The sequence below is a fragment of the Arthrobotrys flagrans genome (genome assembly GCF_004000055.1).
Source record: "Arthrobotrys flagrans strain CBS H-5679 chromosome Unknown unitig_9, whole genome shotgun sequence".
Taxonomy (NCBI): Eukaryota; Fungi; Ascomycota; class Orbiliomycetes; order Orbiliales; family Orbiliaceae; genus Arthrobotrys; species Arthrobotrys flagrans.
Genome location: NW_027137551.1, coordinates 1,533,765 through 2,628,902, shown reverse-complemented (window position 1 = coordinate 2,628,902; position 1,095,138 = coordinate 1,533,765). Strand labels below are relative to the sequence as shown.

Sequence of the window (1,095,138 nt, the reverse complement as noted above, 5' to 3'; positions counted from 1 at the left end):
CTATTATGTTCGAGTGCCTCATAGGATGGCCTCCATTCTGTGCTGAGGAAGCGCATGAAACATATCGCAAAATCGTCAACTGGCAAGAGAGTCTCTACTTCCCAGAGGAAATCCACCTTTCTCCAGAAGCGGAAGATCTCATCCGATCCTTGATCACTTCTGCGGATAAGCGTCTTGGACGCCACGGAGCCGAGGAGATAAAACGTCACCCGTTCTTCAACGGGGTCGATTGGAACACCCTCCGCAATATCGTCGCACCTTTCAAGCCCCAGCTGAAGAGCATGACCGATACTACGTACTTTCCAACTGATGATCTCGAAAACGTGCCTGACGCTCCCGCCGTGGCTGCCATGCGCGCCGCCCAAGCACAAGGAAGCCTCCAACCTCCTGGCCCCGGAGAGGAAACCGGATTGCCTTTCATCGGGTACACTTACAAGCGTTTGTACGTCACAACTTCCTCCCCCCGCATTTCAGGGCGATCAAGTTTAACTAACACGTTTCTTTGCGCACTCTGTTTAGCGATCAACTCAATCGTCATGGTGGATTCTAATCCTTTATTGTTTTGTTTCGAAACCGCTTTGCCGTGTGCCCTTTGCAATGGTGTTTGTTCCTCTCAGGTCCTTTTGGTTGGTATTTTTCGGTTCAGGCTTTCTTTTTCATAATAAGCGAGTTTCTTTATCCCCGCCCTCTACTAACCTCTTCATACCATAATGATTCACCGAAGAGAACGGAGGACTGCTGCCTTCTTCCTAGCAGGAGACAATCATTTCCATTTCATGGCTGCCACTAACTTCTCACCTTCTTACCCCCTCAAGATATGATGTTTTCATTCCAAGTGTATGTAGCATGCATATCTTTTCTTTACGTCTCATACAGAATCTGATATTGAATATCGGATATTACCAGTTTTCCCAAACCTAGCTAGTTGCCTACCATTCGCTGTACATTTGGTCTTTTGCATTCTTGTTTTATATTTCTCTCTTTGGGTCTCCCCCATTTCCCTTGTCCCTGGCAGGATGTTGTCTGGTAATAGTAAATTTGAGGCGGGATCGTGGGGCATGGGTCGGGACGAAGCGAGTCTTAAGTCATACTACAGCACAGAACCAATCTATAGGCCGAAGGTTATTAGGTGTAGCCATCACACGGAGTCACAGATTTGGAGAGTTGCAATATGAGCAGCTACTTAAGTAGCAAAGTAGTGTAGCTATGATTATACGAGTTACTAGACCAAGTGTCTCGTTCGAACGAGACCATTTCTTCCATGATGATATTTATGACTTTACCTGCGAGAGATTTATATATATATAAAGACCCAATACGGCATATGATATTTATGAAGTTGCCTATTAGTGAAGGGTACCGACAGCCTTGCAAACATAGTTTAAGCCGAGATCTGCACAGTTCTGCAGACCCTGGTAACAAGAGATATCTCTGTCCTCGCCTAACTACGGAGTGCGCGGGTCTCAAATAGAGCACTCCGTTCCGTTGTCGGGAAGGTTGAGTGCATCGAGGATGTTCATTCTTGGTTCCAGCTTCTTCTGAGGTAGCGTTCTAGACTGATACTGCACAGCAGTATACGTACTGCGAGTACAGAGTAATTACTAGGCTACTGCCCATACCCACATGCACTGTTTATGGATCTTTCCAGATGCTAGGTTACCGCCCATTCAGAATGATATACCCGGCTGTAGATTCAGTTCGCGGCTTGATTTGACGTTCGTCTCTATGCTTTTGAGAGGCTGTGTCATACCAGACTTCGCCTCAAGTTCCGTTGGAAGGGTTGCATACCCGTAGACAAATTTGATAGGAGTCTCACTCTGATCGACCGCTAGTATGAGCAGGACAAATAATCCGACCTATGATATCTTGCCTTCGAAAGGCGTTTGTAGGATGTCCCATTTGCTTTTGGTTAGACGGCCTGCGGTTCACGTTTGGGCTGATACCCAAACCCTTGAGCCTTTTTTCTTCTCCTGTTTTATCATGCATGCTTTTGGGAAGTAAGCTGAGGATTTTTCTGCATGTTGACATTTGGTCAATTGGGGGGTACCAGGCTCTGGATTTTGTTATTATGTTAAATACGCCTCGTCTTCGTGCGTCCATTTTGATTTCTCCCCGATTGTTCAAGCATTTCCTGGCATTGCATTATATCCTCTTGGTGTCTTGGGCTTCTTGGTATCCGTTATTCGAGATATTCTCAACCCGCGACCTGTATAATCGGTTACAATATGCCACAATTACCTAAGACCCTCAGGTTGTTTTCAAAATCTTAATCGAATACCCGGATACGACGAAACCTAGCTAGCAGACGATAGCTTACGCAAGCCGCACTTGTGGGCGTGGACCCGCCTCTGGTTACATCCAAACATCTTGGCCTCGTGAATTCGAAGGTGGGTAATGCAGTGTAACCTCGAATTCTAACTGGTTGGCTCGTTCGAATTCTCCAACAACACGCACGCTCCTAGGATATTATATCAAGATATTCTATCGTGATACATTTTTTTACGACCCACCCCAATGGAAAACTGGACTTGAGGTTTTCTGGTAAGTTTAGTCGGTCTTTTTTTTTATAACTTTGCAAGAAAAAAGGGTTCCTTAAACTTAAGCTTCCCCTGACATCCGGGCCTGGAGAGAGAATATACTTTGGTGCCAGCAAGGCTTCTGGAACTTTTTACACTCTAAAGTCATATATTCGCCTCCTGGCCGGTCAGGGACATACATACCCTCCTTACGTCGGTATTAGCTTAAAATTTCCCATAAACCCCGGGAACTGGAAATAACTTTCCGAGCTATTGGCCCCGATGCATCTGATGCCGATTCGCGAACCGAATGGTTGTGCAGAAAAGCATTAATCCAATGTTACGACGCTTTCTAGTGGTTTGATGGGGGTTATATTATAAGGGAAGCCGTTGGTCATGGGTCCCTTTCCCCTTGTTATCTTTTTTTTCTCTTTATTTGCTTGCCGCTGATCAAATTTGGGCATCGAATCGAATTGAATACTACGTAACCTACCTCTCCATTGAAGCTTCTGATATTTGCGGGACATTTCCAGCAGGTGGCCTGTTCTGCAGATCACATTTATCATCAATGCATTTCTAGTTTTGATATCAAGGGGTCCTTTGCGTGCTTCTTTCTGCTATACCTTCAAACATTCATTTTAATATTTGACGGGCATATCATTTGATACCGTTGTCGACCTCTCTAATACGATCGCTACTTTACAGTCATTTTAGAATTTTACTATTCATGATTACTCTTCTTTTTTAATATTTTCTTCGGATTATATCGGTCCTGCACATTATTCGACCGCCTTTAAGTATTTACAACTATCTATCTTCAATATGAATATCTTCGGCGGGTCCGAGAAGTACTCCTATACGCTACTTGCAGCGTCAACAAGAGGAGCAAGTAAGCTTATTACCCTTGAGTCTTCCCTCCTAATTATACTTTGCTTGTCTAATATGATCGATCTATAGGTCCGAAGACGCAATTTCTCCGCATAGTCCCCGTCGCATTCTTAATACTCCTTATAACATGCATGACCTTCACCTCCCTCTATAGTCCTCGGTTACACCATGCCTCGACAAAAAAAACCTGGCCATCATGGATAGACGACACCATCCCTGCCGAATTCTTCCAACGAAGCCACAAACCCTTACCGGTTCCAGGCGCCGAAGATTCCCTGTTAATGCTTAAAACTGGTGCTCAAGTCCTCTGGAACCGTCTTCCCATCCACATGACCCGACTCGGTCAAATAGATGCTCCAAATCAGGTAATCTATAGCGACCTCGAGGAAACCATCCAAGGTCACCATGTAATCGACGTTCTCGCCAACGTTTCACAAAAGCTCAAGAACCACGACCAATTCAAAACCTATCATGAACAGCAAAAGCTTCACAAGGAAGGAGTATCACTCGCTGCTGCAAACATCGAAGGTGGCTGGAACCTGGATAAATATAAATGGCTACCGATGTTCGAACATGCGTATAAGAATTACCCGGATATGAAGTGGTATATCTTTTACGAAGCCGATAGCTTTGCATTCTGGAACTCTCTCAATCGGTGGCTTTATACAAACTTCGATAGTGATGATGCGTGGTATATGGGGAGTCGGAATAAGTACGGTGCTACGCTGTTCGGCCACGGTGGGAGTGGTATTGTGGTTAGCCACGGGGCCATGAAGAAAACGTTCGGTGGACCCGAGGGGTTTAATCTGGACGATTACGATGACGAAGCTATCGCTACCTGCTGCGGAGACGCACTCTTGGGACAGGTGATGGAGCAGAAGGGTGTGAAGGTGTGGGATGAGCTGCATGCGAGGTTTCAAGGGGAACAGACGTGGGGGATTAAACATCGGACTCAGGAATGGTGTGAGCCGATCTTTACGCTGCATCATCTGTTGCCGATGGAGATTAGCATGTTGCACGAGTGGGAGATGAGGCTTAGTCCTAAGGCAAGCTTGGAGCTTGATGTTTAGTATATTTTGTTTTCGGGGTGCTAATATATTCTTTGATAGAAACCTATCCTTTATCGCGACTTGTACGAAGGGTTCGTTCACAAGGAAATCACAGACCTTAAGACGAACTGGGATAACTTGGCGGATGACCGGAAGATCGAGATTGCAAATCTATTAAAGGAAGTTGAGAACAACCCCAAGGTCGCCAAAGATGGCAAGGGAAAGCCGAGGCTTGATGACGCCTGTCGTGTGAAGTGCGAAGAGTGGAATGAATGCTTTATCTGGCAAGTTACAGACGAAGAGTGCAAGCTGGGGTATACGATTACTCTCGGACAAAAAAAAAAGGGAGTGACGAGCGGATGGATGAGAAGTAGGATTGAGCACTTGAGGACGACTAAGAAGTGCAAGGCATGAACACTTCCTTTATACCTCGATTATCTTTTTCGACCACCACACATTTGAAAGGGTAATTTCCCCTCTTCCTCTGGTTTTATAGGGTCACTTGTTTAAATTTATAGATCGGGCTACTGAATGGATTTCGGCGCATTGGGACCTGGGGTTTTGTATTATTATTATCATTTTATACACGCAGAGGTGTATTATTATTATTGTTAGCTCCTTGGGAACCATGATATTGATTGTATCTTCCCAAAAATTATATAATAGATGATTATCTTGTTGACCAATCTCCTCGATGCATAGATATCTGTCTGTGACATTTTGTGCATTGTCAATCAGCTCCAACGGACAATCTCCGGCCGACGTTCTGGGTGCCGTTACTTGTAACCGAGCTGCCTACCTCTTTTGTATACCCCTCCATTGGGCCCGTGTGGGATAGCTACGGTTAGTGGGGGTTCATCCACCTCTTCGTGCCGAAATGAAACCTAGCTTTAGCTCTAAAACGTCACCGAATGACAAAATGTCGACACGATAAAGCTAAAGAGATAAAGCTAGAATCGTAATTCATCCTGACATCGCATTGCATATCGCCGAACCGGACCCGGCTAAGCTTGATAATCGCGGATACCCGCCCAGGTTAACGTTCAATCGGCTTCTGGGCCCCCGGTTTATAATTTAACTTGACGGGATTCCATATACTTTTGCTTTCTAATACCAACCTGCATGCCACCCTTCGCAACCACCCTTCGGTTCGCGACAAGAACCTTAACCGCGGTCGCCCGTAACATTACCACAAAACAGCAACGGCTACTTCTACCGTTCCACAACCCTTGGTTTAAATACCCATCCCGCACCATGTCTTCCGCGGTCGCCAAACGTCTTTCAGGAAAGACAATCCTCATAACCGGAGCATCCAGCGGTATCGGTCGGGCTACGGCTTTGGAGTTTGTAAAGACTGCTCCGGATGTCCGGTTGATCCTTACCGCACGCCGGCAAGAGCAATTGGAAGAACTAAAGGCGGAGATTGGAGGTTTATCGAGTGCGGCGGAGATATTGGTGAAGAGGTTGGATGTTAGTGATCCGGCGGATATTAAGAAGTTTTGGGCAGAGCTGCCGAAGGAGGAGTGGAAGGATAAACTTGATGTTTTGGTCAACAATGCGTAAGTGTTTTTTCTCCCATATTTGGCTCAAGGGATGTATACAGATTTTGGTCATGAACTAAACTTATTTTTTAGCGGTTTGGTGAAGGGATTGGAGCATGTCGGCGACATTGCAGAGGAGGATGTCAATATAATGTACAATACTAATGTGACGGGTTTGATAAATGTGAGTGGCCACACCTCCCGATTAACGTTAGGGTGCAGGTACTAAAGCTTTAAATGTCGACAATAGATGACTCAAGCCGTTATCCCACTCTTCAAGGCCCGCGATGCAGGTACGGTGATCAATATCGGCTCGATTGCAGGTCGAGAGCCGTACCCCGGAGGGTCGATATACTGCTCTACCAAGGCTGCCGTAAGAGCATTTACGGAAGCCTTGAGAAAGGAGCTAGTTAGTACAGGGTATATCGCTCCTCGATATATGCATGTTTTGTGATCGGATAGCTAATAATTGTCTTCTATAGAATCCGTGTCGCGGTCATCGATCCCGGCCAGGTAGAAACAGAATTCTCGGTTGTGAGGTTTAGAGGAGACAAGGCAAAGGCGGACGCCGTTTATGCAGGCGTCGAACCTTTGACCGGAGAGGATATCGCGGAGATTGTGGTATTTGTAGCCGGAAGGAGGGAAAACGTTGTTATTGCAGATACATTGGTCTTCCCATCGCACCAAGGCGGAGCGTCTAGCATGCATAGAAAGTAATCAAGCCAAGGCTAGATTATTAGAATCGACATAAACAATCAAATCAATAGATCTGAAGTCAAAGACTAGAACAAATTGCTCCAAGATAGGTGACCATAAATCGAGATATACAAAACAGTCCAAGATACGAAATCAGAGTCGTTCCCTCTCTAACACCCGCTAAGTTTGAATAACTTGTTCAAATCATCTACGGCTCCAACAAAAATCTCAAAAACGTCGCCCCAATATGAATACCATCATTCCTTAGCGATGTCCTTGCAGCCGCATCGTTTGCCACATCCTTCGGCATTTGCCCCTGCAGTAGTCTCTCGTGTATCAATTGCGTCATCATGGCACTCTCGATCTCTGGAAGACCCTGTAGAGAGATAACTTTTCTAGGCGTATAAAGGCCTTGAACGGCGCAATGATCCGAATCGCCCAGTATTTCCAAAACAGCATTTGGAAGCTGCGGGAATGGGTTGACCGGGAGTGTGACTACATGGTCCCTATGGAGGTGCATGAGATTCTAAGAATCGAGGTGGCCGTATTAGTAACGCCATATATATACGCCAAATATTTGGTACACAAGCCTTTTTGAAAGGTAATTTGAAACATACCAAATGATCTCTTCCGAAGACCTTCTTCCCGACTTCGCTTAGATTGATTGTCGTCAAGGATGCTTCCCACCCGGGCATCCGATCGATGGCACACCCAAGTGCCCTTCCTACAATCAACTGTCCGTAATTCACACCAATCACACGGACCCGGTCCTGCTCCATGAGAACTTTACGGATGAAGTCTACGAGTTTTAGAATCCATGGGGTTGAATCCATAGCAATGGGTCCCAAGTGGTCCTCTCGAACGAAGATGTCAGCCGTTATGCCCATAGGCCGCATAGGCAACTGCGTAACCGGAGGGGAGCTTACGATGCCCGACAACTAGAAGTGCATCGACTTCCTCAATATCCGGATAATAATCCGGACTCCTTTCAACATCCCATTTTGAGAATTGTAGGTCTTCGGCGTGGAACGGTGGGTTCGTGCTCAAAGTTATGGCCGCATTGCTCAAGAAACGGACGAAGACATCGCCGTAGCTCCCGTATTTTGACTGGAAGTCTGGAGTCGGGGATTCCGTCTCAAGGATAGCTATGCGAAGGGGTGGCTGCATGGTTGCAACGTCGGCACCGAGTCTGACGTCCAAGATGGGGGTTGGATGTTACGCAGAGAGAGGTAATTATTTAATGCAATATAAGTTAAAATCGAACCCAGATGTCTAACTCCCTATCGAACCCGGCTAACTTTGCAAAGTTGGATATATTGGACCACCTACACGCGATATCACTGCGGGGTTGTATGCTGCGAGAACTTGACGAGGGGCTCGAGCTCGTCGATGTGTTGTAATGGAATCAACGAAATATATTGAAGCTTATATAATAATATATATGATTTTCGATGTAAAGGTGAGGCCAAGTTGCTCCTCAGTCGAGAATTAGAATCGTCGGTTAGAAAGGGGAGCTTTCAAAGGTGGCTAGGCTTCAGGATATATTACTTATGTACCCAGCCGGGTTCGATTCTGTCCGGGTATGCTTTATCAGACCATGCAGGTTGTCGTCATAGCCGATGCTAGAGGAGGAGGCTCAAATGTGCGCCACTCTCGCTCGAGAAGATTCTATCAGCACATATCGCCACCCTCTTTGACACTGAAATATTTAGAACGGCTTTAAAGTCCTTAATTCAGAAAACTTCTTTCGGATACTGAAGCTTCCTAAAATTATAAAATATCTCGTACTCTTGGTCTTTGGTGCATTACAAAATGCAACAGAGACAACGCGGGTGAGGAAAGAGTTACGAGTTAATGCAACCGCAGACCATGGAAGCACGTTCATCTTTAGATTATTCTGAACAGAGATGATTTTGGTATTTTCCCCATTGATACTACTAATATCTGAAGGGAATGGCTTTATTCCCCCCTCATTTCCATGAGGATGCGCCTACTCTCTACAACGGCAGGCGAATATGGAGAACACTAGGCGTCTTCAAAGACTGATTGTTCCATGAGTAAATTTCATCCCCTGTCCCAGCGCTTGGTCGCTGGATCGGTAGGATATACTACCGTATCTATATATGATAAGTAGAATCTAGTGTATCGATGGTTCTGTTGGTAGGGAGTTAACTGATTAACGAGAGCGATGCTCAAAATCCCAGCCCACGTGATCTTTAAAGTAAGGCCGCGCTCGTGAGAATGTGGATCAGGGAGAGCGATGCTTTAACAAAAAAGGCATTGGATGTCGCCCAATGGCAGCATGTGGCTTAATTTTTTATTTTTTTTTCTTTTCGTTCCTACTTACGTATGCTTGTCATATTTACTGCCTGTCTTGTATTAATATTCGTCTGCATCAGACCAACCAGACTATAATAACGACTAGTCGATTAATGGGAATGGTACTGTGAGGTAGACATATGCTAATATACTCGACAGGGCAGCAGGAGACAACAGTTTTCTTTTGAGACGCTAGATTTGCTGGCAGCCTGGCAACTGGCCATGTGGTTGGGCCAGTTATTATAAGCACATGTCACGTGATAAAACTTCCGAAATTGAGATGGCGATGTATTTTCCTTCAAGTTTCGGGCTTCAAACTCATTTTAATTTTGATAAGAAATAAAAAAAGTTTGCATTCGGAGGCCTCAAAGTACCCTAAGATATGTATAGCTATATTGTTTGTAAGTAACTGTCAGGAATATAGCGTAGAGTAGTCATTGATTTTGTCTGCGACCGAAAAATGGCTGGCGACAAGTTCGCGATAGCCGTTGGAACGCCACCATCAAACATTGACCATCGCTAAAACACCATCACCTCCAATGACCCGCCGTCACACAAAATCGAAGATGGCCTCCTCACCAGCCTCCTCCGAACTATCCAGCTTCTCCGCTTCTCCTTCCCCTCCCGCCGAATCCATCCTCCCCGTCAAAAGAACCGCCTCCATCGCTTTTAAAGGCGAGAGCACAGTCGACGACGACGCCACCGAAGAAGCACCACACTCCCCGGAATCCATCGCCGTTTCCGACGTCTCCTCCGACACCTCCGGCTCTGTTCCTGGAACTCCACGCGAAGATGACGAGCACGGCGAACAAGTGACCGTGTGTCGCTGGGAAGGATGCGAGAAGGACATGGGCAACATGGACGACCTCGTCCGACACATCCACGATGAACATATCGGAACTAGAAGAGCCAAATATGCTTGCGAATGGGATGATTGTACGAGGAAAGGAATGGCGCATGCGAGCGGCTACGCTCTTAAGGCCCATATGAGGAGCCATACGAGAGAGAAGCCATTCTACTGCACCCTACCTGGTACGCGACCTCCCCTTCCCTCCCTACTTGAGAATCTCACACGGTATTGAATCTGGCACTGATAAATATAAATATAATAGAATGCGACCGATCGTTCACCCGATCCGACGCCCTCGCAAAGCACATGAGGACGGTTCATGAAACCGAAGCCCTGCGACCATCAGATCCAATTCCCAAGTCACATCCAAACCATCCACTAAATATCTCGGCTCATTTACACGACCACATTGAACACGGCAGAGAAGATGAATACTCCTCACTATCGCCTTCTCCGGTACCACCATCCGATGAAGACGACGATGCCCCTGGTTCAACTGGAGGTCCGAATGGTATCCAAAACGGCAAAGAAAAGAAACCTAGGGAAGAAGTAAATTACTATGACCCCGAGGATGGATTCGACGTTGACGAATCAAAGCTCCCGCCATCAGAACTGTACAAGCTATTGCGTAGAAAGCTAGCATGGGCACAGGAAGAAGCGGTAGAGCTTGAGGCCGAGAAGAGGATGCTAGAAGAGAAGAGACGGCAGGCATGGGTTAAGAAGGAAATGTTACTGGAGAAAGTCATCGAAAACGAGCTAGGCGAAGATGCGAAGCATGTCACGGCGTATGAGGATGATGCAAGGTGAACAAAGGACGCATGATGTTGAACGATGGGATGACATATGTTACCGACAGTTTCTCTTTGGAGTTAAAAGTGAGCGAATATCTTGGGATAACTAATTGTTACTTCTTACTGGCGTCCTGGTGTTTTTGATAGAAAAAGGATACTAATTCACAACAGGAGACAGCCTCAAAAAAAAAAAAATTTGTAGGCTGCAGCTGTACATAAATCTCCGGGTCAAACCGGCTTGGAATCACTGATTATTTTCAATGCGGACAAGAATTAACATGAGAAGAAACACAAATTATGAGTGTGTCTATCAAAACGCTTGAATTCAGATATATATACAGTAAGAGGTCGAAGTAAAGGTAGATACAAGAAGCTGTCGCTGAATAAAAAGAGTCCAAATCCTCCAAGACGCCAAAACCCAAAAGCAATTGCAATCCTTCGCAAATCATTAGTATATACATTACCCCTTCCACAAATCCAGAGCCTAACTGCCTCCCAATTAACACCTCCCGGAATCCCCTCCCATCCGTCCCAACCCTCCAATTAGCTAAAATACATACTATACGTATTATGGTAAGAGTATGTAACCGGAATTGTCAGTGTGATGTAACCGGCCCACGGTATTGCTTCTTCCCATAGGTGAACCAATAGCCCGTAGCGATGATCATAGTGACTCCAAGAACCGCAATACTCCAGTTCGCCTCTTCAGCAGATACGAGTCCGACTTCTGGCAAGTAAACGGGGAACAGGAACAGCACACTCAAGAGAGCCGGCCAGATACCAGCCGCAATATTGATTGCCCATCCCCATTTGCCCAGATTCCATCGTCTATCCATGCCCAACCCGGGCTGGGAACCTCTGAGTTCCATAGTGTCAAGAATGCCTCTTCCTTTGACCCAAAGACAGTAAACTGGCAGGGCGTACGAAAGGTTAAGCGCAATGACCGCAACAGACAAGATAGCCTCGAAAGCCATTTCGTTTCCGAACGCAATAATCCCCAACGCAGCCTGGCAGATTGCGGAAAGCATGATGGTTCTAACCGGAACAGCCTTCTCCTTTGACAGCCTACGGAAATACTTCTTCCCAGGAAGCGCACCATCGCATGCCATCGCCCATGCCAAACGAGAGGAGCTTGCAGTAATTGATGCCGCCGCAAACATATTGATAGGAACACCGATTATGCAGACGAATAAACATCCAGCCATTGGGGACTTGAACAAGTCGATGAACATCTTGACATATGGTTGAGAAGAGGTGATAGCAGCTTCAACGTCTTGGATGCAGAAGAGCATGATGATACTAAAGATAAGACCGCTAATGCCTCCGATGGCGACAGATCCAACCATAGCCTTAGGAGCATTGACTTCAGGATCCTCGAGTTCCTCAGCCAAGTGAGCCGCATTGTCGAAGCCAGACTATTGAGGTCGTTAGACTTTACTAGAGTGCATTAATATCCGACCTTGGAAAACGTACCATGGAATAAACAATTGGCAACAACCCGAGCAAATATCCAAACCCATCGGGCCAATTGGTATTATTCACGAATTGTCCGAACACCCACTCTGCGGATTGTTTCTTCTCGCCCAAGGCCAAGAATAAGACCATAGTGACCACCATAGTGACAAGCAGCCAGATGAAACCGAGAATATTGAAAGAACTAAGGTAACGAGGATAGAAGTTGACGATGAGGGAGACACCAAGATAAGCCCAGTATAGCAGAACGGTCATCCAGCGGGTCCAGGTCGTTCCGAGAGTGAATTCGATGGCCGCGCCGGTAAGTTGAGCGGAGTTGAAGGCGCAGGATGCAGACATGGCGATTTCTCCAAGGAGATTAAGATATCCAGTATAGTATGAGATAACGGGACCGTATCTCCCACCTGCAACTAGAGTCCAGAGCTGTTGAGCGCCGGCCTTAGGCATGATTGAAGCGAATTCGCCCAGTGACATTGCCATGCACGTGTTCATGACAGTGACGAGAATTGTTCCATATATGAGACCAACCGGACCACCACAATCAATCGAAGTCTATGTGCCAAAATATTGTCGAATTAGACCCGTCCACAATATTTCTTGGGGGAAGTTTCAGGTTTTGTAGACATACACCGATAGTCACATAAAGACAAGCCCAAGTCGCCATAGAGGCGAATTCCATGGCGAGACAACTCCATAAGTTGAAGCGTTTCTTGAGTTCAACCTGTTATTTACCCCAAAGTTTATTTAGCATTATTATTCTTCACTAGACGCTGTATATACATGTTAAAAAGTCACAAAATTCATTGACTTACAACTGAGCCCGTGCCAGACGAGAAGTTGTCCGAGAAAGAAGAGGAACAAGCAATTCCTATATCCTGCGAGATATCCTTGAAGGCATCGTCTGAGGCGCTCTTTTCAGACATGCCCATGTCGGACTATCTAAATTAGAAAGGTATAAATGAAAGAGAAAGAAAAAATCGTAAAAAAAATTATAAAGAAATGAAGTTGTGATGTTCAATCAAGCTTTCTAGAACTGCGGATGTGGCGCACACGGATCAGTGGAGCGGTAGATATAGGAATAGCATGGCCTGGGCGGAATATAGGATCGATAAACAATTTCTAGAGAACGACGAGGGGGGATCCCTCTGTATTTATGAAGTTCTCATCGTTACACTGCAATTTCCAACTGATTTCTTTCGCATTAATTTCCTGGCGATACGGGAGGCCGCCGCAAAACAAGATGCCTGGAGGTGGGAGGTAGCGAAGGGGTCAAGTTTTTTCCAAGACATCCTCGCGAAGGGTCTTGGTAGTATGGTTTTGGAAGTTGCAAATAGGCGGCGAATGCCCTGGATCTGGTTTATTACGGCAAGATGTCTCCGCGCCCTGCTTCTTTTTTTTCATGCGCGAATTTGGCCTTGGCTTTTTGATAGCAACTTTCGAGATGGTTGGCATTTTCTGGCGCTGGTGATCGTCTTAAGTTTTGCGGGTATGGTTTCGACTTGCCCGTTTCCTAGCACGGTCTCACTCCGCCATAATGAGTGTGGGTCCTGATGCGGCAATCAGGACAGTGGTGAGAAGGTATGGATGCTTGCAAGTCTATGTAAATACCCATCCCTAAGTGCAGGCGATTTGACATGTGCGTGTAAGAGAGGACGCAGCCTGGAATTCGAATTCGACTTCGAGGTTCAATTCGAGAAATGTGTCGTGTGAACTTGCATAAGGACCTGAATCGTGTTGCCGCAAACCCGAGATTCGAAGGAAGCTAAATGGAATCCTGCATTTGAACATGCGGCAGGTCCACCTCCTTAGAGCGGCAACGTTCTGGAAACTAGCAGAGGCAGCCTCTCACGTCTGAGAGGCACCGATCTGACGCCTCAGCATGAGCCTCCGAAACATTAACATCTGCTCACCGAGTTTGACATTGAAGTGGTGAGGCCAATAGGCTGGTTTTGGGAAGGTCTGTGACGATAACGCATGATGCCCAGTCGGTGCAGGCAAAAGCCAGTATACACCGTATCGGTGATTTCGGGTGGGGATTCCAAGGTAGCTCATATGTATTTTCTATCTCCTATTGTATGATGCTGATAAGTACCAATGAATGAACTCACGATCGGAACTATGTGTTGTGGATTGTGTTGATGTGTTGTAGATGAGGTTGTGAATCACGTGATAATACAGGGCAAAATAGCCCTCCAGCGGCTGCATTTTTGCTTTGATCTTATCGCTTATCTTTTCTTTTCCACACCAAATTTCCAACTTCACCTCATCCCGAACCGACCGACCCAGACCGCTTCTTATATCTATACTCTTCGATCAGATATATACCCCACAATGGCCGACATATCGACAATCAAGAGCGTCCGCGTCGACGCGCTCGTCGCTCTCCGAATTGTTAAGCATGCCACTGGCGTTTATCCGACAACCGTCTACGGTTCCCTGCTTGGAATGGAAGTCGATGGTGTCCTTCAAATCACGAATGCCTTCCCGTTCCCAACCTCTGCCGAAGGCGACGACAGCGGTTCGTCGGCCCTTACACCTAAGAACAAGGGTGTGATGTGGTATCAGAATGAGATGATCAAGTGCCTTAGAGAAGTCAATGTTGATGCCAACAATGTCGGATGGTATCAGAGCACGACACTGGGGAACTTCATCAACTCTAACTTTATCGAGAACCAAGCTCACTACCAGAGCCAAATGAATGAAAGGACAGTAGCTTTGGTTTATGATAGCACAAGAAGCGCGCAGGGCGGGCTTGCTATCAAAGCCTACCGATTAACCCCACAGTTCATAGTAGCATACAAGGAGAACAAGTTCTCAAGTGAAAAGTAAGCATACAGAGCTTCCATAAGGGCCTTGCATCGTGAAAGGGGACTAACCGAGTACATGTGTACAGCTTGATCAAGCACAACCTTACCTATAAGGATATCCTCCAAGAAGTTCCATTGACGCTCTACAATTCTCATCTGGCCACATCTCTCCTTCACCAGCTTTCTATCCCTCCTCAGCCACCCAGCAATTTGCCCGTCTCTGTCTCCTCCTTGACTAATCCACCAACATATCCTCAACCAAACTTTCCTGTTAGCACCAACTTCAATGCCCTAGATCTCACTATCGACCCAGTTCTAGAGAAGTCGTGCGACCTCATTCTTGAAGCAATCGAAGCTCATAATACCGAAGCCAACAATGCAGCATACTACCAGCGATCTCTTGCCCGTGAACAAACAAAGATCTCCACCTGGCAGCAAAAGAGAAAGGCTGAAAACTCAGTCCGAGCTGCCCAGAAACTCCCACCGCTGCCCGAAGATGAATGGCAAAAGCTGTTCAAGCTTCCCCAGGAGCCAAGCAGACTCGATGCTCTTCTCATTTCCCGACAGGTTGAACAGTATGCTAGGCTAGTCGACGGTGTCACCGCGACCAGCAGCGCAAAGCTGTTCGCATTAAACGGTGGAATACCCAGATTTTAAAGGGTTCAAACGTTATGGATGCTTTTTTTGCATGATTAGCGATTTTCCTCAATCCTCTTCGACTTTTCCCTCCCTCCCACTCTATCCCTTTCTCATGTATACCATGACCTTGTAACGTTTCTTTCTTAATTATTCATTCGATGTCATGAAGATATTACATTGCATCTTCTTCTGGAGTCCTGGGCTTGATATTTGTTCGGCGTTGCGTTTCGTGTGCTATGGTAAAAAAACAAACCCCCCAAAAGCATCTGTCAATACGCATGATGGTAGATAGATACTACTTCTATACAATGAAAAGAACGACGTCCACAGCCTGCCGGGATGTTGCTTGTAGAAATCTGTGAAATATACATCAAAGGTGATACAATGACGTTGGACTGTAGCGTGGGACCCTTGTCCACGTTTTTCCTTCCGTATCGATAGCCTGTCGCTAAAAAGTATCTTGGGACATAAAAATTTCAAACCTCCCACGCCAAACAATACCATCCCACCAAACCACCTTCATTACCACACACACCATGGCGGATGCTCCCGTTCCTAAGAAGCCGAATCCGGCATTCGAACATGTTATGTTAGGTATATTCTTCAAAACATCACCGATTGAATCGTATGAGTACTAATACCCCCGTCAATAGGCATCCCAAAATTCAAGGCGAAGCTCCCGTCCAAACCCTGGCTCGTGTTCATCGGTATTGTCAGCGCTTGGACAGGCCTAATCGTTTACGACCGCCGCGAAAAGAAGAAGGCTCAGCAGTATTGGTGCGACAGGGTCTCCCATCTCGCCGAAAGGCCGTTGTCACCGCACCAATTACCCCGAAAAGTTACGATATACCTTGCATCCCCTCCCGGGGATGGGATTACGAGTGCGCGAGAGTATTTTAAGGAATATGTGAAACCGGTCTTGGTTTCGGCGGCAGTGGATTACGAAGTTGTAGAGGGAAGAAAGGCCGGCGAGATCAGGTGGAAGGTTGCGGAGAGAACACGGAGGCTTCGAAGAGGGGAAGATGATTCGGAGGGAACGGAGAAGGAAGCGGTTATTTTGGCGCATGGCAAGCAGGCAGGTCTCAGTAGAGAAGAGGGGCCCGGCGGGGTGGTTGTTGTGGGACGGCATACGTGGAAGGAGTACGTACGAGGGCTGCATGAGGGATGGTTAGGGCCGCCCGATATCATCGATGACGAACCCGTGAAGGAAAAGAAAGAGGTACCTGAACCACAGCCTGTGGTTTCGTCGATAGCAGATGCACTGCCCGGCGAGACCACACAGGAGAGCCAATTTACGGAAACTGGAAGCTCGACAGAGAAAGACGCTGAGAAGGAGAAGCCGAGGAAGCCTCAATTCCCTCCGCCTGCGATCCTTCAGTCCGAATATCCATCTGCATCGCTGCCGCCATCGGTACCGGCATCCTTTCAGCCTTCAAAAGTAGTACCATTTCCTCACCTTCTAGGCTTCCTAAACACGCCCTTCCGTATCCAAAGATATCTCACCCAACGTCGCCTTATGGAACATGTTTCCCGCGAAGTCGCATCGATAGCGTTGGGTACCTACGAACCATACCAAGCGCGGGAAGACGTCGCAGACGCTTACAAAATCGAGGAGGCCGATTGGCCTAAAAGTTGGGTAGAGAGATTGTCTAAAGGAGACATCGAGGATAACAAAGACGAACCATTGCGCGAGAAGACAATGATCGAGGAGCTATACATCGACGGCAGAATTGTGGAAAGGATGAAACGCTTCGTGCTCCCGGAAGATAGCCCCACCGAGGGGCCGATATCGACCGCGGGGCTCGATTGAGTTTTTGGCCCTCCCGCTTCGCTTTGCATCGACCCTGACCCTTGAGGTTTGTTCACAGGGGGAGCTCTTTGAACTTGAATATTTTTTTCCTTCATAAAGGCAACAGTCAAATTGCTGCAAAACCACAATGGCAAACGTACGAAAAGTCGGATTTCTTCTAGACGCCGAAATTACTTCTATCGATAAAACAAAAAAAAAAGGGTCACCGGCCCCTATCCACAAGCGAAATAAAGGTTTCTGGCAGTTTCGGAAGCGAGCATTATTTGTCATTCTTCATTATTAGGCTCAATACGAATATTGACGATCTCGTTATGGTGGTTTTCGGTTTGTGGAGCAACTTGAAAGGTAGAAAATCCGGCTGTGCTGGAACGTGGGTCGAATTCCAACTTGCATGCGTTTTCGGTCCGCTAAAGCCTACGTCGCGAAAGGTGATTGAGCAAGCGGAGGCGAACGTTGACAGCTCTGCGAAAAAATTAACTCTCATCTCATTTTTTTTTTTCTATTTCGGGCGAGCCATTGGTGGCCCTGAAAGGAAAAAAACCCTTTGATGTACAAATATTTTTGTATTGGCGTTCTTGAAGGCTAGAACAATTGTATATAAAAATCCTAGCCTGTATATAGCATCCAACCGACATGAAAATACCCCATGCAACGAAGCAACTTGCAACATTAAAAAGATCACTGTAACTGATATCATGCGAACTGACAGTCCCGTAGATATGTTCTCATGCCCCGGGGTGCTAGCTAAATACCCTTGGATATTGTTCAAACCCTCCCAGGCTCGGGATCACAAACCAACAGCCTTGGCTTCTGTACCAACCCCCAAACCGATATTATAGCTAGTGGGTCAGAGGGATCGCGAAGAATTCAAAGAAACCCCTCTTCGGCTCTGTTAGATTTCAATTGGATAAACGAGGCCAGTTTTCTTAGTCACGATGGCTCCACTATAGTTCCAACGCAGAGGCCGTCGGGAGGCTGCAAGCAAGGTTAATGGACACAAGGCCAATCGACAGGCCCATGCTCATGGTTCATGGTTATGGATCTTTCGCTCGCTCACTACTAAGCCAAAGGGGTGGATTAAAACTCGACATTAATTACTCACTACATTTATCAAAATGTAAGTACGTTTAAATTTTCTACAGCAAAAGAATTAAGAGGTGGGTAGTGATGTTTCTCGTGTATTCGCGCTTCGAACGGGAAGAGAGAACAAAAGATCTTGAAATTACACATCTCAAACCCGGGTCTGTAACTTAGCTGGATCGATATATCTTGAACTGGAAGAGCTGAAGAATATTTTAGATAGCGCCTGCTAGTAGCTGAGGGTCTTAGGCAGGCTTTGCCACAGCTTGGTGAGAACCCGCTGGATCATATGCATGGTCTTGATCTCCATGGCCATGCGGTTTCCTATCGAGTTCGCAATCCCGATTGCCAAAATCTCCTAAACTATGAAGTTTCTATGTATATCTAGACACTCAGACATGCTAAATGACCTTTTTAGCCTTGCGACGGATGAAATTTACGTCTGCGGTTTCAATTGCAACGTATTCGCGAAAGGACCAGGCTTCTTGGAGATCGCTTGGCTGTAACCTTCCTCGCGGTCTTTAAATCCTTCCTCATAAAAGCCCTTCTTTGTTCCCGAACACTTGAGAGTTTTCCCGCAAACTGTGGGCCTCTCTCCTATAAGTAAGAAGGGCTTTGGGCTGACCCGGGTTTCGGATGTACTAAAAAGCAAATGGCGTGATGTGAGTGAGGCTCAGCTGTGGGCCTCTCTTTCTCAACTCGATTTCTTTGTTGCTATTTTCGAATATCTTGCTAGTCTGAAAGCTTAATAGCGATTCTAGGGACTAGTTTAACTGCATAATGCTAGAAAAAACTTGGTTCACAGGATTTTCGACGTTGCGCTGCCGTTCGATCTGATCGAATAGAAAAAGAATGATTGGCAGAGCACGTGTGCTGGTGGATTTCGGAAGCCTATCGGTATCTTGATATCAAAAAATGTAAAAAAAAAATGATGATTTTTTGTTTCGTGTGTCCTCGCGTTAAATTTGTCCAAATCCCGTGGTTTTATCTAAATACAAAGAACGAATGGTTTTCTATGATGGTATCGATATCCGAGGGGACATGTAAGAATAAGAATAATAAAAATAATAAAATCATGAAACCCTCAAACAGTAAAACTCCAAGCATACCCGCTAAGAACGCCGTAATAATGATCCAAACAAAAGTATTATCGTAAAAATATATACATGCACATAGCGCACCAAAGTAACTATGTTACGAGCGAATGTAAAGGGGTAGGGCTTATTTACGGTGGCGAAACGATTGTACAGGATGTTGAAGAATTATATCCTTTGATTTCTCATTCAAGAGAGCCAAAGAATTAAGGGTTGTATGAACCAGAAGTTGAACGGTTGTTGAGTGAACTGCCAACCGGCCTTCTTGAGATTCGAGGCATCTGCATCTGAGCGGTTGGAGCGGAAACTGATCGGTGGGGAGTTAAACTCCCGGTTTGAGATTGTCCGGGCATCAAGCTAGATCTCTCCCCAGAGGATTCTTGTGCTTGGTTCCGGTATTGTTCATAGGTTAATGAAGCTGTGGGTAATGGCGGGCCGCCTGGGCCATACATTGGTACTGAAGATGATCTTTGACTGTCGCGGAAACTTGAAGGGGGGTGATAACCCTGGGGGCTGCCTCCGGAGAATGCGCTGGCAGAATCATCGACATGGTTGCCACTGAATCTATTGAAGTAGTTGCCGCTAGTGTTGCTGTTCGGGCTCTGGTCGTCGTCGTCGTCGTCGTCTGCCTCGTACCTTGTTGAATCGTATTCACCAAGGGCGTGGGAAAGTGGTCTCTGAGTGCTATAGAGACGGTCGCTAGCATGAGCCAAAGAAGCGGCACGCATCTGCCTGCCACCATCCATGAATATCTCAGCCTCGATCTTCCTCTCAGCATCCTCTTTCTTATCAATCTTCTTATACGTCCTGAACTTGAAGAAGATTGCAAGAAACACTACAATGAGAATGAACCCTGCGCTGCCGCCTGCAATACCACCAATCTGGGCGGTTGTTAATCCGGAATTGCTGTTGTTGGAACCAGATGCGGCTGCTGTATTTGTTGGCGACATAGTTGCTGTCGAAGGTACAGAGGACGTGGAAGTGGAAGAAGAGGAGGACGGAGCAGATGTTGAGCTTGTGGGCTCACTCGTAGTTGTAGGTCCAGAGGTGCTGGATGTTCCTGGTGGTTGACTTGTCGAGGAAGGGGTAGTTGAAATAGTACTCGATTCACTCGAGCACGCCCTATTGTAAGAATTCGTTGCCCGTCGTATGTCTCTTTCTGAACAGTTTTGCCCTCTTCGAAACCTCGCGCAGGAACTTAGAACTTCCAAGTAGTTTTCTGCGCCGCAAAGACAGCCCGTGTCATCTAATTCACAGCTGAAAGTTTCCGCTGCGATTTCCGGGCATTCACAGACGGCTGCGACCCCTTGTATTGCCGTTAGAGCAACAGCAAGCAATGTAAAAATCCGCATTGTTGGAAATGTATATTAATAGGAAAAGCGCAAAAGGAAAGATAAAATACTGATGCCCAATCTGTGATAAGTGGTAGCACAAATACCAATGCAACGGGAGGGCTGTTTGTGAAACTGTTATACAAAATGTATAAAATAAGGTTGTCTGTTGCAGATACCACAGGATATCTCAAAAGGATACTAGAGTAGCTTAGTAAGTAACAGATCTATATTCTTAAATATAGAATCCCTTGTAGGTCAAAAGAAGCTGGTGGGAAAGAGATAATCAAGGCGGGGGAAGCAGGTTTATGTATCGCGGCTAGCTACCTAACGGCAACGACAGGCTGAAACTGGCGACGGGGGCCTGACCTTGGCTTTATAATAAAGAGCCCACCACGTTTTCGTCTGTGAGGTTGTTATTGAGGTGTGCAAGCTCCAGCTTCCACGGCGTAACCAAGTCACAGAACACTTTGGAGCTTGGTATTTCTCTACAGGCTTCTGCGGCTCCTTGGCCATCGTGCATATAGGGCTCGTCCGAAGGCCGCTCCCTAATAGCAAGAGGGGTGACTATGACAAAATTTCTGACCGGGGCAGAGTATCACAGTGAGAGAGTTCGGGTTCCTTTATGTTTCTGTCTAGAAATGGAATAGTCGAGTTTCGTGATTGTTCGTTGAAATTAGCAGCTTCAAAAGAGGCTATGCGGCTGGGCTTTGCACACCAAACTTGTTTGGGCCCCACCATTCGCCATCAATCGGCTCCCACATTTCATTACTACGGGGCACCCACGGACCAGAGTACCTTGCACAGGTTGGAGCCGGGCTCAACAAATGAGCTCTACTCCTAGCATGGCAAGGATCTCCACCTTCTGAAGCCAGGTAATAGTTCGAATTCGTCTCATCGATTTGCGAGTATAAGACGAGCACTTTAGGTTGTGGGTAATGTTCTTTAGCCTAGTCATGTGTGTGTATACAATTCGACATACATACATAGCGTTAGTAATCTGTGGACAGCCCGAAAGCGCAGCTGAATCAAAGGCGCCTGCGGTCATTCCCTGCGGGAAGATGGCACTGAAAGAGGTAGAAAGACGGCGACAGGCAGAAATTGGCCGCCCCTGTCGAATTATGTGGTGAAGGTGTTTGGCAGGGGTACAACGAGTTCAAAAGTGGTCGAAATGTGCGATCGATTGAGCCTCTGAACTTGTCTGTGATGCCGCCTGTTCAGCCTTGTGTGACCACCACCAAAATCCAAGCGATTTTTTCCAGGCTAGTTAGCCGTCTCATGTTGGTGGCTCTTCGTCCAATTTTCCCCATACTCTGCTGCGATGTTTGCTCTTCGGCTCGGGTCAAAACTTGGCAATTTGGAATTTCCTTAGCAGCTTTATCTATCGACGAAGACAAAGTTCTGGAATGCCGTGGGTCCGGTTTCAATGTACCGGATGGTTCGGGAACAGTAGCCAGAGGATGGTTCCGGCTGTCAGAAATGCTCGTATTGTCAAGCCGGAATGTAAATATAGTTTTCAAATAGAGAAAAATTTGAGGCTCATGATATGACGGACATGGATTTGGCCCAAGATGTCAAGCTGGTTAGAACAGTTCGTAATGAGAATAAATTCCCCGGGATCGATAATACTATTCGTACTAGACGTAAGGCCCCACTTTTGCTTGGTGTATGCAAAGATAGCATCAGCGAAAATGCCGGATTGGCGACAGGCTTGTCGTCACAGGGGAGAGGTCTCTCGTGGATATCATGACACCAGAACGGGCTGCACGATCCTGTCACAAAAAATTACCGGGATCTAAATGTCAGTTATCATTATCGGTACGTTCGTACCTACTATGCACGTATGATGTACACTTCCACTAGCACCTGTCATCTCTTTCGCCCGAGTACAAGACGCAGGGCTATGCTGGTTAACACAAAGTTCGTTCGTAGATATTGATTGGCGTCCAAACTGTAAGAGGAAAGCATAAAGGCTCGCTATGTGAAAGAGAGACTCGCGCTACCCAGCCATGGAATCGTTGCGTTGTCGCAAGCGCTGGCCTGTGCCATACATTTTTTTTTCTACTTTGGGAAATTTCTAACCTCTCCTCGAAAATCTTGCATTGTTCACTTCGTATTTGTATTTATAGTTATCACCGCGCAGGATTCCAAGACACCTAAGCTTTCAAAAGGAATTGTCCAGCCACGTTTTCCCGCAAGATAACCACGAAATACATACATACACGCATACATACATCTACACCGTCATGGCTTCAGCCACCCAGACAAAACAAATAGCTTCGGCCGCTTTGGCATCTTTCCTACAGGCTCGAACCGCTGAGGTTCCGACCAGTGATGTCTCCCGTGCCCTTCGACGGAAGCAGCAGCGGGAGCGTAAGAAGCGCCCACGTAGTCATTCGTCAGTCGACCCCGGGGAGGAAGGCAGTTCGGAATCTAAGCTCTCTAAGACGACTTCCAAGAAGGATCCAAGAAGGTCCACCATAAGCAAGGAGGAGCGGGATATCAGACAACGGGTACGTGATGCGAATCCTAGCACCGCCAGGTTTAAATTTATGCGGAGATACCCGGTTAGCTGACAGGCAGATTCTTCCTATCAACAGATACTGCAAATGCGAGAGAATAAACGCAAGGGAAAGCCGATTATCCAACCAAAGAACTCTGCCGCTGACAGTGACGAGAGCGATGATGACTTTTAGGCCTTTTAGACCCTTTAAACTTATCCATTGTTCGTTGGGATATGGCTATTTCTCATGGCCCCACCGGGTCTTAAACAATATGGTTTCGGGTCTGTCTTGCGGCCCACGCAATCCGCCAGTCTCATAATATTTTCACTACATGATACCCCGGGATATCCTGTCTATTAATGGTTTGAGCCTTTTAGCTTCTCGTAAAAGTATTAAGTATTTTAGGCGCTAGTTCGGCACCTGCCATTGCCCAATATCTAAGCATCTCGTATCATACAACAACTGCCGGGATCTGTTAGTAATGAAATTGAAATCCTTGCCGAAAGATCTTGGGCTAAGTCTCAGGCCATCGCGGAGGCCGAACAATATTCTACTAGAGATACACTGCCACTAAGCCATACCGGCCTGCTGCTGTTTCCATTTATGGGCAGCTTGCAACAACTTAAGCATCCCTGCATTCTGCTCTTCGTCGGCCGGGAACAAGTAGTCCATATACTCCTCGAAGCTATCATCATCCAACTTTCTTCGCTTCTTAACCTTCCTTGGCATCTGTGCCTCAACTTTCTGGATACTGTCCGGCGTGCCATGAATCTGTTCGAAGGATTTCCATGCATTGAGCAGAACCACACGCTATCGGAAGCGGTCAGTAACTACTATCTCGATCATTGACGGAGGGTAGTAGCGATTACATACCTCTTCTTTTAGGCCACTATCCTTTAGTCTCTTGTAGCCCTTCTCAAAGATAGCTCGTGCTCTATCCTTCGCCTCTTCGCTAACTACCTCCTCATCCTCGGCGCCTTCCTCAGGCACATTGATCTCAAAATGTGCATAACTGATCCAAACTTTAACGTGCTCAGTCTTCGCCAGCAGACGTTCGTATAGGGCTCTCGTCCTATCCCACTCCTCTTCCTCTTCCTCGAAGTCGATATACGATTTCCACACAAGCTCAGGCATATCAAGTTCTGGTTGCGATATGGCTAGTTCAAAGATCGCTCTCGCCCGGTCCATGTCATCCAGCGCTCGCTCCAACTCCGCGAAATTAATCCATGCCTGTGTATTCGCCGGGTTGAACTGAATGTGTTTCTCATACAACTTTCTACAACGAACAAAGTCGTGCAACTTCTTTTCAAGTTCGATGTAGCCTTTGAACAGCTTGTCCTTGGGGCACATTCCGATGCTGGTTCCCAAGGTTTTCCGAGCCTTTGTTACATCCATCTGGCGAATATAGAAGTGCGCGGCCATCAGCCAGATCTTTGCAAATGTAAAAGACTTGTGCGGTATCAGCTTCAGCGCCTCGCTGTAGATTTGACCCGTTCTCTCCTTGTCCTATATTATTATTAGATACGCCGTCGTCGAAATTCCAGTAGGTAATGTTAACGTACCTTGGTTTCCAGTTCTTCATACAAAGCGTAATTTATCCATAGATAAACGTACCGCCTCCAGTGCCTCTTCTCATGCGTCGGGGGGATCTGGGCAATCGCCCTTTCATAGACATCTCTAACTTTATCAACGTCGCCCTGAGCCTCTTCCAGCCGAGCGTAGTCAAACCAAACGTCGTAGTTCTTGGGGTTCTCCTTGATCAATTCCTCATACTGGACTCTTCTCTTCGCAGCGATGACATCTTCAACCCCTTCCTTATCACCAAATTGCTTCTCAAAAGTAGTGTAGTTGTTATAAAGCTGCTGAGATTTCGACCGCGGTAACCTGTCCAAGGCAAACTTGTATAGAGCCCTGGCTCTCTCAAACTCCTTGAGTTTCGTTTCAAACCTCGCAAATGCAATAAAGAGCTTCTCATCGATGAACTCGTCGCCAAGATGTTCTATCGCCGCCGTAAAAACTTCACGCACGAGATCTGGATCCCCGTTCTCTTCCTCAAATCTCGCCCACTTGATCCAATTCCTCGGTTCCGGGTGTATCTGAGTAAATCGTTCAAAGATCGCACGCGCCCTTGTGAGTTCCCCATATCGTTTTTCCAACTTGATATAAGCGCCCCATGCAGCCTCGTCCGGCTGCCACGACATCCACCTCTCGAACACTTGTCGGGTACCGGGAATATTCCCAAGGGTTTCTTCCATATAAACGTATTTGTACCATAGTTTGTCGACTCTCGGGAGGATGCTGACTGCTCGGTCCAGGAGATTTCGCGCGTGATTGATGTTTCGAGTCTTCATCTCCGCCTCAATATACCGTAACCATAATGGTACAGACGTAGAGTCGACATCGAGTGCTCTCTCGAAGATCGAACGTGCTCTATAGTATAACTCTACCGTCAGTAATCAGCTTCTTGGATCAATACGTATATATTGAATTAGGACAGACTCACCGATTGTATTCTCTCTGCTCTAACTCCCAGGCGGCGTACCGCATCCAATTGTTCATGTTTATCCGATTTCGCCTGACATAATCTTCGAATTCCTTCCTTTTCCTACCCTGGTATTCATGAAGTTCTTCGAGATCTGCGAAACGTTGGGTTGGTGCTTGGACACCCGGTTCTTGCCGTTCAAAGGCCTCTCGTAGCAGCTGTTCGGCGGAGATTTGTTCTATAGAATCGTAGGATGTTAGTATGGATTTTCAGGTAACAGAACGACTGATACTGACGCTGCGACGGGGCCTTATTCTTGACCCTTGGTGGGCCGCGCGACTTTTCTGCGGCACTCATGATGTCGGAATGCAGGCGATTTGAACGATAGAACAGGTTAACTATGGTTCGAAGTGGAAGGGTTGGGGATCGCGTGGTTGGATGAAGAAAGTGTCGATTCGATGATGAGGATTCGCGAACGGCTACAAACCAGTTCCTTGAGTTTGTGTCACGTGATAACGAACCAAAGCAATGCAACGTGTTGGCCGTAGTCGACTGTTACACAGGGTCTACAGCGTAAATGTAAAGACAATGGCCACATGAACGGGTTCTATATTTGGGTATGGATTCGAGGCTACTCTAGGTATGAGTGGTTTACGAGACTAGGTATGAGTATTTGAAATATGATTTCTCATGCGTGCAGCCAACGCCTCTAAACCATAAAGTCACTATCTACCTAAGCACCTACTTCGTATCTTGGGAGCCATACTAGCTAGTAGATATATGCGCACATGGTCGTAGTTGGATAGAAAGCGCTGGCATTGAGCTTGGGGTCAGCTAAAACTAGGTATACAGAAACATTAAAATACCGTTCAAAAGCTCCAATGGTATACATTCATTAAACCGAATACGTAACGCCTCCTACTATGCTGAAAACCAGGGCGGCAATGTAACCTACGAAAGCCGAGACAGAAAAGCTATCTCGGTGCATTAAGGTACCTCATAAAACTCTCGTCCGAAGCATCTTCCTTGCCCTCCTTATGCAATGCTCGTTCGTATCGATCGATCAAGCTATCGTCGCCCATTCTTCCATCGTTTGTATTATCCTCAACGTCAGGTTCTCCTTCCATAAGTTCGTCGGAATCTGAGTCTGCCGCATCACTGAGAGTGTCGATCTCCGGTTCACTCGCTGGAACTTTAACATCTTTCTTGGGTTTCTTCCACGAAGATTCACCAGCAACATTCATATCTGCCATCAATCTGTCCAGTTGCTCGTTTTGATTCGCCATCTTCTTTGCCTCCCTTTCTTTGCGGGCCTTCTCGAGTTCCGGCAAGTAGTCCTTCTTGTACTCCTCCACTTTTGAATCGACGGCTTTAAAGAATTCATCAATACCAGCGCCAGTCATCGACGAAACGGAAACCACCTATTTACGTATTAGTCGTCGCAACCAAGGAACATCCGTAGAACATAGGAACTTACATCCAAATGATTATAGAATTCGTCCAACATCAAACTCATGCTGTTCATCAAGCTCCCCATGTATCCGCTGTTCGTCCCATCTTCCTTCTCTTCCTCCTTTCGTAACGCGGCCTGGAAGGCCTCGAAATCCGTCATCCACTCCTTGGCAAACAAGGCATCTTGGGCATCGGTTTTGTTGAAAACTATAATCATCGGTAGTTTTGTTTTATAGAGAATCGAACAGGCGTACAGCATGTTCGACATGAAAGTCGACGTAGATGTCGTTCGCGGGGTATCGATAATGTATGCAAGAACGGTAGGGAACGACGAAGCCAAAGCATCTGTAACTATGGCCCCAGAAGCAGACCTTGATATCGATGTCAGTAAAAATATAACTTGTCTGCACCATAGAATCCTACGTACCAAACGAAACATTCGATCTGTCCAGGTGTATCGACCAATACCCGAGATATTGTTGGCGCCCGCTTTTCCAAGATTCCCATAACTTGGTCGATTTTTGTCGCGAAAAGGTTTAAACAGGTCATAATACCGCCATTGGGGCCGAGGTTGTACCTATGGTAAAGATTTGGTATTGAGCATTTCTTGGTAAATCATTCCTGCCTCGTGAAAGGTTCGATAGAGGGAAAGGTTCCAATAATCCACGTACTGCTTCATAACCTGCTTGTAGTTGACCGAATCTCTGATGTCAATATGCCTGTCAAAGGGTACATTCTTGACGGCTGGATCAAGATTAACGATATATGGCGGTTCCTTCTTCTGGTGTAAATGTGCATTCAGTCGCTGCATGAACGTTGTCTTGCCAGACCCGGCCATGCCGACTACCATGATAACTGGTGGCTGCGACATGTTGGAAGGGTTCAAGCTCCGGGCTTTGAATAAGCTGTGTTCGCGTGTGTCTAGACTCTCAGGCTTTCGCAATCGAGGACCTAGCGATAGAAGATAGATTTTATAGGGTGCCGTGAGATACTGTAGTTTGTAGGAATGTTGGTGCCTGAAGCTTGAAGCAAAGTGGGATGGTTGAAGCTTGCAAGGTTTGTCATTGAAACTTCCCTAGAGAAATCACTAAAACCGCGGCTCGCGAAACTCAAACCTAAACTACAACCACTATCGTTCGTTCCGACGAACAGATCACAACGAAATCTCGACTGTACCAATTGTCGAGTCATACTACAAATTACCGCAATGGAAACCACTTCTAGCCGACACAGCGACTCCCGGCATCGCGATCACGACCGAAAACGACATCGCGAACGCGAAGATGAGGATAGCGAACGACGTCATAGACGGCGCGAGAACGAGAACCTTGATCGGCCGGGAGACAAGACCAGGTCACATCGTGAAGGTGATTCTGAGGACAGACATCATAGGCACCGGCATCACCATCGCTCATCATCTTCGAGGCATGATAGGGATCGCGATCATGACCGGCACAGACATCATAGTAGTAGTAAACGATCGCGGCACTCGCATCATGACGAAGATGGTTCCCGGAGGCGGGAGAAACGGAAGAGGGACGATATGCCCGGCGATATCCCTGAGGAGGAGGAACTAGAGGGTGAAGGCATGTGGGTGGAAAAGGAGGCTGGCGACGAGGACCCGGTCGAGAAAGATATACCGAAGCCAACAACGGACTCGCCACCCTTGAAACGAGATTCGTGGATGGAGGAATCAGGTATAAATGTCGAATACTTGCAAAGAGGAGTCAAGAAACCAAAGGATACCTCGACTACAACGAAGCAAACAGTCAAAGACTATCAGCTAAAAGTTTCCTCCAAGGAATTAAATGCTCCTCTTCGGGAGGGCATCTCATTGGACAATTATGAGCCCCCCAAATCAACCGGGCCTTCGTTTACATTCGGTGATAGCGGCTCCCAGTGGCGGATGAGAAAGCTCAAGAATGTCTACGCAAGAGCAGAGGAGGAGAAACGCAGCGTCGACAGTGTCGGCGTAGAAGTTTTCGGAGACCTCCAAAGCTTTGACGAAGTTCGAGAGGAAAGGATTGAGCTCGACCGACGGGAGACATATGGCAAGGACCGGAAAGATTATAAAGAGCATCCCACTGGTGACCTATATGCCCAGCGCAACTTAAAGGAGACCAGGCCACGCAATCCATCGCCAAGATCACCGCAGGTTATCAAGACTTCAAATCAGCCAGTTCCCAATGTTACTAAAATTATTGACCAATCAGCCCTAAACAAGCTACGAGCCAGCTTGCTCAAGGCACAATTACGGGGGGATTCAAAGGCCGCAGAACTTGAGGCAGAATACAATTTGGCCCTTGCCGCATTCGCCAACCAGAAAGAGCCGGATGTGGTGGTATTATCTGCAATGGACTCGCGGCTGCTTGCCGGTGGAGGAAAGAGCAGCGAGGCCAAGGAAATCACTAGTGGCAGGAGAAAAGGCAAGATGGAGGCAAATGAGGATATCACCCTAGACGATATGGTAAGGGAGGAGAAGAGGACGAAGGGGCATACAAACGAGGGTCGTCTCGCTGCCGAAAGGATAGCGAAAGATGCTAAATTTGACGTAAGTACTCTAAAAATTTTCTCGATTACAAGCCCGTTACTAAGTTTTCAAATATAGGATGATCTCGAGTACATGGATGAGAACGCGAGCAAGCTTGCAAGCCGGATCCAGAAAAGCGAGATTGATATTAAGAATATGGCCATCAATGACTTCAAACGCCAGCAGCGTATTCTAGACAGCTGCCCGTTATGCTCACAAGAAAACAGACAACCAATCGCGCCAGTTATATCGCTTGGTACACGAGTGTTCCTGACATTACCAACTGAGCCAGAGCTGTCACCGGGAGGTGCGACAATAGTCCCAATCCAGCATCGTACCAATACCCTAGAATGCGACGATGATGAGTGGGAGGAGATTCGGGTAAGTCTTGCATCACGGCTCCTCCTAACACAGGTTAGTTAACGCACAGAGCAGAACTTCATGAAATGTCTCATCAGGATGTACCATGACCGAGGTCAGGACGTCATATTCTACGAAAATGCAGCTGCTCCGCATCGGAAACGACATGCTGCTATTGAGGCTATACCACTTCCACTCGAACAGGGTGAACTAGCTCCAGCATTTTTTAGAGTAAGTATTTCACACTCCTCAACAATCACAATTCGTACCCCATTAGCTAATACTGCTGCAGGAAGCGTTTCTCTCTAGCGACGAGGAGTGGTCGCAACATAAAAAGATCATTGATACTGCATCTTTATCCCGAAAAAAATTAGGGAAGCAGGCTTTCCGAAGGTCCATGGTGAAAGAGGCGCCATATTTTCACGTATGGTTCGAAATTGACGGAGGGATGGGGCATATCGTGGAAAACGAGGACAGATGGCCAAAGGGCGACCTATTCGCCCGAGAAATCATCGGGGGGATGCTGGATTGCGAGCCCGATGTCATAAAGAGGCAGGGGAGATGGAGTAGAGGCAAAGACCGAAGGGAAGACGAATTCCGAAAACTTTGGAAGAATTTCGACTGGACAAGAGTTCTGTTGGACGGTTAGTCGACAGTTTAGCGCTTTGCGGTGACGGGTGAGGGATATGCTCCACCAGGCCGCGGACTTTCCATACACCCTCCGAAGCTGGCGTCCTCCACGCCGAACAAATTGAAATATCTTTCCAGATATCTCCCGAGTGGCAGTGCCCGTTTCCAGGTTCCTTTTTACGAACTATCCCAGAATTGTGTAAGTCATAAGCGTATCGTTTGGCCCTATTGGCCGACTCGAGGGAAATTTACGAATCCTCAACCAATACAACATCCTACGAAATGCGGTTTCAAGGTTTTTTTTTTTGTTTTGTTTTTCGTTATTTGCTTCTGGCTAGTTTGTCTTGCATGATCCAAGGTTGCAAATCCTGGTACGACCTTGCAAAGAATCCGATTCGTTACATCGGATAAATTCAGATTGACCACAATCACTTCTAGAAAGAACAAACGTCCTTCTAGCGTTGTGGATGGGGCTTTGCAAAGCAGGTGACCTTGTTCTTTAATTCATCAAGGGATCACCCGGTTTTTAAGAGACTTTCGTTTCATTCCAGACGAATGTCGGGCCGATTGAGCGCAAGTTGACGCCGTCTACCATTTTAGCAGTTGGTCAATGCTTTTTGGCGGCGGAGATTCCATGGATACTAATCATAGGCAGGCATATTTATTCAAGCTTTGCCTTGACCGAGATATATTGAGTATCACTCTAAGGGCTGCTCAAGAATTCTTATCCATACACTTATATAAAGGTCTAACTGGGACGTAATTCCGGTAAATATAACAGATGAAGACTAAGGGGAGAACGTGACGTGATTCGCCTATATTCTGGATTGAGGGTCTCCACGCGAGCGTCTGTATAGTAATTGCACGGTTACGAACTAATTCGGGTATATACACACCGAGGCATTAACTCGGTTGGAGAGTCTGAGAGATGATTCGTAAGGTGATAGTACATAGTGTCCGTGCACACCCTGCCTATAGTGAGCTTATCACTATTGATTATAAAACTGGTAACAGATGGCTAAATGCATTTGATTTCGTGTCCCCCAATTTTACTCAAGATAAATGCCTATATGCATAAACTGGTATAGCGCAAAGTTAATATCAGCAGTAATTCTTATTATTTGGTATCTGCTGATCCAAGCATGACAAACCGGAACAGTTCTAAAGCGGTTTCCGATAATGCCTTCTGGGCTGCATGACCGTCTGGAGAAAAAGCGACAGTTATCCGAATACTAAGACGAGAAATACCAATGGGCTTACACTCCATACGCCAAAGCCGATAAAAACAGAGTAAACCAATACAGTCTACACATGAAGATGATATGGCCCCACTAAAAAATCGAGTTTATGGTAACGTTTCCGTTAAGTATGATACACCTTTGACATCAGCCTGTGGGTGCGAAGTACGATGTTGCGTGCATTTAATTGTAATACCATAGCAGAGAGGGGCGATAAATGAAAGAGTCTGAATCCGGTAGCATCTAAATTTCTGGGCGCTCCATATCTTGTGTATCATGCTTGTGCAATTGTGGCACCCTGTCCGCCTTCTAGAAGGCCCACGGAAGATCATGTACAAGATACCAAGGTAACTCGCCTCAAAGCGGGACGAGATGCAGTCAGAAGGGTCTAAGATAACTGCTAACGTAAGAACCGAGAGAGCTAAATTCCCCGCTTCCAAGCTTTCCAGATCCTTTTCCATGGTCCAGAGTTGTCGCGGTGTGGGAATTCGAAGAATGCATATTTCCAGTAGTTTTTGGTGTCGACTGACGCTAGGTCAGGTACTGTGGCCTCCGGTTGGTGGAAGATTCAATCCTGTCTGAAATCCACTTTTGACGAAATATCCCACACCTCTTGGCTTACTCTGATTATGTGCATATGTGGCTGATTTCGACATTAATTACGACGGCTGATCTCTTTTAAATATAAATGGAGGTGCCCATTAACCCGGTTTACTCTGTCCCAAGCCCTGCGTATAAACGGGGCTCATATAGAGCTCTAGGATATATCGATAGAACGTAACTTCGCCGCGTCGGTCAAAAAAACAACCTTAGCTATGAGACAAAAGAAAATTCCACTGATACCTTTAATGCGCAGTAAAAAAAAAAATTTTCTTCTTAAAGCAACGGTGCCAACGATCTTCAAATAATATAGGGTTAGACCGAAATTAATCCATTTAACAGTTGTGGGATGGTCGTGCCAGAACGTAACTGTTCCCTTGCGCCTGGAGGATTGACAACGAAAAGTCAAGCTACCATGTCCTTGAAGAAGAAGTATAAGAACAACATACACACTAATTAAATCGGGCTGATTCGGTTCTAGAAAACACCCAAGCCTGCAGATGCATAGCCGACGAGAGGAGTGTAGCCTTATCTCCGGAAATAACCCTAGGTCTCACGGATCGATTGTATTTGACATGGTGCAGGAAAGCTTCAGAAGTTCCTTAACAAAAGCCATTATTACATATACATGTGCATTAAGCTCGGATTAGAAAGATCAATCATAGAGAAAAGTCTCTGCGCCTGTAGAATATATTTGCAATATCCCTCGTCCCTTCATGATCTCAAGAGAGAAGGGAGAGAGAAAAACGCCGCAATTGCGCAATGCAATGGCACTTTCTAATTTTGATACTCTAGACAAATTTCCTCTTTAGCACAAACCCCGGAGTCGGCACGGCTGATAGGTATGGTATCGGTACCTGAGCTTATTTATAGGTAGTTAAGACATCTCTAGTAATTCGAGTAAGTAATATCGGGTCGAAAGCCTTTCGATTCGAGGTTCGTGTGGCAATAAACGAGCTTCTTCATTTCGACTAGCCCCGTCGCAAGAACCGCATCAGATAAATCTTAGCCTTTCGATTATGCGCATGTGACCGGCCGGTGAGATAAATAAGTTTGCACTCCAACAGAAATACACCTTCGCGAAGCATAGCTCTTTTACGAGTGTATGAGTCGTAAGAGATATTTATGTCATGCGGGCGGTAATATGGCAGTCTTGGGCTTGTTTACAAAAATTGACTATGGTAAATCAAGAAGTTGGATGTCAGCCTAGCAAACGCCAATGGTCGGCGAACTCCTGATGATAGTGTGCTATCGATGGTCGCCCATGGCCAGGTTGCTGTTGGAGTGACCAGCTTATGATACAAGTGTGACACCCTGATAAATAGTACATAATTTCAAACGATAAAAGCAGCCGAATCTAGTGCAGCTTATCCTGTTCACTTCATGATGGCTAAAGCATAACTTCAAGACTGAAGATCGACAACATGTACCGAAGTCCCAGCGTCCTCTCCGCAGGACTAGCCCAGAATATATCTCGTAATGACTTCATTAGTTTCCTGCCAATTGGCAAACAGGTCCCAACCTCGTCTGGTATTTACGACATGACAGGATCTAGGGTTCTATCGATCGCCCTCATGCCTTGCATCAGAATATTTTCCAGAACACTTGCCAAGTGCTTCCACACATCCGAACATATGGTTCCTGGTGGGGACGGAGAACAGACCTAATTCTGCTGCACATAGGCAAAATGCTGGGAGCCTAATTGAAAATGGTGCCCGCTCCCTCCCCTCGGCTCCTGGATAAAACTTTCTTTTTCTCATTTCCAATCGTTCATGGAAACCTTCTAGAAGGCACGGGATAACCCTTGTTCAAGAGAGTTTCGCGCCACCCACCCCTTGATTTCTATTGCAGTTTTCCAGAATATTTCCTAGTTTGGCGCGTTCAGCCTCATGTATCCGCCCAAATACGGTAAATAAATGCGAATTTCGTTGCAACTTCAATGGCGACGACGCGGCATTAGGAGGCCTGTTGTCAAAAAAAAAAAACATAGTTAGGTAGACGAGTAGGAGTTAAGGTCTTAAATCGCAGCTAGTTGCTCGACTATGTTCGCTAAAGTCCCTGAATTCGCGGTGTATTATTCATGAATTCATGATAATGTTGGATGATATCATATCGTCGAAGCGACTCAGGAACAAGCCTTCACTATCGAGAAAAAGCGGCACGTGGCACAACCGATGATGCGATAGCCTGATCAAGGTACGCAAAAAGCCAGGACGTTTTTTTCTCCAACTGCTTTTTCGGAAGCCACGGCAATCTATTCGACATGAAACATCGCATGACTTTGGGAAAGCTCCTTACTATTACGAAACCTGTCGGCTGCGTGTGTCCCTGCTCTCTGTGCAAATTGGCTCGGAAACCGCCATTACCTGTTCCGGGGGAACCTTGAGGGTGAAGTCTGATAGCCAAAAGCTGGATGTAAGGACATTTTGGAGCGCATACGCAGGTGGCTAGATTCTGTTCTCGAGCTTCAATGGATTAGCTCGATTAACATTATCCATTAATTCGAGTCTGCATAACAATATCCACCCCTCGTGTTCGATACTTTCGATGAGGTAATGTGCGACATTTTATTCGGGGAAGTCGTTTATGCCTCGGCTGTGGACCGATTGCTGACAGGAGATCAAAATTTCTTGTTCGCATGAAGGTAAGGCTAGAATCTCGTGAAGCCCGAACCGAGATTTTTCATGAGAATTGACCCTCGCCTAAGCGGGGCAGCCAGGCTTGAATTGATCTGAGCTCCCAACTACCAGAAAGTTCGTTCCTTGCATGATTTTTAACACAGCCCGCTAACGAAGGGACGACCCACCTCTGGCGTTTCAGTAATTTTGTCTGTAGATGAGGGAATAATTGGATCCGCCCCGCCTTGGATTCCCGTATAAGTTGTCTACCCTCAGTAACACAATTTAATTTGTTGAGGGCATTTTGGGGGGGGTCCTTTTCAGAGAGTGTGACAGGGGAGGTTTATCCGGTCTCTTCTCGAAACATGAAGTGCTGACCTCCACATCTGCCACCCTTGTCCAGCGTAAGTGCAAAGTCTGCAGATCTGTTGTTCTGACAGGTCGTTTAGTGCCCTCCGGGTGCCAGACATGTTCTTTGAAATGTACACAATACTTGGAACTGTACATGTGCAGTGGGTGATGGAACCAACAAACAATGAATAAAGGGGAAATGGGAGACCGATCCTTAATTTGGAGCCAACTGTTGGATAACGTTTCGTATCGTGATGCTTTTGGCTTCCTGACTTGTTAACCAGAGCCGAATCTAGACCTTGGTGACTGCTTGCGCTGGTGTCTCACAAGCAAAGGAGGCTTCCATTTGCCTTCTGGAAGCATTCCTTTTTCTGCATGGTGAGCAAGGATATCTGCTCACACCTGCAGGTTTGGGCACGTCTCCCGTGCCGTTTAACGTTTGATTCGTTCGAGAAGAACAAGGATTGGGAGATAGAGGACGAGCGATATCGAGAGCTAACTGTGAACCCCTGCATGGATTTTCTGAGGGCTGGAAGATGAGAGGTCTCAGATTGGATATTGATTGATTGTTCTTTCGGGTTGGAAGATGGGAATATCCTTTGCTCGTAGGCTTCTTAGCTTCAATTGTAATCTAGATGCATGAAGCTTTGATGTTTATCGTGGGTGACCCCCAAATACGCCTTTTCGATCCCCCCTCCATCGACCGGATGATTAGCCGTCAGATTGCGAATTGCATTTCTAGAAAAGCGAATGGAAGAGAAGTATTCTCTGGTAAAAAGTATAGGCTAGGCCAGTCTGCTGGTATACTCTTGCAGGGTCCTAAAATTTTGTAAGACTAGAGAGCTTTGTCAATTAGAATACCTATTCTTTTTCGCATTCAAGTTCAGATCTAACAATGGTAGGAAGTTTTCCTGTAACATTAGTGAAGGAAACGAGTCTATGAAACGAACCCGTTCCGTAATTCCGTCTACTTCTAAAAAAGGTATACGATAGGTAATAGCAAAACCTTTGGTGATGCGGAATGGAATCATGGCTGCTGCCAATCAGCCACTGAAAATAGTCTCCGACCACCCAAGACTTATATTATTTACGAAAACTGTTAACCCAAGCCGATGGTGGTGCGCCCGCCCTCGGGTACATTAGGCCGATATTAACTATCGTTATTTATATTTATTTGCTTCGAGGCATTTGGCAGGTACTTACATGTTCATCATATACATGTAATGTATATGTACATGTTCATTTCCAGCTAGTATAAAAAGTAGTTATCGTCGATATGAGATACCAGTGCCGCAATACGAGGTTCCAGCACATCGCTCTCGTTCCTGAAAAACCGTACTTGGTGGATCCACCACATTTCCTATCCCAAGGTTAATTGAGCTTGGTATCGATGCATGCATGGATCTTGTCCCTAGTGAACTAGTGACTGTGTATTGGCTGAATCCATCTGAACTAATTAAAACTCCGATTTGCAACACCTCAACTTCCCAAAAACTTCACGACTTTCCGCTTTTGCTCAACATATATAAAAAAAGTTCCTCGAATTCTCGAAGCCTTCAATCTTCCGCGAAAGCCACTGTCTTGGTTAGGCGAGTAAGTAGGTCACTGGCTGGGCTTGGGGCATTTCGGCCAGTCCTCGCTCTGGTTTAGCTTCCTGCAAAGCCCTTCCTGTTCCTGCATCAACCTGTGAAGCAAGCGACTTTCAGTAGGCATCCTCTAGTTTCAGATTAGCTTTGATGGGTGATGCGCCTGGTGGTCTATCGTTCCAGCCATTCGATCCAGAAATCCAATCGCCCTTTTGGCCTATTCTCTCGGAGGCCCTGAGCTAGAAACAAATATTAATTCTAGGTTGCCTTTTCCTGTTTCTTCTGCTTCTAACCTCACTCGCTCACGGGGAAAACCTTCGGTCAAGTTGCTGGTCCAAGATCAAGAAACGAGGGAGAATCCCGAACATACCCCCCCAACTACCCCAGTTTAACGAAAAACCAATAAGACGCAGCCGCATATATCGTTCGGCTTCGCAACCTGCCCTCTCATCAATTCCCCGGCATCTGACGCTAATACCCTAGCTTGCGGGATTCGAACGCTTAACAAGGGCCTGGCAGACCCGCCACTTTGTCGACAGTGTCAAGAAATATTTTATAAGGAATTTAAACAGCAAGCTATTTTTCCGGTGTCCCACATTTGCCTTGAACCCTTCAATTGCATGTTACAAGGTTGTTCTCCTCATCTCGATCGACTCCTCTCCTTCGCTTTCAATTCGATTCTTTCCCTCAACATCATCTACATAGGCCATTGGTCTTCGAGTTTCTGTTCTCTAAACACAGATCAATCGTTTTTCAGACACAAACCGTCGTCGTATGAAGAACTTTGGTCTGGATTTCCTCTCTAGTTTTATTCTGCAAAAAAAATTATATCGCGAGGCTCGACCCGCAATTGATCCAACTATCTATCTTCGCCCAGGAGAGTCGGCACAAGTGATCTTTTCTTTCATTTACTCCCAATAAACACCAGGGAAAACTTCAACATCTGTCACGATCAGAACTGTTTCTATGGTTGAACGACATATTCTATTCCAGCAACGTCAAAAGCACTGTCACTTTATAATACTTGAGGTTGCGGGCATTCCAGGTCTCACGATTTAGCATCTTCATCTCTTACTCGGAAAACCTAGGAATTCAGAATTTGCTGAATCGCCGACCATAAAGATTCTACCGCAAATATATCGGCCAACGAGAAGGATCCTGTACGAAGATCAACAGCTGGCAGACACTAAGCAAACAGATACCGTGTCTCTGGTGTTACACAGGCCATTGAAGAGATTAGGGGCAGGAATCAGTCAACCTTGTAAGTAAGAATCAATCGTCATGCGAAATACAACATCCCCAGCCACTAAGAGCTGTTCATGCATTTGAAGCATCATATATTTCTGTAACTACCCGTCAAGTCCTGCTGGCGAGGGCCTGTTAGGAAACAGTCTTGCCATACCAATCCCATCCCCCCCTTATTAGTTAATCTTTCTATTAGACCCTTCCACTTCATTCACATTTGTACCAGGGTCTGCCTTTGGCAAGCATGTTGTACTCTTGTACTCTTGTTTGCTTCCTTTTCTTCGAAGGATATCAGTGAGTGTATTGATTCCAGAAGGCTTGTACCCGTCTTCCATTGCACAAAAACGACTCCTGTCCATGGTTATACCTAAACATATGCGTGGTTGCCTTTCCTACGTCGGAAAATTAAGGCAACGACTGCAGATTCGGGTCATGTTGGCTTATCACATCGATCGATTAACCTGCTATCTGGAAACATAAAGCTCGTTGGTATTCTGGTGCCGCGGCCTCGTTTCGAACCAACCTGTGTTTCTGTGACCTGGTCCTGATCAAAACCGTCTCCGTCGTTTTCTTATTTGTTGATATCTCTTCTTCCTCCTCTTCTTCTTCTTTTCGTTGTCTCCGATATATCACACGCTCCCACCATCTATTCCCTAGATTTTCCATAACGAGAGGCCAAAAAGCTTTGCGGAAGTGCTAATTGTTGGACAGAAAAACCACGACATTGTCGGATAAACCACTTCACCACATTCAATAGTCCACACTTCGTATTGCCGTTTATCCATTACTTTCGAGAGAATAGCCACCTTGAGCTAGCCGCTGGTCCTTAATCTAAGCGCTTACGCTTCTTGTTACCAAAAGGAAATTTGGTCCGAACCTCGGTAGGTTCTGCTATTCTGTCATTATTTCTCACAATGCTTTTAGTTTCTTTCTTTGGTTCGAATGAAACCCTACTGCAGGGGTGACAAGCCCGAAGTCCCTTTCGTTCAGAGATCTCCTCAGCTCAGTCGCCTATTTGTTCCGTTTCCTGCATGCGCCCAAGCTGCCAACTATGAGAAAAAGGAAACAACGGGGAGTGGGGCCATGGCTCAATTCCAGGACAGGAACAGCAGGAGCGAGCGACCACACGCATAATGTGCAACTGCCCGTCCGCTGCCACGCTTCAACAGGGGCAATAGACGAGATTTGGTTGTTTTTTCCGGGATCAGACACGATGACGTTTCTTCTCGCGTAGAAGTTCGGCTCCAAACGCACTGAATCCGACTTTCCAGAAGTATAGCTGTACGATTTGAGCTATATCGACTTTTTTTGGGTCGAGTGAAAAGAAAGCGGCCGGTTATGCGAATTCATCATTCATCGATACCTCTGGGTATTTCCTATCAAATGCCCTAAAGTACTTCTTCGTATCCAGCATTGGAAGCATTCGGATGTCACCAAGGTGTCCACAAAAAACCTCCCAGGAAATTTAACTCTCCGCTAGAAGGTTTGATGAAGGTGGACACCTGGGCGCCGGCCACCGCAAGTCGGAGGGTTTCAAATTCCTCTTCTGATAGTCACGGATTTGGAGATTGGTTGGTGCGCTCTGCGGGAAATCTTGTTGTACCATTGGATCTTGTGCTTCACATTTCTTTCTCTTTTCAGCCAAAACCAAGGCCATGCAGTTGGGAGTCTCTCGCTTTATTTTCCCGCTATCGACCCTACGTTTCAGCAGTTCTCGAGACCGACAGGGCAAAACAGTTCTGTGGACTTCGTTACTTTGGTAGTCCGGAGTGAACTTGGATATCTACGGGGCACTATTTTCCTTTTCTCCATGCACAAAAAGAAAAATAAGGATCATGGACTCGAAATTTTCGTAGGCGTGCAGGGTTAGCGTCGGATTGTTGCCACCATCGCCTAGCTAACCACACTGCATGTATCCCTCGCACACATCCTCAGCTGGGATCCAACTATCATTAGCGGACATGCGGGTGGACTTGGTCCAGGGTACTTATGGGTACCAACGAGTACTCGAGTGGCCTTGTTACCGTGATCCTGTCGTCCTCTGGGCTTTCTAGAATTTAAATGGCAGCCTTTTGCACCATGCCATGTTTTATTCAATTTTTATTTTTATTTTTTTCCTTGACGAGATAAGTTTCATTGTTTAAGTTGGGAGGATTCTCGCTCGCTAACTTGGCTAGCTCACTGTGCCTAGCCTTTCCCCTCGACACAACCCTGTCGAAGGAGGCCTTTGACTTTCAAAAGCAGAGTTTTTCCTCTCCCTTTCAAACCCAACGACGCTGGTATCCGAATACGCTCTACTGTCTCACTTGGGGAAAGTATATTTCACACAAACTCGATAGGGAAAATACTGCCATTTGTCACAAGCCAGCATAGTGAAAAGGGGCCAACAAGAAATTGGAAATCCGATATATACTATAGAAGAGAAAAACGAATATAATAAATCCAGAGAAGCGCCAGCACAGAGACCAGCCCAAACAAAGCAAGCAAGCAAGCAAGCAAGCAAGCAGAATACGAAGCGTGAGTGCCTCCATCCAGTCCAGTTGTAATGTTTTAGCGACCCACCACCATCATCATCATACATACACCCTCGTTTGCCTTTTGTTCTGCATGGCCTTCTGGAAAACTTCTGTTCCGGCTAGGGCCAAAGAAGCCAAGTCCGTCTGTCCAACCGAAAAGTCAGGCTCAGGTCACCACGCAGTCAAGCGAAACAGAACAGGACGAACGAGCCAGTGAGCAGGGAGCTCGGTTACGTGCCACCCTCTCGCCTGTCTGATGCCCTGTCGTTTCGTGCCTGCCTGTCGTGCCCGTCCCTCGACAAAACTCGTTCGGGATTACTTACGGCTGACGACACAGACCCAAGTCATAAATAGATCTGGGTCGCCCGGTTATCTGGCCGCAGCCGACACTCTCCAAATTTTTTCGCTTTTTTTTTTCCCTTCCTTATTTTTGGGTCAAGACCAGGCCAAACGGGAAAATTATCGAAACACTGGACAAACTGACGCCCAGCCAGCGCTCTCTCTCTTTCGCTCTCGCTCTGTCTGCTGCATTATATGTATGTATGTGCATGTGCGTATATACATAGGTACCTCTCTATATTCTTTTTTGGAAGCCCTCCCTTCCTTGCATTTCCATTTTTTTCTTTTTCCGGTCATCTAAACGGTGGGTTTTTTTGTTTATTTTTCATATATTCGGTTTTTTCCCTCCCGCCTAAGCATTACCCATCATTAGTTATACTCAGCATTCCTTCTCATGTCCGCTCAAAGGGAAAGGGAGAGAAAAACTTAATATCGAAAAAGTTCTCCTCCGGATCCCTTTTTTTTTTTTTGACATACACTTCTCACCCCCCATTCGCCTGCACTCTCAAAGTCTCCGTCCAAGGCAATAGCAAAAGCAAAAGCAAAGGGGAGACGAGACGTCGAGACTTCTCGTCAATCTGAATGTTAGTTTGACTTTTTATTATATTTATTTTTATTCTCGAACGCCCACGTTCCCTCTCGCTGGTTGACGCTTTAGCCGACCCGTACTTTCACTCTGGACTCGGGCACTTTTCCTTTTAAAATTGTTCGGAACCAAACCAAACCAAACCAAACCAAAGCAACAGTTCGGCAAGGCCAACCTTGAACCAGGAAGCGAGACGGCTTCTGATTATACCCATTCATATTGATACCATAGATCCATACCTATCCATATCACCTGTTGTCATACCGCTTAACTTGAAGCAGAGTGAGGCAGAAAGAGTAGAATCATCATCATTATCATTCTATACTTTCCCATTCCTGCCTCCTTTACTCTGCTTTCCTAATCATCACCATCGCTCTCAATCCTCTCTCCTGCTTCCCCCTTTTCACATCACACACCCTCCTTCCCTTGTGCTGGCTACCAATTTGCCTCTTTTTCTTTTTCTCTCTTTTTTTTTTTTTTTTTTTGGGCCTACGGTCTCTCTCCTTTGCAACCTTTTTACATCATTCTCATCGCGCACCCACACCTGCATTGCACTACAAACTCTCACCACCACTAAACTGCCCTGCCCTTTCCCAATTCTCTCACCGCTGTTTTCTCTCTTTTTTCCTCAATCAATTCCTTTAAGATCAGACCGAAACCTAGCCGAGAGGGACATCATGACCTTGAAATATATATATATACATATATAAATAAAATAAAGGGATAAACTTGCGACTGACATCTATCTATCGATTCTCGATAAAACAGAAATAGAAGCCACTCAATAACCCTTCCAGAAATACTAATCCATCTGGAGAAGACGACGACAAGTTAACGACCACGACAGACGAAGAGGGCGAAGGCGAAGAGAGAAGACGACGACGACGATTCGAAAATCTCTCTTTTATTTCTTTTTTTTCTATTTTTTATTTAGTCTCTCCAGGTATGATCATGGTTGAATACAACAGCAACCATCCCGACAGCAGGCCAACCAGCGTGCATGGTTCCTCTCGGTACCAGCCGCATATTTCCTCCCCCCATCTCGGGCATCTTGAGCATAGGCCTTCACCACACTCGACTCCCTCTCCCACATTCTCTTACGCTCAACCCCCCCTTCAAAATAGACAGAACATCACCTCCTACCCTTCTCCTGGCTCCTACCCATCACCTTCTATGTCCTCTTATTCCTATCCACAACAGCCAGGATCTGCCCGAGACTCTCCAACATATTCCTCTGCCTCGCTCCCTGGAGTCGGATCGTCAAACTTCTCCCTCCCTCCAATCCGATTAGCACCACCTCCGACCTCATCGCCGGTTCCTCAAACCCTCCAAGTAGGATCACCATTACCTGCGCCCTCGCCTTCGCTACCAGGAATGCAAGGCTACTATCCGATGCCGGGTGGTCCACCACACCTTGCAGGCTCACCACATCAGCCTAACTTACGATATCCATTGCCTTCGGTCATGCAGCCTTCAGAGCGAATAATGTCCGGCGGAAGACACAAGAAAGAGATCAAGCGACGAACAAAGACCGGCTGTCTTACTTGTCGAAAGCGAAGAATCAAGGTAACGCGAAAAAAAAAAAAAAAAAAAAAAAAAATCCCCCCCCTAAAAAATCGAGTTGTCGCTCTTGCGATTTTTTCCGTCTCTTCTCTGTTGTCGCGTAACGATGGCTAACGGAACACCCCCACCACTGCCACCAGTGTGACGAGGCTCACCCGACATGCAAGAACTGCGCAAAGTCAAAGCGTGAATGCTTAGGTTACGACCCAATCTTCAAGCAAGCTCCTCAAGGCCCTCCTCCAATCCAACCAGCGCCTGTAAATACCCCTCCCAGCCTAGCCCCAGCCAACTATGGGGTCTCCCCAGGTCCTGCTCTGCCCATGCCCCATCATGGCCAGATGTCAATGTCCATGGCTATGCAGATGCCGCCGATGCCGCCGATGCCACATCATCACATGCCAACCTCGGCTCCGATGCCTTACATGCCCAGCAGCCATGCTCTCTCTACAAACGGAAGCTCTCCACGCTCCCAGTATGAATTCGACCCTTACTCTGCAATCGACCCGGCTCTGGAGAGTGCGACGCTCCCTCCACCGAATCTTAGCCCGATGCTCGGAGAGAGGATGACCTTGCACTCCGACTCGAACGGATTCCGGGACTTGAAACGAACATACGACCGTGGTAGTCCATTCCCTGGGTCGGTTTCTGACACTCCGCGAACTTCTGGTACCCCAATTCCGAGGTCGTCTACCCCTGGTGCATCTGGCTACCCGAACTTCCGAGACGACCTTTCCACTGGAAACCCTGCTAAGCGAATCAAGATTGACGACCTGATCGCTGGATCCGCTCCACCTCCACCGACTCCACCTCCAAGCGAGAATGCGTACCTTCCTGGGAATGAAGGTGTCAAAGCACTCTACAGCAACAAATACGCCCCTGCTCTCGACCAGCTATTCGAGACCGGTTGGTTTTCGGATGAATGCATCTCCATCATGTCGCTCAATATCGATCTCGTTAATTTCCTTGGAACCGTCTTTGACAGGTTGAACTCCGGAGAGGCTCCTGCCACCGCTGAAACCAGCCTCGACCACCTTCCACCAGGAAAGGCCGCTCTAATCCTGTACACCGTCATGGATCTCCTCTACGGACTTGGAAGAAAGAGCGACGGACCTCTTATCGGACCACAGTCTTCCAGGGCCGAAAATATTTCGGAGACCCTCGACAGAGTTAGGATCATCGAGACCCTGGTGATGAACAAGCGTCTGGAGGACGAAGACGATTCGGCCAATATCTCTTTGGCCGACTTCAACCCAGAGGAGGAGTCCCCTGATGTTCGTTCGACCAAGTTCTGGGGAGCCATTAAAATGTTCCTGAAACTCTCAGACCCCGGTTCCCCGGCTGCTCGGGATATCCTAGAAGCTTGCAGACCATACTTGGAGAGGACCCTTGACAACAGGGACATCATCTATTCGATTGCGACAATTCGTCATCTTCAGGCTGCCCTCAAAGATTCCCGGGACGACACCTACCCTGATCCAGAGGAGAAACGCAAGAAGATCGTTAATCTGGATGACTCGAAGAGCTTCATCGAAAGCATGGCTCGTACGCCATCCGGAGAAACAACCTGCGTCTTCCGACGAATCTGTTCTCGAGCACTTGCACTATTCCAGAGCAAGGAGGCCAGCCAGCCTAAACTCCTTTAAAGCTTTCCACATGTTTCCTTGGACATTATTTTTCGTATCATGACCGGAGGAACTAACCCTCTCCCCTCCCCTCCTTCACTAAATTGCTCATGGCATATTTGCATGGAATGGCGAATAAGGATGCTTGATTTGGCAATATACCAGATTGCTCTCCAATTAGACTCCCTTTTTTTTTCTCTTTATCCTCGATTTCATTCTCTTTCTCTACGTGGTTACAGTGGTTCAGCCATTCATAAAATCGGGGTTCAGGTTTGATTTTTCAAGTCCTTCAAAATTTCCTTATTATTGTTACCCTCCGACTATAAACTCTTATATATATATACATGTTCCTACTTCATCCTTTCCTATGCTTTTCGAGGAACGAATTTACGAGTTTCCCGTAGCTCCTTTGCTTTCTTTTGATGCGATTGCTTTCTCTTACTTCGTGCGACTTATAGAGGAGGCGGGTTGTTTTCTGACGTTTCTGCTCTTTTTATCCGTTTACTGCGCTTGGTTTCAACCACCTATTCTGTTCCACAGCATAACTTCTTTTTTCTTACGACACCTCTCGGGAAATGGATTCCGGGGAGGGTTCCTGCAAATATCGATATCCTTGTTTTCTCTGCTCTGCTTTCTACGCACGTACGCGAAAATTGCTTCGTTCGATTATTTCTACTAGCCTTTTACCTGCTTCCTTTATCCCGGGATAGCAAGGGCTTGCGGGCCAAAAAAAGGTGGAAGAGGAGGGAACATATGACCCTTCCCTCGCCGTTCTTTTGATCCTTTATTTTCACTGTACAAACTTTTGACAAACGTCCCTTTTACTTTTCACCCCTTTAGGAAATACATATATACGTTAAGTTCTAGTTTTTATTGTTTAGTTTCCCCTCCTCGTCCCCTCTCCTTTTTAACATGTTCTTACGGTGTTTTTTCTTATAACTTTAGTGTGTTAACTTTAGTGTGTTAAATGCCCTCTTGCTTTTTTTATTTTATTATTATTAGAAGATCAGCGAATTCGAAATGAATGTGGTTATTACCATTTTATATTCTTTCCAGTGATAAAAACAAAAACAATTGAAGGTGACCTTTTTATACCGTATCCTCCTATGCATATCTTAAGTACTTTGCGTATCCAGGTGTACAAGTTAAGTACATAAGAGTAACTCCCATCACCGCTAACCTCAAACCCCGGATACGGATTACACCTCAACAACGCCGCACAAACAACATCATCATAATCATACGGCTTTCTAGCCGTTTTACAAAACTGGAATTTCGTCTTGATACCGATATTTATCCTAAATGATTCGTGCGCATCGTCTTCTACTCCACCGTTAAAGGAGATTGCGGTGGGTGTAAAGACCGGCGATTCCGATGGTTGTTATGGAGAGGAGGGTTTCGATGTCTTTTATTAGGGGTTGGGACGTTCTTTTTTCTTTCCTTTAGGATTATTCTTTCGGTTTAGATTTCTTGCGGAGGTCGGGGAGGTAGAGAATTAGGTCTTCGGAGGGTCTTGGGGGAGCGGATGGCATGATATTAAAAGCAAGTTACGACGGGTTAGGTTTTGTGGTATGTATGCACGGCTGGGTATTATATTTTGGCCACCTGCGCTGTGCTCATGCTGACGATATAATTGGATCAAAAAATCCAGGCTCACGGAGTCACCCTATTTGCAAAGAAAAAGAAAGGGAAAAGAACCCTTGCGGCCATGTGCGTCTAGAACGTCGAAGCGAATAAAATGATCCCCAATCCGGTAGACATACTTTCCGGGCAAGCGAAATCTAAATTGATAACCAAAGCTTCATAGCGAAGGTTTGGTCTTATATATCCTGCCGAACATACAAAGTATTACTTGTGATGAAGAAAAAGAAAGACGATGAGAGAAGAAATGAAGATATTAGCTTAGTTAACTTCAGTATCAGTACGTACCGTAATCCGTGAGAAAGGGTCGGAGGCGAATCGAAATGCAAATGAAATAAATGGAAGAAAAAAACGCCGTGAAAGGAAGAAGAACGCCATATAATGCCCATCTCTTTCTCACCCTGCATACATCCCTCAAAACGCCTACCCTCTAATCCTCAAAATACAACAACCATGCTACCACTTTAGGCATTCCTCACAACCCTCAAAGCCCTCTTCAACCCTTCCAACCGCTCCTTCTCCACAAGCACCTGATTCCTCGCCAATCTCCTCACCGCATTCCTCGCAAACTTCCCGTGCATTTCATGGAAACTCGCCAGTTCCACCGCCGCCACACTCTGGCTATACCGTAACTCTCGACTTAAAGCCTCTTGTCTCGATTTAGTCTGCCGAATATTATCCGCTGCCCCTTGATGGATCTTCGCCCGCGTCTCATCCATCAATCCTAAAGGCCACCGATCCGACCTCCTGAGTGAGATCATGTGCTTTTCGACCTCTCTCTGCAGCATATTAATCTCCCCTACAATCTTCCTCGGCCGTTCGAGCGCCGTCATCATACCCTGCAGGCTCGAGTTGATACTTCTAAAGTCTTCTAGAAAATGTGCGATAGGGTTTGAATCATTTGGCGAGATCGCAATGGTATACTTCCATAGCCCGCGGACGTGCTGACTGCCTTCCATGAATTCGCAGGCGTTTAATTGTTTCCTAGCTTCCGTTAATGATTCCGCCAAGTCCTTTGCATTCTGAAGGAATTGGTTTGTCCGTCGGAGTACAATCTTGGTATGCACGTTGATCGACCGGACGGTATCTCTTGCGTGTGCCATGAATATCTCCACGTCCTTTGTATTCTGCAAGGGCTCGAAATCTTCCTGTACCTTCTCGCCACGAATCTCAGACTTGCGCTTCGACCGCTCCATCATGCCGTCGGGTTGCATGTCCGGCATGAGGAAGAACTCCCATAGCAACTCGTGAGTCGAAAAAGTGCTATGGGATAGTAGCGTTCGAAGGAAACTGTCCAGCTGTGTTTGTATATCTCGAAGAACTGCGCGGGACGGCTTCGAGGGGATCTGGAAGGGACTGCGGTTCACATGTAGAGCTGGTAACCACGAAGCCGGATGTTCGTAGGAAAGCCAGTATGCGAGAAATTCGAAGTCTGAGAGTAACCGCCGGCAGGTTGTGATGGTATACTTCATATCCGAGGACGGCATGCCGCTTTTGAGAACAAGCCGTACCGTTGCGTCTTCTACGAAAATACCACGGACCACGGCGGTGATCCTGCCGTCATCTTGTGGAGGATATGAAAACATCACCATATCTATAAAAAAACCATTAGCAACCTGAAGAGCTCGAGCAACAGGTGGGTGAAATATTTACCATCGAACTTGTTCCTGACATCATCATCCTTCGCTAGCTCCACGGCAGTCAAACCTCTGGACTCTCTCGCATATATATCAACCCGCCTGTCGCTGAACAATGTCCGGACGTTATCTACCCTGCCGTACTTGCTAGCGAGCATCAACGGGCTCAAATTTTTCTCGTTGACCGAATTGACATCTGCATCCCTTCTGAGGAGCATCTTGAGGATGTGCTGGTCATGAATAATGTGCAAAAGGGTGTTTCCCTTTTTGTCGACATGGTCGTCAAGGTGCAATCGCTCGCCATCCGATTGCGCTGCTTCGGCAGATCGGATACCTAGGATTACCATATCCTTGTAGCTCGGGTGGTCGTACGAACGACATAACGCGAATAGCGGCGTCTGGCCATTTTTGTCCTTCATGGTCCACTGGATTAGTCTACCAAAATGGCGGAGGAATGTCGGCTGGCTACGTCGAGTTAGTTTCCCTCGTCATCGTTCTTGGGGAACGTATGGATATACGCACTTGAAAGCATAGTGGCCGGCTGTTCGGCCATTTATATCGACAGCCTTCATATACGCCAGTATTTCCTCATCCTGCGCTTTCATGACCTCTTCCATGATCACTCTCACGATATCATAATTCTCGCCCTGAATAGCAGCGGACAGTAGCGTTGTCCCATCATGAGTTCTATCTTGTAAAAGCCATACAAGCGGGAAGTACGTCGACTCATCGATCAAATACTCAAGAACGTCCTGTTGCTGGTTATTAACCGCCATCATGACAATGGATTCTCCCTTTAGGCTCTGAGTTCTCGAGAGAACTTCAACAGACATGAGGTCCTCTGTAAGTGAGATTGCGGAGTGAGAGAGATGTTCGAGAGACTGGAAAGACGAAGAGGCCCAGCTATGATGAGACATGTCGCTTCGAACGGATGTCGAGCGGGTTAGTTTGCGGTGAGGGCGGGTGGGGATTCCTTCGAAGATGACCTCCGGATTGGACTTGGTTTTGGCAGCCGCCTTTGAGTTCTGAGCGCCGTCGCCGTTGACATCATCGTTGATAGAGGGCGTTATCGTCGACTCCGTGGCTTCGGCAGAATTGAGTAAAAGTTCATCGGTCATTGTCTGTATCTCTGCGTCTAGCTCGGTCTCGATCTCGGTCTCGGCTTCAGCATCATCTCCGTTTACCGGTTTACCCTCGTCCTCTACAGGCTCTAGAGGATCAAGTTCTGCCGATCCTGACACTGATTCTTCGTCTTCAGGGTTTTTGCGTAGGTGAACCTCGCTTTCATGTAGTGTCTCCTCCACGGTGGCCACGACTTCAGCGGGGATAGGGTGTCCGTTAGTGCACTCAGAACCACACCCGCTGCCCTCCATTTCTTTTTCATCGACCTTCAAGTCCCCCTGCTCCCCATCATCCCCTTCGCTCTCCGGCATCTCCAACTCTGGTATCAACTCCGGCAACTTATCTCTCGGACTCTCAATCTTCGCAAATATCTCCGGCAGAAGGTTGGCATCAGGAGCATCCATATTCGGACTCAAAGACACCCCATTAATCTCCGGCTCCACAACTTTCAACCCCCCATTCATACCCTTCTTCTCATCTGATTTCTTCTTCCGCCCTACTCTCTTCCCACCATTCACCCTCCGCTCGTCATCGAATCCCACAAACCTGACATCCGGTAGATCCTCTACCGGGCTCAAAGCCGCATTATCGAATTCTGCCAGATCTTCCTTCTTCTCCAATAGATCCCTAACCCCACCTACGTTTCCCTTCCTAATCCGATCCCACAGTCTCCAATTCCTCTTACTCGCCTTTCCCATGTGCTCACTGTCCATCGTAATATGGAACAATACACCTTCAAGCGTACTCAGCACGTACCCCCTCTCCCCAGCTTCAATATCATCCACAAATACAAATCCCCTCATATAACACAAACAACTTTGTAACCCCTTAACCCGCGCTCTGATAACCACGATTAAGAGTAACGAAACCAACATGTCCGCGTTCATAGTAAGCACCGGATTTGTGGAATCGTCATCGGACGGCTTTTCGGAAATCCCTCCATCGCCGGACTTAGGCGACTTGAGCTGTTCCTTCATCCTCCTAGCCTCCTCTTCAGATTGAGTCAGCGCCTGCGCTGTTTCCAATAGTATATCCAGCATTTCCATCGGCGATCTAGCTTCTGTCATTCTCTCAAATTTCTCAACTCCGCGTACAACTCTGCTCGCCAGGTTCTGTCGAGTCTCGTGGTCGGGAACTTGGATCCCCACTTGCGCAATGTCGATGTACTCCATCTCCTTGACCTTTTGATCTAGAATCTCGTTCTCGTCCCGTTTTAGGGCTAACAGACGCGGGAAGATATACGAATCGTGAAGTTGCTCGCAGATGTAGCGTTCGATGAGGTGTTCGATGCTTGTGCCCGTTAAGTCTGTCGTCCCTGCGAGGAGTTGGAGCTGGGATTGGTCGACCCGTTGGAAGAGTTCGACGGCAGCCATGATGGCGGTTTCGACGGTTGTGCGCATGGTGGCTTCGTCGATCGAAGCTTGGATATCCCAGTAGGTATGTTTGGGAGGGATCGGTGAAGCGGGCGACTTGGGGTTTGTAGAATTAGAGGTCGTGGCGGTGGTTGCGGTCGATAAACGAGGGGTGGAGACCGATGATGATGCACCGGTACTACTCGATCCGGCATTTGCCAGCTCTGGTATCGACATTTCAAGTTCCTGGAAGAGTGATTTGAGACCCGGTTGGAGTTGCCTTGCGATCATTGGGAAGGTTGTCAGTAGCTCCTCGAAGTTTTTGACAACTTTTTTCTTTTGAATCAGTGCAGCCGAAGGTTCTGGAGCCGGAGAGCCGACTTTGGGCTTTATCGTCAAGGGAACATGCTCCGGAGTGCCTATCAGGGGTCGGGTGATGTAGTATATGAGCCATGGTTGGGATTCCATCGAGTTTGGCCAGAAGAGGATGTCATTTTGGAGCTGTGCTTGGTTGAGGGTTCTGAAGCCTGGTGTTCACGATTAGCTCCTGTGACGACATATCTACGATTTCTAAGAAAGGATACCTTTGTTGGTATAGATCCAAGTATCCTTGATGATCACCGTCCGTCCGTTGCTGGTACTGTACTGTCGTGCCTTGCCACGGTTCTCTCTGGCAGCAGCAATGACGGCGCCGTTGATTTCATCTCTAGGCGCACGGATGACATGGCTGCCGAGGAACTCGTCGGAGAGGACGAGGTCGGTGTAGAGTTGGTTTGATTCCCGATCGCGCGAGTGGAGGAGGACTTCAGTCGTGGGGACCAAGAGGATGTAGTCGGTGATCGGGGAGCAGTGGGAGGGGATTGTGCTCCGGAAGAAGGCACGGAGGAATGGATTCAACGGCATTCATAAGGATTTCTGGCGAACAAGCGATTGAGAGTGTCTGTGAAGTTGGTAATGTTGGTAGGTGGATAGATACTCGATGCCCCTGAACTATCAACCAAGTAAGTACTGATATATCCTTCGGTGCAATTACTAAGTAGGTGGGCGGGTATACTTGAGAGAGAGAGAAAGATAGAGAGGGTCTGAATCGAATCGAGCGGACCGGGGCAGAATGCAGTCAGTTAGAGCAGGCAGGCAAAAAGCTAAGGACGGCGGCGTTTCGCTAATGTAATTTGGTGAGGCAGCAGCATTCGGGAATTAAAGGATTAATATCCGGGACCAGATGACCACTCGAAGCAGTGAAGTGAGGGTAAAATGGCGATATCGACATGCGCCAGATATGATGATAGTTCAGAGGAGGAATGACGATAGCTTCCAGTGTCTGCTCAACTGGGGCGCATGATGGTGTTTCTGGTTGTAGTTAGTATACTATCCGGGGGCCTCGGCAAAGACCAGACCACGGGCAGATCCAGTCCAGTTCTGGGATATCCTCCCAGCAAGTTCCTTGTCATGTTCGTACGTCATTGCCCCGGATTCTATAAATATCAATATCGACACTCCTCGAACAAAATTCCAATCCTCCAGAGGAACATCCATCTCATATATTATACCTATAGCTTTAAGTCTGATCGATATCACCGATCGGCTACGAACTACCGACCGGCCATGGACCCACCTTCGGAGCACGTTCAGCAGCAGTGGAAAGACAAGCTCATCGGCAAGAAGATCGTTGACTCCCCATCGGACCACCCTGAGGTACGTACTTATTACCCCTAGTATAGTTTATATGACATGGGCAACGAGTGATATTGAACTCGAAAAAGCACTTCTGCAAGCAGGACCTCCCGCAAGGCCCACAGGGCCATCGTGTCATCGCGCCTGGAACCATGGTCACCAAGGATTTCCGACCCAGCAGGTACTCAAAACACTTCCCTACCCATTAACAAGTAATACCTAGCTCATATATATAAGATACGCTGACCAGGTCTACATGTATAATATAGAATGAACGTTCATGTCGACGACGAGGGAAACTGCACTCATATCCACTTTGGTTAAAAGATGAATTTGCATTGATCGTATCATGCATGGAGGATAGCTAGTTAGAATCGAATAAATGCCGTTCGCGAACAATGCAATTGTCTGCACCGAATGGCCTCTATTAAAAACAAAGTTAGAAAAAAAAAGTTATATCCATAAAAAGTTCGCCTGTATCATGACCCCTAGCACCCGCTGCTCACAGAATAAAAAAATAAATAAAAAAAGGGTATCAAGAAAAGAGGTCAGGCGTTAGGCACTTCAGTAATCTCCATCACCTGCCGGTTCACTTATTCAAGCCACTGCGTCCTTTGTTTCCATTCTCTCAAAGGGAGGGAGGGCTGGACATCCCTCATGTACCCGTCGAGGTCTCCCCCGCAGCAGCAGCACCACATAGCCCACCCGAGACAGCTGTGTTCCTAATCAACCGTCTGATCGAGTACGGCTCGTTCACTCTTGGGCAGCAGTCTTCCATTCTCGTCAGCTTTCGCCGCAGCTCTCATATCCTCTATTCTCCCGGTTTCCTTGGTTATCGCGATTTCACCGTTACTGCTCGATGGTGGGAGTCCATGGGAGGCCTTTGGGCGGGTACTCTTCGTATCGCCTTCCGCGTCGCTATCGCTCAGCCCGAACCTATCGTCCAAGTTTTCTTCCCACTCGCTTTCGTCGTCGAAGTCCTCTGCATTCAACTGATCCTCCTCCTCGCACTCCGGTGGCCGAACCCACGCCTGTGGGACAACGCAGGGCAAAGCGACACCGATACTCGCAGCACGGTTAATCCACTTTGGTGCAGGTTTTCCGGTGAGTTTCTCGCAGAGAAAAGATGTAAAGTGGTTGCAGTTCCGAGTAAGGACGTTGTAAGATGTCCCAAGGAACTCCTGGGATACTTCGACCAGGATGCCATGTATCTGATCCGGGGTGTACGATACGTGTGCGTGAACGATGCTTGTTCGGAAGGTGGCACCCGGTGGCTCTTGTTTCGGGTTGAGATAGTAGACGCCGGTGACGCCTCGTCTGTCGTGGCCGCCGAAAGCGTATTCGCGATCACCAATCGCGACTCCGGTGTGTAGCAGGCCGACCCCAAAGTGCCAGAATACCGTCGAGAGCTTCCCAGGCTGTAGGGAGATATAATTGTTAGATAAATTTAGTATGTTGTGATGAGAGAAGGTGAACATACCGGTAACAGGTCGTAGACGTTGATTGTGACCGCAGTTGAGGGGACGTCCGAGTTGCGACGGGGATCTATCAGCATGGCGCCAGCCTCAGAATTTCGACGGGCATCCTGAGTGGACGCCATGCTGGGTCAGGTAAACAGGGAGTGGATATGCCGAGGAATTGATGCGACACAAGGTGAAGCGACAATGGCCTCCAAGGTGTTACGTGGTGTCGTCGCAGGACGATGCGGTTGTGATGGCGAAGGGCAGGTTGTTGGGAGACGTTATAGCGACCCCAATTCGGACGGTGGATGTAGAGGTTGGGATGAAGCTGTTAGGCAGACAAGCAGGAGCGGATGCCGTGACGATGAAGTGTTATGGGATGGCGACGGCGTGAGGTTGTGTGAGGTGATATGAGGGGAGGTGGGAAGGTGGAAAGGATCAGGAGGGAGAGTTATTCTGGGGTGAGAAGGTCCCTGCCAAGAACACACCCGGTGACATCCCCGGTGACACCCCCGAGCACAGAGATGCTCGGGGCGGGGCTGCCAAGTACCGCCGGAATCAACCTCAAAATTTTCCACGTTCTATTACTCTCCCCTCCAGTCGATACTTTGAATTCTAAAAGTACAACCCCACCCCTCCGGTCTCCTACCACCACCACCATACCGCCCCTTCAGATCTCCCTCGTCAGCTGCGGCAGCAGGCTGCTAGTGCGCTTTGGCGGTCGATTCCTCTCCAAGAACGCTACCACAAACACCCCACATCCTCTCCATTTCAGATTAAATTTCCAACAACTTTCCTCATCACCCCTCCGCACGTTCACTTCATCCCCTCAATCCCGCGCAAAGGCGAAGAAGAACAAAAATATGCCACCAAAGAAGGCTGCTAAGGAAGAAAAGATTTTGCTGGGGAGGCCTGGTAACAATCTGAAGAGTGGTATTGTCAGTATACCTTTATTGATATGCATGTATGATCGTGGGGGGTCTAACCGAGCCCGTGTCTACGGCATTAGGTCGGACTTGCGAACGTTGGCAAATCGACTCTGTTCCAGGTATTTATTCTTTTCCATAAGTATCAGATCTCGAGTAAAAACTAAAATACGGTGTACAGGCGATCACAAAATGCCCATTGGGAAATCCGGCGGTATATCCACACTAACCCCACAATATCACCAAAGCACAATGTAGATTGACAAACTCGACCAGAACTACCCATACGCCACTATCGATCCTGAAGAGGTATGCCCCATATCCCCCTTAACCGTTCCGAGTAAAATTTACTAAAGTGTGTATTCAGTCCCGCGTCATCGTCCCAGATGAACGTTACGACTGGCTCTGCGAACACTACAAACCCAAATCCCGCGTCCCAGCCCACCTAACAATCTACGACATCGCCGGTCTAACGAAGGGTGCCTCCACGGGTGCCGGTCTCGGCAATGCCTTCTTATCCCACATCCGAGCCGTCGACGCCATCTTCCAAGTCGTCCGTTGCTTCGACGACGCGGACATCATCCACGTCGAGGGTGACGTCGATCCGATCCGTGACTTGGAAATCATCGCCGATGAATTAAGAATCAAGGATACCGAATTCGTCGAAAAGGCACTTGAGAATCTTGTCAAGCAGACTAAACGTGGTGGGCAGTCGCTTGAGATGAAGAAGATGAAGGAGGAGCAGGCGATTGTTGAGAAAGTACTCGCTTGTTTACAGGCTGGAAAGGATGTGAGGAAGGGAGAATGGGGTAACAAGGACGTTGAGGTTATCAACGGTTTGCTCCTTTTGACCGCCAAGCCAGTTATTTACGTCGTCAACCTGAGCGAGAAGGATTACGTCAGGCAGAAGAATAAGCATCTCCCCAAGGTCTTCAAGTGGGTGCAAGAAAATTCTCCTGGTGATATGATCATCCCGCTCTCCGTTTCGTACGAAGAGAGACTATCCAAGTTGGAAGAGGCTGAAGCAAAAGCTGAGGAAGAGAAGACGGGAGCCAAGAGTGCGCTCGGCAAGTTGGTTATCAACATGAGGAAGGAATTGAACTTGGGAAGCTTCTTCACATGCGGTGAGGACGAAGTCAGACAGTGGACCATCAGGAATGGCACCAAAGCCCCCCAGGCGGCCGGTGTTATCCACACCGGTGAGTCTTTTCCTTTCTTCCAAAGCTGCTCATCGGTCGAACCGTCTAACGATATATACAGATTTCGAGAAGACTTTCATCCAAGCCGTCATGTTCAAATACGCCGATTTGGTCGAGTTGGGCAACGAAGCCGACGTCAAGGCCAAAGGAAAGGTCCAAACCAAGGGCAAGGACTACGTCGTCGAGGATGGCGATATGTAAGTTTCCCTTTGTATTTCAAACTTTTAGCTTGAGCGATTCGGTACTAACGATTCGTCATAGCCTTCATTTCAAGGCGGGTGCCGCAAAGAACTAGGGAACCAACTGCTGTAGGTTGTCGTAAAAGTTTTCACTTTTTTACTTTGTGTACTAGCCTCGTATCAAGCACCTAATAGAAGAACTATCGGTACCCATCGCAGGGCCTACTTTACAACTAAAATCTAAAAATCAGAGGCATGCTAGTCTCAAGACCGAGAAATATGATGGACCTGTATTGCTGTAGCTATATCTAAACAAACACTCATCGACGACTTTTTATCATAACCGAAAGCTTTTGGCAACCTCCTCACTCCATTGTATGGACATAATTATCTCGAACGCCCCCGTGAGAAAAAAAAAAAAAAAAAAAGACACAAGTCGTTTAAGTATTCACATAAAGCCGAAGGAAGAATGAGCGTAACAACACCGCCTCCCAAAAGCCGATCGAAAACTAACCGGGCGAATCCCTTTTCGGTCTTAAATAGATAGCCATCGCACAAAAACCAAGGAGACGAGACGTTACTACCGTCCATTCTCATAAATATTGTGCAAACTAACATCATTGGGACTCGGCTGCTGGATCTTGACGGCCGTGCCATTAACCACCGGGTGTCCGTTTGCCGTTGGTCCGGTCTCAAGCACAAGTCCAACATCGTCTTTCGTAGCAACGCCCGCGTTGACAGCTTGCATCGCCGCCTCCTTTCTCTTGGCTTTACTCTTCTCTCCCCTGAGATCTTCAAGATGCTTGAAGTACGCTGGATCGCAACCCGTGACATACTCTCCGTTGAAGACACCAACCTCAAAGTTCTCGATCGAAGGGTTGACCGATGCGCAAGCTTTGATCAAGTTGGGGAGGGTTTGATATATAACCTCGTCCGCGCCGATTTCCCGGGCAACTTCGGACTTGGATCTGTTGAACGCCACCAACTCCTTTCTATCGGCAAGATCGATACCGTAGATGTGAGCGTTGCGGATCGGTGGGGCACAACTGGCAAGGTAGACCTTCTTCGCGCCAGCCTCGCGAGCCATGCGAATAATTTCGCGGCTGGTGGTGCCACGGACGATGCTGTCATCGACGAGGAGGACGTTGCGGCCTTGGAACTCCGTTGTCATGGCGTGGAGTTTTCGGCGGACGGCCGATGTTCGAGAAGATTGGCCGGGCATGATGAACGTCCGGAATACATATCGATTCTTCACGAATCCTTGGGCGTACGGAAGGTTTAATTGATCCGCCAGAGCCGAGGCCGAAGTATTCGATGTCTCAGGGATTGGGATAACGGCGTCGATTTCCTTGACCGCCTGTTCACCCAAAATACTGGTAACGGTCTCTGCCAGCATCTCTCCCATCTTTATTCTGGCCGTTTGAACCGAGATTTTATCGATAACGGAGTCCGGTCTAGCGAAGTAGACAAACTCAAAGATATCCGGTGTGAAACCGGCCTGAGGGCAAACCTGTCGGAAGACTGGTTTCGCTCCCTTCTTGATGAATACGGCTTCACCCGGCTGGACGTCTCGGACGTTTCCGTAACCAAGAATATCGAGCGCGACGCTCTCGCTAGCGAGCATATAGTCACAACCACCGTTGGGGTTTTGCTTCTCGCCTAGAACTAGAGGGCGAATGCCATACTGGTCCCGGAAACCGACGATGCCGAAGCCTGCTAGCATGGCAGTGCAAGCGTAGGCACCCTTGCAGCGGGAGTAGATTGCCTTTAGGGAATTGAAGATATCTTCTTCATTTACACGGAATTTACCAGTCTCTTGCAGGGCACTAGCAAAGATATTGAGCATGACCTCGCTATCGGAGTCCGTATTGATGTGCCTGTGGACTTCCTCATCCAAGTACTTTCGTAGCTCGGCGGCATTAATGAGATTCCCGTTCTAAATATTACTTATCAGTGGCTGCTTCTTCAGAGAGTGAAATTTTCTTTTTATCAACTTACGTGGGCAAAGCAAATTCCGTACGGACTGTTAACATAGAACGGCTGAGCCTCCGAGTTGGCGCTGCTGCCAGCGGTAGGATACCTCAGATGCCCCAGTCCCATGAAACCCGGGAGCTCGGGAATTCGGCTTCCGTCCTGGAAGACGCGGGATGCCATCCCATTTCCCTTGCATTGGAAGATACGGCCACCATGGGCACACGTAGCGATACCACATGCATCCTGAACTCAAGTTAGCCTATGGCGCACAAATTGATATCGAAATAGTACATCAAACATACCTGACCACGATGCTGAAGCAGGTATAAAGCCTCGTGCAACTCATAGGCTGCAGAGCCGTTCATATCAGCCAGCAAAACTCCGAGAATTCCACACATTGTGACGGATTGTTCCCGTGGGGGTTACTAGAGAAATGATCCTTGATAGCATCGCAGTTAGCCTCGCTATCACCAAAACAGATCGATGATGAATATAAAAAGTAAGTAATTTTTGAAAGGGCTAAAGATCAGCAAGCCATGCATAATATTTTTGTCCGCAGATGTTTTCTCGGAAGTCTAACATCTAAAGATATGGGTATCATCATAAAAGCCGGTCGTAACCTGAGCTGTTACGGAAATGACAAGGAGAAATTCAATAAGGAGACACAATAGGAAGTGTACTAACCGGGTGGTATGAATTGTTCGATTGACACGGAAGCTATTTCGGTCAAGTTGACGGATCCAGTTTCGGCAGGTGTTTGTTGGAGTTAGTTAGATGGTGCCTGGCGATCTAGGCAAACTGTGCTAACTGGCCGGCCTGTGGGGGTCAAAAGTTCATCTACAGCGAAGAGATGAACGATGATGATAACGGATCTGGAGACGAAGAGAAGAGAAAGAGAGAAAAAAAAGGAAGTTTGTCTTCCAATCGATAGGTTTGAAATGTTTTAGTCCGGCTGGCTCGGAATCTCAACCAACAGCGGCTAAGCTGCCAGTTGGTGGCAATTCAAGTATGCACGACGATAAACAATTAACAGAACGACAGTAACATCCACATTGTCGACGCCGTGAAGCCAATTGAGACGGTGGAGGGGAAGTGAAGTGTGGGGAGTGAACCGTGTTCATGATGTTTCTTGAAAGAAGTATCTTTTTTCTTCCGGTGGTGGAGGAGGGAAGAGAATTAAAGGTGGTGGAAAAGAATTTTTATTTTACTTTTGTAAGCGGAAAAAAATTAAAAATTTCTTGGGCTGGTACCTCAGGCTACTTACCTAACCTCCTACACTAGCCTCCCCTCCATAACCCCCATGCCTTGCGGGTGACAGTCTAGGACAGAGCCAGCTAACAGAACAGGTACATAGCCATTGAGACAAGGCCGGGTCTTGAAGCAACGAGCTCTCTTCTCTTCCAAAAGTGACCACGTGCCGAGTTTTCTAGCGTCCTTCGATGCTGTTTCTCGCCGATGAAGGAAAACAGGCGGTCCCTTTTGCGGGTAAGATTTTTTTATTTTTTTTATCGAATGGAGCAGGGATGGTTCCTCAATGACCTACAGGTCGGCTAGATTGCCGCATCCAGGCGTCATCTTGCAGCAGATTCCAACATCCCACAAGCACTGGACCAGGCCTGAAGGGTGCACATGTACTCTGTACAGTACACCCGTTTCGAGGAGATGAAGAAATGTGACGAGATTGCGAGACCACATCCGGTGTATCGGATCATGCAAGGTGATTCAGGAACTGGGTCCCACCAAGTCCAGTGATATCAGATGCAATGCCGTTCCGCCCCTCTGATATATATATCCAAAAATTCGATATTATACTGAAGCATCGACTGCAATCGAAATAAAGAGCTGGCATCGAAAGACACACCGTTGGAGTATGCCATATCCGACAATTCACCCTGCAGATTCTGATGCATCTGCAGTGCCGTTGCTCTTCCCTCGGCCGGGACAGGACCACCCACCGGATGAATTCAAATGCTCAATTCGAATCGTCCCAACGACCATTGGCCACCCTCGTCCTCGCTATACGCAAAAAAGCAAAGGATGGCATTACTCCGTGTCCAGCCCGCCCTGCGCTGCAACTGTAGCTGTATCCGCCACTGGCTCGGTTCCTGGCCATGTTGATTTTAGCTCAGAAGCGAGCTCATACATGACTTGTTCTCCAGCAATAACTCCAGATTTCTCCAGCTTTTAGTTTAAGCTTGCAGACTGGCGGAGATACAGCGGCAGCGTTCGGCCAAGTAACCGCTACTAATTCGAGTGCTTACTTACTAAGTAAGTAAACGAGTACCTAGCCTCCGTAAATCGGAACCCAGGTGGATAAATATGTTCCGGATTGACATGACCTGACCTTTCTTTGGAGTTCTGAAGCTCGTTAAGCCAAAGTTCGATCGAATCGTGGAGCTATATCAGCGTATCGAAACCTCCAGGGTCTGTAAAATGCCGACCCGGCCGGTCTCGAATCCGATTCAGCTTAATGACTGTGCTTAACCTCGAATGGTCGATATCTGGTTAAGTAACAACTTTAAGTAACAACTGACTTGAATATTGCCCCTCGGAAACAGCTCTTCTTTTGAACAAAAAAGCGGCTCCACATTTACTAGTCCCCTCCAGACTTGCACTTGTTCGCCAGCGGGTTAAGCTTCCAGGATCTCTGGGTCTGGAGATGTAAATACCCGGCTGCCAGGAACCGAACGATTTCATCAGTCTCTTGACCTTGAATCTCTTTTCTTTTCTTTTCTTTCCTGCGTTATCTGAGTCCATGATTCAGACTTCTCTATTAGCTAAATACAATTGTTCTGAACGGGAAACGTGAATCAACTACTTGCTTCTTTGGATCAATAAATTCAATCTTTCACGTATTAGTTCTTCCCTTTCTTCCGCTCCGTCTTCTTCTTCCAACTTTGCAAGCTTCGTCATCTTTCCAGCTGCCCGCCACTGCTGCTCTGTTGTACCACCATCCACGAATTAAATCTAAACCTTCTTTCCTTCTTCCCTTCCATCTTTCCTATCAAACTTTCAAACGATCTCGACGAGCCATTCTACCTCATTATTCGGTCGCCATCCGATCAATAAATCTCCAAAGTCATCTGCTTGGAATTCTCTATTCGTAGCCTCGTCACGAACACCATCATGGCAACACAGAAACCAAAGTGCCTGTTACTGGGCGAAATCGAACAGTAAGCAGTGCAACCTTTCCCTTCACGACCAGCAAGACCAATTGCCATTCCGAGAAGAAGGGACTAGGGATCCATACCCACGGGTCCTTTTCCCTTCAATCGAACCTTTTACCCAGGTCCTTTTTATTTTATTTTATTTTTTCTTCTTTTCTTCTGCTTGTCGCTATTCGCAGTTCCGCCCCTCCTTGTATCGCAATCGATACCGTAGCCGAAACCGCTCGCTAGGAGCTCTCCCTTCCCATTCTTATCAGCTAACCGATATTGTGTTCTCTCGCGTAAAAACAGTGCCTTCGAGCAATACGCCGCCTTGTCCGAGTACGCCGAGCTTGTCACCCCAAAATCAACGAACCGGGAGGAATTCATTGAGGAATGCAAGTCCGGGGCACTCGATGGTGTCGTCGTTGCGTTCAGAACGTTCACCAGTGTTTCCATAACTGGGAGGATAGATGCTGAACTTGCCGAGGCGCTGCCGAAGACTCTCAAGTTCATCTGCCATAATGGTTAGCTCTTATCGTCTATCCTCTTGAAAAAGACTTGATTTTTACATTTTTGATCTGTGAAAATAGGTGCCGGTTACGACCAGCTAGACATCCAACCCCTCACAGACCGCAAAATTCGCGTCTCCAATGTCCCCACCGCCGTCGACGATAGTACCGCCGACGTCAACATGTTTCTCATCCTCGGCGCGCTCCGAAACTTCAACGTAGGAATGACAGCTTTGCGAGCGCGAGAGTGGCGAGGGGCTGCGACTTTGGGCAATGATCCACAAGACAAGGTTCTCGGGATCATTGGGATGGGAGGTATCGGACAGACATTGAAGAGGCGTGCTGAGGCGTTTGATATGAAAATCCAGTACTACAATCGTAGACAATTGGACCCCGACCAAGAGCAAGGAGCCAAGTATGTTTCGTTTGATGAGTTGCTGGCTACTTCGGATGTCATCAGTTTGAACCTTCCATTGAATGTTAGTAAAGCTTAGATTGGTGAAATGGAAAGAGTGTGAAGGAAGTCTCGGAGCTGATTTATATTTGTTTTTAGGCGCACACCCGTCACATAATATCAACGGCTGAGTTTGCGAAGATGAAGGATGGAGTCGTCATTGTCAATACTGCCCGTGGAGCTGTCATAGATGAAGCCGCCTTGGTTGAAGCACTCGATAGCAGGAAGGTTCGCAGTGTCGGATTGGATGTCTTCGAGGAGGAGCCCACTATCCACCCGGGGCTTTTGGATAACCCCAACGTCATGCTCATCCCACATATGGGAACTTTCACTGTTGAGGTACGTTCGATTCTTAAATAAATTCGAAAAGTAGGCACCCGAGTTTACTAATCTTTATTTATACATAGACCCAAACCAAAATGGAGGTCTGGAACATCGAGAACGCCAAGATGGCCCTTACTGTGGGCCAATTGAAGTCACCGGTTCCAGAGCAAGCTGGCATCACTGATTGGGACTGAAATCTCGACACGAATTTCGTCCGGTTTCCCGAAGCAGGTCCTTTTGACATATTCATATACTCTATTCTACATCGTGCAAAGGTTATGCTCTCTTTGTCATGATGTGCTACTCTTTTCTAGCTTTGCATAGACATTTTTTGAGCTTGCTCTTGATCTATAGATAGCGGAGGCCTGGGTTTTACGGGTTCGCAATGCAATTTGGATAGAATATGGATTTCCGTCTACCAAACTGCTAACGTGTACGTTTGTAATCCATAAACTTCGATGTGTAGCTCCTTCAGCGATGCCTAGCCCATAGCCACGCCTGGGCTTATTTGCAGAAATAGCTACCTGGGTACTCATCTACTTACCACTACATAAATTTCCCAACACCGAAGGGAAAACAAAATTGGAATAAATTTGAATCTGCACTTGGATTTCGAAATTTAAAACCCGCCGAACTGTGAGTGTAAAAATGCAACATTCCCTAACGCACTCGGAAACTCTCTTGTGATGAGCCAAGTGGTCAGCCGCCACAAGCTATGATGATCTGGTCGATATATGGCTTTCCTGCCTTTGGTGGAGCGTATCTTTCGGAACCTGCCAGCTGGGATGGCAATTAACAACTCGGAAAACGAAGGCGCCTTGGGATTGTAGCCCAATTTTAGTCTGGCTGACCTTAAAGTTCAACCGTTGTAACTCGAAAGCGTCTTAAAACCTCAGGGTGTTTTATGTCGAGGTTGGTTTTTACCCTACCCTGCCTTTACGTGCTAAGCGATTTAATATTCGATTTTAATCGGTCTCAACGTCAATTCACTGCCGATGCGGCCCGTAGTCACCGTTATGTCTAGCTGCCATTCGTTATACGCATGGCAACAGAACCACGAGATCATGGATCGTCGGTGTGATATTTTCTCACAACTAATTACCAAGCTCAACTGAGAGCCGATATAATTCTTCAGGTATATTAAAATCAAAGCCACAGTAGAAAAAAAGGTACCAGACTAGCTAAGAAGTGTCCCGGCGAATGCTGCAATAACCATCGAAGAATGGAAGTAAAAAAAAAAAAAAAATGAGGGAGAGAGAGAGATCGAGCAAAGAGACAAAAAAAAAAGGGAGAAGGGCCGAATATCTAGAACTGCTAATAGAATAACGAACGACGCAAATATTACGTTTGCTCTCCCTCGGCCGAATGCCTGCCTGTTTTATCATACGAGACCGCCGTATCCCAGGGCTTTACCGAAAGGATGCCCTGGGTGGCCGCTGACATGTTGATACATACTCCTCTTCCTCCCAATCAATGTAGACGTGTATACCAACTGCTGTCGGGAAAATCTACATCACCACGCAGCAACTGTTCTGCTTCTTCGCATTGGTATAAAACATCTTACTGGCATTGCTCAAATTATCACTCCTCTGCACCAAAGTATCCAACTTCTCCCCTCTATCGAGAACACTCTCGATAGTTTTATGCAGCACAATCTTAGTCTCATCCAACTCCCGTTGGATCTTTGAAATATTGTCGGCTTGGGATGGTTCCTGGTATTTTACTAGGTATTCTTTGAGTTGTGGGAGATCGTAGGTTTTGTTGGGAGCCCAGGTGTTGCGGGGGTATTTGGTGGTGAATTCGTCGAGGAGACGGTTTAGGAGTTCGTGGGGGATTCGACGGGGGTATTCGGCATTGGTGATTACGATGCCCGTGCAGTTTTCCGGACGGGTGTAGGCGTGGACCATGTATGCTGTTTTTCTCTCTTTTCGTTAGTGACCATCCATGAACATGTTATAATCAGAATAAGGAAAGACGGAAGGCCATACACTGCTCCTGGACACTTTGTCTGACGTTGACGGCTGTTCGTTCAGCTACGGTTCCAGCGGTGAAATTCATAAATTGGTCGACACTTCATTTGTTTAAGAAAAGCTTATTAGAGTGGATCCTTGTGAGGTTATTTGGGAAGAATGAGGACCTACTTGCTGCGAGTGAAGTAGCCGAAGCTCTCAAGGTTGCTTTCGGAGATTAGCTTCTTAGCTGGCTTCTCGCTAGTATCATATATCTAGAGCATACCATACTGTTAGGGGTCCGTGTGGATTAGACGGAAGCTATGGAAGGGGGTATGGAAGGTGGAAGAGGGTAAGGGGGACATACGGCGATATGATAGACAGCAGTGGTCGCAGCGGCGCTGGTGGACATCGCGATGGGTCTAGTCTGGGCTGAGAGAGATCGGAGCTTCGTAGATCCGGAAGGAGCGGTGCTGTCGACCGGTAGTAGTCTGAAAAGAGAGATGGGGTTTTAAGTGGCGCCGACGTTAGGAGGAGGTTGGTATGATCTACGTAAGCTAGGATGCTATTATTATTATTGAAGGTTCGGCCGTGGAGGTTTGAGGTTATTTTTTGTTTTTTTCTTGTAATGTTGAAGAATGTTGAAGATGGGAAGTAAGAGTCAGTCAGGAGGATATGATGCAGGAAGCGATGATGATGATGATGATGTTCTGGTTGTTAGTAACTGGCTCAAGTCTTGGTACCAAACTGCAGCTGAAACAATCCCCAGCCTCGGCCCTCTCGAGACTACACCATGTACCTGTCTGATACGCCACACTGCACTGCACTATACCAAACTAACCTCAATTATCAGATGCAAAATATCAACACTCTACTATGTACAAGTTAGGTAATTAGCCAATACGGGTGAAAATCTACGGATGCATGAGATTAATAATAATATTGATAATATAGTCTACGCGATTCAAACGAACAGAGAGTCACGCCAGTCCGGATCTGACTAGATGCAGGTCGCAGAAGTTGGAGGCCTCCCACGGATATACGTACGCTTCTCCTCTCGAGGCTGTCTCATAAGGCTGATTTATACAACCACTTCCACAATACAATGAAATTGACATGGAAGGTCAAAGCTAACCAGTTAGTAGTTCCCTTCCGGGTTGTATCAAGGCCATGCATAACTGTACCTGTGGACGAACCAGGGGTACAGTGGAGTGTCCTGTGTAGGGCTGACCATGCCATGCCCTGGGACATGAGAGGAGAAACAAGACACTAAGCGCTCCCGTCCATGCGCATGCATCATTATCATCGGTTTTCCTTTCATTAAGCCCTAATTATCATGTACGACCACGACGACCGCGACCCGCAGTAACATCTTTCGAAACATGGACGTATTACCAAGTTAATTTCGAGTTCTGGTCAGAGAGCGAACACGTACCGTGAATCATGCGCCATGCCGACACGCATTGGGCACATAAACCAATTGTATCGAATATCCAAACTTCCAAACACTTGATCCAGCTGGGACTTCTCAATTTCACGCAAATATCAATCATACTGCGCGGGCGTCCGTGGGACCCGATTAGCATTTGACTAAGCGGCAGTGCAGACTTGGCTCTTTGTTTGCAACTGCCGCCCGCCCAGCCAGGCCCACCATGTAATGTAAGGTATGCATCAGTGCAAAGGATGGTTAGTGGGTTAATGGACTTGTGCGATCTCTCGGGCAAAAGCTTGTAAGCATCAATTGAAACTAAACCAAGCTAAGCTAAGGCGCATTTGACATCAGCATGCATTCCTCTCTCGCTTTCACACACTCTCTAACAAACTACAACCTCCTCCTCATCTACCTATCTATCTACTTAGTATCATGTATCAATCTATCCACCTACTTATGATCCACATGAATTTATATATAATTGCCCTTGAAGACCTCCCCGCTAATTGAATAGTCTGATTTCTGGTTTCTCTCCAACATGGGCTCGATGTCAATGGAACACCGTCCATATCGATCCCACAAGGTCCCCGCCTGCGCGCGTTGTCGCCAGAGAAAGATTAGATGCAAGGTGGATTTGCCCAATCAACCCTGTCTGTTCTGCCGAGAGAAGGGCGTCGCCTGCCAAATCCCTTCTCTAGCAAACTCTCCCGACGACTCCTCGCCTTCTCAAACTTCCACTAATACAAATACTGCTACTATAACTTCAACTTCAACTACAAATGCCCAGAAGCGTCGTCGCTATGATCCCGAATCATTATCATCTTCAACTTCAAATCTCATATCGATTGGCCGATCCTCTGCAGGTATTGATGGCAAATCTTCAATCATCGTGGGCCCTTCCGTCGCCGAAGATGTCGAAATCGTTCAGCGCCATATGAGCATAACCCCACAATCCCAATCCCAATCCCACCGTACGCACAACTCCACAACCTATGCCACCGAAGACTCATCAGGCTCGGTAGTCTACGTCACGGTCCCCAAATACCGTCGAGGTGTGACCCCAAAACTCGACACGGGGGACAAACAGCGCGAGATAATCGAACAAATCTTCGGTCCTTTCAAAAAGGAAGCCATAAGACTGTACTTTGAACTCATACACCCTTGTTTCCCGATTATCGGGGAGGAACTTAGGTTGCAACTTTTGGGACAACAGTGGAATGATATCAATTCCGCCCTGCTGTGTAATATCTATGCCAGTATTGTGCCGTTATGGGATAGATCCGAGATTTTGAGATTACATCCCAGACCGGACTCGGATTATATCTGGAACCTGGCCGTCAGAGCATTACAGGAAGATTCAACATCACCCAGTTTCTCCACGATATTCATCTGCGCTATCAATGTAATCGGTAGGCCGTCATTATACTACATCGGTAACATTGCAAACTCGAGTAGAGCGGTCGCACTCTCCCACAGCTTCGGTCTCCATCGAGATCCTAGGAAATGGAATAAACCCCCAGCGGAGAAGGAAATGAGGATAAAAGTATGGTGGTGCATCTTTATCATCGACTGCTGGTCGAGTCTGAGTTATGGCACACTGCCAACCATCGCAAAGGGATGTCACGATGTCAGATTACCAGAAACTCGGTTATCAACAAGCAATAGTGGTGGGAGCCCCAGAACCACTCCTGCTACCGCCGCATACCTACCTCCCTCGAGTTGTTCCCTATCATTCTACTCCCTGTGTTCGTTAACACAAATCCTGGCCGAAATATTACCGATGGTATACCATCTAGACCCGGACCCTCAAGTCCTGATGGAAACCCTCCGAACGACCGCCACCATGGTTCGGAGATGGGAAGAATCCCAATCCTCAGAATCATCATCCTCACGCCGACAACCCCCAATAAGGGATAACGCCAGCAGCAACCTCCACTTCTGTTACCTCTCCGTCAAACTATTATTCAGCAGGCTAAGCCTCAGAGCCGCATGGCTACAACAACCCCATCAGCATCAACATCATAACCCAGCACTCATAATACACGACTGCCTAGTAGATTTACAACTCGCGGCTACGAAGGTTCTGGAATACGTATCAAACCTTACGACTCAACAGCTACAGGAGTTTTGGTTGCCGTATACGAGTCATTTACTCGTCGTCGCAACGATGATCCTATTACGCTGTGCGGTTGAAACGGAGAATCAAGCTATAAAAGTAGCTTGCGCGGCTACTTTAATCTCGTTAAGGGATAATCTGGAATCCCATCGCGATAAACATGGCTGGGAGCTCGGAGAGTTATGCCTGGAGAGATGCGCAGAGTTGATATCTCGGGTTCAATCTACCGCGCCACCTACCGTAGTCCCGGTCATCACCCCCGTGGTTCCAACACCGACTACGGTAGCCGACGAAGATGCTTTCCAGTTCTTAAATGATACTTCTTTGATGCCGTTTGATCCGCTGGGGGGTTTGATGCCATCGATGATATCTGGCAGAGTTTATTTGGAAACGTTCCGCCGGCTGTTGTGGAGGGTACTCCTGTTACTGCTCCCGCCTCGTTATGACCTTGATATCTTTCTTTCCTCATTCTTCTCCACCCCAAATAAATTAAATATCCTTTTTTAAAGCGAGTCTGCTCTTGTTCTCTCGGTGTCCGGCGTTCAAAGCGTTCATCGAGTCGTACGTACAAATAGTACCATCATATATCATCATTACCAAAGCCCTAATTAAACCCCACCAAAAACGTACGAGGCGGAAAGAAAACAAAGGAGAAAGGCTCAATAAAGCGGCATAGAACCCTCCGTGCTCGCAAATGCCTCCTCCATAATCTCCAGCCCTTCCTCCAACTCTTCCTCGGTAATGGTAATAGGTGGAGCAATTCTAAACACCCCCGCAAAACTTTGATGCGTGCCCAACTGCGCCCAAACCCCCAAATCCGCCATCTTCTCTCCGATCCTATTCCCTAAATCAAACCCTGGCGTCTTCGTAACCCTATCCGTCACAATCTCCACCCCAGCCATCAACCCCCTCCCTCTAACGTCTCCGATACACCCATACCGTTCCTGCAATCTCAACAACCCCTTCTGCAATACCTTCCCGAGCTCTCTGGACCGTTCAACCAATCCATCCCTCTCCACTATTTCCAACACTTTATCCCCAACAGCCGCGGGTAACGGATCATTCAGGTGGGTAGTATAATACATAAACCCATCCTCCGCCGTCTTCTCCGCAACAGCATCGCTGACAACCACAGCGCTCAAAGCGATCCCGTTACCCAACGTCTTACTCAGTGTAAGAATATCAGGAACAACACCTTCATCTTCCGCATGATGCTGGAATGCGAACATGTCGCCCGCACGACCGATGGCTGTTTGAGCTTCATCGATTATAAGGAGCATCCCTCTGGCTTCGCAGTATTTTTTCAGGGCTTTTAGGTATCCTGCGGGGAGGGGGTGCATGCCGCCGGAACTCAAGATCGGTTCTACGATCACAGCCGCTAAGGAGCCGCATGATTGACGGTCGATGAGGGAGAAGCCGTAGGAGAGTTCGGTCTGCCAGTCGTAGGTGCCGTCCGGGTGGCGGAAGATGGAACGGTAGGCGTTCGGTGCGGGGAGGGCAAAGTTGCCTGGCATCTACGGTACATCACGTGGCTGGTTAATGAAATCTAACGGTGTGAAAAAGAGGCGGTTTGTTGGATTTTATGAGTTGCGGATGGCTTTAGCGTGCAGATTTATGCATAAACGGGAAGCTTAATTAGGAGCTTGGCCCTTTTGCCGCTGTTCATCCTGCTACCCCGGGGTCAAAAGAAAGGGATGAGAAAAGTAGGGTACTTACGACGGGCCCGTACCCCGCTCTCCCAGAATGATATTGCGCACCGATCGCCGCAGCGGTAACCCCATGCCAACTAGCGCTCAACCCCACAACCTCAAACTTCCCGGTATAAAACTTAGCAATCCTGATCGCAAACTCATTACTCTCCCCTCCCGTGCTCAAAAATATAGCCTTATCCAACCCCTTCGGGGTTAAACCCGTAAGCCTCCTCCCCAGGTTGACGACAGGCGGACTCAACATGCCGCTGAACAAATGGTCGAGTTTTGCGGCATGGTGGGAGATGACTTTTACTATTTCGGGATTACCGTGGCCGAGGAGACAGGACATTTGTCCGGAGGTCCAGTCTAGCATTTTGTGGTTTTGCGGGGTGTAGATGTAGAGACCTTCGGCGCGGACTATGATGTTTTTGTGGAAGGGGGTGCCGTAGTTTATCAGGCAGGAGCGGGCGGCTTCGCGAAGTTCCTTTTCGTCGATCGGGATGGCTTCTACGTCTTCGCCCGTTTGCCCTCGGGCTTGAGCGATGGGGTCGGTGCAGGGAGCCATTATGAATGGGTACCCGTACGTCAATCGACCGGATTACTATGGTAAAGGAAGTAATGAAAGGTAGGTAGGAAGGTAGGCGGAAAGCTACGGCGGGGTATACGTATATCCAAAGCTGCAGCTTGCGAATGCCACCGAGGAAGCCATGGTTTATGTCTGGATATCCGTCACCTTTTATACAAAACCTCTGGCACCCCAGGGGGGGCGAATGAGTTTATCGAAAGGATCAAGCCGTCGACGGTCGAATTGATTACGAGTTACCAAGGAGAAGTTCGGTACAGCAGGCCGGATGATAAAATGGCAATGGAGCGTATGCGCGTAGAGCTCGAGGTTTGCGACAGCAGGAAGGGACCCTTCGGGAGGATCAGGTGCCTTGGTGCGGTTAACGTTTCCCGTTGCGCGCCGACGGAAAACTTTAGCGTCCGCCGTTTTTTAGACGGGGAAATGCATCTGTGGGCCTGAACCAAAGATGCATGGACCATGTCAGTTAGGTGCACCCTCGGGTCTCGACTGATGGACCGTGGCGGGGCGAGGGATGAAGGGAAAACGAAAAGAGGCAAAGGTTCACGAGCGAGCGCTTCGTTCACCGAAGATGGTTTAGAAAAAGTACCCGGTTTGGATTATATTGATAGCTGCCGTCTGGTCACGTACGCATGCGGGCCTTTTTTCTTGTCGTCCGAGAGAAACTTAATTATAGTACGGGTGCATGTGGTTACGAGAGAAAAGTGCAGATATCGTCTACAAAGGTTGGGTAAGGGACCGTATGCATGCCCAGACTAGGTTGCCCAAGTAAGTACCTTTCTGCGAAGGCTGCAATCGATTGCAATTGAAAGAGCTCGGGCTGTTTGGATCCATGTATGTTATGGCCCGGTAAGCGGTGTATCACCGACGATAACGATATCAGTACTATCATGGCGATGGGTATACTGAATACTTGAGTAGATAGTAATATTATGCCTTAATCTCCAGCTTCCCGACATCCGGCGTTTCCTCCGGTGCATCGTCGTCCTCGTCTTCATCCATCCCACCCACGAGACCTCTCTCGAACAGCTCCCTCCCCGTCAATTTCTTCCCACCAGTACCAACCCCGCTAACATTCCCACTCCTCCGTCCCTTGGCTTCGGCCTCTTCCCTTTCCTTTTCCTCCCGTTCCTTCTTCTCCTTCATCTCCTTGATAAACGCCAATCTCCAATTCTCAAAGACTTCCTTCGTAACCAACTCTCCTCTAAACTTCTCCATTTCTTTTTCTTCCTCGATCCTTGCTGCTTCGTCGCGTATCCGTCTCGCTTCGTCGGCTCGGTCGCGAAGGATGGATTCTGCGGCTTCTTTCAGTGTTGTCGCGAGGGTGAAGACCATTGCCATTCCCATATTTTCTTCCACGGCCGTGTCGAGGGCGGAGACCAGAGGGGTTTCGTCGGCGGGGAAGGTGAGCGGGTGGGTGGAGGGGGAGTCGAGGGAGATGGAGAGCTCCGGGGCGGCATTCGGGTAGTCCGGAGTGTACGTTACCCGGAGGAAGATGATAGCTGCGATACTCCCGTTAGTAATGCGTTTGGAGTGTATAAAAGAGAGGGGGGAGGGGCGTACGGGCTTCATATCCCTCGGCGTCGACGTCGACGTCGGGCTCTTCGAGCGAGAGACGGATAGTGAATTCCTTGTCCGAGATTTCTGGCGACAACAATGTCAGTATCGGTAAAACACGTTCGAACGGCGGGACGACCGAGGGAATATACACACTGGTTAACTCATCGGGGTAGATGGACTCGAGGACCTCGAGTTCTTGTTCCTGTTCTTCTGTCGCCGACATGGTGGATGGATATGGCGGAGAAGAAGGGCTGCATGGTTGCAATTGGATGCGAAGGGCGAGTGTTTGGTGGGGCGACAAGCTTTTTGCCCCGCCAAAGCCAAGCCTTGTAAACATCCCGACCGCTTCACGGGTTCGGATTCACGATGAATGATATGGAAAAGACACACTTTTGTCTATCGATATAAATACAAACGAAGAAAAGTAGATGTAAATGCCGCCCGTAACTCCAATATTTCCCCCCAATTCAACAGCTATCGATCGAATCAAGTATTAATATCTGCTACGAATCCTTCATCTCCTCGTCCTCATCGTCGTCCTCCCACTCCCCGTCTCCCTCCTCCCCGTCATCGCCTTCTTCTTCCGCTTCTCGGTCCTCTGGTTTTGCATCTCCAATCTCCTTTGCAATACTTGCCAGTAACTCCGAAGCATGTTCTTTGATTCCCTCGTCCTCCCACTCGAACGCTTTGTACAGCTTTTCGCAATTCCACAACCAATCTCTTGCCGCAGCCCAGGTATCCGTCCAGTCTTCAACATCCTCTCCGTTTGAAACCTGCAATTTCCCTTCTTTCTCCTTGAGCTTCGAACCGATTAAAAATAGACACCATCCGCCGATATACCACAAATCGACCATCTGGTCGTCTTCCTGCTGTAATCCTTCGAGGACATCCATTGCTTCTTCGTACATTTCGCATTCGATCAGGAGTCTGGTGAAGCTAAGTCGGAAGGGGTAGGCGGGGATTCTATCGTCGCCCGGTTCCAGACCTTTCCAGACTTCTAGCGATCGGGCGAGGGCTGCCCGTGCATCGTCGGGTTTCGATTGTGATATTCTGATCGAGGCGAGGGTGGATAGTGCTTCCGGGGACGATGGGCTGACCAGTAGAGCTTCGGTGATATATGTTTCGCAGCGTGATTCGGCGTCCGGTTTCATGCTGTGATTTGTCAGTCAAGCTTCCAATGTAGAAAAAAAAAGGGAACAAGGGACGCATACCATAGATCCGTCATATATATCTCTGCCATACCGCATAATGCCGAACACAGTTTCTCCTTCTCCTCTCCAGCCACTGCGGCTACTTTTCTCAAATACCCCACGGCCTTTTCGTACCACCCGATTGCAACCTCCCCACCTTCCACACAAATCTGCGCCAACCACAGAAACTTCTCGGCCCCGCTCCCTTCGCCCTCAGGATCTAATTCTGCAGCGGTTCCAAAACATCGTATAGCAGTATCTACATCTTCCAGTTCGACATTGATCTCCCCCGCAAGCTCCAGTGCTTTCAAGGATGTAGGATTCTTGGATAGAGCGGACGTAATAGTTTTAAGGGCTTTTCGAGGGTCCGCTTCTTCGGTGAGCTCCGATGAAGCTTTGGAGATTAGAGCGTCAATGTTGCTTGTGGAAGCCTCTTGATGCTTTGCGATGTTCTGGAGAACAGAGGCGAGGGATGCCGGAGCGTCTTTCCGACGGGTCTTTTTGGAGGTTTTTGTTTTTGTCTTTGCCATTTTGTTCTCTCCCTTTTCTTCCCCTTCGGAAGACAGGTCGTGGCGTAGATGGCAGTTGATCGATTGACTGCAGTCGAGTACAGGTAAATGGTGTTTTTGGAGGAAAGAAAAAAAAAGAAGCCGCGACAGAAAAGTAGCGACCGCCAAGACCCGCTATCGATATAACAGGCCTCGTTTAGATAATCCACAATTCATGCTGTCATACGACTTCTCATCTCATCGAGCGAGTAATCAATCAAGTCCAATCGGCTTCGTCGGATCTCAAATCAAAATCCCTCCGACAAGGATAGAAATATCGTAAACCTGGGGAATACCTATACACGTCTCATGTGGAAGACCCCACCGCGAGATCATTCGTCCGCTGAACCGCAGCATCCGTCGTCGCCAATGACGTCCTCGAACGACCCGCTTCTTACGCCACAGTTCTGCTTTTCGACATCTACGCTTAAGGGTATATCTTCTTGTACTTCACCGTCATACGATACGATATAATATAGATGATGGGGTACTAATGGACGTTATGTGTAGAATTCCTGCGCCTCTCCCGCTCCACAACCGACGACACAATCTCCCAGCACCTCTCCTCCCTCTCCCCGCCACCGACCTTCAAACCCTCGACGACATCCCAACGAACCCCTTCCCACCGTCTGATCCCGCCCTCGACCCTCTCCGCATTCCTATCGTCGACAATCTACCCAACCTGGTCCAAACGTTCCGAAATCCTAACCTACTGCGCCATCGTCGCCACCTCACCGGATCCGAACGATCCGAACCTCGAGGTTATATCTAAAGAAACCGAAGCGGAAAGGATGAGGATCGTGGATGAACGGCTGGATCCTTATTCGGGCAGGTTCTTTCCGACGGAGACTAGGACGCAGGTTTTGGCTGGGGTTGTTAGGAATGAGAGGGGGGTTGAAGATATCGTGAGGGAAAGGTATTATTTCTTTATTCTTTATTATAAATTTGGGATCGGACGGGAAACGGCTAACGGGGTATACAGAACGTGGGAGGTGATCAAAGATCGGAGTACGGACGGGATGGGCGGGAAGACGTGGAAAGAAGCTTACGAGGAATGGAAGACGTCATCCTAACCTTCTTTTCTTCCATTACTCCCTTCACTCGTTCCGACCCGGACCTTAATTAATAAACACCATCATCATCATCATCACCATCGACCAATCTCTTCTCTTCCTCTGGCATTAGCGGGCACGCACACAATTGGAGTTTTTTTGCGTTTTGATCATTTTTTTTTAAAGCAATAGGATTATATATAGCTGTTGCATAATCCACAGCGACTGTATCCATATGAAGGAGAAGAAGATTTAAAAAAACCAAGCAATTTGGAGATATTACGGTGTATATAAAAAATTAAGCTTAATAATTCTCGACCGTTCCCCAAAGTCGAATCACATTCAAGAGATCCAGAATGTGATATAAAAAAAGCCCTCATACGATGGTTGCAAAAAGAGAAAGAAGGGGATGATGCAAAAATTATCGCCAAAGGCGTGCCTCCTTTATATCCGCTCTTCGATTGGGTGTAGATATGAAGACTTCCTGGAGTTCTCTGGTTGTTCGATCGGATGGAGTAATGGTAACCAGTTATCGTCGAATTACCCGGATACGCATGCATTCCCCGAGCTTGGCTTCGCCAGTCTAAAAGAATTCGCTCCAAGGACCCAATGTTTCGGAACTGAATCGTGATCGGGAAAGGTATGGAATCACCAGGGGGTGCGTAGAGAGATTTATATACGCTGGCAACAACGAAGCTATCTCATGGCGTGCAAGTCACGCAAGATGTTGTGATTGCGTTGTTGGTGTTGCAGCTACCCGAAATAGCTCAAGCTCTTCGAGCTTGGTTTTCAACCTGCGTGTGCCTTACAGCTGCATCGGATAATACAGATCGAATGGATGACGATGTTAATGTAATGTCATGGAACCCCGGATTGTGACATTGGTCCATAGCTCTAACGTGATGAGCTCTATTTCGTGATGATACTCCAAGAAGTTTAGTTTTCGTGATGTGTATAAAATCCAGCGCTCTATCCAACAGTTGGATGTTTCGATTTGATCCTCGAGCTCCTCTTTGTGTCCTAGCTAGGTAGTATACACTCGTATGTTCCTGGCTGACTTCTTCGTTATTTTACTAGCTTGATTGTATCCCGATTGCTGGCAGCCTGGGGGGAACTCGTGTATCAGAACTGTTGGTTGTTCGCCATCGATCCCAATCACGCCATCATATTGAAAAGCTTCTTTGTCTTCTTCGTATAATATATTTTCTCTTTCATCCTTCACATTTCATCCTTCAACCTCTTCACCTTCTTCTTCTCTCATCCGTCTCCTCGTAGCAAATATACCTCCAAAATGGGCACATTTGACTTTTTGTCCAACATGATCCCCCAATGGCCCTTCTCACCCCCAGGAAAGGAAGCCCCAACCTGCCCTGTCTCCCACTCCTCGGATATCTCACAATGTCCGGTCGGTCATCTGGAGTTCAAAAGCTCCAAAATCCCACCCCCTGATGTCATCACATCCGATGACCTCAAATCCAAGGCCGCCGCATCCCTCCAGAATGTCGACCCAAAAATAATAGACACCGTTGATCTTTCCGGTCGTCTCTCCGATAATCTATTGGTTGCTTCGCCATACACTGACAAGGAGCACCTTCTCGATCTTACCACCCTCGCTCGTCCGCATCAACTTTTTGCGAAAGCTTTGACCATCATGAACGCCAAAACCGGCGAGTACGCCATCGAACCGTACTACGAAGCGTTCAATTGGGATGAAATCCTCATCGCTCTGCAAAAGTTGTCAAAGCGGGAGGATTATGTATTCCCCAGATCGGAATTTTACATAATTGTTTTCCGTTCAAAGCTTCCTTTTGATGCGGATCGGCAGCATCTGGGAAAGCTGGATCAGGATGCCCATGTCGAGGCTGTGGAGAGCGGGCAGTTGTTGAAGTATTGGTTTGGAACGCCACATCCGGTTACGGGTAGGAACCTGGCAACCTGTATTTGGAGGCATCGGAATGATGCCAAATTGGGCGGTGCCGGACCGGTAAGTACCATTGATCAAAACTCGAATTGAGTTTGAATGCTTTGCTGATAAGTTTCACAGGGTCACGTCCGGGCCATGGAGGCCGTGAGGAACATCTACCTCGAGTGGACGGTGGAGAGGTTGAAGTTCGTCGTTGAGGATAATGCCAGCGAATGGAGTATCGGCAAGTGGGTCGATTGAAGATGCCCTTGCAATTCTTGGCGGTCCCTTTTTTCACCTCTCATCCCTCGGCGACTTTTTTTTTTTTCGCTTCATAAACGGCGTTTTCTCTTTCTTGCTCTTTAGTATTGGTAGGTAAAAAGGCGTTCGGGATACAATTTTTGTAGACTTTTTTGGGGGGTTTTGCTCCTTAAAAGCATTGAGGATTCCTCGAGGGAATGTATGATAGAGAGGTGGATCTCGAACTCATAGCTTGTACGTTAATAGAGATTATGCATTAGATTCGATAGAGAGTCTATGGTTAGCCCTCGCGTGGCTCTTAAAAAATGTTCCAAAAATGCCTGTTCCGCGCGTCTCAATAGCAAGTCGTCCGATCCGGTCCAGTCCAGCCCAGTTGTTCGAGATGGAGAGGGATGGAGATAGATATATTTCACTGAGCACCTTCTCCACCAGATCCAGATGTAGGATCGTTCGGTTGGATTGGCTGCGACATGACAGTGTCGAATTTGCTCCAGAGGGCCTCGATTTCGGTGAATTCTTGGCCGACCTATTTTTTATTATCAACATGACATTTTATATACAATTGGAGATGATGATTTGAACGTACACCGGCGAGGCCTTCGAGAGATCTGTTTAGATGATTAAGGTTGAGAAGGACCTGGTCGAATGCCTACATGAGGGGTTAGTCAAGTCAAGTCATCGTCATGTCGGATTTAGAAACAAACGAACCTTGCAGATTTCCTCGATGAGAGCCTCACGTTGGGTCTCAAAGTAGGTCTTCTCCGGACGAGTGGTAGTGCTCATGATGATAATAGTCGATGGTGGATAATGGTGGCTGGTGGTACGGTACCACGCGATAAGGATTGGGCGATAGGGATGTGACAAGAAGAGCTCGCAGCCAACCAATAACAAGCATGGCCGGGTTCGATTCGATTCGATTCGGTTCACAAACGCCGGCAAAAACCGAACAGAAAAAAGTCTATCAGCGGTCGAGGAGGGACAGCTTGGTTTACTCTGGCTTGACTAAAAAAAAACGAGAGGGGCTTTTGTAAGGGACTTTATAAGTAAAACCTTTCCGGACCGATTCCCTCTCCCCTCCTCCTCTTTTCCCTCACCAACCCCCTCCCATTGCCTTCATCGATCCTTCTCAATCACACCTGTAAGTTACTCTTTTCCTCCGTACTATCATGCATGCCGTTGTTTAAATTTTAATTGGCATTGATCCTAATCGTGTTCTGATAAAATATAGAATATCATCCATCATGAGTGCCCCAGCCCAGAAGTTCAAGGTCGCCGATATCTCCCTCGCCGCCTTCGGCCGCAGGGAAATCGAGCTTGCCGAAAATGAAATGCCCGGTCTCATGGCCACCAGGGCCAAGTACGCTGCTGAGCAGCCCCTTGCCGGTGCCCGTATCGCTGGTTGTCTCCACATGACCATCCAGACTGCCGTCCTCATCGAGACGCTCACCGCTCTCGGTGCCGAAGTCACCTGGACCTCTTGCAACATCTTCTCCACGCAGGACCACGCTGCGGCTGCCATTGCTGCTTCCGGCGTCCCGGTCTTCGCCTGGAAGGGTGAGACCGAGGAGGAGTACAACTGGTGCTTGGAGCAACAGCTCCTCGCCTTCAAGGATGGCAAGACCCTCAACCTCATCTTGGATGACGGTGGTGACCTTACCTCCCTCGTTCACTCCAGGTACCCCGAGATGCTCAAGGGATGCTACGGTCTCTCCGAGGAGACCACCACCGGTGTCCACCACCTCTACCGCATGCTCAAGGACAAGAAGCTCCTCGTCCCGGCTGTCAATGTCAACGACTCCGTCACCAAGTCCAAGTTTGACAACTTGTACGGATGCCGTGAGTCGCTCGTCGACGGTATCAAGCGTGCTACCGATGTCATGATTGCCGGCAAGGTCGCCGTCGTTGCCGGATACGGTGATGTCGGTAAGGGTTGCGCCATGGCTCTTCACGGAATGGGTGCCCGTGTCATCGTTACCGAGATCGATCCCATCAACGCCCTCCAGGCTGCCGTCTCCGGTTTCCAGGTCACCACCATGGAGGAGGCTGCTTCCATCGGTCAGATCTTCGTCACCACCACCGGTTGCCGTGACATCTTGACCGGAGAGCACTTCCAGCAGATGGTGAGCCGTCCCCTTCTGTCAAATTTTTTTTTAAAAAAAGAAATATACTGATCGAGTTAGAAAAACGATGCCATCGTCTGCAACATTGGTCACTTTGACATCGAAATTGACGTCGCCTGGCTCAAGGCTAACGCCAAGAACGTCGTCAACATCAAGCCTCAGGTCGACCGCTTCGAGCTTGCCAACGGCAACCACATCATCCTCCTCGCTGAGGGTCGTCTCGTCAACTTGGGCTGTGCCACCGGCCACTCCTCTTTCGTCATGAGCTGCTCCTTCACCAACCAGGTCCTCGCCCAGATCTTGCTCTTCAAGCAGGAGGACGAGGCCTTCAGGAGCAAGTACGTCGAGTTCGGCAAGGGTGTAAGTCCTCCATATCTTTAAAACTACAGCCGTATGATACTCGATGCTGATTAACAACAGGGCAAACTCGATGTCGGCGTCTACGTCCTCCCCAAGATCCTCGACGAGGAGGTCGCCCGTCTCCACCTCGACCACCTTGGCGTCAAGCTCTCCAAGCTCTCTACCACCCAGGCCGACTACCTCGGCTTGGACGTTGAGGGTCCATTCAAGTCTGAGCTCTACAGATACTAAATGCATTTTCCCTCCATCTTTACTTATGCTCTTTCCTCTGTCACCGTCATCACATTCAAGACCATGAGTCTTTCTCTTCCTCTCTCTATTTCCTTTTTCCTTTTTTATTTATGATTTGACGCAAACCAAAAAGTTATTTTGTCCTCAACGGCAATTCATGGGAGGGGTTTCATGAAAAACCTTTTAACGACAAAGCGGTAATTCAACTACTGGAGAAAAAGATAATCTTTTTTCACAAAGGCATTTAACATTAATCTGGGGGGTTTTCTATATAACAAAAAAAAGAATCGGGAACCGGATGGAATGAGGAGAGGGTACTGCGTACCTCTTTCTCGTTTTTATTGTCCCGCTTTCTCCACGGTGGCTTTTCTTGTACAAATTCGGCGCTCTTCTGGATCACTCGCACACAACAAAAGAATCTTGTAACAGCATGGAATCAGGGTAAAAAAAAAATTGGCGTTACAACGGGGTCTGTTTCAACACAGAAAGAAAAGGAAGGGAAAAGGGCCAATAAAGGCTGCCTTTCTTATATAGAGAATCTAACGAAAGAAAAGAAAGAATAGAAATGAAATCTCTCTAGAATAACTTTCTGCCATCGCCATCGTGATGAAAATTTTAATCGTAAGAATCTAGCAAGCGAGGATGTGCGCCGTTGGATGGATAAAAGAAAGTATAAGAAATCGAATTGTGATTTGGAACATGGTAAAGAAATTCGACAGCAACCGTACAAAAAGCTCCGAAAGATTGACGCTTCAGAAACTCCCAAGATGCCCTGAATTTTAAAAAAAAGGAAATGAGGAGATTTTTTTCCCCTGATGTATCATGTAAAATGACAAGAAGAAAAGAAAAAAAGAGTGACATATCCACCCGAAGCACAATAGTTTCATGAAATCACCGCCCCTCCCTTTCGTACAACCCTGTTCGTTCGAAAACGTTCAAATCCTCCGATGGTATTTAATTCCCACTCCTCGAATCCGGATTGTACCCCAACGGCCTCCTCTCATCATCGTCGTCATCGAATAGACCGCCGCTGGGCCTCGTTTGATAGTTCTCATTGTAGTCGGTACTCAACCGCTTGGCGTCCCGGCTCGTATTCCCACCGCTGGTTTGTAAAAAGCTATCGCTTTCCCGCTGGCCCAATGGTGGTCTGGCGTCGCCCTTATAGGCTGTATTTTGCTCTCCCGCACCGCCGTAGTACGGCGGCGCCGGCGGACCTTGATCGATACTGCCTCTTTGCTGAGGCCCCGGGCCTACGTTTGAAGACCATCCGAATGCCGGGGCCGGAGTCGGAGGGGGGGAAGCTTCCAGCATTTTTTCATCGAGAGCTGGGGTTTCGGGGTACGAATTCAGCGAACTGTAAGATTCGTTCCTCTCCTCATCGAGCGGCGGAAGTCGCTTCCCATCCTTCTTTCTGAAGAACCTAGAAAACAACCCGGCGTTGGTACCCTTCGGTGTTCTCGGAGAAGTGGTGTCGGGACTGTTCGCTGCACTCTTCATATGGAACGACCTAAGTCTCTTCACGGGTTTGATGTTATCCGGGTCCTCATCGACGATACCGCTCATACGACGTTGATGGGCGATAGCGCGTTTGATATCTGCGGTTGAAGTGTTTGATTTACGACGACGGAAGACGGTGACGAGGATGCAGAGGCAGATCGAGAGCACGAAGATACCGGCGAGGACGGCGCTGAGGATCATGGCCCAGCGTGGGGCGCGCCAGCGGTCGCGGCCGAAGTGGCCTTGTGGGATCGGAGCGGGGTTTTGGCGTTTGGTCAAGCCGGCCATCGTGGCGAGGGAGGCGAATGTTGCCATTTTTTTTCTTTCTTTTACTCTTTCTTTACCTATATTTTGGGGAGAATTTTGTGCGGTGTTCGAGCTGGCTGGTGGGGTTGCTGGTGTTGGATTTCTCGATCTGGGCAGCTTCGAAGCTTCAAGCCATCCTTTCTTTCTTTCTTTCTTTCACCGTCGAGACTATCTCTATTTCTTTAAAATCTTATCAACGTATCTTCGGGAGGAAGAAAAGAGAGAGAGAAAACAAGAGAACGGGGAAAGATAATTCTTTTTGATATTCTGTTCTACTGAGGCTGAGGTGGATGCAGAAAAGCTAAGCTTGGTGGGTTATCCTGCGTGCGAGAGTACAGTCAGGCAAGGCGAGGCAAGTACATTTTCTTAGCTAGCGCCTGTCAGCATTCGAAAAGCCTAAGCTTGGGCGACCATGAGCATTTGGAATAGCTCCCAAGGACACCCTTGTCCGGTCGTAAGCTGAAAGAAGAACAGGAATCCATGGTCTACGAGTATCATGTTCAAATATCTTGGTGCCGGTGAGGCTGTGAGACCTGTCCCTTGTTAAACCCACGCCGTTTTTTTTCGTTTGACGGTTCAGGTTCAGCCGCACCGATTGGCGCCAAGGGTTTTGTGGCCTGGAATAGAATAGAAAGTGCTGTGATGATCCTGCAGTTTGTATGTGTGTAAGCTTGTATCTGTATTAGGGTTTGGTAACGTTTTGAAGAGCTGCAGATGTAGATGGTGGTTGTAGATGTCTTCGATACTTGTACTTGACAGCGGTTGATTTGATAGAGAGTTGTCTATCGCGCAGGTCGGAATTGGAACAATACTCGACAACGTGTTCATGTTCATCATCCCTTCCGACGCCTCGTCCGTGACATACCACTTTCTGAGAGATCTCTTGGATTTTTTGTCATATTCCTGGTTTCTCTATTCCTTCGCGGTTGAGTACCGAGGAGTACCGGCAGGAAGCTAGTGTCCGTGGATAACGTTAGCAGCAGCTCCGGTTGCTGACTAATCACCATTTGAATTTGGAAGACTCGGAAGGGAATGTCACACTACAGCGTGCCACCTACGCGTTTTTTAAATTCTCCTTCGGACGCGATAAGAAACCTCCTTTTCGAAAATACTTACTAGAGCAGAGGAAGGGGCAGTCTTACAGGAGTCAAAATGCCAGAAATCGCAGAAATCACGCGGATTGTGCAGTAAGTTCATCGTCTACGCCAAGTGATGATTCTCGGCAGGGTCTATAGCTCTAACATCTGGGTATGATAGCTATATCAATAAATACCTTGCCGGGAAGGGTATCAAAAATGTATGCCATTTTCATCCAACCGTATGAACCTCTAGCTGATATCTTACGTATAGGTCGTCGCCAAGGAAGATCCTATTGTGTTCAAGGATACTACTTCCTCCGCCTTCGTGAAGGCCATGTTGGGGAAGAGGGTGGTGGAGGCGAAGTATGTATTTTTCATCTTGTATAAAGATTCAAGACGACCCTTGCTGATAGATCATTAGGCAGCAGGGCAAATACTTTTGGTTAGGAGCTAATTCTCTTGGAAGGAAATCGCGAAACGAGATTTCATCTAATATGGCTGCATCGATAGGATTGAAATGGACTCTCCGCCGCATCCCGTGATGCAGTAAGTACCAACATACCTCGGCATGCAAAACAGTGGCTAAGTATCATGACAGCTTCGGAATGACCGGTTGGATCACGTTTAGTAAAGCCCCGGAAGCGCACTACCGCGCCGACATGGCCGAAGAAGACGACAATAAAGAAGAAATCGAATGGCCACCGAGGTTTATGAAATTCGTGTTCGAGATGGAAGATGAAGGAAACAATGTTGCGTTTACGGATGCAAGAAGATTAGGGAGGGTTAGACTTATCGATGTGCCGGCGGAGCAGATTAGAAAGGTCAGCCCGTTAAAGGAAAACGGACCCGATCCGGTGGTGGATGGGTTGGATGAGGGTTGGTTTAGAAGGGTGTTGGATACGAGGAAGAAGCCGATCAAGGTGAATATCACCATATATCAAGGTGAGCGTGAGGCTAATCCTGATATAGGCACTGCTCTTGGACCAAGGTTTCATAAGCGGGGTTGGAAACTGGGTCGGCGACGAGATTCTGTATCATGCACGGATACATCCCGAACAATACTCGAATACCTTGTCGGACGCACAGCAAAAACAGTTGTACGAATCGACGATGTATGTTTGCAAAACAGCGTGCGAGCTACTGGGGGATTCGTCAAAGTTCCCGGAGGACTGGCTGTTCAAGCATAGATGGGGAAAAGGGAAGAAAGGAAATGTGCTCCCCAATGGAGAGAAGATAGATTTCGTGAAGGTCGGCGGAAGGACCAGTGCTTACGTGAAGACCAGACAGAAGGCGACGGGTGGGACAGCGGTTAAGGGGAAAGCTGGGGGCAATGATGATGATAGCGGAGAGGAGAAGAAGACTGGGAAGAAGAGGAAAGCTATCAAAGAAGAAGATGATGAGGATGAACGGGATGAGACACCGGTTAAGAAAGGGAAGAGGGGCCGGAAACCTAAGATTGAGGATGGGGAAGCCAAGACACCTGCGAAAAGGGGTAGGAAGAAGGCTGTCAAGGTCGAGGGATCCGAAAGTGAACAAGAGGAAGAGGAGGAATCCGAAGTTGAAGTAAAGAAGAGTTCGAGGAAAGGCAAGGGTAAGGTTAAGGAAGAGATGGTGGTGAATGGCAAGGGTGGGGCGGATACCAGTACTGGTACTGGTACACCGTCCGGACGCCGTTCGTCGCGACCGAAGAAGTAGATCTTTCAGACCGAGCTGTACGGTTATCCCGTGTAATACCAGATCAATACTCACTACTACCGTAACGCTACTACCGCTACCATTGTCGATGGTTGAAAATATCACCACCGCCCATATTAATCACTATCGTGGGATATAGAATGGAAGGTTGCATTTTGAGAAGTGGCGTGTTGCGGTGTTTGGTGGGGCTCCGGTGGCAGACCGACGCACAAAACACCTGGAAATAATTCTGCAGGCCCGTCGTCTCCACGACCTCGACCTCGACTTCTCCACAATCCCGCTCTCCTCACCTGGGCCACTCCACTTCCTCGACACGCCACAGCTGTCCCTCATCGCAGTTGTTCCATTGCCGTCACCGCCCCTCCATCAAGATATCTCTCGCGACACCCTTCGAGCTATCTCCTCTACCTGTCTCGTCTTGCACTAGTGTCAGTAAGCTGCTGCTCGTCTGCATCTACATCCACGCGAAATACCCTTGACACAGCAATTTAATTTTGTTACTTAGAATGAGACAAACTGACTAACCAATGCATTCTGGCCTTTTGAGTAGTAGCTTAAACCGAAACCGCTTATATGTGCACGATATAATCCGTTCTCTCCCCACCGAACCGTCTTTTTTTTATTTTAACTCCACCGTTTCATCCTCCACTCGCACTCTCTTCGTGTCGTCGACGACCTTTTTTCGACCATGCCCAGTCAACAGCCGCTTGCCTCGAAAGAGGCCTCCCTTTTTCGTAACGTGCTTAAATTCTACGAGACGAAGCAGTACAAAAAGGGTCTTAAGGCTGCAGAGCAGGCACGGTCCTCCTACCCCCTACCGTCCGCACGGATTTGCCCAATTAACTATTTTTGATCAATATAGATCCTCAAGAAGAACCCCAAACATGGCGAAACCCTCGCCATGAAAGGCCTCCTCATAAACTGCCAAGGCAAAACCGAAGAAGCCTTCTCGATCGCCAAAGAAGCGTTAAAGCAGGATATGAAATCTCATGTCTGCTGGCACGTCTACGGTCTCCTCTACCGCAGCCAAAAGAACTTTGACGAAGCCATAAAGGCCTACAAGATGGCCCTTCGCTTCGAACCGGACTCCCAACAGATCCTGCGCGACCTTGCGCTCTTACAGATCCAGATGAGGGACTACAACGGCTATATCGAAAGTAGACGGTTGATGGTTATGAGCAAACCCCAGATACGACAGAATTGGACCGGTTTGGCGATCGCGTACCACCTTGCGGGAAATCTATCGGAAGCTGAGAATGTCCTCACTAAGTACGAGGAAACGCTGAAGCAGCCGCCGCCACGAACGGATCTGGAGAACTCGGAAGCGATATTGTATAAAAATTACATTATTGCGGAAACCGGAGATTACCAAAAGGCGTTGGATCATTTGGAGGCTATCGCAAGGACCGCCGTCGACAAAGTTGCGATTTTGGAGGCGAGGGCGGAGTATAACTTGAAGCTGGGAAACAATGAGGCGGCGGAGAAAGGATACCGGGTTTTGCTGGAGAGGAATCCCGAAAAGAGGCTTTACTACACGGGATTGGAGAAGAGTTTGGGAGTCGAAGGAGAGGAGAGGCTGAGGATATATGAGGAGTTGGCGGAACAATACCCGAGAGCGGATGCGCCGAAGCGGATACCGTTGGATTTCCAAGAAGGTGCGGAATGTTGGGAGGAGTTGGGTGGCGCGGAAGGTGTGCTAACTGTTTTATCGCAGGTGATGCTTTCAAGTCCGTGGCGCAGAAATATTTGGATTGGAGACTGAAGAGAGCGGCTCCGTCGACATTTACCAGCCTAAAGGCTTTGTATGGCGATGTTGCGAAACGAGAATGTTTGGAATCTCTCGTCGAGGAGTTCCTGGCAAAGACACGAGAGGAGAAGCCTGTCGAGAATGGCGAGAAGCTTACGAACGGTAGCTCGACCCCGAATAACAGCGTTTTGATCTACACCCTATATTACCTCTCACAACATCACGATCACTGGCGGATACGGAATACCGAAAAGGCGCTTTCGTATATCAACGAAGCATTGGAATTGGCACCGGACAACGCCGACCAAGGTGAATTAAGACTAGGCTTGGCACGTATCCTGAAGCACGCCGGCGATGTTAGAAAGGCAATGGAGGAGATGGATAACGCACGACAGAAGGATAAGAGCGATAGGTACTACAATACCAAGTGCTCGAAGTACATGCTTAGGAATGATTGTAACGAGGAGGCTATCAAGACGATGGGATTGTTCACAAGGGTAAGTGCCCATCGTGGATGGCAGAGGATGACCAAAAGGCTAACTCGGATTAGAACGACGTCAACGGACCACTTGGCGACCTTCTAGAAATGCAATGCGTCTGGTATATCACAGAAGATGGAGAATCTTATGTCCGTCAGGGCAAACTAGGGCTTGCGCTAAAACGGTTCCATGCGGTGTACAAGATATTCGAAGATTGGACCGACGACCAATTCGACTTCCACTCGTTCTCACTTAGGAAAGGCATGATCAGGGCTTATATCGAGATGGTCAGATGGGAGGACAGCCTATGGTCGCATCCGTTCTTCAGAAGGGCTGCAGTAAACGCTATTAGGCTTTACTTGCTGCTGAATGACAAGCCACATTTGGCACATGGTTCCTTGGCGAATGGAACCGGTGATGATGCGGTAGATTTCGAGAGCTTGAGCACTGCTGAGAGGAAGAAGGCGATGAAGAAGGCGAAGAGGGAGGCACAGAAACAGGAGAAGGCTGCTGCGGAGGCTGCCGCGAAGGCAAAGGATGAGAGGAAGGGCGGGGAGGAGAAGAAGCAGGACGATGACCCGCTAGGTGCCAAGTTGGCGCAGACGACAGAGCCGTTGGAGAAGGCGCTGGTGTGGCTGAAGCCGTTGTTGGAATTCTCGCCGACATTTTTGGAGGGCCAAACGGCCGGGTTCGATGTTTATATGAAGAGGAGTGAGTATAAATTCGTCGATTCGGATAGGGGTACTGGTGGCTAACGATTCGCTATAGGAAAGTATTTGCTTGCATTGAAGTGCTTGCTTGCGGCGCATAGCATCGCTCCTGAAGATCCAGTTGTGCATGAGCAGATCGTTAGATTCCAAAATTTCTGTAAGTTCGAACTCCCCAAGCTGCCACCTACGCCGGGGCTAACACGTGGACTGCACAGTGAACTCGAAACCAGAACTCTCTCCTACGGTTCAATCAATAATAGACGAAACCTTCACACTCGTTCCAAAGGAGAACACGCTAGCACAATTCAACGAAGCTTATCTATCATCGCATGCTGATAGCGCCCGAGCCTCTTTCTCAGTCGTGAAGGCTCGACAGGTCCTAGCGGCCTCCGAAGGATCGAAATCAGATAGCGAGGGGACAGACTCCGAGACTTTAATATTCGAGACTTTGAAGAAGGAGGGTGCGGCGCTAAAGGATGCAGTTGATGGTTTGGCCTTGGTCAAGGAGATGAAGGGTGATGTCGGACGATACACCGAGGAGGCGAGGCAGAGATGGCCGATGGCGAATGCGTTCGAGGTGAAGGCTTGAATGGGTAGCTGGAGGGATTTGCCGTAGGATTGGACTCTTACCGTTACGGTCCGTATGCGGTGGGATTTTTTGTGTCGATATTTCTAAGTATATACTTTTGATTTAGTATTTTCCTCTCCCTCTTTTCCCTTCCTAACCCCTGCGATATGTGCATTTGCGGGCGGCGATTGGCTTGCGAACTCGCATTTCCTTGACATGATTCTTTTACCATCTACTTTTACTTTCCTCGCCAAAAGTAACCGAACGTGGGCGAAAACAAAATTAGTCGCTACGGTTTGTTCTCTCTACGGTTTCCACAGCATCCAATGATAATAATCGTTCAATCCCATGGCCAGCTCCCCACGGAGGGTCGCAGCGATGGGAGTAGGTATTGATAAATTACAAACAGGAGAAGAAAAGGCGGAGACCGTTCGGGTCACTACGATCACTCAAAACAAAAGTAATCAATGTCGAAATGCAGCAGTGGCGATGTTCATTCTGTGCGCAAAAGGAAAACCTCGAAAGAAAAAGGCTTCACGTTGTAATCACACCACCCCTTCGGGGTGATATAAAATACCGCAATGGCCCGAAAAAGTCGGAAGCCTTTTGTTTTAAAAAGCACCTACATGATTAGCAGTCGGCATAACCCACGGATTCACGAACCCTCCACTCTCGATCATATACTCCTCTTTACTAAACAACCCCCCATCGCTACTGGCCCCCCCTGGATCGATTTCGTCGTAAAATTCCTCTCCGTCATCTTCCCAGCGAGGACCACGATTGCCCTGTCGGCCGGAAAGCGACATGGCATCATAGATCGGATTGTTGATCTCATGCGACGGGATGGCGCTGTACCGTTCCCAATCGGTTTCGTCGTCCGATGACGAGAGCATCTCACGCCAGTTCACGGAGTCTACACGATGGCCCGTGGGGATCAAGCGATCGTATGCGAACCGTTCGTCCTCATGGATCACACCCGTTTCGACGCCCACTTCGTCGCACAAAGCGGTCACCAACTGTGCGTCGCAACCTCTGAAGTGAACGCGAAGGGTAGCAGGTGGTACCAAAGTAACGGGGAGTTCTCCGAGGGTCGAGAGTTTTCGAAGGTCACGGTAGACTCTGGAAATATCGCTGATGGCGTTGTTGAACTCGACGTCCAGTTCGTCCATGAACCCGCCGCGAGAGTTGTCGAGACAGGTGTACCCGACGGGATCGGATTCCGACATGCAGGTGAATTTGGGGACGATGTGGAAATCGATGTAGGCTCCCGGGGCGAGACGGTCGGTGTTCAAAGCTGCCAAGTGCATTTTGATCTGTCCCCGGGCGTAGGTCGATGTGTTATTTCGACGTTTGGAGGAGTTGTAGGAGACATCGCTGCCGGAGAGGATGAAGGCTCGCATTGCGGCGGAGACCTGTTGGACCACTTGAGCCGGAGCGGTGGAATGGGAGAAGTATCTGGCGTTACCACCGAGGGAGTAGCCGTTCATGGAGCGGGGCAAGGCGCCGCATAGTTTCGGACGCAAGGTAGAAGCGAACGGGGTAGACTTGTTGATTTTGGAGACGGCGGTACGAACCGGCGTCTTCGGAGCAGGTCCACCGGTCGAATATCGATAAGTCGAGAAGTTCCTTGAGAAAGTTTGGAAACCGTTCGAGGAACGGGATTGCTGTTGTTGCTGTCGGATGCGAGCGGCGGGTTGCTGGAGCCGTTGGGTGTTCCGGGCGAGGGCCGGTTCGATGGAGGCTAGATCGTGCCCGGCCTGCGGGAGCCTATCTCGAACGACGGCGATACCCTTCTTCACCACGGCTCGCAGCGCCCTTATGGCCGTCGGGATGACCAAATTGGCTGCCATGCCGGAGTGATGGTGCGGAGAACGTCTCCAGACAGATTTGGGGGAACCTGTCGAGGAGTCAGATCGGGATTTATACCAGGTGTATGTAGAAGAAAGAAAGAAAAAGAAGGAGAGGAGAGGAGAGAAGAGAAAAAGAGGAGAGGAGAGGAGAGAAGAGAAAAAGAGGAGAAGAGAAGGGGGGTCGGAACTTACAGGGAGATAAGCTTAAGACATTACTAACGAGGCACTAGATCCAACCAACCAGAAGCAGCGTGGAGAACGAGATGACGAGGCTTCGAGCCTGCCAAAACCGCATCTGAGGCTGAGCACAACACACGGGAACAACAAAAACAACGCACTGACGTTGGAACTTCCGGATCAGGTATGTTTGTTCTGTTTGGCCGATTAGGAAGTGTTTGTCCTGTCGCGATTTTGATGGGCCTTCGCACTATAAAATTTCTGTACTCTTCTTTTTTTCCTTCCTTCTCTCATCTTCACTATCATCAGCACTCTCTCGTCATGTCGTAAGGTATGTCCCAACAACCATTCGAATTCAATTGCTCCCTACGAGTTTATTGTATGATGATAAATCTTTTCAATTGAACAATCCAACTCCTATTCTTCTTTGAGGACTTGAAAAGAAATGCTCTAGAATTACCCTGACATTACAATCTTCGTATCTCACTCTCATCGGCTGCACATCACGATTGATTGCGATCATAAGCTAATATTTGACTCAAGATCTAGATAGTACTTTATAATTTTTCATATCTGTTACAATATTTAGACTTTCGTAAGGCAAGTCGCGCTACAGTCCCTTCCCGTGCCATTGTATTACCCGAAATCAAATGATGACAAAGGACACGACAATGTACTTGTACATTTTAAATCCTTCGGAAACACTCATGTCGATTCCATGTTTATACTCAAGTTTCAGCCTTGTCTGATATCATATTATACCCTCCTATCGATGACCGTTCGGGGTTTTATAACAAGAATTTTCCTTTTGGCTAACCGTCAGCGGTGCAGGTAAATAAATACCGTTCCGGTCCTTCTTTATACTATCCAATATATATTCGGTCACATGAGGAAAATTTGAACGAACGGGCGGACAGTATGCCACCACCCCCTCTTTAATCAGAGGAGACGCCCGTCCACCCTAGTACAAACCGGATGGGCTGGGTAGGGAGGCAGTTGGTGAGATCTCGTCAGCTGATCGGATACCGAATTACTGCTTCTGAATATCTTAAGGCATCAGTTGTGAGATGTGATGCTGACGGTCGGAGTGGTAGTATTTTAATGTAGCGTTTTATATCGCGATCTTTCTGGTATGTATATTCTGTCTCACTTTGTCCTTTTTCTCCCTTTTACATTTGCACACGCACACGCTGGAAGCCATGGGCTTCATGTTGAAATGATGATATTTTTGCTATTCACACTGTTTGATGGCCTCCACGGGTCGATGAAACGGTAAACAAAAATCTGATTTAATGAGGTAAGCTCTTCCGTTCGTTCTTTGTAGTCAATTGGGCTCTTCGCTAACGTGTTTTTCCAGCCTGATCAACATACACCTCGTATTATTTCTTCATCACACCGAATTCTCAGTTGATCCGTAAAGGAAAACTGCTAACCGGTGTGGGACTCAAAGATAGCTGTGATACCAATTACACTTTTTAGAAATTTACAAGGTATGCTAATAAAATCATCCATCTTTCCTCTGTTTATATCTGCTTTGGAATACTATGATGAGTTTGTACTGCGTTCTTACTGCAAAGGGTTAACACCCATTGAAGAGAACCGATTCACTTTAATTCACCTTGGAGAACTGATATGTATTCCCTTTGTATCCTTCGATTTCACAACCTATGCTGTTGATTCTTCCGCAATTCGTTCGACTGTTTGAAGAACCCAGCTAACTTGAAGGTTCAGATATAGATACAACCTTCACCGCCAATGATATAAGCAAGAGTTCGGTTGCTAGGAAGGGAGGACTTGGATCGGCAGAAGCAGGCGTATCCTTATGAAACGACCTTTCCATAGAACAAAAGAAAGAAAAAAATGTATAGAATTTGTCAAAGCAAAAGCCGTTTTCAACGCCGTTTCCGCTCAATAAGAGGAACATGTAACCCAAAAATAACGTGGCTGCGCATACCTGCCTCCCCCCCAAAAAGTTTATATGATCCACGCGACCCGTAATAAACCGTCCTTTACCTCAAGCTCATGTCCTTCTCGTTGAAAATCGAGGCGTACATATCTATCCGATCCCCAGTGTTAGTAAAAATAACGCAATGCGGAAAAGAATGGAATATGGAATATGAAAAACATACGCGTGCTGAACCCCCTATCCAGCAACCTCTCTTCGACGTTATGAACCTCCTCCGTCCCCCTCTTGGTCAACCACATTGGCACCCCAGCCTCGGTAGACTGCATGATACTAACACCATTCCCGCCTTGCGAACCCGACAGAGTCATCTGACTCTGTCGTCGTCTCCCACCAGTCGCAACACTACTCCCGCTAGCACTACCGCCGGCGTTACCGACAGCAACGGTAGCAGGACCGGCAGCAGCGGAAGAAGAACCACCCGTCATCTCTCTATTCTCCAGATCGTGGAATGTGGCTGATGCAGTGGATGCGGATGTTTGTAAAGTGGCTGTCGAGGCGGATGTAGGCGCCGGAAAGGAGGTGGGAGCGATACGGGACGCGTACGGAGTGTTATCTTGGGATTGGGGAGGGGTTTTGAGGTCCAAGTGGGCTGGAAGGTGGGGGGCTGCGGTGGCGTTGACGGGGGTCGCCGGGGAGGAGGGGGAGGAGATCATGTCCTCGTCGTCTGGAAAGGAATGTTATTTAAACTACGCACCGCCAACTTTTTTTTGATATGGATGAGAACTACCTGAGAGATTCCGTGACATTATAGCGATGATATAAATACTAGTTTTAGTGACAACGATGGTGGCGAAGCTGAAGTTGAAGGATCGTGTTTTTCGTGAAAAAGAGTCAGCCGGCGAGCGAAGCTTGGGAGAGCTCGAAATGCAGTTGCTCTTTTGGCACGCCTTTCGACCAAGCTTGGCTGACTTCCAAAACACCATCCGACCCCCACCGAAGGACATCACCGTCTGTCAATGATGGCGACTTCACCGCCGTACCAAAATACCCCGCCGGTGCCTCCGTACTACGATTCATCATCAAGCATTCCACCTCCACCGCCTCCGAAACCGAACTCGAACAATGCATCCCGTTCGGGAACTCCCTATAACCCTTCGCAATTCGCCCCGCCGGTATCACCGCAACAGCAGTTGCAACAACAGCAGCAACAGCAGATAGGACAGGGGCCTGCGGGTGCTCCGGCAGAGTTGTTCATTCCTGCTGTTTTACAAGATAAATCGTACGTTTCTTTCAACTTTTCCAATACATCATCTGCTGCTAATGTTGGTATTATATTATAGCCGTGACGACCTCCTCCACCTCCTCCACTCCCAACACCTCCTCGACGCCCTCTACCTCGCCCATCACCCTTCTTCCTCGCAAAACCTAACCTCCTTGACAACATCCCTCTCCTCCAACGCCGCCTACGCAAAGCGTCTACAGTCTCTAAACGCAGCAGTAGACCACCAAAGAGCCACGACATCCTCATCATTACTAAAAACGAGACAACTGGAGCGTTCCTGGAGAGAAAAGGAAAACGAAATGGATGTAGCTTTGAACAGGTTTTCGGCGAGGGCATTACATGCTAGGCTTGGTCAGGCGGTTGGAGAGGCCGATGCGGTCAGTAGAGCTCTCGAGGAGAGTTTTTTGGAGGATGACGGGTTGGGGGATGCGGATGGGGAGTATAATGGTGGTGCTGCGGGCGGTGGGGGTGGGGTTAAGGCTAGCAAGGATGTGGATAACTTTGTGAAGAGTTATAGGGGGGTTAGGGCGTTGTACCATTTGAGGAAGGAGAGGAAGGAAAGGTGGGATGAGAATAGGGTCGGTGGGTGGAGGTGACATTCGGCATTGGAATATTCTTCACGTTTCCCCCGGTTTTTCTGCAAGGCGCTAGGGTGTAGTCTTTTTGTTTGTAAATGTTGCAGCTTGGCCCGCCTTTTGGTTGATTTTTATAATGATAGATGGATCATAGCAATGCTTTTCGAGCAAGGGATATATTAATATGCTGGATGATCTACACCTGGCGGTTGAAGCAGTTTATACGAATCTATCTAAGCTATCGGTCAAGGCAGACAGCCTGCCGGATAGTTATGCAGTTATGCATGGGTCCAGCAAGCCTAAAATCAAACGCTAAACTAGGACTGTCTTGAAGTAATGTAATCAAGTCGGATAGGAAAGACCAAAATACCACCTTCCCGGATAAACCCCATATGAACCCTCTATCATCAGTTATCTCCCGTATCAAGCTTTGCGGCATTCTTCGCAAGTTTATCTGCAATCTTGTTACACTCTCGAGGGACCCACCAGAAACAAATGATTATATCCCATTTCTGTTCAACTTCGCAAATATCCCGCTCCAGCGCTAAGAACAAGCCGAGGTTGGCGGGCTCGTGGCCCTTTGCGTTCCTAAATCCATTCGTTTTCCACAATGGGAGCCAGTCCGTCATCCCCTTGACGACATATTCTGAATCCATCGCAATGATAAAATAGGTTGGATCTTTGGAATCTAGGTTGGTCCTATGGTGCTTTCGTTTTCGGTAGTTTGGTTCGCGATCGCGATCGCTGCCGTCTCCGTATTTTTCCCGAAGCCGATCGATCATAACAACAGCTTCGATCGCTGCTCTCAATTCCGCGATTTGGCTCGTTCGCTTCGAACCCCTTCCATCCAGGACTAAATCTGAGAAAGGCTTTGAAACATGAAGGTCATCGATTTCTTTTGTCCCAGCTACTCCAACGCCTGCACGGGGTTCCCCAAGACTATTGTTCGAACAGGCGCCATCTGCAAAGAAAACCCTGTACCGATGGCAGGGCCCGTCCCGATGAGGGCAGCACATTGCAGTAAACTAGTCGCACCAATGGCATACCATGATCTGATCCTCGAAGTCGAGGCAGGTAATTGAAGGACAGTTGACAAAACGTCGATTTTCGGTAGATGCTCCCGGCATTTTTATTTTTAATTTTTAATTTTTTTTAATTTTTTTTAATTTTTTTTTAATTTTTTTTTTTTAACCGTGAAGTCACCGACCAAAGCAATTGCTATCATAGGGTATTAGATACTTAGAAACCTTACAAGTTTTGCTGGCGGGGTTTATGTGCAACTTACTGGTAAATAGGTACGTTGTCTTTATATATATTTATCAACTGTGGATGATGAGGTGGAGGAAAGAAATATTAATTCTCCGTCGATGTTATTGGCAAAACATCGCCCTGACACAGCTTAATTACCTAAGTAGGTAAGTGCCCCATAGTAGAAGGAGTTACGAGCGAATGGTATCCGTCTCGCGTGCGAACCTTATTACCACCACTATTGTGGTGGATATAGATGGTTCAGCGAATGGAAGGTGGAAGCATAGGTGGAAGAATAGGCTGGAGTATGGTTACACGTGATTTGTTGCACTTTTGTTCTCAACACTTCTTGGCGTTCTGGTTTCTATAAATCGTTCTCACCGCAGTCATTCTTTTAGAGGTCTCTTTTGTCAAGAAGCAAGGAGTCTGACACTTAAGATGGGGTCTCAATGGTATGTTAATTACGTATCACACGGAACTTCGAAAGAGCCCAGAAGTGCCCACCTATTTCCTATACGGGATCATATCCGAAGAATTCCTAGAGTTAGCAATTCCTTTTGCAACGCTCTAGGACCGGTCTCCGACATTGTGTTTAGTACGAAGTGCGGTCCATAATATAAGGCTGTGAGCAAACATTGAGAACGGAGCTAGTATATTAAATTGTCTTTGTAAACCATCGCATCAGTAGGTGCCATGTAGAATTTCTTCTGTATCCTCGACCTTTTGCGAATATATGTGACAAATTAACGATAATGCTCAATAGTTTGTATTCTACGATCTTTGGTTAATTGATTCTTTCGCTGCAAAATGCTTCCTTGAACGCCGCACCATTCCGTATCATGAGTCGCTATTACTTTTTCAAAATTTTCATCAATACTTGATCTTTTTTAAACAACCTGTCCACCCAAAACTTGCCCGAAGATATAAGGATTGGATGCCGGACTGGTATCTCTATCAAAGCACGCAAATGCAATCTCCTTCCACCAACCACCCTGGAACTCAGATTCCTGAAGCACGGACAAAAATATCTCCGCCACCTTTTGCTTAGGATTCAAGAAAGCTCCACACCCGAGAGCACCGAGTACCAACCTGCGATGTCCATTCAACGCGGCAATTCGTAACAGTTGGCGGATTTTCAGATACATCAGATCTCTGGCGTAAGGGTCGGCATAATCCTCTTTACCATCGGCGCCAGTTGTGATTTTTGGGCCTCGAATTGCAGCGATGCTGATAACCGCGAGTTCTGAGAGCGGAGGGCCCGGTAGGGGTAGGTTATTTGCATCTTTTAGAGGTGTTGCCGAGTCGAGGATTGCTTGAGCTCTCTCTAGTGCTGTGTACGACCCCCCATCCTTCGGTTTGGCTGGATCGCCGGGGCTGTATTTCTTATATATTGCGACATATGGGGAGTACACTCCTTCCGTGTCCGTCCAAGGGTAGAATGCTGGGTCGAGGGTGGCCCAGAGGGTCGATCTATCAAGTAACTAGGTTAGTCGCGGCTGCATTGAGAAACAAATACCGACCGGATTCCGTTCTCACCGGTGCATAAGAGTCTCCTCTTGTGCGACAGATCCGTGGGTAAATCCGCCGCCTTTGTTATACGCGTTGGCCATATTGAGACATACCACCCCGTTGTCAACGGGGTGTATATCCGGCTCGTTATTGCCCTGATTTCTGGCAATTGCCATTTGACTCTGTTCGAAGTTGTGGCGTTTGATCATTTCCTCCGCGCAGGCGAATGTGTCTTGATTTACTACCTTGATCCTACATCCGATCTGGCCGGCTTGTGGGTCTTCCGGGGGGAGTCTGTAACCTGGACAGTAGTTTCGTCCGAGAGGCTTTATGCCAAGTGCATCGTACAGATATCCCATGGTCTTTTTGCCAAATAGGGCTTGTGAAACTATTGGGCATTCAGTCGGGATCAATTTCGCATGGACGATATTCAGTGCATTGAGCGCACCTACCGAATGTTAGTCTTTGAAGCTTTATTCGGTTATCTGGGGTATGGGGATTTTGACATACTGATTTTCCCTCGACCGGAACGTAACATGGTTGAAGTGCCTTGAGGAAGGGGAATGTCTTCTCCCATCTCCACGTCCATCGCATCAGACATTTCTTCTTCTTCTTCCTCCTCTTCATTGCCGTCTAAACGATGACCTTTGCCACGATTATCCCTTTCCCTTTCTCGACCTCCATTGTCACCTCTGGGTCTGTAACCTCCGCCTCTACCCCTTGGTGTCCTTCCGTGTCTAGATCCGGATCCGGGGCTATTTGAGTAACGTGAGGACGAGCCGTCTCTGTTGTCTCTGTTTCGAATAACTCCTCTACCGCGAGATTCTGATCCCTGTTGTCGCCCATCGCCACTGCTTCCTCTGCCTCTGCCTCCTGGACTGCCACCACCTCGTCCTCGTCGGAACATATCAATCAAACTGAGTTGGGTGTACCCACTTTGTTGGGGCCTCCTGTCTGCCATCCTCTGATACCCGAGAGATGTAACTTTTTTTTTTTGGTATTGTCCGTGTTTGGGAAAGTGATATGCTGTTTCTTGAGCGAATGAGAGGAAACGAAATAATTACAGAGGTAGGTTGTGGAGTAGGTTAAGTGGTAGTCGCTGGGCGGGAAGGAGAGGATGAATAATAAAAGAAGCGCAAGTGCAAGGCAGACTCATGGCTGCGTGCACACAAAGAAGGAATATGCGCTACCGAATACAAGTTATCATGACGATAATGTAGGGCGAGCGACGCGGGTTGTTGAAAGGGAAAGGTCGATGCCTCCTTCGCTTTGTTCCGCGATGAGACTCTGTTCGAGCGCGAGGTCGTTTGATTGTGGTCAAAGAAGCTCGAAGCTTGGGTTCTCGCCGATAGTTTGCGGCGCGAGCTGGGTAAGTTTCGGGGACAGGGGGATCCCGGTAGACGCTATTGCCTAATTCGTAAATACCACGTTGCGCAACACTAATTTATTTACACTGCTTGTTGGTTGACCCTGATCGATGATGTACAGAACTATAGTTAAGAATCAAAAATTAATCTGCGAATATATTACAAAGTCTTCCTGTAGTATTTATCCTAACCCGAAACTTCGTCCTCCGAAGTAGACTCGCTCCCCTACAAACTAATAGGCCACTCTTTTAAAACATTGCTGGAGTCGAGGTTAATGTTTTCGTAATCCTCCCAGACGACTTCTCCCCCCAACTCTTTTATCGCATCTTCCCTCGCCTTCTGTAGGTTTCCCTTTTTCCAAAAGACCAAGAGCCGTTTCATAATTGGTAAAAGCCTGGAATGTCCCCTACAGGCTAGCTTGGATTTCTGGGGCGAGAGTATATCTACAAACTCTCCTAATGAGCTGTTTTTCGGGTCACACAGGTGGCAATAACTGATATCCGCTACACGTGCCCCGTGATCTAGGAGACATGAAACCCTATCTCCATATAATAAAGGAAGCTGAAATCCAATGACGTATTGTGGAATGGAATGGACATCCACGCAATGCCTTGCGGAAAGTGCATAGGTTAACGGGGTCACACAATTTTCCAAAGCGGCGTTGACATCGGCTCCGTAGTTTAGCAGAAGGTCCATGATCTGAATATCTGCGAGAGGGTCGGCTGCGGCTTGATGAAGTAGTGTTGGTGACCCTTCAAGGTGGTAGCCGGCATTGGGCTTATACTTTTCAAGCAGCAGTTGGATCATTTCAATATTTTTGTGTCATATTACGGCTTCAAGAGGACATGCCACCCCTGGCGTTAAAAAGTTCGCCAGTGGTCGCCGAAGTGCAGGAAAGAACATCGATTTCAGCAACCCCTGAACTCTCCTGTACTTTTCCAATAAACGCTCGAAGTGAAGCGCTACCGCGGTGAGAAGGCCCAAAGGAGCCATCGCTCAAGAACTGTCGCGTCACTTGCTCGCCGAAACGTGCGATCAAAGGCGCCTAACAAGGTCAGGATTCGAACTCGGCGCTTAAACTAGAGAGGAACAAAACTGCACTTATTAGGTCGGTCGCGAAATTGTCTGCGAAGTCATCCCATTCTACCGCGAGGGTATTTGAGATGCATAGGGAAAACAGTAATAATGTGCTAACTTTTCGAGTTTTCTAGATTAACCTCTCGATATTGATAAGCTTTAAAAAATTCAAAAACAATGCTGCGTGTCGAAATTATACTGGATTCACTCGGTTTTGAAAAGTTAGCGAGCACGAGGCTGAATGCTGTTATATACTTATACCAACCTCAATTGATCGAGCCTATATCATACAATCCTTTCGTAAATATTTTGAATCATGTAATCGGAAATTCCAAGCAAGGTAGCAGGCGGGGCTTTATATGATAACCCCGGAAATTAAGTATGATCCATTGCGCAGGATTGAATCCTCTATGCATGCAGGACTCAGCTGCTTCGCAGACACACTGAGTACTGCTTGTGGACTTCGAGGCCACACATTGGCTAGGAGGGAGTTTTGGTGACACAAGATTGCCCGCCAACAAGCACTGTTTGTTGCCCTAGTTGTTGGTCGTTATGAATTACCTGAAACGGACAGCTGGGGCCAATCGGCCAATCGGAGCCCTCATCGGCTGCCAAGACCATACGTACGCCAAGATCACGTTAGCCAAGACCAAAGTTAACCTGAACTTTCTACAACAGCCAACGCAAAGATTTAGCTGCCCCGCCAGCCAGCACATCCCACCGGCTGCAGGGTTCTCCAAAATTACCCCTCCATCATATCCCTTCCCATCTGCAGGGACCACATCTTCTGGGAACATAAGATGATCCAAATAACCGCATCAAGTACCTTGCGTCCCCTATAACTCGATACCATTCTTCTCAATAACCCACACTCATAATGCCAGGCTTCATCCTATTCCGTGAGCCGTATGGCCCACACCCGCTGCAGACGATGGACATCCATCTCCCATCGTACACACTGCGCTCCCTAGACGACAAGAAGTGGATTATGTTAGACCCTTTCCCTTCTCATTCGTCGCCATTCTGGCCATAACATATCGCTTCTCATTGCCAACTGACTAAACCCGAAACAAAAGCTTCATCCACGGCGGCGCTTGGCGTGACCCTTCGAACTCAAAGGCGGATGCGACTCGTCTTTTACATGCTCTGATTCATACACCACATAATACTACACTCTGTGGGGCTACACTGAACTATCGACTTTCCCCGTCTGACCGAGAGCCTGGGAATAATGCTCACCACCCAGATCATATTGCCGACGTCCTCACGGGAATTACATTCCTTCAGCAGAAATACCAGTTTGGAAGGAATTATATCTTGGTTGGGCATTCTGCCGGTGCAACATTGGCTTTACAATCTCTGCGGTCGATATACAACGGCAGGAATCTCGATTCTATCATCCCATCCGCTGTACCGTTTCTTCCAGGCGGACTTCCCAGAGCCGTTGTTTGTACGGAGGGCATGTATAACTTGCCCGATTTGATTGACGAGTATCCGCACTATACTTCCTTCGTCCAGAATGCATTCGGGCCGCCGTCTCAAGTATGGTTTGATGCCAGCCCTGCTTGTTTGCCGGGGTGGAAGAGCGAGTACGATGGCAGGATCGTAATTCTGCAAAGCACCGAAGATGAACTGCTGTCCCTGAGGCAGGCGACGGGGTTTGTTAAGGCTTTAGAAGCGGAGGGAGTTAATGTCGATGTTGAGATCGTTGGAGGGAAACATGACGACGTTTTCAAAGGAGAGGAGCTGGTCGTGGTTGTTCGGAAAGTGCTCGGAGAAATGAATGTTAGTTTTCCCGGTCCATACTCTTCTTTCAACTGGCCGTATTGGTTTCGGTACCAGAGTTGCCCCTTACCCATTTGATCTGGCTCGAGATTCCCTTTGACGCCGTGCTAATTTGAATTGAATCGTACAGATGGATATGAAGGAACTAGCCGCTGCATTGGGTTTCTGAGAGCTGGTATCTCTACATTGGCATCATTAGTATCAGCACTTTAGCATGTTTTGTTTCTTGTAGATTCTGAAGCTTTAGCCCTTGGTGGATTTAATGTGAATAGCAGTCTCGGAGCATATGAATAGTATCTTTATCATTGCTTGGATTGTGTAGTGCTGTATTGCCTGCCTTTATACTCCCCCTTCTTCTGTCTGTCAACTACGCGGCTACCTCTCCGTGCAACCTCCATCACCCGCGTTTCAACCTCCCCGTCACGTCTACCGTTACATTTACCATCACGTCTACCTCTGCGACACGCCAAGGTGGCTTCGAATGACAATACTACTTCTCCAGCTGGAGACAGCACTATCACTTCTCTAAGGCGCGAAAGGCTTCCTCAATCCCCAGATCTCGAGCCTATCCGACCATCCGGTCTTCAAAACCTCCCATCTATCCCAACAACCGCTGAAACCGAAAACCTTCGACGTATCTTTCAAGATAATTCACTTTCTCACAGCTTTGTCGAAAGCATTTCCGCGATTGTCCGCACGCAACCCGGCGATCTAAATATTTACTAACCCGAGGCCTTTGACGAGGAATTCGAAGAGATTCTTCTTAAGTGGGTTGATAGAGTTATGACGGAATACAACGTTGGTATTTCGTCGGTTCGCGATGATTGGTCTAGCCAACAGGAGATCAAGATGAATATCACCATTGCCAATGAAGCTAATGGAAACGAAGGCACAGATGGCGCCGAAGCCACTAAAAAGGAAGAAGATGAAGAGAACACGATCTCCGAAGACAACGATTCCGAAGATGAATCCGACTCGTCCTCTATCGAGGACCACTTCGTGATTTAGGAGCACCCTTCGGTCGAAGCAGAACTCGCTTAGTACCAATAAGGCCCAGCAAGGTGGCCCCGAGGTATACATGAGCGCCGAGGGTGGTCCCACCAAGCCCCACGATATCGGGGCCGATCCCGATATCACATCGGCAAGGGAGGGCCTCATCAAGGGCATTCTAGAAGAAGCCCTGATGAGTACCACTCGCAAGCCGGGTCTTTGGTCCGACTCCGTTGAGAAGAAGTGGCAAAGGTCCTGCCGGCGCCACCTAGTCCCAAAGGGCTATTAGAGACAGCAGCCGAGGCTGCTTTTAGATCTTCGTTTCCTTCTTTTTTTCAACCATAATGACGACCGATAGGTCATATCACTTCACCCTCTCCAATACTGCGCGTTACTTGTTTCTATGTGCAAATCTAGTCTCACTATTAGAGACTATGTAGGTCTATAAATTTGTTTTATTAACAACGGATTTGATATTCTTCACATTCTAATCAAGTCCAGAGCGAGCACTTTTAACGAAGGTTAAAGTCAGCCAATGTGGTTTAAATTGGATGATGGCATAGGCATCATTCATTACCTTCGCAAAGGATATAACACTAAACCAAGCAGATTTCCATTCTGTAAGATCCCATAACCCCTGAACACCGAAACCAAGAACAGTACCTTCGTCGTTATCCCTACTTCCGGCCAGTCGATGGAGCAAGACCAGGCACACCGGCATCTGGGAAAGAAAGAAAAAGGTTAGTAAATCTGATGCAGCAATGTCCAACGAATGTATAGAAAAACTCACATCTCTGTTCTCTCTCCGTCTTGAAGAACAACTGCAAGAAAAACTCTTTGGTATCCTTATCATAATGCGTCCAAAACTTCCCGGGCGTCCTGTCCACCTCCCTCGCCTGCAACTTAAACCCCACGGTCTCGTACGGCTCGGCTGCTACCAACAAGTATTGAAAATCCTTATCCGGCGGCTGCTCAACCTTCTGTTCAAACGCGCTCATAAATCTGTACCGCGGATGAATCTCCGTCCCGATCTCCGGATACTGCAACTGGAACAACAACCCCTGCTGTCGCGTCACCGGATCTCTACATTTGGTGATTTTATACCCCGGTCGCCCAACCTTTAACAAATTCTTCTTCACAGCGATTTGCTGCCCAATCATACCAGCCGGCAAGTTCGTGATACGGTCGATATTCTTCCCCTCACGCTGTTCCTTGGCCGCACGACGAGAGAGGTTGGTTTGATGTTTCCGACCTTGGGTGTGAGCAAGGTAGGAGCCATCGTTTTGGTGGACGGTCAGACACAGACGACATTCGAAGGATCCGACGTGGTTTTTGAAGAAGTAAGGGTCCTTTTCGAGGTCGATTGTTTCTAGGGCGAGGCGACGAAGACGTTCGCGACGGTCAGCATTTGTGGCGGAGTGAGAGGCGACACCACCGCCACCGAATTTGGAGCCCTGAGGAAGAGATGAATCAGTATATAGAATATATCAAAGGATGGGTATAGAACTTACGACTCTGTTTTGTTGATCGAAACCACCCATTGTGCTTGATGATAAAGTATGACTGGAGAAGATGAAGATGTTTAAAAGGCAAAAGCCGAACAGTCGCGCGAGTTTAAACACCCCCAAGCACATGCCTTGGCGTTCAATTCCAACACCAGCTCCAACAACCTGTCTGCCTCTCTTCAATTCAACCACCATCACCATGAGTTGATTAACATCTTCCGATATTAACATCTTCCAAGTCAAGGGCGAGAAATTAGGTGTACGATATTACAAAAGAATGTCGAATATGTCATCTAACAATCCAGTATGAACACCAAAAGACGCGGTGGGACCGGTCTAACTATAATCCACATTTAAATTCCACATAAAATCCCGAAAAGAAGAAGTGACGCCGAACCCAACAATGACAACAGAACGCTCTCTAATCCCAAACCCATCTCTCGTCGCCATACTCCTCGTGATCCGGGATCCTGCAGGCGGTAATCTCGTCTTCCATTACCCGCCACAACCCCGCGCCGAAGCAGCGCATAACACTTCCTCCTGGAGAATCGGTGAAACGAACACCGATTGTACTTCCTCCAATTCCAGTTTTTCATCATCGTCAGACGACGATGACGAAGCTGATGATCGGAAGTCTAGGTCTACGGTTAGGCTTTATGGAGGTGGGATAGCGACTGAACGGTCGGTGGTTACTTCGCAGAGAAGTAGGAGTTATGACCAGCGATCTTCGAGGAGGAGAAGGGATTCGGATCATGAGTATGATGAAGAGGAAGATGATGATGATGAGGCTGGGGAAGCGGTCGGTGCGGAGTGGGAGCATGTGCTAGGGTTTAGACATGATGTGCTAGCGGGACTATTAAGTGTTCCCAGGACGCTGGCGAAGAGTAGATTCGAACTTTCCGTCGACCACTCTGTTTTCCTAGGGTATCCATGTTACAGTAGGGTCGATGGGACATGGCAGAGAAAAAAGAAGGATAGGAAACCAAAGAGCGAGGGCCCTAAAGGCGAGGAAGAGAAAGAAGTGCATACAAGCGATGCTGACAATGACGACGAAGACGCAAAGGGTAACGACGCCGACGACGAAGACCCGGATGACGTCGCACTCTCCCGTTCAAAGAGTCCAAATCCGCCGCCATCTGAACGGAAGAAGATAAAGCGAGAATCTCGCAAAGTTGATCCGACGCCGAGTAAACTTGCAATGTTCCACATTGTCTTCGTCATGAACCCGCCGCAGCTAGAGTACCACTCACGAATGCGTGATATGTACGATGTTGCAAAGCAATTCACCATGGCGCTGAAAACCCAACAGTCAGAGGACGATTACGTCGCCCGAGAAGCCGAACGGATCCTTGAAATCAGAGAACGTGGTGAGAAGCGCGGTGATTCAATGCATGAACTGTGGTCGAGAATCATCCGTGAGAGTACTCTTGCCGCCGCAATCGCTACTCTATACCAATCACTTTCTGCTTCCAAAATCGCCCACCTCAAAGTTAACGGCTTTGACTTTGCCCTCCAGATCCCGATCATGATGGAAACATCTATGCTTCCGTCCATATCAGAACCTCAACTACCCGGTATGCATCTCACGACCCTCCGAACTATAAGCGCCACCCCAACCGAAGACGAAGACGCCCTCATGACACCCCACTTCACCCTCCTCTTCCTCGAAGATGTAGACGACATCATCAAGGAAATCGTTCTAGACCAAGACCAATCTTCACTTAGCGCCTCCTTCGTCCAATTCATCCAAAACTGCCGTCCTATGGTTTCCTTCGCACAAATGCTCTCTCCGACATCGGATGCCAGCGCCCCTCATCCGGAAAACCCAGAATATCAGTACATAGAGTACTTTGCCCGCCATCTAATCTACTGGCGGAAAGCTCGTGCCATCATGCCACTCCACTATAGAAGATATTACATCGTCTCCCCGAATGCGGATATGAAACGATTGGTAACCCAATCCATTGTTTTTGCAAAATTATTCCCAGCACTACCTCCGCTGCCAAAGATGTTATCACTGTTGTCGGGGAAACCAAGGCCGTACTCTGCCTATATCCCATCAAAGGATCACAGACAGGCATACATGGACATGCTAGCATGGCTGATGCGTTACGGGTGGGTTACCAATCTACTTACTTTCGCATATCTCAAGATTCCCAAGGATATCAAAGTCGCAGTCCGAGAACGACAGAAAAGAGAACAAGCCGAAGCGGCAGTGGAGATGATACAAGCCGCTACCGTTGGTGCAGCCGCCGCAGTTTCCACAGTGAGTAATAACGGTAATAGTCCACGGATGATGAGCGCCAGCGTTGAAAAATCAATCGCAAACGGCACGGCAATACCTAACGCCGGTATCGAAGAAGAACCAAAAACCAGTGCCTCGGCGGGCGGAGACTCCAATATCCCAAACAGTCGGCCAAGAACCGGGTGGTCCGATGTTACAGACTCGTCCGCAACCGCTCCTTCAAGGTCTACCAACCCTACAACCAATACCCCCGGTACACCGTTCGAAAAGATGGAATCTTCAAGCGGACAGCTAGAAGACTCGATTCTGTGTGATCCGTCACGAGCAACTCCGCTGGAATCAGCATGGATTGAAAGGTTGACGGAAGGTCAACCACCGGATATTGTTGCATTGTTTGACCGTTTGGTGAAGTACCTTGACGGTCAACATGCTATCGAGTGTATTGCGCTCAGAGAAGCAATCTCAAAGAAGGAGTTGAAGAGGGTTCTGAACGCTATGGACCGGTATATCGTGTACGCTAGGCATTGGTAAAAGTTTTTCAGTTAAGTCTTTAGCCAGATCCAATAGCCGTGAACACCGTGATGAGAGTCTTGATGTTTATAATAACCAATGAAACTACTTATGTAATATAGTTGAATTGGGTCCAAGTTAGCGACAACAAGTGAATCTTTAGGTGTAATCATAACTCGAGATCAAGTAGCATGATATATATTCCCGATTAAGATCCGAAGCTTCGGAGTACGCATACGAGGAAGAAGATTGGATTGTAAAGGCTTTTTTTCCCTCTTCGATCTTCTCGCACAACCATGATGGTTGCGAGCTCATCTCATTGCATCGCATTGGTATTATGGCATCTTGTAAAGTAAACGTTCATACTCTTCGAGGTAGACGCATCATATCGAACGTCTTGAATCAAACCCTACTTCTTAACGACTTACGATACCAAGATTCATAAATCTTTAGTTTGAGATATACAACCAGATCTAAATCTTCGATCGTATGACATCACGATTATAACCGCATGCGACATCCTTGCCGGTCTATACCCAGCTTGGTAGGTGTCGTAAAACATAGACTACAACTTCACCGGTAGAAAAACCGGGTACATACGAAGTACCCGTGACTGAAACCTCCGGATATCGGACTAATGACGAAAAGTGAATGCCTGTTAGCGGTCAAAGATCCGACGGTTAGATCCGTGATATCGGCTTGCTGCATAATCGTTTGTTGGATTTTTTGCGACATGAGGTTGTAACTTTGGTGGTACTTGACACATAGGTATCAAAGTGTAAAACCGCCTTGTGATCAATCGATTATACCAGAGGCTTATCTATGTACTTTTTCTATTTCTACCATGATAGTAATTATGAAAACACAAAAAAGGAGGCTACTATGGTAGCCAAACGGCTCAAGCAGAGCCTGAAGCTTAACGGTCTGTAAGCTCGACCGGCTTCTAACAAAAGGTAAAAAAGGGATGGGGCTAACGCCTTCTGAAGCGAAAAAGAGAAAAAAAAGATATACGAGTAGGACAAATCACAGTCCCACTGTGGTAATCGGAGTGAAGAATAAGAAGTGGTTTTAACGATAAAAAACGAACTAAAAATTACTTTTCAGAGGGCGCGAGAATCCGCGAAGCAAGTCAGGAAAAAATGAAGACGTTTTTGCAAGTGCTATGTGCTAATGTGACAAGGACAAAGGGAATGCATAATAACGGGTGCTTGATGTATGCGGTGAGGTTCGTTGATAAAAACTTTCCAAGTAAGCAAAAGGTCGTGAAGAATCGGGGTCATGACACCAGAAAGCAATGATAATGGGTATCGAACGACAAGGAACCGAAATTGAAGGACAGAAAGAAATATCTGAAAAACAAAAAATAACAGAATGGAGACGAAAGAAGAAAAAAAATTTTAAAAAAATTAAAAATAGAAGAAAGTGTTTAGAAGCTCGTCGTTCCTTGAAGAACCATCAAGGCAACCTCCATTCGTCGACGAATTTCAGCTTTGTCAGCTGGCGTTCGTGCAATCTCCAGTTTGCAGCAAACCTTGCCCAACTGATCGCAAAGATTCTCCACCAATTCACGGTCCTGGATCGGTAGCTTCAAGGCAAGTTCGTCGTCCTCAGCTCCGATGATAGAATTGGTGGCTGACTTGGCCCTCGACGTGGCTGCTGGGATGCAAAGCAGTGGGTCCATTTGAGTCAGAGACTCCTGGGTCAATGGCAAGGCTACACCTCCTCCGACTTTGCCTCGACTCGGCACGTAGACTCCTTCGTCGGATCCCTGTGGCGTGGAAGGTCCGGAGTGATATCCATCGTCGTGAGGGCTTGTATCTCCGGGCTCTACACACTCGCGAGCCGACTCATCCATAACGGCCCTCAACGGCGAAGCCTTAGTCGCGCTCAAATTTCGTCGATGGTGTGGCCGTTGGCTCAGCGGAGTAACAAGAGTTGGTTCATCGTAGTCCTCCACCGCAGTCTCGAAACTAGCAACAGACGAAGCGCTGTTATTCCTTTGGAACTCTCTCGGCGGTCGTTGTAACGGCAACACGGGCGTGTTGGTCCCGCTGGATCCGCTGGATCCGGAACTGCTGGTAGTTCTGTACTCCCGAACCCTATTTCGTCGTGGGCTATTGATCAAGGATAGGGTTTCTTCGCCAGGGGCTGAGAAGGCACTGTCGTAGCCTAATTCTTCGTACGACATAACTTTACGAATTGGTGGATACGGCTTTGGTGTTCCCGCTCTGCTCCCTTCTTCGGACCCGAAATCTGAGGTTTCATCGTACGCCGTATGGAAGCTGATGGGGCTCAACATGTCGCTTGGGGTCGGGGTAGCCGGTTCCGGTTCCGGTTCGGGCTGTTGGTCAGGCTCGGGCTGGTGGAAAACGTTATTCAATGGCGTCCTAAGGTTGTTCATACTACGTCGGCGAAGGGATTCCCTGCGGGTTTTCTCCGTGAGCTTTGTCAACCGCCCTTTCAGTGAGTTCATCTGATCCTCCAACTCCTTCACTTGCGTAGCACTAGCGCGCGATGAAGATCGGGAACGATCGGACATGGCAGAGTTGGCACGGAAGGTGGCGTAAGCGTCAGCGTACTGGTCGGAGACACTGGATGTCATCGTCGAGTTACTATCTTTGCGACGATGAGCTCCCTGGTATCGCCAACTAGCACTGTCGCTAACGGTGCGGTTGTGAAAGTTAAGGGAGAGCGGTATCCGACCAAGGGTTTTAATACCAGAAGGCTGGATGTCGTTACTCGAGACGGGAGGACTGGGTTTGAACGTCGGGCTGGTTTTGAAAGTCGGGCTGGATCTTAGGGTGGGACTCGCGGTTGGCGGTGGGCTGAGCAGGGTATCTCTGGCTTTGGCGATGTTGCTCTCGAAGGCCTATTTTCGAACGTTAGGATGGATTCACAGTCATCACACCTGTTTGGAATTGGTAGCCCTACAAAAAGTTTCTGCTTGACACCAGCGAATGCACGCTCTGCGCGCTTCATATCCTTTGATCCTTCTCCCTCGCTGTCCGTTTCGTCAAAAATGCTTCCTTCGACAACAGACTCGGCATCGTCGTCCAAAAATCGAAACTTATATCCATCAATGGTCGCTTGCGAGGTGTCGGACCCGTCGGAAGCAACCGAAACTTCGGACAGGATCGACAACGGTCGGTTGGACCGTATACTCGAAGAAAGATCCATCGTCGGTGTCATCGGCGAAGCCTCCAAAATATCCGGTAGAACAGGTTGTACCCGTAATGTAGAATTGCTCGGTTTCTTAGAAAGTTTTCTCTGTGCGAACATGGCAGCGCTGGCGCTTGTGGGCTGGGCTGTTGTCGAGGACTGTGTGGGTGTTAAACTGCCTGATCCGGAGCCATTAGAATTGGATGAGCGATCCGAAAGGGCAGGAGACGGGAGAGATGGAGAAACAGTTGTGCGAGGATAGGAGAGAGAGGTTGTTGTTGTTGAGGTCGGTTCGGCAGAGTATGTGGTGTAGAGGGAGTAGTGAGATGATGAAGCAAGGAGAGCCGGAGCCATTGTGATAGTGAGAAGGACCCTGCGGATCAATCAATTGAGTGGACCTGCCTGCCTTGATCACGTTGGGAGGTTCCACTGAAAGGATCGATGGTTGATCCTCCAATCAAAAGGGTCGTTATATAACGATAACAACTAACGTCGCCGGTCTCAGGGGGTGCTGGTCCCAATGTCAAGCCAAAGACCTCTTTTAAAGGCTTCCGCCGCCAGATACAGGAATAGCCGCAGCTGTCCGTTGGATCGCAAATCTGCTGCCTTCGGGATGATGCATGTTAGCTTTTGAGATTTCTTTTCCCTTCCTTCCTTTCCCCCTTTGGTTTATGAATTTTCTTATTTCAGTTTTGTCATGCGAATCTCGATGCTTGATCCTGGACAGGACTTCTCGCCAAGAGACAAAAGCCGCAGAGAGAAGAGTGAGAGCAGCAGGGGATAGGCAAGTTTAGCCCCTTTAGAAGAGAGAAAAGGCACTTACTCAAAGCAAGGTTTTGGTTTAGAATGGACGAAAAATAAAATTCGTAAAATAGAAAAACGTTCGATGCCCTCGTTCCCCAGTCGAAAGGTTTGAAAAGAGAGAGAGGACCTGTCTTGGATTCCAACGCTGGGTCGAATACGGTGCGACTCGAAGGGAGGGGATGGGATGGGATGAGAGGGGGCGAGCTAGTTTAAACCAACTAACAAGCAACCTAGCGGGCGACCAAAGCTTTGAATCAAAACCTTAAACCTTAAGAATTGAAATGTGAAGGAGGTCGTGAACGGGAACTCGAATTGGTTGAATTCCGGGCGAGAGAGGGACTATTTCGAAGTCGTCTTCTATCTAACAAGTAGTTGCTAAACAGCTGATGGTGAAGATGATGGATGATAGATGGGAGGCTGGATATCGTTGGATGTCGGTCGCGTTGTCGAGTTGGTGTTGGTTTGTCCGCCAGAAACAATTGCAAGAACAAGAAACACACGCACGAGATCAGCCCGGAGAATACTCTGGATATGTATCTCAAGTAACCTTCCGTTCCTCTGCTATTGATATTTTATTCCCGTCCAGTCGATATTATAGCTCTTTGACGCCCGTTACAGTACCAACCAACAGTAGCTCCGAGTTATTTTTGTTCCCTTCGAGAAAAGTAGAGGGTTGGCGAGAAAAAGGCGAAAAAAGGACCGCTGGGCGGTTCAGCTAAGCATTCGATTCGTCCCAGGCCCTCGCTCTTCTTGCCAAACCAGGTCGTCCCTTTTTTTTTTTTTTTTTTTTTTTTAGTCGTTATCGTCGCTAAAAATTGATGGTGCCCTTCCCAAACCCCGTTTAGACTCGGGTTGAAGAAAAAATGAGCTATTTGCCGTCCAATCTATTCGTCGAAACCAGCCTTGGAGAGGAAAAGAGCAGAGTATGTTATTGACGATATATTTACAGCTAGTCGGAGAAACATACAAAGACAAAAGGAAAGACGAAGAGAAAGAAAGAGATGACGAAGGAAAGCCTCTTTCTTCCAGGGATACCTGGGGTGGGGGAGGTCAAATGCTTAAATGAGCCGGGCTGGGAGTGAGATCGCAAGAGAGGAAGAAGAAAGAGGACGAGGGGGTATGTATAAGAGGAGAAGAGATGCGATGTGCCACAGCTCAATCAAGACTGGGAAGTTCGAAGCCCGTTCACTTATCACAATCCTCGAACCACGCATGCAGCTACGCGCAGGCTGCTAAACTGTTCCTGACATGCACATCATCCGCACCGCACACGCACGTACTCCATGCCCAGCCAGCCGTGTGTGCAGTGTCTTTCGTTCGTTGGCTCGTTCGTTTCATTCTCCTCTTCACGGAGCCTGCATCTCGCCCCGGAGGGTTAGCTGAGGCTGCATGAGACATCGGCCTGGGGCAGGGTAGATGCCCATGGCTTGTCCATGTCCATCTCTGTCCCTCTCAGGAAGTAATCATGAGAGTCCTTTCTTCTCTTGTTTTGCTTGAGCCTGCTCGGCCCCGTCGCCTCCCTCAGAGATAAAACGGTCTTGGAGGTCAATCCTACGATATAAAATTAAACATATCGGATTCCCATCAAAGACATTTTATCGATGTTGGATGTCACGGAACACACTTACACATCGTAACATATCCACTTCGGGAGCTTTGTACTCGAAACCATACTAAAAGGGAAAGGGAAAGGGAAAGGGAAAGGGAGGGTTTCCCTTTACCCGTAATGAATATCTCGAACGAACAAGTCGAAGAAAACAAAGAAGCATGGAGGGAATCCAACTCGCATAACCGACGTGGATCGATCGTACTTTCCCCTCCCGGCTATTTTTTTATAATTCTTGCATTGGGATAATTCCAACCTCATTCGTACCCAGCCCTGGATTATCTAACCTTCACCACCACCATGCATTTTGCATTTTGCATATATTCACAATTTCGAATCCGCCAAATTACTTCACAAAATGAGTAGTAGATAATAGGTAGAACAAAAAAGTCAGAGGAAAGAAAAGAAAGAAGAAAAAAAAGTTGCGTAATATCCAGGCCCCATCCGACTAGACCTTCTCGAAAAGTTCACCACCGGGATCCCCCTCCGGACCTTCTTCCTCTGATATATCCAACCCGGCCCATTGGAATAGCCCGCCTGTCATGCCCTGAAACACGCGAGCTGCCTTAAGCCTTGGTAACAGAACAGACCGCTCGAATTGATGAAAAAACCCAACCCAACCTCATAGGTGGTTTCCCTCGTGGCAAGCATATCCCTTGGACCAGAATTTAATCCCTCGTCAAATCTTAGCTTCCGTTTAACTGACATTGAAAGAGAGAAAGAGAAAACGAAGCATTCCCGGCGATATTCATACCAGGAAAACTTGCGAAACGGATTAGTAAACCTGTTGAAGTATGATAGAGAAAAAAGTTTTTATGCAGCTTCCTTCCTATCACAGGTCTTTCACCCATCAACACCATCATATGCATACATTTCGATAATTCACATTCACGCCGACGACGCTTTTACAACCAACGTTAAGTGTCCGCATGGCATATAGCAAGTTCCCGTCCTAATTATCCCCCCCCGGCAGTTGGATGGTGAGTGAAGGACACAAAAGCCCGACGGGGTTTCTACTACCAACAAACCAAATTTCCCTTCCAGCCGTTCCCGCCCCGAAAAGCAGTTAGGTCCCACCATATTGTTGATGGAAACTTTCTTAGACTTCTTTGTAATCTTTCCTATTAACATCCAACAGGTAACTAAATCAGAAAAAAAATAAATAAAAATTTAAACTTCAATCCCGTGCGCACATGATAATAGGTAATTCAGCTACAATAATGTGATAGTTAGCAGAAAGAAAAAAAAAAAAAAAAAAAAAAAAAAAAAAAAATTTCTGCAGGAACAAAGGCCAGCAGGCGATCAAAATCCCAGCCGCCAATAGTGCCGTTTCAAGATTCCTGCATCTCCATGGGATATAAACTTATAAGACCCACATCAACTTGTCATCCTCCGTCCCCAGAGCAGGAGGCGCACCTCCCCGGAGCCACCTGGGGAGGGAGGAGCCAAAAACGCATAAACACAATACAATTGTATGTTAACATCAATGAAAAAGAATCCCAGGATGGATGTATACGCCATGATATCCGATAGCTTTAGGCGGTTACAGAGTCCTCCTTCCCTTCTGAATACTTACGAGAAACATCAGTAATTACGAGAAAATAATAAGTTTTCAAATCACATTTTCTAAAACCGCAGTTCACACACAGCCTGAATATATTATTATCTAAATTTCACAAAAACACCAGGTTTCTCGGATTCACTGCCATGTCAAGTTTAGATAGCAACGGACAGCGCATTTATCACATCGCAGGTTTCGGATTCTCAGGTGAGCCGCTTGTCCTTTTACATAAATTCAGCCACCTAAGACTTATTTCTGATTCCCCAGACTTGGCTTTCACCCTCCTCACGAATCCCAATCCAAAAAAAGTTTAGGAAGAAAACCGGGACGGTCTTCAATTATCGCCAACCGCGATTCGGCAACAAAACGCCACAAGAACCAGTCATGCATATATGTGGTGGAGAGATCCAAACAAAAAAAAGCTTCAAACCGAATAAGGATGATGAGGCCGAAAGTACACGTATAAAAAACAATAAGAAGTTCATAAGCAGTTAGGACAACTAAGCTATCTAGGATAGTTGAGAAGTCTAGAAAGCCACCTAAGATCCACGCAATTGGGCGTTTTTAATGCTACCGACGGCACCGGGTCTTTCTACCCTTCATGATTCGGTGTATTCGCGAGCTGGAGTGAAGGTGAAGGCAAAGCGATACGCAGTAAGGGAATATCGGAATAAATAGACTGGAAACTCTTTTCCCGAGAGCCCCGTCTTTGCGCTGACTGTTTCTTCATCATCTGAACATGTAATGAACACGAGAAAGAAAAAAAAAGAAATGATTAGGAATTCGAGGGTCTCCAAAAAGTCCTAAACCCTTTAAAACGGTATACCCAAGCTTCCAAAGCATCGATTCCATCTGCACGCTGCCTCTTCTGAGCTTCCCTCTCGTCTACTGAAATCCTTAGATGCAATGCGCTCTTCCGGCGCCGGAGAGATAACCGATCCGGTTCCCTCTTCTTTTGCTCGAAAACACTAGTGACGATCCAGGTATACCAAACCGATACCGATAAATCTGTTCTTAAAATATCATGGATTCTTTTTTTTTTTTTCGAAGCTCGCTTGTTTCCGAACGTCTTTGGGTCGAACTTAAGCGGACCCCGTTCAGGATATTAGATAGCTCGAGTATCAACATTAGCTGGTCTCTGATAAATCCTATCGGCGTTGTCGATCCTTTTTTTAAAAAAAATCTACAGGGTTTCGTAAAGCAAATAAAAAAGCGATACACCGGGGAACGAGATGCTATACGTAGCACACCCCATGGGGCATCACCGGTGATGCCTCCATAGGAGTATTGCATAAGATCTCGCGAATCGAATCGATGGATTCGAATTCTAGCAATCAATCAGCCCCTGCAAACACGGAATCTATTCCCAAACTGCATAGTCCCTCTGATATAATTTACAACATTATATATGCAAGAGAACAAGAGGGCAAACCGAACCCCTCCCCTTCAAACGTCAACCGCAAACAATATCATCGCCGATATAAACAGCCCTCTAGCTTACTTGCGTATATACTCGATTAACACATCAACGGGTACAGCGAGTTTCAACAAGTCCACAAGTCCCATTGCGGTGCAGATATGACAATCAATAACCCAAACCTCAGCCTCCCATCATAATTAGAACATGATCCTGTTTCATAGTACAGGGATCGCTTCCACGTCCGTTGGGTATTCAATATCCAAACGACCGTGTACTTGAAAAAATACAGGAATCCCAATACCTTAATTCCTATTCCTCTTCATGCAAATCCAAACATAACCTATATACTCCAATTCCGTAACACACGCACATACCTCGGCCATCCTCGGAGATGGCGATTCGAAAATTTTCCGCGGGGTCAAAAGAACTCCGGGTTTACATTTTATATCAAAAGATAGTTACTCCGTACATCCCAAGGTATTGGTTCCTGGAAACACCCCGTTCTAGAGCCCTATGCATATCGAACGAAATGCAACCGTCAAAAAGAAAGGAAATCCTTTGATTCCCGGGAACAATGGAATTTCGACAAGGACTTGGGTACCCTGGCGAGAACGTACCAAAAGTCCACAGTGCTTCGATATGTACGATGCGGATGCAAACATTTTTGAAATTAAATGATAAAAATCCCTTTGAAATTTTTATAACGAACAATTTCCTTGGTAATGATGATGCTGATAAAAACCCGGCTACGCTAGACGTTTACCACCCCTCATGTAATGAATGCTAAAACAACAGTACCTAAGAAAAGATGCTGATGCGAAAGAGAAAGAAGGATACTGAAGTGAGGGTAACGGAATGAATCTCTGCAACCAAGGACCCGAACAATCTGACCCCACAGTCGCGATGCAGTAATAAAAAAAGCTAATCACACCCATCTACGCTAGGTAGCCCCCCCATATATGCTTAAACAGTTTGTTGGGTATTTCTTTGTGTGTAAAATAATAAAAAAAGTCCCCCCTCACTCATCCTCCTGACAAAACCGACAGTAAAAATTACTACACCGCTCATCACTCGCCGCCTCAGCATTAGTTCTAAACGGACACTGATGTCCATAATAACACTTCTCGTCTTCACAAAACCCCCTCTTCTTAAACTGCTGACAAGGCTTGCTTCGTTCGATGATATACTTCAACGTCTTTACATCTTCCGGGTTCAACTTGTATTTATGAGAATAAGAACACGGTTGACCGTAACATGCCCCGCGGAGGTAAAAGTTGTTGCAGGCCCTTGGATTTAGGTTTTTGATGTAGTTGACCCTTTCGGCGTCGGCGGAGGGGACCATGCTGTGTTGGATTCCTCGCGGGTGGTTGGTGTTAGAGGTTGAGGTTCCGGATCCTGAGATGGTGATTGTCTTCGATGCCTCGAGAACGGGACTGGAGTTGTACTGAATGCTCGTCGGACGGATCAATCCCGGCGGTGCAGAAATCGCAGCAGAAGCATACGAGAACTTCTGAGGGGTGTCATAGGTAACCGACCCCCCGGCGCTACCGTTCGCATATCCATTCGAGCTGCTGGCGGTCGGTGTCAGGGCCGCAGGGGCCGAGATGGGTGAACCGTTGGTAATCTCGCTTTGTGAGTCTTTGGAGAAGAGGTCGTGGAGTTTTTGACTGGGGAGGTTCATAGATGCGATTTCACGGGCCATGGGTGGGCCTTCGAGGAGCCAGATTGGATGATTCGGGTTGGTGGCGGTACATGTCTTCAAGAATGGGGCATATCCGTTATCGTGACCGCCTCCGAAGAGGATTAGACGGCAACGTGGGTCTTTCAAATGGAACGAAAATTCTCCTGAACAAAATCCCCGATAATATATTAGTCAACCATCACGGGTGGGATGATGCCGGGTAAGGATGGTAAATACCTCGGATCTTCGAATCGGCCATCTCCTTCCCATAACCAACGTCAATAAAATTAACATGTTCGAGTCGTTGAGTAAATCCCATGAAAAACTGCTGTAAATCGCCTTGTTTGAGTACGTTGGATTTGACTAAAATCTTGGATAAGCCATCCAGGTTGGCGAATACGAGAGCTCTGATTTCAAAATCTCCTTTGATACACAAGTCATCACGATTGGAGCGGACGAGGTCGCGAATTTCCGAGAGTAGTTGCTCTGCGGCTTCACTTCCGCCTTCTTTTTTCTTCTTCAATAAATCTAGATGGAACTTTAACAAGCCGTCAGCTCGGTGGCTCTCTTGCAAGAACGAGAGCATACGGGAAGGAGCTTACCCACATCCCATCTCCATCGATTAACACTTGAATATAAGGATAAGAATTCTAACAACATCCGGTCAGCTCCAAATTCCTTCCTCTTTCGAAGAAGATGTAAATCACGAACTAGCTTATCTTCGGCATCCCCAAATTGGGCTTTAAGATCCCTGATCTCTTTCTGCGAAAGACGGGCATAACTCTTTTCCCTCTCAAGGTCATCTTCAAATCGTTCGAGTAATCCCGATAACCGTTCGTTTTGTTGTAAAAGTTCCTAACATCCGAAGAAGGTAGGTATCTGTTAGCCTTGTAAGGTTCCACTAGCTAATTTCTTTCTTTCTTTTTTTTTTAGAAGAGTTTCTACCACGACATCCCCACGTGCGAGGACAAATCAACAACGGGAAGTCACGCGAGCAGTTGTGTGAAACAACGAGGGAGAAAATATAATATATCCAACATACCATTATCAAGTCATCTTTTTTCCTTTCCGTTTCAGTTAACTCCCCAAAGCGACTTTTGTAAGCCTCCAGCAAAGCAGCGTTGGAAATCCCATGGACTCCATCACCATTCGACATTGTCGCCATCATGCTAAATTTCTTGAGCGGGTCGTTTTTAACCCCAAAGCTTCCTCGGCGAGAAAAGAAAAAAAGTCGAAAAAAAGGGTTTCCTATCCTCCCTAGTCGGTAATTAAAAACGATCCGGGTGTTTTGTATCGATGGAAGGGAAGGCTGTCGATGGGGCGAGAATCGAAAGAAGAGAATCAGGTATGTGCTAACTAGTCCTTCTCGCGGCTGCAGGGTTTGTCGTTCGTATCGAAAGTCGCTTTGTTTGTTTCGGAACGTCGAGCTTGAGCTCGATCAGGGTACCACGTACTTCGAGTCGCTTGGAGTACTGCGTACTAGTATGGTACTGTCGGGACGGAGAGGTTTCTAACAATACCGGCAATGAAATATTGAAGAATAAAAGGACCACGTGTGTGGGTAAATGTGGGGTCGGAGTCCGGTTAGCTTGATGATATCCTATCGATTCGTCAGTTCGTTTAGCTCTCGATTCCATTCGATCGTGCTGTCAAAGGCTAACTATAGTCTGGAATATAGCACAGCATACGGTACCACAAATCAGAGCAAAGGTGCACATACCACCTAACAGAGCCCTGCTAGGATCAGAAGCCTCACCATGCAGCCGGCACGCCAGCCACCCTTAATAGAAGTGAAGCTATTAGGTTTACTTGATCAAGTTAACCCCGGATTTTTGTTTCGACCGCCCAAACCCCAGAGCAAAAAAGGATAGGTAGCAGCAAGGATGAACGATGGAAGTAAAGAATGGGAAGAAAAGCCACTGGAGAGAGAGAAGGGGCAGAGAGAGGAAAGGGAGAGAGGGCTGGTGCAGATTATATAATACCATGGCTGGTTAGAATATATCGAAGGGGCGATATCCTGCCTGCTCTGGATCGATTCAGGCCCAACACCAATCTTGTTATTTTAAAGTGCTTCAGCCTCGCATTGGCCTTTCCGTACCGACATAAATATAGCTTGTGAGATCCCACGGCCCGAGATCTCTTTTTCTTTTCTTCTTTTCTTTTATATTTTATTTTCCTTGTGTAACTGCTATGACATGGTATGATACGACAATACACAGAAGGCTCGACAAGTATCGTACTTACCCATCAGGCTATCGATATTGGAAACTTATATATAGTGTGCTTCGCGGTCTGGATGGCGGGGGACGGCACAAGCCATACGTGTCGTTGCATCTCCGCGAGCCCAACTTTTTTGGTAAAAAAGTAGAAATTTCGGGGATATCCATCCAATCCTGCTTCCATCATCTTCCCCTCACCTGGCCTCGTTCTTACTTATTCACCGCCAAGCTCTCCGGTCGACGATCGCATGATTCCAATCTTTGCTTTGTTTTTCCGTATAAACGGTCGAGACCGCCAACTGGCGAAGGGAATAGTCGAGTCCACCAACATCTTCGACATACTGTAACATCGCATCACATGCACACGGCGCCAAAAAGTAAATGTTATAAAAGGTGACCCTGTCGGATTCCGGCGTTTATACAAAGAGGACTATTTACGGCACGGCTGTTTCTCGTCTTGTCCTTCTTTCCAAGACCTTCTCGAAAAGAAAAAAAAGGTAACGACCTAGCCAATCAGCCCCGAAGCATGAGTGGTATCCGACTTGCAAATATTAAAAAAGCACGTCCGTGGTACGGATGGAAGCACAAATGCCATGCATTCCGCGTTACCGGGTACGTATCCCACCTATCACCACCTGGCACAGCTTGCCGGGACCAGCGTCAGCATATTTCCGGCGCATCGGACTTGATTGATCCCTGTGACGCAGTGCGCGTAGACTCTACTCGACTCGTACCTCGATCATAGATGTAATAAACTACTAGTGGTTGTGAGTGGGTGTGTATAATTGTTTCAAACAATATATAGTGGCAGAGGCACAGTAACAGCATCATATCGGTTATCAGTTATCGGTATCAATATCAGTAGCAGTCGCAGCGGCAACATGTTCTATCCCACGGTGCAGTTAAAAACAAAGCAGAAGCAGAAGTTAAAAAAAAAAAGACATGATTCCTCTCCGATGACTCCCTTAATGATGAAAAAAAAAAAAAGCTGTACGCACGAGTTGTTAGCTTACAAGCGCGGTGCCGCCGACAAAAAAAAAAAAAAAGAGGCGGTGAATGCAAAATAGCTAGGGAGGGGAGGTTGCGGAGGCGATGCGCCAGGGCGCTCCGAGAATAATCAAAGGGAGGAAAAGAAAAACTTATTTTTTTGAAAACAGAGCTTAAGGGTACAATGCGAAAGGTATTTTAGTAAGCGTGGAACGTGCAGGTACAGAAAGACAATATTTCATCCGTGTAATAAACCCATGAGTATCATAATGGAAAGAAAGAGTACAAACCAGACGTTAGGGGCATTATCACAAGTCAATTGTGTGTGTGTGGGGGGGGGCAGTGTATTCAACAAGGAAAATAGAACTGAAGGTTTCGTAGAATCGCTGTGGTTAAACCACCCGAGGTCTCTCGTGGGGATAGAAACTAGCTGTAAGGAATCCGTCCCGCAAGGCGTATATACTAAACGCCGAAAGATTTCACACAAGATGCCCCCCCAAGAACTGTGTCTGAAAAGCAACCGGGGAGATGCAAACGTAAAAGAGATCATACGCAGCACTGCTTTGATGCAGCACGTCATCTAATTTCCTGAAAAAAATAGGCGGCAAGGTCATCTCACATGACCATGGTAAATGAAAATTCAGAGTTGCTCGGTAACGCCGAAGCTTGCGGTTTCGTTACCTTGCTGAAGTGGTGCTGCGAAGCCTTTTCGGGACTCGGTGAATGCTCCACTTCAAAGTTGGCGGGTATCATTTCATGCTTGAACTCATCGCCCCAACCGACACGATGTGCGAGTTCCGTAACGATATCATCGCATTGGTCACCGATAAGTTCCACATCAAATTCTATATGGTGGACGGGCTACGACAAGGGTTAGCACGAGTTCGTGCATGCGCACCAAGGGACCGGATTATACCTCTCGGGAGATGTATATCTGTGGCACGTTCGCAGGCAAGAACGCAGGGACTTCGGACACGGGTGCAACTTTCAAACTCGTTCCAATGCAAATTAGAAGGTCAACCTTGGCTCTGTCGTGGTCAACGATCCGGTGGAAGCGGTCTGGAAGTTGTTCTCCGAAGAAGATGATATCGGGTTTCATGACTCCGATATCAGCTTCCAAGGCCCAGTCCTCCTCGTCGCTGCTGTCGTCATTGTACTTGTTCTTCCTGCTCTTCGGTGCCACAGTACCCCTCTTTCTCTTCTTTCCAACCTGCTGCTTCGCCACCTCCGCCTCGACGCACTTTGGACATTTCGCAATCTTCCCGGCTCGCAAATCGTTGAATATCTCCTCTCCGGAAACCTGGAACTTGCATTTGACGCAAGATGCCGTCGCAAACGATCCGTGGCATTGAACCAGCTTGTCGGGTGAAACGCCAGCCAATTGTTCAATGTTGTCGATGTTCTGGGTGTAATTGCGTAGAAGTTTGCCTTTTCGTTGGAGGAGCTCGATGAAAGCGTGGGTGGGTGAGAATTTGCTGGTGGTCGGAAGGATATCCTTGGCGATGGAATAAAAGATACTGAACACCCATATATCAGCAAGACAGGCTGGAAGATGCACGGAACGCTTGAACATACGAAGGATCCTCCTTGAAGATCTGGATATCGAAGACCTCTTGAGGGTCGCTCAATCCGAGACCTTCGAGACGAGAGTAGAGACCGCTGCCTTTGCTTCTGAAATCCGGAATACCCAAACTTGTAGAGATCTGTCAACCGGTTAGCTCGTACGTCACTACGTTCCAATCGTGAATGATTCAACGTACTCCGGCTCCGGTCAAAACCATAATGTTGCTCGAGCTTTGGATCAACTCGACGACATCATCGACGGAATTGACATGCGACAGCTTCAGCCTCTTCGCCATCTCCCGTTGCATCATGAGCCCCAGCAGAGTGAAATAAGCAGAATCTAGGCTTCCTTCCAGAAATGCCGGCTGCGACGTGTCCGATCAAAATTAGCCCTCAACCCTCATACACGATGCGACGCTCCCTTCTCCCGAATCGTCTATCATACCGGTCGTAGCCCAAAGGCCGTTATGAGCTTCTTGGCGGTAATGGATCCATTCGATACCGTCTGGTCGACGAAAGCCCTGCTTCCGACTCTTCGCAATAGGTCTTTGTAGTACTGACATTCCTCTGGTGTGCAAAATTCAGGGCCTGATCCTGATTCCCAAAACAATTGCGACAAAAAAAATATCAGATATCTCGGACCCGCTCGACGAAATATTATAAAGCATAGAGATTTGCTTACCGTCGTCCGAACCATCCTTCATCTCCGCACCGATCATATCCTCGTACAAGCTCTGGTCCTCCCAATCGCTCGACTCAGCTTCGCTACCCTCGGCCTCTGGAACTCCTTCCGGTTCATCTTCGTCGGTTGAAGACCCCGGATCTTCGTCGGATAGAGCCGATGGCAAACCTCGCAGTTCGGGAGGTAAGAAATCGTCGTCGGCGAATTGGGCGTGCGACATCGCGACGAGGTCCAGTGCCGAAGGGGTGGGTTTGGCCGGCGACTGGCGAATCGACGATTTCGGTGTCAAGGCCGTGCTGTCCATCTCGATTGACAAGCGTAACAAAAGGTAGCGATTTAGAGAAAGGATAAGCCGACCAAAGCGGGATGGTTTCGAGATGGAAAAAGAGAAGAGAAAAAAAGGGAGTCGAGGGAGCGAAGGCCTTTAAAAAAACAGCCGCTGAGAGAAGGGAAAGATGGTAGACGGACGTCGAGAAAGAAGGACCGAAAGCAGGCTGCAGAGGAAGAAGAAGAGAGTGAAATGTTAGACACGGGCCGGGAGTTTGTTCAGTTCAGCAGTATGTGAGTTATAAAATGAGATGTTACCAGGAAACGAGCGAATAAGATTGGGTAGAACGACAAGCAGGAAGAACTGGAGCCGGGATGATTGATGTTGTACCTTTGTCTCGATATGTATGTACACGAGATAGCGGATGCTCTAGAATTGTGGCCCGGCGTCTAATCTCTGATGATGTCAGGAAAGGCAAGAGGAGGAAGGAGGGAAGCGAAAAATAGGATGATGGGATTATGAGGGGCGAGAGAGTCAAGGAAACTAGAAGAGAAGAGACAGAGGCTCGAGGATGGAGAGGGGGGAGAAGAGGCGTAAGAGGTGAGGTTAGGAAGAAATTGGACATAAAATTGCAAAATCCCCAAAGCACAGTTATAATTACCAAGCTAAGAAGTACTCGAGCAATCCCTTTGTTTAGGCCCAACGTTGCATGTACATTTAAATGCACAGGTACGAGCTAGGTAACTACCTAAAGTACTGAACTAGTACACCCTGGATATATACAATCCGGATGGTCCTGCGGTACAGCTCAGGCAAATATCAATCAATCAATCCCAAGCTTACCGGGCCTTGTGAAATGTGAGACAGCGAACCCGCAAGGAAACATGGGCATGGACAGGCCGGCACGAGAAGAGGGAACAGTGCAGAAGCGGCCGGCAAAAAGAATAAGGGTAAAGATAAAAATACGGGAACTCAGACAGGAAGGCGCAAAAGGAGGAGGGTTAAACTGCGTAGGTAACATACCGTGGTCCGGAGGAAAGGCTTGACTTGAGGCTTGAGGCTTATGGGCGTCGGTGAGAGAGAAAGCAACGTATGCGTGTATCCGTTATATCGATCCCGTCCAGGTCGAACGTGGTTCGGAATACGTAACCCGTGCTCTGAATTTAATCTCCAACCGGTTCAGCTGCTAGCGCGCGAGTTGAATGTTCGAGTCCGACGGACAGCTCCCGGAAATTAAGAAAGCCAGAACTCGAGCCGCGGAGATCCAGATCTGATAGCACTCGTGTGTATCATGTTGATATAAATTGTAAAGATTCGATTCAGCGCCCACCAGCGACCGTTAAAAGCTTGTCGCCGAATAGGAACAAACCGCGACCGAGTGCAAGCTTGCTTGGGCCATGCATGTTGCGCTGTCCGCCACAGCCTCCAAACCCATCGCGATGCTTGCTTGGCATCCATCACGCGACTGCCTCGTACTTATTCGAACCGATTACTGCCCGATACAGATTTCCGGGCGTGTGTTACTATCCAGAATAGTGTTAATTGTCCGTTTATCCCACGGACCGTAAATTATTACAAAAACGCTGTTGAAAAGGCCCCGGTTAGATCTATAGATCCCGAGATCCTCAATTTGTACCGATCCGTCAGTACCAAGACCGATTGGCTTGGCTTAGTCATGATATGCTCATCTGTAACATCGTGGATAGCCACGTGAGGTTTTATAAAATAGAACAGATTACACAAGCTTGGTTTATTATCATTCGATCGATTCTAAAATCATACAATCCTATAAAGAGCGTGTAGTGGCCTCCAGATATCGTGGATCCGAGACAACGGTGGGGCCGGGGCCAAGATGAGGTCGTTGTGTTGCCACCGAACCTGCCAAAGCCACCCATCCGAACTTTTTACCCGCGATAAGCGCCAACCGCCGTCCGCCTCAACCTCCACCGGTCATCCCCACCGGCCCAGCTTCCTCAAACCGTTCCATCGGTTCATGCTTCAATGTCGTTCGGCCGTCCTCCAGGACAGCTGACCTTCAATCCCACTCCGTACGATACTTCCATTCCATCCTACAACACTTACATCCTTAACTAACGGAGATTCGATTCCAGTCCGGAGCGAGGATCCTTCCCCCTCGACCACGATGGCGAATGCCAGCCGGTCATGAAAGACTACCTCGCCTGCCTCAAGAAGGTCCGCGGGAACAACGACCCGGAGTGCCGCATGATTGCTAAGGCCTATCTCAAATGCCGAATGGATCAGTACTACACCACACACCCTAACTCTCAAATCACAAACCCACGACTCGTGCAGGCTAACATGTACTTTCTTCCACAGTAATCTCATGGCCAGAGATTCGTTCCAGAATCTTGGATTCCAAGACGAGAAAGATAAAGCCGATACATCATCTGAAAAGTAATGACATATTCATCTTCACTGTACATTTTTACCAAAATTTTGTCTACCGTGTAAAAAGACCACCAAACTCCATTCCGTTATAAATAATATCCAAAAGCAAACCAAAAACAAAAGTGGAGCTGCTTTTTAGGCGCCGTATCTATCTACAATAGTGGTGATAGCGTAGTGACAAACCTCGAAATGCATCGAGGTCAAAAAACAATGCAGAGGGTGACCCTCCTCCTCAAACCGATTACTTCCCCATGACGGGTTTTAACAAACCCGGCGTCTTAACACCCTCTCCATTCTTCCCCAAGGGATCCTCCTTGATCCCCACAGCCTCCAAATTATCCCTATTCTCACTCCAAACCTTCAACAGCTCATTCGACTCCTTCGGCTTAATACTCACATCTGCCGTCCCAACAGTAACATGCATAAACTGGTTCCCGCACTCATGTCCCTTATCGTCCACCAAACTTGCCACGATAGCCATGACCCTGTTATCCCAAACAACCCTCTCGAGCTTGACCTCCAACTCATCCATATCCTTGCCGTCTGGGGTTTCCTGTCGAAGCTTCTCGTAATGGTCCCACAGCTCGGCCTGTTTCTTGAAGTTGACGCGGTGGGCCATGGTGATATGGAAAATTGCCTGAATCCTTCGCGATTTCTTCAATTGTAGGTAGAATTGACTGAACTCTGCCGGCTTCGAGGCAAACGCTTGATCCAGGGCCGTGGTGATGATGGGAGCTCGGAGGCGGACTCCATAGTATTCGACAACCGGCTGCTTTTGCTTCCCTCCGGATGTGGGCCGAACGACCGCCTTCTCCTTTTGAGGTTGCTTCTGGTGAGAAGGTCCAGCGTTGCTAGGGCCACCCGATTTCCCAATGACGTGCTTGAAATCAACCGTGTAGTCGGAAAGGGCCCATTGGTTAGCCTCATCGAGATCGTCAGCAGACGGCATATCTTCACCCAACAGGTAGGGATAGTGCTCGTGCAACTTGGCGACGACCGTCTCCAAATTCTCCCTCGAGTCGGCTAACGGGTCAAGGTCGATGACAAGATCGAATTGGCTATCGGGATCCGATTCGATATCCAACGCCTGGAATCGCTTGATGAACCCTTCCATGATACCGATGATTCCCTGCTTGTCACCGGTTCCGGAATGAATGGTCTGATGATTGTCTCCTCGATCAAAGATACGCTGTTGATTCTTCTCTCTGATCTTCGATACGACGTCTTCTCCAGGCTTGTAGTGGACGTAGTGCAAGGCAACATATTGGACATCTGGATTGTATTTGCCGATATCCTCGAAAAGCTGCTTGCGCTCGCGCTTTTGGTGGTTGTTCCTGTCGGCGATACAGATAGGATGTTCGTTCAGAGCCGTAACGATCGCACCGGCAAAGGCTTGCGGCTTTCCTTTCTTAGCGCTAATGTTGTCGTTCTGAATATGTCCGACACCGAAGAGCTTGACCAAACCGAGGGCAACTGTCGTCTTTCCACATCCGATGGTAGCGATAGGAACCAAGACGAGTGATTTAGCTTTGCCGTCTTCTCCAGACGCCTCTTCGGCCTTGACAATCTCGTGACCGGATGTCCCGATCGAAGCCAAGAACCCGTCCCTCATCGCGATGATGCCGTGGTTGTTTTGGAATGCTTTCCCGATCGCTGGGTCCTTCCGTAGTTGTTCTCTGGCGTATGCAATGTACTTTTCTGTGATTTGCTTGTGTTTCTTGACTCTAGGTTGCCGTCCGGAAATGATGGCCTTGGTAACCTCTCTCCACTGTCGGTACATGAGGTAAGGCTCCTCGAACTTGTATTTGAAGAACCAGTCGTGCCATTCCGGGTCATTGGGTCCATGCCGAGCTTTGCATCGAATGACGAACCCTTCCACGGCCCTTCCATTCCATTCTCCGGACTCTGCCACACCTTCCAGAAACCCCTTCAGCTCCGATACCGTCTCCTTCTCAAAGATTTCAATCTTCTTGAACCCCCAATCGTCCGCAAAAGCGTGCACCTGCGGTCCAGACCAAGTTGCAAAGACGGGGAGGTTCAGGTTGACACCATGAAGGTACAACCCAGCATCATCCCCTTCGTATGCTAAAATATGCTCTTCGAACGAGTCATCACAAAGTTCCGCCACAGCCGTAACATTCGCATTATACAAGAACTTGGCAAATTGGTCCCTCGTCTTGCCTACCTTCTTTAATTGTCGTTCAACCCACGAGTCTCCGACTACAGAGTGGGATGCCGACGCATCGCCTCTAGCACCCGTCGAGTGCTTGCTGCAGACCAACAGAGTGCCATCCGGCAATCCGGAAATAAAAATGATACACCCATTCTCCTTCATCGTAACTTCATACGGCGCCTTCGTATTCTCCTCGATCCACGACCATCTCGTCTGCTCTACCTCGTCGATATTGAAAAACTTATCATAACCTCTGGTTACAATCATACTATTCCCCCCATCGGTCTTAAGCGTAAACAATCCTCTCGCTTTGGTCGGAAGATCCCGCTTTTTATAATCCCAATCCTGGAATTTCCAACTGTGAACGGATAACTTGGAGTTATCAACCTCGTATTCGGATTTTCTGCAGGAGAACGCAGCCTTTTTGCCACGTTTGGAACCATCGGTTAGGGCTTTGACGAGTTCATTGACTTCGTTTTGGTCTTGCTCCTGGTATAAAGCGCCATAACGTTCGGTGACGGACATCTCGGCGTTTTCGAGGTCAAGTGGTACTGGAGATTCTGGTACTTCGCGATCGATCCAACGTAACGATGGAGAGGTGTGTATGAATGATGTATGAGGTAATGGTATACGTCTCGGGTAACGTCCTGCGTGTATGCAATTGGTCAAGGCGGGGTGGTAGTAGTGGCGGTGGCGGTGATAAGTTCTTCGTTTAAATTTCAGACTCGAGATATTATATCGTCCGATTGATAGCTTCGCGAGCTGATGATGCCGATGTGGTAACAATGAACGAAGTCCGAGCAATGGGGGCAGGCGTGATGTAGAATGAAGCAGCATCGTAGACGGTTGTGCTTATCTGATATTTAAATACAACCGGTGAAACAGAGCTGACGCCTCAGGCTTCGACCGTATGACTCCCACCGTACCGCAAGTACTGTTTGAGGTCCGTACCTTTGCCTATCTCAATGCTAGCTTAGAAACGGCTCACCATCAGCGAATACAATGGCAATTGGACTAAAAAAAAATTACAATGCAAAAAGCTCGTACCCTGTGCCTGAACTTTCGAGCCTTCTCTCAGGCTTTGTTCCTGAAATTTGCAGGCCAAATGCGTCATGCTTGTTCGGCGTGGAAGACCTCGAGGTCAACCATGTGTTGTGTTCCCTAAAAAGGTAAGTTTGTTACCTTTCTTGGCATCCCCAAGAATGAGAGGTTCAACGGTGAGTCAACACCATATTCGCTCTGCAGTTCCCCATCAGATTGAGGCACAATGATTCATTCAAGGCGAACTTTTTAGGCGGACAGGAACCGTTTGCATTTCTCTTTCACGAGCTTGGTGCCTTGGTATCTTGCCGGGTGGGAATCTCGCGTCCCCGACCACAGCACCGGGTTTTCATTCTCGCATCTCGGCTTGGATATCAAAGATCCAGGTATCAAAGATCCAGGTATTTTGAGCCTCATCCCGCACCATCACATGCCAGATCCCAAGTCAGTCCACCTGCTCCTCCTTCATCGCTCCCTCCAACTACGAACACCAAATTTTTTTTAAAAAAAAAAAAAAAAAAAAACAGAATTACCAAAACCGGTTTCCCTCTAAATTTCCTCTTTTCTCTGAAAAGGTCGCAAAAAGGTCGAAAAAGTGATGTCGGGCGATCCCATGCAGCGATCCCATGCACGACACGAGCTGCCATTGTGTCAGCGTCATGTATATGCGTGAACATGCAGCTGACCCCGCCTTTTTACCTGCTTTATCGATAGTGAACGACACCGAGCCTATCGAACGCAGCCTTTCGTCTGAACTTTTGGGTTGGACGAAAACGATTGAACATGCTAACATGCACACATTTGGCCCTTTTGCGACACGAATGGTAGGATAATATAACAACGTAAGGCCCTCTTTTTACGAAACTATGATATGTTGGAGATGGTAGATACATTTTGGACGGTATGAATCTACCGAGACACAAAGATAAACCACAGTACCTCTTTATCTCGATCAAGATGGAACTTTTCAACCCTTTCACGACTCCCCAAGGAATATAGCTCGACAATTTGCAAGCTGGGTATTGGATCCGGGCTAACTGGCGGGGTTCCCACCTGCAACCTACCCACACCTGTATGTTTGACAAGCCATTCCAGCTTACCTCATCCCGACCCAAAGCTGCGGCGGAAGGAAATAAGAAGAGACAGGAGCACAGGGGGCCCATCTCCTCGGCATATGAGACGGGTCTGGAATGCCGCTTTTCTAGGTCTCAAACATTTTCTTGGTAAGAGACGTCCTCAGCCCCAACCGGCTACTATTACCCGGCAGATTCGGGATGTTTAGGAAGATAAAAAAAAAAAAAAAAGATATTGTAGAAGACCGAGTAAATTACAGATGAGGAGTATTTCTAAGCTAGACCGGCTGCTAGGCATGTAGTAAGAAGCGAGTGAGCAGATATATCGATGTTACCACCCGCGGAAATAGTATCGACAGAAACCCCGCTCGTCGCAATAGAAAAGAAAGAAGAATTTAGAAGCTAACATTGCGACTTAAGTAAGATCCCAACCCATGATAATATTATACCCCGGGCATGCCATTGCATAGCTCGAGCTCCGTCGCTCTCGCCTCGCTACCAACACAAAGGGTTTAGAAAAAGTGTACTTGCGGCCGTGAGGTCGTCCTTTGGCGCTACGACGTGCATATGCATCTTGATGATCTTGGAAGTAAAAAGTACCACTTTTTCGCCTAGAAAAAAGTTCGGAACGGTTAGCGGCTGGGATCGACGTCCCTTCATGCGCAGCGCTGCGGAGTAAACGTACATACATCTAATTGTTATCTGCATCCTTGGTGCTGTTGCATTTTTTTGGACGTCATTTTGCTTGGAGTTTTGTTTGAATCTTGAACAAAAGACATGACAGGATGGAGGGATTAGAATAGTCTCGGGCCCAGATATTAGAATAGTGAGACCGAGTCGTTACTTTCGTTATATCACCGGTCATCCGCCACACTTTAGTTCGAAGCCAACCTATCATATCCTCACGTTCAAATACTCCCCTGGGGAAGTACTCCTTCGACTCCTAAGAAGTACCTCAGAAGTACCCCTCTTCTTCCTTCTACTCCCCCTTCACATAACTCCTCCCAGCCTTGGGGAAGCCCCATGTCTAATGGTACCCACTCACACCTATCTCCCTTGACACTTCCCCTCCCTTCCGAAAGGAATTCCGCCATAAGCTCGCAAAACAAAAAAAAGGAAGAAAAAAAAGACCAAAAATCTCCTAAAAAAGATCGGACGATCCACATTTCCTTATTCCTCTTCGACATGCCTGCGAACTGCATGCGAAGGAAAAACAGGGAATAGGTCTAGGAGAGAGAGCGTAGTCGTCGATATCGCTCACCCCGGCCCTTTCCTATTCCTGATCCCTAAGCTGGCCTAGCCAGTAGCCGGTATAGCCCTGAATTTCAGCTACCAATAACGAAGCCACCCATGGCCCCAGCTCTCTTCTCAGCTCCCCACCTAGTAATCACTTTACACGCTCCTTCCTCGCTTCCCTCCGCGGGGATATTAAAAAAAAAATTTCCCATAGGAAGGTAAAAAAGAAGCAAACTAGCCACAGCTTATGTTTTGATAATATGACAAAAGCAAGACAAGGGAGGGTGGGCCTTACCACGTCTCGCGGCCTCGTCACGCAGACCCGTTTTTGGATCCTCTTTGGGGCCATATGGTTTACTCCAAGCCTACAATAATGATGTAGACGGTTGACGAGCCTTTCTCCACTTTTCTTCTTGTAAGCTATACCCACCACCCGGAGACGGGCGGATACCTTTTGCGACAGCTATGGCGCTATTTGGGAGCTGTCATATTTGAGAAGCTTGGACTGCGAACACCGCTCACAAATTGTGATGGATATTATAGTTCGGTCTCGAAGTTATAGAATGACGCTAGTAGTGTACTAGCAGCGTATTAATTTCACAAAAATAGATCGGTGCGTTCCATCATCCTTCAGCGCCACTGAAACCCACAGATATCAGACATTTCTCCTTCCTCCTTTCTTTAAGTCTTGGATTCAGAGATCCACACCCGCATGACCCGTGGAAATTTCCTGACTCATAACTTAATGTTGCAGATTTCTTAGCTTGCACATTGAGGAGAAGTTCGGGTTGGTGGCTTGACATTTTGGGTATCGGCATCGTTCGATTCGAATGGTAGCGCACTTTACTTTGTGAAATTCGGTGTTTCTTGTTATATGATATATCGCGATCGAATCGATCTGTCATCACAAGATAAGTTTTACAGAGTTCTGTGCGTGTCGATTATATCCCGAGTAGTCTGAAATGATGCAGCGGTACACATCCAATATAGCTAGAAACCTGTCTATCAGAAGAGAAAAGTAACATCCTAAAATTAACAAAAGACCCGAGCGAAAAGGAGGATCTTCGAAACCCATCATGACGACAGTCCCCTCTTCCGGCTTCCAAAGATCCGTCTAACGTTTACTTTGAATAGCTGAAGTTCGAGTCTGCACGAATGATTGGTTTTCCCCAGAAAGCTGCAGAACCAAGGAGCGTAGGAAAGGACGGAAGCTAAGCCTGAAGAGGTTCATGCAAGACGCAGTTTCCCGTTTGCCTTCGTAATCCGTATGTATGTATCTTAGGCGAGCAAATCAAACGACAAAGCAGAGAGGGGAAGTTCGAGAAGGATGATACCAACCTAGCTTATCCTTTCGCTGCCTGGGGAGTTTGACATGCAGCAAGGCGCATGGGAATCGAAGTCGCCTGTAAGAAAAATACAACGGTCAACGCAAAAAAATATACCCATGCTTCGACCGCCGTCGTCGGTATATTTTTCCAAGTTTTAATTCACAAAAAAATCTCCCGAATATTAATAACTACCTGGAAGCGAATACGATGTCATCCCTTCCACCTGGGTAGCGCTTCACAGAAAAACCTTTAGAAATAGTGATCCGTCATCCGAGCGAAAAGTAACTTTCCATAATCTACATTTAAGAAAGAAGAAAAGATGGTTGGTTGCATGCATGGGAACATGGATGCAGCGACATAAGACATGGTCCACATGTTCTGTTCGAACCGTCTACAGCCCACCCAAGGTCTCCACTTCCACCACCACCATTACCACCGCTACCACAACAACAAAAAAGCCACGAAATGCATATGGTTTGTATAATGTTGGTAGCGGTAGACGTTTGCTAGGACATAGACGAGCATCCCCCCGGTTATTTACGGAGGATTTTCTAGTCTGTGCGTACTGCGGGTCTCCACAGCACAGCTTCAAGGATCTAGGGGATCTATCCCATGTACTTGTAGATGAGATGCCCTTTGCTTTTATTTAATATATTCTTTCTTTGTTGTTTGTACTTTTTTTTTAGTGTGTCATGAAGTACCTCCGTATGAGGATATCATGTGAAGTTCTTTTTTTTGTTTGATTGTATAGTCGATATTGCGACGATGAGGTTGACTGTGCCCGCGACATGATATCGCAAGCGCGAAGTTGCGATTTTATCGATCGGACTTTAGCAAACTCCCATTTCTTGCTTTCGCGATCGATCTATCAAAGCTATTCTTGTCCATATCCGGTAAAACAATTTATAAGCCGTATTCTCCCAAATAGCAAAAAAAACTCCCCATGATCACTACCACCCTATTTCTTACTCATCAAATCTCGTGCCTGACATCCTTAGCTTCCTAAAGACTCCAGTCTTTCAGGAACGAATCAAAGATCCCGTATATTCAAAGGAATAATAACCTGTTTCTTTGTTCATCCTATCAAAAGATCAGTCGAAAAGGTCAAGTGTATATGTGTATGTACGTACGCTCGGGTACCTTACTTCTCTATCTCACATCTCCCATCTTTTCCAAAAGGCCTTTCCAGCCAGCCTTGCATCTTGCAGGAAGCATGCATATGCATCGTGACCACTTCGGTACCTTGTTTTGTGATCTTTTCGTTGCTATGGTTTTAGAGATCGGTTCGATCCGTACCACAAAAAACAGGACTTTTGGATATGATATATATCGTTCTTTCGATGACAGCTAATTCTATGCATATGCGGGTCGCGGGATAGGACGTTGCGCGTACAACGTAAGGCCCAGCTGGACATTACCACTGTGCTTTTCGGATTATCCTGTGATGGCACAGATCTCTGATACACAAGTTTTTCCTTGTCCCTTTCGTAAAAAAGCAGGATCTGAGATGAACACACCCTTGCCATGCCTATCCATGGCACAGCACCCGCAAAATACAAAAGAGTAGATGTTGAAAAACAAAAAGTGGAGCGTGACGCGTTGACGAGGGAGGCGCGGATGGGAGGAAACACTTCTCTGTTCGGATGACTCTTTAGGACCTCCTTGTCCAGGCCGTGGGCGTGGTTATTCATCAAGGAATCTGTGCAACGGTGTTGATATGACGTATCGCTGTGCAGCGGGAAATACAAGCAACCCCGGTGCACGGCGGGAAATGAAACTTCTTGAGTCGTAAAATTGAAGGATTTCATTTCAAAAGCAACTTCAAAGATCTGGTTGACCAAGTAGATTTTACAAAAAAAGATACGGTTAGATTAATAGGAATAATAGTATAAAAAAAAATTGTCAACCTGAATTCCGCAAGCCAGAATAACTAAGCAGAGTGTGCCTACAAGCAAAAAGGAGCTATTACATGAAACCAAAATCGTAAAAAGAGAACCAAACGTAATGGGATATTCCTGTAAAGGCGTATACGTATTGTGCAGCTTATCGTAGACTCCCATCCCCTTGAAAAGTAAAAACAACCACATTGATACAAAGGGAAAATGTAAAAGTTCATAATACGTAGTACATCATAAAGAGCGTGGTAAAAAGTTGGATAAAAAAAAAAAAGTAAAAATACCATATTAGAAGAAACTAAGAGGAGATTAACAAAAAGGTTAGTTCCAGACAAAATCTGCCTGGAGCTTGTTGAAGTGTATCAACAATAAAAGACAAAGAAAGAAGACTGGATAAATAGGGCTGGTAAATTCTCAGAATATTCGCCGATACATTATGCATTCCCTCCCCAAGTACATGTATATAGATCCTTCAACTTCGAAAGAAAAAAAACAAAGAAATGATGTACACCAGATATCGTGGCATCTTGAAAGAAAAAAAAAATCAACCTGTATCCCAAAAATATCAATAACTAGCAGATAGGATAAAAAGAAAACCGCGTAGAAAGAAAGATGAACCGTGTATATTATGCGCCGTACCGTATGAAGAAACAGTTAGGGAGAGTAAAGAAACCAGTTGCTTAAGGAACTTAATTTCTGTCGTTTCTTAGGAGACGTCCATACCGAATTCATCTTCCTCCTTGAAGGCAAGGCTACCGCTCATGTCGGCAGAGCCGGTATTGTGCCAGAATTGCTGGTTGTTGATGGGGAGACCACCGTGGTCGGCCTGTCCGTTGAGAGGGGCACCTGCAAGGTCAGTGAATCCAGGAACGCGGAGTCCAGAACCGTGTCCTCGGGAGTATCTGAATGGCTCGGTGCCAGCAACGCCGCTTTCGACGGCACTGACGAGTTCAGCTTCCATGCGCTTCATTTCGTCGTTTTTGGTGATAGGGAAGGGCTGCCCGAGAGCTTCGAGTTTCTGCTGCATCTCTTTCTCTTGCTTGATCTTTTGGTACAGAGCCCACATCAAATCTTTAGTCCACCCGACGGCCCCGTTGAGAATGTCACCTTTGTTAGGGACCCTGTCCTTCTCTTCAAGAGGGATAGAAAGGGCGGTTGCCCCAACCCCGCTGGCACGTCTTCCGAGACCGCCCGCGAGCATAGACGTAGCTCTCGGGGGACTAGCTCCGTGAAGCCCTGGAGAAAGTGGTGTGTTATTCTGGAGGTGCTTTCGGACCTTCTCGTCCTCGAGACGATGTTGAGGGACGAGGAATGAGAGTTCTTGAATACGTTCGTTAATGTTGTCACGTCGTCGACGTTCGACGAGGTTGTGGGATTCACGTCGTCGTCGTCTCTTGGCTTCTTGGCTTTGCTGGCTCGGGCTCATTCCGTCAACCTTGGTGGGCAGCGAAGCATGCTTGCCGCCGAGGATATCAGAGATTTGACGGTGACCAGCGGATCCTGGCCCCGGAGATGACATTGGGGATTCGATATAGGACAAGGAGGTCGGTGTACCATCCCAGGTGCCAGACAGGGACTTCTGGTGCCCATGTCGGCCCATGTGGGAGTTTTGGATTGGCTGCGCTTGCATGCCTGATTCTGTAGTATTGAGTGAGAGACTGCCCTGCCTGGGGTTGCTAGAACCAGCTCGCTCAATATCGGGTCTTGCCTTACGTTTATTTTTGGCCATCATTATATCATTGAAAGAAGTGCCATGAACATCTGCAGAAGACGACATGATGGTAGGAGATGGATTATAAGAGGATGGAGTGTCTATCTGTTGCGTCTGAATATGATGACGGAACTGGGGAAATCCTCGAACGAATGGCGATTGGATGGGCGCATCCTCTGGGGTATGCGAGTACATGGGATTCATATTGGATGCCAACTGAAGGTTCTGACCTCCCAGACTTGCCGGTAGGTTATCCATATCGTTAGGGTTGAATGCACCTCCCATATGCCCGCCTTGGAACCCGTAGGAGGTTCCAAGGGAATCCAAAAGCTCATCGTCAGTGATGGCGGAGCCGGAAAACTGTTGGATGTTGTTATTGTTGTTGCTGAACATGAGTCCGCTTTGTTGGTTCACGGAGAGCTCGGATGGGTCGATGCCAAAGCCTGCTGAGCCGCCGAAGCCCGAGAAGTCGTTATGGACGAATCGACCGTTCTGCTGGTCGCTATGTTCGTCTTTTATGAAATGCTGAGAGTTTTCCATGTTTGCTGCTGTCTTTTGCGGTTCTGGACCGAGGTCTGCTTCAAAATCAAAAAGAAAAGGATCCGTACGGGTACTTGCGTTTACGCCTGCAAATTATATCGTCAGTATATGCAAGATGCCGTCGAGTCTCGCCTTGCAAGTATCGGGAACGCCTTACTCAATGGCATAGCGAGCCTTTAGGGCGGTAATCTTAGATATATAGGGTTTGAAGTGAGAAGCTTTCAGCCTTGCTGAATGTCGAAGGAAAGCAGGCTTTATATCAAGATATGAAGCCTGTTGAGATGGGGTGGGGTTGTTGCGTGTGTGTTGCGTAGATACTAGGAACCTCCTCGCGGGGTAGTTTAGTCGAAGGAATTGACGATGAAGTCGAAGCGCCCAAGGATTGATTGCTTTAGAAGATGCTGTGTATATATATACCAGGGATAATATGTTGTACGAGCTTGACTAAATGGTCGTGCGGGAAGCGGACAGGCGGTTGGGAAGAGGTTGGATTGGTGTACCGGCGATTGATTGCGAGAGACGGCGATATAGTGAATATTCGAAACGAGTAGGATAGATGAGAAAGTATCCAGAGTGAGAGATAGCTAGGTAGAGAGAGAGGCTCAACAGGACCCGGCGATGGGGGAGGTCGAGGGTACTTTATATATGTCCTCGTCCACGGTAGTGTGCCTACAGAAACACAGCTGACCCGGACATCCTTTCTGTTCAGTGAGACTGGCTCATCCTAACGGGAAGAGCGGTAAGTGTAGTGTAGTTGGTATCCAGGAAAGCAAAGATTAGGATGGGGGGGGGAATGGGGCTGCAGGTGACGGGAGGTCAAGAGGAGGGAGGGACGGAGGTAGGGAAGTAGTAACAGGTCTCTTCCTTTCTCTCGCAGCCCTGCTGTCTCTTTGTAAAAAAAAAAAAGCCCTTAGCTAGTTTATGTGACTGGACTAGTACTAGCACTGGGGGGGGAGTACATGCGACTTCTCGAGACTGGTGGTGTGGGAAGATATTGGCTATTGCCGAAAGATGGGACGAACTCGATTTGAAAAGACAAGGCGGAAACAACCACTACATACTCCATGCACCACCACCACAAGCACTTCACTTTAGAGTTCTCGAGAGGAGTTTTCAGCCAGTCGGAGCGCTCTCACATTCAAGATTTAGGGGGAAAAGAGGGGTGGCTTGCATGTCCGGACAAGGACGAAGACGGGGGACGAGGACGAAGTCTGGAGGAGCACAGCAACTATTAGACATCTATTCATGCAGACATAATACTAACTGCTACTCCGTACAGTAAAACCCATGTCATGTCGTGGCTACTTCCTTAGCATTACCCATGCAAGCAACCGAGGGCGACCTTCTAGCGTTATTCCCCCCAAGGCAAGGCCTCGCAACATTCCACCGTGGGCTGGTTGGGAGGGTGTGCGACCATCCAGGTTCGACGTCAGGGGAGAGGATCGCAAGTATTCACTCCATTTACAGGCAAAAGTACCTCGGAAGTACATTTGTAAGTACCTACCTCTAAGAAAGTTGAAAGAGGAGGGGGAGTCGATGCCTCACTCGGATCTTTTTTCTTCTTTTTCTTTTCTCACTTTCCCCATTGACTTTGCTTCTTTTCTTGCTATTTGTGCGAAGACCGAAGGGTGGTTGATAATAAGGAATTATTATCATCCAAGACTGCTTCCATTATCGGACCCGAATCAAGTCAACTTGTTTTAACATGATCGAAAGCTACCTACTTCTTGCGCACAGTTATCTTGCAACCGTGGCCGCTGATGCTATGAATACGAGTTCGGTCTCCTCAAAACTCAAACAGCTCGGAACCACCCAGCCAGTGGGGGCCTTTCGAAGCTTAAGCGCAGCTTCTCCGTTCTCTGCAGGCCTGCCAACAATCCTAACCAAACACCCAATAGCGAACGGTTCTGGCCGTGGTCAAACGTCATAGGAACCTTGCTTTTGGCTCCGGTCAAAAGATATCTCCCCAGTGCATGTCCCCCCCAGCTCTGCAGCTCTGGCTAGTATTTTGCAGAAGCGCTGTTAGCTATATCATAAATCAGCCACTAACTTGATCCGGCCAATCTTTCGCGAATGTTGAATTCATGAAGTACGTAAAGTCTGGGGGAGCTCGAAGGCACGAGCCGTGTCTGAACTATAATTTATATTTCTTGGACATTTTCTAAACCGGTTTCATCTCGAGACGGAAAGATGTTATTCAATATTGCCGGCTGTCTTCCCAGCTAGCCTTCGGACCAGTCGAGTCGTCGTCGCGCCTGCCTCCTAGATTCTAGCCTTCGCCTCATCGACACTTGAGCTCAGCTCACGGACCAGCTTGATCCGCGCCAAGGTATTAACTAACATGCAGATATGACGAATCTACACATTCTTCGTAAGTACTTAAGTATAAGTAATTAATTATCGCGATGCCGAGTTGCTTTTTCTTCTTTTCTCATTTGCATCGGCCTTCCCAGTCCGTTTTGGCTCTGGAGAATCGAAGCTATCTATGCGAGTTATACTACCTCGCCTTCATTTTGGGGTAGTGCGGCACCCGGACCTGAGCGATGCAAGGGTGGCCAGTGTAAGCATGCAAGCACTTCTATCACAAAAATACCAATTCTTATCATCTCCAAAAATATGATACGGATGAGATGACTTCCATCATCTCTCTTCTTCTTTTTTTCCCCGCAAATTTTTTGCAAATACTTGAAACATTTACGTTTTTTAACCAGACGAAGAAACGTGAACTTTGAGGAGGTGGGAATCCTAAATTACAGTTGACAAGGCTGGAACCCTCAAGGAATCGATATGCTAGCTTCGCCAGGAGATGCAGTAAGAGTGCCGATTCTATATGAGATACAAGGCGCATGGCCAATGCATGGTGTGCACGGAAGCAAAATTATCGAGTTAACACTTTGGCAATTAAATATCTCGTTTCCCGCTATGTTCCGCTTACTGAACTATGGTTTTGAAGCTTCTCAGGCTGCATGCAAGGTATTTGGGATTAAATTTCGCATGTCCGTTCAAAGCTTCGCCTCTTATTCTTTATAATTTACCTGTCATCAGCATTGGTAAAATTACATGGTTCTGTGGATCGAATTTGTAGCCGTAGAGTCACTGGAATCTACCCGGCCCTGGTAGCGGATGTATCATGATATGCATACCCCGCATAGCACTGAATGCAATGGCATTAAATGGCGGGAAGGGATTCTCGAGATGCCTAAAGTCGGTTGTGTGTTGTGGCTGTCGTCTGACCGTTTGACCCTCTAAAATTACCATATCAAGGAAGATTGAGGCTCAAACAACGCCAAGTCGGATCCCCTTTCATCAGCCTTTCGTAGGCGCTTTCGCATCCAGTTACGCAAGCCTACACAAGCTACGACTCGCCTTTGTCTTCTTCCCTTCTACGAATACGCGAATACCATCGCCCACTGTTGCTGCTGCTGGTCTGCAGCATTTATTTCTGCCTAAGATTGTCACCTCGACTTTAGACGTAATAACCGCCTCAAGTCTCCGCATGAGATATAAACCGACCTCCGAAACAATCCACATTATTACTTCCATTTTCCCAACCGAAACTTAAGAGGCTTAACGGCTAAGCTGAAGGAAACATGGCTGCAGAATCACAATTCCGGTCGCAGTGGACGAGCTGGTCGAGGAGAGATGAACCGGTGCGGACTTCGAGGGATACTGGGTTCATGTCGCGTTTGAGTGGTCTGAATCCATTCGGAAACGATGGCTATGTCAGGCTGCCAACGACGAATGCTGATACTCAGCTACCGGCCCGGACAAGAGAAGAGGAGGAGGGTGGGATGTTTGCTAGTATGTGGAACCGAAGTTCTAGGTTGATACTGGGTTTACTGACGGGGCGGTGTCTGTAGTGTCGTATTGGGACCGAATGCTGGGCTTTGCTATCTGCAATCTTGGTGCTGCAGTGTGCTTTGTTATTTGTTTCTTCTTGTTCCCGGCTTTCATCTTCAAGATTCCCAAGTTTGCAGCCTTGTGGGTGTTCCTGTCGCAGCTCGCGTGGGCGTCATACAATCTATTATCTGGTATACTAACTGTTTCTATAGATGGACTGTTGGGTCGCTGCTCTTCTTGAGTTCGTGGGCGATCTTGTATGGCCCGGTGAACTATGCCCGTCATCTGTTGTCATCTGAGCGGTTGCCATTCACTGGAATCTATTTTGGATCCATCGCATTGACATTGTACTTCGCACTCGGGGTATGTGTACCTGGCAATCGACTCTCTTGTGTGCGGAATAGGACACTAACGGATGCAATTTCTTAGTTACACTCGGCTCTTTTCACCATTTTCTCCATGGTGATTCAACTTTGCTCACTACTTTGGTATCTTGTGAGCTATTTCCCAGGCGGGTCCAGTGGACTTCGATTTGCTTCTCAAATAGGGGTCAGGCAGGCAGGCACGTGGTTGAGCGGGTAATGAGAAATTTTAGTGATAACGTGGTAATTATCTGGGAACGATATATCGATATTTAGTTGGGATGACGGGGGCTGTTAGGTTTGCTATATAAAATGGCATTGTACATGTACTTTCATTTTAAACTCTGAACATCGGGTGAATTGGCGAATGGCAAAATTAAAATCATGTTTGTATTTCTGAAGCGAGGTTTGAATTCATACGTAAGGAAGGAAGTATGTGTCGTGTTTGAAGTTTCCTCCGTCTCGTGGTAGTTAAAACCGTATCGATTTATCGCAACCATCATCTACGCGAAACATGCCATGTTATTTGTCCGTTCTACAATGCATATACATAGAAAGTGAAAGTAGCCCATCCCAGCCAGGAATTTCCGGAACCTGCATGAAAACACGTCATCCCGTCGATGTCAAACTCGCCACAGGTTGGGGTATTTTGCAGGAGTTCCAGCCACAAAAAGTTTGGTATCAATGAGGGAACCCTTGCTTGGGCTTAAGACGATTTCAGTAACCCCACTCAACGCGGGATGATCGGGCGAGGGGTAGCCCCGAAAGAGGTCCAGCAGATGAGGGGTAAAAAAGTAAACGCTCAAAATCTAAAAAAAATAAAAAATTCCAATTGTTCTAGCGCGAGCGAGGGAGACTAGTGAAGGCGCTCTTCTCTTTTGTAGGTCCAAGAGTCGAAGCTTGTCACAATCACGTTTCTTTGACAAATGAAAACAGACGGAATGGACAAAAGTAGGGGATAAACCAGGCCAGGTCGGAAAGATAAGGAAGCATCCAACGTGCATTAGGCCTGTTCTCGTTCAGAGAACAGTCATGTTAGAGTTTTCTTCATGCTGGGAAAATAAAAAAAATAAAAAAATGGCGCCAATGTCAATATATCCCACGGCAAGTGCACAATGCACGGCAGACCGTGAAATTTCTCCCGATCATCCGAATTGATAGTTGAGCAGGAGGACGACTTTGCCGGCCTGTGCAAATTTCCGTACCGCGGACGGAATGGCTTTATTTCTATGGCAGCGTAATTACCATTTGGCCGACCACGGCGGGTAACTTAATCAGACAACCTATTCGAGCGTAGTCTGGTTCTGCAGGTGCACGACATGATTCCCGGCAGGCTCGATTGACATGAGATACCTATGTTAAGGTCTTGCGGACAGCACCGGATTGCCCTTTGATCTTTGAAAGGAAGGAATATTGCAATTGATTGCAATTGACTGCAGGTGTTTGCGAGCTGTCGAGGACTAGAGGTAATTACTAGGCCATAGACAGTCCCAGCCACCAGGGCACGCTACAAGCGACAGGTAATCCCGAGGCATCGCATTGGCATCTCTCATTCATATTTCCTAAGAAGTATGTATGTAGTGCATACCACACATCCTGCTCGATCCTCGTTAGCTCTCTTTTAGGACGACGGCCGAACCAGCCAAAATTTTTTCGCCAAAAAACCCGCACACACAGAAAACAAAATTGTATAAAAAAATATAGGTATATTGGAGATTCACTAGAGCCAAAAAGAAGAGAAAAAGGGGGGCGAGTGCATACAGACCGTGATATTTTCTTCTGTGACTTCTAAGCTGTGACTTCTCCATCGTTCCGAATCCAAAGAGACCATTCTCGATCGTAGCCTTGCGGTGGTTGTTTGTGGGTCACAGCTGTTTGCGTTGCAGCTCTGCCCTGCCGGTTTGTGGGCGTCCATTTTTCAAATAATTTCTTTCTTCCTAACTTTGACCTCCATCCATCCTCCCACCAAACTCCACCATCATCTCTTTGTCGTCTACCACCCATCTCCACAATCGTCACCCTCCAAGTCCGCCTTACTCTTTGCTTCATCGGCCGACTCGCTTCTGACCCGTCCTGTCATCTGTACGTCTGCATTTCTGCTTTCGGCTGCTTTCAATCAACCGCCGATTGCTGACTGTCCCGAATTGATTGATAACTGGAGCAGCTGTTGAGACTTCCTCTTACAAGTTGCACAGTATCCAACTCTCCTCTGTTTGACGAACCGCAGGAACCGGTATACGCGTCATCGACCTTTCGAAGCGTTTTTTTCCTTTCCAGAAAAGTCCATCCTGTTGGTTCTTTCGACCTTGCCCGAAGTCTCGTACCTGTCAAAAAATTCTGCTTCTTTTTTTCTTCTTCTTCTTTGCCTAGAGATCGACGTCTGCTCTCACAGAGGAAACTCAGTAGGGCCAACCGAACATAGAATCCTAATTTCGCTTTCATAATCAGCTACAAGTGCGACTCCACGGTACTGCGAGTTAGGCAAACCTGCGTCTTTTTGACACTTTTCGGCAATCTTCCAGAGTTCGATTCTTTGTGACGTTTTCACCACAGATTGTGTATCACAAGCTGCCCGGGCTCGTCTCAACCGACCACTCGCTTCCTCGGTTCTCATCCCCGCTTACGACCTGCTCTCTTTCCTAGTTCTACAAGTGTGGTCTTACCAACTTGGTCATCCCAATTAAACTTTTTGGAACGTCAACTATTCTTCGAGACAATTGCACGACATCCAAGCGACGGAGTCTTCCTGTCGTCCAATCCGAAGGCCTTCACAGTTCATATTTGAACACTCTGGGATACCAGACCGCACCGTTCCTTGGAATCAACAGGAGTCCCTTTGTTTACATTGGGCCTTTGAGCGAACCATAGCACCTTTTGCACAGTTCCCACACCACCAACAGGAAATCACCATCATTCCGAGAGCACCTTAGCTCCGAAGCCCATACGACTTTCTTCACGTCTCCCTTACGGCCATCGCTGATCGAGTCGTTCACAAAGACAACAGCCGAATAGGCTTATCCCAAGGACCGTCTCCAAGGACGCGATACTGAGTACGCCACTATCGGAACAGCCAGAGGAAGTCCTCTTGCCTACCTCTGCATAAATCGAAGATAGTCTTGCGTGCAAGCTGTGATTAGTCAAAATGACATCGGCAGCGCCAGAGACCAAGAAGCCCGCATTTTCATATGCTGCAGCTGCTTCTGGTAAATCAATCCCAACCAAATCCGGAGTGTCTACACCCGAGGAATCAAAGAAGCCGGTAGAAGCCGGCAATGCTGTGGATGTCAAGAAGGACGTCGACACACTCGACTTGTCAAAATTAAATATCAATGGCGAGTCTACGGCTGCCTCGAAAGATCAGACTTCAGCTCCACCGTCTCAGATAAATGGTGTCACATCTGACGCCAAGAGCTCGAGCAGTGTCAAGGCTGCTGATGCCCAATCCACACAAGGAGAACTAAGCAACAAAGAAGATGACGGTCGAAGTATCACATCAGCTCAAGAAGCTGCTGGAAGCACGACTGGAAACGAAGATGGCGACAGTAAGAGTGGGAAAGAGACAGGTTCTGATGGTAAAACGAAATCCAAAACCCATAACTTGGTTGATGCACCCATACCAAAACAGAACCCTTGGATGGTACGAAAGGAGGCCTTTGACCGAACCAAGGCCATGCAAGCCGAGACAAAGAAGACACAGCCAGTCATGAACGGAACCTCGTCGCAGGATAAAGGGAGCCAGACATTCGGGAACGACAGGAGACATAATAGACAGAAATCAACTGCTTCAGAGAATAGACCCCCATACCAGTCCTCCGGACGTCGAGATGGATCTAATGTCCCTGAGAAGCGTGGCGCCCCAGAGGCCGCAAGGGACGGCAAGACATTGTCACAGATCGATGATAGTAAGTCTTGATATACCCCTCAAGCATACGGTGATATTATGCTAATGCCTTGCATAGTTTCGCGACGGCCAGCCAACCGCGGCAAGGGCCAGCAGCAGGATGATTCTACAAGTGGGGATGTTGCCTCACCACCTGCGCCGCCCTCTATGACTGACAAATCCTTGTGGCCAACTCCTGAGGTCGCCCAAGATGAAGAGAAGCGCGAGAAGCGCGAGAAGGGGGAGAAAGAAAAAGAAAGGGAGAAGGAGAAGCCTGCAGCACCCGGCGGCCGCCCAGCAAAGGATAAGTGGATCACCATGGCTGTCACGCCCAATATCATCTACGATACTCCCTTGCCTACACGTGGTTCTAGAGGGCCTAGAGGGGGACGTACCGATCGCGGCGGGAGGACTGGTGCACAGGGTCCATCCAGGACTGCTGATAATGAGACTAGCGCATCTCCCACTGATGCGGTCGCTGCCACTGGATTTGACAAGTCTCGAAGCCCACAGATTACATCTGAGCCAACAGGTCAGAATATGAATTCGCATGCTAATACCCGTCGCCCTACTAATGTTGTCACCCGTACAGCTGAGGATGCTGCTAGTGAGACCGCTGCGAAGAAGGATACGACGGATGCCAAAAAGGACGTTGCTTCTCAGGTTGCAAATGGTGTAAAACCAAGCCCTACACCGGAAGAGTCGTCAGATAAGGAACGCAAGCCATCTCAGGCCAACGATGACGGATCATTCGTTGGCCAAGGCGTTCTTCCACTATCTGCCATGCGCCCGAAGGCAGACAAGCCGACAACATACACCGCCCGCGACCAAACTGCCCATAACCGTGGAGGCTACACTGGATCTTTCGGCCATAAGCAGGAGACTAGCGACGCCAATGGTACTTCTCACAACGCTCCCCGAGACCGTCCCGCTGGCCGCGGGAACTTCCGTGGAGGAAGGGGTGACAGCAATTCGTTCGTGAACCACTCTAGCGCTCGATTCAACGGTGGCAACTCGATTCGCCATCACAGCCCTCCATCTCAAATCAACACCAATGCTCAACGCCAGTCTCCACAATACCCATCATCTCCCTCCACCCCACAGACAGCCCGTAGTTATCGAGGGAACAATGGCCGTTCCCATAGTGTCACCCAACAACCACAACAATTTGGGAAATACGGCATGCAAAATGGTTACCCTCCACAGTCACCTTTCGTTCCGTCTCCTTCGTACTACAACAACCCTTATTACAACAATAGGGGCAGTGTCAGCCAGGGTGTTCCTATGCACCCAGATTATGAGTTTACGGCAGCCGTCCAGAACGTCATGAACCAACTGTAAGTCGCGCACCAGTACTTGGTCTATTCAAGCCTAAATCTAACGAAACGTGCAATAGGAGCTACTACTTCTCTCTTGACAACATGGTAAAGGACACTTATTTGCGTAGCCATATGGACAGCCAGGGTTGGATCTTCCTTGATGTCATTGCCGGATTTCGCAAAGTCAAGGAGATGACCAAAGATAACAAGAATATTGTCCGAGAGGCTTGCATCCAATCACCAGATGTTGAATTCCGTGGGTACCACCCCGACGGCCGTGAACGCTTAAGGTCCGCGCGCAATCCTATGGAGTGGACCCTCAAGTATGAAGACCGGGATGAGAGCTGCCGACACGAAGGCCCCTATTGGGCAGAGAACCGATATGCATCAGCCCCCCAGTACAGCCCTTACCCAATGTACTTCCAAGGTCCAAACATGGCTCCAATGCCGGTAGCCGGCCCTACCGACCAACAATTCGCGCCATATAATGGCTATCCTCCTCAACCACATATGATGCCCGCCTTCATCCCAGGCCAAGAGTTTGTCCCCGAGAATGGGACAGCCTATGGAAACGGGTTCATGCCACCCTACCAACCCTTCGCTCCGGCACACGAAGCCCAACCCACAAATGGGCATCCCGTTGACGAGAGCGTCCCACAGGCCGACAAGGGCGTCCGTTCGCACAAGAAGTACCCTACAGTCAACGAGTTCCCGGATGACAAGATTGACCATATTGTTTTGGTGATTCGCAAAAGCGCCGCTGGGACTGAAGCATCCGCGCAGCCAACTGAGGGAGAACAGACCCCAACTGTCATGGTTACCGACCAGCTTAATGAAGCCTTGGTTAAACTTGAAAGCGGTGAGGCTGAAAGCCAGAAGTCCAAAGAGTAAGTTGATGTCTCGCTATCGATATTCAGTAGTCGCACTAACCAATCTCTCCAGAAATGATGACGGCCTGGTCAAGTTCTATCCTACTAGTCCTAGGCAAGGGCCACAAGCCCACGGCTCTGTCTCTAAATTGAATGACGAAGTTGGATGGTTTGTTGATCTCGGTGTCTCCAAAGAGGAAGGTCGTGTTCCTGGAGTAACAACATTTACGCTTCACACCTACTCCAGCTTCAAGAACAATGTTCTCAGCCGTCGCGACAACAAATCCGGCAATGCTCGCGAATTGGACATTCTCTACCGTTTTTACAGCCATTTCCTCCGCAAGCATTTCAACTTGAACGTCTACAATGAGTTCAAGAGTTTGGCCCTTGAGGACTTCCATGCAGGTCGCGCGACAGGAATTGAGTACCTTTACAAATTCCATGTCTTCAAGATCCAGAATTTCCCGACTCCAGATCTCTTCTTCCAGGATTTCGCAACCTTCTCCAGCGATCAAACCCTTGACAGGCCACCTTATGACAAGAAGATGGTTGATGCTGTTGGATACAGCAAGACTATCACCGGCTCTACCAAAACCAGACTCGGGAGATTCATGCAGGAGAAGAACAAGAACTTCCAGATGTGGCCTATCCACACCCACCACCACCGTGACAACCACTATCACTCCCACCACGGCGGGCGTCATGATAATCACAGCAACCACGGACATCACCCCAACAATCATGGCAACAATCATAGCAACAATCACGCCAACAATCACACTAATAACCATGGTGCTAATGGGGCTCCCATCCGTGCTTAGGCACCTGGCCGATGTGGTTTCTATTTTGCTCCTCCCTTCCTTGACGCATTGACGATTAAACCGACTCCCGAGAAATCCATTGGTTGTTTTTTCAGGTATTGAGATTCGTTGCTTGCTATACTCCTCTCTCTTGCCGATCATGCATGGCAAAGCAAGCCCCGATTAAAGCAAGCTTCCTTATGTTTCTGTATCCGTTCTTTCTTATTCTTCGTCTTCGCTTCTTTTGAAATTAGATAATGAAGATTTCACGATTTTAAATGTTCTGCTTTCTTTACGAGAGTCTCCCCTTAACCTTTTATTCTGTTTCCTCCGCTTAGGAATACCCACTGCTACTTCTCTTTATTAGCATATCGTTTATTCAGTGGTGTTCTTGTCTTTTTTTCTTCTGTTCCTCTCCACAAACTTCACCAAAAAGTCCTTTCTAGACTATTCTGCTTTTTGATATTTATATGCATTCAGAGATACAGGCGTTATAAGGTTCCTTCGATTTCTTGTTTGCGGTTTCTTATATTCTTTTTTTATTTCACACCAACCAATGCCCTAGTATTATTATACTCTACAAAGACACACAAGCACAAAACGGGCTTTTTATTCGATTGAGCAAAAGCGGGTGGGTTCCTTTCTACTATTATTTCTATCATCTTTAACCTCTACTGGAATCCACCGAAACTATACATCCGCCAAAAAAAACGATCGTCTTTTTGTTCATTGTTTCGTTTACTATTCTTCTTCTTCCTCTTTTTCCCGTGTTTCTACTCCTTTTTTTATTTATTTAAATCTGTCACAGATTCTTCCTGCTGCTCAATAAGAAAATATAAAAAGAAGAAAACTTGATTTGTTTTTTAAAGAAGACACAACGGTATACGTGCCGTGGATGCCGATATCGCGATGGGACGACTATTTCTTCTCCCTCTACGCCTAGGCGCCTTACAGGGCAGAACGATGCTGGTCTCCGATTGATGACCGATGACCACACGACGATTCTTGCACGTTTTCTAACCGATATGAGCTTATGGACCTATGATCTTCTGAGGTAACGACATCCCGCGCTATAATATAACGAACGGTAACGCGCATTAGCCCTTGTATTCACGACCACCAACCGATTGGTATCGACGGGTTTCGGGAACAGGGCCTAGGGGATTACCGTGGATTCGCGAATCCGGCTGCCCAAAGATATCACTTACAAGTCATGACACTTCTTCTTCTGCCCTTCTACTACCGTGGCTCCTCAATTGGACACAGAGGTCGCCAAAGGGCATTGTTCAGGCAATGTCTGCGGGAATTTGCAATGTTTAAATCTCAAAATTCCCATTAATTCCTTTTCCCTTCCTCCCCCTTCTCTAATTCTGTAAAGATCTCTGTACTTTAGCGCCGAAGCTCTCAAGAAAACTCGTCCCTTCCACCGACTACCTCCCACATAATATACTTCGATCCAACGATCCTTTCCTCTACATCTTCCGTATCACCCATAAAATCATCACCATCGTCCCCCCCTCCAACAACGCCAGTATCATTGCCTCCTGCAAACCGCAAGATGGTATACAAATTCTCACCCCCCATCCCGCCACCAACAACACTATGCTGTCTACCCTTCCAACTGATCGGTGCATTCTGGAAGCCATGTACCGTTATCGAGAACCACTGATCCCTCGAAACAACTTCTTGTACAATATTAAATATCCTTGAAACATATTCCGTGGGGATGAATCCTCTCCACGAGATTTTTGACATTTTACCTTGAGCGTGAACTTGGTGGTGTTCGGAAGTAGATGTGATGTTATCATCCGTAGGAGGCCCGTATCGGCTTAATAGCGGATCTATGGAGTCTGTGATGTTTAGGCGATCGGCGGCTATACTCGCCAAGGCGAGCCATTCGTGGAGAGAGGTGGCCCAGTCGTAGAAAACTGCACGGGTGTATTCTGTCGAATTTTTGGTGGGGGTTGTGTGGGTGAACGAGGCGAGTTTCATGGGGTTTGGGGGGGTGGCTATTGTGGGCGTGATTGTCCTGATGACCGTGGGGAGTGTGAGGCCCTTTACCGTGGGTTCTAGCGATGTGGTAGATGGGTCTATTGCTTCTATACTCATCCATTAGATTATAGTCGCTGAGAATGCCTGGGAGGCGGACGAGGAGGAGGGTTTCGAACCTTGGTGTAGGTCACAGAATAACCATGCATTCTGTTGTTTGAAAACATTTGTGAAACTCCAGACCAGTCTGTCGAAAGCCTTCCTTCCATGGACCATATGCGTTTCCCGCAGGTTGAGTTCGATTACTGTATACGCTGGGGTTAATATATGAGACTTTATGAGGAAATACTTTGGGAGGATGCCTACCCCACCGTTCCTTCTTCCTTCCGCCGAATGTGGCTTGCTTGCCAACTAATCCTGCTTTCTCGTATGTGTCTTTTCTGAGGAAAAGGTATAGTTTGCCTATAGATCATGGATTAGAATATGCCCTAGCGAGTCGATATAATCCGTAAGACCTTACCGTTGTATAAGCAGTAGACATCGTCAACGTCAATTCTGCCATCACTAAGTAGTAGGATATTCCCTGAAAATCCAATTAGTTATATATTCCAATACACCTCTTACTCGGGCCTCAAAAAAGAATTTTTATGCGCTACCCCGTCGGATATAGTGATTATAAAACTCTTTTTCGAGGATATCTTTCAATCCCATGAATATTCTATGATATTGGAGAGGTTTGAGCTGCTCGTCCAGCTGATTTTGGACAAGCTCGCGGATTTCATCCGGAAGGAGAAGGTCGACCTATTCGTATTGTTAGGATGGATCTATCTTGACATGTGTTTTCAACATTTCGCGGGTCACTGAAGTATACCTGTTGATTGTAGACATGGCCCCGGATTGTAGTGTACGGACGCTGGTTCAATGTCTCCGAACCTACGGCGGCCGGGAGGGTACCACGGGTGATGTAACATTTGGCGTCTGTGACCGCATGGGGCAGTTTATTGAGCAATTGTGCCATCTTGACTGCCCGCGTACGAGAGATAGAAGTTTTGAAGTTGAACTTGTTGCAATTTTGAAGTCGCCAGTCGCGCCAAGACCGGTTCTCGAGCACCTCGCTTTAACTAACTCTCAGTCCCAACCTCATCTCGAACTTGATCTTCTCCAAGCTTCATCGCAAGCAATGCTCTTGCACTTACTACACTTTCAACAACCATAGCGTCTACAGTTACCTCCCTCCCTAGGCGCCCGTCGATATGTCCAACCAAAATACCCGCTACCTCTCCCGTTCCGCCGCGCCAAAATACTTCTCCGACATACAAATCCGCGCCTTTCACGATCCAAATGCGCGTCACCACCCCGGTAGCCATTCCGGTACCATCTTACGCACGGTAGCCTGGAACAACCTCGGTTCTCGAATCGCCACCGGTGGCGCCGGCGGAAACGTCAAGATCTGGAATCCGGAGAAGGCGGACGTTAGAAGTAGTACCGATCTTAAGGGTACAGGGTTACAAGTTACTGAGAAGGTCCAATGGGACCCCACACACGCCGAAAGACTTGCGAGCTGCGGGGTTGGAGATTCCGGGGTTGTTAAGTTTTGGGATTATAGAAGTCGGTTTTTTCCACTATAATTGACACTTTTACCGATTCACGAATGGATTTTTATTCTTTTGAATTGCCTTTTTCCCTTTCGACTTCGGACGGTTGATAATTCTGGAACGACGGTGGCTGATTGGATTCTTCTACGACTGGGTCTTTTTGTTCGAGGGTATATAGCTGCGAAAGCTACGCAAGATATTAAGACTGGAGGCGATAATTACTCGCTGTCGTATCATCCTGATGCGTATGTTGTGGCTGTTGGGCGAAAGGTACCCCGTCTTATCTATCCGTTCATCACATATATCGAACTATAGTTAACCCGAATTCTTACAGGATAACAAAATCAAAATCCTTGATCTCCGACAGAACGCCGTAGTAAACACGATCGACGAAGGAAACGACACGGTACGTATATTCTTCCCAGTGCACACCATCACCTCCTTCGAGAGTAACCCTCTGATTTCTAACATTTCCCCTCCCAGACCTTCCAAACAACATTCTCCCACAACGGCACCATCCTCCTCCAAACCCACGCCTCCGGCAAAATCGTCCTACGATCTTACCCTTCCCTCGAAACAATCTACGCCTTTAACGCTCATACCGCGGGTTGTTATTGCCTAGATCTTTCGCCGTCGGGTAAATATATTGCGACGGGCGGTAATGACGCCTTGATATCGCTATGGGACACTACGGATTGGGTATGTCTCAGGACATTTGATAAATCGGATCATCCGATGAGGAGTGTGAGTTTTAGTTTTGACGGGGCATTTTTGGTGGCTGGGAGCGATGAGGGTATGCCTATTAGTGTGGTATGTATTGCACCTTCCTTTTCCTTTTAAATGTACGGGTATTGTTCTGGGGGACTAACGTAAATATTATAGATGCACGTCGAGTCCGGGGAATACGTCCACGAAATTAAAGCGAATTACCCAGCCCACGCGGTAGCCTGGCATCCATCGAAGTATGTGGTTGCATACACAGGCGAGGTTCTTCGAGTAACCGGGGCGGGAAGTTTCTCCTCATAGGGTGGGAAGCAACTTCCTGGGTATCGCAATCCCAACTTACCACTTGATTTGAGAGCTAGCTTCTAGATCATCGGAGTTTTTTTTTGTTTCTTTCTCTCTTCCATCGCGTTTGTTAGACTGGTTGTTGCCTAGTACTGTTGAAGCTTTGGCGTCATTAATTGGCGATGTTCTAGCCTACGTTCCATAGGTTGTCTTTCGGAGGTATCGGGGACCTTTGTTATCTAGAAATGGATCATGGCGTTATGCCGCTTCGAATGTCGTATTAAAGATTATAAAATACATGACCATGATTTGCATAAAACTATTTTGCAAAAAAAAAGCCTGCAGATGATGCCTCGTATAAAGTAAAGAAATACACCAAACCGTCCAAAACCCGTCTATGATATCGCTCCAGGTGATCTTGATAAAATGCTAAAAAAAGACTCGAAGGGATCGATTATACCCTTTACCCAACCTTACCCTACCTTCAATCGAACTTCCCAATGCTCAATTCACCAGTGATCGCTTTCGTGTATATCTGTAATTGCTCCAGCTCCCGTACGATCTCATTAAGAATCGAGGAGTAGGCATACTCTAAAACCGACACACGGGCATTAGCAATTTTATGGTAAAAAAATAAATAAAATAAAAGTAGAAATAGAAAAACTTACGATAGAAATGCGCCCACTTGTCAATCCCTATATGCCTCTCCTTCCCATCTTTAATCTCCCTTCTTCCATCCGGCCCATCTACAAAAATATGCTCAGGCTCCAACTGCTCCAACTCCGTAAACTTTAACCGTTTCCCCTTCCCATCATGCATACTCTTCTCATAATACCCTTCCGAATCCATATCCTCAATCCTCTGCAACAACCTCTTTCTCGCAATAGCCGCAGAAGGTAAATACTTGGGAATAGGTGTCCTACTCCTCAACCCCCCGCCCAAAACCCACAAATTCATCAAAATGGTCGCAACAGCATCCCTTCTACACGATAACATCATCTGTGCCACATCTCTATCCCCACTTATCCTGAAATACAACGAAGCCTGTCGAACGTCGATGATATGATCGAAGAACTTTTCGGAACTATCGATTAAGTGTTCGTAGGGGGTTGGGTCGAAACGTTCGCGGAGACGAGGTTCGTGTTCGGTCATTTGGAGGAGTTCGCGGATACGGACGAAGCCTTCGCGGAGTTTAGCTTCGCGGATTTGGGAGTCGATTATGTCTTGCGGGGAGGGCACGTAGTCGAGATCGTGGTAAATGTATCTATTTTGGAAAAGAAAGAAGGAGTGTTAGTTTGAAGGACATGGCATGATGAGGTAACCCGATATTAAATTTGCGTGCGACGTACCTTGCTACAACAGTACGATAGACAATACTGAGGTTTATCAGCATGTTTGCTAGGGATTTTCGAAGTTCATGACGAGCCACGAATGGCCATAAGAACCAGTTTATAAAGACACTAGCCAAGACACCAACTATGATCGCAGTTCCTCGAGTATATGCGATCCTATGAGGAGGGATTACTCCCTCATAGTTCTTGCAAGTCATGGAAACAACGGTGAATGTCAGGCAGCCGATGAGTCCGGAGCGCGGATGGGATGATAGCATGTAGCGATATAAAAATGGGATTGCGAACATTAGGGCGAAGACGGCCATGACGTATGGGTTTCCGTTACCTGCGAAGAATGATAGAGCGCCCCAGGTGGCTCCGAGGACGACCGTTACCAGTCTTGCTGCGAGATCGTTTAGATTACCACCGACCTATGCGATATTAGTATGAGATATTATAAACCCCTTAAAATTTGTATGAGAGAACATACTCTAGGTTGCATTAGATGCCATGCTGCCACGATGCACCACCATCCCTCCCACTCATCCCACCAAATTGACGAATCGTCAAGCCAAGCTGGTATCGCAAGAAGACAGACAGTCATCGTATTCTTTAGCGCAAACCTTGCCTCGAATCCTTGTAGTTCGTGGAGTACCTCCCAGATCCTAAATCTCAGCGTCTTCTCGCCTTGCTTCTGAGGTGCTGGTTTTGCAGTGAGGTCGGAGTGGGGAACCCACGCCTTTCCGGCAATCTTACTCATGAGAAGAGCAATGTCTTTCATAGTTCGGAAGTAGAATGCCGTTGTGGTTCCGCCTCGATCATGGCGGACCTGGGGATTACTCCGGTAGACTAGCTTCTCGAGTGGATAGTTCGGGAGGTAAAAACTCCAATTGGCGCCACGCCGTTTCTTAACAATGGAGCCGGTAGATTTTACGAGCTTGGTGACTTGATCGGATGCTTGGAGCAGCGTTGACGTGAAAAGGAAGATTTGGATGATAGTATAACTGGCATCGGCTGGGTGGACGTTTACCCAAACCATATGGGCCTCCTCAAGCTTATCTCTTACTCCGAGTATTCGGTCCGCAAGGACTTCGCAATCGCATGTGTTCTTTCTCCTCTCTGGCGGAAGGAACGACGTTTGGTGTAGAATTTGCATCAGAAGCGTATCGCAGGCTTCCAAAGCATCCTTCATGATATTGATCATCTCGCGGCTCGGTTCGGCGAGAGCAGCCCGTATACGATCTATTTCCACCTTTTCGTCGTCCTCGCTCTCATCACCGCTCTCTGCTTCAATATGGATTTTGGTTTCTTCGAGGGGTTTGCCAGTTGGTGGTTGCTGTTCTTCCTTCGGAGGCTCGAAAACGGGGGCTATACACTCTAGGCGTAGGAAGTCTCGGATGACTGCCTGTAGGTTGTTTCTCAAATCCGTCATATCCTCGGGTGAGATCTTGGAGATTGTTATTTCTGATCTGAAGTCTCTGACTGCGATCGACATCTCGACGATTTCCTTGCTCATCTTCACACGCTGGCGAGCAGTTGATGGGCGCGGGAGCTCGAGTCCACCTATGGCTGCGTCGAGCGCCTTGTGTAGGGCACGACTATATTCTCGTAAGTATAAAATAACTAAATCGCAGGTTGCGATTGGTACGTACGCTATTTGAACGTTTCCTGGGTTCGGGAACAGCAATATATTGGTAATCTGAGCAATGGTCATGCCCAAAACCCAAGGTATCCCGAATTCCCATGCCTTCCGGTATGATGGGGTCGGTCCGACTCTCTCGCAGATCATAAAGAACAGGGCAAATCCTGCACAGATACACAACTGGAAGACTCTGGCAAATCTTGCTCTAGCCCAAGCTAACATTGGAAGGGTAATAAGCAAGCAGACAGATAAGAAGGCCCCATAGCTGTCCCTTGCTGGGCCGGATACCGTTGATATCCACAAAGCTAGTAGACCGGCTCCGATCCCGATACCGGCCCCTATGATGGTTGTTACGGTACCCTCGATCTGTGAACCTATACTTCGTCCGGCATGGTTGATAATGGTAGCTATGATCATGATAAAATGATAATGTCCTAGCCATGTTCTTATAGCTGGAACAAGACACAAGATATATGCCACCATGTACCCGGTAACAGCTCTCATTAAAGCACTCCGCCGTTTCGGATGCTTTATACTCCAAATGAACCGTTGGATCCCATCCTTCTGCAATTGAACAAACTTGCGCACCGAGAAAGGTGATCTTATCTTCCTTTTCTGTTTCGCAGTTGCCAATTCTTTCCGAGGCATTTTGTAAAATGATGCATCGAAGAATCCATCCCGCAGTTCTTCGACTCCGTAGTCTTCTAGGTCATCGGCTTCAAGTTGGAGCCTGCTCATAAACTGGTCTAGAGGTATACTTGCGACAAGTGAACCTGCCCGAGGCGTAACCTGTCCGCTGGCTCGCCGGGAACGGGATATAGGTGTCGCAGCGAAGGAACCTCGGTATACCTTCGTATATGGCGGCGTCCATGCTGATCCGGGCGAGGATTGGCCGGACTTTAATCGATCAATGGAGGGTCTTGGGACATGAGACTCAAGACCTGACCATCGCACTTGTCGGTCATCAGTTGGGATGGTATTTGGAATGACATCGACAGCGCACTTTGACTGGGATTCAAGATCTGTTGGTGTCGATGTACCGGCACGCACATGGGTATGCATATGCTTTGGAGATCCGGAATCGCACGACCTACGTCTTGTGGTATTCCGACGTCGAGCAGCGTCGGCCGAAGTCTCTGCCTTTGCAGAGTCCATACTGCATCATCACCCCCAATTGTTGAAAACAGCAATTGAACAGGTATTATTTCTTTAATATAACGAAAGGAAGATCAGGGGGAAAGAATTCAAGATTGATGATGCGTTTTGAGAGCGAACGGTACATGCATTTTTTTTGGTTTAGTCATTTTCATCTCAGTGAGGCAATTCGCAAACAAGATTTTTGCGTTGGCGGGCCCGTCGGTTGTGGAAATGCGGTATCCATGCGATTGCATATGCACTCGACGGGCGGGCCCCGGAGGCCTGCCGCTGTCTCCATCCGTCGATGAAGTTCGGGATATCGATAGTCTAGACCGGATATTGTAAAATAACTATGATGCAGACACAGGTTCAAGGATACCCAGACGAGAGGCGCATGCACGCTAATATAAATTCATAGAACCGGTGGCAGGACTCTCGTATGGCCTCACTCGCCGAGCCTGGTTGCTGCCAGAACGAATCGAATCCTGACCGTTCAGCCACAGAATGCGTGAGCGTGTTCGTTCGTGTATCCTTGTTCTTGTTCGAGCCAATCAGCCCGACTGTTGGTGAGGAATTTCCACTGCGGTTACCCGAGATTGCCAACGGATGGCCGTTCAGGTCCAACATTTCGTCCGTCTCGTTGTTTTGGCTGGATTCGGGTCGTGGACTTCTGGTCAGAAAGCATGAGAAACCAAAGTGAAGCCAGCACACATCCACCATTTGTGTGCTATGTACTCTGGACCACTGCCAGCATGAAGCAGCAGCGGGTATTATCGTTGAGCGAGGCCGGGCTGGGTTGGGGCTTGATCGTTTGCACCTGCGACTTTGAGAAGTTGTCGGGGCAACCACACGACCACAAACCAGGTCCGCCAGTCTAACCGGAAACTGGCAGAGGCATTAAACCGCATCTGGTCACTGCAGGGGAGTCTCTGCGCACAGGTTTAGAACCCGTACTGAGAGAGAGGTTTTTTACCAATCGACACCAGAAAAAAATGGAGCGGATGAACGGTAATAAGTATCAATCCAGAGTGGATTGGAAATTTGCAGGAATGGACGTAATGCATATGAGGTAAACGCCCGCTCAATTAGAAGTACCCTTTGGGCGTCAAATTAGCGTCAAAAACCAACCTTTGTATTCCCAACTGGGCCGCATTGCCCTTTCTTCGCGATATCTGCATTTGACTGTTCGTGTTCGTGTGGTGTGTCTTAGTCAGCCGAGACCGTTGCCTACTTGGGAAGAATGTTTACAAGTACTCTGGATGGTGATTGGCTGGTGGCCCTGATTGGCTGGGCTTTGTCAACACGGAACAACAACAACAAAACAGTTTAGGCACCTTTAAACACCGAGAGCGTGCCCTTCAACGTTGTTTCCAATATTCTGTTCCAGACATCATCAATCAATTCAATTCAAGACCCATCTCTCCCTCTCTCCGCCTCATCGCCACCTCATCACATATCACATCTCCCGTATTGAAGATTTCCTTCGATCTTGAATGCATTGATTGTAGGCCTCACTGGAGAAAGTGATAACGGTAGCAATTATCACCGGTTGCGGTGCACTGTCCTAGCGTAACCGCCCGCCGTGTTTCTGTTCCTTTTTTTTTTTTTTCCCGGTCAGGAAGGAATCTCATAACAACGCCAAAAGGAGCCTCAACACCGTGGAAAACGCATCACAACCAACCTCCCCCATTGCTCGGCATCGTCAAAATCTCCTCCAGTCCCCGTCTCCCTAGCAATAGCAAATACAACAGCGTCGATATCCTGGCCTCAAACACCTCGACGACCGACTGCAGACTCAGCTATATAGCATATAGCCATATCTCCATTCTTAGCCGGGCATAAAAAGTCTTTCTCAGACATCACCAACCTCCTTGACCTTCACCTCCTTGCGTCTAACCTGCTTGGCCACACATCTTCAATTCCTTTTTCTCTTTCTTCTTCCCTTCCTTGACCTACCTCTCTAGATCATTGTAGGCTCTCTCATCATCTCCGTTTCTTCCGATACTCGACGTGAATTTCAATATCCCACTCCCACGACTACCACCTGCAAATACCCTTCTCACGACCACCGTTTGCAGTCCACGAAAACCGCGTCTACCTTTACGAATTCGATCTAACAAGCCGTTCTCCAACGGTGTGAAACTCTTAGCGTACGTGTCTCCACTCTCTGACATCGATTCTTCATCTATTTATGTCTTATTTTCTTTGTTGCTGGGGTGCTGCTACCGCTGCACCGTGTCTCCACCGGAACCTCATTCCTATCATATTCCTCACATATCTCCCTTGCACCTTCCTCATACACAAATCTTAATCTACATTCACCTTCATGGCATGTCAGACTAACAAGGTCGTTCCTTTCACTTACATTTAGTCTCTATTCCTTGATCGTTTGATCTCGGATACTTCCAAACATACACATATAACCCTTCACAGACATCAGTCTACACATTCGACACGATGCAAGCCGTAAGTTTTTCTCACATTCTTCCTCTTCCTTCTATCTATTATGCATCCATTCGCATCTGAAGAATAAAAACATTTCTCTAATCGTGTTTGTATAGAAACGTGTCACCCGCCAAAGGGCACAGAACCAAGATGAGAATGCAGGCATTGCCAGCCGAGCCACGCGTGCTTCAACCAAGACTGTTGGCAAGACTCTGGTCTCGACTACCGCTGCTACCACCAAGGCTTCTCAGCCCTTGAATCGCAAGCGTGTTGCCCTCGAGGACGTCAGCAACTTTAAAAAAGCTGGTCAGGACGGTTCCCTTGAGAAAGAGACCAAGAAGGCAGTCAAGAGCGCCCTCGCTACGAAGACTGGGGTTACCAAGACTAAGTCTCGCACCGCTCTTAAGGAGAAGGTTGTCGAGGAGGTCAAGGCTGCTGAGGTCAAGCAGACCGCTAAGACCGCTGCTGCACGCCCTCGCAAGCGCTCCAACTCTTCCGCCCGTGTCGCCGAAGCCGAAAACAATAACGAGAATGAAGCCCCGGTCGAAGAGAAGAAGCCAGAGGTCGCTGCTGCCGAGGTCAAGGCCAAGACAAAGGAAGTCACCGCCCAAAAACCTACCGCCCTCGAGAAGGAGGGAGAAGTTTTTGCCAACGAGCCGAATAGCAAGAGGACCCGTGTTGTCGAGCCTCAACCAGCTATCATTTTCGAAAATGAAGAAGATGACGACCCATTGATGGTCGCTGAATACGCCGAAGAAATCGATGCCTACCTCCGTGATTTGGAACCAAAGAGCATGGCAAACCCCGAATATATGGATCACCAGGATGAGTTGCAATGGAAGATGCGTGGAATCCTCGTCGACTGGCTCATCGAAGTTCATACCCGCTTCCGCCTTCTCCCAGAGACCCTCTATCTCACAGTCAACATTATCGACCGTTTCCTTGGACTTAAGCAGGTCGGATTGGATAAGCTCCAGCTTGTTGGCGTTGCTGCGATGTGGGTCGCTGCTAAGTACGAAGAGGTTTACTCTCCTTCCATCAAGAACTTCATCTATGTCAGCGATGGTGGCTACGTCGAAGATGAACTTCTCAGAGCCGAACGCTACATCCTCAGCACCCTCGACTACGACCTGTCGTACCCTAACCCCATGAACTTCCTCCGCCGTATCTCCAAGGCCGATGACTACGATATTCGCACCCGTACCTTCGCCAAGTACCTCATGGAAGTCAGTCTCCTCGACTACCGTTTCCTCGAGTATCCAGGTTCGCTCGTTGCTGCCGCTTCCATGTACATGGCTAGGAAAATGTACAACCGTGGCTCATGGGTATTTCTCCCCCGCCTCGGTATATCGTCGCGTCTCCATACTAACAATTCTGTAGAATGCAAGCCTTGTCCACTACTCTGGGTACACTGAAGATGAGATCATGCCTGTCTTCAAGCTCATGGTCGACTACCTCGCTCGCCCAGTTAAGCACGAGGCATTCTTCATGAAATATGCTGACAAGAAATTCAAGAAGGGTATGTGCTGTCACAACCTGTATTCCGATAACCTACCACTAACTTGTATATTTATATAGCTTCGATCAAGGTTCGCTCTTGGGCCAAGAGTGCTGCTGTTCACTACAAGGTTGATCTCAACGAGCCTGTCGATTTGTGAGCAGAGATCTCTCTGTCTTGACTCTTTTGCTTCCTTCCTTTTGACTTTCCGTGATCACCAATCTTGCATGGCAGGTGATATGCGGACATTGTTTCTTTTCACCATGATTTAACGGCGTCCAGGGTGTTTTGTTTTTGTTTTTTTTCTTGTTAACATTTTGATTTTTCCCACCTTGCATCATTCACGCATCCAATCCCCTCTCCGACCGAGATCATTCACATTCACATGTTTTCACTAGAACGGCAGGCTCGTGGGAAGAGGAGCGATAGGCTTGTCACACCTGTACTCACTTCTTACCACCTGTCTACTGGCTAGAATAGCAATGTCTTGAATCTCGCGAACCTCTACCTCTCCCGCCACAGGCTTCAAGCACGAACCAACCAACGCCTTCAGAGGCTTCAAGAAATACGATATTGTTCCTTTACTAATAAAGAAACTAACGATCCAAGGCGTCCCAAAATTGCTTTCTACTGCTTTTTGTGTACATACTATCCCTTCCCATTGACATGCTTGCATTATGGAGATTCGCTTCTTTCTTCTGCTTCTCATGTTTCTTCCTCTTGAGGTCCCTCCGATCAACCATGTCATTGGGAACGGTACGATGACTCTGATTTTTCTCTTTCCAGGATGCTATTTTTATTGTTTCATACCTCTTTTTCCGTTTCCTTTCAGATCCCGGTACAAAGGCGTTCTTCGAGCATCCTTTCAGGTCCTTTCTGCGTGCTTTGTTACTGCCGTTTCCCGTTATTTTTCCCTCTCCACCCAATGTGCATATTTGTACTATGGCATCGGCATTCTTAATAGAAGTCGGCAGGTGAGGCTAGCCCCGTTGTTTTTTTCTCTCCACCCAATGTACTATGGCATCGGCATTCTTAACAGAAGTCGGCAGGTGAGGCTAGCTCCCGTTATTTTTTCCCTCTCCACCCAATGTGCATATTTGTACTATAGCATCGGCATTCTTAACAGAAGTCGGCAGGTGAGGCTAGTCCCCGTTGTTTTTTTCTCTCCACCCAATGTACTATGGCATCGGCATTCTTAACAGAAGTCGGCAGGTGAGGCTAGCTCCCGTTATTTTTTTCTCTCCACCCAATGTACCATAGCATCGGCATTCTTAATAGAAGTCGGCAGGCTAGCTCCCGTTATTTTTTTTTCTCTCCGCATATTTGTACTATGGCATCGGCATTCTTGTTAATAGAAGTCGGCAGGTGAGGCTGGCGTAACTTAATCGAGGCAACTCTTCACATATTAAATATTGTTTTGCATCGTAAGGTAACAGGTGATGGATGCGGTGCGGCTAGTTCGGCCATACCAACCGTAAACTTTATATGTAGGTATTAATCAGCTAGTTGAAGCTCTTCGAACGGACGGTACGGAGGCTACATGGTAAGACGCTTTATTACCCAAATCCAAAGCTGACGCTAACATACATGAATCAAAGAAACCAGAAGCCAGTCCAGATATGTATCCTTTTACCTTATAAAAAGACTCCAAGCAGAAACATAACAACGACATTATTATACTTTACGTTTTCTTCTTCTTCTATCATATCCTCCCAAGCATGAATAGACCTTATAGATCTAGACCCCCAAATCCCTCCCTTTACTCTTACAAAGCACCCATCAATTCCCGATTCGTCTACAACTTTGGCGCCAAAACCGTCGTCCTGAAGACAGGCGCATCAGTGCTATTCCCCATCCTCTCCATCTCCCAGGCAATCTCCTGCCTAATCCTGGCGGCAATTAATGCCGCCTCATCGTCGTCCAAATCGGATCGTTGTCCCTTTCCGAACATTGTCCATGCTCTGGATGCCGTGTGCGATTCCGGTCGTGGGATGATGTGGTAATGGACGTGCTTGACGACTTGGCTTGCTCTTGCGCCTATTTGTTTCGGGAATCGTTCCGGACGGAGGGGTTTTCGTTAGCGGGTCGCGATCTTTGTGTTATTTCGTTCAAGTACCTATTTCTTCTTCTTCTTCTTCTTCTTCTTCTTCTTCTTCTCGCTCTTCTTCTTTCCATTGGGGGGGGGTATTCTGATGAGATGGTCATCAGCTTTTGGTTTTTTAATCTTTCTTTCCAAAAGATATATAGATATATAGCATCATAATCCCTCCTCTTTCTCGCAAACGATATGTAAAGAAAGAAAGAAAAGAAAAGAAAAGAAAAAAAGAATTATTACTAACCATCACCCATAAACACCCCCTCCACCTTCTCCTTAACCTCATCGAAAACCTTCCTCCCCCACCCGACATTCACTCTACAATCTTCAGGGGTTTCACTATCCATACCATTATTCTGCACCACATTCAAATCATCAACCTGCATAGCCCTACTGACCGCCCTCGTGATAATCGGTAGCCAAGCCCCCAAACTCGCCCCTTCCTCTGGCGTCAAATCCATAATCTTCTCCGCATGGTGTCGAGGCGTCAACAATACGTGTCCCGGCGATAAAGGCATTATATCTAGGAATCCGATTACTTGCGGTGTGGAGAGGATCATGTGGGTTGTTTCGCGGTTGTGGGTTGGAGAGGCGGTTGAGGGGGCGGTGTAGGGGGTTATTTGGGCGCGGGAGGGGTTGGAACGGGAGATCAGACAGAAGGGGCAGTCGTCTTCTTCGGAGTGGGTGGACGGGCGGATTGAGTGTCTGCTGTGCGCGGAGGCGCGGGAACGGCGGGAACGCCTGGCGGTGGAGGTTGTGTAGGCCGGCATTTTGTATTACCACTATTTGCTTCCTTTCCTTTAGGTCGTCCGAGGGGAGGGGGAAGGCCTCCTTATTCCGGAGATGGCGATGCGGAAGAGTGGTGATGGTGATGGTGGTTGCGTTGCAATTGTGTAAGATGGTCGTTGGCGATGGATGGTGGTCGAGGTATTGTCAGGTAACCAGGGGAGGCTGGGATGGGCTGTTGTTTTGGAACAGCCGGCTGGCTGGCGCGTCAAGATTGGGCCGAGGTAAACAGCTGTCACACACACTCTCACACCCGTATCACCTTTCAGCTTCAGCTTGTGCATCAGCATTCTATAAAAGTGCAGGGAATATTCTAGGAGATAGATATTCATCCTTGGTATAACGAAAAGGGGGGTGCACGAGATATTGAGCGCTACTAATACATACAATTCATATCTAAAAGTAAAATAAAAGCGTCCCGCGGGCCCGCCAGAATTATGCCGCGTTCAATGACGTAGACATTGAAATATCGAAAGCGGAGATGAGTTAGTGCTAATATAAATCCCTTATGTAATATGCAATCCAAACGGAACTCGAAAAACCTCATTCGATTGATCAAATTGAGAACCCCAGGTAAACTCCCAAAAGGATATCCCCGATAAAATAATTAAAGACGTATGTGAAGAAGAAATCCCACCCTTTATCAACCGCGAGCTCGAGTGGGGATAAAACGACCAGAGAAGAAAAGCCCATCAACTGAATGAAACAAAAAAAAAAAAAGCCCAAACTTTTTTAGTTGGTTGTTATCCAAATATCCCCCAATCGGAAAAGAATATGATAAGAAGAGCAAGAAAGAAAGAAATCACTAGTATATATTCGACCCATTCATCCACTGGGATGGCGAATTCATCGCCAACATTTCCGTAAATATCGCATCCTGCTGTTCCGTCGTCATAGAATTGATATCAAATACATCAGGCTGTAAAGTCGGATTCGAGAACTCTTTCGGTGTCAACCCGGATCCGTCCCCCAATACGACGCCGGGTACGAAGCCAAAAGCGAACCCTGATAGGCTGGTCGTTTGGGGCGGTTGCTGTTGTAAGTAATCGTGTGAAGAAATTGTGACCATCTCCTCGATTGGTGAGAATCCGCTGTTATTTGACGGTGAAGTATGACTGGAGTGTTCGTTGGAACCGCTAAGGTCCATGGATGGTGATGTGTGATTTGATCCGGAAGTCGAAGTTGAAGACACGGTGGTAGGTCCTTTCCTTTGGGCCTCCTTCTCTCGAGCGGCCTTTTCGATGGTTATGTTCATTATTGTTCTATTACAGGCCAAGAATGGCGAAGATGTCGGCGGGTCTTCAAACTCAGAAGGGCTCTTGCCGTTGGCGTTCGAAGATCCACTTGGTGTACATGTGTTTCCGTCGAATGACTTCCCATCGCGAGAGGCGTGTGTTTCAGCCTGGATGTCAAAACGCGTAAGTGACTGCGAATTTTTGTTTATCAAAGACGCCCCAGAAAGAGGACTTACTCTGTCTGAGGATTTTTCTAGTGTTTTAAAAAAGCATTCACTTACTGCTCCCGTCCTGTATCCGTATGGATTCCCGGCCTCCTTCGAGATTGGGTCTATGGATCCGATCATATCAACATCCAATTGTACGAGGAAGGACTCGGTCAATGGGTTCAGTTTCTTCAAATGACCCATGGCACTGACGAGGAAGTCCAACGACGATCGGATATTTTCGTCGTTTGGATTAGTCTTCAGGTACTGAACGAAGACTCTGGCCGCGACATAAAGACAGAAGGAAACAAACGGGTTCATCTGTACAATCCCTCAAGTCAGCAAAAGTCAAAATGTAACCCATATGGAGGGTCAGGCGTACCGCCGTCATATCCTGACTACCAATCATTTTCATAATCGCCGTTATCTGAGCCGCCGCAGAGACGCACCGATACTTCGATTCTTTCGAAACACTCGGAGGTAATTTGAACTTGTCGGCTTTAAAAATCGCAGCTTGATGCAGACATATCGTGCAAGTGTGGATATTCATATTTGTGAACACAATATTCGGGTCCATGATTCCATTTGGAAGTTTGAAATTCGGTGGAAGTGACATGACAGTGTTGAGTAGGATATTGTCCATATGCCTATGCCGTCTCCAGAATCCGCCTTTTTCGTAATCGGAATCGTCTTCTCCCTCCTCGGGACGGTGAAGATGTTGAAGGTTTCGACCGATCAGTGCCGCCATAATAATGACACCAGCATATGAAGAAAGACTGGGAGCACCACGGGGCGTAAGGGCTTCTTTCAAGGTATAAGATTTCGTCGGCCGTCCAGCTGCAAAGGCTTCATCCGACGAAGGAAGATGTGTCATAACATCTCTTTCATCGATCTGCATGGGCCACCCCGTTCCGATCGATGCATATCGGTCCGTACAGAATGCAAGCCAAAACGTCCTTCGTCGTTCCTCGAGTTCCGTCCAATCCTTCGGTGGGGCGATACACTGTTTAACATCAAGACCAACCCCGTCCAATCGATTCAATCCAAGCATCTGGCATAATCTGACCGACTTCCCCGCTGACATCCACGCCCGAGGGAAGTACATGAGTCTGTACTCGTACGTTGCCAGAATCCCCCAGGTTTGAGCGAACTGTACGTTGACGATATGTTCACCATGCCCCTTCATCTCGACCTCCTCGATGTATTTTCGCGCTCGTCGGTAGAAAACCGTCTGTAGGTCTGAATATTTATCGGAAACGGAAGCTGCCATCATCCATATAGCGTATCGCAAACATATCGGCGCGCGTAGTTGAGGTGCCAGATCCAGACTGGCGAGATATCGACCTTTGTGGATTATAGGACCGTAAGGCGCAACTTTGGTGAAGTATATATCGTGCAATTCATCGATGACATGTTGTTCCGGCAACGCCTCGTCGATACCCAACTGTACCATCTCCCACGAAAGCCCAGGATCTTGCATTCCAACTCCGAGCCCTCCAGTACCAACATTGTCCAAACCAGCATCGGGAAATCCACGATAATCCGGAACATTTGTAAAAGGTTGAATCTCGTCAACGTTGAAAGCAGCCCTTTGGGGGACAGGATTCGCTGCCTTCGGCTGGCTCTCTTGTTTCTGCTTCGCTAGGGCACGTTTAAAATCGGAGACGTTTGATATGGAGAAATTAATACTATCCTGGGAAATGGAGGTCATGGATTCGATCTGGTGGATATGAGGAGTGCCATCTTGAGTCTTTAAAAGGGTTTCCACCTGGGCTGCACGTGTATATCAAATATATTTGTTAGCACGAGGAGGGAACCCACGTTTTTTCAAACCATGGTAATTGAGTCTTTCGAAATCAAGTACCTACCCAGCCGGGCTTCCAATGCCTTGACATATCCTCGTTTAGGACCACTCTTCCGCCGTACTTCATCGTACGAACTCAACAAGACGTCAGCACATTCAACATCAGACCAACATGTTACTTCAATAATACAATGGGTATATAGGTAAAATAATACCAGTTATGACCGAGTCTGGAACAAGTACCGCAAGCCGGCCTCGCACCGTCGCATTTGAGCTTTCGTTTGCGGCAGACAACACAAGCGATTCTCTTCTGACGAGGGGCATCTCCTCCATTGGTACTTTCTCGTCTGACCTCGCTGCTGGTGCTGTTGGTATTCTGCGCCGGAGCGTCGGGTAGGGTTTCTCCTGACATCATTAATGTATGCCCGGTGTATGTCCAGAAGTGTATATATTATATAAGAAAACTGTGGAATGTCGGTATTTTTTCGGGATGATATATCCCTTTTACTTTTTGGTTCCCAGGGACCCTTTTTTGGGCTTGCTTGGGTTTCTTTTGCAAAAAGGAAGTTGCGAGTTAGGTTGGAGGGAGAGGAAGAAATTTGTCAGCTTGCAAGCTCGTACAAAGAAGGAAGACGGCCTGCAGGCTGCAGGCCGGTACGCTGGTTAACGGTTGGTTGGATGTGTGTGAATGTTTGAAGATGTCCAGGGGAGGCCTGTGCGAAGTGTGAGATCTTGGAAGAATTATAGTGATTCTACATCTGCCGTCCACCGGTATATCGTATCATATCCTATATCATATCATATCATATCCCATCATATACAATCCTTTCCCTTGTCGTTCGTTATCGTGTTGCTGTACAATCGACGTCGAAGAATAATAAGAACGGGAAGAAGAAGAAGGAATGATAGATTAAAAGAAAGAACCAAAAAAGGATGTTTCGATCGATTGATTCAAAAATGGAAATTCTAATCTGCAACGGAAGCCGGAAAAGAAGAATTCAAAATTCAAAATCCAAATTCATGTGCTGGAGGGGGGCAGTTTGGGATTATTAATAAGCAACAGTGAGAAGGGCTTAACTTATATGCACGCATGGCCTGGTTATACTTACGGTACAAGGTACAAAGGCAAGGAGGTAAACTGGAAAACCTTTCTGGGGATCATTTGACTCGATCAAGCATGCCCTGAACAGGCCCTCTTTCCCTTGCCCCCGGGGCGATTCGTCTCAAGGAACTGACCCCCGTAACCGTATTAGACGAGTAGGTAGCAAGTCGCAAATGCGATTTTGATCTTGTTTGGCTGGTCCGGGCGCAGCTTGATTCAATTTTACATAACATCTGCTCAGCCTCGAGTCTAGATGCAACGCTGCAGTTCCTGTATTCTACTCAATCTAGGTATCGTAGGATACTTCTCGTTATACAATACTTGTGTCTTGTGTACAAGTTATTTTGCGAGAAGAACCTTCACGAATACTCATCCCCATCAGCTTATCTCAAGCATCTAACCGCAAAGTACTGGAATCCATCCCGGGCACGCGCACGGGGATATATGCGGAGCTTTAACCTTTCCACACTAAACCCCTTTCGCTCGCTCCTTCACAAAAGCTTTTTCGGAGAACAAGGATCGACAAAGTGAATCGAAACGATGACGAACCCAGCGCAGTTCTTCGGCGGAAACCTTTCTGGAATTAATCGAATTGCGCATGGGAAGCCACCTGTAAGCGTCCTGCATACTGCATATGCGTGGAAATCTTTTCCTGCAGCACATATCAAAGACCTTGTCGGCGTCTAACAACCTCCGACATGCTTCGTCTTTGCTGACTCATACAGCTTGGCCCTGCAAGAAACGAAATTTAAATTACTGTGTGTATGGGAACGGGCATCCGCGGGGTACGATTTCAACTGCAGCTGAAGGGAGCTCGTAAAACTTGTCCCTCTTTGGTACCCCGATTACGATATCATCCGGTGGACCTCTGAGAAAAATTAATAAAATACCTTCAAAAGTGTCGTAAGTCGTATACGTTTTCCCTACGTATACTCTGTCCTTTTTGTTAGAGAAATTCTGTGAGGCTCAATTATAGGCTCATTCGATTCTTTTTTCTCACCAATTATCGAGAATTAGCCAAATATAAAAGAGGTATAGTTTATATACAAAATAAGTTATCGCTGGTATACGTAATATACACAAAGAACCCATATGCACACTCGCCACGGTCACGGTACGGTACCCCATTTCTTCATCCTTACATCTTCTCCCTCTTCTCCTTCCCACGCGGCCTTTCCGTCACAACCCACGGGTTCTTCTTCCCCACCTTCCTTGTTTTGTATCCTGATTTCGTCTGGATAATAAAAAAAAAGTCAGTTTCAGAATAACGTGAATACGCGGGAATGTGCGTGTGAACATTTTAACACTGTAACGCTAATAACGTTATCGAGGGAGGGGCTAAGTAATCCTTACCGGTATACCCCAAGGGCTCACCGGGTGACGGTTACCCTTGGACTTTCCTCTACCACCACCGTGGGGATGATCACCTACAGTAGTAGATTTGATGAGTCAGCTATCTCTCGTTCCTTTCAACGGCTCCAGCCGTTCCCCTTTCGGGTCCGATTCGTAGACGCGGCCCCGGAAGTCAAAATGAAACAAATCCGGCTTGGGCATGTTTTTTATGTAATACAATGCGATATGGAAACTAAAAAACGACAACGACGACGAATGACTACTCACATGCGTTCATAGCGACACCTCTGACGGTTGGCCTGATTCCTAGCCATCTCGACCGTCCAGCCTTTCCAAGCTGCCGATGTCTCCACGTCGGATTGCTTACGACACCCACCGTAGCGGCAGCATCAATCATAAACCGTCTAACCTCACCACTCTGCAATCTAACAATTGCAAATCCGCGTACTTCATCCTTAGCAACCACAGTTGCGTATGTCCCAGCCGCTCTACAAAACTTCGCAGGTCCGTTGGGAATAGTTGCAACAGCGTGAATGACAGCACCGATGGGGATATATCTCAACGGTAGACAGTTTCCTCTCCATGCGGTTTTCGCGGCAAGCATACCGGGATCGATGACGCCTCCCATACTTGCTAGAAGGTCTGCTGGAACACCTCCTCTGTAACTTTGTACCTTATCACCAGCACGTAATCCATCTGCTGCTAGAATGTAACTCTTCTTTCCTGAATCCTTGCTTGTGATTAACGCTATATGCGCGCTTCGACCGGGATCGTACTCGATTCTGTCGACGGTATGAGGTCCTCCGGCGAATCTACTGAAATCGACGGTTCTGATCCTTCTTTTATGACCACCACCTCGATGACGAACTGTAACCCGTCCGGAATTGTTACGTCCTCCTAAGCCGTGACCTTTTCGGGGGATGGTAAGCGGTAGGTATGGTTTTCCTTTCCAGAGATGGTCGTTTATGGGTCTTCGGAGATGTCGCACACCGGGTGTTCGCGGTTTATATGTTCGCATGCGAATGGTTTCTTCACTCCGGTCTGGTGGTTTTGCGAAGGGACTTTCGAAGCTAGAGATTGGGATCGATGAGGTCGGGGAGGATTCGACGGCTGTGGCATAGTTTCTGCTGTTCCTGCTGCTGTTGGATAGAGTAGGGTATACTGCTGCCGTCGAACCGAGGATTCGAGAAGTAGAGGCGCTTGAGATGGGGCCACGGCTTCGGCTTAGAAGACGTGTAATTGAAGTTGATCCGACGAGCATCGTGGGCGTATGTGGGTTTTCGTAGTGGGGGGTGGTTGTCTTCTAGAAGTCTGTCCGGCCCCGCCCCGCCGGCTTAGTTTGGCGTAGTGATTGAAGTAACTCGGGATATTCTGCTACCGTATCGCCATAACCCCCAATGCAGCGCTAAATAGGGGGGTTTAAAGTAGTCGTCGAGGTTCCCAGGGAGGACCGTCTGCGGGGATGTCGTGAATGAAGACGATTTATATCGAAAAGGATGTGGTGTGAAGTTATCGCTAAAAACCTTGACCCAACAAAGAAACTTAAACCACCACACACACAACAACATCTCGATATCTCTAAACTCTAGACTTCAGAGTTCTTACATGTCGACGAACCCCTTCTAGACAGAAAATAAGAACTCTAGAGCGAATGTGATAACCATCCCGGTTTCATGTTCTATTCCTCACGGGCTTTGTCCAGGATATATCAAAGCCCAGGTTTCCGTAAGTGACTATCACAAGAGCACCTATATAAATCTTCAAATGACTAATAAACCGAGTCTGAGATAGTAAAATCAATATATGAAGTGCTACTCCCGAGACGGGACTATATCAATACTACTGCAATCCGAGATTTCTCAAGCTCAAGCTCCGTATCAGTCAAAATGGCAGCAACAGGAGACTCCCCGGCTCCGGTCTCGAATCTGCCCCCGTCGATGCGAGAGTACCTCATCCACTTCGCCCAAGTGCACGAGACATTTCGCAAGCCAGAACTCGAATCTCTCGCAAAGTTGTTCAATATAGATTATGAAATTTTGCAATATTCAGAAAAGGTATATTATAATCTGTACAAATATACATTTATCAAATAATCATGTAATATTACAAGTAAAGAAGCTAACTTTGGAATTTGAATGAATGAGTATTGAAAAGGCCCCCTTTGCCCGCATAGCCCTTCCATCAAACGAAGCCGCCAAAACCTTAATCTCCCGCTCCATCCTCTCCAAAGCCATCTACGAACTCTGGGGCACAGGCACAACCTACGACGACCTGCACACCTCCATCAAATCCCGTACCTCCCACCTCTGGCATCTCTACAAAACCTGTTCCTTCAAATTCGGCTTCGAATCCTTCAACGGCATGAGAACCGAATCCCACAAGAAACAACTAATAGAATCGTTCTCATACGTTGGATTCGACGGCCCAATACGTATGAAGAACCCCGATGAGTTGTTTGTGATAATGGAGGATTATGAAGCCACTTCTATGGTTGATTTGGAACGGCTTGCGGCGTTGAATATCGATGAGAAGGTTGAGGCTCCGGCGAGGAATCCTACGCATCTGGATGAACCTCATCAGATCTATTTCACGCGGCTTATCGGGAAGTCCAGTAGAGCCATAATCGAGACTTACGACCTCAAGAAACGGAATTATATCGGAACAACATCAATGGATGCGGAATTATCACTAGTAACCGCGAATATGGCACTAGTCAGTCCTGGAAAATTAGCGTACGATCCATTCGTCGGAACCGGTAGCTTTGCGGTTGCATGCGCACATTTTGGGGCTGTAACGTTCGGATCAGATATCGATGGAAGGATGATTAGAGGCACAAAACAGGGGAAAAGTCTTAGGAGTAACTTTGAACAATATAAGATTATGGATAGGTATGGTGATATGTTTGTTAGCGATTTAACGAACAGTCCGCTAGGGAGGTTTGGATCCACAGAAGAGGGCGGAAAGAGGAGGAGCGAACAGATCTTTGATGCGATTGTTTGCGATCCGCCGTATGGGGTTAGAGAAGGGTTGAAGGTTTTGGGGAGTAGAGATCCGTCGAGGCCGAAGGTACCGACTATCATTGATGGGGTTGCACAGCATACGTATGTCCGAAGGCCTTTTGATCGGAATTTGAATTAAAGTTCCAACGATACTGAATGATAATAGATTGAAGGACTTCGTCCCCCCGAAACGACCCTACAGCTTTGATAAAATGCTGAACGACATCATGAACTTCGCATCCACGCATTTGGTACCAAACGGCCGTCTCTGTATCTGGTTGCCCACCGCCGACGAAGATTTTAACGAATTCTCGATCCCGGCGCATAGAAATCTCAAATTAGAGTCTGCTTGTGTTCAGAATTTTAACAAATGTGGGTTCTCTCATTTTCGCAGAAAATATTTGCAACACACCCGCTAACGATATTTATATAGGGTCTCGAAGGTTACTGACGTACACCCGGTACGAGGTCGATCAAGACGAGCCGGTAACAGATGGTGGCGTTCTACCCGATGCTACCGAAGAAAATCTTGATTCTGCGAAGGCGAAACTTGCGAGGACTGCGGATGCCCTGAATCCATTCCGTCGAAAGGTATACATTACTATTTCCCTACTAAGAGACAACTCGTATACTAACCGTATTCTTAACTTCCAATAGTACTTCGAAGGCTTCAAGACACCTCCATCAGAAGATTAACTGCCATCTATATCAGAACCACATTTAAAAGTTAATAGATACCAAAAAAAGCAATTTTCTTATTCTTTTGTAAGCTTTATTAAACCATGATACCCAAGCAAATCCCTTTTAACAAAGAAAACAAAACTTCCATAAAATTTTTTAAAAAGAATCATCTATAACCACCTTAATGCATCCTCCCAATCTCATCCAGCGCATTCGTCAAAAGCACCAACAGCTGACTATCCCCGTAAGCAACCCTGACGGCCTGCGAAATAAACAGGAACATAACCAACAAATGTCGTTTCGTCCTTTCCACAGCCGCCGCCCCACTAGTAACCACCTGAGCCTCCCCGCCGCCTTCAAACCTCGCGCACCGTAACTTCGTAAACTTATCCATGATGTATATAATCTCCTTCCTCTGACATCTTGGTTGCGGCGTTCTCCCTCGAAGCGGTTGGTCCTAAAAATACCCCAAATATAATCAGCTTTGCTCAAAAACAGGTACTTGCAAGAATGAAAACTCACCGCCGCAAACCTCCTCAGCACAACAGACACCCTAACCAACATCCACGGAATCGCCACCCCCGCCAAACTAACCCACTCCCCCCCTCCCTCTCTCCACAAAGCTCAAACAACTCATCCAAGCACTTGTAACTCACCCTCGCTCGCCTCTCCAGCACCAAGTCACTAGTACACCCGAACAACATTTCCTTCCTCCCATCACAACTCTCACCATCCTTAAAATTAATATCCAACTCCCCATCTACAACTTTATACAACAATGACGCATTAAACACACTCTTCACGTACCGTTCCTTCACATGAAACGGCACAAACCCCCTCCCCAGTCTAGGGATAACCAAAGCCCTCGCCTGTTCAAAAGCCGAAATATCAAACTCCTCATCCTTAAGCACAACATCCACATCCTCGTCATCACAGTCCGCAGTAACAATGGCACACGTAATGTCAACGATATCTTCCCATATCCTGATCCTAACATCATCGTTAAGCTCCATTGTATCGAGAATAGGTATCAGGTCCTTTAGAATCATGAGTGAAACCTTGGTAGCTTGGATCCATAGCGCCTCTTTCTTTGTCGTCGCTCCTGGGTAGAATTTGTATTTCAATTGGATGGGTTCGCAGAGACCTTGGAGAACTGCGGAGACGGCGCCGGTGTCGTAGATAGCCGGACCCGCGCTGGCGTGTTTGAGGGATAGATTTGCTAAAGTTGAGAGAATCGTACAAGAAACGGCAACATACGATGGCTTTCGAGATTTCGTATTGCTGTTCGAAGCAGCTCTGTACGGTAACCTGCTTAGGAATGCCAATTCCTTCAAAACCAGTGACGTCCAGTCCGTAGAGTCCGTATTTATCGCCTTGATCGAGTCGAGTATCGAAGTTTGCAGCGCACTTAACGTTTCAACATCGAAGAAGTAAGCCGGTAGCTCGGGATATAACATACAATCCCTAAAGACGCCGAGTGCCTGTCCGATATCCGCAGTCGAAGTAATCGATCCCATAAGTTTATATAACGGCCTAAACGCATTTATAAATGCCGTTAGGGTCTCCTGTGAGTTATTCTGACTCCCTTCTTCGATCCCTTCCACCAAACCCCGACCCTGGGTTGCCCACAAATCCCATGCTTCTCGTTTCGAGCCCACGGCGATTTCTTCCGATGTCGTGGCTTTCTCGAGTAGCCTGGCAAGCTCCTTATATACTGTCTTGGTGACTTCGAAACTCCGCCAGTCTAACAGATGGCGTAGGTACTTGATATATGTGCTCCAGATCGTCTCAAAGGTTGATAGCAATTGGAATACGTTCAAAAAGTTGGAGTAGAGATTACTCGTGCCCTTAAGGATAAGAACAACAGTCTCATCCCACTGCTTTCGCTCCGGCGCGGGCAAGCTTCCTTCTTGGAGCAGAGTTTCCGTGGTCGACATCATCTTGAATACAACGATATTCAAACATGAGCTCCATGCTTTAGGACCTAATATATGGCCGTAGGAGTCGAAGATGCGAAATAGCGTCTGGATCGATCCGTTTCGAACTTCGGAGCGGGGGTCTTTGGTTATCTCAGCGAGTCTGAGGAGTAAAATGAGCCATAGGACCATGCTGGTACTCGAGCCTTGGGAACGAACAGCGGCAAGGAGTTCCTTGTCAGTATTCGGGAAATCGTGTTCGCTTTCGTTGTCGGATTTTTGGCGCTGGAGGAAGTCGGAGATATTCCAGAAATATGTAATTGTCTGGTGTTGTTAGTAACTTAGTGGATTGACGGGTCATTGGGGGGGATTCATACCGTTAATGATATATTCAAATCATCCACCTGCGCACAGAATGCGTAAAGCGTATCGATAAGAACCAGGACACAATCAATTGGCAAAAGTCCCAGAAAATCCGTACATATAAGCTGCAAAGACGCAAAAGATGTCTTGAGCAAGCGTATGGACTTTCCAGCTGGCCTATATGCCTTCCCTTCAACGGGTGCCTTGAACGCGGTGTTCATGATGCTGAAGAGTATATCCCAACCAGACTTTAGGGTTTCGCCGGATTGTTCGAGCATTGTCGTTAGAGCCTCTAGCGCCGACTTGTGAATATCCGCATCGACTGATTTGACAGTATTGCTATGTGTATCGGCGCCAGCTTGGTTTCCATCTTCAAGACTTCGAAGTTCTTTCAAAAGCGATTTCAAAATCCGCTCTTGGATGTTTATAACACCAGGGGAGTCCGGATGCAGCGTCCTTGCGGATAATATCACAAATTCATGTAGGATCTCCGAAGCCTTCAACCTGATTGCACCTTCAACCCCTCTTGATGTTGATGCAATCAAAAGATAACGCTGGATTGTATCCCACCCATTATCTTCAGGGTCATTTGTTATCAACCGCTCGATGTTAACTTGCACCAACTCCCCAAGTTTGGATATCGCAAAAGTGTTATCGATGGCCGTAGCGGATGAAGACTTGCGCCGACTTCCAATACTACTGATCCGGCGGTGCCCAAATCCTGGTGGCTTGTGGCCCGGTAACACGGGCATGGCTCCGCGTGTGCGTTTAGCCTGGGTGGTTTCTTCGGTGGGCGTAGGTGCTTCCAATTCATCAAGATCTAGTAAGGCGCACAGAGCACGCAGAAACGAGCGGAATGCTTCGTTATTGAACTCCCTCGTACTTTCGAATAACTTTTGAGAAGTTCCCTCAACTGCTGCGATCTCAGGCCCAACGTTGGCTAATGTGGCCTGGCCGTCGTTCGCAGATCTCTGGGAGTCCATGGACTTCACGGATTGTGATGACGACTTGGCGTTCGCACGGTATGTAGACTGTAAAATATAATCAGTCTGCTGCAGGGCTTCGAGCACTATTGTCCAGGAGTCTTTGAGAGTGGTCCCTAAAGCTGTCCCAATGTTTAACAAAGCCCGCAAGCAAACGAGATTTCGAACGTTCAATGCGAGGGGTTTCGATTCAGCTCCTGGTACTGTTAAATTGGAGGGAGCAGAGGTCGGTGTCTCTCTCCCTGAAGAGGCTTCATGAAAACCCGGGTAAGCAATGTGAGAAGATAGCACCTGCGGGGGTACCGCTGCCTTCCCAAGCGTCGTAAGGAAAGTATCCCTGGGCGTTGAAAGGTCCAGTACACCTGCAACCTGCGTAAACTTCTGCAAAGACCTGACCAAACTATGGTAGTAATCGTTATCGAGCGTGGCGTACAGATATGTCGAGTAGAGCGCCAAAACTGCGGGCCAACAGGTGTCTACGATCGATGCGCATGTCTGGATATCAGCTTGGAGTGGGTGCTCCTCAAGCGTCAGCGGGTTGAGTATCCCCTTAAATCGCCTCTTCACTGTCGAACTCTTCCTCGATAGACTATTTGGTGGTGTCTTCTTTTCTTGGTTCTCGCCGCCACTCGTAGCATCGCTATCGTTGGCAGCTTGGGCCTGTACTGACGCTTTAAACCTGCGCTTCTTCGAACCTTTGATATCCGAAGACGTCGTCGCTAGCGGGAGGATGAATTTCGCCAGTCCTTCTGAGAAGCTATTTATGCAACTTAGAACCAAGGCGTAAAGATACGATTCTGGCGTGGCAGGTGGCTCCGTTTTGTCAAGTTGTTCGATGCACGGGACCCGCACCGAACTCCATTGAAGGCTTAGACCCGGTACTGCAGCATCGCTGATCCCGGAGACACCGCCAATGATTCCGGCGACACCCCCGGCTTCAAGTGCTAATTGATCATTAGACATATTCCTCAGAGCATTTTGATCCAGCGGAATCGACGATTGCGTCCCCAATCCAATAATACTTGGTTTCTCCGTCGCCAAGCGAGCAAGCATCGCCGTGAGCTCCTTCAAAACGGGCTTCTTGTCTTTTCGAGCGTCGTACACTGAGTATAACCTCCTCACCAACGATGCCTCTGCAAAAAGCCCTCTGACGATTTCCATACAAAGAGCCCGTTTCCATCCTGGCCCTGCATCCGGATCTAGCATATACATTAGAAGCCCCAGTGCCACTTCACATTCCGACTCTAATATCGAAAGATGGCGTCGCAGGAGGACATAGAATATTCGGATGACCCTTACGGCGATTGGGAAGTTTGTGCGGTTGGAAAGAGATCTGATGACGAACGGGGCGACTCGAGCGCGGACAATGTGCGCTTGCTCTTTGTGAGAGAGGAATATCTCGAAGTGATTGGCCAAGACGGACTCGATGAGTTCTAGACCGAACGGTTGGGGGATCTGTGTGAACTGGACATGCTGAGGTTTCTGGCCTTCAGTCTGTAGACATAGATCTTGGAAAACCTAGTGGTTTTGTTAGACTCGAGTTACGGATCGTAAGGGATCAACATACTCTATATGCATCCGCAGCAGCTGGGCGCAGGGATACTGTCTCGCCGTCTACCGAGACGTCCTCAGAAGTTGGAATTTCAGATGCCTTATCTTTTGAAATTAGTATCTTTAATCCACCGGGTGTTTGGGGCTTCTTAATACCATCTTCAGCCGCCACTTTATCAAATACTGATATTATAAGTTGCTGTAAAGCTGCCACCACATCAATATGACTCTTTCAATGTGTATGTGGGTGTGTTCCGAATCCTACTCACTAGCAGCAGCCGTGCTATTCACAACGGCGACCTTGGTTCCTTGTAAACTGGAACATACCGTCAACGTATCCTCGAGATATTTCCCTTTAATGTTGAAAGCATAATTCTGCAATAACGACGGAAGGGCTTGTAAAATCTTAAGCTGGATATCAGGGCCTATCCATGAGTATCAGTATGCCGAGGCGAGGGACGCAAAGTCGCAGGCTGCAGAGGACGGACCAAGGGATACGGCGTCTCTGAATGCATCTAGGACTTCTCTTAATCTTGACTATAGCGGCACTTAGTAAAACCGTATTTGGTATGTAATACGGAAAGTCAATTGGTTCTTGGGAGTACCTGAGCGAGGGCTTTTGCTACGATTAGGCGCTGTAGACAGCTTATTCCCATAGCAGTCAGCCGGGGGTGTTTGGAAGCACATGCTAGTATGAACGGCGACGGGAACGATGGCTTTCGCGAGAGTTCTATATAGATTCTGAGTGAGGGGAGTCCTATATATGTAGTTGAGGTTTGACTCGATTTGTACCTCGTGCGACTTCGGTCTCTGGACTTGACGATAGGATCTTGAGCTCCGCCAGTGACTTCTCGGTCGCCTGTATTGTCGTATAATATTAGAATTGATTTGGATATGAAGAAGAAGATGAAGAGGGGGAAGAAGCAGCCCGTGGGAAACATACGGATCTTAGATCGCCGCCGCGCTTCCTTGCCTCTGCCAGCAGTGAGGTGAGCTCATGGGCGAGGATCTGGGCTGTCATGATGATGGGCGCAGATGGGATTCGGATGCCACCACTACCGCTATTTTAAATGTGTAACTTTGACGATACTAGGAATCGCTATTCCGACTGGATCCGATGGTCCGGCATGAGGTTTTATGCGATATCTCGATACCCGATGAGAAGCGTACGTAGTGCAGTGCGGTGTAATGTCAAATGGGAAATTAAATTACAGAGCTGCGCGTCATCAGATAGTATGGCCAACCAGTACAGAGCAGTGGAAGCAGTGAAATGGTGGCCCCAATTTAGGCTTTTAAGCCGCCTTATCTTCCCCACTGGCCACCACTGGTTAAGAGGCTGGCTGACCTCCACGCGAGCATTCCTGTCCCAGGCCTGTGTTCTGCTGTTGCTTAGCCATCTTCACGAATACACACCACCGCCACCACCACCACCACTACATACTACCACAATCATCATCGCAGTTACTGCTAGATACTCCTAATACTTCAACAATAGATTCAACATGTCGGCAAAAGTCCCAAGAAACTTCCGACTCTTAGAGGAGCTCGAGAAGGGCGAGAAGGGCCAAGGATCCGGTACCACTTCCAATTCCCTAGTACCTGGTACTACGACATAGTAGACTCGAATAGACCTCGAGGTTAGGCTAATATGATACATGATCAATCTGCGGATCTCATAGACGCCTGTTCTCTCGGACTTGACGATGGAAACGATATCATGATGACCAACTGGAACGGCACGATCCTCGGCCCTCCCCACGTTAGCCTCACTCGCTCTCCCCGCTTTACCCCTCCATAACTAGTAAAGTACCTTTACTCATTAACTATCATATATACACAGAGCGTCCATGAGAACCGAATCTATAGTGTCAAACTCCACTGTGACGAACAATACCCGGATGTACCGCCGACGGTCCAGTTCTTGTCTAGAATCAATCTACCATGTGTGAACCCGGATGATGGAAAGGTTGGCTCTTTCCCCTCCTCTTTCTCCCGTTCTTCGGCTAGAGTCCGTATGGGGTGTTAATATCGGTGTGTGTAGGTTGATCCTACAAAGTTGCAGTGTTTGGGAAATTGGAAGCGGGATTATACTATGGAAACTGTTCTTCTGGAGCTTCGAAGGTAATATGATATAACTCTCTATCTGCAAATTCTTACCGAATAGCATCGCTGACGAATGGTGAAATATCAGGTTCATGGCCAGTGGAAACAATAAGAAACTCCCACAACCACCAGAGGGAAGCACCTTCTAAACGTCTTTCCCCTCCTTTCAGAAACCACTCCCATCCTCCGAAGTCGACTCCATATTCTAGAAGGCGAGGAACTCGGGGCCCGGGTTGGATATAGTTGGAAAATACCCCCCTCTCCCGAGTATGAAGGTGTTTTTGGCGTTTTACTTCTTTTAGTTTTTGTCGGAGAGCGTAAAGGATCTCAGTCGAAGAATCTACAACGATCAATGTATGGACCTGCTTTTGCACATTGCTCATTGACGATGTAATGAACCTCAGCATACAAACAGCGAATGGAATCCCCTCATTTTATACGTTTTTCGTCTTCTTAAAATTCTACGAACCACCTCTATCTCTAATATCGATTGTATGTGCAGATCGGCCGTCAGGCGATATACGACATTAGGTTAGAGAGTCACAACAAACACCAAAAATCTCTGACCTCCAAAGAACATCCCACCATTCAACATCCACAGCAAAGGATGGTCACGACAAAACCGCCATAGCCCGCACACCCCTCTTAGGCATCCTTAGATGCGATTACCGGCCTCCAAAACAGCCGCTCTACATCGAAATGTAGCCCACCGCGCTGCCTGTAAGTGGCCATCTATTCTTTACCATCTTGACTTCTGAAGAAATTTAAACTAACCGGTCCCGTGCTGCCATAAAACAGGTCTCGCCTTATACCGCAGACTCCTCAAGCACGCCCAAAAAACCAGCACCCTCACCCTCCCCTCCACATCCACCGAATCCTCCCCAACCCCTCTCCCACCCTCCCAACTCCGCCAATCCATAAAATCCATCATCACCCGTGAATTCAAAAAACGGGGTAACCGCGATACCGCCATCGTCGAGCTCCGTGCCGCCTTAACTTTAGGTTACAGAGCTGAAAAATGTCTCCGTCTTGCTACCGCTGTCCCTCCGGACCCCCTCGAGCTCGCAAGGTTATCTGCATTTTTAAATCTCTACCGTCAACGCCGTGAGAACCCTCCGTTGGTTCGAATGCAAGCAGCGAATATAACCGTCCAACCGACTCCCAAACCGAAAGCACCCAAACATATCAATCCGAATCTATTGCTTCTCCCCTTCGATCTCCGTTTCAAACCCACCATAATCGGCGGCAACACCATCCCCTTCGTTCGATACACCGGTACAAAACAACCCCCCAAATTATCCGGTATATTGAACAAAAAGCTAAAGCAGAAATTAAAACGTGACGATCTATGGGAACAATTGAAATGGGAGAAGGAGTATGCAAACGCGGAGGATGTGTTTGATAATGAAATATGGAACGAAGCGGGGAGGGAATGGAGGAAGGAGAATCCGGATGAGAATCCTATGATGGATGGGTATTGGAAGACGGAGGTGACGAAAGCGCAGATGGAGTTGCAGGTTAAATTGTGGGCCCATCAGGTTTCGGTGTGGGAGAGGTCGGGGAGGTGCATGGATAGGATCGAGGAGCATAAAAGGAGGGTTAAGGAGTTTATGACGAATTTGAAAGCGGAGAGGGCGAAGGAAAAAGGGAGGGGCGAGGATGGTGCGGGGAAGGTTGTGGCGGCGGAAGAAAAAAGTGATATCAGCGATTTGAATGTCCGAACCGTCGAATCAGCGAGGGAGCCGAAGGTCGAGGAGAGTGAGAAAGAATATCCCGACAGCGTTGATTCGCAAATGGACGCCCTGAATGCGCAACTGGAGGCTGCAGGACTCAAACCCGACCCAAGGGTCGGGACGGAGCCTGACTCCGACGACGTGGATGCCCAAATGGAAGCCCTGAATGCGCAACTTGAAGCAGCGGGCTTTAACCCCACATCACGGATTTCGAAACCCAGGAAGTCCAGCCGTGGCAATGACTTCGAACGCAGGGACTACAATAACTTTGAATCTAGAGACTACGATCGCCGTAGCAACAACTTCGAGCCCAGAGACCCCAACAATCGCAAGAGGAGAACGGATACCCGTCAAAGCTCCCATTCGAGATTACGATACGATAATTACGACAACAAACCTCCTCGGGAACCAAGATCCCGACATAACGATTACGACAATAAGAGGTCTCCTCGAGAATCAAAACCACGATCGAAAAGACAACCCAGCCCAAAACGGCATGAATCCGAACCTCACAACCGGCAAAAAGACCGAGGGGAAAAGGAAAACAAGCGCTCCCAACGACCTGACAATGGAGCCATGTTGGCAGGAAAAGGAAAAAGATCCCGAAGAGGACTTGACATTGGTAAAGTCTTCGGCTCGGAGGAACCTGTGTCTCCAGCGGATGCTGCTACCAAGTCAAGGCCTTATCGAAAGGCGCTGGATGATCTAATAAATGAGCCATGGAGGAGCAAAGGGCCTCCCTTCCGATAAGTCTGAGAACAAGTAGTGGTGTGGGGATAGATGGCGGAGGATGCTGGGTCGATAGATTCTCAATCTTTGTATAATAGTGTATAATATACCCGATGATCCCAGTAGAATTTCCTGCCTGATGTATGTCCCAGAATTTCGCGACACCAAAATTTCATCCTCCAAAAAGATTCCTTGGCATCCAAACCATCCCACCTTCGAACCCCACCGCTCACCCCGCCATATCAACCAACCTCGAAACCACCCCCTCAAAAGGTATCAAAATGTCGAACATCTGGATCGCTGCCTCCGACGGCAACACCTCTCAAGTCCTCTCCTACCTCTCCGCCCGTCCGACCCTCGTAAACGCCAAAGACGAGAACGGGTACACCCCCATCCACGCCGCGGCTTCCTACGGCCACCTCGATTTACTCCGTACGTTAATCAAAGACCACGGTGGCGATGTAAACCTCCGTGATGACGACGGTGATACACCGTTGTTTACTGCCGAAACCGTGGAGGTTGCGAAGTGTTTGGTCGAGGAGTTGGGGGCGGATTGGAGTTTGAAGAACGATGATGGGTTGACGGTATGCCGTTTTCCAAATTTTGAAGATGATACGAAGGCTGATTTTTTATTTTTCTACGGTACAGGCGGCCGAAGCGATAGAAGAGGATGCATACCCCCTCGTAGCAGAGTACCTCCAGACGTTGGCATCCAAGGAGTCGATCTTAAGTTCGGACCCCGGAGCTCCACCGGCTGGTATCGCGGTTAGCCTCACAACCATGGACGAAGTCGCCGAAGAACTCGAACCGGTCGATGAGGAGTTCAAGAGAAAGATCGAAGAATTGGCATCGAGACCCGGAGAATACACTCAAGAAGAACTGCGACAGTTGGTTACCGAGGCCGTTCATAAGCATATTTTGGAACCCGAGGAGAGGAACGTTAGGGCGAAAGAGAGCAAGGAGGAGTGATCCGGCCGGGATTGTGGGGTCGGTGATGATTTGCATGATAATTTAGACTTTTTTTTGTATTGTTTATTTAATAGCGGGTAGTTCTTTTGATAGATCGGGATAATGGTTGAAAAAGTTCTACATGTACGATAGTGATACGGATGAAAAATTGGGTCGCAGATTCTAAATGCTTCTGGATGAACACAATGCTGGTATATATACAGGTACATGAAGTCCGACGAGTGGCAAGCATCTATATACACCGTGTATAAATGGGAAACGCACCCCTGTCTACATAAAACAGAAATGAAATATAAGAAGATGGGTATATGTGTACCGAATGCCGGCCGCTATATATACGATCTAGTAAAAATCTATCGATCTAGTAGATTTAACCGCGCGTTCTCTGGAGGAACTCGATGACGCTGGTGTAAACGACGAGAAGGATACCGCCTCCGGGTCCCAGACGGAGGACCTTTGGCAGGAAACCCTTGTACAGGGCTGCGAAACCTTCTTCCCTGGCGACGACGAAGAGGGACGGGACGGCCCAGTTGTACTTTTGGACCTGGCCGGGGACTCTGACGGTGTTTTGGATACGGGATTTGACGACATCGAAGCTGTTTTTAAAATGTTGATAAGTATTCCGATCGGTGTTAAAATTGGAGTGAATTTGAGAAACTTACGGGGTGTTCAAGACGGTACCGGCGGTTCCACCGAGGGCACCGGCAATGATATCGTTACCCATCTGTCCCTGCTTCGTCTCGGCCTTTGGTAGCAGAGTCTTGGCCTGGAAGATGACACCAAAGTACCCAGCGTTCCAGACCAAATGTCTCCACATCGTACTCTCCAACCCGTTGTACAGAGCCAGCACACCTTCCGCCCTGACCAACTTGACAAAACAATCCACCATTCCCTTGTACTTCCCCGCCGAAGCACGATCCTGCAACCGAATTTTGATCAATTCGAACGGCACGACCACAAACGACTCGCTAACACCGGCGGAAGCACCCGTCAAAACGGCGAGAGGCTGGTTCATCTTCTCGATCCCGAAGCTCTTTCGGTAAAAGTTTCCCCAGTAGTCATTTGCAGCGAATTTGGTAGCACGTTTGGGAGCTTCCATGAGGATCGGAGCGCTGATGCCACGGTATAATCGGCTGAATCCTTCGTTCTTAATGATCTTGCGGAAACAGTCGAGGGTGCCGGTGTATGCGTCTGCACCGGTGGCGCCGCCGACTTGCAGTTGTATTCTGGTCTTGACGACGTCCAGTGGGTACATGACCAGAATTTCGGAGACACCGGCGACGGCACCAGCTGCGAAGCTGTAGGCGAAAGGAAGGGGCTTCTTGTTTTCCGACATTTTTATTATTTTAATATCTTTTCCTGGGGTGAGGGAGAGATATCAGGATATGAAAAAGTGTCGTGTGGGCTGGATTAGTGTTGTTAGTGTGGTAGGCGACGAAAATGACAGGTTGTTCCGAGGCCGAATCAAATGCGACTTGAACGGTTCGAAGCCCACGAGATCAGCTTGCAATGAATGAGGGTGGAAATCCGACTCTGATCTTCGAACAAAAAAGGAGCGGGGAGTCTGTCGGCTTGATATTAAATCGCTCGCTCGCCTAAACCCGGGTTCCTCTTCCTTTTTTTTTTTTTGCTTCTGACTATTAGGTACTATAAACCGGGGATATATTCGGCGGGCTAGAAAGAGGAAAAAAAAAGGTTGTAGCTGCGTTTAGGGTATTTTGACCTGCCGTTATCGCCGATGTTCGATGTCGCCGCTCTCGCTAGTCACTTAGCTAGCGCCCTGATCTGTTCCGGCCTGGACCCCCCCACTAACTAACAGGCTAGCATCACTGGCATCGGCCAAGGGGAACTAAAGATGTGCAATTACCCCTCGTTGGAGCTGCATGGCTGGGGACCCCGATCGCGATTTCCGACTGACCGAGAATGCTTATATTATTTGCTGATTCAAATACGTCAGCTCCGATCGAGCTACCAAGCAACAGATATCAGCGTCTGATGTCTGACGGGTTGGATGGAAGCTATAGCTCTGGTTAGCCACAGGTGCTCCACCTCGGCTTGCGATCGAATGGCCCGGGGCATTGGATGAGGTTCCTGCCCAGGATGCTGTGGGTGCGGTTGCTTGGCAAGGCTTTTGTTTACTCCTGTGCGCTTCTGCCGCCACGCGTCGCCAGAAAACACCAATTTGGCTGCCCTTCCCGGTAACCCTGCTCTTGATATCATCACCAACCTCCGCTCCACATTGATTGATTGGTCTGAGGCTCATTTCTTCATCCTGAGTATCAATCATCTTCTTTATTCTAATTCTTTGTCCTTCCTTGCTTGCTTGCGGCTTCAACGGGTTAGCGTTTGTTCTTGTATCGATGTCGCCTTTTTGATTCAATCCCTTCGTTACATCCGGCGACGTCCCTCAACCGGACGGCCAATTAAATTGCTGGCGATATGTCTTCACGTCGGACCATGAGTTTTTTTGAACAAGACCATGCTGCTACTGTAATTATACCTCGCTCTGCATCAAATGGACTCTTTCGTGCCTTGTTTACTAATATACTGCGGTTGCAGAACCGTCCTGGTGGAGATCGACCCCCATTTCGGAGAAACAATACCAATGCTGCAAATTCCGGTGTCCCGAAACCCCTCGCCGGCCAACCTCTCAAGAAAACCGTCTCTGATCCGGTTGCTCTGAAGACCAAAGAAAAACTCGGCGCCTTTGTCCACAAGAATACTACTTCTGGTGCTCCTACAAGCCGAAGCAAAACTGGACCAGCAGGTCCGACTTCAAAATACCCCGTAACATCAATTGCCCGGAATAATGTTCCTGTAATCGATGCTCCAGAGGTTGGAGTCACTGCGCCAATAGATTCCTCGCCACTGCTACTACAACCTCCCCCACCTGTTCACAAGGAGAATAAACCCCGCGACGGCCGTTTACCTGTCAAAAATGCAATACCATCTGATAAAATCGACAAAACGCCTGCTCCCAAGAAATTTGCACCCGGACCGTTGCCTGCTGGGGCCCCTAAGGATGTCCCTTGCACACCACAGCATCGGTTCGCCCTAAACGATTTACTCATACAGGCCAACATGACGCCCCCGGTCTCCAAGTCTATCGAGGAAGCATCTCCGGAAGTTAGAGTCTCCTGGAAGAATTCTCCGAAGAGGCTTCAGGGAAGGAAGGCTACGGACCGAATTTCCATGCATAAGAAGAGGGCTAGAAGCTCCTCTCCATCTACTACACCGCAACCTAGTAAGCGGGCACAGGAACAGCTCGCTTTCGACATATCCTCGCCGGCCCTCAAAACGCCAATGGCAAACCCGTTCGAGGACGCTTGGAGCAAACGGCTCAAAGATGCTGGCGTTTCTGCCGTCAAAAGTGAAAGTTTCTTCGATGGAAGCTCGCCTGGTGCACCACCAACTATTTACGATTCACCATCTGCATTTCGAAGATCATTCAGCGCTCCGACCAAACGTCTCAAACTCGCAGCCGACAAGGCCAAGGAATCCGACACCCCACAAGCAAAGAATCTTCGAAAACTAGGAAGACGTGGCGGCGCTACTGCTCGTAATCCCGCTAACGAACGTGTGTCTAGTTTGTTGGCCAAGTTGCAGGAGAATACCAAAGCAGCAGCTCTCCAGAAATCGGAGACTTCCCCGGCTTCTATCGACCCCCCGCTCTATCGATATGACGATGCATCTGCTTCAATCGAGAACCCGATTACCCCACCTGCCGACGATAAAGGGCCTTGGGAAAGAGAAAGCTCTATATTAAAATCTAGGAGATCGATGTCCATGATCTCTGGTGGTAACTCGAGGCGAACAACGAAAGAGCCTTCCCCGGTACCCGTTCGCGCTCGGGAACCGAAATCGGATGAGTACGGGCTCGATGATGACGATGACGAGGAGATGATTGAGTTGATGGAAAGCACATGTCGTCCTGCTGAGGATAGCGATGAAGTTGTCGAAGAAAGAAAGGCCGATGGTAGTAAAGAAGATGATGATTACGGACTTAATGACCATGATGATGATGATGACTGGGAGGCGGATATTGCCAAGGCGGTAGCAGGCGATGAAACCCCCAAAGCGTCTAAGAAAAAACCTAAATCGCCTCTTAAAAAGTCACCAGCGTCTTCAAGAAAACGGGCCAAGTCACCTCTTGCATTTCTGTCAGACGATGATTATGGGAGCGATTTTGACCCCGATGAGATAGTTGTAAGTTCACATACTAGCATAGCTTCCAACGAACCATACTAAGTTTTGAAAGAAAGACACAAAATCTCGGGCCATCCAAAGATTCGTGGTATTAGACGTATTTGAAGATGATTACATTTCAAGCACCGGGGCAACCCGACCGGAGAAAGCACTCCGCGTCGAGGACGAAAAGACGCGGACGGAGCGACGGGTCCTCTTGCGACAAGCTTGGATGGATTGCGATGTGCGAGAGGGGGATATCGTCAACGTCATAGGAGGCTTTGACGCAACTCTCACTTGCGTTATCGACAATTCGCAGAATATGCTTATCCTTCATCCCGATATCCTTTTATCTGCTACGGCGGTTGCGGATTCGTTTGATTGTATCAGATTGGCGACTTTGAGGGAACGGGTGAAGGCTATTTCGGATGCTTCGCAATGGAGCGTTTATGGAAATATCTTGCATGAGGTATTCCAGGTGGCGCTCAGTGCGAATGATTTTTCGACACCGTTCTTGGAGAAGGAGATCAATCGTATCCTTTCAATGCAGATGGGGAATTTGTATGCTGTCAGGGTTACGCCGAGTATGGCGATTGACCATCTACGGATGCAATTACCATTCTTGCAGGATTGGGCGAAACTTTTCGTATCTGCGAAACCGAAGCCCGATGCTATGGTCAAGGGGCATCGGTCTGCGGATGCTAATATAGCCATTCGAAAAATTTTGGACGTCGAGGAACATATTTGGTCGCCCAAGTTTGGGCTTAAAGGCAATATCGATGTAACCGTTGAGGCGGATGTGCGAGATATCAACGGGCGGAGTACTTTGACCGTTCCGCTTGAGTTGAAGACGGGGAAGAATGCAAAGATTGCGCACCGGGCTCAGACTATGCTTTATACCCTTTTGATGTCTGATCGTTATGGTGAGTTCGTACCCTCTTTGGTTTTCGATTGTTTTTCTTTTTCGCTAACACGAGTCTTTTAGATATCGAATCGCTATGTGGTGTTCTGTATTATATGGAGAAGGCGGAAACCATCAGGGTGCCGAACCTCTCGGACGAACTACGAGGCTTGATGATTGGAAGAAATCACCTAGCGCGGTACATCTACAGCAAACTCGACCTTCCGCCTATGCTCCAGGATAAACGCATGTGTGGGAGATGCTACGCTAAAACTACGTGTTTTGTGTACCATAAGGTAATACCCAGCTACCGATTTTACTTCACCGATGCGGCTAACGAATTTCTCAGACCATGGAAAACGGGACCGAGGAGACTAGCGGTGTGGGGGATGTTTTCACGAAGGAAGCCGGTCATCTTAACGAAACGCATTCCGAATTCTTTTCCAAGTGGGAGACTCTGCTTTCGAAGGAAGAGAAAGATATGGAGAGATTCCGGAAAGAGCTGTGGGTGATGACTAGCGAGGAACGAGAGGCGGCCGGAAGATGTTTTGGCGGGCTGAAGATGATACCTGAATCGGCTCCTACATCTAACGACAACGTTTCAAAAATCAATCGGTATCACTATCGATTTGTGAAGCGAACACCGCCTCCTTCGTTTTCGTTCTTGGAGTCGCAGATTGGGGTTGGTGAGGCGATTGTCATCTCCGATGAGGATGGACACTTCGCTCTTGCGAAGGGGTTTGTGATCAGGGTTTCTGCTCAGTGGATCATGGTGGCGGTTGATCGAAGGCTGCATAATTCCAGAGTCAGAGAACCTGGGTTTCACGAAACGAAAAATCAGACCTTTTCGGCCATCATGGAGATCCTAGAGGATGGGTCGACTAAGCCGCCGCCGCCGCCGAGTTCCCAAGAAGGACTTGTGTCGTACCGTCTCGATCGGGATGAGTTTAGCAATGGGATGGCGCTTATTCGGAACAATCTAGTGGAACTGGTAAAGGCCGACGGGAATCCGAGGCTGCGAGAGGTGATTGTGGAATTGGCGCCGCCGGTTTACAATTTAACATCGACGGCGTATCCGCTCCCGTCTGCAAGTCAGGATAATATTAACATTGATCAGAAGAATGCTATCGAGAAAGTTATGAGTGCGCAGGATTATGCACTAGTACTTGGGATGCCGGGCACCGGGAAAACCACGACCATTGCGCATATAATCCGCGCACTTGTTCATCAGGGGAAGAGCGTTCTGCTTACTTCCTACACGCATACCGCCGTCGACAATATCCTTCTCAAAATCAAGGACGACTCTATTAAAGTCCTTCGACTCGGAGCTACATCTAAAGTCCACCCGGAAGTTCAAAAATTTGCCGTTTTGGCAAATGCACCGAAGGCGAGTTTTGAAGAGATTCAAGACGCTTATCATAGCCCTCAGGTTGTCGCGACGACATGTTTGTCTATCAATCATGTCGTATTCACCGAGAGGGTTTTTGATTATTGTATTGTCGATGAGGCTTCACAGATCACTCTCCCAGTTTGCGTGGGCCCCATACGTATGGCGAAGAAGTTCGTCCTGGTGGGGGATCACTTCCAGTTACCGCCGCTTGTTCGAAGTCCCGAGGCGAAAGCTGGAGGGTTGGATGTTAGTTTGTTCAAGCTGCTATCAGACACTCATCCGGATTCTGTTGTCAATTTGGAACATCAATATCGTATGTGCGAGGATATTATGGCGTTATCGAATCATCTTATCTACGAAGGGAGGTTGAAGTGTGGAACGGAGAAGGTCGCGAAGAGTAGTCTTCATATTCCGAATATTGAGGCTTTGGAGGCCTTCCATAGGCCTTCTTCTTCCGGCGGGGTGACGGAGAGGGGGAAGATGTGTGGGGGTGATGGGACGGCTTGTTGGATTAGGGATTTGTTGAAGGAGGAAGTTAAGGCGATGTTTTTGAATACGGATTCGGTGGCTGCGCCGGAGGAGAAGAAGGGGGATCGGACGTACAATCCGATCGAAGCGGAGTTGACGAGACAGGTAAGAAATATTTTCTATCGATGCTTATGTTTAAAGGGTGTATTGACAATTGGGGAATTTTACAGCTTGTGGAAGGATTCCTTCGCTGCGGCGTCGACGCCAACGAAATCGGTGTAGTATCGGTCTACAGATCTCAAATCAAAGCAATCCAACACCTCCTCCACGCCCACCCATCCGTCGAAATGCATACGGCCGACAAATTCCAAGGACGAGACAAAGACTGCATCATCATCTCGCTCGTCCGGTCGAACGATAAAGAGATCGTGGGGGAGTTGCTCAAAGACTGGCGCAGGATTAATGTAGCGTTTACACGGGCCAAAACCAAATTATTGATCATCGGATCCAAGTCGACGCTTAAGAGCAATGAATTGCTAAGGAAGTTCGTGGAGATGATGGAAGAGAGGGATTGGGTGTATGATTTGCCAGTTGAAGCGCATTTGGAGCATAATATCCCTATGATGCAGCCGAGGCAGAGTCCCGCGAAGAGCTTGAGTATGGAACAGCGGAGGAGGATGGCGGAGGAAAGGGAGAATAAACGGCCTGTGAATGTGCAGAAGCAGCAGAGGAGTTTGTTGGACATGTTGGGGAAGAAGGGGAGTGGGGTTGTCAAACTCGGTGGTGGGGGAGGGCCGAGTAGGGGGACTAGTGGGAGGGGGTTGGTGGCTTCGAGGGGGGTGTTGAGGGATATTGTGAATAATATGCGTTGAAGAAGGGGAGGTTGAAGGCGTTTCTGTTTATTTAATGATAACGATTGTGTTTTAGCGGGTCCGCGAATTGTATTATTACTACCTACTTCTCATGTTTCCTACTGGTTTCTTGCATGGAGTTTTAATGTTGTTCGCAGATGTATGTACCCGCTTCATTTTGGGGCTCCCAAGATAGCCTCTAGATTAAGATGCGTAATCACGGGCTCGAGACTGGCCATCGCTGAAATAAATCCTTGCGCTTGCTAAAATTCTACTTTCATCGGTTGCTGCTCAAGGCTATTACGACACCCCAAGCTTTCTCTTTCATTTCAGATCCTTACGAATCTATAATTGCAATTATACTAGTTTCGGTACAATGACGGATTTGGTACTTCTATTTGTTCTCATATCAGTCGCCAAACCCTTTGGTAAAGTTTCAGAGACATGTATAGCTTTGTTCCAAAAAACTCATACCGGAGGGTGGACACTACAGTGGGACTTACTATCTTTGCAGACCTACTACGTAGATATCCTTGGTGCAATGCAATAACAGTCACCGATAACTTATATCTGCCCCAAGAGGGCATGGATCCCGTGCGGATTATAAACCACTTCCTTGAGAACTTTGGGACGTCAGAGGGGTCATCGAGCTCCTGGCCTGCAGCCGTTGTTCTCTGATACGCGAGGATGTGGGGCCACCGTTGTCTCAGGACCCTTACTCGCCTCGAGTGGGACTTGTATGGGACCTATATTACAACAAAAGCCAACGCAGGCCCCTCTTGATGCATGATGCTATCCGGCGGAGGACAAGCGACAGAAATCCTGAATAGAAACTATTTACAGATTAGGCAACCAGCTTCGTGATCCTTACATATAATTGAGCTTTCTCTCCGTGATTTCACGCCTGTTTTCCCTGAGTTTTCGTTCGACTGTGGATTTAGGTCCGGAGCCGCAGAAAAAAACGTCGAGAAGGCCGGGAGACAATGCGATTGGTTGGGTGTGTAAACTCCGGGGTAAATAGGATACCTGATCTTTTCGCAGGTATAAATGTGACCGCAAGTATACCTTCGGCGGGGGTATATCACAAAAAATCTCCCTAAAATGCCCAGTCTCGGTACCAATCAAATCAGATCAGGACGGGCTACTTTAAGCAGAAGCAAAAACAACCCCATATCCTCAGATGTGTGAGAATGACATGGGGCACTAAATGCATACCGCAGGCGCTACAGCGCTACATACCCACGGTGAGATATGATATTGTTGCAACGTAGTCTGCCACTTAAGAGTGATTTATTTTGTTTATTTTTTTTTATTTTTTTTATTTTTATTTTTATATTTTTTTCGGTTATGCACGATTATAGCCTTGCAATCGAGTGAAATCACACCGTCTGGGTGCGTACGAGACCAGTCTTGAGTTATCCCGTGCGATGAACGAAATCCTCCTGCGAAGGTAGTCTTATGTTCTGCGAAGGCCTTGAGAGTAATATGGTTTGGAGACCCTTAATAGACGACTTGATATGGACCCATTGCAAAATTTATAAATATATGTCTCGACTGATACCCTCTCGTGGTGAATACTCAATCGTAATTATACGTTCGATACGATTAAGAGCCTCTTTACTTTTCCTCTGAACTTCGAGTTCAGGGCATCATAATTTTTAAATTAATTTACACATAAAGGGATACCACGAGGAGCAACCGCCCTTCCAGAATGGACGAAAAGCGCCCGACGACAGACGTAAGCGCACCGACCAAAGTCGCGGTCGAACCTGGCACGCCACAAACCTCTGAGGGGTCGACCGAAACGGTCTGGAGGCGAGTTGGTTATATCTCTCTGGCTATACTCGGTCTTAGCTTTTTGATTATCATAGCCTCTGTCGGCTTCTTCTGCTTTTTGTGGTACAGCAGTGTCGAAAATTCCATATGGCAGAAGATTATGGTAAATGAATGGGCCACACGAGCGATATCTTTGACTTCCACGGCACTTCGATGGGCTGTTGCGACGCAGGCTGCGCTCGGTCTTGCCATGTTGGCTGCCGTGGCTTTGGAGAGGTACGATGTTCCTCTTGCGAATACCGCTGACGTCTCCCTCATGAGAGTCAACGGTGGCCCACTTATCCCAACCTTACTCGATGTCTGCTGGCCTTTATCTCGATTTGGTCCTCCTGGCGTTATCCTCCGAACGGTCCTTCCTATACTCGTGCTTCTGGGTACCTCTACTTTAGTCCAATTCACATCGACCGCCTTGCTCTCGGACCTTCGTACGGACGTGATTCCGGGTTATCCTGTCCACTCCAATTTATCAATAGACTGGTGGTTTGATGGGAACTTCTTTGGCTGGACCCCAACGACATCCGAAGTCATGTGGGGGGGAAATAAACCAAATTTCTGGCCCGCATTCGCGGAAGCCAGTGGCCCACCGCTCGAGCAAGAGGGTGTTTCCGATACAGGGAGGAATATTCGGGCATTCCTTCCTTATCCAACGGCGGATACTCGCCAGAGCATACGTAACTACGACGGTAAAGCGGTTTTAGTCGATACCCGCGTTACTTGTCAGCGCCCCGTTTTGGAAGACCTCGTCATGTACACACTTAGCAGCGAAGGGGAATGGGACCCTATCTTTCAGCCCGTTCTCAAGGGCACCGTGTCGCCATCTTTTAATACCCCTAGATTTAATGCATCTGACCGTCCGACTCCCTTCGATTGCCCGTTTTCAAGGATAAACAGCCAATCATTTGCGATTTGCGAACTTCACAATGTCAAAGCGACAACACCAGCTTCGAGGCAAGATCTTTATCCCGGCAGCCTTGTGAGCGAGTTTCGACCGTTCCCTCCCCTCTCGCCTCTGCAGAATGTCTCCGGAGCCGCGTATCTTATTATATCTGTCAACAATACCAAACTACCAGTCGGTAACGGGGAATGGGCTACTTTTGAGGTTGTCAGCCCCGGAGAGAAGAAAAACCCGAACTACGAAAGAACATCTATTGTCGACGCCACCGTTTGTTATTCAGCCCTCGATACGGTGATAAGGGACGTCAGAATCTCTAGCACAACGAACAGAACGGAGCCTTCGCTCTCATGGAACGAAACAGCCAAGAATTTTGACTGGGCCGGCGTGTATCAACAATTACTCCCAGGGTCCAAGAGCAACCTTACAGTCGAACAACGTGGAATCCTGAACCTGGAGAGCAAAGCAGACACTTGGGTTACACCAGAAAGCCTTGAACCCGGAACCGATGGCCCGGTTTCGAACACGATTACCGGTGGAATCTACCAAACCCAGTGGCCATACGTCCTCGAAGCGGTGCACTTGTCATATCCGGGTCAAGGCTGGAAATACGGAAACTACAGCGTCATTTTGGATGAAAGGTACTGGGCATGGGGCCTCCAATACGGCGCTTGGCCACAGGTCGGCGCAGCCACGTGGGTCAGGACCCTCTTCGAGTACTTGGTATACGGTAACGACACTGTCGCGGATGCCTTGCAAATGATCCTGTTCACCCTCGCGGGGACCGCATACTACGATCAATTACCCCAGTACAATAACTGGAAGGAGGTGGATACGATAGTTTTCGTGCCGGCCTTACACCCCGGCGGGCCGTTTGGAACACCTCGTACGGAGATACCGGTCGGGTTTACTGTCGTCATGGCGGTCATCGCGCTCCATGTTGTCGTATTTTTGTACGTTTTCTGGCTCTTTGCGTCTAAAACTGGATTTTCAAGGTTGGGAGATACGTGGATGGCGATCGCCAATGTGGTCGATGCCACGCTCACCGATGGAATGTTGGAGGTAGCAAGGCAAGTCAAGTCGGGCAGAAGTGACGCAGCAGCGGCGTCGGTGCCTGGGGAGAGCGAGTGGAAGAGTATCAATGTGGGTTTGATGACGGTTAATGGGCAGGTTCGTCTGGGGACTCGGGAATGAAAAGTAGCAGGATGTTGGACAGTTCTGTGACTTGATAAATTGCGCGAAGTTGATATCATGATATCGATAATTAATATATACTCCCAATGCGTTGCTTTTGTTGTTTTTTTACCGCTTCATACCACATGAACAACACATCTCGGAAAACTTACACAAGATGTAGTTATCAATCTAAATACCTAATATAACACTGGTGTCTGCTGATAAACCGAGAGGATTTACTGCAGATCTCCGATTTCGTGAACTGATCTTACAAACCCCAGAAGGTTATCGAGTCACCTATACGAGCTTCTTACGTACATACTCGAAGAAATGAGATCTCGTATTAGAACTTTCGAACATGCTATTTCCCGAGTTAGGGAAAGCGGGAGAGATGACCCCGATACCCAACTCCAGTTGACGATCTATTCTGAGGATATTTCCGCACTCAAACTCCTACATGAGGAAATCAGCTCACAATGGGGGACTCTGGAAAGTCGGGTGCTTGGGGAGCTCGTTTGGGCTCCACGTATAACAATTTCAACCGCGCCAACTAATACCACGTTGGATTAAGATTGAAAAGCGATGAATCCTCTACGTTATCAAAGGGAGGAGATTCAGGCGCATGTGTGGCGGACGCCTACAGTCGTGTCAGCGGAATCGTTCCTGGTGGAACTGGTTTCCGAGAAGGTTTCAATGATATAACATATGTCACACCAGTTTATCATATCATGGAAACGCTCCAGAAGTCCAAACCTTTTGAGCATGCACATCTCGACCCGACACTTACTTAGGTGACCGTCCCATCGCACATTCTCCCTGGCCCCCTCTGCTCTAGTAGGCTCGGATTTATATTTTTCTCGCCCTCTCTGTAGCAGTTATTGAGACAAAGGGAGGAATGTTCTGCTTTCTTTGCGAAAGACTTCGGTATTGTTATTGAAGGAGTTGTATATATAAATTAGAAGCGTCTACATTATTTCTAGTTAGTATTGACCCTAAACGTTATTTTGTGAGAATGAGAAAAGATAAACATTTTACATTTCAGTCATCTAGCTGTGGGTGAAAGGAATATCGACGTATTATCAACATACAACCCGAATCTCGAAGCTGGATGACAAGGTTTATGCGGGAAAAGAAATTGCCTATTCAGGTAAGACTCAGTTGATGTCGGAGATCTTATTGGTTGCTGTGACAATCATTTCCCAACGCAACAACGCATCAACACCCTGTGCTGAGACCATGAATGCAATAACACCGCTCAAATTGGAACGAAAGTCAGCACATTCTATCTTCGGAGACGAGGATTTATGCAACCTAGTACGTTTCTTACATTTCATATCCTCTGCTTGTTTACTCACCTGCTGAACTCCTTTTAGTGGAGAAATACTGGATTCCTCACCTCAAACACTCCATCATCCTGGGCAGAGCTTCTCTCGATGAAGCCACCGTTCCCGTTGTACCCAGTGCCTTTCGATATATTACTACCATAGCTTTCTTCCATATGATTCACCACTCATCGGTATATCCAGACCCGGGCCTTTCTTTTTCAAAACAGATCCTTCCGACATTCCAATACCAAAATGAGAACATATGGTCGCCATGCCCATCCCATTTATCAGGTATGGGGTGACATCGAAGGAAAACTACGGAAAAGGTTGAATGAAACGAATGTCAGGTGGGTGAGTCTAGAAATGACGGGTGCATGAAATTACATCTAGCATATTTTGAACAAACCACCGTTTTGGATGGAAGACCCATTTGGCTAGTACAAATACACGGTCATCGTGTCTGGCGACGAAATCAAAACTAGTACTACTTGTTTCGTATACCAAGTACTGGCCCCGTTGGTGGTGTTTCTTCCTTTCTTTATTTGTTTTGAAAACCAAAGGGGGATATATTGGCCTCTAGTTTCGAGGCCAGACGCCGCATTAGTCTCGTATCCTGAGTATACATGTAAAAAAGAGTGCAAAAATGTGCAAAAAAGGGGGGTGGTAGACCGAGGGGTCGATCTCAGGTCACGTTTCTGTGATCCCCCTTCGCGTCAGAAGCAGTAATTAACTGATTGTGGTAAGGGTTTAATCAACGTTTCGGCTACCACAGCTTACTTTCCCTTCACAAAGCCAATATACAACCCCTGGGAACTCTCAAGCTTATTACTGGTATACGATACAACTCACTGCGTGCTTTTTATAAGCATTGCTATTTTTAGTCTCACAAGAAACTAGACCAGTCTTACAATATAAATAGCTCTTCTTTCTATATTCTAAATTCTCCTACGCAGACTGCTCATCTCTTGGCTAAGAATAGAGTCCACTAGTGTTTGTACCAGTTTAGAAGCTCGTTGGTTTTAATTCGGGGGCTATCTGTTCGGAGGGAGTAGCTAAATAAAGTGGGATCGATCGGCTTGGTAACGTCATTCTTGGCTCCTCCTCTCTATCGGCTTTTGCTGTAAAACATTCCATCACGCTTGAAATACTACACAGGAATCCGAAGAAACTGTACGCCGTCTTGTATCACTGATTACACTGACGACAAGGTCTGGGTGCGAGACAATTACGTTCATATGATTAATGGTTACAGCGGATCTAACTGGGCTCCCACAAGCCTTTCAGATTACTCCAGCTGACAAGCCACTCGAGGTGGACGGCCCATTCCACAGTCATGAATCTCCATACCAGGTGACAGAATTTGCATCCGGATGGTACCACGCCACTACTAAACCGGGGCCCTTCGATATTGTCTATGGACATTGGGAACATTCTATACTCAAGGAAATCAGAATGCTACGACCCGACCACCCAATCACCAGAATCAGGGATTCTAGGATTGCGCCACAAATTGTTTTGATTTGACGTCCATTGAGATTAACTAGACTAGCATCGATGTGGTGCATATCGTTGATCTTGAAGATCGGATCACATGGGGCAGTATAACCCTAATACTTTTGGCAACTGGGTACTTGTGGATGGCCCGGCGATTGTTTGGATTGGAGTTGAAAATGGCAGTTTGAGCTTCGAAGAAGGGAGAGCAGCGGTAGCTGCTTGTTTAGGATTTCTGACCACCCTTGAGGTGTCTGGTTGTCATGTTGAGATACGGTAATCGACGGCTAGGAGGTTGGCTACGGGTGGCTTTGAAAGATTTTTGGATCCCAGTCGTGGTTACGACTAGACGTATACCGCTTGGCTGCCGTTCACTGCAACCCTTGAGATCCCGATTTCTGCAAAGAATAGGCCGGACGTTGGGGTATGTGGGGCTTATTATTAGAGCTGGAGGAGACGACAAAAACATTTACCTGGTCACGGCTAGACATGCTCTCCTCGAGCTCGACGACAGTGAGTTAGGCGGTAGTAACACCGAATACACGCGTGACAATGAGATCGAAACCCGGGGGGACGTGGTCGTTCTCGGGAACAAGTCTTTTAGCACCGCGCAAGAGAAAATCAAAAGAATGTTGTGGGGCCGGTCCGATCCCGTAACCAGAAGGTTGTCCGGACTAGACAGCGAGGATGGGGGGCAAGGCGTGGTTCAAGCGCTTGAATCACTGCAAAAAGAGGTCAGCTCCTATTGGGCGCCACTCGAAGACCGTGTTATTGGTGAAGTTGTCTGGGCTCCCCCCTATCAGGTATTCGCTCAAGCCTGAGGATATACTCTTGATCTTGCCGTTATCGAGATGGATCGGAGCAAATTTGACTCTAAAAACTACTATGGCAATATAGAGATAGACAGATCAGGGCTTGAAATGCACCGATTCTTGTATCCCAGTACTATGGATGAACGTTTATGGATGAGTCCTCTATATGCTATCGACATTACAAATCTCGAAGGTGAGGTCCCCGAGAACGACCGGATTAACCTTCCTATGCTAGACAATGATGGTAAATCCTGTTTAATGGTTTAGATCGGGGCTGGGAATGACCCCACTTTCGGCCGGTTAAATCCCGTGTGCTCGTATACTCGAAACTGTCTTTTGGGGTGATATCACGAGTCTAGGGAGTGAATGATTATGAGCTCTCCGGTTGACTTGAAGTACATGCTTCCAATGTCCATTTCCGGCTGAGAGAAGCTCGGGGACTTGTGTAGCTGACGGCTTAAATCATCTCTGCGGTGTTGCTACTAGCGGAGTATATTATGAAGAAATTAAGGGAAATAGAGAAGTTTAAAGATGCGCATCCTAATCCGACCCTTAGCAAAGAGCCCAGTGCAACCAATATTAATGCAACTGAGGATATTAATATTGAGGTTCTCGATCGATATCAAGTTCATAAAGTTGTAATGCTTTGCCTGGGAGTTTTGTTGGCGGGAATTTTGGGTACTTGGGAGTGGGTATAGATCAAAAACAATACTTATATATTATAAAGTTTCAATTGAACCTGGAGATATATCTCGAGTCGTGGAGTTTGAAGTAATTTTGTTGTGTCTGTTGTATTCTGGAAATGAAGATTAGTCATGTGAGAGCGTGCGACTCGTTATTGCCGCTTGGCTGCGACGCGCCGCGCTTTAGCCGTGTTTACCTTCTTTCTGCAGCAGCTTCGAAGTCGCTAGCTCCATCCTCTAACTCCGACATTGCATTGCATTGCATTGCCACCAGCTGAACTCCATTTGTCAGCGGTCTTTCACTCCTCCCTTCCTTACGATCACTATTACTCTCTCCATAGCTAAACCTTCGTTTCCAATGTCGGTCTGGTAGCCTTTCTTCTCTGGTCTCTGTACTATGCCCGATGACTTTTATATTGACGTCCCTCCCGTAAATCCACAGCACCGCAACCCCACTCACCCGCAACCTACCACTCCATCTAATAACCGCATCACAGTCCGGAATCCTTCTTCCGCGACTACTCAAAGAGTCTCTTCCTCAACCACGGATCCTCCACCGGGAACTATACCATCGTCCACTATGGGCGACGTTGAAGAACCTACACAGTACGACGACCAGGGTGGAAGTGCCTACGGTGCTCCCACCCCGCTTTCGCAACTCGAAGGCAATGGAATCCATGCAAGGGATATCAAGGCGATTGTCGAAGCTGGGTATAATACCGTTGAGGCGGTTGCTTATACGTACGGAACCTTGAGTGGCCTGGTTGATACTTTGAAGATACTGACTTCGAGTGTATAGCTCAAAACGACAGTTGTTAACCATCAAGGGCATATCGGAGGCAAAGGCGGACAAGATTATCGCGGAAGGTAGAATTAACTCTACGTTTTAATGGTGTCTCGTGGGGATTTTTGCTAACGTGGACAACTTTTTCTTTTACTCTAGCCGCCAAACTTGTTCCTATGGGATTCACAACCGCCACCGACATCCACGAACAACGAAGCAAACTCATTTCTATTACCACAGGCTCCAAGCAACTCGACACTCTCCTTGCTGGTGGCATTGAAACGGGGTCTATTACCGAAATCTTCGGCGAGTTCAGAACAGGAAAGAGTCAGCTATGTCATACCCTAGCTGTAACCTGTCAGCTACCCCTCGACATGGGTGGTGGTGAAGGCAAATGCCTCTATATCGACACAGAGGGGACTTTTCGTCCTGTTCGTCTCCTCGCTGTAGCCCAACGTTACGGCCTCAATGGTGAAGAGGTCCTGGACAACGTCGCCTACGCTCGCGCATACAATTCAGATCATCAGCTACAGCTGTTGAACATGGCGGCGCAAATGATGACCGAGACAAGATTCTCGCTGCTTATAGTGGATAGCGCGACTAGTCTTTATCGTACCGATTTCTCGGGTCGTGGGGATTTGAGTGCTCGACAGATGCATTTGGCGAGGTTCATGAGACAGTTGCAGAGGTTAGCTGACGAATTTGGGATTGCTGTTGTCATTACGAATCAGGTTGTGGCACAGGTCGATGGAGCTGTGTTCAATCCCGATCCGAAGAAACCTATTGGAGGAAATATCATTGCACATGCCTCTACTACCCGGTAAGTAAATGCTGTGGCAAGAAGGTGAAACTGGGAGTAGCTAACGTGAGTGTAGACTTTCATTAAAGAAAGGCCGTGGAGAAACCCGTATTTGTAAGATTTATGACTCACCGTGTTTGCCGGAGTCTGAATGTCTTTTCGCAATTAATGGTAGGTTGCTTGTCCCTCCTTTTTATCATACGTCTTCGAAGTTTTACTAACATTGAAGGACAGAGGACGGTATTGGCGACCCAAGTCCAAAGGATATGGAAGCACATGAGAGATAGATCTTTGGCTGAATAGCCATGCTACACCCCTCTTCTTTTTTTTTTTTTGCATATATCTAGCATCCTGCATGAAATCCCAGTTTTTGAGGGACTCCGTTCTGAACGTTTCTGCTTCGATTGTACTTATTGAACGACATCGCTTGTTTTCCTAGTTGTCTCCTCGCATAAGTGTTACTCCCTTTTCATGATTTATGGATGCCATGGAGTTGAAGGATATACTGTTAGTGGAGGAGCATGTAATTCCTCTTTATTATTCTTATTCACAAAACTAGCTTCGAAGTCACAGGGTGTTTTGAAACCTTTTAGTCCTTCTCCAGCTTGAGATCCTCTCGTCGGCCCATAAATGGGCATCATGCCGTGTGTTGCTATCATGGTTCCAGCCAGCCAATCAGACTCCGTCGCTCAAACTGCCAGGCCAAGAAAAAAGTTTGGCTAGCCTCTGTCGCTGTACCTTTAAAATTTCAAACTTCGAAACCCATCTCGACGTCTAACGACCAAAACTAAGACCATCACCACCACAAAAAATGGCCGCCTCGAAACGAAAACAAGAAGTTAAGCCCCTTGGTAACGATACCAAGAAGGTGAAACTGTCCAAGGAATCCGATAAGGGCTTCTCTAATCAAAAGAAGACGAGAAAGAACCTTGTCGAGGACAGTGATGACGATGAAGAGGAATACCAGGGTGGTAGTGATGTTGAAATGGAAGATGTAGAGGAGACAGGATCTAAGGGTGCTACTCAGAACAAGGATAATGCCCAGAAGAACAATACCAATGGCGGGTCCGGTGAGAATGTCAATTGTATTCAAAAATCCCTACCGCCGAATCTCAAACCGACTTCGTTTGCTAATCACAATGGACGAACTGTAGCGAACAAATCCCGAGAATCACACGCCGTTCAAAAGAAACTCGCCAATGAACGTAAACAAGCCAAACCAAACGCCGACGTCATCCACCGTTCTAAAAAGATCTGGGAACGCCTCCGCCGAAAGTCTCACGTCCCGCTCGATGAACGTAAACAGCTTACGGACGAACTATTCACTATTGTCACCGGGCGTGTCAAAGAATTAGTGTTCAAACACGATGCCAGCCGTGTGATCCAGACGGCTGTGAAATACGGTAGCTCGGAGCGACGACAGGAGATTGCGAAGGAGTTGAAGGGCGAGTATATACAATTGGCCGAAAGCGCGTATGGAAAGTACCTGGTTGTCAAGTTGATGCATTATGGGAATACAAAGACAAGGGAGATGATTATCGGGGAGTTTTATGGACATGTCAGGCGGATGGCGAAGCATAAGGAGGCTTGTTATGTGATTGACGACGCCTTCCGGGAATACGCTACGCCTAAACAGAAGGCGTCACTTATCAGAGAATTTTACGGAGTAGAGTATGCGATTTTCAAGGTGGGTTTCTACATATTACCCGACGGGGTCGGAATCGAGGAGGCTAATTCTTGATAGGATGATTCGAAAAATGCTTCGCTAAAGTCGCTATTGGAGGAGAATCCCGAAAAGAGGTCCATTATTATGAAGAGCTTGTTCGAATTGATCAATCAGATGGTTGAGAAGAACATGACCTTCTTGCAGATTCTACACAAAGCAATGCTGGAATACATTCTCAATGTCAAATCAGAGACTAGCGAGGCAGTAGATCTCATCGAACTTGTCAAGGAACACCTTGGAAACATTGGGTTCTCAAAAGACGGCGCACAGGTCATCATGAGATGTTTCGCTTGGGGTTCGGCGAAGGATCGAAAAGTGATGTTGAAGAACTTGAAGCCGAGTATTCAGGAGCTTTATGCGGATGAGCATGGTCACATGGTGCTACTGGCAGTGTTTGATGTTGTCGATGATACGGTGTTGGTGAGCAAGACGGTGTTCCCAGAGATCCAAGCCAAGCTGGATGACGGGAGTGCGGCTAAGCATCCAGTTGCAAGAATACCGCTCCTCTACCCACTATTGGGGAGAGAGACGAAGTTGATGCATCCGCAGAAGATCGAGCTGCTAGCGGACATTGATAAGATCAGAGCTCAGACAAGGTTCGTCAAAGCCCCTTGCCGTGGATTCGTTTGTAAAGTATTTCCTAACCCGAATTGTTCGATACTACAGTAAGAAAGATCCCAAAGTTCGACAACAAGAGCTTAGGAAGGCTTTGAGCCCTGCCATTCTGAAATCGGTAGCTACCCATGCTGCAGATTTGGCGACTGCTCCTCTCGGATGTCAATTCGCATCTGAAGTTATCATCTTCGCGGAGGGTGATAAATCTGCGGCAGCAGAAGCTATTGCCGCACTCGCAGAGGGAAAGGAGGCCAAGGAGAATAAGGACCTTGGTAGAATGCTGAAGAATCTAGTTCAGGAAGGGTTCTTCAACAATAAAACACAGAAGATCCAGCGTATGTACTTTTTATTCGAATTTCTACTGGATTGCGTAAACGACTAACAGCTCTTCTAGTATCGGATCCGCCAGTCGAGTTCTACAAATATTTGATCCCAAAGATCGAGTCGGACTTGGCTTCTTGGGCTACCGGAGGCAACTCTTACCTCGTCGCTACCCTATTAGAAAGCGAGAGAGTCCCCGAGAGCGAAAAGGCCAAGATTAAGAAGATACTCTCGGGGAAGAGTGAACAAGCTGCAATCGAGAGTGCTAAGCAGGCTGGTAACAAGGGAACAGATTTGATATCGAACCTGTTGAAGGGAAAGAAATAAAGGGAGTCAACATCAACATTTTTGACGTATCCGAAGTTAACTCCCAGATTTTCTGGAAATCTTCCTCATGTAAAATTAGCAGATATTTACTCTAGACCTTTAATACCATTTTACTCTCAATTGCAATGCTTGGATTTGAAGGTTGGCTTGAAGCCTAAAAGACTGTTGCATTTGTACGTGACAACGCAATACTGGCTCCAGGCCTCCTAAGCTATATTAAAATGCATCAACCTCCTTCTCATCCTCACAGGCATTCTTCCAAGTCAGATTATGAGGATATTCTTGTTCCCCGCTCCTCATACCCCCCTATATACCCCTATACTGCTACAAGTTCCTCTTCTCCTGCTCGTGAAATCTCTCGGAGAGAACCCATCCAAACATCGTACTGCGCAATGCGATGCCGAGAACCCAGATATAGCTTCCCTCTACGGCGACCTATTAGCTGAATAGAACCGCCCAAGATACCGTTATCCAATTCTTGAGACACGGGAGTATCCTCCTCACCTGGACCGGTCATTGATCCATCTTCATCTTCATCGATCATCTTGAATCTACATCTAACTCCATTTCGCCTGCCATCGCTTGCTCTTTCGAATCGAAAAATAAACGGTTTCATTCCTTCCAGAGTGGTACTTGCCGTCCCTCGAGCTCTGGAGGCTACCTACCGCTACAACCTCTTCCTTACGGTCGCGACGTCGCTTTCGTGCATTGATACTCGTGTACTCTTGCAGTTAAGATTTAGTATTTCTTTACCTCATCGTTGCATTGGCTCTGTACCACATCGCTAACGGTATGCAGGTACCCACGAGCAATCAAGTGCATGGCGCCGTGGTATCCGTAATTTCATGATTAAAACTGGTCGTCCAAAGTCAGCTTCATCGTCGGTACAATTCTTTGACAACTGCTACGCAGCAGTTGCCCAGATCTCATAATTGATACTACGGGCCAGGGACCGGAACTTGGCCCGAAATTCTGCTGGATATTGTGATATTTATATTGAAAGAATCAATCGTAAGTACTACATATCTTCCAGAGGCTCTACTACATCAAGGATATTTACCTGAAACCGAGGTGCCGATGGCTATTCAATCTGGGATTGTACTAACGAGATGGTGTATCAATTCAATAGGGGTTCAAAATAGTGTTTTGGAAATCGTGGTCGAATCTGTATCGATTCTTATTCGTAAGTTACATATCATTTGTGAGACGACTGCTAGCTAAGGTTCCTAACAAACCATGTTCTCACAGGTATAGGATGTCTCTTCGTAAGTTTTAACCGATATTATTAGAACATCTACCTACATTGTACCCTTATACGGGGCCTTCAAAGTTAACATGATACGCAGGTTTTCTGAGTCTTCATCGGCTTCTTGTGCCGGGTTGTTGCAGCAAAGATCCGAGAAAAATTAAAAGCCGGGTACCAGTTAGAGCTCATCGAACGCCCACCAGAGCCGACGCAAGTACAACGATCACGCGGCGTCAATTTTGACGTCCGAGACTCCGGCTGAGACTGGGATCGCTGATAGCGAATCTCTAAGAGCGTTCTCACCAACACCCCGATTCTCAAGTATTCCCTCTCCCGCTAGCACCGGGGGGCGCAAAGGTTCAGGGTCAACCATTGGAAGCGTATCAGAGGCGGCTGCCGCGGGACTGAATGTATACGGGCAACCATCGCCTATCCCGCGACTCAAGTACACACCTCAGATGATACCAAGAGGGCTTCCTCCGTTCATCTCACTGGGCCTACAAGCAATGTATGAACTCGGGGCGTCAAGGTCACCGAATCCCACCACTGGCCAGAATACTGGTAGACCTTCATCGGCTGGCTCGAACTTTCGCACGGCACCCACTACACCTCTTCAAGGAGATATTGGGTCGTATTTTTTAATTTAATCTGAATTGCAAAATTACAACAAGGAATCCTTATACATATCCGCTCTTCAATATCGATACTTCTTACTATATGACTTGATACGCCTGTGCTTCAATGCCCCTCCATCTTTAATTTGTATTTTTGCCCCCTCTTTTCTGAAAGCTCTAGACCTCGTTGCAATATCATTACTTGCTTATGGATGTAACTCACGACGTCCATGCAGCTAGTAAAAGCAAATCAATGAAGCACCTTTCCCTCTTTTTCATATCCTCATAAAACAAGGCCTTTAAACTGTTATCGAATCAAAATCAATTCGAATTTCGATTCACTTCATAAAAACGATAGCAAGGATTTACGAGCAAATGAATCATTCGACACACCCTCATGAATATCGATATCATCGAAGGTAGTAAACATCTCGCTATTTCAGACGCCCTTCTATGCAAACAAACTCGAATCCAAAAAAAAAAAAAACAAGGTTAAAAGGGTTGAATGAAAAACGAAAAAGAACGGAATAGAAAAGCGAGGAGTAGAGGGAAAAATATTATCTCATAAAAACATGAATATTAATATAGATGCATACCGCTTATGCCTTTGCTTCCCAAAAAAATTAGTCCGCATATCCGCCGACGTCGACTTTCGAGCTTTTCGCAAGCCATGTACTGTTTTTTTTTTCCTCTTTAACTTAGAAGAAAATACCTCCACTAAGATATTCAATCGTTCTCCTCATCTCCTCCTGGAATTCCTCGCGAACGTTGTCAATGCTCACGACACGGCGTTTGAGTTTTGTACCTATAAATCCTGATTAGTATAGTTCCCTTTTTTCCTGCATCGCTTTAGACATACCATCAACGAAATGAACCCCGCTGCTCTCCTGTTCGGCATGCAGTCTAGTAAATATGTATGCCTCTTCCTTCGGCACTAGCGCCAAAACGTTCAATAGTGCCAAATACGCCTCTCTAACTTCCATTCCAGTGTACCTTTGCGAATTCGTCAAACAGCCTTGGAGTTTCTTCAGATGATCGTATTGAACGGATGCAGCTGTTTCTTTTGTTAGTTCGTCCGAAATGCTAGATATTGAGTAGAGGATGGAGATAATAACATACCACCACGGCGGTTACCCCTCGATATCCTCCATGCATAAGCGATCTTGTGGTAGGGGACATGAACGGCTGCTACCTCGTTCAGATGCTCATATTGGTGTTCTAGGACTGCGTCGACTTCTTCGTGGAGACCAGGGAATTCGAATTGACATAGTATGTCAGCTTGATAGTGCTCACACATGGATATGATCAGACTCTTCAGAGCTTGTCGTTGCCTATGATATTTGTGTTAGTGAATGCGAGTTATTAATAAGGAGCGACAGGGGAGGACGTACAATGCATTATCGCTATAGCTTATAAGCGCTGAGTATGCAGATTGATAGTTGGGAACCTGAAGTGCTGCGCTGAATTGTCTGGCAAGAATGTCGGATCGCAATGCCGTTTCCTCCTAAATTTGTTATTTTGTTAGACTCTATAACACAACGGACATCTGTCTGAATAGCTGGGAAAGAGCCTTACCTCATCGAGACGGTGAGGCAGAGCCTTGAATGCCAATTCTGAGAAAAGAACGACCTCCCCGTACTGCTTCCTATGTTCAAAAATCTCGGCTACATGGAAGTAGTATCTTGGAGTTCCAGAGCATAGGTACTCGATTTCCACGGGTGTGAAGAGCGCATTTAGCGAGTTTACAGGTGCGATATGATGGTGGGCGGCTAAAACAAGGTATGGATTAGAACGAAGATCTATAAATTCAACCGGGTGATTTTGAAAGACATACCAATTCCAGGAGCAGCAGACTGGAAGAGTTCCTCCGCTGTCTTCCATTCTTTACGACAAACCGCCATCCGCGCTTTTAGGTAGTCACCCCATGGGGTTGGGGTAGATATGGCATGAACTCTCCCATCAGTCGGATCGCATTCATACGCAGTAACCTCGAGGCAATCAGCGTCACAGCTTCCGAAAATTGTCCAAGTTCTGTCGCAGCCAAGAACTTCTGGATGCTTGAAGTCAAGGTAATGGGCCCGGACCCGACAGCGGAAGGCGGCGGCCCGCCATCCGTCTTGAGTAGAATCTGGAGTGTCGGGAAGTTGTGAATCTGGGGTAATGTTTGACCCCTATATCCTCGGATGAGCCCTAATGTAGTCCTCAAATTCTGCTCTGTCTCCACATCTTCTGGCGTTGGCGTCCATGAGTTCTTGCTAAGCCAGCTGAGTATATTGTACTCTCGGAGTAAAGCGATGAGGTCGAGATACAGTTTGTTGTATGGCTCGATGTCGTCAATTTCCACGATTGTCGAGCAGTGGACAAGGATGAGCAATAGTGTCAACTCGAATAGCAAGGTGTAATTCACATGGATGACTTCCTGACTGCCTCTTAGAAGCAACTTCTCTCCAAAAACGGTCAAGTTCGACGATCCCGAGGGCTCGAACTGTGTGATGCTCGACAGGATGACTCTGAAAGCCCGTTCCGGATCATGCTGGAGTGCAGCGACAAGACTGGCAACGTGGTCTAGATGAGATTGTGGTACCCGTCCCTCGAAGCACCGATCATACATTCCATCAATACGGTCATAAATCGCCACATCAGGAGGTCGAGTAACCTCATCTTGGAATGCAGCGACGCAATCATCAAAGGCAGTTGGCGATAGGGAGTCGTTAAGCTCGCGGGCCGCTAGAATTAGCGATTTCACAGAATCAACCAGTCCATCGCCAAATAGAGCTTTCCCTTTCTCGGAAGCATTCTGGTATAAACGTTGGATATCGGCAGTAGTCGCTGCCGCAAGGTTTTGGGATATCGTTTCACTTTCCGAGGACTTTCTGACGACTGTTATTGTATCCGCGTTGGCAACAAAGGCAAGGCCAGAAGCCGGGTCGATATTCAGCGACAAAGCCTCAACTCGCGTCCTGTCTAATTCAGTACAGATCCTGAAAAATGTATTCCATTGGACTTCGTAATCCCTCCAAAGCGCATCCTCGGTGTCCATACCGACATCAAGGGGGTGGATGTTCCGAAGGCTAACAACGGCATTAACAGCACTTAGGACAAGCCCATGACGGGAATCATTTGAACTCGGTTTGTCGAGATCCGACGATCTGCCACCCTTGGATACAAAGTTTTTCTTGAAAATCTCCACGGCTCTGTCAATTACAGAGTCGGAAAATCTTCCGGGTTGGAATATCCAGTCTAACCAGTAGCTCGAAAGGTCAACTATCTCTCCGCCTGGAGGGCTTCGGGGCTTCTCCAAAAGTAGCTGTTCTTGGCTAGCATCCACCCAGTTCCCAAAGGTCCTCGGCATGTCATCGATCTTGAAAGTGACCGTCTGTAACCTAGAGCTAGTATTGCTCTTCCAAAGCAGCCACATTGACACTAGGCTCGGATCATCTTTTGAAAACGACGCGGTGCCAAAATCCGCAACCACCCAGAGGGTATTAAAAGTCGGTGGCTCGAGTTTTAATGCCTCGTCAGGGTATAGGTCGATAAGTCGGGTGAAGCCAGCCGTACCATCGTCTGTCGCCGCCCACAGCTTGAACGTTCCAGAGCCAGCAGGCGAAAGTGTGAGGAGTAGAAACATATAGCGAGGGTCGGACGTCTCTTCAATGAGGGTGATAAGGTGAGCCGGAGCTGGGTCTAAGTAGTTTTTGATCGACGGTGCATTAGACGCCGGTTCGTTAAGAAGGTCGTATGTCCCAAGCATCGTGCCCCGCTCCATCGACCATACTTTCAGTTGGTGATTTATCGATACAGTGAAAAGAAGGCTATATCGGAAGGTCATATCTACAGATACAACTGTGGATGCCGCAATGCTTCTGTCGCCATATCTAACCTGGGCACCCGCCCATCGAACGATGCTCTTGATTGAATTAAAATAGCCTCCATCGCTGAAACTGATTTCCTTGTACCCGGAGCCTAACCAAACAAATACCGTTAGTCCGCTACATATTTGTACTCTAACTGAGTTAATACTTTGGGTCCACTCACTGCTCTTATGGTGTATCAGTCGGTCTAGTCTTATCAAGCTTCCATCCTGCAATGCCACCAACAAAGAATCCTCGGATATAGCCCTCAAGAAGTGCGCAGACCGTACTGCAAGCGATGGAGGTTGGAAAACATGGCACCATCCTGGGTGCAGCCTGTCTCCTTCATCGTGAGATGTAAAAAATCCTTGTTGTAAATTAAACGTATAGAGATGGTTTCCCGACGTCAGAACAAATATCATAAGCGAATGTGTATCCGGAAGATCGTAAAAGGTCACGCATCCCGGCACAATCGCTCGTGAAAACTGAATCTTGTACGCAGACGCGACTGCCAAATGTTGGTCGTTCGATCGTGCGACATCCAAGGGTAGCATCACCAATGTCTTTCCCTTATTCACCACCCTCCATAGTACCGTTCTAGGCGTTTGGTGTATTGCGCGGAATACGATCGATGAAGATGACGCCAACGATCCCAGGGGAAAGTCATCCGCTTCGCCCGTGATTAAAACGCCATTTGTGTCGTTTCCATGCTCCTCCACCGCTGCTGCCTCTGCAGGGTCGTAGTCCGGAACTGCGACCTCTACTATTCGATCATCGGATGCCCAATCCAAGGAAACCCGTGTCTCTTTGTAAACGTAAACCATTTCGGAATGTAAAGCTTTGGCGCACGTTCGGGACGGCGGCCAAATGGTTGTGATAAACGATCGTGGTGAAGCTCAGCTTTGAAGGTTTTTGATGCAGGCCTGGAGCCTCAAAATATCGTCCCGCCAGGAGCCAATTGTGTGTAATTGGATGTGATATCGTGATAAGCGGTTTGTAGGGATTGCGGGGGGTCCGATGTTGATGTAGGGTAGCGCTGGGGTTAAAGATGAGGTTGTGAAGGGAAGACGCGACAGGCTTTTCGGATTTCCACCAACCTCACCAACGCAGCCTCAGCTCCAGCAACATCAAATACACTGGCGGTGCCAGATCCTGTCAACAAACCAGACCACGCCACCTCATCATCAACATCAACATTAAATCACCTTTGGAAAGGCTCTAAGAAAGAAGTTCTCGAAGCCAGGCTAGTTCTCGAATAGATTTATCAATCAATCTTCTCATTGAATTCTCACAACTAGAGCACGGTTGTCATAACGTGCAACCTTTATCTATATATACAAGAAAACTACATCTAGCACCTCCAACCGCATTAAAAAAAGACAACCAGCAATAGCAATCACCAAAAGGAAGGAAGGAAGAAAAAAGGAAAAGAAAAATTCAAATGAACGCCGCCAAACGAGTGTCGACTTTTTGGTTAGAAAAACGCCCCCATCATGATTATCATTAGTTGCCGCCAGTGCTTGCTTCACGGCGAACCGTCGACCTCGTGCATGGTATCCCTTGTATCATGTACACTTCTTTGTAAATTCTCTGTTTCCCGCCTTTCTTGCTTCTCAAATTCAATCAAAACGCCGGTAACAAATACTCATATGTTGCGAAAACACAACATGCGCTTCAAATATTAGGGTATTAATCGAGGTCCATCTCTTAATTATAGACCAAAAAAATCTCGACCATCGTTTCGAATGTTTAAACACTGATTAGGTGGTTGCTGCCTTTAACCATGGCACTCAGTTCTTCGGCATCCTTGTTGTGCTCACGTCTCCAGACAGCGGTGGCGGATCGGCCACGTCCTTTGATATCCTCTTCTCCAGCTTGGACAGCTCGAGGAGTACTAGTGTGGAAGGGTCGGACTGTTTGAGCTGGTTGGGTGGTTGGGACAGGGACAAATCGTCCCAAGAAACCTCTTTTCTTTGGTTGGTCGTTCAAATCAACGTCACGAAATTCGCCTTCATCTTCTTCGGAGGCTGATTCAGAGACATCGATAGATGGGAGCCGATTTGGTGCCTCAAAACTGGGTCTTCCCCATCCTAAGGCATCAAAACTAGACCGGCTTGACTGCATACTGGGTCGCTGAGAGTCCGAGATTTGTGTTTTCGCGGAGATATCCTATCCAAGGAGAATACATTTTCAGCATTGCCGCCTAAATTTTTTTTCAACAAGAGATCGGAAAAACATACGAATGATCTTCGATAACTATCAAACGATTCTCGGGTGATAGCAAATCCGATATCTTGAGTATCGGGGGACTCGACTGGACTTCCGTTGGAGACCTCCTTTTTTCCCCAGAAGCCTTTCTTTTCGACTGGCGAAGGCTATTATCGACGAAATATATATTAGCACAAGTCTGTTAATATAATCCGTAAGGGAAATGGTTCTTACAGGAAGATAAATACCACTATCGTTCACAGCTATGAAGAAGAACGAGTCAGCACCCGAACCCAGGAGTACTCATTGGAATATCAGACGACAACATACTGCTCAACTTGTACGTGTTGTTATCCTCCTCACGACTATGACGGGTCATTATGGAAAGGGAGCTAGTGCTCTTCTCTCGTCGATGAGAGCGAGGAGTCGAATCATCGACTGAAGGGGTAGTAGGAGCCGCAGTGTCGACAGTGATGGCCACAGCAGGCGCAGGAGTCGGTTCCTCGATAATCGAGGCAGCTGGAACAGTGGCAGCTTGGGCCTTCTTGGAGAAGGGAAATCGGAATTGAGGCATCGAGACTGGCATTTTGGATATTATGGGATTATATAATTATTCGACTTTAAAGGTTATATAGACGATTGCGGTCAATTGGACCGATGAAAGCCAACAGTTGTCGGATATTTCGTTTTGTGTTAAATAAATGGAGGGTTCGAATTCAGAAGCTAATTAGAAAGCTTATATGTCGATATGTCTCAGGCGGTAGATCTTGAGGATAAGTATGGTATTAGATAATATAGATAATGTAATGCAAAGAATCCCTAAAAGGGGTATTTAAATCTATCTTTTCTCCTGGGGAGTGGAGGGAAGGGGAAAGGGAAAAAGATGGTCGCTGACGGATCAGATCGGGTTGTCTACGGGCCTTTATGGCACTCGCTCGCTACTCTATCGTGCTAAGTTGAGTTAGGCCTGCGGATTTTAAACTGAACCACCACCACCATCACCCCAGCCAAAACGGCGAGACAGTTCACACCCTGCCTCGTCAAATCCTCCCAGACTTTTCCTTAGCATGGCCGTGGCATGCCTGCTGCATGTTGGCGTAGATCCCAGCATGCTTAGTGGCTGACTCGCTCCCTCGGTCCAGCATCAAACCTTGGCTCGTAGTCATCATTCGAGGGTTCTTCGTTGTGAGGGATAGCAGAACCCCGCTGTATTGGTATATTCTCAAATCAATCTTCACTTTAACTTCATTTACAGATGCAGACAGTCATCGAATCAAATCATCCGCGAATAGCGTGACAGGGCTAATGCAAAAAGCCCTCCACTTCAGGTACTGTACTTGCGTCCATACTTCCGGTGCGTACCTGCCCTGCAAGTACAAGTATTTTGTTCGGTATGAACCTATCCCGCTCTAGACCTGTGAGAGGGAAGATCTCGCCTCGGAACCTCCGCGGTCCGACGAAAACCTATTGCACGAGGACAACCTCGCGGGAAGAAAAAAAATCTTTAAGGCCGTTAACTGGACGACGACATGCATGGTTCTACCTAAAGGCGAATCAAACCACTGTAACGAATGAGACAGCCGTAGCTGTCAAGGCGGCTGCAATCTGCATTATGTGAGGGGCTCCCTCTCTCTCTGATAACTAGTATCTTTTCAGCGACGCCGTCTATGGGTACGAATCTGTCTCCGTCAATATCAGGGACGATCTTTAGTACGACGTATTGCAAATATCGACGGTTCGTCTGTACCCTAATCTTGCAAAGTTTCGCTCTTACTAGGCTAAAGTTGTAGTAAAACAAAAAAGTAATAACCCTCTGCACGAGCGAACGATGACAAAAAATTCTAAAAATGTCGACTTGGCTTTCGGGTTCTGCCTTCAATTCTTGGTTTGGTCTTTGGTGCCAGGGACTCTTGGAGGTCTCTTTGAAGGAAGTCGGCATTTGATCCTGGCGACCTTGTGTAAAGACCCCGGGATTAGTGACCTAAAATCAGCAAACAATAGCAAGGGTTCCTTATCCGATATGACGAAATATAAATGCCAATGACAAGGTATGGGTAGCGGATTTGAGTATACATCACAGCCTCGACCGCAGTGGTGGTTTGTCGGTGGAGTGCTCTGGCCGTCGGGAAAGTTCCTTTGGATGAGCCCAGCTGGCCAGGAGCTCAGACATCCGTATCTCACAACACCACAGCTTGGTTATCACCGTCATAAAATTGCAAAACGGAACATCGCTATTGGCATCGACGGTTGATTCCGAGTTCGGGCTGGAGCCTTTGTCATACTCTTCCTGAGATACGAGTTTCGAACTTCCCCGTCCGGTATACGCAAGAAAACCGTCGGTGCCTTGCCTCGTCGCACAAGTACCACATTGCACTTGAGACGAAGACACTCAAATTCCTATGGAGCAAATGTGCCGACCATACTAAATTTCGAATAGAGAGAAAGGCTCATAGATGATCGGGGTACGATTGTAGTTAGCATCGTATACATGTGGCTGCAAGAAATTCAGAAAAGTGCGCTGTCCCTGGCGACAAGAAATCACAACAGGTAAACTGCGCCCCCTCAATGGTTCGTGGACTGATAAACTTTTTGATCACGACAATCATGATCGCCATCGACCCCTCTTCACTCACATTTACTCCTGGGATCACGAGAAGAGAAAGGTTAAGAAGTGTTCACGTGATCGTTTACATCATCAATATGTTCAGGTCGACCCCACAATTCTACAAGGGCAAGGACTTAACTCGAGTGACGAAGTCTCCTCCAGCTACAGAATATATTGACCTGATGACGAATATTTAATAAAATTAATGCAAAAGCACATGTCAATTACAAGCTTTCACTTCAAAGATAAGATAGCCGTCGATAGCATGAACGGTAGCAAAATTCGGTCCACCTGAGCACTTGCACAAGGATACTTGAAACTTGCATACTGCTGGTACCGATTTAGTCAAACACATCCTCGATACCTGCAATATCTGCCTTGAATCTCCAGACTAATCTTGACCCGACGGCCGGAATACGGAATCGTATCAGAATTTAGTTGCACAAAGTATCTACCTAAGGCCAGGTTGTTGTTACATAAAACATTTAAGATAATTTTAGATCCGGGGTAAATGGTAGCCTTGTTGTGGGAGAGCTGTAATTCGTGTAAAGGATTATTTTAAGAACTCCATAAGGCCAAGGCTACACAAGCTAAATATTTTCCGAATATGTATTGGTGAGATTACTCAACAACTACCCGCTCGTTCACTAGCTAGTTCTTACATCATAGCTATCGCTACCAAGGTAGCATATGCCCATATTATTCTTAGTAAGTACTCAAGTAGCTACCTAGCTAGCATATAATTAACCTATTTTTCTCTTTTGAATCCTTAGTTTTTCAAGTTAGTGCAGCCTTGTTCCGCAAGAAGACTAGCTAGGCTATAGTACTAGCTCACGGTTCAGCTCTTTGAAAGCCCCCTACATGACCACCAAACTAGGACGACCTACGTATACATTGCTAAGGTTTGGGAATAATCCGAAGCTAATCAATGTATCCATCTGGAATACTAGTATGCCCACAATTGTAAATTGTACAATTTGGAAGACGATTCTCGTCGAAAGCGCTTCAGCGATACCATAGAGCCTTAGATACGAGACTATTGATGGATTTCAGGTTCTACGCCTGGGCGCCTTCGGCATATTTATCTTAGATCTTTCACCAAACCCGATTTTCTGTGAACAACTAGGCAGAATAAGGAGAGGCTTGTTTCCCGGACAACGTTGTTGTGAGTTCAATGCTTACGCCCCAGATTTTAAGTCTAAGTCGTGAAGTACATGTATTCTTACAAACCTAGATTTAGAAATTCAATTCACCGCACTAGGGGGATAATTATCATATGAGGTCATGGCTTGGTCAATTGAGAGGTTTTGCTCGATTCTAAAAAGTCCCGTATTTGCCTCTAGATCTCAAAAGACGAGTATTCATAAAATATTTCCCAGATCCAGAACATTGAATCGATTCCTTTGAATCCCATAATGATGCTTGAAGCTCAAGCTTCTTGGGAAAATTAGGTATAAAACCTTATATTAATGTACCAACGTTACGTTAAGGAACCAAGGTCTCTCTAACCGTGGTTTACAAATAGACCTAGTGCCATATCACCGAGTCATATGGTCATATCGACTAACAAACAATGCATATCTACAAGACCTTATGAATACAGCTACATTATAGCGGCAGCAATGCCCCTCGAGTACCTGAAGGCATTATGTTACGAATGTGCACATGCCTCAACTGGGTCACCCCAAAAAGGGGTATATACAGCACCTTAACATTCTATGTAATTCTGTTATCTTGGGCATTTCCATTTAACGTACCAGCGCCAATGTCACATATTTTTAGGGCTATCGGTTAATGGAAGCTTCGAAATAGCCGGGGGAGATTCGGCGAGGGATTCGTGCTAGGAGTTCAACTCGTACCCAGGGCAAACCCTTCATACTCCGAGGCGCATGGCCTGGGTACGAGACTGGGCAGGCTCCAAGCGTTAGGTTACGTAGGAGACAAATTCCTTCCTGGCTACTCACGGGTTATTTTAATATTGCTTCTATGCTAACTCTTGGAGTAATCTTGTAGCCTCCCAAAGCGCGAAGTAGCTACAGATGTACCTCAAAACATCTGGTCCCCAAAAGTATCTTGCAAACCCCAAGACTGCTCTGAAAAGTACGTGCAATATATATCGGACATTCTATGCTTCTTATTTGCCGAGGTTTGTACGTGTGTCTACCCCAACCTTTACAAGACAACCCCCAACCCCAATCTCAACGCATTGCTAAGCTCAAAATGCAACACATATTCATCACGTGACGTGCTGACAAAGAAAGTTTCCGACAGTGCCGGTTTTAGTGCTTTTTGTCTTTCAAGTCGAGCTTTCCCCGAGACCTAGCTTCCAATTGCAGGCCGGTAGATCCAGACGTCTGAAGGCTAGTGGAGGATTGGATTGTTCTGTCGGCATGGCCCTCCAATTGAGGGGATGCGATGCGGTACATACTGATGCGGCCGCTAGCTGATAGCTATCGATATCGACGAGTGCTCCTGTCCAATGGCTGCAGCATGCTGTTTTGTGATACCATGATATGAGAGAAAATTTAATAGAAGCCCGAGCTCGGACGAGAGACTTCTAGGGTCCGGACAACTCGGGCACCGGACAATCCCCGCCTAGACCCGGATCGGTAATTTAAGCTGTTGGAAATTTGCCTGAAGAGGCAATTTCCAAGGCTGGAGAGCTAGTAGCTTAGGTGCCATCGAGGTACTTATCCGATCCCATGTGATGTCTGGAGATGCGAGCATGAAAAAATTGAAATAAAAGAAATGAAAAAAGAACAGAAAGAAACAACAATAAAATATCTCAAAGAAGAGTTACATAAGTGAGCACTCAATCGAACGAAGCACATATTTCCTGTGCAAATACTACTGAGTATTACCTTCGAAGACATCTATCGGTCGAGGTGAAACTTTGGGCAAATTTTGTGCTCATCGCCGGAACCTTTTTACATTTTACTACCCTTTCCTAACAGGGGGGATCGCATCATTCTCGAAACTTATCTAGCCTTAAAGCTTCGATTGAGAGGCTTTATTCTGGAGTTAGTAAACCCTCGTTCCTCTTGTCTGCCCTCTCCTGTTAGCCCTTCCGGATTGCGGCAGCACTTTTTTTTTCTTGCGCGAGAACCGGCCGGTGTTACCACTACACCCTTGGATAAGGTAATTTCCCTCTGCTTCTCCCTCCTTCTTTCTTGCTCTCTACTTGAACTTCCTCTCTTCCACTTCTTCCTCCCTTCCTCCCTTCCTCCTCTTCTCTTTCCACTCCTATCTTCTGCTATTCACAAGCTCTGATCCGACTTCGGGTAAAGTCAATCGGCTCCAGCAAACATCACCAAACCATCTATTCCTCGCAAAAAACACCATCTCAACAAAAATGACGCAGGCACAGGTCAACGGGACTTCTACGAAGCCCTTCTTGTTCACCTCCGAGTCCGTCGGAGAAGGTCACCCAGACAAGATCTGGTAGGTCTTCTTAGCCACTCCCTTTTTTTCTTTGCTCTCTGGAGCTGCAGTACTGAACTTTTGGTGTAGCGATCAGATCTCGGATGCCATTCTCGATGCCTGCTTGGCTGAGGACCCAACCTCCAAGGTAGGATAGGACCTCTCAGTACGACGAAAATATGCTTTCCACTAACTCAATTGCTTCTTCCCAGGTTGCTTGCGAGACTGCTACCAAAACTGGTATGTGCGGAAGATGCCCTAAGCTTCTGGTGTTCCTGGCACAGATTTTTTTTTTTTTTTTTTTTTTTTTTTTGCTACCCATGCTTTTACGTAAGCGGCTACTGACGGCAGTGCTTTTTTTCTTTACAGGTATGGTCATGGTCTTTGGTGAAATCACTACTGGAGCCAGGCTCGACTACCAGAAGGTCATCCGTGATGCCATCAAGGACATCGGTTATGACAGCTCTGACAAGGGTTTTGACTACAAGACCTGCAACGTCCTAGTTGCCATTGAGCAACAGTCCAAGGATATTGCTCAGGGTCTTCACTACGAGAAGGCCTTGGAAGACCTCGGTGCCGGTGACCAAGGTATCATGTTCGGCTACGCTACCGATGAGACCGAGGAGTTGCTCCCACTCTCTCTCCTCCTCTCCCACAAGCTCAATGCTGCTATGTCGGCTGCCCGCCGTGACGGTTCTCTCCCATGGTTGAGGCCTGATACCAAGACCCAGGTCACCGTTGAGTACGAGAACGACCACGGCGCTTTCGTCCCACGCAGAGTCGACACCGTCGTCGTCTCTGCTCAGCACAGCGAGGACATTGACACTCCAGAGCTCCGAAAGGAGATCTTGGAGAAGATTGTCAAGAAGACCATCCCTGCCAAGTTCCTTGATGACCGAACCATCTACCACATCCAACCATCCGGCCGTTTCGTCATCGGTGGACCACAAGGTGATGCTGGTCTTACCGGCCGTAAGATCATCGTCGACACCTATGGTGGTCACGGTGCCCACGGTGGTGGTGCTTTCTCCGGAAAGGACTACTCCAAGGTCGACCGATCTGCTGCCTACCTCGCCCGATGGATCGCCAAGTCTCTCGTCAAGGCCGGCCTCGCTCGCCGTGCTCTCGTCCAGCTCTCCTACGCCATCGGTGTCTCTGAGCCCCTCTCCATCTTCGTCGACACCTACGGTACTGGCGACAAGACCTCTGAGGAGCTCGTCGAGATCATCAAGAAGAACTTTGACATGAGACCTGGTGTCATCGTCAAGGAGCTTGACCTCGATAAGCCAAAGTACTACCAGACCGCCAAGAACGGTCACTTCACCAACCAGGAATTTACCTGGGAGAAGCCAAAGGTTCTTGAGTTGTAAGCTCATCAACCTTATCCTAACATAAAAAAAAAAAAAACATCTCACTAAAAAAATCACACCTCGAATTGCATTGGAAAGAAGACTTCAACTCCTTCTTCCACTGCCGGACACTTGTTCCTCCCTTGTACTATCTTTTTGCGCGACATGAAAAAGCGAAACTCACGGTTACCGACACAACATTTCCTACCTCTTTTCCTTTCATTTTTCTCCTACCTCTCTCTCTCTGTAACACGAATAGACATGACGGATACACTAAAACCTCCCACTGTTCCTCTCTGTCTCTCTTTCATTCTTTCACCCATTACCGAGCATCTGTTTTTTTTTTACGAATCTCACGGGTAAAGACAAAAGCTATTCATTTTGCTTCCAGGTTTTTTTTGTTCCCGGGTCTTTTGTTCCTTTTTACAAAAATAGCTCTCTATCAGGTATAAAGACCCAAAATACTAAAAAAGACCAAAACCACGGGAACCGGCGTTGTTTCGAATAAGGGAGGGCCATGTTTCAACACCATGCAGCTTTAGATGATATCATAATGCAATTTGGGCGTTTTTTTGTTTTGGATCCTGGGTCTTTTTGTTTTCCTTTATTGGTTTTTCTTACATTGCAATGGCGGATTATGAACGGTGCTTGTTTCTTCCTTTTTACTTCCTTTCTAAGTTCCTTCGATTCTTTTAATAGACCTTTTTTGCAACATAGGCTTTGTGGTCGTCTGGTTTAGACGGCGATGGAGTTGGCATTTGTTGGGGGGGGGGGGAGGTGATGCTATCTATACTATATTACTTTAGATAGCGCACGGAATGGAAATTTGGAGATGTTGCTGAAATCTACTCGTGCAATTGTAATCACATCCTTGATTGATAAATCACATAGGATATCTAGGGCGCCTCGTCAATTCCTCCGAGTCCCGTACGTGCTACTACAAATCATACGACTGTTATGGTCGACTCGAGAGCTTTGGATCTGGGGGATTCGAAGCGAATGGGGAACCTTGCAGCTGATAGTTCATGCGCCCCGCGACAGATTAGAGCGCCGCTGGCGAGTCAAGGTCCAGGTGTCGGTCCATTATCGCGGAGGATTATAAGCTCGGGCAGCAGTGATTCTAGATTTGTTTCCCTAGATGTTTCATAATCAAAGAAATCCAACGAAAGACCACAGGTACTGGATTTTGATAAAAGGTTTCCGAAAGCTGAAATAATCTCGATAACTATATAAATTGAAGAACGGGCACCGATACCGTAAATCTAAGTCAATAGAAGTGGAGAAAACATGCTGGAACAAATTGATTTTAGAAAAGCAAAATATTTTTCATGCCGAAAAAAAAAAAAATTTCCCTGAGATTTGACGAAAAGGAAAAGAAAAAACGCCGTTAACAGGATGAATGTCCCCCCGTTTTATCGAAAGAAGGAAAAAAGACATCTAGCTTGAGCCCCCCGCTTCCATGAAGTACTACGTTACTTCTTGAGACTGCTCAAGAAACAAATGAAATAGTACTTGGGTGTAGTATCCCCAGTCTCTTGATGATGCCGTTTTTATAAATAATAGGCAATCGATGCAAGCTGCTCCTCTAATCCGCCCCTTCGTTGCCACCCATTCGTGTATAAAACCCCAAGCTTGGATATATGGCCAAAAGGAAAATGAATTTATGGTAGGTAATCGTCTTCATCCGCAACATCCGCCGCGCTATTTGTCAGCGAGAGATATGTGGTCCACAGGATACCGACCGATGAAGCAAAAGGCAGCTGGAACTGAAGCGGCATGAGCCTGAAGTTGATTATTTGAACGGCTGGCCAGAGCATGTAGTTGGATCGGAGTGCCGACATGTAGACGTTTGAGAATTTGTGTTGAACGGCTTGTCTGTCACCGCCTTCTGCGATTGTCTGTTTGATATAGAATGAGAAACGGATGTAGATTTAAATGTGATAAATGTGATAGCGAAGCTTACCATAAATGTGAAAAACCCGGCCAACCCCACCGGGGCGAAGATAAATTGGTCACACGCCACTCTCTTTAAAGCCGGTACCATAGCCGTTGAATTCGGTGGGATAGGAAACGTCTTCCCCAGAAATTTAAACCATGTAAACTGCGCCGGCGCCATTATAAACCCCCAAAATGCAAATCTCGCTAGCCGCTCGAATTCAAACGGTGGAGGAAGAAAGTCGGACCGTGGTATCAATTCGCCTTTGTGTAGTAAGTCTGGGATCTTATTGTCCAATTCACCGATTTCAATGGCGACCCGGTCTTGTGGTAGTTCCGGGCCTGTTGGTTTTCGGAGGGCTCGTTCGCGAACTATGGTTATGGTTTGAGCGACGGTATCTGCTATACTGTTTAGGACCTGGTATATCCATGATAATTACGTGTTAGTGAAGTGTTGGAATTTGGGGATAGGTCCGAATTTCGGGGTAGGCGTGGGGTGCTTACGGCATTGGAAATCATCATCGTTAGGATTGGTCGCTTTTCAAAGGACTCATTGAAGACGGCAATGAATCTTGCCATGATGAGGATTTCTATTATGAAGACGATGAATGAGACGAGTGGCTAGTAATGATAAAGTAAATTGATTGTTAGCTAGGTCGTGTTGTGGTGGTAGCGACGGATGAGGCTTTGAGTAAAACAGTGCCAGAAGATAGAAAAACGGGTCTATGATATCTATAAACGCGAACTGAAGTTGGGGTGGAAATTTTGACAGGCGCTAAAAAATGAAATGGAAGGGGATACGGGTTTGTTTTTGCATGGGAGACGGGACAAGAGTCGACGTGGTGAGGGTAAGGCAAGGGCATTTGACGATACCATGACCTCATCCCGCTTCCGCCGCCTCTCTTGATTCGGTCCTTGGAACGGGAACAAACCACAAATACATTAAGGAAAGAAAAAAAAGAGATTATCATGTAGGACAGACATCCGATATCCACAGGATAATAAACAGCTAGGGCGGGGTCTGCTAAGCAGGTGCACTTGGAGGTTTACGATAGGGCTGTTGATAATAAAATCATATAGGTGCTTATTAGCTGACTGGGGAGTTGACGAGTTAACTCACTATCCTGTCCCACAGGTAAACTGACTGAAGGTGCCGCATCGTCCTCTTTGCTCTAACCCGTAGAGATGGCATCTTGAAGAAGAAGAGGAATCCCTTCAACGGGATAGCCACTGGGAAGTATATATATCTATAAGATAGCTATCCCGGTTCGAATGACTATCCTTTGTGATCTCGAGGTCCAAGCGACGGGATCTTTTCTAGACAGACAGTACCCTTTGCTTTTTGTTTTCTTGTCTTTAGTTTATTATCGATAGAGGTTTTGTGTATCGTATCTGGTGGCGTTTGATATGGATGATGGAAAACGGGGGTTTCGGTCGGTCCTATTGGGTGACCTGGATGGAGCTTCCAGAGCTAAACTAGCGGGTCAAGGAAGGCCCAAGTCAGGAGATAGACGACGTGGGGTTTCTAGCTTTGGGGTCGTCGGGACGATAATTAGGTTTCTTCCGCTCTTTTGTTATCTCCTGTTTGTATAATATAAAAGCGATGGCTAGTTTAGTTGTACTCGTAAGAATAGTCTTGTGGGAGGGCGAATGAGTGGGAATCGGTCACAGTAATAACATTAACGGATCCGGAACTCGGCGGGCGGTGTTTAGTTTGGGGCGAGGCTATGGAGATGAACATCAGCATTTCCTGGACTGGCTGATACAGGTTATTCTTGGAACGGCCGCGCGGTGCCATTCATTCTTTCATGCAATAATGTCAGCCCCCCACTACAGCTTAGACTGGCCTGAGATTTGATTTCTCGATGCGATTTGCAAATTATTCAATACCTCATCGCATTATCACCGATCTGCCTGTGCGGTTGTGGTACAGCTTGAGGTCTTTTTTTTTTTTTTTCCTTTCAGGTTGTATTTTTTTAAATCGGGATTCAACCAACTTTCAAGTGTATTTGTGAAACTGCGAAGTCGCAATCATTGTCGCATATTTGACGTTAATATGTTAGTTTGTGGCGATGTTCTAACTACTCTGCGCAGCTCATTCGCTCATGGTATAGCCCCGGAAGCTAGTTCGGAACCATCCAAGGGTCCCCGGCAGCCGCTGATAAACCTCTAACGATATTTCGTACACCGATGGCATCCCATAACTTGCACTTAAATTGGAGCTCTTGCAAACGACATAATTTCTGATAACGAATTTTCTAGCGCTGTAGATGCATCGACGCTTATCGATATATCGAATGTGAGGTTTCGCTAAGATGTCATCCCATCGACGAGGCCCGTGCGATTGGCAAATCGATTTACGTATTTCCCTAACGGTTTCTCACGATGGTGTTTACTCTTTCTAGACTTTCTTGAAGCACCGTTCGCTAAAGGCCCCACGAGGCCTGTCGGCATGTTCAGGACATAAGATACCTGTCACATGGTAAAGCGCTCGCTTTGTACCCTTTTCATGAATTCATTTTTTGTCGTGGCTTGTAACATACAGGAAATTCGGGGTATCATCTATCCTCAAAAAAGATCATCGAACCGCAGAGACGGGAGGCTCTCGTCTTTCATGTACAGACGACAGTCGGTAGCTCCCTGCATTCGGTTATATCGTTGGTCATAAGGTCCACTACCCTGACCCCTTCAATCGTCAGAACCCCAGTCGCTAGCGCAATAAATCTTAATTCTGCCGTATGGCAAGCATTCGGGGCCAACGGTCTATATATCAAAATATCGAAGATTAGCGATATGGCTCTCTCAAAGCATGTGGCCAGTGCTTTCAACTTACCCGATCCTCACGTCGTTAACGAGAGGTATCAACTCAACAGCCTCCAGATGCTGACTCTTGTACGATGAGAACAGCGCTGCGTCTTCGACTACCGGTTCTGTCATGTTATGCGGTATGCTGGGGAGGATCTTACCCTCACCCTTTCGCCGCTTTGGCGGAACTAGCAAGGCGAGACGACGTGCGCGGCTACTCCTGTTCATAACAAAGACTCGCCAAGAGAAGATATCACCTGGGTGGACGTTGAGCGACATGGCCGTGAAGGTTATCGTTAGACCTGAGGGTTCTACCACGCTTGTAGTAGCGTTCGATTGTGAGGACAACGGGCGCCCTCCCAGACGCAGGGATGGTGGGTTGCCGTGAGTCGTCGCGGAAAGAGAGTCATGGCGGGAGGAAAAGTCGATAGATGTCTCCCAGTGCGTACTGATCAATGGTTTGCAGATATCTGATACCATTGCCTGTCCTTTAAGCTTCACGACAATTTGCTTGAGGAGGTTCGGCGGTTGGGAGGGATTGCTCTTATTCGGGATCCGGAAGAGGAAAGTTATTTCGTCCATTACTTGTAGCACAGTTGGAAACATTTTCTCCGACGACTCCATCGAGGAAATCGACAGTCCGCCGCATTCTAAGATTACATCTCGGATTTCGAAGTTGCATCCAAGCTGTGGCGTAACTTCGAGGGTCAGATGTGCGAAGAGGTTTTCCGTATTCGCCTTTCGAGGCGTCTTATTCCCTCTTAGTTTGAAGTTAAGTCCCGGGACTATCGGGAATGTCTTCTTCGACGAGTATCCCAGAGGACTGAATGATTCCTTTGGTGCAGGTTGGGTGGGAATCACTCTGGATACTCGAAGCGCGGATAAATAAGGTAGTTTTTCTGGCGATTCACCCCCGAATGACTCAAGGATGTTGACATTCAAGGCCTGCCGACCTGAAAGATATTCGTTCGCTGGTAGTCTTGTATTCTGGTTTAATAGCTTAAGAGTTGCAGAGGCCGAGAATACGACCCTCGGGTTATTCGGCCGTGCTTTCGGATGTCCTAAGGGAACTGTGATTTTCCAGATAGCCAAACGTGTATCTCCATCCCGCCACACTATCTTCTCCCCGTCCTTGTCCTGTATAGTCTTTTGGTAGAGTAATATAGGGCCGTCCGGCGGTCTGCTGCCATCTGGTCGTCTCTGACTTTGGTTCTCAACGGCGGTGACCTCTAGCGACACTGCCAATCGCGAGCTGTATGATTTATAAACAGAGTCATCATGGATACCGAATATCTGTAAGGCTACGAAGACGGGTACATCTTCATCTATAGTTCAGACTGGTCAGATACAGTGCACAATTGGAGAGGGCACGAGTTATATGGTGGACGAACCGAAGTATAGATGCTGCCTCTGCGCCAGGCTGGACAGCGCTGGGACCGGATGGAGCAGATCATTGGGGTTTATAACGCTGAGATGTGTCGGCCTTGGTCTATTGTTCAAGAATTCTTCGATATCCAAACCACTATCCTCGGCGACAAAAACTTCGAGACGGGCTTTCTCAACAATGTCGGTACTTATTGTCCGTCGATGGCCACGGCCACGTGAAGGCCCGATACTACCAGGACTGGCCATTCGAGCCCAGGATGATCATCGACACGGCCCCGGCTCGCTCTAACACTCGATGGGTTCCACGGACTCGTTCCTTATTATCGTCGGGACTGATACTCGAGATTGGTTTTTGTTCTGGACAGCTATCGCAGAGCTGGGAGCTTGCCTTGATGTGGTGTTGTAGGAACCTTGGTTGGTTCGTGCTGTCTTGGAATCATCGAAACAAGCCAAACCCACTTTCTTGTCCTTAACCTTCTTTTTTTTCACTTGGCCCACCATCGACCCCACGACATCAACCATCGAGGAGGACAACCTGACGACACCAGTCGCGATACCGAAATACGATACCTCGATACCTTGCCTGATCTGCACTCCCGCATTCCTTTACGCGACTCCTTCGCTTTAAGACGCGCCCCATAGACATGTCATCTCTGTGGCAGGAAGCCCGTGCTCCGGACGGGAGAACCTATTACTACAACACCCAGACAAAGGCGACGCAATGGCAGAAGCCGTTGGATATGATGGCTCCTTTGGAGGTATGTCCTTCGGGCGGCATGTAGACCGGGAAAGGGCTTCGTGGATGCTAATCATCGAGAAACCATAGCGAGCGATTGCTGGGCAACCTTGGCGAGAGTATACCACGCCGGAGGGAAAGAAGTACTGGTCCCATATCGAAACCAAACAGAGTGTCTGGGATATGCCAGAGTCATTCAAAGCCGCTGTCGATTCTGCCCAGAAACTCCCTTCTCTTCCACAAGCACCACAGTTTGTAGCAGGAGGTACTGCGAACTTTAACAATTCAAACTACCCATCAGGCCCGCATAGGGATCGCGATCGAGGAGACCGGGACCGAGGAGACAGAGACAGAGATGACCATACGCCGATTGAGCGATTGTCCGCTGCGAATGACAGTATCAATGCTGCTCGTGCATTGCAAGTCCCCGACAAGAACGAATCTCAATATCAAAACTATGCCGATGCTGAAGCCGCCTTCTTTAAATTGCTGAAGAAGAATAATATTGGTCCTGACTCTACATGGGAACAGGCCCTAAAGTTTGTGATAAAAGAGGCACCGTATCGGGCCATAAGAGACCCTAGGGACCGCAAAGCTGCCTTCGAGAAGTATACCGCTGAGCTTCGTATGCAAGACCTTGAGAAACAAAAGGATCGAATGACCAAACTGCGTCAAGATTTCACGACCATGTTGAAAAGTCACCCTGAGATCAAATATTTCACTCGATGGAGGTACGGTCTATATTATCCCCTGGCTGGTAGTTTCCACCTATTAACCATGTTTTCTTTCTAGAACTGCTCGCAAGTACATTGAGGGTGAGACTATCTTCCGCTCGGCCGCTGACGACAGTGAACGCCGCTCTTTGTTCGAGGAATACATTCTTGAACTACGAAAAGAAGAGCAAGAACGAGAAGCAACTGAGAGAAGACAAGCTCTTGAAGATTTGACGACTCTTTTAAAGACTCTGAATCTTGAGCCATATACCCGCTGGTCAGAAGCCCAAACTCTCATAAGGGAAAGTGATAGCTTCAAATCTGAATCGAAATACCAGGCGCTTTCCAAGTTGGATGTTTTGAACATGTTTGAGAGCCACATCAAATTCCTGGAGCGTAGCTTGAACGATAATCGACAAAAGCAAAAGCAGAACAAACAAAGGAAGGAGCGTAAGAACCGTGAGGCCTTTGTTGTAAGTGCTGGGTTCTGGCCTGATCGGATAGTGCTTCGCTTTGCTAATGTATTCGCAGACTCTACTCGACGAGCTTCAATCGAAAGGCAAAATCCGATCCGGTTGCAAATGGAAGGATATCCACCCATTGATCAAGGATGACGAACGTTACGACAACATGCTCGGCCAACCCGGTTCTACTCCTCTCGATCTATTCTGGGATAAGGTCGAGGAAATCGAAAGAGAGGTCCGGAGCAAGAAAAATATCGTCGTGGATATCCTAGAGGTACGGTAACCAACCCCATAAACATATACGCTGGTTCTAATATAGATGGTATACACAGGAAAGAAGGTTTCAGGTATCGCCCAAGACTCACATCGACGAGTTTATCCATATCTTGCGTTCAGACTCCCGTACTGCTCAATGGTCACATGATGATTTTGTTACAGTTTTCGATAAGGTACGTCGCAATAGTCCATCTATCCGGAAGGCCTAGGCTAATTATCTCAAAAGATTCACGAGAAGTCAGTCAAACGAAGCGAGGAGGACCGACACCAAGCTGATCGTCAGCAACGCCGCCGCGTAGATGCATTGCGTTCGGCTATCAAGCATCTGGAACCCCCAGTCTCCGTGAGCGATACCTGGGAGAAAGTTCGTCCCCGTTTGCTTAAATTGGAAGAATTCAAGGCATTGGACTCCGAAGATATGCGCCAGTCCGCATTTGACAAGTTTATCCGTCGTTTGAAAGAAAAGTTGGATGACGATCGTGAACCAGATCGCAAAGAACGTAAGGGTAGCCGCGGAGCCGAGCGCACTGACAAAGGAGATCGTGATCGTGATCGTGAAAGGGCTCGCACTCCTCGTGAACACGACAGCAGGGATCGCCATCGCGGCGATCGGGACCGTGAACGTGAACGTGAAAAGGACCGAGATCGGGAGCGGAACGGGCACCGCGGCGGTCACCGAACCCCGCACCGTACTCCAGAACCGGATGCGTATGAAGCCGAGCGCCGACGTGCCGCTGGCGAGCGTGAGAGGCAGCACTTGAAATCCGGTACCACCTTCCCAGTCGGTCGAAGCGACCGTGAGAGGGACCGTGAACGTGACAGGGACCGAGATCGATTCGAAAGAGACCGCGAGCGTGATGCGTACTGGGATAGAGAACGCGAGGAGAGGGAGCGTGAAAGGGAGGCTCGTCATTCTGTGAGTATTTATGAAAGAGAAAGACGTGAGCGAGAAGAAGAACGTGAGAGATCCTTCAGGACTCGAGAGCGTGATGACGGGAATGGCATATCGAGACGTCGTCGCTTGAGTCCTGGGGAGGAAAGTGATATCGGTAGGAGAGAATCAAAGGTTAGCACGTTTCCTCCTTAACCCCCAAACGGTGACGTCGTACTAACGCCATGTAAAATAGCGATCGAGACACGAACGTGGATCATTCGAGCGCCTTCCATTGGACAGACCGCCGACCCGGGAAGACCATTTCGATAAGCCGACACCCAAGGAACTCGGAAAGGCTGTCAACCTTAATTACGGTGATGACCCAGCTCCGACTCCGGCCCCGGCCCCTACCCGCACCCGCACACCCGCTGTGGCTGGCGGTGACAACGCCAGCGAGGAGGGAGAGATTACCGAATAAGATACTGAAGGGCCCAAAACTCGTACGTGATACATCTTACGCCTTGGAAAGAGCTGAAAGATGCAGCTCGAGAGGTATCTTAACGCCTGTTATTTTCATTGTATCCTAATTGTTGTCTTCTCTTCTTTTATATCGCAGTGGAATGTCTTAGTTCTTCTTTTATCTTTTGCTGTCGGATCGAGGGATGGATGATCAGGGGGGTATACGTTTGGACCAACGTGGTGCGTAGTCTACGATTTTTTCCCTTGCAATGGTGGTATATATACTGTTGATGTAGGTGGAACAGCAAGCTCTACGACGTCGCCCGTTTCCGCCTCGGAGGACTATAATGTTGATGGACACACACATTATCATGGAGAAGGCGTGTACGTTATGCTCCCCTTTTGTTACTAACCGTCGAATACAGCCAAATGCAGTTTTTAATAGTACTTTTTATTGAATGTAATCAAGTGCCTCTTGCTAGTAAGTATCTTTTGTCTCTAGTTTCGACTTCCAAGTCCGCACCTTGATTTGAATGCGAATGCCCGCCGCAATTTTAACTTGTCGGTCGATTGATTCTTATCCGTGCGACGTTTCGAGAGAAGATTATAGTACTTTACCGGCGTAAAGCCATATCAGGATGGATACCATTTGAACCAAAGTTACCGCCGCGACTCAACGACCGGCAGTTCCGCATGGCTTCAGCCTTCGATCATTCGTCGGGGGTACGTACGCGTACCAGCATACTGCCCCAATGCAATGTATAATCGATTACTTCAATTCCAACGATGCGGGATCGCAATATATATATATATAGTTTCGATGCAATGTAATATCAAATTTCATCCACCGATGTGACCTATGCCCAAGCTGCGACGCAACTATATTGAAACGTCAAAGGAGAGTTCTTCGACCAATCAACAATGAATGTGAGTGTGACGTCCTCTGCAGAAAACCCGTGTAAACGACCCCGATAGAGTTAGCTGGCCTCTGGGAAGCCCCTTGCGAGCAGCTGGTCGTTAGAATTACATTCACTCCCATTCGCCAGTGACAGATTTTGCCGTCATAACGGACAAACCTTCCCGATTGGGCCGCAAGAGCCACAAAAAATTCCACAAAGAAAAAAAAGACAACAGCTCAGCAACAACAAAAACTGGAGCTGGCGAATGTTAGACGAGCTCGTTTCTTGTCCCAGCACCTGCTTCCTTTTTAGCATCGTTCTTACATCCAACCCCAGGATATTCGACGTCTACCTCACTCCCCCTTCCAGTAGTAGTTTCAGTTCACCGTTTGGTGGTGCGACGGTTTCTTCACCATGGCTGATAAGCTCACTCGGTATGACTATGATGCTTCAAACCGCTGTGCTTATGACGGTGCTAATGCCGAGTGTCCTACAGTATCGCTATTGTTAGCAGCGATAAGGTAAGCCCATCACCGGATTCACCACCTATCGAAATTTTCCAAGGCATCTGCTGACCATTTTCTTCGGTGTAGTGTAAACCAAAGGTATTCCCTTGTCGCTTGATATCATCGAATACCCCGCGATTTTTCTTCAAAGACGCTAAAAAATTGCCCCCTCATTGTCGCCCCATAGAAATGCCGACAAGAATGCAGAAAGTCCTGCCCGGTCGTCAGGACAGGAAAACTCTGTATCGAAGTTACCCCTGAGTCGAAAATTGCCTTCATCTCCGAACGACTATGTATCGGTTGCGGTATCTGTCCTAAGAAATGCCCCTTCGGCGCCATCCACATTATCAACTTGCCCACAAATCTCGAAACCCAGGTGACCCATCGATACTCCGCAAACTCGTTCAAACTTCATAGATTACCGACCCCTCGTCCGGGACAAGTTTTGGGATTGGTTGGAACGAACGGTATCGGAAAGAGTACCGCTTTGAAGATTTTGGCAGGAAAGTTGGATCCAAACTTGGGACGATATGATAACCCGCCAACATGGGAAGAGATTCTGAAATACTTCCGTGGAAGTGAATTGCAGAACTACTTCTTGAGGTTGTTGGAAGAGCATTTGAAGGCTATCATCAAGCCTCAGTATGTTGACCAACTTCCAAAGGCTATGGTCAGGGAGAAGGCAAGGAACCCAAAGTTGGATACCACTGTCGGTGGCCTTTTGAGAAGCAAGAACGACCGAGATGTTCTCGATCATGCTTTGGATATCTTGGGTGCGTATGAGTCGATATCGAACGAAGGAAGTTCATATCACTAACGAATATGCGAGGGTAGAACTTAAGCAAGTTGTTGGTCGTGAAGTCAACCTTCTGTCTGGTGGAGAATTGCAGCGCTTCGCCATCGGAATGGCTGTCGTTCAAAAAGCCGACGTTTACATGTTTGACGAACCGTCTTCATTCTTGGATATCAAGCAGCGTCTCAAGGCTGCCAACACCATCCGTGAAATTGTCAAGGAAAACGACCAGGGGTACGTTATTGTCGTAGAGCACGATTTGTCAGTCCTCGATTATCTTTCCGATTTTATCTGCGTTCTCTACGGTAAACCCGCTGTCTATGGTGTCGTCACACTCCCAGCCTCAGTCAGAGAGGGTATCAACATTTTCTTGGACGGTAACATTCCAACCGAGAACTTGCGTTTCAGAGAAGAATCGCTTCAGTTCAGGATAGCGGAGGCTACGGATGAGTTCGCTGTCGACAGGAGCAGAGGATTCAAATACCCGGCTATGAAAAAGACACAAGGTGATTTCTCGCTATCTATCGATGCTGGTGAATTCACCGACTCCGAAATTATCGTCATGATGGGTGAAAACGGAACCGGAAAGACTACCTTCTGTAAACTTCTTGCCGGCCTCGATCAACCGGATGCCGAATCCAGCAAGGTCCCGCAAATGTCGATATCCCTCAAGCCACAGACCATCACCGGTAAATTCCCAGGAACCGTCCGACAACTCTTCTTCAAGAAGATCAAGGCCGCCTTCTTGAACCCTCAATTCCAGACCGACGTCTACAAGCCGCTCAAGATCGACGACTTTATCGACCAAGAAGTCCAGAACCTCTCCGGTGGTGAACTTCAAAGAGTCGCCATTGTTCTCAGCTTGGGTAAACCGGCCGATATCTACGTCATCGATGAACCTTCCGCCTACCTCGATTCCGAACAGCGTATCATCGCAGCCAAGGTTATCAAGAGGTTCATCATGCACGCCAAGAAGACCGCCTTTATTGTCGAGCACGATTTCATCATGGCTACCTATCTGGCTGATCGCGTTATCGTCTTTGAGGGTCAACCTTCCGTCAAAGCTAAGGCTACCAAGCCACAGTCGCTCCTTACCGGTTGCAATCAGTTCTTGAAGTCATTGGATGTCACGTATGTGTTCCCTCGGCCCCGTGGCTTTTTGGAAGGTAGCTAACAAAATACCTAGTTTCCGTCGTGACCCTGTATCCTACCGTCCACGTATCAACAAGTTGAACAGTCAGCTTGATCAAGAGCAGAAGCTTTCCGGAAATTATGTGAGTTCCACATGTAAAATGGCTCAACTTTTGCAAATTACTAATTTTTCTGTCTTCCCTCGATAGTTCTTCCTCGAGGAGTCTTCCTAAAGACCTCCTTCTCTAATCCTACCGACTACAAGCGAAGATGCCTAATTGCAAAAGTATGCCCTCTGACCTCTATATTCAGAATAAAAATTGGTTTTTTAGACGGCGTTGCGGATTTTTCTAACGTATGTTTCTTGTTTTCAATAGTATTTTATCCGACCACTCTCGACGGGAATCCAGGCTCTGTAAACGAACCCTTGGGATTCATCATGATATGAGAAGTCTTGTTGACGAATAGCTGTCGAGAGGTCGGAAGGGGTTGGCATTCTGAGATATTCGCTTCGATGCTTTCCTCCTCTTATGTAATTTAATTCTTCATTTCTTTCGTGTTAAAAGTGATAGATACCTACTTGCAATCGAATTGTCATATGCATACCTTCGACAGGCCGCCTCGTTCTTGAGTAAGCAGAGAGAGATGTGAAATGCAGCAAATACAACGAAACTTATATCACTTGGTGACGATGCACATGGTCCATGGGCCTATCTTTTTGCGCCACCAATGTCAGGCGGGATTCATTCACTTTCAAGTACAAGGCTGATACCGTCCCAGGGGTTTATTAGTGAGGCAGAAGGAGGTGGTTGTTAATACACCGACGGCTAATTGAGAGGATTAGTATCCTCACCGCATAGTTCATATCCTCACGGGGCTATCTAACATCAAATTCTAAATGTAGATTCGGATTCGACATACATGCCCAAATATCATGGCGCTAAGGTCAGCCTCACTTGTTTAATTCTCCTCACCCCTCCAACTATTCTCCCCAACATACGGATACCGGGACAGTTTTGCCTTCGGAAACAGAAAATGGTTTACACGTATCGGAAACGTCCAACGAGACGGGAGTACCGATGTCTACGGCTGCCATAACTCAAATGCTCGTGGTATAAACGACCCGCACCGGACGGTGCGATAGTTTGGAACCGCCCCGATGAACTTACCACACTCGGGCTGGCATTTTATGCGGATACCATGTGTGAGAACTCTGCGTATGCGGTGAACGAAGGAAGGCCATTGGCCGTTATGATCCTTGATAAGGAAAGTCTCCGAGGGTTCCGCATCGCCAGTTTTAAAAGGTTGGATGGCGCGGGGCCACCTGTGCTGATAACTCAAAAGAGAACGTTACGGTACAAGCCTTCAGTGTCTCCGAAGGGGTCGGTCGGAGCAATGCACACCGATATTAACCCCCGGAACCGGTAGTAGTCAGCATACAAAACAACCCTAGCACCGGTACCAGAGATTCATTCTTCGATGGCAACCGAAAAGATATCCCAGAAGGCCTACAGCAAGCGTTACGACAAGCCGGGCGAGAAGTGGAAGCTCATGATCCAACGACTATAATCGCAAGATTAGACACCCCAGCAGATAAACTAACCGCAGCATTCAACGCAGCACCGGACGAAAAAGACAGGGTCTTCCACCGGGAACTCTTACTAGACCCTACGCTTGGACGGGTTTGAACATAAATACGGCATAGATATGGAGTCCCGTCAATAGTTGAATATGCGTGCATTGAGAGTGGCAAGGGAGCTTTATCAGGATTGGCTTGAATCCGAAAACGAGTCGATCAGGGCTCGTCAAGGGAGTGTAGCATCCGATGGAAACATTATGATTTTCGAGGAAGATGAAAACGATAACGTCCCAGGACAAATGAAGCTGTATACCTTCCGGCAAACCTTCCGGAGGAAAACGAAAATGATGTCCTTCTACAGCAGGGTCGACAGGATGCGGGACTGAATTATTATGTACTTCGAATTGAAGATGTTGAGGGCGCATTGATGATCTGGGCGACCATCTTGATGTTCCCTATACTGACAGCTTTTTTGCTAACCGCAATTCTCCAACTTTCGTTATATCAAACGAAATCAAACAACCGCAAGAGATTATCCAACCGAATCCTCAGAGGGTTCTTCGTCTCCAAACAGCAGGAATAATCCCTTCATTATAAACGATTTCTACAAATACTTCGACCCTGAATCTCAATCCGCGTTTAATCCAGGAAATCCAGAAGGACCCTTCAAAAGTCCTTGGAATCCCAAATTTCGGGGTAAGAGGCTACGTACCGCCGGTGCCAGGTTTTGATCTTGACGATTCGGCCCTGTTCGAAACACCTTCGGGATCGATGAGTGATTGAAGATGTTCCAGCTGTTCAACCAACGACTTATGAAAACGAAGAACCGGCTCCACGAATGGTTGAATACTGGAACAGACCTTTGGAAAACCGACGGGATCGGAATACATTGATCAAGAGTCTTCACTGGATTTGTGATTCTTTCCCTCCTGCTGATAAAGCGGGTAGATAATCAATCGGCCATCGGGTCTTGGAAATATGTTTTTCCGAGAGAAAGTACGAGGTGGATCGGTCAAGGCATCCCAGGTTCATACAAAGCCGTTTAGTAAACACGAACTCGAAAAAAAGGGGGACCTCTAAAACGGAGAGCCTCAAGTCGTATCTTCTTCCACGTGCGGGGGAGCAGGTCATGATCATTAATTGCAATTGTCCCAAAATAAACATCGAGCTACGTATAAAAGTTTAGGCCAGGCCGGGGCTGAATGTAACGGGAAGGAAGAACATGAAACTTCGAAAATCTGCAGAATTGCGAGACCATGTTCGGGATCCTCCCGTACCCTCCCATCCGTCTAGCTCCCCGGAAAACCTTGTGAATTTGCACTGCATGGACCTGGATGTTTAGTGATCAGGCCCACTGTTGGAAGTCATTCTTTTGGTACATCACGTGTTTACTTGATTATATAATCAGTATACTCTTGGCAGTCATCCAGCCTATTTCACCGTCTACAGGCTTCGGTGATTCTTAACCCAATAACTCTTATATTTCAACAGATTATTAGCCCGGTCCAGCAACTAAAAAGACAATATGTGTTCTATTATAAAATCAAGTCCTTTACTTCAAAATCGAAATCATCTCTCGATTAAAAGAATAAAATCACTCAAAATATCTACTCAAAATATTCAAACTAGCGAAACCTCCGAGACCGTATTTCGCCACTCTAAATGGGGAGAATGTGTGCGTCTCACGGTCAGTGAGAACCCCAAGCGGTTCGCATTCTAAAAAAGGTACTATTATATAAATACGTTGTCGGTGAGGATCCAGAACCATAGAGAATGGGAAAAAAGAGCGAGTGAGGCTTACGGCTTGTTGGTGCAGATATTAAGCACTACAACGCAACACACCCTTGCCGAGTGTCAGAACACTGTCGAACTCTGGAAGAAAATTAACACTACTTTCGGTCCAGGTGCAAATCTTGGGATCGCCAGTCGACTTCATTTTAAATTCATGGAAATGAAAATGAAAGAGACCGAAAATATTCAACAGTAAATAGCGCGCTTAAGACCAATACAACAACAATTAGAAAACCCAAAGTTCTCCATCGTTCAGTAAGCCTTGTCAAAAGCTTATCTCTAAAAATTTTGTCATTGATGGAGTATTCAGTGTTTTCTAGCTGTTGTTGTATTGGTCTTAATTATCCACTGTTGTATACTCTCGGTCTCTTTCATCTTCATTTCCATGAATTTGAAATGAAGTCGACTGGCGATCCCAAGAGGCCAGATGCGCTTTGCAGGCAAAAATTTGCAACGTTAACAACGCACGGCCATCGTGCTGGCCTCGAGACTATCCCCATTTTGCCGGCTCCAAATGGTGCTCGGTACCCCGATCTTCAATATGTTGAGGGTAACCCCGACAGGAATGATATGATCAGCAGCTTCAGGTGTGCTGCCAGCGCTTAGAGGGGGAGCTGGGTTGTGGATATCATGGGCATACATGGGTTGAGTTGAGGCCCATTTGTGGGATTTGATATCTATATTATTCGATTCGGAGTAACCGAATTTCCATTCATTTAGTTGGCTAGCATTTACTTGTTCCGTTAAATGAATCACACCCACTCGAATCAGCTAGCTGGTCCGTTGTAAATTCTCGTCAAGACTTTTGTGAAACACGAGTTTTGGGTATCCTTTTGACTATATACAGGGTCCTACGCAGGACAGTATGTACACTTGATTATAGATATCTTGCCTACATCCGTACACCTCCTTCTTCAATTCAATCCTCATACTCGTCCTTCGCCCCAAAATCCTTCAAAAGACGCAAAGCCGGCTTCTTGAGATCGAACCCTTCGTACTCCCTGATACTCTCATAAACCGTCTTACCCGTCACCGGATTCCTAAAATTCGGATCCGCTCCCGCCTTCAACAACCAATACCCGCAGGTAACAGACTCCGTAGTCGCCCCCTCCGCCATGGATAGCCCGGGCCCCCGTCTGTTTATAAAAAACAACGGCGTCCTCCCCTTTGCATCGACAGCGTTCACATCCGCCCCGGCTTCGATCAGCGATCTAACGAGTTTCACGGACCCAATTTTAACGCTGAGATGCAACGAAGTGGTTTCCTTCCCATCCATACTCCTCCCGTGCAGAATCTTCTCCCGCTGCTCCGGCGTAGCGTAAACGAGCATCAAAGATGCCTTCCGTCGACAATTCTTGATAGCATAATGGAACGGCAACTCGACCGGCGTCCCTTCATCCCCTTCCCGTCGAGGTAACGGGGCCATCGGATCAAACCTAGGATCGTCCGCAACGTATCTGACGTAATAGATATCGCCGAAATACCCAAGATACTCTTGGATGAAAGATCCTCCGTCTTCATTCAGCGCGTAGATATCGGCACCCATGGATAGCAATTCTTCCGCAAGCGGGGATTGGCGGCTGTATGAAGGCCATCGGGCCGATAACTTGGATAACAGTTCTACTCCGTTACGGTCCTTGATTCTCAATTCTACACCGGCATCCATGAGTTCTTTGACGGTCGGATACATGTTTCGCTGAACCGCATAGTCTATCGGTCGTAGCCCCGAGGAATCGGGAGAATCCAGGACATCCTTGGCTCCGGGGTGCTGCATGAGTAACTCTAGAGCCGCCCGTTCGACGTTCGCGGTGGTCCAGTTGTCGGCCATGGTCATATGAGTGATCGCGGTCCGACCCTCTTTGTCCCGAATCGTGGGGTCGGCACCGTGTTCCAGTAGCATTTGGATAATTCCTGATTTCCAATTAAGGAAGGGTAGCCGTTCGAAACATCGCATTAACGGTGTAGCTCCGGAGTTGTCTTGAACATTGACGTTGGCTTTGTGGACGTTTAAAAGACGATCGATCACCCTATAGTGTGCTGATTCGCACGCTTGGTGTAGTACCGTCGCCCCGGTCTCCCCGTCGGTATAATCTAGTAAAGGTGTTCCGGGTAGTTTTTCCGCTAGATCCATATAAAAGAGAGGGACGGTCTCCCTGCCATCGTCCCATGAAAAAGCGTTACAAAGCGCAGGCATAAGGTACTCCGGAATGTTGAATTCGGGTCGAAAACTTAGAAATTCTTTGATACCGCAAAGGTACCAAATTGGGAAAATCTGGGGGCTAGAAATGGTTTCCCAGATTTCCTTCCAGGGGATGTTTTCAACCTTGGTATTATGCGATTTGGTGCCGCTCCGTACCCAGACCCGGTCGGATTTGGCGTAGGATATGACATCTTTGATCACCCCGGCTCGAACCATCCCTTCCATGCCGGATCCGGCGTAAGGCTCACAGTTCCCCATTATGGTATCCTGCCAATTTGGTGTCAACGGTTGCAAGTAGTTGACCAGCTTCCGAGTCGGTGGGGGGAAGGCGGAAAGCATCATCTCGAGCATTGATTTTCCCGTAGCGGCTTCATAAGCAACAACCTCCTCCGGGAAGCTATCGCGAATCAAGCCCACAATTTTGACAGTTGAAATGTTGCAATGATCGACTAGATGGCCTATGAGACGGCCAGGAGGACCTTGGGCCTTCCTGTCTATCAACATCCCAACGATCTCTTCGCTAGAACCGTATATCAAAGCCGAGCTAAGGGCGGTTGAATCTTCTTGGATACCGCCACGTTTTCCAACGATATTGATGTCCTCTTCCGAATAACTCGGAAGCAAGGCTTTCACAACTTCCAAATTATTCTTGACCACAGCGGTATTCAGCGGTGTGAAACCATCGGCGTCCTGGGCCGTAGGATCGGCCCCATGCTTCAACAGCAGCCGTACTACATTCCCAGAGAGCAGCCGATCGGTCTTCTGGGTATCCCTACTGCCATGGACGACATGCATCGGAGTCTTTATATAACTAAGGCCGTTAGGGTTCGCACCTGCCTTCAGCAAACACTCCACGACATCTGGGAAACACTCCTCGGCAGCATAGTGAAGAGCGGTGCGTCCCATACTGCAAGGAACATCTACCGTAGCCCCGTGTGCCAACAAAATCTCGACTGCCTCCAACCTGCCTCTCCACGCGGCAAAATGAAGCGGCGTGCGGCCTTCGTCGTCGATTCCATCGATCAAATCCTTGAAGCCCGGTTGATCCAGAAGAAACAGGAGCATGGAAGACGGGTTTTTGCGAAAAACAGCGTCATGCAGGTGATTCCCACCTCCGGTCGTTCCGGCCCTTTTAACATCGGCGCCATGGGATAGAAGCAAGGAGACGATATCCTTATGCCCGGCTTTGATAGCCGTGCTAAGCGCATCGGATTTTGAGCGCGCCGTCTGCGGGCATTTAAGCGCGGCTTTGACGAATTCTAGAATCCCCCAAGACGCAAGGCGAGAAAGAGGGTTTTCCACCCAGGAAAGGTACCTGAAAGGCAAAGAATATTCGAAGCCACCACCTTGGGGGCGGTAATAATGGTGAGCCTGCAACCAAGCCCCGTAGTAAGAATTTTTCCCGGTAGTCCAAAACTTCGAACCGAGATCGATGAGTGTGCGTCTGAAATGCCAAGATTCGATGCAATGATCCGGCCAGTATAATGCGGCGTACCTGAGAAGCGGATAGGCGGCTTCCCGTTCCTTCTGCTCTCTCACGCTGGTGAACGGACCCGATTCCCCGTATGTGCCCATGTACGAAAGCAAAGCACGGGCGACTTCGGCATGAGCAGCTTGCTCTCCGATTGCGAAATAGGAATTTTCGGGTTCCGTGGCCTGCATCCTGCGAGCGACCAACATCTGCTGGAAGTATTTGCTTTTGAACATTATGTACCCACAGTCATCGATTTCTAGAATCCCACGCCGTATATTCGGCCCGAAGAGATCCGCAGTTACTTCGGAAGGTAAATCATCGCTTGACAGTCTTACGATCTGCTCGAGTTCCGTCGCCTGAAGTCTCCTGAACGCGACCGCCAGAGTCTGAAAAATACTCCGAGATACCTTCCTGTCGACGGGATCGGTGATTGTTGATAGAACCCGGAGCCATTCTTGTCGTTGCTCCTCAGACCTTTCCACCCTTAACTCTTCGATATCGAAACGAGGGATCCGTGAAATTTCAATACCCTTCTGTAGTAATTCATCCTGGCGAGCCCTTACAACTTTCCTAGCTGCCTTGTTGCGTTTTGATACCAAAATGTGTTGGATCGGCGCAGTTTGTGTGCTAGCTTTGGCATAACACCGAGTCTGCCCATTCGTATTCGAGCGGTTGTCATTATGCTTATAAATGACGGGCCATTGCGGCTTGGGGTTCGCAAGCCGTACCGTCGACCGCACCGTTGTCGCAGCCGCTCTTCGCATCGTCGGTCGTGCCGGAGCATAGAACGGAAGGTCTGTCTTCGTTTGAAAAAGTGGCGGTCTGCATGGTTTTTTTCAGCCTCGGCTTACCACAAACAGGTAAAAATGCATGGCATGGATCGATGCGAAACAAATCAAGTGACGCGGGGAAGCTGCGAAATGGATTAACCTAGGCACATGCTAAAGGGCAGGCAAGCTCGGTTGCTCCGGACTTTCATTGTTAAAGCGTGTCCCCGTTCTTCGAGTCCCTTTCGATCTCCTTTCTTTCTCGCGATGCATTTCAGCTCGGGTTTCTTTTCTTTGTATCGATCTCTGCTAGACTTGTTCTTGTTCTTACTACCATTTCAGCCTGTCAAGTTGAATTAATACCCAGTTGATTAGAACGAATACAACATGCCTTTCCAGACCGCTCTCACCAAGGCCCTCGGGATCGCAGTCCCCGTCGTTCAGGGAGGAATGCAATGGGTCGGATATGCCGAACTCGCATCCGCCGTCTCGAACGCCGGTGGTCTCGGTATCGTGAGTATGCTGCTACCTAAAGTGAAGCGACATGTGCTAACGGTATCGCCAGTTGACCGCCCTCACCCAACCAACACCTGAAGACCTACGCAAGGAAATCCGACGGTGCAAGACCATGACTTCCAAGCCCGTGAGCTGACATGCAATCCTTATTATACAAAAATTATACGTGTCCCTAACGGATATAATTAGTTCGCCGTCAACTTGACCCTCCTCCCCGCCCTCGTCCCCCCAGACTACGGCGCCTACGCCGACGTCATAATCCAAGAAGGCATCAAAATCGTCGAAACCGCCGGCAACAACCCGGCGCCCATCATCAAAAAACTCAAAGCCGCCAACGTCATCGTCCTTCACAAATGCACAACCGTCCGCCACGCCCTGTCGGCCCAAAAACTCGGCGTCGACTTCCTCTCGATCGATGGCTTCGAATGCGCGGGTCACGTTGGTGAAACTGATATTCCTAATTTCGTACTCTTGAGAAGGGCAGCTCAGGAGTTGAAGATTCCTTTCATCGCTTCCGGTGGATTCGCGGACGGACAGGGTCTTGCGGGAGCTTTGGCTTTGGGCGCTTGTGGTATCAACATGGGAACTAGGTTCATGGCTACGAAGGAGGCTCCCATCCACCAGAATGTCAAGGAAGCGATCGTTAAAGCCTCGGAAGAAGATACCGAATTGTTGTTGAGAAGGTGGAGGAATACCAGCCGGTTGTTCAAGAACAAGGTCGCCGTCGAGGCCAAGCAGATCGAATCCACCAGCGCAACCGGCAAGTTCGAGGAAATCGCACATTTGGTCAGCGGTAAGAGGGGAAGAACCGTTTTCATCAACGGTGATGTCGACGCCGGTGTTTGGACCGCCGGTACTTGCATGGGTTTGATTCACGATATCCCATCTTGTGAGGAATTGCTCAAGAGGATCGAGAGGGAGGGTGAGGAGGCCGTCAGGAAACAGAACGAATTCATCGTTCCATCTTCCAAGCTATAAAGCGCCGTGTTACATAGATAGATATACGGGTTCTTTTCGGTAGCTAGTTCGCATATTTCTAGGTAGCGTTTCGGTTTGCAATTGTATTATATACAATCCGTGTCCGTTATAGACACATTTTTGATCATACTCATGCCTTCCCCTTGATCGATCAAGACCGTTGCATTCTAGTGAGGTTCACTGCCTGGAAATGAAAAGGTATCTGGGAGTCCACTTCCGCCGTCTATAAACTACCCCCCGTGCCGAAATGAAGCGTAAAAAGGAATAAAAGGGTGACCGCAGAGCATCCCCGCGAAACGCCGTGTCTATGATACATAAAGAAAGAATGGAAGGAGAAATTAACGTGTAGTATACATGAAAAGAAAGACGGACCGAATAAGTGGTGAAAAAGATCGAAACCGAAAGGAAAGGTCAAACTCCGATCCGGTGGGTATCAAAAGTTTCCTGGTTCGGGAATAACGCCCATGATAAATGAAATTGCTGAATACCAAAGTACCAAGTATGACAGCCCTTTTTCATACCCTGCCATTCGCAAGATATTGTCGGTGAAAAGGAAGACCCATCCGATCCACCATCATAATAAAAGATCTTGAATTCGCATCCCTCTCTTCGGATCAGGAACTGAAGGTGACTGGGAACCGACATCCGCCGAACTGATATCCGTCAAGCTGCTAAAGCTTGTATCCGAACCGTGCAAAACTATTTTAGAGTTTTCTGCTGGTGGAGACCGCCAGGTCTCATCCGCTGATCGCTTCAGAGTCATCACATTCACCCTTGAAACCTTCATTTTGACCCTTGGGGCGGCGGGTGGGGTTGACGTGGCCAACGGTGGCGGTAAAGCTTCCGTTGCTGGCTGCGGTTTACCTTCCTTTTTGGCTTTCGCTTGTTGGGCCTTAACCGCCTTGAATGTCTTGGTGAGTGTGCCGTTTTGTGCGCCCTCGGCCTCCTTTTGAGATTTGAGATTCTTCCAGCCTGGTTTCGGACCTGGTTTCTTTCTCAGCTTCGCGGGATCCTTGCTATCCTCGCCATCCTTGTTATCCTTTGCATCTTTCAACTTTGCGCGTTTGGCAGCAGGTTTGGACTTTGTCGGTGTTACCGGTGTCCTAGCAGGCTTTGTTTCGGTCTTCGACATGGTGGCTTTCTTCGGATGTGGTGATGCGGACGGGCTCAGCGGACGGGCCGGTATGACAACCTTCGGTGGCGGCCACGGGATGTCAACCGGCCGATTGTTCTTCATCTTCTCCCAAATCTCTTCGGAACTAGCGTACGAGGCCGGTGAACTCAAAGGACTATCGGTCTCGCTATCCATGGAAACGGGCGTCGAAACGCCGAACTCCATTCCGGTACCGGTAATCTTCTTCAAGTCCGTGTCGGGAGTAAACTGGTCGTAATGTTTGACATTCGAAAATTTGGCCAGTGTCTCGCAATCTCCCTTGATGATTAGATCGAAAAGTCCCTTCAGTTGACCGGTCGCAGGTGGGTCGTCGCGGTTGATCCAGACTGTTTTCCCTCCACGGAAATCGCGAATACTAGCGCACAGTTCTCTAACCAATCTCTGCACACCAGGAATCTTCAAACTTGTTCCCACAACGATCAAGCAATCCGGTCGGGCTTTTAGATCTGCGGTCGAAACGGCACCGATGGCATCCTCGTCCGGGTTGTGTTCATTGTACAAAACCATTCTAGGTCGAAGTTTACCAATTCCCTGGGATCGCTTTCCGGACGCATCCCTCGCAGCTTCCCAATCGACGCAATCCGGGCAATCCGGCGGCTTCGGTCCCACAAAAATATCCGGTTTGAAGTCCTTGATCGCCCGGCACTTTGTACAATTCATCTTATCCAATCCACCGTGCAGCTGAATGGTCTTCGGCCACGGGCCCTTTCCGTTCAAGGGGGTTGTCGTAGCAAGCGGGGGCAGGCTCGTCTCGATGCAGTCGACATTCTGGGTATACAATCGTAATAGCTTCCCGGAAGCGGCTAGGGAGGCCAGGAGATGGTGGAAAGCCGTAGCCTCGGCAACGTTTGCCATGGCGTGGAGATTTCGGACCATATCGTGAAAGTCCGATGTCGACCGGTCATCTCTGTATACTGAAGCGTCGAATAATTGCTTTCCGGACGCTTTTAACTTGTAATCGCTTTTTACAGATGCAAATAGGCCGTTGGAGCTTCGAAAGTCGGGGACTGGGAAAATCAAGTGTCGTTAGCTTGGCTCCGATAGAAGGGATATGAAAGCTGTGTTGCCATGCGTGGTATTTTGATAAAGTTGCGTTGCGGTGGCGTTGCAACAAAAACAAAAACAACAAAAAAAAAGGACATCAAGAGCATCAACGGCGGGCGGAAGCAGAAGGGGAAGAGGGAGAAAAAAAAGGGGAACATACTTCCGGCACAAACGGAGATTCCAGCTCCTGCAATTACAATTATCTTCTTCTTTTTGTTCAGAATGTCATTCCATGTTGACAATTGTCTCTCGACCGGTTGAGAAACTCCACGGTTGATGTCGATTCGTTCGGTCAGCCTCTCCTTTGGCGTGGTGTTGCCGCTGGGTTGTTTATGTTTTGCCGGTTGGCCGGTTGAGCCACCTTCACTACCGACCACTATCTCGACAGCAAAAGTTGTCAACGGCTTTGATGTAGATGGATCCGGCCGGACGGACGCGGGTTCCGGCTCGGGTGACTGCGACAGTTTCCGTCGCTTGGACGGAGGTTCGTGAGAGTCCATGATGGAGGGGTCAGGCGGATGATGATGATGGTGATGATGACGGGGTTCGGGTGAGAAGATGTGGAGAGGAAGAAAGATGGAGGAATAAAAGAAATGAGGGAGAGTGAGAAAGCAGGTGATCAAGATCGACTGGGCCGTGACATGACAGACAGGACAACTTGAGACCGAACGGGGACGTAGCAAATACAATTGTTCCAGTTCCAGGCTATTCTCCGAGGATAGTTGGACCGGTGTTGCGCCCAGACAGGCTTCTTGACCAGATTGATCGATTGATTAGATTCAGATTCACCTTGAGATTGCCCGTTGGCAGAGTCGAGGGGTTAATTCCTAGTTCTGTTCCGGAAATAAATAAGAACGATCGCAAGCGAGGCCGTCCAATTGAGGCACATTTCGTGCCATTTAACAGATGCCAGGCTGAATTTAATCGAAATGGCTGGGAGTTTCTATTTGATATCAATCTCGACCCCGCAAGATTGTAACCATTTTCACCTGTATATATCTACACCCACTACCTTGCACCGCAGCCTTTCCATCTAATCCCATACATATCTACAAAGAACGGTAGAGTGGGTATATTGATGTGGAATGTTGTTATCATGGAATCGGATCCGTAACAGCTCGATTAGTTACTTAGCTAGCTTCTCGAATGTGTTGTGGAACGCCAAGCCCGTCGCCAATCGGTTGCATGCCGCACTCGCCCAAAGCGGTTAGGCCGTCCACCAAGACGTCACAGAACTGCGGCTTCGAAGCTTCACCAATGCAATGCAATGCCATGTCGCAGCCCGTTTCACAGTGCAGCATCTAGCAGGAATTGATGCTTCTACCGATGCTTCGAAGTTGATTGCATAAACAAGGCCTTCTCGGGATTGTTTTCGAATTCAGCAGGGTGTTCAATTGTTCATTTGTTTGCCCGAGTAAAAAAAAATCAAACGGATAAACGCCTGATATAACGCCACTGTCATGATCGATCAACAAGTACGCCAGGGGTTCGTGCTCTCTCTTCTCCGGCGGAATATTCCAATATCTTGATATTCCGAGCAAGGTCCGACCGAGCCGCCAGGAGCAACCGAGGCCCATATCCTTGCGAATTCTAAATCTAACCCTCCAATTCCTCATCCCTCACACCCTCATCATCATCCCTCATCCTCGGTTCCTGATGTTCGCTCCACTGCAAACAATCATCGATATAACTCAAAATCGCCGCTACGCTATCCTCATCCCCAGCCTCCAACTTCAAATAACTAACCATGCTAAAATCCTCAATCAAATCCACCACCTTCTCATTCAACTTCCAAAACTTCTCGTTCGTATCCTTCCTCGCATCTTCCAACAACAGATTCGGATCCGGATCTACGAATCTCTTCATCTCTCGTTTTGTAATTTGTTTTTTGACCAGATCCATTTTGGAAAGAATGTTGATGTGTGGGATTTCCAGCATGATCATGGCTGACATTGCCGATAGCGTTCCCGCGAAGTATTTGGCTCGGTCGACGACGAAGGTCGATTCGATGAGGTATGAGGCGCAAAGTGAGAAGGAGTGGTGCTGTTGTAAGTGTTTCGTTAACGTCGGGAGTACCGGTATATGCGAGTATAATTCGATCTGGCCGGGACAGTCGAAAACCACCAATGATTCCTCATCTCCTTCCCCAAGCTCCTCATCCAGCCAGTCCAGATTGTCTAATAAGAACCTAAAAAAAAAACTTTGATTTAGCATCCTTCAAAGGAGGCTCCCATGAGTAACGGCAGCTCTAGCTTACTCAAAGCATGCTACGAGCCCACCGTTAGGGCCGAGGCTCATCTCCTCCATCACATCGTCCAAACTGATCAAATCCTTGATATCCACATCAGGCTCATACTCAAAGTCCTCGGCCGCCGGATCAAGATTGACGTATTTGCAAGCTCGTTTCGAATCCCTTAGATAAGATATTAAGGCTGAACAGAACGTCGTCTAACCCATATCTAGGCCGTCAGAAACCGTATCCCGCTAGAAAAAGGATAAGAGAGGCAAGTAGAACACGTGTGATCCTTCCATCCACCCAAGGCTCCGGAGTTCGGGAAGGAGAAAGAGGGAGACAACCTCGACAGTAAGTAGCAGGGAACTAGGGTAATCCGTACTTTACCACAGCCTGCAGGTCCGAGGACCAGGAGCCCGAAGCGATTCGCCATCCTCAACGATTTTCTCTCCTTCCCTGCTTCCTCTTCCGCTCGTCTCTCGCGATCGATCGAAAGTTTAGGATTGTATCGGTATGGAAAGTAGTGGAATGAAAAGGTTTGGCAAACGAGGCGTAGAAGGCTTTACGGCGTGAGAAGGTCCGAACGGCTACGATCTCCGAAAAAGTGGGGACGCGTTCTTCGTTGATTTGGATTCAGCCGTTCGTTGAGTCGGAACGGTTCTGATCAATAGAAAGGCTGAAAGAAAGATGCGAGCGAGCTGGGAAAGTTTCTCCTTTGGGATAGACAACAGAAAACAACGACAGCGACAACACATTCCTCGTAGATAATTCCACATCATCTATCATATTAAGCAGTAATCTCCACGAAATTAGAAAACACTTAAGAAAGTCATATTGATATATTGCCAAGTTTTTGGTAATAAGCCTCTATCCGGTTTGTTTCCCAAAACTTCACAATGTTGTACAAGTAAAATGCAATGCAATGCATATCCCATCGGATGATATCCCATTACCTCCTAATATATACAAGCCATGCGGGTTTCATACGAGTCGTACCGCGTATACGCAAGTACATTCCTAGAATAGGTAGTAGGTAATCTACATTACCCTCGTATATCTCAAGACTAGGATGCAGGACACCGATATCATCCGATCTATGGTATAGCACATTCCGCAGACAATCGAACCATGGAACACCATCCGGAAAGAGAAAAAATCACAAGGACACGCCATGAAAAAGAAGCCGCCGTAAAATGCACCGTCGTCTCATCAATGCATACAATCCGAAAGAAAACTTGGGGAACAAATGCAAACTGGTCCGGACCTTGCACCCCATGCGGCAATCCAGCAACAGGAACTCAGGGCCGTGGTGCCAAACATCCCTGTCGACACGATGTCGCTTCCACTCCTCTGATACACAACCCGACAGGGATTATATCCAACGCTCGCTCCTTCCAGGCGCAACGCAAAGAAAGAATCCACCGTTGAAACCAACATCCAGCCGACCTTTCGTCTCAAGAGTCGCCCTTTTACCATGGGATCCCGTAGACCCACACCAGAGATTAACGGATGACAGGAACTGCTGTTTTTTTCCTCCGTAGAGTAATAGTTAAGATCATTCTATTGATCGGATACCTGGTACGTGCGTTCCCCCCCGGGTCCATTTTTTGCCTTTTCGGATCCATCAGTTCACGAATCGACGAAACTTCGCCTTTTTCAACAGCAAGGTTAGCCTGACGGAAACTTCTGCGGAGACCGCCTTTTCCATGGCACGTTTCAACCACGCTTTCTCTGGACAATCGACAGGCACGATATCCAAAACCATGTCAACTATGCGTCCGGTTTGGCAAGTATACCATGCGTCCAGTTCAGACCGGGACGGGAATCCAGGCGAGCGAAGAGGACTCGGTTCCCAATATAAATAGACCCAAAACCCCCCATGATGAAATCAATCTACCTTTCTTCTCTATCCAAAAAAAACCCACCTTTTTGCATTCTCTGTATTTTCTAATATCTAATATAAAAATCTCGATTGATTTGAGATTTTGTTTTTTTTTGTGGATTTGATATTCACCCTAATAACGAAAAAGAAGTCGATCCAAAGATCCTTTGAAGCCGAGTCGTCAAGATGTACTCCAAATTCATCCTCCCATCTTTGATGCTCCTCGCGCAGGCTCTCGCCCATCAGAATCTACATCAATTCTGGGTTAATGGCGTCACACCGGGTTATCAAGTCGGTATTCGTATGGTATGATGCAAATCTCCAAAAACTCCATAAATTTATATCAACTAACATTTTCGAATAGCCTCCTTCGAACAACCCGGTCACCGACGTAACCAGCACCGATATCACCTGCAACGTCAATGGCTCCAACGGCGCAAACGTCGCCGTCATCAACGCCAATGCCGGAGAGTACGTCCATGATCATCCCCATACCCCTAACGAAAAATCCACCAGAGTGCTAACGATAGTTTAAAACAAACAGCACAATCGAAGTTCAATGGGACACATCCACCCACCCCGGCCCGATCGTCCACTCCCTCCAAGGACCCCTCGCCTCCGCCAAATCCGCGTCCGGCGTCGGCGACTGGTTCAAAATCCAAGAACTCAACTACGTAAACGGCAAATGGGCCAACGAAGTAGTGGCGGCCAACGCCGGAAAATTCTCCTTCAACCTCCCCTCCAACCTCGCCAGCGGAGAATACCTCCTCCGCTCCGAAATGTTAGCCCTTCACGCTTCTCAAACCCTCGAAGGCGCACAGTTTTATATCGGATGCATCCAGTTGAAGATCACGGGACCCGGGGGAAATTGTTCGCCTACTTACAAGTTGCCCGGTGCCTATAAGGCTACCGATAATAACATCTACGTTTCCGACTTTTATTACGGATTCGTACCGGAGACTTATAGCGCTCCTGGTCCTGCTGTTGCCACTTGCGTCGGTAGCGGTGGTCAGCCGTCGACTACTCTGGCTACTACCACAAGGGCTGCTACCACCACCACCAGAGCCTCGAGCACTACCACTCCAGCTACCACTCCAGCTACCACCGCAAGGACAACCACACCATCCACCACCACCACAAGAGCTGCCACAACCGGCGCTTCCTCCGGTGGAGCCCCGCTCTACGGACAGGTATATAAACACCCTTCCCTCCCATATGCACATAGTACCGTTATAAGGAACAAAAGCTAACATACCCCGATAGTGCGGAGGCCAAGGATGGACCGGTCCTACGACATGCGCATCGGGAACTTGCACATACTCCAACGACTGGTACTCTCAGTGCTTGTAAGTCGGGGTGGTGTGGTCAACATTGATATCAAGGAGTTTGGATTTTATGGTTAATTTCTTGTACATACGCATCTTATACCCTACATGCTTTGTTCGAAACAGGAAAAAAAAAAGGACTTGTATATACTAGCAAATTTAAAGCGAGTACTTTTGGATCTAAAAAAACGCCTTTCCGATCAGTCTGGTGGATTTTCTCTCGGGGTATCCCTCTTGCGTTTAACATTTACTCAACCACACCTACCGACTTGGGCATATACTGATATCATATGGTTCCGTAAAGGACTCCTACTTTAGCGCAGCCCTACGGGGTAAATCAACCACGAGGGATATCTCCAATTCCAACGGATTGGGCAGAATACTCGAATACTGCTCGTATTCTTCAAAACAACCTCCTCTCTCTCATCAACACCCCCCGAGGCCACGATACCGACATGACCCAACAGCCACGCCAACTAACCCTAACAATGGCCAACGTTAACCCCCTCCCAGCACACGCTTGGGTAGTAATCTCTGGAGACGCTACGTATTTCCATCGACCGTGGTGATTTTGATCGTGGTTTTGTACGTTGCATTATTCTTATTTATAAGATACAAGATCGATCGCAAGCCATATTGAATCATACATGACACGATTATTACCTACTTTGGATTATGTATTAAGCAGTTTTTGTAGTTAGACAACCTTCATCTTAAAGCTCGGACCGGATATCGATTGTCAACACATCTACAATAGACCACTCCTACGATGAGAAAGAACGTAGTCAATCAGTCCATATAGACTGCTCCTTATGATAGGTTCTTTTGTTACAAAAAAAAAAGATTAACCCACCATCCCCCATTTCTCTTCTATAATATTATATAACAGGGTATAGTTGAAACAGAAAAGGAAAAAAAAAGTTACCAAAAGTAGCCAAAGGGGACGAGTGACGAAAAGCCAGAGTTACTTCAGTTAAAGAACAAAGGTAGGTAATATAAAGCAAACCGAAGCGGAACGTAAAAGAAGAAACACCCAGCCCATTCGATAATAAAAAACATGAACTAATGTACAAGCGAAGAAAAAGTTAATAGTTCGTATTAGTAAGAAAAGTAAGGTGTGTATCGGGCAATAGTACTGGCGATCAACTTTTATGTCCCCTTCCCCCTGCCTGCCTCCCTGGTGTTATCGAGGTTGTGAGGTGAGTTTGTGAGGTGTCGAATGATGTGTATACATGGAGATGTCAGAATGACAAGAGAACGGAGAGGAGGGAAAGCTTTGCAGAACAAGGGGCGAGAAGTATCTATATGCAATTGCGAAAACGAAGTGCTTATTAAATTGCAAAAAAAGAAAAAAACAGGTACCCCATGATTCGACTGGCAGTAACGAGGAAAGAGGCGTTGTATAGGAAGGAAGACGACAAAGGTGCGAAAACAGCAGTTTTTTGGTTCTTCGTGGACGCGTTAGAGTAACGTTATTAATAATAAAGTAGGCTTATGTAATGAAATACCTCATCTCAATGCCGTGAATAGACGTTCGACGAACGAAACTGAAAAAAGCGGAGAGGAGTGATAGACGCCAGGAATGGGGGTTGTTCCTGGGGCTAAAGATGATGAGAGGTGGAAAACCCGACCTAAAATGAAGGTCAAAGATGAAAACAAATCATAGACTCCCGTGTATAATAACAGACCATGAGTGCAACAAAAAGAGCATTCGGCAATAAGCAGAGATAAAGAGTAATAAAAAAGTGATTTCTGGCAGAATACCTCATAGCCAGAAGTAAAACGTAAAAATTTTTTAACGCCAGTTCCCGTATGCACCTGTTGTGAAATAACAGAACGCTCAAATGTTACTTTGCAGTGATGATTTGTGATATGAAGAAAAAGAAACCGGCCTGGGAGGAAGAGGATGTGATGGAGGGTGATAGGGGTGATTGTGAGGAGGCATGTCGCGTCGTGATTATTTCGAGACAGGAGCGGATGGGGTTGTCCCGTCTGACCCTTGGCCGTCCTTTGCCTTCATCTGAATAATACGCTCCTGGTATTTTTTGTACATTCGGCGGTAGGTATCTCCTGGCATTCGTTTCTCACGATGTGGCCAGTGATGAGCAACTACTTCCCAAAGTTCCAGTTCCAACTGGTCCCGGGCAGGACCTGGAGTTCGAGCACGCATCGATAGCACATCCTTGATGTACGACCCGGCGTCCATGAGCCCCTTCCTTATAGAGACTGCATAGGCCCTGTGCTCTTCCTCGTCCCTGTCAAGCTTTTTCAACTTCTCCAGGGTCTCTCTTATGCCCCACATGTAATCCTACAGATGCGAATTAGCAATTTGGAAATACGTGGTGGAGGAGGACCTTTTGGGTAATAAACTTACTTCAGCACGCGCTGTGGTTGTTCCGGCCTTTGGTAGAGGCGAGCCGCTTGCTCCATGCGTTCCCTTCGATGCCGACCCGTTAGGCTCATCGCGTTCGTGCGACTTGCGTTTGACACCATTCTTCGCGGCTCCGTTGGCCTTATGATGATGCTCCTTAGGATGTTTGTCAGGATGGGAGGAAGTTCGCTTGTCGTCGTCACGTCGCTTTTTGTTGGGACCAGCGTCGTCTCTGGACACGTCTGATTCTCGTCGATGTTTCTTGAGCGATGAGCCGGTGCCCTCTTTCTTCCCGTAGTAGTTAAGGATGCCGTTCTTCTGCACCTCCTTCTTATCCGTCTTGCCATTCTTTGGCCGCTTCGAAGGGGACTCGTCACCACCATCGCGATCTGTGATTGGACGTTTCTTCGAGATAGCGCCAACGGGCTTACTAACTCCCTTGCGACCCTTACCAGGGATTGGCGACGCCGAATTACTATTTCGGTTCCCTCTATGGTACCGGGCGGTAGCAGCAGCTTGCTGTTGGGCGGCCTTTTCTTGTTGATCCTTCAAAAGCCCGAGCAGGTAGTTAGCTCTTCGACTCAAATGTTCAGCTCCGGGAGACAATTTGGCCGCGCCACCCTTGACGCGTTCCGCCTTCTTGTCGACTCTGTGCTCTTCTAAAAACATCTTGCCCTGTAGACCAAGTTCGGGATCGTCTCTGATCGGTACCCAATTTTTGTAACCGTGACGATCGATACCAAGACAAAGCATACCGTCCTCCTTAGCGCCCCATTCGCAGCTCCACTTCTCGGTCTTCACCTTCGCGGTTGCAATTCTAAACTCGAGAGGGTCTGGACAACCGGAGATCGCAGTCCTCAAGACGCGTAAGAAATCAGGGATCTGAGTAACCTTCTCAGCGTTGATGTCCTTGACTCCTTTGTATTCAAACAAGATGGCCTTCTTGTCCTTTCGCGTGGCACCTCCTTCCTTCTGCGCAGCTTCGTGAGCTTTGATGGCTTCCTCGCTCAGACGAACAATTTCTTTAATCGTCGAAACGACAACCTCGCGGTCTCGGTCTTGGAGTTTTGCATCCTTAACAATCTCGGCATATCTGTCATCAACAAGACCGTATCTGATAAACGCGTTGTAAAGGTTTCGAACTTCGCGCTCAAGGAGAGGGCGGGAAGGGTCTGGAATCTCGCCTTCTTCGTCGGAAGTATCATCGTGACGTCTGGGCTCAGAACGGCGCTTCTTGGGGGGGCCACGTCTACCGCGAGCGGGAGCTTTTTCAGATCCACTGCTATCAGATTCGTTGACCCCATTCAGCGGTCGACGGATTCTCTTCGCGTTCGCTTGGATTTGTTCCTGTAAGAACTCCTCATCCTGCTTCAACTTGTCGGCTGCTCGGAGGGCTTCAAGCTGCTCCGGTGGGAGAACACTGTCCCAGTCAACATCAATATCCGTAACCTCGAATTGTTTGAGAAGTTCTTGGAAAGCCTCCCCGCCCTCATTCCTGATCAACGATGCGCCTTGCGCATCAGTATCGTGATCTTCGGCATGCTGCAAATAGTCTTCGATATCAAGCGTCTCCAGCTTCTTCTGATTCTGCTTCTCCTTGTCACCCTCAAAGATCTTGTGTGCGCGAGCTGCGAGGACATTCGCCAGTTCTGCCTGGGAAAGATTCTTGGAATTTTTCTTCACCTTATCTGTAAGAGTAGAATCGGTGATGCCCATGTAGACGGCGTATTCCATCAGCAGCTTGACACGAGCACGTTCGAGAACCTCCTCTTCGATTGTATCTTTCGACACGAACCGATAGATCATGACATGGTTCTTCTGTCCGATACGATGGGCACGTGCCATGGCTTGGAGATCGGCCTGCGGGTTCCAGTCGGAATCGAAGATAATGACGGTATCAGCGGTAGTAAGGTTGATGCCCAAACCTCCGGCGCGAGTACTAAGCAAGAAGCAGAAATCTTCGCTACCGGGTGCGTTATATCTATCAATGGCAATCTTACGGTTGCTAGCCGTGACGGTTCCATCAATACGCTGATACGAAAAGCCGCGAAGCCTGAGGTATTCCTGAAGAAGGTCCAGCATGTTGACCATCTGACTGAAAATAAGAACACGGTGCCCGTCGGCCTTCATCTTCGTAAGGAACCGGTCCATCAACACCTAGAAAAATGATTAGAAACGATGCCTTCCCTCCGAAACGTTGAAGAAAAAGGGGAACTTACCATTTTGCCGCTACACATGATCATCGCGTTCAATCGGTCCGCTTTGGTCTCCAATCCCATCATTATCTCTTCCTCGGCAGACGGGAACAGGAATGGATGGTTACTGATCTTCTTCAGCTCCATGACAATATTCAACAGCGAAACCCTCTGCTTGCCCTTCGCGTTGAGGGCGCTGTAGTTACGCGTGTAGATGTTTTTGTACCACTCGGTTTGGATATCCGACAGCTCGACACGAATGATCTTTTCGGTCTTCTGTGGCAAGGACGCTTCGACATCCTTCTTGACACGGCGAAGGATGTATGGCTGCAAGGTCTCCTGAAGTTTTTTGATCTCCTGTTCGGCTTGCTCGCTCTGAAGATCAATGTTACGATCAATGTTAATATTGCCGGGGTCCAGAAACTCAAGCAGTGCGACAAGTTCACTGAGATTGTTTTGCAGCGGGGTTCCGGTGATCAGGAGCCTGTCTTCGACCTTGAACTGTTTGAGCGACTCGTACAATCGCGACTCGACGTTCTTCAGACGATGGGCCTCGTCAACAGCGAGGTAGTTCCATCGAATGGACTGTAGGAGCTGGGCGTCGTGGTTGACATATTCGTACGTCGTAATCATAACGTGGAACTTGGTCTTCTTACGCTTCTCATCCTGAAACATCTCGTAGTCCTGGATGATGCCACGAGCCTTGCTGGGGCCGTTATAGACGATGAAATTAAGGTCGGGTGCCCACTTTACAAAAGTTTCGCACCAAGCGGGGACGGTGGAGAGGGGGACGACGACCAGGAACGGGCCATCGAGCTGCATCTCGTTCTTCAAGAAGCTGAGAAACGCAACAGTTTGGACGGTTTTACCCAGGCCCATTTCATCCGCCAGGATGCTGTTCCGATGGACGGACCAATTGTAACGAAGCCAGTTGACACCCTTCATCTGGAAATCGCGGAGCTCGCCGAACTGGATGTAGTCCGGTTGCTTGGACCAGAACTTGTACTCCGGCCGCTTCTTGATAGGTGCAACTTCATAGTTGCGGGCAGCTCTAGCTCGCTTGCGGAACCGGGAGATCTCCGTGGGAGCTACGGGCTGTAAGAATTCTTCGGTTTCCCACGTGCAGTTATCGTAGGTTAAGCTTCGCCCTGCATGGACCGTTAGCCAAAGGAACCCATCGTGTGAATGGAGATGAGGCGTGACACGTACACTTTACGAGGTACTCGAGAGGCTCGTCACCCTTACCGCCTCTGGAGGCGACTACACGTTCGACCTCTTTGGCTTCAAGGGCAGCTTCGACCTGTCGTTCTCGTTCGAGGGTGTAACGCTCGAGGTCTTCTCGTGTGGTCTCCGGGTCGTGACGCTTCGCGATATCCTGCTTGACCCTACCCATGTAATTGTTGAGCTTTCTGAAGCCCTTTCTCTGGCTGAGGTCCGACGATTGCTCCCACGTAGCGTGGATGTGGGCTTGTTCCGTCCATTTGATCTAGAAGGGAGACGTTAGGGGGATATCAATGGCAAGGAAGGAAGGGAGGAACGGTGAGGTGTGCGGGCGAACGTACGAGGAACTCGAGGTGCTCCCTGCTGTCGGCATATTCCTCGGGGTCGAAACCTTCCTTCACACGATGGTCCAGGATGACATCTATGCCTGGGGAGTTATCCTCCTCGACCCATTCGGCATATTGGGCTTGTTCGTCGTCGGTGACCTTGAACTCGTCCGAGTCGTCAGCGTCCTCGTTGTAATTGAGGACCTTGGTCGCGGCCCTCGTCGGCACGCGGACCTCGTGTTCGACCATTGGGTTTAACCGACGCTTCTTGCGTCGGGCCGACTTCTTATTGCTGTAGAAGTCGGAGTCCCCTCCGTCGTCGCTGGACTCGGTGGAGACACGGGGAGTCGTGACCTTGGAGGTTGCGGCTGATAACAAGGGTGTTAGCAAGGTACACGAGGAGGAGGAGGGAGGAGGGTGTGGGTTAGTAGGCAGGTGTATATAGAGGAGGGTGCTAACCTTTCGTCGGCCGCGACGACTTTGGCTTTGACCTCTTTCGAGGTCTGACGTCGGAGTCGTCACTCGCGACGTCATCGTCATCGTCGTCCTCCTCGTCGTCGTCCTCCTCCTCAGAGGATATGATCTAACAGCTACCGTTAGCCTTTCGAATGCCAGCATAAAAGGTATGAAAGGGTATACGGGGGAGGGGGGTATCGGAGGGGAGGAACGTACTATCCTCTTATTGCGGGCGACGGGCCGGGACTGCTCGAAGGGTCAGCGAGAGGAGATATATCCAATGGTGAGACAGAGGGAATGAGTGATGAAGAGAGAACACGTACGCTCCGCCGCAGACCCCAGAGCTCTGGGTTCTGGGAGTAGTCCTCGGCCGCGGAGTCCTTGGACTTCTTGAGTTTTGCGAGCCGCCTCCCGGCCGGCTCGGGACTGCTGATTATCTCCAGCACGTCCTCCTCCTCCTCTCCTTCTGCATCCTCGGATGCATTGCCGTCGAAGTCACCGTCGTTGTCGGTTTGCTCCTGTTCGGAGCTGGACTCGGTCATCACGGGCTCCTCGTGGTCCATTGGCGAGTCCTCCTCCTCCTCTTCCTCACTCGCCGAAGCGGGCGAGGACGCCGCCGCCGCCGCCGCCGTGACCCCGAGGTCCGTGAGATCGCTGGCCGAGGGCGATTCTACTTTTTCGGGCGAGTTGCCCTCGACGGAGACATCGGGTGTGTATGTACTGTGTATGGGGGGTAGACGCGAGACGTCCGACACAGTGGCGGACGTCATCTTTGGACTGGAGAAGGTGAGAAAGACACGAGGTTAGCAAAAGTGAAGGTACGACGGCATTGAGGTACAAAATAGCAGCGAGAAGCCAATCCCCCGAGAGCCCCGGAGGAGGCGACCCAGATGGACAGTAAGCGACCGGTAGAACGACGGGTTCAAGACCGGTTACAGGCATCAGAAGGGGTCTCGAGGTCTCGAAGTCTCAAAAAATTGACGGGCAGGGTTAGGTGGGACGGACGACGACGACGGATGCGATTCTAGGGCCAATTTTTGCAGCAGCGAGTCGGACGCTGGAGGGAGGGATTTAGGGAGAATATGAGGGTGAGAAGGGGTGAAACAGACAGCTGAAGACCCAGAAATCAACTTTGGAGATGAAATTCGATGGGGATGGATGGTTGTGGCGGATGACCCAGCCCGGAGAGAGACTCGATATATTTCTGTGGGTTATACATATTTTATACATATAGGGAATCCTCCGAGCGTGTCTCGCAACTAAGGCCCAAACCAACGTCCAAAGAACCAGCAATACCGGAGCTGAATGGAAGAATAGAAGCAACGAAAAGGGTGAAAGAACATACAGTGATGATGTGGAGAGTCCAGGTCGTCGGATTCTGATTTGGGGAAGATGGATGGGGGGGAGATGGCAGGCAGGTGAGTGAGTGGTGTGTTGGAAAGAGAAGAAAATCACCTTGAATGGGGCGGAAGGAAAGAAAAGAGGAACAGAACAGAAACAAGAACGGGAACAGGGACAAGAATAGGTTCCGGGTCAGAATTAACGATTTCGTTGCCCACCAGCCAGCCAGCCAGCGCTGTAACCAGCACCGGTACTATAAAGCACCAGCAACCAGCTAGCACCAGCAACCAGCAACCAGCAGCTAACAGCAATTGCAGGAGAAAGAACCATAAGATGAAGATGAAGACGGGTTTATAACTTACTTGTGACTGGTGATGATGATGGTGATGATGTGAAGCAGAAGAGGTGAAGTGAAGTGAGGTGAAGAGATGTGAAGTGAAGAGGGAAGGCTGTCTGTGTCAACAAGAACGGAATAGGACATGGAAACAGAGGAAGAGAGGAAGTCGTGTGCGCAATGGGATCCGCACCACAACACAACTTATTAGCTATTCGTCAGTCCATCCGGAACCATTCCAGTCGATGAGGCCGTAGACACTATTCTCTTCCCATCTACGCGGCCTCGCCCAATATAACAGACACATCTACGTATTCTACACCAGTAGACAATTCCAGTGTATTACTACCCCTTTTGTTTGCGTTTTTTATTTCGAAAAGGAAAAGACAACAATTTCAAATAAAATAAATTATTCTGCCTGAGTAGATATATGATACAGATGCCAGCCCTACGAGGTATTTGTGAGGTATTTGCAGATCTAACATCGATATCTCTCCCGATGGTAGCAATGTAGACGAATACACATCACGAATAGAAACGGAGAAGAGAAGGGAAAAAAAAAAAAAAAAAAGGTTGGAGTCCCGTCGGCGCCTCACATGGCCGCCTCATGCAGTTCCGTCCCAATCTAGACTCACCCTTCCCTGCTCAGTGAATCATGCCTACCGATGACTATCCCAGACACCCTCGTGATCTCGTGTCTCCTCCGTCGTATAATTCCTGTATGCACGTATTCTTGCCTGTATGTATGACAGAAACACCACCTTCGATCCGACGAACCAATTGACGAAAAATGCACCTTCCCGCATCGACCTGTCAATTTCCTCCAAGAGCAATGTACTGATGATGTTTCGGGTCCGTAACGTTGCGCCAAAATTGCGTACAAAGTGCGCATTTTTCTTTTACCCAACCGACCCCAAATATAATTCTATCAACGTGCAAGGATCATTCTTATATAACCCCCTCCTTCTCCCCCTCGTACCCTTGCTACTCCTTTTTATTCACAATTGCTAATAATATGGAAGACAGAGCAGCCTTCTTCGATACTTTAAACAAATACTCTAGCGATTCGTTCTATAATACCGACGACGAACCATCGTCCGAAGACCTGAGACTCGCCGAGCTCTTCTCGGCCAATCGAAGAGCCAGGGACCATCCGCTACCACATTCCAACCTTCCACAACGCAATATCAACAACCTAAATCCCAACATCGCGACTTCAAACATCAACATCAAAAATACAAATGCCAATAGCAGAAATACCAATATACCTACCAGTCAACCTCATCCTCCTCTGAAAATATCAAAAATGCCCAAAAGAAAACAAGACCCCCCAAAATCCACCGTACCCGCTCGAAAACGCTCTAAAACAAAACCCCTCCAACCCCTCCATTTGCAAATCTTCACCCCCCTCACCTTCTTTTTCATAAAACCCTGCTTGAAACGAGCGGAACGAAAAATGCGTATCGAAAAGGCCCAAGAATACGGTGCCACGGTCGTCATGGCTTTTTCCTCAACAGTAACCCATATAATTGCAGACAAAGATATAAAATACCACGAAATCCTCGAATTTTTGGAATTGGAGGAAATACCAGAAGGTGTTGCCGTTACGAATCCCAGATGGCCGGGGGATTGTATCAAATATGGAAAATTAGTCGATCCGAAGGACTTTTGGTACCAGGTGCCCGGTTGTCCTACCGAAAGCCAACAGCAGAAATCTCACGATGCTCCATCTCCATCCCTTCAAGTCCAACCCCGTCCGATACCCAAACGACAGCCGGAAACCCCTGCAAACTCCCAAAAAGACGCCCTGGATGAAGCAATAGAAGAATGCCTAACCACAACCCCCATAAACATCGAAGACTTCCTCCACTCCTCGTCCCCAGAATCCTCGGACACCGAATCTTCTCCGGAATCCTCCCCAAAACGGCGTAAAAAGACTGCTTTGACATCAGCAGCGAAAGACTGGCAATCCCATTTCCGATGCATGCATAAGCACACCGGTACTCTCAACCCCGAAAACCCGAATTCTCGAACCATCCAAATCCTCGAGGAGATGATGCAAATCTATGATTCTTTAAAAGATCAATGGCGTGCCCGCTCCTACAGAATCGCAATTTCAACCCTACAATCCTCAAATGACACTTACATCTCCACATACGAACAAGCAATCTCCCTACCAGGTGTTGGTGACCGACTGGCCAAGAAAATAGTAGAAATAGTATCGACAGACAGACTGCAACGCCTCGAATACGCAAAACTAAACCCCAAAGACCGAATACTCAAACTGTTCCACGGAATTTACGGCGTGGGTCTCGTTCAAGCCAGAAAATTCGTGGCAGCAGGGTATACAACTCTAGAAGACGTGAAAAAACACGCCACCATCACCGAATCCCAAAGAATCGGAATCGAAAGATATTCAGACTTCAAACAACGAATACCACGAGAAGAAGTCGCCAAACATGGAGAAATCGTATCGACCGCTTTGAAAACCGTTGACGAAAAAGCCCAAAGCCACGTGATGGGTAGTTATCGTCGTGGAGCAAAGGACTGCGGCGATATAGATATCATCCTAACAAAAGAAGGAGCGGGCGTAGAAGAACTCCATGAAATACTAGAGAAATTGGTTGAAAAACTATTCGGCCAGAAGTTCTTAATGTGTGGGTTGGCGATCGCGCGACACGATGATGGGACGAAATGGCATGGTGCTTCTAGACTCGAAGGGGAGGATAGACCGTGGAGGAGGATTGATTTTTTGGTGGTTCCCGGGGAGGAGATCGGCGCTGCTTTTTTGTATTTTACGGGGAATGATGTGTTCAATCGGAGTATGAGGCTGTTGGCATCGAAGAAGGGGATGAGGTTGAATCAGAAGGGGTTGTATAAGGATGTGATGAGGGGGAAGGATAGAGAGAAGATGAGCGAGGGGACATTGTTGGAGAGTAAGGATGAGAAGGTAAGTTTCTCCCTTTTTCCCACATCAATTGGAAGAGTTCAAAGTTCTAATGGCCGTCTCAGAGGATATTTGAGATACTGGGCGTTCCGTATCGTCCGCCGGAGCACCGCATTTGCTGAACAATCGTCCAATCTGTATATATCCGGATGGCGGTGTCCATATACCAACCAGTATATAACTTTTACTTTAATACCGATACAAGCTCGTGATTATCTGACCGATGGAATTTTACGGCAGCACCGGCACCGTCATAAGAATGTGGAAGGAGACGTAAACGATTGCATGTTTCTGGGGAATATCGAGAGTTGATCAGATGGCTTGGTGTAGCTATCGCTCCTAGTATCGAAAAGCACCACCGACTACCATCAACGCTACCGCTGCTTACCGCTAGCTAGTCCTCCAACTCACCACACGCAAAGACCCTGTAAACCACAGCTATGGCGAACACCGCCACAATCATCACGACAAGTCGCAGAATAACCGATGACCCCTCAGCATCAAACTCTGGGATTACCACCATAGAAATACCAATGGCAAGGTTAATACCGCCGAAATGGCTACCTATATTGTTACCATTAGGTGCGAATGCCAAACTTTCCACACAGAAAAAAAGAAACCATTTTCCGTGAAGAAGGCAGATGTTGAAGATGGTAGATTATGTATGGCATCTCATGAGGTGTTTTATATGTAACAGATAATATCGAAAGTAGAGGAACGGGCGAGGGGAACGGTGGATGAGATTCGACAATTTATCGATCGATCGAAGGCATTTATGGATGGGAAGCCGGATTGAAGATCGCTTTCTCCCAGCGACGTCTCGTCGATTACATGTTCCAGCTTTAAGGTCCTATAATCCCAAGGACTATAATCACGGCCTTTAGCCTTGGTGAGTAGTTTGTGAATTGCCTGCGTTGAAATTCCAAAGATTTTCGCAACTTTCATCTGTTTGATTAGGCCCGTTGTTAGAGTTTGAATTTGTTTGTAGTCAGTAGTACGGGAATTCGTTTTCGGAGGCATTTTAATTATAATAAATTAATAAAGTTATATATAGAATAAAGCTGTCGAGAACGTGAATTCACGATCATGATGTTGTAAATTTTTCGCTCAAGCTTCCCCGCTTGGGGGGCTGCTTGGTAGCAATCCGATTGAATGCCAAGAAGATCATCTTTATTCCAAAGCAATCGAATTATAGCTATTAACCAAATTATTACCTTAACAACTGCTGCTGACCGAGCTTCTGCAGAAACATACCATCCTTGATCCGATGAACCGATTGGCAAAAAGTGTACCTTCCCGCATCGACCTGTCATGGTATCAAAAGTCTTCGCAGGAAAACAGCACTGCAGCAAAGACTCCTTGAACGGTCAGATATACGGAATCGAATGATTTCACATTATAAATGCTTGAACTAAAATAAACCGCTCCCAAAACTCCCACGCTCTATGACGCAAATGCCTGATATAAAGAAAATTCGTACAGCCCTGTCGTGATATGACCTTGTCTCGTCGCCGGGCTGCTCGACCGTGGATATAACCCCCTTGCATCAACCCATTCAAACCGTAAAAGCAGAGGTAGAAGGAGAAGAATCATGAACCTCTTCCTGACTCTTCCTTTCCTGACTCTTCCTTTCCTGACTCTTCCTTTCCTGACTCTTCCTTTCCTGACTCTTCCTCCCCTTCCTCCCCTTCTCCTTCTTCCCTCCCCTCCCAACAGCCCCCAACCCATCCTCGAAAACCGGAATATCCGGCGCATTCCTGCTAACGTAAACCCACCTAACCGTCCCATCGACATCAACCGCAAAACTCCCCGCCGTCTGCCAACGATACCCACTCTTCGTCGGCCGGTTATAAATCAATTCATCACTCCCCAGCTTCAAAGCCTTCCACATCGTCATAGGCCCGATGTTTGCCCAATATGAAGAAAACCCGAGTCCCCATTTTGCATACAAGGTACGTTCGGGATCAACGACGATTTCTACGTCGCCGGTGCCCCCGACCGAGACTACCCATTCATCCGTGTCTTCTCGGTTGGAGTGGGAGATTGCTATGAAAGTTGTGTCGGGGTGGGCGTCGGAGAGGGAGCGGAAGGATTGGAAGGCTTTTTCTGCGACTAATTTTTATCATTACTTGGTAAAAAATATAAATAATACGGAAAGAGAAGGAATACTAACAAGGACACCCGCAATGGCGTAAAAAGGTGATAAGTACGGGTTTACCGTTGAGGGATTGCAGCTGTGGCAATTGATCTGATTCCGGGAAGTGGTCGCCGACTTTGGGGACAGCGGAGAGCTCGGGGTTTGCGGCCGGTGAAGAGAAGGAAGCTATTTCGGACTTGAGGGTTGTGGCGTTGAGGTAGTCGCGGGTGAGCGTTGACGACATTTTTCTCTTCTATTTTCTTGGAGACTGGGTACCTGGAATATTGTATATAAGCGTAAAGAGGGATGGGGAGAAGACGCGTTGATTCAAGAGTGAAGATTTTAATTGATATTTAATTCGCTGGGAGCTTGCATTCAGAGCTTAGCTGTCGGCCTCGGTAGGGAGTGCCACAATTGGACAGCTCAAAGGAATGTGGCGTGAGGTATGTAGCCCAGAAGGAGGGATGGTGGGGGCAAACCTGCATTGGCCCGTGCTGTTTGTTACCCAGGACATAGGATTCCGTACTCTCTAATTACGCAACAGAACCCGAACCCGGTCGTTTTTTTTCTTGAGAAAACTGCCCCGCCTCGGAATCAAACTATTATATCACGCATATTCGAATCAAGAATACCCTGTCTTGATACACTCGGATTATCTTCGTCAGAGAAGTATATATAGCTTCGGTATGTCCCCCTCTCTTTTTACTCTCTTTCTCCCCTCCCCCGCTGCAGCCGCCCCTCCTCTCCATACTCCAACGACCGGTCCGATTGATTACCACACTGCATTGCATCTCCAACCGAAGAGCCTCATCCCATCCAATTGACTCTGATTCGATTTGATTCCCGGTATCCCTCTAACAAGTGCAGGAAAAGAAAAGAAATAATACACAATGTCGCTCAGCAACAAACTCTCCATCACCGACGTCGATCTCAAGGACAAGCGTGTCCTCATTCGTGTAAGCAATTCACCCCTCCTCGATCGTCATTATCATTAATGGTATTGATATGGTGTAAAATAAAAACACAGGTGGACTTCAACGTCCCCCTCGACGCCGACAAACACATCACAAACAACCAACGTATCGTCGGTGCCCTCCCAACCATCAAATATGCCCTCGAACAGGGCGCCAAGGCCGTCATCTTGATGTCCCACCTCGGACGCCCGGACGGTCTCGTAAATTCAAAGTACTCTCTTGCTCCGGTTGCTGAGGAACTCAGCAAGTTGTTGGACAGGAAGGTTGCTTTTTTGCCTGATTCCGTGGGTAAGGAGGTCGAAGAGGCTGTCAATGCTGGTACTGATGGTATGTTTTCTCCGATCACATATTTGAGGAAATTCGGTTTATTGATCACGGGTGTGAGATCAGGTGCCGTCTTCCTCCTCGAGAACTTGCGATTCCACATCGAGGAAGAAGGAAAGGGTGTCAACGAGGCCGGCGAAAAGGTCAAGGCCGACAAGGAAAAGGTCGCCGAATTCCGAAAGGGTCTCACCGCCCTCGGAGACGTCTACATCAGTACGCCCCAATCTACCGATCTAACAGTTCGAATATATATACTGATGATGAACAGATGACGCGTTCGGTACCGCCCACCGTGCCCACAGCTCCATGGTCGGTGTCGACCTCCCCCAGAAGGCCTCGGGTTACCTCGTCAAGAAGGAACTCGAGTACTTCGCCAAAGCCCTCGAAAACCCCGAACGCCCCTTCCTCGCCATCCTCGGTGGCGCCAAGGTCTCCGACAAGATCCAATTGATCGACAACCTACTCCCCAAGGTCGACAAGCTCATCATCTGCGGTGGTATGGCTTTCACCTTCAAGAAGGTCCTTAACGGCGTCAAGATTGGAAAATCCTTGTTCGATCAGGCTGGTTCCGAGAAGGTTCACGAGTTGATCGATAAGGCGGAGGCGAACAAGGTTGAAGTTGTGCTGCCGGTTGACTTTGTCACCGCTGATAAGTTTGATAAGGATGCTGAGACCGGGTATGCCACCGATGCTGATGGCATTCCGGACGAATGGATGGGTTTGGATTGCGGTCCCGAGTCTGTCAAGCTGTTCAAGGAGGCCATCGATGACTCCAAGACCATTCTGTGGAACGGGTACGAATCACACAACCCTAAACCGTCAAGTTATGGTATTGCTAACGGGGTACAGTCCCGCCGGTGTCTTCGAATTCGACAAGTTCGCAACCGGAACCAAGGCTACGTGAGTCGACCTGACCTCTTCGGTGAGAGAATGCCGGATTTAGCGAAGCTAACATGTGTGATTAGTTTGGACGCCGTCGTCGAAGGCGCCCAGAACGGCAAGATTGTCATCATCGGTGGTGGTGATACCGCTACCGTTGCTGCCAAGTACGGTGTCGAAGACAAGCTCAGCCACGTTTCGACCGGTGGTGGCGCGTAAGTAGCCCTTTTTGTATTATTTTTTAGCAGATGCTGACAGTCTGTTCAGTTCCCTGGAACTGCTCGAAGGAAAGGCCCTTCCCGGCGTCGTTGCTCTCTCGGTAAGCCCTTCCCTTTGTATCCTCCGAATCATTGCCTACGAAATACTAACGAACTGGTTTCCAAACTACAGGAGAAGGCGTAAGTTTCTCTCATTAATTTAATATTTGCGGAAGCTGGTGTCCGAAATTACCAAAGGGAAAAAATATCCTCGTTCTTTGATTATTGACGGACCTCTTTTTTTTTCTTTTCGGACACGCTTTCCGATTGGGTTTTGTAGATACAAAAGCTCACTCTAGTACCCTCCTTTATTGCTGACCATGCATTTTACTATCGGAAAGCTATAATTCGGTCCTTTCTTTGGGAGGAGGGGATTAAATAATGGATTAATTGGATTGGAATGATATTTTGGGTCCAGATGAATGTTTTGTGTTCGCGTGATAATTTGCTCCTATGTTATCTTGTGATACCCTCTTCCGGTCGTAGACGTATAACGTAAAAAAGACGCCTTGCAACGACTGATTACATGCTTTCCTGTTGTATTGTTGGTTCAATCCATCCCCGGTTTCCCCCCATTCGAATCCTTTCCACGAATAATATAGCGAGGAATCCCAGCTTTGTTTGGAGTGGTTGGTTGTTCAACGGCGGGAAGTACAGCGGTTCGCACGGAGGAAGACACCATCCCCATTAACACGAACGTAGCTACCGTTGCGTCTCGGAGCCGGCTTTTTGCGCTTCGACCTTTTTCAGTTCTTCCCTGTGGCGAATCGTCAGTACGAGTATATGCATATATAAACCGGCAACCGTGGTAATCAGGGTAGCAAGCGAAGGGAGGTGGGACGAACTTCAACTGCTTCGAAAAGTCTTCGCTCAAATCATCGTCATCCCAGCTTTCTTCCCATAGATTTGGTTTTCCGCCGCCGGGGACTTCGGTTTCGTCTTCTTCCCATTCTGTGGTATCATAAAGACTACGTCAGCTCCCTTGTCTCTCTTTCGTTCATTCCGACGGAATCGTAGGTAGGTAGGTAATGGTATTCAGACAGGGAGGAGAAGGAAGACCGACCTTCAGCAGGAAAATCTTCGAATTCATCATCCTCGTCCAGAACCTTTTTGATAGCCTTCGGTTCCTTCGTCTCCTCGGGTTTTGCGACGGGTTTGGATGACATCTTTTTTAGTGACTACGGAAGATGAAGGGTAGGAGGTGGCTGGGGTGGTATATACGTTTTCCCGGATGATGTGGAGTTATCGGGGTTATTGGTGGAGGGGGAGGGACGCGTGAGGGTTGATGGCGGTGTAAAGGTCTTGTGTGATGAGGCAAGAAGGGGAAGCTATGAGCTATGTATTTTCTTGGCGTTTTTTGTGTTCGCTTAATGTGAACGAATGTCGGGGAGTGTTTGGTGCCGGGCGTTTCCGGCGTTAAAACACTGGCTCTTCTGACATTAGATTGCTTACTTGGTACGCATAAGCTAAACTGCGGCTTCAACGGCCGGCCGACCGTGAGTTCCGATATTCGATTTCTTAGGAAGGAGTTATGTAGCGCCGGCTTTGTTTCCAATTGTACTCTAACAAAATTACATTTTTATTTGCGAAGCTTGGATTTTACACGTTTTCCCCACTCCCTGGCCGTGTCCATGTCGCATGGCCCTGGGTTCACTGGCTAGCACCGGTCTAAGCACCCAGGCGGACCGGTAGACTGACTTGCACAGCACGGCCGTTCGTGTGCATGTTATGAATCAAAAGTATGAGGCACTTCTTGAGAATTTGATATCTCTTTTAAGCTTAAAGCTCTTAAGGGAATAAGATCCCCCTGCCGCCGCCGCCTCGTTCCGCTAGACGTTTAAATACCGGACGTACCTGATCTTGCTGGTCCACGAATTATCATTTTCTTCCTTTCGACTCTAACTATTATCTCCCATAGGAGGAGATGGGAATTATTGCTTAACTGTAGATATATCACCTGCTGTTAAAGGTTTAAGGGTTCGAAAGCGAAAGTCGTAAAGGAATGCCCATGGCATCAGAGCGAAGGAACGTTAACGATTAAACTCGAATTTCCGCGGGACGACCATCTCACAAAAAATCCAACACTTTAACCTAAGAAAAAAAAGGAACGAGGCCGCGGACATTGACGCGAAACGGGAGAGTGCCTTGCAGACAGTCTGGCCTGGGGCGGTGGCAGATATTTAACGAGCATAGAAGATCGCAGGCGAGATAGCATCCAATGCAAAGGAATTAAGTCCGGATCCTTGAAGCTTTTTTTTTATTCCCCTCTCGACAGAATAGAAAAGAAGGGAATATAAAGAACCGAGAGTGGGGGATTCGAAGAGGGTCCTTTTTTAAAGCTCCATTCTCAGCTGCAGCTTGACGGGATCGGATTTCATCCGATATTCAAGAGCTGATTACCCACGGTTTCGGAGCTTCGATCCTACTTGTCGTTTTTTACCTATTCGAAAAAGGTATTATCGACTCGGCTACGGAAATTTCTTAAAAAGGGAAAAGGGAAACGGTCAAGATGTTCAAAGGCGGCTGGTTCTCAGGCAGCAGGGCCGCATCGCCCGCACCCGCACCCGCATTAACCAGGGACACCGGATCTTCGATATCCCTGAACGGATTGGACGAACAAGCCGAAAGTACGTCTTTTTCTTCATCTTTTCCGATGATTTTACGATTAACAATATAAAATAGTGATAATATTCAGCTAATCTGATTTCGGGCCTATTTTAGTCATCCTGGTTATGAGAGGTACACACCATATCCAAAATCCCACACGTTTATGCTGCATGTGTGGATAAGATGGGTTAATATGATTTGCTTTAGCGATGGACCATGTCATGAATGATAATCTGGAGGCTGCGGAAGCAGAGTTGGAGGCCGGGGGGTCTCTTTGGCATAAGGTTTGCGATCCCCTTCTCCTTCTTCTTTTCGTGAATATGTATTATATTTTAGTTCGGTCTACGATCGAGGGGAGGGATGGGCTAACCGATACGGTGGGGAATGACTACAGCTGGGCCAAGGTGCTGTAGGTTTCATACGATCGGCCGCAGGCTTCGAACAGGCAGTTATGAAAGAAGGTCCGTCCCAAAGCACGCATGCACCTCCTAGCATAGAGTATAGAAGTCCATATTAACGTGGGAACGGGGGAAAAGCATCCGACTCCCTCGCCGCCGCCGAAACGGCAGCCTACACCGCACAACGGCACGCAACCCGTTCCCCGCGGAGCACATCCTCCTACCCTGCCGGTACCGAATTTGCACTCGCAACCGCCGAATCCCAGTTAATGTCTGCCGTAATTGGTGTACTATCGGAATCAATCGTGGAAGCCATGAAGTCGTTTTATAAAATGAGAAATGCGTTCAAGACGCTAGAAGGGGTTAGTAGGAGTATCGAGGATGTTAAAGCTAAAAGACTTCTCGCTGCTGCCTCTGTTGGGGGAGTACGGTTACTGTTGAGACCACCAAGACTACTGGGAGTTTGGGGGATGAGGAGAGGAGGCTTTTGGCAGTTCCTGGTGGTGGTAGTCATGCTGAGGGGAAAGGCGAGCCGGAGTTTAAGAATGCGGTGGATGAGTACATCGAAAGCGGTGGGAACTTATGTTATGGAACGCTATTGTTGTTCATTGGGATGATCCCGCCGGCGATGTCGAGGTTGCTGTCCATTTTGGGATTCCATGGGGGTAACGTACTCCGTTTATTTCCCAACCACTCCCCATTCTAAGCTCCGACTGACGGATACTTTCCGAAATATAATAGACCGAAGAAAGGGCCTCGAACACCTTTGGGAATCCGCAGAGATGATGAACTCCCACGGTGCCCTCGCGGCGATGATTCTATTGGTATACTACCAAATGCTTCAGTTCTGCGATATAGTAGAAACGGACCCAGCAAAAGGTGGCATGCCGCGGGAGAAGTGTGAGAAATTATTGTTCGCATATAGGGACAAGTATGGAGATAGTCCGATGTGGGTGTTGGAGGAGGCGAGGTTGTGCACGCAGAAGAAGGAGGTGGAGAAGGCGATTGAATTGTTGGAGTTTGAGAGGAAGCCGCAGATGAAGTATGGCTTTCTCTTCTCGGTTTTATTCTTTTGGGAGGGGCTAATTGGGGTGTATCCGTCCAGGCAAATCGAAGCGATATGTGTGTTCGAGAAGGCATTGTGAGTATACTATTTCTTTCTTTCGAAGAATTCGAACGAACGAGCTATCTAACTGGATATAATAGGAACCTCATGTGCCTCCACCACTACGAAAAGGCCGCCCAAACGTTCCTTCACCTCGTAGACCTGAACAGCTGGTCGGACGCCATGTACTGCTACATAGCAGGTAGCTGCTACGTTGAGCTCTACCGTTCCTCCGTCATCGAGGGAAACACCAAAAAATCCGAAGAATGGGCAAAGAAGGCCGAAGAATTATTCTTAAAAGTTGCTACCCATCTGGGTAAGAAGAAGTTTATGGCGAGAGCATTGCCACTGGAGACGTTTACGGATAGGAAAGTAAAGAAGTGGCAGAGGTTTGCGAAGGAGAGGAAGTGTACTTTGGCGGAGGCGGTGGGGGTTAGTCCTTTGGAAGAGATGATTTATATGTGGAGTACGTGGGGTTCTCTCTCGTTTTCAATCGATTTGGGGCTAATGATTCCGATAGACGGGTTTACTCGAATGAACGACGAATTGATTGCACTATCTCTCAAGAATTTGGAATGGCAGCCGCCTGCGGAGGAGGGAGAGAAGCCCAAGTCATGCATTACAGAACTTGACGAAAAGGTGGTACAGTCATTCTTGAAGGGCGTGATAGCACGGCATCAAGGTGAATACGCAAAAGCCAAAGAAATATTTGAGAAAGAGGTAGTTTCGGTTGATAAACCGAAGCTCAAGGAGGAGAACTGGGTCCGTAAGTACAGCATTCTCACAATTTTATATGGCAGTTTAGAATCGATGCTGATATATCGCACACAGTCCCCTCAACACACTACGAAATAGCAGTGGTCGTATGGAATGAATCCGGTGTCAAAGAATCGAAAGCAATAAACGAATACCTGACAAAATGTGCTTCATGGGAAGCATACGAACTTGATAACCGGTAAGAAAACCCAAACCACCTATTACCCCAAAGAGAATACTTCGGACCGACGGCGTGGGGAGGCGGGGTATTACGTAAGTTGTTAAAAAAAAAAAAGGACGGCAGCTAATTTCGGGCTTTTGTGATATGGTTTACTAGACTCGGTCTACGGGCATCTATGGGATTGGACGTTCTCAAGCATGCCGGTGAGCCGTGATAGACGAACGGCTGTGCCGGTTGGGAAACCGACGGTTAGACGGGGCATTGACTGAGACTCGTGCGCGCATGTGCATTTCAGCTAGAGCTGTTAGGGATGTGATTTTACCTTTTGCATTTGTCTTTTGGCCGTGAGCATTCTAGGTGTATAGAGATGTGTATTATTCTGAACAATTGATAATCTACAATCAGATGCCCACTTGCCTACCTGGATGGGTAGTAATTCTGGTGACTGTATCCGTTAAAATGTTAATTCCCCTGCATTGGTGTTGGAGGGACGTGTAAAATTGAAACATATTAGTATAAAATGCCAGTTGTTGAAGTCGAGCATCGCAACTTCACCCTCTTCTCCAAACCCTCCTCACCTCACCGATTCTCCTCGTCTTGTACAGAAGCTCGCAATTGATATACAGACACCACCCATTGCATCTCTGGCCCGCAGTAAGTCCTTCCGCTTCCTCTTAAGCTCAGTTGCCGGGGCGTGTTGGCTTTCTAGTTCGGGAAAATGCCTCGGCTTAACTGGTCGGCAACAGACATGGGCGTAAACATACGTACGGTCCCTGGGACTAACTGAGCGCTTCTTTTTATTTTACCCCAGATGTTATGTTCATCAGCCAGGCGATTGATTCCTCTTCTTCACCCGTCCCGTCGTCTGGGGTCCTACTCACCTGTCAACAACTCCATCAACATCCGTCATCAACAGCATACCGAAAACATCGTTCGAGGTCTGCACCGGTCAACAACTACCACCAAGGTTTCTAACTTCTCTTTTGGAAAATACAACAGTACGCAACGCCTTCATCTGCGTTGTAGCGGTATCGTTAGGTATAAATACACTGTTACCACTACCTCTGGGGCCAAAGGACCGTTCGCAAAGATGTCGGATCTATTGATGAGTCGTCGTTCGTATACGACGGCCAAGGGGTTGTTCAAGGCCGAGAAGCACGTAATCCCTGCTTTTCCTATCCGAGAGCATCCCAGGGGTACCTGGACGGATGATGATAGGTTGGAGTTGATGGTTAATCAGTATAAGCCTGTTAATAATCCAGAGCCGAAGGCTGGGGATTTGACTTTGATTGTGGCGCATGCGAATGGATTTCATAAGGTTGTCCTACATACATGTCTATCCTTTCTATACATGGATTGATTGCTAATGTTGGGATATAGGAACTCTATGAACCATTCTTCGAGTACCTGCTTGAAGACTATGAGAAGCGTGGGGCCAAGTTGAGGAACATTTGGATTGCAGACATGCATAATCAAGGAGAATCTGGGGTTTTGAATGAGAAGAAGCTCGGTGGCGATGGTTAGTAGTTTATACTACTTTGGTAGCACCTTATATGCTAATTATACGAACAGTCGGCTGGTTCGACCACTCGCGCGATGTCTTATCGCTGATTATGCAGTTCCCTAAGGACATTGTCCAGCCGATCGCGGGTATCGGTCACTCGATGGGAGGAGCCCAGCTCTTCCGTGCTTCGCACATGCATCCAACTCTGTTCACCTGTGTCATTGGTGTCGATCCGGTCATTGCCCCGGAGGCGGCATTCCCAGCATCCGCAAATCCGGCCGCAATGTCTGCCAAACGCCGTGATATCTGGCCTTCCATTGAAGACGCCACGAAGTTCTTCCGGTCTCGCCCATTCTATCAATGTTGGGATCCCGTCGTCTTAGACCTCCACATGAAATACGGTCTTCGAAAGGTCCCAACTGCGATCTACCCGGACCCGTCTAAAGTCGAGGGCGGTGCCAATGCGGTCACTTTGACGACTACGAAGCACCAAGAGGTCTTCACGTTCTGGAGGACTAGTCAACAGGATCGAAAGGATCCCAAGGAAATGTTTGCATTGTTGGACCAGATGAAAGTCCCAGTTTGTTACATCCAGGGGGAGACGAGTGTCATTAACTGGGGAAATAACAATGAACTCAAGATGGAGGTTACCCCGAAGCCTTGCGAGATGCACATCATCAAGGATTGTGGGCATTTAGTCCCACAGGAGAAACCGAAGGAGGCTGGTATGTTACATTCGCCGACTTATCTCAGTTACCGCACGGTTGAATGTACTAACATTCGATTCTTTTCTATATAGCTGAGATTGCCTCGGAATATCTTTACCGTCAGGTAAAGATCTGGGGCAAGAAGGTCGAGGAGTACAAAGACGCCTGGCCCTCGACGATGACCATCAGCCCAAGATACTTCGAGCCACGAGCTCGAGAATCGAAGATTTGAAGTAATAATATAATATATCATACACCACTATAGAACTAAAAGGTGTACTGTGCTCTTTATTTTTCTTAGGTGTTTTTCCTTTACTATTCTGTTCTTGTTTTTTAAACTATGGTTTTTTTTACTGGGATGGGCTGATTCTTTTTCATTATTAATGCGAGAGCCTTTGTATACTATCGCACCATTACTATGCTCCCTTAAAGAGGTAATAGAGGAAGCGGATATTATTATTCGCGATATTACATGCATTTTGTCCTTCGTATTAAATCATGGGGATGGGGAGAACGGCACTTGCGCAATTGATTTCGATGCGACATTTTCGTCCGAATTCTTTCCCGTTGAATACTAATTAATATATTGTGAAAGCGACCTTCGGGAGGGTGGAATAAATTGATAAATGGAATTTCAGGATGGGGATCTCCCTCCTATCAATACGAACAACGGAAACGGGCAGAACCGACTTTTGATATTTGGCATTTCGACAATTACATATGTATATGCACGACGACGGGATATGCCCACGGGTAAATAAACCCCCCAGTACCCGGTCAACCCCACGGTTCGCGCCGATCAATCGCAATTCGATTTTATTTTGACATGGTTTCTTATCAATCGACCTCCCCCGTACATTGCGGATCAGACGAACGCTTTGACATATATTCTCAAACGAAATTAAGGAATTTTCATATTGCAGAAGGACTGAAACTTGGATACCCGAATTTTTTGGCGAGTTTGCTCGAGTATCTCGTGTCCGTTTTACGGCAGAGGCCGATGGAGACGCTTGGTCCCCTTTTTGACTCGATTTGCTGATATCTTGCAAACTTAGGTTTACGGAGTTCGATCTTGAGCATCCCGTATTTTTTGATAGGTACTCCACACAGGACATGCGAAAAGGTATCGTTCATGATCGATTTTCGAAAACATTACTAAATTTCTTTTCTTTTCTTTTTCTTTTTGTTAAATTCTTTATAATTGAAAATTTCCCATTTTCAAAGGGGGGAGCCAATAATTTTAGCTTCGGGGTCGCATGCTCAAAAAGGACGGGAGAATGGTGTGGGGTGTTTTTTTATTGTTTAAATTTAAATAACACCCTGGACGGATATAACAAATTCCGATGAAGGAATGGTCGTGTACGAGGCACCAACGGAATAATTCGTCCAAGATTCTTGATAAAGCCATCGATGCTACTACCGACTAGCTTTGAACAAGACTAAGAGGAAAGTTTATCAAAATTATTATTTTGTGTAGTATTATTGAAGCCATCCCGTGGGACCGGAAGTATCCTTCTGCACAGTAAGCATTCCAAAACCACGCGGAGGAGGCTTTGGGCTTCCCGCACTCCGTATACCGTAGGCTATAGGGTTCCTCCTTCGCATAGCAACCTCAGAACGTTACATGGCCATCAAATTACCAGAGGAGCTACATAGGACTTTGGCTTGCTTTGGAAAATATTTGTTTGATTTGGATGATATCTTTGTTGCTATGCGCCCTTGCATCGAAAAGCCTTGTGGTTGTTGTGTAGATGTTTTACCCCCCTTCTCTCATAGGAGGGTTTTTTGGTCCGACTACCAACGATTAGAACTAATATTACAGATTGTGAGAGGAAGAAAAAGCTTAAAGAAAAATGCAAAAGGAGGGATTGGAGGCGCGACCAAGAAATGTACAGAATCGAGCACCTAATAGAATTAGAAAGCTATGCCATGCATCGTGACCCATTGGATCGATGAGAATGCTGTGCAGGGTAAGAAGAACAACGACCACCGTATCATACAATCTGTGGACAGGCAAAAAGAAAATGTGGACTAACGATCAAATGCACCAAGCCGGAATGTAAAAAAGGAAGTGTAAAAAAAGGTTAAGGAAGTGTTCTATCAGGTATCGGAACAAAGAAATGAAAAAAAAGGTTAAAAAAAAAAAAAGGTAAAACTCCCCATAATGCTGAATATAAAAACAAGAGAATTAAAAAAAATTTGAAGTGTATGTTGAAAATACTTAAGGCAAAAGGAATGGCGGAGAAGCGGAGGCAGCTATCGAAGTGCTGATAAGAAATGGGGAGGTACCATGGAGAGTTTGCCAGAAGCCGCCGTTAAAGAAGCTGTGAATAAGTATATAAAAAAAGAAATGCTTGCAAGAAAGCGGGACCGGTGAAAAGTTGTGCGATCGAAGCAAGAAGATTCGTATTCTCATGGTTCAGAGCGCTGCAAGTGTAAAATGTAAAAATGAAGTTGAAATGAAGCAAAACTCGCTAATCGACAACGGTGAAGAAGCGACAGTTGGATGGATTATCGGGATTGGAGACTGGATAATTTGGATCGTAGGCTGATGAGATGCTCTGAAGACTGTTCGGTTTCGGTTCGAAGTTCGGACGCTTCCAGTAACGTCATGTTAAGACGAGACTCAAGGTCCTCCATTTCGATGTCCGTGTTCGTGATAGTCTTCTCGAGTTGTTCGATGCGGTGTTGGAGGATGTAGAGCCGGGTATCCTTGCCCCTGCTGTCACGGTTGATTCTAGGTTCCTTAGCGGCGATGATTGCAGAATTCGGTTGGGCATCCATGGCGGCTTGTTCGTCAACTCGACGGAGCCGGGGTACTCCTTTAGCCTCCTTTAGATCCTTGGCCTCTTGTTCGCGTTCGGAGGAAACACCTTCAAGATCCTGTTGGGCCTCGCCGATCTTCTCCTCCATCGACTTGAGCAATTCGCAGAGGGTATTAATCTTAGTGTTTGCCATCAAGCGATCTTGATCTCCTCGTTCGATAGCATCAACCAGGCGCTTTCGGAGCATGGCGTTGCTGACAGATCGGAACCTCAATTCGGCAGCAAACTGCTCAAGCTCGGCATCTTCTTCGCACTCGGCAACGAGCTGCTTGCATGATTCTTGGAGTTCCTCAACTTGACGTGCCAATGTATCTTGAGTTTTGAGAAGTTCCCTCAGCTCTTCCATCCCCTGATCTAAACGGTCCAAATCCAGTCTAAGAGACGTGAGGTTTCTTTCGCAAACATATTTGGAATCGATAGCGTTTTCGGCACGGTGCCTTAGCCGCTCGACTTGGTTCTTGAAAGCTGCGATTTCCTTGTTCCTGCGCATCCTGCGGAAACTGGGTCGCAGAGCACGGTCCCTTTCCCATTCTAATGTGCGAATGCGATGAAGTGCCTTCTTGTTCTCTAGTTCGTTTCTTAGTCGAAGATTTCGCAAACCATCTTGGAGGGCATCTCGCTGCAGCTTAATTTCCTTGATCTGTTCCACCAAAGAATCCTTTTCCTTAAATGTTGTGTTCACGGGCGTGGCTGGCTGAGGTGGTGTGTTGACGACAAATGGCTCGACCGGGAGTGGTTTCTCTTGTTGCATTTGGCGATTGGACTCCACGAGAGCAGTGTACTTTCCACGAAGGTCATCGATTTCCTGTTGCATTTTGGTCGCATCGTAGGGGTTCTTTTGGGATTCAGCAAGTTCGGCTTCCAATCCTTCAACTCGTGCTCTGAGGTGAGGGACAATCTCATCGCGGAGGTTGTCGCGTTCATTGCGGTAGCCGGTTAGTTCATCCTTGATAGCCGTAACCAAATCTTCGAAATTGGCCTTAAGATTTCGTTCCTCTGACAATTTTCGCCGGGCATCATCGAGGGCGACCTCAAGGTCACGGACTCGGCCGGGCGAAGGTGGGCGTAGGCCACCTAATTCGACATTTCCAACCCTCTCTTCCAACTCTCTGACCTGTAGCTCGACACCTTTCCGTCGTTGGCGTTCTTCCTGGATCTTCTGTGTTAGTTCGAGGCGGATCTGTGCCTGCACCTGCTCGCTCTTTCGAACGACACGGTCGTAGTCGAGTTGTTCCTTCGAAGGTAAGTCGTAATCGTAACCTGAGCCTGTTCCGGCGTCTGAGAAATAATCGCTTGTTCGTTTTGAAAATCCGGGGCTCAACTTTCCCTGAGACTCAGCTGTTGATTGCAGAGTCTCCACCAAATCCTCCAGTTCAACCTCTCTTCGTATCGAAGAGGCTAATTCTGCTGTAAGTGCCCGTAACTCCTCCTCGAGAATTTCTTCCACTGACATCGGTGTTCTTGGCGGTAGCGAGATACCAGAGTCGGTTCTCTTAGGATGCGACGGTTGGGAATTAGCTAACGTCACGTCGATGTTGCTGGGTACTTTGGACATCCTCTGTTCGGCCAGCGAAACTGGCCTTTCTGTCGGTGAATTTGATGCTACCCATCCGAACAGGCTACCAAATCCTGTTTTTGTTCTTGCAGGTGTTCGTGGATTGAATGATGATTCAGTATTCGTTGAATTGCTCCTGTTGAGCATGCTTTGGTTTGGCAGGCCAGGCGCCTGCTGCGTGACGACATGAGGCATGCTGAACGCTCTTGACAATCGTCCTAGAGGTTCTTCTATGAGGCTTGATATGGAAGGATAGGCTCTTGTATGCTTTTGTTCTGCAGGACGGGTATTTATCGCATCAGTGGCCACAACCGAACCCCTTTGCGTTTCAGACTTATTGTTTCGGGGGGAGTCGACGTCAATGTCGGAACTGGATAAATTCTGTTGGAGAGGGTGCCGGCGTGGGGAACCAGGCCTGGATGCATGCAAGGGAGCGCTGAACAGGTCGAGGCTCCACCGATTGTTGGTTGTGGATGCTGATCTGATAATGTTGCAAACAAATTAAATGCTGGTTAGTTTCGACAGGAAACGTCAAATGAAGTGAAGATGTGTTTGAGGCTGGGAGACAATTTTTGTCGCAAACATGCTGCCCAACGTCACACTGGAAACACGCAGTGTCTTGAATACCATGAATTCCCCCCCGACTTATAAAATATAGCGGGATTCTATGTGTATATATATATAGGCCGGGGACGGACTTCGGTAACGCTATCATCGATTACTTTGCAGATTCGCATTGCGCTTGTTAATTAAACGACGCAGATGATCACTGCAAATGTATTTTTAAAACGACAATATATCATAGACGAAACGAAAGCGAGAGAAAGAAAGAAAGAAAGTAACAAACTCACTTATCGGCTAACTGGCTACGGAAGAGCTCGAGAACAGGCGATTTGGGAGGTGCTGAATGATGGTGGATCTTGAAATAAGGGTCAACTGGACCTTCGGCAGAACTCGTAATACTCGTCGCAATGGTCAATGGCGATTTGATCTTAGAATCAATTGAATCAAAATCGTTATCTTCAGAATAAAGGGAAGAACGAGAAGAAAGGGACGTCAAATGTGAACGAGAGTCTGACGATGAAGTCTTAGAATGGCCTGTGGCCGTAGAGAATGAACGCTCTTTGGAATGACGGGGAGGGCTGTATGGGGCAGAGGAAGAGGTGGAGGAGGTGGATTGACGAAAGAAAGATTGAGTCGGTGTGCGATAGCCAGAAGCAGCACCGGGAGCAGGAGAACCGAAAGAAGCAATCGCAGGACGGTTCCTCGATGGGGGTTGAGGGAACAGCGAAGTATCAATAATCGATCTTCGCAAAGGGCTTTCCATGATTGCCGAGGTGGAATGTCTCTTTTGATACTGATAACAATGAGATGGATGTGTTCCGGCTGCTCCTGAACTTGTTACTGAAATTGGAAGACTCAATCGATTATTTGCCCTCTTCCTCGAAACGGCCGACAGGGCGCAAAGCGCTAGAGGCTGCAATTCGAATGATGTTTAGGCGCCCACCACGCCTTTACACCAACACTGGCATCTGAGAGTGTGGGATGACTGGAGGTGAAAGTGTGCCAAAGCCAGGCAATCGAAAGTAGAGAGGCGATGGCTCGTTCGGATTGGGTTGAAAAGGAGTTCGTCTCAATTTGCCGTATCGCTCGCACACTCTCACTCACAATCCTCTGGGAAATTAAACAACCCCCAAACAAAGATACAGGTAGTGATGAAGATGGGTTGGATGTGGACCCTCCCAGTCTCAAATGTGACAGCGGCGCGAGCGTGATCCAGGGGTGGTTGTCCAAGCCAACCAATAAACTGATAAGAGGCAATTATCAAAGGATAGACCGAACTTAAAACGACGACAATGATGCTAGATGATAGAAACTCAACTGTTTTTTGAGGTCTGTTAAAGAGGAGAGGGTTCAACAGAGGAAGCCCTTGTTTAGAAGCCCGGATATTGGCGTGGATGCCTGCCACCCAATCAAAGTTTCTATTGGTTCGTATACAGAACAGGCAGTAAAAGAGCCTAAACCAAGCAAACTAATATCCAGAAAGTTTAGCAAGACCTGCTCGGTTGAGTTGAAGCGAAAATAGAAATGGACAAATGAAAAGCGCATTAAAATTAAACGAGTAGTCGATGGTCAGGAGTCAAGTTATCTAATGTCTGCAATTGCGAAGAGAAGGAAGAGAAACAAAATAATAGGGAAACAGAGCCCTTTTGGGAAATTTTAGCAACCGGATGGGAGAGAAAAAAAAAAAGCATGAAACGGAACAGTTAGAATAGATAGCTCCCGATATCCATATGGAACTACCTGCTCAATCCGAACAGGTCAAGAAGTGAGCACACATGGCTTGGGTATCGTGGTGGCTAGCGCTGTGGAGCAGGCAATTCTGTGGGGGAATGTCAAAGCATACTGAAGAAAAAGGGGGATATTTGATTGGCGGTTAAGGACGCTAATGAGAAAGCTCCAAAGATTGGCAGGGTGCCACACCCTGGACCTCAAGGCCTTACCTCAATCTGACGAATCACCAAGCATCTGTGACCAGCATCATGGACAAGGTCAGCTCGAAAGACTTTCTCGTTGGGTCTGGAGAATTACCGATCAAGCTGGGATTTTCGGTGGCGAACTCTTCCGAGCTCAGACATGACGAACTCTTGCCTTGTCTCATCAAGAAGAAGAAGGGACATGCTGATGGCGCATTAGCATGAGTAAAATGGCATCGACAAGATTATTAGTGGATCGGTATCGATGGGCAATTGTTCCTCTGCAAAGCTAGCGCTCTGGATGTGCACGCAATTTGGTCGGCAGAAATGGAACTGCGCGGTTCAGTCAGCGACAAAACTGGTCTGTGCCCCGAATGAGCGCCTGCCGTCTTGTTCTTCGTATTCCTCGTGCATGTGTAATGTGCATGCACAGGCCTGGTACCTGGGTCGCTATCACATTTTCTGAAACTCAACCTGCTGTGATAGTGTTCCCGTTGAACAAGGGGAACCGAGTTGACATCTTTCGCGAAATCCGAACGTGGCTTCGATGCTGCAGGCTGTGCAATGGTCAAAACGCTGCCTGCATGTGACCCGCAGGCGTCAAACTCTTTCTCATCTTCTGGAAGCGAGTTTGTGCACCATGTGTACTGGCCAATGATCTTGGGCCAGCCACGCCAGGGTCAGAATTCGAACCGCCTGGGTCTGTCGATGGCGTGAGGCCGTCTCGCTGCGGTGAAGACGTTCCACCTTGGTTAAAAGCTTGTGAATTTGTGATTGCTTGGGATATTTGATCGAAGCATGAGCAAGAATGTACCGCGGAAGTTTACAATTCAAGTGAAATTTATTCCTGTGGGATAGATTTGTCGGGGATGTGTTGTAGGAGGTTCCAAAGATGTTTGCCAGCGAATATATTTCCTTTTATGGGTAACATCAACATGCATGATTTCCCGATTGGAATGTAGATGCAGGGGTATCACAACGCGTTGTGTCGCACAGAAAGCTTGAACGCTTAACGCGTTGTTGTGCAAGCAATTGTGCCCCTCCACTGCCCCTGCAGCTCCCTCACATCACCTCAACACCACCTCATCACCAAACGATTTGAGCAGCTACATTACAAGCCAATTCATCTCACATTTTCACAAATACTGGTCTCACAAGTCACTGCAGGCGCTATCGATGGATGACCCTCCCAAAAACACCATACCCCCCTTGATGCCTTTACCTTCTCGACTCAAAGGCAACTTAAGAAAGGCCCTGCTGGCCCTGCTTCATCTCTTCGAAAACGACGAAGAGCAGACGACGGTCTACCAGTACACCTACCACCACCATTTACAATCGAGGTATAACCCTTCCTTCCTGAAACCTGGACTACCAGCATGCTAATACAATCCCGTAGCCGGAATCTGATTTCGGGGAGAAGGTTAATGTCAAACCTGTTGAAATACTCCCACGCGACAGCATTAGCATTGATTGGGCCAATTCTAAAACCAATTCGAGATTATTCAATGCCGACATCCCCGCCCTCAACGCCGAAGATGTTATTCTCATCGTCAAATACGAGAACTCTCGTCAGCTAGCAGCAATACAGAGAGTAGGCCACCCTAGAAGCGGAGTCTATACTCTGTTTCGTTTGTCTAATCATGTCAACGTGGGACCGGTCAAAACTATGGCGGCCCACCTCAAGAAAGAAATTGGGAAATGGTGGAAACCTACTGAATTAGATGATGAGGGTGCTGAGTCGGAACCAGAGGAATGGTGGGAGGAGTCCAATGTGGACCAGAGCATTCTTGTAAATGCTCTACAGGGAGTTCATGTAACTCCGGGATCTAGACAGCTGAACCTAGATAAGGTCTTAACGGCCACCAAGTCGCTGACGTACGTCATAGTGTGCGTATGTGGGGTTTTAAGGTGGTATATTTAACGCTGACATATCTGTTTAGTATTGCTAAGGCCAAGCCAGCCTTGACACCGAAGATTGCTCCTCTTCCACCAGCCGCCCCTCCTACTGATAAGGATTCGACACCCGAGTTCGGACTAGCTCGGCTTAGACAGCAGTACTACTCCCTACTCTATACTTCAAAGGTGAGCCATCTATGTATAGTCCTAGCCATGATACCAGCTAATTCTTCGAAATAGAGTTCCCTCCAATATTTCCCGAAAACCTCTTTATCGCGAGCCCGTGTCCTCTTTCCGACAAATGATGAATCACCAGCCTCACGCCTTGACCTCCTTCTTTGCTTGGAGAACATGGTGATGTCGGTCGAAGAATGCGACGAGAAATACCGTGCTGGTATTCGTGAGGTTTCGAATGCGAGACGTGTTCAGAGCGGCGCAACCGATCAGATGACTAATGATCAACTTGAATCCGCAATCGTCCCACCCAAGTGCCTAAGAGACAACGAAATTAAATACGTTCTTAAGTGGTTGAAATCTTTGTCGGACGATGATGGCCCGATCCGCTCCCTTGAGCAAGAGGACATCCATCTACAAAAGTGCACTACGGAGCTCCGAACCCGAGAGTAAGTGTCATACACCATTACCCTAGGTATCCGCGCTAACATTATTACTATTAGAACCGAATTGCAAGTCATTGTCATTCTCGAAATTTTAGCCATCAAGGCTAATCTCTCTGAAGAAAAGATGAAAGAATACGAAAAGTTGAAGAAAGCAGCAGACCGAAGGAGAAGACGAAGGGAGAAGACCGAACAAGGAGACAGCAGAGAAAAGAAGAAGAGGAAGAAGAAAATGGACCTCTTAGTTCTTCTAGACCTTCTCGTCGATAGGCTTTGCATTTGGCACTCGATCGGCACTGGCGAGGAACCAAAGAGTTCTCAGCCGAAACCAAAGGATGCGAAAGACCGTCTCAAGCACTTTTGCATTGAAATTGTTTTGGCATTGTCAGTACCATCAATCTTGACCTACTGTGTGTTCTAAGCTAACTTGATATCTTAGCTACTCCTCTCGGCTCCCGAGTCTCTGTGAGGACATCCGATGCAAGTGTACCGGAAAGATCAAGCAACCCAGAAAGGAACATGATCTGGCAATAGAAGACGAGAAAACTCAGCTAGATGTAAGCCAGATTGAATCGCAATATGCAACGCCGGATACCATGGAAGACCCTTCTCTGTTCTCAAAGTCCGTTTATGGTAGCCGACCTGCGTTATCGCGATCTTTGACCGCACCTGCCGGGCGACCTCAACTTGAACGAGCGGAGTCATCTTTCTCAGCCTCTCTGCACGGAGAAAGTCAAGATACCACCTTCGACTTTGCTGCACAGGTATCACAGGATAAGGAGGCTATGAAAACTTCTTTTAGAGGCGGGATTACCAACACGAAGAAAACGGCAGAAAGAAGAGTTGTGGAAATGGCTCCGCGAGCAAAGAGACGCAAGACCGAAGGTGACGATGAATCTCAGCTCAAGGACGCCATAAAGAATATCGCGAAGCCAAACAGATTAGCGGTCGCCGAAGAGATGGTTTCCGCGAGTGCCCAGCGAATGAAAATCACAGGAAGAAAACCAAAGAAAACGATTCGAATCCCGGTTGCAACTAATACCGTCCAAGTTGCCGCTACCCCAAGGAAGAACACTAGGACTCTTAAACTTTTGGAACGAAAACATAATGTCCCAGGGGCAATCACGGAAGAGGAAGATCCTATCCCACCTTCGAGCCAGATCGTCCCACAGTCTACGGTCCGGGGTGCCAAACGAAATAGTGAAGAGCGTGACGAGGTCCAAGCTACACCGTCTAAGGCCCCTCGCATGGACGGCCATTCTCGAACCGTTCTTCATCAACATGACGCCCAACGACTCAATGTTCTTCAATCTTCACCACTTTGCATCTCCGCTACACCAATGCGCCCCAAGAGGACGTTTATGGAGAGCCTCAATCCAGGACCTAACAGCAAACCAAACGCATTTATCTCTAATACCCCAAGTAACCCTTTTAGAACTTCTACGGATAACCTCCTAGCTAAAGGTTTTATGAACTCTATCACGAGCTCCGTCGCAGAAACGCCTACAAAGCCTAGTATTTCGAGCAAGCTTCGATCCTCCTTGCTCCAAATCGACGAAGGGGATGCCATTACTTCATCCCCATTACAAAAACCAAAGCCAGGAACTCCAGTCAACCGCCGCCTCGTTGTCCGAAATATCGAAGATGACTTCGGAAACGACGACACGGATATCTATAAGTCTCTTGGCTGGAATGATTACTGAACCCCCTTCCAGCCCTTGTTAACCATCGCTCCGTTCACCGCTCCGTTTACTCCATTTCGTACAGAAAAATGCATAGCATCTAAAGTTTGTATTTTCTTTCTCTCCTTTCTTACCTACATGGCATTCTTTTAGTTGATTTCGTACTACATCAGCCCGCAACATCGTCGTGCGCCTTACAAACGATTCACACCCTTGCATAGCATTTTCTGCATTTCAAACTCTGCATATTGTACCGGCGTTACGAGAGATGACTTTTACGCAAGACGATACCCGTACCCAAGCTGTTTCCTACATCTTAGCCCACAATGCCTAATGTGATTTAGAGACGAAGAACAAACATGTAGTATATGGTTTTTTAGCTGAATTAAACATGGAGATAAAACTGAATGTATTAGACAAATGTTATTAATAAAATCACGAACAGAGATGGAGTACGATATCTTCAATTAACAATCCCTGTCCCAACGCCGGCATTTTGCGATATATGAAAGCGACTAAAACCAAGCTTCAACAAAACCAGGCAGAAGGGGAAAACAACGAAACTTCAAATATAAGACGAAACAAAAAAGAGCTATCGTTTCCAAAACATGCCGTAGCCTATGAGGAAAAATTCACACCCACGATTTATTATCCCGCCTTTTTCTTTTGTTACAGCCGAATACGCCCTCGCTATCTCAATTACCGAATCCAGAGCAGCATTAAAAAGCAAAACGAGATCAGACAAGCCAGAATGACACTGTCTCTCTTCTTCCGTGTATTTATCTTCCCGATCAAGGTATTAATTCCAGGAATCTGCATAGCAGCTCCCTTAATTCTCCGATTTATACTCGCTAACTGCAAATGCTGCTGTCCGAATTCCTGGTTAACAGCATAAGCGGTAGCGAGTACTGTATCCGCCATCCCATGCGAACGTTCAATTGCATCACGCTCTTCGAGACGGTACTCCGCCTCATTTGTTACATTTGTAGATGTTCGGTACTGGTTGATGTCGTCTCGAACAGAGCTGAGGAGGTTTGTATGATTGCGAGCCTGTGTGATTGCGGTTTTTAGACGTTGGTATTCTTTGCGATGATCTGAAAGGATTTCTTTGTGTCGAAGGACGTTCTGGAGTTTGGTAGCGGATGAGCCGGCGGCTGAGTCTGAGTCGAGCGTTCGGGAGAGGGAAGCGACGACGGCATCTCGCTGGAGATTGGATTAGTATTTGATATTCAGAGACGATGGTATAAGCAAGGTGAAGTACCCTCGTAAGGAGATCTTGTAGCTGAGCTTCTATCCGTATTTCATCCTCAGACGGCTTCTTTGACGGATTGGATGTGAAGGATGAATATGTTTGAAAGAGGTTGTCTGTCTGGAGAGGAGGGGTTAGCACAACCGGCCGGGTTCCGAAGCAAACACATAGAAAAGGATTAAAATACCTGAGTTTCTAGCGACCTAGCTTGCTGCCGCAGCTGTGCCCATCCGGTGGTTGTCGCCATAGCTCGGAAGATGTCGCAAAGGGCGTACTACCGAGCTCAAAGGATAAATGATGGTGATGATGATTTGGATCTTGCGACTCCAGGTCAGGATCCGGGGATTTGTATGCCGACGAACGGAGTCGGGGAGTACGTAATAAATCCGGGGCCGCAAGCAAGAGAGGGTCGGACTATCCTTGGGACGACACTGAACCACGTGCGTAGACGAGAGGCAACTCGATGGGATGTAAGGCGGCGGATCCCGGGCTCTTGAAACAGGGGATGACCACCGCCGCGTCTCTGTGTTGATGTGTTGACCTGACGTCTCGATCTCCTCACGTGATCTTGTATCTGTTGGCTCTGTTAGGTCAAGCCCTAAGGCTAATTCCGTAAAAGGCAGTTTTCACGACGGCAAACAAGGCTCGTGCCGCCAATCGAAAAAAAGTTTACAGAATCTTCAAAACCAAACCTCAATATTCCCACTTTTTGCTCGATTATCGAATTCGTCGACGACACACGACACCAGCCCTTTCGACCATCTCCGACCTCCCATACCCTCTACGACCTCCCTTCAAATCCGACAAAATGGTACGATACTATCTCTTCGACAGTGCTGTCGGTTTTACGTTTAGAAGGATGGAACAGAGACGGCTGACGGATCTTTTTTTTGTGGTGATAATATAGCCTGGTGTCAAGACCGCCCAACTCTGGAGCAAGTCCAAGGCCGACTTGGCCAAGCAGCTCGAGGAGCTGAAGACTGAGCTTGCCGCTCTCAAAGTCCAAAAGATCGCCGGTGGTGCCAGCTCGAAGCTTACCAAGATGTATGTGTACAAATCCGATTCAATGATTGGCGGTTTTTGTCGGAGGAAACCTGGAGGCGTGTCAGGATGGGATTTGGAATAAGGCGAATACGAGCTTGAAGCAGCTTCAATACTGTTCAATTTGATGCAAATTGAGCTACTATCAAAGCTCTTCAAGGATGGGATGATATATGGGGATATGTTGGATGATATGGAATGGGGTTGCAACTACTGCATTGAGCTAGGATGCTGACTCTCTACTTTCGGATAATAGTCACGATGTTCGCAAGTCGATCGCTCGTGTTATGACCGTCGTCAATGCCACCCAGAGACATCAACTCCGCCTTTTCTACGAAAAGAAGAAGTATGTCCCATTGGACCTTCGACCAAAGCAGACCAGGGCCATCCGAAGACGCCTTACCCAGCACGAGTCTTCGTTAAAGACTGAGAAGCAGAAGAAGAAGGAAAAGCATTTCCCTCAGAGAATATATGCCATTAGGGTACGACTCAACTATCCCGATATGCTGTCCCATCTTGCGGGCCTAGCGATGTCCATTTGATATTCAATCATATACTAACCCGATTTTCCTTCTCCAGGCCTAAATTCCTTTTTGCATTTTTCTCGGAGTCCGTTAATTTCTGTATTAAACTTTGAAAAGTTTTGATACGGGGGTGTTTTTCCTATATACGCTTTTTCCGTCGTCAACTGCTTCTCTTTTATAATCCATCCTCTTTATTCACCGGGCCTTTTTCTTCTCTTTTTTTGTGTATAATTTCACATCCATGGGATCCAACTGTTCTTTCCCCCGCTGCATCCTCCTTTTGCTGTCACGAATTCATACGACCTTCTTCCAATCACAGATGTCCCCGGCCTTCCCGACGACGGTGGTTTCTGTCTCTCTCCATAAGCCTTACTCTTCATATACCACTCCGTCTCAAAATCCGAAATAAATCCGTCGTCGAAAAGAATCATCCTATCCATCACACTCCTACGAATACCATAACCTCAATTCATACGCTTGCTCATTAAAACCAAAATTAGCAGCCTGTATTTAGATTCTTTAGAAAGTGATGAAATCCAATACAGTGTGATGAAAAGTTGCGAATTCCCAAAGGGCTCTTTTTTTACAATACATGCCCGTGTTCTAGGAATGACGGGGGGATAGGATTTGAAACTGTGGGGAAAGCGCGCCGGAGGACCCTGTCAGGGTGCTTGTTAACATGTTCCGGTCAACTGCGAGACCAGTTAACTGTATACTAGCTAGCCGAACTTAGGATTGGCTTTATGGCATCCTCTGCGGACCCATGAGCTCCAAGGCATTGTGAAATTGTTCAAGAAACAAAGGGAACGAAATATTTCCGAGAATGAAAGAATAAAACAGTACAACCCATCGACTAATTCGAGTATCAAGTTCCCGAGTTCTAAAGTGCCAAGGTAAAAAAACAGATGCTAAAATACAGTCTATCCTTTAAGCTTCAATCTACCCCAAAATAATAAGTCATTGGGGAAGACCTGACAGCCGGGTAACAGATTTAATCACTATCACTTCCATCATCCAAAGCCTCGTCATCTTCATCTTGCTCCATGTCGTCCCGATCTATATCTTCAACCGTATCCTCCATCCCATCTTCTTGTTCTTCATCCCCGCTTTCTCCCCCTTCACTAGATTCCTCACCAGATTCCTCACCATCCTCTTCCTCACCTCCCTCTTCCTCTTCTTCTTCTTGACTACCATCTTCAAGGATATTACCTTCTGTTACGCCACCGTCGTCTTCGTCGTCCTTTTGGTTTGCTAGGGATTTCCGTTGTCTTTTCACCGGTCTCGCAGATTCATCCTCGGACATTGGATCTGCTGTGGTATCCTCTAGCTTTTTGTCCTTCGCTTTCTTCCTTTTATTTGCTTGAGCCTCATTAAATACTATTTCAATCCCTCAATTGTCAGTCATGCATTATCAAAAAGTAATACAACGTTCAACATCCAAGAAAAAATCAAATGCAAAATTATTTATACATACTTTTCAGTTCACCTTCCAACCGCTCCCTCAGCCCGGGGAACTCAATATGATCAAGCGCTTCAATTACATGATCCGGCATGATTGTTTTCCTATTATTCATCTTCGTAATATCGTTTGCCCTGTTTATCAAAAAGAACGTTAATATAAATCATACCCCCCAACCTTACCTTGGGAAAAATGATATCAAAAATTTAGAGGTAGATAGGTATATGGATATCGCGTACATGCTCGCAAGGTAATTGATAAAAACCGTGGCACTCCTCGATAACGCGGTAACAGCATCTTTCTGGATCTGAGTGTTCGACGGCACATTACCCTTCGCCAGCCTCGTGACGATAGTTTTGGGGAGTGTGTTGTCCTAATAGCCTCGAGGGACCTCGTGAAAAGGTGGTCAGCAAAATCGTGTACACACGCACACACACACGTACCGGGGTTATTCGAAATTTCGAAACCGCGCGCATTTGATTTTTTTATCTGGAAAACTGACGCCGGAACTCTCTTTCTTTCTCTCTTCCTATGGGAAATGATAGGAAAAGGGAAGGAGTGAAATGGATATATGGGAATATATAACTCACATCAACGCTGGTTCTACCTCTACCCTTTGGTTTGTCGTCATCGGTACTTGCTGGGTCTGGTGCTCCCGCCTGGGCAGCTTTGGCAGCATCCGACTTTCGAGGCGGCATTGCAGTTGATATTGCCTATATGATATCCCTTCCCGCGCCGAAAAAACTTTCAGGATCTAGACCTCTCACGCCTGACTTTCCCGGCGTGTGATGGAGGGAGTATCTACAGCCCCGAGGTCTCAGTAGCTCCGTCGAGTGAAAAAGCCTCACGACGATCAGGATTTCGGGGTACCAGCCCTTCGAATCTCTCGTGGGTAAAAAGCCCCTAAAAAAAGTTATCTCGATGGATAATACTCCGTGGAAAAGGATCCAAATCCCGTAAGATTCGCCGGATTAATGGTCGGGAACTCGGTAAAACGTGTGCTGATGGTATGTTGTTTATTGCAATTGGTCACCGACAGTTAGCCTGACAGAGAAAGAAGGTTGGAAATAGAGTGCTTAGGATGTGGTACCAGATTTCCGTTAAGGTATAAATTTTGACAGCTGTTGTCGAGGGCCGTTGGGGGTGAGTACCTTGGGGGTAGCAGAAAGACAGCGTATTAAGGTGTTTTAACTCCATTTTTGAGATAGGGACAGAAGAAGAATAAGAGAACAATATTTTATTATTTTTAGTTAAATTGTTAAGATTTAGGCTTGAATTTGGCAGCGTGGAGATACTGGTGGATTAGAGGTATGTCTCTTTATTTCTTTCGTGGTGTGCTGCGACGCAGAGCTTTTGCGCTTTTAAGCGAACCACAGGTCTGGGACCACGAAGGATACAGCCAATGGGCGTAGTGCCGCATCCCGCAGCCGCATTATTCTTGGGTGGACCCCTGCTCACTTGGTTTTGTGGAGCGGAGCTGCAGATATTAAAAGTGTCGTGTGTGTCATGGAATTACATTAATTCGTAGGCTATAGGGTGAAAACTCGAGACTACTATGAAATAACCCAGATTTTCTCGAAGGAGAGTTATCTGATAAAAAACATACTGACTTTTTACCCACAAAAGAGATTGGTTTTAACTAACGCGCTCATGGTCCCGATACTTGTATGCCACAATTGGTAAAATGAACGCCAACAATCGTATGCAACATGAAGCTTCCGAAATGAAAAAATAACCACCTTTTGTGTTGATAATTACCTCGTACTACTGGAGGAGTTAGAAGTTTCGCTAGAGGGTGTGCTTGGAATGACTTGGTTTCGGATAACAGCAATCTAATCGGATTTACGAGTTAGAATTAGGGCTTTCTAGGTACTTATATATATATCTAGGGACACTCACCCAAGGGATTTGTAACAGCTCCGCGGCTGTTGGCCTCTTCCTCGGGTCCCTCTCGAAGCAAAGTCGAAGGAAATCCATTCCTTGCTCGCTCAGTTGATCGCTCGCAGGGAATTGTGGAGGGTTACCGGCCGCGATATTCCACATGACCGCCCATTCGTTGTCGAGATTGGCCCATGGTCGTCTTCCAGTCGCCATCTCGAGTACGACGCAGCCTAAGGACCAGATATCGACACTGCCGTGCTTGCCTTTATTCTCGCCTTTGATGACTGTATTTGAAACTTTCGTTAGAAGATTATTCCTTGAGGGTTTCTTATTAAGGATTTAGGCCAAAGTACCTTCGGGTGACATGTACATGGGGGTTCCGGTCATGCTGTTGATTCCAGGTTTAGTGGCTGCCACCTTCGTTTTGCCTTGCTTAGCAATAACCTTGGCTGCACCAAAGTCAACGAACTTAATGACGCCATTTTGATCTAAGAGGATATCTATGGCGATTTGTTAGCGACCGTTCCGAGAAACGTTGTATCTCATCGACATTTACATACTCTCCGGCTTAATATCTCGATGCACGATGTTGTTGGCATGTAAGTAAGCAAGACCTTCCAACATCTGCAGAGCATAAATCATGATGACCGTCTCATCCTCGATCCGGCCATGCTCAAGTAAAGCTGCGAGTGATCCTCCTTGACAGTATTCCATGAAAAAGTATACCTTGTCGCGATGGACTTGGATACCATAGTACTGGACAACGTTGGGGTGATCCAACATTTCGAGAACCGACATCTCATCCTTGATGGCACTGACTATCGAAGGTATGAGCTGTGGGTCCTGAAGTCGGATTTCCTTCACGGCCATGAGATATCCACCATCCAAGTTAATTGCAGCGTATACCGAGCCAAAGCTACCACCTCCAATGTAATTTCCTTGTTGCCACCGTAGAGTGACATTTGAGAGTGAACTCGATAGATAGGTAAGAGAGCGGTCGGTTTGGCTGCTATCATCAAGAACACGGCCAGAAGGCTGGCGATCACCATCTTTCGCAGCGCGGGCCTGCTCCATGGCTTCTAGTTGCTTTAACCATTCAACCTTGACTTGACGAGCATACTCTTCGTCGTCGCCCTCGGTTCGTTTGTCATTCATCTTCCGAATCTTCTGGTTAGCGATTTCGTTTTGACGTTCTGCAACAGCCGACCTGGCCCCCATGATATCGAAATGCGATATCAAAAGCGACATACACCCGGCGACCTTGACCCTAAGCCTTGTATAGTCTGTGTCGTTAAGAGCGAGGATATTCTGTCCCCTTGTCATCGTCATTGCAAACTCGAGAGCTGCGACGGCCCATCTAAAGGTCCTCCGATCATAGGATATACAATCGTCACAGATAAAGTCAACCCAGTCGATAGCAATCTGGACTGTCTTTTGATTTGTCATCGCCTTCCTGGTGTGGTCCATGAAGGCCAAGGATCTCTTCGATGCATCGGTAGCAAATGGAAAGAAGGCCTGAACAATATCCTGGCACCCTAGATTTGCTAGTTGCCTCTTAACCGTAGCAACGCTGTCGAGAATAGTATTCGAAAGTCTGAATATTGTCTTCTTGATTTTCATTAATTCGTAGTGGACCCTTGGTAGGTTGGCTCGTTGATCGAGGATAATGTCCAGGCGGTGTTTTGTAAGGTTTGCAAAAACATCACGGGCCTTCCGGAGCCTCAATTCGGAGCCGTCAGCGACAAGCCTGAGCCTTCCGGGTTTGATATCTGCGAAGGGTTCTTTGATTTCGACGCTCAGGCATTCTCCGCGCCATAAGAATGACTGCTGGGGACAAATTACTAAGACGTATGGACAAGAATGTTCGTCTCGTAGGAGCTCGACCTCGTGAAAGCAAGCACGGACGATAGACTGGATATCTTTGGGTTTGTCACGGAGCGAGGGGTCGGCAATCAGATAGACACCGTCATGTTCCATAGTCGTTTCGATCAGGAAATGCCCACTATCTGTCAAGGCGGTAAGCAAATCAGGGAATGATTCATCAGTAACTTGATATTCGGTCGCATTCTCGAATCTTTGGCTTAGAACACGCGTAAAACGTAACAGTTGCCTGTGTCGAAGCTGAATCGATTCGAGCAATGCTTTGTATCGTTTGCTGATCTCGCCAGAGTTTTCCTCAGACTTTTGCGTTATCTCTTTCTCATAGGAGCCTGTCAATCTCGCGAGCAATTTGCTTGTTAATGAACTGAACTGTTCCGCAGCTTCGACATCTCCCCCCTCCACACATTGGCCGACCGAGTTACAGAAACTCCACTCCGACTCCAGAATCTCGGCTTCCTTGAAGATATTCTTGTTGCTGCGAAGCTTGAAATCTAGGAATCGGAAGTAGGTCCGAAGGCCGTCCAAAACCGCAGAGTTGAAACTTTCATCCATACAATTCGGCAAGTCCCAGCCAGGTTCTTGGTGAGAAATCTCCTCGTACTCCCGCTTTGTTTCGACAGCCAGCTTAAGAACGATATGAACTTGCTTGAGGAACTGATCCACCATGACCACTGTAGGTTCTTTGATTTTCCGTGCGTATTTGACTCGAGCTCGGATGATTTCTTGTATCAGGCGACTAGGAAAGTTGATGATCAAGAGAAGCTCCTCGATATAAAGCGTCAGATGCCGTTTCTGGAATGCCTCGGCGTTCTCAATAAGAGTCTTTTTGACTTTGTTGATGACATCGCCAATGCCAGCCAGCATGTTTTGCTTCTGTGTCAAAGATTTCAGACCGTCTTCTCGTAGTAGTCGATCGAGAAACGTGGTTTCATCAGCCAGACCGCTGCTGTTCGGTGTCTCATTCGGACGATTGAAATCCAAATCGTCGTTACCAACCCATTTCTGGAGAATCGTAAGCTCTGTGTTAATTAGTTCCGTCATATTGTTCCATGCGCACAATGCATCGTAGCTGGCGACAAACGTGGGCGATGCCGCATTCGGTTTCGCAGCCACCATTGCAGCCCGGGTCGGATACAGCATTTCACACTTTTCCACCTTCTTGATGATATCCTGAACCTGTTCCCGAGGTGACTTCTCGGTGACATCCCGACCCTGCACTTGGAATTCGGTGACTTGATCGATGACTGCGCTAACTTGTTCTCGACCTTGGTTGATTACTTGTCGCTGTGAGACCAGATCTCTACCAGTTGTCTTCGCTCTCAGCCCCATCCATAGTTCCTGCTTCAAAGTTTCTTCTTCTTTCTCTACCGAACCACCAATCAATCGCTTCTTTTCCTGCCGAACCACGTCTCCCGTGAGGACGGATGCGAGCATAGTATGCCACTCCAGCCGTTCTCGATTAGCCGGGTTCTTTAAATCTTCCTCGGAGAATTCAAGCTCCTCCTCCCTTTGAAAAATGGATCCATCATCGTACATATCGCTGTCGTATGGGACCTCTGACGGCGAAGGCTCCTCGTCCGCCTCGGATTGGATTTCGTAGAATAAAGCATTTGGATCAAAGTATTCCGGTTGCTGGTCTTGGCGTAATCGCTGGACGTAGGCCCTTTCCTGGGCCCTATATTGTGATACGGGATCTCTCCGCGATCGGGTAGCAGAGCCAGATCTGCCGTGATGACCTGATGAACGCGAGTCCAGCAGATTTACAGGGTGTCGGACCGGTGCATACGTATTCGACGGTGTTCTAGTCGGTGCTAAGGGCCTTGATCGATTAAGGCTACTAGCAAGAGAAGATATGCCAGTACCTGACTGTGTGGTGTCTGGAGACATCCTCCCGTTCTCGTATGGAGCATAGGCTGCATCACTACCGGTCCGAGGTCTTGCAACCCCAGACCAAGTTGAATAAGCACTATGGCTCGACGGCGTCATATCACTACCGGCCGGGGTTCTGATGATCTCGCCTATGGCGTCTTCGTCTTCGTCCTCCATGATCAGAGGACTGCCGTGCTCTGACGGATGAGAGCCGTTATTCGAACTGGACTTGGAGGTGTTGTAGGAGCTGGACCGACTTTGTGAATCTAATGTAGGAGCCCCGGGAGTGGGAGTGGTTGAAGAATCACTGGAAGGCTCGTCGCCATTTGCCTTGGATGTAAAGTGGACCTTCTGCGTCATAGAAGCAGCATCCATAGCGGCGGCGGATGGTCTGCCCTGCTGCTGCTGCTGCCTTGATAATAACTTAATTGCTGGTAATAAGGTTTAGATGACCTGATGTGCGAGCCACTCTGAGAGTGGCGCTTGGGAGCATCGACAAGCATTCACTGGAGGAGGCTAGTGCAGTGCAGTGGATTTGAGATTGATTGAGGTACCGAGCTTGCTTCCTCGTTTGTTAAGCCAAGATACCTCGTTCTCGCCTCGCCTCGTATGCAGCAATATTGTCTCGTGTCGCGTCACACGCCTTGACTTTTTTTATTTTTATATAGAGTAGGCCAGAATACTAAGCTAATAACCCCCACGCGATGCTTCCTTTGCCCACACCTCTAACTAGTTCTAGACCGGCCCACCATTATTACTAACAAGCCGGTCCCGTTCCCAGTAGTTAGCCACGAAGCGAGGCTGCCAAAAGGAAATTGGTGTTACGATATGTCGCTAACGCCTCTTCCTACTTTAGACTACCACCGGACGGGCTAGCCATCTTGAATTCCATTCTCTATCGATCTATCGCGCAGATACGCAAGTTCACCGCAAAAAGTCGGAGCCGAGGCTCTGCATAATACAACTCAACACAAGGGGGATCGCTGGGGGTACATATTCATTAGTCTCCTGTTGTTAGAGATTGAGATTTACCGCTCTCAATTAGCCAATTGCAATGGCATCAAATGCATGCCACTAATGCAATTGAACTGGACAAGCTCTTAAACTGGATTAAGGTTGGAACTTTACCAACAACTTTCCCTTCCGTCGAAAGCACGACGTTCCTCTAACTGACGATCAAACCACGGGCACGTTTTCAGTCCCTTTCTGAACGCAATTCCATATGTAGATCATACCTAATATGTAGGGACATATGAGGGACATATGTACAGTGATGCTTGTTATACGTGCTCAGTGAGTACGCGCCTAACACTAGCTAACTCCAGCAGGTTTAGGATAGGTCAGGTTTAGGATAGGTTTCAGACTTTAGCCAACCGTTTAATTAGCCCTGAACAAAGGAAATACCATTGATTGTCCCGTTACACAAACCGTGGAATTACCCCCTTGGCCGGCCATGAGTCGACCAGCTCCCCATCGATCGCGAAGGCTTAGCCTCGAAGGGGAAAAAAAGAAGACAAATACAAAAGATCGAAAAGATCTCCCGCCATTGATGCATCGATCAACCATGTGATACTCCAAATTGTTCGTTGGCCGTGGTTGTGTCAGGGGCGCGGTTATTCTGTCGAGGTAAAAAGAACTATTTTATATCAGGGTGTACGTATGCTTTTCGTTGAAAAAACATGTTTCGGTGGGAGGCTTTCCGCTCTCGAAAATCTCGACCCAATCGCTACAAGTTCATAAAAATTACTCCACCAGCTTTGTTTTTCGAGATCCACAGGACACCGACAAGATTAGGGATTTGTTTCCGAGGTCTGTCGTATGTTCGTGCATTCGTATCCATCCCTAGGGACGGCCCTTACCCCTCCCCGTCCCTTCCATAGAATTTCATTTATATTGTCCGATTCACCTTGTCAAACCACCGTCCGATGCTCGATTATTGGCATAAACTACTTTCTGTTTTCCCTCCATAGCTATAATTCTGGCTTAATAAAAATACCTATAATACCTTCGAGATGCTGGTATCACGAAGTTGTGGCCCTATATTATCATTACTTTTCTTTGGGGTTCTTACCCTCTTCCTATTTGTTAGCCCGTCTCGAGTGCTCCCTGGAACAATATCAGTCGAGATCCAACGACCTTTTCAAGAAATAAATACTCCAAGTCCTTATAATGAAACAAAGCTTGCCCTCTTAATAGAGACCGACCACAACCCCAGTTAACACCATTACTCCTACATTTTATGTCTGTTGTGCCCCCAGAATGGCCCTTCCCATTCATGGGATCGAACGAATCTATCGCACATATCTAGAGATCGGCTCCCATCAGAGAATATATAAGCAATGGCAAACTATCGGTGCAACTAATACCAGAAGATATGGCAGTAGACAGTCAGGAAAGCTTGAGCAGAACTATGACGAGAGTCGACTTCTACGAAATGTTGTTGCCTGCCGAATGGCTGTTTATTTTCCAAACCGATAGTATCATCTGTGCGAATTCGGGTGTCTCTTTGAATGATTGGGTCGAGAGAGGCTTCAGCTGGGTTGGGGCCTCTTGGGGAAAGAATACTAAATATGGAGGCGAGTGATCGATCCAACTCTGATATTATTCCAATCGTCCTCGGTAGTTTTTAGAAGAGACATTAACATTATTATCACTAGGAATAGGAAATGGCGGGTTCAATCTACGACGGATATCTCATCTCCTTGAAGTCTTAACCCACCAAAACCGACACAACGACGAATATCTCGAGGACTAGTGGCTGACTGATCGCCTTGGACACATGCCGGGTGCAAAGATGGCAAATGAAACAGAAGAGATGGAGTTCTCAGTTGAAAAAGTACCTTACGACACCCCACTAGGTTATCATACAGGTTGGGGTGGAAAACTTCTTATGTCTCAAGTTTGGAGAGAGAAGGAGTAGAGGGATTAGATCTTTGAGTATTGTCCCGAGATCAAGATCGTTATGCCGCTGGTCCAGAATCGAGAAGCTGAGGGGTGCGATAAGGATATCTCGGATAGCTTTCCTTCGTAGGAAATGATTGCATGAAGAGTAGAATCGGAGTTCGTGGGACGGCACCCCCGGGATGGTACCAATGTATACATTGTAGTCATTTGTCATGAGTACTTTATGGTTTTCATTTTAGAGCCTGTATACCATCGTCTATGTTGGTGTTTGGTCTTATCGGTGTTTACGATTTAGTCAGATTTGCAAGGCATTTGATGTTCAATTCAATCAATTGATCACGATTAGTCAAGGGATGTATGGCCAAGGTATCTAAATCTAGTCGACATCTACAATTCGAGGTTCTACCCATGGGAGATCATTTCAGCCATACTACAACAGATTATCAACCAGAGACTTTCGTACTACGACAGTGCATTGACCAAGGCCTTCGTACGATAGCATATCCCCCTAACCCGCTGCTGCAGCACACGAGCTCCTTTGAGATCGACGCTAACTACAAGATAGAATCCTAGCGCTGAATCGAGAGCGCAAATATCGACACTAGGAACTTGCGGGAGGTACTTGCTCAATTGGCTTTGTCCGGGTTATCAAGGAAATATCCCAAGCGAACCATGCTAAACCCACGCGAGACCCAGACAATCCAAAGTTCAATGAAAATCGAATTAAGGACACCGTCCATCCCATCTATCCAAATACCACCCCAACCAAAGCGCCCCAATTCCATCCCAAAGCGCAAACCCAACATGCGTTCTCCAACTCTTATCATCCATACCCTTCCGATTAACCACAGCCGATGTGGCGAGTAGAGTCGCAACCACTAACCGTACTGGTACGCTAGCATGGAGGAATTGGTTTTGTTCGATTGGAACATATGACGTGCTTAGATATGCAAGGCCAATAGTTGCCGTTGTGATACCGATTAGGGAATTTGCACCACGAAGGTCTGGTGATACTCCGGGCTTTCGACTAAATGTCATAGCCACGCCGAGAAATGTGAGGGCGACTGCGTGGATGGTAATTGGCCACGGGAGGTTGAAGTAACTGACTTCTGTCATTCTGTGGTTGATATGGATATCGATTTGGGAGGATGTGGTCTTGTATATCAACCCCTACGAAGTGACGACGGAGGACAGGTGTTTTTCAACTTTTCGAAACTTACACCGTAGAAAACTGTGGTATAGTTTCGATGATCCTTCAAAAACTGGGGTCTCGAATGCAACGACTGAGAATACAACAAAAATCAACACGTTAGCATCTTGAGGTTCTACGAGTTAAGGTATCGCTCCTATTGAACTCGCGATTCAAGAATTTTCCAATTCATCTAGATACTCTTTACTTTAGATTCGGGCCCGAATTTCATAGTATTACGGAATGGTATACTTATGATTAATCCGAAGTTTCGGAAACGAATTCGGGAAGCCAATGCTTACGCAACCACAGTCGCATCTTGAGACAGTAATCTATACACAGTAGGGAAGCTCTTGATTCAGGAACCCAACAGAAATTTCGCTTCATTGCGAAGCCCAATTGCAAAATCTCAGAAGGACCCGCCTATTAGATCCTAGATGCCGGTCTGGCTTTTCTTCAGGGGCGTTTCTTAGCGTGGCGGTGGCAATTCATCGTGTTCTTAACATATCTGATTGGCTTCCATCATTGAACATAAAGTCTGTGTGCTAGTGGCTTCCCTTGGAAATATAGTGAGGGGTAAAAAAAGAAGGATATAGACTGTGCATCTAGAGTAGTCTCGTACTTCTAGTGGAGAAAAATATTTCAAGAATATTTCGTGATAAGGCATTGCGTAACGCACTAAAGGTAACTGGTTATTTCCCTAAAGTTAATCAGTTCATCCCAAACGATAAGATGACGAGAGTCGTCGCCGCCAAACTCATTCGAACCCTAGTCCGCAGCCTCCCAGATCCACCTGACGAAGCGAGCCCAGTCCGTATTTTCTTTGTCTCACCGTGCTTCTCCGAATGACAGCAGAAAACCATCAGAGATTTTGTACGGTCAGGGACACTGGGACGGTGTTGTCGAGTGGACGAGGATACCTAATGATCGATCGGTCGCCCATATTATTTGCTATGTTGAGCTGGTACAGTGTCGAGCCTACGTATGATTCATGAATCCGTAGCGCGATTAAATCTTCTGAAGGTGGAAGGGTTAGCCCTAGTCTGGTTAGCCCATACATACGTTCATAGAATACCTTAACCCTTAGATACTTCCAATCCGGCCCTTCTCGGCAACGTTATAACTACGAGCTAGAACAGCTAGGTTAGTTTGGCGGTCTGCAGCCGGTCCGTCAACGTGGCCGCGGGCCGCTACGTATAAATAGTCACAGGTCATACCCACGAGAAAAATATCGCGACATGCCTGTAGACCAGGGCACGGGCCAACTGCATGCGCAAACCGTGGCTCCAATGCAATTACGGTATCAAGCTGAATTAATGGCCAGGCATGGCCATGTAGTGTGTTGGCTTTGTGGTATATATCTACCTAGTTTCCCGAATATCAATACTAAAATTTATATAATATTAGTGTGCCATGTAGTATTTCGACCGTGCAGCGCTCTGTGGCGGCGAAAGGGAACAAATGCGTCAGTCTTGCTTTGGCCAAAGTTGAGCAAGGAGGGGAAATTATGCCTGTATTTCCTTTAAAACTATCAATTAAGTCTTTCCTAGATACAATAAAGATGTTGTAGAAGGCTATAGACTATCCATTGTATATGTGCAGATATTTTGAAATCCCAAATGTTATAATTGGTGAAAACAGAGGGCCTATGAGCATACCCTCGTCAAATACTACTTCAGAGGACGGGACTAGCCGTAACCCTGCAATAACCAACATTACTCGAGCCTGCAGCCGGAGTTCTAGTTCGCTGTTCAGATATTAATTCATGCTTACAACTTCCCCAACTGTAAGTCGTGTATGAACCGATACCACCATGTCGACTAGCCTTTAAAAGAAATGTTTGAAGAAATTTGCGTCTCTTTGCTACTTGATGGGATTGAAGCTAGCGAGTCATGGGATGCATGGAGATGAGCTTAGCTACATATATATGCACATTACATGTATGTTCTTAGACGCAAGTTACCTGAGCTAGTGTTCGAAATAGGTAGGTGCTTAAGGGTACAAGGAATGCCGATGCTGCAAGGAACCAGTTGATTTCACGTATTGGAAATTATCTTGTTAAAAAAGCACTTTGCTTGTTTGCTATTTGGTTGAAAGAAATGTTGTCGATGTTCAGTGTTGAGCCTGCTACCAAGTCGTTGTATCCAGAGATATGGAATTTAGAGATAAGAAACTCATGCATTCTTAGGAAATCTCCATTTCGCGTCCCGTTTCGGCTGAAAGTCTTACAAGGTGATACTTCATACTTGTACCTAGGAGAATCTAGGGTGTGTGAACTGGGGAAATTTTTCAAGCCGTGCCGAACCAGCAAAACCGTTATCTCTTGCTCAGAACGCCTTTTTGGAACAATTATAATAGACCTGTGTCAAGAAATCAATGACAGGATCCCCGGTTCATTTCGTTTTTTAAAGCGAGGCAATTCGCGACAGGCGATCCTTGGTGCTGACCTTAACAAAAGCTTGCTATTGCAAGATTTTGATACCCGAGGAGGGGAAAACAGGAGACGCCCTTCCTGGCGGTAACCCACGCGAGTGGTTCCTCACCCCATTTTTCATATATTCCGCACGAAAGAAAAAATTTAGACGGCATCATGCATGATCATGCGAAGTCGAGGGCCGACAGAGTGGAGAAGGTTTCTTTGCTGTTGCATGCAAGGAAAGAATGGCGTCTAGAGAGTAACTATGGTTGTGAATTTAGCCTACAACATCCGCGCACTAAATAATTACGCCAATTAAACTGCAACTCCCTTATCTATCCATTTTAAACAGGAACGGCGAACGGGTTCAGAGATAAGGAACTTGGTTTTGACATCAGAAGACTCCGTCAAACAACGTTTTATTTTCGGCGATGTTTCTGATGGTACCCAATAATATTTGGTGCATATATATTCGCCGTCAGGAATATTACGCTATGATCTGATCATACTGTACCTTGAGAAATTTGCAGCTGCGCAGGGAAAAATTCATCATCGAAAGGAAGGAGCCTCGAATACTTCCTGAGGAGGTATTAAGGCAAAAACCGTTCAGGTCCGCCATTTATGGATACTGATCTCATGATCACATTTCTCGTAGAATTTCCGGGTTCTACAAGCCGGAGAAGATTTGCGTTTCCAAGAACTCGAAATTTCACGAAGGAAGGAGTGGGGGAACCACCCTCGGGATAACGAATCGAGACTAGCGCACGGCCTCCAGCCCTTGCCATACAGTGGGGCCTAACCCAGACCCGCGGTCAAATGAGGATGCGATCCAACGAGCAGGTGCAGTCTGTGAGTTCCGAAGCATGTTCGTGGATGCATTGACCTGTGCTTTGGGTTTTCCGTCCGCCATGCGAACGCCTGATGGTATCGATACGTGCCGAAATGCCTATCAATCGATCAGTCCACCTTTTTGAATTTTCTCGACTGCTTTAGAGTGGGATGTCGAGATGGGATGAGCGAGGCATCAAAGATCTTCAGCCGATAGTCTGATAGATACCTGACATGACCAGAGGCAAAAAAAAACATAACTTGCGGAGAACCAGGACTCGGCCAGATCTAGTCATTGCCCTGAGAAACACCCATGGCTACAAGGAACAAACAGCAGCCTTCTCCTGCTCCCAAGAATGATCCACGGTGAGTTTTTGGTCGCATGCACTTGTACTTGGTGTTGCGGTACATGGTACTTGTTCCTGTACCTGGCCAGATGGAACATGGAGTTGCGACAAGGCTTCACTCAGTCGTGTTTGGTATGAAGAGATGGTCGCACAGTCATGCATATTCGCACAAGATTGTAGCATCCCCAGATAGCTCTGGGGAACTGCCGCTCGATGGGACTTTTGGGCTGGGAAACTTGATGGGTCTCTGTATGAATTACCGCCCCTGTAGGTAGTGATAACGCTACGCAAATAACATGTTAGTTTCGCACATAAGTAACATCGAACCTGAAAATCGGCGTGTGAGCAATCCTGGTCTTAACCCCCCAAACATTAAACAAGCAGCAGAGACATGCAGGCGTCATGCATATGAAAGTGGGTTGCTCTCGCCTTTCTTTTCTCACCATCCACACCCAAGCAATTGCCCTGCCTACCTGGCCCCTCTCGCCTATTTTGGGGGGTTCGTTCCACGCGGGAGTATAAACTAAATATATGTATCAGAGCCACAGTCCTGTCTTTCGATGAGAATTTTTGATTATTTCTCCTTCCTTTGTTTTGTTGGTAGAGAGAGATATATATCGATAGTGTTAGTCGACAATCGAGATTGCGCCCCGAGGGATAAGCGAGGGCATTCAACCAGCCAGTCGATAATCGATAGGAATCGAACGACCTTTTGAAGGATATCATTTTACTTGAATTGCAGTGCATCCGTTTTTGCCTTAACCTACAAAATAAAACCGTCGAAAAGCACAGCGCAGTTTTCGATTTATTAGTAGTTCGGTTCGACACTAACGGGCGAGGGGAGACGGTTCTGTCAGATTGCACGGAAATAAGATATTTGCTTTCATACGACAGCCGGGCTGGTTTATTGGAAGCGGCTGCATTTGACTCGGATAATCGGTCCCTGCCTTGGGAGATAGATATATCGATACTGCAATCAACAACCTAGCAACCGAAGAAGACCTTCGATCGAGTTTATCTATTAGATAGATTTGCCTGAGGGTTAACTTTGGATATCAGCGGCCCTTGCATCGATATCTGAGGATTGTTTGGAAGCAATTTTGTATAGGGCCTGGACTGGATTGCATTGGCGGGTAGGGTGAGGCACCAAACAACACGGCCGCTAGTTGGCTAGTTCGCAGTTGGAAATTCTTGTGGTAAGTCACCCAGCCCTTCCACCTGCAGTCTGCAGCGCTCTTCTCTTTTTCTCATCTCCTCTCTCCGTCCAACTAGGCAGAATTCACCTCTCTATCTTTTTTATTTCCTCCTTCTCTCATCAATCACGACCCCGACACAAGCGCCCCTGGACTATCATTTTTCCGTTAAATTGCATCGTTATATACGAACGAAGGTAGGAGACCCTTCTGACCGGCCGGCTATCATTTAAATCCGGCTCATCCTCCCAAGTTGGGCGCCGAGGCTTTAGGTAACACGAGGTTTGAGCTGCCCATCGCCTCATGTTGTTTAGCTTCAACGACATTGGCTTTCTCTCCCTTCCTTCTCTCTCTCGCCTCACTGTTTTCCCTCTCTTGTCCTCTCTCCTCCTCGTCATCGCCATCCTCAACTGACCATTCTTTTGCATAATAGCATTGCTGCATTTAGTAGGCTTGGCCTCTCGACCATCTTCTCGATTCATCCTACTCCGCGGCTCCTGGTCAAACAATCTCACCTTCCTTCACAGACACTATGTCTACAGAATTTACCCCGGTCCCTCTTGGGATCCCATGGAGAACGGACATACCACTTCCTAATGGTGGAGATTCCAACACCGAGAATCTCTCGGCCAGCTATAACGTAAGTTGTCGATACCCGGGTCCGAATATTCGAGCGATCAAGAGATCAAGGTGAATTCGGTCCATATATTGATGCTGAAGCTAACTTACGATAGCCCGGTAATGTCGGTTGGGTTATCGTCGCGACGGCCTTCGTCCTGTTGATGATTCCCGGTGTCGGCTTCTTCTATTCTGGGCTCGCTCGCCGAAAATCTGCTCTCTCATTGATCTGGCTCTCCATGATGTCGGTGGCTGTAGTTTCGTTCCAGTGGTTCTTCTGGGGCTATTCTTTGGCTTTCTCTCCGACGTCTGGAAGCTACATTGGTGATCTCAATCACATCGGATTACGGAACGTGATTGCTGCACCACGCACTTTTATTCCAGATTTACTCTATGCAGTTTACCAGGGCATGTTTTCGGCTATTACGTAAGTGAAATTCAACCATTGGGCGATACAAAACAACCTTGGGATGAGGCTAAAACAACGACATCTTTACATAATAGTGTCGCGCTTGCCATCGGCGCCGCTGCCGAGCGCGGACGCATGCTCCCTTGCATAGTCTTTATGGTCGTGTGGTCAACAATCATTTATGACCCAATTGCTTGTTGGACTTGGAACCCTACTGGTTGGTCCTACAAGATGGGAGGCCTCGACTTCGCTGGTGGTACTCCCGTCCACATTTCCTCCGGCTCCGCCGCTCTCGCGTATTCATTGATGTTGGGAAAACGTCGAGGACACGGCACCCACGAACTCAATTACCGCCCACACAATGTTACTCACATTGTCCTTGGCACGGTTTTCCTATGGGTTGGTTGGGTAAGTTGATGTTTGTTTGTATACCTTCTCATACCTAAACTGACAATGGATTAGTTTGGTTTCAACGGTGGTTCCGCTTTGGGTGCCAATCTTCGCGCTGTTATGGCCTGCGTCGTTACCAACCTCTCTGCTTCCGTTGGTGGTATCACGTGGTGCTTGCTCGACTATCGTCTCGAACGAAAATGGTCCACCGTTGGTTTCTGTTCCGGTGTTATCGCAGGACTCGTTGCTATTACACCTGGTTCCGGCTACTGTCCAGCTTGGTCGGCTGTCATATTTGGCATCGTGGGTAGTGCCGCATGCAACTATGCAACCAAACTCAAGTTCGTCATTGGTGTCGATGATGCTTTGGATATCTTCGCTGTCCATGGTGTCGGCGGCCTTGTCGGGAACATCTTAACCGCTTTTTTTGCTACTCATTATGTTGCAAATCTTGACGGGACCGACAACCCCCCACTTGGATGGCTCGACCGTCACTGGGTTCAAATAGGGTTTCAACTCGCTGACTCGGTCGCCGGTTTCGCCTACTCGTTCTGCGGAACTTGCATCATCCTATTCGTCATGAACCTTGTCCCAGGACTGTCGTTACGTGCCAGCGAGGAGGCTGAAGTCCTCGGTATCGATGATGCCGAATTAGGAGAGTTCGCCGTAAGTTAAATCCTGACTTCCTCGTATTTGAACAGCAACTGATTATTTCGATCACAGTACGACTACGTTGAGCTGGTACGAGAGGTCGTGCCAGACACCGAAGGTATTCACAAGCTGTCCTCAGAACTCCCTCCGCACCATGATGGTCATCACATAGAAAAATGACTATCTGGGTCTTCGGACCACCACGAACTTGCACTGATACGAAATGCGCAAACTGTTTCGCGGCTATCTTAATAGTCGAAGGCTAGGATATTTCTCTCACACACGCCAATACCCTATCATCTCTCCAACGACCCCTTACGAGCGAACCCGACCACTACCCTCTTTTGACGGGCGCCCTCTTAAAAGCCTGAAGTGGGCATGAATTTCTTTTGTTTTCTTTTGTTTTCTTTTGTTTTCTTTTTTTCGCAAGGGAACATTATAACGGCGTTCTTTCGTTTTTTCTTTTTCATATCAGAATTTACCCCTCACGATAATACACCACCCACGACACCAATAACTCCTACAGTACAAGGAAGCTACCTCTACCTACTCTTCATCAACCGTCCTTTACCCCCTCCCTATTCTTTTTAATTCTGCCGGAGATCAGATAAAATCATGTTTCCTTCGCTTAATACTAAAACTCTTTTCTTCCCTGTCCATATTAGCCCTCTACGTTTCCTTGAATTTACACTCCATGCTGTCCAGTTTACTGTGGTCCTCATAAATATTTCTTATAAGTTCATGTGTACAACCAATATGCTCCTCTGTCGGTGTTTTCGAGCAATCACGAGTACCCTGTCTCGCTCTTCGGCGTCAAAACAGCCTGATAGACGTTCTCTGTTACCGTTTCCCTTTAGTGACAACGGTCTTTCTTCTACTGTACTTAACAAACGTTGATACCACTATAGCGAAATCAGACGATAATATGATTCCAAACCCCTCTAGCCGGAGTAGGTCAGCCGATTAGGAAGCGACAGCGGTCTCTTAACAATGCCCGTTTAACAAAAAAAGGTACTCGCATAGATAGATGTTGTTGGTAATATTGTACTCGGCTACGGCACGAGGCTGGGCACGTCCATGGAGATAGCTTGCCATGGTCAGGTTTGTACGACCACGATTTACGAGACTGGGCGTCACCATTACCCCTTCAGCTTCCCAATAGAATAGCCTCCAACAAAAGGCCATCCGGATAAATACATCAAGGAATCATATAGCCGCAAGACTCACCTGAATTACCATATTTGCATAATTCTCATCAGGGTTACACCTATAGTTTCGCAAGTACGGGTACATGTGTAAAACATAGCCATTCCGAGCTTTAAGGTGGGAGAGGGTTAATAGGGACATTCTAGCCTGAGATATTTCTACGAATCAACTGCCAATTTCGTTATGCACATGTGTATAACTGGCTATTTGGATGTGTATAAAAATACAGGGTTTGAGGTCGATCTTGTCAGCAGAAGTTTGTGTTACTCGGCTCGCTATCGGGGATTTCGAGTATTTCTCCACAGAAAACTCGCGGCGGCCGGGAAGGAATCCTAACAGTTGAGAGGCACATGTTTCAAGGGCAGGGCTGAGAACATTGGCTAATTAACAGTTCAAGGCCTGGCTATAAATTTATTTGCGAATACCAAGGTTTTACCCCTACTCTACAATAGTGATCATGTCGAATACCGAGGCTCCTAGTCCCTCGATATCGATCAGGCATGGGAGCCCTCGCGTATCTTTAGTTTCATGTTTTTTTAAAACATTTAATGTTCCTTTCAATTGGTTTCCAGGTCTTGTTGCAAGGTCTTCGTTTCAATAATACATTTTCTCGTATTATGGTTGCGCAGCTTACAATATTCAATGTTGTAACCCATTAGATTCGCGAAGTCATTGCAATGACATACTATAGCTATCGATGTTTAATATGAGGCGTCATTGGGTCGGGCTCCCGGCTTCGATACTACCAATAGCTCCTCTGACTTAATGAAACAAATCTTCCTTAGGAATTCATGCAATGCAAGGGGGCGAAAAGATCTAGATCCCCTCTACCATCCCTTGCATTTTCCAATCACTTCTCCATCTCTATGCGTGGGGGGATCGGGAAAGAGGGGGATGGCCGTTTCGTTCTAAGATTATTATCGGCCAAATTTATATTAAAATTCTCAAATCTGCAACTTCGGCGAACGCCCAAAACGGGGCAGAGTCAAAAAGGATTGACAGCCCTTCGCTACGTAACGTTTGTTCGTTAGCCTCATTTTTGCTGGGGCTTCGGGATGGCGCTACTTGTTTGCAACCCTGGGGTTTCCCCTATCAGTGAGATTCATAATAAACCTAACTGAGTGGAAACCCGAGGACGCCGAATCCTATATTCGAGATACATAGATATCTCGGATCAATCATGCTGTTAGCTAGCCCCACTAAGAAGTTAAGCTTTTAGGGGCCTCGAAGCGGGCTTTAGCAAAGAGAAGCCATTTTCGGATGTGCCAGGGCAGTTGCTGACGGTTGCACAAGAGTGTGGTTGTGAGCTCGCGCGATCGTCGTGTTGGATGTTGAAGCCTTGCAACACATGTCGAAAACGTGCATCTCGACTTCTGAAAACGCGGTAGACACCGCTGAAATGATACGACGAGAATTCGAATAGGCTACACGTGTGTGTATTCTCCTATGGCCTCTTACTGGAAGCTTTATTGCAGCTAAGATGTGCCTAAAAGCCCCAGGCCTCCTTCCTGTTCGGCAAACAGAAAGTTTTTGGGGCCGCATGCTCACAAACCTGTTTGAACCCTGTCAACGGAAAGCTTTTTCGAGAAGGTGATCAAACGCCGACGCTCGACGATTCGACGGCAAAAAAGAGGTTACCTAGGCGAGGAAGACACTAGATATGATTGGGAATTTTCAACCGGCAAAAAGATTGAATCGCTGATTTCATTGAGGATCGAACTCAAGACCTCGACCGTGTTAAGGTCGCGTGATAACCAACTACACCATGAAACCATTGCGGATTCGCTTTTTGATAAAGGCTCCAGTTGGGAAATATCCATATGGTCGTTTCTGAGTGGATACTTGAAGAGCGAACGGGACTTGCGTTTTCTGTTGGAAAAAGTATGCGGGGAAGGTTGTTCGGTTGCGGAGAATATATCAATACTAGCCGAAGACGGTTCGAAAATTATACAATTCAGGCCAGGTTCTGGTCTAATGTGTGGTATCGATCAAGTTTGTTTCCTTGGCCTGGTTTGACCGGAAAGTACAGAATATATTTTGATTTACATTTATTGTGCCTGAAGAACGATTCCTTGGCTCGGGGTTCCATACTATCGACAACGTAACTAACTGGTTAGTCTGGTTCCAGATTGTAAATGATTTCTTGTTCCAACGTTGGAATTGCTGACTGCAGCGGTTGAGATAGTTACATTGTTGATAGCGTTAATTACTTAATCCTCGGGTGCATAGGCGGCTACTAGAATCCCTAATTATCGTACCGGTGGTGCCTGTATTGGCCAAGTCGTACTCGATTCCATGTCCCTAGTGTATCTATGTCGATTTATCTTATGCTCATTTGTAATTAATCGTGATGCACGATTAATTATCAGATCTGGTTCAGAGATCATAGTAAGTATTTGCATTGAAGTATCAGTGTTTCCTATCGCACTCGGGGAGATCCCAGTGTTATTATCTATCCGTTAATTTGGTTAATATAAAATGTTGGATCGAGGCCTGTGCTCACCGGAATCAGATCTCCGAGTACATCTTGGTTCCAACGATCATGATGTTAACTTAAACGATTATGGGGCAGAATTATGGCCGACGTCTACGGGCACAATTTCCCTAACCCGTGGCTCAAACTGAATGCAATAATGTTGCACACTCATTACTAGTCTGTCACGCCGAGGGGGTCTATACTCGGGTAGTGCAGGTGGGGATCTGATATTCATGGCGTCTCTGTTGACAGAGAAATACTTATATATATGTTAATCTCTATGAGGGCCAGGGAATGACAAAATTGAACAATATCTTCCCTTCCTCTCCTGCACTTCATTTTTCGTTCATCTTCTTCCCTCCTTCTCTTTCCCAGCTTCTTGGATTCATCTCACCATCAACATCATTCTCACTTTCATCACGAAGCAACGGGTTTCTTATCGTTTAGCTCCTCCATCCGAAGACACCTATCTTTGATCACATATTATATTCCTCCATTTCTTTTCTTCATCTATCCTCCTCTCCATCTATTCGCTTTAGCTCCTCTACATCTATTCTCCTCTTCGTCTCATCTTCATCACGAGCTTGAATCTGTTACACGCGATATCCCATCATTTCACTCTCGTATCGAGAAGTTTCGACGTTGCAAGGTTGCACTAGCTCGAACTTCTAAAAACTACCTAGTATACTTCCTCATCGCGTCTTCTTCTCCTAACCGTTCATCCAACAGTTTAGATATCACTATATCATCCTTCCCTACTATAGGGACCAGGAGGCATAAAGTCTCAAGGTATGCCTACTCTATTCGTCCATTTCTACCTATCGATGCCATTCATATATCTTACTCGCATCGAAAAGTACAAAAATCCTATCTCAGACCCAGCTCGTTGTAGATGCTATTGGCCTCGAGGCTATCTCCTTAAGTATTAACTGAATATCGTATACGTCGTCAGCGGGTGATATATTCCCCAAGACGCGAGCGATCGGCAATAATCATATGATCATTAGAAGGTAATGTATCACCCCTTGTTTGCTGTTACTCGAGTCTCTGCTAAATTTGATACAAGTAGACGATCGACGAGAAAGTCTTCGAGATGCGGCTGCTTACTTATATAGAAGCTCTGCGACCATTCTACCCAGGTTTGGGCCAAGATAGAAAATGGAATGGTACGACCAGAGCAGCGGATGTCCAACATTGCCCTGGGCTAGAGGAGTGGCCAGGGTTCTGGGCTGGAGTGCATAAAGTGATAAGGGAATGCAATGGTAAAGAGGTGAGATGGGCTCCAGTTCCTCTAACCAACCCTCAGTTTTAGGATTTTGGCATCATGCTAAAACTGCGTCCCTAGTTTCGTACTCTAAAACCCCCAAGCACTACCAAGGAGGCGGTGAGGCTAGGCCACAGCAAACAGACTCAACAACATCAACCACTACTATCAGCCGTTGACGTCTCCAACCTTTTGGATATAACTGTTGGACGACCTGTCACAGATATCCTTCGCAGTGCTTACGGTACGGATGCAGGGTTTGAGGGCCCTCGGTCTGCAGTCCCTATTGGCGATCCAAATAGGGTGCTATGTGTAGGACAGATGCCCGTGCGGCAGAAAAAGACTAACATGCACCCGATAACAAGGAATAAGCCTCTACTAATAATTGATGTGAAGCCTTCATGGGTTTTATACCTACCCCCGCACATCACAATCACCTTCAACCAACAGCGACACAAAATATTGACCCAGCCGAGAGGAAGAAGATACCAAAACGAACTGATACGGGCAGTTTCACAAATGTTTGCACATATGCATATCAACAACGTACTATACGGCGTGCTCACAACGTATCATTCAACATACTTCTTCAAAAGAATCGATGCTGAGGGCAAATATCCCCGACTGCTCGTCTCCCCGCTTATCAGGAGAATTGATATAGGCGAGAGCAGCCTCGTCGCCGCGTTTGTTGGGCTCGCTGTCCTAGCGTCCCGTCAGGGACATGGTAGAGTAGCCCATGGGACCCCCGGTCCATTCTGTCGGGTTCTGGATGCGAACCCGGGTACGAACCGCCAACATCTGGTGGTTGACGGCCCTATCGGGACCCAACCCCTAGACGGGGACACTCGGAGGGTGCGCCGGAGCCGCGGTGACCCTCGTATCAGAGTACGGATACGGCTCGTCGAATTCCTCTCTCGGAACCTGGCCTCCACATTTCGAGGCGTACTCGAAGTGGGCCAAGTTCCGAGAGAGGTGGTCTTCAAGATTTACGACCTCTCTATTCCCGAGGTCGCAGACGTCTGCGCCGACGAACTGAAGGCGTAAGTTATCCATCTAACCCTAGCTTGTACTATCCTGGATACTAACATGCTGTCTATTAGGTACGACGCCTTGGGCCCCATCCAAGGAACTATTGTTCCGAGGATATGGGCGGTCGGAACCCTATACGGGATATATCGCGTTATCGCGATGGATCCCTGCGGGTATCCAGTTCCGGAGCCTCCCCCGCCGGAGTTTTACGAGGCGGCGCCGGCACTATTCCGGGCCATTCACGGTCACAATGTTGTTCACAACGATATTGACCTGCGGAACTTTTTGGTTTCGCAGGGTCAATATCGTGTGATTGACTTCAACTCGGCGAAAATCGGAACGCCAGCGCAGATCGAACATGAGGAGAGGTATCTCCTTTCCCTCCTCCAAAAAATGAAGAAGGGATACATTTATCGTTCCCAAAACGACACCTCGGGGTAAACCCCGGCACGAGGAGCCGAAAGGGGGAAGATGGAGGGAGGAGGGAAAGGAGAAGCGGAAGACGGGGAGCCGGAATGCGGAGAACTGAAGGGCGGAGACCTGAAACATGAAGAAACAGAAAGCGAAGGGCTAAAAGCGAGAGAGCAAGAAAGTGAAGGTTGGGAAAATGAACAGCCCGCTCGAGATGAGAAGAAGCCAAGCCTCTAAGCAGGTTTACGGCTCAGAACCCTGAACGGTAGAATGACTTCTCGAAGCGGCTTACGAGATAACCTTCCTGTTCTTTCTTCTTTCTTCTATTTTCTCCTTTCGGTTTCTCACATCAGTCGAGAACCAAATTCATACCCCTCATTGCAAACTATTGACATCGCGAAATCATGATCCATGTGTTGCTAATGTTGCAGTTCCTGATTCGGCCCGTCAACCATACTTGGAATATGACTGGTCAGCTTGACAGGGATCTCAACACAAACGACCTGAGGTTACACCATGATTTGGAGAATTGTTCGGAGCAGAGGGGTTGTTTACAGAAGCAACTCGTTTTATTTTGGGGCTTCCCAACCTTCAAACTGGGATGCATCGGCTCCCCTAAAACGTCGCGACTTCAAGTTAATCGCTATGATATATCTCTGGCGAATTTCAGCACCTTAGTTATAAAAACGGAGAGGGAGACTATATATTTTATAACAGTCTCAATAAAAATGTTTCTTTATCATAGCCATTATATAATCCTATAGTGCAAAAGGCGCGAATTCCATGATCAAACTCTTTCACATTAGGAGGAAGTTGAAGCCTGGAGAATTCGGGTATCAGTCGAATTTGATCCTCAACTTCAGTGAGCTCCCGCTCCTTATGAAAGCCCTCCTTGATTTGATTTTGCCGGTTGGTTTTTAGAACCACGTACATACCCAGAAACAACATTAAGTCCGACGTCTCAGCTTACAGCTTCATTTGAGCTTAATGCTCCAAGGCAACTATGTATCGCTCTCAGCTTATGTTTCGCTTTTCTTTTACTTCGTGTAGTGCTAATATTTTTTAGGAAATCTCTGTATCTAACAGCTAAATGCTGGGGTGCATGTGGGCTACAACTAATGAAGGGGTTCGTTTGCGACGGGGAAGTACCCAGAGAAAAACCCTAAAGCGCATCACAGTAGGTTTGGGGAGTTGGTAGCTCAGGAGAAAGGTCTGAATGTTAGTATCTTATACTACCTTGGCCTTTTCGTTGTCTAATTTCAAGAGCAAGTTTTCCAGCTTTGCTTTCTTTATCAAGAGAATTTTTTAAGAATCATAGATTACCAATGAATGAATAAATATCATTTACGCAGATGCTTGACTGGCAATAGCAGCCTAAAAATCCACTTGGAAACCAAAAGATTGACTGACAAGCAAGAACGCTCAAATAATATATATGTACATGTGCATTAAAGCTCTCTTAGACCACTCCTCACTAACAATATTTCCACCCCATTTGGTAATAACGCTTAAAACATTCCACAATCCACTTTTCGAAACTTGTATCTCCACGAAGTATATAAGTTCCGAAAGAATGGGGGTACCTAGGAAAAATGAGGAATAAACAAAACGATTGCGATGAGTAGGTTTAATCATCTCACCGTCCCCTCTTTCAGTAGTATTTCCAGCAATTAGAATATCCATAATATTAAATTTAACAAATCGGGTCAACTCTTCACAAATTGATCCTTCCCTTGTCACCCATTGAAATCCAGAAAGAATACCATCTTTAGCCTTCTAGAGACTATAAACATTAATACTTTTTGTAACATCAACAAGAATACCAGCTTTGTCTTCTAAACCGAACACCCGAATGTTTCGAATTTCCATAGGACCCAGTCATAATTGTCAACTAATACGTGGGCAGCAATTTTCGAATTCTCGGTCTTGAGATGAATTCGTCTGGTGTCGATAACAGCCGCGATTTTCTCATCCATCGGGCTTGCGCGCATATAAATCCGATGCAGTCTATTTGGTGATTTCGACAAACCGACCATAGATGATCCGTCCAAAACACCTTCCCGATATTGGACAACCGGCGGCGACAGCTTGAGAGGAATCCCTGCATGTCCCTTTTCAAGGGACCCTAGCGCGATTTGTAGGTGCGATTCACTGCTATGTGTAGCCCGATCTCATCGGTGTATGCCCGAGTGTCAGGATCCGACTTGGCTAGAAGTTTCAGACCTTCAACGAGCTTTGATATGTCTGTTGTTTTTCTTAGATTTGACTACGACATGTACTACGAAATAGGCTGAACATTTGATGGGCTGAAGATTATGAGCTGTCTCAAAAGTAGTCAGCGTGGCAGAGGCTTATATAAATTGGCCAATTCCAATCAACTCGATAAGATTCCCTGCTGATATATAATCGATATTTATTGGGGGGGTTAGCTGCTATCATAAAAATTATATTCTCTACTTTTTTAATAAATAAATCACCTTTCTCTCTATAAACATAACTAGGACCTTGCATCTTAACCCTTGGATTATTTTTGACAGTTCCTGCAGATACGCAGCCGGAGGCGTGAAAGCGACCTTTCTGCGAAGTTGGAATTAATTTAGGGACATAAAACATGAGCTCCGAGTTTGGATCACATCTTCGAATAATATTGCTGACTTTGTCATCAGCTAGTCCTTCATACAAGACCTCCGGGCGATATCTTTGAACGCTCCGAGGAGATGGCAACGAATTACCATCACCCCGGAGATATTTCCGTTTGCTAGCAAGAATTTCTTCATGATTGTATCGATAAGGTTCTCGTGACGTAGCCTGTCTTCACTAGTAAGCTCGATCCTGAGTCCTTCGCAATGTGAAAAAAGATCATCATGCTTGTTTGTCCTCGCCAAGTTAAAAAATTTTCGAAAATCGGATCGAGGATGAGGTGGTTGAAAGCATGTTCGCAACTGTCATCGGAGTTGGACCTGGCCCACTTATTTGACTTTGGATCAAGATAATGGCCCCCCAAAGTCGGTCCATAATTGTAGCGTTTTCGATACCAAGTTTCTTTGCATATGAAGAGGCAAATGATCGAAGGGTGAAAGTCCAGCCTTTGCTGGTAGAGCAAAAAGCAACATTCCCTTTTGCTGCGGATATTCAGAGTTCGTTCATGGGACTGGATTCGTATATTGACGAGATATAGATCAAATCACCGCATGCATGCAGGAGCACATTGAAAACGAGGTTGTCTAATGATTGATTGAGCGAGATGTATAATTCCAGTTGGAAGTAAAGCCTCCAATAAAGAGAACGTGCGCACGTACTAGTGATTTGACGATTATCGCGTGGACATCCTGAAAAGGCGGTCTGAAAGCATGGTATTACTCTTCTCAATGGTTCTAGCAAAAGAATATACACTTCTTTGCTTAATTGTTGTCCAAGCATTGTCGATGATCAGTATCCTGTCATGACATAATTAGCGCACGAGAGTTGAATCTTGTCGGCGGTTGAGTTACACTCGACGGCAATGGTAAGTTTAACGAAGATGATAGCTATATTCAAGCGCTTAGCGATGACATACTTGGCCATAGAGACGTGGTTAGATATGTAAATCAGCAAATAAATAAAAATATTATACTGCACAAAAATAAAATAAAAATACCGATACTTATAAATAACCACCTCAACCTCCCAAAGCAATCTCATCTACATCAACCTCCCAAAACAATTCCATCTACATCAACCTCCCAAAACAATCTCATCTACATCACACTCTCAATCAGCCACCAATCATGCCTCGAGTAAGTTCCGAGCACTGAATTCCAAGCTTCACTTCGCATAATTGAAACCAACTAACATACACTCTCAAGCTTCCTCTTTCACGATTCACGCTAGCCGGCTTTTCCACCATCTCGCGCCGTTCTCTCGCCCCGCGCAGTCTCCCGTGTTCTCCCACACTGTTCTCCCGCTCCCCCCGCCTCCCTTCGGTTTACTTCCTTCCCGATCCCTCCCCTCTCGATCCCTCCCCTCTCGACCCCTCCCCTCTCGACTCCAAAGGCTCGTCCTCCATAGACTCTTCCTCCAAAGACTCGTCCTCTAAAGACTCGTCCTCTAAAGACTCGTCCTCCAAAGACTCGTCCTCCAAAGACTCGTCCTCTAAAGACTCGTCCTCCAAAGACTCGTTCGGTAATTGGGTTCCGAAGGTAATAATCCTAGATTGTTCGAATTTAATTTTCGCACACCAAGCTAACTATTATCATTGTTTTATTATTAAAAGATAAAGGTTTCTTTCGGAAGTGTACTATTTGTAAGTCTATATCAATTTAATACTTAATAATAATCAAATGCTAATTTTTCTTTATCATATTTCTAGGTTACGTTTCAAGCGGGCTGCTACCTCTACCAGGAGCTAAACGGGAGGGTAAATCAGATAAGCGAGAGGTTAAATCAGACAAACGAAAGGTTAAATCAGACAAACGAAAGGTTAAATCAGACAAACGATAAAATGGACAAGATGAAGGATGAAATGAATGGTAGAATGGATAAGATGGATAATAAATTGGATAAGGTCAAGGACGATATTGAAGAGATCAAGAAATCGTTGCTAGCGTTGGGAGCTGGGCAGAAAATGAACGCCCATATTTAATGGCAATGATGGACTACATAAACGAGGAGAGCCTCGTTTTTTCTTTTTTTCTTTTTTTTGTTTCGCAGGGCGTTCCCCTCTACACTTGCTTCTGTATATAAGAAAGGGGAGGCAGGGCGTTCTTCTCTACACTTGCTTTGGCTGTATATAAGAAAGGGGAGGCAGGGCGTTCTTCTCTACATTTGCTTTGGCTATATATAAGAAAGGGGAGGCGGGCGTTCTTCTCTACATGGTTTTTGACTGCATACAAGAGGAGGGGCTCTCTTTTTTTTTAAAGCAAAAAAAGTAAAGGAAATAATTCGATCGATGGGAACTGAAGTCGCAAAAGTAAGATTTTCACTGATGGCCAAAAAGGCTTTTTTAGTCTCACGAATAAAATATACACTATGATCTAGGTTTCCATCTCAAAGAGCCCTGTCATTCTATTCCAGTTAGTTTTGCTGAAGGAACCCGGATACCAATTTAATTCCGAACGAAAGCACTCGGTTCGAGGTATCTCTAGATTAGGTTCGAGATTAAGTTACAGTGATAATGTTGCGGAGGCAGCCTCAAGGACTTCCAACATCTGGAAACAAAAAAGTGAAGCCATTGCTCTGAAAGTATTTCCTAGTAAGAATACCCAAGTATCTACCCAGTTACATGTCCTGCTTTAGGAAGCATTAAATTGATCTTACATCTTGAGAAGACAAAAACTCGAGAATTTATGCAAATTTCTGGATGTACATACGTATACTCTAGCACCGTCCCTCCTCCCTTTTCAAAGCATATAGATATATTGCTCCATTGATACCATCTCACAAAAAGACCTTGCCGAGAGCTGAGGCTAGTTTCGGATGTTTCCTTTATTTTGTTTTACTAGCCTGTATTCATTTAGTCTTCTTATATACATGCTGCTTCAACTGTTGACAGGATGGTTCAACATTAGTCTCGGTGACCCTTCTTGCGACGGGTTACTCGAGACATCTCCGTTTCAAGCCCGAAGCTTCTAGATCTGGATCTCTTACGAGAGAGCCGAGCTTGAGATATATCGATGCCGAATCCCCTAGTAATATATGCGGGGTTAGAAATTATAATCGGGAACCGAGTACTTGGGCCCCTTGACTGTTGAAATCCAAACGGATATGAGTGTAAGGCGTTTTAGATCGATCGAGAGGGCACTGTAGAGATCGCGATATCCGGTCCAGGCGGTGCTATGTGTACGTGGCATGCCCAGCCTCGTCTTCTTCCCCTTTCGCGAACCCATCCTACACATAAAGGCCCGGAGTCCTACTCCCTCCAACATCATATAGTTCCTAAGCTACCTCTCAAGGTTAGTTGTAATTTGACCGAGCCGAAACTTTGGCGACGGCTTGCCCTTCTTTTATACATCATCAGAGCTGCAGAGAACACCGATCAGTTTCTAGTCCAGTCCCACCAAGGACATATCATGAGTACCTCAACGAATGACGCACAACTCTCCTCTGCAAGCGCCTGATGGGACCTCATAGCCCTTGCATTAAACATAATGGTTCAGCTTACCGGCAGAGTTTGTGGCTTCCATCCCTCAACCCGGACCTAGAGACAAGGAGACTGAAGCTTGGAGTTAACAGGCTAGGGATGATAGATTGCACTAAAGGCAAAAATTCTCAATCTTATGGAGCTACATCCGTTTTGAATAGTAGCTAATCCTTCGAACTTGATATATTATTTAGGGATAGCAGTAGTTAATATGTTTTAGGAGTGACGTTGCTTTCTTTGTTTGCATCATCGAGAAGGCATCGAGTGTTTCGACCTCAATATACATTTATGTGTTTGGGCTGTTGGATTATTTTGTGGTCTGTGGTCTGTGGCTGGGATTGAGATTGGCGTGGCTGGGTCGTCTCCGGAATAAATGACATTGATGACGAGCGGCTGCATCAAAACATCATCCCAGCACAGACCATCTTCGAAAACCCCAAACCGCCGCCATCTCCAGATCCCCCGAGTCGCCCGACTACTACCTCCCTAACATCGATACACCGAAGCCATGGCAGACGAATCCGCGCCTGTCGAATCGCCTTTCGATGCTCGAGGGTTTCCCATCACCATCGCCGGCATAAACCAAGACGAGCGCGTTTCCTTCTCCAAACTCTCGGGAAAGTACAACCTCGAACAAGAAGACGGCACCGAATACGAGTTCGACGAAAAGTTAAAGCGATGGTACGAAGTGGTATGTCTATATCCCTTCCCTCTATCCCTCTAATACACCACCATGCTCCACGAAAAATTTCGTTGATAATTCTCTCTTTTCTTACCACAAAGACCTTTCTTCCTCCATACACCCACCTGCCCTCTCTAGAGGGTTGAATGAAAAAAAAAAATTAAAATAAAATAAAAACCCGCACGGGGGAATGCAATATTTTGACCTTTGAACAACCGTCATTGGTGTTTTATTTCTCTCTAGCTTGACAATTCCCTGGCCGAAGAACAATCCAAAGCTTACGGCCCCGTTGATGAAACCGACTCAGTGACTCCACGAAACAAGAAGCGGAAGAACGAACATGACAATGAGGCAAATGTGAGTCTATATTTGTACCACCGTGTGTTTGCATTACTAATCTCCCAAATCTAGCAACCGGAAATCAATACTGCCAAACGTTCGAAAAAGAATGGCAAATCCGACCAGCCTGCTCCTCGCGTCAACAAGGCCGTATACGTGACGAACCTCCCACTCGACGCTACCGCTCAAGAAGTCGAAGAATTGTTTTCTAAATATGGTGTTCTGGCGGAGGAGATCGACAGCGGCAAGAAACGAGTCAAGCTCTATACGGACGAAAATGGGAATCCGAAAGGCGATGCCTTGATCGTATACTTCCGGCCGGAAAGCGTCAACCTCGCGATTCAAATGCTTGACGATACGGATTTCAGATTGGGGGTTGGTGATGCTGGCGGGAGGATTAAGGTCCAAGCAGCAGATTACAGTTACAAAGCACAGCAAGATGCACCACAGGACAAGAAGATGACAAGAGACAAGAAAAAGATCATCGCGAAGAGTCAGAAGTTGAATAACAAACTGGCAGACTGGGACGACGACGATCCGGCGACAGTCAACACGTCATCGAGGTTCGACAAAGTGGTTATTCTGAAGCATATGTTCACGCTGAAGGAGTTAGAGGAGGATCCAGCGGCTATGTTAGATATCAAAGAGGATATTCGGGAGGAATGCTCGAAATTAGGGGAAGTTACAAATGTAACTTTGTATGATGACGAGGAAGCTGGGGTTGTGAGTGTCAAGTTTGGGGATGGGGCGAGTGCGCTCGCTTGCGTTAGGGTACGTATTTGAATGTTCTTGGCTTAAGGGAGTTTTGATGATTGACAAGCCGATGTTGAATAGATGATGGATGGGCGGCATTTCTCGGGTGCAAAGGTGGAAGCATATATCTACGACGGCCAGGAACGTTTTAAGAGAAAGAAGGCCCGTGATGCTGATGCTGAGGAGAGTTCAAGACTGGATAAGTTTGGAGCTTGGCTGGAGGAAGAAGGCGAAAAATAGTGTGGTTTTGGATTACAGCCTGGGATATTGCGGAGGGGCTTGAATTCAATGTTGTTTCGCCTCGAATTTGTGCATCCCAAATTACTTTTTCAGATGCGACTGACTACGTGATTTGTTTACTCTGATGTCTCCAGGGCCTACTGTATACTCCTTGCAGGACGAATCCTTTACGGATAGTCTCCATACGTGTATGAGACTGAACGATGGTGTACGATATTGAAGGAGCTTATTAATGGAATCCGAACTTTTGATAAGTTCGTGGGTTTATACGGGTATCGTTATTTACATCGCACAGTGAAATATAAGTGGCGTACGTATACATGAATCTGGATCACACATCCCGACAGAAATCTACTCTGGTTTCTTTTTCTTCAGATCTTCTCTTCTCACCTTCTCTTCAAGCACCAACTTTTCGAGACTGTTCTTCAACGCTGTTCTCTCCTCGTCACTTGCCTCTGCGCACCCGGCCCATCGTATCCTGCACATGGCATCAACGAGGTATACAAATCCAATCCTCTCATTCAGCATGGCCACTGACTCCTTGACTTGATTTGAAACACCCTTTCTCACAAAGAGATACCGCGCATGTCGTTCTTCGCCTAGTTGTTTTCTAATATTTCCCACAGACATGAGGACAATCCACGCCTTTAAGAAGTTTTCCTGCAAGTTAATGTTTACTCTTTGCCATACCCCATCTTGCGGTGGCATCGGTTCGCTCATTAATCGTTTGATGTGGTCGTCTGGTGTTGATATATATTCCCCTTTGAGTAATTCTGATCCAGCGAAATTTTCATCTAAATCTTTCATCCAGGTTCGAAGTTGTTCGTCTGCCCAGACGTTTGTGGATAGCTGGACGAGGGAGACTCGTCCTGTGAATAGAGTTGTTGAGTCGACTTTGTCCGGAGTGAGTAAAGTGCGACCTCGGAAGTTGGGGAAGTAAAGTGACTTTTCGGCTTTAAAGGTGCGGGGTGGGGATATGAACAGTTTGCCCTTTTGGTGGCGCATGTCGGAGAAGTCTTGGAAATATGATTTCGTCCATTCTTGTGCTCTAAATTTTGACGTAGGAGTATTAACATGTGAAAAGTATGACCGGAATTCCAAAGAACATTGGTTTGATGTAGTGAAACATACAATTCCTTCCGCCTTTTCAGATGTCTATCGTAGTTCTGGAAGTCCTCCCTCTTTTGCTTGAGGGATCGAAGGTCCTTTCCATGGTTTTCACCAACGATCGGAGGGCTGTATTGTCCGATTGGCCTTGTCAATGGAGCAATTTCAACCGTGTTCTTTTCCTTAACAACTTTGGGACGGGCTACAGTCTCATATGAAGGCTGACTGAACACTTTGTCAGACGATGGCGGGGCTGTTGGAGGGGTATCCGATGAGGATGGAGGTTGTGGAGCCGCATTGGATGCATATTGGCGATTAGGGAGGACGGTAAATTGGTTAGTGCATCTCCAACATACTCTGCTAGCCGTCCTAGCCTGCGGGAGCAGCGTCCTTAAAGTCGGCCGTAATATCATGTTGATTGGCTGTAAGCTGTGAAAATGCGAATGTTGAGATATCGAGATATCGAAATTTAGGCCGAAAAGGAAAAGAATGGGAGGTCATGTGACTTTCGCGAATTTGTTTAATTGAGGGCTCACCAACAACGCGGTCTTGCGCGCGACGGAGCAGCCATGCGGTTTTGTACCTTTTCCCATAACAACATTAACTTTCTTTTTCCTCGACATCTTTCCCCCTCCACCATTCCCTTCCTTCCAGCAAATAAGTCGCCGAATAGGGTCGCGTGCTACCTGCCTTCGGATGCATGTTATCTACGACGATAGCATAGCTTCTTGCCTTTATCATTTGGACGGACCATAAGCCTTTTTAACGACTTTCCAAGATGGCAGCTTCAAAGCAGAAGCCGCTGTTCCACGATATCAACTTTACCTTGATCAGAGGTCCACAGTTTTCCGGAGATGAGTATGATAAAGTACGTCTGAAGCTTCTAGATGATTATATCACGCCTTGTTATCTATTATCTAACATATTATTCTTTCTTCTTAGGTGAGGCAACATCTTCTCGACCACGGCGGCGTCGAAGTCGAGCTTGAACCTAGCTCCCAAGGCGTCCCAACCATCAATCTCGAGGACACCACGCATATAATTTCCCCAGACATCGAATTTACCGAATTTTCCGAACTCGAACGCCGAAGACTCGCTGGCGAGATTGATCAGCGGATGTTGACGGTAACTAAACCTTCCTGGGTTTATGATTCTATTGCGAAGAACAGGACTCAGAATGTACGAGCGTATAACGCCGATCCGAGGATGATATTTTCTGGGATCGATGCGGTTATTGCGGATTTACCGGAGGGGGATAGTGAAGCTATTTGTGGTGGGATATTGGCTATGGGAGGGTTGTACAAGACGCATTTATCGAAGTTGACGACGCATATTGTTGCTTTGACGCTGGATAATGTAAGGACTGAAAACCGGTGGATTGGGACGTTTTTTCTTAGGAGGCCTGATGCTGAAGTTGTATAGGATGTTTGCAAGACGGCGTTGGAGAAGGGGTTGGGGGCTAAGATCGTGATGCCGCATTGGTACGTGGTTGTCATTCTATTGTATAAGGCCAAATCGACTAATCTTTGAATATTTAGGTTCGACGACTGTCTGAAGTTGAACCGCAGAATAGACGAAACCCCATACCTGCTACCCAATGCCGACATCATGACAATGAAAGCTAGCGATCCTCTTCCTTACCCCAGCGTCAACCTCACCCACACCCACGACCACCGCGAAAAGCTAGAAGTAGACCCCAAGTACATGCGACGCGAGACGGTAATATTTACCGGCAAAACCTTCTTCTTCAGCGGAGAGCTTGGATTGAACGAGAAGCTATTGAAGATAATAACGGATATAGTCATCCAAGGAAGCGGGAAAATAGCTACAGAAATTAAGGATGCTAATGTGCTGGTTTGCCCGTGGAGACATGGGGACGACTATCTTTATGCTAGTCAGAAGGGTATTGATGTTGGAAATTTGACTTGGTTGTATTGGATGACGACGAGGTTGGAGTGGGTTTCGCCCAGGAAGTTCTTGCTACATTACCCTAGGGCTAAGATTCCTATCCCTGGGATGGAGGAGATGGTGAGCACTTGACCAAACTTAGTACCTCAACCGTTTCACCCATTAACTTTATTATATAGATAATATCGGTTTCAAATTACAACGGCGACGCCCGAATGTACCTCGAAAACCTGATCGAAGCCGCCGGCGCAACCTTCACCCGAGCGTTGAAACCTGAAAACACACATCTCATCACAGCTCGAGACCATTCCGACAAAGTCGATGCCGCGAGGGAATGGAATACGAATATCGTCAATCATCTATGGCTGGAGGAGAGTTACGCAAAATGGGAAATGCAGACGCTTACGAATCCGAAATATACGACATTTCCAAAGCGTACAAATCTTATGGAAATAGTTGGACAGACGAGGATAGATTTAGAAGCGATTTCTCATGTTTTTTTCCCGCCCGATGAAGAGGAGGATGAGGATGAGGATGTGGAAATGGCTGATGCAAATGCGGATGCTAAGCCGAAGAAGTCAATGGGGAAAGGAAAGGCAAAGACGGAGGAGGAAGAAGATGAGGAGGAGGAGGAAGAGGAGGAGGAAGTCGAGAAGAAGCCTGCAAAGAAGGTTGGTAGACCTAAAGGATCGAAATCAACCCTCATCGAGGATCCAACTGAGACTCCACGAAGCGACAAGCGGGTATCTGCGCTGCTAGAGACACCAAAGGCAACCATCCTTGGCAGCTCTCCGCCCTTGTCAACGGGAAGTAGGAGGGCAAAGGAAAGTGCGACGAAGAAACTTCATGAAATCATGCCGGATGTATTGAAGTTCGAGAAGGAGAAAAAGAGGAAGGGTGGTGTCACGCATGGTGGGAGACGAAGTCATACTCCAGAGGTGGAAACCAGTAAAGGGCCTAAGAAGAGAAGCTTGCCAGAAGAAACAGACCCGGACCCCATGGATGAGGATGAAAAACCTGAGAAACCGAAGAAGCAGAAGAAGAAATCGATGGAGAAAGTCGTTATTTCGGTATATTTGCTCCTAACATCCCACCAGGCGTGGATTGACCGTCCAAGCAGGGAAGAGAGCGATAAGGTCTGTTTCTATATACCCACGAGGTCTACGTTAGAGGAGGGGTGATACTGACGTGAAATATTAATAACAGAGGGCACTCCGAGAAATCGGCATTCAGTGTATAGAAAACCCGGACGCCCACGTCACGCACGTATGCGCTCCTCGTGTCGTCCGAACCGAGAAATTCGTCTGCGCGCTGGCCAGGGCACCGATTATTGTTAACTCCAGCTGGGTTGATGAGTGCTTGAAGCAGAAGACTATCGTTGATACAAAGCCATACCTTCTCAAGGATGCAGAAGGGGAAAAGAAGCTGAAGATGAACCTCAAAGAGTCGCTAGAGAGGGCGAAGGAGAACGAAGGGAAACTGCTGGAAGGGTTAACTGTCTACGTCACACCGAACGTCTCCCCTGGATTCGAGACCTTCAAGAAGATCGTAGAAGCGAATTCTGGGTCGGCGGCATTATTCAAGCAAGTGAAGAGAGGTGGAATCGCAGCAAACAAAGAGGCATCGACATCGAAGAGACTGGTTTTAGTCACCGCATCGAAAGATGAAAAGTTGTGGGCTGGATTCAAGAGAATGGCGAAGGAGTCAGGGTGGGATCCCTTGGTCTACAGTACAGATTGGCTTTTGGACGCCGCCATGACCCAGAAGTTGGTGTGGGGCGATAGGTTTAGCCTATCGAAGTAAGACTTCCACCTTTGGCTCTGTTACCTTATCTCGATCTTCCTTTCCTCTTCATCGACCATCGCCTTCAGGCAGCGATGGCTTTGTACTATCTTTTGCGTTATCATCAAAGTGGCGATTATCGGTGACAAGTCTTTTATTCGGCGTTGCTATTAATATTGTGCACTCACAACTTGTACTATAACGAAGACTTTGAACTGGATTATAACTAGCATGCAATGCATAGTCGGGTATATTAAAAAAAATAAAAATAAAAAAAAACCCCGACCCCAAGAATGCAGATGGACAGATATCGATACCGTAAACCTCCACGAGGTGACGTAGTTTTAGCCAACCGCGGGTTTATGGCGGCCTATGTCGAGGAATACAAAACCCACTACTACCACACCTTTACGCCCTTATCATCCCCGACACTGAACACCTGTGCCTGACCCCTTTTGACGAGCACATTCAAACACTTAACCAGCATGGCTTGATCCATGCCGTACCATTCTTGCTGGGTCGTATTGTCGCCCTCCGTCAATTCTAACAGGGTCAAGACGGTTCCCTTCTGGCCGGTCTCATCGATCCACAAGTATATCTGGGATGCAAAGTCTTCGGGGGTACGCCAGTAGATGTAAGCGATCGATTTCTCGGAGGAGAGCCATTCGGCGTTCGAGGATTTCACGAGGTCGTCGACGATTTCGCGGATTGTGGGGAGGGGTAGTTTGCCTGCATCGTCATTGATTATTCGTTAGCTATTATCTATTGACAAGAGGATCGGGATGTATGTTTATTTTCATACGATTTATAGATTTATTGTAGAACAGGTCTGTTTCCATTGCATCGACGAGGTTGAGTCGCCATAGTTTGTGCGCACGACAGTACGCCAGGATGAATGACCGCCATTGGGAGAGTTGGGAGGACCACGAAGCGGCGTTCGGCTGGCGGGTGTAGAATGGTGGGAAGGTGTAGAATTCCGGGTAGTATGCCGGTAGACCGGCTTTATCTTTTGGGTCGGTCATTGTGAAGTCTGGTATTTCGGAGCGGGAAGAGCTTAAGAGCATGGTGGCGGGGCTACAAGCTAGGGGCCAAGCTGCAGCGCAGCCCGTTCCAGCGTTGGCTGGGCAGCGGACGTTGCCGAAAACGCGTCTTCCCAGGCCGGACATCTTGTTCCGCCGCAAACCTGCGCCTGCCTGACGTTGGCTTGACTACAATTATCCCGATCGCTCTCTGCACCCCACTGCTCTGTTCCCACGCGACGGTTCATCGCCCTGACAACAGTTCCCCCGTGAGATACACAACAACTCAACGGTGATCGGGAGGATCCCTGGTCGGCCAGTAACTTAGGTAGTAGCGTCGCTGTTGAAGCTAAGCGCGATCCTGCGAAGTTGTCCGTGGGAACTCCGCCTGGTATGCTGATGGATACCGGCCTGGGTGACCTCTTTGAGGATAATGCGAGTACCATCCGAGGTATTCAAGAATACATAGACAGACTGCGACAGGGTGGCTGTCGGCAGTACGTCAACTCTACTACCCTTACAATCACACGTATATATTTCTAACAGAAGAAACTCTGTTGTATAGAAGTATAGCCTGGGGAAAACTAGGTTGTATAGCCTCCGTAGCAGCGAACGGTACAGACGTCGAAATCCGTCACCTACAAGCCTCGACGAAAGATGGTTCATGGTCCTTGAGTTCGAAACATACCCTCAAGAACGTCCACGGAGGGTCTCAACTTGCCAGCGTACATTGGAATAACATTGGATCGGAAATCGCGATTACAGATATCTATGGGAGGTTGGCGATATGGACGGTATATGTGTCGTTGGATCGGTTGAACTTGTTGAGACAGTCGCAGGTTACGGCTAGAGACGACTTATCCATGTTGGCGGGGTTATGGTGGTTGAATATGAATAAGCCGGTGAGTGGCATGGCATGATAACTACTTGTGAGATTTGGGGCTGACGAATGGTGATGATGTATAGTACGCCCTTAGTAAGGCCGCCATAAAGACGGATGGAGTCTTCAAGTATCCGACAAATTCATTACCCCCCATGGGCCCTCTGAACCCGATACAAGGCCGGGCCGCATGTCTGGGTGTCACCAGGAACGGTGTGGTCAAGATGTGGTATTCCTCTGATGCCCAGCACATTCAGAAAGCTACGGCGGATTTGGAATCGTATACATCCATGGACGATCTTATCACACATGCTGCATATGCTCCCGATAGAGGTACGCACTTGGACTCCTTTAAATCTCCTTTTATCGTAACTGGTTATCTTGATACGGGTATTTGGGACTGATCACTAGATATTTCATGAAGAATCACAGACCGAACAGCTGTTCTAGCCGTATATACACAATCCAAGCAATTGAGACTCTACCGCATCTCTATCGACTGGAAACATCCCGCTCTACCCCCGAACGCCAATGTCTCGCAGCTCCCGCTACCGGTTACTATCATCGTCAAACGGTTAAAGATCGAACACCATCCAGGCGATGGACAAGATAGCGCCACATCATTTCTTACACACTTGGAAGTATTATCTCCCTTTCCCGGGAATAATATGCAATATCATGTTGTTTTGGGATTCTTTGCGAACACATCGCAGCAGCATCCTGTGACTACGATTAAAAGGTGGGAACTTAGGAATATTGGGACGTCGTTACATCCGGGGTTTGATCAACTGGCGCAGAGGAGGAATAGTACGGTTACTGAGAAAGAGGTATGGTTTATCCCAATATGGAGGGATGTTCGATAGGTAGATGCAGCTACCGATACGTTCGAAATATAGAGACACGAACTCATTTCATACCCGGATGTGCCTCTGCACAAATGCGCCCTATCGGTCACACAGATCAATGCCAGTACGATGATCGGTGTGACCTATACAGACGGGACCTTCGAAATAAGGGATAGGTTGGTGTCCGATTCTCCCCGAAAAAAAAAACTCGATGCGGTGCTAATATAAACCTTTTAGAATGCAATTCAACACTGTCCATCCGACCGCTAATAATGACAAGCTGTTGAATATGGTACATGCAGGATGGCATTTCCCGTTGCTGGGACCGCATGTCGACATCGTACTGTCCCCAAATTATGCTGCTGTTGCGCTACTTACCAAAGAACATGATGTGAATTTGGTATTGATGACACATAATGATGCGCTGGAGGGGACGCCGGAGGATAATCGTAAGTTTGGAATCAAACCAAGAAAGATCAGAGCACAAGTTAATTCATCCTTTGTTTCTAGCCAATATCTTAATAGCAGCAGCCACACTCGCACAACAGCACGCCTGCTCATCGAACAACCATTCGAATAACGACGACCTCGCAGCTGTTGCAAGGCAATATAACAACGACCGTATGCCCCCGTGACTCCCCAAACCTCCCTTGAAAATTGTTCTAATCGCCAACCTCCAGACTTCAAAACCTGCGTTCTCCTCGAAGCACATCGCTCGCTTAATCAAGCCATCGATTTCCTCCAAGAGCAGAGCAATGAGAAACTACAACGTAACCCATTCTTCCAACGTTGCTTGAGTTTACAATCCGTATTATATTACAAGGGATGGGCGAATCCGAAACCCATACCCGCAAAGATTGCGCAGGCAACGCTGCATTTAAAGGCGACGTCTGTGGGATTTGGGTATTTTATGAATAACGTGGCGAGGAATAGGCAGGATGTGGAGGATTCCAAGTCTAGTATGTGTTATGCCCCCGTTTTTGTGGAGAGGATAGGATAGGCTAACTTTGGATGAATAGATGCGCTGCAGAATCTACTCGGTGTGGTGAAATGGGAGATCGATTTCCATGTGTACCTTGTTGATGAACTGCTCGAGCTCGCACGTCGAGTACGTTCGAATCCAGGTGATATGGAACTGGTGAAGAAGATCAGTAAGCTACCCCTTCCCCACCATAACGGTTGCCGTGATCACCTTCTAACGTAAATCGTATAATATAGTGCACGAAACCAACTCCTGCGCCCTCCCCCTAATCCTCACCGGCGCCTCCCGGTTCCTCCTAAAATATAACTCCCGCGCTCTCCGGGGGTTCGACCAAGCCGCCCGCGACCACCTAGCCCAAAACACCGTCGACGAAGCCCTAAAACAAGGATTCCAATCCCTCCGCACAATAATGGACGCCAACCCCGTAAAATTCAACATGTTTGAAAAACTCCTAGTCGACATAATCGCACACATCAAACGCATAACCGAAACCTGGGATGCCCAGCGTCGAATCGACGTCGATCGGATGATTTTTCTCACGGGCGAGATTCCAGAGGTGTTTTATCCCATCGTGGAGAAATTTTTCCAACAGAGTTTGGGGATATTGAAGAATGATATCGATCCTTCTCAGATATTTTTCTTCGATACGACTTGGTTGGGGTTTCACGATGATAGGAAGAGCGTGGTGTTTAAGAAGACGGAGAAGGTGGATACGTTGAGGAAGTGTCTGTTGAAGAAGGGGACGCCCGTGAGGAGGTGTTTGAGGTGCGGAGAGGTGGTGGAGGATTTGATACCCAGCGCGAGGATGGGGCTTTGGTTGCATAATATCAGTAGGGTTTGTGTCTGTGGGTGTTTGTGGATGCATGGGGATTGAGGGTGAAGATGCTATCGGAGCGAGGGATATGTATTCTTTTGAAGGCCGCGGTGGGAATATGCGGAGGGGAGGTTGCGATGTAGATTAATCACCGGCGTGGTTTGGTTTAAAATTCCATGGCTACCCGTTGTGCTGCCGTTAATTTAATCGTGCTTGGAGCGAAAATCTTAAGGGTTCCCGAATATAATACCTCCAATCGTTACACCCGTGGCAATTACTTTTACTATTTCCTATTTTTCCAGCCCCAAGGGAAGATGAAGCAAGTCCAAGAACCAAAACGACGATACAGGGAGGCTCGGAAGAGGGAGGGGTATGGACAGGTAGAGGAGTGTTGGAGAAGGGTTATGAATGATATTGGAGATGGCGATAGTAATGTAAGTTAAAAAACCTCCACTCTCCCTTCCTAAAGAAAATATAAAAAAAATGCATTCCGATAAAAAATATATATAAAAAAAATAAAAATAAAAAAAGGGAAAAAACCCCAAGTTATCGCCTTCCTTGGCTTACAGAAAAGTACCGGGGGAGATGTTTCTTATATACAAACGAGAACATCGGCAAAGGAAAGGGAAAGTGACAGAGGGAGGTCGGAGGAGGATAAGGATTCGATGATGGAACAAAAACGCCAATCTTGTTAGCATACATGGGTAGTATGTATCCCCAAACAAGGTAAACGCTAAAGCCCACCGAATGTAGGAGACAACGTAGTTGTTGTCACGGTCGTGGATTATGATAATGACGAGGGAATAAGTAAAAGCCAAGATAGTAGGAAGGGAAACAAGAGAAATACCAACAGCCTGATTCGAGAGTTCCGGAAACCTAAAAAAAGACGAGACAAAAGAAAATCCGGTATCGAACCGTACCTATGCGTTCATGGAGGGATGGCAAGAAGGCACAAGGCTTAGGTAACACAGACCTATATCGGCGGAATCAAAGTTAGAAGAAACGCGCGCCACGCTTGGTTAACGTCTCTTTCAAACTTACCTCTCAATGCTTGTATTTCTTCAAGAAGTCAGCCCTCTCGGCCTTATAACGCGCCATATCCTTGGTGAAAAGATCTTCGTATTTCTAGTTGCAAGGCAAACAATACTGTTAGATGGACCGAAATCATAAATATCATCTCCCGAGCCGGGTTCCGTACCTTCTTTTCAGCTTCGGGAGTTGCTTTCCACAATTCAGCCAGCTTGGACATCTTGTCTTTGTGTTCAACGTGATCGACCAATCCCGAGCTGTATTTATCTTTCATGAAGAAGACCCAGGCGGTGCGGGGACGCTTGACCAATCTGTCATCCTTGATCTTGGTAACGGGGCTGACGCCCTTGATGCCCTTCTTCTCTCGATACCCACGAATACGGATGCGGGCATTGTTGGCGGCCTCGATGTCCAATGGATTCTGTCCCGCAAGCCATTGCGCATATGCAGCCTTCCTCTTGACGGTTTCCTCGGCTGCGCGGTCACTCCAGGTCTATTTTACATCATTAGTCCGAAGCAAATGACAAAAACACAATCGAAAGCTAGCATTTACTCACCTTCTTTTCGGCATCGGAAAGAGCTCGCCATTGCTCAGCAACCTTCTTGGCCTTTTCGGAAGCTTTGAGCGAAGGGTCCACGTTCTTAAGAGTATCGACGAAGAAGAGATTGTACGGGTTGGCCTTCTTCGTTGGCGCATCTCCCAACGCCTTGTCGTACTGAGTTTGGATGCCCGGCTTCTTAGGGGCGGCCTTCTTCTTAACGGCCTTCTTCTTCGGAGCTGCCTTCTTCTTCTTTGCGGCCGGCTTCTTCTTGGTCGCAGTGCGGCGAGTACCAGACCTCTTCGCAACGGCGCGATTTTTAGCAGTTGGCTTCTTGGTGGTGGCGGTGGTCGACCTCTTCGCAGGTGCCTTCTTCTTGGTGGCAGTGGTCTTCTTGGTAGCAGTCCTCTTGGCTGCAGTTGCGTACTCGCGAAGGACAAGGTTGGTCAGGAGAGGTAGATTGGCCTTCACGAATGGAGCAAAGGTGGCCTGGCTGTTGATAGCATTGGCGGCACCGGACGAAAGAGGGCCGGAACGAGCAATGGCTCTGGCAACGAGGGCGCTGAGCTTTGGCAGCGACAGCCCGCTACTGGCGGCAAGACGGCTTCTCCCGACTGCCAACATGATCGAGATCGAAAGTCGGAGGAAAACGGGTCGATAGGTTGTTTATTTGATATCCAGGTAATAAATACGGAGGATGAAGTCGTTTCCCTGTGCGTATAACAAATTTTCGGATAATGAAAATTTGCGTTAGTGTTGGCCTCTTTAGCAAGTTGATATCGCTTTAATTGGGAAATCCCAACATGACGGCATGTGCAACGGTAACGTAACGAATGATATCATACACAATCGAAACTCAATTGAAAGCATAGACATCGCCAAAGCATGGGATTTTTAAAATAAAAAAATATTAAAATTAAAATAGAAAATAGAAAAACGTGAAACACCAATACGAAACAAAGCAAGCGGGGCCCTGCTCGGTGTTGTGGAGGGACAGGTAACGTGCGGTGATGCAAGAGAGGTCACGTCGTCCACAGTGCGCTTGCCAGGGCCTGCACAGCACCCGCCACCAAGCATCATTGCATGCAGCTGTTAGCGACTCGGACGTTCCACACGGGTAGCCTCGAAGTCTGCATTGTCATTGACGGAGGGATTGCAGCACGGAGAGTGGACATACGGTACCTTTTGAAGCGATAGAGGCTGGAGACGATGCCGGCGACAGCAGCGACAAAGGTAGAGGGGAGATGAGGATGATGGGATGATGAGAAGATGTGGGGAGGAGTACTGCGGAGGGAGGAAAAGAGGAAGAATCCCGAAGAGGGAGATGGTAGGTGGTAGCCGGTGGGAGGAACAGTGGCTGGCAGTCAGGGCTAACCTGGATAGTCTTGTAGGTGGAATGGAAGACAAATGGTGGTTTAGCCTGGTTTGCTAGAACTGCCCTATTTACTCCAGGTGACTAACGTTACAAACTAGCTCTTAGTTTCCAAAATTTCACTCAAGGGCTCAGGCAAGACCTTCTTGAGAGTTCAGCTTGATTTAACCCAACATGGTTTGAACTGTAGTTAATTGTGGAACTTTCAATTCTTCAGTAAAGAAAATCCATATTGGATATATCTCAAGGTAAGTAAGTAGTACTACGTGGTGGTGCATGAGCATGAGCATGTACATACGTAGCACATGGTACAAATCAATCAAGCCGCCACTACTGGTAGACGAACGCTATAATACAGATGGCTGATCACGGAAGAGGAAAGTATCCTTCTATCATACTCTTTCTCTTTTCATCCCAGCCAGAAATCAAGTAAAGAAAAGGAACGGAAAGGAAAAAAGGTACGTTTAGAAGCTCGGAAAGAAAAAATCGGGACATAACAGAAGGGGTATAATATTACTCGAAGAAGAAGAAGAAAGAAGAAGAAGAAGAGAAGATAAAATGAAATCAAACGGATGGCTCAAGTAACGTGAGAAAGGAAAGATATCGGAAGGGTGTGAATATATATAAAAGAACAAGTATTAATAAAAATACAGACCCCCTCGTGTCGTAGAGGATGGATGGCATTAAAATTCGATCTAAATTCGCATGAGGAGAGAAGGATGGAGAAAAGTTAGACATCTTCGGTAAACCTCGATGTCTTGCTGCCGTCCTGGCTCGCGAGACTGCGGCCAACCCCGTCGGGCCCGATCAGCGAATGCATCCGACGGACCGCTCCCGGTGGAGGCGTCGGATATCTCGAACTTCCCTCGCCTGGGTCGTTGGCATGAGGTGGCGGTGGGGGCGGTCGCCTGGCCTGGACAAGGGCAGGCTCGTCTTCGGAAATGCGACTCACATGTGCCGGGGAGCCAGATCTCATAGCCGTTCGTGCCGCACCTGGATGGAAGGGACTGGGTGTCGGAGCGTGCAGAATGTCATCGTCCTGATAGAACGATCCTTTTGCACTACTCGATGCCCCCCCTGCGTGATGTGTTCCGCCGCTGACATTCCGGCTACCCGTCTCGGATACCGATGCCCTGGCATTAGCTACGGCGATACTGGCGGGGACCATATCGTCGCCGCCATACATCGATGGCAATTTCCTTCCGGATATCTTGACGAAACCCCTCTCGGCCGGCTCAGCAGCTGTATCGGCCGATGATCTACCGAACAAACCACCGGCTCCTAAGAAAGCAGGCATTAATGAGGTTCGTGCCTGCGACATCTCTCCCACGGACCCGGCTCCAGTTTCCGCCGAAATAGCACGGTGGTGGCCACCTCTTGCCCCGGAACCTAGGATTCCAACGGCTCTCTCGGTAGTCCTCCGTCTTTTTCGCAACAAGAAAAGTAGCGCCCATAACACCAAACCAATACCCGCCAAACCGCCAAAAACGCCACCAAGGATCGGTGGGAGGTTTTCATTGGAAGTTTGGTTTCCGCCACTAGAACCCGATCCGGCATCTGGGCTAGCTTCGACCGAAGTTGTCGGCGAGTCAAGTGGTGTGGTCGGTTCGCTTTCGGCAGGGTATATTGTCGATGCAGCTAGTTCGATCGAAGTAGATATTCGTGTTGATGTGTATGATGATGACGATGATGATGATGATGATGATGAATGGCGAGAGGATGAAGAACGAGAGGATGAAGAACGAGAGGACGAAGAACGAGAGGTAGTTGAGGTTTCGAGTGATGTGGATGTTTTACGCACGGTCGTCTGAGTCCGTAGGATCCCATGGGCTGTCATATTCCTAGAGCCAACCAATAACAGAGACAACGTTGTAGGATAGGAAGCAGGAACATCGCCGAGCGATGCTGTCGCCTCGCCAAATGCAGCAGAGGCAGCCGATGCCGATGTAGGAAATGTTGTCATAGGGCTACTAGACGTCGAATATTCCGAAGTCGTCTCCAACGATGAAGTCGTAAGAGCGGTAGACGTTTCGATTGGCGATGAAGAATCCGACGTCGATGTACTCTCGGTCCATGCTGTCGTCGTAATATCCGACGTCGGTGTACTTTCGGTCCATGCTGCCGTCGTCGTAAGCATATCCGACGTCGATGTTGGTTCTGTCGCACTGCTGATCCCTCCGGTCGCATCGAATGTAAACCATGACGAGCTAACACTAACAAACGTCGAACCCTCTAACGAAACCGTGGTGATCTGTAACGATAACCCAAGCGAGACCGTAACGGTCGCACCAGCGACACCAACAGGTCTATTCCCATCCACTATTTCGCTGACAATGACAGGTAAAGGGGTCGGATCGCTCTCATTTTCCTGTCGCCGAGCCACTGCCACATTGCGCCGCCGATGCCTCTGGGCCGCCGCCGCCGCCGGACCCTTATCTCTCCAACTCTCCAGTTGTCGCACCCTCGCAAGCGCGGTTTCCATATCGCGCTCGTCGGCCGTCGGCGTCCCATCCCTCTCGTCTCCCGCCGCATCCAAAAAAGTCGCTCGCGATCCACGCCCTTGGCCATCCGGATTCCTTTGCTTAAAGCTCGGGATGTATCGCCTAATCCGCTCCCTCATCACCGCCTCGGACCACAGCAGGGGGCGGGGATTATTGCGATACAATCTATAGGGTAGATAAATACTGCCGTATGCAAGTCGGTCTTGTTTTTGTTGTTGTTGGAGCCGGTCCCTTGCAGCGATTCATTCGGACTAGTGATTAAAATGGAATTTTGTTTTTCCTTTGGTTGGAAGGCGCAACGATTGGTGTTTCTTTCTTTCTTAATATCTCAGATATCGGGATTTGCGATTGATAACGAACGAACGAACGAACGAGCGGGTTCAAAGCGATTGATTAAGGGTCGCCAGGAATCTTGGGTTTATTGGAACGGAAGTCGACCGAGGCGAGCTATCCGTGGATGTACGTTTGATGGTATTTTTGGATGTGGAATCCGAGTGGCTGTTTTTTGTTCTTTTCGTAAGTCGGGTTGCGCTGTTTCTTTCGCTTTCTTATGGAGGGAAGAGTTAATCGGGAAGCAATACAAAAAAGGAAAAAAAAAAAAAAAAAAAAAAAAGGAAACAGAACAAAAGAACCAAGGAAACAATAAAATAAAGAAATAAAATAAAGAGTGACTAGAGAGTGAGCGAGTGAGTAAAAGCCTAAGAGTGGCAGTGGCGGTAGTAATAACGATAGTAGTAGTAGGAGGAGTAAGGCAGTAATAAAAAAGGCAGCGGTTCGACAGTGTTATTTTGGGGTATCGGGAACAGGATTTCAGGAATATGATGCCGAAAAAATCCTCATCCGGGAGCGGAAATTGCGGGTGGCACTTTCACTTTCCCTTCTGGTCGTTTGGTTTTGATTATTCTCCAATTCGTTAAAAATAAAAAGGGAGCAAAAGCAGGTTTAGCTTCGGTATCGTCAGTCGCTCCAGCGAATAATTTTTATACAGTGCAAATTATTTAGTCGTCGTCATGAACTACGATGGCGGCGTCTAATAGGCGTGATATGATGTCCTGAGCGGTCATAGTTGGATGCGATCTGTCTTAGTAATAAGATGTGGAGGCGAAATGTGGATGTTGGGTGTTATCGCGACCGATGCCGATAGAGAGAGAATAAGGGGATCCGGATACGTAATAAGATGTCGTCGCTGTCGCCACTAACCAAGTATACCGAGGTACTTGTGTACTAGTCGTGTTTCCTGTCGACGCTTTCAAACTGAGATCGGGTCTCGAAGAAGGACAATAATGTCGACATGGACCGGCGATACCATCGATCTTAACTTAAACTGTTGGAGGATGGGTCGGCAGGTCGGGTGGGTATTTTGCCCCCCAGCGGTCGCTCTTCCTCCTCCTATATTTCTTCCTTTCAGCTAAACCTAGCCTGACCTGACCGACTTGCTATAGATGTAACTATAGTTTAGTAAAGTACAGGACGGAAATGAGAAACGAGTGAAAGAAAAGGAAAACCAAAAAAAAAAAAAAAAAAAAAAAAAAAAAAGACAACCGGGAAACAAGAGATATAAAATAATATATAAAAAAACAAATAAAGGAGAGAAAGGTTGGAAAGGAAGGAAGGCGGGGGGGGAGAAAACGAGAGTTAGGAAGAAGAATTAAAAAAAGATTGGAAGTTACGAGCCAAGGCCGCCTGCGATGTCGAAAGGGACGACCGACCGACTGACTGTAAGTGCGGTATGCATGCAATACGTAAAAGATACCTGGTCTGGTCGAAGGAATACAGCCGACTAGACTAAACTGCCCAGCAAGCACAAGCACGCACAATGCAATCACAATCCTGACAGATGGGACCCGGTCAAAAAAAAAAAAAACCCCGCGAAAAAAGGGACGGGAATGACAAAGGTGGAGAGAGGCAAAGAAGAAAAGGGTAAAATGCAGACTGCAGCCAATTAATCTCCAGATTATGATTCGACCCAGGCGAAAGATTAGTCGATGGGATGTGGACCTGCCACCTATCGAACAGTGTGCCAATTGCATTTGCAGGGAACAGACAGAAAGAAGGGAAATAAAGAAGGACGTTCAGAAGCCTTCCTGCACTTTCGAGCGGCTGAAATGCAACTGGCCATTGCGTCTTTTCTCGAGTCCGTACACCACATGCAGGCGAGATGGATATCTTTTCCGCCAAAATCCTTTCCGGGATTCTACGCAAGTCAATCGATGCCTGTGAATTATCACAGATCCGGTTCTATGTTTACCATGTACGCCACGGGTTAAAATTGCATGTAACCACCGCCGCCTGCTTTTTTGTTTATAGAGAACAGTAATCACCTTCTGCAACTTCATATCGGTCTAATTACGAGAATCGATGAACCCTGGGCTCGAAAAGAACACAAGAAGGGAAAATATCCACGCTAGCTAGCCTTCCCAACCGCTCCCGGTTCGACTAACGTTAACCTTCAATCCATTCTATCCGGGGGGCTGAACATGCAAAACAAAATGCAACGGAAAAAACGTGATCACAAGGCCCAAAAATCGAGACTGCTCAAACAGAATTATATCAAATCAAGGTTTGGATGTCCCCACGAAATGGGTTCAAAAATAGGTCCATCGGCTGGGTCCCCGGGAGGCCTTAGTACCCAGTTCATGCAGAGGAACCGTATCTATGCATAAGGTCCCCATATGCAACCTGTTAGCGTCGTTCGATTCACCCCTCGATAAGAATCGACCGTCGGCCCTGGCAGCAATGACATGTCAGTCTGCAGCACCAAGACCCGACCCACCTTGAAATTTCCCACGCTTTGTTCCGTGACCTTTTTTTGAATAAATGTCATTCTTCATCTCGAACTTGATGACAAGAGTTCTTAGGTTCCAATCCATTCGGTCAAAGTCTCCACACTTGCATCTGTAGCTGGATCAATTGGCGAATGCACGAGCTGAAAATATCTTTCCCCTCTTCTTCTTTTTCTTCGAGAGCTGCAGCTGTTTTATCCCAGCTCCTCCCTGCCCCATCTTCCCACCAATTCGCACGTCATTGGAGGAATCAAAAAAATTATTCCGTTATAATTGAACGAAAATCTCCCGCCTCGCCAGTCCCACTTCCACGTTCTCGGCCATACTCGGTCACCCCAATAATCCACCTTGCATATTTGTGCTGGGTAGATACGAATGGAGCCCGCCTCAATTGCCGAAATCGCATGTCTTGTAGCGACATGCCAAAGCCGTTTTTAATATAAATTTCTACCCAAAAAGGTAGCCACGCCGTTCACTAGCCTAGGTATCTAATATTCCACCCCAGAACCTAACCTCCATGAAACATGTGCTGTACCACCGATCAAAGTGCCGGTACACAAAATCTTCACAGGTAGGGAAAATTTTCAACATCCGGACCTTCCCCCCTCTTCATGCAGGTACGCGTCCATTCGGGCAACCCTCCAAAATGATGAAGGTGGTGAGTGTGATTCTGCTCGCCAATAACGTTCCCGGGAGCTTGATAAAAAAAATTTGTCTGCCATAAGCTATTGATTCGAATTGATTGATTTCGAGCTTAGGCCGCTTGTTTCAAAAAATTGCCAGGACATGTCATTACCAGGAAAACAAGTCCAACTGACGGTTGTATCCGTGGATCCTGGCTTCATTATTAGATAGATTATTGGTCGGACAAGAAATATAAAAAAAAGGGTAGCACAGGAGGACTATCGATGGCAAATCTCAATATAAAAAATCCCCATGATGCACGCTTTTCTTGTCCAAGATTTGATGGTTTACAAGCAGATGGCCGACGGTTATTGGTGCGACTGTAGCCCTGGATTCTCTGCAGATTCCAAACTCGTTAGAAAGAAAACCCCTCCAAGGCCGTCCGTGAACAAGGTATCTAGAGAGCTTTAAGAAAGAGAGCTGCGGAGGCTTTTTGTCGCTCCGCTGATCATCGGTTCTCATGCGGCTGCCGTATTTGGATCAAATGGTACGCTTCCCGCGATCCCAGCTACCAAGGTGGATCCGTACCACTCCTGTAGATATTGATCCTAGACAGCGTAACATTCCGGAAAGCCATGTCTAATCGATAAAGTCCGGGTTTAAGACATCTTCCTAGCTGCTTCTCGAAAAGAACAAAAAAAGACATTTTAGCTTAGATGGGTACTTTTTATAATTATATCTCCGCACGGTCGTGCTTGAGCCGCCGGCTGCTGACTTTTGATACCTGAACGATGTCTGAAATCTTTTGTTCCCCAGACGCCACGGTATAGATCCCCACTAGCATGCGACGGCCGCTTCCGAGGTCGGACTTGGTTTGGGAAGAAGGTCGAACCGAGTAGCGCTGGAATATTATACCTGATCCAGACCTAGACAACCGGCCTATAATATCATGATATCAATGCCTGGCGCGGCGATCGATAGCTGTAAACAAAAATCCCAGAGCTCGATAACGTTTCAACAGCATCTATATTTTATGATATTAAACCATCGTACCTAAAATCTCCAAGGGAACGTAAAAATGCAAAGGAAAAATAAACAGTGACCCGATGCCGTTATACCCATTAAGAAGGCAAAATAGACACACCCCTTCGGCATGAAATACAGCAATTGAAGATATACGAAGATGAAACAACCCATTCGTTCCAAATACATCAAACGGGCTTATCGACCTTATCCAACCTCTCCAAAATGGCATGCAACTCCTTAACCATCACCTTCCTCTTCTTCCTAACCTCCGCCCCATCATCACCATCAACATCCACGGAATCCAACTTCAACATCTCCCCCAAAACCGTCTCGCTAAGTCTATGATGCTCATCTTTCCTCTTCGCCGCATCTTCCGGCGGGTTTGTTTCAAATGCCACCACGAGCGGAAGAACGGTTCCGGTGATATGCTTCTTGACAAGTTCAATCTTCTCCATCGGCGGGATGACCTTCTTCTTCGGTGGCTCCGGTGTAGTCCTTGAGGATGACGGCCCGGCAATCCCGGATGCAGGAGGAGGTGCAAGTTTTGACTTCGACGCCATACACAGGATCTTAGCTCCGTGCTTAACTTTAAAGTCCTTCAACGGCGCCGTATCATCCTTCAAATGACTTCCCGAAAACAACAGTTTGATGGAATGATCATGAGCCAGCCCCAGCGCGTCCAGAACCGCAATTCTTAGATCTTTAACCGTCGTCTTGGTATCCACATCTCCCTTTGGGAAATTGATGCTATACGTCTCTGCGCCCTGTTGGACGTATACGATATCCTCCGTTCTGGTTTCATCATTGTCGAAGAGCGACGAGCCGGTAACGGATTTCAGGAATCGTTTCATCGGGAGGAGGAAGGTGATCGGGATGACGAAGATGAGGATTATGGTTAATAGGAGGTTCGTGTCCGTGGTGCGAAGGGACGGTGGGAGGTGGGATTGGATGTATGAGAGTTCGTAACTGAAGCGGTGGGAGAGGGATGTGAGGTTTTCGGTGAGGGAGGAGGATAGGCGGGCTGGGAGAATCTCCCAGAGATCTTTGGGCGCCAGTTTGAAAGGATTTTTTTTTTTTGATAGGTGGTTAGGCGAGATGCGTGGTGAGTAGGAGGGCAGCCAATTGGTGGCTACGATGAGGGGTGATTGGTGATTTTTGGTTTGTAGATGATATGCGGTTCGGTCGCCGGTCGCTGTGGAATGGTTAATGAAACCGTATGCAGGAAGCTCTGGGTGTAAGGTTTATGTCGCCACGGATGTCTTCTTTCTCTCTCTGAACTTTTTTTGCAAGGGGAAATTTGCCGTATCGGGATACTAACTCGAAGGGGAAGTGATTAGGCCTAAAGTGGTATTTTCGGACGACAACAACTTCGCCTGCCAGAATGCAACATGTTGTTGATCCAACCGTGACGAGATGCCCCGTAGAATTGTCAACAGTATAAGCGCTTTCGAGATCATAACCGTTTCCAAAGCCGGATATTGAAGCTCAACTTATCGATGAAGCCTTAACATAACCCCGTTGGATGAGAACATACATGGTGGCGCACATTATATACATCGAACATAGCAATCCCAAGTTTTAAAGCTAGATTGGAGCAACGGTTTGTATTGTATTGTTAACAATGCGATATTCTTGTTAAGCTTCAAGCCTACCGGCTACTCCGCTTAACGCCTCCAAATAATACATCGATACAGCAACAATCGAACCAGCTCATGATATTCCCGGGTCCATATGCATGCGAGAGAAACCAGAAGTATTAGCCGATATGCTGACACCCATGGAATGAATTTTGTATCAATTTGAAAGTGCGGACTGATGGTGTAACGTCCGTTCATTCATTTGGACATCAAGATGCAAACCTGCCGTGAATCATAACCAGATCCGAATCCGAGACCGGGAGGTGAACTATTCGGTCTGGAGAGAAGACGGGCGCCGGCACCTGCCTGCGAAACTATTTACCAATGAGAACGTATATATAACGTCCGATTTTCCAATCTACGGTAACATCAACCCGGTACGCCGCAACTCCCAAGGTTCCGATGACACGCTTCGCCGCGTCGAACCCGTCCAAGATGAAGGCTTCATCGGGAAGCCGACCGGCAAAGGCATCCTAATCACCGGTCGCACCGGTATTATCGGCGCCGAAACCGCCAAAGCACTCCATGCCACCACCGGTACGAGAATATCCATCGCTTCTGGAAGGAATTTCCAAGAAATGGTCGAAGCACGTTGAAGGCGCCTGTACTAATATCAAGAACACACATCCTGACGAAATTCTGTATACCTAGGTTGATTCTACAGAGTACAAGGCCCGGGCTTGCTGGGTAATCCTTGAAGAATGGCGATAGGTTATAACGTTAGGTTTACTTATTTGGACTCCTCCCTTTGTGACGTCTAGGTGAAATTCCCCTGCCTCGTCGCCGGACTCCGACATGAAAGAAATCAAAATAGCACCGGTCACTACCACCCTAGACGGGTTTGAATCTTAATTCGTAGTTAGTCATTTAGGTCGCTGCCTCCTATTCCGAACCCCCATGGTCGCGTCAACCCGATCCTCCCCGCCTCGAATAATAGTCCTAACCTCGAATGCTCACGCCACAACCCCACCATTTCTCAACTACTGTAATCTTACACGATGATCCATGGCTCATACGGTCAATCCAAGTGCGCAAATACCGAACAGGATAGACTGTCGCTATGGGAGTCGGGCCATCCGTGTCACTTTGGCGAATCCGGGTTGGCAATTATGTTGCACAAGAATGAGAAGGATTATTGGTGCAAGGGTATCGCGAAGACGGTATGGGCTGATGTGGCTAGTGCCTGGAAGGGCTATAGCCAGTGGGTGAGAAGAAAGGGCTACTTTGGAGGGATGAGGTTTGGGTACCCCTGGTTATAATTACGGGTCGACTCTGGATACCCCACTGGACGAAATTAGCAATGCCGATTTGATACTAACGGTTATTCTCAGAAATAACTCTAATTTATTGTTGCAATATCACTAGATTATTTTTTAATAATTGCCTAGGTAATTGTGAATATGCCCCTATATATCGCCCTGCGATCCGAAACTTCTGAGATCTAGGCAGGAGTTTCATGCAATGCATGTTGGATATAATATAGTGTTGCATGCTCTGCTGCCAGGTCTATGAACCGGTGACAAACTGCAGGTAACGGCTACGATTTCCTATTCCCCTCGAAAATCGTTCCGGGTGCTATTCGAGGAGTAGATGTTCGGGCGTATTCGAGAATTTATATTATACCGAGAAGATATTTTTGTTCAGCATGCAGACGCATCTAGACTCACCTTCCTAACATCGCGATGAGTTGTGTGGCGTTCATGAGATCGGGATCTGGTCTCAGGCTGCGGCCTCGGGTGTTTTATATGTTTCTATCTTTTGAGTCGAAACAGTGCACTGTTCATCTCGCGGGTCGAGTTGGTCGTATGCAATTGTTCACATGGCAAGTGCGACATCGATTCGACTCGACTGAGTCTAACTTGTTCAGCTGAGCATCGTGTTATCATCCCGCAGTAGCGTCGACGGCATCAACGAATAGCAGTGCAAAGATATCTGGCCCGATGACCGCCCCTTTTCACTCTCGCTTGCCAAAAGGTGCAATAGATGTACAGATGTATGCATCGCATCCAACCGGTTGGGTTTTCATCCGCCTGTTGGTAATTTTTGATTGGCTCCATGGGGCAAGATTTTCCCCCACCAGTGTTCTGGATACCCCCGACGAAATCTCACAAGGTTTAATTTTGTAAAAGCCGTTGGGGGACAAAAACATCAATGCCGCTGTTGATCTTTGACGAAAAATAATGGGTGAATGTGGAATTATAATCAAAGGTCGCTAGTAACCATGTCGCAACCGTTGTCTTGGGTATTTATTTTCTGCAAAAGAATGAAGCGCGACTTCGCTGGGAGGGGCGCATCAATACGTATTCGGATGAAGCATTTCGAGGTTAAGGTCGTGACCCTGGAAAAAAAAGAGTTCCTGCGTGGAAGACCCTGGCTACCGTACGTTCGAGGCAGCTTCTTGACCCACGCCGAGCTAGCCTGGTCCGCGTCCGCCCATCGCCTGCAGTGTCTCGACATCTTGCTCCACCGGCATCGCTAGGGGAGGGTCTGCGGCATACCATCCGTTCCTGAAAAGGAATAGCCCCTTCCCTAGGCTTCGGTGCTCCCTTCTTTGAAAAGATGGCCCCATCGTCCCTTGATGACCTCTTCCTTCCCTTCTTTTCCTCATCATAATCACAGGCTACGAGCTCACACCCTCCGGAGGAGTCTTTGGGATTCAAACTTGTGGTCGGGGCTTGGGCTTCTCTCTCATATCGCAATAAAACATCAAATTTCGTCCCGACCCTCCCCTTCGGCCTCTTGAAATTTTTTGGAAACCGAGACGGTTGCTTGGTTGGCCGCCCAGGTTGCTTTCTCGAAATTTGTTCGGGTCAACGTATCGGAATCCACGAGCTTAATTTCCATATTACCTATCGCGTGTTAGTGCCGGGTTTCGAGATTCAATAGCACTCTGAACTAAGGGCCTTCATTTGCTGCTGACCTGACAAGACAGCAGCCGGGCTGTCTGCTGTGATTCTGTGCGTCTGGCGAAGGTCTTAAGATTTGGCTCCCCCTTTGGATCTGGGTTTATTCCCCCCAAAGCCAGGCTTTTCTTTTTGCCTCTGAGTCTTGTTGAGCCTTGAGCCTTTGGATCTCGATTCTTTGCAGAGTTGTCTCTCATCGGTCAGCTGTTCTGGTGTCTCTTCTTACGTCCGTTCCGTGAAGAGGTTGATTGAGTCGAGATAGATCCCGTCCATTGCATCGATCTGGCTCGCGTGTGAACGGCTCGCCGTCTCCTTTCTCGCTCTCCGCATCCACCTTGACCTTAACCTGCTCTCTGGCCCTCTCTCTCTCGAGATCTCACCCTCGTTCGCTTCAAAATCAGTCAACTGCACTCCTCTTGTCTTATCCGGCTAGTCCTTTGCATTTAGTTTTTTTTTTTTTCCTTTCCTTTTCTCCCTTCTCCTTGACTTCGTCTCCATCTCATCTGCTGCATTGACTGCAACAAGACTACTATCACATCGTTTATACATAGTATTATTTTTTGCTCGTAATTATTTTTATTCCTCTCACCGTATCTCTCTCTCGTTATCTTTTTTCATTTTTTTATTTTCTATTTTCTAATTTTCTATTTACTGGGTTCCTTTTTGCTGCTGCAACTTCCTGTTCTCCTTCTGAGAAGATATCTCCTTCCAACAAACCCGCCTCCTCATAAATCGTTCTTCACCACTTCAATTCACTGCATCTCCAAGGTATCCAACCTAATCTCAGGTCCTCTGCTACGCTGCTGCCGCTGCCACATTGCTATTCTTGCTATTCATCAGCATCTGGACTGCCGGCCCGCATCGTGGTTCGTTTCCTTCGACCGATCTTCCATCGTTCTAGCCGCCTTCCTCATTGCTCTTGGTGTATGTTGTGCATCAACTTCGGCATCATCGATCACCCTGGAATCTTATGACATCCGCCGGTAACATTTAACAGCCTCTAATTTCGCATTCGTCAGACACCTTGCATCAAAAAAAGGAAGACCCATCACCCCTCGGTTCGAAACATCACGGAGCCTTTTCTCGAGTTATACCTTATTTCTTTCTTCTATTCTGACAGGGGATTTCAACACTTGGTTGTTTGCCTAACTTCTTCGACAAGTCATATCACAGTAGCGCCCGCTGTATCCTATCGTGGCATACATCTCTAGTGAATTGGTTGTCGACCGAAAACTGGCGAACGGCCAACCAGAAGGAATACTCCTGATCAGAAAACCCACTTTCGCTTCTTCACCCCACTTCCATCGTCGACGCAGGACAGCTGTAAACAGGGAGAAACGTCATCACGGGGAGGCGAATACTTTCGTTCTACCCTCCCTTGACGGAGTAACCCTGAATTGTCAAAACCAATAAATCAACACCGCCCCGGATTCCGGCTTCCTTTCGATTTGCAGGCCACGAGCGAATCCGGAAACCCTTCACCATGGCAAGCATCACTGCATCTCGAGGTGTCGCTAGCATCACCCCGCCGGCTTCATCGCACGGCCATCGCGATTGGGACTACTCGGTACCCATCGATGCCCCTGTGAGTGTTTCCGTCCACAGATGATATGGTGCATTGTGCTAATTTTTAATGTCGTTACAGGAAGACGATGGTAACACCTACTACAGTTACACCGGCAACAACAGGAACGGAAGCGCCAGTCGGTCTAGGACAAGCTCTGTTACGAAGCCAAAGGTGGTGGAAAATAGGAAACCGTCTTACAATCGATCCAATAGCGATTATGCGAGAGATATCCCGAGGAATGCTTATCCCTCTAACCCTGCCGAAATTTCTCGAGACGATTTCCTAGCCGCACCTCGTGCTCCAGCTTTGTCCAGTCGTTCACCGAGCAGTGCCGATGGCCGAGACTCCGTTGTCGATCTCTATTCGGACAACCGATTGTCGACAATCAGCGGCGTCACCGAAATCCTGCCGAATATCAACAGTTCCGCAACTGCCATGTACGATCTTTCGGGGGACATCGACAACCGGGAGGCTTCTAGCTGGATTCACCGTGATAAGTTGATGAGAATAGAGTCCGTCGAGTTCAAGAAAACCTCCACCTCAAGCGAGGCGTGGGTCAAGACTGCATCACGAAAGCTCTCTCTGGGTCGTATGTCGGAGGCTCGAGGAAATTCAACCGCACAGACTCGGGAAAACTCCTTCGAAAAGGGTGGTGAAGAGGATTCCGAACTTTTCGAGGATAACAACTTTGATCTAAGGCTTCCCGAAGAACGTGAGGCTGAACGTGTCGCACAGAAACTGGCCGCAGCTCGAAACAAGTCGAATACTCCATCGAAGATCCCCGTCAATATGGCTTCGCCAGCCCCGATCCCGCTGCAATTCTTGGAACGGAACTCTCCACTGAAAAGAGCAAGGTCCGGCTCTATCGATGAAGACGAAGTGCAGAGCATTTCATACCCCGCGACGAGAGCCAGATCTCAAACACTCGAGTCCGAGGATCCACCGGTTACACCACCGGAGAAATCAGCTCCAGGAACCGCAAACTCGTCTACCCCTCCCAATCGGACAACTCGCAGCTTGTCTAAGAGCTCTCCTCGCCGTCCATCTAGCTCTCATAGGACATCTGCAGCCGGTGGAAAGAACCTACCGAAACTGAGAACTGCATCGGCATCTGGCAACAGAGGCTCCGGCGGTAGCGGGTCCGCTAGCGTCAACGCTGCACCGCAACATAAGTCTCCCGAAGGCCAGCCACCATGGGCGGTTGGGTCGTATGCGCCGGATCCGAAGCTGCCTCAGGACCAACAAATCATTCCGACTGTTGCGAAGAGATTACAACAGGAGGAATGGGAACGTGAAGGTGCACCTGCTTCCGTTTTTGATAGGGACTTGAGGCCTCTGAAACTTTATGAGAAGGATGTCGAGCCAAAGGAAGCTATCAACTTTGGGGAGCAGGGTGCCCAATGGCCAATGTCAAATGAAAAGCAGAGGGACCCCCCGCCGATGGTTGTACGTACAAGCTCCAACCCCTCTCCGACAATGACACTAACATCTTTACAGGAACCTAAGAAAATGGAAACCCCAAGAATGGAATCTCCAAAGATTCTCCCCAAGGCACCACGATCGGAATCACCTCCTCCGAGACCTCCTTCCAGGGAACCTATCCGTGTCAAAGATCCCGATGAGGTCCCCGCTAAGGGCAAGAAGGACAAGGGATGTTGCGGTTGTACAATCATGTAGTCTTTTATTCTGCAAAGCAACAACCTATCTGTCATTCCCTCACGGCTTGTCGATTCGATATTTCAGCAATTTCTCGATCCTTTTCCAGCAACCAAAAGCACAGCGTTAGGCGAATCTTGGCGTTTGATTTGTTATCCACCCTGTTCCCAATATTCGACTCGGACTTTTTTTTTTTTGATGATAACCTATATCCCGGGCGGGTGTTTCTCTTTTGTCTTTCAAGATCTACACTTGTAATCCCCTACGTCTTCTCTAACGGCCTCTTTTTAGATACTGTCATTCCCACACTTGCAACATTTTTCTAAATGTTTTTTTTATTATTGTCTTTATCCAGTCCCTCTTCTTCCTCCCAGTTGTATATTTTCTCACCCAAAGTTCCACAGTCTCCTTTGTGTATTATTTTCTTTTCATTTTCACATCTTGTTCGCGTTCGTATTTCGAACGCCGCAGATATTTTTCCTAGTCATAGCGACGCATGGCATTCCACCCCCAGAACACACACATCCGACCTTCGACACTCCTACGACATTTTGTTTCCTTTTTTTGTCTTTGCTATTACAATACTTCCAGTAGCCTTGGTCTCCGAATCTTCTTTTCATTTTCTTTGCTACCAAACAAGTTGTTCGAGAACAGCTTCCCAAGCATCATTTTCCATTTCCATTTTTTCTTTCTTTTTTTTTTTTTCCCGGTCTCGCATTCCTCCCTTTGCCCGTTTGAAGCTGGTATCGTATAACGGTCTCCCTTTGTACTTTTGCCTCTTGTTTCTGAAAACTTACTTAGATACTACTACGTCTACTTGTATCCACATACATCCATCTTATCTTTGTCTCTTTTATCCACTATTTTGTTTTTGCAAATATTGTTTATTAGAGAGTCCCCCCGTTCTACCCCATACCTACATCCGAATGAGTTAAAGAGAGCCCTCTCCTCATCTAGAATACAAACAAATACTATACCGAATCACTCCAAAACTGACCCTCCATTATTCTTACGTCGAACGAGAGCCGTAGAGCGCAGCGCATACTTTAGTTCGCCACCGAAAAGCTAACCGTATCTCTGAAAACCCAAGATCCCGAAGGCTACAGCCCTCTCTCTTACGACCTGACCTGCCTCAACGGCGTTCTCATCGCCGCTGGAGTCCTCGGCGCCTTCACCGGCGTTCCTACCGGCGTCCTCACCGGTGTATTGGGCTCGCTCGCCACCACCCCTTCCACCGGATCTCCGACCCTTCCGACGCCGACCACGCACCAATAACTATACTCCACCCTCTCCCTCTGCACCGCCCCACCCGACGCTCCCGAATGGCTCGGCTTCCCACCACCCCCTTCCTCATCATCCCGATCAACCTCGGCTTCAAACTCAACCCTCACATAAATCGGAATCTCCAACAATCTCTCATCACGTATCCTCGTCTCCCTCGTATCCGGAATCTCCGGTGGAACGACTTCGATCACCACGCTCGTGTAATTCATCTTTTGCTCGTACACGGTCGACATTTTCGGATCCTTCGAGAACGAAGCAAACGATCCGGCGACAGGTGGAGTCGACACACCGGATGGGGTAGCAGCGGCGGGTTTGGTACTCATCAGAGCATCGTCCCAAACGTCGGTATTGGCACCGACTTCAAATTCGGGACATAAGATCGTTACTCGACTTGCGAATGCCGTTCCGGGGGTTCTTCTCGGTGTTAACAAACTAACGCTGATGGGGTCGAACAGAGGATTTGTGACAGTTAGTAGGAATCTGTGGGTTTTGTGGGGGGTAAGGTTGTTCCAGGTTATCGTGGAGTCGAGACGTTTGATGGTCAGGGAGGGGATGTAGTTCAGGGCTACCAAACGGATTCTAAACCGTGTGGTTTGGACTTTGGATTCGGGTTTTACGAGGATGTGGCGGCAGGCGCGGCAGCGTTTTGAGCGTTTGGTGCGGAGGAGGACGGCGGTGGGGGTCAAATCCCTGGTCGGAGTCAGTCAGCGGTCCGGAATCGGTATAGTCGGTGAACATGGCGGTGACTTACGATAAGAACCGTGGTTCGTGAGGTTGGGTTAATCGCTGCTTTGCGGTCGTTGCTTTTTCCATATCCGTCAGTATATTGTTTTTACCATGGGCGGGCGGTCGGAGCAGCTGCGCACTTACTAGCTTCTAATCCTTCCACCGCCATACGTTCTACAATCTCCAACTCCTGTTCTTCATTGACCTCCCTCGGCCGATCGACCTCCTTCATCTCCAGTTTCTTCACACCCCTTCCTTTCCTGCTCCCACCGTGACCTCCACTACCACTTCCGAGACCCGTGTACAAGCCCATCAACCTCGTCAATGCCGCCGGGGAATTGGTAAAATCCTCTTGCGCATTACCGAGTTGTTGAGCATAATGTTGTTTTAACCGGATAAACTCGGTATCCTGCGGTGAATGTGTGAGTTTCGAAAGTTGTGCGGAGATCGAAGTAGGTTTTTCGAGTTGGATGGGTGGTATGAGGTCCGATGTTGTCCAGTGGCAGTGAGAACAGAAGAGGTTGAAGGGACCGGTGGGGTGGTCTGAGTGTCCGGAGGAATGGTTTACCGGGATGACGGCGAGTAAGGCGGTGCATACCGGGCATAAGTAGCAGTTCCTTGTACATCTGCAGTCAGAAGGTATCAGAGCTATTAGCACGGCCCGATTTCAAAAAGGCTATGAAGCACACGAAAGTAACCTAGCGGAGTGATTACCTTACCGATTTCCATCACTTTTGACGGTCGAACTGGGTACTTCGAAGAGACAGCTGGGACAGTACCAACATACTATCTCCTCTTGTACGCATCTAGGACATCTTATCTGGTGACAATCTTCGCAGTATAATAGATTCTCGATGGGGAATAACGAGAATGCAGACCGTGGATCGCGTGGATCGAAGTTATTTTCGTCGTCTTCGTCGGTGAGTTCTTCGTCGTCGTCCAAGTCAAGACCAAGGTTTCCACCATCGAACGAGACGGATGGAGTGAAGCCTCCTAGGAGGGTGCGCCGTTTGGTGGGTGTATGTGGGTCCGTGGGTAAGAAGTTGAAGTCGTGTTTGGAGGGGGATTTGGAGGGGGATATCGGCCGGGCGCTATCAATGGTGAAGGTTTGGGGACGGTCTTCATGGCACGGGCATGAAATGTGGATGTAAGGGAACGAAGACATCGTCGGTCGGTCAGGTTGATGGTTGAGGTTCGTGGAGACCTTCGATTGACCCGCAAAAGGATGGAAGTTTGGTGGGAGAGGTGAATTCCATTCGGCGAGCTTGGCTTGAAGCTTGACAGCCTATCGAGAGCTATGCAAAATGCAACATTTTCAACACGAATACAACAATTTCTCTTTACGGCCCAGAGCGAGCATGCGATACTAACAGTCGTATTCCTTTATCGTAGTCGCCGAAAAATTGGAATCCTTTTCTCCCGGTAGAAGCAACCGCGGCTGGCCGCTTGAATTGATCGGATATCAGAGAACTCAATTCAGACTCGAGATTACGTAAAACCGTGCGTTCATGAGGTAGAAAGATGTAAGGGCAAAAACAGACGGCAACTAGGCTGCCACCACATACGTTAAGCTCTGAACCCGAAGATATCGGGATTTGAGTGGCTCTGAAAAGGGCCCGAGGAGAGAATATGCATCCGCTTCGATATAACACCAAACCTCGCTCCCAGGGAGTATGTGCTATGATCGGGCCCGGATCCGGCTTTAAACACGCCCTCTGCTTACCCACTATAATTTTGGGACAGAGAACGTCAATCGGGACTTTGGTAGCAGGTCTTAATAAAATAGTTAGTCCTGTAGAGGTTTGGATACGATTCTGAAGTAGAGGGGTTGTGAAGGTGCATTTCTAACAGCAGGAACCCGGGTGTACATGTGTCCGATATCCACACCGTTTTCACGCGTTCATGGATAATCAGAGTACCGTCAATTCCTGGGCCCCGGGGCGGCATACAAATCATGATCCTTTATCAGTTCTTCCCTGGCGGGTCTCGGGATTTCGTGAGAAAAGAGTTACTACCCGAGGCGTATATGTCTCTCCCGCTTACGTCTATAGATGCGAGATTTCCCACTAATATAAAGGATAGAAACGTCCAAGACACCGAACTGCGAGACAATATCAATTCCCTCTATGTATAATATCTTATTACGAGAGAATAGACTTGGGATATATAGCATTTTATCCGTTAAAAAGGCTTATTCCGGAGAGAATTAAGTGTTGCGGCTGTTGGATCCTATAGTCGAAGAGGGGCTGATATAATGGTATATACCCTTCCTGGCTGCTTCCCATGAGCACTACGCGTTATACGACGGGTGTTTAAGAGTGTGCCCAAGTCACAGTCGGAATAAACTCGATCGTTCCGGACATGAACGCTGTCGTTGAGAGCCTTCGCAAGTCGACTCTCCTATCTCGCTTCCTCGAACAGATCTCGACTCGTCTACGCGACAATACAACCTTGGTATCGCAATTAACGACACGTTACCCGACCGGCCTGTATACCATTTCCTTCGCGATGTCCACGTCTCTTCCAAAACAAAAGGACCCAACCGGGCGTTACTTCATCAATGAAGCTGTCGAGAAACCGGAGCTCATTCAACCGATGCCCAATCCCTACGATCACCTCGTCACGTCCCTCGAAAATATACTCGATATCTGCCCTCCGAACATCCCATGGACCGGTAGCTTCGCCAGAGGCCTTTACTTTGGTCTCTTTGTCGGTCCAACCAGCATTGCCTTCCTCTTCCTCTGGCTTTCCAAAATCCATCCGGACTTGGCCATCCGTGGGCTCTTCCCGGCCGATTACTGCAAAGCGTACCTCTCCCTCCGACAAGAAGAATATCCACCGGAGGAAACCCCGCGTTCCGGATGCAGTCTGAACCACGAATACATGTGCTATAACGCCGTCAAGGCTTGCTTCGCAAAGGACATCACTTGCGTCCAAAACTTTGCACAAAACATCGACAAGCTAAACTTTCGCCCAACTTTCATCGAGCTTCTCTTCGGCAGGGCCGGATTGCTCAGCCTCATGCGTACGATGAAATACTGGTTCCCAGAAAGTAGCGAGATTCTCGACCCGGAGATCGAAAAAATAATCCAGCACTGCCTCTCGTACGATCCCTGGACCTTCGGGGTCAACCCCGACCATCAGAAACACTTCATCGGAGCAGGTCATGGCGATATCGCAATTATATCAAATATCGTGATGACGAACCCTGCTTACGCACCAAAAGTACAAGGTAGGTTGGAAAAGATCCTTGCCCTGCAAACGGATGGTGGCAACTGGCTCTCTTGCGAAGACGGGGGTGAGGATCTTGTTCAATTCTGTCACGGAGCGCCAGGTATGATCTGGTGTTTGATCCCGTTGAGGAAATACTACCCAGACCTACGGGAGAAAATCGACGGAGCGATTGAAAAGGCGCGAAAGGTGGTTTGGGAGCGAGGCCTCCTGACGAAAGAACCATGCTTATGTCACGGCATCACAGGAAACGCATTTGCGTTAGCGGAACCCCAGAGAAGCCACTTCCTGCGGTATGCCACGCCATCTTTGGTCCGAGCGGGGCTTGCCGACGAAACCCTGGAACGGAGCAGCGATAACAGCGGGGTTTGGTGGTCAGAAGCCGGTCGGGCGTGGGGTTGGATGATGCATGACTATGACAGAGCCGGGTTGGGCGATCCGATGGAAGATATTGGGTATCCGGGAGCGACGAACCCATGAATCACTTGATAACTTCCCACATGGCTTCCGAGCCGAGTGATGTTTTCAAAGAAAGATACCGATATCGTGCATATTTGATTACTTGAAACGATCACGAAATCGTTTTTTTTTATACTTTTCCGCCTGCCAATTGCAATGCAATCGATTGTTATGATAACTTACCTCCTCGACTCGACCGGACCGTGCTTACACGGGATGGTTGTACCGAATTGCAATTTGAATAATTACAAATCGCCGTTATATTAATAGCACCCGTTCAGCGGTCAGTACTCCAGACCTCCGTCAGAAAAGTTATGTGGGAAAGTAAAGCTTAGCGCGGCAAAGCCGGGGCCATGGCGTTGGGTTCTGTCGTCATCGATACTTTGTTCTGTCTCATCCCATTGCTCGTAAGAATAAGAACCACCTAACCAACCCAACCAACTTAAAAACCTCCAACCTCCTCCCCTCCAACATATTGCACCCCACGTCAGCTCTCTCGCCTTGTATCTACGAAGGTACTTACGGGAAGGAGCCAAAAGACCAGATCCTGCTTCTGCGGTTATCCCGGACCATCAGCTACCTACGAACGGTCACTTGGGCAGGTGCATAGCATTGTACTGTATTGCAACCAGTTACATCACATCAACCACAAACTCAGCGGCATTTTCGTTCCCATCAAACCAAACTCTCCCACCACCACACCCACCCAAGAGGTACCAACAAAGGAACTCCAGAAAGAAAGAAAAAAGGAAAAAAAAAAAGTAGTGACTACAAAAGGACACCCTTCTCACCGTCACAAGTCTGGTCCTTTCCCTTTCATCCCATATCATCTCCCTTCTAGCTTTATCATCCGAGGATCGCTTTGCCGGATCCTCACTTTTCGCCCACCATTTCGTTCATACTTCGACTTCTCTACGGATCCCGTTCCGCCCCATCTCCACAAACAGCCATGGCAGCCAAGGTTGGTGTCGCATGCCCCTCCCCCACCCCTTTTCCATAATCACGCCTTACATACATACACATAAAAAGGCCCTCAAGCGAAAGCCTTGACAATTCAATGCAGGCGGCGGCCGGCAAGCAATGTGGCTCTCTCGCTAACTCGGAAGATTTTATTATTATGACGAAATAGGAAAAAGCACAAAAACTCATCGACGACAATGCCGTCATGGTGTTCTCCAAATCTTATTGTCCTTACTGCAAGGCCACCAAGACCTTGCTTAGGGATATGAATGCTACGTTCGAGGTCTACGAACTGGATAAGGAGTGTAAGTTTACTACCTTGCGTCAATCTTTAATTACTAAATACATACTAACAGGAAATCAAATCCCCAGCCGACGGCTCTGCCATCCAGGACGCTCTCGAGGAGATCTCCAGCCAGCGAACCGTCCCCAATATCTTCATCGGCCAGAAGCACATCGGTGGAAACAGCGACCTACAGGCCCTGAAGAAGACCGCTCTTCCGGGACTGCTTCAAAAGGCCGGTGCTTTGTAAAAAAAATACCCTTGTACCACAACTTTTCGTTTGAAAAAAAAAAGACCTGATATCCCCTACTGTTTCCTTTTCCTTTTTGTTTTCATAACGATGGTAAACGTTTAAACTTGCATTGGAGGTCGTTTTTCCTTTTATGGTTTTATTTTCTTGTTTCTTTTTTCTAGAGACCACGCGGGGGTGAACCTTTTGGCTTACCGCCTCCGAACTCGATAATGCTATGACAAACTATCTATCCATCGATGGCCGTTCCGCCAGCATCGATGAACTCATCAACCAATGAGATCCTCCGGCATTGCGTATTCCCTTTTCCTGCCTTCTGTTTTTGCGCGCGCGCAGCATAAATACCCAGACCGTTAACAATTCCCTCTTATCGATTTAAAATCTTATGTAAGAAAAGAAAAAAGAAAAAGAAACGTTCCTAGGTAAATGCATGTAGGTATCCTTAACGATATACGTGACCGATGACGGCTGTTCGTTTCATGTAAATGCGGTTTGCATAACTGAGCAACTGACCACGAGACCTCGTCCCAAATCGAGTCACTAGCACCAGATAACTCGGTACTCGAGTACTCGACTGTTCCTACTGCGGGAGCTCCATGGGTAACTAGCTGCATTCAACGACGAATTCACCGATATATTCCGTAAGGATCATCGAAAAGGTGTTTGTTTGCCAGGGAGGATGCGGATCTGGTTACAACCGCTGGGTGCTAGCTAGTACGGAGTAGGCTATACTACAAAGGAATCAAGAAGGGAAGGGGAAAAGAAAAATGAAATTGGATATCACCGGTTTGAACGCCATGACAGAACCCGTGAAAGACTGATGAAAGGTCCCTAATATTACAGTGAAGTGAGAAAAAAGCAGATGATGGCTGAAGAAAAAACAAAGAAGCGCTATGAAAACAGTCAGGTCAAAAAGATGTACAAGTTATAAATTTGGTTTGTATCCTATAAAACAAGACAAAAAAAAAGACGTAGCGACAATTGGTCCCCCTTTCCACTGCTAGAGAACGGAGAAAAGAAAAAAACATTAAAGTCGCTCGCCGAATCCACACTAGCTCACTCGTGAGGAGAAACTAGTAAGATAAAGAAGGAAGAACGGGCATGCGTCTATATGGTAGCTTAGTGGTACATGGTATCCGCTCGTTGAAGAAAGTCAATATATGCTAAAGGGGGAGGGTGAGGATGCAAGAAGCTCTGGTATAGAAATTACCACGAGAAAGCTTCTTCGATGAAGTCAATGTTGACATAGTCGACCAAGCGGCGGACTGCGTATCGAACATCGTCGCTCATACCACCAGGGCCGCAGACTAAAAGCAACCATGTTAGCAATTTGGCCAGACAAAGAAGATTGGGTTTTGAAATTACATACCGGAGACGGCCATGGTACCAACTCGCTCTTCGGCTTCACCCTGAAGAACTTGCTCAATGTTTGGCTTGCCCGGGAACATCTGAACGGTCGAAGAGGGGCTCATCTGTTTACAGTATGTTAGTCATGGATCCCCTTTGTGTATCGTAGAGAACGATTTGAATAACTTACAATCTCTCTTGACTGTTGCGGCTTAGTAACAAACAAGACGACCTTGAGAATCTCCCTTCGCCTTTCTATAGCGAGGATGGAAGTCATCTGCCTCTTAACCCATTGCAAGTGTTCCGGGTTCTGAAGCACCCAGATAAGTGTAACCTTTCGGGTAGCGACGGTACCATCAACGTATCCTTGGACCAACTCAAGAACGTTGGGGAGCTGGTGTGTGATACCAACACCTCCGGCGAACAAAACAACCGTGCCGTATGAGCATAGGGAGTGATGTGTACCATAAGGACCCTCGACAAGTGCCCGAACAGTAACGGTTCCATCGGGCGCGGCGGCTGCCTTTTGAAAAATTGAGTTGGTGGCACCGGTTCGTCGTCTCACGATAAGTTCCACGGTTGTCTTTTGTGGCCCGTAAACGTCCTGGCGGTTTTTGGGGAGTTCTTCCTTCTTCTCGTCCCATACAAGAGGTGCACTTTCGTCGGCCCATGCGACGGAGAAAGGGTGACTCTGCCAACCAGTAACGGTCGGAAGGTAGATGAAGACGTATTGACCCGGTCGGAACTTGAATGGGCGGGGCATATCCAAAGTGATCCTGGAAGCCTCCGTGGAGAGGGCGGTGATGGTAGCGCGAGTCATAGTTCTACCACAATTGCGATAGATGATGCTAACCAAACGAGCGAAACGTTCCGCAGCCCAGAGAGCAATGGTAACCTGAAGGTAAACCAACCACTTGTTGTTGATGAGCATGAGGTGATAGTAGAGCGTCACGGTTGCGGCGACGGCTGCGAGAATGTGGAGAGTCAAGAAGGTCTCGTAAAAGGCATGGCGGATGATGGATGGGGATTGAAGGAAGAGGAAGATCATAGCCAGCGTCGAGATGGTACCGGTCATGATGAATTGTGATTTTCCGACAGAAGCCAGGTACTTGTCCCAGCCCTTGTTGCTGATATGCGCTACCGTGTGAACAATTGCTTCGAGGACGACGATCCTTCCCAACCATCGGTGGATTAGGTTGTAAGTGTCGAATGAAATCCTGAGCAGAGGGATCAAAGGATTGTTTCTTCCAGCGAGAACGAAGAGGGGAACCATATTTGTGACGGCGAGGACACCGGAACGGTTACGGAGTTCGGAAAGGATCACGGCGCTTGGCATGGACCAGTGAATACTCGCAACGGTGAGAGCGATATTTCCTCCGAAGAGGATGAGAAGGAAGAGAGCTTGGAACCTAGTTGGAACAATGCCAGCGCTACCGGCAGAGCCGATCTTGAAATGCTCATTGTGACGAAGCCCAAAGAGAGGGGCGAGAATGAAGTCCTTCTTGAATTTTGAGAGCCAGGGAGCAGCTGGAATAGACCAGTAGGCCTGAGTCGAGTCATTGATACAAACCAAGTGTCGAATGTGAGCTGACACCAGGAGGATCCCTCGGTAGATGATGATGATGATGGCGATGGCGCTCAGACATAGAAAGAGCCAGTGACTACGGCGATATTAGCATCTACTTTTGAATGTTGCAGGAAATATCCACTCAATATCCTTACCTGAACTTCCTGTTCTCGGCCTTCATAGCACTTTCCTCATCTGGGGCCAATGCGCTCTGTTTTCCACCTCCACCTCCACCAGCGGCACCACTGGTGACTGCAGCGGCAGCGGCAGACGTCACTATCGACGAGACAAGGCCAAGAGGTGTAGCAATGACGGTACTAGCAGGTGGTGGTGCAGTGAAAAGGCCACTGCCCTCTACGGCAGCGCTGGCGGCAAGGGTGCCCGAGAAGCTGATGGACATATTGAAGAATAAGATAAGTCCTGCTGAAAAAATTGATGGTCGGAAAAGCAAGAGGCGAGGATGGATATCCTGTCGATGGTGTATAGTCGGTTACCCAAATATCTAACAGAACCCTGTTCCTGTTGCTCTTTGAAAAAAGAATGGTCGGAAGAATCGAAATTTAATCGAGTTCTCGATGGCTCCTAAATATTTCGCCCTTATCGAAAAGCCCTGAAGAATCAATCGAGCGACTGGCGCAAGAGTCTTTAATGAAAGTTGACAATATAATGGTATGGTCGTAGTTAAACTCCAGTTGACAGTTGAAACGAAACGCTAACGGCTCCGGAAAGATCGAGGTAGCGAATGAAACCGGTCAGCTAGAGTTTCGACGACTTTTTTTTATTTTTAGTATTTTAAGATCGTGACGTTTTTGTTTCGTAACGTCGAAGGAGAGCAAAGGAGTGAATCTCCCTTCGGTATGCAAGAAGCGGGAAGTGGTTTTTTTTCCAGAGGGGCGGTGATGAGGAAATGGAGGTCGGTCCAGAAGTCCTGTTCTAGAAAGTAAGGAATCTGTGGGAAATATACTAGTGTTAGAAGGGGAAGACAGAAACAAAAAAAAGACCAGACAACCAGCTTTCCGCAAGGGAAAGGAGAATAAGGCAATGAGCGACGAAAAACAAAAATAAAGGCCAAGGTACAGGCGAGCTGTCGATGCGGTGAGGGAGAGTAAGAGAAAGGAAGACGGTGAGAGAGGAGAGAGGATGATCATATAAAAAGGAGGATATTGGGTGTGGCTGCTAAGACCGAGCAGGGGAATAAGGCAGGACCACCATGGACCAACAGGGGACGCCCGTACCAGCAACAGCGAGTATCCAAACAAGCAAATCGGAACTCCACAGTGATGCCTGTGCGACTTGCATGAGCCCAGGGGAATAGAACGTGGGTGGCTTGTCCAGCACAGGACAGCTCCGGTGTGGAGTGATGAAACAGCACTAGCCTGGTAGACCAAATAGACGCTCTGGATGGCCGAAGCGATACCACACAACCGCACAGTAAGGTAGTATACTATAGGTGCTACTCGATGCCTACAGAATGGAGTTCCAAAGATGGAGATGGTGATGAGATCGTTTGCCTGCCGGCAGGGCTTGGTAGAGCGAGATGTGATGTTGATGGGGAGGTTGTTGGAGGTAGGAATAGGTAACGTAATGTAAGAGACGTCGAGATGGGTTGGAGATAGACGTTGACGAAGAGTAAATTAAATTAGCAGAAAAGTGCAATATAAACGCAATAGAACGTCACTGAAGTCGTGAGGATAAGTTGACTAGAACAGAGAGATAGTAAAGAAATTAAATTAAATTAAAAAGAGGGGACCATTTGTATAAGAAATGCAGACTTCCAGCTTCCAGCACTGATTGACTGCGTAAGGTAGTAACGAAGAAGAAGAATAGAAGAACCTTCAAAACCCCTCCTCCAAAAGTTAACTCGACTCGACGGCTCCTCGGATAGATATATATATCTGATATCATACTCAAAGACAAGCTTTTCACTATAGCTTAACTTCACCGATAGCGGGACGTTTTGGATTATCGAACTAGTTCATCTCAGGACAGTTTCGAATTCGCGCCCTGGTCTGGCCAACGGTTCCTGGTTAGTATTCTGATTCTGAATACATCTACCCGCCCGAAGGAAACATTTTAACAATTATAAACTCAAATAGCTCATTTGTATACATCTAACTTCCTTTGATCACAGGCTATTTCACCTCGCGATACCACGGCCATACTGGATTCGTGAATCGATCTTTTCATTGAATCTAGAATAGATCCTATCCCTGGGTCTAGGATTCACCCGAAAAGCTTAGCCAGTTGCAACATTAATGCTGCTGCCCGAAGGCTGGAGTCTCACCTCGACACACCGATTGGCCCTGAGACCCCGAGGCCAGACAGAGCCAAACAAGCCCATTCTATAGATAGCCTCTAGCCTATTTACATTCGACCGCATCACTTCCCAGCCACGGACCGGCCATGGCCTTGGAATTTATCTTCTTGATCATGATCAATCGATCGCCCATACTTACCAACAGCGGCAAGTCTGAGCGTGGACTACTGTGTACGGAATATACCTCCCGACCAAGAATACACAGGATGCGAGATGATTGATTGATAGCCACAATGCAATGCACTCCATCACCTCTAAAATCCATGTATCGTCTCCAGCCGTTCATGGAGCATTATAACTTTCCTTAATGGACCAAATATTCACTCATCCCTCGCCTGCGATGTCCACTGAGCAACACGCAGAAACGAACCTGCAGATTTTATTCCGTGTTCACCGGTTCCCAGCTCCAGGTACGACGTGTTATCGCTTGGCTGGATCTTCGCAGAAATTTTGATTCCACCAATCCGAAAGAAATTTTGAGCGCAGGACGGGAAAACCAGATGGGAAACCCCATCACATCAACTAGACTAGACTACCGTTGGGTGAGCACAACATGGTTTGTCCAAGAAAATTTCGAAAATACCCATCCCCGTGGTACAGAATGTTGCAATTGCCACTCTCAACAATCTTGTTTATAATGGAATTAATATGGGGTCCTAGCTTCATCAATCTATGCGTAACCTTCCCCGGGGCATTTTCCCGCCCGTTCAGTGCAGCATGCTGTCAAACCAGGGCTTCGGACCCAGAAGGAAATGTCGCTTCGGTTCAACACAGGCTAATGAGAACCACTAGTCAGTTCGGTCCTTTCATGAATTCATGGTACGATTTGCGCAGGGACAGGGATTGATTGGTCCACTGGAATCTCCCGAACTAGGAACCTTGCTGATTATGAAACTCGGAGTGTGTTGAACTTCGTGATTGTGGAGCGGCGTACAAGCTCTCTTTGAACGATTGCGATCGAATCCAAAGATCTAAAATCTGGAGACTTGGGGTTTGAGTGATGGCAGCCTCGATCTCACGGGAAAGGATATTTTTTTTTTTTTTTGAAGTCGCGTGCACCTGCACTTTGGTGATGGCATTTCCTGGGAAGTGACATCATGGGGAGAACATGAACATGGACCAGGGATTAAGTTTTAAAGGGAATCAAAGCCGAAGCTGCGCGGATTCATGCTCCAAATATCAACCAGTTCTAACGGCATTAGAAAATAAGGCAGAGCCATTGGTCCCATAACCATCGACCCGAACCATATCGAAAACCGCCCTTTCAAAAATCATTCCTTGTCCTCCAAGACGGCACCAAGATGATTCCTAAGGAATATGTAATGCTTTGAATCAGAAAATTCGAAATGCCCATCCACAGCCGGGATGCACATGTATCTTACGGTTACATACCCTCAGCCATCGAATTCGCTACGCAAATTCCTTTAACCACCTGTCAACACCAAGCGCCCTAACCTCCAAACTTGTCTCTATTAATATATGAGAAATCATCTAGGCACTTGGTTGATGACGAATCCACCGATCCCGATCGTCTCGACTTCGGGTCAGCGCTCCCTGACTCGTAAATCCTCGCTAGGGAAATCTTAGCTTACCCATGGTCCACGATAGCGGGTATGCTAAACCACCCAAATTCAAGGATTTCCGCAGCCCTTTTCTCTTTCGATGTCAGAAAAAAAAAAATTTAAAACCTCCGGCATTTCAGATTTGAACGGGTAAATTTTCTTTGACTGCTAACGGTGTGCCGTTAGGTGGAGCGTGTCCGACAATTCCTGCCATGAAGTTCAGAGTCGAGGACATGTTAACCGTCCCTAGTGCAACATCTGCAACACCAAAAAGGTGGGTCTTGTAGCAGATTGACAGGCTATGGACATGGCGTGGCTTGAGAGTTCCACGTTGAGAGGTGCCATGGCACGCATGCGCTCTCATTTTACCAATTTTTCTTCCTTTTATCAATCGGATCTATATTTGAAGATAAGGGGAAATTCATTATAGTTTCATAACCGGTGGCGCCACCGCGATTAGCACGCATGTCATAAACCTTCAACCAGAAGTTTTTAACGACGCACTGAACGGCTGGGAGGTTTCTCCGGGCCTGCATGCCGATTTTATAAAGTATCTCTGTTGGATATACATTAGCGATCACTAGCGAGACAATTAGTCCCCGTCAGTAACAGTGATGTTTGAAGAGCCATACAAACCTGCTCGATATCACAGCAGACCTTTCTCTAGATTCAGAACTTCTGAAACTGGCGCGAAGCATGAAGGAGAGGCAATCGAAATCGATTTACGAAGCCTCATGACGAATCATCCGGGTAGTGCGAGCTCGGTCTTCTTCGTCTCAATTTTCTTTTTTTGATATCAACTGTCTTGGAAGTTTTTCGAAATCGAGGGATTGGATTTCGACATAGGTGTCCTTTGTATAGCAGAGCAAGATCTCCGAACGCATATGCCGATAAGACGATCAATGATATCAAATGGAGATATGAGTACACGGAGTTGATGGGACTCGCATGTGTTCGACTGATATCGGATCTGTTACAAAGCTGACGCATCTAGTATCCGTAATGAGGGGATAGGAGATTGAAATCCACGATATGCGAGCCCAACGGCCATGTCGATACCCCCATTGGTTCCCAAGGTTCGGTTCAGAGCCTCGTGCCTCGTGCCCTGTACCGACGACCTAGAGCCTTAGGCATCACCCCGAGAATTCAATTAGACACTCGAATGTAAAATTGAATAACAGTGTCTTTATTTGCACTCCGAGGGACTTTCATGCAGGATTCGGTCATTAACGAGGGATAAGGCATTTGCTCTTGCAGTGTCAGGCGATAGGATTCTGTGATCCACATAGGCTCTTGCCCTGTTTGACGACAAGCGAGGCACAGCACATCGTACTTCCACCTACGTTAAGTCCACGAGAGATTTCTAGATGTTGAAAATTGGTATAATTTCCAACCTGGTAGGGGTCTATCCATAGTACTGTTGAGGCAGTCTGGTTTCTCACGCTGAAGATTCACTTTTCATTAGCTATCGCATTAGCTTTCGAAATCCTAAATATCGATGCTTGTGTTTGTCTATACATCAATTTATAGAAGTGTCACCCATGCCTTAATTACAATTGTTCCTCGACCATTAATATAGCTGCATGGTTAACTAGTTTCCGAATGCTGAATCTATATATCTAAATCCTCCCAATTGGATGATATCAAGAGAGGCAATTAATACCGTAGGGAAAGCTAAGCGTTCTCCAAGACAGAAAATCTACCTTAAAACACGTACGGCTAGCCAGTCTTCGAAGAAAAAGTCACCTTAACCTCTTTGTAAACAGTCTGGTAGTTCAAAAAATAACCCCGAGCCCCCGAAACCATAGATATTAGTATACCTTCTACCACAGGGTGTTTCGAAGAGCTTTGGGAACCCTTTTTGAATTATAAAGCATTATATATAAAGTGTTAAAGTTCCTTAGTTGCTTCGAAGTAGCCTCGTACCCAGCTTCGAAGGCTGTTTAAAGCCGGATTTTCTGTCTCAACAGATCCTCGGTTTCTCCTACGATAGGTACCTAGATTAAGAAACATCGAGGATAAAGCCGGGTACGAGACCAGGATAAAGCGTATTGTGCCGTCGATGACGCTGGAATTCGTAGCCGTGGTTTGGTCAAGTTGACGGTCTCGTAAATACGCACACGTACATAAGTATACACATCGAAACAGAATGCCGTTCCCAAGGTTACTCGGGAAATTTTGTAAAACTCGCATGCTGGGTACGAAACTAGTCCGGACACGAGAGTACGTACTAATGATCTTAGCACCTCCAAATTTCAAGCTCAAGCTTTGAAGCAGTTTACATTTCTCTTCGAATTGCCGTATTGAGCTTAAGACGCGAGACAAACAACGTGACGTCTACGGCCGTCCTCATAAGACAACCTCGCTTGAGAAATTTTAAATTAAGGTTAAGATCGCCTACAGAGTTACACCAAAAAAAAAGATAACTTTAAAGTTTGAATTTCTGATTTTCGAAACTTCGTAAATCCACGATGAAAACGTTATTGAAGAGTCTCATTACCACTAATGAATACTATCCTAAAGTAAAAAAAGGTATTTGGTATCGTACATTTCAACATTTCGCGGGACCGTGATTAAAAAAGGGTCTCGCAAGTAATATAATTCATCCACCGCATTAACAATTAAACATTAAAAATGCAAACTGGTTTACAGCAATCCGGAAGCAACAACCATGGCCATCAACACAGCAACTGTTGAGGTCAAGACGTGGATCGAGGATCCGTGAACGGCAGCGGAAGGCTTGTCACCAGAGGTGGTATTCTTGTCGTCGGCCTTGTCGTCGGCCGTGTCGTCGCCCTGGGCAGCAGCAATGGCGTTCTGGTCTTGGACGTAGATAAGTGGGCCGCTGGTGGTGTTCTGGCAAGCATCACCAGAGAGGATCTCAGCGTCCTCTGAGAAGCGAATATCGGCGCACTATTTGTCATGTTAGGATACCATTCCTATAGTAGAACCTAGTGGTTATACTTACATTATACAAAGCACTACCGGTCGCGCCAACGGTAACAACTTGGATAGAAGCGTTTTGTCCGTCACGGATCTCGATACCAGCTGGGATGGGGACCTTTGGAAGGCAAAGAGTACCGTTTCCGGTGTTGTTGAGGAAGTTAGGAGTAAGGGAGATGTTGAAGGTGGTGACTTCAGTGCCGAGACCAAGGTTGACGAAGATATAATCGAAGGAGTGGTGAAGTCCCAAGACGAGGGAACCACCATCGAGAGGCCAGACAGTGCGATTTTGGGTGGTGTTAGCACCGGCGCCTGCGGAATACTGTCAGTGTCTATACACGATAAAGACGATTTACAAAGAAGACTTTTACATACAAGGCCTCAGCCATTGGTTGTATGGCTCTTCGAAGGAATCAGCTCTCCATGTGGGGTATTCAATCGAGTAATGGGCCTGGACGGCGGTGGCGATAGTGGCAGCTGCGACGAGAGTCTTAACAAGCATGATGGGTGATTGTCAGTTGAAAGATTTCAAAGTCAATCGACGTTATATATGGAGAGGTAGAGGATAAGATGAGGAAAGTGTCCAGGCGCTCAATTGAGATGGAGAGAGGAATGAAGTTCAGACAAAGGTACCGCCTGAAAACAGCAGCGATCGCAGCATCTTATAATCGCCTCTCTTCCCTCCCCGCCTGCGATTTTGCAGCAGAAACATCCAGTACCAATTCAATTGATCGAAAGAAAAAGGAAGAAGATGAAATGGGGCCCAAGCCAACGTCCTGAACTACGGGAATGCAAATGCTAGTTATTAAAAAGCAATATCGCAGAAACCCGGTCAGTTGGCTCCGAGCTAAGTGGCTCACAAAAACATTTTGTCTCGTTCGGTTCGATTGAAGCTTGGAATACTGAACGCTATCGATTATGCACATGCATGAACGCGAGACAGTTTTCATCACGAAATGGACTTAGTTGATATTAAACCGTGCAGGAACGAGCACGGTCAACCAGCCAAAAAACCACAGATGTTCGAGATGTGGATCTCTGGCGGGCAGGTGAGCTCCAAACGTTGGAAACTGGGTGTTGCTGCGTTGGGCCGCCCTGCACGGTCTACTTCCCAAAATGGTAAAGCGTGAGCAAGTTTGCGATGGTTTCCAGGCAGGCCAAGGCTTGGCTCTCCACAACACACAACCTCCCCTGTCTCTTGACTGGCTACGGGGAACGTTAAGCTTGTCTGTATACTACACACCACATGGCCAGAGCTATAGTTCAGGATGCATCACGATATTCCTCCAACAGGACGGGCGCTGATTTCTTAGTCATGGAATTACACACACCCGGATCTCGGCTTGGACACTAAACCTGAATGCTGCAGGATATTTCTTTCTTTTTTTTGGGGGGGGAAAATATCTTGGTCGCGCGTTAAGTTCGGGGTTGGATTTTAATTTCTGTTCTCTTCTTCATCATAGCTCAACAGCTTCGAAGTTCACGTTCACCGCGCGCCACAATTGCAATTGGGCATCTCCGGAGTACCTAATTGCTTCATATCTGTATTCCATTATAGTACCATCAATTGCTTCCTGATAACACCTAATCCATAATACTCATAATGTTTGCCAAATCTATCATCCTTTCCCTCTTGACCGTGTCGGTCGCCAATGCCCACTTCACCCTCCGTTATCCTGAACCCTTTGGCAAATCTGCCGCCAAACAAGACCAAGGTCCCTGTGGTGGCTATACTCTCGATTCCAATACACCCGTCACCCAATTCCACGTCGATGGTGATGCAGTCGCCTACGCTTCTTCCCATCCTGAAGTTAAGGTTCTGTTCCGTATAATCGAAGGCAACTCTCCCGATGGCCCTAATTCATACAAGGGATTCCCCATCGTAGAGCAATATGGCTCTGGAGACTTCTGCGAACCGAGAGTAACAGCACCCAAGAGTTTGGTTGGGAAGCAAGGGATCGTACAGGTTGTGCAGAATGCGGTTGATGGAATGCTGTATGCTGTATGTTTTACCCCTCCCGTCAACTTTTGTCGCAAACAAATAAAGGATGCTAATTTTGATGTGAAATAGTGCGCCTATGTTAGATTCGTCAATGGAGTTAACTCGAACCTCCCGGATACTTGCAAGAACGGCACTGGTGTCGACGCTGGTTTCGCCGAGGATGCTTCTTTGGAAGCGATTTTTGGCAGCTCGACTGATACACCTTCCACCTCTGAGACTACATCCGCCCCAACTGCGACAAATACACCTTCGTCCGGTAGCTTGAAGAGCTTTTCCATGGTCGGTGGCGTTGTTGGTATTGCTATCGCTCTTCTCGGTGGGTTGTAAATAAGGAATCACGGAATTATATGCTACCATATCGCCAGTTACGAAAGGCATCAAAAGGGGGCGGAAGGGACTTGTATATCACGACTTTTTTTTCTCACCCTGTTGTATTACGGCCGTCAGTTTTTAGAATGTTAATAAATTAATGTCTACATCGGATGGGAATGCGTCATATGGAGTAACTGCTTGCGATCCGAGTCCCAGCGCCCTGGCTCCCTCATCGATAACTCGATGCCATGCGGGCTGCCGCTCGCAAGGAAACATATATGCGGGTGGCGGCTGCATAATTTCCAAAGATCTCACAGGATTAGTGCATTTGTACAAAAAAAGATCTAACCGGGGGCGTTCAGCTGGATGGCTCTCCGACTCTAGCTCTACGAAGCACTTATGCAAGCTACTATATTTTTTACTTTGCTACTAGTATACTCTGGGACACGATCATACTCCGAGCATAACCATAAGAAAACATAGACGTATACATATATCATTGTCAAAGTTTCAATTCATCGCTACCCTTTCGTTACTAACTTTTCGACACCTTGAACTATTTTACTCCGATACAAGCTATTTGAGACCAACCCTCATACCCATACGTTACAATCTGTCTCATAAATTCAAACTCGCCATCTCAAACTCCAAGACTCTGCTAAAAACCTTCACGCCAGATATCTCTTCAATCAAACATTTATTTTGGGTGCTAGAGAGGTGGGCAAGCAGTTAGTTTCTAGTAACATTTTAACTCTTGTGCTTGCACGAAACATGGGTGGTATGGCGTCCTTTAGGGTCATCGAGCAGACTAATCGAATGTGGGATAAATAAACGTACCTTTGGGCAGTCCTTGCAACTGCAACTGTCTCCGCACTGGCAGTCATCACCGCACCGATCAACAATTATAATTTCGGCAACTGGTTATTTCACAAATACGAGACACATGAGCAAATTCCCGAGAGTGTGGATCGATCAGACAAAATGCGCGCAGGCGCAGGTGCCGGAGCGAATCCGACAGGGGCGGGGAGGGTTGTGAAGGGTTGTGCATACTCATTTTGGGATAGATGGGATGGTATTGAGGTAGTTTTTCAAGGGTCTGCTCGGAACAGGAGTTCAGATAAGGTTGGTTGTTTTGTTTTTCGTTTCTTCGGGAGAGGGAAATTGACGATAGTTGGGATGAGGGGTAAGAAAGAAGAAAGAGGAAAGGAAGGGGGAAAACTCTATCGTTCTAAAATCATCTGTCCTACTTATACCCCTTCAGCGGTGGCAGTGGCGAACCCTTTCGTCACGAGATAAACCCAAAAATTTTGCAAGCAGAGCTTTGCTTTCTTCTTCTTCGGTAAATTTGTGACAGACAAACCGCCGGACTATCGGGGAGACTCGCTATTGGGGAGATCTACGATTCTTCGAAGAAAGAGGCCGTCGCTACATGACATCGATATTGATAGGGGGGCTGTAGGCTATTGTTACCGGAGGCTGCGGAAATATTGTCTGTTCGACGCAGCTACGAGGCAAAACAGCTTTACCCCGCATGATTGAAGTACCGCTACCATATTACCTGTCGGATGAAGTACTTCACTACTAGTACAGTTGGCTGATGTCAGATGTCTTATTCGCTTGTGTATACATTTGTGGATGTAGCGTGGGTGTATCCGGACTAGCTGGAACATGTTTAGAATTTGGACCCAATCTAGCTAGAAGTATGTAATCCTCAGAATTATACTTCCTTCCCTTCTAGAATACCTTTACACCATGTGCCCTAGTTGATGATAATTACGGTGGGATGGTGAGGCCATGTTGAAGCCCTGAAGACTATCCTGGTCTGTACCTCAGAAAGGAAAGACCATGCCCAACACACCTTCACAGGCAACAGAGCGTGGGGTGTGTGGTATTTTTTACCCCCAAGCATCCAACAGGCAAATAGCGACGTGACCCGCCTTTCGCCGAGCATTTTTGAGCATTTTTGAGGATGGAACCTAAGCAGCCAAGCAGCCTTTAAAGCCGTTTCCCCGCGTTCAGCTGACCGAACAGATGCACCTACTTATCTGTCGATGTTAATGGCTGTTCATGGTAGTGAACAACGGCGAACTGAATAGCCTATGTCTGCCCACCCAAAGCTACGCTGCAAAGATTAAACCATAGGTTCTTTCCATGTTCTTACCAACATGCAAAGGGTACCATGTCCTCCGACCCGAATTACATGGGACACGGCGAAACTCTCTTCCTCCACTTTAAAATGCTTGGTACTCAAGGATCGAGGAAGTGGAGCAGCGAGCGCATGGCGCATATGTCAAACCATTAGAAACGTGCTCATTCTTTCTCACGGCACATGCATTAAGACATGATTATTGCATGCCGGAAAACGCCTTCTGATGTATGAAGACGAGAGCTCGATAATATTTTATTTAATATTTTATTTTTATTTCATTTAATCAAAATTTAATGTTTTTTTTTTTTGGCGATCAAAGTTTCGCAGAGTTTTCCAAAGTGTTTGGGAGGAATTGTACTGTGCTCACAAACTTTCTCACGTGTGCGTTTTCATGTTCGAGCCGACTGTCTCGGCTCATATTAGGATATTTTGTGTAACCAATTGCTCCAACGAATAAGGAATTTCGTATTATGTTATTTCGATTAAAGCTAATTAATGTAGAAGAGGAGAAATCCAATTCCAAAATGTTGCGATGCTGTAGGCAAATAGTCCATAAAGTATCTGCCACGATATCGATAAAGATTCACTGGTTGCCTGCTTTTCGCGCTAGCAAAATGCAAGGAATTCGATTGATAAAGTAGGTGGCATAGCGTGGACCTTGAAATAAAAATCGGGACTAAAAGGTATCAAAAGAGTGCGATTCTGAGTTGACTTTTGAGACTAGAAAACATGATAACTGTAACATCGTGTTATCAAATTGGCTGGGTACGTACTAGGACCCGCCCGTGATTCGAGGAGGTGGTAAACGAACTCAGTTGCATATTGAATAAGAAAATATAGTATTCATTGTGGATAGGCATGCTGGCCATGACATATTGAGAGCCGTGCCCACGGTTTGGGAGAGTAGTGGGAGCGTTATACTAGATGGCCTTTTGCAGATATATAAATGCTCCCGACTCGACTCATTTTGACATCTTCTTGCATATACTGGATAACATAAAGATCTTATATCCTGCAGATCGAGTTGTCAATTCCGGCTGCCTATTACTATTGTAATATTATTACAACGTCTCCGGTGATTGTATTTTAATATTTAATTACCTTTTAAACAAAAATGGATCATAGCAGCCATGATATGGGGGCCACACCGACAACCAGCATGGACCCAACCATGACTGGGATGAGTGCTTCCGCTACGACTTCGATGTCTATGAGCATGATGGGTGGCTGCAAGATTTCGGTAATACATCTCTGCTACATCATGGCAACCCGGCCCGAGAACCTTCTTGGGGGAACTTGGAAATACATTTCTGTTAACGATAACTCGGATGATGCAATGTAGATGTTGTGGAACTGGTACACTGTCGACTCGTGCTTTATCTCTCGAACGTGGCGAGTGTCAAGTGAAGGCATATTCGCCTTGAGCTGCATCGGTGTAAGCCCCTACATATGCTACTGGCTGACCGAAAGCCCTATGCGTGTTATAATTCCAAGTAATTAATTAGTGGGAAACTTTTAGGTCATCCTCCTTGTTATATCCCTCGAATTCGTCCGTCGCATGCAACGTGAATACGACCGACACATTATCCGCCACGCCACCGCCGCCGTAACCACCATTAACGAAACCGCCGGAGCCGGGAAACTCGCAGACGAGGGATCACATGTTTCTGGAAGCCCCGTGCCAAACCAAATTCGAGGTTTTAACACCGCATCGTCGAGAATTGCGAGGTTTTTGAGACCATTCAATTTCAGACCATCTTTTCTTCAGCAGGTTGTTCGAGGGTTGTTGTATATGGTACAATTTGGTGCAGCTTATTTTGTCATGTTGTTGGCTATGTACTACAATGGTAAGTGGCATTTTTTCACAAATAAGAGAGAGGGAGGTCGGGTGTTAATCATATGATGCTTTGGAATTTAGGTTACATCATTATTTGCATCCTTATCGGCGCCTTCTTAGGATTTACGCTCTTCGGATACGATAACCTGGCACCGAGGTATGTTCGAACCGATTACTATGAATACTTTCCGAGTAGAGTTCAAGGCTAATACAGAGGCATAATCTAGTGGATCCCATCAGGAAACAGGAACGTCGTGCTGTTAATTTCAGCGACAAGAATACATGATATCACGATCTTAATTGCAACAAGACGTTGAAGACGATATATAGTACATCCTATTAATGAATTTTACAATTTCCTCAATATTGTATTCGGCGATCCGATATTCTCGCATCCTATACCAGTGAATTTATAATACAAATCATGACATATGACTATGCAAGATATGTGTAAATTTATACCGCTATCATGACGGTCCCTACTAGGCAAATGAAGAGAAGTTGTATATAATAATAATAATTTGTTAGAAAATAGATACCAAACTGGAAAGGTTCAACTTAGGTCGGAGTCTTGAATGTGCTCTAGCCGGGGCAAAGGCTGAACGACACAGTAGGCGTAATATTTTAAAATTTCTAGTGGCAGTGTAGCTTCGGGGCACTGAGTTGAATAAATTTAAATTCGGAGTTCGTTAAAATTAAGATCTTATGTTGGCGGCGGAGCAACACAGTGGCAAGGCCCATTGCCCTGTGTTGCGCTGCCAATTCGAGTAAATTCCAGGAATGGCCGAATAAATCCCCTGTCAGGCCCCACACCCTGCCGCCGACCATTTGACATCTTAGCTTGCTTAGCTTAGCAGCTTCCCTGATCCTGACTGCATAATCAACCTCAAACTGTCCCGAGGGAGTAATAGCAAACTAGGTGAGCTGGGTGACAGGTTAGACATGTTACGAGATGCTTCACGGGACCTTGGAGTCAGGGTGGAGAGTTTGGAGAAGAGGGGGTGAAGCTTGGTATCCGCAGTTCGGGAGCGGCGGTAGAAAAGCAGCTTTGGGGCCTGCACATATAATCTCTGTCTAAGGATCACAAACCGAGGAGGTCAGTACTGCAAGGCTCTATTAAGTCGCAGTCATTGTTTCTGGCCACCTCGAATTATGAAGTCATATGCCTTTCAAATTAATACTAGACCTATGCACTCTCGGTTATTGACCGTTAAGTCGCCAAAGTTTGAAAACGTTAACCCGCATCTTAAGTTGATATTCCCAAACTTTTCGCAATGATATCGACCTCCTCCGAAAGCATCTCCAATATACCCTTCCCCTTCAGTGTCCAACCTAACTCTCTTCTCGCCCGACTAGCCTTGCTTAAGCTATTCGTGCCCCAAATATATGGCCCCATGGCATTTAACTCTTTCACCCTCTCCACTCCTAACTCCTCCACCTCCTTATTTCCCAAGTAGCCTTTTTCGTAGGCGATCCTTATAACCTCTCTCGCCACATCACTCCATTTCCCCTCCCATTCTCCGCAAAATACCATCCACCATCCCGCCCCCAGGTAGCTTTCCCACCGCCTTCTTTTAGTGCTTCCTCGATGAGCAGAATATATATACTCGCTAAGTCATCAACATGCACATTACTCCAACTATTCTCCCCCTTTCCCACTATAAACCCCTTCCCGTTTTTTACACTCGCTTCAAACAACCGGGGACATAGAGTATTCAGTTTATTCACCGACCCGCTTCCTTTCCTATAGATGAAAGGTGGAGACACAATTGCATACCTAATATTCGGATTCCTCTCCAACGGCGGAGCCTGCACTAACGAATCCACATTTTTATGCATTTGCTCCATGGGGAGGTTATAGATCCCCTCAATATCTTCCATATCATCCCAAACTTTGTCCGAAATTGCAGTCTGCTGCTGTAATGATAATGTCTGCAATGGATGATTCTGAGATTATAATATCTGAGGAGTCGAGGTCGGCAATAACGGTGCGGACAGAAGGGTAGGCGGCAGTTATTAGGTTGGCTTTATCTTGGATGCGGGCCATGGCGGTGATGGAGAGAGTAGGGCGGGTGGCTACGAGGCGGTTGAGAATCGTGCCTATAATAGGCAATTTGGGTTAACCTTTGGTCCCTCGGAAAGCTTTAAAGCTGCGGGATAAAGTGTGGGAAGTGACGTATCTACCTCCGAGGTACCCAGTTGCTCCGAGGATGAAGACTTTGGTCATTGTGTTTTGAGTGTAAATGTTGTAATTTAGGGCACTGCTAATCGATAAAAGATGCTGAGGGAAACGCCACCTTCGCGGAGAGATTCATTGGAGAATGTAAATTGTGAAAGGAGTCCGTAGATTCTGGGCTCTGGGGCGTAGATATCGTCAGTGTCGAGACTAGATTTCTACAGACCACTCTCGAGGAGTTTCTCTTTTAAATTTAACATTTAAGGAGCTAGAAACTGACGTAATTAAACCACTATCATTGTGTATTCGCATGTTGATCGATCGATCGATTATCTATTTGGTCCAATTGAGGTGAGCTGGCGCCTTTAGCTAGGGTCATATATTTCCTAAATTTACATAAGTTACGTACACGATAGAATGAATCTATATCCCAAAGTCGCCGGACCATAAGTTTGGGAAATTTGTTTCTGCTAAATAATATTCAATGTGCTGACAAATCGACGGGTTACGCCGTCATACCGATTCGTCGGCGCGGTTAATGTTTCGAGATTGGAGCACCTTGCAACGAGGTACCCATACACAGGTATGCCGCAGGTATCTGGAAAGTATTATTGATTCTTAATTAAGCTTTTTCCATAGTTTAATATTATGAAGTCGTTTTTTCTCAAATAGATGGCCCTAAATCCCGAGTGTGGATAAAATTCTTTAATAGATAGTGCATATATGTGTACTTGAGCAATATGCACAATGAGATTATCTTGATGTCACGGCCTCGAGGAGTTTAAACCCTGGATTTTGAGCCTTCCACAAGTCGATGCCTAAGAAATTTACCACAAAAGCAACACATATCTTGTTCTGTCACACATTTCGGGCGGCGGGAGTTCTGATCTGACGAGCTTAGTTGACGCCAATATTGAAGAAAATATTCTAGCTTATTCATTTTTAAGAGGCTAATTAGCTAGGATTCCGAACAATAACATACCCGAGAAAAGGTGGTCTCCACAAGAAATGACATTCAAACCCTCGGGATACCCAAATTGGCACTAATTATAATTTCGCGGAACTCGCTACCGTGCCGACCCCAGCAAAACGTGCCTGAAATCAGGAAGCCCCTTTGATGAAAGAGGAAAAGAGAAGTCACATGGATGCGTGGGCTCGACCTGTGGACGCGGATTTGCCCAGGGAGTTAATGGTGAATACCTATTTCTCCTTATCAGAGTTTTTTTGGGGATGCCGTGCGGGATGGGGAAAAATAATGTCATTTCGTGTGTTCCCTGGCGACGCGAGACCAAGTGTTCCCTCAGCCTTACCAAGTTTACTGCCTTCGACCTACCACGATATATTCCTCTGAAATTCCTCGATTATCCCTCTTCATCGATTAATTGATTTGTATTACATTTATGTACTTTTTCAGGCCAAGGCGCAATTGCTCCTAAACCAAATAATGTCAGGTTATAATTATTTTGAGCAATAGTAAGTTCGGCGTATACGACCCCTTTACGGACACCGATACTTCTATGCGCACGTGTTTAACAAATAATTAATTACTAGCGATGGCGACGAATCGCCTCCTCCATATTCCGGAGTCTCAGATGAAGAGATGATGGATGCCCCCGAGTACTACTATCGATACTCTGATGACGATGAGAACGATTACTACCGATGCCATGATGATGATGAGAACGATTCCCAGCCATCTAAACCAAAACCTAAGAAGACACCAGCTGCCGGTAAACTCGTTATAAAGAAATGCAGGACATGTGGGAACGCCGGTCATGATTCCAGGAACTGTGCTATAAATAAAGGTTTCACAGGGAAGAATAAAAAGCCCAAGGCGACAGCTCTACCGCCTCCTCCGCCACCACCAATACAGCAAAAGGCACCGAAGCCCTCGAAGCCCGCAGAAGAAAAGGCATGCGGCGCTTGTCGAGAGATCGGTCATGATAGGCGGTCCTGCCCCAAACTTCTAGGTGCACCTGAGCAGCGTAAACAGGAAGAGGTGGTGGCTGTCGTTAAGAAATTCATGGAAACTATGGCTGGCGCTGTCGCTCCTCCCGTCCCGAGCCCAGTCAAAGCAAAATCAAAGACGAAAAAGGAAGCACCTCCTGTGGAAACCAAAGTTCCCAAGAAACAAACAACGAAAGGCAGCAGAGGCAAAGCAGTGGAAGCTGAACAAGAAAAAGCGACAAAACCGCACCAGTCCCAAACAGCCAAGCGGTCCAAAAAAGTCAAACCCTTAGGCGCCAGCGGGTCTCGAGGTGGCGCCGGAATAGCCAAAAAATACGGTGAACCAGCAGCTAAGAAGAAGAAAGCCCCAGCCGCTACCAGCGCCAATGTTGCCAATGGAGGGATCAACTTTACTATCAACTGGGGCTGAATTTTCTCCTGGCACACCATCATGATTCCGTTATTTTATCGATATATCGCATTGCTTGTCGTTTTTGGTACCGGATTTTCCCTAATCGGGGTGTATATTAGAGAGACAATATTTGATGGGCTTCGTCTTCAACCGTTTTGGGGGGTTTTTTTTTTTTAAATGTAATTTAATTTTCTCTGGGGCCAACCACGTATCTAGAATGTATGTAAGGCTCAAAATCCAGGAGAACCAACGTAATTGTGATTTGTACGAAGTGGAAGCCTAATATCATAAATTGATACATTGAGTACCACGATGGGGAGCGTAATTGGCGTCTAACGTAACCCACAGCCTCCATACGAAACCAATTGGGTTTTATGGGCAGGGATTGTTCGCCCCGCCAGCCGGCTACCCCGGTGACAAAATAAAGTAGCAACACACAATATGGTGGCATTATGTGTTGCTTCTTTTATTTTGTCTCTGGCTTACCCAAGTGCCTGGCGCTGGTATACTTACGCTGGATAACTACTATTTCTCAAGACTAGACCAATTTCGTATTTCTCTCTTCAGATCTCTCTCAAGGTGACGATAGACTAAAAGAAAAGGCGGAATACCTTCGAAAATTCGAAAAGCCCTTTCAATTGCCTATACGATAGTTCCCTACCGACTACTAGCTACTGACCGACAGTATAACATGGTTTTCGACGAAGAAAAGTAATTTCTATCCTGCCTCTATCAAATTATCTTGGAGCATTGGACTAACAAATCAATTATGTTTCTTCCGCCAAATTTGCAAATAGATTAATAAAGGATTCCAGTTGGGGAATGTACCCGGGTTACGACTCAGATTGTTACGAAGTATCTGAAAGCGACCACCGCGATTCGTGCAATAAATCCCGATCTGCAATCCCTCAGAGTGATTCCGAGGACGAATATTATAACGAACTATTCAGGCTACGCAAATATCCCAACAGATCTCGGCCTCCAAGCTCTCCGAATAAAGGGCCCCCCTCGAAACCTAGAAAAGCCGCTGATGCAATGAAGTCCGTCTCGAAGAAATGCAAAAAATGCGGGAATAATGATCACAGTTCTCGGCCCTGTGCTCCAACCAAAACTTCACCGGAAAATGATAAGGGATCCAAACAAAATTCGACGATATCTCCGCATTCTCCACCAAATGTATCAAAATCCTCCAAGTCTACAGACGAGAGAGCATGTGGTGCTTGCCGAGAAACCGGCCACGATCGGCGAACCTGTCCAAGACTTATTAAAGTATCGGATCATGAGAATCAGAAAGCAGCAACAGAGGCTTTACAAACGTTGCAAACGTTTATTGAGAATATGACAAGAGCTGCTGCCACTGCGCGATCCCCCAAAAAATCAACTAACAAAAAGTCGGCTTCTTCCGTGGCAGAGAAACAGACCGCACTCAACGACAAAAGCAAAGCAACCGCCTCCCATATGGAGAAAGGGGGTGATACTAAAGCACGAACTGTACAAATTGTTCGAAAGTCAAACCGTACATTTGGGGTTGCCGGAGTTGTGAAGAAGAAAACAAAACCTAAGGCAGCCTCCCGGAGTGTCAATCTCACGATCAACGTGGATTGAACGTAGTTTAGTATCTAATCGCGTCCATGTTCATATATATGTATGTTCTAGACGCTTGTTCTTTTGGACTTTGGTGTTTGTTTTCTTTCTGAGATTGGACGCTTTTGTGCTATATAAATCCCTTCGGATTACTAGAGGCTCTTCTATTTTTGCTGCGCTCGTTTCATTTTGTTTTTTTATAACCCCGTATATATGGAAAGTGTATAGCCAATATTATCTAGGTGCTTATGGCGTTCAAGAGCGAAGAAAATACCTCAATTGCAACTGAGCCACGTTATTCAAAGACGTTAAACGCTTATCCGAGTGGCGGAACTACGAACCCTCATGGCCCCCCCGTCCTTCGAAACTAGTTGCCAGGCAATGTCCAGCTTTAAGTCCAAGTGGCAGTGTCCGTATGTCTGCCAGATTAATCGCCTTGAAAAGATTTGTCAGATATTTGTTCGCCATGATTGAAAATAGCCCGTACGTCCCTCTGGAATATCTATGTCAACCTCAAACCGGACCACCCGATAGCAAAATTTTAATCACGTCTCTTCCAAAGCACAAGTAAACGCCTTGAATACACTTGGTTTCACTTTGATTACTAAATAACCATTGCTTTCTCAAGATCGTTTATCGGAGCCGGGAAGCCTCGCGACAAATAGTTTAACCGATGATAACAAGTTTAAGATGTTACGTCATTATGGGATATTTAATATTTTGATCGATTAAAGTGAAAGTAAAACCCGACGTTCGAAAAGTGAGCATAGCGGAGCATTTACTCATCACCACTACTACCACTATCATAACATCGATTCAATTATGCGATCCTCGCAGTCAGACACCCAGATGTAGACCTAATGAGCGGTTCATATCCAAATCAAAACTCTCCAGAGAGCAACCCCTTCCAGGCAAAAACAAACCCCGGCTCCTCAAACATGACCTCAACATTACAACGTCGGATAATGATACCATACCCGTACTTCAAAGACCCGACCTCGACCCTCACTTTCAAAGAGATCTCGGTCATCTAGGCGATGACGATGACGAACCTTCAGGTAACGACAACAGGGCACCCCTAAACCATGTATAAAACCACGTCGAAACGAGAAAGTACCGCCGCCCTTGATATATTGCGAAAATCGTCGGAGTCGAGAACATGGGACTCTTTATTGTTTCTAGGGTTATAGATTCGGACCGGGTATTAAAGTACATAGACGGAGAATAAAGTCTAGGGGATTTCCGTTGCAAGTGGTATAAAGACTTACGGATTGTGCAAAAAAACCGGGACGCCGTTGGGCACAATGCCCAGAATTGTCGTCACACGGACTTAGGAAGCGCAAAGCCGTTACTCGGACTAAATACCAAGCTCGTAAACGGACGAAAGGTCTAGGGGATTAGAGTTTCTGGGTATTCTCAAAGTTCGTGGAGGTCCAGGAATAATATTGAAGTTTAGAAAGCGTCGAATTAAGCTAAAAGATACGGTAAACTATCTATAGCGGCACTTTTGTGATAAGTGCACAAGCGTACCTTTTGATTAGGTTAAGTCTGAGGTCAGTCTATTCGAATACATTTTAGATAAAGGCATACGCTTAAGCAAATCACATTAGCCTTGTTATTCCGTCAATTCGCTAGCGGGTTGACTAACGCATCCAGGATCGAGTCCAGAATGCATTAGGGTCTATAGATCTAGCCTCGAAACCTATAGGTCTACGGGATTATAAGTACATATGCGTGCTTTGGCAAGATGAATAATCTCAATTTAACTACTTGGACAAAAGGGAAACGAAAAGAAGAGAGGAAAAGGGAAGGAAAGGCAAAATCCAAAGCGGCAATTTGATGAGTTCTAAATCAGGTTGCAACAATTCCTATCTAAACCAAACAACCAAGATATGTTTTCTAATTCGACAACATACTCGTCTACTGCGAAAAATATTTTATTTTATTTTTTATTGAACCATTCCTGTTGTATGGATTAATTGGGCGGAAACCAGTATGAGCCCGCGGACAATATGTCTCGTATGCCATCGCTAGACATATAAAGACCATATTCATGAACAATGGGATCACGAGGAGATTATGCGGTTATTGGTGCTGGTGTAGCTATGTCCGTAGATGGGCCACTACTCGCTGCGGAAGGAGTGGGAAGATCTGAAGGGGTAGCCGGAGTTTCGTCAGGTTGGAGGCGCTTTATTTGCTCATTGATGATATTAGAGACGGCGAAATGACCGGATTGTTCCACTTTAACCTTTGCTTCTGGTAGCCGGTGTGATGCTCCAGCATTCAGTAGGACTTGGGCTATATCTAATCTTCCAAGTGCCGCTGCTGTTTCTAGGAAAGTTGTTCCGCTTTCTAGAACATGGTTGGCGTCAACGTTTCCTTGGCTAAGCAGTCTAACCACCTTATAGATATGACCGATGTGAATGGCTATCAAAGTTAAGAGCTCTGGCGGTACCCCTAAGTCATTCTTGTGCTGCCCATGGTTGAAAACAAGGTCAAATGTTGCATTGTCTCCGTTCCATGTTGCTTCAAGGGCTGATGCTTTATCTGCTCCGAGGGAATGCAGAATGATCTTTCGAGTTGTTTCGTGGGAATTGGAGTGGACGGCCAAGGCTAAGAAGGCAGAGAGTTCAAACGAGGTCATTTTTGAATTGCACTGGAGTACAAGTCGATAATTCGTTTACAGAGCTCAAGGTCACCCATTTGGCGTGCCTGGTGCAAAGCTGCGATACTGATTTGTCCGTGGCCTTCAGTATATAACGCTAGTTCTTCTTCCAGAATCTCCAGTACTTCGTCCTCGTCGCTGGAATCGAGAATTTCTTCTGGGTAAGCGTTTACTCCGGGTTGTACTGTGCTGGATGGATATACTCCATTATAGTTCTCCAAATGGAGTCTGTCTAAGGAGATTTCCTCTGTACTATAGAACTGGAATTCAATGCGTATGTTGCCCGCTTGATCGTTGGATATACCGGATAGGAGATCGCCACTAATGTTTTCGATTGACCTTAGGATTTTGGTAGTCTCGTACCCAGTTGCAGCATCAATTAGGTTATTGGAAAATAGGTCCACCTCGCATTCGAATAACCTAAACGGGTTTAGCGGTATACGAACGATGTATAAGCCGAACATAATTTTCAGATCCAAGTGGCTGAAGGATTCTAGAGATTGACGATATGATGTCCATGGAAAGGAAGAGGTCTAAGATCGCAAATTGTCTAGTATTTTGCAGAGTTGAGTTGGAGATACTTTGGTGAGTATATCAGGACGTCTCTCAGTTGGCTGGGACCGGGGCCGGATTTGAGATTTAATATTTGCCCCATAGCTAACGAGAAGCTTAAAGATGATGTTATCCTCAAGGTTCTCGTTAGCTCCGATTGCACTCTCTCTAACCAACCCTAGAGCTGTTACATCATATAGATCACTCCCGTTTATATCTATATGCAAAGCATCGCATTCAAGTACAGATCTTAAACGCGTAACCTTGGCGCTGTTTCCGGAATTCCCCGGAGAATCATACCCGCCTGGCCAACGATGGAAACACATTCTAGTAGCTAATATATGCAACAAAGAGTCAAACGGTATTGGCTTTTGCCCGTTCTCCTTGCGTGTGGTTCTGTTACGGAGTACCGCTTCGAAAATATTGTCGTCTTCTAGGATGATGGCTGAATGCAAAGCGGTAAATACCATACCCTCGAATATTGTATCGATTTGTAAGATATTGTTTACCCAAGCCAAACCAATGTTCTGCAATTCTTCCAAGTAATTCTTTCGGACTGGGTCGGGTACATAGATTTCGCTGAATACAATATCCTGAGCACCCATATCGAGCGGCTGATGGACAAGCTCAAGATCCCGAACTTCTACTGCAGTCTTCAGAACAGTTTGCGAAAGATCTGGCACCGGTTGGACATTGACGTCAATGTCGTTGCGTAGAAGGAGGGAAGTGGAAGGTCCTTGGCGGTATTCAATTGAGAATTGAAGGGCTGTTACACCGATGATTTTGGCGTGAGAGCCCCATCTGCCTTTCCGTGAACTCCTCAGAATACCGAGCTCGATAAATAGTTTTAGCAGATTTATATTCCCCGTCCTGGCTGCGCTGTAGAAGGTCTGGACAGCAAAATCGTCAATTATCGGGGTTGTATTGCTAAAGAATGACTTCAGCATTGTATGAAAGCGCGGAGGGATATTGGATCCCGTAAATTTGTCAAGAGCTACTCTTATTGAACGAGGGTCATTAGCCCGGTTGCTGATCTTTACGACGAGGGGCTGTAAAACTTCCAAGAGTTCTTCGTCTGAGGAAAAAAAAGTCTGGGTTGATTATTCGGCTCAGGCTCAGATCTTGGCCGTGGACCCCCGGAGTAGATAGAAGGGTAGAGATCTTTGACACAGGTAATAGATTTGCTGGAGAGAATGGAACGGGTGTAGGAGCTGAAATTATAATGTTAAATCTAGTTCGTTTCAATATAAACCTTTATTTAGCTTCTTACCCCCTTTGTAATTTGGTCGTGATACTTTGAAAAACAATTTCCAATTTAAGTGAAGGAAGCCCTTCGTAAAGATTGCTCATGATGCAGTAAAATGGGGTGGAGGAACGCTGAGGGGATCTCGCGGGCGTCATCGGTGGACTCCCAGAGGTTGGGCGGGAAGTAGGTGTCCCCACCTCGAGACCTAGAGGTTGTAGTGGTGATTTCGCTACAGAAAATACATTAGCTATTAGGGCCATAAATATCGTTGACTCGGAAAGAAACGCACCACTGGGCATCGTATGGTTTTGGTATGCCGTGGTAAGTCTTTGGAGGGTAGACTCATGGACTCGTGCTTTCTTCTGAGCAAGGGTTTTCTCGTCCTGAACGACCCCCCAGAGCTTAACGCGGGTGTCGAGTTTCCCCCCGTCTTCTCGTTTCCTTTTTACATGACTTATGAATTCGTGATCCGAGGGTTTGAGTCGCTTGCGGAAATCCCAGACTTCGTTTACCAAGTGGACAAGCTACTTCTCCCTATTTCCGAGATATACTGGTATTAATACAGGAACCTGAACACGAGCTTTTTAACGATCGATACCTAAGAGCTCTACTCATGTGATTGGGAACCCCGATTCCCGTCCCAGAATCCGGGCCACATCTTTGATGGACTTATTATCCACAAGATAGAGACGGTGGACTAGATCTCTCAGCGGGAGGAATGCTTCGGGATTCAGCCTTGTCTGCTTAGATTGCGATGCCGAACTACTTGGAGGATTCATTGCCAAAAGTTAGGAGAAAAGAAGAGAAAATTCTTTTGCAAATTCCAAAAAATTGTATGATATTGATAGAGTAGAATTTTATATTGAACGGTTTGGTTTTGCAGTGGATATGGATTCATCGACGGGGGAAGTGACTGACCTTTATAGACAGAATATGACGACCTCAAAGTGTTGCATCTCCAGACCAAGTTGCTTTTTTCCCTAATCCTGCTGTGGATAAGTGTTTTGAGCCAATGAGCATGTCGAGAAACGGTTTGAGCCAATGGTAAGTCTGTGTGACGATTTCCGTTGAAGACCGTACTTTGCGCCATGCGTCCAAAACTTCTAGTCCACACGTAAACCTTATAAGAAAATACCACAATTTCAACACCTGGGTTTGAAAACCTCGTGTTTAACGGGCGGAATATCCCGCAGACCCTATGCATCCGAAAAAGCAATACACCGCGAGACAAGGGCAATAATACCACCACTTCCCGACGATGATGTAGAAGGGCAGTGTCTTTTTTTAATACCGTTTTAACCCGAATTACGCGTATACAAGTTAAACCTAATGTGTACTCGTGCTAAAATACTCCACAACAAAAAGTCTAGAACAGTCATCATGAGTGTTTACTTTACATTTTGAACACCAGCGGCCGTCATTCTTGTTCTTATTCTTCCGAAACTTTATTTTCTTGGCACTAGCTTTGTCTTCCTCCTCCTTCTTCTTATCCTCTTTCCTCCAGAGTTTGCAAGTTTCGCAGATGTCTGCCCTGGCTTGTCTTGAGACGAATTAAATAGCTTTCTAGTATCTTTTACATTCTTGAGAGCCAGAAGGACCCTCATGATCCATCCTCTGAAGTGAGAGAAGGTCATGGCTCCCTCAACGTCCATTTGACTGGAGATGTAGATCCTAACCGTGTGATGGATTTCACTATTCTTGCAATTCAGAAGGGCTGACAGGGCCCTCTGGAAGAGGTGTTCCTCCTCAAAGCTTGTAGCTGTACTAGTGATCCTCTCCTGTTGAAGGTTGCTGACACGTTCGAAGTAGTCTTGTGCCATAGCATAGGCCTCCTTCTTTCTCCTACCCACAGCCAGATTAATCAATCGGTTCTCTAAGGCCAAGATAGTGCTCTTGTCGCCGGGTGGGAACCTGATTCGTAAGGACTCGAGGATCTCCCATGGAGACATTCCCTGAAGATCGAGCCTGAGGTTTGTGTGGATGGATTGGATGATGAGCCATGCGCAGAGGTTCGAGGCCACTCTCCACTTATTCTGGGCCGACAGAAGCACAGATTGGGTTTCCTCAGTGGGGACCATTATCTGAGGAGTCTTCTTGGCTTTGCGACGTCTAGAAGTAATGGAAGGCGGTGCAGGAGAACTATGTGTTGTAGTAGGATCTTGTGTTGTTTGAGCTACGGTCGTCGGAGGATTGGATCTCTCTGGCAGGATAGTGCCATCTAGATTCCCAGTTCCGGTCAGGGCTCTTGTAGATGATCCTTCCCCTGGTGCAACCGTATTAGACGATGAAGTCCGCCTGGGTTTACGTTCGTCTTCGGACGAATCGGGAGTAGCTCCATCTTCTTCCGCAGTAGGCATAGGAACCAAATCCTTTTCCGTAAATTCTTGTAGAATATAATTCTCCTTCATGCAGGTCCTTAGGAACAGAATAATATCGGCTCTCCAGGAGTAGTAATTCTGGCCATTTTCTTTTAGCTTTTGGAAGTTGTTTGGAAGAGAAATCGACATCTTATATGAGCGAATTGATGTCCCTGGGATCTTATATAATAGGATACAAGGATTTATTGAGCCGAAGATGTATGAGACCACTAATCCGGTAATAAAATGAGACTCGTAGGGAATAGAACGTCTCAAAATAGAGGTAATAATGTAAAATAGACGCCTCTATTACGAGCGAATGGTGCTGATAACGTGTTGTAATATGGTAAGGCGCCTACGCATTTAGAAGGTCGGTAGATTCTTAAGAGATGATTAGATAGGTGAGCCTGTCTATTCTATTCTTACCGCAGGCGACACCAGGGAATCCTTGGCTGCTCACGTGATATAAGACACGTGTTCATCCCTTCTGCGAGACACGACGGTGCGTCTATAGACGTACCTTCAACACTTTCAATGGAGTCTCGCACCTTCCGGAGGGCCATCAGTTCTTGATAAGCGGGAGGTCCGCTTCAGCGACAGGCTTTAATTTCGATGGAGCGATAGGCTTTGGTTCAGGTTCATCGATAGTTGTTAGTACAGGTCCAGACTTAATTCTTGGTGCGGGTTGATTGACAGGTTCTGGTGCGGATTCACCGATAGTCTTCGGCTCAAGTCCATCGATAGCTTTCGGTTCAGGTTCATCGATAGCCATTGGTACCGGCTACCGATGGGTTTTGGTTCAGGTTCATCGATGGTTTTTGGTTCCGGTTCCGATTCATCGATAGTTTTTGCTTTTGGTTCATCGATAGTCATCTGCTCGAGCTCGTCGATATTTCTTGGTTCCGGTTCATCGATAGATCTCAGTTCCGGTTACTCGATAGATCTTAGTTTCGGTGTCATTGCGTTCCATAGTTGACCTGGGCATCCATGCTGCCAATACAAGTAGCGCAATAAATGAACCCGGTTGTAAGCATGTGCACTCGCCGAATAATACTCTACCAACGTCATCCGGACTAAACAAGCATGTTATAGGTCCGCCCTCGCCGCCCTCTCCCACAGATGGATTTATTATTCGGCCACTGAAACATCAATATGCACCCTCTACATTTAAAATTTCTCGGGGCGGCCGTAAAGTCACGAGACGCCGTCTACTGGATGAACTCATACCAGAGAATCCATGGGACGCTTCGGGTCGGATGCCTCCAAAATCCTTCAAAATGCTGCACATCCCCTCGGAAGGGGGGACGCTACATATATGAAGTTTGTACACGGTCAAGATATGGGACTAGACTCCCGCGAGCTTTTGGAACCATTGTACAGTGAAAACCCGCCCTCGATAATAGAACCACCGGTAGCCGAACCAACGTTTAGATCGCCTATGAGGATCTGCAGTGGACACCAAATACTACCCAGTCAAGATATGTGGAGACATATAATGCTGACCCCAAACCCGGGCCGCCTCCGCGTAGGCGAAGGTGACGTAAAGTACCGCCCGTCGAGACCACCCAACCTCCCCGGCCAGCTGCAGCGGAACCCCAGAATCCAGAACAGCACCATGGCCATCATTCCGAAGACACACCAGGTCAGCTTCAAATGCAGGATGTGCGGATGCAGATGCAGACCTAGATCCGGACCCGGACCGAGATGGGGCGGATCGAGGATGAAATGGAGGTTCGCAGGCGGTCTCGACTTCCGAGGCTGAAGGCATCAGCATAGAGAAAATTGTAGGAATGGGCGAGAACATGTCCATGAAGAGCGACGCCAAGAGAGGCTTGCGCAAGAACGCGAACTGGCAGCAGCCCTTAACCAGATTCAACCGGTGCAAGGGAACCCGCCACGGGCACGGTTGGTTCAAGCTCCGACGCAAGATGTAGGAACTACTGTTGAACACCGGCGGTCTAGACGTCTAAAGAGGAAGCATGAGCCACAAGATGAAGAGGATCAACCCAACATTAGAAGAGGGTAACGGTCGATCTAAGTCCAGTAGACCTTGGGATAGCCACCTGACCTTGTTTGATGCTCATGTATTAGTCTAAAGGTTGCGTGCGCTCGAATAGAGTATAGAGCTATAGAGTATATAGCTTGTTAGCCACAGTAGTGGTGTTATCGTCTGGAGTTAAAAATATTGAACATGCAAAGCTTTTTATATATTAAACGCTGAACTCTGCGGTGGCTCTCTGTAAATATGTACAAATTGTATGATTCTCGTTAGCCCGGTATCCTACATCGACGCCTTCATATAACACGATTCAAACTGGGATTGTGTGAATGTAACCTAGCCTCGAAACTAGCCCATCTGAGACTCTAAAACCCTTATCACGGGATTTAAACCACCTTCCCCTCGGTACTTCCCACCGGCCTACTAACGACTTCCACCAATCCATTTACTACACTGATCCTTGCATCCTCGCTCGATACCTTCTTCCCGCCGAAATAACATAACCAAAGCGCCCTTGCAATTCTTGGATCATCCATAACTCCCAGCATCTTTAGCCCGTGCATGCTGTCCTTCTTCTTTGCTCCCTTGCTAAGCAACTTCAATTCCTTATCCTTAACTGCCTCGTCGGGTCCATAAGCGGACAGTGTTCCATTTTCGTCTCGTAAGAGGATCAATGCTCGACCCTTGGGTACTGCCTTCCTACCACCAAACATGGCCTTAAACCGTCCAATTGAGTCTATGAAGGCATCGTCGTCGTAAAGTTCCGGGTGGAGGGTAGTTTTCCCTTGGATACTACGGACCCAACCGTCACGAAGATGGGGGTAATCCGTGCTTCTTGTCGGTACAATTCTGATAGCGGTCTTTACACCATTGCTCTCCCGGGTATCCAGAAGGCCGGAAAAGAATTCGACGCTGCCTTCATCGGAGAGGAGTTTGGCTTTTAAAGCCTCTCGTTCTGGTAGCGTGGCAGTTGTGGCAGTTGATGGAATATCAAGGGTGTGTAGGAGATGTTGTTGAAGAGTTGGAAGGGAGGAAGTAGCGACATAGAAGGCCATGACGTAGACTTGCATACCGAGGAAGGAGACGGTACGGATGCCGTGGCCGATGAGTGTGTATTCCTCCAACACTTGATTACCTCCTAATGGTCCTGCCGGGAGGTAAATCTGTTTTGGCAGCGGGCTTACAGACTTCGTACCGCTCGGCACGGTCTCCACTGTCTCCCCTACATTCGTAGCCTCTTTTATAACCACATTCCCACCTTTCACCGCGTCTTCAAACTTCTTCCTATCCTTGTCCGAAATCCCAGAATCGTTATCGAGTTTATATCCACCCGGGAACTTTGGATTCCTGGGTAACCATATCTGCGTGACCACAATGATGCCCACGAAAAGGAATAAAGCAGTGGCGACTTGTTTATCCACTCGTCTTTGCTTTTGATAAAGTGTTTCACCGGTCAATTTGAATTTGTATTTTCCCTTAGGATCGAACGTCGGTCGAGGGTTCGCAAGGTGTGCTTGCTCACGTAGCCAGATCTTGTGAGGATCGGGTTTTATAGGTGGGTATTTGGACGGCGTCGATTTTGACTTTTGGTTTGGATTATTTTTGGTGGAGATTTGGGATTTGTGGGAGGCATGGCGGGGGTATTGAAGGCGGGAGAGGGTGATTGGAGGTCTATGCGCGGGGCACCGAGGCCGGGAGCTGTGGAGGAGGAGACGTCGTTCGCAGGACAGAATCTGGCGCTGCAGTTGGTGGCAGCGGAGAGCGGACGACATTGTGGTGGTGACCGTGTGGTTTGGTAGTTTGCTCAACAGTTGAAGTCGGTTTCAGATAAAATCCGGGATTTGGGCCCATCTATAAGCGAAATTCTACTCTGTAGTGCTGGTACAGAATCCTGGGCGCATTACCTCGTATGGCTCGTAAGACGATGGCCTGACGGAAAACCACCCAAAACCTCAAACTCCGCGGAATTTACACAATCGATATCACTGGTTTATAGGAATCACACTATAGCCTGATTTTACGAGGGAAGGGAGAGGGTTTTTTTTTATAAAAAATAACAATTTTATATAATCTGTAACTGAAATTCTCCCATCCAGCTACATTGGCTACCATACATTACTCGGAAGATCCCAGGATCGTCTCATCACCGATACCGATGGTGGCGTGCCTGCTTCTATCCAAGTAGACTAGGCCGTTCTTTCCATAATCGGCCTTTGTCCAACAACGTCCGTGGAGCGGTGATCTAACCCAGACCTCCGCCGCATTACCCCACTAGTGCACACTGAACTAAAATATCCGATGGCAAAAACTAATCCCTGAACGAAAACCGGGTACATTTGGAAAGACCACATGAAGTAATGTCGTCCAGGATGAAATGGGAACCACAGGTTGGAGATGCGCGAATGTCGCCCCCGAGGTTACCCGTCCGACTCTCCCACCTGTTTGTGGCAGAAGGAGGTACAGATAACGGGCCGGAAGCGAACCGGCAACCGTGGGAGGGTCTATGTAATAATCGGGAAAATGGCTGACCTGTCAGATCTTGGAGAGGATGTGCGAAGACGCCGAGGACAGGATTCTGGCCACCATTCATCGCGCTAGGAACACGATTCGTAGCGTGGCTGGGGCCGGTCCTATTTTCGTCGAGCGACTATATTGGGTGGTTAAACGAAGGTTGGCACAATGTGCTCATACCTTTCTCTCATCGATCCAGGTCAGGCCATACCTGACTACTCCGTGCAGAGGACTTCCCAAGGGCAGGACGATACCGTCGCTGCTGCATCCATGGGATATCCCCCCTCTCGACCCTCAACAGGCAATCCACACCTCGACGGTCCCCAAGTTCTTCTGTCCAAAGTATTGTCCATGTGGACGTGATGAACTTGAAAACAGGCCGAGGCGAGGTTGTTGACCCGTGTTGAGAAGTGCGGATATGTTCGTAGCGTCCCACTCCCGAACGTCCACCTCAAATCTAAGATCCGAGCAGAGAGGCTACACCGTTATACGATGCAGTGTAACTTGGCGACCGGATATACCGGTCAGAACTTAAGCCCTACCCTAACGTCCCTTTTCCCAAAAAGGACAGTCAGAGGAGAGAATCCCTAGAAGCGGACTCCATCCGTCCAGGTGGTTTCCCCCCCAAGTACAATAAAGTACGGGCTTGAAGGAGTTTATCAAGACAGGAGACGAGTTAATGGCTACGGCCACCTCATCTCCCAATTTTTCCTATGATTTGGGCCTGGCACCCACCGAGACCACAACTCAGCATTGTATATACCTCCCTAGCCCTAGAAACTTTTGCAGTAGTCTCGTGATAATTGCTGTATCCTATACAACAAAGACATTGCAGTTCCGTTTGTAAGGTGCTAGGGTAATAAATATTGACAGGCCTGCGATCGAGACCAGGCGAACCCCTACGGAGGTCCACCGATCGGCCAAGATCGCGAGGCCAGATGTGAGAAACCTACAACACCAGAGAATAGATCTCCAGAGTTGCAAGGCCAAAGAGAATTCGACAACCCGCAAGAAATTGGTGTTAATAAATTGTGCCACCGAGTCCGCTCGTGAGAATTATATATATTTAAAGCATCTCGTTTGGACGAAGGCGCCTGTCGAAGTTGCGGCGACGCGGTACCTGGTGTCGCCAGTGTCGGTTGGCAATACCTTTGGCAAAATCTTTCTAAGATCTAGCGAGGACACTTGGCGGGTTGAAGCCGTTATTGTCAAGTTACTCCCGAGAAAGATACCCCCAAGATCAGGGTGCATCTGCAAACTGGGGAGTGTTAGTTTTTCAACATGGTACGAGATATCGATGTGGCTGACTATCTTACCCATTTCCCGGGCTGTTGACAAAGACATGAGGAGAGATGCTTCCATGAGCAGTCTCACGGATGGAAGCAGCCTCTTCCCGGTTGCATGCTGGTTGGGAAGAGGGGTCAACCGTTGTAATCATGGTAGAAACTCCAAACGGTGACGGAGGGGAAAAGAGGAAAAGAGGAAAATAGGCGAAGTGGGGGATCCGGCCCTTTATAAGGGGAGCCAGCACTGCCAAGCCGGCGATCACTGAGGCTGATTTCATTCCGACGAGGCTGGTGATCTGACTTCTAATTTTGTGGCGGGGTTGGCTGATCGCGGCAATAGCAACAAGCGAGCCAGTCTCGGGTTTGGTCAAACAAGATGATCTTGTAAACAAAAACAACACCAAAAATCAACCTTCAACAAAGGCACGTCGCAACCACCTCTTATCCCCATCACCTCTTCCTATCGCCAACCGCCAATCATCATTGTCTCCTCCATCACCATCGTCACCCCAATGCTACCAAGCCAACCACCGCTACCATGACGAAGGTTAACATCCCAACCTCCGCTCCTCCTCCCGCCGCCGTCTCCATGGAAGATTACCACGATTGGACCGTGCGAAGGGCTGCCTCGTACGGCCGAGTCCTCGAAAACGCCCTTGCAAAAATCAAGAAGGAAGCCGAGGTCGCATCTTACTCCAATCTCCCCCTCGCCGCCATCACCTTCAAAGACCTCTTCCAACACTCCACCCCGTCCTCGGAATGGGAATGGGATCCCAAGGTCGAGGTGCAGACGAGGACCCTCGTCACGCAGAAGTTCATGGAGAGGAAGAAGAAGCAGGGCTATGGCTCGGCTTTTCGCAGGAAAGGCATTGATTTGCAGCCGCAACGGCCGTCGCCTTCCGAAGCGGAGGGTGCGCAGTCCTCTGTCTTCAACAACTATAGACAGAACCCGACTCTCCGAAAACATACCCTTCTCTATATCTCCGTCCCTTCCGTCCGACCTCACTACACGGTCGTCCTCCAGCACGGCGAGTCTATCCTGAAGCCGAAATCCGCCTCTCCTGCCGAAATCCCGTCATTGATGGACCTTTCCGCTCGGACCTTTGGCCGAGCCATCGTCATGGGTCGAGATCCTACCGACCTCGAGGGAGACTCAAAGTGGTACGCCTATTGTGACGAGAACAGTTTACTACGGCGCTTCCTCGGAGAGACGATACGGGGACACATAACACAGCTCCTGGTGGAGGCTTTGAAGCAGGATTGGTTCCCGGAAGATCTAGCTTGCACGATTATATCACAATGTGTACACGCTGGAGATGCCCACCTAGCGGAAACATTCTTCCGTGCGGCCTACGAAAAGACACACGAAGACACCAACCGATCCGTTGCTCGCCGTCGTGGTGAACTCGCTCCAGACCCGTGGACCCAAATTCTATATATGCCCGACATACTCTACCGACAGCTACGCGTCGCCACCGATATTAGATGCGAAATTATGACCGAAAACTGGTTTCGCGACGTATTATTAGCTGGAGCTTCGGAACTCGGATCCCACATGGAGATACCAGGATATACGCTTCATTGTTTAGAACTCTTTTTTGGTATAGAAACTTGGGAATCCGGCCTTCAGCGTAGGCGTTCAAATCGTAGCGGGAAGCAGATGAGAAAGAAGAGATACGAAAGCTTCAAGCAAGGGTGGCTATTTCAGGCAAAAGACCTGACTGTTTATAAGGCAGCAAGAACGGCCGAAGATCTGGTAGCACGGCTTTTCGAAGTCGGTTGGAAAGTTGGGGGAGACAATGAGCACAAGCTGGCGGCCAGGGATGTCATGGGGAACTTGGTACAACGAATGATTCACTGGTCGGAAGCCTACAATCATCCAATCGAAGAACTTGCAGGGGTGACCAGTCGATCAGCAAGAACGGTGGCATTGTGTGCAGTTTTAGTGAGTGCAGAGGACCTGGGTCTGCCAGTACAGGATGTTGTTAGAGAATTGGTGGAGCTCTTGTTGGTGATTGCAGTTGAAAACCCCGAGGCGCCGAAAACGACACGCTGGGAGAAAGGGTCAGATACGGAGAATTTCGATATCAAAGATTTGGCGGACGATGTTTGTGGCGTGATGAAACAGGTCTGGGACTCCTTCGACAAGCAAAAGGAGTTTATGGAACTTCTGTTGAGCCTAGCTGTTGAAGACCCGGAACCCGATGTTACAAAAACACCAATCCCAGGCGATAAGTCCAAATTACTGCAAAAGCGGCAATCATACCTACTGGCGACATTTGCTTATCATCTCGCAACATCGATCGCTGAATCAAGCAAATCAGACCCCGCACAACTATTCGCAACCAAGGTCGAGCAAACCCTGGTCGGAATGAAGATATGGAGGGGCGGTTTGCTGAAGGCATCGGAGTTGAAAACACCAAAATTCTCGAACCTGGTCAGGGACCTCGCCCTGACCGATGCAAGGAACAACGGTTGGCGGTGGGAACCAATGCTCAATGACTGGGTCGAGGGTACATCGGACTCAGATTGCAACAAGGCCGGCGAGGGAGCCAAGGTCGTCCGAAGAGTCTCGAGAAAACTATTCGAACTTCCAACATCACGATCAAAAGTAATCGTTAAGAATACGAAATCACGGCCAAAAGAGCGAGTCAAGGCATACTTTTCAGATGACTTTAATAATGAGAGATCGGCAACTTCTAACAACAATCCATTCTCTTCAGAGACTGATTCCGAAAATAGCGATGACCAAGGAGATTCCAGCGTCTATCCTAATAGTGCGGATACGACAATGACGGAACCCGATCTAGAATCGCAGGGATCCCTAGAGAAATCGACTTTATCAAGCTTTTTGCTCGAGGTGTGCATTCTATCGAAAGAATCGGACCTAACTGAAGCTCCCTCCGCTTCGAAAGGTGTCGATGATAATAGAATTTCCGACATTCTTAGACAGGCAAAAAGGACTAGGAACGGAGTGCTTAAGGAAGCAGATTCCGAACATCATGAAGACACGATTGTTGTTCAACAGCCAAGTTCTTCGCGTATAGGGAGGAAAAGAAAACCCCAAGAGGTTGACGCGGCCTCGTATGATTCGCAAGAAGACAGCGCCGGCGATGTTATCGTTGTCGCACCTAGAAAGAGAGGCAGGCCGAGGAAGAATCCCAACCCGGTCGTTCATGTGCAGCCTGGCCGAGAACCATCCCCTGATTCGGCATACGAACCCGATGATGACGGTGAATACGAGGAACTGCAACATCAGAGCAAGAAAAAGAGACAACCGTTGGGACAGTTTGCAACCAGGGATAAATCTTACCAGACGCGTTCAGCGCAGAAGAGAAAGCATAATTTGGATATTTACCAAGACGAACTCGATGTAACTGCCTCCACACCCCTGGATGCGAACAAGCGAAAGCGATGGTCTACAGACACCATCATTCTGAAGGACACACAGAAATCAAAACTGAATGAGAAGTTGGTAAGAGGCAGACGAAAAGCCGGAGGAATGGATACCATCATGCCAGTTGGGAGGGGTAGGCCAAGGACAAAGGTCCCGTGAAGAGCGAAACAGATTTTATAGATTTTTTTGAGGCGTTTAATGACCGAAAGGAGCCCTCTTTTATTATTCATAGAGCTCTCTCAACTGTATAGTATACTAGCGGGGATTGGCGTTTTTTGGAGTTCCAGGCAGTCTGACAGAGCGATTGTCATGTGTATATTATAATATCAAGCGAAGAGTGAAGCTGACGGAGTTCAGCGCTGCAGCTGCAACTTCAAAATTTCAAAATAATTCCGCTTCATATTGCTCAGGTCGCTGGTCGCACGAGATGCATTATCAAAATGGCAAGGAATCATATTAGTCTTAGCCGGTAAAAATCTTTTTTCCAGTCGGTTGCACCCCGCATGTCTTCTATAAGATTAGCCATTGGCTGCATGAGGCAAGGGCCAACCGGCCGCGATGATCTAATAGCATCGAGTAATTTGCACAGCCAAGCTCGGGCACCAAGCAATCTTAAGAACTCTTAGCTTCCCTAGCAGCTTGTTAAAATCCAAATTTTTTGCCTTTTAGTCGCCGAATGAAAAAAAAAATGGGAAGAGTGCAGTTCCAGAAACCTCCCAAGGCCGCAGCTGACTGTAAAATTTTCGAAATAACTGAATTTTCATGATTTATGATGTCATGAGGCGGTATAATTCGAGCGTGATGGTTGCGATGGTCGTTGAAGGTTGATTTGGAGGACGAAGGTATAAATGGTCGCTGGACAGTCGGTCTTTTTGGACAGCCATCATCCAGCTATACAATTTAAACTGCATCGATCGATTCCTCCCGACATCTAAATTAAACCAACCAGCTCCTTGCCTGCATTCTGTGGAGTCGCGGTCCCTTGCATTTCAATATCTGCACTAACGAGGATCTCGTTATCTATCTATCTGCCGTGCTCGCTTGACCAGAGCTTGAGTGTCCGTGCACTGTTCGCTATCTTTCGGTGTCTCATTCCATCTCATTTAAATTTGCGCCTGCACCTCCACATAGATCGCGGATTTATATCTCTCGCAGTCCGTCGCATTTGTATTCTCTAATTTTCAATCTCCAATCTTTTCCAATCCTCTTCGTCCTCCATCCCTACTTTTTCCATCCATCAGTCAATTCAGGAAATATATCACAATGTCTGCACCGACTTACGTTCGATCTGGCCGTGGCGGAGCTGGAAACTTCGCTCCAAAAGTAGCAAAGCCATTGGTATGTCCTATTTGGGACCCCTTCCGAATTGATCCCATATTAGTGGTCGGAAGATATCCGTTGGCTAATATTTATGCCGTTTTTTTTTAGGAGGTCGAAATGCAATCCAAGCCAGTTGACCTCGAAGCACAGCAACCTTCTGACCCCGCAGATGCCACTTCAATCATCGATGCACCAGCCACTACGCCGGCCCCACAGTACAAGACCTACGCCAGAGGCGGTGCCGGTAACTGGTATGAACCTGCAGCGCTAAAGGAAACCGGTACCTTCACCAGCAATCCGGCTCCTACCGAGGACAGCTCTGGTGAGAAACGTAGCTCGCGAGTTTGGCAAGGTCGTGGCGGCGCTGGCAACTGGGAAGCGGATCAGCAGATCAAAGAGGAACTGAAGCGGAAGAGCTTGCTCGCTCAAACGGACGAGGAAGCCCTGGCAGCTACTCTCCACGAGATCAAGAAGGAAGCCAAGATCGAGGCCGAGAAGGAGATTAAACCCCCCGGGTCCGCGCATGTCCACGTCCCACACTTGGACAAGCACCAAAATATTGGTGATGAGGTCCACGATATTTAAAACAATTCAAAAGTTTGGAAGAAAAAGGGACAAAAAGCGGAAGCATATGCTGCTTCAAAGGTGTCAAGGTTATTGGCAATTGCATGGCAATCAATTTTCGGTCACTCAAAGTTTCGGCTGTTCGGAGCTCTCATTTATATCTGATCCGTTGTTTACGCTTCTCTTTTTCTTTTCATTCTTTTCAAACCAATTCCTACAGCATCTCCCGGTTACTATGAACCAAGGAACAGCGTATCCGAGTCCAGATAAGACTAAAATCCTCCCATTATCTCTTAGTTTTACTGGGCTACAGTCCTTAGAAGACTGGGCCGGCCAAGAGAGGGATTCATATGCCAATGTCTTTTGCGTTCTACCTAGGGTGAAGACATGTCCACAGCAGAGGATGACGCGGTCATTCTAGCCAACTTCCCTTCTGCAGTACTGGGCATTCCTTTTTGAACCATTTAGCCTTTCCTTTTGCTTTCGTTTGCTTTGGTGCTTTCTAGGTCTATGGCGTTCATTTCACGGTTGGATAGGGTAGTAAACAGCCAACGGGGCTTCGGAAAACTGACAGGTCGGGATATATGAAACAATCGGAATTGAATTTATTTATTTTTTAAGATTCTGTTAGATTTGAAGGGCTGCCCTTTATATGATTATTTCATACCCACTAGCCAATTTCTTGCATGCACTAGAACCTAATCTAGATTTTGATCCCTTGATCATTTATATATGTATGTTTTCTTTGTTTCTGAAAAAAAAGAAACGATCTGCGGATAGATGCCTCTTAAAAAAGTTGGAAGTATACATCACGATCGGATTGAGCCTCGCCACAAAGCCATGAGGTTTAACGATAACTTTAAACTTTATAAATAAATAAAAATAAAATAAAAATGCTTGGACACCTTTGGCTTAACAGGGCCGAAGGGTCCGAAAATGAAGTATACTATGCGGGAGGGAGGGATTCTTAAACGTCGAGGTGCACACAAGCTATTTCAAGCCAGTTTTTCGGGTCGGATTGAAGTTTCGGCTACTCTTGTAGACCGCTCCAACCAACCAGAAGTTGGGATCATTGACTTCCAGGCTAAAACGGGAATAGACACCGCCATAACATGCCCTTTTTTCAACACGAAATAACCGTTCTCGTCTCCGGTATTTAGGTTGATCTTCCTCGTTTTCCACTTATAATTCTTGATGGTCTTTTTAACTTACGCTTGGACTCGGAAAGGTCATTTTTCGAGAAGGATTGTCTCTGTTCATCTTCGATTCAGCATGTCAAATCGATATCATAGCATAACTAGCTTGTCCGCCCAAGTTGGACGCTTTTTTGATATTAAATTATGCTTATATTACATTGCTTTTTGAAGCTGGGATGTTGCACAAACAAAGCGTCGACGGCTACAGGAAAAAGGAATTGATGGTGTATCTATGGGATCCCAGCTGCCCCCAATGATTAACAGAACCTATTATTGCCTCTAAGCTGACGAGGTATCGTGGAAACGGACCCGATCCAGCATGGACCAAATGATGGCAGAATCGGGGAACGATGGGCTAGAACAAAGGTGTTTGCATGCGGTGGTGGGGATATATAACCACCTGAAGCCCTTCTGACTGAGCAACAATCCGCTCTTTCTCACGATAGTATCAGGCCATCCGGGTTCTTCACCTCTTTCGTCCCCCCTTACCCCCTTTACGCTCATTACATTTGACCTATTGTCATTCTTTCTTACGATACCCAAGGCCCTACTACACTCGTTTTGTGGTTTCTGCGGGTACTCGGGGAATATTCACCCATTACGTACGACATTGTTTTTTGACGTCGTTCCTTTTGTGTGCCTAAAAAGTATTATTTAAGACAACGTACGGGTAACGGCACGGTTTCAGATCTATTTCCGATCTAAAACCAAAGTCCCAAGGGACTGAGCCTCACTGAAAAAGTTTGGCTTATATACATATATATATACTCGCATTAGTATATCATATAGACGATACACTCTCTTGAAAAGCAAAGATGCACAGCAAGCTCTTGAACGCAGGAGTTTTCCTCCTCCCATTGCTCGTCTGTACTGCTGAGGCTGCAAAGTTCACATTGCCGTTTAATACCAACTCTACAGCCATCAAGAAAATTGCTGCGGCAGCGGCTGAGAAAGCGCCAATCCAGATCGGAGTTGCGCTATACTTCCAGACAAATCCTATAGGGAGAGATAATGAGGTTGTGGCCTGCCAGATTAACGAGGATGGAAGTGTCGGTGGTCATAAGAGATATAAGACTGGAGGGAAAGGTGGAGCGGCGCCAGTTCCTCCCAGTGACGACGATGGCAAGATTACAAAGTTACAGTTGGCTTCGACGAATGATGCTTTGTTCAGTCAGCATTCGGTTATTGTTAACGGAGACGTAAGTTACTTCCTCCGCAATTTCCTTGCCGGAATAGATGTCTAGATGAGCCAACTGCTAATTTATAAAATTGTAATTTATAGCTTCTGTTCACCGTAAATGCTGGATCCAACACCATTACAATGTTCACAGTCGACCCTAAGGATCCTCTCAAACTCACAACAGTAGGGAAGCCAGTCACCAGCCACGGAGACCTCCCAGTCTCCCTTGCATACTCTCCAAAACTTAACACCCTCTGCGTCGCCAACTCCGGCAAGCGCGATGGTGTCGCCTGCTACAATGTGGATGTGAAGAAGGGTCTTACATGTACCGACAAAGAGCCACTTAAGCGTAAGATCGGAACAGTCAAGGATGGTCCGGCTGGTACCGTCTCCGACATGTTCTTCACAGACGACCAAAAGAACCTTATCGTCATCACCAAGGGAAACAACGTTAAGAAGGAAGCCAGCATCGTTGATGTTTACAAAACATACCCGGATGAGAAGCGAAAAGTCTGCGTAGAGGGTGTTCGATCCAAGATCTCCGAGGCGCCGCTCCTCTTCGGAGCCGTCCAGGTTTCTCCAACCAAGATCTTTGCTACCGACGGTTCTATCGGTGTCGCTAAGCTCACATTCGACCCCAAGACCCTAAAGGTCACCCTCCCCCCCGAAGACAAGCAAGTCATCGACTTTCAATCCGCAACCGGCTGGATCGCAAAGAACGCAAAGTACGGTACCGCCTACGTCACCGACGGTAAAATGAACCGTGTCATCGAATTCAACGTCCCCAGCGGCGACAAGACCCAAGAGCAATCTTTCCTTTCCGGACAACCCGGTAACTTGGACATCGGTATCGGTGGTGATTACTTGTACACTCTATCTCCATCTAACAGTGCCCTTGCATCGGACATTTCCATGATCCAAGTCATGCATATCACTGGCAAAAATAAGTTCCAGGACATCGGCGCTTACGTCTTTGATAAGGATGATGATATCACTGCTGGTGCTCACGGAATGGCTATCTCGTGTAAGACTAGGACCATCAAGAAGAAGGAGACACGGTCGCTTCTTGGCTACTACCTCTTCTAAACAGGGTGTAGTGAACTTCGGCGATCGATACGTTTAGTATACATATGATATCATATCATATGACATATGTATATATATATTTTTTTCCTTCCTTCTCTCTGTCTTTTTTGTTTTAGCTAGGATACTTGGTTAGAGATTCCCTTTTCTTTTAGTGAAATTAATTTCCTATCTGTATGTCTATCTCTTAAGCCATTTCTTTCTTTATTTTTTGTTCATATTGTGGACTTATACACGAACATGCATGAAGGCGTTTCTGATGCCTCTTGTAGCATAGCCTAGAAGTTCAGGTACAGATAAGCAGTGGAAGCGGACCGTTGCAACCTAAGAAAGATCAAATACTGGTAAAAATGAACCAAAATCTCAATGCTCCAAAAAATGTCCCTTTGAATAAACTACACGAAATGCTATAAGCCCTGTGCGTCTAAATACGACCGACGATCGACAAAATATCCCCCTTGCCGATTTTTAGAACCTTCGAAACAGGATTGGGCTTCTTTTTCTTCATCAATACGGCAGTTCGAGGCTCTAACTACCAACAAGGAAAAAAATTACCAAGACCTAAATTCGATATCCTTTTGCATACCCATGCTAGGTCGTATAGTCTTAATCTAGCTCTAGTAGGTATCAACTGATCTATAGAAACAAGGGGTTAAAACATTGAGGTAACACTAAGAAAGAAGAAAAAGTGTCAATCTGATATCAACTCCCCTCAAAAACGGAAATCGAAACGGAAAAAACAAAGAATACCCCCTTGTTATCTTTGCTGTACATTAACAGGTATTAGACCTTGTCGATATTCATTGGTGTTAGCTCTTTTTCATTTTTTTTCCCATCAAGTTATTTTCTCTCTATTGACGCAGCTAAGTCGCTATTCCTTTCTCGACATGGCGGCTGGACCTCAAGTCCACCAGACTAGCCCCGGGCCAACGAGCAAGGGAAATAATCTGGGGAAGCCGAGAGATACAGGCTAGTTCCAGTTAGCTATTCCAAACTATAACTCTTTTCGAAGTTTTGAAAAAAAAGGTGTTTTAATCTTATATTTCTTTCCTTTTTTTTTTTTCAGCTACCCCGCAAATACCTTAGGAAAGAGTTTGAACGAACGGAAAGCAGAATTTTTTTTAATTGCGGGGAAACGAAGAGAAAAAAAGGGAAGAAAAGACAGGGCATCCCATGCCCTTGTGAGAAAAAAAAAAAAGAATGAGAGAACCTAGGTAACTCTGTAGTCAAATTTCCTTTCAATCAAATCCGTCGCTATCGAAGCGCCAAACCAAAGCAAACGTTCTCAGATTTCTTATGCCAACAACGTTGACGAATGATCGGACGCCCTAGAGTCCTCGGGTTGCCAGCCCTTCGGCCAGCCTCCCTGGTCATCTGATCATCCAGCTCGATTAATTGTCTACGGAGTACGGATTCCGAGAGAACGCACAGCCAACAACTACGAAGCGTGTATAAGAAAAAGATTGTCTTGAAAAATCCACTTCGGTTGAATTTTTTTTTCCTTTCAGGTTCCTGATATCAGGGATGGGCGCACCAGTGGCTTGGCGCTAGAAAAATGAGGGACGGGCTAGGAGGCGAATGTATATACATTGAAAAAAAAAAAAAAAGTAGGAACGAAAACCATAGACAGGGGGGGGAGTATGAACTAAGTAACAAGTGGTAATGAAAAAGTAACTGATTCTGGCTTTGATGACAGAATCCGAGGGAAGCACCAGGAAAAAAACCGAGGAAAAAAAAAAAGAAAAAAAGGATTATACAACTAATGCCGCCATGAAATATTCCCTCGTTGCATTTTCATTTCATATATAAAAATAGGTTCCAAGCCAGCAGAGTTTCCTTGAACGCCCGAACTATAGAAAGACAAAAAAAAAATAGTCGATAAATTCCTAGGAAAAACAGGAAAGCGCAATTGAAATTTAGTATATGTTGTTTTATTTCGCAGAAAGATATGGGTAAATGAGGCAGGAAAATGTTTTCGTTATATATAGTGGTAAGGATATATTGGTTGATCGTGGTGTTGGGAATTTCGTTGGATAAAATGGACTTTGATGCAGGCTTTCGTTAATTGTTGACGGAATTGCAGAACGAAGAAATCGAAAAATGAACAATAAATAAGTAAAAATGCGCAGGCGGCGATGCAATATGACCGTGATACTTAGAGTCGGCGACTGGGGGTGTCATTCCTCCATTTTGCCGAACACGCCATCCTCATCGTCGTCGTGCTTGGCTCTCGCGGCAGCTCCGTTTTCCTCATCATCGTCCTCAACGACGACCTCGGGCCCGCTGAACCGAGCACGATAGGACGGAGACTGAACAGACTTTCCAGCTTGATCATGGTCACTACCGTCCATCTCTACGTCCTCACTCTCAAAGTAGTCCGCGGTTCCACGGATTCCACTTTGTTGGGCAACGGGGTTAGAGGTAATGTAGTCAGCTGTCAACGTACGAGGAGACCCGAGCCCTCGTAGATCATTTGGCGGAGATGAAAGTGGCAGTGATGGCACGTTGCCATTTTTAAGAGTGGCTTTGGTAGGCCCTAGAACTGGAGTGCCCCCAAAGCTGCAGCTCAACATCTGAACAGCTGCGGCCAATGACTCGTCGTCCTGGCCAGATGTAGCAATGCTGCGAGGACTAAGAAGTCCAGAAGGAAGTACTGAAACAGGACGCATAGAACCCGGAGACGCAACTAGCGTAACCGACTTCCCACCAAAGGAGCTACCCATTGGTGGATGTTGGTATGATCTCGAGTATGGAGCAGCGGCTCGAGAATGGCTTCCATGACGTCTTGTCGGCTGGCCGGCACTAGAGAGAGCCCTAGATCTGCCACCCGGCTGAGGAGACGACATCCTTTCAGGCATTGGAGGTGGCGAGTCTTCCGAGGTTGAATCATTGGAAGAATCGTTCATCATGCTATAGGAAGCCGTGGAGCTTGCAGACGTAGGCGGAGTGTTTGGCTTCATCGAGACGAGGATGGAGGCCGCCTCCAACAGCTGTACCTGCTGATGCTTCGAGATGAGCAACTTGGACGTGTACGACCATTCGGGAGTGTGTTCCCAACTAGAAATACAAGCAAATCAAGTGTAAGCATATTGCCTTGCAAAAAGATAATTATGGTATGAAGCAATGGTGGCCGGTTCATTCGAGAGTGAGTCGTACAGATGCTTCGTTAGGCAGCTGCTATGCTTGTAGCCCTTGCCGCAGTGTTCACACTTAAGTTCACCTTTGACATGCTGCCCATCATCGGGTCCATCGCTCGGCCTTCGGTTCTTCCGTAGCGAACCAGTTGCCGATTCTACTTCCTCCCCGATGGCATGTTCAGATACAGTTTCCTTCAAAGTCGTCCCAAAGCTAGTCTTTCGGAATCCAGATGACAATGCAGATACACCGTGAGATGGGAAACTCGACGGAGGCGAAGGGTAATCGGCAATAACGTCGGACTGACCATCCAGTGGTTTCAGATTTGGTGAATTAAGAACTTCCTGCTTCAAGTCAAGGTTGATTGGAGACGAGTCAAGCGATCCATTCGCAGCTGCTTCCTTTATAGCAGCCACAGCTGCAGAATGAGCCACTGCAGACGATGACATTGACTTCCGCCGGGTGACCCGGTGTGTCGTATTTGTCGTACCCAGCGAATGAGCATGGTGAGATCGATGGCTAGACTTTATAGGAACGGCGGCACTGGCTGGAGGAATGGGACTCGTTATCGAGTGAGGTATGCGAGGAGGGTGAGCAACCTGATAATCATCATCACCGTTCAAGTCAGCTTGTCTGCTTGTTGGGAGCAATTTTCGCACGACGATGAGGGCGAGGACATCATGTTGCGGCGCACCCGAGAAAAAGCGCGCACACTTTTTTTTTTTTTTTTTTTTTTTGAGAGAGAGAGGGGAGAACAACGACGAGTGAGTGAAAGGCCAACACACTGGCCGGACTCCAGCCTAAGACATCCGCCCCCAATATTCTTGTATGTATTTTTCAACGTCACCGAAGGCCCAGCCAGCACAGCAATTGGATCTCGCCAGAGACACAAATTGAAACTGCAGAAAGGAAAGTATCATACTCATCAATGTTGAAGAGCTGGAATATGATATGGTACGATCGGGGTCTGAGGAGGGCTCGAGCCAAACGAGCGTTTGCCAAGGCCAAATCGGCACATTGTGGACAGGGTAAGCAGGGAAACGATCTGCTGCTGCCATTTACCTTTGAAGATGCCATGGTAGATTTAGTGTGTACTGATTACTATTAATCCAAATGATGTCGGGCTATCGGTGTTTGCGTCTGTATTTGGATGTGCGTATGTATATATGTATTTATGATGGGGAAAGAGTGACTGAAATAGTGTATTGGCAAAAGGTCGGGTCGTATGGTAGTAGCGAGAGGCTGTGGCTTTTTTTGGGCAGAAGAGACAGAGCGAGTGTTCGAAATTGAAACCCTGGAATTAAACTTCGAGTAGCTGGCTGTCCCTGCAGAAGTCTAGATGACGAGTACGGTTTTCTGCACTTTTGATGGTAAGTATCGACGGCGTGGAAGCTTCGACGGGGAATTCGGAGAGTTTTGTTTCAAGGGTTTGATGTTGCCAATATATAAATTTGCTGGTAGATAGACAGAGCTAGTTTCAAGTCGCAGAAAGTCTGGCGAGGATTTAGAATATTCTTGAGGATTATTGATTGTCGAGCGTGGAAAAATAATGTCGACAACCCCCCTCGTCAGGATATCAGGAGATAGTGGGTGGATGGGGAACGAAAACGATGGTACAAGATATCAGAATATCAAGGGAGAAGGAGAAAAATTAGAAGAAGAGAGGTGGTTTTTTATTTTATTTTTCTGATTTTGTAACCAAAAATTAGTTAGCAGTTAGTACATACGAAGTAGAACGAAATGGAAAAAAGGAAAAGGGAAAGAATAAAATAAAATAAAATATTATTAAGTAGGTGAGTAGATAATGTGCCTGGGATGTGAAAGTTTAGGTTGCACAAAAATATTGGAAGGGGCCAAAGAAAGAAAAAAAAAAAAAAAAAAAAAAAAATATTAAATTAAATTACTTTTGGGCCAATAGCCCTCGATGACTGCGGAGTAGCTTAGTACTCTGTAATAGTATATGTAGGCTTGTCCTGCGGGAAGGGGGGAAACTTCTTTCGCTCGCTCACAAGCCAGTATAGTAGAGCCAAATCCGATTGTTAGCTGGGGTAGGGTATTGTATGGGGTTTTTCTCCTTTTCGTTTAGGGATCTCGATGGATTATTAATTTCCAGGAGACTCTCTGATCATGAAGCTAACTTACTGGGAAGGCAGCAACTGTGGAGTTTGGGGGGCACAGGGTGGATGCGAACAAGACAAGATGAAGGAGAAACGAAGGCAGTGCTGGGCTCAAATCACCTACAGCTTTGGATAAATCTGCGCAGAGTCGGGTGGTGAGATTTTAGAGGAAGTCTGTAAGTATATCGTTGAAGCGGATTAAGTCGAAGATCCAAAAGGATGTTCGAAACAGAGATGTTCCAGGAAATAACTTGGGGCCCTTGGAAAACAACGATGACAATATGAAGGATTGCAGCGGAAAAGGCTTTACAAATTTAGAATACGGGGAAATAAATTTTTTTTTTTTTTTTTTTTTTTTTTTTTTTTTTAATAAGAGGATAAAATTTCGAGGATTTGTGCGCCTGGAAAGTTTCGACTTCCTGTGCCATTTCAAGATCGCATGGGCGGGCCCCAAATAAAAAATTTTTAATTTTCTTTATTTTTATTATTATAATTTTTTTTTCTTCCCTTGCAACCTCAAGCGGAACCAAAATTTTTTTATCGAACGAAGACTTGCTTGGAAGAAAACGGTAACTAAAAAAAGCCAACAGGGGTGAAGGTACAGAGAGATACAAAGTTAGTCCTACACGCACCAAGGTAGCCTAAGTATACGACATGTCCTAGTGTGTGGCCGACGTGGAGGGTGTCGAAGGGCGACACGCAATTCTGGTTGGGCAGGAGTCCTATTCACTCCCCGAACCTGTGGAGCCATCTAGGTTCGAGTACACCTGTGTCGGGTAAGACCTAGCAAACATCACTAGCCCTCTATAGACTACCAAGCAGAATATTTTCCCTCTCAGGTGCACTTGGTGTGGTTCAAAAGAATTTCTGTGCCTGACTTTAGTTACGATATGGACTGGAAAACAAATTAAAATGTGCATCCGACCTCGATCCTGCATGTGGCGCCAGTTTCTCATGGGGGAAAGAAAGAAAAAAGTTTATAACGGCGTTCAGCTGGTCTAGGTTGTTCACTAGGTTCCAAGCGGTCACAGACCGATGGTTGGGGGTTCAGAAGTTTGTGCGTGTTCTCAGGTGATCAGTGACAATGAATGATGGCTTCACGAGACCGTTCCTGGAAGTTAAACACGACCATCGGGTTGGGCAACCTTTTCCTGTCGCCAAAAAAATATGTCCGAATGACAAAAAAAAAGCTAAAATATATTTTTAATTTTGGAGGGGAAACATATCGATAGAATAAATTTATCGATACTCTGCACTAGCTGCAGCGCTGGGGTGATAAAGGCGGAGTCGTCATCTACCAAAAATTCTAGGTCTTTGACACCTTCTATATCCGTGTTTTTGGCCCTATTAACTAGGACGGTTGAATGGATTCCATGGATAGAAGTTGCGAAGTCTATTCCAAGGCGATTTTAGCGTCCTTGAAACCCCAGACTAGGAAGCTTGAAAAGTCTCGCCAAATACACAGAACTAGTTCGGATACTTCGATGAACCCCCAACTTCTGAGAGTGGGGTGGCCCGTGTAATGTGTGCCAGTTGTTCGTCGTGAATGCAAATGCTGCAGCTAGTGAGTTTTAGTGTAACCAAAGTAAGAGCAGCTAAAAGAAATGAAAAGAAAGAAGGAAAATGTGAAGACCGTCATTTCTCCCTTGGTTCTAGTGCGCGTCTACGAGTCTAGTTGATAAGAAAAAACGGTCCACGCATCAAATTCCACAATATGCACAATCTTGCCCATATTACCTCGAACTACTTCTGATGTATCGATTGACGAGGTGTTCATAGCTTCCTTAAGTTCCACTATAGTTACCAGATAGGTCTCCTGGATCAAGGACCTTTAATTCGTCGCACTATGCATACTCTGTAGGTGGGCGTACAGACTGGCTTGCATTTCCATCGTCGTTTGCTGGGGAGTGTGGAATGATTTTTTTTATGCGCTCAACATGCAAAATCCAATTCGGGGCGGGATAAAAGGACAGAAGCTAGGGCTATGGCGAGCCGACAGGCAGACATGCACAGTAGCTATCGGTGCAGCGATGCTAGTCATGTTGAGGTTAGGACGTTTATAAAAAAAAGAGTTTTAGACCCGATACTATACTACCATGTATGCTAATCCTCCCTTATACGAGTGTGAAAAATGCCGAAGATAACCTTGACGGTTTAGTTGCATATGGTTCCATTTCTTAGGGTGGGCCCCGGAAGTCGGGTTCTAGCCGGGACAGTGCATACATCCGGTCCATTGTTGCATTGGTCGAGCGAGCGAGAAACTGGCGCAACAATCCAACTCAAGACCACCAACGTCACCAAACAGAGCAATACTGTAGTCGATCGGACAGGGTTACACCATCTTTGCCTCCAACAGGGCTTTCATAACTTCCAAGACCCACCGGTTCCATGTCGAACAGGATTTTGGAATTCGCATGCTGGCTGGGACCGCTTTTTCTCAATTTGCCCACGAGTTTCGTCGTATTTTTTTAATTTAGGTTTGGTCGGAAATAAATGCGACAAGGGCTAATGCTGAAACGGGTGTTCTAATGACCTCATTTGAGGCCCCAATGATCGATATACAGGCCCAGGTGCGTCTTTAGTTCTAGATCGATTCAGATCGGAATCCCATGCTGCGATCGCATATCAATAAAACTCCAAATCTTCGAATGAGTAGACCATTTAATCAAATTTGCATTTTGTATGCGTACTGTAATATCATTGATCGATCGATCTTGCATCTTGTAGTACTATAGCTTAGTTAAATTCGATCCCTGGAAACTACCACAAGTTGCAGCATTTCATGAACCTATGGCTCAGAAACACCCAGACATCTGCCGTTAACTTTATTCTCCATTCTCTCACAGCCCCAGCCCTGTAGACTTGAAGGAATTCACAAAAAGTATCAAGATGGCGGCCAGGGTTCTCTACTAGTTCCGCATGATCTAAGGTTACACGACTCTCCGGCCCTCAAAGCCACACTAGACTTAAACCCAGAAGCCCTGTAAGTCAAACATCGATTGGAATTCCATTTGAAGTGAGCTCCTACTAGAGCAATGCTTGATATGTTCTACACTAATATATGATTAAAACTGCATCCAGATACCCAGCCTGGACCTGCGATCCCCACTACCTGTACCACGCTAAAGTCGGGCCGAACCGCCAGCAGTTCCTGTATGTATCTCCCGAAATCTCCATCCCCACTTTTAAGATTACCTACTATGAGTGGAGGGCCATCTGAGACACTTTGTGTTCCCCTCTAACACCCACGGCATGCAGTCTAGACTGCCAGAATGCGGTATCGGATGGTTTGTCGCAATTGAACTCAAAATACCGTCTCCTTGTCCTCCGTGAGAGCCCCCTTACTATCTTACCGAAATTGTTTAAGGCGTGGAAGATATCCATCTCGTTTTTGAGAACGATACGGATTCGTATGCTAGAAAACCCGACGATGAGGTTTTGGCGGAGGCGAAGGAAGCGGGGGTGGAGAGTATTGTTGGGAATGGAAGGACGCTGTGGGATTGTGATGTATTATTTCCCTTTGGATTCAATCTTATGATAACAGGACGAGCTTTAATGAATTATATAGGACATCGTGGGTATCAATGGTGGCCCTCTATGACCACGACACAGCTTCAGAAAGCAGGGCAAAAAATAGGACCACCCCCACGGCCAATACCGGCTCCGACCTCCATCCTGCCGCCTGGAGACCTGTCTCTGAAGCACGTATCCCAGGATAAACCAGGATCACAATGCTTCGATGCCGACTAAAATCAGTCAAATCGCTCATCCGAAGATTCAGCATATCACGCGGGGCTCCGAAGACCGAAAGGCGATTTTTCTGTTCTAGCAATGGAAGGGTTCAAGATGGCTGCTACAACTCCTCACCGAGGTGGTGAAAAGATTGCCTTAGAGGTTCTAGACAAAATCATAAAGGGTAAAGAGTACACTGCTACCTTTTCGAAACCAGAAACTGTTCCTCCAACTTTTCAACTAGCATCAACATGTCTACTATCTCCGCATATGCACTTTGGATCCATCAGTTGTAGAACAAGGAGCTGAAGTGTTCGAAGAGTGGCTGCTGGATCACGAAATTTCCTGCAACGCAGGAAATTGGCAATGTCTGTGGTATTTTGGGGACGGTCACTGCCTCGAGTCTACAGATGTCGACATTTATAACTGACGGAAGCTATCTAGGGCTATTATGCACCGCATTCTTCTCACAACATATGCGTATCTACAGTCCCATAGCGTTCCCGCAAAAGACTGACAAAGAGGGTAACTACGTCCGACATTACATCCCCCAACTCAAGAACTTTCCTGAAAAGTACATTTACGAACCGTGGAAGTGTCCTCTACCGGATCAAAGAACTGTAGGATGTATGATTGGGAAGGATTACCCGAAGCCAATGCTTGGCTGGAAAAATAGGAATCAGATATGTATTCGTGCTATGAAGGCAGCGTTTGAGGCAGGATTTCATGGGAGTGATGTGGAAGTTACCAATGGTGAAGCGGGGACAATTTCGAAGGAAAAGTTTGGGAATAATATTGAAGGCAACACCAAAATAACCGACAATCCTGAGGCCAGTATCCGCCAAGGAAAGGGTAAAGCCGAAAGCCAATTTACGACTTCCAAATCTGTCAAATTGCTAGCGAAACGGGGACAGACTACTCTAGATGTAATGTTCGTTCGCAAGAAGGTCAAACCTGAAGACGAAAGTAACAACTGGTGGACGAGCAGGTTTTAAAGTTATTCTGGTAAGGCTACGGCCCTACTACATATATCGTCTAATAATTCACTCATTGCATGGAAGAAACCCGGAAGCCGGATTCATGACGAGATATACCAAACCTTGTTGCATTCGGGGCTGCCAACACAATTTTGAACATAACGCTCTATGACGACATCCTAAGACTCGAGACTTTGAAGATTAGAGTGTAAAGAATTTATGGACTTCATAGACTATTTATGGGGGAAAGAGCGGATCTACTCCACTTGAAGAATTGTTAATAAAGTTATCTTGAGGTAATTGCCTCAGACTGTCAATGTCTATTCGATATTCCACCACGGACACGACCGGCCTGACCATCCGATCTATGCGAAATGTCTAGATGGAGCGTACATGTGTAAACTCTTCCGCCCATACAATGTAGAATCCTTAAATAGTAGTATTCTGTCAAGTTCTTTTCATATAGCTTATGTCTCCTCCTACCGAAATTTAAAACCCTTCATACTCCGGCTGTCGTTAGTCTAGCGTAGTAACCTACCGAGATACCATCTATCCTTGAAGCCTCCTCCCCAGTATATCTACATAGACCTACATCTTCTTCTTATAACTTCCAAACATGGTCTGCCCGAACAATCCACCCGACTGTAAACGTCGAAAAATACTCCTAACCCGAGATGACGCTCCAATCCCAATTCTCACATCAAACCCCCTCCACCCCGTGATCCTCAAAAGAGGCAACCCCTCGACGAAATAATAATCAACACTACCAAATCCGCTAAATCTCGTCTCGAAAATAGCCGTCACGACATCCGCAAACGCCAAGAAAGTACGAGTTCCACCAGCACCGTCACATCAACCCATACCCGCTCCGCTTTATCCACATATTCCGAAACTACTACGGTATCTACCGAAGCTCAGGAAACGGAAACTTAGACTACTACGGGTACTAGCATTGTTTCTACTTCTACGGCTTATGCGACGGTTACGAAGACTGGAACGCCGAATGTTGCTAGGATGGTTAGTCCTGTTGATGGGTATACTGTTGTGGTTATGAGTTGGGTTTCTTTGGTCTATTGGGTGGTGCTGGTTTTGAGGATGATTAAGGTTGTGAATTAATATATGAAGATTAGAATATGTGTATACCCGCTTGATCAATGATATTATTGGTTTGGGCTAGGGGGGAAGTCATAAGTTTACCCGAGGTTAAGAATCCGTATAATTAGTAGTAACAATGATATATAATCAGGCTTAGTCATGAGTCAGTAAAGTTCCGTCAAATGCATGCACATAGGTGGTACTCATCAATTTCCTATTACCTGAACATAGAGTTATGCAGGATATCACAAATCACAATCGAAATATTTTTACGCGAGGCACAAAAGCTTTCATGGATAAAAAACTCCCTGAGGTTATATTCTGTTACACTTGCTCAGACTAAGTTGAGTTATGAGAGAGAACTAAAAAGGCTAATCAACTGTAAGGTACAAGAACCAATAAAGGCGACCCCCCAAAAGATTTTTCCAGTAACCCTTCGATATCCTTTTAAAACTCTTATCCAAATCTTATTTTGGTGACTTTTTTTTTTCAATCATTCTTTTCAAGTTTTTCCCTTTGTTTTCTGTTTGTATTTCAGCTGGTTTTTATATATATAACACCCCAAAAACCAAAAACACCGACTCGTATGCTAACTCTTGATCTCTTTCTTTCTTTCTCCCCTCTCCAGTACCGGAAATCTATATCTTTAAAAATCCCAAACCCAAAGAAGTATTAAAGGAAATCTTGTAGTTTCCCAAATCTGTATTTCGAAAACCAGTTCCAGAAAATGCGAGTTGACGTGAACTTCTTGAAATGTCGGAGAGAATGGAATAAAGAAAAAAGATCCAAATGCCGAAAAAAAAAAAGAAGAAAAGGAAAAAGAGGTCGGCTGAGGCGTTGAAAATTGATTAAAGAGGAAATTTGATGCTGAAATAAGTTTGTGATGATTTTTTTTTTGGCGTCGCTCAGCGGTTCTTTGTATATGAATTGTCTGGTTGGTGTTGGTTGGCAATTTGGTGAATGTCGTAGAGGATCTTCATCATAGTCATCCACGAGACCTCAGGGACTCATACTGGACATGAAAGAAGAAATGAGAAGAACAAAGGCCATGCCCGTGTGGCCGATGCTGGTATATCTTCTGATGGGTACAACGAAGTGCGCCAGGCACTTTGAAGCGGACATGCGGAGAGCGGAGGGTGAGGAGATGGGTGAGGAGGAAGATGCAGGACAAAGGAAACAAGGAAAAATGGGAAAAATGTCACAATATCGCTCGCTAAAACTGAAATGACAAGATCTCGACAATGATAAAAGAAACGATCAATATAAAAAACAGTAGATGCACGCTAAACTCGCTAAACTCGCTTGGAAAACAGACAAAGTGAAAGGGCATTTCAAATGACATGATACGATCAAGATAAGCGCCAGAACGAGATGACCGCCGTGGATGCAAGACGTTAAGAAAATGCTGGGACAAAAAAAAACAAATGGTTTATTGAGGACAAACCCAAGTGCGCCGAGTAAGAGAGGCGTGGAGTTTAGATGCCCAGATGGACAACCTTCGCCACCAGCCGACTCTCTCCATCTTATTAGATGAATGGTAAAAATAAGTTCATCCAACTCGCCTTCGCTTTCCAGAAGCACCGACGTTGGCACTCGAGGTACTCTTACCGGAGGTTCGTTTGTGAACCCGACCGTGGTAAACAGGTACCTGGAGAGGACGTCGAGGGACCTCAACATGAGCAGATTGCTGTTGCTTCTCGGCCAGTCATATGGCGGCGAAGTCCATGTATCGATTGGAGTTATCCCAACCGAAGCCGCCGTAGTTCAAAGCCGTGCTGCAGGGCTGGGCGGAAAACATAGCTGGCATAGACGAGGGCATTTCATAGCCAGTGGTGGTTGGCATGAATGGCAGTTGCTCAGCTTGCTCGTGCGGGGAACCCGGGGAATCCTGAGGCGACCACCAGTCCGATGATGCTGTCAAGGAAGCGGTGTAGGTACCAGTGGTGGCCATTACCGAGTTATCATCCATGAAAGCAGTTCCGAATGCAAGAGCGTTACCGTCATCGAGACCATCAAAGCTCCATGTAGGAAGATTCTCAGGTGCCATGGAGGTCATGCCCTGAGCGAATTGGGCAGCAGTGGCGGGGTTGTTCGACGGAAGAATCTTCCATGGTTCAACTGGAGCCATCTGATGGTCAGAGGGAGCAGTAGGTGCCCACCAACCCACCGGAGCAGGAGTGCTGGCGAGTGTTGGTGTTGGCGCTCTAGCCTCAACCTTTGGCGGAGGTGGCATCAGGGTCTCGAAGCATTCACTGATGGCATTCCTGACTTCCTCGCTCTGCCCGCAGAGGAGTTCGCCAGCGCCATCATCCTCAATACCTTCCAAAGCAATCTTGTCCGTCTGGAAGACATACCTGTTAACCTTCTGGACAAATTCTTCATGCATCTTCTTCACTGCTGCATCCTTCTCAGCCCAGTGCCATGTATTAGCAACCTGGTCAACTATATACACATCCTTGTGGTAGTCGACCAAGCTCTTGATTGACTCTTTTGTTAGCTTGAAGGCAATCTGGTGGTTCTGGACCATGTCGATAGAAACAACATAGGCTTGCAGGTGAATGAATTGATATCGAAGAAGAGCATCGGTAATGGGATTTGATTGATGTTCGATCTGTGCTTCAGGAAGCCTGGGAACGCAAAGGCTGCAAAGGTTCCATATCGCATTTGGGCCAGAAAGAATCTCTGTCAGACATTTCAGATGTTGTGGTACGCTGTTCAACGGTCTCTTGTGCTTGTTGACTCTCTTCAATGTCTGTGTTAACCACGGGTTGACAACTGTGTCGAGAACGATTGTCGGTGCTGAACGTTCAGCAAAAGATGCTGCCGTTCTTGGTAACAAGACGGCGGGCATGTTGGATTTTTGTTGATTAGGATTGAACAATTAAAAGCTGATGAGGGCTTTCCAACTGTCGGATAGAGATGGATGGACTTCAACAGATAAAGACAATAGTCGGAGCGAAGGTCGTTACGGTCTCTCGAAGTGACGATATGGTGATCGTATATATCAAATGAAACAAAAAAAAAAAAAAAAAAAAAGAGGTATATGTTATAAAAAAAAAAAGAAATGAAAAATACTATAGGAGATGAAGTTGAAAGAACGTAAACGTGAGATAGGAAATTGGGTGGTCGTGAGATGAAACCGAGGGGGTGGGGTCGGCTTTTTGTGTGAGGTTGGAGGAGGAGAGGAGAGGGGGGTGAGGGATATGGCAGGAAGAGGAAGGGCAAGAAACTGTATTAAAGAGATTTTTGTCGAGGTGGGCTGCCCAGTACTCTTATAAACGTCAGTCTACTAAACAAGGGTCGCTTCGAGCTCTGACTGGTTCTACCTGATTTTGAGGAACCCACGCTAACACAGGCAGTAAATTCGCTGAGGGGTATGAGGGCTTGCTAAAGAGAAACAAGAAAGACCTTTGGAGAGGAATAAGTAATATGGATCATATACCGTCGTTAAACGTTTCTTAGTTTTTCCGTTGACCTGAGCTTGTCTTGTCTGGGGCTGTTATGTCGTATCCGAGTGATGGGTGAGATGTTGAATCCATCTGTCCGGGTCTACACCAGTCCTTTTAACAATCCAGATGTGAGGAGCCACACCCGTTCGTGAATCATAAAACACACGTCAATGATTCGACAATACCGATAAACTTGACAGGCATGGGAATGTGCGTGCATGTGTGTGCACCATCTCTATCATTCGGAATCCGCCTTAACCTGGTCTCATGAGGGTTAGCGAGCAGCAATGAGGCGAAGAAAGATCCAAAGATTTAGAGTATGCATGCATGTCTTTTTGCTGGAAGTAGCTGTTAGCACATTAGCGTGTCGCCCGAAGGTCAGTTCGTTTGGTTTAGTCCAGTTCCCCTTCTACTAAGCCTTCTCGGGGTGAACGATGCGTTGGAGCTGGTACGAACTGCGCAGTACAGACACAGCTTGCCCTCCGGAGTTCCAAGCATCTAGCATGGTTAACAAGCAAGGTCCTCCACGTCAACACCTGCAGACTGGCTCTCTTGTTTTGTTCGCCCTCCCCAGGCCATACCCACAATGCTTGACCCGACTAACTGAAGATACGTAATTCAGGCGTGCCCGTTCTTCGGGCGAGTCTTCGTTTTTCCTGTTGGGAAAGTTATTGTTAACTGCAACACAGAAGCCCGCAAGGATACATGACCCCGGGATTTTGCCTGAACAGGTTATCGACAGTACATGCAATTGTGGCTGTGAGATCAAAAAGCGACACCCAACTCTCTTTTTCCGGTCATTCCCATTCTCCGACCGGAGAGTTCACCTTTTCGAGATATGGCTCCCCGTAACTGTAATATCGTCATGATCACCTGCATATCCAGCAGCAGATTCGAAATTGGTATCGCAGACTTTGGATCTTGATAGAGCTCTCAGGTAATGATGCTTCATTTCAATTTCGAAGGTTCGCCTTCAGATGCCCCTTTCAAATTTCTCGCACCAAAAAATCTAGAAGGCAACCGTTGTCACCATCTCTGTGGTTCGCATTCGCTCCGTCTTTCTGTCAAAAAGACAACTGCAACCCGAACAGAAATCAACCGTTCGCTGGAGGAAAGACACCAGCATTCAGTGCACCCTTGCTTCCTGACTGGGATTCCGAGCTTGAGCTTGTTTGGTGTGGCAAGTGGAAAATAGATTGATAGGCTGTGGTGAGCTTTCAGCTGGTCAATCCCTGTCATCATAGCTTGAATTGTGGGACGAACCAGATCGCGAGATTCACGTCCCCACTCCTTGATCCATAACGATAACTTTTTCATGAACGATTGAAGAAGAAAAAGGAACCCACAAGAAAAAACTCGAAGAAAAGACCCGAATAAACCGAAATGGGTGTTAATTCTACGGTACCATTCATGGATTTGACAACCTGTACGCGATCTTTACGATACCCTTCTGGCTAGATCCAGATCCCGACAGGGTATCTATCGCATCGATTTATTAAAAATTATTATTCTTCGTCTCGACGTCGAAAAGGACAAGCGCGTGCTGGAGAGAAACAGCCCGAGGAAAGTTCCTGCTGCCTTATTCTGTTAATGTTTTGTGCTATGTTCAAACTCGTTAGTCGCTGGCTATTTCGAGCAGGTAACCGAGTCGGACAAGCCGCCCCGAGGATCACAGAGCTGTTCGAAGGAGAGGATTATTGGGAACTGCCCTAAATTGACACTTCATACGTAGCAGCAAGGCCAGGCAGATACCAAGTGATGTGGAACATTTTTGGTGCGGATAGACGTACCTCACCTGGTGCGCCCTGTGGAAGTTTCCAGTTTCGCCGGGATCCCTTTCTTGTTCGCCCCGGGCTATGGGGACACGACACGGTGTGCGTCTCGCCTCTTTTCAACCTGCATGTCCAAGTACAGCTGAAAATGCGTGGAAGGATATCGATCCGTCATGCATGGTGAAAGCACAAGCTATCCACAATTTTCTTCCTCGAAGTTTCGACAAATACAAGAACGCGATTATGAAAGCCGATTCGGTAATTTCCCTAATTGGTGATTTTGTTTCTGCAAATTCTGTATCATTATCAAAGATTTTTGTGATCAAACTTTTTTCAGCATCATGCAGGGTCGTCTGGTTATTATGACTGTTAATGAAAATTACCCTTTATGACAGGTTCAGAGAAATGCATAAACCAAAGCCAGCTGAAACTTAGGTGGATTTGCATATTTTCTTGGACACGTGATGGATGTTCCTCCATTACAAGAGCTCAAGCCTGAGCTCGAAGAGACAATTTGATATTGAAATTCCACAGTTTAACCTAGCTAGGAGAGCTCCGGTGGTCTTAGCCGCGCGGGCGGTGATTTCCAACTGTCCTCGTGCTCCTCTTTGAAAATTAAAAATTGGAGTCACACAGCTTCAGTTGGGAGCCATTGATGTCATGATCGCACTGCAACTGCTTGTTACAGTACATTAGGGTTAGCTAAGTGGCCGTCAATGGGTTCCTGGAATAGCTAATAGAAGTAGAGATAAACTAACCAAGAGCACATCGTCGTCGGTTGCACAGAACATTCGCAGTGGGGTCGGCAAGCCTACGATATCGTACTGCATGAGTGCATGACGATATCCGTCGCTTGGAGGCTTCATGCAATTCTCAATAGCCAAGGTATTCAAAGACAAGGATAGGCTGGCGATTGTCAAGCCACATCTGGTAGAAAGCCACAGGGATCGGCCACTTGTCTTCCGCGGGCAGGTCACTCGGAGCCACGCAATCCTGCTAAATATAGGTACGGAGCACAAGACTAGCGTGCATACACGCCACAGCTATCCGCGTGGCTGTGCTGGGTGGTTTTTTTCTCCGAACAACACATAGGTGCCAACGCTTGGGAAACTAAGGTATTGCCATTAAGCTCTCTCTCCGTTGATTCATCGGCCTCTCCGAATGTTGGGATGATCCTTCTCTCCTAATTTTCCTAGGCACTGTCAATCTACTCAATTCACAGTAAATGACTATCGATAGCTAATCACCGGCTAAACGGCGTACCTGCGCCTGTGGCAAGTTCGACGAAGTTATCGGTCAGGTAGATCCCGAGAGGTTCGAACATTCCAGGTTTCCTCCGGGCGAATGGCCCCTCACAAGTACTTATTTCTCATTTCAAGCAAGTGGCCCCTGACTTATTGCACTAGGTATATGATAACGGTGGATCCTAAGCTTACCAAACCCAAAAAAGAATTTTGCATACTCTGGAGGATCGGTAGGCCCTTGCCGTGGCCTATCGATGGCAGAAACATCGTCTGCAAGTAGCCAACAACGATAAAATAGGCTTAACTTGCAAAATTCCCTCCCGACTATCCCTCATTTTGCTTGCTAGGCAGAGACAAACCTGAAGTTTAAAAAATGTATATGGTACATGTAGGAAACGCCATAACGGCCCGCGAGAAATAGTATCTATTCACATGGAGCTGCCTATTGGATCCCTTCAGCTCATTTCTGACAGGTTCGACTCAGGCATAGCCCCAATATTTTTTTTGCCCACGGCTACCATGTGACCCCTTGGCTTTACTAGTGACTAGTTCATTTGTAGATGCAAGTATTTTGCTCAACAGCCGTGTGGAGTCTTGCCATTCAACTCCGACTGAGACTTTATCTCTGTCGATAACAAATGAACACTGTCTTCGTCCTCGCTAATCTTACGTCCTGTATGTCAAGGAAACTGTATGGCGTACATACGCCCAACGGATCATTTCTCTTGAATTTCCTGGGGGAAATTAAATATTTCACTTTTGTGATGCATCAACTTTTGATGGATGGCCCGTAGCCATGTCCTTGGAACTGATGCTGATTCGATTACTAGGATATCACGCCATGCATGCCATAATTATAACAACAGAGCCCTATAACTATTACTTTCCTTTTAATGAAAAGAAAAAGGTTTTTTTCACATCGTTATCAAGATGGGAGGTGCTCATCGATATCCGAGCTTGAGCACCTTCTCGTGTCGAGCTCATCGACATCATTTTTTTTAAGCGCCCACGACCTTGTTCAAGCAACGCAATCCTGAAACCCCGCCTGTAGATATTTTAACCCTCCGTGTAAGGAAAAAATAAATATTGATCATGGGCTTCGCTGCTTATTGTTAAAAAAAAAAAAAAAGGGAATAAATCCTGTTACGCGTATTCATGGTTCAAACATTTGTCAGTTTCTGGGTACTTATTCCTAAGTATCCTCACTGAGCCTGGTAAGCCCTGCATAAAATACCACATACCAAAGAAAAATACTACACTAACACCCACACCCCCTCTTCCTTGAGGAGTAAAACTTATTTTAATGCATACCCTATCGAAAACACCGCTCGCTTCTGTCGGGGAACTCGGCTCAAGAAACTTCGGTTGTCGACGCAGCAAGCAATGCAACGGTCAACTTTTTTTTTTTTTGGTTCTAGACTAGTTTCGATTCATATCCCCCTTCTGCAAACAAAACCCAACTCGCATGGATAGCCTGAATCGTTTATGCATCACTTCCCTCGATCCCGTGTGCATGCAGCTTGCCCAGATTCGTGTCTTAAAGGGACAAAGAAATCTCTGAATAAATCTCCTAGCGTGCGGGTTCCCTCGCATAGACGAGGTCCGTTTCGGAGACCAGAAGGGGTCCTGGTTCGAGAATCCTAAATTTATAAATATAACCCTTAAAAAGGCCTTGGTAGTGTAAAAACCCAAGGTGGGTGGGTATCGTATCGCATCAGATATCGCCTCGACGATAGGCGCTGTACATGTCTTAGAAAGAGGCATTAAAATGATATTGATTTAACGGATCTTTCACAAAAGTTTGTGATATTAATATATCTGCGTACGAATGTTCTACGTTACTCTATGCATATTGATTATAAAAGATTACACGTTGACAGGGCTGATCTGTGTAAATTGGTGTTACAGGTGCTGATGAGGATTTTAGGAAACGGGGACGTTTTGATATTTGGGTGTAATACTGCAGCGCTGATGGATGGATCCGACTCGCAATGCAGGATGCGTATTTGGGTTTCATACAAGTCGAATATTGCATATCATCTGGGGAATCATGGGTGATTGGTTTCTGGTTGAGAGATCTCGAGAGTTTGGAAATGTCTGCCTTTGTGACAATCACCAAGTAACTTGACATGGTACTGGTACTCTTTGTTCCTCGGATTATATGGGTTTCAATAGCCTAGTAGGGGGTACTTGAAAGTACCTGGGCTCCTTACATTCAATTCGAGCTTCTGGATATATTCCAAAGAAGATAAAGAAAAAAAAAGAAAGAAAAAATAACGAATACACAAGGTTAATGAACCGTTATCCGGAAATCAAAACTATCAAAGTATGTCAAGTAAAATTGTCAAAACACCTAAAACTCCGCCCCCAATGCATAAAAGGATATTGAGAAACATGTCAGTATACTCGGTACTTAATAAATGTGACAAGAAACGAGCGAGATATAAAAAGCAAAATGATAGGTCGATAAAGCCGGGCTCGCAAAATGCCTAGGCTCGACATAAGCAAAGGAAGAAAAAAAGGGAATAACACCGAAACAGAAGAGTGGTGGATTGGTCCGCCCTGTCAACTGTTTGCCCCCAACCGTAACTAGCGAATGGGATAAGTTCTAGGTGTGGGGCGGCGCCGAAATCATCTCGAAAAAGGCAGCCTGCATATAAAAAATTAGTGGAAATAAAGCAATGCCCGTGGCAGGGCCGATCAACCATGGTACCCCATGCCAGGTGACCCATCATTTCCTTGGGTTGGATGCGCGATATCGCCAATAGTCGTTCCGCCTTCTGTGTCTCCGCTTCCCACGACCCCTTCAAACATTTGATGCAAGCCTCCGCCTCCCACATTGAATTCGAAACCCTCGGTTCCGGGCGGACTAGAAGAAATAAATCCATGTTAGATTTTCGACAAATTCCATTTCGTGAAACGAATCGTTATAACGAATGATTTTCGAATCGAGGTAGGCACAGAATGCTGTAAGAAAAGCATAATGTCTTGCTTACCTAAAGTTGAATGGTAGAAACCACCCATTATCTTGTGTCGCGAGCATCTCTTCATGCGGTGCAGTAAATCCATTCATGGGGGTTCCAAACTCGCCAATGTTACCATTGAACCAAGATGAAGTTGTCAGGAACCCTTCAGGAAGATCACTCTGGTAGCCCCATGGACTCCCATGTGATGCCTGGTTTTGGTGATGCATATCAGCTGATCCCGCGAACGTGATTTGGTGCATTGGAAAAGCGGCTGCGGTGGGTGCTCCTGCTGCTCCAAGGGCCGCTGCTGCTTGTGCGGGGTCGGTGGGAAATTCATGTCTTGGAAGGGATATGTCTGATGCTCCGGATGAAGGTGAGGTATGAGCCGCTGAGAATGGACCGCGAGTTTCAATTGCGGATCGAGGGAAATGATTGTCAAATGGTCCTGTTTCGGTGACAAGAGGACTCGGAAATGAAGGTCGGGGTTCAACTGTACTGCTACTATGTCTTCTCGTCCGCTGGGACCCGTTCACTAGACGATGATTAGATTGCCTTGGATATGTAATATTTGGTGTAGGTTTTTCGGGTTTTGTAGTGGTGCTTGTTCGGATATGTGATACTGGATGTTGAACACCTTGAACTGATGGCCCTGCCGCCTTTGCTGTTGATGCTGCTGCTTTCCTCTTCATCGTTTTCTTCATCGTCGCTGATATCGCGGCGGCTTCCTGAAGATTCTTCAAAAACTCATCAGGCGTCTCCATATCTGAAGCTTTCCTCAATACTGGATCACTGTCCTTCCGGACCAGCTCGTCCAAGGTTTCGGTTTTTATAAGAGCGGATTCTACTACTTCAGCTCCACTAGGTAATGTACTCCTTCTACCGTCCCCTGCCCGGACGCCCTGCTGATCGACGCCCCGTGGGAATCTAGTAAACCAGTCACCGTACTGCAGGATGTTCGATGGTTCTTCTCCGGCCTCGACCTCCACAGAACCAGGACTTTGCGCTGCTTTGGACTGAAGATCATACTGATCTCTGAGGTTATCCAATAACGGATAAAAAACGCCCCAGAATCTCGCCATCTTCGTAAGATACCTCACGCAGACCGTCAGATTCCTTTTTGCAGTTGCCACGATGGTCTGGTTCTTAGAGAAAGCTCCTACAACGTGGATGGTAGCGGCCGCAAACGACGTATAGCCTAAAAACGGTGCATATACTCCATAGTCCCGATCCAATGCATCTGCAAATATCGTCGCAATGGTGTTCACAGCTTTGAAACTTATTTGCACGGCTGACCGCAGGAAGTCCATTGGATATCCAGTAGTAGGTTTTACACCTGGCCGTAGCGGTATTGAGAATCGGTGTAGCATAAGGAAGATCTGATGGATGGCGATATGCAAGAAGACAAATTGGCCCTCTAGCTTCTCTGCAGCATGTGAATTGAGGTTCCTTTCGCTATACACTAAGGTCTCTGGAAGGGTATCCCGCAACCTATGGGCTTGTTCGTTAAGTTTTGCAAAATTCGATTCTGGCATCCATATTTGTGCGACATCCTTCTCCTTGCCGCCCTAGGACGATGTCAGTAAGCTTCGAGGACCTTGTATCGGTAGCATAGGAATAATTCTCACATGATTTAGGTATTTCATAACACGGCCCCACAATGTTACAACCCGAACGTTGAAGGCTGCAATTCCCATATTCGCCTGAACGGTCCTCAACTCGTCTCTTCCACCCGTCTCGATTTGGCCCACAGACCCGTTGACATCCTCCGTCAAACCGGGTCGCTCCGTGATAAACATCCTTTCCTTAATTGGTAGTTGGATATGAATATCTGCTTCGTCAAGAAACTGTGGTCTGGAAGTGCCAGACGAGTTGAACCGATCCATAAAGAAACACGCCCACATTAACCGCCTCCTGATCTCTCGGTCTGTGAAGGATATAGGGTTTCTATGTGGCATCGAACCATTCGTCGGAATGCCTAACGGGTCGTTGTCAATTTCTTTATGCAGCTGGAGGGCGTATGCCATTCTCATAGCCATTCCGCCATAAGCCCAACTCTTACCACCATTGCAAGTTCCCAGCTCATGTAGACCTAGAAGAAGCAAGACGGTTAAGTTTGTAAGATTTGCCCGATCAAAATTTTCGCGAACGATTCGGCCGGCTTCGATGCCCCATTCTTCGCCCGCGAGGAAAGGCATATCCTTCCGGATGGTCGGATGATTTGAGAACCGGGCGGACACGGCGCATAGGGCTAGTATAAGGACCGGTGGGACTGTTCCATTTCTATAATATCATGGCTAATTAACCAATGGTACCGCACTGCGATCCGGTAAATGATTGGGGAACGTACTTGAACCGCCGCATGAAGGATGGTTTGTGTAACAACAGATAGGTCTGTCCATAAACGCACTCAAAGTAAACTTCAATCAGATGCTCTTGAAGCTCTCTCCCCGGGAGCTTATCTTTCCCTTCCTCGAGCATCTCATCGCTTACATCTCCCTGGCTCCGCTTCACAGACAAGGGCTGGGTCGATTCCGAAACTTTTGGAACTAATGCCGGCTTCTTCCTAGCTTCCTCAGAGAATGCCTTTTCTGCACTACGTTTCCGACTATTTCCCTGGGAATCACTGGTGCTTTGCAAGACCGCTGGATTCGGCTTAACCACGGACCGGGCAATCGGCCCTAATGCTGAAGCCTGATCCTTAGACACATATTTCAACAGACGTTCTTCCATCCGTTTCATACGCTTGTCGAGGGTAGCCATATAGTCTGTCCGCGGGACGAACTTTCGAGCGGTCTGTTTGTAAACGCATGGGGTGCGAGCACGGACACAATGCTTGCATGCGGGCTTTTCACCCGAGCAGCGAATCTTCTTACGACGACAAGCTATACATGCCAGGGGTAGACGTTTGCGATCCTTGCCGGCCTGTAGGTGGCGCATTAGCACGAATTGCCTCATATTTCAGACATAAATCCTTACCTTCGTTTTTGTTTCGCTCCAAATAGACCCCTCCTGCGTTCCAGTCTTATCATCCTTCTTAGCATTCCCAGATTCTTGAGTCCTTGATGAGTCTAATGATGACGGTGCCGATGGTTTGGTTTTCTCGATATCTTTAGCTGGCCCTTTATCTGCATCTTTCGATGTCTTCCTTTTCTTTGCGACGCTCGCGCCGGATAGGCTAGCTTCTGATTCCTCCATTCTGGACATCCGCTATGTAATAAAAAAGACAGTTCCCGCTCTTAGCGCCACCGAAGCAGGGGAATCGACTCTTAGGATCTTAAGGTATTCTGGACAATGGTTGTATCGGCATAATGGAACGTCCGGAAGCACTTGGATGCGTCAAACAAAGCTGACGGAGGCAGTTTATTGAATCTCGGTGCAATAAAGAGACGCCAAACATAGAGTATTTTTATGTCGCACACGGGAACCAAGTATAAATCCAGGATTGTCGTGAACAAAGGGGTTATTAAATGGTGGTAAGGTATCTGATTGAATTCGAAATTTAGTATTCCAGGAGTATAGAAATTATATAAAAATTGATCGTGTGAAATTGTCGTTGAATCCTAAAAAGAGCCCTCAAGAGTCAGCTGCAGACGTAGCAGCTGCAGGCATCCGGAATCCGAAAGGGGCGTGGCACAGTCGAAGCAAGAAAGGGCCCTGAAGATCAATATATCCCAGTTTGTATGAACCGGAACCAGGAGAAAGCATGCAACACGGCAATAGCCGAAGAGTCGGACGTTCGGGGAAGTTGTTGAAATCCACAATTCGCGATCTAATCTTGAAGTTTTGATGGTGTGTTCTGCATTAGGGCGCTCCTATTCTGAAATTTTTTCAAAGGGGCACAGAAGAAGAAAAAGGCTTGATTACGAAATGGAAGAAAAAAAAAATACAGTTTGGGTGTGATTGCGACAGCAGTTTTATAGGATTCGGTTATGGTTCCCCAGATTTCAAAGTGGGAGATTAAGACTCTGATTTGCTTTTTTCCATTCGCCTTTTTGGCTGTTCGTTTAAAGTGCGTTCGATTGATAACTAGTGGCCGGGTACAAGTTCCAAGCGAAAGGATGGCTTTTGGATGAACCGGCGGCGGCGGGATCGGGATCCAACTTTGACAACCGGGACGGAAGGTGAGAGAAGCATCGACGGGTGAGTGATTTCGAGGGTCAAACGATGGAGAAGAGGGAGACAAGAAAGTGGCGGACTGGGGCAGGTCCTGCTTCTTCTCCTTTTCGTGTGCTAAATCTGACGTTGGCATGGCTCCATTTTTGCCCGCAAGCCTCTTGAGATATCACATCCCTGCACAATGCAAGGTGGTTAAGAACGGCTTGGGGAATGAGATGCAGCAGCGGAATCGACAGCGGCGTGACAGCCTATTGGAATCGAATTCAGCAAACCTGGAAGGAAGGAGGTGGTGAATGACTCGCACTTACCGTACTATAATGATCTCCTTTGCATATCCTATCGATTACATACCTAAAACCTGTCCGTTATATGTCAAGCCAGCGAAAGAAGAGCCTGCCCATGGCGCAGTTCCATGGTAACACCACAGAATCCTGTATTCGTCGATGAGAGCTAACGTACTGACGAAAGGGTTACGAAGCTAGCGATCAACGGCATTCCCCATATGTCAAGGATGCCCCATGTCCCGTCTCCATCGAGTTTTGTTCAAACGCAATCGACCTGGTAGCTCCTCTTAGTGCATTTCAAACTGCGCTGCTGACTCGCTGCTCCATTTTTTAAAAAACAAGACTCAGCCATTTCCTTTGTCTGTGCGCTCCCTAAATATCGTTAGCTTCGTTTTCCCTGAAGATGATCTTGCTCACGCTCTTCTCGTATTGCTATAACTCTTTGACAACAACATAATCACCCCTCTCATCTCTTCGTGCAGTGTTGCAATGTGGGCAGCTCGAGCCTTGCTCTGCCCGCAGGACCGATTACCAGGATGCCAGGTCAAAAAAACGTGTGCTGCCGGGCGGCATATACCGATCCCTGCGGTGCAATACCAGCATTCCAAGGGTCCCTCTGGCTGTTTCTGGAGTATACTCCCATGGATGCTATTAATTACCTGTAATATATCTGCAAAGACGGTAGCCAGCTATCACGAGGACCCTGCTGCCTGAAAAGAATTATGGCTTCGTTATGCATAAACAGTGGTATTAGTATCCTGCATTGGCCATTGGCCCTCCAAGTGGTACTTTTGGAATTTTCGACTTCAGTCTGATCTGTGCGTTCGAACTGGGGTTTCAGAGTTGGTTATTCAGGTCTTTGTCAAGCGAGCAAAGGAGGTTTCGAGGCTGAGAGGCTCACGGCAACTGTTGGATGTGCCTAAATAAAGCGTCAATTGCCAAAATGCAACAAGATGATCACCAGACGAAACCGTTTGAATTAATTCTGCACACTGCAATCGATACAGCCTTTAGTCGGAGAAATGCCAAATAACGTCCGAATAGCCAACAGTTTCTTCGACAGCTGCTAACCCTTGTCCTGCAACTAAGATGAGCCAAGATTGCAGCTCATTCACAACCATGCATATACGATATGGCGAACACGGACCAGGGGAGAGCCGACTTCTTTCGAGACAGGTCTTAAACAAAGCAGAGGCTAGCCTGGGCCCGGGTTGCACTAGAATATTCCGCTGCTTCTACAGCAATGATAGCATAATTAGCGATAGTTGGCAGCAGTGCCCGGTACGCCATTCCGTATGGCTTTCATAACAACGATTTCCTCGTCGAGCTAGGGTAATAAACCCTGAGAAATCCGAGACTTGTGGATAAACCAATACAAAGAATACCATCTCGAGGGGGGCGAAGATACATACAGTTCCATCATTTTCAACTCCTCCCCGCACCACTTTGGGCAGTCGTCTTTGTCCGAACCTCAAGATCATGGGATCGATAGCAGCCCATCGTGGAGCTGTGGTGTTTTGTAGAAAGAGATCCCAACAGCTTGATACCACGGATATTGGGGGAATCATCTGTAGCTATGAGACTGAGATCCCAGTGGAACAGTAGCAACGATACCCCTAAAGCTACGTCGTATTCCCACATGACAACATCAGTGTCTACGGAGACGCCCTCACTACTAGACATACTTACATATTGGATAGTAAAGTCACGCTCCTGGACGGCTATATAATGCCCAGCTGTAGTCGAAACATTGACTCCAACCTCCTTTCGTTGAATTCATATTCCCATCACCACCACCTCGCAACTTCTCTCCATCCCCACAAGGCCTTGTTACAAGGCTAGTATTTCACTTCCATAATCACAGCAATGGATTCGAATCCCCCTAATATCACCGTTCCATCCGAACCGCTCCAGTGGTGGGCGTATTCGAAGATCGCTAAGTGGCGGCATTTCGTTGGTGTTGCTGGAATCATAGACGCAGACCCAAAAGAACTTTCGATATTCGACTGGAAGATAATTTTCGAGATAGCTCTCAGGTCCAGCACATGGCGTCTATGTCCGTCCATGATCCTCGGAAAGTCTTGTGAAATCCCGATATTTGGGACCATCCAGGAGCTCGACTTTGTGACTGGGAAAGCTATTTTCCGGTTGCACCCAAGGACAACTGCACCCCTCGTTCGGCAGCATGCCAAATACATATTTAGTAGACGCGGTAATCTCCCTCCGAAGCAAGCCATCGAGATCCTTCGGACTTTTGAACGCCGGATCGATGTTCTGCAAATCCGCCTTTATGCCAGGGTTGTGGAAGCTACAGACGGTACTCCTGGGGCGGACTTTCCTCAATACGCATCTGACCCGTCAGCGAAGAAATCGGTGGTAGATATGCTTAGTATTGTTCTCAAGGAAAACGGTCTGAGGAAGACAATACTTGATGCATTCGTGGAGATCCAACCTTCGGTTCCTTCATTTGTCTTCAATCCAAGTCGTTCACTGGGTGGAGAATCTGCTGGGAGTGTGCAGTCAATCCAGTCAACCCACACTTCTCCTCCTCCTATTGCACCACCACCACAGTTCCCTCTCAGCGAACTGCATTCACTTATTTCCAAACCCCAAGCGCCCCAGAACACACGGGCCGAGAATCTTCCACCGCCAGCAAATTCCTCCCTCAAACGAAAGCAGACTTCAACCCCAATTCTTTTTGCCCAGTCGGATAAGCGTGTCCGTACATCTCCCACAAAACCCAAGGCCATTAAATCATTGCGGCCTGCCACCACAGAGTCTTCGCCACTAACAACAGAAGTCAAATGGAGCGATCCTCCCTCACCATCATCCACACCTCGAGAACCACCTATTCGTCAAAGATCTCGAAAATCTCCCTCTGCTTGTTCATCCATAAACTCTGGGAATGACATCAATACACCTACTCCTGTAGCAGCTAACACCCCTGAACCAAACCCTGCTAAACCGGTTCAAGAAGCCAAAGAGCCAACTTTAACAATCATTCCCGACGAACGGTCCTCGGTACTTCCATCGTCTTCCAATAAAACAACTCTCAAAGTCAGAAGAGTTAGTCTTAATAACGACGAACTCGCAATCTACAAAATGGATTCATCGCTCGCCCCTGCCACACGCCAGCAAGCAGCGATAGAGCTTAAGGAGACAACTAACTCAGCTACCGGTGTTGGTAGTGTCAGAACATTGAAAAAATTGGCTTCACAAAGGTTGCCTAGTGTGCAAAGAAGCCCATCACGGAATTCGAAGGACACAGATGGAGAGGAAGACAGTTGGTATGATACGCACGAACAGATGGGGCCAAACCATCTACAAGAAGAAGATAGAGCCCAAGAAGCTGAAGCTAAAGACGAAGAAATGGGGAAGAAGAAGAAAGAGAAATTCGGGATGGAGGTTCTTATACCATCAGGTTGCCAAAAGTCCGTACAAACCCAGTTTTCGGCATCAACAGATTCGGGCTCTCAGTTCATAATCCAAGGCCTGACCCCAGGGAGAAGAAGAAGAAGAAAGGGAAAAAACGAAAAACGAGAATTTCAGATCTTAATGATTATACCGACGCAGAAGACCTCGTTCTTGATTCAGATACTCCAACAGTTGAACTATTGTGCGATTCCGGGGACTCAGAGGACCACCGAGATAGGAAACGTCGACGACGAGAGAGGAAGAAACTTAAAGCAGCGAAACTTAAGAGGATGGAGGATGCGAAACTTTTGGATGAGGAAATCGCGGTGCTTGAGGCAGAGTTGGAAAGGAGGAATGCACTTGAGGCAGTTGAAGGAGCCGATGAGAATCAGTCTTATACCCAGGATGGGAATGAGGCTATGGTGATTGTTTGAAAAGATGCGGTTCGAGAATTTATCATGGGCCTTTTTATTCTAACTGTTACATCAAGTTTCTATATATATTAGCGCAAGGCCTTTTATCGATATCGTTGGTGAGCTTGTTTAGAACTCGCTGGTTATATCAATATTTATTGTCTCTTTGGACCAGTTATGGAAGGCTTCGTTGCCATATAGAGGGATGTAGGCTAAGGCACGTATACTTTCCCATGGCACTCATTCCCACTCGTAGGTATTTATAGGATTAGTGAAGCAGTATTAATCGTCAGTCTCGAGACCAGATATTTTCTAAAGCGGTAACTGGAAATTCATGGAAGCAATACAACACATATTTAAGCATCAGTAAATGAAAATGCAACAGAACCGAGCAGATGAACCCTTCCTTATGCATGGTTCCATAGGCTCTAGATTATGAGACGACGGCTATAACAGGTTGCCGCAGCAATATGTTAAATCTAGATTATTCTTAGACCACCTTCCGCAAACGTTAGATAACATTTAGGGTATGACATGTGGCTGGATCCATGAGTGACACCTCTCTAATATAATCGCGAGTTAAATCAACAGTTTCGATTTGTCGACTATATATATTTTTTAAAAAAATCACGTCATGCATGATGTGAGCATATTCGGTTTAAACCAAGCGATTATAGTTTTCGAGGGTAAAATCCACCCTCTGAACTCCAAAATACCTCGCTAAGCTAGGGTGCGTTTACCCCTTGTTGCATTTTGAAGCCATTGAGGGGTTGGAATCTTCGAATGAATGCAAGAGTATGTGTATTATGGTATCTTGGTGATGATGTTAAAGTATAGATGCACAGGAGTTTAGTTTATCAGGTAGACTTCAATTCAATATTCTGAGCTCTAGTCAGAGCCACCTAAGCATACAGGGTGTTGCCTTTGTTACACTTTGTTAGAGCCTTCAATATATACAACGGCAGTTTCGAGTTATCTTGTACACTAAATCCCTACCGTCTCGAGTACTAGGTACTTGTAGAATAGAATTAACTTTAGTATAGTCATGATGCTAAGCCTAAGAATTAGATTCTCTCGTACGTATAAAGGTTTTTTTAAACTCATCGTTGTATGCCATAACACGATATTTAACATATGTACCCGTCGATATCTATCGATAGTGATCGAGGGTGTATTATATATGAATTCAATTTCAATACCGCTCAAAGGTTGTCTATTAGCTGAATTGTCCGAATAGATGAACAGGTATAAGATACAGGAATTGAAAATCCATTTGGCCAGCCTATGGATCGAAAAGGCCACCTGTATACCCTCGTGGATGCTGGAGAAGGAAAGATCTTAAGAAAGAAACTCGAATAGTGGCCCAACTTGGCCCAACTTTAATGCTATGACGTGCCCACACTCCAACTATCGATATCTCGACTACGGTGCCTGGCACCGAGGTTAATAGAGCACCAAGGCACTTCTAATCCTCGCCAGCAGTATTTCGTTAAAGAGACTGCCGATAACCACTGCGAACCCTTTTGGATCTAGTCCGGAGCGGTATTACTGGCTGGCCGGCGCCGGCGCAGCTGCACCACCAACTACACCACCACTACCACCGGCTACTAGAAACGACTCGTACAAGGGTTGCCGATATGCGAGATCAGTGGAAAGACTCTTCCCAGCTTTGCTCCATTTGATCCTGGTTTGCGTGCTGGCGGTTACGTTACGGGTCGTTTCTTGACGGGAATTCGCCCCCAAGAATACTATTTCCACGCCATGGCAGGAAGAGAAGGTTCCGAATACCTCCTCTCACGGACTTTCTTCAACCTGCAGCTCGGGCTCGGACCCTGATCAATCGAACCGATACCGATAATAAGTCGATAAACCCACATTTGTTTTGCTTACCGGAAGAATTCGACGCAATGGATAGATAGATAACTATGCGAACACGAGAATCGACTTCAAGAAGAGACCCAGACGACCCATGTTTTTTCCAGAAAAGCTTTCCCTAAATCAACGGCACGGAATCTACCAATCGATGCTCAGGAAGGCGGAGGCTTCTTTATATAAGCAAGTGTCGGACCGGAGTCTGTGTACGAGACGACACCTCTGGATTGAAATGTATTTTTTCCCTTTCGAGAACACTTCAATAAAAGAACCTACCTATAGTCCCAGTGCTAAATATCATACGAATCTGATTGATTGGCCGTTTTGGCCATTTGTGCCCCATCACCTTTACAGGCATATCCACAAGTGGGCGGCACGGTATCAGGGTAAGGCAAAGTCAAGATGGGAAACCCCATCTGCATCAAATTGACATCTGCCCGTGATAGGGATCTTATCTGAATAGAAACTGGATGTTGTTATGATTATCGAAATTTGCAACTTTGAGGCATGGTTGTGGGATTGGTTTCAGAGTCAAAGTTACGGAATATCGCAGAGGAGATAAACTTAATCGATGTTGACGACATTGGATTCCATGTTGGTTTTTTGTCCGTCTTGACTGCACCACACATCGGTCCACCAGCCGCTTTATATGCAGGGCACTCCCTTCCCTTCTTTTAGTAGTATTCTATAGTATCAAGATCCTGAGATCGATGTCCATAATCAAGGGCATCCTACGAGTACTTTGAATCGTATGGGTGTAGTTTTAGTAATTGCAGCATGGAAGGCGTAAGTATAGGCGGTACATTGGATCGTATATTATAGGAGCTACTATCGATAATCATAAGACTCGAAAAAAATACTAATTACTCCATAGTCAAGCAATCGGATTCTTCGATTGAGAATATGAGAAATGCCAAAGATAAAAAAGAAAGAAGACGTTATAATAAAAAAGGAAACCAGTGGGGGAATCGCGATGGGAGACAACACCTGAACCCGAAGTAGCCGCAATGTAGTAGTATATCAAGAATCTTGTAAAGAAAAAAAAAGGACGGTAAAATGAAGTAGAGAAAGAAAGAAGGGCATGGATTCGGAGAAGTAGTTAAAGAGGAGAAAAGAGGAGTAATAGAACCGTCTTCTCAAAAAGTAAAATATACCCCTTCATCCCGTACTCGTTGTACCGAACACCGAGGTATTATGAGGCTCGTATTCCTCTGGTTTTTGCGGCCACCTAACAAGCACAACCGTCCTTGTTTGTTTCTCCAACGGCTGATAGATTCACACCTCCAGATCCTCCAAATGTGTCCCCGGCTGCACCACCACCGGTTCGGCCAGAACCCGGTCCACCCCTTGTCTTTAACGTGCTCTCTGGTATCGCATTTGCAATCGCGGTAAACACCTCCTGCACGTTATGCCCCGTCTTCGCACTAGTTTCAAAGAACAACAGCCCTTCCTCGTCGGCATAACTCTTGGCCTCGGCGGTTGTGATTTGCCTGGCATCACCCTCCTCTTCCTCTTCTTCATCACCGTCGCTGGCGGCAGCGGATAACGATAGTCCACCCATGGAACTTTCTAATCCTGTCGACTGGTTTGTTAGATCGAGCTTGTTGCCAACGAGAGCGATAACTATTCCCGGAGATGCTTGTCGCTGTAGCTCAGCGACCCAATGTTTTGCTTTTGCGAGGGAGGACGCTTTGGTGAGGTCGTAGACGACGAGGGCGGATTGGGCATTACGGTAGTACATGGGAGCTAGCGAGGCGAATCGTTCTTGGCCAGCGGTATCCCTAGTGATTCATGTCAACGGGAGGCTACCGGTTAATGGCATCCGAGAGGTTACACACCATATCTCGAACTTGATTGTCCGGCTTGGAAGGTTGCATTTTTGTGTCAAGAAGGCGGCTGCGAAGCTTTCGTGTTAGTTTGTTTTGAAAAGCGGTTCGAGAAGTAAATATGGAGAAGATGAAGATGAAACATACCTCCGATAGTAGGTTCTCTGTTCTCCTGGAAATCATCGTTCACGAATCTTAAAACTAGGGAAGACTAGAGAGCGTCGTTGGCGGGGTTAGATATTGTGGCTCGTAGACATCCTTGTAATAGCCGATAGTGACGACGCGCAGAGGAATATGGATGTACCTTTCCGACAGCAGCTTCCCCCAACAGAACCAGCTTAACGCTGGAGCTTGGCTTTGGACCGCCTTCAGCCATTATGAATATTAAAGAGAAGAAGGATGAGAGCCTCTATTTGGGTGAGGGTAGCTCTGGAGTTGAGAGCGATAGGCGAGAGTAGGTTGTAGTTAGGGTGGATGTGGATGTGGATGTGGATGTGAATGTGAATACCACCTATAATAAAGAGATGGGCACAGCAACAGCAGCAACAGCACAGAAAGAAGAAGAAGAGATGTGATAAAAAACACAGGCAGGACAGACAGCACCGAACAAGGCTGGACAAGGCAGAGGTCGGCTTGCTTGGTAGCTTTCGTCACAGGCGAAAAAGCAATACGAGTTCCGAGCTAGCTGCTACTCAACTGCACGGGGGTGACGGTGACGGCAAAAAGATAGTGCTGGAATGTGCGCTGTGGCCAAGTAGGCCTGGGAACAAACACCCTCGAAAGGCAGCAACACCTCGTCAGCTTGCAGCCGTATCACTCCACTATATCACGAAACTGTCTCGAGGATACATCAACCTTCTCCCTCAACCCCTCCTACCTTCTCCTACCTCGAAACCGCGGCGTTTCCCTTCCGTCATGGCTGCCAACCAGAATTGGCGTCTCATTGATGTAGACGCCCTCGATCCCGAGCTCCAGTACCCCGCCGAATTACTCTCCCCACCGTTCGAACCCGTCTCGTTATCTACCGTACAACAGCTCAACCAGCAATGCAGAGGTTTATTACAGCAAGGTGAAAACTCGGAGGCTTTACGGATAGCATTGCAGAATGTGCCCTATGGTGCCGATGATGCTGGAAAGGTTGTGCACATCTAAACTTCCAAGGTGTTACAGAAGCAAAGGGAGACATAATTATAGCTACTGTAGAGCTATTGAAAGAGTTTGAAATTTGGAAAATACACTGCTACATGGAAACCGGATGCTGACGGAAGTTCGGTCTACTTCTTTAGGACTTGCATTGCACCACAATAGTCGAGATTCTGGGCTCGATTAAACAATCCGAAATGTCAGCTACCTTGAACACGATATACTCGTCTTCGGAAGCTGGAAGCGAGCTCCTAGACACCCTTATGAAGTATTTGTACGTCGGCTAGAGATTTTCGCGGTTGCTTTATACTATTAGGGAGGGAGACACGGCTGAATGGCTGACTGACTGGGTGCCTTCGTTCGAAATAGGTACAAGGGAATGGCGAAGAAAGATGTTCCTCAGGTTGGCTCCGGAGGTGCTAGTGGTGGAATGAGTGTGCTGCTTTCGTGGCACGAGAAGGTAGGACACTTAAAGTTACTGAAGAGGGGAGAAATCGGATTCTATACTGATCTATAAAACTGTAGGTTGTCGAGATAGCTGGACTAGGCTCGATAGTTCGGGTGATGACCGACAGAAGAACTGTATGATGGATATATGTTTGGAGACACAGAGGACAAATCGAATGAACATCCGTGGCATTATAGCGATACGGCAATCGAATATAATTACCTTTTCATCCCACGTTCGGCGTAATTTCTCGTGCTCTGTATGTTCGACGGTATATGTCTATCTGTGATCCGAATATGAAGGTTCCGGAGGGGTAGGGAGCGCAAATGATGCCGATTCTCCCCTGTAACGGGAGATATGGCTCTCCAAAGCTCAAGTCATTGAAATGGTTAGGTGACCATCCGGGCTAGGTTCCTGCCAGGCGAGATGGTGCCGCGAAAGATATGCATACAACCAACGTCGTCCGAACGTAGGGGCGAGCTCGCTCCAAAAGTCGATATCGCAACGAGTGCTTTGCATCGAAGGTGCCATTCCAAGCTAAACGAGCAAGCCGACCGAGACAAGGCGAAACAAGTGTGTGGACTTCGGGAAAGACCGGGTACGTTTTCGGCGGCATGGTCAGAGAAATGGGTTAGTTGGCTGCAACCAAACCGTTCCAGCTGCCGAAAGTGAAGGAGGGCAAAAAAAAAAAAAGACCGCTTTAACAACAGCTAACATAACATTGAGCGCTTAACATAATGAGATCGTGAGATTTTACAAGGGACTTCGTAGATTTATCAGTACCGTATACGTGCAGACAGACAGATCCATGCATATAAAGCAAGTCTACGGAAACTTCTACTACACTACCAACTGATAGGATAGGTACTTCACAAGTATCAAATATCTAGGCTGTGGTATTTTGTGAGGCCGGCTATCTGCCTCATCCGCTGGGTATCGGACTAAGATCTTGCGGATGTATGGCAAAGTAGCTTTCGCATTCACGGAAAATTGGACCCTCCTCTCATTTAGCCCGGCCGTGGGGTTGAGTTAAGAACATGTCTGCTAAGCATCTTCAGGATGAGAAAATTTATTTTTATGTATGGAATGGCCTCTTATCGGCTGGTCTCGAGGACAGTCTCGGGCAGGGGACAACCATTCGATCCCGAATCCTGGCGTCCATTACCATCTTCAGCTAGCACGGACCGGCCTGCACATGTACCTTTGTGCCTAGCTCACAGCGATTGCCGTAGTTTATTGAACAAACAGAATTTTTTCTCAGGAGCGACTTTTTTGCCCGTGAAGCCTGGCTGCTAATAGAATTTGTGTGGTGGTGTTTGCCGTCCCCTTTTTAGAAGCAGTTTCTTTTCGGACATACAAATTTTTTCACTCACAAACACACATTTCCTTTTAAACTCTTCCCTCTTTTCCCTTCCACCCACCGGCTCTTTCATAGACTCTCTTCATCACTCTCCACTCATAGACACACGTGCATAACGCCGTTCGTGTCTAATCCTTTCTTTCTTTCTCGTCTTCAATTCACATAGTCTCGGTTCGCTGAGCATTTGTTCACGATGGTTCAACAGGTATGCTTACTATCATCTCTCTATCTGCCCCTCTATCGGTCCCGGATAGATTGCCTTTCATCCGATAATTGCATCGTAACACCAATGCTTTCGATGATGGCTCAATCAAACTTTCCAATGTTCCAATGCTAATGGACTTCGTTGCAGGGTTTCCTGGTTGACTTCCTCAGTACGTAAAATTCAAACCAGCTTCTGATCGCAGGGTGGTGATATCAAGGCCTTCAGCTGTTATCGGCTACCTCAAGGTCCATCTCAATGGCAGTGCACCGTCCTTGGAGAGATCCATCCCGATGCTACTGCCGCTAAAACTGGACTGTTGAACCCAAGACACTGATATCCTGATCTTACTCCCTTCAATCTTTGCTGTAAGTAGAGTTCTAACATGTCTTCAACACTACAGTGGGAGGTGTCTCGGCCGCTGTCTCGAAGACCGCCGCTGCTCCCATCGAGCGTATCAAGCTTCTCGTCCAGAATCAGGTTAGTCCTCTCATCGGTCCTAAAAGTGACCTGTCCATCTATGAAACCAAACATGGCGACCAGAGAAAAATATTTTCCCAAACACCATGGCTATACCCTCCAGTAGAAGTCTGATGACGAAATGCTGCGAGATAAGCCGCTTGGGAAATTTTTTTTTTTTTTTCTCGGTTGTGGTTGTCAGGCCCCGTGGATGGCTTTTCATTGGTCAAACACACTACATACATCGGGTAACTAACCGTATTTGCAACATCTCTAGGATGAAATGATCAAGTCTGGTCGTCTTGACCGACGATACACTGGTATCATTGACTGCTTCCGAAGGACAACCGCCGATGAAGGTAAGCCTTGATTTCCGTCCAAGTGCAAAAGCCTTGGGCGGCCATGTTCATTAACATGTTGTCCTATGCCATTATCACCTGAATCGATAATGGTAAAATTACTGTATTGCGTGAACATGGCCTCCCGGGGAACCTGCTAAAACTTACGACACTTTGAACTAATTCATCCTCCTCTTATGCAGGTGTTGTTGCCCTCTGGCGTGGTAACACTGCCAACGTCATCCGTTATTTCCCAACCCAGGCCTTGAACTTTGCTTTCCGTGACCGATTCAAGAAGATGTTCGGTTACAAGAAGGAACGCGATGGTTACGCCTGGTGGATGTTCGGTAACTTGGCATCTGGTGGTGCCGCTGGTGCCACTTCCCTACTCTTCGTCTACTCCCTCGACTACGCCCGTACCCGTCTCGCCAACGACGCCAAGTCCGCGAAGACCGGCGGTGCCCGTCAATTCAACGGTCTCGTCGATGTCTACAAGAAGACTCTTGCTTCTGACGGTATCGGTGGTCTCTACCGTGGTTTCGGTCCTTCCGTCCTTGGTATCGTCGTCTACCGTGGTCTCTACTTCGGTATGTACGACTCCTTCAAGCCAGTCGTCTTGGTTGGTCCTCTTGAGGGATCCTTCCTCGCCTCCTTCCTTCTCGGTTGGTGTGTCACGTAAGTTACTCCCCTATGATCCCACTCTCCACAACGTGGGCGAAGTCTAATGATTTCTATAGAACTGGTGCTGGTATTGCTTCTTACCCATTGGATACCGTTCGTCGTCGTATGATGATGACATCTGGTGAGGCCGTCAAGTACAAGTCTTCCTTCGACGCTTTCAACCAAATCGTCGCCAAGGAAGGTGTCAAGTCTCTCTTCAAGGGTGCCGGTGCCAACATTCTCCGTGGTGTCGCCGGTGCTGGTGTCTTGTCCATCTACGACCAAGTTCAGCTCCTCCTCTTCGGAAAGGCCTACAAGGGTGGCTCCGGTTAAACAACCCAATCCCCCAGACGCTTTCGAGATATATATACCATCGCCCTCGACAATTACAGATGATGGTATAGGGGTGGCAATGTAGGAGAGGTTCTCAGAGAATGACGATAGAGATTTTTGGAGATCGTTTTAATGTTAACCATATGATGGAAAGAAAATGAGAGGAGAATTCGGAGGACCCCCTGAGAGAAAAGATATAATTAAAGAACCCTCTTCCGAAAAAAAAGTACATTTTTCAAATCATGTTTGCTTTTTTTTTTAGATGGGATGTACTTTTTTTTGCCTACTAGAAAAAGTTCCTTTCTTACCGTTTTTTCCCACTACCCTTTACTCCTCCTCCTCCTCTGCCTTCTTTTCTTACCACTTTTTGTTTCCTTTATTATGTTTAACTTGAAACCTACTCCTCTTCACCTTGTGTATATTTTTCCCTAAAAGAAGACTTTTTCCTACTACTACTATTCAACTTCGCTGGTATCCTTTTTATATGCTTGCGGGGTTTTCTTTTCGTGATATCGATGCTTGCTTGGGCGCTGTGGGATGCTCATGTGTATAAATGAAACTTCTCCACATTGACATCGAGCGGCCCTTTTAATAGACCATCTAATGGAGACTTCATTTTCGTCGACATCCATCGCCAACCGATGGTGATGACCAAAACTTGAGGTTTCTCCCGAGTATCGAATTAATTTTGCCATGGTGCAAAATACAACGTTCGACAACGCAATATCAACCTAAGCTATAAACATAAATCCCTTCGATATTCATGTGCTCGTGTATAAACTATCAGGTTTCAGTAGGTCTAACATTGATTACATGTACGTCAACTGACAACATTCTCTTGGTCTCTCAGAACATCATCACTCTTAGTAGCCATCGACTTCATGTAAGATCTCCTCTGGCCGGCTGTTATCAACCTGTTCGGACGGCTTTGGAGAAACGTCATCGTCATAGTACCGATTGTAGCCATATTCGTCATCAGATCTGGATTCGTCTTCAATCCCAAATAACCCTTGAGCCGTACCACCGTGAGAACAGAAATTGGATTGTATAAACCCATCCGTATCTTGAACAAATCCACCCAAAATCATTTCCATCAGATATCCATCAGATATCCATCTACAACCGCACGGGCGAGAGAAGGATGAAAGAAGAAGAAAAACTTAGCCTTCTCACTCCCCGCCATCCAAGTAGTCCACAGCCCCACCCACGGCATCCAAGCAAACCTATGTCCGTTCGAAAACAACAAAACCCTCGACGGATCATCTTTATCCTTCGGATCTCGAAATTTACTAACCGTACAATAATCCAATTGCGTCGATCTTTTCCGTCGAGTACTTTGGACCTGTGCTTTTTCATTTGAACGCATTCCTTCGGCTTCTCGATCTTCGACGGCGTATTGGAGTATTGTTTCCGTGACCTGTGGTTTTGAGGGTGTCCACCTGATATCGATCATGCCGATTTCATCGCCCGGGAGGACGTTTTCTTCGACTGTTTTATAAAATAAAATTAGCATGGATGCTATACGCAAGAAATAACCTCATCCTTCCCATTCCAAAACTCATTCAACAATCCCACCGGCTGTGGTTTGAGCTCGGGAAGCCTAACCGGAATAATCGTTAGATGAAAAGGCTGCTCGACCTCCTGTCCAACGACTGGATTAACAGATTGCGACAACAGCCCTGCCGCGAGGGGTAGCAGCATCCGCCTTCTGGAGTTGAGTACGAGGCACGTATTTCTTTCTTTTTTGCCAGCGATACAAGAAAACGGTGGTGTATGTCGAAAGGAAGACTGTAGATACAATCGAGATACTTGGGGGGCCACCACGTTCACACCTATAGTGGATTTGAGGTAGATATTATTCACATACTATACTAGCTAGGCGCATTACAGCCAAAAAGTGCTACCAGCGCAGGCTCATACATAGAGAGTCATTTTTCGTCGTGGTTTTGCGGCAATTTTGTACGCAGGAAAATTACGCCATGGAAATGAAGTCGATTCGAATGCAACCGGAAATGAAACGCTAAGAAATTTCAGAAAGTGAACCCAAGCAGAATGCATTAATGCTCCGAACCACAAGCTTGACGTAGGTATAGATGGAAAGACAAGTAATGAAATAGAAAAAAGCCGAGTCGAGAATAGACATTGCGTGAGACGTTAAAGGAAGCCAGAAGAATTAGCTAAGAAGTGTCGTATCTATCAAAAAATGATCGTAAATCGCCAATAAAAAAGGCCAAAACGAAACGGGAGCTACGGCGGAATAGCTTATTAAGCCGCCGCTGTCCCCATCATCGTAAGAACGCTCTTCGCCTCACCACCTTGCATCCCGTTGACGATCAGTTGTTTCACCTGGGGACTATTCTTAAGCTTCATGAGCCCGTTAGGAACCTTCCACCCTTCATCCTCCGCAAAGACATAAACGACCTTCTTGTCATCCGTATCACCCAAGTTCGCTCGTATAAAGTGATTACCGTTACCAGCGACGGTGCTATCCTCACGGTCACGGCTGGCTTGGAGCTTGTTTGCACAGTGAGACCTGCAGACGTCGCCAAGGCTGTCAAGATATTTTTCTTGCTCCGCAGCCGAAGGCGCCGTCGAACCGGACCAAATATGCTTGACGGTCTGTTTTGCAGCTGCTCGAGCCCCGGAAGGGCCGGCTGGTGGTATGCAACGAGGGCAATAAACTTCGATCTGTTTGATAGCCCACGCCTTCTGGTCCCATTCCCTTTGGGCAAAGTTGTTCAGTTCATCGTCAATGAAGAGGCCGGCAGTTGATATATTGAGCACCAGTCCCTCGCTATTCCCACCAACGCCAGCAATCAACGAAGCCTGTGGCTTCTTTGGATGCTCATTGGTAAAGATGTAGACCGCCTTGAGGACAATCTTATTCGGATCAGAAGTTGAGTACTTTTGTCGAGAAGCATTGCCGTTACTGCTAGCCGTGGACTTTGCAGACATTTTCGATTTCGCGGTCACTCCGGACGTACCGGAAACTTGACTACCTATTTCGGATCGGCCGTCGATCGAATAGAAATGCTGATAGTCCGACTCATTGTCCGTAACGTCTTGAACGTGTGCTCGCTTTGACTCAAGTTTTGGATCCCGCTCCGTGGGTTTGGGAGCCCTCTTTGTCTTTGTCCGATGGGCGGTAGGGGTGCCTGATACGGACTCCGGTGCTTGATTCTTAGGCCTCTTAGGAACACTGGATCCAGATTCCTCAGGGTCATTGCTAAGCTCCGAGTTATGACGGTGGTGGTGTTTCTTATGGCGATGTTTAATGCCAGCCTTGCGGGGTTTGACGTCTTCCGTGGTGATATGGGGTTCTTGAGGTGTCGAGGAGGAATCCTTAGAACCAAGGTCTGGGATATCAGCTGGCTGAGCAGGGCCTTCCAATGTCTCAGCTTTAACAGGAACGACATCCTTTTCAGGTTCCTTCTGAGACCGGTCTCTTTCGCGTTCCCGGCGAAGGCTCTCGATCCGTTGTCGCTCTCTCTCTTCTTCCTCTTCTCGCTCCCTCTTCTCCCGCTCTTCCTTCTCTTTCGCAGCCGCCTCTGCAATCTCGCGCTCGAGAGCCTCTCGTGCTCTCCTCTCTCGTTCGCGATCACGCTCGAGCGAGGCGAGCATGGCCTGGCGGTCCCGTTCTTCCCGCTCCTTGATCTGTTGCAGCCGTGCCTTTTCCTTCTCGACGAGCTCTCGCTCCAGTCTGGCAGTCTCCTCGGCCTCAAGTCGCTGCCTCTCTTTCTCTCTTTCAGCTTCTAGACGGCGTCGTTCACGTTCCCTCTCAGCTTCGAGTTGCTGCTTGAGTCTCTCATTCTCAAGACGAAGTTTCTCTTTGGCCTCCTCTTCTTTCCGGATGGCTTCAAGACGTTGCTTTTCAGCTAATGCTTCAGCTGCAACCTTCTCACGAGCCCGCTCGGCTTCGGCAAGTCGTTCAAGCATTGCCACGCGTAACCGCTCTCGGTCCGCAGCGTCCGCTTTCTCAATCCGCTCGAGTTCTTCCTTATCCCTCTGTTTCCGCTCCATTTCTTCTTGTTCCAAGCGTTCGCGTGCTTTTCGTTCGATCTCTGCTTGTTGTCGTTCCCGAACCAGCCTTTCCCTTTCAGCGGCTTCACGGGCCTTGTTTTCCCTAGCACGTCGAGCTTCAAACTCTGCCTGTTCTCTTTTTTGGATCTCTTCCTTCTTGCGAGCGTGCTCGGCGTCACGGGCGACCTTTTCTTGGATCAGCCGTTCACGTTCTCTCCGGATGGATTCCTCGAGTATTCGACGTGCAGCTTCAGCTTCAGCGGCGGCCTTCTTCTCAGCGTCCCTGCGAGCCTTTTCGTCTCTGGCTTCGTACTGCTGGATCCGCTTATCGAGAGCTTCTGCCTTCCGCTGTAAGTCTTCTTGAAGCTTACGAAGACTCTCCTCGGCCTGTTTGCGTTTCTCCTGTTCTTGGAGACGAGCTGCCTCGCGGACCGCATCTTCGGCTTTGCGCCTAGCAAGGTCTTCTGCGTCTTTCTGGGCCTTCTCCGCAGCTAGACGGCGACGATGCGATTCCTCTTCTTGTCTCTGGCGTTCTTCTTCTTTGGCTGCTGCGGCGGCTAACCGGAGGCGTTGGGATTCTTCTTCCGCTTGGAGTTGCTTGCGACGCTGTTCTTCCTTAGCGGCGTCGGCTGCTAACCGGCGACGGTGGAGTTCTTCTTCCTCTTGAAGCTGCTTGCGACGTTGCTCCTCTTCTTCGTGGAGTTGTTTCCGACGTTCTTCTTCTTCCTCTTGGAGACGCTTCCGCCGCTCTTCTTCTTTAGCGGCATCTTCGGCTTGACGACGCTGTCGTAAGGCTTCATCTTTTTCGAGACGCCTCTTCCGTTCTTCTTCCGTTTTAGCACTCTCCTCCGCCAGACGGCGTTTATGTGATTCTTCTTCTTTGTCGAGTTTTCGTAATCGTTCTTCCTCGGTCTTTGCCATCTCATCTGCGAGACGAAGTTTATGCGATAGTTCTTCCTCACGTAATCTTCTCCGACGAGCTTCCTCTTCATCTTTGAGTCGTTGACGGGCAGCCTCTTCCTCCTCACGAAGCTTCCGTCTTCTTTCCTTTTCCTCCCTCTTGAGTCTCTGCCTTCGGGCTTCCTCTTCGGCAGCCTTCCGTCTTCCTTCCTTCTCGCGTTCCTCTGCGACTTCTCTACGCTTCTTCTCCGCCAGTTCCTCCACCTCTTTTCGTTTCTTCTCCGCCAGCTCTTCCAACTCCTTTCGTTTCCTTTCGGCCAATTGATCGGCCTCTCGCTTTTTAAGCTCGGCGGCTTCTTCGGCTTCCTTGCGTTTCAAGGCAGCGGCTTCTTCGGCTTGTTTCTTAATCCGTTCTGCTTCTTCCCTCTCCTTCTTGAGCTCATCCCTCTTCAGCGTCGCCTCCTCTTCAGCTGCTTTTCTAAGCCGTTCTGCTTCCAGTCTTTCCTTCCTGAGCTCATCACGTCGTCTAGCCGTAGCTTCTTCGGTCTGCCGTCGTAACCTCTCGGCTTCCAACTTTTCCTTCCTAAATTCCTCTCTTTCCTTTCTAATCTGCTCTCTTGCAAGTCTTATCTCCTCCTCCTCTTTAGCACGTCTGTACTCCGCCTCTGCAGCTTCGAATGGGTTTTCTTCCTGTTGCTGTTGTGGTTCTTCATATCCCATATCCGGCGTGGAAGTGTTCCCGGGAGGACTTCTATGTCTAGCGGTACCACCGGGGGCTTCGGGCCTCATCCTAGGAACGAACCCACTCGCCCAACTCTGTGACCTGCTAGGCGTAGGCCCGGAAGAAGGACCTCCGGACGGTGACTTCGGATGCCCGTTATGCCTCGGAGCCCCTTCGTGTCCTCCTCCTCCTCCACTACCCCTCGATCCAGGCGTTCTAGGTCCACCCGGTCCACCAGGAGGAGGCCCCCCATTCCCCTTCTCATCGTCCTCTCCCTTCTCTTTATTATCCTTACTCTTCCCCCTCCCCCCTCTTCCTCCCAAAATATCTCCCACCTCCCAATCCAAAACACCAACCCCGCAACCAACAAACTAATCACCAAACTCGCCCACCACCCCGCCATCTTCTTCGGCACCAACAACCTCAATCCGTACCACACAACCTCCAATGCCACCGTCGTAACCCCCCCGAACAAAAAGGAATTCCTATGCGGTGATAACGATGGGAGGTATAATACCCCGCCACCGGCGGGGATCACGAATACATCTAACGTATCCGGTAGATTTGGATTTCGGGGTTGAGGAGGTGGAGGTTTCGGAGGGGTTCCCGAGGTTGTTTTTGCGTTCGAATCGTGACGGGGTGGTGGGGGTGGAGGACCGTCATCGTCGTTGTTGCTGCCGCCTTTGCCGTGGGGGGGTGGCGGTGGTGGTGGTGCCGGCATTGTTGTTTCTTCGTTTCGGTCCGTTTTTTTGGTAGATGACGGGAGCGGCGTTTAGGGCTATGATGTAGATGGGAAGAGTGATTAGTTATTTCCCCATAGGAATATGAAAAGAAGAAGGGTAAAAGAAAAGGAAAGCATACTATGACCGCAGCTATAAAGCTGCCTATACCCCCCTAACCAGACCAGAAGCTCGAAAGGACCCTCAGCTTTCGTAGGGAGAGACAGGTTCTGTAGAAACCACCAAACACCCCCAAAAGTCCTTAAAATGGCGTATGATTGGACGAAACCCGTTGATCTGCCCGTATGATGTCAAAAACGAGGGAACCGTGGTCTTCTTGTTTCTCTTTTTCTTTTCTTATTTTGGTCACCGCGAATTCGTTTTTTCGACGAGCAAGATGGTAAAGAAATGATTGTCGGTAACCGGGAGGCTGTGCTGATGGTCGATTTGATTGGAAACGAGGGAGAAGAAGATGGTGGGAAAGAGAGTAAGCTGCATGGGAGAGAGGAAGTTATAGGTCAGTATTGCTATATAACGGACGGGTGGGCGGCGTGTTTGAGTACCTTGTACAAGTTACTCTGCAGCTCGAGCTGCAGCTAGTCCTTTATACCAGCAAGCAGCATACAAAAAAAAGAGAAAGAGTAGAAAGGCTTTACTTTTCAGCCGTCTACAAAGGCCAGCAAGCCAGCTTTGTTTTTTTTTTTTTTTTAGTTTAGAACCAGCTAACGAATCGAATCGAATTAGCGGCGGGCGGGACCCTATGAGCTGACGAGAGAGCCTTGGGTTTCCGTCCGACGTCCGGCTTGGCAGGGAAAGGCGTACTTATACAAGCCCCTCTGCTTCTCGAAAAATGATTTTGAAGCCGTAGGTAATAAAAAAGAGCAATGCAAGACGTCCCCGAAGAGAATGACAAGTGACGGATTCCAAAATGGGATATGTAATCGAGTGGGGAACAAGTCCATCTAAAAGGGAAAACCATAAAGCCTCAACTATGCCGGTGTGTTGTGGTGAGGTTGGTTGCTAGGGAGAACCGTCGTACGACGTAAACAATGAACACATGACGTAGATCGATAAACATGCATGGTATGGACCTCAGCCATCGCTAGGATACCGACATAGCACCCCCCTCTTTTATCCGAGATATCATATTCTTTCATGTGCTGATATGAAGAAGTAGACAGTCCGGGAAGTTTTTTTTGTCAGGACGAAATGAAGATGCAGACAAGTTAGGTGGATTTGAGGCTCTGTATGTTGGGCGCATTCATGGGTATGTTATTTGAGGATGCATCTTGGATTGGTTACGAGATTATAGAAAAAGGTTGTGCTGTACGCTGCATATGCAGGAACCGGCACGCTTCGTGCTTCGAACCTTCACAAAGAAGTATTCATAGAAAGAAAGAAAGAGGTATAATGGTAATCCCGCTAAAAGCTAACGAACGACACAAATTGAATACAACGGAGAGCTTCAAAATACAACAACCGAAAGTACCATAACCGAGCTAAACTATCGAAGAAATGAAAGAAAAAGATATAATACACACCCCTAGTAAAAGATAACAATGTAGCCCCGCTAGAGAAGAAGGAGATGCTAAACATGTTCTTTCTTCGTATTCTTACCTTTACTCGACGTCGATGACGACGCCGGAGACGCCGGCCTCTGAACATGGTGGCTGTGCAATGCCATCGAACTCGAGCTCCTGGACTTAAGTCCCGGATGCCCGCCGCCCTCTAATTCATACCTAGCTCTCAACCCCGCCGCCTCTTTCCTCAAAGCTTCATTCTCTCTGCTCAAAACCTCCTTCTCCTTCCTCAACAATTCAACTTCTCTTTTCAAATCCTCCTTCTCCCTTTCGCTTCTCGCCTTCTCATCCCTTTCCTCCAATCTCCGCTTTCTATCTTTGATCTTCTCTTCTTCCTTTCTTCTCCTTTCTTCCGCTCTAGCTTGTTCCCTTTTATACTTTTCTTCCCGTTTTGCGGCTTCCCTGGCGTGTTTGGCTTCTAATTTTCTTTGTTTTTCTTCTTCCTTTGCTAATCTTGCTGCCATCTTTTTGTCGTTTTTGTCTCGAGTGGTTTGCATCTTTGCGGTAGTTTTTTGGGCGTCGGTTTGGATTCTTTGCAAGGCGGCCGAGGAGGATGAGAAGGATGCTTCTGTTCCCGCTCGGGCTCTGCCGTTTGCGATTTCGTCGATCGATGAGGGATTCGGCTGTCCCCCCGTTAGCTGCGATGATCCCAATGAGCTATCCTCCTCTTCCTCTTCCTCATCCTCACATTCCCCGGAATCGGCTGTCCTAAACGATAAATTCGACACGGAATCATCAAGACTCGTAGCCCTCCTCAACTCCTCGGTCTCGTGATTTCCATCCACCACAACCCCTCCATCGACCGTACTCCCCCTGGATATGGTATTGAAACTCTCCTCCTCATCGGGGTGTGCATCCTCTTCCTCTTCGGGCTCATGCTCATCATCCGATGCATCCTCTTCGTGAACCTTCTCGCAAGCCCACTCCAAAAACTTCTCCGCATCTTTGATAATACTCCCCGGTGTTCCCCTCTCCACCATAAACCGGGGTACGCTCCCGCCTGGATCCGATCTAGTAAGCATAATCCACTCGACCGGATTCGTTTCTCCATCTCCTTCGAGGGAATCTATATCCTCCTCCTCTTCTTCTACTATACTCCCACTCTTAACCTTCTGCTCCGTAACATCAGCGGAAGGTACTTTGTTCTCTTCGTCTTCAAGTAACTCATCCGCCGAAATGGCTTCTCTAAGTCTTGAAGCTCTATGCCCTTTTGACGGATCGCTACCGAACGATCCGGCTCCAGGTAAAACGTTGCCAGCGGCTGCGGTTTCATCGAATGACACCGCTTTTCTAGGCGTCTCACCAACGGTCCTACTCCTCCTCCTCCCAACCGGTCGACTCGCATCTTCAATACTTAATAACACGGATGCTCGCTGGGTTAGATCGCTAACACTCATACTCCTCCTCGGCGCCGATTCCTCTCCTTCATCTTCCGGTATGATCTCGCGGATGAACTCTATGGATTCGTATTTCCCACGGACGAAACCGTATTGTTCCGGCGCTGAGGGGTGGTTTAGAGGACGGGAGACCATGGTGAATTCTCGACCTTGCTTTCGGGATTTTGTGGGAGGGGTGGTTCGCGGTGGGGAGGAGGAGGAGGAGGTTACGCAGGCGGTTACGAAGTCGCGGGGGGCGCTGGGGCCCGGGAATTGGGCTGAGAGGTGGTATACTACGAAAACATCAGTTACGAACTTCGCATGATCTCAACATTAATATAGGAGGAAAAAGAAGAAGCATACCGTCAACCCTCCCCACCCCCTTCGCAACCCTCCTCTCCAACCTCTTCTCCGCTCCGATCCCCCTAACCCCAGCCGGAATCACCATCTCCTCCTCTCCACTCCTCCCAACCCCCATCCTCCTCTCGAGACTCTCCTCAAACTCCCTTCTAAGTCCCTTCCTAAACCTGGCAAACCCGATCCCCTCATGCACGCTCCTCCTGGCGAACCAAGCTCCCCCACCATCCTTCGCAGCTAACTTGTAAACCCTAATATCATGAACATTACTCCCGCCAGGTTTCACCTCCTTCCAATCCTTTGTGAAAACACTGGGAACATCCGGTCCCTGCGGTCGAATGGATGACGGCGTTATCATCAACTTTGTCGACGAGGAACTGGACGATATTGTAGCGGAACCGTTGGAAACCGCAGAACCAACGGTGGCGCTTCTTGACCTCCCACCGACCGGTGAGTTCGAAGTAGAGGATAGGGAAGGAACGGGCGATGCCTTGAAATTCACGGGCGCGGGGGGAATGGGTAAGGTATCGATGACGTAAGCGGCGTTTGCGAAGGTCGATTCGAGGAACGGTCGGAGGGTCGGAGGGTCGGATGGGATTGAGGATTCGTCGATGGGGGAGAGGGATTGGAGGGCTTGGTGGAGGTCAATCGGGGCCGTCATTGTGACTTTCTATCTTTGCCTTCCCTCGATGTTCTCGCGTGGGTTTGTATATATTTGAATAAGCGAGTGACGTCGGCTGAGGTTACGAACGCATCGATGGTATTGCGACAAAGTATTTTGAATGATAAGTAAATAAGAATGATAACAAAACGACAAAGGTGTCAAACAAACGAAGAATACAGAAAGAAAGAAGTCGAAGTTGGTAAGAATAATAGACTCCCCGGGAAGAAGTTCAGCTTGAAGCAGTCGCAGTTGCAACGAAACCAAAAGCGCAGCAGGGCCAGGCCGACAGCACAGCCAGCCAACTTTAACCCAACGGGGCGGAAGGGACCGGGTTGCCGAATATCAATCCTACTTTCTTTGCACCTTTGGCAAAAAGCTGGGGGTTTGATATATTCAGTGGGACGATGATGGAGAGAAAGATCGAAGGCAGGAGGTGGTGACGTACCCCGTATAAGATAACGTCCTGGCGATGGCACGGCCGACGGATCCTCGGGGTTTTCCAGGTCCGGCTGATTACTCGAACACACCTAGATACTTACAATCATATCATCCCGCACGAGGTCCGGGCTGCCTTTTAATCACCACCATCGAGTATTGTGTATTATATGGAGGTGGCTAGATACGAGGGCATACGCAACTGCCACCGACATGAAACCCCCAAGGTCCTTCTCCTTTGCGACGACAGCTCGTCAACTCCCGTCGCTTATCCATCTAAAGTCACCGGTGTACATATATCTAACGTGAAAGAAACAAAGCCTCCGCTGGGAAAGAGGGGGACTTGGAAATCATCGGATGAATGCACGCTCAGGGTCTCCGACCCTCCTCTGTACTTCCACATATAATGGAATGAAGAAAAATGTAAGGATCCGTAAACATCCGTGTCAGCCTGATAACAAAAAGTCACCGACAGCCTCCGAGCGGGATATTATATTTAATATGCTGCTCTTCTGGCCTTTTTAACTTTGATATAAACTCCGTTCCCATCCGGGCTTGTCCTTCTTCCGCATGATTTAGTCGATTCGTTGATTACTTGGATGATCCGTTCTGGAATATTAACTAATCCGATGGTGGGTTAAGCACTGCTGACTAAGGGGTGTCTTGTTTTGAAAGCTTGGTGAAAAGCCTTGGTCTGCAGGTCTACGTGATATACTCCACATTGACATGTAGCTCCATAGAAATGATCACTCGATTAAACTTGGATCATAAAGAGTAACATAAACCGGCTTTGCAATAGACGGCTTGACATCATCGATATTCTAGAAATTCAAAATCCAAGTAGGTTCAAGAGAGTGGAATAGTGAAGTGTAAAGATATATTTTAAACTCTTAAAAAAACACATGTTTGTAATCAATAAAAGATATAAGAAACCCGCATCCTTCCAACTCCAATGTACTACTGAATTATATTAATGCTTGAAAAAAGAAGAAGGAAAGAAACGCCCGTTCAACCCTCACTGACACTGCATAAATATAAGCATCTTCGTCAAAAGGAAAAGAAACAAAAGTCGAGAGTTGTAATGATCTTTTGTCTTTGAACAATCAAAACAGGCAGAGAGAATATGATAAAAAAGGCTCAACGATGCATAGCGGGAAGCTACACCAACTCGAGCTCCTCAAGCCCCTTCGTAACGGTAGTACCCTTCCTCGCCGCCCGACTCTTCGAAAACCTCGACCCGATCCCCCTTCCCTGATTCCTAACGCTCGGCAATAACGCAACATCAACAGCCTCATGCCCGCCCAGCGGGTCCGAATTCCCATCCAACGAAATATCCACCGGCTCATCTTCCTCCCCATCCTCCAAAACGTTAAACCTCTCATCCTTCTCCTGCTTCTCAGGCGTATGATCCAACGAGATTATCGGCGGCGATGACATCCGAGAATCGCTCTCGTTGACTTGAACTGATTCCGACATATCTAACGTCGTGTTGGACGCCAGAGTCGCGCAGATGCTCGCTTCGTCCACCCGGTCCTGCCCTTCCCCTGGACTCTCCACAACCACGGAATCAACATCCTCCCCTTCCTCTGCCAATTCCGTAGCCCTCTCTGTTCCCAAAACAGCCGCGGACTTCGCAATATCACCGTCCGTAACCGCCTTCACCGCCCCATCAGGCGACACATCCTGCGACGTCAACTTCCCTTTCCCATCCTCTTCAACAACTACAGGACTCTGCCTTGCCGTTGTAGCATCAGCTGCTTTCATCGGCGACGGTTCCCCGGCCTTCCCGAATATCGACGTACGCCCGTTCATCTCCTCGTTCGTCCTTCCGAACACTTCGGGCCACCACCTCACCGCTCCGGTCCCAATCGTCGCCGGGAAGATCACCCGTCCACCGACCCCCCTCTCGTCCGTATCAACTGCAACATCGTACTCGGGGTTCATCCACTCCTGCCTCCTCGCCAAAAAGTAATCCCACACCGACCGCGTCCTCTTCTCCAACCTCGCGTCAACCCTCTCTTTCTCGCTGTTGTAAAGGAAAGTGCCGTATTGACACGAATACATATGGTACAGCAACCTCCTCAAAAACCTCTCGTTGAACTCAAATCTCTTCGGATGTTGCTGCATAAGTTGATACGTCGCATCCAGAAATTGTAAGAATACCGGTGACGTCTCTTTAATATTCACACCCTTATCCTTCTTCCCCTTCCCTCCGCGCCCAGGCGTCGGGCTATCCAACCCCTCAGGATCGCTATCGTCATCCCCTCCCATGAGGTTGCTCGCTTGCTGGTTGAAAAACATCCTTGCGGCCCCAATCGCCTGCTCGAACCCACTCCCCCCTCCCTGCCCTCCATCCCCGCCCCCGGGCTGCGTAAACCACTTCTCGCTGCTCAAAAACCCACACCGATCCCTAAATTTATGCCCAAAAGACACCCAATCCTTCTCCACGAGCACCATAAACCCCTCCAACGTCCTAAAATACGGATCCAGACATATCTGCGCCAACGCCGCCAACTGTGCCGTCCGATCCCACCCATCCGAACAATGAATCAGCACATGCGAGTGCTCCAGCGCCATCTGGCGTACGATCAAATCCGTGCCCTGCATCAAAGCCGTAATATGCCTTAACCAATTGCTCTTCGTCAAAAGATCCCTATTCGCGGGGAAAGGCGTAATATCCGAGTCCTTTATCGCCTCCAAAACTTTACTTAGCGATTTCCGCATAACGTGTATATTGTCGATACCGAGGTACTCCTTCTTCGCAAACTTATAGTTATCCATCACCTCGGACCCCGCGCCCGCTGCCTGCTGCGCGTAGGCGTTAACACTGGGTCGCGCATCCACGATGAGGTTCGATTGCTGGGCACCATATATAAGTTTCGTGCCCTGTTCGACGTTGACGATGGATTGCGAAGACGATGAGGCCTCTGGGTTTGATATCCCGAGGTTGGCGTAGCCGGATGCATTCGAAGATTTAAATATCGCGTGAACCAGTTTTTCGTCCTGTATACTCCGGTTCTTCTGGAGTCCGGTGAGCGGTTGCGCGCACCGGGTTAAGGTGCAGTTGTTGACGTTGTGGATGTAAGTTAAGACGGGGACCCGCTGGCGGGAGCGGAATTTGGCGACGTAGTTAAGTGTGTTATCGGAGATCGTGGATGGGATATAAAGCTTCGCAGGGTATGTATCGCAGAACTAAATGATGGTCGTCAGTATTCATCCACCCTCGAAGAAGAAACAGGGAAGAAAGAGCGGACGCTATAGTTGCTGTTTATGTTAGAAAGCCTCCAGTCCTGCGTTATCCCCTGCCTATCAAACTCTCTCTGCGGGTCATATATTTTCCAACCATTAAATGGTATCTCAAACTTCGTCGGCTTGTATATAAACGCATACAGCCGTTCCACCGTCCCTGCTTCCCAATACGTCAGTTCCAACCCCCCCAAAAAAGTCGTCCTCAAAACACATACCACCACAAGTCAACCTCTTTATGCTATCAAAAACATCCCTAGCCTCCTGCTCCGTACCGAAACAAAATGTAATAAATGTAAAATCCCTACACCGTAGCCTAATAGCTAGGGCTTGTAACCTCTTCTGAGCCTCCGTAGCCGACAACGTTAATTCATCGCTAATACCACTGGTTTCTCTGCTTAACCCTCTTCGTTCTTGTGTACCGTTATTACCGTTTGTTCCGTTCGACAGTGATGAATCTTGTCCAACATAGCTACCGATGCACTGTCTATCAACGGTGTAAATGATAGGATATGTGATCCATATCTCCGGCGCAGCTTTGGGAACCGGGGGGGAAGAAGAAGAAGGTGGTTCAGGTGTTAACTGGCGTTTGAAGATTAAATGGTGGGGGTTATATGTAATGTTCCCGGAATGGGGTTTCCGGAGTGCAGTAGAACGACGTTATCGACCTGTTTGTTGTAAGATTGAAGGTCAGCGGATGTGGGTTTGTAGAAGGATTGTGGTGGTGGTGGGTGGGGGTTGAAGAGGGGGTGACAACTTTTGCGACTTTGATGAACTCCATGGCTGCTTTTGTGAGACAGGAATGGAAAGGAATATAGAGTAGTAGCTATGTAATTGAAGAGGGTGAGGAGCGGTTATGCACCCATAGGGGGTGCCGTAGGTGAGGCCTCTAGCTAGGCGGGAAGTATCGGATAAGATCCAGGGGTTGTGACCGTGCTGACGGGAGATGGTGATGGTATCGATATTATTTTATGCTATCGAGACAGCATTCGAGTGGGACCTTTTCGGAAGCGGGGAGGGAAATATAGAAGTTTCAGGGAAAAGCCGGATAGATGGAATGGTTATGCACGCGAGCAGATGGAGAGATTGGAGGATAAAGAAGTACCTTTGGTGATTATCTTGTGGGAGGGATGATGCTGGAAGAGTCGGCTGGTGACGATGGTGGAGATGATAATGCTGTCCGTGATACTGTATGTCTGTCTCTCTAACCTGGGCTGTCACGCTCCAGGCCAGCCAGCCAGCCAGCCGAGACATGCATGACGACGCTCCAACACGCCAACACACTTTATAGCCATTACAGTCGACGGGGTCTCGAGACTACGCGACACTTTGGTCTATAGTCTTATGTATACGTATGAGTATTAAAAGCCCTTATAGTATACAATATACAAGTTATTCTCCCCAACAGACTCTTCCTTCTATTACTTATGTCCTTCCCCAACTATCTACTATGCATGGGGGTACACTTATTACATCTACAACTTCACACTCGTCTCCCCAACAAACGACACCGCCTTCGAAGGCTTCCCAGCATTCTTCTTGTCCGTTGCAATATTATTCGCCAACTTTGTCAACGAATCTTGAAGTGCCGCTCTTTCCGACGCAGATACCCTCTGCCCCTTAGCTTCCTTCTTTGCGATCGCAATCTGACGGACTTGTGATAATCCGGTGAGCTTTAGGACCTATACGTACATCAGAATCAGTTATCAGTAAACCCATATCTATACTCTATTAAATATAATTTTAAATACCTTATTAGCAATCTTCCCAACCTGCAGTGCGTCCTTCTCAGCACCCGTCGCCGCATCAATAGCCGGATTAAACGCCTCAGTCTCCGCCGCCTCAGCATTACTCCTCTCTACCTTCAAAATCGCAAGATCGGCGTCACTGATCGCTGCCAGGTTTCTTAGGTCTAATCCTTCGGACCAGATTGCTTTTGCACGGGCTTCGGCGTCGCCGCCCACGCCTGAGGAGATGGACATTTCGTTGTAGGAGCGGAGGGAGAGTGCGCGTCTGTTGATTGGAGCGGCGGTAGTGAAGGTTGCGGAGAGGAGGGTGAGGGCTGTGATGAAGATTGAGGGGTGCATTTTGGAGGATGGTTAGGAATATATATGTATTAAGATATGGATTATATCCGAGGGAAATTATTCGAAAGAAGGGCCGCGGTGTCAAAAGAATGAAGGAGTGTTAAAGTAGTAGTTATATTCAAAAGATACAATAGGAGCCGGTCCTGTAAAGAAACGAATGTGTCCAAGCACAGTAAATGAGAAGGAAGGATAAAAAAAGAAGAGCTGTTAGGAATATCGGAGTTTCAACCTGGAATGCCTAAGGAAGAAACAGAAAAAAAAGGACATCGTCACACGCGGTTCCATACAGCTTTTATAACAGCTCATTCCCTTCTTGAATTCGGTAAAAGTCCAGCGGAAGCTACTTTTCCCGAATACAACCTCGAATTGAAACTTCGAACCACGGGCGCCGTGTATCAATATCAACATCGGATATATTATGGTAAAAAGCACCACACAGACCAATTAACCCATCCGGTCTTCAAAAATAGCGACATGATGCCTTGGTTGTGGAATATCAGTGGTGGGAAACTTTCCTCAAGCTCACAATCGTGCAATTGTTATTATTTCCGTAGCGCCGATATAGAAAAACCTTAGGCCCTTCAAACGAAAACTTCAAGGACAAGCCCGCCATGAGTCGCTGATGTTTGTATCCATCATGAGAGGAAGTGTTTCGTCATAACCGTCAAAGGTGCTTTGTCACTAAGAACGTTTCATCCCATCACAAACCTCAGAAACGTCAAAAGTGGGTCAGACACATCCACAAAACATGACATGTTCCACAACTTCAAAGTTTCCCCCGCCAGAAAGAAGGTTAAGAAATTCAACATAACCATTTTTATGCCATTTACAAAATCTCGACGTGATTTTTAATACTTTTTTTTATTTTACTTTACTTTATTCTTCTTTCGGTAGTGTACTCCGATCTATCTAACACCCCATGATAGATAATTAGGTAAGTAATTAGCATGACCTCTCATCCAACTGACCTTCAAGGCCACAAAAAAGCTGAAAAGCCGCCCTTCCTCGTGATCCTGCTCTCGACACAAAATAGTATCTGTCAAAAGCGAATTTTCTCAACAAAAAAAAAACTCGTACAGAATTAAAAAAATACAAAGAAAGGACTTGTAGGGAATAACGAGAGAGTAGAGATCTGATTTTCCGCTAGTTTCCGCTTGCTCAACATTCGAAATAGTAAAAAAAAAAAAAGGACACTGGTATAAGGTACAAGTTAAAGGGAAAAATGGCACCGCAAAAACGCCGTAGATAGTATATCAAAATCGGATATTATAACCCTCCGGAAAAATCAGACCCAAAAACTAGAGAGTAGTCCACCTCTCCGCATACTTTTCCCCCTTTCCTTCACAAATGAAACGATTGACAACAGGCTTGTTGATTATTTTTCGTTCTTCGCCATAAAACAAACTCCTCAGAGTTCCCAAATATTAGTGTACCAAGGAAATGATCATAACAGAACGAAAAAAAAGAGAAGAGATGTACAAAAGAAAAGAAAAATAGAAACATCGCTCTATAGCCGCTCAAGAAGGGGCAGTGCAATAGTAATATCGCTACCAATAATTACCATCTAGTATCTCCGATGCAAACCTTGATATCCCCACTAATAGTCTTGCTCTCCACAAACCCATCTTCGCTATTTCCGTGCACCGCCTCCACAATCCTACCAACAGGACCGTTTCTCGAGTTCCTGGTAATTTTAACATTTTCGCCACCAACTTCGATATCTCCAGTCAAACTTGAAGCTTTGACCTTTCCTTCAAAAGCAGCGGAATAATGCACGAAAACTTCTCCAGAAACAGTAGTATGCGTAGCCTTGAAAAAAGACAAATTCGCAAGACCCGTATCTTCCGGATCGACATAAAGTTTGGCATCGGGATCGGCTGGGTGGGAAACACTGCCAGGGCCGGCATGACCGGGACGACCGGCCTTGGCTTCACCGTGGGAATGAGGAACATCATCGTGATCCGCGCAATGCTTTTGGATCAACTGCCAGATTTTGCGCTGCTTATCTTCGATCCAGCTAAGAACTGTTTGTACGGCTCGGTTTTTGAGAAGGGCTCGTGGCTCGGTGAGAATCTTTGCATCCGTAGCTTCCAAGAAGCTCATATGGGTCCTGCCGCTTTTTGTGTCTGTATCGATTGTGATGATGTCATCAAGAGAGCTGCCGGCGCCGGTGGGAGAGATGGGGAGGATGTCGGCTCTGATGTCGCCGCTGATAGATTGGACGGAGAGAGATGAGCCGAGGAGGTATTGTCCGATGATATCGCCGCTGATCGTTTTGATGACGGTATTGTATTTTTTGAGATATTCGTGGAAGGGGTGGAGTGCGCCGTCGGTCGATACGGAGTGGATTGCGATGTCACCGGAGACAGAAGTAACGGTGAAGTCGGTTTGAGGAGACATATCGGAGAAAGATGTTACGGAGTGGACGCCAATATCGATAATTCCACTAATTGTCTGTTAGCCATGTTTCAATATCTCGATCTAAAACTGAAAAACTTACGACTTGGTCTCGAACGAGGCGGAATCCGCCAATCCCCAAACACCGAGAACCTTGCCAGTCGTCGTACCGACCAGCAAGTGCCTAGCTTGCAAGCCAAATTTTGCACTCCTCAATTTCTCATCATCCTGGATTTTGGTTGGTTGTCTAGCTCTCGACCGGATGAGTCCGGTAATAGAGTTCAACACTGCCTTGTCGTGGACTTTGAGGGAAAGCGAAGGCCGTATTACGACAGAAAGATGTTCGGTATCGACGAGAAGTTGTTCGAGCTCGATGGTAGATGCATGTTTAGGGAAAGTGACGGTGACCGTGAAGTATACGCAGACTTCCCTCTGATCGTCGACGAGTTGAGTCGTATATGCGTTCGTCTTGAGCTCCCGTGTCAGCATTGTAATTTAACAAAGAAAAACGAGATCCAGCCCTCTTTTGACTTACGTGAATAGCGATTCCATTCCCCGTCATTTTAATATCGATATCTCGGAGGACAGTCTCATCAGAAACCGTGTACTCGACCGTAACTTTAGCATCGTCGCCCTCAAATAGGTCATCTCTTGAAGCATGTTCAAGATAGACAGTCCCGTCGACATTTATGCGAGTCGCAAAGTGATCTTTTGGCTTATCGTATACAACCGACTGCCGTAGTGAGAAGGATGATAGCGAGTTATTGATTGGTACCATAAACGATTCGTCATAAACTCCCGGCAGCATCTCGGCGCATTGTGAACTCGACATGTATTCCTAAATTTGAACTGGTTAGAAGAATGAACACTCTCGAACGCAGTGGCTGTATCTTACCACACTCTCCCTCAACCGGCTCGTAGCATTCTTCCAAAACAGTCCGCCAAACAACGTCCAAGTGAATATCAAGAAGAAAATCGAAGCGCAGCAGAATCTGAACTTTCTCGACCTCTTCTTTGCTCCTCCTCTCGTGCAACCCCTTGCGCATCTTAACCTCTTCCTCCAAGAACATCTCTCTTCCCGATCTCTATATGCCGTTCCATTTGCTACACAGCTAATACACTGCGGGTGTCTGCATAAGCACTCTCCCATAATCAAGGGTCTAATCTCAGTTACTGGTCCACGCTCAACATCTCCGTCTCTTTCTTCCTCTTCATAAGAAACCCTCCTCGACATCGGCCGCGAAGTATAAGACGGCGGTAGCGTACTCCTTTCCGACCCGAAACTAACCCGAGAATAAACGGTTTGTCTATCATCCTCCTGCGACGGTCTCGGAGAAGCCACTTGCACTTCGCCGTTTTCAGCCGTCTGTTCCCGTGACATCGGCTCCGGCATCGCTGTCTTTACTGGATCCTCGTCGGGAAGATGCACGACGGGGAGTTGCTGATGTTGGCGTCCGTTGAAGTATCCGTCCGTTACGGACATGTCTGCGGTTGTCTCGGTTGTAGCTGTGATGTAAGGATTTAAAACGACCATGGGAAGGCGCGGGCCGCTACCGGGACGGAAGCCATCGGCGACGAAGCCTTCGAGGGGCATTGTGGGTACACCATTGTCGGTGATGTAAGGGTTTGAGGAAGCATATTCTTCCATCGATGGATGTTCCCGGCGTTCCATGATGGGAAAGGTATTACGAAGATATGCCTGATCAGGATTAAGGGTACCAAGCAAATCAAAGGATATAGGAAAGGGTCAAAAAGACGGTAGTTCGAAGATAGGATGAATTTCACTAAATCTCCAAAGACGAAAAGAGAAGGGAGAGTGATTGAGGGGGGGGCACCAGGAATTAAAACAATTCGGAATAGCGTGCAGCCATAAACAGCTGCCGCACGGAAATAGATTCAATTGAGGGACCAGAAGGAAAACGACCTTCTGATATCGGACGGTACGTAATCAGCGGGTGGGCTCCTCAGTCTGTTACCCGCTTTTTTTCTCTATTCCAGCCCTGTATTCTGCGGGAAAGCCACCAGAAATGAGGGACAGGATAACGGATATCCGGTATGGGATTTGGGAAAAGAGGTTAGGATGAAACGGTGAAAGAAATATGGATTCGTGGCTTCTTCCCCTTCCCTCTTGTCGAACTTCCCTTGTCTTCAATATCGGCCGGGAATAAATGTCAATATCGGAAAACAAGAGTTCATGGCATAGGTGAGAATGAGAGGAGCTGGGGGGCAAGCCAAAGTTGAATCCTCCCTCCAAGCCCTGCCCAGGACCCAACCAAAGATCCCATATGACTCCTCCGCCTGCAGAACAAACAGAAACATTTTTTTCACTCGCATCATTTTCATTTTGGCTTTCGGTTTCGTTGGCCGAAAATGTGGGTGTGTTACGACGCGTAAGCCGCTTCATTTCTTTCCCGAAAGAGGAGGCTTAGCTCCCATCGACAAGCACCCATCCCTGCGCCGAGAGCCAGGCCAGACAGCCATCTATGTAACTCCACCGAGGTTGAAGGGGACCGTTAGGGAACAATCTTAGATCGTTCGGGCTTCTACGAATGAGGACGAGATGTCCACTCGTCATGTGGCATGTTAACATGTTGGATATTGCAATATTGGCATCTGGTGCATTCGGAGCCCTATCGCCAACCTTGAAATCTGTGACATCGATATCATCTATGCATCTTGTCGACGTTAGCCCCAACCTTGTTTCTGATATATCCTATCGATAGTAAGAGTATGTTAAGAATGGAACATAAAAGCTTACCTTCGTAGCTAAATTGATTCTATGATGTCGACACGCACGCCCTCGAGCTTGCGACTGGAACAATTCTACCGAGCGAGATTAGGCGATCCCGACGCAATGGGAGGGGAAGGGCTTACGAAACCACTGTTGGGTCTGTAACAGTCCCATCCCGACGATACTACTCTCTGATATTCTCGTATCGATGGATAAATAACTCTCTCAAGCTGATAAATACTTTTTGCATGCTATGTAAGGTATTAAGTTCACATATCATATCTGGGTGATGCCAATCTGCATGTCTACACAATTGTATTAGTGGGACACGCGGCTTCTTGGATGAAAGGATGTTTTGGTTTACTCGACATCAATGCGTTCGAAGAGCGCCCGAACTAGCTGCTGCTAGCCATGCCGACAGGCGATTAATTGTGGAATTCGGCAGGTGCATCTTACTTGCATTTGCGCTTTTGTTTGCCTTTTCCACTATGCCTACCTCGAGACGTTTACGAGCTGTGTATAGTTGTAGTGCTGCAGCCCTAGCGCTGTCGAAGCCATGTTCGACTGCCGGATCGTCAATTATCCAACCCGGCCATAAAACATAAAGCCGAGATCGCACAATAACCAGGTTATATATCTCAACATAAAGTTATAAAACGTGGACCTACAGTGTCTACAATTGACCACTCCGGCCAAACTATGGCGCACTTCATTGTGAATGTGCAGATATTCATGCTTGATATCCATTCATTACAAAAAAAAAGATAAGGCATTCAAACAGAGCCTCGTGTGAAAAGTGACAGCAGACGACCGGGAATATGTATAAAGAAAAAGGAAAAATGAGTAGTACACAGGAGGTTTGTGAAAATAAGTTTCCCCATTTTTGAACACCGTTTAATATAAAGTGACAAGAAAACGAAGAGGGCGTTATCCAGAGGAGTTTCGGGTCGAGTGTGTGTGAGAGTGTGTGAGAGTTTCATGAGGGCGTATAAACAGGAGAGATGGGTCAGTTCGAAAAGGTAGGCGGGTCATGGTCGTGAGGAAGGACGGCGCCCCCAAATCTAATATATTAGGTTGATAAAAAAGAGGAAAAAGAGGAAGTGAGCCGGAAAAAGAGAAAGAGACGAATATTATTATATTTTTTAAAATATAGTAATATCTTAAAATTCGCTCTGGACTGGGAATTCAAAGACGACGGACTTTCCGGTCAACTTCTTGTAGACCTCAGCGAAACTATCAATCTTCCAGTCCAAACCACCAACATCCTTGGGGTCGAGGAGGACCTTCATGATTTTCGAGCCATCTTCCTTAGTACGGATACGTCGGCCAACAATCTCGGTGGGGTAGACAATGTCCTCGAGGATCTTAGCGTGGACGGAAGAGAGTGTTCTCGATCTTGGGCGCTTCTGGGTGACACGGCTGCGACGACCTGGTTTGGGGAGAATACGGCGCTGAGCAATAAAGATGACGTTGCGGTCAGAGAACTTCTTCTCAAGCTCACGGGTGAGTCTGAGAACAGTACGTTTGTTAGTATGTTGTAATTTGAGCGACAAGAATATTTGGATGATTTGCATACCTCTGCTGGACCTTGTGGAAGTTGGACAGTAATGGGACAGGAACGAAGATGACGATAGCCTTCTTTCCTTGTCCAATTTCGAGCTGTATAAACCAAGATACTCATATCAGCCCCCAATCCAAAATGATATTTCCCCGCCCCTCCATGCATTGTACTCCCATGCCCTTCGTCAAATCCATCCAGAATCTTCCTCAACGATAATTCTCCCCAATTTTCCTCTCCCTCCCTGATGTTGGATATGATGTTGGAAACTAACCTCCTTGGCGGACTGGATCTGGAGCGGCCTCAGAGCGGCCTTGAGCTCAACATTGGTCTCGAGATCGAGCAAGGCCTGGGAGACCTGGAGTTCGATTTCATTTGGGTTTGCGTAGCTTTCGGAAGAGGGCTATATCAAGTCGAAAGAATCCAGTTAGCCAATTTGTCCTGTCGCAGTAACCCTCCCTTCAAATATATATCCCATCGCCACGCCATCTTGAAAAAAATCTTCGAAGTTTTAAATTTTGAAGATTGTCGTCATCGGAAGGGAAGACTAACGTAAATCTTGGAGTTTGGGACGGCCATGTTGAACGATCTGTAGCTGGTGATAGCTAGGATGTCGACGTGTAGGGGGGTATAGGAGGTGGGATGAGGTGGTTGGAGATGGTCGAAAAAGTCGTCGATTGTCGTCGAGGTCGGGCTGCTTGGGCTTGAGGTTGCTTAGCCTCCAAAATTCGTCTTCGTTGGTTCGCTTGCCCAAAACACACAACACGGTCAGGTGATTAGGGCAAGACCTAGGTCATGTGATATGGTATTATCACGTGAAGATGCCGGCCGTTTTCGTGTTGGTGTGTTGCCAAGCCTGCGGGGATCTCAGAAGGACGAAATAAGGTGACAGGGATCCCGGTCAGAGGCCTACGTCACACAACATTCCAACACATTCTCGTAACGCCGTTGCAGTTGCCACTGGACGGCACTTATAATCCTGCTCTTCAACCCCTTCTTCGACCTTTAACATCATCTCCTTACTCTTCTCAACATATCAAAGAATCACCGCTATCATCTTTATTGTCATCATGACTGACTCTTCTACCACGGCCGCCAAACCGTCCGGCGTAACTCCAACGACTGCTGTTCCAGAGGGCCCGTCTAGTACTGAGACTTCTTCATCTCCAAAACCTAATCTTCCAGCTTCAAATCCCAACCCTCTCCCAGAGTCTCCAGCATACACAGCTTCGGATTCTATTTACCCTCCACCTGCTGAGCCAGCATCTAGGCCTACCGCTCCTACTTCTACAACCAATAACCTAACAGAAATGCTAGGTTCTGTGGCTGCTACGGACACACTTGAATCTCTAGACGACGACGACACTACTCCCACAGCAACTACCACTACAACTGTAAATCTTACCGATCCACCAGCTCCACAGCCAGGCGCTGTTCCAACTCCAATTTCTACAGCCACCACTCGATCTCCTCGATCTCCAGCCGCTCCACAACCAAGCGGTGTACCCAGACTCCCAACCCAAACTTCCACCGCGTATCAAACTGCTACTCCAGTATCTGGATCATCTTTTGAGATGCCTTCTACTGCGCCTCCAGTCCAGACCACATATGGCCCACCAGAAGTGACTATGCGTGGACAACCAATTCCATCATACACGGCCACTGCAACATCGACATCTTACAACAATTATCCAAGTGCCATTCGACGAAGTAGTGAAATCGCTCCAATGCCAGTTGGGTACCGACAACGTCCAATCTCGGATCATTACGTTCCTCCGAGCCAGGAACCACCGAGAGAAGAAGGTATCCTTGGGAAGGTGTCGAAGGCGGTGGATAGATTTAATGAATGGATGGTTGGAGAAGGAAAATAGGAAGTAGATGGGTCTTGTCGAATAGCGGTGGCCTTGGTTATAAGTTCTTGGTTTTATCATTCAGGGAGTTGGGTTGACTTGGGTTTTACTGGAATGACTCTTTATATTAGTTATCGGATAGCTTGAGCTTGGGTACTTAATGGGTGTTGCCAAATTCCATGGGATATTCTCTTTTTTGGATTTCGGATAGTACTAGGTAGTAGCTTTTCCTCTGTAAACTAGCAATTAAATTGATACCGAATGAATCAAAAATTGATAATCCTCGTGAGGCAAACCTTCGCTTTTGTAATTCACATAACGCACAGTACTTAAGTATATATATTACAGAATATCCAAGTCAATGCGTACTTCATACTCGGACCTCTCCTTAAGTGCTTAAGCCTCGACTTCAGCAGCTTCTTTTGTACCCTTGTTCTTCCGTCTTCGTTTCTTCTTCTTCTCGACGGAGGCCCCTTCGTCACCACCATCGGTCTTCGGCTTATCGTTCTTTTCTTTCTTATGCTTCTTCGCCGACTTATCACCCTTTCCGCCACCGTTGAGCTCCTCCCAGTTAACCTCAGCCTTTCCGAATACTTCTTTCCTCCACTCCCTCAGCTTGAATCCCTTGTTCTTAGCATACCTCTTCCTATCTTTTAATTTCTTCGCATCATCTCTGTATGACGCCAATTTCTTCAGTCCAGCATAGGCATTCAGTTGCTTATCACCGGCGAATAGGATATCCGTCGGTGTAAGTTGGAAAGCTTCGGGAGTAACTTCACGGTAACGGAAGGTAGCACCGGTGTCTTTCGAAGGTCCAGGTAGAGAAAGTGGCATCTTGTCGTCGACATATGACTCGATTTGAGCGCGGAGCAGCCTATCCGCCCTTTTATCCTTCTTCGCACCCTTCTTTAGCTTCACTGCCGCAGATGAAGCTTCCGTGACAACAGGCTCTTCGAGTGCGACGCCTCCTTCCTCGGCATCTTCAGCATCAGACATGGACTCGTCCGCCTTGAAGTCGGGAACAAGATCGTTGATATCAATATCGTCGTCCCATATCGGCTTCTTCGGCTTCTTCGATTTTTTGCCCTTGCTTTCTTCCTCCTCTTCTCCATCATCATCGTTTCCAAGGTCCTCCTCTTCGTTGTAATATTTGTCGCCGTAGAGATCACCCATCTGTTTCTCCCAACCCTCGTCTTCCCAAGCATCATCAAGGATCTTCTTCCACTTGTCATCAACAGCCTCGGCTCCAGCTTCAATTTCAAGGCCTCCAGCTTCCCTTACCATTTTGATTTTCTTTTCCATCTCTTCAACCCTCAACTTCCTCAACCGGTTCTTTCCCGCGTTTTTCTCTTCCTCTTCTCTCTCCTTTCGTGCCTTCTTTTCGTCTCTTGCCTTCTTCCTTTTACTCTTCTCCTCTCTTCTCAGCGACTTTTGTTTCGCGATGTCTCTGGCATGCGTAATGATCTTCGACCTATCGGCAACAGTCGGGTCCTCGAATCTCATATTATACATCTGCTCAAACTCTTCTGCCGCGTCTTCTTCCTCTTCGTCATCTGACTCAAATGGGATGTTTCCGGTGGCGCCCTTTGGTATCCATGCCTTTGTTGTAAAAAAGGTGTCCAAAAACTTCTCAGGATCCGCCTCAGGGTTTTCTGGTAGCGCGACACCGGGTGTCTCGTTGTCCTCGGCTTCCGGCTCCTTTGGTTTGCGAATCAAAAAGTCCGCTTCGTCATCCGATCCTTCGGCAGCAGCGTGCATCTCCCAGACAACCGTTCGCTTAAGGTGCTCTTGTTCCTGAACGTAGGTCCTCGGTGGTGCGTCTTCGTCTTCACCACCTGTATAGCCCTCCATGATATTCTTTTGGTGATATTGTTTCAGTGTCATACCCTTCTCCTTTGGCGATTTGTCATCTCCGCCGTCCTCAGCGTCTTCGTCAAAGAACTTGGCTTCGGCATCGTATACCCGCGGGTCCTTCGATCGGATAGCGTTGATTGTTGCCTTAATCTGGGCATCGATATCGTTTGTGACAAGTTCACCGAACTCATCTTCATCCTCCGACGAAGAGGAAGATTCGTCAGATGATGCGAGGGAGTCGTCGCCCGAGCCGTCGGTTTTTCGGCGCTTTGAAGCGGATTTGCCGTATTTTTCTTCAAGTCGGTGTAGTTCCTCTCGCTTTTTGTTATATTCGAATCGCCTGGCGTACTCGGAATTAATCTTGAATCCAGACTCTAACTCCTCAGAATCGTCGGTAGCTTTTCGTTTCTTCGAGCCATTAGCTTGTGGAGTGCCTTCAGCTTCGCTGTCCGAGTCTAAGTCAAGGACAGCCTTCGAGTGGATTGTATCTTTAGGATGAGCGTTGCCGTTGACCTCGCGGACCTTGGCTGCTGCAGACTTCTTTCGTGCCATGATGAATAAAAGTTGGTGATAGATTAAGATGTTCAAGAAGGAAAGGCTTGCCAATGTGACAGACGGCAAATTTTCAGTCGCTTGTCACCCAAAAAAACACGCCAAGATCTTTAAGCCGCATCATCAACACGTGATCGTTATTATGTTTGTCTATTCTCGCTTAATTGCCTCATTGAGGATGGCGCGAGATTAGGGCTTCCACACAGCAAAGCCCTCACCCAACCAAACCCAGCTTGGAATTTTTCTCGGACAGGCATTGCAGCTTCAACAACAGACGACGACGACCCATTCGATCTCGACATCACCCCTCCAAACAAACAAATACACCCGTCGACACTTACGAGCAATATACCAAGCTCCATCAATCATCCAACATGGCCACCACTACCGCGTTAGTGCTCCCCGATATTACCCCCTCGAAATTTGGATTCTGGTCGAGAAATAGTGGTGGAAATTGGATATAGAAATTGTTATCTGTGGGATTTGGGGATTGAAGTGCTGACGAGAGGATTTATGGATATACAGTATCTCCAAGAGAAGAAAGGCCGTCGCCGACGGTGTTTTCTACGCCGAATTGAACGAATTCTTCACCAGAGAATTGGCTGAAGAAGGTTACTCTGGCGTCGAAGTCAGAGTTACTCCAACTGTCACCGATATCAGTATGTCCACCAACTATTCCGATTTGATGTTCCAACGATAAGCTGCTGGTTCTACTTGGGGGAGGGGGGGATTATGCAGCTTGGGTTTTTCTATAAAAAAAATAATGCGGGACTACGGATTGCTAATTCGAATGCTATCACAGTCATCCGTGCCACCCACACCCAGGAGGTTCTCGGAGAGCAGGGTCGCAGAATCCGCGAGCTTACCTCGTTGATTCAGAAGCGATTCAAGTTCCCAGAAAATTCCGTCTCCCTATATGCCGCCAAGGTCCAGAACAGGGGTCTCTGCGCTGTCGCTCAGTGCGAGTCCCTCCGATACAAGCTCTTGAACGGTTTGGCCGTCCGAAGAGCTTGCTATGGTGTCCTCAGATTCATCATGGAATCTGGCGCCAAGGGTTGCGAAGTCGTCGTCTCCGGAAAGTTGAGAGCCGCTCGTGCCAAGTCGATGAAGTTCACTGTATGCATTGAGTCTCTCCATTTGCAGATATATATGATATTTTGGATAGTGGCTAACATTGAGATATTTTGATAGGATGGTTTCATGATCCACTCCGGTCAGCCAGTCCGTGACTTCATTGATTCCGCTACCCGCCACGTTCTCCTCCGTCAGGGTGTCCTCGGTATCAAGGTCAAGATCATGCGCGGCTCCGACCCAGATGGCAAGGCCGGCCCCAACAAGTCTCTCCCAGATACTGTCAACATCATCGACCCAAAGGAAGAACAGCCAGTCCTTGCACCAAACTCGCAAGACTACACCGCCAAGCCAGCTGCTGCCATCCCACCACCAACCGAAGAGGCCGCACCAGCGGAGACCTACGAGCAGCCGCCACAGCCGCCTGCTGCTGCTCCTGCTGCTGCTCCCGAAGCCGGCTGGTAGTAACTGTCGGTTTTCCTGTTTTGCTTTTCACTAGGTTTCTGCTGTGTATAATTTTTCCCTTTATTACGAAGCCTCCTAGGATGAAGGAAGTATTCGTTTTCTACGTATAATCGATTTTGGTCTGCTCATTATGGCACTTGCGGGGGGGTGTTCATCCATCATTTCCTTTTTACCGAGCTTGCTTCTACCATCATTTTTTTAACAACTTTTTTTTCTTTTCTTTTCTGTGCCTGGCCTAAATAAGCCATATCTCATACCCTCCCACCTCGCCTTTCCCTCCGCCTTATATACCTCTCTAACGACTCCATCGTCATGTGTAATGATACAAAAAACGATAAAGAAGCTTGCTTGGCTAGATGTGTGTACTCCGAACAGTGCATAGCCTGTCTGTGTGGGGTGATTTAGATTATAATTCTGATCGATAGATCCCTACCAGCTAAGGAGAAACGGTATGAAAAAAAGAATATGTCGTAAGGCCATGCAGCAGAAGGCAATTCGCATCCACTGTACGTAACAATGATATGGGTCTGATAAGCCAACATTAAGGGGGACCCTTGCTTCGTTGGCTAGCTTGGGCAAACTGCGATTGGCCCTAGCTTAGACAGTAGACGAAAATAAAAATAAAATAAAAAAACTTAAGCTTGGACGTTCCTCTGTAAAGTTCGGCCTTGGGGCTCCCCTAGCTTAAAGGACAAATATTATGAGGTTGTATTTTGCTACAAAGCTGCACATGTTGAGGGTCTTTTTTTTTTTTTTTTTTTGGCTCGCAGCTGACCCCTCTTCTGCATCTGATAGAGGTGGGGCAGCTGGCTGGAGCGACACACCGGGACGAGTAGACTAACAGCTCAGAGGTGATATCACCACTTTGAAAAGAACAAGTTACTTCCATGATATATGCAAACACCTTTGGAATAACCGCATTGCATTGATCGTTCGATGACAAAGCAAACTCCAGTCATCCGGATATGTTTAATACAAGTCATTGCTAACAATCAATACCGACAATCTACCGACAAAGAGTGCCCCGATAAATTGGGATCTAGATCTGTTCTGCCAGTTCGGCTGTGCCCGCAAACCGGCTACCCCTCCTTTCAAGAAAACTTGCATTGAACCCCTGACTCGATATATCATGACATCTCAGCCAGCTATTCTCGATCCGACGGTCTGCATGCAAAGATATACCCCAGAACCTACAGAACTAGTCGAACTGCAGTTGACCGGCAGACGACCGGCCTCGAGACTATCTGATCAGGATACTCTGCCAAATGCATCACAATCGAGCAACTTTTTGAACTTTACTTGGTCACATGGCATATGGTGGCTCCAACGCCCAACGTTACCGACAGCGGTGCAGTTCGTATTGATATCTATCATGGCCATGTATACAGACATAGTGTCCTGTAATACCGCATTCGCTGTCCGTTTCGGACTAGCCAACAGCCATGGCTAGGGGGCGATAAGTGCTAGTTGGTACCAAAAGGAATCGAGGATGTCATTACAAGCGGTTGAAAATGGGAATGGGAACCCGGGTTTAGCAATGTTGTCGGAATCAGGGTATACTAACGTATGAACTAGACCTTGGGATTACGTGATGGTCTAACATCTATTATAAGTATAACTCTCGTGCATATGATGATAGTTCTAACACCTCCCAACCTCCCATTTCTTTTCTCTCATATTATTATATTACTCATATACCATCAGTTGAAGTTGTTCGACATTCTGTAACGCAGAAGATCTATACTTTTAATATCGCTTAGCTAGTTTGACTGAACTGCCTAGCTAAACTGACTGCGGGCTGACCTGACCTGACCGACGCCGCCTCGCCTCACTTTGCTCGCCTCTCTCTCTCTCTCTCGCTGTCAACTTCCACTCCTCCTGGCTCCGGCACCCGGCCTGCTTCCGATATAAATATATATAGTTCCACTCTCCCTCAGAACACCCTGCAAGGAGACACCATCACAACATCACCATCATCATCAATCTGCTCAGCTAAAAGTACATCTCGAAACCTTACTGTACTACTTCGCCTTGTATTGCCCTCCCCTACCGAACAAGCCCCCTAACAAACACGGTTCGGCAAGCGAAGATCCACTAAAGCACTGCTGCGACGACCTGCTAAAGGAATAATTTGATAACTTACAGCCAACGTTGACCGTGAGGGAATCCTGTACGTCGTTACAAACCACGTTTGAATTATTGCCCCGATACTACGGCTATATATAAATCCTCCGGTCTGCAATTACTTCCAATCAATCAAATCAAATTCCCCCCCTGGTCCTTACCTGTTTACCAAGTTTTCTTTAAATACCAAAAATAAACCGGAAGAAAAAGGAAAACGATAAAAAAAAATTAAAAAACTGGGGAAATCGGACCTCATCGAAAACCTCCATATTATTGCTGATTGACTTGCATCTTCCAAGCAAACAACAGCCAAACATAACAAAGACAAGGACAAGGACCACATATCCCGGCTGCCAACACATCTCCAAGGAGCTACTACCAGCCATTCCCAAAGACTCTCCTTCTCATCATCAATTTCCAAAGAGCCTTTATTGGAATACTCCGAATAATCCAACTTCAAAAGCCTACAGGAACTTCCGGAGTCACCTGCCGAGACCTTCCGTGTGCCGGGAACCACCGACGCTACCGGGGTTGCACAATCCCGTTTGCCAAATATAAACCACCATCCCCCGGAACATCATCAGGGCGAGCGAGAGCGATAGCGGAGAGAAAAAGGTCGTGTGAGAGAACGAAGCAGAAGACATATCTGAAAAGATGGGTCTCATCTACAACGAATATCTCAACTCCACAAGGATATACGGCTGCCGGACCTGCAAGGCCCATTTGGCAAACCATGAAGATATCATAAGTAGAGTGCGTTCCCTATCTCCGTTGTTAGCTTTGTAAACCGGGAGTTTGTTTTATATATGTATCAAATTTACTTGCTATATGTATACGACTTCTAGGATTCGAAGACAGATATACTTACCAACGGCAATGCTAACTATTATTTTTATTTTTTTTTATTTTTATATAGAACTTCCGTGGCCAACATGGCAAAGCATTCCTTTTCTCCAGTGTAGTCAACAACGTCGAAGGTCAACCCGTCGAACGCAACATGACGACAGGTCGTCATATCGTCAGAGATATCATGTGCCGGAGCTGTGACGAAATAGTAGGCTGGAAGTACGACAAAGCGTTCGAGAGCAGCGAGAAATATAAAGAAGGAAAATACATCTTGGAGGCGGAATTACTGGTTAACGTCCGCTAGGATATTCTCGAAAAAGCTGTGGTCTGTAGCTTTGAGCCTCTGGCGAGGGTTGCTTCTGAGGGTTTATGGGCCAGGACGTTGTTTTAACTGATGGGGGCCTCGTTTCTTTTTATCTATTGCGTCTGGCTTGCGTTTGGAATCCTGATTTTATAGGGCTGTTATCCTTTTGCTTTCCTTTGGTTGGAATACAGCGCGCACATGGTTTACTGGTTGGTGGGCAGCTGAGTGATGTTTGTGAAAGAAGAGGACTGCAGCGAATTCGACCGGTATGGTTTGGGACCATACGGGATATGACAGTTGATGTCACCCTAGCGATTCATATGCCTGCCCATTCATCTCTTCACGCAATGTTTTTCTCAGCTTTACCTCCCTTCCTTTCCCTTGAATTTATGTTCAGCATCCTCATTCTATTCTCAGCCTTTCCACTTTTCAATTCCCGGTGTTCCAACTTCTCTTCCTCCAGTCCTTTGCGTACTTTTTTTTAATGATATCCCCTCCCCTCAGCTCTTGACTGCTTGTGTTTTGGTTTAGTATTCTTTTACCCCTTGGTGTTCTTTGGTGTTCTTTCAACATGATACACTTGCTTGGTTGTTTCCTGGGTCTTCTGCCTTTTCTCTCTCTCTCTCTTTTTGATATGTTTTTCCTTTGGTTAGTTCGACGGTAAGTATAAGTTGGAAATAATGAAGGACACTGAGAACTTGTTCTTTAGGTGATATCGGGGTATTCAAGATGGAACCCGGAAGGCCTACAGTCGCACGCCTATCCGCACTTTCCCCGCATTATTTTTTTTTTTTCAGACTAATAGCGTACAGAGGAGGCATCTTAGGCCAAATGGAGATAAGAATGAATAAATTGAATCAAAATATTGCAAAATGCTTTTTCTTTCTGTTCCCATTATTCGCTACCGTATGTGATAGGAATATAGCGATGTGATAGCAGGTACTTAAGTAGGAATAACTTTCCGAAATCTTGGCTTCTATGGACGGATTAAGTTTGCAGCCAGGCCGGGCCAATTGAGGTGCCGTTAGTTTACGATATCAATTAGGTATCATTCACTGCCGTCATGCATCTCCGTCGTCTACTTCGGATCTCCACTTCGGATCTCGAAGTTATGTCCTTCCTGGGAGCATCAAGAAATTCTGACCGCATGCCAAACCTCACATGCACAAGAGCTGCACGTTTTGACACATTCTCATCCCGGTATTTCTCTTCCCGTCCGTTCGTCGAATCGAACTTCAAAAACTTCGAAACTTCCTTCTACCCGGTTTTTCCTAACCTCGGCCGGGATTACACTTTTCTTCCGGCCATTGCAAACATTTCAAATCAAATATGGAATATGGTAGGCAATTCTAGTGTGGGAAATACAAGAACATGGTAGATTAATCCCGCTGAAAGGTCGCAGACGTGCAGACGGGTTTGTTTGAATGTAGATATCGATATGTAATAAAAACGGTTTTATCCCTGTAATGCAGCTGCCGGTACCTACCTTTGAGATCAAATACAATGGGGTATATATGCATCTCCTCGCACGAACTTTTATATACTCCTAGGAAATTCAAGTACCATGTAACATCGCGCAGCCAGGTTGCAAAAAGGTATTCCCATATTATCCATGCAACAGTGCAGATCTCCCCTCGCAGAAACAGTTATGTACAGTATGTACAGTACATGCATGGAAATACCCGGATCACAAAAACGGTTTTGAAGATCGATGCCGTCGGTAAAGAGGTACTTGCATACATGAACAAGTAACTCTAAAACGTAATGCCGGGTCTAACCATGTCCCTAACTGCGGACCGGTTCGTGTCTCGCGGGAAGGAAAATTCAGGAGATAGGAACGGCTTTCAGGTTTATGTACTTAAGTACTTCCATCCTTAAGTATGTACGTTATTTACCGGGCATCGTGGTAGATGGAAGGTCAGGGAAACCTTGTCATGGTATCTCCAAGCACTTCAGAAGAGGATGGTTGCAGTAGATTCGAAGCTTATGAACATACATCCTTGGACCATGCCTTTATATCTATATGAGCTTAAGATCTTATTAGCAATATACTGATATCTTAAGACCTACGTACATAGTATAACCGACCCCACGACCCCACGAACGAAAAAGAGCTTCTTTCGATTCGAGAAGGGTTTTGAATGACCTTTCTCCACTCTTTCGTTTTGCTTTGCCACGATGTTCCTTGCTCGGAGAGGGGAAGAAAAATGTTGGGGTTTGTGTGGTTTCGAGCTCGAGCTCTTGATGATATTTGACCAGAGGTTTCAGGAATTGGCACACCTTGCGGAGTTGATGTTGAATTCACCCGCCCCGAACACACGGAAAATCTGTGACCTTGACATGTGGAAGGTGGGAAATCATCCGGGTTCGGTATTCCTGACATGCAGAGTTTGTTTAGTTTTTTTTTTTTTCGTTGCATTGTGGTTAAGGGGTTGCTCATGGCGGAGGAGTTCGAGTTCTAGATTGTCAAAATGAAGCTTCATGAGCGCTCATGAGTTAAAGTGTATTGGTGTATCAGTGACAACAAAATATTTGCTTAACGGCTGGCGAGCTCGAGCGCTCCGTTTCTTTTCTTTTCTTTTCTCAGCTTTGTTTCATTTCATCCCATCTCTCAGATCCAAAATACATAATTTCCACTCCAAGTAATAATCTCGAAACAAATTCCAAAGTGACGAAGAAAAAAAAAGGAAATCAAGGCGATCCGAGAACCCTAAAGAAAAGATAAAAAGTGGGTCCCTCAAAAAAATCGACGCCTTTTTCTGCTTCAAAAAAAAACAAAATGCCCAGCCGGGATTTCTCTGGTTCTTCGAAACGAGATGCGAATACGGAGTTTCATAAACTTTTTTTGTGAACATTAATAGCCCCCACATTTGCACATGTTGCAGTACTGGGTAGAGCTCAAGGGAATTGTTTAGATTAGCCTATCGAGTATCGAGACCAAAGTTTGAGAATTCTGAAAGGCAAAAAAAAAAAAAAAAAAAGGAATTGTGGAGTCCATTGATGATAAAGTGGGAGCACATTCGACGACGTCCCCCCAAATATGCAACTGTCAGAGTGTCGAAGATGAACCGCGGCGCCCACGTGGGAAGGTGTAACGCCTGCAGCTGTCCAGTTGGTGCCAATGCTCATCTTCCGTCTGATGATATCTTTGGGTTTGTTTTGCATCAATTATAGACTGTTAATTTGTAGACGTTTCGAATCCGTCTATATATCTTTTCGAAAAAGTTGGAATCACAGTCGATATACAGAGAGAGAAAGACTATATATTTGATACTAGTTTCGAGCTCGAGCTCTACACACTGACTTCTGCAAATACCTAGTGTGTATACATAGAGAGAGACGAGTCGCGGGACCCGGGCGAGGTCACAAGATCTTGGAATATCATGCAAAGAGTGGGGGAAGAATAGATAAGCACTGCGCAGACACAAGTATCTCAGTCACATCGTGAAGCGCGGGTAAGTTTCAATATTATATTATAGATTTTTTGGTCGACATTTCGTCCGGCCGGCGAGCTGAAAGCGCCCCCTCTCAGTACTGGATGCAGGTGCGTTTTATGTATTGCATCATGATAAAATATATCTCGACCCGCCCCCATATTCCAATCATGCAACTTTAAGGTCAAGAAAAGGCTTGAATGGAGTTAAAGGTAGCGAACGGGAGGCCAATTTGATTGTACACCCGCGCACGGCTGAGAATTTCGAAATGCGAGTCAGTGAAAGAGCGAAAATTTAAAACTTGAAAGCTAAACTCCGGCAATAGCTCATGATATTATACCATGCTAATCGTGACCCAGTCACGGGACTTGGCTTTTTGGGACATCGTGATGTTGACGAGAAACTTCGAAACCTTCAGGAAGTTTTGAAACCTGCGTGTAATGGTTGCACCCTTACATATATGCATGCATGAAGCAAATATCGAAAGCTATTTTAGGCAAAAAAAAAAAAAAAAAAGACACACACAAAACTCCTCGGAGTAGGTAGGTTGTCTTCTCTTCAAGTCCCAAAGTATTCTGAAGTTCAGTTGGAAAAAAACATGGAATAAACGAGCAAGCAAAATCGAATCGCTTATTTCCTGTCCCTTGCTTCTTTCCTAGGGGGAAGGGTTTGTGTAACTCCGCGCTTGCATGCAGCTAGGGGAGTGTGCGCCCAAAGGCCCCAGGCTGATCAATGGCCGAAAAGCTGTTGCAGCGAATGAGCCGTCCCATCCCGCGAATTCCGGATCATATCGTATCATATCATATCACATTGCTATGTACATCGTCCGTACGAACTGCCTCTAATTAGTTACCTATTCCACTAGGTATCCTTCTCGGCCGGCTAAGATGGGATGCGCAATTTACCAGATATTCACACCATTTATAATCCAATCAAATTTAATTCGCATGTATGGGTGGTATGTCGAGGTTCCTTCTGAAGATCAGCCAACAGGCATTCACGCCCGGAGAACATGGGCGAAGCTAGTGGGTCCTGTCTTTTTCTTTCTTCTTTCCTTTTTTCGATTCTTGACTGATGTCGAATAGACGGTTTATATGCAGGCGAAATTTGACCTTGTTAGTAATCGATTAATCATAACTGGAGTGAAGCAAGATTCGAATAGAAACCTATCCTTTCCCTTCATATGAATTCATAATCCTGTAGGTTTATGATGGAATAAAGGAACGTTTAGAAGTGTGTACGATTCCCTTTAAGATACGAGCATGACATGCTCGGACAATTCGAAAGGATGCGCCGTATGGATTACCACAGCTAGGCATCACCATGTTCGATTCCCCATTGGTTTTTTTAATAATATATCCCCCAGCTTTTTTCGTAACCCGAGTTTCGACCAGGTTTCCATTTTACCCAAGATTTAACTCTAGGAGTATACTATGTACAGTAATAAGATATAACATGCGCAATGCAGGGAAGGAACTTGCCCAAAAACCGCAAATATTAGGGTGAATTGCGTGTTTATGAGTCGTGGAGGACATGATTCGCACCGCACTTTGGTTACTTTTTTTTTTTTTTGGTATATCATTTTATCATAGTTGCAGTAGGCTGGGCTGGTATTTTGCGGCTGTTAACTTTGTAAAGCGTGGGGTGACTGGCGACGAGACAAGGGCGAACCGATGTTCTCGTTTCCCATATCACGAGCACCAAGCACCAAGCACTGATAACGGGATCTTCATACCCGGCAACTTATACCTCTAGGCATCCCGTTCCAACATGTAGAAAACCCGAATCGGAATCAACCTTGGTGAAATTTATAGATAGAAACACGCAAGCAATTCCCCAAGGCTAGAAAGACTAAAAATTTCCGCTTAACGTTAGTATCATTCCTTTTCATGCAGATATACCAGCCTGGGACGTTTGTTGGGCTCTGCGAAAAAGGAACAAAATATCTAGCAGGGGGATACCCATGCGATTATCAGTGGCTTTCGGTAGCCGGCTGGTGTGCCACCCGATGTTTGGTGGTTCTTTTGCTCACGATGTCTTAATGGAAGCGGGCCTATCACAGCTTCGTGATTGGGTTGCAGCATCTGGCTGATAAGCTGGCTGACAGCTCATGTAAGGATTGGAAAAGGGAAAGAGGGCAAAACAAAAAGGACAGTGCGGAGTGAAGTGGGTTGCTGATAACTATGGATCTTTTCTAAGTAGCATGGAAGCTTCAAAGGAAATACGGAGTGGGTATTTTTGTGGTTACTAAGGAAACTCTGGAAGATAAGGCCTTTTTATGGAGATAGCGATTTTTTTTATTTTCGCCATAGGCTTGTCAAATGATATTTTCTTTAATTCTCTATCGATATCTAAAGCTGTCGTAAGCTTGAGAATATGCCAAGGATACCCCATATCGAGAGCACTTGAATCTACTTATCTAACTCATATTATGTATGTAACGTAATCCACCCACCTGCGAGATGTACCCCAACGCGAGATGCTATTTTTTACCGAAAATTCAAAATTTAATGCCTCCGGGACCTCGAAAACGTGAAAATGGTGGTGAAAACTATTTTAATTAACTAATTTTACATTATTATTAAAAAAAATTAATAAATTATTTATGAAATCGACGGTTTTCGTCGAAAAAAGTAAAAACATGCAACAACACAACGCAATTCGTCCCGGCACCCCCATAACCCCCCCCCCCGGGTACTACTGATCCTTCAGGGTCCAGGTCCAAAACTACTGGGCATAATTAAGCTGCCTGTTATCGGCGCTACGGATTCGTAAAGATATCCCCAGAGATCGAGCAGCTACCCGCTTTTCAACTGCCTCAACAGCTACCTCAATTTCAGCATCCGCTAACACCCTCGCTTTTAATAAATAAATTTTACCTCCCTCCTTTTTATTCCGTTTCGTTCTCAATACCTCAGTTAACTTTTTATTAGTTACTTCGAGAACCTTACGCCTAAGGAAGGATTCGGCTGCAACTTTAATAATTTTGTTATATTACTGTTATAGCAGAGAACTAAGATGCAGCGCAGTTAATGCATCCACTGCATCGATATATATCTGCAGCGTGCGTGAGCATTGGGGCGTTGGAAACGGCTGGACACCAGATTCTTGCAGCAGCTGTAATTCATGCTCTGAGATGATTTCACGCAGCGATTCGATATGGTCCCCCTTTTGAAATTCAGGCAGTTTCTTTAAAACTCGTAAAGCGTCGAAGGGAACGAGTCCAGCTCCCTTCCAACCGCCAATAATATGGCATTTCGTGAACGCTTTAATACGCGCAATGCCAATAAGCTTCTTAAATTCAGGTTTCCCAATCGCCACATCCTCAAAACGTGAATATTCATTCACCTCTCTCTTATAAGCGGTGGCGTAATGGCTGAAGAGTCCGACATCAAGAGGTTAAAGATAGTACGTAGAATGCGGCGGAAGACAGAGGAGTATAATTTTATTTTTGAGACAGAAGTCGATAAAGTCTGCAGTAACGTGGGATCCGTGACCGTCGAAGATTAGCAGTCGTTTTGAGCCTCCGGCGATTCGAGCGGTAGTAGATTGAAAGCAATTTTCCAACCAAGCCAAAGAAAGATGTTCGTTTATTACGCCTTTATCACTAGTGCCCCAGAGCCACCCTTCTCTCTTCTCATAATTACGGTGCCAATCGAGAATGTGAACCTTGCCTGAATAAATAACGAGCGAAGAACAATATTCTCCCGTCGCTGATACACACTCGACCATGGTCACACTCTCTCGAGTAGCGTCATGAGCACAGAATCGCTGCTTTCTGCAGAATGTGGGCACTATAATAGTTTCAGGCTTTCCAAACCCAATTATGAACCCTTTTTCGTCCATATTCCATATGTTTTCGTTCAAAATCTTATGAGTTTTCACGATTTTGTTATAAAAACAGAACCAATGCAGCATCGATTCGACATCATTCGCCTTCCCACGTTTCGACTCCAATAAGCGACTGCGGACTGTCGTCAATTGAGGATAACGTGCCAGAAATTTATAACACCAATTTATGCCCACTGACCTGCCTGCCATTTTCCCTGCCATAGCTCGAAGGATGTTGTAGTTAGAGGGAAACCCGGACTTCCATAAGTTCTCCATATGTTTCGCTAAAACTGTTTCTTCGGCCTGGGTAAGTAGTTGTTTATACTGAAACTAGCAGTTCCCCCAGACGGTTCGGCCGGCAAATCGGTATCCCAATATCGATACCGGCACGCTATAACTCTCTGCTACATACTTCAGAGATGACACCTTTCCCGCTTTCAACGCTTTTAATACTAGACGAATTCTCTCTTCTTTCTCCGGATCGATGTTACGACGTCGAATCGGTGGCATTTTCGATAAATTTAAAGAACCCACTCTTAGGCTTTGAGCAAAAATTAATGAATTTCGATGGTAAATACAGAGAAGAACGAATCTACAGAAAGAAGATAGAAATTTCGGAGGGGATAAGGGGTTGACGAAGAGAACCACTCAATCCCAACACGGTTAGCATCTCGCGTTGGGGTACATCTCGCAGGTGGGTGGATTACGTTACCACCTATATGCAAGCTATTTTGTGGGGATAGAATCAAAGAAAAAAACGATACCTTAAGGCCGAGATAGTATACTTTGAACGCCAGGCCGCTAGCATACTCTGATCCGGATACTTGGCTAAATAACAGAAATTGAAAAGAGAAAAAAGACAGCTTAACCAAGTAATAGACACAAACCCATTCCCATAAACAAATGTAACTCCACCGCCTCTTTTAAAACAATGTCATCTAAAACCCATACAAAATACTTCCTTAGTGCTTCAGAATAAAAAGAAAGAAAAGAACAAAGAAGAAAAATCACGTCAGAAATCTAGACAAGGCAAGAAGTTGTCGAAATAAAATAAAAAAGGGAAACGAAACGATAAAACTCCGGGTACACATCTATAGTGTCTATGCTTGAGTCTGCTGCTTTCAAGTTTGCTGGTGATGAGATGAGATAGAAGGATGAAGTCCACAAGATATTAAAGGGATATCATATCCAAAAAAAAAAAAAAAAGAGATGAGAAAGAAAAAATAAAGAGCATCAATATGTCGCAGGGGAAGAGGAAGAAACTCATTTCGATTCATTGAAGTGGGGGTATCAACGGTCGTCATAAAAAGTAAGCTTTATCGTCGAGGTCGTTAGAGCGCGCACAAAGAGTGGAGGAAGGGCTGAAAGTAAATCGAAATCGAAGGAGGATATTATGTGACTAGTCCGTTGGGAATGCGCGAGTCAGAAGTAGTTATGGATGTCGTGTGAGACTTATGGTTGAAAGTGTTGATGGCTCGAAGCGCAGGCAACCGTTGGAGGTGGGACGGGGGGAAAGAATTTTAAATTGTTCGATTGTGGGGTATAATTGCGTTATTTGTGTAGGGGAAGCGACATATTAAATTACGAGAAAGAAATAGGTTGCGCCTTTTTCGACTTGGATTTGACACGAGGACGCTTCATGATGACTGGGGCTTCGGTTTTGGTGTTATTGGTGATGCTTCTTTTTCTGCTGGAGCGGCGGAGGTTGGAGGTGCTGGAAATCGTCGAGGCTTCGGTGAGACCAGGACTTTCTCGCGGGCTTTCTAGTTCTTCGAGAGCGAGGGAGCCGTTGTAAGGAGCGATGTAGAGTTTTTCCTGGCCGTCGACCTTGACGGCACAGCTATTGCGTAGAAAATCGACAGACCATAGGGACGGAAACTTCTCGAGATCCGCGGGTCGTTCAAGCAATATTTGGCCATCTTCGGTCAGTGAAGCCATCAAAGGCATCCATTGTTTGGTGAGCAGAGACGATGGGAAGGATGAAGAGACAGCTTGCTGAAAGCTTTTGCATCCAGATCCCTCGACTTTGATATATTGATAACAGCCAACTGTTTCACAGCGAGTATGTTCATGGCAATCCGTAGGCGGTGGGCTTTTCTGGTCGGGGTCCAAAACAAGGTTGACATGTACCCGCCACGGATTCTCCTTGGATATTGGTTTTAGAGCTGTGAGAGCTTCGTGAAGGCGTCTCTCGGAATCCTCCCGCAGTCTTTCGATATCAGGTATGGAAGATCTTTCCACCGAGGAAGAGGCGGAGTCACGCCGTAAGTCCTCATTCTCGTTGATAAGATCATCCATCTCTCCTTGGAGGGCATTTGCTTTCCGCTCCGACTCTTCGAGCCGAAGTTCTGTGTCCTCTAGTCGATCTTCCAACTCCAGGATCCGTTCCTCCAGACTTCCAACGATATCTCCTACCGACCTAACATCTTCAGGGTTCGGCTTCTGTGAGATCTCCTGCTCCAACTTTGCTGTCTTCTGATAAAGATGCCATATATGTCTATTGTTCTCTGCCTCTTGAGGCGGAACCGGCGTTAACGACCTAGGAATCTGCAAAGGTATTTGCTCTACATCTTCTTTGGTAGCTGCCGCCTCCCTCTCTTGCGCTTCCATATCGCACTCTACCATAGGAGTGTCGTGGTGTCCCCCGCCGTGGATGATATTCGCACACTGAGATCTTGGCGGGTGGTACTGCGCATGATGTCCGCAGGAGCAAAAGTATCTATCCAGCGAAGACCAGGAGTCTTCTAGCCGGGCTTGTTGAATGAATGATCGACAGTTGCACTTATCTCTAACGTGCTGAGAGTTGATGATTTTTACGCTGATAAAGCAGCAGGAACCGGCTACTGATGCAAATTTTGGGAATATAGGTTTTAATAGTGGCGCTGCTGGTATTGGCTTCTTAGCCATGATACTGGGCTCTTCGAGCATGGGAGAGGGGTGTCTTTCTCCAGAAAGCTTAAATTGATGCTCTCTAAAGATCGAGGACGAATGTTGAGATGCTCCTGGAAGCTGTGGGGGATCTTTGTTAAAAAGTTATATAGTAGGTCTTAGCAAACAAGGTAAGATTTAAACGGCGGCTTGAGAAGTTCGAGTAGTGCCATAAGGAACCAAGTGATTCTTTCCAGCTTGGAGTTTCAAAGAGACAAGGACCGAATCCGAGTATCAACTATCGGCCTCCAACATCCAAATTTGGATAGGCTTGTTGGAACTAGTGTGTTGCGGTGATAATCCAAGGTGGACTGGACTGGACTGGACAAGCTTTGATAAGGGTTTTGTGAATAGCTGCAAAAAGTAGAATCCTCAATTCGATACTCTTGAAAGCTGCTGGTTACTAGTTGGCAAAGGAAGTAGGTTGAAAGAAATCGGGTTCCTTTTCGTAGCTTTAATATCGTCGGCCGCACCCACTAACCAGTAGCTAAGTAACTAGCGCCAGGTCGAGATATCCAACTCTAACAGAGCCAAGGGAAGCCGTTGTTCGGGGCGGCTGATTCCTCCCTTGCTCGAAACTTTGCCTTCAACCGATAATACAAACGTCGCGAGAATTGCGTATAAACTCGAAAAGTTGCTTAGGCCGAATACCGAATCTTTTGCGTAAGAGGGAGTCAACCTCGTCCTTCTCCTGCAGAAGGTATTGTGAAGGTGTAGTAAAAATAAAGATATGGGCGAGGGTCTGGATAATATATGGAGCCATCCAAGGGCTAGATTAGACCAGATGAGATTATCAGTGTTCGATAGGGTATTCCCAACTGTCGGGAAGCTTGAGGCATTATGAAAGGAAACTCAAAGCTGATAATCGAAACCCTCCTCTCTCTCTCAGGTCTTAAAAGGCATGGGCGCGACCCAGTAGAAGAAGGGCTAGGTGCTTTTTACAGTAGTGGTCCCCCCATCTGCGAGATATACTCGAGATACCCGCATGGCAGGCTAGTTGGCTTATCCGCCTTTTTTCCTTGATATGAATGGGATTAATGCAACCTATGTTTTCTTCTTCGTCTTTATTTCGACCTTTCTTTTTTGAAATCAGAAGCCTGGTCCTGGTCTTCTTGTTCCCGTCGACACATTTAACAAATGTTTCTTCTTTTGGATAATATCTAATTTTTCCTTTGCCTTACCCTATGCTATGCTCGATCTTTGCTCTCGTTGCGAAGGTAAAGCAGGGTCAAATGGGAAGGGGAAAAAAAGAAAAGGGTGGAAGGGAAAATATGTCAAGGCCAATCTGCTAAGGGGTACGTGCTTGAGCCAAATGCAAGTGTGCCGTGGGGGGTCCCCACAACCGAGGGCAGAGAGGCTCTCTTAATTTTTTATTTTTTTTTGGCCATGGGGCCTGGGAAGAGGGTGTGGTCTCGTAGATTGACTGGCCTGTCAGAAAAGAAACTTCCGTCCCACACCCGCAGGCATAACTCAGACAGAATGTTCGGTTCTTGAGATTCATGGTTTCCTTCCTGACTTTGAGCGGTCCGCTGGCGGAGTCTAAATCACGGGTATAGCATGGGGGGATCTGGCGAGCCCCGAACCCTTCCTGTTGGTGATAGATGATGGTGGTGTTGATGCTTGCAAAAGATAGCTGGTTCATTTAGCGGCTTTGCTTTGTTCGTAAGAGAACGCTAGCCTCAGTAACAGGCCAGACAGACAATGATGGGGGCGGCTTTTTTGGGCATCCAACGTTCAGTTATCTATGGCGCACGTTTTGTCGGAAATGGTCAAATTGATATTCGACCACACATATTTTTGGAAATTTCTGCTGTGATTTTGCCGGAAGAAAATCGTAAAAAATTTTTCTTTCCTTCTTTTTTCAACTAGACTTGTTCTTTCCCTATTAAGGATCAATAAAGAACCTTCGAAATGCATCGGAGTGGGACTCGACTCAGTGGACCCGCTTTTTTCCCTCTCGATTTGATTCTCTTACGGTTCAGAAGAGAAGAAAAGGGCTCGTCGACCAGGCCGTCCTCGAGAGAGATTCACTGTAGATTGGAAGGGTGGGATAGAAATGGTGGGATCGTCCAGGGTGTGGGTCGAACCAATTGTGGTGGTGGTGCGTTTGATTGTTTCCCATTTGGTGCTTGTTCGGTATGTAAAGGTATCGGGGGGAAGGAACATGGACCAGACACCAGATAACGAAAGCGGGCCAGCACGCTTCGTACATAACTAGCTAGCTAGTTGCAGTTGTCGCTGTCGTTACTAGTAGGTATACCTAGTATACTTCGACGATATTGATACTAGCTTGAGACAGGCCTGCTTGCTGCTGTATTCATTATCTTGTGTGAAGCTTCATGCATGAGAATAACCTTGTCGGTGACCTGCCTTCCCGCCCATACTTTACGATCATTCGCTATAGCGTTTAGCAGAATCGGTCACTCGGTCGTGGACCTTCTCGATTGACAAGCTAGCAAGAAAGCCTACATGTCGCATGATTCTGCAAGATGATGGGCATGAATAAACCCGAATGGACCTGGCTTTGGCTGAGTCTCTATAACTGTAATAATAATAACCCGAACCCCTCAGTAACTAAATTCTTAATATCACCTCTAGCAGCCAATTAATTGTCAGTCTTGTATTTCGCGATAGTTTCTAATCGGGCGAGGTTTCTGTGAAGCTTTTAGGGCCTTTCATTTTCAAAATGTTGAAAAGAAAACCCCCCACTACTGCATTATTGATCACCAGCAATGGACGGAACTCTCACGCCTGGAATTCCTCAATCTTTGCATTCGCGGGGCACCGGAGAGGTCTCCTTTCTGTCTCGAATAAGACAAAGGGGAAACTCCATCACAAAGACATGCAAAAGTTTGGGGGTTTCTCATCAATTGCTGGGGGTTCGAAGGACTCTCGATATCGCGATGTCATGCCAAATAATATGTTTCTCCTCAACATAACACACTGCCCTGGCCTGGTCCCAATGCAATGATTTATGTATATTGGGGATGCGCAGCAATACCCCTACATATGTCTTTGCAATACACTGCAAGGTTCACAGAAGCAGAGATAATCCAGTGACATTGCGACATACTTTCTGGTTGAATCCGATCAGCGGCAACGGGACCAAGGTGCCCGTGGGGTGGGGTAACGGTTATCCATGTAGCGGGTAGTGCCTGTATCTTCCTTCCGTCCTCGCCAGGTTAGCCCCTTCGTCCCAAACATGTTCGAACTCTCTGGCTCTGAAAGCGCTTTCCAATCAGCGTTGGGTTTTGTTTGTTCGAACCTCGTGCTGAAATCGTGGCCATCTTATGGCCGTAATCAGGCCCTGTCCAAAACGTCAAGGAATTATTTGGGACTAATGTTTGCCAGGTAGCACCGGTTTGTCGACAAGACGTAAAAACGTGGACAGGTTTACAAGTGGCATTTTAGGGAATGGTTTTTTTTTTTTGCCCTCGAGCATGCTATTACTCCGAAATCTCGTGCGTAATTTCGAATATATTCTTGATACAATTACGGGTCCATGGGACTTTCTTTGTAACTTGGCATATACGGCCCCTCCTGGTCCGTGTTTTCGAGTCAGTGTCCTCCTTGCTAGACCGCAGTCTCGACATTGACCGCATTTCTCATTACCCACTTTTATTCAACTGGGGGCTGCTGTTTCGCCTGGCAAATTCATGTGAAATATGCTCATCGATTTCCTCATTCCCTGGCCTTATCGCGAAATGGTAGCTGCGCGGTTTCCCCTCCCACCCACCACACATGCATACCTCTTCGCCATTCCCTTTGGGACTCTGGACTGCCTTTGGCTTTTTTTTTTTTTTTCGCCCTCCCATACAGACATTTTATGAGGAAGCAAAAAAACGTCCATGTCCCTGAAAGTCATCCGCAATCCGTAGCACCACGTTATCGGAAGCTAGAAAACGTGTTCCGATTCGTAGAACCAGATTCCTGCTGGCCTACTTTGTAAGGATCTTGCCTGTAAGTACACAGTAGAAGGGATGGTCCTTCCCTATGCGACTTACACACATGCAGTGGATTTCTCCAAAATAAGGTCAGAAAACCATCATTGCGAGCGAAAATGCTTTTTGAAGGGGCGAGATATCACGTAGACGGTAGGCCGCATTTTTCGCCTCCAAGAAAAACTTCAGACGATTATGCAAATCCAGGCCCTGATCATTTAGCAAGCTCAAGGAATATATTTTCCCGGCCGAATAGAATGGATTTCGGGTATTTCGAAGATGTGAAAAAAAAAAAAAAAAAAAAGTTTGAATTCAATAAGCTTGTTGCTTGTTTAACATCGCCTACAGCCTTTTCGTTGTGCAATTTTCCCGCTGATTTCCGTCGGGGGCTAAGCCTGGAAAGTGGGGGCTTGTATTTCTACAATTGCTGCTGGTAACGGCTTCCTCGAAATACTGTGACAAGTATATGATACAAATATGCAAAAACTTGTCATCGAAATATAAAAATTGGAGGTACAAAACCGATAACTTTTAAGATTTGCTACCTAGTCGAAAGGTCATTCATCATCGCATAACCTGGCCTAGCTTGGTAATCCTGAAGATGCAAGAGATAATAATTTCTCGGAAAACCCCCCATATTTGCCTGAAGATTTGGAAGGAAATCCGAGGTTTTTTTGGAGGATCAAAACGATCGAAAAGGAATTCAGACCCTTCGTCACTCCCTATGGTGCATGTCTTTGATTCTTGAAGGGCTGCGGCCCGTCTTTTTTGACATTATTACTAGTACTAGGCTTGCCAGCCACCGTGCCGTCATATGATTATTAACGAGGTCGTGGAGGTCGCCTTAGGTATTATTAACAAACTGAGGGGAGAAATCGAAATATTCGATAGTTTAGCGTATGCAACTTCTCAAACGGCAGGCTCCTTCGGGCACTACCGTATTACGTGCTCTCCCTTTCGACACGTTCTTATTTTAAATATGCTTCTTTCTTATCATATCCTCTTTGCCTGCCCTACTTGCCCAGACAGTTTCGAAACCTGCAATACCTTAATTGTTTTTCCGTTCCGAAAGACTCGAATGACAGCCTGGGACAAGGAAAGTGGGGGCGACTTGGGATCCCAACCCAACTTATCAAACCACGGATGTGATATACACCAAAGGATGGCAGAATAGGCAAAGTTGAAGCGAACCGCCAGTTTTGTGCGACAGTGGGACGAGATAAGGGGTCCCGTATTCCGTTTGCGGACCTAACGGCTTGAGCGCATTTGCGCGTGGGAGCTTGGAATGGACGAGCTACGGCCGCCTGATAGACGATGTTGAATCTCGTGACTTGTAACAGGTTATCTATCTGACAAAACCCCCTCCGATGTTCGAAAATACGACGGGACCAATGCAAAGTGGTAACGACAAAACATATTCGATATTCAACTGGCAGCTGCTGGAACCTAGCCCACGCTGCCCACGCTTGCCCACGCTTTCTAGACACGAACACTTTGAATCATTCATTGATATTAGGCAAACGGCCTGCCAGCTGAGAAATAGGAGACGAGGCATTTGCTTTGGGGATCAATTGCGAAATCTTGCGTGGATATAATTTAATTTTTTTTAGTCATCGACTCGGTGTCTGGTTTGTCGTTACATTCCTTTTTCATTCGACCGCATATGGTCATCAGTAACTAGCAGCTCGGGCGCATCCAACGCAGAATATGCAGATATCAGAATTTAACATGTCTAAGAGATGATAATTAGATGTCTGGCGTGAGTTATTATTATTGCTTCGGTTTGCAAATGCGAAAAGGAGAAGCAAGGCAGAAAACTTGAAGGGTTGCCTTACCTTAATCGAGCTTATCAGGACAATGTTGGCGAAGGATGATATTACAAAATGCAGGGTATCCGTATGCTGAGCGGGAAGACCCGCTCGGGGAACGCCCTCACGATATACGAAGATGTGGGATGTGCAGAATCCCGTAACCTCGCCGCCATGGTTTCTTCTCCTGATCAAAGAATAGAGTCGAATCAAAAAAGACAAGTTTCAGTTTTGGCGAGGCTTGACAATCCCATCATGCATGATATAGTAGACGACCGTGCTGTCTCCAGACACAACCGCAACAACTATCCGTTTCTTGTTGGCATCTCCTTCTCCTCCTCCTGAGGGCGTGGGGAGGTTATCAAAAACGGAAGCCCACGTCCTCAACGACAATTTCTCGGTGAGATGAACTGGCAAAACATATTCCCTATCCGTGGGAGGCCTTTCTGACGAAGAGCTCTCGTTTGTTGAAGAAGCTGGTTCTGGGTTGTACAGCTGCTCTGGAGGCCGTCCACAGATCATAGGTCGAGGAAGGGGACCATTCTGGGTATCCTCATCGATGTCTACCCGGGTATCGAGCAGTTTGATATCAGTCCAGTAATGTTGATGCTGTAGATTGGACAATACGACGGAGCGTAGGTTGAGAAGGTCGGCCGTTTCAGCGGTCGTCATTGTGACTAAGAAATATAAGCCGGTTAAGACTGCGGTTCGGAGCTGTCTGGGGATGTCATAGACCGAAGACCACTTGATGATGTTGTCTAATATGCTGTCTCGTCGCCAGACACTCCACTGTGCCTGATATTGTCTGATGGATGGATTAAGCTTAAAACTCTGCGGTTCGCTAAGCTGGCTCGAGTTAGAAACCACAGCCTCATCCACCAACCACTCTGCACCGCCCAATTACATACGTTGACCCCTGCAGTAATTAGGCATACGCTTGTATGCATGTACGAAGAATCAAGATGTTTGGCTTGGGAAAATTCTTTGGATACGATGTACGGAACACGCACTCTCTCATCGCAGCCAAGGCTGGTCGGTTGACATCTGCCGAACGTAGCTAGCCAGCGTCAAAAAGGCCGCCTGTTTGAGGGTGTATTTTTAACTTCATCTCGATTGTCCACTCAGATTTTAGTTCTGCCGGTGGTGGTTCTTTGCGCATAACATTAACGTTGGCCACCGACAAACACCATACTATATTATTCCCAACTGATCAATTCGAGGAGGGTATTATATACACCTCTGGCCCTCGGTCATGCAGACGGATCCGAATCCGCTCTCTTTCGCCTGTTAGACAAAAAAATTCGACAATTAGTATGAGTGTTTGACTGCGAAACCGCGAAACTACGAGTACAATTCCTTGGTGGTTAAAGGGGATCTCGAGAACAGGTCCACGAGACCACGCCCGGACGGTCAATCACTCGCTGCCCGGAAAATCAGCCGACTTTGCTTCTATATCATTAATAAACGCTCGCAAGACCAGAATTCGGTTTTTATCCCACGCGAGCATCGCATTATAATCGATAATTCACCGCAGCCATGACAGATCAGGTTCCGTCATCGCCCTCAACCCCTCATCAACCTCCGTCGCCGGCTACGGCATCTGGAAATCGACCGCGAAGTAGCTCTCTAGCACAATCAATAAGGCGCGCATCGATATCAATGATGGATGCCCAGATTCCATCGGGTTTCTTCCAGGTCGCAGGGGAGATCTCGGCCCAGTCAAGGACTATGACAGATATGGAGAAGGACGACAAAGCTCACGCTAAAAGAATCGAGATGATACGGCGCACTACAATTACAGAAGAAGATCCGAATGCTCCGGAACGACCGGAAGGGACCGCCCAGGAGACTAGCCGCTTTCTCGACAAAGAAGCAGGGTCTAGCTCCTCGGAACCAGATGAAAGAAGGATTTTGACCCCTGAGGAGATCGCGGCTGGCGTCCTATACCCCGGCGAGGAGGAGGTTAAACTAACAAAATGGCAAGCGACAAGAAAGTTTCTTGCCGCCTTTTGGAAATGGTTCCTGACACCAATGGTGGGTTCCCCGGACTACGTCATACGCAGGATAATGTGCTAATATCTCTACAGGGTTTCCTTATCACCCTATATTTCCTCCTGGTTGTCGCATGGGGTGGTATGATTTTCCTGCTCCTTTGCAATGCCGCCCCCGCTATGAGAGGTCCCTATGGCCCAAACGACAAACGGTCCGCTCGCAGTATCTGGATAGAAATCGATGCCCAGATTCTTAACGCCCTCTTCTGCGTCACAGGTTTTGGTCTGATCCCATGGCGTTTCCGCGACTTCTACTATCTAATGCGGTACCGCATGAAACACGACCTAGTAGCCCTGAACCATCTCGCCAACATTCACCGTGGATGGTTCCGTATGGACGATAAGGGACCTCGAACATACCCGATCCGTTATCAAGGCAGTGATGAGGAAGATCTCTCACAATCACAGACTACACAACTCACCCAAGCCACCCATCGGACTATGTCTCGAACAAGGACAGGACAGTATGCGAGTCCGACTGCATATTGGAAGCTCGATCTCGTTATTTGGTTTTACGTTTGGAATACAATCTTCCAAGCTATCCTTGCGGGTGGTATGTGGGGTATGAACCGTTATGTGAGACCTGATTGGTTCACAGCATTGTTCATTGTTTTGGGATTCGGTGTCGCTATCGCCGCTGGCGTCGTTATCGGCATTGAGGGGAAGAGAATCAAGAAAATCGAGGGATCTCCGTTGAAGCGGCTGCCCTTGTCTAGAATCAGTGACGAGGACAAGGCAGAAATCATTCCCAAGAAAGAGGGAAGGAAATGGTGGAAGTTTATTGATCGGGATAACTAATATCGGAATCAGTACAAATCTCAAAAGCATATGTCGAGCTAGAACATAAACCGTCGACTAAAAGTTTAGGTTTCGAACTGCATGCCTGCGCAACATTCACCTGAACGCACCCACATAGCGTGTTACGATTATTTTTTTGGTAATCATAAGTACTTACCTCTTCTTGCTCCTTCACCTTTTCACTAATGTATTTTTGTAATGCTGTTCTCTTCCTCTTTTTCTTTCGGTGGCCTGTATCAACCACTGAAACTGTACCCATGAATGTCACGCCTGTATCCACATAGCACAAAACGCCGAACTCGGGAAATCCGAGTTACTTTGTTTGTATCATTACCAGTCCTAATTTTATAGGATTTTAGTTAGTATTATAGTATTACCATTAGATCAATGCTTTGGATTCGAGGGCTATGGTCTACGATTCTACAGTTATTATGCTCCCCTAAACTGCCTCACGCTGTGTTATAAGTTCACTAACTCTAAGCCTCTTCGCAGTAAGCATGCCGATCTCGATTGGTTCGCGGATTCAGTTGTGCCACAGGATTTGAAGTCAGATCGAAATTGGGGATGTGCATGTGGTTAACGGTGCCGTGCTGCCAGGCACCCACGGCGCCTGAATGTACTAGCTTTGTATGTAAAACATTATGCGGTTTTGATTAGGCAGATTTTACCTCTTTAGCGGGATAAAAAAAGCCATGGATAAGTTTCAATATAAGCTATATACAGTGTACGGAAGGCTCGGGGTACTGACATGTCATGTTTTGTCAGAAACGGGGTCTCAAGCCATGTAATTGACATAAGATATTTAGCCTTGTAAGTACGCAGCGATAGGAGTATCCCCCTAGAACTTGATCAATCAAAAGAAGTCGACTCTATAGATCCACGCAGGAAGGGTCACTGGGACGAAATCCAACCCGACTGTAATACTAGGTAAAGCTTCAAAAGTTAGTTTCGATTAAACGACCTTTTGCTGTAGTAGTTATTCAAGTGTTGAATGCTTCCTGCCGATCTCGAAAGTTTATTTTACTTTTTTATTTTGTTTTAATACGGTTAATGATATCATGGTTATACACTCGCAATGAACTCAATTACGATCGACCACATGGTTTTCGTGCGAATCCCACCTGGCCACCTATCCAAGTGCAAACATCTATATGCCTGCCTTAAACCAGCTCAGATCTACTAACCTAGAGTCTAATAGTTAGCCACTTGGATCTAGATCTTGATCCTTCAATTATAAAGCGCGCTGCCAGCAACCCAGTAGCGCCTGTGTAACAATCCCAATCAGTCAAAAATCCAACAGTCGATGTCGACAAAAATGCGTTGGATGACATCCCCGTGTGATAAATTATAATTAAAGATTCAAAGTCCAAGTTAAACTAGTGGCATCTTGACATGCCGGGCTAAAAACTCCAGACTCAATTAGAAGACATGCCGCCTCGATAGTCAATGCTACCCAAGGATAGCACATATAAGTTCCGGTCTGCCAGAAAACCCGATATCCTCTCGCTCTTCTTTTAGATTTTACTTTATATTACGACCATACCTGTTGCTTTATATTTTAGGGAGTGTCAATCTGTACCTAGTATATAGATCGAAGCAACCTTCCGACGACACCGTCGCGATATCAATTTTTGACAACTAGTCAATCATACATAACTACGGATCTAGAACACGCACACACATTTTCTCTCCAAATATGGCCGTAATAAAACACACTACCATCTTTATTGTCGCAAGCCTTTTGGTCTTCGGCGGATTGGTCGCCTTGTTTGCTGTAATGGCTGGTGCAGCAGGGGGTGGAGAGTATCCACCCGGTGGAGGTGATTCGAAGAGTTTAATGCTCCCGGGTGGCGGTTTCGTAGGATTTGATCCAAAGAACAAAGGTTAAAAGGGAGGTGCATCCTAACCAAAACTGGAAGAGTCTATAGTTGTTAAGAATGTTACACCCACAGCACTGACGAAAGCTGCTGCTACGGGAGAGCAACATCATCTGATTATACGTATGACTATACACCAGCGACTTTGAAAAAGGTTATTAGATCATCTACGACGGAGGATGCTGCAGGGACGGAGGCTTTTACGCCCGTTGATGCTTCGGAAGATCAAAGATGTCTAACCTCAACACACAACCAACTTCTGAGCCCGTAGCCGCCACTGAAACACCTGAGGATGCACCTCAGGGGACATCACAGGCCGAAGCACCCAAGAAGGCATCTCAAGAAGTACCTGAGGAACTACCTCAAGAAGCGCCTCAGGAGATACCTCAAAGCGAACAATTGATTGATTCCTCACCGGGTTCCGAAAGACTGACAATCCCCAAAGTTGATCCTGAAACCAAACAGGCAGAGAATGTCCAACCTGAGGTAAAACCCGAAGATACTCAATCCCAAACGGAAGCCGAAGACAACAAAAAGCCAGCACAAGAATCGGCTCCAGAAGAAGACCCAACCCCAGCCGAAGCTCTGCAAAAACTCCTAAGAGAGCTGAGACGTATGCTTCTGAAAACTCGGAACCAAATACCAATCATGACGATAATTCCCCTAGGCGCCATGCCACAAAAAAAAAAAGGGAATGAAATCAAACGAAAAGATGCAAGAGATTTCAAACGATATAATATTTTTAATCATTTTGTCTTCTAGAATGCATTATTGCATATAGATGTCTAATGGTTTTTGGAGTTTTAGAAATGTAGATAGTGCATAGCTTTGGCTTTTTCATAGGTATACCCGAATCATAATTCCCTGTGGGATTTCTATAAATCTACCCCGAGATTTCGTGAGAAACGAGGTGCATGGTGTCATGATCCTGATATCACCAGTAGTAAAATTTTATTTTTTGGCGATCGAGAGGAGAGTAACCACCAGATTTAATGATCTACGCTGCACTTCATAACTATTGCGCCCGATTCAATGAGCTAACACCTCGAAACACCTCCCGCTCAGAGGCGGATGACCCGTCTAGACGTTTCACAGCTGGACTGGATTCTGGGACCTAGCTCATTGGTACCACGGGAGAAAAGGGTGTGATTTATGGGCCAGCTATCCGACTAAGGTCGGTCTTGAATTGAGCTTCACAGCAATAATATTGGTGTAAAGCACCTTAAAGACGTCTTCGAGACACAAGGAGGTCCTCAAAACACCACCAAATCTGCAAACTCCCTATGGTAGTTACCGTAGCCGTGTCTAGAATCCAACCCACTCCACTACTGCTTTTCCACCGCAAACCTCCTAGCCATGGGGGAAATGGCTCTATCTCCTTTGTTACTTTATACTACGGCGTCCCAACAATGGGTCTCCCAAATTTAGAAAATTCCGTCCAATGCCTTCGAAAAAGGTATCTAAGTATGCTACGACACCGGAACCTCGTGAACGGAAAAAGTCCAAATCATGAAGGAGAAGGGGTCGTACGATCCCACCCTCCGCCTCGAGCGTCAATCCTCACCGGAGGAAAAACGGCATGAGGCCCTTCGTATTGGTTTCACGTATACGCTACTGAATGTCGTCTCTGTTATCTTAATCCACATCTTACTTGCCCCTATCCTCGCCCCGCACGATTTTAGCCAAGCCGTAATTTCGAAGACTGGTATGATTGTGTTTAAAATATTCTGCAGTATCTGAACTATGATTACGGCGCTCTATAATTACATGCTGGGGACTTTTGGTGTCAGATGGCTTCGTAAAAAGTGGGAGAAGGAGGAAGCGGAAAGTCATTGGAATAGATATCGAGATCCTAAAGGTGAAAATGAAGAGGAAGAAGGGGAGGAAGAAGACGGGGACGATAAATGTGAAGAGTGGGACCCGAATGGACCTGGGTCTAAAGTATGGTTCGCGAGTAATAATTCGTATATGGCGGCAAGGAGGAATAAGGTTATTGTCTCACCCTATGGAGCAATATCATTTGCATACAGGACACGAACCGATTATGGAGGAAACTGGGGACGGAGATATAATTGAGACGGGGGAAGAGGGCGTCGTTCACTGGAAGGAATGGAACGAGGAACGCAATGTCGATTTTCCAAATTTAAAGAGTAATGGCAAAGGGAGTGTTTCCAGGCATGCCGAAGCCTATCCGTTCCCACAAAACGAGATGGATATTGCGCCAAGTTCTACGACCACATGGCCAAATTCTGCAACATCGGCTGGAGAATTCGCTAGGAAACGGGAGAAGGGCAAGGGAAGGAAAAAAGGGAAGGAAAAAGATGAGGGACCGAAAGACGGGTTTACGTATAGCTCTCCAACATGCAAGAAGGCAAAGTTTGCGGATGGAAGCTCCGGGTCATCGAACTGGAATACTTGTGCTCACTGCAGCTCTTCGTCCACACCATCATGGGAAAAAGACAAATGCCCCAAGACTCGAAGAGTGATGAATCCAGACCCTCAATCTCTAAGCGGGTCTGGAGAAGGTTCGTCGGAACAGCAGAGCGACGATTCAAAAGACCAAGATGCAGCGGGTGACAGTTCTGACGGGGAAGGCAAGCCGGAGAGGAAACCCGGTCAGCAACCAAAATCTGGTGCGTCTTCTGATAGAGAGGAGTCCGAATATGAGCCCGTTCTTGAACAAACCAGGATCATGAGAGATAATTATAACACACGGGTCTTACTATGATCAACAAGCAGCTTTGTAGCATATGAATAGCGTTATATGGTCCGGAGTAGGGGGCCATATGGAGAGGCAAATCAGAATACAAGAACCCATCCCTCCTCCCATCAAGGGCTCACACGAGGAAAAGATAAAGCCATCACGATGGTGGTATTTTAGGAGGATGAGAAACCAGTCTCCTCAAAACGTCGATGTTGAGATGGCTGAATTGAAGGAGCCTCAACCACCCAATGCATCAACTCCAAATGTTCATAAAACCAAAGAAACCCGCGACGATACTTAGTCGCTCTAATCTTAATTATTTGCGGTATGACACTATTTCCACCGTTCATTGCAATAGGCTGTGATGTAATCGCCCATGATTACTAATTCCACCATGCCTGCGATCAAATGCGCCGGGATATTAAACTTGATGCTTCCGGTCTCCACCCCGGACATGACAACAAATTCGACAGAGCTATCTTCAAAGGCCGTCGAGGAAAAAGCTACGAAAAGGAATTTATGATGGATCTCGAGGGTATGAGTACCTACGGAAACGGTCTCGATCTATCGCTCATAAACCAGAGGAGAGGCTATGTTTTCTATCTCCGTAAAAAGGACCTTGCAAACCAGCCTGATGAAGGTGAATCTGTTAGATTTCCATATCCAGTTGTGGTTGCATATGATATGCTTAAACATGCATATTATGCCCATCACGATATCTGGAGAGATCTCAACGAAGAAAGCTTCTTTGATAGCGGGGTTTTCATGAATGGAACGTTAGGAATTTTTTTCAGTGAAAGTATCTGGTTCGAAAAGAAAAGAAAAGAAAAGATGGATACTGTGGCCAGCCAAGGCGAGTTTTAAAGAACGGGACAGACCAAAGGATTATTTGGACGGTGGTTGACGACCGCAAGGATTGCACTGCTAAGGGTCTGTGCTTCAAATAAGGCCACGAGGCGCCAAGTTGTGATTGCAACAGGTATGATTCTGCTTCGGCTAGCCCTGTCGGCAACATGCTGCTCAGGCAAGGCAGCTAGAGATTCGGGACCGGCAGGGACCTAAGTTTGCAATATAGCTCGAGTTCGTGCTATCTTAGCCATGTTGTCAGTTAATATATCATGCGGAGTATTAAAGGTTGAAGTTATGGTTCTGAGCCCAAAACAATTAGCAAAGTTAATTTAGTTTTAAATCTTCAACCGATCGACAGCAACTGCCGAATATAAAACACCCATCTTCCTTTCTCTCAAAGTTAACACAGGGCGGGCACACTACCTTTTAGCTAATGTGAACTGGTAATGGAGAATGCAGATGCATGCATGGACCAAGCTCGAACTTAGAAATCCCACCTGCCAAGAATTCTGGGTTGCCAGTGAACTGGGAAGGTTCGGAAACATAAGCCATCCGCCACCGAACGAATTGCTGTGCTTGTTTGTGCACATGCGAAATCGCGCTGTTGTCGACCCGTTCCGCTGGCTCCCCGCGAGTATCACCATCCGGATCGAGCCAAAGAATGCATCCAGGACAGTAATTTCGTCAGCCGTTTCTGCTTCACACTGCCACTCGCTTTTGTTCCTTCTCTCCTAAAGAAACCAGGTATCATCGCTGCAGAACGATATAAATTATCCATGCTGGCGAAGATATCGAGCTTCGGTTTCTCTCCGCAAGGTCGAGCACGCAATCGAGATAGATCCGCCCCGCCTAGTTACGTCGCTTACTTGGTTTTCATGATGCTGTATGTGTGGATCGTTTACCCCCCTTCTTATGAGGTTTGCGCGGAGGAGATGCAGGTGAACACTTTTGTTCTTCTCTGGAAATGCATAATTAATGTCGATATCGATACAGTATCCTTGCTTTGGTTGTCCAATATCTGTTCACCCTCGCCGATGGGCATGGGCCTCATGGAGATGACGAAGTAGAAGCTGGTCCCGTGAATGCGGCACTTGTGGAGTTCACAGCATCGGGTCACATCAGCGAATTGGTACAGGAATGGCCCGAGAAGATTGGATTGTCAGAATACCCGTCTAGTTTCACTCGGGGCATCGAGCCGGTAAGTATTGGATCTAAACGTGGCCCCCCATATTTAGATGGGCCCAGGACTTGGGTGCGCATTATTTATGGAAAATCGGATGCTGATATGTGATACTTTGTGCAGAAGAATATCCACTCACACAATGACTATTGGCAGAAAGTACCTTTCTACCAGGGTGGGTACAATTCAAATTGGAAATCGTCGACGGAAAGGGGATTTGCTAACTCTAGGCTGATTTGTAGGACTCGCTGTTGGAGCGGTCTCGACTGAAGCTGATGTATGGGCACACAATGGGGATCTCCTGGTAGGTACAATGCAAGACATTCTGTTGGATCACCTGTGTCAATTCTAATTGAAGTAGGTCGGCCATGAAAAAACTGCTCTAGATGCGAAACGTACATTTAGATCTCTTTATATCGACCCAATCGTAGACGTCCTCGAGAAACAGAACCCGGCTACTGAATTTGTCAACAATACTCGATGGTAAGTTTAATCAGCATATCTGCCTGGGAGCTTCATTTCCTAAACTTAAATTTACTTATTAGTGGGCCCTTCGACCAAAATTGCTACCAAACTCTTTATCTCTGGGTCGATCTTAAGACTGGTGCGAAGGAAACGTGGCCATTGGTCGACGCTCAACTTGCCCCCCTCCGCGAAAGGAATTGGCTCACAAAATGGACTGGAAAGACTATAGTCCCTGGGCCTGTGACAGTGATTGGGACCGGCAGTTCGAACTGGGAGGTCCTTATTGTAAATAAAACTCGCCCGAGAGACTACTTTGTCGATGCTCCTCTTCTGAAGATCGGGACCGAGTCTGAGCAAATGCACACGGACGGGAAGACTCCACTGTACGACAGCACATCCAGCCCTTTTGCCACATCCAGCCTCGTCACAGCTATCGGCTCCATCAAAGGAGAGCTGAGCGAGAAGCAGTTGAATCAGGTCAAAAAATTGGTGAAAGTTGCTAAGGAACGAGGGGTTCAGACGAGATTTTGGGAGACACCGAACTGGCCGACACGACGAAGACACAATATATGGAGACAGCTGGTGGATGTACCGGTCGGGCTGTTGAATGTCGACGATCTTGAGGATGCAGCGTACGGCGACTGGTAGATATTCAATTTCACATCGTTTGGTTTACAGGATAAATGAATAGACCTGCATGGTTAGTGGGTACGAGGTTTCCTTTAGAAAAGTTTAAACTTTAGACTGGAAAACTAGCGTTATAGTAGAAAACCAAGTGCTTGTCACACTTTTAGTGTACTAATTGATAATGAATTGATCACAAAGCTACGAAGGACTCCCTAGAGCCAAAGCTAACGCAAAGTCTCAACGCGATACGTAGTAGATTGCAGTGGATCCACACGCCGGGGTTGACGAACCTCTTCTGGAATTCAGTCCCGAATGAAAAGAAAGCCTGGTTCTTTTGGGTCTGATAACGAAGCAATTTCACATTGCGACAAGGGAACCAGCAGGCTAACAAATGCACGAAACCATGTTTGCTGGTGCTTGAAGCAGACCCCAGGAGCTCATTTCACATGCACACTCGGCCCAATGCAATCCAAAGAAGCCGGGAAATCTCCCAAAATGTTGGTGGTTGCGTGCTGGCCACGTTAGCACAAGCTTGGCCCACTAACACATAGCAGGGCCCTCTGCCACTAATCGCCCACCCCCCAAGTTTTTGGGTCCAGCTGGCTGGTTTCCCCCAGCACCATCCAACATGTCCGATAGTCGGCATCATGTATTGGCTTTTACCTGTCCGGCGTATACGTAGACGCATTCGTCTTGGTTCCAACATCTTGGTACCGACTATGTAACAACCGTTACACAAGGCTTCTCAGTAGGCGCCAGACGAGGAGGCCAGTCGAAGACGACACTCCAAGAAAATGCAACACCATCACAAGAATATATCCCTCGGATATCGAAATTCTAAAGAAAATTTTTGTATCCGACATTCGCTCCAGCCTTACCAATTATCTGGCCAGTTCATTATCGGGCTTACCCCTCCTTGGTCTAAGCTGTTGATTTGGTCCCCACATTTCTCTAGCTGTCCTGCCAAAAAAATCACGCTAGCGTAATAGAAATGTCCGTCATATTTTCTGGGGACCAGGATCAATCGCTCGATTTCTTGCTGTCAACCTGATTCTTCGGGTCCTCGTAATGTCTTGAATCAAACGGGTTTGCCGTCCGCTAGCGTCATTTGGACCATGCTGATAGGACCCAAACTATTGCCGATCGCCTTCGTTATCACCAAAAAATGAAAGGTCTAGAAAATAAGAACAAGCCATATGCGCTGGCAGGAAATCCTTTCCAGCGACAAGTGGAGAAAGTTTGAAAGAGTCCATCCCAAGTATTGAACGCTGTAACTTCAAAGAGTTCTTCGTGTGGACTTGCGCATGTTTATTCGTTTAGCGCGCAAGCCAACGACAAAAAAGACACGAGCTGCATGATCAGGGTTACTTCTCGCCCTCCGTTTATGCAGGTATTACATTCTGCCCAAACATTTTTCGTCATCAGACAGTTTGCTCGAAAGTCACGAGAAATCTCCTGTAGGTAGAGATAGTAAGAAAGAGGGGTGGCGTATCCACAATTGGGCAAAATGCCTAGTTAAGTTGGCCAGTCGACTTAGTGTTGCAGGAATATAACTCCAAATGAGCATCTGAGACGCTGCTGCAATGAGGTCCACAATGAAATTGTCGTACTCGTCTACAGACACCTGCAGATGCATATGGCCCGACGATGGGGATCCATACACCTGCCGCGGATGATACGAGCTGCTTCCGGACCGATTTGGGAGAATGCGCAAAAGAGGCACAGAACAAACCCATAGCTGCCATTTTCCGCTTCCCTCGCTGTGGAGGTGTATTGCGACCATTATAGCCCTGTAAAGCAAGCATCCAAGTCGACATGCAGCTGCCAAACAATATCAATGTCATGTAGCCAAGGTATTATTCTGGATGAATATTTAGCCGAAGGTAATGAAATCCCTCTGTCATTCGCGACGGCTAACCTTCGAATAGATGCTAGAAGAAAAAACCACACTCCACACTCGCAGCCTCGCATATGCGCGTAGTTGTCACAAGTGGGTATAGCATGTCTACCTAGGATCTATCGGAGCCCTCCTGGCAAAGAAGAGAGAAAGAAGAAAAAAACGTCTGGAAAAGTAAAAAATAGAATTCACGATACAGACACATCCTTCTGGCAACTCGGATAACCTTTATCCCAACAAGCGGGACGAAACCCCACCAGTCCACGGACTGGCGTTCGTCCTGAGTATCTTCTGTCTTTCTTTTTTTCCTTTTTTTTCCCCAAAAGCTGCTGCGATGACATGGCCCACCGCGGGATGAGGTCTCCAGTTGAAGCTTATAAAAGCGAACCGATTGCCGTTAGTTAGTCGCAGATGAAGCTGGAAAACCTGGGATTTGGGACTATAATATATCCATTCAGCCGGTCAGCTAGGCCTGCGCTTGTCATTTAGCGTTTTCTCCCCATATTCTTATATTCCTCTATCCTCTATCCATCCTCCATCCCTATCCGAGTTCTGGCGGCACAGGCCTTCCCTGATCATCCAATCTTTATATTCTCTTAACAATCTTTACCGATCTTTTTTGACATATCATATACCCCCAAGATGGTCTCCAAGGGGCAGAAGAAGATGTCTTTCCTTAAAAAGGCCAAGACAAAGGCTGCCATCCAATATAATGCCCTAATGATTGTGGGAGTTAAAGTCTTTCTAGCCAAACATCTCTCCCGCCAAAAGCTCAAGACCGCAGACCTCAGTGGTAAACTAGCCATAGTAACTGGGAGCAATGTAGGTCTAGGCAAGGCAACGGTACAATACCTCGCAGAGATGGGGGCTACTGTATACATGGTCTGTCGCAATCTAGAAAAGGCTGAGGCAGCGAAGCAAGACATCCTCAAAACCGTACCCACGGCCTCCCTCCATATCATTCAACTTGACACCTCGACATTGGAAAACTGCCGCAAGTTTTGTGAAGACTGGGCTGCCAATGGTGGGAAGACTATTGATATACTCTTCCACAATGCCGGTATTGGATGTCCTCCTACCCCGGATAACCTCTTCGGCCCCGACGGCTTCGAGCACATGTACATGACGAACTTCCTCTCCAATTTCGTTCTCACGCATGGCTTGGAACGATTCTTCGCCCCAGATGCTAGTGTGGTTATGACATCCTCGCCTGGTGTTTATGTTGCGGGCTTCTCCCCAGACTTCGAGAAGCAATCGACAAGGAATTTTATGGAACCAGGCTACAACTACATCAAATCCGCCCACCCAAAGCCAGCCTATAGCGTCATATATAGCAGTTCAAAACACATGCAATTGATCTTTGCAAAAAATTTAATGACGAAGTGGAAGGTTGAAGGGAAGGGATATGTCGCCCATGCTTATAACCCGGGATATGCTGATTCCGACTTCTTTGAGAAGGAAGGAGTTAAGTCGGCGAAACGGAAGGACGACATGATCTGGTGGCTCTTGACTACACTTAAAGCACCAATGCCGGCCGCGGAAGGCTGCAAGACCGGAGTCATGTTGGCAATTGATAAGAGTAAGAAGGTTACCGATAAGGCAGGGTCTTTGTGGGATAGAATGAAGTGGAGGACGAGTCCTGTAAGTGTTGTTTTCTCCTTTCGAAGACACCCGGAGTGTTGGATTGTTGGTATTAATTGTATCATGATAGGTCGACCTATACGATGACGATTTTCTTGAAAGGATGTGGGATAGATGGTGCCTCGATACAGGTATCGAGTGGTCCATGCATCCCCAAGAATCAACGGCTGCCTCTAAAGCCAGCATCGATGAACCCATTACTGAAAAGATCTAAAGGATGGCATCTGGTTTTTTGGGTTCTCTAATGCATTCCTCCAACCGCGGAGCCGCATTGCGAGCCCTCAAGAATCCTTCGTCTGGGTTATCGAGACATACTTGAGGCTCATTACGAGTTAACGATTTCATGACCTTTTTCTTCATCAATATATCTTCTTTTTTTCTTTCTTCCCTATTGGTCTCTTCCCCTTTTAGCGTTCAGTCTTTTCAGCCTTCTAGCATTGCTTTGCGTTTTGACTATCCTACCATCCAGCCCTTTTTTTCGCGTTTCATCCCGGCGGCAGGCTCCAGAAACTGTGCCATTTCTTCCCATAATTTCCTATATATATATTTATTTCCTTTGTATCTCCTTTTGCATGGTTTAGTGGTTTCTCATTTTTAGGAGGTACAACTGGTTGGGTTTGGATATGGAAGGATACAGGGTTGGGATTTCCTTACTAAATATTTTCCTACGGAGGCCTTGCTTTTGGTACTCTGCATTTCTGGTTCAACATTGGTCTGTTTTTCTTTTTTGAAATCTTCCAGCCCTACAGGAGAGGCGTAAGCGGGCTCTCGTGCAACTACGTTGACATTTTGGTCATGATACATGTGTTTCCCTGCTATCCTCCGCGGAATTATAAATCTTCGAATAGCGAGATAATATAATCATGGATTCGCGGCCTCAACCGTAAGCTTACGAAAGGAATATATGATCGTGATCGAACAAAGTTAATCTATTACGAGTATGATGCATTAAAGACCAAAACAGGACCTAAACTATCGGTATTAATATAGTTATAAAATATAAAAGTCTTTGAATAAAGGTTCAAATAACTCCTCATGAACGCCCGCTCCCTTCGCTAAATGAAGTACAAAACCGTGATAAAGGTAGATGCGAGTACTTTTTTTGGAGATGTGTATATTCGTGGATAGCGTATAATCCTCCTCCCGAAGATATAGAACGAATGCGAAGAATAGAAACGAAATAAAATATTAATGCAGAAACGCCTTTGAGAACGCCGTGGAGATATTGTTTGTTAGATTTTGTTGTGTTGGCGAGATGTGGAGGAATTTGTTGACTCCTAGGCGCGCAAATGTTTGCGTCGGTGGCCTTCATTACACAGCCTGCCAAGTTTGTTGTGTGATGCATTGCCTCAAATTGGAATTTTCAAGGTTTCAGCTAAGCTTTCGGAGGAATTCCTTTCTCGATGTCTGTTGGCTTGGAGAATGGGCTGATGGGAGTAATGTTATTTGAGTCGTCGCCAACAACGATAGCAGGCATGGGAGCTGCTGGGGTGGAAAGGGTAGGGGTATCCTTCTCATCAGAAGCAGGGTACCTTTCTTCATCCTCGCTTTCATCGGACTGGTTTTTCTTGCTGCGGCCAAAAGGCTTCTTTGCGGCTCTCCAAGTGTTTCTAAAGACCCATCCGATGGGGTCAAGAACCCAGCGAGCGAAGATGGCCCAGAGACGACCAATAAAGCGGACGAATGGGAGGCAGAAAACCCAACCGGCACGAACAGCTTCGTCCGGAATAAGTCTGATCACGATGGCCCATGGGAGGGAAACGGCTGCGCAAACGATACAGATTGCCCATTGAGGGCCGTTGATGTGAGTGATCGAGAAGGCAGCGCCACCAACGTATATTATGAGAACCTGGCCACCAATCATGATGCAGTTAATACCGATGAAGAAGTAATTTCTGTGGATTCCAGCGAAGATGTTGAACTTGTTATCAAGACGACGGTTGTTGAACTCGTTGAAAATTTGCATCCAGACGAAGGTATTGAATACAATGGTATTGAGCTCGTTCATTTGCTCTTTGGTAGTGTAGCCTAGGATTCTGGCGCCAGCGAAGTAGAGAGTGAAAGTAACGACAAGCTGGAAGATAGCTTGACCGATGATCATCTTCCACATGCGAAGGGTGATGAGCGGCGCCTTCTTACCGGCTGGCTTTCGATCAAGGATTTCTGGTGTTGGAGGGTCGGTGGCCAATGCGAGAGCAGCGAAAGTGTCCATGATGAGATTAACCCAGAGCAATTGAACAGCGGTGAGAACTGGCTTCATTTGATCATTGGAGACTGCAGAAACGAATGCAAGGAGAACAGCAGTGATGTTGACAGTAAGCTGGAACTGGAGAAACTTCTGAACGGCATCATTGACTGCGCGACCCCACATTGTAGCCTTGACGATAGATGAGAAGTTATCATCCATAAGAATGATAGCGGCAGCCTCTTTAGCGGTCTCAGTTCCTGCGATACCCATAGCAAAACCAACGTCAGCGGCGTGAAGAGCTGGGGCGTCGTTTGTTCCGTCTCCGGTACACGCAACAGTTTCTCCAAGGTCCCTCAGTCTGCGAACCAAGATACGTTTGTCCTCAGGAGAAGAACGTGCTAGGACTTGAAGGCGAGGAAGGATAGCATCCATTTCTGGTTGGGACAGTTGACGAAAATCGGGGCCTTCCATAACGATGCCACCCTCGCTATAAATACCGCACTCGGTCGCAATGGCTTTGGCGGTGACAACGTTATCACCAGTGACCATTCTGACAGTGATACCAGCCTTTTGACATTGAGCAACAGCAACCTCAACACCTGGGCGAAGAGGATCCTGAATACCAACCAAACCAATGAAAACACAGTTGTTAAGGATGGAACCGAATTCAACGGCGGAAGCATCATCCTCGGAGAACTTTGCTTCTGCTGGTGGCCATTGAGGAAAATCCTTGTAGAGCATACCGATTGTACGGAGCGACTTCTCGGCGTATGAGTTGATAATTTGTTCAACTGTGGACCTGTCTTGAGCGCTGAAGGCGATAGTCGACACATCGTTTGAGGAGGAGACATCGGCGAGGTAGTGGGAAGCGGATCGCAACATAATCTCAGAAGCACCCTTGACGAAGAGACGGTACCCGGAGGCGGTCTTGAGAGCGACACCCATGCACTTGCGGCCAGAATCGAATGGGAAGATCTGAACAATATTGACGTTCGATCGTTCTTCGGAAACCGGTTGCATTCCAAGGAAATCGCGAGCAAAGATTAAAAGGGCAGTCTCAGTCTTGCTACCAATGAATGTCTTGGCTCCGTTCTCTTCACCCTCGAAGGCTGTGGAATTGATTGCAATGCTCTTAACTAAGAGTTCTTTTACTGCCGGTGTAAAGGTAGAGACGATATCAGTGATTGACCGGTGGGAAAGTCCCTCTTGAAGATTTTCGGTTGCGGCGAAGCCCTTGCCAACCCCAATAGTACCAGCTACGACTGTCATTTGATTGGTGGTCAGGGTTCCGGTCTTATCAGAGCAGATAGCAGTGGCATTTCCCATGATTTCGCAGGACTTCAGAAGTCTAACCAAGTTGTTGTCCTTAAGCATCCTAGTTGTGGCAAAGGCAAGAGCCAAAGTCACAGCGAGTGGAAGACCTTCAGGAATGGCAACAACAACGATTGTGACGGCAGTGATGAGGATGTCCGTGAAAACCGAAGCCTTTTGAGCAGGGGATTCATCGTTTCCAGGCAACTGCGCAAGGAACTTAATCAAGAGAACGAAGAACAAGAGACCAGCCGCCCTAAACGCTCAAATTAGCATGTTTTAAAATCGTTGTGATGATGTGATATAAAAACTTACGAGCCACCGAGCTTTGCGATCATACCAGCCAAACGATTAAGCTTCTCTTGGAGAGGCGTGGCTTCGGCTTCAGTGCGGAGTGCCATCATGATCTTGCCAAAGCTAGAGTTAACACCGACCGAGGTAGTCATGTAGGTACCGACACCCTCGAGGACTTTAGCGCCGGAGATGACGAAGGGGTCCATTTTAGCAGTGGCAGTTCCGTTGCGAAGGTGTCTCCAAACCTCTTCACCGGGCGTCTTCTTCATCATGTCAGATTCGCCGGTCGCGCTGGATTCGTCGCACTTGACATTATGGCCCTCGACGAAGACACCATCGGTTGGAATGAGGTCACCAGGTTCGATGTGAACAATGTCGCCGACCATAAGATCGTAGACAGAGACCAGGATCGACTTTCCAGACCGGACAACTTTGATTTCCCTGGAGTCCTTCTTCTTGTTGAGCTTGACGAATTGCTTTTCTTTTTGATAATCGTTGATGGCTCCACTAAACGATTTGTTAGCCGTCTATAATCGATACAAAGATATATGTTAGAATACCACTTACACCAAGACGACAATGACAATGGCCACGATAATAGCGACACCTTCTATCCAATCCGCGCCCTTAACACCACCTTCTTCCTCTTCTGATTCGGGGTGTTTGCGAAACGTTTCATAAAGACCAAGGGCCAAAGAAATAACTGCAGCTGCCGTAAGAAGTAAAAGAATTTCATCTTTGTAGGCATTCCACATAAGCTTCCACAACGGAGTCGCTTTTTTCTCCGGGAGGGTATTGTCCTTAAAAACTCTAAGTCTGTCGGCATAAGGCGTATTATCGCCAGAGTGCGGAATATGAACCGCTTGACTTTGAGTTCCCTTCTTCGGTTCATCTTCACTGCTAATGACAGCTTCGTTAAAACTTATAGGAGTATCGATGGTCGTCTCATCAATACTTAAACCGGTTCGTAAATCCGTTTTTAGTCCCTTAGCGATACCAAAAATACCTCCCATGGCCTGGTATGCGGATAACGACTTTGGGTTTAACATTTTATTCAGATGGCCGGGGGTAAATGCAAACGGATTATTTTCAGCTTTAAAATCATTTTCTGATCCTAAATCAGGTTTTAGAGCTTCCTCCGGGCTGACCCCGTCGAACATGCCCATGGAACTTGATCTAGGTCGTAATGTGGATCCACCAATGGACGACGCGGTACTATAATGTCGGACATGGTGGGGCCCCGCTGTTAAATAAGAATTTGTCGGAGTAGTCGGAGAGCCAAAACTCTCACTTCTCGACCGTCCACTCGGAGAATCATCGACGGGTGTTATTGTAAGATGTTGGTCGGTGCTAACCGTCAAAGACGGCACCTGTTGCGCCATGATGATAGTTTTGCGAGACTGTGTTGTCTGTTGTAGTTAGATTGATAGATGTCGACTCAATTGACCCTTGTTCGTTCGTAACGGTTTTGTGCAACGACTGGTCGACTAAATAAAGTAAACGCTTCGAATCGAATATTTTCTTCGAAAGCTTCTATTATAGATTCAACGCCGCTTCGTTCCTGATATCAAGGCTGTTGAGGTTCTATTTATGGTATTGCAGGAAAGAGACTTGATGAAAGGGGTATATATCCAAAGTCCAGAAGAGGAGAAAATAAAAGTTATGCAGGAAACGATATACGGGGACAGATACAAGAGAAGGCTCAGATGATAACCCCGTCCTTTAGCTGACCCTTTTAATGAAAAAGACGCAGGAGCTGCGAGTGAGGCGTTCTTGAGGAGTCGGATCTTTCAATAGCCGCGATTCGATCCTTTAGAAATGAAAAAGGGTTTGGGGATATATAATTGATCCCCTCAATACGTATTAAATACGATGACGAAAAGGAAAGAACGGACTAAGCATTTTAATGGGCGAAGTAAATTTGACTGACTGCCTTGACAGCTCTTGCTTTCGGACAGAAGAATCCAAAAGTGCTTTTGGGATTGGCAATGTTGTGCGCATGGTCGAACATTTCCACGTACTGTGTATCTGACAAGAAGGCTGTGCAAAAGTCTTGGTACAGGGGGGAAGGCTGTTGGGTTTCCATGATATGCTTTGGGTTCAGAGTAATCCCGCTTAACGACCCTTTGCAGGCAGGATATTTGGCCACCCAAGCTTCTCTCCTGCTTCCCTTGCCATATAGTATTGAGCTTTTAAAGACCTTAAAAGCAACGATCGTCTATCTATCCTTCTTCTTATTAATTATTAGTGTCTATCTGGATCTCCATTACTTCGATTTTGTGCAAATCGCCTGTCCGTGGGGCTAGGATTCCAAGAAAATGACTTTGTTTAAACGACAGGTGCTAGACTCGAGGCCAGCCGGGACCACCACACAGGGCGCCTAAAAAGTTACACTCGACGCCCTCTCCTCCAAGAAATCAAACCGCCCAGCTAAGAGCTGGTATCGCAGACAAGAGCATGATAGCCACCCTTACTCTTAATTGATTAGGATCCTTTGGCGCCTACTTTGACAGTTAGGGCCGCGGGTAGGTCTGGTCTCAAATCATTCATCCGCTTTCGTTGAGTGGGAGCAGGGTCAGCTGTTTGTTCGTATGTAACGAGTATATACTACTCTCATCAATGTATCAAAAAGTCTCGTCGGCAGCTTCCTGAGCCGTTTATCTTCTAGACAGACGGGATTGTACCGCCAAGGCCCTCCTTCCTAAAATATACCTCTCACGATCCGCTCCGAACAGCAGTACCGAACATCATATGCATGTATCATCCAACGAATGGGTTGCCAAGTGAAGCCAGCAACGATGTAGATTTTTCTTGGACAGGGCCCAGACACATGTTATGTCAACAAACAGTTTGCAAATGGCAGCTGGTAACAGAACAGAAAGCTTACACTATCAACCTCTTGGGACTAACGTTGAACTTCGGCCACACGCGGGTTCTTGGAGAACTGTTTTCAGTTAGAAGTTCGAGATATCTGCTGTTTCAACGATGCCAATGCAGGACTAGTGACGCACTAGCATCGATCAATGAGGTCGGAACTCTCTATATCGTTGGAATCCACTTGGCATCACATCAATCATCAAAGTCAAGAACTGAATCTTGATTTCTGATATGTCCCATCCAAGACGTGGGGAAAGAAACTAAAGTCTACACAGCCTCAATCTACCCTGGAACTCACTCCATGTTTGTACGATTCGATATGTACACAAGACCTTGGGAATGTTCCAAGACGCGTTCGATCACGAGGATATATTGCTTATATGCTCGCCTCCATGTTAACAGTCAGAGGATTTTCTGCCAATACTTTTCTTCCGTTACACTGTTCGACCCGCTAACTGCTTAAATCCTCGCCCCAACCGTTGCGAAAATGTGTTGAGGTTTGGTTGGTGTCAGCCACAGTATTGTGGCTAATATATGGCTGTGCCCATAACGGAGGTTTTCACCAAGTGGCAAAGTACGTATGCAACGGTCGGGCCTCATTATGTGTTTCCAAGGCCCGTTACCCCGAAAAGCTGTGGCGGCGCCTTGTGATGAAATTTACTTTATGCGATGACTCGACGATTTGGACCATTATGAGCTGAGGTGGCTAGTAACTGTGGCTTGAACACACACAAATAACCTCACACACAACACAGCAGCGATTAGGCAGCTCTCCAAAGAGGAAAGAGAGTTCGTGGATATTGCAGGAAGAAAAAAAATCCTTGGCCTTTTCAATTATCTTGCAATTCTGTAGCTACCTAATCGTCTGATGTTCCCCTAACCATAACGACGATTTCAGCCTTTTTTTTTTTGCGATTTTTCTCGTTATCAAATTTTTTCCCAGTTATTCGGGAAATTTTTCAAGGGGTTCCGGGTTGTAAACTTTTGCACTGCCTCAGACAGAGAGTCTTGATACCAGCTTAGCCTAGTAGGTAGCGACAACCAAGAAATCGTCATTCTAAGCATTACAATAAGCTTGTTTGAAAAAATACAGTTGTTTCGCTCTTCTGGAATGCGATATACGGACCTTTCGGAGGTGGCCAAAGTGGTCGAACATCTAAGCCCATACGGGCCCGACGTTCAAACCTAGATCGATCATGAAGGGTCAGGTTTTCGACATCCCCACGTGTCCGTAATATACAGGGAGATACAGGGCTGAAATTATCTCTCTCTGATATTCAACAGGGTGAGAATCAGTTCCTCTCCAAGCCTTACAAGATTACGAATCGAAATTGTCTAGCGGAAGAAGTTATGCTTATTTCAAAGCGAGGAGCAGGCTAGGTATCACGATGGTAAGCATCAGAATACGAATCTAACACGGCACAACGATCGGCCTTCTCCTTCAGCTATCCTCCGACACATGCATGTTGCACCGAAGACCACTCCAAAGAACGGAAGCTGTGTCAATATATTTCCCTCATTATCCGCTGAAGTTGGGAACCTGTGAAAAGTGGGCGCAGCAAGTCGGCATTACAGGGGACAAAACCTTCCATTTTGCTTTGGGCGGAAACTCTAACAGCTCACGATTAGCGATATCCTTTCTTTTTTTTTTTGAAAAAAGTTGGAAGTTATATCACATTCATACGAAAGCCTTGCATTTGCTATAGCCCATTCGGCATGATATACTTGTCATTCAACATTCCCTACGGAAAACCTAGCACAAAGGAAAAATATACATTTTCAACCCGCTTCGTCCTAGAAACTTCATAGATCCACAAAAACAAACATAAATATCAGAAAATGACTCGTCATGAGCAGAAGCACTGCCCGCCATTATATTGCTTCATGTTAACGACGTAGTTCAGTATCAGGCAGCTTTCAAGGCTTTGGTGATTTTTGTGAAGGAGATGGCGGTAAAAGAAAAAAGGAGATAGAAGGAAATGTAATCCTCTCAGTTATCCTGTTGCAAGTGCTTCTCGTTGACTAGCACAATCCTATATCGCGCCTCAGAGCGATTGAACGCTTTGATAGCCTCATTAACCTGCGACATGGGGAAAGGATTGGCCCAAGTCTTGAGTCCTTTATCGTTGGCAAGCTGTAGCGCTTCCCTAATCTCCTTGCGAGAACCGATGGCTGTTGCTGTGAGACTTCTATTGGTGAAGAATAATGCAAATGCATTAAAGCTTGGGAGGTTGCCTTCCGGGGCTCCGATTTGGACCATAGTTCCCATGGGTGCGAGGAGGCCGAGATACTCTTGGAGAGGCATATCGACCGAGTCGACCGTGTTGACAATAAGGTCGATCGTTTTCTCGTACTTGGTGGCCCAGTCAGGCTCGTCTTTGGTAGCAATGAATTTGGTAGCACCGATTTTGAAAGCATCTTCCTCCTTTGATCGACTGCGAGAAATGACCACGACTTCATCGGCTCTCAGTGCTATGAATTGTCAGGTGAAATTAGCCCAGGTGCCTTCTCAGAATTAAGAGGAAGAGGAAATTACCTTTTGCCCACATAACACCGAAGTGACCCAAGCCGCCGAGGCCAATGATGCCGACCTTCTTTCCAGGTCCCGCACCGTATCTCTTCAGTGGAGAAAACATTGTGACACCGCCACACAACCTGTAGACAAACCAGTTAGTAAGGCATTTTCATTAAAAGGCTTTAAGGCCTTGAGAATTGAGACGCAGAGATATACATTGGAGCTAGGATTTCCGAAGGAATATTAGGATAAGGAGTCAGGTTGATCGCAAAGTGTCCGGGAACACGAGCGTAGTCTGCATATCCACCCATTGTCCTGTCTCCATTCTTATGTCGCATATCATACGTTTGAACGAAGTTAGGACACTATAAAACCCAATATCCGTTAGATTTATACTATAAAACATATTGATATCGATATATCGTGAATTTCCAGATAATGAATACGTACGTAAGGCTCATTATCGGTCTTGCAAAGATTGCATTCCAAGCAGGAATCACTTTGAGCACCAACACCGACTCGGTCTCCAACCTTGATACCAGTGACTTTGCTACCAACCCGAATGGCACGTCCAACGATTTCGTGACCAACGACATAGGGAAATTCCGGTTTGTGCCAGCCGCCTCTCAAAGTGTGGACATCGGATCCTAGTGTTACGAAAAAGAGGATATTAGTATTATTTACTGATCCACATAGGTTCAAACGGCCATGCAATTGCAAATGTTTGAAATCAAGTCTTCTTGTAGCCTCGAGGTTGTGGGACATAAATCTAGTCAACGTGTTATAATTAACATACCACACATGCCGCAATGGGTAACTTCGATATCAATATCAGTCTCCTCCCATGTTTTAGGAGTGAAGGCCTCCCAAACGAGATTGCCATCGGCTGCAGAGAGGTCTTTGCCAACCCAACCGTTGAAAGTGTCTTTAGCCATTGTAAATGTTCTTGAAAGAAGAGATGCCCGGAGGGTGATGTGTTGATAACGTGTGATTATGGTAATATAACGGCAATTGATCAAATTCAATTAATTGATTCAATCGTAGAAAGAAGATAATATTGCTACGCGATGGTGAGTGATTGGGAGTTAGGACTGTGGTCAAAGAGAGGTCAAATCCGCTCTTTATATAGTATTCGTCTATCGCTCGAAGCCAGTTACAATTGTACAAACTGGTCTGTGCACCATTAATTCGTATATTGAACTATAATTTTGATATTGCATGATTCTAAACTTAATCGGGTATACTAGTGTCTACGAACCCGGATAAGTTTCAAATAGGATACTGTGATAACGGCATCCGGCAAAAATTGAAGAAAAAAACAAAGACATATGCCTCGAGGCTGACGAGTGAGACCACACTATTGAGCTCACTTAAGCCAAGCATTTTCGATGATCGTATACTATTCGTTCGATACTCCGACCTGGGAATGTACACTATCTACCTAGGTAGAAGTATACTTACATACGCACAAGCTATACCACAAACAGGGGATACAAACGGCGGTTAACGGGCCCGCCTAGGGACGCTTATCCAAGCAAGCAAGCTTTAAACCGTCTAAACACTATCTCCATTGCGAAAAGAACCCCATATCTCAGCATCTTGACTGGCAAGCCAGATGACTAAAGGCCACGATTTAGCTGATATTGGGAGGTTCTCAACAGTACGGAACCGAATACCTTGGGTGGAACATGCGCAAGTACTATCGGTACATCGTTGATATCATGATTCAAATTAGCATCGACTCCACGCGCTGAGGAGACAGACTAAGGTCGGACGGCATGGAAGCAAATGCTTCACATGCATATTTCTGCATATATAATGTAGCATGGATGCTATGGACTTCGAGATTAGCTGATGATCATGCATTGGCGTCGCCCGCGTCGAGTTAAACTCCCTGGCCCTTCGTTAGTTCCTAACCCCTGCCCCACCGGCCGCTTGGAAAACTTAAAAATCAGCTGGAGTTAGATGGCTTAGTAATGGCCCTATCTCCATTTTCCGCACCACCAAAAAGCATTGGCCATACAACCCTGTAGTTTGGGACTATGGAAAAAATTTTTGACCTCTAGCTTCTCAATTCAGGGCAACATGCTAACAGATCGTAGACTTTGAAGCGGCTCTGCCGATTATGTTGAATAATAATCATGATAAGGTGTTTATTGCCGTCCTCCGAGCGCTTGGGAAAGGTGCCTTGTGTGTTACAGACCCTGCATTACACATATTACGTAGACAAAGCCTGATCAGCTGAAACTAGAAGATGTTTAAAATTTTGTCGCGAGGCCAAGTCTAGATATTGCATTTGAGCTTGCAATTAATGCTCGAGCAATTGCATGACTCTACTCCACCACATGCAACGCATTTTCACACTGCATACTTTAGTTGCCTCATAACTGTAGCTGTCAAACAACTGACCAAGTTTGTGGAAGATTTCGGATATTATCACTTGATTATTCTATTATCTTATAATCATGCTATTGTTGCGTCAATCGACGTGTTTCTTGTTTTGAATATCGCTACATAATCATGATTAGACGATAAAACGCCATTTATGCGTATGGATTCTTCCAAAGTAGTAAGACGGCGGGGTGTAAAAGTACCTGGTATATATGCAGCATGTAAGCTGGAAATCTGCAAAGCCGGTCTTAAAGCGTGATAGGGAACTCGGCACTCGGAACTCAGCAACCTTCACCACCATAGAGCACCTCGACTTTAATGGAATTAATATATTCATGTTACTATTAACATGATTTTTCTAACCCTTGACTGGTGACATGATGGATAAGGATGGATGTAGAAGTGCGAGGAAGGAACAGATCGAAGCTTAAGTGTATCAAAGAAAAAGAAAAAAAGATCGCTGCCCATTAATAAAAGGAAAATGCTCTGGTTCCCACCTGTATAAAATCCCAGCACAGAAAAAAAGAAAAAAAGAAAGAAAAAGAACGAACGAGAGAAAAGAGAGAACGATGAGGTTGGCAACTGGCGAAACAGCAACATCGAACATCTCTTCTCTAGAACGGCTAATTCAAATGGTAAGTTTTAGAACAAGCATTCGCATACCGTATAAACCGAGCTCTAGGTGCAAGGAGGTCCGGGTTGAACCGCAGCTTGAGCAGCCTTTCTAATATCATCGGCACGATTAAGTGCAACCATATAGTCGATGAGCTCCAATTGGCGATCGATAGGGTAGGAAGGAGACTTATCGAGGCGATCGGGAGGGTGGACCCCTTTGTGCGAGTTGAATGGCTTGTTGTATTTGTTCCCGCCATTGGGCCCGGGTTGTTTATCGAGCCTTCCGCCCTTGAAATCCGCAAGTTTCTGTGGACACTGTTTATAGAAGTGTGTAGGACCTCCACAATAGGTGCACGACTTCATGCGCGGCTTAAAGAAAGGGTGCATCCCAGGAGCACGAGAGTTGTGCCTTTGAGCTGATAGGCCAAACGCAGGAGGGAAAGTAGTAGGCCCAAAGGCTCCTGGAGATCTCCTACTTTGCCATTGTCCGATAGTAGGAACCTGCAAATTTGAGGAGCCAACAGCGAAGGGTTGCTGTGGCTGTGGACCACCTTGCCAACTACGGAAGTTTTGTGGGACTGAGGGTCCGAAAGCACGATTGTGCATCATGTACGGTGGAGCAAGACCCCCAGGTTGGATTGGTATAGAAGGCTTATTGAAAGGAGCCGAGCCTTTGGTGGTACTGGGAATGGCTCGGGGGACACCGTTGATCGAAATCTTCGTCGTAGGCTGTTGTCCGACCGGGTCTGGGTGCGAGAAAAGCTGCTGTTGTTGTCGTTGATGATGAGCAGGAGGCTTAAACTCGTTGTCGCTGCCAGCCTCGGTCTGAGGCTGCATTTGCCAATGGCTACTGGTGATGGAGAGTTCGCCAGTAGAACGGGGACGGGTTATTTCATCATCGCCACCGGATACGGGGGTATACAATCCGTGGAGAAGATGATTATTATCAATCGAAAGTGACATGCTTCCAACTTTCTCGATGCTGTTCTCAGTGTCACTGAGTTTTTTTGATTTGGAACTCCCCTCAGAAGAACGAAGGTTCTTCTCTGAGGCATCTACTGATGTAGCAATCCTTTATTAGCAATATCACAATGTGATGGGCCTGGGGGGGCTGTTAGAAGCTTATAAACCTTTAGCTCTAGTGTCATGCTCAGTCGGTTTGTTCGCCCCCGCCTGGTTGGTAGCGGCTCCCAGAATGAAGCTAGAAAAGGCGCCTAGTGTCAATATCTTCTGCTGCTGTCTTGTGTGCTAATCTATATTCCCTTGACTTACCTCTTCAAAAGAGCAAGGTTATCCTTTATTTCGGCAATATCCGCCGTTTTGGAATCAAGCTCGACCTTCATTCCTCGAATCAGAGACACAATATGCTCCTGATTCGTAGGCGAATCCATCTAGGCCCACACAAATTCATGGTCAGCCAACGGCCTCTACAGCACAACAGTCTCGTTATCGAGACTGCAGCATGACGCGACGAATGCACATCTGGCCGAGAGGACATCAGGATTAAGGTCAACAATGCTTGCCTTCGTTTATTAACCACTTGGGGAATAATCCTATTGATTCAATTGATACGAGAACGAATGTGAAGATGTATACGAGGACCGGCTATAACAAGCGGGTTCTCGAGACCAAATCACAGAGAAACGAATGCAAGAGAGCCGACACTAATCTGTACTCTCCCTGATGAAGAGAATGAGAGCTTCGAGGAGGTAGAGGGCTCGTCGGAGAATGAGGTTTAGATTTGATGAAAAAAGTGTGGATGATTGACGACGACAGCGATGGTAAAGTGTGAAGCTGAGACGTGACGGTAGGCTGTATGTTAATAAAAAAAATGGGAGAAGCGTTTGTGTGCTTATATACTGCGTCAACGCCTACCCCCCTCTCAACAACACCACAGCTATTCTTCCTGCCACTACTAATCCACCAAAGCCATGACGGCCAGTCTCTGTAGTGAATCCTCTGAAACCCATAGAACATCTATTCTAAGCCCTAGAATCAATGATGTTCTGCTAAGAATACTGATGGAACCCTCTACCCTATATCTGATATCTATATATGAAGAAATATCCACTGGAATTTCGATCAGGCAGCAGGAACCTCGATACAATATCAAAAAATACGCAACCCTATCCGCAGCACACATCCGCAGTAGAACTTGAACGAAGAGCTCTAAATGACTCTATTCAGTCCCACATATCTACATCTAGAATCCCCAGATATCCCATCATCCTTCGGCTCGGAATAAACTAAAGGGGACCGTCCAACCGAGAATAGGCCGAACCCTCAAGTCGGATTGTATTATCGAAACGATGGCAGCCGTACTATTTGGACTTATAGATACCCACCGCACGTTTTAATGCTAGGCCTCATGACCTTTCGACTGCCTGGCAGCGATAAGTCCGGCTTCCACTCAAAGAAATTACGCATCTAGACTCCAACTTAGAAACCTACCGATATTTTCCTTTTGTAACTTGATTAAGCTTCAATCTCTAAACCGGAGAAGAATTTAATTTAATGCCAATATGGAAAGCCATAAGACTTTCTTTTGTCTCGAGCTATCGCTTGTTATCTCTACTTAGGTACAAGTTAGCGAAATCTAAGATATATAAGCCATTGAACCAGTAGAACTATCAACGTTATCCAAGCAATGAAGACTTGATAGCGTTATTCTGTGTTCGGGATAATCAACATGTATAATATCCGCTAATACATATTCATATTGATTAAATTCTGTATGTTGTACACAGGCTATTATTATGCTTGATAGGCCCGTCTCGAACAAGGTAATAGGCTATCTCGTAAGCCAAATTCTACTACGAAGGTGACAGGTTTTTTAGTGTACGAGACCAAGAAAATAAATCTTCGTAAATCGATTTGAAATAACCAAATCATCATGATAGTCTTATGAAACTAACATTATCCTTTCGAGAGCCATATTCGTTCAATGCCGTAATGTTTGGTACGCTGCGTAGAGAAATAAATTATTTGAAGGATACGAGACTAGTCTAGAGCATGGTGTTATGGGAGAGCGCAGCTTTCGAATAACTCTCTCTCCTCAAAAATTTCCATTATATTTTCTCCACTTCCACCTTCCTCATCCTCTCCAAAGCTCTCCTACCATTAACTTTTATGTATCACACTAAAAACAATATGATTTCCGATGAATTTCGAAATCACCTTCAGCCGAGGTGCTGGCGACGAATGCCAGAAGGAAGAGGGTAAGTTTGCTATCTCCATAGGCCTAGCTCCCGTTACCGCATCGATCAAGCTTCCCATTATTAGAACTACCTATCCTCGTTCCCGGGTGGTAGCATGTATTCCCTTGATTTATGTCACCTCTCCTATGCGCTTCTCTTTCGTCTACCCCCGACGATAACAATTTCCTCTATTTCCTATATCTGCCCAAGATGTGTTGGTTCCGTTGCTGTTCTCATCAGCCAATCAGGATGCGCCGCTAGTCCACTCTCTGCCCAATCAGGAAATCGACCACCAAAAAATATTCCAACAAAGACAACACAACGTGTTGTGCATATCAAATTGTTGTGAGTGTTTGCTAATGTAGGTGTTGTGAACGAATAGGGCGGGGGATTCTAAATCCCCAGCAGCCACCTCCCCTAAGAGCTGGCGTGCTAGGGTGCGAAAGGTGTGGGCCCGCTTGAAGGGGCCCAATAGAAAGCCAAGGAAGGATGAGACGAAGGAGGTTGTAGAGGCCCTCACCCGGCGAATCGCCGATTTGGAGGAGAAGTTGGAGGAGTAGGCGGCGGAAAGCCTAGACCAGCTGGTGTCTCTTGAGAGCTAGCCCGGGTCCATCCTGAGATATGTTTTCGACCTCAGAGTATTGGACTTTGGGGGTTTCAGTCTTCTTTTAGTGACTAGGGCGAGGAATATCGAGACTAGCACCTGTGGTGACATGACAACAGATGAAGGCGAGAGTTCGGATGATACTACGATCTCGGACTCCCAAGATGACCAACCCTCCAATACCCCCGTTTTCGGTGGGCAGGACGAGGCAGCTGGCCATCGGAACGGGGACAAAGGAGGGCCAGCGCTTAGCGCTGCCTTCGCAGAGCATCTTCAGGTGCTTAACCTGAGCAGCCTTCCTGCCAGGTTCCAATGCTGCCCTCCGGAGTTCTGCACGCATGACGCGATGGTTTCTGCAATAGAGGGCGTGCTCAGACTAGAGGTCTCGTAGTCTAGCCTGAGGATCTACTGTACGGGGCTCTCTGGCGGTCCCAGCCTGACGGGAGTGCCGAATGACGCGGGCGGCGCACGGGGGTGAGTAGACTGGGAATAAGATACGGATAGTAGGGATGGGGGCGTGAGGGGCGACTAGCAAGTTTAGTACTGGGGGGGGGTTTTTTTTACCAAGTTTTCCCCTTTGTGAGCTTCGTGAGCTCACAGGGACGATGATAATGAACATTAATTTTCAATGCCTCCCATCCAGTGTGACGATCCAGTGTGATTCCGTAAAGATCCGCTGGTGCAGTTGAATAACTATGCTTCTATAAAGTGTTTAGGTACAACTGTTTTAAATATGCGGAAGCCTACACAGTTACCGAGACTACTGGTAGATGGAACTTCTTTATTCACTCATCTGAATTCTCAACCTAGAAGACACTCTCTCCTATCTAGCCGCCAAATCAAAAGACGGCCAAATTTCTTAATAGCTGATGTGATAAACGCTATACCACATGCTTTTGCGTCGATCTTAGAGCTTGGCTTCCCTAAAACACCACCTCCAGATCCTTGCATCCGTACATACCATTTACCTGTTGATATTCTGTAAACTTTTTTAAAATATAATACCTAAGCGCATAATGTGCCACCCATATATTCATAGATCTTTTCTTTGAATTGCTAGATACAATAAATTTCGAGCTAACTACATCGCATCTGTACCACAGCCGAAGTTTGTGTTAATTATGGCACCGTCACTCTCACCACCCTCCTTTGAACTGCACACAAATAACCCTAGAAGCTAATGTTATATTATAATAGGTAAAATTTGCTCCTTAGTAAAATATAATGAGTAGTCCCGAGTTGTATCCTTCGTAGCTCACCGTGGGTATGAAACAACGCTTCGAGCCTCAACGATACTACAACAATTTCAACGGGGGCATTAGCTAGAACGAAAAGTGTTCGGATGCTAAAAATTTAGGCCTTGTATATGTGGATGCCATTCGAATTGGACCCGTCTTTTATGTACTTTTTCTAAAGGTTCGTGCAAGTTCGTTGCATTCCGGAAGGGCAGGACAACGGCCCGGGAAAACCTGGATAATATGGGAACGTCAGTTTCGAGCCATACACCCCTACAGAAATATTTAGTGCCATTGTGGTTACCCTTCGTTTTATCTTAGATCTATCGCAACAACCCGCCCTCTGTCGGTTGATCCTGTTCTCTAAATATTAAGTATGTAATATATGATCTAGGTGCAAAACCAACACTCTTTCGTATTACTTTCGATATAAAATTCATTGACTATCTTACCATCATATGGGTAAGTTATGGAATTCTACGAATTACTGATATGTGGTATGCCGCTATGGTCTTCTGATGCAGTTTGCCATATTCTGATAGTATGCGGCTTTGTCTAATGTGGGGTAAATCTATATCTCCTCGGACTTCGTCATTTAGCAAATTCCTGCCAAAGAAATTCTAATTTAGGAGTATTTTAATCAGCAAGGGGTCGGAGAATATTCGATAGTTAATTACGCCAAAAGGAATGCTCATGATCATGTGCATTTATACCCCACACCATCTCTTCTCAAACTAAAATATTTTGGTGGCTTGCCCTTTAGTATCCACACTGAAAAAAAAAAAGGTCCCATCAGGATGGTCTAAACCCCTTACATGATTACATCGCCAAATCCGGGGACAAAATTTTTTGAAACCGTTCAAAGAGTGGGGGTTATAAATATTCCCATTACACTAGCCTCGGGTTTTCCGCTTCCAGGTACAGGACTTCGCTAAAAGCTCTGTGATTATGGCAGATGCAGCGTGTGCTCTTGCTTGCCTGATGGAACTAGACTGGATTTAAGGAAATAATAGCAGATATAATGAGTTCAGTAGGAGATGCGGTGTCTAAATTTTTTTCTGTTTAAAAAAAAAAAAGATTTGCCATAGAAGAGACTTCAGGATGTTGTATCTTTGGGCGAAGAAGGCAAATATCTGGCGGCTTAGGGAAACTCTACTCATCGAATTTTCTGAATCAAGGCTAAAAACCAAACTAACAGCATTTTGTGGGGTAATTGGACTATCCCGTTGAATGTGGACCGAATACAGTCGGAGTACTAGCGTAGACCGAATCATTCCAGCTTTTCAGGAGTAACTCAGGAGTAGGGAGTACTTAATGTCGAGGTTTACCCGACTGTTGGAAACTTTTGGTTTTGGAGTGCTCGGGAGCCTTCAAACTCTTCGACGGATCTTCTTGCACTATAACCTGGCCTGGCCTTTCATTCACTTATTTAACCCTCGTTCATTCATCCTTTCGTTTCTATCGCTGCCCTGTCAATTGTATCGGTTACTTCCCTCCCGTCTACCGAGTATTGTATTATCACCACGGTTGCAACACAAACGGACGAGAAAAACCACTCGAGCTATTCGTCGTCACATAGAAACGGGAACGAGAAACGACATTGCAGACGACATCCTTGCGCTTGCAGCTTTAGCTCTCCGCACGCTCTCCCTCGAGCTCCAAGAAACCCACCGGCAACATTGATTTTATCCAGTCGAACAAGATCCAGCATTGGCCGGGAATGGCATCCGCTCCACAACTAGATCTATTCCCTCTGGTGGCTCCGTTCCACGACCAGGTAAGGATCCTATATCGCGCTTTTTGATAATGCCCCTTTCCCTCTTTCGTTCAGCGGATGCGTAATCGATATCCTTGGGAACCCGATCACGCTTGATATGCATGTTGGACAAAAACTTGGTTGGATCTGGGGTTCGCTGCTAGATTCCATAAACCGCGGTATTTTTTGGAGTTGCTTGAGTGCATATATGTTAAATGTACATACATGTAATGCATATGCAGTATTTAAAGCTAGCTTTATCTTCCCCGCATCTCACTTCCGGCAACCAGTCCAGCTGACTATATTACTCCGTCGTGGCTATAGGTCTTTAATAAGCGTTCGCCCTTATCGATTGCCCACCTCCAGAGGAAAGTAGTCCTCGATAGGCTTCTCGAGATCTTATTTATGTTCCAACAGCAATATTCTGCGGGCAGAGGTATTGCTCTTACTGTCAGTCACGAGTCAAAGACTGATACCGGTCAGTTGGATTCGAAGAAGCCTGTTGCCGCCATCCTAGGTACCACAAGCTCATTGATTGCGAGAAGGGTTGCTGTTAAGAAACTGGCAACCCGTTTACCGTTTTCCTCGACAAAAGCCCTACACCATGCAAGAAGGATGCAGTTCCTAGGCAGGAACAGTTGGGTTCGCGGACGAAACCAACAAAGGAGTTTGAATCTTTTGAGGTTCACGGTAGTGGGGTTTGGGGGTACGGATCCGTGGGGGGAATTTATATTCCCGTGTGGGGCAGCACTGTGGTTTTGGATTGGAGAGAATGGAACTGGGGACCTCATGGCGGAGTCTTCTCTTGGTGGCTTGATCGAGGAAGGCCCTCACTCGGTTGGCGAACCGACAGTCGCCGAGTCTTTGCCTTCATCGAACCCGATTGGAGGTCAGTATCTCGAGGATATCGCCCGGTACAAACGGGCACCAACTTCGGATACCGGATGTTTGGACCTGGATAATCTTTTGGATGACCTGGACGACTTCGCATTGCCTGCAGCAGAGGAATCTGAAGCCGATTCCTGGCATCTCAGTTTCTGATGGGCGTATTTGGCTAGTGGGTACGTGGGTCGTTGGTCTGAACCTGGCTTGCTCCAGCAGTTCTACTACAGACGACGGTGTCTTACGTTGGGACATTGATCATGACGGAGTCCTTTCTTTTCATTTAGTTTTGGTGGACGGAATTCTCTTGCTCGCTTATGTTTGCTCGCTTTTTTTTTTCTGGAAAAAGTCTTGTTGGTCATTCACATTGAAGGTCGATCGGTGAATGTGTAGTTTGCACATGTGGGGGGACCCTTCGAACTTCTCGTCACATTCTCAGTGGGAACGAACGGCACTGGGACATTTCATATCATTGGCGTTCTATCACATCAGCGGCATTTTTCTTTAATTCCATTATAGGTTGTTGGGGTTTCAATTTCTGCTCTGGGTTGACTGTATAATATTTCATATCTGATACATATCCTTTTCTTCGTCTTTTCTCTTTGAGCGTTCTATTTATCGACATGATAAGGGCATCGATATGGATCTACAGCGTCCATATCTTCTGCAAGGAATCGCCACAGACGTGATGCCGTGGCTCCCCGGTCAATGTGGCTCGTTTGCATGGAAGCACATGCAATGGTCACCTGGACCAACCACCGTAATTTGAAGCCATCAGTGTTCGGAAAGTGTGCACAGCAGCATGAAACCTCGAGAGTTCCCCGAACCAGGAAAGAAATATATCTTCGAAGGGGGGAAGAGGAGGTAACCTTTAAACCCCGACCAGCTAAGGCAACCTACGAAGTAACTCATACTGCAGGGAGACCGAATTAAATCGTAGGCGGATTATACAGACATCGACGGCATCGATTACAGCATAATACTGCAGACGCAGCCCCGACGCAAGAGACTCGATTCGATACTGCTGGCAAGTGGCCAGCCAACTACAGCCAGCTAGTGCCGTGCTGCCACACCTTTGGCCAGCCAAAGACGACAAGCCGTTGGGGGACTGTCCGGGCCAACCCCCCAGATTTCAGATTTCTCACTTTCCCCATGTCGCGGGATCTCGAGCCATCGTAATTTCCCTCCCTTTTCCCTGCATGATCGCCTACCAGCCCAAATTTGCCATTTGCATTTTCTGTTACTCCCGTGTGTGCCTACGACCGACGTTTCGTTAATTCTCTTTGATCCCTTTCTCTCTCTTTTTCCGCCCAATTGAATTCATGAAATTGGATTGAATTGAGTCGGGTAAAAGTGCAGTGAATTGGATTCAAATTTGGTCTCGGTCTTGTTGGCTTGTCATTCGAGTTCGTTCCCCCAAAACTTCGTAGTCGAACTACCGCCAATACCAGACACCGCCGTTTTAATAGGTCTTCTGTTGCCTTAACAGCGCCCTCGAATCCAGCAACTGCAAGGGCGCCCGGTCGCGATCGTTCAATTTCGGTCTCCCATCGCAGCCCCCAACCAACCAAGCCCGACCCTCCGTCGCCAGCCTCCTCGCGGTCACGTACTCGAACACGCTCAACATCATCGCCAACCCGTCGCAATCCACGTGTTGTTCGGATTAGGATCCGGCGCAACTCATCTGTCTCATCATCCACTGCGAACTCGCGATCGGTTTCGATATCAAGAACCGCTAGCACAACTGCTACGCCTAGAATGGCTACTGCTACCGAATCTGTTCCCGACGTTGCTACGTCCGAGACACCAGACCCACGCCGTGCATCTACCGCTCCTACCGAAGAGTCAGCCTCGGGAGTTGGTCTTCCTGACCACCGACAGTCTTACGGCCCACAGGACGAAGACGGGGAAATGCAGGACCAATACCAGGATGATGTGCCTCCGCAAGAACACCAAGCACCTCCGTCATACGATGGACAGTCGAAGCACGCCCAGGCTACAGAGCTAAACCTTTCTCCGGCAGCGGAATACTTGATGGGTATCATGGCCGAGTTCCGTAAGTTGGAAGGAAAACTGGCCAACCTTCTGACGGAACAGGCAAGATTGAAGGACGAAAACGAGGAGGTATGTTGGTTACACAAGCTTCGATGATCTCAGGTAGATCTATTCGTTGGGGGGTGTGTGTGTAACACTGGCTGACAAATTTTTGATATTGACATTACAGCTCCGAAACCGTCCTCCAGTGCCTGATCCAACCACTCTGCAGGATTTGGAAAACCTAACGACAAAGTACAACAAGGTCAAGAAACTCTATTTCCAGAAGGAATCACAAGTCGACCAATTAGCAAAGGAGAATGAAGCCTTGCGAGGGGACGGCGAAGAACTTGAAAATCTCCGAAATGAGAACCAAGAGCTAAACCGTGATTTAGATATACTGGTAAAAGAGCGGGATCAAGTTGCACAGGACCTGGCCGCTACGACCAAGGAAAAAGAAGCACTTGCCCAGCAGCTTGGATCCTTCGAACAAGAACGTGATACGTTGGAACGAGAGCGTGAATCGTTGGAACAAGAACGAGATTCGATTCTACAAGATCGGGATTCAGCCCTCCAGGAGCGAGAATCAGCCCTACAGGAGAGGGACGCTGTTCTGCAGGAGAGAGACGCTGTTCTACAGCAGCGAGATGCCATTCTGCAGGAGCGAGACGATATTCTCCGCGATAGAGATGTCGCCGAGAAGGAAAAGGAAGAAGCCCTGCAGGACAAGCACGATGCGTTTGTTGAAAGAGACGAGGCGAGGCAAGACCAAGAGAATCTCCAGAATAGGGTCAAGGATTTGGAAGACGAAGTCGCCAAGCTGCAAGCACAGACAGCTGCTCACGCAAATGGCGTCCGTGATAAGAGGGTATCTGGGCCACCTGCCGGACACGCTTCGACCGGATCCGACTATCCACAGGACATCCTAAAACTCAAGTACGATAAGGTCAAGAGATTGTACTACGAGCAACAGAAGACAATCTCCCATCTGGAGGAGAGATTAAGAAGTGCAGAGACGATGAGAGCAGGTAAGCCCATCGATTCTTAACCTCTTCCCAATACTGCCGCCTTGGTCTTTCTTCTGCAATATATACCAGGGTGCCATCGTCGGGATGGAAAGTTCGGTCTTGTTGATTATTTAATCTTTGTGTCTTCTGCTCGTTTTTTTTGGATGGCAGAACCTATAGCATCTCATCGTGCCACCAACGGGGTTAAGAACAAGAAAGCTACCCACGCTCATCAAGAGCATGCAGAGGAGGACTACGGATCGGAGTTCTTCTAGTGTTATAATTGTGGCTTGAAGTCTTTCTCCTTAGAACGAACCATATTTTGAGAGGGAAAGAGTCGGCCTACAAACTGCTAGATCATGTCTATTCAAAATTCCTTTACGAAGTATACGCAAATACTAAAACAACCACCAAAAGAAGACGAATTCATCGCCTCCCGCGGCCCTGAACCTCTTATTTCAAGGTCGAACTCGAAGGGAAAGCAAAGGGCGTCATATGTATCGCCTGAAAGAGATAGCTATAGGGGTGAGGGTGGAAGCACAAAGTCCCCGTCATCAACAGATATACCTCCACAGCGAAGAAGAAGTGTAAGAAGCAACGGGAGACGAGGCGCTAGTTTGGAAATCGACAGAAGGAGTACCGGAACAGATGACGATGTAATATAAACGATCAATTTGTTTGGCGACCGGAATATAGGCTCTTTGGTAAAAGTATCCTTGATTGAAAGTTTTCTTCCGCTTTCCTTCGTTTGCTGCTTGGGCTGTAACCTTCATTTTTACTTCCCTTTCCTGTTCTATATGTCTTGATGATATGAGTCCCATGTTTCTTGATGTTGTATGCCTTGTTGAATAACTGCGGTGTGTAAATTATTTTACGGCGGTGCTGATGATATAAAGCTTTGAATGATTACCCAAATTCTTTGTCCCCTCTTCCTTACTCGTTGTCTCCTCTTGCTGTTAACAAGACCTGCCACAAGTCGGATCTCCATCGACCAACCACTTAACCACTCTCAACCCACCCTTTACCACCAATATCCTCATCCATCTCAGTCTCTCATCTAACAACTACAGACATCCACCTCCCCTCATAACCACAATTGACTCAAGAAAGTTAGCATTAAAGTGCTAAGCTCACTAGCTAGAAGGGAACATCAAAATGGCTGACTGGGTGGGTCTACTTCACATCAATTGAACCACAAAATCCTCACAAACCTAACATCGTCTATCCCACCAGCTCGGTTCCGTCACTTTCGATGTTTTTTTCAACGTACTCGCTCGTCCTCATCGTGCCCGTCGACCCCAATGATGCTAATCCAAAGGGATTCAATCTGGACGCTATGGCTCAAATCGAACACTACAAACGAAGGTACCTCGTTGGCCTGGTTGTCAAATTGAATGAGAGAGATAATGGCAAATGCATCTGGAATGCCTACAGATCGACTATCTGTGATGGCAAAGGCTTACTCGTCACAGTCAAGGCAACTGCGTCATCAACCGTCAGGCCAATTACGGCAGGCCACCAATCAAACCACGGCGTCGCTAATGCTCCAAAGTTCATTGTCAGTGCCTTTGGTAAACCTCAGGGAAACTTGCAGCCAGCTTTTGCCAATAGAGGTGGAAATCAACAAGTCACTTCCGGCACAAATCAAGACTTTGGGAGTACAAACCGAAGTGTCGGAGGCCCAAATCAACCTGCTTTTGGAGGTGCAAATCAAGGCTTTGGAAATGGAAACTAAGGCTTCGGAGACCAAAATCAACGTGGCTTTAGTGGTACTGGTTTCGGTAATGGAGGCGGTGGATCTGAACATCCATACGCAGGTTCATGAATTCGAGTGGTCTTGAGGCTAGTGTGTTTGCCCAACATCCCGGCGATGACGATAGCCTCTAACGCCAATATATGACCGGCAGGGGCTATATACCAATCAGTGAGATTTCATTCTTTCAGCAAAGCACATCTATCCTCAGCTTCTATCTCGATTGCTTTTCAGTCCTCTCTTTTTGCAGACTACGTATAGGCTCAACTGAAGTCTATTTGGTCCATCATTTCTACGAATTGACAACTGTTTTGCCTTCTAGGATTTCATGGCTAGAACCTTCTCATCGGTCTTTTGAATTTCTTCCGAAATTTGAACCTTTCCCCGGACGCCAGTTGCAAATGGTTTTTCAGTATACCTACATCGGTAGGCTGTTTTTAAAAGCCAAGCCCAGAAGCAAATTCAGTAGATTGACTGTTCATGCACGCTCCCGTCCAGAATTTCTTTGTATTCTTTATAGTATCCGTGCCTGATTTTTATATAATTTCTCCACTCCAAATTCTCATATACGGGACAGTAGTCTTGTGGTGATGGAAGATGAATCGCAGTAAGAGAAACATCCTCCTAATCAGCATTCTCGTAACCACCTAACCATCTCTTGAACTTTTTATACAAGCTAAGACCTAAAGCTCCAAGATCGATCACCTCAACCAACCAGAAGTCCATTTCCTCTAAATAGTCCTCTCTAGCATGCCTCAGTATCCAATAGGCTAGTTTGCTCCACGTCATGATGCACCTTCGACATACAAACATTCTCACTCTTCGTTATTGCAATTGGTGATAATATATTCCCAGGCTATCCAAACCACTCGCGTTCACGATCTTTCAAAATGGATCCAACTTTCGTCAAAGTCAGAGGCACCGATTCAACGCTATTAATTGTCGACTGTGTAACACATGAGATCAATTCTCTACAAATCGCCGATGGCTCTAAGAGGGTGGCAAGAGATGATAATATTGACCTCAAGGAAACGGCCAAAATCCTTCAGGACATCATGAAAGCTATTGTCGAATACATGGAAAAAGAAAATGGCTGATTTGAAAGAACTGGTTCCGATGTCGCGTACGCGGTAGCTCGTTTGCAGCTGTGTGATAATGGAGATGTATTGGCAATTGTTCGTCTGGTTGAGGCCGATCCTGACCTTAGACGTGCACGTCAACGAGCTGGGAACTAGCTGTACCAATTTTCCATTCAGATGTTAGTATATGCTCAAGGATATGACCATGCCTTCGTACCATCCTCGACGCTAATCTCTTCTCATTAGGCTTCCCACGGAAATTTCATCTATCTGTATCTACAAAGCTTTTAGGGTATCTCAACCTTCTACCTAGTTGGCGTCAAAAAAAACTCTTATTTACATGCCCAGCTTACTACGTCTCTTAGACACCCTCACTGTTCCAAAAAGTAATTATCATGTCCACCACAAACAGCCAGGTGCTCATCACCCTCTACCGTCGTCCAAGGGAATGAATCCACCATGTCCATCCTCATCCTTCCGTCCATGCTGGGCTCCACCAATGCCTTTGGAATAATCTTATCTCCCTCATTACTTAAAACACTAAGCACATGTGCCGTTGCTTTAGCAATTACCTCCAAGTGCGTCCCATTAGCGTTGGAATAGTTATCGCATCTCCTGTGGTAGCATGGGTCCTGGGCGACTCCTGTACCAGAGTGCATTCCACCAACAGGTTTCTTGAGTGTGGACATGAAACTGGCGTAATCACTTCCGCCTGTGAAGACTGCAGCGGTGACTGGGATTCCCTTAGCGACTAGATGGTCGATGAACAGCTTCTCAATCACATCGGACCCGGGTGGACCAGCGAGGCCGTGCGTTTTGCCATCACCATCGAAGACACCATAGTAGCCTCGGGAAACCATGTCGAAGTTGAGGTATAGCAAGATAGAATTTGCTTCTGCCTTGGACAGATTGGAGGTATAGTATCTAGAACCCACAAGCCCAAGTTCTTCGGCACCCCACCAAGCGAGACGGATCTTATTCTTTGGGAGATAATTCTGGAGAGCATGGAAAATTGTAATGAGAAGGGAAGTTCCAGAACCATCGTCATTGATTCCAGGTCCATCTTGGACAGAATCAAGATGAGCACCCAGCATGATGACATTATTTGGGTCACCGGCGATGGATTCGGCAAAGAGGTTCTGGGTCGTCCGGGTGTCTTCGACAAATGTTTGGACGAATCTTGCGGAAACAGGTTCACCAGCCTCCAGCAGGGAGAGAAGGGAGAGACCATCTTTGTAGTCCATGAAAGCGGTAGGGCGGAAGGTTTGGGGGTCAGAAACTTGGAGGATACTGTTACGGAGAGTATCGCTACCCTCTTGTGTATCCATGTGGATTATTATGGCGGCAGCACCGGCGGATAATGCAGGGCGTATACGAGAAACAACAGATTGGCCATCGGGACAGTCACCGCGGCCAACAATGACAATTTTGTCTTTTACATCAAGAGTAGAATACGCATCCGGAGAGCAAGCAGCGGCCCCGACTGGGCCCTTGACAACCGGAGCTGTGACGTCGAAGGTTGTATCCGGTCCATTGGTAGAGTAGTTAATGCTAGCGACGAAGTAGGTCTTGCCAGCGACTGTGAAGCTAACCGCTTGTTGGCGGAATCGAGTCGTGAAGTCTTGTGTCCATGATTTGTATTTATTGGAGGTGGCTAGGTGGGACTTGACGTAGTTTAATGACGCAGTGAAGCCTGGGAGACCAAATGCACGGTTTCCACCATTGTCATAAGCAATGCGCTCGAGATCCTTGAGATTGCTTAGAAGCCTGAAAAGCGAAGGTTAGATATGAAGCAAAATAGATATTTGGCGGATAAGTATATTACTTCTCTCTGGTGACGAGAGCTTGCATTCCCTCCGAATCGAGGGGGGGCGTCACCACTGCTGCATTTGCGCAGGCAATGCAACCTGCAAAGATGTTGATATATCTGACCTTCATCTTGAAGTGCTAAATACGTATATACCCTTAACTTGATCCCCGGAGCTTAAGTAGCTACTGGCCTTTTAAAAGCCTTGATAGTTTTTGAGAGAAACCTGGGTTTTTATAGATATTTAAACGCCTCATCTTCTTGCATGACGAATGACAATTCTGCAGCGGAGTAGCTGACAAGGGTAGCCAAGGACATCTCGCAGTTGACAGTATTCCTAGTCAGGATGGCGACTGACAACCACTCATCGATCTTGAGCAGCACCTGATATAGCTAGGATCTCGCGGGGTATAGGGCATGCGGCAGGATTCAAAGCCTAGTGTGTAATACCTTCCCGCGTAGGATGGTAGAGCATCTCTTCGACGGTTACACCAAGACCTTGAGCAATTCTTGGGGGTTGTCGATATTCGATTTACCCTTGGCCCTAGGTCTCCGCCTTTCCTTGCATTACTGATAGGCCTAGCTAGGGTACCTGAGTTGTTCCTTATCAGGAAGCTAGAAGTTAGGATTCGGAATATTACTAAGGATCTAGGAAGCTCTCGAAACATGCATTACTCCAAAAGGGGGTCAAATTCGCTACTACCTCTATATTAAAGTTTCAATCCGCCTATGCTTGGCCAACCAGTATCTCAAATGCAAAATCCAAACACCGTCTATCAAGTCGGAGAATCATTGCCGTGAGACACCGGGGGCTCGAGGCGTAGTTGCAAAAGTTGTGTTGTGGCGGAATCGGGTAACCGCCTTGATTCGGCTCACGCGCCGCACGACCATCCTGAGGACACGCCCGCAGCATCTATGCGCATATCCCCCGATGGTTCCATAGAAATGTCTCCTCTACCTCGAGACGGTCACGACCCGGATCATACCGACGCCGGCGATGATGACGCTCTTCTTGGATCCGGTAATGATATTGAAGAAGCATCCAAGCTAGTGCGCGGAGAACCAGGGATTTGGGTCTGGTTACTGGTTGTGAGCGCTGGGATATCAGGGCTGTTATTTGGCTGTAAGAGCAATTCGTACTTTATACCTACATTAACCTTATAGAATGTCGACTGAATTATTAGCGTAGATGATACTGCAATTATAAGCTCTGCCCTTTTGCAACTCGCGAATCCTCCAGAGTCATCCCCGATACCCCCCTGACAGTGGCACAGCAGTCGCTGGTCACTTCCATTACATCCGTATCTGCACTTATATCGTCCTTATGTTCGGGACTAGTATCTGAGTATGGACGAAAGAAAGCTATCTTTGCAGCTGCGGTAGTGTTTATCTTAGGGGCTGTTTGGCAGAGCTGGGCTCAGTCGGTTCAGGGGCTTGTCGTTGGCAGATTCATAGTCGGTTAGTAGTGCAGATAGCTGTTAGAATGCCGAGAGGGAAATTATATCTAATATATCTGTGCATAGGTCTGGGAGTGGGCGCCGGGAGTGCTGTGGTTCCCATGTACATTACGGAACTGTCTCCCGCCCATCTACGATCACGACTGAATACCCTCAACACCGTATTCATCACGCTTGGTCAAATTGTGGCGTATTTGATTGGTTATTGGTATTCTCGAACACCGTTTGGATGGCGCCCCATGTTTCTTCTCGGTGGTGTTCCGGCTGCCATTCAAATAGGGCTACTGTTTTTTTTGCCTGGTAAGTATCTATCGGCTGACAGTATAGATACAATGAACGGAGCTCACACCATGTTACACAGAATCGCCCCGATGGCTAATTCGGCACGGATATGTCGAACAAGCTACATCAGTCCTTGCCCGCGTATATGGGATTAACCAAGAGGAATCCAATGCGGCTGACCGGCGAATGCTCTCCCACATTGTGCGTAGCATCGAGCGGGGTGTGAGGAACGAAAGCGAGCTCGCCAGTACATCTGCCAAATGGAAAAATCTATTTGGGAAAAGAAGTAATCGCCGAGCTCTTCTCATCTCCGGTGGTCTTCAGGGCTTTCAACAGCTATGCGGTTTCAATGCTTTGATGTATTTCTCGAGCTTGATATACGCCATGCTTGATTTTAAGAATCCGACATTAACATCATTATCAGTCGCTGCTACGAATTTCACATTTACACTGGTATCATTGGTACTGATACCCAGAGTTGGGAAACGAAGACTGCTGTTGTATTCAGTTCCGATGATGGCAGTCGGCCTTTTAATCGCAGCATACGGATTCCACAACCTACCGACGCAAGAAATATCTACAGCGCAGAAAGAGAATTCGGTCAATGATGCCGACCCCACAGGGGCGTCCTCAATTTATGCATACGTTATCTTGTTCTCAACAACATTTTATGTTGCATCCTATGCATCTGGTATTGGGAATGTACCATGGCAGCAAGCTGAGTTCTTTCCGATGTCGGTTCGATCTTTGGGCACCGCCATCGCCACAGCGTGTAATTGGAGCAGCAATTTCATTATCGGGGAAACATTCCTAGGTTTAATGGATAAGATGGGGGCAGTTGCTACCTTTGTGCTTTTTGCGGCCATTTGCGCGGCGGGGTGGCTTGGGATATATGTGATATATCCAGATACGGAAGGCATGAACCTGGAGGAGATTGAAGCACTCTTGAGTCGTTAGAGTTACATGTTAGTAGATTCGGAAATTTCAAGCTTACTCCTAATACTTTTCCACGAGGGCCCCTTCGAAGAGGATCGCGATCCTGTTCACATAAATTCACAGGAGGCTCACCACATACTTACATATGCACACAATCGCATCAATCGAAACACCACAGGAATGAAGCTCCTGCATGGATTCTAAATATACCTAGGCCCGCTACAGCCAATTGGAGCCGACAGCGCCGAAAGGAGCGGGCCATGACGTCGCAGCCGAAAGATGCCGGCACGGCTTAAACCAGAACAGGCGATTGATGTGCCGTCCCAACCCCGCCAACGACACGGCAACACATTTTCCTGCATAACGCGCACATAAGAGCTGCAAGAAGGCTAAGAAAGCTCAAGATTCTTGGTTTTCCGCCGTTTCCGATGATCTGACAGAACTCTACCATTTCCTCATACCCTGCCCCCATGTCGCGTCTACTCCTCACGGAATACGGTCCCGTCTGCTCGCGTGACATTCTGCCTTTAGCGTAGTTTGGTGTGTCTTTTTTTTCACCTGCTTACCATATCCTGTGTGCCTGGTACCTTCTTTAGCTGGTCTGCCGGCGGAATTCCTGTGTATTGGTCACTATCCATTAGTATTTCAGTACCCAGCGAAAATAGCCCGGTGTGTAGAGCCTACGAAGTCCAGAAAGGGAGAGGAAGCAGTGGGGGACTACCCAGTTTAAAGGTTAGAATAGTTTCACTAGCAGGCAACCGTCGAGATGACAGGCTATGCACGAGAGGATGAAGTCGCATCAGCAGCTGATCTCGAATCCGGTTCGCCGCATTCAAGGTCAGATTCCCCTTCGCCTGATCAACCTCTGATTCCCCGTCAACCTCGGACTCGGAATGAGAGCAATCGTTACAGAGATGACGACGATATTACCCCTCGTCAATCAATTGATTCATACCGATATAGCGACGACATTGAACGTCTAGAAGATTCACAACACTCACGCGCATGGTATTATAGTACTACGACCTCCACGAGTTTAAGATATAAGTCGAAGAAGTATACATCCGCAATAGCGAGATGGATAAAAGGGCCGGTTCCATCAGAAACGTTGAAGATAACACCAATCTTCCCGGATATACAAGCAATCCCTATCAGGATCCTCGATAGTCTTTGTCCTAAAAACCGGACAAAGGTTATCTCCTGGTTGCTTGCTTGCGCAATATGGATAACTGCGTTCGTTCTGGTAATCCACTACTCGTATTTTACTAGAGAAGAGACGATGTTGGGTTGTAGTACTAGTCTCTGGTGGGTACGATGTTCTACTATTAATGCTAAAAAGGGTATTTAACACAGTGCATGTAAAGGTCAAAGAATAGCAGGTGCGGCATCGACGGCATTGATTGTCGCTCTTTTGCCAATGAAACCTTTAAATTCCGTTGTCCAACCGATTGCGGCTCCGCCAGATTGTTGGAACCCTACGCTGTTGGTACTCAGCAACTCAACTACCAATCACTAGTCGTGGGGGGCGGCCTACCTTCACAGGGAGTTGATCCAGAAACCCGATATTACCGTGCGGACTCTTTCATTTGTCTTGCTGCCACCCATGCCGACATCTTGCGACCCAACAAGGGAGGATGTGCGCGTCTTCGCAAAACAGGGATGCAGGCCGGATTCCCAGGATCGATCTCTAGTGGAGTAGAATCCGTTCCTTTCGACGCACCATTCCCATACTCATTCACGGTTGAAGGACTTGACGACTCGGAGCCATGCACCGACCTTCGTTGGACTGCATTTAGTGTAACACTGGTTTTCAACATCGTCATCTCCTTGTTTACTACGAACCCCACGGTGTTCTTCTGGTCCCTTTTCTGCAGTATATTCTGGGAGGTAGCCATGGCAGGCGACCCACCAAGCCATGCCGGTCCATACGATCTCGTTGCCATCGGTGCCACCAGGTTTCTACCAACGGCATTTGCTGCATACGTTTTAGAACGAATGGTGGTTCGCCGTACACTTCGAGATCTCAATGCTCAATTCGAAAAGACGATACTTTGGGTCGGCGCCTGTTGGTTCGGAGCGTTAAATAACTATACCTTCGACAAATGGATCCCGATATCGAGATTAACACCACATGACTTGAGCCAACAACCTGGAGCTAAAGCCGCACTCGCAATTATCGTTGTGGTGTTGATTGGTATAGCTGTATTCCAGGCTTTGCACATCAGAAGGGAAGGGAATATGAAAAAGTATTTATGGTTCTATGCTGGTGCCGCTGCCTGTTTAGGATTACTAATTGCGGTTCCTGGCGTTAATTTAAGAATTCATCATTACATTCTGTCATTGCTCTTGTTACCTGGAACGAGGATACAGACACGACCATCTCTGATTTATCAGGGACTGTTGATGGGTTTGTTTATCAACGGACTGGCAAAATGGGGATGGGATGGAGTCCTACAGACAAGTGTTGAACTGAGAGGAGACGCACTCCTCGGGAGCATCTTACCTCAAGTTGAGGAAGTTGTGGCTATGGCCGGAAATGTGACGATAGGATGGGCCACTATAGAAAAGCCCTGGGATGCAGTCAGCGTAATTGTAAATGACGTTGAAAGGTACAGGGGCAGTGAGAGTTCCGTTGTGTTACAACGACGGACGATAGGGGAGATCATGAAGCAAAGTCTCTGGGATAATCCTGGAACTGAAAATTTGGCTGGAGATCAGAGCCCCTTTGGGAACGAAGAGGCAGAGAAGATGTATATCCGTGTTGGATATGTGAGAGGTAGTTTTGTGGGAGACTACACGAAGGCTGGAACAGTGTTTCCGAATGGTACCTGGGCGGAAATGGAAGCGGGTGCTAGTTGAAGATCTTTTTCGGAGGGTCCTTTTGGAGGAAATAGTGGCTACAACTAGTCCGGTACCAACGAGACCATTTATAACCCTATGTTTTGTGATCTATTAGCGGTTTGCGACTATCTCGATCTTTTCTTCTAATTCTCCCTTTCTGATACCTTATATATGCAGCCTTTCCTTCAGATAATCCAATCTATACATGTTGATGTTTTGCAGCGAATTTTAATATAATACTCCCGAGAGCAGGTTTCATATTCACGAAATCCATCTAAATGCTTATTCCATTAACCCAGTCTATAACGTACCCAATATTCATATATAAGAATTTCAATTACAACAATATCAATCCAACATTATCCGTGAACCCAGCTCCATTACCATCCAACGCTGCAAGCGCAATCTGTTCGCCTTCTTCCGAATCCCTCGTCCAGCTCGCCATGTTTTGGGTTCCAATCGTTACCAATCCCATTAGCCAAATATTGCTCCTAGAAGAAACAATATCGCTCTTTCTATCCCTATCAATTGACACCATCGTTTGCTGGCATTCTCGCTTCGCGATACAATCTATAAAGACAGACCCACGTACGTCAGCATATAGACTCAGGACATTGTAACGTAGCCACGGATTCAACTCACCGGTACTGTAGTTTTCAAAGAAAGAATATAAACCCGCACCAAACGCAAACACATCCGTCGAATTTAGTATACGTAATCCCCAGCTCTTCTCACACATCGAAATCTTATCTTGAGGGACTTCCGCCGCTCCACAGGCTGCTTCAAAGTCTGGGTCAAAGTATTCGGCAACAGGGGGGAAAGGTTGCCTGGCCCGAGGATTGGATTGATAGTACGGCGTTTCGGTTTGTATCACACCCATAAATATGTTCTTCGTATTGGCGAGTTGATAGTTATATAAGACGTTGTGCTCGACGGCGTGGCCATACATCCAGACAGGGCCTAACTCGGCCTCACAAAGAAGACCTCGTCCGGTATATATGGTTATTTGTTCATGTTTTGGGGCATCCAGGTCGTGGTCACTGATATCCTCTAAGAATAAGCTCCGAGTCCCACTTGTATTATAACTCTAGACCTTAGGGAAGTTTACCTAGTCCAAATCCACATATTTTCCATCATCAAGCTCGCAGTTTTACCAATATGTAGCAGCATAAAAGCGGATACACAATCATCATCAATCTTGGGATCGACTTGGTCATCTGGCTTTTTTATGCACTTTGGAGATTGTAGGTTTGTTCCCTCGGAACCACCTACCCGAAAGTGGACATCCCACATGCCGGATACATTTTGTCCTTGAGGAGATCTCTTTCTAAATTAGCCGTGGTTCCCGCATTCCAGTGTAATTTATCTTACCTAATATTCCACTCCATAAGAATGGCGCCAGCAGCCGGGCCCTGAGTTTGAAAAAGCATATCTGAAATTTCAACGATACCTTCTTCTCCAGACTTCCCCACCAAAAACAATGGCTTCGGGTTTTTCGCATCATTGAAGAAGCTACCCGAAGACATTATAACACTCCACATTTCTCCAACGATGTAGGTATTAGGAGGGACATAAATAGTTTGCGTGACCCGATAAACCCCGTAATCGAAAAATATAATTTTCTTCTTTCGGCCCGTCGGGGTGTTGCCATTGGCACTAATTATCTCTTGTATTGCTGCAGTATCATCAGTGACACCGTCTCCAACTGCACCAGCGGCCCTGACACTGACGAATCGGTTCGGTGTAATATGCCTATAAAGTGGCCTCGGTCGTTCCAGGATCTTTCCCGCCGTGTCCTTCAAGGCCGCAGGGATCGCATCAACAGTTTCGTCTGCGACGACGTTGATATCATCCCCATGAGGAAGATGGTCCGAATAGCCTTTCCCATGACCCCAGAACGGTATCGTTGTATTCCGACCCTTGTCATTACCGCCAAATATCTCCTCTTCGTTCAAGCCAGAAACTGTGGTTTTAACGCCCGAGATTATAAGATTCTGGATGACGAGGGTACCCGCCGCTGGGGGCTTCGATTCCTTGGTGCGAAAGGTTTTGATCGCAATTTCCGTATTTTCGATATAGCTATCAAGCAGAAGGACGGAGCCGGTGTGGATATCGTCTGGTCCACCATTGCTGATGTCGATACCGATACCACAATCGTGTATCTTAATAGATTTAAGAAGCCATACCCAATCCCAGTTCTTTAAACCTGTCAGGCCCATATTCATATAAAGCATACTGGCAACAGAAGCTTACCATGTAAATCGCGGTCTTGCAATTATAAAATTCTAGGTTAAGTGTAGTGAACTGCTGGTTCCCAAGGAAAGCACCACAATCCCCACCGTAGAACTTTAACGACGACAGAAATCCACCAGATCCATTATCCATAAATATACCTCTCTGTTTCGTATTTTCGCCATCGTGCATTTTAAAAATGACATTATATATCGATGTCGCCTGGGCTACCTGGTGATGTATTCTCCTCACACGTCAGTACTTAAACCTCTAGGCATTCCAAAGGCTAGAATCCAGACTCATAGGTGTGTCTATACCTAGAACATCTCTATGACGGAATAAATACAATCTCCCTAAATAACTTACCCAACACCACTACTCGGATCCATCAATGTCAAATCAATCACAAAATTCCTTATCGCTCGGAAGAAATTGTTCTGATTGATATACCAATTCCTCCCTGGTGGGTCGTATGGATCCGTATCGACAACCGCCCATCCATTGAAATTCTTTGATGCCAGAAGAATAGGTAGATCCAATGGATCTCCCACTAGTTGCGTATAATATAGTGCCACAATTGGCGCCGAAACTAGATATTTCCCAGGCGGAAAGAACACCAGTGCCGGTGATATGGTAGAGGAGTCGCATCCCTCACCGCAGCGTTCGCCCGCTGTTATGGCCGCATTTATAGCTGCTGTATCATCGGTTATACCGTCGCCTTTTGCTCCAAAATCGAAGACGTTCCGAAAGACTAAGCTAGGTTTAAACAGTCAGTTAGAAATACTACGAAAAAACTCGAAACTTTCAATTTCAACAATGAATTTATATACCTTGATACTTCTTATCAGAATGATAAGGCGCAACCCCCTTGTGCTCCATATTCGCTAACCAAAAGTTCGTTTTTCCAGGCATCGATGTCGGTGCAGCCTCAAACACCGTTGATATCGTTTTGGTAACATCAACTTCGACAACGGTAGTATGAGGCGCCGGCCCCGCTACCGGAAATTCCGCATTTGGTGCCTTAATCGTCCCAAATATTTTGTACTGATAGCCCCTAAACCCACTACTTTGGTAGCCATAGTACATGTAACAAAGTATCGTGCCAATTGTTAAGATCGTGTATATACGGACTCGCGTGTTTATAATCTTGGATTGGGAACTAGATACATCGGATTCTTCGGCATCACTATAACTGCGACGTCTGCGAAAGGTGTCCATGGTTTTGGACGGTGAGATGGCCGGCTAACAGGCCTGCGGAATCATCAATTTTGACGATACGGTACGGGGGACATGTACAAGTGAGCGGATGAAGAGCAAGCACACATCCCTCTGAGCTCTGGCCCAGGGATGTGCTTCGCCAAGCCGGGAGGTTATACGGCCGGGGTTAGCCAATTCGGGAATGCGTCAAAACGCAACAGCTACAACGCCAAAGCTCTCCACGATAGATTCTTGGAAGATACCAAAACCAAAAACTTCGTTTCCCATGAGACTACCGATCTTCAGAACCCTTAACGACTATCTACACACCAATCACACTGGTTTGTAACATGGATATAATACCCCATGCACGCCTAGAGCTTCTGACCATTTCCAAAGTTCTCAGCAGTTCCTAGAGTCAAACCAAAGGAGAGACTGAGAAAAGAACACCCGAAGAAAACACCCATTCCAGAAGAAAAGGTAGAAGATTTTGCTACTTGAATCTCTCAATACCCCAAAACCTTCGCCGTTAAGGAAGTAGCGCCAGAGGTATACCCTGACATATCCTCCATATTTGCCCTATCCTCGGTTACCTCAGTCGTTCCAACCTACTCCTGATCCTCCAGAACTGTTTCCTCCTCCTCTCCAGAACTCGCATGCATTTCTTCTTGCGGAGTTGGCTGTTGGTTTCTTTCCCTTTATTGTTCCCCACAAGTTCCTAAGCATTTTCCGCAGAGAAATTTTTGAATTTTTCTATAATTCAAATGTATGTGTCTGGGGGAAGCCAAGAAAGATTCTAGTGTGGCCTCTCTTAAAATTTCCAGTTGTCGACTCAACCGTAATCTCTCGTATCGATACCTCCACTGGGTTATGCTCTGCTAGGTATCCAAAAGTTCCCTCAGCCTTCAGATTCAAGGCATTCGTGTCAGGGTCCATTTCCGCGGAGAAGATGATCATCGACTTCGCAGATGAAAAGGTTTTCCCATCGTCCAAATAGACATCGCCCCTGGCTTTACCCTCAGAATTAAGGTATATCGCAAGAGATAGCCCCCCACTTCTGAAATCGACGGTTGTCCGTCCCGATTTATTATAATGCATCGGGATAATTGATCCCCCACGAAAGAAAAGCTGTAGGTAATAACTATTAGGCTCTGAATCATCCAAGTCACATGAAATACTTAAAAGCACTACGCACCGGAATTTTATCGAGCGGCGCATCTATCGTCCGCCAGGTATCCCCCTTCGAAGAGTAGACTTTCCCAGTTATCGCATCATACCAAACACCTCTTGGAAACCAGGCAGTAACCTCCCTTTGGCCAGGAGAAACAACCGGAAGAACAAGGAGCTTCTTGTTAATCAAAAAAGCATCATTGCTCTCTTGTAAAATTTTCCTCGTCTCTTCAGGTGACTTTCGAATAGGATGGTATGCTGCCCAGACCGGTTGGACAACACTGCCTCCGCAATCTTTAACTCTCGCGAACGCAGTATACCAAAACGGCAAGATCCTGTAGCGGAAAGTGAGGTATTTCCTTGCAACAGCAGCGACAGCTTCCGAAACGTAGGCTTCTTGTGGAGGTGTGTTAGGCATATTGTGGTTCCTGCATGGAATGCGGATGTCAGTAGGAGAAATGATTGGTCTCGCGTCAGAAATGACCAAGAGTGAGCATGGGTTAACAAACCGGCAGAACGGATACATAGCGCCTAGCTGGAACCAGCGGATTAACAGCTCCTCGCTCGGGCCACCATTAAACCCTCCAATATCAGCACCGATATGCGGAATACCGAACATTTGCATGTTCAACATCCCAGAGATTGACCATCTCATAGAATCCCAGTGACTAAAGTTATCTCCGAGCCTGTTCAATGGGTTTTATTAGTATTACCAACGCGGCGATTAATGAGTTATCGGGGTCTTAAGAGGGCAATGTACCATTTTGAAGCATATTTGCCAGTCCCCGCAAATGCGCTACGAGTCAAGATGAAAGGTCTCTCGTCCGGTTTAATCTCTAACATTGAATTGTATGATGTCCTGCAATTCAGATGCCCAAACAGGTTGTGAACGTTATACTCAAGCACCCCGCCATAATGTGTCGCATCCACCGAAATACTTCGAGCGTGTAGTGGCCAGTTCACGCCACCATGGTTGACACTGTACGGCGGATTTGTAAGGCCTGGTGGTAGTGTTGGGTCAAAGGCAGGTGGTGGTTCAGGTTTGGCCTCCCCTCGCTGCATTGCATTTGGATCGATTTCGACACCCTCGGCCGCAGTCTTGGCCATATCTTCAACTGTTTCGGTGTCTGTAGGGATTAGGATTTCGTCGATTAACGCACTTCCACCGGCTTCGTGGACGTCTCCGTTCACGAAGTTGCTGCATTCATTCATATCTTTATCGCATTAGCATATAAAGGTTTAACATACTCAAGCCCAAAACCCTTACCATGCCAGATACCGTCCACAGGCGTAATTTTGAACCATTCTGTAAGCATCTCTGTCCAGTACTGGTGAATCTTTGGGTGGATCCAATCCGGGAAAACAACATGTCCTGGCCAGACCTAATTAACATATTTATGTGTAAGCAGTTTGCAACCCCTTAAGTATTAAAATATACACACCTTCCCGACGAAGTCTTCCCCGGTGTTCCCGTTCTTAATAAAGATATCCAGTTCCTTTCCTCGGATCCAGGGTTGGTAGTCGTCAACTTTATTCTTGACACCAGGGTCCAGAATAGCTATGAGCTTCTGGTTTTCTTTGTGGATTTCCCTCTCGACATAATCAGCAAAGCAGGGGTACCTATCCTCTTCCATGGTAAAGAGTTTATATGCGGTCATGTAGTCTAATCATTGCATGGGCTAGTCAGCGAGCGGTTTATTTTACTATTATGTTATAGAATTTTGTTCTTAAGCTTACCGATGTCAAGCCAGAACGCATCGACTGGGATTTCCGCCTGCATGTTCATTTGCCTGGCTTCATCAAGTAGTTCGGTGGTTTTATAGAACCAACGGCATTGATGATAGCCAAGGGACCCTAAAAACTATACATTAGCATTCACTCAATTAATTGATTGTTCAGTGGGAACGTTATTTTATAAACGTCTGCGAATTCTAGAACTCACAGTAGGGCGGCAGTTGAGGAAATCCAGTAACGTATTGGTACTGCTTGACAACGTCTTCGTATGTTTCACCGAGAAATACAAAGAAGTCTACGATGCCCCCAACAATTTTATAGGTCATGAATCCTTCGGTGTAGATCATATCTAAGGCGTTGGAGTTGTGCAAATACTGATGCCGCAATTAGATATCCCAATTCTTTTAGGATACTTGACTCTGGATAAAGATTTATAGAAACTTACGACACCAAATGCCTTGCCCCTGTGGATACCCGCAAACATTGGCATACTGGAGTATGCGTTTTCATGTACTGGTGTTTGAGCATCTGGAAAATAACAAGGCTGGTTAGAACTCAAGTTACCATAAAATAATAGATTGACCTAATGTTAACACATACCACGAGCCCAGAACGCATATCTATGCCCAGTTTCGCGGCAAAATGGTCCGGTAACTTCCCCCATTCCATACACAAACGTTCCTTTAGGCAGTTTCGTTGAAATCTCGATATATTGTTCGGCGTAGGCAAGTGATGTACCACGAGTATCAAAAACCGGGACATTGTCGGAATTGCGAATAATTGCGAATCCCGGGTTTCCACTATCAGGGTCCAACCAAAGGTCGTAACCGGCGAGTGCAGGGCGTTTCATATCCGAACTAATATCAGCCCCAATAGGGACATACTCATCGGGGATCTCCCATCGTCTTTTCTCTACGTCTGTGATCCTGATCCGAGCAATTTGTGTCGTGAAAGGCTTAACCTCGAGCTTTAGTCGATGAGCAGAAGGGCCGTATTTGGTAGCGTGGGATTCCGGGCCTTGTAGGTAGGCAACACAAGCACTGGGTGACCTGTGATCTATATCCTTCTGGAGTTTATAATCTCCAGAGATACGCTCTTTGATAAGGGAGACGACTGGAGCAGTATTCGCACTAGATATACCCTGGGGAGCATTTGTCCTAAGATTGGCTTGGGCCGCACTCTCCAGAACACATTGTACAGCATCGGCAGCCATTGGACTTAAAGTATCCATTTTTTGAGAGGTTCTCGAAAAATTTAGCGGTCTGATTGAGGCAGAAATATTGACCACTCCAATGGAGAGCCAAAATCACTATGGGTTTGAAAGAACAAGGATCTAACTAGCCTCTATAAAAGTTTCAGAATGTCCGCCGCAATAAATTAGTCGTAGTCACAGTCGGAAGGGGCCAAACCTCAAATTTACACGCACTTGTGAAGATCTTTCGTATAGAAAAGCACTGGGACGTTTCAGATACAATATATAGCAAAAGAGTCGACCAGTATTGATGGCGGAGTGAACAACCGAGAACTAATCGATTAGATGCCCCTTTCCCGGAAAATATGGGAAATATTGGTGAAATTCAGACCACAATCGGTCTTCTCGGGGGAAAGCTCAAGGTTTATAAGTTTTTTAAACCTTCGGGGTCGTTGGCCTTGATTAATAACTCGATATTTCGCTGGAAACGTGGCAGACGTCCCAACAAAGCATTCGATTGACCAAGCGCTAATTGATGGAAGATACTGAGAGAACCATTTTTATGTGAGCTTCATGACACTATTTCAATGTCATCTGAGCTCGTCAAATACGAGGAAGGCATACTATGTATTATATGCAGAAGTTCTCAAAGTTGTGCCCCGGTGCTTGGGGTGGGGCAATTCCGATACCATCATGGTTGCAGCCTAGCTTTTCAAGATCCCCGCAAAACAACCATTTTAGCCCCGAAAGTTTACTTTTTTAGGTGCAGATTTCACGGGAAAACATGTTTGCGGGCGGTTTTTAGAAGCATGTGTTTTTTTTTCTTTGGAGAGCAGGCGAATCGTGGGCTTTTCCCCTCAAGAATGTTGTTTCTCAAATCTGAGGCGAGATTCGTCGACGACAAGGATCGTTATCCAACCCCTGTTGGAAGTGCGTTATCGTTGACGGAGTCTGGACGGCATCTCGCTTGTTTGTTCGCTTGGATGCATGAGGTCATCCCGCAGCCTAGGTTTAAGCCGAGATACTTCGAATCGACAAGTTAGATTCGTCCAAAGCTACGGGTTAGCTTTTAAGCTTTCCCGACAAGATTGAGATTGCGGAGTAATTGTTGCATTTGTTAACTTGAAGCCACCCATTGGCTAGAGCGTACCCGCACATGACCGTTCCAGTTAGACTTTGTAGCTTAGATGTCGACCGTGCGGATACTTAATTACTTAAGTAGCTAAGCTATCCGGGGGTGTTCTCCGCTTTGAGCCCATCAAAGACACACGAAAGGAGCATTGACCCGATCTCCTTCCAATAGTAGCAACTCTTAGCTGTGTGACACAGACAGTGGAGTCCTTTTCGGGGCCCAAGGTCCGAAGTTGGAGCCTAGCTTTAGAAGCCCGTGTCTAATCCCGAGCTGCCTGGTCATCTGAATGGCGAATAATTTGTGCGAGACTAAGTAAATTTATTAACTAGCTATAGAGAGGTCAATTGTAAAAGTTCTTATGACATCTATACAATTATTTACGAACTTGACTAGAAACAGAGATATCCAAACCTATTTACTATCACCCACTTCTTACCTATTACCTATTAATTCCTTTAACCTTCACCAGAGTCTGTTTCTTCCGAATCTTCCTCGAAATCTCTACACAGTTCCAACACCACTCCCCATCCCTGATCCTCGCCAACCAACGACAGGATCTTGACCCACCTTTCGTCCTTTATCATGCACCTGGTCCGCCAATTCGGAATCAGGGAATTCTGTTCATTGAATACAATACTGTCTCCGCGCACATGACCGTGCGTCAACCTGAGGATAGCCAGCACCACGATCTCTGAGAAACGCTGCAGGTATCTCCACCTATCAAATAAAACAGGGTGGGTCATGTGCAGGCTCAAAGTCCTCGATAGTATTCTGAGAATCTCTTCATTTGGGTAGCCAAAATACGAAGAGCCTGCAGAAGTCGGATATGGTTGGCTGTATGGATGTTGTAGCTGCCCCACGCTATACTCAGTCGCAGAAGGCCGTCCAATCGCATCATCCATCACAGTGCCCTGTTGACGGAGTGCAAAATACTTAACTGAGAAGCCGAGGTGATCAGTGAGAACAAAAAGTGACAGGACGACGGAATGCAGGAGCCTTAGGAAGGCCGGTGGGTCGAACGGATGACTATAGGAGTTCGGGGACGCTGACGGATAAACTTCGGCGAAATAGAGTCTTTCCCAAGCAGCCAGGGCTTCTAGTGCTGTCCCATCCATGTAGACGCCGATAGAGTCCCGACGAATGAACATCCGCACGACCTCAGATATCCCGACAAATGCTGAAAAGAAGCTCGGGGCGCCCTGGGGCTTCGGTACGTTAAACCCCATGTAGTTAATGATAGGTGGCACGCCGGAGGCCAGGTATAGCCTACATATTACCCTTGTCAGCACAACTCACAGAACCGTGGTTATAATAAAACCATGCTTACCAGATATCCTTAGATACAAGGGCCCACCACAGATAGTTGACCGTGGTTCGGTCTTCGTCCGCCTGCTCCGGGGGGCGGTTCCAATGCATCGAGCATGCCATTCTTATAGCCTAATCAAACTCGATTATCGCGGATTAGCAAAATAACTTTTGGTTAATACATACTTAGGTATATATATAAATGAGGGAAGAGCATATCGTAATGTTAACTCACTGTCATCAATTTATTTCCTGCTCCAGAACCTGGTTCGTCAATGAAGAGGCTCAAAAACAGAAGGCTCTGGACATTATGGATGGAGGGGATAGTAATCGCATTTTTGTCCTTAAAATACTTTCGAATAGACTCTTGGATATTGTTATCGGCCGCAACATTACTTGGTTCCGTGAACGACAAAACCATGCGACGAACACTTTGGCTCAATAAAACACTAGTAGTATTCGAAATTTCCTTTGAATTGACAATTGGCAAGCAAGTGTCTAAGAATTCTCCGAATTTCGCCTTCGATCTTGCAGACAAAAAGGTTAGACTATAAAAAAGAACATGGTTGGCTAGGTTACTTACTGCTCGACAGGGTCCAGCTGACTAACTGGCAAAGGTGCCGCAGAATGTTTTCTACTCATTGCGAGCCACTTTTAGCCAGGCTCGAAGCATAAATACTTTAATCTTAGGCTCGTATTTACCTTACTATACTAGGCCGAGAAGAAGAAGAAGTAGGAGAAGTACTTCCCTCAGCTACAGATTCTCTTAAAGTATTGAGCATGTCAGTTTTCAAGTTCACTCCACTTGCAGCTTCGAACGGCAGATAATAGAATCACTTACAGTGCTGGTGGAACACTAGTACTAGCATGTCTGCGATCTCTTGTCTCGGTGATTGGTAAGATAAAAGTGCAGTCGATGTTTAATCTTGCGCAGCGCGTGCATCTTCGGTCTCGAGACCCTGCGGCATCAAACGCAGATGCGCTCGGGCCATCTTCAGGCAGCTGGCACCTACAGAGAGCAGAATTAATTTTCGAGGCTTTTACTTTTGTCGATGACGTGAGCGATACAGGATCCTGTCGGCATGATGCCGAATGGCTATATTGATCCATATTTCGACATGCCGAGGATATATTAACGGGTATATATAGTAAAGGATCTTTGACATACTTTGTTCGTAGCCTTCTGCATTCTTAATCACAACCACCAATATTGTCAGCCGTTCGCCGTATATCTCTGACTCTTGGGCCTTCGACCATATCAAACCATTACGAGAAGACGTGATCCCCTCATCATTGTGTTGCGGAATGTTGCACTTACGATCACAAGCCTTCTTCGCTTTCAATCTCTTGATCTTTAGTGGGCCTTCGAGTTCCGGCATTTGAACAGTCCTCAATAATAGAACTACGAGGTAGCGTTCGAGATGTCGACTGTTGATAAGATATATTGGTAACAAAGCATGATATCGGAAAATTCTAGAAGGGCCGTTTTCTTCGAGGAAGAAGGTTCTTGTTTAAATTTCAACGTACAGCTGCCGTCATGATCATGAATCATGAATACTTCTAGTTGAGGAAACGTCGTCACGATTGTAATCCCCGCCCAGCAGCTCGCAGCTCCGTAAGCATCGAAACGTTGATTGTCGAGGCTCAAAGATAGAACAAGAAAGGGGAAGAAACGTAAACCATGCAGGACACCTAGTATATTTCCGAAGATAGGATTCCAAAGCGCTTTGATCCTTCTCGAAATTTATTCGACTTTGATGCCAAATATTTTCGCGGTGGATTTTGTTGACGTCAAAGTTAGTCCGCAGATCTGGTGCCTGAACGCTCGAGCCCAGCTTTGAAACCACGGTTCTTGGGGGCTTCGCGGAGGTGCCTGGATGCAGCCGCAAACGCAATTGATGTCCCGTCTGAGCACAAACAGACCGTCTATAGAATCAGAAGTAGAGGTACTTCGTTCAGACGGTCGCCAGGAACAATATTACCCGCGGAAACTGGAGAAGATATTGTGGAGAAGGCACGGCAGATCGGAGACCAACTGGACCTAAAGTTTGGTGTGGAAGTTGGGCAGGGTTAACGAGTTTAGCTAGCCCCGCAAGTCCAAGGGTCTAAATTCACATGTCGACATGTCCACGTCCGTGGGGTATATTTCTGAATGCTCAATCCTCGGATGGCATGGGAAGCGAATATATTGCGCAGGTACAGACCCAGTCTCGACTGGCTATTCTATGCTGGTCACTTCCTGCAAGTACAAGTAGCTGCTAATGCACCATTTCGCTCAAATTTCTAGCCCGAACCCTAGTTTATACCGGGTTTCTCAGGCCACCTGGACCGCCTGACCCTACAAGTGCAACCAGAGCTGTTCCTGATCGAGGTACTGGCTTGGTAAAACTGCGACCAGGATCTGGTACCAAGGGCTTAACTCTAAGATAGCAAATCGGAATCGTGGAACATCAGTCACCGTTAGCTGGAATTAATTATACCAAGGCTTCTAACATCGATTGATCCATGACAAATTAACTGCAGCTCAAAAATTGAGGAGGTCATATGAACGATTTATGAAATAATACAAGTTCACTTATCTAATCTAGCTTTTAATGTGATAGAGTTTACAAGGCGCATATGCATGTTCGGTCGACTGATCTAGCCTAGAATCCTATAAATTCTAAGCTAAGAAGTATCCTACGTGAGCTAAAAGGGCGAACGTTCAAACCCTTCGTATCGACAAACCGTTAAAGGAACTCAAACGTCTACACGGGAACAAATTACCAGGTGCTGCCCCATTTTGCCTAAGTTCCAAAATCCTATTTAGATCGACTAAGCGTGTTCTCCAGACAGGTCTTGCACAGACGTAATTTAAAGCCCCAACTAAAGCGAACTCTTGAGGCTTGGATCCTCATCACAGGCCCCGTGAATACTCTCGATATATCCAGCCGTCTTGTGAGCCCTTGGCTTGGGTTAATATTAATCTTTTCATGAATATTCGAAGATATTATTAGTCTAGTACTATTTTGGCATGCGAAATGAGGAGACGATTGTAGCGTGTGATAATATTCCTCGCCTCGCTCGAATTCGCTCCCATGCGACAGATCGATCATCATTAATTCAACCGTTTAAAATGATCCAATTTTTATGACCCGATGCAATGCTACCCAATCCCATATTATCCAGCCTGGTTCAGCCCGGCTCATGATCAGCCATCGATACAATCAATACGCAATACGCTGCAGGAACCAGTTCCAGAAGCACCCACTTCCTATGTTACACACGTCCCCAACAGTTCTGTTTTAATTAAAGCAAACAAACTCTCGAGCTTGGCTGCAGGCGAGTCTGTATATCCGTGGATAGCTGTCTATAATACAGGCATATAATGACATTTTCGTCTTAGATATCTCGCCAGGTACGTATGCGGTTTCAAATCAGCTGTACGTTTGGAGCCACATCCACGTCAAACAACGAAAAAGTATCATAAGCCGAGAGCTACCGAGTGGGGTTTTGAAGCGAGATTCAGGAACAGCAATACATCCGTTATGCTGAGACTTTTTTTAATATGTGCAAACGCGAGGAAAGGATGCTTTCCATATCCACAAGGTCTGGAGCTGCGATGTTACTTAAATCGAAGCTGTCTCGAGATGTTCGGATGATTTCCCCAAGCCTCCCTGCATCTTTGACGTTTTCTCTCCAGAATTCCTCGTCGAAATCCTTTTTGCCCTTCTCCTCGCCAAGTAACACAACTAAAACGACCCCGGGTGGAGATTTATAACCGCCCATGCAGCAGAGCACAGTGCACAGTCAGCGGTCTTGAGAGCCGACTCCACTTTCGCCGCTCCCATTCTGCCGTACATTTACAAGTTACTTGTGGAACACAGTCCAGCAATCATTGCTGCCTTCCTTTTAGAGTCCCCGAAAAATCCCCCGTTATACACTGAACCCCCATAGTACAAGCTCGGTGTCAAATGGCCCCAGGCCCAGCTTAACAATCCTACAATATGGCCAACGACGGCGTACATACTGCCTTTGCCAGGGCATCCAGACGACGCTCCTGCAACGAATGCCGCACCCGTCGGACACGATGCGAACTCAAGAGTCAGCCCGATGGGTCCATGAAATGTCTCTGGTGTATTAAGTACGGTAAGGAGTGCGATCTGCCGGACGACGAGTCTCTCCAGCAGAATACTCCTAGACCACCAAATGACGGGTTAGTATATATACCAAGATTCATAATTTCCTTAGTTTGTCCCCATAAAATGCATGTAAGGCAGGCGTGGCTAAATCATTCGTCTTAAAAAATCACTATGAGTAGTTCGATGATTATGAACGGACAAACGTCCGCTCATGCGGGCTTCCAGCTTTCCGATCAATCTTTTCTCCCCACCGAAGAGTCAAGAGAAAAAATCCTACGAATCCGTCAAAATATTACGGAAAATAACTATCAACCCTGGACAGATATTGAGGGCACGGACAAGTTGTACATCGACCCGCCGCTCGCAAAATACATTGAAAACGATCTCTTCTTTGCGAAAGTACAACCTTACATCCCAATAATTACCAGGCAGTATGTAAAGACAAACAAGATATCCCCACTCCTGCGCGCAGCCATGTATGGCGTTGCTGCAAGATTGAACGGGGTTCTTGTTTCAAGTCGAGACTTTGTCCACATTAAGCAAGTCTTACATGCACAGCTTATGAGGTTGATGAACAATTATAAGCCGTCTCTACAGGCATTGATGGCTTTAACATTGATTCATCTTACTGTCGAGTTGCAAACCGAAGGAATCCATGATACAGAAGCATGGCCGATCAGGCTGGGGATGGTGAGTAAATATCACTCATAAAATTTTCAATTAATGTCTTTCAGAAGTTAATCTCAAGATGTACGGGTACAGGCTGTTCGGATGGCCTTGGAGCTGAAACTTCACAAACGGTCGGCCCAGAGCAAGTATTCGGAAGATATGCAAGAGATGCGAAGACGGTTATTCTGGGCTGTCTTCATCAAAGACCGATGGTAGGTTCTCCGTATCGGAGATTGCATTTTCTGACTGAGATCTGATATTGAAATTTTTGTCAGGACGAGCACAGGGAAAGGATATCCTCTAATGATATCTTACGACGACATTGATCTCGACTTCCCAGACGTCAGAAATCTCGATCCAGGTTTCGAAGACACAAAACATCACTTTTTCGTCGAACTGATACAGCAAGCCATCGTACTTGGTAAATGTCACTCCGTCGCATACCGCGCGGATAGATTTACGCATGTTACAAATGCAGACTTCCGCGATGCCCAAGATTCCATAGCAGAGCTCGAGAATCGACTTCGTAGATTCCAGACAGTTTGCAAGGACTATGACAGCCAAGCGACTCTCGCATTAAGCTATGCTGCGTTAAAACTAATATTTTACTATCCCTTCTTTCAACCGGCTAACGCTGAGGAGAAGGTCAAGGCAGCAGGGTTCTTACAGGATATCGTAAAGCTTCGACGAGAGTTGGCTGAAGCTGCAGTCTATACCCTGGGGTACGCAAGTAAAGAATTAGTCCACAGCTGCCCTGCAATATGGGGTATTGGATACTATGCTCAAGTTCGCTGCTTCCTAGCAGCATTGAGTATCAAGCTAGAAACAGCTATCGACTACTCCCAAGAGCTGCGAGAGGAAGCTGACAGGGCTTGTGACAAGGTTGTGGATATCGCCAGACACATGTGTGAGGAGAAGAGGTGGAGCTTTAGACTGATGTCCGGAACATTGGTATTATTCTGCGAAAACGTTGCCGACGAAAGAAAGAAAGCTCTATCACCTTCAATGCAGGACACCGGCTCGGATGTTACACTCAGCCCACAGCAAACTGACGCTAGCTCTACATCGTCGCAAAGACCGATCCGGAAACCAAAAAGAAATCGGGAAGAATATCATCATCCCTCGCATGAGATACATTCCCTTTCGCTCGACATTCAAAGCGCACAAAATTATGATATGCGCATGCACATGGCGTTCCAAGATCAGAGTGAATACATCTCTCCTGTGGACCCATACTCTAGCACTTATACACCTACATATTCTAGTGCTCCGATGGTAGACGAATCTTTCAACATGATCGCAGAAGGAGCGCCAAATTATCCCATGATGACCAACGATGGGTTTGGAACTTTGAACAGTTGGGACATGGGAACTATGTTCCAACAGGATTTCAATATCTTCAAGTAGGTGTTTACTGTATTGAATCGTCAGGTGGGGTATCTAACATGTGAACAAAATGCTTGCAGCTGGGGAACAATGGAACAATTCCACGATTCGAATGGAGTTCCGAAAACTCAATATCCCTCCTGAAAGTGGACGTGCAAGAGCGTCGATATCTTTCTAGGCACATGCCGGGGCGGGAAAATCCTCACGACCCTATTGCTCAACGCTGAAATTTTGCCGTTTTACGTTCGTTGGTTCGTTCGAGCTCATTCCTTTTTAGCTAATATCATGGTATCGGATCTGGCGCCAAGGTTCAACAGCATCAATTGGTTTTTTTCCTCACATAATGTTTATATTTAGGACCCAAGATTCATGAGATCGGGTTCTCTCTCTTGTTTTCCTTTGGTTTTCTCTCTTACACGGGTAATGTTGGAAGTACGAAAGTTTGTACGGCAGCGACGTTTTCAGTTATATTGTAGCACATCAGATTCAATATTCCTTAGGATTCTTTGAAAAAAGCCTGGGTTCTAGTCTTTGTACGGGTATCATGCAAAGTATTAGTAATTGACCCTCTCTCATGCACGTAATCGGTAACTTGGCCTAGCGAAGTGCATTGCGTCTAAGGTGGAGTTCCGGTTGGGATCCGAGTTGACTGCGGTTCCGAATTCCCGTCAAACACCGATTAAAATAGCCCAATGGTTGATAACGAACTGCTATTATTGCTAACGCTTTTAAGTAAGGACTTGGAACTATGCGGATATAAATCGGCATGTGGACATTTGAGATCAGAAAATGAAGCGCTCCTTGCAAGTTAAGTTTATATATCCTTCCCCAGCTTTTTACTCACATGCTTACGTAGATCCTAGAACACCCGTACGTATGTAGGAAAGCCAGGGCTCGTTATCGTCTACTACGTATGGCCAGCCAAGTTTCTTAACTGCGAACTCACAATTGCAAAATTTTGTATTTGTTCGGCTGAAACTCACAAGTCTCTTGGCTCCAGAACAAGCCTACGAGCTGAGAAACAGCCCAGCCAAATACTACCAACTTGGCAGGAATACCGAGAGTATTGGCAGGATACAAGCAAAATGAAGCATCGATAAGCATACCTAAGAAAAATAGTGATTGGGTTTGTTCGATGGGTTTGACCAACTGTGTGGTCTTGGATCTGCGAGTGTGATCCACTGTGCATGGGACTAGCATGGGTTTTATTTCTGGGCATCATCTGTATCACCGCCAGAATAACCTCGTTTTGCCGCCTTTTCTTGCTCAGAGTATTTGGCATTGCAATCGCCCTTATATCCCATTGTTTCGATCATTTCATGTATATACGGTAGGGAAGCATGCAGCATCGCCAGTTCATTTTCGTTGTCTACAAAAACAACCGAAAAAACTTGACACCAACGCCATGATGCTTGATGATGTCCAGGCTCTGCAAGGTCATCCCACACCCTAGCTCATCTTCCGAAATTTCTTCTCGGTCCACAGCCGGAAAGTGAAGGGGATAGAGCACACGGCGCAGTGATATGCAAGGGTTTGTGTTCTCGGCACCGCCAACAAAGCTAATCCATTGGCCATGATGGGCTTGTTGGATGAGAAAAACAGGCACATCTGGGTCGAAAAGGAAAAAAAAAAAACCGTGTGAAGTCGCAGCTTGGTCTGTGAAATCGGTCGAAGTCCACCAGACGTGTATCAAGTATTTATCTGTATTGCTTTTCCCCTGTATGAAATTTTCTTCTCCCTTTTTCACCGGTCGACCCTTTAGTCTCCAAATCTCCTTCAATCGACCGGCCTGCAGTCGACCGACGACGAAAAGCTCTTCTTTCTCTTGTAACTGCAAATTCCCGGGGTACTTTGACCGGCCTGCGAGTGCACCTGGAGCAGCCGTTTGCTCGCATACTTGTTCATCGTCGCTATCATTTATCGATTGGTTGTGCATTACACATAACTTAATCCTCGACCTGGCGCAACGACATCAACCATTCATTTCCCTCTAGCAAACCAAACCCCCAATTAACCTCTCTTAGAGGACCATCGCGAATTCCCATCCTCATCCATCCACCACGCTCCCTGATCCTACCTCCATCCCATCCATCCTACCTCCAATCGTTCAATCAGCCTAGTAGGGTGAGAAACTCCCTTCAATTCTCGCTGGTTTGTCGAATAGGCGCTTCTCGGTTCCTACCGGACTTGAACTGGCAGGTCAGAACTCTAACTCTCGTTGATAGTGACACCAGCCGTTACATCGACAAGGAGAACCGAGATAGGGAAAGAGAGAAAACAAGTTTAGTATCTACAACCAAAAAAAATACTATCTGTCTATTTTTTCTTTCTTTCTGTTTCTTTCTTTCCTTGTTTCCTTGTGTCTTTCGTTCATTTCATTGCGAACCCCCAGAAGGACGGCAAACCCGGCATCAGCGGCCAAAAGCAACCTCATACCTGTTCTATCCTAAACGCATCCATTCCTTGCAAGGCCTTGCGCAACAGCATCGGACGCAGCTGTCAATGCCACCCCGTAGCCTTGTCTAAAACCCTTCAGATTAGTCATACCTCTGTTTGCCCCTCGCTGTCTGCCGGTGATACGGCATTCCTTAAGCTCCGAGTTCCTCCTAGCGCATGCACAAACGTCCACAGCCTTCGCCGCAGCTAGAGTACGTTACTTTTATATTGAAAAAGCCCCCATAAGGACCTTGATCATTTGTTACCCACCATTCGTCACATCAATAAGAAGAAAACCATAGAGAAGGGAGAGGCAATTAGGAAGCGGGGGATTGGTAGAGAGGAAACGTTCTGTTTAATAGGTCCCAATTAACAGAACCCCAAAATGACCTGGGAACACTTAAGTGTAAGTGAACATACCATGTCTGTTGCGATTTTCGTGTTGGCCCCTTCAACGACGTCGACGTCTTCAGCTTTTTGGCCTGGATGTTGCTAGGAAGGGAAAATTCCTGATTGGGCTTTTTTGTTGTGCTACACGATCGCCGAGCGGAACAATGGATGGATAGGTAGCTAACACCTCTGTATCTTCTAGATCAACCGGCCACATCTGGCATACATCATTCTGGGAGGCTTCACCTCCCTTTTCATGTTGGTCTCCTTGTTCGTCAAGGAAAAGCTTTACATCGGTGAAGCTACTGTTGCAACCATCTGTGGTGTCATATTCGGTCCCTATGCCGCAAATTTGTTTGATCCGAATAGCTGGGGGAATGTGGATCAGATTACCTTGGAGTGTAGCCGAATTGTTCTAGTAGTACAGTGTTTCGCTGTTGGTGTCGAATTACCCAAGGTTTGTAGAGCTCCTTTCGGGAAGTTGAGACAGGATTGCTAATCGTATCTCAAACTTAGGCGTATATGACTCGTCACTGGAAATCCGTCGTCTATCTCCTTATCCCCGTTATGACCTTCGGATGGCTGGTTGTGTCTGTGTTCATTTGGTGGCTCATCAAGCCTCTGTCATGGCTCGACTCACTTTGCATAGCAGCTTGCGTCACCGCTACAGATCCGGTTCTTGCATCTTCGGTTGTTGGTAAGGGTAAGTTCGCGAAGCGAATCCCGAAGCATCTTAGAGATCTGCTTTCCGCGGAGTCCGGCTGCAATGATGGTATGGCCTTTCCATTCATCTATCTTGCGATATATCTCATCCACTACCGACCCGACGCCACCCAAGTCTTTTACCATTGGTTCGTTTTCACCGTTCTTTACGAATGTGTCTTCGGAGCGGTTTTCGGATGTTGCGTGGGATACGCGGGACGTCGACTCATCAAATGGGCCGAAGCCAAGAATATTATCGACCGAGAGAGTTTCTTGGTGTTTTACTTCACCTTGGCTCTGTTCTGCGCTGGTGCTGGAAGCATTCTTGGTAAACCATAGACCCCCCCAAGAAAACATTATGAGAAGGTTACTAACCGGTAAATAGGCGTTGATGACCTCCTTGTGGGCTTCTGCGCTGGTGTCGCGTTTAGTAACGACGGCTGGTTTGCGCATAAGACTGAGGAATCTCATGTGTCCAACGTAATTGACCTCTTACTAAACTTGGCATACTTCGTCTACTTCGGCTCCATCATTCCATGGGATATGTACAATCGACCAGAATGGGGTTTAGAACCCTGGAGACTGGTCTGCATCTCGATATTGGTCATCTTCTTCCGCCGGATACCTGTCATGGTCGTACTCCGGCCTTTCATACCCGACATTAAAACTTTCAGGGAATCTCTTTTCGCCGGTCATTTTGGACCTATTGGTGTCGGCGCGATCTTCGTCGCCATTCTTGCTCGATCGGAACTTTCAACTGGAAACGCCGCAACACCACTTGCGGTACTTCCAGAGCCCGATAGTGACTTTGAAAATCTCCTGTTGATTGAGGTTATCTGGCCGATTGTCACGTTTATGGTTATATCTTCGATTATTGTTCATGGATCCTCCATTGCTGTGTTCACGCTGGGTAAACGCATCAACAGGATGACACTCACGATGTCATACACCACGCAAGGTCCCGAAGAATCCTGGGTTAGCCGCCTTCCGTTCTTGCACCGTGGCCAATCGATGTCTATAAGGAAACCAGAAGAATCGGATAACGAGAAACTCCCTGGTGAAGGACAATTCCCTCCTGGTAGTTTACCACCTACAGGCGGTATCCCTGGAGGATTCGGCGGCGCAAGGAAATCTAGTGGGCGCGTGAGTGGATCCGAAACACCTCGACGCCGTAATGGGCTGGGTAGACCGAAGAACCACACTGGAACGTCGGTGTCTAGCGAACGCCTGCCACCTCCAGAAGCTGTCAAGGTCCATATTCCACCCGAGGGCAACGCTTACCAAGAAGGCGACGAAATCCTCGTCGAAAACGCAGACGGCGACGTTGTCAGCCAATTCCGAAGACTCTCTAACGGCAGAATCGAGGACACATTCGATGAATCCAAGGACACCCGTGCAGGAAAACCCGGCGCATCACCACCCAACCCGGCAGAAGTTGCTGAGGAGTTTTTGCACCGAAACGAACCTCCTCGCAGCAAGGAACGTCGCGGATCCGATGCTCACCGAAAACGTGGAACTGCTACCGCCTACCAAAGTGGCAATGACGTCATTGTTGAAGATGAAGATGGTGAGGTTATAAAGGTCATTCGCACGAATACGAACACCGAACGAAGGGACACTATCTTGGGTATTCCGACTGGTCGTCGGCCGAGTTTGCAGAAATTCGGATCTTGGTTGACTGGAAAATCGACTGCTGGAGAATCAAGCGATGGTCCGCATCGAGAGCAGAATGATGAAACTATGTCCATCAGATCCAATGACGAACACGGAATTCACCTTCACAACCCGTTCCACGGTGGACGTATGAGCCGAAAGGAGATTTTTGATCACTTCCAGACTATTGATCCAAGATACCGCTCCAAGATCGCACAGGCCCATAATCTTCCCCAGAAGTTAGTCGCCGAAGCTGACCGACTTGACGACGGTGGGAGCGGCACGTACTCTCCTGGGAACGTTAGCCGAAGCCGAAGTGGAACTGTCACGGATCCAACTGAACAGGTTATCGAGAAGGCTGTCGTATCCGCTCGTTCGCCTGACCCAGGACCAGCATTGTCAAAGATCCAGAGCACCACCAGCGCTGATGACCCGGAAAACTTCGAAGAGGAGACCCCTGCCGAACGCCGTAGAAGAGAGGCTGCACTCGGATTGGGAGGTGAAGAGAGTGCTGGCGGCAGCCCCTCACAACACCAACCAGAAACTGAAGCAGAACGCCGACGTCGTGAAGCTGCACTCGGTTCCACCGCTGATGACAATGACAGCGAAGATGACGGTACCGAGCGCCAGCAGCCCACCAGACGCGGTATCCGCTTTGCTGAGTCCGATAGAAGGGGTGGCTAAGAAGTGATGAAGGTGAGATCGGAGCACATGATTCTTGCACAAAATGATTGTTTGATTTATCTTTTGACTGCCTTGAACTCGGAATGAACACCGAGCAAGCGAGGCCTGCGCACTCTATTATTACTAACCACTAGATATCCCTCTGCTTTTACCTTCTATTCTTTGTTTTATAAAAACTGTTTGCATTCATACTGGGGTCGTCGTTATCATGATAATGAGGGGTTTCTGTTTTTGCTTATACCTTTACCGTGCACTATGATATCCTACCTGTTTTTATTTTTTAATTTTTTTCGTTGTCTATTATTACTACTACTGCTACTCTTAGCGGGGCACGTTTATACGGGGATACCTCCTGACGCCTGTTTTTCTTACAATGATTCTCTCGTTATTAATAGCATAACATGATGTGGATAAGAAGAAGCATGGATGGTGGCGAGAGCATTACCTTTAGCTTGTGTGGCTAAAACAAATAGAAATTTGAAACCCCACCACCAATATGCAGTTAATTCGCGATCAAAGCTTCAAAGACGACGAGTGTTTCCTGTTGCATACAGAGGCTTGAAGCAATGCAAGGTCCAACCACCAACCAACCAACCAACCAACATCTTGGGATCTTGATACTAGCATGCACATTTCGAATTCTCTGCCCGCCAAACGTGGCAGACGGGCGAATCGCTGCATGCAAGTGCAAGGTTCTCAGACCTTCAGAGGCTAGGCACAAACTAACCGCGCAGATGACTTAGAGGACAATCCAATTCGCAACTTTCGAGAAAGAATGCTAGGAATCTTCGAAATATTCGACGAGCGGATACTTTCCAAAGGAGACCAGAGGCAAAATGATTACAGTGACTCGTAATGTCAGACTTCTAGAAAAAAATTTCCTCGCGATACAGGAGATGTCCCTCCTGATTCATGGTCCAACCTAAATGCGGCAAACCTCCACCGCCATGGATGGTATAATTAATCTCTATGGGGTGGTACATACAATACACGAACAGTTGCTGAATCTGGACTTTCAAAGATCCTCACCATCCTCAATGGACCCTTTCCCATTCGCTGATGTAAACTTCCGGACGTCGGGACGTCCCCTGTTCGAACATTCCCCCCGTTTTATCTTCATGACTTCATAATCTCCTTCTGAACGCCGGAATAAGACAAGAAATGGGCCACATTCCTTGGCTCTTTGGCCGTGAGTGGGAAGACTCGATGAGATCCTGCGGTGCCTGAATGGTCCGGGTTTCTGGAATGACCCGGCTGCTTGGATCATGGGCCGGTGCTGTGCATAATCTCCCACCATCCCCTTTCCGCCGCACCAAACCTTGTTACAGCAGCTATTCAGCTAAACAGTAGGAATTTTAGAATTTCTTGACGATTTCATTTTCACCACCGGCAGCGGCTCAATTGTCAGCTGGCAAACCGCAAACAGCATGAACGAAAGCTAGCAAACCTGCCATGCTGCGCTGACACATATGACACAGTATTGTCGGCCCGCTTTTTTTTTGGTGTTTACCTGTTTCAGGTATTCATTTGAAGCTTCAGGGACACAAAAGAAGAAGAAGAAGAAAAGCACTGAAGAATTCTTTAAGATTACACCACTGAAGAAAGCCGCTTACGAGAGGAGGACACGGTGGGATGTTTTCTTTTCTTCGCCTTTTGCTTTCTTCAATTGTCCAACCAAGGAAAACAGGCAACTGCAGGTTCAAAACCATGAGGTCGATAGGGAAAGGATCCCTTCCTCTCGCTCCGGCCCTGCGTGCATGGGATCAAGACACGCTCACGCGTTTTGATTCACCTTGCTTTTTCAACTGCTTTCACTTTCAGGGGTCAAGCTCATCGCGAAGCAAGAAAGAAGAGAGAAGACTGGCTGTCTTTTTTTACCCTCGCCTGCTCCAACAGTTATTACACACTGGAAACATGGGTTGCCCATGGATAGTGGTGTCCATCGAAATTATCATCGAAATTATATCGAAGCGGTCTTAAGTCGGAGCGCGTTTGAGACGAACCAAAAAAGGGAATCCGCCCTTGCTTCTGGAAGCTTTCCAAATTAATCTCCTGGTGTAGAAGCCAAGGCTGAACCAGAAACCCCTTGGCCCCACTCTTTGATGCTGAGGACTTTGTTTCCTTGGTCAGCAGCATGCTGGCAATGTTGGAAGGATTGAGGGGGGCAATTGAATTGGAGGGCATCGCGGGTTCCTGGTTCCTGAGCCCGCCGTTATGATGATGATTTAAAGAAGCAATTTATCTGTATCGAGCAAGGCATTTTGCTTATTCCTTGCTCATCTCCCCCTCCAGATGTCCTTGATCCCCCTCCTCTCATCTCTCCGGTATATATACAATACGGGGTGACCAAAGGGAACGAAGAGGGACTTTTTTTTACTTCCTTTCCCAACTTTTTTTCCCTTATCTTCCCCTCTCTCATCTCGAAAAACGAAGAAGAAGAATACTTCCTTTGTAAGGAACTTTTCGGCTTTCTCATTGCATTCAACCCTAACCTTTCTCTCAGTAAAAATCAAAAACGATCTTGCATACATTTCACCCAGCATATCGACCGACACAGTCAGTAAGGCGTAGGATCTGATACTGCACTGCCTTCTTGCATTGAAGAATCTCAGAAAATATCGTGGTTCAAGATCTTTCCAGACAACCGTGCCCAACCAAAAGAAAACTAATTATACTACCGAATTGAAATCCCCAGTCCGCCTCGGAAATAACCCGCCTTGAACCGGGGCGCGGAATCTTTTCACTTGTTCATTTTTTTCGGCGGGCACACCTTTCGAGGGAGAAGAACAAAAAATATAAAATAACGAATTATCACCGTATCAGTGCCTGATCACACTTTGTTAACCAATTTAAGGAATAAACCGGTAGCGCAGTACCTAGTTCGCATCGAGGGTCTGTTTAGGAGGGCCGCCAAATTGGTTCTTATTTTTGAATCTCATTAATCTTTTTCGACGAGGGAATTCTCCGATAAAGTAAGTAAAAGGTCTCTTTGATTCCTGATTTCCCTTGGGCCAAATAGATTCTTCGGGACTATTTGATAAGAAGAGAGAGGTCCCCACTGTATCCTTAGCCCGCTACCGAAATCCTTGAGTCCTCAACGACGTATGTACGGATTATATAAGAGGAAAGCGGCAGGGTACACTTTCTGTATATCACTACTTCGTAGATATTCGGAATAGGCTAGCTCTAGCTATCCCACTTTTCTTGACCGGCGTAGCCATCACAGGGCAGTACATATACTTACTAACAAACAGCCTGGAGTCCAAGGTATCGACACGCCACTCACCAATCCATTAGTGCATGTGCCTAGCTCGGGCGGGGTGATTAAAAAGCGGGACCCGCCAACGGAGTGCCGAGCGCAGCAAAAGAGGAGAGAGCCAGACAAGAAGATCGAAGGGAGGATTATTTCAAGGGAAGTTCTTAGATGAGCTTTTCTTCCAGGAATATTCTTTTCTGATACTTATATCGATACCCTGACGTTATATTGACATTAACGCCGGGAAGTGGAGGCTGTCATTGTCATTCTTATTTCTTATTGTGGTGCAGTGGCATATAAAGTCCATTCCATCACACAGGCTAAGAGCCAGACTGAAAACTCCAACCAATCGAAACTCCAACTCGTCCGCCGAACCCGATACGCCCTTCTTACTTTGGAGAACCAGCACATCGACACTTCATCCGCTGTGCTTGTAGCCGCTTCCATCTTGCATTCAGCTGCTGCCACGGATTATTGTTGACGACCACGGACATCCACGAGTCACCACGACCACATTCCCCGGATTTTACTTCCTCCTCTTCTCCCCTCTCCTCGCTCGATCCATCGATCTCTCTATCATACGTCAAGGCTGATTTATCACCCCGGCTTTCTCTCATCTCCCATACCTCCCTCTTTTTCTCTGCTGTCCATCGCCAGCTTACCCCTTCATTCCTCTTCACCATTATAAAATGACGGCAACGCCTCCGACAAAGCGAGAGAGCTCGCCCGTCTCCCCCCTTCGGGCCTCCTTTGCCAACCTCAACGCAGACGACCATTCTTCGGCTACTGCCGCCATCAGAGCTGCTGCCGGCCATACAAGACACGAATCACTCGAGAAATATACTAGACGAGATTCTACTGCCAGCGAGAATAGAAACGATGAGAGCTATAGAGATCGTAGCAGTGTCAGCAGCCAAGGTGGATCCGGAGGCAAGAAGAATTCGTACGTATTTTTTTTTATCTCGGGATTGACGGATTGTATGGCATCAGGGGGGTTATTTTACTAACTAGAAAATTTTTCATGTGAAACAGGGTGGTTATCAAAGTCGGAATGGTTGGAGATGCACAGATCGGAAAGACTTCGTTAATGGTCAAGTACGTCGAAGGAAGCTTCGACGAGGATTATATCCAGACATTAGGTTCGTTCTTCTATGCCACCGGTTAAGGGGGAATTGACGTCAGACCAGTTCCTTTCCACGTTTTAAAAACCACGCGAATCAAAACAATTCTAACTTTAAATTACAACAGGCGTCAACTTTATGGAGAAGACGATATCGATACGGAATACCGAAATTACATTCTCGATTTGGGATTTGGGTGGCCAGCGTGAGTTCGTGAACATGCTGCCGTTGGTGTGTAATGACGCCGTGGCTATCCTGTTCATGTTCGACCTCACCCGGAAGAGCACACTGAACAGCATTAAGGAATGGTATAGACAGGGACGAGGTCTTAATAAGGTACATTCCGCTCCCTCTATCGACACGAACTAAGACGGAATAAGCTAACCGCAACATAGACCGCTATTCCTTTCCTTATCGGCACCAAATACGATCACTTCGTCAATCTCTCCAAAGAAGACCAGGAAGAAATATCCAAGCAAGCGAAACGCTTCGCCCGCGCCATGAAAGCCTCCTTAATCTTCAGCTCGACATCACACAGCATCAATGTCCAAAAGATTTTCAAGATCGTATTATCAAAGGCCTTCGACCTGAAATGCACGATACCCGAGATCGAAAATGTCGGCGACCCGTTACTAATCTACCAAGACGTCGAAGCCGGCAACCGGTGATTGATAGAAACGGCTTCAAGAACCAAACATCATCCCCCCCACTTGCATCCATGCACAGCCATTCCGTTACTTTTTCCCATCCCGATACTCTTCACAACCGTCCCTGAAACCCACCCGATCCTGGCATGTTAATTCTCTTTTAATATTGCCGCATATATACTTTCCTATATAGCATTTCCATTTTCCCAGTCTCTTTTCCTTTCTCCTTTTCCTTTCTTATATATTATACCTCCTACAGGCATTGGGTCAACCGGGGCGACATCTGCGTTTTTTCTTCCTCTCTTGTCCTTGCAAAGCACGTCTTTTTGGTTTTTTTTCTTCAGTGTAACGGTGTTATTACGGCTGTCGTTGGCATTCTCCTTTCATACCATTTGGTTTTCCTTTTTTCATTATTCTCTTTTTCTTTCCTTTTTGATACCACCACTCTCGCTTTTCCTTAAGCCTCTTTCTGTGTGATATGTTTCTTTGTTTTTTTTTTTCCTTGGACATGATGACGATACATACAGTCATATAACCCGGTACAAGTAAGTATTAATAGCCTTTCGTTTCTGATGACCGAATTCCATCACTTAAAAAAAACCAGCATGGCGACTCTCGCTTTTTCTGTATTGCATCTCATATCTTTAAAGCTTTTCCTCTTTCTTTTTTCTTTCTGATGGTTATTATCCCCCATTGGTCTTGATGGCGTCTTCTGCTTTTCTTGTTTCTTAAATATAAAATCTCAAATCTACGTTGGATTAAAAGGATACATCATTGTGCATTATCATCTAAAAAAAACAGTGTGAAATGACGAATCAGTTGAATTGTATATGTATTGTAAGCCTAGATCATACCGCATCTACATACATCTACAACTCAGCTCCATGGCGCAAATTTAAAGACCGATCCAGACCTGGACCCAACTATAAATCCCAAAACCCCCCAAATCACAACGGCACGAGGCGTTTTAGCGGCGTTCGCCACATGCGGGCAAGGATCTCGGACCGCAGGGCTTATCGAAAAAAAATAAATCGCAAGCTAACAATGCGAGGGGTAAAGTGGAAGTTCATGCATATCCTCCCACGCGTCTCGCCTTGTTCGCACGGGGTCCGATATATATATCTAGCTAGCCCGTTTCCGGTGACTATATATATCCCTTACATCTGGGCGCGACGAGATAACGCACGGATGGTGATAGGTCACGGATATAAAGCCGATCTGAATGGTTGAGGAAAGGAGATTGAAGGGTTGAATGCAGTCCATGCATCTGATGAGGAAAGAGCAACGGAGAACCAGGAACTCCCCATCCTCCATGCCGTCGCCCAGGGATGACCTCAACACGCATCTTCGGCATATTCCATCCTACATACAATATCGTTCACCACTTATTTGGTCTCGTGGCGATCAAACCGGGATGGTGATAAAGATTGTAATACCATGAGTTAGCCCACCTTAGTATGCAAGGGCGGGACGGATAGAAAAAAAAAGTTTATCTTCTTCGATACATAGAAACAAAGTCTATGTCATCAAGGGAAAAAAAGGTATAACAAAAAAAAAAAAAAAACACGAAGTGGCATAGGACCCCTAAAGGGGTCCCCCTCGGATAGAACGCCATCACCGTCGTAGGGAGCCTCACTCACGTGTATACACGGAAAGAACAGAAAAAAACAAACATGACTTTTGTACAATAGGCTAGTAAGCAAAGGTGTCTACCTCAGGGCCAGCGCCATCACCGGAAGCCACCTCTCACTTCACGGATTGCGAGATATGTATATCAGCCAGGCGTTTCCCTCAGGAAACCAACGTCCGTCCTCAGGAACAGCCTATGCCTTAGATATCCTTGATAAATGGCAGAACAAAAGAACAAAAAAACACAAAGATGAGCAATCACTTCTTCAGCACTTGCTCAAGCACCGCGTGGATTCGCTGGTACATCTCCCGTTGAACCTCGACGGGGATCTTCCGCCACATCTCGTCCTCCACTCGGTGCAAAACCTGGTGGTAGTCCGAGACAGGCTCCCCGGAGGAAGAGGCTACCTGTCCAGCGGCGTGGGAGTTTTGCTGGGCAAAGACTGCTGCTGAGGCTGCGCGGCGGGCTTCCTCGTACCAACCGCAAATGTGCAGTTGCTCGATGAGGTGGTTTAGGAGGCTTTATAAATTTGTCAGCATTGTTTTGAGTTGATAGGATATATACAAGAGAGTGCATTTACGAACTTACCGCTCACGCTGCCCTCGCTCGCCGAGTTTGAGATTGACTTGGGCTTGAAGGGGAACTTGTGGCGCCATGGTCAATGTTGGGAATGTCGTGATGTTAGAGTTGTCGATGCGGATAGTGGAGGTGTTGTCGCTGGGGGTATCCGGTAAGCTGGCTTGTAGATGAAAAGGAGGAAGGATGAAGAAGAGAGGAAGGAGCAGGAGGTCCTTTCGTAATCAAGCCTCAGCAACTGAGCGGACCTTTAGACAACACAAAGAACTCGGAACGTTATGGAGCGCTATCTCGACGCGTTACTATGGAAGATGTAGATGGAGGCGCATCTCAGACTCTATGGTGATCGGTTCAGGGATCGCATCTGTGTTGTTGCGAGGTGATGAGCGCCAAGACATTCGCCAAGACATATTGCAGATTTGACGTTGAACCAACACTTTTTGGGAAATAGAACCAGCGAAAAAAAAAAAAAAAAAAAAAATTTATTTGATCGTCCGTCGCAAAGAAATGTAAAGGCAGACCCCGCCAGACCATAAACTTCTAAACCCCATCCTACCCCTCTCACATCACCACATCCGCTTCGACTTCCTACCGACACACTACGAAGCAATGGCGAAAAGACCAAACGAATTCACAGAGGGCGACCTCGATAACCTCAAAAATGGCGAACGAGCGGGCAGCACTGCTAGGCTAGGCGAAGCTACCGCACCAGTAAAGGACGGCATGGGCGAGTTCGAAGATCCATATGAAGACGAAATGGAGAGTGACGAGGACATCGTAGAGGCTGGTACAGCTTCTGAAATGGAAGGAGATGAAGACGAAGACGAGGGTAATGTCATAGTCTACCTCTCATCCAGGCTAGAATCTTGCTAATGCAATCGGTCGATAGCAATGGATGTCGATACAGAAGCATACAGAATATCGCGGCCTCAGGAACCCCTAAAAGAAGACGAAGTGCTAGAACCGGACCCGAGTGCTTTCCACCTGCTGCACAATATGGGAACAAAGTGGCCTTGTTTATCGTTCGATGTCCTACAGGATAGCTTGGGCGATAACAGACAGACATACCCGGCAACAGTATTCCTTGTTACAGGCACACAAGCTTCAAAACCTAAAGAAAACGAAATAACAGTCATGAAGTTGAGCGGATTGACCAGAATGAAGCAAGGTACGCTCTTACCCGTATCTCAAAATCAATCCCACAGGCTTCTCTAACAAGGACATACAGACCCCGAAGACTCAGACGACGAAGACTCGGATTCCGATGCAGACGAAGACTCCGACCCCATCCTCGAATCTCGTCATATCCCACTAAACACAACCACAAACCGCATCCGTACATCCCCTTTCTCCCTTCAAAACTCCGAATACCTAACAGCCACAATGCTCGAAACCGGTTCCGTAAACATCTACAACATAACCCCCCACCTCACCTCTCTAGAGTCCCCAGGAAACCCCATCCCTCCAGCTTCCAACCAACCAATTGCAAGTCTATCCATGCACCGAGGTGTAGAAGGCTACGCGATAGACTGGTCACCACTAATCCCGCAAGGCCGCCTCTTAACCGGTGACAACGCCGGTAAAATCTTCCACACAACTCGTAACGAATCCGGAAAATTCATCGCCGAAAACTCGCCATTCACGGGCCATACCTCCAGTATCGAAGAAATCCAATGGTCTCCATCAGAACGTACAGTCTTTGCTTCAGCATCCGCAGACGGAACGGTAAAAATCTGGGATGTCAGACAAAAGAACAGGAAGTTCGTATTAAGCGTTGACGTCAGCTCTTCGGATGTAAATGTATCCAGCTGGAATCCTGGAACACAACATTTACTAGCTACAGGCGCAGATGATGGTGTATGGGCGGTCTGGGATTTAAGAACTTTCTCGAGCAGTGGTGGGAATGCCAGTGCTGTTGCGAGCTTTTCTTGGCATCAACAGCCTATTACAAGTGTGGAGTGGAATTCGAATGATGACACAGTTGTAGCAGTGGGGAGTGCTGATTCGACGGTTACGCTGTGGAATTTGGCTGTGGAGGAGGATACAGAGGAAGGTGGGAAGGCCGGTGGAGCGGGTGACGCACCCGATCAGCTGATGTTTGAGCATTTCTGTGAAGGTGTGAGGGAGGTCCATTGGGTTAAGCAAGTGCCCGGCATGGTAGTAGCAACCGGCGAGAAAGGGTTCAGTGTCTTCAAGTCCATTAGTGTATAGACGATTACATGAGTGTAACAAAGAGAAGTCATAGTTTAAGAATATTTAGGGCATATAGTACAATGTGCATGCAGGAGTTTCTGGGAGGTATCAAAAGTTAAGTTATATAGCTATATAGATTCAAATCTTCTGTTCCGAGCATAATTTACATTAGAGAGTATACCATCCAGATAAACAAATCAGGGTCATGAGCTGGTGAGCTTGTTTCCAAGCTGTACGAGCGTGGTGCTTTTTATGAGCGTCCAAAAATGCAAGAGAGATCTGGTAGGTAGGTAGTAGAGGTAAGAGAGAAATGAACCAGACGCCGTGTGCTTCCCGAAACCCTCACAGCATCCTCCCTGCAAAAAAAAAAAAAATCACCTCGGAAAGAGAGAAAGGTATATATATCGACAAAGGAAATGGCTAATCTTACACTTCCAACATGCTAACATCGAATTGCAGCCATATTCCAAGTTAAAATGGCGACAGAACACAACTCCAGCGAACGCCAAGGAATCCCCAAATATTATTAGTATTTTTGATTTCTTTTTATATAGAATCTTTATTCCGTTCCCAATTGCAAAAGTCTATTAGTCTTCTCTTGATTTACCTTTATTCTTTGTTATACTTGGATATTGTATCTCGCCTTCATCAGCGCTATGGTCTACGCCTTCAATACTCGCCATGGACGAACCTTCCGCTTCTTCTGGTATCACCGTTGGATCTAATGGGCGTCCCAATAGTTTTGTGGGAGCCGCGCTCTTCGACGATATCGGTAGATTTGGGCCTATACCCTCCGGTTGGTGTGGTACACTTTGATGTTGGTGCGAATGTGAATGCGAGTGCGAATGCGAATGCGAGTGCGAATGGGAGTGTGTAGGGCCTTGTACGTGATGACCACCTTCATTCGGATTATATGGTCGTGGGTTCACGGGAGCCATTCTTACGCCACCATTATTAGGGCTAGCCCGGTACTGCCAGGAGCCCGTCGATGATGTCCGAGCGCTACCGCTGGGAGAGGCCGTAGAAGATCTGGTTACCGGTGGCGGAGGTGTGATGCTTTGTGTCCCGCTAGCGCTGTGAGTGTGCATATGGCGCCTAGGCGAAACCGGTGGCCCCGCAGAACTCCCTTCTGGCAGGTCAAAGTCGACTGAATGCCTGAGTCGAGATGTGGGTGATACTGATGAGCGGTTGAGGGATTCTGTGCCTGGTGTAGCTCGCACACTTCTTTGGCTTGGATGCTGTTCAAATCTGGTGACCATCGCATCGCTGGTGTTTGAAGGGCTACTGGATGTACCTTCCGAGCTGCTTTGGTTGCTGCTACCACCAGCGCGGATCCGCTCGAGCTCCCGGTTGCGCGCATCTTCAACATCCTGTGGGTTTACTGGATTGTTGCCTCGGGCTTGCGCTGGGATGTATGTGATTGGGAATGGCTCGTGAGGTTTGACCTTGTCAGTTGAAGGTTTCCGCTTCCATATACTCTTGAAAAGGGATGATGCCGGTTTCTGTTCTTGGTCTTCTACATCCTCCTCATGCAACGGTTGAGGTTGCTGCTCATCGCCTTGGTCCGGCGGGGTGTTTCTTATACGAACCGGTGAAGAACGTAGAGAGCGGCTCTGTGCCTCCGGGTCTATCGAATGATGGTCTCCGAACGTGTCGTCTTCCGTCGAACTGTGTGCAGATATATGATTTGATGGAGGATCGAACGAAATTACTTGTTGGCCAAGCGCAGATTCATGCCTCGTATTACCATCGTCAACATCCTCTGGTATCCTCTGCGCCGGCCGATTCGGCTTGCTGTCTTCTCCCCGCCGGAACCATTTTAAAAACGCTAAACCCTTCCCAAGGCCCAAGGGCCCATGGGAACCCGAACCCTCAGCCGAAAAGTCCTCAGGGTTGAACGGAGCTTGTCCCGCCCGATAAGTATGAGAAAGGGTCTTCGACTGTCCAACCCCCGGAGATTCTGTTAACGGACGACTGCTATCCGAAAACGTGATGGCACGTCTCGGACCACTCGTCCCCGTTTCATTAGAAGGGGTATTCGCAGGGCTGATCGCGAGATCACTAATAGTGCTCGCCCCACGGTTCGTCTCACGCGCTGACGATGTCGATCCGCTAACCGTACTACTCGGTCTGGCTACTTGACTCGGCGGCGTTTGTGTCGGATGTACTCTTATAACATACGTCGTAGACCCAGAGGCAGCCATTGACAACGGCGGCGTCGGGCGTCCGGGTGAATTGTCTGCGTGTTTTCCTTTCTTGTGCGCTTCCGAGTTCAAGACGTATCCCATCTTTTCATCGGAGTCCGAAGGGTGACCGAGGGCTCCAGCAGCGCCTCCGCCCCCACCGCCACCTGGTCCGTCGCCTTTATCGCTGCGACTGCTACCTCCCCAATCAACTACTCGGCCTCCGATCCCGTGAAGCATCTCGTCTCCTTCAAAGACCTGACGGCCGAGAATACCAGCGTGCATGGTCTGTTTTTCGAAGTATTCGATTCTATCTGCCATTTCCCAAACGATGACACTTGCAGCGCAGGCTCCGATCTATTACAGTAATTAGCATTTGGGATAAATATAGATTCAAAGAATCAGGACTATAAACTTACCCATCTTACGAAATCACCCCAACCAGCAAGATCTTGATTCGAAATATCTACCACAAAAAACACAAGCGGAACAAATATCGTAGCCGTCGTAACTATCGCAATGAGCGGCATGGCAACTTTAGAGGTATCCCCCGCATATTTATGCTGATTATGTATCGACCAAGGCATCATAACCGAAAACTGTCTGTGGCTGAACATATAATACAGTACACAGCAGGCATACAATAGTGATAGAGCTATCTGTAAAAGATACGATAGGGCTGGTATTGCATCCAAGAAACTTTTCGGAGATCCTTGTTTTGAGAAAAAGTTGTTAATGACATTGAAGACCGTATCCAGGACAATCAGAACGAGACCGGCCCATTTGATGACCAGCTTTTCGCGGTGTCGGGGAAAGAGTCGTATAAGGGTCTGAACTTGTGCCAGGTATAAGAATGTGTCGGATATTACTCTGACGATTTGTATTTTCAGTCCTTTGAGAATATGGTCCCGAATTTGAGCGCCGTTTGAGTATCCATGCGCGTGTTGGTATTCCACAACATCATTTAACTCAGCCCAGGCTATCGTGAGCGATATAACAACAGTAAGAGTAGCTGCTTTTTGTAGAATAGGTCGTGATCCAGGAGGCGATATTAAAAGAATTATAAGTAGGATATAGGCTAGTACAGTAGTGCCACCGATTGCGTAGGCCATAGGTATCGAACCTAGTTGTTTTAAAACGTTAGCCCATCATTCTTCCGAATAGGCAGCTCCAGCCAAAGTCCCTACATACTTGAATAGAACGGATCCCGCAAATCAGACTGCGGCACTCGAGGTCCCAGACTACTATTACTATCAAGATAAGATAATGTGTCGTTTATTAAGCATACCGGAGTAAATGTGGCATCAGCTTCTAAGGTAATTGTAGTATTCGGTGCGATTTTAATGAGTCCAAGAGACGGAAGAATCTGTATATATCGTCCCGCATCAGTATACACATTCTTCCTTTCAAAATCATTCTTACTGGAGAACTCGGTCGAACGTACGTAGGGTGTGCAAGAGGGGTCGTAGACACCGGGGGTCGGAGATTCTCGCCATATCGCCGCCGCCACGAACGGCGTAGCACCCGGGAGAGGGAGCGGACTAGTTGGTGACGGCGCGACGGATACCGAGCTGGTCCACAGAGTAGTCGGAGTAGGTGCTTGCAGCGCCATATCCTCTCGGTGGTGGAATCACGAATTAGGGGAGGGGTCCAGGGGTCGGTTCAGCATTTCTCTGGTTGCATCGATTCGTAGACAAAGACTCAATCCAGAGTATTGAGTGCCGGAGAATTATGATAAGGATAGTAATAGGTAGGTAAATTGTGGGGGGTTCTGCAGCAAGGTGATCGGAAGGAAGCGCGATGTCTTTCTGCAGGTGATGATTTGATGGGCAATTTTAGGGTCTGTGTGCCTGGCCAGAAATTCGAGTTCTTGGGGGTTTCTTGTCCTGATTCTTGTTTTTCGCCAAGCGGCATGCCTCAGCTCTGAGGCAGGGAAAAGGCCGCTATCTCTCCCAAATCCGGTCAATTCTATCGAGAACCGAAGGAGCCCGGTCCAACTTCTCACGTATTTGGGAGGTCGGTTGGGAAATCATAAGTGTGATCATAACAGCTGGTCAACTGTGAAGTTGTGCCGTGTGTCTAGACTTCACGATATTCAATATCTCCTGCTTCGCTCCTGACGGTGCAAGTATCAGATCACGTAGCAGGTTGGGAATGCCTGCCTGCACAAGCGCAGCGCCTCAATGGCTCGTATCTAAATACAAATCTGTCTCAAAATCTCACCACAAGTGTCCTATTCAATATGGCGAGAAAGTCAGCTCTCTGCATCGCCATAAACGCCACCATGTATGTAGTATGGTAGTATCGAAAAAACTAACGCATGCATTTACTCACCATGCTTATGTAAAAGGCCCCCACTTCACAAGAGCAACAGGCATGTGAAGGAAGACCACCAAATTCGCCTTTATCAGATTTATCGGTTCATGCATCGGTACCAGGAATCCCATCCTGGCCCTAAAAAAAAATCTGATACCGCCAAGGGAAACTCGGGAACAGTCCGTGTTCCCTATCGATAACGCATGAATCTGTAAGCGGTTCGGTTCCCATTCCTCTGAGCTGCGAGGGTCCGGCTGGTGTGCATAAGTATAGTACGGGTCCCTTCGCGGATTGGACTGGATCGGGTTGCATGCTGTCATTGTTGCATGTTGGAATGTGGTCTGACTCCACGTCAACACGAAAATTAAGCAGCTCCGTCGACGTAACCATCTTACCTCACAAATAAAAAAAATTTTCGCCGAAATTCTCTCATAGTGTATTAATCGATTGAATTGCCAGCTCACTCTTTATCTAGGTCAATTCGAAATATCTAGGGTCGATAAACCTCTCATTTACGTATCTACAACCTGATACGCTGCAAGTTATCTGCATACTAATCCTCGAGTCTCTCTACTTCGAAAGCAGCGAAGCATCTAGAACCACAATATTCGAACAATGAGGCGAGAACATCTGCTTTATAATTATTTTGATAACTCTCAAACCGAGTAGTCTAGATATGCATCCATCCTTGGTCCGTTCAAATGCATTGGTTCTTCCGAAAACGATTGTCTCACAGAGCTCTCGTCCAGTCTAAAGACCAATCGTCCGATATCTGCATCACGGAGCGGGGTAATCAAAGTTCCATGCATGGCATGCATATAAAAAAATTTCCAATTACCCCTCCTCCCTTATCTGATCCGAGATCATAGGAGGTTTCCTCGAAAGTACCCCTCTTATCTAATAGCCCGATTATTCCAAACGCCACAAGCCTCAACGGCCGGCCCTATGTCTCTCAACCCCGCATTTCGATATCGCCTTAAAGATTGACGTCAAGACACCCACAAATAATAAAGGACCTTTTGATCGCGAACGACAAAACATCGGATGAAAAGCAAGGATTAAAAATTCTCCGCGGGAACTGCTAGGAAAAAGGAATATCGGATCGATCCTGCATGATGCTAAGATTAGATAAGGATCTGGCCGGCTTTTGATCTAAAGGGTTCGATACCCAGCGATCGAGGGAAAGCCGCAAAAGATCTTGGGTCAGGTTCTCGTTTATCGTGATACGAATGTGCATACGTTAAGTATATGTATGCTTGGAGGCTTTAGCACTTGCATTACTTTTGCACGACGGCCTTTTCCTTTTGTCGATGTGAAGATTTATATATGATACCACAAATCCATATTGCGGTATTGCGCCCCAAGTATCAACCTCTCGGATTCAAGTCCAGAAAGGTCCATGTGATTGTCCAAATCCCCCCTCTCTACCCAGAGTCCAGATTTTCAGCAGCGGTGAAGATCCAAGGCAGATTTTGGCTATATCCCAAGGCTTGGGAGGACCATTTACCCGTCACTATGGCTCAAAATTTGCGAGTCCCCGTTACCCCGGATTTTGTAGACAAGCCATCCATGGCTGATAGACTATATCCGCTGATAGGCTATAGTGCATCCTAGCATTATAGAGCACTGCGGAATTTTTTCATCAGAAGAGGTACCTAGGGGTTGTTAATCAATGATCTCGATCTCTTCGCGATGCGGGAAAACTTCTAAGCTCAAGATGCTCGGGGAAACTTATCATGCAATTTTGTGTTGATGTGGGACAACCTCAAAGCCCGAAAACCAAGCTCCATCCCCTCACAGGCTTGCTCAATGGTCGGCCTACAGGCCATAACGTCGTCTGCTGCTTCCTTATCGATATTCCAACGTCACCCCCAACAGGCATTGACAAGCTTCAACAAGCCTGTGCATCCGAATTCATGCAATAACTTACCAGGATGGAGGAGAACTGTATCGTCCCGTTTCCCTCTAACATGCATGTCAAAAAAAAAAAAACCGAAGTCGTATCACAATTTCACAACCTTCCACAAACCGCTTGCTCGTCTCGGACAGAATATATGCTCGCGAATTAGATGTTCCCATACCATCTTTGTGGAGTCCTTTTTTACCCCGGACTTCCCTTTCATGCTCTTTGGGGGGGATTTTCGGGAACTATCTCCTACGAACGAGTATCCGTGCTCAATCATTTCTTTTCCCTCTAAAACCCCATCAGCTGACCGGTTTTGAAGACGATTTAATCTGTTCCCCTGTCATGAACGAGTATGTAGTGGAGCCGTCTTTCATAAAGAAGTACTTACAAGCCGCATCATGCAGCTCCCACCGATCTTTATGTATGGCTAGAAAAAGCGAGAGCGTGCAGTTTCCTTTTCTTTTCCAGAAAAATGCTACAAAAAGCCCACTGCATGCATGCATTGGCCTTTTTATCTTAGTGGGAAAAGAATTATAATAAAAGAAAAGGATTATTTGGCGCGAAATCCGCCCGTATTCTAAGGCTTCCAGTGCGTGCCGTTCTATGCAAGCAGCGAAAGAAAGCACAAAAACAGAATGCAATAAAATGTGACACGGAGGCCGGCAAGCTAATTAGTCTAGTAGCTAGAAGGTTTAGAAAATACGATTGCATACCTCTGTACTGACATACGGGCTTGCAGTAGTTTAGCTCGGTACAAGGAGATCTGATAGGTCGGACGATATTTCACGCACCTTTTTCTTGCACAAGGCTGCAAACAAGCTGCGGGTCGAGAGAAGGAGGAAAAAAAAAACCACAGCAAGATGGGCAGCACTCCGGCTCAAGCCGTCAAGGATTCGTCTGATATTTCTGTTAGTCTTGGATTCGGAGATACTTTTGTGAGGCTTCATCGGTGATGCATTGCATATAAAGTTTTCGTCGAGGCAGGTTGCTTTGACAACTCATTTGTCCCTCACTTATATGCAATGCAATGGTGTCAATAGCATCGTATCATATCAGTATCAGAGCATCAGAGGTCCCTGCTGGCGGATATAGGCAAGTCGATAAGCTAATGGGTGCTCGACTCCCAGGTTTCTCCGAAAAAGCGATTGACAGACCAGCCGTTGAACTCTATGGGCTAACAAACACGGTAGTTCGGACAGAAAAAGTTGGGACTTTCAGAGACTATAGAGAAGTTGTTTTCGATAATAATAGTATAGCGTTTGATATTGAACCCGGGAGGGCACGTTTGCTGAACGAGCTGCAATGGCTGGGTTGAAAAATATTCCGGAACGCGTGATCAACTGCAGGTAGGCATGGCTAGGATTCAAAGGACATCGATGCGAGCCTTACACCTCGACACTAGGCAAGCCCACCTCCCAGATGTGGATCTGGTAATGTGGGTGCAGTCTGGACGCTCGATTGTTTGGTCCTGCAGGGCACAACACCACCCCCAAAATCCTTCATCAACCCAAGCGGCTGTCTCGGTAGTACGATGATGAGAAATAGAAAAGAAAAGAAAAAACGGTGCCATTCAAGCGGGAAGGTTTTTTGGAGGCAAATCGGACCTCCTTATGCAGGGAATCGAGGAGTTCGTTGGGAAGGAAAAAAAAAAAACCGTTCTATGGCATTTTTCAAAACCTGAATCTAAAAAAATTCAGAACCCGAACTATCAAAAGCCCCACGAGACAGCGTTAGAAAGAGATTTTGAAAATTCCACGAAACGATCTTCCGAAGGTCGAAGACCCACTCGTATGCAAGTTGCGAGGTCGCCAATGATCGATTGCTGCTTCGAGTTGTCTGATCAGTTGTCTGATCAAAGTTCCATGGCGACTTCATCTACAAGGATGCGACAGTCGTTCTGAAAATTCGAGTCCAAGCTAGTAGGCCGCGAATGTGGATCCCCACTTGTTTTTGCTATATGTCAAAAGCAAGATTGGGAAACTAGAAAAGTTCCTCTTTTCTTTTCGAAGTCTGTCCACCGGCATGGATGATCAATTGCCTTGAGCTCCGGCTCCGCTAGTTTGTCCTTCCCAAGGCCGAGTTAAACCGAACTGTATATGGAATTCAATATTTCTTGTTCTTTTCAATATAGTGGATCCGATGGTAGCTTGGGAAGCCTTTTGCATATCGTCGACACATCATTAGAAAGAAAATAATTTTAGATCTGCTTATCATGATATTGATCTTCGACAAATCCTTTTGATTTATTTCAATGTCAATCTGTCAATGCCATCATTGTAACAGCACTGTAACAGGCAGCATGACCAACAAGCATGGGGGGAGAAGCACGTTCGGTTTGCCGCATAAAATGGCGAGCTTAGCTTACCGGCTGCTCCATGTCGCTCGCCTGGTTAAGTTGGACGTTCCCTGGTCGCTTTTTCGGCAGCCACTTTGGAATAGCGAGACATCTGGTGAAAGAGAGGCGGTTGCTGTTGCACGGGGGTTGCCGGCGACGGAGTTTGTTATCCGTCTAGCCCTGGTTAATAACACAAAAGGCGGTTTCTTGAGCACTATAATTCTTAACATTTTTGTTGCTTAAGCTCTTGCCTTGATGGTGGTATATCGCGGGGAGTTGGGCTAAAGGTTGTCAACTGGGTTATTGCTACTTGGGTGGGCAGTTCCGGAGTTACATGCGTGGCGTATATCGGGTTCACGTTCTGTGTCGTCGAGGTGAGTTGACTCGGATACGGAAAGACTCGAGATATTCAGTGTGGGAGCGCTGCAAGAAAGAAACGTTCACATGTACAGAATTAAACAGGGACGGAGCTAGCAAAGAAAGCCGCCTGCATCTCTGCACTGCATTACACAACAATAGCCAAATTTTTTGTTTTCTTTTTTGCTTTTCAATAATCGGAAAGGCAAAGTAGTTGAATGGGGAAAGAGGAAGACGTGGTGTGAGGAAAGGAATAAGGTGCAGGGGTGTAAATACGCAATATGTAGAACATCTAAAGAGACAAAATGTGATGACGGGCTGACAGTTCATTAAGTGGGTAACTTGTGTCTGGGAATCGTCTCAGATTCAACTGAAAACGAAGCGATGGCATCGTCACAGGTACGGTTTAAGGTCGTCGCATTTCAATGAATATAAAGTAATCTCATGCAGTGGGGTGGAGTTATGAGGGGGATTGTACATGTGGTGGAAATATGGATGATGTACAATCTGTAGAGCCCCTCCTCAGGAAGCTCGAGCAAAGAGATATATCCAAATATGGTACTGTTGCCCGTGCTTGCCCACCTTAGCGAGCAGGAAAAGAAAAGCGTCAAGGAAAGAGTGTCTTTCCCGGCCTTTTATCGCATGCAGGTTTCCAACCTACCATGTTGGTGGGAGACCTGTGCGAACGGGCTAGCAGGATGTGCGTGTTTTTTTCTCGTCATACCAAGTTTAAATCCTGAAGTGGGAAAGGTTCATCGGAGACCCTTGTTGATCTCTGTCTGCTGCAGCCAATCCACGTTCTTGAGGTCTTAGAAGTGGTGTATTAAAGACGCAGTTGGGGGTATGCCGGTAGACAGTATCGATGATGGGATGGTTTGTCTTGGAGGTGATAAAAATATGAGGGAGGAGCCAACTTTACGTGCCTGTGGCTATATGGAGTGACTTGTTTGGAATGATTGAAGCCTTGATGGCGCTAAGAACAAGCTGCCAAAGATGGATGAAGTTAAGAGAGGTTCGGGAGGCTTAACCGGTAGTAGTGGATTGTAGTCGACAGGTATCATTTCTTTTGGAGCCGAGTTGTAATTGATGATGATTTTGGGGGTGGCCGTTCGATCATATTGGTTTTTTTCTTTTCTTTCCTGCTTCTTCTCTCGAGCTACTGGCCTCCTTTGCCTAACGTTGAACAATCCGATACGAATTCGAATAAGATCATACGATGAGGTTAACCGGTTATTGCTATCGTAATCCCGTATCTCCATTCTCTAAACGGTCGAGTCTCTGCATTCTGAAAAGAAACAGCGCTTGACCTTAGTACCTTAGGAATGAGCCCAAAGGACAAGACTTGATGCGCTGTATCTTGAAATAGGAGCAGGCTAGTAGCTTGTCGATAGGAGAGAAATAAGATCCAGGGTGGCCATTGTTAAGTTCCCATTGCGCTTTTTAGACGGGCAGGCTTCGTGAATCTGGGTCCAGGGCTGGTACGACCTTTAGCGTCAATCGTTCCGGGCCCCACCCGCCACAGTGTGTAAGTCAGGGTACATGCAGGAATAAGTACAGTACTTAGGAAGTAGTCTGCTAAAGTCTGACTTTGACTATGTAGGTCTGAAAAGAAACAAGACCCTTTCACGTTCACGGCATCTTGCTTGCATTGCCATACATACAGCCATTCATAATTATTATCGACTCGACTGGACCGGTGAATTCGAAGGCAGCAGACCAACCAACTTGCATCTGCAACCGCACTGCAGTACGGGAGTTCGATACTCTATCTACTATACTATACTACTGCCAGGCCTAAATAGTAGCTATAGTTTCATTTCCAAATACCTGTTCGTCAACTTTTTTTTTTTTTTTTTTTTCGATTTTCGATTTCCAATAAGGTTTCCTTTTGGGGTTCTTGACTTTAAGCGCAGAGGCCGGTCTCAGCGCTGTCAGTTCCGTGAGAACGAACCTGGCCGCTGCAGCAGAGTTTTTTTTTTCTCTAATTGACGACGACGACAGCGACTAGGAAGGAAAGTTGGAAAGATATTCAGTAGTAGTAGTAGTACCTTACCTTAGATCAGTTAACTTCCGAGTTATACGACTTGCCTGCATAACACCAAGGGAAATATATACGGACCAGCATCGCGATATTGTTCATTGAGCATCAGTGCAGACAGAGGTAAGTGCAGTGTCTGTTTTGTAATAAGATCCACTTTCCTTCCCTTCCTCCTTTGAATCCCTGGACTTTAATTAAGCCTTTTCCCCTTCCTTCCTTCCCTTCCCTTTCCCTTTTCTCGGGCGCGTCGGAGCTGTCTTGACTGTCAGCCATTCTTCAATGGCATGAAATCCACCATTCTTGAAGGGGGCAACACTTTAAACACACCAAACTAACCAACTTGATCTTGGACTCTCCAATTAAAGGCTGTCAGTCCGACGAAGCTTCACACGAACACTTATCCCGGAAGAAAAATAAAATACTCATTTTCCGTTTCTGTTTCTTCATCGTCGGTCAGATATTACTCAATATCATATCAGCATCATCATCATCATCATCATCATAATCACAATCTTCGTCTGCCTGTCGTTACTTCCATTTTACCTTTTTTTGTTTGACTCCGACTCGACTTCCATCCCAACTTTAACTGCCCCTCGGCATCTCCCACAGTACTTCCATCCAGTACGGTACAGCACAGCACAGTAAGTCCCTTTTCCATTAACTGTCTTCGTTCGCCGTGTTGCATTTTTCGGGTGGAGCTTTTCGCAGCCCATCCGGCCGGCCAAGCAATCAATCAGTCAGTCAAGTCATTTCAGTCCAAGTCGGCCGGTGGGTCAGCTAGCGCTGCCTGCCAGCCCTTTCCATTTGTTGGGCACATTACCTAGTATCTCCGTCCCATACCTGAGCTACCTCACCTCGACTCGGCTCGACATCACATCACATCTCATCCTCTCCATAGCTTCCCTGCCCCCAAACCACCTGTATTTTTGCACCTCTGGCTTCACCTTCTTCTTCATCTCCATCTTCGTCTTCTTCTTTCTCGTTTTTCAGAGCCATGGATACGCTTTTGCTGTCCGTACCCTATGGATCCTGAAACCCGTCCTCCTCCGTCCATGATTATAATTTCTTCTTCCACACACACACACACACCTGCGTTGCTCAACTCCCTTCTTCCCTGCAGCCGCCTCCTGCCATATCCATCTTATCCACCCTTATCCACAACCACCACTCACAACGTTAACTGCATCATCGACGTCGTTCCCTTAAGCCTAACTGGTGTAGCTAATCATAGCATGTGGTTTTCTATATAGAAGCAATCTCAGCTTTCGATTTCCTCCCGAATCAATTTGTGGCTTTTAGCGAACGATCACTACTCCCTTAAACGTCAACGACAACTCTTCTCTACCAGCTTAGCAATCGATTCGCCTGAAGATTTAAACCTATATCTATCTCCAGATACAACCCGTATCATTTATTCTGGGCCTCGCAGGACCTCTATATGGAACCGACGGTGAACTGAGATCAAGCATCCCAAAGTTATCCTTCGCTACTCGTGTCCAACGTTGCACGAAAGCTAATACTTACGGAACTACCTATACCGCCTCCCTGTTGCCTTTGGCTTCAGCGTCCAGGCCTTGTACCTTGCGTACAGAACGAATTTCTTTGCATCCTGTCCCCAGCAAGAAGTGCCATTCTCAATTCAGCTGTCTGCCTGGGTTGAGGATACTATTGGGCTGGTTACCCGTGATTTCATATAAACTCGAATTTCACTGCTCCTTACCGATTTAACAACCCGAACGGTGGATTAATATCTCACCCGTGGACACTACACCTACACAATCTTGAATTCCAGTTATAGTCGGACGTTTTCTGCTAATCACATTGCAGTCAAAGTGGTAAGCTTGCAGTTTACATCCGATAGTTTGGAATTTTGGACAACTGTCCTCTGCAGAAAAAAAAAAAGTCTTTAATTTCATGGACCAAATGCTCACTGGTTCTATTCACCGTTCTTAGATATTCTCCTTAATCTATTCTTCTTTCTGTTTTGAAGAAATCATCCGGAGAAGGCTGGGCTGCGAGGGGAGTTGCTGTAGCCTACGATATGCCCCCAATGAATATGATACCGATTCCCAAAGAATCCAACGGTATGGATTTCGAACCAACTTGACCAATATCTTCTTGTGACTAAGTTTTTCGGTTGGATAGAACAAATCCCTCTGGAGCCGGCCAGTGTGCCGGTGAAAGCCAAGGAGAACCCACCACCTAAAGTCGACCGTCCGCGTCCTCATGTCTGCTCCATATGCACCCGGTCATTTGCGAGATTGGAGCATTTAAAACGCCACGAGAGGTCACACACGAAGGAAAAGCCATTCGAGTGCCCAGAATGCCTGAGGTGCTTTGCACGCCGCGATTTGCTGCTACGACATCAGCAGAAACTACATCTCACTACAACCCCTTCGAGCCGACCTCGCAATGGCGTGCGCCGCGAGAGCACATCCTCCGTGGCGCAGCCAGCCGGCAGCAGAGTTCGCAAGAACTCGGTTAGTAATGCTGGAGGACGGCCTCGTGCAAATACTATCGCACATGTCGATAGTAACACCCTTAGCCTATTGGCTAAAACGACCACTGGAGCCAATCAGAATCTCCCGAAGCTTGAGACTGGTTCGCTCCGTGGCCTCAACGTTGTAGGTACATCGTTAGGAGCATCTACGGTGGTGCCACAGGAACTCGACATTGAGGGGATATTGTTCGGAAACCCAACCACAGTAAACCCGGCGGTTCTTCAATTTAGTGCATCTCCACACGCTAATACATTTGGATCTCCTACTTCCCCTTTCGAGCCGGTCTTCGGGAATTCAAACGCGGTTATTGATGACGATGATGATCCTACCGAATGGATGATGCTCGGAACAGGTGTATATGCCTCCGAGCAGGCCGTCGAGAGCTCATCTCCGAGTGCAATCAGCACGACGTCGATTAGTGCTGTTAGTGAAGCTTTGCAGGACACTAATACATGGTGGAATAATAATAATACATCCACCATCAGCTCCGCCACAACATTGAGCACCTCTCCATTTATGTCGGCTTCCGATTACAATACCACATCCTTCAATCCATCTCCGCCGCCACCTGCTGGGACAATATCTCCCAAGGCCCTCCAGGCACAGGGTGGGAACCATCACGATTTGCCATTCTTCGCCAACTATAGCATGAGCAATATTTCGCCGAACCACTTTCTTTCCCCGGAGTCTCACTTCCAACCCGAGATGCAACATGATTTTTCTCACGATTTCTCAGGTTTCCAGCAAACGACCCCAGCAGCACATGCGACGCAGACAATAACGGACTCCGCACGAGCCGCCATTCTTTTAACCCTAGCACAATCATCCAATGCGTATCGTAATCACCAGCAGGCCCAGCATCAACGTCGCTATTCCTCTGCTCAGTCGCCTCCTCTTCATGTTCATCGAAACTCTTTCACCGCCCAGCTTCCGGGAACTCAAGATCTTCAAAAATACGTGCAGAGTTACATCAAGCACTTCCATCCTCACATGCCTTTCTTCCATATCGCAACATTGGATTTTTCCTCACCTTCGTATGCTGTAAGCCAAAAGAAGGACAACTTACTTGGATTGAGTGGTTTCGCCGGTGGTGGGGGCTGCCTTATTCTTTCGATGTCTGCTATCGGTGCACTCTACGCGGGAGATGTTTCCGTGGCTAAGGAAATCTATGAAGCAGCGAAGAAGATGATCCATGTCTTCATCGATAACAGGAGAAAGGCATCTGTTTCTGCTGCAGTCTCTGGGAACGGAGGTGCACAGTCAACTCCGCTCTGGTTGGTGCAGTCGATGCTCTTGAATGTAGTATTCGGCTTGAACAGCGGAGAGCATATGTCCAGCGAACTTGCCCTGTCCCACTGCACTGCGGTGGTTTCCCTGGCGCGAAATGCCGGGCTATGCAAACCGTATACAAACGTGCATAGCACTAGCCACCTTGGGCCTGATGCAAGTATGCTAGATATGTGGAACGGAGCGATGAAGCTAGAAAGCCTAGACGACCATGCAGATTGGATTAAGTGGATTGCCGAAGAGGAGAGGAAGCGGACGCTATATGCAGTTCACAAGCTCTCCTCAATGCTTTGCATCACCTACAACCACTCGCCAGCTTTAACAAACTCCGAAATCCGGTTGGATCTCCCGTGCGACGAAGAACTCTGGGCAGCAGAAACAGCAACAATGTGGAAGATGAGAGGTGGTATTCAGGCGGCAAAGCAGGCGGCAGTTCCTTTCTCGATGGCGTTGAACACACTCCTCTCCGCCAATGCTATACAAGCTCAACATGATCGTGCGCAGAACAGAGAGGATCAGAAATACATGAACCCTCACGGAAAACCGAAGCCCTCTGAACTTCGCCCTAGCCACTTCGGTGCACTTTCTCTTATTCTCGCACTTCACGTTTACATTTGGGAAACTCGACAGCTTAGCCAATCCAGGCAGTTTTCTGCGACCGAAGTCGAGGCTGTCCATGCACATATCGAGCCAGCACTCCGAGCCTGGGAAGAAGCTTGGGCGTCGCATCCACAATCCAGCATTGAGAGACCCAGTCCATTCGGAATCGGTCCAATGGCTGCGGACAGTATTCCTCTCCTAAATCTTGCTTATGTTCGCCTGTTTGTTGATCTAGGCATGTCGAGAGGGCCACTATTTGCCCGTGATTTCTCCGGGATGATTGACGAACTGAACAAGAACTGGGCTGAGCAACCAACTACTGCTTCCTCTGCAAACTCTTCTGCTTCCGAGTCTGCTGATACGCCGCCGGGATCCAACAGCTCTCCAGCCTCGTCCCCCAACTCGGCGCTAACATCGCCAGATCTTAATCCTTCAAAGGGTGCCGCACACTACCAAACCCCGTACCCACAATCTAGTGGGATCTCGTCTCGGCGTGAAAAACACATTCGCCGAGCCGCCTTCTATGCCGCCGATGCTCTCGCCATGTCTGAGAAATCTGGGCTCTCATCCCCTGACTTTCTATCAAGGGAACTCCCAATGCAATCTTTAATGTGCGCTTTTGATTGTGCGCAGGTTTTAGCAGAGTGGGTTAACGCCGTCCAGGAGCGAGTGCGACCATTCATGGGCAAATTCGGGGATGCAGAGTGCGATCTAATGAGCATTGAGGCTTTGATGATGTTGGAGAACGAAGATCGTGTGTTGCTAGGTCGTGTGATCGAGATTCTTAAGAAATCACACGAGAAAATGGTGTTTGAGTGGGATAGCATTGTTGGAGGAAATGACGAGGTCAGTGTGAGCATTTTGAGAGTTAGTGCTCACTTGTTGGAGAAAGCCTCCGTCTGGCCAGGTAAGTCTTACAATGCACGCTTCGTTTCGAGATAGCATCCTGACATACGTATCATATCAAATAGTTGTGAGGGTCTACTCTTCTGCCCTTCGCTATCACGCCGACAACATCGAATCCAGACCCAAGAACACTGGAATCCTTGGTCTTGCCCACTAAGTCCCACCAACACGAGCATCGGCACTCTCTCAAGTCATCATTGCGGGCAATTCAACATTACTGCGAACCGTTTCAGCGAAGCTTTCTATTTGAAATTTAGCGTCAACGGATATGGAGGATACAGCATCTAACACCAGCGAAACAATGCCTCATGTAACAACAACGAGCGGATTCTTGGGCAAAAAGGGTAGTTTTTTTTTTTTTTTTTTTTAAAGTATTGCAACATCGATACCACTTTATACCATACCAAATCTCGGAAAAAAAACACAAAACCAAAAACACCTCAATTAATGACATTTTTTTTCATTCTTGATGGAAACTTTTCGTCACAGTTTCTTAGGCATTGGAGGAACTTTTGTTTTACAAGCGCAACATGCACAGCGTCGCATTTTTTAGGAAATGATACCACTCATGTTTCATTGAAACTACCCTGTAACAAGAGAAACCAAACCAAAAGTACCTATTTCCCATCACCTTTCCTATTTTCCCTTTCTTATTTACCTATTACTTTCTATCCACGGGGTGGGTTTCTTTACTTCGGTTTCATAAGCTGTCTTTTTTCTTCTTTTCTTTCCAACCTTCGGGAAAAATCACAAATACCAAATATACTGGGTGGGTTTCAATTTCCCCGGGATTCTATTCGGCGGCGTTTCGAGGCTTTTGGTATGGGAGGCGTTTCTCTTCTACTTTTTTATATCTCCCATAATCCCTGTGGTTTTTCTTATGTCTCTTTTTATACCCCGACGTCGAATGTTTCGACCGGAGCAAGAAACAAAAAAGGTATGGTAATTCGATGGATGCAATATTGGCAGGAAGTGCTTGGAGGAGCCCATTGAGAGATCTTTCCCTTGCGAAGAACATTACCAAAGGAATAACATTGTATCACAGGTATACCTTTTTTTTTTTTTTTTTTTTTCTTTTTCTTTTACGAGTTTCAGTATGCTTTTCCTTCTTGCTGCTTCTGTGGCCCTTATGCATCGCCTCTCAAGTTACACGAGCGAGTCCTGGGCCTTTAACAACATTGACATGTAAAATTAACTATTCCCGTTTTTATTTTTCTTTTCAAATTCTCGCCGTTTCTCAAAAATTTTGCCACTATTCAAGAAACCAAACCCGTCTACGGAAGAATGGAACACCTATACAAAAAAAAAAAAAAAAAAAAAAAAAACCAACAAGGGTGGTTCTGATGTTGTTAATTAACTGAATCATTTTTGCTAACGAAGAGGGAAGGGAGAAAAGAAAAACTTCGTTTCGGTACTTCTCGAGTTCTGAAACCTTTTTGATGTCATCGATACACCCGATCCAATTGATTTGTATTTGACGGTCGATGACATTTTCAAGGCGGCTTGCTGTGCTGCAAATTGGCTAGCTAGTTCAGCCTTTAAGTTTTAGCTTTTCATGTAATGTATGTAAATGCATCCAAGTAAAATCCATAATTATCATCTTCATAGTCAATGTCATCGTCATCATCGTGGGAAAACTATAGACGTATATGCGTGATGCGTAATATTTAGCCTCGTGTATACGCATTCCGTTTATAACCCCAGGGATGTAGATGCATTCGATTTGATTGTTCGGATTACAAGAATAGCAATGCATATATGCACATCTGGTATGGCTTCCGAAAGGCTGCACGCTGTCAATTGCCACTATCGATATCATCCGGTTTAGGCATGGCCAGGAAGTATACCAGTAGATCTTATGCCTTTAAACTCCTACCCCATGCAGGTTTAAATCTGGCACTGCACCGGGGCATCCTTTCGTTCGTTGGACTTTTTTTCAAATCGGTAGGGGAGGGGCTTTTCGGTTGAAACAATATTGTTCTTACGGGGAGCCGCCAACAATGCAAATACCAGTTTGCCTACTCGGTTCGAACAGAGACCTGCATTGCAGCCAGGCAGCGAGCACGGGGTCTAGCACGACTTCACACGTGTCTGCAGCAATACATCCCACAAAGGCAAGCAAGCGCCACGCAGAAGCCACCTTTGTTTGGAGTGTCCTCAATCGCTAACATCGCTGGGGTCGAAGTCGACTAAGTCTAGGTAACTGAACATCAATGGTTTCAGTGGCATCCTTTCCGTAGGGTTGAAAATGCAAAATGTCCAACCAGGAAGTTTTTATTTCGGATACCTGCTTCCAGCGTCCCCGCACCGACCCGAATGCCAGTGCTTATTTTCCCGATACGAGACCCGCAGCGGAAAGGGCAATTTCGAGGGTCTTGGTAGCATTTTTTTTTTTTTTTTTTTTTTGGTTTTTGTTTGGTGGCTGGAGAGGGAAAAGACGTATCGCGGGGCCGGCTGATAACACGCCACCAGTGGAGATATCTCCATCACAGTTCATACCTTTGTCCCATCGAAAAGAGTCGACATCAATCGATGTTGCCACGTCCAAAATGCTTCGAAGGAAGAACACGATCAAAGCCCTCCTCGCTGACGACGACAAATGCAGACTTTTTAGTCACGTTTAGTCACGTTCCGGTGTGTCTCGAGCCGGACGGTGCCTGCATGTCGAAAAGCCATGCTCTGGCTCGCAACGACGCTAGGTGGGCGGGAACAGGCAAGAAAAAGGAACCTGCAGCAAGAACCCTCCATCGCTGCAAGGTTATTCGCTATCAATCGACAAGCTAAGGTTGCGGGATATCTGCCAAGAAGCGGTTTGGTTGGTCAGGGCTCAATCTAGGCGCCATCCCCTGCACATTGGACTTCAACCAACCAATGGCCAGCAGTCGCAGCCCGACTTCACAGCACCCTGGCTGCGGGCTCCATCATTGCTTGCTGCAGATTTGCGGTGAGGAATTAGCAGAGACATCTGCGTAATGCTGCTTCTTCGCTCTATCGGTCTCGTTCCTGATACCATAAAGTCGCAAATGAACACTCTGCACTCTCAGACCATACTCGACTGTTTGCTCCGGTCCCTTCATTTTAGGCGCCCAATCCTTTTTCTGAAGTAGCGAAGAGGTGCTGCGACGCAAATTTAACACTTACTCTCCCAGAAACCCGGGACCGACATACTACGTGATCATTCCCCTCAACAGTATAACTCGGTTTCTTCGTTAGTGGCTGAAGTAACAGGACTCTTTTGGGCCGCTAAACTTCCAATCAGGCTGCCTTTTGTTGATTGTTAATTGGGGTATCACTGCTTTTTGAACCTGCATCAGTCCCATTCTTAGATAGGTCAGTTCCCTCTCGCATCTCACTTCCAGTTTTCCCTCCGTCGCTCTCTTACAAAACATATACAATTACCTGCATCTTGCATTACCAACTTCAAATCTGAAATCCCTCCTTTTGATTGCTTGAGAATCGTATTACCCACGCCCTTTCATTCAAATCACTTGACACAAAACCGTCATAAGGCCCGTTTGCATCCGCGCATCTTGCATACATATTTCACACGTCCGCCCACATCTTGCCATTTGACTCTTTTGACTTTGACTTGTACCATCATTTCCATTCGTTCGTTTGCATCTGCACATACCATCTGCAAGAAACAAAAAATACAGTTTTCTTTTTGGGGATATCTATATTTATCACAAGGTGGAGTGTACCACGGCGCGGCTACGTCTAGAAGGTCCGGAGAAGCCTTTGGCGGAGGAGGACTCTGCGATATTGGTTCCCTGTCCCGAACATACTTAACATCCCGATAGTCTTGCAAGCGCTCTCATCTCGCATATATTCTCCACGAGTATGCGTGACTGAAGAACCCCAAGACTCTCGAACTCCACTGGGCGACACTGTTGCAGTCTATCCCGTCCTACCAATCCCCTATCCCGGTCTCTTTTTGCCTCTCGAGTTCCTTTACCCGTCGCTGGCCCTTGTAGTGCACACAGTCACACTGTTGATATATAAACCATTCCCTGCGCTCATCATTCCCAACCCTCCTTTTAATCCTTTTCCCTTGATACAACTTCTCCTATGGCATATCAACGGAACGATCCCACCCGTAGTTATACAAATATTCCTGAGCTCACATCATCTCAGATATTCACACTTCCGCCACAGGCACATCAATACGGTGGTTATCCAACCCCCCAGTCCCCCACAACTACAATACGCACGAAGACCCCACCGGCGCCCATACGGACAAATATACCTTACGGATCGGGGTTCCCGTTACAATTCGCAGCTCCTCCCCGGACACCGACACACGCACCGCAGGCCACATCAACATTTATTCCTGACGCGAATATCGACTACGCGCAGGCTGGATTTGCCGCTCCTCCTTTAACACCACTCCGTTCTGCACCTTCAGCACACTCCTTAGCTTCGAAGAGTAACGATAATTTATATTATCATTACTACCAACCCGAGCCCATCCCGCCGGTTCCCCAAATCCAAGATATCCACGTTTTCAACCCATCCGCAAAGGATAATTCACTGTACGCCTATAACACAGAAGTAAACGCCGAAATCGCTCGTAGAAAACGAAAAGAAGCAATGTCTGGATACGCACAAGACCCATCTCAACCGCAGCAGCAGGGGATCCCGCTGCAGAACGTGACACCCGGTGGCCCTGAATACGGACACACGATGACCTTCGAACCCCCACCGACTCAGGCGTTAGATCGTGCGCCGGAACAACCGCAGCCGATGGAATACCAACCACCAGCGCAGTTCGACAACGGTGCGAGCCAACCACATGCGCCGGGACAAATTGCGCATCCAAACCAGATTTTCGGTGCTCAGGAGTACAAGTATGGGTTCTGCAGTTGTTTTGGCGACATTGGATCCTGTAAGTTTGTTTTCCCATCCACGTTTTTCCGTGGCCTCGCGAAAGCGAGGCGCCAAGGAATTTTGGAAATACAACAAATTCAACGCATAAAATGCTAACTTTGAAATGATCACAGGCTGTCTCGGATGCTGGTGCCCATGCATGCTCTACTCCAAGACTCATCACAGATTAAAGACCGTCCCAGACTCTAACTTGGACGCTTACGGCTCTTGCAACGGTCACTGCGTCCTATTTTGCGCTTTGACCCCTGTCAGCTGGGTATTCACTATGCTCCAGAGAACCCGAATCAGGGAACTTTACCAAATCAAGGGATCTCCAATCGGAGACTGCGCAAAGTCATACTATTGCCCCGTCTGCACGCTCGTCCAGGATGAAAGAGAAATTAAGGAACGAGAGGATGAGAAGAGACGGTGTGCCGGTCCCGGAAGCGGGATTGTTGGCGAGCAAGGTTACAAGAAGCCGGAGAAGATGGCATACCAGAGGAGCTCGGTTATCGGTTGAACGACGCCTTGATATGTTACAGAAGAGGCAATATAGCCCCTTCGCTTCAAACCCCCATGCTCAACTTCCCACCAGCTAAACTTTTTTCTCTTTAACGAAGTAATGTTCCGCGGTTGACTGTTCTTTTTGCAAACATTCGACCTACAAATCGCCACCTTGCAGAGGCAAAAAATACCTGCCCTTTCCCTCAAAATTTCCTTTGTCATACTCTCATATACACGCCGTTCTTTTCCTATGTTTTAATCGACTTTTTCTTGCACATATCTTTTTTCTCCCCTTTATTTGCATTTTAGCGGGGCTATACCTTCGACATTTTTGGTTTCACCGGATCGGCTTTCTCCAATTTAACTTCATCTTTACATTTTGAAAGACTTCATGCTTTTTTGGTTTTTTGTTTTCCAAGCGAAGGATACTTTTTTAAAAAAGATTGCATTACTACTACCATTATTACTTTTTTGTCAGGCATTCGTCACATTCATTTAGACTTTATCGTCAATAATTCATATTTTTTTGCAAAGAAAGGACCGTGGCGCAAGCGCGCGGTGGAATTTTGAAAAACGTATCTATATATGCTTTTGTATTTAACAGTGGCAAAGAAAAGGAAAAACCCTTGACTTGAATGTTTTATCTTTGGCGTACTCGCAGACTATATCGTTGATACTGCGGTGATAGCGGTCGATGGTATCGGTGTTCCAACCTTTAGTTAAGCGCATATCTAGGCAGTCGTGCCCGGACCTGGTCGATCGACTCGGCGAGAAAAGCCGGTAAGGATGGTGTTTTTAAGAAATATTTACATCGAACTGAACTGGCGGTATGGTACAAAGTTTCAAGTGGTTATGCAGACTTGTAAATAACGATAAGGTGGTATTATATCAAGCCCACGGCGGGTATAAAACGGGACGCTAAGTTGCAGGAAATGTACTAAAAACAGAATATCGACTTGATGGGCATCTTAAGTATGACTTGAACTGTGGCTCCAGCACAACCGCAAAAACTCTTATCATACCGGTTGTTTTCTTTCTTTGGTTGATCGAACACCACGACCGGGATTACTCGAATTGGCACTGTGCGAATCCGTAGGACCTAAACGTTATAACTATTAGCCTTAGATGCCCAAACGGTAAAAACCGGAGGCTAGCCCGCGAGGATCTTACCGATCTTTATACACCAGCTCAAATTTAATCTCCGCACTTTCAATCGTCATATCCAACCTATACCTCGCGCTGTAAAAGCTTCTGAGCCCCTTCCACTTCTTATCGAACAAATTCTTTGGCACGGATGATAAATCCGATGTCATTCTGCAAACGACCTGAACGTCGCCTTCCACGCGATTCGGAGGGTTGTCGCTGCTGGAGGCGACCATGGCGTCTAGGAAGGGGGTGATGTGTTTGAAATTTCGGTGGAAGTGGTTGGAGAAACGGCGTTCGTCGGTGAGGGGTTGGCCTTTGAAGATGAACCAGCTGACTTCTGCAAATAATTTAAAAGCTGGAGGTTAGGATGTTGGGGTTTTGCACGCAATCGATTGAAGAGGGTGTTCCTGCTGGGGACGTACGATTCCTTGCCATCTTTTTACCGGTCTGCGGGTCTATCCAGGCATCTTCGGCTCGATGCTTCCCTTCGATAAAAAGCTGCGAACTAACGGTTCCGTAGTTTTTTCTGCACAGTCGTTCAACTTGTGTTCTTCCGGGATTCGAAGCGTCTAAATGGATTTCAAGCCCTCGGATGACGGCCCCTTTCACAATAGCCGTTGCTCTAACTCCTGTGTCAGCAGTCACCTTTAAGATTTATAGAGGATTTTGGATCGACTCACGCGCTCCTCGGTTGGATAACATTAATTCCGTACGGACCGGCCCAATCGACGACTCTTTGGTATAGATAAAGAGATTCTCCGAAGCCGCCGACGAGTAGGATCGTGTTAACTCTTCCAGCGTTGTCGGATGTTTCTTTGATTTGGTTGTAGATTAGAGTGATGACTTCTGTGATAACGGGGTCGAAGAGAGCCCTCATTTCTTCTCGCGATATTAACATTTCACCGTTTTCGATGCCGGCTTCTGGGAGGTTGTTTATTGTTGGGACGGTGACCTAGCAGTACAGGTTTCACGTTAGCTTCGGGGGCTCTCGGGCACATTGGGATGTTTCGTACCGTGTATATAGCCTGATCAGAACGGTCTCTGAAACCACACTTGATAGCCTCAAAATTCTTGACCACTTTCTGTTGTGTTTCCAGCCTTAGACTTTCGAAGTGAGGTCCCATCCGGGCTTTGAAGAATTCTGCAAAGTTTCGATCGATCTTGGAGGATCCTGCGAAGGCACCCTCGCCGACTGCGCATTCTCGTACTCTTAACCTAGGGGTTATCTGTGATGTATTGATATCAGGGATGATCGAGCAGTAGGATTATGAGGAGTATGACCGACCTCCAAGCAGTTGTAAGTGATCAAATCGACTGTTCCACCGCCGGCGTCGCAAACGACTATTCTGTCGTTAGCCTGATATTATTCGTTAGCATTGGTATATCTGATTAGATTCCATAGTACCGACCTTGATATTATGCGAATCTTGGTTTTTGATACAAAATACAGCAGCGGCCTCGGGCTCACTGATCATTGTCAATCTGTGGCCATTCGCAAAGCCTGCGTTCTCAGCACACTTCTGGGTCCTCTGTTTTGCGCGGTCGGTCCAAACGGCTGGTACGGTTAGGACGAAGTCGACTTGAGTGATTTCCATAACTTGGTTTCCTTTTTTGCGGTATAGGGTTTCCATTGTCTGTCAACATGAGGGAGTTCGTTAGCGGGCGACGTCGTAGTATACGTCCAATTGGAGCAAACGTACGTGAATATATAGTGCATGGAGAAAATCCGTGCAAACATCCATAACGTCCAAGCCATCCGGTATATTGACTTTGCGCCTGATATCAGGATCGTCGGACTCGAGTAGTAGCTTGAACCTGAACGCTCGCGCGGTGGATGTCAGTATTTGCTTCCGTTGTGTTGATATTGTGGAGATATGCAAGACACACCACGCCAGCCTTCTAGCCGTAGACGGGATATCGTAGCCCCAGCTGAACTCTGTTGTCGACCCTTCATGATATGATATCTCGGTGGGACACTATTAAGTCGTTAACCCCTCTGGATTCTGATCCTACGGCGGTTTAATATTGGAATAAGGTCATACCGAGTCCATCACACGAGCCCCGGAAGTCGGCCAACTATTGATAATCTCGATCGAATCTATTCCATCCCACGAGGGTTAGCATTCCTCCATCTTATACGTATGAAACTTCGGGAACCCCCACCAGGATCCGACGAGCTACCCCACGCGATCGCACTGTATGTCGTTCCAAAATCCACACCAATGATTATACGATGTAGGAACTGTCCATGTGGGTTCCGTGCGAAAGCGGTGGCCTGGTATACCCGTGCCTTTTTCATATTCTGGCCTGGATGGGTCGCGGGAACCGGCGCCGGAAGTTCTGCCGGTGCGATTCGAGTCGCATATGCCATTTCGATCGGTTCGTATCGAATAAACCTGGAGGTCGATGGTTCGGATCTGGTATCGTCCGATCTACACGGTGGGTGAAACCTAGCGGGGTCCAGGAACTACGCGCTTTTCGACACCGAGTCCAAGGATTTTGGAAGATTTGCTTTCACTTCAAAAGGAAGTAGAACTATACATATACAGAATAGGGATTCGCGACAGCTTGTCGATAAAGGAGCGTGGAGTCCCAGTTCGAGTTTCGTACGGACCTTTTTTCTGCGCACACTTATCGAAAAACGCCGCCAGGATCGCAAGTGCGGTGGTACCCATGCATATTATTTGGCCCAATAGTCGAGTCCATTCAGCCTCGCGCTCCCCTGTGTTTTCTGGGGGCTAACTAACGTTAGAGGCTCAAAGGCTAGCTAATTTCGCTTGAAGGGTCTGCACCCAAGAGCGGCTCAGATCCTTCGACTTCAGAAGGGTCGACTCATCGTGAGGTGGACGCCTCGGTTACTTATTTATCTTTGCTATCGACGATGGGATGCATCTGTGGTCTGCCATGAATAACACCTGCTTATCCTCGTGGCTCATTAAGGTGGAGTGGTGACTTGGTATTTTGTACCGGTCTGGTCCAGTGTATGACCGAGCTACGGTTGTTTGATGATGCCTGGTCGCCCAGCCTTCAGGGTATCCTAAGCTTTTCCGCTGCAATGAGCCGCATCTCGATCCCGCGGGATCAGATTGAGACGGTTTCGGCTGCCCGTCAATCAGTGGAAGATTGCCTGCCTGCATCACAAAGGAATGGTGTGCACCAGAGAACAGTCCATCCTCCCGATCTTGGAATCAGAATTTCTCGAAGCTTTCTCTACACGTATGAATTCTTCGAGGAAAAAAAAAAAAAAAAAGCTATTCATAGCCACAAGCTCACCGATCTGATGATGCCTATCGAAGTATAAACTCCCTAGTTAGTGGGGAAAGCTAAGCTCACAACGCTGTTTGTATTTGAAATCGCCAACCTGGGGCCAGCCGCGCCAACCATGTCCACAATCCATGGGGGGTGGTCGATGGCCTAGGTTTTCTGCTAGGGTCCAGCTACGAGGATACATGAGTCTCGCAATGTAGAGCAAGAGCCGGGTTGGTGCGATACGAAGTAGGCTGCAAGAATTTAAATGCACAAAGCAAAATGTGGGAAGAAAAGAACAGAGAAGTGCATCTGTTCATTCAAAGGGCAGTCCAGAATTTCGGAAGAACCCAACGCTGACGGTGGTGCAATTTACACCCTCGTAACGATGGGATTTCAGCCAAGCGGCTCAAAATGCCAATCCAATCCAGCAAGAAAGCTGAATGGGATGTAGCAATACATGCATACCATGCAAGTATGGTGGAGGTACAAAGGCGGCGAAACAGCCGTTCTGTCAGCTCAGACTCGTATCCCCACATCGAACGTCTGGGTCACACACATACCTGCTGTTGAGTATCAGGGGTGGATGTTTAATGTTGCAAGGCTATCTAAAATTGGGATGCCTTTTTAAATAAAAGCGTACCCCCGGGATCAACTGTCAGATTCTGTTTTTTGCATTTTGCATTTTGCATCGTTAGATATTTTCCTCGACTTTCTCGGGGTTGTTTTTTTTCTCCGACTGGGTTATCGTGGGGTTTTGTGGAAGATCGATTCGACATTGTGATAATGAAGCCTTTACGGTTTGGGATACCGCTTCTTGCGGTCGTTAGTGTTGCTTTGGCTCAGGGTTTTCAAAATCAGCCGCCGGTGACTGCAGCTGACGGTACTGATGTTGCTGTACCATCTGTGCCATCCGACCTAATTCCTACTGTTGTAGACGCTACAAACACAGGTGAGTTTGAAGGCTAATCGTTTTACCAATTGGTAGACGGTGACAGGGCTCGGAATCCGCGAATGCTGACGTTAGATATTCAGTCCCAACAAATGAACCAGAACCCACAGGCTCTGACGCACCTAAGGAGATCAACGAAGGTGGTGGCTCTATTCAGGGTACAGAAGTGAGTAGCAGTGTCGGCCCAGCCGATACAGGCTCACCGGCTCCTACGGCCACGGCCACCAGCACCCAAACGTCAGAAGATTCGAGCACCCAAACGTCAGAAGGTTCGAGCGTGGCAGTAGAAGGAAGATCGAGTAACAATAATAAGGCTCTCATTGGCTTGACGGTTCTTTTCGCCTTACTCTTCGCAGCTGCGCTCGCATTTGCTATCTTCCTTTTTGTTAAGAGAAGACAAGGTAATACATGCATCCGATATATATACGAACTTATGAATCTTCGAGTTCTTATATTAATGTTGGTGTAAATTATAGATCGAAGGAACGGATACAGCACAGCATACTCGACTCCAGAAGCCGGTGTTTATTCCGACAAAGGCGCCAATGCTCCAATCGAATCTTTACGGTCCCAACTTGCCGATGCCAATAGGCGTCTTACATCTGTTCAAGGAAGCCTCCTCGCTGCTGGCCAGAAACCCCAAACCAAAGACGACAACAGCATCTCTCGCGAATACACTCAACTTGGCACTGATATCGTTGGATGGGCTGGAAACTATTTCAAGGCTTCGAGCGATCCAATCAACTTGACCACCGAAATTTATGAATTCCTCACCGAGCATGTTCCAAATTTTGAATCTCTGTTGACCAGCGGAAAGAGCAAGCAATTGGTTGTTCGGGCGATTGTTTCACAAGTTCTTCAGGAAAGTTTTGAGAGTGGTGCTTTCTTCGGAAATTCCATGTCTGCGATCGGTCCACTTGTTCGAACCAGCTGTAAGTTTTATATATGCTTTCCTAGGTATAAAATCTTGGGATGTAATATTAACCTGTAACGTAGCTGCCCCCGCCCCCGCTATCAACAACTGGCGCTCCGAAACATTTTTCCTCTTGGACAAGAGCGACGGCTTTTTTGCTCAACGAAAGGCTGCTGTCTCGACTATTGCCGACAAGGTTGAACAATTAACGTATCCTCTCGCCGCCACCAAGCAATCGTTCCACGGTGACCCAGCTAGATACAAATTCCTCGAAGAAATCATTCAGGAGGCGGCGGACTTTGCACTCGCACTTGGCAAACAGCGCGCGAACTTCCAGGTCTTGAGCGAACCGGCGGGCTGTGAATTCGGATACGCGACGATGGATGATGTCTCCCAACAGACCGATATCATTACCGGGGCTGACGGCACTACCACCCATCCATTGGAAGGACGCCCGATCCAAGCTACTATTTTCCCATTACTCCTCAAGTACGGTAACGAGTCCGGCGAGGGTTACGATCAAATCACGATTTTGAGCAAGGCGAAAGTATTGGTTTAGAAAAAAGGGAATTTAACACAGGGTACTTTTGCGTGGGCAGCGGAGCGTGTAGGATTTTCTTCTTCTATAACTGTACGGCCCTTCGAATCCGAAATTTTATTATTTTTTTTTTTTTTTTGTTTCAATGCTCTGATAATTTTCAGACGACCATCATGTCCTTGATATCTATACCTCATGACGAGCTTTTTATATTGTGAACTTTTGATACTAGACTTTTAGCTAGCCAACCAACCTTTTCTTTCTTCGAGTTGCCATTGTGAGCCGCGAAACTAAAGCCTGAGACAGAAACTTTACATTTGCGGCTGAAAAGAAGCAACCATGTAACGGGAAAATGCAACCCGGCTTAGATTTATGGAGGGCAAAGTTGCCGATACAGAAAGATGTCAGCCTTCTAGGAATTAGACCCCTCGATGGATGTTAGGGAAACTTATACTCGGGGATAACTCGAGGTTTCTTTCCTTCATGGAATTGAAACCAAAGCGATATTCAAGGAACCAATAACGTTATGATCGTGAGCACTTGAATCCCAGGCTCCCGGCCGGATTGTCGTTTCGAATACGAAATCTGGACAACGACCGGACATGCGGTCCCTGTTCGAAACCGCTTTGCCATTTGGTCTGCTGTGGGAGCACCGCGCATGAGGCTCTCGCTCTCCGGATCCATCAATCAAGCTTCTGGGTTCATCTGTGCACATGTCCAAACATCACAGAACACTTGTAATTTAACACGGATTCACACCCTCGAGATTAGCTAAGAGTGCGCGCGCTCGTTCAAAAAGCTTAAAGGATTTCTGGAACCCGAATATCTGCCTCGAGAACGCCTTTCTCTCCCCTCTTGGTAGATTTATCAGTCCCTGATCACCAGAGAGAACTAGGTTTCTCGCCTGTCCACCATGCTCGAAAAGAAATAGCTCGTTCTTCTTGTTCCGCGCCTAAAAATCCCACGAGTTACCCTTGCCGGGCAGCACCCGAAAGATTAACAAAAACCAAGAAGAGGAAAAAAATCCCACCATCCTTCGATTTCAATATACTCGATCGAGAAAGTTGAGCCAAGAGGACGTCCGGACCACGACCTACATAGATATACGAGCCTAAATATTATTTGTCATCAGTCGCGACTGTCGGAATTCGAACAAGCACATACTTCGCTCGCACTTGCTATAGTATAACTTGTTAAACAGGTACAAGTCAAGGCACAACCAAGCCTGAAAAAAGCTGGCCAAAGCTGGCAAAAAAAAAAAAAAAAAAAAGAAAAAAAAAAAGAAAAAGGAACAGGGCCTGTTCTCGGATTTCGGTACTGCACGATTGTTCTCTCTTATCATCCAATCCGGCTGTGGCATAGCATCATCGCCATCCGCAGGCTTAGTTTTGTACAACAAGAAGCACATCGACGCCGGCACATTACCCATATCGCTCGCTCTTCCGAGCCACCAACCTAGAAGTGTCTCGTGTACACTTCTGTTGATATTATAGAGGCTTGGTAGGCGCTGAAAGTTGCGCCAAAGTTGCGCCAAAGTCGCCAAATTCCTCCCTCGCGCTCCTGTGGGCGCCGGAGGCATATTTGATATTGAGAAGACAAGGGGATCTGATAATAATCCCGCGAGAAAGAGTGTGTGTGCACGCTGTGTGTTATATACCACTTCGCTTGAGAAGGGTGTCTGATAGGGAGATAGAATATCCTGGTTGATATATAAACGGCCAAGATGTCGGGCTACCCCCATGGAGGTATGGGGCCACCAGGACCGCCGCCGCCCATACCTCCCCGCCCAAGGACATACCGCCAGGGAACCCAGCAAACCCAGGAGACGGCCGAGTCGTCTTCCTGGAGAATTCCATATCATGAAACCGAAGTGTTAATAACTACTGTGGAATCCACATCATCTACCTCTTCGCCCGCCGCTACTGGGTATCGTGAAACCAACCTTTCAAGAAATAATTCTTCAAGAAGATATCAAGAAACATACGCCATACAGCCGGTACTGCCGGAGACGCAAGCTGTCGATCCAAGCTTTAAGACTTATTCAACTTATTCGGAGACAACAGAGCCCGATCCAAGACAGTCTTCACACAATATGGCTGTAGAGTCAAGAGATCATAGGGAAACAGAACAGGTATCCGATGGAATGTATGAAGGTTTAACTCAGCTTGGATGGGGAGGAATGGCATTCTATGATACCTCAAGACCGTCGAACTGGACTCCAGCACCGCCAGAGAATGTTCACCAGGATCGCGATAACACCGGTCTGAGAACAATCAAGAAGGAAGTAGAACCGGAATACGAGAAGATATCTATGGACTACTACGACCACTTCACACCGACCTTCACACCTGCCTCAGCACCACCCCTTCCGCTGGCCTCACCTCGGTCTGAAAACAGTCAAGGTCCCTCTCGATCTTCTTCAAATGCAACCCGTGAAACACATGACCCTTCCCGACCCGGAGTCCCACATCTCTCGGTCTCCGACCCATTCCCCATCTCCGTTGACCATGAACGTTACCACTCAGACCAATCCAACCTCCGTGAATCCCAATTCCCAGAACCCGTCAATCCCGCAGATCCATTATGGCAACCTCCTTCGAGAAGCTATACCTCCTACCGCCGTACCCCTCGTAGAGAAGACGAAAAGAAATCCATCCAATTCGACTCCAACGGTCTCCCATCACTCAGCGGGGTATTAGGACCTGCTGCCGGTCCGCAAGAACCAGTCGGCAGGAATTCGTTCTGCTTTGATGATGAAAAGAGGCATTATCCAAATAATTACAACCAAAGTTCTCTCTCCATCAACTCTACTCACTCGGAAAACGATCCTCCTTCGCCGAGATATAGCAATAGTGTTCACCGTACACCATCGTACGCAAGTATCAGGCCGGACAATGATCCTAGACCGCAGGATATCAAGTACGATTACCATTCACAACAAACAGGGCCTTGCAGAGACGGCATCCCGCCCCCTCCTGTAAGATACCTTTCTCAGAAGCAAGGTGGTAATAAGTTGGGTCAGATTTTACAAGAGAAGAAGATGGAATATGTCATTTGCGAAATAAACAGGAAGGATGAACTCCAACGGAGAATGCAGGAAGAATCGAGAAGATATGCAGGCTATTGAAGCCGAAGCAATGATAATAAACTCCGGAAAGGGGAAACAAAGTTATTCGACATTATGCTTTTATGCTAAAGGGGGAGAAAGAGATATTACAAAAAAAGATTCACGGTTGATTTTCAGGTCAAAGGATATGTCTCGCTCGGATCAAGCTTGCTACTAATGATAACGAATTGTCTCGGATCTCGATTTCTTTGCTTTGATACCATTTCCATTTACTTTCCGTATTGTTTTAAACCCGGCTTTGATTCCATCTCGCACGATTCCGTTTGAGCGTTCCGCTTCGTTTTACCGTCCCATCTTTCATCGTGCATATCCAACCAGCTTGAGCTTTCGAATTCGTTTCTCTGTATACACCATTATCCATCCACTTACGATAATATTATAATCCTTCGATTCTAGTCACTTTTGGCAGCGCACTTTATCAATTTATTTCAAAGAGATTTTGTGAACAATCAAATAGCGTGTTCATTACGATCATAGCTATAGAAACTCCAATGTCATATATGCACATCTCGTCTACAGGATACTTGATTTTCAACGTAGGGTTTAAAGGAATCAGGGTTCGGTTCGTTGTTTTTGTTAGCGTGAGCCTCCATCACATGGCTTCGTGGATCCAATAACGCGTCCGTTGGGGGTACACAGCATAGCATTTCTCCCAAGTGCTCAAGTTCGCAGTCTCTCCGAGCCGCTAGTCGAAACGCTCGTCTTCAAAACACCCTAGAAATATATGGTGGGTGAGCCCAAAAGTTCGTGTCTATAGGGCTTCTCTGCAGATTTGAATGGGGGGTGGTATTCTTTCCTTCTAGGTTTTTTTTTTCAATCTTCCACACTCCCACGAATTATCTGGACCGCGATTGATTTTGGGTTATAAATACCGGGTTGTAGGTCTTTAGGAGCTTCTTTTCGTGAAAGTTTATACTTTATGGGCTTCAATCGGAATCCAAATATTGATCGATAGCAGCTTGAAAACATCTCCTAACGTTAATCTACAAATCCAGATATCACCAAACACCTCCAATCGAAACTGCTGAATCAAAACACTCAAATTATTTCACTCCACCAGCAAACTATCCCCAGGTCCTGCGTAGATCATTCCTGGGGTATATGGCCTTGTTGATACCACCATGCAGGTATTTGGTGCACCTGGGGGGAGGGTTAGTTTTGTTCGAGCTTCGTTGGATCGTTTGTTGGATATGTTGAGGCTTTGTAGGGGGGGGGGGGGGGGTAATATGGGGGTTAGGGATGTTGTTCCGGCGTTGTATATTCGTCCGGGGAGGGATCAAGAGGCTTTTGATTTTTTTTTTTGAAGTGGCGGGCTACGAACTGGACGGCAGTCCGATTATGATTGGGGCGACGCTGACCTACCGTGCTTGGACATTAAGGACGCCGATGCCCTCGAAGCTCCACTAGGGGGGGTGAAAAAGGAAATGGATCGATTCGAGTCATGCTGTGGCAGCGACTTCGATCAAAGTCCGGATTTCAATGGACTTACAAGCCGCCCGGAATACCACAAGAGCACTTCGAGATGCTATCCCACAGGAGATCATTGACCTTGTTCGAAGCCAGATAGGTAGTAACGGTATCGTCGGATCTCGCCCTGATATTCTAAGAGGTGATGCGGAAAAACTTGCGAATACGGTCGAGACTATCAAGGTCCGGATCAAGGAGCTTTCGATACGATGGAGGCGTTGAGCCAGGCTATTCGAATTTACTACCAAACCTTCCGGACGATGATGCCACTGGTGGGTTTCACTAAATTATCATTCTAGTTTTCAATCCGAGTGTTCAACCTCTTCGTACGATAGGTGGAAACGGCTTTAGTATTTCACAGAGAAGGAAGGCCGTGTTGGTATTGTTGTATTCTAGGGCTTGATATCATTCGGTAAACTTCTTTGGATTCTCATCAGGCAATTTCGTAGGTACAGTACGAAGCCACTCTACCGCCATCTCCACCCTTCCATTATACAAATACATCTCATCCACATGCAATCGCAAAGGTGACGTTGACATGAATCCGATGCCGCTCATACATAGAGTTACACGATCGTATAACCAATCCGGGCAATTCAATAAAACAACAATCTCTTCTCCTCCTCCTCCTCCCACTCAACATTAATTATTAAAAACTTTCGTTGACATTAATATTCCCATTCCGGAAATCTTCTTCGTTCTCCCCCCACTTCCCGCTCATTAAAACATCAATGACATCAAAAAAGAGGGGTATTAAAATATCTCTTCGAGGAGAAACATCCTTTATCCAAAAACAAAAACAGTACAGAAGGGAAACGTTTCCCGGAAACGAGGGTATTAGGAAAACGTTATTGTGGGTGTGTCAATTGTACAGCGAAGGAATAGAAGGAGGAAAATAATATTATGCGGGTGCGGGGGCGTGTGAATGCTTTAATGCTACTGTATCAAACGATCGTGTGATTTTTCAAAGATCATATAATGAAATGATATTTCTTGTTGGTTTACCGTTAGATCCGAGAGTTTTATTCCGTCGGCTTGGGTCGAGAAAGTTGGAGTTGGGTTGGGCTCCTGGTTGGCAGTTTGTACGGGTATCATGCACGTTTGTGGACACCGTTAGGCCTGTGGCTCTCAAAACCAGTGGCCTGGCCGTCGATGGGGCTAGCGAGGGCCTCTCCGTTCAACTGGATTTTAGGAGTTCTAAAAGAAAGGAAGGGAAAAAAACAATCAGCGAGCTCGTCCAACTAATTATTAACACAAGCGAAAATGTAGGTAACTTACTCTTCTGCAGTTGGTGTCTTAGTACCATCATCATCGAAACCAACATCATCCTCCTCTCCACCCTCGTCCTCGCTTCTGACATCGGCAAGCTCGGCCTTGAATACATATCTGTATGCAACGCGAAGTACGCAGTAAAGCCAGAAAATGTTGACTAACTGGAGGGCCGACAATAGGGTGGAAATAACGAGCTTGGCAAGCCCGCACTTGTAGTGTGGCTCATCCCAGTCGAGATAGTATTCGCCAACGTATGGGAGTTCGTAGAAAACGGACCACAAGATCCAAAGATTGTGATAATGGCGAAGGTAGATCCAGCTGAAGATAAAGACGACGAAATACGGGCCGGTAATTGGCGAATCGATGTAGTTGAAGACTTTGGAGGTCTGTTCGGGTAGGTTTGTTAGCATCATATGATTCGTTTACAAGGGTGGACAGACGAGGGGGGCTCGTACGGCAAGGAAAAAGTCGGAAATGTCGTGGGTGATGAAGACGGACAATCCAATGTATGTGAAATGGAATCTCCAGCTGAGGGTGATCAAGGCTACGGTGACAATATGATGGATGACGAGCTCCTTGAAGTCCTTTCGTGGTTTTTCGAGCATGAGGACCAGAACAATCGCTTGCTGTAGCCAGTAGCTCCACTGAAGGAGATAATAAGCCTTGAAAGTGGCGGTATGAATGATGTTAGGGTGACTCGACCAGTAGGGGGTCGTATTAAAGAACCATAGACCGGGAGTTTGCGACATAACATAGAGTCCAAGGGGCCCAAATACGGCAAAATAGATGGCAGTATACGCTTGTTCCAAAAATCGAGCAATCGTGGCCTTATTACGTCTGGTTGACTTCGGGAGGAGCTTCTGGGAGAGCGGGTATAGTATCCTTTGCATGATGAATTCTCTGGTGAAAGTAAAGAAGAGCGTGTAAAAGAAGAGGAATTTGCCGTCGCCGAGGCCTTTGCTGTACATCTGTTCGCCATTGGGTCCCTTTTCCTCGATTGGATATGCGACAAAGATGAAATCGTGAGCCCAGTTTGAGCGGGTAGGGTTCGGGAGGTAGCATCCAATGATGACGAGCATCGCAATGAGCGGGTTCACTGCGAAAATACATTGTAAGTTTCCGATGTTCATGTCCGAAAAGTGGTAGTACCAATGAATCTTCCCATACCCCATGTGTGTCTATAGGACATCTCCTTATACCAAAGGAAGAAGTTCTCTGGGCCAGGTATCATCTGGCCATCTTGCCTCTGCTTAGACAGCTTTCGCCGTCTGGTTTTAGAAGCTTGCCTCTGTGGCTTGGATGCATTGTTAGCAACAGGTTCTATCTGTATACGGTTCATATCGAATGCTGTGTAATATATATCGTTCTTGCTACTGTATTTTTATTTCTCTTATTTTGAAAGAACTTGGAGCGAAAGAAGCTTAAGCGAAGATAAAGGAGGTTGAAGGACATACGGCTGCAGGAGATCTCGAGGTCGAGATGGCAGGAGCAGAGGTGTCGCCGGGTATTTCACCCCCTAGCAGAGAGGAGGACCTCTTCCGCGACTTCCGAGGCTCAAGGGTCTGCGTTTGGGAGCCAGTTGTGGCGAACCCGCGTGGGTCGGTCGATACGGATGCCATCGTTTTCCCCCCGAGGTTATCTCGAGGTACCATCAGCAACGAGAAAGTTAAAAAAGTGGCCGAGTGAATCGAAGGTGTCGTTTACTTGAGGAGGTCGAGGTGGTAAGAAAAAGATAAAAACGAGGTGAGGGAGTTTATTTTTGTATATCGTCGAGTCTTTCGTTCTTAATATTGTCGACTCCTCGATTGATTTTTTGTTTTGAATTTTTTGAATTATTTCTTCTTCTTCGTTAGGCAAGGAGACCGAGGGGGGGAAAAGTTCTCCTGTCAACAAACCAATTAATATTTGTCGCCCAGCCTGTAAGATCAAGCAGCGGCGCAGGTAATACAGAGTACGTATAGGAAAGAACTGCTAGTTATGGTCCCTGCAAGCGTCGGAATTAGCCTACTAACTGGCAATTTTAACTGCAGAAAGCACATGCTCCACAGCCAAATCTGGCTGAGGCCTGCACTACCCTTAGATCTGACGTATCAAAAGTTGAAAGGGACCGGTCGCGTGTGCCAATGGGCTAAGCGAGTTCCGGTGCATGCCGGTCACGGTTTCTGGGGATCAAACTGGCCTCCGTTCCGCGTAAAATATTTCTAACAACAACCTTAAAAAGGAGCTCGTAATCCTGGCCAAGTTCGGGTCCAGTATACGACGGTAGCACAAGCAATTGTCTAGCGTTAGGAGGTACGATACGGCTCGCGCGAAACGCTATATGAAAACTCGAGGGCTGTTTCAAGTTTGAGTTTTCGTTCTCACGTTGTCGAGCATGGGACTGCAGCCGAGTCGTCAGGAAACAGATCTGGAATATCAATAATGGCACTCTTTATTACTGGGAATTATGTAGGTTGGTGAGTGTATAGTCCTTTGGCGAAATATTAAAGTTTAATATTGTTTACACACTATTGCCAGACCGGATTGCTGATATCGTATTGGGAGCATGGAGCAGATCCTAAGAACTTGCAAAATCATCCCTTTCGGCCTCCTTTGCAACTTCTTCTTCTTCCTGCGTAAATTGGTACAATAATATAATCAGTAACACCCCCTCTTCGGTGCGAGCGACACCATGCAGGTCTAATCGGCGGTGCGGCGCTCTTTTGGATAATAAACCAACTATTGGATACTGGTGAAACCATTACCAACCGACTCCTGATGACATGCATGTTGGAATGCTGCTCCTTTGGCGATCTGAGACCTAGCCTCGAAATTAGGTGCAGGGAGGGGCAGGTCTGAGATTCAGTTAAAGGTGTGAAGGATTAACATCGCGTACGCGTGCAATGTGGTATTCTGTTTCTCGAATCGGAAGCATTATTCTATTCGACCCAGTGATATCGATGGTTAACATACCGATATTTCGGGGCTTTGGCCTTGTGGAACGGTGTCTATTTAGCTAGGCTCGTACCTACTTATGCAGACACAACTACAATCGATTATACTGTTCTAGGCAAATTATATATATAGGTATATATAATTATAATTTATAAATTCAAGTCCGATAAATTGTATTGCTTCCTCGAATGCCGCATGGACACATATATAGCTGCCGGGCCAACGCACAAAATCCAACATTGCGACTTGTTTTTACCCACCGATTTCTCGAGCAGCTTTAATATAGTACGTGCGACCACATGGCGGCACGCTTCTTGCCTGCACGTTGGAACTCATCATTCTGGCGGACCAATATCGCACTGATATTCCCTCCGCCATACGAATATATGAATAGAGCTCCCCCCCCCCACGAACGAAAGTTTGTCTATCACACCCCCAAATATCATACATGGTCACATCGCTCTTACGGGGTATACCACCGACTTATATGCCTAGTTACTACTTTCCTCATATACACATCCCCTACTTCTTCGTCTTTCGGTAGCTATAGCGACCATGGATATCTCACAAAGGAAAATTTCCCGAATCCTCATCTTTGGGGCTATGTGGATTATCCTCGCTACCATATGCATATGGGTAATATAGATGCAACGAAACCATTTGTACCGCCCCCGGGTTTCGCAGCATCGGACCCGCCAACCACTAGACAGTTCGGGTGTCTAATGACACGTGCGAACAACAAGATTGGTGGTGTTATCCAAAGGCCCCATGGATTTCCTGTGCACTATGGCAGAAGGAAACCCGTCAAGGCCGGTACCGGTAGTAATATTCTTCTAGTATCATTTCACGGCTTAGAAGGTTCTAGTCTCGGGAAATGCTCAAAAGGATACGTAACCGAAGCTGACGTCGGACCTTGTAACTATAACTAGGAATACTGATCTGTACGCTGTTCGAGAGTCAATGAGATGGCTTGAAGATCGGTTCGACCACAGATTTCGCTACCCTTGGATGTTCATGAACGACGAACCCTTTACCGAGGAAGCACTGGGGTTTCCGCCTTGGGTGAATCGGACTCTAGCAAAACTAAAGATGAAGAAATGGCAGACGACAAGATTATTTACGGCGGTCATACAGGTACGATAAAAGGATTGAGAACTTGCTACTAGAATGGGTTGCAATAATAATTTACTTGATATAGGCGCGTCGAACCTGGAGTCAACTTCTATTGCGGCCAACACTATGATCCTTTCAGGTGGCTTCGTGAAAACGGAAAGTCATACGGCTTCACGATTACCCTCCACGATTTCCGCGAAACGATTGTCAGCCTCTAGAAACCACCGAAAAATTCTTTTACGAGAACCCTGAATACGTAGACCCTAACAACATGCGTGGCTTTGTCATCGAAAACACCACACGAGACGGAAAATATCGACTACAACACCTGTCACTTTTGGGCAAATTTCGAAATCGGAAGAACTAGTCTATGGACGAGCGAGAAGTATCTAAAGTACTTCGAGTATCTTGACAAGACTGGGAGTTTCTTTTACGAGAGATGGGGGGATGCGCCAGTGCATTCGGTTGCGCTGACACATATGTGGGATAAGAAGGAGATTCATTTCTTCAACGATATTGGTTATGAACATAGCCCTTTTAGGAGATGTCCGCAAGCGCAGGGGCACGGAAATGCAGGACGGCGCTTGTGTCCGCTTGAAATATCCGTTGTGGATGATAACGGTGAGCCCCAGCTTAATGTTCCCCCTTCTTCTTTTTCTTTGTGATTTCATAACTGACGGCGTCGCCAGGGTTCTCGTGTTTCGAGCAATGGAGGGAGACATTTGGGGACAATTATGAGACCAATTTGACTTGGTGATGGGCATTTTCGTTTTCAATAGTTTAATATGCATATGCGATGTGTAGACATCATATTCTTTCACTTCAATGCTACTCTCTTTGAAGGTACCAGCCCATAGGATTTTGCATCATTAGTAATATGAAATGGAGCCGATGAGTACCAATGAAATTTCATGCATGATACCATTAGAATCACTGTTTTAACAGACCAAGTCTCTGAGAATTTACTTAATTTCGACCTCAGAGGATAGTTATGGATATATCTATTTTTTTTTTGAATCGAGGATCAAATATCGCAATGTTGTATTTTGGTGCGTTGCCAGACGTCGGCGACCAATCAGGGCAGCTATGCGAGGAGCTTCGCGCTCCAACATTCGAAGCTGTAATTTTTCTGCCAGCGCGTTCCTCTTCCCCTCCAACAGCTGGCTCAACTCCCCATCTTTTCATCATCTCCTCTCTCCACACATACAACCAACCTTACAAGTTAAAGTTATAGAACGGAAACACCAAAAGACCTGTAACTAATACCAATCTGCTGCTGGGAGCTCTATTCACGGTTCGAACCCACTGCATCCCCTCAACAAGTATACGCCTGGTATCGATATCTAACCACATTGTCCCACCAGGAACTTACCACCCATCATGTCTTCCCTCTTAGACAGGGTTCTCGAGTCGGACTCGTTACCCGATCCTAGATCCGATGCCGTTCTTGGTTCGCAAATGTCCGATGCTCCTACCCCTCGACCTCGCAACGAGCGTAGTTCGTCCGTTAGGCCTAGGCGAGGGGGTCCTGAGCCGTCTACGCCTGCAGCTCATACCGATGATGATATGATGGTGGATCCTGAAGATGAGGTTGTTGGATTACGAGGAACTGTCCAGAGCAGTGGCCGTGTTAGGCGGGCGTTTGATCCTACCGTTCCTAAGGTGGAGGACGAAGCTGGAGAGAGAGCAAAGTCGTTATTCGTAGCCTTCCTCGAAGAGTGAGTGGCCACCTACTTGGCGAAAACTAAAGGGACGGAGGCTGATCGATATTCAGATATGTTGACGACGAAGAGTTCGACGGCACCCAACCTCCTCCATCCACAACCACTACAGATAAATACTACATTGGCCAAATCAATGGCCTCAAAGCATACAAACTCTCAACCCTCTACGTGAATTTCAAACATCTCATGAGGCACAGCTCCGTATTAGCAGATGCTCTCACCAGCCAATACTATCGTTTACTCCCTTACCTCACCAATGGTCTTCATCGAGTCATCCGAAAATACGTACCGGATTACTACGCAAAACACCAACAGGTCGATGCCAGCCAAAACATTGCCCGTGCTAATACCACCGCCTTGAAGACCGACAAGGTTTTTGCCCTGGCCTTCTACAATCTTCCACTCGTCAGCCGAATCCGTGCCCTTCGAACCTATCATGTTGGTAAAATGATGTCGATATCTGGCACGGTAACTCGAACCTCAGAAGTCCGTCCAGAACTCTCAGTTGCTACGTTTACCTGCGAGAACTGCAGATCTATAGTGCCCAATGTCGAGCAGGTGTTTAAATATACGGAACCCACACAGTGTCCCAATTTGACTTGTGGTAACCGAATAGGATGGAGGTTAGATATCCGACAATCAGTATTTGTGGATTGGCAGAAGGTCAGGATTCAGGAGAACAGCGCGGAAATACCTACCGGCTCGATGCCCCGAACTTTGGACGTCATTCTACGCGGTGAAATTGTGGAGCGTGCGAAAGCTGGAGAGAAGTGTGTGTTTACCGGCACATTGATCGTTGTTCCCGATGTCTCGCAGCTGGGACTCCCTGGCGGAAAAGCGGAAATGATGAGAGATAATAGAAATACGGCTAGAGGCGCCGAACAGGCTGGTGTTACAGGCCTGAAGTCGTTGGGTGTAAGAGATTTGACTTACAAACTCGCGTTTTTGGCATGCATGGCTACAACGGATGATAGCACAGTTGCTGGAGCCACTGCCGTTACAACAGACCAGTCGAGTGATGATCCCAACGAAGACCAAAAGGCATTCCTTGAGTCATTGTCGCCGAGTGAAGTCGATGATCTTAGGAGAATGGTACACAGTGACCATATTTATTCGAGGCTGGTAAACAGCATCGCGCCAACAGTTTACGGGCATGAAATCGTGAAGAAAGGATTGTTGCTACAGTTGATGGGAGGTGTTCATAAGAATACTGCTGACGGGACACAGTTGAGAGGCGATATCAATATTTGTATCGTCGGTGACCCGAGTACAAGCAAAAGTCAATTTTTGAAGTATGTCTACGCATCTCTCCCCGAGGCTTGACCACCCTTCTAACTATTGATTTCTTCCTCAGGTACATTTGCTCCTTCCTCCCCCGTGCGGTTTACACTTCCGGCAAAGCTTCCTCCGCCGCAGGTCTCACAGCCGCTGTTGTCAAAGACGAAGAAACTGGTGAATTCACAATCGAAGCCGGCGCCCTCATGCTTGCTGATAACGGCATCTGCGCCATCGACGAATTCGACAAAATGGACATATCGGATCAAGTTGCCATTCACGAAGCCATGGAACAGCAGACGATTTCTATCGCCAAAGCAGGTATCCAAGCCACACTTAACGCTCGCACATCAATTCTTGCAGCCGCAAATCCCAACGGAGGACGATATAACCGTAAAGGAACTTTGAGATCCAACATCAACATGAGCGCTCCCATAATGTCCCGTTTCGACCTTTTCTTCGTTGTTCTGGACGAATGTAATGAACAGGTGGATACGAACCTCGCACGTCATATCGTTAGGTTACACAGATTGCGAGACGAACATATCACACCTGAATTTACGACAGAGCAGTTGCAGCGATATATTCGGTACGCTAGAACCTTTAAGCCAGTCTTTACTAAAGAGGCCGAGGAAGAACTAGTGAAGCGATATAAGGAGTTGAGAGCAGATGATGCACAAGGTGGAATTGGAAGGAATTCGTACAGGATTACGGTCAGACAGTTGGAAAGTATGATTCGATTGAGCGAGGCTATTGCGAAGGCGAATTGCGTGGAGGAGGTTAGCGAGGCATTCGTGAAGGAGGCGTTTAACCTTCTGAGGCAGAGTATTATTCATGTGGAGCATGATGATATCGATGTTGATGATGACGATGAGGTGCCGCAACCTGATCCCTCTGCGGCGGAACAAGCTGAAAGAGAAGCAACAGCTGCCGCTCCCGAGGCTTCACGAACGCCAGCAGCTATGCAAGACGAGCAGATGGAAGATGCAACACCCAGAAGGCCAAGGACAAAGATCACCTACGAGAGATTTTCCAAGATTTCCTCAGGAATTGTACAGAAACTTAGGGAACGAGAGGAGGAGACTGGAGGCGATGGTATCGAGCATGAAGAGCTCGTTACTTGGTATTTGGAGAATCATGAGGAAGAGATTCCAGACGAGCAGGCATTGATCGAAGAACGAGACTTGGTTAAGAAGGTTCTGAAGAGATTAGTGAAGGAGAGTGTTTTGATGAAGGTTGGGCAGAAGGAGGGTCTGTTGCCTGCGGAGGGATCTACTGCGGAAGGAGGAGAGCAGGCAGAGCAGCAAGAAGATGGAGGAGTGGGCTCTTCGTCCTCTGTTGCACGGCAGACGGATAGGGTTGTCTATGTTTTACATCCGAATACGGCTACTGATTTGGATTAGACGGCATAGTGACTAGACTAGACGTGCGGGTTTCGACATTCTGGGCGCGGGTTGTCGTTCATATTTCCATTTATTACATTCACACCATGGGATGGATGCATATTGATATCCTTACATCACTAGTGCCTAGCATTAGATAGTCAATGTTATTATCGGCGAACTCATGCATAGCGAGTTTAAAGCTACACATTTGCAGCTCAACAGCATCTCAATAATCTGGTATTTCATTATATCCTAGATAGAAAACTCCTAATCCCAACAGGTAGGTAGAATAGCCTTTACTTAAAAGGTGCAATCCAACACAAAGATAGGCTGCTCGCAAGAAAAAACGCCATACAATGTATCCGTTCTGGACGTCCGTATCGTGTACCACCTGACCTGACCAACTGTCGAATATCATAAACACCCCGAGTTGAACCCACAAAGAAAGTAAGAAAAGGCAATTCGGATATCACAACTGAACTGTAATCTGCTAACTTCAAGCTGAAAATGCAAAGGGAAATCTTCGAAAAGGGATTCGCAATATAGGTCGCTTCCGTCGACGTTGTTTTAGAACCCACCGCCTAATCGATCCGTTAATATTGGTCTGGCCCGGACGAGAAATTAGGTGATCCATATGAACTAAAGATAACATACCACTTCGAGCAGTCTCCCACAATGCTAGCCTATCATGCCTTCGTGCCATATTTGCGGCCTGTGTCTTGTGCATTCTGCTGATTGCGAGGTATGCTCCGGAGGCACCGAGGACTGTGAGGAAGGGGAGGGCTCTGCGGCTAAAATGTTTTTTAAAAAAAAAAAAAATTAAAAATTTGTTAGAAGAATGCCTTTAAATACAAAGCTTCGAAAGAATAGATCATACCTAAAGAGTGTAAGAGCCATTTTTGTGGATTGTTGGAATTAATTGAATTGGGTGATGTGGTGGTGGTATACGCTTAAGGTTTTGAGCAATCGAGGTTCAAAAGAGCTCTAGCGAGAGGGATTCAGGTCGACTCGAAAAACTTTTGAAACCGGAGGAATGGAAGATGGGATGATATATATCACGAAAGACGCAAATATACGTAATTCCAGACGATGTGTCACTAGCTATAGACGAACGGAGTGACAACAATCTTCAAAGACTTAAAAGGATCTAGCTAGCTCGTAAGCTTAAGCTTTTTTGTGTCTTCAAAAGAAACTTCAAGGCGCACACGAGAGAAAATAATATTTTTAATAGAAGGGGGAAAACTTGAAGTTTAAAAAACCTTCTCAACAGAAAACCAAAACAAAATCGGGGTGGAGGATTTCATGCAAAATGCAAGGCCATGTCAGTCGCATTAAGTATAGATACAAAAATCGTCAGTCGGTCAGTCTACTATGGTTCGTTTTCCCTTTTTCCCGAGGTCGTCATGTAACTGGGGAACGGAGTAGGCCGCTTGCAGGGACGGCTTGTTCGGGCATGCGCAAGCCTAAAGAAAAGGGTCGCTGGTCTCATCCCAAAAAGTTGTGCTATCGTATCATGGAAGCTAGGAAAGACGAGGACGATCCTGGCAAGTTATTATTGTAGCTCCATAAGTTGAGCTACATCGTAGGCGTCGTTTATGTTTTAAAATCATGTCTTACGATAGCGTAATAGATACCGACTTTGGGGATCGAATCAGAAGTTCTGGAATGCAGAAAAATGTTGGGAAAATCTGTCTATCGGTTTGCATCACCTGTCGCTTTTGGTCTTCTACCTACTAGATCGAAAGGCACACGACCTAACTGGCCAATGCCAGTGCGAATGTAGCCGAGGATGGCAGCTACGCTGGTGGGCTTGGGTTTGTTGGAAGGGCCTAGGGAAGGTTGCACTGCTTAACCTTGGGGCGACGCTGGGAATGCTGGGGTAGAGCTAGCTCGAGGTCTTAGACACTAAAGAGGTGCCTTGCGGGGGAACGGGTCAGGTCGGGTGGAGAAGCCTGTTCTGGGGTTGCATGATCTAAGGGTGACTTTTTGGGCACCTTCAAACGTGCAAACGAAAGATAGGGAACCACGAAACGGACGTGTATGAAACAGTCTTTGATATTTCACTCGATCGATAAGGATAACAAACTGTAGGATCGACCCGCATCTTCCATGTACTATACATGTATTGACAGGCATCGGAACCAAAATTGGTGTTATCGGAACGAGAATTCGAGGCCAAAGGATCAGCAAACGGCATGGGGCATCGGCAAGGGGATTGGAAGCGAGGAAAGAAGATAGGCATCCTTGATATGTATATAGGTTCTGGTTTGACATCTGCAATCTTTCGAGGATTGTGACCGACACAAGTTCGAGTTGGGTTGTAATTGGCCATGGGGATGAAGGCAATGCCTAGGCTTGGTATGGTGCTATCGATAACGGCGCCTTTTGAGACATAAATTATTATCAAATGTCAGAAAGGCGACGACTGAGCAGGCCTGGAAAACCACCGGACGGATTTCTGATGGCGTAGTACCTATGGAGAACACCACTTTTGGTATTCCGTCGTGTGCCGTATATGCCTCATTTCTTCAAATGTCAAAAGGTTTTGAATTTTGGGCATTTTCAAAAAATCCGATGCCCGGGCGTTCATCTCCAATCGTTTCAAGTAGGAGTCTTGTTTCTCACTATAACCTCGATGACACTGATATTCCTGGTCCTTGACGGGAATACGTCGTCGATTTCTTCAAACTCGTCGGATTCCTCGGCAGCATCGTCGTCGCCATCATCAACATCCATTGCATCCTCACCTCCTGGACCCTTGGAACCTCGAGCTTTCCGTTCAGTTCTTTCTTTAGCCTTCATCAAGTCTTCAAATGTCAGATGTGACTGGTCGGCTTTAATGTCATCTGTAGCTTCTACTGTCCCTGTCCGTATTTCTACAGATGTATCCTTCTGCCCCTGGAAATAGAGTCCAAGTCCTAGCGCCTTTTCGATTGCCTTCCCACTGGCCTTGATTGTGACATATTTCGTCCGGTCATCGGTTGTAGCGGTCGATGTCGAGGGTCCAGCCTCATTCTGACCTGGCTGTTCAAGCCTTCGCTGAAAAGCCCGTTTCTGGCGTCCACCGGACGCAACCGAGACCTTTGATTGATCCTTGAACACTGCAAGTGCCTTCCGGACTCTCTTGACGGTGGCTATGAATGGGGATTTTGTGGAAACATAGACGGTTTTCGGATCCGCTGAAAGTCGAGCTGGAGGAAGAGGGCGAGGCAGTTGACGCTTGACCAATTTAGAATCTATAAAAAAAAAATTGAAAAAATTATTAGATACGGCCCTTGCTTCGATGAGGTCTTTATAATATAATCTTCGAGTCCTTACTCTTTGGAAGCTCCTTCGACCGTTTGTGCGCTCTTTGCCGTGGGTTTGTGGTCGTCATGATGTCAATGTCGATGTTCTTGTCATTGGGGTGGTATGTTCTGTCGCAGAATTTACATGATGCGACCAAAACTTTCAAAGGTTTTAGACAACGCGTTTCCTACGTGCTTTCTTACATAACATTCCCCTCGACAGCATCTCATCCCTCCATCTATACACCATCGTCGGCTATACCAAATGCTACTCGCGATTTGATATAGTACTATATAACTATCTCCATGATCTGTGCAATTAGTTCGACTCCTTAATCGCCGTCAATACCTCGCTCTCGGCATCCTCTCTCCTCGTAACCTCCCTATACCATGGATGCAGACTTCCCAGACCCGACAGACTGGATCCAAACTCCAGTACCAGGTCTCCAAGCTCTCGAAACTTCTCTCAGATGTCAGGTCTGTAAGGAGCTTTTTACAGCACCCAAAGTCACTAGCTGTGGCCATACTTTCTGTTCACTATGCATCCGACGATGTTTATCGGCTTCCTCGAAATGCCCTACCTGCATGAAGCCGGACGAGGAGCCCCGGTTACGTGATAACATCGTAGTCTCAGAATTGGTTAATTCCTTCGATACTATCCGAAAATCTCTACTGGAGACACTGGTTGCCAAGGAAGAAGCTCGGAAGCAAGCTGAAGAAGAAGCTCAACGAGATGCCAGCACTAGACCAAAACGGAGTTCTTACGACCTCGACGACGACGGGATAATGGAGGACGCCGAACCAGTGCATCGGCCCAGAGGAAAGAGGAGGCGACAGGACACAACTGCATCACGACAAACACAGGAAATAGGGCCACCTCGAAGGAGTACTCGAACGTCATCACAGCGAATAAATTCGAGGATAGGGTCCTCCCAGACTCCTGTTGTTGTGGAAAGTGATGATGATGATGACTTCCAGCCAATCGAGGAATTCTCAGAAGATGATGATTTCCGGTCGAGCAGCCGAGCGAAACGGAAACCTACATCTCGAGTCCCGGAGACACCGACAAAGAAACCTGACTTGGTCCCCTGTCCGATTTGTTCCCGGCTTAAGGAACAATCGAACATCGAAGTGCATGTCGACCGCTGTATTGATGGGAAGAGGTCACCATCTCCGACACTCGGGCGAGCCAATGACGCATCATCAGCCGGGACGCCGCTGAAGCGTCAACCCATATCCTTTCCCAACGTATCGAAATTGCAACACCGGGCACCGTATACCGCCGAAGAGAGAGAAAAACTCCGCTTGCCCAAGGGGAATGCTAGTCTCGCAAAGGAAGCCGATATTAGAAAGAAACTTCGCGAAATCGGAATTAAATGTGACGTCAAAGGGAAGGATACCAAGCAGGTTTTGTGGACTCGCCTCCAAGAGTGGACGAACCTGTGGAATGCCAATCTTGACTCCGAGAGTCCCAAGACAAAACCGGTTCTCATTAAAGAACTGGAGGCTTATGAACGGAGCCAATTGGCTCAGAAGCCTAGTGTAGTGCAGAATAAGGACTTCGAGCGGGAGGCATGGAGCAACGCCCACAAACCCGGATTCGACGCCCTTATAGCGAATGCTAGAAAAACTGCTACGCAAAAAAAAGAGGACGGGACAGAGGCCGAAGCAACGGATCAGCCACTAGATTCGATGGCGGGAGTACAGGCGGAATTGAATGGTATAGGCTCTCCCGAGGCTATCGAAGCTTAGATAGTCTCCATACTGCTTTTGTTGTTTTTTGGAACATCGCTTTGGAGTATTTTCATTGAGAGTATATTTAGCGTTTGTATTGATGTCACTGGCTGCATGGAAGGTATTTGGATGCCGGAATCTCTTGTACCGTCCGGTATGTATTTCTATCTAGAGGGTGAAACCTGCGAGGTCTTCATGGTGTATCTTTGAATTCAAAGATGATAATAAGCCTGCATTTATCAGGTAGCAATATTACTACAAATATTTGTATATCAAGGGCAAAATATTCACAAGCTCCGAAGATACCAATCTGCTCCAACGCCCGCTGATTAGCCCCAATAACCCAAACTCCTAAGCATTATCGCTAGCCGAACACACCATTACTCTACGCTGGTAAAGCCTCACGCTCCTCGTCCTGTTCCTTATTCGCGGCCTGGGGTTCCTGGTCTGCCACATTCAACCCAGCCAGTCGCTCCAACAATTTCGCATCCTCCTCCTCTGTCTTCTTCCTCCTCTCTTCTTCCAACTTCCTCTCCCTTTCCTTCTCTTCCTTGATAAGCATATCGAATTCCTCTTGAACATCGCCTTCGATCTCGTCCAACTTGGCTGTCCCAGGCTCGGTAACGATCCTGGAAATTTCGTCCGTCTCATCCATCTGTTCCTGCAACTCGTCCATAACCTTCTCCACCCTCTCTACACCTCCCGTGACCTTATTCAACCCGGCCAGAACCTTCGAACCTTGTTCTAAAGTATCGATCAACGCCGCATTATCGACAGTCTGTTCGATCTTCATCAGGACGCTCTCCAGCGAAGACAGGCTATTCGTCACCATCTGCAAGTGCTCCTCCGTCATCTTTTTGCTTTTGAGAGCCGATAGTGCTGTGATTTTGTTGTTGGCTAGAACGGCTTGCTTGGCTTTGTTCTGTAGAGCTGTGATTCTGGATGATAGGGCATCGACTTTAAGGTTCTGTGTTAGGATTAAATGTTTTAATTGTGCCGTCGTGATATCCGATTGCGAGATCGGTTGGAGAGTCGAGTCCGCAGGCTTGAATTTGATAGTCTGTCCCGTTCCCAGTCAGCATAATCGATCCACCGGATGGATTTGAACGGAAACCATACCTTCCCCTGAACACTCGCCTCCCCTAGATCCCTGGACAAATATTTCACTAGCACCTTCATATCCTTCTCACTCAATTGTACCTTATCGATAATATCCCCAATTTCATGCTCCAACATCTCTAACGTCATAATCCTATCAACATCCCGTTGGGCCTTCGATATAGCCTTAACAACCTTCCGCGATATCTCTTCCACATTCTTCACAACCACAACTTCTCCGTTCACCAGTTTCGCGCTAACAGCACCCCCTCCCACACCAACCTGCTTCAACCCCCATGATAAAACCTTCCAGGGATCCACCCATGGTTTGGAGTATATACTCCCTTCCCTTGCCAAAAACGTCTTGAGAGGGATAAACTCCTCGGAGGCAATACCCTCGTTTATAACACATCCTAACGCGGGGGTTCCATACTCCCGAGTGGCAAGTGACGGTAATAGTAACGACGTTATTGGGAGGATTAGATGGTCGGTTGAGGAAGTAGATGAGGGGATTAAACCGGCGAACGTCGCTTTTGAAAGTGCTGACTTCCAGGCCGTGATGTTGGCTGTATATCCATCCGGGTTTACGGTTTGGAGGGGGGCGAAGTCGGCGTAGAGGGATGGGAGACGGGCTCTGGAATTTTGTTAGTCATGTGTTTTTGTTGGCTTGTACGTTTGATATCATCGGGTGGATTTGATGATGATAAGGGGAATATTGTTACGCACTTGCGGAAATCCTCTTGGGCGAGGATGAAGGATAGGAGTTCGCCCATGGTGGATATACTTGCATAGAGCAAGATACAGGAGATGGTTGGAGGGGAAGACTACGAGCGTAATATCGATGGGATGGCTATGTTTGAATCTTCTGGCGCGCGGTGGAAAGTTCGAGTGGTTTGATGTCAAAACAACACGAGATCAGAACATCAATGTGTGGGAGTTTCAAGCTTCCAGATCCCGACATAAGATGCTGATAGCTAAGCATATTATGCATGACTTCACCGAATATTAATTGAATCATGAACGGGATGCATCGATATTCCCCATCAGCCAAAATAGTATAGTATTGAGAAAGGGAATCTCCCAGAGATATCATAAAAAGAAGCAAGATAAAGTATGTACGAGTAATGGTAAGTTAAACCGGCTGCCCACAAGCGCTCGAGATATCACAGCGGTCCATCTGCATCATCCATAGTCATAACCCCGGGAGCATCGCCATTCGGTGTCTGGGGAATCAAAATGCTTCGTCTCTTTCCATCGAGCGTTGGTTTTTCGACCTCGCCATCGTCATCCTCTTGCACCTCTTCCCCATCTCCATTTTCAACTTCAACAATCTCTCCACCAGCCTCACCGACCCCTGTATCAATCTTCAGATCCAGCAAGTTCACATAGCCTGAATCTAGCCTCATCTGATCTACGAACCGTCGTATCAAGACGAACTCGGTGTTAACGTACTTGGGCATAGCAACATCGATACAATGTCTGGCCTGCGCAAATTTGCCGAGCCGTATCCATGTTTCCGCAGCTAGGACGTGCCACATCGCAGCTTTCCGTCGTCTACCGCCCCATCCACCACTCCCTGCACCCTGTCTAACAGCATAGCAGTCACCGACCCGTTGTGATATCAGAGCTCGGCCTACTGTTGGTCTAATGTTTAGATCTAGTGCCTTTATTGCCCATTTGGCAGCAAGCTCAGCAGAACTGCCACCAGCGAGACGTAATAATTCAACTGTGACAAGAAGACAGCGAAGTGCAGCATATATAGCACGAAACCGAGTGACGTAAGAGTAACAAGCAGCGTCCAAGTAGACATCTATTGTATCCGCTCTTATTTTCGGTGTAATCGGTTGTCCGGTTAGCAGCAGCGAAATTAAAGTCATTTCCTATACCCATCACTCAGTCAGCAGGTTCTCCTTAAAACTTTAGTCGAAAGCCCCGTACCTGTGCTCCAGCAACATGCAACCAAGCCTTGTCGTTATTAAAATCCGTCCGTATGGTATTATAAACATCATAAGCCAGCTTCCAATCTCTCAACATAAACGACCAATCCGCCAGCTTTCTCATCTGCGCCTCTGGGGTCATCGGGTCATACGAGTTCGTCGCAGCGTCAAAGTTACTAGCAGTTGCAGAATTTGATGAAGTTCGGGTGCCTGTGGAGCCGAGAAATCTTCGAGAGAACGATAGCACACGTCCACCTATGCCTTTCCTTCGGGATAATATCTGGTCGTTCCAGCTGGCAATGTTCCTTTCCATAAACGGTATTACGCTTTGGGCAACCATTTCTCGGACCATCGTTTTTATGGCAGCTTCATCGGAGCCGTGGATGAATCGACTGGATGTGTCGTTTTCTATGTCCTCTTCTGGAGGATGTCTTAGCGGATGTTTTTAAAAGCGGAAGGGTTCGTAATACCTTGATGGGCGTGAAGTTCGGCCAGCTCTTCCGAAGCAGGTAACCATTGACTCTTGGCCACCGGGACAGAATCTTCATCCGACACAATACACATCGCCGACCTTAACCTTATTAAGTGACAATGTAATCCAAAATGTCGCTTCATCTGCTCAAACAGAGCTGCCGACCTAAGAATGTCAGTCTCAGCATCTCTACTGGAAATTTTCAAGCCACCACATCTTCGAGACCCAATAAAAACTTCAGGTATGGGAGTACCAACTTCACAATATCGTCCTTGTCTTCATCGTGAACAAGTACATAGTACCGTAAGTATTCCTTGTTGATATATCCTGGAACGTTGACCTCCGATCCGGACTTATACAGTTGCCGTAAAGTATCGATAGGCGTTGTATTCCTTGACGAGATAGCGATCAAACAAGCGACAGGGTGGGCCCAAGTTTCATGCGGTGTAACCGGAAACCCAGATAATATCTTCCGTAAATATAATAAGTAATACGCCTGTCCCGTATGACTCTCCGTTTCTGTAGCCAGATTCGTATCGATAAGCTCTTCAGCATGGCTTAAATGTAAATCCAGTAATTCGTCGGCTAGCGGCAGTTCCTCCGAGTTTATTGCTTCCGGTATTCCAGCATTGGTTCCACCATACTCTCCATTCCTGAATGAGTTTCCACTTGTATTCCCTTTCCTCTCCGGTTTCTGGGCAACGTCTGATAACCGGACGAACCTAACAGCGAAGTCTTCGAAAGGCACACTACTTCCTTGCGAATCTCGAGCTGTGATCCGTCCTTGTACCTTCTCGCCATATGGTCGGATCAATTGGTAGAAATCTGGGAGTCCCTTTTCGCGAACAACCTCGTCGACGTCATCGGAGACGTGGACAGCGATATGGGGGACGAAAGCATGATGGATGACGGACTTTATGTCATCGACGATGTCTCGGGGTAGGCTGGCGCCTGTGCCGGCGAACAAGGAGGTGAGAGAGGTTGTCGATCCAGTGGAAGCAATAGAAGAACGGAGATTGTACATTGGTGAGGCCTTGGAGGTGCTCATGACAGAGCGAGCCCGCGGAGGTATCTCGAGTGGGAGGGCCATGGTTGTGGATATCGATCGATATTCGAGGATTCGAAGTAGTCCTGGCTGGGGGTTGATCTTCGTTGCGCGGCAAGTATGATATTGGCTGGGCAAGTTATGGGAGGTCGTTCATCCGGCTTCACCAGTCCAAGAAAGTAGGGGTCGGAGCGACATTAGTTAAGCTACCGAGTGGAGCGCCATGGCGGGGATGGGAGGATGGTGGAGAGGTGGAAAGATGGAGAGATGTCGGCGTGGAGAGGTCGGCTGTCGGCTGGTCAGAAGCTCGAATGAGGTAGCTGGCCTGAACAAGCTAAATGTGGCCGGCTGACGTCGCACAAAGATCCCAGCTCGAAATTGCAACGTCGACAACGCAACTTTCAACACATTGCCATCTTCAATCCACCACGCGCACGATAGGATGGATAGAATCACACGTACCTTGCGATAATTATTTGGGAACAAATGACAAGAGAAAAAGAAGAGAAAGGGGAAGGAGAGGAAGGAGAGGAAAGGAGGATTTGCGATTTATGATAGGTAGAGAATAATGGGTCTCGGCTTGATGGCAGTCATGGACACCATCGCCGTTGTAGGTAGCCGGAGATGGCCCGAAATGGCCATCTCCCATTTCAACATCTGAATCTCAAGTTCTCCAAAGCCTCCAAATCCCCCAAGTCCTCCTGTTTCAAAAACCCATCAATCGGTTATCTTGGTAGGCCATATATTTCTCATAATAATATAGAGCTGACATACCTCCATGGCCTTAGCCTCACCATATGGTTTCCCACAGCGGGATCCAGATCTTCTGAAGACCGCGAAGAACAGAATCCGTCCATCCAATGCCTTGAAGAAGATCTCTCCGACGGGCCCCAACCACACCTTGGCAGCTTCGTCGAGGAGTTGGAGTGGCGTGGCCAGCCAATGGAGCAGTTATGTCGCATGGCATCCCGTGAACGCGTCTGTAGTTTCGATATTTTGGTTAGACGCAGAACGTGAACGACCAATAGAATATTGCAGCATTATTCTCACCTATTTCGTCCAGGTGATCAAAATATAGATCTGGGGCACGAGACTAGGAGTCGATACAGGAGGGAAGGATGAGTGCAGGGTTGGTTGGCTTACGATAGGGAGGTGAAAAGCTGCAGGATTGGAGAAGTTAGTTTGGTCAAGGGCATGGAATAGTAAAAAAAAAACATTGAGAGGAAAAAGAAATATTTTAATCCGAAAGTAGGATCCCTTATACCTGAAGGGCCAAGATCTAGATTTCTATCTCTCGATATCTCACAGGAACCGATATAGACCACGAAATAACTACAAATGGCAACGATTTGACGCTATATCAATGCACTCCTAAGAATTAAAATCACGAAGCGTGAAACCCATAGCCTATCTCTCTACCTTATTAACTATAAAATTACAATTATTTTCCATTTAGTGCTACGCAGCTTGTTCGTGTCCTTGAAAATTCACGACGTCCGGTTGCTTCAGAACCCAACACCTACCAACGCATAAACAAAACCCCTCCCATGCAAAAAAAAGTATTGTATGTTAAAAAGGCATGCATCGTATGGAAAAAAGTGCATCATTTAAAACATGATCACGAACATAAACACCCTCTAAAAAAACAACAGAAGTGCATTCCAGCAATAGCAAGCAAAGTTAGCTTTCTTCCATCCATAAAAATGCAAATGCAGAAAAAGGCCATACGATAATAAAGCACGCCTTGCTCCGAAACGCCCTTGGAAAAACATCGATATCGTGTAATGCAAAATCAAAAAAATCATCCCCTCTTTTCAAAGAAGCATGACCTCGAATTTTCAAAAAAAAAAAACAATCGCGTTGTATGTAGGAAATGTTCAAAACCAGCTCCTTGCCTCCTCGGGAGAAAGCTTGACGCCACCATCGTCGTCTTCGCTATCGATTAATCCCAAGTTGAGAGCACCAGGACCTTTCATAGCAATCTCAATATTTGCTTCAAGGTCCAAATTTTTGCATTTCTCATCCGACTTCAGGTTATCTTCTCTCTTAAACAAGTTCGCCATATGCCCCTCAACTTCATCGACAACAACCATGGCTGATCCAAGGATAATATCCGAGTTGCTAGAGCACTTGACAAACATGACGGTTCTTTGTCCGGTCATCTCATCGAGAATTTTCTTGGTTTCTCGTCTGAACTTGGCCTGGTGTTCTCGAAGCTCCTCAAGATGCCGGTGAAGACCCTAGACACCACAGACTTTGTCATCTCATTTCTTGTAGCGGTCGGTGCCTTCGAGGGTAGATAGTCCCGCTTCCATGATTTCGACCTCAATGTCGGCGCATTTCTCAACTTGGCTAAACTTTATGTCTCGCTGTTGAATTGCTTTCCAGTCGGGTTGTTCGCGAAGGCTGAGGGTGACCTGGTTAGCCCGACGGGGGAGGAACTTCTAAATAGAGAGAATTTAGTTGGCCATATTCTCTTATCTTTAGTCTTTCGGGGTGGTGGACGTACCTTTGCTTCAGCAACGAATTCATTCATGAGTCTCTTCATCCTCTCGTTAAGCTTTCCGTTCTTGAGAATACCAGACCCATTAATTCCTCCGGCGACCGAATCACGCTGCTCAAACTTCTCGGTGAGCAAGTTTTGGACATCCTTCGGAATGGAGTTGACAACTTCCTCATCCGCATTTTCTTCTCCGCCATATCCGCGAGCATAAAGTTGGTGAACATCCTCGTACTCCGCTCCCACATCGTAAGCGTGATGGAGTATGTAGAGAGTGCGGCTCTTGAAAACTTCCTTCTTGGTGACTGCGGCGCTCTCCTGGACCTTCTCCCCGGCTTTCTGCTCGAACTTGACAAGCTCCTTCCCGGCTTGTTCGGGCTCACTCTTCACGACCGGCAAATCTTGAGACGGAACAAAGTTTTCGGCGCGTGGGGAAACTTGTACTCGCTCTTGTCAACGGCCTGCTTCTGTCGGTGAGAGGGGTCTCCCGAGACACCCCCCTCACGCTGCCTGTCGTACCTAGGCTTTCCCCTGATCTCAGGAGACAGAGGGACCGCCACCGTACTGCCCCGGAACGAACGGCTTGGCGAACGGATCAAGTCCTTTGGCCGATCGTTGAGCCTCTTCTTCCGCCTGGTTGTACGCGACGGCAGCTTGGATGGGCTCTGCGGGCGGGACAGGAAGGTTCCCTCGGAACCTTGGGTGAATCCGAGTCTCATCCCGAGGTTTGGTTCGGGTGTCCTCGAAGAACTCGCGGAGTCCGCACGGGCGTTTTCCTTCTTCACCTCAATGGCCGGAACCGATCGGCAGAAGATTGCGTGCGTATATTATATACGAGCGGTGACGAAGCGTGAAGAGAGGGAGGGGTGTTGCAAAATGCGTTGGAGGTTGTTGTATTCACGCAAGGTAACACAAGCGCTAACCTAAAATCGATAGACAGCGCTGATTAATAGCTAGAAAGTATCGATTATTATACCTAGTCTCGAGGCCAGGGCTTCATCTTGAATTTGAAAGATGGATGGTGCTTAGATTTTCCAAATTTACAATTTTTTCTTTACAATAGTTCGATACGGAACGAGGCCTTCCAAAACATTTAAAACGCCAGAGCCACCAGGCAAAAAAACCTGTTCGGAAGACGTATAATACCGATTGGCCTTCCTTCGCAACGTCTGCAGATCCAACGTCTCGCATAATCTTAACCTTAATCTAGCAATTGTCCGTTTGGAGCGAGCCGTGATAATACGTAGCACGCTTCATATTGGTCTCTAGTCAAGCTAGGCCTACTCTGTAGTTCGCGAAACGGCCGGCCTGGTAAATAGCCAGCCTCACATCTACCGTGGAAGACCCGAGTCCTCTCGGTTGATTTCCTCGCCCTACAGAACCTCAACGGTGCGCAATTGCATTATATAATGTTCAGAAAATCTCCAGTTTCCATTATCCTACATAGTAGAGTATATACCTAAACCGAACCAACCATCCACAGGAAATAATAATAATAAAACAAAAGAAAGAAAGAAAAAATATTTATCTAAGAGCTGAGATTTCCTAGTTACAAGGAGAAGGTTCCCTTCCATCTATACACCCCCACCCCAAATCCCCGAAGCCCTTCAACAGTATTTACAATTCCCTGGCTTCGGGGTTTTTCCCTACCTCTTATCTTCATCTTTAGACCTCATAAGGTCGCGCGAGTAAAATCCTGCATACGGCTCAGATCCCCGAGCCATGTATATATCCCCCACCGAAGATCCGGTCCCCTTCGTCATATAGTAGCCGCGAGAGAGAACAAACGTAGGAAACAAAAAGATGACAAAAAAAAGGGTAAATAGCCGTGGCCTCAAGGGCTTCACGGACCACCCTTTGTCGACGTCCCGGAGTGCAATGTCTGGGCACCCTCGTAGGGATGTAATAGTAGTACCTGTAGGTACGCGGAAATAATAAAGGAAAAAAAAAGACACATACGCACCCGGATGGAACTGGAGAACACACCAAGAAAAAAAACGCCGTTTCTTTTTTAGCATTCTTGAAGCCTAACACAAAACTCCAGACAAAGGAGAAGAAAAACTCCTATAAAAATGCAGCAAGTAGCACAGAACGCCGTAAGATCCCGTTACCTGGAGGTCATAAAACAGTCATAACACGGTACGATAAAGGAAAAACAAGAAAAACCCAGCCAAACCCATGCATGTTAATTCGAATCGAAAGAAAATAGCTTTTAGCGATAGGAAAACAATTTGACAAAAGGAAATAAGATGAAAAGGGAACAAAAAAATAATCATCTGGGCGGAAGAAGAGTAAAGAGAAGTATGTGCAGGTTTGGCTGAGGTCCGTCAGAATCTAGGAACAGAAAAAAATGAAAAGAAACACCCGTGTTATGAAAATAAAAAACAACCTCCGCTTTCCACCTCACCTAAGCCTCATGGCCGCCACGAATGAGATCGAGTACCCTCGTCATAACCGGTGGGGGATAGCTCCTGGAAGCCATCTCGTTCACGACTCCCATCGCGGAATCGTGGTCGTTGACCGCCAAGAATGCTCGTGTCATAGCCTCGTACGTACTCGGCTCCCTCTTGTTGGCGGAATGCCCGCGGGATGGGTCTGGGTAGAGCGAATCGTACAGCACCCTGGATTTTTCGATCTCACCTTCCAAAGCCCATCCGTGGATGAGTGGGTTGGCAATGTAAGGTGTCATCTGGATGTTCTTGGCTTGCATGAGGGCAACGATCTCGGGGGTTTCGCGGACGCGGTGGTTGGCAACGAGGGACTCGATGAAGGCCTGGAAGATGGTGGTATCGGCCTTGACAGAGGGGTCGCGGAGAGCCTTATCGAAGCTCTCTCGAGCTCCGGCAACGTCTCCGAGAACACATCCCTTGGCGTGGATAATGGCGGCGTGATGTTGAGCCTCGACGAGGACACGTTCGGCGCGCATCTGGCGGATAATGTCCTCGCCGGACTTGAGGTCCGGTGGGTCGCAGGTAACGTGAGCTTCGATGAGGAGCTTATAAGTGAACGAGGTCGGTGCGATGTTCAAGCTCCTCATTCGCTCGTAGTAGTACAGAGCCTTGGTGCGGTTGTGCTTGGTATGGACGAAGAACTGGATCATGCTGTTATACGGAGCCGGCCGTGGCTTGTAGTTCGGCATGGCCTCCATCTCAGCAAAGAGTTCTTCAGCAAAACGTTCGTCGCTAACGCGGCACAGAGCATTGACGATGGTACCGTAGGTAACACTAGTCGGCTTGATGTTGTTGGCACGCATTTCCGAGAAGTAAGAGAGACAGTCATCGATACGACGAGCCTTGGAAAGCTTGCCGATCAACGCATTGTAGAGGAAGGAAGTCGGTGCGATACCCTCAGCCTTGGCCTGCTCGAAGATCTTGATGGCCTCGGATGCTTCATCAAAGTTGCCATGAGATCCCTTGAGCTGGACGATGTAAAGACCGTAGGTGTTGGCGGAGGGCGAGGCTCCAAAATCAAGCATTTCCTGGTGGTACTTGCGGGCGAGGTCGAGACGTTCGAGGTGAAGGCAGGCGGCGATCACAGCATCGTACATCAAATACCAACCGTACCTGGCCTTTCGGTATTCCTTGAAAAGGGGCATATCCTTGAGGGCCTGGTTGAAGATGTTGATGCAAGCTCCGAGACGCTTCTCGCCATATCCCTCCTGACGAGCGATACTTCCGATGGCACGAGCGACGACCTGCGGTTGGTAGTGACGGTGACCCTTGAGAAGGTTGAACCTATTGACGATTTCCGTAGCACGAAGGGGTGGGCTGGTTCGGCCTTCCAGTCTGGCCATAAATGCGTTGGAACCTTCGAGGTCGAGAGTAGCCTGGTGGGGGTCGATTTCATCGAGAGGATCGTTCTGCGCAACCGGGGAAGGAGCGTGCTCGTTGGGTCGAGGGGACCATGGGAAAACAGCATGTTCGGCTCCGGCGCTAACCGGAGTCGAGTATGGCATCTCCTGGGGAGCAGCGGGGGGCATGGCATATTCCTGGACAGATTCGACAACGTGAGCTGGGAAGTTCCATAGTGGCAATTGGAATTGGTGAGCGAGCTGAGCCATGGAGTAGATCTTCTGGGCGTCCTTCTTGCTGGCCTCCGGGTGGAGCGAGACGACGGCTTGCGGGATGACCAAGAGGTGGAAATCGGCCGGGGAGAGACTGTCCATGGGAACACCTTCGAAGGACTTGAGGAGCCCGCGAGCGATCGAAACGTCCGGGATCGGCATGCCGAGGTGGTTGATCAGGTGCAAAAGATTCAAGCTCTGTCGTTGCGTGATGAGTTCCAAGGAGTTCAAGTTATCAAAGACGACGCGGATGGAGATCATGGCCTGGGCTTTCAACGGTTGATCCGTAGAGTGGAATCTCTCGACGATTCGGCGGTAAACGTCCATCCCGTAGTCCAATTTGTTAACCTCGGCGCCAACGATGGCAAACATGGTAGCCAAATGTAAACCGGTTTCGCTGACCAAGAAATTGGGCAGCGACTCGGCTTCCCTGAAGAAATTTTCAGCAGCAGCAAGGTCCTTGCTTCGGAGAGACATGGCGACGAGGCTGGAGTAGGCGGCGGTGCTCAAAGCACTCTGGGACCTGGTCAGTTTTTCGTAGACGGCCTTGGCAGCTTCGGCGTTTCCGGCATCGGCAGCTTCGGTGCAGACCCGGTTCAGGACGGCAGCTTCCTTCGGCTCGGAGGCATTCAGACCGGTAGTCCATTCGACGGCGGCGTCGTAGTTGCGGATGGAGAGGTAAGACTTGACGACGGAGACGCAAAGAGCGGTGGTTTCGATTCCATGTTCGAGAAGACGTTGCACGTAGACCAGACCCTCGCCAACCTCTCCGGAAGAGAAGTAGGCGTAAACCAGCGAGTCAACCATCTTTTGCTTCGAAGCGTCGGTCAATCCTCCAAAGGAAGATTTGGCGTCCGTTGCAACGTTGTAGGTGTCGATAGCGGAGTAGATGTCCTTAGCTCGGCCGAAGCTTCGGATCATCTCACGGTAGGAAGGAATGGTGGGTTGTAAGCTCAGCTCTTCCATCTTCGCGAGGATCGGAGCAAACATGTCACTCCGGTCCTTCTGTGCGGAAGCTTGAAGGAGCATGTTGATGGACTCGGAGGTCAGATGGTGCTTAAACGTCAGGGCGGTGCCGTAGATGTCCGTTGCCAATGCGAAGTGTTTATCGGACATGGTGCTGTAGACCTGAGCAGGACCGGAGAGGGAGAAACCGAAACGCTTGACCTTGACATCGGCTTCCTTGGCATGCTCTCGAACACGGGTTGCCTGATCGGCGAGCGTTCCGATGACAATGCTGTAAGTGTAGTGAGACGGAACCATCTTGCGCTCTACCATCTCGGCATAGATGTTCATGACACGGCTGATACGCTCATGGCCCATCAAAGGGATCTGAGTGAAAGCATGAAGCAAGTAATTGTATGCATCGGTAGTCGGGACGACGCCGTTCTCGACCATTTCTCCGAAAGCAAGCGGGATCTGGTCGTATTGCTCGGCAAGCTTCATGTTATCAAAAAGCTGAATGTAGTCCTTGACAACATACGTGGAGGTCGTACTCGAGCTATTGACCATGGTAAGGTCGCTGGTCTCGGATGCGGTCTCCGCAACCTCGCCGGGTGCCGGAGCAGCAGCGACATCTTTAGTAGCAGATTCGGGGGCGGTTTCCGAAGAAGCAGCTTCAGCTTTCACTTCAGCTGTCTCGGGAACCTTTTCGAGACTATTTTCGACTACTGCGGCTTTCGCTGGGGCAGTGGCAACAATCTCATCCTCCTCGATTGCGACTTCCAGGCTATCGAGGGAAAGCTTATCAGGTTCTTCCAGAGTTGGGTAGTCCCGGACCGTCGACATGGACGAAGCACGAGGCTTCAATTCCGGAGATGGAGGGCCGACATCCTTCTTCTCGAGTTCCTGCTGGAGCTGCAGGGATATGGAAGCATGAGTAGGCTGCAGTCGCTCCGGATACTTCAAGGAACGATCACCATCTTTGTTAAAGATGGAGTGGTAATGCCCTCCCAGGTGCTCATTTCCTCTGGCGAATTTAGACCGATTGCCACCGTTAGGACCATTGAAGACCGCCTGGATCTTAGACGGGGTGTTCTGGCCTAGACGAGAGAGGGGGAAGGATGTAGTGGTAGCGTAGGAGGACTGGGCAGCGGCGACGGCAGATTGAGCGTATCCATTGACGAAGTTTCGTGCAAAGCTCTGACGAGCTGCAGCGATGGTAAAGGGCTTGAAAACCATAAGTGGTTAAGGCCAAGGGCCCGGAAGGGAAATATATCGGAGTGGTGTGATAACCGGGGCTACATTGCTCGGAGATTAGCAACAGTTGACTCCATTCGATGCCGGCAGAGTCGGCAGCGACGAGTAAAAACAGAAGATGAAAAATAAATAAAATAAAACAAAAAGGTAAAAGGCTTACTATATTCCTCAGGATGTTTGGTATACCCGATTATAATAGAGATTGCCGCGTCATCTGAACCGAGGACAATGCAAGATGACTCGGGACGGGCGTTCGCGTGAGAATTTCGGCGAGATGGAGAATGCTAAGATATTGCCGGAGTCCGCTCGGATCCGACGGTAATGTACCAGGTAGGGTATGGTATGGTGATGACCGAAGGGCAGGAAAGGATGAGTATGGTGATGACAATGTTTTTGGTGGAGAGAGGAGAGGAAAGAGGAAGTGTGTGTGGTGTGAATGTCAGGATATAAAAGTGGGCTGTGAAGAATTCGGAGGGAGGAAGGTGGGATGTCGTCTTTTTTTTTTTTTTTTTTTTTTCCCTGTTTGGTGCGGCACCAAAACGTCAAAAGATATGTTGGTTGTTGGTTCCGGGTTGGCGGAACTTGGGTAGAGAATCTGCACTTTGGCCGACCGAGGAAATTATTATACCGTACACTCCACCGTCTAACTATTATTATATTCTTTGGAAAGATGGGATATTGAAGCACCTACGCTTCAAAATAAAATAGAATACGGAGAGAACAGTGGAGTACAGAGGGAGAACTGCAATTGCAGTATTTTATGATGGATGACTCGATTACGAAGATTTTGCGGGAAGACCTTGTCGATGGCCAATGCAATGTCCTGCATACACTAACGTCCGCACTAACACTAGCTGATAGACACCAAGGTACGGTGTCAATGCGATCCAGGGCTTCTCAATCTGCCCTGTCCTGTCCTGTCCTTGCATTGGAGGAGGATACCTCATCTCCGCGAGGAAGCCTGCAGGGGAACTAAAAAACCAACAATAACGTATAACCAAAGGAAAAACGTCCACGAGACCATACAAAATTTTCCAATCCGCAACGTCTCTAACCTCAGAACGGCTGCGAGATCCTGTATAATTTTCGTGACCTGCCAAAGTTGGAGCCATTTATCGGGTGCGAACGGAAGCCCCAATGCCACAAAAGGCTTAAACTTCTCGGCTTCCCGAGGACTCCGGCCTGGTGTTAATTTCCAGGCGGGGCAGCTGACAGGATTCTGAATCAAGGGTCAAATCGGCAGTCGGGTCGCCTGTCAGCACCGAAGCCGACTTCTGCCGGTTCTTACCATACGGTTCGGAGTTACGCTGACCTCCCCACTCCACCGAACTCCCTTAGCTTCTTAGCTTCAATTATCGAGATATCGTAGATAGGGCAATCTGGGGTAAATATCCGACACGATGTCATCAGAACCCACCGCTGTCTCAGCACCAGGCAAAGTCCTGCTCGCAGGCGGCTACACGGTCCTCGATCCCTCCTGTCGCGGCCTGGTCTTCGCCCTCAGCGCACGGATCCATTGCGTCGCCACTCCTTCACGGGACCCCTCGACACCAGGCAAGATCACGGTCAGATCCCCTCAATTCCAAGATGCGATCTGGGAATACCAAGTCTCCGCTTCGGATTCGGACGGAGCCGGCGTCTCTGTAGTCCAAACCAACGACGGGTATGCCTTTATACGCCTTCGTAAGAATGTTGTGAACGATTCTAACGGAGCAGCGACAGAGACCCCAACCCCTTCGTCCTCACAACCCTCAAATACACCCTCTCCTACCTCTCCCTCCCCGCTCCCCCAGCAACAACCCTCACCATCCTCGCCGACAATCCGTACTACTCCCAACCCCCTCCCCCGATCCCCCGCTTCAACTCCCTCCCCTTCCCCATCAAATCCGCCTACAAAACCGGCTTGGGCTCCTCGGCAGCCCTGGTAACCTCCCTGACCTCCTCGATCCTCCTCCACTTCCTCCCAAATTCCTCTCCAAAATTGTCACCGCACATCTTCCACAACCTGGCACAGGCATCCCACTGCGCCGCTCAAGGAAAAGTCGGCAGCGGGTTCGACGTAGCCGCCGCGACGTACGGTTCCTGCGTCTACCGTCGTTTCCCCCCCGAGATCCTAACTTCGATCCCCGACCCCACAGACCCAACGTTCACAGAAATCCTAAAAGAAACGGTAAACAAAAAATGGACATCGATGGAATCGACTCCCATGACCCTCCCACCGCAAATCGGTCTGATAATGGGTGACGTCCAATGCGGCTCCTCGACACCGGGAATGGTAAAAACCGTCCTATCGTGGCGAAGATCCGGCGGTGAAGATGCGGAAGCCATTTGGAAAAACTTGAACTCCAGGAACGAGGATCTGATCTCCGCTATCAAAGACATCAACACCGGTGGGGAACACACCACCGACACCGTAAAACAACGTATCGCAGCGATCAGACGGATGGTTCGAGAACTGGGCACCCAAGCAACCGTCGAGATCGAACCGGAGTCTCAAACAAAACTGCTAGATGCAGCTGCGAACGAAGTCGAAGGAGTGATCGGCGGCGTGGTACCCGGTGCGGGTGGTTACGACGCCGTATGTTTCCTATACGAGCGTAAAGAAGGGGTGGAACAGAACCTTCGTGAGTTCCTCGGTAACTGGAAGGTAGAAAACGGAGTCGTCAAAGCGTTGGAACTCGGGCAGGAAGGGGAGGGCGTTAGGGTTGAAAAAGTGGAAGGGTATCAGGATGTTAAATCATATTTCGAGGGTGTTGCGGAATTGTGATATGGCACGATATGAGTAATGTAAAACGATCAAATTGAATGGCATTAGACATTATATCATACTACCGTCGTTTGGTTTCGATAACTTTCGAATGCGAGCCGACTCGGGTTCTCGCAGGAAGCAGGGATCCGAAGGCCATGACGTGCCCCATGCTGTGTAACGTTGGTGCATTCGCACGACATGCCAAAGTCGACAAGGGCCCTTCCAGCCGAGCAGCCATACAAAGCCCCATCAACAGAATCTAGAACCCTCGAGACTATGATAAAACACCAGACGCCTATAGCTAAAACGAAAGAACCCCATCCCGGAAAAAAGGCACAATCCTTAGAACCCGATACCCATCTACCGAGGTTGATAATTCCGAAAACTCGATTGATACCTCAACTGTCCAAACACCCACAAATCAGCCATACTCCACGATTGAGATAGAAAAGAGAAAAGAGAGTACATACCCACAAATCCAACTCCGTCTCCAAAACATCCATACCCTCCATAATCCTCCCCATCCCCCCCGTCTTCTCCTTGACCTCCATCTCCATCCTCTTCAATTCCCAAAACGCCTTGCTCATCTCCCCCGAACACCCCCCTTCGCCGTACTCAAGCTTCATATCATCGATAAACTTCAACAACCCATCGATCTGCCGTTCGATAAATAATAGTTCCGTACAGATCGCTTCACCCTCGAGTTTTGCGAGGCGGAAACGGGTGCGGAGGGAGTCCTGGTAACGTATATTAATATACGATGCGCATGCGAGATAAGGTTTGGAGAAGAAAGGTGAGGGTTTGTCAGCGGGGGTATACTAACATCGAGGATGTAAAGCGGGGCGACGGGTGGGGCCGGTACGGCCTGTGGCGTCGGAAGCGAGGACGGCATGGTGATATCGATATTCGACACTCGTTTCCGTTTTCGTTTTCGAGAAGAGATATATAGAGACGTTGGAGTGTTCGGACACTCGCAAGTACGACTTTGATCGTGCGTGGTCGATCCGGCGTTCAAAAATTATAACGATATTGTAAAAAATAAACAATTGATTTTCAGGAATATTGTAATTACGAGATTGGAGATCTGTTTATCTTGATACGATCCGCAGCTCCGATCTCCGTGGAATTTGACCGATATCATTGCCATGCATGTCAGTAGACCCGACTGTTATCGAGACGTCTGGACATGATTTCACAACCGTCCATCATCAATTCGCCGAAGCCGTTTCGACATCTAGACGTCAAAGGAAACCAAGGGATCCTCTGGGACGAAAATTCAAAGGGATCAAAACGGTAAACGCCTGGCCAGCCAAGTTATTTAAATACTTTAAAATTCTTATAAATAACCACCCAAAAGCTCTTCAAACCCGCGGCACAGGACGCTCACGATGTTGATATTACCAGCGAGCCGATGCCATACCGTATTACAAACACAAGATACCTTTATCGATCCGGAACGATCATATTACCTAAAAATATACCCAAAATGTACGAATATCCCATACCTACAGCACATGAAGCCTCATCCGATCCTTTTCTTTGCCAACAACGCTCCAGGCGTCTTTCTTTCGTAAGCTAAAGTTAAGAACTTCGCGCCAAGTCGAACATCTTCCCATACGGCCGTCCACATGGCACATCATGGCAGATCATGAGGACCGTGCATGGCTGGCCCGGGCGAAATCGGCGCAAACATATTCGAAAGAAGGTCGCCTCGAAGTCCCCAGAACGATCTACCAAAGAAGAAAAAAAGTATCATGTAAATGCAAATACATTCCATCTCGACTGGATGATTCCGTCTGCAGAAGATCTCGTAAATTGGTCGCTGCACTGCGGTTTTTGTGCTTCGTCTTACCATCTCCAAACCAATACACCGCCTACATCAGCCTTGAATCCTGCGCCCTTTGTGCTGTCTCATACCTTGAAAATATCTCGATCTGGAAACCTGATCTTTGCCTCTGATTTCCCTAACTTCCAAGCGGCGGTCACAAGGTTCTGCGATATTTGTGCGTAGTAAAAAGAAACCGACCAAAAAAAGCTCTCGGTAGCTTAGCTTACCGAGTTTGGCTTGGTCTCGCAGCTCTGCTGCTGGCTGGAAACTTATCGGCCACAACCCACGTCGATCATGTCCGCAGCTCGAACGGATTTTATCCACCCACCCGAGACAACCGTAAGCAATAAAAAAAACCCAAAGGATCCCACAGCGCGGCAAGCAAGGCATGGGGAAGATGATCCGTATGCAGGTTAATCCCTTCGAGAAAAAAAAAAAAAATGTGGGGTTTTCGATATGGTAATCGCATCGGGCAGGCGCCACCTTGCGCAGTTGCTGGGCTGGGCTGGGAGCAAAGGCCTTTGACAATCCTGGGGAGCTCGATAAAAAAGGACAACGAAAAAAAAAAGACTGCATATGCGGGCTTGCAGTCTAGGTACTCGATAGCGGTTTGCTTGGCTATATCAACGACTCTGCTAAGTACTAAGTTATAATGTGGAGATATTATCGGTCTTTCAAGAAGGATGTTATGGAAGAGAACCTATCTATCAGTCATGCTTATCGGTCATCGATTTGTTAATCCAAACTCTTCCCCATCCCAAGATTCCAGTATTTCTCCTCGGGTTTGTCCGTAGAGCTATAGCTATAACGAACCGTTATGATATTGATTAAGAACTTCCTCTCAAGCTTACGTTTTACAAAATGCACAGGGGGGAGAGCTCTTGCGAAACGAGTCGACCTTCGATCTTGGAACGAAAGGAAAATAGAACACGGTGAAAAGAGCCATTTGTGCGTAGTTTAGCGCCGAAGACCAAGCCTGGGATCCCGTTTGACGTCGTCTACGGCCTGGTCCGATCCAATCGAGTAAAAGATAATTCGCAGGAAATAACAAAAATGCAACACTTTCTGGTAGAAAGAAGGAAAATTCTGTAGATTGGGATGGATCCACGTCCACTCGGACTTCCCAGTTCAGCAAAAAAAAAAAAGAAGACGGGGAGCAGATTTCGCTTGCTCTGTCAAGACATGCATCCCAAAAGTGGGGTGTAACGTGTGCACGCTCACATTACATGGTGCAGTCGGTGCCCCTCCCTTCTAGCTGCTTCTCGTTGGATGGTGGGAACCGAATCAGGGCAACCTTTATGACGGCCCCGCCGAATAGTCTTCTTAGGTAACTGTTTTTAGTCCTTCGCTGGTAGTGACGTTGGGGAGAATCCACCCAGCTGGAAGTTTATAAATACCCCTCCTGCTCCCCAGTTCCCGTTGACCTTTTTTTTTTTTAATCATCCTACAGAATAAACATCCAAGATACCCCAAATATTACACGATACGATTTTTTATCAAGTCTTTTTTCAAGATAAAACCTATCAAAATGAGTACGACGGGCTTCCACCCGATGTTGCATTCTCGTTCGTTTGCTGATGTTCATATTCTAGTCGCTCAAATCACCATGGTTGACCGATGCGGTGACGACTGCTCCTGCACCGACTGCAAGTGCGCCGGATGCCCAAAGGTACTTTCCCATCTCCGTGATACCTTTTTTACCTTTCAACATAACACCCGTTCTGACACTTGTCCTCAATAGCACTCCAAGTAAATGCTCACCATCCGCCGCAATGATCCCTCCTCCCAACCCCACCGACTGTCTTTCGCACCAACATCTTGCGAACCGTTCCGAATGTTGCCCAAATTTTAATCACGGAAACAGCGATGGTTTTGATGGAGTCTTGCCATGCCCTTTCTTTTTTTACATACGAAGCATGAGTCGGGGATTCGAACACTTTTTTTTTTTGAAGGAAAACAAAAAGACCATTTCATCCTTTTTGTCATCGTTGGTTATAATTCGATAAACATCATGTGATGGATATTTAATCAATTCTTTCATTTCCCTCAAAGGACCTTCTTTTGAATACAAAATTTATGTGTAGTGTGTGTAACGCCCGTGCTATGCTCGTAGTTATATTATGTTGGTAAACAATTAATCTATGTTTCGCCGGTCAGTACTGTTACTGTTACTGTTACGGTAGGATTACTATCTCTGTAATCTTCGCTAGTGCGTCTTCTTTCGTAGCAGTCGGGTTATCCAATTGCCATTCCATAACTTGTTCCAACGCCGGCTTCATCCATTTCCCCGCTTTCTGGTTCAGCGCATCTTTCAGCTCGTTGCCCTGATACGAAAAGGAACCTCCATCAGCATCACGATCTTGAGATCTCGAGATGAAAAGAGTACTTGCCGTCAATAAATACTTCAAATCCCACACCTCACCCAAATCCTCACCGTAGATCTTCTTCAGAAACGATTCGTACCCCGCGATAATCTCCAAATCCCTCCGACCGCCTGGTTCGGACCCTTCAACTCTCGCCTCGATCAACTCTACCAGCAAACTGGCCAGTACCTGAATCCTCCATTCGGATCCCAATTTTCTCAGGTACCCTCCCAAAGCACTCCTGGGAAGTCCCGAAACGTTCGGTATCGTGTATTTAACCCCATTGATCGCACTCGCCATTCTTTCCAAACTCTCAAAGTCCTTGTTGCTCATCTTCAATCCATCTCTCGCGGCCACGACACCCACGCTGATCTTCCCTTTCCTCTTATCGGGAATCGAAACCTTGATCCACGGCATTGCGGCTGCGAAGACCCACATTATATACTCATCCCTCTTGGTAGCTGCCAGGCCTCGAACCGCCTTGTACCCCTCCGAATCCTCAAACCCTCCGAACAACCATTTAACCGTCTCTATCCCCTTCCTGAAGTATACATCCCTAACCTCTTCCCGTTTATCCTCCCCCAACTCCGGCACCTCAAAAATAGCATCCCCCAACCCCAACCTTTCGATGAGATCCAACGCCTCGAAAGGTCGCTCTCCGTATAACATCTTCTCGACTTCGACCCCAACTCTTTCTCTACTGATCTTTTGCTTCAATGCAGTTTTGATATCGGGATTTTGCATCGCTCGTTCGGCTTCGGGGTCTATGGTGAACGAGAGGCGGCTGGCGAAACGGATGAGACGTAGGACGCGGAGGGGGTCGTCTTTGAAGGTTTGGACGGGCTGGAGGGGTGTTCGTAGGATGCGATCTTGGAGGTCCGAAAGACCGCGTTCGGTGAAGTCTTCGACCTGTTGGGTCATCAGGTTGTAGAATAAGGCGTTTACGCAGGCATCGCGACGGAGGGCGTCTTCTTTGGGAGTACCGAATTCCTGCAAATTATCAGCCATACAACTACCGACGATAGCCCCCCCTTGAAAACCAAAGGGAAAGGGCCCCGATCACCCTACCATTTTCGGAATCCTACTCTCCTCGGAATAACTCTCACTCCTCAAATTCACAAAATCAATATCCAACCCCAAAATCTTCGTCGTCGCTGTTTCCAAATGTTTGCTCTTCTCGGGGTTACTCTCGATCTTATGGATCGAATTCGCAGGAATATTATATTTCTCAACATTTTTGGTTAAAAACTCGTTCAAATGCGAGGCGAATTCGAAGCCTGTCATATTGTTGATTCCGATGTCTATGTCGTGCGATTTTCCATCGAGAAGTTTATCGCGGACCCACCCGCCGGTTATACGGAGGACCGTGGGCGTATCGGAAGACGAGGGGTTTGCGGAATCGATGGAAGTTGCGACGTCGACGAGGAGGGTTCGGACTTTTTCTTCGTCCGGTGTTAATGTTATTGTTGGTAATGTCTGCGTCGCCATCGTGGAGGTTGAGAACCGCGATCGGTGGGTGATTGTTCGAGATGATGACAGCGAAAGCAATAGGACACGACACCGTGAGTGCGAGATGCTGCGTGAATGTGGAGAGGAATACGGGCGAGGGAAGGCTGATATACGTCTGTTTACGGCAAAGGCGCAGAATTGGCGGCGGTAGGAGTGGTGGGGTGACTCAGAGGAGGAGGGGCGCTGGAGCAATGACAGTCGCACCCGGCGGTTAAAGATGCAAGGGCGGATCATATGTAGGAGAATCGATTGAAATTTGAGAGTGAGAAGAGAAGAAATATGTGATGGAGAGGAAATGCGAAATTCTGGGGTGAAAGGTATCGTTGGTTTTCGGCGCAACTTTGACGTCTCTCGAGCTTGTGCGGCTCCTTGCTCAACACATAAAATACAACGTGTTCATGGCGGATGTCCTCCGGTTCCGACTTTGATAGAATGTCCACCTTCAAATATCAGCAGGCACCAGAGAAAGATAGCTAATGGCTGACTACCGTCAGTTCCACATTAACGAAGCATGTCTTGTTCGGGCCAAAAATCCCGTCTCGGAAAAAAAAAGGAAAGATGAAAAATGAAAAATGAACAGAAAAGAAAAAGAAATATAGTCCAACCGGTGTTATAGTCCCTCATTCGATCGCTATTCAGTAATACTTTTAAGATGACCACCGCCTCCGCCGTCGTCAACCAAGGTTCTTCCACCGAGCTTAAGCCCAGCTAGTTGTTCAGTGGCGTCGTCGGTTTCTTGCTCAGAAATCTTGTTTTCTTTCCCTTACCGAGAACCAAAAGTTCCCCGATAGTCGCTTTGTTACTGAAAGGTCCGACAGAACCGCTGCTTACGGACCCGGCAACTCCTCGAGTATCCAAACCCGTATCCTTATCTTTCGGTCTCCAAACATTTTCAATAGACTCGTAAGGTCTATCGAGACTGAAAGTAAATGCTTCTTTTTTGAGTTTCGGGGTTTGAGTCTTAGGGTCACTGGTATCGAGATCGGTGTTCACTGGATTTTCCTGTTCGAGATCCAGAATTGGGTCGTTTTGAAGTAGACCGATGGCATTGCGAGCTTCTCGGCGAGCTGTTGACCTTTCTTTTTTGAGCATTCGAAAGTGGACCTATAATCTTGTGAGCCCTGCTATCCCCTCATCCTGCACTACAACATGACAAAAAATGTTATTGTATACGAATGAGGTTAACCTACACGTTGTTCTATCTGCAGGTTGTACCGGTATTTACCCAAAGTATCGGAATGGTTTGAACGGCCGTCCCACTGTTCCTGCATCTTCTCAAGGATTTCGTGATGGTCTGTGACTCCGTGGCGTACAAAGGCTTTGTACACGTCTTTAAAATGACGCTTCCGTCGGAAGAACCAGATTCGGACACTCGACAACTTGGTTATCGGATGGTCATCTTCGGAGTTGATACTAGCGTTGCTTTTCGTCCTACGGGTTGGAGTATTGGTGCCGGAGGTGGGTATGGCTCTGGCTCTTTGGAGCTTTGGGTCTCGCTTGGCCTCGGTGGCTTTGACAGTCCTGGCCATTGCGGAGCTTGCGGGTGGGTCGAAGTCGGGTTTTGAGGGAATGAAAAGTGTCCCAACTGGGCACCAAGGGTTTGGATATGGATAATTTCGGGATTTGATTCGGAGCGCAAGTCTTCTTGTCGTGGATATGGGTTTGAAAGAGAAGGTGTCGAGAGTGGAGAAGAAGATGGCAAGAGCTCGGGAAATTTTGTCCGGACTTTCCAGTCTCGTTCATCCTTTTCTTTGCCTTTGAGGCTAACCGTCAGTATACCGTGGGTTTATACGATGATCGATATCTCAAATACGTCGACATGGGAATGGGACTACATTGAGAATCTAAATGACGGTCTTCCATTCGTGGCGCAGCTTGAGACTAAAAAGTACACCCGAAGCTCTTTGCTACGACGCTGGGACCTTGCTGCAATACCAAAATAGGAGGCAGGACATCTACGATACTCGGAGCTGTAATCGCCAATGCCGTCGCGTAGCATTCCTTATTCGTTTCACGGCATCGATGGAAAAGTTCGATCGATCGTGCCATTTCTACGGATTCGACGTAGTCTCGTTCGACCTCGCATTTCGATCCACCATTTCGGCAGCATTTTTGCGTTGACAGGTCAAAATGCAACAAAGCGCTTCTTTTGAGCAGCAAGACCCACCCGCACGGTTAGCCTCACATGCATGTCATATGTATAGAATCAGAGCTTCGAGAACGCGTGCATCGTTCGTCTCCGTCGACTTTCTACCATGGATTCAGCTGCAAAGGAGGCAGCTGGAAGCGATAACCCTCCCGAAAGTCTCCAGGTTTCCGGCGTCATCGATATAGAGTACGTGCCCAAGAATATCCTGATGGGCAAAAACCCGAGCTAATCGATGGTATCCAGAGCTGTACCGGACCTCAAGTCTATAGCTTATGATATTATCGAGTGTCAGAAGGCAGCAGATGGCACGCTCAAGAATAGTAGAAAGGTGACATGATTACGGTGCACGGGAACACGCATGAGGTTTCACTGACACCGGCATCTTTAGTTATTGGCAAAACTTTACGTATATGGTTACATAAAATCGCTGCGAGCAGGCGAAGAAGCTACCGGTGAGACGGTGGTGCCATATAGTCCTGAGGAGTTTGTGCTTTCTCTGTGTGAAATTCTACGACCGAACCAGGCGGTGGCGGATGAAGTCGATCTCGAGCAAGATACTTTCACAGGTATAATTCTACGGATTCGCTTTTTCAGAAACAGGTTCGGGCGCACTGACTTGAACTTAGGACTGCAGCCTACGCCAAACCTTGTCGTTTTCAAAATAATCGCAAGGATATCTCTATCAATTCTTCGCGAACTTCTCACAGAAGAACTCCTAAGCTCGAGTTCGGATCTCAAGAATACCGTGGCCTCAGCTGTAGCGACACATGCTTGTCGAACGGCCGGGTGGGCGACAGAAGAAACCGCTCGAGTTTGTGATAGCTTGGTTGATACGTATGGTTCTATCTTGACATCTGATGATGTTATAATAGAGTTCATGCTGAAGAGCACCATCAAGCCGTTATTCGGCAGGGGCCCGGGCGGGATCACCGAGCAAGGCAGAAAAGCAATGAGAGTACCCCAGGCCAAGGCAGCAGTATTCTCATTCTCGGACGAGAAGCCATGGAGGAAGGATCGACCGAAGGCATTGTGTATCTTGAACTATGCCGTCTCGAACCTCAAGGTATGGAAGCTTTTCTTCTCCGCCGTTCTGCATAGGCTACGTACTAAACCGGCGGCTAGCGCGAATCCTTGGAACGAAACTGGCATCTTGTCATCCCACCGATTCTCACGACGTTGGACGAAGGCGACGTCCTTAGCAAAGCACATGCCTGCGAGATCCTTGACCGGGTAATCCGTTCCGTCGGCCATGATTTCCTATCTCGCACGGGTCTTGGATCGGTTTTCGAAGAGGCAATGTCTCCGTGTCTCCACTTCCTACCGCCTCTGACACCTATCAACCATGCTATCAGAAGCTTTCAAGCTGGGGTTGCAGCGCTTGTGGGATTGGCGACGCATCGATATGCAGGTGCGGATGACGGCATGTGGTACAAAGCCATCGATAAGATCTTGAGGGATGGGGTATTCCACGGGATGACTTATGCTGGGGAGAACGTTAAAATGGTAGAGGTTTTCTTGCAAGAGACCGGTATCATCATAGGTGTTTTAGGAGTGAACGGTGTGAAGCATCTTTCGGTAAACATCACATGTTTTCTCCGTTTGCATGGGATTCCTGGGAATGGCTGGCTGACATGAATCGGTTTCGCGTCGGCGTTTGATTAGAAATTGATACCTTTCTGCACGGAACCCATGACTTCTCCGTTTGTTTCGACGTATCCGGAAGTTGCTCTCGCCGCGGCTGGGACTTTGGTGGAGGTCACTAGGAATTGTTGGCCAAGGATATCCGGGTATAATAACGAAATCTTGAAGGCAGCAGTGTTTTGTTGGATACGAGTTTATGAAGAGGAGGCAGATGGAACAATCCGACTTTTACGAGAACAGCTGAAGTTGATCATGGCATTGCTGGAGAAGGTAAATGCCGGAACCGTATGGTTCGAAGAGGCCAGGAATGCCGTGGTATCGAAAGATAGGGCAAGACTGGAGGGGCTATTTGAACCCTGCGCCTCAGCGTAAAGTATACAATAAAACCTCAAAAACACCACTTGTATATAGTCTCATCGGGTATAAGCTCGAGCCCATCGCCATCGATTCTCGTTTCGGCGGGGTTTTCCAAGATCCTTGATTGCAATGCGAAACGGTCTTGGTGGCCGCTTGCAGGGGAATTAGGCTAGGATTCCGCTTTTCGGCTTAAACCGCCCCGCAAATCGAGCCAAGTTCGCCTGCAAAAAAACACGTTCAGGCACGACGACAGGCAGCCCTCTTCGGAATCAGATTGTTGGGCTGGTCAGTCCGGACGTATTTCTACCGCAGGGATACACCATCGTCAGATTAGTTATGCGCTCGTCTTCTCCATCATCTCGCGTGGCATTGCATAGCGATAGGCAAGGCGACTGCTGATGTTAGCTGTGTAAAAACGTCGTCGATATAATCCGATGTACCACCGAACCCCCCGCCCGGTGCCAGATACCCCGTCCAGCGACCTCCCACCGGAGGACAAACCCTCCCAACAGCCGGACTACAGTCCCGCCGGCGGCTCTGCGGCTTCGGGACACCACCTCCAGGTCCCCGAGCAGGGTGCTGCTCCGTTTCCATTCCAGCCGCCACCTCGCCGTGGGCCTTCTACTTACCGTCCTCCGTCGCCTTCAAAACATCCACATAGTAAACCCACATACAATCCCACAGACTCCGACGGCCGTAGTTGGCTGTCGCCTTCTAATATCCTAATGTTCCTCCTTACCGCTATAATCCTCGTCCTCCTGTTCTTTCAAACCGGACGTTCGCAGGTCCTGTATCTAAACGACTTCGACGGCGACCCGTGGGGTGATTCGTGCCCGGACTACAGACACTATTCCGCACGTCGCCATCTACCACTCAGCGACGGGCCTTTGCTTTTACCGTTCCAGCGACCTGTTCCGGAATGCAGGAGTTTTCGGTCGAATGCTGTGGAAAGGGTTATCAAGGATGTCACAACACGGCTCATCGATAGAGATCTTGCGCGATTGTTCGAAAACTGTTATCCTAGCACTTTGGATACAACCGTCAGATGGCACGTAACCGGTGAAGAAACAGAAGGCAGCCAAGTTGATGTCAGAGGTATACTGGGGGAAGAGAAGGTCAAGGGTGCTCAGAGTTTTATCGTCACCGGCGACATCAATGCGGAGTGGCTACGGGATTCTACGAATCAATTGGCCGGATACATGCCATTATTGCGCAAGGATGAGAAGTTGAAAAGGTTGGTTTGGGGAGCTATCAATACGCAGGCAGGATATGTGATCGAAAGCCCGTATTGCAATGCCTTTCAGCCACCGAGGGCCAGTCATATCAAGCCGTACGTTTCACCGAAGGAGACCACGTCGATACGCTCCGCTAACGTGAATCAAATAGAGCCAACAACGGCCAGGACGACTCCGTTCACCCCTCGTATGACTATAGATCGGTCTTCGAGTGCAAGTACGAGATCGACAGCTTGGCCAACTTTTTCTCTCTCGCAAATCAGTATTATGCGCACACGGGCGACCTCTCTTTCGTCACCGAGAGATTCGTATCGGCCGTAGAATCCGTATTCAACGTTCTGGAAGAACAGGCGCTGGGAACTTTCTCCGATCCCGGCAAACTACAATCCCCGGGCTATACATTCCAGAGGAATACGAATATCGGGGTGAGCGGTACCTTTTGATTTCGTACCAAATGTGGATTCTAACTCACAGCTTTTTCAGACGGAAACGCTCTCGCTTTCGGGCAGAGGAAATCCCCTAAATGCCAACAGCTCCCTGATTCGCTCGGCGTTCCGGCCTTCGGATGACGCTTGCATCTTGCAATACTTTATCCCCGGAAATGCCTTCATGTCCGTCGAACTCGGCCGGCTCTCGAAACTGCTTGCCGATGCCAAGAAAACCGAGCATTCCAATACCGCGAGCGGCTGGTCGAGGAGGATCTCCGATGGTATCAAGGCCCACGGTATTGTCGAAGACCCAATATTTGGTAAAGTTTATGCCTTTGAGGTCGATGGTTACGGTTCGAGAATCATGATGGATGATGCGAACCTGCCGTCTCTTCTTTCGCTACCCAAGCTGGGATGGACAACGGTGGATGATCCGGTCTATCAGAATACCAGGAAAATGATATTGTCGAGGAAGGGGAACCCGTACTTCTTGGAAGGACCGGTGTTCAAGGGAATCGGGGGCCCTCACATCGGATTGAAACACGCATGGCCTATGAGCTTGTTGATGCAAGCCATGACAAGCGACGATGACAGGGAAATTATGGCGGCATTGGATGCAGTAAAGACTGTCAGCCGGCTCGGGCTGATGAACGAGAGCGTGAATGTTAACAGGCAGGGTGATTATACGAGTAAGTTTTGTTCCGTATCCTCGGTCGAAGGGTTTTGTACCTGACCAACCCGTCTTTTAGGAAGCTGGTTCGCATGGGCGAACTCGGTTTTCGCGCAGACCATTTTGGATTTGGCGAAGAGGAAGCCACACTTGATATTCGGCGCAGGGGCAAAACCTTATGAGATTTGATTTCCCCCCCCAAGTCGCTTTCTTTACAGGTTACCATAATAAGAGACAAGGTAGTCTCTCGAGTTTACCGTCTTCTTTCTTCTTTCGTTTCTTTCGGAGAGCATACATGATACCACCGGGACATTTTGGTTTTTGTCTTTTCTTCATTGCGAATTTTATCGATTGCCAGCAGAATGAGATTATGAAATTGATGTAGATACCACTCGTTTACTTTGCATACCATACTGGAATTGGACATTATTGGTGAATTCGTAGGGATCCAGTCTCGAAGCTTTGAATCCAAGCTTCTAAAAACCTAACTCTATAACGTTAGTTTATGCGGCAAACCTGCCGCATCCCCACATGCCGAATCAGCCGAAGTAAATCCGTTCGATTGGCTGTCTCCTTCGGCGTTATCTCGATTCTTGTACAGGGATCCACACCGATAATCACAAGCTTCACATGCTCAAAAAAAACCCTACGCCCCCAGATTTCGAACTTTTTTTCTTAGGAAATTTCCCGCACATGCTCCTTCAGTGCCACTTTTGTCGTTGAAGTTTGCCAAAAGAGGCCGTTTTCACATGCTCAAAGTCCACCCTCGTTGAGACATGGGGGTCTCATTGCATCGAAGATTTCAGCGAATTGGCGAAAACCGTTCGCCCACACGCACCGCCGCTCAACCATGATAAATAATAAAGTTACATAATTTTTGACTTTAAAGATCTGTTTCGTCTTTTTGAAATGCTGTAAGAAAGTTCAATACCGGGTTGAAAAAATTCTTAGCCTTTCTTTCCTCTTCGCAATTCTGCATTTTATCCCCCTGGGCCTCGACGCGACGCCTCTTCCCGAGTCTGTCAGATACCCCAGAAATAACACTACTTCATGAATTCGTGACCCCTTCGCTCGAAAGGAAAAAAAAAAAATTAGCTATCAATAGACCTGACCCTACCGCGAACTGCCAAAAGACCCTTGTATACCACCTACAGAACTTCTAGCCCGAGCGCTATCGATTATTCGTATCGCGCATCCGTTAATTACCCGTTTTTACGCAAACCACCTTCCAACTGTACGTTGATAGACATCTAACGACTTTTAAACTGGGGGTTAACTTGGGTACCTGCTTACATAGTTCTCAGTAACCGCATTTTGGAGAACCCCGTGCACGGTGCCTACCAGAACGAGAAAATCAGATTTGATCGATTTTACCAAAAAAGATACTTAATCACCCAACGTTCGTTCCAACGAAAAACAGGCACCGTTTTAACATTTCCGAAGCTAAGATTGAGAAGCCTGAACGTTTATATCTTTAAAAGGGAAAGAAGCCTACCAACTTAGCGTGGATATCAATACGAAATACCTAGGGAACATTTTTAGACCGTTTTCACGAGCCAGTTTTCCTACACACACACTCCCGTCGCCCGGCCTGATATTTGCTATACTATCACACCATCGATACATATCACATCTACCGAACTCTCTTTTTTTTCTTTCTCGGACGGGACAGTCTTCCCGAAAACCTCTAAATACGACGAATCCTTGCCGTGCACGCACTCACGCACGCACCGTTACCCCTACCCGGCCCGCGCCCTCTTTGGGAAGGATACCGATATACGGAACGAGAAGAAGAGGATTACAAAAACTAGGCCCGGGTCTCCGAGAATTCGCCGTCTGGTTTTTATTTTTTTATACTACGGATATAATTTAGTTTGGTGTTTTTTCAATGTTGGATTAAATCCTGTGACCGTTTGGATGTTTGGAGGTCGAATTTAATATACGATCTTGGTTCTTTTGATATTACACGCCCGGGACCCGAATATTATTAATCACGTCGATCTATCAATTATTTCTCGAAGTCGCAAATATTGCGACTGGGTCCGTCAACAATCCTCAAGGCCTTCGAAGGCATTCACGCAACACAGATTTCCGGTCAACTGACGTTTCCCGCCCGAATGAGTGCCGAAAAGGCAGCGCAGGAGGAGCCGCTTTCACCCCGAGCGATTGCTAAGGCTTCGCTGATCGAAGGTATGTTCCTCTTCCTTCTTTTTTTATTTTTTTTTAACTTTTTTTATTAGACTTGGGGGTGTTTTGGATAAATGCAACGTGTGATTTTTGAATATCGAATGCTAACCGTAGTATTTGTGTAACCATCATAGAGATCCTGAATGAAGACGATGTAAGTAAATTACTCTCTTCGTTTCCATCTTTTACATTTTATAAAATTCCCAATTGCTTTGAAAAGCCTCTGTAATAATGCCTTCGACTTTACCACATATCGATGGTGGATCGTATACTTTTTTTTTTCTCGAATCGAAACGACGTAAACCCATTGCCATTCATATAAAACTAACGAACCTGCTGCGTGACAGCTATACAAAGTCCTGGGCGCCCCCAGAAATGCATCTCCGGCCGAGATCCGAAGGTGCTATCTCGAACGCGGCAAGATCTGTCATCCGGATAAAATTCCCTACCATCCTGATTCGACCAGGTAAGCACGTCCGCACGTACTCTGTACATCCCAATTTATGCAGCGTACCAATCGTACCCATCCAGCGCCTTCCAACGTCTCGGCTTCGCCTTCGACGTTCTAAAGTCCCCCTCCTCCCGTCGGACCTACGACCGCGCCTCCCGCGATCCCATCCTCTCCTCCAAATTCACAACCACGGGCAACTCCGCCGCCCCGTTCCTCGACGGTGAGATCTCCTTCCGCAGCGCCGTAGAATCCATTTTCGCCGAATTCCTCGACGGGGACTTCACCCACGTCCGCCAGCTCCTCGAAACCCTCAACCGTAGTTATCCCAACCTGGTCAGCGCCGAAGTAATCGATGGTATCGAATCTGCGTTTTTCAAAATCAGACAATTGGTCATAACGACGAGGGTTTATGCGTTTTTGATATCGATCGAGTTGGGACGGATACACCGTGTTCAGAAACGGTTCATGGCGTTGGGGTATTTGGATGTCAGGGGACGGGTCAGGGTGACCATGCAGCTCGTCAGGACCACACTCGCGATTCCGGTCAGGATCGAATTGGCGTTAAGGAGGAGGAAGGAGAGGGAGTGGAGGGCTAGGACCGCGGGGTGGAATGCCATCGGCAGACCGCCGGAGGAAGAAGGCGGGAATAACGTGGGTGGGATACTGAACGATAGGGTGTTCAAGGTGTTGGAGTTGTTGGTGGGGAGCAGTGCGGAGGATGAGGCGGAGGATATTGAGTATAAGAAGAAGAGCGATCCGAGGAATGGGTTGAGCGATCACGATATGGGTATGGGTCCCGGGGGGAGCGGTCAGGCGAGGTCGAGGAGTGCGGGGGCGTCGACCAACGGCAGGAGAAGGCATTGGCAGTAGTTGGCCTCCTTTCCCTCTCGCTTTCATCATACGCTTTTGTTATTTTCGTTACGACGATACGGATTTCCTTGGAATGGGTTTCTCGTTTTTGTGGTGGGCACGATTTGGGTATTTTATATCTTGCTTTCTTTCCGTACGGAACAGCTTTGGTCAAAACGGGGGCGTTCTTGTATTTCATTTGCTTCAATTTCAAAGTCGCTACGAATTCACTGTTAGTTGGCATCCAACCAATCGATCGAAAGATGGTATGAGTGGTAGTATATTATAGTCGTATCCGTATTATATTACATTATCCCGCACCCAGCGATCGTGCTTATCATCAAAAAGACTTTTATGACACCGAACCAAAACGATATATAGCGCAAAGTAAATCATCCCGGGGTATCATCAAACATAAGGAAATTCAAGAACGTAAAAAGAAACAAAACGAACGGGGGACCGTGGACCTTCGAAGACAAAAGCAACCATGCTAAAAATCATCTTCTCACCAACCGCGCCCCCAATTCAAAAAACCGGATAATTCTCCACCGTCACCCCAAGCCCCTCCGTACAAACCTACACCGCCCCCGGGAACATGTACGGTATTCTTATCGAAGCCGTGAAGCTCTCTGAGATCAAACCCCCAAACGAACTTCCCGTCCGCGGCGAGGATAACCACGCCCCGGGCCACAAAGTTCAGTGCCTTCAAGCCTGGTAAATATGCGAGCTTCCATGCTTTTTCATTCGAGTCGCCCGCATCTACCTTCCGGCCTTCGGGCGCAACGATATTCAACACCGGTAACGATGGTTCTTGGCCTTTGATAACAGGAACTTCCAGCGGCGGCGGTATGACCGTGCTGACGCATGGCGTCTGCTGCGGTCTATCAAGGTATTTCACTTGTTCTCCATCCTCCGACCCTTCGGCCTTATTTTGTCCGCTTCCGGGCACCAAATGGCGCCACTCGCGGTTCATACGCCACAGCCAGATTTCCCCATTCGCATAGCCGATCAGCACACCCATGTAAGCATCGTTTTGCCCGACATCATAGTGCATTAGGGGAGCGACCGAGATATGGGTCATTTCGCCCCTTCCGCTCTTCCTTGGAGGAACGGACAGCCAGTGGTGCATGTAGGCTGTTATTTCATCTTTGCCTTTCTTTGATCGTGATAGCTCCGGCGATGTTCCGCAGACGTATACCATCCCAGAGCTCTTCGATACGGCCAGAACTCCGACGTTGCTGCCCTGTCCGTCGAATGGGACCGAGAGCACGTAGCATAACTCTTCTCTGTCCAGCACTTTGACTCTCATAGTCTTCGGTCCCGACGATTGCATGGCCGCCTTGACTTCCAATATTGCCGGGTTTCCTCTCGCCTGCCCTGGTCCGGTAGGAAGTCCTGCGCTTGGATGCTTATGAAAGCGGTGTAAAAAGCCCTGCCAAAATTCTCTAATCTTGTTCCCCGGCTGGCCGGTCGGATTCGGATACCTCGGATTCGTCAAAGCGTAGCCGTTTCCAGCCTTGCATTGCGCATTCCCACAGGTCTGGTTTGGTCCGTGGTTGTGCGCTATAGCCGCCGTCTTGACCGTTTTGTCTTTGATGTTCAATTGGTAGATCCTGTGCGGCGCCAGTCCTTCGAATGTGTACGTTTCAACGATGCCGTTTTCGAATGTAATCGATAGTTCCCTGACGCTCGATGGTGATTCTACTTCTTCCATATCAACTTTAACTATCCTAAGGTTGAGCGCCGTTTTGACATCGAATATCATGTATAAGGGACCTGGCTCGGGGATACATGGACAGCAGGAGTGTCGGTGAGGTCGGAATTCGAGGGTCAGGTGAGTTTTGGAGAAGAGCCGACAGATGTAGAGTTTACGGTTAGCACGGCGACCAACGACCATGGCGGCAAAGGAGCCGGTCTGACGGGAGAAGCCGACACATTCGAAGGAGTCGGTGGGCGAATAACCGCTGCTATTCGGATTGGGTGTTGCGGTATTGGTATTACCGTTATTACCGTTGTTGGAAGCGTTGGTAGTTGGATTCGAGACATCCAGGAGAGCGCGAGCGTCAAGGCGAGTTTTCAGGCAAGGGACACGGTGACGGCTGCCCGGCCATTCCGTGACCAGGGTGGTGAAGTATCTTCGAAGATGGAGGACGGAGAATGTTTGTATTTGTTGGGTGGACCACTGGTTCGAGCGAGAGGTTGCGCCCGAAGGGGAATGCAGGGCATCGATGTTTCGCTGAAGTAAGGCGCGACAACTGGAGGCCTGGAACCAGTCACGACAGATGAGTCTGGCGGAATCGAAGTCGTGAGGTGAGAGATAGAAGAGGATCTCCTGGATGATTTCGGTTGGTAGGTATGGGATGATGACCACGGTTTCCTTCCGAGCCGCCGGACGGGAAGAAGATAATATCAACGGCGAGGGTTTCGAATTTGTATTCGAGAAGGAGAGCCCTCGCAGGAGAGACTCCATAGCGGCGGTCGGTTTGCCCTTGGAATCGTCATTCAAAGGCGGGACTTGGGCCATCCCGCCGACGGAGGTCGCCATGTCGTCTGAACGAACGGTGTTTTTCCGAGGTGAAGTTTTGTATAGGTAGTGAGGTTGGGCTAAGAAGGAAGGGGCTCGGTGAGAGGGAGAAAGAAGGGGATTCAGGCTGTAGAAGAGGACGAGGATGAGATGTTAAAGCCAGTCGACACAACACGCGCAAGACAAGGACAGGACAGGGCGGTGTACATGTAAGCACCATGCAGGGCGAGGCCGGGAAGGCTTCGGGTTCCCTGAACAGTAAAAAGATAACTGGAAAATGCGGGTTCGAAGGAAACGGAAGGTGGATTGTTCTATAACGATTAGCGTCCGGAATGGCGGATTCTGAAGGAGATTAACTGCGCCCGTCTTCATGCGCCTTTTTATCGCCTTGCATATCTTCAGATCTAGATCCTGTCCGTCTGTAGACATACGTATGCCTATGCGGAGCCGGTGGGTGTGTGTAAAAGATATCATGTTCGGGCTATTAATTATAGTACAGATGTTATATACATGTATGACAATAGTGGATGCAGTTGCAAGGGTCAATATTAGTTGGGTATCATAAAGTCCACAAACTATAGCCTCCTCTTTCTCTCCTTCTTGTTCTTGATTGCTTCATGCCAACCAATCATCAAAGTCGTCGTCGTCGTCGTCTTCGTCACCGCTTTCGTCTGTCTTGATATCTGCTGCATTTGTCGCGCAAGATCCTTCTTTTCCTTCTTGCTTTTTCTTCTTTTTCTTTTTCTTCTTGTTTCCTCTCGGCATCTGCTTCTGTTTGCCCTTTTGGACGATTCCATACTTCTCTGCCGCCAGCTTTTCGAATTCCTTCTTGTCCTTTTTATACAGCATCATAGTGACCCTGGCATCTTCCACACTGCTGTGTGCGGCGCCTTGAATATCCAGTCCTAGAATCTCCTTTGCCAGTCTTTTCAACCCAGGATTCTTCTGCTTGGCGATCTTTCGGAATGGCTGGTGCCGGGCGGTATCTCTGATGTCCCGTTTCGGATGTGAGAGAAATAGGGCATCGAGATCGTTATGAATAGCGTGACCGATGAGAATCTTGCCGTTAATGATTTCGTGTACTTTCTTCTGGGCTTCTTCCAGCGTGATTGCTATGAAATTATTCGTTAGATGAAACCCCTCAAAAATAGATATTATTGGGGCTGTAGCCCACCTTTCGCCATGTCTTTTGCACTAACACCGCTCACCCACGTCCGCCAGTCGGTCACTCGTTCCTTCGGCTTTACAAACGTGTCCAGAACGCAATGACCATTGTAGTTGACAAGCGAAACCCTGGCAAGTGCGGATAATTCATGATCCGGGGGCCCCACTCCAACCATTTCGCAATCAATAGCGATATATCGTCCTGCTTCTGTAGATTTTGCAGAGTTTGCCGATGTCGCAGCCGGTGTAGACGAGAAGGCCTCGGCTACAGCATCAGGATCCAGATCATTGTCCTTCGCCCATGCTATCGCAGATTTCCTGGATGTCAAGGTCGGAGCCGTAACCGTAGCCGTAGTCGTAATTGATGTAGTGGAGGAAACCGGACTATCGGAAGTCGTCGATTTTTGAGCTTTCGCAACGGTAGTGGTCCTAAGAACTAACTTGCCGCCGTTTTTGCCGTTTTTGCCGTTATTTGGAGGTTGTGAGGTCATTGGCTTCCTAGTTGAGGTAGAAGAAGAAGAAGAAGTCGTATCGGAGGTCTTCGGGCGCTTAGCCGATAGTGATGAAGATGTCGACTTCTTTGGCTTCCCAGACTCTTCGTCGGCCGGGCTCTTACGCTTCAGCGACTTTTGAAGAGCCTTCCAATTGCTGGAAAGTGATGGTGGAGGATTGGACATCGAGGCTGTCGCACGGTCGGAACACTTATATGAGTCCGTGTAAAAGCCGATATAATATGCGACGAACGACGTCCCTGCCTGCCTCTTAACAAGGCATCGCGATGCTCTTCAAGATGTCGGTGTCGGCCGGGCAGGTTTGATGTCAAAGGAAGGTTTCAGTGGAGATTTTTGGCGAAGAAGCTGGTGCCATGCATGCAAGCGACCCAATGCGACCTAGTTGGTGCCCCACAGGCTCCCGTTTTAACCAGCACGGCTTAACATCAAAAACGGAAGCTCCAACACTAACATTGGCCAGGTGGAAATGAAGTCCAATAGGTATTAGTTATCGCTCGAGCGCCGCGATGCACAGATGGTTGAAAAAACGGCCGATGTTGGTTGTGTCATGTTAGTTGCCATATAACCCGACATTGCATACAGGCCAGCTGTTCTGTTACAATAACGCCTTCGGTCCCCTCGGCCTCCCCCTTCTGGGCCTCTCGACATTGCATCGTCATCACATCTACAAACTTCACCGCCGGTCTGAACTTGAGCTCGGTATACCTAACTACCATTGGGGCTGCCTGCCGAAAGGTATCCGTGTGGACAGTACAGTATTCATGCCTTCCTGCCAGGCCTCAGCGTAGCATTCCCCGTCGCCTGACTTCGTCGCGATGACCACCCGAACCCCTCTTTCCTACCGAGACAAAGATGACTTCGGTCGTCCCAAAACTCTCTCCCTCCAGTCCGACAATTGGCGGTCAGCTATCAGATTCCGTCGGAAAAGACGTCCCATCTTTGTTCTCCTTGCAATCTGCGCAATCTTATATCTTTTCTTCCACTCGAAATGGTGGAACGACGGTCTCTTACTCGCTGATGGCACCGTACCGGACCACGCGGCCACCTCACCGAAGGATACCAAGTTCTCATCTGCCCCTCCGTCGCGTAATACTGTGAAGATAGACCCTTCGATGAAGTCAACGGATCCGAATGCCTCAAAGTTCATTTATAACGGACCGATTCGCTTTCTCGGATTGTACGAGACGCTGGCTAAGGTCCAGTCGTTCAACTCCAGGCTCCGAAACAGGCATGTGGTTTTTGTCGCTGCGAACATGAATACAGCCTCTATACTCGCCGGTGTGGCTTGTGAAATGTCCACTGCTAAGAAAAATGTGGTCCATCTAGCCCTGGTTGGAAGAAATGAACTTTCGATCGAATTCTTCAGAAAGGCGAACGGGATGAATGGTGATGGATGTGGTGTGATAATACATGATGCAAGGCCAGACTATGCAAGTGTATCCACGGACGAACGTATGGGACGCTCTCTCAAGTCGGCGTTGAAATATATTCAGGAATATATCACCCCGACGGTTTTCATATCCGATACGGACCGAGAGGACCTGTGGTTTCAAAAATCGATCGTCCAAAAGGCAAAGGAGCTCAGCATCACACATATCAGGCTACCTCACGACGTCAGCACGATACCTTGGTTCCAAAAGTTGGATGCGGTGTCTCTAGGAGCTTGGGACAAGCCATCGATCGATATTGTCATCCATGCCGATTCCCATAGCGGTCAACTAATCCGTCTGTTGAAATCACTAAAAAATGCCGATTACTTCACTGCTTCTCCCCCTCGACTGTATATCGATCTCAACCCCGACACGGACCCTACGATACGCGAGTTCATAGACAGCTTCGCCTGGCCGTCAAAAGATAGGATATTCGTTCGACACCGTATAACCCCGCGGTCTACATCACTCGACGACGACCCAACCGAATTCGTCGAATCTTTCTACCCAAACGGCAAAGAATCTGCAGTTTTATTCCTTTCCGCGAACATCGAACTTTCTCCTTTCTATTATCACTTCCTTTTTTACTCTATATTAGAATATAAACATTCAAACGCCCAGTTCGCCCTCGATTCAAGCTTAATCTACGGAATTTCCCTTGACGCACCACTCTCCCACATCGATGGTGAACCATTCGACCCATCCACCGTCGTACCCTCCTCTTCTTCTTCCGAGAGTGAAGACCGCTATTTAACCCCATACCTCTACGCCGCCCCAACCACCCATGCAACTCTCTTCTTCGGCAGCCACTGGCGTCTTCTACACCTCTACATCGCCAAACGTCTAGATAAAGCATACACCGAAGGAGTAGATTATTCCATCCCAGCCACAGTTCCAAGTTCCTTCCCACAGTGGACCAAACACTTCATCGAACTTCTCACAGCGGGAGGATACTTTATGTTATACCCCAACTTCGACCCCTCCGATTCCCTTGCAGTCTATCACACCGAAGCAGAGTCTGCAGTAACAGCCACTGCAAAGGAAAGGGGTATCATGAGGGTTAATAATATTTTAAATTACCTACCCGGCGGGGCGTTACCGATTTGGACCGGTTTACCGATCATCGGGATGGATGGGGTTAAGACCGATCTCGATAAGGTGTTAGATATGGCGACGGAGTATAAGAAGAAGATTTTGAAGAAATGTGGAGGGTTGAAGAAGGATGATGGTGTTGAAGATTCAGTTGATGATTTGTTTTGTGATGGAGATGAGGAGATTAAAGAGAAACAGAGGTTGGAGAGGTTGGATGCGGGAAAGGTGGAAAGGGAAGCGGAGAAAGAGAGGGCTGATGAAGAGGAGGCGAAGAAGTTGGAAGAAGGGAAGAAGAAGGTATTAGAGTCGGAGAGGGTTATCAGAGAGAAAGAGAGAAAAAGGCTGGCTAAAATAAAGAAAGAACAGGAGAAACTGAAACCGGAAGCGGAAGGGGATAATGTTGGACGAGAGGAGGAGCCGCGCCAAGCTGTCAAGCCGGAGAAGGATTCCACGGGGGCAGCAGACGGGAGACCAAAAATTATCCCTCACAAGATCGTATCGCTAGACGATCTTGATAATGTCCCCGTTGAGGTGAATGGTGAGCAAATCAATGCGAACGGAAACTAAGTTGAGGATTTGAAATGGGGTATTTTTGAGGAGGTATGTCCGGTTTACGAGACCTAGATGAAAGGGTATCCAGAGAAGGAGGAAACATTCTTGCAAGTTGGCGTTCATAGGCGTTCATTTTTCTTTCGGTCCTTTTCCAAGTTCTGCTTGTAGAGTGCTAGTATACTCTTGCAACTCCGGTTCGATCACGTTTTTGTTCACGTGTTCGCTATAGCATATTATACCACGGGATGAATTCAAAAACTCGATTCTACGTTTCTCTTGATTCTGAAGGATTAATGCTCTGAACCTGCCCTGTGGGCTTATAGTCGAGTTTACAGGCGGCCAGACGTGATATCGTACGGAGCTGCAAGAAATAAACCCTAGACATTCGAATTAGAAATTTACCCATCTCGTAGTGTGACACCAAGCTAATCACGCAAAGGAACACCACAGCAACACAATCTGGAGATGTTGGATTTTTGAAGTTTTGGTGATATAAAAGATTTTGGTTCGAATCGGAATTCATGAATTTTTCGATTGCAAAGCCTCCGGCACCATGGGATTCCAAGTTTTATGGGTGCTTTCGGACGATAATATTCCCCATCCAGAACCAGTCTAGTCCACCCCGGAACGTCGAGAACCCTTGTCACCAAAAAAAAATCTTCACACCATCAAAAATATTGATCGAATCGAAATTACCGGACCTGGCTAAATTATCAAAACAAAAGAAAAAGGAAGGCGAGAAAGAATCCCGAACCTCTAAGGCGACGGAAACGCTTATGCGCTAGCTGGGAATCGAACCCAGGGCCCATCGATGGCAACGATGGATTTTACCACTAAACCACTAGCGCCTTCGAAGGTTGAGACCTTTCTCGGTTGACGGAGGAGCGGGATGAGAGATGGGGTATATGAACGCCTTATCAAATACGGAGCCTTTGTTTAAGTTGTGATGTCCCATTTGGATTTATCTTTATGCGCAGGTATAAACTGGCTTGCTACCGGCAGATCGAATCAAGAAAATATATTTCTTAATCGATCAAGGGCGAATGGTTTTAGAGTCGTAGCAAAAGAATGTAAACAGAGAACATGAGTACTTGTACATCCGTACATTTTAGGACCTACAGCACGATGGTTACTAAATTGTGATATCAACATCGGGGTTTACAAATACTGGATTCGAGAGTACTTGTCCTCAAACGTTGACACCTGGGCGGTCGATAGACATAACATCTTAAAAACCAAGTACTTGTTCGATATTAGTCCAGCAAGTCGTATGCGAATTGAAACCATTTTTATTGAGAAATAGCCAACCCCCCGTGTATATCGTCCGAAGAAGCAATCTTCGAAGGTATTATGCGTGACATCCTCAATGAAAACTACCTCCGATTCCAACCTCTAACGACATCGACTCATCCCATTGTGTTGCTGCAACCTGCAACCGAAGCTTTACGTAAATAGGCAAAAAAAAAAATAGAATTCAAAAAAGAAGTGATGTGGCCTTGTTCAAAAGTTTACCAAAAGTTTAGGAGCGACCGTGGATTGAACACGGGACCTTGAGATATTAGCCTGAAGCTGACTGCAATCTCCTGCTGCACAGATTGTTAGGATTTTGTTTTATAGGTAATTGGGTTGGAAGTTGAAGCTTACCTCTACCGCTGAGCTACCACTCCGACCACTGAGCTATACAGCCCGAATGTTTGTCTCAGTTGGAAAATGTGGGTTATCAGGATATTTTGGAAATGTGGTATTTTTGCCGTACCCCACACCGGGTTTGCAGGCGGGACTTCCACATGGGAGAAAACTATTTTCGAGAAATCGATGACTCGACGAAAAGCGTTCCCCAAGGTCGTCTTGTTAAGCAATAGTGCTCAAGTGTCGCTATACAAAATATCTATTATTTGTAGCCAACTAAAATTGGGGGGATTGAATTTTCATATCGAGGTGAGCGGTACCATGGTATTCGGTTTTCAACGCCGAAATAGCTAACGGGAGAACAGTGCCAGCTAAAACTAACAATGATCGTTTCAAAAAGAACGGTTTGGATATAGAAACCCGGAGTTGGGAGCAGGATCAGTTCTCGATGCTTTTTTTTTTTTTTTTTTTTCTGCCAAAAGAAGGCCTTCGAGTCTGCGAATACAGCTGGTTCAAGAATGCCATAAGAAATAGCACAGCACCAATAAAGCAAAATGGGCCCAAAATGCGCAATGAAAAGTTCACCAAACATAAAAAGGAAAGTCATGAAAAAAAACTCCAGAGAGATATCATCCCTTATCAAAAATAAAACAGCGCCTTGAATCCTCCCTCCTCTCCCCCCCGAAATCCTATGAAAAAACTCCAGCCCAATGTGGTTCCGTAAAATACACATCCCATTGATCATATATGCCAATGATCGTATGATCAAGATTTGCTCCTCTCCCACACAAGGGAAGGAAGCAAAGAGTAGAAAGTTTGATGATAAACTTCGTGTAATCGTAATGTTGAAAAGAGGAGATTGAAAGCGTAGTTTCCTCTCCGGTCGTTTCGTACTGGTTTCCGAAAAATGAAATGAAATGAAAGAAAATAAACAAAAGTAAAACAAAAAACCCTGTTTTGTCGTTGATGGCTATGCAACCCGTTGATTGATGAAAGTTTAGCTTACGACGTAGGGAGCGGAGGGTGTGGGAGATATCGTGAGCAGTGAAAGAGAATAGTAAAAGAGGAGAAGGTGATGGCCTTTTGATTCACTGGCCGTTTTACAAAGAAAAAAAAAAGCTGAAGGTTAGAGAAAGAAACGGTATGGACAACCCTACAATTATACTGATCCCAGTAACGACCTCAGTTCAAACCAACCTGCACCTCGACGAAGCCATTAGGACGTCAAGAGCGGTTGGTATCAAAAAGAGTGACATAAAAAGGGTGACAATACGATAGTTGGGTATTGCGGCATACGAATCCTTCAAAAACCTACAAAGACTCTTCTCAAACCTAACTCTCCTCTCCGTACCAGACCCATCACGGAAGCCACACAAAAAGAGGATATAAACGAGTGATCCATCTTTTCCCACACACCCTCCTAACGTCCACAACATGCACTTAAGCCTCTTTACCAGTCGGAACGGAGGTACATACCACGGGGTTTCTTGGTTCCCTAACCATAATCTCCAACGGGATAGGATCGGTTCCTTTGTTGACTCGATCGAGGTAAACGGTGCGCTTATAGTCGAAGCCGAAGCGCTCGTAGATTTTGCGGTTACTGCGGTGAGAGCTTTCGAGATAACAAGGCGCGTTCGTTTCATCGGCCTGGTAATATCGTTAATATAATACTACCCAACGATGGCGAGATTGAATATGGGAGAGGAGCAGAACTTACAATCCTGGTGACATATTCAACCAGTTTTCTCGAATATCCAAGCCCCCTTGCCGCGGGGAGTGTACCTAGAAAAGTCAAGTACCATGAACTTGCATCTCTATCACCCAAAATATCCACCCTAAATAAGTCCTCGTAAACCCGGACCACGAAGGGTCACGCATAAGTGAATTAGGATTTTCAAATGTCAAGAATTGGGGAAATAACACAGCTCACAGAGGGAAAAGGGAAGGAAAAAAGTTCCGTCCGTTTGACGGTATGCATTAGATACCGGTCCAACATGAAACGCTAAGCGTTGGACAGAGGAATGGGGAAAGGTGCCAGAGCAGATTCAGTGGCAATCTGTCCAGTGGTAGATACTTGGTAACAGCAGCAAGTCCCAGATGGTCCGTGAAATATCTTCTTCGGCCTTCTTTGGTAAGCTGATAGTATAATCTCCACATACCGCTCCGGAAGATCGACCAAACGTCGTCGTAGTCTTTTCCTGGTGGCATCCTGTTTGTGCGAGCGGGCCTTGCATTAGTGTCATTCGTAGGGCATGGGGCATACTAGTCTCGTTAGGGAATTTCGCATACCATAGGGCGACGCCCTCGTGGTTCTCGCCAATACTTAAGACAAGCCCATGCATGCAGTGAGCCGCAACAACATACTCGCACACCTTGACATGTAGCTTCCATAGATCCGTTTCAGATCGATGAGCTGCATCACCGGTTCTGAGCCAGTAGAAAGACACCTCGTCATCCCTGAACGCTTCGGCGAGCGATCTGGCGATGGCTTTGCACTCCTTCCAGCCGCAGACTCGAACCTCGTGGTTCTTGGCGGTTTCCTTCCGACTCAAGTCGGAAGAAACACTCGAGTGAGAACTCGAGGGAGATGGAAGCGAGACTTCCTTCACGAGGATCATAGGTTTCGAAGGCGGGATGACCACCTGGAGAGGTGGTGGGTTCGTGGCAGTGGAGAGTGGCTTGACATCGGTGCGAAGAGAGGCAGCACCAGGGGCCAAATTTGTCACTTTGAGAGCTTGGTTCTCGGTCACCAAAGTACAATTTGAATTCGAAGTTGGATTCGGTTTCGAATTCGTAATTGTGGACAAGAAACCAGCGTCCGGAGACGCTGGAACACAATTAGAATTTTGTTTGGAATTACTCATAAGAATACTTGAAGCCATGATTGCGGTATTTCTCAATGAATAGGTATAGATTGGAATTGATTTCTCGCGATTGTTTATGAAGTTTGGAATTGGTTGATGAAACGTAGCAGTAAGATATCTCTAAAGTAAACTTTATATCCCGTCTGTATGGCAAGGCCGGACAGATAAAGAAGATAAGAGTTGGTATTTATGATATTTGCTGTTTGAAAGTTAAGATTGCCGGTATATTCGGCCTGAATATGTAAGATAGAGAAGCGAAAAGATAAAAACTGGTAATCGGTTAGCGTGGTTTGGTGCCTCGTGGCGATGGTTGAAGTCGTGGTTGCAGGTTGGACGAAGATTTGCGTTGTCTGTGGTAAGTGGTGTGGAAAGAGGAATCCGAGGTGGTCGAGGGGAGGTATGTGGGAGGCCCATTTATAACCCGAACCAGGCAAGACAAATGTGACCGCGAGGAGCGCCCCTTACGGGTACATCCAACATGCCGCTTCAAGCCAGTTGGCCGGCGCTGTAAAAGCCAATCGCTTGGTCCCCTCTTGGTTGGGATGCATCTTGATGCACATCGACATAGACTGATAGTGACCAAACCCCAGAGATCCCAATCCTGTTCCCTCGGGTATTCCTATCGCTGGCATCCCACGTTAGACAAGGGACTTTCAAGATACGGTAGTGTCTGATCACAGAGCTCCCGTTCCAATGAAAGCTTGCTCTTCCACTCTCCCTCGAGATGCTCCGTAGGTCGTTGCAGTTCAGAACTGGCCTCTCTTCGGAGACACCAACGGATAAGCCAGATTTTGGATCCTAGGATTCTAACGATATGCCCCAGTTACACGATCTGTATCCGTATATCGGACACAAGATTGATGCCGTGGAACTGCCGTCTGGTGCTGGGAATTTGCGACCGCCTTCCCGAAAGCTTTGGTGACAGATACTTGAAGCTTGGCGCAGGTGTTTGATATTAGCACGGGGATCAATTACCGATGAATTTAGAAAATAAAAAGTCACCGTCGACGAAACTTGATGTACATACATGATAGGAACATGCAACCAAGAGACAAGACACTAACCTTTCCTAAAACTGACAGGTCTGATTCTGGACGCACGATTGGGAACGAAATCATGCATGGGACCCACAGCACGGAACGGTGTACCTTGGTCACCAGATTTGAGAACGAGCCAATGCTGGAGATCCACGAAAGAGAGCTTCCCCAGATGTTGTCAGGTGAGAGCCTCTTTGTGCGACAGTGACGGAATCATACTTCCGTCAGAGGAGGCCATCGAAGATGCCGTTTTGATTTCGAAAAAAAATATCATCACGGAGGCAGGTTCGGCTTCATCAATTTGCGAGGGGTGGTAGGTGCATTCGAGAGGGCTGCCCGGCTTCTGCCAGCGGACAAGGTATCCCTGCCGATGATCATGGGTGAGTCAGCTGCATCACGCTGGCGTGGGGTAGCTAGGCTCGACCTGGAGAAGACCTCCAGCACCCTTCCATCCGACTGCTTTATTCGGGCCTCGAACTAACCTTTCGGTTTTGGGGTTGTCAAGATGTTAGAAAATAATCTAACAATGCATAGGAACGAAGCATTAGTTACCTAAAGGTAACCTCGTGATATCTACGATACTCCTATGTTTGATCACATTACCATATTGTTAACGTAAGACATGAGCTCAAGCTCTAAGTTTAGCTCAAGCTTCCACCTTGACCCGGATCACGGTTCGACTTGCTCCAATAATTTGTTATCGTGAGGTGATACGGGAGTTACATCGGGAACGGGGGACCTAGCCTTTGAAAATCGAAGTTAGAAAAGGCTTCCACGATAACAACTTCCTTCGGGATATGGAGTTGCCCGAGACCTATCAGTGAATCAATGGATCAAATCGACGGACCACGTTCCTCAAACCCCCACGCGCGACGGCCGGGGCAGAATTTCGTTCGTCAAGACAAAACGGTAGGCTGAGGGACATGGAATAAGAAACTGCAGATGTGATGAAGAGTTTCCACTGGATGCGGCCTGCGCAGGACATTCCACGATATGCTTCGAAGAAAGGTATGGAATCAACCGAAGCCGGGCAGTAATTTGGTTACATTGACCTATATTGTCGAGGAACTAGCCAAAACATTGAGACATACATACGAGCTATCGATGGACTGAGCAACAGCGGCCCAGAGGGAAGTGGGGATGGGGTGTGTAGACGCATTGCATTGCTTCTGCGTCGATGCCTTATTACCCCCCTTCGCAAAGTTGGGGTCGTATGATCTTGGGCGTTAAATTCCGTGACCGATGGCATTCCTTGGAGCCGCCATTTGCATGACAAATTTACGAACAATTACTTATTTAATACTTCCATACGAAATGAAATGTGAAACGGTAAACTGTCCTGCAGCGTACCGGTGGTGCAGCTGTGATACATCGTGCGGAGACTTAATTATTACCAGTCATACAAGGAATACGTGAGATCTGTGCTGGCGGGCAGGGGCTATCAGGACGACCGATTTGGGAGATTGTCTTTCTCGCGATATAGTCCCGAGGCTGGGACTAAGTTTAAAATTCCTATGGCGATCGAGTTTATTTGCAAGTTAACCTTCATGCGGGAGTCCCATAAAACTCTTATGTTCGATTTGAAGAGCCATCGATCGTAAAATTCCAAAGCATACATGGTCATGCTGGAAAATCGCAGCCATATATGTCTAATCTCTGACAGGATGTACAACCCCTCCTGCCTCCCTGCAATACCAGCGATAAATTAGATGTACAAAAGCAAAGGGCGCCTTCTTGGGAAACAAACGGCGATCTGCCACGTCACTACATCCGACGGATGTCTTTCTCATTGGCGTACTTGGACAAATCTTTGAGGTTCCCCCACCACTCGAAGAGCATGGTTTCACAGATCAGCTTGAACCAAGGAGTGAAGCTGAGCGCCGGGTCTTGGAACATCTCCTTGAGTTCGTCCGCTGTGACGTATTTTGTGTCTTTGACCTCGTTCGGGTTTGGAGCGAGGTCGACCTTGGTTTGGATGAAAAGAATGTAATCGACTATGCGCGATAAGCTGTTAGCCAAAGAAGATGGTCTGTGTGCGAACCTGGCGACTGGGAAGTCTGCTGATTTGTCTCGGGTAGCTGCATCGCTAGAAGTTCGGGTGGAATGACCCGATCCGAACCTTCTGTTGACACATGATTGACTTACTTTCATGTTCTCCCCAGATTCCATTGCTGGGTGCTTTGTAATGAATTCTCGTGAGGAATTCAAACTCGTCCAATGGAACTTGCTTTGCTGGGATTCCGAGCTCTTGGTCCAATTTACGTTGTGCGGCTCGACGAACACCAACAATGGCGGCTTCGAGGGTGTCACCAGTCTCGCCGGGGATGCCCAGCGGGTGAGAGCAGCAAGTATTCGTCCACAAGCCTGTATTTGTTACAGAAAATTGTCTTGAGTGTTAAGGCCTTGTCAAGGTGGTAAAATGGTAGGTTATACGTACTTGGGAATGTAATCTTCTCGTCGGCTCGCTGCTGGAGAAGCAAACGACCTTCAGGGTCAAACAAGAAGACCGAGAAGGCTCTGTGAAGCAGACCTTTATCGATATTGGCCATCAGGTGACCTATAGATGGGAGATTTCATTAGCCATCAGGCGACGACTTGGCCACAGACGACCCTTCAAAACATGAGAAACTCACATGTCTTCTTGGATGCACTTCCAATTGGCTTGTCATCCTCGTCCAGAACAATGCAGACTTCGTCCATAAGACGAACTTGCTCGGCATCATACCCTTCAAGTTCTGAGCTCCTAGCAACAGATTCGCGTAGAGAGGTATTGATTTCGGGAAAGAGTCGCTGCATGTTCTCAGCAGTAATTCGAACAGTGCCTATTGTCTGGGCGGTGGTCTGGGTAGCAGTCGTGGTGGCCATTGTGGAGGGTTTCTGGATATAGCGAAGAGGCAACGTGCGTATCGTCGGTCGTGTGCAAGGACCCTAGATCCATCCACCCATCGTCGCATAACCTGGTCAGCTCTTGATTGCTTGCCATCTTTGACCAACCGGTGGTCTGTGGTTTGGAATCAATCAATCAATGCAAGGGAAGCTGCACATACCCGAAGGATGTTTGGGCCGGGAAGCTTAAGTTGGTGAATGGCTCTGCTGGAGAGTTCTGCGATGGGGAGAACGTGGACGTGAACAGTTAGAGAGAGCGGGTTTCAGAATGAGATTTAATTAAGTAGCTTGAGCTCCCAGCTCTTAACAGACGACTCCCCGCTGCTTGCGACCAAAAGACCAACAAAACCTCCATCTCAACTAGACCGAATAAACCAGAACAGAACCCCTCCAACACCCTCTTGGATCTCGGATCTTGGATATCACAGGACCCCCTTCGAAGTCCGGAGGCCGGGAAAACACTGCTCTGGTGGCTGACCGGCAAAAGTTACTGCGTAGTAGGGTGGTACTCACTTTGACTTAGTAATCGGATGGGTGCGACTTGACGCATCTGAGCTTCAACGAATTAACTAACAGGACGAATTGAACTGCCGGTTATATTCACCCTTCATCACAGCCGTCTGGTAAGGTCAGTCAGGCGCAGTCGGGCTCGGGCCGGTTCACATTCAGGAACCACCTACAGCTCCCACCAAACCAGCATTGGCAGGCCGTAGCAGCTTCGAATTTGGTTAGAACTTTGATTCTCCTTTGGTTTGGTTTTGGCTGGGGCGCAAACGACTAGGATCGAAACCTAAGAAGGCGAGAAGGAAGAAAAAAAAAAAAAAAAAGTTAGACGACTTCAGCGCCGGTCGCCGATCAACCGAACAAATTCAATCGACTCGTCCCATCAAAAAAACCATCGTCCCCAATATACGACCACCAGCCACACTTTGGACAGAGTCAAAGCTCCCACTCGGAAGCTCGAAGGGAACGCACACAACTGCTAGGATTCGAAGATAATCACCGCCACAACATTCTAGCCCCACAGTCCTGCAGCCTCTAGGTGCTGCTGGGCATCAGATCATATCGTCTAAACGATGAAGTTGGATACTCGTGCCATCCGGTACTTGACCGGCGAAGACTGGCGGGTCCTAACTGCTGTATGTGTGCTACCAACAAGAAGAACCAACTTTTCATTGTGCTCGACGTATCCTCTCTCTTGACGTGGGAGGTTCTGAGTGGTAATATCTTGCTTCGATGAAGGATTTGATGTGCTAAGACGGTTGCTGTGTTTCGGCTTCATACAGGCCGAGATGGGAAGCAAAAACCACGAAGTTGTTCCAACACCATTGATATCACAGATATCTGGTTTGCGCGGCGCAAGTGGAGTCAACAGGAGCATTTCAAATCTCGCAAAAGTTGGACTTATCGCCAAAGTCAAGAATGCAAAATGTACGTTCGTTTCCAGACACCCTTGTCCTTGTGCATCTGCCCTCCTCCTTGTCTCCATCTTTTTTTTTTCTTCCACGAGCTTCGAAAACCATACATCTTGATTCTCTCCTCGAGAGCTCTGACGTGGCGTAGCTAATAACAGAATATCTGGGATCTTCTGAAACCCATAGATGACGGCTACCGACTCACATACGGAGGTTTGGATTACCTCGCCTTGAACACATTCATCAAACGGAAGTCCGTCTATTCCATTGGGAACCAGGTTGGTGTTGGAAAGGAGTCTGATATCTATGTGGTGGCCGACGAATCGGGGAAGCAGATCATTCTTAAGATACACCGGTAGGACCCGCATGGACATTCCCTTCTTGAATGACATGCTTGCTGTTGTGTCACCGTTCTGACAACTGGATTACGCCGTTCAGGTTGGGACGGATATCTTTTAGGACCGTCAAGGCAAATCGGGATTATCTGCGTAATCGTAACTCCGCGAGTTGGATGTATATGTCGCGCCTCGCTGCCATGAAGGAGTTTGCGTTCATGAAGGTATGCGCATACATGCAGGTGTCCGATTGTGTTACGGCAAAGTAGAACCAACCGGAAATATGAAACGATCGATGATTGCTAAGGCTGTTGACCATGTGCAAACAGATTTTGAAAGACAATGGGTTTCCTGTGCCGACACCGCTAGATCAAGCTCGACACTGTGTCCTCATGGAGCTCATAGACTCGTATCCACTTCGGCAAGTCACATCGATAGCAGACCCCCCTAAATTGTATGCCGACCTTATGGCTTTGATCCTACAGTTCGCATCCCAGGGTTTGATTCACGGAGATTTCAATGAATTCAACATCCTTGTCAATGAAGAGACACAGCAGCCAGTTGTTATCGACTTTCCACAGATGGTCTCGATTGATCACGCCAACGCAAAGGAATACTTTGACAGGGACGTTCAATGCATCAAAACATTCTTCGAACGCAAGTTTAAGTTTGTTAGTGACGACGAGGGGCCAACCTGGGACGATGTCAAGCGAACCGGAAAGCTTGATATTGAAGTCGAGGCCAGCGGATTTTCCAAGAAACAAGCTAAAGAGTTGGACAAGTATCTCCAGCAAATAACACAGCTTGGCGAGCGAGAGGGCAACGAAGCTGGCGGAGACGTCTCCGCCGAGGATGAGGATGAAGATGGGGATGAGGGTGAGGGTGAACCAGAACAAGGTAGCGACGCAGAGGAGGAGGAAGTCGAAGACGAGCATAGCAATCTTAGCAAAAATAGTCATGAAATGAAAAATGAGGCTGATCCACGAGCGCCTCGTTCCGGGGTTTGAGGCAGCTAGCCACATACCCGAGCAAACGGTTCCCACATTCATAAATTGCATCACTTAAATCAGATAACGGGTGTTGATGAAAACCGAATATATTAAAGCGCCAACTGCATACCATGGTTCTGCCTAGCAGCACCCAGCGTCTTCCAACCCCGAAAAGTTTGATTGCTTGATATCAATCAATTTTTTATTTTTGGAAGTTACAGACGAGTATTGACCTGCCAAACCACAGCCTGGTGTAGTTTTTGGGGCTGCACAACTGAATGCCGACACCCTTACAAGGCTTGCTTCCAATTGGCCGGGTCTGCCGCACCACTAGTTCTAACCCTTGCCCTCCCAGGATCCCCAACGCCTGCGCACAAGGACTGGTCTGGACTCGAAGCTCCACCCCCCACTCGCCCGTATGCACCGTCCCTCCCAGAAATTGCTGTATAGCAAACCATGTTATTGCTAAATCTTGCTTCTGCACTTGCGATCTAGACAAACAGAGATTGACAGAGCTATCCGTCCGTCGGAAGGGTGGACGCTTAATGAGATCGGAAAGCAAGGGAACTCACAGGCTTGGCCTACGAACAGTGCCACTTGCGCCTCCCCTTTGCTGCTTTGAAAATTGTATCCTTCATTTTGCTTCGGCTCCCTTGCGAGATTCGAGGAAGGGATGCTCCCGTGCAACCGAAGGGCCGCCTTAGATCTTAATGGGGGGCGTGCTCCACCGCGTGGCACTATTGAGTAACCGAACAGATGTATGTATTCCAACAATTTCAACTCCTCACGCGGGCCACCCACCATCACTGTCGTAACAGGTTGCGGGTACCTTGACGGCGGAATCTGAGCGGGACCAGGGCTGTCAGCTTTGCCTATCCCAAACCCAACCCCTTGGTTAAGAATGAGAGAAAGAAGCAATGATGCTGCTGCCGAATCCATAATCGAGGGCTCTTTTTTTCTTCTTGCAGGAGCAAGTGAAGAAGAAAATTAGAGAGCCCCTCGAGTACTCCTCGGCGGCATGTACCAGACAGTCATTCGACCGGCGGGTGCCAACCACCAGCGATTTGGGATCCCGCTGTAACGACTTACGACCCCGGCGTATTTGTTCAAAGAGACCAGACCATGGGTGGTCAGAATCGCTCGACGGAAGGGAGAAATAAGAAACTTTGGCAATAAAGATATTTCTCGCGTAAAGCAAGCTATCCTCCCGTCTCTGTCTCATGTTCTACCCCGATTTGATTCCCCAAGCAGACGTCGAAACATAATTCTCCTACTCATCTTCTCTTGTCGAATCGGAGGACGTACGTTCGGCCAAGCTAACAATCATTTGTCCTCTGGACAGCTCATGCCTGTTAAGCCTCCTTTCATCAGTCGAGGAGCTAGGAGCAACATTATTGCATTTCCATCCTTGCTTGCTGCTGCAGCTAGCTCGGGTTTGTAACCTCCTGTACACAACCCCAAGTTTGTGGGCTGTCGATCCAGGCTTGTCTCGTAGGTGGTTTGGTCAGCACACTGCTGTTGAACGTGTAAGGTCTTCTTGCTTCCACATGCATCTTGAACTCACCGACTGATTAAGACAATAACTAACAAGTACTTAAGCGTGTATCGGACCTTGCAGAAGCACTGAGTTCCCGCCCTACCTCCTCCTTCTCCACATCGGCATAATCATCTGCAAGGCACTTGAATTATCTTCCTCTGACATATACCCCCTCAGTTTATCTTATTAAAATCCGCAACCTACTACTATAACTTACCACAAGTTCCCAATATCAAACTTCAACGTCCTTTTTCCCGACCCTTCCTTTTTTCACAGCCGCTGTAAACCCAGCATAGCACAGCTAACAACGAGCCTTCTCTTGGTAACACAAAATATCCAACCATCCCGGTCGTTCCCTGAGGTTCACATCAGCCAAAGAAGGGAAACCTCTTTAACGGCTACGGGAGCTTTCCTCTATAAAGCGACTCGAGGCGAAGAGGAAGACCTCAGCATAGCACAAAAGCATCCAAACGGGCACCTTGCATAAGATGAACCGAAGCAACGATACCGTTTCCCCTTCCGCCATGGATCAAAGCAATCAACATAGACAGGCCCATACTTCCCATCCTCCCTATCTGGCGGTTGCACAAACCGTCTCAGCTGCTGGCTCAGTTGGACTTCCATCTCGACCTCACCCACAGCTTCATCCTCCAAGCTTCCCTCCGTACCCCCAGTACCCCCAATACGATAACATGAACTTTCCAAACATGCACTGCTTGCCCTCGAGTTCGCATCTCTATAATAATAATCCCTTCCCTCTACCTATGGTTCCACCTGTCTTCCCTTTGCACCCAGTTCCAGCCCAAGAAGGACCGTATTACCATCCACAACCCTTCCCTCCTCTTTCCCCTTCTGCATTCATGCCTTTTCATCCCATTCCTCGAGGGTTCGCATCGTTTGTGAAGCCCCCGCTGCCGCCGTACAGCCATCTACCTTCGCCAGTTCCTAGTATTGGTACCTCGACTTTTTCTACCGTGTTCTCGAACTCGAACGGTCCATCTAGTCCCACGACCACTGTAACATCCACAGCTACCAAAATGACGCGGAAGTCACCAGTTATTGCTAGTACTCCAAGGGTTCCGCCAGATGAAGATGAGCAAGCGGACCCTATGAGTCCGATTTCCATGGATTTTTGTGAGGACGGTAGCCCAACAAACGTTTACATTAAAGGACTACCGGAAAAGACAACAGACAAGCAGTTGTTGGATATGGTTTCGCCATTCGGGGAGGTTGTTAGTTCCAAGGCTATTATCGATAGACCATCTGGTGTCTGCAAAGGGTCAGTTGGTTGATATATCTCGGATCAAGCACGAAAGTTAACAGGATTATATAGATATGGTTTCGCAAAATTCACAAGCATAGAGAGTGCAAAGGCATGCATTGCAGATTTGAAGAGCAAGAACTACGAAGCAACCGTTGCAAAGGTTGGTGGTACTCCAACCTAATCTTTGTGAAATGTTACCTCCGCTGACATGTTTAAATCTAAACTCTAGGACTCATTCTACTCGAAGTTGAAGGGCCTAGCTGACCTCCAATCAACCAACCTCTATGTATCCAACCTTCCCTGTACTTGGGGTGAGGCGGTATGTTCCTTTCCATCCATATGCTTAATCCTAAATCACAAGCTTATGTACCTTGAACATCATCTAGAAAATCATTTCTCTCTTCCCTGGATACAAAATCAGCAAATGCCGACTTCTTGTCGGCCAGAGAGGTCAATCGCGCGGCGTCGCTTTCGTGACCTTTGAAGACCGCGAAATCTGCGACGAAGTAATCGAGAAATTCAGTGGCGTTCAGCTCGACGAGAAGGATCATCACCTACCCCTCCAAGTCCGCTACGCCGATACTCTTGCTCAGAAGCAACTGAAAAAGGAACAGCAAGCAGTTGGACAATTCCCCAAGAAAAGCGTGCTCATTAATCACCAGCAAACCGTGGAGAAGGGAAAGCGTATGAACGTTAGCAATACGGAATCGGGTGCACCAGTCCTCTTGCATTTGAGAAGCTGGAGGGCATCTGGGTAAGCTTATCCTTTGATATCCCTTTGGATGCCATTTTTTTTTATCCCTTGGAATATATTTCTCCATCTCCTACTTGAAACCATGCGGCGAACAACTTTTCTAATATTTCGGTGCTGAAACAGGGCTCCCCCAGTCAATGCTCCACCTACCCCTCCTCGCAGTGTTATTAGTGCCGAAGAGGATGGCCTCAAAGACGACTAGGGAGGGGAATGCTCTGCTTTGGAAAATGGGATTAAGCCATAGTACCTAGAATCTGATCATATATTTTTTCTTTTTTCTTTGACTTTTTTCTTCTTCTCGACGATCGGTGGGAGTATGCAACCTTTGAGGTTACTTGCATTTCTTGTTATTTTTTTTCAGTTCTTGATATCCGCTTGAAAGATTTCGGCTTGAGTTGGAGTAAAAACAAAACGCATGCTATGGGGTTTTCAAATCATGTTTGGGAATATAAAATTTTTCTTCGTCCGGCGACTAACAGTATGGTGGCGCATTGTGTATTATTATTTTTATCTCCTTATTTCTTTATTTCTTTTACTTTTACTTTTATTTTATTTTTTATTATTATTATTTCGTTATTTTCTTCTTCCCCTTCTTCCCTTCTTCTTCTTTTCCTGAATTCGCATTTACTTAAAAGAATGCATTCCGTATTGCAATTGTATCTTGTAATTGTGCCGAACGGCGGCTCAAGGCATTCGATCCATGAAGTTATAAAATCTTGTTGGATTGCGAAACCATCTGGCTTTGGTACCAAGAGTTTTTCAGGAACCCGTTCGTTAGCATATCGATTTCGTTCATGTTAGATAACATCTCGCGATATATCTCATCACCGGAATTTAGCATCAATCAACATCTTCCCTCGGATCATTCGGCCGGGTTTCACCGATTTACCGATTGTAGCCTTTTAGAATGAGTATCCAAACACACCGTTAACACCGTTTCGGAGCATACTCACATGGTGTATGTGCCGGTCCAACATTGATATGCAAAATGCAATCCGAAGCGTTTCAAAATAACTCTCCCATATGTTGGGTTGGAGTCGTTCCTAATCGATATGTACCGTATCGATTGAAATCACCAACATGGCAAATCTGCACGTAATCTTTTCTATCCACCCTTTCGATTGCTGGGTCGTCAGCACCGGGAAGGGGAACGCACGTACTATAAACATAATGTACATTAAAAATATTCCATGCGTTAAACGCATGTGGCCGCATTGCATTCTTCTGGTATGCTCGGTGTGGTTTGGGCAATTGATTTGGTTACATTTCCACGATCAAGTTGGCTGACCCAGGGTCTCGCCTTCCTCTTGAAAATCTACACCATCGTTCGGGTTTTCATGGCACGGCTGTCACTTGCCATTTACTATGGGTGCAAACATTTTAATAAATTGTAGCGATTTCTACCGTATATTCGGCTTGAAGCCGAAAGGTGCATTTTGTCTGCCCATCCTGCTGTCAAATTTTGCTTGCGCGATATCAGCATGGACAGAATCCGGCTTATAAGTTGCCTGAAAAAAACAAGCCCCAAGGAAATGCCCAATGTGAGCTCAAAAAAGAGGGGCATCTCTGATTGGTGCTCGCGCATAGATTTGCCACCTCTGGCTTGTCTTAGTCTTTTTTTTTTAATCTTCTTTTCACAATTGGAAGAAGCTGAAACAGAAGACGATGCAAGTATCCGATGAATGCTATATATGCAATCACTCACACACATCTATGTGCGATTGTTCGGATTCGGTTACCCCAGCAGATCGTTACGGGTGTTGGGGTTTAGTAATTTTCTATTGCGCAGGGGTGGGGGCTCGGGATGCCCTAGGCTTCAGGGTCTGGTCCCTGAGCCCGAGCGTCTCGCTCGTTAATCAACGGGTACGGGTAGCCAGGACCATTACGGAGTAGTTCGCCTGGATTGCATGGAAGATGAGACTCAGCATTATGGCTTTGGATCTGGATCCGTGGACAATCAAGCTGCCAACGGCTGATGGCTTCATCATTATCACGAGAGGGAAAAAAAAAAGACATTCGATATCCAAAGCGAGAAAACCGTTTCCGCCTAACGTTGTAGGTAATCCGGGAGCCGTTGGCTGTGCTGCGAGTTTGCTAATATGATAATCCAACCCGAGGAATGTGGATATGCGCAACGCACTGATGTATAGGATTCCAACGGAAGGAACCGACTTTTTGTCTTAGGATCCGGACGGTATTTTCCCTGTCAGATGGTGCAGCAGTATGTGTTCGGATTTCGGCATAATACATGAGACACGATAGGTTTTTGATTGCTAATTGTCATTGCTATGTCGCATCCTCGCCGGACTGATATTCGCACATCTCGAGATATATCTCCAGAGCCAACCTCTGGGGGGAGCTGCCTGATTTCATTGGAAACGGGCAAACTGGTTGGCATCGTGTAAGTTTCCTCATATCCGCCTGGTATGTGCATATTCGAGGCCAAAGTTTTCTTTGTTCGTAGATTCGGAAATCGATGCGCATGCTCTTAATATGGATCCCCGTTAACTTTCTGTGCAACCTTCTACTCCTTCGGGTTGACGTGTCTCTTGCCTAATCATGCTCAATCACAAATTCCTGGAGTGTGGATTTTTCACTTGGCCTGGTCTGATCCTCTTCCTTCTCATCGACCTTGAAGTGGTCAAAATCTTAGGATATCAACATCTCGGAAGAATTTCAAGATATCGTTTATAGGATGCACACCGCTGCCAAGTAAAAGGTACCCAAGTATGTATTTCCGTATGTATATATCCCCCCTAAGTCCTTCGCCGGGCCCCACTTCAATATCCTAGCTAATTGTGGATCTAGACATCGCCAACATGTGTTTTTTCAAAGCCTTCTACATCGCTACGGCTAGCACTACAATATTAATCTTGCACTTCAACTAAGCTTAGCCTTGAACTACCAGCCATCGAAAGACCCAGATCCACTTGGCACATGACAGGACGAAAATCATGATATCATGGGACCTATGTTCTTGGTTCAAGCGGGGAGTGTTTTAGGCCGAAATACGAGTGTGGATACTGATGTGGAGATGGGATGTTGATGATTGAGGGTCAAATACCTTTTTTCTTATTAATACCAAAACCCATTTTCTTGTTGCAACGTTAACCGACCGTTTATATTAATATTTACAGGATTTGTCTGTAGAGCTTCCTTGGATGCACGAGGCTAGATTCGAGGCCAATCATGAGAGCCTACGAAAGCTCAAGGTATTTTTGTCGTCGGAGGGTATTCTAGCTTAAGAGCTCCGAGCTCTCTGCCCGGGACGATGTCGTCTTGAAGAATCCTGGAGACTTTTCATCAAGTCGATGTGCACATGGTTCCACGATATAAAGTTAAGGACCCTACTATCCTGTTTTGATCCGAGATTCTTCTAAAAGCAGACTACTAACATGAACGTGCCCGGAAGATTCTTCCAACGGAGCACCTGTGCAGAACCTATACATTCATCCAATAGTGAACGTTTCCTTCCAGACTTAGTCTCGTTGAATAGACTCCACAAGACACCCCAAAAAGTGGATACCCGCAATTCCTCTCATTAACCGATCACTTGGGAATGTTGAAAGTCATTCATTGGATAGGATTGATGGGATGATCGGTCACGATATTTTTCTTCTTTGGGGGGCTTGATGGGGCGTTCGATTATATCTCCAAGTTCTGCACTAACACGGATTAAACGGGGCGAGAGAACAGCTGAGAGGTGGAGCCAAAGACGCGAACGCATTTCTTAGTGTGGGGGAGCAGGGTGTCGATAGGAAACAGTTTCCGAAGTTTAGATGGTACCTTAGTCAAGGCCCAAAACGACCAGAAAAATACAGGCACCGAGGTAACAAATATATTATTACCCCTTCTGACAATCACCCTTGAACTCTTTCTTAGGTTTTCAAGATTTGGACGTGGGCCTACGGATCTATGAATGATATTTCCCCATGCCTCGTACCTAGGTTTCCCCCTTCCATCCACATCCTTTGATAATCAAGAGGAAGTCAAGCACATAATTATCGAACCAGCGGATAGAAGGAAAATAGTTTTTATAGGTGGTGTGCATGCGTGCATGTGTGCAAGGATACACCCACCGCCAGATAAGCTCCAAACCCCGTCTCCCGCCTACTGGGACCGCCTCTTTTTTTGGTGGTCCCGTTTCCTCAGCTGGTTTTGGTGGTTATTTGCTTTTGAAGGGTTATAACTTTATCCAAAGATTCGGGTCGAAAAGAAAACATCCACCCACCACCACCTGTCTTCCCGCCCCGAACCAGTCGCATTACGCGATGGGAGAGGAGAAGGAAAAAACAAGAAAGGGAAAGCGAATATGAATCTGTGTGTATGTAATTCTGCAGAGTATAAACCACTTGCATAGGTGATTTTTCTCGTCCAAAGTATACCGCTAGTAAACTAGGGTCATCCCATAAAGCACCGGAAACAACCATGATCATGTGGATGTTTCTTGTTCCTGAAAGAAGGGCCAAATGTTCTAGACCTTCCCGCTTCACTCGCTAGCGTTGATAATTGGTGGGAAGAGTAAAAGAAGATCATTTTGGGTGGGTCCAGGTACCGATACATACGCATGGTGTGTACTGGCATACAACTTTGGCTCGTAAAAGTACTTCCGCCCCAATTTCCATCTCCCGACATGACGTGATATCGGGGTTTTCCCTGGTTGGATTGCAAATTACAATACGACCAGTTTACGATTCAAGCACCTATGATACTTGGGTATTTGATATCATTCCTTTTCTTTTCTTTTTTGGTTTAGTTATACACTAAGCGGCTGACATACTATTTTGTTCCCCCGTCGCTCCGTCTACAAACAGCACCGCGAAGTACATGACCCCTTATCCGATCCCCCTTGCTATTCCGTTTCAAGTTTCGCCGAGGTGAAAAAGTAAATGTGTGTTTGATAGAGAATCCGTCCTATATTATTATGCATTACATGATGACTGGCTAGGAAACAGGAGAAAGAAAATGAAGAAAAAAGTAAAGAATGGAACTCCGGAAACAGGCGTGCTAGGTTTCGAAAATTCTTTTCTATGACAAAGTCTTACGTGTGGACGCCATTATTGCCCCGGGTATGTACTCCGTAGATACTTAAGGAGGTAGGAGAGAGGTCAGCTAGACGACGACTATGCTAGCTAGGGTTGAATTCGACGCAAGGAGCTAGTGGAATCTCGCTTCCGCAGAAAATGCGAGGAGGGAATCGTCTAGAGCTCGTGTCTATAAAAAAAAATAAAAATAAAAATAAAAAATATTGTTGTTCTAGAAAAACATGTTGAGTCATGAAAGGCAGGAGGAGGAAGTTCTCTCCGGGAAGAAAATATATCGATCGTTATGTTCATGATGGGTACCCAAGTGGTGGTTTAAGACCAGACGTCCTCCTGCAAGGTACGAAAAAGATTTTCGCGTTAGCTCCATGTGTACTTTCCTCGCCTATAGGCGAAACGAAGAAACGAAAAACGAAAATGTGTAAAATCCGAAATGAAGGAATGCGAATCCCTTACCTGGTATTGATTAGAACTTCTCATCCTCTTTACGACCTCCTCCCCTTGGGCCTCCGTTTGACCCCGCTTCTCGGCGATAATCCTGCCAAATGTAGCATTGACGTCTCTAGCCATGTGAGCGGCGTCACCGCAGACGTAAATGTAGGCACCGGCCTTTAGGAGTTCATTGACCTCGTCGGCGTGTTCTTGGAGGCGGTGCTGGACGTATACTTTCTTGGGGCCTTCACGGGAGAAAGCGGTGACTAGCTTGAAGGAGTCGCCGAGTTTTGAGGCGTATTCCTGGGTAAATCAGGTGGTTAGGTAACGTGCCTTCTTTGATTTCTATTTCTTGGATGGTAACCTACCGGCCATTCGTCTTTGTATAGGAAATCTTCAGTGCTATTCCTGCATCCGAAGAACAATAGCGTCTTTCCGACCTTCTTTCCCTCTGCTGCAAGTGCGGCTCGTTCTTGGACGAATGCACGGAACGGGGCGACACCAGTTCCTGGTCCGATCATAATGATTGGCTTTTCAGGATTCGATGGCATCTTGAAATTGCTGTGGCGGACGTGAATTGGGACATGGATACCATCGTACTTGTTCCTTGGACCGGTAATGTCGTAAGTCAAACCATGAGGATCTGGGTTCGGGTCGCCGTGCTGCGTTTGCTTCAAAGCTAATAGATAGTTGGTAGTAACGCCCTTAAGAATGTGTTTAGATCCTGGTAATCGGATGCTCTCGACGACAGCAGTGATGGCGATATGATCTTTTTGGACGAATGATGACGAAGAAATGGAATAGTAACGAGGTTGGACACGGTTAATACCTTCAATGATCAAGGAGAACGGAATAGCGGACCAAGTCTGTCCTGGAGCAAGCATTTCGAGAACCTGGGCGATGTTCAAGTACCTGCTGGAAATTTCCTCAGCGAAGGCATCCTTGTCACCTCCCAACCTGACCAACTCAGCCTTTGCCTTATCGGAAGGAGCGAATGGAGCGAGGGAGGCGACGAATTGACGGGAGACCAGGCCGTTGATTTCAACATGGTATCTGATAACGGCATCGTAGGTGGTGGGAGATGGGAATGGGACCTTGGAAGTAGAGTCAAGGGCCTCGACACGGATAACGGTGTGTCGTTTCTCACCAAGACCAAGGGCGTTTAGTATTCTATCCGTTTCCTTTCCAGAGTTTGTAGGCCAGATTGCAATATGGTCACCGGTAGTGTAGCTTAGTCCTGACCCAGAGATATCAATTTCCATATGGAGGCAGTTTCGATCCTTGACAGAGAACAGCTCGCTAGACTTGGCAATAGGTGCAATGAAGGGATTGTGCGAGTTATAAGGACCCTTGGCCTTGCCTTCGAGGTGATTCTTGTTGGGTTCGCCGAGGTAGACGGTGTCAGACTCTGGAGAGAGCGATTCGTCCTCAGTGATCTTGAAGACTGGCTCGTAGACAGCTTCACGTTCCTCTAGGCCCATTTCCTTGCAGACAACCTGCCACATCTCCTCCTTCCAGGCAAGGAAGTCTTCTTCCATAGTACCAGCACCATCATCGCCCTCTCCGGCTGATCCATAGCGGGTTGCACCAAGTTTGGTGAGGAATCCATCGACACGGCGAACCATGGCATTGTAATGCTCATATGTATTGTTTCCAAGTCCGAAAGTCACATACTTCAAGTTCTGCAATGGCTTCTCGTCGGCCGAGGCACCTTCGGAGAACTGTGGCTCGTCACCTGACAAAAACTCATAGAATTCAACAGCATTGTCGGTAGGCTCACCCTCTCCGTAAGTAGCGAGCAAGAAGACGGCGAGATGATCCGATGGGAAAGTGTCTAAGTTCTCAAAATCGTAGTCCTCGATATCTGCAACGATGGTTCTCAACCCGAAGCGTGCATGACCTTCCTTGGCCAATCTAGAGGCATAATCCTCGGCAGTACCCGTTTGCGAACCGTAGAAGAAGATGGCATTGCGATCTGTTTCGGCCATCTTCTTGACAAAATCTCTCGTCTTCCCGGTCTTGGCGGACCCATTGGTGTGAGCGACATCGGCGAATAGGTCCTTCGGCTTCCCCCAGAGGGTGCCCTTGGTGAAGTAGGCAATGGTAACGGCGAATATGGCGGTCAGGATGACGATATCCGCCGTATCGTATTCGATCCCCATGGCTGATATTTGTGGGTGGCCGCAGCCGATGACTGGTATAGGAGGATCTATAGCTCGTTAGAATTTTTTTTTTTTGGCCGACAAGTTTGACAACGACGACAAACAATGAACGAAAGGGAATTTTTACCTAAAGGAAGAAGAGCAAGGAAAAGAAGAAGGAAAAGGAAAAGAGAGAGAAGCGGTGATTCAGACTATCGTGGCCAGAAGTCGGGTGGTGTGAGATTTCCTGTCTAGAGCTCCACGGCAAGTGGCTGAACCGGCGTGTGGTGGGAGCTAGGATACAGAGTCGAAGGGGTAGCTTCGAGAACCTGCCAATAGGTATCTGCAGGGCAACGTCCAGGTGTGGCGGGTTGCGGTGGCGTTGGTCCGTTCTAACCGGCTCCGTATCGATGCGCTGGTCAACGATAACAGGTATAAGTTTCTGGTATTTATTCTGGCGGTACTCGAAATGGAAGCGTCGACAAGACCTGGGATATATGGTGATGGTGATGATGAGTATAAGGGAAGGCGGTGATAGTCGGAGTCTGAGTAATAAAAAGAGGACAAGGTGGAGGATAGCGATTATGCCGGGCCGAAGGAATGCCTTATACTATAGTATTATGTTGGGCGACTTTTAACAGCAGGTGGGATGAATCAGATGTCGCAGAAAAAGCTTCGTATTCGTACTAATCAATAAGGAATAAGTAATGGTATTTAGCATTCGCATGTGCTTTCGGACAAACAAAATTAACTGCACCGTCGCATACGAGAATGCACACGATCATGGAAGATATACTTTACCGACTCGAATGCAATGCAAGAGAATCGAAGTTGTACTTCTGGTGTTACTCGAGATCGAAATTTAAAGAAGCATGCAGTGTATTACCCATCTATACTCACAATCGGATGTGTAACTACAGTACTTCTAACATCGAAGAACGGGATGCTCACGATGTTTATAAAATTTCAACAAGCCATGCGAAAACTACTGTGATAGGCTGACCTGATAATGACATTTTGCGGGAAACGGGAAACGATACATTTTGAAAAATTTTTTTTTTCCTATTATAGTCTTTTTTTTGGAAGCCACCGTTCCAAATCGCTCGTTCGCGCTTTCAATTTCATCTCGGGTATAACCAGTTGGTACTTCCATATATTCCCGATCTTAGTGCTGATGTTAAGTTGTCAACGACAATCGGCCCGTTTCGGCCTCCGGAGCCCCCAGCAGCTGGCTGCACCAACAAATATCAAATTTCCATTGTGTTCCACGCCATGCGCATTCCAGACAGGGTTTACGTTACGCGCATATGTTCCGATCATAGACATACTTACACAGCACATTACGTTACGTTTTATAGGCAAGGAAGGCCTCACTTCTTTGAAAAAAGAAGGCTCTGCGATAGGACTTAGCTATGTCAAAGTCGCCCGAGAGAGGGAAGGAATTTGTTACACGCAATTCTACATGTACGACAACTTGACTAAGCTGACGAGAGATAGATGCATGCATCCTTACCGTGCGACTCTGAGCCATCGAGCATCATGCATCCGTTTCGAATTTGTGGCTAAAGTGGCCGAATGTCTAAATTTTCAATCAAAGATCTTATGGTGAATCCATTGGAGCGCTATACTCTAACGTCATATCCACCGGGATATATCGATGAGGATACCTCGGGTCGCATTGAACTGCCTAACTCTACAGGAGAGCGCCTGGCCTGCAGCTGGTGGCTGAACTCTGATCAAGATATCTATGATGGTATTTATTGACCCCGCTGATATACAACCACATATCATGTCTACCATGGACCGCATAGTTATCCCTGCATGTCATCGACCTCGAGATATCTCAACATGCGACATGCAACATGCCATTGAATTCCTTCCACCGTACGAAGTAAAGTATGGACCAGGGTCCAGAGGAACGCGCGACAGCCTGCAGGTCATCCGCCGCAAAGAGTAACTTAAACGAGCCATCCGCAAAACTCGGGCGGGTCTCCTCCCTCCTGGCCTGACCTCGTTTCGATTTCTGTGTCTTCGGACGGAGAGATCCTCCCAGGTCTATTTGGCCTTCTGAACCTGCATTCAAGCTTGATCCGAAATCTCCGGCTTTCGTCGATGCATACATCCTATTCTATATTAAGAATTGCATCTAGCCATTTGTTTTTTTTTGCTTATATCCGTCCTTGTCTTTCTGCCTCAATAAAAATCATGACGACTTAAGAATCAATTCTCTTGGAATATATCTGTCTCGTCGCTAGACGCGATCTTTCCGACTCCCTTGTCCGTCGAATCCCTGTTGTCTTTCTATTTCCCTCTGTGATATTTCTCAGGGGGTTAGGGGGAAGCTTCCATCTGCTGGTTCGTCGAGTTAAAAAGCTTAACCCCTCAAAAATTATCATTGCCATTCCGAAAAGGGCTGTGCTGAAACACCCGCCTAGTCTAAGTTCTTGTCGGAAACCGTCGTCTGATACCTTGCCGGCCTACGAATCATGACTGGCCGACCCCCTTCAAGGAGTGCCTCTCTCACGGGCCATCACTCCAGGAATACTTCCAGGACTGGAATTGTTATGGCCTCGCATGTCAACGCTGGCAGATCACAATCACCAAGACCTCCTGGCTCTGCTGTACCTGGCGCTCCTCCTTCGAGAGGCGTCGAAAGAAAGCCTTCCATTTCCTCCTACCCGCATGCGCATAACCGCCAGGCATCTATAGTAAACGGTGGCATCCAGCATTCACGGAACCCGTCCTTCGTAAACTCTCCTTCCGCTTCACCGTTATCACCGAACAACATGGGGACCGTTAGGGGAGCTGGTGAGCAGATCACCATCCCAGACCTTCCGCTCTCGCCGACGGGCACGTTGGTGCCATCCGATATATCTGCTCTCTCATCCCAGCTATCAACCATGTCGACGATCAATGCCATGGCTAATTCCGGCGATCAGTCTCGTGCTCCGTCTGCAATGGATACCATGAGGACTATAACCCCCCATGGACGACCCTCGACATCCAGAAGGGAAGGCCACAGTCACTCGCACTCGTACTCTCACCACTCTTCTGAGCCGAAGACGCCTGCTGAATACGCATTGCATATCCTATTCACTCAGGTAGACATACCCGTAAACACCGGAGCATAAAGGGGAGGGTTGCTCATTACATGACTCTTTGTAGTTCGTACGACTCGCCGAGGCCAAGATTGATGCGTGCATGAAGTGCGGATTGGAAGTAGAACCCAATGTCGAAGCCATATGTGGTGCCGGTGTAGACCCGGCCTTTGATAAACTTATTGGATCTCTAGGCTACATTGCTCGACATAAACCTCGACCCGTCATCGATAGCGTGATGTATTGGAGGAAAGGGAAGAGTGAAGCAGCGAACAGTGCCAGGACGGAGCTTAAGCATGTAGGGACTCCGTGTCAGACGGATAGTCTATCCTGGGTCGAATATTATGGTGGAAATTTGGTTCTGACGGTTGTTTTTTGTAGCAAATGCAGCATACCAAACCTACCTCGCCACCCAGCTCTAACACAAAGCTCCAGGACGGGTTTTCAGCATTGATGCGTAGGAATACCGAAAATGTCCCAGCGGATACCGGCACACCCTTAACGAGTCCCGGTCACAGTCACAATAACTCGATATCTACACCACAGGCCCAAGCCTCGATTGCTGCGGATCGCAAATCTACGATTGCTATATACATACTTTGCCGTGTTTTGATAGAAGTCATTGGACAGACTACGCTAGAGAGTATGTCCAAGGAAATGGCGTTCAAGTTAGAGAATATTGTCTTCCAACAACTACGACTAGCGGACCCCGACGTTCTTGTTGCCTCCCCCCTAAGGATGTCGAACTGGACCTTATTCGCACAACTACTTGGAGTCATGAGTGAGCTACATTTCGACAGTGTTTCCGACTTGTTCATATCAGCACTCGAGGACAGTGGCAAGGGTTTCGTGAGCCGGGAGTCGGAACCGAGGATTGAATTGGTGATCAAAGGAATGAGCTATCTGAAAATAAAGCTTTATCCACCGGATGCATTCGAGCAGGGCTCTGAGCTTATGTATCTCATCACAAAACTCTTCCTTTCATCTCAAGTGCAGAGGATCAAACATGCATACTGCGACCTTTACATGAAGCTGTTGCTTCCTGTTGCTGCCGCTGGAGACAGTGAATTTAACATGCCTCGTTGGATCGATTTTATACAACAAGTCTACCCCAGACTATCGGAAATGCTGATGAAAGCACGCCACTGGCCCGCTGTATTTCCAGTTCTTGGGACGGTTTTGTGTATCATGCCGAGAGAATCATTTAACGCGACATGGCTACCTCTCCTCGAGGCAAACTTCCCGAAACTGAAGGACCGATCCGTTAGAACGATGCTTCTCCAAACTACCGCGCGGCTACTCTGGGTTTATATTTTCAGGTGCTCTGAAACCTTGAATACGACTGTGAAGAAGCTGGAAGTGGTCATTCGCGCGCTTTTCTTGCCGGGAAGAAAGTCGTTTTTGATCGGCGCCGACGCTGATTTGATGGCCGTATACGTCCAACTAATCAGATTTATTGGATCGAAACACCAGGACTTTTGCTTCCGGAATATCCTCACGCCGTTGTTGAACGCTGATGTTATGCTCTCGCATCGACATACGGATCTAACACTGGAATGCCTAACATCTGAACGAATGATCGTTGGTATCAAGGCGTTCCTTGAGATAATGAACGACCTCGAAAAACAGGATAACACACCCCCTTTCCCAGTCAAGTTTGAAACTGGCTATGAAGAGCAACCGCCCCCGATATCAACATGGCTTGCGAAGTTTGTGGAGGAGAGGTCGGAAGCAATGAAGCGACTGGATAGAATGTCTCGCCCGGTGCAATTGGATAGACTTGGAGCCGTCGCTCGGGAGTACTTTGACAAATTTAGTAAGATACTGGGCCAGATTATCTTAGTCTGTGATGCGAACTTCGGTGGCAAGGCTCTTTTGGATGAGAAGTTCAACCCACCACCGCCTAAGACACCGGTGGCAGCAAGTTTTAGCTTCAATCTGGATCATCCGCCTGTCGACCAGAAGCAAATTTACTTTGAACTACTATGCGTGGCACTCGCAGCCCTTCCACGTTGTCTACCACCCGAAAGTCTAATCAATTTCAACAAGATTGTTGAGATATTATGTCATGGAACGGCGCATTCCGACCAACGGGTCGCGACTGCATCCGCGAATGCGCTCAAGTGTATCGCTAGACAGTCGCTACAAAGGCAAAAGGTCATTATTGGATTTGCGCGGTTCATATTCGACTTCGACACGAAGTATGCTACAACTGCAGATGGTGGACTTCTTGGCCCGGCACATATCGAGAATACATTGAAGCTCTATGTAGAGCTTCTGCAGATATGGATCGATGCTATCAAGCAGAAGACGAAGGCTCCCGCGACACCATCGCTATTGTCAATGAACATGAACATGAACATGAACATGAACATGAATATGCAACCCCCAGAACCCGAGCCTATCAAACCCGATGACCTAGAAATTTCAAACGTCCTCGCCATAGTCGATGAAATCGAGTCTCACGGTCTTTTCTTCCTATCCAGCCAGTCCAGAATCGTACGGAAATTCGCAATTATGGTCTTAAAATTAATCACAGAATTCGACTGTGCCCTGGATGAGGAAGAGCACGGTAGCGCTTCCTTAGCACTAAGAAAAAGCCGAAGGGAATCACAGCGGTTTACTCGAATCATTCAAATTATGGAATACGACTCCCTTCACATCATGAACCAGAACATCAACGACGAAAAGTGGTCAGTTGCCGATAGAAGCAGATTGCGCCGTGAACTCATGGATAACAACGCTCAAGATGCTCTCGTGAAGCTCGCCACCAGTGAGAATCAATACGATTCATCATTGTGGTTCAAACTCTTCCCCAAACTTATTCGAGTCTGCTTCGAGAGGTTCCCATTGACAGTCGTGCAATGTCGTGATAGCGTTTGCGCGAGACTGAACCATATGCATTCGCAAATACAGTATGCTTCTGAAACCCCGAGATTCCAAGCTAGATTAGCATCGCCTTCTGCTGCTGATATCTCGATTGAGCAATGGAAGCTCTATCTCATTGTCGCATGCTCTACACTTACTCTAACAGACGAACAAGTCGCTCGCCAGCCCACACCAAACCTTCAGCACGCCCGCAAAACCTCAAAGTCAGCCGGTAGCGCCTCACAAAACCCTTATGACAGACTTAACTCCGGGCGTTCCCTATTCCAACTTGTCGTCCCCTTCATCAACTCCGAAAATCAAGCTATCCGCGAAGCTGTAATCGCCGGTCTGGGATCTATCAACTTGAACCTCTACAAAACTCTCGTAGAAACCCTACAGCCGATAATAATGCGCTGGAATGACGCTTCGGGGACGAAAGTCCAACGACCTGGACAAAATGGACAAATGGTTATGCGTAGGTCTACAAGACAAGATAGGTGGAGAACCGGAATCACACACATCATGCAACTTACCTCCTACTTCCTCCTCCAGCCGGATGTATACAACGACGATTGGATGTTGCGTCATATCATTAATTTGATCAAAGACAACAAGAGCTTTTTGAGTGATCCAGAGGTCAAAGGCGATATCGCCTATCATCGACTGAGACGCTACTTTTGCGGTTTGACGGAGGACTTTTATGAAGGGATCCTTAAGCTACCGGATCCGGAGCCGGAGAAGTGGCTGCCGTTTGAAGGGCGACGGTCGTTGTTTTCATTGATTGAAGATTGGTGTGGGGCGAATTCGGCGTGGAGACAGCATATTAATGCGGCTGTGGAGATTGAGAAGAATGATCTGAAAAATGCAGCATTGAGTGCTATGGCTTCACTTTGTGTAAGGTCCCATTTCCGTCAACATCGACATCTAAGTTACTAATGGAGAATCATAGGCTGGCCCTGTGATGAAAATCATTGAAAATAAGTCCACCATTACATTCGATATACTAGGTATATTTCACTGGCTAGAATCCATCTTCGGTGAATCCAGCGACAGAATCCACCGTATTGGACGAAAAGCGCTTAAGAACCTCCTTGAGTATAATCAAAAAGTACCCAGCATCCTCGCCCTCGCCATACGACAGTGCTATCTCTACAAGAATAGTCCCAAGGGCGTTGAAAGCTACTTCCATGTAGTTTCCGAAGTCCTCATTAATAGTACCGACGACCCTTGCGATCATTGGAAGTCATTCGCCTTGGCGTTATTCAAGATTGGAGACGACAATCAAAAGATACGATCAAAAGCCGCGACATTGTTACGGGTTACTGAGCAACGCTACTTCGGCAGCCAAACGACCCTAGATTATGAAGTTAGTATATCAGATAAAACAGCTGCGGTATTCAAAAAGGCACAGTTCGAACTGTCAAGGACATTATCCCAACAACACCCCGAAGCTGCATTCTTCATCTTCTCGGAGTTTACGCTATTCTTCAATATTGTGGATGGCAAGGGCCAGAGGGATATTCTCGCTGTGTTGCTTCCGTGGGTTCAAATGATTGAATTGCAGCAGGATCCGAATGGGGGACCCAGTCCGTCGTCTTATATGGTACTTGCAAATCTCTTCGAGATCACTGTTAAGTTTAGCGGGAAGATACATAATGAGATCGAAGGGTTGTGGAAGGCCTTGGCCAGTGCGCCGTATGCTGGCAATGTTAAAGTCGTCCTGGACTTCATCATCGCACAATCATTGGAGCGAAAGGAACAAAATTTCGTCAATGTCGGCAAGCAGATCATCGTGTTCTTAGCGGGGACCCCGAATGGGTCGAAACTTGTGGAAGCACTGTTGGAGTATCTTCAACCACGACTTATGACTTCTCCCCAAAAGAACCAAGAGCCGCAGGGGGTTCCGGACGCGAGTTTGTTCCCTTATATGGCCAACCTAGCGGAGTCGTTGCCTGTTGGTGGGAAACAGCATGGATTTTCGAGAGGTCATTTGGGGTTGATCTTTATGGTTGATTTGATGGTCGGACCTGTACCCGAGATGGCGCCGAACTTGCCGTTGCTGTTGCAGGTGGTTTTTGTGCTTTGGGATCATTATGTCCCGTTGGTGCAAGAGCAGGCGAGGGAGATGTTGGTGCATTTGATTCATGAACTTGTTATCTCCAAGACAGGCAAGTCGATCGAAGAGCTTCACCGAGTTAGAGAGTTTGTCGAGGCAGTAAGAACGCAGCAGGCGAAGATGCAGTGGGCGTATGATGAGACTGGGTCCGATACCGACCCTCACCGGGTAGCGCCTTCTATGGGACAAATGATCGAGGATGTTCTTGACTTTTTTACGCCAGATAATAAACTTTTGAAGGTTCAGTGGAGCCGGGTGGCGTTACAATGGGCTACAAATTGCCCCGTGCGACATCTGGCTTGTCGATCCTTCCAGGTGTTCAGATGTCTCCTCGACGCGGCGGATTTGGACCAACCGATGCTGGGGGATATGCTCGCTCGACTTTCGAATACAATTGCGGATAACTCACCGGATATACAGTCCTTCGCTATGGAGATTTTGATAACCTTGAATGCGATGCTGGCGGCGTTGGATCCCGAAGATCTTATGCATTTCCCGCAGATGTTCTGGGCGACAGTAGCGTGCTTGCATACTATTCACGAAAATGAGTTTATGGAAGTACTCTCGTTGCTTGAGAAACATTTACTCAAGATCGATTTATCGATAGAAGACAATGTGAACATTCTGGTTAGCATGTTCCCCAGTAACTGGGATGGGAACTTTGAAGGACTGCAAGCGTTGATGGTGAAGGGGTTGAGATCTGGGGTTGCTTTACCAAAGACACTGCAGGTTATGGATAAGTTGAATAAATTCCCGAGTAATAAGTTGGTTGGAGGAGATGATCGATTGCTTATTGCGATGTTATCAAATCTTCCGAGGTTTTTGGATGCATCGGAGAAAGAGGCGGTTCCGGATGAAATTCTAGCGTGTGCGGCGAGTTTGAAAAAGATTGCGGATGACGAGTCGCAGCCGGATATTGCTAGGATCATGGGTGCTTATGCGGCTGGGAGGTTTAGGAATAAAGATGGATTCAAGTCACAAGCTGTCTCTGCTATCCGGAACGCTTATTTTCCTGACTACGAGGGACCCGCGTTGATTTTCCTTGTCGGACTTCTAACCAATGCTACACCCTGGGTGAAACAAAAGGTTATGGAACTGTTGAATTCGTTACTCCCGATTATTGATCTTAAAAAACCGGAGTTTACGGGACTTGGTGCGGATTTGATTTCTCCGTTGTTAAGGCTTTTGCAGACGGAGTATTGTCAACAGGCGCTTGAGGTTCTTGATAAAGTCATTTCGATCTCTGGAGGGAAGATGGATAGACAGGTTATGAGAATGAGCATGGGGAATCGAACGCTTAGGAAGGAGTACGAAAGGACCGAAACTCTGTTTGGGATTCCTGAGGATAGCGGATGGGCTATTCCTTCGCCGGCTATTAAAGCACAAACCACACGACATAATGTCCATTCGGTGTTCTATACCTGTCAGATCCCTGAGACACCACAAGATCCACTGGGTGATGCACCAGATATGCAATTCATCATGGAAGATTACGGGTACACTAGCTTTCAAGACCGCACCGCAACCATGCTTTCCGAGGGTGTTGGCGGTGAAGGTGGATTGGGAGATATGGTCTTCCGTCTTGAATCCCTCGATAACTTCTTCGCCGACGAGTCATTTAATAGTGTACAAACCCAAACTACGGATGGGGATGTTGCAGAAACAGCTTCACAGACATACGATAACAGAGTTTATCATATCCTCAACAGATCGCTTCAACGTTCACCGAGTGTTACAAGTTTCAACCATACCTTTGGAGATTCTTTAAGTATGCCACCGGGGTTGGTTAGAGATCATCCGCCTATTATGACACCCACGCTTTTTGCAGCACCGCCTATGACGCCCGCTGCTTTTGGGAAGGGAGGAGTGCCTAATCGTATCACTGGGAACCAACAATTGGGATATGAAGATATCAGACGTCATCCCGGTGGTAGCGAAAGTTCTAGTGATAACGAATACGAAGAAGACGCCAGTGACGATGATCTTGAAGACCATGCTACTGCTACCACGCCGAAGGATGATTCACCTTTCTTATTAGAAAGTTTGTTAAGAAGTGCGGGGCAGAAGGCGAAGAGTGGGGTTGAAGGTGTGAGGAATTTAAGAAGAGGCAGGGAAGAGAGGAAGGAGGAGAGGGAGAGGGAGAAGGAAATGAAGGCAGCAGAGAAGGAGAAGAGGGTTGTTAGTCCTCGAGGGTTTGGAAAGTTACCGAAGAGTCCGAAGTTGGGGGCTAGACGTGGGGGAGATAGAACTAGTCCGCCGCCGCCGATGCCTCCAGCGGAGAATTTATCGGGATGGTAAGATAGAGGTATACGGTATACGGTACTTCGTGTTAGATTTTCTCTTTTTTGATATTTTTGCAATGGGTTTTTTAGACTTATGCGATATATGATGTATGATGCTGATGGATGTTTTCATGGCCATGTCTTCTCCTAAGCTCAAGCTTCCTCTTCGACGCCAGCGATGTTCCTTTTTTAATGACTTTAGATATCATCTTGTTTCTATGTTTCCTTTTTACTTCTCGAGCATTTGTAATATCCTCTTTTACTTCTCATCATACATCGTGTATCCCGATGCATTCGAATATCGTGCATTCAGGACCCGGCTTCACAATTTAGAAATTTTCATAAACAGAAAAATGTTTGATTGAAGTGCCACCGCTGAAACGCTCTTAAAGATCATATTGATAACCATCCCGCTGCTCGTATGCACCCAAAACACCATCGCAATATAGAGATGAAAGAAATAAAGGAAACCCGTAAGTCCACGCAATGCTATGATCCGTACCCCGGCAATGAAAAGTTGCTATCTCGCTGTAAATGAATCAAATACAATGTAGTTCGTAAATAGTTAAGAAAAAAGTAAGCCCGTAGAAATGAGCCTAATCATCCTTTAATCAAGCTTTCAGCCCTCATCTGCTTAAACCCTTTCCCGGCAACATATCCCTGGTAAGCCTTATATCTCAGCTTAGCAGGCATATCCTCAACTCCAGAAATGTAGTTATCGGCCGCATCCACAAAAGACGTATAAACCGCCTCATCCTCGACTGTACTCCTCAGGTTCGCAACGGCACTCGGACTTCCACTGTTAAGGTAATCCACAAAGACCCTCGGTGGGTTCGAAACACCCTCGTGAGGGACCATTGGAAGGTTTAGCGGGTGAGTTACGTAGCGTTCGTATTCTGCTTTCTCGGATTTAGAGACGGAAGGGTTGAGAGAGTGGTGGACGATCTGGTCCATTGTCCAAAGATGGGGTGGGAGAGTTTCTTTGTCGGATTTGGAGACTGTGCCGGGGATTGAAGGGATGCTGTCGTTTAAGCTTAGGTTTAGGCTGTACTTTAGGTTGTTTTCGTGAGAATGGTGAGATTGTCCACCGTTGGCATCTGTGAGCCAGCGTTGGAGGGAGAGTCGTTTGATATGCTTGCTAAGGTCGATGGTTGGGTCGAGGATCTTGACGCCACGACGTTTGCGACGGTTATCTTTCTCGCCGGACGAGCCGCGGACAGCGAACGGGGAAGGGTCTTGATTTGCTCCGTCTGGAACTTTGATACTCCTATAGAAGGTGTTAGTTATCGGTTATATAATTGGACAATGCCATGGGGTTTTGCATACTTGGCTGTCGAGACCATTCGATAGGCAAATATTTTTGGAAAAGCTGACAGAGCCTTTGGCTTATAATACTCTGACCAGAATTCGTCAAAGAACGAAATGTCTCGATTATTCAATTCCGCCATCGAAACGACAGGTGGGATCTCCAGTTTCTCGAGATGCGAGTCGGTCCACCACTTCACATAGCTACGTTTATTCTTCTTCATCCTCGGATCTGCGTGGTGCAGATAGTAGTCTGTTTCAAGATCCCACAACATCGGCTGGCCCTTTGCGAAAATGTAGTTTCCCAGGAACAGATTGATAGCCTCTTGTCGCTGGGCGTCCATGAAGGAATTATTGTAATACCGCTTAAAGCTCTCAATCATGTCCCGCGATTGGCTGGACCATTGGTTGATCTTACGGTATGTCTCCATGGTGTTAACCAGATGCGAGCCGCCATATTGGAGAGCAATGCTGTCGCCATGATCGTGATACATGTGAGTAAACAAGTTGGAGACATCGGTGTCATACTTAAGATACCCATCCTCGATAATCCCAAGTGCCTTTAATTGCATTCCTAAAGCTCGCTTCCCGATAACGAACTGTGCAGCGTTAGTTCGATCAAGGCAGTCAATGCAGTTTGTTCGACAGACTCCGCGTTGGAGTTGAATCGGGTGGTCGTCGCCATATCCATTGTGGAAGATGCCAGTCTGTTTCAGAACATCTTCCGCAGTTTCCTCGAGTTTTTCGACGACGTCCTGGTCGCGGCTTTTCGCAACGCGGCTCATGTCCCAAGCTTTGTAGATGATGTCATCTTTGTTGGGTAGTAGATTTTTGAGATAATTAACGGCTTGTGTGAACTCATGCAAAAGGAGGGACTCTCGAGGAACCCTTTCTCTTGACTTGATGAGGTTGAGTACTATTATCGGCGCTCCATATCTATCGAAAAGTTGGTCGAAATGGAGGGCTGCGGCACTGAAAAAGGGATCAACGAGGTTGAGAGTGATTGGGGGTTTTGGAACAGACGGGCTAGATTCCTGTGACCAATACAGAGGTATGCTTCCACGGTGTTGAACGTAGGATGTGTAGTTTGGACTCCCAAAAAGAATTCCACCAGGAGCGTGGAAGGATGTAGTCCTCATATCAGAGACAATCTGCTCCGACTCCACGTCGTTTGCTACGTATCCCAAGTCGTTTGCACCTCGCTTGAGAAATCTTGCACCTGCGAAATATCTGGATCTTCGGGCAATGAGGGTGACATATACTGGACGTCCAAGCACCGAGATCTTGCATTGATCAAGAAAACCATGAAGCAGAGGGAGACACCAATCGAAGGTATTCGTCATGTACTGGAGAGCAGGTTGTAGAAGATAGTGGTTCCAGGCAAACATTTCGTTGTAATCGGCACTAGACGTCATGGAAGGCCTCAAACCATTCTTTAGAGACTCTCTAGCTTTGGTCAAGTTGTACTGGAGCGTCCGAGAGATATCATAAGAATAACTGAAGTAGAAGTTCTTCGTCAAGTCTAAATTGCCAAATATGCCCATAAAACGTGCCTCCTCGGGATTCTTGTCCGCCTTCTTCGTAGACGTCGCAGTAATTATGGGGATCAATTCCGTAGCTTCAATCTGGTAGATGTAATGGCCACCAAGCATAGCAACTATACTCTTCTGAGTGATAACCAACATGTAGTAGTTTGTCGTGAACCGAATAAATCCTAGAATCCCCCACATTGCACACCTCTTCTTGAGCCCACCATGAGCTCGATTACCATCTTCAATGGCGGCCAGAAGCTGTGTCAATTCGTCTTTGCTATAGACGACATCGTCCTCAATGATGGAAAGCTCTCCAGGGTCAACAGTTCTGTCGATTTTCAGCATTCGGTATAGTTCGTCCTGTGAATCGGAGCCGACAATGTAGTATCGTGTGGATGTTTCGTAGAGTATGAACTTTTGCATACGATGGACGCCATCGGGTGTATCTGATAGGGCCTGCTGGGGTGGTCGCTTCTCATCTCCACCCCCGAGATGCGAATGTGCAGAAGTCCTACCGGAATAATGGACTGGGTTGGTGGGGTAAAGGTGCGGCGAGGGGGCGAATGGTTCTGGTTTCTCGGCCGGAGTATCGACTGCCTCAGAATGTTCGATAAACGAGCCCTCGGATACCTCAGATCTCTCCTCCTCTTCCTGACCTAGGGCAGGAGGGATAGGGCCTTGGTGGTTGTCGTGGTTCTCGAAGTTTTCAGCCATATTGGAGTTGGCTACCAGATGGCTAGCTTGTTAGGGTGGTTGGAGTTCGGAAGAAGCAACTAGACTGCTCAGAAGGTGCTGTACTTTCAGCAGCATGCTAGTACGTGTCGCAGTAAGCTCGTGAAGCTTTATATTTATTCGTCACATAGGCGTGAAGTCGGGCTGAATGGTGACGTCGTCGGTTAGCTATTATCGATAGTGTCGCAGGTACTCGTTAGTCGCAGGTTTAAGGCAGGAGGAGCATCGTTATCGCCTGGAGGCAACACAAGCTGGGTAGCTGGCGGCCTCGACAAACGTAATCACGTTCATCTGACCGCGGGTTCTCTTAGCTCAAATCACGTCCACCCTTCTGAGCAGGGGGCTTCACCGACCTATCGCAGCTGCAGTTCGTGTCGCATATCTACGTCCGAGTCATCTCAGCTCCAAGTTTTCGCAAAAATGGCGGACGAAATGGATACATCCGCCGATATACCTGAACAGCCAGAAGTCACGGCTTCAAACGATGACCCGCGAGGAATGAAGCGCAAAGCTACCGACGACATACTCGGAAACGCTCCTAGAAGGATTAAGGTCGGTTCATTCCGAGTCTCATGGAGTTTTAGACGAATATCGCTAAGGAGAATTGTGGAAAACAGGCACTTTCGCAAACGGTGATAAACAAAATCGCTGCAGGCGAGATTATTGTTGCGCCCGTGCATGCCCTAAAAGAATTACTCGAGAATGCTGTGGATGCAGGATCTACTTCTATCGAAGTCGTGGTGAAGGATGGCGGTTTGAAGATGTTGCAAATCACGGACAATGGTTCCGGTATCAACGTATGGTACCCACACGCTATTGTTCGCTATTTTTCGAGGCTGACATGGAACAAAAATGACGTAGAAAGATGACATGGGGATCTTATGTGAGAGGTTTACGACTTCTAAGTTGAAAACGTTCGAAGACCTCGCTAGTATTGGTACCTACGGCTTTCGGGGCGAAGCGCTCGCAAGTATCAGTCACATTGCCCATCTTAGTGTCACAACAAGGACAAAAGATTCGGATTGCGCCTGGCGAGCTGTCTATTCTGACGGCAAACCGATACCGCCAAAGCCAGGTGGCTCAGCAGAGCCGAAGGCTGTCGCCGGGAGGCAAGGAACTCAGATAACGGTCGAGGATTTATTTTATAATATCCCTAGTAGGCGACGGGCCTTTCGGAATACGAATGAAGAGTATTCCAAGGTCCTGGATATGGTTGGAAAATATGCGATTCATTGCGATGGAATAGCCTTTAGTTGCAAGAAGGTAGGAATTTACTAAAGAAACATTGGATCTACTTGCTAATGCGAATTTTAGCATGGCGAGTCTTCAATGGGGGTAGCAATACAAAGTGCTGCAAAAACGATTGATCGAGTCCGACAAATATACGGCAATGCAGTCGCAAACGAGCTCATCGCTTTCGATATTGAGGATCAGAAACTTGGATTCAAGGCTAAAGGCCTAATCACCAATGCGAACTATAGCATAAAAAAGACCACAATGTTGCTGTTCATTAATCGTGAGTACGAGGCACTCTAAGATTCGTTACGAAATACCTAACGATAGAGTACAGATCGGTGTGTCGAGTCAACTGCCATTCGAAAATCGTTGGAATCAGTATACTCAGCCTTTCTACCCAAGGGTGGCCACCCATATATATACGTGACAATCGAAATCGAACCTCATCGAGTAGATGTCAATGTCCATCCAACCAAACGGGAAGTAAACTTCCTACATGAGGATGAAATCATTGAAAGAATATCAGACGCTGTCCAAGAAAAGCTAGCAGCGGTTGACAAATCACGCTCTTTCATGACACAAACAGTATTGCCTGGTGCGGGAATCCTTTCTTCATCGGCGTTTCCTCCCGCCACCAAAGCTTCTAGTTCTAGAGGAACAGCTGCAAATACTCCGGCAAAGCCGGCTCAGACCCCGAAACGTCCGTACGAAAACGAAATGGTACGGACAGATGCGAAAGTCAGAAAAATCACTTCAATGCTACCACCCGTTACACCTTCGTCTGCGTCAGGAGACATGCTACGAAATCTGACAAACAACGACGCATCGAATGCGGAATATGAAGACGATTCGCAGCCTGATTACGAAGTCATTGATACAAACAGACGGGTGATTAAGCTTGCGAGTATAAGAACACTTAAAACCGAGGTGAGGGACCAGGCCCACGAAGGGCTTATAGAATTATTTGGGAATCATACTTGGGTCGGCGTTGTGGACGAGTGGAAGAGGCTAGCAGCCGTTCAGAACGGAATCAAGCTGTATTTGGTAGACTATGGGGCGGTCTGGTATGTCGAGGATACACCCTGGGGAGTATGTTTGGAAGCTAACAGGAGCCACAGTTTTGAATTCTTTTACCAGCTCGGTTTAGCCGACTTTGGGAATTTTGGTCAGATGCGGCTTCAGGAGCCTTTACCTATAAAAGACTTGATGGATATTGCAATAGAACTGGAGAAAAGTGCGGAGATAGAGGAGGCGGGTGAAGTTCAATCAGATTGGGAAGGGGTTGCAGCAGTAAGTTCTAATTTTTTATACGGCCACCGAAGTGTTAGAAACTAAACTATTCTGCGCTACAGCAAGTCACAGAGACAATATTCGGAAAAAGAGAAATGATGTCCGAATATTTCTCTCTAAGTATTAACGATGAATGCGAGATCGAGAGTATACCTTTGTTATTGAAAGGTTACACACCGAATCTAGCAAAGCTACCCACATTCCTACTAAGATTAGGACCAAGGGTATGCTTTCCTTTTTCAAATATAAAAATCGATATTCAGAACTCATGCTAACGCTATAAAAGGTTAATTGGGAGGATGAACTCGAATGTTTCGATTGTATTATCCGTGAACTCGCAATATTTTATGTCCCAGAATCCGTCCCACGTCCAGTACAACTTACGGGGCCCACACAGGCTACAGAGGGCGAGGACTTAGAGATGACAGGCACACCGGATAGCATTCCGGCGGATATCAGAGAGCGGATGGAGGTGCATGACGCTCGCAGGAAAGAAATCGGCATAGCGTTAGAGCGTGTGCTGTTCCCGGAATTCAGGAAGAGATTACTGCCGTCGAAGAATTTATTGAAGGGTGTCACCGAGGTGGCGAATTTGAAGGGATTGTATCGAATTTTCGAGAGGAGCTGCTAGTAGAGCTCTGGATTGGAAGTTCGATGGGTCCACGTTGGGGCTATTTCAACGCCCCAGGCGACCGACTTGGATTAGTGGTACTGATATGAATTTCCAGATGGGCTGAAGCCGATTCCCTCGATGCGAAAGGCATTTTGCAATCTTCAACAAATTTTCTGGTAGAAAGGACAAGACATATTTCTAGAATTTACAATATATCTATTGGCACTTTTGTCTCGACGACCTTCTTTTAAGTAGTTGCAATGGTTCAATGGTATCCCTGTAGGTTGCAGTTGTGCAATTGCGTCGTGACGGTGGGAGCGGTACGAGCCATACCTGCATGTCTCAGATTCTTCAAATTTTCGCGTCGCATGAATCTTTTATAAAAAAAACCATTCTCTCCCTTCTTTTCTCCAACCTTCATCTCTCCATACCACAAGAAATGGCAGCAATCGGTTCTCTCGTTTTCTGCACCGACTGCGGTAACCTTCTCGACCGATCCGTCGGCCAGGATAAGATCAAATGCAATGTTTGCGGGTGTATCAATAAAGGTTTCTTCCCATGATCCTAACTCCCTGCCGCAGACGAATGAACAATTAAATTAACGAAAAATCAAAATTGAAGACACAAGCTCTAAAACAGTAGTAACACACTCGAACCCGGACGCCTTTCCATCGGCCCTCAAACAAAAGCATTCTACTGGTCAAAATCTAGCGCCGGAAGAGGTTGGCGGCCAAGCTGAGGTTTGTAGATTTCGACCATCTTTCCTGATGCACCTTGAACGGTCTTGTGTCAGCCGTCCGATCGAAGAAACTTTTTTTGGCGACAACACAGAAAGTGCAACAATTGACCACGGCGGCTGGTAGATTGATACGCCATGTCCTAAATGCGAAAATCCAACTATGAAATTTACTACCGTGCAATTGAGGAGTGCTGATGAAGGTGTAAGTTTTTGAAATCCCCCGGAATCCATTCCTGTTTTTAGATTTGATATTAACAAAAAACCCGAATACATAGGCTACTGGTACGCATACGAAGTCACTGCTCTTTAACTTTTTTCCCACCAGCTATTCTAACATTCCTGCCATCTAGTATTTTACAACTGCCCGAACTGCGGTTACAGGTAAGTTCTGATAGTAATAATAATTTTTTATTAGTACAGCTTTTCCCTAACGATAATTGTTTTTAGATATAATACGAACAATTAGAGGCTTGTCATGAGGGGCGTTGTCTGTATCATATTGTATTCCGTGGTTTACGATGGAGTTTAAGGAAGTGTTAAGTATCTAGAGTTCCTAATCAATCCTTGATTCTAGGCTAGGACCGGCATTGTATGTAATAGATTGTTTTGAAAAAAAACTTATCGACCTTATGAGCCTGGTTTGTGAGATTGAACTTATTTCATGGTAACTCGAAATAGGTTTGAGAAGATTGGTCCCTATAAAAAGAGAATCAAAATGACGGCACCAAGCCTATTCTCATATCCACGTCAAGCCCGTAATCAAGTAGGGAATCTCGGTGTGATTCGGCGAAACAAAATGAATTCCAAATGCTTAAAATATCTACAAATGTCGTCTACTTCGTAAACAGTTCATACATAAACAAAAACTTTTGATGGTATCTCCCAAAATCCATGTATTCTTAAAAGGCATCCCGGGGGTATGTATTCTCGGTCTCGTTTCTAAATCGCTTCAAAAAATCCCAGCAAGATCCCCGTTTTCAGGCCCTAACATCCCCAGGAATCAAAGCATACTCTAACTCCCCGCTCTTTTCAAACTCACTCATATCCAACGCAACAATAGCACTATCTCTGACCAATTTCTCGGGATCATTAACATATTTCATCAACTCTTCGTCAATTTCTGGTAAACCAATGCTTCCGAGTGCCTCGGCTGCCTCATGGCGGACCATTCCGTCTTCTTTTGTATCCGCTAGTACCTTGAGAAGAGCATCTTTAGAGTGTGGATCAGACATTTGTCCGAAGATGAAGGCGATTTCATGACGGAATAGAGCTGATGGATCGGCGAAGCCGCTGGCGAGGGCGTCGATGGCTTCTGGTGTGCCAATGTCACGGAGACGGAACATGGCTCTGTAGCGGTAGAAGAGGGTGAGAGATTGGTCGTTCATGGTATTCTGGAGTTCTGAAATTGATTTAATGTTGGATGGGAGTGGTGGAGCAGGGTCAATCGAGGCGAAGGCACTGTCGTTTTTCAGTTAATCTATAAAGGTTTTAGCTGGGAACGATTTTTGTAAACAAACCTCTTCTGCAAGTCCTCGTTCTTCCCTTGTTCGGAAAGATCATATTCGATCTTTGCAATCGAAAGTTCACAAGTTTGCCTTACAGCCTCTTCCTTGTCGTCCAAGTACTTTCGCAACAACGGCAAACTATCTGCCCCTCCGATCGCGGCGAGAGCCTCAGCAGACTCATGACGGCAAATAGCAGCCTCATTCAAGTCGTCGAGTCGCTCCCTTAGTGGTTTTATCGCATAATCATTCTTAGTTTGGCCGAGACAGTATGCTAGCTCATGCTTCAAAAGTGCAGATTCCGACGAAAAAGCGGCGGCAATGGCATCGATCGCTTTGAGATCGCCGTTGACACCGAGGTGTTTTAGAGAGAACAGAGCACGGAATCGGAGAGCGAGGTTTGCTGATTCGTCACAGAGAACGGTTTGGAGCTGTTGAACAGTTTCCATTGTGTGCTGATGTTGTGGTGGTGACTTTGAATGTGCGATGTTTTTGGTGAAGTGTCGACGAGTGAGCTCGTGAGACTATCTGTTCGGCGCAAAATATTAGCAAGGGAAGCTTGGAAACCGGAGCGCGGGGCAGCGATGCTCCGGGGGAGGGGCAGCTCGGGAGTACCCCGGTAACACCGACGCCAGTTATTTCCGATTCCGATGCGGAGTTAAGAATCACCAAATTCAAAGATATCTCGACAAAGTGTATGTAAGTACATACGATGTAATTTTTATTTAAAGTCAAACAATTCTACGCTACACAAGTCGCAAAAAATGCAGCAATTATAGACACAGTATCTCGCAAAGGCCAACATGACAAACCATTCAAAAGCCAACAAGAATTACATCAAACAGGTAACCCGGTGTCCCTCTCGTTTACACACATTTCTATTGATTTATCTATGTCGACCAGGTTTCTGCGGTGGTGGGTGAGCCCCGGGGCGGCCTTGCACCTGTGGAACATTTCCACTACTACTACCGCCGGTACTCTGCGGCTTTGGCGGTGGACGCTTCGGGTCCGGGTCAGGCTCGAACAAGTGCGGTGGTGGTTTGCGTGGTGGCTGGTCTGCATCTAGCATCAATGTCATCCTGTCCTCTCTTCCAAAGGCCAACTGCTCCAACCACGAATCCGGGGATACCATGTGCGAGCTTCCGAGGTATACATCTCTCTGGTACTGTTGAGAGATTTCGTAGCAAGACCTGGTTTCGGAATATGTGGCGCCTCCGGCGACGAAAACAATCATTCGCTGCTTCACTTCTACACTGCCAGCTCTCTGTTTCGTCCATGTAGGTTTAGATGTTCGAAGAGAAGTCTGTGGCCCGGCTAGCTGGGCTGCTTCGGCCGCAACAGCGGGGTCTGTGAACGGGTAGGATTCCATATCTAACGTTCCTCTCAGCTGATCTTCGAGCATCGTTTTGACCGCAGGGACGTAACGCGAAAGCTCCATTCCTTCTGGAATTGGTGGTGGTTTGGCTGGTGGGTATTTGTAACCCGGTCTGTTGGTTTCCTTGAGACGTCGCAGGACACGAACACCGATCAAATCAAGGTTGTAGAGGGCTGCCTTTACGGGTCCGCTAACCTTTCCATGGCGGAAGAGCTTTTCGACATCGGGGCCTAGAAGCCCGTCTCGCCAAATGAGGTATAACATAATCAGCCGTAGACGGTCGTTTCCGTTCCTAAATCGTTCAATATTAGAAGGCAATTGAGATTTACTAAGAAGTGAACGGTTCTTACTGTGTGATCGGGCTGTCCAATAACTGAACTAGTTGGTTTGTGACGTCTCTTGGTTTCTCATTCCCAGAATCGAGTCCGGTTGCCAAAGTCTAGTAATGGTTAGCGGTGAGGGATGATATAGTAGGGGCATCCTTATTAATACCTGTTCTAAATCCGCAAGATCCGGCAGGCCCCTCTCTTTAAAGATATTCATACATTCTTGCGCCATTGTTAAATGCAGCTCGTATGCATCTTTTGTAGCAGAGAACTGAGGCAATGCAGCTAACATGGTCTTCAGCGCGAAGACAGTGTTTGCGTTTTCGCTATGACAATTTGTTAATACCAATCTGAGCAGTTTAAACATTTATCAAACTTACGCGCTCTGGAATTCTGGATGGTCCTTGATAAACTTATCCAGATCCGCCATAACAGTTTGAATAGTCTCTGTCATATGCTTATGCCTAACCTTGGTCCATACTGTATCCTCGTCGCTGAGAACCATAGGTCGCGGATCTGAGGATTGTGGTGTATATGTAATCTTTCCATCCTCTTCTTGGATTGGAAGCAAGTCGTGGGCCATGGCTTGGTATGTGAATTCGTGTAACAGTGGTGCTATTGGGTCCATACTCCTATCCACGATAAATAGCATACCCCGAGGTCGCATCTTGTCATCCTGGGGAGGCCATTGTTGACCGGATGCCTCCATGTACTGTTGGTAGCGTTCCAATTCCTTCTGGACTTCCATTGCAATCATCTGGGGTAATTTGCTTGCTCTGTGGCTAAGGTGAGGGCTCATAAAGTATCGGACGACTGGGAATTCATCGAGGGCAACGCAAATCCCGAGGATCTAAGCCTATTGTTAGATGTAATCAACTGGGAACAGCCAGTGGAGGGTCCTGACCTTCTTTGCCGTTTCAGAGAACTCTCTTTGTGCCAAAGCGTCACATTTTGGATTGTACAAAGGATGGAACGACTTAGGATCCCGGAATGTGAAAACGTGACTCTCCATCGGATGGAAGTTAATTGGCAAGATTCTCTCGCTGAGAACCCAATTCCGACTATTCTGTGCTTGTCGAGCAAGACGGCTTCTCATGGAGTCGGAGGGACCTATCCACGGATTAGCTACCAGATTAATCCGTTCGTCATGACAGTGGTATGTGCACTAACTTGATGTCCACACCAAATGCCCTCCCATGTGCCTTGGTCTCTGCCGTTTGAACTCCGAGAGGAGGCACTCGAGAATATGGGGTTTTGGTGTTAGGAAGTAGACGGCTTCCATGTCGGGATGGGCAGTCCTTCGACTTTCAAGCTCCTCCACACCTAGGACAACTGTCAGTATTTCTATTGAACCCAGATAGCCCTGAGAACATCCAACTTGCCAGCAACATTCTGACTAATAATCTCATCTCTTGTTACAACACTATCGATGAGAGTGAGAGCTTCGGTGTCGGCAATAACGTATCTCCACTAGTTTTCGCTATTTAGTCGGGTTCAACGGTCCAGCAAGGGAGGCCAGGGTTTTACTAACTTGTCCCTCTGGATAGGTGCGCTTCACCGTATCCAGAATCACTAAAGATCAGAATTGTTAGCTTTCAATTCTAGCTCCAAGGCGTTGTAGCTAGCACAGTACATCGTTTCTGAAGCTTAATGAGATCAGAAGACATCTTGTCCACTAGAAGCCGTAGGCCGATTCGTCTAGCTTCCTTCCCCCGTGACTCTGGCGCCGCTTAGTCTTTCAAATAGAAAACGGTCCTGGCTGGTTCGCAGGTGACGGAAATTTAATGAAGGTTTCGCCTTGATGCTCGAGATTATTTTTGAGTAGACGTTGTTTGAGGGGCTGGAAGAGAGCTGGCAGATTACGGGAAATATCTCACCCACAGCCGAGAAGGGAGGTTCCATCCATCAGGTCAGGAAACGGACCGCGTGGTAGCGGATCACGTGGATGAAACTTAGTTTGACGGTCTTGTATTACCAAGAACAACACGGCAACGCACGAGTCGCAGCTGGTGTGGCGTTCGAGGGCTTGCCTGGGGTGATGTTCCCCGGTTCATACTCGTTTAGTATGATAATATCACTGCAATGTACGAAGCCGAGCGGGGAAATAACCAACTTGGGTAGGTTCACGACCAAAAGGCACAGGTATAGGCGTTGAAGTCCGATAAATATAGATACTCTATGAGCACTATGTACATATATAGCTACTACCGAGAGTCTTGGCGATAGAAGCTGGGTAACTAAGATCTGAATGATTGAAATTTATCAGGCAGATTGATTCAGGCTTTGTGGTATTTTAGTAGTCACGACACGGGATATATGCTGGTAAGATTTGCCGACAGCCCACCAAGTCGGATCGATATTATATTCGTACTGATCTACCTAGGTAGTATTCGTACTATCTGGGTGCAGTTAGACATTTTATATTAATCCAACGACCCAACCGCCCTTCTATGAATTTACACAAAAGAAGGAACTTTTTATTTGCAGCGTTTCGCCGAATGAAAGTGCAAACTTCAGCTCTTGCATATAGGCTGACATGGACTCTCAGCTTTTGCTGTCAAAACAACTCACAAGACTTCTTTTAATTTTGACGAGACTTGTATAACTCGTATTCAAGCGGTCTCCCCTCTGCCTTAGCAGGCTATGTCCAGGTTATCCATGCTGACGGACCCACGTATATGTCTCTCCCTTCAATTAAAGTTGGCAATTCCCAAGGTGTCAAAAGACAGCCCTACCAATCATGTGAGACATCGAAACGGCGAAAATGACAATTGCGACGGGGCAACTTTTCTGGCCTGGGGTGCATATAATAGAATATACCAACTGATATAGATACAGCCCCTATCATTTGTCGAAAGAGCGCGTATAACGTTGTTCTTCAGTCCTATGTAGTATTGAAAGCGGAGTAAATCTCAGTGCGATTGTCAAGAAACATATATATTAGCAGTAGTAGATATCTTAGTTGGAAGTTAAGACCCTCAAACTTTCAGCCAAGATGAAGTTCAGTGTCTCTATTTTCAACGTCTCCATTGCCGCTTACCAGTCCGTCTGCCTTCAACGACGGACATGCTCTCAGAATAACCTATACAGAACTCTTGAGCGCCTTCAGAGGGAATGATCTTTCTGCCAAGCCCTTCTCCTTTCCAATCCTACTGTCACAGTTCCTTCGAGCATCTCTGCAACTCCAATCGCAACAATTAGCAGTGCATGTAATTGTAGTGTAGCAACACTGACCACGTCGACGACCAGTACGACTAGCCCCCGTCACAACGAGTTCCACCTCGACCTGTGCGAATACAGTTACCACCATTCCCAACCCTGTAACAGTTACTATCAACCCAACCCCGTAACAGTTACGGAGAGGCTTGACCCAGCTACTGTCAGTGAAACATATACCCCAACAAGCTCTCCTACTCAAGCACCAACTGCTTGCTCCTTCGACTTCGAGAAACCTGACCGACTCTAGGGATGCAGCTTCGAAGTCGAATACTTCGACAAACACGATCTTGAATTCTCAGGCTGTGGCGAGCATGAAGACCCTACTCGGGCTCACACTGGAAATTAGTTCTAATAAGTGCTCTCATTTGAAAAACGACATATATCTATCGAGTTTAACATATGAACCCGTGGTATATACGGCTACACTGGGACAGCCAAATTGCCACCGGGTATCGCATCTTTTGATGGCTCTCAATGGAATCCCCAGAAGTGTCCGAGGCGATCGTGCAAATGAAAGTTGGCCGTGGCGGATTGCGCAATACGTAGGACATAGAATGGCGTATGCCAATCTTGATCCATTGGCTGCTAACATCGACTACGGACCTCGGGATGCTTCGGGCCCTGTTGGATTCGGTCCACCCGTTCTCCCGGGCCCATTCGATTTTATAACTAATCCGGGGGCCCGTTGTTCCGGGTCCACTCGATTACGGGGTCAATGTTGCCCCATCCGATGAGCCCCCAAATTTTCTATATTGACCACATGGAAATAACTTTGGTCCTGGATTGATTCGTCGTATAGGACGTATTGGGGGTCTGGAGATCTGAACCTCTATGATTTCCAAGATGGACCCGGACCACCCGGGTCCGGATCAGGGTCCGGATTTAAGGCTAAGCGAGAAGCTTTATCGCGGCGCGAGAAAGCGGATGGTAACGATGGATAGGCTAACAACCTTCAAAAGGAATAATCAAGTTGATGTTATACCTGGTATCCGAATCCAAGACTGGCATGTTTTTAAATTTCGTTGGTGTTTCATTGAGAAAATGACACTGTTTTTATGTAAGTTTTGCAGAAACCGGCATCATGTACCCAGTATTTCAGACTAAATTTAATATGTACTTGTCTTGAATGGCATTCCCTTTTGAAGTACAATCCTGGTAAAATATCAAAATGAGTTGGGCTGGACGAGACCTGGTAGTGAGTTGAGCGACAAAATTACAACAGGGAGTTCACCACCCACGTGACTGATATAGGTCACATGACTTTATTGAAAGGTCGAACACTTTTTTCTCATGAGTATATTGTTCACGAATGAATAATCAGAATTACAACAAAGCAAGACTTTTAGAAACGCCTAGATTCAGCGACTCTTATGAAGCCCGAATTATGAAATTTAATAACGTATTTAAAAGTGAATTTTTGGTGGGAGTTCAGTGGAGAAATCGAAATCTGGTAATAACACCGCGCCACTATTCTTTGGTGGTGTGGTAGAGCCACATGTGGCTGCGACTCTTGGCCCCGGTGTATCAAGTCTCGGGCAGGGTTCCGGGCTCTGGGACCATAAAAAGATTTTGCGACAATGTGTTTGGTGAATAGAACATCCCACATCGTACATCCCATCTCTAAACATTATCTTGACAAACTACAATCACTGCATTGTATTGAGAGTACTTCGATACAACTTTGGTACTTACCATAGTATGCTCTCCCCCTCTGGCTAAGATACACTGTGTTCAAACTACGGAGTACCACTAACCAATTACTGAAGGGTGTCAATGATGGATCGATAAACAAATAGTTATAGCTACAAACCTCGGCCTCGTCAACTTCCCCACCAACCTATTAAGCATCATGCGGCGGGCAGCATTCGGCCTCGTGACTCGTTCGCAGCCGTCAGTATGCCTCCTCTGTCGTATCTCCCAACCGACCCGCCGACACTTCTCCAGCACCCCCAGCCGTCTTCGCGTAGCCTCTAAAGGCAAAAGCAATGGCCCATCCATAAAGTACACCCGTTCGGATGATGGTCCGCAAATCGGCTCGGTCCCTTATTTCCTCAAACCTAATGCTTGGCGTCCGGCAGCACGTCCCCCGAAGGAAGAGCGACCATGGTCCATTAGTCTTCTTAAAGAACGATTGGGAATGGTCTTCAAACGGAATCCTGAAGACCCGAATATGCGAATAATATGGGGTGAAGAAGCAACCGCGATGCGAAAGGCCGACCCGGAAAAATTCAAGCGACTATTTCGTGAATACGTCGAGAGTATTCGTTTGGCTGTTGGTCTAGCCGATCCTCCTCCAGCCGATACCCCCGCAAACGTTCTCCAATCTGTCAAGGATATCCAGGAATTCAAGAAGATGTATTCCCAGGGCGGTGTTTCGGCGTTAGATGTGGCACTTATGGATACGTTTATCATGCGAAAGTATGATTCCAGTAACTGCGTCTCTGCCCAACGAAACTTGGCCGACTTTACACACCCAGCAGAATGGTTTCCTAAAACTAGGACGATGAAGCGGACATGGCATTTACACGTTGGACCGACGAATAGCGGGAAGACATACAATGCGCTCAAGAGGCTGGAGGAGGTGGAGAAAGGCGTATATTGTGGGCCATTACGATTGCTGGCTCACGAGGTATTCGTACGGTTGAATGCTAAAGGGGTCAAATGCAATCTGAAGACAGGGGAAGAAACAAGAATGGTAGGTGAAGACGTAAAACTCTGGGCGGCGACAGTTGAGATGGCACAAGTAGAGGTACCATTTGATGTGGCGGTTATCGACGAAATACAGATGCTGTCGGATCCAGAGCGTGGGTGGGCGTGGACGCAAGCTGTACTTGGTATTATGGCTAAGGAGCTACATTTATGTGGTGAGGAGCGAGCAGTAGGTATCGTCGAAAAACTTGCAAAGTTGTGCGGTGACGAATTGGTCATTCATCGGTACCAACGTTTGGGAAAGCTGGAGGTTATGAAGGAGAGTTTGAATGGTGATTTTACCAAGATCGAGAAAGGAGATTGTGTAGTTGGATTTGCGAGAAAGGATATTCATTCTCTCAAAAGGTTTATCGAGCATATCACCGGGTTAAAATGTGCGATAGTGTACGGGGCTCTGCCAGCGGAGACAAGAGCAGCGCAAGCGAAATACTTCAACGATCCGACGAATGACTACGATGTCCTCGTAGCCTCGGATGCCATAGGGTTGGGATTGAATTTGTAAATCCCCCAAAAATCTGGAACTTTTTATGGAGCCAAATGCTAACATGAAGTGCGCATAGGAGTATCAAGCGAGTTATCTTCAGCACCATGTACAAATTCAATGGTCAAGAAAATGTAGAGATTTCGATCCCATTGACACGACAGATCGCAGGCCGTGCAGGTCGTTATCGGTCAGCTGCAGATGATTCAAAGAAGACCCCAGCTCCGGCTCCTGCAGCTGCAGCAGAAGCAGAAAAGGAAGAGTCTTGGGACCCGACTATCGATGTTGGGGTTACACCGCCTAGCGTTGAAACACCGGCGACACCAGAACCAAAGGGTCCCCCCATCGATGGCAAGACTGGTTACACAACTACATTTGTGCAAAGGGACTTGGAACTTTTACAACGTAACATGCAAACCGAGCCACCAGAGATCGAGGAGGCCATTGTCCTCCCTAGAAATAGTGTTTTTGAAAACTACTGCGCCTTGTTTAAGGCCGGCACGCCATTCCATGAAATGCTCTCGAAGATCGCATCGCAAGCCTCGGTTGGCAACTTGTTCAAGTTCACCAATGTCAAACCAATGATCGAGATCGCGAAGCTCTTAGAGCCTACGGAAAAGGAGAAAGAATCGGGCGAAGCAGCCTTGTCGCAGCTTTCCGACATGGAGAAAATTATCTTGTCGTTAGCACCAGTCAAGTTGAATGTTGAAAGTTGTGTGACAGCATTCAGAGAATTTGCGAAGATAATCGCGGAGGGGGAAAAGAGCACTTTGTTGACTATCTCGAAGAAGGTGGTGGATATTGAAGCTTTGGATATTGAAGCCGAAGAGCCGACCCTGATGATTAAGAGACTTGAGGAGCTGCATACAGTTATCATGCTCTATTCTTGGTGCTCGTGAGTATTACCCTGCCCTTTTTTCCCCTCTTCCATATTGGATTTTGGAGATTAACTAGTAGTGATGGCAGTCAACGTTTCCGTCATGTATTGAGCGGCGATAGTATTACGGAAACTCTAAAGTCCAAAACGGAGGAGAAGATTGATGCTGCCATGAAAGAGCTAGATACAAGTAAGAAAGTCGTTTTGAGGAAGTCATTCAGGGAAGATGCAAGGAGAGGCAAGTCTGTCGATTTGAACACAGTCAGGAGAGGAAGCAATGTTCAGCAGCATCCTACTATCACGACACCGCCAAAGCGGAGGGATAGCGATAAGTTCGTGACGTACGCTAGGGGACCCCGACCAGTAAAATCTGCCGATGCCACTAGCTCAAAGGCGAGGCCATTGTAAATATTTGTATTTTTATCTGTATATATACTCATCTGGGACAATATGTCCGATTGAAGGGATTTAGACTATGGTCGACGGATGTCGAAACATATATTATGTAATTTACTCTGGCAAGAATTGTTTATTAATTTCACCGGAGTGCTCCATAATCTCGGGGCCAGATTTACTTCATCTACCCATCATGATACCAGCTAAGATAATTAAGTGATACCCAAGGCATCCTCTTGTTCGGAAGGGCATTGTTGGGGGTTGCGTGTTGACAGTCGAGTGCCAAGGCTGCGTGCGGTGGATAGCCGATGGGCTCCGATGGTTTGGGAATGGCTTGCCGAATGTCGCCGCTTCGATGCACGAGCGTTACTGGCCCTTTATTCTCCCGGCCGGCAGATGCAATAGCCTGGGCTGCGAATCCTTCAGCCATCAATCCCTTGTTTCTTCCTTCTTTACCTATTTGCTTTCCTGTATTGTATGGCCATTCGATTTTCATCGAATTCCGTCCTTCTTTGCAACTTATATAAGTCTTCGAGCTCTACCTACCCAGCGCTAGCTATTCGCCCACAGGCCAGCTGACTGGGATAAAAACGCTTGTTACCGACCTCTATCATGACAACTGCGCTTTCGAACGGCATTGCTGCCAATGAAGACCTCCCTGCCGTCTGTCGGCGCATAAACTCCAAGCTTACGGCTTTTCTGTCCACGCCGCCTACTACGGGCCGCCTACGATCTGTGCAGGAGCATACTAGAATATCATTATTGGCTATTGCAAAAGCTCTTGAAGTTTATGGGTATGTCTTTATACCTATAATTCCAAATAGGGTAAATTGTAGTACTAAACTATAAATCGTCAATGTATAGGCTTGACCACATCGCTCTCTCCTTCAATGGCGGCAAAGACTGTCTAGTCCTGCTCATCCTCCTCCTCGCAGTGCTTGACGAGTATTTCACCCTGAATGCGCAAAAGCCGACCACAGACTTCACAGCAGCGAAGGTGTACCCGAATACCCTGGAATCGCTAGTCACAGCATCGACATACCCATCTCTTTCCTTACCAACAGAAAGCACAGACTCTCATTCAGATCAAGACAACGAGAATACCCCTCCAGCCCAATCAAATGGAACCAACACCTCCAATGGCACTACCAACGGCACATCTCTACCCCAAAAGATCCATACTGTTTATATCCACTCTTCACACCCATTCGTCGAGGTTGATGAATTTGTGGCTCAATGCGTTAAATCATACCATCTGGATCTCCTCCGATATGACGAAAAGGGTGGGATGAAACATGCTTTTCAAGTATACCTTTCGCAGAATCCGAGGGTCAAGGCGATATTTGTGGGGACTAGGAGGACGGATCCGCATGGTGGGAGTCTTAAGCATTTTGATCTGACGGATGGAGGGTGGCCGGGGTTTATGAGGTGTCATCCGGTGATCGATTGGTGTTATGCGGATGTTTGGGGGGTGAGTTACAAATTTACACATTGGTTGAGGGATTGATGCTGATATGGTTATAGTTTCTGAGAGAGCTGGAGATTCCGTATTGTTCGCTTTATGATTTGGGGTATACGAGTCTTGGGGGAACGACGGATACTCATCCGAATCCTGCATTACAGAGACGGCCGTCTTTAGATCACGTCGAGGGAATGGCGAATGGAGATTGTATAGTGGATGGGGAGGGTACACCGCCGCTGCAGGACGAGGCGACGAAAGAGAGGAGGAAGAGTTTGGTAGCATGTTTTAGACCTGCGTATGAGTTAGAGTTTGAAGCGGACTCGAAGGAGAGACTTGGAAGGAATAGGTAGGATGGATTTGGTGAAAGTAAAGGTATTGCATAGAAGGTGTTTTTTCTTCTACTATTTTTATTGCTTTTCGTTCAAGCTGGTAAGGTTCTTGCGATTCTTAGAGTAGCATTTAGCTGGTCGGTTTTTGTCGTGCGTATGAATTTCTTTCTCTTTCTTTCCGTCTGTTCAAAGTGGTGTCTTGTTGATTCCGTCATATGTAAAGAACGATAGAGTTACCTTGTGTGGATAAACTACAAAGGCCGGAGATCTAGACTGTGTATATTCATGATCATGAGGTTATTTGGATAGCTAGATGTTCATTAACCACGTTTCACCCATTGGGTCGTGCATTTTGTTCCCGAGACTACTATGTACCAAGTACCAGATATCGAAATGTGATGAATGCGCTATCACAAAAAATTAAAAATAACTGAAGATAGGAGAAAGAAAATCGGTAATAGCCGAAAACTGTGGGTTATAACGGTTGAGAATTCTAACAAGCTGCAGCACTGAGGGGTGGTTTAATTGCGAAGAAAAATGTGGAGCGGCAGGTGCGAATGCTGGTTGATATAAGCAGGATACTTGGGTGAGTGCGACATTCGGAATCCAACGTGCATCCCCAACGGTTTCTTCCTTCTTTATCGGAGTACTGTTAACGATTTCTGATATCACATTAAACAAAACAACGTCTACCGTCAATTGTAAATTCTTTCGAAGTACTGATTTTTTAAATTTTTTTTTTTTTTAAAAGTATAGTTGGGGGGCATTCACTGTCAACACAGAGTGGGGATCTGGCTTAAAAGGACAAATTCGATGTTGGAAAGGTTGATAAACTAGCCGTGGTTCCGGCAGTGAAATGAATTTATAGATCGGCGTACTATAATAATTGGTTCTCAGCGTTACAGGCAGCCATAATTTTATGAAATTAAGAACCGCAGGCAGACTTTACCGAGTCCCATATCTACACTCGAGAGGATGAAGTGTTCTCAGGTCTAGATATCAGAGGTAGGTACCGACAACCTAGGGGCTCGATATTGCGTTTTTGGAAGGCAGATGGCAGTTTTCGGCAATGCCAGGGGCGGGCCAGTGATATCATGCAGTTGAAATGGGTCCAAATGCACCCTGATAAGCAGTAATCTACCTTTGGAATGCAATTAGCTAGTTAGAAACCGATCATGCAGGAAGATGTCGGATCCTGTGTCGTACCTGTATCGAATGGAAGCTTGGATTCGAATACACACGGATGCAATGCATTTAATATTTCTGTACTACGAAGGTAGACTCGATCTGGTCGAATACATGCAATTGTCCAGACTGTCGGTTAATTCCGCCAAAACGTGCTTCGAGACTACTTCGCAACCCATGGCCATGGCATGGGATTCTCGCGAATTGCCGTTTGCGGGACCCTGGTTGCTGACAAAGTGACGCCCAGGCCAGGGACGGTTGAGGTTTTCCCGTACCTGCGCTTTGCAGGGACACATCTAGTGTGTTTGGGTTAAGATAAGTAACCTGCATGCTGTAGTCATGATGTCGAAGGACCGTGGTGGTTTAGTTACGCTGAGTAAGGGAGACAATTAGGATATCTGTCTAAAGACCAAACTTCTCCCCTCTAGAAACAATCTACAGACACTTTCGTGGTCCCTTACTTGTTTTTATAACCCTCACAATTTACACCCGATTGACCGATCGGTACGCTATAAGTCCGTCTCTTATCTGCTATGTATGCGAAATGGCGCGGGCAGGAAGGCGTCCTATTAAAAGAAAGCGGCGTCTCTTGGCTTTAGCTTTGGTTTCCTCCCATTCACTATGGCCCTCGTCGTTGCCTAAGAACAAAACTTCGAAGCTGCAAACTTTCTTTCTACCAATTGAACCTCAACCTCCCTATCAAGTCCCTTTTTCTAACTCTCACCCCCGCCCGCTAGGTATCCACGTAGCTAGATATACATATTATTGGTATATCTCGGTTCTGTAAGTTTAAGTTTAACTTCTTCCCTGCTAATTTCTCTGAATTATAGTATCATCGGCGAACAACTAGCTCGCCAATTTTAACGTTGGTAACACCATGCACCCCCCAAATAACTGGGGGTCTCAAAAACTCCGAACATTAATTTGATCCGGCCTAGTTCCTCAAAACAGAATTGGTTTATATACTCCAGTTCCCTTTGTTCCCTATGTCAGACTATTACACCGACTCCCGACATCAATCGTGTTGCACTGTTGTCGTTGAAGTTCCCGCAGCTTAGCTTGGGTCGCTGCGACATTACTTCATCGAAACTAGGGTGCACCTCGAAACCCAGGCAAGCTCGAAACATTTTCTGCCACATCAACCAGCTAACCTCATCCTCCTCCATCCCAGCAGATACTCCTCCACAAACTTCAAGGGCCCTGTGGGGGTAATCTAGTACCGATTCATCTATAGTTACCGGCGGGTTCGCCTTCGTCCCGAATCGCTGTAGCAATGTAGGTCTTGTGCGATCTAATCCTGGTCGGCCCTTGGTGGTACATGGCGATGGGCATGGGGTTCTGCGGCTAACTACATCGGCAGCACCGACCACCCAGCAACCGAGCTTCAGCGAAACGACCGGGGGCTCTTGAGCTTCCCCGCGGTCACCGGAGAACCGTTTCAATCATGTCTACCGGGTTTGTACCTTCTGTGTCCCGTTCCAATGATGCCGGTGACCCGGATATCATTGGCGATTTGATGGACGGAATGGGTTTGCTGACCAACTTCTTTCGTTCTACGATGATGTAGTTCGCTCAAAGATCTCTTACGTGCGGTCACCACCACCGTCACGGCTACACCTTCCCCGTACCCCCTACCAGATGACCTCAGTACGACGATACAAGCCTTCCTTGATCGACATGTTGATGATGACGAGGGTGACCAGCAGCGTCTTAGTGATGAGTTGCTCGCAATCCACTCGACAAAGGTCCAGGGCCACAAGGACCGTCAGCTCACCTTTATCGGAATCCTCGGAGAGCTGAAACCTGCCTTACGAGGTCGAGACAGGATGATGGTTTGGTGGGACTGTTTATTGGAGCCGACAATGAAAAACCTGGAGAGCACTAAGACCGCTGTCACAGATGCTAGACAATTGGTTCTCAAAATGCTGATCTATGACGAGGATGAGGATATCCACGGGGACCTTAAGGAGGTCTCTGACATATTCACTGGCCTGCTTTTCCAAAAGTATATCGAGACGGTCAATCTTCATTCCGAACGAAATGAGAATTCACCGAAAGGGGATCAGAATAAATTGATGGGAATCAACGTTGAGGATATTCTACTCTCCTTCGGGAAACGACGAGCAAAGGCGTTTTTGAAGGCTGCCGATGGTTACATTGTCAACAAAGAAACTCGTCTTCAAATCCTAGGACTACTCTCGAGTTTTGTCAAGATGCAGGGACCACATCTCTATCAGATTCTTGAAACACCGGTTCTCGATCACCTCCTTCTCTGCCTTCAGATGGATACATCTACGACTGTCATATCGCTGGCTTTGTCCACCCTGATCATGTTTATGCCACACATTCCGAACGCCCTTGCTCCGTTTCTTCCTCGACTCTTCGCCATCTACGCCCGTTTGCTGTGCTGGAACCAATACGGCATTCTCCCCGAGAAGAACGATGATGATGATTTCATGGATGATAGCCGATCTACCATCTCCTTTGGTGAAAACGAGTGGCAGAAATTAGAAACATCCTTTCCAACAGCTACTTCAACACCACCTGATGTCAGCGAATTCTTCACATTTTTATACGGGATGTACCCGATGAATTTCATGTCGTTCATTAAAGAACCGTACAAGACATTGGATCGGGAACGTATCAAGGGGTTCGAGGATGTAGAGTTCGACGATCATCTGATCCGTCAGAGAAGCGAACCACATCGCCAAAGGCATCTTTTACATGGGAACTTCTTTACCCTTACTGAGGAGAAGGAGCTTACGGACAAAGCTAGATGGATGAAGTCCGAACCGTCGGATGTCGTCGCACAATGTGTCGGGCTTACTATCCCCAACGCATACACCTACGAGGAACCTTCTAGCCACTCAGAAATTCCTGGAGCGCTTGTTCCAACTGAGGATATTCCAGTCGAAAGCCTGCTCGGTGATGGATCCCAGCGCGATACCTCCGAGGACGAAGGCATCGGCATGGATAATCACCGATTGAGGGTAACAGCCAATGGCAACAGACGTTCCTCTCGAAGTAGCACCCCTGGGGTTAAACCAGTTGATCCGCACGGCCTTGACAGTCCGACTTTACCACCAGCTGGTCCACTTCCTCTAATCCCTAACTTTAGCGAAGACAGATTGCAGGATATGGTGCAATTGCATGGAACCCTCAAGGGTGGCAAGGTTAACGACTCTGCCACTTCTCTTACCGGGGCTCTCGCAGCCCACGATCCCTCATCTCCGCGACTGAGTGCCTATGTACAGTCATTAAACCTCAACGATAAGATACAATCTCCTGCTTTGAAGCCTGCAGCCACAGATGCGCAGAGTAAGATCGCGTACCTTCAGCGAGAAAACATTATACTTAAGAACGATCTAAACTTCGAGAGGTACCTTAAACAACAGCATCTCGCTCACATCGGCGCGCTTCAGCGCAAGCACATTAAAGATGCATCTATCGAGGCGGAAACCAACAATCTTATCCAGACAAATAAGAATCTGAAGCGTAAGATCGATGAAGTACAGAAGGCTTATCAGAAACTCCGAGAGGAAGGTATCAAAACCAAACTCGATTCTCGCAAATGGGAAGCTGAGTTGAACAGTCGCATCCAAAAGCTTAGGGAGGAAAAGAAGATTTGGAAGGAGGAAGAGGAGTCAGTCAAATCTCAACTCACAAATTCTCGTGCTGAAGCTACTCAGCTCAGAAAGCTTGTTGTTGAGACCGAAGCAAAGGAGTTGCAATCGCGTCAGAGAATGCAAGCTGTAGAGCAGAATTTGGTCGAGCTTAATCACTTGAAACTTCAGAACGAACAGTTGAACAAGAAGCTCAAAGAGTTAAAGTTTACGGAAGAGAGCATCGAAGCCTACAAAGAAATTGAAAGAGCAGCTAACACCCAAGTCGAGAAGATTAAATTGAGACTTAAATCTCGCGAAGCCGAGCGTGAAAAAATGAAGAGGTGACTCTAAACTGCTTGAAGTATGACATTTGACATATAACTAACGGGCCTTTTAGGGTTTACGAGGAGCGCATTGGTGACCTGCAGAATAAATTGGCCGCCGCACAGGATGAGAGGATCCAAAACCCGTCAGCCCCGATGCAGGCAATGATAGATTCAGCCCTGCACGCAAACGCATCTCATCTAGCTGCTATGAAAAAGGCATACAACCAATTGCTCGTACGCTACACGGACTTAGAAATCAAATACATCGAACTGCAGGCCGCTACAGAATTGGACAAGCTCCCTTCTACCCGTAACCACCACCATCAGTCCAGCTACCAGGAGGTGACCCCCATTCTTCACCTGGAGACCGACCCCACGGCTAGATATCCTCCCCGCGAGCACCAAGTCGTCGATCGTGACTTTAATGGCCAGAAGCATATCATGGAAGTAAATACTCATAAGGCCCGCACTTTTCAGGATTACCCTTCGCCCCACGCTGGCCCGTCTTATGCTAGCCCTTCACAGCAACACCATGAGGCTTCTATGCACAATCAGTCATACCCTTCTCCAAACCTTGCTCAATTCCCTATCCCTCAGCAACATGACCGTCGCCCGTCTCCCGTTCAACAGCGACACCTCCAGGCACTCCAAACCCACGGCCCTTACTCTCCTGCGATGTCATCACAAGACGACATGAGTCCTAGTGTTTACTCACCACCCCCTGTGTCGAGCCAGGCACGGCCTTCGCTTGCTCCTTCATCTTCTGCCAGCCATGACGATGCGATCTCGCTTAGTAATAGTATTACATCGACTGGCTCGGGCAATGACAGGCGGCCCAAGATCAAACCTCAGTCCGAGGTTCGTGTTCGCGGACGTGGTACGTAACTATCTCCGATTTTTCCTTCTTTCTTTCTTTCATTGATGCTAACCTCGTGTTTGCAGGTGGGGTCCAAAATATTGGTAAAAAGGAAAAAGAAGAGAAAGAAAGGGGGAAACAGGAGAAGAGAGAAAAGAAAGAGAAAAAGAACAAGCTCGTCGCTGGTTTCAGAGGCTTTAGTTCTTAGGCAGGGCAAGGCAGGGTCTGAGCTGGCGTTTTGTCGCACAATCAAACACAGCGATTGCTCCTAATTTCTTTCAGCTCTTTCCTCTACCGTTTGCTCTCGATCTCGTCTTCTTTCACCGACACTGGAAAATACGTGGCCAGTTGCTACAACTGGTCAAGATTTATCTCACCCATTACTTACCCATACAGTCCTCATGATCACTGGCTCTTCCCGGCCATTACCTCAAACCTCCTTTTCTCTTCTTTTTCATCTAACGGTATGATTGATTGCTTTAGCCAGCTCTGTTCCCTTTGCTATTTCTGTTTATCAGCGATGGGTTTTCCGGTTCAAGGGTACACAAGATTCTTTTTATGCTGGGTTTTTGTTTCGAAATTATTTTTTTTCCTTCTTCCTTTCTTCTCTACAGAGATAGTTGCCCCCTAATTCGCGGACATCACAGCTTCGATTTATCAATTTCCCCCATTTTGCTATCATCAAGCTAGCAACATGTGGGATTTTTATAACATCGGTCTCGAGTTTATGATTGTCCTGATTTCGAGAAAGTATGTTTCCATACCATGCCGAAGTATTTTTTTCTTTACAACTTCGCACTTCCAACCTCTATCTTTCATCTCAATCACCCGTTTTAGAGGAGGGTCTTGTCCTACCTCACTTACAGAACGTCACCTCTACTCTCTTAAGCTCTGACAATTTCCCATTTTTTTCTGTTTTATTTCAGCGTTTAGGAGTACGGCATGGCCGATCACTCGTATGTATTCTTAGTGATGGACGGTGGGAGTAAACTACCATACTCTCGTCAGGATGTGCATACTATGGTGGGAGTGGAAAGCAATGGGAATTGAACATTAAAAATTATCTAGAAATCCGTATAATCGTGACTTAAAATACCGATGTGCTATCTATTTTACTTTGTTGCATTAGCTGAGAAGGCGAACCCCTGCAGAGAACCCCTGCACGCAGACACGCCTCTGGACAAAACTTCGATCAAATCCCCTACAGTACCTAACATATCTTCGTGTGCTAGCATCTAAAAATGATATCGATCAAGAAACCAACATCCTCGGAGGCGCTTTCGAAAGCCAATGTCCTGCCTTGTAGGATAAAATATACAGGCCCTGCATCCTCCTCGCGTCAGCTATGGAATCCGACAACCCAACCGGCCAATCCAGGTGACAACGCGAGCGTCGAAACACACAAGTCGTATTTTCGTGGCAGAAAATTAATTGGGACGAAATTGGTTGTTCCTGATGGGTATCAAGGTAAAAATAATTTTTTATACCAGTAGCTCGATAATATAGCATCTTTTTAGGTAAAGAAATTTAAGGTGTGACCAATATATACTGATAAATTCATATATTTGTATAGGATGTGTCCTAGACGCGGGTAGTGCTTCAAATCCACCGCCCACGGGAAACCAGAAGAGGGAGACGTTGTATCAAGATAATAACGCAGAAGAAGATGGTGGTATTGAAGAAAGTGTCGAGTGGACGACTAAGGCTTCTTTTGGAGATATTATGGTTTGGGGGCATGAGGTTGCGGTGGATGGGACACAGGATGGGGTGGTCAAGGGCGTTGAGGAGTGGATGGGGATGGCTAAGATTGTAAGTTTTTTTTTAACCCTTCCCAGTAGATTTCTTTGCTGATGGTGATTTGTGATAGTTGAATGGTTATTAGGTGTGGTCGGAGTTATAACGGTAGATGTCCGTGGTTAAGCATATCATCAATGCGGGGATATAACGAGATTAGTTTATGTATGATAGCATAGAAGACGATAGAAACTATAGGAGATTTAGGATGTTCCTCATATTGCCCGTGATACCCATCCTAGGAGATAAATACTCGTACAAGATATAAACTAGATCAAATTGAACACCAGCACATAAAACTTCCGAAAAAAATATTCAAATGAATCCAAAATCATGACGCCCTGGGCTAAAATGCATGGGAAATTTCGGTATGGTATCGATCCGCCAATGGTATCGAATAAAATGGTGAAATATAGCTTAATATCTGTGACGGGTACTGTAGTCTTTCGGACTGATGACCAACCCACGTCCTTTCTTCGCCCCGCGGTAGATTGTTTCGATCTAATTTAAAAATGATCAAAGTCAGTTGAAACTCCTCTTTAATTCCACCCGAAGTCTCCTTTCTTTAAAAATAAAAAAAAGGGAAAGTATAAGAAAGCAAGAACTTACAATATCAATCAACTCCTGTTTATCTTCTAATACCCAATTCAATTTATTGTTGTTACCCGTCCCAAAATCACACATCATATGTTTATTCCGGAAGAAAAACATGACGGTGACATTGTCGTATAATTCGTACATGGTGTTGAAGTCCGGAACCTGTTCTATATCGCAGACGTAGATTACAGCGTAGTTTTTGACTCGTTCGGCAACCTCTGTTTGGAAATATTACTGAGTTAGCTGGGGAATAGATACAATCGGGAATTCGCCCCTGGCGGGCAATGGAGGCGGTGACGTACTAAATAGTGTTTCGTCCATCTTCATGCAGTCCTGGTCACCATCCTTGCCGAACCGGATAACCACTAGACGCTCCTCTTCGGACATAATGGCTTGGTCAACGTGCCAGCCGGTCTTTAAATGTGGAATAAGAATTGAACCTACATATTGACGAAGAACATTAGCGCTACTAGCCAAAGCGGTTTGAACACGTCGGATATATGAGTAACTTACCCATTTTACTCTTTACTGAAGAAAAATGTTATATAGAGAAAATTTTCTGACCAAAGGGGGTGGAACGAAATATGGACAGTATATGTATATCAATATGTCATAGAGAGTGTATCGCGATCCTTTCGGTATTCGATTCGCTAGAACTTGGAGAGTTCTGAGTCTTTCCATCTTCCACTTTTTTTTTTTGCGGGAGGAGTTTATAGCTCGGATAAGGCTTGGCACGCATGGTGCTAGCAGACCCAGGTCAATCCCTGCTGGGCAATGATCTCCGTGTTGGATTTTGTAATAGGAATTGGCCTTGTGCGACTAGTCTCGTAACCAGTTGTGCGACATGATTTTCCCGATATCCGATTCTAAATCTAGGTCTCGAGCGATCAACTGGATGATAAGATGCCGTAGGGGAAACTGAATTTGCTCCAATACAACTTTCGAATCAACTAAAACGCGGGCCCCCAAACACTCTATATGATGTCCTGTCAAAAATATTCCCAATGCCCAAAAGCTCTAGATTCAAACATCGTCTAGGTATATATTAGGATAGCTGTAGTTTATAGTATTTAGCTCGAATTCTAGAATTTTTTTTAATTTCATCATTATAGCTAGATAAGCTAAAGAGAGCCATAGAAGCAAGGATGATGGTAGGCATAACATTAACATACAAACAACCAGGCATGATTATAGTACTCGAGTACTAAGTCTTGAAATACTTAACCGACAAATATGCAAAGCTATCTACAGACAGACGTCGACGCAGATTCATTAATTCCATACAGCTCACGTAAATAGTTTTTGTCGTTTCTCAAATGTTATCCTAGAGAGACTTTCCAGATAACGCTCATACTCTTCCTTTGAGGTACCCAGTTCCTCTGCTTCCCGCGCGATCACTTCTTCCTTTGAGTATCCAAGTTTCGCATCAGCAAGGCAACTCCACCAGGTGTCTTGGACCTCATGCGCATAGACATCCCTCGTGACAGTGAAACCAATATTTCTACCGTCAGTCCACTCAAGATACTTCTCATCCTTGGCATAAATATCCGCACCCAGCCTTAAAACCTCCTGGAGTCTGCTCTTGTAGGTCCTGAGTAAATAGTTTTTGTAGCTGAGCCAAGAACTTTCGGACTTCACGAACAAATCGCCGGGGGTGGGTTTGATAGCATGTAGGAGAACATGCAAGCATGATTCCTCAGTGTTCCATGTTCTGGCTTTGATATCTGCGCCATGTTTGATTGCGATGTCACAGTTCTTTGAGAACGATGTCGGATTTCCCACTGTAACAGTAGGGAGATCCAGCATGATTGCATTGTTACACCCGGAGTAACAGTTGATATCAAAATCTGTTTCATTCAATCGAGACAGAAACTTGTCAAAAAACTATCTCGAAATGAAGTCAGAATACAGTTTTTATGCATTAGGTATCTAATTATAAGCACCGATAGTGAGTGGTGGGGCTTACATATGCAGATCCGTTGGCTAGACCACGAACTAAAGTTGCAATTGCTCTCTCCGGTCCAAAGGGTGAAGTTTTATTCGAAATGCCAGCCTCAAGCAATCGATAAAACGCAGAGCTTGCGATGTGGATATCTGGTAAGTTCGCACTAGCAGGCAAATCAAAAATGTTTCTGCCGAGAGCATTTAGAGGCGTCCGATCTTTATCATCTAGAAAGTTTGCATCGGAGCCCTGTGACAGCAGGAATTCGCAAACTGCAAGGCAGCCCGGAGCTTCAATTTGTTCTTTCATAGACTCTCCGAAGCCAAATGTATCCACAGCTGACTAGTGTCCAGTGGAGCTTGGTTAGATGGAACAAAAATGTAACTTTAGTAGCGCTTACTATATTTTGAAGTCATTAAACTTACGTGCAGTAGACTCTTCCCGTGTTCATCAATATCGTATATCGAGGCCATGCCAGAGGAAAAGAGCCGTTGTAGGCCTTTGATGTCCCCGGATCCGGCTAGCCATCGGGGTGAAGTTTTATCCGTTGGGTCGTAGAATCGGCGGTTATGGACTCGAATCACCAATGGAACAGAGACTGTGCCTTCGGTCCCAAAAGTGTTCAAGATTGATACGATCCAGGACGGTTTTGATTCACCTTGCACTAAATTTGGGTTGAAAGTCATTGTTGTTCTATTGCTGATAACTTCACTTTCATCCTCTGCAAAACGCTTCTTGCTGGAGGAAGACAATACTAAGGTCCCATTATCGAGATTTTCCGTTTTCCGAACCAGATAGTTCTCGGTGGTGACGTCGTCTGCCTCGAAGGATGATAGAACGTCTTCGGATCGATTCCCAGCATTTTGGATTCGCTTTGTGATCGCTGCATCCGGTGCGCGCTGTAGATACAATGAATTACTTCCAAGGAGCTGCGTCGCAATGATGGATAATTCCTGTTTAAGGTCCTGTCCGCTATCGGTATCGTCTTGCAAAATTTCGAGCAGCTCTTGTACCGCAGCCAAATAGTCTTCCGCATCCTCTCCTTTGATCAATTTCGACTTCGAAGGGTCCTCCGCCAATCGCAGGATCGACCTGACTGCTGAGGATAACTTTCTTTTTCTTTTCTCTAGCTGCAGTTTTTCGTCTCTAGATTTTGGTCCAGAGGTTGGGCTTGTCGCTCCTGAAGAAATGTTTAAGGATTTAAGGCCATCTAGAACAGCTTGCGACTGAGTTGCGATATCCACTGCCGCTATATCCATGCCATTCTTAAGTCCATCTGCCAGGTTTCGAACTCTGTCGGTGAGGTCATCGACCTTTTCACCCAAATTGAGCATATCATAAGCTTGGTTTCCCTGCTCAAGGGCAATAAAATTGCAAGTATCTTCAATCCTCACGAAAGCCTGAGCGTTTTCATTTTGATTCGCAGTAACGGTGTCGTGGATTTCACTGATCCGTTGGAATTGGTCTCCGTGGAGCTTTTCCACTCTGTTCATATGAGATACTTGAAGAGCCATGGATTCCTGGATGAGGAGGATGCTGGTATCGCTGGTTGTGCGTATATTCTGGACATCCTTTTGGATGTCTTGGATGGGTTCGGAAACATTCTGGGTGATTTCGATGCCAATTGCGGTAACACTAGTCCCGATTTCATTGAGCCGTTCTCCGTGTTCCAGTCCAAGTTTGCTATATCAATAATTATTCTATTTTAGTATTTACACCTATATATCCGACTGAATGCTTATGAATTCAAGTATCTATCAACCTGCAAACTAAATCAACAGGCCGTGCATACTTAGAAACTGAGAGAAATTCGAAACCCTTTGCTAGACTTTAGAGAACCCGATGTTATATCTGATACTTCTAAAGTTATGGCTACACTACAAACTCCTGCGGAATTAATGGAAACTGAAAAGTAAGAAACTACATGCATACTTCGACAACTGCACAGACGCTGCAGTCAGCCTGCTGTATTGGACCTTGATCCTATCATCGATCCGCACCCACTCACCATCCCCCTTGAACCCAATCTTCATCTTCGATTTCCATGAATTTGACCGCGCATAGAGAGTTTCCACAGTAATTGAACTTTCCGCAAGCTCTCTATTGAAATCTTCCAGTGTGCTTTCGACCAACTTTGCTGTATCTCCAAGATTGTTGTATTTTGTTTTCGCGATTTCTAGGGAACTTCGGATATCCTTAAGAAGAGCCAATGTCTGATCTAGATCGTTACGGAAAGTTTGTACTTTCTTAGGCGCAGATCTAATATTCTCAACGAATTTATAGATATTTTGTCCGATTTTCAAGGCTGTGTCGACGAGTTGGAGGCTACTGGCGACTGTTCCTAGTACTTCCGCCATCTTTAGATACTAACTACTGGCCAAGATTATAAATGTACTAAGATCTTAAGAACAAAAAGAATGATATTAGAAACGATAGAATTAAGAAGATCCCGATAGTCCAGCTTCTAGGAGAACAAGAATTGAAAGAAATTAGTCGTTTTAGTCGTAAAATGTTGTCGTGCTGCTAGCTGGAACTCGCGCGGGGAAGCCTTGGGATATCAGCTTTAAGTACTGAACCCCCCATTCTGGCTAGCTGTCTCTGTGATCCCCCTGAATTTTATTGCCCAAAAATGAGGCTTGGGTGGGGTTGGAGCTTTTCTATAGAATTTCTTGGAGCCTTGCTCGGAGTGGCCATTTCAGAGGGTCCCCCTGATACACATAATGCCTGTCTCATGGTCGGCGCCTATGAAATCCCATTTTTTGCGTTGCGTTGACGGAAATGCCACGACCCTCGAGACTGGGGTTTTCTTAGTGGGCGCTTAACAGACTATTAAAAGAATTCGAACCTTCGGCTTCGATTTGTTAAGGACTTATGAACGAAGAGCAGCGCTAATGCAAGTATATCATTTCGTTTAGATGTTGCCTTAAATATACACACGAAGAGGAGTCGACATCTACTTTCGCCCTTTCCCCTTCCGACTGGGCCTAGCGTTCTTCTCCCTTCTCTTCTCCTTCAACCGCCTGTCCTTCGCTATTTGTATATTACTCTTAACCTCGCTATTCAATTTCTTTCCGTAGCCCTTGCCATGTAGACCCTTAGCCTTAGCTTCTTCCACTCTCTTCTTGCGCACATGATAGTCATCTCGCGCCTTATCCGCCTGTTTCGGTGCCGCCACCCTTTTATGGAACATCCTTCCACCAATCTTACCACCAGCGACGGGGTATCCGTTCTTGTTTGCCATACCACCACCAACAGTGTTTTCCATTTCACCAACTCTGGGCATCCTGGAGAACTTATTGGCTTTCTTCCAACCCTCGAATCTGCCACTCTTGAATGATGCAGCGATCTTTTGACCGGACTCGCCGCGGATGAGTTTTGAACCACCGCGTGAGCCGTCTTCATCGTTTCGGCGGTTGACGAATTTCTTCGCCTTGGCATCCCAGCGCATGCCGGTAGTTTGTTTGCTAGGCTCGCCGAACGCAGTGCCGTCATCATTGACGAGATCCATTGTGACTGATCGAGCTGCTTCAGCGAACGAGTTTGTAATGCTGTAACCGCGATCTTCAGCGAGTGACGTAGAGGGCGTGTAGCCCATGTAGTGTTCTGGATCCTGGAAAGATTTTGACTTAGATTTCGATTTTTTCGATTTCTGGGTTTTGAAGACGGTCTCGAGCTCTTCTTCGTCAGCCGAAGACATGTTAACTTCCACCGCAGACTTCTCTGGGACATCTTCATCCATGTCCTCCCATTCATTGTTGCCAGTTTCTTTGTCATCCTCGGCCTGTACCCTAGGCTTCGCTGCTGGCACATCGAGCATCTCGGTATCTTCCTGATATTTCGGCTTGATCTTGATCTTTTCCCTTCTTGCCTTCATGATGCTCGCACCCTCGCTCCTATTGATTCCTCGTTGGCCGATCTCGAAAACCGTCTCTTGAGGTCTGTAGTTTGAAAGTCGCTTGAGCATATCCGCCTTTTCCATTTCCAGGTTGTCAACCTCATCTGCAAAGATGGGATTGACACTCATCCAATCTTTCCCACCCACGATCTCCTTTGACCTCTTGACACTCTCCGTACTCGCTGCTACCTTTGTCTTTTGGTACAGCTTCTCACCTCTTCCTGCAACCTGCTTCATAGCTGTCAAATCGTGGCTAGCATCAACCACCCGGGTGACAGCTTCCGTACACCTTTCTAGTGCGTCTCGTTTTAGAGCGCCTATGATCACATCGTTCGCAAAGTCGTACTCCTCCTTCTTTTTGCCTTGGGTGATAGCCGATGCACCATCCGTCACCAATTTCCTACCCAAGAAAAGTTGGAGGTCCAATAGATATGGCATGTCCTCCAACCTCACGAGACTGTACGCCCAACCCCGTCTTCCAGCTCTAGCTGTTCGACCAACACGATGGACGAAGACTTTAGGCTGGGGTGGAAAGTCGAAATTGATCACATTTGACAACATAGGAATATCGATACCTCTGGCGGCAACATCTGTGACGACTAGGATCTGCGACTCGCCGGTTCTGAACTTCTCGACTTGGTTCCTTCGGGCGACTTGATCTAGGGTTCCGTATACGTACGACACAGCGTACCCGAATGCCGATAGTAAACTAGCGAGGTAGTCCACATGATGTTTCGTACTCGCAAATATAATCGTAGAGTGCGGATTAGACAGTTCATTCTTTGGTAGATTTACGAAACGCTTTCGTTTCTTCTTGCCATCTTCTTCTGCCTCAGCTTGCTTTTCGACAGATCTCGACGATGTCACGGGAACCTGGATCAAATCTTGTAGGATCTGGAGTAGAGCACCTTCTTTTTCCTCTGTTTTAACTGTGAAGAAGACACTTTCTAGCTCCGTTGAAACCTTCGAGTCTGCGTCCAATCTCACAAGTGACGGCTCGTGCAAACCAGCCTTTGCGAATTCTACCAAACTTTTCGGCAATGTCGCAGAGAAGAGTGTAGTCTGTCGGCTTGCTGGTAGAGCGTGTAAAATCTCTCCAAGTTGGGCAGCAAAACCCATCTCAAACAATCGGTCGGCCTCGTCAAAAACCACATATTGCATACTACTAAGATCCAGCTCCATCTCCACCTTCAAATGTAGGAAACGACCGGGTGTGGCGATTATGATATCCGGATTTGTAGTCATCATCGAGAATTGGTCTTCAAGACTGTCACCACCGACGAGGAGAATAGCTTTTAGGTCCGTACCACGGGAGAGTTCCTTGACAACTTTGAGGGTTTGTAGGGCGAGTTCACGAGAGGGCGACATAACGAGGGCTCGAGCACCGACCTAGTTAGAAATGCCAACGTTAGGCTAGTCTTATGAATTGAAATCTTGAGGAATAATACCTTCGCAGAATGTGCCTTCAACTTCTCGATCATTGGGATAACGAAAGCGGCGGTCTTTCCGGACCCTGTTCTAGCCATACCCACGACATCCTGCCCTTCCAACAGCAATGGTATAGTTTTTCGCTGAATTGGAGTAGGCACCGAAAACCCTTTCCGTTGAATCGCCTTTAACAGGTGAAGGTTTAAACCCATCGACTGGAAACCCCCGGACTTCTTGATCGACTTTGACTTGATATTCGAGGTTTTTCGATTAGCAGATGCCAACTGCGATTTGATGAACTTGTCATCATCGTCTGCTGAATCGGATTCATTGTCGGATGGTTTATCTAAATCGAGAATAGAAGTAGCATCGAGAGTCTTCTGTGATTTTAAACGCTTCTTTGGTGGCTCAGAAAATCCGAAGTCATCGTCGTCATCGAATGAAACTGTGCCTGTGAGGGCAGAAGTTATGTCGAATTCGTTCTCGCTGGCAGCCGGAGAAGCAGCTCGGGCACGTCGACCTGGTGCCATTGTAGTATAGGGCGGGCGATACCCGTTAGTACTTCGTAGGTAAGACTGTTCGGCCCTCCGAAGTTGCGATAGAACCGTTGATTCAATTCGCGGGGGGTTTATCTTTTTTAAGAGTTTCTGCCGCAGAAATTTTTCATGCTGGTGGATTTAATTTTGGCGACCGCACAAGGATTTCTTGGCATTCGACGCCACTAAGCTCGCGACTCTCCATCAACCTTCAAGCTTCATTCTCCACGACAAACATCAGCGCGGAAAACCAACATCCCTCGAATGGTATATTTATAACACCGACTATTCTTCATCTATTAATTGATAGAGCTTGGAGTTTTCATCTCCACTTCTAATCACCGAGATGGCGGAACGAAATAGCACGTATGTGGCCCAATAGACACTCACTAATCTAGGTCATCGCTAACATATGATACTGACATCTAGTGTTTATGTATGCCCACCACCAACCGATTAATCATAACTACGATATCGATACTAATCCTTATCCCTAATAGTGCCGAAACCTCGAAGAATCCGTTAAAATCCCGGTCCTAACTGCCACACTCGAAACCCTATTCTCGCAGTATGGCACAATCCTTGAGATCGTCGCGAAGAAGAACCTAAGAGCGAGGGGACAGGCATTCGTAGTATTCGATAGCCCGGAGGCAGCAGAGAGAGCGATAAAAGAAGTCCAGGGTTTCAATCTATTCGAGAAACCGATGGTACTACAGTATGCGAAGACAAAGAGCGATGCGACGGTAGAATTAGAGAGCTCAGATGCTGAGTTTGAGGCTCATAAGCGGAGGAGACTGGCAGAGAAGGGTATGCACTTCTTGTATAAAGTTATAGTGTCTATGCTTCGGTGATATGGTGATCTGACGATTGGTTATAGAACGGAAACAAGCACTCCGTGCCGCTGAAGCCCAGAAACATCTAAAACGACCTGCAGCATCCGGTCCCGCACAAGGCATTGGTGCCGATTCGCGTCCAGCAAAGAAAACTCAAACATCGGCACCGTCTGCACCCGGCGGTCTCAAGTCAACAGCTGCCCCAGCTGCCCCACAAATTCCCGACGAGTACTTACCGCCAAACAAGATTCTATTCTTACAAAACTTGCCCGACAATGCTACTTCGGATATACTAAATGGAATCTTTGGCAGTTTCGAAGGATTCAAAGAAGTCAGATTGGTTCCTGGTAGAAAGGGTATTGCTTTCGTGGAATACGAGAATGAAGCTGGTGCTATCAGTGCGAAAGAGAACACACAGGGAATGTCGTTAGGGCCGGACGGCAGTGGTATCGTCAAAGTTACTTACCAGAGGCAGTAGACAATTGTACCGTTGGAGTGTCACCTTTTTACTTGGGCCATTCAAAGCCAGGGGTTCGCGGCCAGGACATGATGCATCGGGATCCCCAATACACTGTCGAAAGTGTATCAATTCGTAGAATGTATTACTAATATACGGTTAATCCGAGATTTCGAAACTTATCCTCGTACCTAGCTTCATCCGCAATAGCCTAGACACAATGTTTTAAACTAGTCCAGTTCCTGTAACATTATTTCAGAAGGAATCACGTTGTAAAGGGTAGGGCTTCAGGTATTCAAGGTCTATCCATTACATTATATCCAATGGCCCCGGAAAAATTCTCTTTTGATTACCATTCTCCAAATTAGGCCTATCAGTCCAAACATGAACTCCTCGATTCTCAACCTTCCTATAGAAATTCTCGCCGAGATCTGTAGCTACTTTCCAGTAAGTTACACACTTCTAGGTATTGGAGACTTCCTATACAAGAGCACTGTTCCCCACGAATCAATTAGGCAAACGCACCAGCTGTCGCGTGAACAAGTTGTTCCACCAGCTCGCAACTTCTATGCTGTATCGAGATGTCTGTCTAAACTACGAATGGATATTCTATAGCACTTCCACCATTCTGCAATATTCTCTGGACCCTCGGCTTAAAGAAGAGCATGGCGGTATCAAATTTATTCGAAACTTAACAATTTCGGAGGGCCGTACTGTCCGCCTCAATGACATCGAAGACTACGAAGAGGAGTAGGAAGACATCCGCGAAGATATTGCGAGTTTGATGTTGAAGATTAAGCCTAACCGACTCTCTTCTCTCTACATTGAGTAAATACGAGGCCAAAAAAGATTCAGGAAGAGTTATAACGTTTTCTAAAACGCTAATTTGTCATAGTACAGGTGATTTCGAGAAAATTTATCAAGAAAACCTAGGGGATCAGAATAACCTGAAAATCCTACAACGGAGATGTATTTCTTTCGATGAAGGGTGGATTCCCCCACCTCTTTCTGACAGTTGGACCAAAAAGACTGAGCTCCATCTTTCCTGTCTTATCGATTCTACTGCCAGTCTTTTTTACTTGACCTTGCAATAACTGTGGGCTTGGCTGTTGTGGCGGAAATCGATATCAAACCGAGGGAACCGAGTTCATTGCTTCGACCGATTAGGATCAAGGCAATCCGCTCTTCCGCAGATCTTGAAGGCGACTTCGAGGCGGTGTTCTCTGAAACAGTACGGGATGTTAATAGCTTAATATCTTTCTTCTTACAGAGTGTCAAGGGAAGAGGGTTCTATCAAGAGGAACTAGATACAACAGTCCCCAATCCTACCGCAATCGAGCCACATCTCGAGGCAAATTTACCGATTTCAACGCTGAGCCGACTCCAAAAATTGACGTTATGGGGCCGGGAGAGCTGAGTCCATTCGGTCAGCGATGGGTACTGCCTTCCCTTTCGCCACGAATCTCACCGATCTGCGGCTTTACAAACAAGGGGTCAGAATTTCCTGAATACGCAAATAGAGAATCTCCCCTGTAGACTCAAAGTACTCTATGTTGTGCATGGGAACTCTACAGAAACATACATCGCACCCAAGGCATGAGTGTCTCACGCACAAACTCTCGAAACCCTGTATTTGGAGAACTCAGAATGGGATAGTCGTCTTCCACAAATAACTCTCTAGAGGATATTATTCCTGACTAAAACTACCTAGACTAGGGGTTTCTGATATCGAAAGCATTTCCCAAGTTACGAGAGATGGCGGTTTATCTCGACTGGGAAACAACGACGGAAGGTTTAGTATTACATGCAATATCAACATATCAATGGTCCGCGCGGTGACCATCCCAAGGACAAAACTTTCAACCTTTACGCATCCTGAATGATAGGTACCTTCATTGTGCCTGCCATGGTGGTTTAAAGACCATGGCCGAGCGGGCATTCAGCAAGTTGTATACGCATGATCCTTCGCCAAAGCTTAACGCAATTGCATTTGGTACACCGAACCGAACCAATGCCAGAGATGAGCCAGACTACGAAGAAATATCTATTTCCTTTGGCCGAAAGGAAAAGGATATGTTAGGCCGGGAGACCGCAATGTGTACACCCGTAAATGCGAGACAGGCGAGACACATGCTCCCAGAAATCACTATTATAGGAGAGAACGAACGGTGTTTGAGATCAGTTGATAAATGGGCCAAAATCCGATGAGTGAAATCGAGATAGTGTGCTTTTTCATTCCCTTGGAAAGTTCTATTGGGGTGAGTGTATATATGGCTTCTAGGTTTTCATAGCTGACTAGTTGAAACTTACTCTCTTCTCTCGGTCTCAGATCGCTCCGGTATCTCGATTGGCTTGCAACAGCCGGAGCGACCAGACACCGAAGTTAGTCCAACGTCATATGCAAGCTATCAAATTATACGCTATACGATAAACAGAACCAATTTATTAGAAATCAATAGTTAAAGCTCTGGACTTCTTAGGAAATTATGCATCTGTTAACGTATATAAAACGCAGCGCGTATTCCATTGTCACATATGTTCCTCTTAACTTCCCAGCTCAGAGCTTCTCAATATCGACTACAATAGATTAATAGAAAATCTCACAGATATCCAAAAATCCCTAAAAAAACAAATCCACTTTCCTACTGAACTTCCAAAAATGACTATCACGGTTGGCATCGCCGGTATCACCGGAAAGCTTGCCCGAGTCCTCATTTCCTCTCTTTTAAAATATCCCGAAGTCGCAATCCGTGGCTACTGTCGTGATCCCTCAAAACTTTCCTCAGCTCTATCTTCAAATCCCAAAATCTCACTGATCAAAGGTGACGGATTCGATACCGCCGCAATCAACACCTTTGTCTCTGGCTGCGATGTAGTAGTCTGCTGCTACCTCGGTGACGGCAAACTAATGGTCGATGGCCAAAAGCTCCTTATTGACCGTTGTGCAGATAACGGAGTACCCCGTTACGTTGCCTCAGATTGGTCGATTGACTATACAAAACTTGAGTTTGGACAATTGTTTCCAAAGGATCCGATGAAGCATGTAAAGGCATATCTTGACGCTCAGGATAAAGTTAAGGGAGTACATATCCTCGTGGGTGGATTCATAGAGACATTCTTTAACCCTTTGTTTGGTACTTGGGATCCGGCTACCACGACTTTTCGATTTTGGGGGACTGGTGAGGAGGTATGGGAAGGTACTACTTATGTCAATGCTGCCGAATTTACTGCGGCTGTTTGTGTCGATAAGGATGCTTATGGAATCCTGAAACGTAAGTATTTCGCCCAGATCGAGAACTCATGGGGAGATATTGACGAAAACCGAAATCTCCAAAATAGTCGTCGGCGGCTCTACTACAATTCGCGGACTTGCAGAATCGTTCGAAAAAGTATACGGTGTCAAGCCGAAACTCGAAATTTTGGGCTTGCAAAAAGAGCTATACGAAAAAATGCACGACCTGCGCAAGACCCAACCGGAGAACTTTTATTCATATCTCTTCTTGTAGGCACCCTCACCCTTTCAAGATATTTTATACTGTAGTTGGCGATGATTTTAACATATAAAATTAGATTTTTCCAGTATTACATAATCAACGGACAGACGGTCATCGGACCAGAATACGACAATGAGAAGTATCCCCAGGTTACGCCGGTCACTTGGGAGGACTTCTTGCGGAGCGTTCCGCAAGAGCAATTGGCAAGTTCGAATTTTAGTGTAGGACAAGGTGTGTAAGCAGGGGATTTAATAGACAGCTGTCGAGTTAGTCTTAAGATTGTAAACGTACGGAACAACCAGTCAGATATCTCATGTACAAAGTATCAAAGGGAATCACGGAGTTTGGTTTAGTCAAATGTACATGTCGTTCGAGACTATTTTATTGTTTGTTACCGCAAGGACCGTGCATTTAGATAGAAGGAAATCCAATTTCGGATTGCGATGGCGGTATCATATCCCTACCTAACCTCGAGACTAACTCCTGCCAATAGTTACATAGGTAGCCATGAAGTTTTGTGTCATCAGTCGAGTCAAGAATATTAAAATTGTAGCTTTCACCCAACAACTAGATTAGACAAGAACTATTTCTAGTTACAGACAACATGGAAGGGAACACGATGATAGAAGCAACAAGCACACATTATTATCATTATTACTATCGCAACTAGACCATATCAAAATATCAAAAAACATAAATGAAAACCAAATTCAGTGACTAATTCTTTTTAAACAAACTCTCCGTCTCTAACCAGGTAGCAAAGTTCTTGATATCGGGATTGATCTTCCTCAAAGCAGGGATATCAGCCCCATATCCAACATCATTGAACCACTTAAACATATACCCGAACTCCTTGACCATATAATTTAGGGCCGACCCAATAAACTTGAAAGTGGTAGGCAACTTCTCCCCAGTCTTCTGCTCAAATATCCTCTCAAATTCGTCGTAAGTCAATTCATCGCCCGCCAACGAGACCTTCCGACCCTTGTATTCTTCCGGTTTCAAGAATGCCTCTGCTGCAAAGAATCCAATATCAGTCGTAGCGATCAACTGCAACTTCTTCTCCTTCCTCAACGCCAAATCCCAGCTAGTAGCGAAAACCCTTCCGATGAAACCAGGAACTAGATTTTCAAAGAATGCAACTGGTCGAAGAACGGTCCAGTCCATGCCATGTTCTGTGCCTTTCTCAAAGAGATATCGTTCGACGTTGTGCTTTGCGATGAAATGGGGGACATTGGTTGGGCTGTTATCGGAGGCGGCGCCACCGCGGTCGACGGATGAGTAGATGAAGTGCTTGACGTTGTTGTTTATTGCTGCTGTGATGAGATCTTTGCCTTGTTTCTCTTCGGACTTGTTCCCTATGCCGGCCTATAAATTTAAATAAATGTTAGTAACCGATTGAATTTTGTGAATTAATTGTACTGTTGTAGTGAGATAAATTCCTTACCTGAACACTGAACACACCCCAAACCGGCAATTTTGTGGCCTCCTTCGCTTTTTGAAATAAACTTTCCGCCCGGTCGAGGTCTCCAACGACGAGTTTAATCTTAGGAGATAACTCAGCAAGTTTTTGTGCAGAAGGCGATTTTGCATCTCGTGTGAGAGCTAGAATGTCGAAATTTGCGTTGGCTTTGAGAAGACTTCTTATGACGGCTCCTCCTTGTTTGCCAGTCGCACCGGTGATTAAGATAGCTTTGGACATTGTGAATTGAATTGATTGGTCTGTGGTTGTTGAAGGTGTGGTTTTGAAGATTGTGGAGAAGAAGGTTGGGTTTGGATGAGAAAGTTTTAGAGTGGACTCTTTGTTAATTAATACTGTTTGGGAAGAAGGCTTGAATTAGAATATTCTAATAGGATTGGAGACTTTTAAGTATATACTGATGTAGGCTAGATGGAATGATTTGATACTGGAGAATGAAGTTTTATAATGTATACACGGGTCAATCCAGCGCTATTTAATCTTCTTGAATTCCAATTGACAGAATATTCCAACATGCGATTTACGTATACTCCAAAGCTGATGACATTTCGACATCTCAAGATCAATTCGATTCAAAATCACAGATTGGTCATCGATCATTTGTAATCTGACCGAAATATGAGCTTTGCCATTAAGATCAATCAATTCACAAACTGTCACAACCTTTTCCCCCGAAATCTTTTTTTAAAAGGTGAAGACTCAAAGCAGAGAACTTCGGCTTGAAATTGCTGATGTGTTCGGCGTCGGCATGTTGTTGCACCATGAAAGACCCATGTCTCGGTGCTAGAGAACACCGGTGTTACAGGGATGATCCCTGTCAATTGGCAGCAACTCGTTAAGATGCGTGCCTGACACCTCGAGGTCGGCCTCGGTTTATTCCGGCGACACAGAATGATATCATCAGGCCGTATTACATCTTAAATTTGCCTTAGGAAGACAGAGTCCATAAAGTAGATCTATAATATTCATTTCATTGATACAACAAAAATGCTAGGCTACGTCATTGTAAGAACGGAAGCATCCAGAAATAATTATTATATGTCATGGACATATCGAAATCCTTCATTACCTCCGCACTGAATTGCATTGCTGCATCAGAATCTGTTTCCATGTTCGAATTCCCAAATGGGTCATACATAAGATTATCGGAAATCTCTCGATTGTCGAATCCCCCCGGTATCATATCAATATCGTCGATGGACGAAGGAGGCGTTAACCCCAGTGGTTGATTGATACCGTACCCCTCGTACGCATGGCCATCCACAGTTTCCGTTGCCGTAAACGTAGCTGTATTTGGCTGTGTCGATATCTTCTGCCCCGACTTATCCACAACCTCCCCACTGATGATATCGTACACTGGCCCAGCTGCTTCGTTACAACCTCCGTGCAAATTTATACAAAACGCCTGCTTCTGAACATGCCAAGTTTTGAGTTTCCCGAAGACTGTCGCGAATGGTCGAGCCTGTGGAAGATATCCATTTTGTGAATGAGATGCGAGACGGCGATGGACGGCGCCAAGTATTTCTGGTATCGAGGATTTCTCATCCCTATTAGCTTCGCCAAATTGATTGAATGTAAACCTGTCTATGAAAGGCGACAGTTTCGCTAGGCACACTCCAGCGTACATTAGCCAGACAAAGAATACATCGGGAAGGGACCGCGCTAATGGCGTTTCCAGAGATACATAAGAATTGAGAATTTTTCGGCATAAATCAAGAGATCGTGAAAGTGACTGGAGATGGACTGCAGTGATTGATGGGGCTTGAACAGCTCTTCCTTGTTGGTATGAACTCTTATATTCCAAGCCCATTTTGTGGTTGAAACCACGGATCCCGACTTGGTTGGTTTGGAGCTCAATCGACAATCTTGCCATAGCTCTGAGCCCTAAAAAAGTAATTGTCATTTCATTAGCTCTGCGGATCCGAGGGACTAATCCGGGGTACACAATCCGGCACATACTAGGATCCACCAGGCCGTTGTCATCTTTGTCCCATTCAGAGAGACGGTGCTGCAGGAGGTTAAATAAACTCCGAGTTTTTGAATCCTCAAAAGAATCCGCCTCAACATTATATGGTTGGTTTAGCGACAAGGAGGCATCTTCCGATATTTGCTGCAATTCGACAAGTTTGCAAAGCCACACGTCATCCAAGTTTGATTTGTCCGCGTCCATCAAGATTTTGGCGTACTTCTGGTACGTTGGTTGGAATAAATTGAACTGAGAGCGACGTAGGAGTGTAGATGATCTAGCAATTCATTCACAAACTCAGTCAATCTACCCGAAATGAAGCTACGGCTAGAAAAACCGATTAAAATAACGAATATACTTACGCCGATGCAGCAAAATACATTCCTAACATCAACCTACAAGCCTCGAGAGTGCCTTCATTTGGTTCATTTGCCGTCGCTTTTATTTTCTCTTCCAGCATGAGGTCCGATGCCATTGCCATAGCGTTGTATACGTGTTGAGTTAATGGGAAGGTCTTGGCTTCTCGGGGCTGTATGTGATATTGCGAGAAGAGAATGAGAGCCTGTAAGAGGTCTATAGACCTATTTCCAAGTACAAAGACTTCTTGTGCAAATAGGTTATTTAGCCGTAGTAGAAGACGGTCTAAAAATGTTGGATCAATTGCAGCGCTCGATATCGTGAGAATGGTGAGAAACAACACTGGTGTGTTTTTGCGGATTGAATGGACATCCTGATCAGCTGAGAATTTGATAATAGGGAATATTGGCCGTATATTTTCTTTCCAGTAATTGAGGAGATTTGATGCTGTCGATATATCTATCGCTCCTTGATCAATGAGATCTTCAGATCCGAATTCAGAATGTGGTGTTACCGGAGCCTGTGAGTATTGATTTTTCGCCAAGAAGTCCCCAGCGTACACAGAACCGTCCTCGACAGGTTTATTTTGGTTCTGGTTAAGAGGCGGGTCGGACTTCGTCTTCTCAGGTCGAAGTGCGCTCGTAAGGATTTCGATTCTTCTCTCGAGCTCTTGAAACTTTTGTGCCTGTTTAATTCGTGGTTTTATGGGCCCGGGAGATTCGCAGGGGCGCACGAGTCGTAGACAAGCTTCGCATTTGTCAGACCTTGGTACTGGGACGCATTTTATCTTCATGCTACGGCAGCTCACGCATGCTCTCGATTTCGGCTTATTCTTAGGGCGTTCCATAGTGAGCGGAGTCTTTGGTGAGAGTGTATCTGGGAGGTTTTGGTATCTTAATGTTCGATTCTATGCCACCGCTAGCTACATAGGAAGTCCGCCACTTCGAATTCGTTTCAAAGTTTAAGGACGGTGGCTGTTTGGGTTTTCTACAATTGGGCTTGTCCTGTCTTCCCAAATATGATGGGACAGGTAATTTACTCTTAAACTCCCATGTAACTTTGGGCACACTGATGCTACGGATTCGTATTAGTCAGCCGCTATGCACCAAATCGAGATCGACTTTCTTGCAGTCTCGGCCGACAAAACCGTATATACCCGCCGTCATACAGCACAGACTTATGTTGAGAACGGTGAACGTTTATGACCTTCCGTGACAAAAGTATAGATCTCATTTCGGTATTACAACGCCTGTAAGATGATATATTACCTACTACTTATCTGAATCTGTCTAGTTGCATATACAACCAATTTTCAACGTGAAACCCACGACCAGTCGACAATTAGAATGCATCAAAATGGTTCCCACGCGTCATTTAAAGATAGGAAATCCCAGGTCAGGCGTCTTAGAAGTCCATACAAGCGATATGTTCATCATCCTGTGTTTTCAGATCCCATTAGCATCGCTCAGTCTATTATTAGAGCAGTAGAATCGACATACCATAGTGGTGAAGCAAACGCCATTTGAGAGCAGTTCGTCAACAGCCTTATACGTTTCTCCCATCGGTACCCCAGTCGCCTGCGCAATCATCGCGACATGCAGACCCTCACTACTATCCTGGCGATTCTTGAGAAATCCGTAGATCTTCCTAGCATTCGCTGAAACACCTGGTGGCAACATGGTCCCACCTGAAACCGCACCGGTGGCACCCGTACCGCCCATAGCAGTATCCTCGCCGTATGAAGCTGCACCTCCATGTTGGTATGCCATCCCACCACCTGTGTTTCTTGCCTGCTGTGATTCAGGTGGCCCTCGTGTGAAATGCAGATGTACAGCTGTAGCCTCCAAGAAATGGCACTGAATCTCGTTGAAATCTGTGACGGGTTTTACGCTCTGCGTCGTGATGTTTCTTTTGTTGTTGAATTGCTTGATATTTCCCAATACCCTCGCGTAGGAGTTGATCTGAAGACCGTCTTCGCGGCTAACCCCGCCTTCACTATCATCGTCGACCATTGAATTCCTGTTATCCCTGAACAGCTTGACTTCAATGTTACCTGTGCCGTCCTCCATCTTATAGGTCGAGTTTGTTTCTTGGTCGGAAACACTGCGGATTTGAGCGACAAATGTGACGTTACCGATCTCAACATCATCAATTACGAACGTGTTATCGTCATGAGGAGTCTGGGCGTCCAGAATCTGTTTGATAGTGACCGGGCGGAGGGTATTTTTGGCTGCGGACTTATAGGAAGATAGCTATTAGTGGTTATGAAATGGTAATTGGAAGGTATTAGTTCGTACCTTGCCGGGACTTGCTTGAGTTCCACTCTGAGAGTCGTATCCCGCCCCCCTCCATATCCACCGTCGTAGTAACCTACAAGGCTATGAGGTTAGAAAGCTCTTAGTATTCTAAACGACTTGGAGAGTTACGAACTCATAGTATAAAGAAGTCGATATCTAAGGTTTTTAAAAAAAAAGGTAAAGAAAAGACGGGATTTATCGCTACTAGTACAATACGGGAGCCTTGGAAGCTGTACGAAGAGGTAGCTCCGATAGGGTTGGGAAAGGATGATTGTTGGTGAGAGATCTGGGTTTGGTTCGTCGAAAGTCGCTTTGCACTTTACGCGCTCCAAAGGCTGGAAGGTTTTCGCGTGTCCCAAACAAATGCCAAGACTATAATTCAGGCACACAACAGTGCTGCTTAGTACTGCTAACAAACAGTTTGCAATCGAGTTTTACTGTGGCGGCGGGGCACTCAAAGGCGGGGCACTCCTAATACAATAGCTATTTTGAAAGCTAAAAACACAGGTGCTTTTATGAGGGATGGGATTATATTAAAAATGTATTCTCGCTTTGCCTAAAACTCCAATATACAATATACCAGCCTTGTATCTGCAAACTCCGGTCCTCTTTTACCTATATTTTTCGAAATTTTAAATGTGAGTTCGTTTTCTTTTCAGCTTGAGAACTGTCTCGCGAAACTGAGCCTATGCCTCTTGCAGCCATACTTGTCGGTTCTCCAATTCCGGCAATTCTACAGAGCTCCGATTGAACTGTTCGATGTTGTGCAGTTCGTCGATCACCCTGTACCTATTGCCACCTGTGAATCTTCTATATTCTGCAAAAGTTCTATTCGGGTCATCTTCGTTAGTATAATGTATCGAAACGTTAATTATACCAAATTAACCCTGTAAGACGCGCGGGGAACTAACGAAGTTATACTCCAGCTAGAAACGCATGGTATCGCAATTAGCTAGACCTTCATACATATAACCGAAGACACCACCGGATGACGTACTTTTGTAACCGCCGAAGACACCCGATCACAGTACCTGTCCGATGCCTTCCCATGGTACAAGTTACCAATATCCGCCCGTTTGAGGCCTCGGCCAATGCCTATTCGAAGGTTCAGCCTCTCAATCCAGCTTCCAAAATATTCCTCGAGAAAACCGGGTCAGGGCCCCACCTGCAGAGCACCAATGACGTTCCTCTCAATCTCTGGATCCCACGGCGCAGTAATTTCACCGATTCCAAAATTCAAGAACTTGATGCCGTTTGCTCTGATCCATGAAAGAAAATCTGGTGATGGGTCTTCACTTGCTGCAGCCCTTACAACCAAGCAATGCCTCAAAGCAAATTGAGGCATTATTTGTCACCGTATTAGCCATCATATCTAACAACAGTCGTTCGAACGTGCCTTTTTTTTCGAGATTCGCATTCAAAAATGCCGTTTTCAATTATCATTTGAGAGAATGGAGCACTCTCACCCATCCATATCACCGTATCCAAGTTTAAATCGCTCACGAACGGTAAATTGAGTGGCAATGGGCCTGCGCTCCGATATAGGCCTTCTTCCACCTAAGATCCCTCCTGTGATTAGTACCGTAAGCCTTTAAAATATTAAAAAAAAAGAAGGGTGAACCCACTTACACAAGCAAAATTCAACGGAGGCACCACTTTCGTTATGGCATGCTGCGACGCCATTGTGAACGTCGATAGCGCCGTCCCTTTTTTTTGTGAGTTTTCGAGGTGTCGTGTGACAGAAGAGAGAATAGCTGGTTAAGTAGCTGTGATTGGGTGCATACCATTTTTATCGATAAGCACGCCAGTCGCCAAGGCCGGCCCTTTTCAACGCGGACCCGACAATTTGGTACCGAAAAACAATACGATCACCAAATTTTCCTTTCAAACAACGACGTCGTCGAATCAGAACGACTCGAACTCTGCTCTTTCTACCTCACCACATTGGAACGGCTGCGATCCGGGAAGCCATGTTCCATAGGCCAAGATGAAGCAAGTATATCTGTATGTTCTTCTCAATCGCTCAGTTCTGATGTATATATGGTGCTAATCTAGCTATTCTTAGTCCAAACTTCGTTATAGCCCTCGTCCGGACCCCACGGCTGCCTCCGACATTCGCACAGTTCGCCGTACCCTTAAGTCTTAACAAACTCGACTTGAAAAACTACCTCAAAAATGCATACGGTATCAAAGTCCTCGGTATCAGATCTTCCATACGGCAGCAGCCAGTCGAGATAGAGCAACAGGGAGGAGCACGGCGATATGTCAGGAAACAATCAGAGAAGAGGATGATCATTGAGATGGAGGAGCCATTCGTATGGCCGGAGGAGCCACAAGATCTGACGAAGTACTTCAATTACACCCTGATGCTAGTTTACTACGAATCAGACGACGGGAAGCTAACGGTCGCCAACGCAGATTCGATAACAAACTCTACCAGAATATCGAGAAGTTTAGAGAGGAGATGCGTGAGAAGGGTATGGATGGAGGCAGGAACAGAATTCCGGAAAGCAAAACTAGGAGGAGATTATCGCTTGCCGTCCAGGAGATGCGGAAGGCCCAGGCGGAGGGTCCTGCGGCGGAAGCACCAAAGGAAGAACTTACCGACGTCGACTTCGCTACGGCCGCTGGAGAGGGGCAGAATAAATCGTAACCTGAATTTTAAGTTGAATCGGATTGAATTCAAAGGGTACGCATTTGGGAACTGGATTGTAAATATTGAAAATGTACGATATGACGGCAAGAATCATAGACGCGAATGTCAAAGAAATCTATTCATTTGTCCTCCCATGCCGAAAAATATGGTCGAGAGACACTACCAAGGCCCGGGAAGGTACGAGCCTGAGCCTGAAGCCTATAGATACCACCGAGGACATACTTTTTAGCATTCGAATTTTCTCCGCTCCGCCTAAGTAGAGAAGGTGGTTGCTATATCGATTCCTAACCTACGTTTGTTTATGTAAACTTGAGCCTGCGTCGTGTAAGCTCGTATTTGGTGGCGACCAAGTGTTTCTGAAGCAAAAATTAGGCCTCTTTCTTCATATAACGATATCTTCGACAAACCTTCAAACCTGGTTACGAGACTGCCTTCAAACTTAAATCTCGCCATGGCTAGGAGTAATTTGGGAATGAACATTATAGGATGTGAAACCAGGTGATGTCCATGACAGCTTAAAAACCAGCGAGCCCATAGAGCGGTGATTCTTAGGTAAACACCAGTCCATGTGTGACTGAGAGACAACAGTTGAGCATTGAGCTACAGACCCCAGCCTATCGAACCCACAACTTCCCAAAACTAATCACCATTTTTGACCCTATGGCCATTTCACCAATATTGTTTCAAGCACCCTTAAATTGTATCATTTAAATTTAATGCATTTACACTTTCATATCCCGTTGTCTGATTTGAATTATCAGTTTCCATTGTTTCGTAATTAACGTTCAAAGTTGACGAGACACTGAGTTCCAAATGGCCGACATTAATAGTCAGCTTTGAGTCTATATATACACCGATTTGTTAAAAAAACACCTTGCAACATTCTAATATGATTCATGAGAGCATCGTAACTACTTAAGTACCTGAGTACTCCGATACAAATAAAATAAGGGACTTCGAATACCAAACTAGTTCTCGTGGTAGTTTCGTGAGGCGGAACAGACTGGTACCAAAAGTGTGTTGCGTGGTAATTTAGATTCAATTACCATTTCGGGAGCCATGTGGACCTTGACGTCGAACGCGTCTTCCCACAGCGACCTTCTGCAGAGCACAATTGCGACCCGCGATAACGAACCTCTCGATATTGTTTTTGCCTCGGAACCCATAATCTACGCATCATGTCTACGGACTACAGCTCTTTCCTCGCTGCTCGGGTTCTCAATGACAACAAGCTTGTACGAACCCTCCCATACCATCTTGAGCCGAAGCTAACAACAGCTCTTGCCTACCCAGGTCACATATCGTCTCTTAAGCCGTGAGCTCGAAATCCACGTCAACAAGGCCAAAGAGTAGTTACAGCCCTCTCTCTCCCAAAAATAGCCTATCGGATTCAATCAGGCTCACTCCGATTTTCCATCGCCACCGGAACTAGATACCTCGCCGCTTTTCACGAAACAGAGAATCGCAAGCGCCAAGGATCATGTCATGCTACATATCTTGTCACAGGGGTCCCGAAGCCTTTAGTCCAGACCTCACGGGTGAAGATTGATAAGGATGATGATACATATATGGAGAGCAGTCCTGTGCCACAGGCGACACAGAATGAAGATGAAGAGACGGTGAAGACGTTTAGTGTCATACTAGCGACAGAGGAGGAATTGGAAGGTTCGTTTCGTTAGAGGGGCACGGGTGTCAAAATTGCAGCACTAAGTCTGGCTAGGGGTCAAGGAATCACTTAAAGAGATCACATCGATACACATTTACAGTGTAGAGCCCGGTCCTATCAAGGTAGTGATAGCCGCATCTAGGAGTTGTGATCAAAAGACTTACCTCAGATATAGGACCTTTTGGCGATTTCGGACGCAAGTACAGAGCTATATTCCAGGTTTCCAGCTCTAGATGCAGCTGAGAAAGCGAAAATCTACGGTACAACGCTAAATAAATATGCCAAGGTCGATATTCCAGAGTCTCAACCCCCAGTTCCTACGTTCTTCTAACGCCAGTATAGAAACGAGACGGTGCTCCACCGCCACCTCCACCGCCGCAACCTACAAAGAGCAGTACATATGTTGTACCCGTCAAGAAGGAACCTACATTGTCGGCAACGCCCGCCGCAACTTCTACTTCCACAGCCAAAGACACCAAGAAGGATGTGAAAAAGGATTTCTTCGGTAGCATTAAGGCAAAGGATGCACAGAAACACAGTCAAACGCAAGAGTCCACTTCATCATCAAAGGCTAAGGTTCCCTTAAAACGTGGACAGAGTGATTTGATGTCCTCGTTTTCCAACGCCCAGCCTAAAAAGCCTAAACAGCCTGAGAAGGAAAAGACGCCGCCCCCAGGTTAGGGATCCCGAAATGCATTGGCACGGTATCAAATCTCAATACTAACAGGTTCTAGATTTCATGGACGTTGATGATGATGAGCCTGCAGAGGTAGAGCCAATTGATGAAGAGACAAGGGCAGCGGAAAGAGCAAAACAAGAAGAAATACGAAGAAAACGTGAAGAAAATGAGGAAGAGCTCCGTAGAATGATGGACGAGGACGATGATGGTAAGATAACAATCACAGCGATGCGGTCTAGACTTTGTGCTAACCCCGATTAGAACCTATTGTCACAGAACCGACAAAGACTGTTATTGAGCCTGAGCCTGTGGAGTCTCCAGAAGAAGCAACGGCATCCCCAGTAGAGGAGTCGTCTCCGCCTGCTCCTTCAGCATCTGCGCCAGGACGTCGCAAGGCAAGACGGAGAGTAACAAAGAAGGTGCGGTCGAAGGATGAGCACGGATACATCGTGACTCGGGAAGTTACCGAATGGGAAGAGTATTCTGAGGATGATATTCCGGCACCGGCTAAACCGGCGGCGAAACTGAATGCATTTTCCGCTATGAAACAGGCTCCGAGCTCACAGAAAGGGAAGAAAGGTGCAGGAGAAGGTGGATCCAAGCGGGACATCGCTAGTTTTTTCCAACGAAAGTGATCAGCTGCTGGCTTTGCATGCATGGAATCTTTGTCGTTGGCTGCCAAGATTAGTTATAGAGGCATCTACTGGTAACACTGAATCAACCATCTTGCCACCAATTTGCCGCTATATTCTTTGAGTTCCATATGATCCGGTCCTCGGGTTCAAGCACGGCTAGGCGCTTATTGGATTCTGAAATTTGCCCTACCAACACTCAGCAGGGCAGCAACACGTTTTAACATAGTCGACCAGCGAAGTCGGCCCATTGCCGCCTATCCAACGGCTCTCTACATCTAACATTCCAGTACTGGCAATGACAAACGATCGAGGTTGTCATTGACGATCTCGAGTTTCTAAGTTCCTGGCCAGAACACCTCCAAGCATGACCCTCGTGTTCATTTTTCGAGCTCGCGGATACCAACATGACCGAAATCATCAACCCTCCTTGAAGGGCCCCTCTTGTGATGTGTGATGTGACACGAATAGATGCAAGGCCGCACGGCTCATCAACCGGCAGCTGGTCGTACTACGCCGGCCCCCGCTGACGTTTTTGTCTTCTGCTCTAGCCTTGTTACGGTTGTTACAGTTGTGATCGGCTACAGGACGATAGTGTCTCTAATTGCGAACGAGTTTGTGGTTGTTGTATTCGATCCTAAACAAGGATTACACACAGGTCCAAGGGCTGCAATAGGGAAGTCCGCACGTTTGCATGGTTGCTGTAATATAGACAAGGATATTTGCACCTTGTGGAGTTTGTGTTGCGGGTGAGGTTCTAGACCGTCGCACCAAGTGACCAGGGCCGAGCGAGCAGGCCGTTGAGTGGATATATAGTATTGCTGAGCTATAGGTTCCATCAAATCGAATTCTGGTCTTGACATCCCGTTGGTTCCAGATTAATTGATCGCTGGGTTTATCAGAGGGCCTTGTCCTTAAATTGTCAACATGGGAAAAAAAGGTACCAGCCATCGATCTTATGCATCGTAGGATCTTAACGTGGCCTCCGAGCTGGACCAATGCCAGGATATCAAGTTTCACAATTTGCAACTTGGGAATATATGTATGTCTGGGTTCTGCATACATTTGGTAGGATATCACAAAACAAAGTTTCTCATTATCGTATAGATGTATGTAGGTATGATATCAGATTACAGATCATAACGCTAGTCGATGGAGCGATTGATAATGATTCAAGATTCGAAGCTATATCATTCGTTGATAAGCCGCCGTTTCTGAGAGCTCGTATAATGTCAGGGGTCTAGCTGTTCAGTTATACATGAAACAATTGGTTGGCTAGAGCAGGGAATGGCCTTGGATCCATGCGCGGAAGCTCTGGGTATCGGAAAACTCCATGGTGGGTCCCAAGTCGAGCAGAATCTGTGGGTCGAACCCATGAATACGGTACACCGAGGTGATACTAACTTTAGATTGTGAATTAAATCGTTTCCGCCAGAGAGGTGACAAATCGTATGAATGCAGACACTTGTGGCAGATACTTTGTTAAATGCTCGACCTCGTAGGATCTTTGTCGGTCCAGGTCTCTGGAAGTATACGTTCGTAAATGTCAGCGTCATGTTGCACCCGCATGATGCATCTGAGAGCAGGTTTCCGGTGCATCGTTCTCCGTAGAATCCAATACGATCAGCCGGAAAGTACAAGTGGTGATGCATGTGATAAGCATTCTCGTTTGGTGTTCTCTTTCAATTGGTCGTTGTTCCTGCAAGCTGGAGGAGTGGGTCGAGGCGATGGGATCCTTTGGGGGTTTACAGATGCCCTTCATGGTATGGCCAACGGCCTGTCCAGTAAATGACGACATCGGATATTCCCTTCGCTGTATTAATATGGGTTCGACTGGGTGCATCGTTGTCTGAGCCGAGAAGTTTAGATCAGGGCGCTTTTCTCCTTCTTAGGCATATCTTGTTTAATTTTTTTATATAGAGGGATAATAATTGCAAGTGTATACGTGTAGAGTGCATTTTGAGTATAGGATTAACTGGCCCGTGCGTCCAAAACCGTTCGAGCCGTTCACTTGCAGTACAATAGAACGCCTCTGCATGCATACATCAGTCTGCATCAGCCGTTTCAGGCGACCGCCAAGGATGCATCTATTTGGAGTCCAGATTCTTGCTTCCGTGCGGATCCCGTTTATCGGGTGCAGGTGCGCGAAAAAGGTCACAAGAATGTGAGCTTAATTCAAACGGATAAGACCCTCGGGATCGGGATCTTGTTAAGATATCGGAGTTCACTCGGTAAAAAAAAAAAGCATGTGAGCTGTCAAATTTACAAATATGGAAGGGAGCCGATGAAACGCAAGGAGGGTTAAAGAGGAATGAATACTACCTAGAGAGGTGCTGGATTCGGTAAGAAGCGAGAGCTCAAGGACGAGATTTCCGGTAGTCCTGTGCATCATCAACATTCCCAGGGGGGTTCTTACATTATCCTTGCTTATCTTCTCCTAGATATCACACTCGCTGTACGGAAGGAAATAACGTACATGAAAGAATGTTCCTCGATTGTACCAAGGGAAAGGATCCTTACCGCCGTGCATCGAACATCCCGCATTTCCTCTTCAAGAACTACATTTATCAGATGTCCCTTATTGGGGAGAATAACGGTTTGTAAGAAGCTTAGGGGATGTATGCACAGTACGTCATTATACGCATTTTAGCATTCCTGATGTATGTACACAGAAAGATATTCCATAGCCATAGAAGCTCAAAGGAGGTCTAGGCCGAGACTATTCATGTTCGTTGGAGAACCTCGAAGAGAAAAAAGCAAACGACTGGGGTTTATTGGCCAATCAAAGTCCGATCGCGATTTGGGTTGGGACGGAAGGTCGGTCAAAAGAGGTAAGAATCAGTCAGTAACGGCGAAGGATCAAGCGCGAGGTGATAGTGCAAGACATTCCTGCCGCGAGATGTGAAAGACGTTGCATATTTTTGAAGTTTTCTTAAATAATACTATAGTTATAAACATAATACGTGCCCAATGATTTCTAACCCATGTCCCCGTCGGGTTTCAGCGAATTAAAGAGTGGGCTCGTTGAAATAACAGTTTTGAGGGTGGCAATGCATAAAAACTTCCCGGTCTATGGGTTTTAATGTGATGTAACTCTGACCACGCAAATATTCCAAGGGTACTTAGAACCACACTCAGATGCCCCGCGCTGCGATATCCGTGTCATTACATGGTCGCCTCGTTTTAATGGACCGGATCACGAAGATCCTTTATTTTATCTTTAGTCAAATGTATGACTTTTTATAAACAGATCGGTGAAATTATAACAAAAGATGTTGATTCGGTCGGACATGTTCGGTGCAGGCTGACAGTCCTGCACAGCAGGTTGCAAGCCAGTGCCAATGCAACAAAGTATAAGGAAAATCTTAGGCAAACCTGCGATTCCTCGGTCTTTCATGAATAAACTAGATTTCTTGATAATTTGTTACAGTTGGGCGTTAAGTTTAGATGTGACATCCAGCATGATCCCGTGCATTCTAGAATTCTACCTCCAAGTTACTTGGCTTTGTGTTGCCGCATAATGCCACAAGTAGCATAATTCGACATCTAGGATCTCCAATCGCCTGATAGTCCAACTCCTAGCGGGTTGACAGACATAATCAAATGGAGTTTGCTTCTCCGATGCCCAGCACTTCCAAGTTAACTCTGAGATATCAATCCAATCCCGATATGACCGAGCGCGGCACAAGGTGGCTCCGTCGACCATGTCGACCATCCGATCTCTTTAATCCTAACACGGGCAATCACGATACGAAATGCACATGCCTTTCCTGACGAATTACAACAGATCAAACCCCACCTTTCTCCTCGCTTAATGCCGGCCGACGAGCCGTCAGAGGAGGGGTGGGATATGCGGAGGTAAATATTCAAATGTGGTGCCTGAGTGGCTTGCTGCACGATGCGGTGGTAAATCCTCAATCACTCAAGCAATAAATTTCAATTCGGCAAATCCTTTCCCACTTTGCTCCTCGCTCGTTTCGTCCTCGTGACTTCCAAGGCAATAATTGGGGTTATTTACTTCAGAGATGAGGTGTCTGGGGTAAAGTAAGTTGACATCGTGGCGATATATGAGAATCGATCGATTTAGACCCTCTAGAAATCGAAAACGGAGGGCTTTATTTTTCGCATGCATTATCTCCTGTCGACATACTATGTACTCCATGCTATCATGATATTTATTCTCAAAGTACATTATATTGCACTTGCATTCGTTGTCAAAAGGCCCTGGGAGGCAAAGACGGGGGACCCTTCATTCGCCTCCCCTCGCTTGCTTAGTTTTTCGTGTTTGAACCCATGGAATGTTCCAGGATGTTGGGAATATTAACGACTGCAGGATTAATATCAGAAGGGGAAGTTAGGAAAGGGAGAAGTGCTATATCGACGTTTGTCCATCCAAGCGTTTTGACAAGGGAGCGAGCTATAACGTCACTCGTTCATGAGTGTGAAAGGATTACAGTTTCACAAGTCTAACAGCAATCAAAAGTTTGAAGGATACGAAAGAATAATGTCTAGAGTTATTTAACACAATGCTAGGAACTTAGGTGCATCGCCTTTACTAGACGATGGTAGAAGAAAGGATGAAGCGAAAGGAATCCCAGCCTGGATTAATAGGAAAGCTATCCGGGGCTCTCAAATAAAGAGAGGTGGTATAATGAGCCCACGTAAACAGTACAGGAAAGCCATGCAAGGACAAAAGCCGAAATCTTGTTGTAACTCCATAAGCACGCCCCCAGGAAAATATTGAAAAAAGAGTACAGGAGTGAAAAGAAGGTCATGATCGTCGTGAATTTACCCTGGTGAGGTATTTTTTTGCCGACAAAACGAGAGAAAGGTGAAAAAAAGAATAGCGAGAAATTCGAAGCGGGCCGGTGAGTGGTGGTCGGAGTAGACACAGAAGCAAGGTAGGTAAGCGAGAGTGCAATACTGGGCCTCGGATCAAGAATCGAAAATTTCAGTCCTTCTGGAAAAGTTTCTTTTGCGAGAAAGCACTTTTCGCCGAATTAGAAGGACGAGTTTTTTTAATTTTGTTTTTTTGTGTCGGATGCCAGAATCGATGCGTGAAATAAAAAAGCGGGTCGTAAGGTATCTCTAATGCAAGAACGATGTAACTAGAAAGCAGAATGTAATGATGCAACTCCATGAGCAAGATAATGCAGATGCGAGTGAGGTTTTTGGTGTACAATCTAGACGGAAAAGGTCGAAGCGGGAGCAGTTAGGGCGAGAGTCTGTCAATCTGCCAGATATCATCGTGGATTGATTCGCGAGTGAATGTAAAGCGGTCATGCAGCCTGCTATCACGTCTACACGGGAATATCATGGTTAGTCTAGCGGACAATGTAGATTCCAGGGAGAAACTCCGACTTACCCTTGCCAAAATTCGATATACGTAGGGATAATTCGAACACCACCCCAGAATGGCGGCACAGGGATCTTCTCTTCGCCTTCAAACTTCTTCTCAACCTCTCGGACACGGTCTTCGAGTTCTTCCCGACTTCTCAACTTGGCACTTTGCCTCGATGCCCAGGCGCCGATTCTAGACCCTCGGATTCTATGCATTCGTTGTCAGTTTCGATGTTCAAATACGAATTGAGAGTTTACGCAAAAGCATACCTCGTATCATAGTATTCCTGGCTTTGCTCCTGGGTCAACCTTTCGGTAATACCCTCAACTCTGACTTGTCGTTCCAACTCTTTCCACCAGAACGTGAGACTAGCGTGTTTATTCGATTTTAGGTCATCTGCCTTTTTAGAAGTATCCCAATTGGAATAGATGACAAAGCCCTTCTTGTCGAGTTCTTTCAGGTATACCATTCGTGCACTGACTCTGCCAGATGGCATATGAGCGGTGGACAGTGTCGTAGCTTCGGGCATAGTCAGCCCCGGCGTGTTTGATGCCTGCTCGAACCATTCGTGGAATTGCAAGAAGGGGTTGGTATTGAGGTTCTCCCTATCCAGCTCCCCAATGAGATATTGCTCATCTTTGCGTGTAGGTGCAACTATCGGCCATTATGTTAGCTGGTCGTTCAAGTTTTCTTTTGAGGAATTTGGAGCTTTGCTGAAAACTTACAGATGAGTTTGCTGGAATGGTTAGATGCATCGTTATGGAGGGCGGCATCTCGATTGAAGTTCTTCAGGGACATGATTTTATCAGAGAGTCTTGCAATCTTATATCGGTTGTAGTGCCCTCTCATATGCTGTTCCTCGGAGGTGGTTTATGGTTAGCAATCTTAGCTAAATTTTTCAGTGTTTCGAAATATTAAACTCAAACGTTAAATCAACCAAGGAAGTCGAGGTCATCGAAATCCGCTATTTGAGATCTGCAGAGTATGTGTTGCTGCGTCGTGCAACCTCTCTCGATATGGCGTTCAAGAGATATATAAAAAAACCACACAGGTAATTATAATGAAAGAGTCGAAACTCACTTGAGGATGAGGTCTCAATGCTCCGGCTGGCATTGGCATTGTACCTAACTGCTGCAGCAGGGAATATGGAATATTAAATTTTTGGATGGTTTGTTGGAGCCTACCAGAAGGCGATAAAACGGGGCCTTGATTGAAAGCCGATACCGTTTGAATGAATTGAATGAAGTTTGAATATGCTTCCGTTTATGGACGATGCGGACGTTTAGACGAATATCAATTGGCAAGCCGGCTTGAATCCAGTAGCTTTATATAAGTGGTCTCGATTTTGATGCCTCTGTTGAATTTGTTTAAGGTTTAATGCCAGGGCCACGATTTATGTTGGGGCGGTGGTCGAAAGAAAGGTAAGGAGTCTTCGAAGGGAATATATCAGAGGACCAGCCCAGGTCGTTGGAGGAAGGGGTTATGATGGCGAGCAGATATACTATAACATATATCTGCACTTGCTATATTGACCTTGGACAATACCAGGACCAGGCGTATAGCAGTCTAGAAAAAAAATTTTTTTAGACGAACCGTCGACGCTGAGATTTAGGTGTGGTTTATGAATTGCACCAGTAGGAACTCCTGGGGCTTGGGGAAGGTAGTATATGTTATATAAAAAGGCCTCCACACGTATACGGCAGATTCGGAACAAGTAAATTACAAGAAGAGTCCTGAGAATTTGGGATAGATCGAAGCTAAAATAGACGTTTGGTACAGTGACTAATCAGATGAGCTAACAACTGTTTTTGTTTTTGCGGCAGCGAGCAACAGCTCAGAAAAATAAAATACAAAATATAAAAAAATAAAATAAAATAATTGTGTCACTGCTGTATCTGTACGAGTAACGGCAAAACAAAGAAGCAACATGCGCCGAAAAACGAATAATCTAATTCGTTGTGTGCGTTCGTGCGTGCGTTAGAAAAAGGACCCCGAACATTAATGCTAACAACTGGCCGTTACCTGCTATGACGATCGGAGGAGATGGACGACCTTCACAGGCCGTTCCATGCCGTTATTGCTAGTGACATCCCTGCCTTTCAAGAAAGGGCAAGGAGGAACGCTAGATGAAAGGGACTTTTCAGCAGATTGATTGTTATGATTCCACTTTCACAGCATAGCGGTCATCTTTCTGGGGTACCCGCTTCGAAATTCTGAAACTGCGGTCGGCTGAACATGGTGGAATTGCATTGTTCACAGAGTACTCTGTAATGGGTATCGTTCATGATGCATTGCAAAATAACCACATTCAGGTCGGCAACAGAAATTCTGAACAGAAAACCCGAGATCAATGGAAAAAGGAAAGAAAGGAAAATCGGAAAGGAAAAAAGAAAAGGGAGGGGGAAATCTAACGAATGTATCGTGACGCTGCCCCGATTGTACTGTGTACTGGCACAGAATATGGCCGACGCTCTCTTTCTCTTGGTGCAGTTAGTTGGTTCGATGACGAAGGAAGGCCAGGAGTGCCTAGTTAACGACCATGGTTGCCAATACAGCCAGGGATGTGCGAGAGGTTGGACTCGAGGTCTATGAGAGCCTAGAAGCCTTCGATCAATACCAACTGCGGGATAGCTTCGCTAGCCTTTGCCCAAATCATACTGGTTTCAAACATTTCTTTCTGCCTTCGTGTGCTTGCGAGGGGGGCAGAAGGTAACGCTGGCACCAGGCGCGAAAGGAGATTGCTCAGGAGTCTAGGAATTGTTTGATAACCCCACAGTCCACCGATAACCGACGCGACAGGAACCGGTTTACCCCATCATTAATAATATCAGCGATCAATTATTGTGCAAACGGAGCACAAAGTTGGGACGAAACACTCATGAGATGCGCCGGAGAGAGCATCTGGCAGTCCAAATCAGAGAATACTTCTGGATCTGACAATTGCCGTTCCGTTATCACTCCATGAAACACTCAAGTCCCAAGAACCGTATGCCCAGGCCGTTGGGTTGCGCCCATGTTCCTTCGAAGTCACGGGAGCCTTAGCTCCCTTTCATATCAACAGCCCGTGCAAGGGTTTCAGCCTGGAATGCTTCTGCGTGATGACATCGGTGGGCTTTCGGAACTATCCTGAAGAGGCATCTGCAACAACCACTGGGTAACCCATTTTCGGTGGTAGACGCCCAGGAAAGCATTATTCTTTACGGATTAGGTCGCATCTTATACACAAACCCCAAAGCTTCATTTCTAGAACGGGATTCATTGAAAAGAGAGAGGCGTGCAGGGTTTGATTGGCAACATTATATTCTGGCCAAAACTACTAGCATCGATATCTGAAGGATATAGTCTGCAGCACGGCGCATAATCCTCTAGAGATGGTGCATGCTATCGATGTCGGTTCGTTTGTCCATAGGAGAACTGATCCAGCAACCACAGCTTCGTCTGGCTAAATAGACCCATATTCACAGACACGCCAAGGCAGCAGCTTGGAAGAAGAAGAGCTCGGCTAGCCCATCCCGTTCTTACTACGTCATCGCAGTTTATTGTCATGGCTGGTATGCCGATACTCAGGAATTTCCTGACAGGATTGCATGAGAAGTGGGGTTCGGACTGTCGGACTGCTCTAGATTCTCAACGGAAGATGGCTCCCGGTTACAGGATATTTGTAGTCTGATTTAAGTTCGCCCGCCCAGAAATCAGTGCAGGAAAGAACGTGTGTCAGCCTTAGCAGAAGGGGACGTTTTTGAGCAGAACCTTTACAAGGTTAGTGTCGGAGATAGTCGTGCAGATCCTGCCTAGCGGCTCGTTCGGCCTTCTCGAGGCGCTGCATTTGCTTTGCTGTGAGCAGTCGCGGTCTCTTGGGATTGGAGTCTGAAACGCTGTCTGTATCCCTTATCGATTTCGAGGGTTTTGCACCGATTCCCAAGTTGTCATTCTTTGAAGTGGCTTTAACAGGGAATCGGATACCCTGTCCTTCTGCACCGAGGCCTTCACAATCGTCTGGACCCCAGCCTAGCTTCACCATGTGTTTGTATCCTTCTGATTGACGGTTCAAATGATGAGGGGGTTTGGAATGTTCTAAACTGAACATGTGGGCCGTCGTTCGAACATGAGACTCCCAATTCGTTAAACGAGAATTGCATGTTGAGCAGATCTCGTCGACTACTACCGCCGGTGTCTCGATTGGATGTTCCACAACGGCCGAGGCTGGTCTTACAGCGGCGTCTTCCGAGAGGCAACGAGCCGGGTCACCTATTCCAGCCTCCTCGGATGTGTCCAGACTGTCAGACGATCCTGAAGAAATTCTCGAACCTTTGCTCGAGCACGGCTTGCTTGTGGCATGATCACGTCGTGATGGCATCATGCTTCTTGCCTTTCTGGACGAGATTTCCATGACGGAACTCGGCCCATGTAACAGCTTCGCTTCTGATGTTGATGTACCTTTAAATTGACTGGAATGGGTCGACTTGCTGGAAGGAGGCGATGTATTTGCTGACCCGGGTTCAGACGGTAAAACGAGAGAAAGGTAAAATTCTGCGACGGAAGATCCGTGATTTGGTCGACTCTCCCGAGCCGTCTGGTGAAGCCCATCGTCATCTTGATTTTCAGTAGATGCCGGGACGAAACTTATTTGCTTCCGTTTAACACCGGTTCCAAATGGCCGAGGGATGCGCCAAGAGTGGGGGTTCTCCGGGGACTGTGAATCGGTCCGGGAGTCTCCATTGACCGACATTCTAGCAATGTCTTGTTCGTGGTTGTTCATGCAGTGGAATGCAAATGGTTTGTCCAGAGACCATCGGCCCCTTTTCTTGCTGGAGGTCTCGGCTTGGCAGAAACCGTCGAAGTTATTACTCAACAGTTTCTGTGCTTTCCCGTTGGCGTCTGGCCTTTGTGGCTAGTACGAACAGGAGTCTATTCGACGAGCTCGACGAGTATGCTTAAATGAACAATTAGCCCCCGGGGTAGCAATCGATGCTACCCGATCGGAGATGCTCGTGCCCCTCGGATTCACCTCTCATCCGAAGCGGGACTAGCGATTATCGCGCTGCAGCCAGCAGACCGTTTTTGTTCTGGGCCCTTTGCCTAATGTTCGAAGAGATTCGGTGATGATGGGCAATCCCTTGCTTCCAAGGGACGGGTGTATTTGCTTTGGATATCTGCAAGAAGGAAGTGCTGTCGCAGTTTACATACTGCAGGTCATTCGACCCCAGAGCTTGAGCATATCAACCTTATCCATTTTCGAGTCGAAGTGGGGACAGCCGGTTCAAAAACTAGCAAGGAAAGCTCTAGATAGCTCTGCAGCTGTGCAAGCTCGGGTAGCTTCCGAAGCTATGCTCTCTTCAAGCACTCGACTCGATCCCTTCTGGTCATGCCGCCACCAGGAATTCTAGTTTTTCTCTTAAAAATAGAAGACTCGAAGTTTCTGGATCTCGCCCAATTGCAAGACCAAGAGTGTGTTATCAAAGCTCGAAAAGTACCGATACCAACTGCTACTTCTCCTGTTCACTTATGCAAGTTTATTACCTACCCAGCAGCACCATCAACCGCCTCGGAAAAAAAAAATTTCGTTTTAACAAGTGAAAATTTCGTCTGGTCTTTCTTTCAAACGCATTAAACCACCAGGATTCTACGTGCTCATGCAAAAACCTCGACAAAAGGGACCCCGCACGTATTCTCGAAAGCCTACTCGCATGGAATCTTCTGCCCGTGCCACCTGACATTATTGAACACGTCACTGTGCAAATGCAAATGCTTGACATAAGAGGGGTTAGATGCATTGGATCGATGTATGTAGCCCCTTTTCGAATTCTGCACTTCCAGTTACGACTTCATTCTTTCGCCTATTATGGCAAAAGCCAGCACGGAAACCTAGTAAAAAATGTAGGTAATTGTTAACCGTTCTAAGATTGCGCCGTCTGATAAGGTTGCAATTGTTGAATCTCATGAGTTCGTATCGTGGTCCACATATTTGTAATGGTATCCCAACAGGCATACCCCAGTACCCCACGCTTTGGAAAACATTTCCATAAAGTACAAGTCCGTCTACACGTATCGCCGGTAGACAAGAACTTTTTTTAAAACGAAATCCTTGGCGTTGGTAGGGGTCCCAAGCTCACCATGCACTGTTCTTCGAGCCTCGGCTAATATCCTCAGTATAGTATCTGTGAATGATTCCCTATTGCTAGTTTCCCAGAAAATGGGAAAGGATGTGCATATCTATGACGTCGCTTCGAACCCTTCCACATGTGTTCTTTCCAATAAGCAATTATCTTGGTTTCAATGGGCCCCGATGTTAGCCTTATTCCGGTAACCTGAGATCCCATTATAAAGTCTAAATGCTACCTCTGGCCTGGGAATCACCAAGCCACTTGGTTTAGACGCTTTCCTGGGATTGATATCGCCAAATTTCGACTATGTATAATTGGAAATTTCGAAACCGCCAGTACGTTCGAGAGGCTTCTTTGGCCAATATTTCAGGTTTCAAGGTGTCCTCGAATTTCTTCGCGTCGGCTAGCATACCTAGTTGAGCTTCGCTATCTCTCGATCACGGGAATATACTAAGACCAAGCTTGATAGACAAATGCCCATGGCCCAAATTGCTGGCGTAAGGCAAGGCAAAAGAATAGTTCGAAGCAAAAGAGCCGAATAGAACGTTCTAGAACATTAACGAGGCGCTAATTGGGCTGAAAATGGTCGTCATCATTGACATAGGGAAAGAGAAAAAAAATGCAACTCGGTTTAACCATTTCAGGGACCCTTGCGTGGAGTTGTCCGTGTCTTCATGGCATCATCGAACTATTCAAGACCTCGCGTATAATCCTAAATCTAAGAGGGGTTTCAACTGAACGTTCTTATTAATAATACGTGCATAGATTATTGTTGAAAACGCATTGAATTTGCATATCGGGTGACGGATTAACTATTGGCTCAACGCTGATACGCTGGGAAACTATAATACAAATGCATGTTGTCGAATATTGGCACATGTACACATGGTATAACACCGAATTTGTTGGGTTTCCCATTTATGAAGACCGTCCCCTTCTTGATAATATTGCAATCGATCATGGTGAACTGGGAACTAGTCGTTGTGATCGTAGGGATAGGATTGGATGGGGTTCTGGACTTATTTTCCGAGACCATACGGGGTCCCTTAGGCGCATTCATGGGATATGCCTGAGAGATCTAGTAAGACGTGGGAAATATCTTGGTTCGGTTATAGTCACTGCAAGCCAATCTATGCATGTGTGATTTTAGGGAACCGTACATATCTGCATCCATGTCTTATCTAAACTAGGATCGATCGATCCATTTTTTCAAGTTTTTGAAAATCAATTGTAAAAAAATTGCAGAGCTCACTTCTGATTAGCTGGCTATTTCCGTGTAGATACATCCATATGCGACTCACGACTCCTTTCGTAAATTCAGGGACAAACCCAAGATTTTGGATTCGATCATATGACGGCATATAGTGGGGATCATTGCCTTTCTCCTTTCTGCTGCATGGCGTTTTATCTTTTTGTTTTTGTTTTCACAACTAAACGATTGTAGAAAGAGCTCTCTTAGTTACTCCTAGCTAACAGTTGTAGAAGCATTCGGATATCTTCGATCTGGATCTTCGAATCGAACTCGATCGACTAAACAATTCTCGATCAATCCCGGATAGTCGGCTACTGTAACATGTTCATAGGTGTCTAGCTAGGTATCTGCTCAATGTTGTCAAGAGACTTGGGTTTGAAAATTCGATTCTAGATCCTGGGTATTAAATTTGGCACAGGGCTAAGTCGTCATCATTCTGCAAAGAGGTGGGTGTTAAACTTCGCAGGCTCATGAGGCATTCACCAAGGCTATCTGATCGTATCGAGAATCCACAGGGAAACGGGATATGATAATACCGAGGTTGGTACCCGGGGATATGGCCTTCCTAGCTAGGGTGCAAAAATGCAACATGTAGCATTGTAAGTTTTAGACTTAAGTAAAATTGGAAGTATTAACGTGATGAGATGCCGTATTAATCATCCAATTCATCGACTCGGCTGAACATAACGAACTCCGAGGGCACGCCTAGAAGCCCCTGCTCCAACCCCCACCCTTTCGAGATATTCTTCAATCACGCTTTCTTCGTATAACCTCGCAAAATATAAATCTGGGCTGTGGAATCTCATGTTGAATTGAACGAATAGAGACACCATATCTAATCGTCCATAGCTAATAGCATATTTTATCGTATCGGGGTTGATACAAGCTTCCTTAAGAAGATTTTAGCAGTTGAAAGGTCCCCAGTGAGAACGGCACCATCGAGGGGAGTAAACCGTGGTCTTGTGTTATATGGGTCCTGTGGGTTGATATCTGCACCAGCTTCGACGAGGAGCCGTACGGTGTTGATTCTTGTTTCTCCTGGGGCTATGGTGGTGTTCGGTCTTCGGCAATAGCTTTGGAGTGCGGTTCCAAGATCACTAGCACCTGGGGCATTGACATCCGCGCCTTCGTCGATAAGCATCTGGATAATTTGTATGTCATTAAACCAGTCTGCCGCAACTTGTAGAAGAGTACACCCTCGGCGATTATTAGGAATTAAGCTCCCTTCATTCGATCGATGGTTAACGCAAACCCCAAATGCGCGGAACAGGATTTTTAGCCGTTGAATAACATCTATGAGGGGCTCTGGAGCGTTGTAGAGGTGATATTCAAGAAGGTCAAAGACATGTTCCGTCGCCGCTTGGAGATCTAGACCTTGCGCATGACTGACTGCCCTTTCTCATTCATCGTAAGGTAAAGGTTTGCGAAATAGCCTGTTCTCGGTGTCCGTATTGTCGCACTTGTATCGGTTCTTTGACATCATAGACAGTCTCCTATATTCGCTATGAATTGCCTTCTCCCAGTTGAAACTTTCGAATATTTCCCAGCAGCTAGGCCCTGGACTACCGATAAGACCTCCCCGGGGGCTGCGACTCTTATTGCTCTGACTAACCATCCGTCCAGCGCTGTCCCATGGTGTTATCCTGCCATTAATTCCCGTGATATCGTGAACCCCCCTCCCGATGATTCGATACATGAACGTCCGTGCTGTCAATAATTGGAAACCGAAAAGCTTATAACAGTCATAAGTATTACGTCGAGGCAGGCACCAACTGCAATATTGGTAAAGTGATTTTGTAGTAAGCCAGAACAAGGAGTCGAAGACGTTATCGTCTTCTTCCCAAGGTGATAATAGTGGGATCAGGACTTTGCGTCTGTGTCCGAGAACTAGAACTGGCAAGTCAAGCTCGTCGTGGCTATTTGGAGTTATGTAACTAGAACAATTATGCCTCCCCTGGAATGTGATCCCGTCCGAGCCAACTGGATTGCTATTTGAACATTGTCCAAATTTCCGGCGTTTTTTTTTTTGGCTATTGAGTAAATACGGCATCTTCCCTTGTAAATATATGCGAGTGAATGCAGCACGAGAGCTAAGGAGGTTTGCGAAAGCGATTAGGTGATTTACTCGAGTCCTCATGCCGGACCCAAGACCGGCCATGAACCAGAATATCGTAAACGAATCCTCCATAGGTGGTTTTGATGTTTTGATAGAAGTCCCAGCAGCGTAAATCTTAAGGACCCAAACCGAATTCCCCCCGCTTCTAGGGGTGGCGGTAATAAGCTTGTGTTCGGTGACAATGTCCTTGATACAATCTTCTACATCCCTCTTTTCTGCGGCAGTGCGGCGCTTTTGGATATATTGTAACAACAATCCCGAAAGATTCCTTTGCCCAAACAATATTGCAGCGCAGAGAAAGTTGCAAAGATGCCTTGGTGTCAGATAAGTGTCTAAAAAGGATACACTTCTGTCCAAGACTAGTCCGGTATTACCCATGGATCTCGCGTGCATGTATCTTCGACGGCCCTTTTCTTGATTTTAGTATGTGGGATATATATTAGGGAACGGAGTAATATTCTAGCATCCTTGGTCCGTCCGAGTAATAGAGCCCGCAGAGCCAGGAGGCTTTTGCTAATCCCGCGATTGAAATGCAGAAACCGTGTCAAAATATAGCTTCTCTGGGTTTCGGGTGTCGAGGCCCTTGTGCCGGGAGGTGGTATTTCTGAACAAGGACCCAGGGACCAGAATTCGTGCCTTATATTCGCGCCGTACTCGCCTCTACCGGCATCTCGGAAGCAAGAACGTAGGAAACGGAGAGAATTGGCATTCTAGGTCGGGAAATATTTTGTTCGAGTTAGATCCCGGAGGAAAACCTTTTCATAAAGACTATCAGACCCGACTTCGATATCCTCGAGCCTTGGGTGCCGGTGGTGTATTATCTGGTTTAGTTTTTCTATCCAAGCCGACGTAAGGTCTGGATGATGCTGATAGATTAGTCGAACGAGCTGCGATTCTAGCCGTACTGCAAACAACAGAAGCAGACTACTGCAGGCCGCTTTTATAGATATGGTATTGAGTGAAATCAGCTCTTTAAGCGTCCGAGAATTATCTTCAGCCTTTAACCTTTCAAGTATTCCATTTAGTATCTAGCAGTCGATTCGGAAGTCGGTAGAGAAGGAGTCTCAGGTCTTTAAAGCTCATAGATTTTATGACGAGCTTTTCTTCCAAGTTCAAGCCCCAACGACCCAAATATGCGATTTGGCATATCTTAATGACTTCCGGGTCAGATATTCTGATTGGCAATGAGTTCAAAGGTTCTCTTGGGATGTTCCAAGAGGTGAAAATTGGTCAGGATACTGGGCTAGCGATTGGGATACGGACTCCAACGACCCCTGGCGTAGGCGAGGCAGGCGTTAAGGCTTCTGCTTGAAAGGCTAGAGAAGCATAAATTGAAATCAGCATGGCCTAATAGCTCTAGTGCAATGAAGGATGATGGTAGCTTTTATTCTTCATTGGGGCTAAGTCGCTCAGAGTGAACTTTCTAGCGATTTCCTTCTTCACCTTTGTCGAGGATATCCAAAACTCGCCGTTGATGACGGCTTCAAATTATTTTAGGTTTCCACGAGTCGCCACGGATTTTGCAATAGTTTTCCATTGCTCTTTTGTACCACGCTTTTTGAACTCCCGTTCATTGAGACGTTCACGATATTGCATGAGACTATTACCAGTCATTTATCGATTAGATTTCCTATATAAATGCTTGCATGGTTTCAATCAAAGACCATTCGTAAATTATTAACTTACGATACCCCAAAGTTGTAATGCGACTCCATCGTGTCTCTGACCTCCTTCGCTGTGTAATTTAGGCCAACGTAGTAGAATTTCATTTCTTCTTTGTATTCATCCATGGATGCTATTGGTGAAGCGCGGTTTCGTTTTACAGGTATAAGAGGGGCTGACTCCACTGGTGCATCAATGTCCATCGGGCGTGGGGCTTGCATTCGCACTAGAACCATATGCATGATTGTAAAGTTTTCCGGCTAGATTTTTCTTCCTATTCTATGGATTTTGTATCTAATGGCCTTGCATTTCACTTGGGCAATGCAATGGGTAGGAAGCTGTAGAAGGCTGAAAGATTTAGATGGGAAGTAAATTGCTCTAAAGCAAAATAGTAGAAGATAAAAATTAAATCAGAACTAGAAATTTGAGATTAGAGCTAGTTTTCTAGAGTTAGATGGCACTGCTCTTCAGATTTGGCTCTGTCGAAGTCTTCTAGGAGAGGGCATCTTTATATCCGATCCTATATACAAATTGATATATGGCCACAAGACCGTCGAATCCTTGTGGTACAGGGGTGGGGTCCTGCGCATTCTATGATTGGTCGGTTCTCAAAGTTCGTTCGGTAAAACTTGACTATCTGCACCTTTATGCCGCCAAGCTGTCGAAAATGGGGCACGACTGAGATGCTCTTCGTTGAAGATATAGTGGACCCGAGATACAAATCGATACAGACCGCTGGACAGTTCACACCCGAAGAATAGAATGCTGACGCTGAAGGTGTGATATGATAACAATCGATTTTCTGAAACGGCGGAAAACTTTTGTCAATCGATCTGTCGAGATTAATTCTGCCCCCCCTGGATTCTGATTCACAGTATGTCTAAAGGCTTTGAAAGTGTAGTACTTGCATATAATTAATCTTTAAATAGAACCGCGGAGATACTACTTTCCGAGTTCCTTCCGTAGAATTAGTAATGAATTAGTAAATTTTGATAAAGTGGAGCCACGAACTGACGCCACCCCAAGAGAGCTCGAGAGGTTTGTTGGATCTTGAGGCGAACGTTGTTGTGATTGCAACCTCGATGTAGCCGGCTACTTTCGCCAATGACGTATCAGCCCCAAGCTAACCCTCCGCTAAACTCCACAAACATCTTGCAACTTGCGCTTCAACCGCCAAAGAAAACCCTCTCTCCTTCCACCGTATCATCTCCAATTGAAAGTATCTTCGTTGTGTCCTTTCATTTCCCTGGGAGCTTCCCAACGTCCTTCACGCATGCCGGTCGCATGAATCCCTAAGCGGAGCCGCGAACCCCGAACCCCACCTCTCTGCGACCTCCTTATCAATTATGTTCGCACCTCGTCCCCTCTCGCACGCGGCATCACGATGTCTGCGAGGCGCGATTCGGGCTTCAAAGTCGCCAATACTGTCGCAACTGGAAGCCAGTACCAATTTTGCTAAACCATCGAGCTTTAATGCCATTCGGTCAATTCGCACTGTTCGTCCAACGGCTGCAGCTGCTACCACTCGCACCCCGCTCGCCTATAATTCAAACCCACTTTCTCGCCGACAGTCCCCGATATTACAACAGATCCGTAGATATGCCGATGGGACTAAGGCTAATGGGAAGGTTAAGAAACCTCGTGGTCGAATTTTCAAGGCTGTTATTCGTACTCTGACAACATTAGGGTTGATTGGAGGTGTCTTGGGCGGCGCACTGGTCTGTTTCTTTATTTACGATGCCACAACTTACAAAGAAGACCCGGAAGCTATAGATGTACCTGTTTCCGAATTGGCATTGAATCCAGAACGTGGTGGGCCTAAAAACTTGCCTATCGCTCGGGTTCTGGTTGACGATGATGAGTCTGAAGGAAAAGGAACTTGCAAACATAAACCGAAGCTGGTGGTATGATCTTATACCTTTTTTTGCTCTAAAAGCGTGATAGAAAGTTCACTCATGAGATAATATTTCGCTAGATTCTGGGATGCGGTTGGGGTTCTGTTGCGATCCTCAAGACGCTCCAGGCCGACCAGTACCACGTCACCGTTGTCTCACCGTCTAACTACTTCCTGTTTACACCATTCCTGCCAAGTGCCACCGTATGTTAAATACCGGTTTCTCTTAAATTATAGGGGGGTATAGGCACTAAAAGTGAAGTTTAGGTCGGAACTCTCGAACTCCGCTCTCTTGTCGAACCAATCCGGACTATCCTTGCACGTATTAAGGGCCACTTCCTCCAAGCTGAAGCCGAAAGTGTCGATTTCAGCGAAAAGCTCGTCGAGATATCCCAGGTCATTGATGGCGAAAAACGTCACTTCTATCTTCCATACGACAAGCTCATTATTGGAGTTGGTTCAAAGACCAATACCCACGGAGTGGAGGGGCTCGAATATTGCCAGTTTTTGAAAACTATCGATGATGCTCGGAAAATCAGGAAAAAGGCTATCGGAAACTTTGAAAAGGCTGTACTACCAACTACTAGCGACGAGGAAAGGAGAAGACTTCTTTCTTTTGTTATCTGCGGTGGTGGACCTACTGGTATCGAATTTGCGGCTGAGATTTACGATATGCTGAACGAGGATCTAATTCGTCACGTAAGTTCGCTTGAATTTTCAATATAATGAACACCGAGCAGGAACGCTGATGGAGAGAAATAGTACCCTCGAATCTTGAGAAACGAAGTCTCAGTCCATGTCATCCAATCACGAAGCCACATTCTGAACACTTATGATGAGGCTCTATCAATGTATGCCGAAGAAAGGTTTGCACGGGATCACGTCGAGGTCTACACAAATGCTCGAGTTCAAGAAGTCAAGCAGGACAAGATTGTGTTTTCGGAAAAGACCGAAGATGGCAAAGTGGTTACCAAGGAAATCCCCTACGGATTGTGCCTATGGTCAACTGGTGTTTGTAAGTTTTGTACAGACCTTGCGTACCCGCTGATAGATATGAATTTCTAATGTAGATGCCTAGCACAAACCGATTTTGCGAAGAATCTTGCTACGAAGCTCGACAAGCAAACCAACAAGCATGCTCTCGAAACCGACACACATCTCCGGCTTATCGGCGCCCCAATAGGTGATGTCTACGCCATTGGTGACTGTGCGACCGTTCAATACAACCTGGCCCAAAACATCATAACCTTCCTCCGCGAAATTGCCTGGGAAAAGGGAAAGGATCCTAAGGAGGTCCACCTTACTTTCAAAGACTGGCAAACCGTCGCACAGCGAGTGAAGAAACGTTTCCCACAAGCTGGTCAACACCTTCGCCGTCTTGATAAACTCTTCCAACAATACGACGTTGATCAATCTGGCACTCTCGATTTCAATGAGTTCTCGGAACTACTTTCAGAAATTGACAACAATTTGACAAGTTTGCCGGCTACGGCGCAGAGAGCTCACCAACAGGGCCAGTATTTGGCAAGAAAACTGAATAAGCTTGCACAAGTTGCACCAGGGATGAGGGCGAACGGGTTGTTGGATGGGGATTTGGATGAGACGTACTATAAGGCTTTTGAGTATAAGCATTTAGGAAGCTTGGCTTATGTGGGAAATGCGGCCGTGTTTGACGTCCAGGGCTTCAACTTTGCAGGTGGTATCGCCGCTGTCTATCTTTGGAGGTGAGTGGACATAGTATCGGTTCCAATCGATAAGATGTGGATGACTAATGTATCTCGCTTTTAGATCCGCGTATTTCGCACAAAGCGTAAGTTTGAGAACCAGATTCTTATTATTTATGGATTGGGCGAAGAGGGCTTTGTTCGGTAGAGGTATGTTCCCTTCGGCGTCGTGCATTTGTCTGGGGGTCATGGGATGCAAGCTGACCGCGTTGGATTAGATATGATGGATCTCTGAAGGGCTAGCCACACTGCATGGTCACACATAGCAGCCACAACTCTTTCATTTCATCTGCTGCAAGGACACTAGCCTCTAGAACCGATACTACCGCGACTCTTAAATCTGTGGGACTAAAGGCTATTAAGCGCTAATGCAAGTAACGTTCCTTTTTACAAATGAGAATTCAAGTAAATAACGTATATATGCGGTAAGCTAGTATTAAACTAGACTCTGTATTGAAATTTCAGATGTATTGTTTTTAGAGGGGTGTAAGTTTAATTTACGGCATGGTCGATGTTTTCGATGGAAACCAAGTTAAGAATCGTAGGTGCAGAGCGGCTGTAAAATGGACTCAATTAGTCGCATTAAATGCCGCGCACCCATCTTCGATCGCCGGATATTCTAAGGATCTGCGTATACTTCTAGTCACGAGGTCAACCGCCGATATAAATATAGACGACAAGTCAACGAGCCCGTGCTTATAAAAGAGCTTCTGATTAACAACCATCTCCGTTCCAGACTCAACCTCAGCTTAATTATAATCGTGACTTCAATCTCAATTAATTAACTGCAACCCCAACCACGTCTTCAATCCCTAGAATCTTCACCATACGCATATATGGCTATGATGCGAACCAAAATCTTCCGTACCCAACTCCTCCTCGCTCCTCCTATTCGTCCTGCCTCACTGTTACCCTCACACGGTCACTACTGCCGCCACCGAGGTCTCCAGACCCAATCGCAACCACGATTACAACCCCAGCGTCGCTTCTCCCAGGGCACTGGACCCCCCTCCACATCTGCGGTATAGCTTCTAGCGACTGATCCTTAGTTTCGATAGGAGGTTTACTAATCGTTGTATTAGTCCTCTCAGTCAACTGATGACTCTAAGTTAGACTCGATTATTGAAAGTCTAAAGCGTATTAATGAGGTAATACAACCCTATAATTGACCTATGTTATATATATATATATTTTAAAAAAATCAAGCTGCTGACTGAAATAATAATCTTCGAACTGATAGAATCAGCGCCAAATGCGGAGGGATATATCCTTTCTCGTGAGGGATCCGGAGGATATTGCCCTTGTAGCTATGGGTGCCTACGCTGTAGGGTGGGTTCTTGGATTCATGACTCGTTAAGCTTATAAGGCTGTTTTTTCCTCGACACTCCCCAAACCAATAGAAGCCTAGTATTAATAACATGTATCTGGATAGAATTGATTAATATCAAAGAACTAGGAATACTTTTATACAATTGATTGTCATGTCGCCAAAGTTAAACAAAAGTCGAACTGTTTTGGTGTAACGATGAAAAAACGAGAGGTAAAACAGCCGGGAATCGATTCGAATCGAAAAGCCAAAACCAAAAAAAGGCACCACCTTCGATTTTGGTAATGCTGCAATGTGCGGGAGGGTGCAACACCGGAAATTTCGCCGGCTGGGGTACAGCTGTTTGCAGGGGATGAACTCAATTGTGAGATAGAAGGGAAGACCTAGCTATCGATATAATATCGAGCTGTATATAGGTACCGATATACAATTGGATACATGGTATGCTGTGATCTTCAGTCAGGCATAGCTGTCGGCGGGGCCATATATACTGATTTGATAGGTGATTAAAAGCATTGTCGTTAAATTGGAAGTTCTTTTCGAAGGGAAAAGGCAATAAATTGACGAATTGACGAATTTGAGGTTAACGGCTTTTGCGGGCTTGCCAGCTTCGTGGCTGTGTCCCTTCTTCCCCCTTACTCATCTTGTTTTGATTGGATCCGCTACAGGCGACCAACGGCTGGTCGGACCTATTCGGAGAAGAAAGAGAAAGAAAAAAAACCACCAACAAGAGAATTAACGTCCGTCGGCAGATGGTTTTTTCTTTCTTTCTTTTCGAGGTTATAATTTTATTTAATTTGTCTATGCCGTTCGTATGTAAGAATTATGTCGTAGATGAACACCAATTTGCTGCGTTGCGTGCCAAGTTGGCAGGTTCCCAATGCCGAGTTCCCCACAATTGGTACAAGGCAAGGTGCCCTCGATAATCGGCACAATGTTCGGATCGTCGGCATACCTTCGCACATAACAGGTGATCATCGGTCAGCATGGGGGTCGAACATGTAGAGCTAATAGAGCTTGACGGAACTGTTTCTATCTTAGTGCGTGAGAGTGATCGGTGAGTGGACAATGCACGTCCCTAGAGAAAAAGTAGTCGTCAGCTTTTGATACAAATATAGCTTTTTTTTCCAAGGTTCTTGCGCAACTGACGATTGGCGCTCTCTGTCTAATATTATAGTCTGGGCGGCTGTCATTCTTTGGGATGGCTTTTCCTTCCCCTTCCCTTGCAAATAGCCTCGAATCGAATCGTTTTTTTGACAGGCGGATAAATAGAAACAAAAAATAAAAGGAAGGAGGAAAGAAATAATACAGAGATAAAGAGAGTACAGCAGCACAGCGGAATCAAGTTGGTGCAGGGGCAGGAAAGGGCTGTGGAGGTAGCACGGTTTTATTGGAGCATTCGGACAGGCGACGTTCGCGGTTTGGGGGTGGATGCTGCCGCTTGGCGAAGTTTCAAGGTGTGCATGCTTCGATGGTGGTTTGCGCCATGCATTAGTGCGCCGTTTGTCGACTGCTGTATTCTGTAGTATGTAATATCTTGTGCAGACCCTATTTTATATATGTCGAACTGTCTTCCTTCCTTCTTCTCCTTCTGTTCTCCTTTATTATCATTATACGGTATACATACTTGGAAGATCTAGAAGTCAACGGAGATAGTAGATTCGTCGCTCGTTTCTGATATTATCAATATCAATCCTCTCTCGCTTTCTTCTCTCTCTCTCTCCCTCTCTCTCGATTGACCCCTCCCACAACTCCCTTCCGTTAGTTCGACGACAGAAAGACGACTTTTCGGCTTCGAGATTAAAGTAACTACTTAAAGGTCCCAAGCGATATCGATTTCTTGGAAGCAAAGGAAAAAGAGATTGGTCGGACTGCAGCTTCCCTATTTTGTTCTAACCTTTATTTCACGCACTGTCCTCTTTCGAACAAGGCCGGTCCATTATAGCCGACATCGTCTTCTGCCTGGTCTGGCCTGGGGATACATATCTTCTTCGACTTCATTTCTTCTCGACGGTCGTTCTCTGTTTTTATTTATTTATATCTTTTTAGAATACGTTCACTCTTTTGTGGTTGGTGGATTCATTCTAGATCTAGATCCAGATTTAGGCTTCACGATTGCAATTGATTTGATAAACAACAATTCCTGCGGCATATCCGAGCTCTGTTCCTGAAGCACTAGCGACATTCCGACCAGGCACCGGTCAGGTACAACATTACAACCGTTATATACACATACGTCGTCCCAACATATATTACCTATAGACATACAGGTGTCAGCCAGTGGAAAGGAAGCATTGACAGACCTTTTCTTCTTATCTTCTTATTTTACTTTTAAGAAAAAAGTCGGCCGTTGAATTGAACAATTCTCCTGAGCGGAATTTGCTCAATGATTCTCAATTAAAAGGAGGAAATTCCAGTTCAGAAACGTTAAAACAACACCTCATCCAATCCACAACATCAAAACCAAACTCAACCAAAACAACTCCCACAGTTTTCTCTCACTGCCTTTTCGATATCGCTCGTTTCAGTTGCTTTTCGACTTCGATATCGCGCTGTAGGATTACACTCCAGCTGGGCCGGTGTGGATCTTCGCGATCTAGCTTCCACACCTACCTTTAATTCTCCCCCTGATTTCTTCTTTGCTCCTCCCAACCAACTAGCTTGGCGCACGTCCACACACAATGCTACCTCGACGGTTCTCCCTCAACCGGTCAGGCATACTGTTACCGATAGTCATCGTTCTTGTTATATTATTCCTCCTACTAAGAATAACAGGTTCGCACCACTTTAACCTTTTTTTCTCCCGTTTCCGATCAACAGCACGTGCTAACCATGTTTTCTTTTTCCTTCAGACGATGGCGACACAAGACCTTGGGAATCGCGCCGGAAATACCCTCTCCGATCGCACGCTCAAAGTCCCCGACGGAGCTCGAGTAAACTATACACTAAGGAGGAACAGGCACTGATACGTCGGAAACCACGATATGCTATTACCTCAACCATACAAACGGGCTCATACACCGCCCTAGGACTCATGCTCGGGTATTCGATCCAGAAACACAACGATCTGGTAGCTATGGATGCCGAACTCGTCATGTTGGTCCGATCCGGTGGCAAAGATGGTGTTTCGGCCGAGAATATCACGCGATTGGAGAAGGCTGGCTGGAGAGTAAAAGAAGCTGAGGAATTGGAGTTCGAAAACGTGGATACATCGCAAATCCGAAGTCATCATCGACACAATCTCAACAAGCTGCACGTGTGGAGTTGGACCGAATACGAAAGAATCATCTTTTTGGATGCGGATACAGTGTGTAAAGGGTCTCTGGCGGAATTGTGGCAGATGCCTGGAGATTTCGCAGCTGCACCGGATGTCTGGTGGGATGTGATTACGGACAACAGGTTTAATTCGGGGTTGATGGTACTGAGGCCTTCGACCGAGGAGTTTCACTCGTTGGTGAAGCACGTTTCGGATCCAAATTACCACTCGCCGAACGACGCCGATCAGGCTTTCTTGAATACGTACTATCGATTCAGGTTCTTTGGGTTGCCATACAAATACAACTTCAACCTGATCATGGTGAGCCGCTTACATGCATTTTCGGGATCTAGGAGTTGGAAAAGAAATGTTAACGGGGATGTTATAGTACCAATTTCACCGATACTACTGGGACCTGCTATGGGATGAAGCTGTGATTGTGCATTTCACAGTAAGGAAGCCAAAGCCCAATCCAAGAGATCACTGCCATAAAGGCTGTAACGAATGGGAGCCTATGGAGGTGAGATTTCCTTTTTCCTTTCTACCGGCCATCTAATGTGCGTCAAAGCTAACTGTTCTTTCAGTGGTACGGAATGCTGTTCCGCGAAATGCTTGCGTTTTACGGCTGGGAAAAGGAGATTCCGCTGTACGCCTAAATATTCGACCTAGCGACTTTTTTACCAGCTATCTCGATCCTTTTTTTTTTTTGTTTTATATTTTCCAGTCTACGACACGAAATTCGTTCTTTCCACCGTATTGGCACGACCTTTTGCTTTGGCAGCCTAAAAATGCGTCCGTTTTCTCGATCTTTGCAAACCTCATTTTTCCCCAGCTATGAACGACGAGTCTCTTAATTCTTAATACAGCGAGGTTTTCTTTTTTTTCTCTTTTTTTTCGCTATCTTGTTCACGACAATAGAGTTGGTTTGTCTTTCTTCATTTCTCTTCAGCGGATATGCTTGCATGCTGTTTCATATTCAGCTTCTCCTTCTCTTCTCTTCTTTCTATTTTACTATTCTTTCGCTTACTTGCTTCACCTTCAATTCGGGTGTACATATTTTTCCATCTTCTCACCTTTACTTCAGACCTTCGCTTCTACCCTCTATTGTATCATATTATTGTTTCCTTCCTTTATACTTCTTTCTTCCTCTATTTCTTTTCTTCTCTTTTTCTCTCCTCTTCTTACAACAAAATTGTCCCTTGAGGTTTCTGTTTTTAATTTTGCTTTCTGTTTTATATATTTATACGGCGTCTATCTAGGATTGGCTGGCAAGCCAATAGCTCGAGTTAAAAGAGCTGAGATTTGTTGCGAATTAAGACGTCCAGATGCCTTGAAAACTAAATGGCACTAGACCGGTTTCCGTCTTTTCCACTCATTGCTCCGCTGCGTTGTGTTGATGAAGCACCCATGTGATCTCAAACCCGTTTGCAACTCAACTCCCCAAATAGCCTCTCATTTCTGTACAGCAACAAACCACAAACCCCTTTCAAACCGCATCACCTCCGAATCAAATTTCCCAGCCCATAAAAAACTCACCGCCAAACAACGCGCCGCAAAAAAGGAAATCAAGTCTACAAAATCTAGGATACATACACGATGGTAGCCCGAGACGGGTCTCAAGAACCCACGGCGGAGAAGGAAGTTATCACCGGCTTTGCGACCATCGCCACGCTTGCGTAAGGACTCATAACCCCCGAAGAGAGGACGTGTTTGTCAGGATTATCACGTGATCGAAACCTCTCTTTTCCAACACTGGCAACACGACAACACATCTTTACAACCACCGAGTCTGTTGTGCTAACATCGAGATTTCTTTTGATATAGGATTGGAGTTAAAGCTTGGGTTGAGAAGGATGGAGAGCCCAGGAAGGCAGAGATATTGTCAAAGACCACAAGGAAGGGAGAACCGGTGTTTTATGTCCATTACCAGGATTTCAATAAGGTATATCCTTACCAAGCATGCTTCCAAATATGCATTCCGTCACGTCATATACTAATCCATCCTTCTCTTTTCTCAGCGTCTCGACGAGTGGGTAGCAGCTAGCCGTATCGACATATCACGAGAAGTCGAATTTCCAGTCCCCGAGAAGCCAGCTCCACCAAAGAAGGAACAATCATATCCAAACCTTAAGAACCAAAAGAAAGACAAAAAGCTACCTCGAGATAGTATAGCATCCACACCAGACCCGACGACAGGTCCGGCAACCCCAACAGCATCAACTTCTCGCCCCCTAAAGCGTAACAGAGTAGCTTTCGAAGCCGAACACGCATCCCCACAATCCTTCGTAGCCACACCGGCCCCCGACGACGATGGCATCGACCTCGTCGAAACTCCCGCGGGCAATGTTATTTCAGCACCACAAACCGATCCTACAATCGGTAATAACGGCGAGGTAGAAGGTTTCTCCAAAGAGAAGGAAATCGAAAAGCTCCGTACTTCGGGGTCTATGACACAATCCGCTCATGAAGTCGCCCGCGTCAGAAATTTATCAAAGCTACAGATTGGAAAATTTGAAGTTGAAACATGGTATTTCTCACCTTACCCTGCGGAACTCACGGAATGCGATGTTGTTTATATCTGTGAATTCTGTTTGAGTTACTTTGGGGAGGAAAGGAGGTACCAGCGACATCGGATGAAGTGTGAGTTGTTTCATCCGCCGGGGAATGAGATTTATAGGGATGAGAATGTTAGCTTTTATGAGATTGATGGGAGGAGGCAGAGGACTTGGTGTAGGAATTTGTGTCTGTTGAGTAAATGCTTTTTGGACCATAAAACGCTTTACTACGACGTTGACCCTTTCCTGTTTTACTGCATGACATCGAGGGATGAATACGGCTGCCATTTACTCGGATACTTCTCAAAAGAAAAGGAAAGTGCGGAGAATTACAACGTGGCGTGTATTCTTACACTACCGCAGTATCAACGTCTGGGGTATGGTAGGCTGTTGATCGCATTTAGTTATGAGTTGTCGAAGAGGGAAGGGAAGTTGGGGAGTCCTGAGAAGCCGTTGAGTGATTTGGGATTGTTGGGGTACAGAGCTTTTTGGCAGGAAGTGATTGTGGATTTGTTGGTTGAGGTGAGGGAGAACAAAGGGGAAATTAGTGTGGATGAGATTGCGTCGAAGCTGGCGATGACGGCAAATGATGTGGTGCATACTTTGCAGAATTTGAATATGATCAAGTACTTTGTAGGTTTCTTCTTTTTCCTTTTTTCTCTCTCTTCTTTTTGACTTGGTTGAATTCTGACTGACATTGATTCTTTTTTCACATTATAGAAAGGACAACACGTCATTTGTTTAACGGCGGGCGTCATCGCCCAGCGAGAGGCTTTGCTAGAAAAGCAAAAGGTTAAAGGGAAGAGGACTATTGATCCCAGTCTACTAAAGTGGAAGCCACCTGTTTTCAACGCGGCGGCGAAGACTTGGAATTGGTAGTTTTGCCTTTCGTATATTACATTCTTTTATCACGAAACATGGCGGTCTTTGTTTTTGGAAATCATAGGATGTTTCTTTCTTTTCTAATCAATACATGGGCTTTGGGAACGGTGTTATTTATTCTTCTTTCTTTAATGTTAGGGGTGGGCTAAAGGAGTTTTTCTTTACGGGTTTTTTTGTACTATAGCTCGTTCACAGTCGGTTTGCACGATAGTCCTTCTTTTTTAATATTCTTCCCCACTCTCTTCTCTTCATCTCAAGTTTTAACATAGTGCTAATGAAGGAAGGATATTAATGTATTTCGGCTACTATATCCATGTGTTTAAGCCATGCGATTTTTACTTCGAGGCAATAAAAGCATTCGGATACTAGCCTAAAACTTATCGCCATCTTAGACAAAAATGCCCCGTGGTATAAAATCTCGGAAACTTACACCCCCTAGAACGCAAGGATTACTAAAGCTTATATTTCCACGCCGATATATACGTCACTTCCGCTAGTTGGACCCCTTTGGCAGTCTTCTTAAGGCTTATGGTGCAAATCAGGCACATCGCCTCCTGCACCTTAACTAGTATACTATCTGGTTACAGACGACGTACACCTTTTTTGAATTAATCATCATCCCAACTTTTGATACCCTTTTTTGACATTTGATAAAAAAGGGTTTGAACTTTATTACGTATACTAATACCGCACTGCCCTTACTTTTTACACTAAATCCGGAATCGTGGATATGGAACCGAGGTGTTTCGTTATATTCAGCGCCCTTAGTTCTCGATTTAGGTAATATCTCCGCTAATGAGGGTACCCTTTCCCCCCGTTAGCCACAGAGTACTTGCATTGCATCGTGGACGATATAGCTAATCCCTTCTTGTTTTTTTACTCCCCTCTTCCTCTTTTCCTGGACGGCTTTGGTTTCGTAGCGGCTTTGTACATGCATATAAGAGTCTATCTTATGCCGCACTCCAGATCTAGATCTAGTATAATATTGGCCGTATTAAACTCACCGGGTAGCGGAAGAAATCGAACCGATCGGTCGAGATTCGGAACTAGACCAGACACGAATTTTAGTTTAAACGGAGAACTCATGGGCTCGCACAAGTCTCGTACAGCCTGCGATGTTCCGGAATCTATATCCATCCACATGGCCACAAGGCTACCAATCGGGGGAAACAAAAAACTGCATAAGATGGCTTATACCTTTAGCGGGTTTAAAATCTAATCCCATGTGGATTTCCTCATGGGCCCCGTCTAGCCTTCCTTCCCGTGACCCCGCTTGAAAGATATTATAGCTGGTAATCGATATATCGATATCGTAAAATCCCAACAACTAGCTGTAACTAAAGGTGTTCACAGGAAGGGACATGGAAAAATTGCAACAGCAGAAAACCCCCCTTTCCCTTTGGATATCATTCTCACAATTATATACACCATACACACCGCACACCGCACCAGTATAGGACTGCCCAAACATGAGAAATATACAAAATGCGCGCATTCGCGGAAGGTACTCGAAAGGACGTAACCCAAGCGATGAATGTAAACAAAATAACACGATTCCAGATTCGTGCACTATTAACGAAACAGAAACAGAAGTGAAGGCCTCAGGATATTTCTTTCTTTCTTTCTTTCTTTCTTTCTTTTTGCAAGTCAGGGACAAAGATCGTGGGTTAAAAGAAAAGACTGTAGTTAAGATGCACACCAATAGTTGTTAATATGCTGTATGTTCTAGAAGAAAACTTGTTTCCTCCCGCATGTTTTGTTACTAGTAATTAATTCCCACCCATCCGATTCCTAATTTTTGTATGAACAAAGGAAAGCTAAATCGCTCGTAAGTACTTAAGTAAATGTCAAATAACCGCTCCGTATCCAGTCGATGAAACTAAAAAGAAAAATATCAAAAATATCAAAAATATCCACAAGAAAAATATATCCAAATGAAAACTCCGAGTTAGTGCAAAATTGTCGCTGATTAAAGTCAGAAATTATAATTCGTTATAAAAGTCCGAGAAGATCTTATTCGTCTGGAGAAGGAGGGTTTGGGTTGGGAGTCGGGTTCAAAGTCGGGCTAATATTGATTCTGCCCTCCGTTATAGCTCGCCGCGGGATTGGTGGCACTGGAGTTGTTGGTATTGTGCTCAAGACGGAATATCTCTTGTCCTTCCCGCTACCCATGACTCCACCATCGATAACGATGGAGCTAGAGCTGTTGCTTGCGCTGCTTGTCGTAAAGCTCCGTTGTCGGACACTAAGTGGTCGGGGCTTAATCTCATCTGCTTCATCTTCAGATGTATAATACGAGTCTCGGTATGTAGATGACAACGACAAGCTTTTTTGGTGATGGTGATGTGGGTTGTGGTAGGAGTACTCGTGGGGGTTTTGGGAGTTGTGACGGACTGGGCCTGCGATCGTTCTAGCCCGAGATATTGTTGCAGGAGGTGTTGAAGTTGGAGTATATGAGAGTTGGCGCTCGTGGGCCTGTGTTCTCGGTCTCATCCTGCTGGGTGGGCGAGGGACGTTGTCGGTTGTTGAGACGGAGACTGGGCGAGATCGTGGGGCGAGGGGCTCAATGGGGGGGTCTGCTATGAGTGGAACTTGTTGGCGGAGGGGGTTCTTTGGGGGTGGGATCTGACGACGGAATTTAGTATCCTATATCAAATATTCAGGAGATCAGGATGCTATGGCTTACATTTTTAGCCCGCCAGATATGAGCCAGCTTAATAGCACAGTCGCCGATAACTTTCTTCCCTTCAGGGCTGTTTAACCATCTTTTAGTGCTCGTGCTGATATCAGATAGTCTCTGCCACTCATTCATCGCAAAGTCGGTGACCCCCATATCAACATTGAGTCGGAAATAGTCGTCCTTCTGTACTCCCCATTTTTCGAGGCCGTTTGTTCCTCCTCCCAATAGCATCTGGTGGATCTCCTCGCTCAAGTGTGTCTTGTGTAGTAATCTCTTTTTGGCATCAACAAAATTGTCGAAGGGTGTGTGTAACTTATTTTCCCACCATGGCTGGGAGCCACTCTGCTTCTTTGGTGGAGGTCGACCGGTTCCGACGGAAAGGATACATCCAATTGCTCGACCGGGCCATTCGTTGCAGGTTGCTTCCTCAATGACTGTCGGAGTAATGTTGTATCTTCCTGCCCCTTCATCCAAGAAAACGGTCTGACCAATTTGAATAGGCTTAAAAGCGGTCATGGTTGCCGAAGTTGCACGACCTGCCTCCCAAATCTTGCAGTTGGGCTCGGGATTCAATGATGATAGTGATAGATATGTTCGAAGAAGACATGGAGATGCACCTTCTGGGGAGTTTTGGTACATTGCGGCGACAAAGCTAGTAGAACTGCATTAGTGTATAAGAACCATAATACAACATGAACTAGGAGATGAAGGCCTACGTTTTGCATCTGTCATCTCTTGGGTCGTATAATAATGCCTCTGCGTTTCCTGCGGCCTTCGGCCCGACCAAGGCACCCTCTGATGATGACTTAAGTTTGGTAAGGTATTCAAATCTCATGCCCTTTTCCTGTAGTATTGAGTTGTCATCTCCGGCTAACATTCTAAGTTCGTCGCTCCGTCTGCTGTAGGCCGTCTCTCCACTCGATGAACTGCTCGCCCTCGTCCTTCCCGAACTATCCTTTGAATCCATGCTGAAGTTCTTCTTGTGTTGCAAGGCCTTTATCTTTTGCCTCTTTGCTTCTTCATTTTCACCAGCAGTATATTCTTTTGTGATCTCTTTAATGGCCGACTCGAGTTTTGATGCTTTGAAGACAGTTGTCTTGAAGGGGATGCCTGCGATTGTTTTGTCGGTTTCAAAGACTCGCTTGGCCATTTTTACCCAGTGTTCTTTGCAGCTCTCAACATCCATGCGTAACCGTCCAAGCATAAGAGCTATAAGACTGTTGAAAGACCATCGATAAACATTAGTCGTCAAGTTATTATTAGGTGGGAATGTATTGTTGTGGTTGCATACCCGCCAGTTCCAACACCACCAATCTAGAACACATTAGTCTCGAGAATACAACTAGAGAGAAACTAAATTTTCTAGAGAAGATTTAAGGAACTCACCATATCAAAATGGTCACAAGGTAGAGGGATCTCATGCATTTGCGGCGGCCGTCCGTTAAGTTCTACGAATAACCGGTACACTATATATCACCCAGAAATTATCAGCAAAACTCGACCTCTTATACAACACATGTATTGTTCGGTTTCTTAGACGTACTGACTTCCTGCAATAGCAGGAGCGAAGAATATCCTTTAACCCCTCCTCCATCTGTGGAATCTTAAACGTCAACAATCAATCTTCAGCATGTTGAAGTTAAGAAAATCGTAAATTAGAAGATGCTTACCAAGTGATAAAAGTCTCAACGGTGGCGAATTAACAGCTGGCGGTGCCATGTAAGAAAACCTGTTCGAACTGAAGGCCATTTCATTTAGTATGTCGCGCTCGTGAGGCGGTATGAGGAAGTATTGGGGAGGGTCAGTGTACGCCATAGCCAGAGCCTCTAGTTCCTTCTTCTCCATTTTGAAGGGTCGTTATTTATTTGACCAGTCGATATCTCGATTGCCTGATAATATCGGTGACCCTTGCAGTTATGAGTTGTTCGAGGTGGACACTACTGAAGCCCAAACAGGAGCTAGCCAAGGCAGGCAAGGACCTTGGGGAAACTACAAGGATAACTGGTCTTCCCTTCGTGTCAACTTTGGCGTTGCCGTATATTCGTCGTCGATTGTTTGGAAAGGAAGGAATTGAATTATTTCGGGAAGAAAATATTACTTTTCACTTCCTTTCGCTTCCTTAGATTTTGCGTCGAGGTTCAACTACGAACTCGAAAAGGCAGAAACGGCCAATACCAATTCCTGACTAAACCGTTAGGGACCAAGTTAGAACCAAGTTATTGGTTCCGCTTGGTCAAAAATATGTCGAAAAATAATAATGCGGGCGTAGTATAGAATTTATGCAATGTCCTAAGTTCTTAAGCAATATAAGGTGATCACTATATGTCCCTCGGACACAGCTTCCTTTCTCGAGAGACGGGTACTGTAACACGATAGGCCCGGCGGGGGACGGTGACCACAGATATCTCAACTAGGTTGAGATCCAGACCCCAATTCCCTGCTTCAGCGAAGATTGACGGAGCTGAGAGATGCAGCTATGCAAAACGAAGTATAGAAGACAAATCGAAGGGCTTGTAGAAGCCTTTTGTATGGCCAGCAGACGACGTGCCATGCGACTTGGGGCTAGCTCTTTTTCAAAATGCAACGACGAAAAGACGCAGATGGATGGAGTCGGCTTCGATCATAAGACGGGTTATATTCCTTAGTGAGAGACGGGTATTCCCTGTTGTGCAGACGTGCCTTCTGTGGATATCTCTTAAAAGGCAAAAGGTATGGACAGCCGGAGTGGCGACTGAGGCATTGACTTCGAATGCAGGATGATGGCAATTGCTGCAGGAACGCCTCAACTGTTCACAATTGAAGGGACTGGAACTCTAAAGGCTTGAACCTATTGAAAGAATAATTTGTATATTCCTTGTGGAGCTGATGGATTAGCAGTCTCAATCCTTTCGGGACCGATGATTGCGGAGGGCGCGGCTTGGAAGAAGAATTCGAAGCCAGAGCTCGTTAGCAGCGCGCAGGCGTCAGTCGGCCCTGATTATATTCCATTGCATTTTGCAAGAGACAAGCTTTACAACTTCCACATGAAAGTTTTTGCGCAACATTGCAACGGTCTCCCCGCATTTTTCATCCTTGTTGAATGCCCTGGTTAAAGGTCGCGATGTCATCGAAACAAAAAACAGGGGCGTTTTCACCCAGGGCTCAAAAACTTAATTATCACGATATCGTTACTGTGATAACGGAAAGGTCAAAGCATGTCGACCTGCCTTTTCTTGCCTCGGCTTTTACAGTTCCCAGAGGTTTCAGTGTGTCTCTTTTAGTTCCGTCCCCCAGGTTTTCTGCAGTCAGATAAGTCTTTCTGACTTAACCGCAAATGTCGAGCATTGACGCTGTTCGGTTGTAAATACCCACATGGGACAAGCTTCCCTGCCCTTCACAGGCTTGCCTTTAGGAGCAAACCATGCCCGAAAGAATGATCAAAATCACAGGCTCAAGTGGCAGTGGTGTGCTCCAACCTCCTCAAGCGGCTCGCGATCCTCAAAATCTGACCGGGTTTCCCCTCATATGATTGTGGGGTTCCTTGCAAAAGGGGACAATCTGGAAGTCGAGAAGGGCATGAACATGATGACAACCCGCCATGGGCCAGCGATCAGTATAAAATCTCAAGCTGCGAACACAGCTGCAAAGTTGAGCAGCCGGTTCCTGCTGGATCCAGTTAGAGGTATTTGTGGGACGAAAGACCCTGTCCCCACAGGCCTGTCCTCTGCTACCCCTCCCCACCATCGAAGCTATCGACGACGTGCAGTAGGCTGCCGTCAGTTTCCGTGCAGGTGTCGAAGCAAGACAGACCCGTGACTTACTCTCGCCTTTGGTTCGGTTCGGATGGCCTAGCTATGTCACTTTCTGAGGGTTTTCCTCTCAACTATAATATGCAATGAAAGGTTGATCGAATAGCCTGAAACTAACTTACATAGGCGGGCACAACACACCCATACACAGCATTTCCTTTCAATTCAGCAGGTCAAGATTATGGTAGACGAGGTGATTTTTATAGCTAAGTAATCCTTTTTAATAAGGATTGCTCCTAGTATGAAAATAGCGGTGGCAGAAAAATAGAATAACCGTTCATCCACATTTTTCTTGCCATAGTAATTTCAATGTGGCGGATGTTATTTGTTTGGCGGCCGTTTTGAAGCTTCGAAGGCGAAATGTATGCTCTGTCTGGAATATATACAGCTGTATTTGCACAGGTGCCGCTTGCCGGTGCTATAAAATGATATTATCGGCCAGCCATACTTATGTAAGTATAAATCTACACTTAAATACTTATATTGTATTGCGAATGGTTTGATTATACCAAGAAGGGTTAGTCAACGTACCATGATATTTATTTCTGTTTCCTGTAACAAAGATCTTATGATGTACGTATCTTCCCGTCGAATATTGACCATCTGACCAGCGTCACCGTTTACCGTTATTTGGTAGGAGACCCATACGGTACCTAACATAAACATATCCGGTATTCTGGTTTCGTACTTAAAATGTACTCGGATATGAGTGGGAGGGGTTGCGACTGGTGTAAGCACCTAGTCTCGTAGCTGCCGGTGATTCTGGTTTCCTCGAGAGATGGCTATCATGGGAATGGAGGCGTCGGCAGTCGACATCTTGATTTTGTGGGTGATAGAGGGTAGGTAGGGCGAATGTGTGAATGGAATCATCGATGTGTCGAGGGATATTTATATCCAAAATTAAATTGATTCCAATATTCAGATTGTGGCCGATCTAGTCATGTTACCTAGTTGCAGATCTAGAATGTAGACACCAACATTAATATTTATTCATACAAAATACCTAGCTATAGGTAAGTATCAATTGCAATGGGTCCAGATGCAATATGGGGTTTAACAATACCCAGCCTTTCACTGCAATATGATATCTGAAGGTCCACATAACTGATTGAAGAATAGCTGGTACATATAAGGCTAGTCTCAAAGCCAGACGGCATGCGGCCTAGGTGGACTTTTTGTGTTAGACTGGTCTCGGCGTCGTCGCCGCTAGCGAAACCAAGCCAACATTGCGCAACACGTCGTCCGAGCTGACCGACATCACGCCCAGGCCAAGCTAACTTGCGCTTGGATTCTTCAGCCTCTTCGACGCGTGTAGTAAAGCCTCAGCCCGTATATAACCAAGTATTTAAATACCAGTCACCCAAGAGTAGGCTTTAAGCCAATACTTTCAGCCTTTCTTAATCTCAAAACTGCCAGCACAGCACCGTAACGTACAGAAATACAGTCACAATGGGTCTCTGGTCGAAGTTAACCGGCAAGGATAAGCAGGAGGACTTCTCCCACCTGCAGGGGGGAAGCTCATCGAGCGATGATAAGAAGAGAAAGGACGACTATTCTCATCTCTCCGGTGACAATAAAGGAAAGAGTAGTAAATCAGAACAGGAATACCGTCCAGTATATCGCCCACCTAGTGAATCCTCGGGTGCCCCCCCTGGATATGATATTCCCCCTCCTGGATCTCCTCCTCCGGACCACTCCTATGCGTAAGTCATTTCTATATAAGTACTTAAGGATATATAGTAAATTATGTTCTAACACTCAAATATTTATGCCAGTCCCCCTTCTCAGCTTCCTCCAAGCTTCGGCTATGCCGGTGGTTCATCCAGTGCCCCAGAGTATCAGGATTACGCCCCTCCAATGGGTCCTCCACCTGGATATATGATCTACAACGTCCAAATTCCACCTCCAGCGGTACCACAACGCTCTAAGAAGTATTCTCAGGGCTTAAACGCTAGTGAGGATGATGCTGAAGCTGGTCATCAGTACTGTCGTGACAATCCTGTCGCCCGGCCCACTCACTATGATTCCGCCACCCTCGATCGCATTGCTCGGGGCGAGGTCGGGCTTTATATGCCAGGTCATTTTGGGGGGCATTTAACGCCCGAGTCGAACCGTCGATTTGAAATTCGCACTCACAAGGATACTCAGGATGCCACCCTTCTCAGTGGGCTTCCCCTCTATTCCTCGCTTGGGCACTATCCTCGCGACAAGGCTTATAAGACTATATATTATGAGATCAAGATTAAGAAGTTGCATGATGACTCTTCGTTTGCCATCGGATACACGAATGTTCCAACTCCACCAATGAGATTACCCGGTTGGCATCGTGGAGGACTAGCAGTCCACTCCGACGACGGTAACAGGTATATCAACGACCCGTATGGTGGTAAAGAATTCACACATCCATTCGAGGAAGGAGAAACTATCGGGTTGGGGATAAGGTTCCGTATGGGAATGGCTCAGGCATTCCTAACAAGAAACGGGAGAGAAGTTGATAACTGGATGATCGATGAACCAAGAGACTGGGAGGATACACAAAGGTTGAACGGAGACGGAAATATCACCGGATTGATGGGAGATAATGATTTGTATGCCGCGATTGGAGTTTTCGGAAAAGTGGAGTTCGAGGTTGAATTTGGGTATAATGAGTGGCAGGATTCGACGATTCAGCATTAAGGCATTTGATATTGGCCCGGTACAGGATCAACTGGAGCTAGGTGGAAAGCATTTATACGTAATGTTTACTAGAAAATCGTGAGCTCAAAGCATGGCGGATGTCAACCACACCCTTGGATGAGATAAGGAAGAAGGGCATCTGTAATAATCGCAAACATACAACAGGTTTATGAAAGCTGCTAATATACGCTTGAACCGGTCTCGAGGCTATGCGTCCGAAAACTATTACTCTCGGGTTTTTTCGAACAACCTTCATACATGGCCACAGGAAGGCTGTTGCGGCTCCAACAAAAACAACGCCAGATCACAAGGCTTCGACATTCTAGTATACCAACCGGCCAAAGACACACATGAGACCTCCAGATCCGATATATTAAGCCTTCTTTACGCTCGCCTCACCTTTTCTGTGGTTTGTCTTACTGCGGATGCCAAACGCGAGATCCAACCAATGCAATGCACCAGCGCGAATTCGTGAAACCGGTTCGACATCTTGATACATGTATACACACCGCTCCCTACTCTGGATGATATAAAAAATGTAGACGGTCGTATGTCTCGACGCTTGGAGTTTGGTACCCGTATAGCCTTTCGGGGATTTTTTTGACCCCGCGGCTTGAGATTACTAAAAATTGCAGCACGAAATCCCAAAATTATATCAATCTTAAGATCTTGCGTCGAGGCGGCATAAATTACTGCAAGATTTGTTTCACATTGAACAAAAAGCGCCGATTCAATCGCATCAATCTCATTATCCCTCCAGTTGCAAAAGATGTGTACTCTTTTCAGCCGCCAGCTACCTAGTTTCCATGTAAAGAAATATAAATCTCCTCCCGCCTCGGCAATATCACTTTTGTTCCTTTCTACTTGCATCTCGCACATTCCACCGTTGCCTTACCTACTTCCTTACTGCAGTGCGAGTGTCACTTTTTTTATTTATTTTTTCGCTACAAAATGTGCCTCCCTAGGTTTTCTCTCGTTGAAAAATACGACGATGATACGAGTTACACAAATTCTCGCCCCGTAGTTCGTCGCCCCAGCGCCGTTCACGGTAGTGTATACTTACCTCTCAACTCTCTTCGTTCCCTCAAGAGCAAGCATTCCCATAGCTCTGGCTCCGAAGCTCACTGCTGTGACTATGACCTTGGTCAGTTCGTCACTCGTCGGAACGGATACCATCCTCTCCACGGAAATCGTGGTGATAGTAAAATGATTGTCGTAGACAACTCTGGTGCAAAAAGATCAGGAAGCGGGGCTACTGCCGTCGAAATCAGCGACGATAGGAATGGAACCACGACTACTATCCTTGCTGCCGACGGGAGGCAATCAAACAGTAGCTTGAAGTCTGTATGTTTTAACAAATATAAGTTTGAGAAGACCTTCACAACGCCAGACTCCGACTCGAGTTCCTCGTCGGACGATGATGATACCTCGTCGGCGTCCTCCACGGACTCGGATGATTCCCACCGCTCACATCGCGGTAGATCCCACCACCGCAGTTCGAGTCGAAGTCGAAGCCATAGTGGTAGCCGAAGCAAATCGAGGTCACGCTCTAGATCGAGGCCCCGAAGCGTTGACAGCCAGCGGAGAAACTTTTACATACCTCCATACCCGCATCTAGGACACGGATATCCCCTATATCACCAACAACGGGCTATGCCAGTCCCTATGGCGGCCCCAGCTCCAATGATGCAAGCGTATCCTCAGAATATGGATCCTTCCGTACAACCACAAAGGCAGATCGGAGCTGGATTGATTACCGCCCAACCACAACAAATGGTCATGCAGCCGGTGCCACAGATGTCGATGCATGATCCTACGCACGGTATCCATGGCCAGTACTATCAAGGTCCTCGAGTTGGGCCTGTTGTTTCCCAGACGATGGTTCCGCTAATGGTTGGGCCTCATCATCCACTACCTGAACCTGACGAGGATCAAGGTTGACTTGAGCTATGAATAGGCATCGTTTTAGGGACGAAGAAACTTCGTTTGCATTCCTTAGTTATCTACAATCGTATGCAGGTTTGCAAAGGCAGTTTCGGTATTTCCTTTTTTTGTCCCTTTTTTGCTCTTTTACAATTTTGGACTCGGTAGCCTATCTGTAATTATCGGTTTAGTCCTTCGCAATGGATCTAATTAGCTATATACTCCCTAATTCATTCGTGATACATTGAAAGAAAACCTACCGACTTACAAATGGGCGATACACTCAATCTCGACATCAGTTCCGAGTGGGAGCTGGTGAACGGCGATGCAGGATCGAGCCTAGATAGAATTAGTTATAATACCCCAAAACAAAAATAAAATAGAGTGGAATAGATAAAAAAAAAACATACTGGCTTAACATCTCCAAAGAACTTCTCATAAACAGAGTTAACCTCTGTGAAGTCTTTCATATCTACCAAGAATACAACAACCTTGAGAACTTGGTCCATGTTCGAGCCAGCGGCTTCAAGAACAGCTCCGAGGTTCTTCAATGCTTGTTCCTTTAGTCGCACGAGATTATATTAGCTATCTTCCCTTTTTATTTGGGTCTCGGGCATCAGCAAATGTATGGATAACTTACAGCTCGAACGGCGATAGGACCTTCCAACAGTTGCTTGGACTCGGGGTCCATCCCCAACTGACCAGAAACATAAACGGTCTTGTCGTGGACAATTGCCTATAACAGAATACCAAAAAAAAATCTCCGTCTTAGCATTTCAATTGAACCCCCACAGTATACTTTGGGACCTTCTATAAATTGCCCCACCTGGTTATAAACCGGAAATGGCGGAGGCGCCTTATCCGTGCGAACTGCGATCTTTTGGGACGACATTGTGGTGGTTATGGAAAGTGTTCTGGATGGGCAGACTGGTAGTTTAGAGGTTGCGATTGGTAGGATGAGTGGATGTGGGATTTTGTGTAATTGGTGGCGGAGGAGAGTGCGAGGTTGGAGGATCCGAAGTCGGTGGAGGGGCATGGCGGGGGAATTTTCGTGTTACATCTCATAAGCAGACCGTGATGCACTAGTTCTAGGTGCCTTCGCTTACCGACGGCCTATTGATATTAATAATCCATCGTCGGCAGAATACCACACGTAACAACAAATTGTAGATATAGATAGAAACCAGATAGAAGTTCGCAATAAAATATCGGGTACAGAGGCAGTTTTCTTTAAAAACAACCTGCCCGGGATAGTCAACCACGTAGCTACCTGTGAGCTCGCACTTAAGAATAGTCTTGTGTAACCGAAGAATACGCCCGCATCCGACTTTGAAACAAATATTGATTACAGTTGTACACAGATAGGATCACGACAACTGAGCACCCACAATGAACTGAATAAGTCCTATTCCCATTGTGAGGGGAAGAATGTGCTATCCCGTAGGGCTATCACTTAAAGTCAGAACGCTAATAGGTTGGGTTTGGGAACAAGTTTTAACAGCAGTTATGAGCAATACTGAATATACCCTAGGCCTGCTTTCTAGGTAATCATTTAACCTAATAGCTGGCCTAGGTTCTGTCCTCATTCATGCACCTGCTATGATATGGGAATTGAACATAGCGGCGATGAAACCGATCCATCTAATTAGCAGCCCTCTAAACAATATTAATATTAGAACGTAATTTATATGTTCTGTGGCTTGTGACAGTTTTAGAGGCTGAACGGGGTAGGATCGGTGGGCGAGACGAGGGCTTCACGGCAGCAGGCTTACATCATTACGCCACGGTAAAGCACCATCTTAACTCACGGACTTTTCCCCTCTTTTTCTTCACCTGATACACCCATTCACTTGTAATACATTTGCATGCAATACGTAATCGATAATAAGCGGGGTTTTATTCTCAGGTAAGTACTTAATAACGGCCCAGGAAATTTGGGTGCTCCAAAAAAAAGAGGGACGTTAAAACTCAGCAATCAATGAAGTTGTTCTAGTCAAGTATATGCTAGAACCCGAACGAGAATTGCTCTAGGTTTTGGCGGACTAGAATCCAAAGGGAAGATTTTGAAATCAAGATGTATTATTGACCAATTGGGTAGAGCCGGATATGATGTTTTCTCGAGCGTTGGCTGTATGTATGGTTATTAACGTTAATTAACGTATATATATGCTAGCCTCGAGTCCAGGCGTTCTTGAGGCGGAGTATAGATGCGACCATTTAGTTGAGCTATGTCGACATGTTTTCTAGCTCTTATAAGTACTTCATATCACCGAAACCACACAAGAAATATTAAATCTCCGAAACTACCGCTGCCAACTGGATGTGGTTTGTAAGTAGCCAGAACGTACTAGAGTGGTGTACATGTCCTTTGGTATATATCATGATATAGGTCGTGAGAGTGAAAATCTAGGCAATTGTTGGGAAACGTCTAATTTTAAATATTCTATGGTTCGCGACAACAAAGAGTTCGCCCTCGTATTGGACTTCAAGTTATGGAAATTTGACGTGTCAATTATGGTTAGCATTAGAACCACTTCGTGGAGTGTTGTCGAAGTATCGTCAATTTGTCTGGCGTGCAGGTACAGTGTAACTTTCGCTATGTCGATCATTTTATCCTAGGCAGCTGTTCTCGTTGTAGCCAATCAAATGGGCGAAATTTAGTAGCCGAGTCTGAGGTCTGAGAGCTGCGCATGATGCTGTATGATATCTAGAGGTTACTATTGCGTTTGAGAGCTTGGATCAGTAGATATTACATATTGAACAGGGTATGCTTTATACAGGCGTAAAATGTCACCGTAGTGGGTATTTCGGTGAAATTTCGAAAAGGAAATATATAGGCAATGCGCCTGGTCAGCTGATATCGACTAATTAACGACGTATTTGCAGAGTGCTCGTTGTTAATATATGTGCGACGTCGATACGTATCGAAAACGGTATGAATTGTGAGATCTGTCCAAGTTTCATAAGTGATAAGATTGATAAGAATTCAAGTATGATTTCGACGGGCATCCCAGCTGACATGATTCTTTGTCAAATTGAAGATAATTTACCAGTAACTTGGCTGCCAAATTGTCTAACTGTGAGTAAGATGAGGATACGAAAGAGTTGTTATAATATAGGTTCTACTTATGCGCAAAGATGTCGTCTTCCACTACGAACTTCAGAACCGTCAGATAATCCTACCGGATATATTATTATCACGGCTATCAACGAAATGAAACCGATCGAGCGCACGAAGCCCGTGACTCCCAAATAGGAACTATTTTCCGTCAGATAAATTGCATGCAATTCCATTGCCCAGAAACTTTAATTTCACACAGGCGATTCCGAATCTGGTGGTAGCGGGGCTGCGATACGCAATTTAATTGTATCAGGTTTCGTAGCCGAGCTTCACCCATTTTGCTTCAGAAGAAGACGAGTTTCATGATAACCACAACATCAACACGACAGGGTCATAGCTCATAGGTATTACACACCGTTGAGTAAGCTCTTTTCATACCATCGTAAATACTAAATCGCAGGTAGTCGCGATTGCTAGCGGACAAGTGAAGGTTACGCTGGAAATCAGGAGAAGTGGTATGGGAAAAGGTCCTCGAATCGAACGGTGAGTCGGGGCGGGGACAAGGGAACCTTCGCTACGAGATATCACCTGTTGACTGGGATATCTCTGCAACCCTCCCGTCCAGTATTACCCGTGGTCTATCGGCAGGCATCTATGCATACCGGGGGGTTGCAGAGCTAAAGTACAGCTGCAGCTTGGGGGTTGCCTGCTAGCGAAAGAAAGGCTACAGATCTTGCATGCATAGTGCCTATGTCGACGGGATGTTCACCCGAGGGTACTACCGCGGACCCAATCGGGCCATGTCTGAGCCATCCAACCTAGCAGTATATGTATGTGAGTGTTCGCTCAGGGTTTCTATCATGTCAGATAAAATTAATGATAAGAGACTTAGAGGTCCCCTCTTTTCGGCAGCACAGCGACTCTTTCGTCCCCAAGAAATTACGGTTGGTTTCCTAACTAGCCATTGAGAAGATAGATAGCTAAAGAGCCTAGGTAACCAATCCTCATAACATTTGAAGATGGCGATCGCAAGGAGTATCCCTGGCGGAAAGGTAACGAGGTTCCAAGGCGACGATGGTGCTCAACCTGCAGCCTTCCAAAGGCCTCATTTAATTAAGCCGGGAAACTAGGAACAGGGTTCTTGAGCTATGTGACCAGGCTGCAAAACTTTTAAATGGACCTTCTCTTGAATTTTGTATAAATATTGCAGCGCCTCTCTCGTCACACCGCTTTTTCGCGAGTCTTCCTTTTTGCGAATCCGAAATCGATTTCCTAATACGCTGATAAAACTAGCATAGCCCACCTGTCACCCATTAAAAATACGAGGTTCTACGACATTCGGATTTTAAATTTTTAATTACTAGGAATACCTTTCCCCTTTATCACGACAGGTCGTTGTCACTTTACGTTTCAATTTCCGACGGAGTACACCCTTTCGCAATCCACAGGATCCCAGGTGGAATCAAGTGTTGGATCTTTTTTGTTTTTCCAGCCCACTCTCAGGCCCATTTGTGTGCTGGCTGCCCTTGCTTTTCGGAGAATTTATTGAGTGGGCGGGGAGAAAGTGGTTAGCTGGAGGCGGTCCCTCAACCAATCATTGGCTAGAATCACATAGTGGCCCGACACTTCACGCACGACGCTAGGCAATCTCGCAGCATGTTTCTCCAGTTTCCCATGGGAGAGTCGCAAAAGGGTGTGCCTTTTTGGTTAAACCGTATCGACATGTCTCGATAGTGATACCGTCCGGTTCCTTGCAGTGTGCCCAGGCCCGCTCGATATTTCAAGAGCTCGTAGGTATAATACCCCTGAAAAAGCCTCAGATATCGGGGGAATTTACAGTATAAAGTCTACGGAATTTTCCTATCTGTGAGGCTTTTGATTTTTCCAAGAATTGGTTTCTACTGGTTGGGATTCAAAAGTTTTCCGGTTGAGACTTGGAAAAGTTTTCCCTCGACCTGTTCTTTTCCATCTTCAACACTTTCAACACCACAACGCAATTTATATCACAATCGGAAAACGGCACAGGCTTAGATTCCTGAACTGTGGTGTGGCTCCATGAAAACATTCCGACTGGTTCTGTGTCACATTCTTTCCGAATAGGCCGGAGTCTAGAGTGAGGAAGGTGAGCTTTTTCATTTTGGTTTTGCAGACTATCTGACATGAAAGATATAAAGAACTTGGAACGAAAATTTTTCTTGTTTTTGGAGAGCTTTTCTTTTCTTTTCTTTTCTTTTCTTTTCTTTTCTTTCTTTTCTATAACTTTACAATCTTCAGGATTGAATTTTGGACAAAGAATAAGTTAAGTGGGAGTTGAATGGGTATTCCCATTCTATGAAAGGGGGAAGGATTATATCGACAATGTTAACATGTTCGACGACTGGATCCGACAACTTGCAACGAAATGGATAGCAAAATAAAAAATAGAAAGCGTCAAGCTAGACACTACCCCTTATCACCTTCGACACCGTATATCAGAATGCACGCCGAATTTGGAACAAGTAGATGCGCAGAAGAGGAAAAAACATTAAAGTTGATCCCAGAAAATATCATTGAAAACCCCAGAACGCCTTTTTCTGAACCCCAAACAAGCGACACAATTCCAGGATATCTTGAAACAAAGCGCAATATGGACAATAAAAGAAAATCGCATATCGACAAATCCGATAGCGGAAAAAAGTTTGGGAAAACAATGAGAAATCATAAATGTACAAATAGTTAGTAGAAAACGGTGAGTTTGGCGAGTTTGTGGGAATGCCTAGGGTCGGTTGCAAGAGATATACTTTTGTGATCTCTTATTCATTCTTCGGTTTGTGGAATTTATTCCATGATTTCTTTGAGTCCAATTTTGCCACGCCTGGGAATTGCAGCTTCGGGGCCAGAACCGCTGTCTCTTCGCGTATCTCTTTCAATTGGACTGGCTTGAATTCCGGGACCCCGAGGTTCATGGTCTCTCTGTGGATTTGCAACCGTCGGGAGACCACGAAGTGGTGGTAACTGGATATGTTCGGTTCGGGGCGTCAATTCGGTAGGAGATGCATACATCGGCCCGACACCAGGGGACAAAATAGAAGCCGGGCTATTTCGAGTATCGATTGACGAGGTATATGAGGACGACATGGAATATTGGTGGAGGGAAGATATAGAACCAGGTCCGTGTGACGGTTGGTTTTGTAATGTTTCGATCGAATTATCTCGTCTGTGAGTCTGAGCGGCTGGGGGTGGGTATGTTGATGATGAAGGTAAGACAGGAGCTACTAGCACACCTATTGGTCGAGAAGTAGGCGGTTGTGCTGGAGCTGATATCTGTGGTTGTCCAGTTGGGTTTTGAGGAATTTTCGGATTTTGAGGCGGGAAGTGCGGCGAGGAGAAAGATCTATTGCGCTGAAGTCTCTGGGGAAGAATGCTATCCGCAGAACCCCGGTGCGGTATCTGAGGAAATATCGGTGTCTCGGGTGCCCTAGTTGTCGACGGCCCGGTGAATGAGCGGTTCCTCACAACGGCTACTTCCATCGCCACAAAGTAAACGCTGGCCCTACTTAGGTAGAACCTTGCGAACCCCTTGATCACAGCGGAGTCGGATCTACGAAAGTCGAAATATTCTTCTATGACAGGGCCTCCCCGTAAACCTGCCCGTAAGTCCACTGAACTCGACCTCTGTAAAACGTTGTAGACATCTTGGGAGGGAGGAGTTCTATAATGGGGGTCTTCCTGCTGTATTATTGCCTTGATGCAACGTAGTACACGGTCCAAATTCTTGAGATCAGTTGGAGAGTCGGTAGCAAGGTCGTATACTGTCCTCCTCAAATTCAAATCGTGAGCCGCAAAACCCAAAAGATCTTGGAATCCCCCGGTCGAACTAGCCACTACTAAATCTGTCGTAAGGAACGCGGTGGGAGGGATGTACTGATTGGCTTCGAAAGACTGCCCACGGGGTATATGCAGCGGCTCAGTGAACATTGACCGCGAGGAATAGTCTTGCCTCGCGGGATCAGATAGGACGTATGGTGCGGTCCTAGACGAGATAGAAGTCCGTCCCACTCTGTCGGGACCGGGTAAGCGCATTCCTCTACCATTCAACGATCCGGGGGAGGGCAGCCCGCCTCCAAGGTTCAACCCAGACCGCGAGTCAATCGCCCTAGCCACTTCAAAACTGTGCCGCACATCCCTTAAACGCGGGCGACCTCTCTTCTTGTGCTCAACGTCAACGCACGAGTCCTGCAACACAGAGAGGTCAGTAAAATAATTTGGGTGACGGAAGGGATTCATAGTCCCTTATCAGTCTTTTATGAAGGTAACTTACTTGCTTTCCCGTTGATACACAGCGTGGGCAAGGCCGTTGAACTAATTTTGGGTCGTCAAATTAGCAATTTAACTTGAAAAGCAGCCACCAAGAGCCACGCTTTTTAAAAGCCAACATTCCCAACGCAGGATGTCGCAGATGACCATCACTATAACTATAATATAAAGCTCTGATGGAGTACTTTTACATATTGGATGCTTGAGTATGCGGGGAAAGTGGAGAGGCTTTTGACTTGTTGAAGTTGTTTGTGCTTCGGTGAACCATGCCCCTCCTACACGGAACCGAGTCTGCGAAACGGAAAAGGGGACTAGATGTGGATGTACAACTTACCATCACAAGCTAGATGGGCGTTTTTACAATTCACACATGCAGATGGGACATGTGCCTTAGCCCTTCTAGGGGGTTGCTGTGGTGGAGAGAAAGGTTGCTGTCGAGGGGATTGATGAGAAGAAAAATAGGATGATTGGCTTTCGGGGCGCTGTGATGTTGGGGACGAAAACTCAAGACGAGGCCGATACCCCGACGGTGTCACAGGCAGAAGAGCATTTGGATCACTTGTCGGACTCGTTATTCTTGCTGTCGCTACTGTATCTGTTGATAGAGTAAGCCTTGAGCTAGAACCAGTCGCCGGCGCCTGTTGGGTGGCATAGTGGTCTGAATTTGGTGATCTTGCAATGCCATTCGGTGTCGAAGCTGAGGGATAACTTGATCGATATGGCAAAGGCGGGGTCGAATTGGACATTGGCGAGAGAGGATAGTTTAGTGCACCAGTTTTGTACGCTTCCTGCCTCTCCTTTAGACAGTCTGAGCCTGAATTTTTCAACGAAGAATTGTACTCAGACGAAGGGGGCGACAGTAATGGCGATACGACGCTACCGGCGGATGGGTGCATCTGGCAAATATTTTCTTGCTTGATATTGGACTCAGCCAACGACAAATATATCCTTTTGAAATCGGTTTTCTGAAATCGTTCCCACAAGATTTGTTCTGGTTTTCGAGTTACGCAGTACGATGTGCTTCACGGAAAAAAAAAAAAAAACTTATCCACCACTAGCAGACGGGCTCCGCAACTCAATGAATGTCTACTGCAGTACCAGGGAGGCGAAAGAGAGAGAGAGAGAGAGAGGGAAACGAGGTCCTAATAACTATCAAGTTGTCCAACTTTTTTCTGTCGAGGTACCAAAACGACACATTAGTTTTTATCTGCGAACGGTTAAAGTCCAATAGTCAACGTTTCTTCGGTTTTTTGCCTCAGCTTCGGATGTATAAGTCGAACCAGACAGAGAATAGGTCGAGTATTCCAAAACAATAAAATAAAATAAGATGAAAAAATAAAAGGTTTTTCGAGGTGGTGTCCTTGAGGTATGTACCCAATGGAAAGACTATTGGTGGTAGACTTCCTCCGGGTTAGCTTGCCTAGGTGAGATTCGCAGGAACACAAATTGACAAGTTCAAGAGCATGGGCCCCAAGAAAACGGTTTTCGGTAACCAAGGAGCAGTCGGGTTCTCCAAGGTGGGTTCAATATATGTATATGTATGTCACAAGGTCGGATATCGAGCAGCTGCTGGATGCTTGAGGAGGTCTGATGTTGAGTTGCCCTAAAAAGCTTTCAAGAAAAGAAAAGGACCTTCGAATAGGCTTCAGGACGAGAAATAGTTTCCTGCAACGAATGAGACGACATTATAATTGAATTTAGAGATAGTGCTGCTATATTGCTTGTGCTGGCTGCGGGGAGATTGGCGGACGGGTGTGGTAGGCGAACAGAAGCAATTTCTCGGCAAAGTTGTAAGGGGAGGTACAGGTACATGTACCAGTCTTTTAGTCCGTTACCATCGGGCTCCCATGAAACAGGTCTTTCCAGGTGGTCATTTGGCCATGGGTTATTCGGCCATCTCGTTTTCGGGTTACCGTTCAAAGGCACTAGTGTGGGAGATTTCAGGAGTGATATGGCGTGAGCAAGTGAGCAAGTGAAGATGCATAAGCGGGTGCATCTAAGCTCCAGGGTATCCCGAACAACATTCTCTTCCCATTGCGAGAGAGTAATCAATTCTACGATATATCCTTTTGGACTAGAGAATTAGAGTTATCCATAGCATTCCTGGCATATATTCCCATAGCCATCCAACGTTCGATTCCCCCTTTATCCTGTCAATTCAATAACGAGCATAACACGTTGGATCTTTCCCAGGCCGACTCCATGTCCGATTAACTCTCGGATCTCTTTCCTGAACAGGTATCAAATAAAGGAATGCGGCAGGAAAACCATGGGTCTCTCTTCAACGGTCTGGTCTACAATTTGCAAGTTGATCAATTGTCGTTTCCGATTGAATTGCAATTGTTAAAGGGGAGCGCCGAGACGTTGGCTGAAATGCGCCAGCTCTCGCGCCTTGCCCCTCTATCGGGTCCAAATATCGATTGACTTTTGCGACAAACGTATTTGGAATCTCCAAATCTCTGTGCACACATGCCTAATTCGCTAGTTTACAATGCAGCGGGAGTGGGACTGTCAGAGATGATTTGTTTTTCCCCCTCCGCTCCGTGATCCACGCGCAAAAGACCAGATGGTCCTAGGGGAAATGCTGTCCTTGTTCAATATGGGCTCGTCAATTAAGGTTGGACTTATTTCGTGCGAAGCATCTTGACTTTGCCCTCCGTTCAGCCTCCAAAATCTTGGTTTGTGGAAGGAAAGCCACAATTCGAATCAATAAATTGCAGGTACGTCTCCCCATACGACCTCTGAAACTATCAAGCTCGCATAGCCCTGAAACCTTGTTACTCCACGGCAAAATTAATTATAATGGAAAAGAAACGTGACAAAAATTTTCCTTGCGATTAAAATATTATTTATTTTCAATATTATAGTGAGAAGTTAGTATTTTCAGGAACACTTTTTGCAATCCTCGGGGCGTGCGCGTGGCTAGATTCTAGCAGCCAAAGTTAGGGACCTGCTTACTGCGTCTGGGCCTCAGCAAAGCTAGACGGGTTGGTGCGAAATGTCTCTAACTGCCGGCTGGCGCCAAAATCGTGCGGCGGCGGGCCATGGGGAATCTTGGAAGTAATGATCGGCACCGGGGATTTCTCTACTGTGCACAGCATAAGTATATGCGCATTTTCTTTCCTTTTGTTCTGGCGTGCACAACAGGATCCACCATTCTGACGCACGAGAGTGCTTCGAACATGTTCCGTGGCTGCATGGCGAGCCTTCGTTCGCCAATCGTTCCCCTCTCTCGCATGGCGATCGAAATAATTGCGAAGGAATGCAAGATGGTGTGAATAGCATTTGCAGGTTTTCCCTGAGAAAATTCTTGTCTACCGCCTCGGAAAAAACAAAGTCTCGGAAAGATCAAGGCATCGACGGGAACTGTCATCGACTAGATGCAATTACGTACTGCTTAACTCCGAGGGCTGTCCCATTATCCAGACCACTGGGATCAGAGCCTGGGGCACGGTGAAGTGGTCGGCCGGGCCAAATGCAGAAGATCATTTGGGACGTTTCTCAATGCTTCCTTAGCCGATCGGGCTCTAATCTTTGAACGGCCACGCATTTGGCTAGGAACTAGGATCTAAGATTTCACTGACCTGGGATGCAAACACGCTTGCCAAGTTTGTTCAGAATCTTGTCTAAACTGTGGCGCGCTGACACAGCCAGTACCTTCCTTTTCATATAGTACCTCGGTTTTTCCAGAAACTAGAAAGTGTTTGAAGCATTACGAGTCCAGTCAAATTCGTATTTTTTAGGTTAAATGGCCCTCGGCACCGATCTTGCCGCTACATTGAACCGTAAGATTTCATATCTCTATTCAAGATCAGGGCAGGATCTAGGTGTTCCTCCCTGTCAGCCACCATTGGGCCCGGCTTCCTTGAAACTTGCAATATTGCGCGTAATGTATATCGGAAATATCATGACCCTTGAGGGTGGTGATACATGTGTGTCCCTCATTTTCCATGTGTGCACGCAAATAAGAAATGGTCCTTGAGGCTGTAAACTTTCGCCCTTCACAAAATCTTATTTTGTTCACCCTGGCGACAAGCAAAGTTTGGTACGGTAAACGTTGTGGAGCGTGCCGTGCAGATTCTGGGAATCCAGAAACCCTTGTCCTGGGCGAGAATGGCTTACCCCCGCAATTCAATATCACCACCCTCATGCTATGATTTCGTAGGGTTCAGTTCAATCAAGTCCAAGCAGCCGAAATCTGCCAGATGCGCAAGGACCTTCCACTCTACGTTTTCCGACATTGAAAGTTTCTCTGTAGCTGTCTCTCCACGGGGTACTCCGGATGGACACTTTCGCTTGTTGTAGCCTCCAATTTTTCTCAAACGCGGACAGCGACTATCAGACGAATTAAACCGCAATTGATTGTAGCCATATTAACCAGTGGTTTCCAAAGCGCCCTTTCCGTGTTACATGATACAAACTTATTCCTCCCCGCTCAACTTCGATACCGAAACCTCGATAACACGCATTGCAGATCAAATCCCGCACCTTCGCTATCAACATATCTATCTCTCTGATCTGTTTGGGTGAGACATTTTAGCCGTCACCGTCCAATTAGACGAAGTCTGTAAGCGTTTGTGGAGGAATTGGACAAGCATGTTCTCGCTACACACTATGCAGTGTGCAATCCTGCAGACATTTTCCAACTGAGCATGTTGCATTGGGATGTTTGTATCTCTCGAGTTTGTCGTCTGATCTTGGGCGGCCTGCCATGTGGGAACATCCTCTCTGTTCCTGAGAACGTGTTAAGCCGCAGCCACGAGAAAAAGAGCCGATCGGGGCGCTTAGATTCCAGGAACCAAGGGTTTCTTCCATTGGAATCCGAGCGCGACGGCCCCGTTCCCTATAAATTTGTGTTTCAACGCTCCCAAACTTTCAAGCTCCCTTCAATTTCAACATCCCCGAAGCCCTGTGACGTAAAGTGGGTCCGCCTAGTGTACCGTATGTGTGGCCATTTTAGAAGCCTTTTCATTGGACTTCTCTTTCCATCTAAGACACAGTCTGTGCCGTCCTCTGTTTTTGAATTTTGGGCTTGAAACAAGGTTAACCTTGCAAACAGGCTCTGGATAGCAGATTATCGTGCTTTCCCTCGTTCGGGACCGCGAGCCGAGCTGTTAATTGTTATCGGGTGAACCACCTTTTTGCATTCCTATATTACCCCGTTAAGAGGAACCCAATAGAAACGTGGCGGGCTTGATTTTTCCGCAAATTTTCTCCGAATTGCTCCAATATTTATTAAGGACCATCGCCTCGTGGTAAAAACCGCGTGTCAGTGGTACTTTCTGCAAACGATCAGAGTTACATAAATTCAGAGTATCGTGCCGTGTGTGACGAAAGGAGGAATAGTTGACTATACGGAATAATACAGCATGATTCGAAGAGCTTTCCGTCGGCACGAAGTTGAGGCTTTCAGGTGGGAAGTTAAGGTCGAATTAATGTAAAGAGCTTGTCTTCTGACAGGCTTGCCCGAAAACGTGCTTATGGCGGAAAATATCATTGTCTTTCGGCTGCACGGAAGCATATACATTCGAATACCTGGTTTGTTTCGACAAAACAAACCATCCTAATTAGCAACCACGTTCGAATATTCTCGGGGCATTTAATCCTTGAGGTGCACCTCGTATCGCAACCTGGAGACGTAACTAGCAACCTAGCTTCACAAGATGGCATGATATACACATCGCACAAAGCAAATATTTCCCAACTCTGTCGATATGCAGATGTGCATGCGATCAAAAGAGACCGGCGTATATTCGCTTTTCCCTACTCCCCACACCTGCTTATTGGTCTAAGTGGCTCTTGTCTACAGAATTGAACCCACCGGCTGCGAGAGACAAGGATAGAGTGCCCCTCTCACATGGGCCATGTGCATACCATGGATTGAACCCTGATTCTGGTCGTCCTTTCGTGAACCCTCAACCTGTGGCAATGAAGAAAAGGAAGAGATCGTGTAAAGCCAAAAGCCAGAGATCCACCTTCGGCCCAAGAAAAGTGTGGCTGCCTAAGCCCGAGTCGCCTGTTTCTACTCGATGAGAGGCTTACAGGATATGCTCGGCGTTCCTTTTAACGGAATGTGGAAGCCTTCGACAGACGACACAAACCTAAGTGTCAACATACCGATGCTAGATTGCAGTGACAAACCTGTTTGTGGAGATACAAGACCACACTTTTGAAGGGTGTGCCTTTTCGACACGAGGATTGCATTCGGAGAATTGCGTTCTCGCTTACTGAAAACTGTTTAAACAAAAAAGGGGAGGCTTATTTCCCGCACCTATGCTCGTCGCGATAGAAGGACGGAAGGGAAAAAGGGGATTTGTCTGTCTCTCGTGGATCCGATCCCACCACCACGAGCGGATGGATTTGGTTTCCGGGGAGGTGTCATCCATTATCATCAAGCCATTATAAGTCGGTTGGGCTAGTGTGACAGGTCGTGTTTGAGGCAGGTGCAGTTAATTCGTTCGCAATTAACCGACTATCTGCTTTCTTATGGGGCGGAATACATACATCCGGAATATATGCCTATTGGAGATTTCTAAAGCGCTCATACTATTATATGTAGGAGAATAAGTTCATATTTGTGGTGTGCTATAGGCACTCGCCAATTTTGCCATAAGGATTTCCATAGAGCTTTTTTTTTTTTTGTGGCCTGGGCCATTCGACTAAGCAACTACCGTACGAAATCTGGGCAAGCTGTCAAATCTTATCCGTTGACTTAGCCGTAGTTATGGTTTGTCGGTATGGTACAATGTCACATCCTCGCCCTCATTGGTCCCAAGAGAAACTTGTTGTGCCCGGCAGACTCTGAGAGACATCTGATCAGTACCATTTCCAGAAACCTGGAGACCTCCTGCAATGTCTAGGTTTTTAGGATGTGATCGCCACTATATATCGAGGTTTCCGGCTAAGATCACCTCTAGCGGCTCCTGTGTCTTGGTTATCGGACATACAGATGCATGTCCATAGAGGCCACTGTTCGCAAGTGCAGTCTTGACGTTACATGTATCGGAAGAAACATCTCAGTACGACCTTCTCGTGTTCAGATGCATGAGTACATACGCGCATACGTACGAAGTACATCTACATAATATCCGATCAGAGTCATGTTTTAAATTCTAGGTTCCTACATTTGAAAAAATGGAAATTTGTAAAATTCGAATCTCCGGGAAACACCGAAAAACGCATTTCTCATAAACCAGAACAGAGTAAACATACGCCTTGGAGTGGGGACAGGGCAGTTGAGCGATCTGCAAAAACTAGCGAACGGAGCATATTGGAAGTTTCCTCTGTATCTCCCGTCCGACATCCCTAGTCTAAACATCTGCATTGCATGTACGAGCTCATGCGACTTTAGTATAAAATGAACGAAGTTCTTGGGGTCTAAAAGTATTCCACCACCCTAAAATTAGCCCTCAAAATCAAACACGTCGACGGTTCGTCATTTTTGCGCTCAGCATGCCGCGGTTCCAGGGCAGTGGATGTCTGGACGGCGGGCCTTCGTATGTACCTCTACCTAGATCGTGATACCCCAATACGTGATAGGGCTTTTCGAAAAGACGTTCCCCGAAAAAGATTGACAAATCGCTATCTATCTGGCACCCCCATGCAAGCCCTTCCCATGTCTCCATCAGTCGCCGTATTTTCCCGCCATTCCCTCACATGGGAGGCAGCCTCGGGGCAAAGCCACTTCCCACTTGCCTCATCAAGCAAATGATGAATGAATAAACATCCTTGGTCGATGACATGAAAAAAACGTGCCTCAGGGGAATCGATAACGTTATTGGTTTATATTTCCCAATCTATCATGGAGATATTGAGCGAGATAACAGGGTTGAGCGTTGGGATGTCGCAAGGTACGAAGTGTTTTTTTTTTTAGGCAGGCGGAGAGACCGTTACCACAGATTGATGCTGATGCAATCAGGGACACCCACAACGCACATGAGCGTGGAGTCAACATGCTGGTTACCTAATGTAATATACCACCATCCGTACCAAGCAGCGGTGTACCTCAGTAGACCTTCGAACGTATGCTAAATTTGCAAGGCCTATGTCTGTTGATCCTACTCGTATGTAGTAAGCCTGATCTCGTATACCAATGCATGAATGAGACCCTATGTATATTCATGCAAATCTTGGAAGGGCTCCTTGGTGCGTAGAGTTTATTGGCGGATATGGCCAGCAGCGCTTGAAATCCCACTCCACAGCGCCTTTTGTTGCATTTGGTCCGCATAAGCGCCAATTTGAGACGTCAACCGTATCATTCCTTTAGGATGTGGCGTATACGAAGGGTAAACAAACGGATGTAAGCTCTCATTCAAATATGTTAAAATCCTTATAAACCTACAATCGGCCTGTATCTTTTCTATTGTCGTTTCAACAGGATTTGGGGTTAACGGTTCCCTGACGTTCTTTATTTGGGAAAGAGTTTCTATGTAACAGCCCAACACAACCACAATTGCAACCACACCTCAGGACATCTGAAGTTTCGAGTACGTTTGGTATATCGAGTATCGAATTGTTGACGTCAGGGCCTTGGGAAAAGCGACTCAAACATCAGCTAGATTCGCAGTGGACGCAGCCAGGATTCTGCAATAGTTACTTCGGTTATCTAGGACCAATTTATCGATTGTCTCGGTATCCTAGGATCCTTCCTTAATATATGAATATATTAATCTGGATAATCAAAACTACGAAATTCGAAATTTGAAAGATTTCTGGATAAGAGTTATAGAATTCGAACTAGCAATACGTTCGGCTAGGTGGACTATACCATGGAGCTCCGGTTAATAATCCCAACCAGCCCAGCTCCTGGTCGCTATGAGATCGAAACTAGTTATCCAACTAGTACTCTGCCTAGCCCTCGATATAGGAGCAAGGAGATAGTTTCATCAATATCGAATCCGGAATACCGAACGACACCATATGATAGATTGGAAATAACAATAAAGGAGCGAACCAAGTCCTCCCAGAAACACGGGGAACGTCGGTCTCCTAGCGGAAACCTAGTGGGTATCCCAAATTCTAATCATTTGTAAACCCCACCAGACTAACTTAATTTCGACGCCATAGATAGCGTCTAAGTCTACGCCAAATTTGAGACGGACGTTGGAAACTGTTCCACGGCCTCCGCCCCCTCTGCCCATCCGATCGGCTCGATCTGAGCGGCGTAGTCAGCGGCCGTTTCCATATGCAAATTCTGATGCATCGAAGGTTAGCTCGGCGTCCAACTCGCCGTGGTCAAATCCCTCTTCTAGTATTAGCGATATTTCCCCCTTGACGCCTGATAACGGGCAATTATTTTTTCTCCCGTCGTTTCAAGAACGGAATGCCGGTCTTGCCATTGAATTTCAGCCAATGGAAACCCAGTCTCAGGCGGAATTTTTTGGACCTCATACAAGACTTTCGAATCATACCATGGTTTACGAATTAGAGGATACTTCAAGGCGCCGACTTGATTCCCCGGTTGGCCAACTTTCACCGGTTTCACTTCTTGAAAAGCCACTACCTCTTTTACCGTGTCCGAAGTCCGTAGAAAGGAAAATATACAGATCAGAATCATCTGCTCCATTTAGCAAATCGAGGAGACACAATCCTTCGAGTAACCAACCCGAACTGAGAAGCACTAGTTTGCGGTCTGAGCGGAAACCTTCTATGGTAGGACATGGAGCTTCACAGACATATTTACATAACAGCCCCGCTCAATCGGCGCATACTACGGTATCATGGGGAAAGGACTATCGACCCAATACCGGACATTCCAGAATATCATTCAGACAGCTGCAGCCTGACAGCCAGAATTTTCATCAACAACACCAAATTGAACAGAACCAAGGCCAAAGGAAGAAAAAGCAGCAAAAAGCAGCTTTCTCGATACACCTTGGCAGACTGCATTTGGTGTTTGGGTCAACGAAACAGGAACTTGCCGACTCGAGGAGAAACGCTGGCATGTACAGTGACTTTGAAACTCCTAACAGGTCGTATTGCCAGGATTCTCGGGGTAGGATCCAACATGTTTAGAAAAGTCACGGAAAAGGCTCTTCTTGGATCAACCTCTAATATTCTTCTCTTTATGATTTCAGGGTTTATCGAAATCTAAAACCTCTCAAGAATTTTTAAAATGTTAGACGTGTTGGATTTTTGCAGGGACCTGGGTTGAGGGGAATTGGCCACGTGTGAAGCTGCATCGATCCGACATCGAAATTTTTTCGAGCGTTCTACGGCAGGATCTCTTATGCATATCGATTCCGAAGAAGCACTGATCGAATGCAATATACTACGTAGCTCTTCAAATACATCTACTCCGAGCAACGTGGCTTTTGCAGCAACCGAATTCCAACACTGTTTCCCTGTTTCCTTCGATGTTGGTTTCGGAGCCCTGGGGATTCCTGTATATTTGAGAGGCTTTGAGATTAATATTCGGATAAAAATATTTTTTCGGCGGCTGCTACGAACCCCAACAATTGCTGTCTACTTTATTTTATATGGATACCACTGGCTGGAGTGCCTAGTTTGGATATTCCGTGATCGGTGCCGAGCTTGTATGTTGGGAGGGTAGGCATGATTATGGTACCTGAATAACCTTTCACATATGTTTCATCAGGGGGCGGAAACTTGTCCGCTTTTATAACGAGCTAATGATGATGTTGTTAATTGTTTGCTACTTGGTGGCAGACCGGCCTCTGGCTTCTTCACTGTACATACATACTTTCGACATACATACACACATATAATATTTGTAATTATCGCACTGACGGCTCGAGCCATCTTACTCCTCTCACCTTTTCGATCCTATGGATCGATGATTATAAATCGAAAAGACGGCAGTGCAGTGTCGTATCATCAATATTATATTGAAATTTTCGGAAATAAACGTTACATGCCAATCTGCCTAGAGAGCGGGCAACGGCGAACCATGTGACATCATGTAATTGAAGGTATCAATTCACAAATGCCTAAATAGTTCGAAGCCGGCTTAGTTTAAGCTAGCGCCTTGGGACCGATTTGAACCGAACCGGAATTCACTGTTTAAACTAGGGCTGGTAGATAGAATAGAAACCCCTACTTCGCAATCACATGAGATACTACTTCAAGCTGGCATGTTCTTGCATTATACCAGGATCTATTAAACCCGGGCCCGCGATTGCGTCCTTCTCAATACAATTGATTAATGATTTAGTAACTGAAATACAACGTCTGCAACGCAGGTTAACCAGTTGTTTCAAGAGCTTGGTATTTGGTCAGAAAGAAGATTAGCGCGACTGTGCAATATCAACTTATATATGATAATTATCTTGAAAATAAAGGCAAAGATCTTTTACTAAAAGGTCCAGCTACATGTGCGTTTAATTTATTCAGGGTACCAGAAGCTCGGCATTTCAGGTTTTGTTAATGATGATCATATCAACCCGAAACCGAGATACACATACATAGAAACAAGGAGGGTTTACCGTTATAGCTGCAGGGCGAGGTGGTATAAGTTTCCGTTCCGCTCAGCCTTTGTTGAAACGGCCATTACGCTCATGGACGCAGTAAGCGTTAGACGGAGAAAGTCTCGGAACGATTAATTAATGATTGATCCAGCTGGCTGTCCAATTGTAGGCTTTACATCTTCACAGTTCGTGACTGATGAAATAGTTGGCGTTTTATAGATATGCACCGGTTAACGGTAGATTGTGGGTGTCTTTTGCCTCCAATTGCTCTTGTCGGGGTATATATTCAGCCCATTATTTATTGCTAATCATAAGCCATTTTCTCAAAATTTAAAGTTTATGTATACTCTATAATATGGTTGATATCTTCATGGCCTGATATATCCAGCTTCCTCAGTTGATATATCTCGAATCCCCCGAGGTCTCGGGAAGCTAGGGCAGAGAACATCCGAATCCGCGACCTATGCACTGGGCGTCAAAGGGTCTTTGAAGTTGTACCTCTACATAAGCACTTGAGCTCCACTTGCTAATGCCTTGTCCCTACGTCGCCACGATGAGAAGGCGACGCTCTAGACTCTATTTTGGAAGACCACGGGGATAGAGTGGGTAGACGCCTCACGATCTGGCGTTCGGCTCCGGTGGATTTTTCTTATTTATAGATCTAGCCACTTTGCGATAGGTAATTCTCTTTGAAGCTTTGTTGCCGGGGTGTGTGTATGAATATCATTGGTAAATAGACTCAGGGTTATCTTCAGCGGCCAGCTGTGCAGCTATGCAGTTGCCCTTCCGTAAAGACTCCTTTCTTTTGCGCACTTATTGCATAAATTTATAAAGTTTTAAATGATTTTTTGGTATTTTTCCCTTCCTTTGTTATTGATGTATTGCCATCAATTCGGAAGGTCACCTGTGGCTAGAATACCTCTGTATGAATGTCGCTGTTTGAATCTGTGGGGGGAGTAAATGTTTCTCCAGCCTTTCATCCTGCAATCTGGCATAGATCTATTCTGCCCGGGAGGAAGCTCTAAAGGTTAGTTCAATATGCATAGAATAAGCGAATACGGCAGCCGTGCACGGGCGGCAGCGTGGACGGCTGTTTGTGAACTTTTAAGTTCAACGGGTCCTGTTGTCCGCGGACATTTTTTCTGACTTCCATGTAGAGCCCTTTTCGACTGCCCAACATCTATTTGCACGAACATGGCCTAATTGATCGGCGCCAATTGGATCGAAAGGGATTGAGAGAGAAAAAAAGGCATTTCCCGCGCCGCCGCCCTGTATTTTCTATGGAGTCGCCGTTAAATTTTTGATTGATAAAGGATCCGAAGGCATGTAATGAATGTCGCACTGCATGGTTGTGCGCAAAAATTCGTCCGACTCGATTCGAGAGCAGAAATAGAAAGGGCTCCACAATTGTCGGGTGACGAAACAATCTCCCTTTATTTTTGCAGGTATGCATAATTCCGCATCGCTCATGCTTCAGAAGATAATATTCACGAACTGCATATGTATACTGCGTCCTGCGAGCTGTGGCAAGGTCAGCTTGTCTTAATCACGTAAAAATTTCAACACTGACAAGAATTCAAGAAAAAAAAGTCACCGATGCTTTGATACAGGTCGGAATCCTGTGAAGTGGGTCCAGCAAGGAAACTACTTCTCGCCTGCGTCGGAACAGTGTATTTTGCCTCCAATTAGCCGATCCGACTTTTCAAGTGGGCCCTCAAGCCCTCATTCTGGCTTCAGGTGTTTAGTCTTTAGCCACTCAGATTCGTCTCGAGGGTCAGTAGACTCCACAATGTATATGCAGGCAAGAATTTGGGGCACTACGCAGTTTGCACATGATCTTGAGGCTACTGTGCAAAAATATTATTGCCTTGGCTTTAGGAAAAGTAACGTCTATCACCTATTCGAATGACATCGTGGACCCACTCTGTTGAACGGGGCTTGCCGCTGTATGCGGTGGTTCCTCGTTCCGAGGGACATAGTTGGTGTGCCGAAGTAGAGGGATCCAGTTGATCTAGCCATCTTGGTGGAAGGCGCTCTGAGCATGAGTAGACGTCTAGACCTATTAAACCCTATCGTACCTGTATTCGCCGCGAAGGTAGATAGGTAAACATTGTCTTAGCCAACGGGTCCATCTTGTCGCCATGATGGGAGTGCTAAGGCGGCATGCCACCGAGGGGCCCTACGAGTATTAATGCATTTGACATAGCTGTACTTCGAGGTTGTCTCGTCGCTAGACTCTCCAGCTTGACTTCAAGGCTGTTAAGTTATAGAGTAGGCTCCAATTCCAATTCCGCTTCATATTAATATACAAAGGCCTCTGTAAAACTGCATCAAAACCATCGCTATCGTGACATGCATGCGTCTATCTAATAACATTACCTTTGCTTTACAAACCTTCACTCCGCTTTTTCTTCCTTAGTATCTGGTATCTCATCCTTCGTCTCCTCCTTTGCCCCCTCAGCCGCTTCATCTTCCGTAAGAACTTCCGCCACTCTTCTCTCAATCGGTTCCTCCCCATCTTTAATTCTATAATGTACAACTACGTCCCCACCGGTCCTCCACACATGAGCCTTCATGGTCGCCAAAGTCATATTCAACGGCACTACTTCATCTTTAATAACCAACTCCAACCAATCCTCTGGCTTCCTTCTCTCATCTCCAAAGTCTGTACCCGGCCCACCAGCCTGTGCAGGTAATGGGTCAAGTCTGTCGTAAATATACGTGACGATCTTGCGCGCGCGAAGCATGCGGTTTGCGTTTAATCGATTGTTGCTGCCCAATCTACATTTGTCAGTTATATATATAATAGTAATAATAATAGTAACAATAATACTTCCGAAAAGATATTAAGGTTTGGGGAATACTCACGGGTCAGCTGCATCGCCAATACTAGCCAACTTGTCCTTCCACGGTACCAATACAAAGCTGACCTTAACAACTTCCTTCAGGGGCACCTTGTTCAGCAATATTGCCTCTGCAACCCACCCAGGGAGGACCTTTTCTAACTCGTCGGCCTCATCACCCAGGGCGCCTACAGTGCCTCTGTAAACGTCTTTCATACCACCGGAATCTGGCGAGTCTTCTTGAATTATCAACACCATTTCAGGCGGGTGCTTCAGCACCGGCGTTTCCGAGGGTAGAGACGGACAAATTGCGGATTTGATGCTGAAGTCTGAGTTTAATCTGTCTGGGCTGTATACTTCGTAGGATTGCCTAATGCGCTTAATAACGCCGGCGAGGGTATCGTCGAACAGCTCAGGTTGCTTGACAGGTTCGGCTGGCTCCTCTGGCTTTGGCTCCTCTGGCTTCTTCTCTTCGCTTTGCTTGGATTTCTTGCCCCAGAATTTGGCGAGGGAGAGTTTAGAGGTTGCGGCTGGAGTGGCAACAGCCGGGGGTTCTGCGGTCGACGGGACGCCGCCTGGAGTTGTTGCTGTTGTCGAAGGGCCAGTCGTGTTCGCAGTTGATGATTCTTCGTCTTTAGGTTTAGGTGGGACGGTTGAAAAATAGTCGTGATCGTCAGAGCCACTGGGCTTATCTCCTGATTTTCCATCCTCTTCTGCCATAGGCGGGAGGACGGATCCGCTAGGTGTGCTACTAGGGAAGTGGTTAGTGGCAGGGGTCGCGAGCCCTATTGACATTCCCGGTGTCTGGGGGTATTGAGCGCCTGATAAACCATTAAGGCCGGGCCTTGGGGTCGTAGCAGAAGGTGTAAGAGGGTCATGAAGCTGAGATAGTGGCCCCGGCAAACTTATTGCGGAGGGTGCATTTTGTCGTCGCACCGCCTCTCTCGCTGCCTGTGCTATTGCTAGCTCCTTCCGATACTCTTCATCACGGCGGATCTCTTCGTCGATGAGATTTGAGAAGAGGTATCTTAAAACCCATTTTCCAAGATTAATTCTATGGTCGTCTCGGAATTCGATTTTCTCCTCCAACTCAACCTCATCGGCGTATGTCTCTCCATCAAAGCAGTAGTTCTCTTCAAGCACGCAGGCAAGTCGACCAGTTCGAGTATCAACTTGACACCAGTTGGACAGGTTCTCACGAGGGTTAATCTCGCGCTGTACTTCTTCGATGTGTCGTTTACCCCACTCCTTCAGAACTGTGCACTGCGTAATGATGTGAATATACTCTGTTTCTGCACTTTTGTGGTGAGTGGGAGGCAAAACATACCCTGACAAGATCCCATTCGAGGACATCCCCGGCTGAGTCAACGGTTAATACACGCCTCCTGTCGTTGAGGAGAATATGCTTTATCAACCCGTTCTGGCCTTCGATTGTTTCATCTGGTTGTTCGTAAATCGGTTTCGTGTCCCCAGTATCCTCAACTCCCATCATTGCCTCCGTGATGGATGCATGCCTGGCTTGTGGGATAGAGTATATGGTAACTTCATCAGGATCTCTAACATCGTGTGTCGTGAATGCCGAGGTATTCGATAACTTCAAGATGGAGTTTAGTTGAATCTGTGGTTTATTCGACTTTTTCGGGTACCCGACGACAGTAGCTATCGAGGCATTGGACGGTCGATGCTGGTGGAAGGTGGGCAGCCCAGGTAGCGCAGGTGATCTTGAAGCCACCGGTACTGTCTCCTTTGGCGATGCTATCTCTGCATTGGTATCAACATCCAACCAACGATGTATCCTCGAACTAGATGTAGCAGTCCAGATATAATCTCCTAACCCGCCATCCGCAATAACCTTGTTTACACCTTCATTCTCCTGGCACACAGCCACGCAGATACCCTCTTCGATCTCTCCGATGTTCCTGATGTCCGTCTTAGCAACTAGCCCGGTTCTATCGGCGGAATGGAAAAGTTCGAGTTGAGGGTGAGACGAGTGCAGCGACCACACGCTGTCATTATGCATCGTGAGAGTATGTAGGCAACGGCCACCAGTCACAGACCACATCTTTACAGTGGCGTCCGATGAAGCAGAGAGGATGATATTTGCATCTTCAGAGATCAGGATGGACCTGACGAGGTCGGTGTGGCCGACAAACTTGGTGATTGGCTTTCCGGTCCTTGGGTCCCAGAGTCTGACGACGCTTTCAGGCCCTCCAGAGGCGAGGATGCCACCGCCTATACCCAATGAGTAGACCGATCCCTTCGGATTGTCTTTGTCACCACCATCGCCAACATCGATGCATGATTGTTCGCCTTGGCCAGAGAGATCCCACAAGAAGATTTTACGATCAAGACCACCAGAGGCGACCCACGTTCCACTTGTTTTGGAGGCAGGTCCGGATGCGACTACACATTTGACATAGTCGCTGTGATTGCCTAGATCGGAAGGAGGGGCTTTGGAAGATGGCCGCCAGAGCTTGACAGTCAAATCAGACGAGCAAGATACGACAGCAGAAGAGTCGGAGGTTAAAGCGAGATCATTGACCCAGTGGGTATGTGCCTGAACCTGGGATTTGAAGGTTGATGCTGGCGGCCTCGGTCTCGACGTAGGTGTATCCCCGTTTGCAAGAGAGGGGCCTGGTGGGACCGTCAGGTCGGTTTGGATATCCCAAGCGCAGATGACGCCGTCGCGACCGGCAGAATAGCTGCAGGTATTGTAGAATCCAAGTTAGATATAACATTCTACCTCTTGAGCGCCTGTGAGTATTTGCGCCATTTCGCCCTGCAGCTTCGAATATCTCACGCGACGGCGGGCTTCGAACAATGCATGACATTCAAGTTACAATTAATTGACGTACAGGGTTCCTCGGAGGTCGAGAGCCAGCGAATTCACACCGAGCCGGTGCCCTCCCGGTGAATTCGGGAGCGGCAGCACTGCATTGATATATTAATCTTGTTAGTCCGTCATTTGCGGAGGTTCCACAGCATAATTGCGACAGTCGCAGGGGAGAGCCATTATTACCATAACTAATCTTCTGGCGGGCTTTGCGCGCCATCTCAAATAACCCGACGATGTGTATGTATTACTGAAAGAAAGCAATCGCAAGAGCAAAGGGGTATTATTTTGGTATTGTACAAGAGCAAGAACAGAAAGGACTATATACGGAAGCTGGATTCGCAGGCGACAGGTTGAGAGGTGGGCGGAGGGAAAGCCGCGTGGGGAAGCAGCCAGGCTTCAGATTAGGCGGCTCGTTTGTGGTTTGGCCAACAAGCCTAAATCCTGGCTAAAGCCGGGCGATACGAGCAATCAGCCAGGTCTAGCTAATGAATTAACTTAAATTCTTGATACCCAGACAGGCACTTTAGAAATGTATAAGGTCATGACATAAGATGGGCAGTAAGAGCATGTCTAAATTTATAAAGATTGTCGCTGTGTATACGTATCGATCTTGTGGAATTGCATCTCAAGGGCGCAATGGTATCACAATCGAATGCGCCATATTCGAGTTCTATAAACCCTGCGGCTCTGGATCCAGGAATAAATAAACTCCAAAGGGGTACGTCCTTTACATTCGTACATCGAGCGACCAGAAGATAAGCTCCTTCTACGCAAGTAGTCCAGCAGCGAGCGCTTCCAGGTCGTCCAAGGTCTCCGGTTCTTCTTGCATCTCCACGACCTTGCCCTTCCTCTTTGCCTTCTTCTTCTTTCGCTCTTCCTCAGAATCGTCTTCAAACCATTTCTTCTGTTTCTTCGCAGGTCGGTCCTCTTCGACGAGTTCCGGTACTTTGTCGTCATCACTTTCTTCTCGTCTGGCATCGAAATCTTCATAAGGTATAAGTGGTAACCCGCCGGTGAACCCTTCTTCTTCACCGTCATCCTCTCCCTCAAGCATCCTCGCCTTCTGTTTCTCCCTCTTCGCTCTCCTCTTCTCCTTCGCCACGCCCTTATCTTCTTCATCGGCAGCGCTGACCTTCTTCTTTTCCTCCGCCAAGAACCTGCTTCTTTGTTCCTCTGCGTCGCCAGCTTTCTTGAACTCCTCTTCATCCTCAAATTCGTAGATCGCATGTGCTTCGCCTTCTTCGTCGAATACCAATTTGGTACCTTTGCCTTTATATTTGAGCAAAGCTTTCTTCGATGTTGCCAGTTTTTCTCGTCGTTTCGAGTCCACCAACATTGGGTCTTTGCCGTGTACCTGGATGAACTTCTGGCCGTTACTTGGACCCTCGTTGTTTTCCGTATCGGAGCCATAGCCATGGCCTTTAACTGCAAGAAAGTCCTCATCCTTTTCTTCTCCTTCTTCCTCTTCCCCATGTCGCACCATACCGGTGTAGTGTGATGTGAAGATATTTTGATTTTCTGTAAATAATTAGTACGTTTACCGGGAATGATATATAATAGCAAAGAAATACTCACGTCTTTCGAACATCCTATCGTATTTCGTCCTAACCTCTTTTTTCTTCTCCTTCTTCGTATCTTCCTCACCACTTTCCTCATCTTCGCTGCTGTCCTTGTCTTTCAATAGTGCCCTTGGCGCATTCTTCCTCTGCTTTGTATCTTCTCCTTTTAAGAACTTTATCCTCGGGGCACCCGGAAGTCCCAAACTCGTCGCGAATTCTGGTAGCGGTAGCTTTTCTAGATCGAAAATGTCCTTGTCCTTTTGCACATACACACTCCTCGCATAACTTGTAAATGCCTTTTGTCCCAGGTATTTTATCTCTGGGTCCTTGAAACATATCCCCTGAAGCTGGTTCTGCACACTTTGCTTCTTGTTCTGCTTCACATTGATCTTTTCGATTGGAACTTTTTTAGTCTTGAGTCTTTCAAGCATACCTTTCTCTTCTGTTGGGCACAAAAGCAATACTCCTCTACCATCTCTTTCATATCTTGCCGTTCTGCCCACCCGATGAATATAGGTATCCGCATCTTCAGGGCAGTCCACTTGAATAACCCAATCCACTGCCGGAAAATCCAACCCTCTTGCCACTACATCCGTCGCAAACAAACACGAATTCTTCGAACTGGAGAACTTCGCGGAGATCTCCAACCTCGCTGTTTGTTTCTGCTTTCCCGTTAAATGCAATAACGGAATACCCGGCTGCATTTGCCTGAAGGTCTCGTAGACGAATCTGACTTGTTTTGTCGATGAAAAGAAGACTAGTATTTTCGATTTGACATTCGCTCTGATGAAGCTCCATAGAATATCTAGCTTTTCTGGTAACGGTGTGACAATGTAATGTTGCTGTAGTTTTCCTGGTGTAGCTGCACTTGCAGCTTCGTGTACGGCTACGTACTCGGGGTCCTTAAGGCTCAACCTAGCTAAATCGTTCACATTCTTCGTTTGAGTGGCACTAAACAGTAATGTCTGTCGGCTCTTCGGAATCCCTTGAACGATTGCATCAATTGCATCTTTAAAACCCATATCCAGTATTCTGTCTGCCTCATCCAGTACAAGGATTTGTAGATTATAAGTATCGAGGTCGGGGTTCTGTTCCAGATGCTGTTTCATACGGCCGGGCGTGCAAACAAGGATGTTCATTCGACCGAGTCGCTCTCGTTCGTCTTGAAGGTTTTTACCGCCAATTACGAGACCGGCAGAGAAGGAGTGGCGCTGACCGACCCTACGGAGAACTTCGAAGATTTGAATTGCAAGTTCACGAGTCGGTGAGATGATTAAAGCGCCTAGACCGTCGTCAGGTGTCCATTTTGCACGGTGGAGTTTTTCGAGGACCTAAATTTAGAGGTAAAGAAAGCTGTGAGTAGAGATTTCGACCAATATAGAATCGGAGAATCGGGCAGCATACGGGTATTAGGAATGCCAAAGTCTTTCCGCTACCAGTTTTTGCAGCACCAAGGATATCTTTGCCTTTCAGTGCGAGAGGTATGGCTTTTCGCTGGATGTCGGTGGGGACTTTGAAATGCGACTTGTCGAGGCCACCGGCGGTCTGTCTGGACAATGGAAGATCGGTGAATTTTGTAAGATTGGAAGCATCCTAGACATAGACCGTTCTTGTTAGAATATTTCTAGTACGATATGATGCCGTATGGAAGGAAGTAGGCGACATACGAACTCTTGCGCCGCCTTTTCGAGGTTTTCGAGTTCTTCCTCCTCACGCTTTCGCTTTAGAGATTTCGATTCCTTGCGACGAGGTTTTAGCTGTGGCAAAGAGCCGGGTAATTTGGCGCCTTTGGCCATTGTGAAGGTATCCGGTTGTGTTCGGTCAGCTCTGTCGACTGTCGTTCCTGTGGCTGGGGAAAGGTTGTGAGGGTTTGAAGTTTTAAAGATTCGGATTCGTCGCGAAAAATTTCAGCAGGGATCTTTTTGTGGTCCTGCCGCCGATATGTTTGGGCCGAGACGAGTTGTGCAGATGAGCTGCCACCGCCAACCAACAACAGAACACGCATACTCGCATAAACAGTACGCACTGGCAAGGCGCGATTCTATCAACCTGCAGCTCAGCATAGCTTTCACTTCACACCAAAGCAGCACTAGAAAAGTCGATAGAGGATACCATTATTAAACGTGGATATGTCGGCTGCCGCTGAGAAGAAGAAAGAGGAACCAACCAAGGTGGAGGAGCCGCAAGGAGAGGTTGAGATTGATAAGGAGTCACTGAGTGCGATTGAGCGGGAGGAACTTGAGTTCCGAAAGGTATCTTCTTTGTGATATTCAAGGTTGGCATCAAAGTTACAAGGAGCTAGCTCATGGCTAATGGTTTATTGTCTACAGGATGCAGAGATTCAGAGTACGTCCATACAAATCTACACAGTCCAAAGTCCGAGTCCGAGTCTGAGTCGTCGATACTAACCAGCGAATTCCAGGGATCTTGAACGCCTTCAAACTCGATGCGTAAGCTCTACCACCAGCTACCAATGCTCGGATACGAGTCGGCCTGCTAACTGTTCTCTAGATATGCTGTCCTGGACCTCCAACCGGGTGTTCCTGAGTCTGACATCAAGATGCAGTACCGAAAAAAGTCGCTACTAATCCATCCCGACAAGACCAAGAATCCACAGGCACCGGACGCTTTCGACCGGCTCAAAAAGGCACAGAACGAACTGATGGAGGAAAAGACCCGGGTTAGACTCGACGAAGCTATTGCTGATGCCAGGATGCTATTGATCAGAGAGCGAAAGTGGACAGTGGATCACCCAGACCTGCAGTCCGAGGCCTTTAAGAAGGACTGGAGAGAGAAGACAAAAGAGGTCCTAATCGACAATGAGCTGAGAAAACGGAAGCAGATGAAGGCACAACTGGCTGAGGAGGGTCGAGAACAGAGAAAGGCTGAAGCCGAGATCGAGGCGAGGAAACGGAAGCGGGAAAATGAGCAGGCATGGGAGGACACCAGGGACCAGAGAATCAGCTCGTGGCGGGACTTCCAGAAGGGCAAACAGCCGGCGAAAAAGAAGAAGATGAAGCCGATTGGATAAGTTCCTTTTTTTAGTCCTAGTCCTGTATGAATGGTGATGGTGATGGTATTTTGAGATGGTGGGTGGTGACTTAGTGCTATTCTAGAGGTTGCTTTTTTTTTTTTTTTTGGCTGCAGAGGGGCGTTCTTGGGTTTGAACGGGCGCATTGGTGCGATGTCGATAATCCAAACTGAAGATTACTACAATACCCCTTCTCTCTTTCTCCTTATCCTTATTCTGATCCTGAAATTATATAATCTCCTCCTGTGCAATTGTGATCGTGAAATGACTAGAAGGCCTGCAATCTCGTTTGAGATAACTCTGGTAATTAGCGTCGCGCGACTTCTTCGAATTCATTCCATGTTTGTCGCGCTACCGACAGACACCCTTTTCTTACGTACCAGATCGCAACTCGGAATTGAAGTCTAGCCTTTGACGAATGCCCGCGTGGAAGTCATGCTCTCGAAGTCATGATACCTTTTCGATTCCATAATATCATATCGATATCACCATAAAATGTCAACCTCTCGCCTTCTATCTCACAACAACCGCTCGAGCGAGGACCTAGCACCCGATGAGCTTCCCCACAACCAAGCACCTCCAGCTGAAAACATCGAACTTCAGGTATTCCGCCGAAATACTCTGGGCACAGAACCTCTAGATCAGGTTCTTGTCACCGACGATGAATCCGATGACTCCGATCTCGACGAGACGTATCTCTTGTATACAGCGGAAGAGACGAACCGTGTTATCAAGAGGTTCGATCGTTATCTCGTTCCATTCCTAGCGTTGTTGTACATGTTGAGCTTTTTGGATAGGTCCAGTGAGTGGTCATATATTGAAGTTTGAGGAAGGGAATTGTGGAAAATTGAGTTTTGTGGGCTAACGATTAAGCTCATTGGAATAGACATTGGAAACGTGAGTCGGACGTTGTTGAATTGAGTTCCAGGAACACACGCATATTAACACGGTTTGCTATATTAGGCACGGATAGCGGGGATGGAAGCGGATCTTGAGATGTCGCATGGGCAGTATGAATGGCTGCTCACGGCGTTCTACATTACTTACATCGTAAGCCGGCTCTGCTTAGTCACTTTAATACATTACTCCAGAATTGCTGCTAATTCTTTACTAAAATTGTAGCTTTTCGAATGGATGGCGCTACTATGGAAAGTCTTTCCTGCACACGCTTATGTAGCATTTTGTGTCGCAGGGTAAGTTTCTCCTATATATTTCTTTCTTTCTCACGGGGCCGAGAGCTGATCGATGAACTACTCAAGCTAAAGTTGGGGACTTGTAGCTTCACTTCGTAAGTTATATTGCTGCCCTATTTCTATTTTGTTCTATTATATTTTATTCCTTGTTGAACCATATCTAACAGACGACTTCGAAATTTAGAGGGCATTGTCCCAAATTACTCCTCCCTGCTGCTCGCCCGTTCAGCACTAGGTATCGCAGAAGCAGCCTTCGGCCCAGGTGTACCCTTTTATCTTTCTTTCTTTTACAAGCGTGAAGAACTCGCTTTTCGTACCGGTCTTTTCATCTCGGCTGCGCCACTATCTACGGCCTATGCTGGCAGTCTAGCGTACCTTTTAACATCGCTCAGCACTGGACTGGCGCCATGGCGGGCATTGTTCATTATCGAAGGGTGGCCGAGTCTTATAGCCGCAGTGGTAGCATGGTGGTACATACCGGACGGCCCCGGTGATGCCTGGTTTTTGAAGAACGAGGAAGAGAGACAGATTGCTGTTATTCGGCTGCAAGGCCATAGCAGACGGCAGAGGCGGATGAGTTTCTTTAAAGCCGCCACGTCGAAAAAGGTTAACAGTGGCAGATTTGACTGGCGGGAGGTTATGATAGCTCTAGGAGAGCTGCAGAACTGGTTAACGGCTGTAAGTTCCAATATCATACACGAGATGAAGTAATCCGGACTAACGCCGCTTCGATACCTATTAGCTCATGTTTTTCTCATGCAACGTCGCCTTCTCCTCCCTCCCAGTTTTCCTTCCCACGATTATCAACGAAATGGGTAACACCGCCCTCGCCTCCCAAGCCCTTTCGGCTCCACCATACGTAGTCGCATTCATTACTGTCATCCTCGTTTCATACTTTTCAGACCGTCTACACTCTCGAAGCATATTCGTTATAAACTGTGCCTTAGCCGGAGCATTTGGCTATGGCGCCTTAGCATTCGCTCCACAACTAGGATTATCAGACTGGAAATGGCGATACGCAGCAGTGTATTTCGCAGCATCGGGCATCTTTTCCGCAATTGCGATTATTATCCCCTGGACTATTGGAAATTCCGAGAGTGCTGAGGGAAGGGGTACTGGTGTTGCTATCTTGAACTTAGTGGGGCAGTGTGGACCTCTACTAGGAACGAGGTTATACCCGGCTAGAGATGGGCCATATTATACAATGGGGATGACAATATGTGGAGGTTTCATGTTGGCCGTTGCTGGGTTGGCGTTTTGGTTGAGAGTTATGTTGTCGAAGGAGAATAGGAAGAGGGATGAAGATTATTTGAGGAGGGCGAGGGGACAAGCGGAGGCTGGGACTTATGTTCCAGGTGAGGGTAAGGGTTTTAGGTTTATGATATAGGTTTGTTCTTGGGTCAATTTTTAGGTTTGATCTTTGGAGCGGTTTGTATTGATTGCTACATTGGTTAGTTGTATTTTATGGAGGGAGAGTTGGATATCTCGCCCCTGCCATCATCGTTGACATGTTTTATAAGTTAGCGATAGCGCCTGTATTATTAAACGGCCGGCTAATTATTTCTGTCATTTGTTCGATTCATCATCCTGTGGTTTATACTTTGAGTGTCTGGGGCATGGGGTGGCTTAGAAGATTGGCCTCACGGTCTGGTTTCAATTTGTTTTGAGCGTTTTGCTTTGTATTCCTTAAGTAGTTATATCACTATAGTATAGGCCCATAGTATTGTTCAAGATGTCCATACCATGAAGAAGCCAACTTCTAGAAACGAAACCTAACTAATACCACAGGTATGTACGTGCACAGTGGCGCATATAGTTGATAAATTATACCATAGAACTGTGTGCATGTGCCCGGGATTTAGTCCCGGAACTCTCAGACTACAGCCTACTGGTTAACCAAGTCTGCCAATGCTGAAAAGGGCCATATATAATCGAGTTAAGATCTGGTCTTCTACTCAATCACTTTGCGCCTATTTACAACACAAAACCTTTCTAGAGTGTGTCTTCTTTTTTTTTTTTTTTTTTCCATTATTAAAATTTATATTGGCAGGCCATTGATGTTTAAAAGTTCCCGTGGAAAAAATGACAATACATAGTCCTCTCCGTTCTGATAGCTACTGACTACAGCACTTCAAATTGATTGGCTTCGAGGTTCGTCAATGGTTGTATAGAAATGTCGTGTGTCTAGGTCAATATGCATAGTGCATGCTCGCCATGAAATTGCATCCTCTCGCTGGTTAGCCTGAAGTTTTGTGTTTCAAACCCTGTCGTAAAAAAAAAGAAAAAAAAAACTGATGAGCCCTACCGACCTTCCGAGTGCTCCTTCCAATATCGTGAGGGTTATACCTCGAAGGAAGAAAAGAAAAAGAAAAAGAAATCAATAGCAAAAGAAGAAAGCCGGAGGCCTTGGAGACACAGGGAATTGAACCCGGGACCTCATCCAGATAGTAGGATTTTATCCCACGCTAAGGAAGCGCTCTACCAACTGAGCTATATCCCCATCTTGTTATCTCCGACCCTGAAAATTATTCTTATGAAGTTCTGAGGAATGGATGCGCTGTGGTATTAATACGAGACAAGATGTGCTGGGTAAAAGTTAAACGTTATCAACAAATGGGACCTAAACATATACCTCTCTATCATTTGTCTTGTCGCCGGACTCCTTAATTTGTGATATATCACCCTATTGAGTGGTCGTGCTACGTCAAAATTCTGGTGTGCATTTATTTATGTGTAGGTTTAATTTCGAGAGAAATCATTTTAGATGCATAGGTATGCTATTGATATTTATCTTCAAACATATCGGACCCTGTTAGTTAGCGCTATGGAAACCTAGAAAGATATGGCACCCAATACAATTTGCCAACAAAGGCCGGCACCCTATCTAGATAGCTCGGGAGATGATAATTGCTGGGGTATACAAAATTGAGATATGCATGGATGAAGTATTAATTATGAAGCCAGAAATCCGTTGAGGATTACCCAGAGGAATATATACTTAAGTATTTAAGAACTACGGTAAGCTGTGATGGCGAAATCTAGCCACCACGAAGGTCTCTTGCAAGCTGCACGGGCGGTATTGTAAAAAAATTAAATAATATAGACTAGAAATTATACATGTGACGTAGACTCCGTCATTAGATTGAAAATGTAGGACCGCCAAAAAGGAAAATATCAACAGCTTCCAAGCGATATCGGGTCCAAAAAAATTAAAACAATGGCGCTCTTCAGCAATAAAATATCTGCGAAGTAGAATATCACTTCGATAATGCGTATAAGAAAATCCTTTAGCCGGTGAAAGCGAAAACCTCGAGGAAAAATTCACCGCCGCAGTGTTCATTTTCGTTGCCCGCGCAAGCTTTTGTGCATTGACCTTTACCGTCCTGGATTGGTGCGCTGATAAATTGGTCACCACAGACGCACTCGCTGGTTGAAAAATTGTATGTTAGATATATTTGAGTACACTCGAATGTTAAGCGTCATGGTAACTTACTTTCCATTCTTAAGACCAGCTAAGGTGAACTCCTGGCCGTAGCAGAGGTCTTGGCAGAGCGATTGGGTCATCTTGGGGCTGGTGTAAAAGGCCTCGCTGAGGATTGCATTGCTAGTGCTATCGTCGTAGCAGCCAATGTTCGTGGGGTTTTTTGACTGGACGTAAATTTCAAAAAAATTGATGCCACCACAGAACTCCTCAGGGTCGGCCACACACTGTGTAGAGCAGTCGTTAACCTCATCTCCGACCTCTGCCCAGGGGTTTTCGATAGAATGACCACAGGCGCAAGTGCTTTTACATTTATATACCATTAGTATGTTATAAATTTTGGAATAGTTTATTTAGGGATTCGACTTACGTTCCATTGGTAAGACCGGCCAAAGCATAACCAGCATCGAAGCAGCGTTTCTGGCAGGTATCTGGAGTCACATCGGTACTTGTGGAGAGATCGCTGAGCATGTGGCCATTTTCAAGGTTCTCCTTGTAGCAACCTGCATATCTTGCTCCAGTTGGAGCACTGCTCGGCGATTGCGTTATAGTCGTTGTTGAAACCGTCGTCTCCGTTGCAGTTGATGTTGCAGTCGTTGTTGAAAACTTTATTTCAGTCTCTGTTGTAGTCTTCGTTGATGCTGGCTTGGTGGTTGTTTTCCACCTAGTCGAAGTCTTTGTTTTCCACCTAGTCGAAGTCTTTGTTTTCCACCTAGTCGAAGTCTTTGTTTTCCACCTAGTCGAAGTCTTTGTTTTCCACCTAGTCGTCGTCTTTGAACATTTCGTGTTCGTGATTGTTCGTGTCTTGGACCATTTTGTGCATGTCTTGGTCTTGGGCACGCATTTAGTAGTCCACTTGGTGACATACTTGGTGACAGTGGAAGGTGCACCATCTAGTAGGATATTAGTAGTTGCTCTACAGTGATACTAAAGTCCGTCAATACGCCAGTATAAAACTTACAGTGACGCTTCTCAGCAACCTCTGGGACGGCAGAGGCGATAACAGTGGTTGCCACGAAGGCCCAAAGAAGAAATTTCAGTTGCATATTGACGTATTATATATTAATGCAATATCTGGAAGTAAGTTCCAATGAATCGACCGATCGATCCTTCTGAAGCGAGTAATGCTGGTGGCCACTACGAAAAGATAAGTTGCATATCCATGGAGGGACCGCAGTATTTATATAAGTATATGATATTATTAAAGGAGATCTGCTCATACTTAGAAAGGTTGATATCCCACCGCTTTGACATCGGCACCTGTATTCCCGCCTAAACGGCATCATTGTGATATGATCATGGTGCTAGATAGGTTTGAGATTAGGATGGTGTTTCTTGCCGCGAGGATATGGAAATTAATTCACACGGCCGGCCAGGCTCACGCTGGCATTGAGAGGCAGCTGGCTTGGAATATTCGAACTTGTGCGCACTTGTGCCGCCTCTCATCACGGTCTGCAAAAGGGTGGAGAAAAGTGCTCGGGTCCGACCAATTGGGACGATTCCGGCGCGGTGCCTTCTTCTACAGTAAATTGAAAATTTAGAGCTCTAGGAAGTCGGCATCGTCGCATTACAACTGATGTTACAGGAATCTTTCAGTCTAGTCATATGCTATGAATAGCTAAATCTCAAAAACTTTGATACAAATGAAGAGACCTCGAGAGTGAAACCAATGTTTTACGCTTATCGATAGGCGAAGTCTACTATTCAAAGTAGTTTCATAGTGAGGTGCAAGGTTTTTCTGTTTCCTTCGTGAGTATGTTTAGGCTATCGAGAGGGTGTTTTTGATAAAATTCCGTCGTGAAACGGCCACTATTTCGCCCACATATTTTTTTGTTTCGCTCGCGTTGAACGTCGTTGCATTAGTTGGACCTGCCAAGGGGCTTCTCTAATCCAGACTACATAGTATACATGGTGTCGGGCAATTCGAATTGGGACACGGTTCGCCCCGCAATTAAATAATTGATTTTTTTCGTCCGGAAAACCGCGGCGGGACAGGGGTAATCTCCACCCTGCATGGTTTGGCAAGCAGCGCTGTGTCGATGAAATTTGCACCTGCAGAAAGTCTGCCCTCGCTCATGGATAGACACTTTGGTATCGGATCGCAGCTGCAGGAGTTTGGGTTCATTAGTCCACAAGCTATACCTTCTGTGGCTTTAGGTTCAGCACAGCCAGCCTCTGAAATTAAGACAAGGTCTCTATAATTCCACCACAGCGCGGAAGATGCGCGAGGAATTGCTTGAACAGGTATCGTGAACGAAGTCTAGCGCGCCTATGCCACCTATGGCTTTTTCAGGGTGGATACTTGCCGTCTACGATGTGTAAAACATCACATCTATTGCACGTAGCTGCGTAGTTCGTAAAACAAATCATCAACGTCACAATCTTATCCGGTTCCATGAATGTCAGCCGCTGCAATGTTGAAGTCGCCATCAAGTCTTGTTTTAAAACAGGTTCGAAATTGAAAAGACGTATAGCTGGGCATAATTACATTGCAATATATGCAATATTGACGTCGAACTCGCCTGGAGATTTAATATTGATGAGACTATATACTTCGTGCCGTATCCGCGGCCCCACTGCAACAAGGGCTAAGTTGTTAAATCCGCCATAAAATCATGGCCTTTTCTCCGAGTTTTGTACGTTGGGAGGTAGGTATTATATGCGTATATAGTTTACTGCAGCTCACCAAGATTGCTCCTAAGACTTGCCACTTTCCTCAGCGCCCCGGCAGCTGGAAGTCTCAATGCATCATGTTATCACACCACAATCGTCTTAAAAAAATACAGATTCTAGGTAATCAGGACAGCCCTAGTGATATGCAGCCATACAAACAGACAGCGTTTACACGGATTGCTTTATTTGAGGACCCACGGCTAAATGGTTGCTGTAGGGGAATCAAGTGGCGGAAGATTTCAACCCATGCATATGTTAAGTCAACATCTTGTTGGCTCTGAACTACAGTCGATGGGGTTTAGGATCAAGCGTGAGCTAGTGTACCAATCTGAGAAATACAGCTTTTCTGTGCTACCCATATGACGAGCCCAACCGATAGAATCCATGATATTCGATGTGGAGATTTGTGAAAGCGCAGATGGTATCTTCCTCTTGGGCGGCCGGATGGTTAGGAAAACTCTCCTCGGTTTAATGGCACTATTAATATTGCTAGATCATAGGCTGCCGGCTGCCCAGATGTCTTCGGGATGCTTGTGATAGATCGCAGCAACAGAGGGATCTGGAAAACTACCATGAGGCAAAATCCGAAATTAGAATGAATACTTGACCGAATTGAATCTAGGTGTCAAGGTCTGATCCTTCTCGATCAGCACTAGTAATCCTGTACGCTTTATGCACGCCCGTCTATCCATCACTTCTAGGCTTATCAACTAGCCTACGTGCTACTCATGCCATAATATCTTCTATAGTATTCGCTGAATAAGAGGTATGACCATGTGCACATGTGGGTGCCCGGGCGTATAGGTATAGTGAATGCTGACAGAGCTTCAATGTGGAATGTTGTACGAGCTCCCTCAGGTCTAGTCTGGCTCTGCAACCCCGCACCTAGACTTAGGGTTTTGTCCTGTATCCCTTTGAAGGCAGAGGAATGTAAAACTTTTTATTTTGACAAAGGTCGACACTTGATTAGGTTCAGTATTGATACAAGAAGGGCCACTACCAAGTGGAATATACTTGTCGTTGAAAAAAAATGTGTTGAATTCATTCGTCTATTTATTCCCTGTTGCCTGAGCTAGAATGAAACTTAGAGTCAATGCGATAGGGCAGAGGATGGTTTGTTAAAAATTCCAAAGTAAAAGGCTTGAAACATCTCGGTAGAACATGGTATATATATACTTTAATCCGTATATTTTTTCTGCCCGAATTAATGCCATAGTCCAAACGAATTTATGACATGGGAACTCCCAAGCAAGAGTGGAGGTAAGTTCTATGGATCATGATTAGTAGAATTCGAATTATGGATATAAGCTACTAAAGAAGAAAAATCGATAAATTTATATACATTTACGAAGTTATTGGCAGGTTAAACTAGATCACTATAGTACTAATCTTCTCGAACCTATACATCACTGGAAGACCTTTCGTTACAGCTAAGTTAGGTAAGTACTTACCCAGATGGATCGTATTCGAGGAAGCGACCCAAAGTGGTTGCAGAACCGCAGCGAAAAAATAACACACAGCAACACGGAATGTAGCTTTGGGATGTATTTGGATTGGGACCATGGAAGAGGAATATCGCAAACTGTTACAATTTTCGAGTAAACTGGACTCATAATTTTTGCGAGTCCGAACTTGTCTCGTAGTCCGAACCTCAATGGTTACTTGCTGTAAGTAAATGCGGTCCGAGGGGGCCGGTCTGTCAATCTAGCTAGTGAGTTTTCTAAACCTATAGCCTAGTTTTAGTTTCATCTGCACCCACATATCCACGTAGACGAGCTATTACTCTTAAGACTAGACGAGCGATACTCGCTCTTAATTAGTGATTAATGATTAAAGCTCCAGTCCTAGAGTAAACTAGGCATATATTTGAACATACGGTCAAGGTTAACTTTACCTCGAGTCAATTGACGTCAAGGAGTGACTTCTCTGACTTCGGAGGTTCTTCTAGGCGCAGGGAAGAATTTAAAAAAATTAATTTTTTTGCCAGCCGATAGACTGTATGACGAACTTATTTCTGAATTTCTGTGTCTTTGTTATACCTGTGGGAGGGATATAGTTATAGCAACTAGTTTTAGGCGAATATTATATTTTTGCCAGCCGAAGAGGTAAACAAGCTCTAATGCATTCTGCGAACTTTGCAAAAGATAATAAGTATGTGGGGTTGAGGTGCGTATGTATTGGACCCAACAGTTTAGGTTATATACCCCGGCCCCACGTTTCTCAATACACTGCGTGGCCTTCCATTTTTTGGTTTCGTACCCAGGTTTGATCGGCTTAGTCCGTAGCCTCGCGTGCTACGGATAACGCCGGCCAGCTGAGAAATCCTCTTGTCAAACTGTAATAACCTTCGCAGGCGTTGAGAAATCGAAATTGGGGTACAGACCAGTGCTTGGTAGATTAAATTGTATGTAAGAGAGTATCATGTGTATTGAATTAGGTCAAATATCTGGTGCTTCACGATATTTCGATTGATAGACGCTTCCAATGTCGGGTAGAGGTTGTGTTTTCGGTATGGCGAAAGCTTGAGTGGTATACATGTTTCAATTTACCCCCGACTTTGCTTTGCGTCATGGTGGAGCGATGCTGATTCCGCACATGCAAAGCACAGGGCCATAAACTTGGCAACCGATGTAAGCGGTAGGCTGGAGAAGCTTGAAGTCTTATGCTGTTCTATTCCATGGCCCTGGCTAACTGCAAAGCGAAAGGTTGCAGTGACAAGCTTTTTCAAATTCCTGGAATAGAAACCGCCAAGGGTTGCAAGGAAAAAGTCCCCTACTTCTATAACCTTCTTGCTTGTTTCGCAATTCCGCGCACGTAGGCACCATGCGCCTTAGAGCAAGATCTCCACGTCTACATCGGGTACATTGCCTCGACTGGTATTCTCTGGCCAAATACATGTTTCACCCCTTAAAAGCGAAGAATCGAGCGACAACAAACAGTGCATTCTTTCTTTCCCGTCTCTTGTTGAAAGCCTGTTTCAACTCGAATCCGTGTGTGAGGGCGGGTCCTCAACTAATCTTAACCACCCTCGTTTGATGTCCAATGCAACAGTAATAAAATAAGCAATTTAGGAAAAGGCAATCTCTGGGCTAGACGTCGACATCTCGCTCGGCCAGCATCTCGTCCTTTTTTTTTTTTTTTTTTCCTCCCTCGTTCCCCTTTCCCACGATACTTTCAATTCGACTGTGGTTTCAGGATCGAGAAACAAAAGTTGGTGACATCTAGGGTGGCCGAATTTGTTAGGTGGTCTCAAATTACGACGATAGCTTTAACACAGAACCCCTTCGACCGCCGAATACAACACGCTTGTTACCTCGCACCTTCCACCACCATCAGCCATCAACGGCTTCACTACCTACGACAGACGGTATCTTGACATACCACTAGAAGTTGCATACTCTCAAAGAGCGCTGGTGGAGCCTTCTGTATAGCCTTTAGCTAGGCTTCTAGTAGGGATTGGAGGGTTGATACGCTTTTCTGGGTGGTTCCCGACACTTCCAGTAGCTCTTTCCAGGGCTCCATCGCCCTTCGGTTCACAATGTCGCTACCTACGAGCAGGCATTCGCACTCACAATACTCGAACGGCTATTCGAATGGATATTCAAACGGATATAAAAATGGCCATGCGAGCTACTACAAGGATGAATCGTGGGCAACGTCGCCTCAAGAGTACGGACCTTCGCTTCATCTGCTCGCGTCCTCGAAATCGTGGCCTAAGATCCCTGCTAATATTGGGTGTTATAGTTCCAAGTACCATCCCAAATTTCGAAAGTCAGCATACGCTCGAAGACGTTTATTCCTAAAGCTCGGCCTTATATTCCTAGTTGTCTTCGGATTCTCCTTATTAGTGTCGCCGTCTCTACGGTTCACCGTCTTCTCCGCCGTTGGATTAGGATATTCGTTGTATAAGGACATTCCCGGAGTTGAATACCATGATCTCTCGCTATACACAGGAAGTGCCACTGGCTGGCAAAGAGGCGAAAGAATATTGTTCCTCTCACCCCTCCGTGACGCCGAGGCACATTTACCCATGTTCTTCAGCCATCTCCGGAACCTTACATACCCCCACCATCTCATCGACCTTGCGTTCCTAGTCTCTGATTCGAAGGATAATACCATGAGCCTCTTAACCGAGCTATTGAAGAAGCAACAAAGCGATTCCGATCATAACCAGTGGTTTGGCGAGATCACAGTCATAGAAAAGGACTTTGGAGCTGCCATTGGGCAGGACTTCAGCAATAGACATGGATTTTCCGCGCAAGGGCCCCGAAGAAAGTTGATGGCACGTGCTAGGAACTGGTTGTTGAATGCCACTTTGAAGCCACACCACAGTTGGATTTATTGGAGGGATGCAGACGTTGAGACTGCTCCGACAACCATTCTGGAGGATTTGATGAGACATAATAAGGATGTGATCGTTCCAAGTAAGTCAGTTTTATATTTCGATATAGCAAGATGGGAATTAACATCAGCAATCTTCAAGATGTCTGGCGACCTCTTCCCGACTGGCTTGGAAACGAACAACCATACGACTTGAACTCTTGGCAAGAATCAGAAACTGGCTTAGAGCTTGCTTCTAAGCTTGGTGAGGATGACGTTATCGTTGAAGGTTACGCCGAATATGCCACCTGGAGACCTCACTTGGCGTATTTGAGAGATCCTAGAGGCGACCCGGACGTAGAGATGGAACTTGATGGCGTCGGTGGTGTCAGTATCCTGGCTAAGGCATTAGTATTCCGAGCTGGTGCGCATTTCCCTGCGTTCAGCTTCGAGAAGCACGCCGAGACTGAAGGGTTTGGAAAGGTATGCATAAGAAGCAACGTCATTTTCTTGGGTTGCTGATTGCTGATGGCCATTTGATAGATGTGCCGTCGTATGAAATTTACCGTTATTGGATTACCTCACTACACTATCTGGCATCTTTACGAACCATCGTCGGACGACCTTAAGCACATGAAGGAAATGGAAGAGCAGAGAATAACCCACGAGAAAGAAGAAAAGGAGAAGGCGGAGCAAAAGACTCGACTGGAAGAAGGGTGGGATATCAAGAAAGATAAAGACACCTGGGATAAGGACCAGAAAGAAATTATCAACGCAGCCCTGAAAGCGAAGGAGGCCGAGAAGGGAGCTATGCCTTCTAAAGGTGCCGGAAAAGATTCGGGAAAGACACCAGACCAAGATTTGAGAGGTAGTCGGGAAGGCCCGATTGCGCATGTTGATGAACCTGGTGTCGGGGTCCTTACTACTGAGGAAGAAGAGAAGCAAGGCCAAGTTGTGGTAAGTGCGATTTAATTTCAAGGTCTTTTACACGCTGAATTCTGACGAAATCTATAGGGTCACGAAAATGGTCGAGTAAAACAGAATAAATTGCCAGTCGAACCAACCAAGCAAGAGTCTCAATTCGCATAAACACGATTCGAACACCTCCGGCCTTATAATAGTCCTATGAGGCCATGTAGGCTCCGGTTTTTATGATTATTTTCTGTGGGTATAAGCCAAACCACAAGAACGAGATACGAGATCAGACGCGGGAATTATATCCGAGAAACAGTTCCTTCCTGATTGTACAAAATATTATTAGAATTATTTATTTTATAGATTTTTGGTGAACATAGGCGTCGTCTACTTTTATGTATTGTCCTTATCGTTTTACTTGTTCCCGTTTTCTTACCCCTTTGAACAAAAAGTGGCATTTTGCCTCGACTCTAGCTCTTCTAGTATCATACTTCTTTCTTTCGAAGCTAGCCTTTCGTTCTTCCCTCGGCTTTCTTTCTTTCTCACCCCAGCTAATAGGTAGTACGCACCGCTACCCTGATTTTTACGACTAGCTGGCCGCTAGCACTGGTGTTCTTTTTTTCTGTCCGATGCAACCTGAATGCTTTTCAATAGTAGATACTTCTTTAGCAACAGCCCAAGCGCTGTGACCTGGTAATTCCAACCCCATTATAATCTCTACATGATACAATCGCTATTCCTCAAAAAAAAGCAATACACCAAAAAAATAAAAAATAAAGAAGAAGAAGCCACCTACTTAGTTAAGATCAATTAGAATATTACTTATGCCTGGAGCAGTGAGGGATTTCGCTAATTTTCCGCCTTGTTTGCAGCCTCAGGATATAGTTCCTTATATAAATCTGGTAGGAAGCGTTCGAGTCGCTTCCATGTTTGATTCCATAACTCCTTTTGTTTCTCGTTTCCTTCTTCTTGTTGTGATGGTGGAAGGAGGAACCCGCCGCCTGACATGACGAGGAGGACGTTTTTGAGGGATTCGGGGACTGCTTCTTCCTATTCGTACGGAGGTGACTTTATTAGTAACCTTACCAAAACTCATTGTAGGGGCATTAAGCCGAATAAAACCTACTAGGTGGTCGCTTTGTCCACTATTCATCAAGCGGTCCATAATATCCAAAATCCTCAACCACAACCCCAGCATACCATCCCACTCACTTAACAGCACCAAATAGTGCAGAAATATCTTACACAGTAGTGTCGCAGCTTGAACTCTTGTCTCACTCATACCCCTAGGATCACTTTGATAAACCTCGGGCTTGAGTAGCATCGTGATAAGAGGGAACATTACGTCGCCAAAGATCCCTGTCCATTCTTTGTGATCTTTGCTGGCTAGTTCCGGAGATAGTAGGGCGCGCTGAAGACTGCTGAAGGCGTTGTGGCGGATTTCACGACAAGGGTTAATGCATTGAGTGGAAAGGGCTTGGAAGATGGGAGACCAGTAGGTGGACCAAGCCTCGGTTTGTTCAAGGTGGGATTTTTCGATTAGAGCGGGAACGCGGGTGGTGAGGTTGTAGATACCCAAGGCAGCTTTGGTGCCGCGGGTTACGATGTCGGCATCGCTGTTTATATGCTTAGTCCATATTCTAAAGTAAATAAAGAGTAAGAGCTACTTACGGTCTTTCTGCAACCTTTATGATCTTGCCTTTCTTTGTTCGATCCTGACTTTGCTCGAACTTGGCCCCAATGCTTCCCGCTGTGGCAAAGTCGTTCAATACCGTCACTACAGCAACATAATTATCCGCTGTAACGTTCAAAGGATTTTGAATCGCCACCAAATCAAGAATATCGAAAACGTCGGCCGAAACTTCCGCGTTCGTAGCCAATAGCCGTAACAAAGACCAGAAATCCGGCGAGCTTATGATTTCAGACTTCAGTGGAGTCGTGGAGTCTATACAGCTGCGAATACCCTTGACAATAGGCTCGGAGCACTTATCAAGTAGTGGTTTATCCAGTGTGACAATGGAGTGCAGGATGACTGGAGCCCGGACGAATTCATATTCGTAACCAGCTTTGAGCACAGCAAGGAGATAGTATATGCAGCGGGCAATGACAAGAGGGTGTGCTTGCTTGGCGCCACGGATGATGTTTTGGAGGGAAACCGCGACGTCTGGACCGAATTTTTGGACAGACTCGGGGACCCTTAAAGCTAAGCAAGTTGCTAGCTCCGTTACGTAGAGGACAGCTGGATCGTATATTTGATCCTTTCTTTCCGGTGGGCCTTGCCCATTTTGTGGCATGACGGGTAGTTCATGCTTAATGATGACCACGGGCGAACTTTCCTCTGGGAGCTGAGAGAGAAGAGCCTTCATCAGGGCGGCTGTTGAGTCTTCATCCATATTTCTAAAGTATCCTTGTCAGCATATATTTGGGGGTCCGGTAGGGAATAGGCGGTTCATACACTATATTGGCGAAGATGTCACCGAGATAGCACGAATTTACACAATCGACAGTGCAAAGCGTGCTTTCCAGCTCTTCATCCGACGGCTCTGGGGGCTCATCCGCTGCATAACTTGAGAGATAGCTCGATAGCGTCGAGAATAAGCCCGAGCTATTAGGAGCGTTCCTTCTTTCGATTACATGTGAAGGGTTCCTTAGCGGTATTGGTGGGAGATCTAGCGAGTTTTGGTCGGGTAAAAAGAACGGGGGTATTAAGGAATTAACGAATAGGTTGAGCCATATTCGTACGATTTGATTCCACCCTTCTCTAATCGTGATTTCTTTGCCAGTGGTGATTCGGAATAGAACCACGGTAGCCAATTGGGCTTTGAAATCACGACCGAACCTAACCGCCATTTCACTAACCATAACACTGTTATCATTGACTTGAACCTCAGTGTTTAGCTTCGTGCTGGGTGGAGACTCGGTAGCAAGCGTGCTTATCAAGCTTAAGCACCGGATCACACGATCTAAGCAATCGTGTACTTCGTATTTCGCCGCTATCTTTGCGATCTGGTCGAAGCCTGTAATCACTCTCGTGAACACAGCGTCATCGGTGGCAGACATGAATACGTATGAAAGAGTTGCGACGATTGGTTTCCATGTTGATGCGAACATTGGGGCGTCGAAGATATTAGTGTCACAGAGCACAAGATCTCCGGCGCCCTGAGTTTTCATCAGGAGTTCTTTCCAGGCATAGTCGAATGCATGCTGATTGTCGTGTTCTTCTGGCAGGATAATCTCATTGGTTTTAATGGTTTCGAAGATCGCTTCTAGGAATTCTGGAGCGAAGTCTTTGCCACCGTTGACACCTCTGAGATTTTTAGTGAAATCCGTTATTGCCATACGAACCTAGGGATATCGTTAGAATTGCGGTACAAAGTGGTGAACTTGTTCATCAGCCCGTTCTTACCTTGACTGTTGGATTGTGCTGGTCAGTATTCAACATGATTATTGCATACGTCAACACGAAAACTGCATCCTGATTGTCAATATCCCCAGTCTGTGACAAGTTGTGATATTTCTCTGAGAATATAGTGACTAGTCTCTCGATAAGCGGCGCTTCTCCAGGTAATCTGAATGACCCGAGGAGTTCTCTCAGTGCCTCATCCAGCCTCTTTCCCTTATAATCGAACAAATCCAAGAAAGCATTTAGTAGGGGGCCATTATCTCTCTTTGTAAGATATTCACCAAGTTGTTTCTTCGATACTCTTGACGTCCCCTTCAAGAATTTGGCTATCGATACATGGTCATCCACACTGCTAATTATGCCGTTCTGGACGAGGAATGCGATACCCTTCTTAGGGGAGTCGTTGAACTTCGAAGTCCCGGCGATGACCAATTGCTTTTTGTCTCGCTGTTGCCGTAAGATTTCTGGGTCGGGATAGCCTTCTGAAATGGGAACATTATCTAATCGATCTGATATGTACTGCACGTATCCAAGAAGGGCATCCAAGCATAGTGGCGGTACATTGGTTGTACTCCAAGTTGCCGAATCTGGGAATGCGTTCTGTAGAAAATTTGTCAGTGGAGTCGGAATAATTTTTTGCTTTTCAAACACTTACCCGTGAAAGAAATCCAATGACATCCTCGCAAAGATCTGGTCGGTCGATGTCACAGTCATAATTCACGTAGAGCTCCACCATGAAGCTAGGTATCCTGGCGAGTGCCCCGATGCACTCCACCATTGCCTCTCTAGCGTCTGGCCGTCGCGACCCTCCTTCTAACCCTAGTCTTTGTCGCTCTCTCGGCGGTGCTGGACTATTTCTTCCGTTTGCAGTTGGCGGAGCTGGCGAATTTGAAGGTTTCGCTAATTTTGGTGCCTGTGGAACGCCTTCGTATAGTATTGGGTCGATGCCGGCTTCTCGAGGGATCTCGACCTTCGGGTGAAGGCATGCTACCACATAGGCCAAGAATAGCTCCTGTTGGAGTTTCAGTCCGGAGCGGGAGGTTGCCAGGAGTGTGCCTGTTACTCTCAGGGATTCTTGGAGGATCGGCATAGTATCTGAGCGGACCAATTGGAAAAGATATCGACATAAATCATCCTGGGCTAAGGTCGCCAAACTAGGGTGTTTTGTAATTGCAGATCCGGAAACCTCAAAGGCGACATCGAGAATCCTCATAGCCATCACACGAAGCGTATCCGTGTGCTGTTTATTGTGCGGATCCAGCAAAGAGACCAAGACTCTGAAAAGTTCTCGTATTGAGGGCAGAGAATATGGCTTGACCTGGTTATCTGCGTCCTGTGTCGAGTCCTCCGGATCCAGCTCTGTAGAGGGCCGAACATTATTCAGTGTTGCAGCTGCGGTCTCACCATTTACCGAAGGTTCCACCTTGAGATTTCCATTTGATCCCGCAGCTTCCTCAGACCTCAGACCGGGAACCTCTACTGCGACCTCCAAATGCTTCAACTTCTCGAAAACGACTTGGCACATTGTGACCATGCTCATCTCTGCAGACCGTCGTAAAACTTCTGAAAGCCTCATCTGACAGCATATACTTAACGCTGTTTCCATCATTTCGCATACGCTCTCGTCCCCTAAAACCCCAGAGCCAGGTCCATACATCATAACCTCCATTAGCCTTAATATCCTCAAGAGCACAACCTCATCCTGAGAGGAGTCCGAAGCCTCGAAACGACAGTGGGTAATTGCTGAGGACAAGAGTTGCATGGCTAACGGCAAGCGTAGAGAGCCGGGTGTTATAAGATTATATGAGAAAAACTTTGTGATTGCTATTAGGGCGAGAGAAGTGATTGGTCCCGACGTGGAAGACGACCGAACAACTTGGAGGAAAGGATGTAGCAATGAAGGAGTATCAAAAGTTCGGATATCTGAAGATACGTAATATTAGTTACCACCTTCATTTATAATTCGAGTCTCATCTATTACCTTTGCAAGAAAGCAGATCCCTTCTTAGTTTTGAGAAGGCCGCGATCAATGGATTATCCTAATTCAAACTCTCAGTATCTCGTTGAACTTATTCTAGCTCGAAATTGAACGGACCTGGATACTCTTTCCACGCTTTCCTCGCAAACCCCACCTGCCGGCCAAAGTCCCATCTATAGGAGTGACACTCCTGCTTTCATCCTCTTTCTCAACCCCTTTCTCGAGGTTTTCTGGTCGACTATCAGTCGAGGCGGTTCTTCTACCGCTTGGCCCCCGTAACGACCCGCCTCGGGGAGTAGATGCACCGCTGGGGACCGATAAAGTTGGACTGTTAAGTCCGGATTCGCTCACACCACCGCCACCTAATATCGCTGCCACAGAACTTTGAGCCCAGCGCGCGTTCTTGCGCATGGCCGAAGTAACTGTAATGCACTCATTGGTGATAAGGGCTACAGGGTCGACAGCTACCTGAACAGATGCACGAGGGTTCCCATAAAACGAATGTGCGAGTTCGAGGTTTAAAGATTCGGTGCCGTCTACAGATGGCGAGACTGGCGTCGCGGGGGCGGGAGCTATGGTGTTTTCGGAGCCCTGTGACAGACGAAGGGTCGGTTGAGGGGTATCGCCTTCCTCCATGATGCTTTAAAGACGGAAGATTAACTTCCTCCTATTCCTATAAATGAAATCGAGAATCGTATTCGGTACTGTTGCCAAAGTTCGATTAAGATGAGGCTTTATATGGTGAATCCCTGTATAATGAGACAGCCTGGCCGCTTTGGCTTTTATATGAGATAGGGACCCAACAATTAAGCTAGGACGCCGTCCTAAACCGAGAAGATGAGTAATAGTGTTGAAGAAGCCACGTCTTGATATCGATACGGATGGCCTCGAGCGATGTCCCTTTTGCAGATGAGGGCTGTTCAGATGGCAGTACTGTAGTCCTGTGGTGGAGCCCTTCCGCGTAAATGCAATGTCGTTGGTGTTGCAGTTGCTCAGTGCTTGGAATAGGTCGGTAGTAGACAACTTGTCGGAAGCTGGCCTGTTAACGCCGACTGGGCCGACCGAAGACCTGACCTGGCCTGGCCCTGCCAGCTCTTGCCTGACCGACCTGACCAAACCGGTGGAACCTTCCGGGCAACAAAACAGGCACCTAATTGGCACCGAACAGCTTTCGGGCCGCGCGTTAAAACCTAGTAACCGACCGAGAGCTCTCGTCTGCTGCTCTGCTGGTGAGACTCTTTTGGGAAGCCCTGCTGGCTGTTTTTAGTCGACGCGACAACCTATTCTCCTCTCCCTATCAAGTATCACGACTGTCTATTTGAAGCATCACCACTTCACAACCATCTCCTGCTGGACCATTGCAGGTTCGGCATCCGTTCCCTTCGCTCTATCATATCTGACTTCGAATATTCTACCTTGGAGCCTCAACGGCTTCATTTTTTTTCTGGCTGTGGTTTTGGTGTTCTCTTGAACAACAGGGATATCATTTTCACCCTTCTACGACTAGTCAATACCCACCTACCTGACTCTAACTGCAAAAAAAACATCTCGGATGATACCGATACTACTCACAATTTAGACCATAGATCTCTAGAAACTCGATTATACTTTGTTCCTCATTCGACTTCTACAAATCTCCATCTTATATTCTTATCCATCATGGATACCCTCGCTCCCCGGTCGAGCGAGAGGCGATCCCCCTCACCAGGGGCTTCTACTCCCTCGGCCTCTACCTCTAACGTCAATCCGGTGAATCTACTTGATCACATTGTTCATGTTGTCGATATTACTCTCGGTGCTTCGAAGCGAGAGCTCGAAGGTGCCGGTAACATGCTGAGCAGGTCCCACTACTCCGATACCTTGCTTCGCTGCTCCAGGTTTTGCGGTGAAGGACCAACAGCATTATACATCTGCAAGGAGATGGTGGAGTCTGCCGGAGATACATCGACAGATTCAATCGACGGTAGGGTTTATGCTACCTCTTAATGATATGATAGAAAGGCTCTAACGATGATCGTTATCAATAGGCCCCACCACCCCTCAGTACAATTTCTCGATTTCGTCTGAACTCTCCACATCACCCCTTACTGTGGCAACTGTAGCTTTGATCAAACGTCCTGCTGCTCTTGAAGCTACCATACCACTTGCCAATCAACTCCAGATCACCAATCTCCCTGGAAACTCGCCTTATGAGATTCTACACTCCCTCATGCACCATGCCCTGGTGCCATACTTCGATGCCTATATCAAAGCGAATCAAACACAGAGTGGGAAGAGCTCTACTCAGGCAGCTGGTCGGTATGCTGACAATGAATCTAAGTCCGGTATTCCCGCTGCCAAGAAGAAGATGGCTGAGCTTGAGCTTGCATTCCTTCATTTGCAGCAGAATATTGAAATCCCGGAGCTCGCACTTGTCATGCACCCAACTGTTCAGGCTGCCATTGAGGAAGCGGTATCTAAAGGGCAAAAGCCTTCTCTTGACCTAATTCCTTCTACTATTGTCAACGATTCTATGTTCCTCAATCAACTCCAGTCAGCTGTCAACTCTTGGATAAAATCGATCCAAACCATTACAAAAATGCAGAGAGATCCCGATTCGGGCAGCGCTACCCAAGAAATCAACTTCTGGCTTAACATGGAATCCGCCTTAGAGGGAATTGAAGAACAGCTTCGAAGCGAGGGTGTTCTCTTAACCCTAGAAATTTTAAGACACGCTAAACGTTTCCACGCCACTGTCTCCTTCATCGCAGACACCGGCCTGAAAGAAGCGTCGGATACTGTCCAAAAATACAACCAACTGATGCGTGATTTCCCGTTGGATGAGCTCTTGTCTGCAACCTCGCTTACCAAGGTCCAGGAAGCACTCATCAAGATCTTTGGTCATATCAACAAAAAGTTGAGAATCACCAGCTACCCTATTAGGAGAGCTTTACCTCTTGTCGAAGCAATTTCTGGAGATCTTGATGATCGATTGCACGAACTCTTGTCTGGAAGGAGATTGATGCATATGGAATACAAGGACTTTGACGCTCTGATGAACGTGGCTGATAGCATCTTTAACACTTGGGATGAAAATGTTAAAGAGTTCACCAATACAGCTCGTGACGTTTCCAGAAAACGAGCAGATAAATTCATTCCTATAAAAGTCACAAAAAGGCATAGCAAGACCCAAGAGCGTCTTACGTATGTCAGGGCCTTCAGACACGGCCACGAACAGCTTCAGCGAACCATTCAAAATGTTCTTGGTCCTGGAAATGACGTTGATGCTCGCGGTGAGCCTAGCGGTCATGCTGCGATCGAAGAAATCGGTGATGTCGATGCCGTGGAAGAGGTTGCTTCGGCATACGCCGCCCTCAAAGATGTCGACGTTCTTGATGTCACCCTAGAAGGTACAGATATCTGGATCTCAGCAGAAAATGCCTACAACGAACGGACATCCCGTGTTGAGAACTCGATCATAGCAAAGTTAAGAGATCGATTAGCTACTGCGAAGAATGCCAACGAGATGTTCCGCGTGTTCTCCAAGTTCAATGCTTTGTTCGTGAGACCAAAGATCCGTGGGGCTATCCAAGAATATCAGACCCAGTTGATCGACAATGTCAAAGCGGATATCGCAGCTTTGCACGAGAGATTCAAGCAGCAGTATGGACACAGCGAAGCCCACGCAATGGCTCAAATGCACGATCTCCCACCGATTGCAGGGGCTATCATATGGGCAAGACAGATAGAACGCCAGCTAAATGCGTATCTAAAGCGTATTGAAGATATTCTTGGCAAAGGTTGGCAGGACTATGCTGAGGGCCAAAAGCTGTTCAGCGAGAGCAATTCCTTTAAGACGAAACTCGAGACTCGCCCCATTTATGAAGCCTGGCTTGCGGATGTCCAGCGACGGAATGTCTCGATTTCCGGCCGTCTCTTCAATATCAACAGGAATCGCGCCCTTGGTAATCAGTTGGAGTTGCTTGTCAACTTTGACCCTCAGGTCATCGCCCTCTTCAAGGAAGTTCGAAATCTCGTCAACCTCAAGTACACTGTTCCACACGCTATCAACAACGTCTCTAAAGAGGCTAAACGAGTTTACCCCTACGCTGTCTCTCTGATGGAATCTGTTCGCACACTCGCTCAGACTAACAAAGTCATTCTGGATATGAGCGATGTCTCTACTCTGTTGTCAGGGTATCAAAACGAAGTACATGTACTAATTGCAAAAGGAATTCCGCTCAAATGGGAAAGCTTCGTTCACAGCTATGACCTCCATATGCGCAATGTTGTATCTTATCTTCCAAATGGTAACATGGAAGGCGGTTCATCACTCGCTGGCCGGGAGTCTCGTCATGTCCAGTTTGTTAGGGAGATGGCTGCAGCTGTTAATATGCTTCAAATAAAGACACAAACCTTGAGTACTATTAACGATAATATCAGAAAGGCTCTCACGGAACTTAAGTCTTGCCCTTATGATACCGAATCACTGAGAACGAGACTTGAAGTTATCCAGACAGCTGTCGACCAGTTGAATTTGGAAAACTTTGTTAACCTACCCCAGTGGGTTGGCGACCTTAATATTCAAATCCAAACCATCCTTCTCAGCCGACTTGAAGAGGCAACAAATACGTGGATCGCAGTTTTCGATGGAACCCTTGCGGAGGACGAGGCAGCACAGCAAAGCAAGCGACGGCCTGATACTGCCGACTCTGAAGGTGAAAAGAAAGACGAGAAGGCTGTGATGTATAGGCCAGTTATGAAACGTTTGGTTCACGAAATCAGTATCAAGAACCAGGTTATTTACTTGGATCCCCCGATGGAATACGCCAGAGCACAGTGGTATAAGCAACTGCATTTGTGGCTTGGTACGTAACAATTTAAAAACTCTTTGGTTTATTATAGAACTAATTAGCTGGGTAGGCGTTGCTTGCAACCTGCACAAGGTCAAAGCCTCCAGATACGAAATGACGGTTCATATTACTGAACGCGAGGTCGAAGATAACTTTGCTGAGCTTGTATGTTTTTTCTTCGTACCCAAGCTTCAGGTATTACCATACTAACGCCCTAAATAGCCCAGCCACTTCCCTGATATGCTTTCAAAAGCATATAACGCCGTCGAGAAGAAAATTACGGAAGTTAGCACTTACGTTGATAAATGGCTTCAATTCCAGAGTCTTTGGGATCTTCAAGCTGAGCAAGTATATGACGTCCTTGGTGCCAATTTGTCAAAATGGCTGCATTTGCTCCAAGAAATCCGCAAGACTCGATCGACTTTCGACACATCTGATGTTAGCCAAGTGTTTGGCCACATCACGATCGACTACGAACAAGTTCAAACTCGTGTCAACGCCAAATACGACTCGTGGCAACACGAGATTCTCATGAAGTTCGCTGGCAAGCTTGGTGTTCGCATGCGTGATGTTCATGCTGAAATCGAGAAAGCTCGCCGAGATCTTGAATCGCAAAGCTTGGAGGCTTCGTCTACCGCACAGGCTGTCACCTTCATTACTATAGTTCAACAATGTAAGAAGAAAGTGAAGGCGTGGGGACCTGAAATGGAGACCTTCAGACAGGGCCAGACAACGCTGAGCAGACAGAGATACCAATTCCCTAACGATTGGCTGTTTGTTGAGCAGATCGACGGAGAGTGGCAAGCCCTCAATGAAATTTTGGCACGAAAGAGCAAGATCGTGCAAGACCAGACTGACGCTCTCAAAGCCAAGATTATTGCGGAAGACAGGGTTGTCACGGACAAGATTACCGCCGTCGTCCAGGAATGGAATGATGAGAAGCCGGTCTCGGGTACTATTGCCCCTGAGGATGCTTCAAGAACACTGAGCACCTTCGAAGCCAGCCTCAACCAGCTTAAGTCCGAGTCTGAGATGGTGGCCAAGGCTAAAGAAGCTTTGGATCTACCCGCTGGGCCAGACAATATTCTGGCATCTATTCTCGAAGAAGTGCAAGACTTCAAGTCTGTCTGGTCTGCCCTGTCAACGATCTGGAAGAGCCTTAACGACCTTCGTGATACTGTCTGGACATCTGTGGTTCCGCGAAAGATTCGTCAAGGTCTTGACGGTCTCATCGGCATGACAAGGGAGATGCCTAGTCGTATGCGTCAGTACGCTGCGTTCGAGCATATACAGAATGTACTGAAGACGCTCGTCTCGGTCAATCCTCTACTCTCAGAGCTAAAAAGTGAAGCTGTCAGAGAAAGGCATTGGGCCAAAATCTTCAAAGCCCTCAAACCCAACCAACGCATCTACCTCACGAGTCTTAATCTCGGTCAGGTTTGGGACCTTAATCTCAAGGCTTCCGAGGTCATTATCAAGGACATTATCGCTCAGGCTCAGGGTGAGATGGCTCTTGAAGAGTTCGTCAAGCAAGTCAAGGAAACCTGGACAAGTTATGTGCTGGATTTGGTGAACTACCAGAACAAGTGCCGTTTGATCCGTGGATGGGACGACTTGTTTGCCAAGTGCAGCGAAAACTTGAATTCCTTGCAAGCAATGAGGCACTCTCCTTACTACAAAGAGTTCGAAGAGGAGGCGAGCAGTTGGGAAGATAAACTCAACAGAGTCCATGTTCTCTTTGATGTTTGGATCGATGTTCAGAGACAATGGGTTTATCTTGAAGGTGTCTTCACAGGTAATGCCGATATCAAACACTTGCTTCCGATAGAAAGTTCCAGATTCCAGAACATCAACTCAGAGTTCTTTGCTGTCATGAAAAAGGTTTACAAGAGCCCATACGTCCTTGACGTTCTCAATATCTCTGGTGTTCAGAAGAGTCTTGAGCGTTTGGCTGAGTTGTTGAACAAGATCCAAAAGGCATTGGGAGAGTATCTCGAACGAGAGCGTGTTTCCTTCCCAAGATTCTACTTTGTTGGTGACGAGGATCTGCTTGAGATCATTGGTAACAGCAATGACACTCACCGTATTGCCAAGCACTTCAAGAAGATGTTCGCTGGATTATCCGGGCTCTTACTGGATGACGACTCTACTATTTACGGGTTCACATCGAAGGAGGGCGAAGAAGTTAAACTGAAGAAACCGATTTCATTGATCAAAATGCCAAAGATCAACGATTGGCTCATGGCTCTTGAAAGCAATATGAAAAGCACTCTCGCGGAACTGTTGGCCGAGGCGGTCGCGGAATTCACACCAATGTTCGAGAGCAATGATTTGGACACTGAGACTTTCAAGGAATATATCGACAAGTATCCAGCTCAGATCGTGGTTCTAGCCACACAAGTTGTCTGGACCATGGCTGTTGAGCAATGCCTTATCAATGGAGGCGACGATCTAGCTAAACTCCACGCCCAAGAAGTCAAGGTTCTGAATCTCTTGGCTACTACTGTCCTTGGTGATCTGAGCCCAATAATGAGGAAGAAGTGCGAACACATGATTACAGAATTCGTCCACCAACGGGATTGCATACAGCGACTCAAGGACAATAACGTTACCAATCCTCAACACTACATCTGGCTCCTGCAGATGAGGTATATGTACAAGCCCGAAGGGGATTTCCTGTCTCGTATAAAGATCAAGATGGCCAATGCTACCCTAGAATACGGGTTCGAATATCTGGGTGTTGCCGAGAGGTTAGTCAGGACACCATTGACGGATCGATGCTTCTTGACATTGACACAGGCTTTGTGTCAACGACTTGGAGGATCTCCATACGGACCAGCTGGTACCGGCAAAACAGAATCCGTCAAGGCCCTCGGTGTTCAGCTTGGACGTTTTACTTTGGTATTCTGCTGCGATGATACTTTCGATTTCCAGGCCATGGGCAGAATTTTCCTGGGCATTTGTCAGGTTGGTGCGTGGGGATGTTTTGACGAGTTCAATCGTCTCGAGGAGCGTATCTTGTCTGCGGTCAGTCAGCAGGTTCAAAATATTCAACAGGGTCTCAAGCGCGCCACCGAGGATCCTGAGTCACAGATTGAGCTTGTTGGAAGGAACTTGAAGGTCAGCGGCAATACTGGTATCTTCATCACCATGAATCCTGGATATGCTGGCCGTTCGAACTTGCCAGACAACTTGAAGAAGCTATTCCGAAGCGTCGCAATGAGTAAGCCAGACAAGGAGTTGATTACCGAAGTCATGCTTTACTCGCAGGGTTTCAACCAAGCCAAGGCTTTGGCAAAACAAACAGTTCCTTTCTTCGATGAATGTTCCAAGAAGCTGTCGAAGCAGGCCCATTACGATTTCGGCTTGCGAGCCCTGAAGAGTGTTCTTGTTAGTTCCGGTGGACTCAAGAGAGCAAGGCTCCAAGACCCTGACTCGGAGCCGGCCCAACCCGGTAACGAGTTGAAGTGGGAAGCTCAGATTATCCTCCAAAGTTTGAGGGAGACCATTGCCCCCAAGCTGATCTGCGAGGATGTCAATATCATGAGAGGCATCGAGCTTACCGCTTTCCCTGGTATTGAATACGTTCCTGGCAATTTGAAGAAGCTGGAGGGGGCCATCAGCAAGATCGCCTTGGAGCAGAATCTGCTTGTCACTGAAACCTGGATGACGAAGGTACTGCAACTCTATCAGATTCAGTCTATCCACCATGGTGTTATGATGGTTGGAGAGTCTGGATCTGGTAAGTCGTCAGCTTGGAAGGTGCTTTTGCAGGCGATGCAACAAGTCGAAGGGGTGGAAGGTGTCTCCCATATCATCGACCCGAAGGTCATGTCAAAGGAAGCTCTTTATGGTAGTCTTGACTCAACAACCAGAGAGTGGACCGATGGGTTGTTCACAAGCATCTTGCGAAAGATTGTGGATAATTTGCGTGGCGAAGATTCGAAGCGGCATTGGATCGTATTTGATGGTGATGTAGACCCAGAGTGGGTTGAGAACTTGAACAGGTAGGAACCATTCTGCTCGAGTATTATTTCGAAGATGACTAACATTGAGATAGTGTTTTGGATGACAACAAATTGTTGACCTTGCCAAATGGTGAGCGTCTTAACCTTCCACCGAATGTGCGCATTATGTTCGAAGTCGAAACTTTGAAATATGCGACACTCGCTACTGTCAGTCGTTGCGGTATGGTCTGGTTCAATAATGATACCGTTACCGACGAAATGATGGTGCAGCACTACCTCAAGACTCTCTCGTCGGTTCCCTTCGAGGATCTCGACGAGGATAATGTCACCACTGGACAAGCTTCCATCAAGGCGTTGAATGTGCAGAAACATATGGCGTTACTGCTCGAACAACAACTTCTACGGGACGGGTTTATCACCAACGTCCTCAACGAAGCTAGTAAATATAACCATATCATGGAGTTCACCGAGGCCAGAGTTTTGAATACCTTATTCTCCCTCCTCAACAAGACCTGCAGGACGATTATTGAGTACAATTTACAACATGTCGATTTTCCACTCGAGGACACCCAAATCGAGAGCTTCGTGTCGAAGAAGATCCTGCTTACTCTTGTATGGAGTTTTACTGGAGATTGTCCCCTCACTGATAGACAAGCCTTCGGCGAGTATATCTGCGGAAGAACTACTATCGGGCTCCCCTCTTTGGGTGATGGCGGCTCTATTATTGATTATGATGTCGGCCTACCCAACGGTGACTGGGTCAGCTGGCAAAACCAAGTCCCACATGTCGAGGTCAACACCCATTCCGTCACCCAAACCGACGTGGTTATTCCAACTCTTGACACTGTTCGCCATGAGGATGTTCTATATTCTTGGCTTGCGGAGCACAAGCCTTTACTTCTTTGCGGCCCCCCTGGTTCTGGTAAAACAATGACTCTGTTTAGCGCCTTGAGAAAGCTGCCAAATATGGAGGTTGTCGGCCTCAACTTTTCGAGCGCAACTACGCCTGACCTTCTCATCAAGACGTTTGAGCAGTACTGCGAATATAGGAAGACTTTAAATGGAGTCATCCTCTCCCCAACTCAGATCGGCCGATGGCTTGTTATCTTCTGTGATGAAATCAACTTGCCCGCGCCAGATAAATACGGAACCCAACGTGCCATCTCTTTCTTGAGACAGTTGGTTGAGCAGAATGGTTTCTGGAAGACGAGCGACAAGACATGGGTTACTCTTGACAGGATTCAGTTCGTGGGCGCTTGTAACCCGCCGACTGATGCCGGTCGTACGCCGATGGGCGCCCGTTTCTTGAGCCATGCACCACTTGTTATGGTTGATTATCCTGGAGAACTCTCACTCATGCAAATTTATGGAACATTCAACAGCGCTGTGTTGAAGATTATTCCAACTCTAAGAGGTTACTCCGAAGCACTCACCAAGGCTATGGTTACTTTCTACTTGGAGAGTCAAATGAGGTTCACGCCGAAGATTCAACCACATTACGTTTACTCGCCCAGAGAGTTGACTAGATGGGTTCGAGGTGTTTACGAAGCCCTCAAACCTCTTGAGACGTTAACACTCGAAGGGTTGGTCAGGATCTGGGCCCATGAGGCACTCCGACTGTTCCAGGATAGGTTGGTCGCCGAAGACGAACGGCAGTGGACCGATGACACAGTCAAGAGAATTGCTCTAGAGTGCTTCCCGAATATCGACGAAGACAAGGCACTCGGTGGACCAATCCTCTTCTCTAACTGGTTGTCGAAGAACTACGTCCCTGTTGATCGCGAACAACTTAGAGATTTTGCACGCGCTAGATTGAAGACATTCTGTGAGGAAGAAGTGGATGTTCCGCTAATTCTGTTCAACGATGTTTTGGAGCACGTCCTGAGGATTGATCGAGTGTTCAGGCAACCGCAAGGTCATCTAATTTTGATTGGTGTCAGTGGCAGTGGAAAGACAACGCTATCTCGCTTTGTTGCTTGGATGAATGGTCTCAAGGTCTTCCAAATCAAGGTCCATGGCAAATACTCTGGTGAAGACTTCGACGAAGACTTGCGAGACGTTCTACGACGTTGTGGTTGTAAGGGCGAGAAGATCTGTTTTATCATGGACGAGGCTAATGTCCTCGACTCTGGTTTCCTGGAGCGAATGAACACTCTTCTCGCCAACGCCGAGGTTCCCGGTCTCTTCGAGGGCGACGATTTCGCAGCCCTGATGACAGCATGCAAGGAGGGTGCTCAAAAACAAGGTCTGCTTCTTGATTCCCAAGAGGAGTTGTACAAGTGGTTCACTCAACAGATTGTCAAGAATCTACATGTTGTGTTCACAATGAACCCACCCCAGGGAGGCCTGGCGTCCAAGGCAGCTACCTCTCCTGCGCTGTTCAATCGTTGCGTGCTCAACTGGTTCGGTGATTGGAGCGACCAGGCCTTCTATCAAGTTGGTACAGAGCTTACACACGGCCTTGATCTCGACCATGCAGGATACAGTGCGCCATCGAGTATTCCTGTTGCTTACAGAGGATTGAGCCTACCACCTTCGCATCGTGAGGCTGTTATCAATGCTATGGTTTATATTCACCACTCGATGCACCAGTTCAATGCTAAGTTATTGAAGCAGCAGGGCAAGATGACCTTCCTTACTCCACGTCACTTTTTGGATTTCGTTGCGCAATACGTTAAGCTCTACAAGGAGAAACGAGAAGATCTTGAGGAACAACAGAGACATTTGAACGTTGGTCTCGACAAGCTTAAGGATACCGTCGAGAAAGTCTCAGATCTGAGGAAGAGCTTGGCGGAAAAGCAAGGACAGCTAGAGAGGAAGAGTGCGGAGGCCAACGAAAAGCTCCAACGCATGGTAGCTGATCAACAAGAGACTGAAAAGAAGCGTGCTGAATCCCTTAAAGTCCAAGCCGCTTTGGAGGTCCAAGAGAAAGAGGTTGCAGAGCGAAAGGAAATTGTGCTGGCTGATCTTGCCAAAGCCGAACCAGCTGTCATCGAAGCCCAAAAGAGTGTTAGCAACATCAACAGGAAGCAGCTTACCGAAGTCAGATCTATGGCAAATCCACCGCAGGGTGTGCAACTGGCTATGGAAGCCGTCTGCTCAATGTTAGGTCAACGGGCGGACAGCTGGAAGAGTATCCAGCAAATTATTCGTCGCGAAGATTTCATTCCAAGCATCGTCAGCTTCGACAACGAGAAGATGATGACTAAGAGCTTGAGAGCTAAGATGCAGACAGACTACTTGTCAAAGCCTAACTTTACGTTTGAGATCGTCAACAGAGCTTCCCGAGCTTGCGGCCCTTTGGTGCAGTGGGTTGAGGCGCAAGTCAACTACAGTGAGATCTTGGATAGAGTTGGGCCTTTGAGAGATGAGGTCGCAGAGTTGGAGCAGAAGGCTGAGGAAACCAAGGAAAATGCTACCGCCATGATGGAAATGATCAAGAGCCTCGAAGAGAGTATTGCACGATACAAGGAAGAGTACGCAGCTCTTATTAGCGAGACACAAGCCATCAAAACGGAAATGTCAAAGGTTCAGTTCAAGGTCGATCGTAGCGTCAAGTTGCTCGACAGTTTGTCTTCTGAAAGAGTCCGTTGGGATGAGAGTAGCAGGTCCTTCGAAACACAGATAGGTACTTTGGTCGGCGATGTGCTCCTCTCTTCTGCTTTCTTGGCATACAGCGGTCTCTACGATCAACAATTCCGAAAGTACATGCTTGAGGAATGGATGAATCATCTTCAATTGTCTGGTATCGAGTACAAACAGCATAACCCAGTTACCGGATACCTCTCGACCGCCGACGAACGGCTGCATTGGCAAGAGAACTCCCTACCAGTCGACGACCTTTGCACAGAGAACGCAATTATTCTCAAGCGATTCAACAGATACCCACTCATCATCGATCCATCTGGAAGAGTAACGGACTTCTTGTCTAATTCTAACAAGGAAAGAAAACTCACAATTACAAGCTTCCTCGATGATTCGTTCACTAAACAGCTTGAGAGTTCTTTGCGTTTCGGTAATCCGATTTTGATTCAGGATGCGGAACATTTGGATCCTATCTTGAATCACGTCTTGAATAAGGAATACCAGAAGACTGGTGGTCGTGTTTTGATCCAACTCGGCAAGCAAGAGATCGACTTTTCGCCTGCATTCAAATTGTACTTGTCGACTCGTGATCCGTCAGCTTCGTTCCCACCAGATATTTGTAGTCGTACCACATTTGTCAATTTTACTGTCACGAAGAGCAGTTTACAAACCCAGACGCTCAACCAAGTCCTAAAGTTCGAGAGGCCCGATGTGGATCAACGACGAAGCAACTTGATGAAGTTACAAGGCGAGTTCAAGTTGCATCTCCGAAAGTTAGAAAAGAGCCTTTTGCAGGCATTGAACGAGAGCAGAGGCAATATCTTAGACGACGACCGTGTTATCGATACTCTTGAAACCTTGAAGAGGGAAGCAGCCGAGGTTTCCAACAAGATGGCCGAAACCGAGGGAGTCATGAGCGAGGTCGAGTCAATCACCAAACAATACGAGATTATCGCAAAAGCCTGCAGCTCCGTTTTCGCTGTCTTAGAACATCTACACCATCTCAACCACTTCTACCAATTCTCGCTTCAGTACTTCTTGGATATCTTCCACGCCGTTCTTTACGAAAACAAGCGCCTAGCCGATGAGAAAAACTACAATTCGCGCATTCAAATCATCTTACGAGACTTGTTCATCACCACTTACCAGCGTACTTCGCTTGGTCTATTGCAGAAAGATCGGGTCACTTTTGCCATGCTGCTCTCTCAAGCTTCGCATTATGTCTTCGACCGTGGAATGATTGACATTCTGCTTGACGAAAATGTTGCCGGCATCGATGTCTCTAGCGAACCCGACAGGCGCGAAGAAGCTCTTAAGAAAGCAAGCGGCCTACCTCTTTTCGAAAACTATCTTGCAAATGTCACACAGGAAGATTGGGACAAGTTTTTCGGGGAGGAGAAGGCAGAAAATCACGTCCCAGTACTATGGGATGAGAAGACTTCCGAGCTAGACAGGTCATTGAAACGTCTCATCATAGTTAAACTTTGCCGTCTCGACAGACTTGTCCCTGCTGCGGAGGCATTCGTCGCAAACGTCTTTGGCAAGGAAATTTTGGACGCCACCGGAGACTTGGGTGATGTTGTGAAGCAAGTGTCTGCAACTACTCCTATTGCTCTTTCATCTTCGCCTGGTTTCGATGCAAGTTACAAAGTTGACAATCTCGTCCAGCAAGTCGGCGCGAACTGCCTCAATATTGCCATGGGTTCCAATGAAGGTCTCGCAATGGCCGACAAAGCTGTCAGCAGCGCCGCATCTGTTGGATCTTGGGTTCTTATCAAGAACGTGCACCTCACTCCTGGATGGCTTCAATCTCTTGAGAAACGTCTTGACGCACTCAAGCCACACCCTGACTTCAGATTATTCTTGTCTATGGAGTCGTCACCTAAGATTCCGGTTAACTTGATCCGTGCATCGAGAGTCTTGATGTTTGAACAACCAGCTGGTGTTCGTGCCAATATGAGAGACTCACTAGGTACTCTTGCTAACCGAAAGAGTAACCAGCCAATCGAGAAGGCCAGAGTTTACTTGCTCCTTTCTTTCTTGCATGCAATTGTGCAGGAGAGACTGCGATATGCACCGACCTTGGGATGGAAAGGATTCTGGGAGTTTAACGATAGCGATGTAAGTACTCTAACCCGATTTGATACTTTAAGTTTGGATTATGGCTAACTTTGAATACAGTACGAATGTTCTGCATTCATCATCGACACTTGGATTGAAGCTGTGGCTCAGAACCGATCAAATGTGGCGCCTACTAAGCTTCCTTGGCCGATGATTCGCTACCTCGTCACGGAAACCTACGGTGGCAAGATTGACGATGAGTCAGACTTCAACCTACTCAGATCGCTTGTTGAAACGGTTTTCACTCCAGCCGCATTCGAGACGGACCATAAGCTCGTCGCTGGTGAGAATCCACTACTTGTCCCCGATGGCAGTGGGATCGATCAGTTCAAGGCATGGGTCAATGGCTTGCCAGAAAGAGAACCGCCAACATGGCTTGGATTGGGAGCAAACAGTGAGAAGTTGTTACTTGTGGGATATGGCAAGAGGATGGTTGGACAACTTGGAACAGTTACAGAGTTATTGGAAGAAGGGGAATCAGTTGGTGAGGCTGCTCCTGCAGCTTAAACCACAGCGTTTTGATATTACGGTCTTATTTAGATATGTGAACCCATGAATTAGCAGCTCGTATGAGCAATTTCATAGCTCTAGAATTTTTAATTGCATGATAGTCGTTTATAATAGGAGACAATTGAATGAATTGATCATTCTCATGAACCTGATGAGTTCCCTATGTGTTGTTTTTCTGATGTGACTCAAATGCCCCGCCAAATTTCTTCACTCCCAAATTGCCCCGCCATCCCACCATCATCATCACACCGCCATCACCCTCGGCTCCCATCAATTACCAAAGTTTCCTACCAAGAAAGGAGTTCGATTGGAATTGTCTTTTTCGTAAAGACATACAGTCAATATTCAAGCTGTTCGAACGTTTCTCAGTCCTTGCTCGACGTCTTCCCAAGATTGTCCCATTCAGAGCTACCAATCTACCTCGTGCGCCCTTAGTTCCCATCACGGCTACTAGATTCACCAGCAGAATGTCCGGATCTCTCGATTTAGCGCCCACGGACGCTGTCCTAAACCTCATCACCAGATCCTTCACTACAATTCCAACAACCACCAACCCTTCAGCATCTCAATCCACACTTCGTCTGAGTGATGATTCCACCATCACAGGCACTAATACTATTGCAACCCACCTCTCTTCTACAATCTTCCCTGCAGATAAATACGAATACTCCGCCCTCGAACTAGCATTGATCGATCAATGGCTTTCTCTCACTGGTCACGGAAGTCTGAATGATGATGTCGTCAACCAGCTTAACGTTCATTTGAAGGATAAGACAAGCATTTTGGGCGCAAAGCCTTCGATTGCCGATATCGTTGTCTATGTACGACTTAAGGATCTAGCCCAGAACTGGAGTGCAGAGGAACGAACAGGTGGTGTCGATGGTGGAAAACGTTACATTCTTAGATGGCTAGATTGGGTTCAGAATAGCCCTGTTATTGGGTTGAAGCTTGAGGAGACTGAGAAGTTGGTTGTTGATACTGAGGATGTTGGAACTGTGATCAGAGGCGAGGAACCGGTTGATGAGAAGAAGGCTGCTAAGAAGGCAAAGGGTAAAGATAAGGAGGTTACTGGAGATACGGCTGGAAAGAGTGTGGTTGGGAAGGCTAAAGGTGCAGTTGAAGCCGTGGCTGAGAAGATTGGAGTTGTTGGGAAGGATGAGGGTAGTACATCTGCCGTTGGAGGAAAGAAGGAGAAGCAAAAGAAGGAGAAGCAGCCAAGACAGCCAGCTAAGAAGGAGGGTAAGTTGATATTTGTTTCTCCGTGAAGAATATTGATGGAGCTGACAATCTTTTTGATAGAACCGGCTGGACCGTCGCCAATTAACCTCGACCTTCGGGTTGGTTTCATCGAGAAATGTGTTCCTCACCCAGACGCAGACTCTCTATATGTCTCGACTATCCATTGTGGTGATTCAGAACCCCGCACAGTCTGCTCCGGCCTAAGAAATCATATCCCACTCGAGGAAATGCAAGAGAGATACGTTGTCGTCGTCGCCAATCTCAAACCCGTCAAGATGAGAGGCATCATATCACAAGCCATGGTTCTCGCAGCAAGCCCTGCACTAAAGGATGGAGAAGTAGACGATCACAAGGGCCCTATCGAACTTGTTGCCCCTCCTGCCGGATCAAAGGCCGGAGAGAAGGTATTCTTCGAGGGTTATAACGGTACACCTGAGGCTGTTTTGAACCCCAAGAAGAAGGTTTGGGAAGCTATTCAGCCAGGATTTACAACAACTGAGGGATTGGAAGTTGCATTTGATGTTACGGCTACAGCGGGTGCAGTTGCGCCTGCTGGTGGAGAAGGTGTAAAAAAGTTGGTCACCGAGAGTGGAGGGGTTTGCACAGTCAAGACCTTAGTTGGAGCTGCTGTCAAATAATAGCATATTGATTGGTAATGACGTAGTATGAGGTGCCCAGCTAGGTAGATAGATTGCCAGCTAGCCAGCCTTACAGCATACACGGGATTTTATAGGATCTACGAATTACATAATAAAAGCTGTTTACTTTTTCAATGATATGAGAAAGTGGTTATCAAACGTTATAACGGGTTGTAACCAATAGATAATGAAGCTCGGCTACGCACCTACGCAGCTCTAACTTACACACCTCTGATAGAATACAATCAAGCATTCGCAGGGGGTGTGGACGTTACTTTATAAAGTCCAATCTGGCCAAAAGAAACAAAAGTTGAATTTGAAAACCAATAACACCTAGGTAATGCCATAGCCGTTGGTATCCATATATGGAGACTCCATCAAGTCGGTCTTTTAAGCAAAGAACTAACTTGTCCCAAACAAAAGGCCAAAAACATCAACTCCAAATTCGGGGCCGGTTTCGGGTAAACCCATTTTGGAGTAATAATAAAAGCAGACAAGAAAGAACAAAAAAACAGGACAAGGAAAAGACAGTCAGAAAATAAAAAAGCATTCCAGCTTTTGATCACTCTTAACGGCCTTTTAGCACCATGCGAATTTCTCGTTCACACACCACTCGATTCCTTCTGGCTCTGTTTCTTCGCTACCATCTTTATCGTACCACATCAAACTGGCGATACTGTCCATCTCTCGATGCACCAAGTCGTACCCAGCTTCGGTTCCAAACACGCTCTTCACAGCCGTTTCCGTAATATCATCAGGGTTCCAGCTGATAATCTCTTTGAATCCCCAAGCCTCGGCCTCGTTCGCTGCTGCAATGACGACATGCTTAAGAGCGTCAAGGATAGTGCTTTCATTGCTTGAAGTAACAGTAGGGGTGTGAAGCCTCAAGAACACGAGTTTCTTTTCTGCAAAATCGTGAGTCCAGATAGCCCACACGGCGTTCGAACCATCGCTGCCTTCTTTTGGTGGGTATTCGGCTCCCTGTTGGATTGATATCCAGGCGCCCTTTACAGTTGGTACCTTGGAAGTAGCATACTGTCCAATAAACTCCTCCCTTGCATGATGCCACTCCATAACCTCCACAGTAGGGAATTGAACGCATCTAACTTCTACATCCGGTGCAAATGGGGTCTTAGTCACCACCCTCCGAATATGCGCACAGTCTGACGCACACAACGCTTTTAAATCCGACTTCAACACATCCTTTGCCTTTGACGAAGGTACCGAAGTTGGTAATTTCGACGGAAACGAGATGTGTGAGCTCTGGTGAGGTCGCCAACCGATTCTGTTGTAGAATTCTTTGCCAATATCGGAATATAGAACGCTGAATCCCACTCGTAGGCTCTCTTCAGGATTCGAAGGGTCTGGTAGAGACTTTAGTTGGCGTCCCAGTCGCTGTAGCATGGATTTTGCGTAACCCTTCCCTCTGTGTCGCTCAGAAGTGTAAACACTGCCAATGCCGTAGCAGATGACTTCTTCAACTTCACCGTTTTTGCGAGCGATTAGGCAGGGTTTGCGAATTACTTCGCATGCTGATAGAATATGGTCAGGCGATTGTGGGCATGTTGGATTGCATGGCGTGGAAGGGTCAACGAGGATCCAATAGGTAATTCCGCCGTTGCGAGTGAGGTCTTGAGAGGCGATATGAGCTTCTCGAAGGTAATAAGCATTGTCTGTAAGTATGCCTTTCCATGAATGTTTGTTCAAAACCCAGGTATGGTGTCGCTCTGGGATTGTGGCAGGACGGAGAACGAGGTTAGGATTTTTAACATCAGGGGGTGAAGAAGAAGAAGAGAGAGATGGGCTTGATGTGTGCGTAGTTGAGGGTGCCATGTTTGTAGTTAATGGAGCTTGGAGACTGCTGAAATGTCATTAACACTGGAGTTATACTCGGTTAGGCTAATTTTTCCAATAAATAATAAAATAAAATAAAATAAAAGATCAAAAAGACAACCACGATGAAAGAAAAGACCTGGCCTTCGTCATTTAAAGAATTCCCAGGCTTTCGATCCCTTTCGACAACCAGGAAACTTGGATAAGACAATTTTGTGGAGAAGCCTGGTTTGCAGCAGCATTGCAACTTACCCTGTTCCCCGAAATCCCAACTATCCGGACTAGCAACAAAAGAAGTAGGTGGATGTATCTTTCACGTTTTGGACTATTAAGGAGGTAGAAGGTCCCGATAACGGTATTCCGAGAAAGATATCAAGCGGCGGCGAGGCGCCATAAGCATGCAAGATAAGTTCTTGCTGTTTGGCGTGTGTGACGGTGTGTGATTGCCTTTTGAAGGGATGCAGTTCGCGGGTGACTGGGATTTAATTCGAATTCTAATGCGGTTATCGAATGGTCAAAGGATAGTCGAAAGAAGTGCGAGATAAACCCAGGGTATATTCCCGTTAATATAACTACGCCTCTTGTACTCTGCTATCTATGTAGATAGCAGCCCAACCCTGTGTAGATTATGACGGTAATTCCAATTGTCTTCCAAATAGCCAAGGATTCGTAAAGCGCATCCCGTCACATCGCATCGATGTGCATCCGACCGACTAACCATTAAAGTCGATTTTGCCAGGGCAAAAAATCGAAAAAGTCTAAGGACCGGTGAAACAACACAGGCCGGGGATCTTTGGTCGGTTATCTACGGGGGTGCCTTCAATCTTATGCCGCTGGGATGCTTGATTTTGAGACGATTGAGCAGCACAGCCGGAAAACGTGCTTAGTGGGCCCCATGACGGTGTGGAGAAATGGAGCCAAGGAGCTGAAGAGTTCGCCAGTGAAAAAGGCTCCGAAGGGTAGGAGATGCTAGTGTGAGACGTGCAAAGGGGTCACGAGGGCGAGCTCCGACCGATTGGATGCTCGTAATAGAAACGTAACAGCATTTCCGTTGGAGTGCAAGCGTCGACGACGATGCAGTGGAAGTTTCGGGAGAAGCGCGGAGGCAGAAGGTCTTGTCAGTGACCTTAGGGAAACCTGCTTCGGTCGATAGCTTTAGTATGTCTGGAGCTCCTTTTTCGGTAGGAAGGCACAGATGCAGCTGGCTTAATCGGAATGCTTGTCCCTCGGAGGCATTGAGGTCCGTGAGCACTTCCGGTGATATCGATGAAGTGATGATGGAGATATCGTAGGTTTCTTGAGAGATATTTTATATGATGGAGGACAAGGGATTTTAAGCATTTCCTTTAGCCTCGTTCCTAGCCATATACCTTTTTTTCTTGGGCTCTCTGACTTTTTGATGGCCGTTTGACGATGTGTTGCGACTGACGTCGAAACAAAGTTGCCCTAGCGACAGGAATGTGTTGTGATGGGTGTGTTGTGTTGTTGACACGCGGGTCATCAACAACGCAAAGGCTTCAGTCCCCGTCTCCAGTTTAGCGGTAGCTTCTCTTCACAGCTGCTCGAATACCAGACTACCTATACCTCCGATATACACATACGATATCAGCCATGGACTTCAATCCTCGAGGATCGCAGGGCTACCGGCCCGGCCAGAAAGCCCCTCCATCGTCAGGGAAGATGCGACAGGCGCCAGTAGAGCAGGATAGTCTTGCCTTTTTGTTGATGGTAAGGACACAAATACTATCATCTTCTGATAGAGTTAAATGCTTACGATTCCATCTATTATTTAGGAACCACCAGAGATCGCGAACTGTATCACAGATATCGGCATTCCCTTCTCTGCAGATAGCATCAACAACCCTCAGTCTCCTATGATTATCCGTGTCATTGAACGAATCCTAGAAAACCTTACCGGACTCACTGTCGAAGGCATAACTCCCGTCCTGGACATTGTCAGCGAAGACTTCGAATTTGGCGAAACCATGGTCGATACTGTGCGCATGATGGCTTGTTTTCGGTCGTTGCGTTCGCTCCTTAGTGTGTGTGGAATGAAAGACCTACAGCTTAGCGACTTACTTGCACCGACTAGGCCAAGGGTCATCAAGATGTTCTCATATCTCATCAATTTCGTGAGATTCAAGACCGAACATCAACCGACTATTGACGAACATGCGAATAAATTTGAAAGCATCAAGCAAAGAGTCGACACTCTGGAGATTGAACGGGATGAACTACAACATAAACTAGAAACTCTTCAGATACAGAGGAGGCAGGAGGAACCTCTTGTTAAGAAATTACAAGAAGAAAGGCAACAGGCGAGAATTTTACTGAGCGAGCTAAAGAGGGAACAAGAGGCTTTGACAAACGAATTCCAGGAAGCCAAGAATGAGCGGAAGGTGCTAAAGGACGCCTTGATACAAGCGAACGAGACCAAATTAAGATTGAAGCAAGACTGCGAAAGACTCCGACCATATATTTTCGATGAACCAGGTCGGCTGCAGCAGCTCAACAACGAGATGGCTGGACAGCTTGCGATGGAAAAGAATAAGCTTATGCAAGCCGAAAGACGGGCAAGAGCGCTCCAGACTACAGCAGATTCCTTTGGAGTGATCGAAACGGATGTCAACGCTTGTATTAAGGTTATGGAAGAGTGTGAAGCCGAGCTGTTGAGAGAGGAGGAAGGTGATAGAAAAGCCTCGCGGCATAAGGACGTTCTAAGAAAGCGGCAGCTCGAGTTCCAGGACATGGAAAAGAGAGAAGAGGTATTGAAGGCAAGATTGATTGCCGCACAGGAGAAAGTCAGCGCCGCGAAGCAGCAGGCGGAGAGCAAGAGCACTGCCGCAAGAGCAAGAATGGCGGAATTGAGGGGTGTGTACGACCAGTTGGCAAGCGAGAGAAGGGAGAAGAGTCATGATATGGACAAGCTCAAAATGCAAATCGATTTGAAGGAGAAACAGGTATTTGTCCCTTTACTCTTTCTCCGAATACACTGTCATACTAACCATATCGCCGTTTACAGTGTCAAGATACAAAGGAGTTTGTGGAGAACGAAGCTAGGGAAACCATGAACGAGTTCGGCAGGCTTACTGCACATGTTAATTACTATATGCAAGAGATGAAGCAGCAGATGGACTTGATCTCGGTCTCTTAAGGTTTCCTACCCGGGGGTAGTGATGTTTCGCGCTGGCTGCACCCTCTTTCCCTTCCCTTCCTGTTGCGCTTTTTTGGTCTCATTGCATTAGAGCGCGTCCCACGTGTACAACGGTGTTTGGAGTCGGTGGTCTTCTAAATTGGAGTTTGTTTGAAATATAGCGATACTTTACGATATTGTTTAATAAATACGACTCCTAATGATATCCCAGCATTGATTTACCTTAACCCATCTGATCTATTATCCGCGTCTATTATACGTTAATTCCTTCACTTCCTGTTCTATTTCACTTCCTCGGCCTCCCATTTATTCCTATAATTTCACACGTACTGTGGGCAGGTGTTCGCCGACTCCCTATTCACACACATCTTTTCCTAGTACCCGTCTCTCAACTTCACCCGACTACCACTTTAAGAAACATGGTGAAATATTCGAGAGTGATCATATAAAAGCCACAGAGTGCCCCTTCTACCGACAAGATAACCAGCTGTCCCAGACAACCAACTTTCCCCAGAGTAATGGATGTGAATATGGGGTTAATCAGACCCGACAAAGTTTTCAACTGAAGCAAGGGTAACGTAATATCATATCTACAAGCTCGTCAATGTCGCTTTCTAATCAGGGAATATCAATATCTACAAGATGCAGCACCTATCCCACTATATCCAAGTTGCTACTATTCGGCCTCGATACACTTTGTTTTTTACGGGATGAAGTGGGATCCAGCCTCGAGTGATTCTGAAGGGACAGATTTTGTATGTTCATGAAGTTTACAAGATTACCTCCATTAATTATAAGAGAACAAGCAGGTTGATTAACATCTTTCGAATTCATATATAGTACAAGATCACTCCCTGCTACGCATGGGTTGGGGCGTTCACGGAAAATGTACTCGATGAGACTTTCTATTCGCAGCTCGTATCGCTTACCAGCATTGAGGGCGTGAAACAAGCGAGTCCTGGCGCGTTGAAACTTCGTGCTAGTACTAGACATATTGATTCAGTCAGCCTTTTTCTAGAGAATACCAATGCTCGAAGAATTTGAAGTCTGGGCTTGGAAAATAAGAAGGTTGCCTCCGTTGCCTCATATTCCTTTGGCATCTGGAAGGCCGCCGTCTGCCCCTTGAGCCTAGCATTCGGGTACGATGCCAGCCTACCGTATAACTCTACTTTGAATCATACCTAGAGAAAGGATCCATTATTGTTGTCGAGGAAATAGTTTTATATGGGTTAGTCGGGTCCGAGCAGAGAAGCTCAAGATGTAGTTACTAAAATTCCCTATTCAGACTACTAAACTTAACTGGTGGCCACGCCGGAGGCTGGCGTGTGAAATTAGTCAAATGCATCGATCGATTGATACTTAATTGGTCCAGTCGAAAGTCATCCTGCAAACAACGTGCAACCCCAGACTATGAGTCAACCTTACCTTACCTTAATTTATGCTATGATAGCTCAGGTCCATGGTTCCAAAGGCTTTTCTGATTTGAAGCAAAAAAATTCGCCTGGCATATGTGGTCATTTATGTATCCATGTTTACGAAATGAGCTAGGCAACAAAGATAGCTGTTACCATTGTACGGTCAAAGAAATGACTTGTACGATTACCACCAATTGGACGAACCCACTCTTCCAACATGCCTATTAACTACTAAGAATGAATCCTTCTGCTAGAACTAATCGTCGCCGTATCACCAATTGCTCAAATACCACGTGTCCATGCTGGCTGAAGAGCACGATTGCAGTTTAATCTTCCCATCAAAGCGCTGATGATATCGGCACCGCTACATGCAGGACCAATTTTCGATCTAGAATATTAAGGATCCAAAGGCTTGTGCATATCTCCTAACTGGTACATACTTCCTTAGTAATATGAATAGAAGAAGTAATATCTGTTATGTAGAAGATACCTTGGTTGTGCTGTGCTGAGTGTTTGGGGGATATATGTCCCGATTTGATACAGCATGGAAATACTGTACAGATTGTTGGAATTTTATATGGGACAACGCGGTTTCGAACCGTAATTTTACGAGTTGTAGAGCCCCGAATGGCAAAATCGGAGGCATTTGTGAAGGTATAGGCTATAGCTTGTTAGGAAGTTGCATATCTGTCCTGATTTAATAGTACTTGCAGGGTTTGGTCTGAATTTATGACGATGGGGTTTGCGGAGTGCGGTTTCGGGAGGCGAGGGAGTTAGGTGGCCCCAGAGAGTGTGTGTTCATGCCGGATGTGCACAAGCTTTTGACATGCATGCCCTTGGACTCCTCTATATGCAGATTTAAGGAAATTGTATTGGGTATAGAGTAAATAGTAATTAGGTGGGTATAGGATTACTACTATCATGATGTGTATATAAAACGACAGAACCAATCGCAACATCATCTTTCAATGTATCAATCAGTTCTCAGAAGTCATTAACTCACAGAAAATCATTCTCCTCAATTCAATAATCTTTTTATTCTTAGCTAATCAGTACTATAATGTTGTTCTTGAGAAACTTAGTATACACTAACGGTATCCTCGCCTCGATATCAATATTAAACAGTATGTTGAATTTATGGAGATTCTTCTCCTGATCTAGCTAGGGATAATTTTATATCGGCGTTGAATCGATGATAACGGAAGAAAACACTAGGTACACATATGCACGTAGATATCCAGGATAAATTTACCTTCTTCAATCCCATTCATGTCTTTCACCAGATACTCTTTGCTAATTCCATCACTAGTTCCAATTTCTTCCTCATTCCAGCTTCGTCAATTGCGTTGCCCTCTTCGTGACTCCCAAATCCACACTGAGGACTAACGCTGATTCTCTTGAGCGCTTCCTGTTCATTCTCTCCACTACCTTTCGCCATAATTCTCGCAGCATCCATAACCTTCGCTTTCAACTCCTCCAAATCTTCCATATCCGCAAATTTACTCGTCACCAAACCCAGCACGACCTTCCTATCCTTTGGTACATCCGCCAATGGCTCAAAGGTTCCAGCACGGGGAGTATCGTACTCAAGGTAAAACACATCCGCAGGAATTTCTTTAAACACCTTCTTGGCAATATGCTCGTATCCGCCTTCAGAAAAGTGAATAGATTTCCTGAAGTTTCCGCGGCAGATATGAAGGCCTACGGTCATATCTGGCTTTCTATCCTTCAGGCAGTTCTGGTAGAGTTTTATGTACTCGTCTAGTAATTTCTCTGCGGACTCACCGACGGCGGCCATGCCGTCTAACATTGATTGTGCGCAGAAGTATGCCAGAAGGGGGTCATCGATTTGAACGTTTCGGCAACCAGCATCATAGAGAAGAGAGAGTTCGTATTGGTAGGCGCCGGCGATGTCGGCAAAGTATTCGGTGTTGGAGGAGTAGACGGATTTAGAGTATGCGTGCTCGCCGTGACGGAGGTGGAACCATTCTGGTGCCTGTTTTGTTTACGATATACATATATTGAGTCTTTGGATCTTCATACCGTTTTCGGTACAATAGAGTATATGTGATAACTTACAGCTAGGGTCATTTTTACTTTCTCCCCATCACCCAATTTTCCGCTTATGTAGTTAAATTCTTGAACATACTTGCTGTTGCCTTTGTGACTGATTTTTCCGGTGCAGAGACACGTACCGGCTGGCTCGATACCTTGCGCTAAGAAGGCCTGGAGGTCTGGAACATATTCCTTGAAGATCGCACGGGGTGGGTTAGCGACTTCTTCCATGCCATTGAGGTTATCGAAGAAGCCGTCGTAGAACATGTGGCTATTCGATATTAGCAATAATGTACCGGCATAGTTATATCCAGAGTGTATGCCCTACCGCCTGTACTCTCCATCAGTGAAGGATTGATAACCAATTGACCGTTGTAAGTCAACTGCTCCATCGATGGCCTTATTTTCGAGTTCTTTCAACTCGCTTAGACTGAGAGTTTTCTTTTCGCGAGCGTCCAAGAGATATTGAGGCCGTAGGAGGGAGCCGATGTGGTCGGCGTGTGCTTGACTGTTCGAAGGCATAGCTAGCGTGTCAATGATATTATAGTTTAAGACTCATAAATCTATATGCGATAATGATAATCGAGAAGAAAGCGACACTCTAGATATGCGTATTGTATACCCCGGGTTTGACGGATCCTAGGAATGTAGTAGATCAAATGCGAATGCGGGTCTTGCAAAGTATTTATCTACTAGAGTGGAGATTTCAAAATCTTCATCTCTTTTCTACCCCACAAACTAGCTAAACATGTCAAAGAAAGAAATTTCTTTCCCGAGGTCCCGAGGGAAGCTGTCAAGGACCTGGAACTCCCTTTTACCCGCGAAGTTTTGAACTAAATTTATTTTGGAATATTGGAATCGATTCCGTCGAGACGTCGGAATCTGAGTGAAATAGTGTTGTTCCTGAACAAAAATGCAACAGCCAAATGTCAATCTCAAGGCCACACGAGGCAGATTTACTATTTGGTGAATCTATGGCTTTCATTTTTCGATGCATAATGATATTTTGGGTTCGATATTTGAAGCTCCCTAGTTTTCCAGTTGACCGTTGGTTTTCGATTTAGTGCGTGGTTGTAGTTTTTGCCTCAACGTCAACCAAGGTCTCGATCCGAAGCCATAATATAATACTTTCCTGCCCCGCAAAACTAAGATTCGGCTGAAAGTGCCGGCAACCAACCAGACAGCGACCTCGTACCACCTGGTTGTCAAGCTCGAGCTTCTCTAAAGAACGGACGCTGACCTCCTAATGCTTTAGTATTAGGCTATCTGCTCTGTTTTCCCTACATATATCTTCTCCCTCGCTATGATTCTCCGCTGTTCGCGGAGATAGGTTCTGGACAACCCTGTATCGATATCAGGATAACCCAAGTCCAGAAACTCCAAGTTCGGCATGTAGCACACCAGAAGAGGGATGAGACTCCCACAATCCACGCCCCAATACACCCCTCGAAGACCCTGTTGTCCCAAAACACCACCCGCAAACGCGCTTATTTGGTCCTTCTCTTCCGGCGTCCAGATCCAGCGCAACAAATCAGTTCCCGAATCCGTCACGATGTATTGCGGGCGACCCCAAGCTACCGTTATTGATCTAAAGCGTTCACCGATTTTGGGATTGACGAGGAGGCAGCGGACTAACCGCCATGTTTGTTGAGAAGGGTGTCCGATTCGGAGGATGTAGTTGCGCCTTGAGTAATGTTGTACGATGTCGCGGAATAGCTTGCAAACTTGTTCACAGCGACCTAGGTCTGCAGGGGTGAGTGTCTCGTTGGTGATGATTTCAGCGAGTATTTCGGTTGGGAATATTCCGAGTTGAGATGTCGCCGCCGCCATAGTCTGGGTAGATCTTGGGGATTATGAAAATGAAAAAACAGTTCCCTAGACTTCCGGTGATGTAAAATGTTTAAATGACAAGAGCTTGAAGGCGAAATCGATCTGACAAGTTGGAAGTAGCCTTCTCGTTGTGAAGACGCGGCGACGGTCCGCACCCACTCACGTGTCCACAGGGTTTGGGCTGGTCCACGTTGGATGTGTTACACAAATGAGAACGAACGACGAATTGGATTCGAGAGTGCTATGCAAAACTTAACCGGCCGGTTATATTAACCTAGAATGAGTATATGCATATAGATGGAAGTTTAAAATATTCGAAATTGGACTCATACTTACATGAAATCTACAAAGTATGATACTCGGCCAGGTGATCATGAAATCTTGTTCGAGGTTGCAGTTTTCTAGAAATTCCAGATATATCTAGCCTAGATTGATCCCACGTTTGAGCTGCCCAATAGCCTCGATATAACGTTACTTCGTCTGTCCAGCTATCATTTTCATACCTAGCAAACCAATTGTTTTTTAGAAATCGAGCCAATGAAACTTCTAGCTATCTCGATTTTAATTTCTTATATGCATCTACCCCATATATAAATTTATGATACAAAAATTTGATTTCCTAGATCAGCTGGTAATAACGCACTAATTACTCAATAGGCTAACATGCATACTGGGTCGACTCTAAGGAGAAGCTCTTTTATGATACCAATTATAATTACTTAAGTATTCTAGATCCTAGATAATGAAGATTCGAAACCATGGCAGTTCTGCTGTAGGGCATAATAGTCTACCCTTATCTACCAGAGTCTCCAGGCGGCTTCTGCCGATCTGTTTACCACACTTATTCAATTATTCAATGCTCTAGTTGGCGTCACACGAATCCACTCTATTGATATCTGTTAATATTTACCAGCAGCCATTTAATGCATTTCGATATCTTCTATAGCTCATATTCAACAGCCGTTCCCCGAAGTGATTTATTAGTATATGCCTACATGAACACCTCGAAAATTTAAAGACGTTATGGATTCGAGAATCTGGAACCATAGATTGATTCTGAATTTACTCTGCTCAACTTAACATTGGATACAGATTTACGCAAGATGGGGACCGTCCATTGTCCCTGCATCCGACGGAAAATATTATATTACCGATAACTTCAATTGCGATTTTACGGGTTGATATTGCAAGCGCTGACCTTTTTTGTATATATAGTACTCGACGATGATGTTAAAAGAGTTGGGATTGAACCCTTAGAGGAAGAAAGGGCGGTATGATGAGTTGATTCATGCGTATACTTGCAAGGACTATGGAGATTTAGCTAAGAAGTGGGTTGAGGAGCATGGGACGGTGGAAAATCCTGGAGATCGTTCTGTTGTACCCACAGGCCTATATCTACCGATTCCTAAGGTTTAGCGACCAAAAATGTGTAAAAGTATACCGGCGCTTAGATATCCTGATATGATAATTCATCAACCTTACTGCGCTATCTATAAATGTGGTCAATGTTAATAACAGAATAGCTGGGTGTACAACGACTTAGGTACTTGAATCGAATAGCAGGCAGTGATTAAAAATCGCAGCTACTTTATTCGCCCTCATACGCAAAGCAAGTGCATGGTCATGCATGCTTTTTTGCGTCGAATAACCCTACCTGCAGCTGTACATTGTACTTCGGATTTATTTCCGCCTCATGAAGTGTAGGAAACCCCCCATGGCCATGGCCGTAGATAACTGGCCAATTGGCAAAGACGGGGCAGTTTCCCGATGTAACACAACTACCCATGAGAGATGCCAGCATCCTCCAGCTAACGGTTGAATAGTGTAGTTGGTTATCACATCGGATTTTGAAGCGAGTTCCTTGGCTGGAGCTCCTCGAAACTTTCCGATAACTTGGGTTCGAATCCCAGTTCGACCTTACATTTTGGAATGTTCGCTCATACATGAGTCCTTTTTTTTTTTTTTACAATAAAATGTCTCGTGTTGACCTTGAATTCGGTCCCCCACCGCGCAATCCTTTCGTCTCGAACGTATAATATCGAAAGGAAAGGGAAAGAGTATACCAAGTTGGGCGAACCTTGGCCGTGGTGTTCGTGGGATGCTGGCGGCGCGAGATTTTAGGTGCGGCTGCAAAACCTTGAAGCATGAAATGTCATCCGATTGGACCGTCGACGAGATACGGGAAAAGGCTGCATCGAATCCCATCCCGTTCTAGAATACGGGTCTCATCATTAGAGTTGCGATGTAGGGGAATTGGCGCGACTACCCCATCTTTCGACGATATTAAATTCAAATTTTTTTAGGAAAAAAAAAAAAAACTCGGTCCCCCCACGAGACCAATTCCTTTCAAACTCCGTCGTCGGTAGTGGCCAGTGCTTCACTTCGAATCGAATTCTCCACCCAGCAAGCTTCTGTTAGTAATGCATTGCTGCAGGTGCAGCTGATATCTCACTAACATCCGCATTGTCGCTAGCCTGCAAGCTATGTACCTCGGACACTAGTCCCAAGCGGCCAGGGTAGTTCGAGAGGCACCGGTCTGGTCCAGGATATCAGCTTACCCAGCTGTTGCGTGCTTGCCTGTATTCACAGTGCATGGCCTCCAGCATTCATCACATTCGACTTTTCCCGATCCCGTGTCTTTCTTCAATCCCTTCAGCCCAGTCCCAACTTGACCGAAGCAGGCTGTTAATCCACTCATAGTGCTATTGCATACTTATATCTCATCATCTGCAGTTGCTTCGATTCTGACTTCCTGTTCACATCCTTCAGCTTCATCGTTATCGAATTATTGTTCGCTGCAACGCTGCTCTGTCGCATTACATTGTTTTCGCTCATAAGAAAATAAAAAGAAAAGAAATTTTTTTTTTTTTGGATCGATTGCAGAAGACCACTTTAAATTTGTCTCCGTCGTTAACGTTGGCTTTGGATTGCGAACTTCGTTCGCTACCTACTAGCCAAAATGAATTGTAAGTTAGACACCATTCTCTTTCTTCATCAAATATGTTCAATTCCAACCTCAATTTCAATTTCAATCGGATCTCGATATCTTTCCAATTCAACGTTTTTCTTCCTTAAATTTCTCTTGTTATCTCCCTTGCGCCGTTGCGGTGACTGGGATGCAACAAACGATTTTCTATCCGTTTGTTCCTTCGGGCAGTCTCCGGACGGGCTTGGCTGCCTTCGAAACCTCGAAACAGGATTCCGAAATCCACTAGGCCTGACATTCCCGATTCAACGAGCTAAATATCAGTGCTCATGTGCACGATAACAACGACGACTATGACGGCTCGGTTTTCGTTATCATTATAATTGCCTCACTGGATAAGAAAGAAAATTTTTTATTTTTATTTTTTATCAGTGTTCTCGTTAACAGCAGCCTGCTAATAAAATGACATCCAATCCTCACCAGGTCCATCCCGTGTCGATGAAACGATCGGCCATGATGAATATAATCAGCAACCAAACCACCTCCCAGCAGACCTCACGACCAACTCCGATCTCAATAACGTCTCCAACATGAATCGTCGTAATGATGCCAGTCGTGGCGGTATCAATACGTTCAACAACTCTGCTGGAGGCGACGGTGTGGTCGAGTCCTCAGACAGTGACACTGTCCAAATCACCGTTGTAGGGGGTGGTGGGGAGGGGGGCGTTTCTGGCTCACCCCGAGCTGGAAACGTGGATGAGAAGAGTGGCTTGCATGATGTTGTTGAAGTCGTTAGAAATGAGAAGAAGCTGGGAGGCGAGAATGGCTCTGAGAAGCCGAAGAAGAAGGTTTACTTCTTTGCTAGCGCTGGGAGACGTGAGCCTCCAATCGGTGGATCCGGTCCCGGAGATACCTATTGGAAGAAAGTACTCTCTATGGTCATCAAGTATGCCAAGTTCATGGGACCGGGATTTATGATCTCTGTGTCTTATATGGACCCTGGAAACTATGCCACTGATGTAAGCTTCCCCTTAACATCCCCATACAGTGTAGATTCCTCGTACTAACACTTTCAGCTAGGTCGCTGCTGGTGCCGCCTTCAAATTCTCACATCTGTTTGTCATCCTCCTCGCCAACGTTCTTGCCATCTTCCTCCAATCGCTCTGTGTCAAACTTGGTAGTGTCACTGGTATCGATTTGGCCGAAAACTGCAAGAGAAGCTTCCCACGATGGCTCTGTTGGACCCTTTACTTCTTCGCCGAAGCTGCAATTATTGCAACCGATATGGCAGAGGTAATTGGCTCTGCGATCGCATTGAACATCCTTCTCAAAGTTCCACTCGTAGCCGGTTGTGCTATCACTATTCTCGACACTTTCATCGTCTTATGGTTCTATAATGCCGATGGTCCCGTCAAGCACATTCGCTGGTTCGAGCTCTTTGTCGCCCTCTTAGTTTTCGGAGTCGTCATATGTTTCGCTATTGAACTAGCACATATTGAAGACACTCCGGTCGGTGAGGTTTTCAAGGGTTACCTCCCTTCAAAGCCTGTAGCTTCGGGAAACGGTCTGTACCTTTCTTGCGGTATCCTTGGCGCCACGGTGATGCCCCATTCACTCTTTTTGGGTAGCGGTATCGTCCAAGCCCGTATGAAGGAGTATGATAACTGGCATGCCAACGAAAGTACCGCTACTGTCGCTACTGAAGACACAGCCATCACCGTTGAACGCAAGTACAAACCTACCTTGGAGGCCATAAATTACACTATGCCCTTCTGCATCGCCGACATGGCGGTCTCGCTGTTTACTTGTGCCCTTTTTGCGAACTCCGCAATCCTTATTGTCTCCGCTGCAACCCTCTCTGATACTCCGGAGGCTCAGGACGCTGACTTGTTCAGTATCTATAACCTTTTGGTTGAGAACTTGGGTAAGGCAGCTGGTATCCTCTTCGCCGTCGCTCTCCTCTTTTCCGGAGAATCTGCCGGAATAGTCGTTACCCTTGCCGGTCAAATGATCTCTGAAGGGTTCCTCAACTGGAGGATCAGACCATGGCTCCGTCGCCTCATCACTCGAGCTATCGCCATCCTGCCGTCCATAGTTGTGGCCGCAGCGGTTGGTCGAAAGGGATTGGCAGAAGTGTTGAATGCCAGTCAGGTTACCCTTAGCATTATCCTCCCATTCGTGACTGCGCCATTGATTTGGTTGACATGTCGGGCAAAGTATATGCAAGTGGAGGATCCTAACGGCGAGTTGATTACCAACAATGAGACCGGGGCTGAAGACGGGGTTGTGAGAAGGCGTACTGTGGATATGAGCAACAATTGGTTCACTTGTGCATTCGCAGTTGTGGTTTGGGTCTTCATTGCTGGGTTGAATGTGTAAGTTTCATCTGGTCGGCAGTTGTGCCACTTCTTCTTTTTTGTGTGAAACAAGGCTAACAAAGGATAATAGGTATTTGATCGTCACATTGGCCATGGGCACTGTCTAAATTTAACCTCGGCGGATTTGTGATCTCTGATGATATGCGCGTATACAACTATTAAACTCAACCACTCTTTTCATGGGGAGGAAATGCATTTCTGAAGGAATGCATTTTGTGGGGATTTTTAAAACATAACACTACTGGAAACATGATTCGGTCTACCCGCGGTCTATGCTTTAGTGATGTGCCTTATAGATGCATCGTTTGCATTGACGGCGTTTGTTTCATCACGCTCTTTTTTTCCTTTCTCGTTGGGGGCCTTTAGACATCCTTTGACGGTTTAATGTTTATTTCATAGTCACTCTCTTCGTAGATGAACTTTTAAAGAAATCAAATTTTATCTTTTCAGACCTTGCATTACGATGCGTTAAACACGTTAGTTGCGTAATTTCAGTTAGCATCGATCTTGTAGTAACCAGATCTCGAGGTCGCAAAGGGTAGATTATTAACCTGCATGTGATATCGAGGTCGTGGTTTGTTCAATGCAACTAGCTTCGAGGCCACAATGCAACGCTTACGTTTCCTAACGGTAACTTTTTGCTAATTTACCGATATATGTAGTTAACCTGTTGGCACGGCGCCTTCGTCTCGTGAATTCAAGTTCAGACAAAAAAACTTTTTGAGATCTATGCCCCATGTGGTTGCTGTGCATGTGCCATGCATAATGGGAGAAAATACCTCGAAGTGTCCGGTTGGACTTCGAAGCTGGCGGTCGTTCGTATGCCACCAGCAATCAATTAATACAGTCTCGCAACTAGCTATCTAAGCCAGCACTGAGGCCTGTTGGGTCACCAATCAAATATTGAAACGCGGGTAGAGTCGAATTAACATTAATTGTGATGTTGGATTGTACTAATCTCACACGACACTGCAGATTAGATAATTAATGAAAACTGTTGTCGTTTTGGAATAAGATCAGCTAGATCGTTGTCGTGATCATGGACGACTTCTAGAAGCTCACCTTATTCGGTTCGGGTCCACCGATATTAGATTGAATATACTAAATTTCAAAGTCTTAATTCCAACGTTACTGTATAATTAATACCCGAATGAAGACCAAGATTTTCTATTTCTTGGGTCCACGAACGCGAATCGGGAAACTACCAATTAATCTTAACTTTCGGCTGACTGAATACCTTCAATTCCTGGTTTACGGAGGGTAATTGGACCCCTATAGATCGATATCGGGTTCAGGGATCCCTTATTCGTCGGAATATTTTCAGACTCTTAGCATCATTTTATTCGCAAAACGAAACATTCTTACCACGACTTGCAAGCACTTGCCTCCTCGAGATCACGGGATAATGGTGCCAGTTCACGAACTCATCTCTCGCAACCGCCCAAAGAGCCGCCCGGGTTTCTCTTTTCAGCAACGTCGTACAGCCCAAAAATAGCCCGCCCCACAATTCGCTTCAATTGGTGGGCCCTGTCTGCCAAGCACATCTCATTAATTTTGCACGGCGGTAAACGCTGCAGGACTGGACAACAACACGCCTTTCAACGGCTTTTCGTGTTCAAGCTTTGGGACACCTGCTGTCCAACAGGAAAACATTCCAACGACCTTTTTGTGGCGGGAAGGGTTTCATATGCATGGCTACCCGTGAACTAGGATATGGAAATGTGGGAATTTCCCGGTCTGTACAGATTTGTTGTTGGCAAGGACCGCATGGTGGAAAGTCCGTGGTCGTGCTGTCGAGGTGAGGCGAAGGTGCATGATGGCGGGTATAGGCCTTGGAAGCTATAAGAATAGTTATAGCCGCTTTGGGGCCTCTCCAATAGTTCGCCGTTCCCTAGTGGGGATGGTGTCATAGCCGGGCCATTTACATATGACTTTTGTTTTATTTCTCAATCTCGAGCTCTCGAAAGCATAGGTATCGTACCTTGCACATGCGGACCCTTACCTTTCTATATTCCTGCGCATATGCAAGGACATACATAGTACGTGAGAATCAAAGATAGGTACTTTGCTTTTTTTGATAACTGTGAGACGCAGCTTGATTCCCTAAGCTGCCCATATCCCGATTCGGCCAAACTTTTCTTCTGCGCCGTCCTGAAGGATAGAACTTTGGCTCTTTTGGGACTAGGTATATGAAGCATTTGGTACCCCTAGTTTCGTTTTTATAATCTTTCTTCCTCCCTCTCTTTTAAATTTTACGCTGCAGGTACTGGTTACACATTTTGCATTCTTATCATTCCCTTTTATATAATATTCATTTCTGCGACGCACTACGCATAACTTTCTGGAAAGGTTAGCTGATTTATATACTACATCATTTGAAGGAGCCTTTTTAATTTCACACTGCACTGTTGTTTTTATTGAAACAAGGTGGATACGTTCCTTGATCCAGTACGCCGGTTATTGAGCAATCAGATCCAGCCAAAGGAACAACTTTCAATGAACTTCCAGCTGCAAACAAGTTTATAATAATATATTCTTCCATATGATCAAGATGACACGTCGGGTGCACCGGGTGCCACTCGGCCCCTTCGTAGTCCTCTTCTTTATTCCTATTCTTTCACAGGCAGAGTCAATATTAACGTCGATACCATCTACACCCAAACCGATATCGACATTTACAACAATACCTTCTACTACAACATCAAGTACAGTTGTATTTCCAACAACAACGTCGACGGAAACAGTGGCAGCAGCAGCAGCTGAAGAACCGAACAATATGTTAGTTACGGTTTCGTACGTCGGAATAGCAGTTGGATGTTCTGTACTTGCAATCTTCGCTTTGACGATCTTCTTTTCTTATCGTGGGAGAAAGACGAGGGCTGAACAACCACCAATGACGGATGCGAAGAAGAAGTATATCGAATATTTCAGAAACCAAAGCAATGGTGATGGTGATGGTCAGGGCGGTGCGGGACAGGGAGTTGGTGCGAATGGAGCGGGGGATAATGGATCTAGGGTGGATTCGATGGCAAGCTCGAATGCGAATACCACCGATAATACAGCCCACACTAGATCTGGATCCAAAAGTTCACTGGCACGGTTTCATTTTAGATCTTCTTCAAAATCGCAGGAACCGGTTGTGGAGCCTATCCTGAAGATCGAGGTAACCTCCAATCCATCCCTAAGGCCAGTGAGCATGATCCCAGATGCTCTAGTTCCAAAGCGACTCAAGGCTCAACAGCAAAGGACTGCTCCATTTGATGGAAACAATGCTTCAAAAGCCCCGCCCATGCCAAAGTTCGAGGTTCCTGGAAAGGTTGTATATGAAGACCCTAGGATTTCGGCGCCACCACATGCAATGACTACGTCTGATAATGAGAATTCATATAAATTCCCACCTCGGACGACTAGCCGAAGGGCACCTCCTATGCCTCTCGCTATCCGACCGTTTGCTCCGTCTAGTGCGGCGGGAACACCGAGGACGATTGCGATTCAGTCGCCACAATCATTCACTGCCATCGGATTAAGCCCTACTCCACCCAGACGTAATGAGATGCAGCCACAACAACGGACAAAGAGTCCTTATAACCAATCACAATTATCACCCATTCAAATGCAACCAATCAGGCCTTACAGCCCACTCGAATCTGCCTCCGGAAGGAGCAATGAACCTCAGCCATACATCCCATCGTGGATGAACATGCCAAACCAATACCCTAAAAAGGAAAGGGAACCACCTTCAAAAATAACCCCTCAACAGACACGAAATCCAGTCCCTCGTAAGCTACGTCCTATATCATCGACTACTATTGCTAGTGATGGCAGTCGTAACTTCTCCGATGATGAGTACTCTAGCTATGACGAGGGCGACTACAGCGAGGATGAGGATAGGAACTATGACTATCGCTCCCAAGTGTACGATAGCTACCGCCGAAGCACTGATAGTTACGACGACGATCGAAGGCCCTTGAGTGCCCAGTCCTATGAAACCGGATGGTCTTACGGTCCATCCCATTCTTCAAGGGAAAAAGCACAGATGGCACCGAGGTCACATGCCGGACCATACACTTCTTCTCAGCTTTCTGCAGCAAGGGATAGAAGTGGATCCTATGATCGTCAGAAAACGCCCGTGCCGGTTAATGCGAATTCGACACTAAGCCCCACCAGTTACATCAACAATAGGGGTGGACGGGAAGCCGTAAAAGCGTCCCCTGTTATCCCGCCTCCAGCACCTCCGCCAAAGGACTGGGAGGTCATTGCGATCAAAATGGACCCGTACCCGGCGTTCGAGGCCACCGTTAGACCGTCACTGACTCCAAGGGGAAATACGCCACGGCCGAATTTGAAGACTGGTGGATTGCCAAATAATCCCAAGGCTAAGAAGCAAACCGGGTGGGAGACAGATTTGGAAAGAGGCTATTATTGAGCTGACTTTTTTGCCGGCCGTTCCGTTTGAGTAACGGAAAAAGTTATAAAAGATAGAGGGTTCGATCTCCACCCTGATGAAAGTTATGTGCCGTATACGACATGGTTACCTGGAGTTTATTGGTTTTCTTGTTATTACTAATTTGTTTCATCATTTGTCTCGAAGGCTGGGATTCCCTCTTTTTTTTTTTTTTTTTTTTTTTGTACCTGTGTCCTTCTCTCCCTTTCTAGCTCCTATCTTTCCTTAGTCCCTTTTTGCTTGGGTTGAATTTGTGTCATTTTGGGTGTTGCCTGGGCTTGGGCTTGTTTCCTCTTTCCTAAAATTTTCTTCTCTTCAACCTTTTTATTTGATCATCAACATGGACTTATCCTGCAATGTAAATTTTAATGACGATGGGCGTGTAGATATTCTCTTTCAGTAGGCACCAATCTTACTTGAAACTCACCGCCATAAATAAACATCTTAGCACGCCTTGCGGAATATATATCTAAATCGTGAAATCCCAGCACTAATATTGATCCCAGCACTTGGCCCCCTAGTCAATGATGAAAGAGAGAAAGAATTCTTAAGAAGAAGAGGAGACTTCCACGTGGGAAATGACAAAGACCGCCACCGACCAGGTGCACGGCCCAAATGTTTTGTTAAATGTCCAACCACGACCGTGCTGGTGGAGTCGCCACGCGAGACTAGACCCCTTGTATCGGTATTGCGGCAAGGGCTAGCATTCATTGTGTATCCACTTCGAAGCCTTCGAAGGAGAAAAAGTTAAACTCTACTCAGGCAATTAACTGAATTTGGATCGGGGGGCCCATGGGTGGGCACAAAATATGGCGAACGAAACGGCTGTTCCGGTCGGTGGTGTACATATACTAAGAAGTACCTAATTATTAAAAAGCGTATTGGTTCTCGCATGACCCGTTGGTCTTAGCTGGTGCGAAATAAAAAGGAGACGGTGTCTACGGCGACTGTATGTCTATATATCTACAGAGCATTTCTTCGATTACTTCGGTTTCATTTTTTACAAGTCGCCTTCGAACTTTTCCTCGACAAATGTATAAAAAAGATACTTGAACATCATAATCGACTGCTCCCAGGCCATTATCTATCATTCCCACGATGACGCTCCTATCGCGATCCATGGAAGCCTTCAAGTTTCCCAACAATACCAACAGCAGCGCGGGTAGTAGCAGCAGTAGCAGCGCAGAAGCAGGTCCCTCCCGCCAACCACCCCGTCCTTTCCGCTTTCTCCGCCTACCCCGCGAAATCCGTGACGAAATATACTCCTACCTCGTCCTCTTCGACCCCCAACCACAAGCCTCAACCGCCAAATACTTTCTCCCACAATTCCAACAACCCCTAAGCACGATCCGATCCGCTGCTCCTATCGTAAAACTCCAACGGCCCAAACTAGATCTTGCGATATTTCGTGTGAACAAAAAGATTCATGAAGAAGCCGCGAGAATGTTTTATAGGGAGAATACTTTTCCTATCAGGATTATTATTCGTAGGCCGAGTTATTCGATAAAGTTTCCCGCTAAGAAAGGGGGGTTTGATGTCTACTATGAGACTTTGTGGGATCGTGTTAATTTCTTTTATCATCCGGATCAACAGTAAGTATTTCTTTCTTCCTTTGACTTCGAAGTAAAACGTTTCTAACACTCTTTGTTTATCTTGTAGCGTCCGCGAATTCCAAGAAGCCCAAGAATTCTACCTCGGCCGCACCTTCAACCCCATTCAAAACCCAGAATCCGAACTCCTCCCGGGCACCGTCTACCGCCCCGTCCTCCGCAAGATTCACATAGACGTAATAGACACCCGCACCGGCGACGAAGATTGGAAAGAAGAACCCCGCTCCAACGTTCGCACGGTCCTAATGCCCCTCGTCGCCCGTCTAAAACCCGTCTTAAACCCCGCTGGAAAACGTCTAAACGTAAAGATCAGAATCCTAACCGGAATGGAATCCTATAACCCCACTGATCCAAATTACGGATCTTACGAAAATACTTCTGCGTGGGGAGATGTTTATAATGATATTAAGAGGAAGAAGTATAAACGCCCCAGCGAGAAGAATGTAAAACGACTGATTGCTATGGCGTGGCCGTTGACGAGGGGGAAGTGGAAGTATTCATTGGTTACGCCGTTGGATTTACATTTGATATTTGAGAAGGCTATTAAAGCGGAGTTGGAGAAGTGTAATAAGGATGTAGGGACGGAGGAACAGGAGGCGGGATACAAGAATGCCAGGTTGGGGGAGAAGTGTTTTTGGACAAGGGAGAAAGGGAGGTTGGTGGTCATGAGTACTGCTGATTAAATGAGTTTGACCTCGAGCAATTGTAGTTTAATATTTTAATGGTCTTCGGTTGGTTTTGCTGTATATACCATTTGGATGCAATGGAGTCTGAGAGCGCGCACAGTTCATGTTTTCATCTTAGCGGTAATACGACCTCTAACAATTATCTAAATACCCACTGGTCTTCCACAGGACTACCAACATGGGAGAGATATATATGCACCCATATCCAGATATTCGAGACCTCGCAGCCATTTCTGGTTCTTCTGGCTGTCCAAGAATTAAGAGTTACCCCCGAGCAACACACAAAATACAACAAGAAGTCTTAATTCATCGGGTGAATTTCGAATTCTCCCCAAAGTTTTCGAGGTATTCTTCACATGTGAAGTTGATTTGCAAATTGGCAGCGTCTTATATATATAGGAAACTATTTAAATAAAATTCTCCGACAATCCTGAACAACCTATGACTGGAGGAATTCGAACAGCAGCAATGCTGCCGAACACAACCATTTAGGCCATCGGTAGGATCCGTATATCTGGTAGTACCGGTTCACCAATATTTTCTCTGTCCCTTTGATGCCTTGTCCGTTATCTTTGATACCTACATATCCGCGATAGAATTGTCGAAACCGTCAATCAAACAATCGTCGTGTTTGCCCGTGTGCATAACGCCAATTCCTAACGTTAACTTATTAGCAATCTCAATGTATACTAATAGTAACTTACTCTAGTCTCGTAATTTACCATCCAGCTCGCCAATCCGCCCTTGAATTGCACCAATCTGAGTAGCCATCTCTCTCTCTCTGGCAGAAACCAGGTAATATTGATACTGTTTTCGGTATTGTCGAAGACAGTGAGATTGAACAACGGATTTTGTAGAAGCTGGTTCTCGGCTTGTCTCCTGCGCAGGTTTTAACCTTCATCATGCGGTTCCAAATAGTCGGGGAGAAGCGGCCGCAAGCTGATCCACAGACCGTACGGATGGTAGTGGTATATACGGTGATTGCACAGAGGAATTTCGGTTTCCTCATGACAGACGAGAAATGTACACGAACCACCTGCAGCCAGACATACAAAATGCATTCTGCCAAGGAAGATTTCCTGTATCGAATTTGGTTAATATGGACTTAATGAAGTCAGCGGTTTTGACAACTTACATCAAGGCCTTATCTCTCCAAGGCTGGAGAGACTCTCGTTCATGACTTGCATGAACACCTCGAAAAGTCCGACGCACACTCATTCCAACGGAGACATCTTCAACGGCCGGCCCATATCAGTCTTTTAAAATATGGGATAACACCGACATCTCAAACAATGTCAAAAAGTCGGCCCCACATCATGAATGCCAATTGCAGAAAGACCTGTGTCTCCAGGCGCTGGGATATCAACGCCGTAAAACTTTTATTGACAAAGAATAAAAGCCGCATCTGCTTTTACCAAAATAGACCCCAAAACCTAACAAAAATAATACTTCAGCCAGCGGTCCCAGGTGACTGGTGGGCGGCGCGATATTTGTTGATGAGAGTGATGACCATATTAACTCTGTAAATCTAATGGCAGAGAAATAGAGAATTCGTTAACAAGTTGGAGATTCCCAAGGGTCTCCCCATGTCCCAAGTGACGAGAGGCACTTGGCCAGAGTCTTATTCCAAGCCGACTTTGCGAATATATTATATCTCCCCAAACTCTTTTGTCTTTTACGCCGCAAGTGTCCAGTGACGAGGGCACACCTCACATTACCAGTAGTCAGTTATGAATCTGGGGAGGAAGTATCCGGAAATTTGCAGATTCTAGGTACTTCTTATGCGTAACCGCATGGAAATATTAACCATCCAGGGACAGAAGAGAATGCTGAAAACGGTGTCTCGTAAAGCATTTCATGACTAGGGTGTTGAAGAGGGATGGTGAGGTGAGAGGGTCATCCGGAACGCAGGCAATCATACTTCTGAGGATCGAAGAGACGTCATCCAGCAGGTTCGACAAGGATATCATTAAGGTACGCAAGGGTTTCGAATTCATGATATATAAATCTAGACTCGACCGACTTGCAGCAATGCTGCGAATCGATTTCGGGAAAACTATATGAGTTTGATACTTCATTAGTATATATTATCCCTGAAGCAACGATAAATTGTGATCACCTTACCATTCCCGTAGGTGCCTCATCTCCAGATCTCAGATTATATATATAAATTCAAAGCGCGTAGAATTCATTCGTAGAAATCTGAACAGAATATATATAAACCCAGATTACATTCCGTTGGGGTCTATATGTATCTCAGACTCCAAGACGTGTAAATACGACGCTATACAAGGGTTTCCATCAGAGTCTTCACATTCGCCATGCAAAATAAAATTAGCCGGGGGAATATTACCTTGACTTCATAAAAACCCATATGTATCATACCAACTATTCTCCTCGAGACGCTTCCAAAACCAAAGGCATCGGAGGCAGTCATGTCGACGACAGTCTAACGATAGATCATTCTCCCCGAGACTTCGTCAGATGCCGGCAACAATAATATAAATGTACAGACGACAGTCCGACGGTGAAAATATATTTATTATAAGGACCTTGATTATCCGGTAGTAGTCAGGGACCATGTGATATATAGATAGGTAGTCGATACTTGAGCAAGTAAAAGTAAAACGACTGGAATAGCTAGATAAAATATAAAGGATAGCGCAGGCTAATAATCTGAAACTAAAAGGAGGATGTAGGATATAGGAAAGAGAAAGAAGAATCAAAAGGGAGCGCCTGGGGGAAGCGCAGGCTTTATATAGCCCCCCAACATCAATTACGGAGGGGATAACATGGTAAATACGAGAATGTTCTTAACAGTTTCCACGACGTTCGTGCATGATATTCGTGTAGAACATTGTCATGTCCTCTTGATTTTCCAATGAAGAAATTTCAACGTTTATATTCCCCATGTGGTAATACAATAACAGCTTGATTTACCAAAAAACTCCTCCGGAAATACAAAGGAAGGATCACCGAGACACGAGCCCCCTCTGAGAGACTAGCCAGAAGCCAGGGATATGTACACCGACAGCAGCGGTGGCTAGGTGGCTAAGCGGATGCAAAACAACAGATCAAAACAACCAGGAGACGCCCGCAAAAGTAGCAAGAATTGGGGTGGTAGGTATACTCTGTACAAATACTAGTAATTCATCATAACGTAATGACCGATGCCGGCCCGAGTGTTTTATCCTCTATATCCCAAGCCAGGATTTACTCCTCTCCCATACCAAGAAAGACGTCCTATATGTGCAATTTATTAGTATGTTTTCAATGTATAATACCGAAATGAGAAATACTTACGCAGTCATCGGCACAATCTTCACAAAACCGATACTCAACCCAACATAGAAGCCCCTGAACCCTCTTTCTCTGAATATCATCTTCGCAGTCTCAGCCACATTGAACGCCCTGCCGTCTCCCACGGCTCCACCAACTTGCATCCGCCTCCTAATGATCTCCAACGGATAACTAGCAGTTTGTCCCACCAATCCTGCAACTCCACCTGCGAACAACTGTGCCGGAGTCGTAAGTTTTGATCGTTGAGAATGGCTATACGGTTCCTTGCTATCAGATGCCACCCCAGTATTCGGCCTTACGCAGTACTTTCCGAATCGCGGAGAACGGAGAAGGTCGCCCATCAAATCATGTGCAAGGAAGGAACACCCAGCATATGGCAAAATGCCAAGAATCGTGGGAAAGAAGCCGCGGTAGAAATTGGCGATACCAGATAATGGAAATCTGACTTGTTGGGGAAGAGCATCGTATGTAGCTGCCGAAGCATCGGAAGCTGTTGTAGCAGCAGATCGGGCGATATTATAGGCTGGATTTGTGGATTGTGAATGGGATGGGAAAAGTATTCGAGACGGTGGCGGTTCTTGGTAGATTTGACGGAATATAGTGGTGACTGAGGTTTTGTAATTCTTTTTCGTTTCGTATGCCAGACGGACACGGGCCAATTCGAGTGGATAAGTGAAGAATACGGATGTTACACCTGCATATAATAATCAATTAGCCTATCGTTACGAGAGTAGAGGACCGGATGAGATCTTGGGGGTATAAGGGTACATACCGGCCAATGAACCACTCAACAACCGTCTAACCACCGTTTCATGCTCCTTGCTCGAAATCAATATCGCCCGATACTGCTCGTATGCCAAAAATTTGATAGCGGCGTAGGGGAAGACTCTGACGAGGGTCATAGAGTGCCCTCGAAAGAGTCCTATGAATCCATCTTGGTGGTATATATTGCGCACGGCATTTCCAAAGCCGAACCAGGAACCGGTGTATTTCTGGAACTGCGGAGATGATGTCTGGAAGAGGATTTTTACACGATCGAGAGGAGCGATGAGGGTTTTCGCCTACATTATATATTAATCTTCGTCGTTAGTTATCTGTTGTTATCCGAATTTGAATTTTGAAGAGGCCGATACGCACAGTGCAGCCGGCAACACCACCAGCTAGACCGCTACGGATGAGAAAATCCAGCGACTGCTCCTTCCGTCTTGGAGATTGTACAGGTGCATTCTTCAAGTCTTTGTCTGGTTTTAACGGGGATAATAACGGTGGTCCATCGTGGGACTGCGGCATGCTAACGTTCATTCTGGAGAAGTGAAAGGAAGGGAAGAAGGGAGAAAGGAAAGGGCGAGGGCGACAGCCGAAAAAAATAATCAGGGCAAGTGACGTCGGCTAGCCCAACATTAATGCACAACGGAAAAACAGGACAGCTGAGCTGCTGTTGGATCGGATCACATGCAGCCTCACTTATTTTCTGATATCGATATTAAAAATTCAAAACAAAATACTGGAATAATATTAAAGTGTGGAGATGGTTATCTATTCTGGGGAAGAAAAAAAGATATCTGTGGAGTGGGTACATGAGATAGAAAAAAATATAAAAGATGGCAGGCTCAACCTCAACCTCATCTGGCCAAGCACTTCTTATGTGACTTCCCGATGGGCTTCTCTCATTGTTAATGGCCCAGCTTCGGTTGGCCGCGGTGTCAGCAGAAACGGTCGGACATTCCCCACAGGGAGCTCCAGCCAGGGCGACTAGCCGAGGGTCCTTCTCACCACCAAGCCCGATTCCAATTACCAATCCGAATACAATATCCCGACTCTGGACTCTTCTTCTAATCAACAAATCCGGGGAAATGCGATAATCAGATTAAATTAATATATCGAAGAAACAGTCGCTAAGAACCTCTCACAAATGATATAAATATAAATATAAATTGCCTCTCAATCGGTATGCATGGAAATGATGAATTATCGTGATCCCGGCAGATCGTTCCTTGTCTCTCCGCTCCCCAGCTCGTAAACCGGCCTCTCAAGACCCGGCGTTTGTCTCTCATCCCCAGGTAGTTCCATAGCCGCTTCATTCTCATTCTGCTTGAGCGGATCGAACGCGGTAACCCCGGTCAAAGGCTGTTGACTCCCATCCAACTCCGGTTTCTCATATCTCATCATTTCATGTCGTCCAGTGGGTGCAATCCCCGTCGCCAATGGAATGCTAGGAATATCCTCTTCCTCTGGTTTTCTGATAAAGAAGAACCAGACTAATCCTACGATTAATGCAATTCCCAGAACACCACCTACAACTCCGCCTGCGATTGCCGCGGTATTTGGATCCGATGTATCGGAATCATTATTATTTGGGCCGCCGCTTGCACTGGCGCTTGGTGATGTTGCGGAGAAAGCAGTAGGCTGGTCTACTCTCTTTACCGTTGTAGCGAATATATCTTCCAGCGCCGTATTATCAAATCCCCCAGGCGGTCCCTTATTACGAGCCAATCCTCGCCAGCTATATTAAATTAGCATCGAAAAGAAAAGAAACGGGGGAAACAAGGGGGAATACTCACTCTCCACCAATCAGCTCATAAATCTGCTTGGGCTGACTATACGACCGATTCGGATTAAACTCCTCGGTCCACTCAAAAACCGTAGTATCAAGCACCACCAAGGGCGGATGCGTCGCATTACACGCTCCCGTATTCACCGGTGTATTATTCCTCGCATTGTTGCCCTGAATTTGTCCACCTAGCACAATCATCTGCGCATCGTTCCACATAACACATTTATTCGCCTGTCGACCCCATCGGTCATCGCCCAATCGCTGGTCGCTAGGTGTTACATCCAACCATTGGAACGTTGGGAGGGTGAGGACGTGGACGCGGTTTGTAGCTGCGGCGTTGGAGAGTTTGTAGCCGCCGTAGATGGTGATTTGGAAGGATGAGTCGTCTGGAGCTGCTGAGACCCCGGAGCAGAAACTTAGACGGCCGTCTGGGATGTCTCCGGATCCGTTTCCGCCGGTGGCTTGTATTGTGAACCTGCGATCCAGCGATTAGCAAATGTAGACATTTGGATTGATGGAATAGCGAGGGTGGACATACCACTGCTGAGAATCGATATCAAAGACAAAGATATCCCTCATGTCTCTGTACGACGCCACGTTCGGATCCGCAAATTGGCTGTGGTCGTCGGGCTGGCCCCCTTTATCAGCCTCCGCTCCCAGATACCCACTCTTCGAGAACAATACTTACATCAACTCCACCAAAACCCACCAAAATCCCCTTCTTCCCGTACCTCACATACTGCAGCGTTCCATACAACAAAGTCGGCCCCCTCCCCGCCCCCTCCAACCATTTCGCCTTATCATCCCCTTCGCTCGCATCCAAAATCTGCATCCAAGGCCTCGTCGGCGCCCTCTTCTCCAATACATTCTCCTCCTCCCCTCCACCAATCAACCCACCCCACCTCCTCTTCCTCTTCTTTTGCGAATTCCTATAACTTCCCGTATAATACATCCTCCCCGTTGCAGGATCACTAGCCCCTCCGCCCGGATATATCTGTTCCGGAACATTCTGATCGTCTGCGATAGTTACTTCTTGAAACTCCTCTGTTTGTGCGTTATATGTCCATATTTTGGAGTTTGATATCGAAGGGTCGTAAAAGTATATTGTGGTGTTTGTGTAAATTCCTATCCCTGTGTCGGAGTTTGTGGGAAATCCGGAGGGGGTGTCTATTGATTTGTAGACGTTGGAATTTATGGTTGTGTGGGCGGTGACGGAGTTTGCGAGGTCTATGGAGAAGAGTTTTCGTTCTGGATTTTTATGGAATTTTTCAGGTGGGTGTTAGATATCGAAGCAAAGCGGTTTTGTGATGCGAATGGAAGATATATATACGTACGACGGGTCTGGACATTGCCATCCGTGAATGTGTATGTGCCCCCGGCGTAGAAGAGTTTACCACCGACGATTGCGGCTGGATATCATTCAGTAGTCAGATGATGTTTTGTGAAAGCCAATGCATCGAGGATGAAGGAGAGGGAAAATACTTACTGGCTTGATTGATAACTGTACACAGATCGCCAGCCGCCCGGGGTAAGAGCGCATGCTCCTCTCCGTAGAGGGTTGGCATCTTCAGAGCTATAATATTTTATTTAGGATATAAAGATTCTTTTCTTTCTTGCGCCCGAGTTTTTTCCCAACCTTCCCGACGGAGAAGTCTGTTAACAAGCCGAGCCAAATAATTGTGTATCAAGAGATTGGAAGAAATCTGAGATCGATATCGATATTCCCTTTTCTTCTGAAAATAAGATTCCTCCGATCGATCCGGTGTGGTCGGTGGATTGAATAATGTAAGGGTTGAGAAAATCCTGTGCGACCCTATTACAAGCGCAATTCGAACGAAGCCTCCATGTTTTCAGACAGGTATTTCAAATCGAGGTTGCCTGTGTATGCTATTCCTGCGGCGCGCCTAGAACACAATAGGCAGTTAATTATGCAACAGCGCTAGCCTCGCAGACTCTTCAATCCTTCGAAATATCTGGAGCTCCTTTCGATACTAAATATTTCGCGTTGTCGACGCCGTAGATGTTGGAAAAGCAACCGGCCGGAAATTTAACCTCCAAAATGAGGAAAATTAAAACACCAACAGTTAGTTACTGGTGCGACACGAAGGAGTATTTAACAGAAGAGCACATTTCATCTTTCCTCTAAAAAGCTGAGATCTCCCTTGTTTTTCTTGAAACTAGCCCAGCATTTTCTTCATGGGGACGCTAGGCCTCCCGACGGCAACAAGGAGCGTCATCATCATTGCTTCCTACACCTTGAACCTGACAAAAAAAACAGCCGGATAATGATACCGTTATCCCCAACCTGGTCTAGCAAGTTTTTTTAAACTGCGTTGTTGGTACCATGGTAGATTATTTCAGTGGTTTTGCATGAATTGGCCAGTGCGATACGTAGCGCTACGACTGGGCGGGCTGATTGGATCCCAGTAAATCTACATATCACTTCCCGAAATTGCATGGAGCGTTGGCATCTCGCCCTGAAGGCTTGCAAGCTTGTTTGTGGACCCTGGTCCGGCACTTGAATCCTCGGGGTGATCAGCGGCGGATAATTATGTGTGCCGCATCATCATGGCCTTTTCTTGGAATGTGTCGATTTTATCGATTCGTCAAGGGTTAATTGGATTTGATATCGAATCGGTGCTGGTCATAGCTGTTGCTAACTGGTTAGGGTTAAGTATATATGCAAGATCTTGATTTGGATATTCGGACCCGTAGACAGTTCGAGGCTTGGTTAGTCGGAGAGCTACCCAGCTAGCCTGTCGGTCTGTATAAATTTGGTTCCCGTTCATGCCGGCATGCCAGTGCATGTGGAGAATTTCTTGGCAACTTGGGTCGGATCTTAGGAAGTCATGATTCAGGCTTGTGTAACCGGATTTCGAGTTTAATTTCGTCAACATGCAGCGCGTCGCGTCGATGTCGAAGACTCTTTTTAAACCCACCGTTCAAACGTTTAAACCCTCCAGCTTCAGATTTAGACGCCCGCCCTTTTAAAGAGGCTTTATAGCTATACAGGAGGTAACCTAGAGTGGCGAGGCCCCCACTTTGGAGCCAAGAAAAGATCTGATTATCGATACATCTGGATCCATGAACTCGTTCTGACCTAGGTAGACAGGTCTGGGTACGAAACAAGCCGAGATATTATATGTAGCTCACGATCTTGATACTATAAAAGAAGGTGTATTTTGGTCCCGCATAGCTGTCTCGAGGCCAACCGCCACATGCACAGCAGTATATGAGCCTCGACGATATAGCTTTAATAATTACCTCCTCCTTTCATCGCTGAAGATGCTTCTGGTCTCATCCTCATATTTTGATAATTAACCGGGAATTACGTCTGGAGTATGGAGCCACTATCGCTTGTCCTTTCCCTCCCGAGATTCTTCACGGTATCGTGTGGCAGGCTCGTTCGTTCGTCTCGGCTGTTGCTCGAATTCACGAATGGAAGCTAGCTAGGAAATGCTACATGTCATGTGTGGATGTGTATAGAACCCTAGAACCTGATGTTATATTGATGATAATCCGTAGTGCGATATCCCAAGTCTAAAACCTTTACGACTTGCAAGTCATGCTTGATCTCTGCTACCGCTCGCACGTCTTGAAAGAGAAACGCGACCCGTATCTTGAATATGGGCCTGATAACAAAGTTGCTCGATATATATCCTGGACGGCCTCGTACCTAGGTTCTTTCGCGTATCCTGGAAGCTATGCTGAGAATTGGATGTCAGCCTTGCGGCAGCTAGCGGTGAACACGGTCTGGGATTCTTTGCTGCTACATTCGATTGCCCTCTGTTATTTAACTGTGGAGAGTTAGTCAAGGCCACTGTTGAATTACCTCGTATCCTGCGCGCAACCGCTCGAGAAGATCGATATAAGAATCCAGCAATATTCCTGTTCGGGTCAATATGGTTACAGTAACGTCTCTGCAGAGCAAAACTGTTGGGCAGAGCACACAGCCGTCGAGACATTTACGACCACGTTTCGGAAGAAGGCCATGCCCTTTCAAAAATCAGCTCTACGGAGTTTTAAGTATCAGACCAACGGAAGGTCATTGCATACCTAGCTTGGGTGCAACAGTTTGTCAAGACTTTGGAGTACCTCCGCATGGGCGCTAATGATGTACCGGCACTCAAAGATGCGATAGAGGTTACTTTGGGAGATATCCCTTCGCTCAAAGAATTCAGATATACAGTGGGGGGTTTCCCTATTCAGTAGGTTTTGGGACGGCTTCGAGCCACCGCCGATGTATATAATATCATTTCCGCTGTGAATGCAATTATAAAGGAGGTACTTGAAATTAGATGGGATAAACGATTGACGGAAGCACGTTGGAAGGAAGTACGGATTGATTTGGTGGCTTTGAGGAATGGATTGTGGTGGGTTGAGAGGGACGAAGAAGGAGAAACTGCGGGTTCTCGGAAGTTAATGTATTCGTATAGAATAGAGTAAGGGAGCCGAACAATTGGTCCTCGTATGAGACTGAGTGGCCTCGTACCCAGACGTCACAAAGAGAGGAGCTTTGTTTGGAGATTATTTGACCATTATGATTTTTGTTTTTGACCGGGCCGGCACTTATCTCGTAAACCGAAGCCAGCACCCGTCTTGCCTCCAGATTAATGAGATGCTATTAATCAGCCATTCCGCGCCAGTTCTGAATCGAGGCTATTCCGGCCATTCCCTCCTGGCCTCGATCGTAATTAACGCGTAAAATGTCATACTTTGAGCCAGCCATATATATAAGCAGCAATCATTTCTGGGCCAACAGATCTCTTAAACCCGTTCCCATCGCCCATGCCACTCTCGCTGCCTTCCACTGTTCTTCCCGTACTTTAGCATCCATCTGGCCCTTCCAGAACACTTCGGTTGAATTAAACCCCCCTTTTCTCCCGGAGCACATCAAATACCACGGTTCCCTCAAATACTCCAACGACTTCAGCGGTGCTGTTTTCCCGTACGTAGCCTTTATAAAGCAGTAACTTGCGGAAAGGGCAAAGTGATCCGAGTCCTCGAATCTTACATACTTTAGAGGATCCATCGGGTTGAGGATTAAGATTATTTTGCGAAGAATCGGATATGGTAGATCCTGTAGTCTGATTTTGGGTTGCGGTGGAAGAGAGATGATTTTAAAGCCACGGACTATGGAAAGAAGCTTCTCGGCCTTTCGTGGGTCTGTTGGGTACAACCTTCGAGGTTCTGAGGCGTTAGGATCGGTAGATGGACCGACTTTATAGTCTGTAGCAACATATAACCAAAACCCCTCTCGCGGTAGGATATATTTGCGAGTAGTCCAAGTATTGGCTAGAGCTAGATCATTTGGGAGGTCGAATACTTCGATTCTTGTAAGTCTGATTGTGGTGACTCCACAACGAATGCAGCCTTTACGATTACTCATGCAACCGCAGAAGCAGGAGTATCCGGATGGTGTTGGTAAAGATCCGATCATCTGATAGGAGGCGGAGCGAAGACAGTGAAGACATAATAAATCGTAGTAGTATGCTTCGTGAACTGGTTTTTCGGATCCCGTATTTGACGTGGCTACGCCATCCGGATTTTGCGATGGATCTTGGTCGGATGGCCTGTATCCCACACGCCATCGATCATGTATCCAGTGTCCCAGTTCCTTGGAACTGCGGACTGTTCTCCATTGAAAGTCAGAACTTGTCTGTGTGTATTCGGTCAAGAATTTATGAGCACTGTTTCTGAATGGCGAATTTGACCCTGAGCTGGAGAATAAATCTCTCGGACACCGGTGATGTTCACACCATATCGTCGAGTAGATAACTTTTTGTGCTTTATCCTGACCAACAGTTCGAGAATTGGATAACAGTTTATGGATAATATTAGTTGAGTATTTGAAGACCGCTTTGTTTGTACGATAGAACTGTGCGGGGTAAAATACACCACTTAGGGTATCAAGAAAAAGAGCAGTTGGGCAGGAAGGAGGACACAGTGGATGTGCGCAGTAAGGGCACTTGTCCTGAGGAACTTTAGAGGGTGGGAGGAACCGTTGGTGGATCCGGTGAGAACAACGTGCCTTGGCCTTCTTTTGTTCGTTGAGCAGGGATTTAACCCTAGGAAAGATGCTAGTATTGAAAGTATTTGGAAGACCGTCGACGTCATCTGCCAGTGATTCAATGGCAGGACGAACCCAACGGAGTTTCTTCGTGGTCAGCGATAGCGCGATTAGATCTCGCGTACGGAGATAGTTTAGGAACAAGACGAGAATGTCGATAGGGAGGTTAAGGAATGCGCTCAAGGCTGGGTCTTGTGAAGAAGATTTTAAGCCCTCCTCGATGACGACGCCCGAAGGCACGTTAACTGTTGCCTCGGACTCAGATAGGTACAGTCTGCGAAAGACATGTGTTAGCATCGCGATATGCCTTGCTTTGTCTCGTCGGAAGGTGCCCCAGGATCTTGAAGATGGCGATGCAGTGTTCCGTTCTGTTATGTTACGGCAGGGATGCATGCATCCGACTCGACCAAGAACCAACAACCAACTACACCATGCAATACAAAGCCAGGCCGAGAATATGACAAATATTCCAACCGATCTTGTCGCACTAGAAAGGCCAAGATACCAATTACAAATATCCCCCGCCATCGCTCGGTCGGAAATCTGGCTCGCCGTTAGAGCTTATGTCCAATCCCTTCATTGCTTTTACTAATATTCGTACCGCGGCTTCATGACCCGATGAATTTTTCGAGGTTTTGTTGGCTTGGCACAGTGGCTGAAGTTTGGGACTGCATTATCTTTGCTGTCGACTGTCAGACGGCTGAACTGAAGCTGGCTGTATAAAGAAGCTTCCCTGGACAAACAACTACTCCACGAATTCGAATATTTGGGCATCGAACCTACTCCTTTTCCCCTATATCTGTCGAACACAGGGAAAGTAATCCATTGCAATCATGAGATTCACAATTTTGCATCAACTGGTTCTTTTATTTGGTGAGCGTCTTCGATATCAAAGTATCGAATTGAATGCAATCATTCGGTTGACGTTCGAGCTAACTGCTGCCCTGCAGCCTACCAGGCCCTCGCTAGTTCGGCCCCACCCGAAGCCGAGTCCAGCCTGCAACAACGAACCGCCCCAGAATTTGGGTCACCAGCTTCTCTTCACAATGTTCTCCCAGAATCCATCTCTAAACGTCAAAATGTAGATGGTCCGGACTCTGCAGCCGGCGAGCCAGGCCATGGTGGCCGTCGCACGATCAAAACCACTCCGACCCAGCGTCGCACCTTTCGTATCGCTCATGGAACAATCATGGGGGTCGCTTTCACAATTGGTTTTCCCTCCGGTGCTATCTTCATCCGTGTCTTGCAACCTCCAAATCATGTCTACATCCACGCCGCCACACAAATATTTTCTACGGCTATGGCATTCACCGGAATGGGCCTGGGGATCTGGCTCGGCTTGAATGTTCGATATCTAGACTACCTCCACACGATCATCGGTTTCGCTGTCATGGCCTGCCTAGTCATTCAACCAATAATCGGCTTAATCCACCACATCAGATACAAAAAAGTCCAGAGATCTACGTGGTGGGGTTTCGTCCACCGATGGTACGGCAGAGTGATCGTGGTCCTGGGCATCGTAAACGGCGGGTTAGGACTCCTATTAGCGGAAAATACTCGGGCGGGAGAGATTGCATATGCAGCCGTAGCTGGACTCGCGGGCTTTACGTATCTAATGGTAGTGGTACAATGGCTACTCAGGACGAGGGCCGTGGAGAAAAGTATGAAGAAGCAGAAGAAGGATTATATGGAACCCGCCGGAGAGTCAAGGGAGGCTGTGGGGTTGATGCATGTTTCCTGATGGCGTGATTGAAGATTTGATATTGGGAGTTTGGGATTGGTTTATGGGGTATGCATGTGCTTTTGTTATTCCTCCCCGGAGCGTGGGATAATTATGTAATGAAACTATTGGAGTTCATAAAATTTATAAATTTATAGAAAGTGCTCGATTGCTTTTTAGGTACCTGGGAATTGGCCGAAGCCATGCATCGCGATGCATCGGTGCTTACAAATTAAAGGGATGTATATTGCTTTTTAAAAACAAAGAATCAGATCTGGACATTCGGTGTTCGCCTGCGGCATAGGCGTTTGTCGTCTGTGTGGAAGCGAAGTACAAAACAACAAGACACTGGATTTATAAAAAGGAATGTTTCATATGCGAGTTAAAATAAACTATTGAAAGACCAGATTATGATTAAATGCGAGGGGGTCCATAACCGCTAAAGGGCTGCCATGAGCACCCCAACACCACCAAACGCCGCCATAATGCTGTGCCAGTTGATATTATTGGCCACACCCTGTCCGGTGTAGTTCCTATAAAATACTTATTACTATAATGAATGACAATCTATATGTCCAAGTCAATACGTACGGAGAGGGGATAGCGGTATTGGTAACCGTGGTATCCAGTCCACGTAGTAGTGAAGGAGGAACTAGTCCGAGTAGCTAGCAAGCATGGAAGTCCAACGAGACAACGTACGAACGAGGACGGAAAGAGTAATGTGTTTGTATTGCATTTTGGCAATTCTTTCTCAGTAGAACCTAAAATATGCAGATATGAAAATGCTATAGCGAACGGCAACGACTTTTGCGTGCGAGAGAGATGGACAACCCCCTTTTATTGATGCACTGCTAAACTGTGGCAAAGGTGTTACGAGGTTTAGACGCGTTTATTTACATCATTTTTGCGACGTTTATATGAGCTGTATACGTATGAGACGATATAAGTCTTCATGGCAGTCTCCGGTCGCGCGGAACATTTAAAATACTTCAATTGACCGCCTATTGAATACAATACGCTGGAGGGATGGCCACTCATGACCCAGAAAATTAAACTCAAAGAAATGAACTTTTTACCTCTCCAAAATCAAGACGTCTTGAATTGAGGGTTCCGGTAGAAATTCTATGTCTGCTTTCGAAGGATGAGGATTGTTGCATTTTAGCCACAATCAATCTATATATCCATTGCAAAAAACGTGAATGTATTTCATCGTAAACACAATATCCATCTCGTCCAGCTAACGATATCAGACCCCCGCGTCCCGCGATAGATATATAGCGCCTATACTCTATTTACGTAGTAAATGGTGTTAGGATTGGGCTACGTAATGAACACGTTGCGGTCCATTCGCCTACCCGCGCGGTACCATGCTGTCGTCATTCCAGCCATCGCGACGTTCGTAGTCCTTACGCTAGTGTTCAATGCTATCGACGACTACACCAATGCATTCGTCCCTCTCTCTAAGCTTCTTTCAAACTCGAAGCAAAGGGGGCTTCCAAGGACTAGGGGCGATCGTGTCCTCTATGGGGACCACTTCTTTCCTCATAGGACATGGTCGATCCCGCGACGTTTGCATAAGTTCGAAAAACTATTCCTGGATTCATACACAGAGTACCGCGCATTCCTTGATCGCTAGTCGAGAACATGTGCCGGCGCGGTAAAATACTACAAGAAACGGTATAATCGCTCTCCGCCTCCTGGGTTCGATAAATGGTTTAGCTACGCACTGGCCAAAGGGTTGCTAGTCACTACGATATGATCGATCGCGTCGTATCGCAATTTATCAAAAACAGATCTTTTCCGGCGGATGAAGGAGCCGAGGAAGTATGGCAAGACATATCGGGTACGCTCAACAACATGGAGAGGGCTTGTGGCATCTACTCGACTGGGACTTTACGAATGATTTACCGAATCTTGATATCTACATTAACACACGGGGTGAACTATTCGTCTTTCCTCAGGAGAAAAATGGGACGGAAAAGGTTGAGTTCTTTGTGGCTGGCGGGAAACCGTGGTGGCCGGGGCTAGTGGAGCACTGTAAGGTACGGCAAGGGAAGAGTATGCGGAAGAAGGGCAGGGATGATTATATTGCAACAATCCAAGACGCGAAAGAGGCATTAGACGTTTGCGCCCATCCAGAGTATGAGGGAACGCATGGGCTCTTTAATGCACCTGCTAGTCTGACAGGGCGGGAATTCGGAGAACCTGAAAGAACTGATCATGACACTAAGAATAACTTTGATGGATATGGACGGGAATGGGCTGAGTGGGAGATATTACAGATTGTTAAGGAGTAAGGCTGCGGTGTTCAAGTCGACGGCAATGCAGCAGTGGCATGACGACAGGATGTTTCCGTGGGTGCATTATATACCTGTAAGATTGGGAATGAAGGAGTTGGTGGATATAGTGAAGTGGTTTCCTACGACGGAGAGGGGGGATGAAATAGGGAGAAGGATTGCGGAGGAGGCAGATTGGTGGTCGCGAAACGGGGTAAGGGCGGAAGATGGGATGGTTTATACGTACAGGTTATTACCAGAGTATACCGCACTTTCCGTTTAGATCAATAACCGTGTCTACTTAAACCCTTAGGGCCAGAAATGCATTATGCATAGTCATTCTGTGGCCTTTGAAGTTTTTTGATATACGGTAGTCGATTATGTGGCTCGTAGCTGAGAAATTTAAAGGGGTGTTGCTGTGGTATTTCTAAATCTGGCAGCGGAGAGCCGGCTTAATACAGCTCTTGCGACTGACGGCTGTTCTCTGAAAACTTGACCTCGTTTTCATTCCAGACCAAATCTAAACTTCTAAACGTACTGAAGCATCCAATATGTTTCAAGGTTTCCGGTACAGTACACTCCGCATCCGTTTCGTGCGTGCATTCTAACTAACACCTCGATAGCTTCCGTAAGTACCATCTCGTACAATTGTATTGCATTGCCACGGTGGCTAGTAAAGTGGCTTCGCCCCCACCATAGTAGCGTCAGGGGAGCTCGTTACGGGGCATCATATTACGGCATTCGCCCGCAAAAAAACACCGGTTCGGCGGGTCCAAGAACAGGTAGCTCGAATTGCGTGATTGAAGGGCGGCCAATGATAGTGTCGCCAATGACAATTTTGGCAGGGGTTGCTTGGAAAGCTGGGCCAACCATATCGATACCCGACGCATCCCACCATTGAACAGCATCACCGGCGCCCTTCCCCGACAAATTTATTCCCTGCAGAGGGTAAGAAGTCGTCGGGTCGGCCGTGGATTGCTGTCTTTAAAATAAATCATCTCTGACCATTTTTTTCTCGCTGAATAATTCTTTCCCTCTTTCCTCCCATTGATATTTAATTCCAGCTCGTTTGCGAAGCTTCTTGTTCTTGTGCAATCTATTTTGCTGGAACATTAAGAAAATATACCTCGAATTTAGTATTAATTTTGGCTCACTGTTGCAGAAACGATGGCGCCTGCTCCGGACCTCCTCGAGAGTGCTGAGGCTGCTGGTAAGTGCTTTATCCTGATTGATTCGATGCATTGTATGCCCCAGCTGATATAGCTAATACATTTCTGTGCAGTTGCCCGAATTGCTTACCTCTGCAGCGACCATGTCATTTCTGTGCAACCGTCGCTGAAACAAAAGACACCATATTCGTCACAACTTGATAGATTATCTGCCAGCTCCACCCCAGGAATTATCTCTGGAAATCCAGAATCCGTACCAGAGGTACTGCCAGTTCTAAATGCTCTACCTGTAGCTTGAGATACTAATATCGTGGCGAATATAGATAACACGAGTTCGCCACAATGCTGACCCTTTCCTCAGCGCTTTCGAGCCCCTACGGAGCGGACAGCTCGTTTCTATCCTCACCGTCTCAACCACCTTGATTCCTGCTATCCCACATCTCCATAAACTAGCAAATTATCCTCTTACGATACATGTCTCCCTCATTCCCCAATCTTTCCCAGACTACTCCGATATAGCTGCTGTGCGGCAATCAGGGTTCACGATCATCCGGTCTGATTCCGTCCAGGAAGCCCAGGATATGGCTGCTGTAGCACATGGTGTGGCTGTCAAGTCTGGACGTGCGGTTATTCATTTCTTCGAGGCGGACAACAGTCGTGACGACCCAGTTCCGCTCGAAGACCGCCGTGTCCTTGACCGCATGCTTGACCGTGCCGCTGCTCGATCATACCAATCTTCCTCGATCGATGCTTCCAACATCTATGCCGCTGATGGCGTCCAAGCCCAGACTCGGGTAAACCCACTCACAAACGGCGTAAATGGCACAGCCAATGGCGTCAAGAGTCCACCGCAGTCTCCCACAGCCAACGGTTTCACAAATGGAGATTCCGCTTCCTCAAATCTCTCGCGGACAGACTCCGTATCAAGTGAGCCTGACGTTGTCTATCGTCCGGTCAACTCTGCAGATGTCTACAAATATCTTACCGCTGGGTTCGAGATTGTTCGACAGGTCACGGGGCGCTCATACCGTCCCTTTGAATACTACGGCCCTACATATGCTGAGAATGCCATTTTCTTGTTTGGATCCAAGGCAAAGTCGATAGCGACAACAATTGCCTCTGCTGCTTCCACAGAAGACTATGCAAAGACCGGTGTTATCGTGGCCAGAGTATACAGGCCGTGGACCGGACAGAAGTTCTTGGACGTTGTTCCCAAGACCGTCAAGAAGGTTGCCGTGCTAGAGCAGATCAAGAAGCGGACGACAAAATGGGGCCCCTTGTTCTTGGACCTGCTGTCCACCATTCGTAGCGGTGATGCGGAGACAAAACGGGATCTCTCACTCGTTGGATATCAACTTGGATATGTCAGCCCTTCGACATTGAAACTGGCATTGAGAGGTGTCCTTCAAAACCTCAAGCTTGACAAGCCTATTCAGAACCTTGACGTCGGTCTTCCAGAAGGCCCTGCCAGGTCTGCGGCTGGCTACGAACTCTCTCGCCCGGAAGCTGAAAACGCCTACTTCAAGGTCTTGAACCAACTTTTCGGCGAAAGACTGCATATTGCCAATGCCCTCGAAAGACCCACCGCCGGCATTCCTACTAGTATAGCTACCAGTCCTGAATATGGGTTTGGAAGCCTGCTAGCCAGACTTGAAAAGAAGGAAAAATTCCAACAAAGAGTTGAAGATGCTGCGAAGTCCACCTCATTTGTCACATCGGTTTGTAACGATTGGCTTGCTAGATGGCTAATCGCTGCGAACGATGCAAAGAAGAGACCACAGGTAGCCGACGGGCTTATCACCCGCCTCAGGAATGATGGCAGTGCGCTGTCTTCAGAGTTACTCAGGGACAAGGCACTATTCTACAACGAGTCTAACTGGTTAGTTGGCTCTGATGCATGGGCTTACGATCTCGGTAACTCCGGTGTGCATCACGTTATCGCTTCCGGAAAGAATATCAATATGCTCATCATCGATTCTCAGCCTTACTCTGAGAAGGCGGTGCATAACGCTGCTCGCCGCAAGAAGGATATCGGACTCTACGCCATGAACTTCGGCGGGTGCTATGTTGCTTCCGTTGCGGTTTATAGCTCCTATACCCAAGTCCTACACGCCTTAATCGAGGCGGAACAGTTTAATGGACCCTCGGTAGTGCTTGCTTATCTGCCTTATCAGAAGGAGGATGAGTCGCCGCTTACCATCCTACAGGAAACTAAGAAGGCGGTCGATATCGGATATTGGCCATTGTACCGTTGGGATCCAACAAGAGAGGAGAAGGGCAAGGGTGATAACTTCGAGCTGGACTCTGAGAGAATCCGGAATGAGATGAAGGATTTCTTGGAAAGGGAGAATCATCTCTCCAGACTATTGAAACGAGATCCAGTCTTTGCGGCCAATTTGAAGGGCAGCTACGGAGCCGAGGTTAGAGATGCGCAGAAGAGGAAGGCGAAGGATGCGTATGCTAAGTTGCTTGAAGGGTTGGAGGGTGCGCCGTTGACGATCTTGTTTGCGTCAGACGGTGGTAATGCGGAGAATTTGGCGAAGAGGCTGCAGAGACGGGGTAAAGCGAGAGGTTTGAAGGCTTACGCCATGAGTATGGATGATTATCCGCTCGAGGATATCAACGGAGAGGAGAATTTGGTTTTGATAACCTCTGTGGCTGGACAGGGCGAGTTCCCACAGAATGGAAGGAATTTCTGGGAGGCAGTGAAGAATGCTACAGACATCGATCTCGCTAGGGTCAATTTTGCCGTCTTTGGATTGGGTGATAGCCATTACTGGCCCAGGAAGGAGGACAAGCTTTACTACAACAAGCCGGCCAAGGATTTGGACGCTAGACTTGAGGTGCTTGGTGGAAAGAGGATTGTGGATGCTGGTCTGGGAGACGATCAAGATCCCGATACCTATCAGACTGCATATGCGGACTGGGAGCCAAAGCTTTGGACTGCTCTCGGTGTCGATAAGGTTGAAGGTCTTGCTGATGAGCCGCCACCAATCACCAACGAAGATATTAAGATCGCATCCAACTTCTTGAGAGGAACCATCGCGGAAGGGTTGGAGGACATGTCGACCATGGCAATTTCGGCAGCTGATCAACAATTGACAAAGTTCCATGGAACGTACATGCAAGATGACCGAGACTTGAGAGACGAGAGAAAGGCTCAAGGATTGGAACCTGCATACTCCTTCATGATTCGGTGTCGATTACCCGGAGGCATTTCAACCCCAAAGCAGTGGTTGCAAATGGACGACATTTGTGAGGAATATGGCAACAAAACCATGAAGCTAACGACACGACAAACCTTCCAGTTCCACGGAATCATCAAAACAAATCTCAGAAACTCGATGAGGGCGATCAATCGAGCACTCATGACCACCATCGCGGCCTGTGGAGACGTTAACCGAAACGTCATGTGCAGCAGTTTGCCATACAAGTCGGCGTACCATCGGCAAGTGTGGGAGTACTCGAAGTTGATCAGCGATCACTTGCTGCCGAGCACCACTGCCTACCATGAGATTTGGCTACAGGATGAGAACGATAAGAAGACACAGGTTGCAGGAGATGCGGTTGTTGACCACGAGCCGTTGTATGGACCAACCTACTTGCCCAGAAAGTTCAAGATCACTATTGCTATTCCGCCCCGTGAGTATACAATTCTAGGATTTATATTCTCAAGCCCAGCGCTAACATTTTTGCAGACAATGACACGGATGTTTACGCCCACGACATCGGTTTGATCGCTATCAAAGGCGAGGACGGTAACCTTGCCGGGTTTAATTTCCTTGCCGGAGGTGGCATGGGTGTCACGCACAATAACAAGAAGACTTATCCGCGAACGGGTAGCATGTTTGGTTACGTTCCTAAGGAGAAGGTTCACCTTGCCTGCGAGAAGGTTATGCTCGTCCAGCGTGATCACGGAGACAGGAAGAACCGCAAGCATGCTCGATTAAAGTACACAATCGACGACATGGGTGTTGATGCCTTCCGTGGAAAGGTTGAGGATCTTCTCGGCTGGAAGTTTGAGGCTGAAAAGCCTTTCCAATTCCAGAGTAACGTCGATACTTTCGGATGGCAGAAAGATGAGAATGGCCGGAATCATTTTACGTTCTTTATTGAGAATGGTAGAATTGAGGATACTCCGGAGTTCTTGATGAGAACAGGATTGAGGGAGATTGCCAAGTTGGGCAAGGGGGAGTTTAGGTTGACAGGAAATCAGCATTTGATTATATCGAACGTGGAAGAGGAGGATCTGACAGAGGTGAAAGCCTTGATGGAGCACTACGGACTGGACAATGTCAGGTTTTCTGGTCTGAGGTTGTCGTCAAGTGCTTGTGTGGCGTTCCCAACCTGTGGTTTGGCAATGGCGGAGAGTGAAAGATACCTGCCCAAGTTGATTGACAAGTTGGAATCGACGCTCGAGGAGGCCGGATTACGTCATGATTCGATCGTGATGAGAATGACGGGATGTCCAAACGGTTGTGCCAGACCTTGGTTGGCAGAGGTTGCGTTTGTTGGAAAGGCGTACGGGGCGTATAATATGTACTTGGGAGGCGGGTACCACGGACAGCGATTGAACAAATTGTTCCGAAGCTCGATCAAAGAGGAGGAGATCTTGGAGATCTTGAAACCGATGTTCAAGAGGTATGCGATCGAAAGAGAGGAAGGTGAGAAGTTTGGCGATTTCTGCATCAGGAGCGGAATCATCAAGGAAACGACACACGGGACAAATTTCCACGAAGGGGTGAGTGATTAAGTTCTTCTAATCTTTATCCTTTAAAGTTTTGCATGGGGTAGACGAACTGACATGGGTTTCCTTTTTTGATAGGTCGCCGAAGAAGATTCGGAGGAATAGACGAATGTGGCGATTTATGGGGAAGGTGGTATGCATGATGATCGAAGGGCCCCGGTTTTGTTTGGTTAGCTACGGATGGGATTATACCTTGGCTTGATATTTCCTTTACGTTTAAAAATTCATTTTCCCCCTCCCTCTATCGATGATGCAAAAAGTTCTGTATTCCCTTCCGGACATATTGCTGAATCTTTGTACATACATGCGTTTTGATTGATACCGTATTCTGTAAGCAATAATATAATTTTTGGCGTACATACGTCTGCATTACATATGTATCATATCAGATGCGCATTTTATGATACAAGGAGTTTAACTGTTATATCTTATCGCCCAAGCTTTCATTGATTCCTTCGGTGGGGCTCGCTAGCTAAACTGTCTTTCGGATCAGCAACGCAACGTTCGCCTCCCTGCTGACTGCAAATCCACATGCATGCGTATAAGGATAGAAATGTCAAGAAACGGAGTACATCGGCAGAAGCTTAACGTTATAATCCAGGTCCCCCAGCCGATCTAGCTAGGCTGAGTCTTTCGGTGGTCGGGTCATTACGAACAGTTTGAGCAACGTGTGTGACGACCGAAGCACTGGACTGCCAGGGCTGAGCCTAAATATACGGTTGCCTGAGTGTAAACCCTAACGTCGGGGCCCTACGATTCTTATTGCGCAAGTAGCTCGGGTTAATTTTAAGTTTCTTTTTTCTGTCAGTACTGGCATCTGCTGGCGGTTTCAAGTTTTTGATTAGGGCCCGAAGGTTATATTAATTACCTGCCTGCTTTAAGACGCTTCGTTCTCGCAAGTTGTTTTCTCCGGATATTTCTTTCTTTTCTCCATTTTTTCTGCAGTAACTTATTGCGAATCGATCGTTAAATACGAAACCCGTAGACTCTTCCAATAATATTTTTGGCACGCTATATATCAATACTATCGGATTGCAAATTTAGCGTTGGGAGGATCGATTTATTTACTGCATCGCGCACTGTTCCGATTTAACGATTCCCAACTGAGAAAGAAAGTCGAGTCCGACCGCCGCCGACGTCACGAAACAGCCCAGCCCGCTTATGGGCGACAACGCTATATTATAGGCCACGAAGATATTTTATGAACAAAACATGCATTCCTCCCAACCATTCTCCGTCCCCCTCGCCATCTTAACACTATTCATATCCCTCCACCCCACATTGACATCAGCGCAATCCACCACCACAAAACCCGCGACCTTAAAACTAACCACCGTCGCACCATACCCTTCAACATGGACCGTTTCCGCAAATTGCTTTTCCGAAGTAGCGGCACAAGATGATAATCAGGAGACGATATATAATCAGGGATGCGGAGCGCAGGTTAGGAAAAGTTGTTGTCCGCCGAGTTGGGAGCCTGGGGCTGTGTTTGGGGGTATGACGAGTACGGTTGGTGGGAGTAGGGGGGTTTGTCCTTCGGGTTATATTGACCGACCGGAGTGGGGGGGATCTACGGAGGGCCCGGTGTTGACCAAGGCGGGGAGCTTGGAGAGGACAGTTGTTTGTTGTCCTAGGTTCGTATTTCGGCCCATGATAAAAGAGAAGAAATAGAATCGATGAGCTAACTTTCGTGGTTGAATTCAGTGGGGTATCGCTGTGGTCTTTATTTGGACCATCGCAAACGGCACTTTGTTATACTCAGAACCCGACTACTAGGGCGAATCCTAGGCTGTCGGATCTGTACGATGCGAGTACGTACGCTAGGCCTTTCTTTCTGGCCGTGGAGGCGGTAGTCACAGCGACATCTGTTCCTGAAACCACGGCGACATCTGTTCCTGAAACCACAGCGACTACGTCGGGTAGGCCTACCACGAGGAGTACGAGTACTGGGTTGGGGACGACAGCCGGTGGGAGTGTTCCGACGGAAACTGGAGGAAGTGGGGATGGCGGTGATGTAGATCAAGGAAGTGATAACGGACAGGGCAAGAAAGGCGGCTTGAGTTCCGGGGCTATCGCTGGAATTGTGATCGGTGTCGTCGCACCGATCGCTATCGGAGTCATTGCATTCATCTTTTGGAAGAGAAAAAGACCACTCGGAATGGGCATGATGCATAGAGGAATCGATCCACCGGTCCCACCACCAGCTCAAAATAGCGGCGACAAGTTTATCCCATTCGACGACTCGCGATCATCGAGTTATGGGAAAATGGAAACGGGAGCTTATCGGTATAAGCTGCCGGCGGGGTCTGAGACGATATTGAGTAGTAATGCGGTGGGGATGAGGAGCGGAGAGAATGAAGAGAGGAGAGCGGCGGTATTTGAGAATGCGGAGAAGTCACCGGAGCAAAATGAGAATGAGGCGGTGTACGTGCAGCAGAGTTATAAGTTTGGTGGACCGGCGGCGCTTCGGTGATCTCACAAACCGAATGCTACTGCGGAGGATATTATATATGATTGGGAGGGTTTATACTTAGGTAATTACTCGTGTTCGTGTATATACTCATATCTTATTATGATTGACGGCTGAATTATATCTGAAGTTCTTGGGGTATTCGCTGTATATGTTTCTCTTTATCTTATCAAGGTCGTAACGGTACCGATTGATATTATAATTTAATCAAGGCTTTTTAGCTGTTCCATGACAGTATATTGAATTCGACGCGCTAGATCTGGCCATCTTGTCACACTATATTCTAGACGCGTGGCGGACTGGCCTCGAAAAACAAGCCGCGAATGCAAAGTTCCCCTTTCCTCGAAATGAAAAAAAAAATTGAAATCATGGACGAAGCATGTTTCTTGACAGACCATCGTGTGATAAACCCCCGCAGTCGCGTGATAATTAAATGTTCTGGCACCTCGGTGCCCGAGATAGCACGGTCCGCAGACTGAAAGCGGCGGAGATTGTTGTAAATTTTGCGTTGAAAGTCGGGTCGGCGGTGACGTCGTGTGACCGAGTGCAGCCCGCGTAAACCCGAGCGAATCAAACCTCCAGGGCTCCAACCTGCTCGACGTAGCTCCCGAGCTAAAGGGAAAGTAAACTGGCTAACTTGACTTTAAACTGAAAGAACCCCAACCACGAATCTGATCAAATTGATTCACGACATACTCTTCTCTTGAACCAGGGAGCTTTCTTTGAGCTTTTTTTTGTCTACGACTCGTTCTATCGTTATTTCATACTACCTTCTCCCATACAAGACGCCAGAATGTTCAAGTGGGCACAAGCAGCGTATGTCTTTTAGTTTAACCGTTGCAGTATACAGCGATTTCTCCTCATGGAGGTCTCTGGCTTACCCGTGTTATTTGTTCCAGAGTGGCGAATGTAGCTGGTACAGCTGAGCCTGAATACGGCCCGGAAGCTATCAAGACCGTTCACCAGCATTCCGAAGCTGATGCCAACAAGCCTCTCTACACCGAAACTACCTCCAAGGACCTCGCCTGGGCTATCAGCACTGGTACAAATGTTGAGACACAGGTTTTTTACATTACCACCGATGATGGACGAATGGGTATGGCGCAGGTGATCTATAGCGTCGTCGTTCCGTAAGAAACGCCTGTCTTATATATTATTGGAGATTTCAACAATGCTGACGAGGACCCACGCGATCGCGTGTTTAAAGTGGAGTCAAAACCACCGCTCAGTTCAACATCAAGCTCTTCGACCCTAAGAAGCCCGAGGAGAAATTCTGGTCTTCGGTTCCGCTCACCAATCCTTCTTTCCATGGTCCAAAGCCTTCCGGTGATGGCTCAACGGCCGAGGCTCCACTTGAAGACTACAAGACCTCTTTCTACGCTGACAATGTCGCCGTTACGCTTAGCGAAGATGGTGGGGTCTATAAGATCAAATCTCAGGCCGATCCTAATGCCTTCTGTAACCTGGTTTTCACAAGACTCGCTCCGGGATTCATGGCTGGCAAGGACGGCAGGTCGACATATGGAACTGATCATACAAAACCTTGGGGTGAGATAAGACATGTCTTCTGGCCGAGATGCAAGGTTGAGGGGGTTTTTGTTATCAAGGGAGAGACGGTTAAGGTTGACGGGTCGGGGTTGTTCATTCATGCCTTGCAGAATATGAAGCCGCACCATGCTGGTAAGATTTGCAAATTTTCTCCGTATATAGCATAATCATCGGTTTGACAATGTCGTATAGCTGCCAGGTGGAACTTCGCGAACTTCCAGGGACCCACAGTCTCTGCCAACTTTATGGAATTCACAACCCCGCCATCGTACGGCTTGACCCGTGTTGCCGTCAGTGGTATCGCGATGGACGGGGAAATCATCAGTGCTAGCGGTCTCCCTGAAAACCTTGCCGAACACGTTTCCTCTAAGGAAGATCCCGAAGCTAGGTGGCCGGAACCCAAGGAAGTCAAGTTTACGTGGAAGGGTAAGAATAAAGATGGCAAGGATGTTGTTGCCGTGCTCGAGACAACCTGGCCCCAGAGAATGGACCGAGTGGATATCATGAGTGAAGTCCCCGGGTTTGTGAAATCTATTGTGTCGGCCGCTGCTGGGACAAGGCCTTATATTTACCAAGTAAGTGTTTTCTCATGGATTGACTGGAGCTGGTAGGTAGTAGGTTGTTAACCGGATGCTTGATAGTTCTTTGAGCGAGTCAGCCTGAAAGTCAAGGTTGGCGACAATGAAACAACCGAAGAAGGATGGGTGTTCTCCGAAGCGACTTTCATTTCGTAGATAACCAGACGTTTGGCTACTTTTTGTCTGTCGCGGTAAATACTTGAAATGCCTTTTTTTTTTTTTTTATGACAGAAAGAGATCCTTTTTTATCTGTTGTTTCTGGGTCTGGTAATGCTTGAGGGATGTAAGGACCTGGCGTTCAGATTATCCACATTCGCTTGGTATGTTGTTTCTTTTTTGGAAAGTCAGAGCTTGTTTGTGCCTTTGCAGTGCGGAAGACAGACTGAGATACTTTAAATATGCATCGAAAGTCGGTCGGTTGGATATAACTTGATATTCGCCATAATAATACCTAATCAAAAAGACGCATTTTTACAAGTAAATCCCTCGGGAGTATTTAGGCCCATACGGTGGTTTTTGGACTTGATGATGACTTCTTGGTATTTGTGGTTGTAGTCTAGTGTGTTCGCATAGATACTTATATCGGCCTTAGATTCCCCGATAGGCCGCCAGTTTCATTTCGTTTGAAAACTATAAATCATCTATCGTTGCTTCCCACGCATGATAGCATCGAATTCGGTGTGGAAGTCCGGAGTTTCACCGTCCAGCCTATCGCCTACAAAGACATCTTCCCAATCAATCCAGCAATCACGACCGTTCAGGATGTCCATGTGGAGGTTGGATGGGCCACCGAGGACCGCAGGTCGGAAGTCCTGGAGTACCCCAAGATAAGTCGTTAGCAAAGTAGTTCCATAGTATAAAGAATGAAAGAATGAAAGAAGAGCGTAAACTTATAGAGCGTAATATGGAGAAAAACACATACGGCACCAACAATCATCTTTTCCATACCCCTCCTTACCGGCTCAGCTAGGCCGAAGGTACGCTTCAGACTCTCCATCTTGAGGTTTTCCTGTGTAGCTTCCCAGTTCTTAAGACGGTTTTCGAGAGGGTGGTTGGAGTTTAGGTCTGCACTTGTGGTTGGGAGGCCATGACGGATGGTGTCGTGGACGGAGTGGGAGGACGGAGCACCGGTTGTGGAGGAGGAGGGGAGGGAGAGCTTGCTCGGTTGGGATGAGGATGGGACGAGACGGAGAGAGCCGGACTGGATATCCAAGTTAGTTATTATTTAGACACGGCTGAAGCTGGAGACACATACCATTGTGAAGGTATTTTACCGTAACTGGAGATATCTGGTGATGTCGTGGATGTAGATGATGATGTTGATAAGAAAGAAGTTGGAGTTGACGAAGCTCTCCAGCTGTCGCGTCCTTTGCCATGTCTGTCTGGGCAGAGCCGCATTTCTTGGCGTTGGACTTTCCCTGTCCCAAGTAATTTCCACTCGTTCTTTTTCTTCTTCAAACCTTCAAAGCCAGAAATTTTCTGCGACAACCAAGAAAATCCCGCCAGAGTCGACGCAGAATATGGCAAAACGGCCATTCAATCAGGCCGATGTCGAGGGTCAGGATAGGCGACCGGGAAATACGCCCAAGAGACAGAAGAAGGACGATTCTGCACCGTCGAAGGGTCTGGCGCTGGAGGACATAACTTCTGCTCGACAGGTACAAGGACTTTTTGCGGATTATTCGAATGCTGGGAAGATACAAGCTGGTACTGCTGTTTCGATATTCTACAATGCTCTTTGGTCGAAAAGCTAATTGTGTATGGTGTCTAGGAATCCAATCCTTCAAGAAGTTCCTTGCAGAATGTCGAGACCTGCAATATGCCCTTCACCTGAACGAAGAGATAAAACTCTGCATCCTGCAAGAATATCTTGAGTCGCAGATATCCAAGGACGGTGATGAGACCTGTGGCGACTTGATGCAGGCTTGGTCTTTTGCTTCACAGGTATACAATCCATCTTTATCCTCGGATCTCAAAGGGTAACATGAAATGCTGACTTCCTGCCACCCCCAGTCGAACAACTTCCAACTACTCTCATCGGTCCCTACCATCCTCCACCTCCTCCTACGTACCATCTCACTCTTCCCCACCTGGAAAAAACACGGAATTGCTCTTATCAAATCCACCCTACAACCGCCCTACCTCAAACTCATCTACCGCTCCTTAAGCGGCTCCAAAGATGCAATCTCCTCACCAAGCCTCCGTCTCCTCACGGAAATCAACAAATTCGACAACGGCAGTTTATGCTCCCTCCTCCACCAATCCCTCGACTTTACCGTCAAAGACTTGACTCGAAACCTTGAGATCAAAAAGACAGAAAGGCTGGACCGTGTACCTGTCGAAGATCCGGATAGACCGAGCGTACGCACCGTATTCGTTAGGTTTATACTATCGTTCTTTCGGTATGGAGCGCATAATATCAAGACCGATATCATGGGACTACGGGCGTTTACCACGCCTTTGTTCAAGTACATTCGCCAGGATACGGCAGCAGTGATCGATGAAGTTTTAACCGCCTTCAGAGATCACATTATGGCGGATCAGGATATATCACGCAGTTCCAAGACTAATTATTTCAACGATTGGAGTTTGGGTCGGCTTGCTGAGCTCTGTTATCGCGACGATCCTATTGATCCCGAAAACCCGGATCGGGCAGTTGCAGACGCAGTTTTTGAGTTTCTAGGTGGAGTGTGCACTACACCTGGGAATGGAGTTTGTTTCAAGGACAATGGATGGTACAATGGGTCTAAATCCGACGCTTCGGAGAAAACAGGGAAACAGCAGGTCAACAACCGAATACTCCTCGGATTACTAAAATCTCTCCGACCGTATTCGAATACCTATCACCTGAGACTCCTAATCGCAGTATTCACAGCAGCCCCAGAGCTGCCAGCAGCATACTTCAACGAAAATACAGCGTTTACATTCGATCCGAAACTAACTGCGACGTGGATTGGTCTTTCTTCCGTTCTGTTGGAAACGATTCAGATTCCTGTGCCCGAAGGATTTGGATATTCCGGTGGAGATGGGGTACCGTCCGCCCCACCACCGGTCAGGAATTCTGTTGAGAATATTTTACCGCAGCAGCTTAACCGCGCTGTGTTAACGAAATGCTTGGGGTTTAATAATAACTTTGTGAGGTTTGTTGCTGTGAGGATACTCAACGCGGCTTTTGCGAAGCTTGCGGCTGTATTGGATGGTATGGGACGGATGGCAGAGGAATTGGTGGATGGGAGTGTATGGGCAAAGGGGGTTTATGATTTAGTCGACGAGTTTTCGAAAAAGGTTCCTGAAGTTGGAGTTGTTGTTAGTGTTTTCAATCAGATGAAAGAGGATGCTGGATTACAGAGGGAGGCGGGGAGTCGGTTACTCAGAAATTATTATGAGTACCTGCCTTCCATCGTCGGCGCTGTTTCGACCGGATCTGGTGGAAGAGGCGGATTTGACTTTGGCCCCGCGTTTGGTAGAGTGCTGGTGAAGATCGGAGAGAGTAAAGGGTTTGAAGCATTGGAGGTGAAGCATTGTTTGCATTTGGCTAAGTTATTACCGGAGACGAGGTGGTGGGCTAAGCCTACCGCTGCGAAATACTCACCTGCGGTAACGTTGATGAAGGTTTTTAAGGAAGGGAACGGAGGTGAGCAGACAGGTGATGTGTATAAACTGCTTGAGAAGATTGTGGATGATAGCCCGGTGTTTGGAAAAAGCGGAAGTGGAAGGAATGGCGTGCACCCTCTCGAGGCGCTTATGGAGAGTTTTGAGTGTGTGAAGGAGAAAGAAGGGTGGGAGAGGGTGTTGGGATACTTGGATAATGCATGTGGGAGACTGGTACAGGGTCCTTATAAGTATTTCGACATCGTGGGGGAGGCATTAGAGAGGATTAAAGGAAAGAGAGGGTTGAGTCCGTTACTTGCCGCATTGTTCCACCAATTCAACTTTTTGAAAAAGGAGGAGGAGAAAAAGGAAGAGTTGGAGGGCCTGTGTAGGTGGCTACTTAGCGTTGCGAATAATTTCTGGGTTATTGGCGAGATCCCGATGGTTAGGAAGGACGGTGTGGACATCGCCAGCGTCGAGGGGGGGGGTCCAAGTGAAATCTTTGCACAGTTTGTGGAGGGCGTGAAGGCCTGGAGACGATGTCTGGAGGACTTTAAACTCGGAAAAGTTGGTTCTTTCGCAGACTTGGTGGGATTCCCCTTGGAGGTTGAACTCCCGGAGTCAAAAGCTCTCTCGAAATCCCGAAACCTGAAGGATATCCGAGAAAAGTATGGACATTTCTATACCCTCGCCGAAGCCCTGACGGCACGGCCGACAGTCGTTACATTTTACTATTGGAAGTGGATTCAACATGTTGTGGAGATACTCCTCAAAGCGACCCTCAATATCGATGAATCTCTTCTCGACGAACCCGACTTTTCAGCTTTAGAAGGTATTCATAACAATGTTTTGGATGCATATGAAAATGCTGCACGGAAGGTCCTCAAGAACGATTCCTACGATACAGATTCCCGTTCAAAGAGGTGTCTCGATTTCATGGTTGATACGGCGGGGAAGCCGCTGTACCTGGAATACTTTGCGGCTACGGATCGACGATTGATGGGTCGATTTGATATTGGTACGTTTCCCCATTTAGCATTATCATGATTTGGCATGTTCTAATAATCTCGAAATCTAGCACTCATTAATATATACTCCCTCTTACCAGTCGGATCTCTCCAGGATGGCGGTATCAAACCCCATCTTTTCCGGAAACTGTCACAAATTCCGTCAGCATCGTATTCAGCCGATCCAAAACAAGTGACCAAACTATCGACTTTCTTGAAACTACTCCTAGATGTCGCAGATCTGAAGAAGTGCTGTCGAGATGCGAATGCCGTCGAGTTGCCCGACCTTGCGTGGAAGGTAATTTTTGAACGTTTATCTGCGTCAAGGGAAACGCTCGTCGGGGAAGAAGTATGGGGTGCCATCAGCGGTGGTAATGATATCAGCGAGCATCCTTGGGTACCGCTCGTGAAACTAGTTAAAGAACAAGATTCGGCGGGATTACTCAATATATCTGTCGGATTTGAGACGCTAAATGAAATAATTGTCGAAAAGTCCGCAAGGGCGTTTTCAACTTTCCTATTACTTCTTTTGCAAAAGGGTGGTTTCGTGAAGGGAGTCGAGGGGCTTTTGGACACCATCGCCAAATACCTCGAAACCACTTCAAAGGAACAGCTTACAAACATAACATTCCCGATCTGCAAGACCATCAAAGACTTTGCAATGGAAAGAGACGACTCAACCGGCCGGCTCCGCTGGAAGAAACGGGATCTAAAACACGGTGACGACATGCAACTCGACGAAGATTGGAAAGAAAGATTCATTCAACTGTTTTATCTCGATAACTACCCGGGTACATCTACACCACTCCATCAAGCCCTTTTAGAGAGTTACAAAAGTTTGGGGAGTGGGGGTTGTACGGCAGAATACTTTGAAATCGGCCTTGACTTTGGACTCATAACCTGGAGCGAACAAGTTCTTGATCTCCTCCAACTCGACGATAAGAATAACAATTTTCTCTCCACCTCCACTTTCCCGCTATTCGAAGCAGCATACCGTCTCTCCCAAGGGAGTGATATGACTTGGTTCCATATAAAGCTCCAGAAGATGGTATACACCCTTACCGTTGAACTTTCAAAACCCAAGATTTCTGAAGAAGACGATGGGAGTTTACTCGAAGGGTTGGAAAATCTGGGGGCGTTTATGGGAAGGAACGAAGTTGATTTGTTGGATTATGTAGCGAAAGATGCGGTTGATAGTTTATTGGAGGTTTTGTTTGAGAAGTTGGGGGTTGGGAGGGGGGTTGTCGCTTTTGCGGCCGGGGTGATGGCTGGGATTGAGGATGTCAAGGTGAGATCTTCCGTTTCTTTGATTATATATGGGAGCAACGATGCTAATGGTTATTTCGTTACGGACAGTACCTCCAACACTCAAAACTCCTCCAACTCATCCTAACCACACCCACATCCCTCTCCTCCTCCCCACGAAACTCTAACAAAAAAGAAGAAACCTACCACCTCTCCTACATCCTTCGGAAACTCTTTTATGCATCAAAGGCACAACATAGTAACATCACCACCCTCGACTGCGTCATCTCCATCTACTCCGGCACGAACGATGTGGTCGATTCGATACTTCTTGGAATATTGATATCGATAGAAGGATTTATGCAACGTAGTATTTTGGAAAGAATCTCCTCCGTCACGATTACAGACGATGAGGGTAAGAAGTTCGTGGAAAGAGACGGGAAAGGACAATTAAAAGTTTTTATTTCCACAAAGGTTGCGGGGAAGTCGATGAATCATTTCGCAAGGAGGAAAGTGGAATTTAAAGGCACGGGTAATACCGAAGACCTCAAGGGATTTTTGGAAAAGTGTAAAAGAGCAGATGAGGAAGATGAAGCCGATGTGAGAGGGAAAACGTACGACGTCGGGTTTATAGCGGGGTTGGTGATGAACGGCCTGACAACGGAGAAAGAGGAACAGAAGCTTGATGTCAAGGATATTATCGAGAAGGGGCTGCTGGGGTATATACTCCTTTCCCTTTCCTCGGAAACCGGTGAGGAGAGGGGGATGGGTGAAGCGGTGCTTACGGCTATCGTGAGGAGGTTGGAGGGGGCAGTTGGAGGGGGGAGGGGGTATAAAGAAAGAATCGAGGTGATGCATTTGATATGTAAGATTCTAGCTGGAATCGCGGTATTTAACGAAGAAGAAAACGGGGGTTTAAAAGAATGGGGGATACCGACCGTCACCGCGTTATTACTTGCAAAAATGGTAGGGATTGTATCCAACCCCGGACACTTTTTGTACGAGAAAGTTATGGTGTGGTTGCAATCCCGGGCAACCGTGGATTTGAAGGAAATTCCCATGCTGAGGGAGTTTTTGAGAAGCGAAGGGGAGGGGTATTGGAAGGAGGTCGGCTGGATTATCGAGGGACTTGCGGGTGGGGTTAAGGGTGTGGTTGATATTGAGGTTTTCAGGAAGAGGGGGGTGTTCGAGGAGGTTTTAGGGGTTTATGGGGCCCTTATCCCCACTACCGCAAGCGGGAAGGGCAAAGAGGAGGGAATCAGAAAAAAGATATTGGAGATATTGTGGAATACGGCTGGTGTCGAGGGAGGCGCCACGACGTTGGTTACTAGGACCGGGGTGGTTAGTTGGATCAAGATGATGATTTGTGTGGTTGAAGGTGAGGGGGAAAGGGTGGTGTTGAAAAGGTTGGCGGCGAGGTTGTGGGAGGGGTGTGATAGAGGGTATGTGAAGCAGTGGAGCGAGGGGAACATCGGGAGGGTTTTGGAGGGGTTGGTGGGGTTGTAGGTCGATGTGCTTGCGTGTATATATACGTGTGGAGGTGTAAAAGGTTGCGGGGGTGTAAGATGGATACCTTTCAGCGATGTATCATCGGTTGTAATATAATACGGAATCGACGTATCGATCAAAGAGGATTGAAGTTCAGTCACATGCACGTACGTAGCAACCGGTCGGTTTATCTTCTACGACTTGACAGCTTTTCTATTGGACGTACTTATGAACGAAAAAGAGGGGGAAAAACTAGGTTATTCTCAAGCTCATATCGAAGCTCGAGTGCTTTTATATTCCATTCGATGGAGTAATTGTGGTAAGGGGTGTGTGGTAGTAATAATGGCGGTAGTAGTCGCCGGTAGCAGTGGGAGGGTAGTCTTTCCCGGAGGTCAGTTCTCATTTTTCTTTGCCCTTTTTTGGTTTATCGATGCTTCCCTCGCCTTCTCGCATATATCCTATGTTTTCCCCCATATAAAAGAAAGAAAGGAAGGAAGAAGGAATCGCGGAGAAGGGAGAGCGCATCGTTAAGACCCGTGGGGAGTGTCCATCGTAGAGAAGAGGCAAGAATGAAAATAAAGAAAAGTATGAGGTATGAAAAAAAAGGAAAACTTGTAATAAGCCGTGATAGCAGAATAACCATAACAGGATTCAACGGAAAAAACACACTAAACAAAAAAAGCAGCAGCGAGTAAACCCGGGTAGAGTAAAAACAGAAAGGGAGAAAAAAACATAGGAAAAATAACGGAATGAGAAACAGTAGCTCAGCGTCCAGCATCCGCCAGCACAAAAAAAAAAAAAGGTGGTTTCCAGTTTCGTACACAAAATCAAAACAGAGAGTCAGTTCAGGAGCGGGGCCAGTAGTACAAAAGCCATATTTGTACAATTTTTCGGAATTCTTTTTTTTTTTTCACTGATTTCGTGGTTCGGGTTGTTTAATCGCATTCCCATAAAAATAACCTGGGAATCGATAACAACTTTTGATAAGCAACTGATGAGATGGTGTTTCAACATCGCTTTTTTGGAAAGTAATCGCCATCGTTGTAATCGGAATGGCGACTCTTGAACATTCGTAGGGATTTTATCTTCCGCTGAACATCCCCGGAGGTGCACCTCCCAAGTGCTGGTGCTGTGGACTCCTCAAGCCGTCCGGTCCAGCGCCAAATGGCATCATACCCTCGTGGAAAGGGAAGGGTGGGAATCCCTGAGGTGGCATAGGTGGTGGCCCTCCGGGTCCGGGTGGTGGGAACGGGAAGGTCGCCATGTTTGGCATGTTTGGCATATTCGGCGGTGGTGGCATACCATGTTGCCCGAAAGGTATGGGAGGCATGTTACCCAATCCTGGTCCGGGTCCGTAGAAGGGCAGCGGTGGCATTGGGCCTCCGGGGCCGCCAGGGCCGTTAACATTTCCGCCGTTAGCAGGTCCGGGAGGTCCACCAGGTCCTCGTTGGAAAAAACCCGGTGGGGGACGTTGCTGGTTTGCATTACCGGCAAGTCCGGATTGGTTCTGCTGCGATGGATGTTGCTGTGGCCCCGGCGCCCAGTTTCCAGGGATTTGTCCGTTCTCTCCTCCCATACCTGGCAAGCCCATCGGTGGGCCTTGGTCCGTATTCGGTGGGCCCTGCGGTTGAGGAGGACCCCGCTGCTCCATTCTAGGGGGTGGGTTCGGGGGGAAGTTCCTGTGTTGGAGATCCTGAACGCTTGCGGCATTCATCTGCATCTGTTGCTCCATGAGCCTGCGTCGTTGCTCGTTTTGAAGAAGCTCGAGGTGGCGTGGATCCATCGCCCGCTGCGGTTGTTCGTTCAAAAAGTTGGCCTTTTGAGCCTCCAGTGGAGTATTCCGGTCCATGCCGGGTGGGGGGCGGATATCCATTCCGGGGAAGCCACGGTGGTGGGCTTCGAGAATCTGCGAAGGACTACGGACGTGCTGCGGTGGCTCGTGGTAGAGATTCTTTGGGAGTCCGGGCGGTCCACCGTCTCCTGGTCGTCCGATAGCTCTGATCGCTGGATCGTTCAATGCGGAGGAGGCACTATTCTTGCCGCGTTGAACCGCAGGCGGGCTGATGGAAACGGGAGGTCCGTTCGGAGCGTGGTAGTCCTGAAGGAACGGTGGAGGTGGCGGAGGGCCTTGCGGTGTCGGCATATCCGAATGACGTAGAAGTTTTAGAATGCTTTCGTTTCCGTTACCCGACCCGACTTGGGCCGATTGCAGACCGCTCGGAAGTCGGTTGATGTTGCTGTGGGACTGCTGCGGTTGTTGCGGCGGCGGCCCGGGGGGATTGTTTGACGGATGGCTAGCAGGAGGAGTCGAGTGGGTGTGAGAAACCGGTGTGCCCTGTTGCGAGGGAGCTCCCAAGATCGACAAAAAGGCGTTTTGTGCCTCGGCGTTAGGGGGTGACGACAGACGAGCCCGTCCCAACATCTGCAAGATATTGTTGAATCCCTCTCGGTCTTCCTTCGATGCTGCCTCGAGGTGCTTGTCCTTCGCGGCTTGTTGCTGCTGTTGAAGGACGGAAGCCTGGCTCGGCTGAGGTGGATTCGAGTGCTGCAGCAGCTGGTTCTGGTATTGCTGATACTGGGAGACGTTCTGCTGCAATTGCTGCTGCTGTTGTTGTTGCGTCAGTTGAGCCTGTTGGATCTGCTGGGCCTGTCCGAGCTGCTTCTGTAAAATCTGGTGCTGTTGGTGAATTTGCTGTACTTGCTGAGCCTGAAGTTGCATCAACTGCTCCTGGTTGCCATTCTGGGCCGGAGCGGGCGGAAGTTCGGCGGCCTCTTGAGCCGGTGCGTTGAAGAAATTACGGAATCGTGAAGATCGCTCAACAGCGGGAGTTTTCTCCCCAGATGATACAGAAGGCAGCTTCGCGCCACCGTCGCTGGCGGTTTTGGACGCAAGGCTAGTAGACGAGGCATTCCACCCCCAGAACCTATCGACTCCGTTCTCCGCAACCGAAGGTGTGGGCGCTAGCGATACAGGTTAGTCTCAAAATCCGCATGATCTTCGCGTGAAAAAAATCTTACGCTCTTCGATAGGTTCAGCTTGCGCCTCCTCCAAAGCTGTGGCTCGTTTCTCGGCCTTGGACTTGAATACTATTTCCTCGTCCTTCTGCTCCTTCGCCGCGGGTTTTTCTTCGACCGGTTGTGGCTGTTGCCGTGCCGGCTGAGGTTGATTCTTCGCCTTCATAGCTGCTTTCCAACGTTGGAATTCTTCGGTAGAATGCGCCTTGAACTCCTTCCCATCGTCCCCAGGCGTAGAATCCATCCACTCGGGTTCCTTTTCCTGCCTCTCGAAACCCCGGCCGAAATTCTTAGAGTCTCCGAACGTCTCACGATCACCTCGCGGCCGATGCTCTTGGTCGTGGTCTCGGTTATGTCTGGGGCCTCCGTTGCCAAAATCCCGATTTCGCTCACGTTGCTCGCGGAACTCCTTTTCTTTGATTGCATTTCTTATCGCTCGTTCCTCGTCGGTTAAGAACCAGCTTCCTTCCTCTCGCGCTTTCCCGCCCTGTCTTTTGTTATGATCCCGATCCTTCCAGCTGCTAACGTTGGTCCTTTCGCCGTCACGATCGCGATCGGTCCTATCCTTCGAAAAGGGCTCGTATCTATTCGTCCGGTCCTTATTGTCCCGGTCTTTGTTGTTATTGCTGTCGCCGGCGGTCCTTCCGTGCTCTCGTCGGAATTTATCCCCGTCATCGTTGTGACCGAACGATTTTCGAGGTCTGGTCACGGTATTCCAACCGCCCTCGTCGCCGTCTTTGGCGCCGAATCTGGGACGGCCGCTGGCGGTGGTGCCGAGTTTGTTATCATCCCTATCGCGACGGGTGTCGTCGCCGCCGGTTCTTCCGAACCCACGATCGTTCCTGTCGTTACGATGCGTAGCGTTGGTATCCCTCTGCAGTCCAAATTTGTTAAAAGAGAATCTGTCGATTCGCGGGGTGGTCGAGGTGTTTTTATCATCGTCATCACGGTTTGAAGAAATAAAGTGAGAAAAGCGGGCATTGGCGTCAGATGTTGATGAGGAGAACGCATCGTGGTCGTTTCCGAATGGTTTGCGCGAATGTGTAGAGGTGAATGGTGGTTTTGACGAACCGGTTCCTGAAATCAAGTCATCTGACGTTTTTTCCTTGCGAGTTAGTCGTGGTGATTTATCAGAGGAGGTACAAATTGCGGGAAGGGAGTACCTGATCCTCGAGATGTGTGGCCGAAACCGGTCCTACGACTAGAGAAGTTGAAGGTGTTAGAACAAGTCGTCTGAGGCAGCAGGTGGCCGTTTCTGAGATGCTCCCGTATGCACGAGGGGTTGCCTGGGACAGTACCTATCCTTATCATCTATGCCAAGCTCTTCGCCGGGCTTTCTCGGTGCCGGCGTAGGCCGTGTTGGTAGAGGCGAGCTGTATCAATTTTACCAGAGATTAGTAGCTGACCAGATCTCGTTCTCGGGGAGATGGGAAATTGCATACCCCATCCATTCTTCCAACGGAGGTAACGAAGGCGGTTTCTCGACCAATGGAGAGTTTTTGATGAGGAGTAGATCCTCGATTGTATATCTGGGACCCATGACGGGTCAATTGGGCTTGGGAAGATGCCCAGGGTTTTACGAATCGGTGAAGGTCGACGAAACCGATAGAAACGGGCCGGTTCTCTGATGAGGTGTCGATGCAGGTGCAGTAGATGTGGAGATAGGAGATGGACGTTGGAGGTGTGGGTGGGTCGGATCAGCGCTTGCAAGCTTGCCCCGGACCAGGGGTGGCCGCGGGAGAGATATCGGGGGGGACGCGAAGAGCCGTCGAAAGTGACGGATTTTTGAGGGTGTAAAATACGGCGAACTCGAAAAGTTAACTCCCGGGGTACCGTACGCAGCACACAGCGGAGAGGATTTTTTAAAAAAAGGTAATGTCGGTAGTTCTGTTAAATTTTTTTTCAAATTTTTTTTAGATTTCTTTTGTTAAGATTTTTTTTTTTAGATTTTTTGGTCTTTCGTTTCTTAATGTAGGTCGACCAGACCGGCAAGGGCTGGCCGGACGGTGGGCGATTTCGGTGTGCGTATGCGTGTGCGTGATATGTTGGTTGACGAAGCTGTAGAGCAGAGAGGGAGGTCCAGTCTCGTGAGAGAGATGGCGGTTGGATGACCGATGGAATGGACGCCGGAGGTAGCTGACGCGAAGGAAGGGATGTCGCCAGGACGGTGGAAGCTGAGGGAGCGAGGGGAATGTTGAAGGACGATGGGGTTGGAGATTGTGTCGATGTTGAAGTGATCAGTAAGAGTGAGGTTGATAGAGAGAAGGAGAGAGAAAGTGTTTGCAGGTGTCCCAACAGGTGTTGGCCTGCCCTTAACCAGACCCAGACAGTGCCTGGCTAGGTGCTGCCCTGTCTTGTCTCACTGCAATGCACAAAGCTATTATAGTTATACCCTCAGTGGTTTAAGTACTCGCTCAGGTGGTATATTAGCCCTGAATCGAATCGAATCCTGCAGCAGACGACTGGGATATCACTGCCACGGGTGATCCAGACGTCGAAGGGTGGTATGAAATATCTCCGGATGCTAACATCATCCGTACGCATCTCGTCAAGTATGCACTCACAAGACGGGGTATGAAATGAAATGAGATCAAAGGTCGGTTTTACACGTCGGTCAGGCGTTATCGATAGAGTATCTGGAGAAACGCCGAAGTTCCGCTTGGACTCCGCGCGGGGCCCATCCGGGGTCCCTCATTGGCCAATCCTCCAATATCAATATAATCTCCACTCAACCTCAACCCGACCAATGATGCTATGCACATGCGGAGGTACATGCTATTATATATATGTTAAATCCAACTGCCCTCGACCCTCCTCCCCTCCGCCGTCACAATCTCATCTCTGAGAGAAAGCTCCAGGAAATGATTCCCCGCAAACTTCTCCCCATCGCCCATCCACTCCAACTGCCCATCCCTCACCGCGGTCAAACAATACATGAACGGGCTGACTACCACTTTATTCTCCGGGTTCATGATCCCCTTCAGCATATTCCTGCTCACGATCTTGCCTCCGTTCCCCGTAGCCGCCGCCGCCGCCACCGTAAAATCCAAATCCCCTTTTATCACAAGTTGCGCAAATACCCCCCTCCCGTTCCCGTCAGGTACGGCGATGACACCATCGGGTATCGACCTCGCACGTATGAAATTCACCATGCTCCCCGGGCACCCCATTTCCTTCGACCTCTGACCCGCAGGTCTATCATCCAGCCTGAAATCGTGAATATCAACTCTGCTCGCCCCCCTCGCCAATCCCGCCTCCAGTATCTCCAAAGGCAACTTCGCCCAAAACCCCGGCAAAGCGGGGTGTTCCTCCCCACCGCCCCATCCCAAAACATGCATATTAACCTCCAAATACCTCGTCGGTGCGATGGTCCGTATGGCCTCCAACAGATGCCGAGCGTTGCAGTGCAATGCCGGCACGGATAGTCGTACGTAGCTGAACTTCAATTGTCGACAGTTCGCCAGCGCCTTCAGTACGATGTTGAACTCGTTGATGCTCCTATGGTGGTTATGAGTTGCAAACGACACCGGATACGGTAAATAAATACCATGCCGCGGCACCCCCTCCATCTCCTCCATCGCCTGTCGATTCCACAGTAAAAAAATCAACGCCGTAAGATTCGGCTGGAACCCTTGGACCCTTGCTATCGTCTTCCCATGCTTTCGATCTTTATCGAAGATGTTTAATTTGAATATCCCGGCCAGTACGGAGATTGGCATCCACGCCGCTGCGGTCTCAAAGGTGCAGACCGAACCGTGGTGGGTGCCCCGACAGGGGACCGTACGATGGGCCGAAGGGATTTCGGGAGCGTCACGACAGATACGTCGGACGATCGAGAGGAAGGCCGGGGAGACGGCGGAGAGGTGGTGGAGGGTTCGGACGTGGATCGGGGAATCGTGTTGACGGTATTCGTCGAAGGCCGGGGTGATGGCCCAGTATATTATTTCTATACATCACATGTTACTACCAACACCCCCCCATATGTGAGAATCGTAATGGAGAAAAATACCGGTAATAACCTCAAGCGGCAGATGAGGAATCTTTTCGGGCAGTACGGGATTGGCAAAGACGGGAACATCTTCATAAGCCGGTGGCAGAAGAGAGGCATCATGCTCCGAAGAAGAAGTCGAAGGAGAAGTCGAATGATGACCGGAAATAGACAGCCTTTTGGCGAGTCTCTGTTTGAGGGACCTCAAACCCATGCCTTCGGACCCCCCGGACGGACAAGCGGGGAACTACAGTATATCTATGGAATCACAACAACAATTCGAAGAAGAAGAAAAGTAATTAAAAAAGGAAGAGAACATTTGAAATGGTCAGAAAATGAATTCTTCCTTTTCGTTAAAAGGGCAGCACCGGATATATCACGGCAGCACGCGAGCTTTACGAGGAGTTAAACTTCGGCCTCGGGGAAACGTCGTTCGGGTTCTGCATTTCGCATCTGCATCCGCATCTGCATTCGTATTGCGGAGGAGGCACAGCACAGCTGGAGCTTGGCATGGTTCTCCCCTTGTAGGTAGAGGCAATTATCATTGCAGCTGATCGTGGTGACGGGTAAGGTAATGGGCAATCGCATGCAGCGCACTGACTGCGGTGCGGAGTATGTTGAAACTGCGTCTTGTTAAATGCCGGCGCCGACATCTTATCCCCAGGAGCCCAGAAATGTGGCTGGTGGGGTTTAACGAGCACAGCCCCCGTGTGCACGCCTCATATCGATATCTCATATGTGTCGCCGGATGGGATTTCGTCATAAGTTACCCGGTTCGATATTAATAAGCATCATCAACGGTACCGATATCATATTCAGCTTCGACTTTTCTTCACTTCGACCTTTGGATCCTACGGTATAATGCGCATGTAAATGTAATATCGGTACGCAATATCGAATGCAGCCGTTGAACCCCTGCCCGATTGTGCTGTTCGCACCGGTATAACCATCCCGTCGGACTCGGTTCTCTCTTTCGCATTTATTCTATTTCATTTTCCATTTCATTTTATTTTATAGGATTTCTTGAACTACATTGTCGTCGTTTGATTGCGAGGCTGGCCGTGGAATTTGCCATATTTTCAAAGAAAACAACACCGCCATACTTTTGAGTACCAGCCCCCTTTCCCTCCTCCCTTTCCGTCTCTCCTTCTTCCCTTTACCTCACCCATCTTTTTACCATCGTATTCGCTACTTCCGACCGCTCACGAAATAACCTCACCCGCGGCCTCTCCGTTTGGACGTTTCCGGTATCGTGCCTTGGGTCCAACTCGACCATCATCGCGAACCATCAAAAAGGGCTGTCACCCCTCTGTATACTCGAGTGCTTGCTCGGTACATCAACAATAGCATCATCGCTATTTTACCATTACGACTTGTAATCATATTCAACATCCTCGGTTGGATCGCATCTATCCATAATCATCAGGTCCTGTCGTTTTTTCCAACAATAAAAAAAAATATATAAAAAAAAGGTCACGAGCCATGCCGGAGGAATCCGATCCCACTCACCCCCCATCATCGGTCTCTCCGACAAACCCTTCGTACCCCAAACAATCCCCACCTCCCATCGATACCACTTCTCCCAGAACATCCATCGTCCGACCCGAATCCTCCATAATCGCTACGACCCCTCTAGCGATGGAATCCGCCATGCGATTCGAAGAAGAAGCCAGGAAATCCCTCCACTTAGCCTCTACTTCACGCCCTCCCGTCGACGGAGCCGACGAAGAAACATCGGAAGAAAACGCCATCACATCCTCTCCGGGACTACCGGAATCATCGTCATCGGAGGAAGACACCACACCGGGGATCGTTATCACTTTGTTAATATTATCCGGCGCACGTTCGACGTTTACATTAAATCCCGGCTACATCAAGCGACATAACGTACCTCACGAAGATGCAATGATGATGACAGTATACAATCTCAAAGAGTGCATCTGGAGGGATTGGAAAGAGGGTAATATTTATTCTAATTTTTAAGAAAATGAACGGGCAGCTGACACGAGGTAACAGAGGAATTGATGACAAAACAACCTGCCAGTCCGCATCTGATACGTCTGATATTGTTGGGTCGGCTGCTCGAGGATAAGAGCTTACTGAAAGGTAATTTCCCAAAATACCTTCCCGATACGGCCTAACCCTTCCCCTTCATCTGGACAAAGCTAAGATTACCGGGGGATCCCAGACTGTCGGCTACAACTCGAATCACCGAACGTCGTCCATCTCAGTTTACGACCTGCCGATATCACAGAAGACGAAGTTACAACGAAGGGTGGCAAGTTTACCGGATTCAACGGGAACAACGGGAGAACGGGCGAAAGAGCGAGTCCCGGCTGCAGATGCGTTATATTATAGATCGGGCGAGCCGTCGACGGATGGATGTGTTTTTGGGGAGAAGGCTGAAAATTTTGGGAGCGATGATTGGGATTTCGGGCGACATGATTGGCTGACAATCATACCGACCTGGTTTGCGAAAAGCATCCGTCCGCATGAGAGACCACCAATAACACGCTACTGCCTCTGCATCCCGACGCGATACCCACTCCGTCCGTTTTTTTTTTTCTTTCTTTCTTTCTCAGGGGCCGCTTTACGATGGTCCGTATGTTTCCTTTCCGGTCGCACCGCATTCGATCGAGGGTCTCTTTTTCTTCTCAGCATGGGGTTTAATTCTGGGTTTTTTTTTATTATCGGTGGTCTTTTGGCTACGCCGGTCACGCATAGTTATTCGCTACTCTTCTTTGTACAGGTCTTTCCTTCAGTTTCGGGTTCCTTCGTTTCCCGGTTTTTTAGTCAGGTATCATTGCATATTTTGGAGAAGAGAGCGCGGTTGGTTCATAGCTAGCACGACCCTTTTTATTTCAAGTGATTTTGGGAGCATCGAAATTAGTAAATAGATATATACTACCCTACATCAATAATTCCGCATCGATCGGTATTTTTTTTAATTTTTTTTTTTCGTTGTTATGTATTCTATAGATGATCATAGAAATCTTCATTCAAGAGTATCGGCCTGAGTGTTTATGAAAAAAAAAATCAAATATATTCCCGACTCCTCGCTTTACAAATACCAAATACGCATCGAAAAACAATCTATCGGTAGGGATCATACAGTCTTCCCCGCCGCGGCCACCAACTGCCTCCTGATCCTCTTCGTGTTCAAATGATTCATCCTCTTACCGTTCCCGTGCCCGTTCCCGTGCACATCCCTCTTCTGATACTGATAATAATACCCATACCCCGGGTAATACACATACTGTCCCTGCTGCTGCTGCTGCCGAACCTGCTGAGCACCCCCCGAAACCCCACCCGCGTAATCCAGATGGACGTTCGGCTGCGTTCCGTTATCATCGGTCGGTTCGTTCGGAAAGGTCTGCGGGAAATTGGGGTTCCTGTTGTTCCCGTCGTTCAACTGAACGCTAGGCGTCACCCCCAGCCCTTGGGTCAACGGCGGACCGGGGATCGGATAGGAACCCAGGCCTTGGATGTTTACGAACAAACCCTGGGTGGCGGAGGTATAGTAGTCTTGGAGGCGGACGCCCTGGGGGACCGATTGGCCGGTCCCCCCCTCGATGTCGAGGTTCGTGCAAGATGTGAAGAACTGGGCGCCGTTCTGCTGGGTTGCGAATTGCAGCGCTATCATTTCGTGGCGCATGAGGTACTGGCCCGACTTTATATTCTGCGGCAGCTGGATTTTCCATTCGTAACCCTGCCTGATCAGATGATCGGTGGCCCAATACCCCTGCTGTAACAACCCGGCCTCGTCGATCTTGAACCACTGCAAATTCGCACCGCGGGCTTGCCTGCAATCCCCGCCGCAATCGGCGAGGTACGTGATTATCGGACCCTGATGGTTCGACTGCCATCGCGACCATCGGAACGTCAATTGGCTGCCCGCTTGGGCTTTCGCCACGTTCTGCGCCGGGGTGGGGTTGCGCCCGCAGATTATCCCGTCGCCGTCGGAGAGCCGCATGGGACCGTCGGTGTGGCGGTTGCTGGTGTCCCAGGGTTGGACGATGCCTTGCGGGGAGGCTTGGTAGAAGGGGTCGAAGCCGGCGTAGGTTTGGCCGCCTATCACCATTTCTTTGATGTAGGCGTGGGCCAACACCGTCGAGGCTCCGGAAAGGAGGGAGAGGAGGACGGAGGGCTTCATTTTGGGTTTCGGGGGGATCCCGGAGAGGAGCTGCCTGCAGGTCTCTGAGGATCCGTAGAGGATGAAATGGAGGGGTGGGGAAAGCTCGTCCGGAGCGGTGCGAATCCCACCTGACTGGCAGATGAGAATGCGAAGAATATCAAGTTGAAAAAGAGCGCGGAGGACGAAACGACGAACGAACGGTGGAAAAGAGATCTACCGTCGATTCCATAAGCCTACCTTTAATACTCGCTGTCCTGACGGACATGTAAGACTTTGACGCAGGTACCGAGCCATCTCGGAAGAAATACATGTCACAGAATACTGCTAGCTTTCCCGATCATGATCATGCATCGAAGATGTTGTTGTATTTTGTTTGGTCCGGTTTCACAGTGAAATTCTTGCGTTGTGGCTTCGATCATAACCCCCCGTCCGTGTCTTTTTGGGACCTCGGAAACCCCTGCTTTGCCTTACCGAGTAACACCACACGAACCCTTACAGAATTCAAGACGGCATGGGCCTCGTGGGGAGGTTGGTTCTAGAATGTTTCCGCGGGGCGTCAGAGTCAGTCATCTGGCTTCATTGCAAAGTTTGAAGTCTGAAGCACCGGTACTAGCCAGAAAAAAAATATATATATATATATAAAAAGGGACTCGACACCGGATCGAGGCCGTTCATTTTTTTTACTTGCTCGGCTCACAGTCTTGTTGTTTGGCTGGGCGGTCTTGGTTTTTCGAGATGATATTATCTGGTCTCGAGGAATTGCAAGAGTTAGAGGAGTGCTGCGAAAGTACATGCATTTCGAAAAGGAAAAATAAATGTCCTTCCGATTTCTTCCTTTTTATATTCAACGAAGCCGTCTTGAATGCCGTAATTATATGTCGGAAAATAGAGCTCCATCGACTCCCTGAAACACCGGGGGTCAACATTAGAAAGTTATTCGCGCTTTCGACTAAAAATACAACGTCTTCCGTGCCGAATAACTATTCCCCGCGCCCCGCAATGCGTGGAATAAAGGCTAAAGTGTTGCCTAAAAAACGTGCTCACTCTTATATAATACTCGCAAGCCAAGTTTAGTATAATGATGCCATTCTGGTAAACTGTATGCCAATTGATAATTGTAATCCTTCTGGGTGAAAAGAGGCAACGAACGGTCACGCCGTCTGTGTGTCTTTCTTTGGAATCCTGGCCTGTTTTGTAAAGATGAAATCAGATGAAGAGCAAGGAGCGCTGGGCACTGCAGCGCGGGGAATTAAAGATGGATATCCCGTTTAGCCTGATCATGGATCACGAAAAAACCGGCGTGGTGATTTCTCGAATCGAGCTTCATGACAACTGATACGCTCGATCGCGTGGAGGGCGACGGGTCATACGATGGCCTCGGTATCTCGTCTGTGACCGACCTATGCATACACAGTCCTCACGATCGAGCCCAGGCTCACGCAGCGTCGATCCATCCCATGGTCACCCGCGCGGAGAACCCAAAAACGGAAGCATTCCACATTTTGGCAAAATACTTTCTCGTTGCGTTCTTCCAGGGTTTTAATTTTTCGATTGTGGAGAATTGTTTCTTTCCCCAAAGAAAGCCCCACCGTTTTAAAACAGGCTAAATGGCTTCTCCACAATTTACAGTTCCTTTGGTACTTTGTTTCGTCCGGTTTTTTCGAGCGGGAACCATGGGGCATCACCCATACAGATGCAGCAGCCACAGTATCGCTTGTCAGCCTTGCCTCGGGGATCGTCATGCTACAGGGTGTTTTCGATGTGGTGTTTTAATACATGCATTACTTACCACATAGAAAAAGCAGTCCATCGATAGGGTACAATATCATCTCGGCAATCGGTAGACAGCTCTTCCTTTCCTCTTTCCCTTTTTCGTCTGACGACGATGAATCTTCGAAATAGCCTAAAATAAAATCGTCCGAAGGCTTGACGGGAGCAGGCCTCTTTTTTTTTTTGGTCGAAGCTGGGGAGAAAGATGTGGAGCGCTCGAGCAAGGGGAGGTCAAAGCTAGCAGCGGCTGGATTCGGTTTTCGGTGACTTGGCCGAAGTATGGGTGTTATGCTATTGTAGGATGGTGCACCGGTATACCATTGACGGGATTCATCTAGAGACTGGACGTCAACGATGTTCCTTGCACGGTCGATATGTTGATGACCCACCATGGTACTAATCGGGTGAGAATGTCGGGATGGAGTTGAGTTTTCAATACGCAGATATCGCAAAGGGGAGGGGGGTCTTTCAGGCTCATATGATATATTAACTCCGAACTCGAATACGTGTGCGAGGACGAGTATAAATACCTCGACGATCGACGCTTTCGGGAGTCGAATTGAATCATCACCGTCATCAGCTAGCTCTGCAAAGCCGTGATTTACTCTTACGAACCACAGACGGAACTCTGATATCCATACCCATCTCCCTTTGAAAAAAAAAACCAACGATGGTTTCCTTCAAATCTCTCGCCGTCACCCTCCTCGCGGCGACCAGCGCTCTCGCCGCTCCGTTCGACTTCCTCCGCGAGCGCGATGACGGTAACTCTACCGCCGCGCTCGAGAAACGTCAGACGACCGCAAACTCCGAGGGATACCACAACGGATACTTTTACTCCTGGTGGTCCGATGGCGGTGGGTATGCTCAGTATACCATGGGCGAGGGTAGCAAGTATAGCGTCAACTGGAGGAATACCGGAAACTTTGTCGGTGGAAAAGGTTGGAAGCCAGGGAATGGACGGTAAGAACCCCCCCCTCCGTAATCACCACCGAGATACCTTTTACCAAACGTCAATCTCCAGAACCATCAACTACGGCGGCTACTTCTCCCCCTCCGGCAACGGCTACCTCGCCATCTACGGCTGGACCCGCAACCCTCTCGTGGAATACTACGTCGTAGAATCCTACGGTACCTATAACCCCAGCAACGGCGGAGTATACAAGGGAACCGTCAATACCGACGGCGGTACATACAATATTTACCAATCGACCCGTTACAACCAAGCTTCCATCGATGGGGTCCAGACCTTTCAGCAGTATTGGTCGGTTAGGACGAGTAAGAGAGTCGGCGGCAGTGTTAATATGCAGGCGCATTTTAATGCTTGGGCCAATGTGGGACTGAATCTGGGGAGTCATTATTATCAGATCGTGGCGACGGAGGGGTATCAGAGCAGTGGAAGTTCGGAGATTTATGTGCAAACTCACTAAATCGGCCGCTTCGTTAAAAAAGGGGAGGGGTTAAAATGCTCAGGCGAGTGGTTAAGGTGGCGGTATCCGAAGAATGTTTGCGCTTGACGTCCAAGCTTAAGTTCTGTGTTTGATCGCTATGAAGAAAAAGTGTATCGATTCTGTAAATAGTCAGCCGGGAGGTTCCGGATGGAAATATCTTTCTTCTACCTCCTTTTGTTTCTATAACGGCGGGTTCCGCTTTCCATACCCTTAAAAAAATGAAATCAATGATGCTAAACGTATATGTTCCGTGCTTTCGCCACCACCTCGTGTTGCTCTGTTGCATTCTGAGCCTAAGACCCACAGGCACAACTTTGGTGCGCTGTACGGCCGGCTTTCAGTGTAACGTGCCGAGAACGTAGCATGACCCAATCAAGTTATCTTGTGACTACATAGCAAGTTGGTTGGCTTGTAAGACACATTATAGCTAGAGAATCTCGTCTATTAAATAGCACTAGAAGTGGTCGTTCATGTTCACGAAACCGTGGCGCTTAAGAATTAACTTTCTAGCACAGGCGATCGGAGTATAATCGGCGATATCAGTTAGAACTTAACTTGCAGAAATGAATCATTACAACGGCAAAGATGGACATTGGTGCCATATTCCTCCGAGCGTTTGTTGGTCAGTACGTAGATATTATAGTATAAAGGAATATTTCGATACCAAAGTATACTACGTGGCTATGCTATCGAGTATTCTGATGTCACGGCGTTAAATCCAACCAATTAGAAAGAAATATTTCCTAGTATAGAATGTCATATCAAGCGCCCCCTGAAGCTGGAGGTGGGCTCGTCGACGATAATGTGGGCGATTTATAGAGCTAGAGAGCGGTGAATTTTTCCATTGGAAAACAAATATGCTATTCGAAAGGAGAACTTCTTCACCGACCCGGGCTTTATAAGTGTGCTTCTATTAATACCTTTCGATGAAGGGTATCTTGTGGAGAGACGCCTTGGGAGGGGATCGAGCAGGGATCCCAGTTGGTGGCACAGCCAAAGAAACCGTGCCTGAAAAAGCAGCCGGCGGCACCTCTCGATCAACAGCTCTCTCTTCATGAAAACACCACACCATCGACCTCCACCTCCCATCGGCGAGTCTCTATCAGATGCTCCCCCGCGACCATCTATCCGTCTTCTCTCTCTCGGAATTCTCCACTTTGCTTTTTCCGGCCTCGAACTTGATTGGGGAATACCACGCCAGCAACACATCGCAGATCCGCGTCTGACCTAGCTTTTGCTCAAGCTTCATCCGAGTTCCAACTTTAAAGGTTTGATTGTTCGTCGAACATTTTCGGCCTTTGCTTGGAGGCTGCCTCGCTCGTTTTTGGGTTCTCGGACCATCAGACGAAACAAAAAAAGAAAAAGAAAAAGAAAAAGATGCCACCCGGGAGGGACATGGCCGGCAGGCACGCCCCGATTAGAGGCCCTACCGGGCTTAGTCGGACGGGAGGAATGCCTCCTCCGAGAATCTTTGGTTTTGCGACAGTAGCATCCGCCCGCGGGACCAATGCGAACAAAACACCGACGAGGCCAGCCCGAGCTGCACCAGCCACGCCCTCGTCGTCTACGAACCCCAATGTTTCGAGAGCATTCAGGGTGCCCCAGGAGACCCCCGGCGAGACCAGTCGCTCCGGTGGCGGCTTCGCAATGAGGGCTGCTGCGAAGAAGACCCCGGCTGGCAGCTCCGTACCAGGTAGAGGGAAGGGCGGAAAGGGCTTAGGCGTCGTCTCAATATTACGTAGACACAGAAAGGAACTCAGGGACAACATTTACGGAATCAGTAAGTATTTACTCGTACTCTCTTTTCCTTTATAACCGGTGATTAACCCCAGACTCCTCGGAATACAGCAAAGCCAGCTATCCGGTAAATATCTCAACCTTCAATCGATACGGCAACTCGTACGACTGCCCGATAGATAACTAACATACCCATCTTGCCTTGGTTGTAGTCGGATCGCTCGCCGTGGAGGGGTGAAAAGAATCAGCGCCTCGATCTACGAAGAAGTCAGAGGTGTTATTAAGGATTTCCTGAGACCGATCATCAATAGCTGTGTAGTATACACGGAACATGCTAAAAGGAAGACCGTTACAACTACTGACGTAAGTGATATCGTTCTCGGCCCATGACCTCGCCTACGGATGATGCTGACCCTCACACTCGCTAGGTTATCCACGCGTTAAGGATAGTAAGCGTTCGAATCTTTTCTTTCATCGGCAGCAAGGGTTACTAACCGAGTATTTTATAGAGGGGAAGAACCATCTACGGCTTTGACGATCCTTCCGCGAATAAGACCGGGAGATCCAGGAAAAGGCTGGCCCAGTTCGTTGCTCGGAGATGAATTTATTGGTTGACTATTTTCTCATATTTTTTTTTTTTTTTTAAATAAAAGGCCCTTTGTCCCAATTAAGGCGTGTTGACGGTGTTGGGGGGTTTGCTGATGCACATCTTGTTGTTTCTTTTCTCGACATTACTGAAGTTTCTTCTTCTGTTTTTCTTGACATTATCATTTCCATTTTTTCTTGGGGAACCTTTTTTCTCTTTCTAATCTGCTTTCTTTGGTCTTACCAGGAGACTTTCGCGGAGTCCTGTGCGCTGAGGACGAAGCATTGCATTCTTGTCTCTCACCAAAGGAGATGATATCAATCGACCTAAGCATTCTTAGTCGTTTTTCAACTCAACCCGAATTTTCCGCTTCAAGGCTTTCCTTGCAAAACCTCGACAATTTGCTAGCTATAAAAACTATCTTTACTCATCGCGCATGTACATATGGCGGAAACATATATCCACGAGCTTTGGGTGCCTGCAGAGAACATCATATTTCGTCTGTCTTGACTCCCTTAGCAAGCCAATCTTTATCTCCATTTCGAAAGTTTACTGGAAGGGTATTTTGAATTTCACATCGGCTCTTTTCTTAATTGTGGGGTTTCAAGCTGGTGTTAACAGCGCTTTCTGCCACAGAGTATTGAGAAACTATTTTGTGACGCAGCTGGGGTAGCTACTTTTACTTTTCGAAAAAGGCTTTCCTGGGAGGATCAAGTTGTCGTGTATGTACGTACCGTACCGTTCACTTGTTCCTCACACCTTTTGTGTAAGAGATGTCAGAGCTTCTCACAGTTCGGGAGCCGGGCGATGAGATGAGAGCTTCTATATCATCCCAAAGGAGGATTGTAAAAATACCAAAACTTATGAATTATAGTATCGGTCGTATGCATGCCACATTTTCAATAGCCACCAGGGTATACACAGTCCCATATCAAATGGAAGGCAACGTCCGACTATCTTTGGCCTTTCTTGGAAGTTTTTTCACCTTCAACTTTTCGCTCTCCATCTTTATCCTTACTACCTTCTTGCTCTTCTTCAGCGGATCCGTCCTTGTTTGCATCTTCCCCCTCATCGGTTTTGTCCCCATCCGACCTCTGCCCCTCCAACTTACCTCTCTTCCAAAAACTTCCCCCGTCGGACACAGACCCCAAAGAAAGACTATTCCAATCCCTCCCGCTGTTCGGTCCCTCGAGATACCACGGTTCCTTCTCCCCGGGTACAAAATACCGTTCAGCCGCCCGAACACTCCGAAACCTCGAGTTTCTCGCATTATTCTTAGCTTCCGCGCCCGTTAACCCGTTTTCGGATTTTTTCTTAGTTTTACTTTGCCACCATCTGTTGAAGGCTCCGTAGAGGATCATATCCTTCGTTGTATCTTGGTATTCGGAGATATCTTGGGTTGTGACTCTGTTTATGAAGTCCGTGTCGTCGACTTTGGTGGGGTCGACGAAGGGTTCTTCGGGGGGTTCGGTTTCCATTTCTATGCGGCAGGAGCAACCTACATTCGTACCCGACAAGAAATATCACAGTCAGCCTTTCTCTTCCTGTGCTTCATTTCCAGCCGGAACTATGGGAAAAATAACATACCATACAAAGAGATACACACGTTGACAAAATCCTCATCGGGGCAATGATCCGGATGCCCCTCATGAAAAGCACCTATGAGTCCATTCTCATCACAGTGACAACTCTCGCATTTAGATTGTTCGTATTGAATAAACGTAATAGCGTCTTCATGTGAGTAATCAGCCCAGTCCGGCCAATGCTCCGGTGTGATTTCGGGGATATATCCGTGAGGGACAAAGTCGTCGTAGATGCTTTGACTTGATTCGCATTCTACGTAGAATCCGCTGGTGCTGTAGATACTCGCCGAGTAGTCTGAGCCGGCGCGGGGGGGAAGGGGGTGGTGAGGTTGAGTGGATTGATGGGGTTTTTGGGGTTGAGGAGGGGGGTTGTGGAGTTGAGTTTTATTGGTACGGAGAGGTCGGCATTATCATTCTTCTCGAGTGAAAATATAGGTGTCGGGGCCCCGATGGGACTCGGTGCGGTCGTTTTTGCTGTATGGCTGCTTGTCACCGAACCGGCGGTGGAACTGGGGATTCTTTCCGTTACACTGCATTGCTCGGGGCCGGAGGTAGTATCTGATTTTGTCGTGGTAGAAGTACCGACGTAACATGGTACGGCCAATGCTGGGGATAGGAACTGAACGAATATAAAAAGCAACTGCGAGGTTGAATAAACCCGTATCTTGGATTTGTGCATTCTGTAGTCGTTCCCCCACGTCTAAAAGCGCCTGTATCTTATATATCCCTCTACATGCGTTACTGGTACGATGGCGGAGTAAGCTTGTAAACGACTCGTGAAAGATGTACAGCACGGGCTCGAGGGATAAGGTTGGAAATGTCTGCATGTGTGCATAAAATAAGAGAGTTATGTGCGCTATTCGGAACCCAAATGTCCTGTTGGAGAAGTCGGGCAGCCCGGCTTTTGAATTGTAAACCTACAGAACAAATTTGAAAAGAGTCGACAGTTGGAGGGTCTATATATCGTCCTTGGGCCGGACTTTTATCCCGAACTCCTCATCTTTTCAAATGGCAGAGATCCAAAGCTAGGAAACCTTGATAGGTCGGGATTTTTTTGACGTGCCATCTAACTATATCCTTATAGACATACAATCTACAAAACCATTACCTGTCCCCTTCGAATTTGCGGCAAACTCCGGACGTTCAAGAATAAATCTTCAGGTGGGAGATACATTTAAATTTGAATTCAGGGTATCGTTGGAGTTTGATGTTATCCTAGATGTTAGCCATATTAACGAGCGTGTAAATGTTAACTCCAGCTGGCTATTTTGTCCATAAATTTGGACCTACTGCGATTCAACACCAGCACGGTTGTGCCAAGATGTGTTATTTTGCTCAGTTTCCGAATTCTACGTACCGCTACAATTTTGCATTAAATCTGTAACGTTAGAAAGAAATTGTTGGTGTGATGCTCCGATGTTGTAGCTAGAAAAGTACGCTGTATTTACAGTGAGCCGCGATAGAGACAACTCATCTACATATTCTAATAGGTTTACGATATAAAACAAACCAAGTTCCAATTAGCATAGATCATCCGGTGTTTCAAAATCTAGTTTTCTTTTAAAAAATCTAAGCCTTAATTTTGGCATAGGGCGGTTGATATCTGGCAACAAAACTTAAGTGCACTACACAAGGGAATACAATATAGTTACAAACTAAGGATTGTACGTGAGAAAGATTATTGAAAAGAGAATATATTTAGAAAACTTTAACGAAAAAAAAAAAAAAAAAAAACCCATTCGCTCAAAGTTGCAAAATATGAAAAGCACTATAGGACCCGTCTGATACATTAAAATGTAGTGGTCTCGATATTCCAAATGCGATAAAATGAAATAGAAGAATATAACATACAAGCACAAACACATACCATCGATGTATATATGGGTTAATAACTTAGTAGTCGACAGCCAGCTATCAACATCAGGACTCGTTTCAAGACAACTTCTCCGGCTACTTTGTCTCTTTCGTATCCCCCTTTTCGCTTCCTTCCTCCTCTCTCTTGATCATCGAACTCCCAATGCCATCCGAACCATACCCCGAATTTAACCAGCTCGCCGACAGTTCATCTTGGAATTCATCGGGCCCTTCAAGCCAATATGGCTCTTTGGTATCCGGTACCGGTGCCCTATTTCGTTCCGCTCCTCGCCAGCTCATATAATGGCTCCTACCTCCGTAATATCGGCCAACATCAAATCTATAGTTTTTACCAATCCTATAGGCATCAGGGATTCTGTCCAAAGCCTTCTGATAATCGTCTATATGTACATCGGTTGGCCTGGGTCCGGAAGGATCTTCCAACTCAACTTGGCAATGACATGCTTTTTGGGGGGGAGGTTGAAAGCTAATGTCAGCAACAACCTAGATATATAAGAACAAAATAAAGAGATAGTAGATACTCGCATAATTCACAAAGATATAAATAAATGTAACTTACCATAAAACACAGCACACTCATCCGCAAAACGCTGAGTCGGACAATTCCTCGTCGTTAGATCATCTCCAGGATAAAGCCCTGTCCGAGCGACCATCCTCCCATTTTCATCGCATTTACAATTACTACACTGTAAATGTCGGTGTAGTATATATCTGAAGATATGTGGTCGGCGGCCGATCATCCGTGCGGATTGCCAATCGTTCTGGGGGAACTCGAAAGCGTGGATACCAAATGGTTGTAACGCCAGATTATGGGGTCGAAGATTGAAGACGTACGTTTTTGTTGCGCACTCAATGAAGGGTCCCTTTTCGTAGAACATGCTCGGGCGGATGCGGCCACTACGTTTGTCGGTATATTCATCGGTGCGGTCTTTAGCTTCAAGGTCCTGAGCTTCAAAATCTTTTGATGGACCAGGGCTGGTTTTAGTCGGAACCCCCCCGGAAAGTTTGGCTGCATCGGAGTGTGTATTCGGGGATGGTTCTGGTGTTTGGACACTAGTCTCGAGGCTAGTTTGGAGGGCGATTGTGAGGGAGGATTTGACGTCGATGTTCGTTGGCAGAGGCCTCAATGTGGTCTCTACCGGAGTTTCTGTGCGGACCGTAGTCCCACTGGCGAATATAGCTACCAAGCTGCCCCATGTATTGCAAAGAAAGAGGAGAGTAGCCCATCGTATGAGACGCATAGTATGTACTTCGGCAAGTAGCTTAACTTGGCTGCCTATATTGATAAAATATTTGCAAATTACAAGATATTATAGCATGAACACTGGCGTGACGCGCGAGCTGCAAGCTTCGGAGTTTAATCAAGGAGGAGAAAAATATGGATGTAGAACTGCTAATAAACTGTGCCTTCAGCGTAAGTTACAACTTGACGTCGTATACGATCGATCGTACTCAGAGCAGGATGCATAAATTAAATCATCTCCTGCTTTGAAATCTCTCAAGCTGAGGTCCAACTTTTCACCAACTGGGCGAGGTAGGTTGCACTGGCGCAGCAGCCGCATAAGTGTGGGTGTTTGGTTTTCTTTACCTATTATTTCCATTGGCATCGAGCATTGAAGGGGCGTAGCTTAAGCTGGGATATGATGTGCCACTAACAACGACGGCTTAGATAACCAGATGAGGGATAGGAAATAGTTGGAAGGAACTGAACTTCATGCGTGACGCGAGAACGGAAGGAATAAGGCAAAGACGCTTTTAAAGCAGCTTTGAATCATCAGATCTTGAATTCATCTCTCTCTCTATCATACATCCGTCCATCCTGATTCAATAATCTGATAAACAGGTAAGGAAAAAAAAGATGAAGAAATATCAAATATCGCCCCGATGCACTTTTTGGCAGAAGATTGACGGCTATTTCAACCTAGGTTTCCCCTTCCATTAGGAAAAAAAAAATATGCCAATAACGAAAAAGACATGCCCACTATGGGGTACCGTATTAATTACAGAACGTGTTTCGTGCCCATCATAATCTTCGTATCCGAATCCTCTATAAAAAGCAAGTGTAGCGGGAAAGAGAATTTTGAGAAAACAAATGCTACTTTTACCTTCTAGAAGGATAATATCCATTCTCCGAAGCAATTTTGAGTTTCGCCAGGCAAAAAATAAAAATAAAACAGAACCCATTTCGTATCAGAAAAAGCGTCGCAAGTAAGAAGACATATATGCTGAAACAATAGTATAAGATCAGAATAGTCGTTTCTCAGCAGTGGTGGAACCTAAGAACGAGTTCGGAGAGGAAGAATGCTCCGGGCATGAACGACCAGCGGGGACGAAACAATAAAGGGCACGATAAAATGAGTCGAACGGAGTATGCGGATGATTGGAGAGGTAGCTTAAAGCAGTGTGGAGTTGTTTGTGGGCCAGGCGCCACATGGGGGAAATGTGTTGAGGTGGGCGGGAGATCGTCTTCTGGGAGAAGCTAGAAGAGTCCAAGTGAAGGGAAAAAGGAAGTCGCGAAATATCGTACAAGGGCTTTAGGGATAAAAGGGGGAAAGAAAGGGAAAAGTAAAAGTAAAAGAGGTAAAGGTAAAGATATGATACCAAGGATATCCGAGTCGCTGCCGCTGTTGAATTCAACGGATGAAATCCCTCCCGAAGGCATCAGATGTTGGCTTAAGCGATGGGATTTTAGATCTATCGATCCGCTTGAAAGTTGGGTATGGTTTTGCTGTAATTATACCTGATTTCGGGGTAGCGAAATGATCTCCATCCACTCTCAGCGCAAAGTCGAGGCCGTGGAGGCGATATCCTCTAAGCTTGATCAGTGCCTCTTCCTTTTTCTTTCAATCGGGCGCAAGTCTCTGCCAATTTTCTCGAAACGCGCTGGGGTAAAGTTATGGCATGCCCTGATCGATGCTCAAGTGGTCCCAAGCTTTGACGTCTGAATTCATTGGGAAACGAACACGCCTTGTCGGATTGATAGGGGTCAGAGGAGTTTGGACTAATGGCGATGGGGCGTCTCGTTCGTCCACGCCAGAAAATATAGAGGAGGCAACAGTATTAATTGTCGAGTCCAGATCCTGGGGCGGTGCAAGATGGGGCTCTGGCGTGACCGAGCTTGGCCGTGAAGGTGTCGGGGAGGGGGGAGCAGAATTGGAGAAGGTGCTCGTAGATCCGGTGCCACTTGGAGCATATGTAGAATCTGTTTCATCATAGCTTCCGCCGTATCCGCCCGCCGCGGAAGTCTCGTAATGGCTGGCATTTCCGGAGCTAAGGACAATATCCATTTCTGTAAAAGTCCCAGCTACGTTGATGGTGATAGTTGGCGATTCTGAATGAGAGCCACTGGATGCAGTTGGGCGAGCCTTGGCAGTATCTGTCTTGAAAGAAAAACGAGGGGAGCGGGGCATGCTAAGGGTGCTGAGTATTGGGGATTCGAAGCCTGAGGATCATCATCTGGACTGTACTAACTACCAGCTCGTGGTTCAGGCTCCGGTGTTTGCGGTTCTGGTATTTTCGATTGCAGGAGAGTGGGCGGTGGAGATTTTGGTTCTAGTGATTCCGGAGGTGGCGAACGACGTTCATCTGGAGTATACTAATTACCAGGGTTCGGTTCGATTGGTGCTGGGGGGTGGTGGTCCGAGCTGTCAAGCCTTTCTAGTTCATCTTGGCAGAGCTGGAGAAGCTTCTCTATCTCGGCACGTTCCTTTTCGATCCTTTCACTCTCCTCGGTGATTCTTTGCATTTCGGACTCGGCAAGTCGCTTGCGAGTTAGGAGCTGTTGACGTTTGACAGCTGGGTCGGCAGACATCTGGAGCACTTGGGATTCCATTGGGGAAGCAGGTTGGTTGAGAATGGAGCTGATGCTCTGAAGGCGGGTGGTAGAAATATCTGCAGGCTCCCCAGATCCTTGGGAACCGCTGCTCAACGATCTTTTACGGCCCCCGCTAGGGGACGTAGTCGACTGCAACGGGGAAAGCCTGAGGTCGTCCGGGGCCTGGCTATTCGTCATAGGAGCTAGTGTTGTGCCCGTGCTTCTATAGTTCGTAAAATCTTGAGGGGCGTATCGTCCCGAGTTCACCAAGCTCGGATCGGGACCGATCATTGCAGCTCTATAGTTGGGTCTGGATGGATCCTCGGTATCAGACATTCTGGTGTCGTCGTCGCGGTGCGAATGATAGTTTGATGGCTGCGGTGAGGAATGAGGAGAATGGTGATATTCGTTTGGAAGAATTTGCCGTTGCGGACTTGGATAATCCGGTCGAGCGAGAGGGTGCCGCGGTATCGGCGGAGGGGGAAAATGACTTGGGGGAACAACACGTTTCCGCCGCTTTATCACACTCTTCTTCATTGTCTCCGGACGGTGGACCCCATGCAACTTATGATAGAGACCTGCATTATGATTAATTAGCCCCCGCAAATAATTCGTGTAGATGGACTCCCGACTCGGATTTCCGAAAAACGGATTCATCATGAAAAGAGAACAAAGATAAAACTCAATGCTGAGGTACCCGGGATCGAGCTCCCAACCGCCTCTATTCGAAGGTATAAAGGGAAAACGTAGAACTTACCACATGCGTTACATATGGTGTGTCCGGACTCATCTCTCCTCCAAAGCGGTGTAATCGTCGTACCGCAATTCTGACAAGCTGGAACCGCTGTCGTGGTCTGACCCACTGCATCGATTCTTGGTTCAGCTAGCTGGGGTCCACTCGCCGGTCTCGGAACGCTTTGAACGTCGCCGTTTTGGCTGCTAGCACCGCTGGCGCCAAAGCTACCATTCGCAGGCTGTCCTTGCGATCCATCTACGGCGAAAGCATTCGCCCCGTTGGTAGCAACGACAAACTTCGCAGCCTTTGAAACTCGATTATTATAGGCCGGACATCCGTCACACCCGTCCTTGCCACCGGTTCCATTGCATTTGCCCCCACCAGGACAAGTACCAGGCGTTAGGTGACTGTCCGCAACGTAATGCGCGCCCGCGTGTGTGTTGGCCTGGGCCTGGCCGGCCGGTATGGGGATTGGCCCTTCTCCCCCAATCGAGACGGAGTTAGGCGGGCGCTTAAGGGTGCTCGGACGAGCCGCATTCCTAGCCTTTAGGTATAGACCACATGCATTGCATATGGTCAGCCCATTTGGTGCCCGTCTCCATAAAGGAGTTCTTGTCGTACCGCAGTTCCTAGGATAAAATTAGCAACGAAGGAAGCGTGTTTATGCAGGAAGCCAAGCTATCCACTTACGAACAAACCTGTCCCTTGGACTGCGGCACAGAAGTGGAGGCCATGGCGCTTTCGTGTGCCGCAGTTGCCAGCTGTTCGAGGTTTTGGGGTTCTTCGTAGGCGAACCCTTGCCCAGGCGAGCTTTGCGCCTCGCTTCCACTCTCTTCTCGGCGGTCGACGAACGAATCATCGGCCGGCCGATCTGGTAGCTGGATGTCCATGGATCGGGACCTTTCATCGTGGCTTAGCGACGGGGTGCCGCTGGCCGAGACGTCTTCCATGATCGCATCCAGGCTAGGATCGATCTGTTGTTCCGGGTTTGGTTTGGATAGCATTGTCGTTGTGTGTATCGCTTTCGAGGCGATGGTCTCGATCTGGTGGTCGGTGTTATCCGTACCCGTTCCTTGATGAGTTGGCTCGGGTGTCGACATGTACGGGGAAGGAGAGTGTTGGTCGGCATGCGGTTCAGGGTTCGCCATTTTATCTAATGTTATCCCAGCATAGGCCCGAGTCGTCCCCTAAGATTGTATGAAGGAGTAAGGCGTGTCCTCGATCGTAATAAGAATCGGAAGTTACGTGTGAGAACGTATCCAATCGAAGGGTAACGAGTGTTGCAAAGCCTCGCTAGGTACGGCGTTCCCGAGGCTCCAGCAAGCTTTCGCGAGCTCCAAAAGTTGTTTGGTGAAACGATCGTGGATGCCGAAAGGTGGCACAGAATCGACAGGCTGTTTGACCAAAAGCAGCTGAGCTAAGAGGATTGGAGGCGACGAATCAGGCAAGCTGTTGGGCTGATTATAGGTAGTTCCGGAAGTTACAGCTGGTCCTGCAGAGTATTTCCAGGTGGAAGTTGCACGCTGATTGATGGGATGACAGGGAAGGATTTTGAGAGATGGATTAGATAACAGCAGCAGACGAAAGCTCCAGGGGTCAGGGTCCTTGGCTGTGGGAGGAAGCAGAAGAAGGAAGGAGAGGAATTATAGAAAGTGATGAAGCTGCAGAAGATTGAATTCAAAGACGAGTTTAGGATGGACGTGGAGTAGATGTGGAGATTTCGATATGCGATGAAGCTGGTGATATCGATGTCGATGGTGATGGTGATGTTGGTGGTGATATTGAAGTTGAAGTTGAGGTTGATGGTTGGTGGAGGTGTAAGGAAGAGGAAGGGAAATGGTGCGATGCTGGTTGGCTGGCCAGCTGCTGGCGGGCAACTTGGTACTTACTCCTGTTGGTGTGGACAGCAAAATAAATTATTAGACTTCCATTATAAATTAAAACCCACAGCACACACTACTCCCAATTCCGCCACCGTCGATTGGTCAACCCCAAAACACGGATTGGAGCGGGAAAGTCTCTCTGGCAAAGGTGCTCCCAGGCAAGGCAGCTGCACGCAGGAGCTCGACCCGGTCAACTGTACTTGTCGGGCTGTGGTGCGACTCCGGCACACTGAATGCAGATGTAACAATGCAATAATGATGATTGACAAAGCCCGGCGCAGGAACTCCCTCCTCTGAGGGACCTTGAACTACAATGAAGAGGCAAGATGATTGCAATGGCCGCTAGCAGATTACCGGCTTGGACGCCAATGTTCGGGAATCGAAGATCCACCATCCCTCTAGGCCACCCTCATGCACAACTGGCACGCTAGGCTAGGGTTGCCGGTCTCCCCGCGAAAGCAAATGGACCGCCCTTGCCCAACATCTAACGTCCAGGCTAGACCTCTTTCTCATATTGCTGTGGGTGTGTGATCATGAACTTCGATCCAGCGGTCTCGTCGGATATTTACCCACGGTCGAGCAAGTACTACCTGGCAGAAGAGGAAGAAATGGAAGGGGGCCAATCCATTTAGCCTTCTACACCCTTGAACATCGAAGTTTCCCCAGCTTTCAAAAGAGAAGGCTCGAGTTAAACGACCATGTTGAGAGATTCGATCCTTTCGGGGACACCAGACAGAAAAAGACTTTTGCCAGTCCACTGGAACAAAAACCAATGATATCACGCCAGTGACATCGAATAAAAGGCGCTAGTCCATCCTGTATGAATCACAGGTAATAAAAAACAACTCTAGCTTGTGGGTTCTGAAAAATAGAGCCGATAAACCTTAGAGCTGGAGCTTCTGTTAGAGAGAGCTCAAGACTCATGTACATGTATGTACTTTACGCCCCATCAATATTGGCAGACTCGGGCCTCTGCCCCAACTGCAAGTTGCATACCTTCCTTCACACGAGGAGGCTGGCCTGGCCTATCTTCCGGGACATCTTCGAACCTCCGGCCGGGTGCCAAAGCCGGCGACGGCGACGAAGTGTATCTCGGAAAACGAAGTTTCGACGCCATGGGGATCTCTCCAGCCACGCAATATTTCCACCGCATGCGTGTGCGCGTGCTATATTCGATAAAAACGAAGATAAAAACAAGTTTGGGACAAGTTCAACAAGAACAAAACAAACGGAGGCCCGACCGATTATCGCAAGATAGGAACTGGCCATCAAATCTGATAGATCTGATAAAAAGGCGCGGCGGCGTCAGCCTTAATTCCCCCACACAACTCCTTTTCACTCACCAAAATCCAACACGGCCGTGTTTCTCGTCCGATAGGGGGAAATCTGAAGCTGAAAATCAAGCTTTTCTGCAAAACCAGGTCGGGCTCGCTTTTCGGAAGGTATCAAAAAAATGATTCCCAGGTTCGCAATCAGCAGACGTGTTATCTTGCGGGACAGAGATGAAAAAGAAAAAGAAAAGGAAACTTCAGGCGAAAATAAAAATTAAAAAAAAAGAAAGTTTGGAGAAAAGGAGCCTCCCTGAGGTGCGTGAGCCAACGGGTCATCCACAGAAAATCAACCCAAGGGTGCTTTACCCGAAACAGACTAGAGCATTTGTTGAGAACTCGCTAGCGCAGGTAAGCACAAATATAAACATTCCTACTGGTGCGCATTCGCAGCAATCCCTGAAGAAGGGCCCAGAGCCAAGTCCTCCAGTGTGGGATGCAACCGCTTGGCTTTTGGTTATCAGATCTGTCCCATTCTCAGCTGACAAATCCCCGAACGAGCTGGGGTGGCTGACGAATTCGAAGTTCGAAATCATTGCACAGGACAAACTTGTGATCGTTTAGTTGACTGATAATGATGCAACTTGATGGCGAATAACCACATTGGTTCAGAACCGCCTACTATTTTTTGACTAGTTCCTATTGCGTCTTGTGATTCATCAAAGGGCCTCGTCATCTCCGAGTTAACCCACGGCTTCTCCCGACTCCATAAAACATCTCCACGCTTTATTACATAAGAACTTAGTCTGCATATTTGAAGCAGAGGATCTTCAGCTTTTGTTCCACGCACTCAAATAGTAATTCTGATAGCTAAAAACTGATCATCAATTGGATAACAGCTGTTGACAAGTCTAACTCACAAATATGCAAATCCACGATTACGAAGACATGCATCCACTGCAGCTCTGCTATATCTCCCTTCAGCTTTTCTGATACGAAACAAGCAAAGTTCTTCCACGGAGGATTCCGTAGGGTTTTCAATAGATTCGATTCCAGCCCCCTCAGGTCCTACGTTGCAAATAGCATATCCCTGACATGATCGTGTATATCACAAATTTCATCAATTTTGCCAGTTAGACATATGATTTGGTAATACAATTTAGCTCTGGAAAGAAAGATCCAATAGGTCTGTAGATTTAGCTATAGATACAAGGAGAAATTATTATGGAAGCTACCCTCAGGTCAAGGTTAACATTGCTAACCTTCTTTCCGAGTTACGGTCGAGCACTTGCTTCGGTATTTGCTGCAATTTGTAGAGCTCAGGGTCTGCCGTAGACACCAATATCTTACACCCCCATCTGATCACGTATATACAACCTCACCCTCTAAATAACATACGTATAATTCCCTTTCTCCGGCGCCACCTTGCCCCCATTCAAAAAAGCTTCACTCCTCCTCCTCCAATTCCCAAACTCCTGTCCCGTACCCGGTACCTGCGTCTCAATAAACTCCACACAAGCCACCAAAGCCTCCGCAACCCCATCGGACACGTCCTCCCTACCCGCATACTCCTTCTCATAATCCGACAGCAAAAACCTTAATCCTTCAATGGTAATCCTCACCTCCGCCTCCCTCGCAAGTAATTCCAGATATAGCGCATACAACTTTTTCGGCCGTCTCACACCCTTTCCGGGTAACCACCTCCAGAGGTTTTTTAGAACACCCCATAACCTTGCTCTCGCTAGTGTTACAAACATGGTTACTATATAGCTTGGTAGGGCTTGGTATCTTCCTCTCGGATTCTCTGGTGGATATTGCATACTCTTATGCAATAATCTATCAAGGACTTCTTCTTCCACCGCTGGACCTCGGAAATAGCTACACTCGACTGGCATGAACTTGAAAGGATCGTACCATCTCCGATGGAATTGATTATACAAATCCAACCTGTGATCTACAGCTCTACTAAAAGGCTGATCGGGTTTTATCGGCTCGCTCCTGAGGCGTGCATTACCCAAGGTAGAAATATATTCTAGAGTATCCCGCGGAGCCATAGCCAACCATAAACTCTCAAAGACTTCGGGGTCATGCCCGACATCGATACCCGACACATCCATCTTGCGAAGAATGTAAAGCGTCATGACGGAAAGTGTATCGCTGGTACGATTTGTCCAGAATGATAAAGACTTGGGGTGGTCTCCCCTCAAAGCCGGGGAGGTTGCAAGCGTTCGAAGGACGGTATGGTAGGTAATAAGTGGGACTTGATTACCACCCTGAAGGATTTCAGATGGCATGCGAGAGTACTTTTTAACAGGATATAAAAGTGGTGAGATATTGTGAGCGGTGATGTGGACGAGCGTGTGGATGTGGTTATGTGTCGGAGCAGGTCTTTTCGGAAACGATAGTATGAAGGATTTAAAAAAGGGAGTAGAATATATTTCGTTAGGATTAGGGGATAAAAGAGTCGTGGCGGCGATGCCTCGTGGCGTTAGGAGGAGGTGGTTGAGGTGAGCGAGCAGAACCAATGTAGCTTGCGCATCAGTCCGAGGACGAGGATATGCCTTGAGGACCTCTTCGTATCTTCCCCGTCTTACCGATTCCTCTGCGGTTAACTCTTCTGGGCGGGCTGGACTTAGGATAGACTGTAAATTCACGGCTGGAGCGGTTTCCACCAATGTACTGTATTGTCGTGCGCCGGTTGAGAATGCGTATTTGGTAGAGAAGGAAACTGCCTCCAATTGTTTCCGCTTTTCTCTCAATGTGAGCTTCTTCGGCTTTACGGCGGGTATATCGATGTACCTCCTGCCTTCCTGTTTTTTCTTCGATTTTGAATGCATCTCCACGACCTTGAGTACATCGTTAAACTCCTCCAACCCAACTTTTGAGGGATCCTCCGGAGGTGGCAGGACTTCCGACACCATGAGTTTGGCTTCTACCCTCCTTGCCTCGGCTGCGTCCTCTTGGGCATCGTACTCCGGTGCTATATCCAGTCGCTCGGGAAGCTCCCGGGCCACTCTCGTCCTAACTTCGTCCTCACTCAGACCTTCTGCCAGCAACTTATCCTTCAATTTCCGTTTCATGGAGGTATGTATTTTTCTCGACCACAAGCCCTCCAGGTTCAACTGTTCTCTCTTCCACCCCGTCATAATTTGGACTACGATTCCTTCGCCAGAATTGACACAAATCCAACCGACTCTCATAGCTTCTTCATCCTCTGCGGTCCTTCTCTTCCCTTTCCTCCGCTCACGCCGCTCGCGGAGTTTGATTTCCCCACGGCCGATTAACCCATCCGCATAGATTTCCGAACCTTTCAGAATACCCCGCATATATCTCGCGCACTTGTCGGATGCGATATTCATATGTCTTTCCGATCTTGCGGTGGCAATGATCATAATCGTGTTAACCCCCAGTGCGGGTGGTGGATCCAGATCCCGCAAGTCCATGATTTTGATCTTGGAAAGCGAGAGGTCTTTGATAAGGTAGTTTAGAAGGGTATCAAGGTTTTCCGGAGAGTTTGGTGGAAGGTCGGGCATCTGTTCGATGAGCGGGGAGACGAATCGGCGAGGTGCAGGTTGGAGAGGTGATTGAAGATACCATGGTGTCCCGTCCGAAGATGAAGAGGATGTGGCAGGTTCTGAGGATCGGTATTCTATGTCTTCTTCTTCTTCCTCTTCCGCACGGATTTCTACTTCTTCGATACCCTCCATCCCTTCCAAGCTGTTTTCCATATCGTCTTCGACCAATCCCTCGATATCCTCTTCTGCCGCCTCACTCGTACTCTCAATGTCCTCCTCAAGGATGGTTGGTGAGGTGCTAACATGAGTTTCGGATGTTGTTATCCCAGAAATTGCAATATCCTCTTCTGCCGGTTCCGTCGGGTCCGCAGTCGTATGGCTGCTCGCCAGCTCTGCTTCTGCCTCAGATCCCCCCAAATCCGCTTTCCTAACCCCGGCACTCTTCGTTAACCTGTCCAGTCGTGCCAATATATCCTTCTTCACCTCCTCGCTATCCTGTTCGCCCTCTGCATCCTCTATATCAGACTCTGGAAACGCCGTATTCCGTATCATATTCGCCATCGTCTCCGCCTCCAACTGTTCCACCTTCCTCTGCAACGCCGGATCTTCGATTTCCCCTTGAATTTCCCGGAGTACATCTCTCAAAGGGCTCTTTTCCCATTCCTCCTCCGTCATTTTGACTTCCTCGGGTGTCGGTTCGAAGTCTGCATCATTCTGATCATTCTTCGAGCTATACGGACGTTGGGTGATAATGAGACCGGAGTAACCTCCGTCTGATATCCTCACATTTCTGTGGATCTTGAGACTATTTTTTGAGCTCAAGCTACTCAAGTGGCGATATCCAGTTCTTCCGATCCGTCGTCCAGGAGTAGTAGGTAATGTCGTTCCGCATACTGAAACAAAGGCTCGAAATAGAGCTAGTGAGCAAGATGGACACCATTTCGGTGGTACAAGTCGTCGAGAAGCCGATAATGGCATTATGGTCGGGATGTGTATGGTGGGGTTCTTTCTTCGAATATTTAATCCGAACCGTCGCCGCTGTCGCATCGAAATTTTGTTCGGTAAAGTTACCTGGTTTGGTTTAGTTTGGGTGAAAAATAACACAGTTTCAACGCGGTGAGATGGGCTTGGCGGGTGGAACCGGGGTACCTTTCAACTCGGGCATGATTGTTGAGTCGAGTTCTGGTTCATGTTACAACATCTTCAGATCCATAGATCTAAGACAAAGAAACGCTACAGAATCGATTCAAAGGGATTTGAATCCTCGAGGCAAGACGTACACGATGGCTGATACCCCAGAACAAGATCTTCGCGCTTTCAAATTCGAGCGGATTCTTAACCAAGGTTTGTCCCGCACTCTGTCGTCTATAACCCAGTTAACGAACCTTGTATAAAAAAAATAGACACCGGCCGCAAAACCCTCAATCTTCTGGGAACCATTAACGGCCTCCCGGCAATAATAACAGCCGAAAAGACGGCTTTCAATACCACATCACCCGAGAATTTCGTGTCCTCCGACGAAGGTCTTCTGTCCCTAAACCTTCTCCAAAAAAATGACATTTACCATTGGTTCATGGGTACGATCTCACAATCAGCAACCTCCAATGCCGCCGCCAAAGTCAATTTGATCTACCCTTGCACCGACGTACACATCAAAAAGTACTCGGCACAGCAGCTGCATATGGTAGTCGAAACCCCCGATATCTACGAAAAGTATGTGACGAAGTACATTAAACAGAAGACCGAAGGGGGTAGATTAAACTGGGTCTATAACATCCTGGACCATAAAGAAGAGAGCGAAAAGATTGTGTACGAGGATGAAGACAAGGAGATGGGGTTTATATTATTGCCGGATCTGTGAGTCTTCCTCCCTCCGCCACAATGCATGCCTTATCGTACATGGGGGTACCGGGGTAAGCAGATGCATATGCATATCCTGGCGTACCCGGGATTTCAAGCGAAATTTCGTAATCGATATATACCCAGTATCTGTCTCACAATATTGAAATTTACAAATTTAGGAAATGGGATCTTGTTACCATGACTTCGCTATACCTTTCGGTCATCGTTCACCGCACCGACATCCGTTCAATCCGCGATTTCACACCATCACACATCCCATTCCTTGCCGCTCTTCGAAGTAAAGTCCTAACCGCCGTCTCCGAGAAATACTCCCTCCCCGGAGATCTTCTCAAAATTTACGTCCACTATCAACCATCATACTACCATTTCCACGTTCACGTCGTCCACATTTCACACGACATGGGCGCCTCCGCCACAGTCGGGAAAGCAATCTTATTGGATGAAATAATCGAAGTTCTGAAACTTATGGGGAAAGTTCCGGGTTCTCAGGTGGTCGGATACAAAGACCTTGAAATGACGTACGTCCTTGGAGAAGAACACGATCTATGGAAGAAAATTTTCGAGCCGTTGGGTAAAGGGGAAGAGCCGACTATCTAAACCCCGCTAGTCAGCTATAGCTCAACCGAGCCACGTTTCGACATGAAGAATCTTTTTTTTTTTTCGTGCTGTGGCTCGGTTAGTGTGAGGAGGTGGCTATAGACCAATAGAACAGGTTTTTTTGCTATGCAGATAGACGAGTTTGGTAATTCCATGCATATACTAGTCAAACTTCGGGCGATAAAAAGCCGCCCATCGGAGGAGATGTTGATAGGAACCACGCTTGCAAATTTCGAGTCATGCTTCACAAGGCGGTGGCTTCCCCCCCTCCCCTTTCCCCTGCAGGGGGTGGGAAGAAAAGCTGTACCTGCAGGAGAATGTCTTGAACGGTTCAGCTGTAGCCCAACGCAGCGGAAAGGTGTATATATAAAGTTCGCTGGTTGGCCCCGAACTACTGAAACGTTCTACTACACTGCACACGGAAAAAACCTGTTCGAAACAGAAATTTCATCATTGTCCTTCGCTTTTTTTTTTTTTCATTCTTTTTCACACCCTTCGTTCGAGAGATATAATCTCCTCCCAGTGGGAGTTACAAAGTCATTCTTTACTTTCATCGATATCAAAAAAGTACTTCGACAGCACCTCACCTATCGGATCCACCACCCTGAATATCGAACTATCTTCATATTTACTACATTCTTATCAAAAAATGATCTCCAGACTCCCCCCACCACCAATGATCCCCCCACCTCCCACCACCCCGGAAATCACATTTACGGTCCGGGGCATCCGCCTCGTAAACCGCGAATGGGCCCTCCGTGACGCCTCCTTCCCCATCACGATCTCAAACTACGCCACAGACCCCACCCTCTCCGCCACCGAAGCCTCGATAATGCTTCGCGAAGACGCCGTCGGCCTCTACCACCACAACTCCAAAACCTACATCCCCATCCGACAAATCTACCTCCACTCCGAATACCTCACTGGCAGCGAAGAAAGTCTCAGATCGAGGAGTAGCTCTAGGGCTAGCAGTACGCGTGGAAGTGATAGGTATGGAAGCATGGATTTTGGGTGCAGAGGTACACAAACTTTTAATGACAAGGTCTCACCGGTTGATGTTCATAGTGATTATACTTCGTCGTCGGATGGGAAGGTCGTTTGGGATGTTGTTTATCGGAGGCCGAGGTCGCCTGTTTCTTCTTCTTCCGATTGTTCTTCGACAATGTCGTTCGAGATGAATGATGATGAGGAGAGTGTCAGGGGACGGAAGTTGGGGAAGTGGGCTGATTTTAAGAGGTGTGCGTGGATTCTGTGGGATGGGACTTATGTGTTTTTGAGGATTAAGAGGCCGTTGGTTTATATTGAGGATTTGCAGAGGGGCATGTACGCCACTACGTGGAGGGAAAGAGGGAGGAAGAAGGTCGGAGGGTGGTTCGGAAGGAACAAGGGAAGGGAGGAGTTCAAGCTCTGCTAAACAATTATACGTTACGCAACCGGTTACGATATACGGCTTTATGATTTGTGATGTTTTTTCTGCTTTTTCACCGATTGTCAATTAGCATATGGCGTTTTAATAGTTTTTATAGAATAGGCTTGGGAAATGGGTTATTTAACGAACTGGAAGTGGTTGTCTGGATAATGTCAACTGGCTGGCCGGAATTCACACGCACATACATGTCCACTTCTTTTTGAGCGAACGGTAGAACACCCCTTTCGGATGCGAGATTTAGATCAACCGATACCCCTTATTCCGCCTAGGGCAAAAATGCCTCTTGATTTTCTTCTCCTGCAGTAGACGCATGCATGCACGAATACGCACAAGCGGGCGGTTGGCGAGGCTAGCGAAAAATGTAACAGACCCAACACGATATGAAGTTCATTGCACGCTCCCACGTGGCATCGCATCATGATCAGATCCAGAACTGAACATTTTGGAATATATTATTTCCGTAGACTATTCCGAAATTAACAACGACGATCGTAGACATTGTTTTTGATGAAGAAATTTGGATACTGCGTTATCGTAGTATCGAACAAACCATCTTTCATCTACATGTCACCGTATATTAATATCGGCCGCCTCGGAGGCTTTTCGGTAAGACATCTCACATAACATTTACAGAACAAACGGCGTTTGCATTCCTGTTTTTTTCATTAAGTTTTAGGGTTGTACATTCCATAGGTTTTTTGTTATGTAGCCGCTCGACGAGAAAGGATTCAATAAAAACTTTCGAGAAAAAAATAAACATGTGCAATCGTGTAGTAGCTCGGTGTATTGGCTCGAAGGTGACCAGCATGCAGGGCGGGCGCAGTACAAGCGATGAAATGAAGGGGATCGTAAAAAGGGTATCAATGAAGGACGGGAAGGAAGGGATGAAAAAGGGTCGTGTAAGAAAGCTCGTATATACAACCCCACCATTAAAAGTGAAAAAAAAGTGCAATTATCAAGGCTTCGCCGGGGAAGGAGAGGGAGATGAAGTGAAGTAAACGTTACCCATCACCGACCAAATAAAAAACATATAAATGGTAAGAAAAATGAAACTCCCAAAGATACGAAAAGACTAAACATATGCCCCTCTCATTCACCTAAATGAAATCATCCCTCGTGTTGACTAAACCTCACACTCCTCACTCCAGACTCGTTCTTCTTATGTCCCTTCCTTGGGGGCTCCAACTCCTGCTCTTCCATCTTATAATGATCATAATCCTTCGGCTTGCCAACCACATTCCCATTCTCACTCCTATCGACCCGTCTGCTAACCGAGTCCTTCTTTTGCATCTCAATACCCGACTTGAGGCCGAGCTGTGGCATGCTCTTTCGCTTCTCAATCTTCTTCTTCCTAATAACGAGGTAAGCGATGACCACACCGATGATAATGACACCTAGACCGGCGCCGATACCGGCACCAAGAGCGATGGGGAGGATGTTTGATGGAACGGATTGTGAGGATTCATGGGTTGCCGTAGCGGCTGCGGTGCCGGTTTGGGAGGGGGCGAGGACTGGCGTGGTTAATGGCGGTGGAGCGCTGTTGAAGTCTTGACGTTTGATGCGCGAAGGGATATTTCGCTTTCCGAGGGATTCGAAGCCGGAGGTTTCGAATGAACGTTTTGATTTCCTTACACCGCCGAAGAAGACATCACCGGCAGCCTCGACGTGCTTCAATAGCTCGCTTTCGTCAAGTTTGGGAGGAAGAACGGAGCCCTCGAGTTCGGGGTTCTCAAAAGGAGCAGAAAGCTTCTTCTGCGAGGCATCGACGATCTTTGGTCCAAACTTGTCGACAAGGTAAAGTTCAAAAAGAGTGGAGTCGTATTCGGAGAACTTGCCACCTGCTAGAGCGCCTAACTGGAGCTGATGGGTGAAGTAAGCCCATTCGAAGTTCTTTCCAAGATCCATATACTTGTGGATCTCCTTGAGGCTCCTGGTACCCGAGTATCGATCAACGGTATTGCCATAAACCGAACACCCCAGCATCGGCGCGATATATGTATTCATTCCTTGGATCATATGCTTGAAAAGCTCGTTTCCGATCGGGTATTCCCTTCCGTACTGTGTATACACCCCCGTGGTATAAAAGTTCACTTGCGTCGCTTTTCCATCAACGTTGGTAGAATTCAAGCTACCATCGAAGTATTTCGTAAGATCGACCGGTGTTCCCCACATATCGCCCGGTCGGAAGATACCATTATACATCCCACTTTTTCTCCCAAACTTACGTTGGAAATAAGCATCCGGATCTTTCGCACCCAAAAACGCCTTTTCGACGATATTCTGGATCAGCAGTTTTTGCGTTTCTGCGTTGTTAGAATTATAGTTTTTGAGCGCGTAGTAGTCGCACATCGACATTGACGACGGTCGAACTTCGGGGAGCGATTGTGCCGAGTGATGGTGAGCATGGTGAGAACAGGCGAAGAAGGCCCTCCAGTCCCATATGGCGGCGAAGAAGAAGATGAAGCGTATCAAGGCGAGGAAGGAGACCCAACTGATGATTACGAGGAGTAGACGATAACGTCGCGATGGTTCTTGGGCTTGGTTGTTTGGGATTTCGGGTTCGGTGTTGTTGGGTAGGCTACTTTCCAGGTCGAAGTCTTCTTTGCGCTCGTCGGCGCTAAGGAACGGTACCTTCTCGTCCATGGTTTCAGACTAGTCGAAAAGTCCTGACTTTTGGTCGTATAGAGGTATACAGGTATGAAGTTGGGATTTCGTTAAAGAGGGGAAGTGACAGTTTTTGACAAAGATCTCACACACGGCAGGCAGAATTCGAATCTTACGGCTGAAGGATTCGAATTCACAGAAAACGAAAACAGGAAAAAATGACAAGAAAAAAATTCCTCAGCCTTCAAGGCGGATTACTTATTTTTTCCGCTTGACTTGCGAACGAACGAAGCGTGAGAGCGGGCAGGGTATAAGGAGAGTAAGCGGCCGGAAACAAAACCGCAAGAGCTAGGGCAAAGAGTGAGCTTCGACGACCAGGTCAGGAAAAGGAGGGTAGACAAGAGGAGGAAAACAAGGAAGGCCCACGTCGATGCAGGCAAAGACGCTTTATTTAGCAGTGCGAACGAACAGTTATCGAGTGGGATGATCGTGAGTGGAGGCGAAGAATATTTTACCCCTGAGGACTGGGCAACAGCCGAGGACCCACTTTGGTGCCGTTGAAGAACGGGCTGACACAGGCTCTTTCCAGAGAATGGAATTCGAATTGAGGTTGAGAATTGACTCGGGGGTTCAAGGTATTTTACGGAGGAGGAAAGTACGATATCAAGATTTGTATAAATGTAGGGCGCGGCTCGGGCAAATTGACCAGGAGCCAATCTGTGCGAAACACTGGCAATTGCTGCTGTCAGAAATGATCAATCGTAATTCGACTTTCACCACGGATTTCAGGTTCTTGGTTTCTGATAACGATTGTAAACTGATCGGGCCTCGGTCCGCCTGGATAATTAATATATATTAATTCAAGATCTTGTTATCTACGAAGTGGTATCACAGCATATATTGTCCATCAAGTACTTGACTACAAGGCCTAATATGATCGATTCGAGTCCTCTCCTCAGATGTACATCTATTAATACATCAGACTAACCTTTGCCGGCCATGCTACGTTGAATGTTGGGTGTCCTCGTGCCTGAAGATCGAATGGGAAAACTTTGTATCCGTAAGATTTCAAAAGCCGTTGGGGGCACGATGATATCTGTTGAACACTGACCATTTGGGACTCTGATATTAGATATCAGTGTATCTTTAGGCATATTTCTATATAATGGTTACACATTAGTACTTCACTAATTTTGCAACTTCGATGCATGTGCATTATACAAAATCGCTATCAGCAGGCATCTTGAAATCGTACAACCTAACATCGTGGAAGGAAAACCACCATCCCCCGAGGCCCAATATCCAAAAGGTCGATCACTCGGCTGTTTATCTTGGAAGCCAAGCTACAAGGACCAGGTGAGTCGAGTATGAATGTCCGAGACTGACTCTGGCTCTGGTTCGAGGTTGGAAGGAATCCCGCCTCTCGAAGTACGTAAATACTTACATACTTCTCTTCATTTCCCATTGCCCAATGTTCCGTTCTCTTTTTACCGCATTAAAATTCTTCAAAAATAAGCACCAATGCCACTGCACCTAGGTCAAGGCATCTCCAAAAACCCCAGGAATACAGCCTCCAATATCGTAGACTCGTTAAATACTACTAACAACCGTTGATGTTTCTCTCCAACTCGCAGGCTCAGCCGCAACTGGCGTTAAGGCTGAACAACTTGGCCCTTGTGATCCCTTCAAAGTACGCCATCAATGGGAAATTTTTACTGCTTCGATAACATGACAATGCCAAAAACCTACTTTTCACCGACGTAAATTGATTGCGATCGCAGACCAGCCGCTATTACGTACGTGTTTCTAAACCCATCGTGGGATTGAATCGAAGCTCATGAAGTTGGAAATTAAACTTTCGTCCGCGAGATTGGACGGTTTTCTTCGTTATATAAGCCGAGACTAGAAGGGTTAAGCTTCGTGTAACCAGCCTTCGATCCAACAACACAAAACACTTTTAAACTTGAGGTTATCTCGGGTTCTCCTGTTCGAATCTGCCTGAAAGATCCCACGTAATTAAATTTCAATTGATCAATTCCTTCAATATTTGCCGTTATTCTCTCTCTATTCCTGGAGGCTGGCCTCGAGGCTATCTCTATTCTACCATATTACACGGCCTAAATATCACTCGATATCAATATATCGATACATCCAAACATAAATCCCAGGATATCCCATCCTCACAATGTCCACAACAGACCGCCTCCTCCCCTCAACCACCCACACCCCTCCAACTCAACCCCAAATGACCTACCAAAGACAAGAAGATCTCACGCAACAACAGGAAGCCCAATGGGAACGGGAACAATCCAAAAAGGACAAAAAGGACAAGAAAAAGAAGAAGAAGGAAAAAGAGAAACAAAGCAACAATGATGGCTCAAAAACAGAAATTTGTGCGGATTGCATTGATGCTTTGTCGAGTTGCGTTGAAGCGTGCCTCAGGGCGTATACTTGTAGAGGGAGAGATGGTAGTTGTGATTGTAATTGCTGTTGCTGTTGTGGTGATTGTTAGGGGTGGACGATATCTATGATATCAAGGTTGGGGTTTTGGCAATTGGCCATCATTCGGAAAGGAGATATTGATATATATAGGGAGGTTTGAGAGGGATAGATTTTTATGAAATAGATAAATCTCCACATACTAGACAGAAATATAATGTTCCATGACTAAACGCATCAGCTTGCAGACTTACAGTGGTGCATTGTGACTCTTCAAATGCATTGTTAACTACTTCGGCCATTCCGATTGATCAATTGAAGCCCTGTCTATTAACCTAGAGATAAACGACCCCCGTTAATCGTTTACCAGGATATCGACGAAACTCAGGAACCCCTACTCGCCACGCCAAATGCGCAAGAGCTTGCCACCGCTAAAATCCAACATTATCTCGTATAAACTCCAACAATGGCAGGTAATAAAATATCTTCAGATATCGGATTAAACCAACAATATCATCTTTTTTTTCCATTTAGTTAACTTGTGGAATTTTGAGTGTGTTAATAAATCTCCATGTCTTACTATATGGCACGCCACGTACCGTAGTCGCACAGGGTTCTAGGGTTTTCGAATACCTCCCGACTCCGACCCAGACTTTAGATTTTTTGCGCAGTCATGTGGGAAAGGGGTGGTGTTTACGGATTGCTTGATAGCTTTTGGTTATCGTTGTGCGTGGTGTTGGGTTAATAGCTGTATACATCGGTCTATTTACTGATAAATGATGCATATGCACGAGTAGAGGATCGGTTCTTATGAGATATTACGGATATTGATTTGATATGTCGCGAAGAGAGCTACTGTGGATATAGCGGCGTGCCTATTCCATCTCTATTATGAATACGAGAATATCTGAGAATCATGTCATGTTGCAAATCCCAGCTCTGGAGGGTATGAATACATAAACATTACCATTATGATATTAAGTATGTCGAACAAGCGGTGTGGAGGGCATGATAACGAAAGACAAGACCGAATCCAAATCCACAGAAAACGCATTGGAGGGTACCAAAAGAAGAGAAGAATATTAATCGCCTCAACCAACTTCCTACTGTGCATTACCATCACAAGCCTCAACCACCGCCTCATCTTCAAACGCACTGTACTTCGGTAACGGAAAATCTTCATCATTACTATCATCAAACACCATCTTCGCAAGCCTATTAACAAGCCACGGCGTCCTCACAACCTTCGAAAGCGCCGAAGCAAGAGTACTGATCAAAAACCTATGCCCCGCATTCTCCGGATGCACAAACCCCGGCAGCAGCGACGGAACCTGCTGTTTCTCCTCCACGAACGGTCGAAATATAGTTTCATAACTATCAAACGCCTTTGACGGGTGTTCCCCTTCCTCCAATTTACTAAGCTCACCAGCTAGAACAAATGCGCCATTGATAGCAAGAGAAGTACCCATCCCCGTCAGTGGCGTCGGAGCATACGCCGTATCCCCCAAACAGACGATCCGGCCCGTAGACCATTTGTCCATCTTGATCTGCTGTATCGCCTGGAAATAAAAATCCGGCGCAGTAGCAATCGAATCCAACAGCCTTTGCGACTGCCACCCTGCATCCGTAAACTCCTTTCTTAACAGCTCTTCCTGCGTCTTCCTATCCCCCCTAGCCGCCGTAAGCCATTCCTGTCTGTGAGCTTCACTTAGCGGCATACGTGTAAACATCGCTCTAATAGTTCCATGCGGGTCCGGTCTCAAACTAACGATTCTACGCCCCAACGCGGCATAAAGATTCCACCAGTCGTTGTCGCTAGGAATCCGTGGTATAGTCCAGTATACCGCGAACATGTCTTTATCCACGACTTTTATGGTTTCAGCGGGGAAACACCTTTGGCGGAGTTTGGACCATTGACCGTCTGAGAGGACTAAGAGGTCGTAGGTTTGGATTTCTCCGGTGCTTAGTTCGACTTTTACGGAGTCCGGGGAGTTGGAGATGACTTCTTTTATGGTTGTGTCGAAGAGGTATGCGATGTTTGGATGGTCTTTTGTTGCGTTATAGAATACTGCTGCTAGATCGCCTCGTAGGATTTCGAACTCTGAGGTGAAACTATTTGATTTTCCTTTTTGGACGGGGAAAGGTGCGAATGGGCGGCCCTTGGGGTCGATGAATTGGGTACCCTTTTCTGTGGTATTGAACCGAAGGACTTCGTCTACTAGTCCCATTTTCTCGATGACCTTTCGGGCGCTACCCTGGATATCGACGTTTTGACCGTGGGGGAGAAGGGATTGAGCTTTTTCGACTGTGGTTACTCTGGCACCGGCTTTTGCGAGGAACCAGGCGAGGGAGGGGCCGGCTATTCCTGCGCCGCTGATTAGAACGCGCATTTCTTTTGTTTTACCCCTTGAGGTTTTGAGGAGTTATAAATATTATCAATGGAGTGGTTTTTAAAAGACAAGAAAAATAAGCTTTGAAGAAGGCGCTTGGCTTAAAGCCCAAGGCTTCTTGGGTTGGTATATTTATATGTCTAAATATCATGTCTTGAAGTCTCATGCAACGCTGCTGCAGCGCACTGGCACCGCCCGGAAATACACATAATCCAAAGTCGACCGTTGGCATCATGACTCAAACTAAAAGTCGGGGTACCGATGTGCGCCGTCTCGGCTTAGTCGGCCTGCCGACGTAGGATATTCTACTATCTCTAAGAGATAAGTACTATGAGCGAGAAGGAGAGGCTTAAAAGCCGAGTGATCCTTTTTGTTACCAGGGGTGCTGGATATAGTTGGAGTTCAGATGGAAGTCCGCGGTGTCCGTTCGTATTTTTTGTAGGATGTTGGGATTGGATTGGCCACGTCGTTGATCGACGGCAACTGTTAGTTGATTTTTATAGAAGATTGCTTCAGGTCATAGGTTATCAAAGCTTCGTAATTCGACGGCGCATTCGGCCGAAAGAAGTTTAATATAGGAAATATAATATAACCGATGGCGAAGACGTCGGAGTTGACGAAGGCCCCGAATGTTGCAGTTTTGTTGCCTGGTTGGCAACACACATTTGAATTAAATTCTCGGTCTCGAATTCCACCACTGGGAGATCAGGTTCCAAAACTTACTTGGGTACTTACATATACCCTGAATTTAGTAGAATAGACATCTCCTAGGGACTTAGGAAGCTAGGTTTGAGATAGAGATATTCGATTTAATTAGTATTTTAAGACAGAATAAGGTCTAAGTTTGCTTTCCGGATGTCGATTAGAGGAAAGTAAGTTCAAATGTGGTGATGCCGGAATCTTTTCATATGATTCATGAGCCCTAAAAATTCATCGACTGCAACCTTTCAGGTATATTATAGCTGGGCTAAGTCCGAGATGAGCCTGTACACACTTTGATAGTCCCGATACACCTGACAACGATCTAAAGATATTGATTCGCAATTTTCCATCGAAAAGCAACATTTATAAATAACATTAACACCGGTTTATAAAATACATTTCCAAGCTACTTAACCCCCCGTCCAGTGTAAGCCCTTTCAAAAAAATTCAAACACGCCGCGCGACCAAACTCCAATTTTGTTTTCCAAAGAAATACAGTATCATATACAAATATCCGTCCTAGACCCATCAATCTAATAGAGATCCTTATGTGCAGCCTTGATATCATCAGCCCCCTTCTCACCACACATGTAAACAGAATTCTGAATACGGCAATCAGGCATAACCGGAAGAGCCGAAGCATCAATAACCCTCAAATTCTTAATCCCATGAACCTTGAACTTATCATCAACAACACCCTGAGTGATATCCTTAGAAACACGGTTAGTCCCAAGAGGATGGAAAGCAGTCTGACATCTGTCTAAAACAGCGTGGCGCATAGCATTATCATCATTCAATGGCATCTCCCATGGATACTCAGCAACCACAAGATCCTTAAAGGCTTCACCCTTAGTGAGAACATCATAGCTGAAACGGATACCCTCGCGCATGGCGATGATATCGAGTTCATCGGCGAAGAAGTTAAGGTTGATGGCTGGTTGGACGAGTGGATCGGCGCTTTGGAGGGTGACTTCACCGGGGGCGGAGATGGTGCGGACCAGATCGACGACGACGCTGATGTGGGAACCTTGTTTGGGGATGGGGTAGTGCCATTGGAAGGCGGAGCTGAACATTCCGACGAAGTCGAGCTCGAAGTGGGGTTGGCCGTGTGGAGAAAGGGGGTCGAGTCCACCGTTGGCGACTTTGCGACGGTTGTATTCGGCGTCTTTTTCGAGGTATTTGTCGATACGTGGGAAGCCGACGAGTTCGAGGAGACCGGAACCGACGGGGCCGGAGTGGTTCTCAGAGTAGGCAGATTTGGCGGCGAAGTTCTTCTCGTTCTTGCGAAGGAGAACGTCGTCCATGCAGAGATCGTCTTTGACTTTAAGGACGAATGGGACGGCTGGATGATCGATCAAATTCTTGCCAACGTGCGGGGAGTCGAGAAGGACTTCGATACCAAACTTTTCGAGCTGGTTCTTTTGGCCGATACCGCTGAGCATGAGAAGTTTGGGAGACTCGAAGACACCTTGAGATAAGATGACCTCACGGTCAGCGTAGAAGCTGAGTTCTTCGCCATTCTTATCAATAACAGTAACACCCTTGGCAGTCAAACTGGCCTTGTCGATGATGAGCTTCTTGCTATGAACTTCAGGCAAGATGGTAATGTTCTTCTTAGAGTCGGGGACGAAGAGAAAGGAACCATTGCGACGACCCTGGTAAATAGAGTCAACACAGTGAGTGAGACCAATCATGTCGCCATCGTAAATGTTTTCAGTAAGGGTTCCACCCGGGGACAACCAAGCTTTAGTCAAAGCATCACGGAAAGGAGCCAACTCAGGGAGCAATTCGGCATGGGAAATGTTAAGTGGACCACCGGAGCCGATCTTGGCGAGTTCGGTGGGGTATAGACCCTCGTCGTCATGATAAGTTGCCGACTTGCGAAGATAGGGCAAAAGCTTGTCCCAGGTCCAGTCTTTACCACCATATTCCTCCATGTAGTCGAAGGTAGCTTTGCATCCTGGAATCCAGGTAAAGTAGTTGAGGGAAGAACTGCCACCGAGCGCCTTACCACGGGTGTTTGGCTTCTCGATACGCTCGTAGTCATCACGCTTGACCATGGTGGTCTTGTAGGCCCAGTCGTGTTTGGAGCCTCGAAGGTTCATGGCGTTGGATGGAGTCATGATCTCCTCGATTTGCTCTGGGTTGCCGACACCAGCCTCGACGATGAGGATGGTGGCATTCGGGTTATCGGCGAGACGGCCGGCGACGACGTTTCCTGCGGTATCACCGCCAACGATAATGAAATCGTAGTGGGCACCGTTGGAGATACTAGTGACGACGGGCATTTTAATATGAAGAATTAAGATGTTACCGAAATATATTCAATTACAAGTAGAGAGGGGTTTCAATGCAAAATTGCGATATCAATCGAGGAGATGATAGTACGAAATTATAAATTATTGCTGAAGCAGAAGCTGATAAATCAATGTGGAGATTAGTGGTTTGATTAAAGGAATTTTGGTGAAGAAGAAAATTGATGCTGAATGTTTGGATTGATAGTTGCTAAGATGCTGTGATTGTGATACCGAAGATGCTGATGCTGATGATACTATTTCCTCCTCAACTCTGGGAAATATCTGATCTATTTATCTCTTTCGAATCCAGTCTCGTAACCTTCGAACTTCCATATTCTACACCGTTTCTTCAAAATTTCAAACGATGATATCATAAACCACAATCGTACGATATCGATGTCACAGGCTCAAGTCTGTACACACATACGCGGCACATTCGGAGAAAGGGTTAATGCGTGTCCAACTTCACATTCGTACATCTCGACTCGGTATACCGAACTTTTTTTTTGATGTTAACAAAAGCTAAGAACAATTCACAACTGACCCATGCCTAACGTCTACTGAATTCCCCCATTCTGCGCACTAAGATATTTTCCACCAATCACAATTCAAATAAATACTCATGTTGTACGAGGACATATGTAATCATGCACATTTAGCCCTACGAAACTAGGATCTCTAGTTAGGATTCGGACCTTGCCGGGGTGGTCAACGGTTGGTTTTGGTATGCGGAATCCAGGCGGAAACTATATTTGCCCATAGCGAAGGGTAGGTGTAACGCAAGCTTAATTAAGGTTACTGGCCTTTTCGGCAAGAAGGAGCGCTAGTGACGAAGTTGTTCTAGATTCGGCCGGAGTTCGGATGTCTACGGAAAAGGTAGTCAGTTCGGGTTCATCGATTGGCTCAGGGATAGTGACGCGGCAACATGCTAGGATAAAACTAACTAAATTCGGGTTACAAGCGCGGACAATTTCGGAATAGTCTAGGGAAACGTTCGGATGCATTTCCATGATCTCCAGGGTCAAAGATTAGTCAACAATTGTGGAGAATTCGTACGAAATTGAAAACAAAGTATTGTTCGAGGGTTGGGAAACCTGGATTTGAAGTATCATGCAGGCTGCAAGGCTCAATATTTGCAGGGGCGGAAAGAGAGCGAAGGGTCCTTTTTTTTGATCCCACAGCGCTCTTGGATTTTATTGTCCGGTGCATTAAGAATTTGATATTTTAAATTGTAAATTGGGGAAAGAAGACAAAATTGACCGGGGTGTATGCATAATGACATCAGATTGCACGCGCGTTTAACAACTATCGGCTCGATATTGATTCGTGACGTTGAACATGTCGACGAAGTACTTTTGTGAAAACTGTCGGGTCGTTGGGACATTCGCTGCTATTTGCTTGTGTGTGCGGCATATCCCGAGTACTCGAGTCATTCGAATTCAATCACCATAGCATTCAGAAATCTCTGAAAAAATTTCGATAGCATGAATTCTGTTGCCGGCCCGGTATACGTGCCATGGCCTCGAGGCTATGGGTGAGTCGTGTATATTAAGCTACAGATTCCCCCTTCTTGCATCGAGACTAATCACCAGCATCTTAATTGCAATCCATTCAAATCAAGTCGAAATCTAATCACCGTACTATATATAAATCTGTTAGAAATTCCATTTTTCTATCTTCACCTAATATCTAAATCTAAATCATTATGGAAACCGCTCCTACATACACCGGGGCCGAAGGTGCGTACCCATTACTCTTCAACTCTTGCATACCTTTTACTGATGGCATCTTCGTTCCTATAGGCGTCCCCTACGCCAGCGCCTCCACAGCCCAACACTTCGGTGGCAACAACATCAAAGGCCTTTTGCTTCTCCAAGACACCCAACTTATAGAAACCCTTGCCCATTTTAGCCGTGAAAGGATCCCAGAGCGTGTAGTCCACGCCGCTGGCGTCGGTGCATGGGGAGAATTCGAAGTTACACACGACATCTCTGAACTTACTGATGCAAAATTCCTCAATGGAGTTGGTAAGAAGTCGAAGGTTCTTTTGAGGGTTTCGACTGTGGGGCCTGAGAGGGGTGGGGCCGATACTATTAGAGATGTTAGGGGGTGGGGGATGAAGATATTTACGGAGGAGGGGAATCAGGATTTTGTTTTTAATAGTATTGTAAGTTTTGATTTTTCAGCTGATGGAGATGTGAAAGTATAGCTAATGTTTGATATCGATGTAGCCTGTATTTTTTGTTCGGGATCCTATTAAGTTTCCTTCTCTTAACCGGTCTCATAAGAGGCACCCGGCAACTAATCAAGGAGATCCTACTATGGTAAGAGATACCCATTGTCTTGTAATTGATTTCTTAGTTCGAGCTAGGCTAACATGGATTTTGCAAAGTTCTGGGAGTATGCGCACATTTACTTCTTGACATAGATATTTTTATAACGATATTTTTAGTTTCCATAATAACAACCAGGAAGGAATCCACGCCATTATGGCCCTATTCAGTGACCGAGGTACCCCAAAGACTGTTAGGCATCTTAATGCCTACAGCGGCCATACATATAAAATTACCAAGGGGGTTAGTTAATACACCGCCGGATCCGTTTGAGTCCATTTGACCCACTTCTATTTTCCCACAGGATGGAACATTCCACTACATCAAAGCCCACATTAAGACCAACCAGGGAGTTCAAAGCCTTACCAACGACGAAGCCACAGAGCTAGCCGGCGAAGCACCCGGCATCCATGGTGCCGACCTTTACGAATCAATCGCCAAAGGCGACTTCCCATCGTGGACTGTTTACTTTCAAGTCATGACCCCATCACAAGCCGAAAACTATCGCTGGAATATCTTCGACATGACCAAAATTTGGCCACACTCCGATTTCCCACTTATTCCTGTTGCTAAACTTACTCTTAATAAAAATGTAAGGCTATTTCATCAATCTCTTACATCCAAAAGAAGCAACTACTAACATAAACTAAAAAAGCCCGGGAACTACTTCGCCGAAATCGAACAAGCCGCCTTCTCCCCCTCAAACATGGTACCCGGAATCGCCCCCTCCGCCGATCCCATGCTCCAAGCCCGCATGTTCGCCTACAACGACGCAGCCCGCTACCGTCTCGGCGTAAACTACCAACACCTCCCCTGCAACCGCGCCGTCTCCCGTGTCTACTGCCCATTCCAACGTGACGGTTTCATGACGTTCACAGACAACTACGGTGGCGATCCAAGCTACGTTGGCTCGGACCTCAAACCGATTAAATATGTAGGTAAAAATGGAGCACACGGATATAAAGTCGGAGGGCATGAAGAATGGATCGGTAGTGTGGTGGGGTTTAAGAGTGAAGTTGTGGATGATGATTTTGTGCAGGCGAGGGGGTTTTGGGATGTGCTCGGGAAGCAGGAGGGTCAGCAGGAACATTTTGTGTACAATGTGGCTTGTCATTTGAAGGGGGCTATTCCGCAGGTTCAGGAGAAGGCACTTGGTAAGTCTTTCATTTTGGGGATTTGTTATCGGGTGATGGCTAATCTTGGTTTGTGATCTATAGGTATGTTTAGCAATGTTTATCCGGTTATTGCCGAAAAGATCAAGATCATGATCACCACCGAGAACTTAGAGAAGGCTCCGTTGAACTAGAGGCATTGGTACACATTGAGATCGGGTTTGATATTTTGGCGTATATCGGCGTATTGGCGTTTGGCGTCTACGGAAATTCTTTTAGTATAATAACTATAAAACCTTAACAAAAATATAACATTGGGAGGGAAGAGTTCATTCATTCTTTTGGGCAGGAACGTTTGTACAATAGATAGTTTTGAAATTTCAGATGAACTATGGTCTCTTGGGACTCAACCTGTGCAGAAAGATTCGTATCTAAAGTGCCTCGTAAGCCCGACATCGTCAGATAATCAAATAAAGTTACGAAAAAACCTGCCAAGTGCTTATTCACCCATCACCCGATTTATACCAAGCGACTACCGAATATTCTCTCACGCTAAGTGAAAGCTTGGTACTTTGCACCGCCCGAGCCTTTGCGTAGGCGAAGGTACCAAATGCGACCAAATCGGGAAATTGTCGGTGTAACCGTTAGGCTTAGGTAGCCGGGTTTAATCTCGACAGAACTTAGCAGGTAATTTGGCATATAATTGACTTCGGATTGAGAGTTTAGCGGCCGTGGAAAACTCGGATTCCATGGAATTCTGGTGATGAGCGACATCAATGGAGGGTACAAGCCGCAACACGAGCGCCATGGCTCTTGGTCGTATTGTGGGTCTTGTCATTTATTGGTACGAAATGACCATTGGATTATCATTTCACGGTCTCCTACGTTCAGCAACAAGGCGTAATTCTAGCGTAACGTTAGGATGCACGAGGAGGAATTTGGCATTGAAGCATTGTTAATTTTGCAAAGCTTGGGCTGTGTCACCCGATTGGAAGATATAAAAGGCGGCTCTTTGGCCTGTATGTCAGGGGTATTTATATTCCGTCTATACATACACTTCAAATAAAAATTTAAGAGAAGGTAACTGGTCTCTGCAACGCTATATTGGAGGAAACTTTATTCGTATATAACATTTCTTCCAGCTTGCGGGTCGGCTGCCTCCACATTATACAACAAAGCCAAACTACCCCAAAGAACCATTCCCTTTACCACGGGAAAGGTCACCGAAATTATCCTTTTACCTGCTTAACGAGAGAGAGTCTCGAAACCGATCCAACTTATAGACATTGCCCGCCGGCCGAAAGACTTCCAAATGGACACTACTAGTCCTTCCCGTTACCCAACGGCCCAGCCTTCTAGTTCATCTGATAACCAATCGTCTCCACTCAATGCCCAGCAATATTATCAAGACGAAGCGTTAGAACCCCAAACCCAAACAACCTGGATGAATCACCAATCAGACACCAGCGCCGGAAAATCCACAGGAGAGAAAGTTCTAGACAACTCCATCAAAGCAGCGAATTGGCTAATCTGGGGAGATGTTGGTGGAAAAGAAGAGAGAGAACGAAAGAAGAGAGAGAAGAAAGAGGGAAGGAAGAAAAAGAAGGAAGGGAAGGATGATGAGATGAAGAAAAAGAAGGAAGGGAAGGATGATGAGTTGAAGAAAAAGAAGAGAGATGATGATGGGGTTGAGGATGATTGGGTTATGGAGATATTGCAGGCGCTTGCGTAGTTTGGTCACTTAATATGTAGCTGGAGCTTTGTGACGCTGATTTCTGAGCGGGGATATGTTTTTTTTTTGAGAGAGCGAACCGTCATTTGGGTTTAGATTGAAAGTTTGGCGTGCTGGACCTGGGTGTGTATCTAAAAATGTCAGGGTATAAATTAGCATGGAATGGAAGGGTTTTCATAACAAGAATTAGAAATACTAACATTTGTGAAAACTAGCCCCTCTAACCATATGGATGATCAAACCTCTGTTCCAAAGCCCCCCGTAAATATGTAGGCACCTCGGGTATTGATTCTGCTCTCTACTATTCCCTTTCATCTAACCCACAGAATTACATCCTCCGACTTCTTACTTCGTCGCAAAAATGCAACATCCGCATAAAGTCTCACAATCTCCTTATCCCATTGCTCGACTAGTTTCCTTTCTTCAGACGTAATCAATGGATCATTGAGGCTAGGTAGCATACCCTTCTCTTCGAAGGCATTATTGAGGAGTCTTAGTATTATGCGCCGGGAATCAATGTAGGTGAGTTTGTGACATCGGGGCATGGTGTGAATTTGGTCGAGGCCAGATTAGATTAATAAGCTCAAGAATGTATACTAGTCTCCACAATAGCGGCCGGAGGTTCGATCGTATATTGAAGCCCAGGATACTATGCCAGAGTAGGTAATCTCGGTGAAAAGTAGAAAGATAAGGAAGTAAGGAAGTACGGTTGAAATGTGGCAGCCGGACTCGAGATTCGATATCATATCCTCGTGCCCGCAACGTGTGAGGTTTAAGGTTGAGTCTAGGAGAATCCCGGCCAGATCGGTTGCTGGGCAGGGTAGCCAACGTTGCACAAGATCGTCAGCGGCGTGTGTTGTGTCGCGTTCGGCTTCAAACTCTTCAGCCTGCGCTTCCTTGCTCGGCCTTTCGACCACCTCTCTGCAGCAATTGCCACACTGCGGGACACCAAAGCCCGTCAATTCATCACGATGGGTGGAGATCCATCCTCATCAGGGCTAAAAACTAGCCGTGATCCTGCTCTAAGTCCTTTCGCACGGGCTCTCCTAGTACGTGTCGTTCTCTTATCTACCAGGCCTGCGTCCTGATCTTGCTAACCTTCCAATCCACAAGGCAGGTGCCGTCGCCGGTCTCACAGTCGACCTAACCCTCTTTCCTCTCGATACCCTCAAAACTCGTCTGCAATCCTCGTCCGGGTTTCTCGCTTCCGGCGGTTTCCGAAATGTCTACCGTGGTATTGGGTCCGTATTCCTTGGCTCTGCTCCCGGTGCGGCCTTGTTCTTCGTCAGTTACGAAGGAGTAAAGAATTCGGCGTTTACGACGAATTATCTGGGAGGAAACGATACGCCTGCTGCTTCAATGCTTGCTAGTGCGATAGGAGAAGTGGCAGCTTGTACGGTCCGAGTTCCTGTGGAAGTTGTGAAGCAACGTGCGCAGGCGACAGGCACTGGTAGCTCTCTGGCTGCTGTCAAATATGTTGTAAATTTGGGGAGGGATCGGGGCCTGCTAGGGGTCTGGAGGGAAATTTACAGAGGCTATGGAGTGACAATTATGCGCGAGATACCGTTTACGATGATTCAGTTCCCGCTATGGGAGGGCATGAAGAAATGGTGTGTTCAAGTCAGAGGTGGGGGTGATAGAAGGGCAAGTGGAGCGGAAAGTGCCGTTTGTGGAAGTGTGGCGGGAGGTGTGGCGGCAGCGGTGACAACGCCGTTGGACGTGATGAAAACGAGAATGATGTTGGCTGAGAAGGTGCGTTTGAGGAAATCAAATTGGCGGGGAAATATACTAATATCGGGATAGAGTATATCGATGGTCTCCATGTTTAGGAAGATTGTTGCAGAGGAAGGAGCTAGGACCCTCTTGAGTGGAATCGGACCGAGAGTGATGTGGATTAGTGCTGGAGGAGCCGTGTTTCTGGGAGCCTATACGGGAGCGGCCAATGCTCTTTCGGAGTTATGAGAACGGCAGGTAAGTTGTTACTTAAGTATGAAGCTTGTAAATACTTGTAAATAGAGGAGTAAAGGGCGTGATCCATCCAACGGGAGAATCTAGTGTGGCGTCCTTGCAGACTCCAATATCGTCCCTCTCATTGGTCGAGTATATATCTCTACCGCTTCTTCCCAGCCGCGAACTTTTCGTGCCATTTGTTCTTCTTCTTGGTCGCCGGTGCCACACTGTCGTTTTCAGTGCTATGGATATACCGAATAACCCCTAACACTGATCGGGTATGCAACCCATCCAACAACTTCAAATCCACAAACCTCTCGCACTCGTCCGGGGCTTTAGACCGCCAAGTCTCCATAAACTCTCTTTCCGTAAATGATTTATTCGGATTGGATAAGAGGATATGTTTTCCAACCCACTTCGTTGTATATGGGGTGGTGTAGGAGTATGCTATATCAGCGATGAGTTAGAATTCGTGATAATGTAAGCGAATGCGTCGTTTTGCCTTCAACATAGAATTCAACATACCCAGACTACCATCTTCAATTTTCTTGCCCTCAAAGGCTCCCTGAACAACCGCTCTAATCGCATCTTTTGGGTATTCAAGATCTCCATCCTGCTCTACCAGCTTCATGAAGAAATGCATTCCCATTTCGTCTTTGTCGGTTTCCTGAAGTTTGCCATGGCTGACAATAAGTTCGATCAGAATATTAAATATATTTAGAGCAATTTGAGGTGATAGTCGTAATGCCCAGTCATCCATCTCGAAAGCTGTCACACCACGCCATCCTTCGTGGAATTCTGCATCTGATACCGGTGTATTCAGCAGAATCTGAGATTTTGATAGAGGCTCGGAAGGACGTTCTGGAGGTGTTTCAGAAGATTTGTATTCCGTGAGTGTCGACTGAAGAAGTAACTCGGTATTTGGTTTGGAAGGTAGAAGCTCGAGGTGTGATGCACACGTTGAAGTTACAATTACCCCAGGTTTCGTAGTAATGATAGGGTCGTCGACCATTTCAGTGTCTGAATCAACCTCATCTTGGTCTTGAATAATGGGAATCGGAACAGGTTTCAGTATGAATATTGAGTTAGAGGAGTGCACACTCCGGATATTATAAGTTTCGGTAGCTGTAGTAAGGACAGCAAATGGCGTTGGTCCGGTAGAAGTAGTATTTGGACCGTTATTGATTGGATTTGGAGGTGCTTTGATCTTGAGCCTAAAAGCTAGTGGTCAACATATTATTTCGAAGAGGTCAGGTTGGAATCGCAGGATGTCAAGTACACTGGTGCTGGGCTTTGGAAAGTCGAATTCTCGATCAAGGAGAGTAAAGATGGAGGTAATTCGAGTAGTCGGACTGGAGCTTGTTCATGCGCAAAGGCCAATGGTATAGCCTTGCTATCGTCTTGAGTCGACATGATAGTTGTTTGGGTTGGGTAGAGGAATGGGGACGTGAACGTGGGGTGATATTGGCGACGCGTTTCACACATAGCATGCTCCGGGGAATGTGTACCGGGGTGATCCCGGTACGGATAGGCTCAGGGCATATGCACTAGCCACTTTTAGCAGCCACCAACAGCCACCAACACAAAGCCTCAACCACATACAATTCACAAGATATGACGGCAGCACCTTGGCCTTGCATAACGTAAAAAAAGCTAATGAACAATGACCTTTCAACAAGCCATAGAGTATGAAGAAAACCCTGCAGCAAGGATGTTGTTAAATTCATCAACTCGTCATCGAATAGCAGCGGCACGAGAGCCATGTCTTAGAGCTATCCGGCCCAGGATATGGATAATAATTGTCTACACAGTTGTCCAATCATATGCAGACGACGAGAAGGTCATGTTCAGCATGTGCATTTGCATGCATATGCAGGATTGGCTGGCAATCCCACTCTTCGCTCCTCAACCACTGAGCAATGTAAAAATTATCTGAGTCCAGTGATAGCCTTCCATTCCAAGCGAAATTTCAATTGTTTGGATGAAGTATTTATATCCCATCCCGAATTGCAAGATATTCTTTGCCCCGCTCTGTAGACCCTTCTTGAAATATATTTATTCTTGACCATAACTACTCCCACCTTCAATTTTTCCGCCAAGATACTCATAAAAGAGCTTCATTATATTGGTTTTCTGTTGCACAATACTCATATATACATAAAATGACTAATCTTTCTGGTTTCGTCCATCTCCCCTTCGAACTCGATTTTAGCTTCAAACTAAAACGAGCACGAAGACGGTCACAAGAGTATATACCTCCTCAGTACCCCTTTGGTAAAGATCCTCTCGCCGAAGCAAATCCATGGCGACCTAGCACTCCAGTCATCAGTCCCACTAGCCCTACTCAAGCCACGACCCACTTCAGTTTTACAGGATTGGGAAACACGCAAAACTTCGTCCCGCCTGCAGAACTTCCAGATAATACGGCCAATATCCCAAGACCTCAATATCAGAATGGAGCACCGGCAAACGGGTACTCACGGAGTAACAACCTCCAGCCCTCGTCGTGGTCTGGAGTACATCCAGAGCTGCCGCGAATAATTACGAGTCCACCAACTCTGGTTGGAAATCTAGAGCCCAGCCCGGACAGGTATTTCCAATCACCGATCAGCCCACCGACTACTCCAATTGGAAGCGGTGAACTGGGGCTCTTGAAGTTATATAAAACTGTACGTCTGGTTGTAGAGAGCTCTCATTATTTCAGATTTAGAATACTCACTTTAGTAATAGGTCTTCATAGTCGATGACTCCACCTCCATGATCTCCTCAAGCCATCTAAAGTCAGCCTACGACCTTCTAGAAACGCTCGTCCCTCTAGTGACCCAAAATAGTGAAAAAGCTGTCGAGATCCAATTCCTCTCAGATGATAGACAAGCCCATACCCAAAAGATCAAACTAGGAGATCGAATTCCCCCCGGTGATGTTTTTTGGCACGGTGTAACAGCCCGTGGAGGCGCTTCGATGAGCGCGGGGCTGAAAAGGATCATTAAACCGTACCTAAGCGGTATGAGAAAAAGCAAGGCTCTTGAGAAAGAAGGGTTAAACATCATTGTGATAACGGATGGGAAGCGAAAAGATAGGAAAGATGTGATAAAATATATTGTATCCGTGGCAAGGAAGTTAACGGAAAAGAGTGCGCCGCAACATTTGCTTGGGATACAATTTGTACAAGTTGGCGATGATCAAGGGGCAAGACTCTTTTTTAAGTCTGTGGATGACGGATTGGAAGAGCAGTATCAAATAAGGTAAGTGGAAGCAAGACTCATGTCTAAATACTCAGGCGGTTAATGTACCGTTTGGTTGAGTTTTGGAAACATGCTAATGAATCTGAATTTGGCTAGGGATATTGTCGATACGGTGGTTCATACATGGCCTGATGTTTCGTTAACAAGGGATTGCATTGAAAAGATCTTGCTTGGAGGAATTTCGGACGCTAAAGATAAGATGACGATGGTTTGATGTTTCACATTCTATTTCTTTATCTTTGTAGAATACTTGTGCCCTACGTCTTTGTATCGAGATATATGTACCTATTTTGTCTCGTACCTGCAGACCTGGTTGGTACCTATTGTATATATATAACTGTATTCTTTAAATTTTATAAAAGGCAACTTCTTTCTGCATGGAAGAACCAAGCTGGGCGCATGAGCAATGCAAATATGATCATATGAGCTCAGTAAATCCATGTTGTAGTATACTACTAGTATATAATGAGTATAGGTGTTCCATCCTCCCATAGATTGCGATCTTAAATTTCGCAAGCTCGAGAAGGCGATTGAGGCCACGTCCTAACACTAAAATGCTAAATATAATGGAAGGCTGACCGAAAAAGGCCAACACGATAGGCAACCCAATGTGTATATTGACACCCCAGCCAAGTGCGAGCCGAGAAAGCGGAAAAATCGGACCAATCATAGCCTAAATTTCTGCGACGGCTGACTTCGGAGCCAATCAGGACCATGCGATTTTTGCTACTGGTCATGGCGAGGGTAGCTCCGGAAATGCAGGGGCGGCTCACGACCAGATCGCGAGAAGCCCTGCAGTTCTGGCGAAACTAGGGAATGTATATAAACCGAATCCCAGGTCATTTCACCATAACCCTTCGAACGCCTGTGGATGTTATCACAAGTAAAGGCAGCCCTTCGGCCTCTCTGATACGTTCATACACTGCTCTGGTACAAAATACATCCATATCTTTATTGCTATAACCACCAATTTTATAAAGTTTCCCCAATCTCGCCACTAACGTTTCCCAGTCGATACGGCCAGAATCTATGCAAACACCTTTCTTATAATTCATAACCGGTTCCCTTTAAATTTCTCTATAAACCGGGTAGATACCTAGCTCCGAATACGGATACACAGAAAGGCTATAGCGAAATAAAACTCCATGAGACAGAAACACTTGCGACCGTCCTACCATAGCCTCTCCTTGCCTATTTGGAAGCAGTTTCAAAATGGTCAGTTGTGCCCAATGCCGCCTTTCCGACCGCAAGAAAAAGGTACGTACAGAGCTCCAGTATTTAAAATTGCGGCCAATCTAACATAAATTCTTAATAGTGCACACCAGAAATCCGTACCTGGCCCAGCCAGCGTTGCGACTACTGTGTGATATCAGGGTATTCTTGCTCAGAATTCATGAGTAAGAAACAACTGATGACCATTTCTGAAACCAGACGAGCCGAGCTGTTGGAGAAGGAGAAACTCCGCTCAGTAGATGAATTGTACGTTTACTCTTTTCTTCACATGCTCATACACTTTAACAGAGCTGCAGCTTTGTGTTTTTATTTAAACATACATGCCTAAGTATTGAGGTTCATACGTTGACAAAAGTATCTTGCAGAATATCGGAAATAGATTGCCTTCTATATTTGCGAGAGGAAGCTAGGCAACTCGAATACACTATTCGGAACGATTCGGAGTTCGGGGCCTTGAGGCTAGGGTTCGGGAGCTCTGATATTCGGCAATCCTTTTATAACTTTGGGAAGACTCGCTCTCTAATCGAATCTGTTTCTAACCAAGTCGAAAAAGTGCTTGAAAGGGCTCGCCATGAAGCATGGAAGACAGTTAGTCGACTTACATGCAAAGGTGATAAAGCGAAAGCATACATACTCGGCACTATATCTTCTGATAAGATTAGTTATCTTCCGAAGGTCATAGAGGACGAGTATATGGGTATGGACAGTTCCGCGGCCAGAGGGGGAGAACCCGCCCAAGCCATACTGGACGCGGCTGCTGGGCTGCATTTCCGAAGGCTAAAGGGATTGGAAATAATATTCGAAAAATGGGGCAATGCGAATGAAAGTCCTTCTCATATTACACTTGCCAACATTTCACATCTTTACAAGACGTTGGCGGCAGTTGCCCAGATGTGTAGCGAAGACTTCGAATACCACCCAAAATTTGGCATCAGCGAATCCACAGACAAAACACTTCACAGCGATGGCTACCCTTTCCTGAGGCTCTCTCCGTTATTTTTCACCGCTTTATTCCTCAATGAAGAACACGTACATGGAACGGATATAACTGATTGGCCAAGGATTATACCTGAAATCGGTCCGAAGAATCTAGATGAATATTGCGGTGAAGTAAAGGCCCATGTGGCTGCAGCCGCTTATTTCTTAGAGAAATCTTTATTTCTCCGAGTTATTAACAACATCCGTCAGTATCATTACCAATACTTCTTGAATATTGGCTTAAATGCAGCCAACGATGCCCCGATCCGGTTGTCAATAATACTTAACCAAGTCGATACATTCAACCATCTATTCGATCTATATCATAAATATCTAGCTTATGGATGGCCAGATACGCCTGCGAGTGCAGTCTACCTCCTGAAACTATCCGAGTTTCAAGATATCAAGACGTCCGCTAAGCTGCCTCTTACAGCATTTATGGTGGCAATCATATCCTTCCGCCCTGAAGTTGTTTCATCTAGGAGATTCGTCAATCGCTTCCTTAGCCCGGAGATCTTACATTTATGGAATGGCCCAACTGCAATTCCATTATGTTCTGTTCTCGAATCGGAATTCGCTCAAGACCCAGATGTGGCTATGATATATTTACGACCGATCCACCTTGCAGGACTTTTAAAACGAGATGATCTCTTTAGAAGACTTTTCGAGTATGATAAAGGACATTCTTCTAGTATCTCGACAGTGGCTGTGGTGGCTGTATACAATGACGATGCTACTCTCTTTCCCCTTCTTTCCTACTTTTTCGAGGTCAACGCGGGAATGCGAAACCCGAGAAATTTCTGGATAATGAGCTTTATCAAACGGTACGGAAGTAGAAAGTTGGTTGATTCCTTACATGAGTTCTTTAATTCGCAACTCTGATTTACAGGACAAATTTGGCTAGAAAGTCCCGTAAATTTGAAATCTCGGGGTATGGGGTGGCCACACTTTGAAAAAAGGCTAAATACAGGACGGGATATTGTTGAAAGTGTGGAGGCGGCGATAGGCCAGAGACCAAACACAGAGCTCTTATTTCTAAGGCAAGTAAGCTTAAACTCTGATGTAATGGATAACGTCATTACATATAACAACAAGACGTCGAAAGGAGGGACAAAATCCCGCATCACCGCAATAACAGCAACATCGATGACATCCACAAGCAGTTCCTCGGCTCAAAGTGTCCTATCCGTAGGAGGAATGACATTTCTACTCCCGAGTTCTAGACACTCGGGCAGAGTCAAGACACGGAAACGAAAGTGGGCTGAAGACGATGAAATTTAAGAGAAGAATGAAGCAGGGTAATTGGTCATATATTTGTTAATTTCAGTCAGGACGGAATTCCAAAATTACAAGTTCATATTGTAATATATACGGCTGGTTAAAATTATATAGTCGCATGTCGATATATATCTAGAGTATTCGAATAAGCGTGGAAGGTCCCTATTGTTTATTAGGATGCATCGTTTGCTGTTAAATTCTCGAAATTTCGAACCTGCACCCTTGGGAAAATTAATTTCCAATATTAGACCGTCTACTATTTTCGAATTTCAATGAACCGTTTCTTCCCAGTTGCCGGGAATTACCCCCTGTATTAAAATAAATGGCCGCTTTACTAGAACTACAAGATTCGATTGCGATGGTCTGCAATATCAAATTTCATTCTGCGAGTAAGAAACCGGTTCTCTTTCATGAACTGACATGACGCCATATGTTTATACGTATAGCTCACAGCGTAGGCGTCAACGTATTTGGAGTGTTCTGAAGCGAGACCCGGCCAAGGCCGAGCCGTTAATTCAATATGCCTATCCCACCGAGGATACTCATATCTGTATACCACCTTTGAGGGCCACGTTGACGTCATGACAGCCAAAAAAAATGCAAAAAATTGTATTCTAATTTCAACTTCACTAAAAACGTCGCATGGACAACGCAGTCCATGAATTTCAATTGGATAGAATATTAAGGCGTTTAATCGTAAAATCCGTCATCCACACGATAAGCAAAGAAGGGAACATGGGATGGCTTGATATCTCGATGGTTGAGAGAGAAGCTGCAGAATGCAAATGCAAGACAACAAAGCTCTTTTGAGTAGCACGGCGTGCAAGACTTCGAGCAAAAGCTCTCCGCACCTCCATTTGCGCCTGAATTCGAAGCTACCAGTATCGAAAACTCTAAGCTTGGCATTAGGCTATATACTTTCCAGTATAGGCTTTGCCACACCGTACTCTTAACTATCTGGGTGGGGAGCGGAAAAGGGTGGATATATCTTGGATACAGGAAGTTATGACTTGGACTTGCATGCATATGTTTTACGCAAGTTGGGAATGCATATACGAGGCCATTAGATACATGTTCATGGCAAAGTGAACATGACGAGGTGGGTATCGGTAGAAGGATCTGGAAAGACATATGCAGTAGATTGGAATGTTGAGGCTGCAGCTTGCCCATCCGGTCAGGATTTCATAGGTTCTCCTTCTGTGACACCGGTGTCAAACTCCTATCCCAAATTTCTACAAATCCGCGTAGTATCCTCCTGGCTTGTCTATAAACCTTTTATTCTGATATTTAATATACTCCACGCTTAACATTATTTATTGGCTGATTATAACCTGATCTCAAATTACCCTTATCCAAATTGAAAGTCTTGAACTCAATGGCGGAACAACGGCACCCTTCCATCAAGAATCTTAAGAAAATAGACCAATATGTCGACAATGTGTCCACAAGGATAAAGAAAGGGCGCATATCTTCAGCCAACAGCCTTCAGTTGCAGAACTTCTTTATGGCACCCGCGCCAGGCCGCTCCAACGTACCCGTAAACGGAAACCCCCGAATACTAGGTACATACATGTACATGTACATAGCTACCCAATCGTAGTGACTGGCAATTAATAGATGCGTTGGCTCCTGTTGGATAGTGTGGATCCGGTCTAGTGTAAATTGTTCTGGTGTCACACAGAAGGCCCGAACCCCGGTATGTTTCGGGGATGGTCTCGGGGAGCTAAGAATAGTAACGGTGGGACGTAAACAATGCGATTGCGATCCCCGAAGCTCGAGCTGTCTCATTTTCGCTATCAACGATCACGAATGAAGCGGTGCAGGCTTCCTGCACGGGCCGAACAAGACGCAGGAACCCAGCTGGCCCAGCCGGATACCTCAAAGACAGCGCGACAGTCCTCTCCTATCACGTATCGAAGGGGTGTCTCTCGGATGGAATGCTTATTGGCGGGCTAGCGCGACTGGAGATATCGATAACTGCTGCAACAGCGCAGCAACTAACCGGTGCTGGTCAGGCCTGCTCTTTTTCTGGCGGACGGTCTTAGCGCCCGAGTGAATTAAGCTTAACCGTTCCATCTTGCTCACCCGAATAGAATCGCTGTAAGGTCCGACGGCAGTTTACGTGCTTTCGCGGTTGCCGTTTCAGATTGCTTGCTGGGATTCCTTTGCTGTTGCTGCTGCATGCTATATCGCTGCTTCTGCTCAGTCCTGTTGCCTGTCGACGTCTTCAGCAACCTCTTCCCGTTCCTCTTCCTCATCACCACTACAAGCAGCATCGTCAATCGTCCCGTCTACCGCTGCTTCCGCTCCCTTGTCCGGTCTTTCTCGATACTATGCGCATCACCTCGGTCTAACAACCACTGCCATCGATTCAACCGAACAGTCTCCCACAAAAGATGGCTCGAGTTAGCCCTCAGCTGCCCAACCTGGGCCGGAATCACCAAATCTTCGTCTCTCCACCCGAACCTCTACTCACTCAAATCGTCATATTCTTTCTCCCATACTCCGGTACATCTTCGAGAGTCGATGCCCACATTTACACTGCCTGCGGCTTCGTCTCATACTCCCGGATGACCGTGGATCCCTCGTCTGCTCTCTACCAAGCTGTAAATTTCATGCCGATCGAAAAGACCGAGTCCGAAATCTACAGAGCACTCGCCTTTGCATTATGTCGCTATTTCGTCGAGCTTACGGTTGGCATCAAAGGTACTGCGAGTGCGACTGCAAAAGTGGCTAGGTCTGCCAAACCGGAACCGTTCTCTGCTGCTCATGCTGGAGAACTAGCTGCCAAGCTCGTTCGGATTGAAGATGAGTATGCTATCTCGAGTATTCTTGCCGCCCTAACACCTCGATATATCCCGTCTATCGATATTGATCTCGTACTTCCACAACCTGGCACCTTTCAATTGTCGAAGTACCAGCGATTACTCCAGTTCATAGGAGATGTCCATAAACAAGATACCAATCTCAAACGCCGCCCGTCTCGAGTCGAACGAACCCGTCCCAAGTCAATCGTTTCACTACCCCAGTCGAATCCGGAAAAAGTCGCAATAAAGCTGCAGGAACTGCTGGACACCGAGGTCAATTACATTGATAAATTGCAAAAGATATTGGCAGATGTGGTTAAGCCGGAACGACAGACCGCAGAGGGTGCTGAGGCACCTGAGCCAAATGAAGCAACACTCGCTAGGCTGTTCCCGTCTTACCTAGATGAGATATATCAATTGAACTCCAAGTTCCTGGATGAGTTGACCAAGGCAATGGATGATGATGATGGGGTCGCAGGAGTTGCTGAAGTCTTCTTACGCCATGTCAGTGCTCCATTCCGAAAGCATTTGCTACTTGATCTCAAATGCTAACTTCGTAGATAGTTCCCAAATTTCCACAATCCATATAGTCACTATATCGCATTGAATCCTGCTTCGTCGGGCCTCATAGGTGAACTAATGAGAGGTGGCACAGCATTCTCACAACGGCTGGCTGTAAGTCGATCTCCTCTCCTTGTTTGCTTCTTGCACTATCTAACAAAGCTGCCAGAATTATGGTGAACAATATCTCAAATCGACGTTGATGGAACCTATCCAACGATTGCCAAGATACACTCTCATAATTGATGGTAGGTATCCTGAACAACATATCGACTATTTCAGATGCTAAAGAATTCTAGGTGTTCTGAACAATATCGCTGTGACGTCTCCTGTTGCTAGCAAATTAATTGAGGCTCGCGATATTGTGTCCAAGACCTGCGAAATGCAGTCCGCTCCAGCTCAAGAAAGAGCCCAGACTATAGCCCGACTCTCCAATCTAATATCTGGCTGGCCAACAAACTTTAAACCTGGGGGCCCTCTTGTAACAGCTGTTGACCTGACCGAAGTTGCTGCCCCATATACTGAAGCAGCTGAGAAAACCAACGTCATCATTCTCGTATTTACCGACTCGATTGCATTTATAAACCGGCCGAGCACGGGTAGTATGAAAGCTCAAGGGGTTCTCACAGAAATTACCATGCCACCATCCATCCAAAACGCTTTCCGACGGGATGCTGCAGACCTGCACTTTGCCGGTTGTACCTCGTTAAAATATAATAGATATTCTACTTCTGATCATGGTAGAGCGATGTGGATCACTCTAACGAAGGACTTGGAAGAAGTCTACGATATGCGAGAGTCCGCCGTCGGTATGAAAAAATTCTTGCCATCGGGGCCGTGGGAAGGAAAGGCGAATGAACTTGTCGAAGAAATTATTCAAGCTCAGCTGCAATCCAAGAGCCGGGTACAGGAAATTCGATGGTCTGGAAATAGTAACTCGAAATTCGATGCCTTGGAACTGTGGACATCTATCTACGAACCTAGGAATTACGAGCTAGAGAAGTCCCCCAGTCGAGCGCTGATTCAAATGGGGGTTGAGACTCCAAGCTTTGACATAAGGACCAAAGCACCTGAGATCTCTGCCACTATGAATTTCGTTAATTCCGGGAAGATTCGCATTGATATCTTGGATATGGGGAAGATTGCTTTCACCGAGACTGTTGGAGAACTAGATATCCTAACGGTTGTCACCAAACGTATATCCAGCATCCTTGACAGGCAATCCCATACCTCACACCCCCCTATTAGCGCGGCTATGATCCAGGGTCATCGTAGAATAATCAGGTCGCTGAATCTTTCGGCACCAGACTCTGACTCTCATCATTCTAAGTTCAAAACATTCAGACCTCCCTCGCCTGTCAAGTTCTTACACACATTCCTCGGCTCTTCCAACGTATCGCCTGGCAAATCTCCCTTCAAAGCGACCTCCTTCGAAAGCACAACAGAAATGGCTCGACCAACTGTACTCCTAGAACGGCCCCACAGTGTACTATATCGTGCTGATGGTAGCAGTGCGGCCCCAGTTGAGGATGTTGCAATTCGTATGAAGGATATTAACTTGGTTGAGAATCATCCGCAACAGGGTGATAGCTATCATAAGCAGCTTGAGCGTGTGCTTGATGCCTTTGTTTCCGTTCTAGATGGCAAACTTTCGAAGGAGGTGCAACCCGGATTCATATACTCTCGCAAAAACTCAAATAACCATGTGGTGGATCAATTGTTGAAAGCTATGCTGACTGATTCAAGCAAAACAGCAGCCGCACAAGCAGCTGGGGTTGATATCGTACTAAATTCGTTTGAAAAATTCCTACAAGGCAAGTGGAGAGAAGCTATGGGGACGCTGCTGTCACAGGAAACGGTCAAAGATCTCCAATCAAAACTAGGTAAGTTTAGTTTATTTCCTTGGACCCATATCCCACCGATCTAACCAAGAAGTAGATACACTCCACCCCGACGACTTCTCAAAATACTTCAAAGACTTTTTGGATAATTTAGGTCCCCAGAACAAGAGAGGGTTCAACAAAATCACAGGACTCTTTTCGCGGTATGTTTGTAAAGTCACCTTCCTACACCCAACCTTGTAATTGATAAATAAACCATCACAGTGCCATCCAAAGAGCATCCACCGATGAAGCCAAAAACTCTCTCAGAACAATATTTACCGAAATTCTCATCGCTTCAGGTCTCACTAGTTCTAAGATCAGCGAAGTCGCCAAACTACATGCCGAACTACTTCTCTACATGCTCAACTATATTGAAACTATCAACATGTTGAACAGTAAGTTTCACAAATTTCCTACTGAAGTTTGTGATGGGGAAGATATGCCGCCTCCATTACCACCACATTCTACCTATTATGAAAATTGTTATGAAGTTAAAGATCTTGATCATGAACCTATGAAAAAAACACCTACTATGTCTCTAATCCCAGAGCTTTTCCGCACACGTTCTCTGAGCCCGGCCAAGAAAAGCCTATTCGAGAGGAAAGGCTCAGTCCGAGGAGGCCAAGAACCGGATAGGTCCCCAAGTCCAACACGCGGACGACCACCCTTTGAACTATCTGGTCCCATGAATCCCTTTCAACATGGCAGTGGTTTCGAATCAAGCGAATCCGAATCTTCTGTTTCGCCGATTCGCTCTGATAGACGACCCATGGACAAGTCGAAAGAAGGATGGCAAACCGCAAGACAATTGGCTACTTCGTATTCACCTACTAAACCTCCATTTACAGGCTACAGCGAAGCGAACTCGAACTCCCCATATACTCCGGTGCAAGACAATGGCGTGTTAAAGAGGAGCAGGACGACAGGGACGCACGGGGCTAATACGAGTGGTGCAACGGGTATTCCGACAGTCGTGCCGCTTTCAAGCTCGAGTAGTTTACGAAAGAGGTTCGGCTTGTCGAATACTGGTAGCTCGGAAGTTGGCGAATCCTCGCCATCTGCTACCGCTTCTGAAAAGGGAACGAACGGAACATCAGCGAACAGCGGGTATGGTAGTCTCAGCAAGTCATCAGTTAAGTCGATGTTACGGCAGAGAAGCAATAGGAGTGGTAAGGAGAAAGAGAAGGAAAAGGAAAAAGATACACTGTTGACTACACCTACGAAGCTAGGCAATCTTCATCGAAGCCAAAGCACAGATACTGATATTCGCCGAGATTTCTATGAACGAGATGTAATTCCTAGGCCGATGAGCCGGGACAGTGGGCCAAAGATCGGAAGCCCCGCGACGCCAGGAGGTGGCACCGGTCCAACTTTGATTATACCAAAGAATACAGGAGCGAATACCCCTTCGGCAAATCCATTAAGTCCCATTGTCGCGAGCCCTGTAGCGGAACCTACCTCACGAAACGCCTCTTCGGCGTCGAATAACATCACAGCAGAAGGATCACCCTTGCCCGCGCTAAGAAGGAAGAAGAGAAGAAGTTCGCTGAGCGATCTAGTAGCAGCTAAGGACCTACTAGAAGGCGAAGAACCAACAGATAACGAGGATCTCCCACCCATTGCTGGCCTGGATATTTCCCCAAAGAGGAAAGATAGCGTCGATCGCAAGGAGAATGTACATTCCAGTGTTGGAAGCATGGGTCCACCACCGGTGCCAACTCACGCGAAAAATGCAAGTTTAGGAGGAACAAGGGATAGAGCGGGCGGAAGTCCTGCGCCAGCGGCGATGTATATGGATAACATTGCCCCGTTGAATGTTAACGGTGTAAGAATGAGTCGGGCGCACAGCGATGCAGGCAGCACCACTTCGGCGAAAACCAAAGCCTCGACGAATAGCAGCACTGCCCACACTAAGTCAGAATTGGAGAGGACCGGAAGCACAGGTTCGTCGAGAGCGAGCGGTAACAACAGCAGGTTGAATAATAGACTCGCTGGGGAGAAGATGAATGTTAGCAAGGTTTCCGGAACGTTGGAGCAGGAGTTGGCGTTGATTGGGCAGGAGCTATTTGCAAAGAGTTCTTCGAAGAGAAATAGTGGGGCCGGTACAGCTATTACTAAGACCGAAACGAAAAGTATCGCGGGCAGCAACCAATACGAATCTAAACTTTCACGCGGCGGCAGCTCAAGTTCTACGGGTGGAGGTACGACAAGTGTTGACGAAGGGATGCGCCGCAAACTACGACTCATGGAGAGTAAGCTGAACAACACGGTTAACGACCTGAATAAACGTTACGAAAATCTGAGAGACGAAAGTCATGCTGCGCTTGCGAAGGAGTTGAAGAGGAATCAAGAGGTGGAGAGAATGTGGCAAGATGAGAGAAATGAGAACGATGCGGTTTACAAGAGGTTCAACGAAGCTTTGGAGGAGTGTGTCAGAGGGCTTAAAGGAAGAGCGGACGAAGATAGAGTTGGACTGGTGAGAATGTTGGTGCAGAGCCAAGAGGAAGTGGGGAAGTTGAGAGCGGAGGTTAGGTATGTTTACGGCCTTCTCGACTTAAATTTCGTATTGGGTATGATTGTTAACATCGTGGGGTTGTAGTGCGCTGAAGAAGGAGAACATCAACCTAAGGCACGGACGACTTACAGAGCTGTGAAGATCTCTAACTACTCGAAATTGCATAATTTAGCCTTGTGACCCCCACAAATGTTTTTTTTCTTTGTTTAACCCCCCCTCCTGTTTCCCCATTTTTATCATATTTCGAGCCGTTTTGAATCTCGTTCCCGGATCCATGGAGTCTCTTATGATCATGAAATTCTTGTCTTTTTTTACTTGTTGGGAGGTGAATTGGCGGAGTCGGGAAATGGAACACCAATTTTATTAAACATCCTTTTTGCTGCAAAATTTAGCCTCGTTCGAAGTCCCTTTTGCTTTTGTTTCTCTTTCTCTCTCTCCCTTTTTTTTTTTTTTTTGTTGTTGTTTTTGTTTGATAATCTTTGTGCGCATGCTTGCATGGCGGTATACATTCGGGACGTCCTACTTCCTTTCGCACCATCTTTTCATATACTACTGCGCATTTTATAGACGATTGTATTTTTTTTGTTTCTTTTTTTTTTCTTTCGCATTTTTACATCGATGAAGAGTGTATGTTCGAAGATAGCGCTACAATGGTTACCCACGAAGACATTAATTAACAAGCCTGACACCACCCGTAACGAAGCCCTCGATTCGATTGCAGTTCAGTAAGGACGCGTTTGAATGTATGTATAATATTCACTCTTACTTTATATCTTATTATCTATCGATTTTTTTGCGCGCCTACATAATAATATAAAGGCCTTCGATCTCGCTCCCATCCCCTGGTAGAACGGTAAGCTCATCGATCAAAGAAATAATAACGGTAGTAGTAAGAAAACCATCCCCCCACAAGGTGCCTCATCTGCAATCCCTCTTACTCCAACTTCAGCCGTTCAAAAGCCTGAATGCTCCCCTCATAGGTTCCAATATGCGCCTTAAACTCCTCCAACTTCTTAGCATCAGCCTCCTGGGTAACCTTATTGGCCTTGCTCAAGTAATTCTTATCGTTCAACAACTTCTCCTGCTTTGCCAGTCCATCCTTGGCCTTGTCGAGCCTCTGCTGTGCCTTTTGAATTTCTTGGTCGAAGTCCACACGTCCCTTAACGCTCAAATAGACGACGGCGCTCGCGTTAATACGTAGAGCTACACATCCCTTTGGTGTTTCACCACCAATGGCAACGATATCTAAGGCGCTAACGCCCTTTCCGGAGAGACTCTTGATGCTAGCGTGGTTTTCTTCGACAATTGCAAGGCTCTCCTTATCATCGACTTGGACGAATAGTTGACCCTCGTCTTTGATCGTGTACTCGGCCATCAGGCTTCTTACACCTCGGGAAACATCCAATACGAGTTCGTAAGCACGTTCGCTTTCGAGGTCGTGAAGTTCTTCGGTGAAGACCGGGTACTTGGCGACAGTGATCGATGGGGTGGAGTCACCTGGACGGCGGGCGAGACGTTGCCAAAGCTCTTCGGAGATGAAGGGCATGAATGGATGGATGAGAAGGAGAGCACCCTCGATGGCGGTGTAGAGGGTTTGTTTGGCAGACTCTCGGACTTCCGGGGTTCCATCTTGGATCAAAGACTTGGAATTTTCCTATTGATGCGTGTTAGCGATCGAGTCGAAGGATTGTATACGACGGAAGGCTACTTACGATGTAGACGTCGCAGAGGTTGCTATACCAGTATTGGTAAACAGCCTCCGTCGCTTTGAAGAACTCTCTTGACTGCAGGGTCTCGCTGACAACCTTCGCGGTATGGTTGAGTTTGTGCAAGATCCATTTCTCAGCCAAGGCCTCCTTGCCGGAAAGGACGGCCTTTTGTGGTGTAAAGTTCTCGTCAAGGTTTCCAAGGACGAATTTGGTGGCCTGGAAGATCTTGTTGCAGAACTTGCGGTAGCCGTGGAAGACGTTGATTTCAGTGTTGATATCCAAGCCTGGGTCGCATTGTCAGCAATACACATTGACTGTCGTGATGAAAAGGTTAACATACTTCCGGTAGTGTAAGAGATCAAAGTAAATCTCAAAGCATCAGCGCCGCACTGAGGGATACCTTGCGGGAAGGCGGTCTTCTGGTATTTAGTCGCGGTAGCAACTTCCTTGGGATCCAGGTTTCCACCTTCAAGCTTTTCATGCAATCCCTTCAGGGGGATACCGTGGATAACATCAAGGGGATCGATGACGTTGCCGAGAGACTTGGACATCTTTCGGCCCTCAGAGTCACGAATGAGACCATGGCAGTATACTTCATCGAAGGGAACGCCACCCATAAGCTTGACTCCGAGCATGATCATACGAGCGACCCAGAAGAAGAGGATATCCCAACCGGTTTCCATGAGCGAACTGGGGTAGAAGTACTTGAGGTCATCGGTTCTTTCCGGATAGCCCATCGTGAAATATGGCCATTGTCCCGACGAGAACCATGTGTCGAGGACATCTGGATCCTGTTCAAGAGTGAAATTTCGGCCAGGGTACTTCTCGGCGGCTTTCTTCTCCGCATCCTCCCGTGTTACAGCAACAACCCAGTGGTCTTCATCATCTATGTAGCTAGTTTCTTCCTCGAATTGAATGTGATAAGCTGGTGGCTGATGTCCCCACCAGAGTTGTCGAGACAGACACCAGTCCTGAATTCCTTCTAACCATCTGTAGTAGTCGTTCTCCGATGTCTGCGGTCTAATCTTGACTTCTCCGGCCCTAACGTGATCTATCGCAGCCTTAGCCATATCACCCATCTTCATCCACCACTGTGGCTTCAGGAGTGGCTCGATGACATCCTTGGATTTGTTGCAAAGTGGGATTTGCATAGGGTTGTCCTTGGTCTCAACATACAATCCTAGCTCCTTGAGGTCGGCTTGAATTTTGTATCGAACATCGAATCTCTTCATTCCCTTGTAAGGTCCAGCGTTCTCGTTCAAGGTTCCGTCATCGTTAAGGATGTTGATGAATTCAAGGTTATGTCTCTTACCGAGAGCATAATCGTTGAAGTCGTGAGCAGGAGTAATCTTGACGGCACCAGTACCGAAGCCCACGTCGACATAGTCATCGGCAACAATCGGCATGATTCTGTCGGGGACGAATGGATGTTTGGCACGTTTTCCGATAAGGTGCTTGTATCTCGGATCGTTTGGATTGACGGCGATGGCACTATCACCCAGCATCGTCTCGATACGCGTTGTCGCAACTTCTAAGAATTCATCGCTAGCGACGATAGGGTATTTGAAGTGGATGATGACACCGAATTCGATCTTCTTGTCGTATCCGGGAACGGACAGTAATGTTCGGCCGGCGAGTTCCTTGTTGTCGACTTCTAGATTGGATAGCGATGTGTTCAGTTGGTGACACCAGTTAACAAGTTTGTGGCCTCGGTAGATGACGCCCTCGTCGTGAAGTTTGGTGAAAGTGTCGGCAACACCCTGCTGGAAGGAATCCTGCATGGTAAATGCCTCGCGGGACCAATCGAAGGAAGCACCCATAGCCCGGAAGGCTTTGTTGATCTTGCCGTGATACCTGTGATTCCAAACCCGTCAGCCCTGAAACTAAAGACCTTCACGATCTCGGACATACTCCTCTTTCCACTCCCAGATCAATTTGACGAGCTTTTCTCGGCCAACGTCATATCTGGTCTGCTTGTTCTGCCTCCATAATCGACTTTCAATGACGCTTTGTGTAGAAATACCGGCATGGTCGCATCCCGGCAGGAAAAGCACAGTCTTCCCCTGCATACGATTCCTAAGCGCAACTATCAGCATCCAGGAACGCGCACAATCGCCACCCGTGCAAACTTCCATACCATCGAACAAGGACGTCCTGGAGCGATACAGCCAACGCGTGTCCAATATGAAGGGCACCGGTAACGTTCGGTGGTGGAGCCGTAATGACGAAAACACCTTCATCCTTTGGTTTTCCATCGGCCTTCATCTCAGGCTTGAAGAAACCTTCTTGTTCCCACCATGCATTCCACGCAGATTCAACGGCGACTGGATCGTACGCTTTGCCAAGAGGTTTAAGAACTATTTCAAGAATCCGATCAGTAAGTATCGCAAAGCCCTGTCAACAGAGCTAAGAATAGTCCCTACTCTTCTTCTGTCCTACGGGAGTCTCTTCGACATATGCTTCGACCGGAGCCTCTTCCTTCTTTTCCTTCTTGGCTTTTGGCTGTGAAGCTTGGGCGAGAGCTTCGGACTTGGCTTTCTTTTCGAGGAACTTCTTCGCCTTCTCAGCTTTCTTAGCTTCAGCGGCAACTATAAATGTGAATGTGTGAGATATTATCGTCTAGATGAGATTAAATTGGAGCTACTGACGCTGCTTCGCGGTCTTCGGCTTTGATGCTTCGGCTACAGCATCCTCCCCAGACGGAGGAACCCCGGGGTAATTAGGAGTCGAAGGAGAGCTATCTAGAATCCACCGTCAGCCCCAATTCCAGGCATATATAACCAATACCGTTTCCACGTGCATACCAACAAGATCCGAAGCCTTTGGAGTCGACATATTTGCGGTTAACAGATGGGGACGTGGTAATCGAACTGTAGAGCGGAGATTTGGCCGGATAGGCCGTAGGAGAATCGGTAGTCTCCTGATCGTGACGGAGGTTTGGTAGAGACCAGCCAATTGGGATGGTGGATAGCGACGCAAGGAGGAAGGAAGGAAGGGGTAGGGTTTTCCGGGTTGGACTTGGGCGATTGGGGAAGAATGTGACCAAGAAATTTTGAGTCTGCCGACACAACACTTCTATGTGGGGTGGCTATCGATAACAACGGCATCCAACGCAGTTTGGATGCCCCGCCATGTTGCATTCTGAGCCGCAAAGACACATACCAAATTAGTTCCTTTCTGTCGAAAAGCATCGGATTGTTAATGTCGATAGATATAGCATGATTCGATAATAAATAACGCATTTGTATGAGTCTGAACCGAAAAGGGTATTGATTAATAAGCTCGCGAGCTTTCATTTGGGCCGGGTCCGAAACGTTCCATTTGTAAGCCGAATATTCGAATGCTTTGAATAAAAATACTAGACCATAACGGAGATTATTAGTATTTCGAACGAGGCCGCAGTGATACATTCAATTCCAATTGGTCTCGTTAGTCTCAATCTTAATACGATTGATTTCCATAGGGCGCAGTGCGTACGCATATAATTGTTACAAGGCCTTTGGGATTTCTTAATTTACCTCTTGGCACGAGATCTATACGTCAAGTGCAAATCTTTACAAAATTGTGCTAAAACTTACCCGTTATAATGCGTTCGGATATCCAGTAGAACTGTAGTAAAGACCTACCAGGCCAAGTAGAGACATTTATTCGAGCGAAGGGATAACAGCTCGATGTATTGATATGCATGTTCGCATTGATATTGACTCCAAGCCATGCCAATTTTCATAGTCAGTCTCGATATTATACATCCTAAAAGAAATCCTGTATCCCTAATTAATTGCACCTTCACGTCACGCCTTAGGTAAATCTCATCCTCTCACTATCTCCTCGGAAAGAACTGTATCATATAGGCCTAACGATTATACTCATCTACAAAATCCCTCAAAATGCACAATCCGAGGCACGGATCCTATCCTCGGTCCCGAGACCGATTCGGCGACCATGATCCATATTACTTTAGAGGACGTCGCACCGTCCCTAGCATTCAATCCCTGCTTCGAAATGCCCAAGGAGAGCAACTTACGAGCTTCCCTCAGCTTCATGAACGAGTCGGGAATCCGAATAATGATAGTACGGTTAGCCAGGCTGCTATCCAATCCCAAAGGCGCCTTGGCAAAGGAAGGGAACAACTACTTCACCCTCTCCATCTGCGAAGCCTGGCTTCGATCCCTCACCGACGGCAACATCCGCTTCCCCTGAGGCCGCATCATCCACCCAAGCACCACCCATAACCCCCCCCTTCGGCCTAACCGTCAAAATCTCCATCCCCTCTGACAAATTCTACGTCTTCCACTGCCACGACTAATGTTTTATAGTGTCCATGATCCACATCCTACAAAGGGTGAACGAGACTTTATTTCATCCTACGTTAGGGGTGTATGGACTGGAGAACAAGCGGAATATAATCGTGCTGCTTTTTTGAGTAAGATGTTTGAGGAATATCCTTCTACGAAGGGGAAGGTGAATATGGCGGTTATGATTTGCCTTATGACTATCTACGGCTGGGAAATGTACCCTCGCCTAGTACGCTTCGAAGCCCGTGAAGATATTCCACCATCATCACCGGAGGTAATTAACCTCCACCGTGCCATTGTAATCGCCGCAACAGAGGGTGGAGCATGGAGCGCTGGAGACAAAACCTTGGCCGCCGAAGAAAGGAAGTGGCATCGGTGTTGTAAAACGTACGAACCGCATTATTGTTTGGTCAGTTCCATGGAGTTTCCGGAGAAGAAGCCGTGGGAGGAGTGAATCTTGATAGCTATATATAGGATCAAGAGAGCTATATTTTAGCGGCGGCTATTAATTTAACGTGGATACTCGGTGCATATGGATAGGTAGCACGGATCGAATTAAACGTGGGCATATTATCATCCTTTGAATTTATAACTTTGCAAATGAACTTGCACCTAATATCTAATATCCTATGGTATCGTACATATCTCCGGAAGATTAAACTACAGGGATGCGGATCTGCAGAACTATATTGAAACCCAATAAAATAAAATAAAATAAAATAAAATAATCCCTGGCCTGGAATTCATTAAAGCACCGATCGAAATATTGTTAATAAAGACTTTTGATGGATGTATCGTGTCGGTCGTAAGTAATGTCCAAGAGATAGGTGAGTGGTACATGATGTGTATATATGTGAATAAAAAATAATAATCAAAAGACTCCAGGAAAGAACTCCATAACAGTATGCCATATATCTTCACAGAAAAAAAGACAACGCCGCATTGAAATTGCGCAACAAAAAAAGATTAAAAAGATAAGATGGCCGGGTAATAAGAGGCGTTGACGACAGAGATTCCAAAGATTCTTAATCTATCCTGTAATCTTGCGACTGGTGAATATCTCAAGCAATAATTCCTGCTAGAGCACTCGGAAAGGGGAATCGAAGGGCCTGGATTGAAAGGAAGGAAAAGAAAAGCCCAGGGGTATCCAATGAAAACAACAGAATCAAAAAAGCAGTAACTCCAATTAAACAAGCAAACTGGATTGGAACGCAGAAACATTTATAACTCCGAAATGCAATTCTAAGGAACGGAAGATAACTTTGAAAAAAAATAAAAGGAAACTCATCTATCTCCTCCTCGCACTCGGTGGGTACAGCGGGAGACCCTTCATCATTAGTCCCTCAGAAGGCTCGATCCGATCCGCTAATGGGGTTGTTGGATTGGCTGAAGTATCACCGGTAGGTTGCTCCCCTTCGGACGACGATCTTCCACTTTTCCCTTCGCCTTCAATGGTTGATTTCGGATCCTGCTGTTCTTCTTCGATTGCACCGATTGCCCCCGAGGTTTCCACAACCGCAGTGCTCTGCTTTCTATTATTTCCGCCGATAGACCCTTGCCTACCCAGGTCCGAAAAGCTGAAGTTTCTCCAAAGGTCACCGGCACTTTTAGACCTTTGCCTTCCCAGAGATCTAAAGCTGCTGAAGCTGCTATTCCTCGTCGGAGCCTTCCCGTCTACTCCCGACACTGCCAAAGAACCCCTTCCGGCATCACCCTCCTGCCTCGAACTCTGCCTCGAAACGGCAACACCGCTAATATTCGCCCGCTCGAAGGTATCCCACCATGCCATTGAATTCTTTCTTCCCATCTTTGGCTTATTCTTCTTCTTCTCGGCCCTCTCTCGTCTCGCCGCTTCATTCTCTTGCTTCTCTCTCTCCCTTCTCAAATAAGCATGTCGTTGTCCTTCCGTCATAGCTTCGATATTCAGATCTTCATTACTCGGCTCTTCCCAATGCCGCCTCAACATCCAAGACACGAACGGCTGTTTCGTCTGTTTCTTAACCAGTCGCCACGGTTTTTCGCGGAGCGAGAAGAGTAGGCAATCGATAGCCCCTTGGATCGGAATAGCGATCGCAGAGATACAGACCAAGGGGAACGAAGGCCGTTCCGCAAACCGCTCGAAATACTGTAACGAGTGATTGATAAGCGGTATCAGCCAGATGAGAACGTAGATGCAGGGATAGATGAATAAAAACCGGAGCTGGCGTTGAATAGCGTATTGCCTTTTTCGGAGCTCTTCTTCGGAGTCCGAGGCCGCCCTGGCGGAAGGGTGGCTGGTTTCGAGGTCTCGCCTGATCATCCGAGATGTCGAGTCATCACTACCAGTACCGTGGTGGCCTTCATCGGTAGAGTCGTCTTCAGCGCGGCGGGATGCAGACGGTTGGCCCTTTTCGAGATCGATGATTCGGCTTGTCCCCTCAATTTCTTCACTGTCGTCGTTCTCCGTTCCAGACAATCTCCTGATCCGGGTGACGACCGGATCGATCCCAACATCGACCTCTCTTACTTTCTCAGAAGTCTTTCCAACTCCGGGGAGTTTAAATGTGGCTCCGAATACGCTCAAAACTGAGCCACGTCTGTCGGTAACCGTCTGGTTTGAATCTAATTGAGAAGGCTGGGTAGCATCGGTATCGAACTCTGATGTCCTAAATCGAGCACGATAGGATCGGAATGTCACTTTGACGTAAACGTATATTGCGAGGTAAAGCGCAGTGATGGATACCATGATAATGTATCGAGGGATCCAGGCCAGGGCGAGACGGTACCAGAAGGGCCGAACCTAAAAAATTCAAAAATTCAAAATATCAGGATCGTAATCCAGAAATCTGGAAAATATATGCATACCGGCAAGTAGCACCACGTAGTCTGCGCTACATATGCGGGTGCCTTGTTCGTGAAGGCCAAGGCGGCCATAGTGATAGGTAGTAGTATGAGTATTGCGTAGACGGTGTGTCGATATTGGTACAAGCCGGATTTTCCTTGAGGCCCTGTCCTTGGGAGGAAAATGCTGATCGCAGTATGAATCGCAATAAACAGGATGCAGAAATCTAGATGTCCAATCGTGATCAGTCAATTTCGTACAACGTTGGAAACTTAGTTGCACAAGGCTGCATACCAGCACTTTCAATCCCAAAGGCGAAGAAAAACCCAGATGCTTGACAAAAACTACTAGTAGTTACAACGGTCGAGTTTGCGAGGGCGACCGCTGGGAAGACGAAGCTCCAGATTGATTTCCATGTATCGCAGATAATAAGTATCATGATAAGTCTAAATTCCAACATATAACTATCAGCGAGACAATCCCCTAAACTCCAGGGTTTTTTTCTCCGAAAAGAAATTGGAACATACTGCCGCCTGAAATTCCTCTTCATCCGCACGAACCAGTGTAACACAACCGCCGAAGCAATGAGCGTGATTCCGGAACTGCATAACGCTATTATTCTCACAATTTCGAGCTGCTCCCTCGTAAGGGACGCACCTGTCGGATTCGCCCCGCCTAGTCGTGACATGTCGATAAGGATTGTTGGAGGATAAAACTGGGAACCATTGAAAGTCGAATTCGAAGTTGAAAAAGAAGCCAGCTCTGGATCAACTGGCATGTCGCCCATCTTAAAGACTTCATTTGGGAGGGGGACACCACGAGCCCCCACACCTCAGTCTGGAACACCCAAAGCCGTGGAATTGCTAGTTTTTTGCGTTTCTTTTTCTCTTGGGGTTTGATTTCCTTGCGCGGAAATTCAATATATATATATTTCCCTTCGGAATCACAGTTTTGAGGTCTCCTTGCGCGGTGCTTCAAGCTTTTCTAGGGATAGCTTGAGTAATGCAGGTAACCGCAATGTGGGTGGTTGATTCTGCCCCTGGCGTTTCGGTTCCTCTCGCACGGCACAGTAGTATATACTTTTTCTTCCTCTCTTTTTGACTTTTTTTGACTTCTTACTTGTCACTCAAGAGTAACGTAATTCCTCGATGGTAGTATACGCAGCTGCTCGCCCGAAGAATGTATGCACACACCAAATACAGCGAACACTCGTATGCCAAAAAAGGTCAGATACGTAAACGGGAGATAAGGGATCGGGCCTAGAAACGTGGGTGGCGGCCGGAAATGGCAACGTTGGAGATTTGGAGTTCCCCTCCTTTCAGCTGGTACCTGCGTGCGTATGTGTGTTTGTGAAGGCCGCTAGAGAAGAACTAAAAAAGATGTTCCTGACGGAGGAAGAACTTTGGAAACTTGTCGGAAAGTATATAAACGAGAGACCGATGTTTGATAAAAACTTTTTAGAGGGGTATATTTTTTATTTCTCGATTTGTAATTTTTCCCGGTATATTTTGTTGGAACTTTCGCAAAGTTGGGTTTGAGCTATTCCCTGAATTGATGGACTGTGGCGTCGAGGAGTCAAAAATCCACTGAAGCTTTTGGATTGAAGCCGGAAGTTGCAATTTGTCCGAGCGCTAGGAAAGCTAAACTCAACCGTGCCAGATCGGGGCTGGATGGGCGATAAATGCAGGAGAGACTTTCGTAAAGCCGAGGAGTTCGAGTTTTGAATTCGAATTCAAGGGGACAGACTTTTTTTTGTTCCTTCCAGAGACCCGTCTGAGCGTAAGTTAGCTAGTTAGCGTGCCTGTATGGAGAATTATTTCGAGGAAGCACTCGAGTCAATACTCGAACAGTTAATATAATGCGGGCGACCGGGAGGGTTGAAGGAGAATAATATCTAGCGTTATTAGGACAGGTCGCTCTTTCTAATTCGCCGTTATTGCTTGCAGAACATCGTAATCATGCGTGCGTGGATCGACCTAAAGCCCGCGTGTGCACGTTTAGTAAAAAGGAATATGATGTGAAATAAACTTAAAACGCATAATATCATATAAATCGAATTTTTTTTTTTAGAAATATCATTGATCTTTCTTGTATGTATAGGGGATACCGTCGAGAGTAAAAAAAAATCCGAAACAAGTTTGAAAGTTCGATGTTCGCTCAGCAGCGCAGCGCAGCACGGGAATATGCGATGCGATGCCACATGCCTACCAGCTGACTTACTTGATCGAATGTACTGTACTGTACTGCATGCACGGGCGTTGCAATTGCAGTTGATTCTGAGCTTGAGCTTTAACGAGCGAGTAAGATTCGAACGTTTGTCCAGGTCGACAGGTAGCGGACTCCGCGAACCTGCTGCAATGCGAGTCGACGGGATGAGATGTTCGATGTTCGATATCAGATGACAGCGCAGCTCGAATAGGAGGCGAGATTCGATACAGTACAATACTGAAAAGGAAAGAAAAGAAAAGAAGAAAAAAGATCAAGCCGGAGAAAAGCTCGAAAGCGAGAGGTTGATTTGTTCAAATGGCAATTGATTCCAACTCCAAGGACAGGAAGGAAAAAACCGATCTCCTGGGTGGAGCCTTCGAAACGGTAGTTCTAAGCCGAAAAGGTGTCGCTCCACCACGCCATATTTTTCTTGCTTGCCTGCTGTACGATCCTTACAAGATTTACAGTTAAACTATTAATACTAACTGGCGGGCGCACTTCATGTGCCGGATAACTAGCCTTACATGAGGTACACAGCTAGCTAGCCCTACTCGAGCTGGCCTGTGATACCGATTGTGCGATATTACCATTGAAAGCCCAGCTTCGTATATGTTATCTGATCACGTTCAGATCGAATTGGCCTTTGTACATGCATTACTAGCCCTCAACTGAATCAATTGCGGAGGCTATGTAAAAGGACTAAGAACAAGCCTCATGGCCCTAAATCTTGGCTTCAAAGTTACCTCTGCCGACTGAGAAGGGTAACCAAAGCCTGTTCATGACTTTCTAGTCGATCGGAGTCGAGTCGACTTGCAAGCTTGAGCTGAGGAGCTCACACCATAATACCCTCGCCAATCTCCCCACAGGATACCATGTCCTTGTCATATTAACACTCACTTTTAAAACCTCATTCCAACATCGATGAAACGTCTTTTCTCAAAATACTCTCCTCTATGGACTACATCCCGCCGACCCCCCAAAAGAAAAACCAAATAAGGGAAAGAAGCAGCGAATTATGCAAGCGAGGGCCGAATCCTTCATGCGAACCTGCAACCCGCTTTGACAATTGGTATCCCCCCACCGGGCATTCGTTTGTAGCTGCTCTGATTGGAGCTTTAACCTTGCCTTGCCCTACGTGCTCTTCCCTGCCCGCCTATTTTTTCGGTCTGCTGGGGGACCCACATGTCATGTAATCCTTTAGCGAAAAACAGGCGATAGACCAGCTTGGTATTGTTTGCATTTTGCAAGGGTACCGAGCTCGTGCGCCAGATTATGGTGCTCATATGAGTTCCAGTCGTCAATGATCTCTAATTAAAATTTGATCCTAAGATGTCTTGAAAATTCAAAAATTTGACGTTCGAGTTATTATCGTTTGATCGATATCGGATTGGAATGCTGGCCCTGCGAGCTGAACGCCAACATTCTTACCCGCTTACGAAGATACCACAAGCTTCTTAGCTCTGACATGGTAATATCAGTTCAAGATAAAAACCAATCGAGCTGAGATTTCAGGTCCAAAATGTCTATCCGAGCACAGGTATGGGAGAAAATAATCCAATATTACCCGAAAAGGAAGACCTTATAAGTCTAACCAAATCAATCCACCAACTTTCCCAAATAAGCGTGCGGACTCTTTCCAACCCAACTGTGGCGTTATTTGCCTTTTCCAGTAACTTTCCGCCAACCAACTTTCACCACACCCGCAACGAAATATTCAAAGTTCAAACCGTAGAAAAGATACTAAAAATAAGAAAACTACAACGATATCGTTCCTGAACCATTCCATCTCCGGCATTTCTACACAAAACAACATTCCCAGGGCTTCTAAGGGAGGGTAAGAAACAATCCTAATGATACATCCAACCAATCACTCACAATCTTCGTTTGTTCCACCTAAATGCGGTGGTGGTTGTAATTGTTGCGGATTGTATCTTCCCATCAGCACATATTCACACACGTAACTAGAAAAAGTAATATTTCAACCTAGGAAGAAAGAAGGGAGGAAACAATTGTTATCGATAACCGAGAGCTCCAGGCTGCAGCTTCGCTCCAAGTTCGGCGATAACGGTAGGGGTGGGTGGTTATATATCGGGCCTGCACCATTCGGTTCCGTCGATTGATGGAGTGGGGTGTGCGGTGGGTATGCAAAGGCAAGGTGTACATGTTTTTCTTGGGATTTCTTGGACTAAATGTTGGTCTTCCAACGGATTAATGTGAATAAGCGGTAGGGTAGAAGGGTCTGGATGATGTATGTATGTATGCATGGGCTACGATCATGGGCAACTATAACCCCTCCGAACCCACAGATGTTCGTCTCGTTCGACCCCCATCAGTTAAATTTAATAGACACGTGGTAGATCCTTATTCTTTCTGGAAAGCTGTCCGGGAGATGTAAAAACGGGTTATATCTCCGGTGTTGGTGGTGGTGAAGTATATGGCGGTTATAGGTGGGTGGCGAAAGTGTTAACAGTTATATGTTTGTTGAGAAGATCATTTCCACCAATCGTAGAATTCTGCTTGATCACGATCTCTTGCCGATCGTAGTTACTATGTACGTTTTTGTTGGTTAGATTATTGTAGATATTGGCTCGATGTTGGTGGTCCTCAGCGAGGCTGTGAAAAAAACAAATTCCAAACGAACGACGTATTGACTAGCTTGATGTCATGTCTTTTTCGTCCGCCTCTTGTTCGTCGACTTTAGCGTATCTGTAGCGGACGCCTCTGCGGCTGTCGAATCGGCTTCGTCGTTGAATGCGACCTTCTTGCCGCTGGACTTTTGACTCTTCGACTTTAATGTCGTCTCCTTCTCGTCCGATTTGGAATCTTTAGCTGCTTTAGCCTCTACTTCCTCATCCTTCTTTTTCTGCTTCGCTCTCTCAAGCGCCGCTGCTTTCTCTATCTTAGCAACTTGTGCTTTCGATACCTCGAATAAATGCTGTCCAAGAATCTCGGACTCGATCTCAGGTTTCCGAAACCTACAGCCATATTAGCATTTACCCCCCATAACCAACCAGAGAAGGAAAAGAAATACATACGGCGAAACCTTACATTCCCTAATCAACCCCCCTCCCTTCCTCTTCCCGAACTCCGGATCATACAACCCCGCAAAAAACCCCTGCGCGCCTTCATCCGTCGACTTCAACACCACCCACCAAAACGGCCAAGTAACTAGATACGCCAACAACCCAATTACACTCCCCAAAGACAACCACCTCCTACTCCCGGGACTCCTCATAATCCCCGGATCCACACTCCAAACCTTCACATTTGTCGGCATCCCATCCGGTCTTTTGTATTCATCCAACTGTCTTTGTACCTCCGCCACCAAAGCCATTACCGCGATCTTTGCAGCTCCATAAACTAACCATGGTCTTCTACCCGGATACCCCCTTTCCAAAAACTCCGGATCGTTCAGATCTAATTCTCCAAGCATGTAAGCCGCACAGGTAGCAACCAAAATCTTAACATCCCTATCCGGCGGCTGAACCTTCAACGCAGGCATCATTAACGTCAAAAAATGGTAATAGGCAAGGTAATTGACCCCCCAATGGACCTCCACTCCATCCTTTGTCACCCCTCTCGACGAAAACGGTGGAGCCATGACACCGGCTGCGAGGACAATACTGTCTAGTCTTCGGGGTGGAGCGTTATCTAGCCATTTTGTACAGAATAGACGGATGCTGTGGAGAGATGAGAGGTCGCATTCTTCGGCGTAGATTAGGTTGTTGGAGTATTTTTTGCGAAGGTCGGAGATGTAGTCTATTAGCCAGTAGTCTTGGGTTGAACGGACGAGGAGGACGATTTGGGCGCCTTTGGAGGCTAGGTCGTTTACTATTGCTGCTCCAAGGCCGGATGTGCCGCCCTATATATATTTTATACATATCAACTCTGTGACCCTGTAGTTTGGAATAAAATGATATTGTAAGTGATCTAAAAAAAGGAGACACGATACTTACAGCTACCATCACGACCTTCCCATGCATCACACGTTCGACCTTATTCGTCTCCCCGCCGAAGAACCAGCGGAGAATGTAGACTAACGCAGCCCATGGTAAGATCCGGAGTATCGTCGGCAAATACGGAACAGATGAAGCGCCTTCAGAGAAGACCTGGCCCAGGAATTCGACGGGCATGATGGGCGAAGGAAACTCGCAACTGAAGCTCGAAGCCCTACGCCAGGTAGCAAAGGAAAGGGAACGTGGAAACTGTACAAGCTAATTAGCGAGTGAATGCGTTGTGGTTGTGGTTCTGGGTCGCGTTTAAATGTCTTGGCGGTCGGGCCAAAGAAGAAGCATCTTTTGCGACTCACCAAATCCATATTCACGAAATTTCAGCATCAGCCTTTCAGCATCGCTCGCTCCAGGTTTCGGTATTCGGTCTTGCCCAACATGAGTCTCGAGGATTTACAGAGCCTCGAGCTGCTCTCGCTCGTCTCGAAGATTACCACTGAGTTGACGAATCATTTGGGAATGTACGTGTCTCCGTATCTTCCTCTCTACCATTAACAGTTCATCATGGAATACTAACAGCACTCCACAGAAATGACAAGACTCTCGCCGAATTTATCATAAACCTCCACAATGACTCCAAATCCCTCACCGACTTCAAGTCCCGACTTACATCCATGGGCGTCGACTTCCCGAATTCGCTAGCGGAATCTATCGACCGATTAATCCTAACGATGCACCCACGGCATAAGAACAAAGGGAAGAAGAAAAAGGACGAAGATGAAGATGAAGATATGGGCGGGCTATCTGCATTCGAAGACTTAGAGAAGAAATCGAGGGTCTTTAAAGGTCTAGCATTACCTGATGCTGATGACGCGCCGTGGAAGGCTGAGTACGACAAGGCGGAGAAGGATGCCGGTGAAAAGGGCGCGAAAAAGAAGGAGGAACCGGATGCGATTGATGATACACTGGCGTTGTTGGAAAGCTTGGAAGGAAAGGTTAGGGCGGAGAGGAATAGGAAGAGGACGAGGAGTCCGAGTCCTATTAGGGATGATAGAGACGGGAGGTATGGGAAGAGCAGGAGGAGAAGCCGAGATCGGAGTCCGGGATATGGAGGGAGGGATCGGAGTCCGAAGAGGAGAGATGGCGACTACGACCGGTACGGAAGGAACGGAGGCCGTGATAAGGAGAGAAGAGGCAGGCGATATGATTATGACGATGACGACGAGTTCAAACGCCCGCCTGCTAAGGAGTTGGATGATGCGCCAACTATGTTCAAAGTTTATGACGGTGTCGTGTCTGGAGTCAAGGACTTTGGTGCCTTTGTCAACTTGAGGGGTGTGAAGGGCAAGGTCGATGGCTTGGTCCACATCTCCGCTATACAAAACCAAGGACGGGTAAACCATCCTTCGGACTTGTTATCGCGAGGCCAACCGGTGAAAGTTAAGGTTATCTCGATTGAGGGTACTCGAATCGGATTATCAATGAAAGAGGTGGACCAGGAAACTGGGAGGGATTTGATCCCAGGGAAGAGAATAGGGACCGGCGCGAACACGTCCAAGCTATCTGGAAGGTTCGGAGCACACGAAGAAGTTCCAGTGTTTGAAGACGACGATGAAGGCAAGGGAAGAAACAAGAAGAGGTTGACATCGCCGGAGAGATGGGAGATCAAACAACTTATCGCCTCCGGCGCACTAAGCGCGAAAGATTACCCCGATATCGATGTTGTTAATGACGAGATCGAGAATGGTGGAGAGTTGGAAGAGGACGTGGATATCGAAGTCCGAGAGGATGAGCCGCCTTTCCTTGCGGGACAAACAAAACAGAGTCTAGAATTATCGCCCATCCGTGTGGTCAAGGCGCCCGATGGATCGATGAACCGTGCCGCTATGTCCGGAACTACCTTAGCAAAGGAGAGAAGAGAGTTACGACAACAGCAACAGCAAGATGCAGCGTCCGAAGCAGCCCAAAATGTCGACCTCCAGGCCCAGTGGAATGACCCCATGGCTGGTGAGCGGCAATTTGCTACTGATATTCGGAATCAAGTTTCGAAGGCCGGTGATGTGCCAGAATGGAAGCGGGTTACGATGAGCAAGAACGAGAGCTACGGGAAACGGACTTCGCTGTCTATCAAGGAACAGAGGGAATCGCTTCCCGTATTCAAGTTTAGAGAAGCCATTATCAAGGCCGTCCACGACAACCAAATTCTCATCGTCGTCGGTGATACCGGGTCTGGAAAAACGACACAGATGACACAATACCTTGCAGAAGCAGGATTCGGGGATCGCGGTATCATCGGTTGTACGCAGCCTAGACGTGTAGCGGCGATGTCCGTTGCAAAGCGTGTAGCTGAGGAAGTCGGGTGTAAGCTTGGTCAGGAAGTTGGATACACCATCCGTTTTGAGGACTGTACAAGTCCGGAGACCAAAATCAAATACATGACAGACGGTATGCTTCAGAGAGAGGTCTTGCTAGATCCAGATCTGAAGAGGTACTCCGTGATCATGTTGGACGAGGCTCACGAGAGAACGATCGCCACTGATGTTCTCTTCGGTCTTTTAAAGAGTACGTGTTACGAATATCCCATTTTAGTTTATGTTGCAAGCTGACGAATCCATAGAAACCATCAAGAGACGGCCGGATCTGAAGATCATTGTAACATCAGCTACGCTCGACGCTGAGAAATTCTCTCACTACTTCAATGAGTGCCCGATTTTCTCGATTCCCGGCCGTACCTTCCCCGTGGAGATCTTGTACACCAAGGAGCCAGAATCAGATTACCTCGACGCTGCCTTAATCACCGTCATGCAAATCCATCTGTCGGAACCGCCTGGTGATATCTTGGTGTTCTTGACAGGTCAAGAAGAAATCGACACGGCCTGTGAGATTCTTTACGAGCGTATGAAAGCCCTCGGGCCAGCCGTACCCGAGCTCATCATCCTCCCCGTCTATTCTGCTCTACCTTCGGAGATGCAGAGTAAAATTTTCGAACCCGCACCCCCCGGCAGCAGAAAAGTGGTTATCGCGACAAATATCGCCGAAACTTCCATCACAATCGACCAGATTTACTTTGTCATCGACCCCGGTTTCGTCAAGCAGAATGCTTTCGATCCAAAGCTGGGGATGGACTCCCTCGTCGTTACTCCGATTTCCCAGGCACAGGCCAAACAGAGAGCCGGTCGTGCTGGCCGTACAGGTCCCGGAAAGTGCTATAGGTTGTATACGGAAGCCGCCTTCCAGAGTGAGATGCTTCCGTCTTCAATTCCTGAGATCCAACGCCAGAATTTGGCCCATACGATTCTTATGTTGAAGGCCATGGGTATAAATGATCTATTACACTTCGACTTTATGGACCCGCCGCCGACGAATACCATGTTGAACGCTTTGGAGGAACTCTATGGCCTTGGAGCTCTAGATGACGAAGGTCTACTTACCCGTCTTGGAAGAAAGATGGCAGATTTTCCTATGGACCCGGGTCTCAGCAAGGTTTTGATTGCATCTGTGGATATGGGCTGCTCCGATGAGATGCTTACGATCGTGGCCATGTTGCAAGTTCAAACCGTGTTTTACAGGCCCAAGGAGAAACAACAGCAAGCCGACCAGAAGAAAGCCAAATTCCACGACCCCCACGGTGATCACTTGACATTCTTAAACGTCTATAACTCCTGGAAACAAAACAACTTTTCAAGTCCCTGGTGCTTCGAAAACTTCATCCAAGCTCGCTCCATGCGTCGCGCCCAGGATGTACGACAGCAATTGGTCTCCATCATGGAGAGGTACAATAATCGTATCATTAGTTGCGGAAGGAATACAATGAAAGTGCGACAGGCGCTTTGTACCGGATTCTTCAAGCATGCGGCGCGGAAGGATCCAACGGAAGGGTATAAAACTTTGACGGAGGGAACGCCGGTGTATATGCACCCCAGTTCAGCGCTGTTTGGGAAGCCGGCCGAACATGTTATTTATCATGAATTGGTGTTGACGACGAAGGAATATATGCATTGTACGACGGCTATTGAGCCGAAGGTATGTTTTAAGTCCTTCTTTTGTTTTCTTTATCAAGGGTTAATACTGATATATTTTCTTTGATTTATAGTGGCTTGTTGATGCAGCTCCTAGATTCTTTAGGGTCGCGCCGACAGATAGGCTAAGCAAGCGGAAGAGGAACGAGAAGATTCAGCCATTGTATAATAGGTTTTCGGATGGAGACGACTGGAGATTATCCGCACAGAGAAGACAAGGGAGAGGTGGGGGTGGGGGCACTTGGGGTTAAGCATGATGTTATCGATGTATCCCGACTCCTAATATTTTAGGATCGAGGGTTACATAATATGTTGTTATATAGGATGTATGTATGAGTAACGACTTGAAAGATGAATCCTGGTTTAATAGAACTGTACCATCCGGCTCCAAAAGCGCAATGACATTAGTTCAATATAAGCACAAGAGGAATGACTCCCAACTTGCAGGATCCTAGTTTGGTGCACTGTGTTGGAGATGATCCTAAATGGCACCTGCGCCAGGGTTGATATATAAGCCGAAGCTATCCCTCCACCGGAATACAACCCCAAATAGCACCAACTTCAAGAAAATACCATCAACCACCGTAAATCCACACCTCTACCTCTCCAATAGCTACATCGAAATAGCAAATACCTTCAAGATGTCCGAAGTCAAACGTGTCGCTTTCATTCCTCTCGAATCCAGTACGTCACACTAGCCAAACCCCTCCACGCGTATCCCACCCCACTACCACATCCAAGCTAACCACCAAATCCATAACAGACCCCGATACCTTCAACTCCCTCGCCCACAAACTCGGCCTCTCACCCTCCCTCTCCTTCACAGATGTCTACTCCCTCACCGACCCGGACCTCCTCTCCTTCATCCCCCGCCCCGTTCACGCCTTAATCCTAATCTTCCCCACCAGCGAAGACTCCGCCAAACAAAACAACCACCTCTACGCGCAAGCCACAGCCACAGGACCGGTTCTCTACATCAAACAAACCATCAAAAACGCCTGCGGTCTAATGGCCCTCCTGCACTCCGTTCTAAACGGCGTTGTTGCCGAAAAACATCTGGTAGAAGGGTCAAACCTCGCGGCTTTATTAGAGGAGGCGAAGCCATTGGATCCATATGCTAGAGCTGAGTTGTTGATTAACTCACCGAGTTTGGCGGCGGCGCATAAAGAGGCCGCAGAAGCCGGGGAGACCGAAGCGCCAGATGCGGAGGCGGAGGTGGATTATCATTATATTGCGTTTGTGAGGGGTACTGATGGGGGGGTTTATGAAATGGATGGGAGCCAGAAGACGGGTGAGAGGAGGATTGTGGAGTCTTCCGGGGAGGATTTGTTGGCGAGTGAGGAGGTTAGGATCGCGGTTGGGAAGATCATGGAGGATACTGGGAGTGTTCATTGTGGGATTTTGGCACTCGCGGAGGGTGCGTAGAGCATAAACTTATAGGACACAGAGAGGAGGACAAGAGGGGTAGTTTCGTTTTTTGGTTTGATTTCATTTTTCAAAAATGGTGTTCGAGGCGATGAAGGTTTCTTTTTGGTCATTGCATGGTCTGGTCTTGTGGGTTATCATCATATACGACTAGGTAGCTGCATTTCCGTCTTACAATGCTACTCCAGCAACAGGGTTATCCATTTTAAGGTTGGAATAGGGAGGAAGGCTAAGTGATCAATAAGCAGTTTCAACGATGTTCGATCTCGAACATGAATTTGATAGGTGTTTTAGTTGCTGTTGGTCGGTGAGAAAATCAGACTATATACAGCCAAGAGCATGGTGAGTAGCTTAGCTTAGCTTTGATGATATAATAATCAATCCTCCTCGGGATCGGTCAGCTTGAAGTTCCTCGTGAGCCAATGCAATTCGTGGACTATAGAGCGCGGTTTTCCATCAGGGTTTTCCTTAGCCCAATCCCAGTCATCAAAATCTACAATGTAGACCTGTCCCGAATCTTTGTCCCATAGCACATCCTCCGAAAGGATCTCCCAGAGTTCTATATTTTGTGCGCGAAACTCCTTTAGAGCTCTCTTCAAAGCTACCCACACTTCGTTCGTAGAGTTGAAATTAGTGAACTTGTTCCAAAAGGCGCCCCAAGGCAATCGTTCACCAGGGCAGGCAGATTTTATGATAACCGCCCCTCCAGGAATCGCTCCCCTGCTGCCTAAGGTGCTGCCAGCTGCCAGTAATTTTGGTGTACAGATGGCATCTTTCATGATTTCCAGAGCTTTAATATCCGGTTTGTAACTAGAAAACGATAGGTCACTAACTCGTTCCTTCCAGCGGACGAAGGGATATTTATACTAACAGCTTAGCATATCTAGGAGGGAAAAGCTTCATGAATGCTGGTTTTGGTGCGGATCCCTTTGTGATGAACTGTCCTTCGAAGAAAGTATCACTGTGATAGAGATCCAAGTCAACGGTGAACGTGCCCAACTTTTCCTCGCCGGTATCATCAGCAAAGACGATGCAGTCAAACTTTCGTGTGAGCTGCTCTTCATGATCATTCATCGCAAAGGGTGCTGAAAAGACTCTAAGCAAAGTAAAGTGACAGTGGTGGTGGTGTGTCGGTGGGCCGATAAGTGATAGGTGATGGTTGGTTGGTAGGTAATGAAGAAGTACCAATCCAAGAGTACTGGGAGAAAGCATAAAAGAGGAATGGTCAATAGTTAAATACCAGTTACCTATAACAGCTTGCCTGGTTCTCTAGCTCACGTGCATAACCATTAGTAGCCACAAGCAGCCTTGAGTCACATGGTTTATCACACCTAGCTGGTTGATCGATGAGAAATATCTTCTCGAACCTGTGGATTCTGACTGGTGCTCTTAAGGCGGCTTCAATTTTATTGCTTTTCCTTTCGATTATCTTCCGTCAAAGTTTAAAGGTAAAGGTTACTGGGTTTGCGTTACTTTATCTGTACCAATACATAGTCTAGCATGTACACATAAGAACAAAACCTTCAAACAAAGAAGACGTGGCGATAATACGGTAACTTTCGTGGTAATTCTGAAGCTCTGAGATATTGATATCTAAGTTTGAAAGTACCAGACTACATATCCAACTCGATAATCGGGGTTGCTCGAGAGTCAAGCATTCAGGCCTAAATGGCAGTAGTGATGATATTTGTTTAAAACCTCTACTGATAATAATGCTAAAGAGGCTGAAAATTCAAACATTTGGTTCGAATCTCATAATCAATTATCTGTCGGGGTTTCGTTCGCCGCGGGGATTTCCAAACTTTTTAGGTCAGCTGTCAGCTTAAACCTCGTAATCCATATGGTCATGATTCTCACTTACAAGGACGTTAAATGGAGTCACGTCAGGATATAGATGCCCCTCTACACCTTCTTCGCTCTTGGTGAGGAGTGTCAAGATCTCGGAGATCTACGGTCCAAGGGGTTTTTAGTTCAATAGGCGCTAGAAGTTGCATGCCTTCGTTGTCCTGGGTTTTGATAATAACCATATCTGGGGAATCTCCGGGATCCTCCCCGAAGGAGCTTTCCACACACTTCGGGTCCCCAAAACGCACACTAGATACCTTCAAATCTAGATTTGGGAAGGCTCGCCCACTCCTGGTTCGCGATTCAAACGCCTTGCTAATAAACCGATGAATCGGTTCGGCCACGAGCTCGATAACCTTCTATTTAACACCATATTTCTACCCTATAATGTAAAGCTGGGGCTCGTTCGTACGGGCAATCTTCATCCGGGTAGCTGCGCTATTTGGCCCGCTTTACAAGCTCTCGATGAAGGATTTAGCATTGGCAGCGAAGTCCGTCCACTCATCGAGATAATCTGCAACTATGCGCTTTCCTGCCCTTACTGACGGATGTTCATTCCTGCCTTGACCGATTTTAAATTCCGGGAGAGCTTCCGCCAATTGTTCCAGTATCGGTTGAAGGTGATCCTCGTTCGACGACATTATCAGGGCTATTCCTGTCGATGGTCTTCTTTTTGATTTTGTTTGGCGGAGGATGATGATATGAATTTTTAAATAATAGTGAGCAAATTTGTGAGCTAAATATAGGTAACAAGTCGAGAAATATTGGCCCCGGCTAAGCTCGTTCTAGTGATATCCTATAGCATACCAAGCATACAAAGTACACAAATCTCAGAATCACTATAGAAATCCTGTTACAAACACCAAACTCTATAGCTCTACCAGCCCTTCAGGGTTTCCAGAGGTGAGTAGCATAGGTAAAGCACATATGATATGACCCTCGAGAGAACCTAAATGGCCTAACTTCAAGGCTACGCTAACAGAAAAAAAAAAATTTCCCTACGATAATCAACATCAACGGAGAAATTTCTCATCACGCCATATATCAACAGATGGTATCTAAAGCAGTTCACGTTAAGACATTCAACGACGATCCATATTTGCATATCCTTATTACAAATCGTGAAGGAACAGGGGGCCTTAATACAAGCATCTCTAGAGAGAGAGCAAATATGCTACAGTTATAGCGAACCCCTAAGCATTGCAGTATTCTATATGCTCATAGAATGCTGGGTCCTTATTTAGAGACATTTCGGAGATCAGACACAGTCTAACTACTAGTTTTGTTAACAATTGTTCTCTCGGTAGGATTGTGTGATTCGATTTTGTTTGACAATCCTCCATCGATCCCATCAACCACGTTGTCCGTATGATCTCTCGCTTCAGTCCGGCGATCCATTCTCAGTTACCCAATTTACCACACGAAAGTCAGGACGGGAGGGAAAATAACGTCGAAGATAACATGATGGCACTAGCGCGTAGTTTGATGGGAGGGGCTTTGTAACTATACGCCTCCGTCATACGTGCCGCTAAACAACTATCGTTCGAGGTCGGGAGAAAATATGCGTGCCCCAGCCCAAACAGAGATACCAGGGCTAGATGTATCGCCAATATACGTACAGAATCGAGCATTATATAATCCCACATACCATAGCAAGTATCGACCGAATGATTTGCAAAACGTTTTTCTAGGGAAAGGTCAAGAGCTGATGCTGATGAAAGCCACCTCAATTGTTTTCAATTGCAAGTTTATTTAATCTGTATTAATATATCTTTCATATTCGCGACGGGGTACTAGGCTGACTATTCGTAGCATCACTTTTGTGAGAGAGCCCGGATGGCTCTCATTGTCAGTGAGCTTACATTTGAGGGGAATTTCTTTCCGTCGTATTATTGTCCAAGATCAACTTAATTGAACTTCCGTAAAGGGCACGATCGGTTTATGTGTGTGAAATTATATTTAGGATGCAGCATTATGATAAACATTCGCCGAATCCCTCGTAATAAGATAACATTGCGCGTATAACTTGGTGTCCGAGATGGCTTCTCAGTCGAGGACTGTCCGGATGTGTAATTCCAATGCGTCACTGTAGTAATAGCCTGGCTGAGTACATTGTATACCGTGAGGGTCGGGGCATATGGGTCAAAAGGTTCGGTAGAAGTCGTCAGAGTAGAGCCGTAAAGCGTAGCAGCCCTTGTAGCTTGTAGCAGGGTTATGATTATGATTACAACCCCGCTCCCCTGAGTAGTGGTCGAAATTCCGGTTGTCGACCCGTACCGTGTAGCTATCGTTGTTCGTGCGATGGTGCTTCCCATACTACTGCTAGACGACGAGGACGTCTTACCCGAGTTCTCTGTGCCCCTCGATGATATAGACAGCGAAGTTCTTGACGAAGAGGTCGCCCTCGTCGAGAGCAACCCCAAACGCTAGGGTAATCGCACTTGAAGTGCCATTTCCAACAACGAACTTCAATTCCCCTTGGCTAGTTTTGCACCATGTCGTTTTTGAAGCTGTCGAAGGTGGATTAGGACCGATAAGTAAGCCAATTGACTCCTCGGATCGTTTATGGAGAGTGCCAGGAGGCAATATCACATAAAAGGTGTCCCCTGTGAGAACATCTCTCAGCAAACCCGAATCGGACAGGTTGAATGTAAGGACAGTTCCTCCGATACACGGGATAATGTAACCCTCTCGTAACCAGTGCCTAGGCCGACAGTGAGGTCGACAGTAAACCCATCGCCTGTAGGAGAAGGACCCGACGTAGCTGTCGATACTAACGTCGTAGACCAAGTCTGACAGTTAGCGCATCGAGTGACGGAAGGGAATATGCCTGTGCAAGGACAGTAATTAAGAGATGTGGTAGTGTATATGATAAAGACGACAGACTGTGCAGCCGTCAAGGGCGACAAAAGGAAGCCCAGGCCGTAGATGACCCCTAGGAGCCGCATCTTGAGAATAGATGATGATGTAAGCAAGGACATGTCGTCCGAGAGAGGAGTGGTCCGTCGACGAGTCGTCACCCATCCTTCCTCCGTGATCTTCGGGATAGCGACACTGTATATCCCCCGTAATTCTTTGGCCTGAAACAGACTTAAATATGGTATAAATATAGCCCACCAAAATGTAAGATTCCAACTTAAATCCACTGAGAGAAACAGGCCTCGCAGGCAAACGCCCGCTGCCATTTCCAAGCATCTTTAAATCCGTCAAACCTGCCACTAAAGAGGTCCTTCACAAGGCATCCATAGCCTTCGCCTTGAACTTCTTATTCATCCTCTCCGCAGCTCTAAACATAAAATTCGAGCCATGTAACTCCAAAACAATCGGCTCAGCGCCTTCCTTCGTCGTATCTGGCCACGGTATCTCAAACCTAAACACCGAATGCTCCTTCGGTATATCTATCTCAAAGTCGTTAGAACAGAAGAATTCCAAATTTCCAGATCCATCACCATTACTATTTTCCCGGAAAAGAGCAACATACGTTTAATTTCGTCCTTCTTGGTCACAATCACAAACGTCATTTTGGTATCCTTCACCACAATCCCCTTAACACCTACCCGACTAGGACACCGATTCCTCACAACTTCAACTTCACAGCCATGGAAATCAGCAGCACAAAGCTTAGCCGCCGTGGCTTGTCCCGCCGTTCCATTATTCCCAAAGCTTCCCTTCAAGATTTCATGGATATATCCTATCCATAGTTTATTCAATGGTTCGTATATTGCATACTTTTGGGCTTCCTTGGGAATATCATAGATTCCTAATGCTCGTTTTTCACGCGCAGATAGAGGTTTTGGTTTTGATGATGGTTTTGAGGAAGCCTTTTTTAACTTGTTGGCGAGACGAAGTTCGCGACGACGGGTTCGTGCGTCAGTTTGTTTTAGCGTAGAAGTGGCGAGTTTTCGGAAGTCGAGGGGACGGTAGGCGACTTTTTCTTTGTAGATACGGGTTGCCTCTGTAGCGTCGTTGGGGTGGGCGAGGTGCAGTAGGGATTGAGCGTATGGTTCGTTTGAAGTCGCCATTTTTATTATCTCTTTTTAAAGATTATAGTGAAGTTTACCGATGATGAGATTGAAGCAGGGATTCGAAGGTTTGACGTTGAATTAAAGGTTTTGAGGCTCTGCGGGCGTACTAAAATTTATATGCAGTGCAACCACAACCACGCGATACCACGTGATTTTTCGTTGGCAAAATTCGGGCAGGCTTGAAGATGGCTCACCATTTTTAGATAATAATTCTGCCGTTCGATTGAACTAGAAATTAGCTTGTTTGGAGCAGAATTGATGTCGCTGCCAGGATATATAGTTCTGGTGATGAGATGACCCTCGCAAATTTGTGGTGGTCAACACGGAAAACGCAACAGACCAGGTTTATCTTTGTGGCTGGTCATGCAGTTGGTTTACAAGCCAATAAAAGAAAGTCCCTTGGGACTATCTAGGTAAGTGCTTAAGTAGCCTAAGTAAGTACCTACTTATCTACGTAGGTAGATGGTTTACGAGACTAAGTTTACGTACGGTTCGTTCCGGTAGTATATGGACTAAATTTATCACGTCAGCCCCACACTAAGCAAGTCCTTCGTTAGCGGTCTCTGACAATTGGTAATTTTGGCCCAATGCTACTTCCGTGGGCATTCGTTGGTCGCGTTAACTTTTATGTTAACTTTTATTGTCGTAAATTTTAAGTAATTCGCATTTTGTTTCGTCGCGCCACCACAATCTCAACCTGCAACTCATATCGCCGTAAATTTAATTACAAAGCTATATAGAAGCGCTTGAAATAAAAGGCGATTTAGTCTTCTGAGCGGCTTATACGCAGAAGTAAATTAACCATCGACCTTATCCCAGAAAACAGTGTCATTATGATTCAAATATAGGTCTCTTGGATTTTAAATTCACGTACGACGTCGGTATCAATACCGCATTAACTATCCCAAACATCAAACCAACTGACAGAAATTTGCAAATAAAATTCCTAAAAAACCTTCAAAGTAATACCTCCCCTCTTCCCAGTCCCCTTGACACCAGCCTTCATCTTCCTCCCCTCCAAACTCCCCACAACAAACCCCTTACACCCTCCAAACGGCTCAAACCGCAACGTCCACTCCTTAGCAACCTCAATCCTCCTCCTATCCAACAACTTTTTATCATGAATAGGTTGTCTCTTCCCTAAATTCGGCCTTAAGCCCTCCTTCCAATTCGGTGCGCACCAGAACCAACCGGAACTTCGCTTATCATATCATAATCTGCGAAAAGTCCCATTTCATGCTCACCGGGCCCGCCGGGGATATCGTACAATCGATTGCGTTTAGGAATAAAAGGGCTTCCGCAAAATGTAGAACGGGGCTATATGAGTAGTTAAGTATTAACATAAGTATTTATAAAAAGAGAGACTAAGAGGGAGGACTAGTACCTAGAACCAGAGGAGGATCCCTGGTATTTACAAGTGTCGGAAATCAATATGCTAGCATATTGTAAAATCAGTATCTACTAGCTCTGGCCGCAATATCTTACTAATTCGTTACGTACAAACTGTATGAAGACATCCTTGATATAGGTCTGTAATAAGTACTTAGCCCAAGCACTTACATGCGGCTGAAGTCAGAGATATCGGATATATAGCTGTTGATCGCTACCCTACCGGTGTACACTTCAAGCATTATAAAAATTTAGTTAGTCGCTAGCAGATGCACCTAATATGCAATATCTATACAATAGCGGCATGGGAGAGAGGTACCTTAGATTCTTGACGGTTAACGGAATTGCCATAGAGGATGCCCGGATACACTAGATATTTATGTACATACTTGAATACGTACATGCGGCTAGCGACTCCTTGCATTGCTTGCTAAATTTCATTTGCTAGTTTCAACTGGGGAATGCAGGACAATGGCTCATGCATGACATCTCATCGGGCACGTGCTCGGAACGTTAAATATATTCAAGTACTTAAGTAGCTGATAACTTGCAATTGAGAAAATTCGGTTCCGGATATCGAGATCTTAAGATTAGGCTGGTCTTGATTCGCAGAGACAATCGAGTGCATGGACGATGAAATTTGCTGGATATATCTCTTGAATTCATTCTCAAATTAAATGTTAGTTGTAAACCATATCTCAATGTTTCTTTTGCAGAGAATGGTTTGGATAATTATGCAATTCGGAGAACGGAGTAAAGCGTACGAAATAAGCTTTCGACTGTCGATGATTTAGATCTAGATCTGGCTGCAAGGCTGGCTGCAGACAGAAGCGGAAGGTATCGTGCCAAGGCGCAATAACAGTCTTGGCGGGTGCACCTGCTGTGAGTGGACAGCTAACCGAGGTCCAAAAGCGGTTTAGTCAGAGACTCTCGAGAGCGGAACCAAGTCAATCAAATCGCGATTGTTTGGAAAGCCGATGTTTAGTTAGTGCCGTTCGTTACTTAGGTAAACTAACGACCTTGCAGGGTTATTTTAGGCACCGTTGGATCTGTTGGAGAGCAAAGAAGAATACATCGTCATACGAACAGGACAGGTTGCAGTGCCTGGAATTACTTCTGTATTCGATCCTCGAAAAGAACAGCGACCCCGAAAACCCCGACCGAAGAAAATGCGCCGTTGTCGATAACAAAGGAAAAGGAAAAGGAAGATACAAACCGGTCCCCGACGCGACTTTTGGTACCTGCATCATAGGAAGGGAAATGTTTAAATAGTTCGTAGAAAAAGGGGACTGATAGAATCGTCGCCATCATGGACGGGTATAATCCGGGGTATCATGGCTACAGCCATCAGCAGCAGCAGCAGGCCCAGCAGCAACAGCAGCTGTACGGTGGTGGTGGTAGTGGGAGGCCTCCTCCTCCTCCTGGTCAAGGGACCCCCCACCAACACCACCATGTTCACGCTCCTCCTCCACAGCAGCCTCAACAGGGCTTCTATGGCTCCCAGCACTCGGGGTACTCCTACAACTTCAACTATTCGCCCTCGCAGTACTCTTCTCCCTCGGCTTCTCGACCCCATCACAATCGTCATAGCAACCATCGCCATCAGCAGCAGGCGATGCATCCTCTTGGTGGTGGTGGATACCCCCCTCAGTCCTATTCCACCTCTCCTAATCGTAGTCATCATCCTCCTCCGATGGCGTCTCAACAGCAACAGCATCACCGACAGCAATACGGTCCTCCCTCTGCTGCCGCCAACAACTACTCGGCGACTGCTCACTCCTCTGCTGCCACTTCCACCTCCTCATCTCCCCGCTATAACCCCTCCCACTCCACCTCCCACCAGTCTCAACACTTCTACCAATCTCGGCCACAGCCTTCACCTCAGCAGCATCGCCAGAGCTCTTATCCTTCACATCCTTCCTCTGCTGCTGCTTCGGGTTCTGTATATACGACTACCCCTCAGTCTACCTCTTCTTCTAGGGGCGTTCAAGCTCCCACTACCATCGAAGAAGCTCTTCAGTACACCCCTCTCGCTTCCATTCAGCCGTTCCACGGACGTAAGTAACACTACATTCTCTTTACCATCTCGCCAACTCGGCAATTTTTGGGGGTGTCCGGCCTTGAGCTTTCTTGTCTTTTGATCTCTTGAGTAGATACCTAGCTGGATGCTTCTTCGTCGCAGGTTTAGAGTCAGGCTCAATGCTAACTTAACCTAACCCCATCAGATATCATCCCCACGCCTACTATAGACGCCTCTGCCCTCGCTGCTAAATCGGAACAAATCGGCAGGAAACTCCTCAAAGACTTCAACAAATTAGATCCCATGTCAAAAAGATTTAGGACAGCCACGAGCGATATCAGTGGGTACATAAACAATACCATTGAGAAAAAAGGTCTACAGCTGTATGTTGATCTCCAATCTCATCAAAAGCTAGCTGTCCTGCATTTTGCTAACAAGAATCTCCAAATCGTTGCAGTGAGTTTAAAAAATCCAAGCTTGGATCTCCACTCAACAATAGTAGCACCACTAAACCTCCGGTTGAAGGCTTGCTCCAGAACTCCGGACTTGGGACTTTCGAAACTGCTGTCCTTCATAAACTTCCCGCGTACAATCAGAAGCCTTGTAAGTACCCAACTACACCCCTCACCTCAATGCGAAAGGTAACAGCTAATATCGATTGATGTATCTCTCCAGCTAAGAGAACCCCTCTATCCACTCTGGAGGACTCTCAGCAGTCTCTGAACCAGCCATCTACCTTAATTCCTAAAGTCAAAACTCCTTCAAAGCCGCCAAAGACGAGCACCCACACCCCATCCACACATAAACAACCACCACATTCACAATCACAATCACAACCTCCTCCTCCAGCAGCAGTTTCAGTCCCTCGCTCCAACTTCTACATTGAGATACCTCCTGTTTCTTCCCTTCCCTCGTCCCGGAGTAACATCAATGGCTACGACAGAGCTTTGACTCCGACAAAATCGCAACAGGGGCGAGATATCACGCCCACTAATAAGATCGAACCACCCCCTTCTGAGCATCACCCATCTGGGCAACTTCTTGCTGCAGTAGTCCTTCCACCACCTAAAGAAGGGCTTACTCCAGCAGACTACACAATCCATGAGCAGGCCGACGCCCGCATATTGATCCCCGACAACTTCAAGTCACGAAAGCGACGCAAGCTAGGAGACCAAGACGAGCACGAGGCCCAAATTAACAGCGTTGACACTCGCGCAAAGGCTGAATCCGCGGTCAACAGTCTGCAAGCTCTCTTAATTAGGATCTTTGAGGACGAAGATAATCTTCAGCCGGATACCTCTGGAAACGTGCTTGCAACTTCTTCTGGATCATTCATACCTCCAGGAGCTCTTGGATATTCTGTAGAGGCGACTGGGCAGTGCCTTTCTGTTGGAACCCAGGTGAAGCTGGACCACGCTATCCGACAGGTTACCTTGTACAACCGGTTGGACAGAATGGATCTCGATGATCTGCTTCGTCTCTTGAAAACGTGTGATAACACGCTGAAAGCTGCGGAGAACCTAGATGTGAAAGTGGGCGAAGATGTTGGAGAACCATCACAGGTAGGGGGCCCTGTGTCGGAGTGGGATAAGAAGATTGCGTTCGCGGAGAACTCGGTAAAGGCATGTAGAACCATCCTCCGGGTTATGAACGGCGGGCGGCAAGAAAAACAGCTGTACTCCGAAGAGCTTTTGACATCCATCCATAATGTCATCAAGAACCTTCTTGAGGGATCGATCGTTCCTCTCATCGTCCTTCGATCGGACAGAGAGGATGCTTTCAAGGCTGTTATGTCTAAAAAGAAGCTTCTGAGAGACTTGCTGCAAGACACAACAAAGATCATTAAGCTTCTGACTCAACTGATCTCGAACCAGGAGGTCACCGAAGATTTCTTGATCAAGATGATCTATACTTCGGTCTCTTTGGTCTTTATTGACAATGTCACAAGCGACAAGGACTCTGTGTTCGGGGTCAAAAAAGTCGAAAACCTAAGATTGGCAGCGATGAACGCTCTTGCGAAGATTTTCGCGAGATACCCCGACCAAGGCGATGGCATTATCAACGAGGTTCTCAGCAACCTTGAAAGATTGCCCGTTGGTCGTCAGAGCGCGAAAAATTTCCAGATCCCTGGTAATGAAAGCATCCAACTTATCAGCGCTTTCATGATGAACCTCGTTCAATCTGCAGGAACGTACCAAGAACGAACGACTGGCTCCAATTCTCGAGATGCAGTAGACTCTGATGAGGAGATGGCTAATGGTAACCCTGAAGATGGAGCTACAAAGGGTGGTTCTCACTCACGAGATGCGGAGACCATTGTGATGAAACTAGAAGAAGTTATCATGCGCTCAATGAAAACGGCACAAGAAAAAACCGCGTATGTCACGTCCTACATAGTCAATAGGGCCTTGAATACCGCCAAATCTTCAGATACAAGCAACTCCAGGAACTTATTGGACCTTATGGTTGAAGATTTCCTTGAGGTGCTTGACAACCCAGAGTGGCCAGCTGCCGAGTTGTTTCTGAAAATAATCTGCATTAAGATGGTACGTTCTTCCTCACCCGCGTCAGCATACCTTCCTGTAATTAACTCATCAGATAGATCCACACCGTTGATGACCCAAAAGCATCCGTTCCGGCTAAATCCGCCGCGCTCGAAGTGTTAGGGAAACTTGGGTCCAGGATCAGTTCTTTGTTCAGCCACCTCAGGAAAATCCATGGAGACAGAAATCCCTCTAGCTCTACAATAGATGGAATACTTTCTGTAATAACCGATACCTACATCGATTATCACACCAATACTGATGGCAAAGCCGGTCATGAATTGAAAGAGGAGCGAGATGCTGTATTTCGCAAGATGATACTTTGGAAGGGACCTTTCAGAATGATTCTTGAGCATCTTTGGGATAAGGACCAGAAAGAAGATGCTGATAATCTTCAGGTATGGTGTATCATCGCCGAAGTTAGTGTCAACTTCTAGCTAATACAACAGTAGACTGCCTGGGGATTCTTCGCGTCTGTGTGGGCAAGTAGGCTCGTCTCGGGCTTCCAGCAATCCTGGGAAGTGGATGCTTCCTTAGCATCTGATATAGCCTGCGTATCGGATAGTTTATACAAGATGATTACGGAGAAGGTGTGGTATGGAGATGATGATGAAAGGTAAATTTCTATTTCTTGATACCTTACAATGGCCTGGCTGACGGCTCTGCATAGAAACGCCTATAAAGATAACCTCCCCACGCCGATGCAGGTCCGACAGGCGTATTTACTCATAATTCTTGCCGGTGACTTCTGTAGCCATAGGCTACTCATCCTAGCCAGATTGATCTACAGCATCGGCGGAGACCAAACTTCAGCTCGAAGTAAAGGTCTAAAGGCATTGATGAACATTGTGGAGCAGGACACATCTATCCTCGAAGATAAGGGTCTCGTCCCTACTCTGCTAGATAGGTGCAAGGACGCCTCTCCATCAGTTCGCGACTCCGCTTTAGACATCATTGGCAAATGTCTCAACCTTAAGCCTGAACTTGAGCCTCGGGTTTTGCCTACGATCTGCACCAGAGCACACGATATGAATATCCCTCTTCGCAAACGTGCCATCAAACTTCTCAGGGAGATCTATCCCAACACAAGCTTTCCTGAACACAAAGTGGACATTGCGAAGTGCTTGCTTATGAGGGTCGTTGACCATGAAGCTGCAGTAGCGGAGCAAGCTAGAAAGTCATTTGAAGAGCTTTGGATTAATCAATTTTATCCCCAACTCAAGGATGGCGAAGATGGCGAACTAAGCCTTAAGGGCAAAGTCATAATCAGAGAGCGAGTGAGTGTTATAACCAAGGTTGTCATCACGAACGAAAAGCTTGATGCACCTCTTAGCAGCTTAATCCAGTTCTTTCTAGACCATGAAAACAAGCAAGTGGAACAGAACTCCAAGGTGTGCAGGTTGATGGTCCAAGCTCTCTTTGATGACCTCGTTGATTCAACGGGCAATGACGAGGATAAGTTGCGCCGCCAGAGTATCATGCGTACACTGGTGGTTTTCGCAAGGGCATCGGCGAGTTTGTTTAGAGTCGACCAACTGGACATCCTAAAACCCTACATCAAAAACCTAAGCTCTACAGATGATATGGCTATCTATAGATCTGCGATCGTGATTTTCAGATGCGTTCTACCTGGCCTTTCGGCTGCTCATTCAAAGTTCTTGGAAGACGTTGCGACCGCCTTGCTGTCCAATGTTTCGAAGCTACCTATGACGGAGTTGCAAGAAGCGATTTTCTGCCTCTCCGAAATCAACAAATCCTACGATATCAGTGGTCGGCTGATTGCTGTCTTTTGTTCAAGTTTCAACATTCTGAAGCCGTACTTCGCGGTTGATACCAGCAAACTTGACGTTCAAGTCTTGAGGAAGATATCTCGCTTGATCTGCATCGTCGGCCTTGTTGGAAACTACTGCCCGCTCGAAAGATACAACAAAGAAATACGTCTCCGGCTAGCCAAAGGGAATGTTACTTTCAAAACCCCTAGTGTTTCTGAGTTCATCGTCGATACTATGCTGCGCTTCGCCAATGAGAACGCTGATCCGAGTGTTCGTAAGGCTGCACTCGAAGCGGTAGGAAATGTCGCCAAAACCCACCCGGAGCAATATATGAGACCGGCAGTCACTGGTGCCTTCGAAGAAGTGTTCAAATCGGACCAAAAGGAATTCAAGTCTTTGGTATTGAAGAGTTTGTTCGACTTTTTGAGTGCCGAAGAACGAAGTTCCGAAGAAGCGCTCAAGAAAGGCAAGGCACCGGCAGCGTCGAAGGAGAGTGTCGCGAACGCTGACTACGACCCTGGAAGGTTGACTGGTGCCAGCACAGCGACTTCGAGAGATGGTGTCTCTACGGCTCTTGCGCAGACGTTCTTGCATTACATCGTCAATATTGCTTTGAGCGCTGTGGATGATTATGGATACGCCGCCGTGGAGCTTACCGGCTCGGTTCTAAGGCAGGGATTGGTGCACCCAAAGGAGTGTACACCTGCTTTGGTGGCGCTGATGACCTGTCCTGATGCTAGGATCGAGAATGTGGCGAAGAGAGAGCTCAAGACATTGGCCCAGAAGCACGAGAGTATAGTCGAAAGGGCTTATATGGAGGGCTTCCGACTCGCATTTAAGTACCAGCTCGAGGTCATTGAATCGGAAGATGGTGCCGACAGCACCACGTACAGTCCCAAGCTCGCCAACTTGTACGCTCTCACGGTCGCCAGCAGGAAAGTGAAAAAGAAGTTCCTCGGAAACTTGTTAACGGCGCTGGAATTCGATCCTAATAAACTCCAGGTATCGGCTACTCCGTCGCATTTAACATACGCACGATTTGTGCTCCAGAATCTAGCCTACTTCGACTATGTCTCTATTGAAGATGTCCACCAAGTTGCCTCGGGCCTCGAAAAGATCGTCGGTAACATTGGAGCAACGGTGGTTCATCAAATTGAGACGGATATTCTTCAGATCAGTCTCGGGAGTACAGAGCCTACAAAACCTGTAGATCCCATCGTGAAGAGGAGGCTCTGTATGGCTTCCGTTGTCTTGAATATGTGCTGGAACACCAGGACGTATTTGAGGAAGTTATATGGGGTTACTACGGAAGTGATGATAAAGAAGGCGAAGAACACAAAGGAGTTGACCAAAGCTCCAACAAGGGTTGTCGGGATGGGAGGCAGAGGCTTGTGGGATGAGATGGGAGAGTTGATTTTGACGCTAGATAGTGATGTTGGAATGGATAATCAGTTCCGAGAGGTGAGTTTGCTACTGTCGGGTGTTAGTTGGTGGTTGGTTACGGTGCTAATTATTGGAATCTTGTAGTTTGTGGAGCTTCTTACCGTTGATAACGAGTTCAAGCGTATCGCCGAACACGAAGACGACGACCTCTTCGGTGGCGCTGGCGGTGACGATGACGACGACGACGACGGTCCTGGAGGAGGGGGAACTGACGCTACCTCTCACCGTGCTCGTGGTAGGCCGCGAAAACGGAAGACGGGAATGACGCCGCCGCCCCAACATAAACCGGCGAAGAAACGTAAGAAGAAGGGCGATGGCTCACCTGCTGACGATGGCGGCGGGGATGATGGCGATGATTAGAAACCGTCGACTTCATCAAAGAAGCCTGTTACGGTGAAAAAGAGGGTGAGTAGGAAGAGGAAGATGGAAAGTGAGAGCGAGGAGACGGTTGAAGAGGAGGACGAAGGGGGGAGCGAGGAGGTGGAATATAGGCCGGTACTTACGGCAAGGGCCGCGGCTGCAGCATCGAGAAAAGGACGCCGTGTTTCCGCTCCGGCTCGACAGGTTCCGGTACACTCGAAAACTGCTACGCTGACACCCGAGCCAACTCGACGAAGTAGTCGCAGAAAAACCGTTCACGGGGCATTCGACGTTGTTGCGGCCGAAGGCAGCGCTAAGAGGGAGCTGCGGAGGGGCAAGAAATGATTTTGCATTCTTTTATATCTTATTTCCTCAGGGATTACTTACCAAACCTCCCCTTTCGATTGCTTTGAACACACAAAGGACTTGGTGGGATTTGTAATTGGGGAGATACTATTCTTTTACATCAACCCTTCTTCTTTCTTTTTCCTCTTCTTTTTTATTATATTCTGGTCTTACTCCGTTTAATAAATTATAAAGCTAATGGTTTAGTGAACTGCACCTTTTTCAATGGTTCCTATCCTTCTTCTTTTAGTTATGTTTGAAGACCCTGCTTGTTACTCCTAGAAGGGTCTTGCTACAAATAATGTTTTTTTTTTTTATCCTTCCAAGTTCGTTTTTTGAATTATCGATATGCATTTGCAGGGCGTTCATGCTTTTGAGGGCTTCGCTTGTTGGTTTTTGGTAACTGTTGAGAAGACTGTAAAATAATATGTATATGCTCTAATGGGTTTTAGTGGTATGAAAGGAAATGTCAATATCGTCGTAGTATACCTACAGCATTAGACTACTCAGTCATTGAAAATGGGGTGTATATGGGACGAAGAATACTGCGTTGTTCACGTTGTAATTTTTTTACCGAAACTTCAATTCAACGTTCGTCGAACCGAAATCTTTCGCCAGAAACTTCATTCAAGAACCCCGGCCTTTGGATATCCGACATCCTGCCAATATTAATCGGGAATGGCGGCCCCGCTGTCTTTCTTACGGCCTTCGGCCTTCAAGGCTCTCGAGCGACTTCCATTGGGTTCCACAACAAGATCGATACCTATACCGACCCGTCGATGTCTTGCGACCTTTGCCCCGCGGCCTCATCGATTTGGCCCCACCACTCCTACTTCGAGTTTTGTTCCGATTTGCCAACGACGGAATTATAGTGATTCGAAGTCCGGAGAGTCCGGAAGCACGGAAGGGTCGGTTACGGAGGAGGCGTCGAAGACGGCTGAGATTATGGGGGAGGAGGGGGTCAATGTTGAGGAGTTTGGGACGCCTGCTAGCGAGGTAGGACAATGCCCACTTCACCAAGCTATTTCAATCCGACGGCTTGGTCCATATACCTTGGGATCCCATGGAACATGATATTGATCGATTGGGAATTATACACAGATCTTCAAGCGCGAAAACGACATCGAAAACGCCCCAGAAGTCATCAAAGAAGAACTCAACAAACCCAATACTTCCCTCCTCTCCGCCGAAACAACTGCCATCCTATTCCCTCCGGACGCCCTCTCCGAATTCCCCAATCCAACTCCAAAAGTTGTAGTCCCACCTTACAGACCCGCAATCCCTCTCTTACCGATCCCAGCACTCCACAGCATTCACCACAGAGACCACCCGTTATTGCGGCAACTAACCCCCTGTTTTATGAAACACGGAGAACTCGCCACCGCTCAAGCAACAGTCCAAAAGATCCTTCAGATCTTACGTACAAAACCTGCTCCCAGAGAAGGGAAATACCCACTTGTTCCCAACGCACCAGACCTTTCTTTGTTACCCGGAGACCCCGTGGCATATTTACAAACAGCGATTGACTCCGTTGCTCCTTTGTTTAAATTGAAGAGTACACGTGGTTCCGGGGGTAGTGTTAATCAGACGCCAGTGCCGTTGCCGGTTAAGACGAGGAGGAGGAAGGCGTTACAGTGGATGTTACAGGCTGCGGATGGGAAGAAGAGGATGAAGAGCTTGCCGGAGAGGTTCGCGGAGGAAGTGGAGAGTGTGGTTTTGGGGACCAGTAGTTGTTGGGATAAACGGTTGGCGGTGCATAAACTTTGTGTGACGAATCGGGCGAACGTGGGGACGGATTTGGCGAGGAAGCCGGGGAGGAAAAGGTTGGCTAGGTAGATAGGAGGGAGGGTGTAATGAATGTGGTGGTTCTTCCTTGTATATTATAATATGGTTGTAGCATTGAGGAGGTCGTGGCTTTTGTACATATGAAGCATGGATCTGAAATTGAAGACCGCCCTTACCCATCTTTTGTTGTGCTGATCGATTCTAGAGATACTATCGGCGACTATGGGCATCAGTATAATACTTTATATCATTACTGAAGAAGCTACTATTAACACTTCTATAATAATAATACTACTATTACTATTATTATTGCTGCTACTACCACTATCACCAACCCCCCCCCCCTCCTCCCTCTTTCTATAATGGTGGAAGAGGTAGTAGCAATATAGCGCTGATTAACAATGTCAGCGCAGCATCCATCTTGTTTTCAGCGTAATGATAACGCCATGGCAACAATAATACCACAAGAGCAGCCGTCCCGCAGTCCAGTGCGGTCAGTCTCCATGACACTCTGTAGTTACGTGACTAATCGAATGTCCGTATAAAGGAGCATCCATACCTGCCATGCATCATCCCCAACCAACCTCATCATCTTCATCCTCACCCTTATATATACAAAAGCCAGGCATTCGTACCAAAGAATGGCCGAAGAAGAAGTCTCTACCATTCTAGGGAACCTCCAATTCCAAGAATCATATCCTATCGATGATGGGGAACCTGATACTCGTCCCTTGTTCCTTCGCCTCCTCCCACGCGAGATCCGAGATGAAATTTACAAGCTCGTTGTTCTCATCGGTCGTCCTCCACCCCCCTCTACTTTAGAGGAATATTTCGCAAATGACAGGAGACAATTGTCATCTGGTTCTGATCCAAAACCCATTTCTATCAATCTTTCGATTATCAGGGTTAACAAGCAAATTCATGAGGAGGCGGCTTACATCTTTTATAGCCAGACGGTATTTCCTGTTCGAATCTTGTTGGATAGGTGTCAGCATGATCTTGATGAATGCAATGTCAAATACAAGGCGCCGTGGGAGGATATTCATTACCGGTATATACAGGGGTAACTGCTCTTCCACCTTTATACAATTTTTAACTTTCAGCATCAGCTTTGAAGCGAATCCGAAAAGACCTAGACGCAATTGAAGGCTGATATGGTACGTACATACCTTGGGCTCCAAGCAGAAGATACTACTACACCCCCGCCCTTCAATTCGACAGAATACACCTTTCTACTCAACAGCAATTCTGCCGCCGAGACATGCGTTTCCCATCACTCACCTACCGCCATCTCATCCGTAAAGTCCAGCTCAACTTTTACGACCAAATCTACCTCTGCGATGAATTCGGCTCCTTCCCAATTTCTCCTCGAAGAAGTATTGACAAAGGAAGGCCCGACTTCACCAAACTACTCCTTTTTGCTTGCTACCGATTGGAGAATGCACTCGCCAGCCCCGTGCGAGAATACCTCCCTGAAGTTGAAATCAACGCCTTTTTGACCTCACCTGCGGATATTCAGGCCTTGCAATATCCACCCGATAGGGTTTCGGATGATGTGAAGGATTCGGTTCGACGGGAACGTGAGGGTTTCTTCAAGGAAATGATAATGACGGTTTGGCCGCTTACGAATGGTCTTTGGATCGCTACTTTGAATATTTGTCCGTATGTTCAAAGGGATTTTCCGGGGTTGTTGGAAGAGACGATTGAGGAATGTGCTGAGAGAAATAGGAATGATGACAGCGGTTGGAGAAGGGGCCGATTTGGGGGGCCCGAGATTGAGATTTATCCCGCTCCGAGGTTTGGGAAGATTTATTGGATGGTGGTTAAGGGGAGGCTTCAGTTGGTTCAAGGATATTAGCGAAGCTCTTTTCTTATACTGATTGCTGGGACACAAGCACTCGAAGAGCTTACTTTTTCATCCCCAAAGTCAGCTTTTCTTTCTATCTTTCTTTTCTTTTCTTTTTTCTTTCTTACCGATTCTCATAACGCTTATATATACATACACAAGCCAATTCACTGCAAGCCGGCCAATGGTTGTTATATACCATTTGGGGGTATTTATGAATTTATATCTCATACATATGCGACCGGGGTGTCATCGACGTCCGGGGATTCTTATACGTCGAGGTTTACTAGTACGGAGGGGATGGTTGTTCCTACGACCGAAAGAAGGAATTCGTTGGTGGGGATGAGTATGACGTCGTCGGCTCTGGCTGCCTAGTGGGTTTGAGGTTTATTCTTTCAACGGTTAGAGGCTTGCATATTTATCTTCTGTTCTTTTCTGTGTTTGTTCAGCATGATGATTCTCACTGCTTTGGAGGGTTTTCGTTTTATTCTTATTTTCTTGCTCTTTTTCTTTGAATGCTTAAACTTGGATATCGGTATGGAAGATGTGGAAGCGTGGAATTTGCGGGCTTCTATTTTTACAGTCCCGTAGTTTTCAGTCAATTCTATCGTAAACTCTGACTCAGTATCTCGATATGGTGAACGCTTAAGCTTAAACCGCTCCCTATTTTGCTAAAAAAATAAATGGTAGTAATACAAACTTTGAATATAATCTTACCCTGGCTTCCGAAGCCTCCCCCCTCAAATCTATTCCAAAAGAACAATGCTACTCGACAAATTCATTATCCATACCCAATCAAAGAACCCAAACCCTTACTCCATTATCCCAAACTCCATCACCAGTTAGCTTAGCAGCAGCCCCAACCATATCCTCCTCGGGATCACCTGCATCGAACTCAGACTCGACACCAGAAGCCCAACTCCTCTTCCTTTCCTCTACCGCTTCTTTTTTCTCCTCCTCTTCCTCCTCTTCTTCCTCAGACTCACTTTCAGACTCAGTCTCCTCCTGCAAATTAACAGCCTTCCTCTGCCCCGAACCGGTCGCCAAAACCTCTCCGCAAGGGTGCACAGCAACGGCAGTAACCGGATCCCTCGCCGCAACAAATTTCCGGTTAGGGGTTAGATACCCCTCTTCCTCCTCTTTATAACTTTCGAATGGTGTCCAAACCCTGACCACCCCGTCCGTTCCTCCCGCTACGACGACGTTATCCATTCTGCTATTCCCGCTACCGTAACTCGGACAATAGGTCACCCCGAGTTTTTGATTCGTATCAGCCTTCCTACCTACCAAGACCGTCCAGACTTCGCGGGGGTATCGTAGATCGTAGATGAATACCATGTTGCTTCTTCTTTCCGATACGATCAAGTGGTTTCCGTTTTCTGTGAAGGAGATGTTGGTTATACCGTTGCCTTTTATGTTTCCCGGGGAATTTTTGAATTGCAAGTGGGTTTTGGGGGAGTTCAAGTTGATAATGTTGGTAAGTACCCCGTCTTGATACGGGGAGCTGTATAATAACACCCTGCGGGAGAAGGTTCCCGCCGCCAAGACGTTATTCTGATGGTGTAGCGATAACGCAGAGATGATACTTCTAACATTCGAATCGTCGGTCGAGGATTGGAGTGTCGATGACGAGAAAAAGTTATTTATCCCCCCTCGGCCTTTTGCCGGTTTTCGCTTTTTCCCAGTGGTGAAAGTCTCCAAAGGACCGGAATTATACCGCGACACATCGAATAAATGGATCTGTGAATCCGTTCCCGCGAGGAAGTGTGCGGCCGCGGTGGTCCATAGTAGCGAATGCGGGGTTAGGTATTTTTCGGTGGTGGGGTGGATCAAAGGGTAACTGGCGGTTATGTGGGGGTATAAGAGGTTGCGGAGGTGGATCGGTTGGGAGTGGAGGGAGGTCAGGAGTTGGGTTGTGGAGGGGTCGGAGAGGGTGAAGAAGGGGTAGAGGGAGGTGGTGAAGGGGGTTGCGGGGGTGGGGGTTACGGAGTAGGGGAGGAGGTGGTGGGGGGTGGGAGAGGAGAGGAGGGAGGGGGGGCTGGGAGGTTTTTGTTAGAATTTCGTGGGAAGGAGGTTAGAATGGGGAACGTACGCTATGAACGTTCGGATGAAGTTATCTTCGGTGACGGCGACGAGGGAGGTGCCGTCTGCGGTCCTGTACAAAATATTTATATACGGTTAGGATCCAAGTCATTCGATATGATATGTTCGAGAACATACCATTCTACGCTACGAAATACGTTGCTCCCGGCCTTATCCGTCTTGCTTACAACGCTTCTGTAATCCAATTGATTTCCGAATTTGCCGTTCAATGCATTTTCCTCGCGTTCGTGTGATTTGGAAATGCTGGTTTGGTAGATGTCACCGGTACCTGCGACCAGTCGCGGTGGTTTCCAGATTTCTGGGGGAGCGGTTTCGGACATTCTTGTGCAGTTTTATATATATCGGAGCTTCGGGGTGGGCTCGACGATATAGACCTATACTATTGAGGCTTGTGATATTTTGCAGCGGCCCAGGTTTCTTTAGATCCTCTTCATACTTCAATTTATCAAAGCATCAACTCGCAAAATACAACAAACCTGCTGGTTGCGTTCTATTTTCCTCGCAGAGGGAATGGGACGCCAGCACCTCGATGCTATACCGACTCTGGTGGATCATTCGAAGGCGGGGTGTTATCCCATACTTGATATCGTGAGATCAAGACGGAGGAGAAGAGAATCAGCTGTCGTTCGCAGCGGGCGTAGAAATCGGGTCTGTTGCATTTTGGGCGTGACAACGCATTTTCTCAACAATTTCCTTCGGTCGATTCTATCTCCCTCGAGACTAAGATTCTCCGGGGAGACAAAAATCATAACTCCGAATTACCGGGGAATATAAGAAATGGCTGCTCCGTTGGCAATAACCTACTCTTCTGCTTGCTCCTTCCTTGGCTACTGCATCTCCCGCTCCGCAGCCCGACGAGCCGCCCTCTCCTCTCTCTCTTCGGATCCACCGCCAAAGGACAACATAATAATCTGCTCCACCCGCAGCACTTTTATCTGCGAACTCCTGGTCGATCTTGATATCCCCCTAGACGGCATCCCACCCCTGAGCGACACTCGAGATCTTTCCTCCGCTCAAAGACTGATCCTACAAACGCCCATCTCCGCCCTTTTAACGACGGACAGCATATCGGTGGTTTACTGCCCCACGATCCATCATTTACGTGCATACATCTCTTTTCTTAACAGTAGTAGTAATGATACTACGAATATTTCCACATCTTCCTCGCGATCGGAAAGAAGTCTCCAATCATACCTAGCAATCCACTCCCTCCTACCCCTCCACCGCCTCTCGACCGAATGGTCCTCCCAAGGCCTCTCCCGTACATTATCCTCCGTAATATCCACCGCAATTTCAACTTCACGACACTTGCTCTTGTCGATATCGGAGACTTCTGTTGCGTTTGGTATTTCCGCCGAGTTACCGCTGATAAACTCCCGGATGATGAAGAATAATACGAAAAAGAAGGGGTTTTACGGAGGAGAAGGGTTCGAGGAAGGTGAAGACGGGGAGGAGGATTTGAGGTTTGTGGGGAGGGTGAGGGATGTTCTGCAGAGGTGGTGTAGGATCGTTGGTGTCGAGGAGGTGGCGGATGGTGGAAGGGGTGGGGAGGTGGAGGAGATAATGGTTTAGTTTTATTTTTCTTTCGAGTCGTTATATACCATACGCTATCTTACACTTCACAATATTTACAACCAAAAAACTCCAATGGTACTTCAAGCTTACAAAGGCACGATCTTCCCATTCGCAGCCGTAACCGGCGTGTTCCCAATAACCACCCCACCGACCACCAATTGCTTCTTAACCTTCCACTCCCATTCGCCCATCATATCCCCTCCCACTCCGAAAGTCGGAAACCCCAGAACCTTATACGGAACCTTCCACTTCCTTATCGGCGTCAACTCCTCTTCGCACAGTACCGGCAGCACGGTCCTACTCTTCCCCGGAGCTTCGCTCTTCCACCTCACCTTTAATTTACTCAACATCTGCTTCCCACTCAAATCCGTAGTATTATCGTATCTTATACCGTCGTGTTCAACGCGGTACATTACTTCCTTTCTCGTTCCGGTAATAAACACCCGTTTCGTGGAACCTCTTCTGAGACGGTCCCAAAATGCTGCCGTGTGGTTATTCGTATCCCCCGAATATCGGAGCCAGAAACGGCTATCGAAGAGGTACCATTTATTCGGGTCGCCTTCGGGATCGATGTCGACTTCCGGGGTGTTCGTGTTTATTCTCGCTGATTTTCGAGTGTACGGTTGGCGGAAGCAGGAGAGGAGGACGCCTTCCGGACGACCGCTCATGGCTTTGCAATACACCGCTTCCCAAAAGATATTGTTTTCGGTGATCGCACCGCTGTAGTAGACCACTTTGCCGTAATATTCTCTATAATCTTTTTTCTTTTTCTTTTCTTTAACTTCTTCCCCGTTATCGGACATCGGTTCGACGGTGTTAATGTCGTTGACATGGTTGACGTACGAATACCCCTTTTCGAAGGGATCCGTCGTTTCCATTATATTCTTCGCGACTTTGGACATTTGGATTAGATCTATACGATCGAGCGGGGAGATTACGGCCGCGAGGTGGGCGAGAACGCGGGTTAGGAGTTTCAAGGGCATGCAGAGGAGGTGGATCGGGATGAACGCTTCGATCACGTTTGAGACGTGGATGTGACGGAGGATGCAGCGGGAGAGGTACCAGTCGACCAGTTCTTGGGTTTTGGCGTTCGAGGCGGCGATGGTGGAGGAGAGGTTTAGCAATGACGTTGTGGTGAGGGCCTGTGGGAGGTGGGGAGGTGGGGTTGTGGGGGGTGGTTGTGGACGTTTTGATTTTGGAGGTTTCGGTGGAGGAGGGGATAGGAACGCGCGGATTGCATTGCGCGGGGTTAGGCCGACGTTTTTGTTCGTGGGGTCTTCGTGCCATGTTATTTTATCGGCGGTGAGGGTTTCCTTCAGTCGGCTCTATTCTCTTCGTTAGCGTATATCCCATCTCTGAAAGCCGACCGTGAAGGACGGAATGCATACCTTCATAACCCCCAAAAACGGCCTCAAAACCAAAATCTCATCCGCCCCGTAAATATCCTCACACTCCGGTAACTTCGCAACGGGACTTATCCCCGCCAACCCAGCCGTTCCGCTGCCACCCACAAGCCGCATTAATACCGTTTCGGCCTGGTCGTTCGCATGATGTGCGGTTACGAGATGGGAGATTCCATATTTTTGACACGATTGCGCGAAGAGACGGTATCGTTGTCTTCGGGCTGTCGATTCGACTTTTGAGAGGGGTGTCGAGGAGAAGGCGGAGATGGGGATCGTCATCAGGGAGGCGAGGAGGCCTGTTATGTACAACATTTATTAGCCGGGGTTCTCACATTTGATGTTCCGTAGTTCCGGAATAGTGTATCGGATGAGAAAATGCATACCCATGCTTTCCATCTTCTTGAGGACGCTCTCCGCTTCTTCCGTGCTCTCCTTCCGTAACCCGTGGTTCACGATCATAGCCCTGAAATCCGTCCGTTGGAATTCATTATTGAACGAAGATAGTTTATGCGCCAGATGCGCCAAAGCCATCGAGTCTACCCCGCCGGAAATCGCAATACCTGTTTTTTGTAATTAAATGTTTTCGTTAGCATGTATACTTTTCAAGAAAGGGAAGAAATAAATACCAATATGCCGAGGTATCTCGACCTCCTTGTGGCGGGAAATATACGCTTGATCCAGAACCCCACGTAGGAGAGAAACGAATTCGGTGGCCGCAAGGGGTCCCGTTTGGCTTACCGCCTGCGTAGGAAATCTAAGTGCCGCCATCTCCTATATAAAATGGACTGAACCGATGGAAAGTTATGCCTCCGGGGTAAAAACAGGCCTAGCAGAGGCCATGGATGGGGGAAAGTTTATATATCTATGATCGCTATGTTAACTCCAACCCACGGACGGCGAAATATGTAACATGAATGCTTACCAAGGTCTCATAATTTACTCGCCCAAGAGCCGGGCCGATACAGGACATATAACTTGAGTATCAAGAGCCAAGTCGGGTGTTAAGTCAAGGTCGGGTTATAGTTATAGTTGTTGTAGGTTGTTGCATTGTTGGAATTTGCTTCAAATTTGAGAGATCTTGCGACGAGCCAAAAGCGGACATGACGTCGCTTAGGACTAGCCGCGATTGGCGATTAGCGCCCGTTCATAGCTCCATCGAATCATAAATCATGCCTGAAATATACGAAGCTGCACGCATGTAGATACGTATTTCCTTTCATTCCACCAAGATAACATGTACATTCCATTTTCAAACCAACTGAGGAACCCTCTTTTAACAAATATCGATTTAAAGCCTGCGAAGAAAAGAAAAGAGAAAGCCTCGAAACCATTCGGAACGGGCAAAGGGGAAAAAAAAGGTATCGGACGATCCGGTATTACAAAGGAAAGTAAAAACGTTGCGGAAACGGTAGTTGAGAAGGCCCGCTCATCTTCTGGGTGATGTGATCAATAAACAGATGTAGAAAGGAGAAAAGGGGGGATTTTAATAATAATAAAAGGAAGAACACCATTTTCTCCTAAAGGAATTCCGCAATGCAAAAGGGACAACAGCAACAGTACCAGAGCTAGAGTTAGTTTCGGAAGATGAAAGATACGAAAACGTGGAGAACACCATGTAGCACAACCGAGTACCAAAAAGAAGAAGAGCCGAAGGAATGAAAGGAACGGCCGAAAAAGTGCCATCTTGGGATTATTTTTCAGTATCTGGGCCGTCCTTCGGTCCGATAGCCAACCCATCCCTCTCTTTTCTCCAATCGACATATTGATCGTACAGAGCAGGCCCTAACGGTTCAAATTAGCACCCGGATACTAACTTGTTGGTGATAGATTTGAGCAAAACTTACAAGCACCCTCTGGATCATAATTCCCGAGCATGTACTCTACCGATCGATTGAACGGTAGAAAGCTCTCCCACTGATCCTTATTAACCACCTTGACCGGCTGCTTCTCCGTCAAGAACTCCAGGAACGGAACGGCGTGCGGGTACGGATGATCCTCCCACTTCAAAGGAACCGCAGTTTCCGGATCATACTTCAAATCATACGTCAAGGGATCCAATACGAATGCAAAAACAGCCGTAGCACTCTCCGCTGGAATGGTTCGAGATTCGGGCACGTTTTTCGAGAATTGGAACATATATTTGAAGAACGATAGGAATTCGTCGGACGGTGGTGAGACCGGCTTTGCTTGCTGTAGCCAGCTGCCGAGCGTCTTTAAAAGTTGGGTGTTGTTGGAGATGCCGTACTTTTTCATTCCTTCGGTCCATTTCTCGCGAGGGATCGAGCCCATGGTGGGGAGGCTGAGTTTCCAGCAGAGAACGTAGATTGCGGCCGATTCGAATTTAACGGAAAGGTCTTCGAGTAGTCGGATGATGCCCGGAACGTCGATTTGGTTGGGGTCTTCGGTGCCTGCTCAATCATCAGCATTCGTCCGGAACTACAATAAAACAGACCGGAGGTAAAAGTACGTACTAGCATATGTATCAAACCACTCCTCGATATTCTTCGGCTGCGACTTCTTCGAAGCCTTCGTCGGTTTCGACACGACCTTCGGGACGATAACCACATCTTCATTTACATCCTCATCGGTAGATTTCGAGACCTTCGGTTTTTTCGTAGTACTTTTAGTTTCCGCTGCCGTTGTCGTTTTTCGCTTTCCCTTCCCGCTAGGAGTAGCGGATTCCTCGGTCGTCGCCGGCTGGTCGGGTTTATCGTTCTGTTCAACTTCCGTACCATTCGATTTACGCGACTTTCGGGATTTAATGGCTTTTGCTTTCGACACGGCACTTCCCATATCGGCGTCTACAGAGGTCGCGGTATCGACGGTAGGTTTGGCAGTAGATTTTGCGAGAGAAATTTTCGAAGAGGATCGGGTAAGGCGTCTGGTAGTTGCAGGAGCGGTGTTTGTATCGGCAGAAACTGACGATTTCTTCCTCGGTGGCATCGCGAAAAGGAGAAGAGAGAAAGAAGAAGGAGAAACGAGGGAAGAGAAGGAGGGAAGGAGGTGGTAAAGGAGGAGGAGGGGGGGAATAGTGGTAGTAATAGCAGTAGGAATGTCAGGCGGAAGGGAGGACAATCCCAGGTCGGAGTGGGTGTGGAGTGACCTCTCTTTCTGCGGCAGCGTCTGTTCTTCGACCTTCAATTCGGATCCCTCCAATTTCGAGCCAAACTGTAACGACCACAGACAAACAAATGGGTTCGAAAAGACGCCTTGATGAGGTTTTTTTTGGATTTCGAAAGACGGTGAGGCTTAGTATCCTCTTTTCCCCTTCCTTTTTTTTTTCCTTTTACGTTCGTATTTTCTGTGGGTACGAAAAGGAGCCTTCTTGTCTGACTGGCGGTGACGGATGACAAGCAGCAGGCAGGCGTGTTTCAAACAGGATCCAAGCAAGCAAGCAAAGCAAAGCAGCCTTGAAGAAAACCGGCCCAATGAGGTTCGCGTTCAGACCAAAGTACCTCCAAGTGAATGATAAGAGGCAGAAAGTCAGCAGCAGTACTCCTCGAAATTGAAACTGGTAGAGAAACGAAGAATCTAGAGGAGAACCTGCAGGCAAAATGTTCGTCAAGAATATCCGGCAGGTTGGAGTGATGTCGTGAGGTTGAAAGCGTGGGGTTGAATTGATGTCTCTTCTCTTCTGGTGATATCACCCTGCATTTTACTTCAAACGAACGCGTCTTGATCGAGCAGGTGCGCGTCGCTTCACAACACACTTCCCAATTAAGTAATATCCAAATCGGACAAACGTGAAGATAACCTCAGGGACAACACCTCAACACATTGATCCACCTGAGCTCATAATTGCTTGGCATTTCGAGACTCTTCCAATGGAACCCCGGAAAAAGTTTTATTCCTTTCCATTCGGATTTCCCTTCGAACTTCCTCGACGAATCTCCTTCTCCAATAACTACAATCCAATCTATCGCATACTACCGTCCTCCTGATCCCCCAGCATATCATACAAAATGGTACTTGCCCCCTCAAATCCAATAATATATCCGCCTATGCTCTCCCCCACCTCACCCCCACAACCTTCAAACCGAATAAACCAAAAATCTAACAATAGGACCTATAATACAGGCCACCTCCATCCGAACGATCAAATCCCTCTCCCCCCTCCTGGACCGTATCCTCGTCCAGCGAATCCGCGCCGAAACAAAAACCGCTTCGGGAATCTTCCTCCCGGAGTCATCGGTCGAAAAGCTTTCCGAAGCTAAAGTTCTCGCCGTTGGACCCGGCGGATTCGATAGAGATGGGAAGAGATTGGAGGTCAGCGTTAAGCCCGGCGATAGAGTATTGATCCCACAGTTTGGAGGAAGTCCGGTTAAGGTTGGTGATGAGGAGTTTACATTGTTCAGGGATCACGAGTAAGTTTTTCTTATCACGTTGTCGATTTATGGAATGGCATGCTGACCGGTAATATAGATTGCTAGCCAAAATTAACGAGTAAAAAGTTTGCTATTACGGCATAGTTGGGGAAGAGGAGGAGGAGGAGCATTCATACTGTACATATAGCCATTTACATAATCAATGTGGAAACATCCCATCTCCGCACAGATGAATCTACAGATTCTAAAAAGCGTAAAACTTTTGGTTTACAAATCATCATGAGTATCTGTCAATCCAAGGAATTTGTTTCGATCGGACATCATCGACAATGGTAAGATTCGAACGCAGACTAGTCAAATACCGGTATATATCGTACATGCTATACCAGCTCATCAATCCAACCCCATCTTCTTCCTCCTCAACCCCATCATCAACTGCCTCCTAACCTCATCCGGCAACTTCACCCTCCTCAACCACAGCGCCCAAACCAGCACCCCGGCAACCGCACCAGCCAAATGTCCAACATTCCCAACACTCTCCCCCCTCATCGCTATCCGCACCAAATCGAGCGTCACGAACCCCATAAGCAACGTCCTAACGCTGATCCCAATGGGAATAAACATCAACTCAAACTTCGCCATCGGGTTGACAACCGCAGTGATTGCCAAAAAGCCGAATAAAACACCCGATGCGCCTACTGCGTATCTACAATGCTGTCCTAGTAACCAATGTGCATCTCGTTCAGCCTTTGTCGCTTCGATACCCGTTCTTTCGCGAATAACATTTTCGTCGGTTTCGCGGTATTGTGCTATTGCCGTTGCTGTATCCATCTTTGTGTAGGGATTTGCGAACCGATCCACGGCGAGAACGAGTGCTAGACCTAAACTCCCAATGGCGGGGTATGCGAGAAGCGCACGTTTAAACCCATAGTATTTAACGATCGTTGGCGCGAGAGCTTGTAAAGCGAAGAAATTAAGTGCCAAATGCCAGATTTGCGCGTGCGATACCGTTGGAATAATAAACTGTGAGACTTTTGTGATCATTGGTTCTCCTTCGTCGGCTACGGGCGAGGTATCGTTGAGACCGAGACGTTCGAGAGCGGTAGCAGGACAAAAGGTTAACCATCGCGTAGTGAAGGTCTGCCAGGGGACGACGTATTTATTGAACCATATGAGCTCTCCCAGTTTTTCTTTGGCGTCTGCGTGGCCGTAGCCGGAGATATATGGAGCCCACCAGAGGATATGGACGGTTAAGAAGATTACGCCAAAAAGGGAGATGTACCGTGATGTTGCCTTTTGGGCCGGTGAAACCGGAGGTGGTGGGAGTGGTTCTTCATGTGAGGAACCTTCGGGACGGATGTAGTCGGTGTACCGGATGGGCTCTCGTTCGGCACCGGTTATAGTCGCGGGTTTGACAATTGTGGGTTCCGGAGGGGCGGGGAGGGAGGGAGCTTGACGGGTTCGCGGACTGGGCCGGGCACGACGGTTGAAGGAGACCGAACGGGTAATTGTGAGAGGGGATACATTCTTTGGAGATGACTGTTCAATGGCAGACTTGCGGGGGATGGATGTCCAGATCGTTCGGGATGTTGTTGATACATGGAGATAGGATAGTGGGGTGCAGAGGGGTACGGAACGGACGCCGACGCCGAGGCACGGCCGGGAGATAAGCTGCGAAGCTAATCGCAGACCGAGAGAAGCGTTCATGATGGATATATTGTCAACACCATGTGCATGTTGGATATTTGAAGTGGCGCGGAAGATTTTTGGGACATCCTGAGATCTGTGGCGGTGCAGGCGCCACTATCGCCTGATATTCAACCCCGGACTCTATTAAGGCAGATGAAGATGTTCGCTGGTTGAAATCTTTCAATTCAAAAGTATCCTCGATACGTTCTCCATTTGAACTTGAGGCTCGGATATAGATATATAACTCTGAAAAGCTCCAAATGTAATGTCGGAGCCCGAGCCTTTCGCTTTTAGAGAATGACTCCCACCAAGCCATTTGATTTCCTAAAATGGCTTATAACTATACAACAAAACGAATATTCAATGTTGGCTTCCAGACCGCGTTGGTAGTTGCTAGCATAGACTAGCTGGCTTTCTCTTTCTAGTATGAAGAGACCATTTCCCAATTTTGTAAATTCATCTTCCTTAAATATTCCAACCCCTTTTAAAAATTTCAACCGTAGATCTCTGGAAGGAAACCTTCGTTGACCTGCATATTTTGATTTGATATTTTGCGTGATTTTAATTCTTTTTTTTGATCGAAAGTTGGCTTTGGTCAGAGCGAAGTAATCGGTTTTGTATAAACATATTTTGTTTTTCTGATCGCTCTCGCGGGCTCATAACCTGTTAGAAAAACCAGAGTTCTTTGTTGGACTAAAATCCCTTCAAGGATCACCGAAGCCTGTAGACGGTGAAATAGGCGGATGACTGCCAAGAGTAGACTAATCGAGCGAACACGTGATGTATTAAACGAATGACTTCCAACGATGAGGAAGCCTGCAGCTAAGCACCTGAAGATGCAAGCCTGATTTGATCCCAAAGGTGAAGTCTGATGTCAAAATGTTTGACCGTTCGGCAGCTTGGACGTCGAAAATTAGCTTGGGAAGTAATGTACTGTGCAAACAAGACCTTCAAAAAGAAAATATCAACAATCCGAATTCATGATAAAATTACACCCGATCGGAGACCGAGTTGGAATAGAAATTCGACCTTGGTACGCACAATGGACTAACCCAGTTGCCATCGACATGGGAGGTACCCCTCTGGGCGAGGACAGTAATATTGCATCCGTTCGTGTCGATCTCAAGGGTTGTCCGGACACTACTTCTTTGTGTGTCTGGACCGGAGACGGCAAGATTGGAGTTCATTGCCCAGATTTCACAACTCAGCAATATAATTCTGGACCAATAGCGCTACAGTATCTTCATTATTCGGCTTGCGTGACAAGGAGAACATTCCTTACTTTTGGATTGAAACCGACGGGTCCGTCAGGGGTAAATTCGTGCAGGGTAATCAAGCGAGCGATTTCTCGAAGGGAGCGTTTACAATCTCAGGCCCCGGAAGCGCCTTACCTCAGAATGGGGGGCCCTTGTTTAGTACAAATTGGGGCATATCCAAGATGTTTGGTGGATATCTCCGGACTACTACATTATGAATCCTGGTTTGGAGAGTAGGGATGAGGATTGGCCTAGTGCCCGAAAGTTTACCGATGTCTCAAGTCTACTCTTCTCCACGATGGCTACGACCACTATGTAATCTGGTTCATCAGTGACCGTGGAACGCTTTTCCAAAGCAAAATATAATTTAAAAAAAATATATTTAGAAAAGTTAGGGTTGGTGCCCTTTATTTCGCCAAGGGATATCGTGGATATCGATATCAATAAAAGTAGAACCAACGAATCTTCAACCTTTGAAATAATGGATGGTAACGATAATCAACATGACGTTGCCCCTGGATCTGGTCTAGCATCCGCCGGTGGCTTCTAGATTTTCCGGTACAGAGTTTTTCGGATTTCGCATGATGGTACAGTTAAAACAGTACTCCGGAAAAGGTTAACTGGTTCGGGTTCTAACAAATATAATCTAATGTTATTCCGACTTACGTTTTCTTTTACTGCTCGTTTGGCGGTTTGGTCCTAATCGAGGGTTGATGGGAGCTAAACTGGACCTTAAGGGTAAATCGCAATGAGATGTTTGGAAACGGTTCCCTGCCGGAACGGGGCGCAAGAATGGTCGAAACTCGATTTCTGCGAGATTTTCTAACCAATTGTGGTACACCGGAGCAGATGACAAGATCTATTATGCTGAGAGAAAAGGTTTCTCACCATCTGAGGAAGCTGGTCGTAAATAGCAAGAGGAAGAGGAAAAAGAAAGGGAGAAGGAGATAAAAAAAAGTGTTGAGAATCTGGAGGAGAAAAAGAGGATTGAGAAGGGATCTCCAACTTGAATTCAACTCGCGTTCACTTCCAACTGGTACCGAGACAGAAAATCACCCGCAAAGAAAGGCGTTCTGATGAAGTTATCGATTTATGGACTTAAATCCCGTCTTGATCTAACGGCCGGCGGCCTAGTTTTCACCAATATCAAAAATAATCCACTGCTTAAACTTTACTCTACTTCTAGCTGATGAATGTACCTACATGCGATTTTTAGCTGTGACACCGTATGAGAGATCGGATCGTTTACACCAGCAAGTACTAATTCCAAGATAAAGCTATGGGAATAACGAATTCAGAGTGGTATTTTTGGGACTTTCCAATGCAAGATAGCACACCGGGGTAAGCGGTTACGATACCGGGTACTCAAACGGAAAGGCAAACATGTAAAGGCACAAAACTTACCTGCGTAAATCCATATACCCGAATCCGAGCTTCTTTCTTCGAGCAAAAGTTGATATTGATAGACAGATTACTTCCGAGTAGAATCTTGAAGTGTCTTCCAAAAGTCAAGCTTTGAAGACCAGATACCGGGTAATCGTCCGAATGAGTACGGTTTCTGAACGGCATAGGACATCCGGACCGGTAATAGAATTCGGTTTTCGGATGGTGGAGTAGAGGTGTTGTATTTGGTCCCCGGGTTGTATCCGATGTGACGCTGGAGTGGCAAAGTAGCCGTGGAATCGAGGTTTCTGGTCTGGGTCTGCACTCGAGTATCTTCAAAATGCTACTAACTCCATTGAGATGTTGCAGTATTTGAGAACATGCGTTGTGTGGTATTATTAGTCATCCACCATCAATCTTCGATGCCGTAGGAGATATCCGAGGTTCGAGTTCGATACTGTAACGTACTAAGCTTACCGACTAGTTGAAAAAAAACTGTCTAGGATAAACTGGGAATCCGGCACTGCGTACCGTCTTTTTCGGGGCGGACTCAGATGACGATGATATATCTCACGTGGCAGCCCCGGTCCTGGTTGGCTATAGCTGTCGTATCCAAAACGAGGAACGTGCTACGGAGCTGCCCAACGAGGTCGTACACTGTACGAGCTACTTCACCGAATCCGGGGTATAACGTTTCTAATAGTCAACATTTAAGATATCGGAGACGCCGTTGGTTGTTTAAAAGGCTATATATAGGTGGCGGCTCTCCCGACGGGTTCTTCCTTCGCCCTGTATCTATAGCTAGATCTGCTGACAATTATCCTTCGCGGTCGGTAGATTTGTATATATAGACCGGTCATATCACTGGTGGGGTGTTCAAGTTTGCCTATTCTTGGGAGATCGGTGAGAGGGTGTAAAGGTAATACATGTTATACATGTAGTTGGAAGTGGTGGTACGAAGTCGTACGGGGAGTGAGACTGCGATTGGCGCGTCACACTTACTTGCATGTACATAACTTATGCAATGTGCCGACGGGAAACAATAGTGATCAGATGGTTATGTTATTATCCAATTCCGGGTTCTTGGAAATCTCAAGAAGGTTGTTAATTTCAACGTCCTTAATTTGGGGGGTTTGTGTTGGGAGCGTGTTGTTTGAGCAAACACACAACACATAAGGAAGCTAAAAGGAAGAGAAATTCTAGAATGTTAAATATGACAGAGCATGAATCATGACTAACCGCCAATTCTCGGGTCTTGGAATTCTAAAAAAAACAAAAAGGTTAACGGATAGTTAGGAAGTTCCGCGGGTCCGACCTCGGGTCTTGAGTCGGTCTAAGGGCTGCAAACGGGCCTTTCTGTGGGAAAATCACAGAATCGATTGGGCCGACCCAGCGTCCAATAGATAACGAGATGCAGAGCTCGGTGGTAGGCCAGGGAAAGGTAATGTGGGTCCTCACATGCTGAATGCTGTATTGCTCTCTGTAGATGTATGAAGGATGTATGTATGTATGTAATGTAATGCATCTACGCGCGGCTCGGAAGGATTTCACAGCCCGGCTTTTATCTGCAAAGACAGAAGAAGCCATGCTACCCCAACAGCTTTCTCCGATTCGTAGGTACCTTTTATCTGCATATCGTAAAAATTGAAAAAAGGAGCATGCGGATACGAAGCCACTATATATGATGTGTAGGTGTAGGACTTGCACTTTTTGAGTCACATTCCTTTGAATATCGCCATCATCATTATTTATCATAATCGATCGGAGTTCGGAGCAAAAGTAACAAAGGGCTCCGAGATTTGGCCAGGCTGCCAGTGGACAGGGGTCAGCGAGTGTACGTACTTATGTTACCTACATGGGCGCTCGCGGATGCTCGACTCTCCGGATCCTTTCTTCTTTGCTTCTCTTAGCCATTGTATGAGTATTATGGTAAACATAGATATCTGGTACCTATATACCTCGCAATTGGACACCAGCTGGAATAATAATTAGCCAGCCCTCGGTAGTATTTTAGAAGAAGTGTGGTGGGGTCTGTCATCGATGCTTATCTCATCCTCCCTCAAAACCGCATCCGTAGCTTCCGGAATCTTGTAAATTCCGGCTAAAAACCGCACCCGCTGCCAATTCTCTCTTTTTTCTCATTCCTGGTATCATCTCTTTCTACCATTTATTTGTACATCTTGTCGACACTATTTTTTTCTTATTTTTTTGTGAAATTGAATTGATTGAGTCGAACTTCAAGTGCATGAAACGGCCGGGAAGATTTGGCTGTGGTTTCAACAAGGAGCCGTTCTTCCTTCCCAGAACAGGCAAACCAAGGCAAACCGAACCATCCTTCATCCTTCTGGATCCAAATCCATATCACTCCCATTGACATTCTTGGGCGAGCTCGTGGCTGGGTTTTTTTTTTTTTTTTTTTTTTTACTCGGTTCCTTTATTATAATCCCGACACGTTCCCACCTATCTCTTACATTTAGTATATAGGCACATACAGGTCGAGGTATAAGTATAAATATATAAATCATGTCGTCGTCACCGCCGCCTACCGTGGCTGCCCCGGATCAATCGTCGCAGTCTTCCCGGTTAGTTCATTTCGACACCCAAGCAAACCAAGTCCAGACAATTCAACCGCTGTCTTCCCAGGAGTCTCTGTCATCCGGAAACGACGACGGCATTGTTCTTGGCCAGTCGCAATCCCCCGCCGCTCCGCCTCCCGCAGTCAAGCACGCTCGTTCCATCAGCCGACAGGACCACCATCTTGAAGTCCAAGAGATGGCCGAGAGGCTCAAGCAGGCCGGCCTCGCCAGGGGCTTTGGCTCCTGTCCTTTTCAGCATTGTGGTTCCATCCCGGTGTCGAGGGTATGTTGTTTTTTCCTTTCTTTCTTCCCTTTCTTGGTCTCTCCTTCTTATGCTCATTATCCCCTTTGTTCCCTTTTAAATTGCCCTTTCGCTGCATGCTAGTTACTAGGCTTCTAGTTCCATGTTCCATGTATTTTTTATTTTGTTAGCTGTTAGTTTTCTGTTGGAGAGCTCTAAGGAAAGCAGCATTACTTCTACTTCTACTTCTACTTCTACTGCTATTATTTGCTTAATAGTGGTGGTTGTGCTTATCGATCCCCAGCTTCTGTCGCCATTCATGGGTTCCTTCAAATTTATCATCACCACCACAATGATGCTAACATCGTCAAATCGACTGCAGGTCCCTTCAGCAGATGTATCCACCAAATCTCTCTCCCGTCCGGGTTCTCAGGAACACCGCTCCCCTACTCCTCACCGAAATTCCTCCCTCTCCAGCATCGAAATCCCCCAGATCAAAACCTCAGAGCCTCCCTTACCTCGCTCCGTTCCGGCAGATCCGCTTACGCCAGCGGCCTCGCACGACCAGGGACAGAATGGTGAAGCCAAGGTTGCATCGTTAAAGCGGGAGGATGATAGCTCTACAACTGTCAATGTCATGACACCCGAAATATCACCAGCCGCGCATAGTCAGAAACAAGACAAGCAAACGGTCCTTCCAGCATTGACAACAGACCAACCGAGAGTGCCGAGATTTAGCATTGGATCAGGATCCGACCAAGAACATCGCTCCAGGGACAGTTCGCCTCGTTCCGGCGCTATAACCCCAAGCTACCCGTCTTCTCGGCCATTCACGCCAACTGGCGACAAGGATGACCCGTATGCTCGCAGCAAACGTCCTCCTCAGAGCAAGAGCATCGAAGACATCGAACCTCGATTCAAATTTGAAAGACATCACCATCACCACCATCACCATCATCACAAAGAGGACAAAAAGCACGGACGCTATCTCGGCGACAACGATTCTCCTGGTGGCAGCCGTCAGAGCTCCTTCGCAGACCTCAAACGCTTCTTCAAAGGCTCCAAACGATCATCTTCCCCTAGCAAAACACAAGGCAGCACGACACCGAAAACCACCACTAGGACCAGTTCTCGCCTTAGCATCAACACACCGATGCCTTTCGCCGACGATAACGGTCTAACGAAAAAGTACGGAAAATTCGGGAAAGTTCTCGGGCAGGGTGCTGGCGGGTCCGTTCGGCTTATGAAGCGACCGACCGATGGCGTGACTTTTGCAGTCAAGGAATTCAGACCCAAGCACCAATACGAATCCGACAAAGACTACGCCAAAAAAGTCACAGCCGAATTTTGTATTGGCAGTACATTACACCATGGAAACATCATCGAAACCCTTGACATTATTCACGAACGAGGGAAATGGTATGAGGTCATGGAATATGCGCCTTACGATCTTTTTGCTACGGTTATGACGGGAAAGATGGGACGGGATGAAATTTCGTGCTGTTTTATGCAGATTTTGAACGGAGTCAAGTTTTTGCATGATATGGGACTTGCGCATCGGGATCTGAAGTTGGATAATGTGGTTATCAACGAGTTCGGTATTTTGAAAATTATCGACTTTGGTAGCGCGGTTGTTTTTAGGTATCCGTTCGAGAGTGATATCGTTATGGCACATGGTACGCTCACCCCCTTTTTTGTCGCTTCGGGATCTCCGGACTTCCGGGGCTTCCGGAATATCCGGTTTTTGTTGGTGTGGTTACACAAAGTTGCGAATGTGAAAAAATTCTTTGCTAACAAGTCATTTTTTCGGGGGATTAGGAATCGTTGGATCGGATCCATATTTAGCACCGGAAGTTTGCAATGACCTGAAATACGATCCTCAACCTGCGGATATTTGGTCTCTTGCCATCATTTTCTGCTGTATGTCGCTCCGTCGATTCCCATGGAAAGCACCACGGATGTCGGATAATTCCTTCAAGCTGTTCTGTGCAGCGCCAACACCCGAGGCCGAAAGAGAAAGTGCAGCCAGCGGACTCGGAGGTAGCGAGGGCGCGGGAGCTGAGACCGGTTCCGCTCCTACTCCGGCCTCCCCTGCCAACGAGAAGTCGGAGAAGAAAGATGGAGTTACACAAGCCAACCAGGTCATCAAGGGACCCTGGAGGTTATTAAGACTCCTCCCCCGAGAAAGCCGACTGGTTATCAACAGTATGCTAAAGCTCGACCCTAAGAACCGTGCTACTTTGCAAGATATCTACAACGATCCCTGGATAAAGGGAGCGCTCGATGAAGGCAAAGTGTGCAGTCAGCAAGATACCCATTTGGGGGACTCGAGTACACACGGAAGAGGCCATGTGTACCATGGTATTGGACATGACCATATTTTGGAGAAACCGGTGGAGGCGCAGTCTAATACCAGGAATTCTGCTGTCAAGCCTACTTAGAAGGCCGGTGGTGCGGGACGGGAAGTTCGAATGAATCGGAGTGAAGAAGAAGAGTTCTCCGATTGCGAAGACGAAATAGTGAGTTGACGACGACGACGAAAAAGTTTTAGCTCTTTTGGCCTGGTGCGATTTTTTCTTACAGCTTTGATCTGTTTCCCTTACCTTCATAACACTATCTTTTGGGTATAAGAGCGCCAGGTCGGAATACTTACAAGCCCTTGTTTTCAGCCCATTCTTGTCCACCCTTAACTTGTTTCGATTTCACTTGTGAATATTTTTTTGCCTTTTTCCTTTCTGCGCCTTCACCTCCTTCGCGTACATGATTTTTTTTTTTTTTTCGGCCTTTTATCGACTAGACATATGGTTTTCTTTCTTACTCGGTTTTTTTTCTTCTTGTTTTAAACAATTATACACCATGAGACTGCGGCGTTTGTTTTTGCTGTTTTAATACCTGCTTTTCTTTCTTCTTTTTTCCTTTTCAAATTTATTCTAGAGCCTGCGAGTGGATCGTTGGCTGGTGCTTTGCTTTTCTATGGTGGGATGGTTGGATGGTGGGTTCTCAGTTTTTTGTTGATAAGCGATATGGGTGGGGTGGATGGAGAATATGTGTAAATAGTATACCTCTTTTTTCTTTTTTTCTTTTTTTTTTTAAAAAAGGCGAGGTATTGTACATAGGAAGTCGAAATGAATGAAAACGAGAATGAGAATGAGAAATTGTCTTTACGATCATGACCTCTTCAGTAGCCGATGGAAGCCAGGGTGCACTGTTGTAATTTTGTGTTGGATCCGTCCAATCTTATCTTATCTCCGCCATCTTTCCTACCAAAATCCCTGCCAATCTTCAAAAACCTCGAAATCCAACCTTTTCAACTCACGACCCGTCCGCACCCCACGTTCTCGACAACCACCCTATCGATCCCACCTCGGCCACGAGGAAGACCGAGTAAGGATATATAGCTCCCATTCAAATCGGGATTACCCTCTAACCCCGAAGTTCCACGGTTCCTTTCTTTCCCTCTTCCGAGGGATTCCTAACCAGCAATGTCCAAACACGCCGCCTCGGCCAGCGCGAAGGTCGTCTCGAACCAGATTGTAAAACTCATCGTCGGTGCTGGACAAGCTTCGCCGGCACCGCCTATTGGTCCTGCACTTGGTTCTAGAGGTGTTAAATCCATGGACTTCTGTCGTGTAAGAACGAGCTCCGTACCCAACTCTAAACCCCTCACTAACAGCTATAAAATATAAAAAAAACAGGAATTCAACGCCCGAACAGCACACCTCGAAACTGGCACTCCAATCCCCGTAAAAGTCACAGTCCGACCCGACAGATCCTACACCTTTGACGTCCGTACGCCCGCGACAAGTTATTTATTATTAAAAGCTGCGGGGGTAGAACCGAAGAAGGGGAAGATAAAGGGAGCTAAACAACCGGGACACGATGTTGTGGGGACGGTTAGTTTGAAACATATTTATGAGATTGGGAAGATTAAACAGTCGGATGATAGGATGAAGGGGATTCCGTTGGAAGGGGTTTGTAGGAGTATTTGTGGGACGGCGAAGAGTATGGGGGTTAAGGTTGTGCCGTGAGGGGGGTAATGGGCGGTTGGATATGTAGGCTGTTTGAGGTTCGCAGGGGTTGGCTGGTTTTGAGCCATGATAAATCCCCTCGGGGCCCCCTAGCGGATCCTTTATGTATATATGACTGTATAATACCATTTATTTGATAAAATCAATCCTTCGAGATGAGGACGTAATCAACCAAGGCTTTCTTGCAAACCAAGGATTAGTGGTGGTGGGTAGAACATCCAAGTAATTACCCAGATTCGCAATATGCTTGCGGTGAAAAGCAATGTATTATAATATTAATGTAATATCATCGGATAATATATAACATCCGCCTAGCTCGTACCCACAGATCATTCACTGCGGCAGGAAAACACAGATAACATTGTAACTAATCTACATAAGCGCCACTAGACCCGACCCTAACTTTTCTTTGAGTGTTTTAAGGTCCGCTCTCCTATTCCGACTATGCTCAGACTCTACAGCTAGGCGAACAATCTTGTCATCTGAGAATTTGGGCATGTTCACCAGCTAAAAGACTTTGGCAAGGTCGGTCATAATGTGACGTTCGATTACCTGGAGGCAGACGTTGTCGATGAAAGTTTTCATTGCAACCTATGGCGAAATATCACCGGTGAGTACCAGTTACACCCAACTTAGGAAATGAAGGTTATGTGTAGACTTTGTAGTATGACTTTGGGGATTCTGTGGCTTCCTTGCAGGCTTGTGCTTCCATATCTACAATGATTTTCGCTGAGCGAAGACTATCCCTTAAATATGACTCTTTGATAAACCCATTTTATCAAGACTTTGTGCTGCCGCATCTCCCACGGTAGTTCTGGCCAAATCGCTTAAACCATCTCTCCGAGCTTTGGTATATTATCGGAGTAATAATGATTACATGTCATCGGAAACCGCCGTTCGTCCTTCCACAGCTTCTTCGAGCGTCTTGGCAAGGCCCTCATGTACTTCGGGATATATCTTTCGGAGGATTTGGTCACAGCACCCAAACACTTCTTGCTGAAATTGTAGACGCATTTATGAACTTCATTGAGGTGGGCATGGACAATCCCAAACAATGGTGTAGACTGTTCGTGAAAAAGCTCTTCGAGAAGTACCACCTCTGGTTTTTCGGTAGGTCTGGTGCATCACGAGAGCGATAGATTAGAAAACCTGAGATTACACCCGGCCGTATGCATAAGTACTCTTTCTGGGGCACGCTTACTTTAATAATCCAGACTTTTACGGCCTCGTCGCCATCATTGATAGAATCCTTTTCTTGTAGGGAACCATTCTCGGCTTTAGCCTAGTCGAACCTAGCAAGAGAAGTCCATTTTGCCCCATGCGATCGCATCTTCTGAGCGAATCTATTATCGAATATATGAATCTGCGATCTTACTCTGATTTCTGAATCTTGAAAAAACGAGCCACCATGTCTCACGTGGTTCCCATCGAGAGCCTGGTTGCATAATTAAACCATGAAACTTCAAACTGACAGTTGCCAAGAAAGTCCTCGCCCGGTGCCAACATTTTCGCATCCGTACTTTCTAGCAGCTGACGTATCTCTTCTTAAACTTTCGGCAACTCCTTTTCGATGTGTTCATCCAAAACATTTGGTAGGTAAGTAGTCAACAGAGCTGTGCCTACTTTACTCTGGTCGAGATGCTGCCCATTCCACGGCGGGGAAGAAAAAAAGTCGACTTCGAGCTGCCGACGTTCCGCAGCACTAAGACTGCCATTCTCTAATCCTGAGGAGCTGGACTTTTGACGATAAAGAATCCACGTTTTAGCCTCGTTGTATCTTCATTTCGTGATAATAAGGCGATTCGCTTTTCCGTCCCGCGGTTGATTAAATCCGGCTTGGTGATCACACCAATGGTTCTTTCGCCTTGGGCATCGACTTCATGACCTTTCTGAATAATCCGTTGGTTAACGATATCGTTAGTCGTCTGTACAATGACGACTGTTATCGTTCATGGGCTTTTGATGTATTTATCGACTAAAGTCTCGACAGGCTTTACATCGGCCCGAGACTGTTCCTTATTTGCTACCGCTATAAGTCTAGGTAAATCTACCACCGTCAAGTGAAGACCTGTATTTCCTGACACCTGGATGCTGAGCGTATCTTCCCCGAACGCGGGACCACTTTCGATACCCCCATATCCACGAAGTCTCATGATTATTTCGACTTGGCTAAGCTTTCCGGCCGGATTGGTCACCGCAGACAACCAGTTTTGGAAGGGAGATATGGTCTCCGACACTCTGTACGCGCAGTTTGACAACTTTCTGTAGAAAGTCTTGGGACCGACTGGTTTCTGTTGAGAATTTAATGAGCGGAGTGGTTACCATTGTGTGGATGTAAGTTGGAATAATTTGTCTATTATTAGTTTTTATTTATGATCACAGTTATTCATTTGCCTGTTCGTTAACGATCGTTGAAAATATCAAAGCTATGAGTAGATAGTGTATTGGTGATCGAGTTGTGAAACTTTTATATAGAAGATCTTATGATCTCGATCGATCGATTAAAACAAATATAAGCAGACTGCCAAAAATATTTTCGTGTTTGGTTTGATGTAGGTCTTTAGAGTCTAGTAGTTACAAATAATTGAAACTCCGCTCTGAATAATAGAATGATTTCTAATCGTGCCTGAAAGTGAAGAACCGCCGCTCAAAAGCGCGTGTGTATGCGTGGCAGGTTCAAGCATGAATGCTGGCCCGACGAGATAACCGCTAACCTACAAAATCTAAAGCGTTTAACTATAAAACATCCTCGTGAAGGATCTTGACAACCAGCGCAGACATTTCGACAACAATACCTCCTCATAATAGATAGAAACCTGCTTCTAATACCTACTTATGTATATCTATTTGTAAAACTGGTACAACGTATTATACGGGGAGCCGTTTCAAATTTTCTGAATATTCATGGTGCATGAAGAATCCGGAATAGTATATATCACAATTGTACAAACACGCCTTTTAGCCATAACAGCTTACGTTTAAGAAGGAAATTTGGTTGAAAGACTACCGTACGTGGTGAAAGCCTCAGTTTTTTGAGCTCCATACATTTAGTGCACCGAAATACCATGATTATTACCCCTTGCAGTTATGCCAAACCTGACTCAGGATGTGCCGGATGGTACCACCATAATGTTGGATCTTGGGTGACTTTTATTTGTTTTCCTGAGCATAAATTTATCAGGCCAAGCACGAACTAGACTTGTCGTTAGCTATAGTATTAGTATATGTTACCAGATACGTTAATTTTAATAGTTTGAACTCAGTTGCAGCTAGATCCATTGATTGAAATAGGACAAAGTAATTTCCAACCTTTATTGTCACCCTCCTGGCGTTGCAACATTGGTGCAGCGCTGCGGCCTCGCGCACGCGTGGAACTGTTGCAAAGTTGTATACAAGATATATATATTAGTTGTGGCTCCAACAGTTAGTCCTCAAGTTGTAGGTATTGTTATATCATCTTCTCTCTCTCGGTCTTGCTTTTTTATCTATCATCAAACATTTGTTATAGACCAAAAGAAAGATTTCCGATTACGTGCAAGTACGTATGTAGGTGTAATAACCGGGGAAGGTTGCAACGTCGGAATTAAGTTTGATAACGGAATGAGGAGTCCTGGTATCAATATGGCCTCACAGTATTAACTGAATCAATTATGTAACAATTTTGAAGTTGAAAAAATTAAGGATCAGAGTCGAGATAGGTTTTAAGACTATCCATAAGAGGTCTATGGTTTCGGCCTCTAATATGAGGTAATAGCTTGGTGCAGACGCCCTTGCAACGCTTCAGCCTCAGGCCCCGTCGAACAGACCGCTTTGTCTTCGTGCTAGTCACAACGGCTAGGTTAGTTGGATTCTGTGTGAATACAACCGAGCCCCCGAATGGGCCGGCAGGGGTATTGTTGTAGATTTCGAGAACGCAGACGTTCTTGATTCCGGAAACTTCGATTTGCAGACTATATCTTTGGGAATCTAGGTTTTGCAATCGTAAGCCGTGGATGTGACGGCGGACAGATATATATATGTATATACCTCCAACAACTCCAGGGACATCTTGAATCATCTCGCAATTGACAAATGTACTGTTATCTTTTCCACCGGATGTCGGGTCGACTTTGCACTGGTAAGGGCCAGCGTCGTCTTGGTTGACTTGATGGTACTATAAGTTTAAAGTAAGTATCTTGTAGTTAGGACTAAATAGGATCTAGAATTACAATGGTAGTGACTTGGGGCACCCTGTTTGACGGCGATTTGGAGACGCGTCATATTTGTAATGCTTTCATTGGCGCTTGGTGGGTAGAAGTCTCGTTGTGGTTGGAGTGACTGATTTAGACTTACGATAAAATCGACAGCATTGCCATCGTTGCATGTCGGAAGGCCCCTTCCTTTACCCTCTCCTGGTGCAAGTCCCGATGGTTTCGTCTTTGATTTTATCGGTACTCTGCCCTAGCTCTATATCTCTCTTACTCGGCTTGGTTCCCATAAAGTTATGAACCATCTTCTCGGCAGCGACCTGACAACCCTAGAAATAAATGAAAAATATTAATATGTCATGGAGAGAAAGGGATCTAGTTTCGATAGAATTAAAGCATGCTCCTTGTGTTCTTCCGAGTGGGCTATCACCCATTGCGATTTCGGCATCTCTGATAATCGCAGTGTCTGCCTGGGCACCACAGTTATGGCCAGCACAGTCCCTTGGAGTGTCTGCAATGACTAAAAATTAGGAGAATCTCGAATTAGATCTCTTGAAATTTGTATATATTTATACATAAATGCATGCCATTGTTTGCTACTCACCTGTAAGGCCGGGCATGTTGACACCATTTGATCCCTTCATCAGGTCTAGAAAATTGTGCACGCAATGTTAGTATACGACTTAATCTTGAAATAAAAATATGGCCGGGGGTGCGACAATTAAGCCGTGCCCGCTATCTAGCGAAGCACCGATAGCAACTGTTGCGATCCTGGAAAAATGCATTTTGGGTTTGATGTATGGATTTGGGGTAAAAACGAATGTGGGATCTATAGTGAAGGCGATGAAGAGAGAATGAGATATGCTTTTAATTCGCCGGAAAGGAATTAAAATCCTAATACTCAAGGGAGGGATGATGGAGATGGTGGTGAGGATGACGAAAAGGAAGGATGATTATAGGACTTCCAGAAGCTGCTTTATATACTAATCCTGCCTGCCCAAGGCCACCTCTATTTCCATATATAATATAATATTTGTTATAGACCGATAGGATTGTTTAACTTATCACCGATGCAATTCATGAAATGGTTTTGGGATGTCAGGGACGCAAGGCAGCCTAACTTAACTTCCTTAATACAAAAAACACTTAGCTATAGCCAGTGTTCCGACCCGGTGCCCATGCTAGGTATAGTACATTCACCACCGTCCCAATCAGATACACCGAGTATCTATTACTATAATGAAAACATCTAGATACCTAGGTTTCACTGTATTATATTGTTCTCCCCCTCGTATTGATCTTGCATTACAAGCTTGGCAGCCTGATCTATATCGACGGTCGTACCAAATCGGATATACCCGAATTATATCGATGATCGTGCACCAAACGGGTCAGAGATGCCGCAAATTTTCCACTCATATGCATTGTTATAGAGACTAACCTCGCCAAACCTTAATTAATGCAAGACGGCAATAACCAGCCCGGCTAGCGTTAGTAGCGAGAGATTTATGTCAGGACCGTCAAATAACAAAGGTTGTAAACTTCTTAAGAAAGTACTGAAGTTTTACTGAGAGTTTCTAAAATTTGGATGTAATCGACGTCACATGCTACATTAACCTTGTCATGAGCATATGAGGTCCATGGGCGTGATATTTTATACATCTTGTCAGTTGAGCTGAGGCCGCTCCGGGAATTTTGTGTTGCATGGTTACCTAAATTTTAATTTGATGAGTTAAATCCTAATCCGAGCCCCTCCGTGTCAAACCTCCGAAATTGAGTGACCAGTAACCTTGGTCATGAGTCTTCCTAATTCCGCAGGATAATGGCTTGCAAGGGCTTTGGAAACAGATGCAGCTTCAGCTGGATATGATCGAAAGCCTTGGGTTCGATTAAACCTTTCCCGATTCAGAGTGCCTAATGGATATGCTAGAAGTATCCAACATTCGTAATTACAGCGGAATATCTTTGAATCTGCCTCCTTCAATAGTAACATTGTATTGCCATCCAGTTCGAGGTCTTTCTGAGCTACAGGGTGTCCGAATCAAGCAATTCGACAGATTTGGATCATTGTAGTACACCAAGACGACAACACAGCGGCTTGTGGAATTATAGCTGTCTAAATGCAACACGCCTCCTCATAGCTTTGGTTTGCCAAACCTACGTGGCCAACACACATTCTATTTCACAATCGTACTGTCTATTTCATATCTGCCTCAAAAAACCCTTCTCATCTATAAAGGAATTAATCGATTGTGCGACCCTCATACGAGGTTTCTGTACTATGTTTGGCGTATGATTACAGCTGCGATGTCAACGGGTAAGCCTTGACCAAACGCACCAGCCAACAGCATCTAATATTATAATATATATTACCAGTATGAATTCGGATTAGTCGTCAGCAGGCCGCGATTCTTCTCGAGATCTAAAACAAAGATACCAAATGAGCCCAGCGAGGTAGTGCCGGATCTATGCTCTTGTGTATGCGTCACCCTACAATTTCCCTTTATCTTGATACCGCTGTTAGGGCATCTGAGGATTTTTCCTCATCTTTTGTTGGATTTTTCGGCTGGACTAGATCTTCGCACGCAGAGGCACAACAAAATATTTGTTGCTAGTAGTATGTGACATGATGCCGCACCATGGATTCCTGTAACGATATCTTCTAACGTGGTTCGTCAGGAATTGTTTCGTCATCTACTCGGAGAATTCTGCATGTGGCGTCAATCTAGGGTCGGAAGGAGAATGAGTAAGTTTGAGAAAATGAGCGGTTGGGTTGCGAGTTTATCAGAACTGTTGTCGACCACCAAAAGTTCGGGACCCTAGCCAATGAGCTACAGATATATCCATCATGGCTAGAAATAGCTAGGACACTACCACAAATCTAGAATTAATTGAGAGGCTAATATTTGAAGCTGCTTCAATGAATAATCTGCCACGATCATGATCTTCACAACCGTGGGCCTGACAGAATCGATTTCAAGGCGCGCTCAGGGCTGCAAGCCAGACAACCTAACCACAACACAAGCTGTGCATGCCGTAGCAGAGGCACGACGCGAAATTAGCACAGATCATGCACTAAGACCCGACCAGCCGCCTGTTTGAGCGTCGGATCTCTTATGATTTGGTCTTCGAGATAGTACGGACGTCAGGGAGTGATGATACGTCATGGTATCCACCTCCAAGTTCTCCCAAATGCGAGCAGTTCAAAAAATATAGCTAATATCTAGAAAGATTTCCAACAGAACAACGCATTCCTTTGAGTCTTCTGGGTGCTACAATTACAGGCTGTCAAAGCTACCCCGAGGGTAAAGAATAGATTTTAATTGCAACCCAAAAAGGCCTGTCGTTTTCGTGTCCAGTCTGTCTATCGATAACAGAGTCGCGGTATCGCCACATGGTATGACGACACTCATACTATACGCATATCTGCCTAGTTGTGGACCAACGAACTGGTGAGGCGTAGTATCTCGTACGTTTCAGTACTGTTACAGAGTGCTACCAATAACAACTGTTTGGGTGGCGCCCAATGAAGCGTGATCGTATTTAGTAACGGTATGAGTTTTCATCCAATTGAGGGCTCAGAAAAATAGCGTTGTTAGACGTGTGGTCAGAGTCTTGTTGTCCTTGCAGGATACATCGATACACACAAAACATATACAGAGTATACTAGTAGCTGCGCTATGCTTGCGAGGCAAAGTAAGAAAAATATTTCTTGTTGGAGTGGCTGAGGATCTTGAGAGGACTAGAAAAGAGAAAAGATATATGTACGGCAGTAGATCCCTTCGATTGGACAAAAAAATTTAAAAATTTAAATTTTTTCAATACTTTTCCATCAATCGAGTAAGAAATGTTACGTAGCTTGGATCCAACATTGCAACAGAAGCTATTAATATTGTGTACAAAAAATTGTGAACACTACGTTTCACACTAAATCAATTGTTGCATTCTTACCCCCCAGTCATGAGTGGTAAGTGCCTCTCTTCGATCGCCCATTATTCCAAAGCTGCATCGGGATATCGGTAATCGATTTCTCCTCGCGCTTGCGGGATCGATGTCACCACAGCGTCTCGATATAGCTGCTGCAGGCTAGTTATGGGCTCGTAAGTGAATAACCTTACCATTATCTATAGTAGATAGGCTTAGAATAAATAGTTGTGTGGCAGTCTGCCTCAGAGAGCAAGGCAACTAGCTTTAAAGCGTTCGCCAACATCGGATCCAAGCCATCTCTTGCTATAGAATCACAAATCTCTCACTTTTCCCGAGATATAGACCCCCTTTTCATTTACCATCGAAGAATCGATCCTCGCCGCAAGGCAAACTAGTAATGGGTGAAGTTGATTGTGTCACAAACGGTATTTTCGCCATTCACGAAGGGATGCACAACAGTGTAGGAGCGCATCTCAGACCTAAGCTTCGCGGCCTCGGTTTGAGTGTTTCCAAACACGATTGAAAAGAGTTGAAGGAAAGTCTTTCTCAGAGCATACAGATTTAACGGCGTAATTACATGCTGCCCCGCTCGTATTCTACCTAAGTAAGTACATATGAAGTTTTCGGTGCCCAGAAACAAGACTGATGGTGTGTTTGCTAGAGCAGAGCGCTCTGAATCGGAGGCATCGGTCTCTGACTAGCATCCTCCCTAATTTCATCACCTGCCTGTAGTCCAAGACTCTGCTCCAGTCCTAGTCTCGTTCCCTCCAACCCTTGAAACGAGGTAGGATTTGCCAAACTTTTAATACCAAACATTTCTTGTATCCTTTTAACGCTTGTAGATTGAGGCTACCCACCAGTGCACCTTGTAACTGTTCATAACTCCAAGGGAAATATTTAGACGGCCGCGAAATAATCGGTATTTGTGAATACCCTGCACGTGGACGTTGTTGCGCCTGTGTATTCCGCGTCAAAGACCCCTGCCCAGCAGCCTCGTTGTTAACATTCCCTCGGGAATTTACCTCTGAGATAGAAGGCGCAGAAGTTGGTATCGGTTGAAAATACGCGCTGACAACGGCTGGGTTAACAATCCTCGGCACCGGTCCATCAACCCGTTCACCTTGGTTTGCGGTGTCCGCAGACCTCCCCCGCCTCAACCACTTGCAACCCCGCTTCTCTGTCCGCAATCAGTTTATACCCCTTCAAAGCCTCCTCTTCATCGATATTCCCCATCCTCCCTGGGTTGATAAAAAACTTTAACAAAAGCCTAAGATAATCATACAACGCCGACGGAGAAGCCAAATAATCCGCTATACTGCCAGTTACGTACTTTACCCTTCTTCCATCCCCCAAATGTCTAATCTTCCTCCAAGTACCCTTCCTATCCCACCAATAAACGCCCGGTTTTAACTCAGACTCCTATAATAATCTGTCAATCGATTCAACCTCCTGGATTGGATCAATAGCACGATAAAATTTCTCTGTTGTTCCAATACCGATTTCTTTAAGATTGAAGAGGTGAATACCTTCGAGTTTATTTTAGTCCGGATGTAATAGTATATCTGGTACGTGTGTCCCGACCTTTACGGATTGTCTCACATTTGGATCTGTGATCCCGCAGTAAGTATTGGTGTATGTTGCAATGCCGCGAGCAGCGGAGGTTCCTGGACGGTTTTATAGTGCAATGGCATCGATGGGGACGGGCTTTTTTATATTCATTTGGTTGGGGATGCATTCTGTTAGATTATCGACATCTCGGAGCCAAGAAGCCGAGGAATGTTTATTGTCGGCGGTCCATTTACGATCTTGCCGGAGGGTTAGGAGATACCAGGAAGAAACTTGAGACGATGAGAGGATTATCAAAGGGGAGAAGGAAGGGGGGAGGAGGCGGAAGCGCATGGTGAACAATAGCACCATTCAGCAGATTGATGAATATCAACATGCATGTATTCAGACGTCACCCTGACCCTCGCAAACTGTAGATTGTCCCTTAACTCAGCTATGCTTGTTAGAATATTGTCAATTGAAACAAGTGAGACCTTTGGAGCCCATTTCATATTATCGAGACTCGAACCCGGAATATCCCTCATGCTTACTGTTTGGGCCATAACAATAGAAGGAAAAAAGCTCGCTCAGTCGCTGCTTATTGATTAACCAATACGGGAACAATGTTGTCTGATTGTTAGTTCAACGAAAATCGATATGTACCCGCTATACCGCCTATATTAGTGCTGAAGGAGGTAAGTATTTTTAGACCCAACAGTGTCTAGACTAGACCCAACACTCCAGTGCTAGTGACCATTATAACTCCTACTGAATGTACCATTTCGTCCACTGTACCACTACAACCCCAAACCCCCACATTGCGACTGCGCAATGCCAGATGGTCTTAAACCAGCGCCACAACATTAATCCGGTTAACTGACACAAGTCACCGTACCACCAACGTGTATGTATCATGCATATGTACCACACCCCTCATGGAACAATAATTCGCCATACCAACACTCTAACAGAACATCAACGCACCTGTTTCGCGCCCACCCCATCTGTCCCTTGCCCGTTTTAGGCCATACAGGGGGTCCAAATCTGGGAATGCTTACCAAATCCGATCTAACAAGTACCTAAGTGTTGTATTTTTTTACTTTTGCGTTGGCGGCAGGTATCTGTCGGAAATGCAACGAAACTAGGAGTTGGCTTCAAGACACTTACTGGCTTATATCTAACCTGATGAGACTGTATTCAACATGTGCTTGAAACATCGTGTGGGATGACCCTAATTCCCGGGTTGGGAAGTTTCTGGAGCACACGGTACACGTGGCTCCGAGTTGGGTGTTTATATTGTTATCGACAACGGATGGTATCCAGATCTAATCTGCTGCTTTGTTAGCATCTAACCTAAAACAAGGCGCGGAGAAATAATCATGCAATGCTGTATATGGAAATTAATAAGTAGGGGCAACTAGATTAAAAAATCTGTAGATATAATAAAGAGCCGAAGAGGCCTCCATAAAAAGTAAGAAGAGAGTGTTATCAACATGGAAAATAACAAGGTCATAATAAAGCAATGCGAAAAAAAGCTACTGCAAATTATCAGTCTGACATCCCCTTCAATCGCCTCTGACTTCGGAGTTCAGTTTTTCTAAACGAACCGGTTAGCCCACGGCTTTTCTATCGAAGTATGCCCTGATTGGATGCTAACTCACCATACTGAGTTGGATTGCCAACTCTAGGTCTCTGTCGAACTGGTCATCGCCGTCCCTTCTCTCGCTTCTTCCGGGAGTACCGGTAGTAGATACACCAGCAGAAATCGCCTTTCCCTTGCCTTTGCCCTTCCTTCCCTTCGCAAACTTGATGGGAATATCCACCCCATCGGGTGACGTAGCCCCACCCTCCAAGTCAAACGACTCTTGCAGCGCCTTTGCCAGGGCTTCGTCATCATTTGTATTCCCAGAGCTTTCAGCCTCGAGTTGTTCATTTTCTATCCAGCCTCCGGGACTACCGGAACCTTCTGAAATCCTCGCACTGGCACTTCCCCCTGTGCTTTCACTATAAACCCATACTTCCTCTTCTCCATCTCCAAATCCTTCCCCAAAACTTCCACCTCCGAAACTACTCTCCCCACAATCTTCCCCGCTTCCCACGAGACCCCTTTCTTTTTCAAACGATTCCTCGCTGATCATCATCGCATACATAATCATCTCCTCTTCCGTCATGCCCTCCCCTACTCCAAATCTTTGCGCCATCTTTGTTTTGGTCTTTTCGTCCTCCCACTTCACCTTCTGAATCCTTTCCCTTTCATCCAGGATATCCCTCCCCAGCGGAGTCTTTGGTGAATTTGCCCCCCTTCCTCGCCCATGCAGATGGCTAACCCCCCCTGCCCTTGCATTCTTTTTCCTCCGTCGTGCACTGCTATTGTCCTGAACCTTTTCTACCGAACAGCTAAAACTCCAGCTTCGGATATGTGTCCCTAGTGCAACTATCCCTCTCAGCTGTGTCGCATCCGGGTCCAAGAATATCGCCCGGGCTGCGAACTGGTTCTCACCAATTCCGTGTACTGAGGTCGCGGCTTGCGCTAGGCGACGTCTTGCACGTGTCGAGAATCGACTATGAATCGCCCTGATAGGTTCAGAAAGCGAAACAAGTGGGTCCCAAGCTTGAACTAGCCCATCTGTGCCACCATGAACGAGGTAAAGCGATGATAAGGCGAGGCTAGATATTGATGGAGAAGCCGTAGTGATAGTGTGTAAGGGAGGAAGAGATAGAGCCGACGAGGAGACTGGGTGACGCGCGTTATAGATATGAACAGTCCCTGTATCCGTGCCGACTGCGAATAATCGGGAAAGTTGACCAGCGACCAGTAGGGGGGACGATGTCGAGGGCTGGGCTTTTATGCGGGTGAGGATCGAATCTTCGTTTGGTGAAAGCAGGGCTAGGTTCGACATGTCAATAGCAATGGCAGTGATGAAGGCCCAGTCATTGCCTGTGTTTTTTGGAATCAATAACTCTAGTTTATGCCATTCGTCCGGCGGCTCGATCTCGTCGGAAGGCCTAGGGACAGTCTCCTCCACTTGTTTGTGATACCCACGGCCATAGACGTTTTTGATAAAGACTTCCGAAATGAGTTCTTCCCGAACATTGTCCAGAATTCGAGTAAACTTAGCCAGTTCGGCTCTTTGTTTGTTGGAATTCGGACCTTCCTCACCACCCTTGCGCCCAACTATAAAGTTCTGTCCTCCAAAGTCGGCTTCAATAAAATAATCAAGCCCCCAGTGATCGGAATACGTGACGGCCATAATGTCTTGGTCCGCATGCATCCAAGTATTTTGCTCTTGCACAATTTCAAAGCTTGGACTGCCGTCCTCAGGTGCGAGGATGCCAATTCCAACCGGTGAGCTGTCTTTCTTCGTCGCTGGAATATAATACCAAGGCGTGAATTCCTGCGGCGGCTGTTCTCCCATGTTACGACCGAGCACCAACAGCCTGTTTGGCAGTTTCCCTTTCATGTACCACACTTCCCCGAGGGCATTGACAACGATACACCAGATCCTACTCCGGCGCTCTCGAGTTTTTGTATACCCTTCGTCGATGCGGATTTCGAGAATAGGAATGCCAGGGCAAATGAGGAACGACATCCATCTGTTTGTAGAATCCTGGAACTGAACAACACCCTTCGAACTTCCGCTAGCACTAACGATTCTGTTTCCCGAGGTGTTAACGATTGTATCCTTTTTGGAGATCCAGGTGCAAGTAATCGCAGCGTCCGGACCATGCTCATTAACGAATCTGATCGGAGGGAGGGGACCATTGGCCCTCTCTACGAAGAAGGAAGGGAAGCCGACTCTAGCATCTCCTATAATTTGTCCTCTCGATTCGGATAAGTCCAGTGCACCGATTCCGTCCGGCGATATGTACTGCAACCCGAAAGAGGCGTATCCTGGATGCCCTCGCTGCTCAACTTCGACATAACCTGTCCTCGGGTCCGAGTAGCTGTATAATCCAGTGTATTGCGAAGCAGCAATCACTCTGTTTCTTGAGAAATCAGCATGAAGGTGGGTGATTGTCGATTCGTGGAGTTTCGGATTATAGGTTATCATGGAGAAGTTCGAGGGGTTATTCGACGAACTGGCCTTGGTTCCTGCGTGGACATGCGGTCGCCCTCGCTTGAGCGAACGGAGCAGCTGAGTTCGAAGAATGTACTCGCTACGATGAGTGCCCATGTTGGACAGTCTAGTAAAATAGCGAGCAGCCGCAGGATAAGCATCCGAGCCTGAATGGGTATTATGCTGAGGAAAGTAGCGAGAAAAGGCATCTTTCCAAGCATGAGGCGAGGTTACGAGGGCGTGAAAGCGGTGGGAGACGAAAGACACGCTTGTCAATGAGACAGGATCCAAGAAGGACAATGTGTGCGTGAGGACCTCTAAGGAAAGTATTAGACAGAAGATTACCAAAACAGATAAGTATGTGCCAAGTCCACGATAAAATAATACCATTTGGGAGTTTGGTGATATAAGTCTCGCCCTTAGCATTGGGACACTTGAACTTTTTGTTCACTACAAACTTGCCCTTTCTGTCGGGCGAGGAACGAGACGAGCTCAAAGGTTGTGTAGGGTCCGATCCATTAGTTTGTCTTCCGATATTTCCATCCTCTTGTCGGCCGGTGAGTCCGTTCGGCTGGTCATCTCCTTCTCCAAGTGATGAAGAAGTGGGACTCTCGACACCAAATCCTGACAAGGAGTGGTGAGGAGGGAGAGAACTTGACGGGTAGATTCCATATTGGCCGGAGTTTGGTTGGGTAACTAGAGGGGATTGTTGGTTTGGAGTGTTCGGGAAAGTCGTGGATGGCGCAGATTGCATAAAACAGAGGGGAAGGAAACCTATGGGAAAGGATGTTAACAGTGACCAGGCCTTGAAGCTCGCTGGGGTCACTGGGAGAGTCTTAAAAGGGCTGAAGAGCAGGTGGGAAACGGCTGTGGCAGCGGAGGACGTCAGATGTCGGACGCGATGAAGTCGATGCGGGGAAGCTGTGACTGTGATGGCGATGGCGATGAGGAAGAGAAGGAGAAGGAGAAGAGGAAGAGGAAGAGGAAGAACAGGGAGATGAGAAACAGAGAGGGAGATAAGGCCAGCGGGGAGATTGCGACTCCACCACCCAGAATAACAACCCCACAACGCATCAACACAGGCAGCGCCGCCAACAACGCCGCCCACACCCCAACTCACTGTCATCAAATAAGGATGCAAATATAATCGATAAATAACGAAGTTTAGTTTAGTCTCGAGGGCCAGGTTGCTAAGGTACTTAGTCTCGAGGGGCCGGTGTAGTTAGTAGTATAAGAATTGATATAAATCGTAGCTGTGAAATGGATATTTCAATTGTCATTTAAGCTATTTAACTCAATCTACAAGACAAATCTTGTGTGGATGTGAATATCAATTATGAGTCAAGATGTTGAAAACTAGGTTTACGACCTGCCATCAATAGATACTTCGGTAACTTAAGCAAGGATTTAGAAGTTAACTGCCAGTCGGCGTTAAGTAGCACTTGCTGGGGGTCCAAGTCCGATCTCACGACGACACTTTTTTTTTTTTTTTTCGATCTCTTAGCTATCAAACGCGTTCAAACGCGTCTCCCAATTGACTAGGTGATTGCTATAGGATAGTAGAGTAGAGTAGAGTATAAAATATAATAGAATAGAAGAGTATACCATACTGCACCCATTGAACTTGATTCCAACCAAATACTTAACTAAGCACTCAGAAAATAGAAGATATAACAGATGCTAAGTTAAGAAAAACGTTGGCAGTGAATGTTTGTCCAGAGTTTCCCGCTTGAAGAAATCTGGCGAAAATTGTTCTTTTCGCCCGCCACTTTTTCTTCTTCAACTTCTCATTCTCCTTTTTTTTGTCTTTCCGTTCTCCCTCACCGTCCTCCGTAGATTCATATCTCCTCACGTTAACCCCCGGAGCCCCCGAAATCTGCTCTTCTTCTCGTCCCCAATCGCATCCTCTACTTGATATATCCATCTTACGCCATTCCTCTCGTCTTTTTTGGAGTTGTGTTGATACTCTCGTCGCTGGTTGCCCGAGCCAGTCCCTGTCCGGGGACGACCTGAAGTTCAGTTTAATTTAAACTCGAGTTCGTCGCTGGAGCCTCGTCCGTTCAACCACGGCCTAGCTATCTGCCGCCTGCTTGCCTGCTTTCAAGACACAACTGCAAGCTGCTATCCGGCCTGGATCTATCTAGATATATCATATCAGACAAAGGCTTCTCCCTCTCTTTCCCCTCTTGACAAGCATGTTTAGTCTTTTCGGCAATAATCCTGCTGCTTCGAATCCGCTTCAGTCGCCATCCGAACCGCCTGCACCTAGCTCTGGTCCTGCCGACAGGTCACCAACAAAACCGGGACAAGGAACTCTACTTACAATTCAAGGCAAAAAAATGGCAGCCCCTAGGTCCAGAGCACAGGTAAGGATCATGTTTCGCATCCTCGGGTTTCGTTATCACCATTGGCTGTGTAGCCTCATGACCCTAAACACCAAGTCTTGTCCTAAAACGCGCGAGCTTGCAGATTACAAAGAATATGTTGGAATGGAAAGAGATAACAAATACGGATTGCTAAAATTTGAATCCTTTGATATAGTCTCCTACGCTGGAGATCTCCTCAGCAGATGCGTCGCTAAATGTCGATTCAACAGAGGCTGGCAATGCTACCGCAGCTTCAAGTCAGAACTCTGTCCTAGCTACTCCCACATCTGAGCAGAAGGACGATAACGGCTATCACTCCTCTTCCCACTCTGACCGAGGTCCCCAAGACGAATACCACCCGTCTTCTCACTCGGAGCCAGATGATGAAGAAGCGGACGAGGACTCAGAATTCGAATCCAAAAAATCGCAATTTATTCCCATAAGAACAACAATAACGACCGCTCCAAGTCCTCAAAAACCTAACCAAGCAGGGACACCACGAATGATGATAAAACGAGTTTCTATGACAAACATCACAACCTCACCAATCTCCGGAAGCAAATACATCAATGTCCCAGGAGTCATGATCGGCAGTCGAACTTTCCGCGACCGCTCTAACATAAGGAAACCCACCTCGTTTGACAACATGCAGGCAGCCGTCTCTAAAAGACGTGGTCTCTCAAAGAGAGAGCAACTCAGGAGAAGCAGACAGGAGGAAAGGAACGAGCGATTCGCCATCGCTCCGAAGAGGGAATCACTCAGTCGAAACGCGAAGAACACGACCAAAGGGCGATTTAAGGAAGAGCTATCAGATTACGACGACCTCTTCTCCTCGGATGAAGGATCCGGAGCTATGTCAGGTCTAGGAAGCGACGAGGACGAAAGACCAAAGAGGAGAACAACGTCCTCAAGGGCAGCTCCCAAGAGAAGTATCTTCGAGGAACCCGAGAACGAAGACATGACAAGGGCGCAAATACGCGCCGCTCTCACAGCTGAAACTGCCCGACGACGTAGCAACTTCCTAATTACTCATAAAGACACTTTCCAGCCTTTGGTTGGCGATAGTAACTATTTGAAAAAGCTAGAAGAAGAATATGGTAACGCTGTTGAAGCTCCAATTCCGTACGAGTTATTGGAGAGCCAACCCAAAGAGTGAGCTGCTGCATCCTACTGCGATCTAATTCCGTTTCAACACTAACAACTCGTAGGATCCAAGCTATCATGAAGCCATACCAGATCGAGGGCCTCTCCTGGCTTCTCTGGTTGAACAAAAATGGCCTCTCCGGTATCCTTGGAGACGAGATGGGTCTCGGAAAGACCCTCCAAACATTGTCCTTGTTCTCTTACATTTCTTCTCAGGCCGCTGCCGAAATTGACAACTCTCATCCACATCGACCTTTTCTCGTTGTCTGTCCATTGAGCGTTCTTACAAGCTGGGTCAACGAAGCGAAAAAGTTTGTCCCACATTTACGAGCCATGCGACTTCACGGACCGATCAAAGAGCGTTCTCGATTGAAACGACTGGCTGAGAAAGGCTTGGAGAACGGCAAAGATGGAGCCGAGGCCCCAGTACACCCAGATAACCCAAAACGTGGCTGGGATATCATCGTTACCTCGTATGACACCTTCGTAGCCGAGAAGGTCTGGTTCAAGAGAGCCTTTATCTGGCGATATGTTGCTTGTAAGTCGCTAAGTCGCTCACGTCGAATAATAATTAGAACCCAGCTAACCTAGAGTAAAACAGTGGACGAGGGCCACCAAATCAAGAACTCCGAAACATTATCTTCACAATCTCTTCAGTCCATTAATGCTGAATACCGCTTGATCCTCACCGGTACCCCTATCCAGAATAATCTCTTCGAACTTTGGTCTTTGGTTCATTGGCTGTACCCTGAAGTATTTACCAATCGTACATGCGACGAATGGCGTCAAGCATTTGACCTCACCCGCGGAAAAGTTGACACCAGCTTCGTCGACTGTTCCCGTAATTTACTGGAACTTATCATGAAGCGCCGCACCAAACAATCCCCCGGGATTAGTCTCGGTATCCCAGAGAAGAAAGAAATCGTCCTTTACGTCCCACTTTCGCCAATGCAGAGGATGTGGTACACGATGATCCTTACGAAAATAGACAATAACATGCTAGAGCGTCTGTTTAAAAACTCAAAGAACAAGGAATCTGCCGATATCACTGCAGCCAAGGGAGAGGCCAAACGACTCGATAATGTCGAAATAAGGGTCGACAACGATGGCGAAGAGGTCACTATCAAGGCGGACAATGAAGAATGGAACGAAGTGGAGGAGGCTGTCAAGAAGAGCATTGAACAAGTCAAATCCGATCCTTCGTGGCGCAAACTCATGAACATTCTTATCCAACTTCGCAAGATTTGTAACCACCCCTACCTCATTCCCGCTGCAGAACCAGAGCCGTACACTCTCGGACCACACATTATCACCGCCTCAGGCAAGTTCATGGTCTTGGAGAAACTTATCAGGCAGCTAGTTATCAAGCTGGACCGGAAGGTATTGATCTTTTCCAACTTTACGAAGACGCTGGACATATGCGAAGAGTTTTTACAACTTATTGGTGGCGATGGGTCTCAATTCGAGTACTTGCGATTGGATGGGTCGACGGGCCGGGCACGTAGAAATCTTAGTATCAGACTGTTCAACCAGGCCGGGTCCCCGTACAAGGTGTTCTTGATTTCGACCAAAGCTGGTGGTTTGGGTATTAACTTGACGAGCGCGACGGAGGTGGTCATGGTCGATGCTAACTGGAACCCACAGGCTGAGTATGTACCTAAAGCCTCTCAACCTCCTCTCGTGATTCCATGCTAACATATCCCTTAGCCTGCAAGCAATGGCACGATCACATCGTATTGGCCAAACGAAGGAAGTCACAGTCTACAAACTTGTTACACAAGGTACAGTCGAGGAGCAAATGATCGGGCGTATCCAGAAGAAGCTATACCTGTCTGCCAAAGTCACAGAATCCATGCGCGACATCCATGGCTCCAAAAAGCCTGTTGGTGGATCCACTTCTCTCGCGGACGAAGAGGATGACGCACCTAAATTTACTATGAATCAGCTTATGACTCTCGTCCGACGTGGAGCTCAGGCAATTGCACGACCTGAAATTGACCCCAAGGAAATGATGGCGTGGGACTGGGACACCATGTTGGAGAATTGCAAGAACTACACGGTTATGGATCATGATGGAGACGGTGAAGATGAAGATGAGGCGACAAAGAAGGAACGAGAGGAGGAATGGTTGAATAGTGCTGAGAAGGTAGAGACGAGGCTCTTCGAGGGAAAGAAGATGGGTAAGGAAGAAATGGAGAAGCAAGCCAAGGCTACCGCAGAGGCCGAGTTGGATAGAAGCGACAGACGAGCAGGAAAGAATCGAACCGTCATGGTAAACGGGTACGAGGTCTTGAAGGAAACAGTCGGGAATGATCAATGGTTCGTAGTAGCCCATCCTAGCATCTATTGAACCCGCTAACAATTTTATCGTATACAGGGAAGCTGTAGCTACCATGGCCGGGAAAGACCCTCGTTTAAAGGACCCACCAAAACGAAAGAAGGCCAAGATCACCAATCAGGACTACTGCCAAGTCTGTACCGACGGCGGAGATATCGTCTGCTGCTCGAGTTGTCCCCGTTCCTATCACTATGAATGTCTCGATGAAGAGCACAAGTACAAGAGCAACGGAAAAATGCAGTATCATTGCTCGCAGCATGAGTGCTACGACTGTGAACAGTACGTATATCATGTCATCTCATAAGTTTGTTATGCCTTACTTACGAAATCTCGAATTATAGGAAAACATCAGACGCTGGTAACATGCTTTACCGATGCCGCTTCTGCGAGCGTGCTTACTGCGAGGATTGTCTCGACTTCGACAATGCCAAGCTTATTGGGGACGAAATCCTGGAATTCCAACTTCTTGAGTACTACGCCATTCCGCAGGCCTTCTATGTTGAATGCCATAACTGTGTTGAAAGCCGAAAGGATCCCGAATACAACGCTGCCTGCCTTAACATTATCAGGGAAGCAGTAGAGGAGCGTGACCGAAGACAGAAGGCAAAAGAAGAAGAAATTGCCGAGGCAAAGAAAAAGGCTGAGAAGATGGAGATTGAGAGTATGACGGATGGTACCACAGTTGCCGGTGGAAGCAGCGGAATCATCACGCCTGCGGGAGAAGTTGACGGAGACAACAACGTCATCATAGTAAATGCCGATGATGTCGAGTCGACTGAAACCACGAGCGGAAAGAAGCGAAAGACGAGGGGCAAAGCGGCGTCCAAAAAGGAGAATGTCAAGGTAGGGAAAGGCAAAGGTGCCAGAAAGGGGAAGAAGGCCGATGTTGAGGCCGAAGGCGAAGAGGGCGGAGAGAGGGACGAGGGAGAGGAAACCACGACCTCCACAATCAGTGCGAAGAAAGGGAAAGGCAAAGGGAAGAAGCAAGAGAATGGGGTTAAAACCCCTCGCGCCCCCATGCCAAAAATATCGGTCCCAAAGAAGGGTGGGGAGGTCAATGGATCAGGCCAAAAGGTCAAGCAAACTGGCTTGGACGCCTTCTTTTCGAAGAAACCGGCGATCGCTATCCCGGGCGTTAGAAGCAGCCCAAGAAAGAAGAAAGACCTGAACCAAAATCTCGGAGGAGACGAGATTAGCGGTGCTTCTACGCCTGTTAATGGAGGCGGGAGTGCTAGTGGGCGAAGCACCCCTAGCAGAGGTGCCAAGAGAGTCAATGAAGCCGAAGAAGAGGCTAAGGGGAGGAAGAAAGTGAAGGTTTAAACCCAGCTATCATCCTACCTATAGCTATCGTTAATACTTCCGCTTTCCCCCCCATTATCCTTTTTCTTGTTTTTCATTATTATCACTACCACCCCGCTTTTTATATCCATTTTAATTATTAATTCGCTGGATCGTTTTCATACGAAGGTGTTATGGTCATTATTGCACAGGGGTTTAAAATATGGCTTGCGGTGTGCTATGTATTCTTATTAGTGAAATAGAGATAAACGACGGAACGTTAATAAAATGCAATTAATGTAAGATTACTTAGTAACCAACACGCCCTCAAATGTCTGCCGCCTCTAGATCTCGTGAGAATTCGCCAAGACGTCGATGTTTTTAAGGTTGTAATGTCTAGCCGATATAAGCCCACATGCTAATATTAATAAGGCTCTCATAGCCTTGAAATTAGGACCATCTCATCGGCTGCACCTTATGCGCATAGTCCCCGAATATTTCTACTTCTAATTCCCGCATTACATTGAAAATAATTCTAGAATTTTGACAGCCTCGTTCTCTGCCGTGTTGCAGCTTTGGTTTTGTCAGCCTCAATCCATCTGAGACAATAATTTTACTGGATGTGTGAGTCCTTAATTATCAGACTTCAGCTTGCTCAAAAGGTACGCATGATATCGATGGGTATCGGTGCCTGATTCCTCAATGTACCGGATCAGGGTGTCTCTTTTCAAGAATATATATTACGGTTCGTTCAATATCGATTGATCAGTTCGCAGCGTTTGGATCCCGACAGAGACTCTATCCAACGGCAACGCTTCTGGGTTTAACGTTTGAAGTCAGTCGATTAATATCGATCGATATATACACAATGAGCCCACAAAACAAATCCGACAATATAAAAATGGACGGTAAATACCGCCGATTACCTGGAGGACAAACTCCAAGCGAAACTCCGGCCCCACCAGCTCCCACCAGCTCGAATTCCTGCTACCTCCCCGCAGAACTTCAGATGATAATACTCGAAACAGCGGATTGGAAGTTACACCCCATCCTTGCCCAAGTTTGCCGTTTCTGGCGACATTTCATCCAAACTTCTCCCAAAGTCCGACTTAACAGATATTTCCCTGTCGAAGCTACAACATATGGATTCGATAGCAGCCCAGGAGAGGAGGAGTTTCCCAGACCTCGACCTTGGGTGCATAAATCTTTGGCTTATCTCAGACAATTCATCGTGGATACTACAACCCTTCAAAAATCTTCGTTTCGGCCATGCAAAATTGAACTTCTTGAATGGCCGCCTCCGCCCAGACCTTCTTGTAGGATCTGGCCGGATATGCATTGGGGTCTGTTTAAAGATGACCTGGTTACTATATTCCCAGGGAGAGACAGTGATTCTTTAAAAATTGCCGAAAGGGAGATTGTGGTCTCCTTCGACTGTTGTGATTTTTGCGAGAGCACGGGAGATAAACAAAATCAAGTTGTACCCCTGGGACCTGTTGCGAAAGTGGCGAGTTATCTGAGCTTTGTTACCGAACAGGTTAATTATGACATGATGAGGTGTCTAAGGAAGAGGAAGGAGAAGAAATGGGATGAGGGGACTGTGGTTGAGTTTTGGATGGGGAGGGAGCCGATTTTGGTGTTCAGTCCGAGAGGGTATGATACTGATACCTTGAGGTTGTGGTTTGAAGTAAAAGTACGGCTGTGTAATATTGATTGGTTTGCATGATGATATCTTTGGGCATCCGATGTGTATCTTTTCCATAGTCTCGGTGCTAGAGCAGCCCAGTGCGACCGCTTGGTGGTATCATACAATTAATATTTTCCTCCCGCAAAGGGGGATATTCTGGCTTAATATTTAATACTCTCTCAGCCTATGATTGGATTTGGAATTTGACGACATACTATGGAGCTTTACATTTATCTGGGAGCTTGATATTATAGCCACATGGGTTGACATATATACTCAAGCAAGAATACATGAAGACATATTATTTAACGAAACGACTACAGGCCAATGTCAACTTTATATCTCAAAACATCCCCGAATAGTTTTTATTCATTGCTAAGAACAAAAATAACCGAATAACAACTTGAAATTCCTAGTTGTCGAATGGAGATCGATTCTTAGCATGGCTCACAACCCAGATCTTCGGCTCGAGAACCTTGCCGTGGTTAATCTATAGCAGCGCTATTATGACCAGGGCCTTTTGCAAGGGTAACGAGATTATCCAAGCTACGACGAGATGAACACCTTCGGGCCACAAAACGTTTATGACTTTCACCTACATATAAATCCTGCGCACGGACGTTACAAAAACACAGAATTTTATAGCTTTGAGACCCGGAATTACAAGACTTAAGTGCACTGAAGCTTATAAATTAAAATACTAAGTGATTTTGGTAGGCTGGTTGGTATTATAGTGGTCGCAGGCTGGCGGGCTGTTACAATATATAGTACTACACAACACAATGATGATGGCAGGTTCACAGGCAGGTTCACGGGCAGGTGTACGGGCAGGTTTACACAGCGGTACACCAGCCTGCCTGCCTTGCTAGCTGTCTGCCTGCTTACAGGCAGGCCAATAGCTGGCGGGTCGGCTGGTCACTCGCTCGCAATTGCGCTGCGTTATATAAATAATTGCAACAACCCCGTTAACTTAGCTACAAAGCTCACAACTCTATGAAAATTAATTGGTTTAATTTATATAAGTTTCAGTACACCTAAGTCTTGTAATTCCGGATCTCAAAGCTATAAAATTCTGTGTTTTTGTAACGTCTGTGCGCAGGATTTAGGTGAAAAGTCTTAAACATTTTGTGGCCCGAAGGTGTGTTCATCTCGAGCAAGGTTGTGTCACGAGCTAACGGAAGATGCGATTGAGCAGCAGGCATAACGTTAGCATGGGCCATTTAAGAACTGGCTGGCAGGGCCTGCTTGGCATTAGGAATTTGCGACTCGTCCCTTACCTGTTTATGCTAAAAATGCTGTATTCTCTACATCTTCTTACTTTTCTTGGTACTCTTTGTGCTTTCCCCTTGCGCACTTTCGCCGAAAATGCCTTCGTCTATCAATACAAAAACGAGAATGCCCATATCGCCTACAAGGGCGATATCTCCATAACCTGGAACACGTTTACCAAAAATGGAGACCCTTGTACTATCCAAATGGGCCCACAAAACCATTCTTGGTTCTACGTCGGCGTTCATCCAAACTGGGATCCCAACCCACTGTTTTTCGAAATCAACCACCTTAGTTCCGTCAAATGCAATTCCAGAGGCGAGAATTGTGTGGACTTTGATAGTACAACATCCAGAGGACTTTTCGTATACACCAATGATGAAATATATAATCTGGAATTCGCATCTTCTGTCATCAAATTAAACTTCGATCGTGGGGAATCTGGAGAGTATGAACTGGAGCGGACAGTTGGTTTTGGAAAAACTAAGATTAGCAAGGTGAAACTTGATGGTGATGATGGCTATAGAGTTCAATTGGGCAAGGATAGTTGGTTGAATAATAATACCTACAAGCCCAGTGTTGCGCTGGATTACAAAGGGAATGAAGGTCATACGCAGGACTTTAAAAATAGATGCTTTCTAGATCCAAAATACTCTCTTAACTTCATGAAGCAAGAATGGTATGTACAGTTCGCAGTGAATTTTACGCACTTAGTTTAATTATTTGCAGTATCTACATAGCCCCTATAGCTAACTAAATCACTCTAAATACGCCCTTAGGACCGGAATCCACGATGACTTTGGCGTCGACTTTACATTCTCTAATAACAGCGCCAAGGCCTCCTTTTATCTCAAAGCTAATCGGACAGAGATGACACTCGTGTTCACCGGAAAGCGCAATATCTCCGAAATCACTAATAAATTATGGGACTATCCGGAAATTGATTTAGATACAAGTGATCCCGAAACGCCGGCGTTCAACTGGAGGAGCGGTGGCGCTGTAGCTTTCGGTGACGACGGTTCTAGTCGGCCACAACCTACCAAGATGGATTCTGTGGAATCTACTAGCGCCATGGCGCTGTCTACTTCAAGAGGCCTGACTTCAACGGTGGAACCCATCACTAGTACTACAAGTACGCCGCTGGTGCCTAGCAATAGTGAATTTCCAGGAAGTGTAGCTTCATCGGATTCTACAGTGGCCGCTAGGCCGACGAATTCCCAGTCAGGGCCTGGACCCGAGACTTCCGTCCCTTCTCTTGGGTTTAAACATGACTTCGATTTTAGAGTCTTGTGGGTACTCTTAGCTTTGACTTTGGGGATTTTACCCATCGTTGAAACGTTGTATTAGAGAATGGGATCTATATTTACAGTTTCCTGTAACATCCCGATCACCTCTTCGTATGTCTAAATTAAAAAGATAGATATATACTTAACCTTCAACGAGAGGAGGATCAAACAGCGAATTCTAATTAATATTGTGGTGAGCCTTTAATATTTTCGGACCTCTTGTCCTCTACTTCCTAACGAGTATGAAGGCCTGTCGTCGAGAATCGATATCAATTCATCGATCTGAGAATTCATATTTTTCAAACATTGCCACTTCGCATCAGAAACCTCCTCAAACCTTTCTAAATTCTTCTCCCCAACAAACTGTTCGAATATAACTCTCCTACTCTCCTTCTCAACCGTTACGAAATCCGCTAGGCCGCATCCACTTTCATGAAGCTTAGTCAAAACCGCTTGAGCCGCGTATGAGTTCATTCCACTGTTGCGTAGAAAGGTTTCCCACTACACCGTCATCGAGGTATAGTTAATATTGACAGCTACCCCGAGATATACATTAAGAACGTGGGAAAGACGAACCATAGATTCCTTTTCTGTAATTTCAACTTCCAACCCAGCATTTCTCCATTGCATCGAATGAAAATTCATAGTGTTCACCACCCATTTCCCAACTTCTTGAACCCCGCTTCTCCCATTAGCTGGGACAATAGTAACTTCAACGTTCCCAATGCGTTCACAAAATCCAATAAATGCTGCGAGGATCGCGCAATCTGTTGTACCTAGTTCGACTAGTCCCGCCTTTCTTCCTCCGAAGTCGATAGATACCACAACAACTAGGCTCTGGTATCTTCTAGATGACTCGGATATACGATCTCGTATTTCTTCACATGGCCTGGGAGAAGAATTATCACTAGCGCTTGCAAAGTTAGCAGGCAACGGACGCTTTCTGATTGTTTGTAGATCGGTCAGGATAATTCCCGTTAGCGGCGAGACGATAATATCTGCTTCCAAAGTATATTCATCCGGGACTTGATCTTGTTTCCCAAACATTTTGGCACAAGAGAAAGATTCAAAATCTCTTTCCACAAATTTAGATGTCGGGCAGAAGGATCTGATTGCCTTGTAGAGAGCACGGTTGGCGAGAAATGAAGCGGAGACTATGAAAGTGGAGGAAGGATCAGACGGCACCGAAGAATCTTCGGTGGATGGCTGGACTGTAGGCGGATCAGTTTGCAAACAAGAAAGAGGTGAGGGGGCGGAAGGTAGAACTGCCGAGGAGGAATGTAGTAAAGGGCCGAAGGGGGGCTCTATGGCACGGTTTCGGAGGGACAAAAAGGACGAGAGATTGCTCCTTGGACCAAGAAGCGATATCGCTGGATTTTTTCGGTTGGCGGTAGGTCTCCGTAGCCTTTTTCTTTCTATTAAGCTATCGAGGTCCATATTTGGTGGGATTTTGGCACACTCGAGATCTTTATCTTCCTGAGGCCCATCCTCCCAAAAACTCTCATCTTCATCTTCAATTACCGTTTCTAGAGGAAGAACGGGGAATACTTCTTCAATCCCCTTCCAGAGTTCTTCTTCACTTTCGGGAAAGATTGTCTCAGTAACCCCAGGTTGAGAGCCCGTTTTGCTCCTGATTGTCCAGCACAAACCTGCAATATCAAGGCTTCTATATTCCCATTTCATAATAACTTCCTTATCAATACCGCCTATCGATTCTTCATCGAAGGTCTCCCTTGAAACCCACGGTGGAGTTGGTCTTTGCCAATTTACAACTGGCAACTCGACACGCAAACCATTCTGGGGCTCTTGTTCTGACTTTGTAGAATCTTCAAGTTGCTCTTGTTGCATTTGCATTAAAAAGAATTGTGCACCAGGCTCCATAACCCCAAGAGTAAACTGGGCCATTGCCGAGTGGGTAAGATAGTCGCCCGGGCTGGCCTCGTCGTCATAGCCATCTTCTGAGGGATCTAAAGAGGGAGGGATGAGGAACTCTTCAACTATGTTCGAGAACTTTACCCTCTTTACAGGCCCACGTGATTGTGATGAAAGATGGGATTCGTTCATATTGTGTGAAAACAGAGTTTGTTTATTTGGGCTAGTGAGCGGAGGCGTTAACGGCGCCTCGACCCGAAACTCCTTTGCTGGGGACCTAGCGGGAGATGAGTTGATGAGAGGCGGCAATTGAATGGATTTGGATAATCGGATGGCCTCTAAATCTTCATCAAGAGTCTCATTTCTGAGGTCCCCGTCTTTAAATATAAGAATGGAAGGCAAATTATCCCCGGTTTTGAGATTTAAGGGCTTTAGACGTTCAGCCAATTCATTCAGCGAAATCGATGATAAAGGGCTAGCTGGCGTACAGAGTGGAGACAGAGGCGGAGTAGTCTCTTTTAGATTTGTGATCTATACACACTTCTAGTCAGGCATATAACTCGAAGAAATATATTAATGTTCTAACCAAGGGAGAGAATTACATTGCACTAACATTTGGGCCATCGTAGCAGTGGTCGTCTGCGTGCTCGCCGAATGATCTCCTTCCATGATCCGGATCCTTCACTGTCTTCCTCAAGTACTCCAAAACTTTTCGGTCAATTGCCATTCTTTCTCCAGCAATGTCTCCAACGATCTCATTTTGTCTTTCCCATAGCCAACGTGGAAACTGCAGCCCTTCACCATCCTCGTCATCTTTATCATTTGGAACTGCTTTTTTCAAAGGTAATCGGTTCAAATCAAGCCACGGAGAAATCGTATTGGCCGGTAAAGACGCCTGATACCGCAATAATGGCTCATCGAGATGTAAGTCATCCGATTGTTGATATTCATCTTCAGGGCTTTCGGCGCAGATACGAAGCGATATTGTCTTTGCTAACGAAGAGCTAACGTCTTTGACGGCTTCAAGGCGCTCGTTAGTGCTTGGATGAACACTAGTTTGAAACTGTAAGTGTTGAAGAAAGCTAGAAATTAGGTTGGCATTATTGATTGTCTCTCCTTCACCATCGTGCGGTAGGCAGACGAATGAAAGTGGTGATATAGAGGTATGGTCCTCAACCAAATCATAGGCCCGGGCATACAGCAAAAGGGATTTGTCGTGCATCATGAGCAATATAAATTTCAGGATCACAAGTAAGCACAACCACTAATAAGGTCAGGGCGGGTTTATGGGTTAGAGAGAACTTTGTGAGGGTAAAAATAGACTGGTAAAGTTTAGCTAGGACTTTTAATAAGATGGAAGTTTGAAGTTGTATATACCAGTAGGCAGATTGTTGGTACACGATGGTGGAGATGATGCATCAACACACCCACCCAGCAACCTCCAAACGAGAACGTCGGACTCCGGACTACGCCGAACGTTAATCGTAGAAAGGACGCATTCTATCGCTGACGGATTTTTTAGCACAGCATGCTTAATAGGACGAGTTAAAGTCAGGCTCCACCAATTTACCTAAAGAATTATGCATTACTGTAGCTGCTAGTTATCCCCAAAGCTTCCAACAGAGTAAAACGCCGTTCTATGTTGTGAAAAGTGATAGTATACATTATGCAGCATGCAGTCCAAGTGAATTCCAACGAAAACAAGGGCACTAGAGTCAGCCCTTTTGAAAATAAATGAAACGGAAAACCCTGCACTTTCGAAAAGCGCCCTTCAGCCGCCAGTGAGTCGTCGTATGAACTCTTCAATATCAACCCCACCGTCGGGATTAGCAGGATTGATATTCTCTTCCTTGGCTTTCTCGTCGTCAGTCTGGTTGTCGCCGCAAACTTTTAGTGTTGTTTGTAGGGGCAATCCTATAGGACGGCGAGGACCTCGATAAAGAGTCTGGGGATTACCCGAAACCTCCGTCAAAATGCTGCGGATTGGCAAGGGTGTCTGATTACTGTTACAGGCGCTATCAGTCGTGTTTAATTCGGCGGAGTTCGTCCGTTGCTTTAGATCATTAGACCGTTGTCTTTGGTGGGATCTCAAGGACTTGTTGGGTTTCATGTTGCTGGGTATGAAGGAAAATAAACTTGGTCCAATATCGTTAACTCCGTCTCCAGAAAGATGCCAATGGTTCTACCACCCCCTCTGCTGGGAAACATTGCCGGTACCGCCTTGGGTTCCAGGTCCACCTCTGCCACGACCCATCTGGTTATTATTGGTCTGAGTTTGGAAGTTGCCGTAGGTGGCATTGGGATTGTTAAACCCACGCTGCTGCTGCTGCTGCTGCTGCTGTTGTTGTCTGTTTACGTTTCATATGTTTTCGTTAGTGCGTCACGTTGGCTGGCTGAAAGATAAAAATGTATATTTTAAGAACGATATTGAGCGTACAATCTCTGCTGTTGCTGCTGCATATACTTCTGCTGCTCGAATCGCTGCTGCTCTTCGGCATAGGAATTGGCCATTTGAGCTTGGAACTGCGACATCCCTTGGGGTCCGAAGCCGCCGCCCTGTCCGCCGGGGTTGAACATCTGCAGGTCCTGTCGATTTGGAGTGTTGTTGCCACCAGCTCCACCCATCATGTCCATACCAAAATTTGGCATTCCCGGCATTCCAGGAATAGGCGGCATCCCTGGCATCCCTGGCATCCCGACTTGTTGCATCATAGCCGCCGCCATTTCGGGTGGTATACCGGGTGGAAGAGGCATGCCATTCGGAAAACCTCCCGCTCCTGTGTTAGGCATGTTTGGTGTATTTCCAGCGCCGGCCCCACCGGTAGCACCTGTCATGTTCATTAACTGCGAAGGGTCAAGCATGTTCCCAAACATCATCATGTCCTCCATCATCTTCTTGGGATCGAAGTCTTTCCTCGTGTTTTCCTGTTTCTGGCAGTAAGCTGTCCATGTGAATTCGTCGAATCCATAGTTGAAGTAATCGGAAACATCGGATCCCGGGTTTCTCCAGGGTTTAGATGGAAGGTCGTCAATGTTAAGGGATGTCAGCTTTTCACCGGTAGACGGATGAATGGGTACAGCATTGATATCCAGCGTCGAAGTTGCTATGGGTGGTGGAGTGGGTCCTCGAGGAATAGGTGTCTTAGTAGATACGAGTGCCGCCGCACGAGGTGCCGGGGAGACAGCTTGTGGTGCGGCGCGTTCCTTGAGGTCCTGGTGTGATATTTGCCGTTGAGGCGCAACAGAAGTAGTGGCTTGTCGGGCTCCATAACGAGTAGCACCCTGTGGAGGTGGTGCAACCACTTGCCCGGCCTTAAGTTCCAATATGAATTCGACATCCTAGGTTAAGGTAATAGACGGTATTAGCTGCCTATAATCGCATGTGTGAGAGCTTAAGAGTCTATACATCATCATCATCCTCAACCTCAATTTCCTCTTCTATTTCTTCTTCCCCTTCTTCTTCTTGTCCACCGGCTCGGGCACTGTCTTCACCATTCGCTACATCGTTCATGTTGATGTCCTGACGTGCAGGGGGAGGAGCAACAGCCGAAGATGCAGGTTTCGGAGTAGAATTATCATTTGATAGGAGGTCTTGAACGGTAACTTGATGAATAGGCTGCGCGGGAGGGGACGCGTCCCCGTAGAAATCGTCGTCGTCGTCTTCCATCGTGCTGGATTCCTATGGTGGCGATGGTGTGGGGTGATGAGAGGATGGAGTCGGTTAAGAACGCGACCAGACCATCAGTGTGCTGCCGCCACTCGTTTACCAGCCACGTTTCCACAAGCCACACATCTACGCGTTCCGCCACACGAAATATGATATATCCTTCGCCAACCTCACATCAACTTCCCATCAACCTACCACCATCGCATCGCGAAGTTATCCACCTCCCAGCATATCATTCAGTCCCAGCTTCGGATACTAGCCACTTCTCGTAGCTTAATTCTAGTAGGCCGTTCTCGCGGTTTCCCACCATGTCGTCGCTTTTCAACCGGGTTTCGAGCACCCCGAGCGCCATAAACACCACAGCCGCTAATACATTGTAAGTTATTACACTGCATTTTGTAATGAGACGGAAGGTTGTGGCTAATAACTTTTTGTTAGTGGTCAAGGCTCCGGTGCGGCAACAGGCGGTTTGGGAGCTAGCGTCGCCGGTGCATCCATCTTCGGTCAGTCGACGTCGCAGCACCCCCCAGCATCGGCAGGTCTCTTCGGCCAAAATACCACAACGGCACCTTCAGGCGGTTTATTCGGGACCACAGCACCCGCGGCCACTACGGCCCCATCCGCTGGCCTTTTTGGCTCCACTACTACTACGACTAGTGCACCGGCTGCTGGAGGGCTGTTTGGCGCAACTACGACCACCTCGACACCAGCTGCTGGTGGGCTCTTTGGCTCAACTCCCTCTACTACAGCTAGTGGGGGATTACTTGGTGCATCTACGGCTGCGACAACCGCGCCGGCCTCTTCTGGGCTTTTCGGATCAACAGCAGCATCACAACCAGCCGCTGGAGGGGGGCTCTTTGGTGCAGGTTCAGCTGCCTCCCAGCCAGCTGCAAGCGGCGGTGGGCTCTTTGGCAGCTCAACAGCGGGTGGAACCAGTGGTGGTGGCTTGTTTGGCCAACAAGCGTCAAAACCTACCCCAACCCTCTTGTATGTATTTCCCTGTCTGCAACCCGAGGATCAACACTGTACTTACAAAAACCGTTCACAGGAGTCAACCCGCTGCTCAGCCAAGCACTGGACTATTTGGTTCATCAGCAGCTCAACAACCTCAACCATCCCTTTTCGGGCAACCACAATCACAGGCTCAAGTTCAACCCCAAGCTGTAGAGATGAACTTCAGTAATATGAGAGGGACAACAAGATATGAAGAGCTGCACGCGGACGTACGGTCTCTCCTAGATTTCCTAGACGACTATGTCCAGAAAGCAATCGGCATCTCGCAAGAGCTCAGTGCTAGATCTGTCACCCACAAGGATGCGATGGAGTCCGTTGACGACGATGTCGAGCATGTCTCTAGAAAGCTCGGATTTGCTACTACATTCCTGAACAATGACGGCCATTCTATCGGCCAGCTTCATAACGCTTCAACCCAACTTATCAATACTGCAACTTTAAGCACAAGGACAATTGACATTCTAAGGCTTCCTATGTCGCAGCGATCTCACTACCTCTCAACACATCACACATCAAATCCTGAGTATTCGTTGATGCCATATTTCGAAGAAAAGTCTAGTGAACTAGAGGGCAAGGCAACGAGCTTCCTTACAGCTGTCGGTGAGGTGGAGAAGACCCTGGAGGCCGTCGAAAGGGATGTCGGACAGGTCAACATGAGCGCTGAGAGCAAGGTGAGGGAGGTTGTCAAGGCGGAGAGAGTCGTATTCTCAGGCATGCTCGCTGTGGCCAGCAAAGTGGCTACTGTGAACGAGGATTTAAAGACATTAACGAGATGATCTATAAGAGAAAAGGTGTGCTTTGTGGATTAGATGTGGTCGGAGCCCTGTTGTGTTGTTATTTGAGCGATATGATATCACATTCCCCGTTCTGCACAACTTTTCTATTCTGATGGACATCATATTATGTACAACAGCACTAATACGAATACACATATTCTATTTCGAGGGGACTCAAAGATGGCGAAAGCGAGTTGTTCCACGCAATAGATCGGGTTTTCTTTCGCTACACCTCCTACAGAACCTGCATACCCGCCCTGAGTTGTTCCAGGTTCTGTAGAATTGGCGCCGTGTTTGTGGTGCTGTGATGCTGCACAGAATCAACCAATGTTACCGATTGGCTCATTAGCCTAGGCCCCGAATGTTTGTTTCCGTTCAGCCTCTTGATTATTTCTCGTCATGTACCATGACTTAAAAAAATATGGGCTTATATAGGGGGCTTTCAATTATAATTTCTCGAGAGCCTTCTCGTGGATTGACATTTTGTAAGATTTCCTAGTCTTTAAAGACAAGATACAGTTCTTTATTTATTTATTTATTTATTATTTATTTTTTTCCGAAGACTCTTGTGTGGCTATGGCGCTGAGATTTGACAGAAATGCTACCACGACTACTGAATGGAAAAGCTGGTTCAAACGGGTTATATATGTTGTGCTGATTACAGCCACGATCGCGGAGGTGGAGATAAAAGTCATCCGAGAGAGTCCGACGGAGAAAGGAGTCATTGTTTTCAGTGACATCACTCTACAGGTTAGTATTTTCTGCTGTGCCTGCCTTCAACTGATATTGGGTGTCCGATCTATACTGAAATTCAACAATTTATTTTAAATTCTGATACATAGCCATATGGTGGTTTGGTATATGGTACTCGGTCATATGGTTTCTTGGTGAAAGCTTCAATCGGTAAGCACCGAGTGTATGCATGTAGCTACATAGATGTACATGTGAACCTGCTCTTTCGAGTCTCGATTACCACTTCAGCTCTACCCCCATAAGTTCCAGTTATTCAACAATCTCTATTCACCGGTGGTACCATTAAAGTTAACGAAAAACAAATCTAACTTCCAGGGACGCCGCCCCAAGACGTTACCCTTCGTTTGACTGGAGGGGTAACTTGGGTACCTCCGCGTGAATATGACTACCTTACCAGCATTTCATCCAGCAGCACCTACGATGTTCAAGAATACGGAGTTTGTAAGGCAACCCATAGTTTAATCTGTGACAGTGAACCTGAAGAGCTACTACCTGGTAACTAACACTTGCTGTTCATTAACCTTCTTCAAGACAATGGATCCCAGTCATCCACGCATGAGGAGCCTGACCCCCCAGTTCTAGAAACTTTTAACGATTTCCTGGCATCTGAGGGCTGGGTCACTCGTGATCGGTTTTCCTTCGGGGATTTTCAATTATCATCATTTCCTTTTTTGGCTATAGAAAATTTCCACGACTTCCCACGACTTGGACTTGGTATCAGAGACGGTGAGCACAACGACACAGAGGTCAACAGGGAGAAAGGAATTCAAACCACAGGGTTTCTGCAAGCGGCTCTAGAGGAGGAGGTGATTGGGGTAAAGGGCTTAGCCGTGTATCTTGATGCATACGGTAAGCTAAGTTTATGCTCTTTGACCAGGCATGAAGTATAGATTTATTTTGATCATGATCAGCTAACGGCACCCGATTTATCATGAATTTAGATAAAAATTCGAGTCAGATAACCCTTGGAGGCGTCGATACAGCGAAGTACGAACTTCCTATGGTTACATACAAATGGCCTAACGTAGGCAATGTAGAAGCAGGCCCCCCGCTCAGCAAGTAAGCCTTATCAGGGGAAATGATACCATCCGCAGCGTCGGTGGTGGCACTACATACTTGTTATTCGGAGACCCGTATATACGGCTTCCTGCCTATATCTTAACCCCAATACTGCAGGCAATTGGGTCGAGTCAAGTAGCTGATGGTGGACTCTATAGCTCCTGTAACACTCTTGAAAATATGGACATTTCACTTAAATTTGAATTCGATGGGATTAATATCACTCTTACGGGGAAAGATCTGGTAGGGCAAGTAGGACACGCCAATTCGGGAGAGCGGTGCACGATTTTGTTAAGCTCGTCGAATGTTAACGCTGTTGAAGGCGCCCCTGACGGAAAAACGGCAGATATATATCTGGGAAATCCATTCTTCAGGGTGGCATATGTCTGGTTCGACTACCAGAATAACCACACGGGATTAGCAAGGGCGAAGCAGGGAGTGGGGACTATGAATATTACGAAAATTCAGGCCGATGGTATCATTGCTACTTTGGGGGAGCAGACTTTGGGAGAACAGATTGCGCCTGCACCTACAATCTTGCCCTCGATTACCCCGGAAGATGAAATGGGAGGCTCACCCCGGAGTGTGGGGCCAATTGTGGGAGCTGTAGTAGGATGTGTAATGACCGTTGGGGCAATTGTGTGTTTAATATTCTGGATAGTGATAAGGAAACCGAGTACACCAAGGATACCACCAGCGCCAATTGGAGAGTTGGAAGGACACCAAAAGTTCGAAATGTTTGCGCAACATGGAAGTTGCGAAGTTGGTGGTAGTGGGGAATATCCTAACGAGCTGCCAGAGGAGGGCCAGGAAGAGTTCTATCGGGAACTACCCGCCAACCATGCGTTTCCGGTGGAACTGCCAGGTGCGCCTGTATTGGAGTCTACAGGAGGGAGCCCTGATAGTTCTCCCTCACCGGGTCCAACTGCACCCGGAGTTAACTAGTTTGATATCACATCTCAGTATATATCATGTATCAATTAAATGCATGTTGAAGTTTACTACCGAAATAGGCCTGCATATAGTAATGTCACGTACCGATGTAATCGGGTATTCAACACCGTGTACCTAGTACAGTCGAGAATAGAATTACAAGATAGGCACCTAAGCAATATATATAAATAATTTAAAGGCGAAAGGTTCGTAGGGGCCGCTGATTTGAGTGTACCTCTTAATATGCCATAAAGTTACTAAGAGACTATATGGTACCATCGATGTCCCGACCAACACTTTATCATATACCTGCCAGTAGCCGGCGCCTACTTACATCGCAACATATCACAATCTCCAACTCCCAATACCTACTTGATTACCTACTTGATTACCAGTTATAGTACACTCGAATCCTTAGGTAGTATATCCACTATAGGTACTGCCTCTATATATATCAGTTGCAATGGACGTCAACCTGAAATGCAACTCTCTCGACTGCAGGGCAGCTCTTAATCACCTCGCTGTCGTTACAACCTGCAGCCATATATTCTGCATCCCTTGTGCCGATAACCTCCTCACCAGACAAGCAGCATCTCCTCACCATCTCGGAGCAGTTGCTCCTACCTGTCCAGCTTGTCACACGGAGCTGAAGAATCCTGACGACATCGTAAAAACTAACTTAAATCCAGCCGATGACTACAAGACATCGGCCGTCAGCGGCTTAAATCCAAGCTTGATTCTCGAAATAACCAGACGTGGAATCAGTTTTTGGATGTATCAGACTACCCAAGAGATGTACGTGACACTCATCTGGATATACTCAACGGTGACAAAGCAGCTGATATTATACCTGTCCGTCAAGTGTCTACCAAGAATATCTCTCAAAAAACTTGATGGAGAAGTTCAATCAGCTCAGTACCCAGTTTGACAATGTAATCCACGAAGCCAACACTGAAATCAATGCTCTTCAAGAAAAGCTCAAAGGTATGTCCCCGGCTAAACTCGAAGAGGCATGTTGGTGATAATAAATCTAACCCGCTTTCTAGCCCTCACAATCGAGAATGAAACAATCTCTCGCAAAAATCACGAGCTGGGCGAAGCTCTTCGCGAAAAGTCCCGAAAGCAGATCGAGATCCAAGAAAGATACGATAGGCTGAAACGAAAGAGTTTAGTATCCCATGTCCAAACAGAAGCCACAATCTCTGCCGAGAGAACCCTAAACCATTCTCTCAGGCCGTTTCCGAGCCCATCAAATGGTCCAGCGAGGTTGGGCGAAATAAATAGTGTTCCATATCAACAGAGCAACCAAGCGAGAAATGGTGCAGGTCAATTATCATTTACTGAGAGAGAGAGACTGACTATTCCGAGCGGTACGGGGAGTGTCGAGAGGAGAGTGGGGAGTGTTAGCGACAGGAATAGTGAAAGTGGAAGAAGAGTCGGTACATCCACATCCCGGTCGCGGATTTCAATGAATGGAAGGGTTGGGAGTGCTAGGACTAGAACTTAGAACACTGGAATACCAAGAAAAATTATTGGTATGTAAGGAAGCTACTTCAAAATAGAAGGTTACCCTACGCTAACAGTCGCACGTATATATAAAGCTGGCGTTACAACCCCCATCAATGACCAGAGTTATCGCCAACGACTCGGGCTAGTTAATGGAGGACACAATAGTGGAATGCAAAATTGGAATGGTAAGCAAACAAAAACAGGGATGGAGGGAATTCTCAGGCAGAGACAGTCCACGTCTTATTTTTATTGTGGAAACCAAACAGAACACACTTGAACATACCTCCGCACAGTTTACGACTATGTGACGTAGGATTGCCGAAGTTAGGAAGGAGGATGTGGTAGCGGGCACGGGTTTGGTTCACGAGACGAAGAAAAAGGAAGATAAGAAACTTATAGTTATCGATGACATTCCTGAAATAAAGAAATATAGGAAAGCCGGTTAACTAGTTATATATAAGTGTCTAGTAAACAGTGATATTACAAAGTGAACAATAGTGACTAGATATACCCCCTCACTTGTAAGAATTCAAGGAGTTAGAACATAAAAGCTAAATTCGTTCATCCAAACCTCGGGGCCCCTCCCAGCCCTCCGAGGATTTCAGGAACCTTGAAGTCTTCAACATTATGTATGCTGACTTCCATACGTCCGTTGGCTCCATAGCTTCTCTCAATTAGATAGTTTTGCCCTGGTAGCCTAAAGCAAATGAGACGAAGCGAAGTCGATAAGCTAGTTTCTTCGTTGTTCACCCCCATAAAATCTTCGAGACGATTCTTGGTGCCCGGGTCGAAATTCGAATAGGCTCGATTTCCAAAGTATTTTAATCGGGGGAAAACCTCAGAGTTCATGATGCAGATTGGCTAGATAATCAAAGTTATAAATGCGTTAGGCATAAGGTGTCAATTTTGGGGGGAGGGGGGGCACAGTTGAAGGAGAATTTATTGAAAGTCTTACCAAATCGCGATCTGAACTGATCGTTAGCATCTCCAGCTTTTGCAGTGACCTACCCAACCCTTCTAATTCATCTTCGGTCAATACCATATTCCCATACACACTACTCAAATGCAACTCCTTTAGAGTCTCAGAACACCCCTTCAGTGCCTCCAGCCAACCAAATCCCAAATTTTTATGAAAGTTCAACGTAACCTTCACCAGCTCCTTCGTATACCGAAAGTATGTCTCCAACCCCTGACTATCCGGTAAAATCTGCGTCCCATTGGCATACTCAAGTAATCGCTCCAACTGCAGCGTTCCACCTTCGGAAGTTATAAGCTTAACAAAGGCAAGCGAGCCAATTGCAACTTCAACATCCGTCAATCGCGAACCTTGTACCAAGTTATATGGTCCAAATATTTCAGTCATCATATGACTCAACCCATCGATTCGCCATACTCTCAGTTCCGTCAATCGAATCCTCCTTTTTGAGGGGGTCGATGGTGGGTTATCTTGGCCGCATTTGGTACACCCTTTCCATTGCGCGAATCCATGATCCATGTAGAATAAAATCTCGTGACTCCTCTCCGGTGCCACTCTTCCTGAAGATTTGTGCCTCTCATTGTTACAATATAGCTCCCTCAGGGTTTTCTGGCAGCTAAAGAGAACGCTGAAGATGCTGTGATAATAAGTAGTGAAATCTTCTGCGCGGAAGGTAAATGATATAAGATGTGGAAGGTAGAATACGCTACAGTCTGAGCTAAGGGAATGGGAGAAGGAAACGTTTAGTGTCGTTAACATGTTTCCGGGTGAGAAGATTGCTGAAAGGGTTTTTGGCTCGAAAAATCTGTCATCTGAAGGTTCTTTTGTAGTGTGAGGGAAAAAGCAGCTGAAAGATCATGAGATTCCAGGCTAGCAGTTAGTAATCGAATTTCCTTTATTTAAGGATATTCGAAGACCTACGAGAATTTCTTAAGTTGCTTAGGCGGTAACCGCGACAAAAGGTCACGCAAATGAAGATTAAAGATCACCCCAGAATCGATGTCACCCCCCGAACTCTCCTTACAGCCTTTTATCTTTGATGCGACATAAATATGCCTTGGGTCAAGATTTCGAATGTTCACTTCCTTTTTCAAAACACTTCCCACCTCAATTTCTCGAAGATATTCAGGCGAAACGTTTGTAAATGCCTTCGAGAATAATTTCTTCGCGCGGGTTTCATTGATACTAGTGCTGGGGAGGACACTGATTTTGAGAAATCGGTTGATGCTGGAGATGCTTTTTTCGTATAGTACCCGGCATGTTAAGCTAATGTTTAATAGATCGGTTGGTGAGACGCGCTAAACGGAGGTATTGATATTTAAATGTCAATTTTGGCGGCCAACTTCTGGTCAATCACAGGCGTGGGCTTACATAAAATATTTCGTCGGTGAGCTCGCTCGGAAGTTTCGCAAATCCGGACATTGTAGGCTCGGTTGCGCAGCATAACACCCTCACCTCAGGCCACCAAGATGAAGAACCGTAGGTGATATTTCGTTCAAATTCAACACAGGAACAAAAAAAATAAGCTATTTCGCTTGACTAAATATCGAAGGCCTTGTGATTAGGTCTAAACGTGTTCTTATTGGAATTTCACACTTCGGAATTGAATGTTTATCTTTGTGCTGAGTCAGGTAGGGAGCCGGTCCTTGGCAGTGACCAAACTGCCGAAATACCAAATTCTGTCAAACAATTTTATACCGAGCCGTGTTGAAGCTGTGGTATTTTGAGATGCCTTCCGAATCTGGTTCCCAAATATGGTTGTGGTTGCATGGGGCCGCACTTCATGATTAATAATCTGGCTAGCCTCCTCAATTTTTGTATGCAAGATACAAGACAAAATTCTGTATCGAAATTTTATTTTGAGGTCACGCTAGGGCCGTTTTATTTATCCACATGTGATACGTATATATCTATAATACCTGATATTAGAACCAGCATGGTATTGTTAGAAACTGTTCATCGCGCCACAGGGTTGGATAGGCACAATGGAAAACCTCATTTCTATGAGACTCAAATGGATAGAGAAAAGTAATATTGAATTATTAACTCAAAACGTAGCATCCTACTCGTCTCAGAAGCACTTCGAATGCAAACCACCAATTACAGGTCCCAAATGGAGCCTATGTGAGGGACAATATGAGATCCACTTCAACAACAAAAGTATAACCCGCCAACAAAAGAACTCAAGCAAATTACAAAAAACGATTTAACCTGGCTAGAAAGCAATCGAGAAGGGATTAGAAGAGGGAGAAGACTTTAAGCTCCAATCTTCTCAGGTTCCCTCTCCGGATCGCTAACTGGACCCTTTCCACCCAACATTCCATCCGCTCGTCTTGTGTTGGGTTTGGCACCAGGGTTAGTCTCCAACCATTCCTCGTAGTCAACAACATCTGCATCTCGTCCTTTAGTTTCTGGAATGAAAAAGTATGTGATGATAGCTCCCAAAATATTGCATCCGAAGAAGATCCAAAGCACATTAGGCAACCCGATCTTGTACGATGCAAGCCAGTTGAAGAGGATAGCGGACAGGATAGCTCCGAGCTTGCCAACGGCGGCACTAAGGCCATGTGCAAAGCCACGGACACGAGATGGGAAGACTTCAGCAGGGATGATAAAAGTTGTAGCGTTTGGTCCGAAGTTGAAGAAGAACTGTGCGAATGCGAAGCAGACGAATTTTCCGGCAGTAGGGATGTTATGATAGTCACCAGCTAGAACACCGAATAGCAAAGCGGTGATGAGGAAACCACCAATCTGGATTGTTTTCCGGCCAAGAATTTCGATGAAGGCGATAGTAAAGAAGTATCCGGGTACATAACCAGCGACAGCGATAATGAGATTGCCCAATGCGTTCTTCATCAACTTGTGGTAGTTGTTCTTGCCAGTAGTGAAACCGATAGCGGAAAGAATGAAGGATTGATTTAAATTGATTCCGTAGAAGGCTACATCGACCAAAAACCATGTTGTAGTTGTTCCGAAGAGAGTTTTGAAGTGTCTCCATTCGCTAAAGTACACGAAGAAGGTATTAAACTTAGCTTCCTGAACTTCAGAGCCAGCGACGAATGCGGGAGGTGCAACACTGGTTCCGAGGACCACCGAGCCCTTACGAGCCATACCAGCATCTTCAGTATCAGAGGCGTTCGAGCCCTCAACGACCTTCCCGGTAGACTGAGCATTAATTGAAGAGCCGGAAGTCGAAGCCGAGTTGAGTTCTTGAGACTGGAGAAACTGTTTACCCTCAGGCATGGTAAGACGGGGCCATAGGGTGGCGATAGCAGGGATGATTGCAACTCCCATCTGGATACGCCAAACTGCATCAAGTTGGCCTTCATGCCCATCAACGTTCAATGCTTTTTGGAAAGCAGCTAGAACAACGATTGTAACAATGGATCCGGCGAGAGTACCCCATCCCTGGTTGGAGAAGATGAAACCAAGGAGGATACCGCGACGACGCAAGTGAGTACGCTCAGAGGTAATCGAGGCAGACATTGGGTAATCTCCACCGATGCCCACACCCATGAAGATACGCCAACAAAGAATCCAGACCATCTTTTTATGAGGTGTGGGGATACTGTTGGGTAAACTGATGACCATAATCATGCCGATGATACAAATAATGAGTTCTTTGCCATAGACGAAACGACGACCGAAGGCATCTCCAAGGAAGCCGAAAGAAAGTTGACCGATGACATTGCCAAGGTTTGCTGCGCCATTGACGCAACCACGAAGGAAAAATGGATAGGATGATGAATTGCCGCCCCAGTATTCATCAATCCAGACGGGTGTAACGAGGTTGATGATAAATAAATCGTAGGAGTCAAGGAAGAAACCGACACTCATCACAGAGTTTAGCTCATATGTAAATATAATTTAGACGAGGGTTATATATCTTCTTACCCAGCAATCAAGAGTAGCTTCAGCTCACCTCTTGTGAGGAAGTTTAGTCTGCCTTTGAGCGGCTTGTTCTGGTCATATTGCTCCTGCGCATCGACACTACGTATTAGCCCAAAACTTGACGGCAAAAAAAAGGGGGGGTGATAGCGCAAAGTTATGGTGATGAATACGTACAAAGGTAATAGTATTTCCATGCTCGTCCACGTCGTAACGTGAGAAGCCTTCTTCCTCCCACTTCATGATATCGGATGTGTTGTATGGTCGTAATGATACCAAGAAATCAAAAGCAGCGAAGCTTTTGCTAAGAAATGGACAAGAGGACTTGGTATTACGTTGACAGGGAGTGTGTATCCAAGAGAGTGTTAGCTGGAACACTGACAAGCCGTTATCAAGACCTGGTTATAAGAGGGTGAGTGACCAAGATTAGAAAGAATCCAGACAAAAGTACGGGAATGCTTGGACTCTTTTATACATTCAGCAATTTCCGTTTCTCGGGAACGTGTAAGCCCAGGCTTTCCAGGCAGTCGCGCAGGGAAGCAAAAGCAGCGTTGTAGCGGTTATCGACCAGGTAGCATTTTAGGGGTTCACGTTTGGGATCAGATTCCATTATTCATATCGCTTTGGAAAACGAGACATTTGGACCCTCCTTGCAGGCAGGCCACGGGCCATGTTGCAGATGTCAATTAATTCCTGTTAGCATGCTTTTCCTCAGGAACAAAAGCAATTTTTTTAGGTCCAATCGGACCAAGCGGTGTATAATTTTTGACAACCTCGAACGGGGTTAAAGGTTCCAATCATGCACTCGTTTTCGACCATGCGCATGCCTTCTTCATATTGATAGATAATCAAGTGGGCCCAGTGCACGAGTCTAGTTATCAAAAAACAAAAAAAAAGATATGGAGATCATCGTCATTATAATATTTAACCCATCTGCCATATCTTAAAGTAGTGGTGAATCTAAAGTTCTTGAGATTGGTTCAAACCATCGATGCATCTTGATTCTCATGTTTTCTTTTATCGCTTTCAATCAGTAGCTCTGTGGTATGTGGAATGCCCCGAGTGCACGGGATATACGGTCATTCGCGGGGTTGAAAATTTGAAAATTAGTTCCTTTGACATTGCAGAAGCCTTCGAGTGCTGTAACTATCGAATTCCTGCTCCGGAATTTGGCATAGCAAGAGGAATGAAGTTACGCTAGTCTTCGGCCACCTATCCGAGAGACTGCGCTTTCTCCCACGTAGTCGGGCAATGATACCCACGGCCTACTAGTCTCTGCAGCAAAAATGGTATTCTTGGTCATAAGTACTTGAGGATTTAACCCACAGATCGTAGCTGCTCCCTCTAAGCCATCCCAGACAGCTACTGTTTTCCTCTCCTCAAAATCACAGTATACCGTCTGTGCCTAGGATGGCTTCACCGCCTCAATGCAGCCTTATACTTTGTACCCGAAACAACGCAGGCTCTTCTTCCTCACGCGACAGTGCGGTTGTCAGGCTTTCCCATAGCTAAGACTTTTCCAAGACGCTTAGTGATGTATACCAAGACTTCTTCTTTCCACCGCCAAGTCGGTAGGCATGGGTCGGAGAAATGATTGGAACTTTGGCTTCCTTGGCCGACGGCATGGCTTTGGGGGCATTTGAGCATGAGACGAACATCGGCGAACGTCATTATGGTGCTTTGCATTCATAAAACTTCACAGGCTATTGGCCACATGCTAGGATTGGTAGGCAACCATTGGTTTCATGAACTCAGCGTCGTTGACACAAAAGAAGGTTGGTGGTGATAATCAATTCGTCCGATGCAAGGAAGAAGCCGGACAACCGCTTGCAGACATCGTAGACGCATGTCGTCCAAATTGCCCAATCAGAGCTGCCTGCATGACAACGTGCCCTAACGGCTGGCCCTGATCTGCTGAGATGTCGTACAAGATCCCCTGTCGTTGTGGGGTTCTTTGAATGCGGCTAGTCGAGGTGTGGTTAGTGCGGGGTGGTTGTCTTAAGGAACGAGTACTCTGTACTGCAACTTGAATTCAGATTCTTTAAAAAGTTTTGAATTCATAATCCTTTCGTTAACCTCAAGTGTCTGACTTGCGCTTCCTTCGGAGACAATTTCTTGATCAGGTGGTGATTGAAAATTTTTCGCTGAAAATTTGGTGATATTGATGAGACTCACTTAACAATACGGTATCGGCGTACGTACCTGTACACGCGCCTAGGATATACCGGATACTGCGTTTGAGCCAACACAAACGCAATTGGCAAATTCAATTGTCGAATTCTTGAAACTTACTATCCAAAACTTCAAGGCTTGCTACACAAGCTGTTGATATCGATCCCGCAATATGATATCGTCCTGATTATATATAAACTGAGTGGGTCAACATCGCTCGAGATGACGAAAGCATTTTGTTATTCCAATTTGCGAAAAGGCTTGTCTTTCGCTGTGCATACTTGGCATCTCTGGGCAACCGAGAGTCTCCTTGGACCCTATGTAATATATCCTGCTGATATAATAATTCTTCCCGTCTCTTTTTTCTCTATGGAAGCCTTCAGACGCCACCATGCATGATTTCGCCTAAGATGCTGGTCTGTCTCTCCCGCCCTACAATCCATCTATGCAGGAATGCCCACGAGGCTGGAACGCGACTTCTTACAGGCCCAGACTCTTTCTATGTGCCTGACTGCTGACAAGCTTTTGCCAATATTGTGGATACACTGATCATTTTATTTCGTATGGTGATAGTCGGGACCCGAGGGAGTGGATATGTGATACATATTTCCACAGAGATTTTGGGTAGCAAGCTAGCTTCGTTGGGAACTCCCATGAAGTTTTGGAATTACCGACATACATAAGTACATAGTCGCACTATCTCGAGCCCAATAGGAAATCTTTCTGCGAGTTGGCTAAATCGTGACTGATCGCCTATTTTGTCCTTGTTTTGTCCCGCTACAAATTTTGAGGGGATAAAATGCAGTTGTCGGCACCATCACGCATGAATCTCGTCATCTGATTGCTGGCTCATGTTGGCGATGTGGCTGTATTGAACTTTCAATTGTAATGCGAAAATAACTTCATTGTCTCGATATTCAATTCTCCAATTAGCTCTAATCTAGATTATGGTGTGTATTTTTACCGAAGAATATTTATTTCAGGTATCTATGGGGGTGCACACATTTGGTGGTTAAACACCTGGCATGTGTTGGGTCGTAACTGTTGTACTCGGAACAAGGGGTATTTGTCTTTCGGAACGTTGACGTCTAGAATTTTTCGATTTTGGAGGCCTTGAAATTTCAGATTTTCTTTTTCGTTAACAAATGCATGACAGTAAGCCGGTGAGTACTAATCCGGAGAGGCAACTACTAGGCACTTGAGCACATCTGGCCGATGCCGCTGGCGTCCGGGCCGAGACTAGATCGATCTCTTAGCATAGTATATGTTATCACTAATGTACTTATAGAAGGGGTAGTAAATTTAGTCAAGTATGTGGAAGCTCGACGGAACGATGTAATGAAAAACCTCTGTATTGATTCGTGTAGCCGAGTTTCTCAGAGGAGATAGCGGCCTACCCCAGGGAATATTTGTATCACCGATACTAGGAGACTACCAGGCAAATTATCCCACAGAAGGCTTCCGATTAGTCGAGTTGTGTTGGGAGAAGTCCCCGCGTTGTTTTCGTTGGAATTATTATTTAGGAGATGATATTAGCCACCCCTCCCATCAGCCACAGAAGAGTGTACTGCCACATCTGCCGCGCTGCACGTCTCCCCACCTCGCCCCCCAAAAGCGCAGGACACGACTTTGGATCCTTTAGCCTCAGCTCAGCGCTCACTTCTCGTCGCAACCTCCAAACCTCAGAACCTCACTCCTATCACCAAAAAGTATTGCCACTGCTTCCACCGAAATCAATGTCTGTTCCGGGGGCTCCCACGGCCAAGGAGAAGAAGTATGACCGACAGCTCCGTCTATGGGGTGCCGGAGGGCAGGAAGCTCTGGAAACAGCACATATCCTTTTGATCAATGCCACAGCAGCCGGATCGGAGACTTTGAAGAATTTAGTACTACCCGGTAAGCTTGATTTAACCATTACTGTCCGATCGGCTGTGTCTTATCGTTTGTAGGAATCGGTCGATTCACCATTATAGATCATGCGGTGGTTACGGACGAGGATCTTGGAACAAACTTCTTCTTAGACGATAGTTCTATTGGGCTATCAAGGGCGCAGAAGACTTGTGAGCTGCTATGCGAGCTAAATCCTGAAGTTCAAGGGCATTTCATCAACGATGTTAGTTCTTACGCCGGGTTTCATACCTTCGGTACTCATCTCGATTACTAATACTTTTCCTTATGTGCAGACAATTGAGAATATCCTCAGATCCAACCCAGAGAAGCTTAAAGATTTCACGACCGTTGTTGCGACGGGGGACATCCCTACAGCTACCCTCCTCTCTCTCGATGCGATCCTTTACCCGCTCGGTATCCCACTATTCGTCGTAAAATGTGTTGGCTTTACCATGAGCTGCCGTCTGGCTCTATCGGAACATCCAATAGTTGAGACGCACCCAGCCTCTACGGTTGATTTACGCCTATTTAATCCTTTCCCAGAACTATCCACTCTCGTTGACGAAAAGGCTGCCTCCATGGATGATAAGGAAAAGATGACTACCCACGAGCATGACCATTTGCCCTATGTCCTGATTCTTCTCCAAGCTCTGAATGAATGGAAATCTACCCATGGCAACCAACCTCCATCCAGCTACCCTCAGAAGAACGAGTTCAAATCACTCCTACGTAGTAAAATGTGGAATGCCGACGAGGAGAATTTCGAGGAAGCTATTGCGGCTGTTCTGCCACATTTCAATCCTCCTAGCATTCCGTCTGAGACCAGAGCTATCTTTCAAGATGAGAAATGTGCGAATTTGACAAAGGAATCAACGAAATTTTGGATCATTGCTCGCGCTATTAAGGAGTTTTCGGAGAAGAATGGAGGACTGCTTCCATTGCCGGGTGCCCTACCGGATATGAAGGCGGAGTCGAAAGATTATATTCGTTTGCAGAATATTTATAAAACAAAAGCTAGAGCTGACCTAGCTGTTGTCTTTGGAATTGTTCGAGGTCTTCTGACAGGCTTAGGAAGAGACGGCGGAGAGGTTGAGGAGAGCGAAGTGGAGACCTTCTGCAAGCATGCTGGGTATGTAAAGTTAATTAGAGGAAGAAGTTTGAATGAAGAGTACGAAAAAAGCCCTAGAGCTCAGGTTATTTGTAAGTTCTGGGATCTATTTTTGGGAGGTGTAATCGCTAATATAACTTCTGTACAGCGAATGACCTTTCGGATTCGACATCACTAATACATTACTACCTTGGCCTCAGAGCATATGAGGCATTTATATCTGATGAGAATAATACCCAACGCATTGCTCCTGGCGCCGAAGATTCAACGGTTGATGCAGATACAGAGAAGTTGAATAAGCACGTGACGGAGTTACTCGATAAACTCAGCATCACACATTCGCCGGAGTTGCTTGAGGGTACTGAAAAGGCTATTGGAGAAATGTAAGTTTTGGATCTATTCCGTAGAGCAGATAAGCAATACTGACAGCAACTAGTGTCCGTGCTGGTGGCGGAGAACTGCACAACATTGCTAGTTTAACCGGTGGTGTTGCGGCCCAGGAGATTATCAAAATAATCACCCGACAATATATTCCAATGGATAATACGGTGTTATTTGACGGGATTAGTAGTCGGACATTTGTTTACAAGTTGTAAGGAATGGGGAGGTTGTTATTGTAGTATAGCTTAAGGTGCTGTATCGATACATATATAGCGATGCTTTAGTAGATTTTTCGGGCGGCAGAACTTTTACCACCCGAGCATATGGGATTGTATTCGAGGTTGTTAGGATGAATGCCGGTTTATTTTTTAGCTTTCGCGTCATGGGACGTGATGGGCTATACAGAGAACCCTCAATGAATCTATATATATCCTTTGAGCCTTTGAGTATTACTTTTAACCTGGCCCGCCGTGCATACAAGGTCGGATAATGAGCCTGCTTAGTTTCAATGTGGTGATAGGATTGCCATGGATATTCAACTCCTGTTGCCCAAGTCTCGTGTAGCTTGTTGGAAAATGTGTGTTGTGTTTCTGGCCTTGGCCTCTGTTCCGCCAACTCTGTCGCGTCTTCCCGATCTCAAACCTTTAACCACTTCATCACGCACATGTGTACTTAGTACATGTACAACCTCGCAACTGTGAATACCCGAAACCATGGCTCAGGTCGCTTTTCTTAGGGATTCAAGCTCCCGGCCTCCGATCCCAACGGAACCACTGACACCTAAGGAATGGGCAGCCTTTGGAACGGCTATTGGCGAGTCTGAAGAAGATCAGGTTCCAGAGCACCTTCGCTTCCATAATCCGGCATGGAATCTCTCGCTTCTAAAGACCCTTGCTCAAAAACGCTGGGGAGAACAGGGAAGGGAGGGAGAGCTGGAGGAACCGGACCCGATTGATACATCTGTACAAATCGAAAGCGAGGATATCGATATGGTCGATAAGATGGATACGACTGTTAATCGTGAGCCTTCTTTTGCAGAGATTGGGGCTGCAAATATTATGCCGGAGGGAAGGATGAGGAAAAAAGCTAAGCTAGATTATAGCGGTATGTTTCTGCCGTTCCAGGAGCTAGAAGAGGAAGATGGTGGGAGAAAACAGAACAGCAGGTCCTCGGTCGGAGAAACGGGTGGTGGCCATACAAGCAGCCTGTCATTTTTGGGATCTGATACAGCACTTGATTCTTTACCTAAACTACAACATAAGAGACGAGGCAGACCCCCGAGGAAAGCTCGGGATACTTCGGAATTTGAACTTGATGTTGGCGATTTGCCTCAGAACGAAGACATTCCGAAAGGTCCTGCATCACCCAAGACGAATCCCCTGCCAGATCCAGATCCAGCAGTAAAAATTCAAAAGGAAAGAAGGAAGGCACTTATTGACGCAGGGAACAAAATGCCTGCTATGGACTGGCTGAAACGAAGTACGGGAGCTAAGGGTGAACTCTCTGCTACACCCCCACCATCAGCAAATGACCTGGTATTACCCTCGACGGATAAAAAGAACATTACAGGATATAAGAAAAGAGTCAGCTTAGTACCTGGGCCTTCTCAGAGTGCACACCGAGCGGTTACAAATACTACCAGCCACCCTGTTAAACAATCAACGCCTGTGGACGGGAAGATTTTCCACAAGCTGTCTTCTGTATTACCGATATCACCCCCGTCAATAATACAAGAGGATGGTATGAATTCACCTACATCGAGTGAATACGAGAGCGTATCGTCCGAAAACCAGGATACGACGTTTCCTGCCGGCCAGCTACGCCTCGCTGACTTACCTCGAGACATTGCCACAACGATTCCCAAACCTTTGGAATACTTTAGCCGACGAGATCACGTTGGTCCTTTGATTGGCGGCAATCATAGGGCTGTCATTGCGACCACCAGCACAAGACTAAATGCTCCAATTCAAACAAAGGGCTACATGGCCATCCAACCGGCTTGGAATCCTCATGCGCCAAGGAAGGCCGGCGAAAACGGGAGTATGATGCAGCTATCTAGTACATCAACAGATCCGATTTCGAAAACCCAAGCAAACTTTCCTCTTTTCGTCGCTCGAGGGCCACATCAATGGGAGTATTGTGGTCAGTACAAGGTAGCAGAAGTTGTGAAGCTTAGTGCCTTCGAGAACTGGATGCACTTGTCAACGGGAGGGAGTAAACTTCTGAGGCATTGGGGGGAAGAAATCCTCCAGAAGAGGTTCGAATGGGCCAAAGCTCTGTTTATGCAAAACTGTGGATGGACTGAGGAGAAGTGGCATAACGCGACTGTTGAGGATGTCATGGGTCCTATTCTAGCGGGAACCGTTCCCATGCATTGGGTGCATCTGCGGTGTGTCGGCTTTGATCTGGGATTTTATGAAGCTCTCTTGAGGCAGAAAGTGAAACGCGGGCTTGCTGCTTCGCGGGAAATAATTTTATAAACTGCCTTTGTTTGCAATATCCAGGATAGGGATTTTGGGATTGGTGAATTTATATTTGTACTTACAAAGCTCCTGAGACTCTTCAAAGACAAAGCCAGAGGTTGCAATTCGATACGTGGTATTTTTTGTGTTGACTAGTCGCCTGTTTCTTGGCCCGAATTGAATCCTCTAAATCTCAATTTCCATCTTTCTACACTCCTTCGTGTCAGGTTCATCACAACGTCAAAGCATCGACAGCCTGCGAAACTCATCGGGAAGCTCCCATACGCCAACATGCCGCCATCGAACCCGAATAGCAAACCGCCGACGCCGGCAGTGGACCGTCCGACTCATAATTTCCGATTCACATCACAGAATGAAACCCTCGAAGACGTTCTCAAATCCCAAACCGTTGGTCTCGTACATCTTTCCGATTTCAAGAAACGCCGTGCCGAACTTCTTGAGCAGAAGGAACGTGAGGCAGCGAACGCGAATCAATCAACGCCGGGGTCTGCAGGTGGCAGTCGCGCCGGTAGTGTTGGCAGCGATGGGTGAGGCATCCTTCCCTTTCTTGATGTGCCAAATCCTTTCCAACGGATCCAATATTGTGAATTTAAAAGAGTAGGACTAACAAAATTAGCAACGTAAAGCCCCCGGCGCCAAAAAAGCGCAAGAAGACAGCTACATCACGTGGCCTCCTTTCCTTCGATGACGGTGACGACGGCGATGATTCCTCAGCTCCATCGATAACACCCTCGCCGTTACCGACATCTGCAAACCCATCCCGTGGTGGTACACCTGCTGCGACATCTACACCACCTCCGGAGAAAGCCACAGAAACGAGCGCGACAACAACAGCACTAAAACGTAAATACAACACCGCCGTTCCCGCTCCAACGATCATTACAAAGGCATCACTCCGAAAGGAGGCGGAAATGCGAGAGTCTCTTCGAAAGGAATTCAACAAGCTTCAGGAATCGATCCGTGCGGAAGAGATTTCTATACCCTTCGTCTTTTATGATGGAACGAATGTTCCGGGTGGAGAGTGTAAAATGAAGAAGGGAGAGGCTGTGTGGCTATTCCTGGAACGAGCAAGAAGAACAAGAGGCTTGTGGCACAGGGTTAGTGTTGACGACTTGATGTTCGTCCGTGGGGAGATCATAATTCCCCACGTAAGTTGCTCCCAACTCCTTGGCTGTCGAGAGAGCAGAGGCTAATCATATCACATCCATATAGCATTATGAGTTCTACTACTTTATTGTCAATGGCACCGTTGGGCCCCACGGAAAGCTGTTCGATTATCCATCAGCACTCACATTAAAGGATGGGAAGATTGACGACTCTTCTGCCTCTTCATCGTCGGGTAAGAAGGATAAAGACAAGAAATCGGGGGGCGACAGGCCGCCAGATGACCCCACTCTTACGAAGGTCGTGGATAGGAGGTGGTATGAAAGGAATAAGCACATTTTCCCGGCCAGCATGTGGGAGACTTTTGATCCGAATAAAGATTACGCAAACATGATTCGGAGGGATAAGAGTGAAAATTCATTTTTTTTCAGTTGAACTGGTTTTACGCGGTGCTTGGAACACGGGTCAGGGACTGTACATTATGCACCTTTCAATTTTTTGCCATATAGATCCTAGATCGCGTTAATGAAAAACTTGAAACGAGTCAACTGGCCGTTTCTTGTTCACGATTGATACCCTTACAAACGTAGTACGCTCACCACGCTAGGTCATTGAGCAGATGAAGCACCAGTAAATCAATTCGAGATACGCCTATCTTACACAAGATCTCCAATGGCGTTACGAATCGATACTGTGACGCCAAAAATTGCGTTTTTAACCACACCCACTCTCTGCCTCAGCTGCCTCAGCGGCTAGTTCCGCCGCAACCTCCTCCGCTGTCTTTCCTTTATGCTTCCCCTTTTTATATACTCTCTCGTCCGCAGGCTAGAAAACCATTCATTATCAGTAATCATGTTTCTGTGTTAGACCATCGGGGATCTATACTCACATTAAAACCTCCGTTCCCCCAAACCGCCCACTCCTCTGTCGGGGGTCCCACATAATCCAATGGGCCAAATTCCTTCCCTTCTTCTAGCAATTCAAAGAACTTTTGGTAATCAATGACAGTATGCCACCTACCATCAATGAAATAATCATTACTCGCAATCAGAATACAACAACTATGTGCATGCTCTGCGGCGATTCCATATCCTAATCCCCGTTTCTGTAATGCTTCATTAAGTCGCTTAACGAACTCACAGACTTCCTCATAAAATGGAACATTCTGCATCGACAGCCCTGCACCGACTGATGTTGAGGTACCACAATATGTAACCCCCTTGATCTCTACGAACGCCGGTAGACCCTTCTCTACGAGGTCTGCGTAGCCTTCGACTTCATCTTCGATGTTAAAGCCTTTGACAAGGGTGAGACGATATACTGTTCGCATTCTATCCTTCTTCGCCTTGATGATTTCAAGGCATTTCATGAACCTCTCCCAGAAGTCACGATGTAAAGGCCTATCTATCCGTCTCAGGGATTCCTTGTTAGATGCATCAATGCTGACGTATAGCTGGGTAACATATTTCAATCGTGCAAGTTGCTCGGGATGTTGCGCGTTGCAGACCAAGAAACTAGATATATGACGAGCATGTAGCATTGATAGGAATTCGTTTATGTGTGGATAAAATATTGGTTCGCCGACAAGGCTTAGAGCGCAATGTCGGATTCTGAATGCTTCTGCGAATCGGTCCGCCCGTATACCTGGCACACCCTTGAGAATTTTGATCTTCTTGTAGTGTCCCTCCATTGCTCCTGAGAGAATCATCTCAGGAGGGTCGACGACCCAGTTCCAGGTTGTTGAGACGGGGTTCGTGCCATGTCGCCAGCAGAAAACACATTTGTTGCTGCAGGAGAGAGACGGTGTTGTCTCCATGCAAAGATGGGATTTAATGCCGTAGAACGAATACTTGTAGCAAGAACCTCGACCGCGAAGGGCGGATTTGGTCCAGCGACAGAGTTTGACACCAGAATGGGAACCGACGATCGTGTAGCCCTGTTTTGTAAGAGCGGAGTGCGTGGGAGAGGATGTTGGAACCATTTCTTTTAATTTGGAGGTTCGTGGATTGGTGGTAGTAAAGTCAACGGCAAGCGGTGCACTAGACTTCTTCTTAGATTTGGAAGATTTTGAGGACCTAATAGAGTTACCGATGTCCTCAACATCAACTAGAGGCTCTGTGGTAGATGCGTCTTGAGCGACTTCTTCCTCGTCTTCGCTATCTACGCCCGTAGATTCCGGGATTGTCTCGCCCGTGGCTAGATCGTTCAGTGCGATTTCAAGGTGCTTTCTCCATTCGTCCATACTGGCCATGGCGTCACCTTTAACGTCTCCCATACCAATAGGGAATACACGTTTTCCGCCGGTGAGTTTAGACATCCATCTATCCGCTTCCTTCGCCTGACCACAGAATATGCCACCACCCCGACCTTCCTCCGTTGGCCAGCCTTCCTTATCGCCAAATCCAAATACAGAGAATCCGGCAAGGGATCGGAGAGGGCGAGTGTCTATACGGAAATCATGGTGGGTTTCGGAAAGATGCTCAAGGAAAGCGTCCACGGGAGAGGTTATTTCGTATGTCGGGATTAGTAGAAGATACACTGACGTAGTGTTAAGTCCTTTGACAGTGGCCGGAGATATAAAGTAGTCGTCTAGGTCAAGGTAATCGAGATTTTCGACGATTGGTGGGAGGAATGTGGCTTTTTCGACGGCAGGCTGTGTTTCAGTAGTCTCAACTGAAGGTGGAGTCGGTTTCGGGACATGTAGTGGTTCGGAGAAAAGGTCCTTGGATAGCTTCTCGGCATATTTGGCAGTGGATCCAGTCAAAGAAGAGTAGAATATAAAAACTTGTATCGATTTACTGTTCCAGTAGGGGCCTTCTTCCTCAACAGCTGGTGGAGTATCCTGATTTGGCTTCGCTGGCTTCTTCTTTCGCACTTCACTACCCGTTATCCGTTTCGGCACATGTTTAGGGGGAGATAGCTTTCGTCTTTTGTTTGAGGGCGAAGTGACCTCGAACTTTTCAGGAAGGACGACAGTACCATCAGGCTCTGCACAGAGCTGTGGCTCAAGCTTGGAGGGACTCGGAGGGGTCGTAAGAACGAGGTTCCGAGATAAAAGGATACTTCTTAGGCGCACAGTAATATATAGAATACCGATAGCGACAATGAGAGGAATCCGTATTGTATGCCACAACTCGATGAGGTCTACCACAGAGAGATTTGTTAGAACGAGGCTCGACATTAGTACCTGTGAGGTGAGGAATGTACCTGAAGACCTCAGTTTAGACGCGTCCGCCATACGGATGACAGTGCGACTCGCTATCGCTGTGACCCTCGAGCTCGATGTGGGGTCTGTAATGGCGGCACTGCCTTCCGATACGATTGTTGGTGGGATGTGGAGGATAACCAAAAAATTCAGATAGTTCTGATTGGCTGAAAGTGGGCAACACACTTTGATGTTGGATTTTACGTTTACCAGTCTGAGACTCCACACCAGGCAAGGCAGGAAGCTCGAAACGAACAGAGACAAGAGACACGACAAAGACTAGAGTAGAATGTATTGACAGTAGTAATGCCTAAGTCTCCAGTAGTCTATAACGCTTCTATAATAATGATGGCCATAATCCTTCGCCAAGTATGCCAAGCATGTCATGGCCCACACAGTCTCGGATCCAAATCTACTGCGCACATGGGAACGTTATAGCCAGTGTAAGTAAGTATTCTGAAGATGTGAATGCCGGCATATGTGCACCACAGACTCAGTCGGCGTACTAGCTCACGCGCTTTTATCTCATACAACAACTACTTTGGTTTCGAATTCGTTTCTACGATATATTATCGTAAAATATGCACGTAAATCCAACATTCTATATCGTATTATAATATATAGGTTTTCTATTAGTGCTAGGAAGTGAACACTGCAAGAATCAGTACTTTTTGGGTCAACATCGTAACTTGGGGATAATATGTAGTCCAGCCATCTAGCTATGAAATTCTATACCCATCTAATTGCCGCTGATAGAAATTTATTAGAACTGAAGGACCATTATCACCTTAAAATTTAGGTGGAGGCTTGCACTGACTTAAATTTGATTATGAAGCTCTCCTCTACATTGGTGAGCTTCTAGACCAGGGGCAAGTCTACACGCTGCAAAGTTTACAGATTTAAAGGCTTCCCGCGCTTAAATGTGCTAGAGCTAAAGCTAGAATATCAGCGGGAGATAGTGTAGGTATTTGCTTTGGCAGGTCGTCGTGTCAGAATGTTCTGGTTGCAGATGGTTAGTATCATGTAACATTTATAGGGTAAGATCAAATTCGAAAATAGAATGCCAAATGTTTAAGCACGGCCCATTCAACACTCTCCCTCCCTTCCTTTCCTTTCCTTCCCTTCTCTTCCTTCCCGGGCCTAGGTCGTCGTTTCTAGTTAACAGTCCTCTGGCCTTGATGTGTTGCAGCAGATACGATTGAGACTGTAGTTAAAAGGCTGCCAGTTCCAAATCTTTCAAACCTCACCCATCTCACTCATGAAATTCGACTATATAACTCAACAATACCACTCATCCATCTCTCACATAAGCTTAGGCTTTCTTATCCTCTTCGACGAACGTGATGCCTAAGCTATGTTGACTAGCTCCTCCCATATAACGGACCATATTTTTGTTCAGCTTTGCTAGTTGCTTTGAGAGCATGCACGTGTTAGTGAACTACTTACCACATACTGCTATTTCAGTAGATCACCGAGACGATCAAGAGATGAGCCCTAAAACAAATCAGAACGAGTGGCATCAAGCTTACATTCTTTAAAGGTAGCACGGGCCTTTCTCTCTGTTCTACCAAAACAAAACATATTCGTGGTCTAGTAATTGGATATGGTACGCAACCATGCTATAGATTGTCCTAGAACTGTAATTGAGTAAGCTGACAAATGAATAGTTATTAGTGGTCACAAAAATGCAATTACAAATCAAGCAAGAATGTTCCCGGACAGTTTCAAGGAAGTTATTAAGATTATAGAAGGTCTTACGCCCCATGAAACAAATATGCGAGGTTTGGAGACCTCATTGGAAAATATGAGATTGGGTCTACTGAACTGATAGCTATTGAATGTTTGGGAATCGTAACTCTACTCTAGAATATTAGAGTGGTATCGGTTCTATGATAGTTTGTAAGTGGCATAACGCCTTATATGGAGAATACTGCTTACCATCATAGTTGTCTGCGAGATCCTGTAGCATTATCCTACTATTATCAAACTGCCAGGCTTCACCTTTGTTTCCAGCTCTTTGTTTTGTACTACTTTTTTGGTTGCCTCCTTTTGGAAATCCATTGTCTAGTACCGAAATCTAAGCCCTCGCATCCTTCGGGTATACGAATGACTACTTATAATCTGAGCACCTAATCGAATGGTGTAAATAATAACTCCCGCAGTAACAGCTCATGAATTCTAATAGGAGACGGAATATCATGAACTAGGGATAGAAGAACCTTTTCGCAAGATCAAAATTCCTGGCAGGTAGGGAGTTTGCTTTAATGGGCGTTATAATTTACTTCCTAAGCCATAATGAGTGATAGTAGCGATATGCTGAAGTCATAAAGTACACTATAGAATATAACAGTAGCTATGCAATAAATTCGACGCAGTTTGGTTGATGGAGTAGATTGGAAAAGGGCCGGGAGAATGGAGAAGGGAGAAATAGCGTCATAATCTAGGACTAGTTTTCTCGTTAGCTCCCCAGTTGCAAGTATAGCCTAGTAGACGGTCCCTAGAGAGCCTCGCCCCCCCCCCCCAATTTATAACAAAAACAATATCAAAGTTCTTTTCACTTGCCTCGCGCACAATGAGCTAGTAGCCTACGAATTAGCTCGTAAACCATGCGTCTATATATATAAGCTACAGACAGGCCGGAAAGCAGTCAAGCAAGCAGACGGGTGAGAACTACACACCTACATATTTTTTTGGTTAATCTCCCATCCTCCCTAGGGCCCTATTCCCCTATTCCCCAAAATCTCCATGTTGGATTTCGAATGCAGTACAGTCAAGAGTTGGCTGACAACTCTATAAATACATAGTCCGCAAAAAAGAATGCGATCCTACCCGCATGCTCCTATACATTGGTAATCAAATCGCAACTCTGATAGCCGAGCGCGAATTCAGAGAGCTAGAAGGCACAGCCAATCCGAGCCAAATTTTCGATGATCGTGCTTTAGAGGAATCTTCCTTTTACACGATTTTTTACGACAGAGGGGAGACTGAAGTTGAGCGAGAATTCAGAACGTATGATAATATGAGCTGCCAAGCTGTGAGCCTGATTCGAGGCTATCTACCATGGAATGCAACTGGGATTGATATTGGAGGAGACATGGAGAGTACCGATCTCTATAGATATCGGAAATATGAGTCATGGATGAGATAGCGGTTGAAAAAGGAGGCACACCGCCGGTCGGGGAGAGAAGGGAAATAGTAGGACAATACGATTGCGAGGTTAAGAACATAGGATTAGAGGCATGGATGAGGTTGTTTCGGAAAGGGGCCCTGGAAAACTCAAAAACCACGAGACTGCTATATGGGTTGGAGATTCATAGGCACAGAAGAAATTCCAACAAGTAGTATAGTCTGGCCTCGTACCTAGACGTCACAAAGGGAGCGCGTATACTCCTCCAACACTGAAAAATTTCACGGATACTAAATTTGACTAATTCGGTTATCCCTAATTATTCAAGGCACTATGCGAGACTAAATGCATATGGAGGAAGGCGAAAGCCAATAGAGTGATCACCGCTGCGAAACTGTGCTGAGTGTATGATTACTCAACATGGGGACAAACTGATTAATATAGACTTGATATGAACAACGGGCACAACTATCTCGGATGGGCTCGGAAAAATCCGAAGCTTGAAAACTTAAAAAGGGGGCTGCAAAACTTCGCAATTTTTTCTTGTATCAAAATCTAATCAACATATAGAAGTAAATAAAATTCCTAAAAGCAGTCGTTCACCAGTCGACAGTATCATAAACTTGAGATCGCACGAGGTGAGATCTTCTTTTCTAAATTTTGTATAACTGCGTTGTTCAAGAAAAATACAACAGAGGAGGCTCGATTCTTTCCGACTTCGGCCTGCTAAATTCAACCCTTGATGATGACTTCATTGCACAGTCGATAACCTGGATGCTGCGATTGGCTTACTAAAAAATCCCGACCCGAATTGTAGCTAGAGCTGTTTAAGGATGGCTTCATGAAGATACTTACTCGTCTGCCTACCAGATACCCTCCGAGATTCAAAACACCTCAGCTTGCGGCACAATTACGACTGCCCCACTATCGTTATCCAAGCCCCTCCAGCAACTATCTTCGGACAATGGCTACCACATCAGAAGAGCTTGTCGCTGCCGCCAAGCAGCTTGCAGCCTTAACTGCCGTTCAGGAACACTATCCTAAATCACCACCAAAATATATTGGTATTGGGTCTGGCAGCACGATAGTCCATGTGGTGGCCTCAATAGCAAAGCTTGAGCCATCTCTCATTTCATCCACGAGATTCATCCCAACAGGCTTTCAATCCAAACAATTGCTACTACGGTATGGCCTTCAGGTCCTCGATATCGATCTTCTACCAGCCGGGCAGACCATTTCGGTCGCCTTCGACGGCGCAGACGAGGTTGATGGACAACTAAATTGCATTAAAGGCGGCGGGGCATGCTTATTCCAGGAAAAAATTGTCGCCGTACAAGCGGAAAAATTCGTTGTGGTTGCAGATTTCAGAAAGATTTCGAAGACGCTTTTAACACCAACCACTTGGGCATCAGGGATTCCAATCGAAGTTGTACCTTCATCTTACCCTTATGTTACTGCGAAATTAACCGCATTGGGGGCCACGCAAGTCGTTCTAAGACCTGGCGGAAAGGCGAAAGCGGGGCCTTGTGTTACGGATAATGGCAACTTCTTATTGGATGCGGTCTTTCCCACCTTAGCAGAAGGAGAAGATGTGGTTCAAGACCTAGCCGAGGCGATAAAGGGCATTGTCGGAGTGGTTGAGCATGGATTGTTCTATGGAGGCACTCGGGGCTGGAAGGGAAGACCGGAGGTCGCGTATTTTGGTATGGCGGATGGCACTGTGAATACACTGGCAAAGCAGGGATGGGTGGCCGCGCAGTAGGCACGAAAACCTCAGCTCAGCACAGAGATGCAGGATTACGATCAACGGACTATGAGATTAGTGGTTTGGGGGGCATATCGAGAATGTTTTTATCTTGTAAGAAACAATTCGAGTGTTGTCCGGCGTCGGAGCTATATCGTTATCCTGGCAAGTGAGAAGCACCGGGAAATTACTCAGAATAATCTTTGGTTCCGGGAACAACAAATATCCCCCGAAACGGTGCCGGTCGGGAATCATACGGAAGTGATTAAAAGCCTTGATATAAATTTCTTGCCGATAGTAGGCCGATATTCGAGTACAGTTACCCCTTATCTCCTTCCAGAATTGGCAACCGTTATGTATACAAACGCAAATACATACCCATAAATCTACAAATCAGACACGTGGAACATGAATTCGGAGGTTTTATGTGTACTATGCGGGGCATTCCTACGAACTAGCAGGTATAGACCAATAAGCCCGCTATGTATTCGTAAGTCTATCATTATCGGCCTTATCTATGATTATAAATCTACAACCAGTTCCATTACAATAACGGCACTAATCTTAAAACCAATAGTTCATCCTAGAATAATCGGGCACTCATACGAAGGCCCAGCCGCCTGGATAACAACAGAATATGTTGGTTCGAAGGGCACGGCGGCAGCTTTTAATATAGCTGACCCGCAATTAGAAATTTGGGATAACGCCCTCGCAGGGATGGTTACGCTCGATTCGAGCTACCAAATAGGAAGAGCTCGTGAAAAACAATGCTCGGATGAAGGAATGCCCTGCAAGCCATGCTATCTAATGCACAACGAATGCTGGGGGTTGTTTAAAATAGTCGCGGTAAGGCTGGGTGTAAAAGAATCGGATCTTCCATTATACCAGTGTTATCTTTATAGGGCCCTTAGTGCGGCTCCTTATGATGGGGCCAATCTTGTGTGGCCTCACGGCTACCATCTTCTTCCTGAAGAAGCCCTTGCGTATCGACTATTTCGCCCTGGTGCTAGTTATAGCTATGTTGAACCCCATGGCCTTGATCACATCGGATATTCGGAGCTTCAAGTGGCTACCCCTCATATTTACTATCGAGAACCTCCCATTCACAAGGATATTCTGGCTGAACGAGCCAACATTAATATCCCGGACCTTTTCCCTCTGCCTCTTGAGCTCACGCACAAAGTGCTCTGTTATCTACCAGGTACCGATATTATAACCCTTAGTAAAATGAAATCGATTAAAACATTGCAGGTCCCCGACTTTGTTTGGAAATCACAATTCAATCTCGGAGCGGAACTAGGCTTCCTAGTACAGCCCCACTTCATGACAACTCTCGCGGAGACTACCTGGCGGGCAAAATATCTTTTCACAAAGAAAATAATATCCGAAAATCACAGAACCGCCGCAAATTTGAAAAGAAGATGGGACCTCTTTGCGAATCTCGTGCATAAGTTACGTGATACGGCAAATTGCGACGAAGCCAACATATACGACTTGGATCCAGAGAACCCCGCTAGGCAATTTGAATATTATGTTGATCGGGATCAAGCCCTGGTTTGCCAAAGTTTACCACAACGGCCAATCGATATAAATGTGTCAGATGGAGTGAAAGTCCAAGCTGATGGAAAAATAGAGCGTTTTACAACCACAGGCATGTTCGTTTCATATACCGGTGCAGGTAAACTAAGATTCGCCAGTGGATTCCGATTTCTCCCTGGAGAAGAAAGGTTGGGCTTAATCAACACTCAAGACGAAGAATATGTTCAATTACATACGCCGACTGCTGGGACACGATTAATGTGTGTAGCGACATCTAAATACGGCATCCGCAGTATTCTGGTTGTACCGATGGGGGTCGACTATGTATTCGAAAACTTCGATGACGTGTATGTCAGCCGCAAGATGCTCAGGACCAGGTCAGAGGGTATCGAAATTACGAAAGTCGCCGTCACAGTCGGAGTAAGGAATCCACGGAAAGTATAAATATCGATATTCTGACCGCATTATGCTAATAAAGGTCTTAAATTCTAGCTCTCAGAGATTACGAGCCTGTGCATTTACAGTCCGAATTTTATCAACGGCGGAGATCTCGATCGACGAGAATGGTTTGTTCAGCGGTACTCATGGTCGCCAACCATCCCCCCTACATTCTCGAAATACAGGATAGAAATAGACCACAGCTCATTTTGTGGTCATTTAAGTTATATTATAGAACGGGCGCGATACGAGCCCGCATCTTTAGAGCACATTGTATTCGCGGAACAAAATGTCGTTCGGTTCACCTGTTGGCTAGGAAGTCGTCTAGAAATTTGTGGGATAGGGGTTTTTGTCGAAGGCAGAGATGCGCCTTTGATGATGGGTACAAAGACTGAATTTTCAACTGACGCAGCAATTGAGAAAGATGAGGCTATCATATCATTTGAGCTTTTTATTGGAGGAGAAGACTCTTTGCCCGTAGGAATATCCGTAAGTTACCTCGCAACCCGTGATACCGGTCAGGACTACAACCTTTATACTTTGATACCATCTAACCTCGAACGTGTATATAGGTACACACGAGCCGAGGCGTGGCTTTTCGCTTTATAATTCCAGGCCTGCCTCATACACCCCAGAACCGTACTTTAGATGCTAGCAAAGATAAAGAAATTGTGGGCATTTTCGCAGGTTTTAATGGGGTACGTAATGCCGAGAATCCCCTTGCCTTGTGTACTTTGTCATGATAATAACTTCAAGCCTAATAAAAGTCTTTGTCGAATATTCCACTATTTCAACTTCTAGCGCTTGGTACGATAAGTTCATGGCGGAGGAACCCGCCCACTGTTGAATCGGAAGCAATAGCGCGAAAAAGTCCATCAAACCCGCAACTTCGCCTATGGAATGAAGCAATCGATGGGCCATGTCCAAAGGACATGCTACTGAACGACAAACATCACCTAGGATACTTTATTTCCACCGCCCCCCTCGCGAATTGCAAATATCTGGAATGCTATATTCAAGATAACCACTACGGATATCATATTACTGGAATCTGTCTTAGTTATGGGAAAGAGCCCGATTCACCTCAACAAAGCCCTACAGTTCTCGGCCGTTTATCCAGCACTGCTACTAAAACTATCTTCGAAATTGAGTCTGATCGGGGGGAGTACATAGTCGCAGTGGATGTTTACGTAAGAAAAATAAAAGTGTCTGCGAACGTTGATTTTTTACTTGCAGTGGCCGGGATTGTTTTTTGGACATCCAGTCGACGAAAAATAAGCTGCGGAAAATGCCAGGCCGAGTACGCAAGTAAAGTTCTTCCTTTGAGGACGAGTATAGAGGTGCGCTATTACCCGTCTCCATGGCTCAATCGCCGCGATTTGTTCTGGACTTATCATGTTGTGGAGTTCTAGGAAGATTTTATTCTTAAATGGATCTACTCAAGGAACGTTGATTATCTCACGAACATTAAGGAGGTTTAGAAGTCTCAGATTTATACTATACTATCCCCGCCTACCCTTGGGTACTCTTCTAGAATCGATTTCGGCGCTGGATTTCATATCACCAGGACGACTACACTTAAAGGAATATCTACTAATCCCACGAATAGAGCTGAATTCAAAGGGGCCATCGATGAACGGATTGTTCTCATATCCTACATACAATTGTAACTACCCTATATCCTACCCAGGATCTTTGTTTGGGGCCGTCAGGTCTTCGGTGTCTAGCTTTAGTTGATGTGGCATCTAGAAAAGCTGCTCTAGTCTCCTCATGTTGAATATTGCTGCGGTGACCTTTCCATTAATATTCGCTATTGAATTTCCCTGACCAAAGTGTCTGAAAGACAAACGAACAAAGATACTAAGGAACTAAGATCTACATCCTCTCAAATGTCCTCACACTGAAGACTAAGGGTGGTGAGCTTAGGTTGCTGGAGAAGGTAGGGAACGAAATATTGATCGATCAGGTGATACTCGGACACTATAAATCCTAGGGCATGTAAATTGTGCTATATCTGAAATAGGGATTCAAAGGAATGTTGTAGTGGTTCTCGATGGAGGATGCTGGGAGTATATTGTGAATCGATTCGTCATTACAAGATATATACATAGCCTACAAGTTCCGCTTACAATAGGGTGCGAAATTGGTTCTTTTCAAGAATGTTTCCTATCCTAGAGAGCAAGTCTAAGGTGGTCTGGCGTCTTCTCATCAGACGAGTTGCCAAACGTTGAAGCTCCGAGTCAAAAGGCAAAACACTAGTTCGTACTATTAAAGTCGACTACTGGCCACCACTTACTGGTTCGCACAGTATCACCCTTGAATTTCTTATACATGCGAACGATTTGTTACGTGGTTGTTTTTCTTGATGACTTTCGGGGATGAATTGCCGATAATTCCGCTGATACTTCTCTCCTGCAATCTCTTCCTCGAATTGAGTATATTCGCCCGAAATGACTTTATCTTGACAGTTTCGTAAAATACTGTCGTAGCCACTTCGTAAACAATTCTACAAGTTAGACAGACACTTAAAGACTATGCCTATCTCCCTTTGGAGCTCAGAGGTGAGATAGTCCAGGTAACCCATTTTATAGTTAATTTATGAATTGAAAGGTCAGAAACTGCTGTTAAAAGCTATCACACTCAGCTCGCCCTATCCACGAGCAAATTGGCGGCGGACGATGGTCCTGATATATACATATTCGATGTCCGCTTCTCGTAAATATACTATGAGAATTCTTTAGATGTCAGCATTAATAGTTCAACTAGTATTATGCAAGAGAAACAAAGTATTCTAGGCCCAGGAGCTTAGACAGCTAGGAGGCGTCAAGGGGGTTGGAGAAGGCTGTGGTATTCTGCTTATGTGTTGTGATTAGAGCAGTCTTGGCACTAACGCAAGAGGATGTGATTTGGCTCCAGTTCGCGACGCAGCACCGAAACCTCCTTGGTCCACTTCCTCGGACCATTCCGCGATCACAAGAAAAACAACCAAACAAGGGCATCACTGTTGTCTGCGATAATCCAAAATGGTGCTCTCAATATCGCCTCTCTCGCAAATGCCGTCTACGGACTGCTCGACGCCATTACTCACTAACCCTTCATTCTCCAACCTTACCATCTCCGTCGGCCTCCTGCTTGGGATCCTGGTATCATACCTACCCCAGCACCATCGTATTATAACACGTCGAACCTCCGAAGGGATATCGCCGCTCTTTTTACTACTTGGAGTGACCTCCGGAACATGCGCATTAGCAAATATCTGGCTGTTAGGATGGGGTGTGGTCGGATGCTGCGCGACTGATCTGGGCCCCTTCCAGTGTTTCGCAGGCATGTTGGGTATATTACAGGTTACGACACAATGGTCTTGCTTCATGATCATGTAATATCGCGCCTTGTATGTGATTATATGCTTTCAGGAGTGTTCACTAACGTTATATCTCCTATAGACTCCTTTTATTCCTAATTTACTTCCCCTTTGCGACGCCAGTGCTGCCAACCTCGGATAATATGTCGACAGACTCTCACCATCACAAAAACCCCAGTGCTACCACCGCAATAACAATCTCATTGCTATCGTTTATTCACCTTATAATTATCCTTGCGGTATCCGTCTACCTTTATAGAACGGCCTCTCCGGCAATACTAAATTGGACCTCCTTCCTTGGAATTCAATCCACCGTACTTGCCAGCATTCAGTATATACCCCAGATCTTCACAACTTATAAATTAAAAGCAGTTGGAAGCTTAAGCATCCCAATGATGTGCATTCAAACTCCTGGGTCATTCGTCTGGGCGATATCTTTGGCCACAAGGGAAGGAACTGATTGGAGCAGCTGGCTAGTATACTGTGTGACAGGAGTACTACAAGGAAGTTTGCTTGTTATGGCCATAATATTCGAGAGGAGAAAAAAGCAAGAAGAAGCCGATGCCGCTCTATTTGCGGACCATGAAGATGAGGATGATTCATATATTCACGAGGCCGATAACTCTTGGGGAGGAAGGACAAGGCATGCGAACGTCAATGAAAGGACTCGATTGTTGCCTGATGAAGATGAGGCGGATTTGTAGACGGATAGCATATCAACGTACCGTAAGATACCCATTGGGAATGAGGTAGTCTTTGTAAGCATGTACAGGAAGTTTTTTTTTGGATTCTTTGGTTTAATTGGGGAGTCTGCTGGATAATATCATAGCATTTTCAGATTGTTTATGGTGAGCATTTTTTGGATTGGACATAGTTCAGTTGGATTGTAAATTAAGACCACCAAGCCCAGGCTTCTTTAAAGTCAAGTAATACGAGCATACACACGCCGTTTTTTCAGTCCTCGTGAAAAGCTTTTCTGAGAAAGAATAGTGAAAATATCGGCTGTATTATAGTGTATATCAGTCCAAAGTTAAAATGCAAACTCACATATCCGCATTGCGCTCACGAACCGGAATTTCGCCAAGTTCTATATCTTCTGTGAAGTAGTAAAGTTGTCTCCAGTCTGCAAGAGTTGGATCCGTTATCAAACGTTACTATCGCCTGAATCTAGTCGATACAAGGTTTCCTTACAACGCAAGCTTTAGCCTTTAACAGCCCGATGACTGTCGAAAGACGTTCCTTTCCAACAGCGTGCTCTTCGAGGTAATCGGCCATTGCGAAGTAGTAAACACTCATGAATACAGAGACCGCGAAGTACAACGTGGTGAAGAGTGCATCCATTGATAGAATTGCGAAAGATGCCCAATCGTGGGCAGCAGTCCAGTCACGGTAAGAATGAAGGTGCCCAACCAACGTCGCCTGGCTGCGGATTGGCGAAAGACGGCCATTTTAGCAGCGGGCTCGTTTCACGTTGGCATAGATCTTTACCGATCCTAGGGGAAAGATATTTTCAAGAGCCTAGGATTAGGCAGGTAAACTTTGTGACGGGAATCGGGAAGTCGCCGCTGCCAGGAGTTGAAGTGTTGATAGGAAACTAGAGAAGGCCGAGGTGAGGAGGTGTTGATCATGAAACAAGTGGCCTCGAAGCCCAAAAGGATAGTTTTACTATCGGGGTCCCAACGTTCTGCGCAGATCGTAACTAGGCATCTCAACCGGTCTAGCTCCGGACGGGTGGCTGCGTAGAGATTCAGATGGGCTGCCCTGGACTCCGGCTCAAGAGGAATCTTCTCAAAGATTTGATTCCTCAATATAACTGAAAGATCAGCTTCATAACTATAGTTACATAATTGAGCGCGCCTAATTCGGGGACCAAGACTAAATTGAATGAAGTGTTGAGCCGTTGGATTTGGTCGATTTACTACGTACATTGCAATTAGTTGGCTTCTGATATCGATATATCCAATTTCGTGTACCTTTATGAGTTCAGCTATTAGAATAGCGGGGTATGAAGTAAAAATCTAGAGCAGTCTTCATTTTAAACTACTTTGCTGGCATATTGTACAACGAGATGCGTTTTCCCCAGGCGGTCAATATCGTAGCAGAACCAGATCCGCGGAAGGCATAAAAGACCAATAATTTGGTTTTAAGTTTTAATACCTGGGTATTGAAAAATATGGTTACCAACAAGTTCCAAGGTATGACATCTAGAAACGAGTTAAAAGAAGACAATATTTTGGTGTATGTGCGTACTCGTGTATACGGTCACGATTATGGATAATAGCTTTGCCTCAAACTACCTAGCAGTACCCAGAATGGGCCTATTCACACCCGTCAGTGCACGACACTTTAGAGGCAGCGTAGCCCCGCGGTCGCGGTCGAGATAGCGGCACAATAGCCATTGTCCATGCATGTGATTCACAAATCAAAATACCCTGAAAATCAGACTAAACGCTCATAAGCTCGAATCTTACCCAAATTTACGAGTCAAGCCTAATAGGGCGTTAAAACTAGGCCGTTGGCACATCGCCGCTATAAAATTACAAATACCAACTCTTTTCCTCTTGAGTTCTCGAAGGGCGATGCATAGAGCTGAACAAATAGGATTAATTAATTCTAGACAGTTACGAGTACCGAATCGCGAGCCAATTGCTTAGTTCTGCCGTGAAATGGCAGTGCTCTGAGGCCACTCGAATCCTCGTCTTTGTCCAAATTTTATGGGCCGCGATATGCAGGATAAATCAGTAATAAGAAATCATGATTGTTTTATCTTTGTGCCGCTCGGGTACAAGTGCGGCACAAGCGCCAACTCAGGGCCAGACGATGACGTTTCGCGGGTACAGCCCTCGATCAAAACACTCAAATCCCCGTCAGATATCATTTATAGATTGAATGAAACAAGGATATCCCAGATTCATGGATAAGTGGTTTTCTGATATAGGAGGAATCGGTTGCAGGCGTCTACGACTTGTTTGTGTTGATACTAAATGTTTGCGGAGTACGAGACTCTCGGCGCAGCAAAGTCGCCCGTGTCATTGCACATCCACGTATTCTTCTGTAGCACAATTCCAGCCGAAATACTACCGAAACAACCCTGATTCACGTAGAAAACTCGATTTCCTGATCCATAATGCCCAATAAGGTAAGTATCAGTTGGTATGTCTTTTAGAATCAATATCCCGCAAGCCCCAACTTGCAACAGGTACCCACAATGCAATGTCACCGGCCGAAGTACGGGCATATCTCTTGACTGCGAAATACCGATATCTAATCCATTGTATGCACCTTCACTCGCTCAAAACTCTAGCCAACCCCACACTTTGCGGTTTTGTTCCCTATCAGTGTGGCAGTGGAGGATCTAGGTCTTTCAAAATTGCAAAATGATACGATACCAACTGCATGTTGCAGAAATAGTCGCAACGACGTCGTTTTGCTGCACAAACTAGCTAGCACTTACATTACTGTTAAAATGTATGGCGGTTGGCAGCAGGGTTTGAAGGGTAAGCTATAAGATTTGAACCCGAGCATCGAAGTCTACTCCGAAATTGTGAAGTTGCAGAAATCTCGACAATATCTGATATTTCTCAAGTTTAATATACCCTCATAAACTGCTTGGCTGAACGATGTATGGTGCTGATAAAAAATCTTGGCATGCAGTTGAATGTTCCCACCATGCGGCCACGGGCGACGGATCACCCGGTTGACTGTTCTCTGCAATGTCGCAACTATCTCGACGTGCACTTTTGTCACAGCTAGCCTAGGGTCAGCCGAGGTCGCGGTGTAAGACTACCACGGGGTTACCGACGTCGAAAGTTCGGAGGATAAGTTCTTCTGAGCTGAATTCAAAAGAAAGGATCTTAAGTTTACTGTTTCGCGGAAACGCTCTGGGGTCTGACACAACGGTTGAGCTATATTTCTCCAGCGACATCAGATATCGCGATAGTTTATTGATCCCGTATATGTATACGTAAGGATCTGATTTCGAATCGGTTGGCTGTTCATATCTGCATGCATGGTTTGCTCAATACGCGGTTTCATCCTTGAGCTTCGACCCAAATTATAAGCTATAAGTTCCATAACCATGTTAACCACAACCGAGTCCGAAGACCTATAGATCGGTTTTTCCGTGAAAACTTTCGTCAAGCGACTCGTTACACCTTGTCTAGGTTAATATTGGCGTCCATCATGATCCCTCGTATCCAGATGAACATCTGAGTTTGGGTTCTGAGGAGTCTTGGCCCGTGCCTTAATCAGGGAAGGTTACACCAACACATATTCACGCTAGTCTCCAACAGAAGAATCCTTGGTCTCTGCGAATGGCATAGTAAAAGCCAGAGTTTACTCCTTTGGTACACCAACGCCCCAAAATACATTGTCAGCCTCAACTTATGTCATACTGTCCGTTGGATTCTGGTGGGCGAAATTCTTCTAGAGTCGGCCTTGAAAACGTGGATTGAGCTTCATTTGCGCAGAGTCGCGTCGGACTGGTCGAACTTGAAAATTGCAACAAACTGCCCGAATCGATAGGCCCGGGCTGACTATTAAGGCTGAAAACACATCAATGTCAAATTCAGAATGCTCGGGCTATATTCGAGGATCCTTCTCCTTTGATTCAGCCCAGGAGTCTAGTCGAGGCACGATAGTATGAAAACCATCTAGTCACTCTTACGCATGCGCACGTGTTAATGACTAAGAGGTGGTCAAAAGACTTCTTCTGCCAGGGAGTATAGGTACTGAGAGCAACCAGATGTAGATATTTCTTTTCTTTGATAGTAAAATAATCCACCCAATTAGCTTACCTCATTCGCGTATACGCCCTTAACCTCTGGCCACCTGCATGTGAGAGCGCAGTTTCGGGAAGACGCATTCACATACAATAACGCGTTGGAACATTCTGTGGTGACTATTCTTAATCTGCAAAGACTTGGGACCCAATATGCCAAACACTTGTGTGCCAATAAAACAACCGTTTCATACGATACCTCGCTTGCTAAGCTATTGATGATGTCGGTTCTCAGGTTTAACCCGCTGAGAATTCGAACCAATGACTCCGAAGTTCTCAGTCCCATGGGTTGGTCCAACTCATTCTTCCTTTGAGGATACAAACAATCTACTCAAGGATGCAGGTACGGAGATCTTCAGACGAAATACTAAATCAATTAAATTATACACGTATCAGTTCCCAGTCCAGCGGTACCGGCCCGCGCGCGCTTTGGAATTGCTTATTATTCTGCCTTTCTCAATCAGCACCAGCTTAAGCTGGCGGTTGACTCCAATGGTCACTTGGCCCACTACCACCATACCTCGGATTGCTTACCACATCCTAGGAGAAGAAGAGACTACGCCTTGCGTTCGCCTTCCGAACGACTCTATGGCGAAAGAAAACTTCAAATCCTCTCCACATCGTCGCAGCACAGTTAAATACAGTCAACAAAAGAGGCCCTGCATGTCCGCTCTTGGAAAATGTGTTGCTCATACGGCAGGGAAAAATCCTATAGATTTTAGCAGCGATGTATGGACAGTACGTAAATGCCTACGTGGGACAGCAACCGAACAATAGCCCGTCCGCGGTACGCTAAACCGTGGTACTCTAGCTATGACTCTGCAGAGCCCCCGAACGATGGCTGTTAGTAATATTCCACTATTCACTCTAGAATTCTATACTCCCCGGTTGACAAGCATCAAAAGCGGCAAGGACAGTTTTCTACATCTTGATTTTTTCGGGTACACAGATATACTATCTTCAGTTATACTACTTTGTGCCCGAACAATGCCAAACCAAGACGTCAGTGTGCCCCGATTCTTCCCCAGGACAAAAAAAAGGGCCGCCATGTCGGATTTAATTCTGTGACGGCGACAGGATCCCAGTCAGGGAGCAAACGTAGATAAATGGCCCGGCGTCTGGCCTCAAATACTGCTCACGTTTCCACAGACCCATATCAATAACGTTTCAAGCAATTAAGACATCGGCTATTGTCCACCGATTCCATCTCCTAACTTTTTTTTCAAGCTGTTAAAATATTTCGTTTTTGAATCGCTTACTTTTTAGCAGCAGCATCTATTATCAAGTACCTTTACAACCCCTGCATTTCTTGACCCTCCCTCGAGCAAGGCCCACCAACCATTAGCTTCGTATATTTGAAAAGCAACATAGCGCTTCAGTTACACCTAGAACTTTCTATCCACCCAAGGTTATAGACCGCTTTGATTCCTGTTTCCTTCTATTACTATTTCTATTTTATATCCGGCTATTTTAGTAACCCCTGCCTTGTTTCCAAGTACTATATCTCCTATTCATAAAGTACTACAAACACTCTACTACATTCTTCTATCCTTCATTTACAAATATGTCAAGTCTGTCCGATCATGATCAAGACTCTAGGGCCATGTTCGACCCTCGAGAAGGCGTTACGGTTGACACAAGTCGCCCAAGGACACCGCAAGTACATATAAAAACTAATTCCCCAACTACTATGGATCACTCAAGCACTGGCGTGCCTGACGTTACTCTTTCTCCGTGAGTATCTCTTTTTCTTAGTAATTATGACGAAAACAAACTTAACAGCTAGCTAACTTGAATTAGGCCAGGAAACAAGCATTTCGCGGGCAGCCGATGGATGAATTCCTCTCCCCAAGTTGTCCATCGAGGGATGCCACTGCCATCTTGGCCAACCCAGGTTATGGAAACCGATGGGCTTGTTGTAAATCCTTCGGCGCTATCAGGAGGTTTACCCGAAGAAATTCGAGTCCTACGGAAACTTAAAATGAACGATTCACTTAGTCCTACACAAGGAAGTCCAATGGAACAAGACGAACAGGATCAAGCGTTTCGCTTTGAGGGGGCTGCGCTAGTAGGCAGTCGACGAAATCTACCCACAAGACACCCCCTCATCACCAGAGGCAGTCCGCCAAAACTGTTTACTTCTCCAACTACATATGTCCCGAGAAGTGTAAACCAAACACCTCTTACTCCACCAACTCACACATCTCAGAGTTTGCCAGGGTCGGCCGCAATGGTGCTTTCGACTTCGGAGCCTTCCAGACTTGTTTTACATAATTCGTCGATTAAAGTCATGAGGGAGCCTATAGAGACTTTTGAATGCTGTTGCTGCCAAGCTGCTTTCATCGAACAAGCCGGACTTTTTACTCATTTCACCACTGCTCATAAAGGCCGACATACCCATCCAACAAACTACAATTATAACTGTAGGATGTGTGGTGATGGATTCGAAGGCCGTAAGGAACTGGATGTCCATCTTCTTGCATGCGGCGTAGCACGCACTAAAAGAAGTAGGAATTCGAGTCTCAGCGAGCAAAGACTTCCCGGTAACGTTCACCGATATTCTACTGGATCACTCTCACCGGTTCCGCACCTTAGGATTGACACGCCAGCCTCTGGTAGAGAATCACGACTATCTCTTGCTTCTTTGACCTCCACTCCAAGTGAGTTTGAACTTTCCGACTTCAACTCAGCGGACGACGAACAGACTACCATTCACAAACTTCTTCAAAAAGCAAGAAAGCAAACAATTAACACAGCGCAAGTTAGTAAAGCTACTGAGAACAACGGCGAACCTATTTCACCTACTCGAAGGAGAAAGTCGAGCATTTCCACACGATTCGCGAGAAATGTTGCAAAGAATATCTGTAAGGCGGTTGAAGCTGGATTGATCAAAATGGAAGAGTTATCGGAAGGCTCGGAGGCTTTGAATGTGCCTACAGGAGTTCCTGATATCCAAAAACGCCAGCCTGTCAGTGAGCGCGTTAAGGAAAGAGCTTTCCCCACCGCGAAGAAAGGAAAATCAAAGAAGTCAAAGGATCAAAGTCCTTTCTTAGGGATGTTAGCATGTCCATTTGCTAAAGGGGACCCTGAGAAATATTTAACCTGTCTCTTAATCCACAGAAAAGACATGCCAGGTCTTAGGTAAATATGTCCTGTAGGCCTAGATCGCATTCGAACATAGTAGTTAACATACCAGAAAGGGAACATTTGGGGAGAGTTCATTTTGGAGGGAGCACTCCAGATGGCGCCATCAGGTCCAGAGACTGGCCTACGTTGTTTCTGTATTGCTTCCCGCACTGGGACCATCATATCCCGGAAGGACGTAAGTGATTCTTATGTGCCATTTAAGCTGAAAAAGAACAGTTCTAACCATATGGATGATATACAGACTTCGACTACGCTGAGACTATATCTACCCTACAGTCTCTGAGTCTCGGGGAACCAATTACGAAGTTCCTTCGCGACCTCGAAAAACATCTTGTCTCACGAAGAGCCAAAGAGCTCCAGGAAATGGAATCGATATACCACGAACGCAGCTGGGGTAGATACGAAGATTTCCTTAATCGTGCTCAGATATATGACCAACTTCCATCCTCATCCCCACAACCGCTCTCTAGCTCTCAACCCTCGCCACAACCCACTATCCAGAGTGGGGCGCAAGGTTACGGATATGTACAAGACAATAGACCTACCGTAACACTTTCCGTTTCACGCGATATCGAGTTTGCCATAAACCGCCAAGTGGACTTCAATTTCGCGATCGGGAACTTTAGTGCAGGAGACTTCCGGTATTGGCTGGATGCCATGTTCGACCCGCCAGTCAGTTTTACAGATAATCATATTATCATACATGAGTATAATGTCAAGATTGTGTCGCTCCAGGATCTCGAGGCATTTCTAAATCTCGAACTCTCCACGAGACAAACTCATACCCGGTGTAGAGATAATGTCATTACCATCTTCATTCGGGAAAACTGGACAGAGTGGCTCGCTGGAACACCCGGACATCATCATTTGGCTTAAAAGAAATATCTAATGTATACATATCTAAAGGTCATCAGATCTCTCTCGACTTCCTTCGTATCATTTCTTCCATATCTAAGCCAACCAGACTGAGCGCGATTTTTGAGTTTGCAGTTTTCCTTGATAGATAAGATATTCTGTATGAGTTCTAGAATCCTGACTGGCCAGAGATGGTTTTATACTTTATTTTCTCTCACTTTCGCTAAGATTCACTATTTCTTTTGTATGTAGGGACAACTTTAAGCATGTTATTTTAGTCTAGTTAGGCAATTTAGGAATAGATATCAGAATACTCATGGATTCGTTGTATGATTTAGGTAGCCCTAAATCTGCTAGTTAGTTTACCATCTAAATTTGGAAGAGATCTCCTTCAAAGCTGCGTTTAGTTAGTTTGAGCAATCATTCATAACTCCACAGCGAGTTACTAGGAATAAAATCCTGTGTACGTACGTCGCTATGTCCGAGTCGCTTAATACGATGTTTCATATCGTCTATCGTGATCGTGATATCCCTTGGCGCACTATTCATAATATCACTACCAATTTTAAGTTTGTGGCAACTTCAGTTCGGAGCGATTGCGTAACATAAGACGCGGTGTCTCTCTGATGAGAAGGAGTTATCTGAATACGTTAATACGTAAAAGTGGGTGGCTGCGCGCCTTTAGTTAGCTACTCGATCCTTCGGAATCCCACAACAGCAGTTTTAAAAACTACATATATGGAACTTCGCTATTCCTTACCACAACATATCGACAGGGCACTATCCCACGTCAGACCTATCCCCAAACAAGAAACCTTAGAATTAGTCATCCGAGACCTGCGTGCGTGTTGAGCCACCGGTACCTTGTCTCGTCAACAGACTCTTCAGCTTGTGCTGGTACTGGTATTAACTTAAGCTGGATCTCGCAGAAAGAATTCGTTGCTCGTCACAGCTGACGAATTAGTCTTTGCAAATAGTATCATCTGAATGGTCACATGGCATTTCTATTTTGCATTTTGATGTATTCTACTTATATTAAACCTGTAACCTTGAGGCTGATGGTTAGTAGAATTATGTTGAGATATAATGATCATATGAAATCGTAGAAGGACTGTCCGCCTCGAGACAGCCTCGTAACGCCTCAGACTATGACTACTACAAGAGGATAAATAGTCGGCAAAAGAGATTTTATCGGGGTTCTCGAAGACCTCTCTCACCCAGAAGGCACCCAAAGTGCATTTAGGCGCGTGGCCTACCCAAAGTGCATACATGTAGCGTGGTCTCAGCGTGGACCGGACTCGTTCTTGACGGTTAGCTTGCCGAGGCCAATTCAACGAATCCAGCCGAGAATCCCAGCTTGTGTAACATTGGAACGACAGAAGAAGGGGGTTTTGTGTTGCCACCGGTTGTGGCCGGGACATGTCGGCATCCGCTTACAAAACTTCGAGGCCAACTGCAACGACCGACCCATTAAGCTATTCGATCCCGAACATTGAACTCAATCAACTTTTCCTATGCCTTTGGTTCTGACAAGTTAGCTTCTATCTCGGACGACTTTCGTAACCTTGATCCAATATTGCAATATCTTGGTATCTTGTTTCAAGATCAACCCTGAACGTCAAAAAACACTCAAGTTTCTGAGGCATTTAACATTCCATCGTTAAATTCCCTCTCTGCAACTCTATCGTAGGACATCATTTGCTAAATCGAATCAAGTTTTGTCTCGACATGTAGACCAAAGCACTTAACATGTCCGTGCTCGACCCACAAACATTGAGAAGTTACTCGAAGACTTATCCATGTGTTCACAAGAACCTAGTGAAACGAGCGTCCAACACCAGTCGCGTTGCGACACATCACCGCCGAATGGCTAGCACCATCCGCGGCCCGCCCTCGTGACCTTTAAACCGCGACTCCATGCATATGCACCTCCCTCATCCCACATCCGATGCATAATTTTCCTACCCCAAATTCGAAAAGTTTTTGAGATTTTGGGGAATGTGGGGGCGGTATTTTTGACTTCAAGGGGGTTCGGTTCGTTTCGGCACCCCGCAAACGCTTCAAGCAAGGTTGCCGGTTGCCAGGATTCGTCGATTCGAGCGGCCAGGTGCCGTTCGGCAGCATTAGTTAGGCGGGACTTCCGTTTCGCCTGCATCCCACACGAGCATTGATGACTTGGCACCGGAATTTCCAATGCGAAGGCGAAGAAAGGTTTTCGAATTCGGTCCATCTTCAGGTAAAGCCTCATGCAGACAATCCTACTTGTTGTGAGGGGAATATTCTTTCCACGGAAGGAACCTTTCTGCCTATCACCTGAGATTGAAATGAAGAGAAATAAACTGAAACCTGTTGAAGGCACCCGCTGAGCTCTTCGGACGAGAAAAAAATGATCTGGGGAGTGGTCTTTAAAACACCAGCTTCTTTAGTCATTGTGGGGGTGCACATTGTCGAGAGCTTCTAAAGAAGAGCAACTAGTTTCCTAAAAAGCGCATAGGAAAGAGCTTCTATGCTCATGCTGTGCACATGCAGGCATCTTTCATCAGATGAAGTGAGCGTCTCCAAGCGGATAGTAAGCAGGGCTTGCAATAATATCCTTCCCATTCCTTTGAAATTTGGTTTGTAAGTTTGGTTCGTACATGTAGTGTGTGACCTGGGTTCCTATAAATATTCCCCGAAGCCCACCAAGCAAGGACTAGCTTCCCCAGGTTTTCACTGCACCCCATAATTATAACCAGATCCAACATTACTTCAGTGTCCAAATTTCGCAGCTTACTACAGCCTAGGAAAACATATTTTCGTTGATCTCCGACTTCAAGCAAGAAAGAAAAGTCCTAAACCAACACCGCAGCTCCTTCATCATACCATCGGTCCGATCGCGATTCTCTACTCTTAGCTTTACTCTACCTCGAAAATCGAATGCCTCAAGCAGATATCCCTTTCTGCAATTTCCAACTGAAGAAGCCTCCTTAACCCAAGCCGAAGAAAATCAAAATCGACGTCTGGTCCAGGTCATAGGGAAATCCCTTCCCAAGTGGTCGGAACATCTCCTGTCATTACCCCAAGGATTTCGAGTACGTAATCGAATCACGAAGAGGGTGCAGCTGTTGCAACAACACCAACACAGTCGCGCAGAACACAGAACATCGAACATCGAACAAACGGTCAAGGTATTTCAAACCCGCGATATTCATTACCCTCCGGTAGGTTAAAAGAAAAACAATATAATGGGAATATTGATTGTACTTTTGTATTAAAATTGGCATTTTACTAACTACTCTGTAGAGCTCGGCATCGTTCAAATCGGGCGTTCTCAATTCATCGGTTCTTGATTTCAACCTCATTGCAGCTAGGACTCGTCAAACAACAAACCATTCTTGTGGCCAGCGGCGGATATTGTACCGAAACACCCACAATGTCGCAGAAGCCTATTACAGTCCCTCCCCCGCCTGCCGGGATTCTTAGAAACTCCCCCCGACTGCCAGTTCCCGCTATGAACGCGAAGTCAGACGGCGACAAGTGCTCCGTTCATACCAAGAATGGGGCTCATGCTACCACGAAAGGAAACGAAGGCGAATCCGAGCAGTCTAACTGTGCCGCGTGTGGTGAATGGCTGTCTTGTATTTGCGGTGGTATCTACTTTGTCATTTGCTGGACCTGCGCTTTGAGCGGTGAGGTTAAAAGTCACAAGGAGATCCGTCGCGGCAGTGCAAATGCTGCTAGGGAGGGGGGCACGGCTAGTTGCACGTGTGGCCGTAGGCCTATCTGAAACCCTCCTATTCAAAGTATGCATTAAAGACGTACTTTGTTTAGAAACTTCTTCGATAATTTGGACTTCTTTATTAGCTCTTAGCGTTGTCCTGCTTTATCTTTACGATACTTCCCTAAATACTCATAATCCTTGGTCAATTTGATTCTTCCAGTCTCTTCTCCCTAACTTCGCTCTTGTTGCAATTTCTTTTACACAGACTTTAGCAAGTTTTCTCGCCCTTCTCGGTCTTTGGCATAACAAACTGAATTAGTACTGCATTTCTACATCGTATACCACTCTTGAACACGCGGCCGTTGATTTTCTGAGAAATGGTTTTGGTTTGATTAAATTAATGATCCTAATGTCACAAAATGGCGAGACTGTGGATCGAAATTGTTTCTAGATCGATTGCGAGTTGATAATTGATAATATCTCTCGGCCGTTTTATAAATTCATAATAGTCGATATACCATATATCTTGGGTATTTTTTTTCTTCTCAGGCTGTCAGAATGCATGCATCCTCATGTTCCCCTATAACTTAGCTACTAATAGAGAAAGTTTTCTAAACTGAATAGTAATACCATATTTCTACAAGTATACTGCCCGTTCGTGGACTCAGGCAAATGTTTGGGTAAGCTGATAAGGCAGCGCTGGCTTCAATTTAAAGATCTAGTGTGGGTAACCTGTGTGATGCTGGTTGAATGCTGAGCCAGGATGGCAGCACCTAGTGCACGGCTTTATTTTTCTCAGTCCTACAAAGTGCGGTGGGTATTACTATTTCGTATACGTACGTCTTCTATTCCACATTACTAACAGTACCCTCCAGACCACGATCTAGGAACTATCGCTACAAACTAAGGCGTGTTTCGAGGCGTTTGGTATATGTATCGTTGGTTCTCATCTACCCAACGTTGGTCTTGATTGCATTCCGGTTGTTGTAAATTCCAAGTATACTGATCTTGCAGCACCAATCTCCACAAAGTCTCACCGGCGAACCAAATATGTGTTAACATGACGAAGTCCAGTTTAGTGCATGCTAATATTGCATCTAACATATCGCGTTGATTATTATTTTTGAGTCGATGGCGAGAAATCCGATTTCT

General features: G+C 46.9%; 322 protein-coding genes and 2 further genes across 339 annotated transcripts in view; 165 read left to right on the top strand and 159 right to left on the bottom strand.

Annotated features, from left to right (window-relative positions):
- DFL_006120 (uncharacterized protein) overlaps positions 1-550 on the top strand; it is a gene marked incomplete at both ends in the record, with an annotated part of 1,925 nt that extends 1,375 nt beyond the window's left edge. The window contains 2 exons of the mRNA XM_067635488.1: positions 1-442; positions 520-550. The exon at positions 1-442 is cut by the window's left edge and continues 332 nt beyond it. Of these exons, the coding sequence (XP_067489912.1) occupies positions 1-442; positions 520-550 (473 nt within the window). The remainder of the gene's footprint in view (positions 443-519) is intronic.
- Positions 551-3,338: 2,788 nt separating this feature from the next.
- DFL_006119 (uncharacterized protein) lies at positions 3,339-4,867 on the top strand (the record flags this gene model as incomplete). Its single annotated transcript, XM_067635486.1, has 3 exons — positions 3,339-3,405; positions 3,474-4,450; positions 4,514-4,867. 3 exons carry the CDS (start codon positions 3,339-3,341, stop codon positions 4,865-4,867), a joined length of 1,398 nt encoding a protein of 465 aa, XP_067489911.1.
- An 840-nt stretch (positions 4,868-5,707) lies between these two features.
- DFL_006118 (uncharacterized protein) lies at positions 5,708-6,711 on the top strand (the record flags this gene model as incomplete). Its single annotated transcript, XM_067635485.1, has 4 exons — positions 5,708-6,012; positions 6,088-6,178; positions 6,245-6,414; positions 6,477-6,711. The coding sequence occupies 4 exons, from the start codon at positions 5,708-5,710 to the stop codon at positions 6,709-6,711; spliced, it is 801 nt and encodes a 266-aa protein (XP_067489910.1).
- A 187-nt stretch (positions 6,712-6,898) lies between these two features.
- Positions 6,899-7,857, bottom strand: DFL_006117 (uncharacterized protein; the record flags this gene model as incomplete). Its single annotated transcript, XM_067635484.1, has 3 exons — positions 6,899-7,216; positions 7,308-7,546; positions 7,617-7,857. The coding sequence occupies 3 exons, from the start codon at positions 7,855-7,857 to the stop codon at positions 6,899-6,901; spliced, it is 798 nt and encodes a 265-aa protein (XP_067489909.1).
- Positions 7,858-9,575: 1,718 nt separating this feature from the next.
- DFL_006116 (uncharacterized protein) lies at positions 9,576-10,666 on the top strand (the record flags this gene model as incomplete). The annotated part of the gene is made up of 2 exons (XM_067635483.1): positions 9,576-10,041; positions 10,122-10,666. 2 exons carry the CDS (start codon positions 9,576-9,578, stop codon positions 10,664-10,666), a joined length of 1,011 nt encoding a protein of 336 aa, XP_067489908.1.
- A 580-nt stretch (positions 10,667-11,246) lies between these two features.
- Positions 11,247-13,052, bottom strand: DFL_006115 (uncharacterized protein; the record flags this gene model as incomplete). The annotated part of the gene is made up of 4 exons (XM_067635482.1): positions 11,247-12,065; positions 12,124-12,675; positions 12,752-12,844; positions 12,936-13,052. The coding sequence occupies 4 exons, from the start codon at positions 13,050-13,052 to the stop codon at positions 11,247-11,249; spliced, it is 1,581 nt and encodes a 526-aa protein (XP_067489907.1).
- A 1,402-nt stretch (positions 13,053-14,454) lies between these two features.
- On the top strand, positions 14,455-15,587 carry DFL_006114 (uncharacterized protein; the record flags this gene model as incomplete). The annotated part of the gene is made up of 2 exons (XM_067635481.1): positions 14,455-14,948; positions 15,017-15,587. 2 exons carry the CDS (start codon positions 14,455-14,457, stop codon positions 15,585-15,587), a joined length of 1,065 nt encoding a protein of 354 aa, XP_067489906.1.
- A 518-nt stretch (positions 15,588-16,105) lies between these two features.
- DFL_006113 (uncharacterized protein) lies at positions 16,106-17,379 on the top strand (the record flags this gene model as incomplete). The annotated part of the gene is made up of 2 exons (XM_067635480.1): positions 16,106-16,163; positions 16,223-17,379. The coding sequence occupies 2 exons, from the start codon at positions 16,106-16,108 to the stop codon at positions 17,377-17,379; spliced, it is 1,215 nt and encodes a 404-aa protein (XP_067489905.1).
- Positions 17,380-19,759: 2,380 nt separating this feature from the next.
- Positions 19,760-20,503, bottom strand: DFL_006112 (uncharacterized protein; the record flags this gene model as incomplete). Its single annotated transcript, XM_067635479.1, has 1 exon — positions 19,760-20,503. One exon carries the CDS (start codon positions 20,501-20,503, stop codon positions 19,760-19,762), a length of 744 nt encoding a protein of 247 aa, XP_067489904.1.
- Positions 20,504-23,130: 2,627 nt separating this feature from the next.
- On the top strand, positions 23,131-23,580 carry DFL_006111 (uncharacterized protein; the record flags this gene model as incomplete). The annotated part of the gene is made up of 2 exons (XM_067635478.1): positions 23,131-23,397; positions 23,485-23,580. The coding sequence occupies 2 exons, from the start codon at positions 23,131-23,133 to the stop codon at positions 23,578-23,580; spliced, it is 363 nt and encodes a 120-aa protein (XP_067489903.1).
- A 378-nt stretch (positions 23,581-23,958) lies between these two features.
- Positions 23,959-26,227, bottom strand: DFL_006110 (uncharacterized protein; the record flags this gene model as incomplete). The annotated part of the gene is made up of 5 exons (XM_067635477.1): positions 23,959-24,198; positions 24,262-24,894; positions 24,951-25,818; positions 25,892-26,108; positions 26,167-26,227. The coding sequence occupies 5 exons, from the start codon at positions 26,225-26,227 to the stop codon at positions 23,959-23,961; spliced, it is 2,019 nt and encodes a 672-aa protein (XP_067489902.1).
- A 617-nt stretch (positions 26,228-26,844) lies between these two features.
- DFL_006109 (uncharacterized protein) lies at positions 26,845-28,193 on the bottom strand (the record flags this gene model as incomplete). The annotated part of the gene is made up of 4 exons (XM_067635475.1): positions 26,845-27,291; positions 27,348-27,693; positions 27,750-27,899; positions 27,994-28,193. The coding sequence occupies 4 exons, from the start codon at positions 28,191-28,193 to the stop codon at positions 26,845-26,847; spliced, it is 1,143 nt and encodes a 380-aa protein (XP_067489901.1).
- Positions 28,194-28,529: 336 nt separating this feature from the next.
- On the top strand, positions 28,530-30,861 carry DFL_006108 (uncharacterized protein; the record flags this gene model as incomplete). Its single annotated transcript, XM_067635474.1, has 4 exons — positions 28,530-29,873; positions 29,931-30,233; positions 30,288-30,443; positions 30,505-30,861. 4 exons carry the CDS (start codon positions 28,530-28,532, stop codon positions 30,859-30,861), a joined length of 2,160 nt encoding a protein of 719 aa, XP_067489900.1.
- A 12,011-nt stretch (positions 30,862-42,872) lies between these two features.
- DFL_006107 (uncharacterized protein) lies at positions 42,873-45,127 on the top strand (the record flags this gene model as incomplete). Its single annotated transcript, XM_067635473.1, has 2 exons — positions 42,873-43,487; positions 43,625-45,127. The coding sequence occupies 2 exons, from the start codon at positions 42,873-42,875 to the stop codon at positions 45,125-45,127; spliced, it is 2,118 nt and encodes a 705-aa protein (XP_067489899.1).
- A 2,084-nt stretch (positions 45,128-47,211) lies between these two features.
- DFL_006106 (uncharacterized protein) lies at positions 47,212-51,761 on the bottom strand (the record flags this gene model as incomplete). The annotated part of the gene is made up of 4 exons (XM_067635472.1): positions 47,212-48,341; positions 48,401-48,849; positions 48,907-51,385; positions 51,443-51,761. The coding sequence occupies 4 exons, from the start codon at positions 51,759-51,761 to the stop codon at positions 47,212-47,214; spliced, it is 4,377 nt and encodes a 1,458-aa protein (XP_067489898.1).
- A 702-nt stretch (positions 51,762-52,463) lies between these two features.
- Positions 52,464-52,856, top strand: DFL_006105 (uncharacterized protein; the record flags this gene model as incomplete). The annotated part of the gene is made up of 3 exons (XM_067635471.1): positions 52,464-52,553; positions 52,622-52,713; positions 52,802-52,856. The coding sequence occupies 3 exons, from the start codon at positions 52,464-52,466 to the stop codon at positions 52,854-52,856; spliced, it is 237 nt and encodes a 78-aa protein (XP_067489897.1).
- A 398-nt stretch (positions 52,857-53,254) lies between these two features.
- Positions 53,255-54,132, bottom strand: DFL_006104 (uncharacterized protein; the record flags this gene model as incomplete). The annotated part of the gene is made up of 2 exons (XM_067635470.1): positions 53,255-53,950; positions 54,013-54,132. 2 exons carry the CDS (start codon positions 54,130-54,132, stop codon positions 53,255-53,257), a joined length of 816 nt encoding a protein of 271 aa, XP_067489896.1.
- Positions 54,133-54,516: 384 nt separating this feature from the next.
- On the top strand, positions 54,517-56,412 carry DFL_006103 (uncharacterized protein; the record flags this gene model as incomplete). The annotated part of the gene is made up of 7 exons (XM_067635469.1): positions 54,517-54,930; positions 55,002-55,040; positions 55,100-55,132; positions 55,195-55,227; positions 55,286-56,117; positions 56,179-56,314; positions 56,379-56,412. 7 exons carry the CDS (start codon positions 54,517-54,519, stop codon positions 56,410-56,412), a joined length of 1,521 nt encoding a protein of 506 aa, XP_067489895.1.
- Positions 56,413-56,876: 464 nt separating this feature from the next.
- On the bottom strand, positions 56,877-58,668 carry DFL_006102 (uncharacterized protein; the record flags this gene model as incomplete). Its single annotated transcript, XM_067635468.1, has 4 exons — positions 56,877-58,232; positions 58,295-58,319; positions 58,377-58,513; positions 58,573-58,668. 4 exons carry the CDS (start codon positions 58,666-58,668, stop codon positions 56,877-56,879), a joined length of 1,614 nt encoding a protein of 537 aa, XP_067489894.1.
- Positions 58,669-61,396: 2,728 nt separating this feature from the next.
- DFL_006101 (uncharacterized protein) lies at positions 61,397-62,900 on the top strand (the record flags this gene model as incomplete). The annotated part of the gene is made up of 5 exons (XM_067635467.1): positions 61,397-61,443; positions 61,729-61,943; positions 62,010-62,407; positions 62,482-62,721; positions 62,790-62,900. 5 exons carry the CDS (start codon positions 61,397-61,399, stop codon positions 62,898-62,900), a joined length of 1,011 nt encoding a protein of 336 aa, XP_067489893.1.
- A 1,314-nt stretch (positions 62,901-64,214) lies between these two features.
- On the bottom strand, positions 64,215-65,067 carry DFL_006100 (uncharacterized protein; the record flags this gene model as incomplete). Its single annotated transcript, XM_067635466.1, has 4 exons — positions 64,215-64,618; positions 64,695-64,777; positions 64,848-64,930; positions 65,023-65,067. The coding sequence occupies 4 exons, from the start codon at positions 65,065-65,067 to the stop codon at positions 64,215-64,217; spliced, it is 615 nt and encodes a 204-aa protein (XP_067489892.1).
- A 1,558-nt stretch (positions 65,068-66,625) lies between these two features.
- DFL_006099 (uncharacterized protein) lies at positions 66,626-68,710 on the top strand (the record flags this gene model as incomplete). Its single annotated transcript, XM_067635463.1, has 1 exon — positions 66,626-68,710. The coding sequence occupies one exon, from the start codon at positions 66,626-66,628 to the stop codon at positions 68,708-68,710; it is 2,085 nt and encodes a 694-aa protein (XP_067489891.1).
- Positions 68,711-68,862: 152 nt separating this feature from the next.
- DFL_006098 (uncharacterized protein) lies at positions 68,863-70,459 on the bottom strand (the record flags this gene model as incomplete). The annotated part of the gene is made up of 2 exons (XM_067635462.1): positions 68,863-69,717; positions 69,920-70,459. 2 exons carry the CDS (start codon positions 70,457-70,459, stop codon positions 68,863-68,865), a joined length of 1,395 nt encoding a protein of 464 aa, XP_067489890.1.
- A 948-nt stretch (positions 70,460-71,407) lies between these two features.
- On the bottom strand, positions 71,408-72,260 carry DFL_006097 (uncharacterized protein; the record flags this gene model as incomplete). The annotated part of the gene is made up of 3 exons (XM_067635461.1): positions 71,408-71,979; positions 72,041-72,121; positions 72,191-72,260. The coding sequence occupies 3 exons, from the start codon at positions 72,258-72,260 to the stop codon at positions 71,408-71,410; spliced, it is 723 nt and encodes a 240-aa protein (XP_067489889.1).
- A 280-nt stretch (positions 72,261-72,540) lies between these two features.
- Positions 72,541-73,757, bottom strand: DFL_006096 (uncharacterized protein; the record flags this gene model as incomplete). The annotated part of the gene is made up of 2 exons (XM_067635460.1): positions 72,541-73,189; positions 73,249-73,757. The coding sequence occupies 2 exons, from the start codon at positions 73,755-73,757 to the stop codon at positions 72,541-72,543; spliced, it is 1,158 nt and encodes a 385-aa protein (XP_067489888.1).
- A 327-nt stretch (positions 73,758-74,084) lies between these two features.
- DFL_006095 (uncharacterized protein) lies at positions 74,085-74,848 on the top strand (the record flags this gene model as incomplete). The annotated part of the gene is made up of 3 exons (XM_067635459.1): positions 74,085-74,208; positions 74,286-74,691; positions 74,758-74,848. The coding sequence occupies 3 exons, from the start codon at positions 74,085-74,087 to the stop codon at positions 74,846-74,848; spliced, it is 621 nt and encodes a 206-aa protein (XP_067489887.1).
- Positions 74,849-76,118: 1,270 nt separating this feature from the next.
- Positions 76,119-76,991, top strand: DFL_006094 (uncharacterized protein; the record flags this gene model as incomplete). Its single annotated transcript, XM_067635458.1, has 2 exons — positions 76,119-76,811; positions 76,872-76,991. The coding sequence occupies 2 exons, from the start codon at positions 76,119-76,121 to the stop codon at positions 76,989-76,991; spliced, it is 813 nt and encodes a 270-aa protein (XP_067489886.1).
- Positions 76,992-77,400: 409 nt separating this feature from the next.
- Positions 77,401-77,774, bottom strand: DFL_006093 (uncharacterized protein; the record flags this gene model as incomplete). The annotated part of the gene is made up of 3 exons (XM_067635457.1): positions 77,401-77,517; positions 77,578-77,640; positions 77,700-77,774. 3 exons carry the CDS (start codon positions 77,772-77,774, stop codon positions 77,401-77,403), a joined length of 255 nt encoding a protein of 84 aa, XP_067489885.1.
- Positions 77,775-77,798: 24 nt separating this feature from the next.
- Positions 77,799-79,702, top strand: DFL_006092 (uncharacterized protein; the record flags this gene model as incomplete). Its single annotated transcript, XM_067635456.1, has 5 exons — positions 77,799-77,811; positions 78,036-78,129; positions 78,220-79,111; positions 79,172-79,471; positions 79,532-79,702. 5 exons carry the CDS (start codon positions 77,799-77,801, stop codon positions 79,700-79,702), a joined length of 1,470 nt encoding a protein of 489 aa, XP_067489884.1.
- A 954-nt stretch (positions 79,703-80,656) lies between these two features.
- Positions 80,657-81,487, bottom strand: DFL_006091 (uncharacterized protein; the record flags this gene model as incomplete). The annotated part of the gene is made up of 1 exon (XM_067635455.1): positions 80,657-81,487. The coding sequence occupies one exon, from the start codon at positions 81,485-81,487 to the stop codon at positions 80,657-80,659; it is 831 nt and encodes a 276-aa protein (XP_067489883.1).
- A 1,170-nt stretch (positions 81,488-82,657) lies between these two features.
- On the top strand, positions 82,658-84,279 carry DFL_006090 (uncharacterized protein; the record flags this gene model as incomplete). The annotated part of the gene is made up of 7 exons (XM_067635454.1): positions 82,658-82,692; positions 82,763-82,802; positions 82,856-82,947; positions 83,006-83,026; positions 83,095-83,130; positions 83,183-83,504; positions 83,554-84,279. 7 exons carry the CDS (start codon positions 82,658-82,660, stop codon positions 84,277-84,279), a joined length of 1,272 nt encoding a protein of 423 aa, XP_067489882.1.
- A 688-nt stretch (positions 84,280-84,967) lies between these two features.
- On the top strand, positions 84,968-87,804 carry DFL_006089 (uncharacterized protein; the record flags this gene model as incomplete). The annotated part of the gene is made up of 6 exons (XM_067635451.1): positions 84,968-85,075; positions 85,142-85,934; positions 85,994-86,523; positions 86,577-87,216; positions 87,274-87,372; positions 87,431-87,804. The coding sequence occupies 6 exons, from the start codon at positions 84,968-84,970 to the stop codon at positions 87,802-87,804; spliced, it is 2,544 nt and encodes an 847-aa protein (XP_067489881.1).
- A 590-nt stretch (positions 87,805-88,394) lies between these two features.
- DFL_006088 (uncharacterized protein) lies at positions 88,395-89,633 on the bottom strand (the record flags this gene model as incomplete). The annotated part of the gene is made up of 1 exon (XM_067635450.1): positions 88,395-89,633. The coding sequence occupies one exon, from the start codon at positions 89,631-89,633 to the stop codon at positions 88,395-88,397; it is 1,239 nt and encodes a 412-aa protein (XP_067489880.1).
- A 2,186-nt stretch (positions 89,634-91,819) lies between these two features.
- Positions 91,820-92,522, bottom strand: DFL_006087 (uncharacterized protein; the record flags this gene model as incomplete). The annotated part of the gene is made up of 3 exons (XM_067635449.1): positions 91,820-91,866; positions 91,940-92,440; positions 92,504-92,522. The coding sequence occupies 3 exons, from the start codon at positions 92,520-92,522 to the stop codon at positions 91,820-91,822; spliced, it is 567 nt and encodes a 188-aa protein (XP_067489879.1).
- A 210-nt stretch (positions 92,523-92,732) lies between these two features.
- Positions 92,733-93,594, top strand: DFL_006086 (uncharacterized protein; the record flags this gene model as incomplete). Its single annotated transcript, XM_067635448.1, has 2 exons — positions 92,733-92,995; positions 93,057-93,594. The coding sequence occupies 2 exons, from the start codon at positions 92,733-92,735 to the stop codon at positions 93,592-93,594; spliced, it is 801 nt and encodes a 266-aa protein (XP_067489878.1).
- Positions 93,595-93,980: 386 nt separating this feature from the next.
- Positions 93,981-95,211, bottom strand: DFL_006085 (uncharacterized protein; the record flags this gene model as incomplete). The annotated part of the gene is made up of 4 exons (XM_067635447.1): positions 93,981-94,492; positions 94,777-94,791; positions 94,859-94,877; positions 95,203-95,211. The coding sequence occupies 4 exons, from the start codon at positions 95,209-95,211 to the stop codon at positions 93,981-93,983; spliced, it is 555 nt and encodes a 184-aa protein (XP_067489877.1).
- A 497-nt stretch (positions 95,212-95,708) lies between these two features.
- DFL_006084 (uncharacterized protein) lies at positions 95,709-97,291 on the bottom strand (the record flags this gene model as incomplete). Its single annotated transcript, XM_067635446.1, has 3 exons — positions 95,709-96,291; positions 96,358-96,778; positions 96,841-97,291. 3 exons carry the CDS (start codon positions 97,289-97,291, stop codon positions 95,709-95,711), a joined length of 1,455 nt encoding a protein of 484 aa, XP_067489876.1.
- A 2,283-nt stretch (positions 97,292-99,574) lies between these two features.
- Positions 99,575-100,728, top strand: DFL_006083 (uncharacterized protein; the record flags this gene model as incomplete). The annotated part of the gene is made up of 4 exons (XM_067635445.1): positions 99,575-99,596; positions 99,659-99,764; positions 99,851-100,559; positions 100,690-100,728. 4 exons carry the CDS (start codon positions 99,575-99,577, stop codon positions 100,726-100,728), a joined length of 876 nt encoding a protein of 291 aa, XP_067489875.1.
- Positions 100,729-101,342: 614 nt separating this feature from the next.
- DFL_006082 (uncharacterized protein) lies at positions 101,343-101,838 on the top strand (the record flags this gene model as incomplete). Its single annotated transcript, XM_067635444.1, has 2 exons — positions 101,343-101,558; positions 101,617-101,838. 2 exons carry the CDS (start codon positions 101,343-101,345, stop codon positions 101,836-101,838), a joined length of 438 nt encoding a protein of 145 aa, XP_067489874.1.
- Positions 101,839-102,036: 198 nt separating this feature from the next.
- DFL_006081 (uncharacterized protein) lies at positions 102,037-103,090 on the bottom strand (the record flags this gene model as incomplete). Its single annotated transcript, XM_067635443.1, has 5 exons — positions 102,037-102,058; positions 102,127-102,186; positions 102,231-102,270; positions 102,340-103,003; positions 103,061-103,090. The coding sequence occupies 5 exons, from the start codon at positions 103,088-103,090 to the stop codon at positions 102,037-102,039; spliced, it is 816 nt and encodes a 271-aa protein (XP_067489873.1).
- A 367-nt stretch (positions 103,091-103,457) lies between these two features.
- On the top strand, positions 103,458-105,830 carry DFL_006080 (uncharacterized protein; the record flags this gene model as incomplete). The annotated part of the gene is made up of 1 exon (XM_067635442.1): positions 103,458-105,830. The coding sequence occupies one exon, from the start codon at positions 103,458-103,460 to the stop codon at positions 105,828-105,830; it is 2,373 nt and encodes a 790-aa protein (XP_067489872.1).
- A 1,405-nt stretch (positions 105,831-107,235) lies between these two features.
- DFL_006079 (uncharacterized protein) lies at positions 107,236-109,322 on the bottom strand (the record flags this gene model as incomplete). Its single annotated transcript, XM_067635440.1, has 2 exons — positions 107,236-108,678; positions 108,741-109,322. The coding sequence occupies 2 exons, from the start codon at positions 109,320-109,322 to the stop codon at positions 107,236-107,238; spliced, it is 2,025 nt and encodes a 674-aa protein (XP_067489871.1).
- A 6,055-nt stretch (positions 109,323-115,377) lies between these two features.
- On the bottom strand, positions 115,378-117,196 carry DFL_006078 (uncharacterized protein; the record flags this gene model as incomplete). Its single annotated transcript, XM_067635439.1, has 5 exons — positions 115,378-116,204; positions 116,278-116,578; positions 116,643-116,690; positions 116,752-116,895; positions 117,083-117,196. 5 exons carry the CDS (start codon positions 117,194-117,196, stop codon positions 115,378-115,380), a joined length of 1,434 nt encoding a protein of 477 aa, XP_067489870.1.
- Positions 117,197-119,861: 2,665 nt separating this feature from the next.
- Positions 119,862-121,795, bottom strand: DFL_006077 (uncharacterized protein; the record flags this gene model as incomplete). Of its 2 annotated transcripts, none has more annotated exons than XM_067635438.1 (6): positions 119,862-120,107; positions 120,163-120,763; positions 120,822-120,949; positions 121,007-121,174; positions 121,255-121,403; positions 121,492-121,795. In XM_067635438.1, the coding sequence occupies 6 exons, from the start codon at positions 121,793-121,795 to the stop codon at positions 119,862-119,864; spliced, it is 1,596 nt and encodes a 531-aa protein (XP_067489869.1). The 2 variants fall into 2 exon arrangements, with proteins under 2 accessions (XP_067489869.1, XP_067489868.1); XM_067635437.1 differs by having other exon boundaries at positions 121,255-121,397.
- A 1,965-nt stretch (positions 121,796-123,760) lies between these two features.
- DFL_006076 (uncharacterized protein) lies at positions 123,761-124,178 on the top strand (the record flags this gene model as incomplete). The annotated part of the gene is made up of 3 exons (XM_067635436.1): positions 123,761-123,807; positions 123,871-124,020; positions 124,097-124,178. 3 exons carry the CDS (start codon positions 123,761-123,763, stop codon positions 124,176-124,178), a joined length of 279 nt encoding a protein of 92 aa, XP_067489867.1.
- Positions 124,179-124,409: 231 nt separating this feature from the next.
- DFL_006075 (uncharacterized protein) lies at positions 124,410-126,866 on the bottom strand (the record flags this gene model as incomplete). 5 transcript variants are annotated; one of them, XM_067635434.1, is made up of 2 exons in its annotated part: positions 124,504-124,509; positions 124,566-126,866. In XM_067635434.1, 2 exons carry the CDS (start codon positions 126,864-126,866, stop codon positions 124,504-124,506), a joined length of 2,307 nt encoding a protein of 768 aa, XP_067489865.1. The 5 variants fall into 5 exon arrangements, with proteins under 5 accessions (XP_067489864.1, XP_067489862.1, XP_067489863.1 ...); XM_067635435.1 differs by lacking the exon at positions 124,504-124,509 and adding an exon at positions 124,516-124,518; XM_067635433.1 differs by having other exon boundaries at positions 124,410-126,866.
- Positions 126,867-133,458: 6,592 nt separating this feature from the next.
- DFL_006074 (uncharacterized protein) lies at positions 133,459-135,332 on the bottom strand (the record flags this gene model as incomplete). Its single annotated transcript, XM_067635430.1, has 4 exons — positions 133,459-133,463; positions 133,638-134,552; positions 134,628-135,251; positions 135,323-135,332. 4 exons carry the CDS (start codon positions 135,330-135,332, stop codon positions 133,459-133,461), a joined length of 1,554 nt encoding a protein of 517 aa, XP_067489861.1.
- A 3,423-nt stretch (positions 135,333-138,755) lies between these two features.
- DFL_006073 (uncharacterized protein) lies at positions 138,756-139,587 on the top strand (the record flags this gene model as incomplete). Its single annotated transcript, XM_067635429.1, has 4 exons — positions 138,756-138,966; positions 139,026-139,146; positions 139,218-139,368; positions 139,435-139,587. 4 exons carry the CDS (start codon positions 138,756-138,758, stop codon positions 139,585-139,587), a joined length of 636 nt encoding a protein of 211 aa, XP_067489860.1.
- A 2,922-nt stretch (positions 139,588-142,509) lies between these two features.
- DFL_006072 (uncharacterized protein) lies at positions 142,510-146,256 on the top strand (the record flags this gene model as incomplete). The annotated part of the gene is made up of 5 exons (XM_067635428.1): positions 142,510-143,269; positions 143,327-143,779; positions 143,840-144,584; positions 144,644-145,453; positions 145,509-146,256. The coding sequence occupies 5 exons, from the start codon at positions 142,510-142,512 to the stop codon at positions 146,254-146,256; spliced, it is 3,516 nt and encodes a 1,171-aa protein (XP_067489859.1).
- A 1,383-nt stretch (positions 146,257-147,639) lies between these two features.
- Positions 147,640-149,242, bottom strand: DFL_006071 (uncharacterized protein; the record flags this gene model as incomplete). Its single annotated transcript, XM_067635427.1, has 6 exons — positions 147,640-148,334; positions 148,404-148,529; positions 148,591-148,686; positions 148,745-148,807; positions 148,881-149,025; positions 149,096-149,242. 6 exons carry the CDS (start codon positions 149,240-149,242, stop codon positions 147,640-147,642), a joined length of 1,272 nt encoding a protein of 423 aa, XP_067489858.1.
- Positions 149,243-149,477: 235 nt separating this feature from the next.
- DFL_006070 (uncharacterized protein) lies at positions 149,478-150,845 on the top strand (the record flags this gene model as incomplete). The annotated part of the gene is made up of 5 exons (XM_067635426.1): positions 149,478-149,832; positions 149,998-150,089; positions 150,154-150,225; positions 150,303-150,629; positions 150,702-150,845. The coding sequence occupies 5 exons, from the start codon at positions 149,478-149,480 to the stop codon at positions 150,843-150,845; spliced, it is 990 nt and encodes a 329-aa protein (XP_067489857.1).
- Positions 150,846-151,311: 466 nt separating this feature from the next.
- Positions 151,312-154,955, bottom strand: DFL_006069 (uncharacterized protein; the record flags this gene model as incomplete). The annotated part of the gene is made up of 5 exons (XM_067635424.1): positions 151,312-151,418; positions 151,496-152,091; positions 152,177-152,589; positions 152,649-153,756; positions 153,811-154,955. The coding sequence occupies 5 exons, from the start codon at positions 154,953-154,955 to the stop codon at positions 151,312-151,314; spliced, it is 3,369 nt and encodes a 1,122-aa protein (XP_067489856.1).
- A 2,439-nt stretch (positions 154,956-157,394) lies between these two features.
- On the top strand, positions 157,395-159,040 carry DFL_006068 (uncharacterized protein; the record flags this gene model as incomplete). The annotated part of the gene is made up of 4 exons (XM_067635423.1): positions 157,395-157,403; positions 157,499-158,707; positions 158,763-158,901; positions 158,961-159,040. The coding sequence occupies 4 exons, from the start codon at positions 157,395-157,397 to the stop codon at positions 159,038-159,040; spliced, it is 1,437 nt and encodes a 478-aa protein (XP_067489855.1).
- Positions 159,041-160,675: 1,635 nt separating this feature from the next.
- DFL_006067 (uncharacterized protein) lies at positions 160,676-161,745 on the bottom strand (the record flags this gene model as incomplete). Of its 2 annotated transcripts, none has more annotated exons than XM_067635422.1 (2): positions 160,676-160,917; positions 161,220-161,745. In XM_067635422.1, the coding sequence occupies 2 exons, from the start codon at positions 161,743-161,745 to the stop codon at positions 160,676-160,678; spliced, it is 768 nt and encodes a 255-aa protein (XP_067489854.1). The 2 variants fall into 2 exon arrangements, with proteins under 2 accessions (XP_067489854.1, XP_067489853.1); XM_067635421.1 differs by having other exon boundaries at positions 161,325-161,745.
- An 821-nt stretch (positions 161,746-162,566) lies between these two features.
- DFL_006066 (uncharacterized protein) lies at positions 162,567-165,418 on the bottom strand (the record flags this gene model as incomplete). 2 transcript variants are annotated; one of them, XM_067635420.1, is made up of 5 exons in its annotated part: positions 162,567-163,163; positions 163,233-163,523; positions 163,585-164,975; positions 165,071-165,141; positions 165,222-165,418. In XM_067635420.1, 5 exons carry the CDS (start codon positions 165,416-165,418, stop codon positions 162,567-162,569), a joined length of 2,547 nt encoding a protein of 848 aa, XP_067489852.1. The 2 variants fall into 2 exon arrangements, with proteins under 2 accessions (XP_067489852.1, XP_067489851.1); XM_067635419.1 differs by having other exon boundaries at positions 163,278-163,523.
- Positions 165,419-167,246: 1,828 nt separating this feature from the next.
- Positions 167,247-168,722, bottom strand: DFL_006065 (mitochondrial 54S ribosomal protein uL2m; the record flags this gene model as incomplete). The annotated part of the gene is made up of 3 exons (XM_067635418.1): positions 167,247-167,342; positions 167,462-167,535; positions 167,729-168,722. 3 exons carry the CDS (start codon positions 168,720-168,722, stop codon positions 167,247-167,249), a joined length of 1,164 nt encoding a protein of 387 aa, XP_067489850.1.
- A 412-nt stretch (positions 168,723-169,134) lies between these two features.
- Positions 169,135-171,156, top strand: DFL_006064 (uncharacterized protein; the record flags this gene model as incomplete). Its single annotated transcript, XM_067635417.1, has 6 exons — positions 169,135-169,186; positions 169,253-169,515; positions 169,616-170,562; positions 170,627-170,832; positions 170,894-171,051; positions 171,118-171,156. The coding sequence occupies 6 exons, from the start codon at positions 169,135-169,137 to the stop codon at positions 171,154-171,156; spliced, it is 1,665 nt and encodes a 554-aa protein (XP_067489849.1).
- Positions 171,157-171,322: 166 nt separating this feature from the next.
- DFL_006063 (uncharacterized protein) lies at positions 171,323-176,975 on the bottom strand (the record flags this gene model as incomplete). The annotated part of the gene is made up of 11 exons (XM_067635416.1): positions 171,323-171,598; positions 171,664-171,694; positions 171,736-173,381; positions 173,435-175,921; positions 175,971-176,059; positions 176,111-176,161; positions 176,224-176,379; positions 176,443-176,491; positions 176,560-176,684; positions 176,747-176,813; positions 176,898-176,975. 11 exons carry the CDS (start codon positions 176,973-176,975, stop codon positions 171,323-171,325), a joined length of 5,055 nt encoding a protein of 1,684 aa, XP_067489848.1.
- Positions 176,976-177,456: 481 nt separating this feature from the next.
- DFL_006062 (uncharacterized protein) lies at positions 177,457-178,206 on the top strand (the record flags this gene model as incomplete). Its single annotated transcript, XM_067635415.1, has 5 exons — positions 177,457-177,556; positions 177,634-177,713; positions 177,795-177,920; positions 177,996-178,075; positions 178,146-178,206. 5 exons carry the CDS (start codon positions 177,457-177,459, stop codon positions 178,204-178,206), a joined length of 447 nt encoding a protein of 148 aa, XP_067489847.1.
- A 510-nt stretch (positions 178,207-178,716) lies between these two features.
- On the top strand, positions 178,717-180,540 carry DFL_006061 (uncharacterized protein; the record flags this gene model as incomplete). The annotated part of the gene is made up of 2 exons (XM_067635414.1): positions 178,717-178,777; positions 178,856-180,540. The coding sequence occupies 2 exons, from the start codon at positions 178,717-178,719 to the stop codon at positions 180,538-180,540; spliced, it is 1,746 nt and encodes a 581-aa protein (XP_067489846.1).
- Positions 180,541-180,800: 260 nt separating this feature from the next.
- On the top strand, positions 180,801-181,488 carry DFL_006060 (uncharacterized protein; the record flags this gene model as incomplete). Its single annotated transcript, XM_067635413.1, has 2 exons — positions 180,801-181,103; positions 181,168-181,488. 2 exons carry the CDS (start codon positions 180,801-180,803, stop codon positions 181,486-181,488), a joined length of 624 nt encoding a protein of 207 aa, XP_067489845.1.
- Positions 181,489-181,858: 370 nt separating this feature from the next.
- DFL_006059 (uncharacterized protein) lies at positions 181,859-182,824 on the bottom strand (the record flags this gene model as incomplete). Its single annotated transcript, XM_067635411.1, has 2 exons — positions 181,859-182,084; positions 182,151-182,824. 2 exons carry the CDS (start codon positions 182,822-182,824, stop codon positions 181,859-181,861), a joined length of 900 nt encoding a protein of 299 aa, XP_067489844.1.
- Positions 182,825-183,945: 1,121 nt separating this feature from the next.
- On the top strand, positions 183,946-189,304 carry DFL_006058 (uncharacterized protein; the record flags this gene model as incomplete). Its single annotated transcript, XM_067635410.1, has 6 exons — positions 183,946-183,978; positions 184,048-185,694; positions 185,747-186,596; positions 186,659-186,870; positions 186,924-188,597; positions 188,663-189,304. 6 exons carry the CDS (start codon positions 183,946-183,948, stop codon positions 189,302-189,304), a joined length of 5,058 nt encoding a protein of 1,685 aa, XP_067489843.1.
- A 1,690-nt stretch (positions 189,305-190,994) lies between these two features.
- Positions 190,995-193,205, top strand: DFL_006057 (uncharacterized protein; the record flags this gene model as incomplete). Its single annotated transcript, XM_067635409.1, has 1 exon — positions 190,995-193,205. The coding sequence occupies one exon, from the start codon at positions 190,995-190,997 to the stop codon at positions 193,203-193,205; it is 2,211 nt and encodes a 736-aa protein (XP_067489842.1).
- Positions 193,206-197,856: 4,651 nt separating this feature from the next.
- Positions 197,857-199,368, top strand: DFL_006056 (uncharacterized protein; the record flags this gene model as incomplete). Its single annotated transcript, XM_067635408.1, has 6 exons — positions 197,857-197,862; positions 197,941-198,239; positions 198,298-198,365; positions 198,442-199,102; positions 199,158-199,252; positions 199,316-199,368. 6 exons carry the CDS (start codon positions 197,857-197,859, stop codon positions 199,366-199,368), a joined length of 1,182 nt encoding a protein of 393 aa, XP_067489841.1.
- A 524-nt stretch (positions 199,369-199,892) lies between these two features.
- Positions 199,893-202,070, top strand: DFL_006055 (uncharacterized protein; the record flags this gene model as incomplete). 2 transcript variants are annotated; one of them, XM_067635406.1, is made up of 5 exons in its annotated part: positions 199,893-200,151; positions 200,236-200,768; positions 200,826-201,403; positions 201,474-201,757; positions 201,817-202,070. In XM_067635406.1, 5 exons carry the CDS (start codon positions 199,893-199,895, stop codon positions 202,068-202,070), a joined length of 1,908 nt encoding a protein of 635 aa, XP_067489839.1. The 2 variants fall into 2 exon arrangements, with proteins under 2 accessions (XP_067489839.1, XP_067489840.1); XM_067635407.1 differs by having other exon boundaries at positions 199,893-200,166.
- Positions 202,071-204,628: 2,558 nt separating this feature from the next.
- DFL_006054 (uncharacterized protein) lies at positions 204,629-208,605 on the bottom strand (the record flags this gene model as incomplete). The annotated part of the gene is made up of 8 exons (XM_067635405.1): positions 204,629-204,735; positions 204,790-204,984; positions 205,050-205,261; positions 205,322-205,434; positions 205,506-205,699; positions 205,765-205,836; positions 205,911-207,893; positions 207,966-208,605. 8 exons carry the CDS (start codon positions 208,603-208,605, stop codon positions 204,629-204,631), a joined length of 3,516 nt encoding a protein of 1,171 aa, XP_067489838.1.
- Positions 208,606-209,530: 925 nt separating this feature from the next.
- Positions 209,531-210,575, bottom strand: DFL_006053 (uncharacterized protein; the record flags this gene model as incomplete). The annotated part of the gene is made up of 4 exons (XM_067635404.1): positions 209,531-209,950; positions 210,022-210,156; positions 210,224-210,252; positions 210,320-210,575. The coding sequence occupies 4 exons, from the start codon at positions 210,573-210,575 to the stop codon at positions 209,531-209,533; spliced, it is 840 nt and encodes a 279-aa protein (XP_067489837.1).
- A 5,371-nt stretch (positions 210,576-215,946) lies between these two features.
- On the top strand, positions 215,947-217,384 carry DFL_006052 (uncharacterized protein; the record flags this gene model as incomplete). The annotated part of the gene is made up of 4 exons (XM_067635403.1): positions 215,947-216,035; positions 216,105-216,162; positions 216,227-216,254; positions 216,384-217,384. The coding sequence occupies 4 exons, from the start codon at positions 215,947-215,949 to the stop codon at positions 217,382-217,384; spliced, it is 1,176 nt and encodes a 391-aa protein (XP_067489836.1).
- Positions 217,385-219,024: 1,640 nt separating this feature from the next.
- On the bottom strand, positions 219,025-220,490 carry DFL_006051 (uncharacterized protein; the record flags this gene model as incomplete). The annotated part of the gene is made up of 4 exons (XM_067635402.1): positions 219,025-219,261; positions 219,327-219,716; positions 219,803-219,919; positions 220,419-220,490. 4 exons carry the CDS (start codon positions 220,488-220,490, stop codon positions 219,025-219,027), a joined length of 816 nt encoding a protein of 271 aa, XP_067489835.1.
- Positions 220,491-221,910: 1,420 nt separating this feature from the next.
- DFL_006050 (uncharacterized protein) lies at positions 221,911-223,735 on the bottom strand (the record flags this gene model as incomplete). The annotated part of the gene is made up of 3 exons (XM_067635401.1): positions 221,911-222,061; positions 222,132-223,428; positions 223,495-223,735. 3 exons carry the CDS (start codon positions 223,733-223,735, stop codon positions 221,911-221,913), a joined length of 1,689 nt encoding a protein of 562 aa, XP_067489834.1.
- A 398-nt stretch (positions 223,736-224,133) lies between these two features.
- DFL_006049 (uncharacterized protein) lies at positions 224,134-227,030 on the top strand (the record flags this gene model as incomplete). Its single annotated transcript, XM_067635399.1, has 7 exons — positions 224,134-224,247; positions 224,316-224,956; positions 225,018-225,411; positions 225,470-225,676; positions 225,735-225,851; positions 225,905-226,744; positions 226,806-227,030. The coding sequence occupies 7 exons, from the start codon at positions 224,134-224,136 to the stop codon at positions 227,028-227,030; spliced, it is 2,538 nt and encodes an 845-aa protein (XP_067489833.1).
- A 1,294-nt stretch (positions 227,031-228,324) lies between these two features.
- DFL_006048 (uncharacterized protein) lies at positions 228,325-230,573 on the top strand (the record flags this gene model as incomplete). Its single annotated transcript, XM_067635398.1, has 7 exons — positions 228,325-228,344; positions 228,407-228,431; positions 228,504-228,515; positions 228,604-229,189; positions 229,251-230,340; positions 230,396-230,483; positions 230,550-230,573. The coding sequence occupies 7 exons, from the start codon at positions 228,325-228,327 to the stop codon at positions 230,571-230,573; spliced, it is 1,845 nt and encodes a 614-aa protein (XP_067489832.1).
- A 4,056-nt stretch (positions 230,574-234,629) lies between these two features.
- On the bottom strand, positions 234,630-238,148 carry DFL_006047 (uncharacterized protein; the record flags this gene model as incomplete). Of its 2 annotated transcripts, none has more annotated exons than XM_067635397.1 (1): positions 234,630-238,148. In XM_067635397.1, the coding sequence occupies one exon, from the start codon at positions 238,146-238,148 to the stop codon at positions 234,630-234,632; it is 3,519 nt and encodes a 1,172-aa protein (XP_067489831.1). The 2 variants fall into 2 exon arrangements, with proteins under 2 accessions (XP_067489831.1, XP_067489830.1); XM_067635396.1 differs by having other exon boundaries at positions 234,630-236,414.
- A 390-nt stretch (positions 238,149-238,538) lies between these two features.
- On the top strand, positions 238,539-239,645 carry DFL_006046 (uncharacterized protein; the record flags this gene model as incomplete). Its single annotated transcript, XM_067635395.1, has 3 exons — positions 238,539-238,664; positions 238,717-238,794; positions 238,857-239,645. 3 exons carry the CDS (start codon positions 238,539-238,541, stop codon positions 239,643-239,645), a joined length of 993 nt encoding a protein of 330 aa, XP_067489829.1.
- A 574-nt stretch (positions 239,646-240,219) lies between these two features.
- On the bottom strand, positions 240,220-242,363 carry DFL_006045 (uncharacterized protein; the record flags this gene model as incomplete). The annotated part of the gene is made up of 2 exons (XM_067635394.1): positions 240,220-241,826; positions 242,024-242,363. The coding sequence occupies 2 exons, from the start codon at positions 242,361-242,363 to the stop codon at positions 240,220-240,222; spliced, it is 1,947 nt and encodes a 648-aa protein (XP_067489828.1).
- Positions 242,364-243,459: 1,096 nt separating this feature from the next.
- DFL_006044 (uncharacterized protein) lies at positions 243,460-244,529 on the bottom strand (the record flags this gene model as incomplete). Its single annotated transcript, XM_067635393.1, has 3 exons — positions 243,460-244,051; positions 244,121-244,311; positions 244,479-244,529. The coding sequence occupies 3 exons, from the start codon at positions 244,527-244,529 to the stop codon at positions 243,460-243,462; spliced, it is 834 nt and encodes a 277-aa protein (XP_067489827.1).
- A 1,635-nt stretch (positions 244,530-246,164) lies between these two features.
- Positions 246,165-247,872, top strand: DFL_006043 (uncharacterized protein; the record flags this gene model as incomplete). The annotated part of the gene is made up of 5 exons (XM_067635392.1): positions 246,165-246,284; positions 246,343-246,449; positions 246,523-247,168; positions 247,242-247,324; positions 247,608-247,872. 5 exons carry the CDS (start codon positions 246,165-246,167, stop codon positions 247,870-247,872), a joined length of 1,221 nt encoding a protein of 406 aa, XP_067489826.1.
- Positions 247,873-249,260: 1,388 nt separating this feature from the next.
- DFL_006042 (uncharacterized protein) lies at positions 249,261-254,642 on the bottom strand (the record flags this gene model as incomplete). Its single annotated transcript, XM_067635391.1, has 8 exons — positions 249,261-249,611; positions 249,678-251,831; positions 251,894-253,017; positions 253,079-253,355; positions 253,432-253,784; positions 253,876-253,999; positions 254,089-254,118; positions 254,196-254,642. The coding sequence occupies 8 exons, from the start codon at positions 254,640-254,642 to the stop codon at positions 249,261-249,263; spliced, it is 4,860 nt and encodes a 1,619-aa protein (XP_067489825.1).
- Positions 254,643-256,562: 1,920 nt separating this feature from the next.
- On the top strand, positions 256,563-258,616 carry DFL_006041 (uncharacterized protein; the record flags this gene model as incomplete). The annotated part of the gene is made up of 2 exons (XM_067635390.1): positions 256,563-258,497; positions 258,560-258,616. 2 exons carry the CDS (start codon positions 256,563-256,565, stop codon positions 258,614-258,616), a joined length of 1,992 nt encoding a protein of 663 aa, XP_067489824.1.
- Positions 258,617-260,049: 1,433 nt separating this feature from the next.
- On the bottom strand, positions 260,050-260,875 carry DFL_006040 (uncharacterized protein; the record flags this gene model as incomplete). The annotated part of the gene is made up of 2 exons (XM_067635389.1): positions 260,050-260,606; positions 260,668-260,875. 2 exons carry the CDS (start codon positions 260,873-260,875, stop codon positions 260,050-260,052), a joined length of 765 nt encoding a protein of 254 aa, XP_067489823.1.
- A 646-nt stretch (positions 260,876-261,521) lies between these two features.
- Positions 261,522-263,210, top strand: DFL_006039 (uncharacterized protein; the record flags this gene model as incomplete). The annotated part of the gene is made up of 8 exons (XM_067635387.1): positions 261,522-261,587; positions 261,659-261,932; positions 261,996-262,142; positions 262,198-262,723; positions 262,779-262,829; positions 262,895-263,023; positions 263,076-263,127; positions 263,199-263,210. The coding sequence occupies 8 exons, from the start codon at positions 261,522-261,524 to the stop codon at positions 263,208-263,210; spliced, it is 1,257 nt and encodes a 418-aa protein (XP_067489822.1).
- Positions 263,211-263,767: 557 nt separating this feature from the next.
- Positions 263,768-264,231, bottom strand: DFL_006038 (uncharacterized protein; the record flags this gene model as incomplete). Its single annotated transcript, XM_067635386.1, has 3 exons — positions 263,768-263,822; positions 263,911-264,016; positions 264,129-264,231. The coding sequence occupies 3 exons, from the start codon at positions 264,229-264,231 to the stop codon at positions 263,768-263,770; spliced, it is 264 nt and encodes an 87-aa protein (XP_067489821.1).
- Positions 264,232-265,574: 1,343 nt separating this feature from the next.
- DFL_006037 (uncharacterized protein) lies at positions 265,575-270,555 on the top strand (the record flags this gene model as incomplete). The annotated part of the gene is made up of 19 exons (XM_067635385.1): positions 265,575-265,692; positions 265,787-265,804; positions 265,880-265,956; positions 266,067-266,133; positions 266,209-266,432; positions 266,522-266,735; positions 266,812-267,112; positions 267,176-267,211; positions 267,277-267,641; positions 267,696-267,941; positions 268,007-268,130; positions 268,269-268,315; positions 268,408-268,424; positions 268,640-268,766; positions 268,924-269,050; positions 269,112-269,430; positions 269,493-269,631; positions 269,685-270,341; positions 270,416-270,555. 19 exons carry the CDS (start codon positions 265,575-265,577, stop codon positions 270,553-270,555), a joined length of 3,363 nt encoding a protein of 1,120 aa, XP_067489820.1.
- A 2,279-nt stretch (positions 270,556-272,834) lies between these two features.
- Positions 272,835-276,030, bottom strand: DFL_006036 (uncharacterized protein; the record flags this gene model as incomplete). The annotated part of the gene is made up of 2 exons (XM_067635384.1): positions 272,835-275,184; positions 275,555-276,030. 2 exons carry the CDS (start codon positions 276,028-276,030, stop codon positions 272,835-272,837), a joined length of 2,826 nt encoding a protein of 941 aa, XP_067489819.1.
- Positions 276,031-278,072: 2,042 nt separating this feature from the next.
- On the top strand, positions 278,073-281,396 carry DFL_006035 (uncharacterized protein; the record flags this gene model as incomplete). The annotated part of the gene is made up of 7 exons (XM_067635383.1): positions 278,073-278,104; positions 278,418-278,520; positions 278,577-279,055; positions 279,121-279,262; positions 279,317-279,699; positions 279,754-280,077; positions 280,133-281,396. The coding sequence occupies 7 exons, from the start codon at positions 278,073-278,075 to the stop codon at positions 281,394-281,396; spliced, it is 2,727 nt and encodes a 908-aa protein (XP_067489818.1).
- A 678-nt stretch (positions 281,397-282,074) lies between these two features.
- Positions 282,075-282,871, bottom strand: DFL_006034 (uncharacterized protein; the record flags this gene model as incomplete). The annotated part of the gene is made up of 3 exons (XM_067635382.1): positions 282,075-282,578; positions 282,637-282,744; positions 282,812-282,871. The coding sequence occupies 3 exons, from the start codon at positions 282,869-282,871 to the stop codon at positions 282,075-282,077; spliced, it is 672 nt and encodes a 223-aa protein (XP_067489817.1).
- Positions 282,872-283,432: 561 nt separating this feature from the next.
- Positions 283,433-284,250, top strand: DFL_006033 (60S ribosomal protein uL29; the record flags this gene model as incomplete). The annotated part of the gene is made up of 4 exons (XM_067635381.1): positions 283,433-283,435; positions 283,532-283,668; positions 283,922-284,147; positions 284,245-284,250. The coding sequence occupies 4 exons, from the start codon at positions 283,433-283,435 to the stop codon at positions 284,248-284,250; spliced, it is 372 nt and encodes a 123-aa protein (XP_067489816.1).
- A 930-nt stretch (positions 284,251-285,180) lies between these two features.
- DFL_006032 (uncharacterized protein) lies at positions 285,181-286,346 on the bottom strand (the record flags this gene model as incomplete). The annotated part of the gene is made up of 4 exons (XM_067635380.1): positions 285,181-285,566; positions 285,664-285,782; positions 285,888-286,021; positions 286,239-286,346. The coding sequence occupies 4 exons, from the start codon at positions 286,344-286,346 to the stop codon at positions 285,181-285,183; spliced, it is 747 nt and encodes a 248-aa protein (XP_067489815.1).
- A 1,056-nt stretch (positions 286,347-287,402) lies between these two features.
- Positions 287,403-291,654, bottom strand: DFL_006031 (uncharacterized protein; the record flags this gene model as incomplete). Its single annotated transcript, XM_067635379.1, has 4 exons — positions 287,403-287,480; positions 287,548-287,813; positions 287,883-288,029; positions 288,090-291,654. The coding sequence occupies 4 exons, from the start codon at positions 291,652-291,654 to the stop codon at positions 287,403-287,405; spliced, it is 4,056 nt and encodes a 1,351-aa protein (XP_067489814.1).
- A 3,252-nt stretch (positions 291,655-294,906) lies between these two features.
- DFL_006030 (uncharacterized protein) lies at positions 294,907-295,299 on the bottom strand (the record flags this gene model as incomplete). The annotated part of the gene is made up of 1 exon (XM_067635378.1): positions 294,907-295,299. One exon carries the CDS (start codon positions 295,297-295,299, stop codon positions 294,907-294,909), a length of 393 nt encoding a protein of 130 aa, XP_067489813.1.
- A 5,389-nt stretch (positions 295,300-300,688) lies between these two features.
- On the top strand, positions 300,689-302,490 carry DFL_006029 (uncharacterized protein; the record flags this gene model as incomplete). Its single annotated transcript, XM_067635376.1, has 6 exons — positions 300,689-300,796; positions 300,891-301,201; positions 301,279-301,591; positions 301,646-302,239; positions 302,297-302,342; positions 302,480-302,490. 6 exons carry the CDS (start codon positions 300,689-300,691, stop codon positions 302,488-302,490), a joined length of 1,383 nt encoding a protein of 460 aa, XP_067489812.1.
- A 4,509-nt stretch (positions 302,491-306,999) lies between these two features.
- Positions 307,000-308,640, top strand: DFL_006028 (uncharacterized protein; the record flags this gene model as incomplete). The annotated part of the gene is made up of 3 exons (XM_067635375.1): positions 307,000-307,176; positions 307,252-308,210; positions 308,271-308,640. The coding sequence occupies 3 exons, from the start codon at positions 307,000-307,002 to the stop codon at positions 308,638-308,640; spliced, it is 1,506 nt and encodes a 501-aa protein (XP_067489811.1).
- A 3,737-nt stretch (positions 308,641-312,377) lies between these two features.
- Positions 312,378-313,231, top strand: DFL_006027 (uncharacterized protein; the record flags this gene model as incomplete). The annotated part of the gene is made up of 3 exons (XM_067635374.1): positions 312,378-312,386; positions 312,456-312,788; positions 312,959-313,231. 3 exons carry the CDS (start codon positions 312,378-312,380, stop codon positions 313,229-313,231), a joined length of 615 nt encoding a protein of 204 aa, XP_067489810.1.
- A 2,005-nt stretch (positions 313,232-315,236) lies between these two features.
- On the top strand, positions 315,237-316,742 carry DFL_006026 (uncharacterized protein; the record flags this gene model as incomplete). The annotated part of the gene is made up of 4 exons (XM_067635373.1): positions 315,237-315,419; positions 315,654-315,767; positions 315,822-316,520; positions 316,584-316,742. 4 exons carry the CDS (start codon positions 315,237-315,239, stop codon positions 316,740-316,742), a joined length of 1,155 nt encoding a protein of 384 aa, XP_067489809.1.
- Positions 316,743-317,093: 351 nt separating this feature from the next.
- DFL_006025 (uncharacterized protein) lies at positions 317,094-318,262 on the bottom strand (the record flags this gene model as incomplete). Its single annotated transcript, XM_067635372.1, has 2 exons — positions 317,094-317,790; positions 317,874-318,262. 2 exons carry the CDS (start codon positions 318,260-318,262, stop codon positions 317,094-317,096), a joined length of 1,086 nt encoding a protein of 361 aa, XP_067489808.1.
- Positions 318,263-318,627: 365 nt separating this feature from the next.
- DFL_006024 (uncharacterized protein) lies at positions 318,628-321,560 on the top strand (the record flags this gene model as incomplete). Its single annotated transcript, XM_067635371.1, has 6 exons — positions 318,628-318,717; positions 318,792-319,205; positions 319,272-319,330; positions 319,388-319,877; positions 319,937-320,893; positions 320,964-321,560. 6 exons carry the CDS (start codon positions 318,628-318,630, stop codon positions 321,558-321,560), a joined length of 2,607 nt encoding a protein of 868 aa, XP_067489807.1.
- A 376-nt stretch (positions 321,561-321,936) lies between these two features.
- On the bottom strand, positions 321,937-322,603 carry DFL_006023 (uncharacterized protein; the record flags this gene model as incomplete). The annotated part of the gene is made up of 2 exons (XM_067635370.1): positions 321,937-322,268; positions 322,342-322,603. 2 exons carry the CDS (start codon positions 322,601-322,603, stop codon positions 321,937-321,939), a joined length of 594 nt encoding a protein of 197 aa, XP_067489806.1.
- A 348-nt stretch (positions 322,604-322,951) lies between these two features.
- DFL_006022 (uncharacterized protein) lies at positions 322,952-326,139 on the top strand (the record flags this gene model as incomplete). Its single annotated transcript, XM_067635369.1, has 10 exons — positions 322,952-323,055; positions 323,124-323,460; positions 323,525-323,771; positions 323,871-324,265; positions 324,335-324,459; positions 324,521-324,732; positions 324,794-324,904; positions 324,964-325,242; positions 325,303-325,434; positions 325,502-326,139. 10 exons carry the CDS (start codon positions 322,952-322,954, stop codon positions 326,137-326,139), a joined length of 2,580 nt encoding a protein of 859 aa, XP_067489805.1.
- An 860-nt stretch (positions 326,140-326,999) lies between these two features.
- On the bottom strand, positions 327,000-328,271 carry DFL_006021 (uncharacterized protein; the record flags this gene model as incomplete). Its single annotated transcript, XM_067635368.1, has 5 exons — positions 327,000-327,052; positions 327,121-327,129; positions 327,171-327,204; positions 327,278-327,601; positions 327,666-328,271. The coding sequence occupies 5 exons, from the start codon at positions 328,269-328,271 to the stop codon at positions 327,000-327,002; spliced, it is 1,026 nt and encodes a 341-aa protein (XP_067489804.1).
- Positions 328,272-329,749: 1,478 nt separating this feature from the next.
- DFL_006020 (uncharacterized protein) lies at positions 329,750-331,639 on the bottom strand (the record flags this gene model as incomplete). The annotated part of the gene is made up of 1 exon (XM_067635367.1): positions 329,750-331,639. One exon carries the CDS (start codon positions 331,637-331,639, stop codon positions 329,750-329,752), a length of 1,890 nt encoding a protein of 629 aa, XP_067489803.1.
- A 4,499-nt stretch (positions 331,640-336,138) lies between these two features.
- DFL_006019 (uncharacterized protein) lies at positions 336,139-336,804 on the bottom strand (the record flags this gene model as incomplete). Its single annotated transcript, XM_067635365.1, has 1 exon — positions 336,139-336,804. The coding sequence occupies one exon, from the start codon at positions 336,802-336,804 to the stop codon at positions 336,139-336,141; it is 666 nt and encodes a 221-aa protein (XP_067489802.1).
- A 5,172-nt stretch (positions 336,805-341,976) lies between these two features.
- DFL_006018 (uncharacterized protein) lies at positions 341,977-343,737 on the top strand (the record flags this gene model as incomplete). Its single annotated transcript, XM_067635364.1, has 3 exons — positions 341,977-342,078; positions 342,139-343,506; positions 343,558-343,737. The coding sequence occupies 3 exons, from the start codon at positions 341,977-341,979 to the stop codon at positions 343,735-343,737; spliced, it is 1,650 nt and encodes a 549-aa protein (XP_067489801.1).
- Positions 343,738-344,831: 1,094 nt separating this feature from the next.
- DFL_006017 (uncharacterized protein) lies at positions 344,832-346,891 on the bottom strand (the record flags this gene model as incomplete). The annotated part of the gene is made up of 4 exons (XM_067635363.1): positions 344,832-345,690; positions 345,752-345,803; positions 345,871-346,352; positions 346,446-346,891. 4 exons carry the CDS (start codon positions 346,889-346,891, stop codon positions 344,832-344,834), a joined length of 1,839 nt encoding a protein of 612 aa, XP_067489800.1.
- A 1,343-nt stretch (positions 346,892-348,234) lies between these two features.
- Positions 348,235-349,437, top strand: DFL_006016 (uncharacterized protein; the record flags this gene model as incomplete). The annotated part of the gene is made up of 1 exon (XM_067635362.1): positions 348,235-349,437. One exon carries the CDS (start codon positions 348,235-348,237, stop codon positions 349,435-349,437), a length of 1,203 nt encoding a protein of 400 aa, XP_067489799.1.
- Positions 349,438-350,365: 928 nt separating this feature from the next.
- On the top strand, positions 350,366-350,909 carry DFL_006015 (uncharacterized protein; the record flags this gene model as incomplete). Its single annotated transcript, XM_067635361.1, has 3 exons — positions 350,366-350,377; positions 350,546-350,681; positions 350,749-350,909. 3 exons carry the CDS (start codon positions 350,366-350,368, stop codon positions 350,907-350,909), a joined length of 309 nt encoding a protein of 102 aa, XP_067489798.1.
- Positions 350,910-352,115: 1,206 nt separating this feature from the next.
- Positions 352,116-354,223, bottom strand: DFL_006014 (uncharacterized protein; the record flags this gene model as incomplete). Its single annotated transcript, XM_067635360.1, has 4 exons — positions 352,116-352,216; positions 352,279-352,381; positions 352,447-353,917; positions 353,979-354,223. 4 exons carry the CDS (start codon positions 354,221-354,223, stop codon positions 352,116-352,118), a joined length of 1,920 nt encoding a protein of 639 aa, XP_067489797.1.
- A 6,125-nt stretch (positions 354,224-360,348) lies between these two features.
- DFL_006013 (uncharacterized protein) lies at positions 360,349-361,147 on the bottom strand (the record flags this gene model as incomplete). Its single annotated transcript, XM_067635359.1, has 3 exons — positions 360,349-360,615; positions 360,671-360,957; positions 361,021-361,147. 3 exons carry the CDS (start codon positions 361,145-361,147, stop codon positions 360,349-360,351), a joined length of 681 nt encoding a protein of 226 aa, XP_067489796.1.
- A 1,101-nt stretch (positions 361,148-362,248) lies between these two features.
- DFL_006012 (uncharacterized protein) lies at positions 362,249-362,974 on the top strand (the record flags this gene model as incomplete). The annotated part of the gene is made up of 2 exons (XM_067635358.1): positions 362,249-362,647; positions 362,717-362,974. The coding sequence occupies 2 exons, from the start codon at positions 362,249-362,251 to the stop codon at positions 362,972-362,974; spliced, it is 657 nt and encodes a 218-aa protein (XP_067489795.1).
- A 3,248-nt stretch (positions 362,975-366,222) lies between these two features.
- On the top strand, positions 366,223-367,209 carry DFL_006011 (uncharacterized protein; the record flags this gene model as incomplete). The annotated part of the gene is made up of 5 exons (XM_067635357.1): positions 366,223-366,446; positions 366,513-366,543; positions 366,628-366,955; positions 367,027-367,102; positions 367,173-367,209. The coding sequence occupies 5 exons, from the start codon at positions 366,223-366,225 to the stop codon at positions 367,207-367,209; spliced, it is 696 nt and encodes a 231-aa protein (XP_067489794.1).
- A 1,618-nt stretch (positions 367,210-368,827) lies between these two features.
- DFL_006010 (uncharacterized protein) lies at positions 368,828-369,172 on the bottom strand (the record flags this gene model as incomplete). The annotated part of the gene is made up of 2 exons (XM_067635356.1): positions 368,828-369,045; positions 369,130-369,172. 2 exons carry the CDS (start codon positions 369,170-369,172, stop codon positions 368,828-368,830), a joined length of 261 nt encoding a protein of 86 aa, XP_067489793.1.
- A 1,393-nt stretch (positions 369,173-370,565) lies between these two features.
- Positions 370,566-371,498, top strand: DFL_006009 (uncharacterized protein; the record flags this gene model as incomplete). The annotated part of the gene is made up of 2 exons (XM_067635354.1): positions 370,566-370,594; positions 370,673-371,498. 2 exons carry the CDS (start codon positions 370,566-370,568, stop codon positions 371,496-371,498), a joined length of 855 nt encoding a protein of 284 aa, XP_067489792.1.
- Positions 371,499-372,171: 673 nt separating this feature from the next.
- On the top strand, positions 372,172-373,085 carry DFL_006008 (uncharacterized protein; the record flags this gene model as incomplete). The annotated part of the gene is made up of 2 exons (XM_067635353.1): positions 372,172-372,191; positions 372,278-373,085. The coding sequence occupies 2 exons, from the start codon at positions 372,172-372,174 to the stop codon at positions 373,083-373,085; spliced, it is 828 nt and encodes a 275-aa protein (XP_067489791.1).
- Positions 373,086-375,141: 2,056 nt separating this feature from the next.
- DFL_006007 (uncharacterized protein) lies at positions 375,142-377,826 on the bottom strand (the record flags this gene model as incomplete). Its single annotated transcript, XM_067635352.1, has 6 exons — positions 375,142-375,677; positions 375,749-376,149; positions 376,351-377,356; positions 377,416-377,492; positions 377,552-377,756; positions 377,817-377,826. 6 exons carry the CDS (start codon positions 377,824-377,826, stop codon positions 375,142-375,144), a joined length of 2,235 nt encoding a protein of 744 aa, XP_067489790.1.
- Positions 377,827-378,972: 1,146 nt separating this feature from the next.
- DFL_006006 (uncharacterized protein) lies at positions 378,973-380,034 on the bottom strand (the record flags this gene model as incomplete). The annotated part of the gene is made up of 1 exon (XM_067635351.1): positions 378,973-380,034. The coding sequence occupies one exon, from the start codon at positions 380,032-380,034 to the stop codon at positions 378,973-378,975; it is 1,062 nt and encodes a 353-aa protein (XP_067489789.1).
- A 412-nt stretch (positions 380,035-380,446) lies between these two features.
- DFL_006005 (uncharacterized protein) lies at positions 380,447-380,854 on the bottom strand (the record flags this gene model as incomplete). Its single annotated transcript, XM_067635350.1, has 2 exons — positions 380,447-380,665; positions 380,819-380,854. 2 exons carry the CDS (start codon positions 380,852-380,854, stop codon positions 380,447-380,449), a joined length of 255 nt encoding a protein of 84 aa, XP_067489788.1.
- A 1,415-nt stretch (positions 380,855-382,269) lies between these two features.
- DFL_006004 (uncharacterized protein) lies at positions 382,270-383,655 on the bottom strand (the record flags this gene model as incomplete). The annotated part of the gene is made up of 1 exon (XM_067635349.1): positions 382,270-383,655. One exon carries the CDS (start codon positions 383,653-383,655, stop codon positions 382,270-382,272), a length of 1,386 nt encoding a protein of 461 aa, XP_067489787.1.
- A 1,795-nt stretch (positions 383,656-385,450) lies between these two features.
- On the bottom strand, positions 385,451-385,832 carry DFL_006003 (uncharacterized protein; the record flags this gene model as incomplete). Its single annotated transcript, XM_067635348.1, has 2 exons — positions 385,451-385,652; positions 385,711-385,832. The coding sequence occupies 2 exons, from the start codon at positions 385,830-385,832 to the stop codon at positions 385,451-385,453; spliced, it is 324 nt and encodes a 107-aa protein (XP_067489786.1).
- A 386-nt stretch (positions 385,833-386,218) lies between these two features.
- On the top strand, positions 386,219-389,236 carry DFL_006002 (uncharacterized protein; the record flags this gene model as incomplete). The annotated part of the gene is made up of 1 exon (XM_067635347.1): positions 386,219-389,236. The coding sequence occupies one exon, from the start codon at positions 386,219-386,221 to the stop codon at positions 389,234-389,236; it is 3,018 nt and encodes a 1,005-aa protein (XP_067489785.1).
- A 1,104-nt stretch (positions 389,237-390,340) lies between these two features.
- DFL_006001 (uncharacterized protein) lies at positions 390,341-390,982 on the top strand (the record flags this gene model as incomplete). The annotated part of the gene is made up of 2 exons (XM_067635346.1): positions 390,341-390,415; positions 390,506-390,982. The coding sequence occupies 2 exons, from the start codon at positions 390,341-390,343 to the stop codon at positions 390,980-390,982; spliced, it is 552 nt and encodes a 183-aa protein (XP_067489784.1).
- Positions 390,983-392,972: 1,990 nt separating this feature from the next.
- On the top strand, positions 392,973-394,423 carry DFL_006000 (uncharacterized protein; the record flags this gene model as incomplete). Its single annotated transcript, XM_067635345.1, has 2 exons — positions 392,973-393,356; positions 393,440-394,423. The coding sequence occupies 2 exons, from the start codon at positions 392,973-392,975 to the stop codon at positions 394,421-394,423; spliced, it is 1,368 nt and encodes a 455-aa protein (XP_067489783.1).
- Positions 394,424-396,597: 2,174 nt separating this feature from the next.
- Positions 396,598-398,632, bottom strand: DFL_005999 (uncharacterized protein; the record flags this gene model as incomplete). Its single annotated transcript, XM_067635341.1, has 3 exons — positions 396,598-397,477; positions 397,577-398,154; positions 398,618-398,632. The coding sequence occupies 3 exons, from the start codon at positions 398,630-398,632 to the stop codon at positions 396,598-396,600; spliced, it is 1,473 nt and encodes a 490-aa protein (XP_067489782.1).
- A 4,886-nt stretch (positions 398,633-403,518) lies between these two features.
- DFL_005998 (uncharacterized protein) lies at positions 403,519-404,399 on the top strand (the record flags this gene model as incomplete). The annotated part of the gene is made up of 2 exons (XM_067635340.1): positions 403,519-403,588; positions 403,849-404,399. The coding sequence occupies 2 exons, from the start codon at positions 403,519-403,521 to the stop codon at positions 404,397-404,399; spliced, it is 621 nt and encodes a 206-aa protein (XP_067489781.1).
- Positions 404,400-407,181: 2,782 nt separating this feature from the next.
- DFL_005997 (uncharacterized protein) lies at positions 407,182-408,327 on the bottom strand (the record flags this gene model as incomplete). Its single annotated transcript, XM_067635339.1, has 1 exon — positions 407,182-408,327. The coding sequence occupies one exon, from the start codon at positions 408,325-408,327 to the stop codon at positions 407,182-407,184; it is 1,146 nt and encodes a 381-aa protein (XP_067489780.1).
- Positions 408,328-414,641: 6,314 nt separating this feature from the next.
- On the bottom strand, positions 414,642-418,102 carry DFL_005996 (uncharacterized protein; the record flags this gene model as incomplete). The annotated part of the gene is made up of 5 exons (XM_067635338.1): positions 414,642-414,810; positions 414,938-416,472; positions 416,533-417,187; positions 417,255-417,829; positions 417,884-418,102. The coding sequence occupies 5 exons, from the start codon at positions 418,100-418,102 to the stop codon at positions 414,642-414,644; spliced, it is 3,153 nt and encodes a 1,050-aa protein (XP_067489779.1).
- Positions 418,103-421,173: 3,071 nt separating this feature from the next.
- Positions 421,174-423,155, top strand: DFL_005995 (uncharacterized protein; the record flags this gene model as incomplete). The annotated part of the gene is made up of 2 exons (XM_067635337.1): positions 421,174-422,738; positions 422,798-423,155. The coding sequence occupies 2 exons, from the start codon at positions 421,174-421,176 to the stop codon at positions 423,153-423,155; spliced, it is 1,923 nt and encodes a 640-aa protein (XP_067489778.1).
- Positions 423,156-426,234: 3,079 nt separating this feature from the next.
- On the bottom strand, positions 426,235-427,208 carry DFL_005994 (uncharacterized protein; the record flags this gene model as incomplete). Its single annotated transcript, XM_067635336.1, has 4 exons — positions 426,235-426,787; positions 426,845-426,902; positions 426,980-427,043; positions 427,137-427,208. 4 exons carry the CDS (start codon positions 427,206-427,208, stop codon positions 426,235-426,237), a joined length of 747 nt encoding a protein of 248 aa, XP_067489777.1.
- Positions 427,209-427,747: 539 nt separating this feature from the next.
- On the top strand, positions 427,748-428,563 carry DFL_005993 (uncharacterized protein; the record flags this gene model as incomplete). The annotated part of the gene is made up of 4 exons (XM_067635335.1): positions 427,748-427,969; positions 428,119-428,249; positions 428,345-428,435; positions 428,501-428,563. 4 exons carry the CDS (start codon positions 427,748-427,750, stop codon positions 428,561-428,563), a joined length of 507 nt encoding a protein of 168 aa, XP_067489776.1.
- A 1,413-nt stretch (positions 428,564-429,976) lies between these two features.
- On the top strand, positions 429,977-431,775 carry DFL_005992 (uncharacterized protein; the record flags this gene model as incomplete). Its single annotated transcript, XM_067635334.1, has 6 exons — positions 429,977-429,988; positions 430,136-430,157; positions 430,389-430,465; positions 430,722-430,803; positions 430,986-431,457; positions 431,520-431,775. 6 exons carry the CDS (start codon positions 429,977-429,979, stop codon positions 431,773-431,775), a joined length of 921 nt encoding a protein of 306 aa, XP_067489775.1.
- Positions 431,776-434,040: 2,265 nt separating this feature from the next.
- DFL_005991 (uncharacterized protein) lies at positions 434,041-438,137 on the bottom strand (the record flags this gene model as incomplete). Its single annotated transcript, XM_067635333.1, has 2 exons — positions 434,041-437,728; positions 437,785-438,137. 2 exons carry the CDS (start codon positions 438,135-438,137, stop codon positions 434,041-434,043), a joined length of 4,041 nt encoding a protein of 1,346 aa, XP_067489774.1.
- A 1,586-nt stretch (positions 438,138-439,723) lies between these two features.
- Positions 439,724-442,109, bottom strand: DFL_005990 (uncharacterized protein; the record flags this gene model as incomplete). The annotated part of the gene is made up of 2 exons (XM_067635332.1): positions 439,724-441,384; positions 441,455-442,109. 2 exons carry the CDS (start codon positions 442,107-442,109, stop codon positions 439,724-439,726), a joined length of 2,316 nt encoding a protein of 771 aa, XP_067489773.1.
- A 1,596-nt stretch (positions 442,110-443,705) lies between these two features.
- On the bottom strand, positions 443,706-446,574 carry DFL_005989 (uncharacterized protein; the record flags this gene model as incomplete). Of its 2 annotated transcripts, none has more annotated exons than XM_067635330.1 (5): positions 443,706-445,739; positions 445,802-445,956; positions 446,012-446,375; positions 446,453-446,461; positions 446,551-446,574. In XM_067635330.1, the coding sequence occupies 5 exons, from the start codon at positions 446,572-446,574 to the stop codon at positions 443,706-443,708; spliced, it is 2,586 nt and encodes an 861-aa protein (XP_067489772.1). The 2 variants fall into 2 exon arrangements, with proteins under 2 accessions (XP_067489772.1, XP_067489771.1); XM_067635329.1 differs by having other exon boundaries at positions 445,802-445,953.
- A 694-nt stretch (positions 446,575-447,268) lies between these two features.
- DFL_005988 (uncharacterized protein) lies at positions 447,269-447,880 on the bottom strand (the record flags this gene model as incomplete). The annotated part of the gene is made up of 2 exons (XM_067635328.1): positions 447,269-447,475; positions 447,545-447,880. 2 exons carry the CDS (start codon positions 447,878-447,880, stop codon positions 447,269-447,271), a joined length of 543 nt encoding a protein of 180 aa, XP_067489770.1.
- Positions 447,881-449,437: 1,557 nt separating this feature from the next.
- DFL_005987 (uncharacterized protein) lies at positions 449,438-451,949 on the bottom strand (the record flags this gene model as incomplete). The annotated part of the gene is made up of 4 exons (XM_067635327.1): positions 449,438-450,326; positions 450,381-450,745; positions 450,813-451,115; positions 451,173-451,949. 4 exons carry the CDS (start codon positions 451,947-451,949, stop codon positions 449,438-449,440), a joined length of 2,334 nt encoding a protein of 777 aa, XP_067489769.1.
- A 2,219-nt stretch (positions 451,950-454,168) lies between these two features.
- DFL_005986 (40S ribosomal protein eS7) lies at positions 454,169-455,145 on the bottom strand (the record flags this gene model as incomplete). The annotated part of the gene is made up of 4 exons (XM_067635326.1): positions 454,169-454,517; positions 454,585-454,667; positions 454,841-454,969; positions 455,119-455,145. 4 exons carry the CDS (start codon positions 455,143-455,145, stop codon positions 454,169-454,171), a joined length of 588 nt encoding a protein of 195 aa, XP_067489768.1.
- A 491-nt stretch (positions 455,146-455,636) lies between these two features.
- Positions 455,637-456,437, top strand: DFL_005985 (uncharacterized protein; the record flags this gene model as incomplete). Its single annotated transcript, XM_067635325.1, has 1 exon — positions 455,637-456,437. One exon carries the CDS (start codon positions 455,637-455,639, stop codon positions 456,435-456,437), a length of 801 nt encoding a protein of 266 aa, XP_067489767.1.
- A 375-nt stretch (positions 456,438-456,812) lies between these two features.
- DFL_005984 (uncharacterized protein) lies at positions 456,813-458,822 on the bottom strand (the record flags this gene model as incomplete). Its single annotated transcript, XM_067635324.1, has 1 exon — positions 456,813-458,822. The coding sequence occupies one exon, from the start codon at positions 458,820-458,822 to the stop codon at positions 456,813-456,815; it is 2,010 nt and encodes a 669-aa protein (XP_067489766.1).
- Positions 458,823-459,196: 374 nt separating this feature from the next.
- Positions 459,197-460,358, top strand: DFL_005983 (40S ribosomal protein uS3; the record flags this gene model as incomplete). Its single annotated transcript, XM_067635323.1, has 4 exons — positions 459,197-459,213; positions 459,348-459,481; positions 459,625-459,938; positions 460,014-460,358. 4 exons carry the CDS (start codon positions 459,197-459,199, stop codon positions 460,356-460,358), a joined length of 810 nt encoding a protein of 269 aa, XP_067489765.1.
- Positions 460,359-463,136: 2,778 nt separating this feature from the next.
- Positions 463,137-463,632, top strand: DFL_005982 (uncharacterized protein; the record flags this gene model as incomplete). Its single annotated transcript, XM_067635322.1, has 2 exons — positions 463,137-463,235; positions 463,399-463,632. 2 exons carry the CDS (start codon positions 463,137-463,139, stop codon positions 463,630-463,632), a joined length of 333 nt encoding a protein of 110 aa, XP_067489764.1.
- Positions 463,633-472,478: 8,846 nt separating this feature from the next.
- Positions 472,479-473,825, bottom strand: DFL_005981 (uncharacterized protein; the record flags this gene model as incomplete). Its single annotated transcript, XM_067635321.1, has 1 exon — positions 472,479-473,825. One exon carries the CDS (start codon positions 473,823-473,825, stop codon positions 472,479-472,481), a length of 1,347 nt encoding a protein of 448 aa, XP_067489763.1.
- Positions 473,826-479,799: 5,974 nt separating this feature from the next.
- On the bottom strand, positions 479,800-480,246 carry DFL_005980 (uncharacterized protein; the record flags this gene model as incomplete). The annotated part of the gene is made up of 1 exon (XM_067635320.1): positions 479,800-480,246. The coding sequence occupies one exon, from the start codon at positions 480,244-480,246 to the stop codon at positions 479,800-479,802; it is 447 nt and encodes a 148-aa protein (XP_067489762.1).
- An 864-nt stretch (positions 480,247-481,110) lies between these two features.
- DFL_005979 (uncharacterized protein) lies at positions 481,111-482,423 on the top strand (the record flags this gene model as incomplete). The annotated part of the gene is made up of 2 exons (XM_067635318.1): positions 481,111-481,608; positions 481,662-482,423. The coding sequence occupies 2 exons, from the start codon at positions 481,111-481,113 to the stop codon at positions 482,421-482,423; spliced, it is 1,260 nt and encodes a 419-aa protein (XP_067489761.1).
- A 2,108-nt stretch (positions 482,424-484,531) lies between these two features.
- DFL_005978 (uncharacterized protein) lies at positions 484,532-485,115 on the top strand (the record flags this gene model as incomplete). Its single annotated transcript, XM_067635317.1, has 2 exons — positions 484,532-484,913; positions 485,108-485,115. 2 exons carry the CDS (start codon positions 484,532-484,534, stop codon positions 485,113-485,115), a joined length of 390 nt encoding a protein of 129 aa, XP_067489760.1.
- Positions 485,116-485,809: 694 nt separating this feature from the next.
- On the top strand, positions 485,810-487,305 carry DFL_005977 (uncharacterized protein; the record flags this gene model as incomplete). Its single annotated transcript, XM_067635316.1, has 4 exons — positions 485,810-486,005; positions 486,091-486,246; positions 486,331-486,933; positions 487,079-487,305. 4 exons carry the CDS (start codon positions 485,810-485,812, stop codon positions 487,303-487,305), a joined length of 1,182 nt encoding a protein of 393 aa, XP_067489759.1.
- A 1,426-nt stretch (positions 487,306-488,731) lies between these two features.
- Positions 488,732-490,146, top strand: DFL_005976 (uncharacterized protein; the record flags this gene model as incomplete). Its single annotated transcript, XM_067635315.1, has 6 exons — positions 488,732-488,736; positions 488,847-489,051; positions 489,157-489,208; positions 489,276-489,337; positions 489,395-489,516; positions 489,579-490,146. 6 exons carry the CDS (start codon positions 488,732-488,734, stop codon positions 490,144-490,146), a joined length of 1,014 nt encoding a protein of 337 aa, XP_067489758.1.
- A 2,518-nt stretch (positions 490,147-492,664) lies between these two features.
- On the top strand, positions 492,665-493,877 carry DFL_005975 (uncharacterized protein; the record flags this gene model as incomplete). Its single annotated transcript, XM_067635314.1, has 2 exons — positions 492,665-493,663; positions 493,734-493,877. The coding sequence occupies 2 exons, from the start codon at positions 492,665-492,667 to the stop codon at positions 493,875-493,877; spliced, it is 1,143 nt and encodes a 380-aa protein (XP_067489757.1).
- A 1,161-nt stretch (positions 493,878-495,038) lies between these two features.
- On the bottom strand, positions 495,039-498,838 carry DFL_005974 (uncharacterized protein; the record flags this gene model as incomplete). Its single annotated transcript, XM_067635313.1, has 3 exons — positions 495,039-497,418; positions 497,478-497,963; positions 498,024-498,838. The coding sequence occupies 3 exons, from the start codon at positions 498,836-498,838 to the stop codon at positions 495,039-495,041; spliced, it is 3,681 nt and encodes a 1,226-aa protein (XP_067489756.1).
- A 3,485-nt stretch (positions 498,839-502,323) lies between these two features.
- On the bottom strand, positions 502,324-503,783 carry DFL_005973 (uncharacterized protein; the record flags this gene model as incomplete). The annotated part of the gene is made up of 5 exons (XM_067635312.1): positions 502,324-502,805; positions 502,870-502,988; positions 503,065-503,213; positions 503,299-503,495; positions 503,645-503,783. The coding sequence occupies 5 exons, from the start codon at positions 503,781-503,783 to the stop codon at positions 502,324-502,326; spliced, it is 1,086 nt and encodes a 361-aa protein (XP_067489755.1).
- Positions 503,784-505,917: 2,134 nt separating this feature from the next.
- On the bottom strand, positions 505,918-507,245 carry DFL_005972 (uncharacterized protein; the record flags this gene model as incomplete). Its single annotated transcript, XM_067635311.1, has 3 exons — positions 505,918-506,909; positions 506,985-507,055; positions 507,127-507,245. The coding sequence occupies 3 exons, from the start codon at positions 507,243-507,245 to the stop codon at positions 505,918-505,920; spliced, it is 1,182 nt and encodes a 393-aa protein (XP_067489754.1).
- Positions 507,246-509,719: 2,474 nt separating this feature from the next.
- DFL_005971 (uncharacterized protein) lies at positions 509,720-509,995 on the bottom strand (the record flags this gene model as incomplete). Its single annotated transcript, XM_067635310.1, has 1 exon — positions 509,720-509,995. The coding sequence occupies one exon, from the start codon at positions 509,993-509,995 to the stop codon at positions 509,720-509,722; it is 276 nt and encodes a 91-aa protein (XP_067489753.1).
- Positions 509,996-512,610: 2,615 nt separating this feature from the next.
- DFL_005970 (uncharacterized protein) lies at positions 512,611-513,687 on the top strand (the record flags this gene model as incomplete). Its single annotated transcript, XM_067635309.1, has 2 exons — positions 512,611-512,667; positions 512,971-513,687. The coding sequence occupies 2 exons, from the start codon at positions 512,611-512,613 to the stop codon at positions 513,685-513,687; spliced, it is 774 nt and encodes a 257-aa protein (XP_067489752.1).
- A 993-nt stretch (positions 513,688-514,680) lies between these two features.
- Positions 514,681-516,844, top strand: DFL_005969 (uncharacterized protein; the record flags this gene model as incomplete). The annotated part of the gene is made up of 4 exons (XM_067635307.1): positions 514,681-514,703; positions 514,998-515,652; positions 515,753-516,590; positions 516,741-516,844. The coding sequence occupies 4 exons, from the start codon at positions 514,681-514,683 to the stop codon at positions 516,842-516,844; spliced, it is 1,620 nt and encodes a 539-aa protein (XP_067489751.1).
- A 977-nt stretch (positions 516,845-517,821) lies between these two features.
- Positions 517,822-518,304, top strand: DFL_005968 (uncharacterized protein; the record flags this gene model as incomplete). The annotated part of the gene is made up of 1 exon (XM_067635306.1): positions 517,822-518,304. The coding sequence occupies one exon, from the start codon at positions 517,822-517,824 to the stop codon at positions 518,302-518,304; it is 483 nt and encodes a 160-aa protein (XP_067489750.1).
- A 1,468-nt stretch (positions 518,305-519,772) lies between these two features.
- Positions 519,773-521,339, bottom strand: DFL_005967 (uncharacterized protein; the record flags this gene model as incomplete). The annotated part of the gene is made up of 2 exons (XM_067635305.1): positions 519,773-521,168; positions 521,227-521,339. 2 exons carry the CDS (start codon positions 521,337-521,339, stop codon positions 519,773-519,775), a joined length of 1,509 nt encoding a protein of 502 aa, XP_067489749.1.
- Positions 521,340-522,153: 814 nt separating this feature from the next.
- On the top strand, positions 522,154-522,471 carry DFL_005966 (uncharacterized protein; the record flags this gene model as incomplete). Its single annotated transcript, XM_067635304.1, has 2 exons — positions 522,154-522,331; positions 522,398-522,471. The coding sequence occupies 2 exons, from the start codon at positions 522,154-522,156 to the stop codon at positions 522,469-522,471; spliced, it is 252 nt and encodes an 83-aa protein (XP_067489748.1).
- Positions 522,472-522,532: 61 nt separating this feature from the next.
- On the top strand, positions 522,533-523,904 carry DFL_005965 (uncharacterized protein; the record flags this gene model as incomplete). Its single annotated transcript, XM_067635303.1, has 4 exons — positions 522,533-522,545; positions 522,604-522,666; positions 522,732-522,965; positions 523,027-523,904. The coding sequence occupies 4 exons, from the start codon at positions 522,533-522,535 to the stop codon at positions 523,902-523,904; spliced, it is 1,188 nt and encodes a 395-aa protein (XP_067489747.1).
- Positions 523,905-524,649: 745 nt separating this feature from the next.
- On the top strand, positions 524,650-526,742 carry DFL_005964 (uncharacterized protein; the record flags this gene model as incomplete). The annotated part of the gene is made up of 4 exons (XM_067635302.1): positions 524,650-524,720; positions 524,901-525,188; positions 525,248-526,129; positions 526,202-526,742. The coding sequence occupies 4 exons, from the start codon at positions 524,650-524,652 to the stop codon at positions 526,740-526,742; spliced, it is 1,782 nt and encodes a 593-aa protein (XP_067489746.1).
- Positions 526,743-527,061: 319 nt separating this feature from the next.
- DFL_005963 (uncharacterized protein) lies at positions 527,062-529,148 on the bottom strand (the record flags this gene model as incomplete). Its single annotated transcript, XM_067635301.1, has 5 exons — positions 527,062-527,294; positions 527,367-527,764; positions 527,833-528,045; positions 528,096-528,922; positions 528,978-529,148. The coding sequence occupies 5 exons, from the start codon at positions 529,146-529,148 to the stop codon at positions 527,062-527,064; spliced, it is 1,842 nt and encodes a 613-aa protein (XP_067489745.1).
- A 170-nt stretch (positions 529,149-529,318) lies between these two features.
- DFL_005962 (uncharacterized protein) lies at positions 529,319-530,174 on the bottom strand (the record flags this gene model as incomplete). 2 transcript variants are annotated; one of them, XM_067635300.1, is made up of 2 exons in its annotated part: positions 529,319-529,707; positions 529,787-530,174. In XM_067635300.1, the coding sequence occupies 2 exons, from the start codon at positions 530,172-530,174 to the stop codon at positions 529,319-529,321; spliced, it is 777 nt and encodes a 258-aa protein (XP_067489744.1). The 2 variants fall into 2 exon arrangements, with proteins under 2 accessions (XP_067489744.1, XP_067489743.1); XM_067635299.1 differs by lacking the exon at positions 529,319-529,707 and adding an exon at positions 529,708-529,712.
- Positions 530,175-530,906: 732 nt separating this feature from the next.
- On the bottom strand, positions 530,907-534,288 carry DFL_005961 (uncharacterized protein; the record flags this gene model as incomplete). Its single annotated transcript, XM_067635298.1, has 10 exons — positions 530,907-531,281; positions 531,349-531,751; positions 531,833-532,009; positions 532,084-532,537; positions 532,591-532,705; positions 532,766-532,986; positions 533,061-533,177; positions 533,266-533,431; positions 533,503-533,585; positions 533,658-534,288. The coding sequence occupies 10 exons, from the start codon at positions 534,286-534,288 to the stop codon at positions 530,907-530,909; spliced, it is 2,742 nt and encodes a 913-aa protein (XP_067489742.1).
- A 1,548-nt stretch (positions 534,289-535,836) lies between these two features.
- Positions 535,837-538,065, bottom strand: DFL_005960 (uncharacterized protein; the record flags this gene model as incomplete). Of its 2 annotated transcripts, XM_067635296.1 has the most annotated exons (8): positions 535,837-536,647; positions 536,709-536,818; positions 536,922-537,213; positions 537,270-537,320; positions 537,389-537,451; positions 537,528-537,695; positions 537,855-537,876; positions 538,005-538,065. In XM_067635296.1, 8 exons carry the CDS (start codon positions 538,063-538,065, stop codon positions 535,837-535,839), a joined length of 1,578 nt encoding a protein of 525 aa, XP_067489740.1. The 2 variants fall into 2 exon arrangements, with proteins under 2 accessions (XP_067489740.1, XP_067489741.1); XM_067635297.1 differs by lacking the exons at positions 537,855-537,876; positions 538,005-538,065 and having other exon boundaries at positions 537,389-537,440; positions 537,528-537,555.
- A 2,607-nt stretch (positions 538,066-540,672) lies between these two features.
- On the top strand, positions 540,673-543,006 carry DFL_005959 (uncharacterized protein; the record flags this gene model as incomplete). Its single annotated transcript, XM_067635294.1, has 5 exons — positions 540,673-540,881; positions 540,987-541,497; positions 541,570-541,688; positions 541,752-542,879; positions 542,943-543,006. 5 exons carry the CDS (start codon positions 540,673-540,675, stop codon positions 543,004-543,006), a joined length of 2,031 nt encoding a protein of 676 aa, XP_067489739.1.
- A 2,677-nt stretch (positions 543,007-545,683) lies between these two features.
- DFL_005958 (uncharacterized protein) lies at positions 545,684-548,727 on the top strand (the record flags this gene model as incomplete). The annotated part of the gene is made up of 4 exons (XM_067635293.1): positions 545,684-545,704; positions 545,891-546,145; positions 546,205-546,718; positions 546,776-548,727. 4 exons carry the CDS (start codon positions 545,684-545,686, stop codon positions 548,725-548,727), a joined length of 2,742 nt encoding a protein of 913 aa, XP_067489738.1.
- Positions 548,728-552,672: 3,945 nt separating this feature from the next.
- DFL_005957 (uncharacterized protein) lies at positions 552,673-553,772 on the top strand (the record flags this gene model as incomplete). Its single annotated transcript, XM_067635292.1, has 4 exons — positions 552,673-552,926; positions 553,016-553,122; positions 553,232-553,440; positions 553,500-553,772. 4 exons carry the CDS (start codon positions 552,673-552,675, stop codon positions 553,770-553,772), a joined length of 843 nt encoding a protein of 280 aa, XP_067489737.1.
- A 1,866-nt stretch (positions 553,773-555,638) lies between these two features.
- Positions 555,639-556,037, bottom strand: DFL_005956 (uncharacterized protein; the record flags this gene model as incomplete). The annotated part of the gene is made up of 2 exons (XM_067635291.1): positions 555,639-555,900; positions 555,970-556,037. The coding sequence occupies 2 exons, from the start codon at positions 556,035-556,037 to the stop codon at positions 555,639-555,641; spliced, it is 330 nt and encodes a 109-aa protein (XP_067489736.1).
- Positions 556,038-556,566: 529 nt separating this feature from the next.
- Positions 556,567-558,168, top strand: DFL_005955 (uncharacterized protein; the record flags this gene model as incomplete). The annotated part of the gene is made up of 3 exons (XM_067635290.1): positions 556,567-556,786; positions 556,847-557,125; positions 557,186-558,168. 3 exons carry the CDS (start codon positions 556,567-556,569, stop codon positions 558,166-558,168), a joined length of 1,482 nt encoding a protein of 493 aa, XP_067489735.1.
- A 569-nt stretch (positions 558,169-558,737) lies between these two features.
- DFL_005954 (uncharacterized protein) lies at positions 558,738-561,945 on the bottom strand (the record flags this gene model as incomplete). Its single annotated transcript, XM_067635289.1, has 5 exons — positions 558,738-560,690; positions 560,753-561,456; positions 561,525-561,552; positions 561,622-561,699; positions 561,778-561,945. The coding sequence occupies 5 exons, from the start codon at positions 561,943-561,945 to the stop codon at positions 558,738-558,740; spliced, it is 2,931 nt and encodes a 976-aa protein (XP_067489734.1).
- Positions 561,946-571,335: 9,390 nt separating this feature from the next.
- DFL_005953 (uncharacterized protein) lies at positions 571,336-574,736 on the top strand (the record flags this gene model as incomplete). Its single annotated transcript, XM_067635288.1, has 3 exons — positions 571,336-571,369; positions 571,431-574,580; positions 574,645-574,736. The coding sequence occupies 3 exons, from the start codon at positions 571,336-571,338 to the stop codon at positions 574,734-574,736; spliced, it is 3,276 nt and encodes a 1,091-aa protein (XP_067489733.1).
- Positions 574,737-578,647: 3,911 nt separating this feature from the next.
- On the top strand, positions 578,648-579,965 carry DFL_005952 (uncharacterized protein; the record flags this gene model as incomplete). Its single annotated transcript, XM_067635287.1, has 2 exons — positions 578,648-579,464; positions 579,580-579,965. 2 exons carry the CDS (start codon positions 578,648-578,650, stop codon positions 579,963-579,965), a joined length of 1,203 nt encoding a protein of 400 aa, XP_067489732.1.
- Positions 579,966-581,014: 1,049 nt separating this feature from the next.
- DFL_005951 (uncharacterized protein) lies at positions 581,015-583,466 on the bottom strand (the record flags this gene model as incomplete). The annotated part of the gene is made up of 11 exons (XM_067635286.1): positions 581,015-581,048; positions 581,120-581,432; positions 581,518-581,717; positions 581,776-582,047; positions 582,109-582,321; positions 582,381-582,452; positions 582,505-582,729; positions 582,796-582,910; positions 582,983-583,071; positions 583,138-583,193; positions 583,259-583,466. The coding sequence occupies 11 exons, from the start codon at positions 583,464-583,466 to the stop codon at positions 581,015-581,017; spliced, it is 1,797 nt and encodes a 598-aa protein (XP_067489731.1).
- Positions 583,467-585,127: 1,661 nt separating this feature from the next.
- Positions 585,128-586,765, top strand: DFL_005950 (uncharacterized protein; the record flags this gene model as incomplete). Its single annotated transcript, XM_067635285.1, has 4 exons — positions 585,128-585,293; positions 585,377-585,694; positions 585,770-586,225; positions 586,290-586,765. 4 exons carry the CDS (start codon positions 585,128-585,130, stop codon positions 586,763-586,765), a joined length of 1,416 nt encoding a protein of 471 aa, XP_067489730.1.
- A 1,702-nt stretch (positions 586,766-588,467) lies between these two features.
- Positions 588,468-589,871, top strand: DFL_005949 (uncharacterized protein; the record flags this gene model as incomplete). Its single annotated transcript, XM_067635283.1, has 1 exon — positions 588,468-589,871. The coding sequence occupies one exon, from the start codon at positions 588,468-588,470 to the stop codon at positions 589,869-589,871; it is 1,404 nt and encodes a 467-aa protein (XP_067489729.1).
- Positions 589,872-592,429: 2,558 nt separating this feature from the next.
- On the bottom strand, positions 592,430-594,229 carry DFL_005948 (uncharacterized protein; the record flags this gene model as incomplete). Its single annotated transcript, XM_067635282.1, has 5 exons — positions 592,430-592,535; positions 592,617-592,996; positions 593,066-593,706; positions 593,778-593,898; positions 594,065-594,229. The coding sequence occupies 5 exons, from the start codon at positions 594,227-594,229 to the stop codon at positions 592,430-592,432; spliced, it is 1,413 nt and encodes a 470-aa protein (XP_067489728.1).
- A 3,808-nt stretch (positions 594,230-598,037) lies between these two features.
- Positions 598,038-601,059, top strand: DFL_005947 (uncharacterized protein; the record flags this gene model as incomplete). Its single annotated transcript, XM_067635281.1, has 3 exons — positions 598,038-598,375; positions 598,432-599,673; positions 599,736-601,059. The coding sequence occupies 3 exons, from the start codon at positions 598,038-598,040 to the stop codon at positions 601,057-601,059; spliced, it is 2,904 nt and encodes a 967-aa protein (XP_067489727.1).
- Positions 601,060-603,642: 2,583 nt separating this feature from the next.
- On the bottom strand, positions 603,643-604,417 carry DFL_005946 (uncharacterized protein; the record flags this gene model as incomplete). Its single annotated transcript, XM_067635280.1, has 2 exons — positions 603,643-604,277; positions 604,360-604,417. The coding sequence occupies 2 exons, from the start codon at positions 604,415-604,417 to the stop codon at positions 603,643-603,645; spliced, it is 693 nt and encodes a 230-aa protein (XP_067489726.1).
- Positions 604,418-604,718: 301 nt separating this feature from the next.
- On the top strand, positions 604,719-606,080 carry DFL_005945 (uncharacterized protein; the record flags this gene model as incomplete). The annotated part of the gene is made up of 1 exon (XM_067635279.1): positions 604,719-606,080. The coding sequence occupies one exon, from the start codon at positions 604,719-604,721 to the stop codon at positions 606,078-606,080; it is 1,362 nt and encodes a 453-aa protein (XP_067489725.1).
- A 367-nt stretch (positions 606,081-606,447) lies between these two features.
- Positions 606,448-607,933, bottom strand: DFL_005944 (uncharacterized protein; the record flags this gene model as incomplete). Its single annotated transcript, XM_067635278.1, has 3 exons — positions 606,448-607,122; positions 607,182-607,794; positions 607,887-607,933. The coding sequence occupies 3 exons, from the start codon at positions 607,931-607,933 to the stop codon at positions 606,448-606,450; spliced, it is 1,335 nt and encodes a 444-aa protein (XP_067489724.1).
- Positions 607,934-608,323: 390 nt separating this feature from the next.
- On the bottom strand, positions 608,324-610,659 carry DFL_005943 (uncharacterized protein; the record flags this gene model as incomplete). Its single annotated transcript, XM_067635277.1, has 4 exons — positions 608,324-609,040; positions 609,099-609,517; positions 609,568-609,734; positions 609,827-610,659. The coding sequence occupies 4 exons, from the start codon at positions 610,657-610,659 to the stop codon at positions 608,324-608,326; spliced, it is 2,136 nt and encodes a 711-aa protein (XP_067489723.1).
- Positions 610,660-612,491: 1,832 nt separating this feature from the next.
- DFL_005942 (uncharacterized protein) lies at positions 612,492-613,833 on the bottom strand (the record flags this gene model as incomplete). Its single annotated transcript, XM_067635276.1, has 4 exons — positions 612,492-612,854; positions 612,963-613,058; positions 613,124-613,551; positions 613,620-613,833. The coding sequence occupies 4 exons, from the start codon at positions 613,831-613,833 to the stop codon at positions 612,492-612,494; spliced, it is 1,101 nt and encodes a 366-aa protein (XP_067489722.1).
- A 1,688-nt stretch (positions 613,834-615,521) lies between these two features.
- Positions 615,522-619,358, bottom strand: DFL_005941 (uncharacterized protein; the record flags this gene model as incomplete). Its single annotated transcript, XM_067635275.1, has 1 exon — positions 615,522-619,358. The coding sequence occupies one exon, from the start codon at positions 619,356-619,358 to the stop codon at positions 615,522-615,524; it is 3,837 nt and encodes a 1,278-aa protein (XP_067489721.1).
- Positions 619,359-620,776: 1,418 nt separating this feature from the next.
- DFL_005940 (uncharacterized protein) lies at positions 620,777-622,143 on the top strand (the record flags this gene model as incomplete). The annotated part of the gene is made up of 2 exons (XM_067635274.1): positions 620,777-621,039; positions 621,099-622,143. 2 exons carry the CDS (start codon positions 620,777-620,779, stop codon positions 622,141-622,143), a joined length of 1,308 nt encoding a protein of 435 aa, XP_067489720.1.
- A 342-nt stretch (positions 622,144-622,485) lies between these two features.
- On the bottom strand, positions 622,486-623,017 carry DFL_005939 (uncharacterized protein; the record flags this gene model as incomplete). Its single annotated transcript, XM_067635272.1, has 3 exons — positions 622,486-622,527; positions 622,596-622,862; positions 622,949-623,017. 3 exons carry the CDS (start codon positions 623,015-623,017, stop codon positions 622,486-622,488), a joined length of 378 nt encoding a protein of 125 aa, XP_067489719.1.
- A 3,110-nt stretch (positions 623,018-626,127) lies between these two features.
- DFL_005938 (uncharacterized protein) lies at positions 626,128-627,804 on the bottom strand (the record flags this gene model as incomplete). Its single annotated transcript, XM_067635271.1, has 3 exons — positions 626,128-626,277; positions 626,344-627,306; positions 627,385-627,804. 3 exons carry the CDS (start codon positions 627,802-627,804, stop codon positions 626,128-626,130), a joined length of 1,533 nt encoding a protein of 510 aa, XP_067489718.1.
- Positions 627,805-628,533: 729 nt separating this feature from the next.
- Positions 628,534-629,354, bottom strand: DFL_005937 (uncharacterized protein; the record flags this gene model as incomplete). The annotated part of the gene is made up of 2 exons (XM_067635270.1): positions 628,534-628,929; positions 629,016-629,354. The coding sequence occupies 2 exons, from the start codon at positions 629,352-629,354 to the stop codon at positions 628,534-628,536; spliced, it is 735 nt and encodes a 244-aa protein (XP_067489717.1).
- A 726-nt stretch (positions 629,355-630,080) lies between these two features.
- On the top strand, positions 630,081-631,987 carry DFL_005936 (uncharacterized protein; the record flags this gene model as incomplete). Its single annotated transcript, XM_067635269.1, has 6 exons — positions 630,081-630,160; positions 630,218-630,302; positions 630,363-630,540; positions 630,601-631,037; positions 631,097-631,549; positions 631,637-631,987. 6 exons carry the CDS (start codon positions 630,081-630,083, stop codon positions 631,985-631,987), a joined length of 1,584 nt encoding a protein of 527 aa, XP_067489716.1.
- Positions 631,988-632,406: 419 nt separating this feature from the next.
- DFL_005935 (uncharacterized protein) lies at positions 632,407-634,494 on the top strand (the record flags this gene model as incomplete). The annotated part of the gene is made up of 4 exons (XM_067635268.1): positions 632,407-633,302; positions 633,359-633,632; positions 633,691-634,324; positions 634,385-634,494. 4 exons carry the CDS (start codon positions 632,407-632,409, stop codon positions 634,492-634,494), a joined length of 1,914 nt encoding a protein of 637 aa, XP_067489715.1.
- A 1,928-nt stretch (positions 634,495-636,422) lies between these two features.
- Positions 636,423-637,813, top strand: DFL_005934 (uncharacterized protein; the record flags this gene model as incomplete). The annotated part of the gene is made up of 4 exons (XM_067635267.1): positions 636,423-636,495; positions 636,627-636,646; positions 636,840-636,958; positions 637,024-637,813. 4 exons carry the CDS (start codon positions 636,423-636,425, stop codon positions 637,811-637,813), a joined length of 1,002 nt encoding a protein of 333 aa, XP_067489714.1.
- Positions 637,814-638,297: 484 nt separating this feature from the next.
- DFL_005933 (uncharacterized protein) lies at positions 638,298-640,337 on the bottom strand (the record flags this gene model as incomplete). 2 transcript variants are annotated; one of them, XM_067635265.1, is made up of 1 exon in its annotated part: positions 638,298-640,337. In XM_067635265.1, the coding sequence occupies one exon, from the start codon at positions 640,335-640,337 to the stop codon at positions 638,298-638,300; it is 2,040 nt and encodes a 679-aa protein (XP_067489712.1). The 2 variants fall into 2 exon arrangements, with proteins under 2 accessions (XP_067489712.1, XP_067489713.1); XM_067635266.1 differs by having other exon boundaries at positions 638,298-639,125.
- A 594-nt stretch (positions 640,338-640,931) lies between these two features.
- Positions 640,932-642,157, bottom strand: DFL_005932 (uncharacterized protein; the record flags this gene model as incomplete). The annotated part of the gene is made up of 2 exons (XM_067635264.1): positions 640,932-641,428; positions 641,491-642,157. The coding sequence occupies 2 exons, from the start codon at positions 642,155-642,157 to the stop codon at positions 640,932-640,934; spliced, it is 1,164 nt and encodes a 387-aa protein (XP_067489711.1).
- Positions 642,158-642,807: 650 nt separating this feature from the next.
- Positions 642,808-645,081, top strand: DFL_005931 (uncharacterized protein; the record flags this gene model as incomplete). Its single annotated transcript, XM_067635263.1, has 1 exon — positions 642,808-645,081. One exon carries the CDS (start codon positions 642,808-642,810, stop codon positions 645,079-645,081), a length of 2,274 nt encoding a protein of 757 aa, XP_067489710.1.
- A 3,054-nt stretch (positions 645,082-648,135) lies between these two features.
- On the bottom strand, positions 648,136-649,577 carry DFL_005930 (uncharacterized protein; the record flags this gene model as incomplete). The annotated part of the gene is made up of 4 exons (XM_067635262.1): positions 648,136-648,342; positions 648,413-648,530; positions 648,770-648,904; positions 648,985-649,577. 4 exons carry the CDS (start codon positions 649,575-649,577, stop codon positions 648,136-648,138), a joined length of 1,053 nt encoding a protein of 350 aa, XP_067489709.1.
- A 2,783-nt stretch (positions 649,578-652,360) lies between these two features.
- Positions 652,361-654,032, bottom strand: DFL_005929 (uncharacterized protein; the record flags this gene model as incomplete). The annotated part of the gene is made up of 6 exons (XM_067635260.1): positions 652,361-652,590; positions 652,742-652,960; positions 653,034-653,153; positions 653,230-653,524; positions 653,644-653,699; positions 653,996-654,032. The coding sequence occupies 6 exons, from the start codon at positions 654,030-654,032 to the stop codon at positions 652,361-652,363; spliced, it is 957 nt and encodes a 318-aa protein (XP_067489708.1).
- A 526-nt stretch (positions 654,033-654,558) lies between these two features.
- On the top strand, positions 654,559-656,239 carry DFL_005928 (uncharacterized protein; the record flags this gene model as incomplete). The annotated part of the gene is made up of 5 exons (XM_067635259.1): positions 654,559-654,621; positions 654,769-654,913; positions 655,084-655,252; positions 655,336-655,456; positions 655,562-656,239. The coding sequence occupies 5 exons, from the start codon at positions 654,559-654,561 to the stop codon at positions 656,237-656,239; spliced, it is 1,176 nt and encodes a 391-aa protein (XP_067489707.1).
- A 2,556-nt stretch (positions 656,240-658,795) lies between these two features.
- On the top strand, positions 658,796-659,978 carry DFL_005927 (uncharacterized protein; the record flags this gene model as incomplete). Its single annotated transcript, XM_067635258.1, has 5 exons — positions 658,796-659,037; positions 659,092-659,182; positions 659,252-659,341; positions 659,409-659,776; positions 659,900-659,978. The coding sequence occupies 5 exons, from the start codon at positions 658,796-658,798 to the stop codon at positions 659,976-659,978; spliced, it is 870 nt and encodes a 289-aa protein (XP_067489706.1).
- A 2,086-nt stretch (positions 659,979-662,064) lies between these two features.
- Positions 662,065-662,664, top strand: DFL_005926 (uncharacterized protein; the record flags this gene model as incomplete). The annotated part of the gene is made up of 3 exons (XM_067635257.1): positions 662,065-662,177; positions 662,415-662,515; positions 662,585-662,664. The coding sequence occupies 3 exons, from the start codon at positions 662,065-662,067 to the stop codon at positions 662,662-662,664; spliced, it is 294 nt and encodes a 97-aa protein (XP_067489705.1).
- Positions 662,665-665,133: 2,469 nt separating this feature from the next.
- Positions 665,134-667,412, bottom strand: DFL_005925 (uncharacterized protein; the record flags this gene model as incomplete). Its single annotated transcript, XM_067635256.1, has 3 exons — positions 665,134-665,151; positions 665,275-665,553; positions 665,619-667,412. The coding sequence occupies 3 exons, from the start codon at positions 667,410-667,412 to the stop codon at positions 665,134-665,136; spliced, it is 2,091 nt and encodes a 696-aa protein (XP_067489704.1).
- Positions 667,413-669,877: 2,465 nt separating this feature from the next.
- On the top strand, positions 669,878-677,771 carry DFL_005924 (uncharacterized protein; the record flags this gene model as incomplete). The annotated part of the gene is made up of 4 exons (XM_067635255.1): positions 669,878-670,492; positions 670,557-670,787; positions 670,871-674,251; positions 674,307-677,771. The coding sequence occupies 4 exons, from the start codon at positions 669,878-669,880 to the stop codon at positions 677,769-677,771; spliced, it is 7,692 nt and encodes a 2,563-aa protein (XP_067489703.1).
- A 584-nt stretch (positions 677,772-678,355) lies between these two features.
- DFL_005923 (uncharacterized protein) lies at positions 678,356-681,306 on the bottom strand (the record flags this gene model as incomplete). Its single annotated transcript, XM_067635254.1, has 2 exons — positions 678,356-679,022; positions 679,082-681,306. 2 exons carry the CDS (start codon positions 681,304-681,306, stop codon positions 678,356-678,358), a joined length of 2,892 nt encoding a protein of 963 aa, XP_067489702.1.
- A 438-nt stretch (positions 681,307-681,744) lies between these two features.
- Positions 681,745-684,481, top strand: DFL_005922 (uncharacterized protein; the record flags this gene model as incomplete). Its single annotated transcript, XM_067635253.1, has 8 exons — positions 681,745-681,876; positions 681,942-682,121; positions 682,186-682,587; positions 682,639-682,840; positions 682,895-683,624; positions 683,679-683,850; positions 683,913-684,074; positions 684,137-684,481. The coding sequence occupies 8 exons, from the start codon at positions 681,745-681,747 to the stop codon at positions 684,479-684,481; spliced, it is 2,325 nt and encodes a 774-aa protein (XP_067489701.1).
- A 421-nt stretch (positions 684,482-684,902) lies between these two features.
- Positions 684,903-685,668, top strand: DFL_005921 (uncharacterized protein; the record flags this gene model as incomplete). Its single annotated transcript, XM_067635252.1, has 6 exons — positions 684,903-685,011; positions 685,085-685,203; positions 685,327-685,404; positions 685,478-685,484; positions 685,553-685,583; positions 685,650-685,668. The coding sequence occupies 6 exons, from the start codon at positions 684,903-684,905 to the stop codon at positions 685,666-685,668; spliced, it is 363 nt and encodes a 120-aa protein (XP_067489700.1).
- A 511-nt stretch (positions 685,669-686,179) lies between these two features.
- DFL_005920 (uncharacterized protein) lies at positions 686,180-687,153 on the bottom strand (the record flags this gene model as incomplete). Its single annotated transcript, XM_067635251.1, has 2 exons — positions 686,180-686,660; positions 686,720-687,153. The coding sequence occupies 2 exons, from the start codon at positions 687,151-687,153 to the stop codon at positions 686,180-686,182; spliced, it is 915 nt and encodes a 304-aa protein (XP_067489699.1).
- Positions 687,154-687,590: 437 nt separating this feature from the next.
- DFL_005919 (uncharacterized protein) lies at positions 687,591-690,072 on the bottom strand (the record flags this gene model as incomplete). Its single annotated transcript, XM_067635249.1, has 9 exons — positions 687,591-688,371; positions 688,430-688,518; positions 688,572-688,731; positions 688,786-689,255; positions 689,310-689,515; positions 689,576-689,728; positions 689,788-689,875; positions 689,937-689,977; positions 690,039-690,072. The coding sequence occupies 9 exons, from the start codon at positions 690,070-690,072 to the stop codon at positions 687,591-687,593; spliced, it is 2,022 nt and encodes a 673-aa protein (XP_067489698.1).
- Positions 690,073-693,473: 3,401 nt separating this feature from the next.
- DFL_005918 (uncharacterized protein) lies at positions 693,474-696,099 on the top strand (the record flags this gene model as incomplete). Its single annotated transcript, XM_067635248.1, has 3 exons — positions 693,474-694,831; positions 694,894-695,709; positions 695,781-696,099. The coding sequence occupies 3 exons, from the start codon at positions 693,474-693,476 to the stop codon at positions 696,097-696,099; spliced, it is 2,493 nt and encodes an 830-aa protein (XP_067489697.1).
- Positions 696,100-696,699: 600 nt separating this feature from the next.
- DFL_005917 (uncharacterized protein) lies at positions 696,700-697,899 on the top strand (the record flags this gene model as incomplete). Its single annotated transcript, XM_067635247.1, has 3 exons — positions 696,700-696,881; positions 696,952-697,558; positions 697,612-697,899. The coding sequence occupies 3 exons, from the start codon at positions 696,700-696,702 to the stop codon at positions 697,897-697,899; spliced, it is 1,077 nt and encodes a 358-aa protein (XP_067489696.1).
- A 1,506-nt stretch (positions 697,900-699,405) lies between these two features.
- Positions 699,406-704,058, top strand: DFL_005916 (uncharacterized protein; the record flags this gene model as incomplete). The annotated part of the gene is made up of 8 exons (XM_067635246.1): positions 699,406-699,439; positions 699,492-699,567; positions 699,801-699,808; positions 700,298-700,338; positions 700,424-700,518; positions 700,631-703,009; positions 703,066-703,871; positions 703,937-704,058. The coding sequence occupies 8 exons, from the start codon at positions 699,406-699,408 to the stop codon at positions 704,056-704,058; spliced, it is 3,561 nt and encodes a 1,186-aa protein (XP_067489695.1).
- A 1,033-nt stretch (positions 704,059-705,091) lies between these two features.
- DFL_005915 (uncharacterized protein) lies at positions 705,092-705,732 on the top strand (the record flags this gene model as incomplete). The annotated part of the gene is made up of 3 exons (XM_067635245.1): positions 705,092-705,317; positions 705,424-705,659; positions 705,718-705,732. 3 exons carry the CDS (start codon positions 705,092-705,094, stop codon positions 705,730-705,732), a joined length of 477 nt encoding a protein of 158 aa, XP_067489694.1.
- Positions 705,733-706,061: 329 nt separating this feature from the next.
- Positions 706,062-706,758, bottom strand: DFL_005914 (uncharacterized protein; the record flags this gene model as incomplete). Its single annotated transcript, XM_067635244.1, has 4 exons — positions 706,062-706,145; positions 706,254-706,459; positions 706,544-706,681; positions 706,755-706,758. 4 exons carry the CDS (start codon positions 706,756-706,758, stop codon positions 706,062-706,064), a joined length of 432 nt encoding a protein of 143 aa, XP_067489693.1.
- A 770-nt stretch (positions 706,759-707,528) lies between these two features.
- Positions 707,529-710,540, bottom strand: DFL_005913 (uncharacterized protein; the record flags this gene model as incomplete). The annotated part of the gene is made up of 4 exons (XM_067635243.1): positions 707,529-708,125; positions 708,208-708,525; positions 708,609-709,866; positions 710,116-710,540. The coding sequence occupies 4 exons, from the start codon at positions 710,538-710,540 to the stop codon at positions 707,529-707,531; spliced, it is 2,598 nt and encodes an 865-aa protein (XP_067489692.1).
- Positions 710,541-711,136: 596 nt separating this feature from the next.
- On the bottom strand, positions 711,137-714,036 carry DFL_005912 (uncharacterized protein; the record flags this gene model as incomplete). The annotated part of the gene is made up of 2 exons (XM_067635242.1): positions 711,137-713,467; positions 713,527-714,036. 2 exons carry the CDS (start codon positions 714,034-714,036, stop codon positions 711,137-711,139), a joined length of 2,841 nt encoding a protein of 946 aa, XP_067489691.1.
- Positions 714,037-714,388: 352 nt separating this feature from the next.
- On the top strand, positions 714,389-715,353 carry DFL_005911 (uncharacterized protein; the record flags this gene model as incomplete). The annotated part of the gene is made up of 4 exons (XM_067635241.1): positions 714,389-714,408; positions 714,472-714,478; positions 714,543-714,849; positions 714,920-715,353. The coding sequence occupies 4 exons, from the start codon at positions 714,389-714,391 to the stop codon at positions 715,351-715,353; spliced, it is 768 nt and encodes a 255-aa protein (XP_067489690.1).
- Positions 715,354-717,991: 2,638 nt separating this feature from the next.
- On the top strand, positions 717,992-719,065 carry DFL_005910 (uncharacterized protein; the record flags this gene model as incomplete). The annotated part of the gene is made up of 3 exons (XM_067635240.1): positions 717,992-718,604; positions 718,672-718,834; positions 718,903-719,065. 3 exons carry the CDS (start codon positions 717,992-717,994, stop codon positions 719,063-719,065), a joined length of 939 nt encoding a protein of 312 aa, XP_067489689.1.
- Positions 719,066-719,543: 478 nt separating this feature from the next.
- DFL_005909 (uncharacterized protein) lies at positions 719,544-720,528 on the bottom strand (the record flags this gene model as incomplete). The annotated part of the gene is made up of 2 exons (XM_067635238.1): positions 719,544-720,194; positions 720,274-720,528. 2 exons carry the CDS (start codon positions 720,526-720,528, stop codon positions 719,544-719,546), a joined length of 906 nt encoding a protein of 301 aa, XP_067489688.1.
- Positions 720,529-721,306: 778 nt separating this feature from the next.
- On the bottom strand, positions 721,307-723,476 carry DFL_005908 (uncharacterized protein; the record flags this gene model as incomplete). The annotated part of the gene is made up of 3 exons (XM_067635237.1): positions 721,307-722,190; positions 722,266-722,549; positions 722,635-723,476. The coding sequence occupies 3 exons, from the start codon at positions 723,474-723,476 to the stop codon at positions 721,307-721,309; spliced, it is 2,010 nt and encodes a 669-aa protein (XP_067489687.1).
- Positions 723,477-724,033: 557 nt separating this feature from the next.
- On the bottom strand, positions 724,034-726,609 carry DFL_005907 (uncharacterized protein; the record flags this gene model as incomplete). The annotated part of the gene is made up of 10 exons (XM_067635236.1): positions 724,034-724,066; positions 724,129-724,866; positions 724,927-724,999; positions 725,060-725,082; positions 725,634-725,754; positions 725,838-725,852; positions 725,924-726,021; positions 726,092-726,225; positions 726,393-726,483; positions 726,556-726,609. 10 exons carry the CDS (start codon positions 726,607-726,609, stop codon positions 724,034-724,036), a joined length of 1,380 nt encoding a protein of 459 aa, XP_067489686.1.
- A 304-nt stretch (positions 726,610-726,913) lies between these two features.
- Positions 726,914-727,579, top strand: DFL_005906 (mitochondrial 54S ribosomal protein uL23m; the record flags this gene model as incomplete). Its single annotated transcript, XM_067635235.1, has 3 exons — positions 726,914-726,930; positions 726,992-727,273; positions 727,345-727,579. The coding sequence occupies 3 exons, from the start codon at positions 726,914-726,916 to the stop codon at positions 727,577-727,579; spliced, it is 534 nt and encodes a 177-aa protein (XP_067489685.1).
- A 1,181-nt stretch (positions 727,580-728,760) lies between these two features.
- DFL_005905 (uncharacterized protein) lies at positions 728,761-730,562 on the top strand (the record flags this gene model as incomplete). Its single annotated transcript, XM_067635234.1, has 8 exons — positions 728,761-728,817; positions 728,876-728,931; positions 729,015-729,247; positions 729,303-729,370; positions 729,424-729,534; positions 729,591-729,924; positions 729,983-730,135; positions 730,189-730,562. 8 exons carry the CDS (start codon positions 728,761-728,763, stop codon positions 730,560-730,562), a joined length of 1,386 nt encoding a protein of 461 aa, XP_067489684.1.
- Positions 730,563-735,771: 5,209 nt separating this feature from the next.
- Positions 735,772-737,019, bottom strand: DFL_005904 (uncharacterized protein; the record flags this gene model as incomplete). The annotated part of the gene is made up of 5 exons (XM_067635233.1): positions 735,772-735,859; positions 735,925-736,107; positions 736,170-736,554; positions 736,626-736,752; positions 736,981-737,019. The coding sequence occupies 5 exons, from the start codon at positions 737,017-737,019 to the stop codon at positions 735,772-735,774; spliced, it is 822 nt and encodes a 273-aa protein (XP_067489683.1).
- Positions 737,020-739,660: 2,641 nt separating this feature from the next.
- On the bottom strand, positions 739,661-740,629 carry DFL_005903 (uncharacterized protein; the record flags this gene model as incomplete). Its single annotated transcript, XM_067635232.1, has 1 exon — positions 739,661-740,629. One exon carries the CDS (start codon positions 740,627-740,629, stop codon positions 739,661-739,663), a length of 969 nt encoding a protein of 322 aa, XP_067489682.1.
- Positions 740,630-744,118: 3,489 nt separating this feature from the next.
- DFL_005902 (uncharacterized protein) lies at positions 744,119-744,397 on the bottom strand (the record flags this gene model as incomplete). The annotated part of the gene is made up of 1 exon (XM_067635231.1): positions 744,119-744,397. The coding sequence occupies one exon, from the start codon at positions 744,395-744,397 to the stop codon at positions 744,119-744,121; it is 279 nt and encodes a 92-aa protein (XP_067489681.1).
- Positions 744,398-746,860: 2,463 nt separating this feature from the next.
- DFL_005901 (uncharacterized protein) lies at positions 746,861-747,276 on the bottom strand (the record flags this gene model as incomplete). The annotated part of the gene is made up of 2 exons (XM_067635230.1): positions 746,861-746,972; positions 747,059-747,276. The coding sequence occupies 2 exons, from the start codon at positions 747,274-747,276 to the stop codon at positions 746,861-746,863; spliced, it is 330 nt and encodes a 109-aa protein (XP_067489680.1).
- Positions 747,277-748,380: 1,104 nt separating this feature from the next.
- DFL_005900 (uncharacterized protein) lies at positions 748,381-750,887 on the top strand (the record flags this gene model as incomplete). The annotated part of the gene is made up of 7 exons (XM_067635229.1): positions 748,381-748,938; positions 749,010-749,132; positions 749,196-749,627; positions 749,691-749,943; positions 750,007-750,652; positions 750,717-750,802; positions 750,871-750,887. The coding sequence occupies 7 exons, from the start codon at positions 748,381-748,383 to the stop codon at positions 750,885-750,887; spliced, it is 2,115 nt and encodes a 704-aa protein (XP_067489679.1).
- Positions 750,888-751,497: 610 nt separating this feature from the next.
- Positions 751,498-752,009, top strand: DFL_005899 (uncharacterized protein; the record flags this gene model as incomplete). The annotated part of the gene is made up of 3 exons (XM_067635226.1): positions 751,498-751,674; positions 751,735-751,800; positions 751,893-752,009. The coding sequence occupies 3 exons, from the start codon at positions 751,498-751,500 to the stop codon at positions 752,007-752,009; spliced, it is 360 nt and encodes a 119-aa protein (XP_067489678.1).
- Positions 752,010-754,660: 2,651 nt separating this feature from the next.
- On the top strand, positions 754,661-755,891 carry DFL_005898 (uncharacterized protein; the record flags this gene model as incomplete). The annotated part of the gene is made up of 4 exons (XM_067635225.1): positions 754,661-754,754; positions 754,832-755,556; positions 755,624-755,755; positions 755,820-755,891. 4 exons carry the CDS (start codon positions 754,661-754,663, stop codon positions 755,889-755,891), a joined length of 1,023 nt encoding a protein of 340 aa, XP_067489677.1.
- A 940-nt stretch (positions 755,892-756,831) lies between these two features.
- Positions 756,832-758,669, top strand: DFL_005897 (uncharacterized protein; the record flags this gene model as incomplete). The annotated part of the gene is made up of 4 exons (XM_067635224.1): positions 756,832-756,911; positions 757,060-757,177; positions 757,254-758,423; positions 758,511-758,669. 4 exons carry the CDS (start codon positions 756,832-756,834, stop codon positions 758,667-758,669), a joined length of 1,527 nt encoding a protein of 508 aa, XP_067489676.1.
- Positions 758,670-760,685: 2,016 nt separating this feature from the next.
- On the bottom strand, positions 760,686-763,197 carry DFL_005896 (uncharacterized protein; the record flags this gene model as incomplete). Of its 2 annotated transcripts, none has more annotated exons than XM_067635223.1 (8): positions 760,686-761,297; positions 761,359-762,004; positions 762,069-762,569; positions 762,644-762,666; positions 762,739-762,818; positions 762,896-762,955; positions 763,023-763,090; positions 763,163-763,197. In XM_067635223.1, 8 exons carry the CDS (start codon positions 763,195-763,197, stop codon positions 760,686-760,688), a joined length of 2,025 nt encoding a protein of 674 aa, XP_067489675.1. The 2 variants fall into 2 exon arrangements, with proteins under 2 accessions (XP_067489675.1, XP_067489674.1); XM_067635222.1 differs by having other exon boundaries at positions 762,896-762,946.
- A 3,392-nt stretch (positions 763,198-766,589) lies between these two features.
- Positions 766,590-767,816, top strand: DFL_005895 (uncharacterized protein; the record flags this gene model as incomplete). The annotated part of the gene is made up of 2 exons (XM_067635221.1): positions 766,590-766,843; positions 766,916-767,816. The coding sequence occupies 2 exons, from the start codon at positions 766,590-766,592 to the stop codon at positions 767,814-767,816; spliced, it is 1,155 nt and encodes a 384-aa protein (XP_067489673.1).
- Positions 767,817-768,767: 951 nt separating this feature from the next.
- On the top strand, positions 768,768-769,757 carry DFL_005894 (uncharacterized protein; the record flags this gene model as incomplete). The annotated part of the gene is made up of 1 exon (XM_067635220.1): positions 768,768-769,757. One exon carries the CDS (start codon positions 768,768-768,770, stop codon positions 769,755-769,757), a length of 990 nt encoding a protein of 329 aa, XP_067489672.1.
- A 129-nt stretch (positions 769,758-769,886) lies between these two features.
- Positions 769,887-770,631, bottom strand: DFL_005893 (uncharacterized protein; the record flags this gene model as incomplete). Its single annotated transcript, XM_067635219.1, has 6 exons — positions 769,887-769,932; positions 770,008-770,078; positions 770,150-770,170; positions 770,231-770,299; positions 770,380-770,475; positions 770,566-770,631. The coding sequence occupies 6 exons, from the start codon at positions 770,629-770,631 to the stop codon at positions 769,887-769,889; spliced, it is 369 nt and encodes a 122-aa protein (XP_067489671.1).
- A 4,986-nt stretch (positions 770,632-775,617) lies between these two features.
- On the bottom strand, positions 775,618-776,757 carry DFL_005892 (uncharacterized protein; the record flags this gene model as incomplete). Its single annotated transcript, XM_067635218.1, has 1 exon — positions 775,618-776,757. One exon carries the CDS (start codon positions 776,755-776,757, stop codon positions 775,618-775,620), a length of 1,140 nt encoding a protein of 379 aa, XP_067489670.1.
- A 9,107-nt stretch (positions 776,758-785,864) lies between these two features.
- DFL_005891 (uncharacterized protein) lies at positions 785,865-787,110 on the top strand (the record flags this gene model as incomplete). Its single annotated transcript, XM_067635217.1, has 2 exons — positions 785,865-786,098; positions 786,163-787,110. The coding sequence occupies 2 exons, from the start codon at positions 785,865-785,867 to the stop codon at positions 787,108-787,110; spliced, it is 1,182 nt and encodes a 393-aa protein (XP_067489669.1).
- A 3,808-nt stretch (positions 787,111-790,918) lies between these two features.
- DFL_005890 (uncharacterized protein) lies at positions 790,919-794,418 on the bottom strand (the record flags this gene model as incomplete). Of its 2 annotated transcripts, none has more annotated exons than XM_067635215.1 (5): positions 790,919-791,303; positions 791,391-792,628; positions 792,693-794,067; positions 794,221-794,296; positions 794,385-794,418. In XM_067635215.1, the coding sequence occupies 5 exons, from the start codon at positions 794,416-794,418 to the stop codon at positions 790,919-790,921; spliced, it is 3,108 nt and encodes a 1,035-aa protein (XP_067489667.1). The 2 variants fall into 2 exon arrangements, with proteins under 2 accessions (XP_067489667.1, XP_067489668.1); XM_067635216.1 differs by having other exon boundaries at positions 790,919-791,294.
- Positions 794,419-794,967: 549 nt separating this feature from the next.
- Positions 794,968-797,556, bottom strand: DFL_005889 (uncharacterized protein; the record flags this gene model as incomplete). The annotated part of the gene is made up of 4 exons (XM_067635213.1): positions 794,968-795,719; positions 795,777-797,091; positions 797,165-797,353; positions 797,428-797,556. The coding sequence occupies 4 exons, from the start codon at positions 797,554-797,556 to the stop codon at positions 794,968-794,970; spliced, it is 2,385 nt and encodes a 794-aa protein (XP_067489666.1).
- Positions 797,557-797,889: 333 nt separating this feature from the next.
- Positions 797,890-798,791, top strand: DFL_005888 (uncharacterized protein; the record flags this gene model as incomplete). The annotated part of the gene is made up of 4 exons (XM_067635212.1): positions 797,890-798,012; positions 798,091-798,106; positions 798,183-798,210; positions 798,272-798,791. The coding sequence occupies 4 exons, from the start codon at positions 797,890-797,892 to the stop codon at positions 798,789-798,791; spliced, it is 687 nt and encodes a 228-aa protein (XP_067489665.1).
- Positions 798,792-799,286: 495 nt separating this feature from the next.
- On the top strand, positions 799,287-801,371 carry DFL_005887 (uncharacterized protein; the record flags this gene model as incomplete). The annotated part of the gene is made up of 7 exons (XM_067635211.1): positions 799,287-799,593; positions 799,678-799,688; positions 799,755-799,841; positions 799,914-799,984; positions 800,057-800,079; positions 800,169-800,662; positions 800,727-801,371. The coding sequence occupies 7 exons, from the start codon at positions 799,287-799,289 to the stop codon at positions 801,369-801,371; spliced, it is 1,638 nt and encodes a 545-aa protein (XP_067489664.1).
- Positions 801,372-803,271: 1,900 nt separating this feature from the next.
- Positions 803,272-804,511, bottom strand: DFL_005886 (uncharacterized protein; the record flags this gene model as incomplete). 2 transcript variants are annotated; one of them, XM_067635209.1, is made up of 5 exons in its annotated part: positions 803,272-803,410; positions 803,478-803,768; positions 803,836-804,177; positions 804,226-804,358; positions 804,427-804,511. In XM_067635209.1, 5 exons carry the CDS (start codon positions 804,509-804,511, stop codon positions 803,272-803,274), a joined length of 990 nt encoding a protein of 329 aa, XP_067489662.1. The 2 variants fall into 2 exon arrangements, with proteins under 2 accessions (XP_067489662.1, XP_067489663.1); XM_067635210.1 differs by having other exon boundaries at positions 803,836-804,153.
- A 5,165-nt stretch (positions 804,512-809,676) lies between these two features.
- Positions 809,677-811,547, top strand: DFL_005885 (uncharacterized protein; the record flags this gene model as incomplete). Its single annotated transcript, XM_067635208.1, has 5 exons — positions 809,677-809,807; positions 809,883-810,562; positions 810,622-810,941; positions 811,002-811,415; positions 811,473-811,547. The coding sequence occupies 5 exons, from the start codon at positions 809,677-809,679 to the stop codon at positions 811,545-811,547; spliced, it is 1,620 nt and encodes a 539-aa protein (XP_067489661.1).
- Positions 811,548-812,222: 675 nt separating this feature from the next.
- On the bottom strand, positions 812,223-817,390 carry DFL_005884 (uncharacterized protein; the record flags this gene model as incomplete). The annotated part of the gene is made up of 8 exons (XM_067635207.1): positions 812,223-812,423; positions 812,500-812,989; positions 813,045-813,770; positions 813,829-814,718; positions 814,780-815,376; positions 815,432-816,699; positions 816,758-816,815; positions 816,872-817,390. 8 exons carry the CDS (start codon positions 817,388-817,390, stop codon positions 812,223-812,225), a joined length of 4,749 nt encoding a protein of 1,582 aa, XP_067489660.1.
- Positions 817,391-818,413: 1,023 nt separating this feature from the next.
- Positions 818,414-831,767, top strand: DFL_005883 (uncharacterized protein; the record flags this gene model as incomplete). The annotated part of the gene is made up of 6 exons (XM_067635206.1): positions 818,414-818,717; positions 818,782-821,601; positions 821,657-821,751; positions 821,809-825,593; positions 825,647-831,260; positions 831,321-831,767. 6 exons carry the CDS (start codon positions 818,414-818,416, stop codon positions 831,765-831,767), a joined length of 13,065 nt encoding a protein of 4,354 aa, XP_067489659.1.
- A 470-nt stretch (positions 831,768-832,237) lies between these two features.
- Positions 832,238-833,647, top strand: DFL_005882 (uncharacterized protein; the record flags this gene model as incomplete). Its single annotated transcript, XM_067635205.1, has 2 exons — positions 832,238-833,009; positions 833,070-833,647. 2 exons carry the CDS (start codon positions 832,238-832,240, stop codon positions 833,645-833,647), a joined length of 1,350 nt encoding a protein of 449 aa, XP_067489658.1.
- A 579-nt stretch (positions 833,648-834,226) lies between these two features.
- DFL_005881 (uncharacterized protein) lies at positions 834,227-835,480 on the bottom strand (the record flags this gene model as incomplete). The annotated part of the gene is made up of 1 exon (XM_067635204.1): positions 834,227-835,480. One exon carries the CDS (start codon positions 835,478-835,480, stop codon positions 834,227-834,229), a length of 1,254 nt encoding a protein of 417 aa, XP_067489657.1.
- A 1,611-nt stretch (positions 835,481-837,091) lies between these two features.
- On the top strand, positions 837,092-838,634 carry DFL_005880 (uncharacterized protein; the record flags this gene model as incomplete). The annotated part of the gene is made up of 3 exons (XM_067635203.1): positions 837,092-837,208; positions 837,274-838,440; positions 838,503-838,634. The coding sequence occupies 3 exons, from the start codon at positions 837,092-837,094 to the stop codon at positions 838,632-838,634; spliced, it is 1,416 nt and encodes a 471-aa protein (XP_067489656.1).
- Positions 838,635-841,325: 2,691 nt separating this feature from the next.
- On the bottom strand, positions 841,326-842,626 carry DFL_005879 (uncharacterized protein; the record flags this gene model as incomplete). Its single annotated transcript, XM_067635201.1, has 3 exons — positions 841,326-842,045; positions 842,129-842,375; positions 842,433-842,626. 3 exons carry the CDS (start codon positions 842,624-842,626, stop codon positions 841,326-841,328), a joined length of 1,161 nt encoding a protein of 386 aa, XP_067489655.1.
- Positions 842,627-843,361: 735 nt separating this feature from the next.
- On the bottom strand, positions 843,362-843,934 carry DFL_005878 (uncharacterized protein; the record flags this gene model as incomplete). Its single annotated transcript, XM_067635200.1, has 1 exon — positions 843,362-843,934. The coding sequence occupies one exon, from the start codon at positions 843,932-843,934 to the stop codon at positions 843,362-843,364; it is 573 nt and encodes a 190-aa protein (XP_067489654.1).
- A 2,959-nt stretch (positions 843,935-846,893) lies between these two features.
- DFL_005877 (uncharacterized protein) lies at positions 846,894-849,345 on the top strand (the record flags this gene model as incomplete). Its single annotated transcript, XM_067635199.1, has 4 exons — positions 846,894-846,900; positions 847,344-847,879; positions 847,941-849,235; positions 849,309-849,345. 4 exons carry the CDS (start codon positions 846,894-846,896, stop codon positions 849,343-849,345), a joined length of 1,875 nt encoding a protein of 624 aa, XP_067489653.1.
- A 2,444-nt stretch (positions 849,346-851,789) lies between these two features.
- On the top strand, positions 851,790-853,664 carry DFL_005876 (uncharacterized protein; the record flags this gene model as incomplete). The annotated part of the gene is made up of 1 exon (XM_067635198.1): positions 851,790-853,664. One exon carries the CDS (start codon positions 851,790-851,792, stop codon positions 853,662-853,664), a length of 1,875 nt encoding a protein of 624 aa, XP_067489652.1.
- A 1,116-nt stretch (positions 853,665-854,780) lies between these two features.
- Positions 854,781-855,975, top strand: DFL_005875 (uncharacterized protein; the record flags this gene model as incomplete). The annotated part of the gene is made up of 2 exons (XM_067635197.1): positions 854,781-855,274; positions 855,342-855,975. 2 exons carry the CDS (start codon positions 854,781-854,783, stop codon positions 855,973-855,975), a joined length of 1,128 nt encoding a protein of 375 aa, XP_067489651.1.
- A 3,197-nt stretch (positions 855,976-859,172) lies between these two features.
- DFL_005874 (uncharacterized protein) lies at positions 859,173-860,580 on the bottom strand (the record flags this gene model as incomplete). The annotated part of the gene is made up of 4 exons (XM_067635196.1): positions 859,173-859,221; positions 859,282-859,972; positions 860,051-860,339; positions 860,416-860,580. The coding sequence occupies 4 exons, from the start codon at positions 860,578-860,580 to the stop codon at positions 859,173-859,175; spliced, it is 1,194 nt and encodes a 397-aa protein (XP_067489650.1).
- Positions 860,581-861,246: 666 nt separating this feature from the next.
- DFL_005873 (uncharacterized protein) lies at positions 861,247-863,397 on the bottom strand (the record flags this gene model as incomplete). The annotated part of the gene is made up of 6 exons (XM_067635195.1): positions 861,247-861,781; positions 861,840-862,307; positions 862,371-862,462; positions 862,521-863,080; positions 863,167-863,241; positions 863,319-863,397. The coding sequence occupies 6 exons, from the start codon at positions 863,395-863,397 to the stop codon at positions 861,247-861,249; spliced, it is 1,809 nt and encodes a 602-aa protein (XP_067489649.1).
- A 3,179-nt stretch (positions 863,398-866,576) lies between these two features.
- Positions 866,577-868,199, bottom strand: DFL_005872 (uncharacterized protein; the record flags this gene model as incomplete). Its single annotated transcript, XM_067635194.1, has 1 exon — positions 866,577-868,199. One exon carries the CDS (start codon positions 868,197-868,199, stop codon positions 866,577-866,579), a length of 1,623 nt encoding a protein of 540 aa, XP_067489648.1.
- Positions 868,200-868,735: 536 nt separating this feature from the next.
- Positions 868,736-869,643, top strand: DFL_005871 (uncharacterized protein; the record flags this gene model as incomplete). The annotated part of the gene is made up of 2 exons (XM_067635193.1): positions 868,736-868,775; positions 868,853-869,643. 2 exons carry the CDS (start codon positions 868,736-868,738, stop codon positions 869,641-869,643), a joined length of 831 nt encoding a protein of 276 aa, XP_067489647.1.
- A 1,805-nt stretch (positions 869,644-871,448) lies between these two features.
- Positions 871,449-871,919, top strand: DFL_005870 (uncharacterized protein; the record flags this gene model as incomplete). Its single annotated transcript, XM_067635192.1, has 1 exon — positions 871,449-871,919. One exon carries the CDS (start codon positions 871,449-871,451, stop codon positions 871,917-871,919), a length of 471 nt encoding a protein of 156 aa, XP_067489646.1.
- Positions 871,920-872,449: 530 nt separating this feature from the next.
- Positions 872,450-877,919, top strand: DFL_005869 (uncharacterized protein; the record flags this gene model as incomplete). Its single annotated transcript, XM_067635190.1, has 6 exons — positions 872,450-872,471; positions 873,061-873,108; positions 873,181-873,329; positions 873,391-876,709; positions 876,766-877,808; positions 877,893-877,919. 6 exons carry the CDS (start codon positions 872,450-872,452, stop codon positions 877,917-877,919), a joined length of 4,608 nt encoding a protein of 1,535 aa, XP_067489645.1.
- Positions 877,920-879,026: 1,107 nt separating this feature from the next.
- On the top strand, positions 879,027-880,287 carry DFL_005868 (uncharacterized protein; the record flags this gene model as incomplete). Its single annotated transcript, XM_067635189.1, has 2 exons — positions 879,027-879,448; positions 879,519-880,287. 2 exons carry the CDS (start codon positions 879,027-879,029, stop codon positions 880,285-880,287), a joined length of 1,191 nt encoding a protein of 396 aa, XP_067489644.1.
- A 790-nt stretch (positions 880,288-881,077) lies between these two features.
- Positions 881,078-882,566, top strand: DFL_005867 (uncharacterized protein; the record flags this gene model as incomplete). Its single annotated transcript, XM_067635188.1, has 5 exons — positions 881,078-881,100; positions 881,184-881,414; positions 881,492-881,964; positions 882,025-882,407; positions 882,474-882,566. 5 exons carry the CDS (start codon positions 881,078-881,080, stop codon positions 882,564-882,566), a joined length of 1,203 nt encoding a protein of 400 aa, XP_067489643.1.
- A 485-nt stretch (positions 882,567-883,051) lies between these two features.
- Positions 883,052-883,668, bottom strand: DFL_005866 (Proteasome maturation factor UMP1; the record flags this gene model as incomplete). Its single annotated transcript, XM_067635187.1, has 3 exons — positions 883,052-883,222; positions 883,333-883,611; positions 883,666-883,668. 3 exons carry the CDS (start codon positions 883,666-883,668, stop codon positions 883,052-883,054), a joined length of 453 nt encoding a protein of 150 aa, XP_067489642.1.
- A 262-nt stretch (positions 883,669-883,930) lies between these two features.
- DFL_005865 (uncharacterized protein) lies at positions 883,931-889,759 on the top strand (the record flags this gene model as incomplete). Its single annotated transcript, XM_067635186.1, has 5 exons — positions 883,931-884,117; positions 884,182-884,354; positions 884,424-887,019; positions 887,080-888,296; positions 888,365-889,759. 5 exons carry the CDS (start codon positions 883,931-883,933, stop codon positions 889,757-889,759), a joined length of 5,568 nt encoding a protein of 1,855 aa, XP_067489641.1.
- Positions 889,760-890,822: 1,063 nt separating this feature from the next.
- Positions 890,823-894,296, bottom strand: DFL_005864 (uncharacterized protein; the record flags this gene model as incomplete). Its single annotated transcript, XM_067635185.1, has 5 exons — positions 890,823-892,702; positions 892,760-893,848; positions 893,920-893,957; positions 894,055-894,129; positions 894,199-894,296. The coding sequence occupies 5 exons, from the start codon at positions 894,294-894,296 to the stop codon at positions 890,823-890,825; spliced, it is 3,180 nt and encodes a 1,059-aa protein (XP_067489640.1).
- A 1,249-nt stretch (positions 894,297-895,545) lies between these two features.
- On the bottom strand, positions 895,546-896,958 carry DFL_005863 (uncharacterized protein; the record flags this gene model as incomplete). Its single annotated transcript, XM_067635184.1, has 2 exons — positions 895,546-896,702; positions 896,766-896,958. The coding sequence occupies 2 exons, from the start codon at positions 896,956-896,958 to the stop codon at positions 895,546-895,548; spliced, it is 1,350 nt and encodes a 449-aa protein (XP_067489639.1).
- A 1,268-nt stretch (positions 896,959-898,226) lies between these two features.
- Positions 898,227-899,102, top strand: DFL_005862 (uncharacterized protein; the record flags this gene model as incomplete). The annotated part of the gene is made up of 3 exons (XM_067635183.1): positions 898,227-898,704; positions 898,761-898,850; positions 898,933-899,102. 3 exons carry the CDS (start codon positions 898,227-898,229, stop codon positions 899,100-899,102), a joined length of 738 nt encoding a protein of 245 aa, XP_067489638.1.
- Positions 899,103-899,850: 748 nt separating this feature from the next.
- Positions 899,851-900,897, bottom strand: DFL_005861 (uncharacterized protein; the record flags this gene model as incomplete). Its single annotated transcript, XM_067635182.1, has 1 exon — positions 899,851-900,897. The coding sequence occupies one exon, from the start codon at positions 900,895-900,897 to the stop codon at positions 899,851-899,853; it is 1,047 nt and encodes a 348-aa protein (XP_067489637.1).
- A 2,422-nt stretch (positions 900,898-903,319) lies between these two features.
- Positions 903,320-904,076, top strand: DFL_005860 (uncharacterized protein; the record flags this gene model as incomplete). The annotated part of the gene is made up of 2 exons (XM_067635181.1): positions 903,320-903,609; positions 903,671-904,076. 2 exons carry the CDS (start codon positions 903,320-903,322, stop codon positions 904,074-904,076), a joined length of 696 nt encoding a protein of 231 aa, XP_067489636.1.
- A 1,398-nt stretch (positions 904,077-905,474) lies between these two features.
- On the top strand, positions 905,475-906,436 carry DFL_005859 (uncharacterized protein; the record flags this gene model as incomplete). Its single annotated transcript, XM_067635179.1, has 5 exons — positions 905,475-905,877; positions 905,946-905,961; positions 906,047-906,197; positions 906,263-906,283; positions 906,344-906,436. 5 exons carry the CDS (start codon positions 905,475-905,477, stop codon positions 906,434-906,436), a joined length of 684 nt encoding a protein of 227 aa, XP_067489635.1.
- Positions 906,437-907,373: 937 nt separating this feature from the next.
- Positions 907,374-907,898, bottom strand: DFL_005858 (uncharacterized protein; the record flags this gene model as incomplete). Its single annotated transcript, XM_067635178.1, has 1 exon — positions 907,374-907,898. One exon carries the CDS (start codon positions 907,896-907,898, stop codon positions 907,374-907,376), a length of 525 nt encoding a protein of 174 aa, XP_067489634.1.
- Positions 907,899-908,256: 358 nt separating this feature from the next.
- On the bottom strand, positions 908,257-908,682 carry DFL_005857 (uncharacterized protein; the record flags this gene model as incomplete). The annotated part of the gene is made up of 1 exon (XM_067635177.1): positions 908,257-908,682. One exon carries the CDS (start codon positions 908,680-908,682, stop codon positions 908,257-908,259), a length of 426 nt encoding a protein of 141 aa, XP_067489633.1.
- Positions 908,683-909,953: 1,271 nt separating this feature from the next.
- Positions 909,954-911,119, bottom strand: DFL_005856 (uncharacterized protein; the record flags this gene model as incomplete). The annotated part of the gene is made up of 2 exons (XM_067635176.1): positions 909,954-910,258; positions 910,438-911,119. The coding sequence occupies 2 exons, from the start codon at positions 911,117-911,119 to the stop codon at positions 909,954-909,956; spliced, it is 987 nt and encodes a 328-aa protein (XP_067489632.1).
- Positions 911,120-912,772: 1,653 nt separating this feature from the next.
- On the bottom strand, positions 912,773-913,288 carry DFL_005855 (uncharacterized protein; the record flags this gene model as incomplete). Its single annotated transcript, XM_067635175.1, has 1 exon — positions 912,773-913,288. The coding sequence occupies one exon, from the start codon at positions 913,286-913,288 to the stop codon at positions 912,773-912,775; it is 516 nt and encodes a 171-aa protein (XP_067489631.1).
- Positions 913,289-913,473: 185 nt separating this feature from the next.
- On the bottom strand, positions 913,474-915,576 carry DFL_005854 (uncharacterized protein; the record flags this gene model as incomplete). The annotated part of the gene is made up of 3 exons (XM_067635174.1): positions 913,474-914,270; positions 914,450-915,057; positions 915,119-915,576. 3 exons carry the CDS (start codon positions 915,574-915,576, stop codon positions 913,474-913,476), a joined length of 1,863 nt encoding a protein of 620 aa, XP_067489630.1.
- Positions 915,577-918,964: 3,388 nt separating this feature from the next.
- On the bottom strand, positions 918,965-922,072 carry DFL_005853 (uncharacterized protein; the record flags this gene model as incomplete). Its single annotated transcript, XM_067635173.1, has 1 exon — positions 918,965-922,072. The coding sequence occupies one exon, from the start codon at positions 922,070-922,072 to the stop codon at positions 918,965-918,967; it is 3,108 nt and encodes a 1,035-aa protein (XP_067489629.1).
- A 305-nt stretch (positions 922,073-922,377) lies between these two features.
- Positions 922,378-923,554, top strand: DFL_005852 (uncharacterized protein; the record flags this gene model as incomplete). The annotated part of the gene is made up of 3 exons (XM_067635172.1): positions 922,378-922,438; positions 922,498-922,951; positions 923,116-923,554. The coding sequence occupies 3 exons, from the start codon at positions 922,378-922,380 to the stop codon at positions 923,552-923,554; spliced, it is 954 nt and encodes a 317-aa protein (XP_067489628.1).
- A 649-nt stretch (positions 923,555-924,203) lies between these two features.
- On the top strand, positions 924,204-924,968 carry DFL_005851 (uncharacterized protein; the record flags this gene model as incomplete). The annotated part of the gene is made up of 2 exons (XM_067635171.1): positions 924,204-924,544; positions 924,620-924,968. The coding sequence occupies 2 exons, from the start codon at positions 924,204-924,206 to the stop codon at positions 924,966-924,968; spliced, it is 690 nt and encodes a 229-aa protein (XP_067489627.1).
- A 1,122-nt stretch (positions 924,969-926,090) lies between these two features.
- Positions 926,091-927,626, bottom strand: DFL_005850 (uncharacterized protein; the record flags this gene model as incomplete). The annotated part of the gene is made up of 1 exon (XM_067635170.1): positions 926,091-927,626. One exon carries the CDS (start codon positions 927,624-927,626, stop codon positions 926,091-926,093), a length of 1,536 nt encoding a protein of 511 aa, XP_067489626.1.
- A 3,503-nt stretch (positions 927,627-931,129) lies between these two features.
- On the bottom strand, positions 931,130-932,416 carry DFL_005849 (uncharacterized protein; the record flags this gene model as incomplete). Its single annotated transcript, XM_067635168.1, has 1 exon — positions 931,130-932,416. One exon carries the CDS (start codon positions 932,414-932,416, stop codon positions 931,130-931,132), a length of 1,287 nt encoding a protein of 428 aa, XP_067489625.1.
- A 1,235-nt stretch (positions 932,417-933,651) lies between these two features.
- DFL_005848 (uncharacterized protein) lies at positions 933,652-935,406 on the bottom strand (the record flags this gene model as incomplete). 2 transcript variants are annotated; one of them, XM_067635167.1, is made up of 2 exons in its annotated part: positions 935,036-935,049; positions 935,130-935,406. In XM_067635167.1, 2 exons carry the CDS (start codon positions 935,404-935,406, stop codon positions 935,036-935,038), a joined length of 291 nt encoding a protein of 96 aa, XP_067489624.1. The 2 variants fall into 2 exon arrangements, with proteins under 2 accessions (XP_067489623.1, XP_067489624.1); XM_067635166.1 differs by having other exon boundaries at positions 933,652-935,406.
- Positions 935,407-937,120: 1,714 nt separating this feature from the next.
- DFL_005847 (uncharacterized protein) lies at positions 937,121-939,054 on the top strand (the record flags this gene model as incomplete). The annotated part of the gene is made up of 8 exons (XM_067635165.1): positions 937,121-937,154; positions 937,218-937,582; positions 937,647-937,739; positions 937,808-937,815; positions 937,868-937,991; positions 938,053-938,340; positions 938,404-938,902; positions 938,966-939,054. The coding sequence occupies 8 exons, from the start codon at positions 937,121-937,123 to the stop codon at positions 939,052-939,054; spliced, it is 1,500 nt and encodes a 499-aa protein (XP_067489622.1).
- A 1,118-nt stretch (positions 939,055-940,172) lies between these two features.
- Positions 940,173-940,592, top strand: DFL_005846 (uncharacterized protein; the record flags this gene model as incomplete). The annotated part of the gene is made up of 1 exon (XM_067635164.1): positions 940,173-940,592. The coding sequence occupies one exon, from the start codon at positions 940,173-940,175 to the stop codon at positions 940,590-940,592; it is 420 nt and encodes a 139-aa protein (XP_067489621.1).
- Positions 940,593-940,684: 92 nt separating this feature from the next.
- On the bottom strand, positions 940,685-941,137 carry DFL_005845 (uncharacterized protein; the record flags this gene model as incomplete). The annotated part of the gene is made up of 3 exons (XM_067635163.1): positions 940,685-940,723; positions 940,793-940,812; positions 940,942-941,137. 3 exons carry the CDS (start codon positions 941,135-941,137, stop codon positions 940,685-940,687), a joined length of 255 nt encoding a protein of 84 aa, XP_067489620.1.
- A 426-nt stretch (positions 941,138-941,563) lies between these two features.
- On the top strand, positions 941,564-942,554 carry DFL_005844 (uncharacterized protein; the record flags this gene model as incomplete). The annotated part of the gene is made up of 3 exons (XM_067635162.1): positions 941,564-941,641; positions 941,706-942,344; positions 942,396-942,554. The coding sequence occupies 3 exons, from the start codon at positions 941,564-941,566 to the stop codon at positions 942,552-942,554; spliced, it is 876 nt and encodes a 291-aa protein (XP_067489619.1).
- Positions 942,555-942,702: 148 nt separating this feature from the next.
- Positions 942,703-943,955, bottom strand: DFL_005843 (uncharacterized protein; the record flags this gene model as incomplete). The annotated part of the gene is made up of 4 exons (XM_067635161.1): positions 942,703-942,784; positions 942,857-942,989; positions 943,068-943,756; positions 943,822-943,955. The coding sequence occupies 4 exons, from the start codon at positions 943,953-943,955 to the stop codon at positions 942,703-942,705; spliced, it is 1,038 nt and encodes a 345-aa protein (XP_067489618.1).
- Positions 943,956-944,704: 749 nt separating this feature from the next.
- Positions 944,705-946,001, top strand: DFL_005842 (uncharacterized protein; the record flags this gene model as incomplete). Its single annotated transcript, XM_067635160.1, has 3 exons — positions 944,705-945,211; positions 945,273-945,787; positions 945,884-946,001. The coding sequence occupies 3 exons, from the start codon at positions 944,705-944,707 to the stop codon at positions 945,999-946,001; spliced, it is 1,140 nt and encodes a 379-aa protein (XP_067489617.1).
- Positions 946,002-946,999: 998 nt separating this feature from the next.
- Positions 947,000-948,880, top strand: DFL_005841 (uncharacterized protein; the record flags this gene model as incomplete). The annotated part of the gene is made up of 3 exons (XM_067635159.1): positions 947,000-947,044; positions 947,103-947,266; positions 947,386-948,880. 3 exons carry the CDS (start codon positions 947,000-947,002, stop codon positions 948,878-948,880), a joined length of 1,704 nt encoding a protein of 567 aa, XP_067489616.1.
- A 2,792-nt stretch (positions 948,881-951,672) lies between these two features.
- On the top strand, positions 951,673-957,181 carry DFL_005840 (uncharacterized protein; the record flags this gene model as incomplete). The annotated part of the gene is made up of 8 exons (XM_067635158.1): positions 951,673-952,587; positions 952,648-952,758; positions 952,814-952,892; positions 952,944-954,527; positions 954,583-954,688; positions 954,750-954,922; positions 955,376-957,059; positions 957,127-957,181. 8 exons carry the CDS (start codon positions 951,673-951,675, stop codon positions 957,179-957,181), a joined length of 4,707 nt encoding a protein of 1,568 aa, XP_067489615.1.
- A 795-nt stretch (positions 957,182-957,976) lies between these two features.
- DFL_005839 (uncharacterized protein) lies at positions 957,977-961,586 on the bottom strand (the record flags this gene model as incomplete). Its single annotated transcript, XM_067635156.1, has 8 exons — positions 957,977-958,696; positions 958,755-959,035; positions 959,092-960,605; positions 960,663-960,827; positions 960,889-961,108; positions 961,175-961,339; positions 961,400-961,492; positions 961,556-961,586. 8 exons carry the CDS (start codon positions 961,584-961,586, stop codon positions 957,977-957,979), a joined length of 3,189 nt encoding a protein of 1,062 aa, XP_067489614.1.
- A 1,470-nt stretch (positions 961,587-963,056) lies between these two features.
- DFL_005838 (uncharacterized protein) lies at positions 963,057-963,500 on the top strand (the record flags this gene model as incomplete). Its single annotated transcript, XM_067635155.1, has 1 exon — positions 963,057-963,500. One exon carries the CDS (start codon positions 963,057-963,059, stop codon positions 963,498-963,500), a length of 444 nt encoding a protein of 147 aa, XP_067489613.1.
- Positions 963,501-964,334: 834 nt separating this feature from the next.
- Positions 964,335-966,654, bottom strand: DFL_005837 (uncharacterized protein; the record flags this gene model as incomplete). The annotated part of the gene is made up of 4 exons (XM_067635154.1): positions 964,335-965,825; positions 965,891-966,093; positions 966,162-966,313; positions 966,395-966,654. The coding sequence occupies 4 exons, from the start codon at positions 966,652-966,654 to the stop codon at positions 964,335-964,337; spliced, it is 2,106 nt and encodes a 701-aa protein (XP_067489612.1).
- Positions 966,655-970,737: 4,083 nt separating this feature from the next.
- DFL_005836 (uncharacterized protein) lies at positions 970,738-972,208 on the bottom strand (the record flags this gene model as incomplete). The annotated part of the gene is made up of 3 exons (XM_067635153.1): positions 970,738-971,050; positions 971,111-971,937; positions 972,032-972,208. The coding sequence occupies 3 exons, from the start codon at positions 972,206-972,208 to the stop codon at positions 970,738-970,740; spliced, it is 1,317 nt and encodes a 438-aa protein (XP_067489611.1).
- Positions 972,209-972,463: 255 nt separating this feature from the next.
- On the top strand, positions 972,464-976,295 carry DFL_005835 (uncharacterized protein; the record flags this gene model as incomplete). Its single annotated transcript, XM_067635152.1, has 4 exons — positions 972,464-972,546; positions 972,615-974,587; positions 974,643-976,048; positions 976,119-976,295. The coding sequence occupies 4 exons, from the start codon at positions 972,464-972,466 to the stop codon at positions 976,293-976,295; spliced, it is 3,639 nt and encodes a 1,212-aa protein (XP_067489610.1).
- Positions 976,296-976,529: 234 nt separating this feature from the next.
- Positions 976,530-977,469, top strand: DFL_005834 (uncharacterized protein; the record flags this gene model as incomplete). The annotated part of the gene is made up of 2 exons (XM_067635151.1): positions 976,530-976,728; positions 976,808-977,469. 2 exons carry the CDS (start codon positions 976,530-976,532, stop codon positions 977,467-977,469), a joined length of 861 nt encoding a protein of 286 aa, XP_067489609.1.
- Positions 977,470-977,846: 377 nt separating this feature from the next.
- Positions 977,847-978,543, bottom strand: DFL_005833 (uncharacterized protein; the record flags this gene model as incomplete). Its single annotated transcript, XM_067635150.1, has 2 exons — positions 977,847-978,279; positions 978,341-978,543. 2 exons carry the CDS (start codon positions 978,541-978,543, stop codon positions 977,847-977,849), a joined length of 636 nt encoding a protein of 211 aa, XP_067489608.1.
- Positions 978,544-982,545: 4,002 nt separating this feature from the next.
- DFL_005832 (uncharacterized protein) lies at positions 982,546-983,336 on the bottom strand (the record flags this gene model as incomplete). The annotated part of the gene is made up of 2 exons (XM_067635149.1): positions 982,546-982,712; positions 982,796-983,336. The coding sequence occupies 2 exons, from the start codon at positions 983,334-983,336 to the stop codon at positions 982,546-982,548; spliced, it is 708 nt and encodes a 235-aa protein (XP_067489607.1).
- A 949-nt stretch (positions 983,337-984,285) lies between these two features.
- On the bottom strand, positions 984,286-984,856 carry DFL_005831 (uncharacterized protein; the record flags this gene model as incomplete). The annotated part of the gene is made up of 4 exons (XM_067635148.1): positions 984,286-984,479; positions 984,607-984,656; positions 984,724-984,774; positions 984,840-984,856. The coding sequence occupies 4 exons, from the start codon at positions 984,854-984,856 to the stop codon at positions 984,286-984,288; spliced, it is 312 nt and encodes a 103-aa protein (XP_067489606.1).
- Positions 984,857-986,037: 1,181 nt separating this feature from the next.
- On the top strand, positions 986,038-992,866 carry DFL_005830 (uncharacterized protein; the record flags this gene model as incomplete). The annotated part of the gene is made up of 8 exons (XM_067635147.1): positions 986,038-986,785; positions 986,954-987,131; positions 987,206-987,351; positions 987,424-989,294; positions 989,351-989,689; positions 989,744-989,907; positions 989,962-992,524; positions 992,591-992,866. 8 exons carry the CDS (start codon positions 986,038-986,040, stop codon positions 992,864-992,866), a joined length of 6,285 nt encoding a protein of 2,094 aa, XP_067489605.1.
- Positions 992,867-992,929: 63 nt separating this feature from the next.
- DFL_005829 (uncharacterized protein) lies at positions 992,930-993,211 on the top strand (the record flags this gene model as incomplete). Its single annotated transcript, XM_067635145.1, has 1 exon — positions 992,930-993,211. One exon carries the CDS (start codon positions 992,930-992,932, stop codon positions 993,209-993,211), a length of 282 nt encoding a protein of 93 aa, XP_067489604.1.
- Positions 993,212-993,889: 678 nt separating this feature from the next.
- DFL_005828 (mitochondrial 37S ribosomal protein uS7m) lies at positions 993,890-995,047 on the top strand (the record flags this gene model as incomplete). Its single annotated transcript, XM_067635144.1, has 2 exons — positions 993,890-994,207; positions 994,313-995,047. 2 exons carry the CDS (start codon positions 993,890-993,892, stop codon positions 995,045-995,047), a joined length of 1,053 nt encoding a protein of 350 aa, XP_067489603.1.
- A 350-nt stretch (positions 995,048-995,397) lies between these two features.
- DFL_005827 (uncharacterized protein) lies at positions 995,398-996,854 on the top strand (the record flags this gene model as incomplete). The annotated part of the gene is made up of 3 exons (XM_067635143.1): positions 995,398-995,489; positions 995,544-996,047; positions 996,182-996,854. 3 exons carry the CDS (start codon positions 995,398-995,400, stop codon positions 996,852-996,854), a joined length of 1,269 nt encoding a protein of 422 aa, XP_067489602.1.
- A 783-nt stretch (positions 996,855-997,637) lies between these two features.
- On the bottom strand, positions 997,638-999,265 carry DFL_005826 (uncharacterized protein; the record flags this gene model as incomplete). The annotated part of the gene is made up of 3 exons (XM_067635142.1): positions 997,638-998,880; positions 998,935-998,997; positions 999,063-999,265. The coding sequence occupies 3 exons, from the start codon at positions 999,263-999,265 to the stop codon at positions 997,638-997,640; spliced, it is 1,509 nt and encodes a 502-aa protein (XP_067489601.1).
- Positions 999,266-999,722: 457 nt separating this feature from the next.
- DFL_005825 (uncharacterized protein) lies at positions 999,723-1,000,517 on the top strand (the record flags this gene model as incomplete). Its single annotated transcript, XM_067635141.1, has 1 exon — positions 999,723-1,000,517. The coding sequence occupies one exon, from the start codon at positions 999,723-999,725 to the stop codon at positions 1,000,515-1,000,517; it is 795 nt and encodes a 264-aa protein (XP_067489600.1).
- An 89-nt stretch (positions 1,000,518-1,000,606) lies between these two features.
- Positions 1,000,607-1,002,691, bottom strand: DFL_005824 (uncharacterized protein; the record flags this gene model as incomplete). The annotated part of the gene is made up of 4 exons (XM_067635140.1): positions 1,000,607-1,001,845; positions 1,001,909-1,002,219; positions 1,002,307-1,002,483; positions 1,002,550-1,002,691. 4 exons carry the CDS (start codon positions 1,002,689-1,002,691, stop codon positions 1,000,607-1,000,609), a joined length of 1,869 nt encoding a protein of 622 aa, XP_067489599.1.
- Positions 1,002,692-1,003,613: 922 nt separating this feature from the next.
- DFL_005823 (uncharacterized protein) lies at positions 1,003,614-1,004,866 on the bottom strand (the record flags this gene model as incomplete). Its single annotated transcript, XM_067635139.1, has 3 exons — positions 1,003,614-1,003,705; positions 1,003,768-1,004,331; positions 1,004,395-1,004,866. The coding sequence occupies 3 exons, from the start codon at positions 1,004,864-1,004,866 to the stop codon at positions 1,003,614-1,003,616; spliced, it is 1,128 nt and encodes a 375-aa protein (XP_067489598.1).
- A 1,019-nt stretch (positions 1,004,867-1,005,885) lies between these two features.
- Positions 1,005,886-1,006,370, top strand: DFL_005822 (uncharacterized protein; the record flags this gene model as incomplete). The annotated part of the gene is made up of 3 exons (XM_067635138.1): positions 1,005,886-1,005,888; positions 1,006,001-1,006,287; positions 1,006,346-1,006,370. The coding sequence occupies 3 exons, from the start codon at positions 1,005,886-1,005,888 to the stop codon at positions 1,006,368-1,006,370; spliced, it is 315 nt and encodes a 104-aa protein (XP_067489597.1).
- Positions 1,006,371-1,006,641: 271 nt separating this feature from the next.
- DFL_005821 (uncharacterized protein) lies at positions 1,006,642-1,007,955 on the bottom strand (the record flags this gene model as incomplete). Its single annotated transcript, XM_067635137.1, has 1 exon — positions 1,006,642-1,007,955. The coding sequence occupies one exon, from the start codon at positions 1,007,953-1,007,955 to the stop codon at positions 1,006,642-1,006,644; it is 1,314 nt and encodes a 437-aa protein (XP_067489596.1).
- A 2,328-nt stretch (positions 1,007,956-1,010,283) lies between these two features.
- On the bottom strand, positions 1,010,284-1,010,762 carry DFL_005820 (uncharacterized protein; the record flags this gene model as incomplete). Its single annotated transcript, XM_067635136.1, has 3 exons — positions 1,010,284-1,010,323; positions 1,010,397-1,010,470; positions 1,010,616-1,010,762. The coding sequence occupies 3 exons, from the start codon at positions 1,010,760-1,010,762 to the stop codon at positions 1,010,284-1,010,286; spliced, it is 261 nt and encodes an 86-aa protein (XP_067489595.1).
- Positions 1,010,763-1,011,625: 863 nt separating this feature from the next.
- Positions 1,011,626-1,012,163, bottom strand: DFL_005819 (uncharacterized protein; the record flags this gene model as incomplete). The annotated part of the gene is made up of 3 exons (XM_067635133.1): positions 1,011,626-1,011,757; positions 1,011,816-1,011,839; positions 1,012,035-1,012,163. The coding sequence occupies 3 exons, from the start codon at positions 1,012,161-1,012,163 to the stop codon at positions 1,011,626-1,011,628; spliced, it is 285 nt and encodes a 94-aa protein (XP_067489594.1).
- A 936-nt stretch (positions 1,012,164-1,013,099) lies between these two features.
- On the top strand, positions 1,013,100-1,015,834 carry DFL_005818 (uncharacterized protein; the record flags this gene model as incomplete). The annotated part of the gene is made up of 3 exons (XM_067635132.1): positions 1,013,100-1,013,435; positions 1,013,776-1,015,069; positions 1,015,212-1,015,834. The coding sequence occupies 3 exons, from the start codon at positions 1,013,100-1,013,102 to the stop codon at positions 1,015,832-1,015,834; spliced, it is 2,253 nt and encodes a 750-aa protein (XP_067489593.1).
- Positions 1,015,835-1,016,875: 1,041 nt separating this feature from the next.
- DFL_005817 (mitochondrial 54S ribosomal protein uL11m) lies at positions 1,016,876-1,017,421 on the top strand (the record flags this gene model as incomplete). Its single annotated transcript, XM_067635131.1, has 2 exons — positions 1,016,876-1,017,022; positions 1,017,089-1,017,421. The coding sequence occupies 2 exons, from the start codon at positions 1,016,876-1,016,878 to the stop codon at positions 1,017,419-1,017,421; spliced, it is 480 nt and encodes a 159-aa protein (XP_067489592.1).
- An 11,247-nt stretch (positions 1,017,422-1,028,668) lies between these two features.
- Positions 1,028,669-1,031,892, bottom strand: DFL_005816 (uncharacterized protein; the record flags this gene model as incomplete). Its single annotated transcript, XM_067635130.1, has 3 exons — positions 1,028,669-1,028,677; positions 1,028,742-1,031,455; positions 1,031,526-1,031,892. The coding sequence occupies 3 exons, from the start codon at positions 1,031,890-1,031,892 to the stop codon at positions 1,028,669-1,028,671; spliced, it is 3,090 nt and encodes a 1,029-aa protein (XP_067489591.1).
- A 1,441-nt stretch (positions 1,031,893-1,033,333) lies between these two features.
- On the top strand, positions 1,033,334-1,038,305 carry DFL_005815 (uncharacterized protein; the record flags this gene model as incomplete). Its single annotated transcript, XM_067635129.1, has 7 exons — positions 1,033,334-1,033,504; positions 1,033,680-1,034,656; positions 1,034,713-1,035,185; positions 1,035,249-1,036,296; positions 1,036,355-1,036,966; positions 1,037,025-1,037,264; positions 1,037,327-1,038,305. The coding sequence occupies 7 exons, from the start codon at positions 1,033,334-1,033,336 to the stop codon at positions 1,038,303-1,038,305; spliced, it is 4,500 nt and encodes a 1,499-aa protein (XP_067489590.1).
- An 826-nt stretch (positions 1,038,306-1,039,131) lies between these two features.
- On the top strand, positions 1,039,132-1,039,989 carry DFL_005814 (uncharacterized protein; the record flags this gene model as incomplete). The annotated part of the gene is made up of 1 exon (XM_067635128.1): positions 1,039,132-1,039,989. One exon carries the CDS (start codon positions 1,039,132-1,039,134, stop codon positions 1,039,987-1,039,989), a length of 858 nt encoding a protein of 285 aa, XP_067489589.1.
- Positions 1,039,990-1,041,425: 1,436 nt separating this feature from the next.
- Positions 1,041,426-1,042,566, top strand: DFL_005813 (uncharacterized protein; the record flags this gene model as incomplete). The annotated part of the gene is made up of 2 exons (XM_067635127.1): positions 1,041,426-1,041,898; positions 1,041,999-1,042,566. 2 exons carry the CDS (start codon positions 1,041,426-1,041,428, stop codon positions 1,042,564-1,042,566), a joined length of 1,041 nt encoding a protein of 346 aa, XP_067489588.1.
- Positions 1,042,567-1,042,706: 140 nt separating this feature from the next.
- On the bottom strand, positions 1,042,707-1,045,599 carry DFL_005812 (uncharacterized protein; the record flags this gene model as incomplete). The annotated part of the gene is made up of 3 exons (XM_067635126.1): positions 1,042,707-1,043,006; positions 1,043,082-1,044,908; positions 1,044,991-1,045,599. The coding sequence occupies 3 exons, from the start codon at positions 1,045,597-1,045,599 to the stop codon at positions 1,042,707-1,042,709; spliced, it is 2,736 nt and encodes a 911-aa protein (XP_067489587.1).
- A 549-nt stretch (positions 1,045,600-1,046,148) lies between these two features.
- DFL_005811 (uncharacterized protein) lies at positions 1,046,149-1,046,487 on the bottom strand (the record flags this gene model as incomplete). Its single annotated transcript, XM_067635125.1, has 1 exon — positions 1,046,149-1,046,487. The coding sequence occupies one exon, from the start codon at positions 1,046,485-1,046,487 to the stop codon at positions 1,046,149-1,046,151; it is 339 nt and encodes a 112-aa protein (XP_067489586.1).
- A 72-nt stretch (positions 1,046,488-1,046,559) lies between these two features.
- DFL_005810 (uncharacterized protein) lies at positions 1,046,560-1,048,044 on the bottom strand (the record flags this gene model as incomplete). The annotated part of the gene is made up of 3 exons (XM_067635124.1): positions 1,046,560-1,046,725; positions 1,046,815-1,047,716; positions 1,047,784-1,048,044. The coding sequence occupies 3 exons, from the start codon at positions 1,048,042-1,048,044 to the stop codon at positions 1,046,560-1,046,562; spliced, it is 1,329 nt and encodes a 442-aa protein (XP_067489585.1).
- Positions 1,048,045-1,048,352: 308 nt separating this feature from the next.
- Positions 1,048,353-1,049,834, top strand: DFL_005809 (uncharacterized protein; the record flags this gene model as incomplete). Its single annotated transcript, XM_067635122.1, has 3 exons — positions 1,048,353-1,048,420; positions 1,048,483-1,049,031; positions 1,049,093-1,049,834. 3 exons carry the CDS (start codon positions 1,048,353-1,048,355, stop codon positions 1,049,832-1,049,834), a joined length of 1,359 nt encoding a protein of 452 aa, XP_067489584.1.
- A 576-nt stretch (positions 1,049,835-1,050,410) lies between these two features.
- Positions 1,050,411-1,052,591, top strand: DFL_005808.
- An 881-nt stretch (positions 1,052,592-1,053,472) lies between these two features.
- On the top strand, positions 1,053,473-1,054,086 carry DFL_005807 (uncharacterized protein; the record flags this gene model as incomplete). Its single annotated transcript, XM_067635121.1, has 2 exons — positions 1,053,473-1,053,563; positions 1,053,626-1,054,086. 2 exons carry the CDS (start codon positions 1,053,473-1,053,475, stop codon positions 1,054,084-1,054,086), a joined length of 552 nt encoding a protein of 183 aa, XP_067489583.1.
- A 563-nt stretch (positions 1,054,087-1,054,649) lies between these two features.
- On the bottom strand, positions 1,054,650-1,056,486 carry DFL_005806 (uncharacterized protein; the record flags this gene model as incomplete). Its single annotated transcript, XM_067635120.1, has 4 exons — positions 1,054,650-1,054,949; positions 1,055,044-1,055,911; positions 1,055,986-1,056,362; positions 1,056,436-1,056,486. The coding sequence occupies 4 exons, from the start codon at positions 1,056,484-1,056,486 to the stop codon at positions 1,054,650-1,054,652; spliced, it is 1,596 nt and encodes a 531-aa protein (XP_067489582.1).
- Positions 1,056,487-1,057,320: 834 nt separating this feature from the next.
- Positions 1,057,321-1,059,195, bottom strand: DFL_005805 (uncharacterized protein; the record flags this gene model as incomplete). Its single annotated transcript, XM_067635119.1, has 3 exons — positions 1,057,321-1,058,896; positions 1,058,959-1,059,041; positions 1,059,130-1,059,195. 3 exons carry the CDS (start codon positions 1,059,193-1,059,195, stop codon positions 1,057,321-1,057,323), a joined length of 1,725 nt encoding a protein of 574 aa, XP_067489581.1.
- Positions 1,059,196-1,062,860: 3,665 nt separating this feature from the next.
- On the top strand, positions 1,062,861-1,064,718 carry DFL_005804 (uncharacterized protein; the record flags this gene model as incomplete). Its single annotated transcript, XM_067635118.1, has 5 exons — positions 1,062,861-1,063,020; positions 1,063,074-1,063,237; positions 1,063,308-1,064,214; positions 1,064,271-1,064,505; positions 1,064,559-1,064,718. 5 exons carry the CDS (start codon positions 1,062,861-1,062,863, stop codon positions 1,064,716-1,064,718), a joined length of 1,626 nt encoding a protein of 541 aa, XP_067489580.1.
- A 498-nt stretch (positions 1,064,719-1,065,216) lies between these two features.
- DFL_005803 (uncharacterized protein) lies at positions 1,065,217-1,068,525 on the top strand (the record flags this gene model as incomplete). Its single annotated transcript, XM_067635117.1, has 4 exons — positions 1,065,217-1,066,881; positions 1,067,122-1,067,513; positions 1,067,603-1,068,134; positions 1,068,199-1,068,525. 4 exons carry the CDS (start codon positions 1,065,217-1,065,219, stop codon positions 1,068,523-1,068,525), a joined length of 2,916 nt encoding a protein of 971 aa, XP_067489579.1.
- A 279-nt stretch (positions 1,068,526-1,068,804) lies between these two features.
- On the bottom strand, positions 1,068,805-1,071,328 carry DFL_005802 (uncharacterized protein; the record flags this gene model as incomplete). The annotated part of the gene is made up of 3 exons (XM_067635116.1): positions 1,068,805-1,068,915; positions 1,068,980-1,071,234; positions 1,071,298-1,071,328. 3 exons carry the CDS (start codon positions 1,071,326-1,071,328, stop codon positions 1,068,805-1,068,807), a joined length of 2,397 nt encoding a protein of 798 aa, XP_067489578.1.
- Positions 1,071,329-1,075,386: 4,058 nt separating this feature from the next.
- DFL_005801 (uncharacterized protein) lies at positions 1,075,387-1,076,184 on the top strand (the record flags this gene model as incomplete). Its single annotated transcript, XM_067635115.1, has 1 exon — positions 1,075,387-1,076,184. The coding sequence occupies one exon, from the start codon at positions 1,075,387-1,075,389 to the stop codon at positions 1,076,182-1,076,184; it is 798 nt and encodes a 265-aa protein (XP_067489577.1).
- A 390-nt stretch (positions 1,076,185-1,076,574) lies between these two features.
- On the top strand, positions 1,076,575-1,079,624 carry DFL_005800.
- Positions 1,079,625-1,081,166: 1,542 nt separating this feature from the next.
- DFL_005799 (uncharacterized protein) lies at positions 1,081,167-1,082,208 on the top strand (the record flags this gene model as incomplete). The annotated part of the gene is made up of 2 exons (XM_067635111.1): positions 1,081,167-1,081,519; positions 1,081,587-1,082,208. 2 exons carry the CDS (start codon positions 1,081,167-1,081,169, stop codon positions 1,082,206-1,082,208), a joined length of 975 nt encoding a protein of 324 aa, XP_067489576.1.
- A 5,640-nt stretch (positions 1,082,209-1,087,848) lies between these two features.
- DFL_005798 (uncharacterized protein) lies at positions 1,087,849-1,090,307 on the top strand (the record flags this gene model as incomplete). The annotated part of the gene is made up of 4 exons (XM_067635110.1): positions 1,087,849-1,088,018; positions 1,088,085-1,089,425; positions 1,089,485-1,089,606; positions 1,089,673-1,090,307. The coding sequence occupies 4 exons, from the start codon at positions 1,087,849-1,087,851 to the stop codon at positions 1,090,305-1,090,307; spliced, it is 2,268 nt and encodes a 755-aa protein (XP_067489575.1).
- A 2,522-nt stretch (positions 1,090,308-1,092,829) lies between these two features.
- On the top strand, positions 1,092,830-1,094,052 carry DFL_005797 (uncharacterized protein; the record flags this gene model as incomplete). The annotated part of the gene is made up of 5 exons (XM_067635109.1): positions 1,092,830-1,092,834; positions 1,093,107-1,093,153; positions 1,093,302-1,093,357; positions 1,093,419-1,093,486; positions 1,093,569-1,094,052. 5 exons carry the CDS (start codon positions 1,092,830-1,092,832, stop codon positions 1,094,050-1,094,052), a joined length of 660 nt encoding a protein of 219 aa, XP_067489574.1.
- Positions 1,094,053-1,095,138: the final 1,086 nt, after the last annotated feature.